This window comes from Prionailurus viverrinus, chromosome D1, assembly GCF_022837055.1.
Source record: "Prionailurus viverrinus isolate Anna chromosome D1, UM_Priviv_1.0, whole genome shotgun sequence".
Taxonomy (NCBI): Eukaryota; Metazoa; Chordata; class Mammalia; order Carnivora; family Felidae; genus Prionailurus; species Prionailurus viverrinus.
Genome location: NC_062570.1, coordinates 98,798,233 through 99,854,981, shown reverse-complemented (window position 1 = coordinate 99,854,981; position 1,056,749 = coordinate 98,798,233). Strand labels below are relative to the sequence as shown.

Below are 1,056,749 nucleotides of genomic sequence, written 5' to 3'. Positions count from 1 at the left end.
TATTCTAATTACCTATCATTCCACCACCTCAAATACATGTTTTCTTCCAATTTCCTATGGGTACCACTAGAAAAACCTTTTTTGTAACAACTTTACTGAGATATAATTCATATACAATTCACCCATTTAAAGTGTAGAGTTCCCTGGTTTTTAATATATTCAGAGAGTTGTGCAATTCTCACCACAACCAATTTTAGAACATATTCCTTAATACCCAAAAAATCCCATATTCCCCTCCCCCCAGCCCTAGGTAACTACTAGTTTACTCTTATAGATTTGCCTGTTCTGGACATCTCAAATAAATGGACTCCTACAATATGTGTCCTTTGTGTCTGGCTTCTCTCAGCATACTGTTTTCACGATTCATCCATGCTGTAGCAGGTTCAGTGCTGTATTTATTGCTGGGTAATATTCCATTGTATGGATATACCACATTTTGTTTCCTCATTTATCAGTTGAAAGATTTGACTGTTTCCACTTTTTGTCCATTTTGAATAATGCTGCTGTGAACTTTCATATGCAAGTTTTTGTGTGGACATAAAAAGACATTTTCATTTCTCTTGGATATCTACCTAAGAGTGGAATTGTTGGTCATATGATAACACTATGGGGTGTGTGTATACCATTAAAAAAAAAAATCGTTGGGCTCCTGCGTAGCTCAGTTGGTTAAGAGTCCAACTGCTCCTCAGGTCATGATCTCATGGTTGTGGATTCCACTCCCGTGTCGGGCTCTGTGCTGACAGCTTTGAGCCTGGAGCCTGTTTCAGATTCTGTCTCCTTCTCTCTCTGCCCCTTCCCCGTTCGCACTCTGTCTCTCTCTCAAAAAAATGAATAAACCTTAAAAATAATTAGGAACACCTTTAAAAAAATCATTGCAATCATGTTGATAAAATTTTGTATCACAATTTTTTTAATGAAATGTGCCGTAAGCGTTTGCTGTGTTATTACACTATCTTTACCATTTAAAATGAACCTAATTACTATACCATGTGATCATTCTATTACTGGACATTCAGGATATTTCCAAATGTTTTTTTACAATTCCAGCATGAAATTTTTTTCTATATTTCTATATTTTCCATATTTAGAATTACTATATTAGCAGGGTGCCTGGGTGGCCACTCAACACTGGTTTAGTGTCTGACTTTTGATTTCAGCTTAGATTGTAATCCTGCATATCATGGGTTTGAGCCCCGCATCAGGTTCTGCACACAGTGCAGAGTCTGCTTGAGATTGTCTCCCTATCTCTCTCCCCCTCCCCTGCTTGCTCTCTTGCTCTCGCTCTCTCTCTCTCTCAAATTAACTTAAAAAAAATTATTAGGATAGGCTCCTAAAGTGGAATTACTATTTCAAAGGATCATTTACAATGTTTGCTTTATATGAAGTACATAGCCTAAAAAGCTCCATCCTTACCCCCAAGCTCACTCTTCAGAAATATAGATTCTTAGATACATATATTTTCCAACATTTTGTGATGAACCGTCTCATGATAAATTAAAAACTGAAAAAGGAATAAATTGAGCAGGAAAAACTCATATAACCACCATCTAAATTCAACAATTAACACTTTGTTTTATCACATATTCACCCAACAATCTGTTCTATTTTTTTTTAAGATTTTAAATTGTTTTTTTAAGTTTTTATTTATTTTGAGAGAGAGTGACAGAGAGAGAGACAGAGAGAGAGAGAGAGAGAGGATCCCAAGCAAGCCCAGAGCTTGCCCAGCAAGCCAGCAGCCCAGAGCAGTGCCAGCCTGCTCAGGATTCTCTCTCCCTCTCTCTCTCTGCCCCTCCTGCATTTGCACGCACTCTAACTCTCACACGCGCGCTCTCTCTCTCTCAAAATAAATAAACTTAAATAAATAAATGTGGAAGGAATGATAGAAACTCAGCATTTTGAAATCCCTCGTCAGATAATTGATCCAGTCAATGGTCGTCAGTGGACAAAAAGCATTAGATGAAATGCTGATCGGAAACTTTACCTGGAGGGATCAGGCTCTTGCCACGGGAACTGATCACTGATTGATCCCTGCGTTGCTGAAAGCAGGACAACCTGACATCAGATGCCTCCAGAAGTCCACAGCCTCAACCTCAACTCATTCGAACCTGAATTTAAGCAGGCCTGAAGAGCTGACCTTCTTTTTCTTTTTCTAATATATTTTAAAAGTTTATTCATTTATTTTGAGAGAAAGAGTGAGCATGTGCGTGGGAAGAACAGACAGAGAGGGAGAGAGAGAAAATCCCAAGCAGGCTCCGTGCTGTCAGCACAGAGCCCCATGTGGGGCTCCAACTGAAATCAAGAATCAGATGCTTTAGCTGACTGAGTCACCCAGGCACCCCTCTTTTTTTTTTTAATGACAGCTCTTTATTTTTATTTTAATTTCACTAACTACTTAAGGGATTGAATATCTTTTATTTTTATACACAAGTCTATGTAAGAAGTTTTTCTGATTCATTTTTTGTGTACATTTACATACTATTTTATATTTTGTAGCTTAATCATACATACACACACTTTGGTCTTATATTGTTCGTGCAGTGAAACCAAAATCTTTTAAAAAAATTTTTTAATTCCAGTTTAGTTAACATGTAGTGTTATAAGGAGCTTTCATTTACAGCAAAGGTAAGTGATAGAAGGATGAGTTTATGTCATCACATGGAACAACAGACAAATCCAGAGTATAGATATTCTACAGGGACAGTCGATTCTGTTTCTGCAAGGCAAAAGCATGGGGGTTGCGGGGGGGGGGGGAGAATGGGAGGTCCACTGCCTCAGATCAGGAATCCTAGAGACGTGTTAACCAAAAGTAAGTATGGACAGTCTGGATCCTAACTGAAATGAATCAGCTATTAAAAGACATGTTTTGGGGGGCTCCTAGCTGGCTCAGAACAGCATATGACTCTTGCTGGTGAGTTTGAGCCCCACATTGGGTGTATAGATTACTTAATTTTTTTAAATCTTTTTCTTTTTACAAAAAAATGTTTTGTTTATTTTTGAGAGAAAGAGAGCAAGCAGAGGAGGGGCAGAGAGAGGAGAACAGAGGATCCAAAGCACGCTCTGCATCCCCCACCAATGTGGGCCTCGAACTCACAGACCACGAGATCATAACCTGAGCCAAAGTTGGACGCTCAACCCACTGAACCCAGGAGCCCCAGGTGTATAGATTACTTAAATAAAAATAAAACTTAAAAAGTCTTGTTTTTGAAATAATTGGAGACCTTTGATTATGGATGGAGATAATACCAAAGAATTATTGCTGATTTTATTAATGTGGTCATGGCATTGTTGCTGTGTAAGAAAATGCCTATAAATTTATTTATTACATGCTTAGTAAGGTATGTAGACATACATGACATATGTGGGATTTGCATCAAGGTATTGTGCCAAGAAGAAAAGCAGATTAGACAAATATGGCAAAATATAAATCATTGTTTAATCCAAGTGATGTTCTATGGGGACTCATTATGCCCTTCTGCTTACTTTTTAAAAATATTTCATAATAAAAACTAGAGATGTATGTATGTAAAAACAATACATATATTGTTACATGGAAATGTATGCTTAATAAAATTGGTAATATAGCAACTAGTCTTTTATGACTTTTTCATTAAAGGTTCAATCACACAAGGGGCACCTAGGGGGCTCAGCTGGTTAAGCATCCAACTTTGGCTCGGGTCATGATTTCTCGGTGTGTGAGTTTAAGCCCTGTGTCCAGCTCTGTGCTGACAGCTCGGAACCTGGAGCCCGCTTCGGATTCTGTGTCTTCCTCTCTCTCTGCCCCTCCCCCGCTCACCCTCCGTCTGTCTCTTTCTCAAAAATCAATAAAACATTAAAGAAAATTTTTTTTTTAATTTTTTTTTCAACGTTTTTTATTTTTTATTTTTGGGACAGAGAGAGACAGAGCATGAACGGGGGAGGGGCAGAGAGAGAGGGAGACACAGAATCGGAAACAGGGTCCAGGCTCTGAGCCATCAGCCCATAGCCTGACGTGGGGCTCGAACTCACGGACTGCGAGATCGTGACCTGGCTGAAGTCGGCCGCTTAACCGACTGCGCCACCCAGGCGCCCCAAGAAAATTTTTGTTAAATAAACAAGGAGTTTAGTGTGTTTTTTGTATGTTTTTTTGTTTTTGGGTTTCAGCTTTTATGCAAACATTTTATTGTCATTCCCTCTACCCTGGTTTTGCTTTATAGTTTCTGATCATAATAGTAACATATGTTCATTATAAAAAATGGAAGCACTTCAAAATTATATATGAAAAGTGAGAGTTTCCTGTAATCTTACCTCTGGAGATAATTACTATTTCAGTTAGATGCATATTCCCCTCGTGATTCTTGTTTTTCTTTTTAGAGACTAACCGTCCACCAAAATTCTTTATATCCAACTCTCGGAATATCTGACCTGTCATGTGCTCAGTGTGCCTTGAGGTAAAAAGTAATACAGGACTCAGTTACCTCCAATGGAGTGTGAGAGGAAGTGATGTGTGCCAGCTTCAGGACCAACAGGGCCTGGTCCATAACTCCTCCACGAGTCTCCTCCACACTCTTTTTCTCCTCTTCTGGGCTGGAGTAGTAATGAGGAAGACTGGAATCATCTCAGCAGGAACGAGTTATACCTAGCAGAGTCTCCATTAATCTGGGTCCCTAAATAATTACTTCGAGAAGAAGCTACTTCTCTCCATCCTCCCACTGCGAACATCTTCTCTAATCTGTTGAGGGAGAGAGAAATAAGCTTCTATTTTGTTTCGGCTATTTACTTGAGGTCTAATTGTTGCAGCAGTTCGACTTATCCTGGCTAATATGCGTGCATTAGTCAGTTGTAATGTGAAGACCAAATCTCTTATTTGAGAGAGAGAGAGAGAGAGAGAGAGAGAGAGTGCAAGTGTGAGCAGGGGAGGGGGCAGAGCGGAGAGATAGAATCTTAAGCAGGCTCCATGCTCAGCACAGAGCCCCATGAGGGGCTTGATTCCACAACCCTGGGATCATGACCTGAGCCGAAATTGAGAGTTGGATGCTCAACCAACTGAGCTACCCAGGCTCCCTTCAAATCTTTTTAAAAATTATATCAAAATATACGTGCTATAAAATATGCAATTCTAACCATTTAAAAAATTGTTTTAATGTTTATTCATTTTTGAGAGAGACAGAGCACGAGCCGGGGAGGGGCAGAGAGAGAGGGAGACACAGAATCCGAAGCAGGCTCCAGGCTCTGAGCTGTCAGCACAGAGCCCGACAGGGGGCCTGAACCCATGAACCGTGAGCTAAAGTTGGATGCCTAACCAACTGAGCCACCCCGGCGCCCCAAAACCATTTTTAGCTAGGCTGTTCATTGACATCAAGTACATTGACAGTGTTGTGCAACCATCACTGAAGTCCATCTCCAAAACTTTTTTCATCTTCCCAGACTGAAACTCTGTACCTATAAAGCAACTCCCCATGGGGCGCCTGGCTGGCTCAGTCCTTAGAGCATCTGACTCTTGATCTTGGGGTCTTGAGTTCAAGACCCACATTGGACACAGAGATTACTTAAAAAGTAATTTAATTAATTAAAAAAATAAAGAACTCCCCATACCACCCTCCCTCCAGCCTCTGGCAACCACCATTCTACTTTTTTTCCTCCTCTCTATCTTTTTTCAAGTTTATTTGTTTATTTTGAGAGAGCGAGAGAGTGTGCATGCTCATAGGAGAAAGCAGGAGCAAGGGGGGTGGGCAGAGATCAACATAGAGTGTTCTATTGGTTTCAAGGGTACAATATAATGATTAAACAATTCTATACAATGCAATACTCAGTGCTGGTCATAAGTAGTACTATTTTTTGTTAAGGTTTAACTTTTTGGTGGGGTGGGGCTCCTGGGTGGCTCAGTCGGTTGGGCCCCTGACTTTGGCTCAGGTCATGATCTTTAGGTTTGTGGGTTTGAGCCCTGGGTGAGGTCTTTGTTGACAGTTCAGAGCCCGGAGCCTGCTTTGGATTCTGTATCTCCCTCCCTTTCTGCCCCACCTCTGGCCATGCTCTGTCTCTCTCTCTCTGTCTCTCTGTCTCTCTGTCTCTCTCTCTCTCTCTCTGAAATAAATAAACATAAAAATAATTTTTTAAAGATTTTTTTTATGTTTATTTTTGAGAGAGAAACCGAGCACAAGCTAGGGAGGGGCAGAGAGAGAGGGAGACACAGAATCCGAAACAGGCTCCAGGCTCTGAGCTGTCAGCACAGAGCCCAACATGGCGCTTGAACTCGCAGAATGGGAGATCACAACCCGAGCTGAAGTCGGATGCTTAACTGAATGAGCTACCCAGGCACCCAAGATTTATTTTTAAGTAATCTCTATACCCCATTTGGGGCTCGAACTCATAACTCTGAAATGAAGAGATGTGTGTTCTTCTGACTGAGCCAGCCAGACACCCCTTGATGCCCAACTCTTACCTAATTTGGGAACACAGATGATCTACTGAGTCATATAACAAACCTCAGAAAGGGCAAGTGAGCACATAGCAACAGACACCAGGGGATTCAAATGCCATCAGGAGTTTTTGTCTCTCACTACTTCTTCCCAGGCCCACATCTCCCCATATTTATCTCCTACTGAAAACCTCCCTTCCCTTAGTTGTTAACAACATGGAATAATTGAATATACATGTATATTTCTTTAAAACATAATTCGGGGGCACCTGGGTAGCTCAGTTGGTTAAGCATCTGACTTTGGCTCTCACAGTTCCTAAGTTCTAGCCCAGAATCGGGCTCTCTTCTTCTGCCCCTTCCCCCCATCAAAAATAAATAAACATAAAAAAAAAAAACCAAGATAAATGGGAATTTTGTAACTTGCTTCTTAGCACTTAATTGTGTCTTTTTTTTTTTTTTTTAAGATTTATTTATTTATTTTTGAGAGAGAGAGAAAGAAAGAGCCCCTGATGCAGGGCTCAAACTCATGAGCCTCAAGGCCATGACCTGAGTGGAGATCAAGAGTCAGATGCTTAACGGTCTGAGCCACCCAGGTGTCCCTTAATTGTGTGTTTTAAAAAAAAATTTTTTTAATGTTTATTTATTTTTGAGAGAGACAGAGACAGAATGCGAGTGGGTTAGGGGCAGAGAGAGAGGGAGACACAGAATCCGGAGCAGGCCACAGGCTCTGAGCTGTCAGCACAGAGCCCAACGTGGGGCTCGAACTCACGAGCTGTGAGATCATGACCTGAGCCGAAGTCAGATGCTCAACCGACTGAGCCACCCAGGCACCCCTTAATTGTGTATTTTTAACATCTTTCCATGTCAGTCTCTCCCTCTCTCTCCCTCTCTCTCTCTCTCTCTCTCTCTCTCTCTTTCTCTATGCATATATATATATGTATGTATATGTATATGTATATGCATATGTATGTGTATATATATATAGTTTTTAAGATTTTATTTTTAAGTAATCCCTACACCCAACCTAGGGCTCAAATTCACAACCCAGAGATCTCTAGAGTCACATGCTCCACTGGACTGAGCCAGCGAGGTGCCCCTATATATTTTTTTTTCTGATAGCTTTTGATATACCAATATTTAATTGAACCATCATTTTTTTCATTTCTCACTGTTATAATCTGAATAGTTACAGAATATTTACTTTAATTTTTTTAAATTTATGTTTTTATTTTATTTTTGAGAGAGAGAGAGAGAGAGAGAGAGAGAGAGACAGCAGGGGAGGGGCAGAGAGAGGGGAGAGGAGACACAGAATCCAAAGCAGCCTCCATGCTCTGAGCTGTCAGCACAGAGCCCGATGCGGGGCTCGAACCCGCAAACTACGAGATCATGACCTAAGCCAAAGTCAGATGCTCAACTGACTGAGCCACCCAGGCACCCCCAGAATATTTAAAAACAGCATTTTAGTGGTGCTTGGGTGGCACAGTCAGTTGAGTGTCTGACTTCGGCTCAGGTCATGATCTCTCATCTTGTGAGTTAGAGCCCCACATTGGGCTCTGCGCTGACAGGCTGGAGCCGGCTCTAGATTCTATGTCTCCCACGCTCTCTACCCCTTCCCTGCTCAGACTCTATCTCTCTTTCTCAAAAATAAATAAACATTAAAAAAATTAAATAAGTAAATAAATAAATTAGCATTTTAGGGGTGCCTGGCTGGCTCAGTTGGAAGAGCATGTGTGTTTGAGCCTCATGTTGGGTGTAGAGATTCCTTAAATGAATAAATAAAAACTTAAAAAAAAACTTTTAAAAACTAGCATTATATATATTATATACATATAAATATTAGATAGATTGATAGATAGAAATGATTTAAATTAAAAGCTCCAACATGCATTGTTTCAGGTAGATGGTATTGCTATCTATATCTTCATTCCATTTATTTAGTCACTTCAAGTAACTTCGAGTTCATCAATTTACAATGAGGTATAGAGCCCACCCAGGATGAGACAGAACGTGTCCCAAGTTAGAAGAGGACTGTATGGCTCCTCAGTGATGTCTCCCGTAAATTTTATTCTTTTCTTTTATTTTTTTTTAATTTGAGAGAGAGAGAGAGAGAAAGCTCAAGGGGGGAAGAAGGGTAGAGGGACAGAGAGAGAATCTTACTCAAGCAGTCTCTATGCTTAGCATGGAGCTTGACGGGAAGCTTGATCCCATGACCCTGGGATCATGACCTGAGTCAAAATCAAGAGGGGGCCAGTCAACCAACAGAGCCACTCAGGCTCCCCAGTGATGTCTTCCTGTAGAGCACCAGTGCTCCACTGTACAATTAAGGTTTTCTTCCCAATACTTGAATGTGACCTTCTGGATCCCCTGGCTGTTGCTGACTTTGTTGCCATTTTGTTGTCTAGGATGTTGAACCAAGCTTCTTGGCCTCTCTCCTGTAGGCCATAAATGTGAGATTCAGGATAGCTGACCAATCAGAATTCGGGATACTTGCTTAAAGAAAGAACATTCAGGGGCGCCTGGATGGCTGAATTGGTTAAGCATCCAACTTCAACTCAGGTCATGATCTCACAGTTCATGGGTTCGAGCCGCATGTCAGGCTCTGTGCTGACAGTTCAGAGCCTAGAGCCCGCTTCAGATTCTGTGTCTCCCCCTCTCTCTGCCCCTTGCCCATGCATGGTTTGTCTCTCTCTCTCTCTCTCTCTCTCTCTCTCTCTCTCTCTCAAAAGTAAATAAACATTAAAAAAAAAAAAAAAAAGAGGAACCTTCATTCCAGCATAAGCTGTCCTGAATCCTACTGCAGAAACTGTTTTCTTTCTGGGGATGGTGAATCCTAGATCATGGCCAACAAGCAGATGTTCTAAGTGGCTTCCTCTGAGACTTTATCCCTAAGAGGGAGCCATCTGGTCACTTGCTTTTTCTCACCTTTCTAATAGCTGCTCCATCTCCTCAAGGGCTGTTGTAAAATCATCTACTTGACTGTTACAGAAAGCCCACTCGTCGAGGAACCAGGCCCTCTCTTATTCTTTCACCTTCAACTCTATTTTTAAGGCCTGGAACTCCCCCGTCTGTTTTTTGGCTGTTTCCTTACAAAGCTTTAGCTCATCTTGCAAAGTGTCTACCAGCAACATGGAGCCCATGTGATCCCTGTGATGCCAGGGTCTCACTGCCTAAAACTGGGTTGAGGCCCTTGCCCAACTGTTGCCCTGAAACGTCTCCAGTGGCTCCACTATTGGGTCAGGCCCTTCAGTCCTTTCTGAGTTTCAGTGGACATCCAGTGCGAGTGCTTGTTGATGGCCCCTAAGAGCTGGTTTTTGTTCTTCTTTTCAATATATATTTTGTTTAACATTTTAATGTTTATTTATTTATTTTTGAGAGAGAGAGCAGGGAAGGGGCAGAGAGAGAGGGAGACAGAGGATCCGAAGTGGATTCTGCACTGACAGCAGAGAGCCCGATGTGGGACTGGAACTCATGAACCGTGAGACCATGACCCCAGGCAAAGTCGGACGCTTAACCGACTGAGCGACCCAGGTGCTGCGAGACCTCGAAGCATTATCCTCTCATTCCGCTTACTCTATGGTTGGTAGCTCTTTTGGATGTTCCTTCTGACGGCGGTGTCTGCAGCTTCCACCTGAGACACAGAATCCGAAACAGGCTCCAGGCTGTGAGCTGTCAGCACAGAGCCTGACACGGGGCTTGAACTCATGAACCATGAGATCATGACCTGAGCTGAAGTTGGACACTTAACCAACTGAGTCACCCAGGGGCCCCTATTGTATTTCTATATTACAGGATATGTGCGGGGCCCCTGGGTGGCTCAGTTGGTTAGGCGTCTGACTTCGACTCAGGTCATGATCTCTCTGTCCATGAGTTCGAGCTCCACTTCGGGCTCTGTGCTGACAGCTTAGAGCCTGGAGCCTGTTTCAGATTCTGTGTCTCCCTCTCTCTCTGACCCTTCCCCATTCATACTCTGTCTCTCTCTGTTTCAAAAATAAATAAACGTTAAAAAATATAAAAAAAAAAATAAAGGACATGTACATCTTTTTTTTTTTTTTTAAGATTTTCAAAAAGAATTTTTAAGTTTATTTATTTTGAGAGAGAAAAAGTGAGAGAGGAGGGGAGGGCACAAAAGAGAGGGAGAGAGAGAATCCCAGGCAGGCTCCGCAATGTTGGTGCAGAGCCTCATGTGGGGCTCAAACTCAGGAACCATGAGATCATGACCTGAGCTGAAATGGAGTCGCCACTTAACTGACTGAACCACCCAGGTGCCCCGATGTGTGCATCTTTTTAAGAGGGTCATAGGATATGTTTTCTAGTTTTGTTGAGTATAACTGACATATGCTACACTACACATACTTAAAGTATACACTTGAGGGGTGACTGGCTGGTTCAGTTGGTGGAGCACGTGACCTTGATCTTGGCATTGTGAGTTCGAGAGCCATGCTGGGTATAGACATTACTTAAAAAATCAAATCTTTTTTTTTTTTAAACGTTTATTTATTTTTGAGACAGGAAGAGACAGAGCATGAACAGGGGAGGGTCAGAGAGAGGGAGACACAGAATATGAAGCAGGCTCCAGGCTCTGAGCTGTCAGCACAGAGCCCGACGTGGGGCTAGAACTCACGGACTGCAAGATCATGACCTGAGCCGAAGTCGGCCGCCTAACTGACTGAGCTACCCAGGCGCCCCCAAATCTTTTTTTTTTTAATGAAGTTTACACTTTAATACATTTTGATATATATATGTACTTGTGAAACCATTCCCACAGTGAAGATAATAGAACGCATCCATGCCCCCCCCAAAGTGTTCTCATGCCCCTTTGTAACCCCTTCTCCCCACACCTCTTAACTCCCTCACCCTGTTCCTTGGCAACCACCGATCTGCTATAGATTAATTATCATTTTCAAGAATTTTATAGAAATGGGGTGCCTGGGTGTCTCAGTCAGTTAGGAGGTAGGCTCTTGATTTTGGCTCAGGTCATGTTCTCACAGTTTGTAAGATAGAGCCCCCCACCCCATGGGACTCTGCGCTGACAGAGGAGAGGGTGCTTGGGATTCTCTCTCTTCCTCTCTGCCCCCTCCCAATTGCAGTCTTTGCCTCTCTCAAAATAAATAAATAAACATTAAACAAAAGAATTTTATATAGATGTGAATGTTTTTCATTTTAATGATTATCATTAAATTATCCTCCGATATGGATGTGTGTGTGTATACACCAAAACTGCCTATTTCTCACAACTGCATCAATCCTTTATTTCTATTTATTGATTGATTTATTTAAAATTTATTTTGAGAGAGAGAGAGAGCATGCGCACATGAGCAGGGGAGGAACTGGGGGGAAAACGGAGAGACAGAATCCCAAGCAGGCTGCCAGCGCAGAGCCCGACTTGGGGCTTGAACTCACAAACCCGTGAGATCAAGACCTGAGCTGAAACCAAGAGTTGGATGCTTAACTGACTGAGCTACACCTAGGCAACCTCCATCAACCTTTTAAATTTAATTATTTAATTTATTTCCCATTCTGAGAGGAAAAAACCCCATATTGTTTTAATTAATTAATTATTAATTAATTAATTAATTAATATTTAGAGAGAGAGTGGAGCCCAATGCACGACTCTATCTCATGACCATAAGATCATGACCTGAGCCAAAATCAAGAGTCAGACGCTTGACCGACTAAGCCATCCAGGTGCCCCCAAAATAAATAATCATTAATTTTTTTTTTTTTTTTTTGAGATACAGTGGGGAGGGGCAAAGAGAGAAGGGGGCAGAGGATCCCAAGCCGGCTCTGTGCTGACACTAAGGAGCCTGATGTGGGCTTGAACTAACAAACCGGGCGATATTATGACCTGAGCCCAAATCGGACGCTTAACAGACTGAGCCACCCAGGCGCCCCAATTTTTTAAAGTGTATTTATTTATTTTGAGAGAGAGAGTTCAAGCAAGGGAGGGGCAGAGAGAAAGAGAGAGAGAGGATCCCAAGCATGCTGTTAGCACAGAGCCCAATACCTGGCTAGAACTCACAAACCATGAGATTATACCAGAGCTGAAATTCAGAGTCAGCAGCTGAACCAACTGAGCCACCCAGGTTCCTTTCTCCCTCCCTTCCTTCCTTCCTTCCTTCCTTCCTTCCTTCCTTTATGACAGACAGTGTGTGCGTGTGAGTGCAGGGGAGGAGCAAAGAGAGAGGGAGAGAGAGAGAATATTTTTTCTTTTTTTTTTGCTGTCCACTGTATTTTACTTCATTTTCTTTTTCTTTCTTTCTTTCTTTCTTTCTCTTTCTCTTTCTTTTTTTCTTTCTTTCTTTCTCTCTTTTTAAAATTTTGTTAACATACAGTGCAGTATTGGTTTCAGGAGTAGAATTCAGTGATTCATCAGTTACATACAACACCCAGTGCTCATCACAAGTGCCTTCCTTAGTACCCATTGCCCATTTAGCCCATCTTCCCCCCCACCTCCCTCTGTCAACCCAGAGTGTGTAGGAGAAACAGAATCTTAAGCAGGTTCCGTGCCCATCTTGGAGTCCCTGGGGCTTGCTCTCATGACCATGAGATTGTGATCTGAATCGAAATTGAGTCAGATGCTCCACCAGTTGAGCCACCCAGATGCCTGTATTTTTCATTCATTCATTCATTCATTCATTCATTCATTCATTCATTTTTAAACAAATGTTAATCAATTTGGAAGTCAAAACATGAAATAGGGGCTCCTGATTGACTCAGTCAGTGGAGCCTGCGAGTCTTGAACTCAGGGTTGTGAGTTTGGGCCCCTTAATGGATATAGAGATTGCTTAAAAATAAAATCTTTAAAATAGAAGTATCCTACAACCCAGCAGTTGCACTACTAGGTATTTATTCAAAGGATACAAAAATGCTGACGCAAAGGGGCACACGCACCCCAATATCTCTAGCAGTGCTATTAACAGTAGTCAAATTATGGAAAGAGCCCGAATGTCCATCGACAGATGAATGGATAAAGAAGATGGTGGTCTACGTATACAATGGAGTATTACTCGATGATCCAAAAGAATGAAGCCTTGCCATTTGCAACAACATGGATTGAACTAGAGGGTATTATGCTAAGCGAAACAAGTCAGTCATAGACAAATTTATGATTTCACTCACATGTGGAATTTAAGAAACACAAGAGATGAACATAGGGGAAGGGAAGGAAAAATAAGAGAAAAAACAGAGAGGGAGGCAAACTATAAGAGACTCTGAAATACAGAGAACAGACTGAGAGTTGCTGGAGGGGTGTTGGGTGAGGGGATGAGTCAATGGGTGATGGGCATTAAGGAGAGTATTTGTTGGGATGAGCACTGGGTGTTATATGGAAGCAATGAATCACTGGGTTCTACTCCTGAAACCAATACTACACTGTATGTTAACTAACTGGAATTTAAATTAAAAAAATAAAGAAAAGAGCATATGGGACAGATATGCACTTTTGTGTTTATTGCAGCATTATTCACACTAGCCAAGATATGGAAACAAGTTAAGTGCCCATCAATAGATGAATGGATAAGGATGTGGCATAAGGAGCACCCCTCTATTTGCTAGATGGAATGATGCTGGATTTGTGAATCATTTAATAAAACTAATTAGATCTTTAAAAAAATAAAATCTTTAAATAAAATAGGAAGGTTTTCATACATGTTTGCATCTCAAGCTTTTTGTGTTTGGACTGTCCTATATTTTGTCTGTGCTGTGAAGCCCTTTTAAGTTATAAGAGCCTATGTATGGTTGTTTTTAAGTTTATTCATTTAAGTAATCTCTACCCCCAACGTTGGACTTTAACTCACAACCCTGAGATCAGGAGTCTCATGCTCTTCCAACTGAGCCATCCAGGCACCCCCTATTTGTGTTTTTCATGTAACTGTCATGCCCCCCCCCCCCCCCCCCCCCACCACTTTGGGCTGATAGGATGTGGCCTTCCTTGGTAACTAGATGCAAAGGTTACACCAGTCCCTGCAGTGAGTAGTACTTCCTCTCTGTCAATGGGAGTAAGTCAAGATAAAATAGGGAAAAGTTTCTGGTTGCCCTTCACAAAATACCTATTGAAAAACAAAACCAAACAAGATCCTAGAGAGATAAGAATAAGAAAATGGGTGTGATCCCTACTTTGATTTAACTCATGGGCAGGTTCCAGGTAGCTTCTGAAGCTTAAACAATTCATTCTCTTTTTTCATATCCAGCACCTAGATATGCTTATTCATGAATTAAGCAGTATTTATTGATGGGGGAGGGGAATTTGGGTGTAGATGGTCAAAAGGTACAAACTTTTAGTTAGAAGATAAATAAGTACTACTGATGTAATGTACAACAGGATGACCATAGTTAACACTGCGGTATGGTATATGGGAAAGTTGTTAAAAGAGTAGATTGTAAGAATTCTCATCACAAGGAAGAAAACTTTTTTTTTTTAATCTATAGGAGATGATGGGTATTAACTAAACTTATTATGGTAATAATTTCAACATATATGTAAGTCAAATTAAGAAAATCAATATTTATTAAGCACCATTATTCTAGGCCCTGAGGATATAAAACAGACAGTATCCCCATCTCTGTAGAATTCACCTTCTGGTTGGGGAAGACTACAAATAAAATAAGTAAAATATGAAGTATAAAATATACTATGTTAGTGATTAGTGCTTTGGATAAAGACAAAGCAGAAAAGGGGGATTGGAAGGATGGGTGTATGTGTGTGTATTTTATTTTTACTGCTTTCAGTGTGTGTGTGTGTGTGTGTGTGTGTGTGTGTAATTTTTTTTTTTTTTTAAGTGGGCCTCACGCCTAGTGTGGAGCCCAACACTGGGCTTGAACTCACAACCCTGAAATCAAGACCTGAGCTGACAGTTTAGCGACCAGCTTTGGCTCAGATCATGATCTCACAGTTTTGTGGGTTCCAACTGACAGTGCAGAGCCTGCTTGGGAGTCTCTTTCTCTCCCTCTCTCTGCCCTCCCTGACGCCTGCTTTCTCTCTCAAAATAAGTAAAATTAAAAAACTTAAAAAAAAAAAAGCTGAGATCAGGAGTTGAATGCTTAACGGACTGAGCCACCCAGGTGCCTCTGTATGTGTGTAATTTTTAAACCATTTAATTTAATTTTTAAAGTTTATTTATTTTGGGAGAGAGAGAGAGAGAGAGAGAGAGCGAGCGCCCATGAGCGGGGACAGAGAGAAGGAATCTTCAGCAGGCTCCAGGCTCAGCACTACCGGGCTCCATCTCATGACTGTGAGATCATGACCTGGGCCGAAATCAACCAGGGGACGCTTAGCTGACCTAGCCACCCAGGTGCCCCATGGGCAATCAGTCTCTTAATAAGGACCCTTATGAGCTTCCTGACACTGCAGGGATTTTTGCAAAGTCGTGCGGTCACACAACGGTTCATCCTGCTAGAAAGCACTCCTCGAACTCTGAAAGCTCGCAACACACTTACATTCCACACCTCAGCAAAGAAAGAAGGAGGCCTGGATCCTGTTGCTTGTCTGCTGGAGCAGAAGGACGGTGTGTTATGTGTCCAACGCTGGCCAAACACCATTCCATTCACTCATTCATTCATCACCTATTTTATTATGCGCATATTCAGTGCCAAGCTGAGGTCCTCGCCCACCAGGTCATCCAGAACTCCGGTGGGCATGGTGCGCAGAGCCGAGAACTTCAGATTCTCAGGCCAGGTCTTCCCACCCTTCCCTTCGGTAGGGCTCTGAGACAAAGAGAAGCGTCCCGGCAGATCGCCGGGCTGAGGGTTCCGCCCGCAGCCCGGGGGGCTTCGGCGCGCCTGCTTCTCCACTCCCCAGCCCGAGGGGGCGCTGCAGCGCCACTAGCTCTGCTAGCCCTTGCGCCGCGCTCCGCTCGGATCTGCTCTGCGGGCGGCACCGCGGTGGTACGTTCCCTCTCACTGCCCTCCCCCTCCTCCTCTGCCCTCCCCGCCGGTGGTAGGTGCCGGAAGTGCCGCCATTTTGGGGTGTTCTGCTCTGGCGGCAGCGGCAGCGGCGGCGGGACGCGGAGGCTCCCCTGGGACTCGGCCTCAGCAGCGAGGCGGCGGCGGCTGCGGAGGCGCAGGCAGCAGCTGAGGCAGCGGCGGGCTCAGGTGCAGCCGCTGGTGAGTGCGGCCGCCGCGGGTTAACGGGCCGCGAGTGGGAGGGAGGGAGGGAAAAGAGGCAGGAGGGAGGCGCCGCGGGGCGGGTCCGGTCCTGGCGGCCGCGGGTCACAGGGCCCTTCGGGCGCGGCCGCTCTGGTTCCCCGCGCCTCAGGGCAGGTCGGCGATTTCTTCCCGCGTGTCGGGGTCCTCCGCTCCCCGGGTCCGGCCGCGCTTGTCCGGCGCGTGTCCCCGCGCCAAGGGAGACCCGCCCTCCTCGTGGCCTTGTCTCGTCTCCCCCCGCGCCCTTTGCCTTCACCCTTCGGGCCCCGAGGGCTTCGTCCCCCGCCCAGGGATAGCTCCGTCCTCTTTTTTCCGGCCGCCGTGCCAGACCCAGGCTGTCTGCCCGGGACACCCCTTCCCTGCTCCTGTCGCCCCACGTGTTTTTGGTGCCCACCCCTGGAGAGGGCCAGGACCCCTGCCTTTGGGGAGGCAGCCTGTTCTCCTTAAGAGCTTCGAGAGCCCCCCGTTCCCCGCCCCAGATCCGCTAGGGCCTTGGCTCGCCCTCCCCCCACATCAGGTGCTCACCCAGTCGTGGCCTAGTAGCTGGGCTGGAATCTCGCACCCGGGAGCGCGGAGAGCACATTGAAGAGCTTTTTTCTCCGGGGAGCTGGCTTTGGATTTAGAGCCGGTGGTATCTTGGTCGCGATCTTCGGGGCAGGATGTTGTTTTAATTTTTAAGACTATATAGCACAGGCTCTAAGGAGCTTCTTGTTGTTCAGGTTCATCCTTATAGGTGAGGGGAAGGTGGTGAGATTTTGGTTGGAGCCTGTTTCAGCAAAATGGAATCTTTTTCTCTCCAGCAGAGTTTTAATGCTGTACTTTTATTACTCTCGAGTAAAAGGGCTGTGTAACAGTTCTAAATAGCGGCAGTGTTTTATAATGTCTGCAGTGTAAGAGGTTACATGCTCAGCGAATCCTTTACAGGAACTTCATCTTTTAAAGGTCTTTGAGCTTTGATTCTCTGTAGATTGGAGAGACTTTAAATATATTCTTTCACCTTTTCCACAAGTGTTGGGTCGGCTCTTTTCCTCAAGTGTGGCGTCTCTGAGAGTGCCCTGCAAGTTCAGTTTCTCCTTAACGTGCTTGGTGAGGAAGGAGGAGTCTCCACTTGGAAGCACCCAGGGTTCTTTCTCCTTTCATATTAATGAGTCTACTCGGAAAATCATGAAGTTACCATAGCATGCATAAAGTATTGCCAGAGCCCCCCACTCCCCATTCCAGTTTTTATATTCTCCTAGCTTTACTTACAGTATGTGGTGTCTGGTCGTGAAATAGCCAAGATTGAAGCATTGCTGTTAGTAAAGCAAAGCTGGAGCTTTCAGCTGTTGCTTTAACCAGGAAGTTTGTGGTTCCCCCAGTGGCTTATTTCCTCTTGACTGTCCACCACCTGTTTCCATGAAGAATGGCTCCTGGCCCAGAGCATAGGTCTCAACTTGTCTCCAATCATTCATTCTTGTCCATGGGGTGTTCTGGTTCAAAGATGGTATCTCGACTTAAAATCTATTAGCATGTGGGGTTGTTAGAGATAAAATATCTTTTCCAACTCTTTCGCTTTTCAGATGAGGAAACTGAGGCCACCAAAGGTTAAGTGACTTACTTGGCCAAAGTTACATAGTGAGTATTCTTAAAATAGTCTGAACATAGGTTAAAAGCAACAACAACAATATCATGAGCAATAATGCAAATTGCCCTTTAAGATGTGCCAGAATGGGAAGGCCCCTGAGCTGGAAGTTAGAAGGCCTGGGAAACCTTACTTTTGTTAGTTGCTAGCTTGTACAATCTTTAACAAGTCCCTTAACTGTCCTGAGCCTCAGTTTATTCTCATCTGCAAGAGGGAGAAAATAGTGTCTGTCTCCTAGGGTGCTAACTCAGCTTCGCTGCAGTAATGTGTGAAAGCGCCTGTGGTGTAAGAGACGGTGAGATTTTGAGCTAGAATGTTTATTTTTCTAAAGATTTCCACTTAATTTTTTTATTACAGAAGCTACAGATTCATTATAAAAAATACAGAAAAGCAAGAAATGAAGAAACTCACCCTTAGTCCCATCACTCAGAGGTGATTGTTAGTCCTTGGTCTTTATCTTATCTTTTTAATGTACTACAGAACTGTTTATTATTTTACCAGAATAAGTTTATCCTGCTCACAGTTTGGTGATGTGTTTTTAAGATTTAATAATATATGATAGTTATGGTTAATAAACACCTTTTAAATGGTGCTGTGTGAATTTAATAGCTCCAGCACATGTGAGGCCAGTGGATACCCAGCACAGGCACAGAAGAGTTGCTTTTTTAAACATATGCTGGGCTGGAAGAAGAGAAGAAAAGGAAGGGCAGAGACCTAACATCTATTGTATGGCTACTGTGTAAAATAAATAGTTGTTTTTTTTTTTTAAGTTTATTTATTTTGAGAGAGAGGTGTGCATGCATGAGCTGGGGAGGAGGAGAGAGAGAGAGAGACAGAGAGACAGAGAGACAGAGAGAGAGAGAGAGAGAGAGAGAGAGAGAGAGAGAGAGAGAGAATCTTAAGCAGGCTCTGTGCTGTCAGTGCTGAGCCCTGACACAGGGCGCCACCTCTGTCTCACCAATCGTGAGATCATGATCTGAGCTGAAATCAAGTTGGATGTTTAACCAAACTGAGCCACCCAGGCACCCACCCCCATTTATTTTTTTTTAAGTTTATTTATTTATTTGTTTTGAGAGAGAGTGAGACAAGGGCAGAGAGAGAATCCCAAGCACGTTCCGTCAGCACTGTCAGTGCAAAGGCCTGCACGAAGCTTGAACCCACAAACCATGAGATCATGGCCTGAGCTGGAGTTGGACACTTAACTGACTGAGCTATCCAGGTGCTCCCCAATTTTTTTTTTTTTTAAATAAAGATTTGTTCTCTGCTGCTAAATGTCAAGGCGAATCCTGAATTCTGTCCTCCTTTGTGTGACTATCACTGCAACTTCTTGAACTTCATTTTCCTGTGAGGCTGGACCTAATAAGGAAGATGGGGGAGGTTAGAAGGTGATGGTGGCGTGTGCCTTGTAAAGGGAGAGAAGACCTGTCACTTGGAGGCCCCATGGAACAAGTTGGAGGAAGTCAGAGCGTAGTCTGACTCTGCTGAAGGCTCAGGGTACTTCCAACAAATTGCTGTTTTTAAACCATGGAATGATAGGATTTGAGTGAGCTATTTCCTAAGCTTTTTCTTCTTTTTTCTTAATTTTTTTTTTTTAATGTTTATTCATTTTTGAGAGACAGAGCATGAGCGGGAAGGGTCAGAGAGAGAGAGAGAGACACACACACACACACACACACACACACAGAATCTGAAGCAGGCTCCAGGCTCTGAGCTGTCAGCACAGAGCCCGATGCGGGGCTTGAACTCATGAACTGCAAGATCATGACCTGAGCCGAAGTCAGACGCTCAACCAACTGAGCCACCCAGGCGCCCCATCAGCTTTTTCTTTTTAAACAGCTTTATTGAGATACAATTCACATACCATACAATTCAGTGGTTTCGGTCTATTACGTTATTTTTAAAAATTGTGGTGAGATACATATAACAAAAATTTGCCATTTTAATGTATTAGCATTTTTTTAATGTTAAAAAAAAACCCACATAAAATTTACCATTTTAACTATATTTGAATGTGTAGTTCTGTGGCATGAAGTGCATTCCTATTGATGGGAAATATATCTCCAGAACTTTTTCATCTTGGATATCTGAAACTTTATACTCATTAAAATCAACTCTCCTTTTCTTCCTCCCCTCAGCCTCTGGTAACCACCAATCTATTTTCTGCTTTTGGATACGTCATATAAGTGAAGTGTATTTTCTGCTTTTGGATACCTCATATAAGTGAAGTGACTGGCTTATTTCACTTACCATAATATCTTTAAGGTTCATCCATGTTGTAGCATGTGACAGGATTTCCTTCCTTTTAAATGCTAAGTAATACTGGGGCACCTGACTGGCTGGCTCATTTGGTGGAACATGTGACTCTTGATCTTGGTCATGGGTTTGAGCCCCATATTGGGTATAGAGATTACTTTGAAAAAAAGGCTGCTTAATACTCTATTTTATGTATATACCCCATTTTGTTTATTCATCTGTTGATGGACATGAGTTGTTTCCCACCTTTTGGCCATTGTAACTAGTGTTGCTATGAACATGGGTGTGCACATATCTCTTTGAGACCCTTCTTTAAATTCTTGTAATTACCAAGATAATAGCCAGAATTGGGACTGCTGGATCATATTGTGGTTCTATTTTCAATTTTTTGAGGAACTTCCATACTGTTTGCCATAGTGATTGTACTATTTTACAGTCCTACCAACAGTGCACAAGTGTTCTAGTATCTCCACATCCTTGCTAACATTTGTTGTTGTTTGTGTGTGTGTGTGTGTGTGTGTGTGTGTGTGTGTGTGTGTGTGTGTTTAAATAGTAGCCATCCTAATGGAGTGTAAGCTGATTTTTTTTTTTTAAATTGAAGTGTAGTTGATGTACAATATTATTTTAGTTTCCCATGTACAATATGGTGATTGGACATTTATATACATTATTTCATTGTGGTTTTGATTTGCATTTCTCTGATTAATGATGTTAATTGAACACCTTTTCATATGCTTGTTGGCCATTTGTATATCATCTTTGCAGAAATGTCTATCCAAGTCCTTTGCTCATGTTTTAAATCAGTTAACATGATTTTTTTTTGTTGAGCTGTTGTTGTTTGTATATTGTGAATATTGATCCTTTATCAGATAGATGATTTGCAAACACTTTTGCCCATGTCTTTTCACTGTTTTGTCTTTTGTCTGTTTTTGCTTTTGTTGCTTATGCTTTTGGTGTCTTATCCAAGAACACTGCCAAGTCTAATGCCATGAAGTTTTCCCCCTATTTTTTCTTCTAGGAGTTTTATAGGTTGTTACAGTTTTAGGTTGTTACAGTTTTAGGTTTTAGATTTAGGTCATTTTAACTTTTTTTTTATGAGTACAGTTTAGTGGCATTGAGTACATTCACAATGTTACTCAGTCATCACCACTATTTCTAAAATGTTTTCTTTATCCCAAATAAAAATTCCGTAACCATTAAGCAATAATTCCCCATTCCCTTTTCCTCCTAGCCACTTGGTAACCTCTAGTCTGCCTTCTGTCTCTATGAATTTGCCTATTTTAGGTACTTTGCATAACTGGAATCATAGAATATTTGCCCTTTAGTGTCTGGTTTATTTCAGTTACCATGATATTTTCAAGGTTCATCCATGTTGCAGCATGTATCAGGTTGTCATTCTTTTTTGTGGCTGAAGTCTTTCTTTTTTGAGGTCAGGGATGTTTTTTTCATCTTGATATTTCACCGTCTTTTGAAGCTCCATAAAGGCTATTGAATTGATTAGAATTCACTCTTCATGTGGGTTGCAGTCACAGGGGATGTCCACTGACAAGCACAAATTTCTTGAAAATTCAAACATATGATTGTGCGTAAAAGTGCATAATGGTAACCCAAACCATAGTAAATAGCATCATTTATAATTTCTTGTCTAATTATAATTTCTGATCTTTGAATGTACAGTGTTTTTGGAATATTCTGTTTTGTACAGAAAAAGTGTCACATGACGGGAACAAGAATAAAGAATAGGCAGATTTTTGCCTTTGCTTTATAAGTATGTAGTGATTTTGTTAGAGGTGTGGATTGATCTCCAGGTATTCTGTATTGTATAGAGAAGTTTTTTTTTTATAAGTATGGTATTTAATGGCCTAGTTAGAAAAAATAACACTTTTGGGGAAAGAGCATTTTGAAGTTAATCATAGACTTTCTGGTTTGTTTCGGTACGAACAAAGCTATTCAAGATATTCTCATGTATGAAAGGCTTTCTTTTCTCTTTTTTTTTTTAATTAAAAACAATTTTTTAAAATTTATTTTTGAGAGTGAGGGAGAGGGAGGGACAGAGAGAGGGAGAAACAGAATCTGAAGCAGGCTCCAGGCTCTGAACTGTCAGCACAGAGCCCTATACGGCGCTTGAACTCACAAACCATGAAATCATGACCTGAGCTGAAGTCGGATGGTTAACCGACTGAGCCACCAGATATCCCTAAAATAATTTAAGTTTATTTTGAAAGGAGGAGGAGGGGCAGAGAGAGAAGGAGAGAAAAAGAGAGAGGGAGAGAGAATGAATCTGAAGCATGTTTCATACTGTCAGCATGGAGTCCACCCAGCAAGGGGCTTGAACCCACAAACTGAGATCATGACCTCAGCTGAAACCAAGATTTGGATGCTCCACTGACTGAGACGTAGCCACCCAGGTGCCCCAAGGCTTTCTTCTTAAGATGAACTTGTACTTCTGTCTGTCTCTCTCTCCAAAAATAAATAAACGTTAAAAAATTTTTTTTAAAAAGGCGCCTGGTGGCTCAGTCGGTTAAGTGTCCGACTTTGGCTCAGGTCATGATCTCACGTTTCCTGGGTTCGAGCCCCGTGTGGGGCTCTGTGTGACAGCCCAGAGCATGGAACCTGCTTCAGATTCTGTGTCTCCCTCTCTTTCTGCCCCTTCCCCTGCTCACGCTCTTTCTCTCTCTCCAAACATAAGTAAACATTTAAAAAAAAAAAAAAGATGAACTTCTACTTGCTTTTTGTGGAGGTTTATAACTAATTTTGATCTGCTTGCCTACTTTTCTTCTCTTTGCTTTTTGGACCTAGCCTCCCACTGCATTTTTCTCCTCTCTGGTAATAACGGGGATTTAATATTAGTCCTTGAAGTATGGGATGAACTGGAAGTTTTTTTCAGTAAACTGTTCTCCTAAAGAGATATTATATGGTCCTTATAGTACTCAACACGTGGGACTTTAGTGTCAGGGAAGACATTCATACTTTTTCTTCAAGCAACATGAAACCATTCTTTTGTTAAAACTATCTCTTGATTCTTGGTTATTTTTAGTAAAAAAAAAAAAAAACTTTATATGAATGAAAGTTTAATAAATGGAGGTTTAAATGTTTCAGAAATATGCTTTGAACCAGAAATTAAATTCAATGTAGTGTTTCTGAATGGGACTTCTAACAGCCCAAGGTTGCTTGGTGTTAATATAGTCCTGCATTTACCTGCACATTCCTTCATAGAGGTGCTATGGCATGCTGAAATGGTCAAAGAGCAAGTAAAATAGAAACAAGAAATTTGTTAAAACCTGGAGAATTACTCTTCCCATAATTGAGAGTTGATTCTTTGATTTTCTGGTTTTTCAAATGAAAACTTGTGGCTTGAAAGAATGATGTGATTTGAATGGGATTTATAAGCATAGCCTGGGAGGGATAGGTGTGGCTGCTCCAGTCAATGAGTTTAAAAATTGGTACCATCACTGTGTCACCTTTAACATTTCTGGTCCTGTTTTCATTTATTTATTTAAAAAAATTTTTTTTAATATTTATTTTTGAGAGAGAGACAGAGTGCAAGTGGGGCAGGGGTAGAGAGGGAGGGAGACACAGAATTCAAAGCAGGCTCCAGGCTCTGAGCTATCATCACAGAGCTCAATGTGGGGCTCAAATTCATGGACCGCCAACATCATGACCTGAGCCGAAGTCAGACACTTGACCGACTGAACCACCCAGGTGCCCCCAAATTTATTTTTCATTAAAACATGTTTATTTTGAGAGGGAGTACATGTGTGTGTGTGGTGGGGGAGGGGCAGAGAGAGAGGGGAGAGAATCCCAAGCAAGCTCTGCACTGTCAGTGCAGAGTCTGACGTTGGGCTCTATCCCACAAACTGAGATCATGACCTCAGCCAAAATCAAGGGTCAGATGCGTAACCGACTAAGCCACCCAGTTGCCCCTGTTTTCCTGTCTTTAAAATGGAGACTGATACCACCTTGGAATGGTAATGTAAGAATTGAGGTTATTAATGCTAGGCATTGAGCAGTGCCTGGTAAAGTGTTGATAATGTTACTTCCTTTTTTCATCTGTAAAAATGGGCGTATACTTATCTTATGAGTTGGTAACCCAGTTTAGCCAAATCATCACAGTTAAAATGCCTGGCAGTGCCATACATAAACAAGCATTAAGTAAGTTCGTGTTCATTTTGTTTCTCCTTTTGCGTTTACTTGTTTCACATTTTCCTTTGTCTGTAGTGACTTAAGGGATAAGATTGTTTCCTTAAGTCCCAATTTGTGCATCTGAAATGTTTTGCTACACAAGGCATCCTTACCCTTAGAACTTTTTAGCTCATTGCTCCCTGTGGAATACTTGGGTAATGTGGTTTCCTAGATTCATCTTCACTGTCTGTATTTCATATGAGAGTCTGTTGAGAGGAGTCTTCTATGTTCATAGAAAACTGAAAAATACAAATGAGTTTATTACTGGATTTGTAATAGGATCACCTGGGTCTCTTTCTAATTAGGTAACTGGTTTTAGGTATGGAGGGAGAGAGAACAGGCTCTGATGCTTAGAGTTGTAATGTAGATGAAAGAGTTAATCATAATCAGGTTAGCTGTTTGCTTTGTGAACTGTGTTGTAGCAAGAATCCTTATCTGAGCTTTGTAATTTGCTAAAGACAGTTTTCTGTGAGGAGTTCTTTGTAATTGTAACTTTGTCCTTGTCGTGAAATTGGCTGTTAAAATGTCCTTAAATAGAGGTTTCCTTGTAGAATTAATCAGCAGAACTGTTCTATAGTTGTTTTTTTGTTTATTTTTTTAATGTTTATTTTTGAGAGAGAGAGTGCGAGCGAGGGGCAGAGAGAGAGGGGGACAAGAGAGTCTGAAGCAGGCTTCAGGCTCTGAGCTGTCAGCACAAAGCCTGATGCAGGGCTCAAACTCACAAATCACGAGATATGACCTGATCTGAAGTCGGATGCTTAACCCACTGAGCCACCCAGGCACCCCTCTATAGTTATTTTTTAATCTCTATGTTATGGAGGTAATGAGCATATATCTGTTTATTTAAATTTCTTCGAATTCCAGAACTGTAACATTTTTCAGGAATGTTTTATATCCGTCTTAAAATTCATATTGACTTAACATATTTTTTTCTGCTAAGGAACTCTTTAATTCTTCTAAAAATTTTATCTCATGGGCCAGAGGGATAAACATCAAAATTTAGGCATTGAGACATGGGTGTGTTTTTTTCCTTCATACTTACTGTCGTTTAAAACAAAAAATTTTAAAGTAAGATCTGTGCCTGATGTGGGGGCTTGAACTCCCAACCACAAGATCAAGAGTCACATGCTCCACCAACTGAGCCATCCAGGTGCCCGCGATTTTTTTTTAACATTTATTTTATTTTTATTTTTTTGGTTTTGAGAGACAGAGACAGAATGAGCAGGGGAAGAGTAGAGAGAGAGAGAGAGAGAGACAGAATCTGAAGCAGGCTCCAGGGTCTGACCTGTCAGCACGGAGCCTCATGCGGGGCTTGAACTCACAAACCAGAAGATCATGACCTCAGCCCAAGTCAGACACTTAACCGACTGAGCCACCCAAGCACCCCTGCCCCTGATTGTTTTTAAGATTTTTATACAGAGAACATGAGTTTTATAAATATGAAAAGTACTTAAAATTGGACTTTTTTTTTTCCCCCTGAAGGGATGAGAAAGCCTAGTTAGGGGAGACTGTGTGAGAGTACTATGTATTGGCATTTCAAGCATCTAAGATGTTAGAAAGCATTTTAGCTCTTAGAGCTTTGTGAAATTCTAACGTGACCCTCTATCAGCTGACCTTCTCCCCATTTCGCAGGAAGTAGACTCATTTTCAGAACCGCTTTTGGATTGTAACATTTTGATTTCTCTTTTTCTCCACTTAGAAAGTAATGGCAAGCAAGTATAAAGAAAAATGGTGAGTTCCAGTTTAGAGGCTGCAGTGAGGTCTGATGGATCGATGTCACTTAATTTTAATATGCCACTTTTGGGGTATGTTCATAGGTGCAGAGTGTGGCTTTAGAAGGAACTGTTAACTAACTTTCTGACCTCCACGGACTGCCAAGTGTTTAAACAGCTATGTTCAGCTTTGACAAAATGGAGTTGAATATCACTTTTTTTCTCTATGTTGAAACTCCACTGAAACTTTATTTTTGAGTTGGGAAATGTCTTTAGTTTGGGGATTATACAAAATGCAATTTTTTGGTTTCAAAGCTGTTTAATTTTATAGTGTCATACTTTTAATTTTGGAAGGTCAGTAGTTTCCATTTACATAACCTTGCTACTCTTCAGCAAAAGAATCATTAAATTAGAAACTGTCACCACTTTCTCATTGTTCTTTTACCTTTTTGTTTCCTGTGAGATTGAAGCAATCTCTTGCAGAGACTGGGAATGTGATATTTTGGTGATAATGTGGGGTAACTAAGAGTCTACAATGAGTAGACCCTTTTTTAACCCAAGATTATGTGGACATCTGTTAAGTTTTTGCTAGTTTCTGTTTTGCACAGATCATTTACTGCAGGCTTTTCCCAGTTTCTTTGTGCTTGTAGCTTTTGTGTGTGGAAAACATGCCTCTTTTCTGCTCTAATTCCCTCCCCCCCACCCCCCCACTACCATCACATGGCTTGGCTAATGTTTCTATCCTGCATGACTTTGTGTGATACTGCCCACTTTACCATACTAGATTGGGTGGGATAGTGCTAGTGAGAAACACCTGTGCTGTCCTTTTGGCTGCCTGCCTGATTCTGAATGCTGTTGTCTGAGCAAGAGTCTTAGGGGTCTGGGGAATGAAAGGAAGTCAGAGTGGTGGTGATGAGCAACTTGACATTGTGTAACTGACATTATCAGCTAGCTGGTTATTACCGCCTATTGAAGCAGTACTGTTTTGTGATCATATAGCCATTTTAAACCTTACAGCAGATTTTCAACAACGATGTTTCACTGGAAGCTGTCTATGTGGTAAAGGACTATTCCTTAGGTTTCTCTTTCTTAGAAGGCTAGGACGAGAGGAATGTGCATTGCATTTTTTTGTCTGTCAGCCCTTTCCTGCTCATGGTTCAATTTCTATTTGTCATTTAGTACATAGCTAACCTTTCTTATGAAGCCTTTACTGTTCATCCATTCCAATACTGTATTATAGGATATTATTTAGTGTTTTATTAGACGCATTTTCTCATTTCAGCAAGATTTTAAGCTTTTTTGAGCATGGAGACTGCCTTATGGCTGAGTGTATTATATAACTTAAAAAAAAAATTTTTTTTTTTCCTTTAAGCAAGCTCTAGGCCCCAAGGTGGAGCTTGAACTCACAACCCTAAGATCAAGAGTCGCATGCTGTATGGACTAAGCCAGCCAGGTGCCCCATGTATTCTATAACTTTTGAGGAGTCAGGCACACGGTCCCTATACTAATTATACTCTGTGACCTATCCCTTCTTGTAATAGCTTATTGGACCAGAGGTGGACACCTAACCCAAGCTGGGCAAATCAGTTTCTCCTAAGAATTTGAGATTGTAACTGAGATTTAAGTCTTTAGGGAACACACGTATCACCTGAATTCAGAGAACTTGAAACATATAAAATCACATTCACAGTCAAGTTTAGGCTCATGATACATCAGGAAGCTGTGAAGGCCAGTCTGTAGGGAGGGATAATTAAGTAGATTCATCCTGAAAGAAGTATAGGTGAGAAATGCATCTCTGAGGAGAGAGGCGGCCATCCACATGCAGAATAGAAACCTATGCATAAAGCTTTTCCAGGTGTGGCTCTGTTATACTTTCTGCCTTTGAGTTCTTTTAAATACTTCAGTATCCTTTCAGTTAATTCCGTTTTGTACTTAGGCTAGTTTGAAGGTTTCTCTTAATTACTGAAACCTTTGAGAAGAGTACAAGCTTTAATATTTCTTAAATATTTTTGAATTTTAGAAGTCAGGCCTAGGATCATGGATTTTTGGAAGATTGCGCCTTTCCCCACGCAGCAGGTAGCTCCTCCTTTAGGCTCCTTTGAGGTCTTGGCTCCTCTGTAGTATAGACATTCCTCTATGTTGTCACTTTTGGTGTGTAGAGAGTACTTCTCTCTGGTGCTTTGCCAAATTAAGATTGAGATTTTGTTTTTACATGTTTTTAATGATTATTTGTTTAGTTTATGTAACGTTTATTTGCTTAGATTATCCTTTGCAGCATATATGACTGATCATAACAAAATAATACTGTTATTTCAGATAGGAAACTTAATGGTGGGCCATCATTTTAGAAGAATTTTTTGTGAGGTGTATGGATTAAGTTCATTCTTTTCTAGTTAAGTAACACATTTGTTTTAGTTCTTGATTGTTTCCTCTTGAAGAAAAGTTGATGGACTTGAGTGGAATACAATAATGTGAGTTGAATGGCAGTTGAGACTTTAAACAAAGGGTAATGGTGAGTGGCTGTGTGCCCAGTTGATGGAGTCTGTCTGGTCTGGGCTCAGTTAGTAACTTCATGAATGATCTGTAATAGGAGCATCACAGTGGTGTTTTTCTCTTTGAGAAATGTTAATGAGGGAGAGAGGGGAGCTCTGAGAAAGATAGTTTAATGCTTCCAGTTTTTTTCTTCCTGTGATCATTTGATATTTAAGTTGAAAACCTTTTTTCTGGAAAAATGTAAAATTTCCCTGTAATAATAATGAGCAGGAATTAAAAAGAGACTAGACCCAGCTTTGAAATAGGGATTTTCATACAACCAGGAGGGAATGGATTTTCAGAGTAGGAAAAACTGGAAGACGTTATTTCCTATTGGAGGCTAGCCTGATTGTTGTGAATATGTACATAACCAGTGTTACACTTTCATGGAGTGCACATATGATATTGAGCTGAATGCTCTGCATATCGGAAGTCTTACTGTCCATAGTGCTCAGTAGTATTGGGTCCTTGCACAAAATAGAGACTTGATATTTTTAGAGTACTCCATGTCTGGTCAAATGGCACTTTAATTTTACGTTTTGAGATAGTTCAGGGCTGAGGAATAGGAAGAAAATCTTTTAAAACTGAAATTCTGAGAATTTCTTGTTTTTTCAAATCATTGTCTTTTGAAGATAATCAGTACTCAAAGGAGTTTTATGGGAAAAAAAAATTGTAAGCAGCCTTCCATTGAACGACATTAACTTGGGGATGCCTGAGTGGCTCTGTCAGTTGGGTGTCTGACTTGATTTTGGCTCAGGTCGTGATTCCACAGTTTCTGGGATCAAGCCCTGAGTCAGGCTCTATGCTGGTGGGGCGGAGCCTGCTTGGGATTCTCTTTCCCTCCCTTTCTCTACCCCTCCCGCATGCGTGCTCTCTTGCTCTTAAATAAACTTAAAAACAAAAAAGACATTAAGTTGGCTAAAATTTGTACTACAAAAGACTTTGTGTACCTCTGTGATCTTGAAACCTCATATTGTATATTGCCTGGACAAAATCAGAAGGCTCCTAGACAACCCTGATTCTGGCTCTGTTTTCTGTAGCTCCAGAGAATTAGAAAAAGAGAATCTGATACTGTTGGCAGCCTGTGCTCTCTTGCTTTTCTGGGCCAAGACATGCATTTAAAAATAAAATCAAGGAGATTGTAAACCAGTAGTAAAAATGAATAAAACACCCAGGAGTTTGCTTCCTCTCATGTCCTGTGGTCTGAGTCTTTTTTAAAGTCTTTAGGCTGGCATTAAACTCATGTGACAAAACTGTACTCTGGGCTTGTTCTTCTGTATTTCCCCTTTGAGATTTATGGGAAATAATGGAAAGACACCATGTTTATTATATATTTATTGTTTTTATCATGTTCTATTTCTGTTTTAATAGCCTCTTGATACATTTACAAGTGCAATAATAATAAAAAAAAAGCCTGCAAACTTCTTTACTGAAATCAAGTGCTATTTTTATTTATTAATGTTCATTTGTCTGGTATAACTTTGCTCTTGCCTCAGTAAGATCCAGACAAAGACTTCACTCTGTTCCAGGAAGCGTGCAATTTAGAAAAATGTTTTCTTTTGAATTCTGGCTGTTCCAGCTTCTCCTGTGAACAAACCAGATCCACAGATCAGGTTTGTAAACGACCTGTTTTCTTAAGGTATCTTCTAACAGAACAGGTCTCGGGAAACTGAGTGGCAACACATTTAGATGGGAGTAGCAGCTCATCTCTCCGAACTACATCCCCTTTGTCCACACACAGCAATTTTGGAGGCAGACTTGGAATTTAAATGTACACTTCTCTGTTCTGGTCCAGTTTGACTTTATAGTCCATTTTATTATATTTTGTGTGTCTGACACATTAAAATTTTTTTTAATGTTTATTTTATTTTTTGAGAGAGAGCGAGCGCGAGCAGGGGAGGGGCAGAGAGAGAGATGGGGAGACAGAATCCCAAGCAGGCTCTGTACTGTTAGTGCAGAGCCTGAGGTGGGACTCGAACTGCTGAACTGTGAGATCATGACCTTAGCTGAAACCAAGAGTGTGGTGCTTAACTGAGCCACCCAGATGCCCCTGTATTTGTTTTTATGAATAGGGGAAAGATGAATACTAGAATATATTTCCTTCTTTTGCAAGACAGAGTCTTTGAAACAGTACCTAATATTTCTTCAGCATTGTATACTATATGGTAATATTTCTTGAAGATAGCTTGCTAAAGAAAAATGGAATCAGGCTTTCTGAATTGCCAGATCCAGAACATCAAAAAATGCTTTGACCAAAAAAGAAAAAAAAAGAAAAAAGCCCGCTGGATCCACCCCCAGGAATCCTAGTGGGTCCCCATGGTAACAGCCTCCTTGCTTACAACTTGTCACTGTGTAGCTGTCACTAGAGTTCAGAGAAAAGCCAGTATATCAAGAACTGTGTGGCATTAACTACTCCTTGATAAAATGCTGTTGCATATTTGAAACAAGCCAGAAATAGAAAGTTAAAGGTTTTACTTTCTGTGTTACATTAATTAGATGTTTTAAAAAGCTGCCTAATTATGGTAAGGTGCAGCAGTGGGAAGGTGGTGGGTGGTCGAGGCAGGCGTAGGAAGAAGCCATAGGCTCAGAAGGTTAGATTCTTCAGAGATTTTTCTTCTCTAATCCTTTCATTTTGCAAATGAGAGAAGTGAAGTGCTTTACTTTGGTTCACATAGAAGCAGAAACAGGATTCCAGCCCAGGCTTTCTAATTTTTCAGCATACTGTTCTGTCTCCACATACCTTGCATTTACCATGCCTCTGTTTTTCATAAATGAAGTCGCAAGTTTCTGAAGTTAGGGAAGGACCTTAGAGGTTATGCAGAGAAACTTTCTACCTAGCAAAGGAGTCCCTTCTGCACCATCTTGGGCAGGTGGCCTCTGCCTCTTCCCTCAGGTGGGGGTTATCTATCTAGTTAGCAGGAACTCCACTGCCTGAGTTCAAAGAGAAGATCGTTGTATGTGGATTTCCCATTTTAAAGCGGTATGCTTTGTTTTTCTCCTCTAATAAAATAGCAGTTGACCATCAGACTCACATGTTTTTCATTAGCCTCTTTATCTCCATTTAAGTCATGCTTGTCAGTCATGACAACAGAGAGAATTCTTTAAAAGAATTATGTCTTACCTAAACCCTAGAACTTTGAAAAGGTAATGCCATATTTGGAACAATCTGGTCCTTTAATGGTGGGAGGGAAAAGATGATAAATGTCATATTCAGTTTAAATACTTTATAATGTGCTTATTAATAAGATGAAATTGATTATAAGCTGGAGTATCAAAGAGGCCTCAAAGTTTTAAAAACAAAATCAAAACCACATAGGCAAGATGTTTAATATTTTTTGTGGTGCATTTATGAATACTTTTGTATAGAGTAGGTTCATTTATGTAAAATAATCTGACCCAATATCGAAAGTCCACCCAGGTGCCCCTATTTAGGCAATTATTAATTATATATACCAAAAAAGGACTTACTTGGTTTGTTTTTTGGATGCCCTGTTGCTTAGTATGCCAGTCATCAAATGCCTCTGTCAGAAAGTGCTTCAGCTTTTATCTTTCTTCTTTCACAATTGCTTAAAAGGTAGTAGTAGGTAAACAGTTAAGATTATTAGCTTGAGGGGTGCCTGGCTGGCTCATTTGGTAGAGCATGTGACTCTTGATCTCGGGGTCACGAGTTCAAGCACCATGTTGGGTGTAGAGCTTACTTAAAAAATAAAAAAAAAAAAAGATTATTAGGCAGCTCTTCCTGCCCATGGGTCCTGTCCCTGTCCCCTTTTGCACATCCCTCCCAAAAAAGATTATTAGCTTGAGATTTTTTTATACCTTTTAAGAAAAGCACATATGCATATTTTCTAAGATATACAGAAATGTTTTCAGTTTTTCATAACACAGATATTTTTTCCTCGAAGAATTTACCATACCTAAAAATGGAGAATTTGGCTCCAAGATTAATTTTCCTTTTTGTCTTACCAGAAAATTAAAGTGAAAATGCTGTTGGCAGTCTTTTGCTGTCTTGACTTCAACACAGTAGAGAATGCTATAATGAAAATGTGGCTGAGTTTTTAATATTCTGGAGTTTCATGACCACCAGCACTTCTTGTTGTGCAGCCAAGGTAATTAAGGTAATCAAATATTTTAGTCATTAGCAGGTGTGGCCTGACTCTGAAAGAAATCTCTAATCCTAGCTTTATCCCCAGTGCCCTTTTCCTTTTCACTGTAAAACATTTATTACTTAGTTGTTCTGGCTCTCAGTTTGACCAGTGATTTTTTGTGTAAAAGTTCATTGTGCAAAGTTTTTGACTAGAAAATATGCCAAGTTATAGTGTAATGAAAGAAACTGTTAGACCTCACATTGATGGGGGAAGGGAGGAGAGACAGATACAGGAGTGGGATGGAAGAAGAGAGAAACGGTGCATCCTTACATTTGGTAGACAAGGCAACTTGAGGTGTTAGGAACCTCAGTGAGGAGAGTAACTTATTTGAGGCATCGAGCTATTACGTGGTAGGACATGGTTGGACTGCGAGTCTACACTCCAAATGCTGTGCCATTTTCCTGCATTTTTCTTGCTTCTCGAGGCCTAGTCTCATGACAGTAATGAAATAACTTATTTTTGTAGCCATTCCTTTTCATGTAGTAATGTAATTTTTAATCATTGAACCAGTAATGTAAATTCAGTATCTTGTTCTAGAAGTTCTTAGCTTTGAGAGAGTTAGAAAAATAACTGCCCTGATATATTTTTTGGTGTACCTTTCCTAAACTGCTTACCGGTTTTCTGATCGAAAAGTGGGAGTGATTTTAGACTTAACAAGTGGCATGGAAATGTGGTTTTAAAGTAGCATTCATGACTTTCAAGTCATTCATGACATCTTCAAGTCTTTCAAAACAAATGCATGGGTCATAATGAAGTTTCTGTTGGCAGATAGATGGAGGTAACCCTCACAGGTCATTTAATAGATGAGAAAACTGGATGTTACGGCTTTATTTGGTTCTAGGGAACCAAAATGAGACATGATGTGACACAAAAGACTGTCGTTTCCCCCCTACCCTCTTCTTAAAGTCTGGTCCCTCTCCCCCAGTTCCCATGCCCCACAGCCATCATTTTGGCTCTGATAATTACTTCTTAATTCTAAACAGCCATATTCCATGAGCTCCTAGAAAAGAGAGAGAAAGAAAACCCCAGTCTCTCCAGGGGACCTTTCAGTCAGTGCCACATTTACCAAGCGGTCTGTCTGGTCTGTGACCATGTCCTCTTTTGTCTGGGCCCACATGAAAGAGTGTCCCAAATGCTATCTTGATATATGTCCTCACTAGCAGTCTTGTTTTTTAAGCCTCCCTTTACAGGTTGATTCACAGTAGGGGAGAGTCATGTTCAGAAACTTTTTATGATAGCCTGAATTTTCTTGTCTTTTATCTCTTTGCTTCTATTTATGTTCTTTGTACCTCTTCCTTGAGCTTGTGCCTTCTGCATAGTTGACTCTATTATATCATCTTTGGGGCTGCAGAATAAAAGTTGGAAGATTTTAAAGTTAAAGTTCCCAGAATAATGTTGTCGCCCACATTGCACATATGTCACATCTTGAGTTTACTAGTTAACTCTCTAAATATGTGCTTTATATACAGTATGTGCAGTGTGATCACTTAGGTTGCCATGAGAACCTAAAAATTTTAGGCTTAAATTGTTCAGTAACAAACACATACTTTTATTGTCTTAGAGAGAGGCTAGTTTTTTCTTTTGTCTGATATACTTTTTACAAATTAAGATATTAGGCAGTGGCCATTCTCATATATTGCCTCTTGCTTCTTTGACTATTCTTCACTTCAGTCTTCCATGTTGTAGTTTTTTCTCTCTACCTACCTCCTATTTCTTTGCTATAGGAATAGAATTAGAAGTAGGAAATTGGGGAGTGCTGGGTGGCTCAGTCGACTAAGCCTCTGTCTTTGGCTTAGGTTATGATTTCAGAGTTTGTGGGTTTGAGCCCTGCGTGAGGCTCTCTGCTGTCAGTGTGGAGCCTGCTTCTGATCCTCTGTCTCCCTTTTGCTCTCTGCCCCTCCTCTGCATGTGCTCACTTTCTCTCTGTCTCTCAAAAATAATAAACATTAAAAAAAATAAGAAATGGGAAACTGGAAGCTTTACTTTTTAAAAAAGTGCACCTGGTAAGAGAGGAACTATATGGGATATCCCTAACACACCTAAAGAGTTCTGTTTTCATGTAAGCCTCCTGAGATGAGCTATAGTGCTAAAATTTGCTTGGAAACTTTTTTTTTTTTCTTCTTTTAGGCATTGTAATGTTAGCCTATCATCTAAAAACAATTCAGGTTCAGTTTTAATTGGAATACATTTTATCTTAGACTTTTTTTTTTTTAACTTATTTATTTTGAGAGAGCATGAGCAATGGAGAGGGGTAGAGAGAGAATCTCAAGCAGACTCCGCACTGTCAGTGCAGAGCCCCATGCAGGGCTTGAACTCAGGAACCGTGAGTTCATGATCAGAGCCAAAATCAAGAGTTCGATGCTTAACTGACTGAGCCACCCAGGCACCTCTAGACCTTTTTTTTTTTTTTTTTTTTTTTTAAGTTTATTTATTTTGAGAGAGAGCACGGGGGTCAGATGGGGAGGGCAGAGAGGGAGAGAGAATCCCAAGAAGTATCTCCCCTGTCGGTGCAGATCCCAGCATGGGTCTCAATTCCATGAACTGTGAAATCATGACCTGAGCCGAATATCAAGGGTCACTTAGCCAACTGAGCCACCCAGGCACCCTGGAATACGTTATTTTGAGTAATTTCTTGGCCATGGTAACTTGTTTATTCTTGACTGGGTTTAGTCATGAGGACTCCCTTTTTGGACCAGGAAGTACAAGAGGAGATAAAAGGATGTTAGAATGGGGAACAAACTGTATATTGTTTAGTCTTAATGTAAATCTGTTTTGGATCATGGACCCTCCCCTTTGTAAATCTGGTAAAAGTTATGGACCTATTTTCCTATAAATAGAAATAAATAAGTATGGTTGAACAGTGTGGAGATTAGTAGAAAATCCACTTATAACTTTTGATGCCTCCCCAAACTTTACTAATAGCCTACTGTTGACCAGGAAGCTTTACTGATAAAACAGTCAACACATTTTGTATGTTACATGTATCATATACTGAATTCTTAATAGACTAAAGAAAATGTTAAGAACATCATAAGGAAGAGAAAGTACATTTAAAGTACTGTACTGTATCAAAAAAAGTTGCAAGTAAGTGGACCCGTGCATGTCACACCCATGTTCAAGGGTCAGCTGTGTATGAATGTATTTTGCATATATGTGTAAAATTTACACATAAGGGAGTTTATGAAATTCTGTAGGTCTGTGGACCGTAGATAGGGACTCCTGTTCTGGTCCAGTCCCGTTTTTGAGGAAATGGGAAATGAGAAAGAAATGACCAGCCCAAGGCCATAGTGTCGCTGTTTATAGCCATTTTGATTTTGAGGTGGTACTTTTAATCACTGCTTGGTATATATAGTTGTGGTCCTTTGAATTGGGTTATTTTTACTTAGTTGCCTTCACAAGAGGAACCTTGGTAAAGTCTGTAATAGATCATTAAAGCTGTGATCTTACCCAAAAAGTAGCATATTAATCCATAACCAGTTACTCTTTGGGAAATCAAAGTTGCTATAACAAGCTGCTCAGAAAAACTAAATATATAAGCCACTACATGCAATTAACAGGTTTTTAATAAAATGTTGAACATTTGCATATCTGTTTTGTTGGACATGAAGGTGCCTCTACTGCTGGAATCCTGTGTTTTCTTTGTTAGTATATTAGATGGTGTGGACAAGGCTCTGCCTTGCACTAGGAGATCTAGGTAGTGGGATTGAGAGATCAAGTTTGCAAGATCAAGTTTGCTGTCCTTTAGCATTCTTTGCTCATCATTACTGTATTACGTACAATGGGCAAAGAGAATTCAAAATTCCAAAACGTTAATTTCCTAATAAAATATATTGGAGCAAGTAATTATGGTGGCTATGTTATTATGTCTTAAGAATTTGAAAAGTTTCTTTAGTTTCAAGGACAGTGTGTTGCTGGAGGGTGGGCGAAGCTACTTAGCGTATTTGTTTATTTATGCCCCATAAGCTTAGGCTAATGCACACATACATACCAGACAATTCAGTGATGGGAAGGAACTGGACAGGCTCTGTTCTCTGGAATTCTCCTTCATGGTTGGATGACTGGTAGTGTTTTGTAATAAAAAATCTCAGAATGTGTCAGCATCAACATTTCTAGTCTCCACCATACTGTTTTCCTGTGACAGGTGTTTTGTGTTTTCCCCCCCCTTTTATTTATTAAAAAAATTTTTTAAAATGTTTATTTTTGAGGGAGAGAAAGAGACAGAGCGCAAGTGGGGGGAGGAGCAGAGAGAGAGGGAGACACAGAATCTGAAGCAGTCTCCAGGCTCTGAGCTGTCAACAAAGAGCCTGACACGGGGCTTGAACCCACGAACCATGAGATGATGACCTGAGCTGAAGTCAGATGCTTAACTGACTGAGCCACCCAGGCACCTCTTTTTTCCCATCCTTTTAATGGTGGTGTAAAATTTCCTCGAAAGGCTAGGCAGAGATTTCTGAGATATGTTCCTGAAAGTGTGATGTGAGAGATATTAGAGTGGATGCTGAGTTATGGTCTGAATTTATTTTTCTTTTTTTTTTAGAATATATTTTCTCTGAAGTTGGCAAAAAACTATGCATTTTTTTTCACTTTTTTTTAAAGTTTACTTATTTTGGGAGAGAGAGAGAGAACCCACATGCGCATGTGTGCGCAGGAGAGAGGGAGAATCCCAAGCAAGCTCTGTGCTGTCAGCACAGAACCCGACCCAGGGCTCGATCCCACAAACCATGAGATCATGACTTGAGCTGAAATTGAGAGCCGGAGCCTTAACCAACGGAGCCAGCCAGGCGCCCCTTCACTTTATATTTTTCAATTACAGACTTAAAGAATTTCAGAAATGGAGGGACCTTAGAAATCATCTAGTTCAAATATTGTAGACTTACATTTAAAGATAATGCCCTTTGAGTGCTAGTAGGGGGGACCTGTGGGAGAAGATCTAGGTGTGTCTGTCTTCAGTCTTTCTCTTAATTTGTATCGTGTTTATAGTTGCTACTCCACGGTTTAGCACTAGTCAGATGCTATCAACCTTTGTTATCTCATGTATTAATCTTACCTAAGAACTAGAGTTTAAGTATTGGAGTCATTGATAGTACAGTTTATGTTTGTGCTGCATCCCCTGTAATACTGAATCTAGACAGTGCATGGTAAATACTTGGTTGATTGATTAGGAGTTAACGTATGGGATCATTTCAACCAGTCAACCATGCGTTTTTTTATCCTGCGAGAGTTCACTCTGGCCAGAAATTGAGCTTTTCATACACTTCACATTGAATGAATCTGAATGAATTGTTCCAAGCAGAGTAATTTTTGGAATATAAAATATGGCTTCTGATTACATAAGCCAGCATCCTGGGGAATTATATTTTTAAAATCACCATCAGAATTTATTTTAACTTGTAACACCCCCTGCCCCCCAAGAAAAGGAGAGACCCCAAAACATAACCTGAGAGCTGGAATGAGATCTTGATTCTGGAAATAGCACAGGAGCAGTGAAGGTTGGGATCATTCACACAAATGGAAATAACCTTTTTTACTGTGTTAAATTCCATAATTTAAATGATAAATTAAGCCTCACAGCTACTGCTGATCTGGTAAGACTCTGACCTAGTAAAGTTTTCACACTGTCTTTTCTATTTCCCATGGCTGGGGGATTCTTGGTGTAAGTGACTGAGATTATTGGGAAGTTCCTTGACTGAAATAGAATCTCTCAAACCTTTCTTCAAGCACCAGCCTCTGTGTTTCTGGTTTTTGTCTGGAGCATGTGAACAGAATGCATGTGTGTGAGATAATTGGGTTTTCACTGATGGCCCCCTTTCAGCAACCATGTATGGGTAAAGCTGTGCAGGTCCCTGCTCCTCCCTCTCTGAGCACGGAGCAGAATCTATTCTGCTGAAGCTGCTGTTCCACTTTCAGCTTTCTATATTTGTACAGCAGCAGCAGGAGCAGCCCACTAGCTAGGCGGCGTGGCTGCCCTGTGCGCCCATATTGGCTCAGGCCTGAGCAGGGCTCGCAGTTTGTGTTCTTACGTGCGTCCATCTGTCTGTCTGTGTACATTACTGTGGAGGACTGAGGTTTTCAAGTGAAAGAGGTGATCCGTTTGTCTTTTCTGTTTTGTCATTTATAAATGGTAGAGAATATTTCAGAGTCTTGGGGATGGGGCAAGGAGACAAGATTTGTATTACTGAAGAAAATTTGTTTTCCGAGAGGAAGGCCAAACTGGTAAATACAGTGTCAGAAATGGTCTTTGGGTTCTTTTAGAAACTTACCTTTTTAAAGTAATAGTGTTTTTCCCCCTTTGTTTTTTACCAGTTTCAAAGATCAGTTCTTAGAGGTGGAAATGAATTCCTTGTCTGGCATGCAAATTTCCTGATACAAAATTTGAGTAGAAAAGACTGAGACACGACCACCTCCTTAAGAAATGATTTTGTACACATCTTTTTGAAAGAGGGTGTAGTAAGAGCTCAGTCTCTTGGCCCTTTGCTGGGAAAGGAGCTGTGGGAAATGCCCTGTTGTTTTGGGCTTTACAGCGTCCTATGCTATGTTGCACTGATTCAGAGTGCTTTGTAAAGTTTGGCTTTACAGAGGGCTTGTAATGTTTTTTGGTGTCATGTCTATTTAAGGAAGAGTAGAGGATGTGACATGTAGACAGATTTCAGGCTATTTCCAAAGAGTATTGGGTTTGTTACGCTATTTTTAAAGGATTGTTTTCTTGGTTTGTTTGAGATATTCTAATTAGGCAGAAGTGAATTCCTCACTCTTGATCAGTTTAAGTCTAAATTCAAGTTTTGTTTCTTTGTTTTACATTTTGCTTTTACTCCCTTCCCCCCTCCCCCCATGAGTCATAAGCATGCAGAGTTGGGAATAGAACTTGTCAGCTGAGTAAGGATGAGACTGTTCTCTGCATATACTTGTTACTGTGGACAATGAAGAGAGAAAAGGACTTTAAATGCTGGAGAAACACAGTTCACTGAGGCAACTTCTTCCTGTGGCTCTGTGGTATGGTTGCAGAATATGTGTGACCATTTGCTGATGTATTCTGGCTTTGAATCACTGAGGAATCTGTTCAGTGATTTGTCCATTGTTGGCTTTGGGTATATGTGTTTGTTTAGAGTTTGGGACCTGGAGCTGTCTTTTGTGGGTCCTGCATACTTAATGAGTTTCTGAAATTCTGTTGAGTGGCTTTAAATTGGATTCACCCTCCCCTTCTTGGCAACTCTTAGTGCCCATCTCATTTTACCATCCTACTAATGTTTTCTCATTTATAGTATGAATCGCTATACACCCTCTGTAGGGGCTGTCATTGGAGATTAAAATCAGTGGCAGCTCTTTGATTTTACAGCCCAACCTCAGTAAAGGACACGGGCTAGCACATCACGATTCCAGCTTTCCCTTTGTTTTTGATATTTAAAAAATACATATGTGTATATGTGTGTGTGTATATATATATATATATATATATATAATTTCCCTGATCTCATTTTATTTATTTTTTTCATTGTATGCATTTTGAAAGTTTCCACAAAATGTTTTTTGGTATGATGGGGGTAATAAATGAGTGTTTACAAATAAATAAATAAATGCTCTTAGAACAAGTGGTTCAGTATTTCCTAATGGAGGTTACACTTACACTGGATGCTCACAGGCCCAGTTGGAAGTTGCAGATCAGTCAGCCAGTCATTGCCTTCTTATCTATCCCCCCACCCCTTTTAATAAGACCTATTTCTGTAGAATCTTAGGCACTCCCAATTTGAAGAGACAAAATCATCTTGTCAAAGAGTAAAACTTTTGGGGACTTCTCCTTTCTCACCATAGGCACCAACCCTAGTGCCTGGAATAATAATGATAGCAGACGTTTATTGAGCACTCTGTGGGTGCCAGGGATTGTTCTGAATGCTTTATGTATATAAATTCTCTAATTCTAACAAGCACCCTGTAAGATAGATACTGTTACTATAGCCATTTCCCAGGTGAGGAAACAGGTGTAAAGAAGTTAAACAATTTGTCCCAAGTTAACTGGCTAGCAAGCAGCAAAACTGGGATTAGAAAGTGGTGGGTGACTACAGTGTCTGAGTGTAGGATACGTTACAAGGTTTACAGTAAATACTTGTCTATTAATTTTGTTAACATATAGAATATTATGTGGGATTATTGGATTATGAATCAGTCTAACTCAGTTTAATTTTCGAATTTCCTTATGGACATGATTATGGCTTTGATTTTGCAGCTCACTGTCAATAATTCACTTATCGATGATAAAGAGCTGTAAGGCAAATAGCAAGTTCATGGAGTATCCCCAGAATTACTAGTTTATCTCTGCTAGTGCCTGTTTACTGAAGATATCAGAAGCAGAATTAACTTTAGTTTCTTTAACTCTTGTTCCCTGTACTAAACATCATCAGGAGATGCCTCCTCATGGTGAGGATGGGAAAGTGGGAGGTGGGGGGCTGGCAAGTTTTGCCTCATCCATTAACTGATTTGTGAGTGTAATAGGAAAATAGGGAGGTTTGTTCAAAAGGAATGATGATGTGAGAATTATTGGTAGGCTGGGTAATTTTAGTGGAAGGTAGCAAAAATGTTACTCTATCCTAGACAGTGTGATTAAATAGCACATAAATTTGATTTAGACAGGGAAATTAGGAATCAGCTGTCCTGAGATAGATGTTTTAGTCTCTCTCAAATTGATGGCAGATTTTTTTCCCTTGCCATATATGCTTTCCCTTGGATGTATGCTGTTCTATGCTTTTTGTTTCTTGTTCTTTTTTTGTGTGTAAGTCATGTCTTCTGAACAAGATTATAAGGATAGGGATTAAGGATAGGGATTAAGCTTTTTTTTGTTACCTCTCTAGTTCTGGGTATATAGTGGATGTTTTCTTTTTAAAAAAAAATTTTTTTTCAACGTTTATTTTTTTTTTTTTTGGGACAGAGAGAGACAGAACATGAACGGGGGAGGGGCAGAGAGAGAGGGAGACACAGAATCGGAAACAGGCTCCAGGCTCTGAGCCATCAGCCCAGAGCCTGACGCGGGGCTCGAACTCTCGGACCACGAGATCGTGGCCTGGCTGAAGTCGGACGCTTAACCGACTGCGCCACCCAGGTGCCCCTATAGTGGATGTTTTCTACATGTGTTTTTGATTGATGGAGCTCCCATTTTATTTTATTTATTTATTTATTTTAACGTTTTATTTATTTTTGAGACAGGGAGAGACAGAGCATGAACAGGGGAGGGTCAGAGAGAGGGAGACACAGAATCTGAAACAGGCTCCAGGCTCTGAGCTGTCAGCACAGAGCCCGACGCGGGGCTCGAACTCACAGACCGGACCGCGAGATCATGACCTGAGCCGAAGTCGGCTGCTTAACCGACTGAGCCACCCAGGCGCCCCTAGAGCTCCCATTTTAAAGAGAGCTTGTTTTTGTAAACAAGTTTACAAAGTTTAATTTTATAAAACAGTGGTGTGGTGGGTTTTTTTGTTTAAGTAGTGATTTGAAGGACGTGAAGGAGATCATATGAATGGGTATTTAAATGTGAGAAACACTTTAGAACACAGTTCAAGAGTGATGAAAGCATGATAATTGAAGTCACTTTTTACAAAAGTGACAATATTAAGGACGTATTTAGAATTTACCCTAGGACTGTGTATTCTTTGGGATGAATCTAGCTATGCCAAACATACTCCCTGATTGGCTGAAGCAAAGGTGTAAGTTTTGTACTTTTTGGCATATAACCTATCTCAGGAAGCATCTCCGCAGAAAAGTTGTTTCTGGTTTTGTAGGATTATGATATTAAGAACAGAAAGATTGAATAAAGTTTCCTGCTATTCAACAAAACAAGATAAACTTCCTGAGACAAGACCATATGGCAGCATCCTGCTTCAGTGCCCATGTGTTTGGGGTGAGGTTGGGGCAGATGGTACAGGCAGGGTTCTTGGCTGCTTGGTCAAGGGTTTTGGAGATGGTAGAAGTTAGATGCTAGGCGCTGTTGTATGTCCTGTGTATTGGGCATGTCTGCCTAAGAAGTGGAGCGAGCTCAGTGAAATGATACTGATGTGTTGGGTAGTGTGGGGGTAAGATAAGGGGAGAGGCTGACTTTGGAATGATACCTGCAGTTCGATCATAACTTCCCTCAGAGATTAGGGAGAGAGACAAGATACGGTGTGAGAAACAAGATTCCAGATCCCTGGCCTCTTCTGTTCTCTAGAGCCTTCAAGTAAGATACTGCAGGACTGTAGGATTTTTCTATTTAAGCTTGAAGCTGTTTTGATTCCTTTTTGAGATACTAGGCCAAAAGCTGTATTTATAGAACTTGTTTTGACATATTATCTCACCCTGTCCCTTGCCTTCCTTACTGGAAGCCAGCTAATGTTGCACTCTGCCTGGCAGGAAAGGTTGATTGAAGAAAATGTACACATAGATATACAGCTGAGTGATTGAAAATAGCTCCAAACTTTGTAAATAGGCCAGCCATAAGATTTGCAGTCCAAGCTACATGAACATCAGTTGAGTTGCTGGGATAATTTCAGATGGTGTAATGGTAATTACTCAACTCGCATGTGGTAGCTGTGCTGCTTCACCTGGACAATGGCTGTTTCCACACAAAAGTTTCAGGCAAAGCAGGAACAAATGCAAAACAAACTGCTCGTTTTGGAATAGATTATGAGTTGGGATTTTTCTTCACTTTGTCTCTCATAGTTTCAAGAATTTTCTTAAAAAATTTTTTTCTGGGGGTGCCTGGGTGGTTAAGTGCCCAACTTTAGCTCAGGTCATGATCTCACAGTTCGTGAGTTCGAGCCCCACATCAGGCTGTGTGCTGACAGCTCAGAGCCTGGAGCCTGCTTCACATTTGGTGTCTCTTTATCTCTCTCTGCCCTCCACTCCCCCCCCCCCCGCCCCAAAACAAACATTTAAAAAAATTTAAAAAAACTTTTCTTTCTGTATAGGCGCCTGGGTGGCTCTTGTTTGAGAATCCGACTCTTGATTTCATCTCAGGTCGAGATCTCATGGTTTGGTTCATGGGATCGAGCCCTGTGTTGGGCTCTAGGCTGACAGCATAGGGCCTGCTTAAGATTCTCTGTTTCCCTCTGTCTTTGCCCCTCCTGTGTGTGTGTGTGTGTGTGTGTGTGTGTGTGTGTGTGTGTGCGCGCGTGTGTGTGCGCGCGCGCGTGCATTGCGAGCACTCTCTCAATAAATAAACATTAAGAAAGTTTTTCCTTTAGATAGGTAACATACCCATTTTTGGACAATTCAGCCAGTATTCACCTCTGCAGCCTTGTTAACAGTTTCTTCTTTATCCTTTCAGAGACATGTTGTTCATATATAAACCTTGTGTAATTCCTTTCTTCTATATCTTCTTGATAAGTTCTTAGTGTAGTATATTGGAACTGCCTTATTAGTTTCTTTAAAATTTTTTTTTTCAATGTTTATTTATTTTTGGGACAGAGAGAGACAGAGCATGAACGGGCGAGGGGCAGAGAGAGAGGGAGACACAGAAACGGAAACAGGTTCCAGGCTCTGAGCCATCAGCCCAGAGCCCGACGCGGGGCTCGAACTCACGGACCGCGAGATGGTGACCTGGCCGAAGTCGGACGCTTAACCGACTGCGCCACCCAGGCGCCCCTAGTTTCTTTAATAGTTGTAGTGTTCTGTCACATTACTGTACTATAATTTATTTAACTAGCACCCAACTGATGGGCCTGTATGCTTCCAGTTTTTGGTGTTATAAACAGTATTCGCATTAATGCCCCTTTGCGTACTTGGTGTACACCAGGTAAAAGTATATTTGAAGGCTATATTTCTAGAACTGGAATTGCTGGATTCAAAGGGCATATGCAGTTTTCAATATTGGGAAGATACTCTTGAGAACCTATCTTATGTTTTACTGAAGATATTATCCACTGAAGAATGTTACTGGTGGACAGAAAGATCTTAATGTTAGGGCGCCTAGGTGGCTCAGTTGGTTAAGTGTCCAGCTCTTGATTTTGGTTCAGGTCATGATCTCACGGTTTGAGTTCGAGCCTCGCGTAGGGCTTTGCGCTCACAGTGCTGAACCTGCTTGGGATTCTCTGTTTTCCCCCTCTCTCTGCCCCATGCACACGCTGTCTTTCTCAAAAATAAATAAATAAACTTTAAAAAAAGATCTTAAACTACCACCCCAAAGAGTTACTTGAATGAACATAATGTGACCTGAAATGGAAAATTTAAGAAACCTCAAGATAAGCTTAATTATCAAACCCAGCAGCCATTATTGTTGAAGAGGCAGATTGCCCAGAGTAGGCAATTTCTACTATTTTCTGATTTCTACCAATTAGAAAAACATTTATGGTCCTGTGGCTCATTCAGTCCTCTCATAACACAACTCGAGGGGCTCCTGGGTGGCTCAGTTGGTTGGATGTCTGACTTTTGGTTTCTGCTCAGGTCATGATCTCACGGTGAGTTGGTGCAGACACTGCTTGTGATTCTTTGTCTCTCCCTCTCTCTGCCCCTCCCCTGCGGACGTGTGTGCGCTCTGTCTCTCAAAAATAAATAAATAAATCTTTATAAAAAAACCCACTCAGATGGATCATGAAACCATTTAGTCATCAGAATTAGTTGCAAGTAGTTGTTATAGCTAAGGTTTAATAATCACCTCAGACAATTAAAAGAAAGTAATATTTTGAATCCCCCACCCTTCCAAAAAACACATTTTAATAACTGTCTTTATTTTACAAGTGGAGTGCTATGACTCTAGAAAGTACAAGCCTTACTGGCTGGTGGTGGAACGTGGGTCACTTAATCCGTTCTTTTCACTTTAGTTACCTTGTCTGAAAAATGGGAGTGAAAATGCTGAAGAATCTCCTTTGAACACCCAGAAAAATAATTGTATAGTCATTTCCAGAAGGTTATGTATTATAGAAATGAGTCTTAAGAGACATAAGATTATAAGGTAATTTTAAAAGTAACTCTGACAGTGTTTTAGAAAAAAATTAGTCACATTCTGCCTACATGGTACTAACATATGGTGCAGCCCTGATGAGCTGCACAAGTGGGCTGAAATCAAAATGCATTTGGAGAGAGGAGCAGTAGTGACTCACTAGATGAGACAGATTTGGCCTTATGGCAGGGCAGGGAAACTAAGGCGGAACTGGTGGTCTTAGAACATGCCAAATTTGAGCAAGTGATACAAGAATATTATGGGAAAGTGGAATGACTGAACCCTTGGATTTGGATTAGCTGCTGGATGATAGCTAGGCCCCGTCTTTGTCCGTAGAGCCCCTACTTCTCCACACAATGGGGAATTTTTGCTTCCTCTGACTTCGGTGTACATGGTTCCGTGTGTCTGAAGATAGAGGCCAGTAGGCAAATATTTTACATTGATATGCCTGGAACGTTGGGTTCAAACTAGAAAGATACATAGAAGAGTTAGCAATTCTGCCCAAAGAAAGCTGCATGTTAGCTTGGCTACCATATGTAAATTGCTACTGCTACATCCAGCAATTTGTTGCCCAGGACTGACAGTGCTGCCAGGGAAACAGGAGGAGGAAAAGACAGAATGAGATTCCTACACCCCATTCCAGCCCCCAGTGGAGAGCTGTATGGGGAAGAGAAGGGGAATTCTTTTTTTTTTTTTTTTTTTTTTTTTTAACATTTATTTATTATTGAGAGACAGAGAGAGATAGAGCATGAGCATGGGAGGGACAGAGAGAGTTGGAGACATGGAATCCGGAGCAGGCTCCAGGCTCCGAGCTATCAACACACAGGAGAAGGGGAATTCTTAATGGGAATTTGAGAATTACTTTGAGTCTGTAGGCATTTTGAGACCACGTAGGAACAGAGATTTTTAAAAATGTATTTTGTATTCCCTATGTGTCTCATTTGACCACCTCCAAAATGGGATGCCTCTTGTTTTGATATGTATATAGTCATATGGAAAGATTACTAAACAGGAGATGAGAGGGCAGATGAGGAAAGGAAGAACAAAGAACCACACTCACCCACCCCCGTTAACCTTAATGTGCTACTTATTTTTTGTAGCAGTTTCAGAAGATTTAATAATTATGTTGGCCTTATGAAACAGGTTTTACGTTTATTGGTTGTGAAATAAAGGTAAGGATGGTATTGGCAAAAGTCTGTCTTCAGGCCAGTTCTGACTCTTGATTCTTAAATATGGGTTGTTCACAAGAAAATGTTTGTAATTGTTAAGTGAAAAAAGTACATTAAACAATAGTATATACAGTCTGATCTGTAATTTGATAATAATTGTATGTATTGGAGTATGTATGCATAGAAAAAACCCTGGTAGGGAATGAACCAGAATGTGGTTTTATGTAAACGTGAATAAATAGGCAAAAATTTTAATTGAGGAAATAGAAAAATGAAGGGGGAATACTTAATAAATATTCTATAAAAAGGGAGGAACTGCTCACAATACTGTTTTTACCCAAATAGCACAATTTAATGGGGAAAAAAGACAGTTTTCTTTTTCTTCTTCTTATTTTCTTTTTAGATGTTTATTTTTGAGAGAGAGCAAACACATGAGGGAGGGGCAGAGAGAGAGGGAGACAGAGAATCCAAAGCAGGCTCCATGCTGTCAGTGCAGAGCCTGATGTGGGGCTCGAACTCAAGAACTGTGAGATGATGGCCTGAGCCGAAACAAAGAGTCAGACGCTTAACCGACTGAGCCACCCAGGCACCCCAAAAAAGACAGTTTTCTTACTAAAAAGTTGAAATATTTATGTGTAGATATCTCAGTTGAAGAAAATGTTAGTGGGGAAGGGTGGCTGGGTGGCTCAGTCGTTTGAGCATCTGACTTGATTACGGTTCAGGTCGTGATCCCAGCATCGTAAGATCAAGCCCTGCGTCCAACTCACTGTCCAACCATAGATCCTGCTTGGGATTCTCACTCATTCTCTGTCTCAAGTAAATAAACTTAAAAAAAAAATGTTAGTGAAAAATTTATAAATTAGAGCAGATAAACCAGGGAATTCATTTCAACAGTTGAAAGTCTGATATGTGTCATCTTTATTCCAGGTATCCTGAGGATATAAATAGAAAAGGAAGTACTCATGACTTGTTCTCAAATTAGTAGCATTTGAAATCTGTTTCATTGGGGCACTTGGCTGGCTCAGTCGGTCAGCAGTTCGTGAGTTCAAGCCCCGCATCAGGCTTGTGCTGACAGCTCAGAGCCTGGAGCCTGCTTCAGATTCTGTCTCCCCCTCTCCTGTCCCTCCCCCGCTTGCACTCTGTCTCTCTCTAAAATAAAATAAAATAACGTAAAAAAAAAAAAAAGGAAATATTTTATTAGCAAAAATTTAGAAATGAGGTTTACACATAATTTTTCTCAGGTGTATCCCACATGTAGTAGGGACTAAACTAGAATTTGGATTACTTTGTAAAATCAGTTTGGAGAAAATAGAATTATGCTTTTTTTTTTTTTTCGTTTATTTATTTTTGGGACAGAGAGAGACAGAGCATGAACGGGGGCGGGGGGGGGGGAGGGGCAGAGAGAGAGGGAGACACAGAATTGGAAACAGGCTCCAGGCTCTGAGCCATCAGCCCAGAGCCTGACGCGGGGCTTGAACTCACGGACCGCGAGATCGTGACCTGGCTGAAGTCGGACGCTTAACCGACTGCGCCACCCAGGCGCCCCAAAGATTTTATTTTTTAAGCAACCTCTGTACCCATTGTGAGCCTTGAAGTCACAACCCTGAGATCAAGTCACATGACCACTGACTGAGCCAGCCAGGTGCCCCAGAATTCTGTTTTTAGATGATTTAGTGATAATCTGGATTAATCTAGTGCTGTCATATAGTTTTACAGATCGGGAAACTGAGGACCAGAAAAAAGTGACTCATTCAGGATCACGCAGATGACATCAGATCTGGGCTTTGACAAACTTTTTTGTCACCTTGCAGCAAGGAAAGTCAGAAGGGACTATTCTAACAATCATGAGCCCTTTAGACACCTGAGGAGAGCTGTGGATTCTCTCTTCAGGGAGCCTCCTGTGTCTGTTTTTATGCAGTGTAACAAAAAAAATCATAGGGTAGTGTTCATAGACCTGCCTTTCCCCATAGCCCATACGTGGATTTTGAAGAGATGTGAGGGCCCCAGATTAAGAATCTTGATGGAAAAGGAAAGTTAAAAAAAAAATTGTTTCCATGTTGCACAATAATATTAACATACTCATCTGTACAACTGAAAACCGGTTGAGAGGGTAACTTTTATGTATGTGTTTTTGACCACAGTTTTTTAAAGCTGGAAAAAATTGTTACCGCTAAAGAGCGCATACTGGCCAGTGGAGAAGGAGATGAGATTGAGATCTGTTCATAAATTTCTCTACCAGGATCAGGAAAAAGGAATACACATAGATGATTCAGTCACTAAAGAGTCAGAAGCCCCAAACTTAAGCCTAAATCATGGAAATGGTAGCCACAGAGCAAGTGTTTACAAGGGGGAAAATGATTTTTCTAGATCCCACAGAGAAAGTGTTAAGTTTTATCCCTACTAATCTAGACAAGTCAGAACTAAGCCTGATGTAGTGCAGGGCCTGGACTGTTCAACATAGAGACGTTTATTACAATAGAAGGTGATACTCTGGGGATGAGGGACTAGCAGGGAATTTATTGTGCGCTTCAGCGTACCTATTTAATCCACCTAACCACCTACAGGTTACATATGAGAGATACAATTAATGGTTTCTCTGCGTTCAGTCTTGGGCCACCTATTTGTTGCTGCGTGCTTTCACACATTTTATTTCATTTAACGTTAGATTCTATCTACTGTTAGTTGTGGTGTATGTGTCCAGGATCCTGGATTACAGTCTGGTGGCAACTGTTCCCTGCGACAGGTTCCTAAGGAATTCAGGTAGATTGGAGTACCAGGCAAACTCTACTGGGTTCTAGCACCGGTTACTGGTGGAGTTTTGCATCATGATGAGCTGGGCTAGCCAGGAAAGTTTCTCAGTTGATCTTTTTATCTGGTTACTTGACTTTGTAGGATACAAGGGTGAGACAGATATGCAGTTTACCGGTGCACTAAACCCAAACTTTTTATTGAACCAGCCATATAATAGGAAAAAGAAAGAAGCAAGAGTATTGCAAAGCAGTCTAAAAGGTAACAGACATTTTTTAAAAGAGCTCAGTTTTCCTTAGTAATTCCTATGGTCTCTTTCCTCTTCAGTTAGAAATGTGTACAGTAGCTTGGTTGTATTCTGGGCATCCATTTGGTTCCTATGGGGGTATGTAGTTAAGTCCTCTTATTTTACAGGTGAGGAAGCTGACACATCAAGATGTTGATGAACTTGCCCACATCTGCTGATTAACAGCAGGAAGTTTTCACTTAATTGTATTTCTCTTGTGACAGTTGAGACTTTGGATATTTACCTGCTTAGAAGATTTGCCATTAAAAAATGGTCAGACTCAACTTTATAGTCCTCCTCATTTGAGGTCTTTTCTGTGGCCTGTGTGCATGATCTTCATTGTGGACAGTTTTTTTTTTTTGTTTTTTTTTGTTTTTTAATTTTTTTTTCAACGTTTTTTATTTATTTTTGGGACAGAGAGAGACAGAGCATGAACGGGGAGGGGCAGAGAGAGAGGGAGACACAGAATCGGAAACAGGCTCCAGGCTCTGAGCCATCAGCCCAGAGCCCGATGCGGGGCTCGAACTCACGGACCGCGAGATCGTGACCTGGCTGAAGTCGGCCGCTTAACCGACTGCGCCACCCAGGCGCCCCTGTGGACAGTTTTAACTTGAGTCAGTCTTTCACCCAGGGGTCCAGCTGCCTGACTTTATATTTCAGCTTCTTCATTGCCTGGATTCTCGTGATCTTGAGAGTTATTTTATTTCTTTGTGTGTCTTCTCATCTGTAAATGGAGATAGACTGGGTATGAGGATTAAATATAAAGCACCCAAAACACTGTATGGCATACAGTAAGGGCTCAAAAAAATGTTACCTCTTAAAATTATTGCTACTTTAGGGGTGCTTGGGTGGCTCAGTCAGTTAAGCATCCGACTTTGGCTCAGGTCATGATCTCAGGATTTGTGACTTCAAGCTCCGCATCAGGCTCTCTACTGTCAGCGTGGAGCCTGCTTCAGATCCCGTCTCCCTCTCTCTCTCTGACCCTTCCCCTCTCACTCACTCTCTTGTAAAAATAAATAAAAACATTTAAAATGAAAAAAAAAATCATTGCCAGTTTATAAAATGTCTGGACATTTCTCACTACTTCTAGGTAATGAGGTTCACAGTTACTTCTCCTGCCCCCGCCTCCAGTTTTTTTTTTTGTTTTTTTTTTTTAATTAAAGTAAGCTCTGTGCCAAGTCACGACCCTGAGATCAAGAGTTGCATGCTCTACTGACTGAGCCAGCCAGGTGCCCCAAGGTTTGCAAATCTTAAATACTATATTTTGTCAACCCAAGGATGCACATATTTATTTACCATTGATGGCATTGGAAGCTCCTTGATTTCTGGTAATCTTTTAGATTCTAAAGCTAGAAAAATCTGTTCAAAAAACTATTCATCTCAAAACTGGATAATAAAATTGGTGAATTATCTATTATATTGAATTATCCAGGCCTTTTTTCATATTTTCCAGGAGATTTGGGGTTACCGTGAGGACAGGAAAGGCAAAAGGTGGGGCCTACCTTACCCACCTCTGTCTACAACCTGAATAGCTTCACTTTTATGTTTAGGGAAGAAACACTTACGCCTTTAAAAACATTTGGAAGTCTCTAATCTGAATAGTTGTTCAGTTCTTCATTAGTTCCCAGCCTTTTATGAAAAAAGTTTTCAAGGTATCAAGGGCATTTACTAACAATTGTTGAGTTGGTGAGTCATACTAATGAGGCCAAGGTCATGAGTTCAGTTCGTATGTAGGTCAATGAGCATTACTGTGCCTGCTGCCAGCCCCTGTATCTAGAGTTTGTTATTCTGTGCATACTAGTAAGAGTTGCTGATGGTGAGTGAGGCAGTGGCCATCCTTCTGGGAAGGACACTGTTTTGTCGCTTACTAAACATACAGGCTCTATAGGCCAACAGAAAATTCTGAGAAAGAAAGAGAAAAGGGTTCATGATCTTGCCTGTCCTAAGGAAGGCATGTAGGAGATCTGAGGGCTTTTATATCAGTCCAGAGAGGTAATGGTGTTCATTCATTCTTGGATCTTTTTATTTGCTTGCTTGCTTGTTTGTTTGTTTAATTAATCTCTACACCCAGCGTGGGGCTCAAACTCACAACCCCGAGATCAAGAGTCCCATGCTGTCCTGCCTGAGCCAGCTAGGTGCCCCAATGACTGCATCTTTAAAACATGGCAAGATCATATGAATTCCAAGATATATTCCAAAACCAAATATAATTGTATCCTTCCTTGGGGAAATTGTGCAGTAGGTAGTTTGCCTTTTAGAGTTCCCTGTACCACTGACTTGCTAAGTGCAGTTTTAAAATTTCATAGGAAGTCATGTTTTGAACAGGTTAACATGTCACAAGTAGGTGAATACTGCTTGTTTTCCTCAGAGCTAGCTTGCTCTTCATCCTTCTTTCCTCTGTTGCCTTGTGCACCACCACCCACCATCCTGCCATTGGTGTTCCTTTCCCCCCTTAACTCTTTTTCACCTCTCTTTGGAACTGCTTTATACCTCCCCTTATGGTGATTGAGAAAGGTGGAGATTATCTTAAAGACTTCTGTGGAGCTCCAAGGAGGTACAGGACAAATGCAGTCCAGGCTTCCTCACAGAGCTTAGGCATTTTGTTTGGTTCCCCACAGAAATGAAAGATATGGAAAACAAACCTAACGCTTTTAGGTTCCATTCAGCTTTCCTCTCTTCCCAAAGCATTTGTTTTCTGACAGACAAGGCAACAATATGTAGGAAAAGCAAAACTGGGAAGGCAAAGCTTTTAAAGAATATACCTTCTTGTGTATTAAGCTTCCCACCGTCTTTCTTCAAGTGACAAGGATCTGTGTGGAGGAAGAGAGTGCTGATCCTTTTTTGGGTGTTTGAGTTTTCCTTTATGAAGTCTTTGATGACTTAGGAGTAGGGCGATTAATATCTACTAATGTGTTTGTTTCTTTAAAGAATTTTTTTTTCTTTTTTCTTTTTTCTCTTGGCTAGGCAATTAGGGTGTTCCTTAACCCTTTTAGGGCTGCTTTGTTTTCTGGGACCTAGACGTGTGTCTCTCACTCTTTTATACATTGGCCCTTCGTAATGATCTCAGGCCTCTCTTTTGCTCTCTGCCTCTGGAGATTCCCCAGCTAGGATGCAGCCTGAGTCTGGTCTAACAGCTTCACACAACAGCAGTGTTTCTCAACTGTTCGTGCACGTTTCATATGACATTTTGGGAAACGTGACTCTCTGGTCTTTTCTTTGCCCTTTACCTCTTCTAGAATAAAATGAACAAGTAGGACTTCAGCCTGTTCTCTACCGTCCAAGGTAGTAACTGCTATTCCAGAGCCTTCTCAAGACACACTGTCCCAGTAAAAGTTTGTACCTCCTAGATACTGGTCACATTGGGGTTAGAATCCCTTGTGCAGATTATTTTAGCATCTAAATCCTTAGAGTAGTCCCCACCTTAAATGATGATAATGATACAGGATTAAGTGAGGTATTGTGAACTTAGTAAATGTAAGTTCCTTTCCTCTTAATAATTTTTGATGATGTAGGCAGGTCCAAGTAAAATGCTTTTAGAAGTTTTTTTGTTAATCTGGATTTTGCCTTAAAATGATTGGAGGCATCACTACTTCATTAGCATAATTGGAAACCAATTAGATCCATATGAAAAGTCAAATTAAGTACTTAAGCACCTATTTGGACCAGGAACCTCTTTGTCTTTAGGAAGGGTAGGTAGGGTGCAGTGTCTCATAGCTCTGGTTTTCACTTTGTCTTTCAGAATTCTTACTTTCCGAAGTAGACTTCATCCTTGATGACTTTTGGCAGTTCTCTGTCTTTACCCAGGGCCAGACAGAAGTATAGCCGGCAGGGGTGGACATGAAAGTTTGTAGGAATTTGGGCAGCTTTCTTTATAGAATCAATCTTTACTTGCAAGATTGTTCGATAATGTTTAAAAATAAATCAAATCGGTTTTGTGGTTCGTCTGTTTGCTTTTAGCTTCAATTAACTTCCCCGTCTTCTGATTTTTTTTGGTTTCAGTGGTTCACCACCGCCCTAGGGCCACTGAGATGCATTTATACAGACAGGAACTTAGTTGCCTTTGAAGAGTTTTATGCCTGGTACCTGCCTATTCAGGAAGGTTGCTTTGGGGAAATAGCGTGGTCTCTCCACATTAATAACATGACCCTTAATTGCTAAAAGAATTATATAGCCTTTAGCTCTCTCGTAGTTTCTCATCCAAAAGCAGATGCTAAAAATGAGATTTTTTGTGACCTAAATGTACTGAAATTCAGCCTCATAAGTTCTGGTCCTTGTTTTGCTATTTGTTGTGATATTTAGGGACAAACCTGTATTAAGTCTTTTAGTACTTTTACTTTCCCATCTTTTAAATTGATGGTGTTTTAAAATTAACTTTGAGATGTTAAATGCAATTTATATTTTAAGGTATTGTGTACTTTAACAATGGGAGAGGGAGAAGGAGTTCTTTTATCTTTTTTTTAATTTTTAAAATTATTTTTGAGAAAGAGAGAGAGAGAGAGAGAGAGACAGTATGTGAGCAGGGGAAAAGCAGAGAGAGAGGGAGACACAGAATCTGAAGCAGGCTCCGAGCCGTCAGCACAGAGACTGACACGGGGCTCGAACTCACGAATCGCGAGATCGTGACTTGAGCTGAAGTCGGATGCCCAACTGACTGAGCCACCCAGGTGCCCCCCCCCTTTTTTCTTTGTTTTTTTAAATCCTCAGCCATGGTGACAAAGGGGGGCATTTCTTTGGAAAGAAACTACATTTCTGGTATTATGAGAAGTGTAGGCATGGTCCACTTATTTTTCTTTCCTTGGTTTTTTAGAGTGAAGACATAGTCCAGAGAGGTGTAAAGCCACAGGTATGGGCTAACTGCTGGATGAGTGTGCTCTATGGTCATCTCTTTAACCTTCTTGCATGAGGCCTGTTGTGCAGATTTGAAAACGTTGCATTCAGAAAGGTGATGGCTTTTTTCCTATATTATGGGGTGTAATTTCCTATTCCTAGGAGGCTAGAAATATTTTCTTTCTCTTTCTCAACTTTCTCCTTAGCTATTTCCCAAAGCAGGCTTATCTCCCACTTGAACTAGCTGTTGCCTAGTCGCGCGTGCGTGCGTGCGTGTGTGTGTTTGTACACACAGCAGCTACCCGGCTAACTTTCTTTCCCCATTCCAGTTCAAACTGGAAGACCCTGAGTAAACCAGAATAAGGATGAGGACAGAACTTAGTGGATTCCACACAAATACTACCCACCTGGAATCAGAATTTGTTCAACATACTGATTTTTTAATCACCACTGGAGCTGAAATAAAGTTTAAAGTTATGTAGTATATTGTTACAAACTAAGAATTACACTAAATTCCAGAACCAATTTGGGATCTGAAAATACGACCTGATTTGAAGGGTGGTCACAATTTGACAGGACAGTTTTATTAGGTCAGGGTTAGTTTCAGAAACTCCAAGGGGAGGCTTTGAGTTTATACTTTTGCCAACAAAACTAAGCACAGAAGAGGATCTTCCTGCTAGTCATTATCTTTGACACTGATTGGGGGAGGAGGCAGTAGAGGAAATGGTAAAGTTTTTAGATTTCAAAAAAGGGGTTCGTTTTCCCCTGTTAGCCTTGTCGTATCCTCTCAGTATACCATAAATGATCATTTTAATATCAAACCAATTTGCATACAACAATGACTAAACTTGGTGCTTTTTGCCTTACAGTGATTATAGATTTGAAATAGAAAAAAATGTTTTACAACATTTAAACTCCCCCATCCCGAGGTCAGAAATTTTTTCATTGTCTAGACTTTTATTGGAAACTCAGAGGTTTTGGGCTTTTGTGCAAAAAGGTGATTTTATTAAAGCACAGGGACAGGACCCATGGGCATGAAGAGTTGCCTATCAAAAAACATTTTAAAAAATTAACTGCCACATTTTTACAGAAAGCTCCCACAAAGTGAGATGTCAAGTAGATGATTACATAAATTGGTCAGTATAATTTAAAAAAAAAATTTTTTTTTAATGTTTATCTGTTTTTGAGAGATAGAGAGCCAGAGCGAGAGCAGGGGAGGGGCAGAGAGAGAGGGAGACACAAAATCTGAAGCAGGCTCCAGGCTCTGAGCTGTCAGCACAGAGCTGGACAAGGGGCTCGAACCCATGAACTGTGAGATCATGACCTGAGCCAAAGTGAAGTCGGCCACTTAACTGACTGAGCCACCCAGGCTCCCCTTTTATGTTAATTTAAAAAAGTATTTTTAAATGTTTATTTTTGGGAGAGAGAGTGCACACAGGGGAGGGGCAGAGCAGTATATTTTTGCCTATGCAAAGTACTGGATTGGGAGCTCTGGGAGGCTCCCAATTGATCATATTAGAAGTACTCAATTTTTGAAGTGAAATTCAAGCCCATAAAGGTTTTAAGCTAAAAATTCTAAGTGTGGTTGGTTATTTTCAAGTGGTATCAGTTGCTTACTTCTTTTCTACAACCTTTCTATCCTCTAACTACCAGAAGCTTTGGGGGGAAATACCCAGTCCACTTAACTGTCTGAGGTTATGACTTTTTCGTAGATTATTACACTTTTCTCATATACACTGATGGTGATTTTTAATGACATAGGTTCTGTTTTATAATTTGGCAGTAAGCTCTAATTTCCTCTGTGCTCATATAACCAGACTTCACATTTTTGTCCTTCAAAACACATTTAGATTATTGAGCTAGAAGTATAAAATCCCTTCACTTGTCATTGAACTCCTCCCTGGTTATGTCAGTCAAGATAGACAGCCTGACGTTCGCATGTGCCACCTGGGCCTTTTTGCTCAACTATGCTTTTCTTTGCTCTTTCACTCTTTTGACGAAACGACTGCTGTGATTTCTGGCACTTCTAGTCCAGTTTTTAAACTGTTTATTCCACTCTGATGTTCTAAATGCAGGCTGTGCTGTTCTTTAAAGGGTTTCCCTTATCTACTGATCAGTTTTAATGATTTTGGTTCTTAATGTTATGGCAGGCTGATTGCCCCTACCCTAACATCATTGGGCTTTGAATTGTTGCCCTTAGAAAAGAAGTAGAGAATATTCAAAGCAAAGAAAACTAAGACCACAAGGGAAAGAAGAGGAAACCTTGAGTGTATAAACTCATAATGAGAGGACACACGGTAAAAAGGGACTGAGGGAAAGTTACCTCTTGTAGCAGACCATTGGTTATAACCGTTCCTGCCATCTCTTTATTTCTAATGCATCCTTTGTGGGAAAAGCTTGGAATGTGTTTCTGAATCAGAAATTTAAAAACAACTTACAGGCAGTTTTCTGTGAATAACTGCTAATTCTTTTTAATTTCCCCTTAACACCTGCATTTTTGTATTTGAATAATTGTTTTTATCATCATTTAACTTTGTAATCCTTTTCTAAAATTGTGACTTATGATTAATTTCTGTACTTTCTTTTCCCACAAGCATGTTGAATTTTATTATACTGAGATGACTCTTGTGACCTGCCTAAAGAGAAGTGCCCTCCTTCATGTAATAATATTTCCATCTTTTAAGTTCTTAAAGCAGTCTTGCCTTATACATCATAAAATGGATTTTAAAACGTTACTCTAAACCGGTGATTTTCAAGCTTTGGCTTGACAAAAATTACTTAAGGAGGGCACATCTTTACAGTATGCTGAGCAGTGCCTGGCTGCTCAGTAAACTCTTCCCCATTAAATGCTCTCTTGTTATGCATGTGATTCTGATTAAAATAGAAATTGAATTAGATAATATTTTTAGTGAATAATAAAAGCATAACAGTAACCAGTGAGATTATCTTAAAATTTGTTGATTTCCTTTTTAAAAGAATCCTTGAACTAAAAAGAACCCAATTTTGGTTGTTGACTGACCTCACAAAGTTACTTGTTGGTCCTGATAGCTTTCTGTAGGAAGAAGCATGTGATCAGCTCCAGTGTGCATAGGAGAAACTAGGACAAACCTAACCAGTAACTTAACCAGTCCCAGCTAGGGTTACTGTCTCCTGCCTGTCCGGCAGTCAGCGCCTGGCAACCCGTGTGCCATGTGCCAGTTGCAGTCTCCTCTCACTGCAGTCTGGGTTGGCTTCCTCCTTTAGCAGGATGGAAGACAGCTCCTGCCGCTTGTGTCTCTACAGGAGCCAGGGTCTCTGACAAAATACAAAAGCAGTTAGCTGCTATTCTAGTTCTAACTTTTGGATGGTTATGTTTGCATGTTCGAACAGAAGACACAGTTCCTTGGTTGGATGCAGATAGGGGTCAGGCACTGTTAGCCAGTCTAGAACATTTAGGCCCATACAGTGACATGTTGCCTTTCATGATTTTTGTTTTTAAGTAACGCTATACGTTTAGGAGTTCATTTGTTTACCTCTTTACAGGCTGAACATAACTTCCTTTTTTCAAAATTCCCTGTGTTGTGAACTGAGCTTGAGTGAAGTGAAATCTTTGAGGTAAGGCAATGCTAATGATAAAAATGGGAAAGAAGGCCTGTGCAGCTTGGGAGCCTTCAGAGACATAGTTTTAGAGTCACTGCCTAAATATTGAAATGCCACCACTTGTTGTCTGGAGGATGGGAAGCTAAATTGAGAACGGGAGCGCCACATCTGCCTCGACTGCTAAGTATATCCATTTCCACTGCTCACCCATAATAGAATTTTTATGTGTGCATTTATTAATCTTGGTTTTAACATCAGTTTAAAGGAGGACGGAGAATGAAGAGACTAAGATTGCATTCCTCCGTCCTTCCCTTACATTTGAGTGTGTGTTCCTGGTGGGTCCCTGTTCTTTTTCATCATCACTCTGATGGTTTTTGGTTTTTTGTTTCTCTGGAAAGGTCAAACAACAGAAAAGACATGATTTCCTAGTACTCTATCAGAAGGCAGAATATTACTATCCCATTTTCATTTTTACTTTTTAAATTTTCTGGCAAAATAAGATTCAGGGTAAAGAAATTTTCCCTGTGCCACCTAATGAGTATCACTGAAGCAGGAATTTTTAAAAAGTCCTTCATTCTGATGAGGAACCATTAGGTAACCACTCTGCTCTCCGCACCATTAAGAAATCAAGGTTGGTCCAGTGCAAGTGGTAGTATGTGAACAGTTTAAGTTTTTGGTGACCAGTTCTTTAGCCAGCTTGCCTCTGGCCTGCTTCCGATGGTCTGAACCACTACTTATGTGACTATTCTGAGGTTAGTGTGGACCCAGCACTGTGCTCATTGCTGCCTTTGGCACATGGAAAACTAAGTTTAAACCAAGGCCAACAGCCTAGTTTTTCCTTCCAAAAACATTTTCAGACCACATGAGGTGAGCTTTTTTTTCTTTCTTCCTTCCTTTCCTTTCTTTTCTTTTCTTTTCTTTTCTTTCTTTTCTTTTTTCTTTTTTCTTTTCTTTTTTTGCTTCAGGTAGTTTCAGGCCTTGGGGCCCCTCAAAACCTGATTTGCAGAAAGGAGTTTGAAGATGTGAAACAAGTTAGTGTTACTTCTGCTCTGTTAGCCACTGCTATCTTCATGGATCTGACACTCTATTTATCTGACAGTGCACTTAGTACTGCTTCGCCAGGGAAAATCACACAAACCCAGCCTGGCGCATCAGCACTTTCATTGTGTGCCGGGCTGAGCCTCCCTTCACATGCTCACATCCCCCTTTTAATCCAGTACTCCCTTTCCCCTCCCCAGTCCTGCCTGTTTCTGTGGCACTTATTGCTGGTTTCCCTGAGCTCCTGTTTCCACTTTGTGTTTTTTGTGGGGCCCAGGAAGCTAAAGCTGTGTGTATTTGTGGATCAGACAAGTGCAGCAAGTTAATATCATTGGCTTCTGAAGGGGAGAGTGAGGTGATGGCTGCGTTTAAGTTGGATTTCCTTCCAGAAATGATGGTGGATCATTGCTCTTTGAATTCCAGTCCTGTGTAAGTATTTTTGTTGTCTAATTTTTATCATAAGCAGAGGAACTGGGCTGTTTTCTTTGTTATTTGGTAAAACTGGTCCCTTTCCCTAAAAGAGGGAAGAAAAAAATTGGGTGAGGAAGCCAAAGTCCACAGTATTATTATTTTCTATTGTACTCTGATTCTGTCTCCTTACTACTGATTTCCTTGGGGCTGTAGCTAAGTTCTGTACAAAAGGGTACATTTGATATATGAGCAGCAACATCAACTCAAGTGTGCTGGCTCCAGTCCCTTCAAGCAAGCTGTAGTGTTTCCCCATGTGATAGATTCCAACGCATTTTTTTTTTTTAAACCTTAGTTTTACTGCTTTGTGTTGGGTATGCAATTTCAAACGATCTTTTGGGATTTATTTATTTACATCAAATTCTTAGACTCATGTCACAGTGGAGACAGGTTACTAGAGTGTATTTAGTAATGTATGCAGAATGCTGTATTGGCATCTAAACTGTATCCCTGGGCCCTGATTTTTTCCTAGTCAAACTGAAAATGCAGCACAACACATGATTTCAGGGATGTCAGATGTGTGCTCTTCCCCTCCCCTCCTCAGCAAAACTGTATCAATTTTGATTGGCAGTTTGCCCAAATTTTCAACATGGGAACAAGAAATCTAATCAGTTTAAAATACTGTTTAGTAAGTGACATTATCATTGTACACAGCTAAAATGCTAACCTGGTCCTGAGTTGTAGCTTCAGGGAACCTGAATTCTGAACTTCGTGAAGAACACATTTCTAACTCTTGTTTTCAGTTAATTAAACTAGGTTTCAAAGTATCTTGAAACCTCAAGCAGATGAGCCTTAGGTTATTCAAAGCCAAGAATATTAAATGGTAGAATATTCCCTAGATAACAGGCAGTAGTCTAAGTCCTTCAGTATAGCCCTCCGTTGGAAATCCATCTACCTTGGGATTATCTGTAACGGGTGTGGATGATAGCAGATTTTTGAACAGTTCTCTGTGGAATAGTTTGGGGGACCTCAAAGTTAGCTGGCTCACTCATTTGATACAGATGTTATGCCTTCTCTGTAGTGTCCAAAATAATGGTAATTTAGGTTTGTCTTTTTATGCAAGCTCTTTACTGCTAAAATTTTGTTATAGCTGTAGATAACAGGTGAAATCAATGCCATCATAAAGACTTAATATATATTATCAAAATACTCCCACATACCAGATATATGTCCCTAGAACTAGGACTTTGTGGCTCAAATTATCTTTCATTGTAACAGTTTCTCTCTGTTTTGCCACCGCCTTTGTTCAGTCCTTAGATACAGTATTTTTCCTCAGCCTGCTCTCTCATATTTCAAGAGGTTAAACTAATTCAGTATCCCATGAAGTCTGGATCACGGAACACTGCATGAAAGTCACCTGGAACGTGAAAATGCTGATTCCTGGACCCATGCCCAGATATTCTGATGTTAGAAAAAGGCCCCAGAATCTGTATTTTAGCAATGCCCCATGTGGTTTTCATGCACACTGAAGTTTGAGAGCTAATGGACTGAATACAGGTCATTCTGTCAGAGGTGATCAGGGAGCACGCGGTTGGAGCATGTTTTCCCAAGTATGTTTGCCTTTGTTTTAGTCTTCCATCTTCTCAAAAGCTTTGGGAGGTTAATTGGGCACAGGCTGTTGCCTCTGTTTACAGATGAGAAACAGTTGAGAGGCTGTAACTGACTTGCCTGAGGACAATTGGTGTAGGCTTTGGACCTCAAATCAAGTTTAATGATAATCTTTTTATTTTTGCCCCCTAGACCAGGCTGCCTCAGGTGTCATTGAGCAGGTACCCATCGCCTTCTTTCATTATTGCAAGTGTTTGGGCCCATTCTCATGGGCACCATATACCAAAACACAGATTTGGGAAGAAGAAAGTTCGTGAGAATGGTGTGTTTGCCACATTTTTGTTGGGTTCTCAGCCCTTCTTTTAATTCGTACTCTTTAGCAGGAGACTTGACATCAGTAGTTTTCTCTCTCAAGTGATTTTGCCCAGTAATGTGATCTAGCAATGTATCTATTTCAAAATTTCCTGCAAAAGAGAAGAATGGCTGGAGGAGCTGTGGAAGGGCTGGGGACCTGAACTGTAGTTCCTATTCTTACTTTTAACAGTGTCCTTGATTCTGCTGTGACTACTCTTCAGCTTCCCTGGTTTCTCTTACTTTGCTTGTACCCTAGGAAATGGGTGTTCTCTAGGAGTTGTAGCTCAGTCGCTTTTAGCTTTCCCTTGGCTTAAGGGGGTACCGATTGCTTTTCTGATTCTCACATCTCTGTATTTTTCCCCCAAATGTCCCCTGAACTTCCCCGTGCAAAAACACTTTCCCAAAATGACTGTACTAGAACCTAAGAGGGATCAGTAACTTCTTTTCCTCATCTTTTTCATTGGGTTATCTCCAATTTCTAGTGGGTTCTGCCCCCAAATTTTTCAGCATTGCCTGAGACTGGGCCCTAATCTTAGGAGCTAGTTTGTGCAAAAATCTCTTTATTTCCCCACTTTTATTTCATCCTCTGTATTGTCAGTTGTCTTTAAAAGACCAGTCTGATCACTTCCTTGTTTAAAAATCTTGTAATAGCGGGGCCTGGGTGGCTCAGTTCGTTAAGCATCCGACTTCAGCTCGGGTCATGATCTTAACAGTTTGTGAGTTCGGGCTCCATGTTGTGCTCCGTGCTGACAGCTCAGAGCCTGGAGCCTGCTTCAGATTCTGTGTCTCCCTCTCTCTCTGCCCCTCCCCTGCTCTCACTCTGTCTCTCTCCTTCAAAAATAAATAAACCTTAAAAAAAGAATCTTGGAATAAAGTCCAAGCCTGTTAGTATCACAAGAAAAGCTCTTCAGGGCATCTTTCCAATGTATCTGTTTATTCTCAGTGATTTTCTAATGTTTTCTCTCTTTTTTTCTAATCTTTTAAAATGTGTACTCTCCCCTAAGTTTCTCAAGTCCTTTTTTTACCTAATGTTATCTTACCTTCTTCTCTTTTTTCTGAGTTCTTACCATTTTCACATCACTCCATTCTATACAGCACTGTTTCCAGCCCCTTTGTCCATTCAGCTTAAGTCCCTGCCCTCCTCCTCCAAATACAATAAAACCATCATACCCATTTTTTCCCCCCACAGAACTTTTAAGCATCTGTGAAAATATTTGTAGGTCCTTATAGTTGTGTTCTTCCACTTGTTTGGTGCCATCACCTTCAGGACAGGTACTGCTCAGTCCCCTTCTATAGCCCCTCGAGTGTGTAGTATCTGGCACATAGTAGGAGGTTAGGAAATACAGTTGAATGAATGATAAGCCCTGTGAGGTTTGTTTGTTTTTAATAATTAAAGATAATTACTGAAATAAGGTCTCTAGGTGTTATCTCCATTTCTCAGGGAAGAAGGCTGAAAACCTTCACAGGCATTGTTAGCCTGTTTAGTTGTTGAAAGGTGACTTAACCTTTATTAAGAGCTTTTTCTAGTACCTAACATCCCAACTAACAGGAAGATCTCCCTTTATCCAAAAGGAAATTCCTTCCTTCCAGAATACGTACAATTTTGTCTCACTAGAGAACAGTTGGTAAGTAACTCAGGCCAGTGTTTCTGGGTCCTTTTTATTCTGATGTTCTTCTGTGCCAGTTTTCCACAGCACAGTATCTGAGCCAGAGGGACCTGGTAGGGGTGGGTGGTGGCTGAAGATTGGGAAGCAACAAATATTTATGGCTCTTGGGGATTGGTAAGTATCCAAAATTTTTCTGTTTGTATAATGAACAAATGGAGGTCAACAGGTAATGAGAAGGGTTGAGTGGAAAAAAATGAGTAATGAAAGGTTTTGGGAATTAATTTTTAAATTATTGAGGTATAGTTGACATACAGTATTATATTAGTTTCAGGTATGCAGCACAGTGATTTGACATTTGTGTACGTTGTGAAGTGGTCATGACAGTAAGTCTGTTGTCACCTGCAAAGTTAATAGTTTTATTTATTATATTCCCATGCTGTACATTACATCCCCATGACTTAATTAACTGGAGATTTGTATTTATTAATCTCCTTTACTCATTTTGTTCCCACCCAAGGAATTGATTTTTGAGCAGATGTAAAGGTAGTATTTGCCAGCCTGTTTGGCTGCAAAGAACAGATACCCACTGGAGCTAGCATATGTGAAAGGGTTTGTTTGTAAGGGCACACATGGGCTGGACTGTAATGTAATTAGGAACTTTCTGGAAGACTTAGAAAATCCTTTCTTTCTGACCCAGGACACACGTTCTCTTGTCCTCACTGCACGTGCTGCTGCTTGATTGCAGCATGGCTTTGCCTTGCCATTCTCCCTTCCATCCCGTTTTCTTGCTCCATCTCTCTTTGTCTCTCAGATTAAGATATAAGTCACATAACATAAAATTTATCCTTTTAAATGCATAATTCAGTGATTTTTACTGTGTCCACACAGTTGCACAACTGCCTCCGCTGTCTAATTCCAGAACACTTTGATCACCCCAAGAAGAAATCTGGTACCCATTAGCAGTCATCCTCCTGCACCCCCAGTTCCCATTCCTAGGCAACTGCTAACCTGCTTTCTATCTTTATAGATTGGTCTATCCTGGAAATTTCATATAAATGGAATCACACAATGTGTAGCTTTTTGTGATTGGCTTCTTTCACTTGGCATCATGTTTTCAGGCTTCATCGATGTTGATGTTGTAGCATGACCTCTCTTATCTCTTGCCACTGCCCTTTTACCTTGTCACCTTAGGCTGTCTCTGCTTGCAGCTTCCCGAATTCTGACTTCGTCACTGCCTGTTTCTGTTAACCAGTTCCAGGTTCTGTAGAGCAGTGTTCTGTGCCATAGAGCTTTCTGTGATGATAAAAATGTTCTCTGCCTCTCCTTATCCTATGCAGTAACCACATGTGGCCAGTGGCTATTGTCTTGCTCGGTAAAGCCAAGCCGTAAGGAGCTTGATTGGCCAGGCCTTTCTGTTTTAAGCATAGGTCTTAGATTTCTGGCTACCCGGTAGATCAGTTTGTTGGGTTAAGGTTCACCCCACTGGTATAGTTAGGTGGAGCCAGGGGGTGGGGAAAAAGTGGGACAAGACATTAACTCTGCCCCCCTGAGCTGGGCCTGGGGCCAGGAAGTTTTGAGAGGGAGATAAGAGAAAGAAGAGAGGGTTTAAGAATTCTGAACAAATGTGTGCTTTGAAAATGAAGCTCTTAGTTTTGTCTCTCCTGTTTCTCTTCCAAAATGGTTCTCTTTTTTACTTTCCTATAGCATGTTCCATCAAGAATCCAGGTAGACAAGGCAGCCTCTGGTCCTGATTTTTCACATTTTCTCATTTTTAATGATTTGCTAGTTGCTGCTAGAAGCAGAAATGTAAAACAAGGTGGTTGGTGCCATGCCTCTCCCCTAAAACACTTGCTGCCTCCTTATCTCTCTTCTTCCTTCCTTGCTTCCCTCATTCCCTGCTTTTCCTCTCTCCCACCCTGCTCCCAGGTCACTAATTTCACAGAGGATAAGAATATCCATAGACTTGCTTCTTAAGAATGACAGGGATAGTATAGGTACTTCTCCAGGGGGCTGCTGAATTCATTGGTTCTTGAGTAGGCATAATAAATATCAGTAATTCATGATCACTGACTCTGAGGAGCTCTCCATCAATGGGGAGGTAAGGCACACATTTGAGAGTGTTTTTAGTGATATGTAGAGTAAATGCCACACCTTGATGACGTGGGGTCCTTGGCATATCACACTGAGAGTCTTGTTCCCAGGTGACTTTTTTGTGCAGTGGTTACTTCTAAGGACAACATGCATGCTGGAGATACGTGAGGAAGTTGAGGATGGAAGAACATTGTTGTTCATTTCCTCTGACACAATAAAAGTTTATAATGATGTTTTCCTTATTCACCAATATATACCACATTTCACATAGTGTCTGGCCTGTATAACTGTATAAGTGCCCAGGATTTATTAGAGGAAAGAATAAGTCAGTGCAACATTCCGGTTACATGATGTCCACAGCATCTTCAACATGGCCTGGTAATTTGCTGTGCTCTAGAAGTGCTTCTCAGACTGGTGAAGAACCATGTCCTAAGCCTGTCACGACCTGACTTCTAAAATACAATAAAAACAGTCAAGTAGGAAGACAAGATAATAAAGTGTAAGCTTGCATTTTGTATCATAAAGTTACCTAGTTCAGCTTCTATAAAAGTTTCTAAAGGGTGGGGCACCTGGGTGGCTCAGTGGGTTAAGTGGCCGACTCTTGACTTCAGCTCAGGTCATGATCTCACAGTCCATGAGTTCGAGCCCTGCATCGGGCTCTGCACTGACAGTGAGGGACCTGCTTGGGATTCTTTCTTTCCTCTCTGCCCCTTCCCTGCTTGCTGTCTCTCTACAAATGGGGGTCTGGGGGAGGGAGTTTCTAAAGGGTTAAATTTGCAGATTTTCCCTGGTCCTTGGCACTTTGAATAGCACTGGTCCAGAAGATTCTTCTGGCTAATGAATTGGTATATACAGAGGGAAAGGGTGGTTCATGGAGTAGGTGGATGTGAAGAAATGGAGAAGGATTTGGAGAGTAAAGAGAGAAAGGGAGAGTATTCATCTAGAATGCTGAGTCTCCACTGAACTTTTAAATAAACCGTAATTCATATATGTTGATTATTGATGATTCTTTTGCACTAAACAGTGATGTAGAAAATTTAGAAATGGCACACAAATACAGAAGGAACGGACAGAGTGTTTGCCTCCAATATAATTACAAATCAGTAAACCCCTGCCTCTTTTCAAAAGTAGTGTCAACATTCTTATCAAAACATATTCTGAGCACCATTTGGGGGTTCTGTGTTAACCCTTTAACCCTCCCTAGGATGGAAATATTAAAGACCAGCAACATTTTAATAAAATGATATTAAAACTGGTAATTAAACTTGTTAGATGCAGGTTGTTGGGAGCGACAGCCATTGTTTGTTAGTCATAGGGTTTTGTTTTTTTTTTTGTTTTTGTTTTTTTTTTAATCATAGCGTGGTTTGTTAGAACATTGGGATTACCTTCTAAAAGCAACTACGTTTCATCTATATAAATATATATATAAATGTTTATCTTTGAGAGAGAGTGTGAGCTAGGGGGAGAGGAAGATAAAGAATCTAAAGCTGGCTCCAGGCTCTGAGCTGTCGGCACAGAGCCAGACATGGGGCTCGAACCCATGAACTGCAAGATCATGACCTGAGCCAAAGTCAGATGCTTAACCGACTGAGCCCCATTATATTTTTACAACAACCTGAATTTAGTAATTCAAAACTAAAGGAAAACCAATAAAATAATGCATTTCAAAACACTTGGGGTAGATTGATCTGGTGACAAATAATCACAGGAGATAACAGCTGCTCTTTGTGAGCCCTCTTTGTGCACAGTGTTCATTTTTATCAGGATTAGTTGCTTAAATTAAAGGGGGAATTGTTGAGAACAAGAAATTCCTCCCATCCCACACATCTGAGGACTTACTTTGAACCAGGTGCTATGCCAGGTGTGACTGTAAGAATGAATAGCAAACAAAACAGTTTCTGCCTTCAAGGAACTCTCAGTCTAATTGGGAGAGCTAGATATAGGCAGATTATGCTAAAAGGTGGTAAATACTATAATGAAGGGGGAAATTTAGTACTGTTTGAGTCCTGACGAAACAGACTAAATTTACCTGAAAGAACAAGGGGAAACCTTTCCAGACATAGTAGCAAGAGTTGGTCTATATGCCATTTGCCTTACAGCTTTTGATATTTAGTACTAGATTCAGCCAAGGCAATATGTAAATAGTTCCTGTGGGTGTTCAGTTAAAAGTAGGAATTAAAATACAGAGGTTAAACCACCTTCATAGATCGAGCATTCTCAAGTATCTTCAAATATTGTTCAGAAGATAGCACTGGTAGAAAAACTGTTGTTTTTCCTTTAAAGGAAACTAGTGTTTTATTTAGGGTTGATATTAGGACGTGGCAAATTTGTTGTTTTTTTTAAACATTTATTTATTATTGAGAGACAGAGAGAGACAGAGCATGAGTAAGGGAGGGGCCAAGAGACAGGGGGACACAGAATCGGAAGCAGGCTCCAGGCTCTGAGCTGTCAGCACAGAGCCAGTCGCGGGGCTCGAACTCATAAACTGAGAGATCATGACCTGAGCTGAAGTCGGACGCTTAACCGATGGAACCACCCAGGCGCCCCGAGGACGTGGCAAATTTGAATATGATGAAGTGATTTCTGTATTAAGCATGCACTAACAGAAAAGTTAGCCATGCTGGCTGTTTGGAACTTAAGGTGTTAATGGTTGTGATAAATGCTAAGATACAGTCTTGAGCTACAGTGGTAGGAGGAGGACTTTGATTCATTCTGAGTGGAAACATTTGTGGTCCAGGAATCCCTCTAGGTTCTTGGCAGTGGGAGGGTTAAAATGAAGGTATTAAAGCAGGAGTGTTACAAGTTTGATGTGATAGGATTGCGAGAGTTTGTGGATGTTGTAATGGTTTACTTGGTAAGGGAATTAACTGGTACAGTCTTAGAGAACTAGTAGTAAGTTGGATAACTCAGAAACAAAAAACCCTAGGATGGTGTTGTCATTGTCTATATAACAATCATTTGTGAAAGTTTAAAAGGCGAAGCTTTGTTTTGGTCTTGGAAGCATGACTTAAGAGCACTGGGTCGAGGACTGAGACAGCAACATTCAAAGGCTGACATTCTTTCTGTTCTGTTCTTAGCTTAGGCCTTGGAAATCAAGTGCTTTGTTCTAACATCTGCTGAAAAAAGATTTGTCACCTGTCATTGTATACGTGGGGAGTCCTGCATCTTACCCACTAATCAACAGTCCATTGTGATTTTTATGCACATTTTTAAGAGTTTTGTTAACTGTGTTTCAAAACCACTAAAACTTGCTTTAGGAAGTTTGCCTCTTAGGTTCTTACAAGAATTCTCAGGCTAGACAAGGATTGAGTGACATTTGATTACTTAGTTCAAACCCAGAATGCCCTAATCAGAATGGTGACTTCAGTTTGGGATCTAATGGAAAGCATGGCCATGGCTAAGGGGAAGACCAGAGAACTCTGGTAAATTGAATGACTATAGTGAAAAGAAGTAGAATTCTTTCTCCCGACTTTTTTAGGAAGTAGTTGAGATCTCTAAAGAAAAGAAACATCTCCCTGGAAAGCACCATGAATGCATAATAGAAGCTATATTTTGTTTTATGCAGCTCAAAGAAAATGAACGGCACCCTGGACCACCCAGACCAACCGGATCTTGATGCTATCAAGATGTTTGTGGGCCAGGTTCCAAGAACCTGGTCTGAGAAGGACTTGAGGGAACTCTTTGAACAGTATGGTGCTGTCTATGAAATCAATGTCCTAAGGGATAGGAGCCAAAACCCTCCTCAGAGCAAAGGTAAGGGCTTTGGGTTGGTGTTTTGTTTGTTGTTGTTGTTTATTCTAATTTTATTTATTTTGAGAGAGAGAGCATGTGCAGGGGAAGGGCAGAGAGAGAAAGAATCCCAAGCAGGCTGCATGCTGTCGGTTCAGAGTCTGACGCAGGGCTTGATCCCACAAACTGTGAGATCATGACCTGAGCCGAAATCAAGAGTCAGATGCTTAACTGATCGAGCCACCCAGGCACCCCAGGACTTGGGATTTTATATCTAATTTCTGTCATGTGCTTGCTGTCTCTCATTGCCGGAATGTTCCTGTGGTCGCATCCAAAGGGGCTTTCCTTTTAGAATAGTTACATCTTCCAGCCCAAACACATTTAATGGCTTAAAAATAAAAAGTTAAGTTGATATCATGAGGATAACTTGTAAATTGGATCGTAGATGGTCCTTTGTGAGAGCTCTAAATTTAAGAGACAAACTCATGTGAGAGTCTATCTCTGTCTCACTCTCTCTCTTTTAATGTTTATTTTTGAGAGAGAGAGAGAGAGAGAGCAGGGGAGGGGCAGAGAGGGAGACAGGACCTGAAGTAGGCTTTGCATTGTCAGTGCAGAGCCCAATGTGGGGTTCGAATTCAATGAACTGCTAGATCGTGACCTGAGCCGAAGTCAGGTGCTTAGCCAGCTGAGCCACCCAGGCGCCCCTCTCTTTTTTTAAATGTGAATGTCTCTTGATCTTAGGGATGCAATGGCAAAAATAAAGTTGAAGTAAACTAACTACATAAGGTTTTCTTTGGTGTTTTGGCTAGAATAAGCTGAAAGGAAGGCACTATCTACACTGTACCTATGAATTTCTGTTAGTGTTTGCAGAGTCTTCATAGGAAGGCTTAGCAACCAGGAAGGACCTGTTTTTAGGTAACCTGTTTGTTGTAGCCTACAAATGAATGGAAGAAAGACTGCATTGCTTCCAGAAATACCTAGCAGAGTAGAAGCTTTATGGGAGCAATGGTAGAAGAGGCACTAGCTTTGCCCTATACATGCACATACAATATTCTTTTCCAAATGACCGATGTTAGAATAATTTTCTGTGGAAGCTGTTCTACAGTGCAGATGTGAGCAAGCAGGATTGTTAGGTTTGAAGCCAGCTTAAGAGCAGAGGATCAAGAAGCAGATAAATTATTTTCTCTCTGTGTATAGTTAACCAAAAATATAAAGTATTATAGTTCCTTTATATTAACGACTGGCAGTAGAACATGCAGTACTTTAAAATCTTAATTGCAGGGTGATTTTGAAAGGAATCTATGTGGTGGTATCTCATGGAACGATGAGCCCATATTTATAAGACACACCTCTCCCCTCCTATCCCTAATAAAGATACAAATCACAAAATCTACAAATCTCCTTAGTGTCATGTGCTGTTAGAATCTTAATTATATTTGATGAGGACCAAGGGTCCAAAAAAGGTATTAAGAGTTTCTTGCTCTTTAGTCATTTTATAATTTAATAAATGGTTATTATGTTTGATGTGTATGGTAGAAATTGACTATAAGGATTGATTTATTCTGAGAAAGAATGAGTTCCTGGTAGACTACAAGCTGTGAGTGCAAGGCCCCTTTTTTATTTGTTCTGAGTGTCTTGCCCAGCACACTCCCCGGTGCTCCAGGTAGGGTACGTCAAATGGCATGGTACTGTGACCTTTGCAAGGGAAGTTATCTTTCCCAGAGAAGTTTATAGGAGCAGCTTAAGAATTTTAGTAGAACTAGAAGACTATAACAATATAGAAAATGAATAGAAAGTAGTGTAGGGTGTTTTTCTGCTTCTTTCCCTCCCCCCCCCCCCCTTTCTCTCTTTGCGGGGAGGGATGCTAATTTTAATATACCCAGTCTTCTCTTTGAAGTTCCAGTATGTCTGTGGAGGAGGGAGTACTCTAGGAATTACCTGCTTTCAAAGGACTGGTTTGATTTTGTGAAATCTTGTTTATTGCAGGGTGCTGTTTTGTTACATTTTACACCCGTAAAGCTGCATTAGAGGCGCAGAATGCTCTTCACAACATGAAGGTCCTACCAGGGGTAAGAAAGCTCCTACTAGGAAGTGGAACTGTGGTGGTTTTAACACATGGAACATACTTATAGGTGTCAGGCCCACACTGAAAGCCATCTTGGGGAAAAAGTAACTGCCACAGAAATTGATGTAAAGGAGGACATAAAGGGAATATTTCAAAGAACATAGGCTGAAGGTCATGTAGTTCTCTCTTAACCAGAAGAATTTTAACCTCTTGATTCATACTCTATTTTGATACTTTGGGAAAAAATTATCTTGAGGCAGACGTGAGTATAGAGAGAACTCTTAAGGCTCTGGTTTTGGTATTTCCTTTAGAGTCCTCACTTATCTTTCTGAATGCCTTCAGTGTGTACAGTGATAGTATCTGTGTGTTTTCCTTTTTAGATGCATCATCCTATACAGATGAAACCTGCCGACAGTGAGAAGAACAATGGTAAGCAAGTGTGTAAAAGCCTTCTCCTTAGAAGGTTTCTGCCAGTTTAGTGTTCATTCTGATGGTATCTGGTTGTGTTTGCTTTAAGTAATCTTTTTATTATTATTATTATTTTTATTATTTTTATTATTATTATTGAAGTCTAAGTGACATAAAACATTCGTTTCAGGTGTGCAACATAATGATTCAGTATTTGTATATATTAAAATGATCACCCATAGTAAGTCTAGTTAGTATCTGTCACCAGACATAGTAACAAAAAAAGTTTTGATGTGAGAATACAAGCTGGTGCAGCCACTCTGGAAAACAGTATGGAGCTTCCTCAAAAAACTAAAACTAGAACTACCCTACGACCCAGCAATTGCACTACTAGGTATTTATCCAAGGGATACAGGTATGCTGTTTCAAAGGGGCACATGCACCCCCATGTTTATAGCAGCATTATCAATAATAGTCTAAGTATGGAAAGAGCCCAAATGTCCATCAATGGATGCGGTGTATATATATATGTATGTATATATATATATGTGTGTATATATATATAACCAAGGCACCACAGGACTTGGGATTTTATATCTAATTTCTGTCATGTGCTTGTTGTACATAGACACACACACACACACACACAAACATACAGTGGAGTATTCCTTGGCAATCAAAAAGAATGAAATATTGGCCATTTGCAACTACGTGGATGGAACTGGAGGGTATTATGCTAAGTGAAATTAGAGAAAGACAAATATATGACTTCACTCATATGAGGACTTTAAGAGACAAGACAGATGAACATAAGGGAAGGGAAGCAAAAATAATATAAAAACGGGGAGGGGGACAAAACATAAGATACTCTTAAATATGGAGAACAAACAGAGGGTTGCTGGAGGGGTTGTGGGAGGGGGGATGGGCTAAATGGGTAAGGGGCACTAAGGAATCTACTGAAATCATTGTTGCACTATATGCTAACTAATTTGGATGTAAATTAAAAAAAAGAAAATTAAAAAAGTTTTGATGAGAATTTTTAAGGTCTGCTTTCTAAGCAGCTTTCAAATGTGCATTACATTACTATTAACTGTAGTCACCAGGCTAAATTATTTTATAATGGGAAGTTTGTACCTTTTGATCCTTTAAAACATTTTTTCAAGTCTTGTTATTTATTTTTGAGAGAGAGAGAAAAACTGAGCGTGAGGGGGAGGGTCAGAGAGAGAGAAGGAGACACAGAATCTGAAGCAGGCTCCAGGCTGCCTGCTGTCAGCACAGAGCCCAACACTGGGCTTGAACCCATGAACCAGGAGATTGTGACCCGAGCCGAAGTTGGACACTTGACTGACTGAGCCACCCAGGTGCCCCACCTGTGGATCCTTTTAACCTTTTTTGCCCACTCCCTTACGCCCAACCTCCAACCACCAATTTGGTTTCTGTATCTATGAACTTAGGGAGTTTTTTGTTTGTTTTTAAGGTTTTATGTAAGTGAGATCATACAGTATCTTTCTCTGTTTGACTTATTTCACTTAACATAAAGTCTTCAAGGTCCATCCATGCCGCCACAAATGGCAAGATTCCATTCTTTTTTATGGCTGAATAATATCCAGGGTGTGTGTCTGTGTGTGTGTGTGTGTGTGTGTGTGTGTGTGTGTGTGTGTATCCCACATTTTCTTTATCTGCTCATCTGTTGATAGACACTTAGGTTGTTTCCATGTCTTGACTATTGTAAATAATGCTGCAGTGAACATGGGTGTGCAGCTGTTTTTCTTTTTAGGCTTTATTTATTTATTTAAAAAAAAATTTTTTTTAACGTGTATTTTCAGAGCATGAGTGGGGAGGGGCAGAGAGGAGGGAGTCAGATTCTGAAGCAGGTTCCAGGCTCTGAGCTGTCAGCACAGAGCTCGACGCGGGGCTTGAACTCATGAACCTCGAGATCAGGACCTGAGCTGAAGTCGGACGCTTAACCAAGTCACCCAGGTGGCCCATTAGGCTTTATTTTTAAATAATCTCTACACCCATTGTAGGGCTCAAACTCACAATGCCAAGATCAAGAGTCACATGCTCCACCGACTTAGCCAGCCAGGTGCCCGGAGTATGCAGCTTTCTGAGTTTGTGTTTTTGTTTTCTTCAGATAAATACCCAGAAGTGGAATTACTGGCTTATATGGTAGCTCTGTTTTTAAATTTTTGAGGAACCATGTTGGTTTTTACATTGGCTGCAGTCAGTTTACATTCCCACCAGCAATGCACCAAGGGCTCTCTTTTTCACATCCTCACCAACTCGTTATTTCTTGTCTTTTTGATTATAGCCATTCTAACAAGTGGGAGGGGATACTTCATTGTTGCTTTGATTGGCATTTTCTTGATGATTGGTGATGTTGAGCATCTTTTCATGTACCTGATGGCCATTTGCTGCATGTCTTGTTTGGAAAAATACCTGTTCAGATCCTCTGCCCATTTTTTTTAACTGGGTGCTGTGTTTTGTTTTTCCTGAGTTGTAGGTGTTATTTATATATTGGATATTAACCCTTTATCAGATACATGATTTGCAAATATTTCTCACATTCAGTAGGTTGCCTTTGCATTTTGTTGATGATTTTCTTTGCTCTGTAGAAGCTTTTTAGTTTGATGTAGTCCCACTTGTTTATTTCTGTTTTTGTTGCCTTTGTTTTGGGAGTCAGATCCAAAAAATCATCTTTAAGTTTGGTTTTATGGAGCTTACTGCCTATGTTTTCTTCTCGGAGTTTTATGGTTTCAGGTCATACGTTTAAGTCTAATCCACTTTGAGTTAATTTTTGTGTATGGTGTAAGATTGTAGTCCATTGCACTAAGTAATCTGTCATCTAAATTGTCTGGGTTTTTTTTTCTTTAAAATAAATATGGTAAATAAATGAGATGGAGAGAGTTGATACGTAAATAGTACAAGAACATTTTAGAGTAAACTGGAATGTCTCTGATGAATATAATTTCCTACGACAAGAGTGGGGGAAGGGGAGATGGACAAGTAGGAAGGAGAACTTAGTCCTCAAGAGAATAATCAGAAAAGGAAAGTGGACATTTACACTCACCAAAAGGTGTGTTCTGTTTCTCTTGTCATATCAATTAAATGTGAAAAACTTGTCCTTCTTTGGTGTAGTAGAACTGCTAGTAAGAGCAAACATCACTAAGTGCTAGGCAAGATGCTGAGTGCTTTGCATTTAATACCTACAGCTACCTTTAAGAGAAACACGGTTAGCCCTGTTAATCAGAAGTGACAGGCACAGAATGGTTAAGTAACTTTCACAGGATCGCAAATTACTGTATTTTATCTAAATGTTTCCAATTTAAAGGTTCAGTTGATTATAAGATGAGTTGCTAAATGATGAAAAAATGTGTATCTTAGAATCCAAGTAATATGATATAAAGGCATAGAGCCAGGATCCAAACATAGATGGTCTGACTCCAGGGTCTGTGCCATACTACCTCTTGTAGTAATGATGTTCAAGCCTTTTGTGTTTTACTCTCTTAGCAGTGGAAGACAGGAAGCTGTTTATTGGTATGATTTCCAAGAAGTGCACTGAAAATGACATCCGAGTCATGTTCTCTTCATTTGGACAGATTGAAGAATGCCGGATATTACGGGGACCTGATGGCCTGAGCCGAGGTGGGTACATTTTTAGCCTTTAAAGATACTGGTCTTAAATTTAGAGTCTCTTTTAGTTAGACCAGTGGAAACCAGGGATCACTAGCTAACATGACCCTGTGATGATGGAGTGGCTGGGCTTGATATTGTAAATGTAGGTTCCGTCTACCAACTGATTCCTTTAGAATTGTCCCATCCCCCTAAGGAGTCTGCATTCTGCACTTCAGTGTCATGTATTAAAATTTTCTCTTTTTGTGCTTGGACAGGTCCTTAATGGAAACACTTTCTTATCCAGAGGAACTAGAGGATTAGGATTTCTCTCCTTTATCCCTTTATCAAGCACTTTCTTTCTTGTTGTACTTCCCTACTTTTTCACTGAAGCACTAGTCACTGTTACAATGTATCTGTCTCCTTTACTAGATCTCTAACCCCTGAAGGCAGGAACCATGACTGTTATTGCTAGCATAGTACTTGGCACATAGTAGGTGCTCAGTAAATGTCAATCGGATATTTGATAAGCAAATGAATGAATGAGTTATTGACACTTCTCTTACCAGGTTGTGCATTTGTGACTTTTACAACAAGAGCCATGGCACAGACGGCTATCAAGGCAATGCACCAAGCACAGACCATGGAGGTAGGGAACAGATGAATGAAAGGGAAAAGTTCCTTAGCCTGAGAGTGCTAGGACAGTTGGCCATTAAAGTTCTGCAGCATCTGACTGCCCTAAAGGTTAAGCAGGCTAAGCATCTTAAAGTGAAAAAAATGATTGCTTTTTAAAAAATTAACATATTAGAAGTTGCCCTTTTAAATTTGCTTTTTGCCATTTGTGTCTGTCAGGAAGAGAGTCATGTGGCAGTGAATGAAATTAGAATGCATCCTGTGTGTCACTACAAAGGAGGATTTTTCCTTCGTGTAGAAGGAGGACTTTCACCCTTTGGCTTTGGTGTTTTCATAGGGCTGCTCATCTCCCATGGTGGTAAAATTTGCTGATACGCAGAAGGACAAAGAACAGAAGAGAATGGCCCAGCAGCTCCAGCAGCAGATGCAGCAAATCAGCGCAGCATCTGTGTGGGGAAACCTTGCTGGTCTAAATACTCTTGGACCCCAGTATTTAGCAGTGAGTCTTTGTGGTTTGCTTTCTGCAGACTGTGCAAGCTCCCAGCTGTTTTCTTCTTGTGCCATCCCTAGCTAATAGACACAATGGCATTTACGACTTTAACATATCAAAATTTTACGTAAAACTTTAGGCAATGCAATATTCTTTTAAGTTATGTTAGTGTATCTCTCTGTCTCTCTCTCTCTCTCTCTCGGTCTTATAAACACAACTTTGGTTATAATTTGAGACTTCCATTACTATTAAAGTGAAATCCTGATTTCCTGATACAAAGATTTAGAAATATCTCCAGTGTCCCTGTCACTTCATTTTTTTAAAAAGAAAATCCTAAGAGAATCTTAACTACCAAATATCTCCATATTTCTTTCTCCCAGATGTAGAGAACATAATTAAATGCTTATTGAGTCTTTCCTGAAGAGTATGGTAAATGTTTCTTTCCACTGAGAGAGCAAGATACTGGCACAGACATTATTAAATGAGTATTACAGGTGTATATTTGAGTTCCCTACATTATAGATGGATAGCCTTTAACTCTTTCCATCTTGTTCTTGAGTTTGACTTACGTAGTCCAAAGGCTCTAATTTGGTGTTTAGATTTACTAGATCTACAAATATGTTACAGGGGATTATCACTGCTTTAAAATCTTAAAAGAATAGCAGTACGAAATACTTAAAACTATCTCATCTGTGAAGCTGTCAATGAAGGAAAATCAGTGGTGAAACCAATAGATTCGTATGGATAGTCCCAAAAATATACACATAAGAATAATTACATACTTTTACTCTAAAAGTATGTAATTTAAACATTTAAATTTTAAAACATCCTTTAAAACATTGTCCTATACAGAAACAAGAAAGGCAATGATTTCTGTCTCCCAGTATTGAGTTTTGGCTAATTTGCTGCCTCCTGGTCTTCATATTTCTAAAATGTTAGAAGAAATCCCAGTTTTCCAGCTAGTATTTCTCTGAAGTCAAAAAGTATAGATGGTTGGTATATCTCATCAGATTAAGTTGTTTCTTAGTACTAGAACATTGCTTGTAAGTTCAGGAAATTCAGAGAGATTTTATTTTAGTCTTCTGCCAAAATGATAATGCGTTAAAAATGATCTCCATTATGTGCATTCGCCTTTCTTAGAGAGTTTTGGAGCTCTTTTTTAGGGTAGAGTCTCCTTTTTATTGCCATCACCACATCCAGCAGCACATGATGGTATTTGTTGAGAGCTGCGGTCTTTTTGTTTCCGTTAGACATGATCCCTGCCCTCAGAACTGTTCTCATTTAGGGAGGAAACGAAGGTGCCAAGTATAGAATGCACAGCCCATCAGTTGGGGTTGAGCACATTGCCCAGGGTATTTAAGAAGACAAAAATGAGGACATGTGGTATATAAATGATAGTACATTAATATTAATTATGAGGTTCTTTCTGGAATAGGTGGACTTGAACCTCTAGTCTGTTTAGACTAGAGCAGTGGTTCTTAATCTTTGTGGGGTTTGGACTCCATTGAGAAGCTGATAAAAATTGTGTGTATATACATTTTCTCATTCTATATCTGGAGGTTTGAGAACCTAAAACCTATATGGACTTAAAGGGATTCATGATGACTGAGGAACCAGATCGGGTGTTCATGGAAATGGGCAACAGGTTGAATAAAGGATTCAGAAACGAGGATACCAGTTGTACATGAGGAAAAGTGATTGGCTTTGAATGGAGCAAAGGTTTTCAGCCGGTTTGTTAGTCAAAGGTTGCTGTTTGCAAAGATAGTAAGATCATGGAGATCCATAAGCTCATGAACAACCTCTTGTTGTATTTGTTAGGGGGCAGCAATTGAAAGAATATACGCTGAACTGATCATGATCAGTCCGTTCGTCAGTCATTTGGTCATCCGTAACAGTGAAGACCAGTTTGTGGGGGAGGAGATAAACGGGGCCGTATGGATATATAGCATCAAAAGATTGGTCTTTTCATGTTCCGTTGTCGCCACTAAAGAATGACTCCAAGAAATACCCTGAAATGGTTTAGATTTGATATTTAAAATAATAGTAGTGTGAAGTAGAAATTGAGTGCCTAGGTGGGAACAATCTGCAAAATAAGATGTGTGCGGAGTGAACTAAGAACTTGGGAGTGAGGAACTAGGCGTGGCAGTCCTCCATCTGCAGACTCTCATTGCAGTGGATTGCATAGCTGAGCTTGGTTCTCTGCTCGACTTCTGTCCTCTGCTGTGCTGCCTTTCTGTTGCCCAGGGACTTGAGCTTGGTCAGTACTCAGTGACTGTAAATGTCTTCTGGGCCAGGGCTTTAGCTGTGTCGTATTGTCCTGTGCTGTCATAAGCCTCATGTTTCTGTTGTGTTGGCTTGGGTTCTTGTCTTCAACTCTTCTCTCTGGGGGCCTCTGCACTCTCGCTTTGCTGTGCTGTAGAGTTATCCCAGATGCAGAACCAGCCCTCACTCTCACTCTTGTTCTGTTTTTTGGTGTAATGTCTAGCTTTATTTGCAGCTCCTTCAGCAGACTGCCTCCTCTGGGAACCTCAACACCCTGAGCAGCCTCCACCCAATGGGAGGTAAGTGTTACGCTGCTGTGGAGGAGCAGCAGCCACCAGGCCACCAGACCCAGCTAACAACAGTCTGAGAGTTTTGCACCGTTTGTACAGAAAACAAATGTTTTCCCACTCATTACATAAACCCAACGCAAGATGCACATCCCAGAACTCAACCGCCTTGTCTCTAGAAGGTGGCTCTGTTAGTTGCTGATGCAAGATTGCTTTGGGGTTGTCTGATACTCCCACCCCTTTAAGTCTCTATTGAGGAGGAAGATGGAAAAAGAGGTGTTAGCATGTGTGGGCTATCTGAGGCCGTTTTGATAAGGAGAAGATTGCAGGAACTCTTTATTTCCACAATAACGTGACTTTTCCAGTGAATCTGTAAAGTCTAAGAAGAAATCCATGCAAATGACTTACCCAGAAACTGCTGAAATCTAGGCAGTTAATTTACCTCTGTGTCTTATACGTGTTAATTTCTTAGGTGAATTACCTTTTGTTGCTGTTAACATGCATAGAAAACTTAATTGACAAATATCCGAGTTGATGACAAAATGGGGCTCCACAGACAAAAGTAGGGCCATCAGACAAGTTAGTGGAGGTAGGGAGTGGAGCAGTCCCAGGGCCTCTGCCCCTAACCCTTCTGCAGTGGGTGAAGGCCCAGCAAGTGTATTTGAGAAAGGGGTAGTCTTAGGTGAACTGCATTTTAGTGTGTGAGAAATTTTGATAGTGGTTCACTTTGTCTTAGGGACCTGGAGTTTGGTACGTTTTTCGAAAGTTGCTAAGTTTTTGGAAATCTCTGTTGTAGTTTCGTTTTTTATTCTTCCTAACTCTCCCCGCAAACCACTTCCCATCTGCTTTTCCATGGTCCAATAAATGGTTTGCAACACACTGTCGGTGCAGTTCAGATTTCTTGTTCCTTTTAACTGTTGCTTGGATTCTACTTGGAGGTGTTTCCCCCCCCCACCCCCCCGCATTGTTTTTCTCTCTCTTCTTTCTGATGAGTAATCTGCTATTAAAGTGGTGGTTTTTCCTTAGTCTTTCTCCTATTGCTGTTCTCACATGTATTCCCCTCCTGTCATTCCTCCTTTGGCCACCTGAATCCTGCTGCATTTTCTGCCTGTCCACCTCCGCTGGAAAGAGCAAATCCCCCATAAAGTGAGAGCGAGGGGCTCAGATGCAGTCCTGCTCTGTGCCATAGGTTTTGTCATTTGTTGTTCTCTTGGACACCTGGTGTGATGGTAGACCACAGACCTAACCCTCTCCTGGTTTCCTAATTGCCAGTGCCTGTTGTGAATGTTCACTTGGGGTGTCATGCTGTTGGATTAGATATCTCTTCTCTGAGGAAATGATGTCAAGTTTCTTAATGAATTGAGTGATATCTGAATCTTTTTTGGAGCCTTGTAGTATTACTTGTAAGGTTTATCTAGAAGAGGTCCTTTTGGGACCAGCCTTCACCAGTGTGTGCGGTCATTGCTGGAGTGGTTACGAGGAACCTTTATCTGCTGGCTGATCTCTTGCTTTGGATGTTGCAGGGTTAAATGCAATGCAGTTACAGAATTTGGCTGCCCTAGCTGCTGCAGCTAGTGCAGCTCAGAACACACCAAGTGGTACCAATGCTCTCACTACATCCAGCAGCCCCCTCAGCGTACTCACCAGTTCAGGTAAGCGTGTCACCAGAACCCAATGTGCCTTGTGCAGAATCCCAAGAGAGGGGTCTGTCATTCTGGAGAGTGGTTAACATCCCTTTCCAAAGGGGTCAAGATTATGAACAGTTAATTTTCAAATGTCATCTTGTGACTTAAGAGAAATCTCACAGTTTTGAGTTTGTTGTAACTGTCATTTGACTCTGTGTCCCACAGTGACAGTTACCAGAATCAGTAACTGAAAACCTCTTTATGAAGAGAATACTTGAGTAGTATTACTCTTGTGCTTTGGTTCCTGTTGACATGAGGAGCACGTGTTGGCTCAAGTTTAACACTTGGGTTTCTGGTCACAGGGTCCTCACCGAGCTCCAGCAGCAGCAGCTCTGTCAACCCCATCGCCTCCCTTGGAGCCCTGCAGACATTAGCTGGAGCAACCGCAGGCCTCAACGTCAGCTCTTTGGCAGGTAAGAGACAGCCCCTGGATGCCATCAGGCCATTCTTTGTTCAGGTAGCACATCTTAGGGTCCCCAGTGGAATGAACAAGGTGGCCCGGTGAAGTTAGGAATAATGGTGGGATTTCAAGTCAGACCTGAGTTAAATCCCACCTCTGCTCCTTAACTAGCTATAACCTTATACCCCCTTTCTAAGGTCATTTTCTCATCTGTGAAGTGGGAGTAGAATACTTTGAGGGCTGTGAAGTAAATGAAAACATAGGTAAAGTGCTGAGCTCATGGCTTAGTACAGTATCAGGCACATAGAATTTGCTGCTGTTTTGATGATAGGGTTTACCCACATCTTGTCGTAAACCACACACACCCCTTTTAGTCTCCAAATATGGGATGCTTATTTTGCCACATTCCAGCTTTGTGAGAAAGTAGCAGAAAGCCAGAGAGAAAATGGAGCAGGTCATGTGTAAGTGTTGTCATGTCTCACACAGGTAGGAAGAATGTAATGGGGAGAGCCACACCTGCGTGTGGCATTTTTTAATGTTCCCATTGGCAGTAAGGCCTGGTGAGTGTCCTGAGACCTGACCAGTCAGGGAGAAGCTGAGAGAGAGATAAAAGGGAAAACCTTGGAGTCGTGTTTGGCGTCAGTCAAGTCTTCCCAATATGTTAATCCTGCTCTTCCCCACAACCAAGGGATGGCTGCTTTAAATGGTGGCCTGGGCAGCAGTGGCCTTTCCAACGGCACCGGGAGCACCATGGAGGCCCTGACGCAGGCCTATTCGGGAATCCAGCAATATGCTGCCGCGGCACTCCCTACTCTGTACAACCAGAACCTGTTGACACAGCAGAGTATCGGTGCTGCTGGAAGCCAGAAGGAAGGTGAGTGCGGAAGGACGACGAGGGGGTCGCTCTCCCCACAGGTGGAGCTGAAGGCAGGGCAGAGGCCAGGAGGATCGTTGAGGTGGTCAGATCAGTGCTTTTCTTTGGCAGTGTCAAGGGTAGACTGAGAAGTTCTGTGCTGAGAAGTGTGCTCTGCTTTGGGACTGTTCTCTGGATGTGGCTTACATGAGAACCTGTATTTGCCCTCCTGTAATCTGGCTGCAGGTTTTAGATGAAGAAGCATACTGACCTTACCGTGTGACAGTATTTTGACAATCTGTCTTTGTTAAGAAGTCATCTTTGTGGATTATAAATTTCTCAGAGGATATCTTCTGTCAAGGTGTCCCTTTTAAGCTCTCTTACTTGGCATTTTCCTCATTTTCTGATCTGTGCTTTTCCTAATTAACGAGGCACTGAAGGTGACGGGACAGAAAATTATGGCCCGTGGGTTGATGGATTGGGAAGTGTGTGCTGTGGCATAAATGGGATTAAATTCAGGAGAGACTTTTCTAGGCAGAAAGAGGCGTGAAGGTGGTTTGTATCAATAGAAAGTCCTGCTGACACCTCTGTGCTCATACTTGACTGGATTTCTGCAGCCCAAAGCTGGCAAGGTTTAAGCACTGATGTGGGGAAAAGACACATAGCCTCTCTCGCCATGGCAGCAAGGACTCCTGGTACGGTGCATCCTCACCTGCTCTGAATCAAGATGCTTCTGTACCTAGGATATGGTAGTGGAGGAACTGGAAGAACTATGGAGATGGACAGAATAAAGCAGGAAAAACATGAGGTGTTCCATATGGTGCTCTGAAGACTGATGAATGGGAAAGAGGGATGGGGAGCACCAGAGGCACAGCATTTTGTGTAGAATGGTCAGAGAAGGTCTCTCACTTGCTGTTTAATCAGAGACCTGAGGAAGTAAGCTAGCAATGCATACATCTAGAGGAGGAAGGGTAATGCGGGCAGAGGAACACCTCTGTTTCATCAGTGCAAAGGCCCTGATGCAGTAGTGTTCTGTAATGTGTTTGGTGACAGCAGGGAGGCTGGGTGGCTGGAGAATGGCTGGACTGCAGTTATAATAAGTTGCCTTTGGTTAGAAAGTCATTGAGTGTAAATGGTTGGAAGAAGAAAGCACATTCTGGTTTTGAGCTCAGAGTTAATCATAGATACCTTTTTCTTTTTAAATGTTACTTTTTTTTAAATTATTTTTTATGTTTTTGAGAGAGAAAGAGACAGAACATGAGCAGAGGGGTGGCACAGAGAGAGAAATTAGAAATACAGAATCTGAAGCAGGCTTCAGACTCTGAGCTGTCAGCACAGAGCCTGACGCAGGCTCAAACCCACAAGCTGTGAGATCATGACCTGAGCCGAAGTTGGACACCTAAGAGGGAGAGAGAGTGTGCACACGTGGGAAAAGGGCGGACAAAGAGGGGGACAGAGAATCCGAAGAGGGCTCTGTGCTGACAGCTGAGAGCCTGATGCGGCGCTCCAACTCATGAACCGTGAGATCATGACCGGAATGGAAGTCAGATGCCTAACTGACTGAGCTACCCAGGTGCTCCAGTCATAGGCACTTTTTAAAATGTAATTTCTTTTTATTGAGGTATACTATACATGTGGTAAAATTCACCCTTTGGGAAGCATACAGCTCTGTGAGCTTTGATGAATGCATACAGTCATGTAACCACCTTTACAGATGGAGAATGTTTCCATTGCTCCCCCCACCCCCGCAATTCCCTCATGTCCCTTAGTCATTCCCGGCCCCCACCTCCTGCCTCACAACTGCCAATCTCTCTTTGCTGTCCCGATACTTTCTAGCACAGTTTGGAAACCTGTTATGTTTATAATCTCTCTCTACTTCTTTTTCTGTGTTTCTGTACAAGTCTTTAGTCTCCAGTTTTATTGCACCACACGCAAGTCTGCCTAGTTTATTGTCTCAGCACTTGCTCCTCCCACAAGGTCAAATCCTAACACGCCTTAGTGGGAAGGAGTCTGTTTCAGTGATTGCCCTTTAGTTCCTGTTTCGTATTTGGAGAATCTGTAGTTCTCCAAATGAATTTGTGTGTTGGGACACAGACTGTTTTAATGCAGGTAGAAATGAGAAGCAGTGGGGGGTAAGTTTGACACTGATACTGAAGGCCTTTTTTTTTTCTCTTCTAAATGTGTATTTTTGAGAAAGAGGGAATGCGAGTAAGAGTGGGAGAGGGGCAGAGAAAGGGAGAGAGAGATTTCTAGGCAGGCTCTGTGCTGATAGCGGATCCCATGACCCTGGGATCATGACCTGAGCAAAAACCAAGAGTCGGACCCTCAGCCAACTGAGCCACCCAGGGGCCCCAACACTGATGCCTTTTCGATCACTGGGTATTTTGAAGGTCCAGAGGGAGCCAACCTGTTCATCTACCACCTGCCCCAGGAGTTTGGAGATCAGGACCTGCTGCAGATGTTTATGCCCTTTGGGAATGTCGTGTCTGCCAAGGTTTTCATAGACAAGCAGACAAACCTGAGCAAGTGTTTTGGTATGTTGGCTTCTCTTTTGGTGTCGGGAGGGTTAAGTGCCTTTACCACTGAGAACAGAAAGGGTCTGAAAGCAGGAAGAGCAGGGTTTGGATTGGGTTACCATTTAACTCAACCTTGGGCAGATCAATTTTTTTATTGCTGTTTATGGATGATGGATTTCTACCCATACTGTTGCTCCGGAAGTAAAAATAATGTATGGAAATAGTTGGTCAGAAAACTTAAAAGTGCCATGTAGAAGTCAAGTGGTACTGTCGGGAATCTAATTTGTTTCATGTGATACAATTTCCAGAATTCTTGTCCCTGCTGAGAAATTTGGGATTTGAGACTATGCTCATAAGATATCTCTTGGCTCATCATGTCCCTCACCCAGGTTTCTGCTTGGATACACAGGTTTTGTAAGTTACGACAATCCTGTTTCGGCTCAAGCTGCCATCCAGTCCATGAACGGCTTTCAGATTGGAATGAAGCGGCTTAAAGTGCAGCTCAAACGTTCGAAGAATGACAGCAAGCCCTACTGAGCGTGCTCCCCTCTGAGACTGGAGTGAGAGGGTCTTCTGGTAAGTGGGGGAGGAGCACCCTTAATGATTCGAAGCCCTAAGGCTGTGTGTTGACAGCCCTGGACCCTGATCCCTGCCACTCTCGCAGGCACAGCTTGCCCCGAAGACTCGGCTTCTGCCTTCTGTGGGAGTTTCGCTTCGTACAGAGGACGAGTTTGTGCTTTGGTTTCCAGTGTTTTACTTTGGAGTTTAGGTGCCATATCCTGAGTTTTTTTCTTTATTTAAAGTTTGCTGTGTTTGTAACCAGTGTGTGTTGAGAAGGACCAACATCAAACCGCCCTGGGGGGAGGAGGGGGAATGGAGAAGCATTAAAAAAGATCAGACCTTTCCCCACACTACCCCAAGAGAGGACTGAGTGAAACCAAAAATTGACCCCAGAATCTCCCTGAGTGCGAGAGTGGGTGAAATGAGAACTAGTGCCCAAGAGCCTTTGGGGGGGGGGGGGGAGGGCAGAGGCGAGGCTGGCTTTGGAGGTGAGGACAGTGACCCACATCCATTGGCCCCAGGAACCAGAGGCTGAAGTGCCTCCATAGCTATCTTCTGGGGAGTTATTGAGTTCTTGCCACCTGTTTTTCAGATTCTTGTGCAGAATTTCTGCTGCTCTTTCCCAAGAAGGGGAAGACAGTTCTGTGGAAATAAAGCATTTGTTAAATTAGCTTGACATAGGCAACATGCAGGGAGACATCACCCATTACCGGCTTTTCCAGCCACCCATTGGTGTTGGATTGGCTCCGGCTGGCTGATGGCTGTTAAGGAGAAGCAGCCAGTCAAAAAGATCGTTTTTAGGTTATTTCAACACCATATTGTTAGACCACGGCCCATTTCTAATAGGTCCCTTTAAACAAGGTCTCTAGGCAAGACACTGTCTGGTTTCCTTCCTTGTAGTTGACCACAGCAGAGTGTCACTTCCATCCCAAGCCACAGTTTTCTCATGAGGGTAGACCTAAGAAGAGCTTACAGTATCTAGCTTGAAGGGGGCACCTCTCCTGAGCAGAGTGATCAAAAGCCATTGAATTGGGGCGGGGGGGAGCCTTCTTCTTGGTGTACCTGAACCAGAAGGCACCTTTAAGCCAGAGTGCTGCATTTGTCAGCGGCCAGCACTTATCCGTAAAAGGATGAGAAATCTTTGCTTGCCTCTGTGGTTGAGGGATCCCAGATGTGGTATTCCTGCCCTCCCTCCGCCGCCCCCCCAAGACAGGCCCCTCTTCTAACCACTCCAGCCCCTTCTGCTCTTGGGGACAGAGGAGACAACAGGACGTTTACAGCCTCCATATGGATTTAGTGTTCATTTACCTCAGTATTACCATGTTCATTTTTGTCCTCATGCTTACAGTTAGCTCCCTGCTGCCTCCCACAGGCATCACTGCGGCTCTTGCCTGTGACCCACACAGCCTTTGGGCCCTTCCTCTGCTCCAAGAAATGCTGTGGGGCTGGAGAGCCAGAAAGGACGCGCTGTTGGGAATGTGCACCTGGGCAGAGGTAGCCCTGTTGGGATATGACTCTTAGCCAAGGCCAGGGACAGGGTCCCTGGGATCTTAAGCCTCACAAACATCGGTCCTGACCCCTAACAGCAGAGATGAGATTAAAGGGGTTGCCTTGGTATTAAGTCAGATGGGGACTCTCTCCTTGTCATGCTGTCCCTTTGGGTCACAGACAGGGATTGACCGTCTTGCTGTTGTACAGATAGTTTGGTGGTGTTGGATTATCCCATTGAAGCAGGGACAGCTGTTCCCTTCTCATAGTGATAACTTGGGTCTGTTGTCCTCTAAGAAACGTGAAACATACTTCTTAAGCTGAACCACGTAAACTTGAATTCCGTGCACTGGGAGAAATGTGTCCTGTGTTTCAAGGATAAAACTGTTCCAAAGGCTTCCAGGGTCATGATGGGATTTTTTAAATAAATGCAAAAAATAAAAATAAAAAAGAAAAAAGAAAAAAAGAAAAAAATGCTAGGTTGGGGAGGCGCTGTTCTGAATCCCAACCGGCTGGAACCAAGAATGTCGTTTCTATTTTTATAGAAGTTTTATACAGCTCCGGGGTGGAGAATATTTATTACCTAAATTATATCTCTGGAAAAGGCCAGGATTTTGTAGAATCCAGAATGTGATTGTTGTACACACAGGGTGCTGTGTATGATTGAAACTACTGACTCTCTGTGGCCCGTTTGCAGCCCAGCTAATAATCTGCCAGAGGGGAAGGAGTTAATGCTGTGAATTGGCGGAGGAGAGAGCTGTGCTCCCCAGGGTGCTGCCGGTGCTGTGATAGCTGACCTTCTGTTCTGTCTTCCTCCTTGGCCATTATGGGGTTTTCCAAAGCCCAGAACTCCACTCCCTCCCTACTTTCTCTCCCATCCCCCTCCTCCCCCATTTCACAATTATTTGTCCATGGATTTGTCCTGGGCTCCCGGACCTTCTGAAATGCCTTTTTGAATAATATGAAAGGCAAAGGTGCAGTCAGCCCACCTTTGATAGCAGACCCAGAGGTTTCATACCTGCTTGTGAGTTCTCTTTTCTAAAAGGAGCATGTGCCACAGCAGGGCCCTGGGCTGCCACAGCGGCCAGCTGGTGAGACCAGGCACTTCTCTCTGTTCTCCTCTCTCCTGCCCAGCGAGTGAGCACAGTAGCACTGCCCTTGAGCACAGTTCTCTCCCCAGGCCAAAGATGGTTTGTGAAGAAGCTGCTCCCCTATAAGTCTCACGGTGTGGAAGGGTTCAGTTCGGAGAGTGGAGACTAGCAGTCGAGTCTTAAGCAATCCTTTTCTGTTGTGTGGGGGTTTCACTTACATAAATGTGTTTTCTGCTATAGTTTTGTTTCTTACTTGGGTTTTATCATGAAATTGATTTGCCTTGAATGCAGCCAGACACTGTCTCCTGGGTCCCACATGAGTGGCCAGGGCCTGTGTGGAAACTAAAAGCTTGGATTTCTGGAAACAAAAGGCCATCCCTGTAGAATTGAGGAGAAATCCTGGCCCTCTCCCCTAGAGAGTTCCCCCACCCCAGCCATGGTCTTCTATTTTCTCCTGGGTTTGAGGAGTGGGGAGGCTGCACCTCTGCTCCACCAGAGAGACCTTACCTTCTTCCTGGGACGAGTTGGGGCGCCTCGGGAAATCCAAGCCTTAGGTTCCCTTCTGTCTCTGGCAGTTGGATGTTTTCTTGGTGTCCTCCATGTCCTTTTTGACTTTTCCCTGTGTCCATTGTTAGCATGTGCAAAAGTTCCCTGTCATTACCCAGCCCCCGCCCCGCCCGCCTCCTCATTTCAGGGCTGTACACAGTGAGTGTTCCTTTTCTCTCTCTCTCTCTGTTTGGATGTATTGCTCTGTGTAACTCAGTGGGTCTCCCTCTTTCTGGTTTGTTTTTTTTTCTAGATTCCTGCCGTTTGTTCATCGTTGTGCCTAAAGCATGTCGATGTGGCGTCAAGTACATCGTCCAAATCCCTGTCTCTTCAGCTTCTCTGATGCTTGAACTCTCACCTTTGACCTTGTGTTGACCTTTGATGCTGACGTGTATTTTTATTATGTTTGTTTCTTTCTTTGTTATTTCTTTTTTTCTTTTCCTTTTTTTTTCTTTTGTGCTGCCAAATTGGTTTTGCTAGAACGACTGCTGAAGGGGAAATATTTAAACTTGCATTTGAATATAAAAAAATCTATTTTTCTAGAACTTCATAAGATAACCACTTGATTTTGTGATTCCAATTCTTTGTAACTGTCTTCAGAGCAGCCCTACTAGCACATACCGCGTGGTGTTTGTATTTCTGTGAACACACAGCCAGTCCGTTTCTAGGCTTTGTTTCTCTGTGTGCTTAGTTTTAAAGACAACTTTGAAGTAAACAATGAAATAAAAGATGTCACTAAAACCTTTGAGGCTCCTGAGCACATTTTGCTGATATAGTTTGTGGGGCTTGAGGAGACCGCATGTGTTCTTTTTGTTTTTCTGAGTTCTCAACTGCAGAAAACACCTGAACCCCTTTCCTTTTTGACCGCAGGCTGCAATTTGGGCCCCAGCCAGCCCTTTTTCTTTTTCTTTTGTGGTTCTTCCCTGTAGTGACCCTGCAGGGAGCCTTCAAATCCCTCTGGCCCCTTCCCCTCAGCCCCGCTGTGCCCGCCTCCATGCTTGTTCCTACAGTCTCCACAGCAAAATGTGATGCTTTGATTTTTTTTTTGTTTTTGTATTGTTTTTGTGTTTTTTTGTTTTGAATTTTTTCCTTTCCTACTAAGATTATGCCCAGAAAAAACAAGTTTTGCATGTTTCCTGCTGTTTCTTCACACCTTCGTATATATCACCTTCACCTCTCTGTTTTCTATAGTTTGTGCAAAAACTGACCGATTTAAAAGGGTTTCAAAGAAGCTGTTTTAAATTGTTGTGGGGTTGATTATTTTTTTCAAGATTGTATTGTTTTATTTTGAAGTGGCAACTTTCTCCTCTATTGCCCTTAGAGCGTTTGCCTGTGCACTTAGACTGTCACCTCATGTGGCCTCCAGGCCTCAGCATTGGGGGGGGGTGGGGGGGGGACGGCGGAAGCTGGCTGCTCTGCTCAGAGATGGGTGGGGAGGGGGCCTGGACAGGCACGAGGAGCAGAGATAGAACCCAGAAGGTGGCCGCGGGTGGGCAAGAGGTTCAGCGCATTAGGGGTAGTGAGTGTCCCTCAGCCCCGAAGAAGGAGGGTGCTCTTAACCACTCGGAGGAGGCCATCCATGCACTAAGCGGCAATATACCTGCCAGCGCTTTTCCTAGGTGACAAGCACAATACTACAGTCTTCACACTGTTTACAGCCCTGGGCACCAACTACCCCACACTGGCTCTTCACCACAGCTCTGCTCTTGCTTAGCTTAGTGGGGTGGGGGTGAGGGCAGGGATTTGTTGTTTTTGTTTTTGTTTTTGTTTTAATTGGGTGAAGAGCCAAATAGCTACTGTCCCTGGGTGCCAGGCAAGCCAGTTCCTTGGTTCCCTGAGGGGAACTTTGCTCTCCTCTCTTGTGGCACCATCCAGCCTCAGGGTCTTAGGGACTTGAGTAAGAATGTGAATGGCAGAGGGAGAGGCCAGAGGAGACTAGAGGTCACGGGATGGATCTGTGGAGGTAAGAGGTTGCAGAGGGAGGAGTTTGTGATAGATTCCACCCAGACCTAAGCTGCTGGCGGGTGGGAGAGCTGGGAAGTAGGATTGTCCAGGGAATGGTGAAGAGGGGTAGCTGAGGGACGGGGGGTGGGGGGGGGAGGGGGGTGGGGAAGGTAGAAGCACTGTTAGCGTCATCCATGCAGGGGTTGATGAAGGAAGGGGTCCTGGCAGAGTTTCTTCTGTGGGACCCGGCGGGTTGCCTAGTATTATGCTTGAGGCCACTCTTACTAGGAGGAAAGGGCGGCCAAATGGAGGCCCAGTGTATGGTAGGCTGCTTAATTTCCTGGAAGGGGTGATTGGATGGAAAGAGGCCAGGAACCCCAGCCTGAGCGAGACTGCCGTGCACCCCACAGTCTGACTGCACAGAGCCGCCTCTGTTGGCAGAAGGCGCCGAGGCTCCCCTTCCTGTGTATTCAGAATCCGTGTTTGCCAATACATTTTGCTTTCAATTCCAAGAGGAGCTCTGGGAAAACCTGTGGATAAAACCAAATGCCAAACGTTGGACGTTGTTTCCTTTTCCTTTTCTCTCTCTGATTGTTTTAATTGTTCTGTGGTGGTTTTAATGGATTTGAGACCCTGGAGCGGCAGCTGCCTTTCTGATTTCCAGCTGCTTTTTGTGAATAATTTAAAAAGAAAAAAAAAAAAGAAACTTTACATTTTGGAGACAAACCTGTGTGAGTTTTTTATTGGTACAAACGTTGTATTTAACACTAGGGGTTTTGTACAGTTTTTTGCCTTTTCTACTAGAAAACAATGTAAAGTGATTTCACAATGTGAAGAGAAAAAAAATTGCCACTATGACCAAACGCACAGTCTGTTCTGCAGCAACAACGGGATTCAATCAACTCAAAGTCGTGATTCAGCCGTAGAAATGCTTTTCCTTTACCTTGTTTGAGCTTTCCTTTCTTTCCTGTTTTGATTTGCAAAAGAAAATGTCTTTTCTGTGTGAACTTGTGTTGTACTATGTAGAAAATTATGGATTTTACTTTAATGGTTTAAAAAAAAAAAAGGGCAAGAAGAGCCTTTGTCGCTTTTCTGACCTGATCACAGAGTTTGTGTAGTGGATTAAAAAAGAAAAAAAAAATTGTTACAAGTTTGGAGCAAGGGAGTATGTGTTTAAAAGGAATCTCCTTCCTTTTTTTGTGTGTTTTTCCTTTTGTCCCAACGGGGAACCTAAATCTGTTTTAATTGCACAGACACACGGACAAAAAGTCATTTTGTATCTGCCAAGTGTGGTACCTTCCTTTGTTTATTTGCTATTAAACTGTTTGAGAAGAATTGATGTTGTCTTCAGAGTTATTATTGATTGTTGGGGTGGTCAGTGGGGTCCTTGGGGCTGGTGGGGATGGTGACGTTCCTGAAGAATGGGTGGGTACCCCGATAAGGTTTTGTTTTGATGTGCCTGTTTCATGGAACTGAACTCACCAAAGGCTCCTGAAAGAACGTAACTTCTCCCCAGAAAACTACCTTCTCCATTATTCCGTATTCTTCCACAACATTCCTGCTGATACAGGAGCATCTTCATGGATGTGAGGGCGATCTGGCTGCGACATCTGTCACCCCGTTGATCGCCAGGGTTGATGCGGCTGATCTGGCTGGCTAGGCGGGTCGCCTTCCTCCCTCACTGTTCCATGTGCGTCCCTCCCGAAGCTGCGCACTCTATTGAAGAGGACGGCCTTCCCCAATAGAGGAGGACCGTTCTTCGGTCAAGGGTATGCGGGTAGCTGTGCTCCCCTGCTAGAGTCTCCAAACAAGCTCTCAGGAACATCTTCAAACTTTTGTGTAAATGTTAATTTTTGTGCTGCTTCCATTTCTAGTAGCGGCTGCCACGCTGCAGAATTGGCTAGACCAATGAGTGCAGATCCCCTCTCTGGGCTGTGGAGTTTTCCTGCGCGCCAGGGAGGCAGCCAACCAGCACCGAGTCCCAGAACAGGAGACCCGTACTGTCTGGGCCTTTAATGCTCCACCACAAAGTGATTCAGCTCCTGTCCCCTTCATTCTGACCTCGAAACAAGGTCACAGAAGGGCATCTCTAGGATTCCTTGAGTTTTCTACTAATTCTAGATCACTCTCTGAGACTCTACAGCTGGGCCTCCTGAGACATCCAAGGGCTGCAGGCTCAGCATTGGACTGGGAGGCTAGAGGCCTGCAGCCAGCACAGGGGCTGTGGGTGGGCCAGGCCCCAACCTCATCAGAGTCTCTGTTTGTGAGGTGTATCTGGAGGAGCATTTCTCAGTGGGAGTTAACACTGAGTACTAGCCCATGAAATGTTTGATGGAGAGTTCTGAACGCAAATAAATTTGGGAATAGTGCTTTCTCCTCGTTTGTGTTCATTAAAAATAAGTTTAAAAGCGAAAACTTTGTATTACTCTGCCGTAATTATCCTAGCTAACTTCATTGACTGTTTACCACAATCCAGGTGCCATGGGAAACTCTTGATACATGTTATATGTTCCAATCTTTATAATGTCCCTGGGAGGGAGCTACTGTTCCCATTCTCGTTTTTGTAGGTGAGTCAACTGGGGTTAAAAGACATTGGTTCGGGCCTCCTGAGTGTCTTGACTTCAGCTCAGGTCACAATCTCACAGTTTGCGAGTTCAAGCCCCACATCAGGCTCTCTGCTGTCAGTGTAGAGCCTGCTTAGGATCCTTTGTCTCCCTCTCTCTCTCTCTGCCCCTTCCCCACTTGTGTGCACATGTCTGCTCTTTCTCTCAAAAATAAACTTTAAAAAAGCTTCAGTAAAAAGATACTGTGTTGGGGCGCCTGGGTGGCGCAGTCGGTTAAGCGTCCAACTTCAGCCAGGTCACGATCTCGCGGTCCGGGAGTTCGAGCCCCGTGTCGCGTCGGGCTCTGGGCTGATGGCTCAGAGCCTGGAGCCTGTTTCCGATTCTGTGTCTCCCTCTCTCTCTGCCCCTCCCCCGTTCATGCTCTGTCTCTCTCTGTCCCAAAAAAAATAAACGTTGAAAAAAAAAAATTAAAAAAAAAAAAAACTGTGTTGTCTCCCAGAAGGTGGTGTGCACGGAGAATCAAGCCAGGTCTGCCCACCTCCCGAGCCCTTTCTCTTAACCACTGCTGAGGAGAAATAACTCCAGAAGAGCAAATAAATGTGCCTTAGTTAAGCTGTGCCTTCTCCTCGCACATGCTTGCACGCTGCCCCCTAGGCTCCAGTGGAGGGCACCTGGGGGGACTACAACTCTTGTGGTTCCCTCAGGTGGTGAACCGTTGCAACCTGGCCCCCACCCACCCCCACCCTTAGAGCAGCTATCTTGGTGTAGAAGGGATTTGCTAATAACTCACTGCTCCCAGATAGATGGTCCGCACGCTTGACAAGGCACCACTTCCTTGGAGGACTGGGGCACTTTCTGCGCCAGTCCTGCCACAACTGTTCTCTACCTAATGTTTTGTTTCATTGTGATGAAATACACATATATAACACCAGATATTCTTAAACCACTCATAAGTAGATAATCCATGGCATTCAGTACATTTACAGTCCTGTACAACCATCACCACCTGGTGTTCTAAATCCATTTGAAATGCACCTTTTTCAACTGCACCTCGTTCTGACCATTAGTATTTATGAAATCACAAGTTTAATATTTTAATTCTGTTTTTAATGTACATTATGTGTTTATTTTTTTTTTTTAATTTTTTTTAACGTTTATTTATTTTTGAGACAGAGCATGAACGGGGGAGGGTCAGAGAGAGGGGGACACAGAATCTGAAACAGGCTCCAGGCTCTGAGCCATCAGCACAGAGCCCGACGCGGGGCTCGAACTCACGGACCGCGAGATCATGACCTGAGCCGAAGTCGGCTGCTTAACCGACTGAGCCACCCAGGCGCCCCCTACATTATGTGTTTAAATACACATTAAACTACATAACCAGTATGCCCGCCCGTAAGGTGTCTTCTCACAGAGGGCGTTTCACACACTGGAAAATGGGGCCAAGATAGAGAGGGGCTTCCTTTGAGGACTCCCTTCCCAACTGGTTTCCTCTGTAATGAGAGGGTGATTGAACCTGAAGTTCTCTCCCATCTAGTTCAAATTTTTCTGTCACTCAAGATCAGGTGGCAGATCTTGTCTTTTCAAATCTTTGCCTTAGGATTCTTGTTCTCCTGAGATAGAACCTGATATAAAAATAGAACGTGAAGTACAACTTAACATCTTTCAATTTAATATTGTCCTTAGACTGCTGTTTCTCTTGAAAATGTACAAAACAGAATATGCCAAAGGTAGTTTTGTTTACCTTTTTTTTTTAATGTTTATTCCTTTTTGAAAGAGTGCGTGTGAGCACACACGTGAGTGGGGGAGGGGCAGAGGGAGACAAACCGGGACAGAGGATCTGAAGCCGGCTCTGCGCTGAAGGCAGAAAGCCCACTGTGGGGCTGGAACCCACTGACCTGAGCCCAAGTTGGACGCATAACAGCCACCCAGGTGCCCCTCAACTTTTTTTTAATGTTTATTTTAGAGCGAGAGTGTGAGCGGGGGAGGGGCAGAGAGAGAGGGAGACAGAGGATCCAAAGTGAGCTGTGCCCTGACAGCAGAGAGCTTGATGCGGGGCCCAAACTCACAAACGCTGAGATCACGATCTGAGCTAAAGTTGAACGCTTAACCGACTGAGCTACCCAGGTGCCCCCAAAAGTACTATTTTTAACCTTTAAAAGAATATTCAGGCTTGAGATGCCTGGGTGGCTCAGTCAGTTTGTCCAATTCTTGGTTACGGCTCAGGTCATGATGCGCGGTTCATGGGATCGAACTCTGTGTTGGGCTCCACGCTGACAGTACAGAGCCTGCTTGAGATTCTCTGTCCCTCTCTCTCTGCACCTCCGCCCCCCCTCCCCTTTCTCGATAAACTTTAAATAAATAGATAACATTGAGGCTTGTGCACCTCTATAATCATATAGCTGTATCTTAATTAAAACTTTGTATTCCTTTTTAAAACCCACACGCAGACACCTTTTATTTTTTAATAGGATCCTCGGACCTAGGTGTTGCCACACTCCTGGTTCCCAGCTCCCCACAGAGGCAGCCTCTGCACCAGCTTTCTCAGCCAGCACACTGCCCTAAGGCTCCCAGGTCCTTCACCTAGTGCGCTCACCTGAGCGTCTCAGTCCCTGATGAAGAAAGGCATTAGGAAGGAAATGAGACCAGGTTTGTGACTTTACCTCTGGGAATGTCATACTAATGTCTGATGGCATTGCCCTTCCAGGAGGGATCAGAGAGGGTTTTTTCTTGCACCTTCTGCCTCTCTCAAGCATTTTCCTTCTCTCTCAGGAGTCCTTTCCAACCCCCACCATCTGGTGTTTAATTTCTTCTGCATACATTGACTTTCTCTTCCCCGGTAAAGGCTTCAGCTCTAGGGATGGCTCTTGCTTTTTAAATCAAAGTCAGAGTCTTGGGAGGGGAAATGGAACACAGTTCAACTGAGAAGAGCCATCCTGATGCTCCTGCAGTTGAGGCTCCAGGACTTGAGCCGTGCCTGCATCCCCACCAACACCCCCTCCACCCCCAAGTCGGGGGGTGGGGGTCCCACTGACCTGAGGCCTCCTGAGGTTTTGGTATTTTTAAACAGCTTGACGGAGATAGAAATCTCATAGTCTACAATCCACCCACTTAGAGCGGACAGGTCTTTGGATTTTAGTGTTGTGCAACCATCACCACAGCCTAATTTTAGAACATGTTCATCCACTCCAAAAAGAAACCCCATACCCATTAGCAGTCACTCCCCTTCTCACCTCCTCCTTGTCCCCAGTCCCTGACAACCACTAATCTTTCTGTGCTATAGATTTGCCTATTCTAGATGTGTCCTATAAACACAGTCATAGAATATGTGCCTTTTGTGTCTGGCTTTCGCTTGGGCTACCTCCCGAGGCCTGTTCTTTCCTCCCCCTGCTTGAAAGCAACTCAGCATTAGGAGCCACCTGCTCCTGCCATTCCTGGTCCTTCTGAGCTCTCCACACAGTCCAGCCACGTGTCTGTAGCCCCTGTCGCTTCCATCTCTCCTGGCTCCTCTTGTTACCTGCTGTACCATCTGCCTCCCCCTGAATCTGGCTGTCTTCTGGGCCTGTCTACACTGTCCAGTTCGGTTACTCACTAGCCACGGTAGCTGTTTAAAATAAATTTCATTCCTCACTTTCACCCTGAAGCTACATGAGACCAGTGGCCCCTGCATTGGACAGTGGAGGGACCTAGAATATCTCCATCACGGCAGTTAGTTACAGTGGTCAGGACTGTTGTAGATGTTACTTTGCATTTCTTTAGAGAGAGAGAGAGAGAGAGAGAGAGAGAGAGAGAGAGAGAGAGAGTGTGAGCTTGAGCCAGGAATGGGTAGGGAACGGAGGGGAGAAGAATGCCAAGCAGGCTCTGCATTATCAGCACACTGGGCTCAAACTCACAAACTGAGATCGTGACCTGAGTCGAAATCAGGAGTCGGACGCTTCACCAACTGAGCCACCCGGTGCCCCAGCATTACTTTACCTTTAAGAAGACAAAACAACTCCCAAGGTGCGTGAGTGGCTCAGTCGGTTAAGCATCCAACTTTTGCTCAGGTCGTGATCTCACAGTTAACGGATTCGAGCCCCGCGTCAGGCTCTGCACTGACAGCTCAGAGCCTGGAGCCCTCTTCGGAGTCTGTGTCTCCCTCTCTCTCTGCCTCTCCACCACGCACACACACTCTCTCTCTCTCTTTCAAAAATAAATAAGCGTTAAAAAAAATCTTAAAAAGATGACAAAATAACTCCCATTTATGGATTGTATCTGTTCTCCTCCACCCAGCACCTGGCAGCATAGGAAGGTGGAGACTGAGGCACAGAGAAGCTACAATTGTCACATAGCTCTAAGTAGGAAAGTTAGGTTTTTAACCCAGGTCAACCTGACTTTGAACTCCCTGTAGAGCATATTCCTTTGGGAGGGTCTATGGTGGACCCTTGTTTAAATTCCACCTCAAGGGGCACCTGGGTGGCTCAGTGGCTCCTTGGAGCCCCAAAGATGAACAGATACCAAAAGATGATAGTTGATTTTGGTCAAGAGCTTCCTGATGCGCTCTGCCTGCCCCCAATTACATTAGAGTTTGATTTCGAAATTCCCACCCACTCCAGAAGAAGGGATCCTTTCCTTTCATACCTTGTTTATACATCGCTCCCAGCCAGTACCTGAGTTCAACGTAGGGCCTCAGTGGCCTTGAAACAAATGACAGCCAAGTCCCTTAGAGCCATTTTACAGGGACCCTGCTAATACAACTCCCAAGGCAGCCCCCAGAGGCCCTGTCCCACAAGGAAGTTGGTGCCAGCACCTGCTTGGCCCTGTGCTGCTGGAGAGCCCCCGTGGCAGTCTGGGAACTCCGAGAGAGGGGAACCTACCTGCGGTCCTCCAGCCTTGAGACTGTCCCTGACCCAGTCATCCTTGAATGTGCCCACAGCCTGACACAATGACCTTTTCAGTTTTTTTTTAATTTTTAAAAAAGGTTTGTTTATTTTGGGGAGAGCACGAGCGGGGGTGGGCAGAGAAAGGTGACAGAGGATCCAAAGCAGGCTCTGCGTTGACAGCAGTGAGCCCACTGGGGGGGCTCCAACTCACAAACCGCAAGATCATGACTTGAGCCAAAGTTGGACACTCAACTGACTGAGCCACCCAGGTGCCCCCACAATGACCTTTTTAAAAAATCATTTCAGGGGCGCCTGGGTGGCTCAGTCGGTTAAATGACCGACTTCGGCTCAGGTCAAATCTCAAGGTTCGTGAGTTCGAGCCCCTCATAGGGCTCTGTGCTGACCGCTCGGAGCCTGGAGCCTGCTTTGGATTCTGTGTCTCCCTCTCGCTCTGCCCCTCCTCGCCTCATGCTTTGTCTCTCTCTGTCTCTCGGAAATAAATGTTAAAAAAATTTTTTAAATCATTTTAGGGTTCTAGGTGTTTTTTTAATTAAATAGTTATATAGAAGAAGCTTTAGAGTATGGTGGGAAAAGATTTGTTCAGGAATCTCTTAATCTGGTCGGACCACTAGTCCTGGGACCTTGGGCAAGTAAGTGACTTGATTCTCTCAGCCTCACATTCCTCATGTGCCAAATGGAAGTGAAGACACCCACCCAGCAGAGCTGGGAAGATGAGAGATTGGCACAGGGCCGCCCCTGGCAAACACTTGTTCAACTTGCTAAAAACCCTAAGTATATAAAAGTTAGAAGTGAGCGTTTCCCCATCCCACAGCCCATTGATAACTGTTAAACAGATGGGGTAAGTGTGCTTCCAGAATTTTTCTCTCTATATACAAAAAATATGTACATATATAATTTTTGTTAATAAAAATGAGATCGTGTCATAATGTACAGAATGTTCTGCAGCGTGCATTTTTCATTTACTATGTCACGGGCACCCTTCCATCTCAGTATGTACTCCACCATCTACAGCTTTCAGTTTTAGAGGCTACAGAGCATTTCATGGTTTCTTCACCACTTTCCTACTGGACATAGATTATTTCTAGTTTTTCCACTATTACAAACAGTAAAAGCCAATTCCAGGAAGGTTCAGTAGGCCCGTTATAGGGGTGTTAGTTAGTTCAATGACTCATTTTCATAGAAACTTTACCAGAGAGATGATACCCCAATTTACAACCAGGAAAATAAATGTGTCGAGAGGAACAAACTACCCAAGGATCCCACAAATCCCGGCAGAGGGGGCCTGAGACTGTCCCCTCTGGTCACATTTGTCATGCTTCTGCAGCAGGGGCCAGGCAGGCAATGCAAGTGAGTGAACGGAGGCCGACCTAAGATGACAGATGACACCCGGCCTCAGTGTCAAGGCAAAAACAGTGGGAGCGAGGTGGGGGCTGTGGGTGAAAGAGACATTCTTGGTCTGCCTACCTGACTGGTTGGCCTGCAGAATACCAGGACCGAGGGTGTTTGAGCTCCTGTCTCCAGGAGAAGCAGAAAATGCCGAGTTTTATATAAAATCTCCGAGGTAACAAATGTAGCCAACCAACTCAGAGGTCTCCAGCCTTTGCATGCCACATTGAGACCCCTGCTTCAGCCCCAAACTTAATATTCTACTTTTTTTTTAATGTTTATTTATTTTTGAGAGACAGAGAGTGTGAGAGTGGGAGGGACAGAGAGAGAGAGAGAGAAGGAGACACAATCTGAAGCAGTCTCCAGGCTCTGAGCTGTCAGTACAGAGCCCGACTGGGGCTTGAACTCAAGAGCTGTGAGATCCTGACCTGAGCCGAAGTCAGAAGCTTAACTGACTGAGCCACCCAGGCACCCCTGATGCTACTTTTGATTATAAAGCAGGGGTCTAGCATGTGAGGCACGTAGCTTGTACCTGACACAGAAGGCACTTGGTAGAAGCCTCCGTGCCCCCGTGACACACCACCCTGGGAGGTTAAGTGGCCCCGAAAGGACCATTTCAATCTGTCCTTTTGACTTCCAGGGGCCATTTGTCTGCCTTCACTGCCATGCATTGGTGAGCAAGGCTTGACTCTTGACCCTCTCCTGAGCCGCCTTTGTATACATTTCTTCTGGCCACCCTGACCAGAGCCTCGGTTCTGTTGTGATTTCTGAAAACGGGTGTCTGATTCCCCTTTACTTTTCTCCCTCTCCCTCCTCCTTCCTGAGACAGTATCATGGTTAAGAGAGGGACCGCTGGTGTCACACTGCTCAGATCCGGTCCCTGCTCTGTCTCTAGCCGTGTGGTCTTGGGCAGGTCAAATTACCTCTCGGTGCCTCAGTTTCCTCATCTGTAAACTGAAGGAAATGTTTAGCTCAGGAAATTTTAGTTGTCGTTCTTCCGTTGGTCTCACTTTGCCAGGGGCTGTGCAGGTGCTAGGGGTACAAAGACAAACCACAGCCTTTGCCCTAAAGGAGCATGACCTTGACATAACTGTGCAGTAGTCCGTAAAGGGCTGACTGGGGGACAGAGGGAAACTTTCTCCTGCCCAGTTTTCAAGTTCTGAGATCATGTGAGTTCCCAGGGACCCAAAAGGTACCCAGACTCCTTTGGGGCAGATGTAGGCTGCCCATGTCCTTTCCTTCCTGCCAAAGACCAAGATGAATTCAGGTCTAGACTTTTGAGTGGGAGTGAATCTGCTAGGTCTTTCACTTTCCCTGTGGGCCCAGTTTCCTTCCCCTCTGGAGGTTAACTTTCACCAAGGACCCACCTTCCCAGATGAGAGGAAGATCCCAGTCAACACTCCTGTGCGAGTGGCTCCTTGGCTGGCCACCGAAACTCCCTCTCTCCCCCTTTCCCAGGTTCCGTGGTGGGGATTCAAGAGCACTTCCCCCTGGGGAGTGCCCCTGACCTTGCCTGGCCCCATGGGTCTTTTCCCTACATCCTCTCCACCCTCTGCTGCGCTGTGACCCTGGGGCATGGACTCCTGAACTGGCTGTGAGCCCTCCTGCTCCAGATTGCCCCTCTCTGGACCCACGTGCCTCACAGTAAAGAGGAAGCCAGCTCTGCCCACACCTCGGTTTCCCCAGGATGAGGCAGGACATGGCAGATTGGCTGTGAAGCCTGCAGCGGTTGCTTTGAATTTCAAAATTAGACTTTTGTTCCTCCCCCTTTTCCCATTCATTCATTCAGCATGTTCATTGAGTGGCCATGCCTGGCCTGGCCCTGGAGATAGTCAGCGGTGGATGAGACAGAGACATGCCCACACATGTGAGTAGGGAAACGGGTGTTAAGCAAATAACCTTATTGATGAATATAAAATTATAGAGGTAAGTCTTGTATCAGAATGGAATGTGATTCTCCACAAGAGCATAATAAGCTGACTCACCCTAACTAGAATGTAACTAGGCAGAATATTGGGGTAAGGAGGAAGAAAGGAATCAAGAGGTATAAAGGCCCTGGGGCAAACAGGTTGGCAATTCCTCAGAAGTTGAACACCACAAAAAATGAAAACATGGGAGTATGTTGGTGGCTCAGTCAGTTGAGCGTCCAACCTTTTTTTTTTTTTATGTTTATTTATTTTTGAGAGATAGAGACAGAGAGCGAGTTGGGGAGAGGCAGAGAGAGAGGGAGACACAGAATCTGAAACAGGCTCTGAGCTGTCAGCACAGAGCCCGACATGGGGCTCAAACTCGGGAATGGTGAGACCACGACCTAGGCTGAAGTCAGACACTTTACTGACTGAGCCACCCAGGTGCCCAACTGTCTGACTTTTGATTTCAGGTCAGGTCATGGTCTCATGGTTCATGAGTTCGAGCCCTGCCTGCATTGGGCTCTGTGCTGACAGTGTGGATCCTGCTTGGGATTTTCTCTCTCCCTCTCCCTGCCCCTCCCCTGCTTGTTCGTTCTCTCTCTCTCTCTCTCTCTCTCTCTCAAAACTAAATAGACTTTAAAAATAAAAAATAATAAAAATAATTTTTTAAAAAGACAGTAGATAGTGGTTGTGGGGTGTATTAATTTGCTCGGGCTGCCATAACAAAGTACCATAGACTGAGTGGCTTAAACAGTAGGAATTTATTTTCTAAAGTTCTAGAAGCCAGAAGTCAGAGATCAAGTGTTGAAAGGGTGGGTTCCTCCTGAGGCCTCTCTCCTTGACTTGTAAGATGGCTGTCTTTTTTCTATGTCCTCACTTGGTCTTACAATGTGTGTCTGTGTCCTGATCTCTCTCTTATGACACTAGTCATATTAGGTTAGGGCCCTCCCTAATGACTTCATTTTACCTCTTTAAAGATGGTGTCTATGGGGCGCCTGGGTGGCTCAGTTGGTAAGCGTCCGACTTCAGCTCAGGTCATGATCTCACGGTTTGTGAGTTCGAGCGCCGCATTGAGCTCTGTGCTGACAGCTCAGAGCACGTAGCCTGCTTCAGATTCTGTGTCTCCCTCTCTCTCTGCTCCTCCCCCACTCACACTCTGTCTCTCACTCAAAACTTAATAAACATTAAAAAAAATGGAAAAAAAAAGATGGTGTCTCTAAGTGCATCCCATCTAGGGGTAAGTCTTCAACATATGGATCAGGGAGGGCACCAATTCAGCCATAATGGGGGGGATAGAGTGACTTCTCATCAGTATGGGGCTTCTTCTTGACGTGGTAAAAATATTCTGGAATTAATGGTGATCAATGCACAAATTTGTGAATATACTAAAAACTCTGTTCATCCTGAAAGAAGGATCTTTGCTCTGGGGCAAGAAAGAGCCTGGTGTGCAGAGAAGAATGAGAAAAATCAGGGGAGACGAGCTGGTGGGATTGGCAGGGCCCTGTCACCTAGAGTGTCTCAATACTAGGACCCCCAATATTTCAAGCGTCTGCTCTCTATTTAAGACGTGCTGCTCTCCAAATAGATGTCTATATAAGACAGCTCTACATAAGGTGCTTGGGTGGCTCAGTTGGTTGAGCGTCTGACTCTTGGTTTCAGCTTGGGTCGTGATCTCAGGGTCCTTAGGTCAAGCCCTGTGTCAGGCCCCACACTGGGCACAGAGCCTGCTTGGGATTCTCTTTCTCCCTCTACTGCTTGTACTCTCTCTCTCTCTCTCTCTCTCTCTCTGAGAACCTACTGCTTTAAGTAAACTTATATTCAAAAATTTTTAGGGGCGCCTGGGTGGCTCAGTCGGTTAAGCGTCCAACTTCAGCTCAGGTCATGATCTCGTGGTTCATGGGTTTGAGCCCCGCATTGGGCTCTGTGCTGACAGCTCAGAGCCTGGAGCCTGTTTCGGATTCTGTGTCTCCCTCTCTCTCTGCCCCTCCCCAACTCGCGTTCTTCTGTCTCTGTCTCTCAAAAATAAATTTAAAAAATTTAAGAAAAAACATTAAACTTATATTCAAAATTTTTTTAATCTAAAAAAAAAGAAGGGCAGGTGGCTTGGGTGGCTCAGTTGGTTGAGTGTCTGACTCTTGGTTTCCTCTCAGGTCATGATCCCAGGGTCGTGGGATCGAACCCCACGTCAGGCTCTGTGCTGAGCATGAAGTCTGCTTAAGATTCTCTCTCTCTCTCTCTCTCTCTCTCTCTCTCTCTCTTTCTCCCTCTGCCCCTCTCCCCCCTTGCATGCTCTCTCTCTCTCGAAATAAAAAATAAAATAAATTTTAGAAAAGATGTTGCCCTTCTCCACAGTGTCTGGCACTAAAGCACATTATTAGGAACCTTTCCAAACTGGGAAGGGGATTGGAATTGGGACACTTTTTAAATGTTCAAGGGTCAACTCCTGTCCCTGGTGGGTAGTGTGCTATGGAGTAGGTGGACACAGCAGGGGTGACCTCTTGCTTTTCTACATCTTCTTCAACGCTGAGTTCTAATAATCCACCGAGGTAGGTAACGGTACTCTTGCCCAAAGTCACACGGCCCACACAGCTAATAAATGGCAGAATCAGCCTGGCTCCAGAGTCCACGCTGTTCCCCACTACCCTATGCTGCCTCCTAACAACCCTGTGAGTTAGGGTTTATTAGCCTATTATTATCCTCATCTGACACGAGGAAGCTGAGGCGCAGGGGTGAAGCACAAGGCTCGGGTCATACTGTGAGTAAGCACTCGGTGTTGGGGACAGTGTGGGCATGTGCGTGTGTAAGAGGCCTCGGTGCAGTGCCCGGAGAATCACAGAAACAAGTCCTGGGGGAGGGTGGGTCTAGGGGGAAGGTTGCGATGGGGAGGGGCAGGGCTCGGGGCTGCCCACCCGCCTCACTTCATCCCTGCTTCCTCAGCCCACCTCTGGAGGCAGCTCCTTGGCCAGGCTCCGGGGAGGGCCTGTCCTGCCAGGGGAGTTGGGGCCAGTTTCAGAGGTGCCGAAGAGACACCCACGGGGCTGCCCAGGGAGCAGGGTGCCTGCATCCCTGGGCAGCCAGCTCCCAGCTTGGGGTGGGTGCAGCAGAGGCCCGCGTGACATTGTGGCTGACATTCCTCAGCGGCCACGTGGCCCCAACTGGCAGGGACAGCTGCGATCAGGGGCCGCACCAGCTTTGTTCCCAGGGTGGCGCCCGCTCTCCATCCAGGCCCTGCTCGCCTCCTGCCTGGTGCTGCTTTCCTGCCCGTGGCTCCGTGGGCAGCCGGCACCGTGGTCCCCGCCATGAGTGCCTAGAAGCCCGCAGCCACCAGGATCTCTCTGTGTGCCGGGCAGGGCTCTGGAAGGATGGGGCAGGACCAGACGAAGCAGCAGATCGAGAAGGGGCTCCAGTTGTACCAGTCCAACCAGACAGAGAAGGCGCTGCACGTGTGGATGAAGGTGCTGGAGAAGAGCGCGGACCTCGTGGGGCGCTTCCGCGTGCTGGGCTGCCTGGTCACGGCGCACTCGGAGATGGGCCGCTACAAAGAGATGCTGAAGGTGGGCCTGGCTGGCTCCCCCCCCCCCCCCGCCCCAGCTCCCGACCCTCCCACCTCCTCAGACTCTCCTGCGTCCCGTGGGCTAGCAGCACGACCCCGTGGGGGGCTCTGAGTCCCATCTAGGGCCCTGTGGCCTTGAATTTGGGTGTCTGAAATGGAGACCGAACTTCTTAGCTTCAGAGTTCGGGGATCTCCAGGCCAGGTCTGAGAAGGCTCCAGCCTTCCCATTTGGGATTCCGAGTCGGAACCCCAGGGTACGTGGAGATCCAGGTTTGGGGCCGGGGGTGGGAGGCCCATGTAGCCTCGGGCCGAAAGGTGAAAGCTATGGATCTGAGTTTGGCTTCAGGGCTGACACTTCTCGCCTATGGCTGGGGAGCAGAGAACTCGTCTGAGGCTGGGCTGGGTCCGAGCCGGGGGCGCTGGGTCCTAGGCCTCGGCTGTGAGGCAGGGAAGAGGTTTGGGTCGGAGGCTCAGAGTCCAAGTGGAAGCCACCTGCCCCCACCCTCCTGGCAGTTCGCTGTGGTGCAGATCGACACCGCTCGGGAGCTGGAGGATGCTGACTTCCTTCTGGAGAGCTACCTGAACCTGGCACGCAGCAACGAGAAGCTGTGTGAGTTTCACAAGACCGTCTCCTACTGCAAGACCTGCCTCGGCCTGCCTGGCACCAGGGCAGGCGCCCAGCTCGGAGGCCAGGTCAGCCTGAGCATGGGCAATGCCTTTCTGGGCCTCAGCCTCTTCCAGAAGGCCCTGGAGAGCTTCGAGAAGGCCCTGCGCTATGCCCACAACAACGATGATGCCATGCTCGAGTGCCGTGTCTGCTGCAGCCTGGGCAGCTTCTATGCCCAGGTCAAGGTGGGCCTGGGCCCAGGGGGAGGGAGGGCGGTGGAGGGCTCTGGTCCCCTGACACCCTCGCACAAGCCCCGCTCTCCATTCAGGACCTCGCTGAGTCCTCCCACGTAGGAGAGTCTGAGAGGGACGGTAAAGACTCACCAGGAAGGGCAGAGACAGAATTCAAACCTTGGTCTGTCTGCCTTCCTGGGAAATGGGAGGCTCCTGTGTGAGGACAGGCCAGGAAGCCGCACTGCCGTGTGTTTTGCTGTGTGATCTTGGACACAGCACCTTTCCTCTCTGAACCTTGGTAGGTGCAGCTATAAAATGAGGGAGAATAGGGCCCACCCTCCAGCATGGTTATAAGAATTCATTCATCAAATATGTATTGCCGGGCTCTGTTGGCTTGGGATGCAAGCAGGGAAAACAACAACAAAGCCTCTGGCCTTGTAAAAGTTGCATTTTAGAAAACGACAAATAAACACCATCAGTAAGTCAATCATACAGCATGCTAGAAAGTGCTTAGGAGAGGGGCGCCTGGATGGCTCAGTCAGTTAAGCATCCGAACCTTGATTTCGGCTCAGGTCTTGATCTCTCAGTTTGTGGGCTGGAGCCCCACGTAGACTCCGTGCCGACAGTGCAGAGGCTGCTAGGGATTCTCTCTCTCTCTGTTTCTCTCTCTCAAAATGAATATGTAAACATTAAGAAGAAGAAGAAGAAGAAGAAGAAGAAGGGGAAGAAAGTGCTCAAGAGAAAGGAAAGAAGGAAAAGGGGGTGGGAAGTGCCAAGGATGGAGTGTTGCAGCTTCAAATAGGGTGATTGGAAGGCTTCATAGAGGTGGCATCAGCCTGGTGATTGGAAGCAGACGAGAGGGTGAGCCATGCAGAAATCTGGCAAAAGCATGAAAAAGGAGACAACAGCTAAAGCAAAACCCTGCTCTGGGCGGGGCAGGAAAGGGAAGTAGCTGGCATGTTCCAGGGCTGATGGAGGCCAGCATGACCGCAGCAGGTGTGTGAGAAGGAGGTAGGAGGTGGTGAGGTCCAAGAGGTAAGGAGGGGGGAGGGGAGAAGGCAGACTGCGAATGAACTGATGGGGGCAGTGAGCACAGGCTTCTTTCTGGTCCAGTGTCGGTTCTCCTGGGACCCCAAGGCATCCAGGCTGCTCTTGGCCCACGGGAGCGGGGGGGAGGGGGGCGTTGATGCCTGGCATACAGTAGATGCTTAATAAATCTGGGGGTAACTGGGTGTGTAAATGCTGATGAACTGGAGGTGGGGTGTGAGGAGATGAGAGTCAGCCAGGACAACACCAAGGATTTTGTTTTCGGCAACTAGGTGTATGAAGAATCCATTCAGGGCCACCTGGGTGGCGCAGTGGGTTAAGCATCAGACTCTTGATCTCAGATCAGGTCATGATCTTGTGGGTTAGTGGTTAGAGCCCCACATGGGGCTCTGCACTGATGGCCAGGGGCCTGCTTGGGATTCTGTCTCTCCTTCTCTCTGCCCCTCCCTGGCTTGTGCTCATGCTCTCTCTCTCTCAAAATAAATAAACTTAAAAAATTTTTTTTGAAGAATCTATTCAGTGAGATTTGATAGGATGGGAGAGGGACGAGGTGTCTTAAAACCTTTTTTATTACAAAGAAAATTAACCATATAGGAAAATAGAATACTATAATGAATCTGCATATACCCACTTAGATTTAACAATTATTAATATTTTGCCATAGTTGACTTACATATTTTAACTGAAGTGTTATGATATGAAATTAGAGATATCGTGGTATTTTACCCCAAAGTAGTTCAGTATGTATCCCTGAAAGAAAAAAAAAGACATTTTCTTATATAAGGACACTTTCTTACATAATCACAATTATAAATTTCTCTGCTTATGCTGAAAACACGCCTTTACCCTCAGCTTCTATAAATTGGAACACAAGTAAGAGGCACATGTGCAGCGGGAATTACGTCCCTTAAGTCTTTTCCAACAGAAAATTTCTCCCCTTTATTGTCTATGATTTAAAATGTTTAACAAAGTTTTATTTATTTTTGAGACGGGGGGGGAGGGGCAGAGAGAGAGAGAGAGAGAGAGCGAGACAGAATCTGAAGCAGGTTCCAAGCTGTCAGCACAGAGCACGATGCAGGGCTCGAACCCACGATTCGGGAGATCATGACCTGAGCTGAAGTCAGATGTTTAACCGACTGAGCCACCCAGGTGCCCCTTTATAATTTTTATCGAAGAAGGCATTCATTGCCCTGTAACACGTTTCATCTCACTGTCCCATTGCTTCCGCAAGGAGTCCTTTGACTTGGTTTTTTTCTCTCCTTTGCCCCCTGGGAACTGGAACTTAATGACTTGGGAAGAGTCAGGTCACAGCTTTTTGGTAAGAAGACTGTGTAAGCCCTGCTGCTCACCTCGTGTTGTATCAAATCCGATAGAGGGGGCGACAGCCTGATCCCTCTGTTCGAGGGGTCGCATTTCTCTTTTCGTGACCAGCAGGTGAGCTTGGGGTGTTGACACTGTGGCTCCCTGTGAATATTCAGTTCTGCAGTAACATTTTCCGTAACGGTTTTAGCATCCAGTGATGTTTGTTGCCTGAATCACTTCTCTTATTTCAACTGTAGTGAAATGGCGATTTCCAAGCTCTTACCATTCCTTCTATAATTGCTGCCCGGATTTCTCGGGAAGGACGAACTCTCCCCCTTCACGTGGGGCTAATTGGCTCCTCCGAAACACAGCTCCTACAGGGAAGGTGGAATAAGTACCTTCCTCTTTCCTTTCATTACCACTTTCGTAATAAGGAATCGTTGTCATAGCTGCCTTCAAGGATCAGATCACTTATTTGTTTTGCTTTCTTCTTTTGGAGTATCGTTATAAAATCCTGGATTTTAAAACAATATTCGATAGTCTTCAGTTAATTTCAATATTGTTCTTTGCAATGGTCAAATTATCTTTTTTTTTTAATTTTTTTTTTTTTTTTTTTTTTGAGACAGAGAGAGACAGAGTGTGAGCAGGGGAGGAGCTGAGGGGAGGGGGACGCAGAATCCCAAGCAGGCTCCAGGCTCTGAGCTGTCAGCACAGAGCCCGACGCGGGGCTCAAACTCACGGACTGTGAGATCATGACCTGAGCTGAAGTCGGACGCTTCACCGACTGAGCCACCCAGGCGCCCCTACAAGGGTCAAATTATCTTAACTTTAGTTACCAGAATTCCTTCACTATGGCTCCTGTGTCCTTTTGGCAAGACTTCATTTATTTATTTATTTATTTATTTATTTATTTATTTATTTATTTTTAAATTTTTTATTTATTTTTGAGAGAGAGGGAGAGACAGAGTGTGAGCAGGGGAGGGGCAGAGAGAGGGGGAGACACAGAATCCGAAGCAGGCTCCAGGCTCTGAGCTGTCCGCACAGAGCCCAACGCGGGGCTCGAACTCACAGACCGCGAGATCATGACCTGAGCCGAAGTCGGATGCTCAGCCGACTGAGCCACCCAGGTGCCCCAAGACTTCATTTAAACACTGAAAGTGTTCTTGTTTTCTGGAAGAATAAGCTGTCTCAGGCTCATTTTGTATATTTGCTGCCCCAGACCTGGAATTAGCCATTTCTCTGGGCTGTTTTTAGTGGGAAATTGTATTAAAGACCAAACGTGGGTTCTCAAGGTGCTCATTGCAACTGGGTTGTCATGGCTTCTAAATCTTTTTAGTTGCCAAGACAACTGAAGTTTATGCTAATATTTGCAATTCAAATCTAATGTTTCAGGATTTTCCGTAATTTATTTTCTTTTCTCTTAGGCTGAAAGTGTTGACTTTTAGCAACATAATTACGTATTTTAGCACACAAAATACACAAAGTACTTTCAAAAGACAATACCAATATTACTTAAAATAAAAAGACAACTGAAAGATGTTTAAGATTTCTTTGCTGTTTGGGGCGCCTGGGTGGCTGAGTCGGTTAAGCATCCGACTTCAGTTCAGGTCATGTTCTCGCAGTCCATGAGTTTGAGCCCCGCGTCGGGCTCTGCTGACAGCTGGGAGCCTGAGGCCTGTTTCAGATTCTGCGTCTTCTCTCTCTCTGACCCTCCCCCGTTCATGCTCCGTCTCTCTATGTCTCAAAAATAAATAAAAACATTAAAAAAATTAAAAAATAAATAAAAGATTCCTTTGCTATTCTTTTGTCTTTATCATACATTCTACTACGGATGAACTGTCCAACTACATATATACCAAGGTCATCTGAAATAATTTTTTCTGTGTGGTTATGTTAATATAATACATTATAATGTAATAATATATTATAGAATTATATATAATATTATATTGCAGTATCATTATAATAATAGTATAATTAAACATTATAATTAATTAGAATATTAGTATGATGATACGCAATTAGGGTCAGTTATTTAAATTTTCTTTTTCCTTTTCTTTCTTTTTTTTTTTTTAAGAGAGAGAATGTGAGTGAGGGAGAGGGGTAGAGGGAGAGAGAGAGGAAATCTTAAGCAGGCTCCACGTTAAGCACAGAACCCGATGTGGGGCTCAAACCCACGATCCTAGGATCATGACCTGAGTCGAAATCAGGAGTCCAACGCCCAACTGACTGAACCACCCAGTTGCCCCCTTTAGGATTTAAAAAAAAAATTAAAAAAAATTGAAGCTATAAAACATTTACATGGCTTCAAATTAAAAAGTATCTAACAAGGGGCACTTGGCTGGCTCAGTTGGTGGAGCATGTGACTCTTGACCTTGGGGTCCTGAGTTCCAGACCCATGTTGCGTAAAGATTACTTAACTAAATAAAACTAAAAAGTATGTAACAAAATTTGTGAGGAACTGGTTTTTATTGGGGTTATCGAGAATTCTCTTTCAGTCATATTAACTGGGAGATGCTTGTTAGATATTAAGCGAGAGATCACGCAGATTTTCTATGAGAAAGAACAGAGCAATGGGGCTGTAGCTGAAGGGGGACATGAGGTCAAAAGAAGGTTGTTTGATTTTGATTTATTTTCTCTAATGAGGTAAGAAACACCAGAATGCGTTTGTACACCGATGGGCATGATCGAGTTGAAAGAGACGGGGGATTTGTTCCAGAGCTCCATGGAGGGACTGACATCTGTGGGAGCTGGGAACCCTCCTCCACGGTGGCAGGAGGGAGGCAGAGAGTGGTCGATCTCGTGGATTAGGTGGAGAAGGTGGAGAGGGGAGAGTCCTTTTTGACTTTCTTCTGTTTTCCCTGAGGACATTGGCATCACCTCCTGATTTGGAGGTTGGAGGAGCAAGAAAGGACAAGGGAGTGATTTCTTTGCCTCAGTGGTCTGTTCTTCAGAGCAGACTGCGCTGGCAATCGGTCACTGAGCCTTTGGTGAGCACCTGCTCTGGGTACCAGGGGGCAGATGCTAGGGGTGGGGTGTCTGGTACTCTCCGTGCCACATGTCTCTGAAGCTAAGGGGCCCCACTGGGACCCAGTGAGGAGAATGAATACCTTCTCATTCATTCCTTCACTCAACAATAGTCATGATGTGTCTACTAAGTGCCAAGAACTGTGCTAGGCTCTTGGGATCCATCAGCAAATCAGATGAAAGTTCACGGAGCCCACACATTTGCACTGGCTGTTCCCCCTGCTGGGATCACTCTATCCCTGGATTCTCAAAGGAATGACTGACCGCTGGTGGGGCCTGTGGGTACCCCTGATTCCTGGAGAAGCCAGACCCTGGAGCCCTTGACTTAGAGGCAGCTCCTGCCATTCAGTGTGTCCCATCTTGTCCCACCTCCTCTCTGTGTCCCCCCCCCCCGCAGGACTACGAGAAAGCCCTGTTCTTCCCCTGCAAGGCCGCAGAGCTCGTTAACGACTACGGCAAAGGCTGGAGCCTCAAGTACCGGGCCATGAGCCAGTACCACATGGCCGTGGCGTATCGCCTGCTGGGCCACCTGGGCAGCGCCATGGAGTGTTGTGAGGTGGGGCAGGAGGGAAGGGCGGCAGGTGGAGGGTGGTGGTGTGGGCCAGGGTGTCCTCCTTCCACATCAGCCCACTGAGGGCCCCAAGATCTGCCCTTGGCCTGACTTCTGTAAGAGCCCCTGAAGGATGTGTTTATTCCACCATCCCCAAACCTCACTCCCTTCCAGGCCCTTCCCTCTGCCCACCCCATACACACCCTCTGTGGGACACTTTAAGTAGGAAGAGAGCCAGTCTCTGGAGGTCCACTGACCTGGGTTCAAATCCTAGCATTGCCACTTGCTAGCCGGGTGGCCTTGATCAAATCACTTCTGCTCTCTAAGCCTCAGTGTTCACTGCCCTGGGTGTCGCGAGGCCTCCGTGGTTCAGCGCGCGGGGCCTCAGCACGGCGCTAGGTGTACTGGGCTCTGAGGATGTTGACGATCCCTGGCCACCCTTGTCAGCGGGGCCCACTGAGCGATGACACCCCAGTGGTGGGCAGATGAGCAGGCCTGAGTGACCAGCCTCCCTCACAGGAGTCTATGAAGATTGCACTGCAGCATGGGGACCGGCCACTACAGGCACTCTGCCTGCTCTGCTTTGCTGACATCCACCGGAGCCGCGGGGACCTGGAGGTGAGGTCACTGGAGAGCGGAGGGAGGGGTTGTAGGCCTGGCCCAGTCCGACTCCAGCCTCCACCTGGCTGTGCAGACAGCCTTCCCCAGGTACGACTCCGCCATGAGCATCATGACTGAGATTGGAAACCGCCTGGGGCAGGTGCAGGTGCTGCTGGGTGTGGCCAAATGCTGGATAGCCAGGAAGGCACTGGACAAGGTGAGGTCGATCTCCTTCCTACCGTTCCCGGCTTTCCCCACTGCCCCTATTGGGAGCTGATGGGTCACCCAGAAATCTGTGGGGCTGGTTCTGGGCAGGACTCTTTCGGACACTTTGTCTGACGTCAGCCTCACCCGAATCCCATGAGGTGGGTACATTCCAAGTCATTTTCCCAACTCAGAGAAGGCCCATGAGGTGCCCAGACCCACAGCTAGTAAAGGGCCAGAACTGGGTTTGAATTCAGGATGCCTTAACTGCTTTCGTGATTTCACGACACCCAAAGAGACAGAAATGTTCTTCCTATTCTGTATCTGAGTAAACTGAGGCAGCAGGTGACTTGCCCATAGAGCTCTGTGACTGTGCTCCAGCCTCCTTCTGCTATCTGCACACACAGGGCAGCTGCCCAGCTCCCTCCCCAGGCCCACCCCTCCCTAGCCCTCCCTTTCCTGTGAGCCAGGGCCTCTGTCAGACAGCTCTGCCTGCGGCCCTGGCCCGTGTCTTCCAGGCTCTGGATGCCATCGAGAAAGCCCAGGACCTGGCCGAGGAAGTGGGGAACAAGGTCAGACCTGATTCTGTCTTCTGGGTCTGGAGTCAAGAGCCCAAGGTGGGATCTTGGGTGTGTGGGGAGGGCTGTCCTGAGAGCCCACACACGCCCTGAGCCCTTCTGGATCTCCAGGAGTTGCCCCCACCCGTTCCCAGACCCTGGCTGTTTCTCTTCCACACAGAGAGCACTTTAGAGGGCAAGGCAAGAATTCCATAGCTCAGAGGAGATCAGAAGTCCTCAGAGCTTGATGGGCATTAAAACCCCTAACAGTGGGCCCCCCACCCACTGAGAACTGGGCACACACAGGTTCTTCTGGGTATTGATCCCAGTCATCACTATCTCCCTGCAAGTTGGGTACTGCAAGCCCCATTTTACAGCTGAAGAAAGTGAGGCTCAGAGAGGTGCTCCAGGTCCCACACTTGGGACCTGGTCAGTTTTGTTTTTTTTTTAATGTTTTCTGTATTTTGAGAGGGCACGAGCAGGGGAGGGGCAGAGAGAGAAGGGGACAGATGATCCGAAGTGGGCTCTGTGTTATCAGCACAGTGTGAGGCTTGAACTCACGAATTGTGAGATCATGACCTGAGCAGAAGTCGGACGCTCAACCGACTGAGCCCCCAGGTGCCCCGGGACCTGGTCTGTCTTAACTCCAAAGCCCATGTTCCTTCCATAGTGCATGTGGCCTCTAAAATTTAATAACTGTATCCAAACCTTTAAATGTTGAAAATAGACTCAGTGTTCCTGCAAGTCTTCTAGAAGATGTGAAATCCTCTGGGATCCGGTGTACATCCCAACTAAAATGCCAAATATCTTTGGTTTTGGCTAGATTATACCCAGTTTTACCCACATATCTCAGGTTGGCCAGAAATGCTGATGAGGTGGTGTATATATTTAATTAACAAAAACAGGACAGCAAATCAATTATTACAGAGTCCTTGCGGCAGATTTTGTCAATAAAATGCTTCAAAAACATTGGATTCCCAGCTAGTTCTAGGGGTGAGGACCACCTACTTCATCCACCTGCTCATTCTGCATGAGGGGAAACAAAGGCCCAGGGAGGGCAAGACGTTTTTTCCTAGGCCCATCAGGAAGGCCAGAACGCAGCCAGGACCGGACCCTGTGGGCCCTGACTGCCTGGTGGTCCCTCGGGGACAGCTTCTGGGGCTGGACAAGGAGGGAGGCTCTCCAGTAGTGACTTGGTCTTGTCCCCTACACCCACCCTCCCGTCCCTGCCGGCCCCAGCTGAGCCAACTCAAGCTGCACTGCCTGAGCGAGAGCATCTATCGCAGCAAGGGGCTGCAGAGGGAGCTGCGTGCGCATGTAGTGCGCTTCCATGAGTGCGTGGAGGAGACGGAGCTCTACTGCGGCCTGTGCGGCGAGTCCATAGGCGAGAGGAACAGCCGGCTGCAGGCCCTGCCCTGCTCCCACATCTTCCATCTCAGGTGAGGGCTCCTGGCCGGTGGGCAGGGGGCACCCAGGGTCCCTTTGGGGTACGCTAGGGCCCCAGCTGGCCTAACCACGATAGTGACACTGAACATAGTGCTTTCTGCATTCCAAGCCTGTTCTAAGTGCTTCCCCTGTATTAACTCAGTGAATCCTCCCAGCAGCCCTTTGAGGTGGCCATTATCCTCCCCAAAAAGAATTCAGAGAGGCCTCTCAAAGGCCATGAGATTCAGACACCCAGGGCTACACAGGTACCGGCCTCCATGCCGATCTCCTGATTCCTGGCCTTCTGGAAGGCTCAGGACAGAGTGCCAGGGGCAAGCAGGATCCAGGGGGCCCTACCCTCTGCTTAGACACCTTCCCAGCTCCTACAGAGGGGAGGGGAGGAGAGAGAGCCCAGGCTCAGGACGGAAGCATGGGTTCAGTGAGTGGACAGAGCCCTTCGCGTCCCCAGGTGCCTGCAGAACAATGGGACACGCAGCTGCCCCAACTGCCGCCGCTCATCCATGAAGCCTGGCTTTGTGTGAATCCCACCAGCAGTCTCGGGCTTCTGCCTCACTTCCCCATGCTCCTTCTCCACCACCGTGCGGGGGTCCCCTGACTGGCCATGCCTTGGACCCTCTTTACTCCTGGGGCAGCTGCCGGGGCCTCCTCCAACCTCAGTCAGGGCCCAGGGCCTGCCCACTGTTGCTCGTCCAGGTTCAGCTGCCCTCCCTGACTCTTTGTACTTTGCTCTTTATAGAAAAATAAACTGTTTGTACTTGACCCCAGCGATTCTGACTCTTTGTGGGTGTGCTGTGGCCAGCACAGACAGGACAGCTTCTTCTTCTCCAACTGGTCTTCTTGACTCCTGTCAGGCAACTCTGACAAGTGTGAATTTGGGGTCAGCAGCCCCTGTGCTGACACTGACTCACCGAACAACCTTGAGCAAGTCATGTAGCCTCTATGATCGTCCACACATTTATCTAAAGTGGAGAATGATAGGGGTGCCTGGCTGGCTCAGTCGATGGAGCCAGCAACTCTTGATCTCCGGGTTGTGAGTTCAGGCCCCACGTAGAGCTTACTTAACAAAATAAAGTTGAGAATGATAAGCCAATCTGTCCTCGGGGCAGAGCTGTTGAGAGGATGGAAGAAATGCTGTTATTTGCAGAGGTGGCTTGCCAGCCTGAGCAAGCAGCTGCAAATGCTGTTATTTAAAGAAATTTCTGCCTTCAACTGCTTCCAAGAAAACCATTACACAGATTCTCACTGTATAGGGGTTACTTGTGATGGTTTGACTTAAAATACACGCTTACATGAAGTACACTTTAGCGGTGCCCTGGGTCTCACCTCATGGTTATAAGCAGAGATCCTCCACAGCAAGGGACCCAGCTACAACAAATGGGTCTCATAAGATCCAGAGGTCTGCCCTACTCCTTGAAATGACAAGAGACGATTACAGACGTTGAGTCATAATGTTTTTAATTGTGGAGACTGTTGTCAATTGAGCTCTTTCCACGTGGGCAGTTCTGTGGCACCTGCTCAGAAAAGCAGCAGCGATTTCTCTTTAAAACTGATTAATGATTCTCTCAGGTGACCCTGGGCATGCCCTTTTCTTGGCTCGTTGCACACGGCTAGCCTATGTTGTCTATGGTTTGGGAGGCAGAGCCATCGCGCGAATCCCCTAATTCCTAGCTGCGCCAGATTCTGAGGTCAAGTCACCCCTTCGAACGTGCCCTTTCAATTACCGGCCAGATTAACACTACATTTCCCAGACACCCTGCAGGCTCCTTTCATTGCTCCCTCCCCTTCCGGTTTTATATCCAGGCCCCGCCCATTGCGCGCGCCGACCAATAGCGCACCCACCTCTCGCTCCTGGTTTAAACAGGACGAGGGCGGTAACGTTTCTGGAGCAGTAGGGGGAGTGAGGGGCGCGTCCTGCGGCCCGGGTTTTGTCTTTTGAATCGGAGTAGCAGATTCGCTGTGGCCGTGGAGGACGGACCTAATTCAGTTAAGAGTCAGGACTTGGGGAGAGAGGCCCGCCACTAGTCAGAAGCAGGCCTTCAGAAAGAAAGTATTAATCTCTCGCCGCAGTTCCTGTCCAGTCCGATCTTCGGTCTTCTCCTTTCAGAACATGAATCTGCTGCCGGAACTGGAGAGTCCAGTGACTCGGCAGGAGAAGATGGCTACCGTGTGGGATGAAGCTGAGGTGCGCGCTGGGAGGGTTGGGGCTCCCGGAGCTGGGGCCGGCGGGAAGACGCCCTTGGCGGGAGGGTAGGAAGTGGCTGGGGGAGTCAATATCTAGCCTGGTCCTGGGGTCAGGGCCGCTTGGGATGTGGGCCAGCGTCTCGACTCCTTCATTCTGGTTTTCTAGGCTGGGAAGCTGAAGCTGTGAGTGGGCTCGGAGGACGCGGAATCCTTGCCCTGAGTTTAAAAAACAAATTTTTTTTTTTTTTTTAACAGCAAGATGGAATCGGGGAGGAGGTGCTCAAGATGTCCACAGAAGAGATTATCCAGCGCACACGGCTGCTGGACAGTGAGATCAAGGTGGGCTCACAGCCCCAGGGGCAGCGAGGCCCCCCCCCCCGCAGGGCAGACCCTAGAGATCCCAGCAGCTTCTTTCACTTTGTTCTCGGCCGCCTTGCCAGGAAGACTTCGGGCCCGCGGATCAAGAAAGAAGAACTAAGCCTTAGAAGGGACTCGAAGAGGTTCAGGGTGGTGGGAGGGCAGGTCTGACAGGAGGAATCATCAGAATGCTCTTTCCAACGAGGTCTTTATTCCTCTTGAGAATCTTTCTCTTAGGAAGTCCCCATTTTACAGACGAGGAAACAGGTTTCTATTGTGGTGAAGTACCCAGCCCTTAATTAGCAGCAGAAGCTAAAACCTGTATTTGCTTGATTCAGAGCCCTGCTCTTTTTCCTCTGCTACAACTGCCTCAGGAAGTTTCCACACTGGCCTGTTTTGACCTCTGCTGGATGTGGACACAGTCAGGTTCACCTTTCAGAGAGCCTTAGAGCTGACTGGATGGGTGCGGGAGGTCCCCTTGGGCAGCCTGGGCTTCACCAGTTACAGGGTTCCAGGGATAAGCTGAGCCACAGCTGAACATTTGCTTCCACTTGCCCTCATCCCAGATCATGAAGAGTGAAGTATTGCGAGTTACCCATGAACTCCAGGCCATGAAGGACAAGATCAAAGAGAACAGTGAGAAAATCAAAGTGAACAAGACCCTGCCGTACCTTGTCTCCAACGTCATCGAGGTGTGTGTGTATGTGGAGGGGAAGAGAAAGGGTTAGCGGGGCTTGGAGGCAGGCAGCCTGCGATGGTGCCGTTGGAGAAAAAGTGGGTGAAAGTTTTGAGGCCTAACTTGCATGTTAGAGCTGTACCTCGTGAGGCCCCCTCCCTAGTGTGCACTTCCGGGGCTCTACACACACACACACACACACACACACACACACACGTGTGTGTGTGTGTGTGTATGATACGTATATATGATATATATATCATATATATAATATATGATATATATATCATATATATATAACCTGAAAAGGCCTCAGAAGCCTCACATGTATCCTCTTTACTAGGGGGTAGAGAGCTGTGTGCAGAGAAACAGAACCTAAACAGATCTTACCAGTCCCCTGGCTTATCAGCCACACCTTTGCTGGGCTTGTGGCTAGTCTCAGGAGTGGGGTGGATTGTCTTGGCCCCAGAAGCACTGGGCTTTGGGGAGTTCAAAGGCTGAGCAGGGCCTCTTGACCTGAGTTTTTTCCCTTCCTAGCTTCTAGATGTTGATCCCAATGACCAAGAGGAGGATGGTGCCAATATTGACCTGGATTCCCAGAGGAAGGGTAAATGTGCAGTGATAAAAACCTCCACCCGACAGGTGAGGCCAGCTCAATGCTAGGAGAACTGAGGAGGGTGAGGAGTGGATGTGGGACAGGACTAGGGAGTGCTCTTGAGGGCAGTAACAGACTGCACCTGGAATTTTTCATACAGACATACTTCCTGCCTGTGATTGGGTTGGTGGATGCTGAAAAGCTAAAGCCCGGAGACTTGGTGGTGAGTGGTGTCCCTGAGCCCAGGCAGGACTTTTCCAGTGAGGTTTCTCCCACTGGCTAGCTGAGCCTCTGCCCCAGGCCCAGTTCAGTGTTGGCCCTAAATCTCAGCAGAACAGCCCAGAGAGTCCGAGCTTATCTGCTTGCTCTTCAGTTCTTGTCTTTCCTAGTCCTGTTTTTTCTTTTCACTCTACAGACACCTATCACCCAGCCAGTTAGTTAGGCCTTGAGCTGGGACAAATGTGAAGGCTTTGTGCTCTGTCCCTAGGGTGTGAACAAAGACTCCTATCTGATCCTGGAGACCCTGCCTACGGAGTATGACTCACGGGTGAAGGCCATGGAGGTGGATGAGAGGCCCACAGAACAATACAGTGACATTGGGGGCCTGGACAAACAGATTCAGGAGGTGAGGGAGGCACCGGCTGCCACTAGTAGCCTCGCCAGCCTTTTGTTTTTCTGATTCATTGATCAGAGCACTTAGTGCCAGTGTGCCTCCTATCTTCCATCCTACGGTGGTAAGAGGGTGCCCTATGACAGTTTAGGAGGCTGAGGTCCAGAGAGATTAAATGACTTGTCGAGGGCCACGGGAAGGTTAGGGCCAGAGCCAGGACTGGAACTCAGGCTCCTGGTTCTTGTCCCAGTGCCTTTCTACCATATCCTGCTATTTCTGGAGCGACCATAGCCAGCCCTGGTGGGAGTGAGCATTCTGCATCTATTTTTTTTTTTTTTTCAACGTTTATTTATTTTTGGGACAGAGAGAGACAGAGCATGAACGGGGGAGGGGCAGAGAGAGAGGGAGACACAGAATCGGAAACAGGCTCCAGGCTCTGAGCCATCAGCCCAGAGCCCGACGCGGGGCTCGAACCCACGGACCGCGAGATCGTGACCTGGCTGAAGTCGGACACTTAACTGACTGCGCCACCCAGGCGCCCCTGCATCTATTTTTTTAAGTTAATTTATATATATATAAAAACTTGAACTCACAAACCATGAGATCATGACCTGATCTCAAGAGTTGGCCACTGAGCTGAGCCACCCAGGCACCCTGATTCTGCATCCTTTTGATGCAGGGAAGAAGAGAGCAATGTCTCTGAATAGGAGGAGTAGGAGGGTTGCAGGTTGGGGTTGAAGTCATTAAGTGTTAGGCTCGGAGCCCTCAGGGCTTCACTCTCCTCACCCAGGACTTCTTCCTGGCAGCTGGTGGAGGCCATTGTCCTGCCAATGAACCACAAGGAGAAGTTTGAGAACTTGGGGATCCAGCCTCCAAAAGGGGTGTTGATGTATGGACCTCCAGGTACGGGGAAGACCCTGCTGGCCCGGGCCTGTGCTGCACAGACCAAGGTGAGTGCTTTGGGAGGGATGAGGAAGAAAGGGGCAGAAGCTAAAGCGTTACCAAAGGGACTCAAGAGGGACCTCTCTTGGTGCCTTTGGCCTGATATGGATCACCGTGCCGCCTCATCAGGCTACCTTCCTGAAGCTGGCTGGCCCACAGCTGGTGCAGATGTTCATTGGGGATGGTGCCAAGCTGGTCCGCGATGCCTTTGCCCTGGCTAAGGAGAAAGCTCCATCCATTATCTTCATTGATGAGCTGGATGCCATCGGCACTAAGCGGTAGGGGGATGCTGAGTGCCTCCAAGGAGATTGTTCTAAATCCTGTTTCCCTTGCTGTCCCATTCTTCCCCTGGAGCAGTGGCAGCTCTCCTCTCGTGGTTTTGCTTCCTGAATTCTCTTCTAACTGGCTTCCCTGCTGCTTTTCTCCTGACCATCTATTCTCCTCACGGCTGCCAGCATGGTCCTTTCGTACCTGCTTGCTTCACTCCCATGCACCCCATCCCTCACACAAACATCTTACTTAAAATCCTCCATGGGCCCTGCATTGCTCCTTGGGATAAATGCTGGACTTAACCAGTCCCCTGTGTGGCTGTCCCTGCTCCTCTCCACCTCATCCTGGACCTGCCTCCACCCCCACCTCTTCACAGCATCCTTCGGGTTTATAGGCCTGCTCCAGCTCTGTGCTGAGAGAGATTTTGCACTTACTGTTCCCTCTGTGGAATGTACTTTTCCCCTGGTGTGTTTTCAGCTGAGGGATACTTCCTCAACGATGCCTGCCTGGGTTTTCCCTTATGCTCCAAGTCTGGATCCCATATTTCTGAGCTATAAGCCCAGTTTGCAGTGGCACATTCATTGGTGGATAGCCCAGGCAGTGGCTAGTTTTGCTCACTGTTTTATTCTCAGCCTGGCTGATCCTAGGAGCCTCTCCAGTGTCTGACACCTTCCTTGTACCAGTCCTGGGCTGGGGGCCCCCAGTTGAGTGAGACCTTTCTCTGTCCTGGATGGTTGGGTTAGGCTTCCAGTGGGTGGAGGAAGGGAAGGCTCTCCTCGAGTTGTGGCCTCACCAGTGTCTCGGGTCTCTTGTGTGCCCCAGCTTTGACAGTGAGAAGGCTGGAGACCGGGAGGTACAGAGGACAATGTTGGAGCTTCTGAACCAACTGGACGGGTTCCAGCCCAACACTCAAGTAAAGGTGGGTATTGTCATCATGGATGGAAGAAAACAGGGTTTAGAGGGCAGGGGACCTTCGCAGTCACATAGCTAGTGCAGCTAGAGTTAGAATTGAGATTTAACACACTTGATGTGTGATCTGGACCCTGGGCTATCTCTCTGCCTGTCATGGCCTTGAGTGTTGTCTGTCTGGGAGCCCCATCTTCCTCAGTTCAAGTTGATGCTTCTCCTCTTGCTTAGGTAATTGCAGCCACCAACAGGGTGGACATCTTGGACCCCGCACTTCTCCGCTCAGGCCGTCTGGACCGAAAGATTGAATTTCCGATGCCCAACGAGGAGGCCCGGGCCAGAATCATGCAGATCCACTCCCGCAAGATGAACGTCAGGTGAGCAAGGGCATGAGCAAGGCGCTGAGACCTGAGGGGAGCAACAGAGCGGTCTCTGTGGCCTTCGTACAGTGTGCCCAGGTCTCTACCTGCCCCTTCTCCCCTCCCTGTTCACACACAACTATTCCACGTGCTGGCTTCCATTTCTCCCCGGAAGCCTGAGATAGAATCTTGCTGGGGTCCAGGCCCTGATTCTGGGTGCTCTGCTCCTTACAGTCACTCTGCCTCCTCCTCCCCCATGATCTGAAGGTGCACAGGCTTGAGGCCCTCCCGTTTCCTTGACTCCCCCGCCCCAGCAGACGAGCACAGCTCAGAATAGCTTGAGCACAGCACAGAGTAGCTCAAGGGAATTCAGCCAGGGGCCAGATGGACTTGGATTTAGATCTGTGTGACCTCTAGTAGGTGCTACAATCTGTCTAAGCCTGAGTTTTCCTCTCTCGTACTTGGGGGTAATGGCACTGCCATTCACTTCCTGCCATTCACTTCCTGGCACCTGAGACTGAAAAAGGCTGTGCTGATGCAGGGCTGACGCTACTGGAAAGAGAGGGAGATGACCATCCTTTGTCTCTACAACCTCTTGCTCCCCTGCCGCAGTCTGAATCAGTCCCTGGAATCTCAGGGACTGAGAAATCTCAGATTTCTAGAAAGCTAGACCCCCAGAAATAACCTGGTCTCTGCTTTGACCTACCCTCTTTCCTCCTGTATCTTGTACTGAGAGGAGAACAAGGCATATTGGGGAAGGGACTTGTCGACGTCACCAGGCGAGTGGGCCTTGCTGCCTGATGGGGAGTGTGGGAGGACATCTCCCACCCCTCGCCATAAGTAACTCAGTCCTGTGGAATCTCTCCTCCACCCCCACACCCAGTCCTGACGTGAACTATGAGGAGCTGGCCCGCTGTACGGATGACTTCAATGGGGCCCAGTGCAAGGCCGTGTGTGTGGAGGCGGTGAGTGCTGGGGTGCGGGAGTGGGTTACTTTGAGCCTTCTTGCCCCCTTCCCTGAACAGGATGGGGCATTTGACTGGTGGAGACCGCTGGGGGGAAGAGGCTCAGAGGGCTGAGGCCTCTCAGAGCCGGGCCAGGGGTGTGGGAAGGCACCCTTAGAGCCTATGTGTCCTGGGTGCAGGGCATGATCGCGCTGCGCAGGGGCGCCACAGAGCTCACCCACGAGGACTACATGGAGGGCATCCTGGAGGTGCAGGCCAAGAAGAAAGCCAACCTGCAGTACTACGCCTAGGGGGCTGCCTGCCGCACCTGCTCCCTGGTCTCACGCTCGTTACAGTTCATAATAAAGGAAGGCTTCAGGTCCCGGGCACCTGTCTGTTTTCCCTTCCCGGGCTCTGGGTGGAACGGTGGAGCGTGTGCTCGAGGCTCCTTCCCCACGTGCTGCTGCCTGGAAACCCGAGACCGCCGTGGGCCTCACACCAGTTGTGAGGCAAGGCCCTCCGGGAAGGATAGCCTCGTGCTACACCTGCTGCGTGGGGTCTTCTGGCCCCCCCACCCCCCACTGTGTCCCTCCAGATCCTGTTCCCATTCCCTGCCCCACCTGTCAGCTCTAGAGGTTGGTGCCTTGCAGCTCCAGGACAAAGGTCCTGAACAGAAGCCAGCCTTTCCCCTTTTTCATTTTTTACATTTTGGTGCTCTCATCCCTACTCCCAGGTAAAGCCAGGCTCTAGGTGTTTCTCCTTGAAAGTCCTCCCCTGCTTCCTGGCCCCTGAGCCTCCTGTTCCTCCACATGTTCCCATTAGCTCTTTTGGCCCATTTTTCTCTTGCTGAAAAATGAACCTTGAGCAAGAGCAGTGAGAGTCCTTCTAGACCTAACCTCTGGTTCTGGTGTATTCTCCCCCAGTCCTCAGTTCTGCCGTCAGCCCCACTCCCCATCAGGCTCCTGTCCTGTTTCCTTTAGGATCTCGTTCGTCCTCTCCTGTTCACTCACCTTCCAGCTCCCCCACATCGTAGCTGGCCTGGTGTGGTTCGCTGAGGGCTTGTTTTGGGTCCCGTGCCGAGGTCTTGTGCATGGTTTGATGCAGTTATCTTAGCATCCACCAATGGGATAGTCCCCTTTCATAGATGTGTTTACGCACCTGGGCCAGGGTTGCTCTTAGGTGGTAGCATAGCTGGGATTGGAACCCAGGACAGCAAAGCCCTTCTTTCCGCTCTGCTCTTAGCAGTTTTGCTGGGCCCCAGAATGCCTTTCCGAATAAGAGCCCCTCGGAACTCTTGTCAGCTCTTGCCCTCTAGCAAAAGCCCCTACATGCACCTTTTTCCTGTACTCTCCCCTGGTGGGGGTTGGGGGAGGCCTACCACAGTGGGCTACTGACTGAGCTGGCCTATCTGAAGGGCTTGGCTTCCTGCTAGCTTCCTCACCCTGGCATCCCAAGGCTTCCACACTGCCTTCTAGAGTGCTGATGCTCCCAGTGGCAATCCCCTTGACTTCTACCTCCGGCCTGAGGTGCTCCCAGTACAGCCTCTGAGAGCTTCTGGTTTCTGTCCCGTCCTGGATTTGGCCACTTGGCTTCTGCACTCTCTGTCCCTTCTAGCCAGTCACGGCATTCACCCTGTGGCACTGTAGTGAACCCACAGGCACCCCCTCCCACCCCACCTGCGTCTTCATCTATAAATGAGGCCCAGCTGCCCCTCTGGGCAGGCTGAGTGCAGTGATTGAATGTGCACCTGCCACCCGCAGGTAGGAGCCCCAGTGCTGCCGAGGAGAGGACGGGGGCTGGTCAAACAGCTCTGGATTCGCTTCCAGGCCTGGGCTCCCCAGGCCCTGGATGTGTCACAGCCAGGTGGGGCAGCTCCCTTTTTGCTGACAGAGCTACTGGGTCAGAGCCAGGCACTCCCGGCTGAGGTTGCCACGAATTTGGGCTTCCCAGCCCCCGTACTGGACTCCACGATGGTCCAGGCACCACTGCTCTCAGCCAACGGGCTACTGGAGGTTGTCCTGCTTGGTGTGGAGAGGAGAGGGGACTCCATTTCCCCTCTTCTTTCTTGGGCTAGCACTGAGGGGAAGGAGCACCCCCCCGGTGCCTGATGCTGTCCTTACATTCAGACATTCAGAGGAAGTGAGGATGTGTGGTTTCGAGTAAGGATCCCCTAGTTTTTCTTTTCTAATTCCATGGAAGCAAAGCTGGAGGTGACTGTGCGGATGGACCTCCCTTTAGTTAATTTGCTCAAGGAACAGGCCAGGGAAAAGCCCCTAGCTCTGTAAAACGAGGACAGCCACCCTTGGGGATGACGTTGGCTACAATGGCATAGTGCCAGGCTTATAGTGTTGGGATGAAAAGCCGACGAGCCAGGGATGGCATGAGAGGCTATACCCTGTTCTAAGAAGCACTGCAGAGTAATAGTTCAGAGATGAACATGAAGCAGAAGAGCTGAAGGTGAGGGGAGAAGGGATAAGATGCTGAGCTGGGACCCACACAGCCACCAACCTGGCTGGAGCAAGGGACTCCTGGGAAAGCCCTGCTTGACCATGGACTCTGGTGTGCAGAGGAGAGACAACCAGTTTGTATATAATTATTTATTTGCATCTTATCTATAGAATATTTACAGATAGAAACGGAACCACAGCAAAACTGCTGTAAAACCATTCAGACCCTCTTGACGGCTGCTTCTCAGAACGTCCACGGTTGAGCAGCAGGGCTGAGCCCGGCTGTGGAGTGGGCCAGCTGAGTACCTGGGTGTCAGCCAAGGGAAATAGCTGGGGATTATGGCTTCAGCATTCTCCCAGAGCACATTCCTGAGTGCTGACAACGCGGAGCCCTCACCACCCCCAACTCCCCCCTCAGCCTACGTGGGACAGGAAAAAGGGGCCTGGAGCTGGGGGGCAGCTGTGGCACACTCTTCCTGCCCCCAGGATCTCTGCCTGGATCCTGTGCTGGCGTGAGCATCCCTGAGCTGGCCTCAGAGGCCTCTCTGGCCCAGGGCTGCTCCCTGCCCCGCAGGCTGCTGTTTGGCAGCTGGAGGTGGCAAAAGCCGCCGGCGCTGCCAGGGAGCGTTCACCGGGGGGAACGGGAGCCGGCCTAGGGCTGGCAGCCACGAGGAAAAGGTCTTGGAAAGCATCTGCCAGGCTCCATCCTGGGCTGGGTAGGGCTGTCAGTGCTGAGTGGGGTGAGGGGCTACACAAGCACCTGCCTCTCCTTTCTTTGGCCTTAGAGCTGGCAAAGGAAGGGCCGGGACAATGGACACGGCAGAGAGAAGGTGCCCCAGCCTCAGCCCCTCGGCTGCCCAGGGCTTGGTGCCCGAGCAGAGGTCAGGGACCCCAAGGCCCCAGAAGGAGACAGCTTTGGGCCCCCTGAGCTCCCTGGGGAGCAGCCTCTCACTCCCCCTGCAGTCTTGTGGGGAGAGGCCTCCACCTGGGACCAGTGCTGCTCGTCCTCACTGCTCACTGTGAGAAGTGCAGGGTGACAGGGTGGTCAGGAGAGAAGACCACGGCGTGGCTGGGGGCCGCCGCGGGCATCGGGCCCTGGGCCCAGCGCATGATCACAGTGTCGGTCTCACACATAACTGGTCACACGTGTACATGTACACACACGCACGCATGCACACACACACACACACACACACACACCATCCTCTCATCTGGTCAGAGGTGTGCTCTCTCAAGCACTCGCCCTCTGCCTCACACACGGTCACAGAGTGAATCCGAGTCTCTTATTGCAGTGTGGGGGGCATCAGGGACCGTCAATCCACGAAAAGCGAGAACAGCACCATCACCACGATGCCTGTGCAGAGCAGCAGCACTTGCTGCAGGGAGCGCCTGTGGGGAGAGGGGGGTGGGCTCAGGGGGGGGGGGGGGCGGCCACTGGCTGATGGAGGGGCGGAGCCCAGAAGCCCTTCCCCCTCGAGCTCCCATGAACCCTGTGAGTGGCGGTGGAGAGGGTCACTCACCACGGGTCATCTTCCTCCAAGAGGTCCGGCAGCACGTTCACCAGGGCGATATAGAGAAAGCCACCAGAGGTGAAGGGCAGGATCCAGGCCACGGTCTCCTCTGCAGTGGGAGAAGTCCCGACTGGCTAGGAGCCCAGGGGAGCCACGTGCACCGCACCCACTCCCACAGGGTAGACCGGGCAGATCCTGGCCTGCACACTGGGGCGGGGCAGCTGTGCCCTCTGGCTGGGGCCCCTCCACTGACCGCCACCTGCCACCCCCACCCACCATGCCCGTACCTACTCCCTTGGGGGACTGCGTACAGATGGCGAAGCAGGCGCCCAGCAGGCCCCCCAGTGCCGTCGAGAGCTGCAGCTTGGCTGCGCTCCATCGGTCAAAGCCGGCCCGGAGCAGGATGGCAAAGTCGCCCACCTGAGGGGAGGTCCAGATGATCACTCTGGGCCCCAGGGGTCAGGTACGGACATGCACACCGAGCCCCCTGCACCGGCCTTGCTGCTGGGCCCCCCGCCAAGCCCACATCCCCTAGGCTGGGACCCCAGTCCCCAGGAGGCTGGAGCACAGCTGAGATGGAAGCTGCAGCCTGGTGGGCCGAGAGCTCCAGGCCTCCGGAGCCCAGCCCCCAAGGCTGCTACTGCTGGGCTTCCTACCCCCACCCCCTCGCTGAAGCCCCACGTCCCCACTGCCGCCATGGAGACCCTCTGGCACACACCTCATGGGGGATCTCGTGCAGAAGGATGGCCATGGTGGTCAGGAGCCCAATCTGCAGGGAAGGAGTCTGTGGGGTTCTGGGCCGAGGGCCAGGCACCCACTTGTCCACTCATTCTACAAATATTTACTCTGCTGAGTGCTCTGGCCGGACACCATTTGGCTGCTAGAAATACAGCAGTGAATACAACACACAAGGAACCTGCCTTCACGAAGCAGGAGGCAAGGACTGAACGAACACACAAAGAACTGCACGATTACAGTGATAAGTACTGCAGGAGAAGAGATGGACTGGGTGTCACAGACACAAGTGACAGGGGCCTAATTTAGATGAGGGGTCAGCAAAGGCCTCTTTGAGGAAGTGCATTTAAGTCGAAGCCTGAAGGATAAGGAGCCAGTGTTTCAAAGAGTGGGAGGAAGAACATTCCAGGCAGACGGGGTAGTGTGAGGTGGAGGCCATGAGCGGGGAAAGAGCTCAGCCAGTTCAAGAGTAGGCGGACCACTAATGTCAGAGCTCAGAGGACAGAGTGCAGAAGTGGGTGAGAAGCATCTAGAAGCAGACAGGGCCCAAGCCTAGCAGCCTGGCAGAGGTATGTGATCCCAAAAAGGAGTGTTTGGCTTGGGACAGAAGGCAGCCTCATGCAGGAGCCCTTGGGGCTTAGATGGGGGTGTGGATGGTGGAGGGAGTGGGAAGGACAGAAACTGGAAGCTTATTTTGGAGGTAGAACCACCTGGTCTACATAGGCACCATCATTCCCCCCAGAAATGCCTGGATCCCCACTGTCGCAGCCGCCACTCACCTTCTTGCTCACAAGGAAGCTGGCAGCTACAGCCAGCCCATGAGTGAAGTTGTCTATGGTGTTGGCCAGCAGGTTGAGATAGCCACTGACCTGCATGAGGGGAGAGGAAGCCAGGCTGACCTGGGTGGGCAGGGCTCAGCTGGGCCTGCCACTTGTGGGGAGGAACAGCTGCAGGGAGAGGGGACCCCGAGCGGGCCACTCACTTTGATGGTCCGGACCACGGCGCTCACGCCGGGCTCTGCAGCCGGCTGGGCCAGATAGCGGCCTCCATTGAGCGCGGCAGCAGCGGCAGGGTCTTTGCTGGGGGCCTAGGGCCAGGAGAAGGAGGGAGAGGTGACATTAGATGCTCCCCCACTTGGCCAGGGTAGACGCAGGAAAGGAGCAAGAGATGGAGAAACAGAGGCAGGGAGACCCTTGCCCCTTTTGTCTAGCTAGACTTCTCTGCTGCTCAATAAGCCGCGTGTACCCAGACCCAACTGATCCTGTGCCTCCCACACGGCTGCCGCCATCAATCTATGAGAACAAGCCAGAGCAGGGCCAGTGTCATCACTCCCCAGATCTTCCCAGTTGGCCCAGCCTCCCAGAGCCCCCAGGGAATGGCCAAGAGACCCACTTTTCAGGGTTCAATTCAGAACCTGGGCCTGCAGGCCCTCAACCACCACAGAGTAGAGGCCAGCTTGTCCGGACCCTGGGATGTGGAGCTCACCTGGCTGGTCCCCTCCTTCTCCTTGCTGTCCAGGAACATCTTCTCCAATGCCAGAAAAGTCAGGAAGCCAGCAATGACCCACAGTCCCAGTTGCTGTTGCTGCTGCAGGCTCTGCCCCTCACCACCTGCAGGGGGCAGCACTGACAGGCCAGGCCAAGCCAGGGCCACAGAAGGGGGGCCATTTGGAATGGGATCTAGTCAGGGGCAGTGACAGGGGAAGGGGGACAGGAATGGCTGGTGGGAAAGCTGGGCCCCAGGGACTCCCACAGGGGCCAGGGTATCGGGGCCAGGGCACGTTCGCTGCCAGACGCCCAGAACCCCTCTCCCAGTCATTCTGGCAGAGCAGGTAGGGCCTAGGCCAACCTTAGGCATGGGCACCAGCTCCCTCTGCCCTCCTGCCCAACTGCAGCCTCACTCACCAGGGCTGGCACTGCATGTGTAGGCCCACGCCTCAGGCAGCAGGTGGAGAAACACATTGCCCAAAAGTCCCCCCAAGGCAAAGCTGAGCAGCTGTTTCAGACGTCTGGCCCCAGCTACAAAAGAGATTCGGGGCCTGGGGCTGATCTACCAGAACCGCTGGCCCGACCTCTGCCCCACCCAGCTTACTGGGCGCTATGTTTTTCCAACCAGACTGCAAGCCTCCAGAAGGCTGGACTTGGCCTCCTGCCCTTCCTGGAGCACCGACCCCACCCCCCCAACCCCCACCCCCAGGCCCAGCACTGGCTGGGTGCTCAACAGGAAATACATCACGACCTGCTGGATGACTGTGGAGCACTAACTAGTGCTTCACAGTTAGGAGACTGGGCTTGGGAGTCCGAAAGGTCCCAGCTCCCAACCCACAAGCTGGTGACCTTGGGCAGGTAACTTCTGGGATTTGTTTTCCCATCTGTAAACTGGGGATAATTATATCTGATAGGGATCTTGGGGCAATTAAATTGCAATACATATAGCAAGTGCTCTCCAAGTGGGAATTTTTCTTTTCACAGCCACGGTCACTCTTGGAAAAGTGGCAGAGATTTGGGGACTTTTGCAGACTTGCAGCATCCAGAGTTGGAAGTGCCCTAAGAAGACTATGTCCAAACTCTTGGTTTGTAGAGAAACAGGCCCAGAGGGCAGAGGCAGCTTGGTGATCGGGTGGAATCCCAGGAAAAGCTGCCGCTTCCAGGCTGTGTGACCTCAGCCTGATCAAAGGACCCCTCTGTGCCTGTGCTTCCCCATTTGTGAAATGGGGCTAATAATCCAAGTCCTCCCTATGCTGACTCACCGGGACACGGTAAGAGGGGCTGAGGGGATGCACGGGCACAGGCATGACAGCAGGGCCCCACATCGGCCCCATTCACAGCTGCGGCACCAGCCGTCAGCCTGGGGCAGGGCATAGATGTGCTCATAACCATCTGCTGAATGAACAGCTCCTGAGCCTCGCAAGCGGCAGAAACCCCTGGAGCAGGCATTTCAAACAGATTCCAGGAGTCTGGTCCAGACCTAGCATGTTGCACTCCTGGGTGAGGCAGCAGGCACCTAGTTTTAGCAGCTACCCATCTAGTCTCTTTGGTTTTCATCACAACATGTCATTTGTGGACAGTACATGTATCTGGCACAAAAGGGCAGCTTCTGCCCATGCCGGTGCCCTGCCTCCCAGATCCCCTCCCCAGAGGCAGGCTGGCTACCTGGGTAAGGCTGACCCAGGGGCCCTTGGTAGGAGGGTCTTTTGCACTATGAGCAGAGACTGAAGGGCAAGGCACCGCATCCCTGTAGCCGGCACGGGGCCTGTGAACACGCTGCCCTTTCCCCTGCACCAGGCAGCCTTCTAAGTGCTTTTACCAATATTAGCTCATTTCATCTTCACAGCAGTACCTATGAAGTACATACTAGGATTATGCCCATTCTTAAAAACTTTTCTTCAAGTTTATTTATTTTGAGAGAGAGACAGAATGAGCAGAGGAGGGGCAGAGACAGAGGGAGGGAGAGAATCCCAAGCAGGCTCCACACTGTCAGCACAGAGCCCGATGCAGGCTTGAACCCATGATCCATGAGATCATGACCTGAGCTGGAACCAAGAATCGGATGCTTCACCGACTGAGCCACCCAGGTGCCCCGTATTATGCCCCTTTTTAAGCTTGGGAGACTGAGCCTCAAGCAACTTGCCCGATGCCACCCAGCTGGAAAGTGGCAGAGCCAGGGGTTGAACCCAAGCAGCCTGGCACTCATATTTCCAACCAGTGTCTATACTGTTTCTTGGTGAACGTCTGCTGACTTTGATTCTTTCAGAACAAAGGATGAACGAAGGAAAGAGCATGGCACACCCTGGTCTCACAGGACCAAAGTGAGAAGTTACATGTGTCCCCGCCCTCCACCTCAGACACGCTGAAACCTGGGACGTGAGGCCCCACTCTACCAGGGAGAGCAGCGATGTTTTCCACGCTGCTGGCTGCCCTGGGCACCAGAGGAGGGTCACCTACCTTCTGAGCGCAGCGTAGTCCCCATCTCCAGGGGAATCACGAGCAGTGGGAAGACCCCACTGAGCCCCACCATGAGTGAGCCCAGGAGGGAGCAGATCCAGGTGTCCAGCCTCTCCCCACTCAGCAGGGCCCCCCAGGATTCGCTTTCTTTGTTGTCTAGACGACAGGCCGCGGCAGGCCCCCGGCTCCTCAGGGCCTGCTGGGAACCCGCAGCCCCTCCCAGGAGCTCTAGGACAAGAGCAGTGAAGAAGAGGAGCCTCTGGCCCGCCATGCCACAGCCAGGGCAGGGACATCCAGGCATGCCACGTGCTGAAAAACACAAAGGCCTCTTACGTGAGCTGCCACCCTTGGCCGCACACCTGCTTAGCAAACGTGGCATCTTAACCCTCCTCCCTACAAGTGGCCATGGCATCCACTCTCCTGCTTGCCTTGCCCAGGGCTTCTGATCCCAGTGATGGGTTCACAGAGTAAAGGGGCTCTACTCTTCTACACCCCACTCCCAAGGACCACACATTGTTTCCTTCTGAGCCAGCTCCAGACTGTGTGTCAGCACGTCTGCCTGGGGCTAAACTTTCCCTAATGACGGGGTGAGGCGCTGGCTGGGCTCCCTTTAGCCACCGGCAGGCCCAGCCCAGTCGGGTGTCTCTAGCTGCCAGGGGAGGCCCCGCCGCCAGGACATGCCCCAGTGAGGACGCCCCAGGGGACTGAGGCTGGCACTGTCTAGCTTGATGGGCGACACTGGGAGGCGCAGGTGGGGAAAGCGAGCAGCTGAGCTAGGGCAGAACCGTCAAGAGCTTCTCCCTAGGCAACGAGCCCACTGTCCCCAGGGCACAGAGACAGACAGGACGTAGGGCTGAAGAGAAAGATCCTTCAGTTAGGAACTGCCTCACAGCTGTGCAGGGCACACGCTTCGGAGACCTGCCCTAAACTTTGTGCTCTGCAGCTATGGCTTTTTGAGTGTAGGCAAAGTCCCTGCAGCACCTGAGCCTCAGTTTCCTCCTCTGTAGGATAACAGAACTGCCTCCCGCACAGGCTGCGAAGGCCACGAGCTTGCTGATGCAGGTGAACTGTGCCCGGTAGGGAGGGGGCAGGGAGAGCCCTCCTTATATTGCAGGAGACCTGGGGCACCGGGCAGCAGGAAGGTTCCCAGCCTCTGGATCACAGGATGTGGATGTGAGTCAACTAAGAGAGAAGTTCAATCTGGAAACTCAGGCATGAGGTTTAAATGCGGTCTGCCCTGCCTCATCTGGCCGTGACCTTGAGCTGGCGATGTCCCTGCCTCAGTTTCCTCATCCCCTGATGGCGGTGGGAGGCTGAAAAAGATGCCCGCGTCCAGGACCTCCACAGGCCCTCACGAGAGACTGAGGAAACCCGCTGGGCTCCTCGGGGTCCAAAGGCAGGACTGGGCCGGGCCGGACTTGAGGCCAAGGCAGGGCACGCAGAGGTGAGGGGACCACAGTCTGGGCAGAGGGGAAGCGGAGGACGGAGAGCCAGAGAGCAGAGGGAAAGGAGAAAGCAAGAGAAAGTCAGGAGTGAGAGAGCCAGAGAGGCTGGGAGACGGACACAGAGGAGGAAAGCGAGGGAGCGATGGGCAGCGAGGGAGCGATGGGCAGCGACGTGCAGGGCGACAGGGGAGAAGAGAAGCCCTAGGAAGTTGAATTCCCGGGCTCTGCGCCAGAGGCCCGGGTCTGCCCGGGAGCGGCAGGGCCGGGGTCGGGGTAGGGGGGGGATCGGCCGAGGCGTCCCGCCCGGGGCGCGGGCCCCGAGGGTCGGGCGGTCACTCACCGTGCGGCAGCGGCGGCGGCGGCGCTCCGGGCGGCCCCAGCCATCCAGCTGCGGCGCCGCGCCCCGCCCCGGGTCTGCCCCGCCCGGTCCGCCGCCCGGCCCCCAGCCCGGAGCCGCCCCCGGAGCGCGGCCACGTCACACGGGACCTGTCCGGAACCCGACGCGCGGCGCGCCGCAGGGTCGAGGGGAGCGGCGGTCGAGGCGCGCTTCCGCCTCGCGGCTGTGGGGGACCCGGGAGGCCCAGGCGCACTTCCGCCCGGGAGGTTCGGGGACGGAGGGGAGGGCCCGGCGGAAGTGGGAGCCCCAGGAGCGAGGCGCTCAGCCCCCGCTGGGCGGGGCGGAGAGGGCGGCCCCGCAGGGACCGCGAGCCGCTGGGTGGCTGGGCTTGCGGCTCCGGCCGCCGCTTCCTCTCTCGGGCTGCAGTGTCGCCCACGGCCGCACGAGGGCGCGCTCCGCTGCCAGCCCTCGCAGCCCGGAGCTCCGAGCCCGGCCGGGGTCGGGGTGGGTGCCTGGCTTGGGCGCTCCTGCTGTGAGTCAAACCGGCCTGGCTCCTCCATGAACAAGGGAAAGGGGAAGTGCCCGCCGCAGGGAGGGGCCTAGCCTCGGGAACCTCAGAAGAGGGAATTTTATTCTTACTCATCGAATTATTTTTATGCTTTGGTTTTTCACTGGGAACCTCAGGCCTTTGTCTCCAGGGCTTGTAACCCTTTGGGGTCCAATGCGTGGTGGCTTGACACTGTTGCTTGGAACCCCAAACCTGGGGTAGCTCCCTTTTGTGCTTGCCTCACCTGGAGGAAGGTAGGCCTAACCTCAGACTAGGGCAGCAAACAATAAATAGCATTATTATATCTACAATTTACTGGACACTGTTGCGTGCCATTCACTCCATCTGCATTATCTCACTGAATGCTCATTCTGCCCCCACTGAGGTGGGTACTGTTAGCCCCGGGGTCACGCAGTGGCACAGATGGCAGAGCCAGGTTTCCCCCTGGGTGTCCCTGAGCCCAGAGCATGTGACAGCACCTCTCACTTCCAGGGAGGTGGGAGTCTGGCTTGGAGGTTCCACATTGCATCTTTTGCTGGGAATCAGCCAAGACTGTATAATATTCAGGATGGGGCACGTGGATACCCACTTGGGCAGAGATTGCGACAGGGTAGGGGTCTCCAAACCTCTGACCCTCATTCATCACCCATGCTGGTTCCCTTCAACTGTCCTGTGTTGCTCTCACCTACTGGGGGCTCTGAGGGCACATGACTCACATACTGCACCTGATGCCTGTTGACCACACTCCAATGTGTGCTTTTCTTGGACCTCCAGCTCCTTCCAGGTGGGATCAGCTTTCCTCTGAAAGCCCCGTGTCTGTCTCACCACACCAAGCCCACAGGCGAGTTCTGAAGTGGAAGCCCTGGGTTGGTTTTTTTGCAAAGGGAGGAAGACGCTCAGGGATGCTGCTCTGGGATGTCAAAGATGCACCCGCCCCCCCCCCCGTATGCAAATCACTTAATCATATGCAAAGCACTTCACAATATACAAATGATTTCACAATAAGACAGTCAAGTTAGCATTCCTGCCTCTGGGGGCTGAGGGCTGCTGGCCCCCAGCAAGAGGGTAAGGCAAGACCCAGCCAGAAACGTCCCCTGGCTGCCTTCTCACTGTCCTTTCTTTTCACCTAGCCTGGAATTTCCACCATCAAACTCCCTAATGGAGTAAGGAAGCACACTGGGGGGCTCTAGAAGAGGACCATGAGCAGAGGGGACCAGGTGAAAAGACGGTGTGTGGACTGATGTGTGCTGTTAAAAGCAATGAATTAGATCTGCCAGGGGCTTCCAGGTGAGAAAAGAAAGATGCAGAAATATTTATTTAATATGATCTGCTCTTTTAAAATAATGACAAAAGGAACCCTGTCTAAATATATGTGATTATAGGCATCAGTATATAGAAGACTATGTATAATTGTGAATAATAAAAAATATAGAAGATCAAACATTGAGTGATAACATGGATTCCATGGATGGGTGGGGAGGAAAAATATAAAAGGAAAATTTAAAAGCACGTCAAAACATGAATATGATCACATTTATGCAATTATGTACAAATGTATATACATGTGTACATAAAATCTCAACTTATTTATTGATTTATTTGATGACCTCATAGCTTTATGGTTAAGACAGCCAGATTCTTGTACCAGACTTCCTGGAGCAAATTACTTGACATCCTATGCCTCAGTTTCCTCATCTGTAAAGTGTCAGATTGTTGTCAGGAGTAAATGAGGGAATACACACAGAGCATTTAGAACTATGCCTGGCATACGACAAGTTCTCTTTAAGGCTTAGGTATTATAATTATTTACATGTGTGGATATATGGGTATAAAGAAAATGTTATAGCAATGAACAGATAACTTAAAGACACAAGGTGGGGACCATCTCCTTGCTGAGCACAGATGACGGATGAGTATTTTGCAACACATTTATCAATCGGTTTGGAGGCCACAGCGACCTCCTGAGTCGTGGCCCTGGGCAGAAAAATTTTAGCAGGGTGGATGGGCCTAGACAGTGCTCGGATTTGTGTGGCTGGGAGGCCTCTGACTGGGGGGCTGCAGATCCGTTTTTCTGACCTCACTGGGTCTGACTTTAACACGTCGTTCCTGGCTTTGGTATCTTTAGTGGGGGCCCTTTTCAACAACAAGGTCTCAGTCCTCTATTTCCAGAAGGGAGGACTGCCTCTGGGCCTGGGCCTGCTGACAAGGTGGGGGCTGCAAGACCATCAAGGTCTGGCATTGTCAATGTTCTGACAACCTCCCCTCCTCTGGCTGCACAGGGCTAGACACTCTAGGGTGGGGGTTGATGCACTTTTTTTTTTTTTTTTTTTTTTTTTTTTTTTTTGCTTCCAGAGGCCTTCTCCTTTTCAAGGCTTTCTTTGGGTCCACAGGCTGGCAGCAACCTCTTGTAGAGAGGCTTCTGAGGCTCAGGGTGGTGAGCTCCTTGCCCGTGAGTACAGCTGTGAAATGAGGCCTGTTACTCTTACAGCGGCTTCAGGCTCAGCCTCTCCCAACTGAATCTGCCCCTCAGGAACCCCTGACCTTAACCCTCTCTCAAGTCACCCTTCTTAGAGCAGCCTCAGCCCCCTAGTGAGTTTCTGGGGTGCTTTACCCCCCAGATCCTGAGCCCTGGCCAGACGAGGCACTAGCAGCTTCATAGCACAACCCTTCCTGGGCAGCCAAGCCTCACTTCTTTCTGTCTGGTCTCTCTGCCTTTATAACCCCCCTTTGTAATCGCCATCCCACCCCCCGGCAGGCCTGGCATATTTCTCCCCTTCTGCCATTTCTGTTGATTGAAATTCAGCCCTTTTACAAGCCTTCCCTGAAGCCTTCTGGATCTGTCCAGGCTGAAGGCCCTCAGTGTTGTGTGTTTTAGGGGTTTTTTTTAGCCCTGTCCCCTGCATGCACAGGCCTTTCCCCCCATTCCACATGGGCTTCTGGAAAGAAAGACAACCTCTTGCCTATACCCTGAATAAAAGTCAGTCCAAATGGCTTTAATGTCTCCCTTTCCCCTTCAGGAGCACAAATGCAGATACTTCTGCATTATGCACAGCCATCTGGGCCTTTGCAGGCCCTCCTTTACTTAATTTATGTGTTTATTGATATATTTGCTTACTTGTCACTCCCGCCCCCGTCCCATCTCCCTGTCTCCTTCTTGGGGGAACCTGAATTTTGTGATGATCAGGTTTTCAGGATCTTTCCTTTTCAAGTTTTTTTTTTTAATGTTTATTTATTTATTTTGAAAGAAATTGTGCACGTGCAAGCAAGCAGGGAAGGGGCAGAGAGTAAATCCCAAGCAGGCTCCACACTCAATGCAGAGCCCCACAGAGGGCTCCACCTCAGACCATGAGCTCCTGACCTGAGCTGAAATCAAGAGGCAGACGCTTAACTGACTGAGCCACCCAGGTGCCTCTCTCTCTCTTTTTTTTTTAAGCTTTTATTTTTAAGTGATCTCTACACCCAATGTGGGGCTCAAACTCACAACCCGAGATCACGAGTCACATGCTCCACCGACTGAGCCAGCCAGGCGGCCCTTGGCTCTTTTTAAAGCTAAGGAAAATAAAAGTTGTTCTAAAGTTTTCTTTTACATCGTTCAGTGATTCTTACAATTGTTTTCATATAGGCCCTGCATAATTATTAATAAGTTTACTTTAAGATATGTTGCATTTTTTTCAGGTATTTTGAATAGGATATTTCCCATTACATTCTGAACGATTCGATGATAGGTGACAGGAAGGCAAATTATTTTTATGTATTCCTTTGATACCTGGTAAACCAACTATATATTTTTTATAGGTTCTTATAATTTCTCAGTATTACTCTTGAGTCTTTTGTCATCTCCTAATAACAAAAGTATTAGAAGGAAGGAACCAACATTGCTATTTGTAGAGATATGGTTTGCCTTGGTTTTGAACTTCACAGGAAGGGTATTTGTTTTCTGGGACTGGCTTTTGCACTCAACAGTATGGTGCTAAGATGCATTTATGCCATTATGTGAAACTGGTTCATTTGTTTGCTTAACTGCTGAACTGCCTTATCGCTGTGTGGATGTATCCACTGTAATTTATTTACCCGCTCTCCTTAGTGTTCACTTGGGTTACTCCCAGAGTTTTGCTATTAAGAACAGTGTATCTTTGAACGTTCCCGCCCAGGTCTCTTGGAGCACAAGCCAAGGTCTCTTGATTTTATGCCTGGGGGGTGGGGATCTGCTGCGTCTCCGCATTATAAGATAAGGCCAGATTGTCTTCTCCAGTGGTTACACAGAGTTGCTGGCTAGCGATGCACGGGAGATTGTGCGGCTCCACCTCTTCTCCAACACTGGGTGCTGTCAGGCTTAATTTTTGCCCTTCCAGTGCTGTAAAATAGCATCCCACCGTGGTCGTCGCTGTTGTTCCTTCACTACCAATGAACTTGAGCATCTCTTAAGATGTTCACTTGAACACATGTGCTTCCTCTTCTTTAAAATGCCTTTTCACGTCGTTTATCAAATTTTCTGCCGGATATTTTGTGTTTTTCCCCCCTATGGATTTGCAAGAGTTCTTTATGTATTTTTGATGCTTCACCTTTGCCAGTTGCACGTGGCGGGCGTCTGCTCCCGTTTGCGGCTTGCTTTTCACTTTCTCTAAGGTGTCTCCACTTCTCTCTTCCCTCCCACATCTGTGCCAGGGACGCCCATGGGCGTTGCTAGTGTGTGCGTGTGCACTTGTGCGTGTGTGTTGGGGGGGGGGGGGCTCGTGTCCCTCCGAACCCGGTGCAGACGGACCCCGCCTCTCCTCCTGCTTTCCGGCCTTTAGGGGACCCCGCTCCTCTTCCCTCGCAGCCTCTCTCCCAGCTTTGCCCCGGGGACCCCTGCTCGGCCTGGCGCCGCGGGCTGGAGGCAGGAGGCGCCCCCGCCCCCCGGGGTTATTGATCACTTCCGGCGCCTCATCTGGGGGCCGGGCCCCTCTCCGCTCGGCCGGGCAGCGCCCTGCTAGCTCGGCGCTCCCTGGGGGCGGGCGCCGGGGGAGGGGCCCTCGGGCCGGCCCTCCGGAGGCGGGGGCGGGGGCCCGGGCTGCGGCGGGGGCTGGGGTGGGGGGCGGAAGCTGCCCGAGCAGATAAGCGCCGAGGTCGGTCCTGCGGTGAGACAGTGCGGGACGCCGCTGCCTCCCCACTGCCTCCGCTGCGCCGTCCCCGCACCCTCTGTCCCCTACTCCCTCCAACCCTGGCTCGGCATCCTGGGCGGAACCCCCCCGGGGCCCGTGGGGGAGAGGCTCTGGCCTGCACCTTCTGTTCCCGGCCTCAGTTATCTCAGCTGGAAAACGGGGGTAGGAGGCTCCATTTACTCCGCGAGGCTGTTGGAGATGCAACAAATGCAGGCTGGTGAAAACCCTCTGCAGATCTGAGCCTTTTGTAAAGGATGGGGACCCTGGTCCCTTCTCCTTGCCCCTGCTGTACCCGCCTGTCTCCCGGCTTCAATCTCGTTGCATAGATGGGAAAGTGGGGGTCTCACTTGCCTCAGAGCCAGGGAGCCAGAGGAGGATGGAACACTTTCCGCTGTCCTCAGCGTGGGGACAGAGCTAGGTTGTGTAGAGCCTGATGCTTTTACAATTTGAGGTCCTCGTTAAGAAAAAGACTACAGAATCACAAATATAAATTTGCAGAGGCCTCTGCCAGGGCCTTGGAAGGTGCTTAAACCAGAGAGAAGCTCAAGTCCGGTTTCTCTGTTTCCTTGCCTTGCCGGGAGGGCCCCTACAGGAACTTATAACACCCCTCTGCAAGAGACAGACACCTACCTGATTGCAGGGTAGGATGGCCGCAAACAATATGGCTGGGGAACGGCCTGGAGGAGTCCCTGCTGCAGCTGGCCCCAACCCCTTGCGTGCCCAGGAAGCCATCCGCAAGCCCAACCCAAGAAGCAAGGGCAGTCAGGCATTTGGGGACTGCACCACAGCTGGGCAGGGCCATCCAGTCATGGTTCAACTCGCCACTCAGGGCCCCTGACCCTGCGGGTTGGTGGTGGCAGAGAACAGTTCCTAGGAGAAAGGAAGAGGAACCTCTCTGAGGCAGTATAAATGCACCTGACTTGCAGTTACACAGGATTGGGGTTCAAGCCCCTGCGGGGCTGTGTGATCTTAGGAAGACTCCTCCGCCTCAGATTTCTCATCTGTGAAATGGGAGTAATAATAGTACCGACCTGTCAGAACTGTTATGCGGCTTAAATGAGACCATGCATGAAGAGGGGCTGAGCTCTTGGCTTTTAGAAAGAAACTTCCCTTCTGTGAACTCTCCAGGCCAGGAGAGGCATTTTTCTCTCCATTTTAGGGTTAAGTCACTTAGCCAGGGGATGGTCTCTGTTGCTCTACAACAAGGTCTGGCACCAATGTCTTGGTTCTAACTAGCAGGGAACACGGCTCCCTTGAGGCTTTCTCCCTAGGGAGTTAAGTGCCACTGCTGGGTGTGAATTCCCAGGGCAGGGAGCCAAGGAGAGCCCTTGATTCAGCAGACTGCTCACCTGTTTTTATAACCTCTTTGCTCTCGTGGGCACTTGAGGCCGGAATGTGTCCAACTCTGACATCTTACAACCTGGTCCAGGAGAAGCAAGAGACTGTGGTGATGGGGACAGGGCAGGGGAGCCGGGAATGGGCCAGGACCATGGGCCTGGGCAGCGGTGACACCCCAAAAGACCTGCTGCTTTGCCTCATGGTTTGCATAGGATTTCTACTGGGTTGGAGGACAGAACCAAGTTCTCACCTCAGAGCTGTTGCTTTTTGGCCAGCTGACCTTCCTCCCCTCTGAGCCTCAGTTGCCTCATATTTGAAATGGGGATAAGAATACCTGTGAGGATTCTGACCTGTTATGTATGTAAAGCGCCTAGTGCATGCCATCAGTTGTTACAAAAGTGGATGGGGCACCTGGGTGGCTCAGTGGGTTAAGCAACGGACTTTGGCTCCGGTCATGATCTCACAGTTCGTGAGTTCGAGCCCCGCCACGGGCTCCCCACTGGCAGTGCAGGGCCTGCTCAGGATTCTCACGTTCGCTACCCCTCCCCTGCTCGTACTTTCTCTTTCTCTCAAAATAAATAACTAAATTTAAAAAACAAAAAACAGTTGTGGCTGTCTGAGGATGAAAGCGAGGTGCCGTGCGAGGGCAGGAGGTGTGAGCAGAAATGGGGAGTCCTGTCAGAGCAGGAGTTTGGGCCTTCAGAGTCTCATCTCACAGAGGGAGCCCCTTGGGGTAGGGCTGGGAGCCTCAGCGCTAACACTCTCCCAGATCAGGACAGGTCAGAGCGAGGCCAAGGGCCCTGGGGGGCGGGGGTGCAGAGAAGAGCAGGGAATAGAAGTTCTCACCCCACCTCAGGCAGGTGAAAGGGAAAGGAGGGAGGAAACAGGTGCTTCTGGGAGGAGATGAGAGTGTCAGAGGCCACTGTGTGATGCAGGCCCCACGATCACCCTGTGATCTCCTTTGTCTTTCTTTGCAAATTTTCTTTTTTTTTTTAAATATTTTTTTTTCAACGTTTATTTATTTTTGGGACAGAGAGAGACAGAGCACGAACGGGGGAGGGGCAGAGAGAGAGGGAGACACAGAATCGGAAGCAGGCTCCAGGCTCTGAGCCATCAGCCCAGAGCCCGACGCGGGGCTCGAACTCACGGACCGCGAGATCGTGACCTGGCTGAAGTCGGGCGCTTAACCGACTGCGCCACCCAGGCGCCCCTCTTTGCAAATTTTCTAGGTAGGCATTTTCCAAGTGGAGAAACTGAGGGTGGGAGTTACGGTCACACCCTGCATGCTCTTGGATCTGTCTGGCTCGGCAGCCTGGACTCCCAACAGTCACTGCCAATTTCTTATCTTATCTGCCTGACGAGGTCGTGAATGAAGCAGCGTGATCTTAGAGGCTCAGAAGGATCCTGGGCCCTGCCAGGCTCTTCTGTTAGCCTTGAGCTCCAGGCTGGTAGCTGTCCAGGAGACATCGTGCGCAGACTCAGGGCTGGGGCTGAGGAGAACTTGCTCGCAGTGAGAGAGAGACCCCTGGAGTCAGGGAGTGAGCACACTGTCTCAGGAGGGCTTCAAGTTGGAGGCAGCCTGAGTCTCCACAATGCACCCCAATGGCACTGGAGGAGGGTCTGCTCGGTATCTGGGTGCATGGCTCATAGAGGCCCCAAAACTAGCAAAATGTTTCTGAAATTCCTTATTCTATCTTAAAAATTCATACAGATTTGCATCTTCCTTCTTTTAAAAATTTGTTTATTTATTTTGAGAGAGAGAGAGCAAGCAGAGGAGGGGTGCAGAGAGGGAGAGAGAGAGAAAGAGAGAGAATCCGAAGCAGGCTCTGCACAGTCAGCCCAAAACCCCAAGCGGGACTCAACGTCACAAACCATGAGATCAGGACCTGAGCCCAAAGCAAGAGGCAGATGCTTAACTGACTCGGCCACCCAGGCGACCCTCATTCTCCTTTTTTAATATGTGAGCTTTCCCCCTGCCTGAAAAAAATGTTTCCCCTCCCAGTATCTCTGTTGAGTGGACACTTCAGGAAGACATGATGGGGGGAGGGGACAAACAGTGGCCCCCAGGCCCCTGGGCCCCTTGGTCTGGTTTGAGAGAGTGCAGGAGTTGAGTTGAAGTCAAGGCCCTGCCTGCTCTCACAACACAGCGCTCTCCCCACCTCTGTTCCCTACTCCTGCCTCTTGCCTTGGCCCTCCAGTCCCCTCTCACAGACATTTGTCCTGCTGAGACCGACTGTCCGCCAGGAATTCCCAGAATGCCTCCCCTCCCTCCCTTCACCTCTTTCATTTCTTCATCCTGTCCAGAGGGGCACTACCCATCTTCAGCCCTCTCTGCTGGGCAGCCTGACCATACACTCTCCAAGCCAGCACCCCCCTACCTCCCCCCCGCCCCATGGAGTTCTGCGTCCATGAGGAGGAAACTGAAGCCCCACCTAGAGGTGCCTGGATCCAGGGTGCACAGCAAGAAAGGTTGTTGGGCGCCCAGAAGATCTCTGGGCAGGTGGGGCCCCGAGGCCTGAGAGCAAGCACCAGATCTGGGTCCTGGCCAGGGAGGCAGAAGGGAGGAGGGAAGACCGTGGGGGTGCCGGGGGCTGCTGCCTGGCAGGTCCCTGTGCCCAGGGTAGGGAAGTTTCTTATTTCTCCTGCTCTGACTTCCCCCTTTGATTTATTATAGCCATGAAATGCTCTGCTCTCTTCTCTTTTCCTTGCCGTCCCCGGGGCTGGAGGAGCACAGGCCTCCCCAGGCACCGGGCCTCAGCTTTGCTGCACTCCCATCTCCTTCCAAGGGTTGAGGCCGGGTGGCCAGAAATGGGAGGTGAGTCGGGGCAGGCAGGGCGGGATGAGGAGGGGCGCTAGTCTCCTGAGGGCTAGCCTGGGCAGGACCCCAGGGGCCAGCAAAGTCTCGGTTGGGAAGGGCTGGGGCTGGGCAGAGGGCGTGGCAGGCGTGGACTGGACAGCAGATGGCTCCCTGGGGTCGTGGGGGCGGTGGGATCTAGGCCAACTGGGTCAGCGAGGCTTGGGCATCAGGCCCTGACAGGGTCTGAGGGACAGGCACAGAGTCCTCCAGTGCCACCCACCGAGTCAGAGAAATGGCTTCCCTGTGACCCCTGACCCCATACTCTGATTTAATGATGGCCAAAGCAGGCCTAGCCTAGGCCAGTCTGGGATTAGGCTCTAGAATCCAGAGTCAGGCATGAGGCCTGAACCCTAGGGGACCCTGGGCTCCTCAAGGCCATGGCTGGACATTCACCCCGTGGCCTGGCCCAGGCCAGTCAGGGCTGGAGTCTGTCTGTCCAGTTCTTCGGCAGTCCTGGCGGCCGGAGCGTTTCTGCCCGCCACTGTGTGGTGCCTGTGGTAATGGGGCTGTTGGCGTTTTGCAATGGGCCGGGGGTGGGGAGGCTGCGCACACATGCTTCCTGTGGTGACTGGGCGCTTCCTGTTTTCTCAGGCCCGGACTTGCTACTGCCGATGTGGAAACAGGGGCAGCTGCAGCCCGGGCGGCTCTGGGCTGGGCACCCCGACCCTGCCCAGAGGGGCCTGAGTAGGCCTGCCAGGCCAGGCCTCACACCTGGGCAGTGGATGGCCTGAGATACCCCCACACCAGCAACCCGTCCTTCCCATACCCAACAGCTTTTGCCAAGTGTGAGGGGCCAGGTGGGGCCATCGCTCAAGGCCAAGCTGGGGCCCAGGAGGTCAGAGGTCCAGGGATGGGAGCTCCAGTCCAGGAGTCAGAGCGCGTAGTTTTGGTCTCAGCTCTGTTCTTTGCTCACTGAGTGCCTTTGGCCATCCCTGACCCCCTGCAGGCGTCGGCTTCCTCTTTTGTGTAGTGATTGTGGCCCCCATGATCTAAAATCTCTCGCCCATTTCTGCTCCAATTCTGACATCCCCCTTGAATTTCATATTTCAAGAGCCTCTGCTTTGGGGACAGGTAGGCACGGAGGCTGGGACCCTCAGAGCAGGGCTTGGCATAGGCCTTGGAGAGACTAGGGGGAAGGAAAGGGCATGCCAGGCCGGGGGCCAGACTGGAACAAGGCTTGGAGGTGGGAAGGCCAGGACCAAGTCTGGGAGACGAGGTGTTGATGGGACAGAGGGTCGTAGGTGACAAGATTGATCCAGAAGGATTCGAAAGTGGGAGAAAGATTTTAGGAGCCGCTTTATTCCCGCAGACCTGAGGAAGGGGTCTGACACCTCTCCAGAAGTGGTCTTTTGGAGGGTGGGGGCAGGGCCAGTGCTTCCTGTCTGAGAAGGAGATGGGTACCCATGTGGTGGGACACGGGAGCCTCAGGAGGGAGCCACATCTTTCCCCCTCTGTCAGGTGCCTGGAGGGCCACCATCAGGGCCAGGCCTCAGGAGTTGGCATTGCCCTCTTCCCGAACGCATCTTGTTTTGTTTTTAAGCACTGCTATTGCAAGAATGGGAGGGGAGATGACTTTGCTTCTTGTTGACTTTGCTGACAGTGCCTGACCTCTGCAGGAAGAGTTTCCAGGAAGGCCAAGGCATGAGCCCCCTGGGAACCGACCAGTCCACTGAGTTCAGACACCCTCTTGGTCTAGGAGGTTCTGAGGTGCCCACCTCACAAGTACAAGCCCTAAATCTCAAGGCCTGTGGAACACAGACAGCACAAGCACTGGTTCCAGCCAAAGAGGCCTTGGGGATCCCAAGACCCCGAGGCCCAGACTGAGGGACCATCGGGCTGGCCTGGCCCCCACTATCCTGTCCCGGCACCAAGTGCTGAGTTGGCGGTTCAGCAGCTGCCTCTGCCCACGGAGGCCCAGTTATAAATAAGCTCAGTGTGGCCAAGTCATCAAGTTCTGCCCCAGCTGCATTACCTCAGTGACCACAGGTTGGGGCTGCCCAGTGCTGGGCCCACCGAAACCTGCCCACCCAGAGAAAGGCCGGGCCAACTTCCATGCCTCCTGGGGTCCTCAAATGCAGGCTTTGAATAGCTGCAGCTACTCAGGCCCGGGCCTCCCTGGACACAGGCCACAGAAGGGGCGGGGCCCATCCCGCCTGCACAGAGCCGGCAGCTATTTACAAACCGAAACCGGGAGAAGTGAAGTGGCTGCGGCCAAGTGGCTCCAGGCCCCCCAGCCCCCACTCCCACTCCATCCCCAGCAGCCCATCCCCCTCTCCCCATGGCTTCCTCTTTCCTTCTCCACACAGCTCCCCAGCCTCCCACTGCCCGGCCAGCTCTGTCTGGACAACCTGCAGGCACCTCACGGTGACGCCCAACCCCACTGTCACAGGCCGACGGGTCCCTTCTCCTCTGCACCCCCAGGACCCCATCAGTCTGGACTCCTTGGAACAGCCCCTCCCACCCGGGCCCGGCCGCCCACCCTGGGCAGGCCCAAGGCACATTCCCACACTTCTCAGTTCCCCTTCGTGCTTGGAAAAGCTCCAACACCAATGGCTGCCACCATGCTGCCCATCCCTCCTGAGGGTGGTTTCTCTGGGCGTCCTGCATCTTCACAGGAGCCAAGGAATCTGGGGTGCTACGGTGGAACTTGGGGCACCCGGGGACTTTGGAGGGCATGTTTCTGGACAGGAGGACCCAGCCACTGCTCTCCTTGGGTTGGTGTGGGGGACAGGCCCTCGTGCGGTGCAGAGGGACACTGGGCCTGAGGCCGCGGCACACCCGGCTTAGGAAGTGGCAGGCTGGATGGCCTTGCAGCAGGAGACCGCTCCGAGGAGAGACAACAGGCCACATAAGTGACACTCATTACTAATAACAGACCAACTCCCTCACATTGGTGCAGAGGTTTCCAGTTGACATCAGTCAGATCTTTCCACCCCCAGAACGAGCCTATCCCATGACCACCATCATAAAGTGGAAACCGAGGCTCAGAGGGGAAACCACGTGTACAAGGCCCCATAGCTAGAGAGCGTCTGGATCGGGATTCAAGGCTTCTTAACACCCTATTCCCTCTTCTCCCTGACTGCCTTGGGTTCCATCTTGTACCCCAGTCTCCCTACTGGCAGGACCGAAGTCTCCTAACACTGTGACAAGAGCGAAAGCAGGGCTGGTCTGATGCTTGAGACAGAAGCAGGCTTTGGACGGCATAGTTGTCAGATGGCCACCCCTGGCCAGGTGTCAGTGCCCAGTGCCCCCGCCTCCCGCCAAGTCCCAGCTGAGCAGAAGCCCTGGCCTGAGTCCCGCTCCGCCATAGCCAGCTGGCTGGTTGAGTTTCTCCTAACCTCTCTGAGCCTCAGAGCCCCCTCCTGTGAAATTGGCATTTCACGAACACCAAGCACCTACTTGGTGCCAGCTCTATGCTGGGTGCAAGCTGCCTCTGAAGCTACAACATGACCCTGGCCACAGTCCTGGGTAGAAGGCAGATGAGTTACAAAATTCTGAGAGCTCCCAGATGGAAATTGAGGCCTTGGGACACGGAAGGGGAGTGATGGTGCTCCCAGGGTGCGGAGGGGTATCACTTGGGATGGGCCCAAAGGACAGGAAAGAGTTCTCCAGAAAAAGCATGGGGGACAGACTCTCATGCTGAGTCACACCCCTGTGCTTTGTAGTTCCCACGGCCTGAGTGCCCTTCCTTCCTCTGGGCCTGGTGAACTCCTACCCATCCGTCAGGGCCCATGGGCACACTGGAGAATGACCAGGCCTGGCCTGGCCTGGTGGCTCCTTACCTCCTTTCTCCCACCCAGAGCCTAAGCAGAGCCTGAGGCCAGGAGTCTTTGGTCACAACACCCTCGCCAGCCCCACCCGGGCAGGCGTCTGCTCCCGGGTTCCAGCCCCCGCCGTCCCCTGCTCCGAAAAGCACCATTTCCCTTTTCTGGGTGACCACACGCCATGCACAGGGAATTTCCATCGCAGCCTGCGGAGCCTCTGATTCACTCAGGCCCCTCATGCAGTTAACTCCTTCCAGGCCCCGCGCCTTTAGCTCCGCACGCTGGGTGGTACCCCACCCCCACCCAGGGCCCCTGGGTGGCCTCAAACTGGCCTTGGGCCACAGCTCGGAAGTCGAAGTTTCTCCCTAGCCCTACGCCTCAGGATCCTCCCGTCATATGCACAGAGACCTCTTCCCAAGGACTCACGGCATACACACTGGGCAGCCTTGGGCCCAGAGCACAGGCTTTGGGGTAAAACAAGCCTGGGTCCAGTGCTGAGTCTGGCTCTTTCAGTCCTGTGGCCTGGAAAAGTGTTCGCTCTGAGCCCCATTTCTCATCTGTGAAAGGGAGATCATCCCTGTCCCATAGCCTCGCTGTAAGGATCCAATGTGCTGGGCCCGTGAGGACGGTTGTATAATTACTACCTTTCCTTTTTCTTTTCAAAGGGCCCCTCTCATCCAATCTCAGGGTCCCTGCTCCAGTCCTGGGCCCCTTTTCTGTCTGGCTTTCCCCTCCTGAGAGCTGACTGCTCTCACACAGGGAGGGTGAGAGAGAAGTGCCAGGGGGGCAGAGGAGGGAGAGGTGCTATTGTCACGGGGCTCTCCTCCAGCAGCTTCCTGCCTCCCCGCATTTCTCTTTTCCCAAGGAAGCTGTGAAGAGGACCTCTGCTGGGATCTTGAGCCCGCAGGGACAGGGTGAGCCTTCCTCCCTCTGGAAGAACGCCGGGTGTGCACCCCCCCCCCCCCCCCCGCACACGAACATCATACATGCTGTCTTGTGGAATTCTCACAACCTCGTGAGGTGCAGCCTGTTATTGCCCCATTTTAAAGGTGGGGACACGTAGGCCCTAAGAAGGGACCTGCCCTCAGCTACACAGCGACCAAAGGGCAGGGACAGGATTCAAATCAAGGTCTCCAGAGCCACACTCCTAAACCTTCACAGGTCCCAGTTAGCGTGTGTGGAGGCCAGTGAGGGAAACGGGCACTAAATGACCCCCTCCTGCATGTTAGGTAAAGACCGACAAATTATCCTGTCAGTCCTTTGAACGATTCTGGGAGGCGAGTCTCGCTGACCCCTCTGTGGAATCGAGTTGTCTGAGCTTCCCTAAGGGGAAGGAACTTGCCCAGAGGCCACACGGCCAATCGTGGGGAAGGATCCAGGGGTACCTAGGGAGAGAGGGATGGTGGAGGGGCTGCATGGAGAAGGGGCCTACACCTGGAGGAGAAGCCATCCTATCTTCAGAGAGCAAACGGGGTTGGGGGGGGGGGTGGTGCTGGGAGGTGCTGCCGTGGTGAGCAGAAGGAAGTCACTGTGGGTGGCGGTGGGTTTGAGGTGCCGGAGGCTGAGTGATGTGGCCGGGAGGTGAGCTCCCGGGCTGCAGGCCTGGTCAGCAAGAGTCAGGGGTGAGGAGGGATGGCCGAGATTTGGGCCTTAGAGGAGGTTGGGCTACTCGGTGCTTCTTGGTTGCTGGGGAGCTGGAGGCAGGGGTTGGTGCAGAGCAAGAGGAGAGATTCAGGGGGGCCGGGGAGAGATGGAGGTAAGGGGGGAAGGATGTGTCTGGAGGGCAGCCTAGAGGAGGAGAGCCCACAAAAGACAGAGGCCTTAGGGTGTGGAAGGGGTGGGCCTGTGAGCAAGGCCTGGGAGATTGAGAAAGAGGTTCTGGGAATGTTGAGTAGTGTCTTCTGGTTGGAGGTGGGGGTGGGGCTGGTCCACATGGATGGGAGAGGGTGCAAAGGTGGGCTGGACCCTGGGTGTTGGGGGCTCCAGCATAGGCGACAGAGCTGGACTGCACCCTGTGGACAAGCAAGAACCAAGGAGGATTTTTAGGCAGAGAAATATCCGTGGGAGAGACTTGAGGAAGGGACAGCAGCCCCAGGACCACTGCAGTCACCTCCCACCCACTCACCAGCTGTGTGTCCTTGGGTACCCCCCCCCCCCACCAGAGCCTCGAGCCTCTTTTCCCATGCCTGCCTCATAGGATTGTGTGAGGGTGGAACCAGTTAATGCCTGCTCTTTCCCCTTGCCTTTGTCTTTTAAAGTTTATTTTTTTTTAAAGTTTATTTATTTTTGAGAGGGAGAAAGCGTGCAAGCAGGGGAGGGGCGGAGAGAGGGAGACGCAGAATCTGAAACAGGCTCCAGGCTCTGAGCTGTCAGCACAGAGCTGCATGTGGGCCTCGAACTCACAAACCGTGAGATCACCACCTGAGCTGAAGTCAGAGGCTTAACCGACTGAGCTACCCAGGCGTCCCTCACAAGCACTTTCTGAGCGCCTGAGAGAAGGCACCCTCCGCGGGCACCTCCTTTTCACTCAGTCACAATGAAATTTCACACAAGGTCTGCCACTAAGCCCTACCTGCCCCAGCCCCTCACACTCTCCCCTCCGGGCACACCAGCCCCCTGCTGGTCCTGGCTCATACTTTGCAGGGCTGGGGTCCCTGCCCAGGGCTCTTCTCCCAGAGGTCTGCTCAGCTCACTCCCTCACTGGCTCCCAGAGTTCGTTCAGATCTCCCCTTCTTGGTGGGCACGGCCTGCCCTGCCTTAGCCAGCTGGCCGCTCTTTTCCTATAGTGCTGTTACCTGCTAACCTGCAGTGAGATGCCCTCAAAGACGTGCTCAGCCCTGTCTTTCTTGCTCCAGAACAAACCCCACAAGGGCAGGAGTCTTTGCCTCTTTGGGTCTCCTGGCCCACAGAGGCCCTGAGTAAATATTTGTTGGACGTTCTCAGGCCCTAAAGAGCCAGCCCAGTGCTGGGGAGCTCTGAGGGGCCCAGGCGACACAGACTGGGGCCCGAGGAGCCTCCCCCAGTGTCTCAACCATGAGAGGAAGTTGCAAGACGGCCATTTCTGTACACGGGCTCAGCTTTTTTTGGTCAACTTTCCCAGTGCTTGGTCTGAGGCCTCAGTTTTCCCCTATACTCTGTCAGTCCCCATAGAGACCAGTTGCTGGGACTGTGGGGACGGGGCGCCATTCCCTTATTTTAGAGCTCTTTTGGGATGAGGTTAAGGGATCTGCAAGTTCAAGGTCTTGTCAGCTTCGAGGACGCAGCACCCACGTTTCCTGTTGCCTGCTCACCCTGAGATTGCAATAGTCCCCAGTCTACCCCCTCAGCAGCCCAGTCCAATGAGGGCAAAGGGCCGCCTGGCCCTCCACCACCCAGGCCCGCCTGGCCTCCCTGCACTCCACAGGGCTGCCCATTTGTCCTATGGAGTGGGTAAATAGCACTGTCATATGCTGCTGGTAGGAGGGAAAGTTGTTACAACTTTCATCGAGGGCAATATGACAGTATCTCTATCTCAAAATTTAAAGTGCAGTACGACTAGTGGCACCTGGGTGGCTCAGTTGGTTAAGCGTCCAACTGGTTCAGGTCATGATCTCACTGTTCACGGGTTCGAAACCCGCACTGGACTCCGTGCTGACAGCTCAGAGCCTGGAGCCTGCTTCCGATTCTGTGCCTCCCTCTCTCTCTGCCCCTCCCCCCCCCCCCCCCCGCTCATGTTGTCTCTGTCTCTCAAAAATAAACATTAAAAAAATTTTTTTAAACGTGTATTTATTACTGAGAGATAGAGAGACACAGAGCGTGAGCAGGGAAGGGGTAGAGAGAGGGGGAGACACAGAATCGGAAGCAGGCTCCAGGCTCTGAGCTGTCAGCCCAGAACCTGACACAAGGCTCGAGCTCACAAACTGTGAGATCATGACCTGAGCCAAAGTTGGTTGCCCAACCAACTGAGCCACCCAGGTGCCCCTAAAAAAATTTTGTTTAAATGCAATACAACTAAAACTAATAAAGTATTATGCATCAATTAGGACTCGATAAAAAAAAAAAAACAACACATCTCCTTTGACGTCAAAAGAAGGGAGTCAAAAATTCCTGTGCACCTATGTTATAGAATCTAAGTTATCTGTTTTTGTTTTTTTTTTACAGTGAGTTAGGATATGACAGATATGTCATTTTCAATATTACTTATAATTGAAGGGCTTTTAATTTCTATTTTAGATTTTCTGATACTATTTATTAGTGTCTATAAGGAGGTCATTCAGCTTCCATTCAGTTGTGGTGATTTTCTTTTTCTTTTTCTATTTTAAAGAGAGACAGGGAGAGAGTGCACAAGTAGGGGGAGGGGCAGAGGGGAGAGAGAGAGAGAGAGAGAGAGAGAGAGAGAGAGAATCTTAAGCAGGCTCCATACCCAGCATAGAGCCTGATGCAGGGCTCAATCCCTAGACCCTGGGATCATGACCTGAGCCGAAATCATGACCCGGATACTCAACCGACTGAGCCACCACCCCGGCGTCCCGGTTGTAGTGATTTTCTTTCTAGTACCAATCTCTTAACCATCAAGATTAACCTTGAAAAATTAAATATAGAAAAAGGAGAATTTATAGCATTTAACTTCCCTTCAAACATTTACTTCCACAGTAGTGGGCCTTTCTCCCACATTGTTTTCATCGAGGGCAGAAAGTGACGTTCTGTTATTTGTGTTGAACGGTGCTTTTTTAGAGACAAACAAAAAGCATAAGAGCAGACATCCTGAGTCAGTGTTACCAGTCCATCCAGCCCAGGAAACGTGTAACTCAGATCTTCCCTATATTCCCTCTAGCTTCCCTAAAAAAAAAAAAAAAAAAAAAAAAAAAACAACACACACACTAGGATATGTGCAAACTAGAAAATTTTATAGATTGTATTATGATTTATAATAGCAGAAGACTGGAAACAACCCAAATGTCCACATCAATGAAAGACTGTTTAAATAAGATTTTTAACCATGGAATATTATACTGCAATGAAAACAGACCAAGGCTACATGCAACCTGAAGGTAGGAAAGAGAAGCAGGACCCGAAAGAATATTTATACCATTATTCTTTTTATATGAGGTTAAAGTCTGCTAAGATAACAGCTAAACTGTGGAGATGTTTAGGTAAGTGGCAAAACTATAAGGAAAAGTGAGGAAATAATTACTAAAAAAGTTAGACTAGTGTTATTTCTAGACACAGGGAGAGATCTGTAAGGGGACCTTTGGAGGATGCTTCTAGAGTGCTGGATAGGTTATATTTCTTGACTTGGATGGAGGCTACATAGTGTTAGTTTTATTTTTGCTCCTTAAACTGTACAGAAATGTTTTGTGTACTCTTTTATATGAATGAGATCTCTCGTGATTAAAAATATCACAGTCCAGGGGCACCTGGTTGGCTCAGTTGGTTAAGTGTCTGGCTCTTGATTTTGGCTCAGGTCATGATCGTCGTGGTTCGTGTGTTCTAGCCCCATGTCATGTTCTGCACTGACAGTGTGGAGCCTGCTTAGGATTCTCTCTCTCCCTCTCGTTTCCCTTCCCCCGTTAGCATTCTCTCTCTCTCTCTCTCTCTCTCTCTCTCTCTTTATGTCTCAAAATAAATAAACATTAAAAAAATCACAGTCCAGGGGTGCCTGGCTGGCTCAGTTGGTAGAACATGACTCTTGACCTCGAGATCATGAGTTCAAGCCCCACGTCAGGTATAGAGCTTAATTAAAAAAAAAAAAATTAGAGTCCATTCAAACAGTGAAATACTATAGTCATTAAAAGGAATAAAACAGCTCTCTATGTCTGGGCATGGAATGGATTTAGGGGAAAAATAGAACCAGAGGTAAGTACAATGTGTTTAGTGTGCTACCTTTTGTGTGAAGTTTTCAAAATAGTATACCTGCCTTTTTGTGTCTACTCGGACTATCTCTAGAAAAATTCACAAGAATCAGGTAACGGGGAGGGTTGCCTCTGGAAGGAGAACTGGGCAGCTGTGTCCCTTTTTTGTGCCTTTGAGTTTTGTACCATGTGCATATGTTACCTATTTAAAAAATAAAATAATTTTTAAAATGTGGTTTTTTCCCTCTCATTCCCTGGAGCCTCCAAGATTTTCGGTTTCAGATCCATTCCTTACTGATGAGAATGAGAGCCACAGCCCAGGTACGATGCATCCTGTAGACCTCCAGCAAGTCGGGGACCCTCTCTGGGCCCATTGCTCCCCTGCAGGAGGAGGAGGCTGTCCCCTCTCCTCTCCCTCTCCCCTCTGCCCTCCTCTTCCACCCCCTTGCCTATTCTCTTTCTTATCTCACCTCTCTCTGCTTCCTTCTGTTACTCTTTCTCCCCTTTTTTTCCCTCTTCCTTTTCAATCCTCCCTTTCCCCCCTCTCTGCCCTCTTGCCACCTCCGTGCTTGGCTTCTCAGCCTTTTCCCCTTCCTTCCTTCCCCACAGGGACCCAAAAGGCAGATCTGATGCCCCAGCTCTCCACTCACACACTTGACCCTGGGCAAGTCACTGACCTCTTGGGCCTCAGTTTAACAGATCGTTGTCTTGGCTACGTGAGATCACAAGGCTGGAAGACCCAGCACAGTGCTGGGCACTCAGACAAGTGTTGTCCTCCCCACCCTTTTAGGAGATCCTAGGTGGTTGATTATCAGACCCTTCTGGGTCCGAATTGCTTAGAATCTGGGTGCTACTATTCCGAGGGCTTTGAATAACAGTGGATCCCTGGGGATATAAGGTCTAGGGAGGAGGCCTCTGGTACATTTTGGGAGGAGGGGAAGTGGGAGGAAGGGTAAAGAGGGCTTGCTGGTATTCAAATGGACACAGATATTGTGACTTACTGCACAGAGAGTGAGAGTCATTTTGCCCATTTTTAGAGATTTGGGCCCTGGATCTTTTTGGGGCTTCTGTATCCAGGCCCCTTGGGCTTGGCCAGACTTGAGATAATGGAATCTCTTTCCTCTCCTGGAGCCCCTCAAGACTCAGGCCTCAGGAACACATAGCTGACACAGCATGTTGCCTGCACCGATGGAAATGAGCAGCACACTCCCTGCTTACAAACAGCAAAGGCTCCACTCTATCCCTGGATGCAACCCAGTCTCCTTGGCCTGACACTCAAGGCTCTTTGCTTTCTTGTCTTGTTTCTAGTCACAGGATGAAGGCTCACTGTCCCTTTGTTCTTTTCCATCTTCTTACCTTTGCCCAGGCTGGTTCCTCAGCTAGACACTCCTTTTCCCTTGCATGCTTCCCTACCTGTCGTCTAGACCAAAATAATCGCTCCCCAATGCACGTAGCACCTCTCTCTTGTTCCCCCACCCCCTGAAAGAACCATACTACCGGTTTAACATGTGTGTTCTCTGTGTGTTCTCTTTGCAAGCCTGTGAACTCTTGGGGGCCCAGGACGTGCTCTCTTCATATTTGTGCCCCCTTACCAGGCCCAGCACATAGAAGGCCTTCAATAAAAAGTTAGTGATGAAATGAAAGAATTAGTAGACAAATAAAGATATAAACAAAGCAAACCAAGACATGACTGAATGAATGAAGAATGAACACGTCAAGCAGGACCTGGTTCTCATGAGGTAGACCCACCCCACACACATGCAGTCAGCTGGGACATGGCCTTCTTGATGGGGAAATGGGGAGAAGGAATGGAACTCCTGTCAAGTCAGCCGCCTGTCCCCTACTCTTGGGGAGGGGCCTCGGTCATGTTCCTAGGGAGTCCTAAGGACTTGTGACCTGGACCTCTTGGAGAGTCCCAAGTACAGATGCAAAAAAATCAGTGAAGATGGAAGTGAAATAGATTTAATGGTGAACTTAGACCTTGTGAATCCCTGGTCTTTGCTGCCAGTGAAGAAACACTTGGGGGCTTGGGATTCCACTGATGGGAAGAGGCAGGCTAGTCTTAGTGGGAAGAGGATATAAAGCAGAGGGTAAGACTACATGTGGGAGGAAATAGAATGCTCAAGAAGTTCTTCTGCAGTGAAGTGGACTCACCAGAGGCCAATGGATCAAAAAATGTCTCTATTCATCCCTGCCTTCCAGACTAGGTCAGGAGCTCTCTGAAAACAGGGATCTTGTCCAGTACTTACCTACTTTCCCATAACGCAGCATAGAGCCTGGAGCTTAGTTAATACCGGCAGGATGCATAGATGGATGGATGGGTAGATCGGTGAATGGATGGGTAGATGGGTGGATGGGTGGATGGGTGGATGCATGAACCGGTGGATGAACAGATTGAGAGCTGGATATACAGTGGATAAACAGATGAAAATATAGGGGTGCTTAGGAGGCTTCGGTTCAGGTCATGATCTTGTGGTTTGTGAGTTTGAGCCCTGCCTCGGGCTCTGTGGTGACAGCTTGGAGCCTGGAGCCTGCTTTGGATTCTGTGTCTCCCTCTCTCTCTGCCCCCCCCCAAAATAAATGAATATTAAAAAAAATTTTTAAAGATGAAAATATAAAGTGATGCGTCAATCACAGATGGATGGGCTAGTAGAGGAGCATCTAGATGGCTAGATGGACAAATAGATAAACAGATGAGTGGATGGATGAATAGACTAACAAGTAAATGGAAGAATAAATGAACGGTTACATAAACTGATAAATAAATAAACATATGGTTGGCTTGATGGGGGGATAGATGGATGGACATCTAGACAAAAAATAGAATGGTAGGAAAATGAATGATGGACAAACAAGAAAGGTGTGTAAACTGGGAAGACTAGATTGACATTCAGGCATTGGCAAGGAGTGGGGAAACTGAGAAATCTGGGCTGAGAATAGAGCCCCTAGGGATTTGGAAGAAGCAGTGGTACTCAGGAAACTGGGAGGGGAAGGCGTAAGGACCCAGGACCATCCTCTGATGGAAGGGAAGCTGGTGTGAAGGAACTCAGAGGGAAGGGACAAATAGCACTATGCTGAGGACCTTGCCCTAGAGCCCAGCCCCAGGCTGGATAGAACATAAGTGTTGGGGACCCTGGACCCAGAAGAGCCAGGCCTGGCACTCTGCTAGATCAGAGCTCTCAGCCAGCCAGGCTGACCCCAGAAAGTGAAGGCCCCTAGTAGCCACCACCACCAGCTCTGACCCCAAGCCAGTGACTGATGGCCACATGGGGGTCTCAAGAGCACTGGGCATTTGTAGGGTTAGGGGTTAGGGGGCGTCAGCAGGGCGTGGGGGCAGCAATGGCCTCCCTGTGGTAGAGCTGGCCTTCCTCCCTCCCACTCTTTCTCCCCACCCCAGCCTCCAAGACCGCCCCTCACAGTTCCAGCTTCCTCTGGGCAGGGGGCCTGGCCCCCATAGCCTCCCAGGCCAGCCCCTGGAGCACCACCTGCCCCAGCCGGCCAGAGACTTCCTGTCGCGCAAGAGATTTATGCAAACGGGCTGGGGCGGTGATGTCACCCCAAGGGGACTATCTCCCAGTGGCAGGCCCTTCGATAAAATCAGGAACTTGCGCTGGCCCTGCAATGTCAAGGGAGGGGGCTCACCCAGGGCTCCTGTAGCTCATGGGGCAGGCCTGAGCCCTGCGCCCGCCCTGAGTTCGTCCCAGCCCCTGACGGGGCGCCCCATCCTGAGGGGCTCCGCACTGGCCCCCACCGAAGCAGGGGACCTGACCGGCTAGGAGATCGGCTGGATGTTACAGGCGTGCAAAATGGAAGGGTTTCCCCTCGTCCCCCCTGTGAGTACTGGGACTCCTCTACTGGCTCGACCCTCAGCCCTCAGACACCAGTCCGCCTGCCCTCCAACCCACCAGCCAGCTGCCCTCCCGGTTAGCTATCAGTGGGAAATTGGTGTTTCCTCCCTGGAGCTCCTGGTCTGAGATCCAGCGAGGGGGCCATTGGTTTCTTCAGAGCATGCCCTGGCGGGCTGAGGGCTGGGCTCATGGTGGGGCTGTGATCGGTGGGGCCTGAACGGTTATTTATAGACTTGGGTGCTTTAGGGGCTTGGGTGGCAGGCCGTAGCTCCTGGGCAGGGTGTCGGGGTGGGGATGGTGAGGGCAGTGGCAGAGAGGTGGCGGAGGAGGAGATGGGGAGACTGGTGTGGGGGGAAGCCAGTCCCCAGGACAGTAAAGGCTTAAAGGACAGGAGGCAACAGGCCAGATGTCTCAGTCCATGGCCCCAGGTGCTCTTGGAGACTAAGGCCGCCTTATGTCTGGGTTCCCGGTGCCCAGTCTGGAGCCTGGCACAGGGGACATGGTTGTTGACCCAAAGATCTGGGCCTTGGACCGGCTCTCCCCAGGGGCTGGGGCTGGGGCAGGGGCAGGGGCAGGGGCTGGGCGGCAGCAATGAGTAGAGCAGAGACTAGGACGGCAGTTTGGTTGGGGCCTTGGCCAGGGCGGGGGAGAGGAGGGCAGGCGCTGGAGCTGGGCCGATCCTGGGGCTGAGCGCAAGGGTGCCGGGACAGGACCTGGTCAGTGGATACCGGAGTTCCGGGCGGGGGCTGAGGCTGGGGCAGAGACTAGAGGTGAAGCAGCAGGAGTCCCAAGGGACCCCTGGGGGGGGGGGGGAAGGGCAGGTCCCCACCACTCCTGCTCTCTGTGACAGTTAAAGCCTCAGGCAGATGCAGACCTGGGCCCCTCAGAGAAGACCCCTCTCTCTCTCACGCCCCATCCCCACTCAGCGAGGGTGGGGAGCCCTGGGAGAGCCGGGAAGGGCTTGGCAGGGCCTGCCCACCTGACTCAGCTTTCCCGGCTTGGAGGCTGCTCCCTCCCCCCACCCCACCCCAGTCAGGCCTCGGGGCCCAGGGAGGCACCCCAGGCCTGACATCCTGCTGTTGGGCTGGGCTGCCTGGAAACCCAGTGCTGGGCTCCTGGCCTGACACAGACCACCCCAGCCAGCCGGCCCTGGAGCTGGGCCCATCCCACCCTCCCCCTCCCATCACCAAGAAGGAGAGGAGGGGGCAGGCAGGGGGTGACGGAGGTGGTCCCAGGAAGAGCCAAGGCCGCCTCAAGAAAGCCACAGGCCCAGGAGCTGGACCACAGCGTCTCTGACCCTTGACCTCTCAATCCCTGAACTCCAGACACAGCTAGGCGGGAGGCACAGCTTCTTGGTTTGCTATGCCAGACCTCTCAGAGAAGGGAGCACTCCTGGGAAGGTGGGCTCCCAAGGCAGCCCTGGCCCCCAACCCGAGCTCTGAGGGCCTGAGTAACTGTTGTGCAATCCCTGCGCGCACACTGCGGGGGTGGGGAGAGGCCTGAGGACAGTTGTGAAGACTCTGCGTGTGTGTGTCCCTGTGTTGCACCAGGATGCAGAGGAGTGAGGGCTGGAGGGGCAGGAGGGGGAGGAGGCCAGGGAGGCGTGGGAGGGGGAGGCCGAGGACGGATAGGGGTAGAGAGGAGGATGGCTGGGAGTGAGGGGTATAGGGGGAGGAGGGGGAGAGGAAAGAGTGGAGTGGAGGAGGGGGAGAGGGGGAGAGGGAGGAGTGGGGAGTGGAGGGGGAGGAGGAAGAGGGGGAAGGGTAGAGAGGAGGAAAGGGAGGAGTGAGGGTGGAGGGGGAGGAGGGGGAGGAGTAGAGAGGAGGACAGGGAGGAGTGAGGGGCTAGAGCGGGAGGAAGGGGAGAGGAGGACAGGGAGGGGTGGGGGGAGCAATGAGGGGTGAGGGGAGGGAGGGGAGGGGAGGGAAGGGAATATCCCAGTGGGTGTGTCAGAAGGAGGACGGAGGAGGGAGAGGGAGAGGACCAAGGCTCTGGCTGGCCCATGGCCCCAGAGCCTGCCTGGAGAGCACTACACAATCCATGAGTGTGAACGGCCACTGGTCATCATGAGGGTGCCTGGGCCCGGGCGTGGGCTGTGGAGACTGGCCGGAGGACAAGCATGTGTGCTATGGGGGTGGGTGTGTAAGTGGAGCGTGCGCGGCCATGATGGTGTGGGCATGAGCCTGTGTTTAAGGTGCTTGAAGGCAAGCGTGAGGATACGTGCGGTAATTCAAGTGGCTGTGTGTGCCTACAGGGTGAGTGCACAACAGTGCGTGTGAGTGTGACCACAAGTGTGTGTGAATGTGAGTGACCTGTAGAATTAGGGTGAGGGTGAGCGTGGGTAGACTGTGGGTGTGAGTTCACACGCGGGAGTGTGCGTGTCACGGGAGCGTCTGTACATTTGGAGGTGTGGATGTGAGAGTTCCTGTGTGAGATGGGGACCTGGGGTGCAGGTGTCCATGTGGAGTGTGGCTGTGCAGGGGAGGGGGTGCGGGGAGGCCATGCTCTCCTCCCAGCCTTGGTCCTCCTTTGACCTCTGACCTTGGGGGGGTCCCTGTCAGCCCCTTTCTGCAGGAGCCGAGGGTCTTACTCTCCTGTCCCCACTGCGGCCTCTCCCAGGTCAGGCAGAGAGAGGGCTGTAGGTCTGATGCGGTCCCTTCAGCGCGAGAGGGTGGTGTGGCCCCAACATACCGGGGGCTGCCAACCTGACTGCGGTTTTCCCGCCAACATCCGAGTCCTGACTGCCTCTTCTCTCAGCAGCCATCGGAAGACCTGGTTCCCTATGACACGGACCTGTACCAACGCCAGACGCACGAATACTACCCCTATCTCAGCAGTGATGGAGAAAGCCACAGCGGTGAGTACAGGGCCCTCCCCCGCCCCCGCGTCCCCAGCCGGGCCTGGGCCATGAGGGAGAAGGGAAGGCTTCTTTGGGATCCTGAGAATTGGATTAAACTAGCTTTCAAAGGACGTGAGCTTACTACTCTAAACCCCCACGCCCCACACCCCAGCCTGCATTTATTGAGAATCTGTGGTGTGCCAGGGCACGAGGGTAGCTTCGCCCACGTTTATCGTCTGGTCCAGTCCTTGTGGCCTTTCACAAATGAGGAAACGGAGGCTCGGGGAGCTAAGTGACCTGTACAGGGTCACGCAGCCGGTGGGTGGAACCCAGTCTGCTCCAGGTCCAGGGCTTTCTCCTCTCCCCCTCCCCCCAGGCCCCTTCATCCTCTCTGTTGTCCTCACCCCCTTGCCCTGAACTCCACGTGGGGCGGCTCTGCTCCCTGCTGTGTCCTTAACTTCCATTGACGTTCGGGGCTGGAGAATGTCTTTGTTGCGGGAGCCTGCCCTGTAGGTTGTAGGCTGTCTAGCAGCATCCCTGGCTTCTACCCACTAGAAGCCAGAAGCACCACCGGTCACGACAACCAAAAATGTCTCCACACGTTGCCAAATGTCCCCTGGGGGGCAGAATCACCCCTGTTTGAGAACTGCTCACTAAGGGAAAGGCTCTGAGGTCCCCCTCATTCAGCAGGGGCTGGAGCCCCAGTTTGCTGGGGTGGGAGTGACAACGGAGTGTGGGCCAAGGGTCCTTTTGTCCCAGTCTCGCTGCCCATCCCCCGGCCCAGTCTTGACCCTGGAGCAAATTCAGGGTAGATGGGGACAGGCATTAGGTGGCTGGCACCTGGACAGGGCACTGTGAGAGGACACCCAAAGGGGATCTCGGTGTCTCTATGGGACCCCTGAGCCCAAGTGAGAAGGCCTAGTTAGCAGGTCTTCATTGGGGAATTCTCTAGGATTCTGAAACCGGGGCAGGCCAGGCACTGGCGTGTCTGCAGCCCCAGAGGGAGAGGCAGGTCGGGTGCCACAGCACAGAGGAAGGTTTCACACTGCCAGGCCACACCTGGGGGCCATGTCCTGGAAGTAGGTGGTAGATATGCCTCCAGCCCTCATGGGGGAACACACAGACTTCTTTCAGAATCTCAGGGCTAGGAAGGTTGTAAAGCATCCTTTTTTGTCATCCTTTAAAGTTCATTTATGATTCTGCAAGCAAAATGATCTCTTTGTGGAAAAGTCAATTTAGAGAGAAAGTCTCCCTCACCCACCCCCTCCTCCCATCTCCCCCAGCCAGGATCAAGGGTGGGTCTCTGTGACCTAGAGACCAGCACTGGTGGCCTCTGCCCCTAGCAGTTCAGGACCCGAGAAGGTCCCTCTGGCCTTGAGGACTGGCTCCCCCTGGTGGCTCCAGGCAGCAGGACGGCCAGGTCTCAGCAAACTCAGCGCGGCCTGGGACTGCTTCCAACATTAGGGACCTTTTCCCCTCTGGCCTAACCTCCACTCAGTTTCACTGGGTTTGGGGTCATTTCCTTTGGGTCCGCTGCAGCCTCAGTGTCCCCTCTTGTAATATGAGGGTGTGTGCACGCATCTAGAAACCAGCTAGACCAGGGGCTGGGGCTGAAGTGAGCACTTTAGAGAAAAAGTGCTTGTGCTTTCCTGGCTCGGTGCCCAGGCAGATCCCTTATATCAGGGCTGGGGCTCTAGGAATGACGCTTGATTAGATGCCAGAGCACCCTGTTTTGGTCATGCCCCGATTCCTTCGGAGACTCCTCTGGTGTCCACGGGTGTCCTGGCCCCTACTCCCCACCCTACACCCTACTCCCCCCCACCCCCACCCCCTGCCCCATCATCGCCCATCTGGGCATCTCTGCTGATCTGTGCACCTGTTCTGTCCTTTCCTAATGAAGACCCAAGAGTAGAGACACCCCACATTCTTCACTAGTTCCTGCATGTCCTCTGGGTCTACATTTTTAAAAAAAAAATTTTTTTTTCAACGTTTATTTATTTTTGGGACAGAGAGAGACAGAGCATGAACGGGGGAGGGGCAGAGAGAGAGGGAGACACAGAATCGGAAACAGGCTCCAGGCTCTGAGCCATCAGCCCAGAGCCCGACGCGGGGCTCGAACTCCCGGACCGCGAGATCGTGACCTGGCTGAAGTCGGACGCTTAACCGACTGCGCCACCCAGGCGCCCCTGGGTCTACATTTTTAGGTGGTTGAACTTACTAAAAAAGCACTGGGGTTGGCCTGGGTCTGATCCCGGTTCCATCACTCACCAGTGTGTGTGTGACCTTAGAGCAAGTGACTTAACCTCTGGGAGCCCCTGTTCCCTCATATATGGAAGTGAGAGCATGGAAACCCTGACCCCGTAGAGGTGTAATGATTCACTGAGTTAATGCACAAAAGGTGCGAGGGGCTGAGCACAAGGCGCAGTGAGCTTTCGGGTCAGAGTATGTTAGCTTTACTCCTTCCCCCAGTTGGGGAAGAGGAAGCAGCTGGGAGAGTGGGAGACACACAGAAGGCTCTGTGACAGCTCCACTGCGTCATTTTCAACTGACCTAGGTGACAGTCAACCAACCAGCCACCCACCCCTTCCACCACTCACCCTTGTGGCCACCCACTCATCCTCCCAACACTTACCATCTTTCCTCAGGCCCACTCATGCCCCATTTTTCCATCTACCAAATAGCTTCTGATTGCATGCCATGGGCCAGACACCATTCTAGCCACTGGAGTTTCTGTGATAAGCAAGCCACGCAAAGGCACCGTTCTCACAGAACTTACATTCCAGTGAGGGAAAAGGCGGCAGTCAACTAAGCAGACAGGCCATAAGCAGTCTTCTAAAAAGCAAAGTAACATAAGGCAGAGTGCCTGTGTTAGGGGCTACTTTCGTTCGGGTGGTTAGGGAAGGCCTCTGAGGAGGGCAGTTGAGGTGAAATCTGAGTAAAGAGAAGGAACACGCACGCAAAGGTAGAGAGAACTGAAATGCAATGTAGCATGGACCTTGAGAGAGGGCCTGGGTGGCCGGGGCATGCAGGGCGTAGTGGAGACCAAGGGAAGCCGGAGGGACCTGCGGAGGACAGATCACACAGTGCCTGAAGGCCATGGCAGGAGTTTGGGTGTTATCCTACAAACAATGGGAATGGGAAGCCATTGGAGGGTTTTGAGCAGGGGAATGACATGATCTGAATTGTGTGTGTGTGTGTGTGTGTGTGTGGTGAAAATCTAAATAAATTTTAAACCCTTAATTTTTGATTATTAAAATAATCAACAACAGCTTTATCAAGGAAAATATTTCCCTCTTCCCAACTTCCCTCCCCACTGATGGCACCTTAGTCAATCCTTGTAGACATTTTATTCCACATTTATGTTCCTGTACATCTGTCAGTGCAGACATACACATATGCACATTCTGCTCACCCAACAATGGAATCGTAGCCTCATACTATTCTGTAAGCTGCTGCTTTTTACTAAAGCTTATCATCGGCACTTCTTCATGACATATGTGGCCCGGCGGGGATGGATGAAAGCTAGTTGTCCAGTCTTTCTATCACAGCACTAAGTAAATGTACGCACGAAGATTTGAAATAGAGACTTAGTACGTTATTCGTTTATCCACTCATAAGCATTTAATGGGTTCCTTCTATACGCTGGGTGGAGATGAGTCTGGCTTGAATTTTTCATCTTGTCCTATGAAAGATGAGACTTTGGCTCTGTAGTCATTCAGAGCATACACACACTCACCCACACTTCACACATACCCAAATGATTATACAGTAACTTTGTTCCATTTTATTGATGTAATTGATGCACAATGCTGTGCGGGCTTAAGGCGTACTGCATAATGAGCTGATGTATGTAGATATTGTGAAATATCCCTCACCTCATATAGATACAAAAAAGTTTTTCTCCTTGTAAAGAGAACTTTTAGGATCTATTCTCATAGCAACTTTCAAATACAGTAAAACCTTGGACTGCAAGTAACTTGTTCTGCCAGTGTTCCACAAAGCGAGAAAATATTTCTAATACATTTTAACTCGATATACAAGCGATGTCTTGCAACACGAGTCATACGTGACACTGAATGTCACATGATCTTGAAATTCACTTTGATATACAAGTGCTTTGGATTACAAGCATGTTTCTGGAACAAATTATGCTCGCTAACCAAGGTTTTACTGTCTACCATACAGCATTGCTAGCTGTGGTCACCATTGCGACCCAGTACTCATAACCAGAAGGTTTTTTTTTTTTTGTAAGTTTTATTTATTTAAGTAATCTCTACACCCAGTGTGGGAATCAAACTCAGAACCCCGAGATCAAGTCTCACATGCTCTTCCAATAGAGCTAGCCAGGTGCCTCTTATACATAGAAGTTTGTACCTTTTGACCACATTCCCCCAATTCCCATGACCCTGACCCTGGCCCTCTAGCAACCGCAAATCTGATCTCCTTGTCCATAAGTTTGGGGTTTTGTTTTTTGGTTTAGATTCCACATATAAGTGAGATCATACTCACACACTCACATATAAGTGAGATCATGAGTATTTGTCTTTCTTTGTACAGTAACTCTTGTTAAATCAGTACCTGAATTTTCCAGGAGTATGACCATGTGAAGATTACTCACAGCTGAGCCATATGGTGTTCTTTGACTACCTGTACTTGCTCATCCTTGAAAAAGAGAATGAGGGGCAAGCTAGCAAGGAGATAGTGCCCTCATTCTGGAGCCAGGCTACTGGGATTCACACCCCATCTCCCCATTACTATCTGGGGTGATCGTGGGCAAGACATTTCACCTCTCTAGGTCTCAACTTCTTCATAATGATACCTACTTCATAGGATTGCTGTAGGGATTGAATGAGTCACTGTATGTAAAATCCTTACAACAGTGCCTGGCACATAGGGAGTGCTATGTAACATGGATAGGAGTTGTTATTCTTTCCTCCCCCCCCAATGTTTATTTGTTTATTTATTTTAAGAGAGAAAGAGAGAGAGGCAGAGAGATAGAAGGGAGAGAATCCCAAGCAGTGTCAGCACAGAGCCCGACGCGGGGCTTGAACTCACGAAGTGTGAGATCATGACCTAAGCCGAAATCAGGAGTCAGATGCTTAACTGACCGAGCCCTCCAGGTGCCCCAAGAATTATTCTTCTGACAACAGTCTCCTAAGAGACGGTGTGTGGGAGGTATGGTTTTGTTGTTTGCTTTTTTTCTCATATCTTTATGATTAACAGGGTATAGAAATCTAGGCTGAAAATCCTGTTTCCCTTAGAATTTGAAAGCATTTCTCTATCTTCTGGTCACTAGAGTTTTTCTTTTGAAGTTGGATGCCTTTTTATGTCCTCTGTTTTGAATGTAAACTAATTTGTTTTTGTTTGTTCTTCTGCTTGTTTACTTTAGTTCTGTCTCCCTGCAAGTTTTCAGTGCCTTCTCCTAACACTTACTAGTTCCACTGAAGAAGCTTTTTTTTTTATTAAAAAATTTTTTTTTCAACGTTTATTTATTTTTGGGACAGAGAGAGACAGAGCATGAACGGGGGAGGGGCAGAGAGAGAGGGAGACACAGAATCGGAAACAGGCTCCAGGCTCTGAGCCATCAGCCCAGAGCCTGACGCGGGGCTCGAACTCCCGGACCGCGAGATCGTGACCTGGCTGAAGTCGGGCGCTTAACCGACTGCGCCACCCAGGCGCCCCTGAATAAGCTTTTTAAAAAGTCACTCTGGCTGCTGTGGGAGAATAGATGGAGAGAAGATCACAATCAGAACAGCGAGAAAGCACTGGGAGGAAACTTCTGGCATAATCTAGGCAAGAGATGACAGTGGCTTGGCCAAAGGTAGTGGCAATAGAGAGAGAAAGAAGTGGACAGATTCAGGATAGATTTTGAAGGCAGGGCTCATCAGGTTTACTATTTATTATTATTTTTAATTGCGGTAAAATATACATGATGTAAAATGGTAGTTCTATTTTTCATTCTTGAGGACCTCCATACTGTTTTCCACAGTGGCTGTACCAGGCTAAATTCCCACCGACAGTGTAGAAGGGTTCCGATTTCTCCACATCCTCATCAACACTGGTTAGTTTCTGGGTTGTTTTTGTTTTTGTTTTTTTGATAACAGCCATCACAATGGACGTGATAGGATTTGCTCTTTGCAATGAGGTTGGTGAAGGAACCAGAGTTCCAACGTATGACTCCTTCCCTCCATCTTTCCATCTTTCCATGTACTCTTCCATCCTTTCATACCACGCACCGTCCACCCATCCACCGATGTGTTCTCACACCCATCTAATCTCCCACTCGTTCAGCTTTCCAATCGTCCTTCCCTTTACCTGCCAAACCCTCCATCCATCTCTCGTGGACCTATCCATCTAATAAATATATACAAAGCATCTTTTGTACACCAGGCACATTGCTAGGTGCTATGGAATCAATAAAACACAAGTCCTACCAGATTTATTATTTTAACAGGGGGAATAACGAAAACTTTAATAATTAAGATACAAAGTAGAGAGTGACAAGTATGACGAAGCCTGGAGCTCTCCACTCTCGGGGCTTCCGGTTCCCTTAATCTGAACAATGTGCGGGAAGGCTGGGCTTCAGGACCCTTTGTCCAGTGGTCTGTGATTTCCTAAGAAGGTTTTTGTTTGTTTGTTTTGTTTTATTTTGTTTTTATCAGCTCTTGTCTTAATTCCTTATCTTCCTTCTCTGTCTTGGTCTTACTTCTGCTTCCCTGGGGAGAACCCTGGGCTTAAGGCTGGGATTCCTGCTCTGAGGAGATAAAGTCAACTGAATGACACTTAAGGCTTTAATTTTGAGTATGTGTGTTGTTTTGAATATGACTTTATTTTTGTCCTGGTGACATACAGGTATTAGGAGCACCAAATATACTGAGGAAGAATAGAGATGGGTGGGTAAGACTTTGGTCCCAGGTAATGAGAGGTCAAGATGAACGGGGTCACTGCTGGCAGGTTAGATGATGGATGGATGAATGAAGGGAATGATTGATGATGAGTGGATAGCAACTGATGGGTGCATGATGGATGGGTGGATGACGGACACTGATGGGTGGATGGGTGAATATGGATGAATGAATGCATGATGGATGGGTGGAAGACGGATGGTGAATGATGGGTGAGGGGTGGATGATGGTAGACAGGTGCATAAGAGCAGTCGATAAAGTCGGTGCCACCATCGGTCTTAATTAAAGCTTTAATTAACAGTCTTGTTCCTCAGAAGTTGTATGGTATACTGGTAGTTCAGTCCCTGGAGGCAGACACAGGTGGGTTTGGAACATGACTTTACCAATGGCTGTCTGTGGACAAGGGACTTACTCTCTCTGAGTCATTGTTTCCTCGTGTGCAAAAGAAAGATCATACTATAGTGGCCACCTTGTCAGAGGTGGGGTGAGGATTCATGAGAAAATGTGGATTAAGTACTTAGCATAGTGCCCAGTACCTAAAAATACATGTTAAAAGCTAACTCTAATGGATCATTTGATCGAATATTTATGGAGGCCTACTATGTGCTGGGTGGCCTAATAGGCTATAAAAAGGAGGTCCCGAACTAACTCCAGATATGCAAATGGAATTATATTCTTTTGAGGTGCAGTGTTGTGCTAAGGAGGCATGGTGCAGGATGACCCGGGGAACCCATTGAAGGGACAAATAGGGATAAAGCAATGTGTTCGTGAAGTCATCTATAAATGAGGTCCAAAGAGCCCAAGAGTGCTGACTTTCGCACTATGAAGGCTTCCTTGTATTGTGTCCCTTCAGAGGTCCCCATACACAGAACGTTTCTGTCTACCAGACAGCGTTTATTACATAATTGCCTGAACACCCAAATCAAGGGTAAAGGCGAGGTTTCCGTTGGGCCTTTTGAAACTAATTGTAGCTCGAGTCCCATTTGCAGCTTTCAGAGGACCCTGGGGCAGGGTTCCAGAGTGTCAGGGAGTGCAAGAACCTCCTTAGGGCCCGTTAGATTCCAGTTCCCAGCGCTTCTGATTCACTGCATCTCCAAGGAGGGGCCCAAACCCCCCAGAGCGACTCTGGTGAAGGTGTACTGAGACCTCCATGGGAAATGCCGGCCTCAGGCTGGGATTCCAAGAATGAGCTCATGGGTCTCATGCGAAGCTAGAGCAGAGGTGGGGAGCAGGAGGGAAAGAGCAGTCGGGGGCCCCTCACTCCACACCTGGAAGGTTGCAGGCATGCGGGGTCCCCTGAACCCTGGAACTATAGTGAGTTTGAGGGTGGAGGTCGGTGGGCAGGATAAAGCATTGTGCCAAGATCTGGACAGTTCAGCCCAGGGTGGGGGAGGTGAAAATGGGAGGGGCCAGAGTGGGACCGGAGGGCTGATCTGTCTCTAGAGAGGAGCCTGGATTGGCTCACCAAATCCCAGAGTCCCCAAAACAGCCCATCTCTAAAGCACAGAGCCAACTGTCCTGGGCAAGGGGAGAGCTTCTGGGTCCTGTTTACTCACTGCAAGATGAAAATACAAATTAAGTGTTGTTTTGTTTTCCCTTCAGGTTTAGATAATTTTGTGGAGGAGAGTCAGGGAGAGTTCTCAGGAGGCTAGAATTCATTCATTTATTCATTCATTCACTCACTCAGGAAATGTTCGTTGAGTGCCTGCTGTGTCCAGGCACTGGGAATAAGGCGAGGACGAAACAAGTCACTGTCCTCATGGTACAATGCTGAGGGCCCAGCTCTGGCCTCTGGGAGACACTGACAGCCAGGCTCACCAAAACTATTTCTCTGGACCACTGAGATGGCAGGGAACAGGAGGAAGAAGAGGAAATAAATAAATATGTATGAAAGTATCTGCCACTTGCTCAAGTGCTAATCCGGGTTCTTTAGAATAACACATTAATTGTATTAGTAACAGGTAATGTTTATTGGATCTAATTTTGTGCCGAGTTCTATTCTAAGCACCTTGAAGGCGTTTGTTCATTTAACCCTCACAACAAGAATATGAGATGGGTGTAATCATTAGCCCCATCTTACAGATGAGGAAACTGAGGCTTGCAGAAGTGGAATGACCCACCCAATAGCACACGACAGAAAATGGCAGAGGCAGGATTTGAACCCAGCTCTGTCTGGCTCCCAAATCGTGTACTTTTTCTCTTCTGTGCCATGTAGCCTTGTAGAGGTGGGAGTGTGGGCTGCCTGGATTGTGGGTTCACTACCCAGTCGGGTCCCTACTTTTAGATTGGGGAATTGGAGGATCAGGGAGATAAAATAGCTTGTCTGGGGTCACACAGGAATGCCACCACAGAGCAAGATTAGAAAGCAAGTCTTCTGATAACCAGTCGAAAGCCAAAAAAACACATATTTTGGGGATGTGTGAGTAAATATGTGCTTGTATGCGAGAAAAAAAGGACGAAGAGACACACACACACACACACACACACACACACGGGGCTGGTGGTGGTCCCCATGTAGGGCTGTGCACTTGTCCCCGAGATGCTACTCCGGCCCACCATCTTGTATACTCCCTCTTGGGTCACATTAGAAAATCCCTTTTGTCGCTTTATCACCACATCTTCTTTTGGACCCCAGACTGTACCCAGAAACTCCACAGACATGTGGCAGGTTTTTGGTTTTTTTTCCTGGAAAAGATGCCCAGAGAAACCATGTCCTAGTCCCAAGCCAGGGCTCCCGATGGCATGTTGCTGTTCCCCAGACTCAAATCCACCCCACCACAGACTCTGAAAGCACCTATGGGGGAGTTTCCAGGAGAGCCCTTTGTCCTGGTAACCTCACTGGAAGACAGACGCAGCTGTCCAAGGGCATGGCTTCGAAGGGGCAGCACCGTGGGCCTGGGCAAGTTCTGGTGTGTGAGGAATGTCAGCCTTGTGACTTTGTCATCACACCTGGGCCATGTGACAAGACCGTGTGCGGGTGACTACGGGCTCAGGAACCACCGGTTTTCGCAGGAGCTGGGAGGGAGGGAGGGAATCAGCATCCCCTGAGGGCCTGCTCTGGGGCTGGGAGTTTTTACAAATGTGAACTCATTTGCATCCTCCCAGTAACTTTTAACCCCATTTTACAAGTGAGTCAACTGAGGCCGAAGGAAGAGGTCCGTGCATGTGCCTGAGGTCACACAGAAAGTGAATGGCAGAGCCAGGACCCGTGTCCTTGTGACCGCCTGGACACGGGACAAAAGGGTTGCCGGGAATGCCGGCTTTGGCTCAGGCCTGCCATCGACGGGGCCTCTGACCGCGGGCATGTCATGCGGCCTTGCCACACCTCGGTGTCCTCATCTGTAAAATGGGCATGGTAAATCATAGCGAGGTGGGGGCGGGGCGAACGAATGTCAACCGGAGCCCGGCCCGGCCGGTGCCAATAGCCCCCTGTGGCCTGACATCGCTGTTTTCTCCACCGTGGTCACCTTTTCCCGCCCCGCGCCCTGGGCTCACGGCACGCCGTCTGGCCGTCCCTGCAGACCATTACTGGGACTTTCACCCGCACCACGTGCACAGCGAGTTCGAGAGCTTCACCGAGAACCACTTCACGGAGCTGCAGAGCGTGCAGCCCCCCCAGCTGCAGCAGCTCTACCGCCACATGGAGCTGGAGCAGATGCACGTGCTCGACACCCCCATGGCGCCGACCCACGCGGGCATCGGCCACCAGGTGCGTGCGGCCGCGGCTCCCGTGGGACCCGGCCTGTGGTGAGGCCGGCGCTTCACAGGAAGCTGACACAGGCTCTTACTCAACTCGGCTTCCTGCCCCACAGCGCCAACGGCGGCCGGAGCCCCAACGGCTGCCTCCTGACCCTCTGACTGACCTCGTGACCCCACACCCTTATCTCCTCTGGCTCCGCGATGGACAGAGCCCCGATAATTCCCACCCTCCAGTGAGCTGCCTGACCTCAACGGCCCTCCTGATCCCCACTGTGATCCCCATCCACCGGCCCCTCGTGGATCCTAGTCGCTGGACACTGACCTCCACTGGCCTCCACTGACCCCCTTCATTGACCCTCCTCAGCCCCACGGACGCCCCCATCCCGATCAGTGACCTCCGTTAACCTCTACCACCCCTAGCTGACCTCTGCTGGCCCTTCTCTCACTGTTCACCCACTTATTAAATCCCGGTCGCTCCCACACCCGACCATCCCATTGGCCCCTCTTCACTGCCACCTCTGATCCCAAGAATGCCAGGCCATATGGCACCTTTGCGCATATAAAGAAAGGGTGCCCTTTCCCCTGGCCACGAGGCTCTGAACTGGGAGCCCAGGGAGGGCCTGATTCCAGCAGCCCCTGGTCCCCCACAACCCACTCCCCGTGTGTGGTTGACCCTGCCTGACCCCTGTAACCCGACTGACCTCCAACTTCCCCAGCCTTCTCGCAAACCTTTCTGCCCCTTGCTGGCCTGCCCCCCTCTTTACTCCCACTTCTCTTGCTCAGATGGCCCCTCCTCAGCAGCTCTGAGCTGTGAACCGGCCCTCACTGACCTCAACCCACTTTCCCTGCCTTTCCAGGTCTCCTACCTACCCCGGATGTGCCTCCCATACCCCTCCTTGTCCCCGGCACAGCCTAGCTCGGATGAGGAGGAGGGCGAGAGGCAGAGCCCCCCGCTGGAGGTGTCTGACGGGGAGGCTGATGGCCTGGAGCCAGGGCCTGGCCTCCTGCATGGGGAAACAGGTAGGGCGGCCCCGCCGTCCGGCCCAGCCCTGACCCTGGCCGTAGATGTGCCCCGTGCACCCCAGCCAAGGGCACAGCAGTCCCACCACAGAGCTGAGTGTGGTGTCCGTGTCTGTGAGCGTGTCAACGTTTGCTAAAGTGCGCACTGCATCTGAGACCATCTGTACCTCTCCGCGTGTCGATGAGAGTGCATCTCTGTGACCGAGTCCGGGAGGGCGTATGTGTGTCTGAACCTCTCCGGGCTGCGTGTGAACGGGTGTGAGCGGGTGTGAGTGCCAGGCGTGGGGTGAGGGAGCCCACTCCTCGGTAGACCACCCCCCACCGCCAGTCCCTCCCCAGTGACCAGCCACCCCCAGGGGGACCCACACCAGGGGGAGGTGAGGGCGGGTGCCCGTGTTAGGGCACTGACCACCTCCCGCCCACAGGCAGCAAAAAGAAGATCCGCCTGTACCAGTTCCTGCTCGACCTGCTCCGCAGCGGGGACATGAAGGACAGCATCTGGTGGGTGGACAAGGACAAGGGCACCTTCCAGTTCTCGTCCAAGCACAAGGAGGCGCTGGCACACCGCTGGGGCATCCAGAAGGGAAACCGCAAGAAAATGACCTACCAGAAGATGGCCCGCGCCCTGCGCAACTATGGCAAGACGGGTGAGGTCAAGAAGGTCAAGAAAAAGCTCACCTACCAGTTCAGCGGGGAGGTGCTGGGCCGCGGGAGCCTGGCCGAGCGGCGCCACCCGCCCCACTGAGCCCAGGCCCACAGAACCCGCTGGGCCCGCCAGGCCTCCCCGCTGGCCATAGCATTAACCCCTCGCCCGGCCCGGACACAGGGAGGCAAGCTCCCAGGGGCCAGGGGCAGGACTGTGGCGGGCCGGGCCTTGACTCACCCGTCCACTCCCTCCTCCAAGCCCGCTACCCACGGCCTCTCCTCACCTCCCACCAGGACTCCAGCCCCAGCTCCAGGGGGCCACCTGGGCGTCTGACCGCAGCCAAGGGTCAGCCTTGCTTAGTACAACCTGGGGTGCTTCCTTGGGAGTTCAAAGTCATCAGATTTGTATAAATTGAACCCTCCTTCTTAAGCGTCTCTCCCTTCCCACACCTCTCCCTCGTTAGCTTCCTCAAGGAACAGTTATTAAAGTTATTCTCAGTGAGTCCTCTCGTAGCACAGAGTCTCCTTTATGATTTTTTGGTGCATCTTGTCTGGGTGACCCCGTCTGATCTCTCTTTTTCTCATACGTCCTTTGGGCATTTACTGCCAGTGCTGGGTAGGGACATCAGGACAAATGACACATAGCGCCTGGCAAGGGGTCAGAGCTGGTGAAACGACAGGTCCTTGGTTGTTATCAGGGGAATAAATCATTAAAAAGTCCTCCGCACCCGATGAGTGGCTTTTTTAAAATTTTTTTGTTTAATGTTTTTATTTATTTTTGAGACCGAGAGAGACAGAGCATGAGCAGCTCAGGGGCAGAGAGAGAGGGAGACACAGAATCCGAAGCAGGCTCCAGGCTCTGAGCTGTCGGTACAGATCCCGACGTGGGGCTCGAACTCGCAAACTGTGAGATCATGACATGAGCCGAAGTTGGACGCTTAACCGACAGAGCCACCCAGGCGCCCCGATAAGTGGGCTTTTAAAAATGCCCCAGTGAGGCTGAAACTCTTCAGGTTATGGGCCCAATGGGGACGATTAGTGATAATGGCTGCCACACTGGATTTTCTGGCCACTTATTACATGTCAACCTTGACAAGCAGAGTCGGATATCATCCCATTTTATAGATTGGGAAACTGAGTCTTGGAGAGGTCAAATGATTCGTTCAAGGTCACACAGCTAGGAGAGGGGCGGGCCAGATCCCACTGCACATGGGTGCTAGGTCAGCGTGGAGCAGAAAGGCTCAACGTGTCTGGAATGGGGTGCCGTGGAGCACGGCCAGGAGCAGGAATTAAGCCCCAAGGCATCCTCACAGCATCCATGCTGGCAGGACCCTAGTGCATAGCTGCTGTCTTGTGCTCTCTGGCTTCTAGTCCACAACAAGGGAGAAACAGAAAAAGATGAGCCTAGAAGCATCTTGTTTGCAACCACAGCAAGATGGGGGGAGCAGACCACCTGGGACTGAGTAAACGGCCCAAAGCAGCCAGCAGGCCTCAGAGAACCCGGACTCTGGGGCCATTAGCATCGGCGCAAACACCCCCAAATGCATCCTTGCCCCGAGAGCGAAACTGTGACCTCCCTTCTCGGGCTTCCAAGCCCCAAGAGAGGGTCAATAGTGTTCCGTCCTCTTTAAGAAGGCCAAGGGGAATGCAATACAGTTTAAAAGTAGTTAGAAAGCACTCCACAGAGGCAGAAAAGAATGGATTCCGTGTCTACAGGAATGGTAAGTTTGGACCACGTGGCAATGCTTGTGTACAGAATTCCTCCCATGGGGGTCAGGAAGGACAAATGGCCTTTCCTGATATTGGACCTTGCTTGGAGAAAGTCACGTGTAATTTGCTTCTTTCTGTGTAGCAACCGATACTCCTGAGGTGATGGGGTGGGGGGTGGGTGGGTAGGAAGGGGGGGCAGTCACAGACGGCCAAAGTTCATAGAGGAACAGTGGGGGTGGGGATGGGAATTCAGAATATTCTGGCAGTATTTTCCGTGTGAATCCTTGTGACTTTGGCAAGAGCCATCTCTGTTTCTGCCTTCCGCTTTGAGGTTTACCCCAATACCCTTACCTGCAGACCCCGCCCAGCCCTTCCCCTTGGGTGGCACCAGCCCCCAGTACTGCTCTCTCCCCACACGGCCCTGGACTAAGCCCCCCCAGGACTCTGCAGCACGAGGCCAGCCTGGGGCCCTGTGCGCCGCAGTAGGAGAGATATTTTCATTCAGCACTTCCTGTGTGCCTGGCCCTGCTCTCGCCTTTCCATTTATAAACCCACTTCGTTCATGGAACAGTCCTACACAGTGGATGCTGCTTTCATCACCCCACTTTATAGATGAGGGAACTAAGGCACTGAGGTTAAGGAAAGGGCAGTGCCTGGTCTCAGGGCAGCCCGGCCCCAGGATCTGGATCTGTGCCAATTCACCATACAGTCTCCCTGTCAGATGAACATATAGATAGGGCTTGGGGTGCCCCTGAGGCTTACCAAGGGTTAGAGGGGCAGAAGCCATCATATTGGACCCGAGGGGGAAGGGACAGGAGATAGCCGGGATCAGTGTGGCCCTGCCATCGCCCTGGAGAGCCTCGCTCTCTGGAATTTGTCTATATTTAGCAGGTGGTTGGGCAAGAGGCAGATAAGAAATCCTGGGGAGGGGGAGGGCCCCTTATATAGTGTGGGGGGACGGGTCCTGCTCAGATCCTCCTTGGGTGGCCTGTGACTGCTCAGATCCTGGTGTGGTCTCTCTCAAGATGCCTGAGCCGGGGAAGAAGCCAGGTAGCCGCAGGTCTAGGGTTGGGGCTGAGTGGGGTGGCCAGGAGGGCTGGGGCATCTACAATTGGGGGGTTCCTGAGTGAGTTCCTGAGTTCCTGAGAGTGGGGGCTGTCTTCTGGGTCTTTTTCTGATTCTTGGTTTCTCCTTCCCATCCTTCTGATGAGAGTGAGGGTGAACCAGGGCCAGGGGGCACAGAGTGGGCCATCACCCCAGTCTTGGGACAGAAGAAGATCCCTTCCCTATCCCCATCCCTTCTGCAGCAAGATTAGGCCTGGGCTTGCCTTTTGGGGAAAGGCTGCCACAGGCAGGGGCCCAAGTTGAGTCTAGACTTGAGCCAGTCTCGCTGAATGCTCTTGGGCAAGCCCTTGCCCTCTCTGGGTCTCAGTTTCCCTATCTGTGTAAGGAGGAGTTGAGTTGGCTCTCTCCAGTTGTGATAGTCTCCGCTTTATGAGCCTGCATTCCCGTGGCCCTCACACCTGGCGTGAAAATGCCAGTTCTTCTGCTCTGCGAGAGAATGGTCGAGAAGCCCTGATCCTGGGCCAAGGGCAGAGAAAGTCACAGGCCAGGGACTTGGTCCTGGCTTGTGCCCTTACCAAGGTCATTCAGGGCAGGGACCCAGCCCCCCAGCCCCCAGCGCCTCCCAGGCCAGCTTTATCTCAGTTGCTGATTCTCAGCCTGAGGCCCTTGGAGAACAAATTTAGCCACAATTCAAGTGGACAGAGTACCTGTCCCTTGCCAAGGGCCCCAGATGGTGGGGGAGAGAGGGAGTTGGGCTTCCCCAGGAAGGAAGGGTCAGGTATCCAAGGACATACCTAACAAAATTCTTGTGTGGAGGTTAGGACCGCGGCCCTGGCTCTTCTGCCTACTGGCTGTGTGATGTTGGATAAGTCACTTGAACTCTCTGAGCCTCAGTGTCCGCATATGAGAAATGGGCATAATAATTGCATCTGTCTCATAGAGCCACTGAAGCATTAAATGAGGCGATGCATTAAAGTGCTTTAGGAAGAAGGGACGCAGGGTTGGGGTGCCTGGGCCAGCCAGTGGCTCCTGCAGCCTCCATTGGCCTATCTCAGTCTCAGCCTTCAGCAAGAAGCCAAGGTCAGTGGAAGTGGCAGCCGGCAGCTCTGCTGTGTTCGAGGCCGAGACAGAGCGGTCAGGAGTAAAGGTGCGCTGGCAGCGGGGGGGCAGTGACATCAGCGCCAGTGACAAGTATGGCCTAGCAGCCGAGGGCACGAGGCACACTCTGACAGTGCGGGACGTGGGCCCCGCCGACCAGGGACCCTACGCAGTCATCGCTGGCTCCTCCAAGGTCAAGTTTGACCTCAAGGTCATAGAAGCAGGTAAGACCCTGGTCCGCCTTCCCTAGGTTTGAGCTTCTGGGGCAGCCTGGCCATCTCTCCCTCACCCAGGGTATAGGAGGAGCCTTTCCACTTTCTTGCCTTTGCTTTGGCTGAGCCGTCTGCCAGGAATTCCCTTCCTCCCTTTTCTGCAGCAAGACCTCACTGAGTGTCCCCATGTGTCTCCCTGGCCTGTTCCAGTCATTGTGGAAGTAGGGAAAGTTCTGAGATGGATAAGGCACCACGCAACCCTCCCTCCAGACGCCTTCTCACAGATGGGGACTCGGTGGGCTGCGTGCGCTGGCAGGGAAGCCCCTGGTTGCTGCGGGTGTGGAGGGAGCCCCAGGGGAAAGGAGGGGGAACGGAGCCCACAGCTGCCCGGGCCGACCCACCAGGGCGTGGGTGCACAGTCTGCGAGGGTGAGGAGGCCAGATGCACACACTGCAGTATGTGACCAGCCTGCAAAGACTGAGGGGGACCAGGGACAAGAGGAGGGCTCTCTGCTTAGAAGCTGCTCCACGACCCCCCACCCTTTCCCTTCCAGAGAAGGCAGAGCCTGTGCCGGGCCCTGCTCCTGCCCCTACTGAGGCTCCTGGAGGCTCCGGAGAAGCACTGGCCTCGACCACTGAGGAGGAAGGAGGCTCCCCAAGTCCCAAAGGTGAGCCGGTGCAGGGAGGGCGGTGCAGGGACGGTGAAGGCCAGCGGATGGGGTGTCCCAAGGCAGGTCACAAAGGCCTCTGCTCACAGGGTCAAGCTCAACAGCCCCCGATGGCTCTGGTGCCTCTGATGACCCCATCGGCCTCTTCGTGATGCGGCCACAGGATGGCGAGGTGACCGCAGGTGAGTGTGGGCTGCGGCACCCCAGGGTGGGGTGGGGCAGGGCACAGCAGGGCACCCGCCCAGGCCCAGCCTGTCGCCCTTTCCCTGCAGGTGGCAGCATCACCTTCTCAGCCCGCGTGGCCGGCGCCAGCCTCCTGAAACCGCCCACAGTCAAGTGGTTCAAGGGCAAGTGGGTGGACCTGAGCAGCAAGGTGGGCCAACACCTGCAGCTGCACAACAGTTACGACCGGACCAGCAAGGTGGGGCCTGCGGGCACGGCACGGTTCAGGGGCCCCCTGGAAAGAGGGCTTGGGAGCCCCTGGGAGGCACCGGGGGCACAGGGGAGCCTGGGGGTCACCCTGAGACTGAAGGCACACAGGAGGTGCAAAAACGAGACCTAGGGAAGTTGGGAAGGAGGTTGGATAGCCAGGGGCACCCGGGGACAATGGGGAGGCCCAGGAGACCTGTGGGACATGCTGGGCTTGGAGGGCACGACAGTCTTAAGGGGGCATAATAAAACTTGTGGAGGCAGGGGGCCCAGGAAGGCTGAGGGACCTCATGAAGCATGGGGGCAGGTGGCATCAGCCAGTGAAGATGTGAATCCTCTGGATGGATGAGTATTGGAGCTCAAGGGGCTCTTCATTACACAAAGAAACTGAAGCTTGAGAGGTTGTTGCTGCTGGTCTGATGTCACTCTGAGCCAGGCCTAGAACCTGTGCTTTGACTCCCAGCTTCTGCTCCTCCCACTCTTCCACAGTCTTGGCCCAGGCAAAGGCTCCTCTGGCAGGGCAGGGCCAACACGTTCAGTTGTGTGGGTTGTGCACTGCACAAAAGTGCCTTGTCTTAAGTGAAGGTCATTTGCCTCGTAGCCATCACAGATTTATATTTTATTACCACCTTGTGCCAGCAGATGGCAGTCACGTGTCTTGAAAAGGGGCTCTTTTTCCTATTTACACAAAACCCTTACCCACAGGTTAACTAAACCCTGAGGGGTGAAAATGTTGGTGGCCATTAGCCACTCCCAGTCTCCTTTAGGAGTGAAGAGCCTTCTCTTCCGGTCCCTGGTCTCCCCTGATACCTTCCTTCTACAGGTCTACCTGTTTGAGCTGCACATTACAGATGCCCAGACTACTTTTGCAGGTGGCTACCGCTGTGAGGTTTCCACCAAGGACAAATTTGACAGCTGCAACTTCAGTCTCACTGTCCATGGTGAGGGGAGCCCTGGCGTCCTGGGCTCAGGTCCCCATGGGTCTCATCCCCCACGTCTGCCTCCATTTCCCAACACTAAGGAGGATGTCTAGTCCCAACCGGACAACCACTGCCCACATGCCCAGTGCTGCTCATGCAGGGGCATGAGAGAAACCCATGGAAGTTCCCAGGGTTGGGGTGGGGTCTGACAGCCAAGTCCAGATCTCATGGATGGTGAGATGGTCCAGGCTCCTGGCACAGGTGAACAGGTGAAGGGTGAGCTGGGAGCTGCGTGGGAGATCAGCCACCGCTAAGGGGCTGGGGACCATCAACTACCCAAACTCCCTGGTACCTCAGTTCTGGAAAGGCTCAGAATGTGGGGTCCTGGGGCAGATGCCCGCTCTCAAGGGTCATGGATGGGAAGGTCTGTAATACTCGGAGACTCCGGGGTGAGTGAGGCTTCTGGGGTGTGCCCTCTGAAGCCCCTTCCCTGTCTCATCTCCCTGTCTGAACGCAGAGGCCGTTGGCCCTGGAGACCTGGACCTCCGATCAGCTTTCCGCCGCACGTGAGTGGTCATCTCTTCTCAGGGACGGCAGGGAGGCCAGTGCTGGGATCTGAAGCCCCTCGGGGTCAGGGCTGGGAATGATGTGGGGGGGGGGCTATGGGGGGACAGGGCTGAAGTTGATAGTGATGGGGGACAGCAAGCTCCCCCGGGCAGCTGAAGGAACTGGTTCTAACCCCACAGGAGCCTGGCTGGAAGTGGTCGGCGGATCAGGTACCCCAATCCCAGCCCCTGCTTGTCAGACTTCGGGGGTCTGAAATGGAGCCCCCCATCCAGACAGTGTCCCTTCCTCTCCCAGTACCTCTCCCCACCCCCACCTCCCCAAGTCTCTTCCAGTTGGGGAGGTCCTTACTGGGGCCCCTCTCCGTAGTGACAGCCACGAGGACGCTGGAACTCTGGATTTCAGCTCGCTGCTGAAGAAGAGGTGAGCCCCTGGGTAGCAGCTCCTGGGCAGATGGTGAGGCCCCATTTCAAATACCAGCAATGCGGTTTTCCGGCTGTGTGGCCCTGAGCTGGTTACTGTACCTCTCTAAACCAATTTCCCTGTCTGTCAAATGGGATAATCCTAGGGGTGCCTGGGTGGCTCAGTCAGTAAAATGGCGACTTCGGCTCAGGTCACGATCTCACTGTTCGTGGGTTCGAGCCCTGCATCGGGCTCTGTGCTGATGGCTCAGATCCTGGAGCCTACTTCGGATTCTGTGTCTCCTCTCTCTGTCCCTCTTCCCCTTGTGCTCTGTCTCACTCTGTATCTCAAAAATAAATAAGCATTAAAAAAAAATTGGATAATCCTGGTGTTGGGAAGAGTCAGAGGGCTCTGCAGACATGATATCTTGTGAACTAACATCCTCCCAGGGTCCCCCACGACCCCTGACGCTTGAGTCCATGAGAGCTTGCCTCAGTAGACTCCAGGGACTCACAAGAAGCTGGGAGGGGGCGCCAAGCTGCAGGGATTTCTCCCCCAGCCCCTCCAGCTGACTCTGTGTCCTCTCCCTCTCTCTCCTGGACCCTGCGTTGTGGCTGATGCTGCCGCGGCCTAGAGAGTAAGCATCGGGGGCTGGTGTTTGGGGGCAACAGGGTGTTGGTGGGACTCTGTACCCTGGTGACAGACAGGGCTGGGAATCAGACAGACCTGAGTGTGGATCCCCACTGCCTGGGGCGTCTCTGAGTTTTGGTTCTCCAGATACTCACCTGCCAGAGCTCAGGAGGAACAAACAAGGCCCTGTGTGGGGAAGGCCCTGCTGTGTAAATGGAGGGACACTGGTGTGGGGAGAAGGGAGGGGTGAAGGTCCACGGGCTGTGGCCCCAGGGCCTTTGTGGGCAGGTGGCCCATGCCTCTAATGGTCCACTGCCTTTTTGTCCTGCCCGGAGCAGCAGTTTCCGGAACCTAAGGTGAGTGCGTGATGAAGCCTGTGCCCCCATCACCCCCACTTCCACCAGGACTCCCCCATACTGAACTCGAGGTCCAAAGCCAGCCCAAGCGGCACCACCAGAGGGGTCCTGGGCCCCAGGAAGCCCCACCCCAGGGGAGGGCGGGGGGCAACAGTCCTGCCTGCCTCCCCCCCCCCCCCAGCCAGAGGGGATTCCCTTGAGGCCTCTCTGCTGGACGCAGGGACCCGAGGCTGGAGGCGCCAGCCGAGGAGGACGTGTGGGAGATCCTGCGGCAGGCATCCCCCTCCGAATATGAGCGCATCGCCTTCCAGCACGGCATCACCGACCTGCGCGGCATGCTCAAGAGGCTCAAGGGCATGAAGCGAGACGAGAAGAAGAGCACAGGTTAGCCCTCTGCTGCCATGCAAGAGGAGAGGGCACACGCACACACTCACATGCGCGCACACACACACGAAAAGGTAAGAGTCAGCTTAGACCAGAGACACCACAAGAAGAGGACAGAGCACAGCTGGGCCCTCCTCACTGAGTAGAAGCCTGGGGGGTGCTGTAAAGCAGAGTCAAGAAGGAGAGAAGGTCCCTTTGGCTGCTGTCTCCCTCTCCGGCCCAGCTTCTGTCTCTCTGGGAGCCGCTAACCCTATCCCTGAGCTAGGCAGGTGGAGGGGACCCCAAGGAAGGCAGAAGGACAAAGAGAGAGGAGACAGACACGTAGAACAGAGATAATAAAGAGACAGGCACAGTGGAGATAGAGAAAATGGGGGACACAGGCAGAGTGCGGTGGGAGGACTCGGCCCAGTGGCACGGCCACCAGCCACGGCGATGCGTGTGAGCCTTCTGGGGCAGCAGGGGCGGCAGGGCAGTGGGGGTGCTGACGGAGGTGCTCAGCCTTTCAGAAGAAGCTGGAGCCCGCCTACCAGGTGAGCAAGGGCCACAAGATCCGGCTGACCGTGGAGCTGGCCGACCCCGACGCCGAGGTCAAGTGGCTGAAGAATGGACAGGAGATCCAGATGAGCGGCAGGTGCGGTGGGGCTGTGAGGGGCGGGGGGGCAGGTGCAGTCCTGGGAGCAGCGGGGGCAGGGAGGCTCCCAGCCTGCTCTCCGTGCCTCTCACGGCCGGCCGCTGCCGTGTCTCTGTGCGGCTTCTGCCCTGCGTGTCTCTCCCCATTTTCCTCTCCCTGGGTCTAATTGCCCATCTTTCTGTTTCTGCCTGTCTCTGTTCCTCGCCCTTTTGCTCCGGGTCTCGCTTCCTCCCGCCTGGATGCTCCCATGGCCCCTTCTGCTCCACAGCAAGTAAGGCCCAGCTCCGGGAAGGAAGGCTCGGGGGTGGAGGCACGGTCCAACGGGAGGAGGGGGTCGGACGGGGCACCTGGGACACACGAGGTGAGTGACGGCTGTCCATCCATGCCCCACCCCCGGCCTCCGGCACAGGTACATCTTCGAGTCCGTGGGTGCCAAGCGCACGCTGACCATCAGCCAGTGCTCGCTGGCCGATGACGCGGCCTACCAGTGCGTGGTGGGCGGGGAGAAGTGCAGCACCGAGCTGTTCGTCAAAGGTGGGCCTAGACCGGGGCCCCTGGGAGGCTGGGACCCTGCAGGGAGAGTGCACAGGGCTCGGCCATCTACGTTCTCCTTGCTCGCCAGAGCCCCCCGTGCTGATCACTCGGCCCCTGGAAGACCAGCTGGTGATGGTGGGGCAGCGGGTGGAGTTTGAGTGCGAAGTGTCTGAGGAGGGGGCCCAGGTCAAGTGGTGAGTGCCAGAGGCACGGGGGCGTGGGCAGGGCTGGGGGGCCTGCGGGCATCCCCAAAGGAGGCCTCGGCACTTACTGCCCGCCCACCGGCCAGGCTGAAGGATGGGGTGGAGCTGACCAGGGAGGAGACCTTCAAATACCGGTTCAAGAAGGACGGGCAGAGACACCACCTCATCATCAACGAGGCGACGCTGGAGGACGCGGGGCACTACGCGCTGCGCACCAGCGGGGGCCAGGCGCTGGCCGAGCTCATCGTTCAGGGTGAGGCCCCGGGGGGGAGCACAGGAGGCTGCAAGGCCCTGGGCGCCCTCGGCCCCAGCACCACCCCCGGCCGTGTTTGGGAATCAGGCAAACCCAGGATGGAGGCCTGTGTGACCTTGGGCAGGTCACTCTGACACACCGAGCCTCGCCATTCTCATCTGTAAAATGGAGGTGCCGAGGTGGCCACCTCAGAGACTACTGGGAGGGCCAGATGGGCCTGGTTAGTGTTGCCCCGCACCACACACACACTTGAGCTTCCTCGTGCACCCCGTCCCATCATCGTAGGCACACATGAATCACACTCACGCGTGCACACGTGGGTTTTCACATGCCCGTGTGATCTCCACACAGATTCACGCCCACACCCACACACACCGTCCCCGGCTCACTGGCTCTGCCCTGCCCTCCGCCCCCCAGAGAAAAAGCTGGAGGTGTACCAGAGCATCGCAGACCTGACCGTGGGTGCAAAGGACCAGGCGGTGTTCAAGTGTGAAGTGTCCGATGAGAACGTGCGGGGCGTGTGGCTGAAGAACGGGAAGGAGCTGGTGCCCGACAGCCGCGTAAAGGTGTCCCACATTGGGCGGTGAGTGTGCAGAGCTGGGCCCCAATGCAAAGGGGGGCAGGCAGATGGGGAGAGCAGAGACTGAGACAGAGAGAGAGACAGAGGGAGAAACAGACAGATACTAGAGACACATAGGGAGACAGGGAAAAACAGGGAGAGACAGAGAAAGAGAGAGAGACAGCGAGACAGAGAAGGACAGGAAGAGACACACAAATAGACACAGGACACAGACTGAGATAGAGACAGAGAGAGAGGGAGAGAAGGAGCATACAGAAGAGAATCCTGCAGAGGCAGAGGAGAGAAAGAGAGAAGTAGTGAGAGAGACAGACAGGCTGGGAGTTCCCCCGGGCCCCTCCCCGAAGGTCATGGCCAGGGCAGGGCAGGAGGCAGCCAGGCCAGCTCTGGCCAAGGGCCCTCACTCTCTCCCACTCTCTTACTCATGCCTCGAGCATCTGCACCGGCCCGTGCTGGGTCCAAGGTCACAGAGATTAGTGACAGCAGCCCCCGATCAGTCTCTAAAGGCCCAGCCAAGGGGCACTTGTACATTGCCTACCTCTGAAAACACGCGAGGGAGCTAGAAAGTCAAAAATAGCGAAAGCATTTAAAATACCAGCACCCCACTGAGCTAAGGCGGGGCAGGGGCCCTCTGGAGCCCTGACTACCACGAGACTGGGGTGTGTGGTCCAGTGGGCTCCCCTGAGCCACCACATCCCTGCAGAGTCCACAAACTGACCATTGACGACGTCACGCCTGCCGACGAGGCGGACTACAGCTTTGTGCCTGAGGGCTTCGCCTGCAACCTGTCAGCGAAACTCCATTTCATGGGTGAGCGGGCGCCTGGGCCAGGTGGGGGCCCCGTCGCCGGGCTCTGCCTGTGCCCAGCCCCGTGCCGCATGCTCTCCCTTCTCTTGCAGAGGTCAAGATTGACTTCGTGCCCAGGCAAGGTGAGTCGCGGGACCTCCTCCCCATGCCCACTCCACCCATGTCCCTCTCCACTCACAGAGGGAAGAGCAAGGAAGCTGGGGTGGGGACCCCAAGACCCAAGCCCCAGCTCTGTCAGTCAGAACCATGGGCCAATTATAATCTCTATGCACCTCAGTTTCCTATTCTCTGAAGTGGGAATCCTGACGTGCCTCCTCCACGGGGTGTAGGAAAGATGAGACAAGAAGATGTGAGATTTCATTATTAATTTTCTGCTTTTAGAAGTACCCCTCCTTCTTTTAGATTAAACATCAAGCATCTATCCTAACTTCAGGAGGGTAGTCCGGGCTGAAGCATGCTCTAGGTCAGGGCTTTCCAAACTAAGTTCATTCATTGAATAGGGATACTCCATTTAAAAAGGGTTCCATGGTTGGAGGGGCACCTGGGTGGTTCAGTCGGTTAAGCGTCCGACTTCGGCTCAGGTCATGATCTTGTGGTTTGTGAGTTCAAGCCCCGTGTCAGGCTCCGTGCTGACAGCTCAGAGCCTGGGCCTGCTTTGGATTCTCTGTCTCCTACCTTCTCTGTTCCTTCCCCGCTTGCACACGCACACTTTCTCCCTCTCTCTCTCTCTCTCAAAAAAAAAAATAATAAATAAAATAAAATAAAATAAAATAAATAAGCATTAAAAAAGGTATATGTAAGTGATGAACCACTGGATTCTACTCCTGAAGCCAAGGCCACACTGTATGTTAACTAACCTGAGAATCTAGGGGGGAAACAAAAAGGGTTCCATGGTGAAGTCAGTTTGAGAATCACTGAACACTTGGGCCACCTCCTGCTGACTCAGAAGCATGTCAAAGGCTCTGGAAAATCCTGTGGTGAAGAAATGTGCTTAACTTGGTTTAATCCAGGGCCTCCTCATCGATTTGGCCGTGGAAACTTCTTTTTCTTTTTTCTGGCAAGACACTGGTGTTCCTCCTAAGCGCAGTCTGAGAAATGCTACAGTAGGCGACCCGATGTTACAAACCTCCCTGGAACTTCCTGGGGGGATGGAAAGGTCTTAGATCTTGACCTGGTGGTGGTTGCACAGGTGTATACAATTGTGACACCTCATCGAGCCGTATGCTCAAATCTTGGCGTCTTCTTGAATGGAAATTACATGTCAGTCGAATTGATTAAAAAACAACCACCAGGGGCATGGCCTCCTTCCAGTTTCCACCTCTTTCATGGGGCTTGGGCCCCTGCCCCTTTTTCTGACCTATGCCATCTCCCCCCCAGAACCACCCAAGATCCACCTGGACTGCCCGGGCCGCAAGCCGGATACCATTGTGGTTGTGGCTGGGAACAAGCTACGCCTGGATGTCCCTATCTCTGGGGACCCTGCTCCCACTGTGATTTGGCAGAAGACCCTCACACAGGTACTGGGGATCCCTCCTCCACTTCCCCATCTGTAAAATGGGTGCGTGGGACCAATGGGTGTTGGCATCGGCTCCCCACCCCACCCCACAAGTGCACACCCTACAACTGGCTACCCACTGGGAGTGCAGAGGCTCAGCTGGCTGGGAGGCGGGCAAGGTGGGCAGCAGAATGTGGGTGGGCAAAGGGGGGCCAGAGGGGCCGCTGGGCAGGGATGATACCCTCCAGGCTGAGTCAGCCCCTCTTCCCCCTGCTTCCCTCCGGCTCTGTTCCCAGAAGAACAAGGTCCCAGCAGGGCCATCCCTGGATGCCCCAGGGGAGGATGCAGGTGACAGTGATGAGTGGGTGTTTGACAAGAAGGTGAGTGAGGCTGATGGTGGGATCCAGCTCGTTTGCCTCCCGTGATTTTCTGCCTACACGGTTTCCACCCTTTGGTGAGGTCTCCGTGAAGCCACCACGTCTGGCCAGCTGTGTTCCTGCCCCAGGCATGGTCTACGTGGGATCCTCATGCCTCGGCCAGGCACGAGTTCCCTGAACATTGCTGGGAAGCCCTCATGACTGGCCTGTTCCCAAGGCTCCCGTCTCCCTGGGCCGGCCTTGACTTTGTACTTCTTCCCGACTGGAGAGGGGGTTTCCCTGGCACTTTTCTGTCAGAGCAGCTGCCTGGGCACCACTCGGGTCAGCTCTTCCTCCTCCAGGCACAGTTGACCCCTCCACCCACCTGAGGTCTTTCGGGATCCTCAGCTCTGTAAGGTCATGTGCTTTCCATTTGGCAGATGAGAAAACTGAGGCACAGAGAAAATCGATGATTGCCTAAAGCTCCGTGATAAAGCCAGACCTGGAGCCCAAGCCCCTGGCCCCAGTGCTTTGCCCACGGCGAGCGCTAAACAAAGCTGTCTGGACTCGGTGCTCACAAGAGTGCAGTTTCCACTCAAGCTACATCTGCTCCAGGGACCCCGTGCGGAGTTCTGTTCCTATCTCTGGCCATTGCACGGGCTGTCAAAGCCTGTGGTGTCTGACTTGGCCCTTCTCCCCCACTTCCCCTCCCCCCCCCCCCCCCCCAGCTGCTGTGTGAGACCGAGGGCCGGGTGCGGGTGGAGACCACCAAGGACCGCAGCATCTTCACTGTCGAGGGGGCAGAGAAGGAAGACGAGGGTGTCTACGTTGTCACAGTGAAGAACCCCGTGGGCGAGGACCAGGTCAACCTCACAGTCAAGGTCATCGGTGAGGCTGGCTGGCCTGGGGCCAGCAGGGAGGCCCGTCCATTTACTTGTTTAGCCACGTGACAAACATCACGGGCATGCTCTCAGCTCCGTGGAGAGGATTGGGATGAGGACATGGGGTGAATGTGGGCAGTGGGGAGCCATGAAAAGCATTGGTCACAGGCTGGTGACACAATCAGAACTGCATTCTGGAAGCATCTGTGGGGTGGTGGGGGCAGGCAGCCTTGGCCCTGGGCCCTGGGCGGGGCTGATGTGGGTCCATCCCTCCAGATGTGCCAGATCCCCCCGCGGCCCCCAAGATCAGCAATGTGGGTGAGGACTCCTGCACCGTGCAGTGGGAGCCGCCTGCCTACGACGGGGGGCAGCCAGTCCTGGGTGAGTGCAGGGCACGGGGATAGAGCTCAGGGCCGGGGTTGTGGGGCAGGCTGGGCCCCAGACCAGAGCTCCTGTCTCCCCTTCATCAGGCTACATCCTGGAGCGCAAGAAGAAGAAGAGCTTCCGGTGGATGCGGCTGAACTTCGACCTGCTGCCGGAGCTGAGCCACGAGGCTCGGCGCATGATCGAGGGCGTGGTGTATGAGATGCGAGTCTACGCGGTCAATGCCATCGGCATGTCCAGGCCCAGCCCTGCCTCCCAGCCCTTCATGCCTATTGGTGAGCCTGCCTGGCCTGGCACTGCCCCACGCCCTCCCTGGTCAGAAGCAGCTGCTCTGTGGGCAGCCACCCCACTAGGCATTTACATCCGGGTCCCTTTTAAAAGGCTCCCTCGGGGATAATCCTTTTCATTTCACAGAGGAAGGAAGTGAGGCTCTGAGAAGTTAGAAGACTTGCTCAAGGTCACCTAGCTGGTAGGGGTGGAGCTGAGCCTCTCACCACTCTGTTGGTGCCTCTCAGGCCTCACTCTCCACATCTGTAAAATGGGGATAATGACAGTATCTACTTCATGGAACTTAAGGTGAAATGAGATAACGCAGGCAGAACATCTGGCATACAGCAGGTGCTCCATAAATGTTAACTGTCCCCTCTTCCCCACTCCCTTCAAGCAGGGTTTGTCATATATGGGATAGGGTGAGGGCACTGGGCGCCTTGGGGTCTAAGAGGCGTGGGTCTGTCTCCACCACCCCCAGGAGGGCCATCTAGGGTCACTGCCCTGAAGTGGCCATTTCCTCATCTGAGTCATGGGGGTCGAGAGGGTGGAAGGGATGCTGACAGGTGTGTCAGGCTCTCAAGGACAGCTGTCCCTACCAGGATGTGGGAGTGGGGGGGGGGGGTGGCTGTCTGTGGCATGGGCAGAAGCCACCCCCTGCCCAAGGACCCAGCACGGCTTGGGGAGATGGAGGCAAGGGGTGGGGGTGGGGGGGACTGTGGGGAGAAGGGTCCAGGCCTCTCTCTTTAGAGACTGGCTTCCAGTCAGTCAACTATTAGCTGTCAGTCAACTCGCCCGATCATACAGTGCCAGGAAATCTCGTTTTCAGCTAGTTTTTCTTTAACTTACATTTATAGCATTTCCTGTGTTGTCTGACAGAAGGCGCTCCTTCTAAGCATGTTTGTGCTCTTTTGGGTATCTATTCCTATTTAGCGCTCTTTTTTTTTTTTTTTTTTTTTTTTTTTTTTGAGAAGGAGAGAAGAGTCAGGGAAAGAGAATCGTAAGCAGGCTCCATGCCCAGCGTGGGGCCTGAAGTGGGGTTCAGTCTCACGTGAGACCATGACCTGAGCGGAAATGAAGTCTACCGCCTAACGACTGAGCCACCCAGGCAGCCCTAGGCTCTCTTTTGTAATTGCTGTGTTTGTTTGTAAGCCTATCTAGAGACAGGTCTTTTAGTGGGAGCTGAAATAATTCTGACAGCCCTCGAATAAGCCAGGCTAAGGGCAAGTGTCCCTGCGTGACCGGTGGCCAGTTGAGGGTCTGGGTCAGAGCCCTTCCGTTTCCCCCAGTGGTGTAGGCTCACTCAGACCCCTCTCTGACTCCGCCTCTGCCTAGGCCCCCCCAGTGAGCCCACCCACCTGGCCGTGGAGGATGTCTCAGACACCACCGTCTCCCTCAAGTGGCGGCCCCCGGAGCGGGTGGGAGCCGGAGGCTTGGATGGCTACAGCGTGGAGTATTGCCGGGAGGGCTGTGAGTGCCCCTGCCCAGCCCCGGGCCCTCACCCAGCACCCTCCTCTGAATTGCCCCCCTCGGACCGGCACCTGTCACCCTGGTCGACCCCTCTTTACGGCAGAAGCCCCAGACAGCCACCGGAGGGCGGGCAGTGGGGCGGGCCCTTGATGTTGATGCTGCCCACGGGCTTCCCCGGCCAGGCTCGGAGTGGGTAGCTGCCCTGGAGGGGCTGACAGAACGCACCTCGTTGCTGGTGAAGGACCTGCCCACGGGGGCCCGGCTGCTCTTCCGTGTGCGGGCGCACAATATGGCGGGGCCCGGGGCCCCCATCGCCACCAAGGAGCCCGTGACAGTGCAGGAGATACTGCGTGAGTGGCCCTTGCGCAGTCACAGGACAGACCTGCCGCTGACATCCTGGCCGTTGGGGTCGGTGGAAATGGGGACATCCCGGGAGACCCTACTGGAGAGAGGGACAGGAGAGTCTGAGCCTTTATTCACGCCCCAGGCCCAGGGCAAACATTCGGAGAGGGTTCCCTGGGCTTTTCTGCATCAACCCCTAGTTCTGGGACAGGGAAAATGCAGGCCTTTGAGCTTTGTTCTCTGAGCCTCTCAGTTCAACAGGTAGGTATTGTCCCCGTGTTCATAATTTAGCGTCATTGGGTCATCTGGGATCCACTCCCCATTCCTCTATTCCCAGCAAAGGATCAATCATGTAAAGATTGGTTCTCAAAGCGGAAAGAGGCAGCAGACTGGGGCAGAAACAGTCTGCAGGACAGGGATAGAGTCCAAAAGTCTACATTTGCATCCTGGCCTGTGACTTCCTAGCTGCATGACCTCAAACAAGTTGCTCACCCTCTCCCATCCCTCCCTCTTACAGCGGTGTGGTGAGGTGGAGATAGAAGCAGGGGTTCCGTAGACCATCTGGGGCTGGGATAGGGGGAGCTGAGGGCAGGGTATTTTCCTCAGCCATAGCCTTCTGGGCCCTGCCTCGGGAGGGGAGGAGCTGTAGCGCTCCCCAGGGCTGAGCCCTCCCTTGCTGAGCTGCCCACTTGGCACCCGCAGAGCGGCCACGGCTCCAGGTACCCCGGCACCTGCGCCAGACCATCCAGAGGAAGGTCGGGGAGCCCGTGAACCTCCTCATTCCTTTCCAGGTAGGGCTGGTCCCCCTCTCTGTGCCCTGGTGTGTCGTCCTTGCCTAGCGGGTAGAGGAGTTTCAGGGGCTGACCAGACCCTGAGATGCCACCCAGTCGTGCCAGGCTTGGGGTGAGCTGTCCCTCCCTGCAGGGCAAGCCCCGGCCTCAGGTGACCTGGACCAAAGAGGGGCAGCCACTGGCAGGCGAGGAGGTGAGCATCCGCAACAGCCCCACGGACACCATCCTGTTCATCCGGGCTGCTCGCCGCGCCCACTCTGGCACCTACGAGGTGATGCTGCGGATCGAGAACATGGAGGACAAGGCCACGCTGGTCCTGCGGGTCGTTGGTGCGTGGCACTGGGGCCCCCTCTCTGAGATGCCCAGAGACCCTGCAGAAGGTGGCAGGCCAGGTCCAGGCTGGCGGGGGTGAGGGGGCCTCCCAGGGCCCTCTGTTCATACTCCAGCAGTCTCAGGAGGTCTGTTCCGGCTGGTCTCTCTCCTGCAGACAAGCCAAGCCCTCCCCAGGATATTCGGGTCACTGAGGCATGGGGTTTCAATGTGGTTCTGGAGTGGAAGCCACCCCAAGATGATGGTAACACAGAGATCTTGGGTTACACAGTACAGAAAGCTGACAAGAAGACCATGGTGAGCCTGGGGTTCTGGGCCCCCCATATGTACCCTCCCCAGGGCCGGGCACACCCGGGCACCAGCTTCCTCCCCTGACCTTAGAATGGGTCTGCTTTTCATCCTTGCTCTCTGATCTGGTTCCCTCCACAGTTGGGGTACAGACACCAGGGGTACCCAAAAGAGGCCCCTGGCAGGGAGTAGGGCCTGACCCCCAGAGACCCTCCCTTTCTTCCACACCCCCAGGAGTGGTTCACTGTCTTGGAACATTACCGTCGCACTCACTGTGTCGTCTCGGAGCTCATCGTTGGCAACGGCTACTACTTCCGGGTCTTCAGCCATAACACGGTGGGACCCAGTGACAACGCGGCCACCACCAAGGAGCCTGTCTTTATCCCCAGACCAGGTGCTGTACCTTTAGTTCCACCCCCAGGAGGAGCTGGGGCAGGGAGGCGGTAGGAGCAGGGAGGGGGCCTAGCGTGGTGTGGCACTCTTGGTGCAAAGTCTTATCACCCACAGGCATCACATATGAGCCACCCAACTACAAGGCCCTGGACTTCTCCGAGGCCCCGAGCTTCACTCGCCCTCTGGTGAACCGCTCAGTCATTGCTGGCTACAATGCTACCCTCTGCTGTGCTGTCCGGGGTAGCCCCAAGGTAGACAGTTTGGGATCCTGGTCCAGGCAGACTCAGGAGGCAGGGTTTGGAGGCTCCAACCTCCGTCGGTCCTCTCCCCAGCGTTTCCCTGCTTTCTACTGCCCAGGGGCGCAGGGCCGGGCTCCTCTCCCTGAGCAGGGCCTCGGCACTCTCCATTGGCTCCCTGTTCATTCCCTGCTTAGGCATAGTTTGGATTCCAGCGGGAGCCCCTAGAATACAAACAGGTTCCTGCCAGGTCTCCTGTCAACCTGAGATGGTCTCCCTCCCTCCCGTTACCTGATTTATAGCCCAAGGTTTCCTGGTTCAAGAATGGCCTGGACCTGAGAGAAGATGCCCGCTTCCGCATGTTCAGCAAGCAGGGAGTGTTGACCTTGGAGATCAGAAAGACCTGCCCCTTTGATGGGGGCGTCTATGTCTGCAGGGCCTCCAACTTACAAGGCGAGGCACAGTGTGAGTGCCGCCTAGAAGTACGAGGTGAGGAGCCCACAGGGCCAGGGCCCAGGGTGGTGGAGGCAGGGAACCAGCTGGGACTGTGCTGGCCTGGGCCATGCGGTGGCTCTGAGAGCAATGACCCTGTCTTGTCCAACACGTGTACTGGTTTCTGGGCTTTGCTCTCAGAGCTGAGAAACACACATGTGACATGGCCTCCTCCTCCCCTACAGTGCCTCAGTGATCCGGCTGGCTCCCGGAGAGGGCCAGGTATGTATTCCAAGTCACCCCGACACCACCACCCAGGTCAGAGGCTGGGCCCTGGCCCTTGGTTCAGGGGCAGCCATCAGGAAGTGGGGGTGCAGGTGCCTCTATGCAAGATTTCGGTGCAGCTCATTCACAAGGGAACCTGTGTTACAGGTGCCACAGGATGCCAGCCCATGTACTGGGAGCCTGGAAGGAAGCTGGACAAGCCGCCTTCTGCTGCTGGATATGTGTGTGCAAGTGTGTATCTTAGGGTTGGGCTAGTGGAAGCATCAGTAGGGCAGTGCAATTAAGGTGAGCGGGCCTGGGGGGCTCGGAGCACGGACTGAACTGAGCTCCCACTGGAAGCTCTCAGGTCTTTGGGACAAATGGGTGGTAGGCTCAGCAAATGGTGACTGGGGACAGGCCTTTCTGGCCTGCCATGTCTTCTCAATGTATAAGGGCAATAAAAGATCAGTGCGGTCACAGGAACTGACTCTTCTTGTCCAACGCATTTTTCACAAAAAGCACAGGGAAATATACTTGACCTTCAGAGCAAAATTCCAGGTATTCTGTCTCATGAATGAGTTGAATGAAGCTGAGAGTGGAATCCTACATTCATAAAACACTAGAAGAAACCTCGGGCTTCCCCCACTTGTGTATGTCCTTCTGATGAGGAAACTGAGGCGCTGTGATGGAAGGAAACCCGGGGCTCTCCCGCCTGGTCCCCTGTGCTCTGTACTGCCTTTGTCCTGGGGACCTGTGGTTGCAGCAGCCTGGATGTGGGGCAGTGCTGAACTTCCATGTGGTTCTGTGCCCATAGGGTCTGGGAAGGAGCCGCGCCAGGCTGCTTCGGGGTCCCAGTATGCAACAAGTCCACGGCCCTTCCACACCTGCTTCCCAGTGGGAGAGGGTGGTCCTGTCCAGTGCAAGATATTGGGAACCAGGGGCCTCCTCTGCTCTTCCTTTCCCCGTAGGGAGCCTAAATCCAATTATCAGTCTACTTTTGGGAGGAAGAAGCCAGCCAGCCGGTCTCAGAGTGCCCTGATAGTGTGGATGGTCTTTCTTGTCCAGGTAGCTCCAAAGGATTTTCTGTGGCATAGAAAAAAAAAATTCCAGGAAGCCTGGTCCTAGGGTTGCTTCTCTTAAGAGTCCCACCCAACCTAAGGCACTCCTGGCCAAGAGCCCTGAGCCCGGGCTCCAGGCTCTGTGAGACGCCCTGGCCAAGTCATACCACCTCTCTGGACCGCACCTGTGAGGGGCCGGGGGGCCCTGGTTTTTCCTTCACTGCTAAATGAATCTCTCTGCTCAAATGTCTAAGCCCAGTTTGGCTGCTTCCTCCAGTGGCCAGTCCTTAGCAGGGCAGCCCTTGGGGGCTGGGCGGGGGGCATAGGGCAGGAAGCCCCTCCCATAGCCTCTTCCTGGAAGCGGGGTGGGAGGCTGGGGCTTCAGCATGCCAGGACTCCAATGCGCACGATCTCATCTCCCTCCTTCTAGGCCTGAGATGCCTCTGTAGAGTCCAGGGACAGCCTTCCTCAGGCCTGGGCGGAGAGGAGGTGTCATTAAATACAAGTTGGTCAAGAGCCCAAGGAGAGTTAAGGACATTTATTTCACATTCACACATCTGTACATTTTTTATAAATAATGTAGAGCTGAAATATGTACAATCACCTCTTGCCCACTCCCAGGCCATCCCTCCCTTCCAGCACCCAGCTGCCTGCAGACACGGACGTGTATACTGAGCTCGGCTCTCCCCTACCTGGTTCCCGGGCATGGTAGCCAGTGGTCTCTGGGACTCTCCCAGCCCAACCACTCTGGTCTTTCATGCCGAGGCAAAGCAGACCTTAGGGAAATTGCTGCTCAGCGAGAAGGAGCCCCTCGGTGCGGCTCCACCGCAGTGGGAAGCCGTGGCAGGCGGCAGCTACGGGCTTGGGAAACGCGTAAGGAAGGAGGGAGGCTGCCACTCACTCTGCTGCCCCGTGACTCTCCCGGCCTTTCCCTGCCCACCCCTTCTCTGGAGGACAGGTCTCAAGCTCCCCTCACTCTGCACCGAGTGGGCCTGCGCCCAGGACCCAGTCACGCCGGATCAGAGGAGACGGACAGCCAGAGTCCTGCACTGGAGGGTCATAACACCAAGGACGAGGAACCACGACACAAATGTCTCAGGGACACGCAAGGGTGGGCTCGTACTGTACTCAGAGTTCTTACAAGCCATCGGCCCAAAAGACAGACATCACTCTTGAGCCCTGAGGGGACAGGAGGCTGGTCTCCTGGGAGTGGAGAGGGAGCAGGTGGAGGAAACCGGCTGAGTCCTGTGACAGACACTAAGACACGCTGAAACACACAACTCTGGACCAACTAAGCCACGGCTAGGGGCTCGCAGAGGACACACGCGCGCGGCACGGTGTGCTTGCGGACGGAAGACGCAAGCACATCCCCCGGACTGGGGGGCTCTCGACCCCTCCCATCAGCTCGAGACGGGCCGGGGTGGGGTCCTGAGATCTTCCTCACTGCTACGGACTGCGGCCACATACGAGAAGAGACACAACACAGAGTAGCAGATCTCATGGGCCTAGAGGGAAGAGAAAACCAGACGGATCAAGTTCCTGAGATTCCGGCATCACCGCGCGTGGAGGTCTGCCAAGCAGGAAACTCTGCCCTCACACCGGGCTCGGGGCTCACAGCTGGCCGGCGGGAGAGGGGATCTGCGCGCGTGTCTCTCTCTCCCAGGGCCGAAGACTGGTTTCGGCTCCGGCTGGACCTGTGGCATCTCGACCAAACTCAGCTCTCAAACCATTCCTAGTGCCCCGTACCCCATGCTCTCAGAGGGCCCACCCACTCCTGTCTGAAGGTCCCCAGGGAGCCCTGCGCACACTGGCCTGCCGGGGTTGGGCGGCACACTCACCATTGGTGTCTTGTACTTGTGGCTCACCACTTCTTTAATTTCAGGAACTAAAACCGGACGGGCAAGAGACAAAACAGAAAGTTCAAAACTAAGAGCGGTAGTGCCAGGCTCTCCCAGGCGGCAGCGCCCGGCACCAGGGTCCCCTTCCCCACCGTGGCACGTCCCAGTGGCTGTGGCGGCTCAGGCCATGCCAGCTTCTGTCCAGCTGCTGCTGGATGAGAGGCCGCTGCCCCAGACTCCTCAGCCAGACCTCTGAGGCCTGCTGTGGCTCCCTGTGCCATGGCTGTGACTCTACCCACTTCCTGGAGAGCCTCAGCAGGGGAGCGGGCTGGCCTCTCACCAGCCTGTTCACTGCCACTGTCCAGGGCCCTGCAGAGCTGCGGTGGGGCGTTCCCACGTTTTGGCTGAGAGTTGTCTCTAGCCTGTGCCTCTCGCCGTGCTGAGATGCCCGAGAACTCATTCCTGTGACCAGCCCGAGACTGTTCATGTTAAGCATGGTTCCCTGCACTCCCAGCCTCTACACAGAGGGTCCTTAGGCTGGATGAAGAAGCGGCATGATACTCAACCCACCAGACCTGTAAGTTTCCTTCCCTGAGTGGCAGGAGAGGCCCAGGCCTGCCTGTGTGAGGGAGAGCGTCAGAGGGCTCTGGAGCAGACACACCGAGCGGAAGACAGGCGAGTACAGCACCCGGGGAGGGAGGTGACAGGGAGCATCAGGCAAAATACACACATGTCCACAGCCCAGAATGCAAGACTAAGAGTCACTCCTGCCCCAGCCATGCAGGGGTTCTGCTTGGCCAGAGGAAGGAGAAAGGCCCCCCCCCCCCCCCGGGGCACAGCCATCCTGATGGCCCCTGGAGGTGGGAGCAGGGGGGCATGGCATCACCCTGGGGGCCAGAAAAGGTAGCAGGAGAGTTGGCCACACCTTCTTCCGACCCTGGGAGGTAGAACTCAGGGGGACCCAGGGTTAACCAGGGAATAAACTCATCATAGGTAGAGCAAGAAGCCCAGGTCCTTCTTCTGAGTTGAAAGATTCCCCCAAATATCTCTCTGGCAGAAGAGAGGAGGGAGCACACAGGGGAGAAAACTCAGAACGAGTGAGCCAGCACGCGGGTGGGGGGAGGCTGAGAGGAAGAGGGTGGGGAGAAAAGGGATGAGACAACTGGCAATGGGAGCGGCTGGCCTGGTTGAAGGGAGCCCATCCCACCCACGGCAGGGCCCAGGCAGGGGCCTGGGGGGAGGCAGCACGAGCCGAGGTCACTTTACCTGCTGGAGAACGAAGGTTTTCATAGCAGCGATGGGGGGCACAAAAGAATGAAGCACAAACACAGCAGGAACTCAAAGCCCCAGGGTGAGAACCCACTACACCACTTCTCAGCGCCTGGCTGCAGGGAGGCTGGCTCCCAGCCTCCAGCTACAACTGCCCTGCCTGCCTCTGAGGCCCACGAGGCTCCCTGCCTTCCAGAGTGAGTCTGCCGGTACCACCATGCGCCCTCCTCCAGCGCAGAGGCTCAGGGGACACCAGAGCGGCACCAGGTGGCTACATGGAGCACTGGGCTGCCAGGAGAATCGCAGCAGGCGACATGAACACAGTAGAGCTTGGAAACTGCCCGTCTGCTCTGCCCCAGAACTTTCTGATCACCAGCTGGCCAAGCAAGGGAAGGTGGCACCAGCTCGCTGAGCCTTTGTAGGGGCATCTCTGAACTCTAACCCTGTCTAAGGCCACTTGCTCTTCCGGGACCCACTCCCTAGCGGCTCTGGTCTCTCTTTTCTTTCTTCCTCCTTCCCTTTGCTCATCTCGGGTTCCCTTTTCTTCCCTATCGCTCCTAATCCTCCTGACCTCTCTGCAGAGGTGGTTCTTCTCTCTGCCTCTAGTCCCTCCTCTGGAGCTCCGAGGTTTGAGTTACTGCCATGTGAGTCCAGACCTAAGAGCAAAATAGTGTAATTACCAAATTCCTCCAGGACAAAGACGCCTCGAACTGTATTGCACTTTTTAATGTGATTCAGCTCTATGAAAACCTGCAAGAGAGGGAGGGAGGGCGGGGTAAGGCCCAAAGGCTCTCCCCCTGCCCCGCAAAGCCCACTCTCCCAGCTCTAGCCCCACCCACACACGGAAGACCTAGTTCCCAAAGGGAGGACCAAAGAATCCACACACACACAACTCAAAAGCGCTAAGAAGCGAAGACAGCAGAAAGGGCATGTACCTTCCGCTCCTGGCCGGAGGAGAAAGCATGGGAGAGAAATGAAGGCGTTAGTTTTAACGGTCAAACCCAACCCGAAGGCCCCTCTGCTGTCCTGGGCTGCCCGCCCATACCCTCTGCCCAGGGCAGCGCTTGGAGGACACGGTGCCCCAGGGGTCTCCCCGCTCAGCCCATCAGCTCTCTACCCTTCCATGCATCCTCCTCCGGCGCAGAGGGCTGGCACGGGCGCAAAGCTCCCCTCAGATTGTCCTTGGGGTGGGAGGTGTTGGTATCTTCCTTGAAACAAAATCCAGGCTCTCCCCAGAAGTACACGGTGATATAGTAACAGCTACCTCTTAGGAGCAGCTACTAGGAGTTCCACAAATACTATTTGTAATCCTTACACCTATGTGGCCCACCATGCAGTAGTGCCCTCGTTTTCGAGCTGAGGACAGAGGATCAGAAAGTTTATCTGCCCGTGAGTACTGAAGCTGGGCTCTGACTCCAAGCACATCCTGACTCCAAAGGCCCACTTGTTACCCCACTCTGTCGGACTCTCCCAGAGGGTCCAATGCTTCAACTCCGAAGGACTGTTAGGTGGTGGAAGACGGACCCCAGGGCCATTATCTCGTTATCAGTCAGGGTCTGACTCCCCCTATAGGCAGGATCTCTCTTCTAGGGCGAAGCCTTAAACTACAGACCAGGTCGTGCATGCGGTGCTAATGGTTAGACATTAGGTTGGTCCAGAGGGGCTCTGCTGACGCTGGTACCCAGAAGAGGGCATCTGGCTGTTGTTTAACAAGATCTCTTCTTCAGAAGGTAAGGCATCGGGGGAAGCCTCTAAATGCAGTCAGAAGCCTGCTTCCCCAAGAAGTGCTGGCACCTTCACGTTCCAGAAAAGTACTTCAGTGAACCTCTCTTTGGGCTGACCCTAAGGTCTCAAGTATACTATTTAATACATTAATGTTACTGATAGTAAATATACTGCTGACAGTACACTGCCTGAGCAGCTGTTTCCCATCACACCAAAGCTGCCCGGTTAGATTCCTAAAAGAAGGAGAACTAAAATGGCAGTGGAGGAAGAAAGCCACAGGGTCCAGATGTTCACCTCCCCTGAGTATCTGCTGCCTGGCCAGGGGCTGTGGTGCTTCACACATTCGGACCTGGCTCAGAACCTCAAGGAGAGGAACCAGTACGTCAGGGAAGGGGTAGGGAAGGCACTTGTGTGAAGAGGCAGAACTGGGAACGGACCTGGGATGATGCGCTGGCCTCAGAAAGGAATTAGCTTAAGGAATGTCCACTGAGAGAAAAAGTATCACTGCGTTAAAAGACCAAGAGAAAAAAAAAGTCAGCTCCTATAGTGAATCACAATGAGAGAAAGATGTATTCTGATGTGCTCCCCAGTCAAGGAAAGGGAGCGGGGCCTGCGGAGCAGGGGGCAGAGTGGGGACACTCAGAAGCACGAAAAGAATAGGAAGAAGAATCAGCAGGAGAAATCGGCAAATAAACACACATCCTCCAGATAGGACAGACACAAGCCACTCACACACACACACACACACACACACACACACACACACACACGCTTCACACACACCAGCAACACGCGAGGAGATCAGCTGGTCTAGACTCTCAAAAGCAAAACCACCAAGCAAAAGCACACCCTGGGAATAAGGGAAGGCAGACACTGTGCGAAGAAGGGCCAAGTGAGACGCTCCCACTCACACTGTACTGAGTCTAATGGACGGAGGCAGCCTAGCCACCAAGGCTCCCCCTCTTTCCCAGCCCCCCACGTGGGCGCCCCCCTGCACCTTCAAGGTGGTCACCAACGTCACTGTGCCCTCACTCTGATTTCTCTCTCTGGTCCAGCTGCTTCAATCCTCCCACTGGCCCCAAAGGCCCTCAGGCTCACTGGGAAAGCACCGGGACCCGGACACTGAGCCTCACAGCAGATGGAAAAACAGGGCTAGGAAGCCTGTGCTGCCACTGGCACCTACCTGGTTGTGCATGAACTTGAGATTGATCCCTTCTAGGGTGACCTGCAGCAAGCCACCCTCACCCGTCTTCATGTCCTGCACGGGGAACTCGCCACCTAGTTCAGGGCCTGTGGTGGGGGAGGAGGTTATCAGCTAACTGGGGAGATGGGGAGCCCCACGCCTGACTTCCTTGTCAGGCCTCTGACACGCAGGAGCATGGGTAAAAATAAACGGAAGGCACTTGCTCGGGGAATCATTCTCTTCTCACCGGGTTTGATGCTTTGCTGTCGGGCAGCAGCTCGCTCCATGCTATCCTTCACACAGTAGTACAGCTCCCGACACTGCAGCACACGGGGGAGAGAGCTGTCCTGTCGTCCGAGCCTTCCGGAGTCCCCCTGCTCTGCTCTCTAACAGCTGCCAAGGGCCTGGGCCGATGCCAGGGCGCCAGAGACAGCTTTATGTGTCCCACACAACAGCCAGAGGCAAACGTGGGGCTCTGACACGGACTGTGGAATTTTAACTTCCCTGAAAGAAACTCCAACCTTCGCCCACAGTGCCCACCCCCAGCTCAAACAGAGCTCATGGGTACCTTCTTAGTATAGAATTTGTTGAGCTGAGTCTCAGAGCCATTTCTACGCCACAAGCACAACACCTTGGTCTTGGGACAGTAGGTCATGTTGATGAGCTTCTCGTACCACCAGCGCTCATACACCGTCCCGATGTTACTACGCAACACCACACAGTCATCACACACCTGCAGGAGTGCACAGAGTGGGTCAGTGGCGCTTGTCTCTTAAAGTCTCCTTCAGCCCAGGCCACACTACAGGGAAAGGGTGGGACGGCTGGTCCTGGGAGCATCCCCACGGTCAGGTTTTCTGCCTTCTGTTCACAGTCTTCCTTTGGTGGAGGCACAAACACTGAACTGCTGGGCATACTGTCCACTAGAAGGTTTACTGGAAGAAAAGGAATCACTGGCAGGAGGAGCCTGTGAGCAAGGAGGGAGGCTCAATCAGAGTTTCAATTTTCACTTCAACCAGTGTCTGTTACCTCTTAGATGTTCTAGGCTTAAGAGGGTATCTCATGCCGCCATGTTCCAACCTTAGGAATCATCTCTGTTGACGAGTGCAAAGGCAGAGGATTATGGCAGACTTAACCAAGGAGAAAAAAATGGAACCAATGATTTTCTAATACTGCCTTGATCCTAGTTCTGCATAAATCTTTTATCTTAATTAATTCATTAATTTATTTATTGATGTTTACTTATTTTTGAGAGAGAGACAGAGACAGAACACAAATGGGGGAGGGCCAGAGAGAGAGGGAGACACAGAAGCTGAAGCAGGCTCCAGGCTGTCAGCACAGAGCCTGACATGGCGTTCGAACCCACAAACTGTGAGATTGTGATCTGAGCCAAAGTCAGACACTTAACCGACTGAGCCACCCAGGCGCCCCTCTGCATAAATCTTTTAAGTAATTAACCATACAAGTGACACGTGGGCAATGCTTACTGCAAAAAATATTATACAATTCAGGGAGATATAAATGAAAGTGAATATGAAGTCCTCCTTCACATTCTTTTCTTGTTCAACATTCTCCAAGACCTGACTGCATTAGGTTTCTGGCTGTCCCATTACTTAGCTGTGTCACCTTGAACAAGTTAGCCTGCATCTACGTTTCTACGTTTCCTCATGTGAAGATTAAATAAGTTAATGTGCAGACTTTTTAGAACAAAGCCAGGCACACAGGAAGTACTCTAGAGTTAGATGCTGTAACGATAATAATAATTACAATATAGGAAATGTAACAATGATTATTATGACCCCATCAACGGTTCTCAAGTCTTTCTCCACATGAGACCATCTTCCTGAGTTCCTGAATCCCTCTCTTCTGGATGGCTTGAGGCAGCACCTCAATCTCATCATGTCCAAATCTGAAGTCCACATCTCTTCCTGGGTAGATCCTCTTTCTGCGTCCCCTAGTTGAGTAAATGGTGTCACCACCCAGCTGCCCAAGCCAGACATGAAGGAGTGATGCAAGACTCCTTTTGCCTCTCACTACATCACTGAGTCCTATCCATTCTGAGTCACCCTGGAACTCTCCCCCTCCCCCGCTTCAGCCATTCATTCCTACTTCTTCTAAGTCTAAACTCAAAGGTCACTTCTAAGGGGTAACCCATGACTCCTAGACCCTCTGCTATGTTTTCCCAGACTGCCTACTCCCCTGAGCATCTTCTTTCATAACGCTCATCACACTTTATGACACTGTTTCATTAGCTGACTTCCCTGATGGCTTGTCAACCCTGGAAGGGCAAGAGGAACGATGTCTCCCTTATTCACTGCTGTAACCCCATACCCAGTGCACCTGGCATAGAGTATGTGTTCCATAAACATTAAGTGAACAAAAAAGGAATACACAGGACTACCAGGTTCAACCTACTATGTTAAGAGTTACTGAGGCTCTAAAAGCCTTATGAAGAAAAAGATGACAGGGGCACCTGGGTGGCTCAGTCAGTTGAGTGTCCAACTCTTGATTTCAGCTCAGGTCATGATCTCATAGTTCGTGAGTTCAAGTCCTGCAACAGTCTCTGCTGATAGCATGGAGCCTGCTTGGGATTCTCTCTCCCCACCTCTATCTCTGCCTCTCCCCCGCATGCTCTTTCTCTTTCTCTGTCTCAAAATAAACTTTAAAAAAAATATATATTTAAAAAAGAAAAAAAGAAAAAGGTCATAAAATAGTTGAGTTAGAAATTAAAAATTTGAGTTCTGGTCCCAGTCTGACTCCAGGTGAAAAATGAAGACAATTACCCCGACTTCCCATAATCCTTTAAGAACACAATGTCAAGGAGAGGGGCAGGACAGGTATTTATAAGAACATAGGATTTCTAGGCTTGAAAGATGATGATCATAAAGTATCATACTTGCCTATGCTGCTGGTGGAGGTGTAAACTGGTATAGTGTTTGGAATGGCAATTTAGCAGAATCTATAAAAATTTTATTTATTAAAAAATTTGTTTTTAATGATTATTTATTTTTGAGAGAAAGAGAGATAGAGAGACAGAGTGCGAGTGGGGGAGGGGCAGAGAGAGAGGGAGACACAGAATCCAAAGTAGGCTCCAGGTTCTGAGCTGTCAGCACAGAGACTGACACGGGGCTCGAACTCACGAACCATGAGATCATGACCTGAGCCAAAGTTGGACACTTAACCGACTGAGCCACCCAGGCGCCCCTATAAAAAATTTAAATGTATATAAGCTTGATCCAGAAATTTTCACACTAAGAATCTAGTCTGTAGAAATTCTCATGTGAGTGTACAAAGACATACAGTCAAGCATATTCAATGAACCATTATTTTTTTTTAAGTGGGAATTGAATAACTCATGGTATACATCCATATAACGCTTGATAGCTAAACATCCATTAAAAAAACGGAGACAAGGGCATATGGCCAGCTCAGTCAGTGAAGCATATAACTCTTAATCTCAGGGTTGTGAGTTCGAGCCCCACATTGGGTATAAAGCTTACTTAATGAAAAGAAAAGAAAAGAAAAGAAAAGAAAAGAAAAGAAAAGAAAAGAAGAGGGAAGGGGAGGGGAGGGAAAGGGAGGGGAGAGGAGGGAAGGAAAAAGAAAAAAGAAGGGCTCTTGGGTGGCTCAGTCAGTTAAGCATCCAACTCTTGATTTTGACCCAGGTCCTGATCTTATGGTTTGTGGGTTCAAGCCCCACATCAGACTCCACGTGTTGTCAGCTTGGAGTCTGCTTGGGATTCTCTCTCTCTCTCTCTCTCTCTCTCTCTCTTTCTGCTCCTTCCCCGCCTGTATGTGCATGCTCTTTCTCAAATAAACTTAAAAAAAAAGACAGAGAAGAAAAAAGAAAAAAAAGGAAAAACAGATAGATCTATATAATATGTAGACATGGAAAGATGTCAGTCATAAATTAAGTGAAAAAAATCAAATTATGTAACAATATATATAGTTTGATACCACTTTTGTAAACACTAAAACAAAATTTTATATAAGTAAATTGTATTTATAGAAATATGCATTTTTAAAAATCATTCCAAACTCTTTGACAGTGGTTACTTCTGAGACCTAGTACTGAAGGAAGTGAAGGGAAACTTTCACTTTTTATTTACTTCTACACGGTTTGAAACTTTCACAACATATACTGTTCTACTTCTGTAATTAAAAAAAAAAAGGGTAATAGAGAGGATTTTTTAAAAGTCTTTGCAAATTGCTCTCCAAGTGATCATGCGGCCAGCAGGCTATGCAGAGAAGAGAAAGGCTAAATTAGTAAGCTAACCGTAGTGGGTGACAGAGTGAGTGAGGTACAGTCTTATTTGACACTTTAAAGGAGAGGGATCTGGGAGGTGACAGATCCATTCCATACTCCAGGGACTTCGTACGAGGCTCCCCTGTATGGTGGGGAGTGTTAGTCCTATACTTCAAGGGATCTTCTCTATTTATTTTTTCAAAGGAAGAGGAAAGGGCAGGAATCACCCGCTACCTGCATGTGGTGCAGACGTCCTATGTTAGCCCTCAACTCGAGCAGACACCTAGCCAAATTCTAAAGTTTCACGGTGGCATGAAAATGACTCCCTTCTCAGCTACACCAACACGAATGTTCCTGCTTCAGGGCAGAACTCCTGCCTCATGTCTGATAAACTATTTGCTCCAAAAGCTGTGGATGTGAACACCCAACTCAACTAAACCAAAAGGAAGAAATACTTGTAAAAATTAATTGATTTCACGACTTTATATGGGAGTTGTACTTGGTCCCTACGATTATGTAGAAGAGATTCATTTTAAAATAAAAAATACAGAAATAAAGATAACACAGCCAACTGCCTTTACAATCCTGGAGTAAGGAAGGTTTTTCTTTTTTCTTTCTTTCTTAATGTTTATTTTTCAGAGAGCGCAAGCAGGGGAGGGGCGGAGAGAGAGGGAGACACAGGATCTGAAACAGGTTCTGAGCCATCAGCACAGAGCCCGATGCGGGGCTCGAACTCACAAACCGTGAGATCATGACCTCAGCTGAAGTCCAATGTTTGACCGACTGAGCCACCCAGGTGTCCCTAGGAAGGTTTTTCTACCTCTGACTCAAAATCCAGAAACTATTAAAAATTAATAGTAAACTTAAAAATTACAGTTGATTAATTCAACCACATAAAACTAAAAAAATTCTGCATGGCAAAAAAAAAAACATAAGCAAACTCAGAAGACTCATGAGGAATTTCACAGTGGATGGAGCAGTCTGCCCACATCTAAATCCACTAATCACCAGGAGGGAGATGACCATATGGCACAATAGGCAATATACAGCACCACCTACGAAGTATTCTTGCCAAAATACTGAATCTGAAACTCATCAAACCTCAAGATTGAACTACTGGTTTATAAAAAATACAAGTGGTGGAAAAACATGTTGACACCAAAGAGATGCAGTCAGATGCAATCAGCAAAAAAATCTAGAATGTGAGAATGTGAGATACTCCATATGGCACATTGCTTCAACAAAATAAATGGCAAAGTGGGAAGGGAACTATTATATGTTAGGAGATACTTCAGAGTCAGATCAACCAAGATCATTAATGCATTTTTTCCTTTGGTTCAGTGATGCCACTCTGAGAGTTCTTGGATAACTTGCACATGTGTGGAAGGAAGAAGGCATGGCATCACGCATAGTAGCACCATTAGCAATAGTACAAATGTGGAAGAAAAGCAAGGGCACATATATATTGACTGCTTAAATCAACTATGGTACAGTCACATCATGGAATACTACTCAGCTGTAAAAAGAATGAGAACCAGAGGGAATAGAGTCAATAACATTGTAATAACGTTACAATAATGGTGACAGATGGTGACTGCACTCATCACGGTGAGCCATGCATGATGTACAGAACTGTCAAGTCACTGTGCTGTATGCCTGAAACTAATATAACCTTGTATGTCAAATCTTCTTCAAGTAAAAGAAAAAACCCATGAGAACCCTCTGTTTGTACCGACAGAGAGATCTTCAGGATATGTTCAATGAGAAAAGCAAGGTACAGATCAGTGGATATGATGCACTACCTTTCTGTCAGAAAGAAGAAAGATCAGAACTGATGCACACATCTTATTGTGTGTGTGTGAAGTACCACTGGAAGAAACAAAAGAAACCAATACAAGTGGTTACCTATAGGAGGGAGGGGCAAAGTGGATGGGAAATTGAGACGGAGGGCTAAGAAAGAGAACAAGGCTTCCCCATGCCTACCATTTTAGTTGTCTTGACTTAGGAACAATGTGACTACATCATCTATTCAATATATATTTAAAAGAAATGATGGGGAATCATATATTATATCATTTGCATAAGAGCCTGACTATTAAATGGATAAATGGGTCACGAAGATGAGTAAGTGGGAGAAATATTCTGGCATCAGTTCTAGAAGTTCCTTGTGACTTCTAAATGTTCCTTTGAGACATCTGAACTGGCATGAACTAGCATTTACCTCCATGAAGAAGATATCTCCATTTGTGTCTGTCCCCGCATGTACCACAAATGTCTGCTTCTTCATGTGTCGGCTGCCACTGGACCGGATAGAGAGGTCACGTCCATTCTGAGAAAAGAGAGATCTGTTAGACACATCCATATGTCTCTCTCACAGAACAATCTGGGCCGAGAATTCCGCCCCCACTCCACCCTCCCCCTCCGCCCCTCCCACCCCTCCCACCCCAGCTTCAGCAATTAAATTCCTATCAGCTTACTTAGCACAGTGCCATCTGCTGGCTATAGGCCACTAGGGACATGTTCTCAAACTTTTTGGTCTTGGGACTCCTATACCTCTTAAAAATTGACAATCCCCAAGAGCTTAGGTTTATGTGAGTTAAATTTGTAGATATTTACCATACTAGAAATTAAAACTGAAAATGTTATTCATTTTAAAGTAGTTGATCATTCATTAATAACACATCCATTACATGGTAATATAAATAACTTTTTAAAATAACAACCATATGCTCCCCCCATCCAAAAATGAGAAGACTGGCACTGTTTTACATTTTTGCACATCTCTTTAATGTTTGGTTTTAAAAAATGGCTGGATTCTCATATCTGCTTTTTCATTCAATCCGTTGTGACACATTGCTTTGGTTGAAGTATATAAAGAAAATTTGGTCTCGCAAATATGTATTTGGAAAAGGGAGGAGTATTTTAAGAGAGAGACAGCGAGAACACAAGCGGAGGAGAGGAACAGAGGGAGAGAGAGAGAATCTTAGGCTCTATGCGGAGCGTGGAGCCCAACATGGGGCTTGATCCCACAACCCCGGGATCACAAAATCAACTGATAAATGGAAAAAGAAGATGTGGTATATATACAGTGGAATATTATTTGGTGATGAAAAAGAATGACATCTTGCCATTTGCAACAATGTGGCTGGAACTGGAGGGTATTATGCTAAGCAAAATAAGTCAGTTAGAGAATGACAGATACCATGTGATTTCACTCATATGTGGAATTTGAGAAACTCAACAGATGAACATAGGGAAAGGGAAGGAAAAACGAAATAAAAACAGGGAGGGATGTAAACCATAAGGGACTCTTAAATACAGAGAACAAACTGAGGCTTGCTTGAAGGGCGTGAGGGTGGGTAAATGGGTGACGGGCATTAAAGAGGGCACTTTTCAGGATGAGCACTGGGTGTCATATGCAAGAGATGAATCACTGGGTTCTACTCCTGAAGCCAAGACTACACTGTATGTTAACTAGCTTGAAAATAAATTAATAAAAAAAGAAAAAAAGAGTTGGATGCTCAACCAACTGAGCCACCCAGGCGCCCCTGAACATTTTCTACTTTGTTATATTAAATCCATTTGTCTGCCTTACATTTTGAGTGTATCTTTACTCATACTTGAAGTTGTAACACAGATTCCACACAGTGGTCTTTTGGAAAATACTGGTTTAAGTTATGCAGCTCTTCCAAATATTGACACATTTCATTACAGAATATAAAAAAGATCACATTCATTAATATCAATCCCATTGCGGCATCTGGATGGCTCAGTTGTTTGAGCGTCCAACCTTGATCTTGGCTTAAGATTCTCTCTCCCTTCTGCCCCTCTCCCCCTCTTGCAATCTCTCTCTAAAAAAAAAAAAAATCTGGGGCGTCTGGGTAGCTCAGTTGGTTAAGTTTCCGACTTTGGCTCAGGTCATTATCTCGTGGTTCATGGGTTCAAGCCCCACATCAGGCTCTGTGCTGACAGCTCAGAGCTTGGAGCCTGCTTCAGATTCTGTGTCTCCCTCTTTCTCTGCCCCTCCCCTGCTCACGTGCTCTCTCTTTCTCTCTCTCTCTCAAAAATAAATACATATTAAAAAAAAAAAAGAGTGTTTAAAAAAATTTTATTTAAAAAATGTCAATCTCATTAGAAAAGTCTTTAAATATCAGGAAAACTCAAGCCTAAAAGTCTGCCAAATAAATACTCAACTCTGAATAACCAGTTAGTCATTCTTTCAAGTAAAAATGATGTCCCATGACCAAAGTTGTCACCTTGCAACTCAAACTGTCACAAATTGCTTTTCCTTGAAACAATCATCGTTTTGGTTTGCAACACAAACACTTTCTCTATATTTCTCATTTTGTCACATAAAATATTCAAAAGGTGTATAATCAATGATCAGATTTAATAAAATTAATGAATTTTAACTCTTTCATCAAGAACACTCTTAAGTGAAACTATTATTCATTTTTCTTTCTTTTTTTAAACTGAGAGGGCCCTCCATGGCTACCATCACACTGCCTCACGGTGTGAAGGTATCCAGGAGTTGTAACTATCACTGCTTTTGTACCATCAGTACAAATGTCAACCTCGTAAAAAAGGCAAAGAACATTTTAGTATTATTATAAAAGTAGTTTTTCAGCTTGTGGATCCTCAGGAGTCCACAGACCACATGTTGAAATGGCTGCACTAGGATGGTTTTAGGACAGAGAATCCTATCACAGATGAACAGAAAGACTAAAGCCTCATCTAGACTCAAAACCCTATTTTCAAAACTCAGTTTTCTGAAAATATACAAGCCAAGAAATGACCTGTAGGGAAGCCTGTGCACTGGGCGACAAGGCCCAAGCCTGGGAGGCGACAAGTGCAGTGGGAAGGGAGCCTAAGGAACAGCCTGGCTATGCTTACCAGGTTAGCCAGCTGATCAAGCACTTCATTGATTTGCTGGCTGTACACAAGCCCAATATGCGACTTTCCCATCAGGCGCCTCACCTTCTTCCGGATGTCATTCTTATTTACCTAGAAAGTCAAAACAGGATCTTAACAAGGGATCTGCTCTTGCAAATGAGGTAGAGGGAACATACAAGCAAGTTTCCGACCATTTGAGACAATTTGGAGACCACATCACTGAATAGGAGAGAAAATACTCAACTGTCTATTCTGCCAACAGGCTGGGAAGGAAAACCTTGGTTCTGTGTCTAGATGACTTCGGCAGAAAAGTAGCTTTTAGAGCAGGTCTGGTTCAAGTGGACAGGGGTTCAAGAAGACACCTCCTCCCTATCCCCAACCAATACATAATGTTCACCCCTAAAGGGGCCCTAAAACCCCCTGGGGCTCCTCAGAGTATAGTTCAGAAATGATGCCTTAGAGTAGTGACATTCTGGCTTGGTTGTAGCAGAGACACCTTCCCAGGGTTCGGGATCATCACTCTTTCTCAAGCAGAGTTAACTGGTACCCCTGGAGTTCAATAGAATGGAGTGAACTTACAGCAGAAAATGAAACAAACTGAGTCAGCCTGTAGGGTGTTCTCGTTCTCTGCATCTGATCAACCCATCCCTTCATCTTCAGGAGGGGAGAACAGGAGGAGGAGAAACCCAGGGGCTCACTCTCAAAACAACTCTCTTCTACCCACCAACCCCAAACTCATGTTTCCCTTTCAAAACAAGACCCCTCTATTTGGTAACATTCTTCTTCCACAGGTATAACAACTAAGTACAACCAAGTCAAACTAGAACATACCATTAATTTTTTAATGAGTAGCTCTTTTTACATCTATGGAAAATTCTATATGATAAAGGGCTAGTGCTAAAAAATGAATTCTGACTATCCTTTCTACGGTTTTAGAAACTAACACTTAAAAATTTTTTTTAATTCATTGTATTCTGTAGGGCGCTCTACTGGGATCCTAGAACTACTGGCAAAGGAAGCCCATTTAAATTTCTAAATAAATAAATGGTATAGAATCACCAATCATCTTTACCACATTCCTTAGCACAACAGCCTGGCAGCTTCAGACAAATGGATCATGTGTGAGCTAGATCTCAAACACTCAATCAGGAAGAGCTCTAGTAAGATGCTCAGAGAACTTCCCAAATGTCCCAGAACTTAGGTCATAGGAAAAAGCCTTTCCCTTCAAGCATCAGCAGTAGCTGGGCACAAGCAAAATCCACATTACCTTCATCAGCAGCATGTAGGAGATGAGGTTGTGCAAAAGCGTGGCCAGCAAACGATCTTCATCATCCTCCAGACGCTTCCGGTCATGTTCTCCCAGGGACAGGTACCTAAGCAGGAGACAGGGACAAGTCAGCCCTCAGATGGGAGACCACAGAACTCGGAAAAGGCTGAATTTGCATTTCCCAAGCATTTGCTAAGTCTCATACCTGTCGATCATTTCCTGGGGACCCTGATCCATACCCATTCCTTCTCTCTCCAACATCACAGCATCTAAGAATGCATCTTCCCAGAACTGCATTTGGTCCCACAAAGTAGAACGCTCTTTGCCTGTGTAGAATAGAATTTTTCTAGAGGCTTATTTAACATATAAAGAATATAGCTGCCAAACCAAAATAAAGAGTAAACTCCAGGTAGAAGGGACAAATTCTAGGACAAAGGAAACATGAGCCTCTCCACCCCAGAACTAACATCCTGCCACCAGCCCCAGCTCCTCCAAGTGAGGCCCAGCCCCTCCCGAAGAGGAAGGATGCACACAGCACACAAAGAAAGGTGGTTACTTATAGAAAAGGTCTCCATAGCCGCATCCTCTAACTGGTCCCACATCGATCCTTTGTCCCTTCCTGCCAATTTGTGAGCGGGAAGGACCATGGTAGCAAGAAAGGAAAGACAGACAGACAGAAAGACAGAGGCTGTTGATTAATACCAAAATCCAGTCTCTTATAGTGCTCACCTACTGCTATTTGCAGACCTGGTAAGTCACCTGCTTCAGATATAAAAACGCCCTCTAACATCAGCACTGAGATCGGCTTAAAGCTAAGCAGCTAGTTCTTTGGTGCTACCCTCTTCCCCAGCTGAGTCCAGCTTTCTTCCAGGGCAAGAGGCCTCCCCAGTCTGTTTCTCACCTAAGAGTCCCTCGTAGAGATAGACTCGCTGGCTTACATCTTCAGAAGAGCGAACTGGGCTGCCCACCAGCTTCTCCTTTACACTTGGCTTCAAGCTGTGGGCTTTCCCCTACAAAGAAGAGGTACCAGTCAGCTGCCTGAGGTACCGATGGATAGGGTTTGCCACCAGCTCACTAAGAGGCTCACACACCTGTTATCTTCCATTAGCAACGTATACTCTAGGAGTCCTGCTTTTGCTACTCTGCTTGCCCCAAGGATTTGACCAGAAGTCAATGTGATAATGCTGCTGTTACTGCCTCTTAAAACATGCAATCACATTTTCATTTTGCTTATCTTTACCCTTTAGTCTCTATAAAAGACCATTTACTCTTTAAAAAAAAAAAAAAAAAGCAAATTCTCTGTAGCAGCATGATGCAGTAGAAAGAACACTGGTTTTGAAGTCGGACTGACCAAGGTTCAGATCCCTGTCTCTCGCTAGCTGTGTGACCTTAAGCATAAAACTTAGCTTCTCTGAGTCTCATTTTCCTCACCTATAAAAGGAAGGTATGTATCATCTACCTCACAGGACTATTACAGGAATTAAATTAGAAAAAAATATAGGAAGCACTTAATCAGGCCTGGCACATGGTGTTGATAAATGTTAATTTTCTCTTTCCTACTGTCTCTTAGAAATATCTGCCCCGGGGCGCCTGGGTGGCGCAGTCGGTTAAGCGTCTGACTTCAGCTCAGGTCACGATCTCGCGGTCCGTGAGTTCGAGCCCCGCGTCAGGCTCTGGGCTGATGGCTCAGAGCCTGGAGCCTGTTTCCGATTCTGTGTCTCCCTCTCTCTCTGCCCCTCCCCCGTTCATGCCCTGTCTCTCTCTGTCCCAAAAATAAATAAACGTTGAAAAAAAAAAATTAAAAAAAAAAAAAAAAAGAAATATCTGCCCCTTAGAAATATCACTAACTTTATGTGCCACTTCCACAATAGTCGGCTTTCTAATCATTCAAAAAAGATTTTTAACTGGGTCAGGGGCAGGTTTCATGCCCATTTCACAACTCCTGCAACAGCATAAGCAGAGAAGCAACCAATCAAAGGTTATTAGGCAATACCTAATTAGTGCATCTAAATGCCAGTCTCCAGATTCATAGCCCAATTCTTTGTTCAATGGACCATACTGACTTAATCCAATTTATTTCTTACTGTTTAGCCTTTTTTTTGAGCCAAGAAATTTAATTGCTCTCAGCAACTCAGCTGTACAAAAACAGCCCTTGCCCACCAGCACAGAACAAGTAAGAATTTGTCCCAGGAAGGTGCCAGGAAAGGCAGCACACAGCTGAAAGGCTTTTTGCAAGACTGCTATCCCATATTATCTATCTTAACTTCCAGAATGGAGACACACGGGAAGGATTTAAAATACTCTCATTAAAATGGTCTATTTAGACTCAAGGAAAGTTAAGGTCCATTAACTTGAATGGCTCTGCTGACTTTCCATCCCATTTGCCACCTTCACTCAGGGATGTCACCTGCTCTATCAGAAACACACACAACAGAAAGCCCTGAGGGTGGGAATGATCACCAGTGTTAAATATTTGATTGCATTTAAATTCCATCTTCCATGCTCCCCACAAAGATAAGAACCTATAAGCTCCTGTAGAGACTATCCATTCTTGCCTCTAATAAAGTGACAAGCATATCAGAGTGCTTAGTGCTGTTTAAAGAGGCATGTATACACCAAAAAGTAGGGTGTCTAAAGGCAAGAACTAAACAGAATTAATTTAATTCCAACTGATTGCTGGCTTTTTATATGATGTAGGGCAAGTTCTTTTTCCCTAAGGCTTTGTTCCCATCAGAAGAGATTAGTCACAGAAACAGTGAATTGCAAACTTGTTTGAGAGTGAGAATCGTGCCTTATCTCTCTTTCTTTAGTACAGAATATAGCACTTAGTAGATCACTTAATAGATACTTATTAATGAATGAAAACATCAAATAACTGTTAAAAATATACTAAAATAGGGGCGACTGGGTGGCTCAGTTGGTTAGTGTCGGATTCTTGGTTTCGGCGCAGGTCGTGATTTCACGGTTTGTGAGTTCAAGCCCTGCGCTGGGCTCTGTGTTGACAGTGAAGAGCCTGCTTGGGATTCTCTGTCTTCCTCTCTGCCCCTCCCCTGCTCGTGTGCACATTCTCTTTCTCTCTCTCAAAAATAAATAAACATTAAAAAAAAAAACCATACTAAAATAAAAATAAAATGCTATTTTAAATTTTTTTTTTTCAACGTTTTATTTTTATTTTTGGGACAGAGAGAGACAGAGCATGAACGGGGGAGGGGCAGAGAGAGAGGGAGACACAGAATCGGAAACAGGCTCCAGGCTCTGAGCCATCAGCCCAGAGCCCGACGCGGGGCTCGAACTCACGGACCGCGAGATCGTGACCTGGCTGAAGTCGGACGCTTAACTGACTGCGCCACCCAGGCGCCCCTAAAATGCTATTTTAAAGCACTGTATAAATAGAGCAGTGACCAGCATAAAACCAAACTATTCCACAGCAACAGGCTGACTGGTACACACTATAACTGCCCTGACATTGCCACAAAGTACCCATCACCTTGTCTATTGTAAATGTGGGGATTACTGCTACTTAGGATTTGAGGCCCTTATCTGAGTGGGAGGGGAGCCCAACTCCTCAGTGATTCTTGAGAGGATCCTAAAAGCCCCAGATCATGGAGTCAAATAACTCTGAAAAAAGATTTGAGAAACATTTTCTTTGAAGCCAGATATATCAGGATTATTCATTCGTGACTGATTCCTGACATTCTCCTTTCCTTCTAATTGCCCCCTAACTTTTCATTCTTTTCTAATCCACTGCCCTCCCGTGAAAGAGCTGATCTCCTTTTGTTAGTAAACAAAACTCACAAAGATGGTGCTGGTAGCGGAGTTGGTCTCAATTTCACTATCAGACAAAGTGCCCCGAGAGCTGGCCAAGTGGGCGCTGCCCTCACCACCTGCTCCATCACCTGCGTTGCTGCTCAGGTCACTGTCTGCTCCAAGGGTCTCTCCAGAACTATTACTCACCTGGAAAGGAAAAAGGGGTAGTAAGGGATATTCCCCAGGGAAAGGTTCCCAGAAATGCCCAGCTGTTAGAGCTCTCCACTGCCATAGAGAAAGCACTGAACTTCAAAGGTGGGTCAGATAGCCTCTGGAAGTACCTTCTCTACAGGATGAGGTGCCCTGGGTGCAATCTCAGGGTCTGATCCCACGCATACAAACCTAGGACAGGTGAACATCTCCACCATGAGAACCAAGCTGACAGGAGACTAAGAGCCTCCATGGGAGAAAGCAGCCCCCTTTTCCAGAGGGAAGCTCACACCCCACCCACCAAGATGCCAATGTGGTGTTCCCCTACCACGGTGCTAACTTCAGAGTCCTGACTTGAGCTTCGGATCATAACAGCTGGACTCACACCAATGACAGAGTCTGGATCAGTCCTCTGAAACGACACGGGGACTCAGACACATTAGAAGGGGTGTCCCGTATACTCCTGGTTTCTTTAAGAAATACTGTATCTTCTTCCTTCTCCCCATCCCCAGCCTACCTAAACAGGTCATGAGAAATTTATTTTTTTCCTGAATATAAAATATACATAATAGAAAATAATAAAAACTACGTAATAAAAAATAGTAAAAAAGAAATACATACTATAGAAAATACAAGAAAGAATAAGGAAACAAAAGCCATAAACCTACCACTGATATTAATCACTGTTAAGGTTTCAGTACATTTCCTTTTAGTCTTTTCTACATACATTTTAAAAATAAAATGGGACTCATACTACATGTAGCTGTGTAAAGCATTTTCCCATGTTACTACATTTTTAAAAACAGTCTTCAATGATGTTAATACCATAGTACATGATGTATTATACTTATTTCATCAGTCCACTATCACTGGGCAAGCATGTTGCTTTGAGGTTGTCTTTTTTTTTTTTTTTTTTTTTAACTTAAAGAAGTATTCTGAGAGAGCAAATTTAATTCTCGCAATTCTTAACAAGGTCGTCACAAACCTGGGAACCAGATGTCAGGCTCACGCCACTGTCCGCGCTGATCTGGGACTTTTTCTCTTCTGTCTCACCAAGGTCAAAGACGGGTTTGATTACTTCAGGCCCTGGGTAGGGGAAGACCTCTGTCACCCAGTGCACACACACAAGGGGCAGGCTGGTGAAGGGAAAGGGACAGCAGCACAGCCTGGTCCCAGACCTGTTCAGCGTGTCCCAGTCACCTTTCCAGGGACTGCCCCCACCTCGGGCCCCATTGGAAGAAGTCCCCAGATGCCTTAAGAACCAAGTAGGACAAATTAAACCTGGTCTCAAGGGGTTCTGCAGCCATCTTCACAACCTGAGAAAATTCTGAGCAAATCATTCTAAAACAGAAAGCTCCACAAACAAATGTCTAAACCACATTCCACTACACTCAGAGTCAGAGCTTCACTGGTGTGTACAACCGGTTATGGGTCCCCAGGTCACTCGGTGCTTCCCCAGCAAATGTATCTAAAAGGGGCTAGAAAAGGATAGGCCCAATGAGATACAGAAACACCAGCTGTTTCTGTGGACACAGCCTACCCCAACCCTACTTCTACATTTGAGATTAAAAAAAACAAACACACTGTCATTTTTCCCCACCCACCCACAGTAGTATGGCAGAAGGACAGAATGACAGAAAGCAAGAAAGCGTGCCTAGGCAAGCCACCAGAGAGAGCTGGGAAGCTACAGACTCAACACGGAGGGACAGCAACCATCTCTGCCAACTGTGCCCACAGGCCTTCTAATGGGTGAGGGAGATCTCAGCCAATGAGGGGCACTGAAATAGGCGACCATTCTCCCCACCAACTCTGAAGCAATAGAGAACCAAGGTCTAAGGGACTTTACTCGATAGACGCCCTGATTACAGCCTGATTGCTAGGAGGAGCGGGGAAAGAAGCAGCCTACAAGTCACGTACCTGTGAATCACATACCACCTACCTGCTTTCATTCCAAATACCCCCCAAGAGCAAATTTGGGGTGGGGCTGACAAAGAGAGCCTGCCCCAACTGGGCCTGGGGAGTTGGCAGGTATGGGAGATTTGGGAACAGGAAGGGGCATTTGTTCCTTACTCTGTTTTTCCAAAGCTTTTTGCTTTTTCACTTCCTGGTGCTTGTTCCACAATTCTACCCCAGATGCAATGTAAGCAGGAGAGAAAGACAGACAGAGTCAGAGGCTGGTCAGACAGACAGAATGGAAACCCACCCAACCCAAGCTGATTCAGTCTCAGGCACAGGATTACATATTAAGAGATAAAAAGAGATCTTCATTTTGGGAGGTTAAAAAATCAAGAGATCTAATGCCTTTCCCCCACTCATGAACTAAAGACTCTAAATTCCTAACCCAAACCTTAACGTGGTAGTAAAAACCTTGCAGAACGTGAGAGATGGAACTGCCTTGGACCAAGCTCCTTCCTTTTGGCATGAGAAAAGTGATCCTAACGAGGCTGGAGCACTTGCTCAAGATCATGTAACTTAGGATCACCTGGGACCATGCTTTCTCTGCCAAATGAGCTGGGAAACAATTTTTAAAGATTCTAGACAGATGATCACCGCAAGCAGCCAAAGGGGTTCAGAAGTGTGAGCACAAACCTGGCTGATTCACGGGACTGGATAGAGGCCACTCATGCAGGTGGTTAGTATCCTTCCTTGTTGCTACCAAAAAATCCAATTCACCCTCAGTATTAGCATCTGCCCTGCCAAGTGACCCGTTCTCAGCTAGTCGTCTGGAAAAATGCTTTCAGTAAAGGTGACAGAGAACACTAAATGGTCAAGAATAGGATCTTCATTAGGGTAAAGAAGAGAGAATACTGATCATAGCATTCTTTTCCTGGAAGAACTTGAGTGCCTACTTAGTCCAATCTCTTCATTTCCCAGATGAGGAGACAGAGACCCTGAAAAGAGGAAGTGCTTTGCCCAAAGTTTCATTCCTAGCTGGGGGGCAGATACAGGACTAAAACTCCGGACCTCCAGACTTGCAGGCTGGTGCTTTTCCTAGAGCATCGCATCATGTGGGAGAAAGACTGGGTTGGCTGCCTCTAGGACACTATTCTGCTGGCTAGAGAAGTGCAGTTCCCCAACAAAGGAAACTGGTTCCTCCTCCCCACTTTTGGGAGCATAAGACAACTGCTAATGGTGTGGCAAAGAAGCATCAGCTAGAAGCAAACTGCCCAGGGAAACAGAACCAGAAAAAGAAAGACACAGCCTAGATGGCTCTAGGTCAAGTGAGTCAAATGGAGGTGACACCCAGAGAGCTCACTAAGGCATTGCCTCAGTGGGAACAGAGAGACACCAAACGTAAACAAGCTCTTGGTCGAGTCCAGTGAGAAAAGGTTTGAAGAAAAGTCGTTTCAGAAATCTATACCTTGAGGTCCAGCGCCCAGGGAAATGGGGTTGCTGGACACACCCCAGGAAAGCACATTTGAGGGTAGTGTAATGGTTGCATGGGAGAAAACTGGCCGGACAATTATAATTTTATAGGCCAAAGACGCATCTATAAACTTTCTTATAGCTTCCTGGACCTCACATCTGAAGAAATCCAGATGTAAATAAAAAGTGGGACAAGGAATATAGCTCAGACTCCCTGCACTAAGCCTCACTGGCCCCTCAAAGCAAAACTTCCATTCTTCCTCTAAGATGTAGGTGGGGGTGCCTGTAAAGGAAGCATAAGCGATAAAGAAGTACAAAGAAATTCCATTAGAAATGGATGCAGATCTATCTCCCTCTCTAGAAAGCAAAGCATGGGGAAAAGAAAGGCAGGATTCTGAATGAATTGAAAGGAGGGAGAGGTATTTTAGAAGCCCGAACCCTCCACCACACCAAACACGGTGATACATACCAATAGACGCTACAAAATTCTCTTCCTTTAAACTTCTGGTGTCTAGCTCTTTAGGACCCTTTCCTGCAGCACTTGGTGCCCGAGGTCCTAGCTGGGGAACTCTCAGCTGTGCCATAGCCTTTGGGTCCCCCCGCCCGGCCAGGCCAGGATCCTTGCCAACTGGTGTATTTACGCTCTCTGTTGGACTTCTCTTCCGCTTGTCTGGTTCTAGGAAAAGAGGGAATACAGGAAGAGGTCAAGAGAGACAACGAGTGGGAATCAAGCTGTGGGAACGAGGTGGGAGAAGCAAGGAGGATGCAGAATGGAAAAAGTGCAAGGAAAGAAAAACAGACATCTTATTTTTCATGACAGAAAAACACCCGGTACGTATAAACACGCATTAAAAAAGGAAACCCCGAAGCCTGAGGGGAAACAGCCTGGCACTGGGAAACCTGTGAAGGAACAAGCCTTCTTTGGAGATGAGTGGAAGAGTTGTGGACAGCGCCGCCCAGCTGGTGCGATCCCTACCTTTACTGTAGTAGTGGGTCTGGGCAATCTCCAGAAGCCCAAAGGTGCTGGCCATGCCTCCCAGGCCCGCGTGGGCATAGGACTGCTCCAGGCTGAGCACCGTGCACTTGAGCAGGTCTAGCATCCCCTTGTACACCTTTCGACTGACCTCCTGCAACAATAACCCAGGGGCTGGAGTGGGCAAAGTTGCCTTCGGGGTCCAGGTCCCTCCGGCAGTTGATTCCAGCTCCTCACCCCAGACACTGACCACATCAGGGATGACGTCTTGCCGGGCGTCGTCCTCCGACTGCACTGTGCGGTTCAGCTTGCTCAGGACAAAGACGCGCAGCTGCTCACTCTCCAGCAGCCGGCGCACCTTTTTCATGTTGAGCCAGCCAACGCCCTGGCCGTCCAGCACACTGTGCACCACCTCCTTCAGGAACTGCTGGTTCTCACTACGGGGTCCACACACAGCTTCTGTGGTCATCGGCTTCTTTGCAGAGCACCCCGCCTCTTTCACCAGACTAGATGTTTGCCTCCAGGGGCAAAACGCAAAGCCAAGTCTCCAGGGGTGCAAGTCCCCTGCACCCCCCACCGCTCCGGATCGCCTGGTGTGCCCACATACCCACCACTGCTGTTTCATTCTTCTCACCAGGGTGAGCTACTACTGTTGCATGGGAAGTAAGAATGCGCAGGGCTCCCAAGAATTGATTTCATCCACCCAACTGACAGGTTCTCTCCCACTCCTGAGCCTCCCTACAGTGTGGTACAGGAATCGCTACCTCTATCAGAGATCTTTTGTAATAGCTCAGCCATGGATTACCTAGAATTGCTGGATCGACCCTGAGGTGATGGAGGCTCTCTTTTCACTGTTGGGCTGTGTTTAATAACAGATGACTTCTGGTCCACTAAGGCCCTCCTGTTTCCTATAGCCAGGAAGGTAGGAATGAGAGACATCACTACTGTAGTCCAGCAGCCTTGTCAGCACAGCCCTGGGAAGCCACGTTCCACACCCGTTCCCCAGAAGGGCCGGGTGAGGGTGACCCCAGGGCATCACACATAGGTAGAAACCAGCCATGGCAATGTGGAGGAAGTGGGGATGGAGACTCAGGCCACTCCACATGCACCAGCAGCATGCCCCACGGGCAAGCACAGGCGTCACGGGGGACAGGGCAAGGCAGGTCACCCATGTGGTACCGCTTGCTCCATGAGGAGGATGGCCCTCAGGCAGGCACAGAAGATGCTAGGAAAAAAAGATCATGCACAGCTCACGGGCAAGACCCACCTTCACCACTCCCGGGGCCGGCTTCAGTAACAATCTCCATTAGAGTATTTAGCCCAAATACTGGGACACAAAATACACAATTAGTAGGTGCACCATGATACCGCAACCCCTATATCCCTCGATGGAGCTGTAAGTCAGATAGTCTGAGGATTCTCCCAAAGCTTAGTGCACATAACCTTAGTTCTCAGGCACCTCAGAGCTGGAAGCCAAGAGATCAGGAATCAACCAAGGCTCTAGGAAAGACCATTCTTAAGACTATGGCCTCTCAGAGCCAGGGGCAGGGTACATGACACAAGGGACCTTCGGGTACTAAACAGGCACATGCATGAAAGAAGGACCACTGGTTTTCATGAAACATCTAGCACAGGGTCCACAGGGCTTGCTGGTATGCAGAGAGAGGAGACCCATCTTGCAGATGCTGTCATGGGACGTGGGGTTGGGGTGTGAGGCTGGGAGGTGGATGGGAGTGGGAAGTGCACAAATGAAGCATCAGCATGCAATGAAAGCGCTTCAATTGCTCCCCTCCCCAACTGTATCAAATGAAAGCCGGTGACGCTAACACTTTTCTACCCCTAACCTACAGAGTCAGGTGCAGATTTACGACACAGTGCTAGTTAATCCCCTACGCCACTAGCTACTCTGTCCCTCTGCCCATCTATCCTATGTTCCCAGCCCCACCAAAGAACACTCCTTAGATTCCTGGGATTTTTAATCACTGGGAAGAGAAGTCAGGTGAAAAATATATGGAGCTGCTTCTCACTATGCTTTCTAGTGTAATTAAATAGTTCAGCACAATATCTAGAGAAAACAAACAAAAGTCAGAGTAAATGCAGAAGAGCTCTTCAAACTCTCAGCGATCACAAATGAAAATCAAATAAGGTCTTAAATGCCCGGAGAAGCCAACCGATACTACCTGGCCCACCCACAGGCCCTACGTTGACAGGAAGCCAAAGAGGCTTCCTGACGCTGTAACACTGCCAGGCTCTCTATGAGCATCCCTCAGTGGGCCAGCTAATCGGGATGAAGCTTGTCCTACATTCATGCAGCAGGCACCTGGCAGATCACTGGCAGCAGCTGACGATCCCTGTGTTAATTATGTACACCTGACAAAGCTCCCCCTAAGAAGCAGCGGTGATCTCAGTTGCTGTTATCCTAAATGATACGACAGGGCCGTCTCTTCAGCTACAAAGACACTTTCCATCTGAAAACGAGTAGAGCCCATAATGTGCAATGAAAGCCATGAGAAGCGGTATGAGGGGCAACAGCCAGATCAAACGATTCGTCATACGCAGGGCTCCTGACAAGCACCCATAGGCCTGAAATATCTTCTGGAGAATCCTGGTATGGCAGAAGGAGGGCTGTAGTTACCTTTCAGACTGGGGAAGGGTGTGGTCTTCTCTCGGGCACCTTTGGTGGGCAGCGTGAGGTTTGAAAGGCTGAAGCTTGTACTGTGGTTCCGATATAGGCTGCCTATCAAGGGGAGGGTGTGAGAGCGAGGAGTTAGGAGCATAAGTATATCATCATCTCCATCTTTCTCCTTTTCAAACATAATCCCAGTACCTCTGATCTACCTTAGAGAGGACCAAGTCTAATTCAGGGCAAACATGGGGGCCACTGTCAGGATAGTTCAAAACCCAGTAAGAACTTTCTCTGACTACCTCCCATGGGGACGGACAAGTGTCCCATCAACTGCTAACTCAGCATGAAAGCCGGACAGTTAATGCACTTTTGGGCAAAAGTTGGTGCTGTCCCTGTCTGGCTTCTGAGAAAAACTCACAATCATAATTATACCCAATGTTGGCTTTCTCTGGCCCCTGGGCTGTCCTCAACCTTTAACTGATACCACCCCTCATTTCTGGAAATATTCTCTAGGCACAAAAGTCACCTCATATAGATTTCAAAGCATGCTCATGAAAAAGTCCTTCACCAGGCAAAAAAGGTATTAGATATGTACCTAAATCAAATATGACAAGAATATTTCCACAAGATACATGTACAAGTGTATGATTTTTAATATGATGACTATCTTTCAGTTGACCAGCTGTCTTACCCGAAACAGACTGAAATCTCTGGGTATAAAGATAGTGACTACTCTGTCTCTGTCCTTTATTGACTTCCCTTGGAAATACCTTATTCACTATCACCCCAACAACCTGAACTGGGGCTTGATAATGCCCACCCAGTTCTACCTCTGAAGTTCTAAGCAGCATCCACCATAGTCAGGCCCCACTGCATAGAAAACGGGACAGAGGCATGAGAGCAGAGGCACTTACTGGCAAAAGACATGATGCCCCCGAAGCCCTCGGTGCTGTTGTTGGAGACGGTGGAGGTGGGAGAGCTCGCTCGAGAGTCTGATTCTGCGTCTGAGTCGCTTGCCAGTTTCAAGCTGTTGGGCCGCAGCAGCTTTTGAGCCCTTGAATGCACAGTGGCACCTATGAGCCCCAGGCAGGGGTACCTACTCTTGGAAGTGTGGGCCCTATGCTACACTGCAGTCACTGCTCCCTTCCCACAATTTCTATATGCCTAGATCAAGGCACCACCATGGGATGGCGGGTCACAAGAACATTCAGACTTCTCTTTCTGATTAACCCTCACCCGGGGTCCTCTGTGGTGAGGTCCTTCAGTCACCCACCTAGAAGGAATCCCCAGGCTCTCACCGATTGCCATTGACATGTTGGCTGAATCGGGGAGTGTAACTTTCCCCCTGCTCATCATCATCTTCCTCAGGGGGAAAGCCATATTGGGGCTCGAAGTATGGATTGTCATAGGTTCGCCGGTGCACTGACCCCTCTCCAATTTCTGTCTGACGCCTGTCCGCGGTCGATTTGCCAATGCTGGGAGGCGTGGTAGGGAGGGGCTTGGAAACGCCTACTGCTGCCTTATCGTCCACCTCCGTTGAGTCAGCAGGTTCCTAAAGGCCATATTAAATAAAAACTGGTCACCTGGTGCCCAGTGATACCTACCTACCTCAGTTTGGCAAGGCCAAGCCAGCTCTATTAGATTCCCATCTCCTATCCTAAGGGAGTGTGTGAGAAAAGATCTCTATGACACTCCTGCTCTCTGTCCCCACAAACCATGCAAAGGGAACCTTAGCTAAGCCCTGAACAAAGCCCGACGAGTTCTGGAGTCAAAACTACGTCTCTTAGGCTCTAAGCTATGGGATGTATAGAGAGGAAGACAGGAAGACTATGAAGAGGCAAATTAACAGCTTCAGCCTCACCTTCCTAATGGAGGTATGACCCACATAAGTAACAGTTCTCACTTATCCGCCCTTCCAAGTCCTCACGTACAGAATTAGCTCCATGGACGACAGTGCTGGGGCTACTGCTGGCGGTGGTGCTGGAGCTGGAGCGCAGCGGGGGGTTTTCCTGAGGGTTCTCGCTGTCTGGGCCAGGTTCCTCTGATTCCTTCTGGTTCTGCAGCTCAGCAATCTCCACCTCACTGGCATCCCCCAGGGCTGCATGCGTCAATGGATCCACATCTGCCAAAACCCAAGGTGGCAGGTACAGACCACACCATCCCAGAGCCTCCAACCCCTCCCAGAGCTGCCCCATCTCCTCAAGTACACTTACTAGGGGTATCACCATTGATGTCACATTTCATCATTTCACTGACAAAGTCACCAAGGGAGGAGTAAGAAGAGCTTGAGTCATCATAATCCATGCTATCACTGCCACTGCAGAGTGAAGAGCACAAAAATAAAAATAAAAATAAAACAGAATGAAGGGGCAGGAAAAGTACCAGCAATCAGCATTAGGAAAAATAAAAAGGGGAGCATTCTCATACACACACACACACACACACACACACACACACACACACACTGGACTATTATTCAGCCATAAAAAAGAATGAAATCTTGCCATTTGCAACAACATGGATGGAGCTAGAGTGTATTTTGCTAAGCAGAGTCAGAGAAAGACAAATACCATATGATTTCACTTATATGTGGAATTTAAGAAACAAAGTAATCAAACAAAAGAAAAAAGAGAGAGACAAACCAAGAAAGAGACTCTTAACAATATAGAGCACACTTGGCTACTGGAGGGGAGGTGGATGGGGGGACGAATGAAATAAGTGATGGGATTAAAGACTACACTTATCATGATGAGCACTGGCTAATGTGAGAATTGCTGGATCACCGTATTGTACACCTGAAACTAACATAACACTGTATGCTAACTATATTGGAATTAAAATTAAAAACTTAAAAAAAAAAGAGGAAAACTCTTAAGGTCAGGGAACAAGATAAAATAAGGAAGCTTACACAAAACAATCAACCAAAATATCATCAAGGCTTCAAACACTAATGTTTAAGTCCTATGAAGTTCTGCCATAGTGCTCAATAAGGACTAGCGAGAGCCTCTCGACCTCAAAAAGCGGTTTTGCTGCTGCTCACCTGTCATCAGTAGGGTCCGAGTCAGAGTCACGCTCTGGTGGCACACTCAGTGCCTCCGCCAGCTGGGAATTGCTATCATAGACTCGATAATGGATAGGCTGCAGCTGATGAGCATACCACTTTGGCTTGTCACCAATCAGGGCTGGATCAAACATATCTACCCACAGAGAAAAAAAGAATACAGTTAGCAACAAGGAGGAAAAAAACCAAGCAAAACATAGAAGAAAGGTAGGGAAACGTCTAAAGCAAAATAGGAATGGAAGGGGCAGATCAAAGATGAGAAAAGGGAAAAGCAAAGGGAAGAGCCATCAGGAGGACAAAGAGGCAGGGGCAGGTGGACTCACTGTTGTGAATTCGCTGGAAGGCATAGTTGGTGGGGTTAAGGACCCATTCGCCAAAGTACTCCACAGCCTGAGTCCTGGCCAGCTTCTCAGCAAAAGGAGTCTGTCGGGGACGTGAGGCTAGAAAGGAGCCAGCTTGAAAAGCTACCACAGGCCGAGGGAAGAGGCGCAGGGTACGTGTGTGCATCTGAAAACCCTGCAGCACGTTGGGGGAGTTGAAGAAGCGGACCATGGCCACTCTGGGGAAGAAGGGGATGGTGAGATAATTCAAGTCCCACACACTGCGCTAGAAGGATTCCTATGATCCAAGGTGTCAGACCACCTCCCCAAGTCATCATTTCACAGGCTTCCAACATCAAAGGGGAAGGGATCTTAAAGAATCATCAATCTCTTTCTTCACTCAAGGCCTAAAACGCCTGAGAGTACGATGAATTAATTCTTCTTTGCTTTTACTAAGGTGACAAATATACCTAATGAGAGACCAGAACCCAATCTAAGCACCTGTGATGGTTTAGTCGACTTGGTCGTACCTGGTTGCGACATCCACAGAATCTACATCATTGCCATAAATGAGTGGGTTGAATTCAGTGGAAGGTGTGGACTGCAAGTCGTTAGAGGGCCTTCCCAAGAGAAGGGGGATCTCTTGGCCTTCATGGAATTTCTCCAGATTGAGGATGGGCTGGGTGTTGAGACTCATGCTGGCAAGGGCCTGTGGAACAACAAGAAATCCCCTAATAGAAGGCAGATTCCTGGGCAGCTGGCCAATCTCATCTCCTAGGAAAGACCCTTAATCTTTGAAATCAGAATCCAAATAGCGTACTTTAACCTTTAGAAGATGATCTGAATTATGTAGCCTTGCAGTTTAAGCCAGGTTGGTTCAAGGCAACCTGATCAAATCTGAAGTCCAGGGCAATAATTTTCAAATTTATTTTAGCCATGGAATGTTCTTTTTCAACAACATGTTGAAATCTGTATGAAAATATAAACAACTGAGACACGTAAAAGTAAAGCTTCTCTGAAGGACATAAGGAACCCAGAACCTCATGTGCTCAGTGTTACCAGCCTAAATCAGCCCCTATGAGGCTCCATGGGGCAGTTTGAAAACCACTGATCTAGACCAGTAGGGCTTCCTTAAATATTCATGAGCATTGGAGTCATCGGGAATGTTGTTAAAAATGCAGATTTTTCTGGTTCAATATATCTGGGGTGATTCTGCACTTTTAACAACCGCAGGCAAAAGTAACACTGCTGGTCCATGGACCACACTTCAAGTAGCGGGGGGAAGGACACAGGATTAAGGAGCCCAAGATCTTAACTCCTACCAACATTTAAAGTACCATTCTATATATCAACCTCTCCATCTCATTAGTCATACTAAAGTAACCATCAAGAATGAAAACACTGCAAAGGAAGACAGAGAACTTTCTCAACTTGCAATCCTCACAGACTCTGCAGTAACAAGACACCATATTACATCAGCGGGGATGATGAGAGGGATGCTACAAAATGACCCATTTACACCAAGCAGAGGTACTGCTTAGCAACTAAGACAACACAGAGATTCCTGAAGACCCTGAAGATGACAAGGATTCCTAAAAATAAATACGGAGCTATCTACTGGTGGTTCTACATAACACATACAACAGGGCAAAGAGATGGGGCCTTGTCATATTTTACCTTCAGGTACTGTGTTCAGCATGCAGGAGAGGAAGAAAAGCAATGAAAAAATGTATTTAAGAGATTATTCAAAGAGAGGAATTTTTGAAGAAAGCATTCTTCAGGGACCTAGAGGTCAATTCAGGAGGAAAATATAAAAGGAGCCAGGCTATCCAAACAACTAGTTCTTTCCTTACAGGACTGAGAGAGCACTCTAAGCCACAAAGAATGGTACACGTGACAAGAAACAGAAAATGAAGGTTGTTTATATATATATATATATAGTATTCTAAGTATTAGAGGGTGGGAGGCATACAATGAATTAGAAGATATCTAATAGCCTTTTTGAGAGTCATCCTGCCACCCAGAAATGTGATACACCTCTTCTTAAGCCCACCCAAGGCTAAGAAAACCTATTCCACCTGAGGTCCGAAGGGAAACGGGCTCTCACAACAGCTACAGCCTCTGCAGCCATCCGGGAATAGCTACCGCTCCTCTTCCTCTTCATTCTTCACTCACCTGCTTCAGATGCTTTTTCAGCTCCAATGATTCCGGTTCTGGCAGGATTGGTAGCACTTCTGCATTGGTGGGGGCAATCACCTACACCAGAAAAAAGACAAAAGGCACGACCTTAGAATTAATCACTCAGGAGTTACTCTTACGTAAGGGTAAGTGGAAGTTGTATACACAGTATTTTCACATATATGTGAACATGTATATTATGCATACAAATATATTACATATACACATGTATTAGGGGCACACATATACATGGCTGTGATATATATACACACCTGAAAAGAAATATACCTCAATGTTACTGGAGACTACGTCCAGACAATAGGACTATGGTTTTTCTTTTTTTTTTTTTTCAAAGTTTATTTTGAGAGAGCGAGTGTGCACGTGTGGGAGGGGAAGAGTCAGAGAGAGAGAGTGGGGAGGGGGACAGAGAGAGAGAGAGAGAGAATATTCCAAGCAGACTCCACAATGTTAGCATGAAGCCCAAAGCAGGGCTCAAACCCATGAACTGTGAGATCATCACTTGAGCCAAAATCAAGAGTTGGACCCTTACCCGACAGCCACTCAGATGCCCCTGGTTTTTATTTATTTCTTTACACTTATTTGTATTTTCTAAACTTTTACTATAAACAGATAGAAGGGCTTCCTGCTGAAATTTGAGTATATTCACACTACAGAATATTACTGTACATTTTAAGCCTGAAAGGCACTGTCTTACTAGAAACCATACCCAGGAAAACCATGAGATGACCTACACCATAGGCAGTGGTCCCACAACCACAACTGCCTACTGCTTCTAGATGCGGGGGAGCACTTCATTCTGGCAAAACTAAATCTTGTACTCGTTTGGGTCTTAACCAAGGGCCTATTAGCCAATAAAGTAAAAGCTAAGCATTAAAAAAATATGGTATCAACGAGTCACACAAGACAAATCACCCACCAACTGAGGACCTTCTTGGGAGTAATCTAGAAAAACAGAACACAATCCTATTCTGGACTCTATAATATCTCAGCCAAGAACCTCACCCTATTGCTGTCCAGATCCACCAGCCATACATCATCAGGCATTTTGAAGTCCAGTTTGTAGAGGAAGAAGCTGGCAGGGACCCCAATGATGTACGGAGTTGGAGCCAACAGTAGCTGTAGAAAAAAAATAAGAGGGTAAGAAACAAAAACTAAACATATTTCGATCACTTATCACATGAGGATTTTTCTTGATGAGGAAATGCAGGTCCATAATCTCTTTTCCAAAACTCTTGAGGCTAGGTGTGTTTTAGTATTCATAATTTTTCAGATTTTAGAAAGGCGACAGTGTATATTCTGTATATTATGTAACACCTGCGGGAGCATGGCCAGTAACCTATAATGATTAACATTTACTTTGATAAATAAAAACCACAAATAACACAAGTTTTGCCATCAAATCAGTTCAAAGTTAGGTCATGTTTTGCAGACAAAGAAGTTAGAGTAAAGGATTGAAGACCGGTACTGATTAACTTCTTGGCATCGGGCGTTCTCCCTCAGAGCTGGCCAGAGTTGTAAGACAGAGGTGACAAAGCCAGAAAACACCTGAAACTCACCTGTTCTGCAGATGCCATGCAGGTGGGCAACAGTGGGATTACAGGAAACATATACTCCAATGGGTAGATCATCGCCACAAACGCCATCACAGACATGGAAAGGGCATTGTAGTCTCGGGACTGTAGCACCACCTGCCAGAAGCCATACCATAAGGATCATTCAACGGCCTAAATAAGGTTTATGGGGAAAGTTTCCAATGCTACAATTTAATTTCCATTTCACCATGTGTAGGGCTCCATGAGCATGGCTTCCACAATTATCCCTGCCTCATGCCTTACTTTTCTGGCTCTTGTTCGCCCAATGCCAGGACCACTCATTGGACTAGAACTACTGATACTTCCAGAGAATTAGTTCAGTCTAGGTAAGGATAATTCACCTGAGTGGCAAACCCTCTGAACACATCCCACTTAATTCAACCCACATCTACTGAGTACTGCCGTATACCTGGCACCATGTTACCTCCTAGAGACAAAAAGATGAAAAAGATGTAGTCCCTGTCCTTAAAGATCTAAAAAGCTGGCTCTCTCACCTTGTGCTCTAACAGGATGCAGGTTAGCACCTGAAGACAGGCATCCACACCCAGAAGTTCCAAGGGAAGGTGCAGTGGGAAATCCACTAGGGTGAATCGAGAAGGGTCTGGAAGAGCAAAGGTCAGAGCTTGTTGGAGCTCCTGGGGTAGGACTTCAATGTCTACTCGCTTCTGCCCAGAAACAGGCACTGGGGAGCGCAGCAATCGATAGATCCAGGCCTCAATCTCTCGAAGGTCATGCAGAAGGGCACTTGACTTCTCCTCCACTAGCAATGATCCAGTAAAGATGCGCCACATAGTGTCCCTGAGGAACAGACAGCAGGAAACAGATGCATAAGCACCAGGAGCTGATACCCCAAAGCAACCCAATGCAACCATAGAGAGTAAAATGCTGACAACTGGAAAAGCCCACCCTTTGGGCTCAGCTAGGACCAGAGAGAATATACAAGGGTGAAACAAGTATAAAAATGTATACACAGCAGGACTTACTGTCCTGTCTGCCATGAAATGTTGAACTCCAAACATTATTATGGCAGGAAGTTTAACTTTGCAGCTGTCTTTTGCTTAGAAAGGACTAACACAAAAATGCTTAAATAGGTATGAAAGACCTCAGGCTTTTTTTTTTTTAAACAAAAGTTTATTCTTAAATATACAACAGGATATAAGACAACACTTCATTCTAGCTATCTGAAGGACCTCAGGCTTTAGAGGCAATTTCCTGCCCCTCACACACAATTATACCTCATCTCTAACTGCTTCCCTCTCTTCTGACCATCAGTGGCAAAGTGTACCTTTGTATGCCTCGAGGGATGCCTAGTTTCTTGCCCAGCAGCCGCTCACTGCAGCAGTCCACCAGACGTTTGAGGGTGTACAGACATTCTCGGAAGGTGGAGAAGAAGGGGTAGTGGCTGAGCACACACAAGGATGTCAGAGTACTGTTGCGGGAACGACTTCCTGCTTTGGCCCGGGGTTTGCCCCGAGGAGACTGATTCACCTCAGGGGCAGAGTCAGCATTGGGAGGCTGCAGGGACAAGCCACTCTCCGAGCTCTCAGTACCAACTTCTTCTGAGGCACAAGTGGCACGGGGTCCTTCCTTCCCACGGGACCCTCCCCCACCTTCCCCCTTCTCCTTAGGCATTCGCTTCTGGAAGGAGCGGTAGAAGTTAACACAGATGCCGTAACGCGTGACTCCAGTGTCCTTGTCAGTGAGGGTGAAGACGAAAGAAGTGTCATCCCGCAGGCTCATGCGTCGCTGCCTCACACTCAGACAGCCCTCTGGTTGGCAGAAAAACACAACGTCTGGGGGCAGGGGAAACTCAGCGTGGTCCTCCAGCGGGTATCGCCGTAGCAATTCGGGAGTCTGGGCCACACTATCACTGCTCGGGTGCCTGAAGAATATAAAGACAAATTCAGCAGCCTGGAGGGATAGGATGTTGTTTCAAATTTTAACCACAGTCCAGAAATAAAGTTCAAAATGCTATTTTGGATAAAGTAACCTAACTGCACGACCTTGGAAAACTTGGGTGCTGCTTGCCACATTTAGCTGGGGGGCTAAATGAGGTCTGCAGTGTCATGAAGATACCCATCCTGAAATGCAAGGAAAATTGCAGCAATAGAATTATCACTAATGCATTAAGATGATTAGCACTTTTAAAAGATGTATTAGCTAATGAATTACCAAAAGAGCATATGTAGGTTGAGAAAGAGCACAGGGTACTTTTTTTTTTTTTTTTACAAAATAAGGAAACTGAAGTATACAGGGTATATTTGCCCAAGAACACAAAGATGCTAGATAAGAGCAATTCTGTTCTGTCTCTGTTCCTTTGGGCCAATGCTCTCAATCCACCTGACTGCTATTTTCACTAATGGCATCAATGTTCCTATGAGGGTAAAATAATAGAGAAAGAATGAGATATGCAAAGCAATGTGGGCATGGGGAAAGGGAATAATTACAGATGTTGTGGTTATCCCAAAAGACAAGACAAAAACCAGTCTCTTCTTGGTTACCTGGCCCCTACGATCACTAGATAGTCAAGTAACCGAGGACAGAACTTCTTCTTTTGCACCATGATTCCAATTCATCAGTTCATCTCACAGAAACTTCAAGGCACCGCACAAGGAGTCAATGTTCCCAGGAGGATTTCTGGTATTATCTGAAAATTCAAGTCCAATAGGAAAAAAAGTACTGATAAGATCCACTGCTGGGTGTAAGGGACTCATCTCTCTCAGCTTCATTCCAGCCAGGGTCATAGGTCAGAAGACCTTCCATTTCAGTAGTAAAGATGGGGAAACATGACACTTTTCCTAGCCTAGAGCTTGGTCTAAGCTTTTGAACTCACAGGGCCAAACGTCAAGAAGTAGGAGAGGGATGCCTGGGTGGCTCGGTCAGTTAAGCATCCAACTCTGGATTTCTGCTTAGGTCATGTGGAGCCTGCTTGAAATTCTCTCTCTCTCTCTCTCTCTCTCTCTCTCTCTTCCCCTATCTCTCTCTCTGCCCCTCCCCTGCTCATGCTTACACGCACGTGCGCTCTCTTTCAAAATAAATAAATTTTTAAAAAGTAGGATAAATAATGGCTCTCTTCCCCATCCCCACAAACCAGCCCATTTCCAGCCTCACTCCTGGTGCTCTGTTTCTGAAAAATAGAGCCAGTTAGTCTAAACAGGACTGTCATTATGATAATAAAAACTAAGTCACTTCTAGGACAGCTCCAGGCTGAACCAGTATCAAACCAGACTCTAATCAGTACTAATCTATACTCCTAGCTCTATATGAAAACCTAATTATTTCCTGAACCAACATGCTGCATTCAGCTTCATGGGAAACTACCATATAAATTGTATACTTAATGCACTGAGACAACAACAACAGTGGGCTACTGTACCCTGTGCAATCTCACATGAGGAATATCCATGCTCCAACTGCTCCATCTAAACCATTTTTCTTCCCTCTTCAAGCAAGAAAGGGGCTCACTGGCTACCGCTACTAGCTCTGCCCTTGGTGCTGAATCATAGTCTTTTTTTTTTTTTTCCTCTACTCTAGTCCCAAGATTGGAATCAGTGATACAAAACACACAGATGAGACTTTGTCCTTCTATCTCTAAAGAAATTAAGAATTAGATGCAGAAATAATAGGATTTCTGCAAGGACAGGAAGAGGTGATCAGTAATTTCTAAACCATAGACCAAAAGTTAGGAAAAGCTTACGTGGTCTTAATTATAATCTATATCCTGTTGGGTGTCCATACACTTCTCTAAATAAAATGGTTCACTCCACTACAAGCTATCCTCGGTGCATACAGAAATGTACCTCTGTGCTCCACACATGGCCACACTAGGACCTTCTTTACTGTACACACAGGCATTCCCATTACACTACACACACACCACTCTCTTCTCTGCTGCTGTGTGCACTTCCATACATAGACATGCACACTCCCTGTATGCTTAAGATTCTATTTGATTTAGATAATGAGAAGCTCTATCTTTTTTCTTCCCTACTTAATAATAAATAGACCGCTCTGCAATACCTCTCAAATCCTCAAAATTCTGCTCCCTCCCTTCTGTTGCTCCCAATAGAGGACCTGCAGGTAATAGGATTCGGGTTTGTCTCCATGGCGACTCTGGCTCCCAGAACTATTTATAGCACAGCCACAGCCCCTCCCGGGCTTGGTGACCGCACAGTGCTAGCAGCTGCTACTCCAGAGTCAGCCAGGGCCCTTAACAATTCATTCTCTTTGAACCTAGAGACACTTCTTCCACTGACAGCACCTGCTAATTATTAGGTTATCTTCTTCCCTACCTATCTTTAGTTTGCACTTTGTCCTACTTCTGGATTTTGAGAGATTTCTTCTTTCTACGCAACCAAAACCAAGTTTCTAAAACATGCCATATGCTCATTTCTAGGTATCACTAACACCCAAAAAGTCCTTTGGTTCTCTCCAGTGCCATGGAGTCATGAGCAAACCGCAGTAGGTGGGGCACTACTATAAAGTTGATTTCAACTCCTCCCAAGCAGAGTAAGAAGGGGAGGGAAATAGAGAAATGAAAAGGGGCATACGTAAAAGCATAATTTGTTCTATAATTATGTGCAAAATACTTAGGATGAGAGCCAATGTATCTCAAAACAGAATTTACAGAGCCAGAGCTCAAGGCTAAGCCTTGAAATCTATTTTACACTGAAAATCAAGAGCCCTTTCCTGCCAAAATCTCAAATATCACACCTGAAGTATCTTCTACTGACATATTAGGGCATCAGGCCTCTAGCCTTGGTGAGATCCCAGCCCTTCCACTTGAGAAGCATGTGATAAAACTCAAATCATTATCATGCTCTACAACGTTCATGTCCCTCCAGAGCCACGAGGACCCCAAGATCTTGTGACTATTCTAGTACTAGTGATAGGATAGATGCTTAGCCACACTTCATGTCTCATCAATAGCCACTGCCTCCCGTTATTCAGATTGCAGAGATAACCAAGGCTTTTCTCTCCATTCTCCCTCCTCTCTGTAAAGCCTCTAACATCACCTATAACGCACATCCTGTCTTCATACCAACCCAGGCTCAGCCTCTGCCTCTTGCTTCAACCATGTTTACTAAGGGGGAGTCCCTGGTTTCCAGCTCCTATATTCCAAAGGCATCAAGCCCTAAACGCGTACCTATCTGCTGAAGTCCTCCATCACCATCCACTCCAGATGCAGATTTGGAATCCACAGATCTTTACGTTCTCTATGTCTTTTCAGCCTACAAATGGTAACGTTAACCAACCCTTTGGATTCGTCCCTCGTTTGGGGCAGAATGTCATAGTAAAACCACAGGAACCGGAGAGCGATATGACATCTTTGCTGACGTGAGCACAACAGGAGGCTCTCTCCCCTCCTACCCAGGCAGTGACCTTGCAAGCGCATCAGCACAGACCGGTCAGCGTGGGGGAGAACGAGAGCAATAAGGCAGGCAATAGGCAGGGTTGGGAAAGGGGGGGGGGGGGGCGGGGGAGGCCGGGCAGGAAGAGGAATTTAGAGATGCACGAGGATAGGAAGGGAAGCAGTTGCGGCAAAGATTAAATGGTGTCTCGACCCTCCAACAAGCAGTTTTGAAACACTTCCCCCCCCCCCGCAATGTTTTTTCCCCAAAGAACCAAACATGGTCTCCAAATCGTGATCAAATGTAAGATGCACACACACATACACACGCGCGCACGCGCCAGGTGCTTATCCCGGCTCGGCCCCCGGGCTGGACAGCTCTGCCCGCCCCCTCACCTGCTGGACAGTTCTCACCCGCCCCTGCCCGGCCGGCAGGAATCGAGCCCAGCCGCCGCGAGCGGCGCTGGGTCTGGCAGCCCGCACCCGGTCCGCGGCCCCGAGCGCTCTCACTTCTAGCCCCGCCCCCTTCCCTACGGACTCCCCTTCCTCTCCAGACCCCACGCCCCCCCACCCTCTACACACACGCCTCTTAGGGCCTCCTCAGAGGCCGCTTCCCCCAGAACCCCTGTTTCCTGTCAGAGCCCGTTCACCCCCGCGAGGAGTCCCGTCCCAAATATCCTTCCAGGGCCCCCGAGTGGCCCGGACCTTCCTACCTCCCGAGCCTCGGGGAACCGGCCAGGCCCAGTCAGACCGCCCCTGGCAGCTGAGCGTCGGTCGCTTGCCGGCGCGGCTTCCAGCGCGCGCCAGTTCCGTGTCTGCCCGGGGGGAGGGGGGGGGCGCGTACCACTCCGAGCCCGAGAGGGAGGGAGAGGTTGAGGGGGTCGGGGGCTGTACCATGCACCACTGGGGGGGACAGAGCTGCACCAAGCCGAACGCTGAAGGGTGGAGCCAACCTCGGGAGAAAGGCGGCTACGCACACACCTATCCGAGTGGGAGTGGGAAGGCGGTGGGGAGCGCTGGGCCAGCCCAGCGCCAAGCGTGCCATGGGGAGGACTCAAAGGAATACCTTTTGTTCAGGTTGCACAAAGAGATTTTAATTTGACAAGGTAATAGCGCCCATTTCGACGAAATGTAGATTAATCTGGGAGCGACTTCTCGAGATGAAACTGCTCTTGAGACTTTCTGAGCGTCCCCCACACCTCACGCTTCCTCCCCCTGCAAGCGGCTTGGAAGTGCCCAGCAGCCGGGGCTGCAAAGCCGCTGCCCTGGAGGTGGAGCCTACCAACTCAGGGACGGCGGGGGGGACCGAGGCCGGAAGGCGCGGCCCGCTGTCTCACCTACAAGGGAGCGCGCAGATCGAAGGGGACGTGAACGGTGCCGCGGTGTCCGGTGGGAAATGGAGTCCAGCCCTTCCCACAAGACAAACCCGCAGCAGGGCAGCCTACACCCTGGTGTCAGGGCACTTCTCCTCCTGTCCCACAAGGCCTGGGGCCCTAGAGGATGGGCTGTTGTACCCTCTTTTTTAGGTGCCAACGGAACACCCGAGGCATTATGAGCGCGCCCACGAAGACAGGTGCATGACCGGGGTGTTAGTTCTGAAACTTCAACCTCCTACCCCGCCCCCCCACCTTAGAAAGACAACACAATCCCACCTGGGTCACTAAAAGGGAAGGGGGCATCCAAGCCTCAGCATTTCATTTATCCTCATGGGGTTGGTAAAAGGAAGTCCCCTCTCACTGCCCAGGCTGTCACTTGTGACTTGTCTCTGTTATGCGTCTGGAGGCGGATCCTAAAGGAGGGTTTCCTTCTCTATGGTGGCCGTGCCCCCACCCCCAATCCAGAGATTTTTTTTCTCTCGTTCTATCTTCTTTTTGGTCCTTCTGTACAGACAGCGCCAGACCTATCAGTGAGGCAGCCCCCAGGCATTTATGGCCAAGCCGCAGTGACAGTGGAGAATTTCTCTTGGGGCCCTGTGGGGAAAACAGGAAGTGGTGGAGGCAGGAGGGGCAGGGCTCTGGAGAACCTTGTGCAAAGTGGCCCCCAGGTTCATCCATTTGGTTGGGTCAGTACGATCTTCAAATGGAGCACACTTCTAGCAGGACCCTCACTGCCCAGCAGCCACAAAACTCCCAACCCTTTGACTCTCCTTTAATGCCACACGAGGATCTCCTTTGCCCAGCTCCCAGGAATGTTTGCCCTTCTCAGTCAGCTCCACCTGTAGGATCGCCTCAGCCATCCAGCCCAGAAAACAGAAGATATGGGGGAAGAACAGTCATTCGTGCACATCCCAGATCTCAGAGAGCAGCGGGGGAAGCTTTTTGTCCTGCAGGCGCAGTGCAAACACTTGCTCTGAATGAACACTGCTCAAGGTCCGGAGGCTCACCAGTTTCATTAGCATCCTTGGGAACATCAGTCGGTCCTAGGGGAAGAGAGGGACAAATACAGGTTCTGTCTCTCCCCAGGGAAGGGGCAAGGGTAGGGGAGTTGTGAGAGAGGTACCAAATTGTCTATGCAAGATGTAGTCAGGGAAGGAGTCTTGAAGAGAAAACAGGTGTGTCAGGGAATAAGCCTGTGGGGAGGAGGAAAAAGGGCACCATCGGGAGACTCACATGGGGGTGGTGGATGGAGACGTAGGCATGCAGAGCCTCCACGTATGTGTGTTGTAGCCTCTCTACCTGGAGCTGGTCCTGCACATTGGGCCGGTCTACAGGTCACCAAGAGAGTCAAGGAGCAAGTCTGGCCACGGTCTTAGTTCCATATCCCAAATCACAACCCCCAAAATAGGGACATTCCGCACCCAACATCTCCCAAAGTAGCACGACATGGGCTTCCACCCCCACAATTCCTGCCCCATGGGGCCTGCAGCCCCCTCTTGGTGCAAGTCTCTTGCTCCCTTTCCCTCCTGCCCCTCCTCACACCTGCAGAGAAGATGCTGATGGCGATGAGCAGAGCAAACTCAGCATCATTGAGCTGCAACTCATTCATGGCTCTGGAGAACTCGAAGATGGGGTTGATGAATTCCACCTGTAGCCCTGGGGAGGAAGAAGGGAGGTGGGGGCATGCAGCACGAGCCGTGGGAGCTTCCTTCTCTCCTCCAACTCCTCAACTTAGGGGAACTATTGGGAATGCACGAAGAAGTCTCCAGGGCTCTGCTGTGTAATGTTAGGCAAGTTTCTTAACTTCTCTAAGCCTCATCTGTGATGGGAAGCTCATCTGAACTTGTAAGGCTGTTGAGACGGCTAAATGATAAAGCATGCAAAGCACATAGTGCTGTGCCTGGCACATAGGAGGTGCTGAATTGAATGACAAGGATAAATTCTTCTATTATTGGCATTTTTAAAAAAATGTTTATTTATTTTTGAAAGACAGAACGTGAGCAGGGGAAGGGCAGAGAGAGAGGGAGACACAGAATCCGAAGCAGGCTCCAGGCTCCTAGCTGTCAGCACAGAGCCCAACTCAGGGCTTGAACCCACAAAGTGCAAGATCATGAACTGAGCCGAAGTTGGACACTTAACCGATTAAGCCACCCAGGTGCCCCTATTATTAGCATTCTGGAGGACCCCACATTACTAGAAATAGAGGCAACTCTTATTTTTGTTTACAAAGAAAACTTTTTCACTGGCAATAGGCCTTACTTGTTTGAATACCAGAGATAACATGTTTCACATCCCAGCAAGAACACAGCAATAAGGTTGAGGGTATGGACTATGACAACAGACTGCCTGGGTTGGAGTCCTGGCTCTACCATTTATTGGGTTGTGTGACCTTGGGTAAGTTATTTAAGTTCTCTGGGCCTTGGTTTTTTCCATCTGCAGAATGGAGATAGTAATAGTACTCATCTCATGATGGATCCTTATTATAACGTGGCACATACTATATAAGTGCTTGTTAAATAAGTAATAGATTAAAAAAACAGAGTCAGATTTCTTGCTGAGGAGAGTGAAGTTCAACAAACCATGACCTAAAGTCGTGACATCTAAAGAACGCTTCTCCCATCACACAGTCTCCCCCACTCCACCCTATCCCCTAAGCTCTCTCAGATTTCTTTTAGCAACCATCTGCTAACTTTTCCATTCAAGGCTTCTTGGTTAGTCACTTCCTGTACTTTCACCCTGATGTTTATCAAGTGTGTGCTGGGACATTTAATGGACAAGCCCCATTTTATAAAGCCTTTCTTGTTGAGGTGTTGAGCCTCCAATTGTGCCGAACAGCCCCTTTGTACAGAGAGGAGGCGGAGGTTCTGGAGATGGTCTGTGCACCCTTGCAGGGTCTGCTCATGTTATCAGGCCACATCATTAGTGGCTGCAGCATATAGTAGTGGATGCAGAGAGGGATGGAGACCTGACAAAAGAGGGCCCCTGCTCCTCCTCCCCAAGACCTTGCTGACAAAAGAAATGAAAGGCAAATGTGATGGCATCACAACTGCTTATATAAATGAATCTATAAATAGGTGCAGATTCAGATGGCACAAGCCCGCCAGTGCTGCAGGAACACCCGGACATGAGAATGGCGAAGGGTTCAGAAAGGAGGAGGTTAGGAAGGAGGAGGAGGCCATGCTTGGGAACGACCTGGATGATAAGCATTTAGGGAAAAAGGCAGAGAAAAGGAGCAGGGCTGGGTTTTTAAAGCTGGAAAAAAGTCCTCAAGTTGCCCCCATTAGGCGCCTGTACACTCCAGCAGCACACAGGGCACTAGAGAAGCCAGGAGATGTGACAGGCCACTGCCATGCTCTATAGTTAAGGGAGGCCATCCTAGAAAGCTCAGAGTGGCCTGTATTGGACAAGAGGCATATGAGCTGGTCTGAGTCACCAGAAACCAGACAATGAGCTCTGTCCTGGAAAGCAGGACCTACCAAACCCCAAGAATGGAGTCATAGCACTGGCCCTATTTTACAGACCCACTCACTCAGGTGTTAAACTACTCGGTCTCCCGTTGAGCCGAAGTTCCAGTCCCTCCAAAACACCCTCAGCCGTCCATTCTTGCCCACCCCCACTCCCATGACACAAACATTACCAGCAACTGAATATGAGGAAGCCAACACTGCTTAGCCTACAAGTAAGGATCAAAGAGCAGCGCTGTGAACGAATTCTTGGAGAAAACATTCCAGGTGTAATGCAGCACGGGGAAAGGAGTGCTCACTCTTAACCTAAAATGGCCCTGAAGTTGCCACGTTTCAGCTTCTGTTCCACAACTCATCAAAAAAAGCATTTGAGGGGCGCCTGGGTGGCGCAGTCGGTTAAGCGTCCGACTTCAGCCAGGTCACGATCTCGCGGTCCGGGAGTTCGAGCCCCGCGTCGGGCTCTGGGCTGATGGCTCAGAGCCTGGAGCCTGTTTCCCATTCTGTGTCTCCCTCTCTCTCTGCCCCTCCCCCGTTCATGCTCTGTCTCTCTCTGTCCCAAAAATAAATAAACGTTGAAAAAAAAAATTAAAAAAAAAAAAAAGCATTTGAAAGATAGGGTGAAGTCAGTCCACACGTTCCTTAAAGGGCACCACTGAGTTCCTTATTAAGTACTAAGACTCGGTGCAAAATCTTTTCTTTAGGCAAAACATCATCCAGAAGCACAATATTACATGGAGTTTCTTGTTTGGCTCAAGGAAGGATGAAGGACATTCCTGTGCCTCTCTGACCCTCCTCCAGGGTGACAATTCCCCAGAACCCCACCTCAGATTCCTTAGAACACTGTTTGAGAACCACTGGCCAAATGCAACAGAGGACATGGTCTATTTGGAGCAGCTGAGAGAGGCCGATCACCATTCCAACTTTCTATCTTGGGAAAACAAGAAGAGCCTTCCCTGAACAGCCACCCAAAGCCTGGGCCTGTGTCTCTGTAGTCACTATGAGCCCAATGACCAAAAGCGTCTCTCCATCCACCCCAATCTTTTTTTGATCTCAGTTCTCACCTGCCTTGGCAAAGTCTTCCCGGTTGTAACTGAAGTCCTTGAGGAAGGTGATACTCTCACTCCCAGGGTTGTACCTCCGAGACGTCTCCAGGAGCATCACCTGCACACAACAGCAGACCTCAAACAGGGACTCTGCAGGCTGGTCTCGGCATGAGGCACTTTCAACTCCCCATGCGGCTGTCGTGAAGCCCCTGCCAGAGACAATCCCGCCCCGGTCCTCCTGTCATCCCTCAGCCTTGCCAGCCACCTCAATCGCAGAGGTCTTCAGTAGGGCGATCTGGTCCTCCCGGCTGAGCTGCAGGAAGCCAGGCAGCTGTTTGGCGAAATCAACGATCTCCTGCACAGAGACGATGGCCAGCTCCGTGAAGTGGGCAAATCGCTGCTGACGGGCCTCCCGGCTCTGGGGATCTGGTGCCATGGGCCAAGGCTATCCAGAAGGGCAAGGACGGAAGACACAAACTATACTGAGTCGGATATCAAGAAGCCAACCATGCCCTGGGCACAGCCATCTGTCCCCAGCTCCCTCAGTTACCGTGACTCGGAGCCGGTCAGAAAAAGAGCGTCTGTTACACTGTTGCTGGGCAGCCACCAGTTTCTCAATCATGCCCCGCTGTTCTGGGCTGAGCTGGGGCAGGACTTGGGGAGGTGAGGACACCCTTGGGGGCATGGATGTGGCCTGAGCCTGTTCTTCCTCTTGCCGCTTCAGTTTCTTTAGGCGGATCTGCTCTTCGGACAAGACACCTAAGGACGGGGCCGGACGTGAGGAGGGAGGAAAAGGGGAGACAGGAAGCAAGGATGGGGGACAGGGGTAGTTTGAGGCCCCAAAAAAGCAGAGAGCATTGAGTAAACATAAGGAAGAGATTTTAATCTATACGTAGGGACCATGTAGGAAGGCCCTGTAGGCTCAGCTGCCTGTCTACCCTCACACCCTGGCACCCCTTTCCCAGAAGCCTCCTCCCCCACCCCTGCCCCCAGACACTCACACTCTTCCCGCATGCCAGCCTGGCGGCATTTTCGAAGGCGACACTCCTGGCACTTGCGACGCATGTAGGTGTCCATGGGGCAGTGGCCCCCACTGTGGCAGACATAGCGCGCTCCTTTGATGACGCTGCGGCGGAAGAATCCCTTGCAGCCCTCACAGCTCAGCACGTTGTAGTGGAAGCCAGAGGCCTTGTCCCCACACACACTGCACAGCTCATTCCCCAGCATTTTGGGGGCTGGCCCCTTTTTCCGTTTTTGCGGACGGAGCTCTGGGTACAGGGAAGAGCCTTAATGTTCTCCTCCAAGAAAAAAGCTTGGTGCCCAGTTGGCCACTGCCCTGAGCACTCAGTGACCTTCATTCCCTTCCCTGTACACTGTCTAGTCTGTTATGAGAAAGTAGCTCTCATATACCAAGTGCTATTATGTCCTAGGTATTGTCTGAGCCTTTATATGCATTGATCCATCCTTACAACAGCCGTAACAGATAGATACTATTATTAAACTGGTAAGAACAGATGTTACACTTGCTCTTAGCCAAAAGGCCAAGAAGCGATAATACCATTATTACTTCCATTTTACAAATAAGGAAACTGACACTCGGACAGGCCTAAGGTAGAGACAAAATTCACACTTAGATCACTCAAGTCTAGTTGAATCCAAAGCCTTTGGACTTAACCGTGATCTTATGAGGTAAACAGCCCTAAGGTACCTCTCCCAGATCCAGGGAGCCCCTGCCTCCTCCAAATCCAACAGCTCCTCACCTGTAGACTCTGGAGGGGTATCCACCCCAGGGAGCAGGACTATGGGCTCTGTTGCCTCCAGCCCTGCCCCCAGGGAGTCCCCAGCCGACTGGGGCGTGCTGGCTTCCTCCCTGAGGACGCAGTTGCTGACTCCCAGCGCCTGGCCACTTGCATCTTGTGCATCTGGCTCCCACAGCTCCACTGCAGAGTCTAGCCCCAAAAGAGAGGCACAAGGGGGGTCTCTCAGGTCCCTCCCATCCACTTCCTCTGTGTCCTTCTGGGAAACTGCAAACTTGTTTCTACCCCTAGAGGGCAGCAAAATGTTGGCTCAGGCTTCAGGCCCCCGGGGTTCATGTGGGCTCTAGGGCTAGTCACTTACAGTCCCCTGTACCTCAATACCTTAAATGAGGATGTTAACCTCTGTCCCCTTGAGGGGCTGATGTGCATCCATTTCAGAGATCGGACAGAACTCTTCAAAGCCAGTGCTGCTAAGCCCTGGACATGCCAGCTGTCCCCGGCAGCAAGCCCAGATTGGGAGGGAACAGCACCAGAACCAGTGTAGAGGTAGTCTGGGCAGAAGGAGGCAAGCAATACCAAGAACGACTCTAGACTGCTCTCTGGGGTATGGCAGAAGGCAAGTAACGAAGGAGGCTGATTCCTGAGGGAGGAGAAGGGCTGAGATGTGGGCTCAGGGGAGAGGGCTGGGATGAAGAAGCTTACCAGGAGAAGCATCAGGCACAGGGGCCTCCAGCCACAAGGACATCTCTTCCTGGAGCCCTGGACATTACCAAGGGACTCTCCTGCAGGAATGATCCATGTTACAGTCTTCAGAACCGGGCTCCTTTCTGGCCTCAGCAACTTTCTCCTCCTGATCTTATCAGTACTAATATATCCACTAACATTTACTTGCTGAATACGTACATATCAGCCTGTTCTAAGGCTTTATATGCCTTTCTCTCAATATTCCTATGGATGTCATTACTATTCTTTCTTTTAAGTTTATTTATTTATTTTGAGAGAGAGACAGACAGACAGACAGCACAAGCGGGTGAGGGGCAGAGAGAAGGAGAAACAGTATCCCAAGCAGGCTTCGTGTCATCAGCACAGAGCTCCTTGCGAGGCTTGAACTCACGAACCGTGAGATCATGACCTGAGCCGAAATCAAGAGTAGGACGTTTAACCGACTGAGCCACCCAGGCACCCCAATATCATGACTATTCTTAAGCTCATTTTACAGATCAGGAAACTGAGGTTCAAAGAGATTAAGTAAATTGCCTATGGCTACACAGTTAGGCAATGGTAGAGCCAAGATTCCAATTCTGGTCTGACTCCAAAGTCTTAGCTGTTGGCCACCATGCCACCTCTTCTCCCCAAGGACCCCTCCAGGCCATCACAGAGTGTTTGGGCACATCTGCCCAGCTTCTGTCAGAGCCCCTTCCTCTTACTCTAAAGTAAGGACAGCACTGGGAACAAAGTTGGCCAGGACCAGCTCACTCACTGCTCACTCACACAGTAAAACTCACTGCTTCTTAGACACCCTCACTACTGTCACTTTCCAGGGTCCCGGCACAAACCTCCTGCCCGTGGGAGTCGCTCCAGTTCACAGCCAGGACCCCCCTCCCCCAGAACCCTTCAGAAGTTATTCTGGGACCTAAATAGAATCCTATTGCTGCCTGGGCTGCCATCACCATTATCATCCTTCAGTTCTCCCCAGAGACCACTTTCTAAGATCTACAGGATAACCTCCCTTCCACCCCAGACTCACACACAGAGCCCCAGGCCAGTGCTGAGGAACAGACCCACCGAATCCCCAGGCCACCGGACTTCCTGGCTGGGACAGTCTCTGGAGCCCCCTTGCTGGGAGAGGAGGATGGTGCAATCCCCTGTCCAGAGGCCTCGCTGGCTGGCGGAGGAGCCGGAGCTGAGCAAGTGAAGGACCGGAGCCCCAGGAAAGTAATGTGGGGAGAGGCTGAGGGGAGGGACTGCCGAGGGGTCGGGCCACTTCTCCTTCCTGCTAGGCAGACTGGAGACGACTGACCAGAACCCTGGCCGCCGTCCCCCACACCCACGGGGCAGCTTCCCTACCATGCTGACTCCTCCCCAGCCCGCCGCCCCTCAGCCCAGCCTCACCCCTGCTTCCCTTCCCCCAACCATGACAGTCGCATTTCCCTGTAGACCAGCCCAGTTCCACGTCTCTCCCCTTCCTCTCCTCACCCCGGTGCCTCTTAGCTGCTCTTACAGAAAGACGGCCTCCCAGGCACCCCCACCCCAATCCCGGCAGCCTCCAGAGTCAGTGTTCCCTCCCCTCCATAGACACCTCGTAGAGCAAAGGTCCCTGCACTGCCCGGAATTGCAACACCGAGCCCCAGCCTGCTTTCCCAGCCTCCCTCCTCCTCTCCTGCCTCTGGGAAAGGGCCAAAAAGCTCTCCCCACAAGCTCCGGGCCTCAGCCAAGCTGGTATCACTCCAGAGGTGGAAAGGCAGGTGCTTTTCCTTCCAGGGAGGCTTTCTGAACGTGGGTGCCCTGCAGGGGGCCACCGAAATGTGAAGAGGCCAGGAGAGAGAGGAGGAGCAATGGCAGGCCTGGCAAGGAGGTAGGGGTGGAGATGGCAGGTGACTCAGGTGCCAGCCCAGGATGGACCTGGGAAGGTACACAGGTTCTCATATCTGGGAACCGTTCCATCTGAAGTGATGGTAGGTTCTAACCAGGATGTACTGAGACTATAGCTGTAGTTGTCCTGCCCTGTTGCCCGGAAAATGAGATACACCCCTGAAGGGAGATACCATGTTTAATTGATTTTATCTCCCCTGTGGCCCATGGAACAGGGCCTAGCATAGAGTAGGCAACAGAGGAGGTACTATGTTCCTGTTTCTTAAATAAGAAAAATAATATGATCCTCTTCTGTACTTGTTAACTCTTGTCAATTTCATCTCAACGTGTTGTTTGGCACCTGAGCTCTGGGCTCAGGTTTTGGGTTCAAATCCTGGCTTTGCCTCTGCCTCTTATTAGCTGTCTGATTGCAATTAAATAAGTTACATAATGTTTCTGAACCAATTTCCCTACCTTTAAAATAGGGATGATAATAATGGTTTTAGCTACATAAGGTTGTCATGAGACATAAACAACGTATCACAGCACAATGTGTGGCACATAGTAAGTGTTCAAGAAATGGTAGCAGCTATCATTAACTTCCCAATCCTTTCATCTATAGGTCTTCCCATCACCTGGAATCTCACACTGTTAACCTTCCAGTGCTTGTTTCACTATATCTTTTGGGCCTTAGAGCAACCTCAAGAGGGAGGGAGGGAGGGAGGGAGGGAGGGAGGGAGGGAGGGTAAATAACAGGAGCACCATTTTACAGAGAACATTCAGAAGAACTAGCCTCAGAACACTGAGCTCATGGGAGAGCCTTTTCCAAGACCACACACAGTTAGTGGCCAAGCTGGGATCAGAATCCAGATGTCCTCACTTCAGTGAGCACTCCTGTGCTCTTTCTCTTGAATTGGAGTCCAGGATGCTCCTGTCTGGTTGTCTCTCAGGTCAGCTGGACCAGTGAAGCACTAAGATGGTTGGAAGAAGCTGGGGCTGGTGGGTTGCTGTGGGAGAGACAGAGAGCCCCGGCGATGCTTCAGTCCAGATGTGGGAGACTGAGGTTACTGCTGGTTGTTCACCCCCTGCCCCACTCCCAGTTTCCTGCTCACAGGCTCTTCCTGTTTTGCTGTGAACTCCAGTTCCCATGGGCCCCACATTAAAGGATAGAAGGACAGAGGGCCAGGGCAGGCAGCCAGGGGGATGGAAACAGATGAACAGGACACCAGGGAAGAGAGGAACGGGGACAGAGCGGACAGAGGGTGTGGCAGAACAGGATGGGAGAAGGCCGGGGAAAGCAGAAACAGAAAGAGAGCTTGGTGAAAGATGGGAGGAAGCACAGGGTGGGGTGGGGGAACAGGCGGGGGTTGGAGAGCAGAGGCTTGAGAAGACAGCAGGCTGGGTGGTGTTGCAAAATCTGCCCCCGTATTCACTTTCACATTTCAGAAAAGCCCCTCTGACACCCCCCATCTCAAAGTTCTGCCTCCAGCTTTAGCTCTTGTTCCCTCCTATCACAAGGTCATCCCTTCATGAGGCCACCACCCTTGTCCGAACATCTCTGAGTCATGAGCACAAGGCTCTCCATTCCTCTTGCATGTCTTCCTTTCCAGATTTTCACAAGGCCCCAGCTGTCCTGGAAAAGCAGACACCAGGGACTCCAACCCCTGGGAAACTGGAACCATTCTGTCTCAGCACCCACATCATCCACCCAGTTCCCTCCTCCACCTTTCCCCACCCCCAGAAGCTTCAGCGTAGAAGGACAGTCAGAGATGTCACTGAAACACCTGGATACAAGGAACTTGGGATGTAACGTTGATCTGGGGCTTGATGACCTACCTTCTGGGAGGTGGGAAAGGCCTCCCTCATCTACTCCTGATCCTCAGCTCCCTCTCCTGACACCCCCGTCTCTCTGCAGTCCAGGACCTGAGACCACACACAAGCCCCATCTGGAGCCTTTTTGACCCAGGCTAGTGCCAGCTGCTGAATAAGCAGATCAGGGCACCATCTCCTCCAAGTCAGGGAGTCTGTTCCTTTATCTCAAGTAGAAGAGAAGGAAGCATTACCAGTGCTTTACTGCCAGAGCTACCCCTTCAGGTTACAGGGCTTCAGGAGCCTCCCCCCTGTGAAGAAAGAAAGGGAGAGGAAAATGGGAAAACGAAAACCTGTTGGCACTATCGCCAGAGTTTCTGCAGTCCCACCACTGGGACATCTCCCCCAAACCAGAGCAAGTAGTCAGGTGATCAGCAGCTGGGGTTACATGTCTCACTTTACCAGACCCACCCCCACAGTAGAGTCCCACTAGCCCACAGGTGTTAGGTGCAAAGCCTCCCAGTGCTGTTTCTTTCCCAGTCTCCTATGTTTCTTTGGCTCCTAGAGGATCCTAGAACCTTTGGGGATCTTCCAGGTCACATTTGTGACCCTAGACCCTCCAGAGGATTTTTCCTTGCAGCAATGGGAAACTTGAAGCAAAAACAGAGGAGCATTCCCCAGTCTACAGTCATATGTACTATTCGATAATTCCCTTGAAAGTACTCAAATTCCCATGAAGCAGGCCACAAGGTACAGTTTGGAGAGACAGACTAAGGAAACATATTCTTGCTCTCTCCTTCACCATTCTGGAAAGGTGCAGAGTGTGGGGGGTCATCTTGCAGGGCACTCAAACAACTTCTGCCCAACCTCCCAATCACAAGATAGGGAAGAACCCAGGAATTTCTGCTTCTCAGGCTTATGAGTTCAGAGATAATATAGAAGGCAGAAAGGAGAAAAGTAACATTTACTACTATGTATTTACTATTTATCTTTACGTGTATTATTTTATTTAGCATCATATATAACCCTAAGAGATAGTTACTAGCAAGTGGGTAAATATCAAATTTGAATACAGGTTTAGCTGACTCAAAATCAAACAAAAAAACACCTCACTCCATTACACAAAACCACCTCCCCAGATCAATAAAATGATTAACTCACCTGGATTTAGGTTTACTTCTGACAACACAGTGGAACAGTGGTTTCCAAACCTGGTCTCATTTTCATGGATTCTGATTTATTTGATCAGAGATAGGCCCATATATCCACCTATCTATAAATCTATCTACACACCTAATTTTTTGCATCTGTATTTAAGAACAAAGGCATGGAGACTACAGAATCATCTGGTAGAAAATATGCAGGAGCTAGGGGTCAAGAAACCAGGGCTCACAGGGTGCCTGGGTGGCTCAATCGGTTAAGCGTCTCTGATTTCGGCTCAGGTCATGATCTTGCAGTTTGTGAGTTCAAGCTCTGCATCGGGCTCTGGGCTGATGGTGCAGAAATTCTGCACCCTGCCTGAAATTCTCTTCCTCTCTCTCTCTCTGCCCCACTTAGCCTCTCACTCTCTCTCAAAACAAAAAATAAATAAAATAAAATAAAAACAAAAAAACAGAAAACAAAACAGGGCTCAGCTCTTGGTTCTACCATGTACTTGTGCTATAATCTTCACCCTTCCTGGATTTGTTTTTTACTACAAAAAATGGAAATAATATCAGCTCCATCAATCCCTCCTACATAGGATACTTGCAAGCACAAAGGATACAGGCATACTTGAGCAAGTGGGAAGAAAAGCAAAAGTTGAATTTGCTCTACTCACCAAAATTTAGTGAGCCCAAGATTTACATTCCCCTCCCCGCCCCACCCAAGATTTACATTCTGAAATCACAAAGGCCTGGGTACAAGGCAAGGCTATGTCCTTGCAAGAGTAAGGGGCATTTAGCCATGCCCCATTCAACCCAACCAATGTGAGAAAGTTTCATTAGAAATCTCTTTATTGAAGGCATTTGGGGGCCACCAAATATGGCTTAGCAATGCAGTTTAAGTAGCCTGTGAGAAATAGCCCATTATAAAGACTATCTGGGAATCAGAAAACTTGAGTTTTAATCCCTTCTCCTAAACTCTGTGACCTTGGACAAATCACTTCCTCCCTCTTTGTTTTCTTATCCTTTTTTTTTTTTTAAGAATTTTTTTAATGTTTATTTTTGAGAGAGAGAGAGAGAGACAGAGTGTGAGTGGGAGAGGGGCAGAGAGAGGGGGAGACAAAGAATCCAAAGCAGGTTCCTAGTTGTCAGCACAGAGCCCGATGCAGGGCTTGAACTCATGAACCGGGAGATCATGATCTGAGCTGAAGTCAGACGCTTAACTGACTGAGCCACCCAGTTGCCCCTGTTTTCTTATCCTTCTAAAGTAAGGGGACTAGGTTGGATCAGGGATTCAGAGATGCTGAATCAAGAAAACTATTGATGGTCTTCATGAACCTCTTAAGATTATATACAAAATTCCATTTGTGTGTGTGGACATTTTTTCTGGAAAACAGGGCACTAAATTTTCATCTGATTCGTAAAGGTGCTTATGACTAAATAAGAAGGTTAAAAACCATTTGACTACCCATCTTTCAGCTCTCAATTTCTATTCACTCCTCCATAACAATTTTGAAAGGTATATTAAAAATAATTGGATCTGGAGTCATAGGGTAAAATAATGATCCTGCTTTCTCCCATACAGTTTTTTTTTTTTTTCTTAACGTTTATTTATTTATGAAAGACAGAGAGAGAGAGCAAAAGTAGGGGAGGGGCAGAGAAAAAGAGAGGCACAGAATCTGAAGCAGGCTCCAGGCTCAAATCCATAAACTGTGAGATCATGACCTGAGCCGAAGTTGGACGTTTAACCCACTGAGCCACGCAGGCACTCTAAGTTTTGTTTTGTTTTAATGTTTCTTTACTTTTGAGAGAGGGAGAAAGCCTGTGAGCAGGGGAAGGACAGAGAGAGAGGGAGGCAGAGAATCCCAAGCAGGCTCTGCACTGTCAGCACAGAGCCAGACATGGGGCTCAAACTCACCAAGCATGACATCACAGCCTGAGTGGAAATCAGAGTCAGACCCTTAACCAACTGAGCCGCCCGGCACCCTATTCTCCCATACAGTTGTAATCAGGTTTTATTTCTCCAACCATTTGAGGTGATTTGCTTCCAGTGGGCAGACCTGAATCAAAGCATCCCAAGGGCCTGTGACCCTGGAGTCATTCCAAGCTCAGTCACAAAGCACTAAGGCCAAATTGGCTGCACCTGGATCCCAATGGCCAATGCCAAGAGGGTCTCCGATTCTGTGGAAACTACACCTACTCCACTTTATGATACACTCCTTCCCCTTATCCTTATGTATCTCCCCATTGGTCTGAAATTCCTCGCCTGTGGACTCACTGCTTTGATTCTGCAAAGTCTGAACACACTGTCCAACATTCCTTTCGGAGGAGGCATGACATCTTAGAAGACCTCTAAAATTCGGAAGTGGACGGGTGGGAGGGCAGGGAAAGGACTGGAAGGGAAAGTGAGGGGTCTTTTGGAGCTTTGCTCAAAGGCAGGAGCAAGTAGGCTACACTGGGACCAACCTCAAGGACACAGAGAGTCCAAAGAACTGTTGACACTCTGTGCCCTGCACCAAACAGGGCCTCTCCCGGGAACAGGGCCAAGGCTCAAATTCCACCAGAAGGCCGGGGCGTGGAGAAGGGCGCCCTACACTTCCCAGCTCTTGCCCCAATTCTGCAGCGGCTGTGGCTCTGAGCTCAGGACCGGCGGCACCCCGGCCCGAGGGGGCGCTCGCTCTCCCATACACCGGCACACAGTAGGCGCCACCTTGTTACAGGGTCTCCGTGACAGAGGCCAACCCGAGCTGAGGACTCTCTTTACCAAGACAAGATCTTCAGCTCCTTCTGCCACGCGAGGTCGCGCTACATTCCCACGCTCCTCCGCCGCGGCCGCATCGCATTCCCTCCCAGATTCCTCCTTCTCCCACCATCTCTGCCCCTCCTTTACCAAGATGGCGGCGAAGGCACTTCCGGCGTGTGCCCTTACGGGTGCGTCCGGGCGGCTGCTGTAGGTGCCACGCAGCGGGTTCCAGCCGATTTGCTGCATAGTCTACAGCGGTGATGGCGGGCAGGCCGTTTGCATGGAGCGGGGCAGCTCTTCTCCAGCTCCTTCTTGGCGTGAACCTGATAGTGATGCCACCCACCCAGGCCCGGAGTCTGCGCTTCGTCACCTTGGTAATGAGAGACGGGGTGGCCAAAGGGCTTGCCAGAGCTGGAAGGGCACGGCCGGTTTTTCGAGGGAGGGGCGGGGCTTGTGCTGGGGTCGGGATCTGGAGGAGCGGGAGCAGGTTTAGGACAAGACGACTGGCCTGGAGGGTCGGGGGCCAGTTCGGAATTGATGTCGAGCCCGTTATTTTCGGGGACAGGCAGGGTGTAATTAATTATATATCAGGGCATAGGTCGGTGAGTCTGTCTTGGGACAGGGATGTTGTAGAACGGTAAAGGGACTCACCCTTAAGCCTTTGGTGATTTTTCCCCCATCCCTCCCCCCATCTCCGGCATTGCTTTCATTTCTCCTTTCCTTTCCCATCTGTACCTTTGGCTTCTCTTATGGTCTCCAGTGGCGTTGGTTGGCCAAATTAGAATCTCTGGAACCTGTTCAAAGTTACTGACTTCTGAGTTGGGGTCTTTTGCAGGGGGTAGAGTTAAGGCTTCCTAGAAGGAGTAAGGCATCTCTCCCCAACAAGGGGAGAGATGGGCTCTTTGTCCCTATCGAGGAACTCTCTGACCTGTAGGCAAACCATTTTCTTTCCTCAGCTGTACCGACATGGAGACCGTTCGCCAGTGAAGACATATCCCAAGGATCCCTATCAGGAAGAGGAGTGGCCCCAGGGGTTTGGTCAGCTAACTAAGGTGGGTCACAAGCCAGCCTCCATTCAGGGCGTGCTGTAGAATGAGTGACCTCGAGAGCAGGCTACAGAACTTGGGGCTCCACCAAACTCTCATTTGCCATGTGGGTGCTGACTTTGACCTTAAACTTACTTTCCTCTGTGTCCAGGACAGATGCCATATACAATCAGCCACTTAGTAAATGACTTCTGTGATCAGATTAACCCACTCCTACTTCCAGACAGGGTAAATTTGGAAAGCAATAGTGCCTAAGCCCTGTGGGCTTGCAAGCTGTCCCTTCCCTCTTAACTCTTGAGTTTGCCCACAGGAGGGGATGCTACAGCATTGGGAGCTGGGCCAGGCTCTGCGGCAACGCTACCATGGCTTTCTCAACACCTCTTACCACCGGCAAGAGGTAAGGCTGGGAGCTCCAAGAGGCAAGGGGAGTGGAATCTACTATCCTCACCCCCTGCCCTCGGGAAGCCTGGGGCATTCTGGCCTCCTGCCATGAGTTTTTGGTAACAACTACAGGACACGACATCCAAGAGCTGTGTAGAACAGAGTCCTAGAGGCCGAGTTGCCCCTCCTTGACTTGGAAGGGGCAAAACTGATCAAGCATCCAATCTCAGACTTTAGGGCCTGGCAAAGTCTTTTCTGATTCTGTGGAATAGCGTAGACTTTCCATCCAAAACACTTACTGAGTACCTACTAAGGGCAAAGTGCTGTGCCAGCACTGTGCGTGTAATGGTGCACCACACAGATATGATCTCTGTTTTTGTGGAGCTTAGAATGAGGTGGGGGTGACAGACGGTAAACCACACAGGGCCAAGACGTAAAGGTAGGAGGGAACACATGTAGAGAAGGCATGTCAGGAAAGATTGGCAAGTGTTCCTGATTCTTGAAGCCCTCTTCCTAGAGCCCGGGGATGGCGATGAATGTTCCTCTGGTTACCATTATCAACCACAGGCTGTGGGGTCCTCAATGTTATTGTTCCCTTGAGGGCCAGCTCTGTCCTGGTCTTGCCCCTCCCCACTGCTTCCTCCTCCCTTTGCACAAGCAATTAACTGTTCTCTATTTCCTCTCCCTGATCTCTAAGCTACTTTATTAAGGGGTATATGTGTGTGGTGGGAGACAGTTTCTGCCTTCAAGAACTCTGGTCTAGATAGGGAGATAGGCATTGTTATAAAAGCAGACAGATGGACCTGACAGCCTCACTGACTGACAGCCTTATACTTTGGACTGGGAAGGCATTTGAACTAGAGCCATTACAACAGGAGTTCTTCACAGAGTGGTGACAGCTAGCCACTACCTGAGCATTTGGCCCTTTGCTGGGAAGAGGGACGAGGAAGGTCAGAGATGGGGAGCAGGGGCCACCACCTGCTGGGTAACCATCAAGAACAGGTTCAGGTTCTCCCCCTGAGGCCCCAATGAGGGGCCAAAGCTGCCCCATCCCACCCCCACAGGTAAGACTTGTGTTGTTGTCTCTGCAGGTTTATGTGCGAAGCACAGACTTTGACCGTACGCTCATGAGTGCTGAGGCCAACCTGGCCGGACTCTTCCCTCCCAACGGGATACAGCGCTTCAACCCAAATATCTCTTGGCAACCTATCCCCGTTCACACTGTGCCCATCACTGAGGATAGGGTAAGACTGGCCAGCGCTTCCCTGGAGGCGGTGAGAGGGACAACTCTGGCCATGGGCCGGCTGGTCCCTGACTCCTTCTCAGCCTGTTTTCCCCACTTTGTTCTGCAGCTGCTGAAGTTCCCGTTGGGCCCGTGTCCCCGTTACGAGCAGTTACAGAACGAGACCCGACAGACGCCAGAGTATCAGAATGAGATCATTCAGAATGCAGTGAGTGATGCTGAGGTGGAGGTCATCACGCTGTCCTTTCCCCAGGGCAGGACTCATCCCCTGATCCTTTTTTCGTAGCAATTTCTGGATATGGTGGCCAACGAGACAGGCCTTACAGACCTGACGCTGGAGACCGTCTGGAATGTCTATGACACACTCTTCTGCGAGGTGAGCCCACTTAGGGTCCCAGTGTGACCTTTCTTCTCTCACACCTCGGCAGGCCCAGGTGACCAGGACAAGTGGGACATCATGCCTGGATACCATTCCCACTGGGGAGGTCCAGGCAAGCCGCTTCTTGCGAAACAAGGGAACTTCCCTCATGGGTGAAAAAGAACCTCAGAGTGGGAAATGGTTTATTATCTGTCAGCAGTTCTTGCCCCTCTCCACCCAGAACTCTCGTGCTATCCGAGATTCTGCTGAGTCACGCTTTTCGTGCCTGAGCTTCCTTTCCTGTGTCCTGTCCACCATGTCTCCTGGTTCCAGTCCCTCAGCCTCACCTCTCCTCTCCTCTCCCTCCCTCACACACACACAGGCACCTTCCCGCTGGGGAAGAGAGCTGTCCCCGGAGAGGCTCTGGCCTAGGCCTGGGGAGCTAACCTGCCTGCTGCGATACACAGCAAACACACGGGCTGGTCCTGCCGCCCTGGGCCTCTCCCCAGACCATGCAGCATCTGAGCCGGCTAAAGGACTTCAGCTTCCGCTTCCTCTTCGGGATCTACGAGGAGGCAGAGAAGGCCCGGCTTCAGGGGGGTGAGTGACCAGAGCAGCATGTCACTTCCCTCCTCAGGACCCTACAGCATTAACAACCTGCTCTGGAAGGCTGCTCACACACTTCCCTCTCCCCCCATAGTCTTCTCTGCCCATTCAGAACCAGACCTCCCATTAGTCACCGAAGCCTTCCCCCGCCCTCCAAATGCTCATAGCTCCTCTGTCACTGTATGATCGACCACAGTCAGGTTTGCGTGCTTCTTTCCTGCCATTCATCTTCTTAAGTCACTCGTGTCAGGAGACCTTCTGTCCCCTTAAATGAATACCTCCCTCCAGAAACCCACCAGGGAACGCTTTGCAAGAAGGCTGAGAATAATACACATGTGCCAGTTTCCTGGTCTGAGCACCCAAGGGAGGGCCAGCTGTCAAACCTTCCTGACATCTCTGTAGTTTTCAGAGCCTGCATGTGCAGAGCTCCTGTATTTGCCACCGTCTTATGGGTTTTGAAGCAGTCTTAAGTTTATATCTGTTCCAAACTGGAGTAATTCTTCAGACATGGGCAGGACCTCGTAGCTCACTTATAAAGAGGCAGATCTCTGTATCTGTTGAAATGTACATATCTCGTTTTATCTTGCTTCTCTCTGTAAGTTTCAAAGTTCTTAGAGAACAGAGGTGCTAAAGAGTTTCCTGCATGGTTCCCATGCACCTAAAAGTTCCCTGTGCAGGTGATCAGACCCAGGACCAGCAGAGGGTGAAGGGGCTCAGATAGGTCTGATCAAAAGACAGGGGTAGCTGGAGCCACTGACACCAGGATCTCTTCTTCCTTAGGAGTCCTGTTGGCTCAGATACGGAAGAACCTGACCCTCATGGCAGCCTCTTCCCAACTCCCTAAGCTGCTGGTTTACTCTGCGGTAAGCTCCCATACTCCCCAGCATGCGAACGTCGGCCAAAGAGCTGGCTGTCTCCTCTGTTCAGTGCCTGGGGCGGGAGGGGGGCAGGGGTTAGGTGAGGAGGGCTGACAGCGAGCTCCTCTCTGTTACAGCACGACACCACCCTGGTTGCTCTGCAAATGGCACTGGGTGTCTACAATGGGGAACAAGCCCCCTACGCCTCCTGCCACATATTTGAACTGTACCAGGAAGATAATGGGTGAGTGGACAGTCTGCCCTCCGGAGGGGCAATTGTGTGGAGGCTGTGGGCAGCCCAAGCACTCAGTTATAGGCCCGCTGAGCAGCTTCCATCGCCTCTCCTGTCAACCCTCAGGAATTTCTCAGTGGAGATGTACTTTCGGAATGAGAGTAACAAGGCTCCCTGGCCGCTGATCCTGCCTGGCTGCCCTCACCGCTGCCCCCTGCAGGACTTCCTTCACCTCACAGAGCCCGTCGTGCCCAAGGATTGGCAGCAAGAATGCCAGCTGGCAAGCGGGCCTGCAGACACGGGTGAGTGGCTGCCTGCCTCCACTAGTAATCTCCCAAAACAACCTTCGTTTCCTGCCCACCGGTCTCCCGAGAGTTGCTGCCCTTCCAGCCATCCCACTGAGTTTCCCTAGACCACCCTGACACCATTGCTCACCTTCTCTCCATTCCTCACTCTCAGGCGATGCCCTCACTTCTTAGATCACTGAGAAAATAACGGTAGCCAGGAGAGCCTGGGCTCATCCTGCAACCAGCAGATCTTCCAGCTTACTTGCTGCTGTAAGCTGCTACCTGAGGCCAATCTCTGCACTTGTGCTCCGGGTCCATCTCTTCTCACCTCCACAGAGACTTCTGGAGCCTTAGTGTTTTCTCTCTACTGGGTCAGTCCCTCCTTGAGAGCCTTACAAAGACCTCTCAGGGCACCATCTTCCTCCAGCCACCACTGTTTCCCTGTTCCCTATGAAAGTGGAATCCTTCCTACTTTGCTTTTTCAGTGCCTGTTCTGTCAGACTCCCGATAGATAGGCTTGTGTCACCTTCCACACCAGTGAAGCCACTTTTGTAAAGGACCAATTACCTCCTCTTACCAAAGCCAGTGACCAATTCTTAGCTTCTCTCATCTCTCAGGGGCATGATGTCATCGGTCAGTCCTTCCTTAGACACTTTCTTGGCTTCTCTGCTTTTTCTTCTGACTTACAGGTAGCTTCCTTACTGGCTTTTTCTCCTGACTAAACAGTGGATGGCCCAGGGCTCACCCTGGCCCTTCCCCATGTGTGCACACTCCCAAAACAATCCCATCCAGCCTCATGGCTTTACGTACCACCTCCATGCAGAGTTCCATCCTCTTATGACTCAGATTCATGACCTTTTCTCTGAGCTACCGACTCACATATCTGACTGCTGATTGGAGGTCTCTCCATGGAGGTCAGCTAGAACATCTCAAAGCTGCTGTGTCTGAAACCGAACACTCTTGCCCCTAAATCCACTCTTCCTCCAGTCTTGCCCATCTTAGCAAATGCCACATCAGTCACCTAGTTGTGGAGCGTAACCCTAAGAGTCATCTTGAATACCCTCTTTCTCAGACCCCACATCCAGTCCACTAGCAGATCCCATTGGCTCAACCTTTAAAATACATCCTCTTGCCTCCCTGGTCTGATCTGCACTCATCTCTTGCCTACACTACTGAAAAGTTTCCCACTGTTCTTTCTGACTCTCTTCTTGTACCTACCAGTCTCACAGTACCACAGAGTTAATTTTTTTTTTTTTTTTTTATGTTTCATGTATTTATTTCAAGAGAGAGAGAGAGAGAGAGAGAGAGAGAGAGAATCCCAAGCAGGCGCCTTGCTGTCAGTGCAGAGCCTGACTCGGGGCTCAATCCCACTAACTGTGAGATCACGATATGAGCCAAAACCAAGAGTCAGACTCTTAACAGACTGAGCCACCAAGGCATCCCGAGTTAATTTTTTTAAAACATAAATCAGTTGACATCACTACCCTTCTCAGAATCTTCCGGTGGCTTCCCATGACATTTGGAACAAAATCCAAGTTCTTTCTCATGGCCTTCCAGGCCCTTCTTGGTCTGATCCTCAGTGCTGATCTCCTACTTGCCCCTCACTCTGCTATAGTGATATTGGCTTTCTAGCTGATCCTAGAATTTGCCAAACTTATTTCCCCATCAGGGCCTTTTGTATTTGCTTCTTGTCTACGCATCCCCTCTGTCCCTGCCCCCAGACCCTCTTCTCTCATATCTGAGCATCTCAGGGACTCCAGGTCTCTGGTCAGATTGTCATTTCCTCAGTGATCCGTTCCCTGACTGACCTACCTTTCCATCCTTTTCCCCTTAGTTTGGTTTGTCTTTCTTTCTACCATTTATCACTGACCTAGATATATCCCCATTGTAAGAAGAGCACGTGGTATACGGTAGACAATCAAATATTTGTTGGAGGAACACTGACGTGACCTTTCTGTCCCCCTCCCCAACCTGTGCTCAGAGGTGATCGTGGCCTTGGCTGTATGCGGCTCCATCCTCTTCCTTCTCATAGTGCTGCTCCTCACTGTCCTCTTCCGGATGCAGGCCCAGCCTCCGGGCTACCGCCATGTCGCAGATGGGGAGGATCATGCCTGACAACCACTCAGCCCCCTTCCCTCTGCCTCCTAGGGGAGGTGGGCTGGGCCCTTGCTCCTGACTATTGCTGCTCCCCAGCCCATGGACAGGAGACCCTGGGTTGGCCTCCCTCTGATTACCCTAACCTAGATGAATAAGTGGGGCTCGGCTTGGCCCATGGCACCTGTCGCTCAGCATTCGTGTGCCTCCTGTTTACCAAGTACTATGTTGGACTTTGGCTTTCTCCAAACAAGACTTGCCTCCGCCATGCTTCCGAAGGACTAGAAGTGTAGACAAGTATCCAAGTTTCACTCAGGACCTGGGATTAAAAAACTGAAGGAGTTGGTGCTTGATCGCCTTGCCCCCGCCAATCAAGCCTTGCTCTCTCTTCCAGCTTGGAGTCTTTGGCAAATGGTTCAGGGGACACAGTCTTGCCTCTCAGTGCTTATTTTAGTGGGAAAAACTGCACAACATTGGGCGTACAAACATTGGCCACTAAGGAGCTGGATCACTCAAAGGCCAGCCAGCCAAGTTTTCCTTTGTCCCCCTGAAGCCACCATTAGAGTCAGACATAATGCTTCAGGCACCTTTGTCACCCTGCAGCTGGAGCAGGTCAGAAGGGTGTTTGTACTGGGGTGGGGCGGGGGGGGGGGGGGGGAGGGGAGTGAGTTGTACAGTTGTGACACTACTATCCCAGTCGGCTAGGCTGGGGTCTCTAGGGACCAGAGGTAAATGTAGGTTGTAAGCTGGACTGCTTGTGGCTGTGGCCCAGAATAGGGCTAAGGCAGCGTCCAGAGAATGAAAGTTTTAGACTCAGTGCTGTTTCTGTGCCTTTTCTTCATTTTGGGGGGCCCAAGGAGCCCTTTGACCAGATCAGTGCTGTAAAATCCACTCAGAAGCTCAGTTGGGTATGGTTTTATTGGCCATGTCAATAGTGAGCACAAACTGAAAACCACTACCTGATCACTCTGCCACTGCACGTCAAAGAAAAGTACCTTGGCCCCAGGCTAGATAATAGCAAGGACCCTTGGGGCACCTGGGGCACCAACTCTGGAGAAGTTTCTGGATCTAAGTCCAGAGCAGTAACATGCCAGTGTCCCAGTCCCACAGTGTCCCATGCCACAGTGTCCCTGCTCCAACCCTAAGACTTGGATACCTTTGGCCCTTTAACACATAGCCGCCTCTTCTCACAGGATTTGTTCTCAGGTGGCTCCAAGCCCTTGCTTGGCCCACACCGTCATTAATGTGTCTCATTTCCGCATCCCAGCTTCCTGGCTCCAAATGAGAATGTGATAACCTAGGAGGAGTGAGACCAGTCTGACTTGCACCTTCCATTATCAGTCTCTGAGAACTTGGGGTTGGCCCAGGGAACCTAGGACTTGGTAAGGAAATACCAGGAAATTGGACAGCAGCCAGGCATTGCCATGACCAGGACAAAGCAAGAGGCATGGAGGGCCCAGGCCAAAGAGTCCACGGTCTCCTGGTAGTCTTCTTTACTGACTCCTACCCTGGGGTGACTGGTAGGGCTAAGCTGAGGAGAGCCTGCACTCAACCTTGGGGAGTAGGATAGGGCTTGGCCAGTCTGAGATATAACCACTTCACTCACCCATCAGAGAGGCCAGCGTGTCCCCCATGGGATTGAACTCATTGAGCTGCAGAGACAAGGGCATAAGCATGAGGAGAGGTTGAGGTACTGGGAGAAGGGCACATGAGGATAAATTTCTGGTCGTTTTTGGTCAATAAAGTAGGTTGAATCCCTGCTTCCTCCCATCATTATTTGAGGGCCCAAACCTCACCGAAATGATACCAGAAGATTCTGGGTCATAGAGCTGATACATCATCTTCCCTGAGCTTCCATCAAACACATCAATGGTCCTTAATTCATGGGGGGTACAACTTTTGAAATTAGGATCTGGGTATCGGCCCACAACAATGAGGTTGTACCGAGGATGCCAGGTTGCCTAGGAGACGAAGAGTTGTCATGAGAGTAAATGCAGAGCACTATCAAGAGGGACATCAAAAGTACTTTTTGTCACTAACAGTTGTTAATACAGTTGCCAGCAATTTAATAATGGAGATCAGACCCACATGAAACTATTGTATGCGCATCTACCGTCCCAAATTTTTAATCCCAAATTGGCCTCTCTGGACCTTGGGACACCTTCAGGCCTTCTTTCTCTTTTGCACTTCCTGAGATCATACCAACTGATCAATGTTTTAACATCAGCTTTACCCAGACATTAACCAAAGAGGTAAGCCTACAACAAAGCAAAAAGTCTCTGGTAACCAAAAACCAAATAGGATGGAAGTTCTGAAGTAATCCCTCCATCAATGTGAACGATAAAGAGTTGAGCAGGAGATGGCTCATGGCCAAGAAAGGGAAAGAAACCTATGTTCCCCAGATTACCCCACTCAAAACAAATCTGGCAGTTAGCTGGAATGACAGGTGGGATTTTCCTAAGAAATCTCAAGGGAGTTTTGAAGGCGGAAAGACATGGTTAGCGGGAAGGACGAGGTGGTACATGCCACGGCTTGGACATGTCACAAGCCCACCTGGGAAGCTAGAAATTGGCCTGGCTGGTTACAAAGTGGGAGACGACACATGGATCAATGGGAACCAGCCAGTGATGAATGCTTGTTCTTAAGAGCTTGGGTTGGATTTGAGGTACGTGGGAGCCTCCCTAATACTAAATCATCACTGTTTATGTAGTACTTACCAGGCACTGGGCATGTGCTTTGGGTGTACTGATTCTTCCAACAACCCTATCGGTCAGATACTATTATTCCCTTTTTAGAGATGAGGAAACCAAGACCCAAAATTCAAGCAGCTTGCCCAAGGATTCTAACCGGAGGTTGTCAGCCTGCCTGAGGCTGGCGCCCCCACCACTATGCTGTCTTGATGAAAGAACTACAGGCATGAAACCTGGAGGTCTGAAGAAAGGCTGTGGTTCTATAAAAGAACACAAAGCAGGAGAGCAGAGTAATGGGCAGAGCTGAGGCTGCCTGGGGGCATGGGCAGGAAGGAATCAGAAGACTTCAAGACCATAAAAACCTTGGGGGCTGAGACTGGAGAAGTCATTAGCAAGGCTGAGGTCAGCAGGAACTGAAGTTTGAGGGCAGAACAGCAGGGAGATAGGCTGGGCTGAAAAAAAAACAAAAACAGGAAAAGAGCTTACAGGAGACAGAACCCAGCAAAGTGGGGTTGTAGAAGGGGGACAGAAGGGACAAAGAGAGAGCCAGGGGAGAAGAGACTGCTTTGTGTGGGTGCAAGATGAGATCTGGGATTAGGGATTCCAGATCTGGCCTTTCTCTACCCAGTCTGGGATAGACCCAGTCTATCCCCATGTCATAGCTCCCTGTCTTCATCACTTACCTTGATGGGCGTCAGGTGCTGGAAGTGGCGGTGAGGGTGTGGGATCAGGCTCGGGGGGCAGTCCCACTGGGAGGCCGAGTAAACCCGGAGCTCACTCTTCTGGTCAGTGGTCAGGAGCTGGGCTCCGTCAGGACTGAAACAAGCTGGCGAGTGAAAAGCCCCAGAACTGAAGCAACCACAGGCCCTTGTCCTGGCTGGTACAGGCCTTCTGCAGGGGCGCCCTCTTTCCCACTCCCCTCTAGACCCCGGGTGGAAGGGAGGAGGTGAATCTGGACTGTGAACAAAAACATTCTAGAAACTTAGCAGCTGTTGGGGACCACTAGTTTCCGAAAGTTTCCAAGATATCAACTTGGTTGATGCTATCAGGGTAAAGGGTTTGGCCTAGCAGCTTCTAAATGTTGAGGGGAGACCCCAGAAACACTTGGATAGGCACGGTCTGCAGGAAGGATGAGGTCTGATATATCACACCTGCGTTGACAGGATGGCTATGCAGCAGCGAGTGGAGGCAGCTGGATTTCCCTTTAACCTGGCGCAGGTCCCAGATTTTCACTGTTTGGTCCACAGAGGCTGTGGCCAGGAGCCAATCACAGCATGGGTTCAGAGCCACATGGGTCACTTTCTTTTTGTGCATTCTCAGATTCCAAAGCTGCAGAGAAGGGCTTGGTTCAGGTGGGGTGCAGGGAGGCTGGGGGTAAGGGAAAGAAAGGGAAGACCAGGGCTCCAGAGAACGCACCTCCCTGCCGTCCATGTTCAGCAGGATCACATGTCCCACATTGTCGCCTGTGACCACCATTCGGCTTCTGGCAGACACATCCAGGCTGCAAAACCAGATGCTGGAGGGAGAGACTGTGCTATAAGATTCTTGGGGACAAAGGCAAGAGCCATTAACTGGTCCAGCTCTAACGTCTAACGGATAGATGTCCAATCAGTATTTGTTGAATAAGTGAATAATTGTCTCACCACGGACTTCCAGTGAGGAACACTCTTACTTGTCTACCTTCCAGAGAGAGGGCATGAGGGTGATGAGGCTCAGAAATTTGTCCAGTTACTGTCGGGGCCAGGATCCTCAGCTGGTAGGAGTCCTTAAGAAGCTGTCCCTTAGAGCCATTAGGCAAGTCCCCAGGCCAGCCTGCCCCCTATAGCCCTGGGTTTTGAGGAAGACATGTTTATTGGTGTCTCTCTTCACTCTCTACCCTCTGGGCCAAAGGAGATGACAAATCAAAAAGGGACTGCCCAGCTCCGGTTGTCAGAGCTGGCGAGAAAAGAACTTCTGCCCTCTTCTGAGCATTTAGGGAAAAAAGCACAATTTTAGGAGCTCTGTCTTGCTCTTTTGCCTCTCGGACTACTTGAGGACAAAGGGTTGGGATTGCTTCAGGGATCCTAGTGCCCAGCCAGGAGATCTCAGATTCCTATTTTTCCTCTCAAACACTCAAATCCTTGCTACGGTGTCTTTTGTATCCCCTACAAATATCTTTCGGAGGGAGGGTTTCTTGTGGAGCTGAGTCTATCCCATCACTTGCCCTGATTGCTTGGTATTACTTACCTCCGTGGGGCAGCCAAGGATAATGTCCAGTGCTAGTTAGAGCCTCGACACCCTTGATTCCTTAGAGAACAGTTAGAGTCGTGTCTCTGGCTAGAAATCAAACTGACGCGTCTTTTGTAATTTCTCCAGCCACTTGCCCTTGGGGAGTCCAAAGTGCTTTATGGGCACAATTCTATCCCTTTAAGCTTCTATCAAAGAAGTGGTTGGGTCATTACAACTCAGGGATGTAGAGAATGAAATCTCAAATTCTTAGTTCCTGCTCCAACCTTTAAAAGTGGCTTTCTAGGCCAATGCCATGTTAACTAGTGAGAATCAAGGTCTAGTCTAATATATGAATGCCTCAGAGAAGAGCTGAAGCCCTTCCCTCTCTGAGAAGAGCTGAGGTTCTAGAATACCTCACCGAAGCAGTAACCCACCTGGAACAGAGAAAGGCAGCTACAGAAAGTCTCAGAAAGAGAGGGAAGGGTGGAAAGGGGCTGCCACCTTGCTGGTCTTTCCCGTGCCAGGTTTGGGTAATACAAACGAGATCCAGAGGCTCTCGTCAGAACTACACCGAGAGCCTAGAAGCCCTTTCCCTCCTAGTGAAGCCACTCACTTGCAGGTGTCTGAGCTGGTAAACACTCGGAGCGTGTTGCCTTTAAAGTCTTGCAGCCTAGTTGTTCCCTCCATTGAGGAGGTGAAAAACTGGTTGGTATCAAGAGGGTTAAACTTCAGCCCAGTGACGCTCCCTCCAGCTCCAATCTAACATAAGGAAGAGAAAAACCAGTGAGTGAAGATGGCCCAGGAGAAGGATGAGGCCTGGGTGCACGGAGTCTGCCGACCAGACAGCCGGGCAGGCAGCACGTGCGGCCAGGCCAGCCGAGAGGCCTGGACGCAGGCATGCGCTCCATGGGACTCTTCATTACTTAAGGTTTTAGTTTTAATTGAATTTAAAAAAAAAATTAACACACGGTACATTTGGTTGTTTTTACCACACACTTCTATGGATGTGAAAACACAAGAGTATAGATTTGAATAACCACCACTCAAATCAGGATGCAGAACAGTTCCATCCCCTCAAAAAAGCCCCCTGTGCTCTCCCCTCGTGGTCACACCCCTTCTCCTCCTGTCACCCCTCGGCCACTGTGCATCTGTTCTCTATCACCGTGCTATGGTTTTGCCTTTAATAGATTGTCGTATAAATGAATCATACAGTATTCATCTCACTCAGCATAATGCCCCTGAGATGCACCCAAGTTACTATGTGTACCCAGAGCTCATTCCATTTTATTGCCAAGCATTCCATTATGTGGATGTACCATGGTTTGTTTATTGCCCAGTGCTCTTTAGAAGAGCTTCAGCTGGGAACAGTGCCTGGATTAGGTGGGCAGGAGTCAGATCTGAACTCCTTCCTATTTTTTCCAGATATTCCAGACAATGATGATGAAAATAATCATAACATCAAAAAACATAACCTTATTAAGTGCTTCTTATGTATCAGGCACAGTTTTAAGAACTTTACACCCTCAAGAGCCCCTTCTCTACTTCTTAAGCTGCCGCTATCCCAGCCTCACAGACCCGTACAAGGCCTCTTACACAACATCCACTTGGCTCACTCAGTATGCTAACTGGCACGTCCTATCCCCTCTATAAAGGTGACGATGGTCCGCCAAACACTTACTGCTGTGATAATCTTCTGCTCCCAACAGTTGAGTCCTGTGCTCACTAAGGCTTCACCGCGTTTGCTTTTTTTTTTTTTTAATATTTATTATTTTGAGAGAGAGAGAGAGCGTGCATGTAGGGGAGGGACAGAGAGGGAGGAAGAAAGAGAATCCCAAGCAGGCTCCGCGCTGTCAGTGCAGAGCCCGACGCGGGGCTCGATCTCTCAAGCCGTGAGATCATGACCTGAGCCGAAATCAAGAGTCAGATGCTCAACCGACTGAGCCACCCAGGCACCTCCAAAATAAATGTCTTTAAAGAAAAGTTTCTGAAGTCAATGGAGAGCTATCAAGGCATCCAGGACATGAAGACCAACATCCCAGAGAAAGAAGCAGAAAGATGGACCTGACGTTTGGATGCTGCTTTACCCCTTGAGGTCTATGCAGATTAGAAGGCTGTGGCTTAGAAGCAGAGAAACCAAACTGCAGACAAGCTGATATGAAAGTGGTAGGTGGCTTCAAGGCTGAGAAGCTGGGCTGCGGTTTTGCCAGTCTCACACGGCAAGAGAGGCAGAACTGGAGTTCAGACTTGCCAAGAAGGAGAGGTCTTAGAAAAAAAACCCAGCTTTTAGTTAAGATCCTAGACACTCTCGAAATAAGAGCAAACTAGAAATAGCCTGACCTTCACAAAACCTGAAGTCCAGATTCAAATAATTTTAAACTCATTGGATTAAGATGATCTGATGGAGAAAAAAAAATTGTCTCTAGAGGAAAACATCACTACCCAAAACTCAAAATTATCTCTACAAGTTTTCATATGCAAGATTTGGCATTACATCTAAAACCATCCGGCATATCAGAAGATAAGGCCAAATAAACAAAAACGAAGAGGAAAAAACAACATTTGAAAGATACAGGAGATACAGATATTGGAGCTGTTATATATAGGCTTTAAAATAATTGTGATTAGGCACCTGGCTGGCTCAGTCGGTGGAACATCTGACTCCTGATCTTGGGGTCATGAGTTCAAGCCTGATGCTGGGCATGGACCCTACTTAAATACATACATACATACCTACACACACAAAATAATTGTGATTAAAATACATTTTTTAAAATAGACCTAATTTTAAAATGGACAAAGGATTTGAACAGACATTTTTCCAAAGACATGCAAATGGCCAGGAGCACATGAAAAGATGCTCAACATCATTAGTCATCATGAGATACTATTTCACACCCTCTGGGATGGCTATAATAAAAAAGATAGACAATTAGGGATGTCTGGGTGACTCAGTTGGTTAAGCATCTGACTCTTGATTTCAGCTCAGGTCACGATTCAGTTTGTGAGATCAAGCTCCACATCAGGCTCTGTGCTAATAATGCAAAGCCTGCTTGGGATTCTCTCTCCCCCTCTCTCTCTGCCCCTCCCATGCTCATGCTCTCTCTCAAAATAAATAAACATTAAAAAAAAAAAGACAATTACAGGTGGTGAAAAGACAACCCATAAAATGGGAGAAAATATTCACATACTGTATCTGATAAGAAGTTAATATAAAAAAATATAAGGAACTCTATAGCAAAAACCAAAAATCTCCCCCAAATAACCTAAACAATGGGCAAAGGACCTAAATAGACATTTCTCCAAAGAAGACACACAAATGGCCAACAGGTATGTGCAAAGGTGCTCAACATCACTAATCCTGACATCAGGGAAATGCAAATCAAAACTACAATGAGCTATATCACCTTAAACTTGCTAGAATAGCTATTATCAGGGGCACCTGGGTGGCGCAGTCGGTTAAGCGTCCGACTTCAGCCAGGTCACCATCTCGCGGCCCGTGAGTTCGAGCCCCGCGTCGGGCTCTGGGCTGATGGTTCGGAGCCTGGAGCCTGTTTCCCATTCTGTGTCTCCCTCTCTCTCTGCCCCTCCCCCATTCATGCTCTGTCTCTCTGTCCCAAAAATAAATAAACGTTGAAAAAAAAAAAAAAAAAAAAAAAAAAAAAAAAGAAACAACAGAAGATAACAGGTACCAGCAAAGGGGTAGAGAACAAGGTACTCTTGTACACTGTTGATGGGAATGTAAGTTGGTAGAGGCACTGCAGAAAACAGCATGGGGGTTCCTCAGAAAATTTAGAAATACCATGTGATCCAGTAATCCCACTTCTGGGTATATATCCAAAGGAAATGAAATAAGCTTCTCAAAGTGTTATCGTCCCTCCTGTGTTCACTGCAGCATTATTCACAGTAGCCAAGATAGGAAAACAACCTCAGTGTCTGTAGACAGATGAAGAGATACAGAAAATGTTGTATGTATATAAATGGAATATTATTGAGCCTTTAAAAAGAAGGAAATCCTGCCATTTGTGACAACCAGGATGAACCAGGAGGATGCTATGCTAAGTGAAATAAGTCAGACACAGAAAGACAAATACTGCATGATCTTACTTATATGTGAACTCTAAAGAGATGGAACTCATAAAAGCTGAGTAGAATGGTGGTTGCCTAGGGGCTTGGGGCTGGAGGAGATAGGGTACAAAGTGTCAATTATGCAGGATGAGTAAGTTCTGGAGTTCTAACGGACAGCACGGTGACTACAGTTATTAACAGTATGTTATATGTTTGAAATTTACTAAGAGAGTTGATCTTAAATGTTCTCAGCTCGTTGCACGCACACAAGGTAATATGTGAGGTGATGAATTAGCTTGACCATGGTAATCATTTGCAAGTACATATATGTTAAAACTTCACACTGTACACCTTAAATATGCACAATTTTTATTCGTCAATTATACCTCAATAAAGCTGGAAAAAAACCCACAAATGTTGTTAAGGATGTGGAGAAGTTGAAGCCCTCCTACACTGCTGGTGGGAATGTGAAATGGAGAAGTCGCTCTGGAAAACTGTTTGGCAGTTCCTCAAAAACTTAAACATAAAGTTACTGTGTGTCTCATCAATGTACACTCTTGGGCATATAGGCATATACCCAAGAGAAATGAATAAGTATGTTCACATGAAAACTTGAACACAAATATTCATAGAAGCATTACCCATAATAAAAGGCGGCTAAAAATCAATGATTCAAACATCCATCTCAAGAAGGTATGAAAGTAACAGGAAAATAAAGTAGGAGATTGAATAGAAATGAATAAAACAGAAAACAAATATACTGTGGGAAAATTCACAAACAAAAGTTGGTTCAACGAAAATACTACTAAAATTGATAAATCCCTGGTGAGACTGACCAGACAGAAGTCACAAATAACCAATGTAATAGATCAAAAAAGGGACATCAGTAGAAATCTTAGACATTTTAAACAATAATAAGAGGATATAATAAACAATCTTATGCCAATAAATTTGAAAACTTAGATGAAATGGGGAAATCCCTAGAATTTGCTACACTGATGGAAAATGAAAGAGAAAATCAGAATAGTCTGATTAAAGGCATTGTATTCACAACTAAAAATGTTCTTGCAAAGTAAATTCCAGATCCTGGTAGCTTCACTGTTGAATACACTAAACATTTAAGGAAGAAATAATATCAGTCTTTTGTTGTTGTTGTTTTCCAACCATCTCAAACTCTTCGAAAAGTTGCAAGACTAGCACAAAGAACTGCTTTTCTGGAAGCATTTGATAATAAATTACCAGCTTGATGTCCAATCACCCTCAAATACTCTACTGTGTATTTCCTACGCAGAACATTCTCCTATGTAACCACAATAAGCCCATCAAAACTTAGGGGTATCTAGAGCAGTTCTAACTCGTAGAAACAGAAAGCATTAATTGCGGTTGCCAAGGGCTGAGGGAAGGGGAAAATGAGGAACTTATCCGATGGGTATACAGTTTCGGTTTTACACAATGAAAAAGTTCTAGAGTTCTGTTATATAATAATGTGAATATAGTTAACCCTACTGTACACTTTAAAATGTCTTGGTGATTGGGGTGTCTGGGTGGCTGAGCTGGTTAAGTGTCCCACTCTTGATTTTGACTCAGGTCATGATCTCACAGTTCGTGAGTTTGAGACTGGTGTCAGGCTCTGAGCTGACAGCATGGAGCCTGCTTGGGATTCTCTTGCTCCTTCTCTCTCTGCCCCTCCCTCCCTCACTCATGCACACACATGCACACACACACACACACACACACACACACACACACACACTTTTTCTCTCTCAAAAAACAAATAAACTTAGGGGCGCCTGGGTGGCGCAGTCGGTTGAGCGTCCGACTTTAGCCAGGTCACGATCTTGCGGTCCGTGAGTTCGAGCCCCGCGTCAGGCTCTGGGCTGATGGCTCAGAGCCTGGAGCCTATTTCCGATTCTGTGTCTCCCTCTCTCTCTGCCCCTCCCCCATTCATGCTCTGTCTCTCTCTGTCCCAAAAAAAATAAATAAACGTTGAAAAAAAACCCAAATAAACTTAGAAAAATGTATGTATATAGGGGCACCTGGGTGGCTCAGTCAGTTAAGGGTCTGGCTCTTGACTTCAGCTCAGGTCATGATTTCATGGTTCGTGGATTCAAGAAGCCCCATGTCGGGCTCCACACTGATAGTGCAGAGCCTGCTTGGGATTCTGTTTTCCTCTCTCTCTGCTCCTCCCCCGCTCATACAGTCTCTCTCTCTCTCTCTCAAAATAGATAAACTTAAAACAAATATATATATATATATATTTTTTTTTTTAAATGTTCAGTGATAAATGTTATGTGCTTTTACCATGATTTTTAAGAAGCAGTATTACTTGCTGGAGATGATAAAATTGGAAAAGTTTTAAGAAATGAGAAAAAAAGAAAATTTAAGTGAAAAATTGGAATATAATTAATAAACCAAAACAAACACACAAAATCAATTGGTGTAGCTTATCACATTAGGAGAATAAAGGGGAAAAATCATATGCTGATCTCAAGACATACAAAAAAGTATTTGATGAGATACAATTTCATTCACAAGAGCTTCTGGCAAACCAGAAATAAAAGGGGAATTTACATAATCTGATAAGGGATATTAAAAAACAGACAATTTTAAAACACAAACAAGCTCCCATGTATATACCCAAAAGAAGTAAAAACAGGTATTCAAACAAAAACTTGTACACGTACATTCACAGCAGTTGCATTCATAATAGCAAAAGGTGGAAACAACCCAAACGTCCATCAACAGATGACTGGATAAATGAAATGTGGCAAATCCGTATGATGGACCATTATTCAGCTATAAAAAAGTAATGAAGTACTGATCCATGCTACAACATAGATGAACCTTGAAAACATTATGCTAAATGAAAGAAGCCAAACCCAAAAGGAAAAATATTGCATGATTCCATTTATATGAAGTACCCGAATAGTCAAATTTTTAAATATTTTTTTAATGTTTATTTATTTTTGAGAGACAGGGATAGACAGTGAGTGGGGGAGAGGCAGAGAGAGAGAGGGAGACACAGAATCAGAAACAGGCTCCAGGCTCTGAGCTGTCAGCACAGAGCCCGACGTGGGGCTTGAACTCACGGACCACAAGATCATGACCTGAGCCGAAGTTGGACGCTCAACCGACTGAGCCACGCAGGTGCCGCAAATACTCAAATTTTTAGAGACAGAAGGCAGATTAGTGCATATAGGGGAGGGTAATAAAGAGTCTTTGTTTAATGGTACAGAGTTTTATTTTGGGAAGATGTACAAGTTCTAAAGATGGTTGTGGTGATAGTTGCACAACAATGTGAAAGTACTTAATGCCACTGAATTGTACACTTAAAATGGTTAAAATGGGGAGACGCCTGGCTGGCTCAGTCAGTTAAGCATCCGACTCTTGGTTTCAGCTTGGGTCATGATCTTGCAGTTCGTGGGTTTGAGCCCCACATCAGGCTCTGCACTGACTGTGCAGAACCTGCTTAGGATTCTCTCTCTGTCTCTCTCTGCCCCTCCCACATCTCTCTCTCTCTCTCTGAAAACAAATTAACTTTAAAAATTTTTTTTAAATGAAATAAACTTTTAAAAACTGGTTAATTTTATGTTATGTGTATTTTACAGTAGAAAGTAGAAGAAATCATGCTCAATGATAAAATATAAAAGCCTTCTATGATCAAGAATAAGACAAGCATGTCTGCTAGAATCAATATTCAGCAATGTACTAGAATAAGACAATGGAACAAGGCAAAAAAGAAGTATAAGAATAGTAAAGAAAGAAACCCAACTCTTGTGATTTGTAGGTGACAAGACTGTGTAGGACAAAAATGTTAAATCCTCAGATAAACTATTACAATGAATGGGAATTTCTGTTCCCAACCATGATGGAGTGTCAGAAAACAGGTATATCTTCCTGTCTTAAACAACTAAGAAAATGGACAAGAAAAGTGAAATAGGTTCTCAGAGATTAGACAGCAGGCAGCACAAGACAGGAGGCAAGCAAAAGAGATAGTCCTACAAGTGTCCCAGCTTAGCACTTGGAGAAAGTATCCAGGCAGCAAGACGGAGAGGGAGGACACACACAGCCTAGCAGTCTCACTGACTTGAGAAGACAGAATTTTAAGAAAGCCAACATAGCAAGAATTTGTGGGCAAAATTCTGGGGAGGAGACACACAGAGGGGACATTCTGGAGATTTTCACAAGGATCCCCTCAAGTCTTTTGGGTAAGTATTAATGTGTAAATGGGTATGAGGAAATTACCCAAGGCTGGGAGGGGAGTGGGGAGAAACACCATGAATAAATAGGGGAGAATCCTCAGAATAGTCTGTATTCTCACCATCCAGAATGAAAAGACTTAATATACAGAACATTGAGTCTTCAGAAGAGTATTGCCTCAGGATGAGGCCAACTTATACCTAGACTATAGGCTTCCTTAAATCCATGCTAACTGGGGTAGATTAAATAATGGTCCCCAAGATGTCCATGCCCTAATCCATGGACCCCATGAATAATACTCTAGATGACAAAAGGGATTGTGCATATGTGGTTAAGTTAAGGATATTGAGATGGGGAGATTATTTTGGATTGTCTGGGTGGGACTGATATAATCGAAATCAAATAGTCTTTATAAGAGCAACACAGGGGGAGTCAGTCAGAAAAGAAAGCAATGTGATCACAGAAGCAGAAATTGCAGTGATGCACTTTTAAGATGGAAGAAGCCACAGCCCAGGAGTTCAGATGGCCACAAGAAGCTGAAAAAAGCAAGGAAACAAATTCTCCCCTCAGAAACTTGAGAAAGAACCAGCCTTGCCAACGTGTTGACATTTGTTCAGAAAAATGATTTCAGATTTCTGACCTCCAGAACTGTAAGAGAATAAAATTGTTTTGTTGTAAGATACCAAGACTGTGATAATCTGTTATAGAATCAATAGGAAACTAATATAGTAACTATATTAACAAAGCTTAAAAGCAAGCCTTGAAGGTATCAAACTGGTTGTAAGTACCTGTGTCCCAGAACAAAGCCCAACAATATTTAAAAGAATACAACAAAATCCAACATCCAACAATGTAAAATTCACAATGTCTGGCATCCAATGAGAAATTACCAGGCATGCAAAGAAGCAGGAAAATAGAACTTATAACCAGAAGAAAGCTCAGTGAATACGAACACCCTTACAAGTGACACAGATGATAGAATTAAGCAAAAACATTGAAACAAGTGTCATAAACATATTCTATATGGTCAAGAAAAGCAGAGGAAGTAATGAACATGAAAAAAGAAATGGAAGATATTTTAAAAGGCCTAAATTAAGCTTCTAGAGATGATATACAGTATCTGAAAAGAAAAATACATTGGATGGGATTAATGGCAGATTAGATGTAGACGATCAATGAAGTTGAGACATGCGGTAGAAGCTATGCAAAATAAAATGAGGGGGAGGGGAATAAAAAATAAAGTGTTAATCAATGACCTGCAGGACAATACCTAGTAGCCTAACATGTATGTAATTGGAGTCCCAGAGGGGGGAAAAAAAAAGAGGGGAGAAACTATTTGAAGAAATGATGACCTAAAATTTTCCAAATTTGATGACAAACCCATAGATCCAAGAAGTTCAGTGAACCCCAAACAGGAGAAACATATAGAAAAACACACCAAACAAACCACAGTCATTTTTATTTTTATTTAAAAAATTTTTTTTTCCAATATTCATTTATTTTTGAGAAAGAGAGACAGAGTGTGAGTGGGGGAGGGGCAGAGACAGAGGGAGACACAGAATCAGTAGCAGGCTCCCGGTTCTGAGCTGTCATCACAGAGCCCAACATGGGGCTTGAACTCACGAACCATGAGATCATAACCTAAGCCAAAGTTGGACGCTTAAGCAACTGAGCCACCCGGCACCCCTATTTTTATTTTTAATGTTCATTTATTTATTTTGAGAAAGAGAGTGTGCATGTGAACAGGGGAGGGGCAGAGAGAGAGAATCCTAAGCAGGCTCCCCGCTCAGCACAGAGCTCGACAGAGGGCTGGATCTCACCAACCAACAACCGTAAGATCATGACCTGAGCTAACATCAAGACTCGGGTGCTTAACCACCTGAGCCATCTAGGCACCCTCACAATTATTTTTTTTTTTAAATAAGTCTCTCTGCTTCTTCCTGCTTGCACGCGCGCTCTCTCTCTCTCTCTCAAAATAGTAAGTATACTTATTTACTTGGGTAAGATACAGAATCTGAAGCAGGCTCCAGACTCTGAACTGTCAGCACAGAGCTGGACATGGGGCTCAAACTCAAAAAGTGTGAGATCGTGACCTGAGCAGAAGTCGGACACTTAACCAACTGAGCCACCCAGGCGCCCCAAAGATCATTTTATAATAAGAGTAAAACTAAGTTATCTTCATTTTGAAAATGTAATGTGTTTCCTTGCCAAGGGCCTGAAGATGTAAAGGTCAGAGCCAAGGTCAGAGGACAAAAGAAGTGACAAAATGAGGCACTGCTTCTCCTCCAGTCACTGGTGCCAAATCAACTTTCTGTCAGTATCTGGGAGTAAAGACAGGCAGTTCTCCAGACCACCATACCCTTCTTCTGTTCCAATCTAGTGTCTTGCTAATCCAAAATTCAAATGTCCAGGCCAATCTCCACCATGGTGTGAGGAAACATCACTTAAGTGCACATTATAATAAAGGGTGATGTAAACCAAAAGCAGTCTCAGCCTGGCACAAGTTCAAAGCAGATGTCATTCTCCTTTTGGTCAGGTGGCTCTTCCCTGAGGACACCCTTAGGTACTTCTTAAATTTCTCTATTCCCATGTCCTAGATTCCCAGGGGAAAAAACCAAAACAAAACAAATCTTTTCCTGCCTGAGTTCTGGGTTTTGACTTCAATTTAAAACTGCCCCTTCAGGTGGTCACCTGTCTCACCAGTTGGGCAGGAAGCCAAACTCTGGGCACAGCATTTCTCTGGCTGCCTTTCTTCTGGCTTCAAGCACCTGTTTTCTTGAACATCCATCTCATCCCAAGGCTGTCTAACCTGGCTTTTTCTGATGGGCTGCTTTGGAGCCTCCACTTAAGAAAACTCATCCTGGGTTCATCACTGGCCTTGTCTGTCTCTTCTATTCCACTTCTGGGTATATGCCCAAAAGAACTGAAAGCAGGGACCTGAAGAGAGATTTGTACACCCATGTCCATAGCAGCATTATTCACAGCAGCCAAAAGGTAGAAGCAACCCAAGTGTCCATCAACAGATCAATGGATAAGCAAAATGTGGTATATATATTAAGTGGGATATTACTCAGCCTTAAAAAGGAAATTCTGACACCTACTACAACATGGATGAGCCCAGAGGACATTATATGAAGTGAGATAAGCCAACAGATAAATATTATATAGTTCCACTTATATGAGATACTCATGAGAGTGTCAAAATCATAAAGACAGAAAGTAGAATGGTGGTTGCCAAGGACAGGAAGAGGGAAGAATGGGGAGTTAGTGTTAGTGGGTACAGAATTTCACTTTTGCAAACACTTGCAGTTTTACTTTCTGGAGACTGGCTATACAAGAATTCCAATATACTTAACACCACTGGACTATACACTTAAAAATGGTCAAGATGGTACATTTTGTTTTGTGTATTTCATCACAATTTTTAAAAATCAGAACATTTCATGTAAAAAAAAATATCAAGATTTCAGGGTTCATTTGAAAAAATCAAACCTGATACCACGAGACCTAGATTCTTGCCTGTCAACCATCTCCTGTTTACCACTGATCCCATCATCTATCACTCTTTTTTCTCTTTGGCTTTTTAAGGCCTGTGAGTCTGTGGCTGCTGCTCTAAGCCCAGAGTGTCACTTTTTACAATAGAGTCCTCCATTTGTTAGCCTCCATCTGGGCAAACGAAAGGTTTTCTCTTTTCAAAAATGAACTATCTGGACCTCATCAAAATAAAAAGCTTCCGCACAGTGAAGGAAACAATCGGCAAAACTAAAAGGCAACTGATGGAATGGAAGAAGATATTTGCAAATGACATATCAGATAAAAGGTTAGTATCCAAAATCCATGAAGAACTTACCAAACTCAACACCCAAAAAACAAATAATCCCATGAAGAAATGGGCAAAAGACACAAACAGACACTTCTCCAAAGACATCCTGATGGCTAACAGACACATGAAAAGACGCTCAACGTCACTTATCATCAGGGAAATACAAATTAAAACCACAGTGAGATACCACCTCACACCAGTCAGAGTGGCTAAAATTAAGACCTCAGGCAACAACAGATGTTGGCGAGGATGCGGAGAAAGAGGATCTCTTTTGCACTGCTGGTGGGAATGCAAACTGGTGCAGCCACTCTGGAAAACAGTATGGAGGTTCCCCAAAAGATTAAAAATAGAACTACTCTGTGATCCAACAATTACACTATTAGGTATTTATCCAAGCGATATAGGTTGCTGTTTCGAAGGGGCACATGCACCCCAATATTTACAGCAGTGCTATCGACAATAGCTGAAGTATGGAAAGAGCCCAAATGTCCATCAACAGATGAATGGATAAAGAAGATGTGGTATATATATATATATATATATATATATATATATATACACAATGGAGTATTATTACACAGCAATCAAAAAGAATGAAATCTTGGGGCGCCTGGGTGGCGCAGTCGGTTAAGCGTCCGACTTCAGCCAGGTCGTGATCTCGCGGTCCGTGAGTTCGAGCCCCGCGTCGGGCTCTGGGCTGATGGCTCGGAGCCTGGAGCCTGTTTCCGATTCTGTGTCTCCCTCTCTCTCTGCCCCTCCCCTGTTCATGCTCTGTCTCTCTCTGTCCCAAAAATAAATAAACGTTGAAAAAAATTTAAAAAAAAAAAAAAAAAAAAAAAAGAATGAAATCTTGCCATTTGCAACTACATGAATGGAACTAGAGGGTATTCTGCTGAGCGAAATTAGTCAGTCAGGGAAAGACAAATATCATATGACTTCACTCATATGAGGAATTTAAGATACAAAACAATGAACCTAAGGGAAGGGAAGGAAAAATAATATAAAAAAGGGAGGGGGACAAAACATAAGAGACTCTTAAATATAGAGAACAAACCAAGGGTTGCTGGAGGGTTGTGGGTTGGGGGATGGGCTAAATGGGTAAAGGGCATTAAGGAAGACACTTGTTGGGATGAGCACTGTGTGTTATATGTAGGGGATGAATCACTGGAACCTACTCCTGAAATCATTGTTGCACTACATGCTAACTAACTTGGATGTAAATTAAAAATAAATAAATGAATAAATAATTATAAAAATAAATAAACTAGCAATATTATAGCTGAAAAAATAAGTAAATAACAATAAAGCTCTTCTTTTTGGTAGAGGGGCCAACACCTTCACCCCTCAGCAATTGATGATAAACATCAACACGATTAAGGCCATCCCTAAAAAGCGCTATGCCAAACTTTGCCCCGAACACACTCTGCTTGTCCTTTTTCTCTCCATTTACCTAAATATTATTCCTCCTCACTCCCCACTCATCCATGAGCCTTCTCTGTTGACTCTAATTCACAAGGGGTTCTTCCTTCTCTCACATTCTGTAGCATTTAGCATCTATATTGCAAGTTATCTTGTATGTACATATCCCATCTACCCAGTTATACTTCAAGGCCCTCGCTCATTCAACAAATATAATAAAGCAGCTACTACTCTAGGCCAAACATTGTTCGAGGCACTGGGGATATGGTAGTAAACCAGAAAGACAAGGTCCCTCTTATCGTGGAGCTTACTTTCCAAAGACATTTGTATGGGCAAAGACACTCAAATAAGTGAAACATTTCAGATATTGATAAACATTGTCGGTGGGGGAAATGAAGCAGGGTAATGAACCAGAGTGAATGAGTCAAGTAGAGACTACTTTAGACAGAGTGGTCAGCGAAAGCTGTTTGAAGAAGTACACCAAGTCAAGACCTGAATGGTCATGGCTGAAGGGAGCCAGCCATGAGAAAACCAAGAGAAGGAGCACTCCAGTCAAAGAGAAAAGCAAGAGCAATGACGCAGTTTTAGGAATAGAAATAGCTTGTGTGGCTAAAGCATAGGAAGTGAGGAAAGACAGCAGAAGATGAGGGCAAGAGAAAAGAAGGGGCTCGGATTCTGTTCTATGTGATAACTTACAACAGGGTGGCCAACATTTTATACCTTCTAATATTTTAAGGGCTGGCACTCAATGAAGATTTGAGTATCGTCACCATTTCCTTGTTTGAAAATACCTAGTTACTTTGATCCCAGTCATCTCCTTGTTACCGGATAATTCTCCATCCCTTCAACAAACACTTCTTCAGCACTATTGTCTGGCACAGGGAACTGCTCACCCCTTTAATGAAGGTGGGTTTGTCCTTTATGCCAAAGTTCCAGAGCATGATATCTCCCCCTTTGGAACCCACAGCCAGGGTGCTGGGGTGAGTTGGGTGCCATGCCAAGGATGTGGCCCTCCTGTCAAAAGGGGCAGCCTTTTGGAATATCCGGTAAGAAGCCAGAGAGTGCACAAAGGACTGCTGGAGACCCTGGCACAGAGAAAAAAGAATTAAGTTGAGTTAAAATCCAAGTCCTGGGTAAATTGTCAATCTCTGCCTCCTCCATAGATGAGCCCTAGGGCCAAGTCCTCCCCCCACCAAAGGAAAGTGAACTGCCTGGCTCTGTGTGTGAAAATATTTGCAATGTGCACGAACTAATCTTGGAAAGCAAGGGGGCAGAGTGCATTCCAGATGGGACCTTTACAGCATAAGACTTTTCTACTTGGCTGAATGCCCAGTAGGTCAGTCACCAAGGTAGAGGTGATCTGACCACTCTGACAACCCGCTGAACCAACGGAGCATCTAATTTTAGAACATCCCAATAGTAAAAAGGTACGAGGGAAACTCGAGCACTTCAGCCAGGAAATGCCTCACCTGCTGTAGTGATGGCCAGGCAGCTTTGCCCAGCTTATGGTGGTGAAGGGCCCTGACGATGCTGGTGTATGATGGCGGGACCTGAAGGCTAGCCAACCCCGCCCAAAGGCAGCCTGAGTCAAATCTTCTGCTAGAACCTGCCAAGCAGAACAGACACATATTTTCCTCTCTGCTCTCACGCACGGAAGGGTTTCCTGCTGAAATCTCAGAAAGAAAGCTTTGTTGTTCCATTCTACATAGCCAATCTCTCTCATTACCTCTTAAGGCCTTTCCATGGTCTGCTCAGTCTCAGCCAGCACAAAATATAGTGAGTAGGGATTCAGCCCCTTGCCCCAAACACTCCCCCAATAGTAATTCTGAAGCGAAGCTAAATATGAAATAATATGAAAACAAACCCTTGCAGGGTTTCTGAGAACGGAACCAAAGAAACACCCAAGAATAAAGTATACACAGAACTCTTCCCAGTAGGTTGGAAAACTCATGGTAGGGTTGGGTGACAATTTAAAAATCACATATCATGTAAAATAAAAAGATTTTAGGATAGCATGGTAGAAGTGACTGGGAAAAGAAGTATCTTTAAATCCTATATTAAAATAGTGTAGAGGTGACCAGTTGTTCGCCCCAAGTCCAATCTGTTCTTTGGGAAACCAGCAGGATCCAGAGGGTCTGGCCTGGCTACTTTTGGAGAGATAGATCCACTTAGAATAGGAATAAAGATGTACTTGAGGATCTGGTTTCTATGAATCCAGCCTCTTGACAACCGATTAATCCCTTTTTCTTAGGGACAAAAAACACTTCATCAGCAACACCCTGCTCCAGTGTTTTGTGCCCACCCAATCCTCATAGCCCCAGGTTCAAGCCCCAATAAACCTCAGAGAATGAGTTTTCTAAGGAAGGAAATTGAAGATTCTCACAGCGGAAACCAAGGACACACAGCTAGCAACCATGACTACCGAAATTCACCACACGCACCACCAGGCAAGGTAGGATTATTTTAAGCAGTCCTCAGTGTGTAAAAATCCTGGTACACAGGAATTTGAAAAGTCCGTTGTGTCTTATGTAATGGAGCTCATCTGCCTCTTCCCATCACCTGAGAGGGGTTAAGCCCAAGCTCTGTGGTGTCAAAGGACCTGCGGAAAAATGCACAGCCCAAGGCATCCTTAAAACTTGGGATAGCCTCAGGAAACCAACAGCACCCCACCCCCCCACTCCAGCCTCCTGCGTGAGAACCCCCAAAGGCGGAATTATTAAAGCAGCAGGCGCAGGCAGTACCGGGGCCCTTCACACAGAGCTTCTTGGCCTCGGGCTCCAGCTCCCGGGGGCTTCTGCTCCTCCTGGTCTTGGGGCGCACGACCACCTCGGGGGTCTTCTGGGTTTCTGGGCGTTTCCTGGGAGCCATCGCGTCCTCCGTGCGAAAGGGTACTGTGCCCTATGCCGAGATCAAGGAGGGAAGATTGAGAAGCCTCTGGGGAGAAACTAGGCGGGGACCAGGGAACTAAGCCAACTTCCCGCCAAACAGCCTCACCGCGTTCAATCTGGCTTCCTGCTCCGGCCCGCCCCCTCTCAGAGAGGCACGCGAGGGGAGGGGCTCATGGGCTCCCTAGAGAAAGACCCAACGCCTGGCCTCTAAATTGGGCGCGTTGGTGCCCATCAGCCGATCTGCCAGAAATAAAGATGGCCGCCATGGCTAGATCACCCAACTTGAAGCCTCTTCAGACTCCGCGTTGCCAGGCCTCAGCCAGGCCACAGGAGACCAGGTGCCAATCAAGGCTTCGGCTCCGCCTTCTCTGCCTTTTAATTGGTGATCACGCCCTTTCGGGCTTTAGGATTGGCTGGTCCTGGACATAGGCGGCTTTGTAGAAAGCTCGCCACCGCCCTGTGGTGGAAATCGAGCTCTTCCCTCCCGCCTGCTTTGCCATAGGTGTCCGCGCTTCTGTTTCCTCACCTCCCCCGAATGTCAGCTTTTCTGGGCAGAGTGGTTGACACTTGCAGCTTTCAACTAAATTTTCCCTAAACCTGCTGAGTGTCCGCCTAGGGAGTAAGGGATGGGCTGGAGGGCGTGTAGGCTAATCAGGCTTAGAGGTCTTGTGCCCTGACTTAAGCCAAAGTCCTGGGCATTGGCCCTCGTGGGTGACCCTACGCACGGCCCCAGAGGAGACAGTTCGCATGCATCCTACTTCCTGCGACGATGAGCCAAGCAGGAGCTTCTGTTAGTGGGGGACTGCTGGGCTTTTCATGCTATCCGCCAGGCTCTTTGGAAGGGTGAGAAGAGACAACAATGCATTAACGGCAGATCCTGTACTAAAGGTCAGTTAGGGACAGAAGACATTTCCAAAAGTAACACTTGGGAAGAAATGAATGCTCCAAAAGAAAAATTCAAACATGGTTTCTTAATGGAAAATGGGAAGATAAAAGGTCAGAGTGTTAAAAAGGGGAAAGGCAAGCTGGTGGCTTTTCCATTGCTGGCTTGTGGCTGTGTTTTCAGAGCTGTGTCACAGATGCAGAGCCGCCCCCTTTATTCACACCAGCCACTAGTTTCACCTCAGCAGGGTGCTCAGTTCTAAGGGGATAGTGAAATGTAGGAAATGACCCTGCCGCTATAAAGATTTGCAACGTACTGAGCAGAGAAGAAAAATACACGTGAAACAAGTCAAACCATTCCAGAGTGAAGGCAGTTGAATACTAAATTGTGGCATGCCAACCAAGACTTTTAGATGCATTCAGAAAAGATAATCCAATGGAGAAAGAAGTATTTAGGAAAGCTTCACAGGGAAGATGGAATTTTGTGGAGTTCAATTTGAATTTAAATAGGGTTTGGCTGGAGGAGGGAGGAGAGCATCTGAGGCAGGGGGTCAGCTTGGTAAAAGGAATGGGCATGAGGTTTGAGAAAGAGAGCTGGCCTGGTATCAGTTAGACCTTGGTGTTCTGTCGAAATAAACAATTGCACAAAACACCAGATAAGTCCACTCTGTGACCATGATAGATCAAGGCTAAAACATGACCACACATGTCTGACCACAGGAAAAAGTAAGAACATTGCCCAAACCACAAAAATAACCAAACATCTCCCTATTAGTTCGGCTAATATGAAAGCAGCTTCTTGGCCAATCACAGCTTTAGCTTTCCTTCATTCCTTCCACCTTGCAGATAAGATTTATTGATACTCAGTCACAGAATTACCCCCATCTCCTTTAATCCAGAGCAGAGCCCCACTCCCCTGAACCTTATCCAAATCATCCAACACAAACCAAATCCTATAAGTCCTTCCTAATACCTTCTTACAGCAATGTTCCACCATATGCATTCTCTGTTGCAATGAGCAATAAAGCACAAGTTCACCTACAGGGGTGTTCTTTTTTTTTTTTTTTTTTTTTTTTTTTTTTTTTAAGTATTTTTAAGTAGACTTCACTCCCAGTACAGGGCCCAATGCGGGACTTGAACTCACGACCCTGAGGTCAAGACCTGAGCAGAAGTCAAGAGTCAGGTGCTTAACTGAATGAGTCACCCAGGTATCCCAACAGGGGTGTTCTTGATGGTGTTTGGATTGGAGGCATTGACATTTATAAGTACGGCAGGAGGCAGCTTGAAGAGGAGAAAGTTGGTCATACTGAGGATCTGTTCAAAGAGAGACCAGATGGAGGGGGAAGTTGAATGGCAGGCAGAATTCAAATTTCATTCATTCTACTGACATTTATCAAAAGTTCTGTTCCTGGCACTATTCCAGTGAAAGAGAATGCTGAAATAAAAAGTGCTCTTTGCCCCCACGGAGTGTGCTTTTTGTTTTTATTATTTTTTTAATGTTTATTTTTGAGAGAGAGAGAGAGAGAGAGAGAGAGAGAGAAAGACAAAGTGAGAGCAGGGGAGGGGTAGAGAGAGAGGGAGACACAGAAGCCGAAGCAGGCTCCAGGCTCTGAGCTGTCAGCACAGAGCCCGAGACAGGGCTCAAACCCACAAACTGTGAGATCATGACCTGAGCTGAAGTCAGACACTTAACCAACTGAGCCACCCAGGTGCCCTGGAGTGTGCTTTTTAAAAATTTTTTTTCAACGTTTTTTATTTATTTTTGGGACAGAGAGAGACAGAGCATGAATGGGGGAGGGACAGAGAGAGAGGGAGACACAGAATCGGAAACAGGCACCAGGCTCCGAGCCATCAGCCCAGAGCCCGACGCGGGGCTCGAACTCACGGGCTGCGAGATCGTGACCTGGCTGAAGTCGGACGCTTAACTGACTGGGCCACCCAGGCGCCCCTGGAGTGTGCTTTTTAATCATGGGGGACACAGGTAATCCTACAACTACAATAGGATGTGATAAGCTTAGTGAGAGAGGAAGCATTGGGTTCTGGTGGGGCTGAGGGTAGGCACAGAAAAAGGACACTAACTCAGCTTGGAGTAAAGCTTAAAAGAACAGTGTCAAAGAAGTCTTCCCAGAGAAGGGGTCACTTAAGCTGAATCTTGAGAGATGGGAGGGTGGGGAAGGAACATTCCAGGCAGAGAGAGTAGGAAATGGGAAGACAGATGTGGAGGTAATAATTAGCTGTGATGGATTCACGAGCAGAGGAAATGTCCTGCTTAATGCCAGGTTTTCCCAGAATCTGTTTTTAGGTTTGGGGAGCTTTTCCACGGTGAATTAAAAAAACTACGTGTGAGTATGGAAACCTGCCTTGAACATGCCAGTAAAGTATTTTGTTTCAGATTGTGCTTTGGGGTATTTTTACCCTGGGTTTTGCTGTGTTTCACCACAAAATGACTTCCTGGGGACTTAATGTCATCCGTTCCCATCTGATGAACCATCAGGTGCAGAGCGGACAAAAATATTTAATAAGTATTTGGGGGGGGGGGGCGCCTGGGTGGCTCAGTTGGTTGAGTGTCGGACTTCGGCTCAGGTCATGATCTCGCGGTCAGTGTGTTGGAGCCCCGCGTTGGTCTCTGTGTTGACAGCTCAGAGCCTGGAGCCTGCTTCGGCTTCTGTATCTCCCTCTCTCTCTGCCCCTCCCCTGCTCATGCTCTGTCTGTCTGTCTGTCTCTCTCTCTCTCAAAAATAAATAAGGATTAAAAAAAATTTAATACGTATTTTGTGATGCTGCTAACCTGATAATGAGGTGAATGGTACAGCATTGCTCTGGTTTCATGCCACAGAGAGGCTGTGCTATGAAACTGTTTATAGGTGTTTTGGTCTTATCTGTGACACTATCTTTGACATAAGGCATCACAAGGCAATTCATTCAAAAGCTGCTGGTGATAGCAAATTAACGTCTCGTGTTCACACTGGAAGCTGGGCAGACCACGAGCATGACCCTAAATAATGCCAGTTTCTTTGATCTGCAAAACAGTATGTGGCTTATGTGTTTTCTGGAACAGATAATATAGCACAGTGGGAAGAGCACTGTTCTTACATCATGTATCTTGGGTTCTTCATTTCACTTCTCTATGCCTAAGTTTCATCATCATGAAATCAGGACAAGGTACTCGTGGTCTTTCAGATCCCTTCCAGTTTTAAAAGCCGGGATCTTGTGACTTGCTATTACAGCAGCAGAAACCAGCGACTGCTTTCAACTCTGGCCTCCTTGTGGAAAATTCCCATCAAGTAGGAATCATTTCTCTGGTGCAGGCCGGTACATGACTCTGATTCTGATCAGGCTGTCTATGGATCCAAAAACTCTGCTGAGTCTGCAAAGCTATCCGTAATCCACAAGGATGGTATGTGCTGGCTTCCCACACACAGTTACTGCATCCAGTGGTTTGCAAATGACAGCCTCGAGGATTCTGCAGGGCTTGCAGGGGACCGAGGTTTAAATTCCTGCAAAAGGATTGGAGACAGACGGAATACAGCATCCAGGGTCCCTGTTGTTTGGCATCTCCAATACATATTTAAATGCCCACATATGAATAAATTCTGTAGTAGTGCTAAATGAGAGCATGATTCCTACCCTCTGGGAATAGCATCCATTTTCAAAACTATAGGGGTGCCTGGGTGGCTCAGTCGGTTAAGCATCCAACTGTTGATTTGTGCTCAGGTCATGATCTCATGGTTAGTGGGTTTGAGGCCCACATCAGGCTTTGCACTGACAGCGTGGAGCCTGCTTGGGAATCTCTCTCTCTTCCTCTCTCTCTAGCCCTCCCCCACTCTCTCTCTCTCTCTCTCTCTCTCTCAAAGTCAATAAATATTTGGGGTAGCTTTGGAAGTGTCAGACAGCTGTGTAAATACAAAAAAAGAAGAAAGAAAGAAAGAAAGAAAGAAAGAAAGAAAGAAAGAAAGGAAGAAAGAGAAAGAAAAAGAAAAAAAACCCACCTTCTGTCTCTGCTGTGGGACATGAGGCACAATCCACACTCTAAATCAATACCCTGTCATGAAATACCATAGATACGGGATGCCAGGAAACTTCTCTAGGCAGCCAGATTTGCAGGGCAACTGCCAGAGTACTGAAATAGTATATGGGAGAGTGCTTTGCAAACTGTAAAGTGTTCTACAAATAGAGCTTGTTATATAATCTCCTGGCGATATGTTATTTACTGATAAGGTCTGATAAAGGTAATGCTCTTTGCCATTAAGCGTTCCACCAGTCAGGTAGCCACCAGTGGAAGAGGGAGGACCAGAGAATCAGAAACCAGGGGTTTGAATTCTGGCAGTGCCTTCTGCTCACTCTCTTCCAAGGACTGCAAAAATCCCAAGTGGCAGGAATAAAAATGATTCTCTCTGTGTTACAGCCAAGCCAGTTGCCTATGGGTGGATGAGTCACATGCTAGTGGGTCTGGGAGAGCTACATTCACATCCCCTTATATTCCCTTCTCCCACCCCAGCCTCCACGGCCCTGCTTTGGCTCTTGTCCCTACTATGACATTGTAACTCCAGGAACATGTGACAAAAAACTGGCCCAAGGAACCACAGCTGAGTTTCTGTCGGGGAAGGCAGTGGGTGGCATGGGGAGCTGTGGTTCTTATTGGTGAAGCCAATAGCCTGGAGGGGGTATCGTGGTACAGATACACTCACAGCCTCCCCAACACTTGAGACTTCCAGTGGGCATCCTCGCAGACACGTTTACTGTCCTTTGTGCTTGATTCTCCCTGTGTCATCAGGCCCTGGAGTCTGAAAGTTTTGTAATTATAGGCCGCCTAGAAGACCAAGCCACATGTGTGGTGGCAGCATTGAGGCTGCTGCTGTACTCTGCAAAGAGGCACATTAGTGGAACTGGATGAACAATTCCGAAAGATGGCTTGCTTTTTAAGTTCATGTCACATTTTACAGATTTCCAAGGCTAATAGCTGGCCTGGTGTGGCGGGCCGAGTAGTGGTCCCTGAAAAGAGAAATCCACATCCTAAGTCCCAGAACCTGAGAATGTTACCTAGAGAAAGGACCTCAGAGATGTATTTAAGTGTCTTGAGGTGAGGAGATCATCCTGGATTATTATCCCAGTAGGTCTTAAATCCAGGTCCAAATGTCATTATAAGAGTGAGGCAGAGGTAATACAACATTGTGTGTCAACTCTACTTCAATTAACAACAGCAACAGCAGGGGCTGTGTGGCTCAGCTGGTTGAGCATCTGAGTCATGATCCCAAGGTTGTGGGATTGAACCCCCTGCTGGGCTCTGTGCTGAGCGCCTGGAGCCTGCTTAAGATTCTCTCTCCCTCCCTCCCTCCCTCCCTCCCTCTCTCTCTCTCTCTCTCTCCCTCCCCCTGCCTCTCTCCTTGGCTCACATGCGTTCTTTGTGTTCTTTCCCTCTCTCTCTCAAACAATTAAAAACAAACAACAACAAAAACCCCACAGCAACAACAAACCATAGCATAACGTGTTGAGTTGTGGAATCACTGTGTTGCACACCTGAGACTAATGTAACATTGTGTGTCAACTATAATTCAATAAAAATAAAACGAGTCAAAGAATAAAAACAGTGAGGGGGCACCTGCGTGGCTCGGTTGGTTAGGCGTCGGACTCTTGGTTTCGCTCAGGTCGTGATCTCACAGTTGGTGAGTTCGAGCCCCACATCAGGCTCTACACTCTCAGTGCAGAGCCTGCTTCGGATCCTCCGTCTCCCCCTCTCTCTCTGACCCTCCCTCGTTTGTACTCTGTCTCTCTCAAAAATAAATAATAAAGCAGTTATAAATAAATAAATAGGCAAATAAAAACAGTGAGGCAAAGGGGGAATGAGACAGACAAAGAGACAAACACACAGAGAAGGCAATGTGAAGACAGAGGCAGAGATCGGAGTGATACACGGTATGCCAAAGACCACCAGATTGCTGGCAGCCACCAGAAGCTAGGAGAAGGGCAAGATTCTCCACTCCCTCCCCCGCGTTCCCCACCCCCCACCTCCCACTCCCTGAGCCTCGGGAGGGAGCATGACCCCGCTGATACTTTAATTTTGGATTTCTGGCCTCCAGAACTAGAAGAGAAGAAATTTCTGTTGTTTTAAGCCACCTAGTGTGTGCTACTTTGTTAGCTGCAGGAAACTAACATACCCAGTCTCTGCCGTGGGTGTTCAGTCCGCATCACCAAGTGGGAGAGCGACTCACTGGTGGTGGGGTTAGACAGCTCTCACTCTCCCATATCCTTGCTGGGTCTTCGAGAAATCTTAGCACCTCTCTGAGTCTTCTCCTTTGTAAACTGGGAAGAATTAGGCCTCCTGGAGAGGGTTGTTGCGAGGCTCAGAGGCCAAAGCGCGGGACACAACGCGTGCCAAGCCACAGACACTCCATGCGCATGCGCCCCCCCCACCCGTGTCCTGCTTCACTGTGGCCCGCCTCACCTCAGGCACAGAGCCCCCCTGTCTGAGGTTGGCTTGCATGGGTTCTATCCCTTCCCCTGGCTCATAGGTGACGTCCGGAATAATCTGGCTCTGCCTTCCTGACGCAGCCACTTGGACATCTCAGCGTCTCAACCTACTGTATCCAAAAGTGAAATCTTGATTTTCTGCTCTTCCCCTGCCTCGGTCACATTTCCCCTCCCTGGCATTTCTGCCTCAGGACTCAAGGTAAACACCTGCAAGTCATTTGCATTTGTTTTATGTTTAAACTTTTCACTTTGACAGAATTTCAAACTTAACAAAGAGTGGCGAAGAAAAGTTTACAGAGTTTCCATACGCTCTTCCCTAATATCCTGAGTGTAACATGAGACGTAACTGCAATACAATGATCAAGATGAGAAAATTACCGGGCGCCTGCCTGGCTCAGTTGGTGGACCCTGTGATCTCAGGGGTCGTGAGTTCAAGCCCCACGCTGGGCACAGAGCCTACTTTAAAAAGAGAGAGAGAGAGAAAGAGAGAGAGAGAGAGAGAGAGAGAGAGAGAGAGAGAGAAAGTGAGTACTAAAAACACTATTATCTAATCTATAAATTTTATTCCAATTTTCCCAAGTGCCCCGCTAATGTCCTACTCCGGACCAGAATCCAATCCAAGATCACAGGTTGGGATTCATTTTGAAATGTACTTCTCCCTCACCATCTACATTTAACCCATCATCAAGTTCCATTGATTTTTTCCGCCCGAATACTTCTTCAATCCATACACTGAGCAAGCCCCTACAACAAGTCCCTATCCCCAGTACCTGGATGACTGAAGCGACCTCCTAATTGGTCTCCCTCTTTTAGTCTCCCTCTAATACAGAGGCCACATAGTTTCTGTGTAAAGGGCTTGATAGTAAATATTTTAGGTTTTTCTGGCCATGCAATCCCCATTGCAATTTACTCCACTCCGCCATTGCAACGTGGAAGCAGCCATAGACAATATGTAAACGAGTGGGTGTGGCTGTGTTCCAATTAAACTTTATGGACACTGAAATTTGAATTCCTTATAACCTCCACATATCACAAAATATACCTCTGTTGATTGTTTTCAACCATTTAGACATGTAAAAACCATTCTTCGCTCGTGTTCCATCCAGGCTACGGGTTGCTGGTGCCCTGTTCTGTATCTATTCCTCCCACAACATCCAGAAAGACAGTCCGTCACTCTTCTGCTTAAATCCTGCATTCAGAATAAGACAAAGCCTGCAGTGTTTGGGTGCTGCCTGCCTCTCTTACCTCACCCCGGACTTCTCACTCTCTCATTCACCATGCCCTACCCACCTTACCTTCTTTCCCAGAAGGTCAAGTTCCCATTTCAGGGCCTTTGCACACATTAATCTTTTAGCATAGAGTGCTCTCTCCTCGGTGGTTCCCTCATTACCAGGCTCACTTCCATTTGTCTTTGGGGTCTTTGGAGCCTTTTTTGGGGTAGAGAAGCTGAAACTTCCTGAAAGAGGTCTTCTCTGACCCTCCTCTAACTGAATTTATGTTTCCCCTGTTATTCTCTCATAGCACTGTATCCTAAATGTTTTTTTTTTCCTTTAATTTTTTTAAAATGGTTATTTATTCGAGAGGGAGAGAGAAGGGAGAGAGAGGATCCCAAGCAGGCTCTGTCATGTCAGCACAGAGCCTGATGTGGGGCTCGAACCCACTAACTGTGAGATCATGACCCGAGCTGAAATCAAGAGTGGGATGCTTAACCGACTAAGCCACCCAGGCGCCCAAAATGGGTTTTTTTTCCCTTGAGAACACTTATCACGATTTGTAACTATGTATATGGGCCGCGTTTATTTGGTTTTAGTGGACAACCACATGAAGTCAAAGAGCGTGTCTGCTTTACTTGCATTGTGGACCAAGCACCCAGCCTGGTGTCTGGCAGACTGGGTGTGAAAGCTAGCTAAATCAATGCATCCTGCACTAGAATTTCTCTCTGAAATAAGGAGGCCCCCAGTGGTCTTCGGAGTAGGGTCCGAATGAACCAGGGCAGCCTTCCTGAGCAGAACCATCCGCCTACTGAGCTGAAACCTGGACTGGGTATAGTGGCAGCTCCTTGGTACCTTCCAAAGAATCTGCCCCGGGCGAATTCCTGACCCTGGAGAAGCTTTGTCTACAGGCTCCGCTGAAGCCTGCTATGCATTCTTACTCTAATACCATCCATCTGCTGTCCTTCCTGCCCAGAACAGCTTCCCCCACTGAGGTTAACCCCTCTGGATAACTCCAACCAGTTTTTCTACCTGGGGTTGCCGGAGATCTTAAAAACATAGCTGTTGAACCAGAATACTTTACTCAGCTGCCCATCAGGAATGCTGGGGCAATGTCCAGAGGCCACGGAGAGAAACACAGCAGCCTTCTGAAAAGACAAAGCCTGCCAGCAGCCCTCTCTGTCTGCTCTCCTCTGCCTTCGTGAGGCTGCCTGCCAGAGTTCTTTGGATAAATTTCACCGAGCCCCTCACACGCACACTTCCCACTGCCTATAGGATCAAGTCGGAACCCCTTCAAACCACCTTGCAAAACCTTCACTATTCAATCTCATTTCCCAGCTTCATCTTCCATCTGCCTACACCCCGTCCTGAACTCACTATTCTAGATATTCTTGACCAGAACTGTCCAGTACAGTTGCCACTAGCCACACGTGGCTGTTAAATTTTTAGTTAATTAAATTAACTTAAAAATTCAGTTCCTAACTACAAGTGTGAAATAGCGACAAAGAGCGAGTGGTTACGTGTTAGTGCAGCTGTCAAGTGATGGGATGTTTCCATCAGCCTGTCCCCAGAGGGAGTCTGTGGGCCAGGGCCTCTTGGCACTGTTTGGCCGATGCACCTTGGTGACCTGCCAGCCAGCACCCTCTTCATGGACATTAGTTTCCAGTTTTCCCTCACTGCAAACGATACTACATGCAAACATCCTTGTACCTTTTTTTGCACTTCTACACATGTTTGTCTAGGGTAGATTCCAAAAAATTGTTGGATCACCAAGTCATATGCTAACACCTCTGGGGCTTGGCACACCCTGGTGTTCCCGCCTAGAATGCCTCTGCATGTGACTAATTCCTGCTCATCAAGATCAATCAAGTGTCATCACCGGGCCAAGGGTGGTCTCTTGCTCTGTTTTCCCAAAGTACTGCCTACCCACACTGTATCACTATCATGCACTTAAGGCTCTGCCTTGTTTATCTCGTATTCTCAATATCTAACATATGGCTTAGCATAGAACAAAAATGCAAATGATTTCTTGACTGGATGACTGAATGAATAAATAAACAACGAATAAATAAACAGTGGTTAGCACATTCCAGAAACTCAAGGTGAGTGAGCCCGCGAGTGCTGTGAGCTTGGGCTTTGGACCAATCTGCACCCCCCCAGACCCCCCCACCCCTGGTGCCCTGAACCAAGCTGCCTTTCTAGGTTTCTGTCTATCCAGCCCTCTGACCTAGAGCATCTCATCTTTTTTTTTTTTTAAGTTTATTTATTTTTATTTTGAGAGAGACAGAGACCATGCGAATGGGGGAGGGACTGAGAAGGAAGGCAGACAGACTCCCAAGCAGGCTCCCCCTGTCAGCACAGAGCCTGATGTGGGCTCGACTCCCAAACCGTGAGATCATGACCTGAGCCAAAACCAGGAGTTGGACACTTAACCGACTGAGCCACCCAGGTGCCCCTCAGGCATCTCATCTTGAACTCCGTTCAAGTTGGGTGTTGCGCTCATAGGGCCATGTGAGTGTGCCGGGGCTTTCTGGCTACAGGGCATAGAAATCTGAGCCCAGCAGGCAGCACTAGCAGGGGCCTGGCTTTCCTGAGGCAGCTCTGTCTCCTTTCACCTTTGAAGCAGCTCAGTGTGCTCTGGGTTTTGGTTTATTTTTTCTCCCTGCAGTACCTTAGGGGCATTTAAAATCAGCCGCAACGTTTCTGCTTTCAGCTTCCAGATTTGAATCTAAGGGAACCCAGATGCTTTCCACTCCATATCTCCTTCTCCTTGAGATCTGACGAACAGCCTTGTTTACGGAGTCTGTCTCTGGCCTGGCTTCCCCAGGTGCCAGTCTGGCTTGCAGCCTTTATTTTTAATGGGGTTTTAAGAGGCGGTTCCTGTAATTAATTTCATTCTTGTGTTTTCACACTTTCTGTCTAGGTGCCTAAAGGCCTCGAGGCACTAGGTGGGATATTAACTGATTTAAAATAGTACGGAACACTATAGCTGTCATTATATATTACCCCAGCTCCTCTCATTTACAGCTTTTATGATCATTAATTAGCTAGGGCACATGGCCCATTTGGGAGGTCAGCCGGGTCACACGTCGTGTTTCATAGAGGTAGAAACAGAAATATGGAGAAAAGTGGCTTTTTCATGCCCCAACAGAGACTAGGTGTTGAAACTGGTTTCAGAAGCCACATCCTGCTGAGTACACACCCTGTGAGCGACAAGGCCAGGATCCACTACTCAGGTAGGATTTGCCAAACACGGTATGTCCTGGATGCCCATTTTCACCCTCCTGCCAGGACTGGGGAGTAACTCAATCCTCAGCGGCTAATACTACCACCTGAAATTACCCTCATTCATTCTCTTCAGGGCCCTTTTCCATTTCATGAGCGGATTTATCTGCGTAAAGAACGCGTCAGTGACTCCTCTCGGATTCAGAAACAACATACTTCTGCTATTTTTAAAGCTGCAGTTTAAAAATCCGCGCACACACACTCACGCTCCTCAGGGAGTGGTGGAGGGGCGGGGAGTGGGGACCAAGAGTACGTGCTGGAGAGAGAACAGCCTGGCCTTTGGCTTTCCAGAGCACCGCACCGTCCCCCTGGGGGCGCACTCCTTGGAGTCCGAGGCGGCTTCCCATTCCCCGAGGGATTTTGCACCCTCTGGACCCTCTGAGCGCCCGGTGCCTCGGACCCTGCTAGCCCGCCCGTGCCCCCTCTCTTCTGCTAGGGGGAGGGCTCGGTTGCCGGGTCTCCCGGCCCAAAAGGGATCCGCGGGGGGGGGGGGGGGGTAGGGTGGGACCGGGAGGTCAAGCAGGTGGCGATTAGGTCAGCCTAGGAACATTCTTGGACCGCTCCAGTGGATATAAATAACAGACGGGCTGGCTGCGAAAAAATCCCGGGGTGGGGGCTAAGGGGGTGAGGAAGAAGGGACTTCCTAAGAGTCGGGTGGTATCGTGGCGATCTGGAAAAATCTACCAAGGCTGGTGACTGACAAAGGGAGTGGAAGGACGAAGGGATTTAAGAATGAATCTTGGTACAAAATCTGGGAATAAGAACACGGAGCGGGAGGAGCTCATGCCTTTTTGCCCCACCCCCATCGCGTGTCCTACCCAGTCCACAGAATGCGCCTCCAGATTGGCAGGCAGGGCTGCACATGGAAAGGGCACGGGTTTGGAGTTCAGGGTCTTGCCCGACTACAGATCTCTTGCAAGCTGAGGAAGGTCTCTGAGCCTCAGTTTCTGCATCTGTACAATGGGAATCCTAATGCTTAAAAGAGGATGGTTGTGAGCCTCGCTGGAACGAACTTCTAAGAAAGCTATGCTCAGCAAATAAAATGGAAGGCAGTGTAGACCCGAGGCCTCCCTCCAAGGGGTGCCACGGCAGGCCCTATCCCTTCCCCCTTCCACGAGTCTCCCAGGCTCTGCAAAGGCCGGTAAGGGCAAAGCCGAAATCTGACTCCCTATAGAGCGACGCGGCGCCACCCTGGGGAGCGGGCCCTGGCGCTTCTCCTGTTAGAGTCGATACCCACGGCCCGCGCTCGAGGAGCAGCCGGTCGCCGCGATGCCTGCAGCCCCTGCGCCCCAGCCTGTGGCGGGTGGGGTTGGGGCCGCGGCGGCGAGGAGAGGGCGGGGCCGGGGGCCGGGCTTCCCGGGGGAGGGCCGGGCGCGCTCCGGGAGGCGGCGGCCCCGGCCCGAGAGCGGCAGGACTCTGGCCGGAGCGTGGTCGGACCCCCACCCTCCGAGACGCCCAGGGAGGACGCGGTGAGTGCTGCCCCGGCGGGAACCACGGGGAGGCGGCGGCGGGAGAGCCCGCCCTCTCCTCCCGCTCCTAAAGTTTGCAATGGGACCGACTCCCGCTCTGGGAACCCGCGGCTACCCAACTCCGTGCGGGGACAGGAATAGGTGCCGCCGAGTGGAGCGGGCGTCTCATCTGCTGCGCCGCGCACCCCGCAATTTCCCAGGCTGGCAGTGGAGACGGGGACGTCGGGGGTGGAGGGGCACACCATCTCCTAGGGCTTTTCAAAGGCCGCCAAACGCCCTTTGGGGGCCCCGCTGCCCGGGGACCCTTCGCTCTCTGCAAAGAGCCCTAATTCCTGGGCCGCTATCCCGGGTCACCTTCCGGAGTCCACGGCCGGGCTGTCCCGGCAGGGTGCGCCCCCTCCCCTCAGCGGTGATCGACTGGCCCCACCCCCGCCGAGACCAAGTTCAACAAGTTTGGCCAACAAATCCTAAAGCCTCCATGGTTAGGCCTTGGCCCGGCCGCTCCGCGTGGGCTCCACCGGCTCCGAGTTGTGTAGCTCCGGGCCGGCAAGAGGGCCGGTCGAAGGGCGCCGTCCAAAAGGGTTGAGGCCAGAGACGGGCAGCCCCTGGGCTCCGAGGTCTGGTGTGGAGGCTCCGGGTTTGGAGTGCGTCATCAGGGAGCAGGCACCTCGGGCTGCAGGTCGGGTTTCCAAAAGTGCCCCTTTGTTATGCCCCTCCCTGGCCCTGCCTCCTCCCCTCTCCCTGCGCCACCCCTTCCCCCACCCTCTGGGGCGGCTCTGGCTGCTGGTCCCAACCGCTCTAGCCTAGGCACCACTCTCTGGACCAATGGGCCGCCCACTCCTGAGCCTTCACATCTTAGGGCTTAGGGAGGATGGGGAGGGGCTGCTGGGAGAAGAAACCCTTGGGCGCAGCCTGTGACTCAGGAGGATGGGCAGGGCAGGGTGGCAGTGCTCCCTCCCAGTGGCATGCCCCCAGCTTCTGGGAAGGGTAGGGGCTGGTCTGCGCCCAGGTGGGGGGGTACCTACCTGCCTTAGGTAGGGCGAGTGGGTTCTTCCCTGAGGCTCAGGACTCCCTTACCTTGGCCCAGGCAGTTATGAGGAGGCCCTGCCAAGCCGCAGCAGACTTCTGCAGGCCCAGTAGGTACTGGCTACCCTGGCTGGGAAGCGTTCATTATTAGCTTTCTGAGCTCTTGCGGGTGGCAGAGTGTGTTCTGGGGACCAATCTGGGTCTCTGCTGAAGTCAGGAGGCACAAGGTGCTGGCTCTCCTCAACAGGGGCCATGGTTTGCACTGCCCACCCCCACGGCTGGATCTAGCCAGGGCTGCGGGGCCTGGCTGTGCCTGGGACTCTGGGCTTGTGTTTGCTCTGGGAGGCGGGAGGGAGCAGTGCCAGCAAGCACACACAGCTTGCTCTGTTCTGGGGCTAGAGAGAGGGAACGGGTGGGGGGCAGCTCTCCCGGGAGCCAAGCCTGGAGGCTGGAGCAGGCAGGGGGCCCGGGCCCCTGGATACCTCACTGGGACAGCTCTGAAGGCTCTGTGATTTACAGCTGTGGCTCTGTTTCTCTCCATCTGGTTGGCAAGTCCTTTCTGGGTAAATGGGGCAGATTCAAGAGGAAGCAAGGTGAAGTGCCGAGGACCCTTGCGGACCAGCTGCTCCGTCCCTCTCCTGCTCTGTACCCAGACACCTCCATCCACTGCAGGCCTCAGCTCTCTCTCCGAGCTATTAGGGCTGGATCCCACTTCAGGCAAGCTTTCTCACAGCTGCTCTAGCCATCAGGTTCCCTGGTCTTTAGGTAGATGTCGTTTGGTTCTTCATTCAACTGCTAACTCCAATGCCTGAACAAACACAAATTGGACCACCTCTGTCAACGACTGGGGACAGATTCTGCCCTGTCAGTCACAACCCAATGGAACATATCATATATAACTGGACTGAGGGCTCACAAGGGGCTGTGTAAATGGGGATGGGGCAGTGGGGTGGGGGAGACTGTGAAGATGCCTCAATTTGAGTTTTGAAGGATGGATAGTTGTTTGTCCGTTTGGAGGGGAGCAGTGTGATAGAGTCCTGATTTGGGGGCAGAGGGCACATACTGTGTCCTGGGCCTCGTGGTGTCCCTTGGGCCTGCTCAGAGGAGGAAGCAGTTTCCTTCTAGGGGCTTGAGTCAGTGCTAGGGACAGCTGAGACCCTGCCAAGGGTCAGGAGGGGAGTGGCCGCGTGCCATTGTGTCCTCTAACCTCTGGGGTGGTGGCTTTGGGGTTGGAATCCGCCTTGCCCTCCTCTACAATTCTGGAGCACACTCTTACAAGTGCCTGGTCACCTGTCTGACTCCTCCCATTCTGCCCCAGACTCTGGGCTTTTTGAGGGCGGGGCTGAATTACTCATTACTCATGGAGGCTTGTGGGACCTCAGTGGATGCTGTGGAACAGGATGAATGTCCCTTGTGACTGTCAGGCCCTCATATTTCTTGCTCATTGCCTGGTTTGAGTCTTTTTTTTTTTTAAATTAATTAATTTATTTATTTTGAGAGAGAGCTAGAGAGCTCGTGGGAAGGGCAGAGAGAGGGAGAGAGATAGAATCCCTAGCAGGTTCCGCACCATCAGCACAGAGCCCAACGTGGGGCTCAAACCTTGAGATCGTGACCTGAACGGAAATCAAGAGTTGGACGCTTAACGGATTGAGCCACCCAGGTGCCCCTCCTGGTTTGAGTCTTTTTTTAAAATTTAATTTTATTTTAATGTTTATTTATTTTTGAGAGAGAGACAAAGAGCGAACAGGGGAGGGACAGAGAGAGAGGGAGACACAGAATCCAAAGTAGGCTCCAGGCTCTTAGCTGTCAGCATAGAGCCCGACGCAAGGCTCGAACCCATGAACCACGAGATCATGACCTGAGCTGAAGTCGGATGCTCAACCGACTGAGCCACCCAGGCACCCCTTCCTGGTTTGAGTCTTAAACCAGCCCTGGCACAGAAGACCAGGAGGCAAAATTTCCATCTTAGGAGGGAGCCAAGGCTTCCTTAGGAGGACAGTAAAATGCACTTGTTCAAGCTTCTTGGCCAAGATAGGATTCGGGCCTCTTGGCCCCCAGTCTGCTCTTGCTGGCAAAGGGAGCTACTGGAGTGTGGCCGGGAACCCTCTGACTTGGCCTCGTCTGGTAAAGGGTCTCCTTGTTGTTCAAGCAAAGGCGATGGCGCCTGGCTTGGGCAGGTATCCTCTTTTCTCATCTGTAGTTGGGTGGGGGGCGGGGGCAGCAGGGCCCTCTGCCCACCACCCACCCCGCCTGCCGCCTAATCCCCTGCTGGATCGTGTGACCCGCCTGGCATTCTCCTGGCTGGAATCTGGCGCTTCTGACAGCAGTTGCTATATCGGGGGAGCTGGGCACCGCCCTGGACGCTCTAAGTCCCTGCCCTCACCCCCTGCTTTGCTTTTTTGCTTTTGTCAGCTTCAAGGCAGAATCACGGTTGAAGCTTTAAGAGTTGGACGCCCAGGTCCCTGAAGTGATCTGTAGGCCCCCCCGGTAGGTGGAATGAGGCTGGGTGGGGGAGGGGGTGGGCAGACTCATGGCATGAGGAAGAGATTTGAAGTGGCCACCCTTTCTCCTATCCCAGCCCCTCCCGGGGCCTTCCAGACGTCTACCTGCTAAGTCCTAGCTCTGACAGTTCCTTAGATGGTGGGGATGGTAGTGGGGACAAAGCCCAGGGATAGGAGAGGATCTTCTTCTCTCCCCAAAAGTGTATATCAGGCTTCCCTGCTTACCCCTCTGCTCTCCACAGCCCCAGTCCGCCACCATTCCGTGCTGCAGGGACACCATGGCCCCAGAGGAAGACGCTGGAGGGGAGGCCCTAGAGGGCAGTTTCTGGGAGGTGAGCAGCTGGGTCCTAGGTTTGGGGGTACCCACTCCACTCTGGGCCCAGCCACCTCTCCAGGGAGGAGGCTAGCTGTCAGCCCCAGCCCTGGGTGGGGCTTCTCCCTGGAGACACTGCCTTTCTCCCGTCTGCCCCAGGCTGGCAACTACAGGAGGACCGTGCAGCGGGTGGAGGACGGGCATCGGCTATGTGGGGATCTGATCAGCTGTTTCCAGGAGCGCGCCCGCATCGAGAAGGCCTATGCCCAGCAGCTGGCTGATTGGGCCCGCAAGTGGAGGGGCACCGTGGAAAAGGGTGAGGCCGCGCTTGGGCCTAGCCAGGAGCAGAGGGCCACTGAGGGTAGGGAGATCAGACAAGGCAGATTCGTTTTTGCACCTCTTATGGAAAGCTTGAGGCTTCCATGTCTGCCTTCCCTTTGAAGAGCGAAGAGCCTCCTGGTTATTCTTACAGTTGTGCTGTTAAGAGTTTGCAAAGTATGGTCATCACTTATTTTGATATTTGTAACAGCCCCGTGATGGAGACAGTCCTGTTCTATACATTTTCTAGAGGAGAATCCAGAAGTTCAGAGACGCTTAGTGACTTGCCTGAGGTCACACAGCTAGGAAGAGCTAAAGCTTGAACCTAGGTCTTCTGACTCAAGAGCTTGGATCTTTCCATCCTAACCAGCTGCATTCCTTGAGGGCAGAGGCTAGTTCTTCCCTTTGGGACAATAAAGTATAGTGGTTCATACAGGGTTTGATTCTCAGTTCGACTTGTAGCTGTAATGCTTTGGGCAGTTAACTTCACTTTTCTGGGCTGCTGTTTGTTGTCTGTTAAATGTTGACCACGACATTCTCTGCATGGTGGTGGATAAAGATTCAGTGAGATCTCGTATATCGAGGCACAGAGTAGATACCGATAAAGCAGCAGCTGACATCTTTGTTGTTCATCTCTGCATTCCCTCTGTGCCTGGTGCCCGGCGCAGCACCCAGTGAGAGGGGGTGGGCTGGTTTCTGGTGACGTCCCTGGCCTGGCCCAAGCCCCTTCCTCCCTGCAGGCCCCCAGTACGGCACGCTGGAGAAGGCCTGGCACGCCTTCTTCACGGCAGCTGAGAGGCTGAGTGCGCTGCACCTGGAGGTGCGGGAGAAGCTTCAGGGGCAGGACAGCGAGCGGGTGCGCTCCTGGCAGCGGGGGGCCTTCCACCGGCCAGTGCTGGGTGGCTTCCGCGAGAGCCGGGCCGCCGAGGATGGCTTCCGCAAGGCCCAGAAGCCCTGGCTAAAGAGGCTGAAGGAGGTGAGCCTGGGAGGGGTGGGTCCCTTCCTGAATCCGCCCTGGGCCACCGGGGCCGGGGCTTGGCGCGCAGGGTCCAGACTTGTCCCCGTGCGTGCCAGGTTGAGGCGTCCAAGAAGAGCTACCATGCGGCCCGGAAGGAGGAGAAGACAGCCCAGACTCGGGAGAGCCACGCAAAGGCAGACAGCGCCGTCTCCCAGGAGCAGCTGCGCAAGCTGCAGGAGCGGGTGGAACGCTGCACCAAGGAGGCTGAGAAGGTACCGGGCGGCCGACATGCCTTTCCCAGCCCTCTTCCTCACCTGCCACCTCTTCTCCAGGTCATCATTTAAAAGAGGACCCAGAGAGGGGCGCCTGGGTGGCGCAGTCGGTTAAGCGTCCGACTTCAGCCAGGTCACGATCTCGCGGTCCGTGAGTTCGAGCCCCGCGTCGGGCTCTGGGCTGATGGCTCAGAGCCTGGAGCCTGTTTCTGATTCTGTGTCTCCCTCTCTCTCTGCCCCTCCCCCGTTCATGCTCTGTCTCTCTCTGTCCCAAAAATAAATAAACGTTGAAAAAAAAAATTTAAAAAAAAAAATAAAAGAGGACCCAGAGAAAAGATGATGCTTTACCCAGGGAAAGAAGCGGTGCAGTTTTGGGTGTTGGGAGGAGCTTAGCAGTTGAGGAGACCTTCCAGCTCCTTCCACCGCATCCTGCCTGGGACAGGCTCTCATGTGGCCTGCTCTTCCAGAGCACCCGTTCCTCCAGCTCTGCGTATCTGCTGCTCCGTTTCTACCTCCTCCATGAAGCCTTTCCCCGTTCCGCCCACCGCTCCCTATAGGTTGACCCTCACCTCACTCTCCATCCTCGCTCACCAGACTCTCAAAGCTGCTCTGCCCAAGTGTGACCTCCCTTGTTAGGCTGCTGGGGTCTTGGAGGGCAGGAGCTGGGTCTGTAGAATGATTGCTGCCGGTGCCTAGCCCGGGGTCTCTCGCCCATGGCGGCGCTCAGTAAACACGAGCGGAGTCCTGAGTGGAAGAAGGTCTTGTCCTCACCGGGCCCCTCCTGTCCCACCCAGATGAAAACCCAGTATGAGCAGACGCTGGCGGAGCTGCATCGCTACACCCCGCGCTACATGGAAGACATGGAGCAGGCCTTCGAGACCTGCCAGGCCGCGGAGCGCCAGCGGCTTCTGTTCTTCAAGGATATGCTGCTTACCTTACACCAGCACCTCGACCTCTCCAGCAGTGAGAGGTATGGCCTGCGAGGTGGGCCTGGAGGTCTGGGCAACGCTGGGTCTCCTCCATCTCCCCCAGGCTCTGGCCAGGTGCAATGAGTTTGGGGGGCGGTGCTGGGGCTCGGGGTTCCCCGGTGTGAGGCTGTGCTTCGGGTCACAGGTTCCAGGAACTCCACCGAGACCTGCATCAGGGCATCGAGGCAGCCAGTGACGAAGAGGATCTGCGCTGGTGGCGCAGCACCCACGGGCCAGGCATGGCCATGAACTGGCCACAGTTTGAGGTATGGGAGGTGTGGGGGGCTCAGCCTGGACCTGAGGAGGGAGGCTAGGGCTTGGGATGAAGTAGGTGAAGGTCTGAATGGCTCCGGCTGCCTCCACAGCCCCACGGCCCAGTCTGAGCCTAAGCACTGTCCCCATAGGAGTGGTCCTTGGATACACAGAGGACGATTAGCAGGAAGGAGAAGGGTGGCCGGAGCCCTGATGAGGTTACTCTGACCAGCATTGTGCCCACGAGAGATGGCGCTGCACCCCCACCCCAGTCCCTGGGGTCCGCAGGGTAAGAGCCAGAAACCTGGCTGTGGGAAGGAAAGATCTCTGCCCCCTGCCCTGCCTTCTTTCCCTCTGTCTCCTTCCCTTCATTCCTCTCACACCCAAAGTGGGGTTGAAAATTGGTGCCAGGAACCTCAGGACCTACTCAGTAGTTACAAGGATGCCGGTGTTCATGGTGGTTTAGATTTGCCAGGCGTTTCCCATGGTCCCTCTTGTCTACTGCTCACATCAGCCCTGTGTGGCAGGAAATGCACCAAGCTCACAGGCATGTGTGGCAGAGCTCAGACTGGGATTTTTCAGTTTCTCCCCACCTGCCTCTCCCAGGATTCTTCCAGAGGGTGAGCCCTTGGCCCTGAGTCCTAGGCTCTCTTGCTCAAGGTGGTTCTCGGGCCCTGAGCCTGTCCACTTCTGTCTCCTGTCTCTAGCGGTGGGCAGGATGAGGAGTGGTCAGATGAGGAGAACACTCGGAAGGCTGCCACAGGGGTGCGGGTGCGGGCACTCTATGACTACGCTGGCCAGGAAGCTGATGAGCTGAGCTTCCGAGCAGGTACCCAGGGACCCCTTTCCTGTTCCTTTCCAGGCTTCAGCTTCCCCCTTCCTTCCTTTATAACTTGAGCAGGGGTGTGGGAAAGGAAAGCCTAATGTTTACCTCCCAAGGACCAGTTCTCTGATTCTCTCTCTCTTTTTTAATGTTTATTATTGATTAATTTTGGGGGGAAGGGGAGGGGCAGAGAGAGAGAGAGAGCAGGAGAGAGAATCCCAAGTAGGCTCCATGCTGCTAGTGCAGAGCCCGACATGAGGCTCAAACTCCCGAACCATGAGATCATGACCTGAGCTGAAACCAAGAGTTGGACAGTTAACCAACTGAGCCACCGAGGCGCCCCAGTTCTCTGATTCTTAAGGCTACTCTGGGTCCAGCCCCCAGGAGTCAGAGTGTCTGCTCTGAGCCCTCACCTGCCTCTCAAAGTCACCAGCTTGGGCCTGCTTGATGCATTCAGGGTCTGAGGTGGAGTGGCTTGCTGACTTTGACCTCCCTTTGCCTGAGACAGGTCTCCTCTTCTAGCTGGGTTCTCCTACTGTCCCCTCTCCCTCAGTCCTTGACCCAGTTGCAGAAGCGAGCTGGGCCAGGGCAATTGGCCGTGACTAATCCTCCTTCCCCCAGGGGAGGAGCTGCTGAAGATGAGCGAGGAGGATGAGCAGGGCTGGTGCCAGGGCCAGTTGCAGAGTGGCCGCATCGGTCTGTACCCTGCCAATTACGTGGAGTGTGTGGGGGCCTGATCTGCCTTGACAGACCTTCTGCAGCGTTTCTCCACCCTGCCTCAGAGCCCAGCTTCTCTTGGACAGCCGACCCGAGGACCCTGGACCATGGTGCCCCCTGCTGCCCTTCTGTCCCTTGAGGAGGAAGGAAGTCCTGGGTCCCAGGGAGGGGGGCGGCCTGCATCTAGGAAGGGACTGGTAGGGAAGGGCCAACTGAATCTAGCCTGAGGGGAAGATAGGGAGGTCAGGAGGTGACAGAAGGGCTCAGGGGTGCCTGGGCCTCTCCAGGAATGCATGGGTCTCCCCAGGAGCCGTGGACCCAGTTCCTGGTCTCAGTGTTTTGGGATTCCTGGGGTGGTCTTGGGGTGGTGAGTGTAGTTCTGGGCTAGGAGCACTCTCCTGTGACTTGTTTTAGTGTGTATTAAAGTTGGAGAAAAAAAAAAAAAAAGCGCACTGTCAGGTGTGTGTGCATCTTTTCTGATACTCCACCCTTGCCAGACTGCAGAGGGCATCTGGAGACACTGAGTGGGGAGGTGTGTGGGTCTAAGAGTATGTCATGGAAAAAGGTTTGCCAGTTTGGTATCTGCTCTGGAACTTCGGGACCCTAATCTGGGGTGGGAGGTACTCGAGATTGGGTTTGGTGTGAGCCCGCCAAGGCTGGAGGCTGACTACTGAGTTCTGGGCTGGACGGGGGCCCAGACAGTTTGTCTTCCCGTTCAGGCCGGTGGGACCATAAGTGCTTGGTAGGGCTGTTAATCATCACTCATCCATCGGGAACTGGCCCCATCTGAGACCCCTGGCCACCGGCCCCCGGCCTCGCAGCCCTCCCCTTCTGGAAGGTCGCACCACCTTCCGGGGGTGGCGGGGCGTCCCGGTGGCGCTCCGGCAAGGTTTGGGCCCGCCCGCGAGCCGTCGCTCCGCCCCGGCTGCGGATTGGCCCCTGGCGTGGCGCGGCGTGGGTCCGGCGACCATTGTAGAGCCCGGGGCTGCTGCGGTCTCCGCTCCGGTTCCGCCGGCCGCTCATTGGCCCAGAGCGGGACAAATCGCTCCGCCCCCGGCGGGTGGGGGCACTGCAGGAGCCGACCCGGTGCCCCGCCTTCCCGGCCGCGGATTGGCCCGCGACAGGACCCGTCGGTCGCGCTGGGGTCTGGGAAGGAGAGAAAATGGCGGCGGAACCGAGCAAGACCGAAATCCAGACTCTTTTTAAACGGCTTCGCGGGATTCCGACCAACAAGGTGCGCGAGCGGGAGGCGCGCGGGGTCTGGCGCCGGCGGAGATGGGACTCTCCCGTCTCCCCTGGGGCCTGAGGGAGGGAGAGGGGCGGGCGTGGGCTGTTTCCCTGGCGTGTCAGCGCCCGGCCTCGACTCGGGGCCCCTGACCATTGGCTCATCGCCTCCTCCACCCAGGCCTGCTTCGACTGTGGCGCCAAGAATCCGAGTTGGGCCAGCATCACATATGGTGTTTTCTTGTGCATTGACTGCTCCGGGGTGCACCGCTCCCTGGGCGTTCATCTCAGCTTCATCAGGTGGGGTCATCTTGCGGCTGCTGTGCTTCTACCCGGCCGGCCGGGGCTGTGTGCTCAGTAAGGGAGAGTAGCTGCCTCGACTGCCCGGCCAGGGAGGGGTCCGGTGGATCAGCACCGGAGGGAGCCGCCTGTGTGGGCCCCTTGTCACATAGGCAGTTTGTCTCCGTGTCTGGGTTAAAATATCCTTCTTTTCTGTTGGTTAAACTTGACACTCAGAGTATTCATTTTGGGGGAGAAGTTAGCTGCACTGACCTTGTTGCTGAATGTTGGTCGAGTATGTCTGAAGTGAGACTATGACTGTCCTTAAGGGGAAAGCCAAATTCAAGCTTGAGTGCCTGAGAATTCGACCCCGTTTTGGATCTGGAAAATAATTAGCACCTTTTTGACTAGACAATTGAAGAGCAAACTTTTTCATAGACAAGTTAGAGTGGAGGAAGTAGGGTGGTGGCTGATTAATGTTTCCTGGGCGCCTACTGAAGCCCCAGGCCAAATGACAGGTGTGGGTCTGCCAGGGAAGCGTCTCCTGATACCTGCTGGTGGGTGACACGCAGCCCTTGCACACAGGTCCACAGAGTTGGATTCCAACTGGAACTGGTTCCAGCTGAGGTGTATGCAGGTCGGCGGGAATGCCAACGCGGTAAAGCTCCTTCTTACCATCTTCCCCGCTCCCATTCTTCTGCTTGGGTAGTAACTTTACAGTGTCTTCCTAGGAGGGCCCTGTCACTATCTCTTTTCAGAGGATTTTCTGGTCTATACCAACACTGCACACTATTCTCTAAACTTGGAAATTGGTTATTGTTCATCTCAAATAGGCTTTGGATTCAACAAAACTGGACAGATGTTCTTGGGGGAAAGGCTAGGGGAGTTGGGGCCTCCACAGTCATCCAGATCTTGTGAGCCTAGATCACAAGTATGATGGGTATGGCATGCTATCCTCAGGCAGGGTTGAGTAAGGGCTGAGGTTCAGTCAGTCATCTCTGAGGATGGGAGGTTGTTTTTCTGCAGGAATTTCTGAGGAACTTTACCTCTGTGAAAAACTGCCTGTGTCAGTAGGGTGTATTGTGTGTAAATAATAATTGGACTGTTACAAGGAGGTGCCTCTTTTGCTTTGGGGGAATCACCTGTAGCATACTCTCCTCTCTTCTTTGCTCCCCAGACAGCTTTCTTCCGCCAACATGGATGTACAGCCAGTGATGCCAACACCAAATATAATAGCCGAGCTGCTCAGATGTATCGGGAAAAGATCCGGCAGCTGGGGAGTGCAGCCCTGGCTAGGCATGGCACTGATGTAAGTGCCTGTTCCCTGGGGCTAGGGTCGTGGGGTGAGTGGGAATATTCAGAGCCCTGGGTTTCAAGGGTGTCTTCTTCCTTCTAGCTTTGGATAGACAATATGAGTAGTGCTCCCAGTCACTCCCCAGAGAAGAAGGACTCTGATTTCTTCACGGAACACACTCAAGTGAGTGCCCACAAGGAATGTTTCTCATGATGTTGGCAGGTGGTTTACTTAACCAAGGCCAAGGCCTTCTGTGATCATGGGCATGGAGTCCATTCACCTTGGTGTAATACTTCAGACAGAGAGTGTCTGGGGCCCACTGCTTGGTAGGTCCAGATGTTTCTTCCTCTCATGAGTAGGCGTACAGTATGGCCCTCCTAAGGAATGGACCCCTGTAAACTGGGATAGTAGGGAGGAGGACCAGCTTCTTGAGGGCTCAAAAGATGTCAGGGGTTCCAGACAACTTTTCCTGGATTCTTTCCCCATAAGAAAGCCACTGCAGTTGGGGACAGGGAAAGGACTCTCTCATCAGCAACCCACCCCTGGGAGGAGGTTTCTCATCTACTGGCACTGGGTGCTGAAGTCAGACTCTCTTAGTTTGAATTCCTGCTCCTCCTGTCTTTAGCATTTCTAGGATGGTGGCTAAGTCACTTTACCTGTCAAAACCTGCGTCTCTAAAAGAGATGTATCTACCTCATAGGGTTTGTTGTGATCATTGAATGTATTTATATGTGAAAAGCCGTTAGACTTGTGCTTGGCATGTGATAAGTGCCTAATAGTTGTTAGTCGTGAAATTAGGGAACAGGCTCTGGCTGTAAGTAAATAGTGGAAGGGTGGAGGTGACTGTTAATTTCCTGTTTCTTTCTTCCATAGTCAACAGCAGTAGTCATTAAATTCTAGTCTCCATTTCTCATGGGCTTGGAGGAGAGCCTTATACCCACAAGGTACCTTTAGATTCTTCATACACCTTGCCAATAGAAATAGCTCATCAAAGCTTCTGTGATATGGCCTCTTTTTCAGCCCCCTGCCTGGAAAGAACCAGCCCCTGACCTAGCAGAGACCCAGGAGCCAGCCCCTTCTACAGAGATCAGTAGCCTGGCACGTGAGTTCAGTCTGGATTTCAACCAAGTGCCCTAGTCTTGGCAAAGGACTTGGAGCTAAGAATGGGACACCTGGCCAAGGGGATAAAAGTATGTGTATGTGTGGGGGTTCCTATATTTCTCAGTGGGCTAGGATTCATTTCAATCCCTTGGAGGATTGAATCATCATTCAATCCCTTGGAGGATCCCTTTCATCTTTTGGTGGCCTCAGCAAGCTGAGGAAAGCCAGTCTTCCCCATTTTTGTCCCATCACTTCCCGTTAAGGGAAGCAAGCTTGTGCCTTAGACCTAATTCCCACCATTGCATCCACAGAGCCGGAGCACGGCCCCAACATGGACCTGCTTGGCACCTCACCCAAAGCCTCTCTAGGTCAGTATGCTACCTGGCAGGTGTGGGGTGACTGAGAGAGGGTGAGCCTCTAGGGCTCTTTTTGGATCTGGTGCTGCCTGGTCATGTGGACTGAGGCCCCAGGAAACAGCATTTGACCTCTCTGGAGTGGGGACTGGGATTGTATTGGTGGCTGTGGCATCAACTGCAAGGACTTTAGCACCAGGGCCTTTGAATTGATGAACCTGGAAGCTGGTGTACAAGGCCTGGGGTCTGCCTCTGGATGTGGAGCTGGGTCTGGCCAAAGTGTGGGGAGCCAGGATTGGACACCTAACCCTGGGGTCTGAGGCAGGATTGGCCTGTCTGGTCCATTTCATGGGATAGGGGTGTAGCTCTCACAGCTGGAGGCAAAGCTCCTTTCTTAGCTTGTCCTTGGCCTTTCAGCTCTTTTTTACTTTCCTTAGTGTTCTTTAGTCTCGGTTCAGGTTTGGACAGTATTTGCTGATCTCTGTTGTTCTGTTGACCCTTGGGGGTTGGGGCGGGAAGCTAATGGAATGACTGTGAAACCCCATGAGAAGGCTGGCGTGGCTTGGTCTAAAGTGAGACTCTAGAGCCCTCTGGGAAGAACTTTGGCCTCTGGGCTTGGGAGCTGTATGGAGGCTCTGGGGTGGGCCCCTTGTTAGCTGCAAGTCTTTTTCTCTAGAGTCCATGTGTCTGTCACCTAAAGGGGCCCTTCCTGCCAGAGGTAACCAACAGCTGTTTTGGGGATCTCAGCCCCTTGCATGTCAGCTCCCTGCTGTAGGAGCTGAGGCTGGCATTTAACATCTGCCTCCCTGCCTCGTAGTCTTTGTGTTGGTTCAGGGACTGTGACTATCTCTGGTACTTTGGGTCTAGGTTCTTGTGTCAGTCTGCTGGGAGTCTGTAACCTCCCCTAACTTTGTCTGTCTTTGGCTTGGACTATCCTAATGCCGTTGGTTGGAACCGGTGGGTGGCAGCTCTGCCTTCCTCTGCCTGAAGCTGTTGCCTAGAAGCTCTTGCCAAGAAGCTGCATGGTATGGGTTGAGCTGCTGTCTCTGACCTCCCTTTGTGTTCACTCATGCCCCATCTTCTTTCTCACACAGAACCGAGAACCTCCCTCATTGGCAAGAAGAAGCCAGCAGCCGCTAAGAAAGGGGTAGGTGGAGAGAGGCAGTATGGTGATGGTTAGGAGCTGGCATCAAATAGCTGGATTCACCCCTTGACCCTGCCGCTTACTGGCTGTATGACTTTAGCAAAGGTACTTTTCTGAACTTTATCAATGAAAGGGCTGTCAAGATGCCTGTCTTCAAGGGGCTCCTGGGAAGAGTCTTTGAGACTGTGCACATTGAGTGCCTGGCACATACTGGGCCTGGTCAGCCCTGAAGCTTCTGCTGTTGTGTGAGCCACCTCATGCCCAGCTCCAGCAGAACCACTGTTGTCCCTCTTGACCATGCTGGCTGGGCTCCTAGTTTTTACCTGAACTTAGGAAGGAATGCTTTCTTTGTGGGTGTGGCTAGAGGACCCATGCTTGGGAGGAAACCAAAGACATTTTGGTCGGCGAGACCCTCATCCCATGATTCTCCTCCCAGCTGGGTGCCAAGAAAGGCCTAGGGGCCCAGAAGGTGAGCAGCCAGAGCTTCAGTGAGATCGAGCGGCAGGCCCAGGTGGCAGAGAAGCTCCGTGAGCAGCAGGCAGCTGATGCCAAGAAGCAGGCTGAGGAGTCCATGTGAGTGTTTGCCAGAGGGACCTCAGCTCCCGTGGGGTTGGGTGGGCAGGTAGGACAGGTCAGGATGGGTGTCTGCCCCTGACATGTTTGTTCCCTCCAAGGGTTGCCTCTATGCGCCTGGCCTACCAGGAACTCCAGATTGACCGTAAGAAGGAGGAGAAGAAGCTACAGAATCTGGAAGGGAAGAAGCGAGAACAGGCAGAGAGGTTGGGCATGGGCTTGGTGTCCCGCAGGTGAGGCTCAGCTCTGGGGTGTGGCAGGGAAGTGCCGCTGTTCTCCCCAGAGCCGCTGCAAATCCTTCCCAGCAGTTTGGGTTTTTAGGCTCAGTCTTCCTCCGAGGCTAAACAGATAGATGGTTTTGCTTATTGTCTTAAAGTGGCCTAGTACAATGTTTGTCACAGAGTAGGTATATGCTTAGTGTTTGTTAAATGAAGGAAACACAGGATCAGATGCTTGTTTGATATACCCAAGAGGGTAGGGTGTGTTGTGTAATGGGGGTGCTAATGGCACTTTTGGTGGGACATTTCTTTATTTTTCAAGACCTCCCTAAGAATTACAAGGCTTTTAGCATTCTTAAGCCCTGTCCACTAAAGGCCATTGCTGCCAGACACGCTAACGCCTGGAAATACCCCCAGACAATGCCCTTTGGCATTGACAATATCCTTCCTATTTCAGGACCACTGGGTTTGTGTTGCTGTGGTTTCTTAAAAACAAAACAAAGACTGCAAACCAGTTCTATTATGCATTTTGTTTGCTTTACACTAAGAGCTCACGTTTAGAGATTTCGGTAACACTAGACTTTTGATCTCGCTTAAAAATCGGAACATCAGACAGCACTGGGGCCAGCAATCCTGGCTACAGCGGGCTTGTGCTAAGTGCTGGCTCTTTCTTTCGAGGGGGTGTGAGCTCTGCCATTGGCTTTATTTACTTAAATACAACAGTCCTGTGCAGGAGGTATTACTATGTCTTTTCACAGGTGAGAGAATTGACTTACAGCAAGTAAGCAACTTGCCCGAAGCCCACGAATCTAGTAATTGGCACCACTAGATTTTGAACATAGAACTACTGATGGCAAATTCAGCATTCAGGGCCTTTATACTCCACTTCTCTGAAAGAAGATAAGGCTGGCTATTTCTGCTTAATCTTTCAGAACACGTACTAGTTAGATTTAAATTATTCCATTTCAGTCTGTGTGCTGCTTGTGTAACCCACAGCTAATCAGAGAAACATAAAATTTTACTCCCAGGAAGGACTTTAGATCTCCTCCCCTTCCCTGTTTTGGTCACAGGAATTACTGGGTTAAAGGGTATGAACAATTTTTTCAGCTGTTGTTTTCTTTTTTCTTTTTTCTTTTTTTGCAGTGCAATAGAATCTTTATTTAAACTCTGCCAACTCTGTTTAATGCCCTATTGTAAAATATTCACTGTTTGGGGTTCTGTCAGCTAAAAGCTATAGTGTTTTTTTTGTTTGTTTGTTTTTTGAGATTTTTTTTAATGAGTTTACTTAAGTGAAATTAATCCTTAAAATGCCTCTGTGGAGCATGACACAGGATGAAAGTGAGGCATGAAGAGTTAGTACCTCTTGCCCAACTCACTGCCTCTTCTCACTGGGATACCATACAGCAGTCCCAGGGCTTCGTGCATATAGCCAGGCTGTGTACTTTGAAATACTTTCATCTTTCAAAAAAAAAGGCGGGGTGGTGTAGGGTTAGGACAATTAAGGACTCATTCTTTGATGCCATCGGACTCCTTTCCCTGGTTCTGGGGCATTTTTCATCTTTTCCATGTGTATGTGTTCATCTGGGTGAAGGATGCGGCTTATGATACAGCAAGTCTGCTGAGTTGTTTCCAAGGGCAAAAGAGCGCTATCATTTGGTGCACATCCTCATTAAAATTATAACAGGCAAACGGTGCTTTGTGAGGGAAGCCCTGCTTTGAGAAAACAAAGCTGATGTGTGCACCGTTGAGCGTGTGCTCCAGCTCAGCGGGGTTCCTAGCACTCCCTGCTGGGTCTGGCCCTGTGCCTGTGCACAGGCAGGGGGAGACGGCTCTGGGTGATGCCCAGTGAAAGAGAACCCAGGTTTCTGCCAGCAGCTGGGCATCTTCTCTTGTGTAGTGACACTGTTGCTCATACCTGCCCTTGGGCCTGGCTCTGCTTGTCTCCACAGCTCTGTCTCCCACTCGGTGCTGTCTGAGATGCAGGTGATTGAGCAGGAAACCCCAGTGAGTGCAAAATCCTCCCGCTCGCAGCTGGACTTGTTTGATGATGTCGGTACTTTCGCCTCTGGACCCCCAAAGTAAGGCTGTTGTTGGGGTGCAGACTTGGCCACCATGTTCCTCATCAGGCTTCTCTGAGCTACTCTACTGTCTCACTAGGTACAAGGACAACCCCTTTTCCTTGGGGGAAAGTTTCAGTTCCCGCTGGGATACAGATACCGCCTGGGGTATGGACAGGATGGAGGAGAAGGAGCCAGAAGTGACCGTCTCAAGCATCCGGCCTATTTCAGAAAGGTGGAGTGGGCAGGGGCAACACTGTCCCGTAGGATTTTTCTGTGGTGATGGAAATTCTGTACCTGCACTGTCCAGTGTGATGACCACTGACTGTGTGCCTACTGAGCTCCTCAGATGTGGCCATTGTAACTGAAGAACTGAAATTTGTAACTTAATTTTAATAAATTTAAGTAGCCACATGTGGCTAGTGGCTACCAAGATTAGGTAGTACAGGAATTAGGCTTTGGTTTGAATTTTGCTTTATCATCACAGAAAGCCTAGCAGCTTCTTTTGTTCAAGATCTGTTTCTCTGGCAAGAGGGGCCTGATTTTGTGCTTCAGTCCTGAACACTCAGGGGTATGTGTCTCTGGCCACCATGTTCCTTGTTTTTTTAAAAGCCTATCTTATGTCAGTCTGGGCAATGTTTAACTAACAAATTACCCGCACAACATTTGTAAAATGGGGGACATAAGTAATGACTTCACAGGGCCGTTGGAAGGATTAAAAGTAATGAAACTTACAAAGCACCTAGGCCAGTGTCTCTGCTCGTCAGTGGTAGATAGGAGTGACCATACACTTTTAGGTCCACACTGGGATGCTTTTGAGAGTGGAAATGCCAGAAGAGTAGGTATAAACTCAGGCCAGCTGAGACATACGGTCACTGTAGTGTTAGGCCACTTGTAACTAGGAGTAGACTGGCAGTAGTGATCCTCGGACATCCGAGACTTTGACGAAGCTCTAGTGGTTTGGGGCAGAACCCTAATGTATTTCCATGCCACCTAGTAGAGTGAACGTAAGCTGTCTGTGCCTTGGCTTCGGTGTGGAGAAGAGAAGGGCCTTGTCCAGGGGAGAGGGCCCAGAGCCATAGCCAGGTGGGCCATTGTAAGCATCCACAGAAGGCCACTGGTGCTTTTTTTGGCCTCTGTTAGTAATGGGATTAGTAATACTAGGCTCTGACAGTAATGGGAAGGATCAGAGCTATCCCACATCCACCCCTCAGAGTCACAAACAGAAGGGAAGTGGAAAGCCGGAGCTCAGGCCTCGAGTCCAGTGAAGCACGTCAGAAATTTGCAGGAGCCAAAGCCATCTCATCGGACATGTTCTTTGGGCGGGAGGTGGATGCCGAGGTAAGTAGGGTTGTCCACCCTGAGCCTGGAGGCAGCAGGTGGAGTAAGAGCTTCCTCCTTGCCACTGCTTTGGGCTTTAGCACCAGGGTGTCTTGGCCGATAAGGAGTGCTTGACTCATCGGCCAAAAGATCTCCAGGTCTTTCCCTTTCTTCACCACAGCATGAAGCCAGGTCTCGTCTCCAGCAGCTCTCGGGTAGTAGTGCCATCAGCTCTTCTGACCTCTTCGGGGACATGGATGGAGCTCATGGAGCAGGTAGGGCCCTGGCGGTAAGGTGCATGCCAGGCAAGGCCCGTGGGCAGAGCTGGAGGGCCCTGTGGGCTGGGAAGGGCTTCCTGCAGGGCTTCCAGACTACCCTTTCCCTTGCTTTTACAGGTAGCGTATCTCTGGGCAACGTGCTCCCCACAGCTGACATTGCCCAGTTTAAGCAGGGTGTCAAGTCTGTGGCCGGGAAGATGGCTGTGCTGGCCAATGGCGTGATGAATTCTTTGCAGGTGAGGCTAGGGCTGCTTGACCTGGGGCGGGAGGGTAAAGCGCTATAGAGTAGTGCTTGGGGGTTGGCCGCCTCCACCACATCCAGACACTGCTGCTGGGTAGCTCCTGAGCCTGAAAGAGAGCCTTTTCTTTTCCTGGAGAGGCAGCTTCCTTCCTTTGAGCTTGGTACCAGGGCTCGGCCTCCCTAAGATGCTGCCATGTCTGCACGGATTTCCGCAGCCTTGTCACCTTACTTCTCTCTCTCCTCCCTCCCCAGCTTCAAGATTAGGCAGGGCTTCCCCCTTGGGATCTTGTCACAACCCCTTTCCTGAGTCACAATAAAATACAAAACAGTCTCTGCCATGTGAGATTGGTGCCTGATTCCCCGGAGTACCCTAGTCTTGCAGGGGCGTGTTGCAGGAAAGCTGCAGGTGAGAGACTGACTTTGTTTTTTCTTTCCCTCTCCCCAGGATCGCTATGGTTCCTACTGATCCAGGTGCCACGGCTCAGGCATATGGTGGCGACAGCAGCAAACCCCCCATGATTCCAAGGCCAGGGGCGCTTGCCTTGTGGAAGCTGGGGAGGAATTGTTACTTTATATGTGTTGTGTGTGAGTGGGGTGGCCTTTGAGGATCTCGGGTGAGGGGGATGGGTGGTTCCAGCCTTCACCTCAGCCTGTAGACTGAGCCCTTTTATTCTCCTCCCCTCATACCCCCTCCCCTGTGTGCTAGATTACTGTCCTTTGGTCCTGCCCCCAAGCTGCTGCTCGTCCTGCCACACTGGGAGCGAGGGGAGGAGTTTCCTCAGGAGGGTTTATTCTGGGCCCAGCCCTTCCCCAAGTAGGGAAAGTGAGAAGTGTAAGGCTTTTTGGCCAGCTCTAGGATCCTTCCAGGTTGTCTGGGGTTTGGTCCCCATCCTCTGGAACCAGTGGGCAGGTCTAGAAAGAGTTCTGCTATAGACCAGCCCCAGGGTAGGGAGGCTGCTCCAGTGGCCTCTTCTGGGTCCCAGGAGAGGGCAGGGGAGGGGAAGGACCTTCGTCTGGGCCTTCTTAAGGGCTAGAAACTTTACCCGCTACTGAAAGGTTTCATTTGGGATCAGACTTGAGGCCCGAGTGATCTTCTCCTGTCTCACCACCCCTTTTTACAGTGATCACTTGAGGGATACTTCTCCTGGGTGTCTCGGAGTCCTTCCATACCATCTATTGTGGAGCACAGGACCCTCTGTCCCTTCTTCCCCTGCTTGGTGTGGCCATGGTGGGTCTCATCTGCCCTGTGCCCTGCTCTGGATGCTGTGAGCGTAATGCTGGCCAAGGAAGCAGAGGACATGAGGGACAGAAACAGGCTCTTGGGGCTCAACTTTCTTCTGTGTCATCCTGGTCTTAGGGGGGCCTGGACAGCACCCCACCACTGAGAGCTTGAGGCACCTACAGAGCTGCACGCCTTGCCCCCTGGCCACTAGGCCATGTACTGTGTCATCCTTGGTGCCATCTTCCCCTGCTGTGCTGACAGTCTGGGCCCACCCTGCCCCCTGTGGGTTTGGGGTTGGGCTCCCAAGCAACACAGACCATTCTTCCCTACCCCCCCCCCCCCCCCCCCCCCAAAGGGACTTGACTTTCTTTCTGGACTGTTTGTATTGAAACAGAGTGGTGTCAAATAAAGCCTTGACAGGGCCCAGGGCCACTGTTGATCTGAATCAAGTAGTGTCCTCTCTGGATCCTTGCCTCCCTGCCCAGCGCAGGCCCCTGGCCTCACTCTCTGGGCTCCCACCGATATGGGTAGGGCGTCGGTGCTGAAGCTGAGGGCACTCTCTCCAGGGCCTCCAGCTTGTCTCTTCTCTGAAAGCCAAAGGCCCCTGGCTCCTTGGCCCTGTGCTGCCGCGAGGTCCGGTGCAGCCTCGACCTCACCACCCTGTTGCACGCGGAGGAAAGAGCTGGTGTTAGTTGGCCCTTTAACTCATCTACTGAGCCATACTGCTGTGGGCAGGTGAGCAGCCTAGCAGCTCTGGACCTCATCCCAGCAGTCAGCTTGACTGGGGTGTGCTTCTCAGTGGAGTTTAAAGACAAATGAAATGTACAGCCTTAATGGAACCATTTTAAATCCAGGAAGAAAGGGTGTGGGTGTGTATTACCCCCGGGCTTGGCAACTCTTTTCCCTTGTAGGGACTCCTGGAATACATATGGCACCTTAGGGGTCCTCAGGGTACAGGTATAAACCACTGGTCTGGGAGATGGATGATTAGAAAGGATGGGCAGAGGGGGCCATGGGGACTTTTAGTTACTGATTTCCAAAGTGTGGGTCTGGGCCTCCGGCTCTGGAGTCCTCTGGAGGGTTCATAATCCAGATTTCTGTGCCCCACCGCAAGCTGGAACTTGGTTAACTTGCATCGTAAACAAGCTCCCCATGTGATTCGGATGCACACCAGGATTTCTGAGCTGTCAATCAGCCAGAGGCTGGAGAGGAGGATGGGCCTGGAGAGTTCACGTGACTTGGAGCTTCAGTAGGACTGGAACTTCCAGCTCTGGCCTGGCACTCCAGGGCTCTGGGAGCCAGTTCCTGAAACTATTTAGGGGGGCTTCTCTGGGCAGGGATGAGCCCAGGATAATGTGTGTGCCCAGTGAGATGACCCCTGGCTTAGGAGGCAGGCTGCTCTGCTTGGGTCCCCGAGTGGCTTTTACTTTCTAGACAACTGCCCATTTCGGGAACTTGAAGACCACCTGTCCTTAACCTTCCTCCAGTCTTGGCTGGAAGCTTGTCTTCCTCAGGCCTGCCCATGGCTGCATCCCCACTGTCCCAGTCTCGAGCAGCTGCTTAACAAATGTTTAATGAAACTCTGGCTAGAAGACTCTGCAGTGCTAACCCTTTGGGGTCAGCGTCTTTTGAGTTCTGAACCTGGCCTCGAACCCTCTGGGCTTGTTTTCTGAAGGCCCATTCCAGCTGTGAGCATCTTTCCTTTGAGAGGCTGCTGTCCTGTGCCCGAGTTGAATCCCTCTTGGCTCATCTGAGGCTCGTCTCCAGGCTTGAGTGGTCCTCTGGCCCCTGCCTCCCAGTCCTGCTAGGATAGCTGGGACTCAGCACCCAAAACCCAAACTCGCCCCTTCCCTTCACCCGCTCAGTGTAGTGGCTTTAGACTCACCACTTACTGGATACAAGGGACTTTATTCATTTAACATACTTAACTATTAGACACAGAGGAGACTTGAAGCAGTTTTTGAAAGTGGAATTGTCTTCTTGCCTACCCTTCATCCTATCATGGTAGTGGCTCTTCCTCCAGCAGAAGGCTACCATGTTTATGTCCACCCCATACTTGCATCACTGGTGTTGCCCTTGACCATGCAAGGCCCTGCATGGTTATTCATGGTCTCTCCCCTTCCTGGAGTTGCTGTGAGGAGACCACCTTTATGCAGGGACTGTCAGCAAAAGACTAAAGCCAAGTCACCTCCTGGTGGCTTCAGCTCAGTCTGCTGTCAGCTTGGGGCCTGCCTAAAGCACAGAGGCTGACAGAGCCAAGGAGAGTAGGCTGTTACTTTTCAGGGTCACTGCTTGGCTTGGCTGATACCAGAACCCCTCTGGCTGGTCTTTGGGCTTGGGCTGTTGTTATTCAAGCTTTTCACCAGCAGAGGGCAGCATGGCACAGGAGTGGGAGAGGAGGATGGCTGGGAGTCCCAAGGGCTAGGTAGGTGGGAGCTGGATACAGGCGTTGTGGACAGGACCCTTCAGACTCAAGTCTCGGACTCGTCCGTCTCTTCAGTGGAGCCATCGCTCTCTGCATCCATCTTGCGGGCATGATGGAGGGGTCTCCAGGGGGAGCCAACCCGGGGAGGGGTTCGGGAAGGCAGGCAGCTGGCCTCCGGATTGGCAGTGGCCGAGTTGACCAGGCCTGGGATCTGGACAAGCCTGAAGGAGGGAAGAAGCCCAGAAGGCAGCCAGGTGCTTCCTCTCTAGAGACCAGGACCTCCATGCTCACTCTTGAATCTGGATGAAACCATGGGCTGTATTCCCAAAGGACTCAAAGAGAGGCTACCTCAGGCCTCTGCTGGCGCCCAAACCCTTCCCTGAATGATGGGGATGTTGCGGACAAGCACTGTCACCCACAATAGGACACTGCCAGGTCCGACTGAGGTATAGCCTTCCCACAAGGGGGCAGCCTCTTCCCACCTGACACTTACAGTCGTTCCAGCTCCTCATCCATGGCTGGGTCGTGCATTAGGTCTCCTTTGTCAGGCAAAGCTCCTAGGACAAAATTGGGGGGCACAAAACTTACTCTGAGTGTCTTTCAGGCAGGCTCCAGTCAGACAGCTCCATTCCCAGCAGGTGCCTCCATGCCCCTCACCTTCATGTCTACCTACTCTGCTGACCCGGGGAGGGCTGATCTAAAAGATTTAAGAAAGAGCAGCTCTTTCTAAAAAAAATTTAAAGTAGGTTCCACACCCAGCATGGAGCCCAACTCAGGGCTTGAGCTCACGACTCTTGAGATCAAGACCTGAGCTGAGATCAAGAGTTGGACACAACTGACTGAGCCCCTTGGTGCACCCTAAGGTGTCCCTTAAAAAAAATTCTTTTTAGGGGCGCCTGGGTGGCTCAGTCGGTTGGGCGGCCGACTTCAGCTCAGTTCACAATCTCGCGGTCCGTGAGTTCGAGCCCCGCGTCGGGCTCTGTGCTGACAGCTCAGAGCCTGGAGTCTGTTTCAGATTCTGTGTCTCCCTCTCTCTGACCCTCCCCCGTTCATGCTCTGTCTCAAAAATAGATAAACGTTAAAAAAAAAAAAAGAGTCTAAAAAATTTTTCAAAAAAAAATTCTTTTTATTTTTAAGTATAGTTGACACCTAATGTTACATTAGTTTCAGGTGTACAACATAGTGGCTCACCGTCTCTACACGTTATGCTGTGCTCACCACGAGTGTAGCTACCATCTGTCACCATACAGCACTATTCTAGTATCATTGGCTGTGTTCCCTGTGCTGTATCTTTTAATCCCGTGACTTGTCCAAGGGGGAAGAGCTCTTAAGAAAAGTTTAAAACGAGAACTGCTGTGGGGGCAGGAAGTTGGGGCTACTTATAAATTCAGTGAACCTGTGCCTACCCTCTCCAACTCGGGACAAGAATCACAGCTATGAGACATCCCCAAACCTCAAGGTCACTGCACCAACAGGGCAATCTCCTTCCAAGATTAGGTGGTGGGCTGTGAGCTGTGTAGGGGGCTCAGTTCCTTCCTTGAGTCCCCAGATACTGGGCTGAAAAGGAGCCAGAGACACAGAGTATGGGCCAGCTAATCCCCCCAAACCAGAAATTATCTAGTTTTGTGCCCCCAAATCAGAGTGACCTCACTTTAGAGACAGAATGGTTAATATTGGTGCCTTAGCTCCTCAAGATGGTCTTGGGGGTGAGAAAAGAAGGCTGGGTCAGAATCAGACCAAAGTCTTGCATGGCGGGGAGCTGCCAGGTGGGGGTGGGGGGTGGGGGGTGGGGGGTGGGATCTGCCTCATCTCTGCTCAGCCGCAATCTCTCTGAGCTGGTTCCCTCAGCTACAAACCAAAGGAAGTAATGCTTTGATACTGGGGATGGTGAGAGGAGACAGTCTTGGATATTCCTTGGAGCCGTTAACAGTGGAGGGAAGGGGGAGCTGAAGTCTGCAGATGGAAAGATTCTCGCCAGCAAACTGTTCAGGGGAAAAGCCCACTGGTGGTCAGGACATAGATTTGGCAGTTAACAATGCTGGTGTCCAGAAAGCCACAATCTTAAACTTACCATCTGGCTCCAGTCCAATTCCCTACTTTTCCAGAGCTTTTCAGATGATGCCTCCTGGCCCCTTTTGCTCTTCCTTAGTGGTTCAAAGTGTGTCCCTCAGAGCCCTCTCATTTTGTGTGCATGAATGTGTGTGTGTGTGGGGGGGGGGGGGCGGGTGGCTTGAGGACTAAGGAACAGGACAACCCTTCTCCACAACTGGCTCCACCCTGGGGATCTCCAGATCTCTAGTTCCTACACTGGAGATGCAGGTGAGGGCAATGCTTCTCTCCATCTCCCACTCAACCCAGCCTGGCATTAGTGTTGGTAAAAGTGGTTGACTGAGTGCCCTTTTTTTTAAATTTTTTTTTCAACGTTTATTTATTTTTGGGACAGAGAGAGACAGAGCATGAACGGGGGAGGGGCAGAGAGAGAGAGAGAGAGAGACACAGAATCGGAAACAGGCTCCAGGCTCTGAGCCATCAGCCCAGAGCCTGACGCGGGGCTCGAACTCACGGACTGCAAGATCATGACCTGGCTGAAGTCGGACGCTTAACCGACTGCGCCACCCAGGCGCCCCAACTGAGTGCCCTTTTTAAAGGCCCTAGAAAAAGCGAGCACATGGGGTTAGTCCAGGCTGTGATCTTACCTAGTTAGCTTTTCCTTTCTCTTCCTATGGGCTGATTGGTGGAAAGGGAGGCAGGGCAGTCAGTTACCTAGGTGTATGAAAGAAACCCTAAGCCAACCCCACCCGCTGTCCCCTTACTCTTGACTTCTGACTCCTATTTGCCTTTCTACTCTGGTCCAGCCGGTGGTCTTGGCGACAGCGTCACTTAGTTGAGGGGTCCGTAGGCTCATGCACACCCCAAGCATCAACTCAGAATAACGAGGCTGCTAGGTAGCATCACGCCTCAGTAAGCCCTCCATCAGTCCTGCTGTGTGCATCCCGTGTGCATCCCCAGCAGGCTTCATACCACATAAGATCTAAAGCAACTAGTTTGTACTAGGCCTACAATGGCTGGCATTTAAAGAATGTTAAATTCCCTTCCCTTGACCCCATTCCCTCAAGTGGCCGGAGGAAGGGGAAGGTTATGTGTTTTTTGAGACTCAGGAACCTGGGGCCTCAAACACACCTGGATACCTCTTGAAGAGCGAGACAAATAACAATCCCTCCAGCTCTGGTGGATGGTGGCCGGGTGGCTCTTCCCTTGGGAGAGCAGCAGGTGTGAGAGGGAGAAGAGTGGGGTGGGTAGAGAAGGCCAGCCAGTGAGAATAGACGACAGACAGGAAAAACTAGGCCAGTACAGTCCTCTCTCTCCCCCCTTTTTTGCTCCCTTTCAGATTAATCAGGTTTTTTGTTTTTTTTTTTCTTTTTCTTTTTTCTTTCCAGCTGGGAAAAAAGGCCTCCCCAGACACACCTTTGCCCTGCTTACAAATGGGATTCAGGTCTCTTTGATATATAATCTCCAAAGCCACCCAGTAAATAGCCCTGTGTCTGCCCAACCTGCAGGCCACTCCCCAAAGCAGAGCTGGGGATTCTCTGGGGAGGGGCCAGCCACACCTCTGCCACAGAGAGGCTGCTTCATGTTGGGGCAGGGCTTTGGGAGGGGAAGGCTGTCCCTTACCATGGGAGTGTGAGAGGCCTAAGAGGGCACAGTCTTTCTTGTGCACGTTCTGGCTCCCTAGGTCTCAGAGTCTGGCCCTGAGAAGTCACGGTGCAGGTGGTGATATCCCCCCTCCTTCACGGGACCATGTCTGCCAATAGCAGCTGGCTCCTACATGGCTTAGTGTTGGGGGAGCAGGAGAGGCTAGCCATAGCTAGCTCTGGCTTACCCAGGGCTTGGTTGATTCCATGATGCTTTGAAAGAGCCACAAGGAATCCATAGAAGGTCAGTCTCTGAACATTGCTTAGTACCTCTTTGACAAGTGCTGGGGGTGGACAGCTAGAAGGGAGAATACAGATACGAGATTCAAAGACTAGCAAGTCTGACATCTTTTCATCCATACTTTAAGGCTTAGGAGGATGCCCAAAGCTGGGACTGAGGGACCCTGTGTTCTCTGGGGGTCCTAAAACCCTGGAGGAACATGGCAGATCTCTAGAAGCAAGGCCTTGACTGTGGACAGAAAGGGCTGGCATGTTGCCTAACTGGTGCTTTCACTAGGGGAGTGGGAGGGAGGGAACAGGGAAGAGGCAATGGATGGCAACCACATCTTGGAGGAGACCATAAACTGGCTGCTCTGTCTCTAAGGAGACTTCGTGCTACACGGGACAGCTTTAACCCTCCCTCTCTGCAGAGTGAATTCTTTGTACAGTGAATGTTTTCCCCTTCTCTCTTTGAAGCTAAGGCCAATCTATCTCCTGGCAAGGAGAAGGGGCCCAAGCTGGTCATCTACAGCTTGGAAGTGGAAGTGATCTTCCCTAAGTGAGCCACCTGGGATGTTGTTTGGTCAACAGCCTGGTCTGGGGCGGATGGCACTGTCCTCATTTATATATGACCATCAAGGGCTCTAGAAGCCCCGGATCCATCAGAACATCTGCTAGAGATCTGTTCCAGAGCCAGCAGCCCACAGTCCCTGGGGCTGAGGTGGGGGGTCTACGTACCCATTTCTTACCTGTACTTGTGCCGGTCACACAAGTTCTCCAGGCACTGGTAGAACAGTGATGCCTCCACTCCCTCCAACATACTAGCCTCGCCCAAGGTAGGTCGCTGGCGGTGTTGCCCACTGGATGATGTTGGCACAATCACTGTGTTGGGGTTCTTGCCTGCCAGCAGGTCCTGATAGATGGCAGCCACGCTCTCCAGGAATTCTGAGTACCATGATTGGGGAGGGAGGGGGTGGGCAGGTCAGGCAAGGAGGACACACTTCGTCCCTTCACTGGATCCTTTCTTTCCTGTTAACTCAGCTCCTCCCCAGCCTTGGCGCTCAGTGCTTGGTGGCTGGGAGCAGGAGCCCTCAACCTCGTGTGACCACCGCACTCATGAGCAATGATATGAACGTGTGTTTCAGCTCAGTGTCCCTCCTCCGGGGACTTGTTCCTAGACCAAGTAGAGGCCCTATTACATACTTTCAGAGCACCCTGTGCTTCTTTGTAGCACTGTTCCAACCATGAATTTTCTGAAAAATTGTTTGCTCTGCCTTCCAGCTGGAGCGGAAGATCCGTGTATAAAGGTAGGGATTGTGCCTTGTCAGCCTTCCTGCCCCAGCACCTAACACAGTGCTGGGCACATATTAAATTCTATACATACTTTTTTTTTTTTAATGTTTCTTTATTTTTGAGAGAGAGCGAGAGAGCGAGAGAGAGAGCGAGCATGAGCGCATGAGCAGGGAGAGGAGCAGAGAGAGAGGGAGATATAGAATCTGAAGCAGGCTCCAGGCCCGAGCTGTCAGCACAGAGCCCGATGTGGGGCTTGAACTCACAAGCGTGAGATCATGACCTGAGCCGCAGTCGGAAGCTCAACTGACTGAGCCACCCAGGCGCCCTACACGTACTCTTTAAAGAGCTAACGTGTGCACGCTTCCACTGGTGAGCCCCATCTCCCTTGCGAGGCCGCTTGCTTCTCTGACTCCGGAAAGCATGGCGGAATACCAGGGTGGAAAAGAACGCCACAAGCTGCTCATTTGTTACACATTTGGAAGTGTTTGCAAATGTTAGGAGTCGAGCCAGTGTTAGTAACCAGTGACTTGTGGCCCATTTCACCGCTGACTGGCACACACTGCTGCTGGCCGGCCCTGGGGCATTGCGAGAAGGCCCGGAAGGATCTCCCAGACACAGCTCCTCCTTCTCCAGGGCCCAGGAGCTTCAGGGAAATGGGAAATAGATGCCTGCAGCTGTTAAGAGCAGGTGGCAAGACCCCAGGCTCCAGCCCCTGCTGGTTCAGGCCCTTGGGCTGCCATCAAGAAAACAGAATGTGGCGCCTGAGAGAGGCCAGGGCTGGCTGTGGCCACCGGTTGGCAGGGAGGCCATGTCCAGGCTCCAAGGACAGCCTTCTGTTTACTGGAAGAGCCCGTTTGAAACAAGTTTGTTTACGGACACAGTCAGCAATTTCTGAACCCGACACCCCATTAGATGTCGTTGTGTGCTCTGTGGGAGCTGGTGTCCGTTTGTATTTATTCATCTATTTCTATTACACCTGATTCCAGAAAGGATTTAAGGGCACAGCTGGTGTGTATGGGGAGCAGAACGGGCATGTGAGTGAGACAGGACTGGTGTCTGCTTATTAAAAGTTGTGTGGGTGGGAGGATGCGTGCCCACACACGGGAGTCAGGGCCAAGGGAGATCACTGCCCCCTGGCGGCAGTGATACAGCACAGCGCCTAAGAGGACCGGCTCTGGAATGGGCCTTCCGTTCGGGTCTGGGCTCCACCACTCACTAGCTCTGAGACTTTGGCTCCTCACCTCTAAGCTTATCTCTGACAGGACCCATCTCTTAGGGCTGTCATAAGGATTAAAGTCAGTGCTCTGCCTGGCACATGGTAAGTTCTCCATAAATGGTGAATCTGTTGCGTACTGTTACAGTAGCGTGCATTGTTCTATTCATTGCCATTATCACCCAGATGGACTTGCCGCACTGCTGACTGCAAACACAGCGGTCTTCCGTGACTTGAGGAGGCGGAGAGAGTAGGCTCCGCAGACTGAATCTTGTGACCGCCTGCGGGAACTAGACATCCTGCCCGGGCCCCGTGGCGAAGCATGCTTCCACCGATGGGAGTGGGGGAGGGAAATGTGTGTGCCAGGCACCAGATGGAAAGGGTACCAGGGCAGGACAGGCAGATGTGGCCCTGGCAGGAGCCACATGGGGCCCTGGAAAGCTCTCACCTGAGTAGTAAAACTGGATCTGGAAGGCAAAAAGGAAATCTGAAAAAGACATCAAGCAGTCCATGGCGTCATCCATGAGCACAATCCTGAGGGGGGAAAGAGAGAGAAGATGTGAGAGAATGTGTCTGGGGGTGGGGATGGGGAGCACGTCAGTGAGCTCCTTCTGGGGCTACAGTCTTTCTTGGGGCAGCAAGACACTCGGGAAAGGTCCCCAAAGCCAGCTCCTCCCAGTCACCTCACTTCTCCATCACTTGGGCTCTGCCACCAAGCTGAACTGAGCACACGACCAAGGACAGGCTCCCGGGTCAGTCTCCGTGGCACCAGCTAGCGGATGGAGCATGGGGAGGAAGGAGGCGGGGGGCAGCAAGGAGAGGTGCAACTGTAATACAGCCAAGATTTCTTTTCATATACTTAAGCAGTAAATCCTTTCATCCAGCAGTGAGGACCATTTAGTTCAGAATAAATACAATTGGGCAGAAAAGGCAAAAAGAACAGCCAGGAAGCTTAAAGGGGTCTTGGCAAGTGGCACTGAGATTTAATAAGCTTCCAAGGGCCTAAGCGACTACAGGCACCTCCGTCCTGGGACACAGAAGGCAGACAAGGGAAGAGGGTAGAGAGCTACCGGGGCCTCTGCACTTGAGAGGGTCAAAGAACACATCCCGTCTTGTGACGCCGTGGCGGCCATGCCTCTCCTTGCTCTCTGCTCCCACAAGCGGACCATCCCTTGGGTTCTCATCTCCAGGCCCTCCCACCTCATAGGAAGAAAACCATCTGACTGATCAGACCATGGCCATGTTCATACCGTGCTCAGGGTCTCATCCAGGAGGGCGCAGGAAGGGAAGGAAATTAGCACTTGCTGGGCTCTATCCATGTGCCAGGCAGGGTGCCAAAGCTATCTGCTGAAGGGGAGAGGGGCCCCCAACCTGTTTCTGACTGGCCTGACTGGCCTTATCTTTCCTTTTTTACAAAACTGTTTTATTCTGCTCTCTTGTGTATTTTTGTTAATCTTTACCTCCTTGTGTCAGAGGATCCCCAAACTGGCACCTGGATCAGCTCCAGAGACAGCCAGCCAGCACTGCTCACCTCTTGGGGGGGGGGGGGCTTTAGAGGGAATATAACGTAAGGTGCCCCTGCAACTATGCAAGGCAGCTGGCCCTGGTTTCAGATCTCCGTGGAGAGAGAAAATGCTCCTATATCTAGTCTGTCTGTCTGTCTGTATTAATTATTAAGGTAGGCTCCACGCCCAGCATGGGGCTTGAACTCACAACCTTGAGACCAAGACCTGAGCTGAGATCGAGAGTCAGATGCTTAACTTACTGAGCCATCCAGGTGCCCCTCTTAGTCTTTAGTTCTAATAACGACAACAATAGAAGCAGCACGTACTGAGTACCTACTTCATAGCAGGCAACTGTGCAAGGTATTTAACTATATTAAATTTTCTCACAACATTCCTATGAGGTAGGCCTTGCAATTATGTACATTTTACAGGTGAAGGGACTAAGCAGAGAGGTCACCTTGCTGAGACCACATAGCTGATAAGTTTGCTCGACTCCACAGGCCATGGGACTTTCCATTAGGTCACACTGCCTCTTTTAAAATACAGATACAGAATATAAACACTAACATTTTATTCCTTAATTTCTGTGGTTAACTTATCTTCTTTCTCTTCTCCTATATTTTAAGGGCTTACTGTTCCTCATGCGTCTCTTGGGGAAGAAAAAGGCTGCCCCAACTACCAGAGTTGAGCATTCAAATTCTAGCTGGAAAAAATTCAAGGCCAGAGGGTGGGAAGGAGCAATGCTGCTGATGGTCACAGGAGGGCGCCCTGGTCCCTCGATCAGCAGCTCTTCGGACCAAATGCTGAGCCACAGACCAGGTAGTTGCCCCCATTTCTTCTAACCCATGAGAACCCAGGCAGGCAAAAAGGAAGCGAGAGGGCACAGAGCCCAGATTCTGATATCCGGATTGGGAGGGAGAGGCGCTAAAGGGCAGAGAGAAGTGGGGTAGGGCAGACCGGGGTTAGCAAAGACACCCAAACTTCAGAGGAAGAGCAAGCTCTCCCAGAGCACTCAGGCGGGTAGAGCCACCCCAAAGTTTTTCCGTCCAGGCTCAGCAGAGAAGAAAAAGGTCCCCGAGGAAGGACGCCAGTGACCTTTCCTTCCTGCCCTACTCCCAGGACGGCTAAGAACCCGAATGGCCTGAAGTTAATTACTAGGGAAGAGCACTGGGCTGAGAACGTCCCCAAGCAGGAAACCACAAAGGGGAGTCAAAGCCTTTGAAGATGTTACTTGGCTTCTCTTCCTTATCATCAACCTGGACCCAGTGCTCCTGTTTATAGCAATTACCTCCACGCACTATATCTTTCTTTATCTATTTCTTCATTTATACTGAGATATAATTCAAGTACCATAAAATCCCTTTAAAAGTGTACGGTGTGTTTTAGTATATTCACAAAGTTGTGCAACCACCACCACTGTCTAATTCCAGAAGTTGTAATTCTTGCTAATCAGCATGCTCCCGAGACAGGCCCTGCCACACCAGGGCTTTGAAGCCAATTGCCATAAGCATCGTCGTCTCTCAGCCACAGAGAGGACAAGAAGCTGCAAACAGGCCCGCCCTTCCAGCTTCGGAACTGGCCTGCAGCCTTCTGTCCGTGGCCATTCTGAACTATGAACATTAGCAGCCTCTTCTAAGACAGGCAGCTGGGGAGGAGGGAGAGCACAGCCGTCAGAGGGCAGGAGACCCACCATGTGAGCGTGTCAGCCTCAGCCCTGTGTGCGCGCTGGTCTCGACCGTGGCTCTCCGGTGGGCTGAAACGGACACCGGTCACAAGGGACCAGCAGGGTGGCTGGGGGAGGCAGACAGTGGCAGGGGCTCTCTTTTTGAGGGACATGTGGCCGGATCCCAGCAGCATGCGTGCAGAGGACAGAGGGGTTTTCTTGACTGCAGGCAGTGCGACTGACTGCCAAAAAAGCCAACTGGATCTCAGCTTTCATGAACGGCAAAACCACCCCCTACTCTGCTCAGCCAGAGACCTGGGAGTCCTCCGGACTTCCTGGAAACTGCCTCCCTTGCCCGACCCACAGCAATCACTCTCCAGGTCCAGCAATCCCACCCTAACATGTCTCCTGAATCTGCTGACTGCTGGCCACCTCCACAGCCACCGCCCGTGCCCGCCTCCGTGTCTTTCTCGTGGGCCACTGGATGACCTTCTGCCTGGCTTTCTGCAACTACCCTTGCCTCCTTCTACTTAAGTATCCACACTGTGGTCACAAAAATGGGTTTTTTTGATGTGAATTTGACCACTCTACAATTCTGTTTAAAGCCCTTCATGGGCTTCCCATTGACCTTAGAACAAGATCTGCCACTCTTATCCTGGCTTATGAGTCCACGTGATCTGCTCCGTCTCCCCTCACCCCCCACCCCTCTAGATGCACCGGAGGCCACAGGCAGCCTCCCTCGCTGTATTCCACACTGACCCTAACATTCTCCCCAGTGCTCCCCCCTTCCTCATGCCCTTCAGACCAGCCAGTCCTTCTACCTGTAATGCTCTGGGCCTTTCGTGCCACCCTCCCCACCTATCCGATGCCCACTCATTCTTCACATCACGCCTCTTTGGGAAGCCTTCCCCACTCCAGGCTAGGTAGAGGTTGGCCTCCCTGCTACCAGCTTCCACGGTTCTCTGTGACCTCCTCACACTATTCGTGTTTGTCTTTGCCCGCAGACTATGAGATCTCCAGGTGATAACTCTGTTTCTCAGCTTGTTGCTTGATTCCAGGGCCTGGCGTGTGCAGGGCCCATAGTAGGCACTCAGTAAATATGTGGCTAAACGGAGAAGAGGGGCCTCAGTACTCTTTTCTTTTCTCCTCTCCAGGAGACACCTGGATACTACATTCAGTTCTGGACAGTCCATTTAAGGGGAATAAACTAGAGTCATGGAAGAGGGGGTCAGAGTGCTAGTGAGTCTATAAACCATGATATCAGACAAATGATTGCATTTTGATCCTTCAGCTTAGAAGAGAACTAGGGAAGAAGCACAGGCTGAGACCTGACTCTTGAAGGCCTGCCCCTGAGGAAGATGTCACAGGGATCGAAAGCTTGGTTCTGGAAGACCTCCAAACTGCCCAGCTCTGGGATTATGGCTGCTTTGTGAAGGAGCGAGCTGCCTGTTGCTAGAGATATTCAAGCAGAAGCCTGAAGGTTTGTACTACTCAAAAGCATGAGAGCGCTTCCTCCAGCTCTGACAGACTGTGTCGTCCCAAGGTTGGCCAGAACTAACAGCTTTTCCGTTAGTGCTGGTTCTGAAGTTTGCTGTTTGGAGGACTGTGGCTGCAGAAAAGTCTGAAAGACTTAGAAAAATGCTCTTAGAAGCACCCTATGTTGCAGTGTCCATCTCCAAACTACTGCTCTGACCCATGAAAATTCTGGGCATCTGGCACTGGAATCTCGGAAGAACTGTGACAAGGCAGGCAGGAGGCTACAGGTCTGTCTTTGCTTTTGGTGGCAGGGACGACCCCAGGCTGTGGGCCCTCGGTCCTGTGGGCAGCTCCTTCATCCTGAACTCAAACTTGTCAACACTCCCAGAGGGCTCACAAAGGAATCTCTTGGAAACGAGGTCATCCACATGTGCTGTTCTCCAGTGGATGGCAGTTGGCTCAACACCCCTTCCTGCCAGAGGCCTCCTGCTAACGTGCCAGCTGCTTCTGACACCTGGAGGAGCCGGGCGGCCACTGCTTTGAGGTGGAGCCAACAAGGCGCTGTTGCCAACAAGAGTCTGTACAAATCTATTGGATCATGGAAGGATCCTTGCAGGCCGTGCCTTAGGACTAGAGAGAGGGACTGTGGGAGAGAAGTAAAGGCAGTCCAGTTCAGGTTGGCTCTGAGCAGAACCATGTGAAGGGTGGAGTCCAGGGCAGGCAACTGGAATGAAGAAAGAACACTTGGCAGGGTCAGAGCTAATCCCGGGGGGCTGGCCCTTCTCTCCCTCCCTTGCTGACTTCCAACAGCTGGGATGGGCTGGCTGGCTGGGCGTTAAGTGGGTGCCAGGGAAGCAATAGCTTCCAGTCTGAATCTACCAACTTGCCAACTTTCTATTCACCCCCGGGTCAGTGTCCCTAGACAAATGACATGAGCCGCACCTGTTTACCTACAGTTCTGGGTTAGCAGCCCTGGGATCAAATCCCAGCTCCACCACTCACTGGCCACATTATCTTTTCTCTCTGAGCTTCATTATCCTCATCTGAGAAGAGGAGATAATCATAATTCCTATTTTATGGGATTCTTGTGAAAAGTCCCTATGATGTCCTGCGCTTAGTGTATGATGAACACTCACAAGTGTTAGTTGCTATCAATAAGTGTATTCTAGTTGGCTTAAGGTGCTGGAAGAACTCAAAATAGCAAGCAGAAATATAGCTCAGAGAAAGTAAGTGCTACCATCACTCAACCACGCAGAGGCTCTCGGGCGGAAGCCAGCTATCCAGTTTCGAGTCCACTTTGGGGGGAAGCCAGCCCTCGGCCAGGGCCAGAAAGAAGAGCCACCTTCCATGGCTGCACCACTTTTAGGAGGTCACATGACCAGGGTCTCTCAGGGGTGAGGTGAGTCCCAAAGCCTGTTGGGCTCACAGTGCACCTTGGGGGACTGTCCTTTTGTATCCGGCCATGAGTGAGGTTGCAGCCACACTCTGGCCACCTTCTGCAGGTCAGGGGAAGAAGCTGCTGCCGAGGTTTCCTGGGACACTTCCTTAGGGTTGTGACACTTCCTCTTCTGGACTGTGTGGGATGCACCCCCATGTCGCACAAGCTGCCACAAGTCCAGGCCCGCAGAGGAGCTTGGGAGGTCTGGGTCATTGTTCTCCCCTGGCTCCAGCCTGGGGTACCCCAAACCCCAGCTGCCCTGTAGTGCCTAAGCTTGATCCAGGGAGTGCAGACAATAAGACAACAATGGTTAATATTCATTAGGGGTTTACTGTGTCAGCAATATACAGCCATCATTTCATTTCCTGCTCATACTAATCCTATGAGGTAAGTCCAATGAATATCTTGCTGAGAACACAGAGGTTCAGAAACTTGGCCAAGGTTGCAGGTACAAGTGCAAGAGTTGTCATTCAAACACAGGTCTCTCTGACTCTAATCACAGCTGCACCTGGAAAGAAAATGTAGGCTCTGTGCTCTCGAGTGGCAATAACATCTTCCTGCTGGTGGCGCTGTCCCTTCTCTCACTCCCGGAGTTTGTTAGCAAGTACACAGCGACTGCCCCCAGGAGGGCTGGAAGCTGAGGCCTCATCCGCTACACCCTGCAGAGAGCTGGAAGGACCAGCAACAGCCATCCAAACCCCATTATCCCAGCCCCTCCCAAGAAGCCTTATAGTTAGGGGAGAACTGTTCCTCGCTCTCAGGATAAAGACCAAATCCAACGCATGGCCCTGTGAGGCCCTCATTTCCCCGTCTGGTCCCCGAACTCCTTAAACTCCAGAACCACTGGCTTCTCAAAGCTCCTCTAGGTCAGGACTGGTGAGAGCCTGGCTTCTTTTCCAGGCTGCCGATTTCCCCTAGACACTTTTTTCACCTGCCACTCATCGCTCCCTACCTCAGTGCTACCCGTGCCTTTTGTTTTAAATGAAATATTTAAAGCTTCAGAAAGTTACCCAGAACATAACAAAAACCTGTGTACCCCTGGCCAACCTCATACACCTTAACATTTTGCTCTCCTTGCTTCAATTTTTAAAGCTCTGTAAAATGTTACACATGACGTTCAAGCCACCTGCGCGCCCTCCCTCATCCCATCCCTCTACGCTTCTTCCTCTGAAATCACCACTGAAACTTGGCGGTTTAGCATCGCTCTACATGTTTCTCAATACTACATGAACTCACACAGATGCCTATATTCTTAAAACATGATCTAGCTTTGTGTTGCTTGCTTTCAAACTCTACGCACCATTCTGGAACTTGACGTTTTGAGGCAGATCAGTGTTGGTGCATAGATTTCTACCTGTATCCATTTCAGCTGGTGTACAGAATTCTGTGGATGGTATGATGCTGCTGCACTTTATCCTTTCCTCTGCAGAGGGACTTGCAGAGTGTTCCAGTGGGAGCTACTACAAATAATGCTGCATATTTCCTTATAACAAGGGACACCTGTGAATTTCTTTAGATTTGCCTACATTGCCCCAAAGTGATAGTACCACTTTATGCTGCCACCAGCACTTTATGAGAGTTCCACATCCTCACCAACGCTCGTGTTATCAGACTTTAAAATTTTTGTCATTTGATGTGAAGTGGCATCTCAATTTCATTGGCCTTTCCCTGATTACTAGTGAGTTTGGGCATGAAAATACGCCCATATGCTTATTAGCTGTTAGAGTTTTCTGTGGATTGCCTGCTCATATCCTTGGGCTATTTTTCTACTGAGGTTCTTCATCTTTTCCTTATTGATTTGTAGGAGTTCTTTATAAAACTTTTTTTAGAAGAAAAAATTCTGCAGACCAATCTGTTGTTAGACATACACATAAATCTCCTTTCCTCGTCTCTCACTTGTCTTTCAGCTTTGTTTATGCTATCTTTGGTTGAACTGAAAATTTTAATTCTTTTTTTAAATTTATTAAAAAAATTTTTAATGTTTGTTTATTTTTGAGAGACAGCCCGTGCACAAGTGGGGGAGGGGCAGAGCGAGAGGGAGAGAGAGAATCCAAACCAGGCTCTGTGCTGTCATTGTAGAACCTGATGCTGGGCTCAAACCCACAGAACTGAGAGATCATGATCTGAGCTGAAGTTGGATGCTCAACTGACTGAGCCACCCAGGTACCCCTAAAGTTTATTTATTTATTTTGAGAGAGAGAGAGGGAGGGAGGGGCAGAGACAAAGAGAGAGAGAATCCCAAGCAGGCTCCATGCTGTCAGTGCAGAGCCTGATGCAGAACTCGAATGCACAGACTGGGAGATCATGACCTGAGCTGAAATCAAGAGTCAGATACTTAACCAACTGAGCCACCCAGGCATCCCCTGAGAACTTTAATTCTTAATTCCCTGGTAGTCCTCAGGTTTAGGGATGGCTGGGGTTCAATTTGCCATCAGGGAATTCTTGCTTTCTATCTGATAATTCTCTTTGCCCTAGAAAGTCAGCTCTACTGCGGGGCGAGGACTGTATTTTTTCACTGCTCTGTTCTCAGCACCTGGAAGGTACTTGCAATGAATGCTGACTGAATGAAGAAATGAATGCAATTTTTTTTTGCGGTCAAGTTGATCAATCTCGTCCACTGGGCTTGGGCTCTTCATACCTTAAGAATTCTTTTACTACCTGTTGGCCATAAATATATTTTCCTCTATTCTCTTTTAAGAGTATTTTAGTTTTGCATTTCATATTTAGGCTTGTCATCTATGTGAAATTGACTTCTGAATATGAAATTGACTTCTGAATATGATATGGAGTAGGAATCTAACTTGATTTTTCCCTATGTGAATAACCAACTGCTGCATCAATTCTTCTTGAATTGATCCCCTTTCCCTACTGCTCTGCAGTATTGCTTCTTTATAGGGGCGCCTGGGTGGCTCAGTCGGTTAAGCGTCCGACTTCAGCTCAGGCCATGATATCACGGTCCGTGAGTTCAAGCCCTGTGTTGGGCTCCGTGCTTACAGCTCAGAGCCTGGAGCCTGTTTCAGATTCTATGTCTCCCTCTCTTTCTGACCCTCCCCATTCATGCTCTGTCTCTCTCTGTCTCAAAAATAAATAAACATTAAAAAAATTTTTAAAAAGTATTACTTCTTTATAGATCAACTTTTTAAAGCCTTAAAAAAATTTTTTTTCATGTTTTTATTTATTTTTGAGTGATACTGTTAGATGGCAAGTCAGAGCTGGGGAAGATATCCAGGCAGAAAGCTATTGTAGGGGAGAGGCATAAAGAAAGACACCAAGAAAGCATAAAGCTGTATTGTCATGCACGGTATGAAGTCTGGCATATAGAAGATGCTTAGGAAACAGCTGAAAAATGAATACAGGAATCAATCCCTATTTACCAGTTATACTTTTCTAAAATAGGTAATATTTTTTGAGGGCTGTGTGACAGGCATTTTACAGGCATTATCTCATTAAATCCTCAAATCAATTTTATGAGGCAGGTGTTATAATTATTTCCATTTTACAGATGAAGAAACTGAGGCTTAGAGAGACTGCTCACTGTCATAAGCCAGTAAGTGAAAGAATTTGGGATTTGAATCCAGGGCTGTCTGGCTCCAGCACCTGAGTCCTGCCTTTGTGACACAGGGACCAGCTGAAAAGTGAACCTCTTAAATTGGGATGAATTACTAGGTCTGAACTAGATTCCTTAGGAGTTTGTGTGTTTTCCAGGCATTGTCTCTGTCTAGCACATATTATTACTCACTAGAAATCTGGCCTTCAGGGAGGGAGACGTGAGGTAAATTGTGTTTTAAAATGACAAGAGAGATCCCATTCACAATTGCACCAAGAAGCATAAAATACCTAGGAATAAATCTAACCAAAGATGTAAAGGATCTGTATGCTGAAAACTATAGAAAGCTTATGAAGGAAATTGAAGAAGATTTAAAGAAATGGAAAGACATTCCCTGCTCATGGATTGGAAAAATAAATATTGTCAAAATGTCAATACTACCCAAAGCTATCTACACATTCAATGCAATCCCAATCAAAATTGCACCAGCATTCTTCTCGAAACTAGAACAAGCAATCCTAAAATTCATATGGAACCACAAAAGGCCCCGAATAGCCAAAGGAATTTTGAAGAAGACCAAAGCAGGAGGCATCACAATCTCAGACTTTAGCCTCTACTACAAAGCTGTCATCATCAAGACAGCATGGTATTGGCACCAAAACAGACACATAGACCAATGGAATAGAATAGAAACCCCAGAACTAGACCCACAAACGTATGGCCAACTCATCTTTGACAAAGCAGGAAAGAACATCCAATGGAAAAAAGACAGCCTCTTTAACAAATGGTGCTGGGAGAACTGGACAGCAACATGCAGAAGGTTGAAACTAGACCACTTTCTCACACCATTCACAAAAATAAACTCAAAATGGATAAAGGACCTAAATGTGAGACAGGAAACCATCAAAACCTTAGAGGAGAAAGCAGGAAAAGACCTCTCTGACCTCAGCCGTAGCAATCTCTTACTCGACACATCCCCAAAGGCAAGGGAATTAAAAGCAAAAGTGAATTACTGGGACCTTATGAAGATAAAAAGCTTCTGCACAGCAAAGGAAACAACCAACAAAACTAAAAGGCAACCAACGGAATGGGAAAAGATATTCGCAAATGACATATCGGACAAAGGGCTAGTCTCCAAAATCTATAAAGAGCTCACCAAACTCCACACCCAAAAAACAAATAACCCAGTGAAGAAATGGGCAGAAAACATGAATAGACACTTCTCTAAAGAAGACATCCGGATGGCCAACAGGCACATGAAAAGATGTTCAGCGTCGCTCCTTATCAGGGAAATACAAATCAAAACCACACTCAGGTATCACCTCACGCCAGTCAGAGTGGCCAAAATGAACAAATCAGGAGACTATAGATGCTGGCGAGGATGTGGAGAAACGGGAACCCTCTTGCACTGTTGGTGGGAATGCAAATTGGTGCAGCCGCTCTGGAAAGCAGTGTGGAGGTTCCTCAGAAAATTAAAAATAGACCTACCCTATGACCCAGCAATAGCACTGCTAGGAATTTATCCAAGGGATACAGAAGCACTGATGCATAGGGCCACTTGTACCCCAATGTTCATAGCAGCACTCTCAACAATAGCCAAATTATGGAAGGAGCCTAAATGTCCATCAACGGATGAATGGATAAAGAAATTGTGGTTTATATACACAATGGAATATTACGTGGCAATGAGAAAAAATGAAATATGGCCTTTTGTAGCAACGTGGATGGAACTGGAGAGTGTGATGCTAAGTGAAATAAGCCATACAGAGAAAGACAGATACCATATGGTTTCACTCTTATGTGGATCCTGAGAAACTTAACAGGAACCCATGGGGGAGGGGAAGGAAAAAAAAAAAAGAGGTTAGAATGGGAGAGAGCCAAAGCATAAGAGACTGTTAAAAACTGAGAACAAACTGAGGGTTGATGGGGGGTGGGAGGGAGGAGAGGGTGGGTGATGGGTATTGAGGAGGGCACCTTTTGGGATGAGCACTGGGTGTTGTATGGAAACCAATTTGTCAATAAATTTCAGAAAAAAAAAATTAAAAAAAGAAAAATTAAAAAAAGAAAAAAAAAATGACAAGAGAGAGATTGAAATGTAAATCCTTTTGATGGGATCGATTCTAAAATGCCAGAATCAGACTGGCTTTCAATGCACTAAATCCATACTCCTCAAAGTGGATGACCATCAGCATCACCTGGCAAGTGTTTGGAAATATGAGTTTTGGAGCCCCACCTCAGATCCCCTGAACTCTGGGGATGGAGTCTGCCATCTGTGGTTTAATAAGCCCTGCAGGTGACCCTGTGTCAACTTGCACCCTGAACGGGTTACAGGTGTGAGGGTCCTCTTGGCCCAGCAGGGAGGAGGCCAGAGCCCGCAGGCTGATCACGGGCAAAGTCATCTTTACTGACTTTTTGTTATGTGTATATTATTTTCTGAGTGTTCTGAAGTGAAAAAAGGCCAGAAATAACTGCCTTAGGGGGCTGAGAAACTTCTTGTTTATTTTATTTTTTAAAAAATTTTTAATGTTCATTTATTTTTGAGAGAGTGACAGAGACAGAGCATGAACGGGGGGCAGAGGGCAGAGAGAGAGGGAGACACAGAATCAGAAGCAGGCTCCAGGCTCCGAGCCTCGGCACAGAGCCCGATTCAGGGCTCGAACTCACGAACCGTGAAATCATGACCTGAGCTGAAGTCGGATGCTTAACTGACTGAGCTACCCAGGCGCCCTTCTTCTTGTTTATTTTTAAAAATCTGGTAATAATAATAATGCCAACATTATTTTAACGGCAAGAAACTATTACTTATTGAATGTCTACAATGTGCTAATATGCATATATTCATAAAATATATATTTTTTGAAACCAATTTGACAATAAATTTCATATATTTAAAAAAAAATAAAATAAAAAATAAAATAAAATATATATTTTTTCTAGTTGTTGAAAGTTACACTGTCCTTGGAGTGAGTTAGTATTATTCCCCATTTTACAGATATGGACACAAGGCTTAGAGAAGTTATGAGAAATCCCCAAGGTCATCCAGTTAATGGGGCCCCAGTGGCAAGTACATCCAGGTCTTTCCAATGCTATGATGCTTGTGCTCTTATAGGTCAGGGTTAAGACTACTACTTCTAACATTGAAACTTTACTCTGTGCCAGACATTGTTTTAAGCACATTATGTACTTCTTCAATTATTACAACTATTATTATTTCCATTTGATAAATGAGGAGAATGAGGCTCAAAAAAAAAAAAAAAAAAACAACTTTCCCAAGGGCACAAGCTGGTGGACTGTGAAACCAGGATTTGAACTCAAGAAGTCTGGCTCGAATTGCCAGACACGGCAAGGTGCTTCTCACCTTCAGGAAAGCCTCCCGGTCCAAGGAGGAGGGAGACAGAGATGCTGTGGTGATCATTTAAGGATAAAACCTGTGATGACCCCCCCACTGCTACAGGAATGTGCGAGGTGGAGGGCGTCTGGGGCTAGGCCTGTCTTGCAGCCCATTTGCCATCTTTCCTGTGCCTCTGGCTCACACCTGCTGCCCCAGGGCCTGGCCGCGGTGCTTGCCGTCCATGAGTCAGGCACACGTGGAGACGCCATGCCCCCGAACAGGCTCTGCTGTGCAGCTGCGTGTGGATTACATTCTTCCATGCACACATCATCGCAGCCTGGAGCCTCTTTCTGTGGCCTGTCCCCAGACCTCAGGGCCCTGAGAAAAATAAGCCCAGCCATGACATGGGAGAGTGCGATGCCTCTTCTAGCAACAGTAACTGCCTTGGAGGCCTAACCACCTCCATTTGCGATTTTGATCAGAAGCCTGGCCTTGTGTGAGGAAGTTGGGATCTCGATCTTTGGGACAAAGTAAGAATAGCTTAAGCTAGCTTAAGCGCTAGAGAGCGCTTTCTGGGATATAGACAAGTTTTGTACCCACACGCCAGCTGGAGTGGAGTGAGCAAAGAATGGCATTGGGGAGGCGGGGTTGACACAAGGCCTAATACACAGGGAGCAAACTAACTTCCCCTGGTTCTGAATTTACCTCTAACTTCTTTTTATTTTATTTTTTATTTTTATATATTTTTAAATGTTTATTTTTGAGAGAGAGAGAGAAAGAGAAAGAGAGAGAGAGAGAGTGTGTGAGCAGGGGTGGTGGGCAGAGAGAGGGAGACACAGAATCGGAAGCAGGAAGCAGGCTCCGGCCTCTGAGCTGTCAGCACAGAGCCCGATACTGGGCTCAAACTCATGAAGCGTGAGATCATGACCTGAGCCAAAGTCAGACGCTTAAACAACTGAGCCACCCAGGTGACCCTCACCTCTAATTTCATAGCCAGCATCCTGAGGATTGTCCTAGGCCCTTCTGTTGTTTCTACCTGCATTCCCATAATCCCCTCACACTGCTACCAGCATGGACTATCAAACAGCAGGCTTCCTGGAGGGGATAAGCTTTGCTTCCAGCCACAGCTAGGGGGATACCACTGCTGAAGTCAGTGGTATCAATATTTGTATTGTAAGTCAGTGGTATCAATATTTGTATTGTATCAATAATTGTAAGAATCCGAGCATTTTAGATGACTGTGTTACTTCTATTCTTTTTTTATTTAAAAAAATTTTAAATTTACATCCAAGTTAGTTAGCATATAGTGCAATAATGATTTCAGGAGTAGATCCCAGTGATTCATCCTCTATGTTTAACACCCAGTGCTCATCCCAATAAGTGTCTTCCTTAATGCCCCTTACCCATTTAGCCCCCCACCACAACCCCTCCAGCAACCTTCAGTTTGTTCTCTGTATTTAAGAGTCTCTTATGTTTTGTCCCCCTCCCTGTTTTTTATATTATTTTTGCTTCCCTTCCCTTATGTTCATCTGTTTTGTATCTTAAACTCCACATATGAATGAAGTGATATTTATCTTTCTCTAATTTTGCTTAGCACAATACCCTCTAGTTCCATCCACGTAGTTGCAAATGGCAAGATTTCATTCTTTTTGATTGCCGAGTAATACTCCATTGTCTATATATACCACATCTTCTTTACTTCACTCATCTGATATGTCATTTGCAAATATCTTTTCCCATTCCACTGTTGCCTTTTAGTTTTTCTGATTGTTTCTTTCGCTGTACAGAAGCTTTTTATCTTGATGAGGTCAGAATAGTTCATTCTTGGTGTTACTTCTTTTTTTTTTTTTAATTTTTTTTTTTTTTTTTGAGACAGAGACAGAGGGTGAGCAGGGGATGGGCAGAGAGAGCGGGAGACACAGAATCTGAAGCAGGCTCCAGGCTCTGAGCTGTCAGCACAGAGCCTGATGCGGAGCTCAAACTCACGGACTGTTAGATCATGACCTGAGCTGAAGTTGGACGCTTAACCACTGAGCCACCCAGGCGCCCCACTTGGTGTTACTTCTAATCTTGAGTGCTTACACATATCAAATTGTTTGGAAGGGTCTGGAAGTTGGGTGGGGCAAGTGCAAAGCTGAGGCTGCTAGGGGTTGAAAATCCTACAGAAGGTTACCCTTATTAACTTGCCACCAACCTTTCAGGAAAGGGGAACAGTAACTGTTCTGGAGTGACAGAAACCAAGGTGAGATGTCACAGAGTGGTGGCAGACAGTGACTGAGGCCCAAAGGGGTCCTCTTCTACACCTAATGTTAAGCTCCCTGAGGGGAAGAACAGCATCTATTCATCACTGTATCCCCAGTGTACATAATCACTCCTGGCATTCAAGAAATACCTGATGGAATGAAGTACTGCTACAACATGGGTGAACCGTGAAAACACTATGCCAAGTGTAAGAAGCTAGTCACAAAGGACCACATACTATATGATTCCACTCATTTTAAATGTCTAGAATAGGCAAATTTATAGAGACACAAAGTAGATTAGTGGTTGCCCAGGGCTGAGGAGGAGGGAAGGATTGGGGAGTAGTGGTTAAGGACTGCAGGATTTCTTTTGGGGGCAATTAAAATGTTCTAAACTTGATTGTGCTGATGGATACGAATATACTCTGTGACTATAATAAAAGCCCATTGAATTTTGTTTTAAGTAGGCTTCATGTCCAGCACAGAGCCCAATGCAGAGCCCAACGTGGGGCTTGTACTCATGACCCTGAGATTAAGACCTGAGCTGAGATCAAGAGTTGGACCAGAAACCCCAAGCTGTTAAAAATTTTTAATGAATATATAAATGAATGAATGAACAAATGAATATAGGATACAGTGGCTGATGTTTGTTCTTCGAGTTACTGAGAATCATGGACTATTTGAACTACGTAAAATGCCTGACAAGCGATGTCATTCATATGTTCATTTAATCGGGAGACACTTAATGGAGTGTCTAGCACGTATCTAGGTACTGGTTTGGGCAACAGGGATCCAGCAGCAAATAAGACTGGTATAGATCCTGCCTGCCCTCATGGAGCTTACACTTACTTGGAGCTTACTTACACTTACGGTTCCTTTTCTCTGGGAAGATTTTAGTTAGAGATCACAGCTGATTTTTATTATTCAGCTATGTAGAAATCATAGTACAGTTTTTAAAGAGTTTTTTTCCCCCAAATTTGGGGCTGACTCTTCCTTAAAATAATCTGACCTCAAGGGGCACTATCATTGGAAATCTGAAGGTAACTCCAGCTGGCTGCTCTTAAATTACAAGAGATAATCTCCCACATTTTATTGTCAACTATGGAAAAAAAATCTAAATCTAAATCTCCTTTGGATAGCAGATCAGTTAAAATGATAAAACCCGAATTGCTGCTTTTACCAGGGGCCAAGTGCCACTGGAAAAGGTAAGTATCCACTGGACAACGCAGGGAAGAAGATTTTGGTTGCGTGACCACTAAACAAGTTTTGCACATGACCAGCCAAATCAGCGTGTGAGCTGTGAACTGCAGAACAGCCCGCCCCGGTGTGAGGCTGGAGTCTGTCGCTGGCAGCGGAGGGGATGGTTGGCTCACCTCAGAAGGACTCAGATGGTTCTTGGTACAGCGTAGCCAGTGCAGCTGTGGTGTCAGTGGGTCAAACCACCACACAGAAATGATTTCACAAGATGAGCAGGCAGGAGGGTGAGGAGGTTAAGGGCAAAGTCTGTGGATTCAGGCAGCCCTGGGTTTAGGTCATGCCTCTGCTACTTACAAGCTATCAGTAAATTCAGGCCACATACTTGACCTCTTTGAGCCTTAATTTCCTCTTTTTTTTTTTTAATTGAGGCATATCAGTTTCCTCTTGAGTAAAATAGGAAGGTAACAGTTTTTATAAGGATTAAGTGAGGTAATTAAGGTAAATGAATTTAAATGAAATAATGAAGGTAAATGCATACACTATGCTTGAGGTAAGATGGACATTAAAAAATATTATTAAGACTTTACTTTTGGGGCACCTGGGTGGCTCAGTCGGTTAAGCGGCCGACTTCGGCTCAGGTCATGATCTCACAGTCCGTGAGTTTGAGCCCCGCGTTGGGCTCTGTGCTGACAGCTCAGAGCCTGGAGCCTGCTTCAGATTCTGTGTCTCCCTCTCTCTCTGATCCTCCCTTGTTCATGATCTGTCTCTCTCTGTCTCAAAAATAAATAAACATTAACAAAAAAAAAGACTTTACTTTTGGGGTGCCTGGGTGGCTCAGTCAGTTGGGTGTCCAACTTTGGCTCAGGTCATGATCTCACGGTTCATGAGTTTGAGCCCCATGTCAGGCTCTGTGCTGACAGCTCAGAGCCTGGAACCTGCTTCGGGTTCTGTGTCTCCCTCTCTCTCTGCCCTCCGCGCCCCGCCCTCTGTCTCTCTAAAAAATAAACATTAAAAAGTTAAAAAAGAAAAACAAGACTTTACTTTTTAGAGCAGTTTTAGGTTCACAGCAAAATGGAGGGGGAGGTGCAGAGATTTACCACATACCCCCCATCCCCCAACTCTTGCATAGCTTCCTCCATATCAACACCTGCACTGCACTGGAGTGGAACCTTTGTTACAATTGATGAAGCTACACTGACACAACATGATCACCCAGAGTTCATACTTTACATTACCCTTCATGTGTGCTTTTGGGACAGATGTACAATGACATGTATCTATCATGTATAGTACAATGCAGAGTATTTTCCTAAAAATCCTCTTTTCTGACAATTTCAGACAACACAATTTTTGAAATTCTTCCATTTGTCACCTTAGGTCAAATTTCGTGTCAAGTAAAAGGTAACTGAGGCACAGTCCAACTACCTCATTTGGTTAAAATGGGAATGACCATGAAATCAAACGCAGAAATAAGGGGGTTCAAACTATTTCTGCCAAGTCTTCCTGGTTCTGGACTAATCTTGAAAATCTTCTTTCAGCATAAATAATATCACTTATCCTTCTCTTAATTGGGCTTTATCACCTCCATACCTTTCCAGTCTCCAACCTCAATCTATGCCTTCATTCACTGGTCACTGCCAACTCTTGCCCTTTCGTTTCTCAGAATATCCTCTAGAGACTTGTGTGTGTGTGTGTGTGTGTGTGTGTGTGTGTGTGTGTGTGTGTGTCTTCATCTCACCACCCCCCAGCTCTGTCTGCAGACCCTAAGGCCCCCCACAGAAACCACAAAGGATCATTTGGCTTCCCTTGGGAAAGGCAGAAAGTGAGCATTATGTTTTGGGGCAAATCTCAAACAGACCCCTCTCCAAATTCCAGTGTCTCCCTAATGGTTTTGTATTTTTCCTAATGGTTTGCTTGTTTGTGTGTATACATTTCAGGTTTCTCTAAGAAGTCCTGGTCCGCAGAGCGCTGAGTTAGCTTCTAGAGCCCAGGGCACATACCTGGCTGCTTTCTGAGTGAGCTCCAGGGGGAAATCCGGGCACAGCAGTTGCAGCAAACAGTGATATTCTCTCATGGTCAGCAAATCTGAAGTTGAAATGGAGAGGAACACATTAGGTCTCTGCGTGTGAAGTCATTGCTCTTTGTTTGGCCATTTCATGGGTTTCAGACCTAGCCTCGGTAGAGCTGCTCTTGTAAAGGTGAGTTAGTGCTAGCTACTAACCTCTGGTAGTGAGATTCTAAGATCAATGTTTCTACAAAGTTTTTCCCGGGTGGAAGGTACCCAGCTACAACATTTTGGCTAACGGAGCTTCCCTGGTTTGAAAAATGGTCGGGTGAGAAGGGAACAAGAGGGATACCTTGATCCACATTCTTAGTCCGGTTTTCCTTGTGTATGAAAATCTACAAGAACGAGTCATTTCAAAGCTGGTTAAAGCTGCTGAAATTCTCTGGCATGGTAGCATTCACCACAACATGCCCAAAGACCATCCATAGATATCTGGAAGCACTACTAAGGCAAACTCAGTCTTTCAATATATGGAGAAGAATACATCACAGCAACCCACAGACCTTATTACTCTGTCATCCAGTATTGCACAGCCTGGCTTCTTTTGGATGCCTGCACAAAAATCTGGCCATTCTATTATAGGAAACCAAGACAAAGGTTCAAGATATACAATCAAGGCAACCAGATGATTCCTGATATACAGAAGCAGTGCCCTGGGAGAGATGAGCCAGGATGAGGCTCTGCAGCCCAGCAGCAAACCCAGAGATGCAAATCTCAGGGAGGTCTCTCGGCTCCCAAGGGGGAGGAAATACACTGATGTGTAAAGGTTGTTTTGTTATTACATGTACCAAAGCCAAAAGATTTTAGAACAGCCAGGCAATCCGCAAGTACTCTGTATACCAAAGCATTTCAAATATGGAAGAACAAGCTAATGGTAAAGCAACAGCAGGCAACCTGGAAGCCATCCTAACTGGGAGAATGAGTGAGACAAGGGAATCCAGAGGGCATGGCCACATTTGGGGAATGAAGATGATGATCATAGGCACTTGGTTTCTTTGGACCCAAGTTAGCCCAAGCCACAGGCATCCAGATCTCCTGCCCTGCTAGTTTGGTTGATGCTTTTCCAAGATAAAAACCCCAAATCTCCAGGGACAGGCCTGGGTTCCTACTACTTTTTCATCAAAGCTCAATTCAAGGTGGGGGCAGAGAGTTAAACTAACCACACTGCCAAAGTCAGGGTCACCAAAGCAACAGGCTCAGTGCCAGTGTAGGTCAAAGGATCAAGATGGCTTTTGTGGCCTTCGTCTTGGCCACAGTGGGGTGTGCACTTTCCTCTCCTCATTCGCCTGACCTTAGGCACAGCCTGGTAGGAGGTTTTGCTCATCAAAGGATGGTGTAATAGCCACTCACGGTCTTACAGCTTTAAGGTAAGGGGCAGGAAAGGTGAAGAAAGGGGAGAAAAGCTATTGAATATAACGGATTCCCACATTATTCTCACTCCAGAACTCCCTGTGTAAAGAGGAGTGACTTCTGGAAGGAAGTAAATACACGCATACCTTGGAGATACTGTGGGTTTGGTTCAGAACACCGCAATAAAGCAAACATCCCAACAAAGTGAATCAAATGAATTTTTTGGTTTTCCAGTGCATGTAAAAGTAATGGTTACACTAAGCTGCAATCTATTAAGTGTGCAATAGCATTATATCTAAAAAAAAAGTACATGCCTTAGTTTAAAAATACTTTATTGCTAAAAAATGCTAACCATCATCTGAGCTTTCGGCAAGTTGTAATCACTGATCACAGATGACCACAATAATGAAAAGGTTTGAAATATTGTGAGAATTACCAAAACATGACACAGAGACACAAAGTGAGCAAATGCTATTGGAAAAGTGGCGCCGATGGACTTGCACAATGCAGGATTGCCACAAACCTTCAATTTGTAAAAAAATGCAATGTCAGCGAAGCACAAACACGTCTATAAAAGAAAATGCTATCTTTGAATCATCATTGCTTTCCTCGGCTAATTGGTGGATGTATCTGATCATTCTTAGGGGGTCAAAGTGTTTCACAGAAATTCACTTTTGTCCCCCAAAGTTACCCACAAGATATCCTTGGGAAGATAAATCAGTGAAGGAATACGGGAAGCCTAGAGGACTGTGTAACTCCCACACTGAGTCAAGAAAGACAAGGTTGGGTATCAATCTCAGCCTCCTGGTTTCCAGACCCTCAGCTCTCTTTAGGTTCTTGATGACATTCTAACTCATGTACTTCAAATAGTTGCTTCCAAAGATAGAAGGATGATTTACAAAAATCATTTTGTATTTCTCTAATGCAACAACAGCTCTTGGAAATACTAAATACATCAGAATAACAGAATACAGCTTGTTCACCACTTCTGGAACTTGACTTTCCCAAATGGAAAATGAGGAAGATAAAGAGATGAATGAAAATCTAGGCAAATAGAGAACTTTTGCCACCTTCATTGTGGAAGACAGCAGTTCTACTTCTACTAATGTAGTGGCTGGATATTTTGAGAGAGAGGCATTTGCTGCTCGGAGATACTCGTCAGTTGCGTAGTGGGTATTTGGGAGAATGGCAAGTGGTCACGCTTGTTCCAAAATCAGAACACTGATGAGCAAATAGGAGCTGGCCGCTTCCTGTCTCTCGGGCTAGGGTTCAACCCTTAGCTCTGCAATTTACCAGTTACGCAACCGCGGGCAAATTGCTCAATCTCTCTAAATCTCAGTTTCTCATCTATAAAATGGGAATGATGACACTTACCTTTCAGGGTTGAAGTCAAGATTAAAAGAGAGGATGTCTATAAAGTACTTAGCAGAATGTCTACAACATAGTAACACCAAACAGTGGGGGATATTTTAGTTTTGTTTTTAAATGCTGGGGGCAAAGACAGGTGAGAAGAGGAAGGTGTTTCCTGCTGAGTTTAAGTGCTTAAACACCTAGGAGTGGTCTGCCTTGAAATTCTCTGTCAGGTTGCCTGAGCCAAACATGTTTTTAAATACTCTTTGCAGTATTCCTTCATTTCGTATTACTATGGGCCTCCTCAGTTTCAGGCACAGTGTTACAGCGATGAAGAAGCCAGCAGTCTTCTTAGCTCCCGAGACTTACACTCAGGCACTAGCTAACCCTAAATGCCTACTTCGGGCCCTCTAAGAGCTCTCCAAGATCTCAAAGGCTTTTCAGGCAACGCTTTGTGCCTCAGGAACAACAGTAACGAGACTAAATAGTCACTGAGCCTTGAATTAGCTCACTTCACCTTCGCAACAACCTTATGAAGTAGACTCCATTATTCCCAGTCCCACTTCACAGCCAAGGACAAGGAGGCTTAGAGAGGTGAAGTATAGTTGACCCTTGAACAATGTGGGGTTAGGGGCACCAACCCCCTGCACAGTCAAAAATCCATGTATAACTTTTGACTCCTCAACAACTTAACTTCTAATAGCCCACTGTTGACTAGAAGCTGTACTGATAACACAGTCAATTAACTTATATTTTGTGTGTTATATGTATTTATATATTCTTATAATAAAGTAAGCTAGAGAAAAGAAAATGATATTAAGAAAAACATAAAGAAGAGAAAATACATGTATAGTATTGTACTGGAAAAAACAAAACATGTACAAAGGGCTCTGTGCAGTTCAAACCCATGTTGCTTAAGGGTTGACTGTCATTTGGTAAGTGATAAAAGAAGGGTCCAGAGCCTGGGGGGACAGGAAGGGAACATGGCTTCCCACAACAAAACCTGAGGCTGGGAGGGAAAGATGGGGGTCTGAAGGCTGGGTGGGCTTAATGATAATATTAACACCCAACATTTATTGAGCACTTACTATGGGCCAGGCACTGTTCTTGCAAGGGCTTGTCCTATGTCGTCTCATTTGATCTTCACTATGGTTACCCCCATTTCACAGACACAAAAACTCAGATCACGCACGCGTAAGAGGTAGACCTGGCATTCAGACACAGGCAGTCTGGCTCTAGCGTTTACCCAACTAACACTTTCAGCACCTTGATCTTATCAACCATAATGTGTGAAGGCTTAAGAGCTTGTTTTTCCCTCCAAACAAACTGCGGGAACTAAATAGCTCCAGGTGAACTGGATCAAGGAGACAATTCAAGTGATTTGGGATTTTTTTCATGTAAGAAATTTAGTCTGAAAGGTCTAATTACTGTCAACAGGAAAGACTTGCAGCTCCAGCAGCACAGCCTGTGCTGGGCCACAGGCCACGGGAGGGCGGGGGATGGGTGCACCTGTGCTCCTGGCCTCGCCACCATTTCTCATCCCCGCCCACCTGCCAGCCGCTCTTTGCCCTGGCAGGTGCAGGGAAGGTAAGTGGTGTGTACGGACAGACAGACACCTTCTCTAAAGGAACCCCACACCCCCAACTAGGAAAGCATCAGCCAGCAGGTCCTGAAAGATTAAAGGCGAAGGCACAAGAAGGGTTTGGTATAAGATCAACATTAAAACATTCTCTACAAATTGGTGCTTCTCTTTTTGTGGGTGGTCAGAGCTGTTAAACGTTCTTATTCTCAGCATTGTAATAGTCCCATTGACCGTGTGCCCGGCTCTGGACCAGAGGCTTTTACATCCTTGGTTCTCTTCTCTCCAGAGGCAACACAGCGTAGCACCGTGGCTCATAGCATAGACTTCAGAGTTATCCTGCCTGGGTCAAAATCTCAGCTTTGCCACTGATTTCAAATTACTTGACCATTAAGCTCTCTGTGCCTCAGTTTCCCCTTCTATAACATGAGGATAATGACAGTAGCACCATCATACAGTTGTTGTGAGTTAATGTAAAGGGCTTAGAACAATGGCTCATCAAAAGTGCTCTGTTACTATTTGCTATTATTATTTTAGAAATTAAAAAAACCTAGGGTTTCTTTAAAGGTTGATTACCTTCTCAAGGAAACAGAACAACTTAGAGGAGGGAGAACAGTGATTCGCAGGTAAGCCCATCTAGCTCCAAAGGTCCTTCTAGTTCTCACCAGCAGGTGAGATCCGGCTGGTTTATGGAGGACTTGACTTCTGATGGTAGGATTGTTCACACCAGGTGACTGACAGGCTTTCTATTGAAGTTAAACATACAGATACTCTGCAGGTGGGCCACATTAAACTGGGCAGGGCAGTTGTATTAGTGGAGAGCCCAGACGTAGTAATCAGACGACCTTGCTTCAAAGCCTGGCTCCACTACTTAACCTCTAGTGTGATCTGGACAAGTTGCACAACTTCTCTGAACCTTGGTTTCCTCTTCTTAGAAACGTGAATGACCATGGTACCTACCTAGTGCGATTGTTGTAAAAACCAAATGAGGCAATTTAAATATAAGGCACTTTTCTGAGAAATTTTTGAAGTGCCCGATAAGTGGTAGGATTATTTTATAGTTATTAACTGATTAAAACTTGAAGTCCTGAAATTAAGGAATCTTTAGACTTAAAGCCCTTAGCACAATGCCTGGCACACAGCAGTAAATATTTATGGAAGGAATGAGTGAATAAAAACATGCATTACATAGAGACCCAGAGGAAAATTCAGATGGACAGATTTCTGGTCACTGGGTGAACTACCGAGATGGGGACTCCCCAGGCACAGGAGGCATATATACAAATTTAAGGGGCCACGAGGAGATGTTGGAGCTGTAAAGTGCTGAAAATGGAAAACGTCCTGTTCAGTAGGTACCACAACTCTCAGTGAACACAATACGTCCTGGCAGGGGGACTACACTCCACGTGCTTGTTGACTCCTAGCACCTTCTCATCAGTGTTAAATCCAGTCAGCTTGGATATTTGTTTTCATAGGATTATATCACCAATTTTACCATGAAAACCAGAGGAAACCTAAGGCTTACTTCATAATAATTCACTTGACCACTGTTACAACTCTTGCAGGAATACTGTATTTTTCAAGATAACCAGCCCCTGGTTTAGAATAGTCTTTTGCTGGTTATCTCTACTCTAATCCCAGAGGGTGACAGGTGAGGTTATTTTGAATAAGAAAATTAGTCTAATCAGAAATTGCTGATGCCCAATAATCAAGGACTAACTTGTTCTCACATCCTTCTTTCTTGGAAAAGAAGGATGAAGGTCTCCTCTTGTCTTTTCTACATCTGGCCTGCCTTCTTGCTGTGGAAATTCCTGTTTCGGAAGCTCTGTGGGGGCAGCTTAGTCATCTCTACATCCTCCTCCAAGACCACCCTGTGTGCCCACACATTTGCTCAGGAAGAACTGCGGTGGTGTGGTTGTAGACTCAGATGCCTTTTCTCTTCCTGGGAAATGGTGGGAACCTTTTCCAGGGTCAGAGTGGTGTCATTCAAGGAGACCAGTGGAGGGCGCCTGGGTGACTCAGTCGGTTAAGTGTCCTGACTTTGGCTCAGGTCATGATCTCACAGTGTGTGGGTTCCAGACCCATGTCGGGCTCTGTGCTGACAGCTCAGAGCTTGGAGTGTGCTTTGGATTCTGTGTCTCCCTCTCTCTCTCTGCCCATCTCCTGCTTGTGCTCTCTCTTTCTCTCTCTCAAAAATAAACATTAAAAAAGAAAATAAAGGAGACCAGTGGAGGAGTGCCAGACAGAAGCAACTAGCGCCATATCTTTGTCCCTCACTCGGAGAAAGCCCAAATCAAGCATTTTTAGCACCAAAAGGGTGGGGGATGAAATGGGCTTTAGTCTGGATTTGTTTCTGTGACTGCCTACAAATGTTGATGGCTGGGTGAGCTAGTGCTAGGACCAGAGCTAGAGATAATGAAATGTTACCAAGCATTGGGGAATCCCAGTGGACTGGACAACCTCTAGTTGGTTGGCTGCATAATCTCCATAGGAGGCCACAGAGGCCAGAGAACACCACAGCCCATGAGTGGACTCTCCAATTTTCAGTTGCAATTGTTTTTATGTTCTGTTCTGCAGGGCTTGTGGATGCTCATTCTAAATGACACTCACCCTCAGCCAGCCTGCTCTGCCAAGAGATGCTCGGAAGGACATGGATAGTTTGGGGCATGACCACACCGCCCCTTCCTAACCCCCAGCGCACTGAGGCTTTGGTACCAGTCTGCAGCTGAGTAAATACTACTCTGCAAGGAGGGGGATGGGAGGGAAGGAGAGCAGGGAGGAGAGAAGAGGAAGGAGGCAAGACATCTGACAGCTTCACTCCCCACGTAGCATGTAGTCCCACAAGTCACAGGAAGATTGCTGACATCCTAGAGCTATGTTCCTGTCAAGCAAACCCCAGAAGGAGAGCAGGCTGTGTTCCTAAATTTTATCCCTTTTGAGAGCACTGTTGTTTTATATTATAAATGGAGGGAAATCATAATTAGTTCACTGAAAAGGAAATGATTTCACAAAAGGAATGAGAAGCACTGGCTTCCACTGACACCTGTGGGGTAAAGTAGTTGGGCCATTATTAACACCATCCTTTGCGAGCTCATTATTCCCCAGAGCATGTTCAGTGTATTTAAACCAGGGCTGAAAGCCAGACTCCCTCTCTTTCTTTCCTTCATTATGACTGAGCCCAACATCAAATGATTATTTCTGTTTGACCAGTATATGCATTCTAGGCAAAGTATTAAATCACACACGGTAACAATTGCATGGCAATTTTTAGAATGAACAAAAGAAACCCCCCAGGAATTGTTTATATTAACCAAAGATTTAAAGAAATATGAGCATTTCTAATCAGCATCTGAAAATCTGCAGGGATCGTGCATGGCACATCATGGCAATCTGGCCCGGTATTTAGGCTACCCACGGCCATCCCTAGCTCCCACAGTGGCACCGAACCAGAGGCCAGGTCTGACATGACAAGAATCCCACATACCATGTTAGAGCATCTTTTCTGTCTGTCATGATGGGGCTGTTGGGAGTTCAAGGACTAAGGCAAAGCTTGGTTCTGGGGGAGGACACTGTCTTAGACAGCTTTGATGACACGAACCACAGCAGGTTGCAATGCCCAGGACGGGCAACCCTATGGCGTTGTGGAAGGAGGCACCAGCGCCAGAAGACAAGAAACCCTCTGTCCAGTAGCAACAGGGCCAGCTATTCTGGCACGAGCACAGTCTCCTGACAATTATTGAGGAAGCTCAATAAATTGAGCTTTGGGAGGCAGCTTTGGACACCAAAATGTGGAGAAGGATCTTGGCACCATAAGTTCTTAGAGGGCCCAGCAGGGTATCAAGTTATTTCAAGCTTAGCGTCTGCACCCATTCACATTTAAAAAACAATGTGTATTTATTTATTTTGAGGGAGAGAGAGAGTGAGTGGGGGAAGGGACAGAAAGAGAGGAGGGAGAGAATCCCAAGCAGGCTCCATGCTGCCAGTGCAGAGCCTGACAAGGGGCTAGATCTCTTGAACTGTGAGATCATGACCTGAGCGAAATCAAGAGTCAGATGCTTTTCAAGAGTCGGACGCTTAACTGACCTGACTGAGCCATCCACACGCCCCCACCCATTCACATTTTAATTCAGAGACCAATGTCCAGCTCTACCAGGTGTTGCTACTTTTTTAAAATGTTTATTTATTTTTGAAAGAGAGAGAAAGAGAGAGAGCGCGCGCGTGCGCGCGAGCAAGTGGGGGAGGGGCAGAGAGAGGGAGACACAGAATCTGAAGCGGGCTCCAGGCTCTGAGCTGTCAGCACAGATTCTGATGTGGAGCTCCAACTCACAGACCGTGAGATCATGACCTGAGCTGAAGTCGGCTACTTAACTGACTGAGCCACCCGGGCACCCTCAGGTATTGGTACTTCATGCTTTTGTTTGGAAATAGGGTGATAGGAAGTGCTCTTTGACACAGAGACTTTAGAGCCAAGGTGTAATTCTTATCCAGGAAGAAGCAAGTGCTGTCTCAAACTCCTGTGACCCAAACCTGCTCTTAACTGGGCAGAAATGGTTAAACAGGCATAAGAGCTAAGGTGGAGACAGAACTTCAGGCCCCCCTCATGGTAACTGGAGGTGAGAGGAAACATCCTGCCCTCTCAGTGGTGGTCTATCTGGAAAACGTCACTCAATCTTTGACAAAGAGGCGTATTTTACACTTCCTCACATGGGTTTTTATAACCAGAATGAGGGTTTTCATGTTGTTCTGGAGGAAGGAAAGGTCTGTTCTCCCAGAGGCAGGTTATAATATAGACAAGAGAACTCAGCCTGAGTTCTGCAAAGAACTAACCACATTATTCTGGGCACAACTCTTCTGGGCCTCCATTTTGTCACCTCGAAATGAGAAAGATGTGGTACGTGAAGGTTGAAAAAAAATTTTAAACAGATATACTTTTTTTTCAATGGAAATCTTATAAGGAACCTCAATGTATAACAGATAAAAGCAAAGCCTTTCTTACTCGACTTTCTCCTCAGTAGCCCTCACCTAGTCTAGAGGTGTGAGGAATGAAGTGGCTGGGAGAGAAGGCTCGAGGCATTGCTTTAAAATTCTAGGGCTCTACTGAGGATGGCTTGAAAAGCCCTGGCTCTAACCCCTAAGTGGGTCTTACCCCTGCTTACCCAGTGCAGCCTCCTGGATCGGCCAACCAGGGTCCAAGTCCTGGTTCTTTGGCTAACTAGCTGTGTTGACACTGAGCAAGCCACTTAGAAATGAGAGTGAATATTAATACTAATACTAATGATACTAACAGTATGAACAATAATGTTCCTAATCAGGAGAGTCTTTGAGAGGATTAAAACAGATGATTAAAACAATTTTTTTTAATGTTTATTTTTGAGAAAGAGAGAGACAGAGTGTGAGCAGGGGAGGAGCAGAGAGAGGGAGACACAGAATCTGAAGCAGGCTCCAGGCTCTGAGCTGTCAGCACAGAGCCCGACGTGGGGCTCAAACCCACAGACTGCAAGATCATGACCTGAGCTGAAGTCGGACGCTTAACCGGCTGCACCACCCAGGCACCCGTGGAATAGATGACTTAAAAAAGAGAGCGATTGGTAGCTACTGAACAGAACATAACGTATACAGACGTTGAGTCACTACGCCGTACTCCTGAAACTCTGAAACTAAGGTCACATTGTGTGTCAACCGTATGCAAATAAATAAACAAAAATTAAAAAAATAAAAGAGATAGTAAATTTAAAGTGCTAGTATACGGCCCAGGGTAAGTATTCAATAAACAGTACCTGCTCTTGTTACCGCGGCTTTTGAGGCACACAGGTGGGATGGCACCTGCATAACAAAAGGCACAATTCATCCAAGTTCAAGCTCAAGCCAGTGGGTGGCTAAAACAATCTTATTCCTTATCTCATGATTATTTTATCTTGCCTTTGTTCTTATTGATGAGAGAAGAACAGACTTCCTGCCCCAAGGCAGGTGCACACCACTTTCCTTGAGAGCCAGTACCCTGCCAATCCTCTATCATCTCACTAGTGAAAGTACTGATGAGTCATATTTATAGACAGACTGTATAATCATGCAAACCATTTTCATACGCATGATCACTTTTGATCCCCATAAGAACCTTGACAGGCGGGGAGAGGAAAACAGTATTATTCCCGTTTTTATGAACCAGGAAAATGAACCTCAGTAAGGGACAAAAAGTACCAAGTAAATGGTAGAGCCACAATCTAATCAAGCCTTCTCTTTCCAGGTCAGGGCCTCTCTCCACTCACTACACAGGCCAGTTCCTTATGATGTCCTTTCTCTCTTGCTATATGGTTCCTGGGACTTTAGCCCGCTTTTATTTCTTCCAGGGATGAAAAACACCTGGCATAGTGGATTCCATAATGAGAGGGCAGTAAATGTTAGCAGCAACTGCTGTTATTGTTATTATTACCGTTAATATTTAAAACTGCTACCAGCTAGCTCATCTCTTCCTATCCTCCTTCGCCTAGACTGGCTCCAGGGTCAGATGTGGTCTACCTGGCTCCCCGCTTCCTTGCTGCCCCTAAAACAAACTGACAGACCCTTTCTAATTTAGGAGACTGCTGTTAATCTCTATAAGAAAACAGAGAAGGAACAACAAAAATAATAAACATTTTAAGCCATTATAGGCCCGTATCTGCAATTTGAATAGGACTAAACATAGATTAGCAAAGTATATTTAATGTACACACAAAAATTACTTCCAACTACTTTTTTCCTTTCCAATTTATTATTTTTTTTTGTAAATTTTTTTTTTCAACGTTTATTCATTTTTGGGACAGAGAGAGACAGAGCATGAACAGGGGAGGGGCAGAGAGAGAGGGAGACACAGAATCAGAAACAGGCTCCAGGCTCTGAGCCATCAGCCCAGAGCCTGACGCGGGGCTCGAACTCCCAGACCGCGAGATCGTGACCTGGCTGAAGTCGGACGCTTAACCGACTGCGCCACCCAGGCGCCCCTCCTTTCCAATTTAAAATCAGGCTGACAGTTGGGATGGGATTTTATTATTATTATTTGTTATTTACTAAAAAAATTTTTTTTAGGTAATCTCTATGACCAACTCGGGGCGTGAACTCACAACCCTGAGATCCAGAGTCACATGCTCTGCTGACTGAGCCAGCCAGGTGCCCCTGGGATGGAATTTCAAAAAAGCGATCAGCAAAACTGATGGCTTGTCTGAGAAAGCAAGCCACAGAAAACAAAAACCAACAGAAGTATTTCTCTGGGCTTTCCACTGTCCAAAGTAGCCATAGAATAAATAGGAAGTGGAACAGATTATGCATTTGATTTGCTTAAAATGCATTTTCCTTTTCTTCTAAATAAACATAAAAAGAAGCAGTGGCTAACGGAGTTACTCACTAAGAGTGATCTGAACCGAGACAGACTAAAAATAAGAAAACAATCTAAGTCCCCGTTCTCGATGATTGTGTGAGTAGAGGAAGACCGTTGCCAGCACGTAGGCGTATTTATAAAGACCACAGCCTGTTCTCTTGTCAGAATCTACTAACTTCCACCAATGATGACGGATTTATGGCTACCCATCAACTAAAAAAATAGACTTAAGAAACAAAAACAGCAAGAACCAGAAAGAAGGGTGGATATAGATAAACACATACATCTTTTCAGATGAATCCACCTTTGTCTTTCCTGCTGCTTTCTGTCTTTTGTGGGCATATATAATGTACCCTATCTATAATTATATGTATATGTGTGGGTAAGAGAAAGAGGCGGCTAGAGACAGAAGAGTGGTTGACTTTTTTGGGGACTGGAAATGGGATGGGAAAGGAAATTGACATTAGCAGTTACTGTTCCTTAAAGCCATCGACTTTGTTTTTCAAAGTATGGTTTTCCTGTTAAAAGATTCTTTGCCTGTAATGTGAGTGAATCACTCATCTTATTTTAATAAAAATGTGAACCAAATGATAGTGGCTCTGCGTCCTGGGAAATGACACAATGGTTAGGCTTTCTGGACCCTGATCCTTATCTTTCAGTGGGCCTGGCAGGCGTACAAAAAGAAAGGAAAAAAGATGAAAAATATCCCAGTGGCATCAAAGGATGAACCCACCCAATTTCTTTCATGCACCAGTATTCTAAAAAACAAAGTCTGATCTTACTCACTGGGGTTTGGACAAGGTACCTGGTTTCCTCATTGATGGGTGGCCTTCAATCAGACACCAGCTCTTTCTGTCTCAGTTTCCTCTTCTGTCATGCCTCATGTCTAAATGATCAGGGTGGATTAGATGAAGTTAAATCTACTTTAAAGTACGTAAGATTGCACACCCTTTTGAGCTTTTGCATTTTGTCACCTCCATGTATATAACCCACTTGAAAAATTAAGAAAACAAAAGTATAAGCACCAGGAAGACATCAAAGAGTCTTAAAAAAAAAAAAAAAAAAGCATGAGCATTCAGAATTATAAAAAAGAAAAGTGCAAACTTCTTGTCTCAGTAATCCTCAGCGTTGTATTTGGGTCCAAGATTCTAGGATTCTTTCACTGTAACTCTCTCTGATTGAGGCAGGAGCACAAAGAACAGGTAGGACATGATTTGGATGCAGGTAGCATGGAACTTGCTAGAAGGGTGGGAATGTTACACAATCCACATTGCTTCATTCTAGTGTGGCACACGTAGTAGCTAAGAACATGAGATTTGGAACTGAGACGGTCTTGGGTTCAAGATGCCTCTGTTACTTCCTAGTTATGGGGCATGGGCGAAACTCTTTAAGCTTCAGTTTTCCCATCTATAAAATTGGATTATACGTCTTCTTTCTTGGACTCTACACGGTGGGGGCCCCTGCTATTGCTCTAACTGCATCTCCTTCTACACATTCCTTGCTCAGACCACTCCAGCCACAATGGCTTTGTAGTTCTGGAATACGTCAAGCATGTTCTTGTCTCAGGCTTTTGTATCTGCTCTCCCCTCTCCCCCCAGATCTCTACATAGCTCTTTCCTCCTTCAGGTCTCTTTTCAAATGTCATTATACAGTAAGGCCACCTCTGGCCATGGTATTTAAAACCGCAATGCTCCCCCTACTTCCTGCTTAGTTTTTCTCCAAAGAACTTATTGTTGTATGATCTACTATATATTCTTCAACCATATTACTTGTTTCCCTCCTAGAATGTAAGTTCCAAGGAATCAGAGATTTTGCCTCCTTCATTCAGTGTTGGTTCTCAATAACTGTTAAAGGAGCAGGACTGCTGGGATAATTAAGTGAGCTACTACTTATGAAGCTCTTCACATTCACCGCCTAAGACAGAAATGGCGGGCAGACAGGTTTTGTTTGGCTTGAACTTATTTTTTTTTAATTTGGGGCTGAAACATTAGAAAAGTCAAGACATTTCCTGCAATACAATCTAGATTCCAGATATGTCTTTTCTAAAAAAATCAGAGGCCCTGGAGTCTCGGACCATCACTCCTGGCAATCAATCAGCTGGGGCTGAGGCGGAGGCTATCCTTGTAAGTCAGCCATGGCCCCCATGGCTGTTCACTGAATGACACCTGTGCTCCTTACATTACCTGTCTGGTTTTTGCAGGCACTTGAGTTTTCAACCACAGATGCAGAATTTCTCTCAAGAAGAATTTACAATAAAGATTTAATTCATATGACTAAATGAGTTTCAAACGAAAATACACAAACTTAGGTAACCTCATTACGCTAAGAAGAAAGAGCAAAATAGAAATCGCTGTGTACAGTATGATTCCATCTTTGATTTCAAAGAAAACAAAAGGAAATAAATTTGCATAGGAAAAAGAATGGAATATACCAAAGTGTTAATAGTGGTGGTCAACTCTGCATTTGGGGATTATGCTTTGTGTTTTCTTACAATGGGAAGAATAAATAGTCACCTAGATTTACAGCATGAAAATTATATCTCAATAGAATAGTGGAAGGAAGGAAGGAAGGAAGGAAGGAAGGAAGGAAGGAAGGAAGGATGGATGGAAGGAAGAAAAAGTAGGAAGGAAGGAAAGAAGGAAGGAAGCCACCTACAGAAATGGTCAACTTGGCACCTTCCTTCAAAAATCAATTTCTAGGGGCCACCTGGCTGGCTCAGTCAGAACAGCATGCAACTCTTGATCTCAGGGTTGTGAGTTCAAGCCCCGCATTGGGTGTAGAGATTACAAATAAATAAATAAATTTATTTTATTTTATTTTAATTTATTAAAAAAATTTTTTTTAACGTTTATTTATTACTGAGAGACAGAGAGACACAGAGCGTGAGCAGGGGAGGGGCAGAGAGAGGGGGAGACACAGAATCTGAAGCAGGCTCCAGGCTCCGAGTTGTCAGCACAGAGCCCGACATGGGGCTTGAACTCACAAACCGTGAGATCATGACCCGAGCCGAAGTCAGTCGCCCAACCAACTGAGCCACCCAGGTGCCCCAATAAATTTATTTAAAAAAAAAGAAATCGATTTCCATGTCCCCATTCTCAGTGGCTCTATGTTCCCCCTCAAAATCACCTTGTTTTGTCTACAATGAAAAGAGGGTGCAAAGCTGATCATCATATTTTATAATACTTTATATGCTTATGGATTTTATAATGCCCTTGGTCCTTCTTTGTATGTGCTCACAGTCCAGGCTTATGGGGGGGGGGGGCACAGTCAGGTTTTACATCCCTTCAAATGAGGATGGGGTGGGAGGAAAAACACTTATCAAAGTCAAGGCTAAAACTGATTTGTTACAATACTAACAAGATTTCATTTTTCTGACTTTAAAAATAATGTTTATTTTTGAGAGAGAGAGAGAGAGTATGTGTGTGTGTGCGTGTGTGTATGTGTGCATGTGCATGAGCAGGGGAGGGGCAGAGAGAGGAACAGAGGATCCAAAGCGGGCTCTGCACTGACAGCAGAGAGCCTGATGTGGGGCTCGAACTCGCGAACCATGAGAACATGACCTGAGCCAAAGTCAGACACTTAAGTGACCTAGTCACCCAGGCGCCCCGTTTTTCTGATTTTTAGTGATATTTATAAATGGTTTTCCTTCCTTTCCATAGCCCAAGGTGATTCTCTGTTTCCTCCTGGGGACAGTGCGGCTGAGCAGAAGGAAGTCTCAGGAGACTCAGAATCCTGCGTTGGCTCTGCTGGACTACCGCATCAGAGCAAGCTACTTACTCTTTAGGCCTCAGTTTCTTCTTCTGTAAGATGGAGATAACCATCAGTTGTCTACTTGAGAGCAAAACGGCCGGATCTATGATCCTATGATTCCCTAAGCTCTTTGAAGTTGTGGGGCCACAGAATGGACGAACTTCCAACGCTGAGAACAATGAAAATGGTTTCTCCAGGTGTCTGTAGCCTGCATGATAATACCTAACGTATTTAAAACTTAACTAATAGGCAATCTCAAATATCTAAATGCCAGTAAGTCTCTAAGTAGGCAAAACAGATGTCACAAGGTTCACACATTAAAGCTTATGTGGTTAACTTACAGGCCTCTGAGGTAAGCTCTGATTAGACTCAGTTTTAATGCACTGGGCTGTCTATTTTCTAAGCTCAATGCTGACCAGACACAGTAAACCGAGAGAGGAAAAGGAACTATAAAAGGCAGGTGCAAGATCAGCAGTGAGAAATCAGGCATTAACAGCACTGATAGGAACACAGAAGCAGGAAAAAATATTTAAAATGAAATCTGGATGTATTTAGGGTACGCTTCAACAAACTCTTGAAGGCAATGATGTTTTCCAGCATAATAAAATAATTTATGTTTGTAAAGATGATACTTAGATGCTAAGGTAAATTATATTTAAGAATGCAGGGAAGGGTAGGAGTGCCTGCGTTGGCTCAGTCGGCTGAGCATCTGACTCTTGATTTCGGCTCAGGTCATGATCCCAGGGTCATGGGATTGAGCCCTGTTTGGCTCTGTGCTGAGCATAGAGCCTGCTTGGTTCCATCCTGCTTGGGATTCTGTCTCTCTCCTTCTGCCCCTCTCCCCAGCTGGTGGGCATGCTCTCTCTCCTTCGGTCTCTCTTTAAAATAAAAAAATTTAAAAAAAAGTAATGCAGGGAAGGGTGTTATATATATATATTTAAATATATTTTGAAAAGATTTTGATATAAATTATATTAAAAACTACAACAAAAAATTGGTACCCAAACTCTAATTGTAAAACAGTAGGCTGTAAAACTGGAAAACTTCCCTGAGTTTTTCTATATTTACTGTCTCTAAGCCATTTATTTATCATTTCTTATACACTATAAACTGCCTCCTGGTGTTGGTTATGTGTTTTTAAGCTACCTTCCTGAGTGCTGTATGCCCTTTATCTCATTTAAGTCTGCCTAACAGTCCTATTGGGTAAATACTGTTGTTCTCATTTACTTGCAGACACTGGGAGGTTAGGTCACTTACCCAGTTATATGACTAGTGGTGGTAGCATGTTCAGGCTTTGAACCATGGGTTTGCCTGAATCCAAAGCATGTGCTTTAAAGCACTCTGTGATTTATCGATGGTCTAATTATGATAAATGTGTCTGTATCATCATCACCAACACACTGAGTCTTGAGAGTAAGGACTTCATCTTACTTGCTTTTCTATGTCTCAGGGACTGGTACCTAGGGGCACTCCGAAAATGTTCAACAGATTTTTATCTTTATGCTTCCCTATGTAGATTCCAAACGTTAAAGGAAATGGAGTATATCCCAATGTTTCCCCAATTATGATTCATGGATCATCTGTATCCCAGGCCTACAGAATCAGAATCAGAATTCTCACGGTCAAGGTCTGCAAATGTGCACTTAAACAAATAGCCCCAGTGACTCTTAAAGTTGGAGAACTATTGACCTAACTTGAAAGTAAATTCTTTGGAGTTAGTCATTCCCAGCTCTGCTACTTCCTAGTTGAATGATCTGGGGGCAAGTTAGTTATTTCAATTCTTTGAGCTCCAATTCCATCATCTTTAAAATGACTCAGTCGGGTGAGTGTCTGACTCTTGATTTTGGCTCAGGTCATCATCCCAGAGTTGTGGGATCGAGCCCTGTGTTGGGCTCTGCACTGAGCGTGAAGCCTGCTTGAGATTCTCTCTCTCTCCCTCTGCCCCCCTTCCCCACTGGCTCTTTCTCTATAAAATAAAAAAATAGAAATAAATTTTAAAAAATTTACACCTATCTCACAGGGTTTTTGAAGGGACGAAGTTCATTCATTCACCAGGAATTATAGAGCATCTACTGTGTGCCAGCTATTGTTTTTCAGGTGCTTAGGATACATTAGGGAACAAACAGATAAGCTCCTTGCCCTCATGAAGCCTACCTCATGAAGACAGATATTAAGTGATAAGTACAACAGACAAGTAAACTACATGGTAAGTTAGTGATACCTATAATGGAAAAAACAGAATAGAGCTGTTCAAATAGGGAGTGTGAAATGGCAGTGGTGGTACAATTTTATCCCAGTTTTCTTTTTCTTTTTTTTTTTTTTTTAACAATCTTTACATTCAACGTGGGGCCTGAACTCACGACCTCAAGATCAAAAGTCATATGCTCTATTGACTTAGGCAGCCAGGGTGCCCCTTCAATTTTATAGAGAGTAGACTAGGTAGGTTTCATAGAGAAGGTAACACCTAGACAAAGATTTGGAGGAGGTTAGGAAGTAATCTAGGTGGACATCGAAGGGAAGAACATTCCAAGCAGAGGAAACAGCCACTGGGTGCATGTCTACTGGGTAAAAGGAACAGCACAGAAGCCAGTGTAGCTGGAGCCAACAGCATGAGAGAGAAAGGAATAAGACATGAGGTTAGAGAAATACCTGGGGCCAGTTCATGTATTGGCCTTTCAGGCCTGCAAGTAAGGATTAAACAAAACAGTCATGTTAAATGTTTGGAACAGTATACAGCACATAGTAAACATTTAATGGATGGTATCCACATCTGTATTTACATTAATATCTTCTGGTCCCACTTTCTTACACCATACACAAAAATAAACTCAAAATGAATAAAACATAAGACAGGAAGCCATCAACATTCTAGAGGAGAAAACAGGCAAAAACCTCTTTGACTTCGGATGTAGCAACTTCTTACTCAACATGTCTCCGGAAACAAGGGAAACAAAAGCAAAAATGAACTATTGGGACCTCATCAAAATAAAAAGCTTCTGCACAGCGAAGGAAACAATCAGCAAAACTAAAAGGCAACCAACGGAATGGGAGAAGATATTTGCAAACGACATATCAGATGAAGGGTTAGTATCCAAAATCTATAAAGAACTTATCAAACTCAACACCCAAGAAACAAAGAATCCAGTGAAGAAATGGGCAAAAGACATGAATAGACACTCTTCCAAAGAAGACATCCAGATGGCTGACAGACACATGAAAAGATGCTCAACAGCACTCATCATCAGGGAAATACAAATCAAAACCACCATGAGATACAACCTCCACCAGTCAGAATGGCACACATTAACAACTCAGGCAACAACAGATGTTGGTGAGGATGCGGAGAAAGAGGATCTCTTTTGCACTGCTGGTGGCAATACAAACTGGTGCAGCCTCTCTGGAAAACAGTATGGAGGTTCCTCAAAAAATGAAAAATAGAACTACCCTACAACCCAGCAACTGCACTACTAGGTATTTATCCAAGGGATACAGGTGTGCTGTTTCGAAGAGGCACATGCACCCCAATGTTTATAGCAGCACTGTTGACAGTAGTCAAAGTATGGAAAGAGCCCAAATGTCCATTGATGGATGAACGGATAAAGAAGATGTGGTATATACAGACAATGGAGTATTACTCGGCAATCAAAAAAGAATGAAATCTTGCCATTTGCAACTACGTGGACAGAACTAGAGGGTATTATGCTAAGTGAAATTAGTCAGAGAAAGACAAATATCATATGACTTCACTCATATGAGGACTTTAAGCTACAGAACAGATGAACATAAGGGAAGGGAAGCAAAAATAATATAAAAAGAGGGAGGGGGACAAAACATAAGAGACTCTTAAATATGGAGAACAAACAGAGGGTTGCTGGAGGGGTTGTGGGGGGGGGGATGGGCTAAATGGGTAAGGGGCATTAAGAAATCTACTCCTGAAATCACTGTTGCACTATATACTAAGTAACTTGGATGTAAATTAAAACATGAATAAATTAATTAAAAATATGTATCTTCTGGTCCCTAAACAGAGCTAGTCTGGAAGGTCAGGCTACAGGGACTATAGCACCTTTTATGTACTTTGGTGGGGTTATAGGGTCCTTCAACATTTCCCAAAGCAGCAAGTAGAGATGGTTAATTCTTTGCAGGTGCTCAGAAAACTAAACTAACAGAGACACACAAAGTCAACACAGCATCAATAAAAGACGGAAAGGATGGGGTGTGGATGGGGTGGGCTTGGCTAAAGGCTGAAACCAACAGAAGAGTCATTAGCAAGGTACGAGAAAAAGTAATGGAGCGTAGAAGCATCACCTACAGCAGTTGAAACCCATGCTAATATCAATGAGACCACAAAGTCATGAGAATAATGACTACAAACTGGTGGGGAGTGAGCCAGGGAGCCCAGCAACATGAATGCACTTGCATGGGGGAGAAGACAAATTAAGAGATTCAGGCAAAACTATTCCCTTTCCTGGTGGAGGTTCTTTAATCTTTAATCTCCCTCTCTTGACACTAGGCACTGATCTTGCCCCAACAAGACAAAGGATAACTTCTGAGGAGCGAAGGGCCTCTCAGGAGGCAAGTGCCCTGTGTCTGCCAGGCTAAAAGGACAAGTTTTCTTGGTCACATTGTCTCACAATTGGGCAGGTCAGAGCTAAGACACACTTACCCACCCTCCATGGCTCTCCTAACAAAAAGAACTGCAGGGCCTCGGAGCTGTGGAGAGGAATGTGGTCTCTTTGGGAACTGGAGGCAGGCAAGAATGTAATGAAGGCTGGATGAAGATACCCAGAGTGGGCTTTAAATTGCTTTAAATTGTTGTGCCAGTTTCTTCTGGCACCTGCCCTACGGAAAGCAACGTCAGGCACCGTCCAGTGGAAATCTGGAAGTGGGCATCCTTTGTGGCTTCAAGTATGCCAGCCTGGCAAGGAAGAGTGTGGTACTTGGTTTCCGTGACCCTGACTTAACCTACTCAATAGGGAACAGTTTCATCTGAGTCAGAAAAAATGAAGAGCGACTCAATTTATGTGATCTTTTACTCAATACATTCAATTTATAATTAAAACCATTACGAAAGCCAATTTGAGAAACCTTGTATTTTTATTCCTTTACCTCAAACTATTCAAGTGCCTACCCTACCATCTCCTGAGAGCAACCACTTACTTACCTTGGGAGTTCTTTTTAAAAAAAAATTTTTTTTTAACGTTTATTTATTATTGAAAGAGAGACAGCGTGAGCAGGGGAGGGGCAGAGGGAGAGGGGGAGACACAGAATCTGAAACAGTCTCCTGGCTCTGAGCTGTCAGCACAGAGCCCGACGTGGGGTTCGAACTCACAAACCGCGAGATCTTGACCCGAGACGAAGTCAGACGCTTAACCGAATGAGCCACCCAGGCGCCCCAACTTTGGGAGTTCTTAACGGCTACATTCTTACCTGTTTATTTTGTTAATAAATATTAAGTGCCAACTGTGTTCCAGAGGCCATGCTAGGGTCTGGGGGAATAGCAGCAGATGAGATAGACAAAAATCCCTATTTTCAGGGAACTTACATTCTAGTACGTGTGTGGGTGGAGAGGTAGACAGTAAACAAGGGAACAAATAAATAAAATGCTTGTAGAAAGTGATAAAGGCAGGGGTGCCGGGTGAAAATGCTTGTAGAAAGTGATAAAGGCAGTCGGTAAGCACCTGACTTCAGCCCAAGTCATAATCTCACAGTTTGTGAGTTCGAGCCCTACATCGGGCTCTGCGCTGGCAGCTCAGAGCCTGGAGCCTCCTTCAGATTCTGTGTCTCCCTCTGTCTCTGCCTCTCCCTGATTCACACTCTGTCTTTCTCTCTCTCTTTCAAAAATAAAGATTAAAAAATTAAAAAAAAAAAAAAAGAAAGCGATAGAGGCAATGACATGTGTAACACAGCGTGGTGTGATACGGAATGACTGAGGGTGGGACGTTAGGTGGGGTGGTCACAGATAACCTCTTTTAGAAGCTGGCACTTGAGCTGAGACCTAACCCAGAGGAGAAGGAGTCAGGCATGCAATCCAGCAAAGGCAGACCAGGAGGTGGGACCCGGCAGCAAGAATGTTCTGCTTGCCACTTCCCTATTCTGCACATGAATGCAGTTTCTCTGTCACTGGCATGTTACAATCTGCTGAAGAAATTGCTCTCTGAGGCCTGGGAAAGGAGTAATAAATATTGAACGGAACAGGATTCCAAGGTGCACCGACTGCTAGAGAAACATACCGGCACTGGGGGAAGGTGCGAGAATACGCAGGTACTTTGATCCCAGGGTCAAGATAAGGTGAGGGCTGCAGAAACCGCTCCCCCACCCCCGTAATGCCGCGTCTCACTACCATGGCTAACTGGCAGAGCAGTCCGGGTGAACGAGTGCAGGACGGCCAAATCGCAGCGCTGTTTCACACAACGTCATTCCAAGTCACCAAGTGACAGGATTTAGCACTCTGTGTCTGGCAGCGACCAGCAGCGAAGCAGAGAGAATTCCACTGGATTATCCAAAGCATCTGACCCGCAAATGAGGAGTGAGGAGGACATTTCTTAAAAACAACTCCTGAGTGGTACAGTGAGCCAATTCGACATTGAACAGAGACACACAAATATCCAGCCGCCTCTGAGGCAAAAGGTCAATTTCTCGTGCTTGTCCCTGTTCTTCAGGATCCAAGTTCTTGATCTATGCTCAGGTCCTCATTTTCCTAGCCAAAAGGGGAGACGTGAAGTAGACATGGGCCAGATGGGCAGCGCAAGGCCCAGACTCCGTGTCTGACTCCAGAGGGGCATTACAGCTGAAGTGGAGAGCAGGGTCAGTGGGAGAGGAAGAAGGTGCCGTCAGAAACGCAGGCCCTGTCTCCTAGAGATAAAGTTTCGATGGGTTGGTTTTTCAGTTGAAGAAGCTGGTATTTGCAGCTGGATCTCGATCTCTGGCAAGCCCACCACAGATCCCCGGTTAGTGACGAGGGGACAGAATGAAGGAAAGAAGCAAATTTCCATTTAACAAGAAGTGGATAGTCCTGAACCGCCCTGCCTTATGGATTTCTGAACTTTTTCTTTCTAATTCTCTTGCCCAAGTCCTGAGATCCCCCACGCCTCATCCTTCTCTCCTCCAAGCCCTTCTCACACAGCTGTTAGGTAAGATTTACTAGATGGAATGTGTTTGCAAAATCTGTTTTGTTCATTGGAACATGTTTATCTAGAAAGAAAGAAAAAAACCTGTCCCTTCTCACTATTTACTTTTTGGTGACTGCCTTCTGGGATTTGGAACTGGATAAACAGATGGACTTCGTGGATGGATTCAGGCGGAACGCCAGCGTGTGTACATAGATCTTGGTCTCAGTGTATATATGGCAAATAGGCCTCACCACACAGCTGTGCTGGTTTTGGAGGGAAGTGAGGGGACAGCATTTTCTGGATGAGAGGACTCCCATTGCTCCAAGGTGTACCTCCGTGGGGAAACTTGGGGCTACGGGATGCCAGATGGTTTCTAGAGTTCTAACCCCAGATATACGACCCCAATTTCATTTTCTGGCCTCTGGCTGTGGTAATTAAGAGGTTTGCCAGATTCAAAGCTATTGCTTATGATTTGTCCTGGATTTGTATGATACACATCTATCTATCTATCTATCTATCTATCTATCTATCTATCTATACAGGCGCCCGTAATGTGCTGAGTGTCGCACTGTCTATGGTGATTAGTGAGCTTCGAGCACCTTTGCAATATGCTGGCTGCCTCTGTGTTAAAGGCACGCCCACAAGGGGTGTGGTTGTGTTGTGTGTGTGTGCGTCTGCCCACAGAAGTTGTGGAAGGCCTGAAGTACAATATATTCCAGGCCACAGATAAAGTGTAACTGCCAGAGGGAGCAGGGGACAGAGGTCACTCACATGATGGCATGCTGCTGTGGAAAGCGGGTTGGGAGGGGAGGTAGAGAAGCAGGTTCCCTCCTAATGTTTTGACCTACTCCAACATAAATCTCTCCTGCAGAGAGTGGTAGTGGGGGAAGTCAGTTTCTCCTAATTCCATAAATTTCAATTCTAAGATTTGAAGAAATTTTGTTATGTTGTAGGGGAATCTTCTGAGGGCCAGAAAAAAAAAAATCTTCCTTTGCTTCACAGAATAGGGTTCAGGTGGATGTTTTCTTCTTTCCTGGCAAAATTCCTTTAAACAGCCATGAAAAAAGAAAAAAAAAAAAAAAAAAGAGGACAGTACTGCCCAGAGAACTGGTACCAAACAGAGCCAACAGAAACAAAACCAAAACCAAAACCAAACAAAATCCCCCAAACCCCAAACCAACCAACCAACAACAACAACAACAACAACAACAACAAAAAACCTCCCTGAGATACAGGGGACCACGTTCATTAGGTTCAGGCAGCTCAAAGACTAGAACATTCAATAATTAGGCTCTAACAGACGAAGGTGCTGTAGGTAATGGGACCTCAAAAAGACAGAACAAAAGATCCTGTTTCTAACAAAGGCTCCGCAGACCTTTATACTACAGTGAGCACTGGGCATGAGGGATGCTGCCCAGGAAATGAAAGGACTCAATCGTTCCTCTTCAGTGAGCGGAGCCCAGAAGGAGTGTTCCAGGGCGCTCTCACAAACACTCTTTAATAATACCATCCAGAGCCTTTGATTCAAGGAACATGCTGAAGAATAAACAGCCTATTAATCTGAGTTTTCTGGTGTGCCTGGGTATACAAAGCAGCAATGAACTAACCCCTTGGCTCTCGCAAACATCCCAACTGCACACCAGCCACGGCTCCACTGCACCGCTCAGCTCTTCCTCTCCACCACTGCATGCAATTTGTCCCTGGAAAGGCTTCAGGGTTTGGGGGCCCTGATGATTTCAACGAAGGATGCCCAGGCCGAGCCCAGGGGGCAAAGAACTGGAAACAGCGCACCCTTGTTTGGCCACAGCAGCATACCCATGTGACTTCAGGCTCAAATGAGAACTGTGTGGTAGTGTGACTGGGTGAGGAGACAAAGTCATCAGTCTGCCTCTTTCTGAGCCAAGTTGACAGCCACAGGCCTGGGAAAGGAAGGCCCAGTTTCAATTGCTTCCCAGTCTTGGTTACCTTGGTGGCAGGAAGGGCTCCTGCATGGGTGGGCTTTGGGTGCCATTCTGTGGAAACATTCCTGGGCGTTTTGCCTAAGTGAAAATTACCAAGTAAGGTCCCTAAGTTTTCAAGGAGGAAAGGAGAAGAAAGATGAGTGACTGTTCCACTTTCAGATGCTTTCACTATGAGTTAGTTCTTTAAATAAACAATCAGGTGTAACTTCTGTGGTAACGACCATTGGGTGAAGCATCGGGTTCTCCTTCTGGCCCCCAATGAAATCACAGATAAGGAGCTGACAGTATGAACTTTAAGTAGTAAGTTTCAAGTGTTGAAACTGTGTGATCGAGGCTAGGATTGTAGGTTCAAATCAGCCATGGGAGCCAGGCAGTTTCTTTGTGTTGCAGTCACTGACCGCGCACGAGGTGTGTGCTTAATCATAAAAGGAACTGGCTTGAGGAGGTGGATAATCAGTATCACTGCTACCAAACACACACAAAATCTCAGGGCACATATCCCACTGACGGTGGATAATCAGTATCACTGCTACCAAACACACACAAAGTCTCAGGGCACATATCCCACTGACCCCAAATTTATAGACCAAAAAAACCCACAACAACAACCACAAACCTCATCTAGTGGAAGTTTCCTTTCTGAAAATAATTTCAAAAATTTAATAGTAAAGTCCTCCGATTCTACTTTCAGAGAACTACTTTGTGTTTGGTCTCTTGAACTGCAGAAGAAAGGGCACGCATCTTACAAAAGCAAAGGAACAGCACAAAGGCTCACATACTTGGCATGAGTGAGTCTGGGATGCCATAGAATGTGGCGATTAAGAGCATGGGCCTTGCAGTCAGTCAGACGGAGGCCTGTTACTTGCTACCTGTGTGATCCTAGACATGTTACATAAAATCAAGGAGCTTCAACTTCCTCACCTGGGAAGTGGATTCACCCTCACAAGATTAGTGAGAGGATTATACAACAGTATCAGAAATGTTTAGTGCAACTGGGAAAAGTAAGTGTCTAACAGATGACAGCTGTACTTACTACCCTTTGAATCTTCCAAAAACAGGCACGGGACTCAAGTGTGGCTCTGTGGGGGGACCTGATGGGCGGTTGGCACATGAGCTACACAAAATGGGAGCTTTTTCATCTCTTTATCAGGCAGGGCTTAGAAGATCCCAGATCTTTCCTCAGTGCACTGGCAACAAGAGTTTGAGTTCCACGGGACTACTGAGGAAAGGCAAATCCTAGTACTCTGGGGACCTGAGTTTTGACTTGGGAGCTGCAATGCAGATTGACCTGGAGTTTTCCCACTCCCACCCGAGTCTGGCTTAGCAGATATAGCCTTCTTCCTCTAGGCTCCCACCTGTTGAGACAAACAGATGTGATGTGAACACAAGAGAGGCCTTGCAAACACAGATCTGGTATCAGACGGTCCTTCTCTGTAGCATTCCTGGGGTTGGAAAATGACAAACATTCCAACAGGCTGAATCTAACCCTTCTTGCCCTGTAACTGGGGGCCTTAGGAAACCCGTTCTTGTGATTAGAGCCATCAGTACCTCCCTCCAAGGCTGTGAGTTGGACTTCATTAATATTGATGAGCTGCAGCTCGTTAACCTCATTTGATGTTTATTTACAACCATTCTTCTCATATGCTAATGGATGACACTGGGCTCTTCAGATAGAAAGGAGAGAACTGGACCCTCTCTGCCAGCATCTCCTTGGCAAACTCCTGTCCCTTGAAACAGAAGTTTGCACAGAGGGAATGATGCCAAATGGAGGGAATGCAGCAGAGGGGACAAAATGATGTGAAAAGAATGTCTGCAATGTGATGGGGGAGAGAGAAGCCCAGCTGCTGGGGCCACGGTGTGACTGAGGTTTGGTTACACCCACCCAGGGGGTAACAAAGAGAAGCTGAAGGGCGGGGCTCTGCGGAACTATGAAAGGAGCAATATGTTCCATTTTAGAATTGGGGTGGGGGGGTGGAGACGAGTGGGCCCCATGGGTGTCAGGGGACTTGAAGGCCTCTCTCCAACGCATTTAATTTTCTTCTATGATCTTAAGAAATCAACAGACAGGGGGTTGGGGTAGATTTCTGTAAGGCGGTTAAATGCCACAGCAACTAATGCTTAGCAATGCTTGGCTTGGACAAAGAGTAAAGCTCATTGTCCAGAGCGTCACTGGGAAATGGGTAAGCAGGGAGGAATACTCACTGTTTCTCCTTCCCCTAAGTCATGGTTATGTCTATCAAAGAATAGGATGATTAAGCAAAGAAGAGTCAGAGGCTGCAGGAAAATATTTTTCTTAAACTATGGCCATTCTATCATTTCAGGGCTGCTGAGCTTAATGGAAAATTTCACAGTACACAGCAAGTCAATTTTGGGTTGTCCCACCCAGTCAAAAGGTATGAAAGGACTATATGACATGTGAGGGGCTGGAGGGAAAAATATTTTGGATATATAAATGCTTATTAATATCAGCAGCAACATCAAACTTAAAATTTCTTAAATATGTAAATGCCAATTCCCATTGTATTTCTTATCTTCACCGCTTGCTTTGCACTTTACATTACTATTTAGATAATTCTTCCCTTCCTGCCTGTGGGGTCCACACCCTCTCCTTTCTCCCAGTCTGGCTTTTTCAGTGAAGTACTTTGAAGATCATTCCTACCCTTGATGTGCCTTTCTAAAGAAGCAGGAGAAAAAAGGAATCTCTTACCCTGAAGATTTAACCACATTTCTTTAAGTACAAAGTATTGGTTCTAACAGGTAGATTTTATGTTTGAGTTGTTTGTCTGAGATCATTACCCCTTAGGGTATAAATTTCAGCTCTTTCAAGTTCTCTATGAACTCAGTTGCTGTTGGACTGAAGGAATCAATAGCAATCTGTATTCAACCTGACAATCTGCAGCTCACCTATGTTTAGGAACAAACATGTCTGGAAGGGTAATTAATGGCAGCAGTGTTTCTCAACCTTTTTTTCCCCTCCATTCCCCCCCCCCTCTCCCCTGCCCCACCAGCCCTCATAGATATTTTTTTCCAACTGTCCACCCCTCATGAGATTTCCTCTCAAAGAACCCCTTGGGGGCAATATTGCTCCCATTGAGAATGCATGTTCTAGAGACTTTTAAAAGTACATCATCTAATAAAAAAATAAGTAAATAAAAATAAAATAAAATAAATAAAATAAAAGTACATCATCTAGGGGCACCTGGGTGGCTCAGTTGGTTAAGTGTCCAACTTTGGCTCAGGTCATGATCTCACCACTCAAGAGTTTGAGCCCTGCGTCCAGCTCTGTGCTGACAGTTCCGAGCCTAGAGCCTGCTTCAGATTCTGTCTCCCTCTCTCTCTGCCCCTCCCCCACTCACACTCTGTCTCTCTCAAAAATAAATAAACATTAAAAATAAATAAAAGTACATCATCTGATTTCATGTGTTCTCGGATTGAACCTAACATTCTCCCAAAGTGAACCATCAAACACAATTACACCTCTGTTCTGATTTTAAAAAAAGAAAAAGAGAAAAAAGGACATTTTTGTGTCTATCTAAGTGATAGTTCTTCCAAAGAAGAGATCAAAATCCTTTTTTTCACACTGGACCTGATCTATCCACAGAATAAAGGGCTTCCTTTTTGGCAGTGGATTGGCTTTTTACAATAGTTCTATTTGAGTGTGGGAAGAGGTAATAGATTGCCAGGTCCCTTAGGGACCCCCAAAAAGTTCACTCTCCTAAAAGTCAACAATACATTCCCTTGTAAGAGTAGAATTAAGTTCATTATCTCATTAAATTTCTCCTAAACTCCAGAGGAAGATAGTGATTGGTATTGCCATTCCCCTTTTACAAGCAGAGAGCTGAGGACATGAGCGGTTCAGTAGCTTAATTTAGGTCACAGGGACTGAAGTTTCTTCATATAGATATCTTAGCTGTCACACAAGGTCACTCTGAGGATTTCTAGACCCTGTGTCTTCTGGTTCCTGCTTTAATCTAGGATCTTCGTACCCTGCTGGAGAAATGTTTATAAAGGTTGTTCTGCCTCTGCCTGCCACTGTCTCCATCTGACAGCGGAAAAGCAAAAGAAGGCCAGAGAAGAACTGACTAAGCAGGAGAAATGAAGCGACCTCAGGCTATTGTCCTAAAGGTTATTGTTTTCACAAGTAAATGGCTTAGGCAGCATAGGACACCATATTGGGGAGTACACAAGGTTTTTCTTTTCTAAGATGAATACCACCATCTTTGCAGGGCTCAAATGAGATGTATTAAACCATGATGCACTCCTCAGAAGATACAAAGACCCAAATCCAGACCTCCCACAAATAGGTCTTCAAGTAACATGAGAAATTCATATTTTATTTAGCAATCATGGAAAGTGACCACATCTTAGAACTATCTATACTTGAAACTCACACTAAGCGAGTGGGAATTAGCATCTGGCAAACCAAATAAAAAATTTACCTACAGGGCTCTTCTCTATAAACTGGCTTCGGGCTCATTTAATTTTCCCAATTAAGCCAGTGTTAGAATTCCCACAGAACAAAATAAACTTATTTGTTCTAAACAGTAAGAGACTTCAAGAGATAACTTGTCTATCTCATGCCTTCAAGTAGATCTGTATGTAATCTATTCCTCATAACCAGACTCCATTCTTCTAAAAATGAAACAAAGAACTCCAAAGAAGACTATTCTGCAATATTGCTTAGGAACCCAGTATGACATTAAATAACATCATCTCTAATAAATTTTCCTCATGTGTGACCTCAGTCCTTCACACTGCAATAGAAGTTAGTTTCCTTTTTTTGTTTGAAGACACGGAGAGGAGCTCATTAAGGGTTAAAGGCTTTAACTTTAATTCAGAATGTTCAGAGCCAAAAAATACACCCTAGATCAACACAAACACATTAAAGCAAAGATCAAAGTATATATGTTTAGCTCAACTAGCTTCTGATACAGAAATGTTATGCTAGTCCTTCTTTTGCTGTAAACCGGGAACAAAATTGAGAACAAATTTATTTGAGAGAGGGCAAAAACAAACAAACAAACAAACAAACAAACAAACAAACAAAAAACAAAGAAGACTTCACAGTTTGTCTCAAAGAAAATGCAACTATAACTATTCTGGACTAAAACAGAAACTAGGTATGGAAATCTAAAAATTGACTTTGTGTTACAGAAGAGGCAGTTAAATGAAAAACCATTTCCTGGGGCACCTGGGTGGCTCAATTGGTTAAGCATCAGACTCTTGATTTTGGCTCCTGTCATGATCTCAAGGTCATGGGTTTACGCTGTCAGCATGGAGCCTGCTTGGGATTCTCTCCCTCTCCTCTCTCTCTGCCCCTCCCCTGCTCTTGTGTTCTCTCTCAAAATAAATAAACTTAGGGGCGCCTGAGTGGCTCAGTCAGTTAAGTGTCCGACTTCGGCTCAGGTCATGATCTCACGGTTCATGAGTTCAAGCCCCACACTGGGCCATCGGGCTCTGTGCTGACAGTTGGGAGACTGGAGCCTGCTTCAGATTCTGTGTCTCCCTCTCTTTCTGCCCCTCCCCTGCTCATGCTATGTCTCTCTCAAAAATAAATAAACATTAAAAATAAAAAAAGATAACATTCCTTAAAAAAAAAAGAAAGAAAAACCATTTCCTACTGGATGCCATAAAACAGGAACAAATAGGGGGTGGGGCAAATCATTTAAAGTCTTGGACATCATGGCAAGGGAATTAAACTGAAAATACTCCAACTTGGACTAGGTGAGGCAAGAAAGCGAGCCCCACCGAAACCACTGAGCCTACAGTTTACAGCAGCTGTCAATGAATTGGAATGGGCAGTGAGGAGACATGAGCATCACCATGGTCCAATCTTGATTTGTTAATGTCAGCATTTGTCTATCTTGTTCTACCAACAGAACTAGTTAAAGAAAAAATCCTAGATTCAGGAAAAGGCTAATCTTTTTCATTGGCAGGTGACCAAAGAAAACACATTCTCCAACGAGCAGTATAAAGCAATGAAAACAAGACTGTACTTATCAAACATTTTTATCTGAAGTGCTCAAAACATTTGCCAATATTATACCCAGTTCCCACTTCCCCTTCACCACTTTCCCCACAGCTGTGGGAGGAAAAACAAGCTTTTTGTAGGAAGGATGTCTCCTCTGCACATTGATGTAAGTCTGAATACAACTTTAGGAAAAGAACCTCCCAAAGAGGGTGTGGGTGGGGATTCTCCAGGGTGCCAGGTCCTCTAAGCACCCTGGTAAAAGCTTTGCCCCAGCACTTCAAAGGCAGTGTGGTAAAGTTCGTCTTGGCAGCTCTAGATGCTGCCAAGGAGAGCAATTCTTCATTTGGGCCAGGGACCAAAAGGGAGGATTCAGAAGGAAGAATAAGAAGGTATTTTCCCATCCAGATAGAAGTAAGGAAACAGACCCACTGACTCACTAATCCTTTTTTCCAGAGGTGGTCTTATTATCCTGGTTTTATGCTTAATGAACAGGAGTGTGGAAAGCTGGTGAGGACAATGTGCTGAAAGTTACAAAGTAGGTTTGTGACAAGGAGTGGTAGAGAATCCAGCAGTCAACTGAGAATAGTGATAGATGTAGGTTATCAGAAGAGCCCCTGGAGGTTTGAGAACTAAAAGCTAGAATACTTTTTTTTTTCTTATAACGGAGAACAGGAATGAGTAGGAAGACCTATCAGACTAATACACACAGTACAGTAGTCCAACCTCAGGGGAACAGATAGAAAAAAACAATTTTGCAATGCAAGGTTTAAGTAAGCAACAGATAGTACTATTTGTTTCATAATTTTGCACAAAACACATCATTAGGTGCTATCATACTATATAACTGATGGGTCAGACATGCTATCAGTCAGTGATGGTGGTGAATATGTTACAGATAGTTGGCCTTAAAAGTTTGAGAAATACAGTTAAAATAAACAAAAAATCATCTCTTTTGTCTGTATTCCAAGTGGTGGGTCTTTCCTGGGCATAGATATCTGAAGGCCTACTCTAGACAAGATAAAGGGACTTTTTCCCCAGAGTGTTATGCTGGGCACTGAAGAAGTTCCTTCTTCACTGGGACATCTAGAAGAAGCCAAAAGGACCTCAGTCAAGTATTAAATCTTGTGGATAAGATGATTTAAAATTTCAAATTTATGATGGCTTTAAGGAGATAAAAGACACCAGAATCTCTTAATTTTTCTTTAACTTGGGAACGATTTTATTTATTTATTTATTTATTTATTTATTTATTTATTTATTTTTCCAATATATGAAATTTATTGTCAAATTGGTTTCCATACAATACCCAGTGCTCATTTGGGAATGATTTTAATAGTAGTCTCCTTATTTCTTTTCTGCTGGGTCTTGATATTGCAGAAAAAGCTTAGAATGATATAATTGAGATGGGATTTTCAAAAAGATGCTTATTAATTTTATGAGAAAATCAGATTGAATATTGACTAATCAGTAACCATTTTGAATGAATAGACTTTATAACAAACACATAGGTCATGTGAAAAGTAATTAGGATAAAAGGAATCTCTATGATTCCATGAAACCAAAGTTTATAAATTGCTTGAGATAAATCTAGTAAATCCGAGTATGACCTTGGCTTGTCATGTCAAGGCACCCAATTAATGTTTGCTTCCCTTCACCCAGACTCATGCCTCTAGGCAAGAAGGCAATTAAACTTCCATTAAAAATCAATTATCAGTCCAATTTTATGAGGTACTTAGAATAGGCAAATTCATTGAAACAGAAAGTAGAATAGAAGTTACCAGGGGCTAGGGGTAGGGTAGGGAGAAATGGGGAGTTGTTTAATAGGTACAGTTTCAGTATGGGATGATGAAAAAGTTCTGCAAACAGACAGTGGTGATGGTTGCACCATACTATAAATGTACTTAATGTCACTAAATTATACATTTATCAGTGATTAAAAAGATCAATTTATTATGTATATTTGACCACAATTTTTAAAAAAGATCTTTTTTTTTAAGTTTATTTTTTGAGAGAGAGCACAAGTGCATTCACATGCTTGTGGGTGGGAGAGGGGCAGAAAAAGGGAGAGAAAGAATCCCAAGTAGGCTCCATGCTGTGAGCACAGAGCCCCATGTGGGACTCCATCTCATGAACTGTTGAGATCACGACCTGAGCCGAAATCCAGAGTCGGATGCTTAACCAGCTGAGCTACCCAGGTGCCCCTAGATCTGTATTGTTTTAAAAAATATCCAGATAAAGGGCTTGTCAATCATTCCTTTATAATAATGTAATCTATGCAGTTTCTCAAATTTATCTGTTCATCAGAATCACTTGAGGTGCTTATTAATTTATATATATGTGTGTGTGTGTGTGTGTGTGTGTGTATGTGTGCATACACACACACACACACACACACACACACACACACACACACACACATATTTATTTATTTGAGAGCAAGGGAGAGAGCGAGGGAGAGAATCTTAAGCAGGCTCCAGGCTCAGCATGGAGCCTGATGTGGGGCTCGATCTCATGACTGTGGGATCATGACCTGAACTGAAATCAAGAGTCAGAGGTTTAGCTGACTGAGTCACCCAGGCACCCTGAGGTGCTTATTAAAGTTACAGGTTCTCTGGCCATACCCCAGACTGGCTATTTGGGAATTATTGGGTCTTAGGGTAGGCTCATGAAAACATGGTTGGATACTGTCTGTACTGGGGGAATGTGGTGCCAATTCAAGAAGCTTACTAACTCTTAGACTTCTTCCCCTGTCCTGTGTTATCTTTTGATTTTGCTTTTTTCAATTTTTTTATTGTGGTAAAATACACATAACAAAAAATTTACCATCTCAACCACTTAAAAACAATTTTTTTAATGTTTATTTTTGAGAGAGAGAGAGAAAGAATCCGAGTGGGGGAGGTACAAAGAGAGTGGGAGACACAGAATCCAAAGCAGGCTCCAGGCTTTGAGCTGTCAGCCCAATGCAGGGCTCGAACTCATGAACCGTGAGATCATGACCTGAGCCGAAGTTGGATGCTTAACTGACTGAGCCACCCAGGCACCCCAGCCATCTTAACCATTTTTAAGTATATAGTTCAGTAGTATTAAGTATATTCATATTGTCATGCAACCATCACCACCACCCATCTCCACATGGATTTATCTTGCAAAACTGAAACTCTACACCCATTAAACACTAACTCCCATTCCCACCCTGGCCCTGGCAACCACCATTCTACTTTCTGTCTTTATGATTATGGATACTCTGAGTAACTCATATAAGTGGAATCATATAATATCTGCCTTTTCGCTACTGGCTTCTTTCACTCAGCAGTGATATCCACAGGGTTCGTCCATGTTGTAGCATATGTCCGAATTTCCTTCATTTTTAAGGCTGAATAAAACTCCATTGTATCTGTGTACCACGGTTTCCTTATCCACTGATCCACTGATAGACACTTGGGTTGCTTGCACATTTTAGCTATTGTGAATACTGCTGCCACGAACATGGGTGTGCAGCTATCTCTTTGAGACCCTGCTTTTAGTTCTTTTGAGTATATACCTAGATATGGAATCACTGACTTATTACATGGTAATTCTACTTTTAATTTTCTGAGGAACCACCATATGCCTTCCCATAGTATCCATGCCCACTTTACAATCCCACCAGCAGTGCACAGGATTCCTGTTTATCCACATCTTTGCCAATGCTTGTTACTTTCTGTTGTTGTTGTTTTTAATACGAGCCATCCTAGTATGTGTGTGAGGTGGTATCTCATTGTAGTTTGGGTTTGCACTTCCCTAATGATTAGTGATGCTGAGCATCTTTCATTGCATCCTTTCATTTCATTCATGGCTGACTATGATTTATATATTTTCTTAGGAGAAATGTCTGTTCAAGTTCTTTGATCATTTTTTAAAACATAATTTATTGTCAAATTGGTTTATGTACAATACCCAGTGCTCATCCCAACAAGTGCCCTCCTCAATGCCCGTCACCCATTTTCCCCTCTCCCCCACCTCTCCCATCCACCCTCAGTTTGTTCTCTGTATTTAAGAGTCTCTTATGGTTTGCCTCCCTCTCTCTCTGTAACACCTTCCCCTCCCCCATGGTCTTCTATTAAGTTTCTCAAGATCCACATATGAGTGAAAACATATGATATCTGTCCTTCTCTGACTGACTTATTTCACTCAGCATAATATCTTCCAGTTCCATCCACGTTGCTGCAAATGGCATGGTTTCATTCTTTCTCATTGCCAAATAGTATTCCATTGTATATATAAACCACATCTTCTTTATCCATTCATCAGTTAATGGACATTTAGGGTCTTTCCATAATTTGGCTATTGTTGAAAGTGCTGCTATAAACATTGGGGTACACGTGCCCCTATGCATCAGCATTCCTGTATTCCCTGGGTAAATTCCTAGCAGTGCTATTGGTGGGTCATAGGGTTGTTCTATTTTTAACTCTTTGAGGAACCTCCATACTGTTTTCCAGAGTGGCTGTACTAGTTTGCATCCCCGCCAGTAGTACAAGAGGATTCCTGTTTCTCCACATCCTTGCCAGCATCTATAGTTTCCTGATTTGTACATTTTGGTCACTCTGACTGGTGTGAGGTGGTATCTCAGTGTGGCTTTGATTTGTGTTTCCCTGATGATGAGTGACGCTGAGCATCGGTCCATGTGTCTGTTACTTTGCCCATTTTTTAATCAGGTTGTTTGCTTTTTTGTGTGGTTGATGTCCTTGTATTTTAATAGTTGTCAGATTTAATCTACCTAGAGAAGGATCTGGTTTGAGCCTCCAATATAGAAGGCATTTTTGAGACATCACATGTTATTGTTCAATTAAAGTTAAATAGTGCAATCCCTATCAAAATAACACTAGCATTCTTCACAGAGCTATAACAAACACTTCCAAAATTTGTATGGAACCACAAAAGACCCCAAATTGCCAAAGCAATCCTGAGAAAGAAAATCAAAGCTGGAGGCATCACAATCCCAGACTTCAAGCTGTATTTTAAAGCTGTAATCATCAAGACAGTATGGTACTGGCACAAGAACAGACACACAGATCAATGGAACAGAATAGAGAACCCAGAAATAGACCCGTTAGTATGGCCAACTAATCTTTGACAAAGCCGGAAAGAATATCCAATGGAAGAAAGAGAGTCTCTTCAGCAAATGGTATCAGGAAAACCGGACAGCGACATGCAGAAGAATGAACCTGGACCACTTTCTTGCACCATACACAAAAATAAACTCAAAATGGATGAAAGACCTAAATGTAAGACAGGAAGTCAACAAAATCCTAGAGGGGAAAATAGGCAATAACCTCTCTGACCTCAGCCACAGAAACTTCTTACCTGACATGTCTCCAGAGGCAAGGGAAACAAAAGCAAAAATGAACTACTGGAACATCATCAAGACAAAAAGCTTCTGCACAGCGAAGGAAACAATCAGCAAAACTAAAAGGAAACCGATGGAATAGAAGATATTTGCAAATGACATATCAGATAAAGGGTTAGTATCCAAAACCTATAAAGAACATATCAAACTCAATACCCAAGAAACAAAGAATCCAGTGAAGAAACGGGCAAAAGACATGAATAGACACTCTTCCAAAAAAGACATCCAGATGGCTGACAGACACATGAAAAGATGCTCAACATCACTCATCATCAGGGAAATACAAATCAAAACCACAGTGAGATACCACCTCACACCTGTCAGAATGGCACACATTAACAACTCAGGCAACAACAGGTGTTGGTGAGGATGCAGAGGAGAGAAACCCTTTTGCACTGCTGGTGGGAATGCAAACTGGTGCAGCCACTCTGGAAAACAGTATGGAGGTTCCTAACAAAATTAAAAATAGAACTACCCTACAACCCACCAATTGCACTACTAGGTGTTTATCCAGAGAATACAGGTGTGCTGTTTCAAGGGGGCACATGCACCCCAATGTTTATAGCAGCACTATCAACAATAGCCAAAGTATGGAAAAAGCCCAAATGTCCATCTATGGATGAATGGATACAGAAGATGTGATATATATATTCAATGGAATATTACTTGGCGACAAAAAAGAATGAAACCTTGCCATTTGCAACAATGTGGATGGAACTCGAGTGTTTACACTGCACAATAAGTCAGTCAGAGAAAGACAAATATCATATGATTTCACTCATATGTGGAATTTAAGACACAAAACAGATGAAAATAAGGGAAGGGAAGCAAAAATAATATAAAAACAGAGAGGAAGACAAACCATAAGAGCCTCCTAAATACAGAAAACAAACTGAGGGTTGCTGGTGGGGTGTTGCAACCCTGGAGGGTTGCTGGTGGGGTGAGGGGACAGGGTGAAGGGGTGAGAGGCATTAAGGAAGACACTAGTTGGGATGAACACTGTGTGTTATATGTAAGTGAAGAATCACTAAACTCTATTCCTGAGGGAGAAAAAAAAAGTTAAATAGTTAGTAAGAGTCCTCCCTGTGTCAGGCATTGGGCTATGCACCAGGATTACAAAATTCAATAAGGCATGGTCTCTGTGCCCAAAGAACTTCAAGTCTAATGGAGAAGAGAAACAACTGATTTCAAAACATGTTGATAATGTACTGGCAGATAGCTTAGAACATAAAGGACAAGGGTTAGCCCACTTGGTAGGGGCAGGTAGAGGACTGCTGAGGGAAGGTGTTCTAGAGAAGGTGCTACCAGTAATGAATACTGAAGTCGGGTTTTTTCTGGGTGAAAAGATGGGGTGGTAGTGCTACTGGCAGGGCCTAAACAAAGGTATCCTGATGGGAAACAACATGTGAGATGAGGGGAACTACTGTAATTGAGTTCAGTAAAACTGAAGAGATTTCAAGGCAAGGGGTTGCTGGAAATGAGGCTGAAGAGGGAGGCAGAGATCAGGTCGCAGAAAGCCTTATGTGCTTCATTTTGTAGATGATGGGGAAGTCATTTGCCTAAGGCAGTGGGAAAGTCAAGAGATAAGACTGCTCAGTAACTACGTGTAGTGAGTAAAGTAATAAGCCCAGTATAGAACACTGGGCAATTACAACATTTAGGATGAGGAACAAGAGACAATGGGAAGGATTGGTCAGAGAAGAAGGAAGAAGTGGTAGAAAGGGTGTAACTTTGAAGCCACACAGAATCAGTTTTAGAATTTCTTCTCCACTACCTATTGTATGTCCTTGAACAAATTAGTCATGAGCCTCCTGTCTATTATATAGGGACAATACAGTAGTAACCCCCTTATCTGCATAGGATACATTCCAGGACTCCCGGTGGATGCCAGAAACCAGGGATAGTATTGAACCCTATATATGTTTTTTCCTATACATACATATCTATGGTAAAGTTTAATTTATAAATTAGGCATAGTATGGGATCAACAATAATTAACTAATAATAAAATAAAATAATTCTGACAATAAACTGTAATAAAAATTATGTGAATGTGGTCTCTCTCAAAATATCTTCTTGTACCTTCACCCTTCTTTTTGATTTTTTAATGTGTATCTATTTTGAGAGAGAGAGAGAGAGAGAGAGAGAGAGAGAGAACATGCACATGTGTGCATGAAAGTGGGGGAGGGGCAGAGACAGAGGGAGAGAGAGAATCCCAAGTAGGGTCCTGGGATGAAGACCTGAGTCAGGCTCCACGCTCAGCTTGGGATTCTCTCTCTCCCTCCCTCTGTCCCTCTCCCCCCACTCATACTCTAAAGTATGTCTGTAAAGTTAAATAAATAAATAAATAAATAAATAAATAAATAAATAAATAAAATTCTCATGAAAAAGATAATTAAAAAAAACAAAAATAAATAAGTAAAAAGTACCTTTCACAATGCCTACCTCACTGTAGGCACTTAACAAATGTGATTTCCTTTTTTTGTTAGTCTGGCCCTTTTATGTTTCCCTGCTGGTAAGTGACAGGAAGTAGGGTATCCTTAGTTGTCAAGTAGTTTTTAGCCTTATTTTATTTTATTTTTTTTTGAGAGAGACATGGAGCTTGATCTCACAATTGTGAGATCATGACCTGAGCCAAAATCAAGGGTCAGATGCTTAACCGACTGAGCTACCAGGGCACCCCTGTAGATTTTAGCTTCACCAAGGGTCAAATTGGGAGACAGCCCGGTCTCTGCCAATCTACAGTTACTCTCAACTGAAGCCACAAAGATGCAAAAAAATTCAGGTTTGTAATGGTACTCTCGATGCCCATAGAACTACTGCGCTTCTTCTGTGTTATTTCTGCTTTTCCAGGACACTAGTCCTTGGGAGCAGCTCCACAATGAAATAAGTGAGCAAATAAGAACATATTTGAAATGGGCTAGGAATTCATAGTTGTTAGAGGTGACACCAGCTTCATTTTTGGCTCACGGAATATAAGGGCGTTTTGTATATGGTAGGCGATGAAAAGGTGCTGGAATGCCCCCAAAATACTAAAATTAGAAAAGAAAAATTCTTCATGACTCAAAGATTAGTGTGGTAGAGGTTTTTTTTTTTGAAACTAAAACATGTATTACATCATCCTGGCAGGCCTGTTTTTAATGATCTGTAAGCTTCAATACAGCAAGTATCATTTAAGGCTTTGAAGGGAGAGGAAAAAGGGTGTTTCAAGTCCTTCAAACAATTTACTGCTCCAGTATTTCTAATAATCATGTGAGTATTTTTCCTTTTGACTGGAGAGCAAAGGAAGACGGAAACCTGTGGAAACTGGAGTTGGACAAGAAAACAAAGTTCACAGATGAAATCCTGTCTTATGTTGGCCGCTCAAACGAGACTCACCCCTTCTGGGCTTTAAAAAAACTCATCCAGCACAGTCTCTTTTGTTCCCCTCAGTGGTTAAGTGTCACAGAAGCCTACTCAGGCTGATCTAAACAATCATGGGAAAGTTCCTTCAGGAAAAAGAGGTAGGGATTACTGTACTTTGTCATGGTCATTCATGCCAATGGTAGGCCATTTCCCCTCAGAGATGTATTTCTCTAATTAGAGCGATGGGCTGAAAACAAGCAATTTTTAAGTCAATCAATACAATTAAAATGTCTCCAAATAACACAGTAGTTTTATTTCTGTGGTAATTACCTCCCTTCCCTTGAAAACAAAACTGTCTTTCCACTATTAGTGCATGGTTAAAACAGATGACCTTCGGGAACCTATAAACTAGTGCCTGGCATACAGCAGGCACTCAATAAACACTTGTTGAAGGGTACCTGGCTGGCTCAGTTGGAGGAGCATGCGACTCTTGATCTCGGAGTCATTGAGTTCAAGCCCCACATTAGCTGTAGAGATTACTTAAATAAATAAGTAAAACTTAAAAAAATACTTCTTGAATGAAAGAAGGAATGCATAGGGCAAAACAAACACCTTCTCTTGAAGGCCTCTGTTCTTTTTGTATTAATCCAAGGCTAATTTAGCTTCTTTAGAGTCACATCATCCTGTGCTCAAGACTCAGTTCAAGTCTCTTGCTATTTTATTGTTAAGGTACATATTATCATGACACTTTTTCTCGACCAATTTTTTCAATTGGGCATTTTTTAACTCAGTTTTTACTTACATTTAATATTTTATATTTTCCCATTTTAGTTGTAGAATGAGCTTGTTGCTCCAGCCTGGAACACATCTAACTGGAACACAGAGGTACGAGTTACATATGAACAACAGACTAGCTTCTCGGTCCTCTTGGCATCCTCTAAATCACCTTTCATGATACTCTTTATTACTTAGTCATTCGCTCATTTACTTATTCAACAAATATTTACTAAGTCTTAATATGTGTCAGGCACCATTCTCAATGCTGAGGATACAGCAATGAACAAAAGGGACCGAAATCCCTGCCCCTGTGGAATTTACAAGCGAGTGCAGGGAAGGTCAGGCAAAACAAGAAAAACATGTCATGAAAAACAAAACAGTAGAGGATTTATTCCAGATTACAAGAAACCAAAGAGACGTTACCAAGTACAATGTGTAAACCTTGATTCTATCCGGGGTCAGAAAACAAACAGCTAAATATATTTGAGAACAATCAGGGAAATTGTAACTTGCATTAGATGTTAGATGATGTTATGGAATTATTGTTCATTTTGTTAAATGTGATAATGACATAGGGATTATGCAGGAGAATAGGAGAATGCCCTTATTGTTAGAAGTATGTAGGGGTAAGGTGTCAGGATTCCTGTAACTTAGTTTCAAATGATCTATCTATCTATCTATCTATCTATCTATCTATCTATCTATGATCTATCTACCTACCTACCTACCTGCCATGCACAAATGTAACAAAATGTCAGCATTTGGTGAATCCAGGTAAAGGGCATAGAGGTGTCTTTATAACTTTCTTGTAGGTTTGAAAATTTTCAAATAAGGAGTGGTGGGAGTGGGGGAAACTTATTCCATTTCTAGTCAGAAATGTGACTCATGATTAATTAGTTTGACTCTTGTTGCTCAACATTTTTCTATGAGTGGGTTGATCCCTCATCCTGAAGTATTTCCTTTCATCATATACCTAGCAACACTTTCCCTTTTCTGTTGTGGCCAGAGGAAAGGCTAGGATATGGGATAGCCACGGGATATTCTCTCAAAATATCTCTTTGCCATGACTTTGTTAAATTAACATTAAGTGGAGCACGGGGTGCCAGAAGGTGAGTCTTGGTTCAACAGTAGCCCACAAGAGAAACTGAAATAGATACATGTATTTCTGACAGGCCCTGGAAGAAGCACAAAGCACACTCCGAGGGATCACAGGGGGAGGTCAAGGCAAGGTGCAGACAGAGAGCGATAGGACCTGGGGCAACATGCCTTTATTAGGGTCTGTGGGAGGAGTGCTTTGGGATCCCCAGGCTAAGGCCAGATTGGTCAATTCAAACCAAACAAGTGAGGCTTTAGTGAGTTCCATGGGGGTCTTGTTTAAGGGGCGCACCAGGGGAAGGCCCTGGGAGGTAGGGGAGACTGCTGATCACAAGGGTTGTTAGGGAAGTCACATCAGGAACTCAACCGCTTGTGGCTCTTCCAGCTGTTATCCAGAGCATTGGATTGCACAAGGGGACTAGTGTCAGTTTAAGGTCCCTGCAGGCCAAACAAATTGGATGCTGAGGCAGCAATACCATGGAGCAGCTTAGCTAAATTCTGTACACTCTTCCTTCAACTTGATCTGAAATAGTGCTTTCACATATCTGTTATTCACACACTTTATAGCTGAATTCAAGCTAGTAATAAAATAATCACAAAGTACAGGAAAAACACAAGGACGAAGTAGGAAGCAAATTAGCCATGAAGCCAGTAATACAGGGTGTATATTAGATTCCTATGGTTGCTGTAATAAAGTAGCACAAACTTAGTGGCTTGAAACAACTGAAATTTATTCTCTTAACAGTTCTGGAGGCCATTAGTCCACCATGTGTCTTACAGGGCTAACATCAGTGTGTCTGCAGGGCTGGTTCCTTCTTCTCTAGGGGAGACTGTTTCCTTGGCTTTTCAGTCTTCTAGAGGCTGTCCTTATTCCTTGGCTTGTGGCCCTTTCCTCCCACCGGTTTTGGCTTTCACACTACTTTTTTCCTCTCCTGTCATCAAACCTTGTCTGCCACTTACAAGTGATTATATTATCCAGGATAATCTCCCCCAACTCAAGATCCTTAACTTAATCCTATCTGCAAAGTTCTTCTTGCCAAATAAAATGACATTCACAGGCTCCAGGCATTAGGACCTGGGTATCTTTGGGTGCCATTATTGAGTTTACCACAGCATGAGAAAGGGTCATGTAAATAAGTAAGAAATAAAAGAGAGGATCCTCACTAATTCTTTGAAAATAAGTTAGAAGGTATCATATCATTCTTCCTCAGAAAGGGTATCTCTCATCACCATAAACACTTAGACTGGGAGAGCAAACCAGGATGGAGGTACTCAGACCTCATATTGCTTCCGGGACCTACCACTTATTTAATGTTGGGCAAATTACTTATCTGCTGTGCTTCAACTCCCTCGTCTTTAAACCAGAGATGGTAATATTTTCTCAAACGGTGGTTGAGAAGATTCAATACTATAATGCATGAAAAGATTGAACACAGTTCCTGACCCATTTAAATAATGCCTGTTATGATTATTTTATTATTCATGGAATAGGACGTGCAACCCTCCTGATGCTGATCAGTACACAGTATTTCCAGAGGCCGCTAGTGACCCCTTCTATGTGCATTCTATGTAGCATTCTACATAAGATAATAAGTAAAAAGCTTACTCAAATGTCAATTTTTTCCCCCAATTTTAAGCACAGTGGATAGGAGTATCTCTAAACTGCATCGCAAACTTCCTTGTCTTACTAAAAAATAATAGTAAATATAGTAAAAATTCATAACTCAACATTATGAATATGGCTTATTGTCCTGGAACATAATAGAAAGATATCCTCAAGGAGAAAAAAGATTCATAAAATTATTTATTTGACAGCTACATGGTAACTGACCTTCAAAGACCATTTTTATTTATTTTTTATTTTTTATTTTTTTAGTATGAAATTTATTGTCAAATCGGTTTCCATACAACACCCAGTGCTTGCACTGTGCAAACACCCAACACTGTGCTTCTGTGGATCAAATACCGTTTTTAATTTGGATTTTCTCTTCACCGCTTGGGTCTCTAGTGACTCTCTTTTCTTTTTTTTTTGTTTTTTTTTGTTTTTTTTTTATATGAAATTTATTGACAAATTGGTTTCCATACAACACCCAGTGCTCATCTCAAAAGGTGCCCTCCTCAATACCCATCACCCACCCTCTCCTCCCTCCCACCCCCCATCAACCCCCAGTTTGTTCTCAGTTTTCAACAGTCTCTTATGCTTTGGCTCTCTCGCACTCTAACCTCTTTTTTTTTTTTTTTTCCTTCCCCTCCCCCATGGGTTCCTGTTTAAGTTTCTCAGGATCCACATAAGAGTGAAACCATATGGTATCTGTCTTTCTCTGTATGGCTTATTTCACTTAGCATCACACTCTCCAGTTCCATCCACGTTGCTACAAAAGGCCATATTTCATTTTTTCTCATTGCCACGTAATATTCCATTGTGTATATAAACCACAATTTCTTTATCCATTCATCCGTTGATGGACATTTAGGCTCCTTCCATAATTTGGCTATTGTTGAGAGTGCTGCTATGAACATTGGGGTACAAGTGGCCCTATGCATCAGTACTCCTGTATCCCTTGGATAAATTCCTAGCAGTGCTATTGCTGGGTCATAGGGTAGGTCTATTTTTAATTTTCTGAGGAACCTCCACACTGCTTTCCAGAGCGGCTGCACCAATTTGCATTCCCACCAACAGTGCAAGAGGGTTCCCGTTTCTCCACATCCTCTTCTCTTTTCTGATAACACTTATCACGACTGTCAGTGTGTGGCTGTGATAATGTGATTTATAAAATATATATATTTGGTCATTGGGATGACCACAATATATATCTCGTATGTATTTGGTCTTCATGCACAGTTCCTGGTTCACAGCTCCCAAAACACTTGGAATTTCCTAAGTGTTCAGAGTGACCAAGGTGTCTTTTGTTATGTGAATGAGTGACTTTTGAAAGCACCTAAGGATGTGGCTGCCAGAACCAACCTTGGGATTAGAGGGTTGGAACTTTCAGTCCCATCCCCCTACTGCCAGGGAGGAGAGATGGGCTGGAGATTGAGCTCCACCTCCAGAAGCCAATGATTTGATCAACCACACCTATGTAATAAAGCCTTCATAAAAACACAAAAGGATGGGGTTCTGAGAGCTTCTGGGTTGGGGAATATGGGGAGCTTCGGGGAGAGTGGTTCAACTGGAGAGGGCAGGCAAGCCCAGCGCCCTTCCCCCATGCCTTGCCTTATGCATCCTTTTATCTGCTTGAGTTAAATCCTTTCAGAATAAACTGGTAATCCAGTAAGTAGAATGTTTCTCTGAGTTCTGTGAGCTGCCCTAGCAAGTTACTCTCAAACCTGAGGAGGAAGTACTGGGAACCTCTGATATATATAGTTAATTGGTCAAAAGTACAGGTTAACAGCCTGGGCTTGTGACTGGCATCTGAAGTAAGGAGGTGAGGGGCAGTCTTGTAGGCCAGAACCCTTACTCTGTGGAATCTGATGCTATTTCCAGGTTGATAGTGTCAGAATTTAGGTGAATTAAGATGAATTCTTGGACACCTTGCTGGTGTTGTGTGGGAAGCCCCCACCCTCCATGTCTGAAATGGGTTCTAGGAACTTAATTGAGTGGCTAAGGCTAGCAACACTTTAGACTACTCTCACTACTTTTTATCTGCAGCTGATGACCTAATCAGTATTTGAAGATTATGCATTTATAAGAGGTTCCCTGGGAAACGCTTAAGAGACTTCGTGCCCTGCCTGCTAAGACACATGTAAACCCTGTAAACACTAGCTCTTCAGGGTCCATTTTTACTTACTTTCAAATTAGTGACTATATTTTGAACACCTTAGTAGTTTGACCGCTACGTTGTTAAGATATTAAAGAGTTCAACCACGTCAGTCACTAGCCTGAGGATCTGTCTAATGTTTAATGCAAATCAAAAGACTAGAAAATTAATCGGCTTAAGGTGTGAAAATATCTTCACTTTAATGATCGTATCTTATCAAAATGACCCAGTAATTGCTCTGTCTACCTGAAGTTACAGAGTTCTCATGTTTTTGTTTACAGTGAACATCAGACAATCCTTAAGGCTACTGACGGACATTCTGTACCCATATAGATACAAATGTATACGTAAACAGAGGAAATCTAGATTACCCAGTGATTTAGCCATATTAATTCTGGCTTCTACATTTTTACTGTCAACATTAACGCTCCTGCTTAATTGAGCCCTTTGTTGATAAAATACTTTTTGTGTTTGTTGGTTTATTTCTCCCCCAAATTGCTTCTTGCCCTCAGGGAAGGTGTGTGAACTAACAAGTCTTATCTTTGCTGTAGACTGGGGCCTCTCTGTCAGTCTTAGCTGTGGCCCATTTTTTGTTTTTTTTAATGTTTATTTATTTTTGACACACACACACACACACACACACACACACACACACACACAGTGTGAGTGGGGGAGGGGCAGAGAGCAAGAGGGAGACACAGAATCTGAAGTAGGCTCCAGGCTCTGAGCTGTCAGCACTGAGCCCAATGTGGGGCTCAAACTCACGAACTGTGAGATCATGAGCCTAGCGGAAGTTGGACGCTTAACCAACTGAGCTACCCAGGAGCCCCAGCTGTGGCCCATTTTTAAGTGGAAAGGAGACCAGAACCCTCAGACAGACAAGTTGGTATAGTACACAATTAAAATTCAATGAATTCTCAGATGAGCCATACCTATATTTAAGTATAAGTATAAAATTCTTAATAAAACCAACAAAATCAATTTTGGGGTGAACTGTCATTCAAATTATTCATGTCACTGGTATTTGCAGGATGACAAGACATTTTAGGTACACCTATTAAGTGTTACTAAAATGTATTTTTATCAGTTCTTCATGCAACATAGTCCATTCATGTTAGCTTACAAAACAGATGTAATGAATATAGTGACACATGGTGCTTCTTTCTCTGTATTTGCCAGGAATCTGAAGAATCATGAGATTTTCTTGTCCTGCCCACAATGGCTTTAAAGAGCACATGTATTAGGTGTATACCAATAACAGTATAATAATAGGTGCCATATATGGGGTACCTACTAAGAGTTAAGCACTATATAGAGTGCTTTTTATATTGTGGTGGTTTTCAGATACATCTACAAAATCTTTTGAAGGTGGATCCCAATTCTTTTCCCCTTGAGTATGGGCTAAACTTACTGATTCATTTCTAATGAATAGAATAGAATGAAAGTGACAGTGTGTGACTTCAGAGACTAGTTCATAAAAGGCACTGTGGCATCCTTCTTGCTCTCTCTGAGATCACTTTTTCTGGGGAAGTCACTGCCATAATCATGAGGAACATGAGAACTGTTGAGGCCTCCTGCCAACAGTGATATAAGTGAGCAAGCCTTCAGATGGCTGCAGCCCCAACCTAAATCTTGATTTCAGTCTTACGAGGGAGAACCATCCAAGCAAGTTGATTCTGCATTCCTGATGCTTAGAAACTGTGTGAAATAATAAATGTTTATTGTTTTAAGCCTCTAAGGTTTGGGGTAAATATATCACATAGCAATAGATAACTAATACACACACACACACACACACACACACACACACACACACATTTTATTCTCACAACTACCAGGAGACGAGTGGTATTATGAGGAAACAAAGGCTCAGGTGGTTACTTAACTTACTCAAGGCCACACAGCTAGTGGTTGCAGACCCATGATACTACGTCCATATTTGCTCCACTATATTATACTATTTCTTTTCAGATCCTGTTTCTTTTAGGCAGCTTCTTAGCTATCCCTCCCAACTCTGATTAGCTTGCCATCAATGCTCTCATTCAAATAATGGATTAAGAAAGAAAAAGAAAGGCTAAGGACAGAGCCCAGAATTCTACTTCTGGAGATATCCCTTTAGCATGATCTGAACCCATTAATTAGCACATTTTTGGTATGATTTTCAACCACTTATTTATTACCCATCCTCTATTCCTTCTGCGTATTCATAAGGATATCATGGAGAGGGTGCCAAGGTCCTGCTGAGATTCAACTAAACTAAACAAATATAATGAATATAGCCATGCTAAGTATAGTTTTCTCCGGATTTACCAGTCTTGTAATCCCTTCACAAAGGGAAGAAGTTTGCACTGGCTGTGTCATTCCCTCCTCCTTCAATGTTACTGCCATTAACATCATGTACCATCGCTCCTGTCACTTCACAGTTATCACTGATTTTGAGAAATAAATTACCATTTTAGACATATTATTTGATTTAAACCTCAGGACTACCCTATGAAATAGGTGGTTCTCTTATTATTTCTATTTCACCAATTGGGAAATGTGGCTTATAGAGATTCAGTAACTTGCCCAATGTCATTTTACTAAGAGGTGACAGAGCTGGGGTTGAAACCAGGTCTTCTTACCCACCAAGCATGGGCTCTCTTGCTTTCCTTTTCCCTCTTCTCTTCTCCCCTCCGTCCCCAAATCCTCCCCCCTAACTTCTTCTTCAATAAACTCTGATAGACTTACAGTTAACACAACTTCCTTTTCTGAATAGGTATAGATATTGATTCTTTTTAATAAATAGTTGAAGAATATCACCCAAGATAGATGTCAAGGTCACCAGCCTTCAGTCTGCTGAAATGACCTTCTGAATATTGGGTCCCTGCCTCTACATTTGGAACTTCTCTCCCCTTCCCTCCCCATGATGGGCACAATTTCCTCTTTCTTTCTTTCTTTCTTTCTTTCTTTCTTTCTTTCTTTCAAGTTTACTTATTTTGAGAGAGAGAGAAAGCATGAGGGAGGGAGGGGCAGAGAGAAAGGGAGAGAGAATCCCAAGCAGGCTCCATCCTGTCAGCACAGAGCCCGACACAGGGCTTGCTCCCATTAACCATGAGATCATGACCTGAGCCGAAATTAAGAGTCAGATGCTCAAATGACTGAGCCACCCAGGTACCCTCACAATTTCCACTTTCTAAACACCGCCGGCAGTGGTTCAGTCAGCTTATCTACTAGGCCTCGGTACCTTGGAATATAAATTAGATCCAGAAACTTAAGTTCATTTAAAGCAGTTAGGTGATCTCTTATAATCTCAGTTATGTTTGATTTTATTCCCTGGAACTACTGTTCATTTTATCTTTTCCAGTCCAAAGAGCACCCTCTTTAACTGAGAAGAATAAATGAAAGTAGGAGGTGAATTTTCTTTTCTTTTCTTTCATTTATTAATACAATACCATCCATCTAGGGTTCATTGTTCTTTTTGCTGCAATGTAATTTTTTTAATAAGGAAGACTTTTATATATGCACCCCTATGTTTATTGCAGCATTATTTATAATAGCCAAGATGTGCCAACTCAAGTGTCTATCAATAAATGCATGGATAAAGAAGATGTGGTATATGTGTGTGTGTGTGCATATATGTGTACCATATATATATATATATATATATATATATATATATGAGATGGAATATTATATAACCATAAAAAAGGATGGGGTCTTGCCTTTTGTGACAACATAGATGGACCTAGAGGGCATTATGCTAAGTGAAGTAAGTCAGACTGAGAAAGACAAATACCATGTAATTTCACTCATATGTATAATCTAAAAAAAAATCAAGGGGCGCCTGGGTGGCGCAGTCGGTTAAGCGTCCGACTTCAGCCAGGTCACGATCTCACGGTCCGTGAGTTCGAGCCCCGCGTCAGGCTCTGGGCTGATGGCTCAGAGCCTGGAGCCTGCTTCAGATTCTTTGTCTCCCTCTCTCTCTGCCCCTCCCCCGTTCATGCTCTGTCTCTCTCTGTCCCAAAAATAAATAAGCGTTGAAAAAAAGAATTAAAAAAAAAAAAATCAATACACAAACAAAAGGCATAATCAGATCTATAAATACAGAAAATAAATTGATGGCTGCCAGAGGGGAGGAAGGTATGGATATGGGAAAAATGGGTGAAGGGGAGTAGGAAATATAGGCTTCCAGTTATGGAATGAATACATCATAGGAATAAAAGGTACATCATAAAATATAATCACTTTTATTATAATACTTGTATGGTGACAGATGGTAACTACTTGTGGTGTGCACAGCAAAACATACAGAGATGTTGAATTACTCTGTTGTACACCTGAAACTAATGTAACATTGTTCATCCATTATGCTCAAATAAAAAATTAAAATAAAAAAATTAAAAGGAAAACTTTTTATATTGTCTTCAGTATTTTGCCACAATTCTCAGTTTTCCTAGTCTCTTACTTTCCCTTTAATTTAATGCAATTCACTAAGTATTCATTTATATATACCGTGAACCAGGCACTTGGCTAGATGCTAGGAACATAGAGTAAGCAAGATAGATAAATGCTTTCCTGGAACTTACAGTCTAAGCACAAGCTGGGGAGGGACAGAGAAAGGGGGACAGAGGATCCAAAGTGGGGTCTTTGCTGACAGCAGACAGCCTGATGCAGAACTCGAACTCACGAACCGCGAGATCATGACGTGAGCCAAAGTCAGATGCTTAACCGACTTAGCCACCCAGGTGCCCCAAGAAAAGTAGAATTTAAGCAAATAATTATATGTATGAGAAATGTTAGGAAAAGAGCTTACAAGAAGCAGATTGAACCTAACTTAAAAGTTCAAGTCTTCTTAGAAAAAGAGACACTTAAAAAAAATTACCAATCTTATATAAACCCTTTCAGAAAAGATAGGAGGAAATACTTCCAAACGCATTTTATGAGTTTAATCACAATGTTTTTATGATTAATGATTTAATGTCAGAATAATCCTGACACTCAGAAAAGACAGGATATTACAAGAAAAGAAAACCGTAGCCTAAAATACCTCATTAGATAGATGCGAAAGTCATTAATAAAATGTTAAAGAAATCCAATGATATGTGAAAATGATAATAAATCACGACTAAGGTGGATTTATCCACATGAACATCAGAAAGGGGAAAAACCATATGTCACTCAATACATTCAGAAAAATAAAAAATTGAATACCCATTCACAATAAAAATTCTCACCAAACTAAGAATAAAAGTAAATTTCCTCAACCGACTAAAGGGCATCCATGAAAAACCTCATATTTAATTCTAAAGACTGAAAACTTTCTGGCCAAATCAATGTTATCTGTTCTTACCACTTCTATTTAATATTGTAATGAGGTCCTACTCTGTGCAATAAAGAAAGAAAAAAGAAAGACCTTTACCAAGATTGTAAAGGAAGAAGTAAAACTGCCTCTATTTGCATGTGACATGATTTTGCTGCAGAAAATTCTAAGAAATCTACAAAGAAACTATGAGAACTAATAAGTGAATTTACCAAAGTCACAGGATATAATATACAAAAGGTAATTATATATAGGTAATTTTTTTTTTTTTTAAGTAGGCTTCATGTTTAGCACAGAGCCCAGTGCGGGGCTTGAACTCATGACCCTGAGCTCAAGACCTTAGCTGAGATCAAGAGTCAGATGCTTAACTGACTGAGCCACCCAGGTGCCCCTATATTTCTATATTCTTAAAATGGAAAACCGGTAAAGAAAATAACTTTAAAAAATAATACTGTTGGGGCACCTGGGTGGCTCAGTCGATTAAGCGTCCGACTCTTGATTTCAGCTCAGGTCATGATCTCACAGTTTGTGAGTTCAAGCTCCGCATCAGGCTCTGTACTGACAGTGCGAAATCTGCTTGGGATTCTCTCTCTCCCTCTCTCTCTGCCCCTCCCGTCACTGGTGCTCTCTTGCTTTCTCAAAATAAATAAATAAACTTAAAAAAATACTATTTATAATGGGAGAACAAAACAAAATATTTAGGAATAACTTTAATAAAATGTGTAAGATCTGTATATTAAATGCTGTAATGCATTGCTGAAAGAAATGTAAGAAGATCTAAGGAAAAATGTACTATGTCCATGGATTGGAAGATTCAATACTGTGAAGTTGACAATTCACCCTGAATTGATCTACAGAGTCTTCAAATCTCAATCAAATTCTTGTCAGGCTTTATTTACTTTTCTTTCTTTTTTTTTTTTTTTTTTTGTAGAAATTGACAAGTTTATTCTAAAAGTTATATAGAAATGCAACGGACCTCTAATGACCAAAATAATCTAGAAAAAGGCAAAGTTGAGGTGTGTACACTACCTTATTATAAAGCTAAACTAATCAAGACTAAAGTGTAACAAATATATCAATAGAACAGAATAGAAAATCTAGAAACACACCCACACATATATAGTCAATTGTTTTTGTTTTTTGGTGTTTTTTTTTTTTTTTTAACAAAGGAACCAAAACAATTGAGTGGGAAAAGTGAAGTCTTTTCAACAAATAGTGTTGGAATAAACAACTAGCTATCCAGATGGTACAAAAAAGGATCTTGACCTCAACCTCAAACCACCCACAAAAATTGATTCAAGATGGATTATAGACCAAACATAAAAGCTAGATTTCTGATGCTTTTAGACGAAAATGAAGGGTAATACTGTCACAAACTTAGGGTAGCAAAGGTTTTTTTAACACTGGACCCAGAAGTCATTAATCATAAAAGAAAAAATTGATCAAATGTGGACTTTAAAAACTTCTGCTCAATGAGAGCACCATTAAGGAAATAAACAAGCCAAAGAATGGTAGCAATATTTGCAATAAGCATATCTGACTTACAACCAGACTGGTTACAAGGAACTCCTACTACACAATAATTAAAACAACCCACCCAAAACTGAGCAAAAGATTTCAAGAGGCACTTCACAAAGAAAATGGCTAATAAGCAATAAAAAACTGTTCAGTGTCAGTAATCATCAGGGAAATGCAAATTAAAACCACAATGAGACACCACTTCATATTCACTAGAAAGGCTAAAATGAAAAGTCTGTATTTGCTTTGGCAACACATATATTAAAATTAGGACAATACAGAGATTTGCATGGCCCCTGTGCAAGTATGACATGCAAATTTGTGAAGTGTTCCATATTTAAAAAAAAATAACCTTATTGTGATAATCATTTCACAATATATACATATATCAAATCATCACATTGTATATTTTAAACTTATACAATGTTATCTGTCAATTATATCTCAGCAAATTATATCTCAATAAATAAGCTAGGGGGGAAAAGAAGACTGACAACACCAAATGTTAGTAAGGATATGAAACAACTGGGATTTTTCAGACATTGCTGGTAGACATGTAAAACAGTACAATCACTTTGGAAAAAGTCTGCCAGCAAATATCCCTTAGATATTTACCCAAGAGAAATAAAAACATATGTCCATGAAGTTAAGCATCCTTTCATGAAAAAACTCGGAACAAACTGGGTATAGAAGCAATGTACTTCAACAAAATAAAGGCCATTTATGGCCCATAGCTAACATAATAGTGAAAGACTAAAGGCTCTCCCTCTAAGACCATGAACAAGATCACTCCTTTCCAACATAGTATTGGAAGTCCTAGCCAGAGAAATTAGGGAATAAAAAAGAAATGGAAGCCATCCAAATTGGAAAGGAAGAAGTAAGGGGCGCCTGGTGGCTCAGTCAGCTAGGTGTCCGACTTCAGCTCAGGTCATGATCTCGTGGTTTCTGGGTTCGAGCCCCATGTCAGGCTCTGGAGCTGCTTCAGATTCTGTGTCTCCCTCTCTCTCTGCCCCTCCCACACTGTGTTCTGTCTCACTCTGGAAGAGAAATAAACATTAAAAAAAAATTTTTTTTTAAAAGAAGTAAAATTGGGGCACCTGGGTGGCGCAGTCGGTTAAGCGTCCGACTTCAGCCAGGTCACGATCTCGCGGTCCGTGAGTTCGAGCCCCGCGTCAGGCTCTGGGCTGATGGCTCAGAGCCTGGAGCCTGTTTCCGATTCTGTGTCTCCCTCTCTCTCTGCCCCTCCCCCGTTCATGCTCTGTCTCTCTCTGTCCCAAAAATAAATTAAAAAAAAAAAAAAAAAAAGAAGTAAAATTGTCTCTGTAGATGATATAACTTTATGTAGAAAATCTTTAAAAAAATCCATCCAGGGACAGCTGGGCGGTGTAGTCAGTTGAGAATCCGACTCGATTTTGGCTCAGGTCATGATCCCAGGGTCATGGGATTGAGCCCTTCGTCAGGCTCTGCACTGAGTGTGGAGCCTGACTGGGACTCTGTCTCTCTCTCTCCCTCTGCCCTTCTCTCTAGCTCGTGTGTGCTCCCTCTCTTTCTTAAAAAAAAAAAAAAAAAAAAAAAAAAAAAAAAATCCATCCCAAAACTGATAGAACTAAAAAACCAATCCAGTTAAGTTGCAGGACACAAAATCAACATACAAAAACCAGTTGCATTTTTGTACACTAACAACAAGTTATCTGAAAAAGAAATAAAGAAGACAATCCCATTTACAATAGTATCAAAAACAATAAAATACTTAGGAATAAATGTAATCAAAGAGGTGAAAAATCTGTACACTGAGAACTCAGACTTTGATGAAAAACACTGAAGAAGACACAAACAAATGGAAAGATATCCGTGTTCATGAATTGGAAGAATTAACGTTAAAACGCTCCTACTCCTCAAAGCTATCTATAGATTCAATGTAATCCCTATCAAAATTCCAATGGCATATGTCATAGCGGTGGAAAAAAATCCTAAAATTCATAAGAAACCACAAAGGACCCTGAAGAGCTACATCAATCCTAAGAAAGAAGCAGAGCAGGAGGCATCATTCTTTCTGATTTCAAAGTATATTACAAAGCTAATATAAACAAAACAGTATGGTACTGGCACAAAAACAGATACACAGACCAATGGAACAGAATCAAGAGCATAAAAATAAATCCACACATATACAGTGAACTAACTTTGACAAGAATCAAGAGCATAAAAATAAATCCACACATATACAGTGAACAAACTTTGACAAGGGAGCCAAGAATGCTCAATGGGGAAAGGATAGTCTCTTCAATAAATGGTGCCAATGCCAGGAAAACAAGCTATTCATATGCAAAAGAATGAAACTGGGCCCGTATCTTACACCACTCACAAAAATTAACTTGAAATGGATTAAAGACTTAAATAGAAGATCTGAAAACTGTAAAACTCCTAGAAGAAAACATAGGGGGAAAGCTCCTTGACGTTGGTCTTGGCAATGATTTTTTGGATGTGATACCACAGTGCAAGCAACAAAGGCAAAAAGTAACTGCATCAAATACAAAAGCCTCTACACAGCAAAATAAACAGTCAGCAAAATGAAAAGGTAACTACAGAATGAGAGAAAAGATTTGCAAACCATATATCTGATAAGTCATCAATATCCAAAATACATAAGGAACTCATACAACTCAATAGCAAAACCCCCAAATAATCCAATTAAAAAATGGGCAGAGAACCTGAATAGACATTTTCCGAAAGAAGACATATTAATGACCAACATATACATAAGATGCTTGTGTTAAGGGGAATGTAAATTGGTACAGCCATTCTGGGAAACAGTATGAAGTTTCTCAAAATGTTAAAAATAGAACTATCATATGATCCAGCAACCTCATATCTGGGTATAATATCCATAGGAAATGAAATAACTATCCCAAAGACATATCTGCACTCTCATGTTCATTCAGCATTCTTCACTATAGTCAATACATGGAACAACCTAAGTGTTGACGTACAAATGGATTAAAAAAATGTGGTATATATATATATATATATAGTGGAATACAATTCAGCCATAAAAGAGAAGGAAATCCTGCCTTCTGCAGTAACGTGGATGGATCTTGAAGGCATTATGCTAAGTGAAATAAGTCAGTCAGAGGAAAACAAATGCTATATGATCTCAAATTATATATGGAACCTTAGGGGTGCCTGTGTGGCTCAGTCAGTTGAGCATCTGACTCTCGATTTTGGTTCGGGTGGTGATTCTCAGGTTGTGGGACTGGGCCCTGCATCAGGCTCAATATTGAGCATGGAGCCTACTTGGGATTCTCTCTCTCTGTCTCTCTCTGTCTCTCTCTCTGTCTCTCTCTCCCATTCTCTGCCCCTCTCCCCCACTCACACTCACTCTCTCTAAAATAAAAAAAATTATATATGGAATCTAAAAAAGACAAACTAATTGAAATAGTAGAATGGTGGTTGCCAGGAACTGTGGGGTGGGAGAAATGGGGAGATATTGATCAAAGGGTATAAACTTCTAGTTATAAGATCAACAAATTCTGGGGATGTAACATATAGTATAATGACTATACTTATGAATACTGTATTATATACTTGAAAGTTGCTAAGAAAGCAAATCTCAAATGTTTTCACCACCCAAAACAACAACAACAACAAACCCACAAAAAACCCAGGTGCTTATGTGAGGTGATGTAGGTGTTAACTAACCTTATTGCGGTGATCATTTTGCAGTGTGTATATATATATATATGTATCAAATCATCGCTTTGTATACCTCAAACTTACAATGTTATGTGTCAATTATATCACCATAAAGCTGGGAAAAGATATGTGCACAAAAAGACTTGTAGACAAATGTTCATAGAAGCTTTATTGATAGTAGCCAAACACTAGATAATTTACCTGTCCATTAACAGGTGAACAAAAACTAAACTGTGTTATATTCATATCATGGAATACTACTCAGCAATAAAAAGAAACAAATGTGTTGATACATACCACAATGTAGATGAATATTTCTCCAAAGAAGTTGTACAAATGACCAATATGCACGTGAAAAAATGCTCTACGTCATTAGTTATGAGAGAAACATAAATCAAAAGCACAATGAGATACTACTTCATACCCATTAGGATGCTTATGATAAAAAAGACAGATGATATCAAGTGTTGGCAAGAATGTGGAGAAGCCATAATTCATACCTTGCTGGTGGGAACGTAAAATGATGCAGCTACTTTGGAAAACAGTCAAGAAGTTCCTCAAAAAGTTACACCAAGAATCACCATATGACCAAGCATTCCACTCCTAGGCATGTACCCAAGAGAAATGAAAGCACATGTTCACACAAAAACTTGAATGCAGATATTCATAGCAGCATTATTCATAATAGCCAAAAAGAAGAAACAACTCAGATATCTGTCCATAGATGAGTAGATAAACAAATGTGGTACATCCATACAATGGAATATTATTTGGTCGTAAAAAGGAATGAGGCATGCATATACACTATAGAATGGATGAACCTTGAAAATATTATTTTAAGTGAAAGAAACCAGACACAGAGGCCCACATATTGTATGATTCCATTTATATTAAATTCTCAGAATAGGCAAATCCAGAGACAGAAAGTAAATTAGTGGTTGCCTGGGGCTAGGAGTGGGTAGGTGGGGGAAAAGTAGTAAGTAATTAGTAATTAGAGTTACTGCTAATTAGGTATGGGGTTTTGTGGGGGAATGGGGGGAATTGGTGATGAAAATACTCTAAAACTGATTGTGGTGATGGTTGTACAACTGTATATGAATATACTAAAAGCCACTGAATTGTATACCTTATTGGATTTTTTTTTTAGATTTTTTTTTAAAAAGTTTATTTTTGACAGAAAACACATATGAGAGGGGAGGGGCAGAGAGAGAGAGGGAGAGAGAAGATCTGAAGCAGGCTCTGCATCAACAGCAGCCTGATACAGGGCTCGAACTCACAAACCATGAGACCATGACCTGAGCCAAAGTCAGATGCTTAACCAACTGAACCACCAGGTGCCCCAGTATTTTTATAATTGATTTTTAGGAACTCTGTATGTAAGGAAATTGGCGCTTCATCTGTAATATAAGTTGCAAATATCTCTCCATGTTTGTTGTTAATTTTTTGTCTTTATTTATAGGGTTTTTTCGGTCAAGCCAATTTTTCATTCTTTTTTATCTAATGAAATACATCAATAGTTTCTTTTATGGCTTCCAGCGTTTTTTTTTTTTTTTTTTTTTGCCATTCATATTTAGAAAGCCTTTTCTCTCTGTGAGATTATAAAAACATTTTCCTGTGGTTTCTTTGAGTATATTTATGGTTTCAATTTTTACATTGAAATTTTTGATCCATCTGGAATTTATTTTTATATAAGGTATAAGGAAGAAATCCAACTTAATTTTTTTTAAAGATTGCTACTAGTTGAGTTCATTGATTTCACATGCCCTCCCTACCCCAACATAGGTTAATTCCACTTTCACATTTGGGTCAATTTCTGGGCTTCTCGATTCTGGTCCGGTGATTTTTACTTATCTATTCCTGTGCCAACAATGAATGTTTGTATAGCATAGTGATGAAGAGCATGTATACTGGAGCCAACTTCCTGAGTTTAAATTCAACCTCTGCCACTTACTGGCTCTGTGAGTCTGAGCAAGTTCATTGCAATGGGCTGTTGTGAGGATTAAAGGAATTATTTTATCTAAAGGACTTAGATAAAGGAGCACTGACAGTTTTATGATTTTTAAGTCTTCCTTTCCAAGAACATAGTATGCCTTTCCATATGGCCAAGTGTTTTTTTGGTTCTTCAGTAGTGGTTTTTTAAAAATATTTTTTAAATTTTTATTTATTTTTGAGAGAGACAGAGAGCATGAGTGAGGGAGGGGCAGAGAGAGAGGGAGACACAGAATCTGAAGCAGGCTCCAGGCTGTCAGCACAGAGCCCAGCGTGGGGCCCGAAATCATGAACTGTGAGATTGTGACCTGAGCTGAAGTCAGATGCTTAACCAACTGAGCCACCCAGGCACCCCTCTTCAGTAGTGTTCTAAAGCCTTCTTCATATGATCTTGCATATTCCTGTTAGGTTTATTCATAGGTATTTTATCTTCCCTTGCTATTATAAAAAGGGACTTTTCTTCTTATTTGAATATATAAAGGCTATTATTTTTAAATAAATTATTCGTTTTAGTGTATTTTCTCTTATTGCCTTGCTGAAGTTTTATAATATTTATAATAGATTTCAGTTTATCTTGGGCTTTCCAAGCAATTATATCACTTCCAAATAATGTAATTTTCCTTCCCCTTAAAAATTCTATGTCTCTTATTTCTTTCTTATTTCTTTTTCCTGCCTAATAGTATTGACTGGAATCTTCAGAAAAGTATAAATAAGAATAGCAAATAGTAAAGAGTTGAAACTGTTAAAAAATTTTTTTTAAGTTTATTTCTTTATTTTGAGAGAGAGAGGGTGCTAGCAGGGTAGGGACAGAGAGAAAGGGGACAGAGAGAATCCCAAGCAGGCTCCACACCATCAGCGCAGAGCCCAATGCAGAGTTCGAACTCACCAAACGCGAGATTATGACCTGAGCTGAAATCAACGGTTGGACGCTCAACAGACTGAGCCACCCAGAGTGAAACTGTTTTTATAATTATATCTAGAACTCCTATCTCATGTTGCCTCCTTCTGAGATAAAGATAACATGAAGGCAAATCAAAGATTTAAAATTTTAAAGAAGAAAAAATAAATAAAATGAAATTTAAAAAGAACTTTAGATATATATGAAGATATATATGGGATATGTGAGAATTATACATGAGAAAATGCTTCTACATTTAAAAAAAAGGTTATACAAATGTATATTTAGCATAATATGTATTGGGTAAAAACACCCATGTATATAGAAAAAATTAGACCAAGGAGAGAGGCCTCAGGAGAAACCAAACCTCCTGACCCCTTGATTTTTTTTTTTTTTTAAATTTTTTTTTTTTCAACGTTTATTTATTTTTGGGACAGAGAGAGACAGAGCTTGAACGGGGGAGGGGCAGAGAGAGAGGGAGACACAGAATCGGAAACAGGCTCCAGGCTCCGAGCCATCAGCCCAGAGCCTGATGCGGGGCTCGAACTCCCGGACCGTGAGATCGTGACCTGGCTGAAGTCGGACGCTCAACCGACTGCGCCACCCAGGCGCCCCTGACCCCTTGATTTAGACTTTTAGCCTGGAGACTGTGAGAAAATAAATTTCTGTTGTGTAAGCCAAAAACCCCACCAAAAACAAAAACAAAAACCCCCGAACAAGCAAAAAAACCCAAACCAAACCAAAACAAAAACCCTACTAGGAATAACAGCAAGTATATAAATAAATGGTGAGTGCTGTTAGTAGTGGGTTTGGAGGTGATTATTCTTCTGCTTCATTACACCTTTCTGTTCTACTACATTTCTACAATAAGCAAGTATTCCTTTAATGATCAGAAAAACACAAAGGAATCAAGTATACTGTTTTCTGGCTGAATGTGACTTTGAGCTTATGTCTTGACATTTGAAATCCCTATCACCATACTCTCCTAACTCAGTCCAGTTTTGTGATGTACATCAAAAATGCTTAATCTATACCTTCCATCTGGCTAGGTAAACTACAGTCTAATCCCACGATGATGTCACTTCTCTTCTGCTCTTCTTTTATCTGAATCCAGATGTTCTCCAACATGCCCCCACCCTCAGATGTGTGTCTAGATATACAAGCAGCTATAGATCTTTTTGATACCAAACTGTTTTGCTTCTCTTAAGTCTCTTAAGTATATTTCTTTTTCATTGCCCATGATTCTTCCCACAAGACCTCTGAATGACCCACAGATGGAAGTATCCCACAAGGCAAGTCTGTTCTTTGCTACTCCTGAGCATTAACTCTCCTTGAGCAAACATTTTTCTCAAGTTTTTGAACCCTGGGATCTCCTAAGACACTCCAAGGAAACCCTTCTCCCGCCAAGATGATGACTAATACAACTTTTGGAGATACAGCGTTCTTGGAGGAAGTCCAGAAACCATATTGATTGGCTTTATTACAAATTCATATCTAACCTCAACTGGATGCTCATGGCTACTGGGTAATCCTTTTAGTCATCTCCTTCTGACTTTGTATTACATTCTTACAACAGCTGCCCCAGACATTTTCCATTCTCAAATTTCCAAACTAACCCTTTGCCCCAACTCCCAACCTTAAGCAGATACACTATTTTATTGTGAAGATCAAGTCACCTGATTATTAAGTCCTTCAATTTCCTTCCCCTATGCCTTAATATTTCTTTTTGTCTTCAGTTATCCTCACCTCTTTCTTTCCTCTCTCAGAGAAAGAATCTTTCCTGTTTCTTACTAAGATTAATCTCTCCATCTGTGCTCTTGAGTCCATATTCTTTCTGTTTCTCTGGGACCTCGCTCTATCAATTATCCCCTTACACTTGCATCTTTAACCTTGCCTTTTCCATTAACTCTTTGCTATCTACTCACATATGTTTAAGTGATCCCTTAATCTAAAAAAATTTCAAAGACTATTCACTAAAGCTACTTTTTTTGTGGGGTGGGGGTGCAGAAACGTGTTTTACTAAAGCCCAGGACAGGACCCATGGGCAGAAAGAGCTGCCTTCTCCTTTTGTTTTTCAAAACCAAATTTCTCAGAAGGGTGTGCTATATTCATTATCTCTTTCTTACCACCCATTCATGCACTCAGTAATCCTTTCAATACTGCTTCCATCGCTCAACTAAACTGTTCTCTTGAAAGTTATGGGTGATCACTCAATCACTGTGGATTCGAAGGGTCTTTTCTTAGTTTTCCACCTGTGACAACTGATACTGTTGCTCATCTTTTCCTTGGAACTCTCCTCCTTGGCTTCTGTGATGTCATACTATGCCATTTCTTTTCATACATGCTGACTGTTTCTTCCCTGATTCTTCTTCCTTCTTCACCCTCTAAATATAAGGATCCCTCAAAGTTCTTCCCTTATCTCCCCTCTCACTACACTTTCATTCCTCAGCGATCTCACTCATTCACATGATTTAACTACTGACCATATTTCCTCTTCCAATCTCTGTATCAGTCTTGAAAGCTGCTGGACAAGCTCATTTGAAAGGTTCACTGGCTTTTCAAACTCAGTTGACTCTAAATCAAGCTACAGCCGCAACTCTTAACTAATTCCACTTCACAAACTCACCGAGCCTTCTGTTTTCCACTTTTCATTTTTTAACAATATGTTTATGCTGCTCTTTATCAATATTTAAGTTTTAGACATCATCTTTGGACTCTTAGTTGAAGATGACAAATTATCTTTTTTACCACCTACGCACACTTCCCATATTCCAATCTTTCTAATATATAGTGCTAATTTTATTATTTTTTTATTTTTATTAAAAATTTTTTAAACATTTTATTTATTTTTGAGACAGAGAGAGACAGAGCATGAACAGGGGAGGGTCAGCGAGAGGGAGACACAGAATCCGAAACAGGCTCCAGGCTCTGAGCTGTCAGCACAGAGCCCGATGCGGGGCTCGAACTCACAGACCGCGAGATCATGACCTGAGCTGAAGTCGGCCGTTCAACCAACTGAGCCACCCAGACGCCCCTATACAGTGCTAATTTTAGCTTAAAATGTTCAGTACTTATATTTTTATGCTCTATAAACATTATTCACAGCAAGCCACAGAGTATATTATTAGCACATTTTTTCTTATACAACTTTTTTTCTTGGAATACTTACCACTTTCTTGGTTTGCTTGGAGTTTCTAAGAATTAATCACTACTTTTTTTTTTCTAATTAAAGATTTTATTTTCAGGTAATGTCTACACCCAACGTGGGGCTCAAACTCACAACCCCAAGAGCAAGCGTCGCATGCTCCACCATCTGTCTGAGCCAGCCAGGCACCCCTAATTGTTACTTCTTTAACTGAAGTATTAATCTCTACTTCTCCAAATTAATCTCTACTTCTCCAAATGATAAAACTAAAAAGTTTGATCAGTTCTTTTTTTTATATTCTTATACACATTCCTCTAGGAGTTTTCTGCTCTCCAATCTGAATTGTTTGTTTTCTAGCTCTCCTGCACAAATGGTTGTCTGCAACTATCATTCATTATCATCCTACGAATTCTCTTTACCTCTGCCCTGTGTTGTTGGATCCCTTGTTCCTAGATCCCATAATTCTATCTTTTTAGATTTAATCCCATTTTTTGATGAAATACATCCTCCAGCAGTTTCATGAGAAAAGGTTTATGGGAGTTAAAATTTATAAGCTCTTGCCTATCTAAAAATCTGTATTCTATCTCAGAGTTGGTTTGGTACAGAATTCTAGGTCAGAAATAATTTTGCCTTAGAATTCGGAAAGCATTGCTCTATTGTTTTTTAGCTTCCAGTGCTGCTATTAAGAAACCTGATGGCATTCTAATTCCTCTGTTTTCTTTTTCTGGAAGCCCAGTTTTTTTACTGTTACACTCCTGGGGTGACAGCAGAGAACCCAATGTGGAGCTCAAACTAACAAACTGTGAGATCATGACCTGAGCCAAAGTTGGACACTTAACCAACTGAGCCACCCAGGCGCCCCCAAACTATGAACTGCTTGAAAAGAGAACTATCTCTATCCTTTTAGTTCCAGCACCTACAATAACAACCTGGCACTGAGGACACACTCAGCAAATACTGTTGAGTAAATGAAGAGATGAATGAACGAGTTCTCTGCGTACTTTTCATCACCCAGCATGGCTCTTTGAACACTGAAAGCATTTAATAAATACACGAATTCAAAAAGGAAAGCTTTATGACTGACATTTTGTATTTAAAATGTCAAATATATGGTTCTCAGAAAAACTTGTTTGCATGATAAGTATAGTTTACATAGCTACAGTATTTAGCGAGTTTACTACAAACGTAATGCAATCACGTTAACCAAGTAACTACTGAAAGCGAATCCTGACTCCGTTGTTTGGAAGAGTCTCATTCTTAATGTCCTTTTCAAAAATAAACTTTTGTTTTTGTTTTGGCCCCATCCTTCATGTCCCACTCTTTGATTTTTTTAATAGAAGAAGAAAGGGGTAGGAATATGTTAATTACAAATTATAAGGCTGTACAAAAAGCCACTGGCTGAATTGAGAGCAAGCTTCTGACAGAGATGACAGGATTACAGGGGACACATACTGAAGTCTTTCATCCTCAATATACTAACATAATGAAATGTTCCCAGCGGTCCTAGTTTTTATGTCACTTTAGGTCAATATTCAGAATTCAGTTTTCAGTTTTCAATATTCAGAATTCATTTACTCTTCTAGGATCTGCTTTTTAAAATGCTCAAGTATACTAAAATGTAGTTTGTAATAGATCCAAATAAAGATAGCTTATGGAATAAGTTTGGCAAGAGAGTAAATTTCTCTACCACAAATCATATTTGCTTATTACTCCCGATAAGCTGGTTTCCTCACTGTCTTTCCAGATACCTTTATCACCTCAGTGCTCACGCTGCCTAAAATGCCCTTTTCCTTCCTCTTAGTCCTATTCAGCCATCTTTCAAGGTTCAACCTGAGCCAACTGTCTTTAATGAAAGCTTCCATGTGACTTCCTCTTCCTGGTGACCTGTAGCACTTCTTTGAAACACGTATCCTGACACCTGATTACACTATACCACTCTTTTTAAAATTCAAATGTTCTTTATTTATTTTGAGAGAGAGACAGAGATAGAGAGCAAGCAAGGAAGGGGCAGAGAGAGAGAGGGAGAGAGAAAATCCCAAGCAGGCTCCCTGCTGTCAGCACAGATCTCACAAATCATGAGATCATGACCCGAGCCAAAATCGAGAGTCTGAGGCTCAACCGACTGAGCCACCCAGGTACCCCTACACTATACCACTCTTTAGTCGTCTTCCCAACGAGACTGTATGCATCTCGGTGGCAAGGCCACAGTCTTTTTTTCTACATCTAATAACTCCTAGTACCACTTTGGGCATAACAAATGCTCCAACAAAATTTTCCTTTTTTTTTCAAAATAAAAATAGCTTTATTTTCATTGTGATTGTGAAAATGTTACATGATCATTATAAAAAAAATTCGAACACTATAGAAGAGTGTGAAGAAAAAAGTAAAATGCCAGCACTGAGAGAAAACCACTAATATTTTGGTAAACCTCCTTCCAAACATCTTGGTATACACACAAACATGCACAGACATAAAATATATATAATTTTATATAAATGGTATTATGCCATTCTGCTATCCTGCAACTTTAAATAATAAATGTAGATTTTTCAGTGTCTCCCTAGAATTTTATTATTTCCTTGTCCAGCATTGCCTCCTGATTTAATTTTATTTTAAAAGTAGAAATATGCTTGTAAGGAATTATTGGCCAGTTAGCAAGACAAATAAGGTTGTGAAAACTGAAATTATATATTTTTCAGACTACTAATTTTTTGTCACCAGACCCACTGTGATTATAATGTGGTTAAATTCATCTACTTGTAAATATTTTTTTAATGTTTATTTATTTTGAGAAAGAGACAGAGCATATGGGGGAGGAGGAAGGGCAGAGAGAGGGAGAGAGAGAGACTCTCAAGCAGGCTCCATGCTATCAGCACAGAGCCCAGCACCGGGCTCGATCTCAGGAACTACGAAATCATAACCTGAGCTGAGATCAAGAGTCAGATACTTAACCAGCTGAGTCACCCAGGAGCCCCTATTTGTAAATATTTTAAAAAATATTGGTCACCTGGTAAATGTCTTTGTGGACTACTCATTAATCTTTGTATGTTTTGTTACACGTCTTTCCCAAGGTTTCAATCAGCTAATACACTCTTACATTCCTTCTTCAAGTGACAGAGGTGGTGATAAATACTTTCCGGTATCAGTTTCGTCCCACTTGTATGGCCTCTTCGCACTAAAATACTTTTAAATGATAGTGCTGATGGCAGAGCCTACTTTATAATTTGTTCATGTAAAATGCATTAGTATTGGTTTTCTTGAGAAATAATACTTTAAAGCTCCTAAAGGTCCTTTTTGGTTCCTATGTGTCTAGAAAAACAGCATGCAACCCACGAAGTTCCTTTTCATCCATCTCCATGCCAGATGCGAATTTCCAGAACTGTTTTTAAAATCAGGGCAAGGAGAAAAGAACAGGGCAGGGAATCCTTGGCTGCAAGAGCCGGCTTCAAAGAATTCAGTGTGCCGGGAACAGCGGCCAACTGGGTGCGACTGACTGCACCCTTGCACCAAAGCCAGAGAACAAAGATGAAGAAGGGTGAGGAAATTAAGGAGATTCTTGAAGTGACTTCCCAGGAGGAATCTTAGACCAGCCACACCCAGTCCCTTCATCTTGGTAAATAACTCAGCAAAACTGCAAATAGGCTTAGCAGAGTCCCTGCCGAAACCTCTCCCACAGAGTGGGGATTTCTTCCTTATTGCTGTTGCATGCAACTTCCCAGACCCGCGCTTGCCTGCAGGGGAAGTGTGTGCTCTCCCCAAGTCATGGCATGTTTATCAGATGAACAAACAAACAGCAGATAGCTCTTGGAGGGTTTTCCCTATTTCTGGCAGCAGCAGGACAGCAGCTGTTGTATGGTTAAACTGGGGATTCGGTCTTTTTAATACAGCTTTAAAGGTTTGCAGTAGAAACCCTACTTTCTGTCCCTATCTGATGGTTAAATGGAGATTTGAACCGCTCCTTCCAAGACATGCTGAACTTATTGGAAATGGACTATAAATAAGCATGCCCATCCAATCATCCAGCAGGCATTCATGAATTTATTCACCCAACATTTAGAGCACCAAAAACAAGCAAAGGCATTGAATGAGGTTTCAGAGATAAGATATGCTGCCTCTGCCATTAAGGGAGTAACAATGATTCTTATCACAATGACACAAGCAACTGGCATTGATGGAGCAGTTATTATGTGCCAAGATTACTAAATGCTTTAATCTGTTATCTCACTTAGTTTTCACAACTTTGAAGTAGTCGACTCTCCATTTTACAGATGAGAAAGTTAAGGCCTGGAAAAAGTAACTTGACCATGGTTGCATAGTTATATCTAATAAAAAGCCCACCTGAACCTGGGACCATTTAATTCTAACAAGGCTTTCTCTGTAGTGCTTCATGTGAAGTTGATGCTACAAATTTACAATCTAGATAGGGATGTAAGAAGGACATAAAAATCCATGTCTTCTTAATCCCATATGATAGCTTAGGAAAGAGATTCTATGTTTGCCAATAACCACGTAAAAGATATGATAGAATAAGTGCCATAAGAGAGATCACCTTTGAACGGAGGTAAGGGAGGCCCAGGAAGAGAGGACGTGGTAATCACAAGGACTTTGAGATGCATTTCTTGAGCTGGGTCTACCTGAGAATGGGCAGGAATGTGAGAGACTTGCAAGAAAGCTCTTCTGCATTGATAGAACAGTAAAACAAAGGTGTGCAAGGGGAAAAGGATAGGAGTGTGGAGGGGAAAGTGTCTTTGTGTAATGGTTAGGGTCTAGGCTATGAGTAGGAAAGTAGTGGCTGGAAAGGCTGAGGTTAGATCATGAGTGGCCTACAATGTAAGCAGATGGAATTCATATTTCCTTAGTAGGCAACACAGAACCATGGACATTCTAAGCAGGGCTGAACAAGCCCAGGGCTGTGCTTTAGAGAATTATACTTATAAAAGGTCTTAGCAGTAAAGTAGTTCTCAAGCTTCAATGTGTATCAGGATCACCTGCAGAGCTTTTAAAATGTGTGGGCCCCACAAAAAGTTCCAAAGCCACAGGAACTCTCGTAAACTGCACTTAAATGTGGAGAATGGTACAATCACTTTGGAAACCTGGGAATATGTGGTAAAGCTGAACATATGCATTCCCAGCAATTTCACTCCTAAGTACATACCTAACAGAAATCTATATGCCAAGCACCATGTAAAAGTATGCTTATAGCAATGCTGTTTGTACCAGCTCCAAACTGAAAACAGCCCAAATGCCACCTACTGTAGAATGGATAAACTGTGGTTTATATATAAAATGGAATTCTGTACAACAATGAAAAAGAACAAACTGCAGCTAAACCCAGCAACAGATGAGAAATAAAATGTTGAGCAAAAGAAGCCAGACACAGAAGAGTGCATGCTCTGTGATTCTAGCTACGTAAAGTTCAAAATCAGGCACGTAAATGTTATGGTGATAAAAGTTAGACTAGTGATACCTTAGGGGAGATTAATGACTGGAAGGGGGCTTGGAAGAGGTGTCTGTAGTGCTGGTAATGTTCTCTATCTTTATCCAGATGAATATTACATGTTTACTTTGTACAAATCCACTGAGTTGTACATTTATTATTTTGCACTTTTCTCTGCACATGCTATATTGCAAAACATTTTTTTTTTACCTAAAACGTTAAGAAAAGAACAAAAAGCATAGGCCCCAACCCAACAGATTCTGATTAAATTGTTCTGGGATGGAGCCTAGGCATCACAAGTTTTTTAAAAGCTCCCTAAGTTAACTTGATACGCAACCAGGGTTGAAAACCACTGATGGAGAACAAGGACTGGAGCAAAGAAAAAAAAGTTCAAAAGTTATTCAATGTTTCCCACACTTGAGTGATAATAAGAATCACCTGAAATGCTTGCAAAAGAAAGAAGGAAGGGAGAGAGGAAGGGAGAAAGAAAGAAAGAAAGAAAGAAAGAGAAAGAAAGAAGGAGAAAGAAAGGAAGGAAGGAAGGAAGGAAGGAAGAGAAAGAAAGAAGGAGAAAGAAAGAAAGAAAGAAAGAAAGAGAAAGAAAGAAGGAGAAAGAAAGAAAGGAAGGAAGGAAGGAAGGAAGAAAAAGAAAGAAAGAAAGAAAGAGAAAGAAAGAAAGAAAGAAAAAGGAAGGAAGGAAGGAAGGAAGAAAAAGAAAGAAAGAAAGAAAGAAAAAGAAAGAAAAAGAAAGGAAGGAAGGAAGAAAGAGAAAGAAAGAAAGAAAGAAAGAAAGAAAGAAAGAAAGAAAGAAAGAAAGAAAGAAAGGAAGGAAGGAAGAAAGGAAGAAAGAAAGAAATTCCCAGGTCCCTCCCTTGCTGACTGATTTGGTAGGTTGGAGATGGGATCAGGGAATCTGTCTTTTTGACAACCTCTCCAATGTTGGGTTAATTAGGACAACCTCTCCGATTAATTAGGGTTCTAAATTAGGGTCAGGTGGTGGCAGTGGGAATGAAGAGCAGGTTATGCCAAGCAACATAAAACTGGAAAAGATTAAATTTTCAACACTACTTATACTTGCTTTTATATACTGTCAGCTTAAAATCCACCAAAACAACCAAATTTGAGTATGGTTTATTAAGCTGACGTTTTTTTTTTTTAATTTTTTTTTCAACGTTTATTTATTTTTGGGACAGAGAGAGACAGAGCATGAACGGGGGAGGGGCAGAGAGAGAGGGAGACATAGAATCGGAAACAGGCTCCAGGCTCTGAGCCATCAGCCCAGAGCCTGACGCAGGGCTCGAACTCACCGACCCCGAGATCGTGACCTGGCTGAAGTCGGACGCTTAACCGACTGCGCCACCCAGGCGCCCCATAAGCTGACATATTTAACCTAAGATGGTTTTATTTTGATTCATAGTGTATAAGTTGAAATTAGTCATTTATTTTTGTTTCTAACAGAACCACGAAATCAAGAGATTTCAGAAGCCTAAGGGATACCATTCTGTCTTCTGGTACACTTACTTTAGAGAATGGGTTTAATACCATCACATAGTACAGTCTCACTTCAGCCTAACTTTAAAAAAAATCCTTGGTTATATTTTCAGAGAACTTCCAAATTCTGTTTATTATGTCCTTCAAAGCATGAGATACATAGTAAAGCAAGTCCTATACTTCCCCCAGTAATAAGAATCATGATTTTTAAACTTTAAATACAAAATGTAGTAACTATCTTTTCTCTTGAACATGTGTAAAATGGAACTTGAAATTAAAGAATTTGTAGCTACCTATCAGGTCATGATCTTGTGGTTTGTGAGTTCAAGCCCCGCATCAGGCTCTGTGCTGACAGCTCAGAGCCTGGAGCCTGCTTCAGATTCTGTGTTTCCCCCTCTCTCTGCCCCTCCCCTACTCACTCTCTCTCAAAAATATAAACATAAAAAAAAAAAAGAACTTGTAGCTGCCTTTCCTCCATCTATAAAGTGATGAAAGATGATCACAGACAAATGCAATACATTCTTATGCCTTACCTCCTTTGATTGCATTTTAGGCTTTCAGCAAATTATACACTGATCTCAGAAACTGAATGTCATATTTGTGTTCATTTAGCATCAGGGCAAGAGCACTTGACTGAGAAAATGCCTGAACTTAGCAACTGGCTGGGAGACATTGGGCCCCAAGTTTTTGGAGGAGCCCAATTTTTTATTAATATGATGGGAGAAGGGTTGATGTACATCAATAGTTTTCTAACCAGAGCCTAAAAATTTTCAGAGGCATTTAGAAGGTTCTATAAATGTTTAATTTTCATATTTTTCTTATTAAAGACATACCTTTATTTAAAATCTATGAGAAAAATAAAATGCATACTAAATCTGTTACATAGTAAAATTTATTTATTTATTTATTTATTAAATATTTATTTTTGAGAGAGAGAGTATGTACACATGTGAGTGGGGGAAAGGCAGAGAGAGAGGGAGAGAAAGAAAGGGAAAGACAGAAGATCCGAAGTGGGCTCCATGCTGACAGCAGAGAGCCTGACGTGGGGCTTGAACCCATGAACTGTGAGATCATGACCTGAGCCAAAATTGGACACTTAACTGACTGAGCCACCCAGGTGCCCCTAGAGTAAATTTTATTATATATACACTACCAACCTGTGCTTTCAGTTAACTCACTGTGGAGCTTCTTCTGCTCCACAAATGTGTATGTGTGTGTGTGTGTGTGTATACATACATACATATAATATATATTATATTATAATTATATATTATATTATATTATACTATACATATAGTATACTATATATACTATATATATATATACTATACTATACACTAGTATACTATATACGGTATACTATATTATACTACAATAATATATTATATATATTACATATTATATATATTATATAAATAATATATATAATATATAAATAATATATATGTTATATATATATTTGAACCTGTAAATATGCCACTGATTAGAAAGCTTTTTATCTGCCTTGGTCTTTTTCTTTTCTTTTTAATCCAGGTCTATATTGGTATAAAGGCTGAAATTACATAAAACCTTTAAATTCTGCTGAGTGAGAATACAGATGTTATCAAGTCCTCCTCTTACTTCCTTCTATGTGATGTGGTTATGGAACAAAAGCAGACTTTTTACTTTATAAAATATTTGATAATTATAAAACAGAAGGCTTCGAGTGTTAAGATAGTAACAAAGAGGTAAAAAAAAAAAAAACAAACAAAAACCAGTCATGTTTGTACTGTGACTGGAAGAGCAATGGCAGAGAAAATTTATGGAGTAGTGGATCATGCAAAGGCCAGGCCTTCAAAGGTCCTCAGATGCTGTGTAGATAAACACTAGCAGACAAAATTAGGTGAGCATTTTTTTTTAAAACATGATAGGATAAATGTTATACAAACTGATGGGCTGTAAATTTTATTAGGAGAAGGCTTTTGGATTGCAGACCCTTCAGACTTATCAGTAGTGATACCAGAATTTATTCTTTTATACTAAAGTTTTCTGACATAAGGCAGTTGTCAGAACGATAGTCAAATAAAATTAATTGCTATCATTTCCATTGCCTACCTTAAATAAATTCATTAAATATAGGTTTATCAACCTGGAAAGCTTGCTGATATCTTACATAAATCAAATAGCTCAGTTAAGGCTTACAACACTGCCATACTTATGGCTTCTGATAAAATGTTAGTGATAAAATCAAAACAGCTTTTGGACTCAGCATGCAAAATAAAACTAATTTTTCTCTGCTGAAACTGAGTAAAAATGATGGCCTTGGTATTTGTCTGCTTGGGCTGCCATAACAAAATACCATAGACTGGGTTGCTTAAACAACAGGAATTTATTTTCACCCAGTTCTGGAGACTGCGAGTCTAGCAGGGTCAGTGTCTGGGGGTGTCTCTCTTTGGTTGAAAAAGGCCACCTTCTCACTGCGTCCTCACACAGCAAAGAGAGGAGGGCACAGGCTCCCTGGTGTCTCTTCTTGTAAGGACACTAATCCCTTTGGATCAGGGCCCTACCCTTATAACTTCATATAACCTTAATTACATCTTTATAGGCCCTCCCTCCAAATATAGTCACCTTGGGGGTAGGGCTTCAACACACTAAGTTTGGGGTACACAATTCAATCCCTAGCAGCCTCAGAGGTATCTGATTCTTTTAAGAAATAACACCAGTTATTTAATATATAATGATATAAGACACATTTATTCTTCTCCAAAGAATAAAAATTTTAAACTAGCTGAGAAAACTTTTCATTGATTTCTCCAGTGATTACTCAACAATTAGGAATGTGAGCAATTGGCAGGTCCATTGGTTGTTCAGCTTTGACACAACAATTTACTATCACTCCTTTTTGGAACATTTAGACATATAACTAAATGAAAAAAATTTTTTTTGACTGGATGTCAAGATGTTATAAAACAAATCTCTAAGTATCTGCAGCTAATAATCTGTGTGAATCACAATTTTCTTGACAAGCTTTTATCTTAAAACCAAATACTGGAAAGCTTTCCATCCAACATCAGGAACAAGACAAGGATGCCTGCTTTTGCCACTTCTACTCAACACAGCACAGGAAGTTCTAACCAGAGCAATTAAGTGAGAAAAAGAAATAAAAGGCATCCAAGTTGGAAAGGAAATGGCAAAACTATCTCTATTTGAAGAGGACATCATCTTCTGTATAGAAAACCTTAAGAACTTTCTCTCTCTCTCTCTCACACACACACATTATTACAACAGTAAATGAATCTGCAAAGGATGGGTGATACAAAACAGCGTACAAAAGCCAATTACATTTCCATAAAGTAGCAGTGAAATGTGAGAAGGAAATGAAGAAAAACAGTTTCATTCACAATTGCATGAGAAGACTAAAATACTTAGGAATAAATCTAATCAGGGAGGTAGAAGACTTGCATATTGGAAACTATAAAACACTGCTGAATGAGTTCAGAGAAGACTTAAATGGAAAGACATCCTTTATTCATGGATAGGAAATGTTAAGAAGAAAATCACAGGCCCCAAATGGTGTCACTTATGTTAAAGTCCCATATCAGTAAACCAAGACTTAATACCTAACCTAACTGCAGTTTCAACCCCCCCCAGAAATGTAACTTTTTTTTTTTTTTTTTTTTTTTTTTTTTTTCAACGTTTATTTATTTTTGGGACAGAGAGAGACAGAGCATGAACGGGGGAGGGGCAGAGAGAGGGAGACACAGAATCGGAAACAGGCTCCAGGCTCTGAGCCATCAGCCCAGAGCCCGACGCGGGGCTCGAACTCACGGACCGCGAGATCGTGACCTGGCTGAAGTCGGACGCTTAACCGACTGCGCCACCCAGGCGCCCCAAGAAATGTAACTTTTAACCAGTAAACCATGGGAATTACTGGGTCAGTACAAGGAAATTTACCGATAGGCCCCTTCTGGTCCCCTTAGGAGAGTGAGCCTTGCCTAAAACAATGGATTTTTTGCTAATAATTTCCTTTTTTCTGCTCCCTCTTTACCTTTAAAGACATTTTTTATTTTTTTGTTTTCAGCAATTCAACAAAGCTCCCCTATATTTGTTAGAAGGGATAATGCCTGATTCATGAATCTATTAATAGAGCCAGTTAGATCTTTAAAATTCACTTAGTTGAGTTTTTGTTAAATAACAGAAGAATTAATATTGTTAAGATGTCAATACTATCCAAAGAAATCTACAGATTCAACACAATCCCTATCAAAATTCTAACAGACTTTTCACAGAAACGGAATAGCTGATCCTCAAGTTCATATGGAATTGTAAGGGGCCCTGAATATCCAGGACAACCTAGATAAAGAAGAATGAAGTCAGAAGACTCAAACTTTCTAACTTTGAAACCTAAAACAAAGCTACAGTACTTACAACAGTATGGTGCTGGCATAAAGACAGACATATAGACCACTGGAAGAGAAGAGAGAGCCCAGAAACAAACCTTCACATCTATGGTCAATTGGTTTTCAACATGGGTACCATTCATTGGGGAAAGGACTACTCAGCAAGTCTTTCCAGCAAGTGGTGCTTGGGAAACTGGATATCCACACGCAGAAGTTGATCTTATATAAAAATTAACTCAGGGCACCTGGGTGGCTCAGTAGGTTAAGTGTCCAACTCTTGATTTCAGCTCAGGTCATAATCTCAGGGTCATAAGGTGGAGCCCTGCTTCCAGCTCAGTGCTGGGTATGGAGCCTGCTTGGGCTTCTCTCTCTCTCCCTCTTCCTCTACCTCTCCCCCAGACCCCAGCTCTCTCTCTCCCTCTCTTTCTCTAAAAAAACGAAAATAAAAATTAACTCAAAATGGATCAAAGACCAAACTGAAGAGCTAAAACTATAAAACTGTCAGAAGGAAACAATCCAATGTCTTCATAACATTGGATTTGACAATGATTTCATAGATATAACACCAAAAGAGCAAGGAATAAAGGGAAAAACAGATAAACTGGACTTCATCAAAATAAAGACCTTTTATGCACCAAAGGATACCATTAAGAAGGCAAGAATACAAAGGCACCTGGGTGGCTCAGTTGGTTAAGTGTCTGACTCTTGGTTTGGGCTCAGGTCATGATCTCATAGTTTGTGAGATCGAGCCCTGCGTCGGGATCTGCACTGACAGTGTGGAGCCTGCTTCAGACTCTCTCTCTCTTTCAAAATAAATAAACTTAAAAAAACAAAAGGCAAGAAGACAACCTGCAGAATGAGGGAAAATATTTTCACGTTATACATCTGATAAGGGATTCATATCCAGAATATATGAAGAACTCCTACAACTCAACAACAAAAAAACAAACAATGTTATTAAAAAATGGGCAAAGGACTTACACACTTCTCAAAAGAAAACATACAGATGCCTACCGACACATGAAAAGATGCTCAACATCACCCATCATCAGGGAAATGCAAATAAAAACCGCAATGAGATATCACTTCACACCTGTCAGAATGGCTAAAATCAAAAACTCAAGAAACAACAAGTGTTGATGATGATATGGAGTAAAAGGAACCGTTGTGCACCATTGGTGGGATTGCAAAGTGGTGCAGCCATTGTGGAAGACAGTATGGGGTTCCTCAAAAAATTAAAAATAGAACTGCCCTATGATCCAGTAACTGCAATGCTGGGTATTTATCCAAAGAATACAAAAACACTAATTTGGAGGGATATATGTGCTCCTATGTTTATTGCAGCATTATTTACAATAGCCAAACTATGGAAGCAACCAAGTGTCCATCGATAGATAAATGGGTAAAAAAGATGTGGAATATTATTCAGCCATAAAGACGAACAAAACCTGCCATTTGCGATAACATGGATGGAGTTTGAGAGTATTATGCTAAGTAAAATAAGTCAATCAGAGAAAGATACTACCATGTGATCTCACTCATATGCAGAATTTAAGAAACAAAACAAATGAGGGGCACTTAGATGGCTCATTTGGTTAATCATCCAACTCTTCATTTTGGCTCAGGTCATGATCTCACAGTTTGTGGGATCCAGCCTGTGTCAGGCTCTGTGCTGACAGTGAGGAGCCTGCTTGGGATTCTCTCTCTCCGATCTCTCTCTGCCCCTCCCCCTGTTCGCACACTTTCTCTCTCAAAAATAAATAAATGAACATTAAACAATCTCCATTAAAAAAAAAAAGAAACAAAACAAATGAGCAAAGGAGAAAAAGAGAGAGGCAAACCAAGAAACAGACTCTTAACTATAGAGAACGAACAGATGGCTATCACAGGGAAGGTGGGTGGGAGGATGGGCAAAATAGGTGAAAGGGATTAAAAGTACACTTATCTTTTTTTTTTAAGTTTATTTATTTTGAGAGAGAGGGAGAGAGAGAGCACAAGTGGGGGAAAGACAGAGAGAGAGAACAAGCAGGCTCCACACTGCCAGTACAGAGCCTGACTTGGGGGTCAATCTCACCAACCACGAGATGAAAACCTGAGCCAAGACAAGAGTTGGACACTCAACCAAGTGAGTCACTCAGGCACCCCAAGAGTACACTTATCTTGCTGAGCACTAAGTAATATAAGGAACTGTTGAATCATTATACTGTACACCTGAAACTAAAATAACACTGTTTGTTAACTACATTGGAATTAAAATATTTTTTTTAAAAATGCAACCCATAAAAAAACCCCCAAATAACCAACACGCGCGAGAAAAAATGTTCAACACCATTACTCACTGGGGACATGCAAATCAAAACAATGAGATACTACTTTGTATCCATTTGGATGCCTTTTATCAGAACAACAGGAAATAGCAAGGGTTGGTGAGAATCTGGAGAAATAGTACCCCTTGTGAATTGCCTGTAAGAATGTAAAATGGTGAAGCCACTGTCGGAAACAGTCTGGCAATTCCTTAGAAGATATTAAACACAGAATTATCATATGATCCAGCAATTCTACTCCTAAGTATATGGCCAAGAACCAAAGACAGGGTATTCACACAGCTACTTGTATACCCAGGTTCACAGCAGTGTTATTCACAATAGCCAAAAGGTAGAAGCAACACAAGTGTCCAGTGACAGATGAATGGATACACAAAGTATGATATATACACACAATGGGTAGAATGGGAAGAAATTCTTTTTTTTTTTTTTAATGCCTACTTATTTATTTTTGAGAGAGAAAGAGGCAGAGAGAGAGAATCCCAAGCAGGCTCTGCACAGTCAGCACTGGGCCCAACGTGGGGCTCGAACCCATGAACTGGGAGATCATGACCTGAGCTGAAATCAAGAGTCGGATGCTCAACTGAGGGAGCCACCCAGGTGCCCCAGAAAGGGAAGAAATTCTGACCCATGCTACACGGATGAGCTGTGAAAACATCATGCTTCGTTTAAGAAACTGACACAAAGGAACAAATGTTGCATAATTCTACCTATATGAGGCACCTAGAATAGTCAAAGACATGGAGACAGGAAATAAAATCTGGGGCTAGAAATGGGCAGTCATTTCTTAATGGGCAAAATATTTTAGTTTGGGAAGATGAAAGAAGAGGGAGATGGATGGTGGTGATGGTTGCACAGCAATGTGAATGTAGTTAATGCCACTGAACTGTACACTTAAAAGTGGTAAGGGGCGCCTGGGTGGCTCAGTCGGTTAAGCATCCGACTTCGGCTCAGGTCATGATCTTGCGGTCCATGAGTTCGAGCCCCGCGTCGGGCTCTGTGCTGGCAGCTCAGAGGCTGGAGCCTGCTTCCAATTCTGTGTTTCCCTCTCTCTCTGCCCCTCCCATGCTCATGCTGTCTCTATTTCTCAAGAATAAATAAACATTAAAAAAAAATTAAAAGAAACAAAATGGTTACAATGTTGGAGCACCTGGGTGGTTCAGTCAGTTGAGCATCCGACTTCAGCTCAAGTCATGGTCTCATGGTTCGTGAGTTTGAGCCCCATATCAGGTTTGCTGCTTGTATGCACAGAGCCCGCGTTGGGTCCTCTGTCTCCCTCTCTCTGTCCCCTCCCCCACTCATGCTCTGTCTCTCTCAAACATAAACATTTTAAAAAATGGTCAAACTGTTCAATTTTATGCTTATATTTTATCACCAAAGAAGATTTCCCTATTTAAAAAGTGGTCAGAATGATAAATTTTATGTTATATATATTTGACCACAATCAAGGGATAAATATATTTTAAAACCCTTAGGCCTAGTTGCAAGACAAGACGACTGCTAAGGTCCTTTCCTGTTTGAACATCTTTTGAGACATCATGGTGACAAGGAGAAAAGAGAAACTGAATCTAGTGGAGGAATCAGCTCCTGACTCCTCATTCTGAATTAACCGTGTAACTCTACCTTTCAAGAGGTTACAAATGGACCAAGGCATTGTAGCAATGGTAGCAAACTCAAATGCCTACAGGGGCCAGGCAGGAAACATAAGCAGATGAAGCAAGGCAGCTGGGGATGGCGGTAAATCTGAGGCCACCACATGCCCTGTCTAAAGGCAGCAGCTGCACCTCCGCCCCGGGGAAACCGCCTCCCTGTTGGAATGTGGGCGTGGTATCGGGATGATTTTCCATTTTTTTTTTTTTTTTAATTTTTAATGCTTATTCGTTTTTTGAGAGAGAGAGAAAGAGCAGGGAGGGGCAGAGAGAGAGGGAGACACAGAATCCCAAGCAGGCTCCAGGCTCTGAGCTGTCGGCACAGAGCCAGACATGGGGCTCAAACCCACCAACCATGAGATCATGACCTGAGCTGAAGCCAGACACTCAACCAAGTGAGCCACCCAGGCACCCCATGATTTTCCATTCTTTAAGTGAAGTTGAATTGAGATTTTTATGTTAAAGGTTGGCATCTACTTAAAAAAAATATTTTAACAGTGCAAGCCAAAGAAAATATCACTGCAGGCCAAAGCTTGTGTAGTCAGATGACCACTAGTTTGTGATTTCTTTCACAGCATAAATGTGACACCCAGAATACAAAAGAAATGGAGGTAGTACTATTAGTTAGATCCTCACCAATGTTTAAAGTTTGCATACAGATCATGATCTAAATCTTTTAATCGTTGTTTGGAAGCACCAGAGGATACTGAATATTTTTTTTTTTTAATTTTTTTTTTTCAACGTTTATTTATTTTTGGGACAGAGAGAGACAGAGCATGAACGGGGCAGGGGCAGAGAGAGAGGGAGACACAGAATCGGAAACAGGCTCCAGGCTCTGAGCCATCAGCCCAGGGCCCGACGCGGGGCTCGAACTCACGGACCGCGAGATCGTGACCTGGCTGAAGTCGGACGCTTAACCGACTGCGCCACCCAGGCGCCCCTGAATATTATTTTAATTAGGGGTCAAATGATATTGTATAGCTTTGAATGGGTCAGTTTTTAGAGGGGCACTTTGAACATGAAGTTTAGTGCCTTGCATATAGTAGGTGATCAATAAGTAACAGCTATTATTCTTTTAAATCAAGGCTCCGATACAAATTGGAAAAGAGTATAAAGTTCTTTCAAAAGCAACCCTACCCTCTAATATAAGAGATGATAATATAATCCATTCAATAATCACAGATTACATAGGGATTGGGAAGTGATGGGCCTTCATATTAAATAACATAAAAGAAATAATTTATGTATGTTAGGTGCTAAGAATACAGTTACTGGCAAAGCAAACAAGCTCCTTACCCTCATAAAGCTTACAATTTGATAAGGGAGGTGGACATTAAGTAAAGGGCCATTCAAAAAATATTTAGTCAGCAACTGTAATAAACAGTATGACTAAAAGTTACAGGATGATTTGCAAAAGAATAATGAAGGGATCCAATTCAGACCAGGAAGGGAGTAAGAGAAAAGGTCCTTTAAGGAGCTGACCTTTAAACTAAGGCTTAAAAGGATAAAGAGAGTTTAGCAACCTAAGGGTATTATGCATGGAGGGCACGGAGGGTGGGGTACGAAAGGAGGTGGTGACAAAAGCATTCCGGGAATGCTTGTGTGACATGTGTGGTAGCCCCCAAATAATTGAAATAGAAAAAAACAAAATAAAGGAACATTAAAAAGAGGGAAAGATGAAAGTTACTAGAGGTAGAGAGCTGAAAGATTTGAGGTGACATCAAATGTCAATGTTCTCCCTGGAGAAAAGGTTTTGAAGAAGGAAGTAAAAATGGAAAAAGAAAAGAAAATCAGAATAGAGAAGAAATAAGTAAAATGGGGGATAGGAACCAGGAACTTGGGGTTGAAGAAGTTGTTTATTGGCCACATCAGGTTTCTGGGGCAAACATGGAGACGTGGAGCTCTTGGGGGAGCAGGTGCAGAGGACGGGCCAAAGGAAACCACAGGACTGAAGAGATTACATGGAAGGATTTTTGTTTGTTTGTTTAAAAAATGACTAAAGTAACAAATACTCTTTAATATTTCAAACAAGACAGCCACCCACTCATGAAGTAAACACTGTTAATCTTCACAGAATGGTTTTTAGTAGTGAGGATGAGGATTAGTGACCAGCAAAATCAGGTGGAAGTTTGAGGCAGTTACATAGAGAAGTCAGACCAAAAGCTTTATTTCAGCCTAAGTTGTCTGCATTTTCCCTTGAGATCACTTTGGCCACCATAACCAAGGTATTTTAGGAAAAACAGTTTTTATCGTATGATTTATATAGACCGACTGTAAGTCTCTGATTCCCAGAATGTGATCTTCTTTCATGAATGCAGGGATTTTTTTTTTTTTCAGATCTCTGATTATCAGACCACAAACTCCATGAGAACAGGAATTTCTGTTCCACTCACTGCTTTATCAGTAGCAACTAATACATAAATGTTTGTTGAATGAGTGAATATACCTAGGCCATGAAGACAAATCACAGCGAATTCAGGATAAAACATAAAAAGCGAAAGAATTAAAACAAAAACAAAAACAAAAAAAGGAAAGGAAGAAAGGAAGGGAGGGAGGGATGAAATCGGCAATAATTTAGATTCTGGCATTCGTTCTTTTTTTTTAAAGATGTTTGTTTATTCTTTCTTTTAGAAAGAGAGAGCATGCATGAGTCGGGGAGAGGGGTAGAGGGAGGGAGACGGGGGGGGGGGGGGGGGGGGGAGAATATCAAGCAGACTCCGCGCTCAGCGAGCACAGAACCCAATGCGGAGCTAGATTCCACGACCCTAGGATCATGACCTGAGCTGAAATCAAGAGTTGGAAGCTCAATTGACTGAGCCACCCAGGTGCCCCGATATTTTATTTTTAAGCCATTGCTACACCCAACATAGGGCTCAAACTCACAACCCCAAGATCAACAGTTGCTTCTTCTGACTAAGCCAGCCAGGTGCCCCTGGCAATCATTCTTGGCTCTTCTCTCTCACACCCCACACCCAATCAGCAGGTCCTGTCAAACCAACCTTAAATAGCTCTTCATCTCCCTTCCACTTCCTGTTCTGCTATACTGGCTCCTAAATGGTCTTACTATCCCCGCCTTTCACTCTATTTTCCATGCTTTTGCCAGTCTCATATGTGAAAATACCACACAAATTGATAAGGCCGTACTGACTGGCTGTGATGATGTTTCTTTCTTAGGTACTAGGCACCAGCCACAATGAATTTCTTATGCTTCCCAAAGGAAATATTTTGTTTCATGTCATCATACTTTCAGAAACCTTGTTTTTTTCTTGCTAGAATATACTCCTTATTTGCTTAACAGCTTTCTACTACTCCAAGATCCATCCCAACTATCTTTATTCCTTTATAGCCTTTCCTAACTTCTGCAGAAGAACTAGTTCTGCCCTTGTACTATCACTGAATCTTTTACATGGCTTTAATAATCACTTATACTCTGGGGAAACGATTTCCAGACTATTTTACTGGAATATGAGCTCCTTGAGGGCAAGTATTGTCATTGACTCAGTTGTATTTCAAGCATCTCACACACTGTTTGATGGAGAACACATTAAAAAAAAGTCAGGTTTCTGGCTTCTTCAGCATTGGTTTTTTTCACTTACTAGGTCTGTGACCTAGAACAAGTTCTTTAACTTTCTAAATCTCAGTTTCATTTTCTGTGTAAAAGTGAAAATAAAAGTATCTACCTAACACATAGGATTATTGTGAAGAAAAATTAGATATTGTATATATGAAGCAACTTAATAAATGTTAATTGCTATCGTTATCATTATTTTCATTTTTGATGTTGTATTTTTTGTCTAGAAAGTCCATTTGGATCTTTTTAGTATCTTCCATTTATCTCCTAATCATATGCATGTTTTCCTTTACATACTTGAGCATATTTATATGATTTAAAATAACTATTTGTAAGGTCTTTGATTCTGGGTCTGTGTTTCTACTGATAGATTTTTCTCCTGGTTATGGGTCATATGTTCCTATTTCTTCAAATGTCTGGTAATTTTTAATTGGATGCCAGACATTGTGAATTTTATGTTATTGAGTGCTAGATTTTACTGTATTCCTCTAAAGAGCATTGAATTTTGGTCTGGTATACAGTTAACTTCCTTGCAGAGAGATCAGTTTAACCCCTTCTGTTTTGGGGCTGCTGAGGACTCTATCAAATGTCAATGCCCTGTGTACCTTGAGGTTTCTCCACTTTGGCCGGTAGCAGTGTGAACTATTCTTACCCCTGAGCATACTCCAGGAATTGTTTAGCTTACTGGTTTCTGGTGGTTCTTTTTCCAACCCACACATGTGCAGAGTTTGTAGCCAGAGACTCAAATACCCACTTGTAGCTCTTTGGAGCTTACTGAGCAACTCCTTCCTCTTTGGTTCTCTGCCCTGCAAATTCTGGCCACTTTGGCTTCTCCAAACCCCAATCTCTGCCTCCTCAACTGAGTAAGACTGCTGGGCTCTTTAGATCTCCTCTCCTATACTGCTGCTTGGCAACTGCTTCTCAGAGACCACAGCCCCATATTAACTGTTCAATGTCTCAAAGAGTTGTTTCAGATACATTGTCTAATTTTCTAGTTGTTTATGGCAGGGTGACAATTCCCTTAGTAAGTACTTCCTCAAGGGCAGAAGAGGAAGTGCTCCTCATTCTTTTTTTTTTATTTTATTTTACTTTTACCTTTATTTATTTTTGAGAAACAGAGTGAGACAAAGTGTGAGTGGAGAAGGGGCAGAGAGAGAAGGAGGGACAGAATCAGAAGCAGGCTCCAGGCTCTGAGCAGTAGAGGTCAGCACAGAGCCTGATGCGGGGCTCGAACCCACAAACTGTGAGATCATGACCTGAGCCAAAGTTGGACGCTCAACTGACTGAGCCACCCAGGTGCCCCCTCATTCTTTTATTAAATGAAATACGCGCGCGCGCACACACACACACACTCATTTGTAAAAGCACAAAGCTCAAAATTAAATTCTAACAAACTGTAAAAATAAACCTTGGACAAAAGCTCTTTTGAGCTAATATCCCTAAGCAGAAGTGAAGATTTCCTTCAGGGAATTTTAATCTTTGCCAGACTTGAAAATTGAGATTAATTTTTCACATTGAAAGAAATACCAAAGTGAGAAGTTGAATTTTAAAGTCTTATTACATATGAATAGATCTTTTTGCTTCCAAGACTCTAAATTTGCCTTGATAGCAGGAGGTTCACTATAATCTTCATGAGGTTATTTGAATTTCAGACGCAGGAAAATTAGCATCATTCAGGACTCAGTCATGCAGAAATGACATTACATCCTTATACTTGCTAAAAACTGGGACAAACTGTTTCTTGCCAGAAGGGATCAGGTCCTTAGTTTTCCACAGGTGGCTTCATTTTTAGATATGTTATGCTGCAACTCTGCTCTTCTTTTGCTGTTTCCCAGAAGAGCTAATTTCTTCTTGGTAATGCTAAAATATGTACATGATGTTCTAAGGAAGTTATCTGCAGAAGAGCAATAGAGTAGCAGCTCTATCAAGCAGGAGCCGAGTACGTGGCATTCTAATTGAGAAAATGGGGCTTAATAAGTACTTTCTGTTGGAACTTTGCCTCTGAGTGTTTTTGCTCATTCTGGATTAAAATTGGGGACTCACACATTCCAGGACTGAAAGATGTTCTAAAGTTTCCTGGAAGAAACTGAGAATATGTTAAAAATGGTTTAACCAAAGATTTTAGGATCACCTAGATGCAAATGTTGCATTTGGTCTTTAAGAACTCAGAGGCTGTCTGATTAAGAAGAAGCATAACAATCGATATCCAGCATAAAATCTAGATCTTGTTTATGGCACAGGAAAAACAGGGAGAACTTGGAGCTGCTTCCTCTTAGCAGCTGGATGAATCACTGGCAGCTGCTATAAGAAAGGTAAAGAAACCCACATCTGCTCAGAGTCCAAATGCTATATGGATCCCTTGTGATAGTAAATACATTCTTGAAGAGGCCCCACTTCCAAATCAGGAAAAGAATTGAGGATGCCTTAAGACTGTTTTCCATACTTCTCTCCACGTGCCTATTTCACAGAAACCAGCTCTCGCTGTATGTACCATTCTGCAATATAGTGAGTATTGAGTAAATATTTGCTGACCAGCTAAGGGACTGGGAAAGGATTGGGGAAAACGGGTTCTGAGGAAATACTACAGACTTCACCTGTATACTCACAGCTCCCAAGTTTTGTTTATGTAGAGACCAATGGGTTAGTTTCTCTGAGGTCGTGCACTTAAAATCGAGTCCACTTTGATTTTTGTCCACTAGCGCATATCTTCTGTAAAGGAGATGATGCTATTTTCTCAGTACACTAAGTACTTTCTGTACAATAACGTAATTAAGATGGATAATCTTTTAAGTTACATGTCATAGAAGTCATGATTGGAGTAATAAAAATAGCAGAAATAGCATATTAGCATATTTGTAAATCTGGGTTCTATTTCCAACTTACTTACTTACTCTGCAATCCTTCTGCAAGTTACACAATTTACTTATAAAATGGGCACAATAATACCTACCTTACTTACTTCTTAGGATAGTAGAAATGATCTAATAAGATAACAGGTAGACAGAGTTTTAGGAAAAAAAAGGCTTGGATCTTTGGTTAGGTCTATTCCTAGGTATTTTATGCTTGTTGGTGCAACTGTGCATGGGATCAGTTTCTTTTTTTTTTTTTTTAAATATATGAAATGTATTGTCAAATTGGTTTCCATACAACACCCAGTGCTCATCCCAACAGGTGCCCTCCTCAATACCCATCACCCACCCTCCCCTCCCTCCCACCCCCCATCAGCCCTCAGTTTGTTCTCAGTTTTTAAGAGTCTCTTATGCTTTGGCTCTCTCCCACTCTAACCTCTTTTTTGTTTCTTTATTTGTCTTTCTGTTGCTTCATTATTAGTGTATAAGAATGCAACTGATTTCTGTACATTAATTTTGTATCCTGCGACTTTGCTGAATTCATGTATCAGTTCTAACAGACTTCTGGTGGAGTCTATCGGGTTTTCCATGTATAATATTATGCCATCTGCAAAAAGTGAAAGCTTGACATCATCTTTGCCAATTTTGATGCCTTTGATTTCCTTTTGTTGTCTGACTGCTGATGCTAGAACTTCCAACACTATGTTAAACAACAGTGGTGAGAGTGGACATCCCTGTCGTGTTCCTGATCTCAGGGGGAAAGCTCTCAGTTTTTCCCCATTGAGGATGACATTAGCTGTGGGCTTTTCACAAATGGCTTTTATGATGCACTAAGAATCATAAAATACCTAGGAATAAACCTAGCCAAAGATGTAAAAGATCTGTATGCTGAAAACTATAGAAAGCTTACGAAGGAAATTGAAGAAGATGCAAAGAAATGGAAAAACATTCCATGCTCATGGATTGGAAGAATAAATATTGCTAAAATGTCAATACTACCCAAAGCTATCTACACATTCAATGCAATCCCAATCAAAATGGTACCAGCATTCTTCTGGAAGCTAGAACAAGCAATCCTAAAATTTGTATGGAATCACAAAAGACCCTGAATAGCCAAGTAATATTGAAGAAGAAGACCAAAGTGGGAGGCATCATAATCCCAGACTTTAGATTCTACTACAAAGCTGTAATCAAGACAACATGGTATTGGCACAAAAACAGACACATAGACCAATGGAATAGAATAGAGACTCCAGAATTGGACTCACAAAAGTATGGCCAACTAATCTTTGACAAAGCAGGAAAGAATATCCAATGGAAAAAAGACAGTCTCTTTAACAAATGGTGCTGGGAGAACTGGACAGCAACATGCAGAAGGTTGAAACTAGACCGCTTTCTCACACCATACACAAAAATAAACTCAAAATGGATAAAGGACCTGAATGTGAGACAGGAAACCATCAAAACCCTGGAGGAGAAAGCAGGAAAAAACCTCTCTGACCTCAGCCGCAGCAATTTCTTACTTGACACATCTCCAAAGGAAAGGAAATTAAAAGCAAAAATGAACTATTGGGACCTCATGAAGATAAAAAGCTTTTGCACTGCAAAGGAAACAATCAACAAAACTAAAAGGTAACCGATGGAACGGGAAAAGATATTTGCAAATGACATATTGGACAAAAGGCTAGTATCCAAAATCTATAAAGAACTCACCAAACTCCACACCTGAAAAACAAATAATCCAGTGAAGAAATGGGCAGAAGACATGAATAGACACTTCTCTAAAGAAGACATCCAGATGGCCATCAGGCACATGAAAAGATACTCAACGTCACTCTTCATCAGGGAAATACAAATCAAAACCACCCTGAGATATCACCTCATGCCAGTCAGAATGGCTAAAATGAACAAATCAGGAGACTATAGATGCTGGAGAGGATGTGGAGAAATGGGAACCCTCTTGCACTGTTGGTGGGAATGCAAACTGGTGCAGCCGCTCTGGAAAACAGGGTGGAGATTCCTCAAAAAATTAAAAATAGATCTACCCTATGACCCAGCAATAGCACTGCTGGGAATTTACCCAAGGGATGCAGGAGTGCTGATGCATAGGGGCACTTGTACCCCAGTGTTTATAGCAGCACTTTCAACAATAGCCAAATTATTGAAAGAGCCTAAATGTCCATCAACTGATGACTGGATAAAAAAATTGTGGTTTATATATACAATGGAATACTACTTGGCAATGAGAAAGAATGAAATATTGCCTTTTGTAGCAATGTGGATGGAACTGGAGAGTGTTATGCTAAGTGAAATAAGTCATACAGAGAAAGACAGATACCATATGTTTTCACTCTTATGTGGATCCTGAGAAACTTACCAGAAGACCATGGGAGAGGGGAAGGGAAAAAAAAAAGAAAAAAAGAGAGAGGGAGGGAGCCAAACCATAAGAGACTCTAAAAAACTGAGAATAAACCGAGGGTTGATGAGGGGTGGGAGAGAGGGGAAAGTGGGTGATGGGCATTGAAGAGGGCACCTGTTGGGATAAGCACTGGGTGTTGTATAGAAGCCGATTTGACAATAAATTTCATGTTAAAAAAAAAAGAAATAAAAGGCTCAGTAGCTATATATAAAGTAGCAGTAGCATCATGAGAGCAGGGTGGAGGATGTTGTCAACTCAATGAGATCAGGGCGTGTACCTGTTCACTTACTATACCCCAGCACCAAGCATGTGGTAAGTCTACCAGAAATATCTGTTAAGTAAATGAGGAAATAGTTTAGGCCTTTCTCTACTCTCAGGTAGGATCATAACAGAAACTGCTTTATTTAATAGTTATTTCAGGGGCGCCTGGGTGGCGCAGTCGGTTAAGCGTCCGACTTCAGCCAGGTCACGATCTCGTGGTCCGTGAGTTCGAGCCCCGCGTCAGGCTCTGGGCTGATGGCTTAGAGCCTGGAGCCTGTTTCCGATTCTGTGTCTCCCTCTCTCTCTCTGCCCCTCCCCCGTTCATGCTCTGTCTCTCTCTGTCCCCCCAAAAAATAAATAAACGTTGAAAAAAAAAATTTTTTTTAAATAGTTATTTCAATCAGTGTTTTCTTTTTTTTAATTTTCCTTGGAATATAATCAAACCAAAAGTATGCAAATATAAAAATTACTTGTATTTTCTAGTGCATTTAGCTCTTGTCTCAAAGATTATAAGGTGAAATGAAAATCTGGTATTAGTAAACTTTATTCTACTTCCCCAAATCTGTATTTCTAGAAACTAATTTGTATTACCTGCTGCTTCATGGAGTGTTTTCACCGTGTCCCTAGAAATTTCAACTTTTCAAAACCTTAACATGCCATTTCATTCACATTAGTCAAAGGGAGGAAGCAACCCAAGTGTCTGTTGATAGATGAATGGATAAACAAAATGTGGATACACACAATGGAGTGTTCTTCAGGCTTAAAAAGGAAGGCAATTCTGACACATGTCACAACATGTATGAACTCTGAGGACATTGTGTTAAATGAAGTCAGTCATTCACAAAAAGGGAAGTATTACATGATTCCACTAACACGAGGTACCTAGTGTAGTCCAATTCAGAGACAGAAAGTAGAACAGGGCTTGCCAGAGGCTGGGGGCAGGGGAGGAAATGGAGAGTGCTTAATGGGGAAGGTGAAGAAGTTCTGGAGATGGATGGGAGCAATGATTTCGGCACAGTGTGAGTGTACAGTTACCTGGAAATTTATCAGGGCTCTTCTCACTCACCTTATGTGCCAAAACCAATCGCCAAATCCTTTGGATTTGATCTCTGAAAGTGCCCCTTCCGTGGATGCTGCCTTAGTTTTGGCTCTTGTCATTGCTCACGACTGCAAGTCTCCTAACCACGCTCGCTGCCTCCAAACTCACCCTCTAAGCCATTTCGATAGGAAATGGCCTTTCAAATGATCTTTCTAGAATTCAGATATCATCACACCACTCTTCTGAATAAAATCCTTTAACCTACAGCATAAAATTCAACTTCTATTTTTACGGCAAAAATGGTCTTTCAGGACCTGACTATTCCATTCCTTCACAGGCTCATCTCCCCTAATGCCCTTCACAAACTCTAGCCATTCTGATCTTCTCAGGTTCTTTTATGCCTCTACATCACAGCACATGCTCTACTAGAATGTCTTCTCTCCTTTATCCATGTGGATAACTCTTACTCTCCCTTCCCAAATTAGACCAAACAACCAGTTCTCAGGAGAACCTCCTCTAATCTACTTGCTCCCCTTTCTCTAACCATAGGGTTCCCTCACCCCCACTCAGCAGTTTCCGTCTTTGTATTCGCACCATTTCTTCCATCTACTGCATGGTATTTTATTATTTACCAAGAGCAAAGGCTCTGGAGCCAGATTGTCTAGGTAGGGATCCCACCCCAGCATTTGGGGTACAACCCTGTCAAGTTACTTAACCCCTCTGAGTCCTGGTTTCACTAGTTATAACGGGGATGATCATATCTACCATGGAGAGCTGTTGTGAAGAATAAATGAATGACCACACATAAAGTGCTAAGAACTCCACTTGGTTCCTAGTAGGTAGCCTTGTGATGACGATGGTACTAGTAATGGTAGTAGTGTCTGTGACACAGACAGATAGCTCCTCAAAAGTAAGGTGTTCCTAGAGCCTCAAATAGCAGTCACTCAAATAGTATTTATGGGAACAAAAGAGAGGCAGAAGTTTAGAAGAAAGGAAGGCAAGAAAAGAATTTGGGAAGACTTACCGCCATTTTTGCCCACAGTTCGGAAGCATCTCCAGAAGGCCCGTAAGAAAGATGCCCTGTTGTGAGGGGTTGCTTGGATGAAGCTGAATTCCCGAAAGAGAATGTGAGTTCCCTGACACACACTGTTAAAACTGCAAAGAGAAAAATCAAGGAATCATTAGATGAATAGTTTTTGGAAGGCTGGAATCAGAGTGGAAACTCAAGACCAGACAGAACCACTGCCCAAAAGGAGGAAAATCTTTTCTCTCCAACAAACTCTGAACTACAGATTAGATGAAGTCTTTCAATGAGGAAATCTCTTCATATAACCACATCCTTCTGAAAACTCTTGGAGTCCAATTCCTCTGTGTGCTTCCCACCTCCGACATATATGTACTGAGGGACTTTTCATCAGTCACTGGAACACTTCAGCTAGAGGGAAATGTTTCATTCTTTAACTGGATGACATTGGCACTTGTATTTTTGGGGAGAATACTTCTCCTGCCACATCTGGAAGTATATTTCCTTAAAGATATTGTTTCTGTACTGTCTCTGATCTACATCAGCTGCCATGAGAACAAAATGGCTCATAGGGACATAACTGGATTGTCTGTTCCAGTTTGGGGGTGATGTATACCTCTCTGACAATAACCTCACAGGCAAGTCCATGTGCCAAAGGAAATGAAAGGTTGCAAACAGAACACTAAAGGCAAATAAGAACAAGGGTAAAAAGTGGCCCCTGAATGACAGTATGAAGCAAAGCCCCAGAGCCCAAGTGAGTCATTGTTTAAGCTGGGCCGGGGAAGGGGAAAAAAACATACTCCATTGCTTTTGGGTTCTTCTGCCAGAGAAAGAAAGGCTGTAGAGCCTGGCGTAATCTAAAAATGGAAATTCCACCAAAGAGTAGGCAATTATCCAGTAATCATCACAACCAAAGGCAGCCTTCAGGTTCCAGAAAGCTCCTAAATTCCCTGACAAGTATATCAGGAGTGGAAAATGTGTTAATCTTTGTAGAGAAACAGCCATTAAACTAAAGATGGCAAAGCAATGGAGAGACAGTGGAAATTCCAAATGCCACTTTTCACTTGCTGACCATTTAAAGGGGGGGGGGGGGCGGGGAGGGCGCAGGAGGGAAGGATCTGAATCTCTGAACCAGACAGGAAAAAATTTCAGGAGCCATCTGTTCCATTTTCCTTTTTCCTGACCAAGTTCTGAGGGGAACATCTAACCTGTCTTTAATATAGAGTGTGTTATCACTTAAGATAAAATTAGCTTCTTCCTGTTAATATTAATAACACTATGAAAAATCAAATTACCTACTCTTCTCCCCGTGGAAAACTAGCATAGAAATCTACTTCTGAGACACTATGAGGAAGTATGAGGAAAACATCTGGTGAAGGATTAGGTTAGAGGAGCAATTTTTAAGAAGCAATGAAAGTGTTAACCTAACCATGCAGTTTGCAATGCTATTGTCTTGAGCAAAGGAAAATGAAAAATAAAGCAAATGAGCTGTTACAGGTAAATGGGGTAGGTCACATTTCTAGCAAATGACGTCTAAAATGATAACAATCTAGTCTAAATTTATGAAGCTATCGAGAAAAGAATTAGTCCCAAAGTATGCTTCATACCCCCCATGGGAAAAAAGCTGGTGTCTAGGTCATAGTCTACGCTGTAAAGAAACTAATACTAGTGAAATTATATCCTTAGTGTAGCTTTTTTAAAATATCTTTTTTTAAAACTAGGGAATAATTTATGCATTGAAGACTCTGGCTGAGACTCATTGTACAGATAAGAATTTACATAAGAAGTTATAAAATAGGAATTTTAAAAAACAAACTGATAGGCCAAGGACATATAATACTGAATACAGTAAAAAGATTTATAATTGTATTTACATTACTGCCTTTAGATAATCCCTACCAATAAAATTCAGCTGGTCAGTATGGAGATCACAATCACTTTACTTAAAGAGTCAATAGACAATCTTAATATAATCAGTGGAAATTATTTTACATAAGATGGCTGTAACAAAAAAGCAGAAAATACAATATATTGCCCGAGGCTTTACTGTTTCTCTTCAACCTGAAATATCTTTTCCCTATCTCCATCTGTTAAAATTTCTACCCAGTTTTTCAGGACCATCTCAAATGCCACATTTTGCAAGAAGTTTTTTCCCCCGATTCTACACTCATGCCCAATTCCCACCACGACTTACTTCTAACTACTGCTACTCACAATCTGCTGCCTTTTTAAAAAGTTATTGGACTGGGGCGCCTGGGTGCCTCAGTTGGTTGAGTGTCCAACTTCGGCCCAGGTCATGGTCTCATAGTTCGTGCGTTCAAGCCCCATGTCAGACTCTGTGCTGACAGCTCAGAGCCTGGAGCCTGCTTCGAATTGTGTCTCCCTCTCTCTCTGCTTGCTTTATGTCTCTCTCAAAAATAAATAAACATTAAAAAAAATTTTTTTAAGTTATTGGACTTATTTCCCCTACTAGACTATAAGTTCTATGTAATAAGCAATTAGGTTGTACTCATTTTAGCCTCCATTACATTATCTAACACATAGTACATACTATTCTATAAATCCCTTTGGCAGTTGACCTAGAAAGATCAGAAAAAAATATACAATACTAGATAGAAATTATCAGATTTATATTTATAGTTAGCCACACTGGAAATACTTAAAAGTTGGCATTTTATAAACTTTTTAAAAGTCCAGGACTTTGGGGGCGCCTGGGTGGCTCAGTCGGTTAAGCGTCCGACTTCGGCTCAGGTCACGATCACGCAGTTCGTGAGTTCAAGCCCTGCGTCAGGCTCTGTGCTGATGGCTCAGAGCCTGGAGCCTGTTTCAGATTCTGTGTCTCCCTCTCTCTGACCCTCCCCCGTTCACGCTGTGTCTCTCTCTGTCTCAAAAATAAATAAATGTTAAAAAAAAAAATTTGTTTTAAATAAATAAAAAAAAAAAGTCCAGGACTTTGGTCTGCTATTTGTATTGTAATATTGCAATACTCAACTGTGTTTTGATCAGTATTTGCCTGGCATATCTTTTACTGTGCTTTTTAATTTCCATTCTCCTGGGTCATTTTGTGTCAGATATTTCTCTTGTGAGTAGTATATAGCTGGATTTTGTTTTTTACCCAACCTTACAGTCTCTGTATTTTAAAAAGCGAGGTTTTTAAAATCTATCTGATTAATTTCTGCCATCTTATTTTATCTTTTCCATAAATTATTCTTCTTTGACTTGTTTTTCTTTTCCTGCTTTCTATTTTGTTAGTAAAGCTGTTTCTTTTTTACTTTTCTCTCTCCCCCCGCCATTAGATCGGACGCTATGACAGAATCTGTAACTTCTTAGAATTCCTCTTAAACATTAAACATACATATTTAGCTACACATTTTTTTTTATTGAAGTATAGCTGACATACAATGTTACATTAGTTTCAGGTGTACAGGACAGTGATTTCGACAGTTCTGTACATCATGCAGTGCTCACCGTGGTAAGTGTAGTCACCATCTGTCACCATATAAAGTTATTACAGTTGACTATATTCCCTATGCTGTACTTCTCATCCCCATGACTTATTTATTTTATAACTGGAAGATTGTAACTCTTAAACCCCTTCACCTATTTTACCCATCTCCCTCCCCCTCCTCTCTGGCAACCATCAATTTGTTCTCTGTATTTATGAGACTTTGGCCGTTTGTATATGTCACGAGCACGCTATGAAGGTACACACACGAGTTATATGTTTCCACAATGTCGGCTTTATTCAGTCACAAAGCAAGGTTAACATGATTATGAAGCAGGTTCAGGATTCCAAACTCAAATGACATTTCACCATGTGATTAACTTGGCTTCTTACACAACACACAGAACAAAAGACAAGACAAGTCACACAACAAACATAACATAGCGGGTAGGAAGTTAACGAACCAAACGTGAAGTCAGTCTGTGGGTGTGTAGTTGAGATAAGGCTACGGTCCGGTCCAGTCTGGTCTGGGTCAGCTCTCAGCACTTACTGCTTATTCTGTTCAAGCCTCAGACGATCCCTGTTCTGTTCAGAGATCAATCGGACAGAGCTTTCGCAGATGTTGCCTTTTTGAAGTGGTCAGACATAGAGGGGTCAGTGTCTCCTCAATGTCTGAGGAGTGACATTTTGCTGCAAAAATCTTCCCCTTTTAAAGGGATTTAATCAGTCTTGGGCCCCTGCAGACCTCCTCTGCTTCTGCTTGTTATCAGTTCTGGGGTGTGGTCAGCTGGTGCTGGTCTGGCTGATACCTGGTAGCTACAGTACCCTTAAATGTTTGCATCATTGCTTGACACAGGCCCCTGCTTGACATGAGTGACTCCATCTTACTCTCTACAGTGTATGTGTATTCGTTCGTTTTGTTTTTTAGATTCCACATATAAATGAAATCATATGGTTTTGTTCTTCTCTGAGTTATTTCACTTAGCGTAATACCCTGTAGGCTCATCCATGTTGTCAGAAATAATAAGATTTCATTCTTTTCTATGGCTGAGTAATATTCCACTGTACGTGTATACCACATGTTCTTTATCCATTCATCCATCAGTGGACACTTAGGTTGCTTCCATATCTTGGCTATTGTAAATAATGCTGTGATAAACATGGATGCATATATCTTTTCAAATTAGTAGCTACACATTTCTTAAAATGCCAAATCACTCATTATCTTTGTTACTCTCCAAAGCAAGACAAGAACCAAAGCACACTCTAAATAACCCATGAGCACTCTTTTCATCTTCTGATATTATTTTCCAGAATTTGACTTCTATCTTTTTAAATTTAAAACTTTTTTTTACTGTGATAAAATGTTTATAATATTTATTATTTTAACCATAACACATTTGTCATTTTAACTGTTATAACTGTACAATTCAGTAGCTTTAATACATTCATGATGCTGTATAACCATTACCACTATCTATACACACAACTTTATCATTATCCCCAACAACAACCCTATATACATTAAACAGTAACTCCCCCCTCGACCTTCCTCCCATACTCTCATAACCTCTATTCCTCTCTGTCTCTATGAATTTGTCTATTCTAGGTACCTCTTATAAGTGGAATTGTACAATTTTTTCTCTGTGTGTTTGGCTTATTTCACTAAGTTTTTAAGGTCCACCCATGTTGTGATTTATATGAAATTTCATTCCTTTTTAAGGATGAATAATATTCCATGTATGTATACCACGTTTGCTTATCCATTGATCTGCTAATGAGCACATGGGTTGCACTACTATAATGAATAGTGCTTCAATGAACATTGGTATACAAATATCTCTTCTTCACATATCCTGCTTTCAGTTCTTCTAGGTATATACCCAGAAGTGGAATTGCTAGGCCATACGGTAGCTATATGTTTAACCTTTTGAGAAACCACCAAACTGTATTTCCTGGTTGCTGCACCATTTTACATTCTCATAGCAATGCACAAAGGTTCCAATTTCTCCAAATCCTCACCAACACTTTTCCTGTGTGTGTGTGTGTGTGTGTGTGTGTGTGTGTGTTTAAATAGTCATCCTAGTAGGTATGAGGTGGTATCTCATTGTGGTTTTGATTTGTATTTCCATGTTGAGCATCTTTTCATGTACTTATTGGCCATGTGTATACCTTCTCCGGAGAAATGTCTAAGTCCTTTGCCCATTAAAATTTTTTTCTAAATTTTTTTAATGTTTATTTATTTTTCAACGTTTATTTATTTTTAGGACAGAGAGAGACAGAGCATGAATGGGGGAGGGGCAGAGAGAGAGGGAGACACAGAATCGGAAACAGGCTCCAGGCTCTGAGCCATCAGCCCAGAGCCCGACGCGGGGCTCGAACTCCCGGACCGCGAGATCGTGACCTGGCTGAAGTCGGACGCTTAACCGACTGCGCCACCCAGGCGCCCCTAATGTTTATTTATTTTTGAGAGAGAGGGAGAGAGAGAGAAAACGAGCAAATGGTGGAGGGGCCAAATGGAGAGAGGGAGACACAGAATCTGAAGTGGGCTCCAGTCTCTGAGCTGTCAGAACAGAGCCTGATGGAGGGATCAAACTCATGAACCACGAGATCATTACCTGAGCTGAAGTCAGACACTTAACTGACTGAGCCACCCAGGTGCCCCTAAAAAAATTTTTTTAATGTTTATTTTTGAGAGAGACAGAGACAGAGCGTGAGTGGGGGAGGGGCAAAGAGAGAGGGAGACACAGAATCTGAAGCAGGCTCCAGGCTCTGAGTTGTCAGCACAGAGCCCAACACGGGGCTCAAACCCACGAACTGGGAGATCATGACCTGAGCCGTAAGTTGGACGCTCAACTGACTGAGCCACCCAACCGCCCTGTTTGCCCATTTTTTAAGAACTTTTTTTGTTGTTGAGTTGTAGGAGTTCTTTATATATTCTGGATATGAATCCCTTATAAGATATATGATTTGAAAATGTTTTCTCTCATTCTTCAGGTTTTTTTCTTGCCTTCTTGATAGTACGCTTTGATGCACAAAAAGTTCTTAATTTTGATGAAGTCCATTTTATCTATTTTTTTAATTTTTTTCCCCATGCTTTTGGTTTGCTGTCAATTATAATGCCATGAAGACATTCAGTTATTTTCTTCTCATGGTTTTATAGTTTTAGCTCTTAAGTTTAAGTTCTTGATCATTTTCAGTTAATGTTTATATAAGGTATAAGGTATGGGTCAACTTCTTTTGCATGTGGATATCTAGTTTCCCCAGCACCACTTTCTGGAAGGACTTGTCGAACAGTCCTTTCCCCAATGAATGGTACCCATGTTGAAAATCAATTGACCATACATGTGAGGGTTTGTTTCTGGGCTCTCAATTCTATCACAGTAGTCTATATGTCTGTCTTTATGCCGATGCTATACTGTTTTAAGTACTGTAGTTTTTGTATTAAGTTTCAAAGTTAGAAAGTTGGAGTCTTCCAACTTTCTTCTTTTTTAAGATTATCCTGGCTTTCTGAAACCTCTTGCAATTCCATATTAATTTGAGGATCAGCTATTCCATTTCTCTGAAAAAGTCTGTTAGAATTTTGGTAGAGTTTGTATCAAATCTGTAGATTTAGTTGGATAGTATTGACATCTAAACAATGCTAAATCTTCCTATCAATGAACAATGTCTTTCCAATTTTATAGGTATTTTTAGATTTCATTCAGCAGTGTTTTGTAGTTTGCAGGGTGCAAATCCTTTGCTTTCTTGGTTGGATTTATCCCTAAGTATTTAATTCTTTTAGATGCTATTATAAATAGAATTGCTCTCTTAATTTCCTTTTGATGACTGATTGCTAGTTTATAAAAACACAATGGATTTTTGTATGTTGATTTGATATCCTGCATCTTTGCTGATGTTCATTAGGTCTGGAAGCTCTTTTGTGGATTCTTTGGGATTTTCTACATGTAGGATAATGTCATCTGCAAATAGATAGTTTTACCTTTTCCTTTCCAATTTGGATGTGCTTTATTTCTTTTGACTTCCATCTTTTTAAATGTAAAAAATAATTATTTTTAAAGATCAATAGTTAATTACACTTACCAACATATCATGTTACCTCGCTCACTATTGTTTCTCATTCTGTTCCTTCCCTCTTGGTTCAATTGTTTTCCTGCTAAAGTACACCATCCTTTAAGACAGGTCCACAATCACTTATCACTTTGGACCTCTCTGTTTTGGAATCGACAAATTTTTGGACTTTATAAAGGCAATATGCTGCACAAACCAGATGTGATATAGCACCACCAATGGGGCTGGGGTAGCTGCCCATAGTCAAGCATATTAAAATTTCCACAGTGAAACATATCCTTACACTAAGGAATATAAATAAAGACCAAAGATAGCCTCATAAACTAGTCCAGATCAAGTTTGCCCCCAAATGAGTTTGTTGAAAAATCAGCAAAAACAACTTCAGGTTTTCTAAGCTTTTTTAACTTCAAATTGTGAATTTCTGAATATTCACAGGCCTGCTGTTTCCACAAAAGGCTGTGGGTGGTAAATGCTCTCAGTTTTCATCTTCTTGAAAATATCTTTATTTTACCCTCTGGAGTAATAGTTTAACCAGGTGGAGAATTCTGGGTTGTCATTTATCTTCTCTTAGCACTTCAAAGATCCTACTCCATTGTCATCTGGCATCTATCATTGTTGTCGAGAGACCATCTGTCAAACTCCTGCCATTCCTCATGGAGTTAATCATTCTTACCATTCATATATGCTATTTTCTTTATCATTAATGTTCTGTGGATTACACCACGTGTCTATCATGTAGGTGTATTTTTAGTTATCTTGCTCAATACTTTAATCTGACTTACATCTTTTGTCAATCCTGGAAAATAGTCTCAGCAAATATCTTTTAAAATATTGCTTTACTGGGGCGCCTGGGTGGCGCAGTCGGTTGAGCGTCCGACTTCAGCCAGGTCACGATCTCACGGTCTGTGAGTTCGAGCCCCACGTCGGGCTCTGGGCTGATGGCTCAGAGCCTGGAGCCTCTTTCTGATTCTGTGTCTCCCTCTCTCTCTGCCCCTCCCCCGTTCATGCTCTGTCTCTCTCTGTCCCAAAAATAAATAAACGTTAAAAAAAAAAAAAAAAAAAATTTAAAATATTGCTTTACTGTCATCCTCTCTATCCTTTTCTTCCCCTAGTAGATATACATTTAGCCTGTCTTTTTTGCGTCCTTTCATAATTTTCATCTTTTATCTCTGTGTTAACCTTAGTATTATCTTCCAAATTATGTACTCTTTATTCTATTATGTCTAGTCTAAAATTTATTCTCTCTGTTGAATTTCTTAATACGTCAGTAGCTTTTTTATTTCTAGAACGTTTAATTGGCATTTAAAAAAATTTTTTTAATGTTTATTTATTTCTGACAGAGAGAGGGACAAAGCATGAGCAGGGGAGGGGCAGAGAGAGAGGGAGACACAGAATCCCAAGCAGGCTCCAGGCTCTGAGCTGTCAGCACAGAGCCCGATGCAGGGCTTGAACCCACAGACCACAAGATAATGACCTAAGCCGAAGTCGGACGCTCAACTGACTGAGCCACCCAGGTGCCCCTAACTGGTGTTTTAAAGAATTTACATGGTTTTTTTCTCTCTCAAGTTTTTATTTAAATTCCAGTCAGTTAACATAGAGTGTAATATTAGATTCAGGTGTACAATTTAGTGATTCATCAGTTCCATTCAACACCCAGTGCTCATCAAAAGTGCCCTCCTTAATCCCCATCACCCATCTAACCCGCCCCCCCCCCCCACCTCATTCTGGTAACCATCGGTTTGTTCTCTAAAGTTAAGAGTCTGTTTCTTGGTTTGCCTTTCTCTTTTTTCTCCCTATGTTCATTTGTTTTGTTTCTTAAATTCCACATAGACTGAAATCATATGGTATTTATCGTTCTCTGACTAACTTATTTCACTTAGCAAAATACTCTCTAGCTCCATCAACATCGTTGCAAATGGCAAGATTTCATTTTTTATGGTAGAGTAATATTCCATTATATATACATACCGTATCTTCTTTATCCATTCATCAGTCAATGGACATTTGGGCTCTTTCCATAATTTGGCTATTCTTGATAATGTTACTATAAACATTGGAGTGCATGTATCCCTTCAAAGTAGTATTTTTGTATCCTTTGGGTAAATACCTAGCAGTGCAATTGCTGGATCATATGGTAATTCTATTTTTAACTTTTTTAGGAACATTCATTCTGTTTTCCAGAGTGGCTGCACCATTTTTCATTCTCACCAACAGTGTAAGAGGGCTCCCCTTTCTTCACATACTCACCAACACCTGTTGTTTCCTGTGTTGTTAGTTTTAGCCATTCTGACAGGTGTGAGGTGATAGCTCATTGTAGTTTTGATTTGTATTTCCCTGATGATGAGTGATGATAAACATCTTTTCATGTGTCGGCCATCTGTATGGCTTCCTTGGAAAAATGCCTATTCATGTCTTCTGCCCATTTTTGAAATGGATTATTTGTTTTTTGGGCAATAAAACAGATCAATGAAACCAAGAGCTGGTTCTTTGAAAACATTAATAAAATTGATAAACTCCTAGCCAGACTTATCAAAAACAAAAGAGAAAGGGCCCAAATAAATAAAATCACAAATGAGAGAGAAGAAGTCACCTCTCAGAAATACAAATAATTATAAGAGAACATTATGAAAAACTATATGCCAACAAATTGGACAAAGTGGTCCTAGAAACATAAACTACCAAAACTGAAACAAGAAGAAATAGAAAACAATAACCAGCAAAGAAACTGAATCAATGATCAAAAATCTCCCAACAAGCAAAAGTCCAGAGCCAGATGGCTTCACAGGTGAATTCCGTCAAACACTGAAAGAAGGATGAGGGGCAGCTGGGTGGCTCAGTCAGTTATGTGTTCAACTCTTGATTTCAGCTCAGGTCATGCATGATCTCATGCGTTCATGAGACTGAGCCCTGCATTGTGCTGTCAGCACAAAGCCTACTTGCGATTCTTTCTCTCCTCTCTCTATGTCCCTCCCCCTGCTCACATTCTCTCTCTCTCAAAATAAATAAATAATTAAAAAAATAAGGAAGAGTGAATACCTATTCTTCTCAACCCATTCTAAAAAATAGAAATGAAAGGAAACTTCCAAATTCATTCAATGAGGCCAGCATCACCCTAATACCAACACCAGAGAAAGACTCCACTAAAAAAGAGAACTATAGGCTAATATCCCTAATGAACATGGATGCAAAAATTCTCAACAAAATACTAGCAAATCAAATCCAACAGTAAAAGAATCATTCACCATGATCAAGTGGGATTTATTCCTGGGTTACAAGGATAGTTCAATATTTGCAAATCAATCAACGTGATACACCACATTAATAAAAGAAAGGATAAGAATGATATGATCCTTTCAGTAGATGCAGAAGCATTTGACAAAGTACAACATCCGTTCATGATCAAACCCTCAACAGAGTAGGGTTAGAGGGAACATACCTCAACATAATAAAGGCTATATACAAAAAGCCCACAGCTAATATCATCCTCAGTGGGAAAAAACTGAGAGCTTTTCCTCTATGGTCAGGAATAAGACAGGGATGTCCGCTCTCCCCATTGTTATGTAACATAGTACTGGAAGTCCTAGCCACAGCAATCAGACACACAAAGAAATAAAAGGCATCCAAATCAGCAAGGAGGAAGTCAAACTTTCACTATTTGCAGATGACATGATGCTATATGTAGAAAACCCAAAATACTCCACTACAAAATTGCTAGAGCTGATACACAAATTCAGTAAAGTCACCGAATACAACATACATCAGTCTGTTGCATTTCTATACAAAAATAATGAAGCAGCAGAAAGAGAAATCAAGGAATCAATCCCATTTACAGAGGCACCAAAGCTCATAAGGTACCTAGGAATAAACCTAACCAAAGAGGTAAAAGATCTGTACTCTGAAAACTAGAAAACACTGATGAAAGAAATTGAAGAAGACATAAAGAAATGGAAAGACATTCCATGCTCGTGGATAGGAAGAACAAATATTGTTAAAATGTCTATATTACCCAAAACAGTCTACACATTTAATGGAATCCCTATCAAAAAACCAACAGCATTTTTTCACAGAGCTAAAACAAACAATTCTAAAATCTGTATGGAACCACAAAGGACCCCGAACAGACAAAGCAATCTTGAAAAACAAAAGCAAAGCATCACAATTCCAGACTTCAAGTTATATTACAAAGCTGTAGTGATTAAGGCAGTATGGTACTGGTACAAGAATAAACAGACCAATGGAACAGAACAGAAAACCCAGAAATGAACCCACAACTATATGGTCAATTAATTTTCAACAAAGCAGGAAAGAATATCCAATGGAAAAAAGACAGTCTCTTCAACAAATAGTGTTGGGAAAACTGGATAGCAACATGCAAAAGAATGAAATTGGACCACTTTCTTACACCCTACACAAAAATAAATTCAAAATGCATTGAAGACCTAAATGTTAGACAAGAAACCATTAAAATCCTAGAGGAGAACATAAGCAGTAACCTCTTTGACATCAGCCATAGCAACTTCTTACTACATATGTCTCCTGAGGCAAGGGAAACAAAAGCAAAAATAAACAATTGGGACTTCATCAAAGTAAAAAGCTTCTGCACAGCAAAGGAAACAATCAACAAAACTAAAGGCAACCTATGGAATGGGAGAAGACATTTGCAAATGACACATCTGATAAAGGGTTAGTATCCAAAATATAGAAAGGACTTATAAAATGTAACACTCAAAATACAAATAATCCAGTGTTCTCTCTCTCTCTCTCTCTCTCTCTCTCTCTCTCTCTCTAATAACAACCATTCCTTCTTTTACTTCCCTGAGGATCCTTAACTTTATTTCAAACTCAATTTAAAATAATTATTAGTCTTATTTTCTCTGGAGTACATTTATATTTCAATTGTTGGGTTTATTGGCTCTTTCTTAGCATTAGTTGTTCCCATATATTTTGGAATTTCAGCATGTAGACTCACCTAAGTGGGAGGCTATCACTCTCTCCAGCTGTCCTGAGGACAGATCCTAGTCTAGGACCAGATCTTATATTGGATGAGGTAAGGCTCCATTCCCAATGATATTGGGGATATCACAGAGACTGTCACTGGACCCCTGAGTAGCTCAGACCACTCAGGCCTGGTTGCAAGGCTGTCTGCTTCCTTTCATTGTCCCAGGTTTTATATAAGCCACTTCCCAGGTAGCAATCATACTTTTAAAAAAATCTCCCGCCCTGTGTGTGACACATTGGTCTCTACTATTCCACAAGAAATGAGTTCTCAGTTTCCTATGCTTGCTTCTGAACCCAGATCACAGGAGGTCTGTGGTTTGAGCCCCATTAGCATTGTGGTTTGTTTAGTTCCTGGTCCATAGATGAATTTATATTGACTTTACACATGGCTATGTCCTTTAAATTTTCTCTTCAGAAAATTTTATGTATCATTACCATGTGTTTGTAATGGATAAGACGGCCATATCATAAACACTGTAAGCCATTACAACCAGAAATCCAAAACAATTTTTCTACCTGCATAAAAATGCATTCTTGCTATTTTTCAGTGTATTTAACTAAACCAAAAAGTTTTTTTTTTAATTTTTTAATGTTTATTTTGGAGAGAGAGAAACAGAGAGCGAACAGGGGAGGGCCGGGGGGGGGGGGGGAGGAGACACAGAATCCGAAGCAGGCTCCAGGCTCTGAGCTGTCAGCACAGAGCCCGACACGGGGCTCGAACTCATGAACCGCGAGATCATGACCTGAGCCGAAGATGGATGCTTAACCAACTGAGCCACCCAGGCGCCCCCCAAAAAGTTTTTGTAATAGACATCAATCTTCTAAAATTGAACAAGAATGTTCTTAAAGATATTTTAAAGGCTACACAGAAGTATACTCTATATCTACCCCAAATATATTTCTCCAAAACCAGTATTCAAATTTCATTGAGTAAACTCTTTCATTCTTTAAGTTGTTGGGTTTTTTTCTCTTAAGATTTCAATTTTTTTTTATTTTGACATAATTTCAAATTTACAGAAAAGATTCAAGAACAGCACAAAGAATTCCTGAATACCCTTCATCTAAATTACTCAAATATGAATATTTTATTACATGTGCTCTCAAACTCTTTCTCAATCTCTCTCACATACACACATATAAATATTACTATTTTTCAGAACTGTTTAAGAGTAAGTTATAGGCATGATGCTCCCTTATCCCTAAAATACAGCATGTATATCCTAAAAAAATAAGGAATTCTCTTATATGACCATAGTATAGTGATCAAAATCAGAAAATTATAATTGATACAATATTGTTATCTAATGCACAAGCCTTATTAAGATTTCACCAGTTGTCCCAATAATGCCCCCTTTATAGGAAAAGAGAATTCAAGATGGATACATTGCATTCTGTTGTCATGACTCTTTAGCCTCTTTTAATCTAAAACATTTTGTTCTTGAGTCTTTGTATTCATGACATTGACACTTTTAAAGAGTACGGATTACTCTGCGGAATGTACTTTAGTCTGGGTTTGTCTGATGCTTCTTTGTGATTAGATTTAGGTTAAGCCCTTCGGACAAAATTACCACAGAAGTGATGATGCTGAGTTCTTCTCAGTGCATTATATCAGAAGACACTTTCTGTTCATTTCTAGCTACTGGTGATGTTTATTTTGACCATTTGTTTGAAGTGGTAAAGTTACCTTTGTAATTACTAAGTATCTTGTGGGTAGATATTTTGAAGCTGTGGAAGTATACTGTTACTCTTTAAACTTTCATTTACTAGTTTCAGCATCTACTGATAATTCTTGCCAGAGCAACAATAATTATAATGGTTTTGCCAAATGGTAATTTTTCACCCCTAATTATGTCACTCCATCTACATTTTTATAGGTTGACTTCCTACAGTAAAGAAGAGCTTATACTTTTCATCAATTCTTTATTTATGCATTTATTTATTTACATTGGTCTGGACTTCACTGGATTCTTTTTATTTTATTTTTTTAATTTACCTCCAAGTTAGTTAGCATATAGTGCAACAATACTTTCAGGAGTAGATTCCTTAATGCCCCTTACCCATTTAGCCCATCCCCCTTCCCACAACCCCTACAGTAACTCTCTGTGTGTTCTCCATATTTAAGAGTCTCTTATGTTTTGTCCTCCTCCCTGTTTTTATATTATTTTTGCTTCCCTTCCCTTAGGGTCATCTGTTTTGTATCTTAATGCACTTTACTGGATTCTTCACTCAATAGGTTATAATCCTTTATTATCATTATTTATTTTGATGCTCAAATTATCCCAGATTTGGCTATGGAAGCCCCTTCAAGCTGATTTTTTAAAAGTAAGCTCTACGCCCAATGTGAGGCTTCAGTTCACAACTCCAAGATCAGGAGTCACATCCTCTATTGAATGAGCCAGCCAGGCACCCCAAGCTGACTGCTATGTCCTTTCGACATGGCCACACAATTTTTTTTTTTATCACTTCCTTACTTTTTAATAGAAAAAGATGTTCCAGGTTCATCTTGTTCTTTCTCTACCCAATCCTGGAGCCAGCCATTTCTTCAAGAAGACAGAGTTGCTTTTATTAGAGGACAGTGTTTAGAAACCAAGATCTAGGTAGATGCTGGATGTGCTCCAAATGTATCATTGCTTCTAGGCTCTCTCAGAAGTCAGGGTTAAAAAACAAATGAAGATTTATATATACACACTCTACATGTGTGCATACACACACACACACACACACACACACACACACACACAAACAGGCAGACACTCATACTCATTTCTATATATCTAGCTATCTATATTTATTAAAACCCATGAGTATACCAGTTCCATTCCAATTCAATGCTACAGGGTACATTCTATCCTTTCCCTTTTTCATGTCTGAAACTTCCTAATTCTCTAGTTGGTGCTATTGGGGAGTCAGTGTTTAATGAGTACAGAGTTTCAGTTTGGGAAGATGAAAAAGTTCTGGAGATAAACAGTGGTGATAGTTACAGAACAGTGTGAGTGTACTTGATGCCACAGAAATGTACACTCAAAAATGGTTAACATGGTAAATTTTACATTATATATATTTTACCATGACAATAAAGAAAGAAATTGGGATACTGGTGTCAAATATCCACTATGTAACTTTATAGAATTGTCTGATGGGATAGTTTGGAAACTATAATCAAAACATTTTTTTTAGAGTGGTTCTGAAGATCACTATGGCTTTGCTCCTGCAAGAGTGGACCAAAGATATCAACATTGGTATCACTTAGAAGCCTGTTAGAATCTCAGGCCCCATCTGAGACCTATGAAATCCAATTCTGCATTTTAACAAGATTCCAGGTGGTTCGTGTGCACGTTAAAGTTCAAGAAGCACTCATTTGGGACAGATCCTGCCACTTCCTAGTTTTGCGACTTTGGGCCAGGTACTTAACCACTCTGTGCCTCAATTACTCTTTATCTATAAAACGGTGATAACAGGAATGAAGTTGCCACAGATTATTAAATGTGATAAATAATGCATGTTATAAAATGCCTGCCTGGCATATCCAGGGACTATATGCTATTATTATTACTTTGCTCAGTAGAAAATCTGTGAAAGTTGGTTTCAGGGACTTTTCTAAAAATAGCAAACTTAGGAAGTCAATGTTTTCAGGAGGATGTGAAGGGTGCTTGGCTTTAAGACATAATTGGGGGAAGGGATATATGGGAGATAACAGTTTGGGCCAAATATGAAGACCCAATATAGTGGAGTGGAAGGGCCACATTAATTCACAATAGGGCAATTTTTTTCCTGTTATAGTATGGTAGGACCAGACAAACATTATTTGCAAAATATAGATGGAATAGAAGCAGCTTTTAATGAGACAATGTCATCTTTTTCAGATATTTCGAAGCCTAAGTGGTATGTTTTTCACATGTCTGAAATCCCTGTGCGAGATATAATCTTTCCGCTGAAATATCACTTCTGTTTGACTTACACGATAAAGGACCAGAGTTGGTTAAGAGTGTGAGATGGAGGAGTGTGCAATACTGACAAGGTGGGGAGACAAAAAGACAGCCATACAGGCCCCCATGAACTGTTAGCATTTGGGCCACAGCACCCAGAAGATGTTGTTGAGTTCCTAACCTAATTTCTCTGGCAGGAGATCTTTCCTTGTCCCAGAAAAGACTTTTGAAGACAGAGAGGATTAAAAAAAATAATATTGTTAAGAAGTGAGGCTGCTGGGCTTGCACTTTACTAGCCGGAATCCCTTTATCTTTCTTGAGAGCCCCCCAGATCTCTTTTATTCTAGGTCAGTAATTTAACACTCTCAACTCTCAATTCAAAGCCTGTAATGACCTTGCTGTGCTGAATTATTAGCCCAGGATATAGAAAGAGAGAAAGAGAGAGAGAGCGAGCGAGCAAGAGAGAGAGAGAAAGAGAGAGAGGAAAAAAAAAACCCTTAAAAACAACAGAGGCCTTTTGATCAGAGCACCAAACTGCAGTTCGCTGTAACTCAAGCTGCCCATTCTTATATGGCAAGAATTAAGGACTCCCCCTGCCAGGCAGGACCCTATTAAAAGACAATAGCTGTTTGAAAAGGGTAAGCAAGTTGATATGGATATAATAGGCCACATATGGGGGCCCCTTTCTACTCTGAAATAAAGCTCCTTCTTAAGAGTTGTGAGCTGGGAAATCCAGCATTCAGTAAGGCGGGAGGAGGAGGTGTAATAGAAGAGAGTGAGTGGGTAGCCATGCAGAAATGCTTGAAGGTGCTTCAGGAGAAAGGGAGGAGGGCTTTGGGGAGCCTGCAGAGATGAGCATCAATCACTGAGGATAGAGGCTTTCAGAATGGCCAGGTGCTCGTTGGTCCCCAAGAGGTTTTTAGGAGCAGTGATGACAAAGATTTGGCTGCAACCAATATAGTGGTTAGTTTCTCTAATGGGTTAACAACAACAACAACAACAACAAAACAAGCAGGAACCTAGTAAGCTCTTGCCAGAATGGATGCAGCTGGCAAAAAGTAATCCTGTCTGCTTTGTTTTATACAATTTAACATGTCAACATCCTAAACTGATTAATACCATCTAGTGCCACTATACATTCTTGTTATCTTTAGGACGTGATTAAAAAAAAAAAAAAAAAAAAGCCTTGTAAAACAGGTACACTGGGCCCCAAAGAAACTGCCTCTTGCCTATAAACTATACCTTTTCTCAGATAAAGTATAGAGAGGTAACCACAGGACACAGTACTTCTTACTCCATTAGCTAATTCATGTTTGCTCATCTATCACCTAAACACTCGGCCCATTAGCAGATGTTGCTTTTGGAGGATCCTAAATCCACAACGCAATTTCCCAACCACTGTTTTAGGTACCTCTAAGATCTTGTTAGTATGTTACAAAACAAGGAATGATTTAAAGTGATTCAAGGTATTTAAACACACTAATCTAGCTATCTATGACTAAATTCTGAATTCTCAAATTCCTAAGCAAAAATATCAGAGATATTTTTCTTTCTTTTACCACCCTTTGCTAACTGCCAAATGAACAGCTCTCCAGTTCCCACCCACTGCAATTAATGGGCTAGTTTGGTGGAATTTACAACTAAAGAAAAAACACAAGGGATCTCTCTCTAACACTCGCGTGTTCCACTGAGTGGTCAACGGGGCACTAAACTGATCTTTAGCAAATTAAAGGGTTTTGCTGATTAAAGAGAAGGTCTGGATTCCCAAGAAAAAAATCTTGCATCACTACTCGGCTTCAGACTCCAAAAGAAACATATTATTTTTACAAAAGTCATTAGAGATAATTGTTTCCATAAAATACTGCAATTCTAAACTACTCTCCAGTATGTAGACTCCTTCATTTAAGATGGGGTCATCATGTAGGAAAGGAAGGGTGAGCAATGCAGAGCACCAACATCATGCTCATTCCCCAATTCATTCCTTAGCACATGGCAAACATATTTTCAGAAGTTCAAATCGGGACACACAGTCGAAAAAGTTTTTACTTGCAGAGTGCCTGGGTGCCTCAGTTGGTTGAGTGTTCGACTCTTGATTTCAGCTCAGGTCATGATCTCACAGTCTTAAGATTGAGCCCCAGGAGCACCTGGGTGGCTCAGTCGGTTGGGTGTCCGACTTTAGCTCAGGTCATGATTTCACGGTTCATCGGTTTGGGCCCCACGTCGGGCTCTGTGCTGACAGCTCAGAGCCTGGAGCTTGCTTCAGATTCTGTGTCTCCCTCTCTCTCTACCCCTCCCCTGCTCATGCTCTGTCTCTCCCTCTTTCTCAAGAATAAACATTGAAAAATTAAAAAAAAAAAAAAAAAAAAAAAAAGATTGAGCCCCGAATCATCTCTGTACTGGGCATGGAGACTGCTTCAGATTTTCTCTCTCTCCCTCTTCTTCTGCCCCTTCCCTGCTCATGCATGCACACACACTCTCTCTCTCTCTCTCTCTCTCAAAAAGGAATATTAAATAATAAATAAATAAATAAATAAAAAGTTTTTATTTGGTGTGTGAGCCACTTAAGGGTGTGAGAACACTAGTCAGAGTGGCTAAAATGAACAAATCAGGAGACTATAGATGCTGGAGAGGATGTGGAGAAATGGGAACCCTCTTGCACTGTTGGTGGGAATGCAAACTGGTGCAGCCGCTCTGGAAAACAGTGTGGAGATTCCTCAAAAAATTAAAAATAGATCTACCCTATGACCCAGCAATAGCACTGCTGGGAATTTACCCAAGGGATGCAGGAGTGCTGATGCATAGGGGCACTTGTACCCCAGTGTTTATAGCAGCACTTTCAACAACAGCCAAATTATGGAAAGAGCCTAAATGTCCATCAACTGATGAATGGATAAAGAAATTGTGGTTTATATACACAATGGAGTACTACGTGGCAATGAGAAAGAATGAAATATGGCCTTTTGTAGCAACACGGATGGAACTGGAGAGTGTGATGCTAAGTGAAATAAGTCACACAGAGAAAGACAGATACCATATGTTTTCACTCTTACGTGGATCCTGAGAAACTTAACAGAAGACCATGGGGGAGGGGAAGGGGGAAAAAAAAAGGTTAGAGAGGGAGGGAGCCAAACCATAAGAGGCTTTTAAAAACTGAGAATAAACTGAGGGTTGATGGCGGGTGGGAGGGAGGCGAAAATGGGTGATGGGCATTGAGGAGGGATAAGCACTGAGTATTGTATGGAAACCAGTTTGACAATAAATTTCATATTTAAAAAAAAGGGTGTGAGAAATAGCTTAAAGATTTTATATATGTCAGTATAATGATTGGATATGTTAAAATGCCATATTAATTGATAAATATTCAATGTCTTATTTGATAAATCTTAAAGGATAACCAGCCTATGTAATCTGAAAAATAAAAGTTAAACAGAACAACATGTGTAGTATGATACCATTTATATAAAATTACATATGTATGTGTGTATATGTAAGTTGACAGGATGTTTGAAAGAACAGAGAAAATGGAGGGAGGAAAAACTATTGAAGAAAACTTCTCAGAATAGAAAGGCATGACGTTCCCAGATTAAAAGGATCCTTATAAGCCTAGCACAATGAATGAATGTGGGTGCACATGAAGGCACGTCTCTGTAAAAACTCAGACTCCGTATTTTATCGGGGGCATGGCAAGATCACTTTGTAGATCACATGGGACAAGAGATACTGGTGCAGCTATCTTTGGAAAATATAATCAGCCACAGTTGCCGTCTGGTCACAACAATTTATATTCTTCCCAGATGCAGAATACCCCCTACACACTGAGACCCCAAAAGTCTAATTCCATTTTAGCATCAACCCAAATTCTAGGACCTTGACATATATATCAAGTCCAAGTATAGAGGAAGTTCCTCAAGTACAATTTCTTGGGTACAGCTCCTTGTATAATTCCTCATTCTGAACACCTATAAACTAAAGAGACAGGCATGCTCTCACATGCCCAGTATGTAAATGGTAATAAAGGGATAGGATAACCACAATAAACTTCCATCCAAAAAGGGGGAGAATGGGAGGCAATATAGTAATCGTTGATTCGTTGCAATTCTGAAATCCATCCACCCACATGTCTTATTTCCTTGATTTAAGCCTAGTACTTCTCCCTGGTAAACACTTTCCATGGCTTTTGATTGTGTACTCTGGGCTTTCGGTTTCATCTTCTGAAACATACTTTTATTTCCACAAATCATAGTCTCTGTTTGTAGCTGAATAGCTTTCTCAGCTTGCTTCCTGCCTGTAGAAGTCTGAGGGTCCAAAGGCCACTTTTTATTTTGTATTATTTATATCTTCTTTAGTCCAAGCTAGTGAGGTTTCCATAAATACAATTCTCTTAAAAACGATGGTGATGGTTTTTCTATTAACTTTATTGGGGTTTACTCCATTAGACAAAAGCTTTGTCCACGAATCTCGTTGAGACTGGCTCTTCCCTATTTGGGCTCCCTATCAGGCTGCTGTGGGACAACACCCTTTAGATCCTTAGGCCTACTGGCCATCTGAAAGAGTCTATGAGGCTCCAGCTAGAACCCTTGCTAAGGTTTTAACAAAGGGTTCATCTTTACCCTTAGACCACATTTCTGTGCTACCACTCTGGATTTGATCTGTGTTTTAAGGCAGTTTCTTAGTTTTGAATAGTTTTTGCTGGTTTGAAAGACTGTCCTGAGCTCTATTTCCTCTAAATTCTACTTGAAAACAAAATGGTTTATTCTTTAGTTCATCTCTCTCACATTTTACTGTAGGTAGCTAGAAAAAGATAGGCAGTCCACTGGGCACCTGGCTGGCTCAGTCGAAGAGCATGCAATTCTTGATCTTGGGGGAGAGGGGGGCAGAGAGAGAGAGGGAGAGAGTGAATCCCAAGCAGGCTCTGCTCTGTCAGCACAGAGCCCAACACAGGGCTAGAACCCACAAGCCCTGAGATCATGACCTGAGGTGAAATCAAAAGTCAGCCGCCTAACCAATTCAGTGACCCAGACGCCCCTGATCTGTATAGGTTTTAGTCCATAGACTCCCTTGCTGTAGCTTCTCATTTGGGTTAAAGCCAGAGGGAGGTATTGGCAAGAGACTGAAGGGTGGGAGGAGACAGAATGAGCTTGGGGTATTGTATTCTCTTCCTGCCAGTCAGCTGTGGGTTGGGGTTGGCTCTGTTCCTCTACTGAAGGTCACAGCTTATGTTAGATGGTTCCTACTCTTTCTAGATTCAAGAAACCACTCCCTCCACTTGTCTCTTCAGGCTTGGGGTAATAACAGATCTTAACTGTTGCTAGCTCTGGGGTCATCCACTTTCCCTTAATCCTTTCCACACCTTTGTAAATATTCTCTTTTTAAAACTTTCCCCAGATATCCTTCTTTTCTTTCTTTTTTTTTTTTTTTTAATTTTTTAATCTTCACTTTTGAGAGAGAGAGAGAGAGAGAGAGAGAGAGAGAGAGAGAGAGTGCGAGGAGGGGTAGGGGCAGAGAGAGAGGGAGACATAGAATCCAAAGCAGGCTCCAGGCTCTGAACTGTCAGCACAGAGCCCAGTGTGGGGCTTGATAACGAACTGTGAGATCATGATGGATGCTTAACCTACTGAGCCACCCAGCACCCCCCCACCCCACTGCCAGCTACCCTTCTTAAATGTATTATCTGTTAACCGCCAGGACTCTGACTGAAGCAAGTACACTGATATTTGTATGTATTCATTCTCTCAGTTTTATCTTCTTAAAGATGTCTACTTGAGGCCCATCAGACTTCCACTGTCAGTCTCCTCAAGGTCCTTCTGGTTTCTGCCTATTGTCTGGTCTCAAAGCCAATGACATATGTTTGAGGTTTTTGTAACTGTAGCACCTCACTCCCAATAACAAATTTTGTTCCAATCATCTATTGCTGCACAACAAGCCATAGTAAACTTAGTGGCACAAAAAAAAAAAATAAGTTTTATTATACTCATGGATTCGGTAGGTCAGAAAATATACAGAGTACAGTAGAGATAGCTTGTCTCTACTATATGTCTGGACCTGAATTGGGAAGACTTGAATCAGCCATTTATTTTTTAGGGATAAAATTATGTAGAAGCTTCTTCCTCACATGTCAGACACCTAGACTCGAAGACCAAACTTATAGCTGGGCTTCTTAAAGTTTGGCAACTGGTCAGTAGAATCTTTGGTAACTCCCGAGAGGGAATGTCTGAAAAGTGAGTTCCCAGAGACCAAGGCACAATCTACATGGCCTTTTGTGACTTAACCTTAGAAGTGACATAGTGTTAGTTCTCAGCCTTTACAAGGTGCTATCTTTTGTCTTTCTTCTTATTTCAACATAATTGAGCCTCCCGTAAACCGGCCCTATCCTAATTATATATTTCCTTGTTTGTTGCTTTTCAACATGGACTAGTCCTCCACAAGTCAATTTAGACTCCTTTACGACCTCCTTCTGTGTGTATTTTCTACTTCTGCTAATATAATTACATTCTGCTAGAACAAAAGTCCGAAAATACTTCCTTTTACAATAAAGGTAGGCTAGGTAATTTAGACCAACATTTCCGGCTGAGGAAAACTAGATGAATTATTAAAAGCATCTGTTTGAAGTATGAGAGAGCCACCAAGGCAAATGAAGAATGACAAGGCCAAGTTATGAGAGGAGAATAAAACCCAGAGAAGTTAGCCTAGCATTTGGTGCCACTTCTCCCCATAAACAGGAATTCTAAACAGAAGAGTCCATGGATTGAATTAAAGGAATGCACAAACTTGGACAGAAAAAGATTGCATCTTTATTTTTATAAACCATTAACTGGAATTTAGTATTTCCCTTTATATATATATATATATATATATATATATATATATATATATATATACACACATACATATATGTGTACATATGTATATATGTGTATATATATGTGTGTGTGTGTGTAGTAGAATTAGCAGCATGTGTGATTTTGTCAGTAATACAGACCTCAAACATTTTAAAAATATTTTTATTTATTTTTGAGAGAGAGAGAGAAAGCCTGAGTGGGGAGGGACAGAGACAGAGGGAGGCAGAGGATCCAAAGCAGGCTCTGCACTGATAGCAGAGAACCCAGTGTGGGACTCAAACTCATGAACTGTGAGATCATGACTTGAGCTGAAGTTGGATGCTAAACTGACTAAGCCACCCAGGTGCCCCAGAAACCTCAAATATTTTCATATTACGTTAAAGTTAGCCCAGAACCTCATAGTCTCATTTATACTCACCACCCCTTCAAAAATAAGATATCATGACACCCACTAGTAGTTTCACAGGCTTCTGCTGGTCCTGAAAGAGGAAGATGATAGACTGAACAGGTAATAGTTTTTAATTAATGTTAAGCTCCTGAATTTTCAAATGACTCTTGAGGCTTGGCAGTCAAAAACCTGGAGCTCAGAACCCACCCAGACTGGGTAGAGGGACTGTGGTATATCCCTAAGGATCTGGTTGGCACCCTGAAAGGCTATATCTAAAAACAGATCAGCCCATGGGGCGCCTGGGTGGCTCAGTCGATTAAGTGGCCGACTTTGGCTCAGGTCATGATCTAGCGGTCTGTGAGTTCGAGCCCCGCGTCCGGCTCTGTGCTGACTGCTCAGAGCCTGGAGCCTGTTTCATATTCTGTGTCTCCCTCTCTCTCTGACCCTCCCCCGTTCATGCTCTGTCTCTCTCTGTCTCAAAAATAAATAAACGTTAAAAAACAAAATTTAAAAATAGATCAGCCCTCCCTGATACTTAAGCCTAGCTTCAAAGTATTCCAACCCCTTGACTGGATTGAGGTAATCCAGGATTGCTAGTGTTCAAACCATCTGTCAGAAGCAAATATAAATCCTCTCTGAAGAAAGATAATAGCATTCTAGGCTTTAAGTTATCTCTAGAATTTTTCATATACAAAGTACAACACTCAACTGAAGGAAAACAGTATACTACAATTTAAGACAATGGAGTAAAAACTCAAGAGATAGAATAGGTAATAGACACAGACCCATAAGGAATCCAGATTTTGAATTATGGACTTTTAAATAAGCTTGCTTTACCATGTTCAAGAAAATGAAGGCTAAAAATTTGTAAAGAACCATAAAAAAACTGAATGGTAATTCTTGAACTAAAAAATACAATAATTGGGCACCTGGCTGGCTCAGTCAGAAGAACATGCAACTCTTGATCTCAGGGTTGTGAGTTCAAACCCCACACTGACTGTAGAGATTACTTGCATAAATAAAAGTTTAAAAATAAATAAATAAATAAATAGGAAAGGTTATAAACTGTATGATTTCAAGTATACAATATCTGGAAAAGGCAAAACTATGAGGACAGTAAAAAGATCAGTGGTTGCTGGGAATTGGGTGGGAAGACAGGATAAACAGGAAGAACACAGAGAATTTTTAGAGCAGTGAAAATACTCTGTATGATACCATAATGATGGCCATATGTCATTACACATCTGTCCAAACCCATAGAATGTACAATACCAAGAGTGAGAACACTAAGGTACACTGTGAACTTTAGGTGATTGTGCTTTGTCAATGTAGGTTCATCAATTGTAACAAATATGCCATTCTGGTAGGAGATGTTGGTAATGATAATAAAAATAAAAATAAATGTTGCCTTTGCATTTTGGGGGCAGGGATACATAGGAAATCTCTACCTTCCTCTCAATTTTGCTGTGATCCTAAAACTCCTCTTAAAAAAAAAAAGCCTCTAATAAACAAACTAAAATAGTAGTTTTAAACTATATAAGGTTTTCATAATAAACTACAGAAAGTAAAGTAAATTAAAATCTTTGAGGTGCTTGAGGTGGCTCAGTCAGTTAAGCGTCTGGCTTCAGCTCAGGTCATGATCTCATGGTTCATGAATTCTAGCCCCCATCTGGCTCTGTGCTGACAGCTCAGAGTCTAGAGCCTGCTTCAGATTCCGTGTCTCCCTCTTCCTACCCCTCCCCTTCTCTTTCTCTCTCTCTCTCTCAATTAAATAAACATTAAAAAAAATTTTAATAAATAATAAAATCTTCACTACTGGGAATAAAAAAGAAAAACGAAGATGTACTACGGGAAGCAAGACTAAGAGAAGTATGAGAAACACTAATAAACAAATCCTAAGGTTTTTCAAACTCACTTTCAACATTCACAGTTTCCCCCAGCTTGCAACTTTCCCCCTCTTTTGTATTTAAAACAGACTGATTAAAAGTATTACAGTAAGATATTAAAAAAAAAACCACAAAAATAAAACATGAATTGGAATTAATAACTCAGTACATGGGTTTAACAGCAAATTACACATAAATGAAAAGGGAATTAATGAACTGGGAAATAGGTCAGAAAAAAATATCGATAAGGAACCATATAAGACAAAATGATGAAAAATGCAGAGAAGTACATAAGGGGTCTAATGTTTATATAATTGGATTGTATAATTGGAATCCCAGAAGGAGTAAAGATAGTGGAACAGAAGCAAATCTGAAAAGCTAAAAATTGAGAACTTTCAAAAACTGATAAAAGACATCAAATTACAGGTTTGAGGAGCACTAAGAACCCTAGGTGGTTTAAATATAAAGAAAAGCAAACCTAGGCACCTTGTAGTAAAACTATCAAAAACCAAGACCAAGGAGAAATATCCAAGGAGTAGCCAAAGGACAGATTATTTTTCAAAGGTGTAAGAATGACTGATACTTCTCAACAGAAACAGCAGAAATTAGAAGATAATGGAATAGTGTCTTCAAAGTACTAATATAACTGCCAACCTAGAACTTATACCAGAAAAAATTACCCTTCAAAAATCAAGGTGCAAATTCTAATAATGTCCATAGATAGTTAATAGTTTTCAATGAACTGATTTTCAAAATTATACTATAGTTAGAGAAGATGTTAACATTACTGGAAGTTGGGTGAAAGGGATATGGTAACTCTATGTTATTTTTACAACTTTTTTATATGTCTAAAATTATTACAAGAGGAAAAAAGGTAAAATACAGTTTCAGAATGAAAGCTAATGTCAGAAGGGAAGCTCCATGAAAGCTGGGATTTTTTAAAATCTGTTTTTCATTGCTGTATCCCCCAGTGTCTAGAATACTGACTAACACAAAGGCATTCGATAAATATTTGTTGAATGCACAAACAACAACAGTGGCAGTAGCTACCATTCATTCAATACTTAGTACATCATAGATAGAATACCAAGCACTTTATATTCATTATCCTTCCAATAATTACGCAACGTGGAACTTTCTATTTTATATATGAGTCTCTCTCTTTTATAGATGAGACTAAGCAACCTGCATAAGCTCACATACTAGTAAGTGGCAGGCCCTCACACATAGATCTGACTGCAAAGTCTGTGTTGTTAACCACTATGCTATAGTACTTTCATGTCACATAAAAATATTTCTTTCTTGTTTGCTTATCCAAATTCTATTCACCTTTCCAGGTTGTATTAGTCAGTGTTCTCCAGAAAAACAGAACCAGCAGTAGATACATACATACAGTTGATGCTTGGTCAACACAAATATGAACTGTGCGGGTCAACTTATACACAGATTTTTTATAGTACAGTACTCTGAAATTTCTCTTCTTTGTGATTTTCTTAATAACATTTTCTTTCCTCTAGCTTTATTGTAAAAATATAGTAAATATAACATATAAAACACATGTTAATCAACTGTGTTATCAACTGTTTAGGCTTCTGGTCAACAGTAGGCTATTAGTAAAGTTGTTCAAGGAGTCAGAAGTTATAAATGGATTTTTGACTGTGTTGGGGATTGACATCCCTAACCCTGTGCTGGTCAAGGGTAAACTGTATATACAAGAAGAGAGTTAGCTTATGTTATCATGGAATTGGCTCACGTGAGTATGGAAGCCAAGAAGGCCCATGATCTGCCATCAGCAATCTGGGGAACTAGGTGAGTCAGAAGCGTAATTCAATCCAAGTCTGTAAGCCTAAGAGCCAGGGGAGTCAGTGGTGTTAAGTCCCAGTCTGAGTCCAAAGGCCCAAGAATCAGAGGGACAATGATGTAAGTTCTAGTCTAAATTCAAAGGCACTGATGTCCGAAGGTGGGAGATAATGGATGTCCCAGCTAAAGCCAAACAAAAACAAAAAACAAAAAACCAAACAAAAAATTCACTCTTCTTCTACCTTTTTGTTCTAATCAGGTCCTCAAGGAACATCCACACTGATGCGAGTGGATCTTCTTTAAAGTCTACCAATGCAAACGCTAATCTCTTCTGAAAACACCCTCACAGGACTATTCAGAAATAATGTTTTACCAGCTGCCTGGGCATACCCTAGCCTAATCAAGATGACATATAAAATTAACCATCACACAAGTCAAGACACACTCTTCTATGATGCCTCATTTAACTTCTCTAGTACCCATTATTTCTCCTTATTCTCAGACCTCAGAGCACAACTTAGTGCCATTGTATAAGGTCTTGAAATGGCTCTCTCATTGTTTGCTAATCAGTAAGCATTATCTCCTTAAGCAGATTACATCCCCTTCTAGGCAAGGGACCATATCTTACAGTCACATTTGAAACTATAACGATACTTGATGTTTTGGTAAAGAGATAAGAAAAACATGTAGTTGGAAAAACCATGCAAGGAACAATGTTATGGGATGCTTTAGAGACGGGCTCTGTATGGTTCAAGATTCTAAGCATCAAATTTGACTCAGAAAAACACTACCTTAAAAAGGTGGTTTTTACATCAAATTTTCTATAATACCTCTTTTTCCTTATGGCAAGTACTATAGTAGGTGTTTGGGGCATTTTGGATACAGCAGTACAATTCTCCTGGTTAAACCCCCTTGAGAGGGCATATATATTGCATAGAAGGTGCAGTTTGAGAGTGTGCAGATGAGCAATTATCCCCACACATGTAAACTGTAGCTTGTATCGCTTGTATGGTGTAAATATACTCTCCCTGCCTGGAACTGCCTGTGTAACATTGTCTCTTTGGGCTCTGTGGTTTCTCAATACATTCCAACTGTTGGGAGGCTGGAGTTTGGCTCAGCAAGCACAGATAAACAGCTTCCTGCAGCAGGCTGCCAGCATGAGGAGCCATGACCTCAGCAGAGAACGTCTGCTTTTCATTACCCTGAGCACATCCCTGTACCGCTAGAGCTTAGAGTAGGAACAATGCAAGTTGGATAGACTTGACTAGCTCAGGTCTCCTATTACACCTTGAAGTTTTTCATCTTGGCAGCCAGAGAGAAGAGGGTATAGCCAGGAAGTGAGAAAATGGCTTAGTGGTGAGAAAAGGGAAGACAGAAAAGCTTTCCTAGACCTTTCTCTGAATGAACCAAATGATGAGTAAAGTGGCTAACACTAAATGGCTAATGGTGATGCAGAAAATCATCAAATGTCTTTAATCTCCAAAAAAGCACACAAAAGGCAGAGTAAGCAAGAGGTATTACAGAAGACAAGAGAGACTAAAAAGTCCTCAAAATCTTCAATTCTAAGACCATTTGAAAATAAGAATGAATTCTAGATAACCAGCCATTTTATACATGTCATTTTACTTCATTTGTACAACAACCCTGTGAGATAGGTATTATTATCCCTAGCATGATCTCGACCTGGAAAATATAACACAAGGACATCAACAAAGACATTTGCTGTTGATGTTATTTAATGACAAAGGGATGAACTCCAGGCTGCTTCTGTGGCCACCCCAGAAACAGCATTACTGACTGTCACAGCCCCAGAACTCAGCCAGAACTCAGGTCAACGTGTCCCTAATGTAAATGTACATGCTCGTGACATTTTCTGGTAAGATGGTTTCCACTGTGCTGGTCAGACTGCATCTGATAGTTGAAAGAAGGAATCACAGTTATGGCCTTGGGCAGGAAATTGGTTGGACATGACCCCTGTTGAGGGATCCTGAGAAACAATTTGTTTTGTGGGGAAGTCACTGACTGTAAAGATGCACCTGCCATGGGGCTGGAAGCTGAGAGACAGACAAACATCTTAGCAAATCATAGTAACAGAGAGAAGCTTCATTTGACTTTCATTTCACTTTTCTCAGGGAAGAAGAATCTTTGTGTGGCTGCCAAAATCCTCACTGTCCCTCCGCCTTCCCTTCCATCCCCACCACCCCCATCCCAGTTCATTAAAGACCTTCTGGCTAAAGGTGCCAGAATGTGTCATTCTTTCCTGCTCTTGTGCCAGGCCTGTGCTGCCAGCACCACAGATCTTCTAGATTCTAAGCAAATTATGGAAGAAATTAGAAACACTGTTGAATTTAAATGGTTCTGCTGTTGATGAACTAAAGTTTCTTGACTTCTGATGAGCTATTTCACATTTCTAATAGCGCTACTGATCTGTTCATTCACATTTGTGTGTGTCTACCTGATTTCCAGAGAGGGACTCGGGGAATTATCAGAGCGGTGGAATGAGAAGAAAGATCAGCACGTGGATTGGACCAAGTAAAGATTCTTTGTATTGCTTATAGATTAAAAGAAGTCAAGTAATTTCTCTAAGGGGAAATATTTTTGGGTAGAAAATTATACCTAAATTTTATACTAGCTAGCTATAAAAGCAGCTCCCATGAAAACAGAAATAATATGACTTGTTCTTGAGAATACTTCAGCCAAGGATGGAGTTCCTTCATTTCCTCTTACTGAATGGTTTCACAACAGCTAAGTTTCTCTTAACTTGCAGAGGGGAAGAGGTGGGGAAGTAAGGTCTCTCCTGACAGGGAGAATCTGGGCCCAATTATTACTTCCACAACCTTTGACTCTGACTTCTAAATGAGTCAGGGGACCAGTGGGCTGTGAAATGGCTTCCTCAGTTACCAGGTCAAGTGCTGCTGGATGGTTTTCCTGTAATCAAAACATGAAGGGACTGAAGAGAGTGACGGATTCTAAGCAAGTAAGCAGCTGCTTATATCCTTGATGAACCTGGATTTTTAAGTTTCAAAATCGATTTTGGTGACTCTCTACTCACCACTATGTCTCTCTGGAGTACTTTTGCTATAGGATATCCCTGGTAACATAGAAAAGAACCAGAATCCTCTATAGGTTTTACAAATGACATCTTAACAGAAGTGCCTGAGCCAATAACAGTGAGGACAGGATTGCTCCAGCTCAAGGCAAAATCTATTCTTGGCAATTATCTCAGTCTGTGAGAATCCAGATGCTGACAATGAGAAATGGGTCATTTTCTGTTATAGTGTGTCAACTCCAGCTAAGAACTGAACTATGGAAAAAAGATGGGGGGGGGTGGTTTGCAGGGAGAAGCAATACCCTTTTGAAGAAGCCTATAATAGGATTAGTCACCATTACTTCACCACAGCACATTTGGCTCAATTTAACAACAATAAGAAGGGAAAACATGGAGCAGAAATGGCCCAGAGAAGTCTCAAGTCCATCCCTCATTCAAAGCTATGAACCTGGAAATCCATGAAGTCCTGATTTGTTCTGATGTGTTTCTTGTTGCTCCAAAACTGCTCCTTTGTTACCATGGGCACAAGGAGAACCCAAAACATTACTTAAATCCTGGATGATGGATAATCTTAAAAAATCTGCCAACTTTAGAACTGCAAGCTTATACTCTGACTGTTCTAGATTATCTAGGAGAGAAGTGGGTCATCTTTCATAGGGTTTAGAGCACCTGTTTAAAAAAGGAAGAAACAATACATATTTTATAATCATGGGTTGTTTTCATTAGAGTTACATTTTAAGTGATTTAGGAATATGCACTCTTGGAACTTCCTTTTTGTCTCCAGGAGTGAATTAGTGTTCACATTTCACGGATTTATTCTAATCAAAACAATAAAGAAGGGAGGATTTGATGCCAGTGCTTTTTACTGCAAGAGTATATAAAAAGAGGTATGCAAATTGCCAAGTGAATTCTGATGATTAATATATATCAAGATATAATTATTAATGCTCTTTTTCTAAACACTAAGATTTCAATCTTCATATTTCTATTAGACATTAGACAACACAGGTAATTTTTATGTCTAATTATTTTATTACTTTCCCTTATGATAAATGATTGATGCATAGGGAAGCCAATTACTTGTAACGTGGCTTTTCCCGGATCACTGCCTATTACGGTTATTCCATTCTGGGTAGCAGGAAATACAATCAATCAAATGATTTTTTTGGAAAGCTTAGATAACAAAGGTAGACAAAAAGAAGGTGAGTCACCTGAACAGACATAACTTATTGGCTCTTCAATGCGATGAGCCAATCATCCCTGGGAGAAGCCCTCAAATGCCATTTCCAAGAAGTCTTCCTGGCTATCCTGTATATCACATCACCCTAGTGACTTCCGTGTTATTTGCCTTGATATGGCCATCAGCTGTGTAACCTTGGGAACGTTACTTTTGTGCACCTGCATTGCCTGATGTGTAAAAAAATGAAGAGAATATTAAAACCCCAGCTCATAGTATTGGGAGAATTAAATGAAATAATACATTTGAAATGCTTCGAACAGCGCCTAGCACACAGCAAGTATTTATTACCTATCAGCTTTTGCTATTGTCCTCATCAGTTTACTTATTTATTGACTATCTCCCTCACTAACCCCTTAGGTCCATGACAAGAATCACCTTATTTATCTTGCTCACTACTATAGCTCCACTGCCTACTACACATAGGTGCATAGTAAGTACTCAAAAATAATTATGGAATGAATTCATGGGTGAATGCTGTCTTATATTCTTACATAGCCTTAAAATAAACCTCTATCAATGAAGGTAATCTGTGTACTTGCAACCAAAACAGTCATCATGAAAGCATCCCCAAGAAGCTAAAACCATCATTGAAAAAGAAACAAAAACAAGACACTTGATCATAAGAAAGAGCCCTCCTGGGTCCACCAACCAAGACCACAGAGCATCATTCTTTTCTATATTAGTATGTGGAGGTCAAGCTCCCTGATGCCACAGTGTTGTAACTATCAATTTAGCCTGTGAAGAATAGTTCCCAATCCTGATAGGAATTCTCAGATTTCAGCCTGGTTTTCTCTCATCATTATTTTCCAATGTCTTGAAAAACCACATTTCTCATTTTATCTTTACCACAAGAACCTGGTCACACTCTGCTGTGGTTTCTAAGTTACAGCTACTCTGGCCTCATTTTCTTGGATGTACTTCTTCAGAGGTCCTGACCCCGTGCTGACACTTGGTCTATTCTTAGAGTGGCACCTCTTGCTATTAATTCCTTTTACCTTCCACTGGTTGAAAGACAACATTCAGAGGTAGAGGTTGCACACGACATAAAAGAAAATCCTCTGGGATTTAGTATCCTTCTTTCAAGAGTGTCCAGAGGAATATGATCTAAAGAGCTCACAGTCTTACAGACATACACACACAGTACAGCTTAGCTCCTTGTGTTTTGCAGCTTACGCAGATTTGCTGGAACAATCATGGATTTGTTGGAAAACACCAACAACTGAGGAATGACAGACAGCGCAGGTGAGAAGACAAGCAGACCCACAGAAGAAAATCAACAGAAAAGCATTCCAAAAACAATTTGAAAGAGTACTTTTATCATTGTTTATAGGTAAATCATCCATCATTAAGTGCACGAAAATCCCAAGGTATGAACTTGAAACTGAGAGATGGAAGTGTACTGTTAATATATTTTCTAAAAAATCCTGCTTCCTATTGTTTAGAGACAGTTCCAATTGTATCCCCTAAGAAGGCCAATACTAAACATTTAAATGGCAATGAGCTAAGGTCACCAGACAAGGTTATGTGATAACCTTTGTGAAGTATAGTTCATAAAGGAAATTTCAAAGAATTTAGAAACTATAGCTAGAAGAGACCTCCAAAAACGATCTGGGTAGGTCTCTAGCAATGTTAGGCAGTATAGTGACTTAGAGGCAGTAGAGAATAGTAGCCTTTGAAATACTCCAGACAAGACTTGATTCCCAACGCTGTCACTTAACGAGTTTGTGATCCCAACTCTGTCACTTACTAGCTTGTGAATGTAAAGAAGCTATTTTAACCTTTATGAGCCTTGGTTTCCTTATCTATAAAACAGAGGTGATAATAATAGTACCTACTTCAAAGAATTATAGTGGCTGAGACACAGTACGAGTTTCATTAAAAACTGCTCATTATAGTGTATAATTGCTACATTGTTATTATTATTAGAACAACAGATTTTATTATACCTATATCATAGCTGTGGCAACTGAAGCCCAGAAAACTGCAGAAATTGCCCAAGATTATAGAGTGAGGACTGTTAAGAATAAGGAACTCTTCTTCCTAGGGCACTGCTCTTTTCCCTACATTATACTGCTACGAATTGGTACAAAACTGAGGCCTAAGGAAGAAGGATTTTCACTGGATAAATAAAATTCATAATCAAAGAAAATCAGGAGCTTTTACCACCCAGGTCTCCTTGTCTACCAAATACCACCTTCAATTTCATCGTATGTCTGCACCTTTCAAGTTTTTTGTTTGTTTGTTTTTTGGTTTTAAGATTTTTTGGCTCGTTTTTGTTTTTAGTTTATTTATTTATTTTGAGAGACAGAGCACGAGTGGGGAAAGGGCAGAGAGAGTGGAGGAGAGAGAGATTCCCAAGCAGTTTCCATATTGTCAGCACAGAGCCCAATGTGGGGCTTGATCCCACAAACTGTGAGATCATGACCTGAGCTGAAATCAAGAATCAGACACTTAAGCAACTGAGCCACCCAGGTGCCCCAAGAGTTTGGAGCTTTGACGCTAGTTCATTTCCCAAAATAACTTGCCTTGGGCCAATATGATTTCTGAAAAGTGTCAGGTGTGTGCCACTCACACACATCTTGTAAGTTTTAGTTTCCTGAGGACAAGAAACAGCTTACTTAGCAACTAGATTTCTATCAGTGCTATGGAAAATCTTAATATATTTTTCAACAGTGTACTGGTGGATAAAAGCCAGAGTTAATAGCATTCGATAGCATTTTGAAACAGTTATAAGCTTTACTATTTGCTCTACAGAGTTCAGTATCAGTTATAGAGACCAGCTGGGTTCACTTTTGGAGTGCTACATGTACGGTATACAGCTTCTTATATGGCAGAATAGAGAGCTTTATCAAAAAGAATCAACAAAAAAGGGAGAAAAAGCAAGAGAAAGTCCTTATTACTTATTATGATCAAGAATAAGAGTAAATAGTATGCAATAACTTAAAATATAGATACAGCTGTGTATTCAACAAATATTCACCTACCATCTATTATGTGCTAAACATCATGCCAGGCACTAGGAACACAAAGATGAGGAGGACATGATGCCTGCCCTCAGGGAACCAACGTGGCAGGAAAAAGACTTATACAGGAGATGGTGGGGGTGAGGAGGAAGGTAGAGTAAAATGGGCAAAACAAAACAAAACAAAACAAAACAGGAAGAAGCATTGCCCCCAGAAGAGTCATATTTCACTTGGCAAGAAGTCTCAGGAGTGCTGGTACAGATTAAATGGCCTAGAAACTTGACCCGTAGGCTTGTCAGTTCTGTAAGAGCAAGCAAAGCTATTCAATCTCAGTCTTTATTCCCTGCCCACCTCATTTGCTTCAGCCCACACCATGGGAACAAGGAAAATTCCTTTCTTGATCCTCCTTTAGAGGACTGGGAGAAGGGACCAGCTCTGTGCCTACAGAGCCTCTTTTTCCTGGGGACTTGAAATTCCAATCCATAAGACATCTAGATTTTATTTGAAAGGCCTATAGCTTGGCAAAAGAGCTAGGGAGAGTCAAGAATTCCCCTAACAGCAAACCAGGCTGTTAGGCTGTTAGGCTGTTAGAAAAGCTGTCTGATCTTCAAAGAGGCTGTGGAGCACAGAAAGGAAAAAAATCTGTTTTCAAGGAGGATGGACTTGAGCTCATGATTCCTCTGAAATAGAAGCCTGTTAGAGGCTACTCTTCCTTAGAAGATTCCCAGCAAACCATAAAAAAGGGAAGGAGATTCCAAATGATTACACAAATATGTGATGGCATTTTGGAAATCAAAATAACATTTTCTATTTCTTTAGCACATCCTTTCATGAAGACCAAGGTATTTAAAATGGATTCTCTTTCAGCCTAAAAACAGTTCTGTGATATTAAAAAAGCAGTAATCATTTTGACTTTTACACACTCCAAGCATGCTTTACAAAGAAACACAACCTTTCAAAGACATAAACTATGAAAGCTCTTCTGCCTCTATAAATACTCTTAAATCATTAGCTGATTGACACAGCATCCTGTAGGAAGAAAACTGCAGAGGGAAACCATCCCAAGCGTTTCCATGAGAAAGGCCAGCTGCAAAAAAACACAGGCTAAAGGAACACTGACTACAGGCAATCAAGACGGAGTATTCTGAATACTGGAGAAAGTTAAAAATTATAAGAGGGACCTAAAGAAACAGATCTAACTGATCAATTAGTTCTTGAGCTACGATAGTCATGACCACTCATGAGACTTAACCACTGGACAAAACTAGCTGCACCAAAGGCATATTCCAAAACATGTTTGGGCAGCCCTCAGCCGACCTGCCAAAACCAAGCATTCAGTGCCACTGCATAATCAACAATTTCCTGCTCTATTCTTCCTGTACCTTGCCCGCTTCCAAGGGCCTTCTCTGGGCTCACCCTATTGACAAAGCACTCAGGTACTTACTATTCAGTGAAGAACCTGGCAATGCCGTACTGGCTAATATCTTCCTTGTTCTCTAGCAGTTGGCACACTGCATCTTCCATGTACGTGAGGACATGTCGCTGGGCTGAAAGAAAAATGAAGATAAAAAAAGAAAGTGAGAGACATAGAAAATGAGTCATCCTAGTCCTACTAGGAGGCCATAAAAGTCCATCAAGATGTTGGCTCTGCCCTAGAAAGTGGACTGGAATAGACAAACCAAATTTGTTGGCCCTAACTAAGCTAAGGTCTCACAGGGTAGGATGGGAGACAATGTAGAACATGACCTATTGCCATCTGATTGGCTATTAGTATTTAAAAAAAATTTTTTAAGTTTATTTATCTATTTTGAGAGAGAGAGAGAAAGAGAGACGGGGAGAGGCAGAAAGAGAATCCCAAGCAGGCTTTCTTTGCACTGCCAGCACAGTCTGACGTGGGGCTCAAACCCACCAACCACGAGACCATGACCTGAGCTGAAATCAAGAGTTGGACGCCTAACTGACTGAGCCACCCAAGCACCTCTTGGCTATTAGTAGTAATATCAACCCTTCATTCTTCATTTCAGTGATGAGGGTGACATTAATGACAGTGAGGAGCTTGAGCACCATTTAACACCATTCTTTTCTTTCTGCCTCTTTCCACCCTCTTCCACTTCTGCATGTCTCAGAAACTTAACCCAGGGAGCAGTGATGCCATGCCCAAAACATGGATGATCTGCTTGCAAAGAAAACTCAATTCTTTAATAATAAAAAAGTTCCCTGAAAAAGTTTAAGGAAATTTAATGAAAACTTCAGTAATGCTTTAAAAGTTATTTTGTTGTTGTTGTTGTTTACTTTTATTTTTATTTTTGAGAGAGAGAGAGAGAGCGAGCATGAGTGGGGGAGAGGGGCACATTCAATGCAGAACCTGATGAGGGCTCAATCCCACGACGCTGAGATCACAGCCTGAGCAGAAATCAAGAGTTGGATGCTCAGCCAACTAAGCCACCCACATGCCACATGGTATAAGTTATTAACCTTAGGACCATGAAATCTGTGTGGCTCAATTTATCAGAAATCACGTTTTCTGCATTTGTTGTGACTAGAAAATGTGTGAATTAATCATGGGCTTATGTATTAGAACTAGACAGACCTGGGTTGGAATCATGGCTCTGTCTTTTATAGCCTAATTTTGGATAGTTATTTAATCTACATCTCTTTTCTTCTTGATAAAGAAGGTGTGGGAAAAAACATAATTTAACCCTTTCTCAAAATATGGTGAATCAACTTCGTGATCTGAAATCACCTCAGATCCCCTGTTAAAATGCAGATTTGTAATCTGACACCATACCAGACTAAGTGACCTTAAATTTCTACTTGGAGCCCAGTAATTTTTTTTTTAAGTTTGGTTTTTTTTAATTGCAGTATAGCTGACATACAATGTTATGTTTGTTTCAGATGTACAACATAGTGATTTGACATTTCTACATATACTCAATGCTCACCACAGTGAGGGTAGTCACCATACAACGTTACTGCAATATTATTGACTACATTCTCTATGCTGTACTTTTCAAGGAACCCAGTAATTTTTAACAAGTACCTTGGTGTTTCTTATGTACCCTGAAGTTTAAGAATCACTAGTTAAGGGGCACCTGGGTGGCTCGGTCAGTCAAGTGTCTGATTCTTGATTTTGGCTCAGATCATGATCTCACGGTTCACGAGATTAAGCCCCATGTTGAGTTCTGCACAGATAGCATGGATACTGCTTGGGGTTCTCTCCCTCTCTCTCTGCCCCTTTTCTGCTTGTGTGTGTGAAAGTGCTCTCTCTCTCTCTCTCTCTCTCTCTCTCTCTCAAAAAATAAATAAATAAACTCAAAAGAACAAAACAAAACAAAAAACCCACATTCCTGAAGTCCTGGCAGTCCAGTGAAACTTATAAAGCAAGTAAGTTTAACTACCCAAGCTGTATTCAGGAGAGTCTTCATTTGACCATGGTGACCTAAGGTTTCAACCACGTTTGCATGGGCCTAGTGTCCAGATGAATGACATGTTTACATTCTGTGACTTATTTTGTCAATATGAGCACTTCCCAAAGCTAACAACCATCAAGCACTGCAAACATTCCCTAGCCCCCCACCTCCAAAAAAGAGGTGAAAACAAAATCAGTGCTTAGGCAACAGGTCATCCAACCGGAAAACGATTTCTCCAAGAAATGGCCAAAACTGAGAGTGGAGAGATAATACATGCTGATATCTGGCATTGTTTTCTACCTTAATATATACATTAAATTGGGAAGAAAAAGGCCAAACTCACATTAAAATCAGTGACCCTGTCACCTTTGTATTCTCCTTCCCTTTTTCTACCCACTTACCGTAGTCTTACAAAAAGATCCCTTCCTTGGACTAGATAGGCTTTTTTTTTTTTTTTTACTTAGATCTACCTAAGGCTAATCAGGATTGGGGTATTTTGGTTTTGGTTTTGATTCCACAGTAAAAATCAAAGAGCTCTTACTTAGTTGAAAATCTTGCTGCTTCCCCTCCTTAGCTTCAGGAACTGAATGTCAATATGAAAGCCTTTTGAGTGAGAAATATTTTTGGAGCAGTTAGAATCAAAGTACTTTTGTCCTGTTTGGGGCGGGGGATTTTCTGGAAAACTACTTTGCATCAAAAAAAGGTGGGGGGGGGGGAGGAAGAAAGGAGGGAGGGGAAGAAGGAAGGAAGAATGAAAGAAGAAAGAAAGAAGAAAAAGGCCTATATCTGTTTAACATTCATCTACAAATCTGATGTTTACAGATTTTAATAATAGTACATATAATAACAATAACAATAAAGATACCAACTTGAAGCACCTGTGCAATGCACTGAACAATATCCCAAACACTGTACTCTTGTCTTAACATGCATTCTTTTATTCAGTCTTCACCACAATCCTGATACATACATATTTTGAGTACCTCCATTTTACAAATGGGAGAACTGAGATTTATAGAATTAAAGTAGCTTGCTCAAGATCACTCAGCTAGTAAGAAGAAAAGCCAAGACTCACAACAAGAACCAAGGCTCCTAACGCTACGCCACACTGCCTCATCATTAACATTTTGTGTAATCCGTTTTCGAGTAAATACGATCTTTATTTTACATACAGCACAAAGGCAGGTGCATCGGTTGATAGCAAAATCATCCGAAAAATGTGGTTTACGTGTGTGTGTGCGTGTGTGTGCATGTCAATCAGCATTTGTGTGAAGTCAGAATTTGTCATCGAATTTCAAAATTTCTTATAAAGAACTGCAAAATATTCACCCCACCTATTCCTAGTTTACAATGTGGAAACAGAAAGCCCTGGTGCTCTTTTTATTTGTGGGTGAAGGGAAGCAGCTTAAGAAGAGCCAGGAAAGGCAGGGAAAAGTTCCTCCGTGCAGAGAATTTCTCACAAGCCAAGAGCGAAGAGCTCTCTCTAACCGCTACTCCCCGGTGGTTTCCGTCACCTGCAGCTCTTATCAGTCCAAAGTTCCCTCTGTGGTTAAGTGCACCACCCAACCCTGGAAGATCCTTGCAGTTTATCAAACTTCAATGAGACAGAAGTTCAAAGCTCTTGCCTGGCAATAAAACATGCAGGGTGTCGTTTTATATTATTTTTTAAATGCAAAGGAATAGGCTTTAATTTATGTGATGATTAAAGAATAAAAACTGCACACCTGCATCCCCAGAGGGCAAAGATATCTGGGCACCTTAGCTGCCCTCCTTGGAAAAAGAAAAACATTTCAGATTGGCTTTTCCTCTTCTGCTTTGCCGTGATTCCTACAACACGCCCGGGATTAAGTTTTCCAGCATGTACTAATGAGGCTCTATTGTTCTGAAATCCACACAAAGGCCAAGGTCCTGTCTTGCTCAGATACCATCACTCTCTGAGATAAGCACTTATAACTTCAACGTGCTGCACTGAAAAATCAAAGTGAAATATATGTAACACTGTATGATTGTTATATGAACCTTGCAAAGGAAGGCAATTGTGGATCAGAAACTTCTTGGTTCTGTTTACTTGCCCCCTGCTGATGGCTTAATCTCTTTATACCACAGTCATTCCTGCTATAAAATGTGTATGATTCTAAGAATGATATACCTAGGGCTGCCTGGGTGGCTCAGTCGGTTAAGCATCCGACTTCGGCTCAGGTCATGATCTCGCAGTTCGTGAATTCAAGCCCTGGTTCAGGCTCTGTGCTGACAGTTCAGAGGCTGGAGCCTGCTTTGGATTCTGTGTCTCCCTCTCTCTCTCTGCAACTCCCCTGCTCATGCTCTGTCTCTCTCTCAAATAAATAAACGTTAAAAAATAAAAAATAAAAAAAAACAGAATGATATATCTGATAATGAACTACTTCTTTAGAAAATATTTGGTATATACAAAAAGTAACACATTAATGATTATGTCAATACTGCTACATACTGATTCTACAGATTAAAATGACACAGCAATGTTTTGCAATGGTTAAGAACATGGACTCTGAAGTCAGGCTGACTGGGATTTGATTTTTAGCGCTGGCACTTATTAATTCTGATTTTAAGTAAGTTACCTAATCTCTCTGCCCTTTTCTATAAAATTGGGGAATAGTACCTCACCTAAGCTTAAAGTGAGAATTAAATGAAATATGTAATAATCTTGGCATAGTGCTTCGCACATAGTAAGTACACAATAAATATTAGCGATTATTTTTATTATTGTTGTTATCACTATAGTTGTTACTATGTACCACTCCCAGCCATTGCAAAACTCACAAGACAGTAGGTTTTCAACACTAATAAACCACCAAGCGGCCAACTTACAAAAGCCACCCCCACTCACTTAAAGTTCTGTTTGCCCAACCAAGGATGCTTACAGATTATCTTCAAGGATTCCTGGGTTATATAAACCCTACACATATAATAATATACATAATCATATGCCCATTTCAGCTATAACCTTTAAACTTGTAGGAAGCATTCACTTATTAACTGCTAATTACTCAAGAGGCTCTAATTTACATGGGGAAAGTCCAGAACTATTTCTTTTTAACTCTCTTCCCAAGCATAAATACCATCAAAGTATTAGCTTGTTTGTTTTGCAATCAAATAAAGGGTCTCATTTAGAAATTATTGCTTGAGGGGCCTAGAATTTCCACCTACATTAATTAGGCCACTCATTTTATTATTATTATTTAATACAGAATCCCTATACTAGAATAAACAAGTCTCACTGGGAAAATATTCACATGAACTACTACATATGATATTAATAGATACACATAAAAGCAACAGCAGTATATGTGAAAAGCACAGTATATACATATATTCAACTTTAAATCTGGCTTTTTCCTCCCTTGCCAGAGTCCTCCTGAGAAACATTTTAGTTTTTGAAGCCTCTTGAGATTCAGATGCTGGCTGGCACACATGTTGAATTAAATTAAGACTGTTTGTTCTCTGAGATGAGAAAAGTAACCCTGTTAACCACACAACTTGTCATGTAAACTGTTTAGAAGCTTCAAGTTCAAGATCATTTATAAATCACTAGCATGATTTGATTTGATCTTGTGAAGTGCAAATAGATGGCTTACTCGTTTAAAATGTTAATAGGCCTCTAAAATTAATTATTTACCATCCTCCGTCTTTACTCAGATGTCCTGATGCAGGGATACAGTAAGTTCTGGTGACATATTTTATCACCCATACAAGACCATCTTTGATCTTAGACCACACTAGACCAATTTCCTCTGACCAAAGGAGGTGGGAAATGAGGAAAGCCAGTACATGTAATCCTTATACAACTCAATGAGGTAAGTAATAGACTTTTTTGAAGCTCAGAGAGATTAAGGAACCTGCTAAAGTCTTAACTAATGGCTGATCTAGGTGTGCATGCCAAAGCCTATACTCCTCCACTATAACCCACGACCTCTCAAAAACAAAAAGCAAAACAAAATAAGAAAAATCCAAAACCCTACAAAGTGTCCCATTTTACACTGTATTATCGAGAAATTCTGGCTATCCATTATAAATACTAGAAAAGAAGCTTAAATTGGTAAACCAGAGACTTAAAAGCATTTGTATGGTCTTTAAATTATTTTTTTAATGTTTATTTCTAATTACACATGTGATTATTTTTAAAGATTCCAACAGTACAGAAAAAGCTAAAAACCAATCCCTGTTCCCATTGACAACAGTTGTTATCAGGTTGGTATGCACACGTTAAAAAATACATAATTTGTGAGCTTGGTTTAGTTTTGTTTTTAAATAAATGACACATATTTTTCTGAACCTTGCTTTTTTTTCACTCAACCATGTCTGGAGATCATTTATAAAATAATACGGAACCAACTTACCCTTGCAGTATTTCTCAATGGCAAATATTTCTCTATTAATAAATATTTAAGTTGTTTTCATATTTTCACTATAGCAAATCTTGCTGTGTTGAACATTCTTGTACATGGTTCCCTGTGCATATGTGGAAGTTTTTCTATGAAATTGGCATGTGACAGAATGCACATATCTTTGTGGGGTTTTTTCCAGTTTTATTAAGAAATAATTGACAAACATCATCCTATAAGTTTAAAGCATAGAGAGCAACAGTTTGATTTACAAATATTATGAAATGATTATCACAATAGGTTTTGCTAACAGTCATGATATAGGTACAATAAAAAGAAAAGAAAAAACATTTTTCTCCTTGTGATGAGAACTCTTAGGATTCACTCTCTTAACTACTTTCCCATGTATCATACAGCAGTGGTAACCATAGTCATTATGCTATACATTACATCCCCAGTCCTCATTTATCTTATAACTAGAAATCTGCACCCTGCCTCTCCTCCACCTCCCTCTGATTCCCTCTCCCACACTGCTTCTGGCAACCACATGTCTGATCTCTTCTTCAATGAGTTTGAGTTTTCATTTGTTGTTTTCTTTAGAGTCCATATATAAGTGAAATCATACGGTATCTGTCTTTCTCTGACTTATTTCACTTAACATAACACCTTCAAGATCCGCCCATGTTGTTACAAATGGTTGGATTTCCTCATTTTTTTGTAGCTGGATAATATTCCACTATATGTATACACCACAACTTCTTTATCCACTCATCCACTGATGGACATTTAGGCTGTTTCCATGTCTTAACTGGTGTAAATAATGTTGCAATGAACATTGGGGTGCAGTTATCTTTTTGACTTAGTGTTTTCATTTCCTTTGGATGTATTCCCAGAAATGGAATTGCTGGATCATAGGCTAGTTCTATTTTAATTTTTTGAGGATCCTCTATACTGTTTTCCATAGTGGCTGCACCAGTTTATCATCCCACCAGCATTGCACAAGGGTTCCCCTTACTCCTCATCTTCATGTTTACTTACATATATACAATTGCTTTACAAAGAGTTATTCCAATTTATATTCTTCCCAGCCATGAGAATATCTGTTTTCACTATCCTTGGTCCAAGACTTTGTAATTTTGCCAATTTAACAGTTATAAAATAGCTTTTCACTCTTGTTTTTACTTTAGTCTTCTTAAGTACAAATTAAGTTAAGCATATTTACATGTTTATTTGTATTTCTTCTTCTGTGAATAATCTGCCAGTATCCTTTGCCCATTTTCCTCTCTGGTTCTTCTTTCTTCTCCTTTATTTGTAGTTGTTTTTTCTAATTCTATATATGTTGGAAATATATATATATCTATCTTACGGCTTTTCTTTTAATTTGTTTGTGGTATCTTACATTGTACAGACATTTTAAATGTTGATATAGTCAAAAGTATTTTACCGTGGTTTTTGTGCTTTGTGTATTGTTCAGATAGACCCTCTCTACTCCAACTATTTTTTTTCTAGTATGATCTTTAGTTTAAGTAACTGTGTCCCTTACCAAATCATGAATTCACAATTAACATAGTGAGCATAATATAAAAAGAAATTTAAAATTTACCATAGACAAAAATAAAGTAAAAGTGTTAACCCCAAATCAGGCCTCTTCAAACATTAACTAGCTCCAAATATAAAACAGCTGTGTGTCAAGTTTAACTTTGGGAGCCCAGAAAAAATTGTAAGTGAATCACACACTGCATACAAATATCCTGATAAACATCCTTGATATAAATGCAGGAGGCTTCCCTTCTCTAATAGCTCTTAATCATTACAGGGTTTGCTTACTGGTAGTTAAACCTATAAATATAATAATAACAACAGCTAACATTTATTAAACTCTCTGTGCAAGACAGTCTTCTAAGCATTTTATGGCTCTTAATTCATTTAATTCTCACAACAAACTTATGAGATGGGTACTTTTCTTTTATCTCCATCTTATAGATGAAAAACGGAAGACTCAGATATGTAACTTACCCAAAGGTTAACGGTCTAGTGAGTAGCAGAGACAGGTTTGAATCCAGGCCTGTGGTCAAGACTGCACTATACCACAGTGCCTTACCACTATACCTTAAAAAGCTATCTATCTGTGCAGCATGACATGTGTCAAATGGAATTTTCTAAGGACAGAGCTACAAATTAAGAAAAGATCTTTCACATTAAAAGTTCATTATAAAACACACAAAACTAATAAAATGCATTTGGGCATCCAAGCCACCACAGTGCTGCTATACAGCTGGTCAAACTCAAATACTAAAAGACATGCTGGGGGCAAACAAAACATCACACATATGTTAACATCACCTGTGACAACCAGAAAACAAGAGGTCACTAAAGATCTTTATGTAAAGTGGAGGACAGAAAACTGAGGTCTATTTCCCTCAACCAATAGAGGTATTGTACAAGTTAACAGCTGTGCAAAGCTGAGTGCTTTGACATTCAAAGAGTCTCTAGTCAGCCATTAATCCTTCCTTCTTCCCTTCTTCCTAAAACTGGTGATTTTTGATATTTGAGGGATGTCAATGAAGGCTAAGTACCTACATCCTATTGCTTCAGTATTTCTAGCCTAAATCTCATAATACAGAATTAGTAGTTTGGAGTCTTGTAATTTCATGTGCCAGAAGCTACAGGAAAAAAAAAAAATTTAAGGAGGCATTTACAGAGATCCAAACTTAAAGTACTCAGCTGACCATAACAAAGTGTACTGAGAACATCAGAGAAATCTGAAGTGGCACTTAAGTTTCCCACAGTTACAATCTATGGGACACATGAAGAACCCACGTAATAATTGTCATGACAACAGCTTTGCAAAAACAGTTACTTGTAGAGCAGTATTGTTACCAAATCAACTCCATAAACATTCATAAAACCACAAGTTAAATAAAACCCTATAAAATGACAAACACGGAGTAAATCAAGTGCCACTCATAATGAATGTCATGTCAGGCAGGGAAGCATTAAAGTTACAAGGTGAGGGGCGCCTGGGTAGCTTAGTCAGTTAAGCGTCCAACTTCAGCTCAGGTCATGATCTCACGGTTCACGGGTTTGAGCCCCGCATCGGGCTCTGTGCTCTCGGTCCAGAGCCTGGAGCCTGCTTCTGGTTCTGTGTCGCCCTCTCTCTCCGCCCCTCCCCCCCCTCATGTTCTGTCTCTGTCTCTCAAAAAATGAATAAACGTTAAAAAAAATTTTTTAAGTTACAAGGTAAAAATTAATTGTTCTGTATAGTCATCAAAGGTTATAGCCTTTGGGGAAACCCATGCATTTACAGATTATTAGCAATTTTATTTGGGATGCAATTAACTATGAGTATACAGATTAGTGGTTTTGATGCAACAAGGTACTAATGCAATAACTTATCAATTTCTTGGCATTTTGCATTCAAACTATTTCACAGGAACTAGCTGGCACTCACAACAGCTCATATAACAATCAAAGGACCTCATTTAGTCTAATGGCAGAAAGGTACAGAAATAAGTTCTAATTTAAGGCAGCTGAAAACTCATGCGCTTAGAATTCCTGATCCTCTCTCTTCTGCTTGATACTGCCTCCCTATGGAGGTAGGGATTCTCTTTCAAATGAGAGTCTCAAGTGTCAAATCCCCACTCAGAACTCTGTCTACACCCTGCTTATGAGATATGGCTGTAATAATGCCCAATAATCCCTTTGAGTTACTATTTTTGTGATGAAAGTAAAGATACTATTGTAGATATTTATAGAGATTCTAGAGGCTGAGGCCAAAGTATACAAAAGTCATAGGGTGAATGGAACAGCATAGGCTAGGCCAGCCCTAATTTAGTTTACACAGAAAACTCATGCCAACGCTTACCATATCATCTAAATTAATAGCCTAAACACCAAAGTACCCTATGGAAATATACTTAGGGACCTATTTTACCAGACCAACATAGTTTTGGACTCATCATCACTCTCAGCTACATTGCCATGTCCAAGCCTCCCTTTCCTGCCAAGCTCAAGTCAACTGCCACCTTTTTCGTGAAGCTTTCCCTGATTCTCCCCGATCCAGAAGTAATCTTTCTTTTCCTGATCTCCCTAAACACCTATTTTAAATATTTCCAATGGCACTTTCTACCTTGATACAGAGTTATTTGTGTTCTACATGTGTTACCTTCTTTGTTAGACTCCCTACTCCTTAAAGACTGATAGTTACCATGACTCATTTATCTTTTATCCCCTTTAACACCCAGGACCATTCAGTGTCTTCCACATACCAGTCATTCAAATATTTACTGAATGAATACATAAACTGTATCACTATTTATACACTGTGGTGTTATTCTTTATTCAACTCAACCATTTCAGGATTGTGCCTCCCAGGTGGGAAACACTAAGTACCAAAACACATTCTGTTACAATATTAGGGTTCTTACAGGAAGCCACTTTTGTCCAGTTCTCAACCCCTCCTTCTGTTGCCTTTTTACTGTTCCTTCCCTCTATTCCAACGAGAAAGCACTTGTTCCTTCCATTGTTACTAAGAGCCTCATTATGTTCAAGGTAAAGTGAAAAAATGCATTCGATGCAATTACCAGTTCCTCACAAATTTGGGGGCTGCTTGTCATTTCAACATCCAAGACTTGAATAAAAGCAAGTCCAAATTCTTTTCACTCCTAAGAACGATTTTCTTTTTTTCTTTTTAGACAAAATGGAAGCACCCAGCACAGGAAGCAGTCCTCAGTAAGCCACCGTTCATAAACAGCTTTGCGGCAAGCATAACAAAGGTTCTGTTGTGCTCTTGCGTGGCAGGGCCAGTGAGCAGCAGGGGCAGATGAACTCTTTAAGAAACAAAGGTTCTGTCTTCATGCAAATGTTTGCATTAATAAAAAATGAAGAAAAAGATATAGAAAATGCAGGCTAGCTGGACATAATAGGTCTCTAAACGGGAGGTTTTTCACATTTTTCAGGCGGAGTCAGCAGGTCTTTTAAAAACTTTGTCATTCTGAACATTTCACAGACATCACAAGAAAGACATGCAAATAACAGAAGCAAATCAAAGGACATCCCGCTGCTCTGCTGGCGCCTCCCTCATCCATGCCTGGTTTGTCATTTTCTGTTAACCCTAGTGCTGGCTGCTGTTTTGTTGAGGAATGGAGTCCCTAGCCCATGTGGCAGTACATGTTCAGCCAGCTGGCCCCTGCACTGATGACATTACAATGCAAGCCATGTACTACCACTCAGGGACACGTGCTGCCAGGCAACAAGTTCCAATGTGGGTTTTTTTACACAGCCGGCTTGCAAATCTGCATGGGAAAGAACCTCTAAACTAACCACTTAATAAGACATGATCTTCTTGAGTGTGAGGATCACTGAGTGGTTCTCTGAAGATGGACCAGTCTTTCAGAATAAAATGTACAATAAGGACCTTAAAATAAATATACAAAATCTAAAACCTGTGAGGGGAGAGGTACTGTACTACGTGCTCCAGCTGTGTTATCTCATTTTACCTTCACAACCACCACTTCAGGTAGATATTTACTATCCCCGTTTTACAGCTAAGGAAATCGAGGTTTACAGAGGTTATGAACTTGCCCAAGGTCACCCAGCTAATAATGGCAAGCCAAGACTCAAAACTGCCTGATGGCAAATTCTGCTCTACTCTATTCATTTTCCTCACCCCTTACTTCTATGTCTTGTGATTGAAACCCAGCTGACCACATCACGATGACCATATTTACCCACTGCAGGGTCACTGAAGTGTCCCTCTTTCTCCGTCTTAATCATTAGGAGTCTTTATCATTCATTTCTAGATTTTCTTCTTTTTTTTTTTTTTGATGTTTACTTTTTGAGAGACAGAGAGAGAGAGAGAGAGAGAAAGCAGGGGAGGGGCAGAGAGATAGGGAAACACAAAATCTGAAGCAGACTCCAGGCTCTGATCTGTCAGCACAGAGCCCGACATGGGACTTGAACCCATAACCCATGAGATCATGACCTGAGCCTAAGTTGGAAGCTTAACCAACTGAGCCACAGGCACCCCATTATTTTAAGAGTGAGTGGCTTTTTTTTTTGGGGGGGGGGTTAGGTCATGATAAGAATCTACTTAAAGCTGCAAATACTTTCTCACAGAAAAAAATGCATATAATTTAATATGTTCTACATAATTTAGAGCATTTGAGAACCTCCTAAGGCTCACCTATAGCTCCCCTGAGAGTTCGTGACCTACATGTTAAAAAAAAAAGAAGAACCCAGAACCCACATCTCTCTTCCCAGGAGAACATGGTGGGGTTTCTTTCACAATGATGGCCTATCAAATCCCCTGACCTGAAAACTCCTTGTCCTCCTCCATGTCCGTTGAACACACTATTCCTCTTCACTAGGACTTGAAATCACTTACATCCTCCCACAGATTGTCCCACTGGCTTCTCTTGGTTGTACTAAACTTGGAACCAGTAGCCAATCACTTCATTACTATTCTCACCACTGCTCCTGAATGGCACAAGCTTAAGGAGTGGAAGGATTTTAAGATCATATCGTTCAACTCCCATTATTTTATAGATAAAGAAATTGAAGGGACGCCTGGCTGGCTCAGTTGGAGGCGCCTGTGACTCTTGATCTCAAGGTCATGAGTTTGAGCCCCACATGAGGTAGAGACATTACTTAAATGGAACTTAAAAAAAAAAAAAAGGAAATTGAAATTCTTCCTCATTCTTTTCACTCTTGATTCAGCAATGGAAAGTACTTGGGCTTGCTCAAATGCAGTTCTGAAGTTCTTCATATTTCTATCTATAACCACATTGCCAAAGTTTTTGTTTATACAAAGCAAGCAAATAAGTCATGGCAAAACTAAATTATTTTCAAATACTTTTTTTCATACTATGGACCCAACCTTCTAACAATTTTTTTAAGTGTTTATTTATTTATTTTGAGAGAGAGAGAGAGAGAGAGCGTGTGTGGGGCAGAGGCAGAGAAAGGGAAAGAGAGACCAAGAGCATGAGCAAGCAGGGAGAGGGGAAGAGGAAGAAAGAGAATCCCAAGTAGGCTCCGTGCTGTCAGCACAGAGTCTGACATGTGGCTCGATCCCATGAACCTTGAGATCATGACGTGAGCTGAAACCAAGAGCCAGACGCTCAACCTACAGAGTCACCCAGGTGTCCCTGAACCCAACCTTCCAAATGGAATAGTCAAATTATATTATCCTGGCTTCTTTTATCCTACTGATAGTCTGTTGAGATCTCTTGTACCAATTATAATCCAGGAAAAATTATAAATAAATTTTGTCTTGTTCTGTAAGTGACAAATGATAATAAGTATTACAAAGAAAGTGTTACCTTTATTTAATATAATGGTTGGCTAGAACATAATCTAAGTACTGATAATCAGACCACTGGATTATACTAAGACCTTAGTTTGGAGACAGCCAAAGGAGGCAAATTATTACATGCCTTTCTGATAAAGGCAGAAAAAGAGTGCATTTTAGAAAAAGTAAAGAAAGAGATCATATCAGAGAAAAAAAATGGCTTAGCAGTACTGGAAACTTAGGAGAAACAAAACATAATCCTATCATATAGATTTAAAAGAGCTAGTTGAGGGGTGCCTGGGTGGCTCAGTGAGTTAAGTGTCCAACTTCAGCTCAGTTCATGATCTCACAGTTCACGGGTTCGAACACTGCGCTGGGCTCTGTGCTGACAGCTCAGAGCCTGGAGCCTGTTTCGGATTCGGTGTCTCCCTCTCTCCCTGTCCCTCCTCTGCTTGTGCTCTATCTCTCTCTCAAAAATAAGTAAACATTAGGGGCACCTGGGTGGCTCAGTCGGTTGGAAGTTCAACTTCAGCTCAGGTTATGAACTTGCTTTCGTGGGTTTAAGCCCCGCGTTGGGCTCTGTGCTGACAGCTCAGAGCCTGGGGCCTGCTTCGGAGTCTGTGTCTCCCTCTCTCTCTGCCCCTCCCCCATTCACACTCTGTCTCTTTCTTTCAAAAATAAATACAGTATGTGTGTGTGTGTTTTTTTTTTAAATAAAAGAGCTAGTTGAATAAAAGCAGTTGTCTACAGAGCATAAGAGAGGAAGAAAGGGGTAAATTGGGACAGAGTGGGAAGAATTCCTCTCAATGCATGTCTCATTATATATTTTTTGAACCTCTGAATGTATGACCTAGTTAAAGCATATGTATACATGTACAATATATATAGTGTATATTAAGTATGTATATATAAGCATATATTAATACTGTAAATGTGCACAGTTAAAAAGATTTGCAGGTTGAGACAATGTGGATTCTTTTCTTTTTTCTTTCTTTTTATTTTATTATTATTAAGTGAACTCTTACCCCCAATGTGGGGCTTGAACTCACAACCCCAAGGTCAAGAGTCTCACGCTCCACTGACTGAGCAGCCAGGCATGCCAGTGGATTCTTCTAGCAACAGCTTTATTGAGATATAATTCTCTCACCATAAAATCCACCCTTTTTAACATGTACAATTCAACAGTTTTTAGTTGTGCAGCCATCCCCACTACCTAATTTCTTCATTTCTTCAACCCTCCAAAATAAGTACCCATTTGCAGTCAGTTCCTATGCCCTCTTCTCCTAGACCCTGGAAACTATTCATCTATTTTTTTGTCTCTACTGATTTGCCTACTTTGGTCATTTCCTATAAATGGAATCATACAATACGTGGCCTTTTGTGACCGCCTTCTTTCACTTAGCATCTCATTTTTGAGGTTCATCTATATCGTAGTTTGTGTCAATACTTCATTCTTTTTCTTGCTGAACACATTTCATTCTGAGTTTACCACCTTTTGTTTATCCATCCATCAATTGTATTCACCTTCTGGCTATTATGAACAATGCTGCTATGAATATTTGTGTACAGATTTTTGCACGGACCCTTTTAATTCTCATGGGGATTCACCTAGGAGTGGAAGTGCTGATCATATGGTAACTGTATGTTTTATCGCCAAACTGTGTTCAAAAGTGGCTATGTCATTCTATAATCCTACCAGATACGAATGAGCGTGTAATTTCTCCACATTCTTGCCAATACTTGTTATTGCCCAACTTTGTATTTTACCCGTCTTAGTTTGAAGTAGTATCTCATGGCTTTGATTTGCATTTCTTTGGTGAATAATAATATTGAGCACTTTTTCATGTGTTTATTAGCCATATGTATGTCTTCTCCTGAGAAAGGCTTATTCAAAGTCTTTCCTTTTGTTAAATTTTATTTAAGGTTTTATTTTAATTTCAGTATACTTAACACATAGTGTTACATTAGTTTCAGGTGTACAATATAGTGATCCTATGTAATTCTATATATTGCTCAGTGCTCAGTATGATAAGGGTGCTCTTTAATCCCCATCACCTATCATCCATTCCCCACCCCTCTCTCCTCTGGTAAGCATCAGTTTGTTGTCTGTTTCTTGGTCTGTCTGTCTGTCTTTCTTTTTTACCTTTGCTTGTTTGTTTCGTGTCCTAAACTCCACATATGCATGAGATCATATGGTATTTGTTTTTCTCTGGTTTCACTTAGTATTATACTCTCTAGCTCCATCCATGTTGTTGCATCTGGCAAGATTTCATTCTTTTTTATGGCTGAATAATATTCCAGAGACCATGCAGATTCTTATAGGCAATATAGTAGTATTTTTTAAGCTTATTTATTTATTTTAAGAGACTGTGTGTGTGTGATGGGGGAACAGGGGTGGGGGAGGAGGAGGAAGAGGAGGAGGAGGAGAAGGAGGAGGAGGAGGAGGGGGAGGAGAGGGAGAGAGAGAGAGAGAGAGAGAGAGAGAGAGAGAGAGAGAATCCCAAGAGGGTTCCATGCTCAACACAGAGCCTGACATGGGGCTTGATCTCACAACCATGAGATCATGACCTAAGCCAAAATCAAGAGTCGGGCATTCAACTGACTGAGCTACCCAGGTGTCCCTACAGTAGTATTAATAAAGCATTTATACAGTGGGACTTTGATTTCGTCAGAGATGAGAAAAAAACTAAAGTAAAAGGAACTAAAGACATGTATAGATAAAAAGGTTCAAAATTAAACCAATATACCCCTTGTATTTTCTTGGGTTTTTTTCCTTTCTCATTTTTCTTTCCTTTTTTGTTTACTTAATATTATATTTTTCAAAATTTAATGTAGTACTTTGTTTTGACATTATAAGTATTCCCTTATACAAACATTACTGAACATAAAAATATGTCCCTAGAATTTTTAGTTTTTCCTGTGCAAATCACTTTGCTATTTTCCCTATTGGAGATATATTCTCTTTGATTCCTTCCCTAGTTCCTCCAATTTCCAGTGATCTCTTTTTTTTCTGAATTCCTATTACTTATTACATAGCACTTGATAGCATACTGACTGTGTTACACTTATTTCATCTGTAAATGTCTTCAACTATATTGCAATGCAATTGAAAACATTGCTTTATTTGTTTAATAATTATTTATTTAATACCTAAGTGTTGTCTTTGTCCTTGAGGAGCTTACCATCTGTTGAGCAACAGACACACAAGTTAATGGTTATAATATAGTATGATAATTGTTATAAAGGAGGTATATATAAAAAGTGTAAAGAGAAAGAGTTGCTTTGTTGCCTTAGATAAAGAGTTTCAGAGGAGGAATATTTAAGCTGAGAAAGGAGATGAAAGAATTTGCCACGTGAACAAGTGGAGGGAGGATATTCAATAGAGACATATCAGCATGTGCAGAAAGATGAAGATATTTTTTAAAAATTTTAAGTTAATTTATTTTGAGAGAGACAGAGACAGCACAAGTGGGGGAGGGACAAAGAGAGAGGCAGAGAGAGAGAATCCCAAGCAGGCTCAGTATTGCCAGTGCAGAGCCTTATGTGGCGCTCGAACCCATGAAGTGTGAGATCGTGACCTGAGCTTGAAACCAAGAGATGCTCAAACAACTGAGCCACCCAGGTGCCCCTTAATTTTTTTTTTAATGTTTGTTTATTTTTGAGAGAGACAGAGCATGAGCAAGGGAGGGGCAGAGAGAGAGGGAGACAGAATCCGAAGCAGGGTCCAGGCTCCAAGCTGTCAGCACAGAGCCTGACGCAGGGCTCGAACTCACAAACTGTGAGATCATGACCTGAGCTGAAGTCAGACACAACCGACTGAGCCATCCAGGAGCCCCAAGATATTTTTCATATTTGCATGGCAGATCTGAAAAACTAAACACAGTTCAGTACTGCTAAGATATAAGCCTAGACACCATCATCATTACAAAAGGCCTTATAAAGAGCACAGATTTGGGGAAACCACTGAAGGATTTTGAACAAGAAAGTGACAATCAGAATTCTATTTCTGAAAGATTACTCTGGCAGCACTGTGGAAGAACTGGAGGCAGAAAGGTACAGATACAAGTACAGAGGCACAGATATAACTCAAGCAATTGTTGAAATGGTCCAGGCCAGAAATAACAAAGACCTGACTTAGGGAAGTTGCAGTAAGAATGACAGATCAAAACAAAAGAGGGATAACCAACAGAAGTTGGTAATTGATTGACTATGAGAAGTAAAAGATGAGAGGGAATTTAGGATGATTTCTGGGCTCCCTTCTGGAGCATTTGGGAATACGATGGCTCCATTTACTAAGATCAAACACAGGAGGAAGAGTCTATATTATATCCCGTATAGATCTTTTGCAGTATCAAGCATAGTGCTGAGTACACATATAGTCACTTTATTCTGTTGACCAACTGGCTATACTGAAAAAAAACCAGAGAGCTTTCTGCTTACTGATCTCAACTGACCACTCTCCTGAAGTTGGTATTAATCACCAAGCATCAGCATCAGAAAAGAACTTCTGGGCAGAGGATCACTGGAGTGGACTAATTTATCCAGGAAATAAAATAGGCAGTGTATATGTGAATGTGAGAGGTGTGTGTGTGTGTGTGTGTGTGTGTGTGTGTGTGCATGTGTACACACATGTGCATGTGCATGCACGTGTGTGTGTGCATGCATGTGCTGGGGAGGAAAGGGGAGGACAATTTATAACAGAAGACATCCATAAATTTATATAAGGCTGTGACAAAGACTGTTAGTTGCCTACCTCTTCCTCTTTAGAAACATACTCCAATTTTTACCTGGGCTCATGGCCACTGGTATAAAAATCATAGTTTCTCAGCTTCTTTTGTAGCCAGACTTTAGTCATGTGATTAAGCTACAAAATAAAAGCACAATATTGTGTGGGTCTTCTAGATAATACTTAAATGGAACTGATTCAGCTGAAAGATGTCCCTTATTTACTACTCATGGATCGTGAGGTAAAAGATGGAATCTCTGGTTAGGATGTTGGAGCAAAAAGATGGAAACCTGAGTCCCTGATTATACCTTGGAGCATACCATACCAGTCATGGACTCTTTCCCACAAAAGAGAAATAATCTAACTTGTTCAAACCATATTATTTTAGGTTTTTCTGCTGTATCCAGACAAACCTGCTGTTAACATAAAGCATCTATATATTTTCCCAAAAGTATAAATGGAGGGATCAAATTAATGTATCAATCAGAATGCTCATTGGCCTATTCATGGATCTAGGTTAGTGCATGTGAAAAAGGCACACAGCGTTTCAGATACTTTCCTAGCGTTTGGAGAGATGTGCTTACCATTGCTGCAAACAGGTAAGGTCTTAATGACTTTCAAAACTTGAACAGTAATATTTCTAACACCCCTAAAAGTTTACTAAATACTTTCACATACATTATCTCTTTGAACCTTGCAACCAGCCTAGGGGTCAGATAAGACAGGGATTATTATCTCCATTTTACACATGAGCAAATTGCCCAAGGTCACACAGCTTGTAAGTGGTAGAACAAAATTTTGAACTTGAATTTCATGAGTGTAAATATTTTCCACCGAATCATAGAATTAGGATAATTCTTACAGAAATTTAGAAAGTTTAAAATGACCCCAATTAATACCAAATAAGTGATATAAACATGATTATAAAACAGACCACAAATCAATGTGTTGGTATTTCATAGAACTTACATAAAGACTTTACTTAAAGTTAATTTTTCCACCTACTAACTGAGGAAACATTCTGTTCAGTTTTAGAACTGATGACACACCATGTCCTTCTGAGATGCTGTATTTTGCAGCAGAGTGAACAAATGAGGGGCTGCACATGGATTTAGAGGTAGCAAAGGGGAAGTAAGTAGAACTTCTCTCTAATGACAACTTCTCTTCGGACAATCTAAGTCAGATTCTACTCAGTTCCACCTATTGGTGGTATTAAGATGCTTCTACAATTGCTTCCAGAAATTGTTCTTCAGAAAATGTATACGGCTTAAATAACTGGACTCATGAAGGAAAAGCAAACTGACCTTCAGTCCAGCTCTTAAAAAAGTGAACTGATCTCATTCCTGCATTGCCATGCTACAGAATGGCATCCAGGCTCAACAGCACAAGTAAGGGGGTCTCATTATAATCCCTGTCCTACACATGCTTCCTTGGGGTATTATGGAAGGTATTTAACCCTTCAACTTAATGCCTTCATTAGATTATGGGGGAGAAGGATACTTTACTCCCCAGAACTATCTGGAAGGCTGAATAAGCAAAAGTAAACATATTGCTTGTAAAATGTTTAATATAAATGGACATGGAGAATGAAAGTTACTACATTCTTGGGGCGCCTGTGTGGCTCAGTCAGTTAAGCATCCGACTTGGGCTCAGGTCATGATCTCACGGTTGATGAGTTCAAGCCCCACATTGGGCTATGTGCTGACAGTGTGGAGCCTGCTTGGGATTCTCTCTCTCTCTCTCTCTCTCTCTCTCTCTCTCTGTCTCTCTCTCTCTCTCTGTCTCTCTCTCTCTCTCCCCCTGTCCCTCCCCCAACTGTACTCACGCTCAAACAAAATAAATAAATAAACATGGAAAAAAAAGAAAGTTACTACATTCTCTTCTTTTTCTCTAAATTTTTATTTTGTCTTTCCAAAACAAAGTGACCAGTAGAACGCCTCATTAATGGAAATAGCCCAAGGAGAATGTTAAACTGAGAAGAATCTGAATGGTACTAGAGGGAGAAGGAAAAGAAGTAAAAGAAACTTTACTTTCAATTTCATTTTCTTGAGATTATAAAAGCATGGAGCTGATAGCAATCTTATTAGGTCATCTAATACTTTTTTTTAAAATCAGAAGATCAATATGTTATCGCATTTTAAAACATTTAAAACATAAATCAGAATTCCTTTATCTTAAATTAGCAAGGATTTACGTATCTTTGTGGTCCATTCTTATCAGTGTATATACAGGTTTGTATTGGAGTTCCACTTTTCCCAAAAAATTCATTTCATATGCTTTTTCACACACATATAAAGTCTTCTTGGGAATTATTTAGTGATATTCTACTGTTCTTAATCTACTTCAGTTTGCTTCTGGATTATTTCCACTTTTTCCTTAAAGATAATATAGCTATAAACATTTTTATACAAACAATTTCTTTTTCTTTTTGAGTTACTTCCTTGGGATATATTCCCTGAAGTAGGGCTTTAGGATCAAAAGATATGCTCATTTTAATAGCTCTTGTTATGGATTGCCAAATTGCTCTCCTGAAAGATGTTACCCCCTTTAAGAAATAGAGAATGATTTATTTGCAGACATCTCAATATAAAGCTTTAACTGACTCAAAAGGGTCTTCATTTTCAAAGCTTAAATTATTGGTGAACCTGAATACATAGTTAGGTTATCTTTCCTTTTATACAGACTTTTAAAATTTAATTGTAAAAGCAACACACAAATATAATAGAATACAGACGGGTATGAAGTAAACAGTAAGGCTTCCTAACTTGTAAATACTCTCTTAATTCAATCTCCTAGAGTATTCACTGTTAAAAGATTGTTATACATCCTTCCAGAACTTTTTCTATATGTGATCATACATATATTTGCAAATGTTCATGATTTTTTTACAGAAATGTAATCATACTGTACTCTGTAACTTATTTTTTCACTTAAAACTTCACATACATCTTTCTGTGTTAATGAGTGTAACTCATTTTTTTAATGCTGCTTAGGAATATCTATTATGTTTATTATACCTATTAATTTATTAACCATTCTCTTGATAGCCATGCAGACTGACTCTAATTTTTCACTTTTACAAAGTATAGTGCACATGAACAAACTCTTAAGTAATTTCCTTATGCCCTGAAGGGAGTTTGTTACTGTAACATAAATTTGTACCATTTATTTCCTTTACATGTCATATATTAACTTTTAGTTCTCATATTCATTGTGATTTTCTCTATCTTGTCACTTTCCTTTTATCTTTGTTATTTGTCCTACAGAAATTTAAAAAACATATTCTATCTACATATCCATCTGTTCTCAAACATTGGTTTATGTCATAAAAGTATGTCAGGGGTATGTATAATTGATTATTTTTTCCTGGATATAAAAGTATTTTAACATTTTAATTCAACTAGGGGTGCCCGGGTGGCTGAGTCAGTTAAGAACTGGAATTCTTGATTTTGGCTCAGGTCATGATCTCACAGTTCCTGAGCCACAGGAATGAGCCTGTTTGGGATTCTCTCTCTCCCTCTATCTATCTGACTGTCTCTCTCTATCTCTCTTAAAATAAATAAACTTAAAAAAAAAAAAAACATTTTGGAGCACCTGGGTGCCTCAGTCGGTTAAACATCCAACTTCAGCTCAAGATCAAGATCTTGATCTCACGGTTTGTGGGTCCAAACCCTGCATCAGGCTCTGTGCTGACAGTACAGAGCCTGCATGGGATTCTCTCTCCCTTTCTCTCTGCCCCTCTCCCACTCATGCTTTCTCTCTCTCTCAACATAAATAAACTTTAAAAATAAAAATAAAGATACAAATAAAAAATAAAACATTTTAATTCAGCCAGAATTCATTGTACCATAAGGTAGAAGGTGCGAATCTAAATTTATTCCTTCTATAGTCCTTCCAATGATCTCAACTAAGAACTTTTTCACATTATTTGCTACACTTAGTTTGTCACAAATTACATGGATATGTATTTTGGCATCTATTTCTGGGACCTCAATTCTGTTTCACTTTTTTTTTAAATGGTTATTTATTTATTCTGAAAGAGAGTGAGAGTGGGAGAGGGGCAGAGAGAGAGAGAGAGAGAGAGAGAGAGAGAGAGAGAGAGAGAGAGAATTCCAAGCAGGCTCCACACTGCCAGTGGGGATGCGGGATTGAAACAAACTGCAAGATCATGACCTGAGCTGAAATCAAGAGTCGGATGCTTAACCAACTAAGCCAACCAGGTGCCCCTATTTTTTTTTTTTAAGTTAAAAACTAAAATAATTTAAAAAATTTTTTTAACATTTATTTATTTTTGAGAGACAGAGACAGAGCGTGAGTGGGAAAGGGGCAGAGAGAGAGGGAGACACAGAGCCTGAAGCAGGCTCCAGACTCTGAGCTGTCAGCACAGAGCCCAACGTGGGGCTCGAACTCACAGACTGTGAGATCATGACCTGAGCTGAAGTCATATGCCCAACTGACTGAGCCACCCAGGCGCCCCTAAAATAATTTTTTAAAACTTTCTATTTCAGTATGACAATATTCACAAAAGGGTGAATTTGCACTTGTAATGAGCACCCTAGATGATCTCCTGGAGCATCCTTCCAGCTATACCCCCTAGCCCAGGATAAATACATAGATTAGTTTTTCCTGTTTTTGAGATATATATAAAATCATACAGTGTGCATTTTGCACCTGGCTTCTCCCATTCAATATTATGTTTGTGAGGTTCATCCACAGAGTTGTGAGTAGTTGTTCACTAATTCTTGTTGCAGCATAATAGCCCATTGTTGACGATACCACAATTTATTTATCAATTTCCTTATTGACAGCATTTTTTAAGTTTCCAGTTTAAGCCTATTATGAATGACGTCACTATAAGCATTCCAGTACGAGTATTTAGTAAATATATGCCTGCATTTCAGTTGGTTTTGTGCCTGGGAGTAAATGGTTGAGTCATAGGGTAAGAGTATGTTCAGCTTTAGCACAGACTGCCAAACAGCTTTCCAGAATATACCCCTTTACACTCTCACAAGCAGTGCATAAGAAAAAACTTTGACCATTTATAATTTGTGGTCCTATATTCATCTTTAAAAAAGAATTCAGGTCTTCATATCCAATACTACAAAAAGTAACCATGGTTTGGGGTGCCTGGCTGGCTCAGTCAGTAAAGCATGCAACTCTTGATCTCAGGGTTGTGAGTTCAAGCCCCAAGATGGGCATACAGCTTACTTAAAAAATAAACAAATAGTCGTGCCTGGTTGGCTCAGTTGGTTAAGCGTCTGGCTCTTGATTTAGGCTCAGGTCATGATCTCATCGTTCGTGAGTTTGAGCCCTATGTCCAGCTCTGCACTGACAGTGCAGATCCTGCTTGGGATTCTCTCTCTCCTTCTTTCTCTGTCCCTCCCCCACTCACACTCTCCTGCTCTCTCTCAAAATAAATAAACTTTAAAAAAATAAATAAATAACAGTGATTCTAGGATCACTGTTTTGTTCTTGTTTTTTGAGAAACATAAACCTAATTTTTCTTACAGTTTTAAATAAATATTTTAACAGAGGTTAGAAATATTCTATTTTTAGTTGTTTGAGGGTTTATCAAGGTTAGAAACTTCAAAAAATTAGATAATCAATTTTAGCAGATAAATCTTAATATCTATTAATATGCTCCTAAGGGTATATCCAGTTATTATATTTAATAAATATTTAAAAAATATTTTTGAGAGATAGAGCATAAATGGGGGGGAGGAAGGGAGGGAGAGGAAGACAAAGAGAGAGGGGGGAGAGAGAGAGAGAGAGAGAGAGAGAGAGAGAGAGAGAGAGAGACAATCCTAAGCAGGCTCCATGCTCAATGCAGATCCTGACACGGGGCTCGATCCTATGACCCTGGGGATCATGACCTGAGCCAAAATCAAGAGTCAGACGTTCAACTGACTGAGCCACCCTGGAACCCCTATATTTAATAAATATTTTAGAAGGAAGACTAGTATTGCATTTCTGCCGCACTATTTGCTAGAAATTTATTAAGGATTTTTCACACTTTTGTTTATATCTTAAAATAGTTTATAGTTTCCTCTTTTAGGATTATTTTTGCCAGGTCTGAGGATGATTCAACGTACCATTACCCTTTTAACTGAACTGAAAAAGAATAATATTAGCCAATATTTATGGAGTTCTACGTGCCAGGAACAGTTCTAAGAGTTTTATTCATTTAATCTTCACAATAGTCTTATTACTATTCATTTCACAAATTAGGAAACTGAGCATAGACAGGACAAGTAATTTGCCCAAGCTCACATAGCTATTAAGGAATATCAAATCATTAAAACAATTTTGAACAAGAACAACAAAATTGGAGGTCTTATTCTACCTGATTGCAAGGCTTGTGACAAAGACAGTAATTAAGACAGTATGGTATTAGCATAAAGATAAATATATCTAGTTACGAAATAGAAGAGAGAATCTACAAATATATACATATAAATATGACCAACTCATTTTCAACAAAGAAGAGGAGGTAATTCAACAGAGAAAGGATAATCTTTTCAATAAATGTACTGGAACAATTAGATATTTATAGGCAAAAAAAAAAAAGAACCTTGACCATTACCTCATACCATTAAAAAAAAAATCAACTCTAAAAGGTCACAGACCTAAATACAAGAGGTAAAACTAACTTCTAGAAGAAAACACAGGAGACAATGTTAGTGACCTCTGGTTAGGCAAAAAATATCCTAAATAGGGCATAAAAAGCATAAAGCTATTAAAGAAAAAAATTATAAATTTGACTATCAAAATTAAAAATGCTCACTCTTCAAAAGACACAAATGCAAGGCAGAGACTGGGAGAAAATAACTGGAAATCATGTATACAACAAAAAACTTACTACAGAATATACAATGAAATCTTACATCTCAATATCAACAAGACAAACTACTAATAAAAAAATGGGCAAAAGATTTGGATACATCATCATACACAGATGACAAATAAATGAAAAGATGCTCGACATCATTGGTCATTACGGAAATTCTATTTATTTATTTATTTTTATTTTTTATTTGAAGGACTTTTCTGAAGTTTTTATTTTAATTCTAGTAAATTAACAAACAGTATTATATTAGTTTCAGGTGTATGATATAGTAATTCAGCACTTCCATACATCATCCTGTGCTCATCACAAGGGCACTCCTTAATCCCCTTCACCCACTTCACCCAACCCCCAACCCCCACACCCCTGCCAACAATAAGTTCTCTCTAATTAAGAGTCTGTTTCTTGATTTGTCTCTCTTTCACTCTGATTTTTTTCCTTGTGTTTGTATTGTTTCTTAAATTCCACATATGAGTGAAATCATACGGTATTTGTTTTTCTCTGATTGACTTATTTTGGTTAGCATTATACTCTCTAGCCCCATTTGTGTCATTGCAAATGGCAAGATTTCATTCTCTTTTATGGCTAAATAGTATTCCATTGTGTGTATATACCACATTCCTTCCTTCCTTCCTTCCTTCCTTCCTTCCTTCCTTCCTTCCTCTTTCTTTCTTTCCTTTCTTTTCTTTCTTTTCTTTCTTTCTTAAAATAGGTTCCAAACCCAGCATGAGGTTTGAACTCACAACTCTGAGGTCAAAAGTCAAATGCTCTACTGACTGAGCCAGCCAGATGACCCAAATACCATGTCTTCTTTATCCATTCATCAATCGATGGACACTTGGGCTGCTTCCATATCTTGGCTATTGTAAATAATGCTGCTATAAATATGGGGGAGATTCTATGTAAAAACATAATGAAGTATCACTATATACCATCTAGAATGGCAAAGATGTAGAGCAGCTATAATTCTCATCCATTGATGATGGGAGGTAAAAATGGTTCAGTACTTTGAACAACACTTTGTCAGTTTCTTATAAATTTAAGGATACATTTGCTGCATGACCCAGCCATTCCACTCCTTTGGTATTTGCCCAAGAAAAATGAAAACATAAATCCATACCAAGATTTGTACACAAATGTTCATAACAGGCTTATGCATAATAGCCAAACCTGGAAACAATCCAAATGTCTCTCAACTGGCCAATGGATAAATAAATTGTGGAGCATTCATATAATATAATAATAATATCCAGCAATAGAAACAAATTATTGCAGAAACAGACATATGCAGCAATATGGATAAATCTCAAAAGCATTATAAGTGAAAGAAGCCAGACACTAAAGACTTCTTAATGTATGATTTCACTTATAACACAAAACTATAGTAACAGAAAGCACATCAATAGTTGCCAGGGAGCTAGGGGACAGGTCTGGCTATGTAGGAATGTATACAGTCAGAGTTCTCCAGAGAAACAGAACAAAAAAGACATCTGTGTGTATATGTATGGATAGATTATGGGCAGGGAGGGGAAGAGATTTTGAGAGAAAGAGATTTTGAAGGAAAGAGATTTATTATGAGAAGACCCAGGAAAGCCAGTGGCATAGTTTCAGTCCAAGTCTGAAAGCCCGACAACCAGGAACACTGATAGTGCTCATCCAAGGGCAGCAGAAGACTGGTGTTCCGGCTCAGGAGGCAGGCTGAGAATTTTCTAAATCTTTAAGTTCTGCTTCCTTTTTGCTTAACAATTCTGTCTTCAATTCATTTCTCTCCTCTCCCATTTTACTATAAGCATTCAGGAAGAATCAGGTCACTCTTTCAAAACTTTGCTTAGAACTCTCTCCCGCTAAATATCCAATTTCATCACTCGCAAATTCTACCTTCTACAAAACACCAGAACACGAACACGATTCAGCCAAATTCTTGGCCACTTTTAACAAGGATTAATTACGTTTTCTCCAGTTTCCAATAACATTTCTCATGTTCATCTGAGACTTCATCAGAATTACCTTTTACCATTCATATTTCTGTCCATATTTCCTATTTACTATCCAACATTATGTTCATGACTATGCATTCTCTAAGAAGATAGATGCTCTCTCTCCAGGGCCCTTTTCTTCCTGGACCCTCACCAGAATTGCCTTTAACAGTCCCTTCACAGCAATATTGGCCTTCCCTAGCATGCATCTCAAAATTCTTCCAGCCTATACACACTACCCAGTTCCAAAGCCACTTCTACCTTGTTAGGTATTTGTTATAGGAGCACCCAACTCCTTGGTACCAACTCTGTCTTCATCAGTTTGAGCTACTATAAAAAACATCATAGACTGGGTGGCTTAAACAACAAACATTTATTTTTCACAACTCTGGAGGCTGGGAAGTGGAATTCAAGATACTGGCGGATCTGCTATCTGCTGAGGACCCTCCTCCTGGTTTGTAGATGGCCACCTCCATGCTATATCCTCACATGGTGAAAAAAGAGATCAACTCTCTTATGTCTCTTCTTATAATCTCATGATGAGGGCTCCATCCCCATGACCTAATTACCTCACAAAGGCCCCACCTCTAAATATCATCACATTGGCGAGCAGAGTTTCAACATATGAATTTGGGGGCAACACAAACATTTAATCTATAGCAGAATATAAGGAAACCTTTTCAGGTGATGAAACTATTCTATATCACGACTGAGGTAATGATTACGTGGCTATCTACATTTATCAAAGCTTATTAAATTTTATCCTTAAAACCATCATTTTTATTGTATATAAATTACACATCAATATAGGTAACAGGAAAAAAAGATCACAGTTTTTTTTTCTGGGTTAATAAACTTTGTAACTTATGAATTATTTATTTCTGAAAGTTCAGACAAAATCACTAGCAAATTTGTTTGCCTATTTCTACTTTTATTATTTAGTTCTATTTTCTATTTTCTTTGGTTCGTTCCTTTGTTCCTTTTCTAAATTCTTTAGGTATAGGCTTAATTATATTTTTCTTACTAATTTAGGTATTTATAGCAATAATATTTCTAAGTACTGCTTTTGTAAATGCCTATAGATTTTAATTGTTCCAGGGTTAAAAAATAGTTTGCTGCTTTTCCAATTTATTATCTGACCCAGTTATAAAGGAAAGTAATTTTTATTTTTATATTCATTTTTTTTAAGTTTATTTCTTTATTTTGAGAGAGAAAGAGAGCAAGCAGGGGAGAGAAAGAGGGAAAGAATCCCAAGCAGGCTCCATGCTGTCAGCACAGAGTCCTACTTGGGGCTCAATCCCACAAACCTGTAAGAGGATGACCTGAGCCGAAATCAAGAGTAGGACGTTTGACCAACTGAGCCACCCAGGTGCCCTAGTAAAATAGTATTTTAAATATCTTTATGGTTATGGGTGCCTAGCTGGCTTAGTCAGTGGAATGTATGACTCTTGACCTTGGGGTTGTGAGTTTGAGCCCCATGTTGGGTGTAGAGATTACTTTAAAATAAAATCTATTAAAAAATAAATAAAATATCCTTATGGTTAGGTACTTTTAATTATACTTTCACTATCTGTAATTTTATTGCACTGTAGTTTAAGAATATAGTATATATAATTTCTGCCTTTTATTTACCAAAAACCTCTTTGTATCTTGCCTATCTTGCAAAAGATCGATATTTTTAATTTCCAAATTTTCCCATTTTGTCCTTTTCTTAAATGTTTTCATTGTACCTCATTGTGTGTAATGTCCAAATTTATCAAAAAGAGATGCTAATCTTTTTCATAGCTTAGTTAATTTAGTTAAGACAAATAAAATAATATACCTCAATATATCTTACATAATAAAGTACTATACAAGTATCAGTTATTTATGTTTTGGTAATAGTCTAATCTATTTAAATGTAACATAATACCTGTTTAGTTTAGGCCCATGCTTCATTCACCTACTCACTCATTCAAACATTATATTGAACATCTAGTAAATGCTAGGCACTGAGAAAATGAAAACAATTTAAAATCATGTTCTTTGTATTTAAAGAGACAAGCAAAGTGATAATTACAATAAAGCACAGTGAAAACTATAGTAAAAGATGTATGTATACAATGAAAACCTAATCAAAACATAAAGGACCAAAAAAAGGCTATTTAAAAGACGACACGACTGAGCTGAACCCTGAACAAGTAGAGACTCACCCCAATACTCATCTGGAATCTCAAGGGACTCTGAACACCAAAACAATCTTTAAAAAGAACACAGCTGGGGGCGCCTGGGTGGCGCAGTCGGTTAAGCGTCCGACTTCAGCTCAGGTCACGATCTCGCGGTCCGTGAGTTCGAGCCCCGCGGCGGGCTCTGGGCTGATGGCTCAGAGCCTGGAGCCTGTTTCCGATTCTGTGTCTCCCTCTCTCTCTGCCCCTCCCCCATTCATGCTCTGTCTCTCTCTGTCCCAAAAATAAATAAACGTTGAAAAAAAAAATTAAAAAAAAAAAAAAAAAAGAACACAGCTGGAAGATTCATACTTCCTGATTTCAAAACTTACTACAAAGTTATAGTAATCAAAACTGTCTGGTACTACCATTAAGACCAAAAAAAAAAAAAAAAAAAAAAAAAACCAAAAAGACAATAGACTAGAATACAGAGCCAAAAATAAGCCCTCATGAATATGGTCAAATAATTTTTGACAAGGTTTCCAAGACTAAGAATAGGGGAAAGGACAGTCTTTTCAACAATTGGTGCTGGGAAAAGTGGAAATCCACATGTAAAGAAATGAATTTGGACCCCTGCCTCAAATCATATACAAAAATTAACTCAAGGGGTGCATGGGTGGCTAAGTTGGTTAAATGTCCAACTCTTGGTCTTGGCTCAGGTCATGATCTCACAGCTCCTGAGTTCAAGCCCCACCCCCACCCTTTTGGGTCTGCACTGACAGCTCAGAGCCTTCTTGGGATTCTGTCCCTCCCTCTCTCTGGTCCTCCCTGCTCTTACACTCTCTCAAAAAAAAAAAAAATTATTTCTCCCTCTGTCCCTCTCCCCCACTTGCACACTCTATTTAAAAAAAAAAAAAAAAGACAAAACGACAACCCAATTAAAAATAGGCAAAAAATTCAAGTAGACATTTCCCCAAAGAAAACATACCAGTGGCCAACAAACACATGAACAGATGCTAAACATCATTAGTCATCAGGGAAATGCAAACCAAAACCCGAGTGAAATACCTTCACATTTGCCAGAATGACTATAATCAAAAAAGACAAATAATAACAAGTGTTGGAAATGATATAGAGAAATTGGAACCTTCATACATTACTGGTTGGTAAAATGGAGGAGCCACTTTGAAAAACAGTCTGGCAGTTCTTCAAAGAGTTAAACATAGAGGGACGCCTGGGTGGCTCAGTTGGTTAAGCATCTGACTCTTGGTTTTGGCTCAGGTCATGGTCTCATGGTTCAAGAGTTTGAGCCTCACACTGGGCTCTTCGCTAACAACATAAAGCCTGCTTGGGATTCTCTCTCCCTCTCTCTCTGCCCCTTCACCACTCGTGCTTTCTCTCTCTATCTCAAAATGAATAAACTTAAAAAAAAAGATTATAGTAAAAGAAAAAGTTATATATAGAGGTTACAACAGTTCACTCCCAGGTATATATAAAAAAAGGTGTTTAAACAAATACTTCTACATAGCTATTCATAGTGATATTATTCACAATATCCAAAAATCAGAAACAATCCAAATGCCCATCAACTGATGAATGATAAACAAAATGGCGTATATCCATACAACCAAATACTATTCAGCCATGAAAAGGAATCAAGTACTGATACACACTACAACACGGATGAACCACGAAAACATGCTAAGTGAAAGAAGCTAGACACAAAAGACCACATACTGTATGATTCTGTTTACATGGTGTCCAGAAAAGACAAATCCATAGACATAAAATGAAGATTAGGGTTCTCCAGGGGTTGGAGGTATGGGGAAGTGGGCAGTGACTGCTACTTGGTATGGGGTCTCTTTTTGGGATAATGAAAATTTTCTACAATTAGATTATGGTGGTGGTTGCACAATCTTGTGAACAGACTAAGAAACACCAAATTGCATACTTTAAAAGGGTGAATTTTATGGTATGTCAATTATCTCTCAATAAAAGAAAACACAGACTCATAAAAACAAAGAATTGAAGACAGGAGCAGATAAGAAATACTAAGAAAATTGTATAAGATGAAAATCAGGCAAATGATAACTATAGTAGTAGACTAAAAGAAGCTAAAAATTAAATGGCTACATTAAGGAAAAGTGACAAGAAGCAAGTCTACCCTCTTATATATACCAAAAGGTATTAAATAATCGAAAGGTTTAGGAACTACAGGTACAAGTACCTGTGAAGGCATGCATGTCAATACAGGGGTGAGAGTTAGGGACTGAATGTTTGTATCCCTCAAATTCATTTCTTGAAATGTGGCTGTAGGTGGAATAAGAAATTATAGTAAAAAGAGGTCAGAAAGGTGGGACTCTGATCCAATAGGAGCTGTGTCCTTTGAAGAAAAGATACTAGAAAGCTCCCCTCTACACATATGTATCTGACAAAGCTATGTGAGTACATAGCAAGAAGTACATAACAAAAAGAGTCATCACTAGAAACCAAATCCTGCTGGACCTTGATCTTGTACTTTGTAGCCTCCAGAACTGTGAGAAAATAAATTTCTGGTGGTCAAATCACGTAGCCTGTGATCTTCTGTCTTGGCAGCCCAAGCTAACTGATATAATGGGGTCAAAATTGTACATAAGAAGCAGTTATATTTCTAGAACCTATCCCCAACCTTGTGTAGGGACGTTACTACCTTTCCTCCACCCCCATATAATATTAAAGGGTTATTCTCCATTAGAAGGCTGAATCATTAGCACTTTGCACATAGGAACACCAACAATAGTTGAAGGTAGAGGTGCCCTACTAAAAACAAGATGATTGCATTAAAGTTTACATATTGATCTGTCAAACCCTCCCCCACTTAGCACCTGAACTGAAATCCAAAAAGCTCAAAAATCCCGAGGAAAGCTTCTTACATGAAAAACACATTAAAAAATAACAAACTAAAAAAAAAAAAAAACAACTCAGGAGAAAAGAAAAAAATGCAGGAGACATAGATACAAACAAAACAAAAGAAAAAAATACCAAAATTAATAGAAAGGCAAGATAAGATCTTGTATTCCTAAATTCAGAAAACAAAAAAATAAGTAAAGAAATTTAAAATATAACAGTAGATACTTTAAAAATTCGGCAGGATTGGAAAGGTCAAAAATATTCACAGTAAGAACAACAACCAAAAAATATGGAAGAGAGAAAGATAAGAAAATTAGAGCATGAAGCCATAAGGTCCAATGCCTGAATAACAACAGTTCCAGAGACAGACATGAGAAAATATCAAACACATAATTCAGTAAAACTTCTCGGAACTGAAAGATATCAATTTCTATGTTGAAAGGATCTCAAGACAATAAATGAAAAAAGATCTACACCAATAGACATCTTTATGAAATATCACAAATCAAAATGGCATTAAATTTCTCAACAGCAATACAAAAAGCTAAAAAGGGAGACATGCCTTAAAAACTCTAAGGGAAAATTATCTCCAACATAGAATTTTATACCTACACAAACTATCCATCAAATGTAAGGGTAGTATAAAGACATTTTCATGGACACAAGATCCTCCAAATCTTATTTTGCATGCACCTTTTCTCAGAAAGCTACTGGAGGATGCCACATAACAAAAGGAAGGAGTATATAAGGAAAAAGGTAAACACAGGCTTCAAGAAATATGGAATATAACTTGAGAGAGATAAGTAATATACATGATAAGGATAGAAGATTTAGAGAGCAACCAGACAAGACTGAAGTAGGAGGACCACTTAGGTGAAGGAGTGCTCCAGGAGAGTTCTCATAAAGAAAATAAATTGAAACTTGGAGAACACCTGATGTGTCTGCATAAACTGAGAGAAGACTGACCTCCAGTCTTCTGGAGTTTAGGGATAAATTAGAGACAAATTTATACAAAACCAACCAAATAAAAGACAAGGCAATTATTTACAGGAAAAAGGGGGAAAAAAACTATGTAAAAAGGGTAAATGTAATCATAGTGTACTACATAACTAATATATACATACCATTTCCATAGTCATAATAAACACTGAATACTGACTTAACCAAAAATCATAATTTTATTAGAAGGATAGGAGAAATGGAAGTTTTAGGGGATATAAAAGCACTGAATCCATCACAGGAAGTAATTAGATCACATCTAAATCTTTTTTTTTTTTTAATGTTTATTTATTTTGACATAGAGAGAGAGAGAGACAGAGCATGAGTGGGGGAGGAGCAGAGAGAGAGGGAGACACAGAATCTGAAGCAGGCTCCAGGCTCCGAGCTGCCAGCACAGAGCCCGACACGGGGTTCGAACTCACAGACCGCGAGATCATGACCTGAGCCAAAGTCGGACGCTCCACCAACTGAGCCACTCAGGCGCCCCTCATCTAGAGCTCTTCTTAAAAGAAGCAACTTAAACATGCTACTTAAAAATATGCAGCAGGGCACCTGGGTGGCTTAGTCGGTTGAGCGTCCGACTTGGCTCAGGTCATGATCTCACAGCTCATGAGTTTGAGCCCCGTGTTGGGCTCTGTGCTGACAGCTCGGAGCCTGGATCCTGTTTCAGATTCTGTGTCTCCCTCTCTCTCTGCCCCTCTCCCACTCGCGCTCTGTCTCAAAAATAAATAAACATTTAAAAAAAATTTTTTTTAATATGCAGCAAAAAAGCAAAAGAAACAGTGAAAAAAATTTAAAATAGTCTCTTATGAGGAGTGGGACTTAGGGGGGAGAAGTTTGTGAGGTATGGTACTGCTGTGTTTTGTTAAAATTCTTTAGATCTGGGATCCCTGGGTGGCTCAGTCAGTTAAGCGTCCAACTTTGGCTCAGGTCATGATCTCACAGGCCATGGGTTCAAGCCCTGCATCGGGCTCTGTGCTGACAGCTCAGAGCCTGGAGCGTGCTTCAGATTCTGTGTCTCCCTCTCTCTCTCTGCCCCATTCCCCACTCGCATTCTGTCTTCCTCTCTCTCAAAAATAAACATTAAAAAAAAAAAAAACTCGTTCAATCTACTTTGCCAGTAAAATTCTGTAGCTAATAAAAATAAACATTAAATTTTTATTAAAAAAAATTTTTTTAACATTTATTCATCTTTGAAAGGCAGAGAGACAGAGCATGAATGGGGGAGGGGCACAGAGAGAGGGAGACGCAGAAACAGAAGCAGGCTCCAGGCTCCGACCTGTCAGCACAGAGCCCGACCGGGGGCTCGAACTCAGGGACCGCGAGATCATGACCTGTGCCGAAATCAGCCGCTTAATGGACTGGGCCACCCAGGTGCCCCAAACATTAAAATTTTTTAAATGTGCTCTTTGGATCTTCCCTCTCCTTGCCCATTATTTGTAACATATTGTTTTCCTAACAGTTTTTTTTAGTTTTTCATTTGTTTCATCTAGTTACGATTGTAATATTTTTATATTGTTTCTTTCACCAATTTACACAGCCAACTTTATTTGTTAATGTTTCTGTTACTGTTTTCCCAATTGTTTTATTTATGTGTCTTCACTTCAAATGTCTGAGTGCTGCCAGATTTCTTATATTTGTGCCTTTCTTCTTTCCCACAGCAACAAATACAAACTTCCTTTGCTCTCCTAAGCCTTTTACTTCTGTTTCTCTAACTTTGAGAACAAAACCCTGAAAATCCTACTTCAAAGACAAAGAAGAAGTGGTCAGGTAAAGAATATCAACTTTCAGCTCTATTTCTAAGCTTAATTCTGTCCTTCACTTTCCTTATTTTCCATCTCTGTTGGTCAAATACAATTATTCCTTGTAGAGTCAGAGTTTTTTCCTTTTTCTTTTTATTGAGCTATAAGTGACATGTAACTTATTAGTTTCAAGGGTACAGCATAATGATTTGGTATTTGTATATATTATGAAATGATCACAATAAGTCTAGTTAATAATATATCACCACACACAATTACAATTTTTTTTTTCTGATGACAACTTTTAAGCTCTCTCAGCAACTTTTAAATATACAATACAGTATTATTAACTATAGTCACCATGCTGTCCATTACATCCCCAGGACTTACTGTATAACTGGAAGTTTGTACCTTTTTCAACAACTGCCAATCTGTTCTCTGTACCTATGAGTCTAATTTATTTTTAGATTCCACATATTAGTGAGATCATATGGTATTTGTCTTTGTCTGCTTTATTTAACTTAGCATAATGCCCTCAAGGTCCATCCATGTTGCAAATGACAGGATTTCCTTCTCTTTTTATTGCTGAATAATCCTTGGAGAGTCCTTTTAAGACCATCTTAGGATCCGACTTCTCAATTGGGAATTGATGTTACTTGAGAAAAATGTTACCTATAAATTGCTTTCAGGTATAATAAAATGTTTGTCCATACTAATTATAATAATGACATTGTATTATGTTTTATAAATATATAAAAAAACATTTATCCATATTTGAAGATCAATAAAATTTGTTGGACTCAAATATTTTTTATATTTATATTTCATTTATTTATTTATTTATTTGAGAGAGAGAGAGAGTGTGTGTGTATGTGTTGTACAAGAAGAGAGGGGGAGAAGGAGAGAGAGAATCCCAAGCAGGCTCTGCTGTCAGCACACAGTCCGACACGGGGTTGAACTGTGAGACCATGACCCGAGCCGAAACCAGGAGCCAGACACTTAACCAACTGAGCCACCCAGGTGCCCCTAGGACTCAAATATTTTCAAAGATCTTAAAACAGTTTAGAGATTAGGCAGAATGCCCATAATGCCTAATGGATAAATGTGGCCCTGGTTCCCACCTTCAAAATAACCTTTACCTCTAACGTAAGGGAAGGGAAACAAAAATAATATAAAAACAGGGAGGGGAGCAAAACAGAAGAGACTCATAAATATGGAGAACAAACTGAGGGTTACTGGAGGGGTTGTGGGAGGGGGGATGGGCTAAATGGGTAAGGGGCACTAAGGAATCTACTCCCGAAATCATTGTTGCACTAAATGCTAACTAACTTGGATGTAAATTTAAAAAAATAAAATTAAAAAAAAATAACCTTCACCTCTGCCCTTGATCCCAAAGTTCCTTCTCACCTCTTCTGAAAACATATTCAGTGAATCATCCTTTCCTTCTCCTAGATCTTCCCTCTGTCCTTCTAAAATGGCTCCTTTTCCTTCAGCCTATACACATATTCCAGTCTCTCATCTAAAAAGCTAAAAACAACAAAATCTCTCTACTCTTGCTACCACCCCCTCTCCTTTTCCTTCCCCAAACAACCAAACTTCTGGGGAAAAAATTTTGAACCTACCTATTGTCTCAACTCATTCGCTCTTCCCCTTTACTCCTCCATCCAGGAAAATCTGGCATCCTGCCACACTGCTCCAATGAAACTTCTCGCCTCATGCCACTAACCTCCTTGGCAGCTCTTATCTTGTTTGACCTCTATGAGGCAACTGATATTACTGAACACTCCCTCCATCTTGAAACTCACTCCACCTCCAGTTTCTGTGGCATCACCTTTTCCTCGTTCTCCTAAATCTTCTACTAATCATTCTGAGTCTAGGAAGATTAAGATCTTTATACATAGTAAAACAGGCTCTCTGAAGACAAGATTTACACTCCTACAATGGGTCTCTAACTCCCAATTAAAAAAAAAAATGTGGCAGCAAAGTAACCACCAACACCCAGCAACCAACACAATTATAAAGAACTAAAACCCTAACATTACATACGCTCACGGAAGTGTAGAAAGGGACTATTCTGATTAGTTGGAAATGTCTACAAAGGACAGAGAACTGATACAAGAGAAATGACAAGAGACACAGTTAAGAAAGAAAAAGAATGGAGAACAAGGATAAGGGATGAACTATCTCTGTACTTTGAAAGGCAGAGGTAGGGGACAAACGTTAAACACCCACCAGTCCATCCATGCTTCAGCTATGAATCAGGGCAATTAGCTACCAACAATATACCTCACTTTCAGTGGAGGAGACATCTCCACTGTAAACACTAGGTATGCCAGATTACAGTTTGCTTCCCCCAAAATCTGTGCTCCCATTCTTGCACATGATTGTCTGGCTGAATTTCAATTCCCAGGCTCCTTTGCAACTAGAAAGTCATTTCTCACCTATGAAATGTGAGCACCAGGTGTGTTTGTAACTTCTGCCTGACTTGCTTAAAAGGTGTTTACCCTGGAGTCCTTCCTTCTCCTTCTGCTTTCTATTGGCTGGAAGTGGCTACAACGGAGGAGTCCAAGGAAACCTTGTGTCTCAAATCTTACAAAAGTACTACAACGGGGGCGCCTGGGTGGCGCAGTCGGTTAAGCGTCCGACTTCAGCCAGGTCACGATCTCGCGGTCCGTGAGTTCGAGCCCCACGTCAGGCTCTGGGCTGATGGCTCAGAGCCTGGAGCCTGTTTCCAATTCTGTGTCTCCCTCTCTCTCTGCCCCTCCCCCGTTCATGCTCTGTCTCTCTCTGTCCCCAAAATAAATAAACGTTGAAAAAAAAAAAATTTAAAAAAAAAAAAAAGTACTACAACGGAAGAAGAGATGTCAGTGATAACTTTGTCATTAAAAAAGATAAATTATTTTCTGGTGTCCCTTTTCTAAACATAAAAATCAAAGCTGTGTGTGTGTGTGTGTGTGTGTGTGTGTGTGTGTGTTTTACTTGGCTGAGTTAAAGAACTTTCCACTTGAGGAGCCTGATGTCAGGTCCTTCAAAAATAATTATTTTCCCTTAACTACTAGGAAATATGATAAGAAAAAGTTCACAATGTGAGACAAGTCAACTACTTCTTTTCCTTGTGAGTTTCTCCTTTAGAAATATGAAATCAAAAACAAACATTTACTGGAAGAGCAAAGGTCAAAACAGTCCCTATGTCCAGACATGGCAACAAAGATTAGCAAGACTTCACAGGCTATTCATAGGCATAACCTTGATGAGAAAAAAGGCAGGACCATTCTCCCTAAAGACCTAACCTATTTTCTTCTACTTATATATTTATAGTTCTGTACATGCCAACCCTTGAAGACGAGGCAAAAGATTGACTGCGTATGTAAGGCTTTGTAAGTTAACCATGAGTCTAAATATCAGGCTTGGTGGTTGACAGACTATCAAAAAAGACAATTTTGGGTCTTATTAAATAGCTTAAGATATTTGATATAGATTAATTCACCCTCTCAGCTCCCTGTGAGGTGGGTTTTATCAACTCCATTTTGGGGGTAAATTTGATCAAGGAGAATAATAGCCTTTTCCATACACAAAATGCCTTCCTTATAAAGAGCTCCACATATTTATTTTCTCAGTATTCTAACATTCCTGCAAGGTAGGTGGTAATATTACCTTCTCCTTTCTTATAGGTAAAATGCTATGGCTCAAGGAGCTTGATGACTTACACGGTAGCCTATATTTTACCCACTAACTAGAACATACTGCTTGGGATTGACACCAGACCACGGACTCAAGTTTGAACTGCACATAATTCAAAAGTGTCAAGCTTCTAGTTTTCTCTATAGCCATCTTTTAACACATCACATTCCAAAAAGGATTGGGGTCATGCTTGTTGTTTAAGCTCATGTGTGCACTGTTTATAAAGCTTATTATCGTTTCTCTAAATTGAACTATTTAAGTTTTGTCTAAATGCCCAAAAGCTAAATTATTTCTTGTTTACTGTCTGTGCACTAGCATTGTAAATGATGTCATCAGGAATGTACAGAACTCTTAGACAAAGCTGCAGGGCCGATAAAAGCAACTCACTTTGGGAAAAATGCATTTCTTCTTCTTTCTTTTTTTTTTCTTTTCTTCTTCTTCTTCTTTTTTTTTTTTTTTTGAAGTAGGCATCACACAAAAAGATGACTCATTAAGCCCAAAAGGGTTGACTCCACCATGTGAGGGCTTCTTATGCAGCCCTCTACAAAGAGACCTGAGTGGCAGCATGAGGCCTCCTCTTCTGTGCATTTCCCTCCAGGCAGAATGTGCATTTGTGTGGCTACATACACAATTATAATCTCCCCTGAAAGGCAATTCCTTCCATATGACAGGCTGAACAGTGGCCTGAGTGCTAGCCTCATGTTGCCTGTGCAGTTAACATGCTGACATTCCAGACACATTTAATCTCTCCTTTCTGAGAAACTAAGATGGAACAGAAGAAGTGAAGCTGGAAAAAAGTCCGCACAGAGAGAAAGGAGGCCAGCCCGAGCGCCCAAATTCACTTTCTCATGGGCTGAGCTTCTTTGTGTGCTGTCTACTTCCGTGTCAACTTGCAGGACTTTGGGGCATGAGAACCATGGAGCCGAGTGGTTCTGGCAGCCTCTCCATTTGACAAGCAAAGCCAAAGACATGTGGCCTTTGGTACATTTCACATTCAAAAGTGTGATTGTTTCAAACATGCCTATTTTTAAATATGTAATTTTCCTATTTAGCACACGTTGAATATAAGTTGGCCACAGGAGGAGTACTGCCACACAATTAAGGAAAAAAAAAAAAAGGCAATGGCCCTGATGCAGCCCTATCCCTGCCAGGTACCTCTGTTTACTGGGGGCAAGGGGGGGCTATCCCAGGTGAGAGAAGCCTGAGTTTAACAAACACCTGATATGAAGGCCTGGGCACAAACAGATTTCTGTCTGAGATTACAGAAACTGAAGCTTGTGTTTTATCACAATTACCTGTAATCTCAGGGCCAGATAATAGTATTAACAAGACCTTGAGCTACACAATAGGACAGCTGGAAAAAGGCTCTTACTCTCCAAAGAACAGTGCTTTTAAAAAGCTAATTCAATGAAGAAAAAGAAAGGGCTCTGAAAGTGCCTTCTCAAACAATATTTACTTTTACTGGGTTCCTACTAATCAAACAAAACTTAGTCAAAAGCTTTTATGAAAAATACATTTGATGATTTCAGCAGTAATTGCTTTGTTCAAAGAAAGGTGCTTAAGAGAAAACATAGCTAATGGGATCAGTAATTTGGTAAGTTCAGATGTGTTTGGGAAAATCCCTCCTCTCTTTGATAAATCATTAAAATGCTGCTCAGATAAATGTGTTTTGACTTGAAATTCCAATCATAGAATGAGCTATTTCCTACAGCCCCTAGGGAAGCAGTACAGGGGCAATCCCAACACAGAGAACCCAGAGATTAGTTTGTGAGGGTAATTCCAGTCTTAATCAAAGCATTTTATTCTGCCCAACTACAGGATGGGATCTCATGGAGATGCCCCAAGAGTGTATAAAATGTCCTTCCTTCTTAAAATACCATTTTTAAAAAATGGGTTAAATCTTACTATTATGTAACCAAACAGTAGAAACTATGGCATAAACCATGAAACTATCCTTAGGGATAATTAGAGTATAAAACCAGAAGGATCCGGGGTATAAAACCAGAAGGATCCGGGGCACATTTTAACCAGTCATCCTTTTTTGCTCATCCTTGGAAGGAGGGGGAAAAAGCCTAGTGTCTCTCCATAGTAGAAATTTAATAACTATTTGTTGAACTGGATTTTTCTCTCTCTTTTTAAGAAAAAAATTATCCTGCTACTTAAAGCAGACCATCCATTTAACAATTGAGCACTTAATTTGAGCCAAGCACTGTGCTAGATTTTCGAGATACTGAGAGAATAAGCTTGCCTTTATCACTTACATTCTAGTAGAACCAGACAATAGCCAAGTATACAAATAGATAAGATAACGGTAATAAGTGTAAGAAGGATATAAACAGGATGATGGGCTTAATCATTTTTCTCTTCTCATCTTTTATTACTTTTTAAAATTTTTCTTTATTTATTTATCTTGAGAGAGAGAGAGAGAGCATGAGAGAGAGAGAGAGCGTGCATGAGTGGGGACAGGCGGAAAGAGAGGGAGAGAGAGAATCCCAAGCAGGCTCTGAGCTGCCAATGCAGAACCTGACTCAGGGCTCTAGCCCATGAACCATGAGATCATGACCTCAGCTGAAACCAAGAGTTGGTTGCTCAACCAACTGAGCCACCTAGGTACCCCTACTATTATTACTTTTTAAAACTTCACCAACTGTGCCTCCTAAAATTACTCCTTTAGCAAACATGATATTTGTGTAAACAAAAGTGATGTCTAACTTTTGGACAGCAGTTGGAGGAAAGATTTTAATATTACTTAAATATATAAATGATAAGGTCAAAAGTTTACAGAATTGTTTGAAGACCCCGGAAAAACAATGAAATCATCTGCAATTTAGTTACCTTGGAGAAACGGGAGTGGGGGGGAGGGTCAGGAACAACATGCCTTAGAACTCATTTGCTCTTTTTTTTCCCCAATAAAAACATATTTATCACATTTATCAAATGGCTTACAGAATCCTTGGAAAGGCAGAAGAAACAGAGTCTAGGCTGAACATCCAGGAACAACTCCCAGAGGCACATCCCAGACCTGGGCCACTTAGGGAGCTGCTGCCCTGCCATGACTGAGAAGCTGCCAACCGAACCGGGAAAGCAGCAAGACAGCAGCACACATGCAGCCCACCCCCTCTACAACAGCACTCATGCCACTGTCACCTTATGTTATTGTCATCTGTGAGTATGTCCCATCTCCTATGTATGGCATTAAGTTTCCCAGGAGGGACGCTTTATATTCATGTTTTGCTATATATAGAGACAGGGTATTCAGGAAAGAAGGAAAGAAGGAACAATTAGGAAGAAAGGAAAATGAGAAGAGGGGAAGAAGAAGTGATTTTGTGAACATGTTCGTTACTATTTTAAAGTGATCAGTTCTGGGGCATCTGGGTGACTCAGTCGGTTAAGCGTCAGACTCTTGACTATGGCTCAGGTCTGATATCAGGGTTGGTAGATCAAGTTCCGTGTCTCCGTGCTGAGTGTGGACCCTGCTTAAGATTCTCTCTTTCCCTCTGCCTTTCTCCCCTGCTTGCGTGTGCACTCTCTCTCTCTCTAAAAAAAAAAAAAAAAAAAAAAAAAGATTAAAAAAACTTTTTAAAAACCTTCCAGTTTTAAAGCAACTAGTTTTATCTAGTTTCTAAAAATTCAGGAAGTCAGTGTAACATCTATAATATTTTATTTCATTTCCTTTCTGCAACAATCCAAGCACTTTAAAGCCTTAAGCGCATTTCTGCTAGTTTATTACAAATAGCAATGTTTCCTAGCATATGGTTGGGTTTGGAAGATTCATTAGTGATATTCAAATAAAAATAAGTTTTCTTATCAGGATTCATCCAAAAGCAAAAAAATTAATTAATTAAAAGTGTCTGGCAGTAAGACAAGTATATCATGTGCTACGATACCAGCAAATACAAAAAACAGTAATAAGATTAGTAACACGTAAGAGTCTTCTACATAGAAAGAATTGTATGTCAGAACCTCTGCCAAGGCTTGAAGAAATTGTATTAACCTTGAGGCTGGAAGGGACTATATTAGTGACTGTTGGATGTTGTCTTAGTCCAGGTACTCTGAGAAGCAACACCAAGACAGGATCAGACATGCAAGAGATAATACTGGGGGGAAAACCCACAAGGCAAATGGGGAGGGAGCCACAGGAGGCTGGGATTGCTGACCGATGACAATGACCCTTTAGAGTGAGAGAGAGAGATGGAGAGGGAGAGAAAGAGAATTTAGACTACAGTGCAATGGGAGTCTTCCAGGCAAAGTCACCATCAAAAGAATCAGTCACATATCTCATAGCAGTGGGTCTGTCCAACCCAGCCACTGGCTGGAAGCAGCTTGTGGGAAGTGTGATCTCAGTGTGAACAAGGTGTTGGATTCAGAGCTGGAGTTGAAAGTTAATTACCCTCCCTTCCCCACAGCAGGATATCTGAGAGTCACACTTTAATGGCTGCCACAGATGCATTATATGCTTTTATAAAAAGTACAGTTATAATAATTGTTAATATTTATTGAGTACCTTCGCAGGTGCTCTAAAAGAAAAGATATCTTACTCATCTTTGTATACTCTCTTCACAATGTAGACACAATGCAGCAGCCAAGCAGTGCTCTAAAAGTTCACATGTATGGATGCGGTAAGTACTATTATTACCTACAGCTTGCAGATAAGGAAACTAAGGCGCAGAGAGGTTAAGTAACTTCTTGAAAATCACACAGCTACCCAAAGTACACAAATTACCCTCAATAAAACTCTCCCGAATAGATTACTTTTAGAGGTGACATTCTTCATTGCTAGCCTCTGCGAGATGAGTCTTGTGGCAAGAGAGAACTGGAATTTTACTATTCCCAAACCCATCCTGATTCCTAGGATGCCCCCTCCTGGCAGAAATGTTAAATTAAGCACTTGAAATCACCTGAACTTACTCCAGGATCCATGCATAGGTCTATATGCAATAGTTGGAGCCACAATTTTGGAGTCACTCAAGATATTTATAGCACAGAGTTTAACAATATGGACTCGGATTACTGGGTTAGAATTCTGCCTCCTTGACTTACTAACTAGTTTTTCAATATTTTTATGCTGCCGTTTCCTCATCTGTCAAATGGAGATAGCAATTAAAATTATCTTCATGTGCATTAATATATGTAAAGCACTTAAAATGTTACTGGTGCATAATAAATGCTTAATTCCTTTTTTTTTTTTAGTGCTTAATTAAGTCTTAATAGTTGCTGCTAGCTGCTCACATTTACGGTACCCTAAAATAAGATTATTCACATTTGATTTAACATATGTTTGCATTAAGTGTCTACATTGTGAAAGGCAAGTATACAATGATGAGTAAAATACAATTCCTGTTCTCAGGAAACTTATTTGCAACTAATGAACTTTTTTTTTTTAATGTTTATTTATTTTTGACAGAGAGAGCGAGCAAGCATGAGCGGGGGAGGGGCAGAGAGAGAGGGAGACACAGAATCTGAAGCAGGCTCCAGGCTCCGAGCTGTCAGCACAGAGCCCCAAGCTGTCAGCACAGAGCCCGACACGGGGCTCGAACTCACAGACTGTGAGATCGTGACCTGAGCCGAAGTCGGACGCTCAACCGACTGAGCCACCCAGGTGCCCCACTAATGAACTATTTAAGAGCTCCATTCTTACCAGAGAAGCAAGGATCACTGCCTTTTGCAGGCAAGTAAATGTTTTGGTTTGTTTATTTGTATCTTGTTGGTGGAGAAGGGAAAAAAAAGACTAAGGAATCGACAAAGGTGGGTTTGAGCCCGGGCTTTGCTATGCATCATCACCTATATGACTTTGTACAAATGAATGAGCCTTTCTACACTTCAGTTTCCTCATTTGTAAAATGAGATGATATTAATAACTACCAAATAGGGGCACCCGGGTGGCTCAGTTGGTTAAACGTCCGACTATGGGTCAGATCATGATGTCTTGGTTTGTGAGTTCGAGCTCCACATCAGGCTCTCTGCTGTCAACACAGAGCCTGCTTCAGAGCCTCTGTCCCTCTCTCTCTCTGCCCGCCCCCCTGCTGCACTCTCTCTCAAAAATAAACATTTTTTTTAAATGTAAAAAAAAAAAAAACCACAACAACTACCAAATGGGATGAACAATACCCACTTTGTGTCGTGGTTGTGAAGAATAAGTGAGATAAGGCACGGTGCTAAGTACGTACAAAGTGCTTAAAAACCGTAACTTAAAAAAACTATCCAACTTACTGTGATTCCTCTAAAAGTAGAGCCTCCAAAGGAAAGAGATCATCTCTGATTTCCTAGAATTATCTATTATGCCAACCTAATACCAAACTTAGTGAGAGTAAGCAGTTTCCATGGAAACTGAAGAGGCAACTAGGAGCATGAGTGAAAGCAGGCACCTCACCAAATTAGGTGAAGTAAAAAAGAAACTTCACACCCTCATGCTTATACTCAGGTCAGCACGTAGGTGGTGTGTTTTGCAAACCTGGGACCAGAACAGGCTGCCCTTCGGCTCTAGAGAGTTCTCCACACCCAACCAGATACACAGACACACCTCAGCCTCTGGCAGAAGCTTCCAATAAGTAGATTTAATAAGGCTGGAAATCTTTCAAGGGTTCTATCCTTATTTCATCTCCTTACCAGACTCTCTTCTATTCAGCCCTCGGCATTAACACAACTTCTGTCATTACATTCTGATGACTGCAGGCATGAACATCATTGAGTTGCTTCTGTAATGATGATCTTAAGATCCTAAGCCATTCCAGGCCATGATTACAGGTTCCTAATCCACAAAGTCAGCAGGGAATGGATCAGTTTACCCAACTGATGAAAGATTGTTTTCTTCACTAATAGTCAAAAAGGCAAATACAAGGCCTGGTTAGCAGACAGAAAGGGAAATCTGCAGATATTCACTGAATAGACATCACTGTAATTTCTATCGTAACACTAAAAAGAGATCTCCCGACACATGTACCAAGGGGTGCTCAGCTTTGGCTTTTCTGTTTCACTAAATGCCTAGAGTTTTCCTGTCCTTGCAATTTTCTTTTCTCTATATGTATTTTCTCTAGGCCTATACATGTAAGTGACTTTATAACTTATAAGAAAAAAAAAAAAAAAGAAAGAAACCAAAAAGATAAAACTCTCTACAGGTATTTAAATTTTTTAAACCAGGAAATATTTTATTAATCTATGAAGAATGTTTTCAGGGCGCCTCGGTAGTTCAGTCAGTGACGTGTCTGACTCTTGATTTCAGCTTAGGTCATCACCAACCATAAGATCTCATGAGATGGAGCCCTACTTCAGGCTCCGTTCGCTGGGAGCACACAGCCTACTTGGGATTTTCTCTCTCCTTCTCTCTCTCTTCCCCTCCTCCGCTCACACGCTTGCATGATCGTGCTCCTTCTCTCCGTCTCAAAATAAACATTCAAAAAAGAGAGAGTGGTTTTCAATGGTCATTAAACTGAGGGTGAATACTTCAAAACAGCCTATACGTAAAACAGAGCAAACTATGATGGATAGAGGTTGTTCTCAACTAAAAACAAATGCATTTCAGCACAGTTGTAGGGTTTGATGAATCATGAGGAGGCCAGTGAGGAGTATGACTCTGTTTAGGGCAGTATGAATGTCCAGATGCTGAATGGGACAGGGAGTTAAGACACTTGAATATGCAACAGAGCCTGAAGAAGCACTTGCTCAGGGTTCAAACATTAGGTGGACAGGTGGAGAGTGAAACTTTTTTTAATCAACTTGGGACTTTGATTCTGTTTGTAGATTCATTATCAGCACTGCCACTTGCCACCGAATTAGTCTTCCTGAAAAAGTCACTATGGAGGGATCAGCAACTTCTATTCACTAAAGCACTATATTTAAAATACGCTAAGCCTTTGAGGTATATCATTTAAACAGCAAACATCTAAAGGACTGATCAATGGACCAGGCTTTTCAAATATTTTATAGATTCATTGAATACTGGATAAATAAGATAAAATACATAAAATCCTTTGCAAAAGTCTAGGCATTGCTAGACACTGATATTATTATTCATTGGATACAAAATTATCTGTGATAAAACTATGCCCTTTTGACTAATTAATGGATGTGGTCAAGTAACCTTTTTCTCTCTCTCTCCATATATACATACGTATACATATTTATATACACATTATCTATACACTTCTCTCTATATATACCATATACCTTTCAAGAACCAAGGTTAAACTTGACAGAAAGATGCTCAATTGCATAAAATAAATGCACACTAAATCCACCCTGGGACTATTTGCCACTTAACAGGTTGAAAACGTTCAAAAATTTTATACATTTTGTTGGAAAGACCATGGGAAAACAGGCATTCTTATATTGCTGACAGCCTCTATGAAGGGCAATTTGCTACTATCTATCAATATGTAAAATGCATATCCCCCCCCCCCCCGAAATAAATAAAAAATAAGATAAAATGTATATGCCTCTGATCCACCAATTCTACTTTGTGGAATTTATCTTTGCGGATATACTAGTAAAGGAACAAAATTGCAGGTTATTCAGTGGAGTATTTTTAGTGATAGCAAAAGGCTAAAAATAACTTGTCTACCAACAGAGAATTGGTTAAATTATTTAAATTACTAGGGGCGCCTGGGTGGCGCAGTCGGTTAAGCGTCCGACTTCAGCCAGGTCACGATCTCGCGGTCCGTGAGTTCGAGCCCCGCGTCAGGCTCTGGGCTGATGGCTCGGAGCCTGGAGCCTGTTTCCGATTCTGTGTCTCCCTCTCTCTCTGCCCCTCCCCCGTTCATGCTCTGTCTCTCTCTGTCCCAAAAATAAATAAAAACGTGGAAAAAAAAAATTAAAAAAATAAATAAATAAATTACTATGTAGCTAAAAAAATTTAATTTTAAAAAAATGTTAACGTTTATTCATTTTTGAGAGACAGAGCATGAGTGGGGGAGGGACAGACAGAATCCAAAGCAGACCCTAGGCTCTGAGCTGTCAGCACAGAGCCTGACATGGGGCTCGAACTCACAGACCGAGATCATGACCTGAGTGAAGTCGGACGCTTAACTGACTGAGCCACTCAGGCACCCTCAAAAAAAATTTTTTTTAAGAAGGAAGCTTTTGGGGCACCTGGGTGGCTCAGTCAGTTAAGTGCCGGACTTCAGCTCAGGTCATGATCTCACAGTTCATGAGTTCAAGCCCCACATCAGGCTCTGTGCTGACAGCTTAGAACTTGGAGCCTGCTTTGGATTCTGTGTCTCCCTCTCTCTCTGCCCCTCCCCTTCTTGTGCTCTGTCTCTCTGTCTCTCAAAAATAAACACTAAAAAAAATTTTTAAAAAGAAGGAAGCGAAGACCAACATCTTACTCTAAGATCTATTAAATGAAAAAAAAGCAGGCACTATATTCTCCCTTAGGTACATAATAAACTAATCTAGAAGGATACGTAGGAAGCCCGTAATAGTGGTTACTGCTATGTGCTAAGGGTGGAGGAAAATTGGCATTAGGGGAAGGGAGGTGGGAGGAGACTTCACCATAAACTTCTTTATATTTTTAACCCAATTTCCGTATTACCAATTTAGAATTTTAAACCAGAACGTTTTTAATTTAAAAATTTTTATAATACATCTATATGACTATTATTCAGTGATAAAAAAGAAACGAGCTATCGAGCCAGGAAAAGACATAGAGGGCCTGAAATGCATACTGCCAAGTGAAAGAAGCCAATCTGAAAAGGTTGCATACTATAGGACTCCAACTATATGACATTCTGTAAAGCTTCAGAGATAGTAAAATAACATCAGTGGAGGCCATGGGTTGGGGGGGGGGGGGGCAGGAGAAAGGATGAATAGGTAGAGCACAGAGGATGCTGAGGGCAGTGAAACTACTCTGCACCATACCATAACAGCAGATACGTGACATACATTAGTCAAAACCCACAAAACTATACAACACAAAGAATGAACCCTAATGTAGAGCATGGACTTTGGTTAGGTTCATCAATTATAACAAATGTACTCCACTAATGTCAGATATTAATAATAGGGGAAACCGAGTCAGGGGGAGAGAGTATATGGGAACCGCTCTGTGTATCTACTTAATTTTATGTAAACTTAGAACTGCTCTAAAAAATAAAGCCTATAGGGCGCCTGGGTGGTGCAGTCGGTTAAGCGCCCGACTTCAGCCAGGTCACGATCTCGCGGTCCGGGAGTTCGAGCCCCGAGTCAGGCTCTGGGCTGATGGCTCAGAGCCTGGAGCCTGTTTCCGATTCTGTGTCTCCCTCTCTCTCTGCCCCTCCCCCATTCATGCTCTGTCTCTCTGTCCCAAAAATAAATAAACGTTGAAAAGAAAAAATAAAGCCTATCATTTTTAAGCATAAGCATATATATACACATACATATACGCACACATATATACATCCTCTTTTCATCCAGCAAAGGCCTCACACATCGAAGGTGCTCCATAAAGTACTACAGCTACTGCCTTAGCGGTCAAGAGCTCAAGCTCTGGAGTGGGCAAATGAGGCTCTAATTCTAGCTCTACCATTTTCTAACTGTGTGGCCTTACTTATCCAAGCTACCTCTTCAGCCTCAGTTTCTCCGTCTGCAAAATGGAAGAAAAACACCGTATTTCCTCCTAGGGCTGTTGTGAAGATTAAGTAAAAATGCATGTGAAGTACTTGATTAGCACAGTGCCTAACGTAAAAGAAATGCTCAAAAATGCCAGTGGCGGCTGTAACGGTAAAATGATTGTTCACAGAATGACTGATTTGGCACTTCAGGTTCCAAGGTTACTGCACCACCGGCATTATCTATAATATCCCCAAAGGGCCCCCAAATTCTCAACTCCAACCTATCCGCCTTTGAACACCATCCACACTGCCTGAGCCCCGGACACTTCAGACATGCTTTGACCCCCAGATGCTGTTTTCCCCGCAAGTCCAGGCCCTGGAACGCGCCCCCTCCCGGCCCCTCCCTACTCCACCCGGCCCGGGCCCCACTCAGGCCCCGCCCCGCCTCCTCCCCCGACCCTGGCCTAATTGTCTGCACTTCTTTCCTTCTGCGAAGCTGAAGGAAGCTCCTACCCAGATACTCGTAGTCCGGTAGGGCTAGGCGCTCTGGACTCAGCATCCTTTGACCACGGTAGCTTCCAAAGCTCTAGCTCTCCGGCTTCCGGAACCCAGGTCGCCGGCTCTCTCCGTTGCCATGGCAACCACGCGGCGGGAGGAGGCGGGAGGTGGAAAGGGTGTCTCGCCAACAGTCTCCGTATCGCAACCCCAAGCTGGCCACACCGGTTCCGGGAGCAGTCGCTTCACGGCGGTCGAGTTTTCTTAGGACTCCCATTCTTGAGGAGCTGGTTTTAGAGGAATTTGAGGTGGAGATTCCCTTGAATCTGTCACATTTCCCGGTATCGAAAAATTATTGCCAGCCCTCCGCGTCCGCGATTTCTGAATTTCATAACTGCTATTTCTGCTTTATACAGCTGTTATCCTAACTTGCAGTAATAGCTCCCACCCCTAAATTCCCATAAACACTTAATGCCCCATGACCTATGTTTATCTCTTTATTATTTGCTGCCTTAAATTGCTACCAAGTGCTTTCACAGGCGTATATTTTGGCTGCTCCTTGAGGTCAGGAATGTGTCTTTTCAGCCTATGTCCAGGCTGGACACGCAGAAGGTGCTTATTAAATCCTCTAGTTCATTAATATTTCCTCTCAAAATCCTATTTATCTTTACTCCCAATTTCTACTCCTATCCCTTACTATTTGATACCCTTCCCAAGTGTCTTTCTTTTTTCCTACCAAGACATTTCACTTCTTGAGGGGATGGGATGCACAAACAAGGACACTACCAGATTTTTCCCCCCTTTATATGCCTAATTGATGACTTCTCTTTTTTTTTTTTTTTTTTTTAAATTTTTTTTTTTTTCAACGTTTATTTATTTTTGGGACAGAGAGAGACAGAGCATGAACGGGGGAGGGGCAGAGAGAGAGGGAGACACAGAATCGGAAACAGGCTCCAGGCTCTGAGCCATCAGCCCAGAGCCTGACGCGGGGCTCGAACCCACGGACCGCGAGATCGTGACCTGGCTGAAGTCGGACGCTTAACCGACTGCGCCACCCAGGCGCCCCGATGACTTCTCTTTTAAGGAAGGAAAGCATTCATTGGTGTTGAACGTCCCAGATATCCAGATATTTCTTTTTGCTCCTCTCCACTCCAGCAACACGTTAGTGGTCTGTGGTTCCTGTCACAGTTGAAACCTGGTAGGAAAAGCCACTGTATCCTCACTTTTTAAGTTAGTTCCCACAATGTGAGATTTTTGTGAAAAAAAAAAAAAAAAGAATGAGAAAGAAGTGAATGAAAGAAGGAAGAAACAGATATGGAAGGCAGGTAGGAAAGAAGAAAGAAAAATCATGCTATGGGAGGAATATCCATGAAGCCAGTGGACCACCTACACTGGGAGGAAAGGGAAAGAGGACCTTCTTCTCTTTGTGTCCGCGGTCTATTCTTAGCCTTTTCCAGCAGGAGCTTCAAACCTCCTAATTCTCCCTTTCCCTTAAAATTGTATATGTGTCTTATTTCTAGGCTCCTGTGAGTCACTCTGAGTTTGGATGTGGTAAGGATCAGAGCCAAACTAGGACCTGCATTTATGATCTCGAGGTAATGAATTTACTAATTTGGTATTTAATTTCAGGTCCTGCAAATTTGATAAAAATATTTGCTTTCTTCCTCGATGCTTGCCTCTTGCCCCTCCCCCCCCCCCAGTGCAGCTTGAGGGTATAGAAGTTTCATAACTTTCACACCTGTGACTTATTACTATGCTATTAATAAAGTAATAGGATAGTAATTATTAAGGTTTACAATTTTATTTCCAAGCAACCCGAAGCTATTTGCAGATCATTCATTTGTCCTCATAAAAACTTCCTAAGGTACTTCTCCCTTTTTTTTAGTAGAGAAACTGAGGAACATGGCAGGAAAATGACTTATCTAGCATCATCCAGCCAATCGGTGAGAGAGCTAGAACTGGATCACAGCTATCCCAACCTCCAGGCTAGTGGTCTGACCACTAAACCACACAGCTCTTTTTTTAGGGTTTGTTGGCTTGGTTTTTTATTTATTTATTTTTCCTTTTGCTCTGCCCTGCCAGTAACTGGAAGCCCCCAGATAAAAGAAGAGAATTTCAAGTCCAGGCTGAACATTTGACATCCTCTTATTTGTGGAGCGTTATCCTGGGACTTGGAGGGTGCTGCTGTTGGGATCTGTGTGGTGGAGCTGGGAACCAGCCCCAAGAATATAGCTTTGTTTGGGCATTAACCCATTTGCGGTTATAATAATGATAAGTTTCAGCACCAGTGGCGCCCGACTGTTAATGACTCAAAGAAAGCTAAATAAGAACAAGATGTCATCTCTGGAGCAATTAGTAGCTTTTTCCTACAGCTCCATCTCTTCCATAAAAATCCTAAGGACCCTTATATTTAAAGTCAGTCTTCTACTCTTAATGTCTTGAACAGTCTATTGAGGAAGAAAAGGGTAGGAGGTTGCTAGACTAAGGCTTCAAGAAAATTTGAGGTTGCACAGAAATAACAGGTAGCCTTACTGGTGTTGGAATTACTGACTGTTTTATTTTTCTTCTTTATACTTTTATATATTCTCAAAATTTTCTATAATAGGTATGTATTATAACTTGAAAACAAACAATAAATGACTTGAAAATCTTCAAAATATTTTTAAAGCAGAAGTTATGACCTTCCAGATAGTATTTGTTTTTCCCAAGAAGGAACAGCTACTTTTAGACTTCTCTTCTACCATAGAGTACATGATAACAGATTTTGGCCACACTTCAGTAGCAGAGGACATTTTTTAGTGAAATAAACACAACATGGGTCTTAAGAAGAGTGGAAATACACAAGACTTGTTAAAAGCAGATGTAATTCTGTGACCTTGTTGAATGTTAAGGAAAGGAAAAAAATGTCAACTTTCAATTTGGATGGGTTTTCATTATTCTTAAATTATCATAACATACTTCTGAAAAGGTTACCTAAACAAATAATCATCCCGGTAAACAACCAACTCAGAAGACAACTCCACAATCCTGAGTGTAAGCAAGCGACATGAAATTGATCAAAGCATAGGGAAGGTACCAGATGTTAAAGTCATTCCTACAGCATAAGGAACAGAAACATCAAGGTCAAAGCAATCAGAAAAACACCTACAAGAGATGATATGTGGAGACATTAGTTTATCAGATTATAATTCCTAATTATAAGGAGAAAATTAATAGACATCTCTGGCTCTGCAGAGGACCTATGACGAGACTGACACGGAAGAAATTTCTCCCTTAAATTGAGAACTACAGGAAAGCAAACATGAATGTACTAAATAGTTTTAAACTTCAAGGAAACAATAAGGAAAGAAAAAATGCAGGCTGAATTATTGCTACAAAATAGGTTCAAGAAACTAGGACAAGCTTTTATCGATTCATCAAGCAGAAAAGATGCTAAAGGCAAAGTAGCTACTAAGAAATGCAGGTCATGAAATTCATGCTGAGCTCTTCTTAAAAGACTTATCTTCCGTAAAAGCAAAGCAGAAACTAAGTGTGATGCCACTGTGTGGGATTAACATGTTCAAATTAAAAAATGCTATTTACAGACAAGTCATTTTGAACTGCTACAGGTCAACAACCCAGAGATTTGGGAGAATTTGCAAAGAAAAGAAAAAGAAACATTCACAAACTCTTAGTTAAAAATAACTAATGCATTACAAGCAAGCGGTTATGAGGACATGGCTTAAATTGAACCGGAGCTCAAAGGTGATTACAGACTTGAACCTTCTTGTTATATTATATTTTCAAATGCTGTAAAAAGAGTTGGGAATTATACTTTCATACAGTTTGAAAGGGAAAGAGATTTTCTGATCTTTCTTGGTAGCTCACAAAACTTAGCTGTGCCTTCCTCTGTCCTCGAGTATGCACTTGATAAGCATTTATGTCATTAAAAAAATTCTTTGAACTGTCCTACTAGATTGTGAGTTCCTTGAAGGCAAGAGACAATGTTCACTCATTTTTAAGTTTCTAGGACATGCATAGTGCCTGATAGAATAAATACCTGTTAAGTAGACTCCCCCCCCCCCCGATTAAAAGCCTAGAAAATTAAATCTATCCAATCCATAGGATTTATGGTTTCCTCATAGGAATCAATTCATGAAATAAATCCATTAAACAAAAAGGCCAGCAAAATGCAAGGCGTTGTTGAGAAGGGCATTAAAAATCAAATAGAGGGGCACCTGGCTGGCTCAGTTAGAAGAGTGCAGTGATCTCAGGGTTGTGAGTTTGAACCCCAGGTTGGGTGTAGAGATTACTTAAATAAATAAACTTTTAAAAAATCAAACAGGGGCACCTGGGTAGCTCATTAATCAACCAACTCTTGATTTTGGCTAAGGTCATGATCTCAGTTTGTGAGTTTGAGCCAGTCTTCGGGCTCCGTGCTAACAGTGCCTGTTTGGGATTCTCTCTTCCTCCCCTCTCTTTCTCTGCCCTTCCCCCGATAGCTCTCTTTCTCTCAAAATAAATAAGTAAACTTAAAAAAAAAATCAAACTGGGGCGCCTGGGTGGCTCAGTTAAACATCCAACTCCGGCTCCAGTCATGAGTTCGAGCCCCACATCAGGCTCTGGGCTGATAGCCCAGAGCCTGGAGCCTGCTTTGGATTCTGTGTCTCCCTCTCTCTCTGCCCATCCCCTTCTCATGCTCTGTCTCTCAAAAAATAAACATTAAAAATTTTTTAAAAAGCAAACAGAGCATTGGCATATCCTTCATATACCTAAATATTGTGTGTGAGAGATCACTGCATGTTAAGAAATGCCCAGAAAACAAAACAAAACAAAAAAACAGCCAACAAAAGGCATATTGAACAATGCCGCATGTGGACAAGCTAAGAGAATTCATTCAGGATGAGAGGGAATATACTAGGAATAACTAAATAAACTTAGGATATGAATTGTAAGTTCCCAAACTTTAGAATCTTAGGACAAAAAGCTACAGTCTCTGCATTTATTTTTCCTCCAATTCATCCCTAGATTGTTACAAGAGTTTATTGTTCTAAAACTCAAATCTGACCAAGTTACTTCGATACTTTAAAAGCGTTGCTGGGTGCCCGGGTGGTTCACTCAGTTAAATGTCCAAACTCAGCTCAGGTCATGATCTCACAGTTCAGACTCTCACAGTTCAGTTTTCATGAGTTTGAGCCCCTGTATCAGGCTCTGCTGTGAGTGCAGATCCCACTTTGGATCCTCTGCCCCCTCTCTCTCTGCCCCTCCCCCACTTGCACAGGCGCACGCGCTCTCTCTCTCAAAAATAAACAAAACTATAAATAAATAAATAAATAAATAAATAAGTTGCTGACTCACCATGACTAGGATGGAGCAAATTCCTAAACATGCAGACAATATATATCCCTTCACAGTCTGGTCCCAACCTATTTTTCCAGCCACCTTGCCATTTACTCTTCGCTACATATGTAATACTCCAGCCATACTTTCCTACTCACTCTTCCCAAGCATACTGGCTCTTTCCCACTCCCTTGCTTTGGTATAAGTTTTTCTTTCTACCTAGAATGTACCTCTCCCACATTTCCTGCCTAGTAAACTTTTGTACATCCTAGAAGACAAAGGCCAATGCCATCACCTCAGGAAACCTTATCTAACCTCCTAAATAAAATAGGGTAAAGGCAGGGAGGGAGAACAAGGCAACTTTAGGCTGATAAGATGAGGTTTCTCTGAGGCTGGTATGCTGTGCTGAGATCTGCCATGGGAGGGCCTGGGGAAACAGTAGAGGAGGTAGCTCATGCAAAAACTCGAAGAAATGATAGCGTGTTGCAGAGCTGAAGGAAAGCCAGTGTGACTAAAGCAAAATGAATAAGGGGAGAAGTGGTCAAAGTAGGAGGCAGAAGTCAGATCATGAAGGACCTTGTAAGCCACATGAGAAGTATGGATATTATTCCAAGTGCAATAGGAAACCATCAGAAGGTTTTAAGCCCAGTAATGACATTACCTGATTTATGTTTTTTAAGAAGTCACTCTGGTTTCTGTAATGTAGAGAATGAATTATAAAGGGCAAGTGAAAACAGAGAGGCCATTTGCATAGATGCTTGATATATGTTTGTTAATTAAATGAGTTTTTATTCATTGATCCATCTGTGTATCCACCATTCTAAATTTATCTTTGCTGCTGAAATAAACAAGACGGGCAGAAGTATTTGCTGCAAAGGGTCTACTTATATATGCCAAATACGTGAATATCAAGCTTTCAGGAGATAAAGAAAAAAAATGTGCTTAGAATGTCTCACTTTTCAGGGTGGGCCCCATGTTAGGCCAGGGAACTGAATCAGCCATTGTCCCCCAGCCCCTGATGTGAGTACCACCACTGAGCTAGATCATGAAAAGTACTGGCGCCAGAAATGGTGGCGTGAAGGTTTGTGATTAAAGAAAGCACAGAAATGCCAATCAGACCCTTTCCTTATACTTTCATTTTTTCTCCCTTTCTCCAGTAGTAGCCCCCTGGACTTAGATAAAAGCACCCATTGCTAAAAGTTAATGATACTTTCTCATAAATACTCGGGACTCTTTCCTAGCTCAGGGCCTTTGCAAATGCTGCTCCTTCTGCCTACAACAAAGCTCTCCCCATCCACTCCCAGCCTGAAGACTCTTACTCGGCTTAAGTGTCAGGGCCTCTAACAGGCGTTCCTTGCATCCCCAATTCTAAATCAAGTCTCTCCTATCATAGAACTCAGTACTGGTCCTTGAATGTCCTTATCACTTACAGCTTTAAAGTCATTTGTGGGATCATTCTTTCAATGCCTCTGCATTGTGTCCCCTCCCAATGCCAGCCATCAGTCTGTAAGTTCTAGGGACCCCATGTATCTATTTACCACTGCCTCTACATTGCCTGGAACATAATATGCCCTTAATAAAAACTTACTAAGTGAGCAAATACCGGAAATAAGCCTGCCCAGGCAGAAGAAGCAGGTGTAGGACCCCTTAAGCTCCTTTAGTTGTGCTTTTGTTTTGTTTTTCCTTCTACAGTTTTAAGAACTCTTTCCCTCCATTCACACTGCCTTGACAAAAAGGTGCTTCTGGAGAAGAGATGGAGAAGTTCGTTGCAGACTCGTGTTCTTAATCTTTCAAAGCAGGGTCTTTCAACATCAGCAATATTAAAATTTGGGGCTGGATAATTCTTTGTCATATAATTCTTTGTGGGGAGGGATGTCGTGATCATTGGAGGATGTTTAGCAGTATCCTTGGAGCCTACCCAGTATTTGCCAGTGGCACTCACGCCCCAAAGTGTCTCCTGGGATCGCCCCGTGCCTGGAAAATCACTCCTGATTGAGAACAACTGTTTTCAAGGGTAAAACTTCAGGCCTGTTACTCTTTCAGATGAATTATGTCTAGAAATGCAGGTTGTTGAGTGATGCCTAGGTTATTAGAGAATTCTACCAACCCAGTTGGATCAAAATAGTGCCCATTTCTATCTGGTTTCTGTAGCACTCCCTGTGTTTCCTTTGTAAAGGCCATTAGTGATGGTCTAATTCAGGGCAATATTCTGATTTTGGAAATTCAGTTCCCTGGTGTGTCCTGGAAGGATGAAGGAAGAAGGTGGTGTTTCTGAGGAAACTAATGCCTCTGAGACCCCTCTGGAATTGGCAGTCCCCTACAACTTTGCTAGGGGCATGTCCCAAAGGACAATAAAAAGGAGACAAACAGCCCATTCTGGCATCCTTTTCAGGATCTCTCACTCCAAACAAGAAAGTCTGAGAGGCCTGGTAAAAATAAATATAGCTTAGCACTCCTGGCATAGGAGCAGTTTCTGACAGCCAAGACTTAACTCACTCTAGGGGGTGACCCAGGCAGGGACTATGCACGAAGTTCATTCGTTTCTACCCATTGATATTCCCAGTGACTCACAGCAGCCAGGGATGGCTCTGTGCACCAGAACCACACTGAACCATGGAGGAGGGGGACTTGGGATGCACACACAAAATTCAGTCTCTTGAGCCTGAGTCAGACAGGGACAGCCAGCCTCCCCCTTCCTCCTCAATCCCAGAAAAACAACATAAATCATGCCTTCTGGAAAGAAACCTATCCTTCGCATACAGATGTTTATAAATTCTTAATCCCCTGACATTGAAAGTATGGTGACTGCCTGTCCTGGATTTTTTGGGACAAATGTATTCATTATACCACATGTCCTTAGTTTTCCTGTGGAAAAAAAATATGGTCTCCAGAATCATAAGATCTTTCTCAACAGGTCGAAAAGCATATAAACAGCATATATTGAAACCCTGAGACAAACCAAGGTCGCATCACAAACATTGTGAGGGTGGGGGAATGTGTGTTGAAAATCAGGCTCTACTTTTCACTTTTTTTCTCCTTGGATTTTAGGCTGAGGTGCCATAGGTCATAAAGGTGGACTGTCTTTCCCAGCAGGACGATCACAGAAACCTGACCTGACTCGACTGCCGCCTTCAGTCAGCACGAAGAACTACACACAGAGAAAATGCCTCAATATTAGTTACCATGGTGATGCTAGTTCAACCACATTTCATCTGTGTAAAAATTTCAGGCAGAACAGTATACAGAAGTACTGGCTAAAGGACTTAACACTTTACTTTTTGTTGTTGTTGCTGTTGCTGTTGCAAAGTTAACGTTAGCTTTGGTAAAGGATGATAATTTGAAGTGAAATCCTTTGAAAAATTGAAAACAAGCAAGGATGAAATGTCAAACTTATCCATTGGAGCAACCTCCTAATAGCCACTTTTGCACTATACCAAATTACTTTCCCCTCAGCTAACATTGGGCATCTGGGGCTTCCTGATTCTATTTACTAGTAAGAGGAAAGTGGTTTAATGAGATCGCAGAAGATCCAAAGCCAGGAAATGTTGACATATCAGCTTGGAGGGAAAATTGATATACAGGACCCCAAGGAAGTTAGGGGCTTGGACAAAAGTAACAAGACGAGATTCAACCAAGAAACAAAACTAACCCATGTTATTAATCTGCTCTGGGGAGAGGATAGAGCCTGAAGCTAAGACAAGAGAGTTTATAACTTTCTATAATAACCCAAAAGTTAAATACAGCTGGAAAGCCCTACAGACAGAAGCCTGGAGGAGGCTGAGGTCTTTGTGAAAGTGCAACTACAAGTAAAGACTTACTTCCTTACCCCCTTCCTTCCTTGCCAGGATCAGAACGTCAAAGAAGGTGAAGAGGCTAACACCGCTGATTTACAAAGACAGCGAGGAGGAACTATGTCTAGGCCAATTCTGGACGTCTGAGCTGGGGCGACAGGACCCAGACAACCACCTCAGGAAATGAGTAAATGAAAAGGGGGAGTCGTGGAATTATTTAGCCCTAGCACAACGCTGCCTAGACCGGGGTGGGGGTGGAGCAAGAAGAAAATCTCAGAAAAGGAATTTTGACAGTGAGAATGCTAGTTAAGATACAGCACTCCAGGCCCCCTGATGTCCCTTGTTTGATGTTAATAAAGACCTGGAGGATTATGCATTAGCAAGCCTTGCGTATTCTGAGACATCAATAAAGTCTGGGCTTGGGGCTGGTAGGGGGGCAGGGGTCACGTCCAGGAGACTTGGGTCAGCCCGGGTGCTCCTCTCTGGCACAGAGTAGAGTGAGAGGGATCGAGAGTTGCCGCTGGGATAGTTTTTTTTTTAAATTAGGGACATTTGAGCAGTAGTAATGGGGACACGGAGGGGGGCTCTCTCGAGGACTAGGAATGTGGGGGCGGCCTGAAGAGGAGCGAGGCCAGCGCAGGAGGCGCTAGCGGGTGGGGGCCCGGGGAATCTAGGGGGGGGGCGGTGGAGCGGGGGGGGGGGGGGGACGGGGGCCGAGGGCGGGAAGGGGCCGGCCCGGCGCTGGGGGCGGGACCAGGCGCGGTGGCTGTGGCGGGGGCTGCGGCGCGGGGGGCGGGGCGGCCAGGCCCGGGACACCCCCTCCCGGTCCCCTGGCGGGGCGGCTTCGGCTCCGGCAGCACTGGAGGCAGCAGCGGCCGGAGGGCGACTTGCGGGGCGCGCCCGCCGCCGCGGACCGGGACGCTTTCCCTTCGGGACCCTGCGCCGACTCCCTCCTCCGCGCGGTCCCGCGGGAGCCGGCGGGACCCCCGGCCGGCAGGGAGCGCCGGCGGCGGCCGCGGCACCATGAGGCGGCCGTGGGGCGCGCTGCTGCTTGGCGCCCTGCTCTGCGCACACGGTAAGCGGCGCCGCGGAGCCCGCGCCGCCCGGCCCGCCGGGAAAGTTTGTCCGTGGGTCCGGCCGCTGCAGGACTCACCTCCCGAGAGCGGGGCGGCGCGCGGGCTGGGGCCTCAGACCCCGCGCCCTCACTCCACGCAGTAACCCTGAGCGTGCTTCCCGGGGAGGGAAGCAGGAGCTCCCCCAGCCCTTCCAGCGGGAGAGGGTCGGCCGTGGAGGAACTCCCCGGCTCGGATCTGGGCCGGGCTCAGGGAAGATCCGAGGCGCTCGCCGTCTTCCCTCGCCGCTGTTTGAAGAGCTGGGGGCTGCTTCCCTTTCAGGTTAAGACACGGTCTCTGGGTCCTTGGTGCGAATGAATGTGTGCGAAGAAAGGGAGGCGGGGAAGGATGGTTGCTAAACCATAAATTGTAAAAATCCCTCCTTGCAGGGGCCGGGGGTCTCGGGCGGATTGCGGAGCGGGGCTCCAGTGGAATGCTTAGGCTCTGGGGAGTCCTCTCTGTTCGGAGAACAGTTCCTCGGACTTCAGACCTTGCTCCCACCGAGGGTCTTCGGGTACTGCTTGCTCGCAGCATCTCCCCTTAGTGGTGTTTTGGGTTCCCTCTCCTGGCTGCGACCAATCAGCTTCCTGCCCTGGATCCTTCCCTGTGGGGGAGAGGGGGAGGAAACCGGGCTGGAAAAGGGGCAGAGGAGGGACACGGGGAAGAAACTGCTGGAAGGCTCCCGCAGGTCCGTCCTGGCCGGGGTAGTGGGGCGGGGGGGGCGGGTATCACCGAACATCACAAGGCAGCCCCCGGGTCCGCGCGGCGACCCTCGGGGGAGCTGGGCGGATAGCAGCAGAAGTGTTGCTTCATCTGCTCCTTATTAATAACTTGTTTGGTGCCCGTGCGCAACTGTTGTGTGTGATTAGGGCTCCACTGGAATCTGTTTCTCCGCAGCCTCCGAAGCACCATGGGTGTACCCCTTGATTTAGCAGCTGCCTCTAGTTTGTGCCCAAAGATCAAAGAACTTTGATCTTTGAACCCCAACCCTATTCAACCGGGGGGGGGGGGGGCGGAATCCGAATCTTCTCAGTCTCGCAGCCCGGATGAGGGGGTGGGCTCGGATTGGAGGGGTCTCTAGACCCTGGCCTTGCTTGCACCGATTCTTTTCTTTAACGTACGGGAGCTCGTGTGGAAACAGTGCAGATTTCGGAACTTCCCTGGCATGGCGTGGAGATGCCTGGGCACTCGTTTTAAAGATTGGTTTACCTCCCAAATCCAAAACAGAGTTCTCGTGTCTGTTATTTAAACTACCCGTAGGTTTTAAACGACTTTTTCCATGCCCTCTCTAACGCCCACTGAGCTCTTTCTCTCCGCTCTCGGCTCTTCCTCTCCGCGTAGTAGCCTGGCGGAGCCACGTTCCTGCTCGCGCTGTGCTCTCCCCCTCCCGGGCTCTCTCCTAGAAGGTTATTTGTAGCCTCTTTGGCGTGTCGGGACAGCGGCCCTACTGGGGTAGGAATGTAGCTGCTCTTCCCACCACATGGGCCCCTTAAAGGGACAGCTATGCTTTTTGGGGGGTTTCCCCCTTCGGGCTGCGAGAGAAGGGGATGGAACTTTCCTCTCGGCCCCCTGGAGGAAGTTTTGAAAAAGATCAAGGGAAATGGCAAGGCACTGGGAAAAAAGGGGGAAAAAAAAAAAAAAAAAAAAGTCTAAAACGGATACCAACAAAACCAGAGAGGAGATTGTCGCCTTCTGCCCTAGGGAAAGGGGAGCTGGAAGGTTCTGGGCTGAGACTGGCCAAGAGGATTTTATTGCTCCAGAGCTGTCAAAACTGCATATGCTACATCTGCACTGACAATGGGGGTAGAAAATTGAGTGTATTTAATGCTTAACAGAAAAAGGCCGAGAGGGTACTTCATAACTCTTCTGGGTTCTTTTTAAGGACAAAAATTTAACAGAAACTTCTGAGCGCGGGAGACTTTCTGTGCACATGCACAAGGACACTCAGTGTTATGAAGATCTAAACTTCCCCTAGGCTAACACTTAACCATCCTTGGAGGTGAAGGGGGGAGGTAGGAGAGAGAGGATAGGTTCGTGGTTCATCAGTGAGACTCAGCAGTTGCTCAACCAGAAATATCACCAAGAGAGTCCCTAACGCAATGTTTAGGGGCCTGTGTTTTATAGTAGGTCAATGACCACAACTAGGAGTGGATTCAAGACACTAAGGTTTAAGGCGCTTATTTGGATGCTGCGAGTCCTGTGGGCTTTTCCTAGAGCTTATGTCTTTGGCCTGAGCTAAACAGGTTGGGGTTGACACTCCAACTTTATAGATTTTAGAAGGAAATTTGATTGCTGGTGATAGCCCTGGGTATCTTTCTCTTGACGGTTGAGGTGAGGCCTCAGCCAGTCTACCACCATTGGAAGACTGGAAACCATGTTTGCTATGGAGGTCTCTTCCACGTAAGCAAAAAACTGAAAATTCTGCCCAGGGGCTTAGGTAGATAGAAGACTCTTTCTGAGATTGAGTGCAAAGGAGGAGAGCTGAGACTGGTCTCCTTGCCATCTGTCTGTTGTCCTGGTGCTTGGTTGACCTTGTCCCTCGTCTCATTGGACTTGTGAAAGATGCTTGGCTTGTCACTGATTTTGGATTTCCTCTTCTGTCCCCTGTTGAATATCGGATGACATCTTTGGGACTGGCACATGGTATTAAGAATGACAGGTGCAAGGGAACCAGTCTGGCTGTGTCTGATACAGAACACGTTGGGCATGTCCATCGTCTGGGCCAGCAAAGAACACAGAAGGTCACAGAGGACAGGGTATTTGATAGGTCTTTGCTGACTCTACTGATTGCTAATCTTGATCCCTAAGAAGAAGAAAAGTGGGAAGGATTGGCTATGTTGTTTCTTCTTGGAAGAGACAAGCAATACGAGGGGCTTCTTGAATAGGGAATTTCGGGAACTATGTGAAGAAAAAGACTTGTCTTTTTGAATGATTGGGCACAACTTATAATTGTGACACAGTTCCATGCCCTTGGTGACTAGGTCTGTTAGCCTATTCCAGCCACAATCTCTAACTTCCTTGATGAATCCTAGCCACAAGTTTTGCCACAGTTGCCTAGGTGTGGGGCATCTGGGCCCCAGACTGTGTCTGGATTACCATCTCATCTTCAGCATCGGAAGCTCTTCTCCCCTTCTCAGTGTGGTGGGATTCAGTGTCCCAGGAGAGACTTCCTGCCGACTAGTTGGCTGGCAGAGCCCAGGTTTAGCCCTATAAATAGCTCTGATGAATGTCTGTAGCTGCCACTCTCCATCCAGCCTAGAGCTGACAGGGTCAGGTTCTTTCTCTGAAATACACTCAGGAGCATCTCCTAAACTGGGTTCTGCACTCATTCATTTGTTCATTCATTCAGCAAACACACATTTCCCAAGCACTATTCTTAATCACCACATATATAGTTCAGTGACGAAGAAGTACAGGCACCAGGCACACCTAGGTTTAAATCTGGGCTTCGACACTTCTTGGTGACCCTGTGCAAAACACTTAATCTCCCTGAACTTCAGGGTTCTTACCTGTAAATGGGGCGGGGGGGGGGGGGGACAGAACTGGAGTAGTAATAAATTTTCATGTGAGACTATTATAAAAATTAAATGAGATAATAGTATATTCAAACCACTCAGCACAGACTGCTCTGTTCTACAGGCTTGGATAAAACGTTAGCTGTTTGTTAGCAAGTCTGCATAAGTAGATTAGAGATGGTTCTTCCATCTAGACTATGGGAGACAGGTAAATCATTACACTAACTGCAGTGCCGTGTGCTGAAATGGAATGAAGTTTAGCTCTTCATTTCAGCTGGTTTTTTGCTTTTCTCTTTTAAAGATCTTGCTCCTTCTTCCCACTACCCCCCCCCCTTTGAAAACCTAATGAAACCTAAGCATAGTTCCCTCCTGTCCACACATCCAGAAAAGAGATCTGTTAAGCTATATCATGAGTCCAAGGAGCCCACTCCACCTTAGTTCTCCTGGGAGAGGTCCTAGGAGATGGGGTTTTCCTCTGGGAGCTTCCTTGTTAAAAGCTCTGTGGTCAGGGATGTGGCCAGGCACCTCACTCTAAGGTTGCCATGACCTGGGGCGAGAGGTGCTGGCTGAGGTCTCTTGTAGCTGGAACAGTTTAGAATTCCAAGCTCTCCCTCCCACTGGCCTGGGAAAGGAGTCAGGCCCCAGAGCTCATAAGGTAGTAATTGCCCCAATTTGGGGGCTGGGCTGTTGCAGAGCCGCCTTCCTTCATGACTACCGTCTTCAATCAGGAATCCTGTCAGTGTGCAGGGATAATTGATGTGGGTCTCAAGCCCATGAGTCGCCCCCAGCCCCCAGTTCCTCCACCCCAAAGTTTGACCCCTGTTGTCTCTTTGTTTCTTCCTTTTAAGTTGGTACCAGTGATGTCATGTTTTTGGGGGCTGCGGAAAGTTGACCGTAACCAAGAGCAGCCGTTACGAAGAGCTGATTCACTGGCCTTCCTGGCAGTCGTTTGACTCCATTTTCTGCTCTGTATTTTTGATTTAGCAAGAAAGAAACATCTTCGGTGCCCTTGGGCACCTCTTACGCCCTTTCGAGCAGGCTTCGTTCTTTCACTGCACTTAGGCATTCCCATCGCTGAGTGGATGGACTGTAGGCGTCCCTCACACTCCTTCCCTTGCGCATTTGGGTCGGAGTGAGGCAGGGAAAGGCCCCGCCTGAGACCCAGCTGGGGAAAGCCTCACTGGGATTTGCTGCAAGCCCTGACTTGGCCTACAGGAGTTCCCCCCCTCACCTCTGTGCGGAGCCAAGGATCTGAGCTCCGAGCAAAGCCGGAAACAAAAGACTGGGAGCAAACCTCCCATCTGGCTGGGAGGCAGCGACACAAAGGTGCTGCTGCATAATTTATCACCAGAGGTTTTTCTGGGGCCGGGAAGCTCCCGGGCTCTAGACAGAGCCTTTTTGGAGGAGAGGGACCCTCCCTCCCCCTGTCTTGGTGTCGTGTTGTGTCCTGTCGGGCAGGTAAGGAGTAGGATACTGGGAGAGACACCTGATTAGCACGTGAAATAAAGCTTGGAAATTGTACCTCTCCAGGCTCAGCAGCTCCATTTCCTGCCAGGACTGCAGGGCGGGGGTGGAGAAAGCGTTCCAAATGTTCCCTTAGTTGGCCCCAGCCTTGGGAGCCCAACTGCCACCACCTTTTGGGTATGGATGAGGACAAGAGATAGTTTCTGTGTTGGGTCGACTAGAGCCTTCTGGAAACCAGATACAGATGCCAGGTTATAATATCCCTAAGCCTAGCAAATAAGAAAGGGGAGGTCCCTTTTCCTCTTTCCACTCCCCCTACCCTCCCACACACCAGGCCTTTTAAACAAGACATTTCAACCATAGGCTCAGAGAGGCAGTCAAAGTGAATGGTTCCAAAATGTATCTCCCCCAAATAAGAATTTGTGTTCTTCAGGGAATAATTGCTGGTAACCACAGTTTTACATGTAAAATCCAGTTTTACATCACAAACTGGGACATGTGGTCTAAATACTACAAAGGTACTTTGGGGGGTAGTTTAACATCTTAAAAGCTTTTGCTATATCCCTGGCACTGTGGTGTTGACCTCGTCTTATCACATTTACCCCTCACAGTGTCCTTATGAGGTAGGTCCTGATAGGTTGCTGTCTTACAGAAAGGAAACTAAGGCTCAGAGCAGTTTATATCAAACAGCTAGTGGGTAACTGACCCAGGATTTGAACCCAGAGCCTAAGCTGTTAAGCTTCTCACCCATACTGCCCCTTAGTATGGAATATTTTCTGTCCAAGCTATTTAAAAAGATCTGGGTTGAGACTATCTATATTTCATCTCAGATTGACTTTTCTGTTTTCAGTCTTCATCTCCTCATGTAATCTTAATGCACAAAGAATTACTTTTCTGTGCTTTGATAGAGGGAGGCTTTAAAAAGCTCCCAGGAGGGGAGATGAGGTTTGTTGCCCCTGTGAAGCCATGTGTTCTTGTGTGGGCCTTGTGTTTTGAGAGGTAGAGGAAAGCAATATGTTGAGTAGCCTCCTCACAGAGCACAGCCACATTTTGGATTTGTGAGATCTGTTGACTGAGCTGCTGGGCAGGGTAAGTAGACTTTTGAGGACCTGGATGGAAACAGCCTGGTATCATAGCTACTTAACAGGGTTGAGAGAAAGGAGACATCTAGATGAAGATGACGGGATTACCAATGAAAACAACAACAGTAATAGCTGCTTACTGTGTACTTCATGTGTATTATTTCATTTAAATCTCCCAGGAACCAGCTACTATTGGTACTATTACTACCCCCATGTTACAGTAGAGGAAGCCAATCCATTTCTGAATTGCTCTGTGATTCAGGTTCTGCGTGCTCTTTTCTATACTTGCCTCCTAGGAATCGGTTGATGATAAACGGGGCAAGGGTAGAGGATACTGTATGCCTCAAGCTCCTCCAGAGAAGCGCAATAATAATGCAGGACTCTTGCCACAGTACTCTTGTCCACCTCTTCCCGTGGCCATTCACACCTCTAGCTTAACCTTTGGGGCTGGCCCTGTAGCTTGGCCCACAGTAGGGCTTTAAGACATCTCAAGCCCTGAAACAGCAGGGCTTAATCATGGGGTGGCTGGATGAGACAGTTCTGGGTGGGTCAAATTCTATCAGAGTAATAGCAAGAGCTATGGTTTACTGAGAGCTGAGTACGTGCCAGGCATTATGCTAAGTGCTTTTTATGAATTAACTAATTCTTATAACGTCCATGTGAGATGGGGGCTATTCTTATCCTGATTTTCCTGGTGAGAAAGGTATAAAGAGATTTGAATAATATGCCCCGCGTCAGACAGCCAGGAACTAGCTTAGTTTTTGTTCCCATGCTCTTAACGCTATGTTCTCTGCCTCATAACTTTGGAGGCTGACCATTAAGAGCTTCTTTTCCATCGTTAGGAGTGGCAAGAGAGGGCTGAACTTGATGGGACCAGTAATCATGTGTCAGACGCTACCCCTTACTGAGGCGCCCACTAGGAGAAGACTTCACTTGGTAGATTTTCAAACTAGATGAGGTTGGCTGGCCTCTAGGGATTTAGGGGCAGAACTAAGTAGAATCCTAACATGTCCGTATCACTGCTTGACAATACAACCAGTGAAAGGAACTCTTGTTGGAGAAGGGAGTGAACTTGACCTGGATAGGACTAGGATGCCACCTTAAAAAGAAGATTCCTATTTTCTTCAGTAAAGATTAGGTAGAAAATAACTTTTATTTTTGGTATTCTGGGCCTCTCTTTTCCTTTGACTCCAATCTCTCACAAGAATCTAGCTGAACATGTCATTCATTCATTCTACAAATTTGTATTGATCAACTACTACATACCAAGCATTGAACTATGCTTGGTGAATACAAACACAAAACTCCATATTATACAGTTCCAACTGCCAGGAGACTGAAGAGCACCTGGTCCGTTAAGCAAACAATGATGCCACAGTGAGCTAAACGCTACCAAAAGAGGAGGCACAAAGGGCCTCTGGAGCACAGACCAGGGGCTTTCAATTCATCTGGGGCCGCATGGGTCCAGGTGGGGCAGCATCAGGAAAGGGTTCACTCCCTGGCCTCCTCCTACCAACCATTTACCTTCTTTGGTGTTGGTTCTGATGTTTTCTGCATAAGCCCTGCCCTTTGAAACAGGGGCTGTTTTATAGGCACCCAGAGTTCTCCCGGTTCCAGGTATCTCGTGGATGAGGTGAGATTTCCAAGTGGCCCCTTGGCTGTGACTCCTTTTAGTGATGCCATTTTTGTCTTGCTACATGGGCATCCCTTTCAGTTAGAGACACTGACCACTGCCCAAGGAGCTGAAATCAGTGGATTGGTCCCTTGATTGGCCTGGATGTGTAGTTCAGGGTCATTTCAAATAACTTACCTTTACTAAATAAGGTTTATATCCTCACCATTGCCACCAGTGGACAGGAGGAGAGAGGAGAGCTTTGGTGTGTTACAAGAAGAACCCTTCTCTGCTATGAATGATGGTTCTTCCCTTTCTGTTGTAATCTCTCCCCCACTGGTAACTGTCCTATCCCAGCACTCACAGGACACTCCTTCGGCCTTCTCATGTCTGGTTCAACTTGAAAAAGCTGCTCTGTAGCTGTGTATAGTCACTGTACACTTTGGGCCTCTAAGTGACAGGTGTGGTCCCCCTTCAGTTGAGTGTTCTATGGGATGGTGGAGAGCTGTGCCTCTCTAACCTTAGTATGCATCGGTGTCATCTGGGAAGCTTGTTGAAAGTCTGGATTCTGAGGTCCCATTAAAAGAATACTGGTCTAAGGGTAAGAATGGGGCCGCCATCCTGGCTGTCCTACTTACCCCATGACCTTGGCCAACGCAGATGACCTCACCTCTGAAGTGGGGCCTGCAGTAACTACTTAGGGTTATTGTAATGATTAAGGGTGAATGCAAGTGAATATGCAAAAGCAGCTTGCAAACTCTACAGAATAACTGCAAAATATAAGTCTTTGTGGTCAGAAGCTCTCTTCCTTTCTGGACCAGCACCACACTGAGGCACTGGTTCAAAGGGCTAGGGCTCCAGACTGTCCCTGTTTCACCACTTCACCTTAGGGCGAGAGACATTGGTCTTTAGCCGGAGCAGTAACCAGAAGGAAACGTCACTGCTTTGAGATCCATAAACTCACTGTATATTTGCTAATCGAGATTGTGTGAAGGAGAGGGATCCAGATGCCCCAGTGTTATAAATTCCCCTTTTTGACCTCAGGGTTTTGGAAATTCTCATAATAGCGATACCACTTATTGGGAGGCAGGGTAATGAAGTGATTAAGAGCAGAGGCCCTGGGATCAATCTGCCTGGGTGTGAATGCTGGCATCAACCTATAGTACCGGTGTGACCTAATGGCAGACTTCTCTGTGTCACCTCCCAGGGTCGTTGAGAGCATTCAATGATGTAGCATATGAAAATCAGTTGGAAAAGTATTTGAAGAGCACCTCGTAAATACATACTCAGTAAATGATGCTTGTACTATTACGAAGCTTTTGTCATGTACAAGTCCTGTGCTAACAAGCAGTTTACATGGATTCCCATTTTATGGATGAGGAAACTAAGGCTCAGAGACCTTAAGCAACTTACTCAAAGTTGTAGAGTTGGCGGTAGAAAACAGGATTTGAACTCTAGTCTCTCTGACTCCAGAATCTGTGCTCTTTACTACAATGATACACTGTACCTGGTATACCAAATGGATGCTTCCCTTCTTTCCTTCATGAGAAAACAATGAGTAGTTGGTAAGGTGACTGAGGCAAGGGAGGTGAGGTGTCATAATGGGATTTTGGTTAACCTCCCAGGAAGACCCTTTGAGCACATTCACATGTATCCCAAAAGCTGGATGACTCGCCTATCAAGGGGAGGGAACACTTGGGGAAAGATCTTTTCACTGTTGAATAAAGGCTGAAGGCTGAGGGAGTGTGGCTGCAAACAGCTTTCAAGGCCAGAAGCATAGCTGAGTACTCTAACTTAACACTTTCCAAAGTGAAGCCTGCCTATGCCATCGCGCCCCCTCCCCCCCCCCATTTGTTTCCTTTCTTCATTCATCATTCTTTTTTTAGAAAAAGGTTAAAAGCTGTCCTTTCTGCTCACAGCCAGGCAGGACTTGACTGAAAAGGCAGAATTCCACCTCCGGGGATCCTGAGGGGCAGTGGTTCTCTAGAAGAGCTGGCTTTCTGGAGTGTGATGTGTCTGTTTACCGGACGAAAGCCCAAGCCAAGGGTTTGCCTGACCTTCACGTGCTGACGTTCAGATGTTGCTCTGACATGCAGGAAGTCCTGGCTCTTCAGCTGCCTGCAACTAACTTGATGCCCACCCGATGGAATGCTTTGTTCCTGAAGTCTGCTGGGAGAAAGCAGGACTTCTTTTATCATTCCGCCAAAAGTGGGGGTGGGGCCTTAAAAAAAAATCGACCTGGGACTGAAGGCTACTCTACCTTCAGTATTCTTTTTGACCTGCACACAACACCAGGATAGTGCTATTCTTTTTTTAAAAAAAAAATTTTTTTTAATGTTTATTTATTCTTGAGAGACAGAGTGTGAGCAGGGGGAGGGCAGAGAGAGAGAGAGGGAGACACAGAATCTGAAGCAGGCTCCAGGCTCTGAGCTGTTGGCACAGAACCCGACACAGGGCTCAAACCCACAAGCTGGACCTGACGGAAGTTGGCTGCTTAACCGACAGCCACCCAGGTGGCCCTGGAAACTGCTATTCTTGATCTCCTAATCCCAGTGCTCAGGTTTTTAAAATCAAGGCCTTTTGGAAAAAACTAGTCCCTGCATCTCCCACACCCTACACCCCCAGCCTGCATTTATTGAGCATCTTTGGTGTGCCAGGGCACGAGGGTAGCTTCGTCCACGTTTATCGTCTGGTCCAGTCCTTGTGGCCTTTCACAAATGAGGAAACGGAGGCTCGGGGAGCTAAGTGACCTGTACAGGGTCACGCAGCCGGTGGGTGGAACCCAGTCTGTCTGCTCCAGGTCCAGGGCTTTCTCCTCTCCCCCTCCCCCCAGGCCCCTTCATCCTCTCTGTTGTCCTCACCCCCTTGCCCTGAACTCCACGTGGGGCGGCTCTGCTCCCTGCTGTGTCCTTAACTTCCATTGACGTTCGGGGCTGGAGAATGTCTTTGTTGTGGGAGCCTGCCCTGTACGTTGTAGGCTGTCTAGCAGCATCCCTGGCTTCTACCCACTAGAAGCCAGAAGCACCACCAGTCATGACAACCAAAAATGTCTCCACACATTGCCAAATACCACCACCCCCGCCCCCAGAGGGAAGACTGTCCCTGGCTGAAAACCACTGAGTCAGTCTTATCCTTCCTCTTCACCACCCCTCCCTGCACAGGGGATCTACATGTTGGGAGGCCCACTGAATGGGGTCCTTTGGAATACCTAGTCTTTACGGTTTCATCCAGCCAGAGTTCCTGAGAGTGGTGCCTATAGCTGTGATGAGCCGGTCACACTCCAAAAGTTGCTCAGGGTCTGAGTGAAAAAAGCCCCTTCCTTTATCGGTGCTTTCAGAATAGGCCCAAGGGGCTGGGGCTGGGACTAGGGTAGCCGGGTCGTCAGTGCTTCCCTGGAGAAGGATCCTCTGTTCTGCACTTGCAGGGAGACCTGGACAGACAGGAACCCTGGGCTTGGAGTAAAGCCTTCCTGTGAAGAGATGCTGCACCCCTCAGACAGATTCCTTCGTTTTCCACAGGAAATCTGGCATCTTTTCTAGGGCAACCAATTCCCTTAGCTTGTGGTGGGGGGCAGAGGGGTCTCATTTGAGAATCTGGTGAAATCTGTGGTCCGTTACTCCAGAAATGTACATTTTGCCTATAGTTTCAACAGCTCACTGGTCCCAAATGCCAGCCATCTACCCACCCAACCATCCATCCATCCATCCATCCATCCATCCATCCATCCATCTGCAGGTTAGGAACCCATGCCTTATACTCACACTTACCCTTGGAGATTGAAGTGGAGAGGGAGGGCTCCAGGGCTCTCTCCTTGCTTTGGGGAGTGGGGGGTGGTGGATGACAGTACACCCTTTCATTCTGGGCCCTAAATCCTTCCCTGTTCCCGCACAGCCTGAGGGCAGGGCCCAGCTAAGGGGAGGAAGGGGAGAAGAAAGCAAGGGGGAGAGATGAGCAATGAGCAGTGGCCCCCTTCTTTCCCAGCTGCAGCAGCCCAGCGGGTTAGATGAATGTGGGGAGGGGGGAAGAGTGACCCTGGCAGAACCCTTTGTTCCAGCTGAGGCTGGAGCAGGGGCACTGAGCCATTCACACGCCATCCCAGGGCATCCTGCTGGGCACGCTGGGGAGGGGGCACAGCAGCCGGTCATGGGACTTGGCCAGGCAGATAGCTCGATGCTCAATAGGGAAGGCCAGCTGCGTGCTGCTGAGGATGGGGGAGGGGCTGCTTCTGCCATCCTTCCTCTAGGCTGTAGCCTGTCCCACAGATGGGAAGGCTCTGACTGCTCCCCTCCCCCTGGAGCCCCACTTCTTCTGGTCACCCTCCTTAAAGGTGAGTTCTGACCTGGAGACTTACAACAGCCTGTGTTGCTTCCTGTTCCCCTGTGTGGGTTCCCTACTCCAAAAGGGGCTCTGGCATTTTAATTCCACTATTTCTTGCCCTGCCTGGCTGACAGCCAAGGGCCTGGTCCTGGCCAGATGCAAAAGCGTCCATATCTGAACCTAGCTTTGGAGGCAAGGGTCTCAAGGTCTCACAGCATCACCCTTTCTTTCCCCTGCTCCTTTTCCCCAAAGGCACCAACTCCCTGAGTGGCATCATTCATCTCTTGTCTCTTGGGGGTACTGGGCAAAAAGCCCTGTCATAGAGAGGGTACTGGACTTGTTATGAACCTAGGGTCACAGGTTGTCTTCTTGACCATTAGTGTCTTGGAGGAGGGGGAAGGCATGATTGCATGGTCTGCATCTCCCTGTGGTATCCCGTGGCTCTCTTGGTAACAGTGCCCCGAGATGGGGCTCCTCTACTCTCTAGAATGGGCTGTGGCTAGGCAGGAGCTGAGCCCTCATTGGTTCCTCTCCCCTCTGCACAGGGCTAGCCAGCAGCCCCGAGTGTGCTTGTGGTCGGAGCCACTTCACATGTGCGGTGAGTGCCCTCGGCGAGTGTACCTGCATCCCCGCCCAGTGGCAGTGTGATGGAGACAACGACTGTGGGGACCACAGCGATGAGGACGGATGTAGTAAGCACTTCCCATCCCAGCCAGGGAGTGGTGGGAAGTAGTAGAAGAGGGGAGGGACCTCGGGATGAGGGTCTGATGAATGTTCTGTACACCTGCTGTATCAGATGCAGAGCGTTGGACTCTTGTGAGGGTGACGGATATTGACAGATGGGTGGTTTCTTCACAATATATAGGGCTCCAGTCCTCTTGTATTTCCATGCATATATGTCCAATAAAACAAACTTTGTGACAAGTATGGAATAAAACACCCTTGAAACTATAGGCAGTCTCTTTAAATGGATCTCTGTATTTACGTGAATATATGTTTGTGTATTTTTGTGCATTTTTAATGTGCATACTATACGTGGATGCAGATTATTTCTGTGTTTCTTATGTTAGTATTCTGTATAATCATATCTTTTTTTAATAATATAAGTTTTAGGAAATATTATATTCTCTTTAAACCTTCCTTTCCCCTAGTGTAGTAAGTAATATAGGCGCAACAGGCTAGGGCCTCCTGCCTCAGATCTATAGAAATATCATTGCTGAGCCAGCTGTCTGGGTTTAGGGATGCAAGCTGTAGCACCTGTGTCTGAAGGTGGCTAATTAGTCTAATAAGATTGAAGCTACAACCTGGACCTTAACCCTAACCAGTTCAGCTAATTGTGATGATACATGGCTCACCTTTCATGTAGCACTGTCATGTGCATTATCTCAAAAGACCTCTGTGAGCCAAGTATAATTACCCCCATCGTACAGTCAGACAACCTGTGGCTCAGAGAGGGTAACTGACTTGCTCGGCGTGGTAAGTGATGAGTTCTAGAACTGGAAATTGAGCCCAGCTGTGTTAATCATCATTTAACAAGAGGAAAAAAAAATACACTTCTTTTTTCTTGCTCATGTTTCTCTTAGTGGTTTTGAGTTCCTTGGCCTGCCCTGCCCTGTGAATGCCTCGCCGCTGTTCCCTGCTAATGCTCTGGCTTCTTAGCTGTGGTTTCTGCCTAGCTCCTCCATCAGGCATGGGAGTCTGTGAGGAAGGACTGTGGCTCACACGGGGAGATGTGGGATAAGGGGTGTTGGCAAAGGCTTTCCGGCCCAGTGGAGCCTGCCTCAGACAGATTCCCTGTTCCCTTCTCTTCCTGGGACTCAGTGCTGCCCACCTGTTCCCCTCTTGATTTTCACTGTGACAATGGCAAGTGCATCCGCCGCTCCTGGGTGTGTGATGGGGACAACGACTGTGAAGACGACTCAGATGAGCAGGACTGTCGTGAGTGCTGGTGATGGGCACCAGGCGGGCCCCGTCAGGCTCTGTTGGGAAGGGATTTTCAATCAGAAAATGATGCCCCAGGCCCACATCACTTCCTGGGTCTTTGCTCTTTGCCCCTCCTTTCACCTTCCGTCTTGGTTAGATGAGCCTGAGAAACTGCCACCTGCTTCAGATCCCTCTGGGTGGTGTAGAAGTGACTGCTCTGGTCCGTGGGGCTTTCTGTTGGGCCCCTGGCCCCCGCTGTCTGCAGCAGCCTGACTGCTCTGTACCCCACAGCCCCCCGGGAGTGTGAGGAGGACGAGTTCCCCTGCCAGAACGGCTACTGCATCCGGAGCCTGTGGCACTGTGATGGTGACAATGACTGTGGGGATAACAGTGATGAGCAGTGTGGTGAGTGGAGCTCCAGGGAGGTGGGCAGGATGGCTGCTGGTGGTCTGGCCATGGCGGGGGCGGGAGGAGGGGGGTTTGAAGGGCAGCAGTGGCTTTAACACTGCCACACCTTGAACTGCCCAGACGTCTGGAGCAGCTGGAAGAAGGTGGGAGGGGCACAACAGTCCAGACCCTCCCCCCACACACTGCGAACCACCACGAGGGGAACAGGAACCCAAGGCCCCATGTCTCCAGGGCTGCGGCTTTCCCCAGACGGTCTGCACCAAATCTGTGGTGTCTTCCAGGGATGGGGTCAGACCCACAGGGGCAATGTGGGTGGGAGTCGGGGAGGATCTTAGGAGGGCGGCCTGTCCTGTCGGGCTCCCGCAGGATCGCTGTCCCATTGCGTCCCCCAGACATGCGCAAGTGCTCTGACAAGGAATTCCGCTGCAGTGACGGAAGCTGCATCGCTGAGCACTGGTACTGCGATGGTGACACCGACTGCAAAGATGGCTCTGACGAGGAGAGCTGTCGTGAGTGGCCCCAGAACTCAGGCCGGGGCAGGAGGCAGCATCCCGTGGGCAGAGGGGTGCACGTGCAGTGGGCCAGGAGGGCAGGCTCTTACGAAACTGTTCCTCCGAGGCTGAGCTAGGGTGGGAGCAGATTCCTCAGGTGCAGAGGGAGGGTCCCCATGGCTCCAGCAGCATACGGAAGTCTCACAGGGCTGTCCCATGTGAAACCGGCTTCCCTTGCCTGAACGTCTTCCGCCTTCTTGGAGGAGTCCGGGCCTCTCAGCTCTCTCTGGGCCTGAGCATGCGCCCCTCCCTGTCCCCCACGCCTGCCTTCCAGCCTCAGCAGTGCCAGCGCCTCCCTGCAACCTGGAGGAGTTCCAGTGTGCTTACGGCCGCTGCATCCTCGATATCTACCACTGTGATGGTGATGATGACTGTGGGGACTGGTCTGACGAGGCCGACTGCTGTGAGTGCTCCGGCCAGCGGGGCGGAGCTGGGAGGGAGGGGGAGGCCAGGCCCCAAGGAACTCCTGGGGTGGTAAGGCATAGGTATCAGCTGGGGCCGGAGCTCAAGGGAGGAGTTTCTGGATTCCCTGGTCCCTGTCGGGCAGAGAGGGAGGAGCTGGGTGCTGGGGCCCGGCTTTCTGCTCTGCTATGGACACTGTGTTCATGGACAGGCTAGAGACAGAAGTCTGTCCTGTTTCCCCAGCCTCCCACCAGCCCTGCCGCTCTGGGGAGTTCATGTGTGACAGTGGCCTGTGCATCAACGCGGGCTGGCGCTGTGATGGCGACGCCGACTGTGACGACCAGTCTGATGAACGCAACTGCAGTGAGTGGGGCCAGTGTCCAAGGTCTGGTCTGGAAGTAGGGAAAGGGCTTGTGGAGCCAAAATGGCCACCATTGATAAAGACAGATTGGACAGGATTGTCCTGTACAGTGGTGTGGGTTGGGCACGGCACAGAGGCGCTATGTCCAAAGCGATGCCAGTCACGTGGGAAACTTACCTATTCTATAATTATATAGATTTATATATTCATCGTGGCAGTTTTCTAGCAGACAGTGGTGAGGCATCTTGAGGAAAGGTTGCCTTTTTCTGACTTGCACAGAGATGCCATTCAGAACAACCATGACAAGAAGACTGGTGTGGATGCTGCCACAAAATGCATTTTGGGGTGGCCGGGTGGAGCTTCGGGCCAAAATGGGGTCAGCCTTTCATGAGGCCTTTGCTCTGCCCAGCCACCTCCATGTGTACCGCGGAACAGTTCCGCTGTCGGTCAGGTCGCTGCGTCCGCCTGTCCTGGCGCTGTGATGGGGAGGATGACTGTGCAGACAACAGTGATGAAGAGGACTGTGAGAACACAGGTGGAGCGCCCCAGGGGTACCCCCAGGCCCTTAAACCCGTGATGGGATTGGAGAACAGGGGTGGAAAGAGGATGTCGCTGCTGCCATCAGGCTACAGTGATGCTTTAGTCTGATCTTGCCTGTGGCCTGATTTTGCCCGCCCTTCTCGTTACTGGTGTCAAATCCCGGTGTACCTTCTGCAGCCTGGACCACAGTAGCAGCAGCCTCTCACGTTCTAGCTCATACATGGCCTGTTGCTCTGGCCCTAGTGAGCAGGGACCATTCTCCGTAGCTGACATCCCCCACCACCCTAGCCACACTGGGTGCTGGACACACAGACACACTCTCTCAATCTGTCCCACGTCCTCAACATCCCACCGTGGCATCCTGGGGGGAGAGAACGAATGTAGACATTCAGCCAGCCCTGTCTGAGCTGTTTCCTGCCTTGGACCCCGACCCTCCCACCTTGAGTCTCCTCTGTCTCCAGCTCACCCTGGAAAATGACAGGCTCCCATCCTTTTGTTGACCCAAGCCCTGCCCTGCTGTGACCTACCTCTCACTCCCTCCCTGCCGGCTCTCCCTCCCTCTCCAGGAAGCCCCCAGTGTGCCTCAGACCAGTTCCTGTGCTGGAACGGGCGCTGCATCGGGCAGAGAAAGCTGTGCAATGGGGTCAACGACTGTGGTGACAACAGTGACGAAGGCCCACAGCAGAACTGCCGTGAGTGTCCTCGGTGGGCGGGCCTGGCCCCTGGTGTGTGGCTGAACCCCACCCATGTGGTTCAAAGAGAATCCTCCCTAGGGATTCTTGCAGCCTCGGGAGCTGTTCTTCGTGGTCCAGGTGGAATGCCAAGTTGGCTGTCTGGGGGAGGATTCTGGGCTCAACTCCCATCTCTGGCTTGGCTGGCACAGGGCCCCGGACGGGTGAGGAGAACTGCAACGTTAACAACGGTGGCTGCGCCCAGAAGTGCCAGATGGTGCGGGGGGCAGTGCAGTGTACCTGCCACACAGGCTACCGGCTTACCGAGGATGGGCACATGTGCCAGGGTGAGCTGGGGCCTGGTTTGGATCAGGGGCAGGATCCTGGGCAGGGGCAGCAATGGGCAGCTATGTTTCCTCTGGGTCAAACATCTGACGGACGTAACCTCGCTTCATCATCACCCTAGGAGGTGGGGACTGTCCCTTCTGTTTCCCAGCTGGGGAAACTGAAGCTCAGAGAGGTTAAGTAACTCACTGATGGCCACAGGGCCGGTGATAGCAGAGTTGGGATTCTAGCCCGGGTCTCCATGCCCTTAAAGCCCTTAACCACTTGTTATATAGCCTTCCCACTAGGCCTGGAAAGTAGATGGGTATGTGGGCCGGGAAGCAACTAGTCAGCCTGGGGGGTTGTTGGGGGTGGGGGGAGGATGGCAGAACGGAGATCTCCTGACCCTGCTCGGTCCTCCCAGATGTGAATGAATGTGCGGAGGAGGGGTATTGCAGCCAGGGCTGCACCAACAGCGAAGGGGCCTTCCAGTGCTGGTGTGAAGCAGGCTACGAGCTCCGGCCCGACCGGCGCAGCTGCAAGGCTCTGGGTAAGGGGTGTTGGCGTTCGGCTAGGTGGGCAGAGGGCTGAGCATAGAGACATCCCGGTGTTCCAGTACTTGGGCATTTGCTGAGAGGTAGAGAGATTTTTCATCTGAGTAAAACGGAGCTGTGAATTGCATTCTGAGCCCCAAGAAAAACTGCTGGGGAGGGGCGGGGAGGGGAGTATGCTCTGGAGGCTCCTACTCTTCTAGTACAGATGCCAACAGTTCTGGACATGGGCAAGGGGCCCCACTCATCAGCTGAGGAGCTGGGGATGCATGAAGAGGGGTGTCAGGAGCAGCTCTGGAGCCCAGTGGTGGCCCCATTTCTATGCCACGTCCCAGGGCCGGAGCCTGTGCTGCTGTTCGCCAATCGCATCGACATCCGGCAGGTGCTGCCGCACCGCTCCGAGTACACATTGCTGCTCAACAACCTGGAGAATGCCATTGCCCTTGATTTCCACCACCGACGCGAGCTTGTCTTCTGGTCAGACGTCACCCTGGACCGGATCCTCCGTGCCAACCTCAACGGCAGCAACGTGGAGGAGGTTGTGTCTACAGGGCTCGAGAGCCCAGGTAGGGAATGAGGCCCTGTGGGGAAGGGCAGGGCCACACCATGTGCAAAGTAACCGGGGAAGGAACAGGATGATGGCTTGTAAACTTTGGGCAGCAGAACATCTCTTTCTTCCAGTGAACTCTTGGATGGAATTCTAGTATAGAAAACATTTTTTAGGAGGCGCCTGGGTGGCTCGGTTGGTTAAGTGTCTGACTCTTGTTGTCGGCTCAGGTCATGATCTCGCAGTTTGTGGGTTCGAGGCCTGCGTTGGGCTATGTGCTGACAGCTCGGAGCCTCGTTGGGATTCTCTTTCTCCCATTCTCTCTCTCTCTTTCTCAAAAGAAATAAATAAACTTAAAAAAGAAAAAAAAAGAAAACATTGAAAACATTTGTTAGTATACATTAATTTTATGGGTTCAGGTTTATAACATTTGCTCATTATTGAGACGTTTTGATGAATGTAATAATTTGAAATCAGAGATTTATGAACAACAGTTACAATTTGCTCTCAGTCTTAGCATTTGTTTTAATTCAGAATTTTGTTTTGATTGCTTACTATTAAGAATATTCTGGGGCGCCTGGGTGGCACAGTCGGTTAAGCGTCCGACTTCAGCCAGGTCACGATCTCGCGGTCCGTGAGTTCGAGCCCCGCGTCGGGCTCTGGGCTGATGGCTCGGAGCCTGGAGCCTGTTTCCGATTCTGTGTCTCCCTCTCTCTTTGCCCCTCCCCCGTTCATGCTCTGTCTCTCTCTGTCCCAAAAATAAATAAACGTTGAAAAAAAAAAAAAGAACATTCTGCTTGACTCACATAGATACATCCAAATGTTTACAGATTAAAAAAAGAAAGAAAGAAAGAAACAAGAACTCACTCAGTAATCTCAGGCCATTCTACAAGCCAGTGAAGTGGATTAGAATTCGGTACCGTGCGCACTTGACTCAAATGCTTATGGCACGTCTCGAGTGCCTCTGCAAAACCTTAAGCCACAGTTTGCAAATTCTGGAGCCAGTGTGGTGGGTGTGGGTCAGGGAGCCAGGATTCAGGATGTGGAATATGGTTGGCTGAGGGGAGGAAATGCCTGACCTTGGACAGCTACTTGACTTCTCTGTACCTTGATTTCTTCATCTCCATGGGGATTTCAGTATCTAGCTCATAGAGTTGTTGTGATGATTATGTAAGTTAGTATATGTCACGTGGCTAGAACACCACCTAACCAAAACCCGGTGCAAGATTTTGCACTTGTTATTGTGGCACAGAGGAGCCCTGGCTGAATCCCTGACCCTTCCTACTGCCTCTTTCCATCAGGGGGCCTGGCTGTGGATTGGGTCCATGACAAACTCTACTGGACCGACTCAGGAACATCAAGGATTGAGGTGGCGAACCTGGACGGAGCCCATCGGAAGGTGCTGCTGTGGCAAAACCTTGAGAAGCCCCGGGCTATTGCCTTGCACCCCATGGAGGGGTGAGTGAGTTGTGTCTCAAGCTCCCATATCCCTCTTGCACCCCCTAGAGACAGTTCCCAGGCCACCTGGGCCAAACTGCTGGGGAGCCTCTTCACAGTGTGGTGTTAACAGCCTGGGCTCTGTACCCAGACACACCTGGATTTGAGTCCTGGTTCTGTAGTAATTGGCTGTGTGGTCTTGGGTCAGTCTATATCTGCCTCCATTTACTCACTTATAATTGGTAAGTAAAAAACATACCTGGTGGGGGCGGGGGGGGTGGCGGCGTGCTGGGGTTTGCCTGGGTGGCTCAGTCGGTTAAGCATCCGACATCAGCCCAGGTCATGATTTCACAGTTCATGAGTTTGAGTCCCGCATTGGGCTCTGTGCTGACAGCTGGGAGCCTGGAGCCTGCTTCAGATTCTGTGTCTCCCTCTCTCTCTGCCCCTTCCCGACTCATGCTTTGTCTCTCTCTCTCTCTCTCTCTCTCTCTCTCTCTCTCTCTCTCAAAAATAAATATTAAAAAAAAAAAGAAAGAAATGAATAAACATTTGGGGCACCTTGGTGGTTCAGTCAGCTAAGCGTCTGACTTCAGCTCAGGTCATGATCTCAGCACTAGTGAGTTTGAGCCCCGCATTGGGCTCCCTGCTGTCAGCGTGGAGCCTGCTTTGGTTCCTGTCTCCCTCTCTCTCTGCCCCTCTCAAGCTTGTGCTTTCTCTCTCTCAAAAATCAATAAAAACATCAAAAAAATTAAAAAAAAAGAAATGAATAAACAGTGAAAAAATTAAAAAAAAAAAAAAAACAAAACCATGCCTGGACACCTGGCTGGCTCAGTCGGTTGAGCATGTGACCTTGATCTTGGGGTTGTAGGTTCGAGCCCCATGTTGGGTGTAGAGATTACTTTAAAAAGTAAATAAGTAAAATCTTTAAAAAAAAACCCACGTGTACCTTATAGCTGTACGAAGATTAAATGACTCATTTTTAAAGATTGAGGTATAATTGACGTATAACTTTATGTTAGTTTCAGATGTACAACATAATGATTTGTGTATATTGCAGAATAATCACCACAGTAAATCTAGTTAACATCTGTCAACATATAATGGTTACAACAATTTTTTCTTGTGATGAGAACATTTAAGATCTACTCTCAGCAACTTTCAATAATAATACAATATTGTATTATTAACCATAGTCACCATCCTGTACATTACATCCCCATGACTTACTTATTATATAACTAGAAGTTTATACCTTTTGACCTCCTTCACCCATTTCACCCCCCAAATGAGATGCATTTTAATTTTTTTTAAATGTTTATTTATGAGAGACAGAGACAGAGACAGAGCACGAGCAGGGGAGGGGCAGAGAGACAGGGAGACACAGAATCCGAAGCAGGCTCCAGGCTCTGAGCTGTCAGCACAGAGCCTAACACGGGGCTTGAACTCACCAACTATGAGATCATGACCTGAGCCGAAGTTGGACGCCTAACAGATTTAGCCACCCAGGCGCCCCAAATAAGATGCATTTTAAATGGCATAATATACTTAGATAGTGGTAGGTTTTAGGATTTTTATTATTAGTTCATAGGATTGAGCTGAGTTATAAAAATTAATGGTAATTTTTATTATTAGAAAAAAAAGTCTCCTTAAATGGACGTTCTTCTGGTTTATAAAAATTCAATGTAGTCAATTGAGGGCCGTGTCCTCTAAGTCAGCTGTTTTAAAAACCCTGTGTGAGTGTGAGTGTATGTATGTGAGGGTGTGTGTGTGTGTAAAATACAAAAGGCAGGGATAGAGATTGTGAAAAAGAAAAAAGTATCTGTCCTAACTAATAATATAATATATTGTTAATTCCACCAGGGTTGGGATTTTTGACTCTTTTGTTCATTGCTATACTCCTACTCCCTAAGATAGAGCCCTGCAGGTACTACAAAAAAAAAAAAAAAAAAAAAAAAAAAGGTTAACTGAATAAATGCCCTGCTAGAGACATTTAAATTCAAACATTGAAAAAACACCCTGTGGACTAAACAGAACGTGTCACCTACCAGTTGGGGTCTCCTGGGTTAAATGGATAAAAGACCTCAGTCTGATTGCTATCCTTGTTACTACATGCCTTCTGCCGCCTGTCTCTCAATGTCCTTTCCCTCTTCCTAGGACCATTTACTGGACAGACTGGGGCAACACCCCCCGCATCGAGGCCTCCAGCATGGATGGCTCTGGACGCCGCATCATTGCCGACACTCATCTCTTCTGGCCCAATGGCCTCACCATTGACTATGCCGGGCATCGTATGTACTGGGTGGATGCTAAGCACCATGTCATTGAGAGGGCCAATCTGGACGGGAGTCATCGCAAGGCTGTCATTAGCCAGGGTGAGGCCCTTTCTGCACTCTCCTCCATCTCTCATCCTCCTTCCCCAGTCCCAGCCCCTAGAAGCCTTGGCAGAGGGTGAGATTTGTGCAGTTGCCAGGCCTGGGCCCAGAGCCCATGGCAGGATATGTCTGGACTGAAGTCCTTCTGGACTTTCCCCAGGCCTCCCCCACCCCTTTGCCATCACCGTGTTTGAAGACAGCCTGTACTGGACAGACTGGCACACCAAGAGCATCAACAGTGCTAACAAGTTTACTGGGAAGAACCAGGAGATTATTCGCAACAAACTCCATTTCCCCATGGACATCCACACCTTGCACCCCCAGCGTCAGCCTGCAGGTAAAAAACTACCCACCTGGTAAACCTCTGGTGCCTCTGAGAACCTTCCCTGCACCTGTCACACAGTTGCCATGGTTTCTGGCAGGGAAATTTGAGGTTGGCATTGATATGGGCTAATTTCTCCCTCTGCTGGACATTTAGGGTACAACATCGATACTCCTGAAAATCTGCTTCACTGTCATTTAATTCATGCAAACATTTATAGGATATCTCCTATGTCAGGTATTCACTGTGCTTGCAGCTGGGGCAGCTATAAAAAATAAGACATAGTTTCTCCCTCCAGAGAGCTCACACCCTAGCTAAACCCCTACCCACTAGCCTTGGGATGGACTCTGCAACCTTTGGTCTTTCCTGACCCTTTTGCTCTGGGCTCTTTGAACAGGGAAAAACCGCTGTGGGGACAACAATGGAGGCTGCACTCATCTGTGTCTGCCCAGTGGCCAGAACTATACTTGTGCCTGTCCCACTGGCTTCCGCAAGATCAGCAGCCACGCCTGTGCCCAGAGTAAGTGGGTCTGGGACACCTGCCTCGATGGATGTGCCTTGTGACGGTGGGCGGAAGGAACAAGAGATAGGAGTCCAAGGGATTTCCTGTCATGGGGAAGAGCCAGGCTCCTTAGTAGCCCCTGGAGAGGAAGAACTTAAGAGGCTGATAGCTCTTATATCAAAGCCAAGGCCTGGAGGCTCAGTGGTACTACCCAGTCAAGTATGAATGCCTGCAACCAGGCTCGTGTATCATTCCACCAGGTAGGATGCTTTATCTATAGGTCGCAAGAAGGTTCCAGGCCCTTCTAGAAAGCAGGGGTTTCTATTTTTTTTTAACCTTTAGCCTCACCCTGTTAAAGACTTACTTCCAGCCCCTAAACCACAGAGCCGAGATTAGGACCTCTGGTGATAACTCTGCATATGTAGATGCTGGATAAATATGTGTTTAATGAGTGAAAGATAATGGGACACCCTAGTCACTCCCTGAACTATTTTGGCTTCCACTGAACTGCTGCAGGGTCATTGCTTTGAAACGGTAGCCCTGTCTAGCTCAGAGTCACAGGTGACTTTTCCTAAGAATAGTCCAGAGAGGAGTGATCCGGGCATGACATGACTACCAAGGGGCTGAGGGTAGTTCCTCGTATGTCAGCAGCTGCTCTTATTTACTGCTGTGCACCCACTGACCCTCTTATTCCTGATTAAAATCAAATTTCTCTTGGGGTCTGGGTCATTTCCAGAAAGTGAGATCAGGGAAACTATGCAGAGTAACAAGGACTATTTGTTCAACACTCGTTGACTGAGAACCTACTTTCCTTCAATTCTTCTAAGTGCCCAGCTTTTTCCATATTGTCTCTGAGAGGCGCATGAGGTTTCCCCAGGAGCTCCCCCTTAAGGGTTTCCCAGAGCTTAAAAGAAAACACTTGGTGAAGTTAGACAGGAAGTGCCTTTCCAGGCAGAAATGCATAGTGGGAAATACTCAGACCAGAATGGAGCAAGGGACAGAACAGAGCCAGCCAGGAAGAAGCTGTGTAGGGGAGTGTCCAGAGCTCCTTCTCTGGAGTTAACCTGAGTTCAAGTCCCAGCCCTGGTGCTTTCTAGCGAGAGGAAGCTAGGCAAGTTACTTGACGTCTGGTACCCTCAAGGTGGCTCATCTAGAAAATGAGATTAAGAATGACATAAATCACAAAGAGTTGCTATGAGAATAGAGGAGGCAAGGCAGGAAGTCATTGTTGGCTAAAGTTGGTGAAGGGAAGAGCAAGAGAGAGGATCTAGGAGATGGAGTGGAGCAGCAGCGGCCCGAAGCAGAAACAGAAGTCCATGAGGTCGGCTGGGGGCTGATGGTGATCTAGCCAGTGCACCGGAAGAAGCTGAGCAAAGAGGAGAGAAAAGGAGATGGAAGCTGACAGATGCTTAAACAGGATGCGCTTCTGGGCTCTGGCGAGAGTCTGCTTCCTAGGCCATTGATCCTAAAGTCTGAGTCTGTCAGCATGGGCTGCCAAGGGCTCAAAGGGGACCTGAGGTGTGAAGAGTAGGGGACAAAGGGCACCAGATCCCAGGAAGTGTGATTGAACCAGATGTCACACAGGTGAGCGTCTGTGTCTGTCACTGTTACTGGATTTAGAGCATTAAAAGAAGACCCCTTTCGGCCTTTGATCAGGTCTTGACAAGTTCCTGCTTTTTGCCCGAAGGATGGACATCCGTCGGATCAGCTTCGACACAGAGGACCTGTCCGACGATGTCATCCCACTGGCTGACGTGCGCAGTGCTGTGGCCCTTGACTGGGACTCCCGGGATGACCACGTGTACTGGACAGATGTCAGCACTGACACCATCAGCAGGGCCAAGTGGGATGGAACAGGACAGGAGGTAGGGCCCATCGAGGGCACAGGCCCTTGGGGAGGGCAGAGATTGAGGGGTGGAATCCACCCTGTCCTGGGTAAAGGCTTCCCATACCTTTGCCAACCTTGAGAATTGGTACAGTTGGGTCCCAGAGCTGAGGTACAAGTCCTCAGCTTTGCTTGAAAAAAGTTTGGTGATACAGCTTTGCTTCCTGTCCAGGTGGTGGTAGATACCAGTTTGGAGAGCCCAGCAGGCCTGGCCATTGATTGGGTCACCAACAAGCTATACTGGACAGATGCAGGTATGTACAGGGCAGCCATGGCCTGGCTGTGTGGGATTCCTCTTATTAAAATTCTAGTCTCAGGTACAAGGGGCCCAGTGCCCCTCCTAGACCACTTGTCTTGGCCTGAAGTTCTTGGTAGGTCAGAAGTGGTGGGGCTGCTGCAGAGCTGAAACTAGATGCTCATAGCTGAGGATTTGGCATTTGCCAGTCAAATGGCAGCTCCTGCCGCTGTGTAGCTGGTGCTCAAGAATGTTTTGAGGCATTTCAGATAAGGAAACTATGCCCTGTGGTTTTCGTTCTATTACTGTCTTAATAAAACAGGTATTTTCGATGAGCCAGGTGAGTGAGTGTGGGAGGTAAGAGGGATGCCTTATACCAGAGCACCTCCAAGTGTGGTTCTTGGACCCGGAGCAGCATCTTCTCCAAATTCAGTTCACTAAACATCCGTTGCTCATCTATCATAAAATATTTCTTGAGTGTTTACTGCGTGCCAGGCTCTGTGCTGGGAGTGGAAGGTAGTCGGGTGAACGACGAAGCATAGAGTTAATATCTTTGCCCCCGATTTCTTGGTAGGTACAGACCGGATTGAAGTGGCCAACACAGATGGCAGCATGAGGACAGTTCTCATCTGGGAGAACCTTGATCGTCCCCGGGATATCGTGGTGGAACCCATGGGCGGGTGAGCACCTGTTCCTTTGGGACGAGCTCCACCTGTCCCACAGCCAGGAGCACTAGAGAGGAGTCTGGAGGTTAGCAAGAGCAGCCAGATATTATGGGCACACCAAGGCAGCAAGGGCAGCTACAGAAACCACAGAAGGCAGTGACAACTCTTTCTCCCCGGTGGACAAGGAAACCTTTTACATTTTTTCCTCTCGGAACGCCTGGGTGGCTCAGTCAGTTAAGTGTCCGATTTGGGCTTGGGTCATGATCTTGCAGTTTGTGGGTTCGAGCCTCGCGTTGGGCTCTGTGCTGACAGCTCAGAGCCTGGAGCCTGCTTCAGGTTCTACGTCTCCCTCTCTCTCTGCCCCTCCCCTGCTCACGCTGTCTGTCTGTCTGTCTGTCTGTCTGTCTTTCTCTCTCTCTCTCAAATAAATAAACATTAAAAAATTAAAATTTCTCTCTCTCTTTTTTTTTGGTCTGCTTACAAAAGTAACTCATTGTAAATAAATAAAACAAATAAGTAAATAAATCTGTAGGAAGTGAAGATTGCCTATAATCTCACTTTCCAGCAGTAACCATTGCTAACAGTTAACAGTTAAGGGTATTTTTCCAGATTTTCTTTTATGTGCATATATACATTTTGTGGTGGTGGTGGTGATTTTGGATCTACAGCAATGGCATACCGTTTTGTAACTTGTCTTTTTTCACTTAGTTATAAATCTTGACTATCTTTCCATTTGATAATATAGAGTTATCTTGTTCTGTCTTTTTTCAAAGTTTGTTTGTTTGTTTGTTTGTTTATTTATTTATTTATTTATTTATTTATTTAAAGAGAGCATGCATGTGCATGAGCAGGGGAGGGGGCAGAGAGAGAGAGGGAGAGAGAGAATCCCAAGCAGGCTCCATGCTGTTACCCCAATGTGGGGCTCCATCCCATGAACTGTGAGGCCGTGACCTGAGCTGAAATCAAAAGAGTTGGATGCTTCACTGACTGAACCTCCCAGATGCCCTTTGTTCTTAATGGTTATATAGAATTCTGCTAAATTTACATATCATAACTATTTAACCCATCCAATCAAGGAAAGGTTGTTTATACCCCATTCTTACTTGCCTTCTTTCTTTATTCCCACATAGACCTTATTTGCTAAACACTCCTTGAGCCTTTAGGCTCTGCCTTTATTAAAACCCCAGGGACCCTTTCAATAGTGATAGAAGATAAGAGACTTTCAGAGACAACTCTGAGCCCAGGATGTGGCTGGGAGCTGAGGCAGGAGGCTGGGGCAGCTATCGCAAGCAGAAACACTGAAACCCTGAAACCCTAGGCACCCTGAATCCCCACTGGGTGTTGTTAACTAGAAGGCTAGTAAGACCTTCCTTGCCTGTGCCCAGGTACATGTATTGGACTGACTGGGGTGCAAGCCCCAAGATTGAACGAGCTGGCATGGATGCCTCGGGCCGCCAGGTCATCATCTCTTCCAATCTGACCTGGCCTAATGGATTAGCCATTGACTACGGGTCCCAGCGGCTTTACTGGGCAGATGCCGGCATGAAGACCATTGAATTTGCTGGTCTGGATGGCAGCAAGAGGAAGGTAAGGGTGGCGGTAAGGCATCCCCTCACAACCCCGACAACCTCTAGGACAGCTTTCCCTGGCTGGCAGCTGGGAGGACCCAGGGGCAATGGGACCAGCGTTAAGGCATGTGCTGTTCCTTTGAAGCTGTGACTGCCTTCCAGAGCAGAGGCGGGATGGATGGGGGATTATTGCATGATGACGAAGGGAAACTAGGAATTTGTGTAGATGGTGGGCTGGGGGTATAAGTGTACAGATGGTATAACCATCACAGCTAACACGATTTAATCAACAATTGCATCCTAGACCCGTGATCGGTCTCTTTCTTTTTGTTATTGTTTATTGGTATAATTTCAAACTTACAGAAAAGTTGTAAGGATAGTCAAATTGTTGATCCATTCTCTTTCTGTCTATACACACACACATGCATATTATTATTTTTCTGAACCATCAGAGATTAAATTGGAGACGTCCTGCCCTTGACCCCAAAATACTTCAATTTCCTAAGAACAAGAACATTGTCTTTAGTAACCATGGTGCAGTGATCAAAATCAGGAAATTTAACATTGATACCATATTACTGTCTAATTCACGGTCCATATTCAATTTCACTACCAATTGCCCCAGTAATGTCCTTTAATAGCTTTTTTCCCCCCTTTTTTCTTTGTTAGGCCAGGATGCAATCCCAGATCACAACTGTGTTTAGTAATCATGTATCTTTAACCTGTAATCTGGAACACTTCCTCATAATTATTTAACCCATCCAGTCAAGGAAATAAGTCCCTTCTAGGCCTGTCTTGATCTTTGTATTTTTAAAGAGTAAATGCCAGTTATTTTGTAAAATGTCCCTCAATTTGTCTGATGTCTCCTTGTAATTAGATTCAGATTATGTATTTGGGGCAGGAATACTACATTAAATAAAGTCGTGTCCTGAGTTCTCAGTGTGTCTCATCAGCAGGCACAGATGTCTGCTTGTCCCATTATTGTGGTACTAACTTTGCGTGGTTCCGGTGGTGTCCACTGTGAAGTTGCTGTTTTTCCTTTTGTAATTAATAAGTAACTCGTGCAGAGATATTTTGACATTATGTAAATCATACGTGGTCTTTTACAATCATCACACAACCCTTAGAGCCAGGCACTGTCATGGTCATATCCTAGAGTGGCAAACCAAAGGTCAGAGAGATTTTATAACCAGCTCTTGCTCAAGGTCACATAGCAGATGATAGTAGAAGAACCTGACTCCACAACCTGAGCTCTTGACCACTGTTCTGTGCTATTGGCCTGGATGGGGGATGACACAAGTGCGGGGGCCCTGGCAGGTGCTGATTGGAAGCCAGCTCCCCCACCCCTTTGGGCTGACCCTGTATGGAGAGCGCATCTATTGGACTGACTGGCAGACCAAGAGTATACAGAGTGCCGACCGGCTGACAGGACTGGACCGGGAGACCCTGCAGGAGAACTTGGAGAACCTTATGGACATCCATGTCTTCCACCGCCGGCGGCCCCCAGGTGAGCGGCCCTTGCCCGCACCGGCTTTTCCTTGGTCCTCCTTTGCCATAGACGTCACCATTGATTCCCCCTCCTTCTCCCTACCCAGTGTCCACGCCATGTGCTATGGAAAATGGTGGCTGTAGCCATCTGTGTCTTCGGTCCCCAAATCCAAGTGGCTTCAGCTGTACCTGCCCCACGGGCATCAACCTGATGCCCGATGGCAAGACCTGCTCACCGGGTGAGTTTGAGCATCACAGACCTGGATAGAGCTTCTCTAGGAGGGGCAGTGGCTCTATTCCTTCCCTGTAGAGGGACTCCAGTTTGGCTGAGAAACCGTGGGTCCTGGTTCTCTGAGAGGCATGGGGGAGACCAAGAAGTTTTACAAAAAAAGGAGAAGTCCAGGGATGCCTGGGTGGCTCAGTTGGTTAAATGTCCAACTTTGGCTCAGGTCATGATCTCATAGCTCGTGAATTTGAGCCCTGCGTCAGGCTCTGTGCTGACAGCTCAGAGACTGGAGCCTGCTTCTGATTCTGTATCTCCCTTTCTCTCTGCTCCTCCCCCATTCATGCTCTGTCTCTCTCCGTCTCTCAAAAATAAATAAACGTAAAGAAAAAGAAAAAAGGAGAAGCCCAGGAAGCGGCCCAGGGGACCAGGTAGACAGGATCATAGGCAGAGTCTAATTGGTTCTTATGGTGTCTCTATGCATATTAGAAAAAGATGCTCTGTTCTCAGACACTTTCACTGTTGGAAAATTGTCATAATATACTGGTTTGGTTAGAACAAGTCACTTTAGTTCTATGTGCCCATAGCTGGTATAATACATATTAAAACATATGATCTCTCCAATGTCATGGTACCTCCATTGGAGGTGGTGCTTTTGTGAGCGTACAAGGTATGTGACAACCCTTCTGGAGGGTCCCAGAAGCAGGGCCTGGTGTAGCCGCCTGGATGTTAGCAGTTGACGTTTCTCCCTAGAGGATGCTACATGGCAGGCTGCATTTGAAACCTAACTTTCTTGGGAATTTGAATGAGAAAGGATCTGTGAATCGGGCCTCCCAGGTTATAGGGAGAGCGCTCTTTAACTTAACATGAAGTTTTTCCAACCTCATGGTAAAAGTTCCTTCAAAGGGAGTCAGTTCCACATATTAACAAAGAGTTGTCATTTATGATATGTGTCAGGCCTAGTGCTGAGTGCTTTCTGTGCATGATCTCTTTTAATCCTGCAGATACCCTGCTATTATCCCCATTCTACAGATGAGGAAGCGGAGGCTTAAACAATTTAAATCACTTGCCCAGGATAACACAACTAGAAACTGACAGGGACAGGCATGAACTCAAGTTTGCCTTGCTTCAGATCCTCTTGCTGGCTACACTAGGGTGACTGTCCTCCTTCTCTTTCTTCCCACCTGGGCAGGCATGAACAGTTTCCTCATCTTCGCCAGGAGAGTAGACATACGCATGGTCTCCTTGGACATCCCTTATTTTGCCGATGTGGTGGTACCTATCAACATTACCATGAAGAACACCATTGCCGTTGGAGTGGATCCCCAGGAAGGTCTGTGTGGCCCTGCCCTCTGTCCCTTACCTACTGCAACTGCAATTCTTCCTCCCCCACCACCTGTTTCCTGCTAAGAGCCTGAGGCTCCCTGTTCCCTCTGGCACAGCCCTGCCCCCATCTCCACAACACTTTCTCTTTGGTAATGAAGGCATGGTTTGGGGCCTTCCTTTCCACCTCTGCCAAGAACTTTTACTGCCATGATATTTCCATATTTCCCTTGGTTTCCTCTGCTCAGCAGTATGGGGCTCTCTGACATGCCCTGGTGTCTCAGAGCATGAGTCCGCTGGGGGTGTCCATTGGAGAGGTGAAGGTCCGGGCTGAGCCAAGCCTTTCCTTTCCAGGAAAGGTGTACTGGTCAGACAGTACACTGCACAGCATCAGCCGTGCTGATCTGGAAGGCTCACAGCATGAGGACATCATCACCACAGGTGAGCCTTGCTCCCAGCCCGGGGACCATGTGTCTGGCTACAGAGCTGGGGAAATAGCCCATCTGTTTTAAGGCAGGAGCCAGTGTGTGCTCTTGACTTCCTGCAGGGCTGCAAACCACAGATGGGCTCGCAGTGGATGCCATTGGCCGGAAAGTGTACTGGACAGACACGGGAACCAACCGGATTGAAGTGGGCAACTTGGATGGGTCCATGAGGAAAGTGCTGGTGTGGCAGAACCTTGACAGCCCCCGGGCCATTGTGCTGTACCACGAGATGGGGTGAGAGCCTGGGGTGAGAGCCGGCTCTGCAGTTCTGGGCAGGGGTTGGGAGCTGGCTCAGCTGGGGCCCTGGCAGGTGTGAAAGTGGGCTATGAAGTGCAAGTGTGCCCCACCTCCCTGGGGCTGTTCCACTCCTTGTGACTCAGGGTGGTAGGATGATATAGAGGTAAAAAGCACCAGCCTTGGAGTCAGGAACCCAGGATGCATCTTTAACCTCTGATCCTCAGTTTCCTCGCCTGTAAATGGAGGGGATAATGAAAATGTGTATACCCCATGGCTCTTATGAGACTTAAGTGAGGCAGTACATGGAAAGTTCTTTTTTTTTTTTTCACTTGTGGTAAAAAACAATATAACATTTATCATCTTAACCATTTAAAAAATTTTTTTAATCTTTTTTTTGAGAGAGAGAGACAAAGTGAGAGCAGGGGAGGAACAGAGAGAGAGGGAGACACAGAATCTGAACAGGCTCCAGGCTCTGAGCTGTCATCACAGAGCCCCGACGTGGGGCTCGAACCCATGAACCGTGAGATCATGACCTGAGCTGAAGTCGGACGCTCAACTGATTGAGCCACCCAGGCACCCCTTAACCATTTTTTAACTGTATAGCTCAGTATAGTAGATTCACCTTATGGTGAAACAGATCTTCAGAACTTTTTCATCTTGCAAATCTGAAACTCTAACCCCATAAACAACAACTCCACCTTTTGTATAAAATACTTTTTGCAGTGTTTGGCATATTGTCAGTACTTACAGTGTTTAGGGGCTCTGGACGTAACAGCTAGTATTTTTCCTTGCCCAGGTTCATGTACTGGACAGACTGGGGGGAGAATGCCAAGCTAGAACGGTCTGGAATGGATGGCTCAGACCGGACTGTGCTCATCAGCAACAACCTAGGATGGCCCAATGGGCTGACCGTGGATAAGGCCAGTTCCCAACTGCTCTGGGCTGATGCCCACACTGAGGTGAGGATACTGCTCCTGTTGCTTCCCGGAAGCCTGGGAAGACAGGAGAGGACTGTTCAGGATCTCCACTCAGGGCTCCCAGTCCACTCACGGCCACCCCCCACCCTCTCCTTCCTCTACAGCGAATTGAGGCCGCTGACCTGAACGGCGCCAGTCGGCACACGCTGGTATCTCCCGTGCAGCACCCATATGGCCTCACCCTGCTTGGCTCCTATATCTACTGGACTGACTGGCAGACCCGTAGCATCCACCGTGCTGACAAGGGTACTGGCAGCAATGTCATCCTGGTGAGGTCCAACCTGCCAGGCCTCATGGACATCCAGGCCGTAGACCGGGCACAGCCACTGGGTGAGAGAACCCCCTAGGGCTGTGAGCCAGAGCTGGCTTTCCGGGGCGGGGGGGGGGGGGGGGGGGGCGGTATCTCAGTGACAGAGATACATTCAGAGCACAGAGATCCTTTTAGAATCTCAGAGACAAAGAGCTACCTAAGCCCCCTTCCTGGATCAGGCTTTGTTCCTTCCGGGTGTGGCTGGTGCTATAATGATGCTGTCACACCTTCAAAGGACTTCTTCTACCTCATCCCTGTTGGGTGCCAAATTCTGTCACTTAGAACAGCAGAGAATCAGGCAACTAGGGCCCTTGTAAGATTCCCACAGTATTCCAGGCTGGTTGTCAAAGCTCACGTTCTCGCCTCACCAGGTTTTAACAAATGCGGCTCTAGAAATGGCGGCTGCTCCCACCTCTGCTTGCCTCGGCCCTCGGGGTTCTCCTGTGCCTGCCCCACTGGCATCCAGCTGAAGGGAGATGGGAAGACGTGTGATCCCTCTCCCGAGACCTACCTACTCTTCTCCAGCCGCGGCTCCATCCGGCGTATCTCGCTGGACACCAGCGACCACACAGATGTGCACGTCCCCGTCCCTGAGCTCAACAATGTCATCTCCCTGGACTATGACAGTGTGGATGGAAAGGTCTATTACACAGATGTATTCCTGGATGTTATCAGGTAGGAATATCCCTGAAACCTCCAGAGGACACAGATCTGTGTTTGATCCCTGACGGGGTGAGGTTATGATCTCTGTTGACCTCTAAATAGACTGAGTGATTTGGCAGCTTGGATAGTGAGTTCTGATCCTGACTTGTTTGCTTATCACTCATAACAGAGTTTAAATTTGACGTTTTTGTTTGTTTGCTTATTTGTTTCCAGATTAGCAGAGAAGCCCAGTATGTAAAATGGACATGTCAGGCTGGGGACCTGGAGCTTTTACCTCACCATTGGGCCCTGTGGGGGCTCCAAGGATCCCCTAAAACTCATTGATGAGTAGGCCATGTAACTAAACCATGTATCTGTATTATAATACAGGAGCCCTGGCCAAATGCCAAGGCTTGTGATGGTTTCCAAGGTTGTGTTTTTGTGGTTTTAAAAATATTTTTTGTTTTATTTTACTTTTTATTATTCCTTCCATTTTTTTTTTACCCCACCATAGCTGAGGAATGTGATTCCTCCCACTAGTGTGAGGGGTTTACCATGACAGAGATTCTCACATGAAAGAATAGGGGCATTCCCTGCAGTTATCTCTGAGGGGTGTATTAGGGTCTCATGCTGGGGACAGGTGGGGATACATAGTTTAGAGAAGCCCCCTAAATGTTTGTGACATACCCCCACCCTGGTGTAGGGCTAATGGAAAAATGTACAGGTAGGTTTTGACAAATTTGCCTTTCTTATAATTACCACCTAGCAATCTTTATCCCTAAGGTATATAGGGAATTACTAACCCATCTTCTGTAAGACATGGGCCCAAACATCCACTGTTAATACCAGGAAATACTCTGTCCTCCCAAGAATTTTTTATTCATTAATTCTGCTAATATTTTGAGTACCTACTGTTCTAGATGCTGAGGAATGTACTTACAGAGATGTGGTCTCTGCCCTTCTGGAGCCTCTAGTAGGGATTCAATTATGGGAACATGGATTAAAGGGACCTCAGTCTATTTCTGGTCAATCCGGTCAGCCACCCAACCCTGAGCTGTTCCCTCAGGCGAGCAGATCTGAATGGCAGCAACATGGAGACAGTGATCGGGCGTGGCCTGAAGACCACCGACGGGCTGGCAGTAGACTGGGTGGCCAGGAATCTGTACTGGACAGATACGGGCCGAAATACTATTGAGGCATCAAGGCTAGATGGTTCCTGCCGCAAAGTGCTGATCAACAATAGCCTGGATGAGCCTCGGGCCATTGCCGTTTTCCCCAGGAAGGGGTAAGTTTATGGCCAGCAGAAAAGAGACCCAGGGAAGAAGGGCCTGATGAAGGGTCCCTTGGAAGATGCCTCTGTATTCATGGTATCAGCGTGTCCCCTGTATTCTGTCAACCTCTGGTACCATCTTCCCATGCCTTGGTGATGATGGCAGTGTTGTACCTTAGGTACCTCTTCTGGACAGACTGGGGCCACATTGCCAAGATTGAGCGGGCAAACTTGGACGGCTCTGAGCGGAAGGTCCTCATCAACACAGACCTGGGTTGGCCCAATGGCCTTACCCTGGACTATGATACCCGCAGGTGGGAATCCTGTCCCAGTTGCTTTCTGGAAATTGGGTGGGCACAGGAGAAGATGGTTGAGATTCAGATAGTGAAAACAAAAGAAAAATAGAAAGCTCCTTGGTAGGTGAGGAGGGAAAAAGCAGTGAGAAGGATGAGGGAACATATTTTTAGAGCAAAGGTTGCTGAATATAGCCCTCAATCCTCAGATGGATTTTGTTTGTGTGGTTTATATGTTTTTGATTTGAGTGTCTTCAGCAGAGCACGTCCTCTGGCTGGACCACACGTCCCATGACCCCTTATTTGTCAGAGGCTGATTTTTTGCGCTTGTTGCTTTTCTGATCCCTTTGCTCATTGGAATTTGCAACTCCTTGCCTAGATAAAAAATGCTAAAGGGCAGGAAAAGAGGGTGAAAGGGGATTTGAGGCAGTTTCTCTTTCTGCCCCCAGAAGAAGGGAAAGGAATCTAAGTCACCTGGAGAGTTGGGATAACCTCAATGAGCTCCTTATAGACCAAGATCTCTTCCTTAAAGAGTATTCATAAGAATTTCCGCTTAGATTCTTGGGAAGGAGCCAAAGGGAGATCAGGTTGCTGAAGATGAGCCTGCAGGGTGGCTCTTCAGAGGTCACTAGGCTTTCTACCCCGCCCCACACAGCTCTGGCCCCCCATTTGAGTCCCCAGCTTCCCCTCTTCAGCATTGGGACTCGCAATGACCTCTCATCAAGGGTGCTTTATGACTGCTCACAGCACCTACTAGTTAGCTCAGGAGGGAACAGATAGCTTCTTGCGGGGAAGGACTGGGTTTCTTGGCAAGCATTTTGAGCAGCCCTCTTCTCACTTTTCCTTCTCAGGATCTATTGGGTGGACGCCCATCTGGACCGGATTGAGAGCTCTGACCTCAATGGGAAGCTACGGCAGGTGTTAGTCAGCCACGTGTCCCACCCCTTTGCTCTCACTCAGGTACTGGCTCAGGAGAGAGGTAACTAAACCTCCTTGACGGAGGGTGTTTCCTCGGGGTTCCAAGTTGGGAGCCTCAACCCTAGTTGCTACTTAATGATCCTGCTACGGAAGCTCATTTTAGGGGTATTTCCTGTACACTGAAGCCTTGCCACCATGTGCCTGCTACTCCTGCAACACCACTCCATGTTCTAGCATTTGAAGGAGTGGCTCTCAAATGTAGGTTCCTGGGCCTTGGCATAAAAAGAATCTACTTCATGAGGGTTGGGCCCAGGAATGTGCGTTTTAATAGGGTCCGTAGTTGATCCTAGTGCTGTGTTCCCAATATCTGAGTCCAGGCAGCTGGCTTAGTGGCAGTAGGTTGCAGTGGCTAAGAGCCAGAGTTTTGAGGCAGCCAGCCAGTTGGTACATGCTTACTGAGTACCTCTAATCTGCCAGCTCCATGGGTTCAAGCTCTGCCTGCATCATTGAATGACTGCGACTTTGGATAAGATACTGAACCTCTCTAATACCTGTAAAATAAGTGAGTTTAATAGTGTCCTCCTGAAATATACACAAAGCATCAGCACAGTATCTGGCACTCAGTGTGTGTTATTTTTAATCTTTTTAATTATCACTGGCTATCATTTTTGAGTTCTTATCCTGTAAACTAATTCAGGGAAGGGAAAGAGGAGATCTATCAAGCCTGGAGCCACAACAGGGATTCTCAATTATTTAAAAATCCTTGTTCTTTTTTGACAAACTTCCACTTATCTGTCTTATTATTATATTATATTATTAGTATATTATATTATAATATATTATATATATTATATATAATATATTATATTATATTATTAGTATATTATATCCTACCAGCCAATAAAAGTTTGGCTCTACTTAACAATAAGTTCCCCATCCCCCTACTCCAAATGTAAAACTATAGGATGATAATGAATGTGGTTTTTCAATCTACAAGTTTCCCCTGGGGTTTCTGATGTATACCTGGAAGCAGGAGGGGAACCACCTTCATTGCCCTCCCCACCCCTGGTTGAGAATCTCAGGATCACTAAATTAGAAGGCAGCTTCCCCTAGGGACACCTGGGCGGCTCAGTCAGTTAAGCGACCGACTCTTGGTATCGGCTCAGGTCATGATCTCATGGTTTGTGGGTTCGAGCTCTGCATCACTGTTAGCTCAGAGCCTGCTTGGGATTCCCTCTCTCTGCCCCTCCCCTGCTCATGCTCTCTCTCTCAAAAAAAAAAAATAATAAATTTTTTTAATGTTTATTTATTTTTGAGAGAGAAAGAGGGAGACACAGAATCCGAAGCAGGCTCCAGGCTCTGAGCTGTCAGCACAGAGCTCGACGTGGGGCTCGAACACACCAACTGTGAGATCATGACCTGAGCTGACGTCAGACACTTAACCAACTGAGCCACCCAGGGGCCCCTAAATAAATAAACATTTTTAGAAGGTAGCTTCCCCTAGAAGTAACCAGAGGATTTGGGCCAGGGCTCTTTGTGAAGGGCCCAGAAGAGCAGCGACCTTAGAAGGACCCCCTGGCCCTAAGTTACTCCTATTTGCCAGGTACAAGAACTCATTTATTCATTGAGCCACTCAGTCATTGACTGGGGATGAAGTGTCAGTACTGGAAATTGAGAAAGAAATGAAAGATATTTCTGTCCTTGAAGAACTTAATCTTACATGTCAGACATGTAAACAAATGACCGTGGAGTGCCAAAACTCACTTGTAGAAGGCACAGAAAAGCATGGAGGAATGAATCCCATACGGACTGGGGGAGATTTCCTGGACAGTGCGATATGGGGGACACACGGAAGTTGGCATGCTGGATAAGAGACACAGGGCATTTCAGCAGAGGGCGTACACATACTAAAGCACAGAAGCTGTACCTGAGGTCAGACTGTTGAATAATATTTACTCTTTATGGGGTTTCCCTGTTGAGTAGCAGGACAGGTGGATCTACTGGACAGACTGGCAGACCAAGTCAATCCAGCGTGTCGACAAGTACTCAGGCCGGAGCAAGGAGACGGTGTTGGCGAATGTGGAAGGGCTCATGGATATCATTGTGGTTTCTCCTCAGCGGCAGACAGGTGGGCCCCTGGGTCCTGAGCCTGCTTGCTTCCTTACCATCAGTGGGGTGGTTGATCATCCCAGCGACTGTATTAACAGTCCCTGAGTTAACAGACTGAGACATTAGAGCCACAGGAGAGCCTTTTGGTTCCCATTTTAAGCTCTTAGACCTTTTCAGCCCCATGTGGTTATGCCCCTTCTGCCTTACTGTCCCTTGGAGTGAGGTAGCCATGGAGCTCCTCCTTAAAGAGAGGTGTCAAATTGGGAGACCCGATTCTAGCCCAGACCAGACACGTACCTGCTTTGCCTCCAGGGACCAATGCCTGTGGTGTGAATAATGGAGGCTGCACCCACCTCTGCTTTGCCAGAGCCTCTGACTTCGTGTGTGCCTGTCCTGACGAGCCCGATGGCCGGCCCTGCTCCCTTGGTGAGTTGGACTGAATGACGCCCTGGAACAGCAGGGTCCTTGGAGTGGCAGAGGATCATTAGCCTCGGTTTTGTCCTTCTGGGTGGGATCCCCCTCGGGGAGTCGTACAGCTGCGTGAGAGAACAATGAGTTTGAGCTTTGGAATAGCACAGACCTGAGTTTGTCCAGCTTCTGGCATTTACAAGAATGGAATTCAGGTCTCCTGAATCTCTGATCCCTGCGGTGGCCTGTGAGTTGCTGTCTTTTCCTGACCTTTGTGCACCAGCTAGCCCATCCAGAGCTATTGAATATTGGAGTCCAAATCCTTTTTATTTACAGTATGAAGAGCCTCTAATGAGGATGCGTAGGATTAAGGCAGCTATAAGATGGCTCTGTCAGGTAACCCAGGATGCTACTCTTGGATCATATGTAGAGATTTGGGACTCTAGTGGCTCACTTCAATCCTCCTATTCTCTTCAGTACCTGGTCTAGTGCCCCCAGCTCCCAGGGCTACCAGCATAAGTGAAAGGAGCCCTGTGCTACCCAACACACTTCCTACCACCTTGCGTTCCTCAACCACCCGGACCCACACATCTCTGGAGGAGGTGGAAGGAAGGTAAGTGAATTCAATATGGGATTGAGGGCTCTTTTCTCCAAATCACCATCTTCCACCGGCAGAAGACCACAGTCTTAGCTTGATAATTCTTGCACATGGGAAGTAGGTCACATCATGAGCCACCCGTCCCTGCTCTTTGGAACTGGAGATGATATATAAACTTGTAGATTGTTGTAAGTGGATCTCTTTTTAGCTCTGAGGGTGAGAAGTTTTAAGAGCAGCTTTAGAGAGAAATCACTCAGAGGAGTTCCTACATGGCATTCATCCTTCCTTTTGGTGACATTTGTTCTCGTAACACATTTAGTATATGGTCTTGTCCTACAGTTTGCTTAGAAGCTGCCAAGTCATAGTGGTCTCTGGGCTGTGGCGTTATGACTAGGAACATCCCCAGGGATGTAATGACCTTAGCTTATAATGACCTCAAACACACATGCACGTACATGCACGTGTACACACACACACATGTATACACACACCTTATTATTAAATAAGCAAGCATAAACATGAACAGTTCTCAAATCAAGTATAAAATGTTTTATTTAATTAAGTTGATGGTGCTATCCATTTAAGATGCATCCTGATTTGAGGCGCCTGGGTGGCTCAGTCAGTTAAGCTTCCAACCTTGGCTCAGGTCATGATCTCGTGGTTCTTGAGTTTGAGCCCTGCTTCCGGCTCTGTGCTGACAGCTCAGAGCCTGGAGCCTGCTTCAGATTTTGTGTCTCCCTCTCTCTCTGCCCCTCCCCAACTTATACTCTGTCTCTCTCTCTCAAAAATAAATAAAACCTTAAAAAAAAAAAAAGATGCATCCTGATTTGAGAGTTTCAACTGAAAAAATGACCAACCTCAACTATGAGATGCCACTGATTGTAAGACACATTCCTGTTCCAGAGATGTTGGAATAGAGAACAATACAGATCTTAAAATTGATTAAATATGATATTAGATTCAATTTAGAAAAATTCTTATGTTTTTTATTTATGCCTTGCAAAAACATAATCTGAAAATGCAGCCAGGAATAAAGAAGAAATAAGTACCCATGTATAGTTACTCTTAATATTTTCTATTTTATATATGTATACATTTCAAAATGATTACGACAGTAAGTTTAGTTAACATCCATCACCACACATAGCTACAAAGTCTTTTTCTTGTGATGAGAACTTTTAAAGATTTACTCTCTTAGCAATTTTCGAGTGTATAATACAGTATTATTGACTATACTCACGATACTGTATATTACTTCCCCAGGACTTATAACTAGAAGTTTGTACATTTTGACCACTCTTACTGATTTTATCCACTCCTCCTACCTTCCACCTCTGGCAAGCAGCAACCTATGAGTTTGGGATTGATGTTGTTGTTGTTGTTGTTTTTAGATTCCATATATAAGTGATAATTGCACAATATTTGTCTTTTTCTCTCTGATTTATTTCACTTAGCATAATGTCCTCAAGGTCCATCCATGTAGTCACAAATGGCAGAATTTCCTTTTTATGGCTGATTAATGGTGTCTATCTTTCCAGACATTTTTCTATTTACAACATTTTTTTCCATTGTAATATACCAGTCTCTTTATTTTTATTATCAACTTTAGCTAAAAAGATAATTAACACTTGATGTCAATTCTGAAAGCAGAAACATAATAATAATCCCAGAGGAGAACTCTAGATTCATGTCTTTAAAATTATAAAATTTGGGGCTTCTGGGTGGCTCAGTTGGTTAGGCATCCAACTCTTGATTTCAGCTCAGGTCATGATCTCACGGTTGAGTCTGAGCCCCACATCAGGCTCAGCGCTGACAATGCAGAGTCAGCTTGGGATTCTCTCTCTCCTTCCCTCTCCCTCCACCCCTTCCCTGCTGGAGCATGTGCGCATACGCGTGTATGCTCTCTCTCAAAGTGAATGAATAAACTTAAAAAAAGAAAAAAGAAAGTTAAATAACAAATAAAATAATAAAATAAAATAATAAAATTTGTGCAGTGCCTGGCTAGCTCAGGTGGTAGAGTATGTGACTCTTGAGCTCAGGGTCATGAGTTTGAGCCCCATGTTGGGCGTAGAGTCTACTTAAAAAATAAGCTAAATAGGGGCACGTGGGTGGCTCAATGGATTAAGCAGCCAACTTCGGCTCAGGTCATGATCTTGCACAGTCCGTGAGTTTGAGCCCCGTGTCAGGTTCTGTGCTGACAGCTCAGAGCCTGGAGCCTGCTTCAGATTCTGTGTCTCCCTGTCTGCCCCTCCCCCGCTCACACTCTGTCTCTCTGTCTCTCTCTCTCTCAAATAAACATTTACAAAAAAGTAAATAAAGTCTGAGAACTGGAATTGGGGGTATAAAAATAAATAAAATAAAATTATAACATTTGCACATGAGCAAATCTGTCCTATTTGCCCCATATTCTCTTTTTAGAAGTTTGTATAGAAAAGCAAATACCCAGACATAAACATGTATTTTTCTCATTAACTTTTAAGTACTATCAATCATGATTAATCTGATTTTCTATAGGATAGTTTAGAAAACTTTCGAACCCTAGTCAGATACTTTTTTAGGGTCACAGTCTATTTGAAGACTCCATGCATCTTGGTTTCAAATGTTCTTGCAAGTAGCTTTTCTCTAGCCTTTTAAGAGATGCCTTATTTATTTACTTATTTATTTTCTGAGAGAGAGAGCACGTGCACACACAGGGGGAGGGGCAGAAGAAGAGGGACAACGGGAATCTTAACAAAGCTCCACACCTAGGCCCAGTGCAGAGCCCGTTGCAGGGCTGTATCTGACAACCATGAGATCTTGACCTGAGCCAAAATCAAGAGTCAGACAGGGGGACCTGAGTGGCTCAGTTGGTTGAGGGTCCAACTCTGGCTCATGTCATGATCCTGCTGTTTGTGAGTTCGAGCCCCACATCAGGTTCACTGCTGTCAGCACAGAGCCTGCTTCAGAGCCTCTGTCTGTCTCTTTCTGCCCCTCCCCTGCTTGTGCTCTCAAAAATAAATAAACATTAAAAAAAAAAAGTCAGATACTTAACCAACTGAGTCACCCAGGCACCCCAGGAGATGCCTTTAATTGATTGTTCATAATGTGCCACAAAGAAATTACCTCCTTAGCATTTCAAGTTGGTTCCCTGATCCCTCCCTCTGGATGTCTTGCATATTCTCTTTTGAAAGAATGAAGAGAAGAAAAACAGGGTTTTTTTCAAGGTCTATTTAGACCTTGTGATAATCTGTATCCAGTCAGAGGTTTGCTTGGCTGGTAGTTTCTTCTAGCTCATCCTGGTAGCTTAACGAACCCTACTATTGATATCCTTAGTGTTGTTTCAGCAGACTTCTGGCTTACTTCCAGACCTGCTTCTCCTTTTTTAGAGGAATCTTCTTTACAGAGTACATATTTTGGGGTGCCTGGGTGGCTCAGTCAGTTAAGTGTCCAGCTTCGGCTCAGGTCATGATCTCACAGTTTGTGAGTTCGAGACCCACGTCAGGCTCTGTGCTGACAGCTCAGAGCCTGGGGCCTGCTTGGAATTCTGTGTCTCCCTCTCTCTCTCTCTGCCCCTCCCCCACTCACACTCTGTCTCTCTTTAATTCAGGAATAAATAAACATTTTTAAAAATTGTTTTTAGGGGCGCCTGGGTGGCGCAGTTGGTTAAGAGTCCGACTTCAGCCAGGTCATGATCTCGCAGTCCGCGAGTTCGAGCCCCGCGTCAGGCTCTGGGCTGATGGCTCGGAGCCTGGAGCCTGTTTCCGATTCTGTGTCTCCCTCTCTCTCTACCCCTCCCCCGTTCATGCTCTGTCTCTCTCTGTCCCAAAATAAATAAACGTTGAAAAAAATTTAAAAAAAAAAAAAAAATAAATAAATAAATAAATAAAATAAAAATTGTTTTTAAATTAAAATAAAAATAATAAGCGTACATATTTTAAAACTCATTTAAACATGATATCGCATCCCGAAGACAGTGACTCACACTGATTTCTCTGTATTTCCTGGTCTGTGCTTCTGATGTCTCCCATCAGGTACAATCAAATATCAGTAAGCCCCACTCAAAAGCCTTTCCCCCTGTCCTTCCCAGGACTTTCCCTCTTTCCTAGTGGAAGGCAAGGTCTTTATCAAATACAAGTAACCTTCACATTCAGTTTTCTCTGCCCCACAGATGCTCTGAAAAGGATGCTCGGCTGGGCCTCTGTGCACATTCCAATGAGGCCATACCTGCTGCTCCAGGTGAGCCCTGAGTGCCCAACTGTTTTAGAAAAGAAGGTATAAGGAATCCGAATTTCCACTGATACCTTCCAAAACCTTCATAGGGACTCTTTGGGGTTGTCAAACCCATTTCTCAGACTGAATCCATAGAAAAAACAATCATTAGTTAGCCACCACTTACAGAGTGCTTTCCATATGCCAACCATTTGTTAAGCTGTATATATGTGTGCCCGTGCACACGTGTGCATGTGTGTATATGTATATACACAGTCACGTGTCATTGCCAGCAGGCTAGGAGCGGTTTATTATCGCTCATCTAACTATCTCATCTAACTGATGAGAAAACATAGGCTTCAAGTTAAGCATCTCGCCTTAAGTCACATGGGTAGTAAATATTGGAATTGGGATTAGAGATAGGACCATAGATCTCTTCTCAGCCCCCTACCCTTACCCCTGCGGCCTCTTCCCTGGCTATCCTCAGGTGGTGTGGGATCCAACCCCTACCAAAGGAACCCTCGTCTTCCCACCCCTCACGCCAGCTGGAAGATTGTCCGTCGCCCCCACCTAGTGTCTCTCTGTTCTTCTAGGGGAAGGACTTCATGTCAGCTACGTCATCGGTGGACTCCTCAGCATTCTGCTGATTTTGGTGGCAATTGCAGCTTTGATGCTGTACAGGTAACCTCAGCCTCGCTGCAGGGGACACACATGGTCACTGGTCCTCATTATCTGTGCTCTCCTGAAGCTCCACATCTTGCTGATCTAACCTCTGACCAGCCTCATGTCAAAGATAGGTCCCTGGTCAGAGCGAGGTAGAACCTGAACTCTGATTCTTCTTCACCGTTCACAGCCCAAGCAGGTTTCTGATACTAGGACCACAGCAGCCCTCAGGATTCTCTTTATAGACGAGGATACAGAGGGCTTTACCCAAGGTCACACGGGAAGAGACAGAGCTGGGACTGATGCTGCCATCTTTGCTTTTCCTCTACTCTGCCTCACCTCAAACCACCGAAGGTGGAAATGATCTTCTCTTCACATAACCACAGCCTTTACTCCAATATTGTTTGATGTGTCATTGCTCAGTAGGGATCATCCTGGGAAGGTGGAGTGTGTCATTTTCAGTTTAGAATCCTTTTTATGACCCTCTGTATATTTTCTCCAAATGCTTTAAACACAGCTTGCAGCAAAAATACCAGGATTTTGCTATGCTGCTGTGGCTCCTGCTTCCAACAACAACAACAATAACAGCAACAATAACAGCAACAATAACAACAACACTAATAATAATAGTAACCGTTACTATTTAGTGAATATGTATCAATGCTACATAATACAGGTATTATTACTCCTCACTTTACAGATAAGGATCTGAGGCTCACAAAGCTTAGATTATGTCTACCAAGATCCCAGCTAGTAAGTAACAGATGTGGGATTGAAACATAGATCTGTCTTGACACAGTGGATTAGCTATCTATTGCAGATTATTCCCAAATTTAGCAATTTAAAATGACAACCATTTATTATCTCACAGCTTTTGTGGGTTAGAAATCTGGGTGCAGCTTACTTGCATGCCTCTGCCTCAGGGTCTCTCCCAGGCTACAGTCCAGTATCAGCCAGGGTTGTGGTCTTATCTCAGGGCTTGACCAGGGAGGGATTCCCTGCCAAGCACATGTGTGTAGCTGTTGGCAGGATTTAGTTCCTCACAGGCTGTTGGACCGAGGGTCTCAGCTCCTTGCCAGCTGTTGACTGTAGGTCACTCTCATCCGTTCCCTGCCTTGTGGGGCCTTTCCAAAGGACAACTGGCCACTTGGCAGCTTGCTTCCCCAGAACTAGCATAAGAGAGAGTAAGGGCAACCTAAGACAGAAGCCACAAGTTTCTCTGGAACCTAATCTAGCATCCGTCACTTTTGTATTTTCTGTTCTTCAGAAGTGCATCACCAGGGGCGCCTGGCTGGCCTAGTCGGTGGAGGGTGCAAGTCTTGACCTTGAGATTGTGGGTCCGATCCCCACCTTGGGTGTAGAGATTACTTAAAAAATAAAAAAAGAAATAAAAAAGAAGTGAGTGAATCATCAGGTGCGGCCCACACTCAAGGAGCAGGGATTCAGAAGGTGGGAGAAGCAGGAGGCGAGGATCTCTAGAGCTGTCTTAGAGGCTGCCTACCACATTCAGGTTACAACTTCCCCAGATATCACCCCGATAAAGATCTGAACTAATTTCTCATCACCTTTCCTCCTAAAGACACAAAAAATCCAAGTTAACTGACCCAGGAATGGGAAACCTGACCTACAGCAACCCTTCCTACCGAACTTCCACTCAAGAAGTGAAAATTGAAGCAATCCCGAAACCAGCCATGTACAATCAACTGTGCTATAAGAAAGAGGTAAAAATTAAAGTTTATATTCAAGGTGGTTGTATGTTTGCTTGTGTTTGTTTCTGGAGGGGGGAAGGATACGCTCCAGTTGCCTGAATGGATCAGTGAGGGATGCCGGGTAGTCCCATCTACCATTTTGGAAGTCATGGTGAACAGAAGAAATGAATGTGGTTTGGGTTTCTGGACAGATGTAGACTCTCTGAGGGACCGGCTTGAGGGACCTCCGTGAGAGCAAGGTTAGAAAGCAGATTCCAGAAGGTCTGAGTCTGAAAGCATGGGAGTGTGCGCCTCCCTGCCAGGAGATATTTTACTAGGCTCATAGGTGTTTCCTCATTTAGTCATCATTCCCCTGCAGTGAGGCCCCTGTGAAGCACCCCAGACGCCTAGACAATACCCCTCAAAACCCAACAGCTCCTGGACTCTCCCTTTTCTAACCTCTGATCCAAGTTGTTGGCACCTGTGGCTGGCAATGGCTGGGGTTTTTTTGTTGTTGTTTGTTTTTGTTTATGTTTTTGCTGTTCTTCCTCTTACCACAGAATCTTAAGAGATTTCTCTAGAATTTTGAAGGTTTACATGCTTTTGCTCTCTTAACTCCTTTGTTGCTTCAGTGAAAAATTATTTGCTGAGTGTTTAGGCTTGAAAAATAGTCCCATTTCCACAAGGAATCAGTAGCCTGGGATTTCAGATTTTCCTAGTCTAATACAACCGCTGCTTTTTCTAAAATCCTGTAACCCTTCATCAGAAGTTATATCCTTTATGAAACCCTAATCGTTCTAGTCTCTTGGCCTGGCTAGCACAGTCAAAACTTGCCCTCATATCTACAGGGCCACCATGCATAATGAGTGCACTTTACATAATAATCCCATGCTTTCTGGCTCCATGAGTTTCCATATTAAAAGAGCTTCCACTGTAAGCCAAAACAGAACCTGCAGGAAGTTTTCAGTTTTAGGGATGGTAGATCCCATTCTCACTTAGTATCTTCGAGAGACTCTGGAGTCTTAGGTTCCTAGAGTGTCTGATGCCCCAGAAAAGAACCATAATAAGGTTCCCAGGTTAGAACTTACAAGTGTGTGACCTCTTTTCTTCTGTTGTGTGCTTTTCCCCAGCAGCTCTTTCACCCCTCTGACAGTCTTTCACCCTTTCTCTTCTGATTTCCTCTTGATTTCAGGTACCTGTTGCAGTGTGTTTGTAGAGGGCGTGGTGTTCTCCTCCCCCCCCCCCAAACTCCCAGTGCCGTGTCCCCCACCTCTCCCTAGCTTACCCAGCGTGTCTCTGAGGTGAAGACACTGCACGGCTCTCTCTAATCTTATGCTAATTTCAGCTTGGAGGGTGTGCTGGGGGAATGAGTGTGTGTATACGCACGTGCACATGTGTGCTTGTGTGCTTGTGTGCTATCTGTGTCTGTCTCTGCTCTATTGAGGGAGCTGTCACTCCCAGAGGGCAATCAGCAAAGTATCCTCTTTAATGCAGGGGCTCAGTAAATATCTGTGGAGTTGAATTGCTACTAAAATAGAGGAACGTTTGCAGAGCTCTCGGTGGGAATACTGTCCCAGGACAGAACCTCAGCCATGGTTCATTGTGTCCTGGTAGAGGTGGCATTTTGGTTGGTATCCCCCAGAAACCAGGAGTAAGACTCCTCTTTGAGAAATCCACAAAGGGAGAAGCCTGAGTAGAACTTAAGGCTGTCCTTGGAACAATCCCAGGTTGCTTGAGAATGGCCCCAAGGCTTGTGGGAGCAGAGCCAGAGTAACCTCCCAGAAAAGGTTATGGGGTCCCAAAGGATTGGCACTCAAAATCTAAATAAGGAGATTTTCTAGATTCCTCCTGTCTTACCTCCCAAAAGTTTTCTCCTTAACAAAATTAGGAAGAAGAGAATTAAGAACAAAAGAGCACAGGAGGAGTTTAAAATCCCAAATAAATGCACATTGAATTGCCTTTGTCAATTACTTTTGGCCATGCATATCAGCATGGTGTCCCATTAATAAATCACAATAACAATGTAACAATACCTGACATGATTTAACGTATCTTATGTGTCAAGCACCTACTAACTGCATTATGTGTACCACCTCATTGAACCTTCACCGCAACTGGTTATGAGGTATGGATACTGTTATTCTCCCCACACTGCAGATGTGGAGACTGAGTTTAGAGATGCTGAGTAATTTGCCCAAGGTGACATAGCCAGTGAGTGGATGATGCAGGACTGGAAGCCATGGTTCTCCCTCCTCCCTGTCTTGAGAAGGGTAATAATCATCCTAGCTGCTACTCTCCTTTTAGGCCGACTCATCTGTTTGCTCTCTGACCAAGTCTCCCCATGTGTTTGTGGGATCTTTGTACCCCTCACACCTCCTCTCACCCCATCTACTTCCTTTTCCGGTTCACCGTGAGATCCTTTTAGAGAGCCAGCCGACTGACCATGTCTCCCCACCCTCCACCCTAGGGCGGGCCTGACCATAACTACACCAAGGAGAAGATCAAGATTGTAGAGGGAATCTGCCTTCTGTCTGGGGACGATGCTGAGTGGGACGACCTCAAGCAACTCCGCAGCTCACGGGGGGGCCTTCTGCGGGATCATGTGTGCATGAAGACAGACACAGTGTCCATCCAGGCCAGCTCTGGCTCCCTGGATGACACGGAGACAGAGCAGCTGCTGCAGGAAGAGCAGTCTGAGTGCAGCAGTGTCCATACCGCAGCCACTCCTGAAAGACGGGGCTCTCTGCCAGACACGGGCTGGAAACATGAACGCAAGCTCTCCTCAGAGAGCCAGGTCTAAACACCGTCGTTCCCTTCCCTCCCTGCCTGTTCCCTCTCCTTCATGGACTTCCGGTCCTTGTGCTCACTTATACAACAGGCCCCCTTCCTATGTGCTCGTCCTTCTCCTCCACCTCCCACCCCATAACCGCTCCCGGGTCCTCTGCGGGAGCTGTTTCCACCTGAGTCCGTAACTACCTGTGCACAAGCAATGATGGTGCATCCCGAAAATTTAGACCTGGATTTTACCGCCAACTTCACCTCTTGCACCCCATCCTGAGCCCCCAAAACTAGGCTCAGTAATGATTCCTCCTCAGTACAGAGCTTTTCCCCTGGTACCCTGCCTCACAAGAACTGATGATCCAAGACTTCCCTGTCTCCCGTCAGAACCAGCCTGGCCGCTTCTCTAAGAGAACTTGCCCATCAGGGGCTGGGGCAGGGGTCAAGGGTAAAGAGAGAGATGAAGGATAGAGGCTGAGAGAGGAAGGAGGAGTGAGCCCAGCTGGTATGGGCATCTGGGAAGCCTCCAGCCTCCAGTGCATTGGTAACATGAGAAAGCTTTTAGGGTGGTTGGGCCACGTGTCCTGTCCATTGCTGGCAATGGATATTATTCTTGCCCTAAGAGCTGCTGTTGGTTTTTTTTTTTTTTTTTTTTTTTCAGCTGCCGATATTGGTGAGATCTGGGTGTGGCTCAATCTGTTCTTCCTCCTGCTAGTTTGTCTGGAAGCTTTTCTACCTTCCGATGACAGGGCCTTTACCGCATGGCAGCAGCTAATATGAATTCCCCCGCTGGTGCCACTGCTGGCCAGTACCCTTCCTATGTCTTTGACTCTAAGTCACCAGGTTGTGAGCAGGGGCTTGAGGAATGTGGGGCCCCGAGGGCTAAGTCTTTGCAACATCTTACCAGGGCTGTCTAGACCCAAAGCCGCATATCACCTGGACCTTCATGTTCTGCCACCCTCTCCCCGCTCATTCTGTGGGATTCTGAGCATAGAGACCGTGAAACAACTTTTCAAAGAAATGGCCAAAAGTCTTCATAAATGGTCAGGAAGAGAGATTGGGTTATAGACTTGGGGCACCCAGGGCCTAACAGGAAGTATCCATGAGGTTGAACCTCCCGTGTTGTCTCTCAAGTGCTCAGGGATCAAAGTTAGTGGACAGAGAACCTGTGGCTGTGGGGTGGTGAAGTTCCCATTCCAACTCTTTTCCCGGCTAAGTGACTGACTTTCCATGCTGTGATGCCATCACTTGGTTCGTGCCCATTCACACAAAGAGCGTGTGTCTCGTGCTAGTATCAGGGGAGTTGAGACCTTTTTCTCAGCCCTAAACCTTCTACATAGCCCCCTCCTTCCCCCCACCCCCCGCCCCAAGTTGCTTTTTCTGACTTAGCCTGGTGGTGGTGAGGAGGGCTAAATCAAGACACAAAAGTAGGGGGCAGGATGTAGAAAGGTAGAACCACTGATGAAGCGCTCTCAGCCTGGAGCAGATCCAGACCTCCTCCACCCAGGAACAAGAAGCAATAGGAGAGGACAATGGGCTGAGAAGAGAGGCGAGGGCTTGTAGGGGAAGTTTCCTGATTTGAAACCTCTCCTGTGGTTCTTGGTATTGAGAAATCAGCTGCCAAACATGTGAGTAAAAAAAAAAAAAAAAAAAAAAAAAAAAAAAAAAAAAGAGCAAAGCTTTTCTGGTCACTTCTAAGGCTGCTAGAGACAGGTGCCAAGCCCTTAGCCCTGTTGTTAGTAACCAAGCCAGGTCTGGGCCCACACAAGGACAGCCTGGCCAGGCCAGCAAGTCTTTTCCAGTACACAAAGTGGGAAAGGCGAGGTGCCACTTATGGGATGAAAGGGAGACATTTCACATTTGACAGGGCAGGAAAAGAGCACTTTGGGTCCTCAGACTCTTGGTTGAGGACGAGGAGAAAGTAGAAAAGTGGCATTTTCTTGATTGGGAAGGGGGAAGGATCTTATTGCACTTGGGCTGTTCAGAATGTAGAAAAGACATATTTGAAGAAATCTCTATTTGAGCACTGATTCACTATGTAAAAAGCAAAACCTCTCTTGTCCTAAACTAATGGAAGTGATTCTCCCGCGCTCATGTGTAATGGTTTTAACGTTACTCACTGGAGAGATTGGACTTTCTGGAGTTATTTAACCACTATGTTCAGTATTTTAGGACTTTATGATAATTTAATATAAATTTAGCTTTTCTTAATCACTGTGCCTGGCTTGGAGTCATGACTAATCATTGCACCCGCTCTGTCTGGCAGACCCATGCTTTCAAAAACCTTCTTGCAACATCACCTTTAAGTCCTTGGGGGACGTGAGGATGGTGAAGAACAATAAAAGGTGTGGGGTTCCTGGTTGAAGGGTCAACTCATCTTGAGAAGACAGGTCAAGACCAGAATTCATTGGCTTGTGAAATCCTCACTTCCTCTAGAACAGAGATGGAAGGTTTTAATCTCGAGTGTCGACTCTGATTGGTTGGCAGTGGCTGCCTGAGGTCCTGGGGAGACTCCAAGGGGAAAGTGTCATGATTATTAGTGACCTCTCCAGGCGCTGGAAGGAAGTATATGACATATATACTATATATCTTCTATTTCTGTTCTAGGTCTATGAGGACTTCATTGTCACAGAACTTGACTTTGCCTTGTGATGATAGTCCCTGGCAAGACTGTCAGATATAGTAAGAAAAGTACTGGGGACAAGGAAGGTTCATTAAGGCCCAGATATGCTACTAGCTCTTTTCGATCTTAGTAAAGTTTCGTAGTTTCGAAGAATGGATCAAATCAACACTAAGATTCCTTTTATTTATTTTTATTTTCTTCCTTTTATTTTAAAAAAGCTTCCTTGTTATAATTTATCCACTACATCTCAAGGCTAGGATATGGGGTTGGGCTCCCTTCTCAGGTTCCTAATGATGATTAGGAATCATGGAAGTCCCGTGCGAGATGTAGAATTTTATGTCAGAACCCAGTAGTTGATTTTCTAAACCACAGAACTTTTATAGAATAATGCTTCCGTTAATTCGTTTATCACTTACTGTGGGCCAAGCCTGACCACAGAGCTTAGAATCTAGCAACAGCCTCCACCCCCACCCTACATAACCCCCCCCCCCAAAAAAAAGAAAGAGAAAGCAAGAAAGACTGAAGCCTCTTGTATTTAAATGACAAGAGATCTGACACTAATTTTTTTTTATTTTTTATTTTTTAGATCTGACACTAATTTACAGTGTGTAACTCTTTCAACTTTGGTAAGGGATATGTGCACCAGAACAGAAACAAGTGGAATAGTTCAAGGACAACTGTCCCCTCGCTCAACCATTCTTTTTTTCTTTTTTTTTTTTAAATAACTCATACTGAGAGAAAAGCATTTTAAGTGATGAAATCCAGCCTAAAGTATAAGCGTATATACCTGTAGAAAGTACCCCCTCCCAAAGGCTTGGGGTTATGGGCCAGGCCATGAACAGTGACCACTTGAGCTGAGAACTCAGGAAGAACTTTTCAGGTGACAAGAAAAATTAATGCGTTGAGCACACACCATTTGCTTGAAAGCCTGGGAGATGTTTCTGGGAGAACAAAATTTGGCGACTACATTTTGACACCTTGTGACCACACGAGCCAGTGTAATCAGGTATTCAACACTGCCTGAGCCTTAGAGATCCCACTAATCTGTGACTGTCCTGTCACTTCAGCAGGAAATGGGAATGGGAGAAGAGGCTGGGCCTGGTGGCTCAGGTCTTGACAACAATCTGGCAGTGGGCAGATGAGACTTTAGCAACACTGTCAAGGACTAGCATCCTGTTTTCGGGTTATGCACATGCCTTGGCTTTTACTGTCCTGATGAGTAAAATGAAAAGGTTGAGCCAGATGATTGCTAAGGTTATTTCTGGCCTGAAACTTGTTTTTATGTTCCTTCCGAGAAACCTTAAGGATGAAACAAGAGTTGTCCTTATCTGGTTCTCTAGATATAAAACCTGAAGCTGATGAGTAGGGAGAGAGTTAGTCAAATTCTAACCAATTGGACATATTTTTATAAGCTAATTATGTTCAAAACATTGTCACTGCCCTTCTTTCTATATTGCATGAACAGATGATGGATCCTAAGATGAAAAGGTCTCTGTGGCCCATAGAGAGGTCTCCAAGGCATGATCTGAAGCTTTCACCAAACCTAAGCCTACAGCAAAGTCAGTGCTACATAGGAACTTAGAAAAGGCATCTGCAAGAGCTGAGGGTGTACAGGGTTCTAAGTGTAATGCACTGACATTCAAGAACATATAGTAAACTTCAGTTATTTCTACCTATGGACATAATGATTACAGATGGAGTTGAGTCCTTTTTATAGCTAAAAAAAAGTCTGTATGAGTGTGTCTTTTCTTCATATGTGAAAATGACTCAACTGGTCCACTTAATGGGATGTGTGTTTGGGGATGTTTCAGGCAGCCTTTGTTTTGTAACATTCCCTCACTCACCCATTTATTTTCTCTCTAGATCATTCTCCCATTAAGCAGCTGGCAGAGGCTAAGCAGAGCTCAGCTTGCGGAACAGAGTCAAGGCTCCAACTCACAATTTTGGACTCCTTTGACATGATGTTAAAACAGATCCAGACAGCCTAATTAAGGGTCTGAGTTTAAACCCAAGGCTGAAGTTAGCCCCAAGCTACGCAATCTGCCTTTTTCATTTTACAAGACACATAGAGCCAAGAACTCTCACTTATCTTGCCCTTCTCCATAGTTTTCCCTGCAGCCCTAAAAGCCTGTTGACAGCCTGCTAATGAGGTCCCTATCTCTCCCTCTGCCTCCTTCCTCTTTGGTGGAGCTGATGCTTCTGTGGTCAGAGTTCTTGGACGGCCTGAATTTGGGGGGCTATGGGAAAATGGGCTATGAGAAAAGAGAAAAGGGTTATTCATTCCTTCATTCACTCAATACCTATTAAATGCAACCAGTGAAACCCGGGATAGCCTCAGAGGCCAGTCAAGGCACAAAAACCCAGAGCCACTTGAGACCTGTGTTAATGTCACCACTGCTGTCTCCAGGGAATAATGCACTAGGTACCTGGACTGAAAGTTGAAAGGAAGTTAATCATTGAGGCCGTTCCTCTTAGGCTGGAAATCTGGGTCCACGTCCCATGGTAGAGCTGTTTCTCTCCCAGAAAGCGGCTTGTGATTACGATGGAATGAACACTGTCCCAACCCTTGGCAGGCTTTTCAGAAATGCCCAGCACATTTATTCAGCAGCCACGATGTTTGGCATCTGTTTACTGCTTCCAGTTGCAATAATACAGTGTTTGCCTTGATCTCTAATGCCTCCAAGGGGTTCACTGCCCTGTTAATATTTTCCTTGTGCAGAACTACTGAGAGGCCCTTGGAATAAAGTAAGCACACGTCACTCTAATAAATACATAGATAAATGCTGTTTGGTGATAATCCTGGACTGCAAAAGATGACTGGCCAAACATTTATTGAACACCTACTATGGAGCAAGATATTAGGTTTCTACAAGGCCTTACAGGATCTGCCACTCCCCTGCCCTCTGTTGCCTATCAGACCTCATCTCCTGCTACCCTCCTGCCAACTACTCTGCTTCAGCTATGCAGGCCTCCCTGTTTCTCTAACCTGAGAGGCGTGTTCCCAACCTAGGGTCTTTGCATAGCTGTTTCCTCTGGCCTGCACTTTCTTCCTCTAGATAAATTCATGGCTAACTCCTTTGCCTTCCTCAAGTCTTTGCTTAAATGTAACCTTCTGAATGAAACCTACTCTGATCACTCTTTATAAAATTGCAGTCTCTCTAACTCTACTTCCCAATCTCTTTCACCGTGTTTTACTCTTTTTTCTTTTCACATTGCATACATTGTTTAATAACATACTATATAATTTATTTATGTGTTGATTGTCTATGCTTTTTCACTATAATGTGAGTACCATAAGAGGGACACGTGTGTGTGTGTGTGTGTGTGTGTGTGTGTGTATTTTGTGCACTGATTATCCCAAGTGCCTAGAATAGTCCCTGCACATATTAGGTGCTCAATAAATATTTGTTGAATGAACGAACAAATAAATGCATGGAATCAGACATCTAATGCCCACTAGGGCTGCACCTAAACCATATAAGAAACAGGGATTTGCCATCTTGTTCTAAAGCTCTCCAGGATCCAGACTCCATACATCCTTTATTGAGCAAATTCCAGTTTACCATCTTGCTCTCCTTCTAAATGTAATCTTCAACTTATTTCCGATAATATTTAAATAAAGTAAACATACCAATGACTGAAAAAGACTATTTGTATATGTTCCTAACCCATTTCTCAAAGGTTTCTGTGACCCTTGTTTGCTCTGCTAGTTTCTTTTCTCTTTTCCCTACCAATGGATCTGTTCTCACGTCCCTCCTTTTCACTCTCCACTCTCCCACTCTGTGGTCTCATCATGTTTTCTACTCTATGGAGGTGATTCCTAATCTTTTCTCACAGTCCTTATCCTGTATTTCCTAGATCTACTCAGAGATTCTGTTTGGATGTCTCATTGGTACCTAAAAGTAAACAGGTCTAAAACTAAATTCCTTGCCTTCCTTTTGAGACTGGCTTCTCCTGACTTTCTACTTCCATTCGGACAATGACCCCTCCCAATCCCTAGGTTCAAATCTTGGCATGTTCTTTGACTCATCTCCCTAAATGGGCCCCATCCTCACCTTTGCACTAAGTTGGTTGCAAAATCCTTCACTCTTTCTGGAATCTGTTCTCATCATTTCCACTGCTATCACCTCATATCAGACTCCTAACTGGGCTTCCAACTCTAACCGATTTTAGACAAACAAGCTAATTAGTTTTCCTAAAGAGAAGTTCTGATTTTGTCACTGTCTGATTCAGAAACCTTCAATAGCTCCCCATCACCTACCCGAAGTACAAATTCCTTACCTTTAGTATTCAAGACCCTCTGAGAATTGTTCCTTTCTCTGTCAACCTTGTATCCCATTACTTCCCAACATGAACCCTGTTCGAAAACCAAACTCAGACGTTCAATTCCCTACCTATAATGCACTTTCTTGTTTCTGTGCCCTTGGGCCTTCTCTTCCCACTACTAGACATTCTCCCTATTTCTATTTTTTTAACTAACATGTCAATGGCAAAAAACAAAAAAACAAAACAGTTGTTTCCCTCCCTTCCCAGTTCCCCTGTTAGTTTCTTGAAATTCCAGGAATGTTCTCATCATTTTCAGGCATGCGTACAAATACATATGCATTTTATAACCACATATAATAAAATGATTCCACATATGCTTTTCTTCAACTTGCCTTTTTTCAATTAAATTTGTGCATTTTTCTATTCCAGTACATATAGCTTAACTACATTCTTTTTAACAGTTGGGTAGTGTTCTGTTGAGTAGATATTCTGTAACTTATGTAATAAGTTCCCTATGAATGGACATGTAATTTCTAGGGTTTGGATGGTTTTTGGTTTTGGTTTTTCCCTATCTTAAAGAATTGCTGCAGTGAATATCTTTGGGCATTTTTCTTTGAATACTTGCATAGATCTGAAGAACAAATTCCTAACAGTGGCATTACTGGGCCAGAGATTATACACACTTTACATTTTAACAACTGCTAAATCATCCTTCTAAAAGTTTGCACCAGTTACACTCTTACCAACAGTGAGTTTGAGTGTCTGTTTCTCAAAGTCTTAGCCAAAGGCTGTCAAACTTTTTCATCTTTGCCAATTTGATAGATTAAAAAAGAATCATTTTATTACTTTTACCCATCCCCTCTCCATTTTTTAGCCTGTTGGTAATTACGTATCTTTGAATCCCAGATTAAAAGTCCATCCCTTTTAGGGCACCTCGGTGGCTCAGTTGATTAAGCGTCAGCCTCTTGGTTTCAGCTCAGGTCATGATCTCACGGTTCATGGGCTGGAGCTCTGCACAATCTGTGTTGTGCATCAGCACAGACCTACTTGGAATTCTCTCTCCCTCTCCCTTTGCCCCTCCCCTGCTCACACCTTCTCTTTTAAAATAAAATAAATATTGGGGCGCCTGGGTGGCTCAGTCGGTTAAGTGTCCGACTTCGGCTCAGGTCACGATCTCACGGTCCGGGAGTTCGAGCCTCGCGTCGGGCTCTGGGCTGATGGCTCAGAGCCTGGAGCCTGTTTCCGATTCTGTGTCTCCCTCTCTCTCTGCCCCTCCCCTGTTCATGCTCTGTCTCTCTCTGTCCCAAAAATAAATAAACGTTGAAAAAAAAATTTTTTTTAAATAAATAATAAAATAAAATAAATATTAAAAAAAAAAAAGCCCATCCCTTTCACAGATCCTCCCTTAGCAAATTTCCCCCTTCTGTTAAGCATCTACAGCTTTTTCTGTTGTTCTCATACTGCCTTGAATTTTAGTGACTGACTAGCCTATATGTTTTATTTCTCTGACCAAAGCAGTTTGTAAATTTCTTGGGAGTAAGGCCCTTATCTTATTCATAGAAACATAGAATTTAGAGATAAGCAAGACTTATTTTTAAGATTTTATTTTTAAGTAAGCTCTACACGCAACTTGAGGCTGGGACAAACAACTCTGAGATCAAGAGTTGTACTCTGCCCCGAGTGGTGTAGCCACCCCCCCCCGCCTTTTTTTTTTTTTTTTTTTTTTTAGGATTTTATTTTTAGAGCTAAACAAGACTTTTAGAAATCATATTAACCAAGACTGTCGTTTCTATAAATAATAGAAATATAAAGCTTTTGCAGAATGCTTACTGTTCAAAGGCCTTTCCTAGACATTCAAGTAGCTATATTAAATCCTCACATTAAGCTTGTAAGGGAAACATTGTTATCTCGTTTTGAGGAAACTAAGCTACAAATAATTTACTGGGAAAAGTGGTTTACTTAGAACAGGTCCAAGACCAGAATCCTGTATCCTGGCTCCATTCGCTGCTCCTTCCACTATATCCCAGAGCCTCTCTTTTCCCCCACGCACTTAGCTGCACAATCAATATTTGCTGAATGAGAGGACTTTTTAAAAAATTGCAGGTGTTGACAGTCGCTTGAATAGCCAAAATTAAATAAAGCAAACATGCTGATGGCCGGGGATGCACAGTTCTCCACACATCTATCGCCTTTCTTTCGAGTGTGGGTGTGTGGGGTGGGGGTGGGCGGGGTCGCCGGTAGCTTTTGCTCTGGCGACCTTCTTTCTCCCCGCCCGACCAGGCAACGCCGGTTCCGAAAGCAACACGGCCGCGCGCGGCCCCTTTAAAGCTGCGGGCGGCGCGTGCACACAGTCCTTTCAAATGGACCAATAAACGCGCGATGGGCGGTCCGCCGAGGACCAATAAACAACGAGGACACTGCGGGGTGTGCGGCGGCCCAAGCGGTTTCAAACGGCTTAGAGCAGGCCCCTCGGTTCTGACCCGGCGGAGGTGAGTGGCCGGTGGGCCCGACCCACCCGCGTAGGCCCTCGGGTCCGGGCGTCGCGCGCGCCGAGGGATCTTGAACCCCGAGCGGGGGACCTCCGCGGACGCGCCCCTCCCTCGCCGCACGAACCCGGCGGTCTGAGACGGCGAAGCGGGGCGGAGGCCGGGGGACCTGCGGCTGGCAAGGCGGGGGGCGTGGGCGCTCGCGTGGGGCCGAGGCCGGGATCCGGGTGACCCGAGCGCGCCGTGGCGGAGTGCGGGCGGCAGCGTCCGGGAAATGGGGGCGGCTCAGGGCCGCGCCTGGCGGCCGAGGGTGTTCCGGGACTGGGGCGGGGGCCCTGCGAGCCGGCCCTGCTACAGTGCCCCTCGCGTAATTGTCAAATGAATGAATGAGTGAAAAAGAGTCTAGGAGGGTTGTCGTGGTTGTGACGGGCTCCGTCGTCTGGAGCGTGACAAGGACTGCGGTACCGGGGCCTGCCCGCGCACCTGTGTCCCTGCTGGCTTGCTGCGGTTTTAACAATTCCGATCATACCGCTCCGCCCTCACGCCTGGCTTTCTCTCTCAAAAGGTGTCAGTAGAGTTCAGGTATCTTTCTAGCTCTGAAGGTTTGGCGGACCTATACAATAGCCAACCAGTGTAGGTTAGCTTAAGCAGGCCCTGCTACTTTACGGTGGGGGCTCGGTAAACTAGATTCTTACTTTTTAGCCCTTACCACTCTGAAGCTGCTGAGAGAGCTACCCTGCAGTGGTGGTAACTGTCAGGCAGGATTTAAATGCATCCTGTTTTGTTTCTCGGATAGAAAACGATGAAAGCGATGTTGCCAGAGTGGCTACTGTGTGTTAGAAAATATATTCGTGTTGATGGATCCTAACAATGAGTTTTTCATTCAGCATCAATAGAGGGTAAAGTGGTTTTTGCAGAACTTGCCCCAAATTTATGCTTGGCTCTAATTCTCACGGGGAACTAAGGCATCAAATCTTGGCCCAGAAATGCTGCCTGTCTTATTTTATGCATAATTATAGTAATTGAAAACTCATTTTTAGAGAGGTGAACTCCTTCTTTCTCCCATTTTCATCACCCTGAAAAGTCCTTCTTTGACCTAAAGAGCCAATATATTAAGCTAACAATCCTTTGCAACTTTTAAGAAGTCCAAAAGATTTGGACTTTTCTTTGGTGATTGAACAAACCATAATGTTTTTATAAAATTTAATGATACAGAGAAAGGTGAAATCATTTTGTTTTGCCAGCATAAATGAAACTTGGTCAACTCGTGAGAAAATTTTTTTACACAAGTTTTTAAAGTCTGTTCTATGGAGTAATGGCAGGCAAAGTATTCCATAACAATATACCTTATACTTTATTATTACTTTTAACATTTTGATCAAGTTTGAATTCTGAACAGTAGTATAGCCTTCGATTGACAGCTTAATGTTAGCAGCAGAGCTTTTTAATTGCAATAAATTTGGGTCCGTTAATATTATGAAGCTGTTCTAGACTTTGGGGAGGCAATTAGAAATAATAAACCATCTTTAACAAGGCCTTAGGATATTGTTAATCTTGATGTGGAATGAAAACTTTCCTTTATTTTGAAGTAAAGCCGGGCTCTCGTATGCTCCTTTGACTTAATGGAGCCTCATTGATTGATTCAACATATATTGAGATAGATGCCTACTGTGTGTTAAACACTGTTCTGGATTCTGGGAATACACTAGTGAACCAGAAAAAGACAAAGCTCCTGACCTAAGGGAGTTTGACAGTTTTATCTCTCAAACAATTTGCTGTAGCAAATTGTGTTTTCTGTAATCCCTCTGGCCCAACTCTGAACATTGAGCAAAATAAATACTCAAATACTTTTATTAGCAGTAGCTAACATTTATTGAATAGTCACTGGGTGCCCCATTTTGTCTTTTTTAATCCTCACAGCTTTTTATAGATGAGGAAACTGAGTCTTAGAAAAGCTATGCAACTTGTTCAAGATCATACAGCTGATAGAATCTGAGTTTGAACCCAAGTCATTCCGTCTCCAGAGCCTTTGCTTTTAACCAACCTATGGTTGCGCTTTATGAAGTAATGAGATCTGTTAGGGAGAATTCAGGAGCAATTTCTGGGTAGAATACCCACCTCCTTTTTTTTAACTACTTCTAGCAGAGCCATGATTAAATATGAGCGATAAGCATGGTAGTTTTCAGAGGGAAGATGGGGAAGTCCAAAAGACAGTATTTACTGGACAGCTGTGACTTTGGGGGAGACTCTGGGAGAGGGTAAAATTGAGATCTTGAGCTAATTATCATTGATAGTTTCCCGGTGGTTAGTGTTGGAATGGTTTGAGATGCCTAAATGAGGTTTGTATTTTTACCTCTGGAGTTCAGAATATGTTCGCTCATTCCTATCAGGGCAGTTGCCCTGTTTACTTGAGATGTCTCAGACACATTAAGCTTATTCTTTTTGGCTTTTGCATTTGCTGTCCTCTTTGTATACTGGCTGCACTGAGGTCTCAACTCAAATGTCATCTCCTTAAAGAGGCATTTTCCAAGCTCCAATTAGAGTAGCTGTCTTGGTCATTTTTGCCTCACTTTCTTTTTTTATTCACCTCATAGCATTTATTGCTGGCTGATGGGTCATTTATTGTTTGTTTGTGTGTTGTCTGACTTCCTCACAGAAATGAAAGCAGAGCACAGATTTTTTTTCTTCTTCTATTTTTGAGGTTACCACAAAGCCTCGAACAATAGTTGGAACAAAAAAGGTAGTCAAAAAATACTTGTTGAACAAAATTGGCCAAAACTGTCATAGTCTTCTCTATGTGATAAAGTGATAAAGACAGTATATAACTAAAGCTGGCTGTGTTACTGTGTCTTTGGATGTGAGCAGTATTTCAGCAGACTAATTTGGAAAGTCTTCAACTAAGAAAACTGGAAAAATGATAGTTTTATGTTTGTGTCAACTGGGGGGAAAGGAAGGTTTGACTTCTCCACTCCTGCCTTTGTTGTTGTTATTACTATTATTATTTAAGATTTTATTTATTTATTTTTTAAGTAGGCTCCACATCCAACCTGGGGATTAAACTCATGGTCCTGAGATCAAGAGTCACATGCTCTACTGACTGACGGTCCCCCCCCCATTGTTATTTATTTATTTTTAATTTAAATTTTTTTCTGTGAAAGTTTTTAGGGGTATTGGTCAAGTATATTTTAGGATGTCCCTCTACTGGAATTTATCTGATGTTTTTGTTATGATTAGATTGGGGTTATAGGTGTGATCACAGAGAGGAAGTGCCATTTTCATCATATTAAAGGTTCATACTATCATGTTATTTATAACTGGTGGTATTGACCTTGATCGCCTGGCTGAGGTAATATTTGTCAGGTTACTCCACTATAAACTTACTTTTCTCCCCATCCGGTACTGTCCTCTTTGGAAGAAAGTAACTGTGCTGCCTGCATTTAAGGAATGAAGAGTTATGCTCCCTGTTCTTTGGGGTAGAGTACCTACATAATTTATTTGGAAGTCTTCTGCATGGGAAATTTGCCTCTGTTTCCTCATTTATTAATTTAGGCAAGTATTTACTTCTGTCATTGTGGAATGAAGGATCTCTATCTTATACTTTGAGTTATATTCCAATACTACTTTACTGCTCACATTATTCCAGCTTTGTCCATTGGGAGCTTATTCAGTTGGCTCCTGTACTGTGCCCCTTTAACATACCAACATCAGTGTGTGTATATATATTTTTATGTAATTATTTTTTAACACTCACTCACTTTCTGGCACTACAAGATGCTCTAGGCTCATCTTGCATATTTCTTGTCACAGTGCTAAAATCAGCTATTTCTCCATGGAGTTCTAGTTCTTTTATTGAAGGATGGTCTGAGAAACCAAGATGTGGACACTAAGTATTATCATTGCTGCCAGGGTTTTGTTTCTTTTAGGCCCTCTCAGCTAACAGAGCAAAGAGTTAGTTTTATGCTAACTCTTGTATATAAACATGTCAGTAAAATATTTCTGTGTGTAATCATCTGTAACTATATTAAGTTAAACATGAGTTCTTACTGATATCTCCAGTTCGAATCCATTATCACATAGACCATTCTAGCCTTCTCTGTTTGCTGTTCTGTGAATTTCCACATCAACAGTAGAAACCTTGCTTCCACCATCCATTTACTTAATTGGTCAATTCCAATAAACATGTATAGCAGTATCAGAATTGTTCACCCACACTCTCACGGGAAACAACTTTATAAACTACAGTACATATGTATAGTTCCTTTTGCATTCAGTCTTAAAGATTCCATTAATTTCTGAGGTTGCCTAGGTCAGCACCTTCTCCCTATCCCCTTCAGTGAGGTTGTTTTAACACGTTTGTAATACAGTCAGATTCTCTTGTCACAGACTGCATTCTTCTCTGATTCCCCGATGTCTTAAATGACTTTTTGTTTTTAAGTTTTACTTATTTTGAGAGAGACGGGGTGTGGGGAGAGAATCCCAAGCAGGATCTGCGCTGTCAGTGCAGAGCCTGATGTGGGGCTCAGATTTCACCAGCCAAACCGTGAGATCATGACCTGGCCCGAGTCAAGAGTTGGATGTTTAACTGACTAAGCCACCCAGGCGCCTCTAAATGACTTTTTAAAATTAGCATACATTAAAGTTCACTCTTAATGTTGTAAAGTTCTTTAGGTTTTGACAAATGCATAATGTTACTTATCCATCATTGTAAGAATAGTTTCACTGCCCTAAAAAAATCCCCTGTACTTTACCTGTTTGTTTTTCCTCATTCTCCCATCCCTGGGCAACTGCTGATCTTTTTACTGTCTCCATAGTTTTGCTTTCTTCCAGAATGTTATATAATTGGGATCATACAATATGTACCCTTTTCAGACTGGCTTCTTTCACTTAGCAGTATCAATTTAAGGTTCTTCCATGTCTTTCTGTGGCTTGATAGCTCACAACCATTGTGTGGTTGTGTCACAGTTTGTTTATCCATTCACCTGTTGAAGGATATCTTGGTCATTTCTAGTTTTTGACAATTATGGACAAAGCTGCTGTAAACAGTTGTGTGCAGATTTTGTGTAGATACTCATTTTCAATTCAACTGAGTAAATACCTAGAGGTGCGATTGTAGGATCATAGGGTAATCAGTGTTTACCTTGTTAAGAACTACCAAACTGTCTTCCAAAGTGGCTGTATCACTTTTGCTTTTCACCAGCAATGAATGAGAATTTTTGTTCTACATCTTTGTCAGCATTTAGTTTTATCAGATATGGGTTTGTTTGTTTGTTTGTTTGTTTTTTGCCATTCTAATAGGTGTGTAGTGCTCTCACTTTTAGAAAATTTTGTTTTTTCATGACATTGACTTTTTTAATAATTTTTTTTTAATGTTTATTTATTTTTGAGACAGAGTGCAATCAGGAGAGGGGCAGAGAGAGAGAGGGATACAGATACAGAATCTGAAGCCGGCTCCAAGGCTCTGAGCTGTCAGCACAGAGCCTGAGGTGGGGCTCCAACCCATCAGCTGTGAGATTATGACCTGAGCCAAAGTCAGACACTTAATCGACTGAGCCACCCAGATGCCCCATGATACTGACTTTTTTGAAGAGAAAATTATAGAGTCTTTTAGAGGAATTAACTTAAATAAATTTTTTGTTTTGTAATAATTTTAGATACTCAGAAAAGTTACAAAGATGATACATAGAATTCCTATATACCTCTCACTCAGTTCCCTATTGTTAATGTCTCACATGGCACATTTGTTAAAACTAAGAAACCAACAACTGATACATTACTTTTTGCTAAACTCCAGATTTTGTTTGAATTTCTACAGTTTTTCCATTTGTATCTCCTTTCTGCTTCTGGTCCAGTCCAGGGTAGCCCATTACATGTGGTTTTTGTCTTTCAGTCTTTTCTTGTCTTCATGACTTTGACAGTTTTGGGGAATACTGGCCAGTTATTTTGTGTAATGTCCCTCCTTTTGAGCTTGTCTGATATTGTTCTTATTATTAGACAAGAGTTGTATGTTTTTGGAAAGGATGCCACAGAATACCATCATTTCGTATCGGGATATGTGACATCCATATGATAATCACTAATGATGACTGATCATTTGGTTAAGGTAGTGTTTGCCATGTTAATATGTGAGGTTACTGTTTTTCCCTTTCTTTTTTTTAAAATATATTTTCCCTTATTTTTTAAAGTTTATTTTTTTCCCTAAGTTTATTTACTTATTTTGAGAGAGAGAACCAGTGGAGGAGGGGCAGAGAGAGAGAGAGACCAAGGATCCAAAGCAGGCTCCATGCTGACAGCAGACAGCCTGATGTGGGGCTCGAATTCATGAACTGTGAGATCATGACCTGAGCCAAAGTCAGACACTCAAACACGACTGAGCTACCCAGATGCCCCAACTATTTTTCCTTTTCTATACTGAACTCTTTGGAAGTAGATCACTAAGTCTAGCCCACCCTCAAAGTGGGTGGAGGACTTAAGTTACACTTCCTGGAGGGAAGAATATCTACATTTATTATTTGGAATATTGAAAGGAAGATTTGTCTCTTCTCCCCCATTTATTTCTTTATTCAACCATTTGTCAGTATCAGTGTATCTGTTTTGTACTTTAGTTATAATCTAATTCTGTATTTTTTAGTTTTTTGCTCAGTTTTCCAGATTTGGCCATTGGGAAGTCTTTCAGGTTGGCTCCTGTGTCCCTTTGATATGCCTCCATCCTTTTTTCTCATTTTGAGCATTTCCTTACTTTCTAGTACTACAAAATGCCCCAGATTCATCTTATATTTTCCCTGTTCCAGACCCAGAATCAGCCATTTCTCCAAGGAGCCTTGGTTCCTGTCATTGGACAGTGATTTATAGAAACCAACATCTGGGTGCTCCATGTGCTCATTGCTGGGGTGTCATTATTCCTAGACCCTCTCAATGGACAGAGCTAGGTAATATATGTATGTTTGCTAACTTATGTATATGTACACACATATAATTGTTTCTGTATCTATCTGTATTTATATTAAGCTAAGCATGAATACCTACAGTTCTCACCAACTTTTAGAGGAAACTTATGTCCCAAACAGATGTCCTCTTTATAATTGGCTTTTTACTGAGATCTAACTTTTCCCCCCTGATTAACACTTTTTAAGTGCTACGGAAATCATTATTTTTCATGACCTGGTAATAGCAGTTGTTTGACCTGGGATATGATCTTTGTTTGGAAATGCATTCAAAGCATAAATTCTGACTTAGTTAGAATGGTCATATGTTTTTGGCATCGATATGGTGTCAGATAAACCATGGTGACCTCCTGTCTCTTGACCTTGTCTCTTCAAGCATGATTTTCGTTATTTTATTAAGAAATAAGAGCCCTACTTCTTTGATCTTTTAGTTATATTTCTTACGGATTTGTTATTAAATAAAAGTGATTTTTAGATCCTTTCTATAAAGATGAGAAAAAAAATGGGGCACCTGGGTGCATCAGACTTTGGCTCGAGTCATGATCCTGTGGTTCATGGGTCGAGCCCTGCGTCACGCTCTGTGCTGACAGTTCAGAGCCTGGAGCCTGCTTCAGATCTGTGTCTCCCTCTCTCTCTGCCCCTCCCCTGCTCATGCTTTGTCTCTCTCTCTCTCTCTCAAAAATAAATAAACATTTAAAAAAATTTATAAAAATATGAGAAAAAATGAATAGTTTCAAGTATTGAAATTTATTTGTTTAATGTGGATGACTTCTTTTTTTCGTTTTTCAGTCATAAGACTTAAAGTAGCATTTTATTTATCCAAAAGTCAACTACCAGGAAATAAACCACAAAAGTCTTTTCAGCAGCCTAAGTAGGTATCTCAAATTTTATTGACTTCCTCAGGTAGATCCTGCTCCCTCTTACGCAGTTTCAGCCTACTTGGTTCTTTAAATCAAGAGCTAAAATTAAAAAGGCAGCACTGCTACAAGCTAACTAGAAGTGTTAGCTTGATTAAAAGAGTTGAGGAAGGAAAGCTACAAAATGTAAAAATTCAAAAAAGGCATTGGAACCATTTAGATTTGGTGTAAGAGTCCTTCATATCTCTGTGGCAGTAGTGGATTCTCCTGAAAAGTTTAAATGATTGTTAGTATACTTTAAAAAGACTGGGAAGCTTAGGTGTTTTCTCTGATTTATATGAAAAAAGTTACACAAAGTAGTTGTTTCAGGGATAGACCTTTCCTATCTGGCCACCTTGGCTGTCTAGAACACTCACTCCCTAATCAGTTTTGTTGTTTTACGTTTTATTTTTTGTATTTATTCCACAGTGTTTTTTTAAAATGCATTCTTTTTTTTTTTTTTTTTTTAAGTTTATTTTTGTAGAGAGAGAGAGAGCGAGCATGAGGAGGGGAGGGGCAGAGAGAGAGGCAGATGCAGGATCTGAAGCAGGCTCCATCCAGGCTCTGAGCTGTCAGCACAGAGCCCGATGCGGGGCTCGAACTCATGGACAATGAGATCATGACCGAGCCGAAGTCGGATGCTCAACCGACTGAGCCACCCAGGCACCCCTCCACAGTGTTTTTTAAAAATCATTTTGTGCCCTTATCTACTTGTAGTATGAAGTCTCTCATTTATAGATTTTAAGAATTTTTTTTCGGGGTGGCTGGGTGGCTCAGTCAGTTAAGCATCTGACTTGGGCTCAGGTCATGATTTCATGGTTCATGGATTTGAACCCCGCGGTGGGCTCTGTGCTGACAGCTCAGGGCCTGGAGCCTGCTTTGGATTCTTTGTCTTCCCCTCTTCCCTCCTGCCCTCCTCCCCCCAACTCACACTCTGTTTCTCTCTCTCTCTCTCTCTCTCTCTCAAAAATAAAGAAACATTTTTTAAAAAGTTAAAAAAATTTTTTTCAGTACTGTAATAGCACCCTTCTTTTTTTTTTAATTTTTTTATTTTTGAGAGAGAGAGAGAGAGTGAGCAGGGGAGGGGCAGAGAGAGGAAGAGAAGGAATCCCAAACAGTCTCTGATAGCCAAGAGCCTGACACGGGGCTCCAACGGTGAGATCTTGACTTGAGCCGAAATCAAGAGTCTGATGCTTAACTGACTGAGCTACACAGGCGGCCCCCACACTTTTTTTTTTTTTTTAAGGTCTCATGAAAACCTCTTAGTCTAGAACTAGCATGAGTGCTTCATTTAGTAGAAAAAACTAAATCTCCTATCAGAAATCTCTGTGCAGTAAATAAAATCATTTTTTACATTTTAGAGGACTGCCCGCTTATTTTGAGCAATGTTTAATATGGGAAATCTGTCCGAGCAAAATATGGACAGTCCCTTTGAGTATTATAAAATGGCATTTACTTTTTAATGTAAATCTGTTTTCTATAGGATAAAAAGGAATAGATTACTTGCATACTGAAAGAAGCAGTTTGTTTTAAAACAGAGACTTAATGTTTCTTGGTCCTAAGAGTTCTTTGCTAACTTAGGTCTTTCTTGGACCAGAAGACTGAAATATGGGGTTAAGTCTGAACAGAAACTAAAATCTCTGAATGACTGGGATACACTTATAACAACACAATAATGGTAGCTACCATTTCTTTCTTTCTTCCTTTCTTTTTCTTTCTTTCTTTCTTTCTTTCTTTCTTTCTTTCTTTCTTTCTTAATGTTTATTTATTTTTGAGAGACAGAGACAGAGCACTAGCTGGGGAGGGCAGAGAGAAAGGGAGAGACAGAATCCAAAGCAGGCTCCAGGCTCTGAGCTGTCAGCACAGAGCCCAATGTGGGGCTCGAACCCATGGACCGTGAGATAATGACCTGAGCTGAAGTCGGACACTCAACTGGCTGAGCCACCCAAGTGCCCCTAATGTTTGTTTATTTTTGAGAGAGAAAGAGAGAGAGGGACAGAGTGTGCACAGGAGAGGGGCAGAGAGGGAGACGCAGAATCTGAAGCAGGCTCCAGGCTCTGAGCTGTCAGCATAAAGCCCTACATGGGACTTGAACCCACGAACCATGAGATCATGACCTGAGCCGAAGTCGAACGCTCAACTGACTGAGCCACCCAGGCGCCCCTGGTAGCTACCATTTCTTGAGTGTTTAGTATTTGCCAGGCATTTTGTTAATAGTCTTCCTTGCATAAGTCACTGGGTTTGTATAATATGGCCCTTTTTAGCCCATTTGGTCATTTGAGTTACATTTCTGTTCTTTTGTTCATCTCTTTTGGGCTTTCACACACATGCCTGTAACAGTCTCTATTATCCCTGTGTATTATGGCTTTGCCTGGCTAACTCCTATTAATTTCCTTTAGTTCTCAGCCTTAATGACAGGCATACCTCAGAGATACTGCAGGTTCAGTTCCAGACCACTGCAATAAAGTGAATATCACAATAAAGTAAGTCATGAAGTTTTTGGTTTCCCAGCATATATAAAAGTTATGTTTATACTGCACTATAGTCTGTTAAGTGTGCAATGTTAATATCTAAAAAAAAACAATGTGCATACCTTAATTAAAATATGTTGCTAAACAATGCTAACCAGCACCTGAGCTTTCGGCAGTCTGTAATCTTTTCACTGGTAGAGGGTCTTAGCTCAATGTTGATAGCTGATGACTGATCAGGGTGCTGGCTGCTGAAGGCTGGAGTGGCTTTGGCAGTTTCTTAAAATAAGACGACAATGAAGTTTTCTGCATTGATTGACTTTTCCTTCATAAACAATTTCTCTGTAGCATGTGATGCTTATTGATAACATTTACCCACAGTAGAACTTCTTTCAAAATTGGGAGTCGTCCTCTCAAACCCTGCTGCTGCTTTATCAATTAAGTTTATGTGATATTTCAAATTCTTTGTTGTCATTTCAACACTTTCACAACATCTTCAACAGGGGTAGATTCTATCTCAAGAAACCACTTTCTTTGCTCACTCATAAGCAATTCCTCATCCATTAAAGTTTTATCATGAGATTGCAGCAATTCAGTTACATCTTCAGGCTCCACTTCTGATTCTGTTTCTCTTGTTCTTTCCACCACATCTGCAGTTACTTCCTCCACTAAAGTCTGGAACCCCTCAGAGTCCTCCATGAGAGTTGGAATCAACTTCTTCCAAACTCTTGTTAATGTTGGTATTTTGACCTCTTCCCATGAATGATGAATGTTCTTTTTTTTTTTTTTCTTCTAAGTTTGTTTATTTTGAGAGAGAAAGGGAGAGAGAGAATCCCAAGCAGGCTCTGTACTGTCAGCGCAGAACCCAATACAGGGCTTGATCTCACAAACTGTGAGATCGTGACTTGAGCCGAGATCAAGAGTCAGATGGTTAACCAACCGAGCCACCCAAACACCCCAAATCACGAATGTTCTTAATGGCATCTACAATGGTGAATCCTTACCAGAAGGTTTTCATTTTCAATTTACTTTGCCTGGGTCCATCAGAGAAATCTTATGGCAGCTACAGCCTTATGAAATGTATTTGATAAATAATAAGATTTCAAAGTCAAAGATACTGCTTGATCCATGGACTGCAGAATGGATACTGTGTTAGCAGGCATGAAAACATTAATCTTGTATCTCTCCATCAGAGCTGTTGAGTGACTAGGTGCATTGCCAATGAGCAGTAGTATTTTGAAAGGAATCTTTTTTTCTGAGTAGTAGGTCTCAACAGTGGGCTTAAAATGTTTGGTAAACCATGTTGTAAACAGATGTTGTCATCTAGGCTTTGTTTTTCAATTTGTAAAGCACAGGCAGAATAGATTTAGTATAGTTCTTGAGGGGCCTAGCATTTTCAGAATGGTAAATGAACATTGGCTTTAACTTAAAGTCACCAGCTACATTGACCCCTAACAGGAGTCAGCCTGTCATTTGAAGTTTTGGAGCCAGGCATTGACTTCTCCTCTCTAGCCATGAAAGTCCTAGATGACGTCTTCTTTCAATAGAAGGCTGTTTCATCCACACTGAAAATCTGTTGTTTAGTGTAGCTACCTTCATTAGTAGCTAGAACTTGTGGATAACTCTCTGCAGTTTCTCTGTCAGCACTTGCTGCTTTACTTTGTTCTTTGTTGTTACGGAGATGACTCTCCTTAAACCTCATGAACCAACCTCTGCTAGCTTTAGACTTCTACAGCTTTACCTCTCTCAGCCTTCATCGAATTGAAGAGTCAGGACTTGCTCTTGATTAGGCTTTGGCTTAAGAGAATGTTGTAGCTGGTGTGATCTTCCATCCAGACAACTAAAACTTTCTCCATATCAGCAGTAAGGCTGTTCTGCTTTCTCATCGTATGTGTATTCACTAGAGTAGCACTTCTAATGTTTTTTCAAGAATTTTCTCTTTGCATTCACAATTTGGCTAACTGGTGTAAGAGGTCTGGCTTTTGGCTTATCTTGGCTTTGGATGTGCCTTCCACACTAAGCTTAATCATTTCTAGCTTTTGATTTAAAGTGAGAAACATGCAGGGCGCCTGACTGGTTCAGTCGGTAGAACATGTGACACTTGATCTCAGGGTTCAAGTCACACGTTGGGTGTAGAGTTTAAAAAAAAATGGATGGATGGATGGATAAATGTATTAAAGTGAGAAACATGCAAGTCTTCCTTTCACTTAAATACTTAGAAGTCATTGTAGGGTTATTAATTGGCCTAATTCCAGTATTGTTGTGTCTCAGAGAATAGGGAGGCCTGAGGAGAGAGTGAGAATAGGGAGGTTCTAAGAGAGGCCAGTTGGTGGAGCAGTCAGAACACAACAACATTGGGGTGCTTGGGTGGCTCAGTAGGTTAAGCATCCAACTCTTTTTTTTTTTTTTAATGTTTGTTTATTTTTGAGAGAGAGAGAGCGCAACTGGGAGAGGGGTAGAGAGAGAGGGAGACACAGAATCTGAATCAGGCTTCAGGCTCCCAGCTGTCAGCACAGACCCCAGCGTGGGGCTCGAACCCACAGACTGTGAGATCATGACCTGAGTCGAAGTCAGAATGACCTGAGTCAAAGTCAGACGCTCAACCAACTGAGCCACCTAGGCATCCCAAGCACCCAACTCTTGATTTTGGCTCAGGTCATGATTTCACAGTTGTGAGACCGAGCTCTGCATTGGGCTCTGCGCTGGAAATGGAGCCTGCTCTAGATACTCTCTCTGCCTTTCCCCTGCTCGCTCATTTTCCCTCTCTCTCTCTCTCTCTCTCTCTCTCTCTCAAAAAATAAGAAAGAAAGAAAGAAAGAAAGAAAGAAAGAAAGAAAGAAAGAAAGAATGAACAACATTTATCAATTAAGATTGCTGTCTTGTATGGGTGTGGTTCGTGGTGCCCCAAAACAATTACAATAGTAACATCAAAAATCACTGATCCAGGGGCGCCTGGGTGGCTCAGTCGGCTAAGCGTCCGACTTCAGCTCAGGTCACGATCTCGCAGTTCGTGGGTTCGAGCCCCGCGTCGGGCTCTGTGCTGACAGCTCAGAGCCTGGAGCCTGTTTCAAATTCTGTGTCTCCCTCTCTCTCTGACCCTCCCCCATTCATGCTCTATCTCTCTCTGTCTCAAAAATAAACGTTAAAAAAATAAATAAACAAAAATCACTGATCAAAAAAAAACAAAACAAAAAACCAGATTACTGATCACAGATCACTGTAACAAATATAATAATAAAAATGGAAAAGTTTGAAGCATTGTGAGAATGACCAAAATGTGACATAGATATGGGGTGATGTAAATGCTGTTGGAAAAATGGTGCTGATAGACTTGCTTGATGCGGAGTTGCCACAAACCTTCAATTTGTAAAAACCACAGTATCTGGAAAGTGCAGTAAGGTGAGGTATGCCTGTATCACTTTTTCAGGGAGACCCTCCCTGACCCCTCAGTGTAGATTAGGTGCCTCTGTTACACCCTCATAGTAGCTGGCCCCTGGGCTACTGTATTATACTACCTGTATTCAGCACATTAGCTGAGTGCCTAACAGTAACCTCACCTGATCTGCCAAGCACGTGTACTTGTGGAGCAGGGGAATAATGTGGATATTAAGGGAGGATTCTTAACATGTATAAGGCCAAATTTCATTTAATTTTTACATTTAGTTGGATTACCTTAGGCAAATTTGCTTAATCTCTTTGCCTCAGTTTCTTTGTCGGTAAAATGGGGATAATAGTATCAGGTTCAGAGTTCTAACAATTTAAATGAGTCAGTAATTTAAATGCTTAGAATAGTGCTTGGCCCATGGTGAATGCTCCAGAAGGGTGTATTAAATAAGGAACCACATGAAAGTGGTACTGTTAGGACAGATGATGAAACTGAGACTCAGCTAATGTGTGACAAAGCAAGTTTTAGAATTCAGATCTAACTTCAGAGCCCAACATGACAGGTTTAGAGACTGGAGCTCTGTACAATTAGATTTATTGCAAATAACTGTTCTTCTGCCCTGGCTTTGCCAAAGTGAAAGAGTCTAAAATTAAAATTACCCTCTTTTAATGGATTTTATAATAAAAAAAAAATGGGTAACCAAGAAAACAGTGGCAAAACTCATAAAATTTCAAAATTTATCGCTGAGTGATTTCTCACTTCGAAAAAGTTTACTTCAGAATTCCATTAAATATATTGTTTTCCTGACATTTGAAATACACATTCAACATACAAAATTCTATTTATAAATAACTCAAGGAACACATTTATTATATATTTAAGACTTCTATGGTTTGATGAAATGATGCCATTTTAGGAGTTATGTTAGAGTGCCAAGCACTCTGCTAGATGTAGGGTAATAAACAAAATCTGGTTGCTTCTTTCAAAGGAGAATACGATGCCCAAAAAATGTTAAGGGGGAGAAGTGAGGCTTAGCTTATGGGATGAGTAGAGCTAGAACCAGCTTCAAGGTTCCATGCAGAATTTTAAAGTTTTAGAGCTTTTAAAAACATTGAAGCTTGTTTTTGTTTTAAAAAGAAGTGGCTAGGTATGAAAGTGAAAAGTAAAAGTTCTTCAGCCAGCCCCATAGATGTGCTGCTTAGAAGTAGCCATTGTTTTAACAATTTTCTGTGGATCCTTCCAAAAAATGTGTATGTGATTTCAAACATGTACAATGTTGCATTTGTTTTGTATGGCTGCTGTAACAGATTATCACAAATGTGGTGGCTTAAAACAACAAAAATTTTTTCTCTCACTGTTCTGGAGCCCAGAAGTCCAACACAATTTAGGATGAGTCTTCTGGGGGCTAAAACAAAGGCAGGGCCATGTTCCTCCAGAGGCTCTCTGGGATAATCCCTTCCTTGCTCTTGGGTTGGCTGTTAGTATTCCCTAATTCATGTCATATCACTTCAGCCTTTTCTAATCTTGCTCTTCTCTGCCTTTATGTGGCCTTCTCCTACGTGTGTGTCAAATTTCCCTACTTCCCTGTTACAAGGATGTATGTGATTGCATTTAGGGCCCATTCAGATAGTTCAGGATAACCTCCTATCTCATGACCCTTAATTTCATCACAGCTGCAAAGACAATGTTACCAAATGAAGTGACATTTACAAAATCTAGGGATTAAAATCTAGTATTTTGGGGGGTCGTTATCAGCCTACTACCAATGTGCACAGCCCTCTATATGGTTTTACTAAATGCAAAAATGACTTCATATACAGCCTTCCAATTTTCTTTTAAAAATTTAATGTATTTCTTCCACATGAATATTTATTTAGTCTTCATCTTTTTTTAATAGTTGCAGAGCATTTTATTGAATGCATGAGTGTCTCACTTTTTAAAAGTTATAAAAACATGCAACACACAAAAACTACCATTTTTAATCAAGTACATTTTATTTTAATTTTAGTAGGCTCTATGCCCAGCACAGAGCCCTGAATACAGAGTCCAACAAAGGGCTCGAACTTACGATCCTGAGATCATGAGCTGAGATCAAGAGTCGTCTGATGCTTAACCAACTGAGCCACCCAGGCACCCCATAATTAAGTACACTTTTAAAAAAATTTTTTATTTATTTTGAGAGAGTGACAGAGAGCAGGGGGGAGGAGGAGGAGGAGGGGGAGGAGGAGGAGGAGGAGGAGGAGGAGGAGGAGGAGGAGGAGAAGAAGAAGAGAGAATCCCAAGCAGACCACCAGTGCAGAGCCCTTCTCAGGGCTAGAACCCATGAACCACGAGATCATGACCTGAGCCGAAGTTGGAGGCTTAACCGACTGAGCCACCCAGCTGCCCCTAAGTACATTTTAAATTAAGTACATCCACATTGTTGTGAAACATATCTCCAGAATTTTTTTCCCATCTTGTAAATCTGAATCTATACATTCTCTTTCTCTCTTCCCCCAGCCCCTGATAACCGTCCTTCTACTTTAGTTTCTATGAATTTTACTAGTTTAGGTACCTCATGTAAGTGGAATTATACAGTATTTGTCTTTTTTGTGACTGGTTTATTTCCCTTAGTGTAATGTTCTCCGTTCATTCACACTGTAGTGTGTAACAGGGTTTCCTTCCTTTTTAAGTCTTGTATTCCACTGTATGTATATATTTTACATTTTGTTTATCCATTCCTTCCCCAGTGGACATCTGTGTTGCTTCTACTTCTTGGCTATTGTGAATAATGCTGCTTTGAACATGGGTGTACAAATCATGTTGAGACCCAACTTTTAATTCTTTTGGATATATATATATATATACACATATATATACACACATATATATACACATTCAGAAATGGGATTGCTGAATCATATAGTAATACGGTATCCAATTTTTAATGTTTTGAGCAACCTCTACCATTTTCCATAGCAATTGAACCATTTTACAGTCCTACCAATGGTGTGCAAAGGTTCCTATTTCTCTACATTCTTGCCAATTATTATTATTTAATATAATAATCATCCTAATGGGTGTAAGTTTATCTCATGGTGGTTTTGATTTGTATTTTTCTGATGATTAGTGATGTTGAGCATCTTTTCATATGCTGTTGGCCATTTGTATATCATACTTGGAGAACTGACTATTCAGTTCTTTTGCCCATTTTTTTTTAGGTGGGGTATTTGGGTTTTTGTTGTTGTAGGAGGTCTTTCTGTCCTCTGGATATTAACCCCTTATCAGATATATGATTCGGAGATATTTTCTTCCATTCTGTAAGTTGCTTTTTTACTCTGTTGTGTCCTTTGATACACAAAAGTTTTTAAGTTTGATGTCCCAACTGTCTTTTTTGCTTTTGTTGCTTGTGCTTTTGGTATCACATCTAAGAAATCATTGCCCATTTCAGTGTAATGAAGCTTTTCCTCTATGTTTTTCTTCTAGAAATTTTATAGTTACAGATCTTACACTTAGGGCTTTAATCATTTCAAATTAATTTTTGTATATAGTATGAGATAAGAGTCCCAACTTTGTTCTTTTGCATGTGGATATCCATTTTTTTCACAGTGCTATTTCATAAGGAGTCTGCTTTGTCCCCATTGAGTGGCCTTTGCACCCTTCTCAAAGATCACTTGACCCTATACATGAGGGTTTATTTCTGGGTTTTCTGTTCTATTGGTCTATTGGTCTGTTTGTCTGTATACTAGTACCACACTGTTTTGATTACTGTAGCTTTGTAATGTTTTGAAATCAGGAAGTATGAGTCCTCCAGTGTTTTTCTTTTTCAAAATTATTTTGGCTATTCGGGGTCCTTTGAGATTCCATATGAATTTTAAGATGAATTTTTCTATTTCTGCAAAAAAATGCTGTTGGGGTTGATAGGAATTGTGTTGAGTCTATTAGGAGTATGGACATCTTAGTAACTAAGTTTTTCAATCCATGGATGTGAGATGTCTTTCCATTTATTTGTATTTTCTTTAATTTCAGTTTCACCTCCTGGGTTAGGTTTATTCCTAACCAAAAGCATTGTATTCTTTTTGATGCTATTTTAAGTGGGGTTGTGTTCTTTTTTTTTTTTCTTTTTTTTTTTAAAAAAAAATTTTTTTTTTCAACGTTTATTTTTTTGGGACAGAGAGAGACAGAGTATGAACGGGGGAGGGGCAGAGAGAGAGGGAGACACAGAATCGGAAACAGGCTCCAGGCTCTGAGCCATCAGCCCAGAGCCTGACGCGGGGCTCGAACTCACGGACCGCGAGATCGTGACCTGGCTGAAGTCGGACGCTTAACCGACTGCGCCACCCAGGCGCCCCAAGTGGGGTTGTGTTCTTAATGTCCTTTGCAGATTGTTCATTGTTAGTGTATACAAACACAATGTGTTTTTGTGTGTTGATTTTGTATCCTGCAAGTTTGCTGAATACATTTATTCTCAGATTTTCTTTTGTGGAGTCTCTAGGGCTTTCTACATATAAAAGTATGTCATCTGCAAACAGATAATTTTACTTCTTCCTTTCCAATTTAGATGCCTTTTATTTCTTTTTCTTGCCTAACTCTTTTGGCTAAGACTTCCAGTACTATATTGAATAGGAATGGCTACAATAGGTATCCTGATCTTATAGGAAAAGCTTTCAGTCTTTCACCACCGAGTATGATGTTAGCTATGGGCTTTTCATAAATGCCCTTTATTATGTTGAGGTAGTCTCCTTATATTCCTTGTTTGAGTGTTTTCATCATTGAGGGTGTTAAATCTTGTCAAATGCTTTTTATTGCATCAATTGAGATGATCATGTGGGTTTTGTCCTTCATTCTTGTAATGAGTTATGGTGTATTATGTTGATTGATTTTGGTATGTTGAACCATTCTTGCATTCCAGGAATAAATTCCACTTGGGCATGGTGTATAATGTTTTTAATGTGCTGTTGGACTCAGTTTGCTAGTATTTTGAGGATTTTTGCATCAGTATTTTATCAACAATATTGGTCTGTAGTTTTCTTGCAGTGTCTTTGTCTGGCTTTCATATCAGGGTAATTCTGGCCTCATAGAATGAGTTTGAAAATGTTCTCTCCTCTTCAAATTTTTGGAAGAGTTTCAGGATTGGTGTTAATTCTTCTTTAAATGTTTTATAGAATTCTCCAGTGAAGCCATCTCTCCTGGGCTTTTAATGTATCACTTTTAAATCCCCTTTGAGTGATGGTTGATAGTAGAATGTTTAACTGGGTGTGGTGCCCTGAGTAGAAGCCATAGGAGGGAAGGCCTGCTCTGAAAGTGATACTGACTTCTTGGTGCCACAAATTGTGCTAGATGTGACTAGATGACTCAGAAACTGTCCTTCCCAGTACTCTGTATATGGAGAAGGAAATATAGTTCATATTCCTGACTTCTTGAATCAGTGTTTTTATCTTTTGCCACATTACTTTCTTTGCCAGGCATAAGAGACTGATGATTAAAATTGTGCTTTTTGAGTGGCTTGTGTGAATCCCTTCTTTTTGGCCTGGGGACAAAATCTATTCTACCAGGGTGAGATTGCCTGGAAAGGGAAAATGATGGTAGAATCCACATGTATGCAAACTGTGGTTTTGGATTATCAGTACAACCGTTACCATCCCTTTGTAGTAATTTAACCAAGGGCCAAAGAGAATGAGGCTATGAGATTTTACCACTGAAGTAGAAGCACTTTCCAAACATTTAACATTAGCTGCAGATATCTTAGTACTGAAGAACTTGGAATTGCAAGCATGTTGCTTATCATATACAAATAGTGGTTGTGGAGCATGGTCTCAAAAGTTTAGAGGTGGGAGAGCTGTTAATACAAACTCCTTGTCTTATGCATGACAACACTGAAGCCTCCAAAGATTCAATGACCTTCCTAAAGTTTCACAGCTTTATGGTAGAAACTTATGGTAGAACAGGGATTTGGGAATATAAATTTTCTTCTTTCCAGCCCAGTGCTCCTCTCATATTGGGAAAAAAAAAAAAAAGTGCCTTCTTACACTTCTACCTGAACACTGTGGAATGTAACTTTTTAAATTATAAAATCCTACTAACAAGAGGCAGAGCTTTTTTTTTCTTTCATTTTTAAACTCCTGAGTATTCAATATATTTTAAATATAATATATTATTTATGTTATAAATTTGAAAAAGAAACGCCCATCATCCTACCACCCAGTTTAAGAAATAGATCATTACCAATATCCTGTGCAGTCCTCCTGGATTGCATCCTGGGTTTAATTCCCTGCTTTTTTCACTAAGTTTTCAGCATTATCCTCCTTATACTTTTCTTTTAAATTAAAAAAAAAAAAATGTATACATTCCTAAGCAGTATATTGTTTGGGTTTGTGTAATCATACTGTATGCTCTCTAGTACTAGCTATGGTTTGTGAAATTCATGCAGGTTTGTGCTAATAGTTGTCTTCATTTGTTTTCACTACTGTATAATATCTTTGCTGAATATACCACAGCTTGTTTATCCATTCTCTTGTCAATGAGTTTTTTAATTGAGATATAATTCACATACCATAAAATTTATCCTTTTAATGTGTACATACAATTCAGTGGCTTTTTAACATATTCACATGGTTATGCAACCATCACCAGTATCTAATTCCAGCACATTTTCATCACTCCAAAAAGAGACTTCATACCCATTAGCAGCCATTCCCCATTCCCTCTTTCTCATTCTACCCACCCCAGCCCCTGGCAACCGCCATTCTACTTTCTGTCCCTGTGGATTTGCCTGATGTGTGCATTTTATACCAAAGGAATCATACAACATACGGCTATTTGTGCCTTGCTTCTTTCACTTAGCATAATGTATTCAAGGTTAACTTATGTTAATAGCATATAATACTGTTTCATTCCTTTTTATGGCTGCATGATATTCCATTGTATGGATAGGATATTCCACATTTTGTTTATCCTTTCATAAATTGGTGTATTTGGGGGTTGTTTCCACTTTGGGGCTATTATGAATAATGTTGATATTAACATTTATGAACCAGTTTTTGTGTGGACGTAGTGCTCTCAGTTCTCTTGGGAATGGGTTGTTAATACAAATATTTTCCAAAACGGATGTATCAGTTTCTCCATGCTCACCAACAATTACAAAAAAATTCCATACCTCCTTTTTAAGGCATTTTTTTTGAAATAGTGGACAAGTATTTATGGTAAGTTTTAAAATATTTTCTTGAAGCTTCTTTTTGTTTCCTACTCAAGAGAATTGTATTTTGATAAACATGTTTAATATGACTTGTTATGTAATAAAATTGTTGAGGAATTTTACTTAGGTATGGATAAGCCCATCTGAATGTTGGAAAACCAGTTAAACTGACAGATATATAATATATGCTTTGGTTTGTTCTGCTTACTAGGAGTACTATTTGTTTAGCCTTGTAGCTTGTCGATCCAGATAAAATGACCAAATTTGACTGCTTTTGGATGGGATTTGAAAGACTAATTTTCATTGATCTACCCCTTTGAAAGTATTAATAAAGTAGCATCTAAGATTCGTACCAAATGATCAATGACTGGTTTGTAAATGGAAGAGGACATTACAAACCATTAAAACTAAATTGCAGAAAAAACTGGCTTTAATTCATAGGTATAAAAATATGGAGCCATACTAGAAATTAGTACTAAGTAATAATACAGTTACACTTGAACTCTCAGACATTGCTGGTGGAGGAAGATTGCAGAGTGGTTCATATAGCCGCTTTGGAAAACATTTTGGCACTTATAAAATTAAACATACATTTACCATACCACTCAACTTTCCCACTTCTAGGTTTTTGCCCAACAGAACTGAAAACTTAACGTCTGTATAAAAATCTGTAGTAGTCTTTTTCACAATTGCTAAAAGCTAGACAGAAACCACATGACCTGAGCCGAAGTCAGTTGCTTAACCGACTGAGCCACCCAGGCGCCCCCCCTCTCTCGCACTCGACCTTCCTAATGCATGAATTGTTATCATTTTCCTATGTTCTATATATAATTTTTACCAAATCATTTCCTAAACAGTTTCACATTCCCATGTTATGGAGAAGACTACTAACTGGTAGTTGAATTGTAAAGGTTTTCCACATCCAGTTTACTCTCTTCATGGTATAGTAAAGAAAAAAGCAGTAACCAAAATAAGATGGCCTATATTTAGACTATATTTGGTAAAATATCTAAGAATTATTCAGGAATATTTATATAAAATGTGTATTTGAGAGATATAAATCTGTATAATAATAATAATCTTGAGCTCTCATGTCTGAGATCGAGCTGTACAGTCAGTGGATTTCTTTTCTCTCTAAATTTTTAATTCACTAACACGCATAGCACTGGGTGTTAGCCATTTGTGTGTGTGCATGCACACCTGTATTCACTGTGCTATGCTTATTGATGGTTGTCTGGACTCCTGTATCAAAGAAAGTGTTGGTCATAATTTTTGTGATAAATATTTATTGAATATTCATTTTGTATCACACTGGGAGAAAAGGGTGATTATGATACATTCTAGCCCTTGCCCTTGAGGTGCTCACAATCTAATGGGGAGGCTGATCTGCAAACCATTACCCTCAGAATAGTGTGATATGCTTCCTGGGGATAGAATGAACAGTCTTAATTACCTAATTCAAAAGTATCATTCACAGTTAAATGCACTTTAAAGTGAGATTTTCTTGGCAGTTGAAAATCAGACTATTCTAATCTGAATCCATTTCTCTTACTGGCAGCCTGATCCTAGAATTCTCTAAGACCTTCAGAGACCTTCAGAATAGAAGTAACCTGTCCGTTCCCTAGTAAGCAGAGCAGTCTTGCCTGTCCTTTGGAATCTATATTTTCACTTGAACCCATGTTTGAAATGGAGGATGTTATTAGGGCACTTAAAAAATGGTCTTTTGCCTCACTAAATTGATTCCCATACTTGTCTGGTGGTGGTTTAAGGCTTTAATAAGGTGTGTTTATTCAGCTAATATAGGCTTAATATATTCCTGACAGTATGAGACACAAAATGCAGTCGAACCTTGTAAACTGAGATTGAGGAAAAATTCCTCCTATGAAAAGAAAGTTAAAACCCACTGATAACCTAATGGAGGGCTCAGAGACCATTACTTAACTCCAGAGATATTAATCCAGTTTCTACTACAGTTTTCTCAAGAACTCTTCATATTAAATTGCATGGCTGCACATCACAATTGTATTTGTGTGCAAGATTTCTTCATCTACGTGGACATGTGATGAATTCTTGGTCAGTTTTTGAATTCTTGTGCCAGTTCTTGGCACATTTTGCTCACAAGGAGGAGAATGTTTTCCATTTCTCCTCCTATTGCCTTCCTACCCATCTTCTATCATTGTCTGGGATTTCCCCTGTGGTAGAGAAAGGGTGAGGTGGTGAATCAGTGCAGGCTGCCCAAATTCCTTTCTGGTTCTTTCAGTTGCCATTTGAAGAAAACTAACTGCTCAAATTAATGGAATAAGCATCTTACATAATGGGGGCTATATATTTACCCAGATACTTTGGCTATTGCCTGCAGCAATTTTTTTTTTTTTCCATCCCTGGAGGAGGGATTAGGATTGTGATAATAAGAACTGGTCACCTCCTTTGTTTCGGGAATGTTGCCTGTGTTGCCAACAAAAAAAGAGGCCCACCCAACCGGGGAGGAGTCTTTCTAGTTGGTCCTTCTTTTGCCTCATGCCTTGAAAACCCTGTGGGCTAGAAGCAGCACCCTGAGTCCTGCAGACCTCTGGACTAAGATGCGGCTCCTTTAAGCCTTCAGTGGGTGTTGGGAGGGGCACCGAGGTGGGGCGGGCACTCTGACAGAGAGCTCTGGGCCCCGCCCCTGGAGGAGGCGTTTCTCAGCAGCCCTCCGCACCAATGCCGCCACGGCCCGCCGGGTATTCCTGCTGATTCTGCTCGGACCATAGGGCCCCCAGACCTCTCCCTGCCCAGGGAGCGTAAGTGTCAAACTGCGGGCGGGGGTCAAGCATCCCGTGCCCGTGCCGGAAGTCCTGGTGGACAGTGCAGGGGACTTTCCTGGCCTATCAGAGGCTTAGGTGGCGAAAGAGCGTAAACAATGCCGGCTGCAGTGAGCTAAAGCCTGGGGCATCTGCTCTACTTCTGGGTGGTGACAGCGGCCCTAGGGTGCTTGTTTGGATATGCAGTGGTTGAGCTGTGTCCACGACCCGGCTTTGCCCCAGCCTGGTTCCTCTTGCGGTGAGGAGAGGTTTGCTTTTACTCGAGTGTAACCCCATTGAGCTGGATGGGTGGAGCTGGATCTAGTGTCCTGGGCCTTGGGTCCTTCGCCTGGGATTTGGAGACCTGGGTAGTTTAGGGATGAGTAAGCATTAGATTTTCAGGTACCTTGGTAGAGTTGAGCAGTAACTCTCCAAGTCGACCTAATTCACAGCCAGGTTTTAGCTTTCCAACTCCCCAGAGGCCTGTGTTGCTGTGGGTCCCTCTTTTGGAGACATTAACAGTGATCATCTGCTCCGGAGAGTTCAGTTAATCTTCTGTCCTGCTGATATGAATAGCAGGATGTGTAAGAGATCGCTCAGAGACAGCTCTTTATCCTTCCCCTTCAGAAGGAATTTATGAGAGGCTACCATCCCAGGACTAGGACAGCAAGCACACCCAAGTTTCCTGAGATAACTGCTAGTGAAGCAGTTCAGATTTCTGGAGAATACTCCAGCAAGAGGGTAACACTTGTCCTTGTTAATGGGAATTACCTGAGGGCAGTGAGGTTTTTAAATTTAGGGGGAAGGGTTTGTCTTTTTGTTACTGGTACTTAGAGATGAGCTTTTGTCTGGGTTGGCCAAGTAATAAAAATCTTAACTTTTCTATGACAGTTACATAATTGTTATGCTTCTTTAATCCATTTGTCCTTTCTATATAAGGTTTGAGTAAAGCTCTCTGGGCTTGCCTGTGTATTCTGTTTTATCCCTATTTCCCTGTTTTATAGTTCTTTTCTTTGTTTGTTTGTTTGTTTTCTGTTTTTTTGTTTGAGTCTATTATCATACTTCATTGGTCATTCAAAGGAGTTGCTTTTGGAGTGGACATTTTCTTCAAATTTCCCTCACACTTATTCTATGCTTCTGCAGTAGCATTTCCTTAACCAGAAGTGAGACTCCAGGAATGGTAATCAGATCCAGATCTCGTGTATTGTGATAGCGAAGAGCTTTTGTAGGTCAAGAGCTTGGGAAATAGCCATAAAATGGTTTCACTGCCATGCCTTCTTCCCAAGTAGAAAGCTGAAACACCCTGTTTAGTAGCTTTATGATCATTCTTATAGACTGTCAAGTTAGAGGAACTTAAAAGGATACTCCAGTTGGACCCATGAATGGTACGGCCAAGTTGGTGGACTGAGAGAAAGGAGATCTAGGTTGTAGGCCCAGCTCTAACATTACTCATGACTTGATCTCTTGGTGCCTTACTTTTAGCTGATTGATGAATGAGAAAATGCAGATTGCTTGAGTCTATATGTTATAATAATATATACTTAATAGGTAATTTGTTATTTAATTGAATACTAAACTGAAAAATCGGTTCAAAATTTATTCTAAGTTCTACCTTTAATATGACCTTGGAAACATTTCTTAATCTCTAGTCTAAAAATAAACAATTACATCTAAACCTTTTCAGCAGCAGTGTGGATTATGTGGTATTTGAGCTCTTTGGAAGATGTTTTAGATACAGTAATATGTAAGATTATAATATTTCCGTGGAATAGACTTATTTTAGCTGGCCTCCTTGCCTTTGCTTCTGTTTCATGCTAGTTGTAAAGGCTCCTGAGAGCTCTGAATAATTGAAAGTTATGAACGTTTGTAGTATGACTAGATTGAATGAGCCATAGCAAGCATCATATATAGTTCAAATTAATTTTATTAATGCTTCTCTTTGTTGGCAGTTTTATTTACTCTTAAAGCATCAAACCTTGTTATGCAATGACAACTCGGTTTCCTATGTCTGTGTTTATAAAATCCAGAATCCTCTGTTTAATCCTGGTGCCACATTTTCAGTCACTTGAAGATCATATTTCTCAAGTCTAAAACTAAACTCATCATATTCCTCACCTCTTCTCCATTCCCCAAAAATAAACAATACAGAACTCCTGACATTTTTATGTCATTGACACTACTGTTCTCCCAGTCACCTAGACTGGATCCTCCTACTAGACTCTAACTGCTCCCACATCCTTATTTGCTAAGGCTTACGGATTCTCCTTCTTTAATGTAACTCCCTTCAGTCTCCCCTGCCCATCCTTTCCAGTCCTAAGACCCCTAATTCTGGCTCCTATTTATCTTTGTCCTGGAGTACTGTGATGATTTTCTAGCAAGTCTATTTTCTCTCCCTTCCAATCCATTCTACATAGATTTATCTTTCTGAAGTAGATAGGATTATGTCATTGCCCTGCTGCAGTCATCAGCATCTGCTGCTTAGCTTAATATTCAAGATTCTACATGACCTGACCCTCGTCTACCTCTCTGGTCTTAGACTATGGTAAATGGAGCCATTCATTGTTCTTTGAACATGTTCTGTACTTTTCTGTCTCTAAGACTTTCCCTTTCTTATTTTCTCAGCCTAGAATATCTCCTCTTCTACTTCTGTTTGTTTGTCTGTTTTTTTGGAAATCCCACCTTTCATTAATCACTGAGTTCAGATACCATCCTTTCTGTGAGATTTTCGCTGACCATACCTCACTTACTGGTGGTTAATCCTGTCTTAGGGAGGCCTGGGTGGCTCAGGCAGTTGAGCATCCAACTTCGGCTCAGGTTATGATCTCACAGTCAATTCGAGCCCTGCATCAGGCTCTGTGCTGACAGCTCAGAGCCTGGAGCCTGCTTCGGATTCTGTCTCCCTCTCTCTCTGCCCCTCCCTGGCTCATGTTCTGTTCTCTCCCTCAAAAATGAATAAACGTTTAAAAAAAAATTTTTTTTTAATCCTGTCTTAGAACTCCCATAATCCTTATTTATCCCTTGCTTAAAGCAGTTTCCACACATAATATATTTTGTATTATGATTATTTGTTTAAACTTCTTACTTGTACTCCTGTGAACTTAGGCACCCATAGGAAAATTCAGTGAATGTGAATGCTTTAGGTAAAATTGGAATAGACTAATTCCTTATTACTAGAAAGGACTCTTAACCTCTGCAGCCAACATATGCACATGTAAAATGATCAGTAGCTTTAACATATCATTTTTTTAAAGTTTATGTATTTATTTGGAGAGAGGGAGCAAGCGAGAGAGAGTGAGAGTGTGAGTAGGAGAGGGGCAGACAGAATCCCAAGCAGATTCCACACTATCAGCGTGGAGCCCGATGTGGGGCTTGAACTCACGATTCATGAGATCATGACCTGAGCTGAAACCAAGAGTCAGACACTTAACCGACTGAGCCACCCAGGCGCCCCAACAAATCATTCTTATCTCCTAAGTACTTCTGTTAGTAAACTTTGTTAGTTTCTTTTTTTTTTTAAACAGTTTTAATGAAATATAATTTGCATATTACCCATTTTGAAGTGTACAATTCGGTGGCTTTTAGTATATTTCTAGATTTGTGCAGTCATCACCACAGTTTTAGAACATTTTCATTGCCCCAAAAAGAAATCCCACACTCTTGGGGCGCCTGGGTGGCTCAGTCGGTTGAGCGACCGACTTCGGCTCAGGTCATGATCTCAGAGTTTGTGAGTTCGAGCCCCGCGTCGGGCTCTGTGCTGACAGCTCAGAGCCTGAAGCCTGCTTCTGATTCTGTGTCTCCCTCTCTCTCTGTCCTTCCCCTGCTCATGCTCTGTCTCTAAGAAAGAAAGAAAGAAAGAAAGAAAGAGAGAGAGAGAGAGAGAGAGAGAGAAAGAAAGAAAGAAAGAAAAGAAATCCCACACTCTTTAGCCATTACCCTTTTGATAGCCCCAAACACCTCACTCGTAGGCGACCACTGATCTACTTTTTACTTCTATAGACTTGCCTATTCTGGACATTTCATGTAAATGGAATCATACAATATGTGGTTCTTTGAAACTGACTTTTTTTAGTATAATGTTTTCAAGGTGATAAAATACATATACCATAAAATTTACCATCTTAACCATTTTTAAGTATGCAGTTCACTGGTATCAGATTCCATATGAGATTATGTTGTTCAACCATCACCACCATCCATTTCCATAATTTTTTTCATTTGGAAAACTGAAACTTTACACCCATTGAACATACCCCAATCCATCTGTTCACTGGCAAAAACCCTTCTGCTTTCTGTCTCTCTGATTTTGACTGTCTCATTTAAGTGGAATGATCTTTGTGGCTGGTTTATTTCACTTTAGCATAATGGCCTCAGGGGTCATCCAGATTATAGCATATTCCAGAATTATTTCTTTTTTAAGGCTAAATAATATTCCATTGTATGTGTAAACCACATTTTGCTTGTCCACTCACCCAGTGATGAACACTTGAGTTGCTTCCACATTTTAGCTATTGTGCATAATGCTGCTATGAAATGAACATAGGTGTACAAAATATGTCTTTGAGACCCTGATTTCAATTCTTTTGGGCATATATACCCAGAAGTAGAATTGCTGGAACATATGGTAATTCTGTTTTTAATTTTTTGAAAAAGTGCCATAGTGTTTTCCACAGCAGCTATACCATTTTACATTCTTTTTTTTTTTTTTAATGTTTATTTATTTTTGAGAGAGAGAGACAGAATGTGAGCTGGGGAGGGTCAGGGAGAGTGGGAGACACAGAATCTGAAGCAGTTTCCAGGCTCTGAGCTGTTAGCACAGAGCCTGATATGGGGCTCGAACTCTTCGAACTGTGAGATCATGACCTGAGCCGAAGTCGGACACCCAACCAACTGAGCCACCCAGGTGCCCCCCCCCCATTTTATATTCTTAACAACAGTGTACAGAGGTTTCAGTTGCTCCACATCCTTGCCAACAATTGTCTTTTTGTTTTGTTTTGTTTTGATAGTAGCCATCCTAATAGATGTGAGGTGGAATCATAAAATTTTGATTTACATTTCCCTAATGATTAGTAATGTTAAGCATCTTCTCATGTGCCTATTAGCCATTTGTAGATCTTCTTTGGAGAAGTGTCTAGTCAAGTCCTTTGCCCATTAAAAACTTTTTTTTAAGTTTATTAATTTCTTTTGATAGCATGTACGTGCGTGTGTGCAAGCAAGCAGGGGAGGGGCAGAGAGAGGGAGAGAATCCCAAGCAGGTGTGGGGCTCCACATGGGGCTCCATCTCAGGAACTGTGAGATCATGACCGGAACCAAAATCGAGTCAGACTCCTGACTGACTGAGCCACCCAAGTGTCCCCTTTGCCCATTTTTTAATTGGGTTGTTTGTTGTTGAGTTTTAGGAGTTCTTTATAGTACTTCATTTCTTTTTCTTATTGAATAATACTTCATTGTGTGGATTTTCCATATTCATCAATGGATGGACATTTGGATGGCTCCCATTCTTTGGCTATTGTGAATGTTAGTTTGGTTTCGGTTTGCTGTGTATATTGAAAACAGTACTACATTCCTCTAAAGAAATCATTCAGGCCTTTAACTTATGTGACTTTTCATGAAATCATTACGTTTAATTTTACATGTGTTCTATTTTATACTGACTCTGAGGTTCCTCTTCATTACTTCCTGTATATGTTCTGGATGTTCCCAAGGTTTTTATTTTCCTTTGTGACAATGACTAGTTAAAATTTGCAGAGTTCAGCTTTCAAGCAGTGGTCACTTTAAAGACCACTTCCCCAAATGTTCTAGAATTATAGAAATTTAGAATGAATATGAACTATAGCCGTTGTAGTCTAGCATCCTTTTGTTTTTTATTAATCTCAAGGAAAGTTTTTTTTGTTTTGTTTTGTTTTGTTTTGTTTTGTTTTGTTTTGTTTTGTTTTTTTGATCAGTTAGTAGAGCCATCTCTCAATGGAATAAGAGCTTTCAGGGGTAAGGGTTGGACTGCATGAATAATCCCAAATTACAATTAAAACTGTAGTCATTCCTTTCTTATCCAAAGGCAGGTTAACAGTGTTTTAAGGCCCAATTGGGTAGGTAGGCTTGATTATTAGAGGCAGCTGCTGATTAGGGATGATTTCCCCCTTACCAGCTAACTGTATTTTAAATTTCTCTAAGTTACCTATGTCCTTTTGAAAGAGTCAAATAAACTTGTTTTTCACATTATACTCATTTACTCTTATATTTTCTTTCTTTCTTTCTTTCTTTCTTTCTTTCTTTTCTTTTCTTTTCTTTCTTTTTTGTCTTTATATCTTAACTGAATTAGGTAAGGGGTGCTTGGTGGCTCAGTTGGTTAAGGGTCAGACTTCAGCTTGGGTCATGACCTTGCAGTTCATGGGTTCGAGTCCCCCATCAGGCTCTGTGCTGACAGCTCAGAGCCTAGAGCCTGCTTTGGATTCTGTGTCTCCCTTCTTTCTGCCCCTCCCCGCTCACCCTCTTTCTTTCTCTCAAAAATAAATAAAAACATTAAAAAAAAAAAAAAAGAACTGGGTTAGGTAATCACCAAAATAAATCATATTATTTATAAAGGTTGAATAGTTTTCACTATAGATCGTCTAGAAACCACATGTAGATAAATTTTAAGAAATTCACCAAACTAGCATTCAAGAAATCTCTTCTAGGCCAGTCTCTCCTACCTAAGTGACCTGGGTAAGACATTGAACCTTTATTTCCATATATGTAAAAAGAGGATAATTATATTCACTTTATCCCATGTTGTTCTTTGAGCATTGTGAGGATAGAGATTATTAAGACAAAAAGTTCTTGCTCAAGAGAATCTTACAGGTTAGGAAGAAAGAGCTCATAACTTAGAATAATAGAAAAAAGAAAGAAAATCCAATAAGGTAATAAAACAGTGTGCTTGCATTTACATTGTGAAATGCATAGAAGCAATTAAATATCTTCCTCACTAGATCCTCACATAAGAAAATTATTGTAAAAATACTTGTAAAATATAAAGTATTATTGAAATATAGATTGGTAGTAACTGTTTTAGGTAGAGACTTTGGGACTGTTGTAAACAGTGCCCTAAAGTCTTTGAAAGTAAAGAGCTTTCATGTGACCATAAGATTTAGAAGGTTGTGTAGACCAAGAGATTTTAACCTGGGGTTGAAAGTCAGGGACTCTATGAACTTGGAAGGAAAAATAATTGCATCTTTATTCTTACTAACCATCTAACTGAAATTTTAGCATTTTCTTCAGTGAAGAATGTAGGCCATAAGCCACAATAATGTTAGAATGACCTGTATATTTGTTACCAATAGAAGTAATTTTCATAATCACATTATGTGATATAGTATATCAAAATATTTTTGTCCAATATAACTTCAAAATTATAGTAATTATAGTAATACACCTGCTGCTACATTTTATTTAATGTATGGAGAAGTTCATTTAAAATGTCATTCACATTTTAAAGTAAATATTTTGATACAATGTAATTAACAATTATGTTTCAAAATTATTTTACATAATCTTACATATTTTATTTTATGCATTAAAAAATATTCTGAAGAAGGTGTCTGTGACTTTACCAGAGGCCTATGGCACAAAAAAGAACCCCTTTTGTACGCTATTTTTTTTAATGTTTTTATTTTACTTTTGAGAGAGAGACAGAGCATGAGCAGGGGAGGGGCAGAGAGAGAGGGAGACACAGAATCCAAACCAGGGGCTCTGGGCCCTGAGCTGTCAGCACAGAGTCCGATGCAGGGCTCAAACTCACGAGCCGTGAGATAAAGTCAGATGCTCATCCGACTGAGCCACCCAGGGCTTCCTCCCCCCGCTTTTGTACATTCTTAAGACAAAGTGGCATGTATATGTATTAATTCCATTTTACCTTTAAGAAGGAAAGATGGATAGTCTTGCCATCCTCAGGTGCAGGCCACCATCATCTTTGATTTAGATCACTGTATTCTAACTGGTTTCTCTCCATTGTTACTGCCTTCCAAAGCATTCTTTACATTGCTTTTTACATGTACAACATATGGTCTTCAAAAAATGTAAGTTTGGGGGCACCTGGATGGCTCAGTTGGTGAAGCATCCGACTTTTGATTTCAGCTCAGATCATGATCTCATGCTTCATGAGATCGAGCCCTGCATGAGATCAGGCTCTGCACTGATGTCACGGAGCCTGCTTGGGATTCTCTGTCTTCCTCTCTCTCTGCCCCTGCCCCCTTCAAAATAAATAAAACATTTTTTTAAATGTTCAAAAAAATGCAAGTTTGATAGCATATGTAATATTTCCTATTTAGAATTCTTCAAAGTTTCGTTTTACATTTAGGATAAAGTCCAAATTCCTTAACATTGCTCACAAGATCTTCCAGGGTCTGATCTTGACTTACTTTCTAGCCTGACTTTATATCCTTTTACTTTCTGTGTTGCATTTTATACTTTAGCCTTGCTGAACTTTGTTCAGATCCTCAAACCACCATAATAAAAGAAGTTAGGTGCTATGGCAGTTTCTAAACCACTATCTCCATTTCTGTACTTGTCTCTGAATGATACGTTTGTGATCCAGTACAGTCCTTTGTACCACATTTTGAGTAGTTTTGAACTATAGTACACACACACGGATGAATTTTACAAATGAAATATTGAATGAAAAAAGTAAGTCATGGAAGACAACACACAGATAATATTTTTCTAAAGCTAACAAACAAGCAGTTAATTTTGTTGTTTAGGGATGTGTGACTGTGACTATGGCGTAGAACTAAACGAACTCCAGGAAAATGCTTCTGTGGGAGAAGGATGGAGTAGGAAAGAAATGCCCAGGTGAAGTAATAATAATGGTAGTGTTCTGTTGTTGTTTTTTTTTTTAAGTTTATTTATTTATTTTGAGAGAGAGCACAAGCAGGGGAGGAGCAGAGAGAGAGGGAGAGAGAGTATCACAAGCAGGCTCTGCGCAGTCAACGCAGAGCCCAACATAGGCTCAAACCCACGAACCACGAGATCACAACTTGAGCTGAAATCAAGAGTCAGACACTTAACCAACTTAGCCACCAGGCACCCCAATAATGGTAGTGTTCTAATTTTTAGATTGGGTGTTAGGTCAATGGGTCAATTTTATTGTAATGCTTCCTAACTCACAAACTGTATAGATTTTCTTATAGATGTAAAAAATTAAATTCTAAAGTTAATTTTAAAATGAAAATAATTAGGGAAGAAAACTAGCGGATAAAGCCTTTTTTTTTTCTTAATATATCAATCCTGCAAGAAGACCAACACGAAGAGCAGGAGTCCCCAGTGCCACATACATAACACTATATCCATTATTTCAATGGCTGGGGAAGTTTGGGTATGAAGCACGCCTTTCTTTTTAATAGAAAGCAAAACCATAAACACCAACTTTTAAAAACTCAGGCAATAAAGTAGTAGAAGCCATTTCAGAATATATAACACAATGGCATCTAAATTTTACATGAGGCAGTTGGGTTAGATATTCTTTTTCTTAATGGTTTCTAAAAAGCAACCAACAAGAAAAAAAGAAAAAGTATTGCAGTAAACTTACAGAATACTGAAAGATACTGACAGTTCACATTCTCTTGGTTAGAAAATGTGTTGAAAGCTTTCATTGAGTGTTTCTCTTTTTAAAAAGTCAGATAGGAGAGATTGCTTTTGCAGCTCAAACTTATGCCAAGAAAATAACTTTAGAAGTTTTTAACCCAGGCTGCCCATTAAAATCACCTGAGAACTTACAAATTTTTTTTATTGAGATGAAATTCACATTACATAAAATTAACTCTCTTAAAGTGAACAATTCAGTTGCATTTTGAATACTCACAGTGTTGTGTCAGCACCATCTCTTTCTAGTTTCAAAACATTTCCATCACACCACAGTCAAACTCCTTACCCATTAAGCAGTTTCTTCCTATTCCTGCTCTTTCTCCAACCCCTGGTACCCCATAGTCTGCATTCTGTCTCTAAGGATTAATCTACTATAGACATTTCATATAAGTGGAATTCTACAATATGGGATCTTTGTGTTTGGTTTCTTTCACTTAGCATCATGTTTGTGAAGTTCAGCCTGTATCAGTACTTCATTCCCTTTTATGGGTGAATAATCATTGTACTTACACACCAGAATTTGTTTATTCATCCATTGATGGACATTTGGGCTGTTTATTGGCCCAGGTCACTAGTACTGCTATGAATATGCACGTACATGTACTTGTTGGAATACCTGTTTTCAATTCTTTGGGTATATACCCAGGAGTAGAATTGCAGAGCCATATGATAGTTCTATGTTTAACTTTTTACAGAACTACCAAATGTTTTGTTTTACTTGGTGCTTGTACTATTTTCTGTTCCCTTGGGGAACTCTAAAAATACACAGATCTAATAATTTTTATTGTATTTTACAAACATATTTGTGTATAATTACTTAAAAATGTTAAAATAATTTATTTATTTTTAAATTTACATCCAAGTTACTTAGCATATAGTGCAACAATGATTTGAGGAGTAGATTCCTTAATGCCCCTTACCCATTTAGCCCATCCCCCTCCCACAACCCCCCCAGCAACCCTCCGTTCTCTATATAAAGAGTCTCTTATGTTTTGTACCCCTCCCTGTTTTTATACTATTTTTGTTTCCCTTCCCTTATGTTCATCTGTTTTGTATCTTAAATTCCTCATTATGAGTGAAGTCGTATGATCTTTGTCTTTCTCTAATTTCACTTAGCATAATACCCTCTAGTTCCATCCACGTAGTTACAAATGGCAAGATTTCATTCTTTTTGATTGCCGAGTAATGCTCCACCATATATATATATATATATATATATATATATATATATATATATATACACACACACACACACACATATATATATATACACACCACATCATCTTTATCCATTCATCCCTCGATGGACATTTGGGCTGTTTCCATACTTTGGCTGTTGTCGATAGCGCTGCTATAAACATTGGGGTGCATGTGCCCCTTTGAAACAGCATGCCTGTATCCCTTGGATAAATACTTAGTAGTGCAGTTGCTGGGTCATAGGGTAGTTCTATTTTTAATTTTTTGAGGAACCTCCGTACTGTTTTCCACAGTAGCTACACCAGTTTGCATTCCCACCAGCAGTGCAAAAGAGATCCTCTTTCTCCTCATCCGGTGGTATCATTGTGGTTTTGATTTGTATTTCCCTGATGATGAGTGATGTTGAGCATTCTTTCATGTGTTGGTTGGCTATCTGGATGTCTTCTTTGGAGAAGTGTCTATTCATGTCTTTTGCCCATTTCTTCACTGGATTCTTTGTTTTTTGGGTGTTGAGTTTGATAAGTTCTTTATAGATTTTGGATACTAACCCTTTATCTGATATGTCGCTTGCAAACATCTTCTCCCATTCTATCGGTTGCCTTTTAGTTTTGCTGATTGTTTCCTTCGCTGTGCAGAAGCTTTTTATTTTGATGAGGTCCCAGTAGTTCCTTTTCGCTTTTGTTTCCCTTGCCTCTGGAGACGTGTTGAGTAAGAAGTTGGTGCGGCCGAGGTCAAAGAGGTTTTTGCCTGCTTTCTCCTCTAGGATTTTGATGCTTCCTGTCTTACGTTTAGGTCTTTCATCCATTTTGAGTTTATTTTTTTGTATGGTATAAGAAAGTGGTCCAGGTTCATTCTTCTGCATGTCACTGTCCAGTTTTCCCAGCACCATTTGCTGAAGACACTATCTTTATTCCATTGGATAGTCTTTCCTGCTTTGTCAAAGATTAGTTGGCTATACGTTTGGGGGTCATTTCTGGGTTCTCTTTTCTGTTCCATTGATCTGAGTGTCTGTTTTTGTGCCAGTACCATACTGTCTTGATTACAGGTTTGTAATACAGCTTAAAGTCCAGGATTGTGATGCCTTTGGTTTTCTTTTTCAAGATTGCTTTGGCTGTTCGGGGTCTTTAGTGGTTCCATCCAAATTTTAGGATTGTTTGTTCTAGCTCTGTGAAGAATGCTGATGTTATTTTGATAGGGATTGCTTGAAAGTTTTAAAAAGGTTGTCATTAAAGAGTTTGAGAAGCATGGCATAGTTCATTCTTTTTCATTGCCATATAATATTGCACTCAGTGAATATTCCACTATTATTCATTCTCTTTTTGATGAACCTGTGAAGTGTTTTCAACTTTTGGCTTTTATGAACAACGTTGCTATGAATATCTTGTATAGATCTTCTAGTGCAGGGGGCATCAATTTCTAGGGTATATATACCTAGGAATGAAGTAGAATACGTGCATCTTCAACTTAGGTAATGCCATACTACTTTACAAACTGCTGTACTACTTTATCTCCCACCATTGCTGCAGAATTGCTATTAAGGTTTGATTCATACTCCAAAGCACACTGCTATTGTTTCTCAGGGTTCTGGGGGTTTTGGAGAGAAGTCTTAATAAAAGTTCCATGTACTCTAATAAACTTAAGTATTTGAGTATACAGCTTTCACTGGGATATTCCCTACTTTTTTATGGGAGGGAACAAGTTGTAAAGAGGCGTAGATTTTGAATTTTTAATGTGATCCAGTTCTGTTGTTTTAGGCAAATTATTTAAATTTTATGAGCCTAATGTGTAACAGAGAGAATGTCTTTCTTTCATATAGTTGTTGTTAGTACAAAGTGAGTCAACATGTTTAAAAAATACTTCACACAGTACCCAATTCATAGCAGACACCGTCAAGGTATACATTAAACAAATATTTATTGAAGGTATATTTTATGTCAGACTGGGACTGGGGATGGAGAGATAAACAATATCCTTATACATTATATAAAATGCTGAAAAATTGGAAACAAATGTCCACCATCAAGATTGGTAATTTTGGTACATTTATAAAATGGCATGCTATACAACCTTTAAACATCACGTTCTCGGGGCACCTGGGTGGTTCAGTTGGTTGAGCGTCCGACTTTGGCTCAGGTCATGATCTCAAGGCTTGTGGGTTGGAACCCTGTCACCCTGCTGACAGCTCAGAGCCTGGAGCCTGCTTTGGATTCTGTGTGTGTGTGTCTCTCTCTGTGCCTCTCCCCTTCTCCTGCTCTGTCTTTCTTAAAGATAAACATTAAAAAAATTTTTTTTTAAACATCATGTTCTCAAACATGGGAAAATGTTCGTGGCTATATGAGAAAAAGATTCCAAGAGGATTATATTTGTCTTTTCATATAATTTATACATTGCATGTTTGTTGAAAAAACTCTGAAAGAATTCAAGTGGATGTACATTTCAGTGCTCATCATGGTTAATAATTGGTGGTAGAATTGTGGAGTTTTTTAAATGTTTATTTAGAGAGCACATGCATGCACAAGCAAGGGAGAGGCAGAGAAAGAGAAGGAGAGAATCCCAAGCAGGCTCCGCACTGTCAGCACAGAGCCCAGCTCAGGGCTTGATTCCATGAAGCGTGAGATCATGACCTGAGCCAAAATCAAGAGTCAGATGCTTAACTGAGCCACCCTGGTAAACCTAAAATTGTGTTTCATTTTTTAATTTTTTTTATTAAAAAATTTTTTTTAGTTTGTTTATTTTGAGAGAGACAGAGGTAGCATGAGTGGGGGAGGGGCAGAGAGAGAAAGAGAGAGAGAATCCTAAGCAGGCTTTGCGCTGCTAGCACAAAACGCGACTCGGCTTGAACTCATGAAACCGCGAGATCATGACCTGAGCTGAAACCAAGGATCAGACCCTTAACCAACTGAGCCATTCAGGTGCCCCTAAAATTGTGTTTTAATACTTTTCTTCCTTATGTAGTTTCTCTACTTTCCAGATTTTCTACAGTTAACATATATTACTTTTATAATCAGAAAAAAAGTTGTTATCAGGGCACTTGGGTGGCTCAGTTGGTTTAGTGTCTGACTCGATTTCAGCTCAAGTCATGATCTCATGGTTCGTGGGATTGAGCCTCTGGTTGGGCACTGCTCTGACAGCGTGAAGCCTGCTTGGGATTCTCTCTCGCCCTCTCTCTGCCCCTCCCCCACATGCACATACACACATTCTCTCTAGAATAAAAAAAAAAAAAAGAAAAAAAGGTGTTATCTAAATGAATAGCATAAAGCTTTTACAGGAATGTTGCATATAAACCTAACTAAAAAGGGATATAAAGTTTATAAAAATATAGTTCATTCAGGGATTTAATTTTTTTTTAATGTTTATTTTTGAGAGAGAGAGAGACAGAGTGCAAGCAGGGCAGGGGCAGAGAGAGACGGAGACACAGAATTGGAAGCAGCCTGCAGTCTCTGAGCTGTCAGTACAGAGCCTGACACAGAGCTCAAACTCAGGAGCCATGAGTTCATGACCTGAGCCAAAGGCAGACACTTAACTGACTGAGCCACCCAGGCAACCCTAATTTTTACTATTTTATGTAATCATATTGTCTAGAGTTATGTAGAGAGCTGGGTAACATTGAGATTTTTTCGTAATGACTATTGTCTGAAAGAATTTTAGGTTAATAGTTATAAGTATGACTTTCTTTGAAACTCTTTTCTCGCATTTTAAAGGCCAAGTAGCTCTTCAGTTTTATTCTGGCTTTGTTATATATCTAGGAATTTCCCATTTGGGAAAATATATAATCATTTGTTTTTAAAACACCTATCCATCCTTTCTAGATTCATTTAGATTTTTTTTTTCAGTTTTGATTTAGTTTGTTTGCTTGTTTTAAGTAAGCTTGTCCCTCCTAGCGCCTGGGTGGCTCAGTCAGTTGACCATCTGACTTCAGATTGGGTCATGATCTCATGGTTCATGAGTTCGAGTGTAGCATTGGGCTCTGCACTGACAATGCAGAGCCTGCTTGGGATTCTCTTTTTCTGCCCCTCCCCCATTGTCTCTCTCTCAAATGAATAAACTAAAAAAAAAAAGCAAGCTCTACACCCAATGTGAGGCTTAAACTCATGACCCTGAGATCAGGAGTTGTGTGCTCTACCCACTGAACTAGCCAAGTGCCCATATGTAGTTTTTTTTTTTTTTAATTTTTAAAAATCTTTTATTTATTTTTGAGGGAGAGAGTCTGTGAGCAGGAGAGGAACAGAGAGAGAGGGAGACAAAGAATCTGAAGCAGGCTTGAGACTCTGAGCTGTCAGCACAGAGCCCGACACGGGGCTCCAACCCAAGAACCATGAGATCATGACCTGAGCCAAAGTCAGACACTTAACCAACTGAGCCACCCAGGCGCCCCTTTGTGTAGATTTTTTTTCTAGTAACTTTTTTCTTTCACTTTTTAAAGATTCTGTTAATGGAATTAAATGGGCATTTGACCAAAAAATGAGCTTTTTTACTCTTATTGGTGCTTGCATGATAAAATAATAGTCTCAGAAAAATCATTTTGTCTTACAAGACTGCTTGATGGTTAGATTAACTAGGTACTGATTTTTGTCTGACTAGGAATTACTCTTAATTCTGAGGAGAAACTGGAAGCACAATGGGAGATGACAGTGAGTGGATGAAACTGCCGGTTGATCAGAAATGTGAACACAAGGTAAGACTTTTCTAGAGCTCAGATTTTAGTGTCATTGGCTTGTTTTGTGAGCACTCCCACGTTACAGTATAGAATAGAGCTGCCTAATGATTACACAGTACAACCGAGAAACAACATGCTTTGGAGATTAGGCAGTTTCAGCAGGGTGATTTTTCATTTTTGAATTGTTACATCTTTAATTACAAATTACATATTACACGGAAGTAAAAACTAACACTTGGATACAAAGTGAGATAGACTTATAGCGGCCTGTTAGGAATTCTGGATGGCCTTGGAAGAATATTGCAAATATTAAACACTTATAAGAAAGAGTTTATTAGCTAATTCTCTTTGAAAACTCTGAATTTCTTAAACTCCTTTTTTGTTTCTAATCATGGGGTCCTTTGTTCAAATTACTTGGTATAGGGTAGTCATTCCCCGCCCCCCAACTTCTCCAATTAACAGTAGATAATCTCATTAAATTGTATTTTGTTTCAAAATACTTTTCTTTTAGCTCTGGAAAGCAAGGTTAAGTGGATATGAAGAAGCCCTGAAGATCTTCCAGAAAATAAAGGATGAAAAGAGCCCAGAATGGTCCAAATTTTTAGGACTGATCAAAAAATTTGTGACTGATTCCAATGCAGTGGTTCAGCTGAAAGGGTTAGAAGCTGCACTTGTGTATGTTGAAAATGCCCATGTAGCAGGAAAGTAAGTAGTTTTTCCAACTCTTCTGGTAAAAACCCTTGTCTGGTACTATGTGGGTTAAGTTATGTATATTTGTGGGTCATTGTCCTTCGTTATTAGCACTTTTGGAAGATAATCATTTTCTTACTTCATAGCTCCTTGATACTTGTTTTTCATTCGGGTTTTATCCGCTCTCAGAAATCTAAATAATACATGAGATCTCTAAAGAGGAGCAAATTAGAAGTCTTGAGTTTTTTATCTTAAGGTTTGATGAACAAGTGAATTTCCTTTTGAGCCTTTTGTAATGGGAATTACTTTAAACTAGAGAGAAAATCTCAAGTAACTTGTAGAAGAAACTGGAAGGTGTTAGGAAAGGAATTACCAGAATTTCACTGAAAACATTTGGGCATTACAAAAATTTCTTTATACAAAGCTTCCCGGCTAGGTGATCTTAGAAACACACCTTTCTTTCTGTGGTCATTAGGCATTTTTCTCTTTTCAGAGAGGTGGTGCTAAACTTCCATGGCTCCTGGCCCATTTGACTTGAGTTGTAGATGATAGAAGTTTCTGATCACCCACTCTCTCATACCTCATAGACCTGGTTTTCTAATGGTATCTCGATGTCATTGAAAGGAGCCCTCCGTACAAGAAAAAGGAGGGGGGAACCCTCTACTTAAGTGCACAAGAAATATATACTTGACTTCAAAGATGATATACCATCGATCTGACAGTTTTGTTACCAGCATCACTGTGTTTCCCTTGCCATTAGTGGGACCATTCCTTTTTTTTTACTTTATTTTTGATTTTCAGTGGTCTAGGTTTTATTTAATTTAGAAGAGACACACAGCAGTTAAGTTACTATAAAGTCTTGCCTAGGAGTTAGGAGCAGCCTTTTGTTTAAAGGTACATATCCATTCCCTCCGTGAAGAAATTCTCTTGTTCTAAGAAATGTTTAAAATGACCTTTTAAAAATTTTTCAAAAAAGCAACAACTCTGTAATCCTATTTTTGTGAAATATATCTGTGTATATATATTATCTATCTGTCTGTCTGTCTGTCTATCTATTTTCTATGCATATAGAGGGATAGATCTGGAAGGATGGATACCAAATAGCTGAAAGTAGTTTTCTCTGGGTAATGGGATTTCAAGGGATTTTTGCTTTCTTGTGCGACTTTTCCTATATTTATAAACAGAAACTATGGTTCTGTGTCATTGCCTGGTGTGATACATCTTAAACTTTTATGATTTGCATTAAGTTTATCTTTCATGTTCTTAAACATAAATTTAAAAATTAGAAACTCATTTACTTTGTTTCTAAACATCTTAAAAAGTATTTGTCATTGCCCCCCGCCCCCATGATCTTTTCCAGCTCTTTCTACTGAAGTGTGTTTTTGTGTGTGTGATGGTGGTGGTGTTTTGTATTCTGTGTTACAGAACCACAGGAGAAGTTGTGTCAGGTGTCGTAAGTAAAGTGTTCAACCAGCCCAAAGCCAAAGCCAAGGAGCTAGGCATTGAGATTTGTCTGATGTACATAGAGATTGAGAAAGGAGAGGCTGTGCAAGAAGAGCTCCTAAAAGGCCTGGACAACAAGAACCCCAAGATTGTAGTGGCCTGCATAGAGACACTGAGGAAAGCCTTAAGGTAAGATGTTTTGCTTTGGTTCTGTTAACTAGAATATCTCAATTGCGTTTGAGTTCCTGGCTTAAACGGAAATGAAAACTGCTGGACTTGACTTGGCATGGCACACCAGCCAGGAAAATTGACCTGGGAAAGCTAAAGTCATTCCTCAAGTGTGGTGCTTTCTGTTCAGTAGTTTTAGCCTTCAAGTGGTGTTGCATAGTCATTTTATCTAAATCCCCTTCTAATGAAGATGAACAGGGAATGTTTCTGACCTGTTCTCCAATTATGAATTGGCCTTTTTGAGGAAAAACTCCTTAGAATGTTTAAGCAGCTCTTCTTTTGTTATCCCCAAGCATATATTTATGTACTTTGGAATATTGGCTAAAGACAGTTTATTAGCCAAAGCAAACTTTGTTCAGATGCCTTTTTAGTAAAGTAGAAGGAAATGCTATATGCCTTTAAACAGAAGCACAGCAATAACAAATAGAAAATAACTTTTACCCTTATGTAATAAGTTATTTTCAACACTAGAATGAAGTTTTTCATGAATGAGATCTCTTTCAGGAGCAAGTGGCTGTAATTTGGTATGGAAATCTGAACACTAGTTTGTTCTGATTTGGCAGTCCTTCCAATCTGACATCCTGTCTCCAATGCTGTCCACATGAGAAGCTTTAGAAAGTTCAGTTATAGTGAAATCCTGAATGTGTGACCTATGGGAGTAAAGATCATCCCAAGTTAGCTCACTTGTGATTTTGTGTATGACCTACTTCTTGGAGAAAATGCTTCTTTTGGTGTTTATCTTACATGGAAATATCAAAATTCTTAAATTTTGTTAAATGATCCTCAATTTAAAAGTCTTAAATTTTATGTTGTCTTTCACTTGGTTCATAATGTTCTTTTGTAAAGTTAGACTTTCACTTAGATTTTTGTGTGATAAATTTTTCCTCATTTCAAGCCTAGTATAGTATATAGTAGGTATGTTTTTATGACTAATAAATAGTGTGCTCATTTTTATCATTTTAGAAATTTAGTGAATTGACTTGGTTATCAAAACTGCGCTTATCTCAGTAAATATGTTGTGGTCCTTAGTAATGGATCTCTTAATAGAGATATATATTGTGCTATAATCTACCTTTAAACAAAAGATTCTAATCGAAAATGCTGTAAATTCTGGTTATTTTACTTTTAAACTGACTGGCAGAATAAGTGTAGAAAAAGAGCAAGTTAGGTATATCTTCTTATGTTTTCCTTACAGATGTAGTTTAGTTCCATCCCTGTGTAGTTCTTTATTTGTCTTAATGCATCTCAGAATCTATAGTAAAATTAGATAGCTCTCTGGGACCTTAAAAAGGCCAAACTGTTCAATCCTGGGTTTTGTTTTGTTGTTGTTGTTGTTGTTGTTTTTAATGTTTATTCATTCCTGAGAGTGAGAGAGACAGCGCGAGCAAAGGAGGGAGAGCAGAGAGAGAGAGGGAGACACAGAATCTGAAACAGGCTTCAGGCTCTGCGCTGTCAGCACAGAGCCCCATGCAAGGCTTGAACCCACAAACTGCGAGATCATGACCCAAGCCAAAGTCAGACGCTCAACCCACTGAGGCGCCCCACCCTAGCTGGTTTTCTGTAGTAATATATTTAGTATCAAGGTTAGGTTTTGTTTGTTAAGGTATCTGTTTTCCATGTAGACCTCTTCCATAGGCTTTTCTTACATATTTCAGTAGGCCAGGAGAGTGAAAGAAAAAAAAAAATTCAGATGAAACCATAGTAATGTAAAGGAAGACTCAGAGATCCCAAATGTTAGGTTCTTCAGGCATGGTGATGATTATTTCATAACCCTGAGTTCTTATTTTTCCTTTAGTCTTAAAGGTTAGCTGAAGTTAAAATGTTCTTTTCTATTAAAATAAAGGGGATTTTAAAGGAAATCTTGGAGATCTAGTTTATTTTCATGTTATATCTATATTTAAACTATTTACATAACCATGCTGTGGTTGATATACCAGGTTATTTACATAATCTCTTTAAATATAATTTCTGAAGTAGAGTATTTGCCATCTTCTCCAACCTGTTGGAATATGTCAGTAGCTATACTGAAAATTTTTGTTGCATTTGTGTATAGAAGATAAAATAAATAATAGATAAATAAGTTGATCCTTGAACAACACAGGGGCTAGGGGTGCTAACCCCATGCAGTCAAAAATCCGTGTATAACTTTTGACTCCCCCAAAACTTAACTACTAATAGCTTACCGTTGACTGGAAGCCTTACCAGTAACATAAACAGTCAATTAACATATATTTTGTATGTTATCTGTATTATATACTGTATTTTTAAAATAAAGTAAGCTAGAGAAAAGAAGATGTTTTTAAGAAACTCATAAGGAAGAAAAAATACATTTACAATATTGTACTATAAAAATTCCATGTGTGAGTGGAGCCGCACAATTCAAACCTGTGTTCAAGGTTCAACTGTATATGAGTTCTACTATAGAATGTCAGTGTTCTTTCATAACTAAATCCCTCTTGCTCCAGAATTTGCTATGCAGAAATGTTAGCAATGACTCAGAAAGCTAAATTTGGCCAGTTAGGAACTTGAAAATATAAAATGTGACAGATATATAAGGTTAAATGTGCTACCTTTTTAAAAGAAGTCAGAATGCAACTTTTCTGCGTGAAAAACTAAGCAAAGAGAGATTTAGGTTGCCTGGAGTTACAGGGTGATAGCTTCGAAGTCAGGAGTGAAATACGCTGCCAGGATTAGTAAGCTGTCAATTTTGAGTGAACTACCTTAATCATAAGAACTATTAAAAATTTATCGAAAGTAGGGGCGCCTGGGTGGCGCAGTCGGTTAAGCGTCCGACTTCAGCCAGGTCACGATCTCGCGGTCCGTGAGTTCGAGCCCCGCGTCGGGCTCTGGGCTGATGGCTCAGAGCCTGGAGCCTGTTTCCGATTCTGTGTCTCCCTCTCTCTCTGCCCCTCCCCCGTCCATGCTCTGTCTCTCTCTGTCCCAAAAATAAATAAACGTTGAAAAAAAAAATTTATTGAAAGTAGATTTCACTCATCTAAATATGTATAAAGTGATTTGTTTATGTTTTTAAGCTTTTATATGTATACACATATATATTTAAGACATTACACATTTGGTCCTTTATAGATTTGAATTATCCCCAGTATGGTTACCTAGAAGGTTAGTTTAAAATTTTTATATTATTCTGGACCCTAGACATTACATAATACTCTTGGAAGAGTGACATCTAAACATAGATATGGCAAGGGAAACAAAAGCAAAAATGAACTCTTGGGCCCTCATCAAGATAAAATATTTCCGCACAGCGAAGGAAACAATCAACAAAACTGAAAGGCAACTGAGGGAATGGGACAAGATATTTGCAAATGACATAGCAGATAAAGGGTTAGTATCCAAAATCCATAAAGAACTTATTGAATTCAATACCCAGAAAACAAATAATCCAGTGAAGAAATGGGCAAAAGACATGAATAGACACTCTTCCAGAGAAGACATCCAGATGGCTAACAGACACATGAAAAGATGCTCAACATCACTCATCATCAGGGAAATACAAATCAAAACCATAATGAGATATCACCTCTTACCTGTCAGAATGGCTAAAATTAACAACTCAGCCAACAACAGATGTTGGCGAGGATGCAGAGAAAGAGGATCTCTTTTGCACTGCTGGTGGGAATGCAGACTGGTGCAGCTACTGTGGAAAACAGTATGGAGGTTCCTCAGAAAATTAAAAATAGAACTACCCTACGAGCCAGCAATTGCACTACTAGGTATTTATCCAAAGGATACAAAAATGCTGATTTGAAAGGGCACATGCACCCCAATGTTTACAGCAACACTATCAACAATAGCCAAAGTATGGGAAGAACCCAAATGTCCATCAACTGACAAATGGATACAGAAGATGTGGTGTATGTGTGTGTGTACATATATGTGTGTGTGTGTGTGTGTGTGTGTGTATACATATATATATATATGTATATATATATATATATGTATACACACACACACACACACACACACAACGAAATATTACTTGGCAATGAAAAAGAATGAAATCTTGCTGTTTGCAACAACGTGGGTAGAACTAGAATGTATTATGCTAAGTGAAATTAGAGAAAGATAAATATATGATTTCACTCATATGTGGAATTTAAGAAATAAAACAGATGAACATAGGGGAAGGGAAGGAAAAATAAGATAAAAATAGGAGGCAGACCACAAAAGACTCTTAAATACAGAGGACAAACGGTTGCTGGCGGGGTGTTGAGTGGGGGGATGGGTGATGGGAGTTAAAGAGGGCACTTGTTGGGATGAGCACTGGGTGTTAAATGTAAGTGATGAATCACTAAATTCTACCCCTAAAACATTATACTGTATTTTAACTAACTTGGATTCAAATTAAAAAACAAAAAACAAATGGGGGAGGCTGGGTGGCTCAGTCAGTTAAGCATCTGTCTTCGGCTCAGGTCACGATCTTACAGTTTGTGGGTTCAAGCCCCTCATTGGACTCTGTGCTGACAGCTCAGAGCCTGGAGTCTGCTGCAGATTCTGTGTCTCTTCTCTGCCCTACCCTGCTCTCACTCTGTCTCTTTCTCTCTCAAAAACAAATAAATATTTTTAAAAATTAAAAAAAATATATGGTTATGAGGTTCCTTTTTCTTCTCTTTTTTTTTTCTGGGCCATTTTAAAATATCTCAACCTGTGTAACTCTGTTAATATATAATAAGTACAGGGGCGCCTGGGTGACTCAGTCAGTTAAGGGTCCGACTTCAGCTCAGGTCATGATCTCGCGGTCCGTGAGTTCGAGCCCCACGTCGGGCTCTGTGCTGACAGCTCAGAGCCTGGAGCCTGTTTCGGATTCTGTGTCTCCCTCTCTCTCTCTGACCCTACCCCGTTCATGCTCTGTCTCTCTCTGTCTCAAAACTAAATAAATGTTAAAAAAAAATTAAAAAAATAAAAAATATATATATAATAAGTACAAAACTGTGTTTGAGGAGTGTATGGGTGGTTCAGTCAGTTAAGTGTCCGACTCTTGATTTTTGCTCAGATCATGATCCCACGATTTTGAGTTTGATCCTCACATTGGGCTCTGTGCTAGCAGTGCAGAGCCTGCTTAGGATTCTCTCTCCCTCTCTCTGTCTCTCTCCTGCCTGCTTGAGATTCTCTCTCTGCCCCTCCCTCGCTTGCACTCTCTCTCAAAGTGAATAAACATCAAAAAAAAAAGTATAAATAGCTCTTTATAATGGCAAAAAAAAATTAGAAAAAAATGAGACGTCTATACAAAAGAAATAGTACCCAAGTAGATTGCAGGCTGACAAGTTTTTTTTTTTTTACAATTTTTACATCTAGTGAATTTGGTTCCAAAATCATCTTGCTTAAGCCAATTATCAAAGTGTTGCCAAAACTCTTTGAGTCTCGAGAAAAGGCTGTTCGAGATGAAGCAAAACTAATTGCTGTGGAGATTTACAGATGGATTCGGGACGCTCTGAGACCCCCATTACAAAATATAAACTCTGTCCAGGTGAGACACAAAAAAATTTTTTTGGTTGTCTTTGCATAAGGTTAATATGAAGATACTTCCTTCCTGTTGCTGATATTCTGTCCTTACAAATAATTATTTTTTCATTTTTAATTTTGAAATACTTTTTTTTTTCTCTCAGATAACTGTTTCTGATGTTATTTTGTCTTCTCAAGTTAAATACCATGCATTCAGTGATTCTAGTATGTCAGTGTTGAGTCTATAGCAGTTTAAAAGATCCCTTTATCATGCTGTTGGGTAGCAGGACTTAATATCTATTTGGACAAAATGTATTTTATCTGTTTTTTGGACAAAATGCATTTTATCTCTTTTTTATTACAGTTAGTTTTAGAGACATTATCTAATACAAGTATATCTGAATTCATGAACTAATGAGTGTTCTAAAAAGTAGATTTTTTTCTAAGTGCTTAGTCCTACATCTTAGGTAGTAAATATGTCAGTTTGACTTATGTCAAACACGTATTTGGTATATACCAAATATATACACTTTAAATGTATATCGTTTCTTGTTTGCCTTGTTAGAACTACACAAATAAGAAATTGGGTTCTGATGTTAGTAAATGTTCTGTAGTGGTGAGGATGTAGGCATATTTTAAAAATATTTTATGATATTTGTAGTTGAAAGAACTAGAAGAAGAATGGGTCAAATTGCCAACAGGTGCTCCTAAACCAAGTCGATTTCTGCGTTCCCAGCAAGAACTAGAAGCGAAATTGGAACAGCAACAGTCTGCTGGTGGTGATGCTGAGGGAGGTAAGCCAGTTTTTAAAACACCGGTTTCTCTGAAAATAAGAACAGGCCCTACCCCAAGAACATAGGCACGTTTTGTAGGACTGCCATTTAATACAATAGAAGTTGTTTATAGCATTAATAACGGATTCCGTCTATATAGTGATTTCATCAGGTTGTGAAAGGAGTGATAACTTTGATAAGTAGAAACATTCCATCTGTTTTTAAGGTTTGTTTTGTTTTTCTTCTGGAAGGTGGTGATGATGGTGATGAGGTGCCACAGATAGATGCTTATGAGCTATTGGAGGCAGTAGAAATTCTTTCCAAACTTCCCAAAGACTTTTATGATAAAATTGTAAGTAACGGTAACCTTCTTTCATTTATTTCATGTTAAACAGTTACTTGATTATAATTAGAGTGTTCTATGGAGCCCTTGCCCGGTATACCCCCTTCCACCCCATATCTTCCCTAGGAGAATGAATCAGTTGCTTCTTTGTTCCCATACTACTTTGTATATATACCTACTGTTGCACTTTCTTTTACTTGTCTTGCCAAAAACCAGAACATTATTTTTGACTTCTCATTTTTCCTCATTGTCTTTCTGGTTTTACCTTTAAATATCTCTCAAATTCATCTCCTTTTCTCCATCCCACTGCCAGTAATTTACCCCAGAGTTCCTTGACCTTGGTACTGTTGACATTTTTTGCCAGATAATTCTTGGTTTTGGGGGGCCGTCTTGTGTATTGTGGGGTGTTTGGCAGCATCTCTGGCGGCTACCCACCTAATATCAATAATACCATTACTCAAGTCAATCACAATGTCTCCAGACTTTACTAAGTGTACCCCAAGAGACACAGTTACTCCCACCCGAGGGTCTTATCCCAACCACCACCACCATCTCTTGCCCCACATGCTGCAGTAGTCCTCTTATAAGACTACCCGTCTCTGCTCTTGCCTCCTTCCATCATATTTTCCAATGTAATCAAAGCTGTCATTTTTGAAAAGAAAAATCTTCCCATATCATTGCCTCACTAATGTCTGAAATCATCCTATGGCCATTGAGGCAAACTATGACACGTTTGAGGCCCCTGCTTATCTTCCAGCCACTTCTCTAATTACCGTCTAATTATTGTGCTCCCATCATACTGAACTCCTCCCGGTATCAGATATGCCACACTTTCCCCACCAAACTCTGGACCTTAATATATGCTGTTCTTTCTGCCTATAGCATTCTCCCCGATTCACCCCATAATGCTTCTTGATCCTCTAGGTCTTACCTTAAGAATCACTTTTTAGGGGAGATCCTACCTGTTAGCCTCAAGTAGATTAAATCCTCTTGCTGTAACACCAAAGCAGCTTGTACTTCTCTTTTCATAGTGGTCCTGACCCAGGATTTATTTATTTATTGAAGACCTTCCTAGCTCTGCCATCAGCTCCTTCAGTCCCCCATTAACTTCTGATTAACAAATATTTGGTAAATTGAATTCCACTGTAATCTCCTCCAGGGTGACAAGTTTGTCATCTTCTTTATATCCCCAGTTCTTTCAAATAGTGGGTATTCAAAATTATTGAATGATTAATTGATCTCTAGTGAAGTATTTTCTGCTTTATGGTTATCAAACAAAAGGATTAGCATTGTAGCACCAATGTATAAAACTGATCTCCAATATTAGAACAATTTTGGCTGTTGGTTGTATGATGGTCTTTTTCTAGTCTTTTTAATGTTGTTAGTATGGACATTCCTTTCACCTGTGAGATATGCTAGAAATGCTTTCTAGCAGTGTTTTCTGTTTAATACTTGTTTACTAACATTTGCCTAGAAAATGAGAAGGAAAAGTCTGTGGTATCCCATTCTTTTACTTGTAGAACTTTTAGGGTTATGAAATGTTATGAAAATACTTATTATGTATGAACAAAATTTTATACGTATATATGAGCAAAATTCATTCTAATTTGCCGCACAATTTTGCAATTTTATTTTTTAACCAGCTTTAGAAAAAAATTTCTGAAAACAAAAAATGATTATGTATCTTTGAATTAGGAGCATGCAAGAAATAGACTTTTATTTTCTTATTTTGCCTTATTTTCTGTTCTATAAGTGACTCATACTATGTCTTGCAGGAGGCAAAAAAATGGCAAGAGAGAAAAGAAGCCCTGGAGGCTGTAGAAGTACTAGTGAAAAACCCCAAACTGGAAGCAGGCGATTATGCAGATTTAGTAAAAGCATTAAAGAAGGTAAACATGAAGAGTGTCAACATTGGTACATTGGTATCTCAACAACAGACCAGGCCTTTGAATTTCTCATCATCTGTCATTGTTTTTATCACAACTACATTGCCATTTAAGGAACACTATTGATGGTTTTCTAATTATAGGCATACCCTTTTTTTTTTTTAATTATGATTTTTTTTTTTTTGAGAGAGAGCATGAGCGGGGGAGGGGCGGAAAGAGAAAGGGAGACACAGAATCCAAAGCAGGCTCCAGGCTCTGAGCTGTCCCCACAGAGCCCGATGCGGGGCTCAAACCCACAAACCATGAGATCATGACCTGAGCCAAAGTCAGACACTTAACTGACTAAGCCACCCCAGGTGCCCCAGGCATGCCCTTTTAAAGGATTGTTTAAAGTGATTGTCCTATGTTAGTGTGGAGGGATTCATTTTTATTCTTTGTTTATTATCACTTACTCTAAGTATGCTGTCTGATAGCATATACAGACCTCAAGAAAAAGAGGGTCTTGCTAATATAGAACCAAATATTCCAGTTTTATAATTCCATAGGATGAACTATTTATTTTATTTTTTTTAATGTTTATTTATTTTTGAGACACAGAGAGACAGAGCATGATCAGGGGAGGGGCAGAGAGAGAGGGAGACACAGAGTCTGAAGCAGGCTCTAGGCTCTGAGCTGTCAGCATAGAGCCAGACTTGGGGCTTGAACTCACAGACTGTGAAATCATGACCTGAGCCGAAGTCGGATGCTTAACCAACTGAGCCACCCAGGTGCCCCTATTATTTTTTTAATTTATTTTTTAACGTTTATTTACTTTTGAGAGAGAGAGAGAGAGACAGAGAGAGAGAGAGAGACAGAGTGCAAGTGGGGGAGGGGCAAAGAGAGAGGGAGATACATAATTTGAAGCAGGCTCCAGGCTTTGAGCTGTGAGCACAGATCCCAACACAGGGCTCAAACTTATGAACCATGAGATCATGACCTGAGCCAAAGTCCGATGCTTAAGTGACTGAGCCACCCAGGCGCCCCTGTAGGGTGAACTATTTAAATTGGCTCTATTTAATGGGACGAATACTAAATATGAGGCATATTTTTCCATTAGATAGCTAATGATGCCACCTTGTATATCTGCGTGCAAAGTAAAGGATGTAGGGAAATGTCATTATAAAGCAGGCAAGTGCTAAATAAGAAAGAAATGTTTTTAGAAAACACTTTGGTGTTTTGGTTTGGTGTTGCTTAGGTTTAACCAAGTTGAATGCTGTTGGTGGATAAATTTATATGTAGTGGCTTTCCATAAAATCTGAAAATATAGATCAAACACTGTGGACATAGGTGTAGAGCTTAAGAACAAACTCTGTGAAGACATGTTCTTAAATATAGAAAACTTTGTTTCATTTGCTTCTTCAGCCTGAAATTACAAAGGACTAGAATGGTGAGAGAGGAGGTTAATTTTTAATTATATGCACATGTAAGTATAGTTATTCTCATTATTCGTGGTACTTATGTTCTGTAAAGTCACCAAAACGCTGAATAGCAAATACCAAACCATTGCTCCTGAGGGAACACAGGGCACAGGGCTAGGGTCCTGTGACTTTTTGGTCTCAACATTTCATCAACCAGTCAATACATAACTTATTTTATTCTGTTTGAAGATGTCTCATTTAATATATATTATTGATGCATTAACGGTGAACTCAGGGCCAGCAGCACTATAACTCATGCCTTGCATAAAGCTTATTTAACACACATAATTTCTGCGTGAGGCATATCACGGCCTTTTTGTGCTTAGGAGCACTAGACAGCACTTCACTGCCCTTGGGGGCCATTTTAAACAGTGAAAGCAGCAACGAAAATCACAAAAATGAAAAAAAAAAAGAAAAAGAAATGTGGCACTAAACAGACCATGAAAAAGATACTGTTTACAGTATGAGAGCTGAAAGAAGTCAGAGTGTTGCTTTGTTCATTCTCAGCTGGGAATGTGCACACCAGGCAACTCAGATTTTCCACAGCTCTTTGCTTGTCTGAATGACCGGGAGAGTGCTGCGAGAATTGATTTTGGGGGTTATAAATAAACGTTAACGAGTAGGTGAATTCGCAAATATGAAACCCGTGAATAATGAGAATGGACTATGTTTTCTCATTCTCAGCCTCCCACACTTTCTTCCAAGTGAGATTTGGAGGCAGAGATATGATTTGTCACAATCTTTTAGTCTTCCATCTTCCAATCCTGAAGAACCCAGACCCAAGCAAGATTAGTGAGAAGGGAGTTGCCCAGGGGGAAAAGATTTCACCAACCTGGGCTTGGGAGGAAAGAGGAGGGGTAAAAAGGCACTAAGAGAAGGAAATGAAATTCTAATGGCCTTGAGAACTTCAGATTCTCTGTGAATTCCAGCGTATAATTTTTATCAGGAATCTTAGTACTTGGCCCTGAATTCTCAATGCCTCAGATAAAAGCTCTTATTTTTTCTTATCTAATGGTACAAATATTAGTTGATACTTTCCACATGGATTTCCTTGGGATATTAGCTTTTCAAATAGTGTTCTGTGATTTCCATTGGCATTATGAATATAAATATAATCTTTTGCTGATTTGCAGATAGGATCATGGATTTTATATTTAGGTAGACATAGAGACAATAGATTTCTGTGAGAAACTTCTCCCTCTTCACATGGTAAAGTGGGGGGGGGGGCGATCAAAGGCTACAAACAAGTGAAAAGAAATTTAATTTTGTGGTTAAAATATTTAAAACAATGAAAAGTTAACTTCAATTGTATAAATTAACCTGGAACAAGGCATTAAAATTTTTTTTGTGTGATTTTACTTACATGTAAACACAAACTTCATATTCATATTATATTGACTTAAGAGAGACCTATCAAAAACGTGGAAATGGTGAAATAAGAGAATGAGATTGAGTAGGCTACAGACCGATCACTCTTCCCTCCATAGTCTTTTCTCTCTATTGTCTATATTGAGTAATCCCAGTAATTTCCCTATTTTTTGCCTTTAATACAAGTAGTAAAGAAAGAACTACTCATTTGAAATTCCTTATGGTATTCCTGAAATTATTTCTTAAACTGTCTTCTTTCAAGCTGTCATCTGACTTAGCATATTTTATGGACTTTCCTGTTCTCACAAGTTGATAGGTTCCTTCATTTATAAAGATACCTTCTCCCCTGCCCCTTACTCCCACCTCCCCCCAATATCTTCTTTGACTTGTCAATTACCTATGGGTGTTGGTTGATATCTTTAGATTAAGATTTGGGTTTTCAAGGTGTTTTTATTATATACTCTACAGACTTATGTGTTATTAGACTTTTTTCACTTGGTTTTTCTATATTTCCCCCCTTATTGCTTACATTCATCATAGTTTTCTTTTTTTTTTTAATTTTTTTAAATGTTTATTTTTGAGAGAGAGAGAGAGAGAGAGAGAGAGAGAGAGAGAGACAGTGAGAGTGGGGGAGGGGCAGAGAGAGGGAGACAGAATCTGAAGCAGGCTCCAGGCTCTGAGCTGTCAGCACAGAGCCCGACGTGGGGCTCGAACCCACAAACCGTGAGTTCATGACCTGAGCCTAAGTCGGATGCTTAACTGACTGAGCCCCCCAGGTAGCCCCATCATAGTTTTCTAAACACAATAATCATGGTGGATTTCATTGACTTGTCTCTTTGTCAGCAGAATGTTTTTGTTCTGGTTACTGTTAACCAGTAGCTTACATTGCTAGTTAAAGATAAATACTAGACGGTAACTAGAGTTGACTCTTGATGAACAATACAGGTTTGAACTGCATGGGTCTACCTACTTACACATGGGTTTTTTTCAATGAATATAGAATAGTAGTGTAAATGTATTTTCCTTGTGATTTTTTTAAATAACTTCTCTAGCTTACTTTAAGAATATAGAATATAATACATACACAAAATATGTGCTGATCAATGGTTTATGTTATCAGAAAGGCTTCTGGTCAGTAGTAGGCTATCAGTAATTAAGTTTGGGGGGAGTCAAAAGTTATATGTGGATTTTGACTGCATGGGGGGTCAGTGCCCCTAACCCTCATGTTGTTCAAGGATCATCTGTACTTAAAATCTTATTGTAGGCCTAGCTTAAAGGGAGAAGTGACAGCACTTTTAATTATAGAATATTTCCCATTATTTAGGTTAAATTAACATTGTGAGCTAAAGCTTCCTTCCTATAGTCTACAACAGAGTCACAGAGTGTTTTCAAATCTTGAATGGAGTCCTTCCCTGCATATTCTATTTGTCTTAAAAATAAACACTTCTCCACCTTCCTCACTCCCATTTCCCAGTTTAGAACAACTTTAGTCAAACTGGGATGTTTGACATGTTTGACATGTGTTGATAGGCAAATAGGCCTGATCCATTATTCACCTATAAGTTCATTCAATCCTTTACCATCTTGAATTATAGTAGGTTTACAACATCCTCTTCAAAACTTTCCTAGGACCATCAGTGTCTAGGATTCAGCTTCCACTGGTTACTGCTCTAATGGTGGATAAGGAGAACTATTCTCCTAAGAATGGGATTGATCGATGGCCATCTGCTTCTGAACTATGTTAAAATACTGGTTCCAAATCCCATCCCAGATTCATTGAACTAAGATTTCTTGGAATGGGGTCTGGCATGTTTTTGATGACCATTTCTAGAATATACATGTAGATGTTAAATCTGAAGCCTAGCACCTAAATAATACCTGAGAGTTCTTTTGGTTAAAAAAAAAAAAAAAAAAAAAAAAAAAAAGGTAATCCAAACATTTACAGATGTCAATAGTGAATTTATTTTTATTTTAATGTTTATTTATTTTTGAGAGAGAGACAGAGTGCGAGCAGGGACAGGGCAGAGAGAGAGGGAGACACAGAATCTGAAGCAGGCTCCAGGCTCTGAGCCGTCAGCACAGGGCCCGACGTGGGGCTTGAACTCACTAACTGTGAGATCGTGGGCCTGAGCTGAAGTCAGACACTTAACCAGCTGAGCCACCCAGGTGCCCCACAAATGCCAATAGTGAATTTAATACAGAACTGAAGGGAGGGGTGCCTGGGTGGCTCCGTCGGTTAAGCATCCGACTTCAGCTCAGGTCACGATCTCACGGTCTGTGAGTTCAAGCCCTGTGTCGGTCTCTGTGCTGACAGCTCAGAGCCTGGACCCCGCTTCAGATTCTGTGTCTCTCCCCACCTCTCTGTCCCTCCCCTGCTCATGCTCTGTCTCTCTCTGTCTCGAAAATAAAGAAAAGCATTAAAAAAAATTTTTTTTTTAATTAAAAAAAAAAAAACTGAAGGGAATTTTTTTCTCCATGGATTTACAGTAGTGAGGGATTTAACAAAATGTTTATTAGGACCCTGATCTCATTTTCTCATAAGGAAAATGAATTTGCCATAGCATGAGTTTACAGCATGAATATGCTTTAGCAAAGAAAGCAAAAGCTTTGTAGTAGAACTGGATTTAAATTACATCATATCACATTTGCTAGTTCTTACCTCAAGCAAATTAATCTATATTTAATTTTTGAAATCTATAAAATTTGCTAATATTATCTACAGGGTTTTGGGTGAAAAATTAAATACGGATTATAAAGCACCTATAGGGGCGCCTGGGTGGCTCAGTCGGTTGAGTGCCGACTTCGGCTCAGGTCACAATCTCGCGGTCCGTGAGTTCGAGCCCCGCATCGGGCCCCTGTGCTGACAGCTCAGAGCCTGGAGCCTGTTTCAGATTCTGTGTCTCCCTCTCTCTGACCCTCCCCCGTTCATACTCTGTCTCTCTCTGCTCAAAAATAAATAAAAACGGGGCGCCTGGGTGACGCAGTCGGTTAAGCGGCCGACTTCAGCCAGGTCACGATCTCGCGGTCCGTGAGTTCGAGCCCCGCGTCGGGCTCTGGGCTGATGGCTCGGAGCCTGGAGCCTGTTTCCGATTCTGTGTCTCCCTCTCTCTCTGCCCCTCCCCCGTTCATGCTCTGTCTCTCTCTGTCCCAAAAATAAATAAACGTTGAAAAACATTTAAAAAAAAAAAAAATAAAAATAAATAAATAAATAAATAAAAACGTTAAAAAAAATTAAAAAAATATAAAGCACCTATAAAATTATAACATCTAATTTGTTTTTAATAAATGTTAATCTTAACTCTTTATCCTTACTCCTCAGCATTTAGGGAGTGCAGCTAAATGCCATCTAGAACTTCCTGGCATGCTATCCATTAGGGGTTGTTTAATTCAGGGAATCTGGAAGGAAGCATTCTACTTATGGAATATCAGATCTTAGAAACTAAATAAAATCCAAAGCGGAATGGAAGCATTACTTCTACTTGGGAAAAAAGTGAAGAGTGAAAAAACAAGGATCTGAGACATGTCAGAATAAAACAGCTTTTGGGGGCACCTGGGTGGCTGAGTTGGTTAAACGTCTGACTTTGGCTCAGGTCATGATCTCATGGTTCGTGAGGTCGAGCCCTACATTGGGCTCTCTGCTGTCAGCACAGAGCCCACTTAGGATCCTGTCTGTCTCTCTCTCTCTGCCCGCCCCCCCTCAAAAATAGGTAAACATTTAAAAAATAAAATAAAGTAGCTTTTTAACATCCAACTGACTTGAGCAGTATACCGCAGTAAAATCTTAGCAGGAAGGCACCCGGGCATAGTCACTGTCTTGCTTAATTGACACAGGTGCAGCTACTACCTCTGAGCTTTGATAATGCTGGGTTTTGTGGGCATAGCGTAGGGGGATGGTAGTATAAATAATGCTGGAGGAGACTCTGTTAAGAGACTGTAAATGCACACTTGATGATCATCCGGTAATATGGCAGCTGCAAGGGGGCTCCTGGGTGGCTCATTCAGTTAAGTATCCGACTTTTTATTTCAGCACAGGTTATGCATGACCTCTCGTTTTGTGACAGCATTATCCTTCTTGGGATTCTCTCTTTCCCTCGCTCTCTGCCCATTCCCTGCTGATGTGAACTAACTTTCTCTTGCCCTCTCTCTCTCTTTTTCTCTCTCTCTCGCGCGTGCGCGCTCTCAGAATAAATAAATAAACTTTAAAATGGCAGCTGCAAAGCCAGAAGCTCCCTCAGAGGAATGGTTGCAATGGCATTTGCAATTTAGAGCCCCCACGGACTTCTGGAAGGTACCGAGAGCAGTTTCTACCAGTGCTTCTTTAGTATAAATGTTGGAGCTGCCGCCTTGTGGTGTCTTTCCTCTGAGATACACTGTCTTTTGGCTTCTCCTGCCCCAGAGCAAAGTCAGCAAGCCTCCAGCTTCTCTACTAGTGTCAGAGTCCCCTCCTACACAGTTGTGCAATGCTGACAGCCCAGACTACCACTAATGGAGAGTTAACTATTTGAAGTTGTGGTTTAATGTGTGTTATTGGTAGTACTTTTAAGGTAAGAGACTAAACAGAATGAAGGGAAGCCCCCAAATTTGGTATTGTCAAGGAAGACTTTTTCCTCTTTTGCAGGAAACAAAATTGGCTGTCCATTAGCGTAACAGGGTACAGAGTTCTTTTAAGAATAAATTTTCAGTCCCCTTCTCCTGGGTTGTGACTATTTTGTTTTCTTTTTTTTCCTTCCTTTGTAGGTTGTTGGAAAGGACACCAATGTCATGTTGGTGGCTTTGGCAGCAAAATGTCTTACTGGCCTAGCTGTTGGACTAAGGAAGAAATTTGGACAATATGCAGGACATGTGAGTAACACTCCTTTTTAGATACAAATCAACAACATTAACAAGAATGGCAGGCTAGTTTGCTTTAGGATTTAAAATAGGTCTTTATATATTGGGCAAAGTGAATTTTTCATTAAGTTTTATTAAAATTGAGCATAATTCCTCAAAACATTTCAATAAAGATGTCAGTTATAACTAAATTCATTAGCTTTATATAGAAAATTGGGCATATGACCTAAATATTTAGTTGAGTTGATTTGCTTATTATTTACTTATTAATATCCTGCTTTGTTCTTATAAGATTATGTGTAGTATAACAGGATTAAATGAAACTGGTGATAACTAACACAGAGTAAAAATGAAAGTAGGAAAGGCAGTATAAAGCCAGAAGTGAGATGAATATATAAAATGTATTTTATAGCATTTTCCTATTTGAAAAATAATAATCTACTTACATACTTGAGACATTTTCTATAGATTAGAGTCTTGGTAGTGTATCAGTTTAATTTATTCTAAGAAACCTGACTGAAAACATTTGTTGAATATACTGTCTTTGTGTAAATTTAGAAGCACTCAAGTCTGATAACAGTTTTAATAAACTGAGATGTTTTCTTTAACTGTGGCATTTGTCAGTTGGCCCCTAAATCTGGTCTGAATTACTTAGAGTGGTTCAGCATCCTGAAAATTGATCATACTGAACTTTAGGGTTGAACTTGCTAGCCACTTGATCGTTTGATTCCCTAGATTGACTTTTTAGAGACTCCTTATAGTTTGTATTTATGTTGTGAAGTTAATGTCTAACCTCAGTTATGGCATTTGGAGCTTGGTTACTCATAGCATTGAACATAATTTCAGAGAACTTAACTGGAAGAAAAAAAAAGGATTCTACTAAATAAAAATAAATTATGACTAGCTTGTTACCAGGGAAATAAAAATATGGGTCCATAAAACCCTTAACATGTAACCCATGTAAAATCATGTAACATGTAAAACATGCAAATCATGAATTGGAATAAAATGATAAGCAACATTTTCTAGCAATCAGTAGTATTTATTATGCAATACTTGTGTGCTTATGTGATAGTGTGTTAATTAGCTTTTGGTCAGTTTTGTGCTACTTACTAGAATATTTAAAAATGAACATACTTTTGTCTTAATAATAACTTTTAACCTAGAAAACTATTTTTAAGATACATTTTAATTTACTAAATCCTAGTTGAATGATTACCTGGCCTGGTTTGAATTCTGATTCTGGCTTTGTGACATTTTGTTATGCAGCTTAAAGTTATAAAGCTTATAGTTCGGAGTATTTCCCCCCCTCAAAAGTAGATCATATATAGTGTTTGATATCAAACATGTTAATAGTTCATGTTTACTTTCTTTAGCTATTTATAAGCTTTTTTTTTTTTTTGGTAAAAAATATATATATATATAAAAGCATGCTTGAGCTTTATAACCATTAAAACATTTTGATTTTCAATAGTTTATAACTAACTCCTAGTATTAAAAAGTCTTTTATATTTCTCCATGGAAACTGAATTCCTTCTGGTCTCTATCACTTCTGTGAAATCTTAAAAAATATTTTTTGAATGCCTTTGGGCTTTGCTATATCTTTTTGACCTCAAAAGACAACTTTAATTTGCCTGGCACTCAATAGATATTAAGTATTCAATAAATATTTAATAAATTAGTGATAGTTTATAAGATAATTATAAAAATTCCAACTTTATTGATCTAAACTTAGTACATCCTTCTGATCAAAATTGCTGTAATTTCAGTTACCATTTCTTTGTCTTTAGTGTAGTGAAGGGGTGGGAGACATCTCAGTCTGGTGAAGTATATCAGAATCTTAGAGGAGAAGAGAAATTATACACTCTGTCTATTCCCGTATCCTAAATCCACCTAGTTGAGAATCTTTTTGTCTAATAAGAGATGGTGCTCTGATAAAAATGACTATATGGTTGCATTAAGGTGTAGATGCAGAAAATGGGTTGAGAAGCACTGCTACAGTGGCACAGAATGGGAACCCTTAATTGTTCCAGCATAAGGTTCTTGTGCCCTTAAGAAAAAAAAATGACTTTTTATTCAACTTAGACGTTCACTTTGTTTTGGTAGCACCAAACATTGCTTTAGTAATGGCTGTATTGAGATATAACTTAAATACTGTAAAATTCACCCTCTTAAAGTGTATAGTTGAAAGGTTTTTAATATATTCACAAGGTTGTGTAACTATCACGACTATTTAATTCCAGAACATTTTCATCTTCCCCCAAAAACCTTTATGCCCACTAGCAGTCATTTCTTACTGGCAGCTACTAATCCACTTCTGTCTCTATGGATTTGACATTTCATGGCATCATTTAAATGGGTCATACATAAGCCTTTATGACTAGCTTCTTTGACTTGGCATATTTTCAAGGTTCATTCATGTGTCATGTCAGTACCTCATTCATTTTTGTTGCCAGCAAAATAATATTCCAGCTGTTCACTTCCATAGGTTGTGCCAACCATTTTGGAAAAATTCAAAGAGAAGAAGCCTCAGGTGGTGCAAGCCCTGCAGGAGGCAATTGATGCAATCTTCCTTACTGTAAGTGGACAGCATGAGTTTGCACTTTTGTCTAAAGTAAATTTTGTCAGTGTAATATTTTGATTGTTCTTATAGTTGAGAAAAGCTCATTGACCATGTTTTCTTTTTAAAGACCACACTACAGAACATCAGTGAGGATGTTTTAGCAGTAATGGATAATAAAAATCCAACCATCAAGCAGCAGACATCTCTTTTCATTGCCAGAAGCTTCCGCCACTGCACTGCTTCTACCCTCCCAAAGAGCTTGCTAAAGCCCTTTTGTGCTGCTCTACTTAAGGTATAGACTCTCTTTGGAACTGGGGGAATTTTTTATGCCTATGGAAGATTTTTTCCCATATTAATTATGTACAGTGACTACTTGACTTTCAGACTATAGAATATGCTCTTTTGAGGAGCAGACCCTCTGTGGCTTTGGAAACTGAATCCAAATTCTTGTACTCTTTGTGTTCCTGTTCTCAAAGAAGAGCACAAGTTAGCTTTATGATTCCACTAACTGCTAAACATGTTGTTTCTTATTTGGCCCATATACTGGTGTTCAGCTGGATCTGGCCAAGCACAGGCATACAGTTTGGAGTCTTTGAACATCATTTGCATGTGCGGCATTTTAAATAGAGGGTAGGAGGAAAAGGAAGCACTTACTTGCTGAATGGATTACCAAAGGTTTCCTTGACCCAAAAAGAATTTTTGAAAGAGTAACTGTTGGTTGGCAAGAGGAAAACTACACTTAGCTTCAGTGAACTGTAAAAAGCAAATTCTTTATCCAACAGTCATCAATCTGAATTAAAATCAGTAATACCTAAAATATCTTACATAAAGACCATTTTGCTTACTTCCGGACCACAGCACATCAATGATTCTGCTCCTGAAGTCAGAGATGCTGCATTTGAAGCACTGGGCACTGCTTTGAAAGTGGTGGGTGAGAAAGCAGTAAATCCATTCTTAGCTGATGTGGACAAACTCAAGCTTGATAAGGTAGGTTAGTGACAGATTATAATGCAATTGGACAACAATCTTATCTCTGTGCATTATGATTTTGTTTTGATTTCATTCGTTCTGTTTCATGAAGATAAAAATGATGATATCAGCTTGTGAAATTTATTTAATTTGCCACTGGTGGTTCAGATCTGGAGTGTTGAAAAGATAGCTTTTGAGGATGTAAATTTCATCTTAAGCTGTAGTGGTGATATTTGTAGAGATGGCTTTCAAATTATAAAAACAGAAAGAAAAGAAAGCTGAGTGATCTGTCCCTAGAGGAAGTGAAAAGGATATTTTAAGATAAATTTGTTTCTAATACCTAAAAAGTTACTTTTCTAAATATGAATGTTTTCTATCAAAAATGTGGTTGTTGAATGTTTATTATAATTCTAATTTGTGTGGAAATAAAATGTAAGAAAGTAGATTGTTTATTTTTGCTTAAGCAAACTGAATTCTCATACAGTTGTGGTTTAGATAACTTATTAAGTAATAATGTAGTGATTATATTTCAAAGTTGGGCTTAATGATGTTCATTTCAATTTCTTTCTCTAGATCAAAGAATGTTCAGAAAAAGTAGAGCTCGTACATGGTAAGAAAGCTGGACTTGGAGCAGACAAGAAGGAATTCAAGCCTGCTCCTGGAAGGACTGCTGCCTCGGGGGCTGCAGGAGATAAGGACACAAAGGACATTTCAGCACCCAAACCAGGACCCTCAAAAAAGGCACCTGCTACTAAGGTTAATAGATGACTTGGAAAATATGGTTCAAAAGTTAGAATTTAGTAACACAGGATTGGAGTCTCGGATTCATGGTTATCCTTCCAATATGATTTCATTTGAGAAATGAATGCATTACCACATTTAAAATATAGCAGAACATCCATCAACAAAGAGTATTCCAACAATACGTTTGGTTATGTAAACTTTAATAAAGCTAAAAATGGTAATGAAGGTACAGGAGTGCATTTTGAGTGATCTTAAAGTATTATTAAATAAAGAAATAAAATCGCAAAGCACTTAACGTTAATAACATCACTTTGGTCATTTTGCTGATAATGCTGTTGAGTTACATCACCAAGTCTACATACCAGTCAAGGTCTTGTTACTTTTATACAGTGTGGAAGGGAAATGCCTAGAGGCAAATGTGGCATTCTTTTAGAGAACATTTGTCCTGTGGACTCTCTTAAGCATCAAATTATCTACCATGGATGTAGAAAGTTTATTCTCTTCTCTCACCCGGAACACCAGCATGAAGTCAGGGAGAGAACTGGTATTTAATAAAGCATCATTTGGGAAGCATTTTACCTAAATAATCTCATGTAATCATCAAACAACCCTTGAAATAACTATTTTGAGATCCCTATTTTTCCAGAAAGGGAAATGGAGGCTCAGCAAGGTTAAGTATTCTACACATGCTCTAACAACTCTGATATCTATGTTGTTCATTTGTTTGTTTACTCTGACACCCCCAACCCACCCATCCCCCCCACCATACTGTAAACTTTAAAGGGTAAAGATCTTGTCACTGCTCACTCCCCCATGCATAGCGGAGTTTCTGGCAGACAGCAGGAACTGGGCACACATTTGGTGAATGGCCAGAGTTGCAGAACTGGTATTTGGACCCAGGTGCTTTTAACTATAGTCTTTGTACTTTAGTTCATCTTCTGCTGTCTCTTCAGCTTTCTAATGGGGGGTTAGCAGCTAGTCTCTTCTGTCGCACCAGCTGTTGCCTCTCTGGATAATGACCTGGGCACAGTACCTTAAGGCCTTTTCTTATCTGGTCGACTTTCTCTTATGAAGAATTCTTTAAAATAAGTAAGTGGGGAGCAACCTGCTTCATTTTTGTCTTTAATAGATAAGTAGGACAGCATTACCAATATACCTACTAAGCCAATAAACATATATGTCTGTGAAAGAAAAAAAAAAAAGATAAGTAGGAGATTTGTTAATTGAGGTACCTCTCTATACAGAGAGTGCTATTTATTATAGAAAATGATCCAGAAGAGGTGTTCTGGTTAGTCAAAAAGTATAGAATTTTCTATTTTGTCGGCCAGAAAACAATTCAATTTCTAACGGGTTGTTATTATGAACCAACAGAATCATACTTCTGACATGAACCAGCAAGTATTAGAGGTTTTCATTTCATTAAAAAACCAGCATCTTAGTTTTGCTAACTACACCTTAAAAGCTCAGATTATGTTCAAGATGACATTAGTTTCAGAAGAAGTCTGGATGTTGAAGACAGTCTGGCCTTCTCTCATTTTATTTTTTCTTTCTGGTTTGGGGCATTGTTTAACAAATACCAAAATAGATAGAAGGAATGATGTGAACAGTGATATGTGTTACCATGTTAATGTTACTGTCGGTTGTGTGCCTTGTGATAAACTGCTATTTTCTTCTGACCTTTCAAAACTGGAGTAAAATAATTGAGATGTTTAAGCGCAGTATTAGCAGATAGAAACCAGTGGGTATAATCCAAAGTGTGACCAACTGAAGTTTATTCCAGGATTATAAGGATGGTTCAATATTAATGTTAAAAAACTTACATTTAGAAATCAAAAGAAATCTAATTTCAGACATTGAAAAAGGAATATAGCAAATTCAACATATCTTCATGATAAAAATTCTTAATACATAGAAATAGATGGATTCTTTGACATGACTAAATATCTAGAAATAGATCTATAGATAGCAGTAGACCTCGCAAACCAAAAGTCAGCATCATGCTTCATAGTGATGAAATACTAGAAGCATTACTGTTAAAGTGAGGAGTAAAGCAAAAAATGCCTGCTGGTACCATTATTGTTTAATAACTTTATACAATTAAAGGAATAAAGTAAGACCAATGCTAATATAAGGAAGGAAAAGGCACAGTTATAATTTTTGTAGATCATATGATCATATACTTGGGAAATACAAGTAGGTCAAACAATAATAAAAAGATCCAGTAAGGTGGCCATCTTCAACATGGTTAAGCCACTTACTGCCATTGCCATAACAACCACTTTATTCCTTCAAAATTACATGGTTCTACAGTGAGTTAATGTATTTTTCTGTTATTGGGGTGCCTTGTGGTGAAGTATGGGGTAAATGTTAGAAGTTAGAAACTGTCCTTTACTAATGCAGGAAAGATTTAGAGGCATTTAAAGGCATCAAATGTTAATTCTCAAATAAAATGTCTTATAATTCCAGTCCATTTTCATTTCATTTACCTCATTAGCTCATTCTGAATTGAAGGTTCTTAATAGTGGGGGTCTGCAGATTTCCCCATGAATGGTCTTCAGGAGCTCTGTCTGCCCTTGGAAGTGTTAAGTTCTGTGGGCACCAAAAACACAGGGGTTTTTGGTTGGTTGAGTGGTCCCTCATTTTAATCAAATTTTTAGGGAGTCTCTGGCCCAAAAATGCTTAAGAACCACTGTTCTAAATCCTTAAGTGGTTTAACTTTCTTTTAAATTGCTTTTAGGCTGGTGGGCCACCTAAGAAGGGGAAGCCAGCTGCGTCAGGAGGTGCAGGGGGCACTGGAACCAAGAATAAGAAAGGACTGGAAACCAAAGAAATCGTGGAGCCTGAGCTTTCGGTCAGTATTCTACAGGATGCCTCAAACTCAGAAAACCACGGAAAGTCAGTTCCTGGGAGAAGACTTGAGTTCTTTGCTGAGTTCTACAACATAGAGTTAATTGGTATTTTTCACTTAGTGAAACTGTGCCTTGGACGACCTTCCTTCCCCTTTATGGTAGTAGAGTAGAAACCTCGGGTACTATAGGATACCTATGGGAGTGTTCATGTAGTTCGGCCTGCAGCATTTTTACATTCTTGTCATCTGTTTCCTTAAGCAATTCTTAATTTTAATGTTTTTGCATCTTACAGATAGAAGTATGTGAAGAAAAAGCTTCAGCTGTCCTTCCTGCTACCTGTATACAGCTTCTAGATAGCAGTAACTGGAAGGAAAGGCTGGCTTGTATGGAGGAGTTCCAGAAGGTAGGTGCATGGGGATGAGTTGAGTGTGAAAGAACATTACATTACAGAGAAGTGATGACATCAACAAAGTACTTGTCCTACTTGCTGTATTTTATAAACAGTAACCATGTTTCAGAGTGTTAACTCTGATGAGCGGGGGGTGAGGGGATGGGGAGGGACTGGTTTTTTAGCTGCATAGTGTATATCTTTTAACATCTGCTTTCTGTGGCTTCTATAAGCTCATAACTTAGTACTTACTCAAGAAAGTTAGGTTTATTCTGAATTACAGGGTTTAGATGAATTTTAATATTATGGTATTTAATCATTAAACTTACTAGGCAAACATATAACTCCACTTAAACCACCCCTCTTCCCTTTCTCTGCTTTCCTCTTTGTTGTCTTGATTCTTGGAAGAACAGATACTATTCCTTGGTGTGAGAAGCTCCTTTCAGAAATCTGTATTGGAAGGGAGCGTGGAAGTTCCTTTCGGCATATACTCTATGATTCTAATGAGGAGGGTGTGGAGGAACCACAAGAGCACTGGGACTTGAGGCAGGAGACCTCGCTTCCAGGCCTGCATGTGCCATGCATCAGGTTTAGACCTGAGTTTGCACATCTTTGAAATTTAATACTTAACCACTTCTTATCTGTTCTACTTTGCTCTATGTTTTTAGGAAAATCAGATAAGTCAAAATATGTATAAGCAGTTTCTGCCTCAAACTAGGCAAATGAAAACTGTTACTGTTACATTCCTTGGACCAAATTCTTTGTGAAACCTGAAATGTGGAGGGAAAAGAGTATCACTGGTATTACTATAACAACTGTACATCAGATATCCAACTTAAAAAGCACTATAACAAGCTATCTAAGCTCTCTCTATAACCCTCCTTGCTTCCATTCTTCTCTCTCCTTCAAGTCACCTACTTCAGTATGTGCTGTTTCCCTCACTAATCATTAAACCCTTAATTCTGATTCTCTTCTTTTACTTCAAGGCTGTTGAACTAATGGATCGAACTGAAATGCCATGCCAGGCATTAGTGAGGATGCTGGCCAAGAAACCTGGATGGAAGGAAACCAATTTTCAGGTAATTTTTAATTGGAGATTTTAGTATCTTTTATTCAAGTAATTTCTATCATATCATCTATGGAGTAAGAAAGAGAGATAATTTTGGTAATGATTTTTAGCTTTTTTTTTTTTAAATCACTCAGCCAGTATGTCATCTAACTTTAAATGTGAACAATGGAGTATGTGCATTTTGATTAAACATAGAACTATACCTTTGTGTAATTGGGAGTTTATATATATGGAAGTATTACCTATATTGTTTGTGTGATTTATGTATATATATATTTTTTCTCCTCATTAGTTAGGCCTGGAATCCCCCTAATCTTCACATATGCAAGGGAGGGATAAACAGTGAGACAGGTTTCTTATTTGTTTGGATAAAAGATAAATGGTCTTGGGGCGCCTGGGTGGCTCAGTCGGTTGAGTGTCTGACTTTGGCTCAGGTCACGATCTCGCAGTCCTTGAGTTCAAGCCCCGCGTCAGGCTCTGGGCTGATGGCTCAGAGCCTGGAGCCTGCTTCTGATTCTGTGTCTCCCTCTCTCTCTGCCCCTCCCCCGTTCATGCTCTGTCTCTCTCTGTCTCAAAAATAAATAAATAAATGTAAAAAAAAAAAAGATAAATGGTCTTTAAATTACCAGTGAAAAATTGCCACATAATTTAATGCATTAACTGGTAGTAGGGATGAAATTTTGCAGTGCTGTTATTTAGTCTAAAGCGTCCGTGCAAAGGGAGGTTTAGGAAAGTGATACAGGAAGGAAAAGGAGAAAAGTTTCCTTGTCCTCTTCAGATATTCATAGACCTTGTGGGAAACAAAAGTTTGAAATATATCAGGTTTATTTTTGGCATCCCACTAGTCTCTTTTTTGCTTCTATTCTGCCACCTCTTGTTCCCTCGATAGGATCCTTCGCTCCTTCACACACTGTGTTCCCTTAGCACTGTTACAGCACCTCAGCCATACCGTCCAGTACCACAAAGCCTTCTTCTGCCAAGAGGTTCTCATGCTGGCCTCTTCCCCCACACACCATGTTGAAAACCCCTCTTTATGCAGCTTCTAAGATCGGCGAAAGAAGCATCCTTGATTTGAGCTTATACCTTCCTATGTGTTAGATCCGTAACAAAGGATAATTTTATGTATATATTTTTCTTTATGACAATTTTATTGAGGGAGTATAAAGCTCACCCTTTTAAAGTGTACAGTGCAGCAGTTCTTAGGGTATTTGCATAGTTCTGCAACTCCTACCACTCTGTAACTTTAGAATATTTTCATCACTCCAGCAAGAAACCCCATACCCATCGGCAGTCCCTTTCTCTTCTCCCCCAATCCCCCTCACCACCCACAGTCCCTGGCAACTATTACTCTACTTTCTGTCTCTATACATTACTTCTCATGGACATTTCGTAGAATGAAGTGTCTTTTACTTAACTTAGTCTTTTCAAGGTTTGCCCATATGGTAGCATGTATCAACTCTACATTCTTTTTTTATGGCTGAGTAATATTCCATTGTATGGATATAGAACATTTTATTTACCTGTTTGTGTTGCTACACATTTTGACCATCTCTGTGAACATTGCATGTACAAGTGTTTGTGTGAACATGTTTTTCATTCTCTTGGATATATACCTAGAAGTAGAATTGCTGGGTCATATGGTAACTGTGTTTAACTTTTTAAAGAACTGCCAAACTTTTCCAATGTGACTTCACCATTTTGCATTCGTACCAGCAATGCAAGAGAATTCTAATTTCTATACATCCTCACCAACTCCTGTTATTTAAATATTCAAACAGGATAGAGGGAGATACTTATGGGCAAAGGCGTCTCAAGCGCCATACATCTAGCATCTTCACATTAACATCTTTAAATTGTTTTCACAGCTTCTTCATTCTTCCACTTAAAAGTATACACGTTGTTTAAGTCTTTCAAGTTCTGTTGTGTGTGGTGTGTGCATGAGGGTTGTAGTTTTTTTGCAGATAACACTAGTGGGAATGCTGAGTTATACGGTCAGTATGATCATTTATTATGTATTTCAAGATGTGTGTTCAGTACTATTGTAAATAACCGTGAGAGGAGAATAGAGAAATTAATTTTTTAAATTCATAAACTTTTAATGTGCTAACATTGTCATTATTTTGAAACATTGAGTATTTGGTTTTTTCTCTCTTAGCTGTCAATTAGCTACTTTAATTTTTTTTAATGTATATTTTATTTATTTATTTTGAGAGAGAAAGAGCATGAGTGAGGAAGGGGCAGAGAGAGGGAGAGACAGAATCCCCTGTCAGTGCAGTTGACTGGGGGCTCGAACTCACAAACTGTGAGTTCATGACCTGAGCTGAAATCAGGAGTCGGATGCCCAGCCAACTGAGCCACCCAGGTGCCCCAGCTACTTTAATTGATAACAAGGATAGAAATCATTTTGTTTCTTTGTTTAAAATTGTTGTTTTTAGCGGCACTCAGCTGGCTCAGTCAAGAGCATGAGACTCTTGATCATGAGTTTGAGCCGCATTTTGGACACAGAGATTACTTGAAAAATAAATTAAATAGGGGCACCTGGGTGGCTCAGTTGATTAAGCATCTGACTTCAGCTCAGGTCATGATCTCACAGTTCAGGAGTTCAAGCCCTGCATCAGGCTCTGTGCTAACAGCTTGAAACCTGGAGCCTGCTTCAGATTCTGTGTCTCCCTCTCTCTCTTTCTCTGCCCCTCACCAACTTGCTCTCTGTCTCTCAAAAAATAAATTAAAAAAATAATAAAAAATATTTTAAAAATAAATAAATAAATAAATAAATAAATAAATAAATGTATTTGTCATTTTTAGTTTGGTCATGTTCTTAGTTGTTCCTGTATTACATCTTCAGGCTGCTATAAAAATAAGTAAATCGATGTCTTTGGCTTACTCATAACTTTATGATGCTTATCCTTTGTTCAGGTGATGCAGATGAAGCTTCACATAGTTGCTTTGATTGCCCAGAAAGGGAATTTTTCCAAAACTTCAGCTCAGATTGTCTTGGATGGCCTTGTGGACAAGATTGGAGATGTAAAGTGTGGGAACAATGCAAAAGAAGCTATGACAGCAATAGCCGAAGCTTGCATGTTACCGTGGACAGCTGAACAGGTTAGTAACAGAGCTCTTTCCCTAACTTTTCCCAGATTTTTCCCAAATGTTAATTTAAGGTTACTAGTTAAATGGTAGTCCTTTTCTTCTCAAGTCAAACCATTTTTATATTCTGCATTTTTATCCTTACCTTTAATAATATACTGTTGTCTGATAATTAGAATTTATTTTGGCCAAGATATTCTGTTTAAAAATGAGAGGGGCACCTGGGTGGCTCAATCGGTTGAGCCTGAGACTTCGGCTCAGGTCATGATCTCACTGTTCTGAGTTCCAGCACCACGTCGGGCTCTGTGCTGACAGCTTAGAGCCTGGAACCTGTTTCAGATTCTGTGCCTCCCTCTCTGTCTCTGCCCCTACCCCATTTGTGCATGCGCACTCTCTTGCTCTCACTCTTTCTCAAGTAAATAAACATTAAGAATTAAAATAGGGGCGCCTGGGTGGCTCAGTCAGTTAAACGGCTGACTTTGGCTCAGGCCATGATCTCGCGGTCCGTGAGTTCGAGCCCCGCATCAGGCTCTGTGCTGACAGCTCAGAGCCTGGGGCCTGCTTCGGATTCTGTGTCTCCCTCTCTCTGACCCTCCCCTGTTCATGCTCTGTCTCTCCCTGTCTCAAAAATAAATTAATGTTAAAAAAAAAAAAAAAATTAAAAAAAAAAAAGAATTAAAATAAAAAAAGAAGAGAATAATTTTCTCCTAAGACATTATAATCCAGAGTGATCACTAAGGAAAAGTTGTAAAGTCAAGAATGCTTTTACTACTCCTGTCACAAGGGAGCCTGGGTGGCTCAGTCAGTTAAGCATCCAACTCTTTATTTTGGCTCAGATCATGATCTCACGGTTGTGAGATAGAGCCCCACATCATGGATCCTGCTTAAGACTCTCTCTCTCCCTCCTTCCCCTCCCTCCGTCCCTCTGCCCCTCCCCTGCTCACTCACACTCTCCCTCCCTCATGCTCTCAAAAAAAAAAAAAAAAAAAAAAAGATACGATGTCACTTACGTCATTTTCTTGTGTGAGTTAAATATTTCATTCATAAGGCATTCTTGTAGTTCTATCGGCATTGGAAAAGCCACTCCTAATCCACTTCTGCCTTACTGCCATACCACATTTCTGTGAGAAATATGAGAAAAAGCACATATTTGTTTTTGTTTTTTCCCTCTTTCACTCCAGGTTATGTCAATGGCGTTCTCACAGAAGAATCCCAAGAATCAATCAGAAACTCTGAATTGGCTATCAAATGCAATAAAAGAATTTGGTTTTTCTGGGTAAGTCAGAAAGAAATCAGGTACAAAATAATTAAATATTTTGCTAATCTCTAACTGGTGATTTTGTTTGTTCACCTATCTCTGCTATTTCTGAGAAGCCAGAGCTTTTCATATCCACTAACTTTAGAGTTCTCTAAGTTGTTTTTCCTTAAGTGTTAACAATTGTCCCACAGAAAAGCCAGTTCTGAGAAGACCTAGTCAAATGCATTTGGAAATTCTTACATGTAATCACATTTGTTTAGAGAACTATCATGCACCTTGGTGAATTAAGGGCTCTCAAGGTCAGGCAGCAGAGAAGCTTATCTAACTTATTTGCATTTGAACATACTTGTTTAACAAAATTTTATAGAGCTTTCTTTATGCCAGGCGCTTTCTTCTTCTTCTTTTTTTAAATGTTTTATTTATTTATTTTGAGAGAGAGCGCGAGCAGGGAGAGGGGGGCAGGGGGTCAGGGAGGGGAGAGAGAGAATCCTAAGCAGGTTCTGTGCTGTCAGTGAGGAGCCAGATGCAGGGCCCCATCCCCCAAACTGAGATCGTGACCTGGGCCAAAATCAAGAGTTGGACATTTAACTGACTGAGCCACCCAGGTGCCCTTATGCCAGTCACTTTCTAAATAATAATTCCTTTAATTTCATTCTCATAAAAACTACCTACGTGAGGTATTGTTATTCCCATTTTATAAGTGTGGAAATTGGGGCACAGGAAGCTGAAGTAATCTGTCCAAGTCACAGTTCAGAAGTGGCAAAGCCAAGATTTGAACCCAGGCATTCTGTCCAAGAGACAATACCATAACTGCTATACTATGCAGCCTTTCTACTATGTGCCATGCTGCTTATTACAACACACCTCTTAATGTCTTGTAAAATAGTTTTCTATGTTCTACCAAATGAAGAGTTACTACTCTCGAAGTTATTCAGGTGTCATTCAAGCAAAGACTTGTGTGTCTATATTTATAGTTGAGGGTATTGTTAAAATCCCTTCAAAATTGTATAATTTTTGGTGTAAAACTAATCTCCTGGCATGGCATAAAAGCCAGGTGAATGTTTTTCTCTTTTTAATTTGTCCATGATCTTTCATTTATTCAACAACTACATATTGAGCACTTCATGGTGTTTCAGTCATTTGTTCTAGTTCCTAGGAATGCATTATAGACAAGATTAAATTCTTGCTTTCATAAGACTCATATTTCAGTAAGAGCAGATGACAATATGCAGTGAAAAGAATATCCGGAGGTACAGGGACAATGGAATAAAAATAAAGGATAAGAAGTTAGGTAATATTGGGGCGCCTGGGTGGCGCAGTCGGTTAAGCGTCCGACTTCAGCCAGGTCACGATCTCGCGGTCCGGGAGTTCGAGCCCCGCGTCGGGCTCTGGGCTGATGGCTCGGAGCCTGGAGCCTGTTTCCGATTCTGTGTCTCCCTCTCTCTCTGCCCCTCCCCCGTTCATGCTCTGTCTCTCTCTGTCCCAAAAATAAATTAACGTTGAAAAAAAAAAAATTTTTTTTTAAAATAAAAATAATAATTAAAAAAAATAATAATAAAAAGAAGTTAGGTAGTATTACCTAGGAGTGTTGGGATGGTCCTTCCTGAGAAAATGACATTTGAGCAGAGACCATTAGGACCTGAGGTGGCTAGCTGTGACAGTCTGGGAAAAGATCATTCTAGGCCAAGGGAACAGCAGTTGCAAAAGCCCTGTAGTAGGAGCATGTGTGATGTATTTAAAAATAGCAAGGAGTGATTGTTTTCCAGTATGTAGCTGAAGGGGAATGAGTTGGGTGGTAGGGAGGAGGAGGAGACAAGATGCAAGAAAGAACAGGGCCAGGTCACTTAGAGCCTCAAAGCTTTAAGTTCGAAACCACTAGATGGTTTTGAGCAAAAGAGTAGTAGGATCATTTGGACTCCAGTCAGAGAGAACAGATAGTGAGACTCAAGGAGACTAATTAGTAAGCTATCGGAATAGTCCTTTCAAGAAAATAATAGTGGCTTAGGCATAGTTTGTAGAGATGGAAGCCTTAGGAGTCAGAATATATTTGAGAGAACTGAACAGGAAAATGGGTATAGGAGAGAGAGGAGTCAGGGATGGCCTGAGCAAATGGAGGAATGATGTACTTTGCTGAAGTAGGGAAGACCGTGGGAAAAATAGGATTTGGGTTTAGGGTGTGGACGGGAGTTTTGACCTTGAGAGATGTGTGACACCTACTAGACATTCTAAGCAAAATGTTACAAAGGCTACATGGATATATGAATGGAGTTCAGGAGAGAGGTCATCACTGGGATTTAGGAGCATTGAGCATGCGGACAGTATTTAATGCTCACTTTAAATGAGTCTAGAAACAGAATAAGTGAGACTTGGGGACATAGCCAAAGGGAGCCAGTCCTAGAATCTTGGCTTTATAAAACTCTTGAGTAGTGGTACCTGGGTGGCTCAGTTGGTTAAGCATCCAACTCTTGATCTTGGCTCAGGTCATGGTCTCATGGTTTGTGAGTTCGAGGCCTGCATCAGGATCTGTGCTGACAGTGAGGAGCCTGCTTGGGATTCTCTTTCTCCTTCTCTTTCTGCCCCTCCCCTGCTTGTGCGCATGCGCATATGCTCGCTCTCGCTCTCTCTCTCTCTCTCTCTCTCTCTCTCTTTCAAAATAAATAATAATAAATAAACAAATAAAAATAAAATTCTGTTGTGTATTTTGAGGGTTTCATTTGTTAATTCTAAATGTTATTTCTTCTAGGCTGAATGTGAAAGCTTTCATTAGCAATGTGAAGACAGCTCTTGCTGCAACAAACCCAGTGAGTACATACCAGCATATGTAGGAACATTGCAGCCATCCCTGTGGTTCTGTTCTCATTTAGAAAGTTCTTTTTGTTCTGTCTGCCAGGCTGTGAGGACTTCCGCCATCACCCTACTTGGTGTGATGTATCTGTATGTTGGCCCCTCTTTGCGAATGTTCTTTGAAGATGAGAAGCCTGCCCTCCTATCCCAGATAGATGCAGAATTTGAGAAGGTAAAGTTTGCAGAAATGATACAATCCATTGGTAGACGTGAGAATGCTCGTATTAGTTAAGTGTAAGCTTTTAACCCTTTGGAATGAAGAATATATATGTATTTATTTTTATATGCATAAAATACCCTGGGAAGAGTTCATAAGAAATTGATGGCTTTGTCTGTGAGGCAGCCAACTGGATGGCTGTGGTACAGGAGGGGAGATTTTCCTCTTTAGGTCTTTTGTACCTTTGGGTATCAAACATTTTGAATATGCTGCCTATTCAGAAAGCATACTAATTAACATTTAAAATAATTTTAAATAAAAGAAATTTGACCTTCCTTGAATAAACTTTTTAATTGAAATTGCTGAGTTTGGGCAGACTTGCTCTGTATTTCTTAGGCTTACAAGTCAAAAGACAGCTTTATGATTGAAAAGTCAGATTCTAATAGGTTTGTATAAAAATGCCTTTGGCTATATAGTCTCAAATTTGGAATCTAGGAATTAAAATACATACTGTGTAAATATTAAGTGGTATGAAAGAGTAGGAAAGTTTGACATAGTCCCATTCTCTAACTTGTTTGCTCTCATACCCTTCATCAAGTTCATTGGACTCACTGATTTGTTTGTGTGTAGATGCAGGGACAGAGCCCACCTGCTCCAACCAGAGGGATTTCCAAACACAGCATAAGTGGTACAGATGAAGGAGAAGATGGAGACGAACCAGATGAGGGGGGCAATGATGTTGTGGATCTTTTGCCGAGGACAGAAATCAGGTAGGTTTGTTGCAAATGGTTTATTGGATTTTTGTAGCAGTTTTTTGTTTGTTTGTTTTGTTTTGTTTTTTGTTTTGTTTTAGTGAATTCCTAATGGTACTTTCTCTTTCTCAGTCAAGAGTACTTCTGTGACATAATTATTTCTTTAGGAGTCTGGAATTAAAGATTCCATCCTTGCTTTTTCAGTGATAAAATCACCTCAGAGTTGGTGTCTAAGATTGGTGACAAGAATTGGAAGATCAGGAAAGAAGGTCTAGATGAAGTGGCAGGTATTATCAATGAAGCCAAATTTATCCAACCGAATATAGGTGAACTGCCAACTGCCTTGAAGGGTCGACTCAATGATTCAAATAAAATCTTGGTACGTAGAACATATATACCTGTTCTTTTTCTCTCCCTCCCCTCTTCTCTGAAGGAAGTCCCTTTTAAATACTAACCTTCATCTGCAAAAAAAAAAAAGGGTGGTCACTTTATTTTCTTTGAACTAGAAATAGCTTCCTTTAATCTCTTAAGTGTGCCTCCAGATAGGTTGGTAGACAGCAGGTTTATTTTATTTATTTATTTGTTTGTTTGTTTGTTTGTTTATTTATTTATTTATTTTATATATATGAAATTTATTGACCAATTGGTTTCCATACAACACCCAGTGCTCATCCCAAAAGGTGCCCTCCTCAATACCCATCACCCACCCTCCCCTCCCTCCCACCCCCTATCAACCCTCAGTTTGTTCTCAGTTTTTAACAGTCTCTTATGCTTTGGCTCTCTCCCACTCTAACCTCTCTTTTTTTTTTTTTTTTCCTTCCCCTCCCCCATGGGTTCCTGTTAAGTTACTCAGGATCCACATAAGAGTGAAACCATATGGTATCTGTCTTTCTCTGTAAGGCTTATTTCACTTAGCATCACACTCTCCAGTTCCATCCATGTTGCTACAAAAGGCCATATTTCATTTTTTCTCATTGCCACGTAGTACTCCATTGTGTATATAAACCACAATTTCTTTATCCATTCATCAGTTGATGGACATTTAGGCTCTTTCCATAATTTGGCTATTGTTGAGAGTGCTGCTATGAACATTGGGGTACAAGTGGCCCTATGCATCAGTACTCCTGTATCCCTTGGATAAATTCCTAGCAGTGCTATTGCTGGGTCATAGGGTAGGTCTATTTTTAATTTTCTGAGGAACCTCCACACTGCTTTCCAGAGCGGCTGCACCAATTTGCATTCCCACCAACAGTGCAAGAGGGTTCCCGTTTCTCCACATCCTCTCCAGCATCTATAGTCTCCTGATTTGTTCATTTTGGCCACTCTGACTGGCGTGAGGTGATACCTGAGTGTGGTTTTGATTTGTATTTCCCTGATAAGGAGCGACGCTGAACATCTTTTCATGTGCCTGTTGGCCATCTGGATGTCTTCTTTAGAGAAGTGTCTATTCATGTTTTCTGCCCATTTCTTCACTGGGTTATTTGTTTTTCGGGTGTGGAGTTTGGTGAGCTCTTTATAGATTTTGGATACTAGCCCTTTGTCCGATGTGTCATTTGCGAATATCTTTTCCCATTCCGTTGGTTGCCTTTTAGTTTTGTTGGTTGTTTCCTTTGCTGTGCAGAAGCTTTTTATCTTCATAAGGTCCCAGTAATTCACTTTTGCTTTTAATTCCCTTGCCTTTGGGGATGTGTCAAGTAAGAGATTGCTACGGCTGAGGTCAGAGAGGTCTTTTCCTGCTTTCTCCTCTAAGGTTTTGATGGTTTCCTGTCTCACATTTAGGTCCTTTATCCATTTTGAGTTTATATTTGTGAATGGTGTGAGAAAGTGGTCTAGTTTCAACCTTCTGCATGTTGCTGTCCAGTTCTCCCAGCACCATTTGTTAAAGAGGCTGTCTTTTTTCCATTGGATGTTCCTTCCTGCTTTGTCAAAGATGAGTTGGCCATACGTTTGTGGGTCTAGTTCTGGGGTTTCTATTCTATTCCATTGGTCTATGTGTCTGTTTTTGTGCCAGACAGCAGGTTTATTAATCAAATTTTCATGAATCTCAGATTTGCTTTTTATAGGACTCTAATATTAAATATCTTTATATAAAACTGCTTGTAATACATATAAAACATGCTTAATTTCTAATTTTTAAATTTGGGTTTTTATGTGAGAATTTTCTTAAGCTAGGCTTTACCTTTAAAATTATAAAATTATAATTATAAAATTATCCTCTCGTAAAATTCTTTCTTTCTTTTTTTTTTTGTTTATTTTTGAGAGAGAGAATCCAAATCAGGCTCTGCGCTGTCAGCACAAAGCCTGACGTGGGGCTTGAACCCAGGAACTGTGAGATCATGACCTAAGCCAAAGTCAGACACTCAACTGACTGAGCCACTCAGATGCCCGTGGTCTAAAATTCTCATACTCAAGCTTTATGAACTGATGATGAAAGGCCACCACCTAAAAATTAACCATAAGCTAATTCAATAGCATCATAACAAACTGACTTCCCTGTCTCTTAAATAGGCCCAAAACTTCCTACTGCAATGACTACTTAGCAGCAAACTTAAAAAACTTTGAACATAGCCTGCTCATGGTTTCAAGTGTTGGCTCTTTCCCACTTAGGTGCAACAAACATTGAATATCCTCCAGCAGCTGGCCGTAGCAATGGGCCCAAATATCAAGCAACATGTGAAGAACTTAGGCATCCCTATCATCACAGTCCTTGGAGACAGCAAGGTAAGCCTGACTCCTGACCTCACTCCTTTTTGGAATAGGCCAGACATGTTCGTGGGCTAAGAATAATTCTTAGATGTACATGTAAGAGTACACATACACAGTCTATAAACTTTGCAGGGAAGAGAACATTAGAAGGAAAATAGTAAACATCTTTACCTCCAGGAAATATGAAGGTGAACAGATAGGTCACTAGCTTTGTGACCCTTAGATAAGTTATTTATCTTCTTTGAGGTTCAGTGTTGTTATCTATGAGATTTTATTCCTATAGAACTAAATAATCTGTACCTAAGATACCTATTAGTGTCTCCTGTAGTGTGCACTCAAAAAATGTTGGCTATTAGGATTATGACATCATTGTTACAAGTGCTGTTAAAAAGAGTGAATAAGTTTATGAATTTGGGGGTCCTTTATTTTCCACCTTGTTCTGGACCACTGGAGCAGAATCTTCCAGTACTTGCAGTTTCACAGTCCTAGAATCAGTCTCCTTGAAAGTAGCAAGCCTCTTATATTTAGCCCTAGATTGAATATTTGAATGTGTCTTTATTTTTGTGCAATTCATTTAATGTGAGGAATTGGGATATTTTAATATTTTTCATGTCAGTAAGTCCTCATGCTACAAATGCAAATTAATAGGAAAACCTAAGTGTTTGGGCAAATTGTTAGTAATTTGATTCTAACTCTTGAGTTTTCTACCATGTGGAATTACATTCTTTAGCAGATAACCATGGATATAACAGCCCCAGAGATTCAGGGAACAGAACCTCTGAGTTAATTCCTCTTACATGATGTGTTATACCCAGGTGACTGTTTTTGTCTGATTTAACCGACAGCATCTTTACAATGGAGTTTCATGTTTCTACTTTAGATTTTCAGTACAACCATAGAACTAGATTTTGTGTCAGAGAAGTTGATTCCAAGTATGTTCATGTGGACCTTAGAGAAACCTCCATTGTTCGTATCCCCAAAGTAACAACCTTTTTCACTCCCTATCTCCAAACCATAACTGATACTATCTTTACTAATTTTCTCCTCCCTTCAGAACAATGTTCGGGCGGCTGCCCTAGCGACTGTGAATGCTTGGGCAGAACAGACAGGCATGAAGGAATGGCTGGAGGGAGAAGATCTTTCTGAAGAACTCAAAAAGGAAAATCCTTTCTTGAGGCAAGAGGTAAGTACTACATATACAATGTGTTTACTCGTGTCTTTTACCTTCTTAGGTGTGGACCTGCCTAATAAATATGCATGTAGAGGTAGAATTGAGTTTCATTATGAAACAGTTAATAAAATGAAACCAAATTCCTGGAGCTTTTATACTCACGTACCTCTTTTTTCCCCCCTTTCATATACTTAAAAAAAAAAAAAAAAAATTTTTTTTTTTTTTTTAATTTATTTATTTTTGAGAGAGAGAGGAGACACAGATTCCAAAGCAAGCTCCAGGCTCCAAGCTGTCAGCACAGAGCCTGATGCGGGGCTTGAACTCACGTATTGCAAGATCATGACCTGAGCCAGAAGTCAGATGCTTAACTGACAGAGCTACCCAGGCGCACCTCATATACTTTTTTAACAATAAAAATTATTTTTTGAGAGAGAGAACACAAGTGAGTAAGGGGTTGAGAGAGAGAAGAGGGGTTTACCAGAACTTGTGTTTTACCCAAAGTGGGGCTCAAACTCACCTCATGTGGGACTCAAACTCACAAACTGTAACATCATGACCTGAGCCAAAGTCAGATGCTTAACGACTGAGCCACCCAGGCACCCTAAAAATAGAATTTTTTAAAGGACTAGCCTTTTTGTGAAATTTTCTATTTTCTTGAACTCTGAAGTTCAAGGTTCAAGAGGTTTTAATCAGAACATAAAAATAGAATTCAACATTCAAAAATCCATCAGTACCAACAGGCCAAAGAAGAAAAATCATATAATTGTATCAGTTGACACAAAAAAAGGATTTGAGAAAATCCAGCATCTATTCATGACAAAAACTCTGAGCAAGTTAGTAATAGAAGAGAACTACCTCTTCTTGCTAAAGCGCATCTACAAAAAACTTACATAGGTAATGTCATACTTAGTGGTGAAAGACTGAATGCTTTCCTCCTACGAGTAGAAATGATATGTTTTCACTACTGTTAATCAGCGTAGTCTGGCAAGTTCTGGGCACTGCAGCAATGCAAGAAAAAGAAATGGAAGACAGGGGCGCCTGGGTGGCTCAGTCGGTTGAGCATACACTCTTGATTTTGGCTCGGGTCATGGGATCGAGCCCTGCTTTGGGCTTCACGCTGAACACTGAGTATGGAGCCTGTTTGAGATCCTCTCTCTTTCCCCCTCTTCCTCTCTATCTCTGCCCCTCTCTCCTCCCTCTCTCCCCAAAAAAGGAAAAAAGAATTAAAAAAAAAGATGAAAGACAGGTTGGAAAAAAAATAAGTGAAACTATCCTTAATTGCAGATAACTGTCTACATAGAAAATCCTAAGGAATCTACAAGTAAACTCCTAGAGCTAATAAATGAGTTCAGTAAGACTGCAGGATACAAAATTAACACACAAAAATCAATCACATTTCTTTATAATACAGTGTATATACAGAAACTGAAATGAAAGGACCATTTACAATCACTCCAAAGAAAATGAAATCCTTACATGTGCACTTAGCAAAACAACTACAGAGTGAGTGTGTATACTGAAAATTACAGAATACTGTTGAAAGAATTCATCTATTTGGGAAGACCCAAATAGATGGAAAGACATGCCATGTTCATAGATGGGAAGACTCAATGTAGCAGGGATGTCAGTTCTCCTCAAATTGATCTATAGGTTTAATGTAATTCCCACCAAACTTGCAGCAAGTTTTTTTATAGAGACAGGTTTATCCTAAAATTTATATTCTAGCTAAAACAATCTTGACAAAGAAGAAAAACATGGAAATAATCACTCTACCATATATTAAGACTCACATATTGTTAACATAATCAAGAAACTGGTATGGGTGGTTGGGGGAGGAGAGGACAGACACAGGTCAATAGAACTGAAGAGGAAACCAAGAAATAGACCCACACAAATCTGATCAACTAATTTTTGACTAAGTTGCCAAAGTAATTTAGTGCAGGGAAGGCTGGCCTTTTCAACAAGTGATTCTAGAGCCTTTGACATCTATAGATAGAACAATAAACCTCAACCTAAACCTTTCATTTAACACAAAAATTAACTCAAAATGGATCATGGACTTAAATGTAGAACATAAAACTGTAGAACTTTTAAAGATAACATCAGTGAAAACCTTCAGAATACAGAAATTCTTCAGGCAAAGAATTCTTAGGCTTGACACCAAAACCACAATCCCATCAAAGGGAGAACTTGGTAAGTTGGACCTCAGTAAAAATTAAGAACTTTTACTGTGCAAAAGACCATGTGAAGATGATGAAAGTCAGCTACAGAGCAGGAGACAATATTTATAAACTTTACATCCAATAAAGGACCATTACTTAGAATATGTATGTAAAGAATTCTCAAAACAGTAAAAAAAAAAAAAAAAAATCTAATTAGAAAATGAGCAAGGGGGGCCTGGTGGCTCAGTCGGTTGAGCATCCGACTTGATCTCAGCTCAGGTCATGAATTCGAGCCCCACGTTGGGCTTCACGATGAGCATGAAGCCTACTTAAAAAAAAGAAGAAGAAAACAGAAAATGGGCAAAAGATGGGGCATCTGGCTTGTTCAGTCAGAGAGCATGCAACTTTTGATCTCAGGGTCATGAGTTCAAGCCCCATATTGGATGTAGAGCCTACTTTAAAAAAAAAAAAAAGGAAAGGAAATGGGCAAAAGACATGAACAGATGTTTTACAGAAGAGGATATGCAGCTGGCAAATAAGCCCATGAAAGTTGTTCAGTGGTATTAGCAATAAGGGAAATGCAAATTAAAACTACAGTGACACATCCCTATACAACTATCAGAATTACTAAAATAAAGAAAGTAATAATACCAGATGCTGGCAAGGATGTAGAGAAATTTGAACATTCTGTTAGAGGAAATGTAAAATGGTACAGCCACTCTGGGAAAAGAGTTTAGCTTTTTATAAAACTAAATATGTAGTTACTATATGACCCAGTGATTTTGATCTTATACATTTATTCTGTAAAAATGAAAATTTATGGGGGTACCTGAGTGGCGCAGTTGGTTAAGCTCCCAACTCTTTGATCTCAGCTCAAGTTATGATCTCTCGGTTGGAGTGTTCGAGCCCCACATTGAGCTCTCTGTGGATAGTGTGGAGGCTGTTTGAGATTCTTTCTCCCTCGCTCTCTTTGCCTCTCCCCCACTTGTGCTCTCTCTCAAATTAAATAAAAAATATATCCTTAAAAAAAATAAAATCTTGACTGTGGTGGCAGATGTACACTTTTATCACACGTTAGTACAGAACTAAATGTACACACAGTCACAAATGAGAATAGTAAAGGTGGGGATGTCTGAACAAGATCAGTGGATTGTATCAGTGTCAGTATCCTGCTAGTTATACTATAATATAATTTTGTATACAGCTACTGTGAGTGGAAACTGAGCAAAATGTGCATGGGATCTCTGTATTACTTCTTATAACTCCATGTGACTATAATCATTTCAATAAAAACTTCAGTTAAAAAATAAATACAGGGGCGCCTGGGTGGCTCAGTTGATTAAGCGTCCAATTCTTGGTTTTGGCTCAGGTCGTTCTCTCATAGCTTGTAGGTTTGAGGCCCATGTCGGGCTCTTGCATTGCCAGTGCAGAGCCTGCTTGGGATTCTGTCTCCCTTTTTCTCTGCCCCTCTCCCGCTTATGTGCACTCTCTCTCTCTCAAAATAAATTTTAAAAAAATTAATAAAGACTTAAAAAATACATACAGATATGAATTATTTTAAAGGAATAGAGAGAAACTGTCGATGTAAGGCTGAACTAGAAGTTGTAATAGAATTTGTCCTCTTCTGATCAAATCAGTGTTCTGCATCTTCTCTACTGAATAATTCTTAGAAATTTTAAAGAAGTGAAGTGAAAGTTTTTCATCTTTAAAATGCATTAAGAAGTGGCGCCTGGGTGGCGCAGTCGGTTAAGCGGCCGACTTCAGCCAGGTCACGATCTCGCGGTCCGTGAGTTCGAGCCCCGCCTTGGGCTCTGGGCTGATGGCTCAGAGCCTGGAGCCTGTTTCCGATTCTGTGTCTCCTTCTCTCTCTGCCCCTCCCCCGTTTATGCTCTGTCTCTCTCTGTCCCAAAAAAATAAATAAACGTTGAAAAAAAAAAATTTTTTTTAAATAAATAAAATGCATTAAGAACTATTAAAGCTTTATAATTTAATGCCCAAGTACGGTCCAGGGAACCATGTTTTTATCTGTAGGAAGATTATCTTCTTTGTGTCTATTATTTAAGTATAGTAAATTTCTTGAACAATAAAAATTACTGATTTTATTTTGGGAAGTTGTAGTGTAAGAACTCATTCAGTGTTTCGTACTGATGGAATCATTAAGCCTAAGATCGTAAGTGATACTTTCCCACTTGAAGTATGTCACTGGTCTTCCTTTCCTTTGGCAGCTTCTGGGCTGGTTGGCTGAGAAACTGCCGAGTCTTCGTTCCACCCCCACAGACCTCATCCTTTGTGTTCCTCATCTCTACTCCTGCCTGGAGGACCGTAATGGAGATGTGCGGAAGAAGGCCCAAGATGCCTTGCCATTCTTCATGATGCACTTGGGATATGAGAAAATGGCCAAGGCCACTGGGAAACTAAAGGTACTGCTTTCTGTTGTTGCTGCTGTTAAAAGCCATTAGAAAAATATTGAACATGAATTGATATCGGCAGGAGATCATATTACCTCCTAAGAGTTTCACTTGAAATCCCAATGCAGCAAAAATATAATATTTAACAGTGTGTAGAACTCAAAGAACCTTACTCTGCAGAAAATTGTGACCTTCTAGAATGGTAGCTAATTTAGTGTGACTTCATAATGTGTGTTATTTCTCTTGCACTGTGTGCCGCCTCCCTTATTTCATTGGTATTTCAAAAGTAGGAGCTCAAGGATGTGTTTGACAGCAGCTCTGTTAGTAAGCATAGTATGAGTGTATCATGTATGTGACCTCTCACCTCTCCTGTTACATTGTCTCCCTAGCCAACTTCTAAAGATCAGGTACTGGCCATGCTAGAGAAAGCCAAAGCTAACATGCCAGCCAAGCCTGCTGCATCTGCTAAAGCAGCTTCCAAACCGATGGGAGGGTCAGCTCCAGCCAAATTCCAGCCTGCTTCAGGTAATGGTATTTTGAGAGGGTTAAGCCCAGGGGAACTCGAAAAAGAAATCAAGCTTTCATTTTTTACCATTTTCCCTAACAGCTTAGATCCTAGGCCTGCCCTCCTGCCCGCCCCCTTTACCCTCCTACCACAAACACTTGAGAAGTTTTATGCTATGAACTATGCTGAAGGTATGAAGATGATTAATTTGGTTTCCAAGTCCAAAAAAGGAGTTTGGAATAATGTATTGAAATACTCCAGAAAGCAAGTGCTCCTTCTTATTTTTAAGGTTTCTATACTGTTTTCTGCTATTGGATATTATAGTTAGAGGGGGAACTGGGACCATCTAGTTTAATTCCCTTTATTAACAGATGTAGAAACCCAGAAGATCAAGTGTCGGGTACAGGGACGACCAGTCAGTGCCTGAATTCACCAGCATAGAATTCCTCTTTCTCACTCCCAAATGGGTCCTCTTTCCACTGCACTGCCCATTTGTTGATCCATTCTAACATTTACTAATCATTTAGAGAAAATTCTTGGTTTCTTCACCCTGATGTTAAAATTCCATTGTGTATAAATAAAACTCTACTCTTTAACCCCTTCTCTACTATTTTATTATTAAATAAAATAATATTATTCTGTTTAGGGGGGTAGAAACTGTTGATGCTACAGAGTTAGAAATCTTACATGTGTAAAACTGTTGGTATCAAAGTATGTATTCAATTACACCATTTGTTGGAATCTTGCTATATGATAAATACCGAGTATCAAAGATGACAGGCCCTGTCCTTAAGGATGTATCAATCTAGGGAAAAGGTTTCTTAACTGCTATTTAGAAAATAGTTTTAAAACTTCAGCTTAGGGGTGCCTGGGTGGCTCAGTCGGTTAAGCATCCGACTTCGGCTCAGGTTATGATCTCACAGTTCGTGGGTTCAAGCCCCCCGTCGGGCTCTGTGATGACAGCTTAGAGCCTGGAGCCTGCTTCAAATTCTGTGTTTCCCCCTCTCTCTGTTCCTCCCCCACTCATGCTCTGTCTCTCTCTCTCTCTCTCCTTCACAAATAAATAAAAACATTAATTAAAAAAAATTTAAAAAAAACCTTCAGCTTAAATGTTGGCAAAGCAGATGTAGATTTATTGAGTTAATCTCATACGGTTATGCTTAAAAAGAAGTCAGGCTGAAAAAAGATTAGAAAAAAATCTAACTGAAAATGCTTGCTAAATTGACACATTTAAAACTGTAGGCCTTCTCATCATTATATATTTAACCTGCTCAGAACAAAGTGACATTAAAGTTTATATTTATAGTAGATCCCTTTTTTTCTCAAAGCACCTGTTGAAGATTCTGTTTCCAGCACTGTAGAACCCAAGCCTGATCCAAAAAAGGCCAAAGCGCTAGGAGTTTCCTCTAAAGCAAAGGTATGTTAACTCTGCATACTTAGATGTAGAATTTATTTTAAGTGTGTTTTATGCACAATGTCATTCTATTAGGAAAGATCATATTATGCATGAAAAACATTACCACTCTTGATGTTACCAAATTATAAAGTTAATTATTTATGCCTGTTTCTGTGGCTTGTTTTAAATAAGGCCCCAAAACAGAGACATCCTGCTCTCAAGAGGTGCTGTCATGGGTTTTGTCATGCAGACCTTTGGGGAAGATTTGCAGTAGTGAAGAAAGAAGTCCTATGTAGCTCTGGCAGAATCACTTAGGCTGAGTCTGATTTAAGAAAAGGAAGGTAGTGATCAGCTTCCTTCAAACTTGGCACAGTTAAGTCATCGTGCTAGAAGGTATCCTAATGAGTCTACAAGGAAATACCGTCTGTCCCTGCACCAGTGGGACTTATTTTGATGAATCACCAGTCCCTTTAGCATCCATGCAGAGTTGGACATTTAAAGAAATATATGTTCAGGGGCACATGGGTGGCTCATTCGGTTAGGCGTCTGACTTGGCTCAGGTCATGATCTCACAATTCATCAGTTTGAGCCCCACGTCGGGCTCTGTGCTGACAGTATGGAGCCTGAAGCCTGCTTTGAGATCTGTCTCTCTCTCTCTCTGCCCCTTCTCTACTAGCACTCTGTCTCCTCTTTCTCAAACATAAATAAACATAAAAAAAAAAAAATTAAAAAGATAGGGGCACCTGGTGGCTCAGTCGGTTGGGTGGCCAACTTCGGCTGAGGTCATGATTTCGTGGTCTGTGATTTCAAGCCCCGCATCGGTCTCTGTGCTGACAGCTCAGAGCATGGAGCCTGCTTCAGATTCTGTATCTCCCTCTCTCTCTCTCTGTCCCTCTCCCACTCATGCTCAGTCTCTCTCGCTCTCAAAAATAAACGAACATAAAATTAAAAATAAAATAAAGAAATATGTTCGAATGCTTAACTTTAAATATTTCGGGGACGGGGCAAAGGGCAGAAATCTCCTGGGAATCTTTTTATTTCATTAAGTTTTTGAATCACAGCAAATTGTCATCAGTTTCTATACCGAGATTCAGAACCTATCACTGTATTCAGGGTATTGATTAAAACTTATATAAGAAAATTGCAGAACTGTACGGTTGGTAGTAAATATAATAGCAAATATACATAGAGAAAACCATCTAATCAATTACATGTAACTAATGAAAAAAATGCCAGACTAAGAACCGTTTTATTACCTAGTGCATTTATTATTATATGCCAGATACAATGGGCACTCTGGCTATTCATCTGAATATTACAGTTATTTTTCCATATGCATGGTCCTTTAACTCAATGAGTTAAATAGGTAATTATCTTCTAAGCTGTCCAATGAAGCTGTTCTTTTCCTGTCCTCCCCCAATGTCCTCATCCCAAATTTAACAAGTGCTTATTTTAGTATTTTGGTCACATGTGCTTTGAAGTATTTTTGACTCTGTTCTTAATGCTATACTGCCTCCCCCCCCCCCCCCCGCCACCGCAAGTCTTTTGCAGTTTACAGTTTCACATAAATGATCTCATACTTGTTTTGACTGAATGACTTCAGTGTTTGAACTAGAAAGAAATTCTGGCCTACTAGAAATACTGGACTCTTCCTACATTTTTGTTAATAATGGTTCCTGTTTTAAAATTAAATATACATAGTGAGGTTCACTATTTTCTTTTCCATCTGATACAAAAATTCAAACTCTTGGATTATTTTTCAAAACCACTTTAATAACTTAAAATGTTTCTAGCAAGTTTCCCTAGAATCAAGTTCAGAGACTCTCAGGTATAGCTATATGATAGAGATATATTTACTTTTATTTTTTTAAGTTTATTTATATATTTTGAGGGAGAGGGAGAGAGCATTGGGCGGAGCGGGGAGGAGCAGAGAGAGAGAATCCCAGGCAGCTTCTGTACTGTCAGTGCAGAGCTCAGTGCAGGGTTAGAACTCACAAACCATGAGATCATGACCTGAGCCGAAGTCCAGGACACTTAACCAACTGAGCCACCCAGGTGCCCCTAGAGATATATTTTATATGCAGAGAAACAGAAAAGCTTTCTCAACTAAATGATGTGAAGTGTGTGAATGTCATTCAAAATGTCATTAATATGGAAGTCATTAATATGGAAAACCATAAATGGTGTTGAAGATTTCAAGAAAGAACTGTCCAATAAACAAAGGCTGTGACCCAAACCAATGACAGGTAATAGAGTTTTTCCAGCTATGTTGCATGCCAGTCTAAGGACTAACCAACAGTTACCTGAGAATGCTATTAGAAACATTTCTGAAAAACCTGTACAAAAACATAACGTGCACAATTCTGTGACTTATCTGTTTCTATCATGAAGAATACAATGTGGAGAGTGTATGGTTTTTATAGTGCGCTCTTACTGGGCAGCAACATCACATTCCTAACCAGTATTCCCTGAACCTTGGCTGTAGAGTGCACAAGGAAAGAAAGTGCCCAGCAAAACCAGCTTAAAGGAAGATGAAGACAAATCTGGTCCTATCTTCATTGTTGTTCCAAATGGAAAGGAGCAAAGAATGAAAGATGAAAAAGGATTAAAGGTAAGAAAGGGATAAGAATACTCAGTAGGTTTTTGCTTTTTTGTTTTGCTTTGTAATCAAGAATAGCTTTGCTGTCTGGAATTCATTTCATTGTGAACTATCTAACAATGAACTAAATCTTTTGCTTATAAATTATGGCTTATTTCTCTAAGACGGCTCTATGGGAGCATTAGTTCCTACAAAAGGAACTATGGAATGGAGCTACTGCCTATTCTTCCTCCAAATGGAAAGAAATAAAAGTTGTTTTAATTTTTATAATTGAAGAATGGGAAGTATTCATTGATTTTTGTCAACTACACATAGGTAATAGGCCACTCGTTTAATCCTTCTTGTGCCTGATATCATAAAAGCCAGATTTGGTGACTGTATCTGCTTAGTTCGGTCATTTCTCTTTTGATTTATTTTAGTATTATCAGGAAGTTAAATTTTTTTTGTTACAATATATACATGTTGTTGTTTTTTGTTAATTCAAGCAATATGAAATGTGCAGAGAGTCGTGTGAGAAGCATGTCACCCCTTCTAGTCCTCCTCCATAGGAAGGACATTATTACCAGTGCTCTTGTGTGTTACTCCAGAAGTGTCAGTGTTTCATGCAATACAATCATATATGTATAAACATATGGCCTGCCTTTTATGCACAGGGGAACATGCCATATTCTTTGTTCTGTGTTTTATTCTTTTCTTTGAATGATGTTTGAAGTATCTTAAAGGCTATTCATATCTGCGTGTTTATATGCATTCATTCTTTTTATTGGTACATCATATGTATGTACCTTTCTTTATCCCCAACCTACAATGTAAACATTTAGGTTGCTTCTAGTCTTTCAGTGTTATAAACTACACTGTCATAAGCATCTTTGAATGTAGGCATTTGTGCACATGTGTGAATATATCTTTATTAAACTCCTCCTAGAATGGTGTGTATTTTTAAAATTTTGATAGCTATTTCAAATTTTCCCCTTATTGAAATTGTACCAACAGTGTCTACCATGTTATACAATAATAGAGCATTGGTCTTTGTGGTGAGAACTGCTGAATGTTATTCTATTCCTAGATTTTAAGAGTTAAGCTTCCCAATGTATGACAGCTCAAGAATACATTTCGCACTCATATTTAATTACAAATTAATCTTGTTGAATTTTAAAATATCTTATTTAATTGATTTCTGCAGCTGCTTTTAAATAGAGTTCTTCTCTGCCTCATTTCAGTTGAACATCTTACAGTCCCTTTTCACTGTTTTTTTTTTCAGGTGCTGAAGTGGAATTTTACTACTCCACGGGATGAATACATTGAGCAACTAAAGACTCAGATGTCTAGCTGCGTGGCTAAGTGGCTACAAGATGAGATGTTTCACTCAGACTTTCAGCATCATAACAAAGCCCTTGCTGTCATGGTTGATGTAGGTTTGCAAGAGATAACTATGATTACCTCAGACCCGTGAAAATACTGAGCCTTGTGAATACCCAGAAATTCACGTGACTTGAGAGGGAACTAGAATACAACATGTTCTCTGTTTTTAGAGCTGTTTTATTGTTTGATAGAATAAATGTCTATAATTTTAGGTCCTAAATAGCTCAAAAAGCTATTATTTTCTTCTTGGACTCTAGTAAAATTTATAAAGGACTTACCTAATAGAACTTACATTTTTATACAGTCTTATTTGTCTTTTGTTTTAAGCACTTGGAGAGTGAAAAAGAGGGTGTAATTGGTTGCCTGGATCTCATCTTAAAGTGGCTTACCCTGCGGTTTTTTGACACCAATACAAGCGTCCTAATGAAAGCCCTAGAATATTTAAAATTGCTCTTCACACTGCTAAGTGAGGAGGAATATCATCTGACTGAGAACGAAGCATCTTCCTTCATCCCTTATCTCATCCTCAAGGTAATGCGTTGTTCTCACTCTGGAAGACTGCCCAAGGTCCCGGCTGACCTCAGTTCCTATCCTTTATGCCCTCGCCCTTTTTCATTTATTCTGTGAAGATACCTTCTACCACTTACTCCTGTGCCCCTATTCTTCCAAAAGGTAGTGACTCATGGGAGGACCTTTGCTACTCAGGAAATGCCTCAGTCATTATTTTCCTTGTCGACTAGGTTGGAGAACCAAAGGATGTCATTCGTAAAGATGTCCGTGCCATCCTGAACCGGATGTGCCTTGTCTACCCAGCCAGCAAGATGTTCCCCTTCATCATGGAAGGAACCAAATCCAAAAACTCTAAGCAAAGAGCAGGTGAAGCAACAATTTAAATAGAAGCGTGAGTCTATGCAGCAGTGACCTCTAAAAGAAAGAGTTTGTAGATGAACAAGGATAATTCTTCAGTGTCTGAGTGATTGATTCCAATCTTCTGATTTGGACTGTGAGAATGATGAGTTGCACACTGGTGGTGCCACAGTGTCCGGTGACACGGGCACCACTCAGTTACCACCCTGGTGACAAAATCAAGTGCACAGGGGCCATCTGACTCACAGGCATCCCTTTCTTCCAGGAGCACTTGCTGTAACATCATTATTGTGTGTTTTATCAGAAGGCAATAAACAAGGAAAAATTCTAGGTAGAACCAGTATAGGATTTTAGTCTTTTATGTATGCCAAGGAAATTTTATCTAGCAAAGATAAGTCTCTATGCCAAATGTGTGTTGGGTCTCATCAGTCTAATCTTTCTCCCCCATCAGAGTGCCTGGAAGAACTGGGGTGTCTGGTCGAGTCCTATGGCATGAATGTTTGCCAACCAACCCCAGGGAAAGCCTTAAAGGAGATAGCAATTCACATCGGAGACCGTGACAATGCTGTGCGCAATGCTGCCCTCAATACCATCGTCACCGTGTACAATGTACACGGGGATCAGGTGTTCAAACTGATTGGAACTGTGAGTGACTTTTTGTGGACATTTTTAACATGTTGTGAATTGCAGAATCACTTGGGTGTTCAGCTTTCATGCCATCTCAACTCTAGCTAAGTTGTTACCACTTTTTATTAAACTAAACCCATCAATGTGTCTTAGAGTCCAGATAAACCCTTGAGGGTGTCTCTGACTGTTACAGGACATTTATATGTGCCTTACAGGAAATCAGATTTTCTTTTCTGAGCCTTCTACTCACACAGTTTGCTTTAGAAAATGAAAGCTTTTTTTTTTTTTTTTTTTTTTTTTTTTTTTAAGTTAAGAGAGGGAGAGCAGGAGCAGCGGAGGAACAGAGAGAGGGAGAGGAGAGAATCCCAAGCGGGCTCCACGCTGTCAGCACAGAACCCGATGTGGGGCTCAATCTCACGGAACATGAGATCATGACTTGAACCAAAATCAAGAGTCAGACACTTAACTGACTGAGCCACCCAGGTGCCCCAAGAGCTATTTTTGAATCGGGAAATCCGGAACTAGTTTGGGATTTATATTCTGTCTAGAAATCTGCTCTGTAATTTTCAGTGCATTTACTTTGTAGTGAACAAGTACTTGTGTATAATGTAGAATCTGGTACCTGTCACATCAAAAGAGTCCCACAGCCATAAGCCACATTCTGCAGACACATCAGGTGCTATCTCAGATTCCTTACTTCCTTTGAGCCATTTGCTTGTGTTTGCACCTCAGTCCTTCATTCCAGTTACTTCCTAGTATTTACACTGTGTTTATGTATTTTTAGCTGTCCTAATCTAATTAAATCCTCACTACAGGTCGGCAAAGGAGATAAAGCAGATGGGAATTTTATAGATGGTCACAGGTGAAGCTTCTTACCTGTAGTTCACATAGTGGTGACACAGCAAACATGAGGAAGCATCATTTAATCTTTGATTTTTTCGTTTAGAGTTATTACTGGCCTTTCTTTTTGTATCCTTTCCTTCTTTCATGTATTCTCTTATGATAGCAGGTTTTAACAATAGTTGATTTAAAATGTAGTTAGTATTTTGAAAATGAATTTACCCTAACATAGCAGGTTCTGTTTGCTTCAATATGTGAATGGATATTGACTCTTTTGAGTCTTCCAGGTTTTTAATTCTCCTCATATTCTAGTAGAGTATGTGGTAATAAATTGGCTTCTTCTTACAGCTTTCTGAAAAGGATATGAGCATGCTCGAGGAGAGGATTAAGCGGTCAGCAAAGAGGCCTTCTGCTGCACCAATAAAACAGGTGGAAGAGAGACCTCAGCGCACACAGAGCATAAACTCCAATGCCAACATGCTGCGCAAGGGACCAGCTGAGGACATGTCCTCCAAACTCAAGTATGTAGATGGAGATAATTGTCTAAGAACGTCTCAGTGGACTTTGCCTTGTGTGCTAAGAGCTTATCCTGTAACATAATCTTGAGTTCTTGTAGCCATTATCATGCATGACAGAGTGTCTGGGTAAATGTCTTGTAGCCAAATGTTTAATCCTTCAGTCTTCATTGTCTTTGTCTCAAAACCACTTCTAAATAGTCTTGTGCCTTCTTTCACTGCTTTTCCGTGGACAGAATTATGTATCGCACTTATAGGATGTAAGTACTGCCTGCTAATTTCTCATTAGCAGGGCTCTTATATCTTTCTAACTTCTGACTTGGATTCATCCCCTCTGGAGGGCAATTGATTTAGAGTTTATAACTCTTAACAGGTTAGGGGTGTCCATAAGTATCCCATGTGTCAAGCCTTCCCCAGAAGTCCACTGGCTAGCAGAAGTGGCCACTCAATGTCATTTGGCTAAATTATTGGTTCACCTTCTTCCTTGTGTTATACTTGGTCATATTCAGGTTTCTGTTCTTCAGATAAGGCTGAGTAAATTGCATGCAACCCAAAATTGGCTTAGGGACTCAAAATACTACCTTCTAAGAAAGACAGCTCTATTTTGGGCTGTATCGTTCGTCTAATTTTAACCAATTTGAATTTGAAAACTTTAAATACCTATTGCTTAGATGTAATGCTGGCCCTGACCTATCAAGAGTGAATATCCCTAAAAAGAGATGACTGTACCTCAAAGTTTAAAGTGTACTGAACACTGCATGGATGAGTGCTTATGATTAGAAGAACTTAACACTGGATAATTTATCAGAAAAGAACCAGCCAGTCTAGATCTTTCTTAAATTTGTGACCAAGTAGAGACCTTTGAGTCAGTATAAGTATATTTTATGAATTATTTTCTGCCCCCTCTGGAATAGCAACACAAGGTTTGTCGGCTTTAGTGAACTGGAGAGAATACTTATAATTTGGAAGCTACTACAAATACAAGTTAAAACCATCTGCTCTGAGAATATTCATGAACATGAATTGCGGCCCATTGAAGGCATTTGCCTTAGACTCAAGGACTCAAATAATTCAGGGGGGCTGAAACCAGAAGTTGAACATCTGTCTTGAAGCTTTGGGGCAACTGGCAGTGCTACTCTTGTCCTTTGTTTCAGAAGTTTCTTTTAGTTCAGGAACCTCCTTTTGCTTCCCTTAGCCAAGCCCGAAGCATGAGTGGGCATCCTGAGGCAGCCCAGATGGTTCGCCGAGAATTCCAGCTGGATCTAGATGAGATTGAGAATGACAATGGTACAGTTCGATGTGAAATGCCAGAGCTTGTTCAGCACAAACTGGATGACATTTTTGAACCCGTCCTTATTCCTGAACCCAAGTAAGTTAATCTCTTTCATTTCAGTGGTGAGCAGTGCATGATCAAAAGAGTGCATATGTGAAAAGAGCTCTCTGTACAATTAGAATGTTTTAGAACTGATCACTGTATGGCTGGGAGCAATTCTTTACTAAGACCTGGAGGTAGCAGAGAATTGCATAATCCCAACTCACTGAGATGTCTTCTAACAAAGATTGAATTTTTTCCCTTTGCTCTGCTCTCTAGAATCCGGGCTGTTTCTCCACACTTTGATGACATGCACAGTAATACAGCATCCACAATCAATTTCATTATCTCCCAAGTAGCCAGTGGTGACATCAACACGAGCATCCAAGCTCTGACACAGGTAATGGGGGTATTACACACGACAGTAATTCCATCATCAGCAGAGGCTGTACGAGTGGTGGCTGCATTCTGGTCGCAGATTTGACGGAGGCAGGCAGCGTTCAGCACTGCTCTGATGAAAACGTGCACAGGGACCCCTCATTGTCATCACTGACCTCCCAGGATATGGCTGTCATAGAGCCTTGCTTTTTATTTTACACTTGCATTCATTCGCCAGAGGCTGGAAATAACAGCAGTAAGTAGGAACCAAATCTCATGGAATTTACTTAGGTTTTAGTGGACAGAGAGAAATAAGTAAACAAGAAAATATCAGATAATAGCAACTACTGTGTAAATATAACTCCAATGGGGTGATCAGAGAGAGGAGCTGAATAGTTACTTAGATTGGTGGTCAGGGATGCAGGCAGAGGGAAGAGAGATTACGAAGGCTGTAGGAGAGGAATGAGTTTGGAATATTCAAGGAATTAATACAAGGCCCCTGTGCTTGGAGCAGAGTGGGCAAGAGGGAGAATGGTACAGAATGAGATTTGAGAGGTGGACAGAAATTGTATCATGTAGACCTTTAAAAGCCCCAGGGTAAGTTTGGATTTTATTTTAAATGTGATGGGAAACCATTAGAGAATTTTAAGCAAAGAAGCTATATATTTTCTAAGAAATCAGTCTCTTCTTCTGCTTCCCTTCCCTAACGATCTAGTCCTAAAGCCAATAAGTTGGTAAAGCAAGGTAGGCATCTACCTTTTGGCAAGGTGGTGGGGGTGGGGAGCCACAGTGGCCCAGAGCGAGGGTCTCAGAGCCCAAGCATTGTGAGGATGGTGTCATACGGGAGAGGTGATGTAGAGTCAGGAGTCAGAGCCTACGTGGGATGAAGAGGATGTCCACGCAAGCAGTCAGTCTGGCATGATAGTAGGATCTGAGGCAGGGTAAGGATATCCACGTGTGTTGGAGGGGGCAGGCCAGTACACAGGTGGCTCAGAACTGGGAGTCAGAGCTGAAGTAGGCATCTGCATAGGGAAGAACTGGTGGCAGAGATGGGAGATTGGTTATATGCAAAAAGGTTGGTCAAAGAAATACAAGGAAAATAGAACCCAAATTTCTTACTGTCAGAAAAGCACTACAAATATGAAAGGAAAGCGAAAGAGAATAAACTGGTGTTGGAATTAGATGTGTCAGTGTGAACTCATGGTTTTCATTATAGAGATGTAGAGATTAATATCAGTGTCAGTGTATATGTATGTATATATGTGGTATAAATGTGTGTTATATGTGTATATAATATATATATACATGTCCTAGTTCTTCTCATTGAGAGGACCTGAGAACAGCAATACCCCAACAGCAGTAAGCACTCCCAAATCTTATCTTCTGAATACCATTTTCCACTAAAAGGGAATGAGAGCTCCTTGGAGAAGGGGCAGATTCTAGGGCTGAATTAGAAAAAGTACAGGGTAATCCTGGAACATCGTATTGTACTAGACAGGAAGGATAGGCTCAAGGAGTGATAGGGACATGTCAGAAGGACCCACGGGCCAACGGGAACAGATGCCTTATGTTTGAAGGGGACAGTTTGAGCATCAAAGTAAATAGTGGTAGTAATGAGGTATAACCTAATACACTGAATAAAATTCAGGAAATTTATTAAATTCAAAAAAACTTAACAAAATAGGGAACCACAGTCCATGCCCATAGAAATAAAAAATTTGAAGAGAAATGGGTTATTTGCAGTTTCATAGTACCTCTCCACAAAATACAAAGGACAAATACATAAGAAGTAGCCAAAAAATAAAAAATACTTTGAGAATTTGGCAGTACAGAAGCGTAGCACACACCACCCTGGAAGATAAAATCATGTGCCACCTCATAGGATCCAGTGAGAATTCAGCATCACTTTGTTCACATTCCTGATGTCATCTAATCATGAGGAAATCTCAAATAAATGCAAACCAAGGGATATTTTACAAATGTCAAGGTCAAGAAAGTCAAGGAAAGACTGAGGATTGGTCTACACTGAAGAGAGACTGAGAGACATGACTAAATACAGTGAATGATTCTGAACTGGCCTTTAGCTATGAAGAACGTGATCGGGGCAGTTCGAGAAAATGGAGCCTGAAGATTAGATGGTAGTAACATCCGTCCTAACTTCTGATTTTGAGTGTTGTCTCATTAGACATCTCCATGAAGACAGATGGTTGGAAATGGTGGAATTGGAAATCTTAGCACAAGGTTTTTGCTATTGTTCTACAAAGAGTGTCCTGTTAACAGTTTTGGTATTGGAGGGGATTTTGGAAAACAATGACTTGAATGCATGCATTCCTCTTGCCTTTCTCCATCCCTTTCAATCCAAACCCATCTGCCTTTTCTGAGCAGAGTAGCTGCTAGGTCAGGTAGGTGGTGTCTGAAGTATGTATAAATGTCAAGCTCTGTGTTGTATAAGTACAAGACTTTTCCACATACAGGCCTTCAGGAAAACCTGAGGTTCAATAGTGCAGAGCCCAGGGAAAAAGATTGAAACACCAAAATTCCTGGAAAGACTCTTTTTGTGGAGATCAGCATATCTCCTAAAGAAAGGGCAATGGTGGTCTGTATGAGTGTTATTAATAGGAGGACCTGGTGTTCTCCCTGGCCCCCCAAGGAATTATAAGTTGCCGAACAAAAAGGCTGAATTCACTGTCTGAGGCTGGGAAGGCTCTAGCTTTTGTACCTTCAGAGACAGAAGAGCAGAAGTACCCGCTCTTGGTGCTGTGCCATATGACTGATAGATTGCCAGCTGGCATACCACAGACTTAGAAGGGCAGAAACTGCTATGTCTCCCCTGCTCAGATTGCCATAATCGAGGATTTCCAAAAAGACCCAAGAGTGAATCCTGACTAGATAAAGAATGATAACAAACCACACTGTAAGGGACTCAGTAGTTGGGAAAAGGAATAAAACAAAATAACCAGAATGGGAATTTCCTGGTACAGGGAAACTTGAAACTGCTGGAGGGGACTAGATGACCACAGGGTTGGGGGGGAGGGGGTATGTGGAAAGAGTACTTAACGAGGATTATTTATTACATATATTCTCCCCAGCAAAAAAAAAAAAAAAAGTTTTAGAATTTTAAAATTGAGTAGATGGACTGAAAGGAGAGGATGATCACTGCTGAAACCAAATTAAATGACAACAGTGACAAGACCATTCAGTGGGGAAAGGATAGTCTTTTCAACAAATGATGCTGGGAGAATTGGATATCCACATGCAAAAGAATGAAGTTGGACTCATACTATATACAAAAATTAACTCCAAATGGACCAAAGACGTACATGTAATAGCTAAAGCTCTAAAACTCTTAGAAGAAAACATGGCAGGAGCAGGGTGGGCGGGGGGGGAGGGTTCTCCTTGTGATGGTGGCAGCTCAAAAGCAAAGTACGAACTGCAGCAGCCAGTCATGTCAGGACAGGCGTTTAGAAACTTTCTTCCCCTCTTTGACCAAGTTTTAGTTGAAAGGAGTATAGCCAAAACTGTAACCAAAGGGGGCATTTTGCTTCCAGAAAAATCTCAAGGAAAAGTGTATGGATGGGGCTCTAGAGAAAAGAGAGAGATTCAACTAGTTAGCGTGAAAGTTGGAGATAAAATTCTCCCAGAATATGGAAGCACCAAAGTAGTTCTGGATGACAAGGATTATTTCTGGTGACATTCTCAGGAAGTATGTAGGCTAAAATAAATCATTATTGAAATGGCGTCATGTGAAGCTGCCCATTCTAGTAAAGTTGTGAAATCTTCCATCATGTAAATAATTTCCATGTCTCTCTTTTATAATAACCTAATGGTATCCCAAACAAAACAAATAAAACATAGGGGGAAATCTTCATGATATTAAACTTGGCAGTGATTTTTTTGGATATGACACCAAAAGCAATGGCAACAGAAGAAAAAATAATAAAATTGAACTTTATCAAATAAAAGTTTTATGCATCAAACAAAGGTCACTATCAAGAGAGTAAAAAGACACCCCACAGAATGAGAGAAAATATTTGCAAACTATATATCTGAAAAGAGATTAATATCCAGAACACATAAAGAATTCCCACAATTCAACCACACAAACAGAAAGAAAATTCAAAAATGGGCAAAGGACTTAAATCAACATTTCTCCAAAGAAGATACACAAATGGCCAGTAAGCATGTGAAAAGATGTTTGCCATCTTTTAGTCATTAAGGAAATGCAGATCAAAACCACGATGAGATACCACTTCATACCCCAGTAGGATTTTCTTTTTTTCTAAAAATGGGAAATAGGGCACCTGGGTGGCTCAGTTGGTTAAGCAACTGACTTCGACTCAAGTCATGATCTTGCAGTTCACTAGTTTGGGCCCCTCATCCGACTCTGTGCTGACAGCTCAGAGTCTGGAGCCTGCTTTGGATCTCTCTCTCTCTCTGTCTCTATCTCTGCCCTTCCCCTGCTCTCGCTCGCTCCCTCTCGAATAAAAACATTAAAAAAAAATTTTTTTTTAAATGGTCAATAGTATTGGCAAGGATGTGGAGAAACTGGAACCTGTGTGCATTACTGGTAAGGACATAAAATGGTACAACCATTTATGGAAAACACAGTCTGGTGGTTCTTCAAAAAGTTAAACAAGAATTACAATAAGATCCAATATTTCCACTACCTGAAAGCAGGGACCCACACAGATAGTTGTGCACCAGTGTTTATTATAGCAGCATTCTTCACAGCAGACAAAAGGTGGAAAACAACTTAAGAGTCCATCAGCATGTGAATGGATCAACAAAATGTGGTATATACATACCATGGAATATTTTTCAGCCATAAAGATGAATGAAATTCTGATGTATACTATAACATGGATGAACCTTGGAAACCTTATGCTAAATACAATAAATCAGACACAAAGGGACAAATACTGTGTGATTACACATATATGAGGTACCTAGGATAGGCAAACACACAGAGAAAGTAGAATAGAGGTTACCAGGGCTAGGGAAGGGCGGCCGAATTTGGAGTTATTATTTAATGGGTATGGAGTCCGATTAGAATGATAACAAACTTCTAGAAATAAATAGTGGTGATGGTTATATAACATTGTGAAGGTACTTAATGCCACTGGATTATATACTTAAGTGGTTAAAATGGGCACCTTGGTGGCTCAGTTAAGCATCCGGTTTGTGATTTTGGCTCAGATCATGATCTCATAGTTCATGTATTTGAGCCTTGAGTCAGGCTATAGTGCACAGCCTACTTGGGATTCTCTCTCTCTCTGCTCCTCCCCTGCTCATACTCTCTCTCTTTAAATAAGTAAACTTAACATTTTTTTAAGAGATAGTTAAAAAGGTAAATTTTATATATTTTTATTATAAGAAAATTAACAGGGGTGCCTGGGTGGCTCAGTTGGTTACATGTCTGACTTTGGCTCAGGTCACAGTCTTGCGGTTCCTGAGTCCAAGCCCTATGTCAGGTTCTGTGCTGACAGCTCAACCTCGGATTCTGTGTCTCCCGCTTGCTCTCTGCCCCTCCCCCTCTTGTGTGTTCTCTCTCTCTCTCTCTCTCTCTCTCTCTCTGTCTCAGAGAAATAAAAACATTTAAAAATATAAATAAAGATTTATGAGAATATTAAAAAAAAGAAAACCGTCAGTAACAAAAACATTTACATAGGAATAAATCAAGCATTTTATATGTAAAACCTTTATAGAGGAAATTGAATGACATTAGAGAATTTCCAAATAAATGGAAATATAATATGTTCACAAGGTTTGGGGTTATCAAGATGCCAATTTGCCTCAAATTTACCTATACATGAAAGCCATTCTAATCAAAATCTCAACAGTTCTACAGTTATGAAATTGACGCTGAAATTTATTTTTTTTTTTGAAGTTTTATTTATTTTTGAGAGAGAGCGTGAGTGGGGGAGAGTCAGCGAGATAGGGAGACACAGAATCCGAAGCAGGCTCCAGGCCCTGAGCTGTCGGCACAGAAACCCACGCAGGGTTCAAACCTACAAACCACGAGCGAGATCATGACCAAGCCCGAGTCAGTTGCTTAACTGACTGAGCCACCCAAGCACCCCAGCAGTCAGTTTTTTAAGACAGTTTTTTAATTAAAAAAAATTTTAAATCTACATATCTTTTTTAAATTTTTTTGAGAGAGCACATGCACATAACCAGGGGAGAGGGGCAGAGAGAGAGAGAGAATTGTAAACAGGCTCCACACTAAGTGTGGAATTCATTGCAGGGTTCATCCCACAACTCTGGGATCATGATCTGAGCTGAAATCAAGACTTGGATGCTCAACTGACTGAGCCACCCAGGCACCCCAAGAAAGTTTTTTAAAATTATAACACAGTGCAGAGGTCCTTTATCACTATACATCAACAGTAACTACAGAGCCACTGTAATCAAGATTGTGCAGTATTGGGGGCACCTGGGTTGCTCAGTTGGTTAAACCTCCGATTTCAGCTCAGGCCATGATCTCACGGTTCGTGGGTTCAGGACCCACATCAGGCTTTCTGCTTTCAGTGGTGAGCCTGCTTCAGATCCTCTGTCCCTCTCTCCATCTGCCCATCCCCTGGTTGTGCTCATTTCTCTCTCTCTCTCTCTCTCTCTCTCTCTCTCCCTCTCCCTCTCCCTCTCCCTCCCTCCCTCCCTCCCTCTCTCCCCCTACTTCTCTCCTCCCCCACCCCAAAAAAAAGGAACAGAAAAGACATTAAAAATCCCTTGGTAAAAGCTGGATTAATCAGTAAATGGTGCTAGGACTGGTTATCTTCCACGGGAACAGCAGTATAATTAGATTGCTATTTCCTACGCCAAAGTATATTTCAGATGGATTAAAGACCTAGATGTGAGAAGGAAAACTTAATAGGAGAACATTTTTTACTTCACATTATGTAAGGATTTCTTTTTAAACTAGACACAAAAAAACATAAAGGAAAAAATAGAAATCTTTTACTACTTTAAAATTTCTGAAAACATCTGTTTATCACAAGATACTCTGTTTATAACAAAATGAAAAGCCAAGCAGGGCACCTGGCTGGCTCAGTCAGTAAAGCACACGACTCTTGATCTCAGCGTTGTGAGTTCAAGCCCCATGTTGGGTGTAGAGCCTACTTTAAAAAAAATAAATAAAAAGACAAGTTATAGGTTGAGAGAATTGGGACAGATGTAGTAGATGAAAGATAAGGACATGGGAATGAAATAATTCTTAACCAGTTAGAGGTCAGAATGTTTTTTTTTTTTTTTTAAAAAGGAAAAACCAGATAGAATAGTAGTAACCCCTGGTGAAAGGCAGGATACCAGCTTACCAGCTTGGAGGGGCAGGAAGAGGGCTTTGGGTGCAACCAGTGTCCTATAGCTTGTTCTAATGGCAGGTATACAGATGCATATGTATAGAATTTCATTAAGATGTACTGTTAGGATTTGTATATTGTATTAACGTTGTTAAACCGTAATAAAATAGTATTAGTAAACAGTAAACCGGACTTAATATATGTGTACATAGAATTTTACAGTCTCTGAAAATATCTATATTTTTTTATATCTTAACAACTGTTGTAGTAAAAGATATACTCACCAAATTCTTTATTGGTAACCCAACAGACTTTTTAATAAATAATATCACAAAAAATAATGGCCACTTGGAAAAAGTATGAAACACCCTCCTGACTAACCCTTTGATTAAAAAACCAAAAAACTCTTAATAGTGAATAGTAGGAAAGCATTTCCCTCTAAACCTGTAGTGAAACTACTGAACTCAGAAAAATATATTGCTGGCACAAAAACAGACACTCAGATCAATGGAACAGAATAGAGAACCCAGAAATGGACCCACAAACGTATGTCCAACTAATCTTTGACAAAGCAGGAAAGAATATCCAATGGAATAAAGATGGTCTCTTCAAGTGGTACTGGGAAGACTGGACAGTGACATGCAAAAAAATGAACCTGGACCACTTTCTTACATCATACACAAAAAGAAACTCAAAATGGATGAAAGACCTAAATGTAAGACAGGAAGCCATCAAAGTCCTCGAGGAGAAAGCAGGCAAAAACCTCTTTGACTTGGCCTCAGCAACTTCTTACTCAACACGTCTCCAGAGGCAAGGGAAACAAAAGCAAAAATGAACTATTGGGATCTCCTCAAAATAAAAATCGTCTGCACACCACAGGAAACATCAGCAAAACTAAAATGCAACCGACAAGAATGGGAGAAGATATTTGCAAACAACCTATCAGATAAAGGGTTAGTATCCAAAATCTATAAAGAACTTATCTAACTCAACACCCAAAAAACAAATAATCCAGTGAAGAAATGGGCAAAAAACATGAATAGACATTTCTCCAAAGAAGACATCCAGATAGCCAACCAACACATGAACGAATGCTCAACATCACTCATCATCAGGAAAATACAAATCAGAACCACAATGAGATACCACCTCACACCTGTCAGAATGGCTAACATTAACAACTCAGGCAAGGGCAGATGTTGGCAAGGATGCGGAGAAAGAGGATCTCTGTCGCACCACTGGTGGGAATGCAAACTGGTGCAGCCACTCTGGAAAACAGTATGGAGGTTCCTCAGAAAATTAAAAATAGAACTACCCTACAACCCAACAATTGCACTACTAGGTATTTATCCAAGGGATACAGGTATGCTGTTTCAAAGGGGCACATGCACCCCAAAGTTCATAGCAGCACTATCAACAATAGCCAAGGTATGGAAAAAGCCCACATGTCCATCTATGGAGAATGGATAAAGATGTAGTATATATATATACAATGGAGTATTACTCAGCAATCAAAAAGAATGAAATCTTGCCATTTGCAACCACGTGGATGGAACTGGAGGGTGTTATGCTAAGTGAAATTAGAGAAAGACAGATATGACTTTCACTCATATGAGGAATTTAAGATACAGAACAGATGAACACAAGGGAAGGGAAGCAAATATGAAAACAGCAAGGGGGACAAAACATAAGAGACTCTTAAATATGGAGAACAAACAAAGGGTTATTGGAGAGGTTGTGGGAGGGTGGATGGGCTAAACAGGTAAGGGGCATTAAAGAATCTACTCCTAAAATCATTGTTGCATTATATGCTAACTAACTTGGATGTAAATTTAAAAAAATTTTTTAAGTATAGTATAGCTATAGTAATTAAGACAATGTGATATTGACATAAAAATAATGAACTAGACTCAATGGAACAGAATTAAAAAACCCACAAATAAACACATGCATATAGGCACAATAGATTTATAACTAATGTGTCACTGAAGTGTTCAACAGTAAGGAAAGGAAAGTCTTTTCAATAAATTATACGGGGACAATTGGATATCCACACACGCACAAAATAAAAAGAAAGAAAATGAAAAATATATTGCCTGAAATGCATTTGCTATTAGAAAAAAGCTAAAATGAAGTAACTTAGTACTTATCAGAAGTTAGAAAAATAAAAAATAAAAAATATCTGAAAGGAGATAATAAAGCTATAGTTCATGAGATGGATGTTTATTTTTTCAGTTTGTTTGTTTATTCATAATGTCTATACCCAACATGGGACTCGAACTCACAACCCCAAGACCCAACAATCACACGCTCATCTGACTGAGCCAGCCAAGCACCCCTAAGATGGATTTTTAAAATAACAACTCTTAATTTGTTTCTTGTAAAACAAAACAAATTCCTTAATAGACCGACTAGAGAACAAAAATATGTATCAGGAATGAGGAAGGAACCAACCATAGATGTGGAAGAGATAAAAAAAAAAAACAAAAAAGTAACCCTGTGAAAATTTTAAACAATTCATCACCCCCCCTAAATTTTTGAAATAACCAGGGGACTTGGGGAAAACATTAAAAAACAAGGAAGGAAACCTAAGAAGAATAAGAAAAGACCCATTTGAACATATAAAATTTTAAGATTTTAATCTGCAGAAATCTACCATATACTATCAGTAAACAAGTAGTATATTGCGTACATATTGTGGAATATATTTGCAATCCAGATGACCAATAAAGGATTAATAGCTACACTAAACAGAGCTTTTATTAACTCTTGAGAAAAGGAGAACCCAATAGAAAAATGACTGAAGGATGTGAATAGGCAAATCACACAAGATATCCAAACGGCCAGTAAATATGTGAAAAGAGGTCCAGGCCCTCCTTTGCCACAAAATGCAAATTAAAGTAACAATAAGGGACCCCTGGGTGGCTCAGTTTGTTAAGTGTCTGATTGTTGATCTCAGCTCAGATCTTAATCTCAGGGTCATCAGTTCAAGCCCTCCTTTGGGCTCCACACTGGGCGTGGAGCCTAAGGTAACAATAAGGTAGCATGTTTTGCCATCAGAGTGGCAAAAAATAAAAAGCGTAATAACATACAGCCCGTAGAGCTTGTGGAAAAACAGTACTTGTGCATTAAATGTAGAAATGCAAATGCAATGTTAGTGCCTTTTTTTTAAATTTGAGAGAGAGCGTGAGTTTGCGTGTGAACAGGGGAGAGGCGCAGGAGAGAGAGAATGAGAATCCCAAGCAAGCTCCACTCTCAGCACAGAGCCCAACTCAGCTTGATCCCATGACCCTGGGATCATGACCTGAGCTGAAACCAAGAGTCGGATGGACGTTGCATGCCACCCGGGAGCCCCAATGTGCCTTTTTAAAGAAAACCACACAGTAATATGTATTATGCCATCATTTGAAAGGTATCATTCTTTTAGAAATAAAAACACAAGTATATTAGGATACATGTACAAAGATGTTTATTGAAACCTTATTTATAGTAAACAAAATAACCAAACCGGAAACACATTGAAAGTTAGTAAGGGAACAATTGAGTAAACTTTGGCACATGCATATGTGGACTGTTAATGCAGTCTTTAAAAATAGAGCTATTCCTGTGGCCTTTGGGGAATTTCATAATTTTCTGTTGTGCTAGAAAAGCTAGATGCAGAGAAGTATATGAACAATAATCCTCTTTAAAATAAACAACCTAAACCTTGACCCCATTTGTGCATGCACATGTGGTTGTATATGACTCTGTGAATGTGAAAGGATGTGGACCAGGTTGTTAATGTTAATTACCTTAGAAAAAGGGTAAGCTTCCCCCTGGGGGGAGAAAAAGTATTTTTTATGGTGTCTTTGTTGACACAACGTTGTTAAACAGCTCCAGTTATATAAAATTCTATGTGCCAATGAGGTATGACACGCATAAAGATGCAAATGAAAGTAGGACTCCTGGCTTCCACAACACCAGCAGGCACCATTCCCACTGCAGTCTGTCAAAATGGTGCTCCCTGGAGTTGCACAATAGGACAACCCTGCCGGAAAGTAGGGTCATTAGGGGTGCCTGGGCGTGTCAGTCGGTTGAGTGTCTGACTCTTGATTTCAGCTCATGATTCCAGGGTCTTGGGACGGAGCCCTGAGTTGGGCTCTGTGCCAAGTGTGGAGCCTGTTTGAGATTCTCTCCCAGTGTATGCCCCCCTCTCTCTCTCTCTCTCTCTCTCTCTTCCCCCCCCTCCCTCTCCCCCATTCTCATGCTCTCTTAAAAAGATGGGGGAGGGGGCGGTCATTGAAGATTGACATGTTTGTCTCTGGGTGGTATTTATGTAATCATAAAAATAAGGTATTTTTACAGTAGTGAATGGGAAATACATGTTTTACCCACAGTAGTGCATTTTACTGTTAGTGACAACCAATGTACCAAACCAAAAAGAACACCAGAATCAGGATGTGGGAAAACTTGAGTTTTGAGTTTGGACTAAGTAGTCTGATCTTTCTGAGCCTTGCTTTTCTCATGTAGTAAATGGAGATCTTACTAACTTACCTTACTGATTCTCCAGAGCTGTTGAATGATCAAATGAGATGATGGGTATTCACTTTAATAGATGAGACATTTAAACATAGGGATTATATTCCCTAATCTTCTAGATAGTGAACCTTTTACAATAGGATCTGTGACTAATTTACCTAACAGTATCTTGCTCAGTTAGTATCTGCTGAGTGTTTGAATCCCTGAGGACTAGTTATTTATGTGTAAAGTGACTGGATTTTTTTTCTAGGTCAGATATTATTATAAGTACTTTGCTAATAAATATTATAGACATAACATTTTCCTGCTACTTCTAAGTATGAAGCTTGGAGACTGTATCTTGGGGGTTGTTTTGTTGTTTTTGTTTTTAATTTTAGTTAACATATCTTGGGGTTTTTGTTACCAGATCGATGAGGTCCTGAGACAGGAAGACAAAGCTGAAGCTATGTCTGGCCATATTGATCAGTTTCTGATAGCCACGTTCATGCAGCTAAGACTCATCTACAACACACATATGGCAGATGAGAAATTGGAGAAAGATGAGATCATCAAGCTTTATAGCTGTATCATTGGCAACATGATTTCGGTAAGGCCACCTCTACAGAACATGAGCTTCTTTTCAGTCTCATCCTACCTGGGTTCTAGAACCTGAATCTGTGTAGATGTTCCATTGAATCCTACATCACTTACAGAGTTTTACTTGCAGACTACGGACTACTTTCATTAGATGTTGGGTGCCTTACTGTTAGGACACAAAATAGAATGCTTACATACTACCTAGATTTCTGCTTCCTGCCAGTGTCTTCATTAGGCATGGTAGGACCCCTGGTTGCATTGTCACAGATAACTACTCACACAGAAAGTACTTTTACAACAGGAAGGAAGAAGCACTCCAATTAGTTTTGGCTATTTCTGGAGATTTGAGGAAGTCTGATGGTTTTTTTCCCCCTAATACTCTGCATTTTTTTTTTTAATACAGTGTAACTGTTTACTAGAATGTGCCACCCACATTTATCTTCTTTGTTTTATATATTGGCTTTCATACCTAACACAAGTATGGTTGGATAGCTGTTTCAGATAGAAAGCCTTGCCCGGGAGGCCTCCACTGGAGTACTGAAAGACCTGATGCATGGCCTCATCACCTTAATGCTGGACTCTAGGATTGAAGATCTAGAGGAAGGACAACAGGTGATCCGCTCTGTGAACCTCTTGGTGGTGAAGGTTCTGGAGAAGTCAGACCAGACCAACATCCTGAGGTATATCCATGCTCTCACCATTTGAGCCTGAAACAGCCTCTCTTTTGTCTACCCATGGAAACCAAAGTCACTAAGACCAATTATAACTTTAGGTTTGCCTAATAAGTTTGTTTATTACTCTTCTCTTCCTCATGAACCTAAAGTGTTCTGACCCGAGACAGCAGCTAAAACTAGTAACAACTTAGTAAGCCAGCCAGCATCAAGACTTTTCTAGAATAGGGACGCCTGGGTGGCTCAGTCAGTTAAGCATCTGACTCATGGTTTCTGCTCAGGTCATGATCTCATGGTTTCATGAGTTTGAGCCCCACAATGGGCTCCAAGCTGACGGTGCAGAGCCTGCTTGGGATTCTCTGTCTCCCTGTCTCTGTTCCTCCCCCACTTGCACTGTCTCTCAAAATAAATAAACTTTAAAAAAAATTATAAAGAATTTTCTAGAATAGAACTATCATGTTTGTTGATTACCTCTCCTTCCACGTACATTTCAGGTACATTTCTTTCTCAGCTACCAGTGACAATGAAAAATAGTGACAAGCTTTACCATTTACCAAGTAGTAACTGAGAAAGCTTAAATGATTGATGTTTATTTTCTTTATAGCTGAATGTCAAGTAATCAGAGACAGTCCTGATCCATAGGCTCTCAATTTGTTAGATGGATACAGAATATTTACACTTGGCCTTTCAACTATTGGTTTTAATTGGAATGCACGTTTGAAACTTACTAATGTTACCATGTTGGGATTTTTTTTTTCTAGTGCCCTACTTGTTTTGCTCCAAGACAGCCTGCTAGCAACAGCCAGTTCTCCCAAATTCTCAGAGCTTGTTATGAAGGTAAAGTTGAAATAATTTGATCTCTTTTCTTTCCAAAATGCAATACTTGTTAAAGTGTGCAGAGAGCGGAGTTGAAAGTAAGACATAGACTCAAATCAACCAAGGAACACCTGAAAAAAATATACTTGGTCTCGAGTTTATACCCCAGGCTCAGGCCTGAACAGTTCTTGGCCTCAAACAATGAAAAGGGAAAGACGAATTATCCTAGAAGCAAAAGGCAATTAGTTTCATGAGACAAATGTTATACCTTTTTGGGAAATAGTAAGTATAGCCCTGTCCTGTAATATTTTAGCCTCTTGAACGGAAAACCCGAAGTGAACGTATCTGCAACATTATAACATTGTTATTACACTGTAATTGAGTCTGTGTCCTGGGGTCAGGTTTGGTTAAGCTGTATGAACTGCTGTACTGTTGGGTTCCACACCTGATTCTCCATACCTTCTCACCAAGGCCCCCGTTTCCAGGGAGTGTGAAGGAGGTGTGGGGATGATTACATGGATGGCTGGTCACACTCTTGCCGTGATGTGCTTGAAATGAGTGAAATTGTTCATGTTTTAGCAGCTGAACTCAAAAGGCATGGTGGTGTTCCACACTTATATCCCTGACCATCTTTTGGAAGTGACCACAGAGCTTGGGACAGGTGAATGGTACCAGGAGTGATCCTCATTCTTCAGCCACTCCTCCTAACTTTGTTTCTTTTTCCAATAGTGTCTCTGGAGAATGGTTCGACTCTTGCCTGATACCATCAACAGCATTAATCTGGACAGAATTCTTCTGGACATACATATTTTCATGAAGGTCTTCCCCAAAGAGAAACTGAAGCAATGCAAAAGTGAATTTCCCATAAGGACCCTAAAGACGCTGCTGCACACTTTATGCAAATTAAAAGGGCCCAAGGTATGTGAGAACAGCAGCTGGTCCCTGAGGGAGCTTGAGAGAACATCACGCCATTGCTGCCATTTCAATGCGCGTCTGTCTCCCACAGATCCTAGACCACCTAACAATGATTGACAACAAGAACGAATCTGAGCTGGAGGCCCACCTCTGCCGAATGATGAAGCACAGCATGGACCAGACCGGGAGCAAGTCTGATAAGGAAACAGAAAAGGGAGCATCTCGAATAGTAAGTGTCCTGACTCGAAAGACTAAGGGTGGTGATCCTGTCACAGATGTAAACGCTGGAGCCCATCTTTCTGAGGGTCTAAGGTTAAGGCTCAGGGATGGGACCACTCTCCTGCTGAGGTGTCATAACCATTTTCCACCTTTAAGTTTTCAAATATGAACTAGTTCTAACCATGTGCCTCTTGGTCCCTAAGAAAGGTTTCTGTACTTGTGCTTAAGGCTTTGGTTGCCAGATAAATCCACTGTGAGCTCTACTTAATTAGGGAGGAATGGGCCAAGGTCCTTCCTACTCAAGTTTAGTTGAAAAGCTGCAGCTGGAGGCATTCAGTAACTCAGAATGTTAGTGTTTTCCACTGTAGACATTGGTGCTTCTGTTAGCCACAGGAACATACCAGTAAGGTCTGGATTTTGAGATATCTTTAGTTCTTATCCAACCATGGGGGGTTCCTAATTAATAACTCAGGTCTAGCCGGTCCTTTGTGCCTTTCAATTTCAGGATGAAAAATCATCAAAGGCCAAAGTGAATGATTTCTTGGCTGAGATTTTTAAGAAGATTGGCTCTAAAGAGAACACCAAAGAGGTAAAAGGGAAAGGGTCTAGCCAAATGGGCTTCTGCTTTATAGAGAAGGGCCACTGACTAATTTCTCCCTCCTCTTCCTTTTTCTTATTAACCAGGGCCTAGCAGAGTTATATGAATATAAGAAGAAATATTCAGATGCTGACATTGAACCATTTCTGAAAAATTCCTCCCAGTTCTTCCAGAGCTATGTTGAAAGAGGCCTTCGGGTGATTGAGATGGAGAGAGAAGGCAAAGGCCGTATTCCCTCATCAACAGGTATGGTTTCCTCTAGTAGCTTCAGGGATGAGTTCAAAATATCTCCCAGCTCAGGAACTGGAGGCTTTGACACATTTAAATTAATGCCTGTGCCCCTCAATATTTAATGGTCACCAGCGATGTTCACATGGCTACAGACAGTGGTCACCTCTGTCACCTGACTTGACCCATCATCAGTGTTTGACAAGGACAGTGTTCCCTGCCCTTGAAACCATTTCTTCTCTGGGCTTCTAGTTGTCCATGCTCTCTTTGGTCTCCTCCTACGCAGCCTTCCTGGCCTCTTCCTTCTTGGTCTCCGATTCTTCCTCTCCTTGAACTCTTCATGTTGGCGCTCCCCAGGCTTCAGTCGGTAACCATCTCTTCTTACTCTCATTCCCGTAACTAATCCATGTAGTCTCATCACTTGAGATACCATTTACGTGCCAGAGAGGCCCAGTGTTGTTTTGGGTCCAGCTCAGACCTTCTTCCTAATCCCAACAGATACATCCTGCATGATGCCTCCACTTGGGTCTCTAGTAGGCATTGTAAACTCAACATGTCACTGCTAAGCTCCAGATATTCCTCCAAGCCAGGAGGAGACCTGCTGTTTCCTTTCTTGTCCATCTCAGGTCATGGCAACTTTGTCCTTCTAGTTTGCTTAGACCCAGAGCCTTTGAGTCTTGTCTTCCTCTCTGTTGGGAAATCCTTTTGGCTCTGCCTGCAAACCATGTACAGAATCCACACACTCTTCTCATGACCTTCACGGCCACTGCCCTGGTGTGAGAGTCGTCATCGCTCACCTGGTTTATGGCACTGTTCTTCATGCTGACCCCTTGCCTCCACTGTCGCCTTCCCATTTCCATGCGTAGCACCAAAACAGTATTTCTCAAATGTCTCCCAAAGGCTCTCCCTTTCTCAGCAAAAGGCCTTCTAGAGATCTACGAGGTCCTACACGTAAGGCCACCACTAGAGCCGCGTCTTCTACCCACTCCGACTCCCATTCCGAATACTCCAGCCCCCACCAGCCTCCTTGCTGTTCCGGAACACACCAGGCATTTATGTACCTGCTTAGACCTTTGCACCAACCGTTTCTTACATGTAGATTGCTCTTCCACAAGATGGTCTTGTGACTGGCTCTCTTTGTTCCATCAGATCCTTGTCCAGACACCACTGTCTCAGTGAGACCTTCCTTAAAATTTGTCATCTACTCCCCACCCCTTGATCAAGCAAACCACGGTATGTCCATATGTAGACATTCTGCTCATTACACTTCAAGAAAAAACATCTTAAGGTCTTGGAGAGGCATAATTTAAGGTGTTGAGAAGAAGAGAAAAATAATTTCAGAGAATATAACTGAAGCTTCAGCCTAGCAAGATACATGGTGAGAGAGAACATGACTGGAATCTGAAAACCACAAAGGATGGCTTCTCAGCCTTTTGGCTAAGATCAAGTGTGAAAACCACAAAGGAACACGTTTTTTCAGGCAAACAAATTTGGGAATGTTAGAGGAGGAGTTTCATGGAACTCACAGAGAACTAGATGCAGGACAAATGTGAGAGCTCTACTCTGCATGGTGACAGAGATCTCTCTTTTGGTGTAATAAGGCCCTTGACAGCTCTTTTCTATAACTGACACCTTCAAGGTCTTCCTTTGTCTCTAGATCCTGTGAGCAGTAATTTGCAGATACTTGGCTTTTCCAATGTGGGGAAGTAATGTTTCAGCTTAACATTCAGAGAAGCTTTCATTCCTATCACTCGGCAAGTACTGTTGTGTGTGCCGGCAGCAAACAGAGAGAAGCCTCTGCTAGAATTTCACATCCACCAGAGTAGGGCGCCCGGGTGGCTCAGTCATTAAGCATCTGACTTGGCTCAGGTCTTGATCTCACAGTTGGTGAGCTCGAGCCCTGCTTTGGGTATAAACACGAGCCTCGAATGAGCCCCACTTCTCTGTCTCAAATACGTAAACTAACAAATAAATAATAGATAATAAATTAATAAATAATCCACAAGGGTAGAGACAGACGCCGAACAATTAACCTAGTAGATACTGTGTTATGTGGGGTGTTGGAAGTGGTAAGCGGACCTACCATAGTTTGCTTGGTCGAGGTAGAGCCCCCTTTTCTCACTCCCAGAGTCCTCTCTGGTGACATCCAACATTCGATACTTTGGGCCTGAACAGCACATTTGCAACACACGTGCGTGTCCCCACTGATGCCTGAGCGGTTTTGTGTGGAAAGCATTCACACGTCCCTCGCCGCTGACTCTCACGTCCTTCTTTGTTCACTCTCCGTCAGAGCATTCTCCTCACGTTTACATTAGGGATTCCTATTTTCCTAGAGGAATCTTGTGTGCGACTCTTCGGTTTACCGTAAGGAAGTTTGTCGTCCCAGGACCTTATCTTTTTGGTTTAGATAATGCATCTTGTAACGCATTATCTTTGGGTGTTTTAAATGCCTGCATTTTGTTATTGTTCCTTCTCGGGAATTTAAGAACTGTGACGGATATTTTTGGTTTCTCCCCATCTCCTGCCAGAATATTGCTCTCCATGCTGGGGTGACAGATGCTCCCGTTCCTGTCCCTTCTTTGGGTGTTTGTAGGACACCTCCGTTTCCGCCTCTTTCCCTTGAATACACTGTAGCCTTCAGCTCCTGCTCTCTCCCCCAGTTTGAATAAGCACTTCCTCCTGTGTGTCACCTCGTCCAGACCTCGTCTAATCGTTGCCAACATTTAAAGTCCTTAGGTTCCTCGGCTGGACACTTCCCGTAGCCCCAGCAGTGGCGTGGGCCTTTTGGATGGCCCAGGTCGGTGTAGGGTCACAAGATCCAACCCCTCATATCCCAGATGTAGATGGCCGGCCCAACTGACAGTCTGCTCTTCTCTGTTGACTCCTGAAGCTCTCGCTCAGCTTATCTTGTGTATTTCAGAGCACCCTTTATCACCAACTCCAGATGGACTCTTCTGGATTTTTCAGTCTTTATAATGGCGATATCTAGGTCCCAAATCGTTCCCTGTGGTGGCAGATCAACCAGGCCAGTCTAGAAGTGGGACGTGGGTACATTTGAGTGTCCTTTCCACACTTCCTCTCTAGGCATCTCCCCTCAGACGGAGGTCACGTGTATGTCTGCTCCCACAAGCACAGTGTCCTCCATTGGTAACACAAACGGAGAGGAGGTGGGACCGTCGGTCTACCTGGAAAGACTCAAAATCCTCCGACAGCGGTGTGGTCTGGACAATACAAAGGTACCGCTCCTTTCCTTCCGTGTGGCTCGGGGACGGAGTGGCCGCTGCCGTTCCAGAGCTGCGCACCGACCCGCTTGACCAGTGTCTCCCCTTGTCTCCACAGCAAGATGACCGACCTCCGCTGACCTCTCTGCTCTCCAAACCAGCAGTTCCCACGGTTGCCTCTTCCACAGACATGCTGCACAGCAAACTCTCTCAGCTCCGGGAGTCCCGGGAGCAGCACCAGCACTTGGACCTGGATTCTCACCAGACTCACTCTTCAGGAACCACGACCACGTCCTCGTCCTCCACGGCTAACATTGACGACTTGAAAAAGAGACTGGAGAGAATAAAGAGCAGTCGCAAGTGAAGCCGCCCCAGCCCCCGGCACCCCGCAGCTTCAGTTCACTAAACTCGGAGTCCTCCTAGTCGAAGGGCCTCGGCAGGCCTAGCACACAGACTGGCCGGCTGCACACACCGCGGGTCCGGGAGGAGCCGCCGCGGCGCGAGTCGTTGTACATACTCTGCTTCTCCGCCAGCGCCCTGCCTCTAGAAGACTGTCCGTGTAGTAGTTTAGTGTACAGACTTGTAAACAGCTGCCCTCCTCTCAGCTCCGACTAGTCTCCATAGCCTTTGTCTTTTATTTTTAACTGCTCATTTGTAAAGTCGTCCTGATCTTTCCTAGCTTTTAACTATTAGAAACTTTAATAGTTTTTCCTTTGAGTTTGTGAGCTCTTCTCCCTGTAGCCCTGAAGGGTCACTGTATTCTGTATGAATGCATGGCATGATACAACTAATTTAAGAGTCTTTTATAAATAAAGTTTGCATTAACTAGAACTGTCTCCCAAGATGCTCCGTATCTGGGCAGCTCTGTCATCGGTTCTTGGGCCCGGCCGGCCAGCACCCACAGAACGGTTAGGGAGGCCCCCTCACGGAGCAGCGCCGGGGCTGGGTGCACAGGCTTGGGCTTCTGCTCCCTTGGGAGGAGCAGCAGAGCACCTTTCCTGCTTTCCACCTGCAGCCCCCGGGAGAGCAGAGGAGTCCCTTCCCCATTTTGAGGTCCTGGTCATGACTTCCCTCCCACCAGCACTGTGGTTCCAAGGAGCTCTCGGGCTTCCTGCCACTTTGCACGCGAGATGGGCCCCATTCTGGCCGGGCCGCGGTGCCTCTCACACGGGGACTGGATTGGGGAGCATCTGACTCAAGGAGGTGGGGGGACGTTCAGGAGCTTCCTGCCTGGTTTCTGGCGTCTGAGTCTAAACCCACAGCTGCTTCATGCTCAGTCTGAGGACCAGAAAGGGAACAGAGGAGTCTCCTCCGGGATAAATTCCCCAGGGCCCCCCTCCACAGTCAGAAAAACCCTTTAGCACTAAGAGGCTCTGGATTCACACGGGCAACTTCTTGGGCAGCCAATGGGGTCAAGGAACTTTTTTCTAGACTACCTTTCACTCAGCTGGCGTTCAAGAAATGAAAGGCTGGCGGAAAGTTGCTTCTAGTGTGGTTCTCAGGTGGCCCCCGTGCTGCCTGGAATCACACTCGCCTCTGCCCCCCGCAGTGGGAACGTGGGAGTAGGCGCTCCCTGGAAGGAAGACCGAGGAGTTAGTTTGCTGCTGTGCTAGGACAATGTATCTGGAAAGAGTGGCTGTGCTTGGGTCAGCGATTTGTATGCTGACAGCTGTGTTGAAGGGAAGCGATCTTGAGAATGTGTACCCTTGTTTCAAGAGCAGAGGTGGGATACTCGAATTCTTAATCCATTTCCCCAATCTGGTTAAAAGCTCTGGGCTGGGGGCACTGGGTGGCTCAGTCCGTTAAGCATCCGACTTCGGCTCAGGTCACGATCTCATGGCTCGTGAGTTCAAGCCCAGCGTCAGGCTCGGTGCTGACAGCTCAGAGCCTGGAGCCGGCCTGGGATTCTGTCTCCCTCTCTCTCTGCCCCTCCCCCACTCACGCTCTGTCTTGGTCTCTCAAAAATAAACGTTAAAAAATAAATTTTAAAAAAGCTCTGGGCCGCCAAGGTCCTGCAAACTCACTGAATTCCCAGTTTTCCCCCTGCTTTCTGGTCAACCAGAACCAAACAAGGGCAAAGGAACTCAGTCCCAATTCTCTGTTCCTGAAAGTATTGAAAAACGGGAAGGGAAAATAAAGAGGAGGGAAGGGGACAAAAGTACTTACCTTCAGTCCCTTCCCACGCTAAACCATGAGGTTTATAGATCTTAGTCGAAGATTCTAGGTCACAAATGGTGATCATGGTGGCATCCGTGTTCTTCCCCCAACGAGCTCAGGGATGAGACTTCACAGCACAGTCCCCAGAGAAGTATCAAGTGATCGGCATCTCACGCCAGCTGACACTCAGTGTTGTGCCTGTTGCAGGCTGTGGTGCCTCACTCCCCAGCCACAGATGCACCGAACAGGAGTGGCAGCGGGCCATGGTGCAGCCGGAAACTCGGCGGAGCCGCGCAGAAGGGCAGTGGTGCGTCCGCCGTGCTCCATCCCAGACCAACGACCTCTGCCGGGAGCAACCTTCGAGAACATGCTGTGACTCTTAGGACTCGGACATTCGTCCAAACCCTTTCTGAATCTACTTATACACCCTCTAGGTCCCATTTCGTAGAGAAACAAATTGCTCGGGTCTGATAACGATGACGTGAGTAGAAATCCCAGGAAGCAACAACCCCACCAACGTGCTATTTGCAGGGGCCAGAGGAGGGGAGTGGCAGAGCAACTCTGATCACACCAGGCAGGAGTGAGCATACAGGCGGCCGTGATTTATGCACAGCTTACCAGGTACTGGGCACTTGGCTAAGTACACCATACACGTTACCTAAATTACTCCTCAAAACCTTACTGAGGCAAGTAATGTCATTGCGTACATCTTCTATGTAAGGAAACAGGCTCACGGAAGTCAAGTGCCTTGTCCGTGGTTCTCCCTTTCCTACCCCAGAACACTGAACCCAGACAGTCTGACGCTGGGGCCCACACTCCGAACCACCATATCCCACAAGACTCTCAGATGAAGGCACTTCAAATAACTGAGCCTGTTGGGGGCATTAATCTGATGTCATTTTAATGACGTGCAGAAGCACATAGGGACTTCCGAGGAAAGTGGGAGGTAAAGAGAAAGGTGTACCTACTCACCCCTCATCGCTCCGGTCTTCCTCCCGCCTCTTCTCTGGTCCTGGGACAAGCGCTTTACAGCCCTGACAGCAGAGTGACTGAAAGCACAGGTTTCAGTATCTTCTGTGCTCCAAGTCCAACTCTGACCTTTCTTAACTACATGACCTTGGACAAGACGCTTCTCCTAGTTGATTTCCTCACCTACCTCTTACGAGCATGAAATGAGCTAACCCACGAAGGCCGCAAGTCCGGAACATTTTCAGTGCTCCTACTCTCAGGCCACCACCTCCCCGTCACCTGCCCCCCCCCTCCCCTTCTAGGACTGGGGGACCCGCTAAGTCCTGTCATCCAGTCGGACTGGCTCTTCCAGAGCTGCCCACGAATGGCACTGGGAGCGCTGAGGCTTGTTGACAGGCACTTTTATTGAGAACTATACTTTTAGGAACAAAGCACAAAAATAATTCCTCCGACTTGGTTTCTGTGATTTTGCAGCGAGGAGCCTAGAAGGCGAACGGCCCCCTAACTTCCAGACTGATCAATGACCTTCCGTATCCACTTCTTCAGGCGGAACACGTGTGTGTAGAAGCCGTATTTTCCATCCCTGTCACAGCCTTCGCCCCATGAGACGATGCCCATTTGGTACCAGCGGTTGTTAAAGGGGCTCTGAGGAAGAGACATGGGGATTCCAACAGAGTCAAGTCCAAGGCAGTGGCAGGCAACTCCTCCTGAAAACTGGGTCCGTCCTTACCCCCCTGCACCCTCAGAAGATCCACCCACCAGCTCCTGGCCTTCAGTGATGCTTACCTTCATGACAAAGGGTCCCCCGCTGTCGCCTTCACAAGCATCCCCTCGCTTCCCTTCATTGGGCTTGTAACCTTGAGAAAGAAGAGTAGAGTTCAGGCGCAGAGCTCGTGCTCCCTCCGCTCCTCTGGAAGAGACAGCTGGCGAGTGTCCACTTGACCCTCTGTGGTCATCCTTGACTCCTCACTTCCTCACCCCTCACATCCAGTCCTTATCACGGCTCTGTCTTCACGCATCCCAGTCAGCTAGTTCTCACCGCCTCCATCCCTGGTCACAGCACAGGCATCTCTCCCCTGAACTAGTTTCCCTATCTCACGCACGCGTGCGCACGCACACCATCGTCATCACCTGAATACGGAAAACACCCAAGCTTCAAATCAATTTAGTATATTTAATGGGCATCTAATGTTAACACTTATGTGGAGAGGAGAATGTAAATATCTACTAGATAAAAGAAGTGGGTAGAACTGAATTGGAACCTTGTAAATGACACCAAATCTACAAAATGAATGGATGACAACTAAAGAGATCCATACCAAGATACTAGGGAAACAAAAAATAAGAACAAAAAGCACCTTGGCTAATAAAAATTCTCCCCCCAAACAACCACGAAACAAAGGAAAACTAACTGAATGAAATTTCCTCAAGCAAAAGTGTAGGATGTAACAAAATACCTTGAATCAGACATCCAAAAATTTTAAATAAATGGACAAATCAGTAGGAAGAAACACAAAGAAAGGGACTGAAGTGGAACTCAGACCAAAGAAGAAATCGGAGTCCCTTAAAAGAAAAATAGGACCTTGGAACAAAACTAATATTTATTATATAATCCAAGAAAACTTACAGAAATAAAATAAGATTAAAGGTATACATTGAAAGGATCCACACGGGGTAGCTGGCAAAAATGACCTGAAACACTCAGCTCTGGGACATATCCCAACAAAACTTCAAAGATGAAGGAAAAAACCCTCAAAGCCTCCAAGCACAAAAGACCAAATACCTCACAAGTTCTAAAGAATGACACCAGCATCAGATTTTCAAAACCAACATACAAAGGAAGTAAGCAACAACAAAGCTATACTTCTTTTAAAAATTCAGGGAAGGAAAACGTAAGCCACGGATTTTATACACAGCCAATCAGAGCTTCCGGTGTCGAGACTACAGAAAAACAGTTAACAAACACAAACTCAAGAAATTCTACCACCATAACCGTTGTTGAAGAACCTGCTTCATCCAAGAGATGAATGCTTTAGCAAAAGGGCTGATTAACTGTCCTGACAAGTAGAAAAATGAAGCTAAAAATATCAAAGATCCTGAAAGAGGAGAGTAAACTCACTGATTGTTGTCAACAGGTGGGAGTTAAGAATTAATAGGTCATATAAGAAAAGAAGGAACAAAAGGCATTTCAAAAAGGTAGAAGCCCAAAGATAATCACTAGAACAAAAATGCAAACCTTCGTAAATATATAAATTTTAAAACACAAAGAAAAGATCACATGGGAAAAAATACAGCAAATGAAACATAATACACGTGATAATCACAAAATACAAATACAAATTCAATCATATCGATAAATGTGAATGGGCTTAACTCACTTAAAAAAGAAAAAGATTTCTTTTAATTCTTCCTCTCTTTTTTTTTTTTAAGTTTATTCATTTTGAGAGAAAGAGCGTGAGCAGGGGAGGGAGAGAGAGAGAGAGAGAGAGAGAGAGAGAGAGAGAGAATCCCAAGCAGGCTCCAGGCTCTGCACAGAGCCTGATATGGGGCTCGATCTCACAATGGTGAGATCATGACCTGAGCCAAAATCAAGTCAGACAGATAGGGGCTCCTGGGTGGCTCAGTCGGTTGAGCATCCGACTTCAGCTCAGGTCATGATCTCGCAGTCCATGAGTTCAAGCCCCGCATCGGGCTCTGTGCTGACAGCTCAGAGCCTGGAGCCTGCTTCAGATTCTGTGTCTCCCTCTCTCTCTGACCCTCCCCCATTCATGCTCTCTGTCTCAAAAATAAACATTAAAAAAAAAAAATCAAGTCAGACATTTAACAGACTGAGCCAACCAGGTGCCCCTCCCTCAAAATGATATTTAATTTGACTCACAAAGCAGGACCTAACTATGCTAGATATAAGAGACAAAACAAAGTGATTCATAGAGGCTAAAGTTGGAGGGATGGACAAAGGTATATCAAGTGAATGGAAACAAAAAATGAGGAAGAAACAGTGATCCTGAAGTTGAAAATAATTTAAGGAAGTAGTACACTTTTAATGCTAAAAGCCACAATTCATAATGAATAAATAACAATTACCACTATCTGTGCTAAACAGCACAACAACCACATTTATAAAGAGACTGTAAGCAATGCAACGAGACAGAAATACATTAATAGAATTTAACACAAACTCAGTAAAAGATCAAGTGAACTGAAAATAAGTAAGGATATAAATGACCTAAATAAGAGGGCACCTGGCTGGCTTAGTCAGTAGAATCTGTGTCCCTTGGTCTTGGGGTTGTGAGTTCGAGCCCCACACTGGGTGTAGAGATTACTTAAAAATAAAAAGTAGGGGCACCTGGGTGGCTCAGTCTGTTAAGCATCCGACTTCGGCTCATGTCATGATCTCAGTTCGTGAGTTCAAGCCCCCCGTCGGGCTCTGTGCTGACAGCTCAGAGCCTGGAGCTTGCTTCGGATTCTATGTCTGCCCCTCTCTCTACCCCTCCCCTGCTCATGCTCTGTGTCTCTCTGTCTCTTGATAATAAATAAACGTTTAAAAAAAATTGTTAAAACACAATATATAAAATAAGGTGCTAAGGAGTAAAAAAAAAAAACATAATAGATTGCAGTGCTCTAGAAAGATACAACATAGACTTGAGCAAATGGGCAGACATCTCTTGTCCTTGAAAAGAATGACATCAAAAAGATGTCACTTCTCCCTAAATAATTTATAAATTTAACACAATCCCAACAAAAATATCCATAGGCTTTTTTTTTTTTTAATGGAGCTAGACAAATTGATACCAAAGTTCATACAGAAAAACAAACCTGCAAGAATTGCCAGGAAAACACTGGAAAAGAAAAACAGGAGACAACAAACCCTACCTATTAAAACATACACTAAAGTCTCTATAATTAAAACAAGACAGTACTTTAATAGAATAGACAACAGACCAGGAGAACCAAATAGAATGTCTTTGAATAGAAACAGATTTGAACACAAATAGAGCCTAGTATGTGACAAGTGTGACATCTCAAATCACTGGGGCAGAGGCGCCTGGCTGGCTCAGTTGGTAGAGCACATGACTCCTGGTCCTGGGGTTGTGCGTTTAAGCCCCACGCTGGGTGTAGAGCTTACTTAAAAAAAAAAAAAAAAAGAAAAAATCAAATCACTGGGCAAAGATAGAATTTTTAATAAATGGTGTGGGGACAGCTGGTTAGCCATTTGGACAAAGAGAAGTTAGATCCATACCTTGCATCATACCCAAGAATAGACTCCAAATGACTCAGGGGTCCAAGTGTAGAAAAATGAAACTAAGAACTAGAAGAAAACGTGAGTGAATTTCTCTATGACCTGGATGTAAGGAAAGTTTTTCTAACTCCATCAAAATCCAGACGCAGGAAAATATTAATACCTTTGGCTACCTAAAGAAAATTTTTAATTAGAAATGGTAAAAGGCTGGGACGCCTGGATGGCTCAGTCAGTTAAGCGCCCGACTTTGGCTCAGGTCATGATCTCACGGTCTGTGAGTTCGAGCCCCGCGTCGGGCTCTGTGCTGACAGCTTGGAGCCTGGGGCCTGTGTCTCCCTCTCTCTGACCCTCCCCCACTCATGCTCTGTCTTTCTCTGTCTCAAAAATAAATAAACAATAAAAAAAAAATTTTAGGGGCGCCTGGGTGGCGCAGTCAGTTAAGCGTCCGACTTCAGCCAGGTCACGATCTCGCGGTCTGGGAGTTCGAGCCCCGCGTCAGGCTCTGGGCTGATGGCTCAGAGCCTGGAGCCTGTTTCCGATTCTGTGTCTCTCTGCCTCTCCCCCATTCATGCTCTGTCTCTCTCTGTCCCAAAAATAAATAAACGTTGAAAAAAAGAATTTAAAAAAAAAATTTTTTTAAAGAAATGGTAAAAGGTTATAAACGTTAAAAACCGAACTGGGAGAAAATATTTGCAACATATATCACAAACAAAGGCCTATACTGCCAATACATGAAGAACTCTCAACAATTGACGGGAAAGGGACAAAAAATGGGCCAAAAAACCATGAATAATTCATAAAAAATACTATAAAAATGGTCCTCAAGGATCTGAAAAGATGTTCAATTGCAAAATATTGACAACAATCTAAATGCCCCCACACAGGAAACAGTTGAATAAGCTATGGTACGTCTACATAATGGACTACACGGTGTGGCTTTTTTTTTTTTTTTTTTCCAAGAATAAGGAAAACAAGGGGCACCTGGGTAGCTCAGTCAGTTAAGCATCTGACTCTTGATTTCAACTCAGGTCATGATCTCATTGTTTGTGAGTTTAAGCCCTGCATCAGGCTCTGTGCTGATGGTGTGGAGCCTGTTTGGGATTTCTCTCCCTCTCGCTCTCTGCCCCTCCCCACCTCAAGAATAAACAAACATTAAAAAAAAAAAAAAAGGAATAAGGAAAAAAGGTCTATAACCAATATGGAGTGAATTTCCAGGATACATAAACTGAAAAAAGCAGGGTGCCTGGGTACCAGGGTGCCTCAGTCCGCTAAGCGTCCAACTCCTAATTTCAGTTCAGGTTATAATCTCACGGTTTGTGGGTTTGAACCCCACATCAGTCTCTGCACCGACAGTGCAGAGCCTGCTTGGAATTCTCTCTTTCTCACTCTCTCCCTCCCCCTCTCCTGCTCTCTCTCTCTCTCTCAAAACGGTTAAGTATCCAACTCTTGATTTCGGCTCAGGTCATGATTTCACGGTTCATGGTTTCAAGCCCCACATCGCCTGGAGCTTGCTTTTGATTCTGTGTCTCCCTCTCTCTCTGCCCCTCCCATGCTCATGCTCTGCCTGTCTCTCAAAAATAAACAACAAAATTTTTTTAAAAATTTTTAAAGTTTTTGTAAAAAGTGAAAAAAGCAAAATACAAAAGAATGTCTACAGCATGCTACGGTGTGTGTAAAAAGAGGGAAATCAAAGGGGCCCCTGGGTGGCTCAGTCGGTTGAGCATCCGACTCCGGCTCAGGTCATGATCTCGTAGTTCATGAGTTCCAGCCCCGCGTCGGGCTCTGTGCTGACAGCTCGGAGCCTGAAGCCTGGTTCAGATTCTGTGTCTCCCTCTCTCTCTGCCCCTGTCCCCACTCACGCTTTCGCTCTCAAAAATAAATAAACATTTTTTAAAAATTTTAAAAAGGGGTGTTTGGGTGGCTCAGTCAGTTGAGCCTCTGACTTCAGCTCAGGTCATGATCTCAGTTTGTGGGTTCGATCCATACCTTGCATCATACCCAAGAATGCTCCACATCGGGCTCTGTGCTAACAGCTCAGAGCCTGGATCCTGCTTGGGTTTCCATGTCTCCCTCTCTCTCTATCCCTTCCCTGCTCGTGCTCTCTCTCTCTCAAAAATGAATATACAATAAAAAAAATTGTTGTTAATTAAAACAAAGCAGGGGAATAAAATACATATGTGTCTGCTCATTTGTGCTAAAAGAAACACAGGAAGAAAAAAAAAACACACAAACTACTGCTATGGGGTGACTAACAGCCTGGATGGCAATGGAGTGGAAAGGATAAGGGGGTAAAAGGATAGAAGGGAAAGGGGAGTGTCACTGTCTGAGTTTCAGAAGCATGTTAATACTCCAAAAATAAAAATGACAAAGATGGGATTCAACAAAGTTGAATACAATTAGAAACAACTAAGCCTAACTGTATTTTAAATAAAAACACAGAGAAGGTCAGAAAAAACTAACCCATGTTACTTGAGAGAGAGAGAGCATGAGCAGAGGAAGAGAGTCAAAGGGCGGGGGGGCGGGGGAGAGAGAATCCCAAGCAGGCTCCATGCTGTCCACATAGAGCCCAATGCAGGGCTCAATCCCCAGAACTATGAGATCTTGACCTGAGCCAAAAATCAAGAGTCTGACATTCAACCAACTGAACCACCCAGATACCTCCCAAGTTACTTTTGAACACAGCATTTCAACTATGTATCCGTAGGCTGAAGCCAGAAACACTGTGAAGAAATGCTGATCCTTAGTAGGATTGTTTTTCACTGTGAGATGGATGGGTGATTCTGAAACAACGCATTCTAGTATTGATCAAATAAGTTAATATCATATGAATAATAGGAGTCAAATTTCTCCCTACAACAGAGAGTTACGAATATGGAAAGGGAGAAACTAAAATTAATCCTGCTGGATTGCAGTAGGTGGGTTCAGATAGAGAAACTGATAGATGATAGAAAGAAAAATCAATCTAGATGTTGGTGTATGCATAATACACACGTTTTCTAGATCTGTCTGCTGAGAGGACATAGAAGCAATGACATCCCAGTAGCAATGTGCACACCTAGCACCCAGATCTTGGTTTCTAAGCACTGTTCTCCACTAGAAAGAAGGTGGGTTGAATCTGGAATATCTCGCTCTGCCAATGTAAAAAAGTACTCAGGAATGACAGGGACATCAAAAGTCACAGAAGCCAGGCTGAAGGGACTCCCACTGGCCAAACTTGGCAAATTTGAAAATCAAAATAAATAATGATAGTAGCTAATTATAGCCCTTAGAATAAAGACCCAGGAGTCCACACTGACAGAATGAAAGAAAGGAGAGGGCTCCCTTACAATGAAATAACTAATAAATGTAGAAGGAATGACAGAATTAGAAAATCACCATTAGGCAGCCCTCCAGAGTTGGAAGAATGGTTTGATGAGAAACAGAATACATAGTGTCAAAGTTTCTCCCCACAAGATAGTTATTAGCAGAACCTCAGAGTGAGAAACTGGCCAGATGCAGACACTACCTTAACCAAGAAGTCAGAGTTAATCTCACCAGGTATGGGACAAATTGATATCACACGCCTGCTAACGGAGCAGACTTAGAAGGAGACAGCATGGCTTGGCCTGAATCTGATCACAAGGAAACCAAAACCTTAGATAAACTGAACTGAGAGCCAAGCTAGAGATTCACTGGGCTGCACTTGCCAAATATGTCCAAGCCATGGAAGACAAAGAAGAAAGACTGACAACTAAAGACGGTGTGTGACCCTGGATTGGATCCAGGTGAAAAAAACCTTTTCCCCCTTTGCCTTAGAAGACATTAGTAAGTAGGACAACTGGAAAACACTTGAATAAGGTGCACAGATTAAATAATGGTATTATATCATTATTAATTTCCTGATTTTAACAATTGTACTTCTTACGTTAGAGAACATCTTTGTTTTTTGGATCTATTCAACTATGTGGGTAAAAAGGCATATGTATAATTTACTCTCAAACAGTGTGTGTATATGTGCATATGTCTATAAATACACACACAAAGTGGGGGACAGAATCTTGATGACAGTATACAGGAATTCTTTGAATTATTTTTGTGACTTTTCTATGAGTCTGAAATCACACTGAAAAAAAATTTTTTTTTTAAAGTAAGCTCTGTGCCCGGTGTAGGGCTTGAACTCATGACCCTGAGATCAAGAGTCCCATTCTCCACCAACTAAGCCAGCCAAGCACCCCTAAACTAAAAATGTTTAATTAAGTTAGACCATCTATTCACCTGTCCCCAGCCCTCCAAAACTTCCTATCTCAATAAAAGCCAAAGTCCTTCAAGGCCCTAAAAGAAGTGCCCGTCTACGCCTGCCTCCCTCCCTCCCCTCATCTACTGCTGCCCTGCCTATGTTTCCTGCACTCCAGCCACACTGGCCTCCCTGTTGTTCCTCAGACACACTAAGCACACTCCCACCCCAGGGCCTTTGAACCTACTCTCCCCTCACCCTGAAGTGCACTTCCCCTAGACTGGCTCTTCTTCACTTCTTCTAGTCTCTTTTCAGAGAGACCTTCTCCAGCCTTGACCAACCACTCTCTTTAGCCTACCCTGTCCCCATCTCTCTCTCCCTTACTCTGCTTGATTTTTCTTCCTAGCAGAGGTTGCTATTCTACATCTGTTCACGGACACTCTCTCCTAGGAAGGGAGCTCTCTGAGGACACAGGCATTGTGCTTGGGTCCTTGTCGTATACTGTAGAATATTGATCACAATAGGCATTCAATAAATATTTGCTGAATGACTGAACACATGGCTTTTCCTCCACCCATGGCCTCATGCTGTGTGGACTTACGTCTATCAACAACTTAACCAGTGACTAGCACACCTAGTAGTTTATAATATACATATCACACACACACACACACACACACACACACACACACAATCTAATCTAACCCTCACACTACCTTACAGGATAGAGACTTTCATCTCCATTTTACAGAGGAAGAAACTGAGCCTCCGAGAGGTTACACAACTTTGCCCGAAGCCATTTGGCTTGTAAGTGACCAGATCCAGGATTGGAATAGGCCTGCGCCCTTCACATGTCTCAGTCCCCCCCCACCCCGAGGCCCAGAAGCGCCCGGGGGACTTGCCAGCACAGAACATGTTGTCCGTGATGCGGATCCTGGTGGACGCCCTGCAGACCGGCTGCTCCACAAGTGGCAAGTTCACCACCTGCAGGACGCTGGGCTGCACCTCACCAACACTGGCCGTCCACGTCTCCTTCAGGTTGCCCCAGCCTGTCACCCGCCCTTTGTATCCAGTCTGGATCAGTCTTTGGGGAAAGGAGAAGGACCTTGTGAGAACTGGCCCCTCCAGGAGCCCCCTGGCCTCAACACTCCCTTGGAGACCCGAATCTAAAACACCGGCGCAGAAAGAACTTCTGGGTTTACTCTGAGCCCCCGAGGCCTGGAAGGGGAAGGAACTTCTGCAAGGCTGCAGTGTCCCCCAGGCCCAGAACCCAGCCCGGGGACCCCCCACCCCCTGAACCCCACCTGGCCACTGTGGCCTTGTCAGGCAGGCACACGGGGTGGATGTAGCTGCTGAAGGCGATGGGCTTCTTGAGCTTCAGCAGGGCAATGTCGCGGTCCAGGTTTTCTCTCCAGTTGTATCTGGGGTGGATGTAGATCTTTTCCAGCATGGAGATCTTTTCAATGCTTCGTTCGTACCTGCGCAAACCCCAACAGGGAGATGGAGAAGCTGTAAGCCACCTGGTGGGGGGCAGCCAGTCCCTGAGAAGAGAAACCGCCTGCCCTTGGGGTCCAGGAAAGGGGCCACCCTCAGGCCACCAGTGAAGGGAGGGCACTGGCTCCTGCCCTGGCAGCATCTTCCGGCCTGAAGCTGCTCAGGGCTTTGGAGTCAAAGAGTCCAGGCAGGTGGGGGAGGAATGCAGGCTGCAGGCCCTGGTCCAAACAGTCTCTGTTCACAGCTCACACTTGGGCCCCGTCCTGGTATCTGCCTGGAGGGGAGCTGGAGACTGGCCAGGATTTCATTCTCTGCAAAGCCTTAGTTTTCTGTCCCCAGCTCCAAACCTCAGCTGAGACATGGCCAAATGGACCTCACAGCAGAGACTGCTGGGTTTTCTACTGTGGGACATGTACAGATATATTCCACATGCCCCAGAGCCGCCAGAACCCCTCACCATCACTCTGAAGGACTCTGAGCCCTGGCAGACATCCATGGGCCCCCATCCTGTACCTGGTGCGGGAGTGCTTGCCAATGCGCACCAGAAGGTCATTCTCGGTGAAGTTCTTGTCCCAAGGCGGGTACAGGAGGCAGTGGGCAGCGGTGAGGACCCAGCGGTCACTAATGAGGCTAGCCCCACACAGGAGTTCCTGGGGACTCTTCCGGAAAAGCATCACCTGCCTGGGAGGGGGAGTGGGCAGCATTAGGAGCTCGGTGGGCTGCCTCTCCACCTGCCCTAAAGTAGAGAAGTCCCAGGTTTAAGAACTAACTGGACAGGGGTGCCTCGGTAGCTCAGTCGGTTAAGTGTCCAACTTTGGCTCAGGTCATTATCTCTCTGCACCTGATCTCACAGTTGGTGAGTTCAAGCTCAGAGCCTGGAGCCTGCTTCAGATTTTGTATCTCCCTCTCTCTCTGCCCCTCCCACACTCATGCTCTGTCTCTGTCTCAAAAATAAACATTAAACACACACACACACACACACACACACACACACACACACACACACACACACAACAACAACTGGACAGAGCTGCCTGCTAGGCCTAGAACCCAGCTTGATCTGGTTGCCCTTGAGAACTGGAGCCTCCACATGACCCCAAGGGGCTGCCTCCTGCTATCGGCACCCTCCCCAGCTTCTGCAGGTCCAGAATTTGCACAGCCTGGCATAGCTCTGGGGTGAGAGAAACTGACTGAAGTAGGCAGACCCCTTAAGCTCTCTGGGCCTCAGCTTCACCCTCTGCGTGTAAGAAGCAATACCCCCAATCTCAGAGGAGTGTCAGCTGTCCTGAGCTGGGAAGCCCAGGCCTGTGAGGGAAGAGTGCCCCGGCGGGTGTTCCCCCCCCCCCCCAGGCTGTCCCCACGACGCACCAGGGTGCAATGCCAATCTCCGCGTCCCAACCCTTCACGATGCGCCCGTCGATGTAGGAATCCAGAAGCTCCTCTTCTGTTTTGTCCTTCAACGACTTCTTCTCGAACAGAGGCCGCAGCCCACAGTCTGCACAGCAAGCCCGGTGTGAGGAACCGAGCTGTGCCCCGAGCCCCACGCTTCTCCCCCCGCCGCCGCCACCACCTCACCTGCCTCCCCGGCGCCGAAGGTCTTCTCGTTAAAGAAGGTCTGGAACTCCTCGGCCGTGGTGCGTCCCTCGATGGGCGCGTCCGGGTCCTCGGCCAGCCCGTCGCTCACATCCTCCAACGGCTCCTCTGCGGAGAGCAGGCGCGGCTGGGGCCGGGCCAGCCTGCGCGCAGCCCCTCTTCAGCCTCCCCAACCCCCCCCCCCCCCCCACTCCCCGGGCGGCCTCGGAGGCCCTTGGGCAAGAGGCTGAGGAGCCCAGCACACCGCGGCCTCGGGAACTCTGCGTCGGGCCCTAGGAGGTTCAGCTGTGCGTGGGGCCAGACCGGCCCTGCCGCCGGGAGGAGGCGCTGCCGCGGACCGCGCCCCCTAGCGGTGGGGCAGCCCAGAGTCAGAAGAGGCGCTGCTCGGCTCCGCCCCCAGGCTCCGCCCCCAGCCTCAGGCTCCCCGGCCCCGCCTCACCGCAGTAGTCCAGGTTGCAGTACTCGAAGTCACCAGGCCCCGCGGACACATAACACCACACGCCCTCCTCGTCCCCGTCCGGGTTGCGGCAGAAGTTCTCCTCCAGCGGCACCAAAGGGTTGAAGTCCTGGTTCTTGCTCAGGGCCTTGGCCTGACTGCTGTCCCAGGCCAGGCAGGGGGACCCATGTGTGGTCACCGCCAGGCGACCGTGGTAGTACCGGCCACGCTCAGGGATGCAGGAGTCCGATGGAGGTGGCAGATTCACCGTGGAGTTTCTGGAGCGTGGGGTCGGCTGTACAGTGACGCCCCCCTGGCCTGGTGGGTGGGGAGGCAGGGGAGCGGGGTGGGTGGAACTACACGTGGAGCCAGACGCATAGGGTTTGACTCCCTGCCTTCCAACCTTCTTCCTATGTGATCTCAGGTCACTTGACCTCTCTGAGCTTTACTTTGCTTGCCCATAAAAGGGGTGACTAATGCCATTCTTGCAGGGGTGTTGAGAAATTTAAACAAAATACATACTGTAAGGGTGGGGTGCAACATGGGCCAGAAATAGCAACTAGGTTTCACCTCCTGGGCTATCTGCCACCTGTTGGTAGTGGCTGCCTGGAGTATTTAAAGAAGGATTCTATTTTTATAGGGGCACAGCAGGAAAAGTAGCTGGGCTGAGTGAGGATGCCTGCAACATGGGGGCGGGGGGCACGCTTGTGTAATGGTAGCTGCTTTTGTTACCATGACTAGTAATTTGCTGTAAGTCCCAGGATCGAGTATTGGGTCCAACAGGAATGCATGAAAGACAAAGAACACCAATCCATATTTGGTGGACGAATTCTTTACCCCTGCCTGGCTCCACATCCTTTGCCCTGTGATTTTATAGGCAAAGGTGTACTTGTCCACCTGGTGACTTTGGCCTTGATCATGTGGCTCACCCTGGCCAATGGAATGTGACAGACTGATACCCCAGCTATGAGTCTAGGCCTGAGACACACTGTGTGTTTCTACTCAGTTTTGTACCTCTACCGTCATCTTAGGAGATGGTGACTTTCAGCCTCAGCCCCAGGATGAGTAATGTGAAGCAGACCAGGATCCAACCCACCCAAGGAGCCAAGCTCAGCTGGACCCAATGTTTGAAGCCGAACCAGCAGCCAAGCCCAGCCTGCATAAGTGGCTACCACAGACACAGGCAAGCACAGCTGAGATCAGCACAGCACCCAAGCTGACCCTCAGACACATAAGAAATAAATGCTTATTGGTGTAAGCCCCTGAGCTTTTGTGGTTGGCTGTGATTTTGTGGGTTTTTGCAGCATTATTATGGCTAGAGCTAACTGACACATCATGCAAAAGAATAACAACAGAATCATTCTGGGCTGGACGTATGAGGCTGGACGTAAAGCACTCTGTAGTGCTCAGAAAAGGGCCCATGGACTGAAATGGTTAAGGAGGGCATCCTGAAGGGAAGAGAGCCTCAAGCAGGAAGGAAAGCATATTTGGAATGAGCCACAGCCTGGGTCATAAGGAAGCAAAGACAGGGGAGGCAGGTGAGGTCAGCTCTCTCTGGTCTGCTGACTTCACTGACCCACAGGCCCATATATGTTATAAATATCTAACCCATGCCTAAAGGTAGCCAGGCTCTCATTTCCTGTCCCAGGCTGCTAGGCACCTGAGCCTTGGCATGGGCTGCCTACTCATCCCCAGCTCACCACAGATGGGGATGCTGCACTCTTCCCTCCGCACGGTGGGGTCTGTAGTATAGCACCAGGGCCCAGTGGTGCTGCCATCTGGGTTGCGGCAGAAATTCTCCTTCAGGTCGGCCCCAGGGTGGGTGGTATTGTTGATTCTGGAATAGGGAATTGCTCAGCAGAGGCCATGCCCCCCCCCACCCCCGCCCAATGTCTCCTAGCCCCATATGCTCAGCCCCGCTGGCGACAGGCCTACCCATCACTCACTCAGGCTTATGTGGGTAACGACTCCTCCATAGCTGGCACTCGATGCCTGACCGGGTGAAGTTCACATTCCCTCGGTAATTCATACCCAGACCTTCAGCACAGTTACCTGCAGAGACCCCAGCCCACATCTCTTACCCTGAGGATCTGTCCCCTCTCCCACTTAGCAAAGCTCTGTCTGTCTACCTCCTCCAAACTACTTCTCCACAACCGTTAACCTGCATTTCCTCAGCCACCTCCTCTGTACCCAGCAGTTCACCAATCTATTTAAGAATACTCACCTAAAATTCACTGAGTACCCACCATGTGACACCCATGTGACAGACACTGTGCCAGGTACTAAGGACATCGTGAATAGTAAGACATAGTCAGGGTAAGTGCCTGCCCTCGTGGAGCTTATAATCAGTGGCTCCTCAGGGCCAGTAGGATGACAAAGTGAACAAGGTCCTTCTAATCTTGCCCTGGTCTATCTGTCCTGTTATCTTAGCTCCTCATGCATCAGGGCCTTTGCACATGCTGTTTCCTTTACCTTGGAATGCTCTTTGGTTGGTTCATCAGTGCTTCCCACAAATTTAGGTGAAACTCTGCCTCTTCTGGGGGGCTGTCCCTGATTCTGCCAGCAAACTAAATGTTCCTTCTCCTGGCATTGTCTTGGCACCAGCAATCACACTGATATTTTGTATTTTTGTTTCCCTATGAGACTGTGAGATCCTTGGCTCTCTTAAAATCCCCAGCATTCAACATAGTGCCTGGTACATAGCAGAGGCTTAGTAAAATGTCTGTTGAATAAGTTCTTTAACAAATAAAAGGCCAATGGTTAAAGAGTTATTGTTAAGAGCTAGGGTCTGTTGTTATATAAAAGATGTATTCAGAATGCTGTGGAGGAGGGAGGAGGCTCCTTGCAGGCTTAGCAAGGTGATGGCTTTGAACTAGTCCTTGAAGGATAGGCATGTTTTCAGTAAGTGGTGACAGTTGCTCCAGGGGAAGATGACAATGAAAGCAAAGGCCAGGAAGTAGAAACATCTTGGCATGCACAGAGAAGTGCTTGCTGTCGGAGTAGCTGGGGGTCTGGGTCTACGGTTGGTACAATGGGAGATAAGGCTGGAAGGGAAGGTTAAGGCCAGACCTGCAAAGTTTGCCAGGCTAACAAGCCTGTGCTTTATTCTGGGGGCAATGGGCACCCCTCAACGTCCTGAAGAATGAATGTGACATCATCAGAGCTCTGCCCTGGGAACCTGGGGAAGACGGACTGGCATGGACGGAGGCTCAGATGAGAATAGGCCTTAAATATGAATTCATTATCTATTCATTCATTTGTTCCTCCAACATTAATTATCTAATTCATTGCTGGGTACAGAGCCAGGTGTAAAAATACATCCTTGACCACAGGAACAGAAAGGCGAGGTCAGGTGCTAGAGGCCACCACTGCTGGGCCACAAACCTTAACCCACCCGACCTCGCTCTTCTCCCAGGCTGCTTGCTCACATCCTGCCCCCCACCCGCGCATTAGCTCCTCACCTTCCAGACATTCCATGAGCTTGTCTCGAGGTTTCCTCACTGACTCACAAGCTGGAAAAGACCCAGAAACTTTTGGGATTGGGGTGGGGACAGGATGGGCTCAAGTAGAGTGTGGGTGAGATGAAATGCAAAATCAGAGAGAGGGACAGGCAGATGGTAAGAAGGAAGGAAGGAAGGAAGGAAGGGAGGGAGGGAGGGAGGGAGGGAGGGAGGGAGGAAACAGGCATGGGTGGAGGGACGGATAGGTGCATGACCAGAAGATTCTCCAGAGTAGAACATCCGCTCACTGGGGTCCCCAGGACTTCCTTCCAAGAGCAAGCCCTTCCCAGTGCTCACCTGTGTACTTGGCCCAGAATACATCCTGAAAAATAAGGGCTGGCATGAGGTTGTGGCACATTCTGTTTTGTTTCATTTTGTTTTTCAATAGACTTTATATTTTCTCCTTAAACCTTCTTCTTTCCCTCACCCTGGTCACACAGGGGGCAGGCTCTGGAGAGGTTTGTGGTAGTTTTCCTATTTTTGTTTTCAGAAACACAAGCCCACTAAGGAGAGGAGTATTTGAGGAGAGGGGAGTCCCTCCCCCAACCAACCAAAACCATGGGTGGGCTAGACTGGAGAAGGGGGGTACGTGGGGCCCAGGCAGAGCCCTGGGGAAGGGAAAGGCTGCACCAAGCACCCAGAACCCCGAGGCCTCACCAGAGTCCCACACTCCACAGGCCACTGCTCCACCGCAGAAGAGCTGGAGCTGAGAGGCCATGTGGGCCAGGGCCAGGGCCCCCAGAGACCTCAGTGCACACGTGCAGACAGACATATGAAGACAGAGCAGCCCCCGATGATCTGGAGCCTCACCAGGCCACCAGATCTTGACACAGCCCGGGTGTCGAGCCCTCCAAGAAAGGCTGAGGTCGCTCATCTCCACAACCCAGTGAAATGGGGCCCAAGAGGACCTGAAGTTACCAACAGCTTAAGAGCTGAGACGTCCCTTGCTGCCTCATTTGTGGTCCCAGAGCTGGGCCTGCCTGGATGGCCCCTGCCCGCCCCCCCCCACCCTGCCGCGTAGCCGGCCTTCACCGTGGCAAAGGAAGACTCCAGGGCCTCAAAGGCCTCCTCGTAGCTGCACAGCTCCTCCACACACTCTCGCTCCAGGTTGCCCTTGCGCACTTCCTCCAGGAAGCCACTGTTGGCACGTCGGACCCGCTGGAGCAGCGATAGTGCTTGCTGAGGGGCCAGGAACACTGCAGGAGGAGGGGCGTGGGACAGCGGCCTCAGCGAGCCAGGCCGTCTTGGCCTCTGTGGTGGCAGTAAGCGAGCCTGGCCTGCCCCGCTGGCTTCCGAAAGGGATGCCTGGGATAGCAGCAGGACCCAAAAGGCTGCTATCAGTAGCCTACCAGCTCCTCTCCATTCACTGGACACCCCACTCCCCATCCTGAAGGAGGGGAACAGTCACTGGACAGCCAGACCTGAGCACTCGACTCCTTCCCTAAGCCGTATGCTGTAGGCTGAGACCCACCTGGGGTTGGCCCTGTGTTCTCGGTCAAGGCAGGAGACCCTGGCCCATGGGCCCATATCCCAGGCTATCAGCCTGTTCCACCTCCAAGCCCCTCTTACCATGCTGGCTGTGCACAAGGCTACACAGGGCAGCTAGGGCCAGGCAGCCAGGTAACCACAGGCCTCGGATGTGCGCCATAGTGTGTCAGCTCCTGGAACTCTGAGGGCTTGTCCTGACCCCTCTGGGTTAATGTTGAACTAACATGAAGAAATCAGCCAAGAGGGAGAGGTCACCAAGTCAGGGCCATGGGACTAGTGGAGATAGTCCACCCCCCACCATCCAGGAAGACAGGCCCTCCTGGGACCAGGGATAGACGGTCGGAGAGGAAGTCACAAAGGAAAGGTCATTGTGCCCACCATCGCCCAGCCCCTCCCTCCTGGAGACATGGGCCAACTGGGGCTAGTGGGCACACCAGATCTTCCTGAGGCTCCTTCCAATCCTCACACATGGTGATGGTTGCTTTAATCTCCATGAGTCTCAATGTCTGCATCTGTACAAGGAGAACAGGACTAACGGCAATTATGAATGTAATGCCCATGAAATGTAATAAGTGCTTAATAATCAGCAGGCATTATGTATAAACCCGTGGGAGGTTTATGTAATCACAACACACAGATAAATGAAACCAGATACAAGGGTGTGGCCAGATGAGAGCTGCCCTCCTTGCCCCAGCCTTTCAACCACTTTCCTGCCTGGGAGCTGAGGAGGTGTGGCCACCAGTAGTGGCTGCTTGGGAGGAGGAGCCAGGTCCAGGGCCTTTGGGCGTCTGGTTTGTTTCCTCTCACCTCCTAGGACCGGCTGCTGGCCCCAGAACAGGGACCAGCCCAAATCCTTGGGACTCCTCGGCAGGGCCCCTCCCTCTCCTCCTGCCTATCTGTCCTGGGCCAGGCCTAGAGTGACTGCTGGCCCTACCCTGCCCCTCACCCAGCCCCACTCCCATCCCTCCCCCATTTTCTGTTTGCATTCCGCAAGGTAAATATTAGTCCTGCATCTATGAGGACAGAAGGACAAAGAGCAGGAACACAGGGAGCGCAGGTTCCTGTCTTGCCATCCTTCAGGCCTGGCTGTTTGGGTCTAGACTGCCATCATGTAGAGTCTGGGAAGATCACAGGGCAGGGCCCAGTGCCAAGCAGAGCAGAAAGACAGTTGGCACAGAGCTGGGGGTCAGGACTCCCACAAATCAATTTTATTCGTATATACACACACACACACACACACACACACACACACACATAAACACACACACACACACACACACACACACACACTGAGAGATCATGACCTGAGCTGAAATCAAGAGTCAGAAGCTTAACCGACTCAGCCACCCACGCACCTGTTGATTGTTTTTTAAATAGAAGTTTAACTTATATGCAGCAATGTTAGAAAAAATCTAAGTGTTTAGCTCACATTTTTATGCATGTGCCCGTGTAACCACCAGATCAACATTTTTAACCCCAGTCTCTTGCATGCTGTCCCTAAGTGTCACTGTTGTAACCACCATCACCCTAGAACAGTTTTGCCTATTTTTTTGAAATTAACAGAAATGGAAACCTACAGCATATACCTCTATGTATCTAGCTTCTCAGATTCATCCATGTTGCGTGTATCAGTGAAGCTGCCATAGCATCTCACTGCATGAATAGAGCACGTTTTATTTATCCATTCACCTGTTGATGGGCATTTGGATTAGTTTCCTGTTTTGGCTATAATGAATAGTGTGGCTGTAAACATCCATGCACAAGAGTAGATTTGCTGGGTCATAAGGCAGGCATACGTTTTGCCCAAGTCGCTATGACAAACAGTTGTCCTGAGTGGGGGTACTAGTTTGTACTCCCACCAGCAATGCCTGAGAGCTGCAGTCATTCAGATCCTCACTAACCCTCTATATTATCCATCCATTTCGTATTATCCATCCTGATGGAGGTGTAGGTGTCTCGTTGTGGCTTTAATTTGGATTCCCTGTTGACTAAGGATGTTGAGCCTACTTTTTTTTTTTTGAGTGGAATACTGAAAAAATCTTCACTCATTTCTTAAAAAATTACATATTGGGGCGCCTGGGTGGCTCAGTCGGTTAAGCGGCCGACTTCGGCTCAGGTCATGATTTCGCGGTCCGTGAGTTCGAGCCCCGCGTCGGGCTCTGTGCTGACAGCTCAGAGCCTGGAGCCTGTTTCGGATTCTGTGTCTCCCTCTTTCCGACCCTCCCCTGTTCATGCTCTGTCTCTCTCTGTCTCAAAAATAAATAAACGTTAAAAAAAATTTTTTTTAATTACATATTAAGGGAAGGGCTCTTGAGAAGTGAAGAGAAGACAGGTGTGGCTTCATCCTTCCTGGTTCAAGATAGGCGATCCTCTTTTCTTCCGAGGATCAGCTGAGGCCAGTGCTGAGTCAACCAGGAGAGAGAGAAAAGGCAAGAGGAGATGGTGTTTGGACAGGAGGACAAACCACACCACACATAGCAGCTCTTCCACTGAGGGTTCAGAGCTAGGGGCCTGCTGACCGCCCCCTTGCTCCCTCGCTGGCAGAATCTGGACAGACAAGTACTATAGCGATAGAAGGGAATGCTGGTTCGGAAGGCCCGGTCTGGGTTTCACCAGCTGTAGAATCTGAGTAAGAACATATTTGCCTCACAAGCCTGTTGCTGAAAAACTCATACTGGCTTCTTTGAAGACTTGCTCAACCTATGGATTGCTCATGTGCAGACATGGCCATTAACAGACAAGCCTTGGGTCACATCTTCCTCAGGCTCTTTGCAGACAATATTCCAAGGCAGAAAACCTTGGTTCTCTAAGCACTGGGAAGTAACTGAAGCTTTCTGCTTAGATTTGGTTCCTGCTTTCCCAGACTTATGCCTGGGTTTATGTGTCATGATGACGAATTCACACACCATGGTACCAGTGGCAAATCCAATTAGCAGGGAGAACTTTGCTGATGAGAACTTCATTTTGTTTTTTGGGTTTTTTTTTTTTTTGTTTTTTGATGGGTGTTTCAGTAGCAAAATTTATTCCAAATACATACATGCTTCCTCTCCTTTTATCTAACAGTTGGTGGGGAGGGACAGTTCAGTAAAGAGTGGCAGGTGCTTTTCCAATAATAAGGTCTTGTTTGGGTTTCGTAAGAACTGGGTAAGAAATCATAGATCTATTCCGCTATATTTTAGAAAAGTTTCTCGCCTCTCCTAGACTACTTAAATATTATAGCTAAGTATACACAAAATTTGCCATTTTAACCATTTAAGTAAGTTCAGTGGCATTAAGTACATTCACATTGTTGTGTATCACCACCATCTGTCTCTGGAACTTTTTCAGCATCCCCATCTGAAACTCTGTACCCATTAAACAATAATTCCCCGCTCCCCACTAGCCCTTGGTAATCACCATTCTACTCCTAGACTACTTTTTGACTCAGTTTCTCTTTCACTTAATAAGAGAGGGTCCATTGGTAACTATGGGATTGCTTCTATATATGCAGGCTTTCTTGCATATACGTGATTGAGTTTATTATTATAAGAAAGGGGAGAAAAAAATGGGGTTGAGATAGGAAGGAGACAGCTGGAGAGGGATTTTCATAGAGGGCCTACAATCCACAGGCCTCAGCAGCCCTGCCATGGGTCTGCCCGATTCTTCAGGCATCAAGAAGTTGCTACTGCGAGCCATTTCCATGTTGTGGATCCGCCAGCAGGTTTCATAGCTCTGTTGTCGGCGACAAGGCTTTTCATAGTACCGCCGTCGCTTAATGTCCTCAATGAGCCCATCCATGGTGAGAATTCCATTTAGGGTCCTGCATGCACCTTCCATGTTTCCTTCCTGTACCATCACAGTCCTGGCAATGAACTTCAGATGTTTTGCCATAACCTTGGGATTTAAATATTCACTCTGCAGGATCCCACGCCCTCCGGAACCAGCTGCCAGGACATGAACTTCATTTTGAAGTTTGAGTCCTGACATCTTGTCATGGCAAATGCTGGACCCAACCAAAATGGCCCCCAGCTTGTCATCTGCATGATTAAGATTGATGGGTTGGAATGACAGGAATGGGCTCTTTGGCGAGGAGAGAGACAGCATGAATACTATGAAGGCCATGGGAGCTTTGGGTCCAGGAATGACAAGACCAGCAAGAAGACTCTAGGCCATTCTGATAAATTTGGTTTTGTGTTTGATCTGATCTACACCATTCCTTTTGTCCCTGCAAAACCACCCCCGGCTCTCAGAGCTTGTGATCTTTGGATTTGCTGCAATTCTTTGGATTCCATATACCCCTTGTCTCCCTCTGATCTAGCTGGAGTCAGAGTTAAGTTTATCACTGTGAAGTAGATACTAAGCTACCCCTTCAAAGCACATCATAATGTTTGTGAAGCATTACAGTGCTTGCCACAAAGGAAGCGCCCAATAAATGCCACTGTTATACATGATGGTACAGGAAATACATGACACTGCCTGGGAAGGGCTCTTCCTAAAATAGTGAAACTGAATTAAACGAACCTCTAGCTTTAATTACTAGTTTATAGGAAATATAGGTGATAAAAAGGAGTACCTTGTGGTATCCAGTACCACAAGGAATGACGAACGTTCACCAGGACAAATGGCTCCAGTTTCTCTGACAAATTCATGACACGGAAATAAATAGGGTGGGTTGGAGAGACTGTTCAGGATAATAGAAGCCAAGGAGAGACCTAACACCCAAATGCACAAAAGGAATAGAGGGACGACGATTGGTTTAGACTTTTGAACCAAAGAACTGTAAAATGACTTTTCCTTGGACAAACAATAATAATATAGATTATTCAATGATATGAAAGAGTTACTAATTTGTAAGTGTTATATGGACACGTGGTTATATCCTTTTAATCCCCATGACTTACAGTTATACAGAAGAACTTACGACAGATTAAACAAGCATGGCAAAATGTTAGCAATCATTAAATCTAGGTGGTGAGGGGATTGGGTACATCATTCTTGTAAACTTTTAAACTTTTTGTGTTTCAAAATTTTCCCAATGACAAGTCAACTTAATTCTTTAGTAAGTGGAGGCTGGTATTATTAAGTAGGTTCCAGTAGAGCAGCCTCTGTTTTCTTGGGTGAGAGAAGACCACACTTACCCCTTCCATTTTACAGAGATGATCGAGGGAGAGAATCCCCTCTGGGAAAGTAGCTCTGGAAGGATCCGAGAGTTCTGCCAGACCAGGGTGGCACCACCACGGGTGAGCACCGAAAGACCCAGCACATCCTTAGGCTTCAGGGTTCACTACCAGCTCCCCGGGTACCATGCAACTGAAGGTCCTTCTTGCTTCTCACCCCAAGCACATGCCTGCACATGTAAAGGGGATCGTGTTTCCCTCTAAGCACAAGGCGATGATGAGGGGTTGCATTTCTCACAAGCTGCCATCAAACAGAATCATGGGCAAGGCCGATGCTATGTTGTAAAGTGAAGCTCTGTAATCACTGAAAACAGTAAAATTATGTTTCAAGACAGAGTTTCAGAGCTGGAAAGAAGGTCAGATATCATTACACCCAGATGTTTTGAAGCCTAGGGCTCTGGGCATATACTACAGGGTGACCTTGGCCTTTTGTGTATTTTTTTTTAAACCCTCAAAAATTGTAAATTTACCTTAAGACAAAAATATATACATTTTTTTCCTTTTTGGCTGAAATTATGTCTTTTGAGGTGGCTAATTACCTTGGCTTTTTTTTTCCCCCCTTAATCTGATCAGTGTTTAAAAATGAGTCAATTTCTATTTAATTAAAAGCCTTTAAAATTTGGGTCCATAGAAGAAGCTAGCAAAAGGGCTCAATGTTGGAGCCGAGATTGAGAAGCACTGATCTGGTCCAATTTCTCCAGGTCACTCCAAGGAAAGGGAGTCTCCTAGGTGGCAAGCTAATTGATCAAGGTTGTAGGGTTGGTGATGAGCCAGAACCCCTGCCTCTCAAGACCACTGTTCTTCACCTCGCATGACCTTCATCCCTTGACATTCTGCTAGAGTACAGCCTCACTTGTTCTATGAAGCACGCCCACTGAACATGCACCTAAAGTACAGAACTACTGTGAGTGATGCTGACCTGCCCCAAAGAAGCAACACCTAAGGGAAACATGCAAGCACTTTAATCTCGTCTTCCAACCTAGGAAGGCTGATTACAGTACTACTACTAACCAGCTATAATTTATTAACTGCTCACCATGTGCCGGGTACATAGTACTGATGAGGTAGGTACCATAAGTATCCCTGTTTTACGGATGAGGAAACAGGCACAGAAAAGTCAAGTACTTTGTCTGAGTTTATGCAGTTAGTCAAGAGCAGAGCCACAAGCCACACGTGAATCTGTCTAGAGATGGAACTCTTTATAGTCCGTGATGCTTTGCATGGTTTGCAGGTCCCTAAACAGGACTCAAATTTTATTCTACCGTAAGATTTTCTCATACTATTCAAGTTGCAAGTGGGGATAAAAGATCCTTTATCTCCTGCACCTTTGATTTTGGTTCAGCATCTATAGCTATAGACCCCACTCAGTTAAGCTTGCATCCAGGTGTAAGGTGCCCAAGCAACATTTTTGCAGCACCTTTGCCCACCTGGCTAGAAGCAGCATTCGAATTCAGCACTATGTACACCAAACTGTTAAGTGACTTTATCTAGGGGTGCCTGGGTGGCTCAGTTGGTTGGGCATCTGACTCTTGATTTCGGCTTGGGTCATGATCTCACAGTTCACGGGTTCGAGCCTCACATCAGGCTCTGCACTGACAGTGCGGAGCCTGCTTGGGATTCTCTCTCTCAAGAATAAATAAATTCTCTCTCTCAGAATAAATAAATATTTTTTAAAAAGATTATTTTTTAAAAAGTGACTTTATCTGGAAATGGAGGAAAGAAGTAGGGAATAAAGAGATGTCACCATTAGGATTACCAAGAATTATTATGACATCAGGGGAAAAGATTTCCCTAACGAGCATTATTCCAGTGATCAATCTTTTCAAGTAGTCACTGCATTTTAACTGGAAGAGCACTAAATTAGGGATTAGACCAGGGCCCTGTTCTTGTTCTGCTACAAACTGGTCTCAGGCCTTGACAAATGACTTGTCTCGAGGCCTCTGTTTCCTCATGTGTAACATGGGACCTCAGACAGAGCTCTCTGATGCCCACTCTCCTCCTAACCACAAGTGTTGGCAGAGCAGAGGTTCCCACATCACGTACCTTTGGATGTATTGCCTTTGATCTGATGCTGCTCTGCATCACTAGAGACAGGCTTCATGGAGAGAAAAGTTCTCCATCTGTGTGGGGGATGTAGGTAGGGGGTGTGAGCATCCCAGGTTTTGGCCTAAGCATCCCAGGGGTGTGGGGTGACAGGCCTCTCCAGCAACCCAAACCATGCCCAATTTGCCCACATAGTCCACTACGAAGCGATGAGTATGTCCTTCCCTGCACAGGTTGGTATCAAGTGATGAGAAGGTCCCCAGAATACCTAAAAACACTGGGCAGACACTGACTGTTAAGCAGTCACCTGAATTGACGTGACCCTGCCTGAAGCAGGAGCTGGAAAATAGGACTACCAAGCCTCACTCAGGCTCCAAGAAAGAGTTGGCTGACTCAAAACTAAAATATTAGCTGCTACTTTTCAAGCCCTTGGACCGTGTGATCTTTCCCTCCACAGATTGCCTCGATTTCCTGCTATCCTCACCCCCCATGGATAATTTCACAATGCGGCTTTATCAAGAAGTTATTCAGATTGGGCAGGTGCTGGGTAAATGCCAGTGGCAAAGCAGGAGACACGGGGCTGCCTGTGATGTTGTTGTCAAGTGCTGGGAAGCCAGAGAACACTCAACGTTTCAATCCTGGCTCTCTGCTGTTCACGGATTGTGTGATGTCGGCCAGCTACTTACCCTCTCCAACCCCTAGTTCTCCTCAGCTGTGACACAGGTCACAACACCTATTCTGCAGGACAGAAGAACGGAACAAGAATATAAGTTCTTCCTGCCTCTCTTGCCACCTAAACAATCCACTGTGGTTTCCCACTGCCCTCACTCAGCTCCTCAGCGACCTCGCAAACCTCAACCCCCTCAACAGCAGTGGACATTCTTACTCACTTTTTTCGTGAAATGCTTTTCTCTCCACTTCTGCTGACACATAATCTGCAGGGTTTTCTATCTGGTTGGATGCAGATTTCATGTCCCCTGCAGAGCCTTTCCCCTGCAAGTGAACCTGGAGGGCAGCGCCTCTCCCCTCTGCTCCTGCTACTCCCACAGCTTCCATGCCCACCTTGTCACTAGCCTGCCGTGATTCCCTCTATGGCAGACTTTCCTCCCCCGACTCAGCCGACTTCTGGCAGCTGGTTTGTGAGCTCTACTGCAGGCGCTTTAGACTTGGTGCCTCCTCAACCAAAATCCTGTCTCGTTCCCATCCCAGTGCCACTCAACATACTAACTCAGAAACGGGGCGTCAGCTCTCCCTTTTCCCCTCAGTTCATGAATTCTGTCCCTTCTCCCTCTCTGGCAATGTATCTGCCCAAAGTCCTCACCACGGCCTACAGTCCCCAGGCTGCCCTCACCCCTTTCCATCCTCTGCCTTGGCCACTCTGCTCCTTGCTCTTGCTTGAACCCACTGGGCCTTGCCAGTACTGTTCCCTCTGCCTGGAACCCAGCTCCTTCTGCAGACATCAAGCTCGCTCACGCCTCTCCGCAGTTCAGGTTTCTGCTCCTGTTTGTGTTATTAGAAGCCTTCCCTGACCACCCTCTGTAAAATCACATTCCCCATCTTAACCTCTCCTCCCGCGTGACTTTTTTTCACTGCATTTACTATCATGTGGGATGTATTTGTTGTCTGCTGTGCTCCTCAGGACGTAACCCTGAGAGCAGGCTCTTTCTACACTACACCCCTAACCAGCATACATAAAGTGCACATGTATGTGTCAGATAAATAATTCCATTTCTCTGCATTTCTACTGCTACCACCCCATTCCCCGCCACCTCAGCTGCCTCCTGATTTCCCTACAACCACACCTTGCCAGCCGATCCGTTCCTCCAGCGGTCTCTTTAAACATAAATCTAGTCACGTCATTCCCCTCCTCAAAACCCTTCCAAGAGCTTCTCAATGTTTTGAGAATAAAGTCCCAACTCCTAAAGCAAGGCCTGCGTGACCTGGCCCTGCCCCCTTCCCTCTCTGCTGCAGCCACACTGGTCTGTTGTTGACGTCACCAGACTCTCACTCCAGGGCTTTTTCACACACACAGCCCCCCGCACCCCCACTCTCTCTCGCACCCTCCCATCCGCCAGATCACAGCAGTGCCAGGGTTAACAGCCTTACTCCAGCACTGGGCCAGGAGGGTCCGAGTCTCAGCTCTGCAGCCTAGCAGCCGTGCCACCTTGAGTAGGACACTTAAAGCTGCTTCCTCACTTGTAAGACCAGAATGCTACCACTACCGACTGCACAGGTTGCCACGAGGATCATATAAACTCAAAGAACGTGGCCCACAATCAGGGTGGAGTGTTTATTTAATCATTATTATTCCTTGCGGACACTGTCCCCGATGCCCATCTGTAAAAGGCATCGCCTCAGTCTTGCTCACAGCTGTATCCCGGCACCCAGGGTGCTGGTTTATGGTCTATGCACATCAGGATGTGAGTCTGTGAGCAGACTCTTTCTTGGGTGGCCCAAGCCCACAGAAGGGTTCAGATCTGGCCCTAGCTGCCTCCAGTGAGTCTGGTGTCTATCAGCACAGAAAGAAAACCAACTTCACAGCCCCTAGATGGTGAAAAAGTTTGCCAAAACCACCTACAGCCTGAGTTAGAGGGAACTATGAGCTGAGCTCAGCCTCTGGCATTTTAACCCTCCAATCATTCCGTCTAGTTCTAGATGAAAGTGCCTGTCCCTCAGGGAGCTCGGGGGAGCGATGATGCCAGCACTAAGCACCCGGGCAGGGCAGTCCTGCTGCCAGCTCCCTGACTACCTCACTGCGTGGGGTCACTTCCGTTGTGTTTAAAGAACAAGCACCCTGAGCAGTTCCTGGTGAAGGAGGTAGAACATGCTCTACCGGAAGGCAGTAAAAAGCTCTTAAATCTAGAACAGGTTTACCTTACGGTCTTGGGAAACAATGTGGTGGTCCATAAACAGGAAGGGAAATCCCCGATCTGCTTCTCAGAATAGACTAGACTCCGTCAGGCAACCCAAAGAGAAAGACGCAGGCGCCTGGCAGCTAGAAAACACTAGCTTTATATAAAACTCTGCTGAAGGAGGTGAGGGGGTCGGGTGCCCGTCTCCACCTCCACCACTTCTGCCCAGGCACTAAAGCCCATGTCCTTATGAATGAGCACCAGGCTGGAGGCGGGGCCTGGCTCCTCAGGCACCACAAAGCACTTCTCCTGGCTCCCAGAAATGGTGACCTCGAAGACGTCCCGGGCTGGGGAGACGTCCTGTTCGCTGCATGTATCTAGCAGTTCTGGCTCAGTCTGCACCAGTACCACGGTGGGCTCGGAAGCAGCAGGTGGCACACTGGGTGGGCTGGAGGGTGCCCCAGGCTGGTGACTGAGCTGGTGCCGCTTGAGGCTCTGAGGGAGGGTGTAGCCCATGCCACAGGTGGGACAGCGATAGGGCTTGTCGGCCAGGTGGGACTTGAGGTGGCGCCTCAGCTTGGTGGCCAGTGTGTAAGCACGGCCACACTGGGGGCACGGGAAGGGCCTCTCCCCTGAGTGCAGACGCTCATGAGCACGCAGTGTATGTGGGTCTCGGAGGGCCTTCCCACACACAGGGCACAAGTAGGCCTCCCCGGTGTGAGAGATAAGATGGCGCCGCAGCTCAGGCAGCTGCGGAAAGGCATCGGCACAGTGCGGGCAGCGGTAAGGACGCTCCCCTGTGTGCAGCCGCAAGTGACCACGCAGGGTGCCCCGCTGGCGGAACGCCCTGCCACAGTGTGGGCACAGGAAGGGCTTTTCTCCTGTGTGGAGTCGCATGTGGTTGCGCAGAGAGCCCTGGTTGGCCAGGGGGCGCCCACACACAGGGCACGGGCACGGGGCAGGGGCCGCCGGCACCTGGTGGGTCTTGCGATGCAGTCGCAGGGAGGGCCGGCGGGCAAAGGCCTTGCCACACTGGTCACAGGCAAAGGGCCTGGCACCTGAATGTACCACCTGGTGCTCTTTGAGGTCTCGCCGGGTGCCGTAGGCCTTGTCGCATTGTGGGCAAGGAAAGGGTCGCACTCCGCGGTGGCCCAGCATATGGGCTTTGAAGCTCTCCTCTGAGCTATAGCTCTTGCCACACTCAGTGCAAAGGAAGGGTTTGTGGCCTGTGTGCACGAACGCATGCTTCTTCAGGTGGCACAGCTGCAGGAAGGCTTTGCCACACTCCCCACACCGGTACCGTCGTCTCTGTTTTGGGGGGCTTCCTCCTGGGCCAGGAGGGCTCCGCAAGCATGCAGGGAGGCCGGCCTGTTGCTGCTCCCCAGCCTGCTGGGCCCTGAACTCCGAGGTCTTTGCTCTGGGTGGGCACTGCTCACTGGGGCCACATAACTTCTTGACCAGGTAAGCATGCAGGTGGGTGGCCCTGGCAGAAGACGAGGAACTGGCCTCACTACTCTCTGGGCCCTGCTGGGTAGTGGAGCTGCTCTGAGGTTCAGGTGACATCTGTGTCTGGGGTGGATCCTCCTCATCCATGCTGCCACCCCGAGGGAGCAGGCCAAGTGGTTGGCTCTCCTCGGGAAGTTGATCCTGGGTTTGAGGCTTAGGTCCGGGGCTTACCATATTCTCTGCCTGGATGCTGGGGGGTGACTGGTGACCGGGATCTGCAAGGCAAGAGTGGGGGCACTGCGGTTAGTAGAAACTGTAGCAGGGGGTGGCAGTGGTGTCACTAGGAAATTCTAAGAATATGTGTCTCCTCCTACTCAGCCCCTGAACCTGAACTTCAGCAGGAGCAATGACACCACTCTCTTCCCTGGAACACGAACCATTTTTGCTCTGTTCATCTTCATGTTCAGTCTTAGGTGCCTCCTGGGGAAGCACTCTTGGGAACCCCAGTGCCCCAAACCTCTGGATAGTCCTAGAACAAGGCTCTCCTAGGGGCTCCTATTTTCCCTCTGGAGACGCACACTTAGGACGAATTAGGCCACCACCTCCTCGCCTTAGTTCATCTGAAAATAAAGGAACCTCTACACCCACCCCAGATAGAAGAAACATGAGAAATAGGAAACCTTATATAGACCTTGCTGTCTTCATCGACATGACCTTACTATTCCAGAAAACGTACTCAGGAAGATAAAAGTTGCAAATATCAATACTATTCATTCTAAGGAAAAGACCCAATCACACTGCAATAAAAGCATCAAATGATAGGTCACACCCCAAGACTCTCTGAGCCTTTTACTGAAAATTCTAGCCTTGTATCTACAAGTCCTAAGCCATTATGTCACGATCCTTATTCAATCTGATCAAGCCCTGTCCCATCTACACTGAAAGATCTACCAGACTTCAAAATTTCAATAAATATCCAGGCTTTGCCCTTCCATCTCAGAGAAACTATTAAAAACTCTGTGATGCTCTCCTTTACCTCCCTGAGCCACAGCTTTGCCTTGTCATATCAAGGTTGATTTGGCGATAATTTCGGAAGCCAGCGTTGTATCTGACACATACCTGTCCAACGTTCTGCTGCATCCTCCCCAGGGGAGTCCACTTCCTGCTGTGAAGCGGAGTCCACTTCGGTCACCACAGCCATGGCTGCCTCTTCTTCTAGCCTGGGCTGGGTGGGGCTCAGGCCATCAGAGGGAGGCTGGGGCCACAGCAGCAACTCAAAGCCTGGCAGCACAACCTGGTACACCTGCAGATGGAGCTTCTCGTTGATCCGCACCAGGGCTACGTTTCCCTCACCTTCCAGCCTGCCCTGCTGCACCAGACTGCAAAGCAGAGGAAGAGCTAGCTCAGGAGACCCTCTTCAAGTGACCCTCCCTAAAGCCCCAGCTCCTGGGCAGTCTGAGTCCTAAAAGACCCCATGCCTTTGGAACACTCACTGCAAAAAAAAAAAAAAAAAAAAAGAAAAATCGCTGGGTGGGGAATTACAGTGGGCTTCTGGTTCCATCTCATGCCATAACAGAAAGCCTCAAAGGACCATCTTCACTACGTACTCTCCTGTAACTTACCTGATCCAGCCTGAACTCTGCTCACAAGCACACACGTCTCCCCATGGGCCTAGTGACACGTCCTGAAATAAACCAATAAGAGTCCTTCTCCCATGTGTTTGGGGAACCAGAATCGGGGGCGGGGGGGGTGGGGTGGGGTGGGGATGTAACCTCTCCTGAGACAGATCTAATATGAAGCCCCTGGAAGGTTAATGGTCTCTGATTCTTCCTCTACAGGACTGTGTTGTCTGATTTTTCATTCAGTAAAGACCAAAAGACTCTCCCCTCACCTCCCTCCCAATATGTGGAATATCACAAGTTGAATACATTACTGCCTTCCAGTGAGTGTGCCAAACAATAAAAAGTTGTAAGAGGTACATCAACTTTTCTTTACTTTTTAAGACTTACTATGCAATGAAACCCTTTACCCACACTATTTCATCTATTGCTCCAAATAACCCTGGAAAGTTGGGGGGAAAAAAAGGAAACAGCTATTTTTTAATTTTACAAATGAGTTAAATGAGGCATGCCATTTTATCCAGCTTTTGGCACTTTTTGCACCTTGATTCCTTAACTACTGCAAGTGAGGGGAAGAGGCAGTCCTGGAAAGAAGGGGCATAACCATCTCCTATCTCTTGAAATGCCCTGCTTCTTCTAACAAACTGAAGCGCTGTTTACAAATGGCTGAACCTCTTGCAGGATCTGTCACGGAGACACGTCCTATCTTTCAATACCTCCTCCAGCCGTAGTTTCACTCCTTCCTCCTTCTGCTTGGAGACAGACTCCTCTTCCAGAGGCCCCCAGAGCAGTCCCGGCTGCAGGGGCTCCCCGACACACCAGACCCCCAAACACGGTTCCTCGGCGAGTGAAGGGCCAAGGGCCAAGCCCCGGGGAAGGCTCTTTAGAGCGAGGAAGGCCCGGGTCGGCCCGGGCGGGAAATCTTTGAGGCCTCGAGCAAAGCCTTGTCCAGAAGGGATCCATCCTAATTCCGGGCCCAGGCGCGGATCGGGGGCTGCAGGGAAATGGGAAGGCAGTAAGGGAGCCAGTCCAAAGGGTCATGAGGGTGGGGACAGATACGGGGGGAAACCGCAGGTCCAGCTAGGCCTCGGCAGTCTGAGGGATGTTAGAGCTCTAACGGAGCCCCTAGGAGGTTTGAGGGTATTCGAGGACTCTTAACCCCCCAGAGACATCTGAGGGCACCGGAGGATTCCAGGCTAGGGAGGAAAAGGGTAGAGAGTTGACCAGGGAACAGCAGGTCCATCTAAGGACGGGGCCGAGGGTCAGAGACGCCGCAGGTCACTAACCGCACTGCAGTCTCTCGCCCCCGGAGAGCAGCTCCTCTGCCTCCTCCATCCCTCCAGAAAAGCCTCCTTCCGCCGGAAGTGAGCGTCTTCTTCTCCGCTCCTCCCGGAAACAACCATGGGCTTCCAAATTTCCTGTAGGGAGAGAATCCGAAGAGTCTGACTCATTGGTGCACAGAACCGGGAGTTGGGGAATACCGGCGAGGCAAAACTCCGTCTGACAACAATAAGAACCACAGGATTCCAGCGGACCACTAGGGATTCGAGCTCCAGGGAAAGCGGAACTAATTGTTCCAATCACCTCCTTTTGGGAGGGACGGGTCGGACACTTATGCTGTCCCTCTCCCAGGCGGGCATTTAAGCCAGCACGTGCAGGAAAGTGGGAGGGGATCCTGGAAAGCCATGTTTGGACCTGGCAGCGAGCCGGAAGTGGGTTGGAGGTGTGGCGGAAGTGGTTGGGGAGTGAGGAGCCCCGGAGGGGGCGGTTCCCGTTCTACCGCGGAGCCGGATGTTTGCCGAGCTTTGACAGGCGTGGCACAGGGAGCAGTGCCCGACCACGGTGAGCTGCGGAGCGCGGGGGTCTTCCTGGGTGGTGGGGGGGAAAAGGGAGGGACTAGACAGGTCACTTTAAGGCATAGGGTCAGGAGGGGGATGATTCGAGCGGATCCTAGGAAGGGAGCAGGAGTGGTATGGGGCCTGGCTTTCCCACAGCGGGTTTCAGCCCCCTCCTGGGTCTGCACCGAGGTGACTTGTCTCCTTTGATGGTTCCCTCCTGCACTTCCCAGGGCAGAGTCTAGGTCAGATCCCTGTCATCGAGCAAGCCCACGGTAAGGGGAAGTCTCTTTGGTCCGAACTGGCGAAGCGCTAAGAGCAAGAAATTTGGGGGAAGTATTCCAGCCTGCCACTAATTAGGCCACGCTTTCATCTCTATTTCTTAATCTCTGAAATGGGATAATTACACCTATTACGGGTTTTGTAAACCACGAAGCTCTGTACAAATGCATTTGTAGTCGAAAGTCTCGCTGTTGTATCATGGGATTTGCATTTTCGCAATTTTGGAGCCCCAACTAGGAGGGCGGTCCCAATGCTAGAGAATACGATTTCAAGTTATCTCAGTTCTTCGTGAAGATTAGGGGAGAGGCTTTACTTTGTTTTTTTCATGGCACCTCTCTGAACCTTCAGAATCACACGAATGACAGTCATTTAAAGAAGTGTTGAGGGACTGAACTGCATCAAGAGACCACTTTATACAGATATAGATTAAAATCTTGACTCAGCTGTATGACCTGCCTAAACAGTTTGCTTATCTTTTCTGGCCCTGACTTTCCTCGAGCAGTAAAATGGGCCTGGTAATGCAAACCTCATGGTGCTGTTGTGAAGTTAAAAGGTAATTTGTCTATTTATAGCACTATATAGGCTCTCAACAAATATTGGTTCCCTTCTCCATTTAGGAGACGAATTCACTCATTCAGTCATTCAACAAATGACAGCATCTGTGTGCTGAATAGGTCAGGGATTCTTAGATTCTCAGAGGGCCTTAAAATTGCATAGAAGATTTCATGCATGTGCTGATTTTTCTTAGGGAAAAAGTCCACAGATTTCATCAGAATTTCAGAGAAGTCCAGAGGTGAAAACCTCTGCCTGAAATGATTCTCAAAGATCTTTGTAAAAGTAGATATTACCTGTGGAGAAGAGAAATACTAATCTCAGAGTAAGGAGTATTTTGCACAGAGTGGAACAGGGCTTGTAGGTGACTGGAGTCTTAGGCAGCCAGGATACTTCATGGCCACCCCTTTATATTAGAATTTCCCTGAGCCAGCTTCCCTCACCCTCCCACTGAGTGGGAGCTAAACTTCAGGGTTCACAGGGGAAAGCAGCTGTGGGTTGGAGGCCAGTCTGGCTGGGAGGTGGAAACAACTGTGATTAGTTATGCTGGAAAAGGAGGCTATGGGGTGGGGGAGGGGTCAGTTTTGGAAGAACAGACAAAACAGAGGAGCAGTTACTGGAAAAGAGGTGGAGTTCAAGTTCAACTCCCTTTTAGAAGGTGTCCCTCTCCTTCCCTCACACATACTTCAGCTCGCAGCTGTTCCTTCTAACCCTGTTGTTCACTTCAGTGTGAGTATTTTAGAATACTGGAGAATTATGTTTCTGGAAGGAGTCTGTGCTTTTATAGATAAGGAGATGTAAGTCTAGTTAGGAAAAGACTTGCCCAGCATCTTTGCAACTCATTGGCTCCAGCAGGACGATAATAATCCAGTTCTCCATATCCCTCATCCCATGCCTTTTTTTTTTTTTTTTTTTTTTTTTTTGAGTTAAGACCCACTGTTGTGCAGAAAGACTTCTCTGGGATAGCTGTGGGCAGGGCTAATGGAGCGCTTGGTGCCTGGTCAGTGACAGAAGAGAAGGCATGAAGAGAAGACTCAGGCCTAACAGGGGTTACTGTGTGCTGAGTTCTGTCCCTGTTACCCAGTGGAGTCCCCTTTCGGGGAATCCTCACAGCCATCTGGTTGAATGGGAGGAGTTTGTCGATGAATCAGGAGTGGATTCCTCAAGACTTAGAGTTGCCTGCATTGGAGGCTTGAAGGGCAATGGGAGAGCAGGGGTGTGGGGCACAGCAGCACTCACTGAGAGAAGTGCATTCCCAGATAAGAGAGGGTCATCTTTCTCTGTGCTCATGGAAGGGATTTCTATTTTGGTGGTAATCAGCAGTAGTGAATACGTGTAGCAGAGAAGAGGCCAGAGGAAAGGAGGAGAAAGACTTTCTGGATTTTGGTTTTTGTTTTATGGCTGTTTGGCTATTTGGCTGCTTGGCTTTGACTCAGGAGCTTGGAACAGCTTTTGCCACTGAATCAGCGTGGTTGCCCTGGTAACAGGGTGGTTGTTGCTAGGCACAGGGAGCCGGGTTTACCAGCCAGAGTCCTCGGCTGTGACGTGACGTGTGCAGGAGGTTGTCATGTTGCCTTAGAGCCCAGAGGTGTTTGGGGTCTGGATCCTAGCTAGCAGTTCCCCCCTCTTCTCCCTCCCTGTGCCTGGTCTTGTCTGGACTCTATCTGCCCTGCTGATTCTCTGACTATATATGTCATTTTTGGGCTCTAGGAATGTAGTGTGCTTAAGAGCAGCCTCTTCTCTGGGGTTGGACTGAGTGGATTCAATCCCCTCCCTGACCCACAGGGTGAGTTTGGGATGGAAGGGGATTGGCCTCCGTTTAGGGCCGAGGGCAGAAGGTACTGCTCTCGGGCTTCATGGGGCCACATCCTTGCTGCCAGACCTAGACCTGGGCAAGCCCAGCTTCCGAGCTGGCTCTTCTCCCTCTCAGTCTGCTGTGACTGCTGGTCTGTTTTTCGACTCCTGTAGCTTAACACTCTGAATGCCATGGGATTCCCACTTTCCCATCTGTGCTCTCCAATGCTTGGCACTGTCTGTTGACCTTTCCCACCTTGAAACTAGCATTCAGAGCTCCCTGCAGTTTAGAGTGGGCCTGGGAGCCCCCAAGAGCCTGAAGATTGCCCACTCTGACTGGCAGGCAGATTCCATCCCGTTTCTTGTTTCTGTCCTGGGGCAAACCCAGCTGGGCACCTTGACCATTGACTTTTTTCTGGGACTCTGTGGTCTCTGGCCACCTCCTGTTCCCAGGACAAAAGTGAGGGATGGAATAGACAAGGCCACAAATAACTTTTCATGTGGAATATCCCTATACTCCGTAGATGCTTGCAACATCTCTACCCTCTAACTGCTGGCACCTAGGAAGCTTCTGTGCTCTATGACCCCTGAGGACGGGGTGTAGACTTCTGCTCTCTGCAGCTGGGACTGCATTGCTGAACCAGATAGGCAGTGGGCAGCATGGGCCCTGGCACGGCTCATCCCTTATCCAACTGGACGACCTGAGGGCACGCCCTGAGCTGCACCATCCTCTGCCCCAGCTGCCTTTTCTGGCATCATGCCTGTGGAGAACCCAGGGCTACATGGAGCTCTTGGCAAGGATGCGAAGTGTTGAGGAACAGGAACAGGGGACACTGCGGGAGGAAAGAGTGAGATCAGGAGGGCTCGCTGTAGAAGTCACAGGGGAAAAGAGGGTGCCCCTGACTTGCTAACCCCACCCCTGGTTTCTCTTCAGGTTCTGTGGAGCGAAGCTGTGAGGGACAGGCTTGGTCATGGACCCGCTTTCAGAGTTGCAGGATGACCTGACCTTGGATGACACCAGCCAGGCTCTGAACCAGCTGAAGCTAGCCTCCATTGATGAGAAGAACTGGCCCTCAGACGAGATGCCCGACTTCCCCAAGTCAGGTGGGTGCTGCCGGATCTCAGGCAGCCATACATGCCTTAGAAGGGGAGACTCCCTTCCTGTCGGAGGAAGACCCCAGGAGAGCAGGAGGAGGGCAGGGAGACCAGCCCCAGGGTGGGACTGGTAGCACAGGTCCTATGGTGGAGATGGGGAGGATCAAAGAACACAGGTCTTGGGGAGAACACTTCCAGTCCCCCAGATTACCCCTGCCTTTGCCGTGTTCCTCAGATGACTCCAAAAGCAGCTCCCCGGAACCCGTGACACACCTGAAGTGGGATGACCCTTACTACGACATTGCCCGGCACCAGATTGTGGAGGTGGCAGGTGAGCACAGCCAGCAGTGCACCATTTTCCTCCTGGTCTCACCCCCGGCCTCTCAGGGGGTAGGGACTGGGGGACAGGCGGGTGCCCACTCGGTGGTCTGACCCCTGACCCCGGGGCTCCTGAGCACACCTACCATTCTTTAAACTCACACACTTGATTGTGATGGCCATTTGGCCTGTTCACCTGCAAGCACATCCTGACCTGTGACCCGGTTGTCTCTATTGGCCAATGGCGTGTGGGAGGCGGTGTGGCTTAGGAGACTTTGAAGTCAGAAAGCCCCGGTTTGATTTCCAGCTCTGCTCTGTGAACTCATGTCTTCCTCAAAGGGTCGCTGAGAGGATTACAGTACTGACTGTCTATCAGGGTCTAGCCTGGAGCCGAAACATAGTTGGCCCTGAATGAGCGGCAGTTGATCTCCCTTCCCTTTGTCCTGATGTCAGCCTTTCCATCCCATCAGTTACTGGGGACCAGGGAGGTGCCAGTTCCTGTTGGGGAAGCCCTACCTCCAACGAAGTCTGGAATGGCAGAATGTCCTTCCAGAAGTTAGGAAGCCCATGACCCCCTGGAGCATCAGGTCCCAGGAAGATGTGCTACCTTTGTGAGAGTGGGTATGAGCCCCGCCTTGGGTCTCAGCCTTAGTGAGCTCCCACTTTCCTGTTCTTAACGCCGGACCCAGAGTAGGGGAGGTCGCAAGGATGCTGGTGACCTAATTTCTGCCTGTAAGGTTGTACTACGAGAAGAGGAAATTAGAGTGATAGGATTCTTTGTCTTTCCCCTAACGGTCGTCCTCACTGGTAAGGACAGGCAACTGTAAGCTAGCATGGCAGCATGGCTCTGCTCTGAGGCATTGGGGTGGGCAAAGGAGGCCAGGCAGCACATGGCTCTGGAGCCCAGTGGTGCTGGCCTAAGGGGGCCCTAGAGGCATCTGGCCGTAGGGAAGCCATAGGGAGGTCCATATCTGAATGCTGGGCTCAGAGAGGGATGGGGCAGTTAAAAGAGTTGCCCCTAATGTCAGAGGCGTTTCCATGGCATTTGTGTTCCTGGTGCCTGCCTGGTACCCAAGCCTGGGTTGGAAGCCTTGGCTATGACTTCTTTCATCCATGCAGAAGCAAGGCTGAGAGTTCTTACCTGGCCGGGTCCTTACCTGGGCACAAGAGAGTCACCCAAAGGTTCAGAACTTTCTCTCTTCACTTCCAGAAATTGACCTGATTGGGGCATCAGGAGTATCTAATGTGATGTGACATAGTCTCTATCCTCCTGGCCAATGTGGCCAAGACACAAAACAGAGCAGGGGGGGACCCACCCCCATTCCCACCCTCACCCCGGCACCTGGTGACCCCCTTTCCCACTACAAAGCAGAGCTGCAACATGTTTCTGTTTCCCCAGGGTGTGATGAGCCTGAGGGGGCCCAGCCAGGTAGGTGTGTTCCTGGCTCTCTGTGCTTGGCCTCTGGGCTGTGGATCAAGAAGGGCTCTTGGTGGAAGCCAGGGGGGGCCAGCTTAATTGCAGCCCCACTTCAGGGAGCTGGGAGCTGGCGGTACCTGGGAGCCGGAAATAGCAAAAGGTTTACAGGAGGTTTGATAGGGTGGTGCCATGTGGGGACACATCCGGAGCCCAAAGGGAAAGGGGCTTCTGGGGAGGGAGGGCCCACGTCCCTGGGGGCAGGAGGCTGGCTGTGAGCAATGGCCTGGCCTTAGGGCTGGCTCAAGGCCCCTCTGGTGGGGGTGCCCCCAGGGGTGTGCCTCTCCGACTGCTGAGAAGAATTTGGATTGGTACCACCAGAGCAGGAGTCATTTGATGAGACCACGATGATGTCCTGGGAGGCCAGTTTCCTGGCATTGGAAACTGGAGAAAGAGCCCATGTTGGAACGGAGGATGGATTATGTCCCCATCTCCTCTGCAGCCTGTGTTCTCCGAGCTGGTAGTAGCTGTCATTCTCCACAGTCAAATTTGACTCCGTCCAAGTGGTTCTTTCCAGTGGTGTGCTGATAAACGTTTATCAGTTGGCTCTCTGGGAAGGCGGGGTGGGGGTGGAGGGGAAGGCTATTATTTATTTGTAGCATTTGCAATTTTGACCACAGCAGATTTCAAGCACCAACATGATGTCAACTGGCTACAGTATCCTCATCATTTAACAGTTTAACAAACCTGTGAGCCGGCCCCAGCACAGTGCCCCAGCCCCCACCTCCCATCTCCTTGGCCTGCTCTGCAGGTTGCGGGCGGGTGGTAGCTGGTCTGGCGGTTCCCAGAATGCCTGCTAGAGGACTGCACTGTTGCTGATTGATAGCCTGGGCACGTTCATGATCGGGATCTGGGGAATGCAGAGTCTCCCTTCTCGGGCCGCTGCTCTTTTCCTGGTGCTTTCCACAGTCTCTGTGTCTTCTCATTGAGTCCTCACCCCCAGTGCCCTGGAGACACCAGACTCCTTCTCCCCCTGCAGTCTCCAGGGCAGAAGTCTGTTCTCTTCTGAGAGCAGGAGTAAAGTTCTTGTAGCGGCAGTTGCCCTCTCTGCTGGCAAATGCCAGGCCACCCAAGGGCTTGAGCAATGGGACTTAACCCCAGGGAAGGGAGGACAGGGGCTAGACCCTGGGGTCACCCACATCTCATTCTTGCTTGTCTGAGAGTCTTGCCTTGCAGCCCCTCACCGATCCCCCTTTTGCCCCATCCCCATTCTGACTTCATTCAACATGCATTTGTAGAACACCTACTCTGGAACAAGCCCTGTAGTCAGCACTGAGGATTCAGTGAGGAAAAACACACATCACCTCCTTCAAGGAGCACACAGTCCAGTGAAGTCGTTCTTAGAACTGGCCAGAGCCCTCTTTAAGAATATGAGTGATGTGGACCTCTTCTCCTAGGGAACATGTGCATGTGTTTGTAATATTTTTCATATCACATCTTGGCCTTGGTAGATGCCCATTGGTGGAGCCGTTGTTGAGAACCCAAAGTTTCCCATTTACAAGGCGTTGACAAGGCCAGCCATGATGGAGCCACAGGCCCCTGGCCCCTCACCTCAATTGTTTGCTTAACCAGTTACTATCTCTTTAAATTCCAGAGCCCTGTGAGCTCAGAAGTCCTGTCCCTCTCCTGCCAAAGTCCCTATATTTGCCAACCAATGAGGGCATCCGTCCGTGGGGGGGGTGGGGGATGGTGGTGGCAGGATGAAAAGAATCTTTTGGAACCTCCATGCTCCTCCTTGCATTTTCCTCTACATTCCAGGCCTTTCCTCTGCTTAGAGGGGAATAGGCAGATGTCCCTCCCCTCACATGCTCATGGCAGAAGGTTCCAGATTGTAGATGAGGCTGGATCAGCCAGGCTGATCCTTTGTCCCTGCCCTACCACTTTGCTCTTGCTTCTTCTGTCAGTCTATGGGAAGGGATTGGAACAGGCCTGAGAGCCAGCCCCCACTGGACTGGAGGGAACCCAGTACCTCGGGATCTAGGCTAGGGTATGACAGCAGGTGGTCTTGCAAAATAGACCTGTTGCTGGATGAGATGAGGCTGCACCTTCTCCTCAGACAGGCTTGCAGAGGGCTCTCTGCTTGTAAGTTTGGAGAAACTCTGTCCAGGAAACCGTCTAAAGCAATCTCGTAACCTAGATATCATCATGAACAAATTCCAAAATAGAACCATGCATACCACGTAATGCTGACCTATGACTTTATGCAGGCTTCCAACGTTTCTTGAATATCTGCCACATGCTGGGCTCTGGACCAGCACTGGAGTTTCAAAGATGGATGAGCCATGGCTCCTGCTCACAAGCCAGTAGAGGAGACAAGCACATAAACAATTATACAGAAGAGTCAAAGTATCACGGCAGAGGAACAGCTAACCTGTCTCGGGGAAGGAGGAGAGGACAAAGTCTTCTGGAATGAGTCTTAAGGATTCCAAGGAGTTAGCCTGGAGGAGGGTAGCAGAATTGTCTCAAGGAAATTCTGTCTGGCAAAAGAAACAGCAGTGTCCCAAAGCTGCCTGATGTGGACTGAGTTGCAAGCATGTCTGTGTTGAAAGTGTGTGAGCCTGGAGAATCCTGTGAGTCATTCCAAAGAAGGGGCTGATCTAGAAGTTGACCCCTTCCAAAGAAGGGGCTGATATGGTAGTCAGACAGCTGGGAGTGAGGTGCTAAATTAGGCCAAAGCACCAAGCCATGCAGCCAGCAGGGTCTGGAGCCATGCTGCCCACATTCCAGAAGCCTCCTTCAGCCCCTCTGAGTCTTGCCCCAGCCCTGGAGAAAAGGGTCAGAGCCTTGGCAACCACTTCGGAAAAGCACTGACTCCTGGGTTAGGTCACTGACCGAGAAGAAGCATCAAGATCATGGCTTACTAAATATGGAGAAGGGCAGTCAGCAAGGCATGGGGCCGGGGGGCAGGGGGGGGAGGGTTCCTTAATCCTCAGAGGTAGGTGGAGGACAGATGCAATGTGTTTCATGGGTTGTGTAAGTAGTCTTCTCATTTGCCCCTGAAGCAATGGGGATTAGGCAGTTGTGGTTTGGTGTCTCTGCAGGGTTGTGAAGGAAAAGATGTAGGGAAGGTCCCTGGGACATGGGGCAGTGAGGACCAGGCCTTGTCCTCATTGAGCTTTGTTTGGGGTGAGTGCTGTGCTGACCCTGCAAGAGCACTCACCTTGGAGGGCAGTAGGAGATGTGTCAAAAGCTGCCCTGCTGCTGCTGCTTCTGCTGCTGCTGCTTCTTTTAGTGTTTATTTGTCTTAGAGAGAGACAGACAGACAGAGCATGAGCAGGAAAGGGGCAGAGAGAGAGACACAGAATCTGAAGGAGGCTCCAGGCTCTGAACTGTCAGCACGCAGCCCGGCATGGGGCTCGGACTCACGAACTGCGAGATCATGACCTGAGCTGAAGTCGGATGCTCAACTGACTAAGCCACCCAGGCACCCCAAAAGCTGCCCAGCTTCTTGACAAAGCCAGATTAGACCATCAAATAGTGACCGGTTTGGGGCAAACACCCCAGTGATTACTGCCAAATGAGCATTCTTGCAAAGCATTTCAAACTCCTCTGAACTCCATGTTCTTTAGAATATCCTTAATGAGAGGGACACGTGGGTGGCTCAGTTGGTTAAGCGTCTGACTTCAGCTCAAGTCATGATCTCGTGGTTTGTAAGTTTGAGCCCCACATCAGGCTCACTGTTGTCAGCCTGTCAGCACAGAGCCCACTTCAAATCCTCTGTTCCTCTCTCTCTGCCCCTCCCCCGTTCATGCTCTGTCTCTCTCTGTCTCAAAAATAAATAAACGTTAAAAAAATAATATCCTTAATGAGAAGGGGTATGATTTTTAGGAATGTCTAGGAGTCAGAGCCAAGTGTGGTTAATAATTCTAGTAATAAAATCAGAAAATGTGATAGTGGTCAAAGATGAGACTGGACCATTAAGTAATCACACCCATTTCCTCAGTGGCCTTGGACTTGCTCAGAAGGTAGTTTCAAGAAGTCTTCCAAATACGCTGCTCAGAGAGGGCACTTCTGGAATAAGCATCAGCTTTTAAGATAACTTGCTAGATAGCAGTTGCTTTGATGGGCATGACTTTCAGTTTTTTTTTAAGTTAAGGTGACATTTAAATAACAAAATTAACCATTTTAAAGTATGTAATTGGTTTTCTTTTTTAATGCTTATTTATTTACTTATTTTGAGAGAGTGTGAGCAGGGGAGGGGCAGAGAGAGAATCCCAAGCAGGCTGTGTGCTATCAGTGCAGAGCCTGACACGGGACTTGATCCCACGAACCTCAAGATCATGACGTGAGCCAGTATCAAGAGTCAGTTGCTTAACCAACTGAGCCACTCAGGCGCCCCTACAGTTGGTGGTGCTGAGTACATTCACAATGTTGTACAACCACCACCTCTGTCTAGTCCCACAATTTCATCCATACCCATTCTAAATCCTATAACCATAAAGAGCCAATCCCTAATCTCCCCTCTTCCCAGCAACTGGCAACCACCAGTTTGCTTTGTTTATGTGGATTTACTTATTCTAACATCTTTTTTTCTCACTTTATTTTATTTTTTTTTAATTTACATCCAAATTAGCATATAGTGCAACAATGATTTCAGGAATAGATTCCTTAATGCCCCTTACCCATTTAGCCCATCCCCCCTCCCACAACCCCTCCAGTAACCCTCTGTTCTCTGTATTTAAGAGTCTCTTATGTTTTGTCTCCTCCCTGTTTTTATATTATTTTTGCTTCCTTTCCCTTATGTTCATCTGTTCTGTGTCTTAAAGTCCTCATATGAGTGAAGTCATTTGATATTTATCTTTCTCTGACTAATTTTGCTTAGCATAATACCCTCTAGTTCCATCCACATAGTTAGTTGCAAATGGCAAGATTTCATTCTTTTTGATTGCCGAGTAATACTCCATTGTATGTATATACTACATCTTCTTTATCCATTCATCCATCCATCGATGGATTATGGAGAGTATGACATGGACATTTGGGCTCTTTCCATACTTTGGCTATTGTTGATAGTGCTGATATAAACATTGGGATGCATAACATCTTTTTTTTAACCTTTTATTTATTTTTGAAAGAGAGACACAGAGTGTGAATGGGGGAGGGGCAGAGAGGGAGACACAGAATCTAAAGCAGGCTCCAGGCTCTGAGCTGTTGGCACAGAGCCTGACACGGGGCTCAAACCCACAAGCTGTGAGAATCATGAACCTGAGCCAAAGTTGGACACTTAATTGACTGAGCCACCTAGGCGCCCCGGATTTTCCTATTCTAGGTAACTCATATAAGTGGAGTCGTACAATATGGAGGCATTTGCATCTGACTTCTTTCACTTAGCATCATGTTCTCAAGGTTCATTCATAATGTAGCATGGATCAGTACTTCGTTCCTTTTTATGGCCAAACGACATATCCGCTGCATGGATATACCACATTTTCTTCATGCGTTCATGCGTTGATGGGCATTTGGGTGTTTCCACCAGGTGTGACTTTTTAAAAAGCTGTTATTTTTTTAGACCCCAGCTCAGTAGCCCTGCGAGCAACCCGTCCCTCTTTCTTCAGTGACACACCCTTGAGTGCAGACAGCTGCCCAGAGGTATGTCTGCGTTAGCCCCTCTGGCCCCTGCACTATGTGGTACAGGTCTCCAGGCCCGGCACCTTTCAGTTCCTCAGCCCGCTTCTCTCGACTGATCTGCCACCCACTGTGCTCCATCTTTCTCCACACCTAGGAGACGACAAGTATGGGCGGAAGATCATCGTGTTTAGTGCCTGCCGAATGCCCCCGAGCCACCAGCTGGACCACAGCAAGCTCCTGGGGTGAGTACCCCTGGGCAAGGTGGAGGGACCTACACCCAGTATCGGCTGATGCCATTCTCCTTACCGTCACTTCCCTCAGTGCCTCTCCTCTTCTCCCGTGGGAGCTATTTTACATTTTGGGGAGAGCACTGCACTAGGAGTCAGACCTGGTTTCTAGTCTGGGAAACTGCAGCCTTAGAAGGGTGTCCTCATCTCTTCAAGCCTCTTTTCATAATCAAGCCCTCCTTCCTTGTGGGAGACACTGCACGCGGATGTGCTTGGGAAAGTTAAATACTATCCACACAGGAGGACTGATTATTATGATGTGGTGCTTCTGATGTGGTTGCAGTTGTTCATCATTTAGATGAATAATCAGTGAATTTTGTGTCAGATTTGGTGCCAGTGGCTTCTGTACCTATCTGGATTCTGTTAGCCAAATATATGTAATAGCTCTGATTGGTCTAGAAACCTGATAAGTGTTCACTGCTGAGCCACCACTGGGCCCCGGGCATGTGGACCCATGGGGACCCGGGCATGTGGTCCTGGGCGCAGGACCTCCGTGGATGCCGGGCCAGAACGGTCTTCTGAGGTGCCTCAGTGTGTGTCCATTTACCATCTTGCACTTCTCTCCTGATCTCTACTAAAGGACTCCCTGAAACTGATACCAGTTCTTTGGGATCCTGAATGGTTCTGTGCATGTAGGGGGTGGTGAGGGGTTGGGGCAGGCCAAGGGTGCGGCTGCAGAATGGGAAAGGGCCTGAGTGCAGCATCTGCAGTCCTGGTGAGCCAGACCTGAGTCTCTCCGGCCTTGTGTGAGTTTCCTCTCTGGCTTCCTGAACCCTTCTCCTGCCGCCCCTCAGCCAGGCAGGCCGAGCCTTGTTCAGGCCCATCACGTGGCTTAGCCAGGAGCAGGCCAGGGAGCTCAGCCTGAGGGTAGCTGAGTCACACCCCTACCCTCTGGTTTAACACAGCCCGTCTGATTTGGCAGGTGACAGACTCCTGGCCAGATAATAGTCTGAGTGGGAGGAAATCAGAGGAAGGAGATGGGAAAGCACCCAGTTTTCAGGAGAAAGCTTGCTGAGTGAGGCTCCACCACTCAGGAGGCTTCCTCTGATTCCTGGAAGCCCCCTGCATCCATCCTGTCTGTCCTCCACCCCTTCCCAAAGGGGTCTCCCTGCCCCCATGCAGCCTGCACGGCAGCACTTTCAGTGGGGATCAATCACATTATCTCAGCCTTGTCCTTTCCCAGCTGTCCAGCCAGATCTGGGAGGTTGAAATAGAAAATGTCTGAAGCTTGGATTCAGCTGTACTCCTTACTAGCTGTGTGCTTGGGGGCAGCTCTTTTCTGAACCCTATAAAAATAAGAATTGTGCCCACCTCATAGGGTTGTTGTGGGCATTAGGTAAAGGTAATATACATGAAATGTCATTGTATATCATTGTAAAGTATTACAGATTTCAAGAATTTAGAAAAACGTAAGTAGCTATAAAGAAAAAATACAATGATAAATAAAATCTCCCATAAACCTACCACCCAGAGAGAAAACTAGTGTTAATATTTTAGTGTATTCACTTCTTATTTTTTTCTATAATATATACAGGTGTTTGTATAGTCCCCTCTGTATCTTATATAACATCTTCTGAGCATTAAACATTCTTCAAAGATATCTTTTAAAAACATGTTATTGGCAAATGTGTGCAGAGAAAAGTGAACAAATTATGTATACTACTTGATAAATTTTCAAAAATGGAATACACCAGGGGTACCTGGGTGGCTCAGTCAGTTAAGCATCTAACTTTGGCTCAGGTCATGATCTCGCGGTTTGTGAGTTCGAGCTCCGCCATCAGGTTCTGTGCTGACAGCTCAGAGCCTGGAGCCTGCTTCAGATTCTGTGTCTCCCTCTCTCTCTGCCCCTCCCCTGCTCTCTCTCTCTTAAAAAATAAATAAACATTAAAAAATAAAGAATTTCCAAAAATGGAATACACCAGGGGCGCCTGGGTGGCTTAGTTGGTTAAGTGTCCAACTTCGGCTCAGGTCATGATCTCGCGGTTCGTGAGTTCAAGTGCCATGTCGGGCTCTGTGCTGACAGCTCAGAGCCTGGAGCCTGCTTCAGATTCTGTGTCTCCCTCTCTCTCTGCTCCCCCCCCCCCCCACTCATGCCCTATCTCTCTCAAAAATAAATAAAACATTAAAAAAAAGGTTTTTTTTAATGGAATACACCATGTCATCCACACCCACAGACCTCCCTTTGCTCTTCTAGTCACTACCCCAATGGGTGACTGCTCTTCTGACACCTAACTTCACAGATAGGTTCTGTCTGCAGAAACATCTTGTAAGGTTTTCTATTTATAGATATCCTGTATTTTATTTAACCAGTTCCCTGTTTTTGGACAGTTAGCTTGCTGCTCAAATTTTTTTCCATTGTAAAACAGGCCACATGCAATGAACAGCCTTCTACAAAAATGCTTCTGTTCATTTCTGATTGTTTCTTTAGCATAAATTCCTGGGTATATTTTTATAGGATCAAAGAGTATGAACATCTTTCAGCTTCTGATACACATCACTTTACTGCCCTCCAAAAAGGCCATAACATTCATCAAAGAATGACTGTATTTTCACAATTTTTGCTATTTTATAGTTACAGAATGGCATCTTTATATGTGACAGCTCTTTGCAGACTGCAAAGTGCTCAATGTGTATAAGGGGTAATTACCATGTAGCAATAAGGATTGGAATCACAGTAATAATCCGGCATTAGACACTTCACATGCCTGCCTGTGTGGGCCAGATCAGCACCCTGGGCCATGATATAGGGCACCGTGTCTGGGTTAGGTCAGGCTGTATCTGAGCACTTACTCAAATCCTTGAATACCTCCCCTGGTACCATCCCTCCCCCCCCCCCCCCCCCCCCCCGGAAGTCCTTAGCCTTCCTGTAGGCCCAGCCTCTCAGCCTGGAGTGGTATTCTGCTGGGGTCTGAGCATGGTTGGCCAACCAGAAAGAACTTTCCCTGGACTCCTTTCCCATTCTAGAGTTCTTATCTGTCCCCTTTGTACTTATCCACTTTAGGTGCTCAACACCTCTGCATGTATGTGCTTGTGTGAGGTGATAGGTACTATGTTGTGAGCATGGGGAACTTGAGATGTGGCTCTTTGGTCCAAGAAAAGCCCAGTGACTAGAGCAGGGGAGGGGACCCTCTAGTCACCCCAATCCCCTCTCATGGGCACAGTGCTTTATAGACTATGATGGGAGGTTGAGTATATAAGCTGCCCTTTGGTCAACAGGACCAAACATTGGAGTTAGCTCATCTCCAGGCTCCACCACAAGCTGTGTGACTTTAGATAAGTGCTTGACCTCTCTGAGCTTCACTGCCCTCACTTGTAAGGAGGAGATAATCTCAGCCCCAATTATTATGAGGAAGGCAGGAGATATTGTATACAAAGTGCTTGGCAGACACTAAAAGCTAAATATATATATTTTTTATTTTTTTAATGTTTATTTTTGAGAGACAGAGACAGAGACAGACAGAATCTGAAGCAGGCTCCAGGCTCTGAGTTGTCAGCACAGAGCCTGACGCAGGGTTCAAACTCTTGAGTGGTGAGATCATGACCTGAGGCGAAGTTGGACGCTTAACTGACCGAGCCACCCAGGCACCCCTAAAAGCTAAATACTGATGAATGGTGACTGTCGTCATTATTATTGACTCAGGGCAGTCCTGCAGAGAATGTTACTGCCATTTTTACTGCGCGTATGTGAGAGGGCTCAGTTACAGTCCCGATCTCCTGATTTCTGGCCTGGGCTGTTACTACCCTTCTTCTTCCTCCGTGCAGCCCAACCACTAGCCTGAATCTCCTCCACAACAACACGGTGACTGATTATGCAGCCAGAATAGGCAGTGCAGGAGAGGGGCTCGTGGGGAGGTGTATGATACAAGCAGAAGACTCCTGGGGTGCTGAGTCCTGTCTCAGGGGGCCCCGCCTGTGTCGAGGATGGGCCTGAATGGGCTTTTCTCTTGTAGGTACCTGAAGCACACCCTGGACCAGTATGTGGAGAGCGACTACACACTGCTGTACCTGCACCATGGCCTGACCAGCGACAACAAGCCCTCCCTTAGCTGGCTCCGGGATGCCTACCGAGAGTTTGACCGCAAGTGGGTTGGGGCCTGGGGACAGGTCTGGAGCTAACAGCTCTGCCGGGTTCTGGGCTGCCCTCTGCTTGCTCAGGAGCTTATATCCAGTTCATCTCCAGGCTCCACCGCAAGCTGTGTGACTTCGGATAAGTGCTTGACCTCTCTGCGTCTCCCTGCCCTCACTTGTAAAGAGGGGATAATCCCAGCCCCAATTGTTATGAGGAAAGCAGGAGATAATGTGCTTGGCAGACGCTAAAAGCTAAATACTTTCTTTTTAATTTTTTTAATGTTTGTTTATTTTTGAGAGAGACAGAGTACAAATAGGGGAGGGGCAGAGAGAGACCGAATCTGAAGCAGGCTCCAGGCTCTGAGCTGTCAGCATTGGGTAAAAGCAAAGAATCTGAAGTTGGAACGTCCTGGGTTTAACCCCCAGTTTCTCTACTTATTCACCCTGCCCTTCCCTGTTACTTAACCTCTCTGAGTCTCCATTTCCTAATCTGTAAAATGGGACAACAGTGGCACTTACCTCTCAGGTTTTCCATGAGTACTCAAATCAGAAAATGTGCACGAAGAACCTAGCTGTGGGCCTCTTCCACCATGCCCACTGCTGACTTCCTGTTCTGTCTCTGCAGGTACAAGAAGAACATTAAGGCTCTGTACATCGTGCATCCCACCATGTTCATCAAGACCCTACTCATCCTCTTTAAGCCCATCATTAGGTGAGCAGCTGATGGGGGAGAACAGTGACCTCCCCACACTTCCCTCTCAGCTCTGAAGCACATACCTGAGGAGGCCAAGAATCCTGGAGACAGACCATTTTTGGGCTCGGCCTTTGACCTTGGAGGGGCTGCCGAGGGGATGGTGGGGGCCTGCCAAAATGGGCCCTCCCCCACTGACCCATGCCCGTTATTTTGCCGGCAGTTTCAAGTTTGGGCAGAAGATCTTCTATGTGAATTACCTGAGTGAGCTGAGCGAGCATGTGAAGCTGGAGCAACTGGGGATCCCTCGCCAAGTGCTCAAGTAAGGCCTGGGCCGTGTGTGCCTGCCGGGCACGGGTGTGCCTGTGTGTCATGTTTGTGGGGTAGGACATGCCAGCCAAGGGCAGAGGAAGCCTTGAGAACCCCAGGAAGCAGAGGAAGTGAAGGTAATGAGTAAGAGACAGCATATGGGGTCAGAGAGTGTGAGGTCAGATCTCATTCCTGTCACTTAAAAAACTCTGTGACTGATTCTCTTCAGTCTCCACTCTGTCATGTGTAGAGCAGGGCTCCTATGAGGACTGAATGAAGTGACCCACGTACAATAGCACAGGAAGTACCCAACACACAGGGTTGCCAACATGACGACAAAGCCAAGTTGAGGGCCTGACCCTCCCCTCTGCTCTCCCAGGTATGATGACTTCCTCAAATCCACACAGAAGAGCCCCGCGACAGCCCCCAAGCCCATGCCACCACGGCCCCCTTTGCCCAACCAGCAGTTTGGGGTCTCGTTGCAGCAGTGAGTATGCAAAAGGTGGGCAGGCCTGGCACGTGGGGACCGGAAAGGGCTTACAGACCCAGCTCACTGCTCTTGTCCCCACAGCCTCCAGGAGAAGAACCCAGAGCAGGAGCCCATTCCGCTTGTGCTCCGGGAGACTGTTGCCTACCTGCAGGCTCACGGTGAGTGCCAAGGCCACTGGCCGCAGGACCTCCAGGACCTGCTTCTTCCCCTGCAGCCGAAACCGTAGGTCCCTCCTCAGCCCAGTCTCCCAGCTCCCCTTGGGGAGCATCAGCACCCACACCGACCCTCAATGGAACCCCAAGACAGAACAGGTCGAAGAGTCTGCACACTGCCCCAGAGCTGAGACTCACCAGGCCCCACTGTTTCCCAGCTCTCACTACTGAGGGGATTTTCCGGAGATCAGCCAACACTCAAGTTGTGCGGGAAGTACAGCAGAAGTACAACATGGGTGAGTGCTCTGGGGTGTGCCTGGGCCCGCAGTGGGAGGGGAGGAGGGGGGGAGATGGAGGGGAGATGGGGCATGGGTGTCACTGTTAGGGCACTTCTTTGCCTTCTGCTGCTTGGGAAGCAAGGGCCCTCCGTTCTGTTCCTGTCAGAGGTTTCTGTGGTATGATTACATGGGTCCCACTCCTGCCTGGCTGTCCCAGGCCTGCTGCCTCATCGGTCAGGCTTCCGGGTCCTGGGTTTAGATTCAGAGATGAAGAAGAACTGTCATGTGTCATGTGTGCTGGGGGGGGCCCCATTCAACCCGGTCCCCTCATCACAGAGGAGGAGGGGAAGGCCTGTGTGAAAGGGCTCTGTAGGAGGAGGGTGTTGTGCAGTGGCTGAGGGTGATCGGGCAATGGGGTCTGCTCGGCCTCTGGATCGGCCGTCTGGATGGGGCGCCGGCCTCCGTGCTTGGCCCAGCTCCTTCTCCATCCCCACCCCCCAGGGCTGCCTGTGGACTTTGACCAGTACAATGATTTGCACCTGCCGGCGGTCATCCTCAAGACCTTCCTCCGGGAGCTTCCTGAGCCCTTGCTCACCTTTGACCTTTACCCCCACGTTGTGGGCTTCCTCAGTGAGTGCCCCTGTCTTCCCTCCCTAGTTCTGTGCTTATTCTGCTGGGTTGGGGTCAGGGCTGCACTCAGAGCAGGTAGATTTGGCCTGCCCTCCAAGGAAAGTCTGGTTGGGGTCTCCCTTCTGGCCTCATGTCGGCCCAGCCCCGGGCCACTGTGACCTAGGCCCCAATTCCTTGTAGACATTGATGAGAGCCAGAGAGTGGGGGCAACGCTGCAGGTGCTCCGGACGCTGCCTGAGGAGAACTACCAGGTGCTTCGTTTCCTCACTGCCTTCCTGGTGCAGGTGAGACCCGGCCTCAGCTTCTGCTGTTCACCTGGAGGAGGGGGGGGGGGGGGGGGGGGAGAGCTGCCACCCTTGCAGCTCTTGGGAATGGGAGGCAGGCTCTCTGGCTTCCTGCTGCAGCCCCCTGATTCCCTCCACAGATTTCTTCCCACTGTGACCAGAACAAGATGACCAACACTAACCTGGCTGTTGTCTTCGGCCCTAACCTGCTGTGGGCCAAGGATGCTGCCATCACCCTCAAGGCCATTAATCCCATCAACACGTTCACTAAGTTCCTTCTGGATCACCAAGGGGAATTGTTCCCCAGCCCTGACTCGGGAGGGCTCTGAGCCCTGCCCCACCACCCTTCCCAGCTTCAGCCTTATGAGTCTGGGGCTCCTGCCCAGGAAAGGGGCCATGAGGCCCTGGGAGCCAGCCAGTTGGGCAGCTCTTCCTCCCCTTCTGTCCAGCCCACCTGGCCAGCCCTGGAGACCTCGCTGTAACCACAAGACATTTTTCTTCGCCTTATACTTCTCACTGCCTCCTTGGACCCCTGGCTCCTTGCCAGGCTCTGCAGATCTGGCGGTCTTTGGCTCTTCTAGTATGAAAAAGACTGGCCCCAGAAACTGCTTACCCACTTTCTCCTGCCTCTCTTTTCCTGGCAATTGCAGATGCCTCAATCACTGCCGGCTGGGCTGGTAGCTGGGGCTGATCCTTCCTTTCCTGGCTGCTGGGGAATAAGAGGCCATGCTGGCTTGGGCCTGCCTGCTGAGGCATCTCCCTGGGTGAAGGCCTTGTGTGCCAGCACCTGCTCCTGTCCTCTCCTCTAATGGTTCAGCCTTGTGTTTTTACACAGCTAAGGATGGGCAAGGCTGGGGTCTGCTTCCTATTTCTGCCTCCTTCTCGTCCTCACATCCTGGGTCAGGCTTTCTGAAGTGATACTGCCCCCAGGGTGTTCTAGCCCCCTGTTCTGGCAGCTTGGATGACAGGGCTGAGTCCCAGCATCCATTTGAAATATACACCCCATTCCCGCCCCAAAGCCTCTTGGCGGTCTGGTTGGGCCAGGGACAAGCAGTCTCATCCCCGCTGCCCCATGCCTTGCCTCTTCTCTCTACCTACTTGGACAGATCCTCAGTATAGGGCTCTTGTGGACAGGTCTGTTGTGGGGTCACACTGGTCCCTGCTCTGGCCAGAAGTGACTCAGTGCCTCAGTATCTGTGGGTAGGGACTCCCGGAGGGGCTGAGCAGAGACTTTGCCAATTAGATCAGTCCCTGCCAGGGGAGTTTTAGCAACCTCCCCCAGGGACTACAAGCCCCAGGGCCCTGTCATCTTTCAGAAAATATGGACCCCAATGATTGGTACTTCTCATTCCAACTGTGTCCCTTAGAATGATACTCCTTCCTGGTGAACCCTGGGGACCCCACTTCCTGCAGCCTTGTCCCCTGGCAGCAGGATACTAGATGCACAGTGGCCCTGCCCCCACAGCCTTGGCCAGAGCCTGTACTGGGGTAGGGGCCTTATTGACCAGCCCAGCCCCATCTGTGAGGGGGGTGCAGCCTGAGCCCCACCCTCGCTGGGCTCGCTTCTCATGATGCTAGCATGTCAGGACTCCCAGGGCCTGGAGTGGTTGCTGGTTCCCTGACAGTCCCTGCATCTCTAGCCCAAGCCAGGGCTTCCGCTTTCTGCCCTCCTGTGTATATCAGGTGTTGCTCACAGCCCCATTTACTGGGGAGCCTCGTGGATCTCTTTGGTCTTTCTCCTGTCCCGTCCCACTGGTCTGTACCTGCGGGGAAAGGGGGGGAGGCGGGAGTACTGTGAATCAAGTGTTCACATTCACTTAATGACTTCCTTGGCACCAATCATGTATTTCACCTTTGCACTTTTTGTATTTCAATAAAAAAGGAGATGGAAAACTACCCACCTGAATGTTAGGAAGTAGGCCTGGAGTCTCAGAAAGGGATGGGAAGTGTGGTGTGGTTGTGGAAGATGAGCAGGTGGGGCCTCAGGAAGTCACCTCCCCAGTCCATCTGAACCCTTCCTTCCTTGTCTTGTTCCTTGGGGAGTGGGTGTGAAGCCAGCTTTCTGACATCTTCCAGGCTTGGACGTGTGAATGGTCACTCTCCATGTTGTAAGTGTGCACCATTCCAACTGGCCACCAAGTGCTGTATCCTATGACCAAGGCCTCTTCTGTCCCCAGAATGAAAGGGACCGTGGTGAAAGCAGTGTGGGCTTTAGAATCAGACCTGGTCTTGAGTCCTAGTCCCATCACCCCTCCCACCAGCTCCAAATGGTAACAGCCATATAATCAGCCCACATGAGACTGTCTCCTTATTTCTCTAAGGATCAGAAATGATGCACACAGGATGTAACAGTGAGTGCTCCGTGGTGATCAGAATGACCGTCATTTCACAAAGGAATGAGATGGTCCCAATTTTGTGGAGCAGCTGGGATTGGAAACCTCATGTGACCATTTGCTTCTCTTGGCCCTCCTGTTGGCCTGAAAGACTTGGCTCTTTCCACCTGCCACCCAATCCTATAGAGGCTAGGAAATATCCAGTTTTCCCTTCCTCTCCTGAGCAGGTTTTGCTGTGCTTTTAAAGATAAGATGGTAAAATTTAAGTTATGTGTATTTTACCACAAGTTAAAGATAATGGTTTGTCACTTGGAGGGCAGATCAGAATTTCACTTGGCATGATGGTCAAGGTCAAGTTCCACCTGTCTGCTGCCTGCCTGTTGATTGCAATCAGGTTACGGTGGCCTCAGCTGAGCCTGTTCTTTTTTCTCCTCGTTGCCTGCTCTGGCTGGGGGAGCCAGGGCAGAACTGCAGGATCAAGCTGTGGTGTTAAGATGCTGGTTAAAAACACAGGCACCGAGCTGCAGGAAGCTAGTCCCATTGCACAACTGGCCCTCACCCAGTTAGTCCAACGGAAGGCACTGGCAGCCTCTCTCACTGGCTCTGTTCAGCTCTATGCTGGGTGACTGTTTGGAACAGAGGGATAGTATCCTAGGGAAACTATGAGAGGGGAGCCAGAGACCAAGAGAGTTGTTCACTTGGGCTGGGCTCCTGACAGGGCCTCTGAGTGACGCAAAAGCCAGTTTACTGCTGCCTTGGCAACAGCAGGTCTCTGGGGGCAGGGTGTAGGGAGATGCTTTAAAGGGGTAGGACACCATCATGAGACATGGGACAACTGAACGCTTTTAGTTTGCTTTGGGGGGGGGATCCCAACTGAAGGTAAAGACACTAGGGACAGCCTTTTCACCATTTCTGATGTGGGTTCAGTGACTGTCCCAACTGGCTGCACAGTCAGGTATCATGGCGAGTATCATGTGCAGTTAACTAACAAGCTAGGGCTCCGAGGGCCCATAACAATGGCAGTGGGCAGCCTCATTCTTTTCAGCCATAGGTTTGCACTAAATTTAGAATTTTCGGGGCGCCTGGGTGGCGCAGTCGGTTAAGCGTCCGACTTCAGCCAGGTCACGATCTCGCGGTCCGGGAGTTCGAGCCCCGCGTCGGGCTCTGGGCTGATGATGGCTCAGAGCCTGGAGCCTGTTTCCGATTCTGTGTCTCCCTCTCTCTCTGCCCCTCCCCCGTTCATGCTCTGTCTCTCTCTGTCCCAAAAATAAATAAATGTCGAAAAAAAAAAAAAAAAAAAAAAAAAAAATTAAATTTAGAATTTTCTAACCATTTACTGCCCTGGCTTCAGCCTGAAGGGTGTAGGGAGGCAACCCACACAACAGTTGCCTAGGTCTGTCAGGCAGTTAGTCCCTTGCTTCTAGAACCATTTCTGCCTCTGCGATACTGGCTCTACCTCTCGCTCCCATCCCCCAGTGCAGTCACAAGTTAGGAGGCAGGAGCCAGCTTTACCAAGGCTGAGATGTGTGCTACAGAAGCACACAGGGGGCCAGGCAGGAATAATGTCCGCGGGGTTCTTCTACTTGTCATGGCTCCTTAGAGACCACAACAGGGCCTTGCTCAAGCTGTCAGATCGGAGCAGCTAAACAAACTTGACGGGCCCTTGACTTCCCTATATTTCATTCAACCCCTTCCCCTGTCTGGTTTGCTCAGCCACAACTCCTCCTAGATCAGCAAACAGATACCGGGCAGCTTGGAAAGCCCCACATTCCCTGTCTGCTTCCACTGGGAACATGGCGGAGACCTGCCAGCTGTTTCTCACTCTGAGCCTCCAGGCTGAGTGCTGGGCTGGGCTGGGCTGTGTAGGGGGCAAGAAAGAGCTGATGATGATGCCATGGCCACACTTCATATGCATGTCAACTTCATGCACGTTACCTCACTGACTATTCACAGATAAGCCCTCAAAATGGGAACAGTACAGCCAAGGAAAATGAGACTCCAAGCAGTTTCCTGATTGGCCCCAAGGTTGCACAGCTGCTTGGTGGCCAAGCCCCAAGACAAAACAGCCTGCCTGACTCCAAAGCCACTCTGCACTTCATATCTACTGCTCTTCCCCCACTTCCATGGAGGGGGCCCGTCAGGGACCAGGATCCTCACAGAAGTGGGATGGGGTGGGTTATCTTTTTACAAAACTTGTAGGACAGGAGGCTGTAAAGTACAGAAAAAATTTATTGGAAATTTCTTGAATACATTTTAAAGTATAGCTCAATATTTCCAAACAAGGTGGGATGGAGGCGGGGGAGGGACTCTGTCACCTGGAGATGAGTGACGGGTCCCAGCCCTGTCCCAGGGGGTGCTGCAGGAGTCAGTCTAGGGCTCATCCCTGTCACTGTATGGGGCTGAGGGGCAAGGGCCAGCCTTGACAGTTGCTCTGCTCCTCCCAGGCTCAGCTCAGGTCTCAGCCTCCCTGGCCTTTCACTGATGGGGGTCCTAAAGGAAAGGCTGCTGCCTGCAAAGGCCAACAATTAGGAGCCAAAGAGGAAAATAGCTAACAGGCCATTCAGTGCTCAGCCTCAGGAGGAGGACAGTGGCTGAGATATTGTGGCAGGATGGGGCTGAGGGCATGGGCAATCAATAGCTTACCAGGGCTTCACCCTTCTCAGCAGTGGGGCCTTGGGAGTAAGTCTGGATTGGTTTAGCAGGCCATGGGTGCACACTGGCCCAGATAGGAGGGCCATTTGTACACCACTGCTGGGAACATTTCTTTGTGGCAGCAGAATGCATGCAACAGGGGCAGAAGGGCTCCAACTGCCTGAGACGGCATCAGAGCCCACTCCAGCCCTCAGAGCTCAGTCTTGTAGGTGGGACCAGTGTCACATGCATTTACTAACAAGCAGTTAAGGACCACCTGCTCCATTGCAGAACAGCTGCTGCCAATGAATAGCCCAGGTGGGCCAGGAGTAAAGGGGTGGGCCTTGTTTTCCTTGGCCAGGACTGCCAGTTAGGCTGGGAGAGGGACAGATGGTAGGTGGGTGAGGCTAGGCACTTGACTTACTCAAGTAACGATACCTAAAAGGTTAAGTCAATCATATGCCTAGCTTTGGTTTCTCAACAAGGAACCAATCCAGCCAGGAAACCTCAGGGTGGTGTGCAGACCCTGGGATTAAAGAAAGGTGGTGGCCAGGCCCAGGAGGAAGGAGGAAAAGGCCCATAACCCAGCCCTGAGAAACAGGAACAAGTGCCCCCAGAAGGAGGGGCCCCTCCAGCCTTCCCCGTGGCCACAGCGGGGCACATACAATGCACTGTATGTGCATGGTACAAGTCTGGCGAGTTGTACACACAGAGTTGTACACATTTAGCACCCAAGATTTCCTGGGCTGCCAGAATGGAGTCAGTTACTCTGCAGAAGCTGGGAGAGATTCAAGACTCTCACCAGGCATATGTAGGAGTCAAAGGTAAAGCCTGTCGTCAGTTCAAGTGCAGCAATTCTGGGAGGTTCTGTCGCCCCCAGCCAGTCCTATTCTTGGATCCCACCTTGTGTAAATAGGAAGTAAGACCCTCACAGCAGCAACCCAGAACCTGAGGAACCCCCACAGGAGGAGGCCCTACTCCAGGAAGAGGCCCTCCACCTTCCCCAAGTGAAAACATCCTAACCTCAAACATATTTTCTCTATAAAATATCTGATTTCTCTGAAAGTAATAAATATTTACCATGTTTTTTAACCAAGGAGCAGCAACAGTGGGGAAAAGGAGAGAAAAAACTTTTGCTGTGACTCCCAATGACAGAATCCTGGAGACACAAGATTCTTGTTTCCATGGAGCTGAGGAGCTGCACAGGCAGCCACCAGGGCTGCTCGACCCTCTGCTGAGGGATGGGCTAGCACAACCCTCAAGGGTGGGAATGGCTGACTTTGGAGTTCTCGCCACCTTGGGCAGGAGGCCTGTCATATTGCCAAAAGTATAGGCACAGGGGCAGAGAGAGGGAGAGAAGAAGACACCAAACCAAAAAGGATGGAAAAAAAAAAAAAAAAAAAAAGAAAAGAAAAAAAGAGCCTGAAGGAGGCCTTCCTTCTTCCTCCCGGTACTGTCTCCTTCTTCTTTCTGCCTCCACACCAGGCTCTGGGCCACCAGTTGGAATGTCAAGTGGTTGACAGTAACGGCAGGTGGACAAAGGGGCCAGCTGCAGGGTGGACCCAGGGCAAGGGGTGGGCAGGAAGAACGGGATGACAGCCTTTGTGAAGCAGTTGCTGATGGGCGGTGTAAGCAGACGACCCCGAGGGCCCTTTTGTTAAAAAGCATCTTCCAATCTTCAAGACCAGGGGGTGAGTCCTCAAATGCTATCACTGGGCTTGACTGCCGCCATGGAGTCTCCAGGAGGTGCAAGAACAGAGACTTCTGGGTCCCCATGGGGGAAACCAGCCTTTCCTCCACCTGGAGCAAGATGAGGGATGGGAGCAGCTGATGAGAGGGAGGCTCTGGCTCCTGGGACCACAAAAAGGGGATGCTGCTGGTACTTGAGGACACCAACTTTTACTGCAGAGTTTCTACAAAGGCATCAAATTCTCGGACATTCTTCTCGTGCACAGCCAGCTTCTCTGGTAGTGAGTCCTGTACCGGGAGGGGAGAGAAGAGCTGCTTACTCAGGTAGGGTCTTGAAGAGGCAGCTAGCCCAGGCACCTGAGCTGAAGACAGGGGTGCAGCACAGAGCTCAGCTCAGCAGTGCTGGCCGGTAGAGCAGGAGATGCAGGACAGTGGGGCAGGCACTGGACAGAGGGCTTGTGTCCAGCAGGGTTTGTGGGGGGTCAGGGGCTTTAGCAGAACAGTCTAGAGAATGCAAGCAGGCCACACACTAAATGAGCTAGAAAAGGACCATGCCAACAACAGGATGACACAGAGAAATAGACGTGAAGTATCTTTGGCACAGATTAGACTAATACCAGAATAAAACAGTAGGCTTAGCATGCTACAGATTGAAGCTTACAAGAGGTTTCTTCGTGGCCTGAGCTGGGCACCAGAATCCTCTGGGGGCACATGAACAAGGTAGTCCCAATCAGGCTCCCAAGAGATTCTGACTCAGCAGGTCTGTGGTGAGGCCTATGAATCTGTATCTTTACATCAGTTGAGGAAGGGGTGAGTTAGAGAGTTGAGAGAAAACAGTAACAGGAGAAGAAAACAGAACCTGAGGAGTTAAGTTTAACTGCCCTCCAGTATCAAGTATTAATAAAAATTTGACCCTAATCAGGTGCTCTGTCTCCACTGATGAATTTGCATCTGAAGATCGGAATCATCACAGACAGGAGATTTCCTGGCAGGCATGCGGTGCGGTTAAAAGCTTAACATTAGGAGCGCCTGGGTGGCTCAGTTGGTTAAGCGTCTAACTTTGGCTCAGGTCACGCTCTCACGGTTCGTGAGTTTGAGACCCTCGTTGGGCTTGCTGCTGTCAACACAACACATTCCCACCTCAGGCAGAGGGACCCTGACATCTTGTGGCATTACAGTAAGCGGCTAGTTAGGTTTTAACAGGAAACTGGAGACCAGCAAAGGGAGAGTGAGAGACAGCTGGAGGGAGAGTCAGAGGCCTATCCTGGCTGGCAGCATTCCAAAAACAGTCACAAGAAGCCAGGTCAAACCAGACAGGCCAAATACAAAGAAGGCCAGAGTCCCTGGCCAAGGGAGAAAAGGTATGAAACCCTGCTCCCAAAGACATCCTCTTTCCAAGTAATAAATATTCCATCCCTGGTTAACAGCTGTAAGATTAGAGACTCAGAGGTGCCTGGGTGGCTCAGGTGGTTAAACATCTGACTCTTGATCTCAGCTCAGGTCTTAATCTCCAGGGAATGAGTTCAAGCTCTGTGTTGGGCTCTGCACTGGGCCTGAAGCCTACTTTAAAAAAAAAAAAAGAAAAAAAAAAAAGCTAGAGACCCAAACCCTGGAGTGCACAGCTCTCCTTTGAACTCGCTCATTCTCACATCTGGAGAGTGTCCTCCAATAAATTCTTCACTTACACTGCTCAACCACTGTGTCTGGTCCATCTTTGAATTCTTTTCTTGCAGCAAGACTAAGAGCCTCCAGCGACATCCCAGTGACTCAGTGGAGTCAGGCTCGGTGGAGGCGTCAGGGGCCAGGGGTCTCCCTAGTCCACTGGCAACAGTGGCATAGGGCACCGAGGCATGCCTCTGCCCTTCGAACACAGGAAATACACAAAGCAGAGATGTGGTAATTACAGCCAGTATCAGGACATCTGGCTAAACACAAGAACCACTAGCTGAGTCAGGAAGGAGCTCTCCGAGGAAAGGGTAAGAACACCAATACTCAGGACCTTGCGTTTCTTCTGCCTGACAAGCTGAGCAGCCAAATGCAAGAGCTACTGGAGCCGCGTGGCTTAGTGGCAGCAGCAAGCAGAAGACATCAGGCACCGAACGGCAGGCATGTGTAAGTAATGCTGCGCATGCACAGAAGAGGAGGAAGTCAGTGCAAGCAAGTTCAACATAATGACTGCCAGACACAATGCAAATCTCGAGTGTGATCAACAGAACATAATGATCTAAAGTGTCTCTTTCCTGTTACATAGAGGATGGGAGGTGTGGGAGTGGGGGGAGTAACACGAAGAAACTTCTAGGCTTTTGGAGCAGGAATGGCCATCAAAAGAGGAGAGGAGGTCAGAGGATGAGGTACGGCAGGGGAAGGAGTTTTCATACCAAGTCCTCAGCCATGGACTGTGCCCCGATATCTATGGAGAGGCTGCTCAGCTGAGGGGGATTTTGAAATTCACGATAGAAGGTCCCCAAATCCATCGGAAGAATGTCATCTTTAGAAAAAGCCGGTTTCTTCGAAAACAAGACAGACTCAGTTTAGCTTGTCTTAGATCACAAAGGAAACTCAGGGGAGAGAAGCTATGAATGACCCTCTTCCCTTCCAGTAATCATCAAAGAAACGGTTCCTCCAGGCTCATCTTTGGAAGAGGAATTGTTATACCCTTCTCTTCTGGGCAGCTGAAACTTACCTCTGGTGATAACACCCCTCTCCCCTGGGAAGGTTTATGTCCCCTTCCCTTAAATTCCTTTCCTTAGCAAAAGGCCATCTAATCAGGCAGGAATAGGACCTACAGGGATACGCCTGGCAAATCCCCATTTAGAGTTGAATTTCAACCAATAACATGGCACAAAACGCCTTCTTGTTCATGGACCTTCAAATGTGTCCCCAAGCAGGATATGAGGGCAGGTTCCCCATATGAACTGCACAGCCAAGTGCCCCCCTGTCCCATCCCCACTGTCTATACCAGGCCATCTGATCCCTGTGAAGGATGTCCTGTCCAAGGGCCCCGGATACTTCTAGGTTTATCTACCTTATGGCAGCAAAGGTCAAGAAAGGTGATGGTAACTTACGAAGTCGATCATAACAAAGTCATCGTGGGTATTGCCACTGCTACCCCCACTGGAGCCATCAGAGTGCAGGCTGCCCTGGAGAGGAGATTCAGTCTCTGGGGAATCTGGAGGATTCACCTGTTTCAGAATAAGGTGGAGGTAGGGGCTGGTTCCATGCACAGGTGCAAGTTGTTAATAATCAAGGGTTTTGTAAGAGACCCAACAATGGCTGAAAATGTGTTAAGACCAAGAGCATGGCTGGCTGATGGTCTGTGGAGGAACAGTAACTCACCCAGGAAGATGATAAGCACAACACCATCTTACCATCAAAGGGGGACTCACCATGGGATCGACATCCTCCAACTCCAAATTCTTGGGAGCAAACATGGCAAAGGGTATGTCCAAACTGGTCAGGGTCACCTGAAGAGACAGAAACGTTACTGCCCATCCCTGCCCCAGCCTACAGGCTTCCTCAGAGGTGGCCAGAAGCCTGCACGTTCAGTAGATTAGCACACCCACGCTGACCATGCTGATCTCAGGTTCCTGTTGGAGAACCCCAAATCTCCTCCGCCTCCCACCATACACCCACAGCACAAACAGGGGTAGGATTCCCCAAGACCCTGGGAAGCAACTTTGAAAGCCTGACCCACAGTGACTCAGTAACAACCAACGGTTGTGCACTGGCAGAGCTGGGGTGGAACTTCCTATTTTGAGTAAGGCTGAGGCACTGACACTTCAGTGCAATGTGTCTGTACCAAATGTGCCTAGTCTCCTTCTCCTTTGGGAGGCTTAAAAGATCACAGAACAACAGCTCTGAACTTCTCCTGGAGGGGTGTCACAGGTTATTAACCCTCTTCACAAAAAATTCACACACACACATACACACACACACACACACACACACACAATTTTAGGGGTCACACAGACCCCAGGTTAAGAGCCCTGCCCCTAAGAGCTAAGACATTCTCACAGGTGGCAGTGTCAGAAAAATCACCTGGTTGATGGGCTTGTTGACAAAAGCCCCCACTTTTCGGACAAAGATGGTTTCCAAGACATCATGGGGGGAAGCCCGGCCCTCACTGCTGTTTGATACAGTTTCAGTATCCTCGCTGGAGAAGAAAGATAGTGTTGTTACTCTGGCACAGCAGAGCCTACTTGGCTCCCCATAAACCCACCGTCCAGCATAGGACCGGCCACTGGCCCACCAACATGGGAAATGGCAAGGAGCTCAAGGTGGGGAGGAGAACTGTGCAGTCGAAGCGGACTCTTGGACACCAGCCAGCAAGGAAGACCAGCACTGAGGAAAGGCCTGAGCTTTGATGACCAACATTAAGAACCCCTCACCTTACAGAGATAGGTTCCTCTATCTCTAGCTATCCCAGACATGCCCCAGGAGTCAAGGCTCAGAAAACTAGAGTGTAAAATGACTACCAGGATCTTCCTTTGATTATCTGACAGGGGGAGGGATAAAAGGATGGAAGTTTGGGAAACCAGGAATGAAAGTATTTTTCCTGATGGTGGCACAAAAATATCTTCTCAAATAATTTCCCTCCCACTGCTCCACTGTGGGAATGAACAAAATTTTATTTCTATTATCCCAAAGTTCATTTAGGATGCAGTGGGGCAATCCACATCATCATCTCTGGGGCCTTGCGGTCAAGGGAGGGCAGGGCAGGACAGCCTCATCTTCCCACGGGAGAGCTCGGAGTGTAGGAACAAGGAGCTCAGCTTGCGCCCAGCCATTTTGTGAGCTAAGTGCTCTTTGGCAAATTACTTAACCCTCTGAGATCCTCTCATCTTTGAAAGAGCAGTAACAGTGGTGATTTGTGCAGGGTGGGATTATGAAAACTTCCATGTTCTACCTAACCAATGTCTCCTTAATTTGAAATCTACAGAATTAATCAGTTCTGTGATCAGAAAAGACAAACATTTTAAGAAAATTTTAATGAGGAAAGCAGTTATTTCTAAAGAATCTCCAGGAGATACTAACATAGCAGACAGAAAAAAAAAAAAAAATCAATCCTAACTACCACCATAGATACAGTATGGTCCCAAACGTCAGGATTATAGCAAACACCCTGCTCTGGTCCTCAGGAAACACTGAAGGTGGACCCCAAGGGAATAAATCTTGGGGTAAAATAAAAAACATATCTGAAAGGTCCCTTCAGTGGATGAAGGTGCTAAGAACTAGGCCCCTGTTGTTGGCTGTAACAGCAAACCCAGGGCAGCGTCCTTACATACCAGCTGCAATACGTTGAGAACTTTAAGAGTTCCACATTTGGGACATAAATGTCAAGCCCGAGGCAAAGGTGAAAGCTACTCTTTACTGACAACGGATAAGCGCGTGTGTTGGGGGGATGGGCCCCTGCTGACCCGAGCAATCAACACGTGAACCCACCTGCTGGAAGGTGTGGCAGCACAGCGGGCCCCATCAGAAGGGGTGTAGGTTGCCAATCTCTCCTGGTCGGCCTGAGCACCGTGTGCAGGCTGGTTGGGAGCGAGGGGTACCCCACCTTCCTTCCCAGGAACCATGAGCTTTGGGGGGAAATGGAAAAATACAGCGAATGATGGCAGTGTCAGGCAGAAGGGGATCCAGTCCTGGCATCATGGTAGCTGCTTTTGAGCTTTTCCACCACCAATGCTGCCACCAAGTGGGCGGGAAACCTTGGATCTGTGTCCTCTCTGGGACTCCGCTAAGGGGAGACATGCATGGTAAGGAGTACAGAGGAAAGGAAAGAGAGGGAGAAAACACTAGAAGCCCTTCTTTCCTTTCGGAACTCTCGGAGGCCCTTCGTCTCGGAGTCACCTCTGGTCCTCTAAAGTTACAGACGAGCTTTGCTTCAGAGCACTTAGAATAACACTGGGGTCTCAAGAGGCCCCTCAACTGCCTCAGGGCAGGGGAGGTAGCACAGGAACCCCCAGGGTCTTCCCCATCTTGAAAAATACCTGGTGAGGGTGTGTGGCGTTTAAGCCAGCAGCAAACACTACTGGGTAAGCCAGGTCAGCTGATCCAACGCCCAGGGCAGCAGGCTGATAGGAAAGGCGAGAGCTTGAGAGCTAAGCAAGAGAAAAAACAAAGAGGGCAGAGGAAAGGAGGAGGAAAAACGAGGCAATCCTAGAGTATGACTAATGATGAAGATCGTGGAGAAGTAAGGAATAGATCCCAGCCCACATCCTCACAGTGCAGGGGGCCTGACATAAGGGTTAAAGATAGACCAGGCCATCACTTTTTAGCTAAGAAAACAGACTTGTTTGGAGTGGGATTGAGATTCCCGGGCCTGCAGCCTTCCAAAGGCCTCAAATGAGTTCCCTGCTCCCTTTTCCCAGGGACTCAGCTGTTTAGTAGGTTTCCGGCCCAGCAGATTGTGGAATATGAGCCCAGGCAGAACCTGCAGCCAGTCATTGGTTTCTCCCAGGTCATTCTATTTTCTCCTTTGTCCTTGAGGTGCCTTTGAAACAGAAGGCATCTTCTCTAATCACACCCTCTATCACCCCTCGGAATGGGAGGGTTCCTATTTATATGGAAAAAGAAAGAATGACACTCTTGGATTGTTTATTTGGAAATAAGATATAAATAACTCCATGTATTTTTTACATCAATGGCAGAGGATGGGCAAATGAGAAATCCTATTTTGGGCTGCTGTGCTATGGCTGCGTCCTGTTAAGAATCAATTACCAAGCCTCAAATAACCCCCAGAACACTTGGGGACTTTTACATAACTATACCCTGTACTTTATTTATAATTTTTAAATAAAAAGATGCTGAGGCACCTGGGTGGCTCAGTCGGTTAAGCATCCGACGTTGGCTCAGGTCATGATCTCAAGATTTGTGAGTTCAGGCCCCGTGTCAGGCTCTGTGCTGACAGCTCAGAGCCTGGAGCCTGCTTCAGATTCTGTGTCTCCCTCTCTCTCTCTGTCCCTCCCCCGCTCGCACTCACTCTCTCTGTCAAAAATAAATACACATTAAAAATTTTTTCAAATAAAAAGATGCCATCTGATTATATCCCCTTCTCCCAGTATGGACTCACTTGATGGGAAAAGGCCAGTCCTGCCATGGGGACCCTCAGAGTGTCCGTCACCACAGGAGTAGGGGTCTGAAAATGTGCCTTTGTGACAGTAAACACACACTGTGCACAGATACACACAGAGACAGGAGAAACAAAAAGAAAAAAGAAAAGGGACTTGAGAAAGAAGTGAAAAAAACTCCGGAAGGGGCGGCAGCAACAGGGGCTGAAATGCACACTGGAAGTCAGGAATGAAGTGGGGAGAAAGCTGCATGGATGCCTTCCTAAAAGGGCAGCCTAGAAGGGTCTGAAGAAGAGACATTTCTCCCAAGGGGCTCCACTGCATGCTTGTCTCCTTGATGAGCAGGTGGAAAACAAAGTTGAGTCAAGCTGGTTTGACTTGGCAAAACAGGGAAACCTGCACCAAGCATTAGTGTGTCCTTAGTCAAAAGCAGGTGGAAGGGTGTTAGAGAGTGGTCTCTAGCAGGAAGGGCCCAAGAGCAGGTGCAAGGCGTGCTGAGAATGAATGAAGATGTTGAGGTTACAATGCTAGACTGAAGGCCTTTTGCTGGGGACCCAGGATCTGCAGGGGCAGGTTGAAACAACTGACATTTGTTGGCTGGAACTTGAAGATGCTCAGGAACCCACCTGCATACTTTACTATACCATCCCAGGCAGGATAAAGGGGTGTGTACAGGTGTAGGCGTGTGTGTGTGTGTGTGTGTGTGTGTGTGTGTGTGTGTGTGTGTGTTTTACAGCCCCAGATGGTGAAGGACAACTTGATGCAGTAAAAGCTGGAGCACTTTCAAAACTCTTAGATTTCAAAGCTAATTATGATTATTTCGGGTCTTGCTGTTCCATGTCTTACCAATTAGCTAGTTAGTGCTTAGAACTGGAGGTTGGACCTGAAATCACAGTAGCAGGTTCAGGGTCACAACTATTTCTTGACTCGACTCTGTGCCCACATGACACAATGGTCCTTATTTTGTGGGGAAAACAAACACCACATTAACATGCATTTACTGGACTCTAGCAAAAAGCTAGAAGTTGTTGAACAATGACGCAATTCCCTAGACTAAATCAAGGAAGAAACCATTTCAACACTTACAGGAATGAGGCCTGCTGGCAAAGGATTTTCTCTCTCTGTTCTACCATTAAGGTTCAAAATGAATACTGCTGCACCAAACCGTACCAGCCTTGACTAGAGGTACTCAGAGGGTAGTGACAGGGCTCACCCATGGGATGCTCAGTGTTGATAAGAACTTGGCATGATCTACTTTCAAACTGTGACAAGACACAGCAGGCAACTGATACCATGAGAAAGATAGGCTCCTCTTACGTAGGTCAACCAACCGTGCAAACACGAGATCAGGAACTACTTAACTTCCCCTTACTTTTGGGGTCGGGTCAAATTTCCACTGTATCCAAGAAAGACAAACTGATTTGTTAAGACCCAACCTCACCATCTTATCTCCCAAGTCACAATTTCATTTACTGTTTATGAATTTATCACTTGTACAATAAAACTTCAATGAACACCAAACTTGACATATTCACATTTTGATTATCTAAAAAATCATCTATTTCCATTAATGTGCTCTAGTGGGCCTTCCCCTCTTTTGTGGTCTGTATTGCTCTATGTCAGTAAGTGTTCCAGAAGCTACCCTCTCCCAGAGCAAAGGTGACACTCATGCCTACATACATTTATGGGGGAGGGGGAAGGGAGTAACAGTTCTCACCCCCCCAAACTTAACTGTCTAGGCAGCTTTACAAGAACCTCCTTAGCTCTAAATTGGAACAGCAGAAATAGTAGTGACCCATGGATTTCATAATTTCCTTTACAAAAGGCATTAATCTAGCTTTTGTGTCTAACTTCTGCTTTTGAAACAGATCAGAACCATAATTTTAATCCAGTATCTCCTAAAAACTTAGAATGAAATAAATTTAAATATTTTCTTTCTTTTTTTTTTTTTTTTTTGAGAGAGAGAGAGAGAGAGGGCGAGCAGAAGAGGGGCAGAGGGAGAGACAGAATCTTAAGCAGGTTCCACACCTAGCGCTTCTAAATATTTTAATTAAAAAACACAGGGGGTCCCTGAGTGACTTCAGTTCAGGTCACTATCTCACGGTTTCTGAGTTCAAGCTTCACATCAGGCTATGTGCTGTCAGCACGGAGCCTACTTTGAATCCTCTGTCTCCCTCTCTCTGCCCCTCCCTGGCTCACATGCTCGCTCTCTCTCTCTCTCAAAAATAAATACACATTAAAAAAAGAACGGTTTCCAAAAAAACCCACAGAAAATAAAAATTTATGTATGGGTAGTGAATTAATTTGTTGGGCTTCCCAAATAAAATGGTGAAAGGCAGAGGTGCCTGGGTGGCTTAGTCAGTTGAGTGTCCAACTCTTGATTTCAGCTCAGGTCATGATCTCATGGTTGTGGGATCAAGCCATGCATGAGCACTCCATGCTCAGCATGGAGTCTGCTTGACATTTTCTTTCTCTCCCTCTGCGCCTCTCCCCCACTTGTGTGCTCTCTAAGAAAACAAACAAACAAAAAAACCCCTAAAAATATCAATCAATAAAGTGTAAAATAAAAAAATGGTGAAAGGGGATAATCTGGGACTAATTCAGAGGAACACAGAACTGAATTAGGTCTAGAAGTAAGTGTCTAACGTGAGAGTCAGAGAGGAGAGGAGCGACAGAGACGAAGAGCAGGCAGACCAGCTAGTTGCAAAGCCATGAGGTGGGAGACGGATGAGTCGGGGTGGAAGGGAAGAAACACACCCTGAAGTTCAGTCATCGGGCAACAAACAACTTCTTGGCTGAAGCAGACTTGTACCACATACATTATACAATCAGGCCACACAGGCATGTCCACTTGGGAAGCTGTGAACACTGGAGTCTGTGTTTCACTGAAACTGGGTTTGACTCAAGTGGAAAAGTTAATGGTTAAAAATGTTCACATAGGGGGCACCTGGGTGGCTCAGTCTGTTAAGTGTCCGACTCTTGATCTCGGCTCAGGTCATGATTTCACAGTTTGTGAGATCAGGCCCCACACTGGGCTCTGCACTGACATGGAAGAAGACCCTGCTTGGGATTCTCTTTCTTCCTCTCTCTCTGCCCCTCCACCGTGCTCATGCTCTTTCTCTCAAAAAAATAAACATTTAACAACAACACCACAAATGTACAGATAAAGAATGCAGATAGCCAGAAATTTGTGTCAACCATTGCAAAAACTGACCTGCTGGCTTCTTACTGGCATTTTATGCTAAATAATTATTGGCTTTTTCTGTGCTCTTTCCATTATTAGGAACCATATTTACCACTTCAAAAGTGAACTGGCTACCAAATTAACAAGTGTAGGGTAGAATATCTCTCTGGTATTGGCGTGCATTTGGAATCCTGTGACTAATTTTCTAAGGAATTTTAAGATGTCTCTAGGAAAGTAAAGGTTACATGTAATCTTGCGGGTTAAGAATGGTTATAGATCAGAAACACTGAAATATTACCTGCTGGATAAGAAGGCTCTCCCTCACCTCTCAAAGTAATCCTCTAGAAACAATCACCACCACCACCAAAAGAGACTGTATGTAAATTCTGACACCATTTCATAAGGCCCATATATATACCAACTACAACTACCCCAGAACCTGTTTCCCCCTACCTGGGAAGGAGGGGAGGTGGAGAAAGAGGTGGTACACACTTCTTGAGAATCTTCCACAGAAGGATATGTTCCTCCAGTGTCCTCACCAGCAGTTCTATGACAGGGGGGAAATAAATCATGAATTTTATTGTGATGGCAGTTGATTGCGGAAAGGATACAAAGGGAGGTTAGATATGGATGCAATAGTGACAAGAACTGTTTCAGGAGGAGCTCACTCTGGCAAGAGAGACCATAATGTTGAGTCCTTGATAATTTCAAATATTTAGAGGTTGACCAAGCTTTTTATTTTTAACCCAAACACCTTACCTGACATATCATTTGAGAATATTTTCTTAAGCCTGACCAGTGTGGGGCCAAAGAATTGTTAGCAACAGAGATGCAGTGAAACAAAAGTCTAGACTCAAAAGACAAACTTATCCAACTTCAAGAGTCCTTCACATAAAGGCAGTATCCTTCCTGATACACAACTGTTCCAACCTCTATAGAATTCTGTTTTCTGGGATGTAGGCCTGAAGAATTTGATTCTAATGTATAACTGAACGGTGCCAATGATGACCAGGAAACCATTTAATTTGTGAAGGATATTCTGTTAATTACTGCCACTTTTGTAGTCTCTAAGGAAAATCAAATTGAAAGTCAAATCACTGCCATCAAAATCCAAAATGTCCAAGAATTTTTCTGAGATAGTCTGTATATTCCAAGTCTTGATGTGCCTTACAGGTAGCAGCAAGAAGGGAAGCTAACCGCTCCATTTCTCTCCATGTGGGATTTCCATCACTGCCTCTGCCCACTAATGAATGCTGATGAAGGTGCGCTATGTACCTGCAAGATGAATACTTCTCCCTAGCTGCAGTTTGGGAAAGTACCTTTCACATTCCTCACCTGTAATTGCAGGGGTGCATAGGTGAGGAGCTGGGATACGGACGGTCCACAAAGTGATCAATGATAATCCCCATGATAGGTGGGGTCCTCTCAAATTGCCTGTAATGCAATAAGGAGATCACAATATTTGTTAGAATGCCTTGCCAGCCCCCCTGAAGTTTTCAGAGGACCCCTCACCTTATAACTATAGGTAGGAACCATCAGAGCCTTACCTATTGTATCCCTAAATATAAACCGCAACTCTACATTAGTGGCTCTGACACGCTCAGATTCTCCAATCTGGAACCTGGGCTCTCTCTCGATTTTATTCTTCAGAAGGGGACTGATTTCAGCAATGGCAAAGCTGAACTGTAGGCTTAGCCATGGAGTTTGGGGGAAAAACAAACTTTAATATCTTCAACATCTTTGGAAGACTCCTTTGGGTTCCAAGGCTCTTTCCTCACCTGGTAGACATAAATGCCAAGTTAATTCTGTAAGCACAAGAAAGAGTGATGGTGCCCACAGGGGTGCCTACTGTCCCAACACGCACTGTCTGGAAACCTAGGAGAAGAAAGAAATAATTAGCTTTTCGCCAGAGAATACTGACACTGTCCGCAGTTTGTCTTTCCCTGAATCATTCAGCCTATCATACAATCTCTGGCATTATCTACTTAGTATCATGAGTGCAGCTGCCTCAATTTCTCATATATATTTTTTTCTTTTGATTTATGTTGACCTAATATTGGAAGGGAAAACAGCATTCTATTTACAGATAAACCTACCTTCAAAGAGACAAAACAACTGTTTGTCCTAAAGTTTGAGCAAATCCTAACCAACCTGGCCCAAATATGTCATGTGCCCAGTGAGACAGTAAAGGGCCCTCAGGGTTTGTCACACAAACACCTTAGTTTACGTAGGTGCAGAAGTAACTGCACTTCTATTCATGTTCCCATCCAGAACTAAGTACAGAAAAGAGGTGGGGACTTGCAGGCAATACTTCCAACAAAGCTTTCTGGTTTTCTTGGTTTCATTTCCAGTTTTTCAAAATTGCTTATGCTCATCAGAAACATTTAACATGCTTATAGAAAATTAGGAAAAGAGACAATAGCATAAAGAGTAAGAAAGAATACTGAGTTACTAGAACTTGGGGGAAAATCATTCATTCATTCCCTGGCAACTCTTTGGACTACTTACATGTTTTTTCCTTACTCATATCACACATACTAAAATCACAAGCTACGTATTATTACAGGCAGCATCCAAACCCATCTCTGAAGTCAGGAGGGCTCTGAACACTACAAGTGTTTTTTACCCTTGATACATACCTTCTCCTAAACCATTCAGCTGAACTTCCCCAAAATATATCCTTAGGAAAGAAAGAAAAGGAAATGATTCTTTATTCTAAGGGCCTCTATAGCCCGAACACCTAGAAACAAAACAAACAGAACAAACCCTCCTTTTCTTATTTTCACGAACACCTCTCTTAGTGGAGCAATAATATTACTGTTTCAATAAAGCTGCAGGCATAGGAATGTAAACGGAAAGAACTGGTTAAGAAATGAGGAAAATAGGGGCGCCTGGGTGTCTCAGTCAGTTAAGCATTTGACTTCAGTTCAGGTCATGATCTCACAGCTCCGCTCGTGGGTTCAAGCCCTGTGTTGGGCTCTGTGCTGACAGCTCAGAGCTTGGATCCTTCTTCAGATTCTCTGTCTCCGTCTCTCTCTGCCCCCTCTCCTGCTTGTGCTCTGTCTCTCTCTCAAAAATAAATAAATATTAAAAATAAAGAAATGAGGAAAATAATAAATTGAGTCTGCAATTTCAGTTTCTTCTTCCTGTTCCTGCAATGTACTTTTTAAAAAATTTTAAAGTGTTGGGGCGCCTGGGTGGCTCAGTCGGTTGAGTGTCTGACTTCCACTAGGGTCATGATCTCACCATTCGTGAGTTCGAGCCCCGCATCAGGCTCTGAGCTAAGCGCTCAGAGCCTGGAGCCTGCTTCGTATTCTGTGTCTCCCTCTCTCTCTGCTCCTCCCCTGCTCACACGCTGTCTCTCTCTCAAAAATAAATAAAGATTAAAAAAAAATTTTTTTTTTAATTTTAAAGTGTTTATTTTATTTTTGAGAGAGTGACAGAGCATGAGCAGAGATCTCACTCACAGATGTGAGATCATGACCTGAGCTGAAGTCGGATGCTTAACCAACTGAGCCACCCAGGCTCCCTTCCTGCCATGTATTTTTAAAGTATAAATACTGGGAAATAAATACTATAGAAATAAGGTTGGCAAATAGATCTGGAACTACTATTAGAAAGTACTAGACTTTTTTTTTTTTAGGTATGTTCAACATACAAAATTATATTAGTATCAGATGTAAATATAATGATTAAATATTTAGTTACATTACAAATTATCACAGTAAGTCTAGTTAATATCCATCACCATACAGACAGAAGCTTTTTTCCTTGTGATGAGAACACTGAAGATCTCCTTTCTTAGCAACTTTCAAATATGCAATAGAAGGTACCAGATTTTGAAGAGTGGTCTTCAATTAATGGGAGTTCTCCATGCTTGTCACAAGTCATTCCAAAGTGAACACACTAGAGCACCATGGGGTGCCTGGGTGGCTCAGTCGGTTAAGTGTCCGACCCTTGATTTCAGCTCAGGCCGTGATCTCATGGTTGGTAGTCCAGGCCTCGCACTGGGCTCTGTATTGTCAGTGCTTCAGATCTTCTGTCTTCCTTTCACTCTGCCCTTCCCCAGCTCACACAATCTCTCTCTCTCTCAAAAATAAATAAACTTTAAAAAATTAGGAAATCTTTTCCACTGTAGAATAATTACATAAGACTATTCTGAAAATATAAAGATAGAAGCACAGCAGAACCTTTCTTTGAATTGCCCTGGGAAGGCCTATCTATATTAGCTAAAAGTCTGAGCTATAAAACATTACAAACTATACTACATAACATTGTATTTTTCAAGTAATGTTAACAATTAAACACAGACATGGCAGTTTGTTCAATTAAACGCTAAGCTCTAACAATGTATAAAGCCCTATGGTTAGGTGTTAGGCATGAGATAAGGAGAATGTAGGGATGAGATTCAGGATAAATCTGAAGCCTAGGACTCACAAATTATAATCTGGAATGGGAGAAAAGAAATGTGTATAAATATCTGAAATACATGCACCAAAGTGACAGATACCATAAAACAGGGGTCAGCAAACTTTCATTAAAAGGATCATATATTTTAGGCTTGTGGGCCATATAGTCTGAAGCAGACTACTCAGCTTTGCTGTTGTCCTGCAAAAGTAGCCACTGATAATACACAAATGAAAGGGGTGGCTGGGTTCTAAAATAACTTTTATTTTGCAGTACCTGGCTGGCTCAGGTGAATCTTGGGGTCATGAGTTCGAGCCCCATATTGAGTCTTTTGTAGAGATTATTAAAAAAAAAAAAAAAAAAAAAAAAACTTAAAAAAATAATAAAATAACTTTATCTATAAAAACAAACAGATGGTCTGCTGCCCACAGTTTGCTGATTCCTGCCATAAAGTAATACAGGAATGATGTCAATGAAATGCTGCAAACATATTTTGCTAGTAACCTTCTAATAAAAAAATATTCAGTACCCATTTGGGGTCACCTGGGTGGTTCAGTCAGTTAAGCATCTGATTCTTGATTTTGGCTCAGGTCACGAGCTCACTGTTGGGGGGTCACGCCCTATGTCAGCTCCCCCGCTGGGCATGGAGGCTGCTTGGAATTCTTTCTCTCCCTCTCCCTTAGCCCCTCCCTGCCTGTGTTCTGGCTCTCTCAAAAACAAAACAAAACAAAACAAAACAAAACAAACCCTAAAAAAAACCACACACACACACACACACACACACACACACACCCCAAAAAACCCTCAATACCCATCTGAATATTGGGTACAGTGTTCTAAGTAACCTAATTATCTAACCTTTTTCTTGACTATATATTTTTTAATGTTTATTTATTGGGGGGGGGGGCAGAGAGGCACCAACTGAGCCACCCAGATGCCCCTATTATTTTTTTCTTTCGTCTTTTTTTAATTCTTTTTTATTATGTTTCTTTATTATTTTTTTTATTAAAAAAAAATTTTTTTTTTCAACGTTTATTTTTTTGGGACAGAGAGAGACAGAGCATGAACGGGGGAGGGGCAGAGAGAGAGGGAGACACAGAATCGGAAGCAGGCTCCAGGCTCCGAGCCATCAGCCCAGAGCCCGACGCGGGGCTCGAACTCACAGACCGCGAGATCGTGACCTGGCTGAAGTCGGACGCTTAACCGACTGCGCCACCCAGGCGCCCCTATGTTTCTTTATTTTTGAGAGGCAGAGAGAGACAGAGCATGAGTAGGGGAGGAGCAGAGAGAGAGAGAGAGAGACACAGAATCTGAAGCAGGCTCCAGGCTCTGAGCTGTCAGCCCAGAGCCCAATGAGGGGCTCAAACCCACGAACTGTGAGATTGTGACCTGAGCTGAAGTCGGGACATTCAACCGACTGGGCCACCCAGGCGCCCCCCTATTATTTTTTAATGTTTATTTATTTTTGAGAGAGAGAGAGCACGCATATACACACACATGCGTGTACACACACACACACACACACACACGCACGGGGAAGAGAGAATCACAAGCAGGTTCCACTCCACACTCAGCACAGCACAGAGCCTGACGTGGGGTGGGGCTCAATCTCACAACCTCAAGATCACAACCTGAGCTGATATCACCAGTCAGATGCTTAACTGACTGAGCCACCCAGATGCCCCTTGGCTATATTCTTTATACCATTCAGATGCTGAGCAAAAATTTTTTTTAAACAGATAGTAGACAATAATTTATTTTAATTCAGTCTTGATGAACAACAAATTCAGAATGAATTCTTATAATGATGTAATTCTACACTGACATGATCAAATCTGTAGGGCCAGGGAAAAAATGATAATATAGCTTAAAATAAAGAGAAGGCTATTATTCTTTAATGATATAAGACTATACTGTCACCCTGTGTTTTTTTTTTAATTCTTTTTATGTAGCCTGACGTGGAGCTCAAACTCATGGACAGTGAGATCATGACCTGAGCTGAAATTGGACACTTAACTGACTGAGCCACCCAGGTGCCCCTACCCTGTTAAAAACAGTATAAAAAGGGAGAAAAAAATAGACAATTCTACATCTGAGACCACCCATTTCTCTATGGTTTAAACTATAGTTATCAGTATCCAAACGCACTCATAAATGATAAACTGTAAGCAATAAATACTGTATTACTGCAGAGACACAGACTAAAGGAAGACTTTAAACACTGGTAATGAAAAGGACTAGGAGTCCTAGTTAACTAAGCTGATAACTAGTAGTGTAGTATGGCTACTTACAAAAGAACCAAAGTGAAGAGGGCTTATCATAAGAGTTAGAAAGTGATCTGTTATATTTGACTAAAAGTCCAGTAATTTTCAAATGGAATACTCAACCTGAAACTTGGGAAGACTACAGAGAAGACAACAAAAATATTTTAAAGATGTTAAAATATTAACATCTTTAAGATGCTAGACTGCTAGATGTAAGATTGCTAGATTACTGCTAAGAAAATTACAGAATGACTTGATAACTATTCTCAAGTAGTAAATTGTTTCAACGTAACTAGTTAAGTCTCTAATCCTTAGTCCTTCCATCCTGCTATACTAATTTCTCCTCACAATCAGCTCTATACATATAAGCCAAAGGCTTACAAATGGCTCATTACTAATATGCCAAAAGAATCTTGAGTGATTTGGGAACTCCTGGCTTTCCATGCTCTGCTCTCATACTTTCCTACTTATCCGTTTTACCACCACTCAGGTCCATCTGACAACCTGAGCACAGCTCAGATCCCATTCCCCACTTCTATGCCTTGCTATCTTTTGCACTCCTTACCTGGAATGATCATTCTCTCTCAGTTCTACCAGCTGAAATTCTCTCTGCTTCAAGGTCTAGCTTGAATGCCACTTTCTCCAGGAAGCCTGTCTGGTTTCTCTCACCTGGAACAAACTTTCCCTCCTTGTGTTCTCCTAGTACTTTTTTCCTGATACTGCTATGTAGTTTTCCAATCCTGCTTTTTATTAAAAAGCTGTTTCCCCATTAGATTAGAAACACCTATAGGGCAGGGCATCTGTATAGTTCTTCCTTGGGCCTAGCACAATGCTTGCATTAAAAAGGCACTCAATAAATATGTGTTGGGGTGAACTACCAAGGGAAATACTCTCAGAACTACTGATGAGTTCTTTATATCCACAGACAACTAATTAAAAACAAATTGAAAAAAAACAAATTGAATTGGCAGGCTGTTAGACAAAATTTAATTCCGAAATGTAGAAGGCTGTGGAATCTTCCCAGGATAGCCTGTTTTAAAGTCTTAAGCTCCCTTTTCAGCTTTGAGATGTGCATCAGTAGAACCGCAAAATCTACTCCACAGGACTCATGACTGTGCACAGACAAAAGGGCCAAGAACCTGGTAGCTTCAGAAAACGGAGCTTCACAAAAGAGGAGGGATAGATAATCATAGTAAAGCTATAGCATCAACTATCCAAGAAACCACCTATTCAAAATTAATCACAGAATACCCATTTGCTGGTCAGACAATGTGCAAAGTGACAAAGCTAATGAGTGAACCGAGAAGGTGAGCAGCTACGTTGTTTACCTGTACAATATGACATATTCATGCCCCTGTTTTCTGGAGAGTCTGTAAGCCGGTGTGACCCTAGTTATGGCAAGGAGGGACTTCAGCAGCAGTGACAGTCTGTTGTACACCGTGTAGGAAACTTTAATCTCTTTATCACACCTGAGAAACACACAGACACTATCAGCATTCACCTATTCAACTAACTTAAAACCAAGAAATGCACAGACACAGAGGTGTTAGTTATGTTCTGTCTAGTGACTGAGATTAACCTGCTAGTATTTTCATAAATTCTGACAGAATATAACCTGCTTTGCAGTCCAAATACACCTTTCACAGAAGATTACAGTCAACAAAGACAATTGCAAATTAAGCATGGGAACTGTGTAAGATGAAATTTATCATTAAAATATGTTCTGAACTAAAAGTGCAATTAGAGTTCTATCAGTTTATCAACAGATTATTGATGTAAGCAAAAGTTTTTACTTTCTCATACTCTAGAACTAGGCAGATAGACCTCAAAAGGCACCTACTGTATTTCTTTCTCGATTTGAAGCAGTTATCTAAGAAATAAAGCTACAGACTTAAAAAAAGTAATTCAACACTGCAATTATACTATTGAAGGTGCAAACAATTTCAATATGCTATCTTATGAGCTATCTACCTCTATACATCTAATAGGAATCTGGAGAAAAGTGTGTTTGGTATTAAAATTTTGGACTATAACCTGTCAACTGTTTTCTATTTAAGAAAGAAAAATAATGCCCACACCCCACATACTTATTAAGATTTTTCTTTTGATGTGTTGCTATTTCCTCAATTTTCCTATATACTGTTCTAGAAAACTAAAGCTTCAGGCAGGAAGCAAGCTAATCTTCCTTGAAAGAAGAAAATGGAAAAGGAAAATAACAGGCATTTCCAATCCATGACCAACACAGGGTGTAAAAAAGGAGTAGGGAAGGGATATCTGCCACACAGAAAAAAAGACAAAACAGAGCAGTCATGTTACAAGAGTTTGCAAGGGATTTAATCAGAGAACTAGCTGTACTCTGGGAAAACAACAAATCTTTTTGAGCCTTTGCTCTGCTCCTTTCCCTGTGGTGTCTGAGTCTGGCCGGACTGACCTCCCTCTGAAGGTCATCTCTGTGCCTGGGCTGGAGGCCAAGCATGAGGCAAACTGTAGCAAAGAGCTATTGGCTTTGTTAAGTGGGAAGAACACCCTCCACAACTGATAACAAAGCCCTGCTTTTCACATGATGTCATCTGTTTTATTCTCGGCTACTGCAACCACGGACCCTAAAACAGAGTACTTACTTTTCATTCATTTCAAGACACCAAATTTCTAGCTCCATGGAATCTCCCTGTGGATGGGACAATTGAAAGATATTTCAGTTTTATTTGGTTTTTTAAAATTATTTACTCTTATTACAAAGCACTATACAGTTACTATAAAAATGTGGAAAATATAAATAAAGCAAAAAAAAAAATCAATTTATAATCTAATCAGCTACTTTAATAAATGATGTGAGGGGCTCCTGGTTAGCTCAGTTGGAAGAGCATGTAGCTCTTGATCTTGGGTGTAGAAATTACTTAAACAAATAAACTTAAAAAAATAACGTGAGATTATACTATATACGCTATTTTTATCATTTTTATTAATAAATGTAACATGAAATTTCCCTATAATTAAAAATTCTATACCAATTTTAATGGCTGCATAGTATTCCACCATATGACCATCATTTTATCAAATCAGTCCCCCTGTACGTGGACATATAAGTTATTTCTAATTTTTCACTATTACAGACAAAACTGTGATAAATATCCTTGAGACTAAAACTTTGTCCTCACCCTGAATTAGTTTCTTAAGGCAAATTTTCAGAATTAGCGCTGTGAAAGAGTATTCTTTTTTTTTTTTTTAAATTTTTTTTTCAACGTTTTATTTTTTTGGGGACAGAGAGAGACAGAGCATGAACGGGGGAGGGGCAGAGAGAGAGGGAGACACAGAATCGGAAACAGGCTCCAGGCTCTGAGCCATCAGCCCAGAGCCTGACGCGGGGCTCGAACTCACGGACCGCGAGATCGTGACCCGGCCGAAGTCGGACGCTTAACCGACTGCGCCACCCAGGCGCCCCCTTTTTTTTTTTTTTTTAATGTTCACTTATTTTGAGAGAGGGAGGGTGAGCAGGGGAGGAGCAGAGAGAAAGAGAGAGAGAATCCCAAGTAGGCTTCTTGTTACCAGTGTACAGCCTGATGCAGGGTTTGATCCCTGAACTGTGAAATTATGATACGAGCCAAAATCAAGAGTTGGGACACTCAACCAACTAAGCCACCCAGGTGCCTCAAGAGTATTTATGCTTCTAAGACTTTTGTTATGTATATCCAAATTGCTCTTCAGAAAGGCCAATACTTCAAATGATGGAGACAGCCTTTCCCTCCAATTCTACAGAGGATATTTTTAGGTGACACCCACAGTTAAGGAATACCTTAACAAGCTGCTTGCTTAAAAATCTTTTTAGCTGTGTAATGTCTTCAGCCAAACTGTTCAGTCTTTCTCTGGTACTCTGAACAGACTTAGCCTAGTGGGTGGGAAAGAAAAACAGACTAAAGCCAGAATCCCTCAACCCTGTAACACTCTTGTGTGCCACTCAGTGAGAAGAATAGTCACACACTTTTGAAGACAAGTAACCTTATTACCAATCAACTGGAAGAGAGCTATTCTTTTAGGTTTGGGAGTAAGCTTAGGTTAGTTTGTGGAATAGCGAACTTGTTCTAGATCAAACTGAAATATGTACCCTTAATATATCCTTTTCATCATACTGTCATTTTTAAATGGCATGATAAATTTTGAATTCCCCTGCTCCCCAAAATCAAGGGATGGCTAACTAGTCGGAAGTATCCAAAACAAGTTGATGCAGTTTGTCTAGGATGATCAGAACAGTTTATACTCAGATTGTACCTGGGAAAGGAAAATAATTCTTCTAGAGATTCCTTTAGGACTCGCTATGGATCACTAAGGAAAATAATTCATAGTACAAACTGGCAATTCAATGAAGAATAGGAAGTTTTGTTTTTGTGGGGTGCTAAAGTTTCCATGGAATAAGTACTAACATCATTCATTAAACAAAATTCATGGTGAGGCTACTATGGGCCATCCCAGGCACTGTGCTAGGCATACATAAGAGATGATTTAGTCACATCCTGCTTCATTTCAAAAAGAATTTAAGGGGTACCTGGGTGGCTCAGTCAGTTAAGTGTCCGACTTCAACTCAGATCATGATCTCACGGTTCGTGGATTCAGGCCCCACATCAGGCTCTGTGCTGACAGCTTGGAGCCTAGAGCCTGCTTCAGGTTCTGTGTCTCCCTCGCTCTCTGCCCCTCCCCCATTCACATTCTGTCTGTCTCTCTTAAAAATAAATAAACATTAAAAAAAAACAATTTGAAGAACTACAAAGATAAATAAGATGTGGTATAACCACTGACCTCAAGAATAAAAGTGTTTGTAAAGTATGAACAGGAACATGTAATGATCACCTACTTTATGTTAGGCACTTTATAAGTAAGTATTAGGTGAGAAAATAGGGGTACCTGGGTAGCTCAGTCGGTTAGGCATCTGCTCTTGATTTCGCCTCAAGTCATGATCTAACAGTGGGGTCGAGCCCTCATTGGACTCTGCACTGATAGCATGGAGCCTGCTTGGGATTCTCTCTCTCCCTTTCTCTCTGCCCCTACCCCATGCACATGCATATACGCGCTCTCTCTCAAAATATAAATAAATAAATAAATAAATAAATAAATAAATAAATAAATAAATAAATAAAATAACATAGCCTTGTAAGACTATGAAGTGTCATGTTAGTTTGGTGGTGTTGGTGGGGATGGAGTTAAGTAATTTGGCCAAAGTCACTCAGCTAGGATCTGAACTTGTGTCTGTGTAGCTCTAAACTCCAATTGCCTTTTATTATACCATGCAGCTTCACAATCTTATAGTGGAAATAGATGAATAAACATACTAGTAACAATATCTGCCTTGATCCTGGTGTGAAATAAGGTAAAATCACAACACACCAGGAAAAAAAAACTAGAAAAATCACAATACATCAAGTTATACTTTAGGATCAATGTAAATAAAACACATAGGAAGTCTAAAAAAAGTAGTTACCTCTCCCCCAAGAATCGGGGGGATTTTCAAGAGCATGTGAGTCTTAAAGGATAAGTAAAAACATTTCATCTATAGAGGATATATATATGAAGGACAAAGAGCCTACTCCAAGTGTTTGGGAGAATAAGTAAAAAAAGCATGACCTCCTCAGAGAATACTAAGTTCAGAGAGAGAAGGGGCAGGAATGAGGCTGAGTTGAAACTGGAATGTGAAGACCTCTGGTGCCAAGTGAAAACACCACCCTGGTCATAACCTTACCTCAGAAGTCTTGAGTGAGATCTCCACACACATCGATCTCCCAACGGCAGGCAGCTGTCCTGCCAGGGCCTTTTTTGCTTCATGTGTAACCTCTGGGATATCTTTGATTGCTAAATTGAACTAGAAAACAAAAGAGGCTGTGTGAAACACTCACAAAAAACATTATGGAAACATAAAGCAGTAAGATGGTTCTGTTGGGTAATGCATGCATTGCTTTGAGTGATTGAAGCCATTCATTCATTTCTCTCTTGCCCAGAAGAGACATCCTACATCAAAGCCCTAAAACTCAGGTTGAGAGAGCTAATGACTTATTACAAAGATTAGTTAACAAGATATTTTTGTTCTCTAAAGTCTAAGCTTTTCACCTACTGCAGCAGAAAGCCGAGAACCAAACAAACCTAGGACTAACATTTGACCTAGTGAATGGATCAAATGGAATTACTGTTTTAATGTTATGATTTAGTAATACTATAGATAGTATTCATTCCTACTGCATTAGGATTCCTTGTAACAGACACCATAGTATATCCCTTAACAAAAAACGGGAATTTTACCCAGTCTGAACCCGTCGGGGATGAAGATGAACGAGTACAAATCTTCTCACCAAGTCGAGCCTGGACAATCACTTGGACAGTCTGAAAAAAAGCAAACAAACAACCAAATCAAAGATGAAGAGTCTTAAATTGATTTGGTTCACAATCAGGGTTCACATCCTCTGAATGCAGGGTTAAAAAGATGCCAATGATCATAACTATAATGTAGGAAAGGGTAGGATTTTAAAATTCAAGGACAGATAGAAAAAACACTATACAAAACTAATACTGCAAATATTCTTGAGGGCATAATGTCAACCAACTAGAGGAATTTTAGTTCAAGGCTTGGGATCTGTAATATTCTCACATGGCAGAAGGAAATTTGCACATGGTGTCTCTGACTTTCATAAAGAAACAAGTCCAACCATAGGTTTAAATATTCACTGCCGTACACTTATGTAATCATAGTAGATTTAAACCAAGGATTCCACAATTATTCATATCATTTGGCCCATATGGCAAAAGTCTCCCAACTAATTTTACAACCAGAATTTACAGCATGGATTGTTTTTTTACATGGTAATCGTGAGAAGAAGCGATAAAGGTGGAAATGATTTTTAGATTTAGGAAAATATAACTTCTAAAGCATTCAAAATTCAGTTTTAATTCCTCATTTATCCAGAAGGAAATAATAAATGGAAGTTAGACATTTCAGAGTTAGTTGACGGTTTGGGAAAGATGCCCAAAATGATGTCCATTCCAGTCCACAGTCTTTGTTCCCAACCCAAGGGAACATACTGTGCCAATAACCTGGCATAATAGTTTGACATTTCTGCAAACAGCCTTACAAAAAAAAATTTTTTTTGAACAAGTAGCTGTGGAAAATTGGAAGTTACTTTTTAGTTACACCCCCAGTACCGCCCCCAAACTTCACAGTTTGGTTTACAACAGACAGAAGTATCCCTTAAAATGGGCAAGCTGCAAGCTGTTATTCTATATTTCCAAAAAGGGAGAAGCACGGAAGTTATTTCTAACAGTTCTGAGCTCAAGAGAATAGACATATTACCTTGAGGGCAAAAAATTTAATAAACTTGTCCAGGTCCTTTCTGTCCTGGGAATTGAGATCAGTTTCCATTGCCTATAGGAATCTAAAACAGAAAAAAAAAGTGTTGAAAAATGTGACTAATATCTTTTAAATTCAAAGCATACAGAGATGGTATTGTCTAGCTGTGCAAACAATCATGTGGGAGGGGGAAAAAATCTCCCCCTAAGATACCAAAGTAAAAAATATTAAGATACTATCTTGTGAGGAAAATAAATTCCACACAAAGAAATAAATCTAGAGACCTACACAATGAATAAGACAAGCCATTTTACCTGCATCTGAAACTTTAAGCTTGAAATATAACTTATTGATTAAAAAAAGTTCTACTACCCAGCATACTGAAGATGTTTATTTAATTTATTAAATATATTTTTAATTTTAGAGAGAGAGAAGAGGGGAGAGGGGCAGGGAGGGGAAGAGAGAAAAAGAGAGAGAGGGAGGGAGGGAAAAAGGAAGGGAGAGAGAGAATTTTAAGCAGGTTCCATGCTCAGTGTGGAATCTAACACGGAGCTCAATCCCATGACCCTGGGATCATGAGCTGGGCTGAAATCAAGAGTCAGATGTTCAACTGACTGAGCCACCCAGATGCCCCATGAAGACTGTTTTTTTGCCTTTTTTTTGTTTAATATTAAAAAAATGTTTGGGGCTCCTGGGTGGCTCAGTCAGTTGGCGTCTGACTTCAGCTCAGGTCATGCGCTATGGTTTGTCGGTTCGAGCCCCACGTCAGGCTCTGTGCTGACAGCTCAGAGCCTGGAGCTGCTTCAGATTCTATGTCTCCTCCTCTCTCTGCCCCTCCATGCGTGTGCTCTGTCTCTCTTGGTCTCTCAATAATAAACATTAAAAAAAAAAATTTTTTTTTTTTAATGTTTATTTTGGGGGGGGGGTGCTGAGAGAGAGAGAGGGAGAGAGAGAACCCCAAGCAGGTTCCATACTGTCAGCACAGAGCCTGACGAGGGGCTTGATCTTATGAACTGAGAGATCATGACCTGAGCTGAAATCAAGAGTTGTACACTTAACCCACTGAGTCACCCAGACGCCCAGAGGACTAAATTTTAACGAGATAAAAACTTTGTTAAAACAAAATGAGATCATTTATATTCCTTCAAAGGGCCACTAAATCAGTTGAACTTTTGGGGGTTTATGGACCCCTTTTGATAATCTGAAAACAAGCCTTTCTCCATAAAAATGCACATATATAGAAATGTTTGGATATAATTTCATGGGGTTCTTGGATTTCATGGGGCACAGCATAGCCCCCTCAGGCTGAAATTGTTTGAGATGGGGCTGGCATGAGGAAAAAAGCACTTAGGGAGAGAAGAACTTGAATGAAGAATATCAGCGACAGAGAACAAAATGGATTTGGAACGATTAAGTATTCCAGTTTTCCAAAGAATTGTGTATGGATAGGGAAGCAGTATGGCTGGCTGGGGCCAGATCATGAGAATCCCGAATGCAATGCTAGAGCCTGATGTGCACCTAGTACACCAGAAATGGTAGCCTCCTCAAGACTTATGAGGGAAGGAATTAACATAGTGAGGGTGCTAGCATCCTCTGAGTGGTGCTTTAGAAAGATAGCTTTGCTGGCATATTGTAGAAAAGGTTTGAGTATGAAAAGCAGGGAAACCGTTAATTCCCTGGTAATAATGAACGCTTGTGGTCATGGCTAAAACTCTACTACAGACATGGTTTCAAATAGTATGGATGGAGACACTTTAAAGGAAGAGCCGGCAGGATTTAAGGACTGACTATAAAAAATTTAACTGGTTTCAGTTAACAATAAGCAAGGAAGCCAGAAGGAGAGCTAGTTTCAAGGAAAAATATAAACAAAAGAAGAGAGGTGAAACAGGAAAAATTTTAAATTGAGGTATAACACCGTACACAAAATTAAATTCAAAATGGATGAAAGACTTACATGTGAGACAGGAAACTATCAAAATCCTAGAGGAGAATACAGGAAGTGACCTCTTGGACTCTGGCCAGAGCAATTTCTCACTAGACACATCAGTAAAGGCAAGGGAAACAAAAGCAAACATGAACTACTGGGACTTCATCAAGATAAAAAGCTTCTACACAGCAAAGGAAACACTCAACAAAACTAAAAGGGAACCTTTGGAATGAGAGAAGATATTTGCAAATGATATATCTGACAAAGGGTTAGTATTCAAAATCTATAAACAACTTATCAAATTCAACACCCCAAAAACAAATAATCCAGTGAAGAAATGGGCAGAAGACATGAATAGACATTTTTCCAAAGAAGACATGCAGATGGTTAACAGACACATGAGAAAATGCCCAACCTTGGGGCGCCTGGGTAGCTCAGTCAGTTAAGCGGCCGACTTCGGCTCAGGTCATGATCTCTCGGTCCGTGAGTTCGAGCCCCACGTCGGGCTCTGTGCTGACCGCTCAGAGCCTGGAGTCTGTTTTGGATTCTGTGTCTCCCTCTCTCTGACCCTCCCCCGTTCATGCTCTGTCTCTTCCTGTCTCAAAAATAAATAAACGTTAAAAAAAAAAAAAAAAAAAAAAAAAAAGAAAATGCCCAACCTCACTTATCAGGGAAATACAAATCAAAACCATGACAAGATACCACCTCACACCTGTCAGACTGACTAAAATTAACAACAGGAAATAAGAGATGTTGGTGAGAATGCAGAGAAGGGGAAAACCTCTTACGCTGTTGGTGGGAATGCAAACTGGTGTAGACACTCTGGAAAACAGTGCACTACTGGGTATTTACCCAAAGGACACAAAAATACTGATTCAAAGGGATACATGAATCCCCATATTTATAGTTGCATTATCAACAATAGCCAAACTATGGATGTCCATCGACTGATGAATGGATAAAGAAGATGTGGTATATACATACAGTGGAATATTACTCAGACATAAAAAAGACAGAATCTTGACATTTGCAACGACATGGATGGAGCTACAGTGTTTTATGTTAAGTGAAATAAATCAGAGAAAGACAAACATCATATGATTTCACTAATATGTGGAATTTAAGAAATGAAACAGATGAACATAGGGACGAAAAAAGAAAGAGGCAAGCCATAAAACAGACTCTTAACTATGGAGAACAAACTTAGGGTTGATGGTGGGAGCTGGGTGGGGAGATGGGTTAAATGGGTGACGGGGATTAAGGAGGGCATTTGTAGTGATGAGCACTGGAAGTTACATGTAAGTGATGAATCACTAAATTCTACTCCTGAAGCTATATTACATTCTATGTGAACTGGAATTTAAATAAAAACTTGAAATTACAAAAAAATATAAAAATAAAGATGAGGTATAACTTACATGTAGTGAAATGCACAAATCTTGGGTATACAGCTCAAAAAATATTTTGTTTTCATTTCTATTTCAACACATAATACATAATTTTGTATATATACATGCATATAACCACAAGTCAGATCAAGTTATAGAACATTTCCAATACTCCAGAGGGCTCCTTTGTGTCCTCTCAGTCAATAAACTCACCAAAAAGGAACCATTATGCTTACCTCTATCATCATAGATCAGTCTTATCTATTTTGACAAATTGTTCCATTTATATAAATGGAATCAAACAATATTAACTCTTTTGTGGGTAGCTTCCTTTATTCAAATCATGCCTGTGAGATTCGTTTGTAATGTTGTATGTAGCACTTTATTCTTTTTTCACTGCTATGTTGCATTCCACTTCATGAATATACCATAAACTATAAATTCCAGGCTGATAAACATTTGGGTTGCTTCCTGTTTTTAGCAAGATTTTTACACAAGTCTTTTGGTGGAGGTAAACACTCACTGCCATCAGATAGAAACCCAGGAGTGTTAATGTTGGGCCACAGAGTATACATATTTAGTGTCTGGTTTTTTTTTTTTTTTAATTTTTTTTTAACGTTTATTTATTTTTGAGACAGAGAGAGATAGAGCATGAATGGGGGAGGGTCAGAGAGAGAGGGAGACACAGAATCTGAAACAGGCTCCAGGCCCTGAGCAGCCAGCACAGAGCCCGACGCGGGGCTTGAACTCACAGACCGCGAGATCATGACCTGAGCTGAAGTCGGACACTTAACCGACTGAGCCACCCAGGCACCCCTATTTAGTGTTTTTTTAAATGTTTACCTTTGAGAGAGAGAGAGAGAGAGAGAGAGAGAGAGAGAGAGAGAGAGAACGCAAGCAGGGAGGGGCAGAGAGAGTGGGGGACAGAGGCCTGCATAAAGCAGGCCCTGCATGCAACAGGCCTGAGGCGGGGCTCAAACCCATGAACTGGAGATGATTACCTGAGTTGAAGTCATTCAACCGACTGAGCCACCCAGGCACCCCCATAAACTTAAACAGACACCGACAGTTTTCTAGAATCTGTACCAACGTACACTCTCACCAGCAGTGTATGAGAGTTCCAGCTGCTCCACATCTATACTACTATAATACTTGGTACTACTAATTCTTTAATTTTAGCCATCCTGGTAAGGGTGTGGTAGTATCTCATTTAATCTGTATTAAATGATTAATGATTAGTGATTAAATGACCACTGAATTTTCCCTACTAGCACCTTTTCATGTTTACTAGCCATTTGGAAATCCTCTTTAATGAAGTACTAGTTCAAGCCTTTTGCCTATTTAAAAAATTAGGTTATCTTTTTCTTACTGAATTGTAGAAGTTTCTAAAATATATATAGTAGATATAAATACTTTGTTGAATATATACTGTAAATATCTCCTCCCAGTTTGTGGTTTGCCTTTCTTATGACATCTTTTTCATGAGAATCTGAATATACTAACAGACAAAGGCCAGACTACATATATAAAAATAGAGCTCTGACTGACAACCTGCAGAAACCAGCCCAGGAAGGAAGCCAAACTGATATCTCCGCCACCTAGTGCAAGAAGCCAACCTACTACCTACAGTAACCAGTCAAGGAAGGCAGACTATTTCTAGCAAGTAGTCCAGGAAGCCGAACAATAACCCCTGTAAAAAGCCCCAGTCAATACCTGGTTAATAACTGACAGCTTCCCCAATTTCTGTCCCTGCTTCCAACTTAGGAAAGCCAAATATGCATCCCTAACCGACCACATCCCTAACCAAGCCCCAACTTGTGGTTAGGCTGCCTACAGTGTTCCTATGCCAATAACCCCAAATCAGGACATACCTGAAGCTTTGTCTTTTTTCCACTTTTTTCCACTGGTCTACCTGCCTGTGAGTCTCTGCCAGTGCAAGTGATGGTGGCTCACTCCCCTGCCATGACAAGCTCTGATTAAATGGCCTTCACCTGTTCTTAATCTGTGGTGTTTCTTTATTTCTACATTAAAAGCAGCCTTACTGAGGTATAACTGGCAAGAAACAATATCTGGAAGTGTAAGACATGGTAAGTTTTGACATATATTTGTAACTGTAAAACCACTACCACAAAATAGTGAACATCTCTATCCCTAAGTTTCCTCATATTCCTTTGTAATGCCTCCTTCCGGCCCCTCCTCAATGCCCCATCCCTAGGCAATCGCTGCCATGCTTTCTATCACTATAGATCCCTATCTGTATTTTCTAGAGTTTTATACAAATTAGATCACACAGCATGTACTCTTTGGCTTCTTTCACTTAGCATAATTATTTGGAGGTTTACCCATGTTGTGTTCCACGTTCATAGCTTATCCCTTTTTATTGCTGAGTGGTATCCTCTTATGGAGTCTTTGAAAGTGATTAAAAGAGGTGCTTAAACTTTTTAAGTCCAATTTCTCAACTCTTTTCAGCACTCCTTTGTGCTCTGTTGAAAAATTTTGCTGATCTCAAACTCATGAAAATCTTCTACATTTTCTTCTAAAAATGTTATTGTTTACATTTCATGTTTAGATTCATGATCCATCATAAATTAATTTTTCTTGTAGTATAAGTTTGGGGTTGAGGATCATTATTTTTAGTCTTAGCCAATCAGCTCAGACTATATAATAGATTGAATTAGTAACACCAGAAGATCTATCTGAAAAGGCCCAATTTGTAACTTATGAAAAGACTAAGACTGAGGTTAAAGTAGGAAGGGAGAAGTAGAAGTAGACATTCTCCAAAAAGAAGGAATAGTTTAAAAACTATAGCAGTACATAAAATTACCATGGAAGATAACAGAAAAAAAAAAACAAAACAAAGGCCACCAGAAAATATTGGCACAAAAGAACCATAAAGAGAAATGCAAGAACTAATCGGAGAAATGGGAGGCAAAAAGACTTCTGAGCTGTTATTACTGAAATCGAGAGGAAATAAGTTTCAAAATTGAAGCAATGGCCAAATAATATAAAGCTCTTGTGGAAGAGGCAAAACTTTACCTCTACCCATCGTAGGTTTTCAGCTGGGCCTCTTTGACAAAAAGACAGATTAATAAGAGGAAAAGAACAATTTATCAACACCTGCAGTGCACATCTCACAAGAGAAACCTCAACAGAAAGATAATTCAATATGGTGGCTTAGAACTGTTGCTTATATGGGATCTTCAACAAAGAATGGTAAATTTCTAGAGAAATGATGGGACAAAGGAAAGCAGTTCTTCCAAGGGCGGCAAACTGTAGGAAGGTATAAATATATGGGAGGAAACTAATGGAGTAAGGGGTGTTGGCAGATTCCACTAGTACCTTCTCTGGGCTGATAAGAGTCTGCCTCCAGGAAAAGGAGAATTTATATCTCACCTTTAGGCAGAAAAGCAGAAGGTAAAGAAAGGTTCTCCTCCATTTGCTGCTTAATTGCCTTAATTTTGATCTGTCAAAATAATTTTTATATCGAAGAGACATATTTTGGAGTGACACATTCTGATTTCCTTTATTCTTGAGGTGAGAAAAAGGGCACTGGACTTGGCGGCATGTTGCTAATAACCTTTGAGAGGATTGGTTCTTAGAGTGGTGGTGATTCAACTGGCTTCTGAGAAGTTGTACAGAAAAAGACCTCAAGGTGTTGTTGAAAGGATTTTCCCTGTAGCACAGGGCTATCTGAGCAAATTGATGTGGGGTGGGGGGAAGAAACCAATGAAGGAGAAATAAAATACCTGAGAAGAAACAATCCCCGGACTCAGAAGCCACAGGAGAGTCCACTGGGAACAAGGACAGGTTAAAGCCTAAAGTGATGCAAATTATAAGGGACTTACCTTTTGGAGACTACCATTTGTAAGTCTGACAGCATTTAAAACATACCACCCACCTTCAGACCTTCCTAATTGCGGTTAAAAATAACACAAACAAATGTTATGGTAAAAATTAAAAAAACAAAACCCAAAAACTTTTAAAGGGCTAAACTGCTTACAGCCCTGAAGCAACGCAGCAACAGATCTGAGATAAGAATAGTCCTGGAGGACTGCACTGCCCTTATTTTATACTGAAGTGGGGAACTGTGTTCCCACCACCAGAACTTCAACCAATGCAAACATAATAGCACAATGACTCTTGTGACTTTTTGTACCACTGTAACACTAAAAGGATTATGTAGCTAGAGTTAGTTACTGAGCCAAAAGGGTGAGATCTCGACTGGGGAAAAAGTTGTCTATCTCACAGGCATCAGAGTTTGTTGTTCCCTCAGGCCTTGTCTATCACACAGTTAGTTCACAGGCTACAACAGGAATGTAACACAAAGTCTCCCTTACGTCTTACTTTTTGCAAAATTCCTTGAGTGTTCCAAGGAATACAAAGGGGAAATTTGGAACAAACATTAAAAAGAGACCTACAATTGAATTCTGTCCTTTTTTTCTGCCCTTTACTAATACTAGCCAGTTACTAAATCCTTCAAGCTCTTGTTTCTGCAAACTCCTTTATATTTGCTACTCTTTCATTTCCAAAGATACCACCTTAATCCAGGTCTCATTTCTAATCTGGAAGAGACTCACTTGGTTAGTTACTCTCCATTTGAAGAGGATCAGGATATGCCATCCCAAAATAAGCCACTTTGGCAAAAAGTTTATTTTTAGCTGAAGACATTTGAGATTCAACAGATGTAGAAAGAAACCTTCTCGGGCTTCCCTTATCTGACTAAAAGCAGAAACTTCTGAGAAATGAGGACAGCCATAAATTCCCATTTCAGGTTGGCATCTATTCCCAAGAGAGAGATCAGGAGTAGACCTACCATAAATCCTCTCGCTGGGGGAAGTTTCATGGTCATGAAGAAAAGGGAAAGACCATTTGCACCTACCTAAACAAATATCATCACAAACTTTCTTATCACCCATTTCTTCTCCTAAAAACTCATTTGTTTTTTCGAAAAAACCTTTTTTGCTCTTCCCATAAAAGCCTCTTCTCCTAGGCACCTTTCTCTTATTCAGTTAGGTATATAAGTCCCAAATTCATCTGGGTTATTCATCGCTGAGCACCCCTATGGTTGCTAATTAGTCTTGTGTCAGTTTAAGTTGCAGGCCCCCAAGTACTAAATGTAAGAGTGTATAGGAAAAGTTTTCCTCCCCAACACGTTCTAGGTTACACTGTAAACCTCAGGCAAACTGCTAAAAGACTAGTCTAAGCATGATGTCATTATATTGCTCCTATGCTCCAGAAATTTTGACAAACTCCTCAGTCTGACCTTCAAGATTCCCCAAGCAAAGTCAGCAGGAAAAACAGGTGAAGTGATTTTGAAACGGTGATCAGAGGCTTACTGGCACATTTAGGAAAGACCTCGGTCGCTAAAACTACCAAATAAATGGTGATCCAGAACCAATGTCTAGTCCTTGTATGTACATGCTCAGAAAACTAATTTTGTTAGTTCAGTCGAAGTTTTGAGAACAACTTCAGTTACAAGAGACTGCTTATATACCACAAATCCAATTATTTGAAAAATAAAATTGCTAAGTAGATGGAAAGAGAAGCATCAAGATATCAACATAATGCCTTTCCTAAAAGGAGACAATTTTGCGAAATTAAAATCATGTTGGATGGCTAACTGGTATCGTCCCAGTATGAGGTCCATGTATCTTTCTCTCCCTCAGGGACAAGCAAGTTGGAATTCGACCACCAAGAACCAAGAGAACCTTCTCACTTGACAATGTATGTATTCGACTTTCTTTTAAGACACTGCCAACCATGGCTCAAGTTAGTCATTGTCACCAACAGTTATAACTGCCAAAATACATTAAGGGTGGAGGCCCTCTGATAGGGTGGGTTTTAAGGCAGTACATCAGCTGCTAGAGGACTGAGGCAAAGTAGGGCTTTTATGTTATCACTTAGTTCAAGTCAAGGCCATTTTACCAATTAGCATTCTCATCTCTCAATTACATTGCAAACTCTGCTGCAGACTTTTAAATTTCTTATCCCTTTCCTGATAATATGCTGAATATGTAAGTTAATTAGAGCTCCTTACCTCTTTATTAAATTTTTCGCCCTAGGGACATAACCTAATTACTGTATATAATTTCGGATATTTACAAAAAATTCTATGTGGTTCCCACCAACATAAATTTGATTAAATTTATCAAGTGTCACCTTTTACAAAATGGCTTAACTAGGTCAAAAATATATTTACACATCATAATCCTCCAACAGTTACTGCTTCCCATCAAGCTTAATCAACACCTATTTTCCCCAGACTTACCACTTACAGCTTTGCCTTCCTGAGAAATAACCTCAGTTAAGGCCTTTGTTCAAGATTTAAAACATTTAAGAAATAACAAAAAATTATTTACCGGGCCTTGAATAGCAATTTCAATTTAGCAACATTCTCTGCACATCATTTTCATTAATAGAAATTCATAACAACAAATAAGTCTTTGAGGTTCCCAAAGTGTTTAGAACAGGTAGAGACTTATACCATAATAAATTGTTTTTAAACAAGTACCAAAAATATAATAAATCAGAATGTGTGGTGTATATATGCCATGGAATATTATTCAGCCTTAAAAAGGAAGGAAATTCTGGGGTGCCTGGGAGGCTCAGTTGGTTGAGTGTCCAACTTCGGTTCAGGTCATGATCTCACAGTCCATGGGTTCGAGCCCTGCATCGGGCTCTGTGATGACAGCTTAGAGCCTGGAGCCTGCTTCAGATTCTGTGTCTCCCTCTCTCTCTGCCCCTCCCCCTCTTGTATTCTCTCTCTCTCTCTCTCTCTCTCTCTCTCTCTCTCAAAAATAAATAAACATTAAAAAAAAAAAAAGGAAGGAAATTCTGACACATGCTACAACATGGATGAACTTTGAGGACATTAAGTGAAATAAGCCAGTCACAAAAGGACAAATGCTGTAGGATAGCACTTTTATGAGGCACTTAGAGTGGTCAAAATCATGGTCAGAAAGTGTAAGAGTGGTTGTCAGGAGCTGGAGAGGAGGAAAGAACAGGAAGTTAGTGTTTAACAAGTATAGAGTTTCAGTTTTACAAGATGAAGAGATATGGGGCTGGACGGTGGGGATGGCTACATAACAATGTGCAAGTATTTATTTAATACCACTGAACTGTACACTTAAAAATGGTTAAGCTGGTAAATTTTATATTATTCGTATTTCAACACAACAGCAACAAAAGAAAACATGCCATTAAATTAATTCTCCCATTGTTATGTAATGGATGTAGGTAATCATCAACCTCCAAATACTAGACAGAAGATTCTTTATCACTGCTCCAGTGCAAAATATATAATCAACTAAGGGAAAAGCACACTTAATCCGATAGGCAGGTTCTCTAGATCTTTTACTTTCAAACAAATGCTAATTTTAATTTAAAAAAAAAACTGTTCTACTTAAATAGGCAGATAAACATTTATCTCAACTATTTTCCCAATATCTAGTTAGAAACACAGAACTATAAAGGTTGTAAATAAATATTTCCTTTTATAGGAAATAACAAATGAAAGCTATCAACAAAACACTGGGGGAAAAAGTAAGCAGACTGGTTAAGTATAAAGGTTTCCATGCTTACGTTTACTTCTGCTCACTCCTAAAACAAAACAACAAAGAATGGGGGAGGGGGTGCTTAAAAAGCATACACACAGATCAGAAGATGTGGCATGGAGATATCAGGCATGGAGATGACAGCATCACAGTTCTGGAAGATGGAAAGCAGAAGAAACACATGAGTGAGGAGTGCAGAGCTGATATTCCAAGCCAGCCACAGGGCAAATCCAAAACAAAGCAAGTTCATCTGAACCAAAGAACCCAAGAAAGGTTAAGGAATGAGAGGTACCAGAACTCTCTCAACGTAGAATGGCAGATGGGGCTGAAAACAGGAGGATTATCTTAAAAGCCCACAGAAGAAGCAGTCAGACCCTACTCTGAGCCCTACACTCCTTTCATAACCCCACTCAGGGCAGAACTGCCCTTCCTCTCTAATTTTAGAGGACCAGACATTAATTTTTTTGAAACCATGAATCAGAAAACATGCTGGACTTCAGGGTGATTGGGTGGCTCAGTTACCTAGGCGTTTTGACTCTTGCTTTCGACTTGAGTCATGATCTCATGGTTTGTGAGTTCGAGCCCTCAACAGGGCTCTGTGCTGACAGTGCAGAGCCTGGTTCTCTCTGCCCCTCAGCCTCTCTCTCAAAAATAAACAAACATTAAAAAAAAAAAAAAAAAAAAAAAAAGCATGCTCAGGGTGCCTGAGTAGCTCAGTCAGTTAAGCATCTGACTTCGGCTCAGGTCGTTATCTCGTGGTCCATGAGTTCAAGCCCCACATCTGGCTCTGTGCTGACAGCTCAGAACCTGGAGCCTTCTTCAGATTCTGTGTCTCCCTCTCTCTCTCTGCCTCTCCCCTGTTCACACTCTGTCTCTGTCTCCCTCTCAAAACTAAATAAACATTAAAAAATTAAAAAAAAAAAAAAGCACGCTGGACTTCAAGGATCAGATCCACATGAGGCACTCCCACTCCCATCTCCGAAGCCCCCTTCTTCACTTAGCTTGAAAAACACTGGCAGCCATGTTGGAGGCTTTCATCAAATGACTGGTGATCCCTTGGCTGTCCCATTCACACTTGGACATGAAGCACCAAAAAGACAGCAGAAACTCAGGTATATGAGTGAGGTTGGTTAACTGGTGGGGCTCACAGAGGGTCATCAGGAACAAGCTGCACCCCCCCCCCCCAATATTTTCGATTGAAAGAAACCTCAAGTGTCAGTATATAGAGGTTTGGCCCTCTGAGGACACTGAATTTTCCCCAGAGAAGCTTCTAAGAACCCTTGTCCTGCTGGGGACAAGTTTTCAATTCTTTATATGGTAAGCATATGTTTAATTTTGGGTAGGGGAATGGGTGAAACAGATAAAAGAGATTAAGAGATACAAACTTCCAGTTATAAAATAAATCACAGGGATGAAAAGTACAGCATAGGAAATACAGTCAGTAATACTGTAATAAATCTATATGGTAACCTTGTATGTATATCTCATTTCACGAATGACATACAATGCTAAGTATCTTCTCATATAATTCTTTGCCATTTGTGTATCTTTGATGAGAGGTCTCTTAAGGTCTTTGGTCCATTTTTTTAATGGGGTTGTTTTCTTATTGTTGAGATTTAAAAATTCTTTGTGTATTTTGAATAAGTCTTTCATCAGATGTGTCTTTTGCAAATATTTTCTTCTAGTCTGTGTCTTGTCTTCTAATTCTCTTGATAACTTTAGTTCTTTTTTTTGAAAAGCAATTTATATATGGAACTAATCTAATATTGAACAGTTAACACTTCCTTGATTTAAGGATGACTATTATTAACCAAATTCAGTTGTTTTGAGTAATGACTCCTGACATACTAACAATATTGCTTTCATATTTATATAATGCTTATTTCTATTCATATAAATTACAAAATAGTAACCTCAAAAACTATTTTTTAAATGTTTATTCATTTCTGAGAGAGAGAGCATGAGCAGGGGAGGGGCAGAGAGAAAGGGGGACAAAGGATCTGAGGCGGGCTCAGTACTGACAGCAACAAGCCTGATTGCGGGGCTCAAACTCACAAACTGCGAGATCATGACCTGAGCCAAAGTCAGATGCTTAACTGACTGAGCCACCCAGGCACCCTAACCTTAAAAACTACTAAAGAGTAACGGTGGGGGGGTGGGGGGGTGGCCCGGGGTGGTTCAGTCAAATATCCGACTCCTGGTTTCGGTTCAAGTCACGATCTCGAGGTTCATGAGTTTGAGCCCCACATGGGGCTCCACACTGACAGTGCAGAGCCTGCTTGGGATTCTCTCTCCATCTCCCTCTCTGCCTCTCCCCTGATCATGAACACGTGCATGTGCTCTCTCTCAAATAAACTAAAAAAGAGAGAGAGATAATAGTATATTTTGACTATAATTAAAAAAAAATTACTGGGGCACCTAGGTGGCTCAGTTGGTTTGAGCAACTGACTTGATTTCGGCTCAGGTCGATTTCAGGGTCCTGGAATGGAGCTCCACATTGAGCTTTGTGCTGAGCATGGAGCATGCTTAAGATTCTCTCTCTCAGGGGGCACATGGGTGGCTCAGTTGGTGAACCATCCAACTCCAGCTCAGTCATTATCTCATGGTTCATGAGTTCAAGCCCCACCCATGTCAGGCTCTGTGCTGACAGCTCAGAGCCTGGAGCCTGCTTTGCATTCTGTGTCTCTCTCCTTCTGTGCCCCAACACCACCGATGCTATCTCTCTCACAAATAAATAAATAAATAAATATTAAAAAAAAAAAAAAAAAGATTCTCTCTCTCAGGGCGCCTGAGTAACTCAGTCAGTTAAGCCTCCAACTCTTGATTTCGGCTCAGGTCATGATCTCAGGGTTCATGAGTTCTAGCCCTCCATCGGGCTCTGTGTTAACAGTGTGGAGCCTGCCTGGAATTCTCTCTCTCCTCCTCCCCTGCTCTCCCTCTCTCAAAATAAATAAACTTAAAAACATAATAAAATGTTAAAAAATTAAACTCATGTTTACATGCAAGAATATGTAGGTCTGGGGAGCACTGAAATTAAAACTCACAATTTTATATTTACTTTTCCAGCTAACAGTGAAAGATCAAAGACAATCTTTTCTTGCCAGTCATTTTTTCTACAGCAAGTATTTTCACATTTTTCTCAACAAAGGTTTCAAAGGCAGATGTATAAGAAATGGGTAAAGATTAAGTACTTCTTCACAGTAGATTGTCAGGTAATAAGTGTATAATAAATAACAAAATTACAAAAATCACCATTTGCACCTATTATAGAATAAGTGACCCAAAATATCACCAGTGTATGATAAAAATCACTGGGTGAAAGTTTGCTGGCAAATGGAATATTTACACAATCTTCCCACAGATTACTTGTTAGTTACAGAGAAGTCTGGCAGTCAGAATCTTAACAAAGTGATCAAAGAAACATACCAACAATTGAAAAGTTGACATTATATTTTTCTTGATGTGATGTAGTAGGAAGGATATATTACCTAGGTGGCTTTCCTGCTAAAACTATGTAACCTGAATGTAAGCATGAAGAAGCAATCAGATGAGCTTAGGCATTTTATAAAATAATGGGCTTGTAGCTTCAAAAATGTCAATCTTATGAAAGACAAAAATTAAAAAAAGGCTCAAGAACTGTTTCAGACTAAAGGCTATTAAAGAGGTTTGACAACTAAATGCAATGTTTGATTATGGACTTTTTAATTTTTTTATTTTTAATTTTTTAAATGTTTATTATTTTTGAGAGACAGAGAGAAGCAGCATGAGCCAGGGAGGGGCAGAGAGAGAGACACACACACACAGAATCCGAAGCAGGTCCCAGGCTCTGAGCTGTCAGCACAGAGCCTGATGTGGGGCTTGAACTCATGAACTCATGAGATCATGACCTGAGCAAAGTCAGCACTTAACCAACTGAGCCACCCAGGCACCCCAATTATGGACTTTTAAAAAAGTTTCTATTAGAGGCACCTGGTTGGCTTACTTGGTAGAGCATGTGACTCTTGATCTCAGGATTTTAAGTTCAAATGTAGAGCTTGAGTGTAGAGATTCCTTAAAAATAAAATCTAATAAATAAATAAATAAATAAATAAATAAACGAAAAATATTGAAACAATTGGTAACATGTGAATACTGACCATATACTAGGTAACAGTACTGCATCAATGTTAAATTTCCTGGCTTTGATACAATTACACTTTGGTCAATCCTCTTGTTCTTCAGAAATACAAGTAACTTTTCTCAGGGCCCAGCCAAAAAAAAAAAAAAAAAAAAAAGGAAGGTGTCATATACTATTATATCATACAGTTTATGACACATAGATATATACCGTATGATAAGTAAAGCAATGTGGCAAAGAGTGAACAATGTGTGAATGTATGTGAAAAGTATATGAGAATTCACTGCAAAATTCTTATAATTTTTCTATTAATCAGATAGTTTTCAAAAAAAATTTTTAATTAACAAATAAAATCCATTCTCATCAAATGGTCTATAACAGGGCAGAGAATTTAACTAGCTTTTTCCCAGTGTAAAATTTTCTAAAATTAGGTCTATCTCCTTGTGGGCCTATTTCAAATACAATTTTTCAAACATCTGAAAGACTGCTGTAGCTGTACTTCCAAGATTCTGTCACAGAATATCCTTGCCTTGGAGTAAAGTAGGCAAAGAGTTTAATGCACTGTGTCATGATAGATGTCAGTTTAAAATCTCTCAGGGAACATCCAATAAGGCGGCTTGAAATGATGTTGTTAGTCCTCCCTCCTGCTACGCATAAAAATGCAGATAAAATATGACAATATAAAGGTTTTGACATACAACTGAATAAGAAAGATTGAGAAATCCCAGGTTCCAGAAAAGGGTAAGTCAACACAATAGATGTAAGGGGAAAAACTGATGTCAGGGAGCTGAGGCCTATGAGCAGCAAGGTCAGGTTCTTCTAATGAGTGTATCAGAACATGCGTGCGCATGGAAGATAGGACCTCAACGTTACAGGCAGGTAGAAACCCAGTACCCTGCACAAAACTGCACAGCCAAGTGCTTATTGATCATAGAGGCCAGAAGAACCCTAAAAAAGCAATAAAGAGGTTTGTCATCTATCATAGCAAGGCTCAGAGGTAGGAAAGTCACTCTCAAAACTTCAAAAGCATAAGCCAGTAAATTACATGGACATAAGATCCAGCATTACACATGCATAGTAAGGAAACAAAAAGCCAAGAAATTAATCTAAAAACTGGTTTAGAACCATTGTAACCCCTAGGAACAGGCAGAAGCAAGCCTGGGAGAAGCTTTCACAACCTTGGATTATCAAGAGCCTGCTGCCAGGCCACACTCACAACGCTCCCTCCCAACTTTTAGCTAGGTGAATTCATAATTTAAAATTTTAAAGACTGGGGCACCTAGCTGGCTCAGTCGGAAGAGTATGTGACTCTTAATCTTGGGGCTGTGAGTTCAAGCCCCATGTTGGGAGTAGAGATTACAAACAAAACAAAACAAAACAAAACACCTTTTTAAAAATTATTAAAAAAATAAAAATTTACAGTCTGCACATGGAAATAAAACACCAAGAATGCAAAAGAACAAGACAATATAAGAAACTACATATCTGAAAGAGGAGAGTGTGCAAGTTGAAAGAAAATACACTTACTTGTGAATTTGGTAAACACATAAAAGAGAAAGCTTATGGGAGCTACAGAACGCTAAGGCCCGAATCATCAGGAGTCTGTGTGGGTATGAAAGAACCACAGTTGTAAAGATCTGGGTATAAGGTGCAAGGAAAGGTAGTTTTGGAAAACTACAGAGTGTACAGTATTGGGAATGGAGAGTAGCTTTGAAGGACGGGGACACAGACCTGGAGCTTTTGAACTGGAGAAGCAGGGGTGATTTAGGATGTTGAGAAAGGCAATTGGGTGGGTTAAAAAAATTATTTCATAAGGTTTTTCTTAAAAATTGAGATGTACTGCATGTACCATAAAATTCACCATTTTGAAGTGTACAAATCAGTGCTTTTTAGTATATTCACAAGGACGCACAACCATCACATTTTCATGACACTAAAACGAAATCCCGTAGCCGTTATCACTCACTCCCTACTTCTCCCTCCTCTTCCCAGTCGCTGACAGGGAGCGCTAATGTGCTTTGTAGTTACGGACGTGCTTATCCTGGACATTTCATATCAAGGAAATTATACAATATGTGGCCTTTTTGTGACTTGTTTCTTTCACCTTAGCATAATGTTTTCAAGGTTCAATCTATGTTGTAGAAGGTCTCAGTATTTCGTTCCTTTTAATGACTGAATAATATTCCATGGCTACACCACATTTGGTTTACTGATTCATCAGTTGATGAACATTTGAGCTGTCTCTACTTTTTAGCTATTATAAATAATACTGCTAAGAACATTCATGTACAAGTTTTTGTGTTAACATATGTTCTCAATTCTCTATATATACCTACAAAGGGAATTACTGGGTCATATGGTAATTCAACATTTAACTTTTTGAGAAACTGCCAAACTGTCTTCCAAAGCAGCCATACCATTTCACATTAGGTAACAGGTTGAATTTTTTTTTAATTTAACTTTATTTTTGAGAGAGACAGCAAGGGAGGGACAGATGGGGGTGGGGGGGAGAGGATCAGAAGCGGGCTCCGTGCTGACAGCAAAGAGCCCAACACAGAGCTCGAACTGTGAGATCATGATCTGGGCCGAAGTCAGACACTTAACCAACTGAGCCACTCAGGTACCCTTAATAGGTTTAACTTTAGGATCAGCACACCAAACGAGCACAAAAGGGACAGAGACAACACGTATTACGTATAGGTCTTCTTTTCCTTTTTCTCCAAGTATTTCCTTGTTCTTCACAGTCCATCTCTGTTCCTCCTTTCCATTTTTACCCATAATATATATCCCAGATAAATTTATTATTGCTGTATTAATTTCTTTTTTCTTGGACCTAGAGCTTTATTTTTTTCAAATTTTTACTTAAATTCCAGTTACTTGACAGACAGTGCAATATTAATTTCAGGAGTAGATTCAGTGATTTCTCACTTACATACATACCCAGTGTTCATCCTAACAAATGCCCTCCTTAGTCCTCATCATCCTTCTAGCCCATCTCCCACCCACCTCTCTCCATTAACCCCTTAGTTTGTTCTCTATCTTTAAGAGTCTCTCATGGTGGGGCACTTGGGTGGCTCAGTTGGTTAAGCATCCAACTCTTGATTTCGGCTCAGGTCATGATCTCACAGTTCATGGGATCGAGCCCCACATCGGGCTCTGCGCTGACAGCATGGAGCCTGCTTGGGATTCTCTCCCTCCCTCTCTCTGTCTTCCCCTCCCACACTCACATGCTCCCTTGCTCTTTCTCTCAAAATAAATAAAAAAAACATTTAAAAAATCTTAAAGAAAAAAGTCTCTCATGGTTTACTTCCCTCACTTTCCCCCCTCCTTTTCGTTCATCTCTTTTGTTTGTTAAATTCCACATGAGTGAAATCATATGGTATTTGTCCTTCTCTGACTTATTTCACTTAGCATAATACACTGTAGCTCCATCCACACTGTTGCAAATGGCAAGATTTCATTCTTTCTGATGACTGAGTAATATTCCAGTGTGTGTGTGTGTGTGTGTGTGTGTGTGTGTGTGTGTGCATGTGTGTATCAAATCTTTATCCATTCATCAGTCAATGGACATTTGAGTTCTCTCCATAGCTTGGCTATGTTTTTTTTTTTTTTTTTAATTTACAAAAACAGTGGATATTTTTTTCTCTCAGAAAACAATTAAATGTAAAATTGTGTGACTTAAAGCTAATTTTTTAAGTTTCTATTGTGAAAACATTTAAACATCGCTATCTCCAATAATGTGGGATAAGGTCTGCCCTTAGCCTTTGCCAGAACCGCATTTAATTTCTCCCTGGAAGAAAATAATGTCACCCTAGCCCACAAATTGTCTCTACAATTTTTCATATATAATATCTGGCACATATTAAAATAAACTGGGCATTCATGGAGATAAACCCACATGACCAAAATCTAACAGATACAACATTAGAAATACACTAGAAATACATTAGAAATACATTAACAAAGTTATCAAGACAAAGACTTAAATATTACCATGCTTAATATGTTCAATTAAATAAAGCACAAAGTTGAGGATTTTGACAAAGAAATACTGCAAAAAAGAGCCAAGTAGAAATTCTAGAACTAAAAAACAAAAGAAAAAGCCCCCACTAAATTAAGGACTCAGTGGTTACTAGGAATTTATCCACAGGATACAGGAGTGCTGATTTGCAGGGGCACCTGTACCCTTATGTTTATAGCAGTGCTATGACAATAGCCAAATTATAGAAAGAGCCCAAATGTCCATCAAGGATGAATGAAGATGTGGTGTGTACGTACACACACACACACACACACACACACACACACACACACTGGAATACTACTCACTGATGAAAAAGAATGAAATCTTGCCATTTGCAACAACGTGGATGGAACTGGAGAGTATTATGCTAAGTGAAATAAGTCAGTCAGAGAAAGACATACCATATGTTTTCACTCCTATGTGGAATTTGAGAAATTTAACAGAAGACCATGGGGGAAGGGAAGGAAGAAATAAGTTACAGAGAAAGAGGCAAACCATTAAGAGATGCTTTTTTTTCTTATTTTTTTCAATGTTTATTTATTTTTGAGACAGAGACACAATGTGAGCAGTAAAGGGGCAGAGAGAGAGAGAGAGAGATCTTAAGAGACTCTTAAATACAGAGAACAAACAGACTCTTAAGAGACGTTAAGAGACTCTTAAATACAGAGAACTGAGGGTTAATGGGAGTGGGGAGATGGGGCGAGGCGGGGAGCAGGGAAAATGGGTGATGGGCATTGAGGAGGGCACTTTTTGGGATGAGTACTGGGTGTTGCATGTAAGCGATGAATCACGGGAATCTACTCCTGAAGCCCAGAGTAAACTATGCACTGTATGTTAGCTAACTTGACAATAAATTCTTTTTTTTAAAAAAAGGACTCAGTGGTTGAGTCTTTGGGCACCTGGCTGGCTCAATTGGTAGAGCATACAACCTCTGATCTCGAGGTTGTAAGTTTGAGCCCCATGTTGGATGTAGAAATTCCTTAAAAATAAAATCTGGTGGGGTGACTCAGTCGGTTAAGCATCTGACTTCGGCTCAGGTCATGATCTCATGGTTGGTGAGTTTGAGCCCCGCGTCCGGCTCTGTGCTGACAGCTCAGAGCCTGGAGCCTGCTTCAGATTCTGTGTCTCCCTCTCTGCACCCCCCCCCCCACTCATACTCTGTGTCTCTGTCTCTTTCTCAAAAATAAACAAAACATTAAAATAAATTAATTAATTAAATAATTAAATAAAATCTTTGAGGGGCACTTGGGTGGCTCAGTCGGATGAGCCTCCTGACTTGATTTTGGCTCAGGTCATGATCCTAGTGTTGTGGGATCAAGCCCTACATAGGCCTCCACATTGAGCGTGGAGTTTGCTTAAGATTCTCTCTCTCTCTCCCTCTCTCACTGCCCCTCTCCCCTGCTTACACTCTCTCTCTAAAATTAAAAAAAATTTTTTTAATACAAAATAAAATAAAATATTGAAAAAAAAAAAAAAAGCAAAAGAACTCAATGGTTGGGTCTAACAGATGAGACCAGAAGAAGACAAAAATAGTGAACATGAATATAAGCCAAAAGAAAATATCAGGAATGAACTACAGAGAGGCAAAAGGATGGAAAATAAAGAAAAGTATATGACAGGCCCAGAATGACGATATACTTTTGGGATATTTTTGAAAGTGAAAGGGCACTATTTGAGGTGTTTTTTAATCATACCATGACAATAGGTACATAATGCGACATGAGGTTATCTGAGACATTGAGAACACAGGGAAAGGTCTAACATATGTGTAATTGGAGGCCCAGAGGGAGAGGGGAAAGAATAAGGGGAAGAAGCAAAATTCTGCATCTCTGAGAATTTTCATGTAAAGGGGTAAGGAAAAATAAAGTGGGTAGGTATGGTCTGGCCAGATTATTGGGGAATGATGAAAGTGAGCAAAAAGAGACTCTAAAATATTAGTAGGAAGTCAGTGCAGATTTTTCTTTGGAAAAGATTTAGGGACATTAATCTAAATACAGAGTCGTGGGGGATAAAGTAAAGGGACAAAAAGCAATGAGACCAGCTAGGAAGCTACTTCAGCAATCCAGACAGGGGTTGGTGATAACATCGAATTTAAGGTGATACAGGCAATAAAAGAAAGAAAAGGGCAAATAATTTCAAAGAAATAACTGAATAATTTGGCAAGAGATTATATAAATATGACTCCAGATGATATCTTTCGTCCTTAAAATCGGGAAAAGTTAACTAAAAAAATAATCTGTTTTCCAGTTGTTGTTCTTGTTTTTGAGAGGGGGGCACAAGTGAGCAAGGGGCAGAGAGAGAGAGGGAGACAGAAAGAATCCCATTAGGGGCAGAAAAGAAGAGAGAGAAGCTGGACTTACCAAAACCTCGAACTCATGAACCGGGAGATCATGACCTGATGCTTAACTGACTGAGCCACCCAGTCACCCCGTTTCCCAGTTTTTAACATGGAGTTTTTTAATATTTTGGATTCAGACTTAAAAGCTCAAGATGGCAAATCAAGAACAATAAAGAATAGATAAGTACAAGTACAAACAGAACAAAACAGTAATCTTCCCACTTTCCAGGCATTAGAGTTATTATTAAATTGTAGAGATCCTCTTTTCCATTTAGAAAGTTCTTTGCAGACAAATGATGAACAGAACAGAACGGTTTAAACAACTGAAACAGTCTTCCTACCTAAAAGAGTTACAAAGAAAGTTTGGAAATAAAAAACAGAAATATACTCTGCTTAAACAAAAAGAAAAAAAAAAGAGGAAGACGAAAGAAAGAAAAGTAAAAGAAAGGAGAAGTAATAATATTTATAACAGGATTCTGGGCCAAAAGTGATGAAGTAAGATTAAAAGGGATATTGAGTAATGACAAAATACTCTCTGAAAATATAACAGCCATAAACCTTTAAAAAAATTTTTTTAACGCTTATTTATTTTTGAGACAGAGAGAGACAGAGCATGAACGGGAGAGGGTCAGAAAGAGAGGGAAACACAGAATCTGAAACAGGCTCCAGGCTCTGAGCGGGTCAGCACAGAGCCCGACGTGGGGCTCGAACTCACGGACCGCGAGATCTTGACCTGAGCCGAAGTCGGCCACCCAACCCACTGAGCCACCCAGGCGCTCCCAGCCATAAACCTTTATACATAAGCAATATAGTAATAAAATACATAAAGCAAAAGTTCTTAGAGATAGTAGGAGAGCTTGATAAAACCAAAACTGTACCTGAATATTCAACATAACTTTTTGACAGCTCAAGTAGATATAAACAAAAATGTAGAAGAACCGCATAATAAAACCAAGTCTATATGTACGTACTGGTATACAGGGCAAGTCACTCAATCCTCCTGTACCTTATATTTCTTTCTTATAAAATGTCAATAAGTGATACCTACCTCACAGGGTTGAGGATTAAATGAGATAGTTCCTGTAAAGAGTACTTGCTACATATGAGACCCTCAATAAAGCTCTTGTTATCTAACTTAACCATTCACATTCTCTTAGGTTCAAGGAACATGATAAATTAATCATGCTTTTGACTGATAAAATAAATTTTCCAAGATGTTTTTGCCCATAATCCAATAAAATTAGAAATATACATGGGGCGCCTGGGTGGCTCAGTTGGTTAAACATTTGAGTTCAGCTCAAGTTATGATCTCTCAGTTCGTGGGTTCAAGCCCCGCATTGGGCTCTGTGCTGACAGCTCAGAGCCTGGAGCCTGCTTCAGATTCTATGTTTCCCTCTCTCTCTACCCCTCCCCTGCTTGTGCTCTCTCTCTCAAAAATAAATAAACATTAAAAAAAAAGAAATATACAATAAGAAGTTAATCATGTATAAATTAAATCATGTATAAATAAACACTTAAATAAAAACCAAAGTTACAATTACCTAGAAATTAACAAAATGGAAAATATCTGATGACAAAAAAGAGATACAGCAAAAGGAGAATTCAGAAGAAAATGTAGAGCATTAAGTAACTGTATAATTAAAAAGATTAAATTTAAGTATTCAATTTAAGAAACCAAAAGTAAAATAAACCAAAAGAAAAGGAAGGTGGGAATAATGATAAAAGCCATGCTCGATTAATTATTTATACCACAGAATAAATAAGGCCAAATATCTGGTTTCTTGCAAATTCCAACAGAAATCGATTCAGGAGTAAAAACACCCTTAAACTTATATTTAAAATAGCACAACTAAATCTCAATAAGTATTTCTCCATATAATCTCTCTCCTAATGACCTAATAGTTGTGGGCAATACAGAAGAAATTGGAGGGGGCAGGGAACAAACAAACCTCAATATTAGAGAGAACATAAAATGATTTTTAACTCTGTATTTTTCACATTTGTATGAATCGAAAGTCAAAAGTGAAAACAGCCATTTTCCAAAGTAACAATATTAAGTTAACACTTCTATAAATTCTTTATTTACCTTTGTTTTACTAAGAAGCTACTACTGACTGATAGTCAACTGTGAGTTGTTAACGGAACTATTTTTCTAAGTATTGGTCCCCTTCTCTTGTAACCAAGGACATATAGGTGACACCACTAGGGCCAAACAAATTTCCTGTAACACCTACACTGGCATTTAGAAGATTTTTAAAAAAAATTTTTTTTTCAATGTTTTATTTATTTTTGGGACAGAGAGAGACAGAGCATGAACGGGGGAGGGGCAGAGAGAGAGGGAGACACAGAATCGGAAACAGGCTCCAGGCTCCGAGCCATCAGCCCAGAGCCCGACGCGGGGCTCGAACTCACGGACCGCGAGATCGTGACCTGGCTGAAGTCGGACGCTTAACCGACTGCGCCACCCAGGCGCCCCTAGAAGATTTTTTTAAATAAACTGGCCCACAGTTTACTCTACAGTTAAAAACAACTGATTATTTAAAATTAATTTTAAACCTGTTTAACGATTTAAAATCTATTTTAAAGATTTAAAACCAATTTTACATTTCTGTAAGGGTTTAAAATCCTTTTAAATTTAAAACCCAAACTCAAAGAAAAGTTTGTTGATGCTCCTTGCGCAGAGAGGACTAGATAGCCTCCTTTGCATTCTTCCTGGCTGCACTGCCCTTATCCTATCAGGGACAACCTGCAGTTTTTACTGGTGTCCACAATTTGACTAAGAGGAAGCAAAGATGAGCAACTCATACACCCTTTCCTCTATTGAACCCATGCTTGAAAAAATGGTGCCTTACTCAGTTCAACACCCCAAATTGGTGTTGAATTACTTCCAAGTAATCCACACATAAAACCCAGATAACCTTTGTTCAAGAATTTTTAGAAGAAAAAAAAAAGAATTTTTAGTAATGTATACATATTTGAAGACTCTCAAGTCGGCATACAAGCCAAAAAAGTCTTAAGGAATATGAGCTCATTCATTAGCTGAACAGGCTGCATTTCTTAGTGAGTCTCTACACATTTACTGCATTAAAAAATAAAAACAGGGGCGCCCGGGTGGCGCAGTCGGTTAAGCGTCCGACTTCAGCCAGGTCACAATCTCGCGGTCCGGGAGTTCGAGCCCCGCGTCAGGCTCTGGGCTGATGGCTCGGAGCCTGGAGCCTGTTTCGATTCTGTGTCTCCCTCTCTCTCTGCCCCTCCCCCGTTCATGCTCTGTCTCTCTGTGTCCCAAAAATAAATAAACGTTGAAAAAAAAAAAATTTTAAAATAAATAAATAAATAAATAAAAACAAAAAACTACGTTAAATAATAAAAGGTCATAACAATGAGGAATTTTTTAGGTGCACTCTTCATCCTCTAATCTAAGCAGCTCTCCAACCAGTGTTATGAATGCAATTATTCATCTCTTCTATAACACAGTTTTAAAAAGAAAAGAAATATTTGGGGCGCCTGGGTGGCTCAGTTGGTTAAGTGTCCGACTTCGGCTCAGGTCATGATCTCATGGTTCGTGGGTTTGAGCCCCGCGTCCGGCTCTGTGCTGATGGCTCAGAACCTGGAGTCTGCTTCAGATTCTGTGTCTCCCTCTCTCTCTGCCACTCCCCTGCTTGTGCTCTGTATCTCTCTCTCTCAAAAAACATTTAAAAAGTTTTAAAAGAAAAAGAAAAGAAATATTTAAAAGTGAAGTTTCAGGGGTTTTCAGGTATTGCCAAGGTTAAATAACTTCTCTCCAGACAAATATCCCAAAACAAATAGCTTTCACTCCCACTTGAGCAAAATATAAATGCAGAGTATTGGGGATGTACTTTATCAAGTGGGTGCAATAAATTCTACAGTGGGTACTTTTTTTGAGTAGTCAAAATTATCTTTATCTACTCATACAGTAGGACTTGGGACTCTGAAAGCTCAAAAGTTAATGTCTTCTTTTTGCATTTAGACTCTTGGCACCCTACTCTGAGTCATGGAGGTCATAAGCTAATAAGCTAATGCAGAGTGGACGGGAGCAGGAGAGACCATGGAAAAAACAGAACAAAACATTTCTTGCCTCCACCTCCATACAGTATAATTCCATTATGCATATAATGCATAGCTCCACTGTATCCAGCTGATTCTTAGTCCTTAAGTAAAACACTATAATAGACTGTTGACTAGCTGAAGATCTGCAGTTTTTGCTTCAATTTTAATAACCACTCTTGAGAAAAAAAATACAAATACGCAAAAAGAATTGTTAAATTTAAGTACAATAGTTTAAAACCCAGTGGTTTGCCAATTTTTAGGTAATGTGAATCTCAAAAGTTGCCATACCCTTAACTTTATATCCAAAGGGATACAATTTGAAAAGAGTGCATGAATTAACTACATTCATCTTATTATACAGACCAGTATATGTGACACTTGTTTCAACACTTACTCATCATCCACTATGCATTAAAAAAATATTTAATATTTATTTATTTTTGAGAGAGCGAGACAGGCAGAGCATGAACAGGGGTGGGTAGAGAGAAACGGAGACACAGAATCTGAAGCAGGCTCCAGGCTCTGAGCTGTCAGCACAGAGCCCAATGCGGGGCTTGAACCCACAAACTGTGAGACCATGACCTGAGCCGAAGTCAGATGCTCAACTGACTGAGCCCCCCAGGTGCCCCTAAAAATATTAACTCAGGGGGCCCCTGGGGGGCTCAGTCAGTTGAGCATTAGACTCAATTTCGGCTCAGGTCATCACCCCAGGGTCCTGGGATGAAGTCCTGACTCTGGCTCCATGCTCAGCATGGAGTCTACTTAAGATTCTCTCTCTTTCTCTCTCTCTCTCCCTCTTCCCCGCTTGTGCTCTCTCTAAAAAAAAAAAAAAAAAAAAAAAAAAAAAAAAAAAAAAGAAAATTAAAAAATATTAATTCAGGATTCCATTACACAACCATTCATAAGGCATCTGCTCAGCTGAAAAATGGAGTTGAAAACAAAAAAAAAAATTGTAATTTAGTTGAAGCTGCAATATCCACACATAAAAAGGACTAACATTCATGAAACACACAAAAATCCAGATTAATTTAGTGTAAAGGAAGGGTCCGTTCTTTCCTATAATTGCACATTTCCCACTGAAACTGTTCAATAAATTCTATCTTAGGAGATTAGTTTTAAACTAGGTATAATGATCCAGCTTTCTCTCTCTAAGGGGAAGATACTAAAAGTGAAATACTACGCTCAATTGACAAGGCAAACTGGAAACTAACTGACTTGGAAAGTGAAAACGTAGACAAGTTAGTGATGAACCCAAAAAAGGTGCTTAGCCACTTACCCAGAGATTTATTAAATGAGAATGGTTCGCAGGTTTCCACAGGTCGTTCCAACGACAGTAAGAAGATAGTCGTGAACTTTAGGTCCCTTTTTTCACTAGTCAACAGTCACCCTCACCTACACGCGGAGTACATATTTGGCACTCAGCAAATCCTTTTTTTTTTTTTTTTTTTTTTTTTCTTTTTTCTTTCAACAAATCTTGATTGAATGGAAACCTGCCTCCTTCGAACTGGTACCAACCCCGGAGTTACGGTTCCACAATTACCTCAAAAAGCCTTACAACACAACCCAAACAGCAGAGAAAGTAGAGACGAAACCTTTGGGGATTTCTGTTAAAACTAGGAGCCATCAAGAGCCAACAGGGCCTACACCAACTCTACTTCCCAAATAAAGCTCTGGTGACTGTACTGCGGCTACCCAGCTGCTTCTTCACAAGGAGGTACCGGAAAGGCCGCAGATCCATAGCCTCCCACCCGGGGGCGCTGAGTGATCTGGGGGTATTCCCACTAAAGTTAGTACCTGCAAAGCTGCGACACAGAGAATGGCTCGAGGCTCTCATTACGGAGGCCCGGGCCTGGGGCCGGCCAGTTGCGCCTCCTGGCTGAGGGCTCGGCGCTCCGGAGCTGCAGTGACAGCAGGGGTCGCAGATAGATACCACACGCCTCAGGAGGCTCGTGGCTCGTGGACCCCGGGTGTTTCACTCCCAGAATTGCGCGAGTTGTCGCACTCACATTGACCGGCGTTCTTCAAGAGTGCCCTCACAGCTCAAGCGATCACTCCTGCCTTAAGCCCAGCAGCCGGTCCCCTCCCGGCGCCGCCATCGTTAGTGTTTGTTTTCATCCGCTCGGATGAAGGCGGGGGGAGCAAGAGGGCTATGGGTGAAATACAGCTGCCTAACCTCATCCGCACTTTCGCTACGGTATGGACGCCCTATTTCACCTCTTTCCTTCGAATTCCAAAAAAAGTTGATTATATTTTCATATAAATCTTTCTCACCAATTTTTCCACGTGTCTCTGAAGGAAGTAAGGCGTAAAGAGGGGGGTCCTTGAAAGGGCGAGAACTTTTGGGCCGGGGGTGGAATGTGCGCCGCCTTTCCGCACGTAGTGGTGGCAACGGCAGTTGAGATGTGGCGTAGGGAGGACGCTGACGCAAGGGGGGGCGGTGCCTATGGTGAGCGCCGTGGAGGCTAGTGCCAGGCCGCCGGTTCCGGAGGAGGGCAGGACGGGGCTGGGTGGGTGGGTGGGGAATGCTGGTAACCTGGCAGCCGCGGAGAGGTGGGTGATGGGCCTTGGCTGACTTTGAGTGGCCAGCGTAATCAGACTTCTAAGTTTCTGAGGTGCCTTTTAAAAGCGGCAGTGTCGCCTCCCAGCTCTAGCTATTCCAGGATCTTCTTTTTGAGCCTACCTTCCAATCTGTGTGGTCTTCCCTACTTTCTGGTCCTCAGCCTCAAGATTTGGATTTAGTGGGGAGAAGGGAAAGCCTGTTGTTAAAGCATATGACCTGCGTCCACCAGGCTGGGCTGTGGGTAGTTTTTTGCCCCTCCTCTCTTGTTAGACTGGTTTGAGCACCCCTCACGTCCATCTTGTACTTAACAGGTGGAACCAGAGGGCTTGGATAATGAAACCCGCTGGAACCAATTCCTGCCCCGAATAGTTATGACATATCAGCTAGTTCGTGACTTGTGTAGTTAGGAGCAGACCTCTTTTACCTTAAGGATAACTTATGCTGTCGCCTCCATTAATTTTTTTTTTAAGATCTTATTTTTAAGTAATTTCTACACTCTACCTGGAGCTGGAACTTAAAACCAGAAGATCAAGCATTGCAGGCTGTACAGACTGAGCCAGCCAGGTGCCCCACAACGTTAAGCTTTTGCTTTAACCAGTTTAAATGCCAGGCATTAAGTGAGCCACCAAAATCAACTTCCATGATCTATCTATATTTTTCTTTTTTTCTTTCTTTTTTTTTCTTTCTTACAAACCCTTGTATTGAGGGCTGACTTTCAATAGATAGCAGTGAGGGAGCTGCTCTGCTACATGGGAAACAACTCCTATTATCTTTCAAACCAAAGTGAGCCTGTTGGGCAGCCATGAGCTAGTGGAGAAAAACCCAGTTACAGGTGTAGCACCTTTTGCTTGGACAGAATGGAAATCTGAGAAAAGGAGCTGTTGTAGCCTTTGAATCACTTTGATGCCTTTGGTCGGTTTCTAATGCTTTTTTCTTCTAACCTTTACAGAGAGAAGATTACAAATGCCAGAACCATTTAACTGATGGATGCTGAACCATTTAGCTGCTGAATGCTGACACTTCTTTAAATACCTTCTTGCACCAACATCTTCACTGGGAGGAATTCAGGAAAAGTAGCAGAGGGAAGGAGAGATCACATTTGCATGTACCATGGCTATACCAATAACAGTGCTTGACTGTGATCTCTTGTTGTATGGCCGAGGTCACCGGACATTGGACCGCTTTAAGCTGGATGATGTGACCGATGAATATTTGATGTCCATGTATGGGTTTCCTCGACAGTTCATTTATTACTTGGTGGAACTCTTAGGGGCGAGTCTTTCTAGACCTACTCAGAGATCCAGGGCTATTAGCCCAGAGACACAAATCCTTGCAGCACTGGGCTTCTATACTTCAGGTTCCTTCCAGACTCGGATGGGAGACGCTATTGGAATCAGTCAGGCATCTATGAGTCGATGTGTTGCCAATGTCACTGAAGCACTTGTGGAAAGAGCCACACAGTTCATTCGCTTTCCAGCTGATGAAGCCTCCATGCAGGCTGTGAAGGATGAATTCTATGGGTTGGCAGGGATGCCAGGGGTGATAGGGGTGGTTGACTGTATCCATGTGGCAATCAAGGCACCAAATGCTGAAGATCTCTCCTATGTGAACCGCAAAGGTCTGCATTCTTTAAACTGCCTGATGGTGTGTGACATCAGAGGGGCATTAATGACTGTGGAGACCAACTGGCCAGGTAGCCTACAGGACTATGCTGTGCTACAGCAATCCTCCCTCAGTAGTCAGTTTGAAGCCGGAATGCACAAAGATAGCTGGCTGCTTGGTAAGTCTGCAGGTGTGAATGCTTCATTTTGTAGCTATGGAAAAATTATGTAGCAGAGCAGAATGAAATTTGAGAGTCTATAGACCTGAGTCTCGGTCCTGTCCTTTTTTTAATGAGACGTCAGGGGCACCTGGGTGGCTCAATCAGTTTAGTATCTGACTCTTGATTTTGGCTTGAGTCATGATCCCAGGATCGTGGTGTCAAACCCAGTGTTGGACTCCATGCTGAGCATGGAGTCTGCTTGGGATTCTCTCTTATTCTCTCTCTTTCTTCCTCTGCTCCTCTCCCGGGCTTGGACTCTCTCTTGAAAAAAAAAAAAAAAAAAAAAAGACCTCAGGTGAGAACTCTCTGAGCCTTAATTTTTTTTTTTTAATCAACACTTAAAAAGACATTCATGAAACGTCATTTTAAAACATAGCATTTGACCCAGATCTTCACTTCTAAGGATTTATCTTGAGGCATTTCTTCATAAATAAGAACAGTAGTTGGGATGTCTGGGTATGTCAGTCAGTTAAGGAGTTGACTTTAGGTCAAGTCATGATCTCAAAGTTCATGAGTTCAAGCCCGGCATCCAGCTCTCTGCTGTCAGTGCAGAGTCTGCTTTAGATTCTCTGTTCTCCTCTCCCTCTGCCCCTCCCCTGTTCATTCTGTCTCTTTCTCTCTCTTGCTCTCAAAAATAAAATAAGCACAAATAAAGTGTATTCAATAAATAAATATGAGTAGCGGTGATGTGAAGTAAAATAACATTGCAGCAGTGTTTTATAGTTGGAAAAAAAAGCAACAACAACCCTACAAAAACATTCCCCTTAAATACAGCCAAAATATTTAATCAGTACAGATCTGGTTAAATACAGTACACCCATACAGCTGAGCCTGGATTCTTATCATGTGTAAAATGTTAAAAATAATGCCAACAGTAGTAATACCTCTTGTTAAGATCAAGTGATATATACGAGAGTTCACTATAAAGTATTGTACAAATATATTTGTGTGATATAAGACACTGTGGTGTCTCTATGAAAATGATAGCAGTGCACTTACACAGTTCTTATGGGAACTGACTTCACAGATCTGCCCAAATGCTATTGGGAAGCCTGACTTAACGATGTAAGTAGGACACGAACCCACTCAAAACTGAGCAGTGCACACTGAGGTGACTGCACAGCTGGAAGGAATATGGTTGGGTAATAGCGATAATACCCTTGAGTTTGGCAGCTTAGTTCTCTTTGTTTGTTTTAAAGCACTACTCTTATATGAGCAATAGGACAAAGGTTATCTTCTATACAACATACTACGTAAGAGACAAAAAGAAACCTGAATGATTGGAAGACCTCTCTTTCAAAACCACTGATCATATCTGCACTGCATGTACTTATAACAGTGTTCAACATGAAATAGGCACTCAGGAATTATTTCTCTTTGATATCCTTTTATTTCTCCCATGTTCCAAGTGGGAAGAGACTGCTGTCACGCTGATTGGTTTAGAGGTGCTGGGGTACCACATGCAACGTCTTGGAACTCTGATTTTCTTGAGTTCTTGCTTCTACACACCATCTTCAGTTACCACCTTCTCTTTACCCTACCAGACCTTTATCTTAATCCCACCTTGTGCCTTTTTTGAGCTTTCAAAGTTTTTTTTCAAACAAGTCACACCAAGACATGAAAGAAAGTCTGTTTTGCAAGTATCTCATCTAGTTACTTCTGCAGCTGTGAGACTTCTTGGTTCCGAGCTCATTTCTTATGAAATCACTTTGGTACCTCTACTATAAAGCCAGCTAAAACATACTGAGCACTTAGAATTTGTCAGGCAATGTTGTAAGCACTTTGCATTAGATTATCTCACTTAATCCTTATAAAAACTCTTGAGTTAAATACTAATATTACCAACATTTTTGTGGATGAGGAAATTAAGGCAGAGTATGTAAGCCACTTGTGGTTAACTTTTAAAACTAGGTCACATGAAGAATTAACTCTATTCAGCAAATACTCCCTTTGCTAAGGACCTCAAGGTCATGTAGGAATTACTTACTCCCTTTTCCTTCACACCTTGGGACCCCAGATTCAGTTGGAAATATGGCTTTAGTTTTTTGAGGTGTTTACAGGACATAGTTTGAAATAAGGAAAAACTGCCTTTTTTTTTTTTTTTTTTTTTTTTTAAGTAGGCTCTACGCCCACAGGGTTTGATCTCATGACCTGGAGATCAACAGTCGCATGCTGTCATGAATGAACCATCCAGGCATCCCAACTCTGACAAGCTTTTATATACTTTTTTGATTCCCTTCTTTACAGGAAGAGTGAAAGTGGGAGAGATGGATATGGCAACAACATTGAAAAAATGTTTATTAAGCCGGTTTTGGTACCGGCTACATGCTAGGTAGGCACTAGGGATGAGAAAAATATACCCATGTGGAAATTGATTCCCTTAATACTAGCAATTCTAGCACATACCCCTTGCAAAGCCTCCATGAACTCTAACAAGAAAACTAGTTTGAAGAGCCCTGAACTAGTACAGTATTTCACAAAATTTCCAAATCAAGAGTTATCCGGAGAATTTATTAAAAATACACATCATGGGGCGCCTGGGTGGCGCAGTCGGTTAAGCGTCCGACTTCAGCCAGGTCACGATCTCGCGGTCCGTGAGTTCGAGCCCCGCGTCAGGCTCTGGGCTGACGGCTCAGAGCCTGGAGCCTGTCTCCGATTCTGTGTCTCCCTCTCTCTCTGCCCCTCCCCCGTTCATGCTCTGTCTCTCTCTGTCCCAAAAATAAATAAACGTTGAAAAAAAAAAAAAAAAAAAAATACACATCATGGGGCCACATCAAACTTTGGGAGTGAGAATCTTCAAAGAAAGCCTCTAGATCTCCTTTTTAATAGATCCCTCAAATGATTCATACAAATAGATAAATCTAGAAAACACTGGTATCTAAAAGTTGTGGGGATAATATGGGGTAATAATTTAGGGGAAGATTGGCAGGATTAGAAGAATGGCAAGATGTTAAAAAAGAGAAGATGGCTGATTGTAGGGGCACCTGGGTGTTTCAGTCAGTTAAGCATCTAACTCATGGTTTTGGCTCAGGTCATGATCTCATGGTTCATGAAATCAAGCCCCATGTCGGGTTCTGCACTGATAGCATGGAGCCTGCTTGGGATCCTCTCTCTTCTCTCTTTTCGCCCCTCCCCTGCTCATGCTCTCTCTCTCTCAAAATAAATGTGTGTATATATATATATATATATATATATATATATACACATATATATATATATTTATATGTATATAAAGGCTGATTGTATCTTAACGCCATCAGATTTGTGGAATAGTTCTGTTTGCCAAATGTAGAATTAACCAGATTCCTTTTGTTGTTGTTTGTTTTATGTTTTGTTTTTAGTATGAAATCATTTTTATAAAAATTTAAAACCAAGAGCAATATTATATTGCTTAGATACAATATAAACAAATGGGGGAAAATGACAAAATTCAGAATAGTGTTTTCATCAAAGGGGTGTATGGGAGATCCTGTGTGTGTGTGTGTGTGTGTGTGTGTGTGTGTGTGTGTGTGTGTGTTTAGCATATTTTCATCATGGGTGTCATCCCTTCATGTCCTTCTCATGTCTCCCTTCAGAACTGCATTACCTAATTCCTCTTCTCTAAATGTACTGCAAACGATTCAGCCTGAGTTCTTATTTCTTCAGCTCTTGGCCTAGTATTGTTAAGCAGCTTTGGGTAAGATCTGCCAGAATGTCTTGTGGATGACTGATCATGTAAGCAATTGTAATCTGTTTAACAATTCTGATCCTAATCCCCTCCTGAGTGTCTGGTTTTCAGTGGTGCTTGGATTATAACCAGTTAATAACGATGGAGCATTTTATGAAAGGTCTGCATTAAGTAGCTTGTTTTTTATGTCTCCACATCTAATGCTCATACTATTTCTTAGAAAAACGTATAACAAATACCATTTAGTATCTCTGTGCTTTGGCATTCATCTTAATGTTTATCTTACTCTCTTTTACAGCATTACACCATTGTTTTCCTGACTCTGAGTCTGACATTAGTGTTTAGTGACTAGCTCCTTCTCTTTCCTTTGCCTGGCATATCAGAGGACGGCTGACATATATTTTGATCTTCTCATTTATAAAATGAGTTCAGTAATATCTTACCTGGCAGAGTTGGGATTGGATAATAAGGAATAATACTTTTGAAGTGCCCAGCACGGTGCCTGCTACATAGTAGGTATTCAATGAGTCACTGATACTATTTTCATTATTATTTTCAACATCAGTTTCTTAAATTCAGTATTTAGTAGGTGGAGCTCAACTAAGATAGTTTGTACTTGAGGAAGTCAACTAAATGTAAAATTTGAAAATGTTATGAGGCTTCTTAAATATTTAAAGCTAATCCGGTACACCTACAAATAATACAATGTTGTATGTCAATTATGTGTAAGTAAAAACATTAAAAAAAAAATTTGGTGGGATGGGGCACCTGTCCGGCTCAGTTGGTAGAGCGTGCAACTCTTGATCTTGGGGTTGTGGGTTCGAGCCTCATATTAGATGTAGAGATTACTTAAAAATAAAATCTCTAGGGGTGCCTGGGTGCCTCAGTTGGTTGAGTGTCCGACTTCGACTCAGGTCATGATCTCATGGTTGGTGGGTTTGAGCCCCGTGTCAGGCTCTGTGCTGACAGCTCAGAGCCTGGAGCCTGCTTCAGATTCTGTCTCCCTCTCTCTCTCCCCTCCCCTGCTCTCGCTCTGTCTCTCTCTCTCTCTCAAAAGTAAATAAACATTAAAAAATAAAATAAAATCTTTTAAAAAATAATAAAAGAAATAAATTTTTAAAAGTTTATTTATTTTGAGAGAGAGCTCAAGCAGGAGAGGGGCAGAGAGAGAGGGAGAGAAAGAGAATCCCAATCCACACTGAGAGTGCAGATACAATATAAACAAATGCAGAGAAGTACCAACTTGCACAATAGCTGTGTTCCTGACCCACTATCAGTTTTGGTATGTAGTTACGGACTTTTTAGAGAGTCAGGGCACTGTTCCAAAACATACACAACTCCTTTCTCTCATGAACCATGAGCTGAAATCAAGAGTCGGATGCTTAACTGACTGAGCCACCCAGGTGCCCCTAAAAAAATTTTTTTAAATAAAGTTAATCTAGTTCTTTAAAAGGTAAGCTTCTGAGAGAAAGGAATTGTGTATGTTTTGGGACAGTGCCCCGACTCTCTGAACCGTCCATAACTACATACCAAAACTGATAGTGGGTCAGGAACACAGCTATTGTGCAAGTTGGTACTCTCAAGTTGTCTCAGATTTCTAAGGGGTTGTGCCTCTGTGTGAGATATTTCATCCCCCAGGCCGGCTGTAGTGAGTCAGGACAATTAAGCATTATAGAAACATTGTACTGTTGTAACAGGACATTGCATCCCAGCCTTGTATTGTATTTTGTTCTTAGCATTGCCTGAGATCATTTGATAAGCAAGTCACCTTAGGAAAATGCCTTGCATATATTATTTTAACTGACTTATGATCTGATTTCCTTATCGATGTTACTATTTGTATCATTGTATTTATGTGAAATTCTACCAGTTTCTGTTACAAAGCACGGTTCTAGCGAATGTAATATCTAGGAACACCTGAGGTCTGATCTCTGCCACAGGTGCTGGGACTTTGATCTTATTGTTCTTAGCACTGGGAAGATGAATGATTATTGTCCATGAGATATGCGCTCTGAAATCCGTAGGTAGTGCTTTCAGACCTGACACTGTAATGGTAAGGTTAGAAATTTTCCTCACAAGTGTTTGGAGCTTTCCTGGAAGAACTCTCTCTTTCTCTCTTGTACTTTTTCTCTTTGGAGATTTTGAAGGTTTGCTTGCTATATGATAGTTTTTACTAACCTTTTTCAAAATTATTTTTTAATGTTTGTTTTCAAGAGAGACAGAGACAGAGAATGAGCAGGGGAGGGGCAGAGAGAGAGGGAGACACAGAATCTGAAGCAGGCTCCAGGTTCTGAGCTGTCAGCACAGAGCCTGACGCGGGGCTCAAACTCACGAACCGCGAGATCATGACCTGAGCTGAAGTCAGACCTTCAACCAACTGAGCCACCCAGGTGCCCCCTAACCTTTTATTAAAGAACAAGATCTCTGAGTTTAGAAAGTCAGGGATTTTATTTCCTTCAGTGCCTTCACCTTCTTCCCACATTTTTTTCAGACTTGGCTGTTTGGTTGGTTGTTTGTTTTTAAAGCTGTCAGCCTTTTTCTGTGTTGGTTTAAACCAAGGATATTTCCAGCCAAGACCCATGTCTTACTGCTCGTGATCCTAGCATGCCTTCTTTTTACCACAACATTTCCCTCTTGGTTTTTCTGGGGCATGGTGGCTCCAGAGTCTGTTGCATCCATTCTCTATATATGTTCCTAGATTTTCCTTTCTGTTTGTATTCCAATTAGAATGACTTATTATTGGGGCGCCTGGGTGGCGCAGTCGGTTAAGCGTCCGACTTCAGCTCAGGTCATGATCTCGCGGTCCGTGAGTTCGAGCCCCGTGTCGGGCTCTGGGCTGACGGCTCGGAGCCTGGAGCCTGTTTCCGATTCTGTGTCTCCCTCTCTCTCTGCCCCTCCCCCGTTCATGCTCTGTCCCAAAAATAAATAAACTTTGAAAAAAAAAATTAAAAAAAAAAAAGAATGACTTATTATTTCTTTGGACCTTCCCCACAGGTGACAATTCCTTCTTTCTCCGTACTTGGCTCATGACCCCCCTTCACATTCCTGAAACTCCAGCGGAATATCGCTATAATATGGCCCATTCTGCTACTCACAGTGTGATTGAGAAGACCTTCCGAACCCTCTGTTCCCGATTCCGCTGCCTGGATGGATCCAAAGGGGCACTGCAGTACTCACCAGAAAAGTCCAGCCACATTATCTTGGCTTGTTGTGTCCTCCACAACATCTCCCTGGAGCATGGGATGGATGTTTGGTCCTCTCCAATGACAGGACCCATGGAACAGCCCCCTGAGGAAGAGTATGAGCACATGGAGTCCCTGGACCTAGAGGCTGACCGAATACGTCAAGAGCTGATGCTCACTCATTTTAGCTAATGTGAAATCTGGGGGCAAGGGAAACTTTTCCAGGAGGAGTTGGGACAAACTTTCGCCCTCACCGCCCCATACAGAGTCCCATCATCTAGCATGAATGAGTATGTGGACACTTGTCACAAATCGACATTTAATCTGTGTGTTTTAGAAGGGTTGTGGCTATGCCAGGATATCTTGATAACATTTGCAAATATATTAGCTAAACCAAAAACAAGACAATAAATAGTTCCCTGCTATCCAGTGAACTCCAGGTTGAGCCCCACTCATTTGAAAAGTCACTAGTAGTAGACATTTATGATTGTGCCCACAAAATCAAAGCAAAGGGGAAAACGGCGCTCAGCCAGATATTTTTTGTCTGTTTCTTAAATTATGTGGAGATTTCAAATGAAAACTATATGTGTTTGTCCTAAATTAGTAGGTGGGATTATTAGGTGGAACTTTCTACTTTGCTGCCTATATAGACATCATCTGAGACAAGCGTAAAGAGTAAATGTGAGTTCGGGAATGGTTTTCGGACATAAGTGAGTGGCTGCTAATCTGAGTTTGCAGCCTTGTGTTTTTAAGAGGATGCTGGGGACAGTCTGAGACCTCCGTCTTTCTGTAGTAGTTGGACTGTGACTTGCAGTTGGTTTCTAGGGAGAACATCTGGATTCCAATCTCCTCTTTCCAACCCAGAGGAGGAGTTAGAGGATAGATGGGTTTAAGACCCCAATCAGCTCAAAGAAGACAAGTAAAATATAGATAAAATAGCAGGTTTACACTTTACAGATCTAAAGACCCTGGTAGATTGATGGACAGAGGAGATTCACCCAGGTTTTGACAGCTCACATCTAAATAGATCACATTTCTTATGTTCATGATGTTAGAATATCCGTTTGGCCATTCTGGTCTGAAATTCATTGTACAGAAAGAAGACTTTGAGAATAAAAAGATACATGAAAGTAGTAAGAAAGTGAAGTAAAAAGAACATAGTTTCTTGGTGTGAAATGAATTTTGGCATTAGACCTATTTGGATATCTTGCAAAATCATGGACAGAATTTCCCAGGAAATGAATAATCCCCACCAAGTCTTATTCTAAAATTACACTGATATAAAAACAACCTAATTGGAATAAAGAAAGTGTGAATTAGGTTCACACATTGGTGCCTCTGCTGGGACAAAAAAGAGACTTTCCTGAGGATTGTCTTGTTCCTGGTTTCTCATCAACTCACCATGTGATACCTCAGAATTGTCCTCTTGGATCATTTCCTACCTGCCTTTGGCAGTGTTAATCTGGTGATTTTCAAAGTAAAGAAATGAACAGCTGATGACAGAAGAAATTTGGAAATAAACTGAGGGTGACTCATCCCTAAGATTAAAAACAATTATGGATTATTATCTGCTGTTTATTTCTACTCCAAATGCTATTTCCCATCATCATTCTACCCTATAAAGAGTGGGTCCATGTGGCAGGAGGTTGAGCTTGATGTGTACAATGATGTCATTGAGATGACAATGGACCGCAAAGAGGTGCCTGAGAATGTTAGTTCTACTCTTTCTGTAGAGGTGTCCTGTTACATATTCTTCCTTTGTAAAAGCTAACCTGTGACCAGGCTTGCTTTGTCCCCTTCATGAGGCAATATTTTAATTCTTGCGGTCTTTCCAAGCGTCCTGAGATGGGTATTTTTCCCTACAGAGTTTTGGTTCTATTGTGCATATTGCATGAGGAAAGGGTTACTTGACATCCACATATCATAAGTGCCAAAGTGGAATGTGAACTTAGAAAGTGTCTGGCATTTTAGCCCGAAAAACTACATTACAGGAAACTTGGGGCTTTTCACAACTTAACTCACTAGATGGTAACATGAAGCCTGAGTGGGAGGGACAGTCTTGGAGAGATTTCAAAGGTAATTTTAAGTCTATTACTTGCACACCAAAGATAATTTCTAAGTGCTGAAGTGACTGAATATTGGCTAGCAGTGCTTTTCCCTGGGGGGCATTTTATTTCCTAATAATTCCACAGAGTAACTGTTCAAATCTATTTCTTTAATCTCCTTTCAACCTGAATTTTTACAGGCCAGGATTTTTTCAGTCCTTGGTTACAATTTCCCTAAAATGATCTAGGGGTGGGATCAGGGTCTGTACTTCGATTGCCAGGGGTTTGCCCTTAGGGACTTTTCATAAGTGCCTGAGAAGTCTTCTCTTGAGGTCCTTACTGTGGATTTTTAGTATCTTCCTGGTACAGTTTTGGGAAAGAGTCAAGGATTATGCCTGTCTTATGTAAGCTTCATCTTCCTGTAGATGATGCCATCTGGTCAGTCCAGAAGTTTTCCAGATTTGCCCTTAGATGTTTCAAGACAGCAAAGTCCCAGGATATATTAAGATAAAACCACAATATTGGGTCATCACTGGTTTGCCAATTTCAAATTCTACACAAGAGAGACCACAAACATATTCTTAGTTTAAAATGAACTGAACAGAGATGGGTCTCCTTTCCTGACCCTTGGACTGTAAAGGATATCTAGCAAGTTAATCTAAGTTGAGACTAATGGGGTCATATAGTGAAGACATATAAGAGGCGGGAGGGGTAAAATAGAAGCTAGACAGATAACAGACACTGTGATTGTATCCCAACCTGAAATGATAAAACAGCTCTCGGACTGAGCTTAGCAGTTGCTGTCCCTGACAATGGAAGGCAAGTTAGGAAAAAAAAAAGAAATCAAGGATACTTAATCATTGTGTGTACGCATAACATGTCTTCAGGGCCCATATTGCTCTGTAGATCCCACCCAGATTTTATGAAATTGTGAGAATAAGATAACAGAGTTAAGTGAGAGTTGGTTGATCATGAGAATGTCAATGCAAGAAGGAAGGGAAAATACTAGCTGAATGCTGGGAACACTCCAGTTCCCTAACACATAAAATTCACAGGAGTTTTTGTTGTTTTTATGACTACACTTTAAACCCCCTTTGTGATAATCAAATGAGAGTGATGAGATCTCATACTAGAAAGGAGCAAGGAAAATAAACCTCGAAATCAGAAGCTAGTACATTTCAAAAGAAAAAAGATCCAGGGCTCCTGGGTGCCTCAGTCGGGTAAGCATCTAAATATTGATTTTGGCTCAGGTCATGATCTCACTGTTTGTAGCATCAAGCCCCACGTCAGACTCCACGCTAACAGCATGGAGTCTGGAGCCTGCTTGGGGTTCTTGCTCTCCCTCTCTCTCTGCCCCTCCCCAACTCACACAGTTGCACACTCTCTCTCTCTAAATAATAAACATGAAAACATTAAAAAAAAAAACCAGTCCAATTGAAAGCAATCTCTGTGTCCAACAAAACAGTAAGGATCTATCATTCTGTTGAGACTTTAACCCTTACATATATATCATAAACATGTTTATGAAAGGGCTGATTTGTCATTCTAGAGTCTTAACATGTTCATATGATTCAATCTATTGATAAATTGTGCCACTGAAAGCTTATCCTGTATAAATAATTCCGAAGAAGGAAACATCTATAATTCTACTGTGAATGATTTACCCGCTGTTCTGGGATCTCTCTCTTTCACTGGGCTGCTCCTATATCATTACCCTGCTTCTACCTTTACCATCCAGCCCAAAGTGTGTACGTTACTCCAGAGTGCCATAAGACCAGGCTACAAAGGAACAGAACAGAATTGCAACTACAACTGGCTTGTCATTTGGCTGCTCGAGTCCCAATTCCTCTTCCTGGAATTCCTAATAAGATGACTCATGGTACTGCTACAGGGTTCTTTCATCCTAGGTTCAGGCCTGATTTCTATTATGCAGAGTGTAGTAGATGTTTTTTAGAGCCCAGAGCCAATTCAAGGAAGTTTCCTTCCCTTCTCTCCTTTTGCCTCCTTTCACCCTTCATCCCAGGCAAATCCTCCATGTCTACAAGTGCCAATCCTCTTTTCCTGGCTTAGTCTTTACAAGTTCCTTACATGTGATTGACATGGATTTACAATCCTTACAAGTGGTTGACAGTGGCTATGTCCATTCTTAGGGTAACCAACTGTCCTGGTTTGCCCAGAGCCATTGCAGTGTTAGCATTGAAAGTTCCCTGTACTGGGAAACCCCTTAATCCTCAGCTCATTGGGACAGATGGTCACCCTACTTCAGGAGAAGCGTTATCTTACCTTCAAGGGGGTGGCTCCCCCAGGAGAGCCATAATACAATACATAGCCATAATACAATACAAGCCATAATACAAGCCAATACAAGCCATAATACAAAAAGCAATAATCAACATAATAATGAATTATTAAGTCTTAACACTGATATGTAAGTATCAGTGATATATCCCAGTATGATCTTTACTCTGCCCACTTGGTTTAAGTCTCCCTCAATGTGAGGACATTCCTATAGGTTTGAGAATTTCAACTCCTGATCTCTTGTGATCTACTCTTCTGTCCAACTTGACTTTTCCATAAGAGCCAGCAGTAGTTTACCGTCACGCTGAATCCTAAATCCACCCTTGAAAAGAAACAGTTCTCTAGAGAAATTTATCTATAGAGATGCAACTCTGCCTGCAGAATAAATCATCTTTTTCATGGTTTCACAGAGAAGTTTAGCCTCAACTTATAAAATAGCTCCATTTTCAGGTGATGGTTTTAGATTTATATTTGCATACCCTTCAGGTGTTTTTCCCAAAATAAAAGCCTCCCATTTTTGAAGACTGAAAATTTATTGTAGCCTTGAAATTAGTTTCTTTAGTTTTTCTCACTGAAATCAAGGTTTCAAAATAATGTTATTTGGGTCAAATTTGAATGAGGGCTATAGCTTTAGATGCTTATGCCCCACAAGCCTTTCTAAGAAGGAAGCTTCTCTAAAACATGTATTCTGGGAATAGAATCTCAGTCCTGGATGACAGCAAAGGAAAGTCTATTTGTTGCTCCTCATCTGGCTTCAGGAATGTGGCAGAGACTGCTTATTTAGTTGACACTTAGTATCCTTTTGCTCTTGACTTTGAGAACTGCCCAGGATAAAGACTAATTCCCAATTAGGTGTGGCTATGTAACTAAATTCTGGCCAGTGGAATATAAGTGGAAATGTCCTGTGCTATTTTCAAGATATGTCCTTATGGCAGGAGACATGCCTTTCCTCTTTCAGCTTCCTGCTACTTGGAATGTAGACATGATGGCTAGAATTTGAACAGCTGCCTTGGACCTGGGATAAAAGCCACTTATTGAAGATGTCAAAGGAACAAGATGGAAGCCTGGTTCCTGATACCAAATAGGCACACCTTACCCTAGGCTGTGTATCTCTGGGTTTCTTTTACATGATGGAGAAATACACTTCTACTTTGCTTCCTCACTCTTTTTGTTTAAGTGCAATAGGTCCTAATTGTAAATAAAAAGGTTACAATTATCTCTTTCCAAGAGCAGCAATACCTATTACACAGAAAATGTTTGGAGGCAACATACACATCCAACAATGGGGAGCAAGGTCAGTATATCCTCTCAATGGAATATTGTGCAATTGTTAAAAATAACAACTATTAAAGACTTAATAGGGAAATGATACAATGGGAAACAATAACACTTGTATCTCTGCTTAAACTTTAAAACATTATGCAGGCTATTTCTTAGGACTGCATGGGAACATGAACAAATTAAAACTTGGTGTTTTTTTTTAAGTTTATTTATTTTGAGAGAGAGAGAGAGAGAGAGAGAGAGAGAGAGAGAGAGAGAGTGGGAGGGATAGAAAGAGAGGGAGAGAGACAATCCCACACAAACTCCACACTATCAGCACAGAGCCTGATGAGGGGCTTGAACCCACAAGCCACAAGATCACGACCTGAACCCAAATCAAGAGTCAGATGCTCAACCAACTGAGCCACCCAGGCACCCCAAAACTTTGTGTTTTGGAAGTGGATTATTCAATTCTTTCTTTTTTAAGACTTTCATAAATGTTGCTATGTTTCCTCATTTTTAAGTCCCCTAAAACAGTAGTAGACAACAAAAGCCCAGTGTTTCATCCTCATATTATGGATGCTGATTCTATCCTGCATTATATATATGAGTTGTCCCTTGAACATTGTCATGGACTTAAAGGAGATTTTTTTAAATTGTAATAAATTATAAATAAAGGTAATGTTGTAAGGATGTGACCTTTCACTTTGATTAGATTATAAGCTCTTTAAGGGCTTGGACTATCATTTCTTTTTTACACCTTTACTCTCCCCTTAGGGGGGACTTACGGTAGCTGTATAATTGCTCACACTTGGTAATCCATATTTGGAGTGATCTATGTGATTTATTGAATTGTACCTAGGATGTACATATTAATTCACACTTGTGCTGAGAATATTAATTTGTCTACTACAAGACTTCAGAAAGGGACTATTGCTGTGATGATGAAAATTTCAACTTTTGCCGGTTCTGAACCCAAGGAAAATTTTGATCATCACATAAGAAGCACACCCGTGGCTCCAGGCCTTTGAAAGAAAATTTTATTTATTTATTTATTTTTTAATGTTTATTTATTTTTGGGACAGAGAGAGACAGAGCATGAACGGGGGAGGGGCAGAGAGAGAAGGAGACACAGAATCGGAAGCAGGCTCCAGGCTCTGAGCCATCAGCCCAGAGCCTGACGCGGGGCTCGAACTCACGGACCGCGAGATCGTGACCCGGGCTGAAGTCGGACGCTCAACCGACTGAGCCACCCAGGCACCCCTGAAAGAAAATTTTAAAAAGCATACGTGTATTTTTTTTTTTCCTGCCTTAAGTTCAGCCTACAAACCCCTGAATTTTTCCAACTTCTCTTTGCTATGTTTTATGGGACCTAAAGTGGAACTTTAACAGCGTTGACTCACTTTGTTTCTCAGTCTGGATTCTCTCTCATTGTCTCTCTGTGCCTCTGTCATGTATATGTATGTTTATTTTCATGTACCTCACTGTCCGTGAGGGAACTAAGAGTCACACTTGCTCAGTTGGGATAATGTTGGGAGTCCATAACTTAGTTGCTGAACTGGTAAGTGTTATTGTGCTATGCCTTGATCTCCAACACTCAAGAAAATCTCCGGTGCTCCAAACAACTTCGCTGGCAAGCAACACAGAAAATGGCAGAAGCACCGGCTACTTTACTCCGCCGCTTATGATCTGGGTTTGTTTATTCATGCCTTGGCCAGGAGTCGGACCTGGGGTTGGAGCGGAGCAGTTTTTCGGCGCTCGACTGCATCTCCTTGAACGATTGGCTGGGCGCTCATCCTATGATGTCTGGGCCGTTCGTGTATTCGGTGATCTTTTGCGCCGTCTTCTTGCTTGATGTCTCCTGAGCGGCGGCGGCGCCGGGTCGAAGGCTGACTTCTCCGCGAGGCCCCGCGCTCAGGCTGCTTTCTTCCGCTGGTCGGTAGAGCGGACCCCTTGCTTCCTTCCTGCCTCTTCTTCTTGTCGGTGGCTGGGTCCCGTCGCTGGGCTGCAGACGGAGCCTCCGCCCGCCTTGCAGGTAGGCCCGGGAGGAGCCTGGGAGGCCCGGCCCGGCATCCTTCCGCTGGCGGGTTGAGAAGACCTTGGCGCCGGCGGGTGGGCGGGCGGCTTGGCCGCGGAGACACGGCCGGAGGAGGAGCTACCCGGCTGCGTTCGGGGGCGCGGTCGGAGAGGCGGCAGGGCACGGAGGGAGAGGCCGGAAGGAGGGAGAGATGCTGGGGCTGCTTTACGCGGTTAGGTAGGGAGGGGATGTTGGGTCTAGGGCGGGTGTTGGGGGGAAATCGCCTTCCAGGAACGGATAGAGCTTTGCGCGCTTGCCCCTCCTCGGTCTCCCCTCCCGCCTCCCCACCCCCAAGGCCCCGGGTGTCATGACTCAATTGCGCTGGGGACCTCCTCGGAGCCGACCTTTGAAGGGACCCTCGAGTAGGTGGAAACAAGTGGAACACGGCCCCCTGGCTGCTCTGAGCGAAGTGTCATGTTCTTGCGTTTTGGGGATAGGGAAACTGAGGCAGCGTTCTGGGACTTGACTTTTCCCCCACGTCCCAAATAGGTCTTTAAACGTACCATGAGTCGTTTTCTGGTCATTTGCAGGTTCGGGTTTTTTTCCCCCCTCCCTCTCTATTTACCAGTCACTTTATGTACACAGCGATTTGTCGTTTGTGATCTCTCTACCTGGGAATACAGATTCTGTCACTGGTGACTTCAGAAGTAAAGGGACCATGCTGGTTTTGTTTGTCAAAGTCTGTATCATTTTAGTGAGAAAAGCAATGGCAATTCTGTTTCTTGGATAGAAAATTTTGTTTGCTGACCAGTTTGCTTTCTGGTTGATACTTATTTCTACCCCCCCCCCCCCCCAGCTTGTTCTCGATGGAAATCTTCCAACTATGTTGTTAAGTGGTTAATGTCCAAGGTTGGAGGATTGGTGAAGATTTTCAAATCAGATATTTGCCCTAAAGAGTTTGCTTTCTAGGAAGAATCCAAAGGAAACCCAAGGAGTCGTTTTCAGAACAATTTTATCATATTCGATTAGTGGTTTAGTTGTGCGTATACTAAACAGCCATTGTGTAGGATTCATTCAAATATTGAGATACTTAAATTTAAAGTTAAAATTCTGGCATCTCCATTACGTTTTCCTTTTCTCTCTCAACTTAGAAACTTTGGGGACTAAGCGTTCTTACTCATTTTATTTTCATTGGATTCAGTGTCACGATCCTAATTTGTGTAGCTTCTTTGTTGAAAAAAAATATTCAGGCTAGAGGTGGTTTTAGGTTGAATAAGTATTTCCATAGTATGTAAAATCAGTAGGACAGTGGTTTTAAAGAGAGAACAGATTAAATTTCTAGTCCTTGGGTGGAAACTATACAAGTATGTGTTTTGTTTTGTTTTGTTTTTAACAATTTTAGAATTCTAATATGAGTTGTGGAAAGGTTATTGTTCCTCTAATGTTTTTGATTTTGAGGTCAGCAATATCTAAGCGTGGGGTCCTTGGTCATCAGTGATTTCCTAGTTACCAGGACCTCAGAACTTCCAGAAAGGGATTAAAGAAGAGCCTGGTGAACTAAAGAACTAAAGAACTAAAGAAGAGACTGGTGAACCTTGATTGGGAAGTTAGGCTAAGAATGTGTGCTCTCTGAAAAAGTTTTTATGGTAGAAGAGAACGTATATCAGAGGAGAGCATTTAGTGAAGGAAGGAAGGAAGGAAGCGACGTTGTCTCCTGGGAATTGATTCTGCATAGAATTTGTAGTTAATGTAGTATCTCAGTGACTCCTAACGAATGCTAAATAAAGATGGAGTTTGCTAGGAGTGTCACAAAAAATGTTAGCAACATTTTGTTACGTTTCTATAGGAAATAATTAGCAGAGGTTTAAGTTGAATTGGGGAAGACAAGAAATTTGGTTGTGGTGCTGGTGGTGAGGTTATAGGGATAGAGCTTATTGGCTTCTACCCTGCTTTGTGATAGAAATTCACTCTACAATTTACCTTTCTTGGTTAAATCTTGCTCTGTTCTGTCAGTGTCAGATCAGGCTCTCTTCTGGCATTTCCTTTCAGAAATTTATGGGTTCAGAATGTGACTTAATTGTTCTATCTTCTCTTTTCGTGAGAAAGTTCTTGAGGATTATTAAAGATGTGAACTTCTTTGAATATCTTCTATAGCTTGTCCTGGAAGGAGTTATATTCTACCTTGGAAAAGATTAATTATATGTATCACTTGAAAACTACTGGTTATTTTTATTAACTGTAATAATTTGGTTTTATATTGTATAATTTTCAAATTATCTTCAATACATGTTAGGAAGCTTATGAAACTTTTACTCTTTTTCTTTTTCTTCTCTTTTTCTTTTTTTTGTAAGTAAGCTCCACATCCATTGTGGGGCTTGAACTCACAGTCCTGAGATCAAGAATCGCGTGCTCTTCCGGCTATGCAGGCCAGACTTTTGTTCTTTTGATCATGCTTCTTTCTGCTTCTTATTAATACTGAGTCCATACATTTATGATCTTCAAGGATCTTCATGAATGTTGACAACGTATCTCACTATTCCCATTTATCCTGCTCTGAAAGCAGTTTGAGAAAAAGTTTTGTTGTTAGCACACTGAAGTCTCTTTTTTTAAAGATACATCTCAGCCTTGGTAGAGTTATTTTGGAATGGGATGCAGATCTTTTTGCCCAGTGGTTTGGTTTACCAAAAAACCCCCCAAACCAACAAACAGAACAAAATAAACAACCCCCCCCCCCGCCGGCCCCCAAAACTCCTTAAGTTCCTTTAATCATAGTCATTCTTGTTTCCTTCTCCAATTGTTCCTCATAAACCCAGAGAGAACTTTCTGTTTCTTGTCATAATTTCTGTTTGTACAGAAGTACTATAGTACAACTTGTCCTGTGGCTTGGGGGTGATTTATATTTTATATTTTCAAGCCCCTTCTCCCCCCACCCCAAAGTTAATTAGATCTATCTTTCCCCCTTTTTGCAAAGCTAAAATTAGTTACTGATAGATAAAAATTTTGTGATCAGTTATTGTCAGAATGTATTTATGTGCCCAGTAGTATGTGGCAGTCTGCCAAAATGATGTAGTGTGAAGAAAACAGATTAAGGAATCAGGAGACCTGGATTTAAGTCCTAGGCTTATACACTTCATAGCTGAGAAATCCTTTACAAATTATTTAAGGAGACTGTAGGGAAGGTTGCTCCCCTTTACTGGGCATTTACTATGTCATGTTCTTCACAGGCATTATCTCATTTAATACAACAGTCCTTTAAGGTAGATATTATTTTCCCAGTGGATACTGAACTCAGAGTACGTAATTTGACCAAGATCACACAGCAAGTATGTAGCAGAGTTGGGATTTAAAAACAAGGCTTTGAATACTTTCATGAACCTGTGTTTAGAGAATGGGAAAGATAATACTTTTATCATAATATTTCTATTGAGAAAAAAGTGCTCAAAACTTTTAAACTGCTTTAAAAAGATAAAGTGCTCTTTAGATATTAACTGCTATGCTATCTTACAGCAATGGTGAGCAGTCATCTAAGTTCTTGGACAACTTGTTTCTTTCAAGGCAACATTATGCCTGACAGTCATGGAGGATAGAGGTGACAAACATTAAACCAGCATTGGAGGAGCTTAACTAATATGTGTGTGGAAAGGAGTGAATGCCTGGAAGTGCCAGTGAAAGAGAAGTTTTAAGTGCTGTATGTGTAGATGGGGTGAGGCTGAGAATATTTACCCCCTGTCTTCCAGTTAGTCCTGCCTGTGTGTCTATAGATTAATGTAGTATCTTTTCCATTTTGTTCTCTGTCTTTTCTTAGGGTTGATAATCTCCACTTCTCCACCTAAACTTTTTCCTTTCTTTATTGAGTATTGTTCTTGTGCTGTGTTGTTTCCTAAGGTACAATGTATCCCTATCAGACCTTTTGGAACTATTTCTTTTCTTTTTTTATTTTATTTTATTTTTTTAATTTATTTTGAGAGTGATAGAGAGCAAACAGGGGAGGGACAGAAAGAGAGGGAAACAGAATCCTAAGCAGGCTTCAGGGCTTCGGCACAGAGCCCGATGCAGAGCTTAAACTCACGAACCATGGTATCATGACCTGAGCTGAGATCAAGAGTTGGATGCTTAACCAGCTGAGCCACCTGGGTGCCCCTCTTCTTCTTCTTCTTCTTTTTTTTTTTTTTTTAAGTTTGTTTATTTACCTTGAGAGAGAGGGAGAGAGCATGGGGGAGAGGCAGAGAGAGAGGGAGAGAGAGAAAACCCCAAGCAGGCTCCACACCATCAGTGCAGAGCACAAAGGAGGTTTGATCTTACAAACCATGAGATCATGACCAGAGCCCAAATCAAGAATTGGATGCTCAACCAACTGAGCCACCCAGGTACTCCAAGTTTGTTTATTTATTTTGAGAGACAGAGAGCAGCCGTGTGAGTGGGGGAGGGGCAGAGAGAGAGAGAGAGAGAGAGAGAGAGAGAGAGAAGAAGAGAGGAGAGGAGAGAGAATCCCAAGCAGGCTCCATGCTGTCCGCACAGAGCCCCATGTGGGGCTTGATCTCACGAACCATGAGACCATGACCTGAGCTGAAATCAAGATTCTGATGCTTAACCAATGGAGCCGTCCAGTCTCCCCTATTTTTTTTTTTTTTAAGTATATTTATTTTGAGAGAGACAGTGTGTGCGCGCAAGAACTGTTGAGTGCATGCATGCATGTGTGAGAGCAGGGGAGGGGCAGAGAGGGAGAGAGAGAATTCCAGTTTCTGCACTGTCAGCACAGAGCCCCACATGGGGCTCTATCTCATGAACTGTGAGATCATGCCCTAAACCGAAATCAAGAGTTGATGCTTAACTGCCTGAGCCACCCAGGTGCCCTGGAACTATTTCTTGATTGTGACTCTGTGTTTCAACCCTTTCCTTTTCAGACTTTTGTTCATCTAGCAAATATTTATTGAATGCTCATTAGATGGTGGGATACAAAAGTAGACATGAATATTCTTACTCTTATGGAGTTTATTCCAGTGGGGAGCAGAGTTGACCAGGAATCTGATGGATATTGAAATTTAGGCTGTGCTCTGAAAGAAACAAGGGCTGACAGCAAGATGAAGAAGTGAGGAGGGCGCTGGGTGTTCATGGGGAGAGTGGAGTCTTCAGTCATGGCATCTTTAATCCTGTTAAAAAGTTGCAATCACAACATATCATGATTCAGTAAATTAAGGTTCTCTTTCTGCCATCACAGTGGAAGTCTTCATTTCAAATTGCTACATGTGGGGTGCCTGAGTGGCTCAGTCTATTAAGTGTTTGATTTCAGCTCAGGTCACGATCTCACACTTTGTGAGTTCGAGTCCTTCACCGGGCTGCACTGACAGTGCAGAGCCTGCTTGAGATTCTCTCTCTCTCCCTCTCTTTTTGCCCTTCCTCCACATGCATGCTCTCATGCCTCTCTCTCTCTCTCTCTCTCTCTCTCTCTCTCAAAATAAATTAAAAAAAAAAAGATAAAATTGCTGTATGTAATATTTGTTACTTAGTGTATGGTGACACTGGATTTGGCATAATAAAGGGTCACTATGACTTAGAAATGTCCAGCATGCTTGGCTGATGAGTTTAATTTTTACTTCTAATGTGACCTGAATTTAATTAGTTTTCATTTGTTAATTTTTTCTAAAATAATTATTCTTTGGAATTTGAGTTCAGTGAATTTAAACACTGGATACATGACTTCAGATTTATTTGTAGCAGAGACTAAGCTGAAGTACTTAGCCTTATATAAGGGGAAAGATTTAGAAGGATTGTAGTGAAATTGAGAGAGGCAAAATGTAGGATGCTGCTGCTGAGTATGTGTATATGATAATATGTACTTATAATCTTGTTTAGTACCTTTCTTTCAAGATATTAAAAGTGTTTTGTAGCATTTTTTTACTGCTGCTTATTGGAATCATATGTCTGTCGAATTAATTGAGGCAAATTTCACATTTCATTATTTCATCATTTGTTTATTTCTGCTTCCCAGGATAGAACGTGTAGTTTCCCATGAGTTAACATTGTTTTGTTTTAGGTGTATATGCTTATGATATAATGAAACATTTGAAATTTTGCTGGGTTGCAGAGGATTAATATGCCTGTTTGACTTGGGGAGAGATTTGGAGTATTTCAGCCTAGCTGACCAGTGAAAACAGGATAGAAAAATATGTCTTCCCAGACTCTTGAATAACAGCCTAGTGGCACTGATTCTTGGAGCCAGGCAGTCTGAGTCCAAATCTCAGGACCACTGTTTACTAACTCTGCAACTTACGTAAATACTTAACATCTCTGTGCCTTTCTTCATGTGTAGAATACCATACAATTGTGAGAAATGAATGAGAGAATATATGTAAAGCATTTAGAACAGCAGATAGTGCTATATATGCCACCTGTTATTGTTTTCAATATTATTATTATAACACCTTAAAGATTGTATGTTCCCCAAAAGGACAACAAACAGTAGTGATGCTTAGATTGAAGTTCAGTGTCTTCTGAGAAAACTTAAACAGGAAACAGGAAGTTCAAGCAGTGTAATTGTTTCTCCTTTCCCTCAGTGTGCTTCAAGTTAAAGTGAGAGGGTATGTCTTTACTGGGAGAGAGAAACCTAGAAAGCAACAGTGTCTGAAAGAATTCCAAGTAGAAGAGACATGACAGAATTTTGAGGATTCTGTAATATATATGGTAAAACAGGCCAGAGCTATTTTAGGAACAGAAAAACATTTCTTTGCCAAACAGGTAGAAAATTTTAGCATCTGAATTTTACCATGTATTTGAACTGTGATTAGTACTTGAACGATTTGGAAGAAGTTGTCTAAAGGCATGGAAGAGAGTGATATTTAGGGAAAAGTCAAAGTTACCAAATCAACTTGGGTAAACTTCTGGAAGAGTGAACTTGTATTTCATATAGTGGTACAGGAATGCAGTAGAGTTAGTTTTTTATTCCTCTTGTCCCTTTATGCCATCATAAATTGTGGGTGCTTCAGTCTTTGCCTTAAACTATCAGTTTTTGTTTTCCTCTCTGAAGTCTGTGTAAAATTCCTGTGCTGTCATTTAAAAAACCTATTTAATGAAGATAGTGGAGTCTTGTTTTTTTTTAATTAATTAACCCATCCATTCATTCAGTAAATGTTGTCTACCACTGTGGTAGGTGTTATGAATACCATAATAAGAGCTGATCAGAACCGTGCTTATTGAAGTGCTTTGTGCCAGGTACTGTACCAAGTGCTTTGTGTCATTAATTCTTCTAATTCTTACAGTTTTGTGGTGTAGGTACTTTTATTTTCCTCATTTCGTAGATGTGGAAATTGTGGCACAGAGAGAGGTTAAGCAGTTTGCCCAAGGTCTTAGAGCCTAGTTAGTGGCAGCACCAGGATTTGAATCCAAGCAGTCTGGCTCCATAGTCTCCTGTTCTTAATCCCTAAATTATACTGATTCTAAACTACTTTAAACAATTCTAAACTCTCTAAACTACTACCACTGTACTAAGACTAGAGTGACAAAAATAGACTCTGTCCATGCTCTTCTAGAGATTGTTGTCCATAGGGGAGAGAGATGGTAAACAAAAAATACACTAATAAATGTGTAATTGCAAAGTGTATCAAGTCCTATGATGGAGAAGTAAAAAAGAGATTATAGTAGGGGACCCTGAATTATATTGGAGCCTTGGGAAAAGTTTCCTGAAGATGTGATATTTAAGCAGAGATTAGAAGGCTGAAAGGGAAAGGCAAAGGAAATAGCATGTATGAAAGCCTTGGGGTAGGAAGGAACGTGGCACAGTTTGAGAAGCTGGCAGAAGATTGGTGTGGCTGGAGTACAGTGAGCAGTGGGGGAGGAAGGAGAGGGGCACAGGATGAGGATAGAGACGTAGGCAGGGTTGTGTTAAGGATTTTGGACTTTTTTCCTAAATATAACTGGAAGTGTTGGAAGGTTTTAAGTATGAGTGTTGTGACCCTAATATATGATTTTAAAAGGTTGCTCCAGCTACATTGTGGAAACTTTTGGAAATTTGTGGGAAAAATTTTGGAATTTGGAAAATTTGAAAGAGAAGTGGGGGAAGTATGATAGTTAAAGGTGTCTTTTTGTGGTCCACGCAAAAGATGACCATATCATGGCTTGGACTAGGCTGTAGGCAATGGAGATGGGAGGAAGTAGAAAAAATGAATAGATACATTTTTTTTTTTCCAATAGATATTTTAGAATTAGGACGGGCAAGACTTAATGATGGATTGAATATGTGGGAAGAGGGAAAAGTCAAGTATGATTCTCAGATTTCTGGCATGAGCATCTGGATAGATGAAGTTGCCATTTCTGAGATGGAAACATTTGAGGAGGAGCAGATTTTGACTAGAGTTGGGGAGCAGGAGGAAGACCTCAACTTAAGCCCTGCTGAGTGTGAGCTTTCTGTTAAAAACATGTGGAGACATCCAGCAAGGAGCCTTTGAGTGCTGCTGGCAGGGGTGCTGGCAGTAAATCTGATGCTCTTGGTAGAGAGGTGGTATTTACAGTCAAGGAAAATGGTAAGATTACCTAGAGAGAATGTGTGTATAGACTAGCAGGAGAGTGTTTCCAGTCAAGATCCAAAAATTTGAGGAAACCTCAGAAATCCACTGAAGTGGATTTAAAAAGTGGGACGGGAGGAAGTGGAGATGGTCTGTATATTTTGGTAATTAGCATGTCTGTCTTCCCAGAAGAAGTAATACTTTAAGAAGAAGTAATATAATAAGGTCCATGAAGATAGGAATGATACCTTTTTATTTTCTTCTTGGTGGCCTAGCCTTGGTGTCTTGCCAGGAGGTTGGATTAAAGGAGAAAGAGGTTTAAAAAAAGCCGGGGGGTGGGGGTGGGGTGGGGTGGGGAGAAGAGGTCAAGGAATGAGGGTAACTGCAGAATGGAAAGAGTAGTGATTCTCATGATTTGTATATGTGGCCTTGGAATTTAAGGGTTTATGTACTTTTTAGTTTTGCTGTCATTAGCTTCTCTTTTCAATTCCCTACTTAATGTGTCTTTGTATTTTGGCTTTTAAAATTTATTCCTTTTATTTTTTCGTATTGCTTTCCTGTGGTCATTGTTGCTATAGTCAATTTGCTCATGTGCTTGGTTATTTACTTTATCTTAAAAAAAATTTTTTTTTAAATGTGTTTATTTTTTTTTTTTTTTTAAGATTTTTTTTTTTTCAACATTTATTTATTTTTGGGACAGAGAGAGACAGAGCATGAACGGGGGAGGGGCAGAGAGAGAGGGAGACACAGAATCGGAAACAGGCTCCAGGCTCCGAGCCATCAGCCCAGAGCCTGACGCGGGGCTCGAACTCCCGGACCGCGAGATCGTGACCTGGCTGAAGTCGGACACTTAACCGACTGCGCCACCCAGGCGCCCCTAAATGTGTTTATTTTTGAGACAGAGACAGAGCATGAACAGGGGAGGGGCAGAGAGAGAGAGGGAGACACAGAATCTGAAGCAGGCTCCAGGCTCTGAGCTGTCAGCACAGAGCCAGACATGGGGCTTGAACTCCCAGACTGTGAGATCATGACCTGAGCTGAAGTCGGCCGCTTAACCGACTGAGCCACCCAGGCGCCCCTACTTTATCTCTTTATTCAGTCACTTATTTATTGGTTCTTACTGCCATATAGAGTACGTATAAATATGACTCTAGACTTTATTTTGGTTTCTGTTTTGTTTCCCATTTACATATTCTTTGCTTAGAGTCTAATAGGCCATAATGAGATAATATTAAACGTTTTGGCTACCAGTCTACCTAGAATTTTATATGATGACTTCTCTGGGAAGGGCTAAGCATTTTATGGATATTGTCCCCACTAGTTCTTCTAGCCTCCCCCCCCCCTTTTTTTTTTATTCAGGTAAAATTCATACAATGCAAAATTAACCATTAATTAATTAAAATTTTTTTCTTAATATTTTTTTTTTTTTATTTTTGAGAGAGAGAGACAGAGCACAAGCAGGGAAGGGGAAGAAGGAGAGAAGGAGACACAGAATCTGAAGCAGGCTCCAGGTTCTGAGCTGTCAGCACAGAGCCCAATGTGGGACTTGAACTCACAAACCACTAACTAGGTCATGACCTGAGCAGAAGTCAGATGCCTAACCACTGAGCCACCCAGGCACCCCTTGTTTATTTATTTATTTTTTAAAGTTTTTATTTATTTATTTTGAGAGAGAGCATGAGCAGGGGAGGGGCAGAGAGAGAGGATCCCAAGCAGGCTCCGCACTATCAGTGTAGAGCCTGATGTGGGGCTGGAACTCACGAACCGTGAGATCAAGACCTGAACCAAAATTAAAAGTCCGACGCTTAGAGGTGCCTAGCTGGCTCAGTTGGTGAAGCGTCCAGCTCTTGGTTTCAGCTCAGGTCCTGATCTTGTGGTTGGTGAGTTCGAGCCCCTCATCGGGTTCTGTGCTGATGGTGCGGAGCCTGCTTGGGATTCTCTGTTTCCCTTTATCTCTGCCCCTCACTTACTCTCTGTCTCTGTCTCTCTCAAAATAAACTTAAAAAGAAAAAAAATGGACACTTAACCGACTGAGCCACCCAGGTGCTATTTATTTACTTTTTTTTTTTTTTTTTTTTTTAAGTAGGCTCCATGCCCAATGTGGGGCTTGAATTTATGACCCTGAGATGAAGAGTCGCAAGCTATACTGACTGGGCCAGCCAGGCGTCCCTTAAAAGATTTTATTTTTAGGAGTTCCTGGGTGGCTCAGTCTGTTAAGCTTGGGACTTTGGCTCAGGTCATGATCTCACTGGTCCAGAGTTAAAGCCCCATGTCGGGCTCTGTGCTGACAGCTCAGAGCGTGGAACCTGTTTCAGATTCTGTGTCTTCCCCTCTCTCTGCCCCTCCCCCACTCATGCTCTGTTTCTTTCTCTCAAAAATAAACATTAAAAAAGTTTTTAAAAAATTTTATTTTTAAGTAATTCTGCAAACCCAATGTGGGGTTTGAATGTACAACTCTGAGATCAAGAGTCACATGGTCTGCTGACTGAGCCAGCCAGGTGCCCCAGAATTAACCATTTCAAAGTGAACAGTTCAGTGGTGTTTAATACATTCATAATGTTTTGCAACCACCACCCTCTATTTAGTTACAAAACATTTCGATTACTCCAAGTAAAACAGTTTCTCTTCATTTCCCTCCTTCCACCAGCCCCTGGAAATCAGCAGTCTGCATTCTGTATCTATAGGTTGATATATTCTGAATTTCTTATAAAAGAGGAATCATAACAATATGTAACCTATTGTATATATTGTATTGTATATGTATTGTATATATCATAATTTGTTCCTTTACCCATTGAAGAACATTTGGACTGCTCCCACCTTTTGGAAATCATGAATAACGCTGCTGTAAACATGCATGTACGTGTCCTTGTTTTCAGTTGTTTTGGGTATCTACCTAGGTGTGTAATTAATTGTAAGGCTATCTGGTAATGTATTATTCTCATGATTCTTCCTAACCCATAGAGATCAAGCCAACATCTGCAGCTTTCACAGAGTGAGTGATTTGAGAGTTGTTGGCTGGGCTTAGATTGGGATTGAGAATCTCTTGCCTTTATATTTAGTTTTTTGAGGAACTAAGTTCTCCTAACATACTGGTTTTATCATTTGCATTTTACTGATGGGGTAATTGAGGTACAGCATCTGCTTGGTTTTAACTTCCTATCATCTTCAGAGCAAGTCAGTGATGGAACTGGGAATTTAAGACTCTTAATCATGTTCTTTGTCTAAGATGACCCATTTAAAGCCATGTTGCATTTACATGAAGCTGTTTAAAATGGGCTTCCTATATTTTATAATCTCTTGAAGGGATATTGTTCAGGTGGTATTAAGCAGATGTTCTTTTCCCATAGAAGACAAGAGGGAATGTGTTTTAATTGCAGCAGAAGGGATATAGATTACAAATTAGAAAGAACTTCCTGACAACAAGATACTGGGATATTACTGAGGAAGGTTGTGAAATATGTTCTTCAAAGACTCAGTAACTGTCTTTGTAGGATGACTCAAGCATGGGCTTGTTAAGAAATGAAGGAGATGAGAAAGATGACTTCTGAGGTCCCTGGTAACCAAACCCCAGGTAGTTAATCAAAACAGTATCTCTGGCATTGTAATGAGTATATTTTTATTTTCTTTATGAAGAAATAATCAGTGGAGACTAGGTAAATTGCCGAAGGTCTCCTAGTAAAATGGAAGATTAGCATTCTGAATCTTCTTGGCTCCCATGTTCAACGCTCAGGGATGTGTTCTTTATCGTAAAGGAGTCTTTTCATGGCTATGTGATGTATTATTGTTGTGATTCTTCCTAAACCATAGGGATCAAAGCCAACATCTGCAGCTTCCATAGTGTGTGTGATTTGAGAGTTGTTGGCTGGGTTTAGATGAGGACTGAGAATCTTTTCCTGTAAAAATTGTTTTGGTCTCCTGTTACACATGTAGAAATAGGAACACATTATCAATAACAGACTAAGGTAATAGATTCTTAATGACTGTTTAGAAGGGCCAGATTAAAATTGCTTAAGGAAGGTGCACATGACAGATGTATTTTTGTTTTGTAGTGCTTGGAAAAATAGAAGCCCAGAAGATGGGCAAATGAATGAACATTGGTTCATGCTGTAAAACATAAATATAAAAATACCCATTAAATGTAGTATTAAATTGCCAGTTTATTTACTATTATTTTTTTAATGTTTATTTACTTTTTGAGAGACAGAGCTTGAGTGGGGGAAGGGCAGAGAGAGAGAGAGGGAGACACAGAATCCAAAGCAGTCTCCAGGCTTTGAGCTGTCAGCACAGAACCTGAGGCGTGGCTCGAACTCACGAGTTTTGAGATTATGACCTGAGCTGAAGTCGGATGCTTAACTGCCTGAGCCACCTAGGCGCCCCAAAATTGCCAGTTTAAATGCTCAGCTCAGGAAATGCCAAAGTTAAATTACTGAGAACATTAACACATTCACCTGACACTTTAGGGTGTACATTAAAGAATCTCATAATAAGTGTTTATTAGTAAAAAACACCTTTTGAGGTTCATGGGTCATTGACTGGGAAGCTAAGCTGGGAGGGGGTATTATCATTGGTAGGTTGCTTTAATGGAGGATTTATTATGTCTCTTTCAGTTGAGCTGTGGGAGCATTTACTTGTTCACTTCTCTGCTACTACAGATATCATCAAATATACTTATTGAGCTTTCTTGAATTGGCAACAACTGTTACCTCTGCAGGATAAAAGAGAGGGGAGCCAACTTTTGAATACTTAACATGTACTGGGAATTTTATATTTGTTCCTCCACGTAATATTCATAACAAACCAATGAAGCTCTATAAAATGGATGGTAGTATCTCTATTTTAAAGGACAGGAGGGGCGCCTGGGTGGCTCAGTCGGTTGAGCGTCCAACTTCGGCTCAGGTCATGATCTCACGGTCCATGGGTTCGAGTCCTGCGTCGGGCTCTGTGCTGACAGCTCGGAGCCTGGAGCCTGCTTCGGATTCTGTGTCTCCCTCTCTCTCTGCTCCTCCCCTGCTCATGCTCTGTCTCTCTCTCTCTCTTTCTCTCAAAAATAAATATTCAAAAAAATTTAAAAGAAATAAAGGACAGGAAAAGTGAAACATTTTCTTGCCAAAGGTTATACAGATGGTGAATGGCAAACCTGAGATAGAGAAGTTAGAGTCTTTAAGTTAATGTTATTCTTCTTTTCTTTTTTATACTATCACTTCTCTTCCTTCCTCCCTCCCTCCCTCCCTCCCTCCCTCCCTCCCTCCCTCCCTTCCTTCCATTCCATGCCCATTGTGGTCTTATGACCCTGAGACTAAGGGTTGCATGCTCTACTAACTGAGCCAGCCAGGTGCCCAGAGTTAAGTGTGTTCTTTGGAGGTGCCTATGGGGTGGCGTGAGAGTCAGGAAGAGTTTGATTCTCCCACTCTGCTTAAACCAGAGCAGCTCATTTTGATCTCTTTTATATGTTAGTGTTTTCACATAAGATTTCATCTGGAAAAAGGGTTCTGCTTCTTAAAGAAAAGAAAGCAACCTGGAAGGCCACTGAGGAATCACGAAAGAAAATTAGTTAAAAAAACGTGAAGATTGAAAAGTGGCTAAATTACATAACTGCCAGTCGGGAAATTATGTCAAAATTTTAAGTGACTTGATGTCCCAGCCACATATGCAGTGCAATTATTCTGTCCTAGGGAGTGTGGGGTAGTGGGAAAAGAGCAGACACTCTGGAGTTGGAATTAGCCCCTGGGGTGACTGTGGAGTTTGGGAATATTTCTATAAACCTAGTGTGTGCAAACACCTCTTTCAAGAGTGGCTGTAAGGATCAGAAAGAACCTTCACCTTCAAGTTGCCTGGCTCATAGTGGATACCCCTAACATACTAGCTGTTGCTGAGATGATGATGATGTTGTTGATGGCTTTTTTAATTTTTTAAGAATCTATTGACATCCCCCCCCCCCAAATACCTGAAAAACTTCTTCCATACCAAGGATAGGCAGTCCTTTACCTCTGTATGTACCTCATTATGGTGTTCAGCATGTTTGTTTTTGATAGTTTTTGAACTGTGCATGATTACTTATTCATGGATGCATCTATTGTTGATGAAAAGAGAAAACCTGAACTTCATTAAGTTCATATTCATTGAACTTAAAAGAAAGAAGCAGTAGTGAAAAGGAACCCCATACAATGACTTGAGAAACCTGGGCTTTTGTCTTAGAGCTACCCTTAGTGAATCTTGTAATGATGGACAGGTGAATTTAACTTTGTAAGATCTTATGTTCAAAATGATGTCTTCGTCACTTTAAATTCCGTACATCCATTGTTTGACCAGAAAGGTTAAAGATACTTCATTTTCATTGCCAAAATTTAAAAAAATTGCATCATTACTTTTAGAGAAGGAGCTTTATGCTGACCTCAGTTGGCAGGCCTTCGTTTGTACTTACTGAATGTGACCAAGGCAGTATTTTATATGGAAGGATGTTGTATAGCAGAGCAGAATTGAAATGAAGAGCAATTAATTGTAAGGAAGCTAATGTGAGAGATTATCATTTGCTTTTGGGTGGATAGCTGGATTCTTCAAACGCATAGCACTTTGTACTTCCTTGTGGGTAGTACTTGCCACATTTCAGTATAGCAGCTATATAGTTACGGTATACAACAGTTGCAGACTCCCCACCAGACTGAGAGCTCTTTGAGGTTTTGTTTACCTTTCTGTCCCTGTTACAATAGTGCTACATAGTATACTGTCCCCAAAATATACTAAATGGGGGAAAAAATTGGATCAAAGTCAGCAGACAGGGGCGCCTGGGTGGCTCAGTCGGTTGAGCAGCCGACTTCGGGTCAGGTCACGATCTCGCGGTCCGTGAGTTCGAGCCCCGCGTCGGGCTCTGGGCTGACAGCTCGGAGCCTGGAGCCTGTTTCGGATTCTGTGTCTCCCTCTCTCTGACCCTCCCCCGTTCATGCTCTGTCTCTCTCTGTCTCAAAAATAAATAAACGTTAAAAAAAAAATTAAAAAAAAAAAAGTCAGCAGACATGTGGAAAATGGCTTCTGCCTAAATACACTAAAAACACTAAATACAGTGTTAAATTTATTGACTCTCTTCTGTTGGCATGTGGTAATATAGAAAAACTGGATAAAATAGGAAAAGCACAAGTTTTATAGCTTTGAACACCAACTTTACCGTGTACTCACTGTTTGACTATGGGTGAGCAATTTCACACTGAGCCAGGTTTTTGTCTGTAAAATGGGACTGGGGTAGGAGGGAGCTTTAGAGATAGAATATGTAAAACATTAGCACTCAATAGAAGTGGTAGTAGCTATTACAAAAACGGATGTTTTAAAAATTATCAACTGTGCATTTTGCACTTCTGCTTGAAGGAGTAATATATTTTCAGAGAAGTTTGTTTGCTTTGCCTTGAGTATGTGGGAGAATTATCCCCTCTAGCAGTTTTCTGCTGAAAAGAAATCTTTTAGCATTTCTTGCTCTGTGGGCCCCCAGGATAGTTCCATGGAGGAGGCATTTGGGATCCTAGAATAGCTGCTGAAGACCTTGCATTTGTGTGGATCTCTTTACAATACTGCTTCTGTATTGTACTGTACTCTCTTTTTCACTCACTAAATGATGCTGTCTCAGCTACTGTATATTAACATGATAAACATTGCCAGATTTGTACCAGTCAGAAAATATTCCATACCTGCCATCCTGCTTGGCACTTAAAAGATTTTTTAAGCTCTTTATGGTACAGTGATAATAGGTGAAGTAGGTAGGTTGCAGGGTAATATGTAGTATACATAATCTCATTTTGATGCACAGAACATCTAATAAGATACCTACATGTTTATCTAAGCAGTGAGTTTGCATAGTTATCTCAGGAGGGTGGAAATGGGAGGGTTTGGGAGGGAGATTGATCAGACTAATTTTCACTTGTTACTGAGGAGCATATGTTACCTTTTTTTTTTTAAGTTAAACTTTTTATTTTGAGATGATTGTAGATTTACATGCAGTTTGAAGAAATAACGTGTGAGAGAGAGATCAGGTGTACCCTTTACCCAGTTTCTCCCGATTTTAACATCTTACAAAACCAGGATATTTCCATTGAAACAAGATACAGAACATTTCCATCACTACAAGGATCTCCCTTGATGCCCTTTTATAGCCACACCCGTCCCCAAATCATAAATCATCAGGCAAGTGCAATGGGTAAAGTTGCAGTAAAGCTTTGTGCAGAGAATCAAGGGAAAATACCCATAGGAGAAGGGGGTCCATCTCCTACTTCCTTTGCCCTATCTGTAATCCCCACCCCCCTCCCGCCCCGACTAATTTGGTCTTTGTTATTTCAAGAATTCTATGTACATAGGTCAACTACAATTTAAAAAGGATGTAATTGTATGCCCCACTGACTGAGCCAACCAGGTGCCCCCATATGTAGCTATTTAGTTAGTTATAAAAAGTTTTTTTTTTCAGTTTATTTATTTTTGAGAGAGAGAACATGAGCATGAGTAGGGTAGGGACAGAGAGAGAGAATCCCAAGCAGGTTCCATGGTGCCAGCACAGAGTCCGAAGTGGGGCTCAAACCCACAGATCATGACATCATGACCTGAGCATATGTAACCTTTTAGATTGGCCTTTCCACTCAGCCTAATTCCCCGGAGATTCAACTTGGTTGCCTGAATCAGTCAATATAGTTCCTTTCTTTTTAACTGCTGAGTAGTAGTTCATGTTTTGAATGTTACACAGTTTGTTTAATCATTTGTCCATTGAAGAACATCTGAATTTGTCTCCAGTTCCTGGCTATTAGGAATAGAGCTGCTGTGAACATTTGTGTACAAGTTTTTGTGTAAGTTTTGCATTTCTCTGGGATAAATGCCTGAGAGTGTGGTCGCTGGGTTTTATGGTATGTCTTCTTTTTTTTTTTTTTTTTTTTAATTTTTTTTTTTTTTCAACGTTTATTTATTTTTGGGACAGAGAGAGACAGAGCATGAACGGGGGAGGGGCAGAGAGAGAGGGAGACACAGAATCGGAAACAGGCTCCAGGCTCTGAGCCATCAGCCCAGAGCCTGACGCGGGGCTCGAACTCCCGGACCGTGAGATCGTGACCTGGCTGAAGTCGGACGCTTAACCGACTGCACCACCCAGGCGCCCCTGGTATGTCTTCTTTAAATTAAAAAAAAAGGGAGAAATTGGGGTGCCTGGGTGGCTTTGTTAAGCGTCCGAATTCGGCTTGGGTCACAATATTGAGGTTCCTGAGTTCCAGCCCCTTTTTGGGCTCTGTGCTGACAGCTCAGAGCCTGGAGCCTGCTTCAGATTCTATGTCTCCCTCTCTCTCTGCCCTTCTCCCACTTGTGCTCTCTCTCAAAAAATAAATAAACATTTAAAAAAATTAAATAAAATTACAAATATTAACTAATACAACCCTCCAGGAGGCAAGTAATGGTTAGCTGTGGTGAGAGTAGTCCCTTTTATGGATAGGTAGGTTGAGGCATGGATGTCAGGGTATATAGCATGAGTCACTGTGTTCTGACTCAGATTCATTTGAATTTATTCATTCTCTCTTCTGAATCAACTTTATAATTATGACCTGCTAGATGTGAGGACACAAAAAGGAATTTTTCTGGATCTGAGGTTTAATGCCGATTCTATAAAAGCAGTGTGTATAGTGGTCAGAGCATGCACTTTGGCAACTTACTTGGATTTTGAATCTCTCCTCCACATGGGCCAATCGTTTAACTCCTCAAGCCTCAGTTTTGTGATTTGCAAAATGAAATGGGGATAATGATAGTACCTATCTTCGTAGTGTCATTGTGAGAAATAAATGAGATGATATGGAAGAGTGCTTAGCACTGCCAGGTGTGTGGCAAATGTTCAATGAATGTTAGATAAAAGTATTGCTTTAAATATACGTTATGTTCTGCCACTTTCGTTTATCAATTGGCCATAATTGGATAAATATTCGGATTTTTCTGCTGTGTACTTACAAGGCTTTAAGATCACTGTTTACTTTTGAAGTAAAGGATGATTTAAATGCTACTTAAATTTAGCCTTATGTGGAATTAACAATAGGAAGTAATGTTGGATTGTATTTATTACAGTATTAACTTACATGAAAATATTAAAAAATTTCTCCTGACTTACTCATTTTCTCAGTCTCACTCAGAAAAATGGGAAATGATGCTCAGCTACGGATTTCCTCCCTTTGATCTGCCCCCCCAAAAACATTCCTTTCCATATTTTTTTTTTTTTAATTTTTTTTTTTCAACGTTTATTTATTTTTGGGACAGAGAGAGACAGAGCATGAACGGGGGAGGGGCAGAGAGAGAGGGAGACACAGAATCGGAAACAGGCTCCAGGCTCTGAGCCATCAGCCCAGAGCCTGACGCGGGGCTTGAACTCACGGACCGCAAGATCGTGACCTGGCTGAAGTCGGACGCTTAACCGACTGCGCCACCCAGGCGCCCCTCATATTTTTTTAATGTTTATTTTTGAGAGAGAAAGAGAGAGCGCGCAAGCAGGGGAGGGGCAGGAAGAGAGGGGGACAGAAGATCTGAAGTGGGCTCTGTGCTGACAGCAATGAGCCTGATATAGGGCTCAAACTCACCTGAAGTTGCAGCTCAACATACTGAGCCACCCAGGCGCCCCATCCTTATTTTCTTCCTAGCGTACTGAGTAATTGAAAATATCCTCAATTTTTTTTTTTTTTTTAACATTTATTTACTTCTGAGAGAGAGTGCGAGCCAGGGAGGGGCATAGAGAGAGAGAGAGAGAGAGAGAGAGAGAGAGAGAGAGACAGAAACCGAAACAGGCTCCAGGCTCAGAGCTGAGAGAGAGAGAGAGAGAGAGAGAGAGAGAGAGAGAGAGAGAGAGAAAGAGAGAGAAACCGAAACAGGCTCCAGGCTCAGAGCTGTCGGCATGGGTCCCAATGCGGGGCTCGAACTCACGAACCGTGAGATCATGACCTGAACCGAAGTCGGATGCTTAACCGACTGAGCCACCCAGGCGCCACTAAAGTATCCTCTATTTGCTTATTTATTTTTGCAAAAACGAATTTTAATTTTTAATCTTTAGTTTGATTTAACGTTGCTTTTAGTACAATGCTGACACCAGCTGTGCAGAAAAGGGTCTGGAGACGTCCATAGTATCACACACCTGCGGGTCTTCTTCGGTTCTGGAGGCTCCAGGGCAGCCAATATTGCTTCGTCAAATACATTCTTCACGCCTTTCTGTGTGAGTGCAGAACACTCCACATACTTGACCGCCTTCAGGTCGCGAGCCAGCTTTTCAGCAGTCTCTGGAGTGACAGGCTTCTGTTTGTTCTCGGCAAGTTTCTCAATCTTGAGTCATCGCGGAGATTAATTTGGGTCCCAACAAGGAAGCAAGGAGTCTTTGGACAGTGGTGAGTTATCTGAGGCACCCAGTTCTCCTTCACATTTTCAAATGAGGATGGAGAGACCACTGGAAAACAGACTGGAAATACATCTGTTTGTGGATAACTCAGCGGTCGTAACCTGTCATGATCCTCTTGCCCTGTGGTATCAAAAAGTCCAAGGGTATATGGGTCTCCACCAATCATAACTGTGACTGCATAGCTGTCAAAAACAGTTGGTACCTACTCCAGTGGAAATTTGTTTGTGTAGGATATCAGGAGGCATGTTTTACCAACGGCACCATCGCCCACAACAACACCCTTAATTGTCTGCATTGCTGAGACAGTTTTGTATCCACTTTAAATATTTCAGATTCATTGATGACCTCAGCTTCTCCGCTGGGGTGTTGGCAGCACTCCTCAATTTTTTTTTTTAACGTTCATTTATTTTTGAGGCAGAGAGAGCATGATCGGGGGAGGGTCAGAAAGAGAGGGAGACACAGAGTCCGAAACAGGCTCCAGGCTCTGAGCTGTCAGCACAGAGCCCGACGCGGGGCCCGAACCCACAAACTACGAGATCATGACCTGAGCCAAAGTCGGACACCCAACCGACTGAGCCACCCAGGTGCCCCAATTTTTAATTACATAATGACATAAGCGTCTTGAGGGCAAGGATGTTCAGTAAAGTATTCTCAGTGCCTAGAATAGTGCTGAGTACATAGTAAATGTTCAATAAACATTTCTTGGCTATCATTGCTTTTGCATCCTTCTCCTCCCCTTCCTTTTTAAAAAATCTTTAAAGTTTATTTATTGTGAGTGAGCGGAGGAGGGGGGAAAGAGAGAGAGAGAGTGAGAGAGAGAGATTGAATCCCAAGCAGGCTATGCACTGCAGTGAATTTATGAAACCGTGAGATCATGACCTGAGCCGAAACTGAGAGTCAGTCGCTTAACCGACTTAGCCAGCAAGGTGTCCCCTTCTCCTCCCCTTCTTTAAGTGTTTTTTTTATTCGGAAAGTTGGGGAAATGGAATCCAGGTTCTTAAATCCAGTGATTTATTTTGATTGGCTGAGAAATGTGATTGGCAAGATGGAGGAGCATCTGGACCTTTTAGCATAAGAGCTGTACATTTACTAATTTGACTTCTTTTCCTGAAGCCTTGAGGGAGATTTTTTCTTTCCCTATTCTGGTCAGCCAAGAACCTGACCTGGGCTGACTCTAACATTGGAGAACACTGAACACTGAACACAGTATCTGCCGAGCCAAGGACTGGGAGTCAAGTTCTGATACTATCTGAAGAAAAAGCCTGAATTCAAATCCTGCTTTGGCTACTGATGCCTCTTGCAAAGCTAGATGCATTTCGTAACCTCTTCCAGGTTTTATTTTTCTTAAATAATCTCATCTCAATAATCTCAGTAATCTCATCTGTCCTGGGGTTCCTGAGGATTCTTGGTTAATGTTCTCCAAGCTTTTAACAATACTGTTGCTATGGCTCCAGGGGTTTCCAGGAATCCTGGGGGCAATGTGTTACTGTGGGAGGAGAGTTACACTTCTTTTTCCCAAAGACTGTGCAGAAAACAGAAAGATGTGATCCTTCATGATTTGAAATCAGCTTTACTTCAGCCTCCTAATATTGTGGGTGGATGAAAGGGATGTTGTTGCCAAAGTCATTAGGTCTGTTTGCCTGAGGCAGTTGGGGTCAGTTCCCAGTTCTGGGGTTAAGCTGTTTTTGCCTCTGAAATTTCTTTCATCAAAAGCTACTCTTTTTTCTTTGCTTACTAATAGAAAATCTCTCGCCATTTTTGTGCATTTAAGGCTAACGTTCCTGGCTTCTTGATTCTGTTGATGGCTTGGGACTCAAAAATTGAGCTTCACTTTCTTGTTGGTTCAGTGGTTTCCTCCTTGCTCTTCCTTGAGTTTCCAGGGATTCTTGTATTCTTAGTCCGGTTTCCCCAGAATAGTTTGCAGATAACACTTCATTCCTTTTTTCGTTATCCTTCTGAGGTAAGTGACAATAAGGAAAACTGTCAGTCTCAGATTTGGAACTTACGGCTTTCTGTTTCCAGTTTTGATCACACTTTGTTTTTGAGTACAAACTCTGCTGTGTTTCAGACATTAGGTCATGTTATTTTTACTTTAGGAAGCCCTAGTAAGCAAACTCCACAGCAGAAAAGCTAGTGCTTTTTCCTCCTCTTTATTATAAAAACAGCAATTAGAATTTATTTAGTTTTGCATCTTCAAAACATTTTGTAAAGCTGTTAGCCTATTTGTGATATACCATGTAGAAGTGTGCCTTATTCTGAGTTGATAAATATAAAAAAACATTGGGGGTGATGGTGGATATGAGAACAAAAGAGGTTGTATTGCTTGCTTATCTCTTGGTAAATTTGGGCTGACAATCTTTGTACCAGGTACTCAATTCATTATCATGTCTTAGCCTAGCTTTCTAGGTGGAGACAATTGTATTGAAGAGTTTTGTAATTCAGAACATAGATGTTGTGCATATCTGCAGTAGGGGTGTAGGTTCTATTAGCGTTTTATCTCTGGGCTTTTGGTTCTTATGAAGAATGTGTCTAATTTTGATTGCATTGGTTTTGATTCTCTCAAATTATTTGCTTCTGATTTGTCAGGTGATTAATTAAAGGTATTCTCTGATTCTGCTTCATGGCTCCTGCAGTTTCCTTTGCACTGTCTCATAACTGAAGGTGCCAGACTTCTTTGTACGAACTCCTGTTTATTGTGCACTGTCCTTATTGTTAGTTCTTAACTTGGTTTGTACTTCCAAAAGTAGTAACTCTGCCTTCAATTTTTTGTAACCCATTTCTTCTAATGTACTCCAAGGACATGATTCCTTTAAGTTACAAAAAGGGTGTTATTACTTTCAGTTTGTACCTGGAGAAAAATGAAATTCAGCGCCAGTGTGATTTGTAAAAGATTATATAACAGCTCAGTGGTAAGAGTCCATCATTGAAACTTCTTATGTCTTTGTCATATCTTTACCCATTAAATCACATCACCTTTATATCTGGCACTTTCAAGCCCCCAGAATATAATATCCCATATTCCCTTCCCTGCTCTCAGAATGTCCACTGCCTCTGTACTTTGTTCTGAATATGCTGTCTTTCAAATATGAAGCTGCCAGCCCTGGAACTGACACAGCCCTTCAGCCATATTCTGTGGTCAAAACAAGTCACAAGTTCAGCCCCATATTCGGGGCGGGGGGTGGGGGGAGGAGGGCGGTGAGAAATATGTTATCCCTTGATGGGTGGGGCAGCATGGGAGTAGAGTAGGAAGGATTTGATGGCAGCTGTCTTTGGAGAGAGTCTAGCACAGGCTGGTAAACTAAGTTGGTTATAGAGAATCTTGATTTGGAACTAACTCTGGCAGTGCAAGGAGGTCACTAGCACTTTGCCCGCCACATGGATGAGAAAGGGTGGGCATGAGACCATACATGTAAGAGTCCCCTTCTTTTCTCAGATGTGTTTATGTTATAGTTCATGTTTGACAAAAGAGTATACACAGGTTTGACTGAGTATGCAGAATCATATCTTCTGTTGATTAATGTTTTCGAGATTTATGTTCTGGCCTAGCAGCCAGACAGAAGTAAATTTGCTGTGGCATCTATCTCTATTTCCTGTTGATAAGTAATTTTTTTTTACTTTGATGGAGTTGGTAGTTGTGTAGGGTAAATACAGAGTGGCTGAATTTCACGATATAGTCTCATATGGTATTTTATCAAATTCAGAGTCATTTCTCGTCAAAGACTTTAGAGTCCTTTTTTCTCTCAAAAACCATATATTGATGTAAAGGAAGGGGTGAGAAATTTTTCATTTTCCTTGCTGTCATTCTTTAATTTCTTCTCCTTTGAGGAAATGAACATTACAAATATTAAGCAAACAGATTTCCAATTGATTTTGTAAGGCAGTAAAACAATTATTGAGGGGCTAATACATGTGAGGCTAGTAAATGACTAGAAGAGAGACTGACTAGGAAGTTCTATCTCAGGCACTATGGAGTTTTCTGTAGTAATTAAGTATTTACACTCTGGAGCCAGACTGCTTGGGTTTGAATCCTGAATCCACCACTGACAGTGTGACTTGTTCCCTTGGGACCTCATGAACCTGATGGGGTGGCTGTGAGGATCATAAATTAGTTTATGTAAAGTGCGAAGAACAGTTCCTGGGACATGAAAAGCACTCTGAGAGTGTTGGGTATTGTTGTTTTAACCATTACCCTGTAGCTTTATTTTTTTAAAGATGTCAGTACTCAGATCTTTTATATGAAATGGTTTGGAGACTGCTACAGTGGACAGTTTCATTTTGCCTAAGAGAATTTGTATTAAATTTCATTTATCTGATTTAAAAAATTTTTCTTACTGCAATTTTAACATTTGCTTTTATTTATTTTGAGAGAGATAGAGAGCAAGCAGGGGAGGGGCAGAGAGAGAGGGAGACAGAACCCCAAGCAGGCTCTGCACTGTCAGCACAGAGCCTTATGCAGGGCTCGAGCTCACAAACTCTGAGATCATCACCTGAGCCAAAATCAAGACTCGGACGCTGAACTGACTGAGCCACCCAGGTGCCCCTCTTACTGCTATTTTAATTTTAATTCTTCATTATGGAATGAAATTATCATTCTAGTACAAGCATTGGCATTCTAGAATAGTGAGCACTTTTCATTTGGTAAATCTTTTAATCTTCATGGTAACCCTATTATTATATCTACTCTCAGTGGTCACATTTTATAGACGAGGAAACTGAAGTATAGGCTGGTTCAGTAACTGTTTCAAGAAACCTTCTTTTGCCAAGAAAATGACAGAGCTGGGATTCAGTTGGCCAGTCTGATTGCAGGGCCCATATACCGCTATACCAGGCCAGCTCTTATTTAGAAATTATGGATTAAAAAATTACTTAAAATTTCTCTATCTGGATTTAACCACATTTATCACTTTGGCATATTCTAGGGTATCTTTTATTTTTTAGTATTTATGTATTTTATGTATTTATTTATTTTTAAGTATGCTCCATGTCCATCGTGGAGCCCAACGTGGGGCTTGAACTCATGACCCTGAGATCAAGACCTGAGCCAAGATCAAGAGTCGGATGCTTAAACTGACTGAGCTATCCAGGTACCCCTAAGATATCTTTATTCTATTTTATTCTATTCTATTTTATTTTATTTCATGTATTTTATTTATTTTGTTTTAATGTTTATTAATTTTGAGAGAGCAGGCATGCAATATATGTTTGCAAGCTGGGGAGAGGCAGAGAGAGAGGGAGAGAGAGAATCCCAGGTTGGCTCCACACTCAGCGTGGAGCCCTGCTCAGGGCTTGATCACGACCTGAGTCGAAATTAAGAGTTGGATGCTTAACTGACTGAGCTACCCCAGGTGCCCTGCCCCTAGGATATCTTTTAGAAGTCCATACATAGTACTACACAATTCAGGTAATAAATGAAGTTTTTCTGCTTCCAGGTGTGCTTGCCTTCAGAATGTGTTACCTGTGTCTACCTGTTCTAGATTGGTGATGCTCTCCCTGAACTTTCTTGCCCACCTCTAAGCTCAGTCTAGTCTAGGAGTCAGGCAGGGCTGTGTGGAAGTATTCTAGTCTGGTTGCTGGCTGTGGCACTCACATTTTGGATTTTGGATTTGGATCCTATATAGTGTCATTTGAAGTATCCTAAAATGTCTTGTAAAAAGTCCTATTAATGAAAACAAAGCTGCCAATTGTAGAAAACTGTGTATATTTCCACCTACGTGGAGTTTCTAAAGAGTACTCGGCCACTTTTAGGCCTCTAATTAAAGGCCTGACATTCTGTTGCTAATTTTCCAGTTGTTGGGAGAGCTTTACTTATGCAAGTAGTCCTAGATTTAGTATTTAAAGAACTTTTTTTTTTCTTGAGAGAATTAACCTTGGGATGGATCCTCTGTGTTATGGAATGTGTGTTGGTATTACACAGTTGATTGGACTCCTAGACTGCCTACTTAGTGCAGTGGAGAGAGATGCAGATACTCAAGAAATGAGGTGATTGGACTCATTTTAACAGCCCCTTCGAGGTCTGTTAGTTTTCTGATTCACACTCCTGGAATGCTGTTGGAAGGTAGGATTTTGGGTCTGAATTTTTAGCCAGGTTGCAGATACAGTTCTGAGTTAGTTCTGTTCTTATTTTTATTTTTATTAGAGAGAGTGAGTGTGTGTTTGTGTGAGAGAGAGAGAGAGAGAGAGAGAGAGAGAGAGGGAGAAGGAGAGAACAAGTGGGAGAGAGGGGCAGAGGGAAAGAGAGAGAGAGAATCTCAAGCAGGCTGCACACTCAGCACAGAGCCCAACACAGGGCTGGATCCCGCAATTCTGGAATCATGACCCAAGCCGAAATCGAGAGACACTCAATTGACTTAGCCACCCAGGTATCCCTGGTTGTTTTTTAATTGACTTGACTTTTGTAGAGGTAGCTCATATCTCATTTAATTATTTTTGCCACACAAATATCCTTTATTTTCCTGAGTACTTTTTACTTTGTTGTTTGGTAATAGCCTTTGAAGTATTTCTTAGAAAAACCTGCTACTCTTGGGAATGGTGGCATCTTGGGTCTCTGGGGTTTTAGTTGGCTGTATTGTTTGGCGAAGGAGACCACGGTGAACCCTGAGGAGTATTCAGTACTAGTGACAGCAATAACAGCAACAGTTTTGACACTCCACCACTCTTTGTGTGTTGGAGCCTCACCACAACCTGATGAAGCAAATATTGCCATTCCTGTTTTACAAAGAAGGAAACTGAGTCTCAGGGAGGTTAAGTAACTTGCCTGAAGTCCTCTAGGGAGAAGGTGGAGTAAAGTTTCTGGCATTAGTCAAATTGCTAGGGGAACCTTTAAATCTAACTTTTAGTTCCCACTGGGTTGTGGCATACTCTATAGGTGATTTTTGTTAGTAGTTGTTAAATGCAATTATGTCCTAGAATTAAGAAGAGAAAGTCTTTAAAGGTGGGTTATCTTCCCATCTTTTTTGAGTGATCAGTCATGTCATGGGGGGTGGGGTTTGTACACATTTCTGTGTGTCCTTCTGGTTCTCCTTGCATAAGGCTTTGGGGGACGGAGAATTGATTCTGGGGACTGTGTAATGGCATCACAAAGACTATTCTTGGCACCCTTTGTCTCAGCCTGCTTTAAGGGACAGATTGGGAAACTTGTTTCTTCCTCCTTTTTAAAAAGAGGAATGAAAAACACACTTGACTGGCACTTCCTCCTCAGCAACAGGGCCTGTCTGGCTTCAGTCTGATTTAGCTCCTTTTGTTCCTTATAGAGAACAAAGTAAAGTGTCTTCTCAGGTAGCTGTAAGGAGTGGAAGTCTCTTATCCTTTTCAAGAAACAGAGCAAATATTTTTCTTCAGACAAAAGAGGGACCGTGCAATTGTTTCAGGCCCTTTGACTTCTGGCATCAGTCCAGCTTTCTCTTGTTTGAACTTTTAGTGTGTCTGGGTCCTTGGGAATTGATAGATAAGCTCTTTGGTAAGATCAGACTTGAGCTTTTAGTTTTCTTGATAACTGGTATTTGTAGTAGCTCTTTCCTCTTCCGATTCCTGTAGGAACTTCAGGTCATATCACAGTTTTCTGAATCATACGATGTTTGTGACCTATATTTTCTTCCTCTTGAGTCACACAGGTTCAGAAGGTCAGATTTTTTTGGTATGAATTGGACTGCTGCTATTTTTACCACATTATAAGATTGTAAATGGTTTACTTATCTAATTTTTAAAGTGTATTTATTCTGAGAGAGAGAACGTTTGCGTGTGCGTTGGGGGAGGGACAGAGAGAGAAAGAAGGAGAGAGAGAATCCCAAGGAGGCTTCATGCTGTCAGTGCAGGGCCCAATGCAGGGCTCGATCTCACTAACCCGCAAGATCATGACCTGAGCTGAAGTCAAGAGTCAGATGCTTAACTGACTGAGCCACACAGATGCCTCAAGATTATAAATGGTTTAAATGTATTTCTGTGAAAGTAGTTTTATGTCACACTCTTAAGACAAGGGCCCCTCAAAACTCATTAAAAAAATTTTTTTTTAATGTTTATTTTTGAGAGGGAGAGAGAGAGACAGAGAGAGAGCCAGCAGGGGAGAGGCAGAGAGAGAGGGAGACACAGAATCCGAAGAAGGCCCTCGGCTCTGAGCTGTCATTGTAGAGCCTGATGCAGGGCTCAAACTCATGAATGGTGAGATCAGGACCTGAGCAGAAGTTGGATGCTTAACCGACTGAACCACCCAGGTGCCCCAAAATTCCTTCCTTCTGAACTTCTCTGTATTAGGTAAAAGAATTATAGGCTCAAAAAAAAAAAAAAAAAAAAAAAAGACTCAGTAAAGGATTAAGATGAACTAATGGGAACTGTATTTCTGGCACCTTCCTGGTTAATAATTATTCAGCTGTGTGGCGGTTTAACTTCCAGACTTTTGGTACTAAACCGTGAGTTGTTAGGGTCACCAAGTAGATTATTTCCTTCCAGTTACTTCATCCTTAGTTTATTCAGGAGGTTGCCCTGCAGAATGTTGACATGTTCAGTGTGTACATATTTATATCGTACACTAATGAGGGATGAGAGCTGTCCCGTGAGGATATAGGCTAGAGTTTGTTCCTTCATCACTCCTTAGGGAACTCTGCTGTATCCGTCTAGGAACTTGGAGTTGTGTCTTTCTGTAGAGTCTTTCTGGCTTTTTACATTTTAATATGCCAGGGAGAAAACTCCTTTCAGCACAGGCTATAAATATTTTCCCTTCTGTCTGTGTTTGGATACGTCTAGTTGTATACTTTTCATATTGCAGCCATTTGTGAAATGTAAAAAGCCCATTGTTGTTTCACTTTTACAATAAGCATTTATTACTTTTTAAATTTAAAAACTGAAGAGAACATTACCTCTTCTAATTACTAAGTCACTTATAGTCCCACCACCTAAAGACAAGCATGGTTAGTTGTTTTTTTTTAATGTTTATTTATTTTTGAGAGAGAGAGAGAGAGAGAGAGAGAGAGAGAGAGAGAGAGAGGAGGGGAGGGCAGAGAGAGGGAGACACAGAATCCGAAGCAGGCTCCAGGCCGTCAGCACAGAGCCTGATGCGGGATCGAACCCACCAACTGTGAGATCGCGACCTGAGCGGAAGTTGGATGCTTAACCAACTGAGCCACCTAGGCGCCCTAGTATTTTTTTTTTTTTAATGTTTATTTATTTTTGAGAAGGAGAGATAGTGCATGAACAGGGGAGGGGCAGAGAGAGAGGGGGACAGAGGATCCAAAGTGGGCTCTGTGCTGACAGCAGCAAGCCCGATGTGGGGCTTAAACCCATGAACTGAGCTGTGAGACCTGAGCTGAAGTCAGATGCTCAACTGACTGAGCTACCCAGGTGCCCTGGTTAGTATTTTTTTTAATATATTTCTTTTGTATCACTGTTCTCCGAGATCTATTTTTTTTTTTTAACAAAATAGGGATCATACTATATGTGTAATTTTCTATTCTGCTTTTTTCACTTTATTTTTTCACGTCATTAAATATTTTAAAAATAAATTTTGGAGGCCCCTGGGTGGCACAGTTGGTTGAGTGTCTGATTCTTGATTTTGGCTTAGGCCATGATCTCATGGTTTGTGAGGTCGAGCTGACAGTGTGGATCCTGCTTGGGATTCTCTCTTCCCTTTTCCCTCTGCCCCTCCCCTGCTCACGAGCTCTCTTTTCTCTCTCTCTCTCTCAAAATAAATAAACATTAAGAAAAAGAATTTTAAAAATAGATTTTTGAGGCACCTGGGTGGCTCAGTCAGTTGGTTAAGTGTCCGACTCTTGATTTCAGTTTAGGTCATGATTTCGCAGTTTGTGAGTTCAAGCTCCTCATTGGGCTCTGACAGCTCAGAGCCTACTTGGGATTCTCTCTCTGCCCCTCCCCTGCTCTGTCTCTCTCTCTTTCTCTCTGTCTCTCAAAAATAAATAAATAAACTTAAAAAATTTTTGAATAGGTAATGCATTTCAAAAATAAAAGTGACACAAAATGAAAACATTTGAGAAGTCTTATTTCCATATTTATCTCCATTCATTCTTTCCCTTTAGTCCCTAACGAGTGGCCATTAATTTCTTCTCTTATTCAAAAAGTTGCATTGCTATGCATATTGTTTTGTACTTTGCTTTTTCACCCCTATTAGCAATATTTTATTTTGGAGATTTCTTGTTATCAGTACCCAGAGAATCTTCCTTATTGTAGATTAGTCATCCAGTCCCCTTTTTACATCGACACTTTAGTTGTCCCCAGCTTTTTTGCTGTTACAAACAATAAGACAGAAGTAGTAATTAAAGGGGAAAAAAAAAAGAATTTGCTGTGCTTCAGTTATTAAGGAAAAGTTCTTTCCAAAGCAATGCCAGCTAGTAAATGTAGAAATAATGATGGAATTTGAGAATCTACATTTTTTTCAGCTCCTAAAGGAAATAATTCAAGAAGGAATCATCAGTGACTGCTAAATCATTAAGCAAAAAGTTGAGAAGGAACAGGATATTCAGTTGAGGCCAAATATTAACCACAGATGGCTAATTATAAAGGGAAGGGATGTACCTTTATAAAGAGAGCTCTGGCAGTTACAAACTCAACCAAGTGGTCATATTTTGCCAAATGATCACATAACTTTCCAAGTCCCACCAACTCAGACAGTCTGAGGATATGTGCCACCTGATAGGCTTCATTGTAGCAGGGGGTGGGGCTTGGGAGGGTGATACATAGATACTATCACCTGTGAAGCAGGTGCCAAAAATACTTCACCTAAATCTAATCAGTGTTTTAGACCTAACCTTCTATTTATAGTAAATGTGAGGGATAGAGAGGTAAGCTAAATGGCACTGTGAAGAAACAATCAGACAAAACTTGGATGTAAGACAGTCTCCAGGTACCTGTCCTGGGATTTTAAAAAGCTTGTGAATAAGTAAAAGTAAAACCAACCAAAGCAAAATTTGGAGGCCATTCTAGAATAAAAGAAACTAAGGAGATACAACATCCAAACTAATTGCTTGAGTTTTGATTGGATTTCTTTTTTTTTTTTTAAGGCAACTATTAAAGACATTTTTAAACAGTTGGGGACATTTGAATGAGGACTGAGTATTAGGTGATAATCAGTGTACCTAATGGTATTGTGGTTATGAAGTCAAACGTCCTTATTCCCTGCAGATGCACAGTAACGTAGTTAGGGTTAAAGCGTATTGATGTCTGATGAAATGGTGCAGAAAAAAATAAAACAACACATATATAGTGTGTCCATAGAGACAGATAAAGCAAATGTGACCAAATGTTAACAGTTCTTGAGTTTTAACTGGTGAATACTGTGTTTATTGTACTGTTTTTTCAACTTTTCTGCACATTTGAAATGTTCCATAACATTTGAAGAAACAGTGCTACAGTGAATAACATTTTACATGTATTCTTCTGAAATGCCATTTTATTGGACTGCATATTCCATTGTATAGAGGAGCCACAATTCTTTAATTGTTGCGCATGTGTATATATATTTTGCTGCTAGTTGACCTTTTTTTTTTTTTTTTTTTTTTTTTTTTTTTTTTTTTTTTGTGGTGATAGTTTTATGCCCTTATGGCTTGTGGTGGATGAGAAAAAGGAACTGAAATTTTTTTCTTCTGTTTCCTCCTCTCTGTACTACTCTGGAACTTTTGTGGAAAAGAGAAAAGGAGAGTGAGAAAGATACCCCCAAAGTAGTCCTGATGCACATGCTTTTAGGGAGGAGATAAGAGTTGAGGCTGCTGCATAAGAACCAGCCCTCAAGTAATAAATAGCCTTTTAGAATTGGTTACCTGTTCTTTGGTTTGGAGGCTGCCCAAGTGATAAAGGGGGGGGGGGGTGGAGAAGCTGGTGACTAAGGAGGCAGTGTGGCCCAGAAGGGGAGGGCAGGTGCGGTGTTTTGTTTTTTGTTTTTGACAGGGTTTTAGACCTTATTTATTTTTATGTGTAACAAAAGTTCTTATCTGATAAAATAATAACAGAGTAACTGCTTTAGAGAATGGCTTATTCTTTAGATATAAGGCTGATCTATTGATGATATGAAAGGCATTTAAGGATGAAACATTTTTGGAAAAAAAGTTCTGGGAGAAGGGTCTTTTCCTGAGAAAGTATCATTAAATTAAAACACAAAACTTTCCTCTTTGAGCTAGAATCATGTTTTCAGTGGGAAGCTTCTCTGATTGCAGAATAGATATTCTTTAATTTAATGTCCATCCTTTAGGTTTCCATGAAGACAACTTACAAGGACCTGAATGGCCTCAATTTAGCTGCATCAGCTTGCGGAGCTATTGCTTGCTCCTTCACTTCCTGTGCCTGGTGTGACAGTGGCTACTGAACGCCATGAAGGTTGTTCCAGAGAAGAATGCTGTCCGGATACTCTGGGGGCGAGAACGGGGCACTCGGGCCTTTGGAGCTCAGCGGCTTCTGCAGGAGCTGGTGGAAGATAAAACTCGGTGGATGAAATGGGAAGGCAAGGTGGGAACAATGGATATTTTTGACATAAGATTTTTAGGGGTAGAATGGGGTAAGATTTTTAGGACAGTAGAGTGGGGTTTTAGAATGGGCTAATTATGTAGAGTTGGGATACCATTTATTTTGTGTGAGAGAATTGATATATCTAACCTACAGAGTTATAAAAATAAATTTGGAAGAATTCATGGGCTAGAAATATCTTTTGTCTTTAGAACTAGACATTTTTCTTAAAGGTAATTTGGATTTCTCTTTCAATTTGTGACTTTGATCACTGTTTCCAGTGTTTCAGCTTATACTGAATACTGATCTACTGTGGTTCATGTGCTTTTGAGATAGAGTGGGTCATAGTTTATAAATAATGTGTTTTAATTTTTTTTTTTTTGGTTTGTTTTTCAGAGAGTAGAACTGCCTGATAGTCCACGCTCTACATTCTTACTGGCCTTCAGCCCAGACAGGTACCTAGTACTTACCTATAACTTAACCTAAGACTTACGATAGCATTGCTTTATGTATATTTGGTCTAGCTTGGTCTTCCAAGTTACATCCCTAAGGGTTCTTTGAAACATTGCTTGAATAGAGCTTTGCCAGTGTATCAGAAGGGGAAAGAAGGTAGATGAGCTGTGCTATCCATAGAAATAATAGGAATAAGCAAAGGAAACAACAGACATTGAGGATCAAAACTTGGGAAGTTTCTCAATTACAATCCTTTGCCTGTGTGATATAGGCCACTGATGGAGTGATCATTTTCCTACCTGGAAAAAAATATTCTCTGAAGGGGATGTGTGGAGAAGCCAGAGCTTTCAAAGATCAGAATATTTCGGTTGTTTGTAATGCCTAAGGTGTAGTTTTTTCACGCTAGGGTGGAGAATGTTCCAAAGCCAATTGTCCAGAACTGAGAAGGTTGGTTACCCTCCTGTGTGCTTCACATTCACGTCCTACTCTTCAATTCTCTAGGACTCTGTTGGCCTCCACCCACGTGAACCATAATATCTATATTACGGAGGTGAAGACTGGCAAGTGCGTTCATTCTCTGATTGGACACCGCCGCACTCCGTGGTGTGTCACTTTTCATCCCACCATCTCAGGCCTTATTGCTTCTGGCTGCCTGGATGGGGAGGTTAGGATTTGGGATTTGCATGTAAGTATTTCCATTTCTTTGATACTCTAAATGCAGAGAGTTGTTTACCATTGAGTTCTTAACTGGAGGAGAAACTAGCTAGGTTCTTAGGACTACATGTGAGTAAGTGGTAATCATTGCCCACTTAAGTAATAGGAATAATATTCCCCCATTCTAAGGTAAATACCCTGTTTAACTGTTTTTCCATCTGCCCATTGTGACATAGTATAGGAGGTTCTAAAACGTGTTTGGGATAGATGCCTTTTGTTTTAGAGCGAGGATTGTATTGTATTCTGATCATGATCACCAAAGCAATATGGTTCTTGACTTGCTAGTGGTTTTTTGTTTACCGTGTCACGCACCAGGCTTGCGTTTTCACAGGCCTCAGAAACAGGAATTGTGTGGATACTCATTGCTTTGGATTATAGGTGACTTGGAACTGAGCTGACAGTAATAATTTTCTGATAAATTGGTGACACTGCCAGATCACTGATTTTCTACATTTTACAGAGGACATATTTAAAGTAGGCTGTACAAGTGGTCATTTTACCTTAAATGGTCCTTTTTTTTTTTTTTTTTTTTTTTTTCTTTTGAAATTGACATCCTAATCTCCTGCCAGTTTGTAACCGGAGACTATTTGGGATTGGTTCATTTATAGGGTGGCAGTGAAAGCTGGTTCACAGATAGCAACAATGCCATTGCTTCCCTGGCTTTCCACCCTACGGCTCAGCTCCTGCTGATTGCCACTGCCAATGAGATCCACTTTTGGGACTGGAGTCGACGGGAGCCCTTTGCTGTGGTGAAGACAGCTAGCGAGATGGAACGGGTCCGGTGAGTGCTCTGCCCACTAGTGATGTTTGGCATAGGACTCACATGGCAGAGAGCATTTACACTTGCTGTCACCTCAGGAAGCAGTTTGTTACGCCTGTTCAGAGCAGGGGGTTTTCTGTAAGGCTCCTCCTACTTTTTAAGTTGCTGGCCAATCAACAGTTCATTTTAGCTGTTCCTTATTGCCCTCCTCTTCTGGGCTCTGTAGACCAGGGTTGTTAGAAGGTCTTTTAGGTTCAAAGCTATCTGGACTTGGGGTAGAGCCCTTATTTGTGTGTGTGTGTGGGAGGAACACCTGAAAGTTGTTCAGGTAGAGGTTAGCTTGGTAGGTAGTTGCTAGCCCCAGTTGTCTGTGTTTATCAAACTGGAAAATGGAGATGTAAGTATGTATCAAATCTGCTGTGGATATTTAGCCCCCAAGATCAAAACACACATTGCCTGAATTAAATACAGACGATGCATTGGTTTCTTTGGTCCTCTTGGTATTGTAGCTGGATATAAGAAAATTTTCTGGTCTCAGCCACTTGATGCTGAGACAGTTCACTGTCACACAACCCCTGCTCCTTGCCAGTGGAGCTGCTGCATGAGGGAAGAAGTAACCCTGTGGCAGAGTTTGGGAGTGTCCTGTGCTTTACTGTGATGATAGGCTCTTAGATATGAGCCAGTATGTGCTTGATGTAGTTGCTTCTTGGGATGAGAGCCTAGGTGCTTTTTGAAATTATTTTTGTGATACATATTCCCCTATTCTGGCAAATGTGAGGAGGTAACAAGAAGTATTGAACTTTATTATTTTAATCTGTTTGAAAGTTTTGAAAGCTTCCAGCATGAAGTGGATACCTGGGTAATCCCACAGTTATTAGTAATGATTGCTATAAATTTGAACACAGGCTTCCTCTTCTCAATTAACATCTATGTGTGTCTTTTTCTTCTTCTGTGTTTTCAGTCTGGTGAGATTTGACCCTCTTGGACACTACTTACTCACGGCAATTGTTAACCCCTCTAATCAGCAGGTAAGTTAGCAGTTCCAACTGCATCTCAACTGTGGGTTGTTTTCTAAACTAGTGCTCCAGTTCTGATTATTTGGACTTGTCATTTGTAATGGCCAGGTGCTTCTTTTCTAGTTGAAATTCAAAGCTAGTTTCAGACTGTGTGCTCAGAGTTAGAGCCATAATCTTGACAGGGGAGTCAGTTCTGAAACCCCCAGGTGATTGCCTCATTAGAGTCACCAGGCTGTGTTGGATAGCTTGTCATTCATGTGCCTTGGGCTGGTTGACATTTTCTTCCCCTCATTGCTTCCGTCATAGAGATGCATTTTGTAATAGAATTGGCTTGCCAGCTGTACTCATTCAGAAATGTTGCTAATCGGAAATGAATAATGTGACACCATATGATGATTCTGAATCTGAAGCCAGTTAGTCCTCAGTGCTTCCGAGGTAGAGTTGTTGTCTATCCATGAAGGTTGTTTTTTGCGGCTGGTTATCAACAGTTAATCTTTCTTAATTTACCTGGAGGTTCTACCTAACCGCCTTGCTCTACCCCTGCCCCGCCTTGCTCCACATCGCAGGGTGATGACGAACCAGAGATCCCCATAGACGGAACAGAGTTATCCCACTACCGTCAGCGTGCCCTGCTGCAATCACAGCCAGTTCGCCGGACGCCTCTCCTCCACAATTTCCTGCACATGCTGTCCTCCCGCTCCTCTGGCATCCAGGTGGGAGAGCAAAGCACAGTGCAAGAGTCTGCTACCCCCTCACCCCCACCGCCTCCCCCTCAGCCCTCCACGGAGCGCCCCAGGACTTCCGCTTACATCAGGCTCCGACAGCGGGTCAGTTACCCCACAGCTGAGTGCTGCCAGCACCTTGGGATCCTGTGCCTTTGCAGCCGCTGCTCTGGCACTCGAGTTCCTTCCCTCTTGCCACACCAGGACAGTGTTCCCCCTGCTTCTGCCAGGGCTACTACCCCTTCCTTTTCTTTTGTACAGACCGAGCCCTTCCATCCCCCGGAGCAGGCCTCGTCAACGCAGCAGGACCAGGGCCTCCTGAACCGGCCGTCTGCCTTCAGTACAGTCCAGAGCAGCACTGCCGGCAACACGCTCCGCAACCTCAGTCTGGGTCCCACCCGTCGCTCTTTGGGAGGCCCTTTGTCCAGCCACCCCTCTAGGTATCACCGAGAAATAGCTCCCGGGCTGACAGGGTCCGAGTGGACCCGGACAGTGCTCAGTCTGAACTCCCGCTCTGAGGCAGAATCCATGCCTCCGCCCAGGACCAGTGCCTCTTCGGTGAGTTTGCTGTCTGTGCTGAGACAGCAAGAAGGTGGCTCTCAGGCGTCTGTGTACACTTCAGCCACAGAAGGGAGGGGTTTTCCAGCTTCAGGGTTGGCAGCTGAGTCAGATGGAGGAAATGGCTCCAGCCAAAACAACTCAGGCAGCATTCGCCATGAGCTTCAATGTGACCTGAGACGCTTCTTTCTGGAGTATGACCGGCTTCAGGAGCTGGACCACAGCCTGAGCGGGGAAGCCCCCCAGACCCAACAGGCCCAGGAAATGCTCAATAACAACATTGAGTCCGAGAGGCCAGGCCCCTCCCACCAGCCCACCCCACACAGCAGCGAGAACAACTCCAACCTGTCTCGTGGCCACCTGAACCGTTGCCGCGCCTGCCACAATCTCCTGACCTTCAACAACGACACCCTGCGCTGGGAAAGAACCACACCCAACTACTCCTCTAGCGAGGCCAGCTCCTCCTGGCAGGTCCCCAGCACCTTCGAGGGCATGCCGTCAAGTGGCAGCCAGTTGCCACCCCTTGAGCGGACTGAGGGCCAAACGCCCAGCTCCAGCAGGCTGGAGTTGAGCAGCTCTGCTAGTCCGCAGGAGGAGAGGACTGTGGGGGTGGCCTTCAACCAGGAGACGGGCCACTGGGAAAGAATTTACACCCAGTCCAGCAGATCTGGAACTGTAACACAGGAGGCCTTACATCAGGATATGCCTGAGGAGAGCTCCGAGGAAGATTCACTCAGGAGGTAAGCAGGTGCTTTGTTGTCTTCTCCTGTATCCCTTACTTTTCTCCTTCTGTCTCTTCCTTCAGTCCTGTAGATGTTGTGGCTGGATCTGGAGTGTCTGGGACCCATACATCTGGTTCTGGTCTCCCTAAGGTCCATTGCATCTTCCTGGAAAACTTGCTCTGGTGGCAGAGATAGGATGGGGCCTAGCAGTCTAAGTCACTTGGCTCTGCTAAGTTCATGAGACCTTTAGCCTAAAGGAGAGTGCAGATCAGGTTAGGGATGTAAATGGAGGTGGAGCCATTGACTTCCTCTGCCCTGTTCTTTGACCTTCTTGGAGGATTGTATGTGCAGCGCTGGTTATTGTGGAAAAAGAAAATGGTCCACAGTGCTTAGAAATAGGTAGTAAAAGAGAACCTGCTTGGTACAGATTAGTGTATTGGCTTTTTTTCAGTTGTGTCTCTTTGGACAACTGTGTTCACCTTCTGGAGCATTGCAACTTGACAAAGGAAAAAGAAAATAATACGTGTATATATGTGTTGAGGAAAGTCTGCTTTAGAGATACATATTTTTTGGATAGCAAGTTAGTTGCTTAATTAAGATTCTTTGAGGAGATCTTCCAGATGGACATTCACCTCAAGGTGGGGAAGAAGAATAATTCACGGAAGGAAGGCCTCTCCATACTCAGATCGGCATCCCAGGCAACTCTTCCATGGAAGAAACAGGGTGGGTGTAGTTACCCGCCCACCACATGTTCCATGTATGGCTATGTGAGCATCTATCTTGATTTATTAGGGACTTCTTTCTGTAATTCTGTAAAGGTCACATCTAGCGTAATCACCAACTCCCAGAATATGCCTGTTGGATCCAAACAGCATATTGCTTTGCATTACATCCTCTGTTGAAGCAACTGAAATTTCTGACATAAGCTTCTAACAAGGGTGGGAATATGGGTTGTGCACATAATGTACTTGTTATTTTGGGAGAATGCTTTAGAGAGTTACCCAGTTAATAAGTATTTGTTGAATGGTTACAATTTTTCCAGCACTGTGCCAGGCACTGTAGGGAATACAAAAGAAGTATAATACCTGGTCTTTACCCACTGGGGGTATTAATTATAGAGGCAAGACTTATTTACATACAATTATATAAAAAATGTAGATGACCCAAACGCTTCATTGTGTGGTACTCAGATTAAATGCAGTCTCATTTCAGAGAAAGGGAAGTACCATCAAAGAAGGCTGTACAAAACCAAGCCTTGAAAGATGACTAGGATTTGGAAAGGGAAAGACCTTTTTACTTTAGGGGACCAGCAGATTATAAGGCAGGAAAGAGCATGTTGAATGCCAGATAGTAGGTGGTTACTAGGGGGTAGTTGCTAAGGGGAAGATAGGGACACTTGGTTGGATATGAAAGATAGACTAATAGAGGTTGTTACTATGCTTAAATAATTGACACCAGTTCTGAGTTAACATCTCCTAAAATTCCCAGCTTTGGAATATTTTGCCTTGCTCAGAAGAGCCTGAGACTGTTACTCCTCTTTGTCAAGAGAGGTGGGAAGGGAGCAAGCACAGTGCCTGACGTAGAGCAGGCATACAAAAAGTTTGTGAAAGGTAGCTGTAAAAGGACTGTCTTCAGTTACTGCTCTAAAAGTAACTGAAGTTACTACAAGTGCCTGTCTCCACAGTACCAGTGGGCCTCTGGTCATCCTTTGTCCATTCAGTTGTAGCAGTGCCTTTTCATGTGTTATTGTTCGGAGAAATACCTGAGTGGTTTAAAATAAACTCTACTGTTTGATAATAATTAGAGACACCAATTACTGAGGGTCACTGTATATTAGGTACTGTGTCTGGTGCTGTGTCTTTGTATTAACTCTAATTTCCACCATAACTCTGTGCAAGGCAGGTGTTAAATTTCTCATCTTACAGCTGAGATAAGTAAGGCTCAGAGAAGTCAAGTTTCTTGTTAAAGATCCGTGAGTAGTTTGCTGAGTGGGGATTTGCATTCTGGTGTGTGTGACTAAAGCTTTTTCTAAACTGTCTTCCGTGGTATGTTCCTTACTGTGATACCTCATTTTTAGGTGAACCATTTTTCTTTTCCTTTAACTTTTTATTATGATAATCTTCAAACATATAAAAATGAAAAGTATAATAAATTTCATATACATATCACCTGACTTTAAAAATTATCAACACTTGGCCAGCTTTCATTCATTTATATGCCCTCTTTGTATAAGTGCATCTGAAAATAATATGTTTCTCTAGAGAAATGCCATCCAGTAAAACTCTCTACAGTGATGGAAGCGTTTTGTATCTGTGCTGTCCAGTGTGGTAGGCACTAGTTACATATGGCTAGTGTGAGCTGAGGAACTATGTTTAAATTTTTAAATTTTAGTCAAATGTAAATAGTCACATGTGACTAAAATGTTAATAACTTCTTGATAAAGTAGACCATTTAAAACCCAGAATCTATGTGTTTTAAATTAAAAAGTTCAAACATTTAAAATTGTATGTTGTAGGGGCGCCTGGGTGGCTCAGTCAGTTAAGCGTCCGACTTCAGCTCAGGTCATGATATCGCGGTCCGTGAGTTCGAGCCCTGGGCTGATGGCTCAGAGCCTGGAGCCTGCTTCCGATTCTGTGTCTCCCTCTCTCTCTGCCCCTTCCCCGTTCATGCTCTGTCTCTCTCTGTCTCAAAAATAAATAAACGTTTAAAAAAATAAAATAAAATAAAATTGTATGTTGTAGTAAATGAAATCCCTTGTCATCTTGCTGTGAACAATTGTGCACGTATATTTTTTCTTTTAAAATATGCAAATAATGCATGGTTTTATTGTAAAATACAGTAGTTATGTTATTTATGGAGTCGCTTAAGATGAGCCAGGATGAAATGCACTGTGAAGGCTGACAGCCTGCTCAAAAGTGAGGTACATTTGTAGAATGTTCCAAGTACACACCCTTTACAGAAGGGGCATCACTTCCTCGTGATTTGAGTGGCTGCCTTGTAGTGTAAATTACTAATGCATACAGGTGCTAATTAGCCCCTTCTGCCACCTTCAAAAGGAACCGGATGTTCTCCAGCTGATGAGCCAGCCCTTGCTTTTATTTCCCCAGCAGGTGTCACTGTTGGGCTGTTGCTGCTGCTCGGCTAGGCTGGCTGGCAAGAAAGGTGTCCTTGTTGTGTGCCTAGACTACTTGAAGGGAGAGGGTTTATTCATTTGACTTTGTAGTGGGAGATAGACTAAAGAGGCATATTTTGATCCTCGGTGCTGCTGATTTAATTCATAGTGTTTGCAAATAGCGAGAATATTAAGCACAAGAGTATATTTCAGTATAGCTGTATGTTGCTGAGCTGTATTAACCAGTTCATGGTTTGTCTCTTTTTGCCCGCGGGCAGTAGAAGGCAAGCTGTCTGTGTAGTCCTGACTCCAGCATACAACTTGTAACTTGAGTGGCAGGCCCTTTCCTCACCACCAGAAACTTTTTGGGTCTCATAGCCCAGAATCTAGCAGATCAGGGTTTTGTGGCTCCCTGCAGCTTACAGCAGGAGTCCCTATGAGTTTGAAAGGCTGGTATTAGGAAAAAGAGAAAAGTATTTACATGGCATCTTAAAACTGGAGAAACCCTAGAGTTTATTTAGTCCAGATTTTTTTTGTTGTTTTGTTTTTAATGAGAAAACTTAGATGCAGAGAGGGGAAATGACTTTTTAAGAGGTGCTTATTGCAAAGGTAGAGTCAAACCCCTAGGTCCTAAAGAGGGCACTCTTTCCTCCTCTTGAAATTAGTGCTTTCACATCAGTTTTCTCCATCAGAACCTCTGTTGCTCATGTAGATCATTGCCTGGGGGTGGGGGTGGGGGGCTCTTCGGTCAACTCTGTAAGAAATTGGAGGTCTGATAGATCATTTGTAATTATTGCCTCCAGGTAGAAATGTAATCAACACAGTATTTCTCGGGATACATGAGAAACAGTGTTTTAGTTATCTGTCATAGAACTGCATTGATTAGTTTGTGGGTTTTTTTTTTTAATGTTTGTTTATTTTGAGAGAGAACAGGAGCTTACGTACGCGGGAGAAGGGGCGAGAGAGAGAGAGAGAGAGAGAGAGAGAGAGAGAGAAAGAAAGAGAGAAAGAGAGAAAGAGAGAAAGAGAATGAGAGAGAGAATGAGAATGAGAGAGAATGAGAGAGCATGAATGAATCCCAAGCAGGCTCTGCCCTGCCATCACAGAACCCATCCAGGGGCTCAACCTCACAAATCTTGAGATCATGACCTGAGCCGAAATCAAGAGTTGGATGCTTAACTGACTGAGCCATCCAGGTACCCTTCATTAGTTTTTTTGAAGTCATCCCAGTTAAGGAAGCACTGTAAAAATCCCAACGAATGATGGGGGCTCCTGGGTGGCTCAGTTGGTTAAGTGCCCAATTCTTGGTTTCAGCTCAGGTCTTAGGGTCATGAGTTCAAGCCCGGTATTGGGCTCTGTGCTGAGTGTGAAGCCTGCTTTAAAAAAATAATCATCCCAACGAATGGGAGATCAAAATCTGACCTAATCCTCCTCAACTGAATTATTTCTGCATTCTTTATCCTGATAGGTGACAAGGCCTTTCGTCTGAAGTATTTAATAAGATTGAGTGTATTCTGAGAGCTGATGTCTTTTGATCTGTACTTTTCCCTTATCAAAGAAGATTGGGGAAATTTGGCCCAGAACATTGAAGGTTAGAGTTAGAAGCCCTCATTTGATTTCTCGGGTATTTTTAGATTTTTGTGAAGGAATTGCTTTGGAATTTGGTGAGGCTTTATGGGCCACCTAACTTGTGTGATGCCTCAGCTTTAGTCACATGGGGATTTTCCAGGGAGCTCTCAGCAGAAACATCATTGATGGAAGAAAATAAATGGATATATCTGCAAGGCTAGTCCTGAATCCACAAGAGGGTGACCTAGAAATTAGGAAAATACCAGTCTTTAAAGCTTCATCATAATATAGAGAGAGAGGTCCATCTTTAGTAGCTTTTCTGAGCCATTGACCTTACTGGGACTAGAGAGTTTATATATACATATGTACATATATATGTGTATATATATATGTGTATGTATATATGTACATATGTATATATAAAATTATGTTCAGTTTCTTTGGATGGGAGTACACTCAATTTATTATTCAAAACCTCATACCTCTGTCACTTTTTCCTTTTACTAAAACTTCCCTGAATGCCCCCAAATAATCACTTTATCTTTGTTGCTTGTATGAGATATAGATACTTCCTTGTAATATTGTACCCGTGACAGAAAATGTTTCCCTTTCTGTCATTGAGCTCCCTGAAGTCAGTGATTATGTCTATATTCCTACAGTCCCTAGAATACTACCTGGCACATAGTAGGTTCTCAGTAAATGGTAGTTGAATTCACCAAATGGAATTGAAATTATATCCCCTATGATTCAGTATGAAGTATACGTTTTTTGGCTTTCTTAGTAAAAAAAAAAAAAAAACCATTATTATATTACATCTTGGCTCAATAGTTTCTTGTTGAATAAACGTAAAGTGGCATTACCTAGAGTTGTACATGGAAGACACCTACAAAAACTTGAGCTCAGGTGACCTAGAACTTGTTCCTCTCATGTTTCATTGTTATGGCATCTTTTTCTTTCTTTCTTTCTTTCTTTCTTTCTTTCTTTCTTTCTTTCTTTCTTTCTTTCTTTCTGCTTATTTTTGATGTAGGGGGGAGAGAGAGAAACAGAGAGTGGAAGGGTGGCAGAGAGAAAGGGAGACAGGATCCAAAACAGGCTCTGTGCTGACAGAAAGCCCAAAGTGGGGTTCAGACTTGCGAACCGTGAGATCATGACCTGAGCCAAAGTCGGACGCTTAACTGACTGAGCCACCCAGGCGCTCCTTGTCATGCTGTTTCTAACTTGTGTATTGCTTGTCCTGAAGCCTTTGATAAGTCGTATTGTACCTGATCAGCTGTCCTTCATATTGGCTCCCACTGACTCAGGGCCTGCATATTCCTTGAGTGCACCAGCATCATATAGTTTCTCGTTTTTTTGTTTGTTTGTTTTGTTTTTATGTTTTTATTTTAATCGCCTGGTGCTCATTACAAGTGTACTCCTTAATCCCCATTACCTATTTGACCCATCTCCAGCCTCCCCCACCTCCACCCATAGTTAAGAGTCTGTTTCTTGATTTGTCTGTATTTTCCCCCTTTGCTCATTTGTTTTGTTTCTTCAATTTCATATAGGAGTGAAATCATATGGTATTTGTCTTTGACTTATTTCACTTAGCATTATATATTCTCGCTTCATCCATGTTGTTGAAATCGGCAAGATTTTATTCTTTTTCACGGCTGAATAATATTCTAATGTATACATACCACATATTCTTTATCCATTCATCCAACATAGGGGTGCATCTGTCCTTTCAAATTAGTATTTTTCTATTCTTTGGGTAAATAATCAGTACCATGATTGCTGAATTGTAGGGTAGTTCTATTTTTAATTTTTTGAGGACCCTCCATACTGTTTTCCAGAGTGACTGTAGCAGTGTTGCAGGAACAAGTGTTCCTTTTTTTCCACATTCTCACCAGCACCTGTTGTTTTTTGTGTTACTGATTTTAGCCATTTCTGACAGGTATGAGGTGATATCTCATTGTAGTGTTGATTTGCATTTCCCTGATGATGAGCATCTTTTCATGTGCCTGTTAGCCATCTGTATGTCTTCTTTTTTTTAAGTTTTTATTTATTTATTTTGATAGAGAGAGAGAGATGCAAGCAAGCGGGGGAAGGGCAGAGAGCGGGAAAGAGAATCCCAACCATGCGCCAAGCTGTCATCAAGGAGCCCCACGCAGGGCTTTGACCCAGAGACTGTGAGATCATGACCTGAGCTGAAACCAGAAGTCAGATGCTCAACTGACTGAGCCATCCAGGCACCCTCATCTGTGTCTTCTTTGGAGAAATATCTGTTTGTGTCTTGTGTCCATTTTTAAATTGGATTATTTGTGAGTGTTGAGTTTTATAAATTTTTTTTAATAGATTTTGGATGCTAACCCTTTATCTGACGTGTTGTTTGCAAGTATCTTCTCTTATTTCGTAGGTTGCCTTTTAGTTTTGTAGATTGCTTCCTTCCCTGTGCAGAAGCTTTTTATTTTGATGTAATCTGATAGTTTATTTTTGCTTTTATTTCCTTTGCCTCAGGGGGCCTATCTAGAAAAAAGTTGTTCTGGCCCATGTCAGAGAAATTACTGCCTGTGCTCTCTTCTAGAATTTTCATGGTTTCAGGTCTCACATTTAGGTCTTAAATCCATTTTGAATTTATTTATGTGTATTGTGTTAAGAAAGTGATGCAGTTTCATTCTTTTGCATGTAGCTTTCCAGTTTTCCCAATACCATTTGTTGAAGAAACTATCTTTTTCCCATTGGATATTCTTTCCTGCTTTGTCGAAGGTTAATTGACCATATAATTGTGGGTTTATTTCTGGATTTTCTGTTCTGTTGATCTGTGTGTCTGATTCTGTGCCAGTACCATACTGTTTTGATTACCACATCTTTATAATATAACTTCCAGTCTTGGAATTGTGATGCCTCCAGCTTTGCTTTTTCAAGATTGTTTTAGTTGTGTGGGTCTTTTGTGGTTTCATACAAATTTTAAGATTGTTTGTTCTGGTTCTGTGAAAAATGCTGTTGGTATTTTGATAGGGATTCCATTGTATGTGTAGACTGCTTTGGGCAGTATAGACATTTTAACAGTATTTGTTTTTCTAATCCATGAGCATGGAATGTCTTTCCATTTCTTTGTGTCATCTTCACTTTCTTTCATCACCGTTTTATAGTTTTCAGAGTATAGGTCTTTCACCTCTTTGGTTAGGTTTATTCCTAGGCATTTTATTATTTTTGGTGCAATTGTAAATGGGATTGTTTTCTTAATTTCCCTTTCTGAAGCTTCATTATTGGTATATAGAAATGTAACAGATTTCTGTACACTGATTTGTATCTTGTGACTTTACTGAATTCGTTTATCAGTTCTAGCAGTTTTTTGGTGGAGTCTTTTGGGTTTTCTATACATAGTATCATGTTGCCTGCAAATAGTGACAGTTTGCTTTTTCTTTACCTATTTGGATGCCTTTCATTTTTTGTTATCTGATTGCTGTGGCTAGGACTTCCAATACCATGCTGAATAAAAGTGGTGAGAGTGGACATCCCTGTCTCGTTCGTAACCTTAGGGGAAAGGCTCTCAGTTTTTCCCCATTGAGGATGATTCTAGCTATGGGTTTTTCATATATGGCCTTTATTATGTTGAGGTATGTTCCTTCTAAACCTACTTTGTTGAAGGTTTTTATCATGAATGGATGTTGTACTTTGTCAAATACTTTTTTCTGCTTCAGTTGAAATGATCATATGATTCTCCTTCCTGTTTTTGATATGACATATCACATTGATTGATTTGTAAATACTGAGCCGCCATTGCAACCCAGGAGCAAATCCCACTTGATTGTGAATAATTTTTTAAATGTATTGTTGGATTCAGTTTGCTAGTGTTTTGTTCAAGATTTTTGCTTCTGTGTTCACCAGAGATATTGGTTATACAGCTTCCATTTGCTACCGTTTTGTTAGTCTTTGGCTTGGCCTCTCGTCGATGCCAGTACCTCTGCCCGTCAGTGTTGTCGTTGTTTCTCCTTAAAGACCACGCAGTCCTGAGGTACCTGGTTGTGGCTCACTTGGAAGAGCATGTGACTCTTGAGCTTGGGGTTGTGAGTTCAAGCTTCACGTTGGGTGTAGAGATTACTAAAACAAAAACAAAAAAACTCTCCGCAGTCCCAGTGATAGAATACTTGGTCTTGATAAGCTCCACATAAGATGTGAGTAAGCCAAATGAAATGTGAAGGTTCTGTTTCCCATTTGTGCTTTATGTTTCTTTTGTTTCTGTGGAAGGCTTCCACTGAATCTGCTTACAGTAGGATGCTTCAAATTTGAGAAAGTGGGTGCACGCTCTCTCTCTTTTTTGGGGTGTCTGAGCATTAAAATTACCAGAATTTTTTAGTTTTGAGATGATTTTAGGTTCTTTTTTTTGTGGGGGACAGAATCCATATTAAGAGAGAATTTTGATTTACCTCTAATTATGCCCCTAAAAAATTGGTGGAATGATTGTCTTTGGTATTCAAGTTACAATAAATCTTTTCTAACTTTTGAATTCTTATTCACAAGTTTGGCATTTGAGGACAAGTAGGTAAGAATCCTCAAGCAAGAGAAATTAATTTGTGATATGATCAAATCATGACTTGTTCTGGGAAAAGAGAGAACCAGGTAGTGAGAAATCAAAAAGGAGACAAAACTGATGGTGGAATAAGAAGCTTAGTTTTTAAATTAAAAAGATATTTAAAAAAATTTTTTTAAATGTTTTTTATTTTTGAGACAGAGAGAGAGACAGAGCTCGAGAGGGGAAGGGCCAGAGAGAGAGGAGACGCAAAATCTGAAGCAGGCTCCAGGCTCTGAGCTGTCAGCACAGAGCCTGATGCGGGGCTCGAACTCAAGAACCGCGAGATCATGACCTGAGCCGAAGTCGGACACTTAACTGACTGAGCCACCCAGGCACCCCTAAAAAAAATTTTTTTTAAGTGTTTATTTTTGAGAGAGAGAGACCGTGCACAAGCAGTGAAGGGACAGAGAGAGAGAGGGAGGGAGGGAGACACAATCTGAAGCAGGCTCCAGGCTCTGGGCTGCCAGCACAGAGCCCAGCATGGGGCTTGAACTCATGAGCGGTGAGGTCATGACCTGAGCTGAAGTCAGACGCTTAACCGACTGAGGCACCCAGGTACCCCAAGAAAGCTTAGTTTTAAGAGAGGTGAAGGGGAAGGTAAGCCCAGGCCTTATAGAAGGGAACTGAGGAGTATGGCAAGGGCTGTCACATGCATGAGCAAGGCTCTTAAACCTGGGGCATTGGGCTAGTGAAATAATTACATTGATTGATGGATTCATTCATTCAGTTAACAAATGTTTACTAAGCACCTGCTGTGTACCAGACACTATTTAAGCACCAGCAGTAAATCTCTCATTGTGATGGGAGAAAGACAATAAATTAGATAAAATAACTAGCTAGTATGCCAGATGGTGATAAGTTTGATGGAGAAGAATATTTTATTTTTATTTATTTTTTAGTTCTTTTTTTTAATGTTTATTTTTGAGAGAGAGTATACACGTGTGTGCATGCACATAAGTGGGGGAAGGGCAGAGAGAATTCCAAGCAGGCTCCATGCTGTCAGCAGAGAGCCCAATGTGGGGCTCGAACCCACGAACCAGGAGATCATGACCTGAGCTCAAGTTGGGCGGTCAACCAACTGAGCCACCCAGGCACCCCTGGAGAAGAATATTTTAAAATGTAGGAGGTGCTGGGTTGGCAGTTTGCAGTGTTAAATGGGGGAATCAAAGGAAGTCTGAGAAGGTGACATTGGAGCGGAGACCTCAAGGAAGTAAGGGAGTAAACTATAAACATTAGGGCCAAGGGCATTCTAGCTAGAAGAGAGAGAGGCAGATGCAAAGTCCCTGAGAAGCTTGGCTGGAGCACAGCAAAGGATGGTGTGATAGAAGATGAAGTTGGAGAGGTAATGGGGACCGGATTATGCAGGGCCTTCTAAGCCATTTAAGGGATTTCACCTCTTACTCTGAGTGATTTGGAAAGCCATCGGAAGTGGAGTAGCATGATCTCATATTTTTAAAGGATCATTGTGGTTGCTGATTGGGAATAGACTGAAGAGGCTCTGCTAAATAGGGTAAATCAAAGTTAGGTAATATCACACCCTTTTAGAGTAATTTGTGTCTTGAGACTGGTGAAAACCAGAAGGCGGAAGTCAATAATTTATGTCAGAATTAGAAAGGCCTTAAATGTTTGGAGGAAGAGTGGCTAAACAAATAAAGAAGTAAAGCCTCTTTAGCGGGCATCTTATCTGCAACAAAGCCTTGCTATCCACCACCCTGCCCCCTCTAACTGTAATGGCATGTTATTGAAACTGTGAGAAAGGGAGAGCTTCAAAAGGCTATAGTGAGCAAGAGATAATCAGTGGACATTTTGAGGTCTGTTTTTTCTGCTTATAAAACAAATTCATTTGTGAAAATTAAAACATTACAGAAATGTCTGATAAAGAATGTCCTCTGCGGTGCTAATCAGTTAACAATTTATGTGTTAACTCCAGAGTTGTTTTCTGTGAAAATCAAAACCCATTTTTTCTTTCCCTTTTAATTCTTTTAAATGTTTTTGTTCATTTTTGAGAGACAGAGAGATACAGAGGGCTAATGAGGGAGGGACAGAGAGAGAGAGAGAGGGAGACACAGAATCTGAAGCAGGCTCCAGGCTCTGAGCTGTCAGCACAGAGCCCGACGCGGGGCTTGAACCCACAAACCACGAGATCATGACCTGAGCCGAAATCAGACGCATAACTGACTGAGCCACCCAGGTGCCCCCATTTTTTCTTTATTTGTAAAAATGGGGTTATACTAAATCTGCTGTTCTGCCACTTAACATATTTCATTTAATACGTCGTGGACATTTCCCCATGTTGGTGTATATAGATCTCTTGCATTCTTTTTGGCTGTGGCATAGTAATCCAGCACTACAGTTAATTTAACCAGTGCCCTATTGTAGAATCTGGATTGTTTCTGGTTTTTGCTTTCACAGACAGTGCTGCATCATCTTTGTGTACTTGTGCGGGTGTTTCTAGAGGAGGATGAATTTTTAGAAGTACAATTGCTGGGGCCAAAAAGTATGAACATTGTTAACGGTAAAAGAAAATTAATTGTATGGTATTCATTGTTACTAACTTAAGATATTTCTGTTTCCTATTTTATTTTAGTGAATATAATTTCATATATTGGGACCCCCAATCCTGATTTGCTGTTTTGTTTTTGTTTCTGCTCCCAAAAGGTTGTTAAGTTTCTCAGTAGTAAATTCTCCTACCACTGGGTATTCAGGAACCTGTTCCTCAAGGTTGGAAAGGACTTTTGTTTTATTAATTCTAAATATCTGCAACCTGGACGTGTTCATATACTTTTCTTCTCCAGCAGTCTTGTATGAGGGAGACAGAACCTTGGTTCCATCTTTGACATTCACTTACTGGCTTTTGGCCATCTAGTCTTTTGGGTCTTGTTAAGTAATTGGGAGAAACCAGGCATGTCTTGCCCTATCATAAGGCAATAACATCCAGATATTTGACTTATTTGTCTTCAGGGGTAATTAGAAAGCCCATTTCTTTCTTTGGCAACATGAAGATGAGGATAGGGTGGAAGAGGTATCAGTGTTAATTTTTTTAACCTTCACTGCTCACCTGCCCAACTACGTCACTCTATATTTGAGCCTCTTTGAATTCTGAGCATGATCCCTGGTTATATCTTCTATATCAAGGGTTGGCAGACTTTTTCTGTGAAGGGCAAGATAGTAAATATTTTAGGCTTTGTAGCCCATACGGTCTGTGTTGCAAACATTGAACCCTGCCATTGTAGCTTGAAAGCAGCCAGAGACAACATGTAAGTGAATGAGTGTGGCTCTGTTCCAATAAAATTTTATTTTTGGACACAAATGCAATTTTCATATAATTTTCACGTGTCACGAAATAGTCTTCTTTTGATGTTTTTCAGCTACTTAAAAATATAAATACCGTTTTTAGCTCATGGGCTGTATAAAAACAGGCAGGCAGCCAGATTTGGCTGACAGGCTGTGGTTTACCAGTCCCTGCTTTAAGTAAACGTGATTTGGAAGAGAGTCAGGTGCCATAGTAATAGAAGGCATTCTGATAATGAAGGCCCTAAAGAGGTAGGTAGGGGGCTTCTGCACTGGTGTTCTCTCCCTTCTCTTCTCACTTCTCACTTCTCTCTGCTTTGTACTAGATGTCCTAAGTATTGGCTCTTGGTAAGATTCTTTGCCGGTTAAGAGCTGGCATAAGTGCATAAAGAGTTTCTAGTTTCCTCTCCTATCTGCCCTGAAGCAAGGTTTTCCAACCCCGCTCTTTATCTGTCTTGGGGATTGTTTGCACGTGAGAAGGTTTGCCCTGGTGTCGGGGGCAGGGTGTGGGCCTCTAGGCCCTCCAGGCAGTATGCTTGACTGGCAGCCCTTCTCCCACTGCTCCCGTCAAATTAGCACCTGTTAAGACTGATCTAAATTATTCCCCATCGGCCCTCTCTCTGGGGCTGAATGGTGTAGAGCTGGCTGTGTGCTTTGTGTACATACTGAGAACTTGAAAAGATGTAATCGGTTCTGTCAGCTCAGAGTATTGGAGTGTTACAGGGACTACAGTGGGATCTACATGTGTGCTGCAGATACACTAGTAACAATTTCCCATGTACTCACTCTTCCCCCTGCAAATCCCCTTCTCTACTGTATCTGTTCATAGTAGTGCTCCAATGGGCGCATTGGAGGTTTTGCCAAGACAGTAACACCAGGTGTTTGGGGGTCTGTTTGCTTAATGCATTTTGCTTTACTCAGACCCAGCTCTTAAGAGCCATGTAGGTAGCTTCTCCTCCTCCCCCTCCTCTTGGATTTCTTCTATGTTTACGGGGAAGGGAGGATCCAGTACGTGTTACTTCTTTTGAGAGCATTCCTGACAACGTGTTCATGTGAGCAGATTTGGCTTTAGTTGGCTGGCCTGTAATATTGACCCAGAGATTACAAAATAACTTTCAGGTATGTTTGTTTGACCTTTATAGTGTTTAAAAAAAATTTCAGTTTTTTCCACATAAGTCCACATTTCTGGATTCTATTGAAAAAAACCAAAACAAAACAGAAGATCTGGTTTGTATTCCTACATAATAACTATCAGTGGGGGTTGTGTAGTTATTGCCTGTTTAGTCAAGGCATGGAACTTCATTTGTGCCTTAATCTACACTGGGCTGTTTCTTTTCTTTTTTTAATATAATTTATTGTCAAATTGGTTTTCATACAATACCCAGTGCTCATCCTAACAAGTGCCCTCCTCAATGCCCATCACCCTTTTTAATGTTTATTTATTTTAAGAGAGAGAGAGAGGGGCGCCTGGGTGGCGCAGTCGGTTAAGCGTCCGACTTCAGCCAGGTCACGATCTCACGGTCCGTGAGTTCGAGCCCCGCGTCAGGCTCTGGGCTGATGGCTCAGAGCCTGGAGCCTGTTTCCGATTCTGTGTCTCCCTCTCTCTCTGCCCCTCCCCCGTTCATGCTCTGTCTCTCTCTGTCCCAAAAGTAAATAAACGTTGAAAAAAAAAAAAAAAAAAAAAAAATTTTAAAAAAGAGAGAGAGAGAGAGAGAGCGTGCTTGCGGACAGTGTGAGTTGGGGGGGGGGCGCAGAGAGAGAGGGAGACACAGGATCTGAAGCAGGCTTCAGGCTGTAGGCTCTGAGCTGTCAGAGGGGGGCTCGAACTCATGGACCACAAGATCATGACCTGAGCTGCAGTCGGACGCTTAACCAACTGAGCTACCCAGGCGCCCCTGCACTGGGCTGTTTCTTAACTTAATTTCAATTTTGTGTTGATTACCACTGCATTAGCTCAAGCAGATTGTGTTGATGATTTTGTGTAGGCAAGTGTGTTTTTGTTGTTTTTTAAAGTAGGCTCCGTGCCGAAATTGGGGCTGATGATTCTACCAACTGAACCAGCCAGGTGCCCCCGTAGCCAGTTGTTTTCTGAGTGCCCTACCACTCAGCTCCACCAGGGAGAGGCACTGGGCATTGCACTATCCTCTCCTCTATCCACCCAGTTGCCTAACTCACCCACAGGGGTCCCCTGCTGGCTTTGGGTTGACATGCTGACAGCCCCCTCACCTGAGAAGCTGCCTGACTTTTTAATAGCAACAATTAATAAACTCCTCCTCTGTTTCCACGAGGGAAAGTGGGGGTGCCAAGCTTATTTGCTGATCGGGTCACACTTTAATGAGCAGCTTTCTGTTATGTCAGGTTATGCAGTATGAAATCAACCTTCCTTTGATGACGGACTATGTGAAATCTTGGAGAATGGCTGCACTCTCCCTGTGAGCAGAGGACTTCGGGTAGAGGAGTGGGTTCAAGCAAAAAGGCTGCTTGGATGCCACCTGGCAGGAAATTAAAATCAAGTTAGAACAGGAGTAGAAAATTGTGATCATAAAGGAATCAAAGGCTGAAAGCATGACCTTGTCATAAAAAGAGAATTGCAGTTTGTTAACATTGTGCCCTTTTCCTTTGCTGCATCACACGGTACAAGTGGGAATTTTTTACCTCTTTTACTCTTTCCCTCCCCTACACATTCCTATACATTTCTGTTTGTTTCTTCCCACTGTCTCCTTGAATCACTTCGCTTCAGCAAGGTGGCTTTTATCCTTTATTCTGGTGGCAAATGGGACCTCCCCCCCTTTTTTGGTCTTTCTTATTGTGATAAAAAAAAAAATACATCAGTTTACCCTCTTAATTTTTTTTCAAGAAAATATTAAATCGTTTATTGATTACACAGGATAATGGATGATACACAAGCTTTAATCCCATCTTTATTTTTCTTTTATTCATAAATTTTAAATTTATGAATACCATAATTCAGTTTACATATATTGCATAGGATGTGCCAACAATCATATTAATAACCAAATAAACTCCAGGACTTTGCTTGGGTGACCCTTTTAATGGTGAATTCCAGGTCACAACACATTAACTGTCAGTTCAACCACACCAGTGTTTGTGGAGACAATGGCTTCTGTGCCCAGCAGGTTGCAAATAAATTTCAAATGGAACCTGGCATCACCCTACCCTCTTTTTTAAATGTACAGTATGTTTAAGTGTTTACGTATAGTTGGACAGCAGATCCCTAGAACTTTTCTTCTTGCATGAGTGGAATACTGTACTCCTGGAACAATTCTTCATTCTCCCTATCCCCCCCCATCTCTGGCAACTACCATTTTGTTTTCTTTTTCTATGAGTTTGATTACTTTAGATACCTCATTTAGGAGGAGTCATGTAATATTTGTCTTTTTGTAATTGGCTTATTTCACTTAGTATAATGTCCTTAAGGATCATCCATGTTATAGCATATGACAGGAGTTCCTTCCTTTTTTTTTATTTTTTTATTTTTAATAATTATTTATTTTTGAGAGAGAGGGAGAGAACATGAGTGGAGGAGGGACAGAGAGAGGGGGGGGTCAGAGGAGCCGAAGCAGGCTGTGCGCTGACAGCAGAGAGCCCCATGCAGGGCTCGAACTCACAAACAATGAGATCATGACCTGAGTCGAAGACGGACACTCAATTGACAACCACCCAGGCATCCTGGATTTCCTTCTTTTTAAAGGGTGAATAAAATATTATGTGTCTATGTATGTATGTATACACATTTTTTTAATCCATTTATCTGTTGATGGAAATTTAGGTTGCTTCCACGTCTTATCTATTGTGAATAATTCTGCAGTAAACATGGGAGGGCAAATATCTCTTTCAGATCTTGTTTTCAGTTCTTTTGGATATACACTCAGAAGTAAGATTGCTTGGGGCACCTGGCTGACTCAGTTGGTTAAGGGTCTGACTTGATATCCGCTCAGATATGATCTTATAGTTTGTGAGTTTGAGCCTTGCATTCAGTTCTGCACTGACAGTGTGGAGCCTGCTTGGGATTCTCTCTCCCTTGCCCCTCTCCTGCCATCTCTTGCACTGTTTTTCTCTCAGAATAAATAAATTAAATAAACTTACAAAAAAAAAAAAAAAGAAGAAGAAGAAGAAGTAGGGGTGCCTGGGTGGCTCAGTTAGTTAAGCATCCTCCTTCAGCTCAGGTCATGATCTCACAGTTCGTGGGTTCGAGCTCCATGTCAGGCTCTGTGCTGACAGCTCAGAGTCTGGAGCCTGCTTCAGATTCTGTGTCTTCCTCTCTGTCTCTACCCGTCTCCTGCTCACGCTGTCTCTTTCTCTCTCAAAAATCAATAAACATCAAAAAAAATTTATATTAAAAAAAGGAAGTAAGATTGCTGGATCATATGGTAGTTTTATTTTTTGAGGAACCTCTGTACTGTTTTTCACAGAGGCTGCATCATTTACAATCCCACCAACAATGCGCCAATGTTCCAATTTCTCTACACCCTTACCAATACTGATTTCCTGTTTTGTTTTTTTTTTTGTTGTTTTTTGTTTTTTGTGTTTGTTTGTTTTGGCAGTGGCCATTCTAATAGGCATGAGGTGGGTATCTCATTGTGGTTTGATTTACATTTCCTGATGATAAGTGTTGTTGATTATCTTTCATATGCTTGTTGGCCATTTGTATGTATGTCTTCTTTGGGTAAATGTTCAAGTCCTTAGCTCGTTTTTTAATTGGGTTGTTTGACTTTTATTGTTAAATTGTAGGAGTTTTTTTTTTTTTTTAAGTTTGTTTATTGATTGAAAGAGAGAGAGAGAGAGAGAGAGAGAGAACGAATGAGAGCAAGCGAGGGGCAGAGAGAGAGAGAGAAAATCCCAAGCAGGCTCCTCACTGTCTGCACAGAGCCCTGTGTGGGGCTCAAACTTACAAACCGCGCAATCATGACCTGAGCCAAAATCAAGAATTGGATGCTTAACCGACTAAGCTACCCAGACATCCCTAGGAGTTCCTTATATATTCTGGATACTAACTCCTTATCTGATAAACGGTTTGCAAATATTTTCTTCTATTCTGTCGATTGCCTTTTTACTCTTTTGATTGTTTCCTTTGCTGTGCATGGGTTTTTTTAAGTTTGACACAGGCCCATTTGTTTTTGTTTTTTTGACTGTGCTTTTGGTGTAATATCTAAGAAATCATAGCACTTTCTAGTGTCATAAAGCTTTCCCCCTATGTTTTCTTTCCTTTTTTCTTTTTGTTTGTGTTTCCCTTCTGTGTTTTCTTCTAGAAGTTTTTATAGTTTCAGGTCTTACATTTAGGTTTTTCATTTTTAGTTAATTTTTATATGTGGTATGAGATAAGGGCCTATATTCCTTTTTTTGCATGTAGATAGCCAGTTTTTCCAGTACCATTTGTTGGAGAAACTATCCATTCTCCATTGTCTATGTAGTCTTGACACCTTTGTCAAAGATCATTTGATCACATGTGCAAGCGTTTATATCTGGACTCTCTATTTTGTTCTGTGTGCCTGCCTTTATACCAGTACCATACTGTTTTGATAATTGTACTTTGTAATATGTTTTGAAACCAGGAAGTGTCAGGTGTTCAGCTTTGTTTTGCTTTCTCAAGATTGTTTTGGCTATTGCACTGTATGTTAACTAACTGGAATTTGAATAAAAACTCTTAAAAAAAAAAGAAAAGATTGTTTTGACTGTTGGTCCTTTGAGATTCCATATTAATTTTGGGATTTTTTTTTCTCTTTCTGTAAAAAACATCATTGGAATTTTGATAGAGATTGCATTGAGTCTATAAATTGCTTTCGGTTAATATGGACGTTTTAACAATATTGTCTTTCAGTCCATGAACCTGGGACGTCCTGCCATTTATTTGTGTTTTTTTAATTTTTTTCAGCAGTGTTTTGGTTTCAGTGTGCAAGTATTTCACCTCTTTGGTTAGATTTCTTCCTAAGTATTTCATTCTTTTTGATGCCATTGTAAATAGCATTTTCTTAATTTCCTTTTCAGCAGATGTAATCCTTTTAAAATTAAAACAAGAAGGAACTCTCTCTCTTTTTTTTTTTCTTTAAATTTCTCCAGTCTAGTGTCCCAGAAGTCCAGCAGTCTTCTCTGCATGCTTTTCTTTTCTTTTTTTTTTTTAATGTTTGTTTATTTTTGAGACAGAGAGAGACAAAGTATGAATGGGGGAGGGTCAGAGAGAGAGGGAGACACAGAATCTGAAGCAGGCTCCAGGCTCTGAGCTGTCAGCACAGAGCCTGATGCGGGGCTCGAACTCATGGACCGTGAGATCATGACCTGAGCCAAAGTCGGACGCTTAACGGACTGAGCCACCCAGGCGCCCCTCTCTGCATGCTTTTCTGATTCCTTCTCACACTTGTCTCATAAAGAATTGAGGCAGAAGCTGGGCTGGTCGTTTTCTGTTTGCTCCTTGAAGGCAAAGGAGCATTGTTGTAATATTCATCCCAACAGAGTTGCTGACTATTAGTCCCTCATAGAGCCACTAAATTTGGCAGTTGTGTTTGATGGCACTATTTTGGATATGATGAGGTTTGAGAGAGAAGGGTGCATATATCAGAATGTGTTTATTGTGAGCTCTTTGGCTGGTGGTTCTCAAAGTGTGGTCCCCAGACCAGGAACATCAGCATTTCCTGGGAACTTGCTGGAAATATAAGTTCCTGGGTTCACTCCATAGTTACTTAATCAGAAACTTGGGGTGGGGGGGGATGTAATGTGCTTGTTTAACAAGCTCTCCAGGTGGTTTTGATACACTCTAAGTTAGAGAACACTGTTTTAGACCATCTGGGAACTCTTTGACACCTCCAAATCTCTATTCCTCCAAATCTCTGTAGTGTACTAAGATCCCTTGTATTATTCATCACCTTTTATTTTGCTTTCTTTCTGTGTAATGATATGTTGCTTTAACTCTCACAGTCTCCTCAGGTTCCCTGTCTTCTGGTAACATGTTCTAACAGAAAGATGTGGAGTTGAGAAATCCTGGATTCGATTTCTAGCTCTGTTGTGTGACCTTGGGCAGCTAAGGAGTCTTTCTGAAAGTCAGTTTCCTCAGCTGGAAAATTATGTGAGGGTAAATGAGTTAAGTATCAGTTGCTTTTACAAGGTTAGATGCTCAAGAAATGCCTGCTCTTTTTCCCCTTTATTCTATTACTTTGCTCAAAATACAAAACAAAACAAAAATATCCCTTTGCCGTGGCATAATGCTTGCAAGTTGGCATTATTTTTTGGACTTCAGGCTTTATGGGGTATCTTTGAGATCTCACCTTATAAAATTGGAGTAAGCCAAGTTCATAAAAAAAAAAAGTGAGGTGCCTATAAAGGGTGGATAAGGAATGGCTATTGCGATAGAGCTGATGCTAGTTACTTCCATTAGTCACTTGCAGCGAACACAGTGAAGTTCTTTATTAGAAAGCTTAATAATACAGAAAGTAATTGAGCCCATAGCAGAGAATAGGGTATTATCTTCATTTTTCCTGCACTCTTAAAAAAAATTTTTTTTTAATGTTTAATTTTTGAGAGAGAGAGACACATAGAATCCAAAGCAGGCTACAGGTGAGGCTCAAACTCACAAACTGGGAGATCATGACCCAAGCCAAAGCTGGATGCTCAACCTTCTGAGCCACCCAGGCACCCCTTCCTGCACTTTTTTATAGTGATTTGTGCAAAAAAAAAAAACAACTGGTCCTGCCTCTTGATAAGAGAGGGAGCATAAATAACCTTAATTTCCTCAATTCTAAGGCTACCTTCTACATTAAGAGGGAGCCATCCAGGGCAGAAGTTTGTTTCAGAAAGATGGGGAGCCAGACTGGGATAGGGAGGAAAGAGTAACAAGGTTTTCTAAATTGACATTGATATTTCTGACCAATATCAAGAACTTATGCTTTGGACACTGTGAGCAAGTTTGCATTGAGTTTTATCGTTTAAGATCTGTTTCCAAATGTCTTATTTGGTGTCCTGTTATAGTAGCCAGGGCTCCTTTGAGTACAGATGTGATTACTTCTGGCTAGTAATGAACTTCATCGACTTAGTGCTAATGCTGGTGTCGTGACTAGCTTGTATGTTCTTCAAGATCAGGAGCTGTTTCATTCATCTGTTGATGTATAACACACCACACAACAAAACTTAGTGACTTAAAATAACAATTTTATTATCTTTCATTGTTCTTTGAATAGACTGGGCTCAGAGAGAAAGTTCTGCTGGTCTTGCTTCGGTTTCTCTAGAGTCACCTAGAGGTTCATTTGGGACAGCTAGGCCTCTTCCTCTCCATGCGACTTCTCCAGCCAAATAGCCAGACTTTTTACCTAGCAGCTTAAGGCTTCCTCCCCAAGTGACAGTTCCAAGAGGGAGGAAATGGAAGCTGTCAGTTCTTTCAAAGGCTAGGACCAAAACTGGCACAGCTTGCCACATTCTCTTGGTTAAAGCAAGTAACAGACTGGTCTAGGTTCAGTGTGGGAGGAAACCAAACAAGGGCAAGAATACTAAGAAGTATGGTTCTCTGGGGTCCATTTTTGGAGACTACTATAGGGACCATATCTAACCTATATACTAATATATACCCAATGGTAGACAATAAGTACTCGTGATTTGAATCAGTGGTTGGATAGACTAACAGACTTGTAGATAAATGACTGCTTTTATTAGTTTGGGTGAGGTGCATGTGATCCTTAGGGTTCATATCTTAGGGTTCATATACCAGTGTTTATGCCTCTACAGTACTCATCCTTCTCAACACATGTCTTTTTTTTTTTTTTTTTTTTTTCCTGAGGAATCACCTTTTTGAGCATAGTGACTTGAGTGGCCAGAGTGCCCTGCAGACACTTTAGGAGTTGTAGTCCAGGGAAGAAAAGAATAGTCGGTACTTTTTGGATTGTGTGATGGCTACTATATTTTACATACGTTCTTAATTATAACAACTTTGTGAAATAGGGATTCCCCTTTAAATTTGGGCACTGAAGATAATGGACTTTCCCAAAGGTCGCATAGCTAGTAAGTGAAACAAGATGATGAATTTAAACTGCATTCTGATTCTATAGCTAAAACACAGACTTATGATGTATATTAGTTACTAAGAGTTTCTCTTGGTTAGTCTCCAACCATTAAGATGTATTTGAGAGTTTTTCAACAAAAGTTAATAGTATTAACATGTGGGGCTGGGTAATTCTTTTTTTTTTTTTTTTTTTTTTTTTTGAGAGAGAGAGATGGAGAGAGAGAGAGGGAGGGAGGGAGAAAGAGAATCCCAGGTAGGCTTCATCTCACAAATCATCACAACCTGAGCCGAAATCAAAAGTCGGATGCTTAACCGACTGAGCCACCCACGCGCCCCAAGTCTGAATAATTCTTTATTGTGGGAGGCTGTGCTATGTGTTGTAGGATGTTTAGCAGTATCCCTGACCTTTATCCACTAGATGCCAGTGCATCTCTCCACCTGTTTGCAACAACTGTCTCCAGACATTGCCATTTCCCTGGGGGAAGTCCCCTCCATTAAAACTCACTGATAAGTTATTTCATGATTTGCTGTCCTTCAGTTTTGCTGTTTTTTTTTTTTTTTTTAATGTTACTTCTCACAAGGAACTGGCAGTGTCTTCAAACCATTTTATAATAGTTACAATAGTATTTGCCTGGTTCTGATGATCTTGAGTCTTGCCTTTCTCTCAGTGCCTTTCTCCACTTTTGCTTTATCTTTTTGCTTTTGTCTGTGAGTCCCCTAAATCAAATGCAGCTGGATAAAGTGGTGTTTGTAAGGACTCTTTTTTTTTTTACACAGGTATTGATTTAGCAGGCATTCAGATCTCTGAGATTACAAGCATTAGTGCTAGTGAAAAGAAGGCAATTTACATCTTCTAATTATAGTAGAGGGGGAAAGGCGTAGTATTTAGTAAGCTGAGAACTAAATGGCTTCCAGGCTCCACAGAGTTAATCTTCAGGGTAGTGTTGATTGACGTGCCAGAGGACATTAATGTGCAATTCTTTCGGGGAACGGGGGAGGAGAGTGGAAATTGCCGTTTCTCTACTAATTGTACTTTAGGTGTCATTTATGACAATTTCATGTTGTCTAGACAGAGGGAAATGGTGGAGAAATTATTCCAGTGGAGTCAAATGCTGAGTCCAAAAGGAATCAAGAAGGTTGCTGAAGTCAGGATCAGGGTGGAAGGGCAAGCAGTATACCCTAGAGCTGAATCAGTGAAAATCAAATGTTACTAAGAGAAGCAGTTCAGAATGAACCCACGATATAAGAAAAGTGGTTGTACTCTGAGCTTTGTGCTAGCTCAAGGGCTAACAGTGGATTGTTTGGGGGCTCAGCTAGAGTCTCTGCCCCTCGTCTATTTCTGTAGATTCCAGAAACCTCATTACTTGAACAGACATGAGCCAGGAAGGCTGCCTCTTTGCCTTTGGTTAGTAAATGCTCCAGCCACTGTGTATTCTTTTTTCCTTGTTCTCTTGTAAGGCTTCATTTACTAAGTCTCTTTGCTCTCCTGATGTTACCCCTAAGGTTTTACTTCATTTTTTAATATATAGTGTTTGCAGTATACCAGGGTCAGTGGCCTGTCATTTAAGAACAGATGGCTTTCGTCGAAGGTTTTTTAAATTTCAGGTTGGGAATATGAGTATGAAAAATCATCTAAGAAGAAGTGTATGGATTTGCTGTTATTGAAGCAGTAAATGATTCTACCCAATATATTCTTTGTAAAATTAGTTGGTCTAGAGTAGCCTTTTTGAGGATTATCTATTATTTTTAATAAAATTAGCTGAGAAATTAGGATTATTGGATTTTGTAAATCTCTTCTTGATTTTGGGGAAAATAAGTCGATTAGGATGCACTGCCTCTTAATTAAAATCTAAACCTGTATATCACAGCTGTTGCTTCTCGGGTATCCGTGCATGTGAGTATCAGAACTAGCTGTGGGACTTGTCGTCATTGATATGTTCTTATTCATCCTTTGGTGAAAAGCCTCTGATCTAAATTTCTAATTAAAAAAAAAAAAAAAAGTCTGTGGTCTTCTGTGAGCAGACCTTCCAAGTCTGCCAGAGAAAATGAATTTGGAGACAGTATAAACACATCCATGTAGATCACCTTGGGCCTTTGAATTCAGATGCTGACAAAAGTGAGTTTTTATTATAAATTGAAATACTATAAGTATCGTCTAATGTGTTGAGGATATACAAGAGCAAAGCATAGTGGCAACCAATCATTTTATAATTGTATTAAAAAGAACCACCCACCAAACGGTTAGCAGAGGGTCAGGTTTTCCCAGAGCATTCTGGCTGACTTTCAGGTAAGACTTTGTATAACTAAATACACGGTTGTATACTGAATATGAATTCTGTTTCCAGCTTCTTTCCCTTTGGTATGTTGTGCTCTGATGTTTTACTCTCTGCTGCACAGAGGCATTGAGGAATACGTTAATGTTTTGTAAAGAGGTTATGGTGAAAGGCATTGTTTTGAGCCCCGTGAATGGTTTATGCTTGATGATAGTAAAATAAGGCCAATTCATCGGACAGGCACTGTGAGCTCTTAATATAGTACATTTGTTTTCTTCTCTGATGGTATTAGCCTTGGAGCAGTGCCACCTTGCCTTGGTCTACCCCATAACAGGGGCAGGAGTGGCCTGCCAGGCTCCACTGGCAACAGCATGGTACTGTAAGAGCACCCCTAGAAATAGGGGGCCCTGCAGTGATCAGATGAGTGCCTATTGTTGGATAACTTAAACGATAATTGCCAGTGTGTGAAATGGGGAGGCTTGGATGCCTCCGCTTTAAAGCAGAGATGTCAATTTGGAAATCATAATAGAGGTGTCATTTCAGAACACACAATTATTTTTTACGAAGAATAAGGGCTGTCATCTCCCAGCCCAGGCATGCGCCAAGGAGAGATCGGAGGCTTGCAGAGCAAGATTCAAAAATGAATAAGGCAATAGTGCATCCAAGTTTCTTTGGCCTCCTGCCCCTCCATCCCCCTGAAATCATTGCCCTCTTTCCCCTATGAGGTCTCTTTTAGCAATATACCATGAAGGAGCATCTGTGGTAGTTTCTCAGGCAAGTAGCCAGCCTCTGACTTTCTGATTTAATAAGCCTCTCAGGGACCTGGCTGCACTGCATTTATCAGTACAACTATGTCAGCACTTTAACCTGAGCAGCTTAAGTGACCAGAGGGATGAGGAGTGATGTAAGCAGTTTCTGAAAACCTTGTTCCTTCAGGAGTTTTAGTGTGAGTTTTTGGACATCTAGCATCCTTGTCAGAAAGTCATGGGGTCAGTGAGGGGCAGTCAGATCTTATTTATTCTTCCAAATCTTACGACTGCTGATTTATTCACAGATACTCTTATTGGTCTCCCATTACATGTTAATTAGGATAGGAGTTTTAATGGGGACAAAAAGATAACTTGGACCCAGTACTTGCTTTCATGTGGGTTGTAGTCCAGTAGCAGAGACAAAACATACTTATCAGTAAGTGTAGTACAAGGTGACTTGGTAGAGGCCTTTGAAGGGAGGTTTCAGAATTCAGTGGGGGTCTTGGGGAAGAGGAGCCTTAAAGGATTTTGAGCCTTAAAGGATTAAAAGGATTTTTTAAGTTAGAAATGAGGAAAGAGAACTTTCCAGAAAGAAGCAATGGCCAACCTAAATGCATAGATGAGATAGTGAGAGTGTGTTTAGTTTAGCTAGAGCAGTGGTTCTTAAAGTATGGCCTGGGGTCTCTGAAGTCAAAACTATTTTTGTAATAATGTTGAGCTGTTCTCTGTTTCACAGGTGTTCAGTGGAGTTTTCACTGTGTGACGTGTAACAAGGTTATTATGATTATCATGGATGATGGAATGTGTGCTTGTGTTAAAAATTCCTCAATTTCAATTTCAAATATAAATATGATAGATAAAACCCATATAAACGAAAGCTCCTTGGGGTCCTCAGGAATTTTTAAGAATGTTAAAGGAGTTCTGAAACCAAAAAGTTTGAAAACCACCAGGCTAGAGTGTATCATATATCCAGAAGGAATGAGAAGTTTGGCTACAGAGCTTTGGATACCAAGCTGAGGAATTTGGATTTTATTTTCTAGGCAGAAGGGAGCTATTAGTTTTGGGTTTGGCTTCCCAGAACTGAAATAGCAAATACCACCCAGACATCAAAGCCAGGCCGGGAAATTACTCTTTGGGCATGGGGCATCAGTGGCCTCTTAGGTTCTCAGAGCAGGCTTTACGTCTCATATAGGTCACAGAATTCTGGCAAGTTGATATTTTCCAGTGATTAGAGAAGGTTTGCACATGTCTATTTGCTTTAGGATGTTGATTTTTTTTCTGTGATCTGACAACTAGTTAAAAGAATATCTTCAGGACATAATTGTTTAGTAAGGAAAAGTTGTCACCAGCTTACTCATTCTGTCTAGACTAGTACCCAAACGGTTTGCTTCTTCTTAACTCTGATATCCATTGGATTTGAAACGAAAGTTCTTTTTTTTTAGATGACCCATCTCACCTGCCCTGACAACTTTGGTCTTTCCCAGAGAGATCTCTTCCACTTTTTTTTTTTTTTTTTTTTTTTTTGCTTTCTTAGTCATCAAAGGATCTAGGGGATCTAGGGAACCCCCTTGCATATATTCAGAGTATTAATCAGGGAAGGAAGAAATAGCTATGGTCATTTAAAATGCAAGAGGGGTGGTGCGCCTGGGTGGCTCAGTCAGTTGAGCCTCCCGACTCTTGACTTCAGCTCAGGTCATGATCCCAGGGTGGTGGGATAGAGCCATGTTGGGCTTCACCCTGAGTGTGGAACATGTTTAAGATTCTCTCTCTCCCCACCTCTGCCTCTCTCCTCCACTAGTGCGCATGCTCGCTCTCTAAAAATGAAACAAAGTAAAATAAAATGTTAGGAATTTTACAGCCTGAATTGTGTTTCTATTGACTAATGATTTTAGCGGGGCTTAATATTAATTTTGATAACTTATTCTAGTGTGTAATACTTTGATTTCAGGTTTTTCTGTTCCATTTCCTAGTGACTCCACTTTATCTTTCAGAGGATTTTATGTAAGCAAATATTTTAGAGCAGGGATGGGCAGATTTTTTTTTCTGTAAAGGACCAGGTAGTTAAGTATTTTAAGGCTGTTACTATCCTGATAGTACTTAACTCTGCCTTCCTGGCTTCAAAGCAGCCATAGACAATATATAAATGAATGGATGTGGCTATGTTTGAATAAAACTTTATAAAAACAGGCAGCTGACTTGGGGCCTGTAGTTTACCAAACCTGCCTAGGGGCATTAGGGCAACTTGATACTTGAAGAAATCCTTTTTAAGAAGTGAGCAATTCTTTTGAAAATGAAGCATTTTCTTTTTAGTTTTCAGTGGTTTACTTTTCAATTTTGTATGTTGAATGTTTTTAATTTTGAAATAGTTTCAGAAAAGAAGAAGAGTTGCAAATAACAGTGCAAAGAAATCCCATGTACTCTTTACCCATATTCCCTAAATATTGGCATTTTACCACATTTGCTTTATCATTCTCTCTCTTCTGGTCTATGTATGAGTATGGTTATGTTTTGCATATTTATGGCTCTTATATTTATGTATTTGTGCATATTCTTTTAAATGTGGAATTTTCTTAAAAGTAGGATACAGTTTGATAGAGCAGTGGTCTCCAGACTTTAAAAAATACTTCTGTTAGTAAAGGCTTTTTAGCAATCCATGTGTGTTATACATTATGGTCATACATTATAAAACAAAAGTTCTGATATTTTCTTTCTGTTCTCCAGTGGATTGAAATAGCACAACCTTTGTGTGTCTCACTTGGACGCCACTGATACAGAGAACGAACCAGGCAAACTTGTAAAGAAAGAGGGTTTTTGTTTTTTTTCCCTGACAGGGGTTCAGTGACTCTTTCTTGGGGCACCTGGGTGGCTCAGTCAGTTAAGCACCTGGGTGCTTCTTGGGGCACCTGGGTGGCTCAGTCAGTTAAGCATCAGAATTCAGCTCAGGTCATGATCTCACGGTTTGTGAGTTTGAGCTCCGCATCGGGCTCTGTGCTGACAGCTCAGAGCCTGGGCCTGCTTCGGATTCTGTGTCTCCCTTTCTCTCTCTCTGCCCTTCCCTGGCTCTCACCGTCTCTCTCTCAAAATATAAACAAACATCAATAAATAAATACATACATACATACATACATACATACATACATACATTTCTAAATTGTGATCACAGGTCAGAATGAAAAGGTAGCTTCAAGCTTGAATAAGCTTGTGTGAGCCTCTCCTAAGTCCTACCTGATTTCCCATCGTTGAATTGCACGATAGATGGTTAATTCAAGTCACATTTGTGGTGGCCAGTGAAGAAGGCACACAGCTGCCATCTCATCGCATTTTGTATCATTTCCCCATGGATGGCTCTTTGTAGGAAGCTAACTGTAGGAGAGAAAGGTCTCTCTTAGAGGTTCCTAGGAGTGGTGGTCATGTTTACTCATCTAGTAGCTCTTGTTCTTTTCTCTGTTCAATACCAATTGGAGAAGTCTTTTATTCCTTCAGATAGTACTCGTAATTGACGAGAACTTAATGTTTAATCAGTGATAAGTGTGTGGGGGTGCTATTCATAGTAATTGGCTCTGCTGATTTTGTGTATTAGCAGTTAAAATGCCATGTATATATATGGCTTGCCAGTCCATTGTATTGCCTGGGGAGCAAATGGTGCTAGCAGATTCTGTAGTGAGTAGGCACAAGGGATGCATGTTCCAGAAGAACCTCATCAGGGACTCCCCAGAGATACAGCTTAACATTTTGGTTTTACCCTGATTTAAAGAAAGAAGTCTTCTTAATTAAGATAGGAAAGTAAGGTGGGAAGTAGACTTTGCAGGATTATAAAACGGAATCATTAAAATTGAAATTATCTAATCCAAACTCTCCCAGTTCAAGAATCTCCTTTATAGCATTCTTAAAAAGTCATCTTCTCTCTGAATACTGGCACAGCCTTAGCATAGAAGTAGGGGGTAATGTTGGCTTCCCAACTTAGTAGCATCATTTTCCAGGCAGAAGTACTTAAGAAGGATATGTGTTGGTCACTCTGCAGGATGCTCTTTGCCAAAGGGCTTCTGCTTACTAAGCAGCCATTTGGAGGATAACAAGCCAGGGCTGTTATGGCCAGGACTGACTCCAGAGCCCTTTGGGATGGAACAAACTTCTCGGTGTTCCAGGGAAGTCAGCTGCTCCCAGGTCTTGCTTCTATTCTCCAACCTTCCAATTCCTAGAACTAATTCATTAGTAGTGAACAAGTATTTATCTAAGATGGCATAAAAGTCCTGAATAGATACTCCTCTCGAAATTTCACTTTTCTTCTTTCTCCAGTCTGTGTGCCTCTCACTGCCCCTTCCTCTAACATTCTGTGGTGCAAAACTCCGAGACATACCATTATTTTAGTCATTATTTTATGTGACCCTAATGAAAAGAAAAAAAATCCTGCCAATTAAATGGCGTCATGCATTTATAAGATACATCCCAATTTCAGACATATTATAAATGGGAGGGTGGCTCTTAGAATTGATGAAACATGGCATTTCTGCTGCTGTAAACAGTGATACCATTGAAGATTCAGGTTTTCAACCGGAGAGATGTATTTTATTGCTTTCTTCTCTGCCTCATTGGTTACATTGTAATGTTCTGTCCCGTCAGTAGTAGGACTGTGTAAAGGGTCTTATGTGTGGGGGTTATAGGCCTTGTCTAGATAGAAAGCATCATGTAACAGTTGGTTGTCCTGGGCAGGAAAGGTAGCAAGCCAGCTTGACAGGGCCTCTGCTATATCTCTTTCCCAGGCTGTTAGGGGAAATGCTTTGGTGAGCCAGTTGCTGGGATAAAGTGACTGCACATGACTATACCTAAAGCCAGCTGGTTTTAATAACAGTGAATTGAATTAACTCAATTGGAAAAGATTGGTAGCTGCTGTCCTTATCCTGCAGATCTGCTTTAAAGAAGAGTCTGGCAGGGAGCCGGAGACCTGTTCCCGGGAGAGCCAGGCAAGATGCTGCTGGAGAGGAACAATATGCATTTCTTTCTGAGACCATTTCCTTTGAAATGTGTTCTCTGGCAGGAGCTTGATTGGCTGCCAAGGCACATTTGAATTGGGAAGCAGTGTGGCAGACATGGCAAACTAGGGGGTCCCTGGGCCACATTTATCAGATGTGTTTAAAGTGGCCCTTGTACAAAGAGGGAAAAAAATGTTTTAGCTAAACTTTAACTGTCAGGAGATTACATGGAGAAGTCCAGATTTCTGGCTTCCCTTAAAAAACAGGAAGAGCCAGTGATACAAAGCCCATCTTCTAGCTTGGACTCACAGTGGATACATACACACTTTTTACCTGCCTGGAGCCTACAGGGTCCTACAGTATAGCATCCTGGTTTGAAGCATTTTGGAGTTCACAGAACTTCATGGAGTCCTGGTGCTGTCATTTAATAGCCCTGTGCCGCAGTGCCATATACTTAACTTTTAGGCCCAGTGTTCTCATGTTTGTATAGTAATGCCTCCCTTTCCAGGTTATGGTGAGATTTAAGTAAAGAAATATATGTGAAGTGCTTAGTATTCACCTGGCACCAAAAAAGTACTCAATAAAATGTGGGTGTATCATATATGCTCAGTTGAACTTATGATTGGGCTAGATTATATAATTAAAGATTTTTGTCAGTTGTTAAGAGAGCCTGAGGAGTACTCCTTCTCACAAAAAGGGTGTAGGCAGAGCAGAATGAGTAGAAGATAAGGGAATGTGGATTAGGGTAACATGGAGGAAGTGAACACCAAGATGAATGTTGGCACTACATGATAATCTCTGGGTATGCCTAATTTTCCCCTCCTGTGTTGATCCCAACCTCCTATTTGTCTGCTGGAGATACTACAAATAGAAATAAGATCATGTCTCTGAAGCACTTGTTCATTTCTCACTGAAGAGCAGTATTCAGCATATACAGTGGCCATACCCAATGTGGGAGCTCTGTAGCTCATTTATTTATTTATTTAGTTTGTAGGAAGGTGTGATCCCAGATAACAGGTGTCAGTTAGCTGCAAAGGGGGATGTTATTTATCTCTCCCCCTATTTTTCCTTATGAATGACCTCTGAGTTGGTAATTGACAGGGATTATTGCCATTTTTTTAATCTCTGCTAGGAGGCTGCTGGAGTCTTCCCTCATTTCATTATCCCGTTATGATGGAGCAGGATCCAGAGAGCACCCAATTTACCCAGACCCAGCGAGGTAAGGCCAAAGTGAGAAATGGCACTAGGTGGGGGGGAGGGGCTGCCCTTGGGGTTGCCAAGCTGTTGGAAGCCCCATTCTGTGCCTCTCTGGTCCTGGTGCTCTTTTACTCTTCAGTTACAGTTTTGAGACAGGTGGTTCAGGTGATTGGGAAGTGTTGCAGGTAAGTGAACAGAACCTCTGATGACAGGGAGTTGTGACTGAGCTCTTGTCCTTTGGGGCTCATTCCTATAAGTGGGGCACTTAGAGGAGGGACCTGAGGAGGCCACTGGCAGAGTCACAGGATACTTCTTCTTTGCTAATCAGGGAGGCTGTTGCCATTCAAAGGGACAGCCAAAAGGGAAACAAGTTTTTATTAGTAGGGAAATTACTTACAAATTAAAACTAACCAGCTAACAAAAAATCCTACTTGCTCTCATTTGAGAGAGAATTTAGATTATCAAAAGGCAGAAATCAAGCTCATTCAGATGTTCAATTTTTGGATGCTACCTAAAGGAAGAGATGACTGACAAAAGGGTAACCAAAAAGAACAAGTTGCCATTTTATTAAAGCAGTTACCTTACACTGATTAGAAGATATTTGAAGAGTTCTTGAAGGGATTTAAAAAACAAAAGAAAACATTTAAATGAGTTCATGGCCCACCCTTACCTGATACTGGAAATTGAGGACCAAGGATGGGGTGTCAAGTTGATGTATAACATTTATATAGCGAGCAGTCCTTTGGTGTTGTTACAACCAGACTTAACTGATTCTGTTAATGACCTCAAAAAGGGATAACCTTCACATCGTTTAGGCAACACTAGAGCTCATTGTGAGGCTTTGCCAAAAGAAAGTAATTTATAATGGTGGGGTTGGCAAGTTAACAAATAGAGGTTAGATAAAAGCTAAATGAGCTTTGCTTTATTTTTATTTGTTTTTTAATGTATTCTTTAAGGTTATTCTTGAGAGAGAACGAATGGAGGAGGGGTAGAGAGAGAGGGAGACACAGAATCTGAAGCAGGCTCTAGGCTCTGAGCTGTGAGCACAGAGCCCCACGTGGGGCTCAACCCCACGAACTGTGAGATCATGACCTGAGCCAAAAGTCGGGCGCTTAACCAACTGAGCCACCTAGGCACTCCAGTGAGCTTTGTTTTAGATTAAGAATTTCAAGTCTGGAAAGGCCTGTAGATAAGGTTCATTCTAGGGATATTGAGTGATTTTGTTGTTGGCCACAGTGGTGTCATGATACTGAGTGTTCTTTCTGAGAGACTAATGAAAAGATTCCCCGTTCACTCTTGCTTCCTTTTCCATACCCCAGAAATGGCAAATCCAAGGATCAGGGAATGTGGAGAGGCAGCTGAGATGGCGGCCAAACATGGAAGTGTATGTCTCTAATCATACTTAAAAGTAATAAGTCCTAAATAAAAGAAAGAAATTTTTGGCATCAATCAAATGACTCTCAAACACTAAGACAGAGAACTTCTTGCTGTAAAATAGTTTCTTTTAGGACAGCTATAGGAATCTCATCCCCAGAATTTTTAACCTGACAAAGTTTAATGGTAATTCTTAAAGACCATTATTTGTCTTCCTTTCATGTAATAAATCTTTTATTTACTCCCACTCAGATCTCTTTATCACAGAAAGTGTCATACTTTGTGGTGTTGCTATTTTTACATTTTCCCTCTGAACACAAAATAGGTTTTCTTGGAGGAGAAAATATTCTTCCTTGAAGAAAACTTGCAGTTTATTAAACATTAAAAATTTTTGCTTGGAACACTTCAGAGTTTGGTGATTATACAGCTCTTCAGTAAGAGGATGATTGCTACCTCATTGCTGGTTGTTTAATTAGTTTTTCCTCTTAGACTTCACCCTACACAGTATATATAGGTCAAAGTGTTTGTGAGATGATTCAGCATTCAGATCCTTAGCTTCCCTCTGGCTACCTACAAAGACGAGGCCAGGATGTACTTGTATTTAATAATTGTGCCAGGAATCCCTTTTTCTTTGCCATTGATGCATAGTTTTGTAGCTTAGAAGGAATTCCTATGCCATAGTGAAATTAAACAATTAGGTTACCTAGTGCTAAAATTGTGCCCTTACATAAAAGGGCAATCTTATTGTCTGCATCAACATTCTTTCTACTTCTGTCGCCAATAATATAATTTTCCCATTAGTTACTAGGGTGGGTTAACAACTGAGAAATGTGTATACTTACAGACACTTTTCAGAATCCATTCCAGAAGAAGAATCTTCATTCTGCTCTTGAAATGTTTTTTACACTCTTTTCTAGTCTGGTTGACTTGACAATTTAACCATCAATGGCTGACTTCTGGAAAATTTCTGTATATTTAGTAGGTAAAGGAACAACTCAAGAGTGCTGACTTTTGTCTCTTGAAAATTTAAGATTCTTGATTCATCCTTGCAAAATGCATGGCAACAGGGGCCCACATGGATAATGGAAGCTCCACACATTGAGACTTTTAAGAAATGATTCTTGTACTCTGATGATCTTGGCCAAGACATCTGTGTATCCCATGCTGACCTGCTGTATGATTTGGATTCAGTGATGCCAAATGCAGTATATTGTTCTGTAGCAAAGACTTTTGAGTTCCAAAGATTGTCATTTGGCCTTCTTGGGAATTCCATTTGATGATTGGCCAGAAGGATACCACCTCTGATGACTGGCATTTCAGAGACAGCCTTAGTTCCTATAGCAGGTGACTGCAGAATCTCCTTTGTTCTGAGTCAGTAGACACACTGAGGTTTTCCCAGATACTTTGTTTAGGGGTAAGGAAATGTAGGGCAGCAAGATTTTGTAAATACTTTCCCTACCATTTGGATGTAACTGTTATTATTTCCATTCTCAGTCAGTTTTTCCAGATTTCCATTAAATATATATGTGTTATGTGTGTGTACACACATACATACTTTTTTTCCTTTTATGTTCAAACATTATAGAAGTTAAGATTCCCAGGAATCCTCATTAGAATTGCTGTGTTTCCTTTAGTTTTTTGTTCTAATTACAGAAACATGTTTTTGTATACACATTAGTATATGCATACCATTCTTCAGTTTTTCTCCCACTTAAATTTTTGTTTTAGAGGGTTTTTCTTGTGTGTGTATAGGGATGATTTATTCTTTTTAATAGTTACATAGTGTTTCTTTGTATGGATATAGTTTATTTCTTTAACTTGTTGGTGGGCATTTGAGACATTTCCTAGTTTTTCACTAATGCTAACAACATGTATGTATCCTTGTGTTTTTCTATATGATAAGATTCCTAGTGGAATTGTTGAGTCAAAGTGTATTGTTCTGCTCTCACTTTCTTAGTATATAGCAGTCTTGTGAAAGATGGAGGAACAACTTGAGAAAGGGAATGTGGTAAATTGTAGGAGACACTAGGCGTTTTCAGGGGTATGAAGACACTAAGACACAGACTAGAGGTCTAGACTAATTCACTGAGAATAGCCACAGTAAGGAAGAAGAAAAAGGAATAACTGTTGCCTCCTGTATTGCTTAGTGCCCATGTCACCTTGGATGCTCTATTGTAAGAAATAGAAAAATCTTTTCTTCCCTGTGAGATTTTGTTTTCCTGAGTATATTTTACTCTCTTTTTCAATCCTGAATATTTTCTCTGTGTTACGAATGTCTGTGAGTAACCCATTAGAGCTGAGAGGTTCAGAGAGCTCGCTTTAGGGAGCTAGGGCAAATATGGAGCTATGTGGATTTGTTGGAGAAGAAAGACCTGGTGAAGATGGTACCTTCTCTAGTCATGTCCGTTTTGCCATCTCCTGGCCTCTATTCTCTTGTATAAAATGAAGGGAGAGCTGGCCTTTAGATGGTGGCTGTGGTCCCTTTTCGTTTCTTATATTTTGAGTCTGGATGGTTGAAGAAGGCTGTAAATCTGTATGAATGGCACCCTGAGAAGCTAAAATGGGTCCCTAAAGAAACTAAAAAAGGAAGGTCCAGTGTTATCCCCTTGGGAGGGGACAGCTATTGAGCAGATGATGACTGATTACACAGCCTCTTTGCCTCCTCTCGGAACAGAAACACGGGTGGTAGTCTAATAAGCATATTGTGCAGTACAGACCTCCTGGTGAGTTAAATGCCCTTTATTTTTCACGTCTCCGGAGTTCGCCTCAGCAGGGAGAGCTGGATTTACTGTCTTTCACAGTATTCCCCACATTAGTGCTAGTTTGTGTTTGTCCATCTCTGTCTCTCTCAGATTATCTCCTGCCGCATACTACGCCCAGAGGATGATCCAGTATCTCTCACGGAGAGACAGTATTCGCCAGCGCTCCATGCGCTATCAGCAGAACCGGCTCCGTTCCTCCACCTCCTCCTCTTCCTCAGACAACCAGGGCCCATCAGTAGAGGGAACCGACTTGGAGTTTGAGGACTTTGAGTAAGTACCTACTCAGCTTGCTTTCTTCCCTGTCCTCCAAAGCTGTGTGTGCTTCTAAGTTGACCACTGTCCAAGCAGCAGTGGTTGACCTTTCTTGCTTCAAACCCCAAAGTTCTTACGTATGAGTAGCAGGATGGGGTGAGGGGAAGAGGGGTTAAAATGTGCAGGGTACTGCCACCTCTGGCAGTTGTTTGCTGTTTCATGGAGCCTGTGGGAGAGATGGCCCGTTGGCCCCAGGCCAGGCTGGAGAAGATGGCTGCTGCTACATAGGCAGCACCGTTATTTCCCTTTTGCATGAACAGTGGCTAAGGAAGTGCTTCTCATGGCCTGTTTTCACAGTGTCAGAGAGAAAGGATGGTTGGTATTTTTTCTTAAGCAGAGTAGGTGTAGAGATTAGAAATAACAGAAATATGTGGGGGTGCCTGGGTGGCTCAGTCAGTTAAGCGTCCGGCTTTGCTCAGGTCATGATCTCGCGGTCCGTGAGTTTGAGCCCAGCCTTGGGCTCTGTGCTGACAGCTCAGAGCCTGGAGCCTGCTTAGGATTCTGTGTCTCCCTCTCTCTGTGTCTCCAAATAATAAGTAAACATTAAAAATTGAAAAAAAAAAAATCTGGATTTCCCTAAAGACGGGTCCCTTCGTACCCTTGAATCACACTGATTCTTTGAGGTCCTACTCCATTGCTTAAACTATCTCCCTCCCACAACCTCCGCCATTAGGATCCTTTGAAAGTTGTCTGTCAAACTAATGTGGTAGTTTGAGAGGTGATTCCTTGCTCTTCTGGTGTTTTTGAGTGGTCGATTGGATGATGGGGGTGAGGTAAAGGAGCAGGGTCAGCCCTGTGCACAGGATTAAATACCCCAGTGTCACTGCTGTGTTTGAACTCTCTGACCTCCTGCTCCTCACCTTTCTAACCATTCACTGTGTTTCTTTCCATTCTGAAAGAATTTCCATTCCTGGTTTATATCAAATAGGACGCTTAGCTCTTGTTTTGATTCCTATATTTTGATACTCTCAAACATGCAAAACAAGAGAGAGAGAGAGAGAGAGAGAGAGAGAGGTGGTTAAGCATTAATTTTTTTCTCCTTTTTTTGCTGACAGCATTGGAATAGGACAGCCTGTCAGTCATTTTCCTTTTTTTCCTTCTCTATCTTGACATCACCTGGTCAGGTCTGGGATGTTAAGAGTTCTTGCCTCCTTCTCAACCTTCCTCTTCCGTGAGCTGAATGGATAGTTCCCCAGGAGCCACCTTGCAATAGAGCTTTAAGATGTGTTGGAGAAATCTTTTTGCTAAAGATGACTAAGGAGGTGGAAACAACCTTTATACCAATTTGCCTTTCTGATATGGTCCTTAAACATGCTAGCAATTGTGTACTTGGAAGCAAAAGGCCGACTGAATAGGCGGTTCTTTTGTCTGGGGAAGAAACGAACATGAAAGAAATGCAGGGATGCCCTGAAGCCCCGGTGGTGGCTCTTGGAGCAGGGGCCCTGATTCTCTCTCATCAGCTGCCCTCTGGCTCCCAGCACGTGTCATTCTCCCTTCAGTCCACTCTAGGGGAAGGTGGGTGCATATACCAGCAGTGAGGGGAGAGTCTCCACTCCCTTACCCAGACAGATACCAGTAGTGAAATATGTTCCCCTGCAGATATGATCATTTTTCCAGCTCTGGGGTCTATTCAGAGAAGCAGTTTCAGGTATGTGCCGTCGCTGCTGGGACTGAGTACTGCTGAAAAGCCTCAGTAATCCTGGGGAGCTCTGGGAGTCAGTGCAGATTGCATAGCCTCCCTCCATGCACGTTTGGAAGGCTGTGTAATCTCTTTGCAGTGGTGAAACGTGGGGCTTATGCCTTTGAGCTGTATCTTGCCTCGTGACTTGTCCTTCACAATGGAGTTCTGGGTTAGTTTAAAATGTTCTGTTCTCATCTTACCTTCTCTTTCTTCTGCTACCACCTCCTCCCTCTCCCCTTCCTTCCCCCTCGATTTTCCTGTGTCAGACTCCCTCCTCCCTGTGCTCCCCACAGCCCACCTGTGCTCTCACCTTCCCCCTGGCTTCAGCGCGACCTGAATTTACATTGCCTTCTTCACCTTTCATGCACTGACTTACCATTATTTCTCCCTAGGGGTCTTCTGTTGCTCCCTGGTTGGTAACAATGGGCTGATTTCTCTAATGCTCCTCTGAAAGTCCCTTGCCAGGGGGTTTGCCTTTCTTTTTGAGCTGATGCAGACTGTAATCTTGTTTTTAATAGCAGCTGTGGATTAGTCACCTCAATATTAGTAGTCCAGGTCTCCTAGTGAAGGATGTTGCTGGCTGGTTGATGCTGAGTTCCCGTCTGTTCATTCTTTCTCTTTCCCTGCTCTCCTCCCCCTGTTGTAAACTGAGTGCTGCCTGCAGCTGCTTCTCTTCTCTTAACTTCCAGGTGCTCTAGGAGGGAATGAGAGAGAACTGAGGGAATGTGTCAGCCCATTGTTAACCATTTTTTAAAAGTTTATTTATTTTGAAAGACAGAGAGGGTTCATGGGTGCATGAGAACAGGGGAGGGACAGAGAGAGGGAGGGAGAGAATTCCAAGCAGGCTCTGCGCTGTCAGCACTGAGCCCAACACAGGGCTCTATCTCACGAACCACGAGATCATGACCTGAGCTGAAATCAAGGGTTGGAAACTTAACCGACTAAGCCGCCCAGGTGCTCCTGTATCCACCCATTTTAATTTCTCTGCCGCAGTCCTTTTCCTTAGCTTTGATAATAGAAGGAAAGTCAGAAGCTCATATGATCATAATGTATAGTTCTTTCAGGTACAGAGAAGCAGGTAAGTTAGACAGGACCTGGAATCTTCCTAACACTTAGGGGGCTGTTAGGAGAAACTGCTCTACTGGTTTTCTTGCCTGCACAACACGCCATGCTCCTGCCTTTGCCATCCCACTTCAATATCTTCAGTTCTTGCCCCATTTGCTAAGCCGGGAATCATTTTGGTGTTATCTACCTTGTCCCTTCCAGGTGTATAGAGTCCCCAGATCCCATCTTTTTTTATTCTTTTCCATCGTCTATCACCTATGATAATATTTTTCATATGTATTCTATAACATAAAATATTTTTAATATATAAAAATATATTTATATATATAAATCTTGTTTAATTCTTTAAAAAAAATTTTTTTTAATGTTTTTATTTTTGAGAGAGAAAGACACAGAGTGGGAGCAGGGGAGGGGCACAGGGGGTGGGGAGGGAGACACAGAATCTGAAGCAGGCTTCAGGCTATGAGTTGTCAGCACAGAACCCAACGCGGGGCTCAAACTCACGAGCCATGCGATCATGACCTGAGCCGAAGTCTGCCGCTTAACCAATTGAGCCACTCAGGCGCCCCTCATTTAATTCTTATAATAACCTAATGAGGTATTTACTCCACTGTAGTATTTTTTAAAATAAGGATACAGAGACAACCAAAATCAGACATGTCTGAGATTTGAGAACAGGAGTAAACATATTTAGTGTCTGGCTTTTATTGTCCTGCAGATTTAAAAACCTTTAAAAATGATGTAGTACCACATTTGAGCTCTTGCTCCCTGAGCTTGCTGTGGAAGAAGACTATCTAGATTTATCTCTAGGGAAGATAACGTTGAAGGTTGGTCGGCAGCAGGTTAAATTTTCTGTTCTTTTGTGGTCTGGATTAATGACCATCTATCCAGGCAGGCATCATCTCCTGCCATTCATCTCTGTCTGTGGCCAGAATTGAGACTGCAGGGTCCCTGTGTTTATCAAAATGCACAAACAGGGCATCCAGAAACCCGCTGTCAGAAGGTCTGTCCTGAAGCGTTCAGCATCTGTCTTTGCATAAAGATATTCACAAGCAGGGTAAAGGTGTGGCTGTCGCTGACATTGCTGTCTGCCTGCTTTTGAGCCCAGACCACCTGCTAGAATGTAGAAGGCAAATAAGCATAAGGAAAACTGCCATTTTAATTTTCACCATCCCTTTGGAAAGCGAGGGAAGCTTTTTTGAAGCCCTGTGATTAAGTGCTGTATCCCAGAAGTCGCTAAGGCCTGCACAAGAGGTGGTATATGTCTATTGTTCCTGTTATCCTCACCCCCTTCCTCATGTTACCTGTTACTCTAAATGTACGTATAATCCCAGAATCATCCGTAGTTCATTTCTTGCCCTTCTTGCCTCTTTTTGTAACTGCTTTGCCTTCCAAGGCAAAGAATACCCAGAGCTGATGACAATTGGAGAAGCTTCAGACTGGATCAGTCGCAAATATCTCCACCACACATCCCAGCCACAGGGGAATTATATTCACTTCAAGTTGTTGCTAGCTCAGAAGAGAGCAAGTTCTTCATTCACCGTTGTGACATTAGGCTTACTTTGGAAAAACGTCGCAGTGAGAATTCTAGGCTTTCAGCCTTAAGATGAAATCACTTTAGATCTATTAACATCTGTTTTCTTCATTTTTCTAATTTATCTGGTCGTGTTTGAGTTCCTTTTACCCAGAAATCCATATTATGACCAAACAGGCAAAATGTTTCATTGTATGACAGTAACTTCTGGGTGCCAGAGATGGGTTCTGGTTCCTTAGTTTGGAAGGAAGTGTTCTAGCAGTACCCCATACACACGTGCAGAGAGCCTCATACAGAAAGGACTTCTCCTTTAATGGTCCCCTTGCTAGACACCTTCTAGCAAGGAAGTTGTTAAAAGGTCTTTTTGGTGTATGATGTAGCTGAGAGTTCTGAGGGCTGTCACTCAGCTCTACCATCTGATTGGGTTGACATAAGAGGAGTTGCTTGCTTTTAGTTCAGAATTTAATATTCTTCACCTGCCCTTTTGCTGTAACTGAAATTTAGTTGAGTCATGGCAAAGAAAACACGTTAGAAACCAAATAATACTATTCTTATCATCTGTCTATAGGGGAAATCCTGGCAGCTTTGTGAGACTCATATACTTGCTTCAAGTTCTCGTGGCCAGAAATTCCAGTGGAGTGAAGCTACATGCCATTGGTAGTACTTGTTCTTGCTCTCTCTTCTGTGCCCAGAATTTCCGGGACTCCTGTGGGAGTCTGCCTACTAATAACAGATACATAACTGTAGCCAAGAAAAGGAAGGGTAAATCTTTGGAGAGTGTTCCCGTCTACTTCATTTTGAAGAAGAGTTGTTTTTGTTCTTTTCTTTAACTTGCAAACCATAGACTCTTTGATATTAGAAGTAGAAGAGAAATTCAAAGGAAACACACTTTAAAGCTATTCTCTTTATGGACTGCAACCTGTTAGAACAGTCAGGAATCAGGCAATGAGCTGTATTTGGTGAGTGGTGGTGTGATACAGAAGTCGTTCGTAAAGTGGGTTGAGATAAGGAACTGTTCTCTTCCTTTTTACCAGAGAGATTTCAATAATTTCACTTACTTGATTTTTGTAGTGGTTGATTGCTTCTTTTACAAGGTGGGTTTATTCATTTTTTTATAAGTTTTTATTTATTTATTTTTGAGAGAGAAAGTGTGAATGGGGAAGGGGCAGAGAGAGACAGAGAGAGAGAGAGAGAGAGAGAGGGAGAGAGAATCCCAAGCAGGGCTCCACACTGTCAGCACAGAGCCCGATGCAAGGCTCAAACGCACAAACTGTGAGATCATGACCTGACCCGAAGTTGGACCTTTAACCGACTGAGCCACCCAGGCGCCCCTACAAGGTGGGTTTATAAAAGAGAAAGTTATACATATTACAACAGGCCCTTTACTTCTAGACATACTTGGGAGAAAGACAAATGCACAGTCATAGAAACGTGAAATAGCATGGAATATTTCAGAAATTCCCTTGTTGATAAGTTTGACTAGATTTTAAAGTCCAAGATATGTGGCAGGAGATGAGCCCTGAGACTTAAGGTGGCACCAGATCTTTGGATAGTCTTCTGTACCTTGCAAAGAAGGTAAACTTTATTTTGTAGGTGAAGGGAGTCATTGAAGAGTTTTAGGCTATGAAATAACGGGAGCAGATTTTTACATAATAACTTCCGAGACAGACTGTAATAAGGTAGCACTAAAATACAGAGCAGCGTTCTATGAAGGGAAGAGAGTATTTGGGGAGATGTGAGGAGGCTCCATGGGTTTCAACTGGGTGGGAAGACTGCATAGGACTTAGATGAAGTGATGTGGAGGATGAAGTTAGGGTACAGGAGATAGGTACAGTAGAATCTAAGAGATTCAAAGGGAGCAGCGTAAGCAAAAGCCCAGAGATAGATGATTTACAGGGGACCCTGTATAAATAAAGATATTCAGGGGACCCTGAATAAATCTGTGGCTAGAGCTACAGAATGCTTGTAATGTGATAGAGAAGATCAGAAAGGCCTGAACTGAGGGCCTGGAATGTCTGGCTGAAAGTTTGGGCTTTATTATTATTTTCTTTAATGTTTATTTATTTTAGGAAGGGAGAGAGAGCGAGTACAGGGGAGAGGCGGAGAGAGAGGGAGACAGTGGATCTGAAGCGGGCTCTGTGCTGACAGCAGAGGGCCTGATGCAGGACTCAAACTCACAAACCATGAGATCATGACCTGAGCCGAAGTCAGACCCTTAACCAACTGAGCCATCTGGGCGCCCCTGGATCGTATTTTTATCTGGGGGAAGTTATTATTGAAGATGTATTTGAGGCAGCTAACTCGGACAGCATTGGTTGGGGTGACCTAAAGTGGCAAGTGTATGGATGCAGGAAAACCACTTAGGAAGCAGTGGGCGAAATAGAGGAGAGAACATACGAGGACTGAATGTTAAGTATTGGGTGTAAGAGGCTTGGTGTTTTCTAAGAGTGGGGCCTGTTTGTGAATGTTCCTGGGAAATGAGCTGCGAAAGCTCAGCTGTCTCACTTCCTACTTCTCCAAATGAAATGTAGCCTGAGTCCTTTTTGACTCCTACTTGAACCACTTTTGAACTAAATTGGTAAAACAGCAAGTGACTCCTAGAGCAGCTGCGGTGGGACCTGGGATCACTCATCAGTGTCTGCTGCCCCCTTAGCCTGACAACTCCTGTGTAGAGAGTGGCCCGGGTTCTAGTTTAGGCTGAGTCACATTTGTTACTTGACAGATTTGATCTTGGGCAAGTCCCTTTCACACCCTATGCCTCAGTGTCTGATTTATAAAATCAGAGTGGATAATTTCTGAAGTTTACCCTAAAGTGCTCAGATCTTTGTTGGAGCTAACTACCTTAGATGAACCTGCTTTGTGTTCAGCAGAGGCAGAATAATGAAAAGTCTCAGAGAAGTGGGGAGACTTCCTGGGGATCAGGAATAGGATATCTGGTACCTGGAGAGCCCCAACACATTTCTAAAATATATGCCTATCTAAATTCTAGCTCTTTCCTTGAGGATTTTGAGCCTATTGCTTAGAAGTATAGGCTATTGCTCAGCAACTTTAGAATTAGCATTCTTTCTGGGCAAGTAAAATACATATGAATATTCATTTTGAGGAATGCTAGAAGAGAAGGAAAAGGGAATATGTGTGGATTGTACTTGGGTATAGAAGAGGAAAACACAGAAGGAAAGAGTTAAACAGCCAGGGGCGGGAGGGGGAAGGAGGGCATAACCACTTAGAGATATAGATTGGTTTGGTTTTGTTTTGTTTTTTAATTTTTTTTAACGTTTATTTATTTTTGAGACAGAGCATGAATGGGGGAGGGTCAGAGAGAGGGAGACACAGAATCCAAAGTAGGCTCCAGGCTCTGAGCTGTCAGCACAGAGCCCGACGCGGGGCTCGAACTCACGGACCGCGAGATCGTGACCTGAGCCGAAGTCGGCCGCTTAACCGACTGAGCCACCCAGGCGCCCCTATAGATTTGTTTTTTAATGTAAAATGCACAATAGGAATATGGAATATGTGCAGATGAAATGAAAGGTAGAATAAGGGAAGAGAGAAATTTGTAAATGGTAATTATCTATTACTGTTCCTTAGGGAAAAGTTAAAGCTCTGCAGTTCCAAGGGGGCCGTGCTCTTAGTTGTCCCCTGTGAATGATACCCCCAGAGCCTGAGCCTTCCTCCCAGAAATCTAAACCCTTACACGTGTGCACAGTCCTTGGCATAGAGATGGGGCCTCGGTTTCTTACCAAGAGCACCTGGGTAAGGAAAGGACTTGTGCCATCCAGGGACAGGAATACCAACTAGGCCTTCTGTTGTCTGGAAATTGAATAAAAACAGAAGAGCATAGGGAGACACTTATTTTTTTAATAGTCTAATTTTCAGCAAAGTCAACTGTGTATTGTCGAGAGGACAATGGCCTTTTGAGCTTTTTGCTGCAAGAGCCTCATTTATAAAGGCCCGAGTCAGAGCCATTTGTCATGAGGAGGAATGACAAGCTGACTGTCTGGTCAGGACTCAGCCGGCAGTCTGTAGGTGTATTTTTCATTCCTTTAAATTATAGCCTCTCTCTGAGGCAATTAATCCCAGGCATTTAGCAAGAGTCGCTGCTGTGTTTCTCTCCCTTGTTCCAGAGATGCATTTTCTTATACTTGGCATTTGTCTTGGATGCCTTATTGTTTGAAGGGTGTTTTTTTTTTCCCTTATAAAATCTTTTACAAGAAAGTCTTATTCCCTCCACCCCTTGTCCTTCCCAAATACCCCTCTGAGAGTTAATCAGAGATGTACAGAGTTCAGCAGCTGGGAAAGCCATTAATAACTCTGCCAGCTTCTGTCCTGCTGGCTTAAAGGCACCTTCTGGCTGATGAAATTGATGAGGATTTCTCTTGGTGTTTCCCTGAAAAGCATTCTGGTGACAAATAGTCCTCCTGGTGAGGGAGGAGCAGAATCAGCATATTTGCATACTCTTCCTCATGGCTTTTTTTTGTTTGTTTTTTTAAGTCTCAGTATGGAAGGGCACGGGCTGTGTTATGTTAGGCCCCAGTATGTAGCACCGTCCACCATTCCTAAGGTAAACCGTCTCCCTGGGCCTGCCTTTACCTACTGCTCATTTGGCAGACCTCCTCCAGTCCACTCACGTCAGTCTCTGCCTCACTGGTTTTGCCTCCTTCAGCTCGTGCAGCTTTGCCTCATGTTGGTCCTGTATCAGCACTGATGTGAGTGGCAGAGTCTGTGTGGTTTTCTCAGTACAGCATTATTTTAAGTACTTTTAACTCCTTTGCCCTTTTCCTGGAACTCTTACCACTCTCCCCCTTCCCTGCTGGCTTCCCATCCCCACTGGGGATAGGCTGTGCGCTGAAATTTGTTTCCTCAGTCTAACTCCTTATTTCTGAATCCTCCCTTCTTTCCAGACTACAGAATGCGGAGTCATCAGTTGTTCTCTTCACCTCTATTTTACTGGAGCTGTGCATTTAGTTAGGGATTTCTGTGGCCAGTACTAATGTCCAGGGCCTTTTTCCCTCTTCTTGCCTCCCTTGAACATTCTGGTCTTTGCCACCTTACCCATTCCTGTTTTCAGGGTTTTTCTTAGAACGGTATTTAAGCTGTTTTTCTCCTAGTGAAGGCTGTTTTCTCCTAGATGTCCTTTGCTGTTTTCTCCCATAGGTAGCACCTCATCTGTGTGTTCATCACGTTTCAGTTTTCTAGTCGTTGTGAGTCCCATGATGTTACTCCTCTCCTTTGCTAGAATTCTCAGTGCTTTTAATTTGAAGTCTTCTCTACATTTTATTGAGATGCCATTTAGCTCCTGCTTCTCTATCATTAGTCAAGATGTTAAGCTGAGGACCAGCAGATGCATCTCTGCTCAACATATTGATTCTTTTATGGTGCCAAATGTGACCATCAGTCTGAGACTTTGTTTGTATCTGAGCCAGCTGATCTCATTCGTATTTTCCTGTATATCCTCCAGTGATCTCTAAATACTATAAAGCCATTATCTCTGGCCATGTTTTGTGTCTCACCCCCCCCCCCCCCCCCCCCCCGCTTTTTCAAATGGAAGGAGAAACTGAATCAGAAAGTTGGTTGTTTGTAGGTGTTGGAAAAGAGGCTTGTGAATTATGTCGAAAGAGCCCGGAAATTTCCCCAGCCCTGGTGTGTTTGTTCATTTTTCTAAACTGTCTTCTGGTGTCCTTTCACCAAGCTCTGTGCCGTCGTTGAGCACTGGCAACTGCTGAGCAGTAGAACGATCTAGCACACTGGCTTCTCCTTCCCTACTCTTCACCAGATAGAGTATTGTTCGTCGTCCGGAGGGAGAGGCATCTTGGGACCTTACAGAATCCAGTTGTCAGCTCCACAGTGTGATTCTGGGAAGGCCAGCTCTCTCTCCTAGCTACAGAACAAGTACTCACAGTTATCCCATGATGTTTCTTTCTACAGCTTAGTTTTTAACCTTTTTGAGGCTTGGGACCCTTCTTTTCCTTAGGGCCCTTTTTAACTTCAAAATGTTTGCTAACTTTTCTCATGATAATTAGCTGGACTTTTAGTGCCCTTTGAGAAGTAAAATACGCTGTTATGAAAAGCTATCATGAATTCATTTGTATTTTTAAGTGAATTGGTACTTTGATCAAAACTTGAAGCTGGATTTATTTGAAAATCAATAATATGCTAAATTTGAGAACTAACTTATTTGTTTGATATTCATTTATTCCTTGTGTACATGTGGCTGCCAAAATCTTATAACAATTTGTGGGCTTCCCAGAGCCGTGATCTACTGTTCAGGAACTCCTGATTTCATTGTTGTTTTTATTTTTTTTTTAATTTTTTTTTTTTTCAGCGTTTATTTATTTTTGGGACAGAGAGAGACAGAGCATGAACGGGGGAGGGTCAGAGAGAGAGGGAGACACAGAATCGGAAATAGGCTCCAGGCTCTGAGCCATCAGCCCAGAGCCTGACGCGGGGCTCGAACTCACGGACCGCGAGATCGTGACCTGGCTGAAGTCGGACGCTTAACCGACTGCGCCACCCAGGCGCCCCATCATTGTTGTTTTTAATAACCTTTTTACTTTCCATATGGTCTTTTCTCTCTCTCCCTCCCCTTGCCTCTCCCTTCATCTATAGAGTTTCAAGTCAAAGGGATATGACATGTTAAGGAAAACAACAGTATGCCTTCTCTTTGGGGAAAATAAAGACCGAGTACTGACTTTTAATGGATCAGCTTCCAATATCCCTGATATTGATTTCTCTGTTAATGTTCAGCATCCAAACCCACCAAAATATAAAAACCTTCCTAGGCTTTCATTTCTGGCTTGTAAAGCTCCCAGTGGCCCATTTGAAAGCCAGAGTATTGTCTTAACTTTGGTTCCAAGGCCAGTTTGAAGGTGATCTCATTAAGTTGAAGATAATCCAAAGGGAGAACTCAGAAAAAATACCAGATCAAGCTTTCAGAGGTTCATTTATTTTGTGGAGTTGGTTAAGCAGCTAATTAACTGCTCTGTCCAGCCAGTGCCCTTTGGCTTATTGTTCCTTTGATTCATTGGAAACTAAGCCACGTGAAGTCCCCCTGTCTTCCCTTTTCTTGTAGGAGGCAGCAAAGTGTAGGGGAAAGAGCAAGGGCTTCAGAATCAGATAGATACTCCTTGAATTCTGCCTCAGCCACTTACTCGTTGTGTGACCTTGGGCATTTGCCTCTCTGCTCCTTCATTTCCGTATCTATAAAACAAAGCTACTAATAATACCTCATGGGGTAGTTAGAAGGATTAAATAGAATAACGTATTAATAACCTTTATATTAGAACTTAATAGATATTTAATAAATGGTGGTTATTACTATTGTTTTAACAGACCATAAAGAAAAACACCTAGACTTTTTTTCTTTTTACTCAAATGCTTGGGATTACATTGTCTAATACTCTCCATCATTGCCAGTTTTGCAGTCCCTCATAGAAGGGACTGCTTAGTCTTTTTGTTGTGTTGTTTTTCTTTCACTTTTCATGAGTGATTTTTCCACACCAAAGGCCTAAACAGATTCATTTAGAGATAACCATTTGCTGAATGAAATCAATGGGAGGATTCCCTTCAGGATCCCCCAAAGCCAAAATTTCTCTTTCAATCTAAAAAAAGTTTATACATTTCCATTCCAGGTCCCTTTAGAGGACTTTTGGTTTCAGTTTCAGATCAGAGATCACATTAACTCGTGAAAAATCTTCTTCCTTCTTACTGAGCTGTTAGAAAATGTTTATAAATCTTCTGGTTGGGGTACTCCAGAAATGTATATATTAAAAAGAATTTTGTAATGTTTATTTATTTGAAAGAGAGAGAGAGATTAGTGAGCGCACGTGCAAATGGGGGAGGGGCAGAGAGAGAGAGGGAGACACAGAATCCAAAGCAGTCTCCAGGCTCTGAGCTGTTGGCACAGAGCTTGATGTGGGGCTTGAGCCCACAAGCCACGAGATCATGACCTGAGCTGCAGTCAGATGCTCAGATGACTGAGCCACCTAGGCTCCCTCAGAATTGTAGTGTATTAATGTGCCATCCAAATTAGTAAGCAACCAGATGACTCATTTCTCTGGGATCTTCACCTAAGTGTAGGAACTTAGTTTAGGGGATGTTTGTCTTTTGGGCTATTATCTGGTTCTGCTTTAATGACTCTCTTATATCTAGTCTTTTTGTTTTCTCCAGGGACAATGGTGACAGATCCAGGCACCGAGCTCCACGCAATGCCCGGATGTCTGCACCTTCACTTGGACGTTTTGTCCCAAGGTAAGAACTTGGTAGTTAGCCTTTATGAGGGAGCCTTTATGAGAGCCTCGTTTCATTTTTAAACCTACTTTCTGAGCTTTGGATTCCATATCTGAAATTATTTCCTAGTGAGCCTATAATCCAGCCCTGCCACCTAATGACTTGACAGGAGATGATTGGCCGCAATGAAAAGAGATGGACAAGTGGCACTGGGAGCGTCCTATTCAAGATTAGAAGCCCCGCAAAACTGCAGAAGAAAGATCAGGAAGGAGATACAAATCTGCAGAAGGATAAATCCCAGCAATTTTTACTCCATGTTGGGCTTCTGTGGATTCCTAGGTTTAGTGGATCCCTTAGCTTTGATTTTTGGGGGTAGGTGGATAGTGTATCTCCTTTGTGTTGTAGTAGTCTTTTATAGGCTTTTCACACGTGGTTCCTTCTTATAGGCGTTTCTTGCTGCCTGAGTACTTGCCTTACGCGGGGATTTTTCACGAACGTGGACAGCCTGGCTTGGCTACTCACTCTTCTGTTAACAGAGTCCTGGCAGGTAAGGAGGTATTTCTTTGAATTTTGAAAAGCTGAAAGGGCGAGGAGCCAGATAAAGCTGTCCCTTCCTTTACTTATGTGGATGTGATGGCCTCTTGGCATCTGGCTGAAAACTGTTTTGAGGTCTTATACTCAGTTCCTTACTTCAATGCAGGAAACTAGGATGGAACAAAGCTGTTTATCTTGCCCATTCCCACTTTCCTCATTTTTTTTTTCAAAAAAATTCTTTAAACTACTTATTTCTTAATCCAGGAATTAGATTCTGGCTATGCTTTTAATTGAATGATAAAGGTGTCTTGTTCATGTTTTGGTTGGTGAGATACTCATGAACCAGATCCTGTGATTTAATTAGGAGCTTAATGCACACCTCTTCAACCCTTCACTCATCTGCCAGTAGATGGAGTTTCCAGGCACTGTGGAATCTTCCAGGGAAGGATGAGAAGAGACCCATAGAGCTGGCTCAGAAATCTCAGAAACAGAAAATGGGCTGGACAAGCCCAGCTGAGGCAGTTTTATGGTGACTGAATAGCTTAGTGACCCATGTTTATGGGCTAAGATATATGATGTGACTAGGCTGTCATACATGGTATATGCTCCTGCTTCTGGGCAGTGTCTAGAGAAGGAAACAAAGCAGAATTCTGGTTTTTCCTGACAAAGGTTATTTCCCCATCATGCACTTTCCTCCCTTTCCCCCTCACCTCCACTGCCAACCTCTGTATTTATGTATGTAAAGGCATAAAAGGTATAAACATGAATCCACATTTATGTGTGTCTTTAATAAGCATCTATTAAAAATTTCATAAAGACATTATGTTTTGGAAAACCTGGTCCATTGTGGTGGTTAAAGGTAGGAAGGGATCTCCGTGAGGCAGTGGCACTGTCAGCCCAAGAGAATGTGATTTCTAACCAAGCTACTGTGACATCCGGAAGGCCATGGGATCTGGCCTCCCCTAGGCAGGACTATCCTTGACCCCAGTGTCAAGGCCTAGAAATCCCAGAAACCTCAGTGGTTTCTCTGCTAGACACCAGGACTTTGTAGGCCCACCTTGCCGGGGGAGCAGACTATAGCATGGTCTCCTGACAACCTCGTCCTAGGACCTCTGGCCCTATTTGGTAAAAGACCCCATGCCTCTATGCCTCTCCATGCTTGGTGTTTCTGTGTGGCTTGGCTAATGGCACATAGAAGCCCCTCCCTGGCAGATAATCACTTGCTGCCAGGCAGTACTACAGAGCTCTTCTCCACCCTTTGTTCCAGACATCTGCCTCCACCACCCCACACAGCACCTCCTGCTCCTCTACTGCTGGAAAATCTATTTCCTTGGCATTTAGCTTTTTGTGGGAACAGCTGTATGTTTTTTTCTTCTTTTGATTTAAGAACTGTACCTACATTTCCTGTTACCCTACTTTATGCCTAGAGGTCTGATCCCCATACGGCCCACTTTCACTTATGAATACTTTTGACTATTGGGGTTGTGTTCTAGCAGGCAGTTGTTTAGAGATATGAAATCTACTGAGAAAAGTTCTCTAACAAAGGATGCCAAGTATCTCAAGGGGAAGGAAATCTAGATTCTTAAGAATCTCACTTGAGTTAGGTTAGCAGATGATTTCCATTCACAATTAACTAGTTTCTTCTGTTTTCTCAAGATACATGTTACAGAGAACCTATTGGTCTTTTCTTAAAAGCCTCATCATTTGTAGATACAGGTTTCCTCTGCTATTCAGAAGTAGAGTATTCCTGGGGAACCCGGGTGACTCAGTCGGTTACACGTCCGACTCTTGATTTCGGCTCAGGTCATGCATGATCTCTGGGTCCGTGATATCGAGTCCCACATTGGGCTCAGTGTGGAATGCGGAACCTGCTTGGGATTCTCTCTCTCTCTCTCTCTCTCTCTCTCTCCCTCTCTCCCTCTCTCCCTCTCTCCCTCTCTCCCTCACTCCCTCACTTCCTCCCTCTCTCTCTCTCTCTCTGCCCCTCCCTTGTTTGTGCTCACTCATGCACTCTCTCTGTCAAAATAAATAAACTTAAAAAAAAAAAAAAAAACCCGGAGTGTTCCTATAAAGCCTTTTGCAAGCCAAAATGACGCAAAGCAAAGGAGCAATTACCATTAATTTATATGGCAAAATTTTTTAGTGTACCCAGACCCCAAAAATAACCTCTCTCAGGCTTTTCTCATACTTTAAGACACATCTTGCTAATGGATGCAGAAAATAGAGATAAAGCACAAATGTGCTCACAGACACGGTTCAAAGCTATGGCAGCTTGATGCCCAGGGTGCATGCTGCCTCTGCAATAGCTCTCTATAAAACAAATGCTGAACGCTATTTTCACTTTTTGCCTTTTTTCATTAAAGTGAAAATCAGAATCCTCTTTGGATTTTCTTCAGTTAGTGAAAACAAATACGATTGTAGGCCTTTTGTAAAAGTGAAGTGGTGTAACACAGACTTTCAGGAAATGGGGGTACCTGTAATTTGGATGTCCCTCTAGATTCTGTTGGCAGCTGTATTACTTTTATTCTTCTCTTGAGAACATTTTAATAATAATGATAATAACAACAACCCCCCAAAGTCTCTCATTTATTGAGCACTTGCTGTATAGTAGGGAGTATTTTAAGTGCTTTACCAGTAAATCAGTAATCCTGAGATAGGTGCTATTACCTAATTAACAGTGGACAAAACTAAAGCCCAGAAAGCTAACTTGCCCAGAGTAATACAGCTAGAAGTTGGGGAGCCAGAACAAAGCCAGGCAGCCGGACTCCAGAGTCTCCTAGTCTGCTTCCCTACAGTTATTTTAAAGGACAGAGCGTCAAAATAGCGTTCTTCTTCAAGGACCTTAATCTAGAAGAAGTTATTCAGGGTTTTTCTTACTTGCTTTAATTCCTCTGTTTTAAGTGATTTCTAGACGTAGCCTTTTATGAACCAGCAGTGCTTGCTGAAGAAAATCATTATGTACTAGCCTTTTCTCTAAGCCTTCTTGCCCTCCTGGACACAGATGTTTTGCTTTTTATTACACTTACTGCGATCATGTAATAGAGCTCCTAAAGTAATGACATTTTTGGGCTTTTAGCAGTAAGCGCTCCTAGTTTTCCTGGAGAGGCACCTTTCACTTGTGTGATTGGATTGCAGTTGTGATGGTCTCAACACAATTATATTCAACAGGTATTTGTTCTGTAGCTATGTACCAGGCACTGTTCTAGGCTACCAGAGTGAATAATAGGCATGGCTCCTGTGCTCCTGTAGCTCAAAGGCTAGATGGTTGACCATCCCTGAATCTTGCTGTTTGGTTCTTAGCTCCAAACATAAAGCCAGACCCTTTGAAAGGTGAATGCCTTTTTGCAGGGGTGAAGCATATACACACCTTTAGTTTTAGGAGGTGTGACCAGTACTGTTGTGACAAATGAGTCTCCAGTGGATGGTAGCCAAAGCCATTCAGAGTCATCAACAAAAATGGATTTGCAGAAAATTAAGATCCATTCTGCCTACTTCCTCCCACATGAGCCTGAGAGTGATAATAGAAAACAGAAGCTACTACAGAGAAGTGTTTTGATTGTTAATTTTCATCTCTTCCTCTTTATCTTGGTGCCTCCCCCCAATTCTGTAGGTTGCCAGTGACCTCCAGTCACCCATTTATCCACGTCTTGCCTCTTCTTTAGCAGCACAAGTTCTGAACCCGTACTTAAAGAGATATAAGTGAATTTAAAGCTACTGCAGCTCTACCAGGTATATTTTTTGGGAAAAACACAGAAGTCTGGGGAGCTCCCCCTGCTGACTTTTTAGTAATAACAGCCACTGATAACAAAGAAGGACATGAAGTTAATGACCCCTTACTATGGGCCACGTGCTGTCCTAAGTGCTTTCCCACGCATGACCTCCTATAAAACATTGTGGCAACCCTGTGAAGTAGGTGGTGCAGTTCCATTCTGCAGGGAAGAAAACTGACATTCAGAGAAGTTAGGTCACTTGCCCAATATAACACGGTGAGAGGCAGACCCAGAACTTTAAACCAGGTCTGTTTGCCTGACTCATAATCTTCTGTGCCATGTTTTGTCTGAGTTCAAGTAGGGAGTAACTGCCAAAAGGTTCATAAGCTTACAGTATTTTTCTGCATGTTTGAGGTCTCATAAAAGTGAAATGAGGAGTTCTGGCTTTTGACATCTTCCTGGTAATTACTGGAAGAAAAGAAACTTCTGAGGGATAGGGACCTGGATAATGTAGGGTATTAGTTATATGTCCTGCCTAATCTTTTTGACTTTCATCCTAATGATCATCTGTTCCCAGCACATGTGGGCCTGATGTACTTAATTTAGTGTTTTGATTAAAATCAGTGGGAAGTGTCAGGATTTTCTTGCTCCTTGCCACAGGTCACTGGGACCTGGTCAAGTGCCCTGGGCTAGAGATGGCTTTGTGCCCAGTCATCCAAATTTTTCTCTTATGATTTCTTCTTTGACCCACTAGACGCTTAGGAGTGTGTGCTTTGGGGTGCCTGGGTGGCTCAGTCGGTTAAGCGTCTGACTTCAGCTCAGGTCATGATCTTGCGGTTTGTGGGTTTGAGCCCCACATTGGGCTCTGTGCTGACAGCTTAGAGCCTGGAGCTTGCTTCGGTTTCTGTCTCCCTTTCTCTCTGCCCCTTCCTAGCTCATATTCTCTTTCTCTCTCTCTCAAAAGTAAATAAACATTAAAAAAAAAAAAAAAAAGGAGTGTGCTTCAATTTTCACATATTTGTGAATTTACCAAATTTCCTTCTGTTGATTTCTTACTTAATGTCACTGGGGTATATGATTTCAATTATCTTAAATTTATTGAAACTTGTTTTATGGCTTAGCACATGGTCTGTCCTGGAGAATGTTACCTGTGTGCTTGACAAGGATGTGTGTTCTGTTTTCATTGCATGGAATGTGCTGTCGATGCCAAGGAGATCTACTTGGTTGATGGTGGTGTTCAAGCTTTGTATATCATTGCTGATTTTCAGTCTAGTTGGCCTATCCTTGGTTAAGGAAATTTCCAGTTATTATTGAATTGTGTATTTCTCCCTTCAGTTTTGTCACATTTTACTTCATATATTTTGAGACCCTGTTGTTAGGTACGTATATTTTTATAGTTGTTATGACTTCCTGATTAATTCTTTTATCATATAAAATATTCCTCTGTCTTTAGTAATACTGTCTTGAAATCTAACTTTTCTTATGTTGGTATAGCTCTCCAGCTATTTTATGGCTGTTGATTGTGTGATATATATATTTTCCATCCTTTTAACTTTCAATATATATTTCTGAATCTAAAAATCTAAAGTATGTCTCTTATAGAAAACATACACAGTTGACCTTTGGACAATACAGGGGTTAGGGACATGACCCCGTGTAGTCGAAAATCTATGTATAACTTTTGACACCCCAAAACTTAACTACTAATAGCCTACTGTTGACTGGAAGCCTTACCAATAACATAAACAGTTGATTAATACGTTATTTTCTGTATTGTATACATTATATACTGTATTCTAATCATAAAGTGAGTCAGAGAAAAGAAAATGTTAAGAAAATCATAAGGAAGAAAAAAATACATTTATTTTTTATTATTTTTTAATGTTTTTTGTTTGTTTTTCAATGTTTATGTTTTTGAGACAGAGACAGAGACAGAGCAGGGGAGGGGCAGAGAGAGAGGGAGACACAGAATCTGAAGCAGGCTCCAGACTCTAAACTGTCAGCACAGAGCCTGATGTGGGGCTCGAACTCGCGAACCACGAGATCATGACCTGAGCTGAAGTTGGCTGTTTAACCGATTGAGCCATCCAGGTGCCCCAGAAAAAAAAAACATTTATAGTACTGTATTGTATTTATCAAAAAAAATCCACATCTAAGTGGACCCATGCAGTTCAAACTTGTGTTATTGATTTTTGTTTTTTATCCAGCCTGACAATCTCTACCTTTGATTGGATTATTTATTTCATTCACATTTAATGTAGTTGGTATAGTTGGATTTTTGTGTACCATTTAGCTATTTTCTGTATTTCTCTTGTCTTTTTTGTTCCTGTTTCTCCTTTGCTTACTTTTTTAATATTAAGTGGATATCTTCTAATGTACCATGTTAATCTCTTTACTGATTTTTAAACTGTCTTTTGTCAGAATCTATTTCAGACTTAATACAGACTTAATTCTGGTAAGATACAGAAACTTTGCTACACTATAGTTGTATTCCCTTCTCTTTCCTTTGTGCTACTGTTGTTATGTATATTGCATCTATATATATTACAAACCCAGCAATGCAGTGTTAGAATAATTGCTTTATATAATCTCATGTCCCAGGCATCCTTCTGTTTATTGCCTGTTGTGGGTAAGACAGAGCTACCTCTTTTGTAAGACTTTTCTTTTCCTTGTTAACTTTATTTTTGTTTGTCTTTTGCCTCTCTCCTCTCTATTAAAAACACTTGTCCTCTCTCTTAGATGTTCCCTATTTCCCTGGTACCTCAAGGAATTACTTGTAGGAGGCCTGTCTGCTCTAGTTTGGCCATTTGGTGAGCATCTGGGGCCTTGGGCTTGCTGACTTTTAGGAATTAGCTTGATTTCTCAACCCAATATCATAGTGCTTTAATGCAACACATTGTCTAATTACTATATACTAGATCTTTGCTTAAATTGACAAATCTGGGAAAGATGAACAGTAGCGAGTGCATTTGAGGGTCATCACGGCATACTTAAATGAATATGAAGAGAAATAAATAATAGTTCTGGTGTTAGACCCTTTATCTCCATGTCCTATACCTCTCTGGTACCTAGTAGCCAGGCAAATAAAGTGAGTGACATATTGCAACTCAGCATCAATTAAGATGGCTGTTTATAAACCCCAGATAAATGGACAATTAGTGGTGGTGGTCGTAGCTAGTGCTCCTTTAATAATTAACCCGATTACCTTTCCTTCTGCTCCAGTGATGAAAGTGAAGGCCATAGGGGCTGGCTTGGTTGCCTGGGAAACAGAGAAGTAAATGCAGCAGCCCTTCCAGAGAACCCAGCCTTCCCAGATGCCTTACAGGACCCAGGACTTTGACTTACTTGGTGTCCACCGGTCCTTGGAGTGTCTGGGTCCATTCTACCCCAACGCTTCACTGCGTCTCCTTAACACCACTAGTGAAAAGTGTGCTTACTGAGACCCTGGGTCTTAGTTTCTAAGCTGAATTGCCTGTGCTGCTTCAGGTTTTTCTAGAGGAAAATATTGAGCTTTGTCAATGAACTTTTCTGTCCCTTTTATATTACGTGACTAAGTTTTTCTGTGCCTCTGTCTTTCCCCCAGGAAATTTCCTCTGGATCTTTCCCCACTGATGCTTCACACTAAACTATGCCCTTCCTGTGCTGTCCTTTTGAAGTGTGTGTAGCACTTTCCAAATGCTTAGCGTTTTTCAAGGCACTTTGGGTCTTATGAAAGAATTCAATAGTTCTGCCTTTAGGGAGTTTACAGTCTAGCCAGGGAGTGGCCTGATTTTCTATTTGTTTTGGCCCTGCTACTAAAAAAAAAAAAACAAATTTAATAAATCCCCTAGGACTTTAACTGCCAATCCTGATTAGTTAAGGAGGATACGGCTCAAACCTGGCTCGGACCAAGGATTTATGTCTTTTGCTACAGTTTGAAGAACTTCTCAACACGTCCCCATTTTTTTTAAATAGGTCTATGAGGATCAATAAGTGAAGTTTGGGAAGGACAGCTGCCGGTTACAGTATATACTGCTTGGGAGGCAGTATAGCAAAATGTTTAAGGGTTTGGATTGCAGAGCCAGACTGTCTAGGTTCAGATATTCATTCTGCTACTTCCCAACAGTATTAATTCAGTTAATTTATTTTACCTTTTGGGGCCCCAGTTTCTTGATCTGTAAAATGGGCATAAGAATAGTACTTAGCTTATAGGATTGTTTTAAGGATTAAGTGAGTTAAATGAGTGAAAATAAGGAGACACTTAGAATAGCATTTTTTTGGCACACAATAAATATTCATTCAGTAGATGTTAGCTATTATCGTTACTATTATTTTTATTGTAAATTTTGGAGACCAGTATGAATTGGAGCAGTGTCAGTCTCCTCACTGATTATAACCTTGCTGATCTGCCACTGTTCTGTCTTCTCCCAAATGGTGCTCTTCCTGGGTCCCAAGCAGAGCTTTGCCTCCTTTTGCTGTGGTCAGTGAGTTGAAAATACTGTGGGCCTTTTGCTCTGTGGCACCAACAGATGGTAACCTGAGAGTCCTTGTGTTGATAATTTGACAGCCTAGTGTGTCACCTGTTGCCATTAGTCATGTCACCCAAGTGGGGAAGAATAGAGGAGTTTGCATATGACAAACTGTTTTCTGTCCCTGACTTGTATTAATAAAATAAGCATCTACTCAGCAGACCAAGTGTTTGCCTCTGTGTAACCATGGCAACATGAGATACTCAAAGTGTACTTCCTGGACCCCGTAGCATCATTAGCTGGGAACGTGTTATAAATGCATATCCTTGGGCCCTACTCCAGACCCACTGAATCAGAAATTCTGATTGTAGGACCCAGGAGTTTGTGTTTTAAAGAGTCTTTTTGGTGATCTTGGTGTATTTTAAAACTTGACAACTCACTGAGCTAGGAACAGATGTAGAGACAGAGGCATGGGAAGAGATGAGGTGGTAATACCAGGAACCCAACATACATTCGTGCTGGTGAGCCCCTGTTGTATAACTCTTCTTCATGTGGAGCTGTTAATAATGGGGAAGAATGAATGAATACACCATTACCTAAAGGGTGCTCAGCTGGTATATCAGCTATTTTGATTCAGTAAGCATTTATTAAGCTTCTGTTGTTTATACAGCACAGTATTAGGTATCCAGGTATCCAGGTGAACATGACATGATCTCTGCCCTCCAAAAACATCTACTAAGTTGGCATTATGCTATAAATGCCAAACTAGACGTATAAACAGAAGGCTGGCTGTGAGAGTTAAGCACCTTACAGTATTTCTGCAGCAGAAAGTAGAAGGACTTGACCTATAACCTCTCCCCCAACCTCTAAACTAATTCCCCACCTGTTCCTCTTTCTCCTCCCCGAAAGAGAAGTATTAGCATCCGTAAATCTGGATTGAGACCCCACTGTTTACTTGTGCTTTTAAGTTCTCTGTAGTCTGAGGCTTCCCCAGACCTAGAGTGATCTCAGAGTTTATTAAGACCCGTGGTTGTGTGTACTCCTTAGAAATACGACTCATTTTGAAGGTGCCACCTGAAGACGGCCTCTAATCTGAAGTATTCACTGTAATGCCAGAACCTTTACTTCCCTCTTCTTAGGTTCTGATTGGTTTTGCTTTGACATATTTTGCAACCCCTCAAAACAAATGATATAATATAGAAATCTACAGATGGGATGTGAGGAAAGAAAAAGCTAAATGTGAGGTCAGTGCCCATATTTCCTAGTGGACACAGCAGCCAGAGAGTCTCCACTTTATTCAAGATTAGAGATCTTCCACAACACCCGGAAAGACTTGGAACAACCCTTATGCTGTCGCATCTACTCCATCAGTTTAACCCACATGATCAATGTAAATGCCGAAAGCTAATAAACCATGCTAACCTTCCACCTCCTCCTTTTAAAAACTCTGAGCTCACATTAGCTTTTCTTTCTCTTTCTCTTTTTATGAGCTCAAGCAGCCTCATTTATTCCAAACTGGCTGGAAATGCCATGGGAGCTGGCAGACAGCACCTCTCACCCTCTTTACCAAAGTAGAGCCAACCTGTGGGTGTTAATTTCCTTTCTTTAACAACTGCTGATCCACAAGGCCAACTCTTCCCCGGGGTCCCTGTGCCACTCAGCTGGAAGCCAAGAACAAGCATGGATATCTTGGTATAAGACATAATGTGGAAAGAGGCACCTGCAGATGGGTGACCAGGGACCTTTTGGAGTGTTGAGACCCCCTGGAGGTGTTTCTTTTGGCTAGGAGTTAATTTTCACCCCAGAGCCAGATAGTTATCCTGTAACCACAGCTTTTCATTATTACAGGGCTACTGAAATGAGTCCCTTGGTTTGTCCTAAGCCGATCTCACTGCAGCTATATGCGCCATGCAAAAGGGACCCAGCTTCACTCCTGTTGGCTTGAGCTATGGGACTGTATTCTTGGGGTATGCCTGCCTGGCAATAAACTCATGATCTTTATTTTTGTGGCTTATGGCTGGTGAAGCACAAGCCAAAAGCATTTTCTCCTAAGCAGAGAATTTAACTGGTCTAGGCTACCAAGGAACAGACAGAAAGGTGGACAGAATGTAGAAGGTCAAAGTTCCCAGTGGGAACAGGGTACTGTTGAGAAAGGTGAGGTGTACGTTACGCATGTGAGGAAAGTATATCCTTTGTTTTCATAAATAAATCTGGCTAGAAAGGTAAATTTTCTCTAGAATCTGCCATGTTACCAATGGCTGCTTTTGGTAATGCCTGCTAGTTTTTCAACAGCAAGATTCCACAGCAGTCTTTTATTTTGAGAGAGAGAGAGAAGAGAAGGGGGGAGGGGCAGAGAGGGAGAGAGAAAATCTGAGGAAGGCTCCATGCTCAGTGGGGAGCCTTACATGGGGTGTGGTTGCATGACCATGAAAGCATGACCTAAGCTGATGAAATCAAGGGTCAGGGAGGTTCAACCAGTTGAGCCACCTAGGTGCCTTTGTGATTCAACTGAGCCACCCAGGCACCCCTAACAACAATCTTTTTATTACAGTTTCCCTTGGACTAGTAACATAAAGGAGTGACATGGAAATACAGTCACTCCCGCCAATTAGAGTGAAGTTTTACCTGGGCATATAGCTCAGAGACTGTGCTAGTTCATTAACAGCACTTAAAATTATCCAACATTACCCTGCATGCTGAACTGGCAAAAGGGGTTGTGGAAAGAAAGAACATGGTAAGTCAAGCTTAGATTTGACCATGAGCTGGTGTTAGATCACATTTGCAAATGTAATGGCCGTGGAATATGGTGCTTCAAATGTGCTTTAAGACATACAAACAAATCCAAGGGCACTTCCTATATGTCAAGTACTATTCTAAGCACTTCTTACATGTTCACTTAATCTTCACAACATTCTAGTATGTCCTGCTACTACTCATTTTTGCAGATGAGGAAACTGAGGCATAGAGAGATTAATTTGCCCAAGACCACAGCTAGTACTTGACAAAGTGGGAAGTGGGACTCAGGCAGTCTTGCTTTAGATTGGGACTTTTCAAATAGAATCATCATGGGGTATGGGAGACTCCTTGTTGGTAGAAAAACAGACTGAAATTTAAACTCTGGCTTTACTTTAAGAGAACAAAAATAATTTGTTCGGCTCCCAAGACTACTACTGGGGAGGGGGCTACGAATTCTGTTATATTCTTTTTGCAGCTCCTTTCCCCTACAAAGGGGGCCCTGTAGAATTACATTCCCAAACAATGAATCCTGAAGAGGTAATTACACTGTTGCCATCCCATTGGGAAGAAGGCTGGGGCGGTGATTACATTCCAAAACAAAGCTGTTCGGGTATAATTGCACTGTGCTGCTCTTATCAGTCTGGGGAAGGCAGGCCTCTGGTCTCCATCCTCATTTGTTTTTGAGATGAAATCCGAATAGCATTCAATTAATAGTCAAGACCCAGGCGCAGGGAAGTCAGCCAAAAGAGCAAAGAGGACATTAACTTGCTATTGGCATTTTCCTTCTACTTAAGTTTTGCAGACCTTTAAGTATCAGCAAATTTGAGGGAGAGCCCATTTGAGAAAATGTATTTGCTGCTAATGAAGGGTTAGAGACCCCTGCTTAGAGGCTGTGCCCCGAAGCCCTCATTGGCCTTTATGTAGAGGAGAGATGGTTGGGTAGCAGTGAAATTTCCCTCTTCCATCAACAGCTTTTGCTCTATCAAAAGATGGCCCTGGGATGCCTGGGTAGCGCAGTCAGTGAGGCATCCATCTCTTAATTTCACCTTAGGTCATGATCTAACTCCTCGTGAGATCGAGCCCCTCATTGGGCTCTGCACTTGCTTGGGATTCTCTCTCCTCTCTCTGCCCCTCCCCCTTCTGTCTCACACATTCTCTCTCAAGTAAATAAACTTAAAAAAAAGATGCCCCCCCTTCCTTCAAATCTTCTCTAAGGCTTCTAGCGTATATGTTTTTTTTTAATGTATGTGGCTTCTGGTCATGGATCAGAAAGCTTCTCTATGGTTCTATTGAGATAATAAGGCTGACTCTTGTTACATTTCAGCAATAATCTCTAGATCTGGACTGGAAGAAGAAGCAACACTAATTTAATTGTCTTGTGTTATGATTCAGAGAGCAGAAAACTGCTGGTGGCCTCTTAGGCATGCTTGTTGGACTAGAGCAGAGAAGGGGAAAAGGTGGATGTTATCAGGTTGTGCGTTGCACAGACCCCTCTGAAGTGGTGTAGCCTTGGGGCACCTGCCTGGCTCAGTTGGTAGAGCATGCAACTCTTGATTTTGGGCTTGATCTCAAGTGTGAGTTTGAGCCCGACATTGGGTGTAGAGATTACTACAATTAAAATCTTAAAAAAAAAAAGAGAGAGAGTGGGGTAGCCTTGGCCATTGCATCAGTTAGCTCTTCCTGCCTCACAAACCACCCCAGACTTTACTTGCTTAAAACAGCATTTCTTCTTCTCGCAACTCTGTGGGTTCGATGTGTAGTTTATTTGGTCTGGGCCAACTTGGCTGCTGTCTGTGGTCAGTTGATGGCTTGGCTGGGTATGCATAGTCTTGGTGTATAGGCAGAATAATGGCTTGCCAAAAATCTCCACATCGTCATTCCTGGAGCCTGTGAATATGTTACTTTCTGTGGCAAAAGGAACTATGCAAATCTGATTGAAGTTACAGATTTTGAGGTGGGGAGAGGAATTATCTGTATGGACCCATTCTAATCACAGGAGCCCTTAAAAGTGGAAGAGAAAAGCAGGATAGTCAAAGACATTGCAGTGATAGAAGGTGAGAGTGGCCCCAGCTAACAATGACAAGGAAACAGGGACCTCAATCCTACCATTGCAAGGAGCTGAATTCTGCCAGCAACCCAAATGAATAAGGAAGAAAATCCTCCCCTAGAGCCTCCAGAAAGGAACACAGCCCTGCCAGCACCGTGATTTTTAGCCCCATAGGACCCATTGTGGATTTCTGACCTGCAGAACTGAAAGCTAGTAAATCTATGTAAAGCCACTAAGTTTGTGGTAATTTCTAATGGTAGCCATAGAAAACTAACATACAGATGACTTCATGGACGTATCTGGCAGTTGGCAGGCTGGTTAGCCTCAGTTGAGATGATTTATCTCTTTTCTGTTCACCAGTAAGCTAATTCCTGCTTCTTTATTGTAGCATCTCAGGATTCCAAAGACAGACAACAGAAGTCAGGCCTCAGTGCACAGGCCCTTTTCTGGTCTCTGGTTATATCACTTTTATTGTTCTTCCAAAGCAAGCCATGTGGCTTAAGCCTGGAGTCAGAGAGGACGATCTTCAATGGTGCAAATACAGGGAGGCTTAACTCATTAAGGGCAATTACTGTAACCTTGTACCACAACTAAGTAGATTTTTGAGATCTGTGGTAGCCTGGTAGCTGACTCTAAACTAGTTGCTTCTTTAAGTGTCCTTACATATACTTGAAAGTTTCAGCATACCAAAAGATACAGATGTACAGATTTGGAACTTCAGAGAAACATCTTGGCTTAGATCAGTATTTGGATTGTTCTGAGAGACATGAATTTAGAAATGACATCCAGATAGGAAACTGGATCCTGGTTTTCTAGACATAATGTTTCAGAGAAACTACCTTATCTTTTCTCTTTTCTTGGGTGTTTTCTGGGATATATTTTTCTGTGCTAGAGGATGAAAAGATGTTCAGAAGAGCTCTGTGGGTGGTTGGGCCCCTTGGGGCCACGTGTATTTCTGTGTAGGAGTAAGACTGGCAGAATTAACAGTACGAGCACTTACTAAATTGGCTGTCAGTGAACCTGTACCTGTGGCATCATTTATAATCCACAGCTCCTCTAACAGGAGCAACTTGGAAGAAAAGTTCCTGAAAACTAAGGCATCTTTGTGTGCCCAGTCGCTGTGGCACACTGTGCCTTCTTACACCAGCAGTTGGGAGAGACTAGAATTGAGTTCCTCTCAAACACAGGACTTAGCTTTCTTTTGACCTGATTGATGAGGCTGAGAAACACACACACACACACACACACACACACACTGATTTTATGGGCTCCAAATGTGAATGTGTGGATTGGACCTCAGGCACATAGAGACAAATTTCATGTTCACCAGTGATTCTTTTAGGACTTCCTTGATGTTCTTTCAGAACCATCTCAATGGCTGGTAGGATGTACACTCTGCTGCTTGTGAGCCCTGGATTTTGTGGTGGGCAGTTTTATTCAAAATAGGGCAGCCTATGAACAAGAGAGGTGTGTACTTATCATTGGAAATTTCAGTTGGCTTTTATGAGATCATCATCATCCAGCTTATTAAACATCTCTTCACGGGGCACCTGGGTGGCTCAGTCGATTGAACGTCTAACTCTAGTTTTGGCTCAGGTCATGATCCCAGGGTCATGGGATCGAGCCCTGTGTTGGGCTCCATGTGCGTGGAGCCTGCTTGAGATTCTCCCCCCCCCCCCCCGCCCCACCTTTCTCCCCCACTCCTGCTCTGTGTCTCTAAAAAAACAAAAAAATCTCGTTGCCCTGCCTCAAAGCTTAGCCAAATTTATGAAATGACCATGAAGCAGAAAGGGAGTTGCTGCCACTATTTGAAATGTGTGTGTGTGACCATGTTTGCTACTGGAAAGTGAAGTGACGTGCTCAGCTGAGTCTGGGAAGGGAGGAATGCAGATTCCATTCCTAAGAGGAGGTGGAGCCGTGGGGTGCCTTGGAAAGGAAGAACAGCACTAAGAATGGAAATGTACGGACTGTGCAAAGAGCTTATCTCCTCTTGCCTGGTAAGAGGCCCCGAGTATGTGGTGATGAGATCCCACCACTGTCCTTCCTTTTTCTGCCTTTGCTCTTTGGGTCCCCTTCTCCTCCTACCTTTACCTTTGTCTGTGATGGGTCACAGAATATGAACTTGATTTTCTTTAAGGCAAAATGAGTACAGCTAACATCAGAGGTATTTGAGAGCTTATAAAAGCCACAGAGTGTTTCTTGGTCTAACTGTTTTCATTGATTCTGCTGAAGTGAGGTGACTGGGGAAAAGTGGTAAAATGCTCCATTGCTTATTAGGTAAACTAATTAAAACTGAAAATATCAGTGCAAAGCTGAAATAAGTTTTTTCAAACACCCAGTTTCTCCACCCTCATGTTCTAGGTGAAGAGCCTACAGAGATAGCTTAGGAACACCTGCTCTGAAGAAGTTTCCAGCTATTCTAACCAATGTCTTACCTCAGAAGAATTTTAAGGTCTTATTAGGGATATCCGAAGCAGGCAGCACCAAGGGTCACCTTGGGAATCTTTAGATACCTTTCTACCACTACTATCCAGCCCAAGCCACCCCTAAAATATGTCATCTAAGTGAAAACAGTGAGCTTGCTTTGATGGCAGTTTCCAGACCTCACCTGTCCCCACCTGACCCATTAAACTACTGTCCTTAGGACTCCTTTATAGAATTTCTCAGGCTGCCACTTGGTGGAAGTAAGAGAGAAGTTAGAGATTATAGTGGTGACAGAAAGGCTGCCTGGCTGTTCATTCCCCTTAACTTCATGTCCCTCTCTACTATTAGTTCCAGGTACTCTGTGTTTTAAGCTTGGTTAGCACAGACTTATTAGTCTTTGTTTTCAGGCACCAGGTAGAGTTGTCTACCTTTTCCTTCATGTTATTAGTGTCTCTCCCAAGTGGGAAAGGGGCTTTTTTCAGAAAAGCTAATGCAGTTCTGAAGAGAGAGATTGTGCTCTTTTCTGACATCCGAAGAAAAGCCATTAGAGTTTAGCAATCCTGGAAAAAATAATCTTGGTATTTTGGGATATCCTTTATTTTAAGATGCCTGCTTTCAGAGCGCCTGGCTGGCTCAGTCAGTAGAGCATGTGACTCTTGATCTTGGGGTCGTGAGTTCAAGCCCCACATTGGGCATAGAGCTTACTTTAAAAAGAAAAAAGGTTGGGGGTGCCTGGGTGGCTGAGTTGGTTAAGCAGCTGGCTCTTGGTTTCAACTCAGGTCGTGATCTCACGGTTTGTGGGTTTGAGCCCTGCATTGGGTTCCATGCTGATGGTGCAGAGCCTGCTTGCAGTTCTCTCTCCCTCTCTCTGCCTCTAAACAAACAAACAAACAAACAAACAAACAAACAAAAAGATGCCTGCTTTCTTTGCCCTCCTTATTCTGAATGTCACAGCCTCCCATTGCACCTCCTTCCAGATCTGAGACCTTAGAGTAAAAGTGGGAAGTGTATGGCAAGAAATTATGGGATTCTTTTCTTTTCTTTTCTTTTCTTTTCTTTTCTTTTCTTTTCTTTTCTTTTTGTTTCTTTTATCATTTCATTTCAAGTGTATTTATTTTGAGAGAGAGAGAGAGAGTGTGTGCACATGTGCATGTGAGCAGGCACACAAGCAGGGGAAAGGGCAGGGAGAAAGAGAGAGGGAGAATCCCAAGCAGGCTCCATGACCTGAACGAAAGTCAGATGCTTAATTGAGCCACCCAGGCGCCCATTATGGGATTCTTATATCAAGAGATAAGCAGTGTTGGTCACGATTTGACTGTTTTACATTTTACAATTTATGTGACTCATAACTTGTGTAGGGAGTATAACTGAAACAAACTATCAAACTGGGAATGGCCTAAGGAGCCCTGTCTCTGAAGGAAAATGTGCGGGAGTGCTTGGGTGGCTCAGTTGGTTTAGCTTCCAACTCTTGATTTCGGCTCAGGTCATGATCGTGGCTCAGGTCATGATCTCACAGTTCTGTGGGTTTGAGCCTAGCATCAGGTTCTGCGCTGACAGCTTGGAGCCTGCTTGGGTTTCTCTCTCTCCCTCTCTCTCTACCCCTCCCCTGCTCATGCACACACACTCTCAATATAAATAAATAACCTCTAAAATAATAAAGGCAAATGTGAGACTTTTTAATCTTGAAGATTTTAATTGTGACAAATTGAATTATCCTCAGAGCTCCTCTTATGTCTTCCCTTGTCTTTCCTTCATTGGGCAGTTTGTGATGGGAGGGGCTTTTTTTGTAAGATTAATAAACTCAATCAGAGAATACTATAAAACAAGTATAGGTGAAATTAAGATTCAGCCTACCTCCCAGAGAAATGGATGCCTCTCTGTTCCTTCTTCAACCTAGGACCTAGGTGTTAAAACTGTTGATTATTTCACTTATGATTTTCTTTGGCTTGGTATTCTTAAATGTTGAACATTAGGAAATATCAAGGAGTCACCCATACTGCTTTGTTTTGAGAAACCAAAAGTTTGAATTCTCTTAATCATGATTAATCCTTTGAATCCCAGATTATACCTAGCATTGGGCCCTGGAGGCTGCCTGCCACTTAGGTTGACTAGGGTTTAAAGTTAATTGGGTTACTATTCCACTCTCAGGAGGATCTAATATACTTTATTTATTTATTTATTTATTTATTTTACTGCTGTTGATAAGAGGTTTTGTTTTTTTTTTCCATTTAAAGATGTATTCAGGGTGGCTCAGTCGGTTAGGCAGCTCTGACTTCAGCTCAGGTCATTATCTCATGGTTTGTGAGTTCAATCCCCATGTCAGGCTCCACACTGACAGCTCAGAGCCTGGAGCCTGCTTCATTCAGATTCTGTGTCTCCCTTTCTCTGCCCTCCCCCACTTGCACTCTCTTTCTCTCTCTCTCTCAAAAATAAATAAACATTAAAAAAAAAAAAGTAAAGGGGTACCTGGGTGGCTCAGTTGGTTGAGCGTCCAACTTTGGCTCGGGTCATGATCTCACAGTTTGTGAGTTCGAGCCCTGTGTTGGGCTCTGTGCTGACAGCTCAGAGCCTGGAACCTGCTTCAGGTTCTGTGTCTCCCTCTGTCTGCCTCTCCCTGGCTCACACTCTGTCTGTCTGTCTGTCTCTTTCTAAAATAAATAAACCTTAAAAAAAAAAAAAGTAAAGATGTATTCAGTCCATCCCCACTCATTTTCTCCACTCTTCTCCAGGTTCTCAGGTTGAGCCTATGAGAGCATAGTGTGATCACTCCTCCTGTTACAGATCTATGGACCATCTCAAGCTGAGTTTTTAAATTTCCATTTCTCAACTATATACTTACTGTATGGCTGCTCTTTTGACTTTTTTTTAAATAATGTTTTTAACTGTTTGTTTATTTATTTTGAGATACAGAGAGAGAAGCCCAAGCAGGCTTTGCACTGTCGGATCAAGAGTCAGATGCTTAACTGACTGAGCCACCCAGGCTCTTCTGAATTTCTTGACTTTTCCTTCCCCCTCCTTCATCTTTCTGACTCTAAAGACCATGTCCAGGATCTCCTTAGATAAAGGTAGATGGGGATAAGGTATCCTCAGTGAACCAGTATTGTGTTTCTCTCCTTGAGCCTTAGTCTTGTCTGCTAGCCATAGGGAAGAATCTAAAATGCGTACTAATGCTTTGTAGGTTCCTCCTCCCTCTGTCCAACAGACAGTATAGCTCCAGTAGGTCAAAGGGTAGAATTTGAGATAGAAATTAGACTTTCTTTTTGTATTGAGAAGTATATGAATGGATCTCTTCTGTTCATATTTATCATATACCACAGAACAATTATTTGTTCGTTTATTCTCTTATTCGTTGGAAACTATTTTACCTCAGTTCTAATATTTACTATCTTCATTATGAAATTAATCACCAGGAAAAAATACCAAAACTGACTGATTTTACTACTCCATCTGTTGCTGTTCAAATGGATCATATAGTCTTGTTTTCAAGTTTGTAGGTACTAAATTCAGTGGAATATTGTTTAAACTTCTGTGTGCTAAGTCCTATGCTAAGTGCTGGGAAATATTTAAGAATCCTTCCAGGTTCTGGGAATGCAAGCTGGTGCAGCCACTCTGGAACACAGTATGGAGGTTCCTCAAAAAAACTAAAAATAGAACTACTCTACGACCCAGCAATTGCACTACTAGGCATTTATCCATGGGATACAGGGGTGCTGTTTCAAAGAGACACATGCACCCTCATGTTTATAGCAGCACTATCAACAATAGCCAAAGTATGGAAAGAGCCCAAATGTCCATTGATGGATGAATGGATAAAGAAGATGTGGGGTGTGTGTGTGTGTGTGTGTGTGTGTATACATATATGTATACATATGTATATGTATATACACACACACACATATACATACAATGGAGTATTACTTGGCAATCAAAAAGAATGAAATCTTGCCATTTACAACTATGTGGATGGAACTGGAGGGTATTGTGCTAAGTGAAATTAGTCAGAGAAAGACAAAAATCATATGACTTCACTCATATGAGGACTTTAAGAGACAAAACAGATGAACATAAGGGAAGGGAAATAAAAATAATATAAAAACAGGGAGGGGGACAAAACAGAAGAGACTCATAAATCTGGAGAACAAACTGAGGGTTGCTGGAGGGGTTGTGAGAAGGGATGGGCTAAATGGGTAAGGGGCACTAAGGAATCTACTCTTGAAATCATTGTTGTACTATGTGCTAACTAATTTGGATGTAAGTTTAAAAAAATTAAATTAAAAATGTATACTTCATAACTACTATCAAAACTTCCAAGAAAATTAACCTGGTCCACTTAATGATGCATGTAATTTTGCACTTGCTGTTCCCTCTGCCTGGAACACTCTTCCCTTTAGTTCTCTACACTACTGATTCTCAGGCTTCACACTCACCTCTTCAGAGAAGCCTTTCCTAACCATCCCCCTTCAATCCCTCTATAAATGTTATTATCTTGTTTTCTTCAAAGTCATTACCACAATTTGTAGTTATCCAGTAACTATTTACTCTTTATCATTTGTGTGCTTCTTTCCAGAAGAATGGACTAGAACCTTGTCTGTCTTACTTATTGTCACATCCCCAACTCTACTGAGCATCATTCAATAAATATTTTTCAATGAAAAAAAAAAAAGCCTTCCAGGTTCAATTATTTTTTTTACCTTTCCGTACTTTGAATCACTGTTGTTAACTCTGTATCCAGAAGCACTAGATTTTATATGATTCCTACCCCTGATCGTTACATCACTGTATTTCCCCCACAAGTAACAGGAAAATAATTAACTTTGTTCTGTTACAAAGCTTTACCCAAAAGATGTCAATAGAACATTTATTCTATAAGAGAAATGTGTTACAGAAATGCAAGCTATCAGTTCTCTAATTTTCCTTGTGTCTCTTAACCACACCTGAAGTTCCTACCACTCAAACCAGACTTCAGTAGTCTCCTTTTCCTCAACAAGCTCTTTTGGAGAGGTATGGTGACCTTCCACCTTTGGCTTCCATAGATGAAATCAGTTGTCTCTTCGTGGCTCACAGGGGCTGTCATTCTGATGTGATACAGGTTGATACAGTCCTTCATGAGTGCCTTTGGCACTGCTTGTCAATTGATTGTTTCCCTGTGATGTTGCATTGAAGTTTTAATTAACCACTAAATTTGAGTTGACTTCTTAGTTGACAGCTTTGCTTTCCTGAAGGCAGGCTGTCGCATAGCCTAGCATACTGGCATGCTGCTGAGTTTAGATCAGCGTGTACAATGCACTTTTGCTTTAAAAAAAAATTGTTGATTTAGGGGATGAGGAAATCACACATGTATTCTAGAGTAGGATACAAGTTGGTAGGAGGGGGTAAGAGGCTGGTGCCAAAGGAAGAGCTTGTGTTTTCCAGAGCATGGGAGAAGTTAGCCTGGTGAGTAGGTGAACAAACGGTCAGGGCTTGGGAGAATAGTCTCTTCACTGACACAGAACCAGAGTCCACTAGATGGGCACCATGAGGCATTGTCTTATTGTAATAGTGAGTGCATTTTTATTATTGCTGACTTCAGTGTTGTTTTGTCTTTTAATCCCGTCAAATATACTGCCTCAAAATATAGTACCCAAATGTATGTTGCGGACACAGAAAGACTTGGGAACTACTGATGTTGTGTGTTAGAAGCTGAACTAGAAAGTTGACAGCCTGGCTGTTGTCATTCTGGCTCCTTTAATAATTCACTATAAAATTTTAGTGAGTCATTTAGTCTCTTTGTCCACTTGACAGGAGAGGATGTGGTGCTCGCTGTCATGTTCCTTCCAGGGATTGAGTAGGAAGAAATGGCAAAGCACTCTGACTTTCTTTGGAAAAGATGTTATCTGAAGTCAAAATGGATAAAAGTAGATACATGCCTTAGCACCCAGGTTATTTGCAGTACGTGAACTACTTGAGACACATTGGGATTGCCAACTTTAGATGTTCCAGTGACAGGAACACCTCAATGCTAAGAGGTGGGCTCAGGTGGCTGAAAAGGATCCATCCCAGCTTAATAAAAGGAGTCACTAAAGGGCATCTGTGCTAGGCACCCTTGGGACATAAAATAAATACATCTTGAACAATATAGAGGTAGGTAGTCACAGCCACAGTTAGGAGGGAGGTGGGACCTGTCCAGGGTTTGTGCATCATCTTCTCATAGGCTGAATGTAGTCCACGAAATGTCCTATCCCTGGTTCATTATTATTTTGTTCTCTTTTCCAAGAATCTATTGTCAGCCGAAGATCTGAGGCCACTCACGACTGCTTTATAAAAGTTACTGTGGTCGTGAAATGAAACCTCAAATACTGAAATAGAAAGTTATTCCTTAACCCCTTTGGGAGATTAAAAATACCAATATAATCTTAAGGAAGTATCTGCTAAAGTAAATTTTTATAACTGAATTTATTACTAGCTTGGGGAGAGGTCAGCTTAATAATAAGGGCAGCTGAATTTAAATTTCCTCCCACCTCTTACTAACCGGGTGACCTTGGGAGAGTTGTTTAACTTATCTGAGCTTCAGTTTCCCCATTGTAAAAGAGGGATTTCAATAAGGCCTTTCAGCAACTACCCTAAATTGCCAATCCGTCACACCTTGCATTTTCCATTTCTCTTCCCTGTTTTCTAGTTCTCTGTGGTACCTGACATAATTCAGCATGCCATGTGGTCAACTCATTTCTGTTCTGTTTCTCCTCCTCCCAGAATGTAATTTCCATGAAGGCAGGAATTTTTGTCTGTTTTGTTGATGGTCTGACATGAAGTAGGCGCTCAATAAATATTTGTCTAGTGAATAACCACACTTCCTTTAAGGTAATTATGAAAATTTAATGAGAATCTTTTATTGAGTGAGAATTTACTATGACATTTGGCACATGATAAGCATCTAGAAAATGGTAGCAATTAATGAAGTTTTCCTCAGAAGATACTATAGGTTGTACTTGTATAACTGATCATTGTAAAGGTATTTTGCTATATATTTTGGAAGAACAAGCATAAATCACAGTGATCAGTTACATCAGAATACAAAGTATGGATGTTAGATGGCTATAACTTTAAAAAATGAAATCTGTGTTGCTGTGTCTCACTCCTAGATTTATTTTACTATCAAGATAACTTACCTTCACATTGTGCTTAGGGTGTACAGTGCATTTCCAATATTTTCCCTGTATTCTCATATTTGCATACATATCTTCTCTCTCCTGCTAGATTATTAGTTCCCTCAAGTCAGGAACCTTGTCTTTTTCATATTTTGAGTCTCATTGCATCTGCCACAGCCTGTTTCGCTGTATATAACTCAAGGGTTACATTCCTAAAACATTCATAGTAATAAAAAAAAAAATGCTGTCATGAAAATGGTGGTTTCATTGTGGGAAGGAAGGGTTGGGAGCTAGAGAGTTTAACATACAATAAAAACTTTTACCTGGGGTACTTAAAATTGCAATATGTTACAGCTGTGTGTATAGACGTACAAAGCCTAAACCAATTGAATTGAACATTCGATTACATCTTCCTTTTCCTTCAGAGTGATGTATGGGCCTTCGCGTTTTTTCTGCTAGCACACACTGCTTATTGCACATTCTTCTCACCATTGTTCTTACAGTTCACATACCCACAGAAGGCAGCACTGTTTTTCAGGCAACATTCCTTCATTCAACACGTGTCTGAGGACTTCCTCTGTATTTCTCACTATTCTGTGCCCTGAGAGTGTAACATTCATGTTTTTCTAAGTCAACTGAATGTTCAAGGTTTGGGTTCCCTAATTAATTGATGCAGTGTAGGTTGTAAAACTTTGCAGTTTGGTTAAGTTCCTATATATTGGTATCACTCAGTGCATACTATTAAGTTAATTAAAAGCTCACAAAACCTTTTCTTTATTCCTTACTAAAGTGATTTTAGAGCTGATTCAAATTCTTGGGACAGATATTTGAAGAATATATAGTTAGGCTGAGTATTCTAAGCAGTTTTTTTTTTAAGATTTCCTCTTTACTCTGGTTCTGTTGACGTGGTCTCCACTCATCTATAAGAATGTGGATGATCTCTTACGTTTTTTATTCCTTCACAGTGATTTAGCTCCTCAGTTAGCGACTTTCCTAGTCCCCATCATTCTCTTTAATTTCTCTTTTTTTTAAAAAAAATTTTTTTTTCTTTAAGTTTATTTATTTTGACAGAGATAGAGTGCGAGCATGAGCTGGGGAGGGGCAGAGAGAGAGAGAGGGAGACATAGAATCAGAAGCAGGCTCCAGGCTCCGAGCTGTCGGCACAGAGCCTGACGCGGGGCTCAAACTCACAAACTGTGAGATCATGACCTGGGCTGAAGTTGGACGCTTAACCGACTGAGCCACCCAGGCGCCCCAATTTCTCTCTTTTTTTATTAACTTAGATACAATTCACATGTAAAATTAACCCTTTCAAAATGTACACTTCAGTGGTTTTTAGTATATTCACAGAGTTGTGCGACCATCACCACTGTTTAATTCCAGAATATTTTTATCACACCACAAAGAAACCCCATACCCGTTAGCAGTGGCTTCTTATTCCTCTCTTCTTACCCAGTTCCTGGCAGCTACTTCTGTCTCTTTTGTTTTTGCCTCTGCCGGACATTTCACATAGATGGAATCACACAGTATGTGGCCTTTTGTATGTGGCTTCTTTCACTTAACATAATGTTTTCAGTGTTAATCTATGTTGTAGCATATGTTAGTACTTCATTTCTTTTTGTGGCTGAATAATATTCCATTGTATGGATATACCACATTTTATTTACCCATCTATCAGTTGATGGACATTTGAGCAGTTTCCACTCTTTGACTTGTTATAAATAATGTTGCTGTGAATGTTGATGTACAAGTTTTTGTGTGGACATGTTTTCAGTTCTCTTGGGTATATACCTAGGAGTGGAATTGCTGGTTCGTATGGTAATTTTGTGTTTAACTTTTTAAAAAACTATCCTCTTGGCGTGCCTGGGTGACTCAGTTGGTTACGCGTCCGACTTCAGCCCAGGTCATGATCGCACAGTTTGTGAGTTTGAGCCCCACATCGGGCTCTGTGCTGACAGCTCAGAGCCTGGAGCCTGCTTCAGATTCTGTGTGTCCCTCTCTCTCCATGCCCCTCCCCCACTCACACCCTGTCTTTCTCTGTCTGTCAGAAGTGAATAAATGTTTAAAAAAACCAAAAAACTATCCTCTCTTAAACAGTGTCCACTTGCCTTTGAAAGCTTTCCTTTCCCAGCTTCCCTTTCCTCCCGACCACCAGCTCCACTCAGCTTTCCTATTTGCTTTTGTCTGTAGTTTTCTGAATTGTCACTTTAATGAAAATAACAGACATTTTAATGAATTCTTTTCACTTTGGATGGCCCGCAGTCATCTTCTATTTGATGTGTCAAAAACCAAACTTTCTTTTTTATAGTGTTCTCCCCCTCCTTGTTTCGCTAAGGCCGCCTACATTTTTCTTGACCCCAGGTGCTAGGCCTGTGAGTTTTTATGGATACTTACTTCTCTCCAGCTCTACCATATTCTGTTTCCTGCCGTGTTCAGATGGCTCATCTCTGACAGAATCTCTCATTGTTCTTTCCTTTCTTGTGTCACTGTTCTAACCCCGATTCTGGCTACTGTCATACCATTGCAGTTTCCATTAACTGGTGGCGCTCTGTTTATTGTCGTCCCACCTCTGACATACTTGCCAGAGTACTCTTCACAAAATGTGACCAGAGACTTTTGGTAAACATGAAGGAGTGAACACCTGTGTTTATCTCCATCCTCTCTCTCCCAAAACCCCTCTAAAATGACAGCAAAGGAATTAGACAGAAATACGTGCACGCACACGATTATAAGAGAATGAGAGAATGAGAAAAGGAAGGAAATGAGCAGAGAGTGACAACAGGAGCATTTCTCCTGCAGAAGAAACACAAGTGTATGTGAGAGGAAATACAAGTTTACTAGACTGCTCTGTATGCTGTGGATATTTATCTAGTTGTAATACTGTAAATAATTCACATTATTTAACCTAAAAATGTGTTATAGCTATTCTGGAAGGATGGGGGAGGAAAGAGGGTGGGAGAAATCATCTCCTATCATCGGGAGCCAGAAGATAATAGCCGAAATTGAAAATTTAGTGACAGTAGAAATATGACAGTTAATTATCAGAAGAAAAACAGCTAAAAGATTTGAAAAGTAATTGCTTCTAGAGAGCAGAAATCAGGGGAGAAGATGGGGCAAAAGGCTGCTATTTGACTTATTAGTCTTGTAATACTCTTTAACTGTTAAAATTATGTGTATGTCGTGCTTTGATAAAAATTAAAATTTAAAATCTATCCACTTTGTAATTCCCTTCCTCAAAAATTTCAAAGGATTTCTGTTTCCTGCTGCACAGATGACAAATTCCTTGTCTTTTTTTCAGCCTTTTATATTCTTCGTATGAGCCTTTGCTTCCACTGAACTGATCATAGCCCTTGAATTCTGAACTGCTTGAGCAGTAGCCTCTTTCTACCCTGAACCCTTCTCCTTCCTCTCCTAATTTCCAAATCCTATTGCTTCTTCCTTTAAGCTAATTTCCACACTAAGTTTGCCAGGTCTCCCCTCCCCAAGCTCAGTAACCCCTCCTAAATGGCTGTGGCTTTAGTTGTCAGTACCACTCATTAGACACTTACATTGTCTTTTCTTGTTTGTGAGGTTTTTGATGTAAGTCTTATCTCCCCAACTGGATTATAGGCTCCAACCAAGCAAGAAAGGACATCTTATTACCATTTTATATACATTGTCCACAGTGCTAGGTTTGATAGATATCTGTTTAATATTCAGTACTCAGCCATCAAAAAGCTTTCTGTTTTGAGATCACTATTCTTTATTCTGGGCACATCTCAAGACTCTGTACTTCGGTCTAAAAAATCCATCTTTGTCAGCCTTAGTGAGGTTGAAGGCCAAGACTTTATCTCTTTGCTGGTGATATTGTCGTTGATGGGTGCAGGGTGCTAGTCATTTTATAGAACGTAACATAGACAGTCTCTAATCTCCCAAACCCTGTGGATGCTTAAGCATTTCAAAAGTTTTCTATTATTTGAGAGAAATGCTAATTTAACATTACCATCACCACATCAGGGATTTATGAACCTTCTCCCTTTATACTCCCTTGCCTTGTGATCCCCTACACTGCAAAGAGCCAAGAAAAACAGAAAATAAACACAAAGACCTCTGCAATTTCCACTGTTTTTCTTGCTACTCTAAGAATAACCACCTGGCTTTACATGTGCCCTAGAAAGGCTTCATCGGTGATGTGTCCTCTACCACTAACTAGAGCCCCAGTGTGATCTGAAGCATCTAAGTCACTAGTTCTTAATCTTTTAGAGGACAGTGAACTCTGTGAGAATGTATGTTAAGAACTTGGACCCTCCTCTCAGAATACAAGGTATATACGTAGCTGTATTAAAGTGTACCCAGGATTTTGGTTTTATTCAGGAATGGTAAGGCCAGCAGATGAGGAGACAATACCATTTAAAAAAGGTGGTTTGTTACTTAAAATTCCCAGAGTAAAGGGACACACCATACTCTGTAGGGCCACATGGGGAAATATTACGGTCAGTCAAGAGGCAGAGGAGGTGAGGGGAAGGCCTGAGCCAGAGCACCTCTTGGGGTTTTCAGAAGGGATTAGTAAGGCAGAATAGGTGTGCAGAGTAAGTTTAGCATTGGGTAGCCTGAATAATTTTGTTAGGCTCTGGGCTGTGAGGTGATTCCTGGTTGTCCGTACCTGGCGCTGGGGTGATTTAGGACAGAGGAAATACTGGTTTGCTGTGTGACAGTTGGATAAAGAACGTGGTTATTGGTATGGGCTCCCTTAGTTGATTTGCATGCTTGCAGGCAAGTTGTTTGTTATCTCTAGGAATGATTTGGCCCAGGGAGGGCCTCAGTATGCAAGGCAACCAAGATGTCAGAGCGCAGTTAAATGTAGAAAACAGAATACACCGTTAATAGTACATTGCACGCACACGATTTTATTTGCTACGTTAGTTAGTGCCTTTTTGACCTCCTGAAGCCCATCTGCAGACCCCAGGTTTAAACCCCACCTTGGGCTCTGGGGGCTCCTTGCCTTCGAATGCAGTATTTGGGTTTACGTTTCCTTGTCACAAGAAGGTTTGTAGTTAATTATCTATTAAACCAACAGAATGTAGCAACTGCTCAATTTTTTATGGTAAAGCTTTTCTTTCTGCTTTCTTTTGGCTTTTATACCAGGAGTTTATTTGTGGATATTTTGTGCCAAGAGGGATAAGCCTGCACTCCTAATTGCTGCATCAAGTCTGTGCTCACAGGGCGTCCTGATGACATTTTAAATACATGGAAATTTTTGAATGCATGAAAACGTCTAGTGCTGATTCTCTGCTGCATTTTTGCTCTGGCACCTGCTCCTCTCTTCTTGGAATTTATCTCATTGCCTAATTCTGTACATTGTCTCCAAACCTTTCATTAAGCATTGTTGGAAATTTTGCTTTTTAACCTCAGCATCCCCGCTTATCTTTTGAACAAAAACAGAACCATCTCTGACTACTAGGCATTTCCTCGAGTGAAAAGCTCCCCATCTTGCCTTTTCTGACTTTTCAGAGCATGAAATGGCTATGCTAATCCTGTTGGCCTTAAGGCAAGAGCCTTGCAGAGTCAGACAAAGGGGGACCGCCTGCTCCCAGCTTGGATCTTTCAGAGGCCAGAGGCAGAAACTTTTTAACATTATACCAACTTGAAGTCAAAAATCTGCCTACCCTTGCTTTGTTTTGGCTGCAATTATGAAAGAAGTAAATTCTTGGAGTGTTTCCTCTGGATGTAACCATCAGTTTCTTAGTGCCCTGAGGACTATATTGTATACGTTTCCGGAGGCTGGGTGCTTTTCTCAAGTTTTAGCAATCAAACAAAAGGGGTTTTAGGAATTCTGGAAGTGTCCTTCTGCTGGTTGAGTGGATATTTCTCAAAGCCAAAGGTGCTTTGGCTCCAAGTCATCAAATTGAGTTTTAACTTTGTGCTTTGTGCAAAGTGCTTTGTAGGACACAAGGACTGAGTGGTACTTAAATCTCTCAGAGGGATTTAAGATAGCCCTTACTCGTTAACGGGCTAACAATTAGTGGTGAGAGTCACACATGTTCAAGTAACCATTTGTGTCTGTATTTAATACGGAGTTACTATATACCTTCTGTGGCAGAGCATTCCAGAGTTGATGAGGGTGGGGGTGGGGCAGGTAAAATGGGAGATGGCCATTGAGGAGGGCACTTGCTGAGATGAGCACGGGTGTTGTATGTAAGTGATGAATCGTGGGAATCTACTCCAGAAGCCAAGACTATACTGTATATACTGTACGTTAGGTAACTTGACAATAAATTATTTTTTTAAAAAGTGTACACTTACCATTATGAGCGCTGAATAATGTATAGAACTGAATCATTGTATTGTACACTAGAAACTAATACAACGCTGAATGTTAATTTTTCTTTAAAAAAAATAATTAAAAATAAATTTAAAAAAAAGACCTTCATCTAAAAGTGAGAAAATTGAGGGCTTCTGGGTGACCCAGTCAGTTAAGTGCTGATTTTAGCTCAGGTCATGATCTCGCGGTTTGTGGGTTCAAATCTACAGCTTGGAGCTGTGCTGACAGCTCAGAGCCTGGAGCCTGCTTCGCATTCGGTGTCTCCCTCTCTCTGACCCTCCCCAGCTCACACTCTGTCCCTCTCTCTCAAAAATAAACATTTTTAAAAAAAAATTTTTTTTTTTTCAACGTTTATTTATTTTTGGGACAGAGAGAGACAGAGCATGAACGGGGGAGGGGCAGAGAGAGAGGGAGACACAGAATCGGAAACAGGCTCCAGGCTCTGAGCCATCAGCCCAGAGCCTGACGCGGGGCTCGAACTCGCGGACCACGAGATCGTGACCTGGCTGAAGTCGGACGCTTAACCGACTGCGCCACCCAGGCGCCCCTCAAAAATAAACATTTTAAAAAAATTAAAAAAAAAATAAAAGTGAGGAAATTGTATATGTCCTTCCTTCCAAAAGAATCCATTTACAATGTACTATGGGGATTCGGGTTCAGGGAAAGTTTTGAGTGGGAACAAAAGATTTCGAGTTGGACCTCTGGTGGACCGAATTTTATACCTATCCTCAAATGGAATGAATAATGGCAGAGAGTCCTGGGAGATGAGCAGAAGGAATATGTCAGAATAAAAGAGAGAAAATGCTATGGGGCTTCCATAGAGTTGATAATATCAGGTTAGTGAACTCAGAAAAGACTTCCGGAAAAAGGGATTAAGAGAGTCCTTGAGCAGGGCTATGGGATCAGGGAATTTTAGTAAACATTTATTAGTGGAGAGAGGAAGGAATCTACATAGTAGGAACAATGTGAGCAAAAGTATAAAAGTGGGGATATATTCAGAACCTATTTCTGGGGCTCCTGGGTGGCTCAGTTAGTTAAGTGTCTGACTGTGGCTTAGGTCATGATCTTGCGGTCGGTGAGTTTGAGCCCCGCCTTCACCTCTGTGCTGACAGCTCAGAGCTTGGACCCTGCTTTGGGTTCTGTGTCTCCCCCTCTCTCTGCCTGCCTCTCTCTCTCTCTCTCTCTCTCTCTCTCTCTCTCTCTCTCTCTCAAAAATAAAATAAAAATAAACATTAAAAAAACATTTTTCCAAAATGATATGAATAACAAGCAATGGGAGATAGGCACAGAAAGGTTACAGACAGATCATTGAGGGCTTTGAGTTACAGACCAAGGAATCTTGCTCATTTTAGGCCATGAGGAGCCATTAAAACTTTTTGAGTAGATGAGCAACACAGTCAGAATTCTGTGTTTAAAAATAATCAATCTGGCATTGAAAGATGGATTGCAGCAAGAAGAGTAGAGGGGGAAGATAGATGATTTTGTAAGGGACAAGGGCCCATGGCTTAAAGGTAACTGCAAAATTATTTCATGATGTTAACTCCTACCCCAAGGGGCTTATAGAGAAGTTGGCAGCTTCTTACGCATCCTTTATGATGACCAGCAGCACAGTCTTGAAAAGGTGTGTGCTCCACCATGCTCACTGGCTTGCAGGCATTCCTGAAGTGTTAGGGCTGGCCCAGTATTTTCTGAGAAATGCGTATAAGCAGTTTTGGCAGAAAAGACAAGACTAAAATTTCCTGTCTTAATCTCCTTCTGCTTTCCCTTGTGAAGTACCTCATTTTAAAAGAATTTTGCCACAGGCCTCTTTCTGAAATGTATCTAACCTGGCATTAAAAGTAGGCCTTTCTTGGCTTCGAGGTAAGATGTTAGAAGGCATCAGGATGGCATCTAAGAGAAAAGCTTGGGGCTGGGCATCTGTTTGTATGTTTCATTGATGCAGACAGACAGTTTCTATTATGCACCCAGGAAGCCCATGGCCTTAGAGTCTCTGCTCTTACAAAGCTTGTGTGACTATCTGCCATTCATAGCTGCCTGCTGGATTGTTTCACCAGTGCAGTAGCTCGGGCTTTACGTGGTGTAAACATGATTCATCAAGACTCAGGACATGTTTCTGTGGGCAAAATCTCTTATGTGAGGAATTCCAAGTAAACGAAATGTGGCCATCTCTGCTGCCCACCTTTGGAATTTTATAGAACTTCATGTCCCAAATGATTTCATTTTAGCCAATTACTGCCTCTCCCATACCTTGTTGGGCAAGGATTAAGATTGTGGGAAAGCATGTAAAGGTCTTTCTTTTGTGTCCCCAGTTGCTTGCTTGTTTGTTTACTTCCTCCTTTCCTACCCTCTTTCTCCCTCCCTTCAGTAGTAAGACATTTTAACAATGCAAAAAAACATAATGCATATACACAGGCACATATGTATGTAACCAACCTTTGTCCTCCCACAACTGAAATTCAAGAGTTACCAGTTAGCCCTGTTTGCCTCAATTTTTTTTTTTTAATTTTTTTTTTTTTCAACGTTTATTTATTTTTGGGACAGAGAGAGACAGAGCATGAACGGGGGAGGGGCAGAGAGAGAGGGAGACACAGAATCGGAAGCAGGCTCCAGGCTCTGAGCCATCAGCCCAGAGCCCGACGCGGGGCTCGAACTCACGGACCGCGAGATCGTGACCTGGCTGAAGTCGGACGCTTAACCGACTGCGCCACCCAGGCGCCCCTTGCCTCAATTTTTAAAAATAAAATCATTGAGGATAAAGTTGAAGTTACCTTTTTTTGATTTCCTTAAGTCTATTTCCTGCTCTACATAGAGGCAGATCTTATCTTGAATTTGGTTTATGTAATTGCAGTCCATCGTTTAGAACTTAATAATAGGAAATAATTGTTTTGTGTTTTAAGAGTTGTATTTCTACAAATGGCATCGTATCACATGTATCTATATTTTACAACTTTTAAAATTCAGTATTCTGGTTTTATTGTCCGCATTGACACGTTTTGATTGATTTGTCCATTTTAATTGTTACATAGTATACTAATATTCACTTACACACATTTTATTATCTATTTCCTTACTGATGAACATTAAATTTTCTAGATTTTTACTGTCACAGCACGTCTCAAATTTTTTGACGTATCTCCTTGTGTATATGTATGGCATTTTTCTCAAAGATATTTACCCAGAGATGGAATTGTACTGGCTCCTTGTTAGTCCATAGCACAGATTATTTGGCTAACCAAGGCATAACTTCTTAGATGTTGAAGAGTGTCTCAGGGCACCATTCTGACTGGCACTCAGTGAAAATGGAAAACTTGAAGTTTGTGCATTTTATTGCATACCCAGGACCAAGAGTTTTTCTCAAGTCCTCAACTCATTAGCTTCATGGAGCAAATAAATGCATATATTAAATATAAGGGATATTAAATAGTAAAATGTATAACCTTTTAATAGATCATTATAAAGGTGACTCATCACTCTTCCTGCCCATTTATTTATTTATTATTTTTAAATTTAAATCCAAGTTAGTTAACATATAGTATAATAATGATTTCAGGAATAGAATTTAGTGATTCATCACTTCCATATAAACACCCAGTGTTCATCCCACCAAGTGCTTATTCAACAAGCTCATCCCCTCAATGCCCATCATCCATTTAGCCCATCCCCCCCCCCCCCCCCAGCAACCCACCAGCAACCCTCAGTTTGTTCTCTGTTTTTAAGAGTCTCTTACCGTGTGTGTGTGTCTCTCTCTCTCTCTTTCTCTGTTTTTATATTATTTTTGTTTCCCTTCCCCTCTGTTCATCTGTTTTGTTTCTTAAATTCCACACAAGTGAAATCATACAATATTTGTTTTTCTCTTATTTCACTTAGCATAATACACTCTAGTTCCATCCATGTTGTTGCAAATGGCAGGATTTCATTCTTGTTGATTGCTGAGTAATGTTCCAGTGTGTGGGTGGGGGGTGGGGGGTTGGGTGTGTGGTGTGCACACCCCACACATTCTTTATCCATTCATCAATCAGCAGACATCTGGACTCTTTCCATACTTTGGCTATTGTTGATAGTGCTGCTATAAACATTGGGGTGCTTGTGCCCCTTCAAATCAGCATTTTTATATCCTTTGGACGAATACCTAGTGCAATTGCTGGGTCATAGGATATTTCTATTTTTAATTTTTTAAGGAACCTCCATATTGTCTTCCAGAGTGGCTGCACCAGTTTGCATTCCCACCAGCAGTGCAAAAGTGTTCCCCTTTCTCCATCTTTCTGCCCTTTTAAAATTCATAAAGTAATACAGACTCATTGTAAATAATTCAGATACTATGAAAATATGCACTGTAAAAAGTTTAAATGTCTCCTCACCATCTTATTCCTGGTTGGTTTGGAACGTATCTTTCCAAATTTTTTTATATGCATAATCAAATACACACGTCTATTTACTCACCTGTATAGTTTTTTCCATTTTGATTTTTAAGAGAGATGAGATTATACAGAATAATAGACCAAGGACATTTTTTTTTTTCAACGTTTTTATTTATTTTTTGGACAGAAGGAGACAGAGCATGAACGGGGGAGGGGCAGAGAGAGAGGGAGACACAGAATCGGAAACAGGCTCCAGGCTCTGAGCCATCAGCCCAGAGCCCGACGCGGGTCTCGAACTCCCCGACCGCGAGATCGTGACCTGGCTGAAGTCGGACGCTTAACCGACTGCGCCACCCAGGCGCCCCTAGACCAAGGACATTTTTCTGTGTCAGTATGTGCAGATTCTTTTTAATGGCTGTACGGTGTTTCACAGTGTGATTGACCACAGTCTAATTGTTCTCTTTTTGATGGATGTTTAGGTTTATTTACAATTAAAAACAAGCTTTTTTTTTTTGCAACCTCTTTTTGTAGTTGCTTAGTCCCATTCCTGGATGTATATAATGGACTGCAAATTCCCTTCACATATGAGTTGGTTCTTTATAATTCAGCCTGTCCCCATAGTAGATAAAAGCAGTAAAGACTGTCTAGGACATGTTTTCTCACTTGCAGAAAGAACAGTTTATATGTCTGGCAATGACATTCCTTGCAGTTCCCATCAGTGTTCCTCCCCCTTGTATATTTCATGCTTTCTATATGAATGGCAGTACTTTTAAGTCCCAAGTCCCATGATTGTGCAATATTAAAAATGTGAGTAAAAAGCTGACCCACCCTTCTGCCATCTTAAAAAAGAAGGAAATCTACAGTACCTACTGAAAATTGATGGCTAAGTGTACACAGAGATATAAACACTTGAACTCAGAGCAAACTTTATGTACTTATAATCACAACACAATGTTTTGCATTATGAAAATGGCTAATATGTGGGCAGAGATTTCCCTCTAATTCAGAAAAGGTTTCAGGAAGAGATAAGATTTTATTGAGGTTTACAGACTAGAAAGGCTAATCTGGATTGCTATTTAGCTTCTAGGTACATCCTTTTAGCTGTGTCTCAATGCGGGGCTCGTTAATAATGCTTTTCCACTTTGTGTCTGGTATTAATGTCTGAACAGTGGATTTTAATTAGAAACGGTTTCAAATTCACGATCTTTATGGGACAAATGTTGATCTCCTAGGATCCCACGGCATATGCATGGCTCTGGGGACTTAAGCTTCTGAGCAGTTTGTGGTTTGCAGCAGACCCAGTCACCACTCCCTCTCCCACTTATTTTTGCTCCAGACTTTCCACTAGTTGGTGCCTGCACTTTAAAACAAAGGTCTGGAATCTTTTTCCATTTCAGGATATAGAAGGAAATAGCCTGGCTGGGCCAGTAGAGCAGAGTGTCTTTTCAAATGTCTTTCTTTTTTTAACATTTATTTAAGTAATCTTTACACCCAGTGTGGGGCTCGAACTCATGACCCCGAGATCAAGAGTTGCATGCTCCTCCAACTGAGCCAGCCAGGCGTCCCTGGAATGTCTTAAAGGATCTAGTTACTAAGATTTTTGCCAGGCCCGCTTTTAGCAGAATCAGGATGTAGGTTGGATTTTTTTTTGTTTTTAAACAAAACTCCAGCCATCTTCATATAAGCAGCTGCCACAAGCATTAGGAATTGCTGACCTTTTCATCTTACTTAAAAAACCCTAGTCTTGTTATAAAAACCAAGTCAGCTGGATGCTTTATTTCAATGTCACAAGTCCCAAAATACACAGTATTTCCCTTGGACCTACTTGTGGGAAACCTGTAAGATAATCAACCTTTTCAGGGTTTCTGTCATTCCAAAGTGAATGTGAAGCTGATACTCAAGACTGAGTGTTCTGCTCCGTAGTTCACTTTCTGATCTGACTTTTCCTTTGACCTCCAAGCTCCAGGAGCTTCTTTGTTCGCCTTAGCCTTTCTGTCCCTGGCTCAACAGGAATGTGGCAGTGGTTGCTTACAGTGACAACACACTGCCCTTAGCTCTCCAAAGTCTTTTTTAAACTGAGGGAGCCAGGCTTTGGGTTATAGAGCTTCACCAGGGGTTTGCGCCTTCCCCTCTGGGAGCAGCCCTGGCCTCCTTCTTAAACCTTGGCCCCAACTGACTCAGCTGGGTAATGCTGTACCCTGAAATGTACAGGTGTGATTTGACAGGAGCTCTTCACCCTTTACAAACTGGGCTCCCTAATGAGAATGTAGGCTCATAGAGCAATCATTCACGTGTAGGTGGCCTGTAAGGAAAGTTTTAACAAAAGAGTTGGTTAAGAAGCTGATTTATTTTCTTGCTTTAACTCTTGTCATGTGCTGAGTGGGGGCGGAAGAGGAGGGGAGGGTGGGGAACAGCCCTGCTGAAAGCATTTATCTTCATTTCTGCCATCTCCCAGTGTTTATTACCCTGTGATCGACAGATGAGGAAAGCTGCCAGTCAAACCCACGTTCAGCACATTTCCATTTCCCTTCATTGCAGATTTTAGGCTTTGGAAATCTGCATCCTCTTTGCAGCAATAGAGGTCGTTTCCCTCCTGCTGACAAGCCCAGGACCCTCGGGTCCAGTTCTACTCACTTGTGCTTCCACCAAACAGTAAAAGCTGCAGGAGTCTCAGCAATTTAAGACAAGTGGTTGGTGAGAGCCATTCAGTGTTTGAGTCAGTCATACGCTCTGTTCATCTTTCTCTCTCACCTCTTTCTCCCTCAGTCCTTCTACCCTCCCCCCTCTGTGCCTGTCCTCTTGGTGCTGAGGCACTCCCTTGAGCAGCTCCGTCGTGCAACAATGAAAGGATGACAGCCTCCCCGATTTCTTTCCTGGCTTCTCTCAGGGACCTGCCAAAGCCAGTGTCCTCCCAGCAACAGAGGTTGTGGGATCCTGGAGTCAATGGCAGGTTTGGGGGATGTGGAAGCAGAGGTAGAGCAATTCTGAATGCTGTTATGCACCTGCTTGTCTTCCGTCAGAGGTAGAGACTTTGAGGAAATCCTGCCTGGTGGGAGTGAATGTTAGGTTTAACTTCTGTTTTTGTTTGGGGGGTGTTGGGGTTTTTTCTGCATCTCTCTTGAACGCTGTGGGTTTTGGAATGTTGTTCCCGATAATCTTTCAGTAGCATGTGTTCTTGTGAGCTTATTTGTTTTTGTCTTAAATAATGTTTGTGGGTGGAAGAAAGGTAACGATATTCATTTCTTTGAAAATGGATGTTCTGCTTTCATAATTACTTGTCCCAATTACATCATTAGTGTAAGTGTTAGATAATTGCTTCATTAGGATATATATTTGAAGAAGGGCAGGTCTACGGGATGGTGATGAAAATGGGCCTCAGCCTCTTCATCTACCCACACAGGAGCATCTTAGCTTGACTTCAGAGAGCTGGGAGATACCATTTACCCTGCTAACAGTCGAGATTAATCCTGGGTTTTAATATAATGGGAGGAAGGAGTGAGGACCTGGTGAAGAGCAGTTTACTCTTATTGTTTTAGGGTGCAATACACTGCTGAATTCCAGGTGACCCTGGTACATTCACACCGGTACATTCACAGCAACATGATTGAATCATTGATGATCTCTGAATTAGAAAGCAAAGTATCCTTATGGATACTTCACCACTTTGGGCTTTTCTGAAAGTCACTAGGTCTAGTGGCATGAGCCCTATGCTGTTTGACCCCTCTGAATGGCTTTTTAAAGGGAAATGGCCATACCCACTCTAGAGGTTACCTTCTCCCATCAGAACTAACTGCTTCCTGTAGATTTGAGTATGACCCTGATTTCACACTTTGCGAATAACTTTGGGTGCATGCCTCTAGTTACGCAACTCTTCTTTCAAGAGCATGTTAAAAACTAATGCCATTACTTCCACTCACATGAGGTCTCCAAAGTAGTCAAACTCATAGAAACAAAGTAGAATTTGGGTTACTGGGGGTTGGGGCAAGGTAAAAGGGGAGTTATTTGATGGGTATAGACTTTCACATTTGCAAGATGAAAAGGTTCTGGAGATCCGTTTCACAACTGTGTGAATATTATTTAACACTGCTGAACTGGGTTAAACTACTAAACACTACTGAACCACTTAAAAATGGTGAAGACGGTAAATTCATGTCATGTGTTTTTCATCACAGTTTTTAAAAACATTAATCCCAGATTCTTTGTATTACTGACGCTGGATAGGAAGGCTCTATCCACTGCTCTGGCCCTAATGAGTATAAGATTAGTATCTCTTCCTCTGTCAGCATGTTGTAAACTTACTCTGCTATAGTCACATAGTTCTGGTTTGAGTGTTGTTTTGAAACAGTTTTTGATGAAGCTGTGATATGTGAAATAGTTCATAGCTGTTTCTTCTCCCTTCCCTACACATGTTCTGTACTCCAGCCAGGCCTTGCTGATTTCTGTGTTGAGCTCTCAAACTATCATTTACTGTTTTGTTGGCCTCATCCAGTGCCTTTGACCTTAACAATAAGGCATTGCCCTCTCTTTCTTGGATCTGCCCCTGAAGTTCATGATTTGTGTGTGGACTGCTACTACCCTTGTTCTTAGCAGGAGCTTTTAGAGTCTTTAAGAGTTTATTGGAGGGGCGCCTGGGTGGCTCAGTCGGTTAAGCGGCCGACTTCGGCTCAGGTCATGATCTTGCAGTCTGTGAGTTCGAGCCCCGCGTCGGGCTCTGGGCTGACAGCTCAGAGCCTGGAGCCTGTTTCGGATTCTGTGTCTCCCTCTCTCTGACCCTCCCCTATTCATGCTCTGTCTCTCACTGTCTCAAAAATAAATAAAATGTTTAAAAAAAAAATTTTTTTTTAAATAAAAAAAAAAGAGTTTATTGGACAATAAAATTTTGTTGATTTAGGGGCCCAGTTCCTACCAAGAACACATATAGTCATTGATATCTCTATCTATAAAATATTTACCCTTTATGTTTAATGTTTAGTTTATGTTAAATACATTTCAAATTCATATTGTATAATGATTTATCTTCATCAGTTTAAGTGACCAGTTAGAGCAGTTATTAAACAGCCTTATCTGATAGGCCACATACCTTACTCAGAGCATTTTCTATGTCAGAATTATAGACATCTACGTAATACCTGTTTGGTTTTATTTTGGGGTTTTTACAGAAAATAGTGTTCTCTAATACTTCTATCTTTTATTTTAGCCTCAGGAAAATTGAAGACTTGGTTTCAGCTATAGGTAATATACTCAGAATTGAAAACCTAAAAACCTCCTTAAAAACCTACTTTTTCCCTCCAGAGGAAATCATTGTGTTTCCCTCAGACAATTTTATGATTGCTGGGTTTCATGCAGTGTGTTTTCTATAAATAAAAACTATTCTATTCTCATGCAAACCTGTAGTTTGCATATAAACATATGGTGGAACATTCTTCAGCCATAAAAAAAGGAATAAATGACTGATATATGCTACAGCATGGATGAACTTTATAAACATGGTGCTAAATGAAAGAAGCCAGACACAGTCACCTACCTGTGTGATTCTATTTAGATGAAGTGTCCAGCCTATGAAGTCAAAACTGTAGAGACAGAAAAGAGATTAGTGGTTGCCTAGGGCTAGGCCTAGGGCTAGTGGGGCAGAGTGGAGGGGAGTGACTGCTAATGGGTAAGGTGCTAGAGGTGGGGGTGGAGGGGATGATGAAAATGTCCTGAAATTAGATAGTAGTGATGGTCCTTATAAAATTGGTTTTGATAATGGTTGCCCAATGGTATGAATATACTAAACACCCCTTGTGTTGTATACTTTAAGTAGGTGAATTGTATGGTATGTGGATTATATCTCAATAAAGCTGTTGTTTTTAAACAAACTATATATCGTTTGGTCGTTTTCTTCAGTGTCAAAACTGTAAATGAGCATGGTAAATGGGAACTAGGAGAGACTTCTACCCTTGGAGGAAGTCTTGTTATCTGCCATCGGGGACTCTTTCCAGGCCCCCAGGCTATAGAATAATTGTCTGTGGTCTTAGATGAGATTTTTTAAATGGTGATAAGGTGACAAAGTGAGTATGACAGAGTGCTTAGGTATATTTCCTTCTTAAAGCACATTTAAAGACTGCATTTGAATGAAGCTTTCTGGACAGAAGAGTAAGTGTTCTTCCTAGGATGCCATTCCATATATACTTAAAGAGGAAGAATGCTGTTTATGTCCAAATAATCCTGTGTTGTATTTCTCTAAGAAGAATTATTTTTCATAGACAGAAACCAGTTTATTCATTTACAAAGAGCTTAGACAGTCTGCAAGAAAAAACTTAAAACAACCAAACATAAAAATGCACGTTAAGATGTGGGTAGGTGCAATACACGCTAAAAAAAAAAATACAGTGAGCCAATCAATAAAAAGATACTCACCAATACTTGACATTATTAAAGAAATACAAAGGGATACCAAAAGGAATTGACCAAATTTATATTGAGTAGTATTTTCTATCGTTTAAAATTTTTTTTAATGTTTACTATTTATTTTTGAGAAAGAGAGAGCATAAGTGGGGGAGCGTTAGAGAGAGAGGGAGACACAGAATCCAAAGCAGGCTTCAGGCTCCTAGCTGTCAGCACATGGCCCAATGTGGGGCTTGAACCTATGAACTGCGAGATCATGACCTGAGCCGAAGTCGGATGTTTAACCGACTGAGCCACCCAGGCTCTCCAATATTGAGTAGTATTTTTTTTAATAATGGTCTTACTGAGATATAACTCACATATCGTATAGGTCACCTATTTAAAGTATAAAGCTCAGTCCTTTCTAATATATTCGCAGAGTTGTGCTTCCATTGCCACTATCTGTATATTTCAGAACATTTTTTATCACCTTCCCATACCCATTAGCAGTTACTTCTCCCTTCCCCCTTTCCTTCCCCTGTCTCTTCCCTCCCTAGGCAGCCCCTAATCTACTTTTTGTCTCTATAGCTTTGCCTATTCTAGACATTTCGTGTAAATGGAATCATACAATATGTGGTCTTTTGTGACTGGTTTTCTAAAAAGAACTTTGAAAAGTTGATAAATTGTTCAGTTGGACCTGCTGTGGAGTTTCTGGTCTCTGTTCTACTGACCAGTTAGCAAGCTGGTTTTGGCTTTATACCACCACCAAGCAGAAAGATAGTAATTGTGTATCCAGGCTGATGAGTCTTTGGCCCCCAGCCCCATTTTTGTTCTATCTTTCCAGCAGCATCACAGTCAGAGATGGCCATTCTGAATTAGGCAGCCTCAAATGGAACAATTTTATAGGACTGAAATATAATTTAATTGTTTCCTTCTTTGTAACTTGCCCTTTTTTACCCTCTCGAATTAGCTTTTCTGATACATTTGCTAATGATTCCCATTGTTCCGTATTTTCACTGTACTGTTGAATCATACTCTTCACTTTCCTACTCTGAGAACAGATCTTGGAGAGAGGCTAAAAGCTGTTTTTGAAAAAAGGTTTCTAATTCTCCTTTCCAAGCCACAGAACAGAGGAGTCTGAGAGAAGCAGAGGCAGGGAGAGACATCATGCAGGCTATCAGGTTTGGTAGAGCTCACCTACCACATAACTGTCGTGACTATTAACATTTTATCCCTAGGGGCGCCTGGGTGGCTCAGTCCGTTAAGCATCCAACTTCAGCTCAGGTCATGATCTCACAGTTTGTGAGTTCGAGCCCCATGTTGGCTCTGTGCTGACACCTCGGAGCCTGAAGCCTCCTTTGGATTCTGTCTCCCTCTCTCTCTGCCCCTCCCTTGTTCATGCTCTCTGTCTCTCTCTCTCTCTGTCTCTCTCTGTCTCAAAAATAAACAAACATTAAAAGAATAAAAAATAGCAAAAGATTTTATCCCTAGACATATTCCCGATGCTTCCAGCCTACAAGTTGAAGACCTGACTCAGAAAATCAGACTTGACAGCTTGGTTTTGCTGTTCTCTGATGGTTGGCCAGGATCACTGGATTTAAGTTCTTTTCCTCCTTATTTTGTTTCTTGTCATAATCATCCTTATTTACTCTTGCTCTGAGGCTCCAGGGAAAGAAGTCTGTGGTCATATGCTAGAAAGTGAACTGCCGTGACTGCCAGTATCCTCATAGACAATTGCTGTTTCCACTGTCTCCTAGAGTATGAGGGAGAATCTTGGGCTCAATTTTTTTTTTCCAATTAATAGTCTTTTTTTTTTTTTTTTTTTTTTTGAGCAGTCTTAGGTTTAAAAGGAAAATCAAATGGAAAGTACACAGAGTCCCCATAGCCTCCCATAGACCCCCCTCACCATCATCATCCTTCACCAGAGCAGTACGCTTGTTACATGTAACCATGAACCAACGCTGACACATCATTATCATCCAAAGCCCATAGTTTACATTAAGTTTCACTTTTTTTTTCAACGTTTTTTTTTTATTTATTTTTGGGACAGAGAGAGACAGAGCATGAACGGGGGAGGGGCAGAGAGAGAGGGAGACACAGAATCGGAAACAGGCTCCAGGCTCTGAGCCGTCAGCCCAGAGCCCGACGCGGGGCTCGAACTCACGGACCGCGAGATCGTGACCTGGCTGAAGTCGGACGCTTAACCGACTGCGCCACCCAGGCGCCCCAAGTTTCACTTTTAATGTTAAGTTCTATGAGTTTGGGCAAATGTATGATGACATGTATCTACCATCATAGTATTATACAAAAATAGTTTCACTGGCTCCAAAATCTCCTTGGTGCTACAACTATACCTCCCTCTCTCCCCTAAACTGCTGGCAATCCCTGATCTTTTTGCTGTGTCCATAGTTTTGGCTTTTCCAGAATAAAACATAGTTAGAATCACAACATATGTAGCTTTTTGCTTCTTTTAATTAAATTTGCTCTATGTCTTTTCACGGATTGATAGTTTATTTCTTTTTAGAGTTGAGTAATATTCCATTGTATGGTTGTACCATAGTTTATTCATTTTCCTGTTAAAGGACATTGTGGTTGCTTCCAAGTTGTGGCAGTTATGAATAAAGCTGCTATAAACATCTGTGTGTAGGTTTTTGTGTGACATTTGCTTTCAACTGATTTGAGTAAATACCAAGGAGCATGATTGCTGGATCATATGGCTAAGAGTATGTTCAGTTTTGCAAAGAAACTGCCAAACTGTCTTCCAAAGTAGCTGTACCATTTTGCATCCCCACCAGCAGGGAATGAGAGTTCCTGTTGTTTTGTAGCCTTTTCACCATTTGGTGTTATCAGTATTTTACATTTTAGCCATTGTGGTAAGTGTGTAGTAGTTTCTCATTGTTATTTTATTTTGCAGTTCCCTAAGGAGAAATAATGTTTGAGCATCTTTTCATACGCTTATTTCTTTGTATCTTCTTTGGTGAGGTGTCTGTTCAGATTTTTTTTGCCAGTTTTCAAATCAGGTTTTGTTGTTGTTGAGTTTTGAAGGATCTTTGTGGGTGCCTAGGTGGCTCAGTCGGTTAAGCATCTGACTCTTGGTTTTGGCTCATCATCTCGCAGTTTGTGGGATAAAGCCCTGAGTTGGGCTGTGTGCTGACAGGGCAGAGCCTGCTTGGGACTCTCTCTTTCTCTCTCTCTCTCTTTCTCTCTCTCCCTAGCTCCTTCTCTCTCTCCCTCTCTCCCTCTTTTCCTCTCCCTCTCTCCCTCTCTCTCTCTTCCTCTCTCCCTCTCTCCCTCTCTGCCCCTTCCCTGCTCACCCTCCTCCTCTCTTAAAAGAAATAGATAAGCTTTTATTTTTTTTTAAGAATGTGATACTTTTATTTTTTTAATTGTTTTTAAGTTTATTTATTTTGAGAGAGAGCAAGCTAACAAGGGAGAGGCAGAGAGAGAGGATCCCAAGCAGGTTCTTCACTGGGCACACACAGCCCACTGCGGGGCCTGAGCTCAAGAACCATGAGATCATGACCTGAACCGAAATCACTCAACTGAGTGAGCCACCCAGGCGCCCCAATAGATAATCTTTTTTTTTTTCTTTTTCTTTCTTTTTCTTTCTTTTTTTTTTTTTTCTTCCTCCTGGCCTCTCAAAATATGGAACGCTTCACGAATTTGCGTGTCATCCTTGCGCAGGGGCCATGCTAATCTCTGTATCGTTCCAATTTTAGTATATGTGCTGCCGGAGTGAGCACGATAATCTTTTAAAGAAAATATTAAAAAATAAAAGTTCTTTGTAAATTTTGGATACTAGTCCTTTATTGGATAAATGTTTTGCAAAGATTTTCTACCAGTCTGTGGCTTGTCTTTTCATTCTTTCTTAATACTGTCTTTCACAGAGCAGAACTTTTTAATTTTAATGAAATCAACTTTGTCATTTTTGTTTTTCATGGATTGCACTTTTGGTGGAAAAGTCTTTGCCAAACCCAAGGTCACCTACATTTTCTCTTACATTATCTCCTAGGGATGTTACAGTTTTCTGTTTTACATCTAGGTCTTTGATCCCATTTGAGTTAATTTTTGTGAAAAGTACAAAATTTATACCTAGATTCATATTTTTGCATGTGGATGTCCAGTTATTTCAGCATCATTTATTGAAAAGACTATATTGAATTGCTGTTGTGCTTTTGTCAAAGATCAGTTGACTTAGGGTTTATTTCTGGACTCTTTATTCTGCTCCATTGATCTATTTGTCTGTTCTTTCACCAGTAGCCACACCATGTTCATCACTGTAGCTTTTTAGTAAGTCTTCAAGTCAGATAGCATCAGTCCTCCAATTTTGTTCTTGGCTATTCTCGATCTTCTGCCATTCCAGATAACCTTTAGAATTTTTCAGTATTCATAAAGGAGTGTTCTGGGATTTTGATTGGGATTGCATTGAATCTATAGATCCATTTGGGAAGAATTGACACCTTAACAGAATTAAGTCTTCCTATCCATGAACACGAAATATCTCTCCAATATTTATTTTAGATCTTTTGTGATTGCTTTCATTGCAGTTTTGTAGGTTTCATCCTATAGATCTTGTACATATTTTGTTAGATTTATATCTAAAATTTTTTTCATCTGATGTAAATGGTATTGTATTTTTTATTTCTTTTTTTTTTCAATATTTTTAATGTTTATTATTTATTTTTGAGAGAGAGAGAGAGACAGACACAGCATGAGCAGGGGAGGGGCAGAGAGAGGGAGACACAAAATCCAAAGCAGGCTCCAGGCTCTGAGCTATCAGCACAGAGCCCAATGCAGGGCTCCAACCCAAGAACTGTGAGATCATGACCTGAGCTGAAGTTGGACGCTTGACCAACTGAGCCACCCAGGCACCCCTGTATTTAATTTGTAATTCCAATTCCAGTTACTCATTTGTTCACTGCTGGTATATAAGAAAGCAATTGACTTTTTTTTTTTTTTTTAACATTTATTTATTTTTGAGGGGGGTGCGGGGGAGAGGCAGAGTGTGAGCAGGGAAGGGGCAGAGAGAGAGGAAGACAGAATTTGAAACAGGCTTCAGGCTCTGAGCTATTAGCACAGAGCCTGATGCAGGACTCGAATCCACAGGCTGTGAGATCATGACCTGAGCTCAAGTTGGATGCTTAAGTGATTGAGCTACCCAGGTGCCCCAGCAATTGACTTTTTCTGTATTAACCTTGTATCCTGCAACCTTGATATAATTGTTTAATAGTTCCAGGAGTTACTTTTATTATTCTTTGGCATTTGTAATAGACAATCATGTCATCTGTAAACAAAGACAGTTTTGTTTCCTCCTCTCTGATGGTATATACCTCTTATTTGCTTTCTTATCTTATTGTATTAGCTAGGATTTCCAGTACAGTGATGAAGAGGAGTAGTGAGAGGAGACATCCTTGCTTGTTCCTGATCTTTGGGGGAAATCACATAGTTTCTGATCATTAAGTATGATGTTAGCTATAGGGTTTTTGTAGACATTTTCTATCCAACTGAGATAGTTCTCTCTTCCTAAGTTTCTGATAGTTTTTATTGTAAGTGTTGGGTTTTGTCATAAGGTTTTTCTGTCTGTATGTATTGGTATGATTATTTGATTTTTCTTCTTTGTCCTGCTGATATAACGGATTGTATTTATTGATTTTCAAATGTTGAGCAAGGCTTGCATAGCTGGGATAAATCCCACTTGGTCATAGTATATAATTTTTAAAATATATTGTTGGATTTGACTTGCTGATATTTTGTTGAGGATTTTTGCCTCTGAGATACCAGTCTATAGTTTTCCTTTCTTCACTGTCTTTGTCTGGTCTCAGTGCTGAGGGTAATACTGGCCTTATAAAGTAAATTTGGAAGTAGATCCACTTAAGTTTTCTGTAAGAAATTGTAGATTTGATGTAATTTCTTCCTTAAATGTTTGATAGAATTTAGCAAGTGAACCCACTTGGGTCTGGTGCTTTCTGTTTGAGAAGGTTATTAATGATTAATTCAACTTAGTAAGTATATGCCTATTCAGATTATCTATTTCTTCTTGTGTAAATTTTGGTAGACTCTGTTTTTCAGGCAATTAGTCCATTTCTAATAGATTACCAAATTAGTGGGCATTGAGTTGTTCATAGTAGTCTTTTATTATCCTTTTAGTATCCATGCATCAATAGTGATGGCCCCTCTTTTATTTTTGATACTAATAATTTGTGTCTTCTCTCTTCTTTAGTAAGCTTGGCTCAAGGTTTATCAATTATATTGATCCTTCTAAAGAACCAGCTTTTGGTTTTATTTTTTTCTATTGATTTCTTATTTTTAGTTTCATTGATTGCTTCTCTAATTTTTTTTTTCTTACATTGGATTTCATTTGCTCTTCTTTTCTTATTTCCTAAGGTGGAAGCTTAAATTATTGATTTTAGATCTTCTTTTGTCTTCCCAAAGAAGATTCTTTTTTAAAAACTATTTATTTATTTTTGAGAGTGAGAGTGCACAAACAGGGGAGAAGGGGAAAGGGCACAGAGGGGGAGAGAGAGAGTGGGGGGCGGGGGGGAGAGAGAGAGAGAATGAGAGTGATTCCCAAGCAGGTTCTGTGCCATCAGCGCAGAACCCAACATGGGCTCAAACCCACTAACCACAAGATCATGAGCTGAGCTGAAACCAAGAGTTGGACACTCAACCAACTGAGCCACCCAGGTGCCCCTATTTTTCTTCTCTTTTAATGTATACATTTCAGTGCAGTACATTTCCCTCTAAGCACTGCTTTTGTTGCATCTAACAAATTTTAATAAGTTGTATTTTCATCTTCATTTAGTTCAAAATATTTTAAAATTTCTCTTGAGATGTCTTCTTTGAGCCATGTGTTATTTAAAGTGTGTTGCTTAATCTCCAAATATTTGGGGATTTTCCAGTTATCTTTTTGCTACTAATTTCTAGTTTAATTCCCTGTGGTCTGACAGCATACTTTGTATGATTTCTGTTCTTTTAAATGTGTTACAGTGGGTTTTGTGGCCCAGAATGTGACTGTCTTGGCCTAGGCTGTTTTTCAAGGAGAAAGTTACTACAGAGTCTAGGGGCTTGGCATTTGACCTTAATTCTAAAGTTAAATGCTTCTGTCTCTTGGCCCTGGCACATAGTTTGGACTAGTCTCTTACAAAAGGACCTGTATCTTTGACTTGTTGATTATAGAGCTATACCTGTAGAGAAAAAGCATATAGAGAGTGGAATAAATGTTTAAAATTATTTTATTTTATTTTTTTAATTTTTTAAAAAAATGTTTATTTATTTTTGAGAGAGAGACAGAGCATGAGCAGGGCAGGGGCAGAGAGGGAAGGAGACACAGAAGCTGAAGCAGGCTCTGTGCTCTGAGCTGTCAGCACAGAGCCCGATACGGGGCTCAAACTCACTAACCACGAGATCATGATCTGAGCTGAAGTCAGGCGCTTAACCGACTGAGCCACCCAGGCACCCCTAAAATAATTTTAATGGTAGCCATTTGTTAGACACTTACTACTTGCCATTGCTTTACATTTACTGGTTCAGTAAGTTCTCTCAATGACCCTATAAATTGTCAGCATTATCATTATACCTGTTTTACAGGTAAGACAACTGAGGTTCAGAGAGACACATAGTCATACTGCAGTAGATGCTAGCAGGCAGTATCAAAATCCGGTCCATCTGATTCTGAAACCTGTATTCTCGGACGCCATACAAAAAACAAACAAACTACAAGCCATAATATCCCAGTTCAAGCTAGTCTTTCATCCATGACAGAAGTGGGAAACTAAGTTTGCTAAGGGAATATGTGTATAATGCTATGCCTTTGATTAGTTTCTTTCCAAAATCAGTATCACTAACAGTTCTGGTGACTTTAGCAGTGGACATTCTAATAGTGGTGCTTCCTGAGAGCACCTATTTTGGAGTTAAAAATGTAGGCTATATTTATTTAGCTTGGCAGTTTCTGACCAGGGATGATTTTGGTCCCAGGGAACATTTGGCAATGTCTGGAGACAATTTTGGCTCTCACAACTGGGTGAGGGGGTAGTGGGCAGAAGCCAGCAATAGTGCCAAACACCTTACAAAGCCCAAGACCCACCACACCCCCTAAACAAAGAATTATCTGGCCCAAAATATCAGTAGTGGAGGCTGAGAAACCCTCAGTCTAGCTTGTCTATCCTGTTATTACTGAGAAAACCTCGAGGCCTCAGAAATCTCTCCGCAGTCTCTCAGGATTTAGCTTCTGAGGCTAAGTGCCTCCTATGTAAATACTTCGGAGCTCAGCCCATTAACTCATTCTGGCACATTTCCTATACCTTAAGCTTAGTGGCCAGAGGCCTACTAAATGGTTGGGGCTTTTTAATAGGGTGATACTTTTTCTTCCTGATGTTTCCGAGAGACAGGCTCAGCTGGCTTGCAGCTCTTGCAAAAGAGAACCTGGTGACAATACGCTAATCTGTTGCTGGCATCTTTTCCTCCTAATCTATGTTTACATGGCACTGAAAATCGACTCCCTGGTGCCAGGCTCCATTTCTCCTAAGCGCTCTGGCACCATTGGCTGAGAACACCTCCCCAGTCTCTTCCACACAGTGCTACCATACATGTTTATTATATTGCACAGCTGTTCTCCAGAAGACATTTCTGGAGGCGTCGACTGTACAGTAGCTTCTGGAGCCAGGGGTTGGAGTCTTAATCATTATGTTCCCAGTTGCAGATCCACAGCACTCTTAAAGCCTCTGGTTTTTCCTTCCTTCCTCCCTCCCTCCCTCCCTTCCTTCCTTTCACGTTTATTTATTTTTTTTAATGCTTTTTTTTTTAATTTTTTTTAACGTTTATTTATTTTTGAGACAGAGAGAGAGCATGAACGGGGAGGGTCAGAGAGAGAGGGAGACACAGAATCTGAAACAGGCTCCAGGCTCTGAGCCGTCAGCACAGAGCCCGACGCGGGGCTCAAACTCAACGGACCGCGAGATCATGACCTGAGCCGAAGTCGGACGCCCAACCTACTGAGCCACCCAGGCGTCCCCTTTAATGCTTTTTTAAATGTTTATGTATTTTTGAGAGAGAGAGAGTGTGTGTGTGTGTGCACAAGTGGGGGAGGGGCAGAGAAGAGAGGGAGACACAGAATCTGAAGCAGGCTCCAGGCTCTGAGCCGTCAGCATAGAGGCCGACGTGGGGCTTGAACTCACAAACCACGAGATCATGACCTGAGCTGAAGTCAGACATTTAACCAACTGAGCCACCCAGACTCCCTGCATCTGATATTTTCCTTAACTGTTTTCCTAATTGTAGCTCCCATCCTCTCCCCCAGATTTTAAGCTCCTAGAATACAGAGTCTGTTTCTTTTTTTTAAAAAAAAAAATTTTTTTTTTCAACGTTTATTTATTTTTGGGACAGAGAGAGACAGAGCACGAACGGGGGAGGGGCAGAGAGAGAGGGAGACACAGAATCAGAAACAGGCTCCAGGCTCTGAGCCATCAGCCCAGAGCCTGACGCGGGGCTCGAACTCACGGACCTCGAGATCGTGACCTGGCTGAAGTCGGCCGCTTAACCGACTGCGCCACCCAGGCGCCCCACGGAGTCTGTTTCTTCAGTTTATTTTCTATCCTTCAGTTTATTTTCTACTCTCTTGCTATTAGCAACTAACATTCCATTCACCATCTATTGAGAAATCAATTTACCTTCTATTATTTTGTGTTTTATGCTTTTGTATTAAAAGTTGGAGGACAGAGGCCCCTGGGTAGCTCAGTCGGTTGAGCGTCCGACTCTTGATTTCGCCTCAGGCCATGATACAGTTGTGAGATCAAGCCCCAGTCAGGTTCTGCACTGGCAGCACAGAGCCTGCTTGGGATTCTCTGTCTTCCCCGATGCTCCTCTCCCTGCTCTCTCTCACTTTCTCACACACACAAAACAAATAATCATTAAAAAAAAAAGAGAGAGAGAGAAAGACTCTCTTAGCTAGGCTTGCTTGCTCCATTAAAAAAAAATTTGGAGGACATGATAACTACAATGGTGTGAGAGAGACTAGTGGTTGGAGGGCAATGTCAGCCATCTAGATAAGCAAACCAGGGAACAATTCATAAGCTTAGTGATGTTGAGCCTGGATTAGAGTGAAACTGAGTAATTCTTTCCAGGGAAGTGGTAGACCTTAGAACTTAAAAGTTATTTTCATTATCAAGGGGGCCTAGCAAAATCAAGAAAGTTCCTATTAAGAAAATCCAGTAGGGGCACCTGAGTGGCTTAATTGGTTAAGTGTCCGAATTTGGCCCAGGTTATGATCTCACAGTTCATGAGTTTGAGCCTCCCATTGGGTTCTCTGCTGTCATTGCAGAGCCTGCTTTGGATCCTCTGTCCCCCATCTCTCTCTGCCCCTCTCCCCTGCTTGCATGCACTTTCTCTCTCAAAAAAAAAAAAAAAATATATATATATATATATATATATATTTTTTTTTTTTTTTTTAAAGTCCAGGGGCGCCTGGGTGGCGCAGTCGGTTAAGCGTCCGACTTCAGCCAGGTCGCGATCTCGCCGTCCGTGAGTTCGAGCCCCGCGTCAGGCTCTGGGCTGATGGCTCGGAGCCTGGAGCCTGTTTCCGATTCTGTGTCTCCCTCTCTCTCTGCCCCTCCCCCGTTCATGCTCTGTCTCTCTCTGTCCCAAAAATAAATAAACGTTGAAAAAAAAAAAAAAAAATTTAAAAAAGTCCAATACGTAGATCACCCCCTTCAAAACCCAGAGAAGTTCAGCAAAGTTCCTGAGTCAGGTGTAATTATTATAGGATATTCTATAAAGGTTAAAATTATGAGGAACATAGATTTACCTTATTTGAGTGATATGCCACAGGGCCCTCAGTAGGGGTTTGAGGTCAGTAAGCTCACTGTCAGCACTGCCAATGCTATCTTTCTCAGGCCTTCCGGGAGATCATGACCATTTGGATCTATGTCTTTGTAAGATTTTAGAGAATTTTGTTGTGGGGGTATTGGTTTATCTAGAACAGTATTTCGGAGCCCTTGCAGACATTTTTTTCCAATCATCCCCCCTCCCGTGAAATTTTAATATTACAGGTATGCTGTATATCTGTCACACACTGCAGTATTTTGGAGGCAAGCTAGTGATTGCACTAAGATTTCCCCATGAACCAATTTTCACCCCCACGGGGGCAATATTGCCCATGTTGCGAATACATAATCTAGCAATATTATCATCTTGGAAATGAACTGTTATTTTTACCTTTCTTTACAAATTGAAACTGGGACAAGGACACTATCAGTAAACTAGTGTTGAAAAGAGTCTTCTTATGTAGTGGCTTGCTGCAACTGGAGAAGAGTGAGAACGGTACTTTTCTGGCTTGTATGGAGGACATTTTCTCTGAACAGCCTCTTGACCATTTGCAGAAAGACGGGAAAAGACCAGGAACGGCAGACAGACCAATCAATGCAGCTCACCAAAAGGAAGACAAAAGTACAGGTGACAAAACCGTTTTGCCAGGGATATGCTGAGGAGGAAGGTGGTGAAACTGAAGAATCTAGGTATAAAATAGTCTGTTGTTCCAAGGCTAGTAAGCTCTAACCAGTTCATTTTCTTAAAGTAGGAGGTGATTTGCAGCAGAGAATACCATTTAGGTTGTCTAGCATGCAACAGTGTTCTATTCTCCCAAGAGGGTTTGGCTTGTCTGATCAAAAGGGTGGTTGTGTATGAAATGCACCTCAGAAGGAGGAGGAGGAAATGACATGTTCATGTAAATGAAATACAACTGCAAATTAAAGTGTCACCCTGTTAAAAAAAAATCCATTTTTCATTTAATTGGTTTCCAAAGGAAAAAAATGTCATACAGAAGTGTATATCTCAGGGAAAGTTAAACCGTGAGATGTTTCAAGTGAATTCGGATTCAAGGAAGTTCTCATGGGGTGGGGAGAGGAGGGGTTTATAAAATATTGCCCTAATAAAAATATTCTGATACTGAAAAGCTAGGCTTATAAATTTCTGCTGTCGTTACATGCCAGGGGTCCAGAAGAAATTAGCAAATATGACCTCATTTGTTCTTTACCGTCTCTATGTATCTAATCAGCTGTATACTGGCTGCCTCTTCCCTGGAGGAAGCTTCCTTTTGTGATGTTTTGTTAGGGAAAAGGTCATGTGCAAAGGAGGAGACACTTTTCCCAAATAGCTCTGCTTACTACAAAGACATCCAGGAATGAAATGCTTTTCTGTAGGTCCTTTCTGTGTTAATGTTGTCCTCCTGTTTTTCACTGCCCCCGCCCCTCAATTTTATGAAAATTTATCTTTCTCTTTACACTGAGAGCCTACCAGACAGGACATATATGTTACCTGCCACATTGTTGGCACCAAGGAAATGTTAAATAATCATGGGAGGAGCTGATTAATGGGATTATGTTTCCAGTAGAATTGTTCCTGAGAGGCATGTCTGGTTTCTCTTTGAGATGTGGATTTAGCAGATGGTTCTTCCTCTTCCCCCTCTCCTGCTAATCGCAGTACATGTTGTTTTATGTTTACAGAGGAAACGTGGATAAAGACTATAATGTGCTTTCTTTGTCTTCTCCCCCAACCAGGGGCAGTGATTGGTGATGGACAGTCTGCTGTGGCCAGTAACATTGCCAACACCACCTACCGGCTCCAGTGGTGGGACTTCACTAAGTTTGACCTCCCCGAAATCAGTAATGGTAAGCCAGAGTAGAGCTGGTAGTTGTGGAAGGGGTGTCTCTTATTGGTGGGTCAGAACTCAGAAGCCCATGGAGCACTGGAGTTCTCATGATATTGTTGAGCAGCTGATTGCCAGTTTCTACAGTTTCTCAGTTTCTACAGTTCTCAGTCGGTAGTCAGCAGACATGTTTTGAGCGCCCACCCTAAGCAGCGAACCATGGTGGCTGTGGTGCCAGGGGCAGTGCCAAGATGGACACAGAGATGAAGGGGTCTCTACTCTGGGGAGTTCACCAACTAGTAGCTCATTGTCCTAATAAGCCTCAATGTTTAGGTGGAACTGAGAAGAAAAGAAAGAGCAAGGAGTTTAGGAACTGAGAGCTAGCCCTTGTGACCCTTGAGGAGAGACTGTGGTGACGTTAAACTCATTTGCTAACCCAGAACTGGATGGAACACAGTGAATGGATGGAACTGGATGGAACACAGTTGGTCTGTGACTTACAAACACATCTGTCTGATAGTCCATTTTCCCAGCTTCCTGGGAAGTCCGCAATCCCATGTCTCAGTGGTTTATCACAGCATTTTAAAGAACTTCACTTTTTATCGAATGAAGGACTTCTGAGAAGTAGCAGTTCGGCCTCTGCTTGAATACTGCAGATGACAGGTCACACTGTCTGACAAGATGGCCTAATCCATCACTGATAAGTTCCTGTTATTGTTCCCTTCCTGTTATTTCCTCCCATTGGTCCTGGTTCTACCTCTGAATCTCCATAGAATAAGTCTAACGTACCTCTTGTGATGGTCCTCCAACTATTTGAAGATAAATTGCCATTTTCCTTTCCTAAATCTTTCTTCTCAGGCCAGATTTCCTTCCTTGAGATTCCTTTTACTGATCCTGGTTTCCAAATCCTTGACAATTTTTCTCATCTTCCCTTTTGATTTTGGGGGGCCAGAACACAGTTAAAAACTCCAGATGGGAGCTGTCCAGTATGTAGCACAATGGTGGTTTGGATAGTGTTGATTCAGCATGAGATTTCAGCAGCTTTTTCTGAAGCCACTCTTCAGTTTGCAGTCACTTCAAATTCCTGGATAGTTAATTAAGAAACCAAGACTACTGTTCTATACTTACTTGTACACTTGAATCTTTAAAAACCAAAACAGGTCTGGGGCACCCGGGTGGCTCAGTTGGTTGAGCGTCCGACTTCAGCTCAGGTCACGATCTCACAGTTCATGGGTTCGAGCCCCGTGTCGGGCTCTGTGCTGACAGCTCAGAGCCTGGAGCCTGTTTCAGATTCTGTGTCTCCCTCTCTCTCTGCCCCTCCCCCGTTCACACTCTGTCTCTGTCTTAAGAATAAATAAACATTAAAAAAAATTTTTTTAAAAAAACAGGTTTGTATTTGTTTCTATTAAATGTGATCTTAATAGTGTCAGTTGCAGTTCCTGGCTCCTCCCTCTCAGTGCCTTTTTGAACTTTGATTCAGTACTTTTCTCTCAGTCTTACATCATCTACTAATTTGATAAATATGCTTTCTCTGTCTTCCTTTGGATTACTAGCAAAAATGGTGAATCAGTCAGGACTTTATACCAGTCCTTGTGTTATGTTGCTGTGGACTTTCTCTTGCTGTGTCAGTTTTGGTTCATGAATTAGCACCCAGGCATGATGATCACAACTGAAGCCCACATTTAAAAAAAAATCTTGTCTACAAGGTATTGTAAGAGGTTGTCAGATGCTTAAAATAATCAAGATGTTCTCTGTGGCATTTCCCAATCTGCCAGTCTTGGTATCCTTGTCAGACCATGAAAATAAGGTTAGTTTTTCATGTCCTAATCTTAGTGAAACCACAGTAGCAATCATTTATTTTTAAGTACTTATAAGCCACATGTTCAATAATCTTTTTGTTTAAGTCTGCTGGGAATCAGCTGCAATCTACTCTTTCCTTTATTGAATACCAGGTTTGCTTGTTCAGCTCCAGATTTCTGACCCAGATCTTATTTGCCATAATTTATTTCAAGTTATTTTGTTTATATTGTTTACTTTGTGGAAATGTATTCAACGTTCAAAATTTTTTAAACTATAAAATAATATTACAGGGGCGCCTGGGTGGCGCAGTCGGTTAAGCGTCCGACATCAGCCAGGTCACGATCTCACGGTCCGTGAGTTCGAGCCCCGCGTCAGGCTCTGGGCTGATGGCTCGGAGCCTGGAGCCTGCTTCCGATTCTGTGTCTGCCTCTCTCTCTGCCCCTCTCCCGTTCATGCTCTGTCTCTCTCTGTCCCAAAAATAAATAAAAAATGTTAATAAAAAAATTTTTTTTAAATAATATTACAGTGGAAAGTTTACCGGCCCTGCTCCCAGGTACCCACCACTCCTCCCCATAGGCAGCCACAATTAGCAGTTCCTTGTATATCTTTTCAAGGATACCTTATGTGTGTATAAACAGGCAAATGCAAATGTATGTTTTCTCACCTTCTGTTTGACCCAAATGGTAACATGTTATACATACTCTTCTTTCTGCACTTTGCTTTCTGTACTTTATAATGTATGTTGGTCATCTTACATATCAGTATATGAAGAGTTAACTCTTTTTTAATAAGTGCCAGTATTCCATTGTCCAAATGGAGTCTCTTGGTTCCATTTTTTAACCATTTTTCAAACAGTCTTCCTCTGAGGAACTTTTAAATTGTTTTCAGTCTTTCACCATACAAACCGTGCTGTAGTTTGTTGTTTTGCATACATGCAAGAATATCCATAGGATAAATTCCTAGGAATAGAATTGTAGTTAGGAAGAGTACATACATCTGTGATTTGGGTAGATGTTGCTAAGTCACCCTCTGTAGGTTATGCCGATTTCTACTCTCCCCTGCAGCCTATGTGAATGCCTGTTCCCTAAACTCTTGCTGGCAGAATGTGTTAACCGTATTTTTGGATATTTGCATTTCCGATAGGTAAAAAATAGTATGTAGGTATTTTAAGTTTGTATTTCTTATATTACACCAGGTTGTGCGCCTCTTTATACACTTAGCTATGTGTATTGCCTTTTCTTGACCTGTCCATGTGCTTTACCTGTTTTTCTATTGTGTTGCTGATCTTTTCCTTATCGGGTCTACAGGAGCTCTTTCTAAATCAGAAAATTAACTTCTAATAGGAGCTCCCTGGTTGTCATTTGTCTTGACTTTGCTGAAGGTTATTTTTGTCATAGAACTTATTTTAAGTCGTCAAAATTATCCAACTTTCCATTTATGGTTCCCAGATTTTGTGTCATCATTAGGAAGATCAGTTAGTACTTTTGTATTTTAGTTCCTTTACCTTCAAGTCTTTGATTCACTAGAAGTTTAACCTAGTTCCAAATAAGCAGAATATGATCCAGCTTTTACTCCATATGGCTACTCATTTGTCCCGAGTTTATAGACTAATGCATTTGTCCCCATTGATTTGGAATGTCACTTTCATCCTATTTTTACTTTCCTGTGTTTATTTAGATGTATTTCTAGACTATCCATTCTATCCTAGTGATCTGTGTGATTATTCATGTGAGAGTACCACATGGGTTTGTTTTGAGGCTTTGTGTTTTAGAATCTAGACCCATCCCCTCTTGTTGTTGTGGTGGTGGTGGTTGTGGTTGTTGTTGTTGTGGTTGTTGTTATTTACGTAGGCTTTATGCCCAGTGCAGAGCCAGACACAAGGCTTAAATTCACAACCCTGAGATCAAGACCTGACCTGAGATCAAGAGTTGGATGCTTAACCAACTGAGCCACCCAGGCGCCCCTCTTATTTCTTTAATCCAAATTATCCTATCTGCTCAAGCAGTTTTGTTTTCCTGTTTGGACTTTAAAACTGTTTTACTCCTTCCCTTCACACCCCCTCCGCCCTGAAAAAAAACCCTGTAGTATAATTATTGCAATCACATTAAACTTATAAATTAACTTAAGGAGATTCAACATCTTTATGGTATCTTTTTAGTAAGAATGTGGTATGATTTTCCATTTCTCCAAGTTTCTCTTGTGTTGTTAGGAATGTTTCCTTCATATAGATCCTACAGAATTCTTAAGTTTACTATTATAAGCTTATTTTTTAAATCCTACTGTCTTACTGAATTGTTTACTAATTATAGTTGTTACTCAGGTAAATCTCATGGATTTTCTAGGTGTGTTATCTGTAAGAAGTGATAATTTTACCTTCTCCATTCCAAGTTTTACATTCGTGATTTCTTTCTCTTGTCTATTTGCATTGGCTCCTATCAGTACAGTGTTAAATAATAGGCAGCTTCATATTGTTCCTGATTTTATTAGGAAAACTTCTAGCTTTTTCCCTATAAACATATTGCTGGCTTTTAGGTTGAACCAGAACTAGTTTACCATTTTAAGGAAGTCATCTATTCCTATTTTATTGAAAGTTTTTATCGAGAATGGATTTTGAATTTAGTCATGGCCTTTCAGCATCTATGAAGATGATCATACTTTTTTTTCCTCTCCTTTGATCTAATAATAAAATCTTCATATTAATGGATTCTGTAATATTGAACCTGTCTTTGCATTTCTTGGAAAAAAAAAAAAAAACACCTGGTTGGTGGAGTATTCTTTAATGTAAAATTCTTTCCATGTAGCTTACTAATAGACTTTTTTCATTGATTTTTGCAAGTGGGATGGCCCTGTCCTTTTTTATAATATCTATGGATTTGGTGTCAGTATCATGCTTGTATTATAAATATAATTTGGTAGGTTTTCTTTGGAGCAGTTTAAATACTATTTGAATTGCTTATGCTTTTGTATTTTAAAGGTCTGGGCCTAATGTCTGTCTGTCTTTCTTTTCTTTCTTTCTTTCTTTCTTTCTTTCTTTCTTTCTTTCTTTTCTTTCTTTCTTTCTTTCTTTCTTTCTTTCTTTCTTTCTTTCTCCCTCCTTCCCTCCCTCCCTCCTTTCCTTTCCTTTCCTTCTTTCCTTCCTTCCTTCCTCCCTTCCTTCCTTCCTTCCTTCCTTCCTTCCTTCCTTCCTTGCATAGAGGGAGGTAGTTCTTTGATAACTTTCTCTGTCAACTGTCCTATAAGGGGGTAAGCACATGAACTCTTATGACACGTTGTCCAGGTTCAAATTCCTGGTCAAGCCACCTTTTAGCAGTATGACCTTGGTTATTTAATCTCTCTCCACCTTCATTTCCTTGTCTATAAAGTGAGAATTATAATAGTGCAAACCTCATAGGGTTGTTCTGAGAATTATATTAGTTAGTAATGTCAGGCACTCTGAACATTACCTGACATATAATAAATGGTCAGAAAGTGCTAGCTATTTTTATCATGTCTTTTTCTAGGAAATTGCACCATGATTCTTTGAGAGTATGGCCATAATTCTATAAAGTCCCACCTGCCCCCATCTTTAGTACACTGGGATATGTATTCTCCATCTATGGAGAGTAATGTTCATGTAAGTAAGATATTGCTCTCACCCCATTGCCTTATCTGTAATGGGCTTCCCATCCTTCTCAAGCATGTTGTTTCTACCCAGTTGCAGGTCATTTGCCTTGATAGGAAAACAAAACCTTCAGAAAACGGGCATAGGATATGTTGCTGTCGTAGCTTTGATGGCCTTTTTGGTTGTCCCAATGTGTTTTGTATAAGCCTTAACTTGTTCCAACTACAACTTCCTATAATTCTCCTTCTGTGTTTCTTCTTGCATTTTTTGATTACAACTCTTGTAAAACCTGAGTTGAGCAGAGAGTTTCATGTGGAACTGGATTGGCTCATTTAGTTTGGCTCATGCATGGGGTTAGAATTCTGCTTTTTAAGAGTGTCCTATTTTTGTCAGAGTTCTGACCTTGGAAAACAACTGCGTTCTGGTTGCTTAGGGCGTATATGTCTAATTATAGTCAGTGTTCCTTCCCATGGTATTACCCTCTAGAATGATAGTCACTTTTACCTGAGTTGCCTGTGGTTTGCTGGTTGGTCTGAATGAACTCTAGTTACAGTTTGCATCTTCACTCTTGATAGATTCAGCTGTGAGAAGAGTAAGTAGGGAATTTCTTTTGCTGTAGGATTCATTTCTGAACACCACGTACCTCTCTGTCGAGGGTAGCCTTTGGCTGTGGCACAGCCTGTGCCTGCCAGCCACTGGGCTTGAGTTTTACTCATGTGTTCAGTAGCCACTATATTGCTGGTCATCTGACTTACCCGAATTGCATTTAATTTTTTTCTGGAGTTAAAGATTCTTGCCACATGTTTCTCTCAGTTGGGATGCAAGATTAATGAATTCCTCTTTGTAAAGTTTAGAAGCTGGTGAAAAGGCCTCAGACGTGTAGATAATTTTGAAAACACTTTCATGAAAAAGTAGCTCATTAGATTCACTCTTTTCTTATTTGTTTTTAAAATTTATTCATTATTGAGAGACGGAGACACAGAGCGTGAGCAGGGGAGAGGTAGAGAGAGGGGGAGAGACAGAATCTGAAGCAGGCTCCAGGCTCTGATCTGTCAGCACAGAGCCCGATGCGGGGCTCGAACTCACAAACTGTGAGATCATGACCTGAGCCGAAGTCGGTTGGTCAACCAACTGAGCCACCCAGGCGCCGCTCACTCTTGTGTTTTAAGAGTGAGCTCTTATTGGGTAAAGAGCGTTGGTCACTAGGTTTTCCTGCCAGAACTGGCCTTCAGAAATCCAGTGGGTGAGTGGTGTAAGGCAGACCATACCACAGGAGATGTAGCGATTGGTGCCTTCAGGGAGGGCGTAGTTCTGTGAGGAGGTCTTATTCTGCAACCAGATGGGCTCAGAGCCAAAAGGAAATTTCCCTGCTGATTTAAACCCCTTTGAGTTTTCCAAATCAGTATCTAATGCATTTGCAAAAGCACTGCAACTGCTAATCGCTCCCATGGCCTCATCTGGCCAGCCAGCAACAGGCTACAAATCGATCTTTGTACAAGGTGTTTGTTTATAATTTATGGAGCTGATAGGAAGGCAGAGCCATCTGCTCCTCCAGGCATCAGTATTTCTAACCCCTCCCATTCCCTGCTAGGGCATTTTCACTTGGAAATCATTTATAATTAGGAGGAGATTACATTGCGGAGTCTGGAACATGGCTTCCTGCTGTCTTCTGCATCATTTTTTCTCCCCCTGGAGCTGCCCCCTGAAGCTCTTAAGCAGCTTTGATTTGAAAAATCCTTTCTTTCCTAACCTTTATTTCCATTCTGAGCTGCCCCATCACCCTTCCCCACGTGTGTTTTTGCCTTTAAGTGCAGGGCAGGTTGCTGGAGCTACAGCTCAGGGATCAAGGACTGTTTGGTAAGGCAGCAGTTTTCAAGTGTGGTCCCAGACCAGCATCATCAGAGGCATCTGGGAACTTGTTAGAAATGCAAATTCTCAGGCCTCACCCGAACATTCTGTGTTTTAATAAGCCCTCCAGGTGATTCTGATGCATGCTAATACTGGAGAAGCACTGTGATAAGGCGAGGCAGAGAGCAGAACAAAGATTTCTACTGGTGTGTGGGTTGCCAGTGCCTTAGGCTTTATTTCACTTCACCTTTTTCTCTACCTGCTTACATTATTGTTCAGTCCAGAAAGGGTGAGTTGTCCTTGTCATGAGTGCATTACTTTCCTATGGCCCCAGAAAACAAGAAACCTCTCCCTGTGTAAATTAACTCATCAAAATTTCAGCCTCATGAGGAGAAGCTACACAAGTGAATTGAAGCAGTGACCACTCACCATTGTAACTGAACATTTCCATTTCCATGTGGGAAATTAATAGACAACGGGCAGCAAATGTAAGCCACTAATTGGAACTTTGAAATAAAAATGAAATTGTAAACACACCACCCAGTGCTCGCAGAAGTGAAGCTACCAAATCACTGTGTGCCTGCCACATCCCCTTCATTAGGACAGGAGTGAAGCCCCGGGTCACTAGCTGCACAGTTGCTGCGATTAAACATACGCCTGGAGAAGCTCTGCCTGAGTTTTCGGCATTCTCTTTTCATTTGTCATTTGCATGTCTGTCTGTGAGCTCCCTGCAGTGACTGGGAGCACTTGTGAAACTGGGTGGAGTTGGTGGGGAAGGAACAAAATTTGGGAGGTGGCCATTGATTTGGATTCATCATAATGTAGTAAACACAAACACAGTGGCTTGGACTGGAGGCTGACAAAATGCTTTTCTGTCTATACGCCCAGTTTTTCAGCGTTTTAGAGCCAGGCTTTCCAGAAGAAGGAAAACCTTACTTGTACTGTCCTTGCCACCCTGGCTCCCCTTAGGAATTAATCTGACAGTAAGCAGTTAAGTGCTTTTTATTTTACGTTGGTGGTGAGTTCTGAGGGTCACTGTAGATTTCTATATGTTCAACTGAGTTGTATGTGAGCACACGTGAGTGAGATCTATGTATCAGGGAGATAAGAAAGCCTACTTTCATAAAATAGCCATCATGTGTTTTTAAGATATTAAATGTGGATAAAATGGTAATTGTGCAAAACTGTTTTAAAGTTTGTTATAGTCTCAATTGTCAGTTTCTTTTTATCTTTCTGAGGGTTGTGCCAGCCTCAAGTTTAGAAGATCAAGATGGACTCACTCCCAAAGCTTCCCCCATTCCTTTCTTTTTTTCTCTTTTTTATATATCGCCAATTGGAATCATGTGTCAGCCTAGGGAAGGAGGAAAAGATCGTCATTTTTTGGCACCAGGCTGGGGACCCTGAGTAAGGAGCAGACGGTCTCAGTGCTAACTAGATAAATCTAGCCACACAGGCTAGAGCAGATGGTGGGTTGGAAGTTGAGCAGTACAGAGCCCTAATGGTGATAGCAGTGAATATTTGGATGTCATTATTTTATTAGTTAGCAAACAGAACCATCCTTGTGGTCCCTCCTCGGTTTTATGTGTAATGGTGCTGTAGGTGTCAGCCCCCAAGAGTTGGCACAATAGCCTAATCAATGTGTTCTGATGTCTTTTTTGATCTACTTTGTCGTCTCTGTAACTTCATTAACAACACACAGGGAAAGGAGGATGAATATAGAGTATTAGAAATTACTGTGGGTCCCTGAGCCCCTAAACCTTAGGCCCCTGAAAAGCAATTCTTTGTTTTGTTTTCCTTAATTTCATGGGGGAACTTGCCCTTGACCTTCCTTCCAGGGCAGGCCTTTTGACTTCCTAGAATAGATCACCTGGAATCTGGTGAGTGCAGCTGAGCTTGATTTTTTTTTTTTTTTTTAACCATAATGCTTTTGACAGTGGACATTCAAGTAGTCTCCTTCAAATAAGAGAAGGACTGAAAAGTTTGTTTTCATGTGCACTTGAAGTAGATCTAAGTGAGACAAAGCCCAGAGGAACTTGGTCCCTTTGGATGTGTTGTGCCGTTCTGCTTGTGCCCTTGGTGTGGGCATTCTGCTCCCAAGCTCACATCAAGGGTAAGCTGCTTCCTCTTGGCAGGGAATTACACAGTGGGCTTCGGAGATTCAAATGAAAACCCAAACAAAGCGTGCAGGCACAGGACCAGTGCTGGCCAACATCTCAGTCCTGTCACATGGAGCAGATCCTCCCCACATTCTTCCACCACCCCCACCCCCACCCTACTCCCTCCTGCTGAGCCTGATGCCTGGCTGACCCTGTGCATAATTCTTTGTAGCTGCCAAGTACAGACTGAGGCTGCCCCTGGCTATTTGCTTATGGCATTGGTAAGGCCTACGGCATAGTGAGAAATGAGGAGTTCTAGCCATCCAGCCACAGCTGGGCTTTGTTTCTCTTTGTCCTCTCTTGTGGAGTTAGGAACAGGTGTTAACAAGGACCTGTCCAGAAGTCTGAAGTCTCTAAATGTTCCATTTCCCTTAAATGAGAAAGTAAGGCACAAACTCATGAAATGACTTCCTTCTCCAATGTCGCATAGCAGGTGTGCAGTAGGATCCTCACCCCAAGGAAGCTTTACCTGTATCACCTTTCTCTTGGAATCAGTGGTTTTGCATTTTCATTCATCTTAGTTTTGATCTCTTGGACAATAACAGCTGCTGAGTGGCTCTCCAGGAACAATTTTTAATAACTTTTTCCATATCTAATCTCTCAAATGATGTTTCCAAAGTGTGAGCTAAGACTCAGCAGGTGGTTGTGATTGTGTTGACTATCTGTCGTTTCCTATTAAAATGGTAAAAGAGACATATCTTTCCAGTCTCTTGTGTTGCTTCTTCCATGAAATTTTAGTTTGATTGACAAGGCAGCCTTTAGCGTTTCTAGAGAGGGTTCAGGCCCTTAGGAAAGCCCCCAAATTTCTTGGCCCAGAATTTTTTACACCATCAACTCCAAACTTTCTTACCCTCTTTTCTTTCTTTGTCTGATGCAGCCTCCGTGAATGTGCTGGTGCAGAACTGCAAGATCTACAATGATGCCAGCTGTGACATTTCTGCAGATGGCCAGCTCCTGGCAGCTTTCATCCCTAGCAGCCAGAGGGGCTTTCCTGATGAAGGCATCCTGGCAGTGTACTCCTTGGCCCCCCATAACCTGGGTGAAATGCTCTACACCAAGCGATTTGGTAAGGGAAAGAAAGCCCAACCTAGTGACAGAGGGATGCCGGTGCCTTTGCATGGGCATTCCTAGGTGAGGTATAGCTTAGGTTGGAGTACTGATCATATCCTGCCCCTGCCTCCTTAGGGCACAGGCCAGAGGAAGATTGCTTGGCAGGAGTCTTGGCTGGTAGCATTACAGAAAAATCTCAGAATAAGAGTCCTTCCTGCCATGACAGCATCACCAACATGTTTCTGCTGTGATGCCCATAGATAAAGGAGGAGCTTTGGTCATGGCTTGGAGAAGCTTATACACCGTGAGGCAGTTTGGCCTTGTGTATTAAAAGCCCCTAAAATTAATGTTCCCTTCAATCCAGGAATCCCACTTCTAAGAAAATAATTAGGAAACTATACAGAGATTTATGTACGAGGATGTTCACAGTAGTGTTACTTATAGAGAAAATGTCAAATGGTGAAGAATTGCTTAAATAAATAAAGGTGCATTGATAGAGTAAAATACCATCTGGCCTTTAAAATGCTCTTATAGAAGAATATTTAATGGTGGAAAAATGGTCCTAATGTATGAAGTGAAAATAGATTTCAAAATAGTATTTTCAGTATGGTACCAATTTTTTTAAATGTGATTCTATGATGACAGTGGTGAGCATTTGTTAAGTACTTTCTGTATGTCAAACACTGTATTCAACACTTGAGACACCTTCTCATTGTACTCCTCACTGCACTCCTATGAGAGAGCCCCTGGGTAACCAAAGACGCAAACTGAAAATAAAGAGAAAAGACTGAGAGGGAACATTATTGCCTTGTGATGGCAAGAACTCTGGGAAACATCTCTCTGTTCTGTTGGCTCTCAGGTCCCAATGCCATTTCGGTGAGCCTGTCCCCAATGGGCCGATACGTAATGGTGGGCTTGGCCTCGAGGAGGATCCTGCTGCATCCCTCCACAGAGCACATGGTGGCCCAGGTCTTCAGACTGCAACAGGCCCATGGTGGCGAGACCTCCATGAGGGTGAGTGCCACGGCTTATGCCTCCACTGTCGGGCAGCTCTCCAGGCTTGGCAGGGTAGTGAAGGGCAATGGTGTGATCTCCCAGCCTAGACTAGAGGTAGCATGTTCGTAAAGAGTAAGGAAAGACTGCAGTCCGGCCCATCCATGACCAGCTTTTGGAAGCTCTGGACTATTAAAAAGCAGGAACTTTCTCACACCCTCGTTCCTGAGCTGAGCTCCCCAGAGGCCTGAAAGTGTCTTTGGATGAAGACCAAACTGAGTACCTCCTTACCTCAACACGAGACCTTTAGTCTGGTGATACATAAAGGACCCAGTGAAATATTTATGCTTATTTAAAAAAAATTTTTTTTGAAGCAGCAAACTATAAAAATTGATAAACGGTATACTATGAAATGTTCTTTTCCGTGGGTTGTAATCATGTTGGAGGATGAGGCCTTTCGGTAGCGCTGTGCTCTTAATCATCTCGTCCATTTCACTACCAGAGAAAGGTCCTGTTGGGGCCCTGTCTTGTCTGAGGTGGACCTCTCTTATACTGCCGTAAAAGCCTTCTGGGCATCATGGGGTTAGTGGCCTTCTGAACTCAAGCATACTAGTTTCTGACTGAGTTCCCATGGGGGCTGATTTGCTTTTGCTGAGGGGAATTGAGCATTTGAATGGTTCTCTAATTAGATGGTATTTAAGCTCTGTCTCAAGCTAAGAACCTATGAATTCCCTTAGCACTTTGTGCTGTGCCATTTATAGTTTTATGCACTTGTTTATGTGTTGTTTTGTGTTTTCTTTAGCTGAGTGGTGTGTATGTTTAATCTGCCCAATTAGGTTCCGTGTAAGCTCCTTAGGGGCATATCCCCCAGGGCCCTTCATTTAGTGCTGTGCATGTAGATGTTTGATGCCTGGAATGGAAGCATTTGTTTTTTTAAAGGAAAAAAAAAGAGAGAGAGAGAGATAGGATCCACTGTGTAGAAAGTGACGGAAAGTGGGTGGCCTAGCATGGTTGTCGCCAGCCTCTTCTCCCTCCCATCTCCTACAGGGACCCTCTATCCAACTCTGCTGAGCCACTTCCAAGCACCCGGAATTTCAGAAGGTGCTTTCTTGTCAGTGTGCCTTTACTTGGACTGTCCTCTCTCTCAAACCCAACGTCCGTAGCTCTTCCCCCTTTTCCAGGACCTTTCCAAATCACTCCCTCTTTGTACCACCATTGTACCTGGCTACTGGCACGCATATTCACACTCACCACATCAGACTGCACTTACTTCTTCCCATGTCATTCTCCTCTTTGGAACTGTGAGCTCTTCGTGAGCGAAGACCATATCCATTTCGCCTTTATGAAGTTCAAGTACAAATAAGGAACTTGACATCTAGGAGAAGCTGAATGAATGAAAGAGGATCTCAAGGCAAGCGTTCTCCTTAGCATTTCTAGGTGGTATCGAGCAGAACCAGTGATAGGTGACAGCATATTCCACCAAGCGTCTGAAAGGGGTGAAACATGAAACAGGCAGTCTGTGCCCTTGAAATCATACTGCCAGGGAAGTCCCAATTCTTGAATTCCAGATGACTTTGGAAATATCTGATATTAGGTGATTGGGAGAACACATTCTGGGAAGTTCACAGGCCTGTTTTCTTACCTAGACATTTGAGGATGGACATTAAGGTTTAGTTTAAATATTCTTATTTTGGTTCTCTTCAGATTCGGATGGTAAAAGTACCTGGTGTCTGCCTTGCACCACCTAGAATCCTGGTCCCAACAGCTGTTCTTCTAAATCCTTCCTGCCTAATTGTGGAATAATTGTTTATAATCATTAAGAGACAGGATCTGATTTCGGCAACACTAATGGACATCTCCAGCCTCTTCCGGAAGCCAGGGCTCCTGCCCAGCTCCTGGGCATAGCCTGCCAGTCCACCATCCTAGCAAGGTTCCTCTTTTCCATAAGTAGCTTAGAAACATCTGGCTAAGGGCAAACAGCTACAGGGCGGAAGCCAAGATGTTGTTACGTATGGGGCTGGCAGCTCAGGGAATGCAGTTGGAGGAGTCTGCTGAGGAGATATGGTGATCCGTTGCTGTCCTGCTAAGGGGCTCAGGGCAGCTAGCCAGCTGCTGCATGCCTCGTGACAAGAGCTATTTCTCAGGCCTCCTGGTGAGGCTTTTTTGATTCTCAGTAGGCACCATCTGCCACTTAGGGAGCTGAAGTGACTAGAAAGCTCCCATTTGGGAAGTGTTCCTCTCACCTAAGAGACAGGATCCAGGCTGCTGAACAAGGTTTTGCTCACCCTGTGTCCACCACATCTGCCTTTAAACCCCTGCACTACAGAAAAGTTTCTGGTTTTCCAGGTCTTGGTTGCCCCTTAACATCCAAAGGCACCAAAGCACTCAGAAAATATCCCTGAATTCAGTCATTGGTGGAAGGGAAGACACCAGCTTTTTTGGATAGCTATGCTGTACCACCGTTTAAGTCAAGGAGGGCCTTTTTGTCTGAGATCAGGGAGCGAGGGTTTAATGGGACAGTAGAGCATCTTCCTCTTTGCACAGGTAAGTATGGGTGGGTGTCTCCATCTGTAATGTAAAGCTTTGTCTTTGAAGGAATGCTTTTGTGGGTGATGGGCCTGTCCTCAAGCTTCTCTACCCAGAATTCATTCCCCTTCTTTTTGGTGGTCCTTGGAAATCACCATGATGTAATATTCAGAGGGGTAAGCTTGTTGGGTCAACTGACAGTCCCAGGAGAACATCCTCCAGAGCATTGACTTACCTTATTTTAATTCCCACTAAGTGACATCTCTCCCCAAGAGATGATCTCTTACCCAGCCCCATATGAACACTCTTCTGAAAATGAATCGCTGATTGCTGCTTTGCCTTGATGCATTTATTCTAAGCAGTTTTCAGACCTCTGGATCAGTGCTTCTCAAACTGTGTTCCTCCAACAACCTGTGTTAGAACACCTGGGGTCCTTGTCAAAAACAGACATGACCACAGCAGCGGCGGGGTGCGGGTGGGGGGGCTACATATCTGCATAAGAATGGGGCGGGAGGGGTATCTGCATTTGTACACCAAACTTTCCAAGTAATTCTGATAACACACTTGAGTTTGAGAGCCGCTGTTCTTATGGACTCCTTTCTTCATTTTAGGTTTCTGCCCGCAGCCCCTTCAAGCAAGGGGGAGAGACACAGTCTCTGGTTTACATGTGGTTTTATGCGTGGGGCTTGGATCCTTGGCTAATCCTGTCACAGGCGCTGTGGCCTTTGTGCTCCACTTCCTGCCAGACCTCACTTAGCTTGTTGGCTCTCTGTGCTTCCCCTCCTGTCTTCTCTCAGTTGTTGTTGCCTTCAAGAGCTCTCCCATGAATATCTGCGTTCTGGATTCTGTTCTGCCCCTGTGTTGAGCCATTTTAATTTTTACCTTTGTTTCTAGGATCACGGTCTTTTTGATATTTCCCTTCTCTGCTTCTGAGACTAGGCTCAGTCTTCCCGACTTTAGTGTGGTTGGCAAATCTGGAAAAGTAAGACTGAGCACATATTTGATCATCCCCTCCCTTCTGCCCATTCCAGGTTCCTCCAAGCTGAGTATGCTATTCTGTGACTCAGGGTCTTATTTGTGTCTGGCTACCTTATACTTGAGCCGGGGAACGCTCTTTGCTAGTTTCTGTTTGGTTTTTGAAGTTAGGCATTTGGAGATTGCTGAGCTCAAGTTTTGCTAAATTCTCAAAACACTGAACTGCCTGTGTGCCCTCTCTGCTTTCATTTTCTAATTGGAATAAGGCATAATATTGTCACAGAAAACTGCAATTAATTTTCTAAAATAGTGGCAACTTGCACATTGTAATAACTTTGGTTGTAACCAAGTGAAAGCATAATAACAAAAATATAAAATTACTAATGACACCAGAAATAGTCCTACACCAGACTGTTCTTCCATTTTTATATCAGTAATAAGTGCTGTTTTACCTAGGGCAAAAGTCAGCAGCTGTAGGGGCTGGGGAGTGGTGCCGGGGCATTTTGAACTGGAAAGCAAGAATAAGGATTAGTGCTTTCAACACCGGAATTAAGGTGCTGTGTATTCTTTTTCGCAGATGCATGGACCATCCCCCCAACAGGTGGGGGATGGGGGCATAGAAGTGGTTCAGTAAGAACCGAAGAGGATCCTTGTTGCATAATCCCTACAGGTCCTAGAGGCACTGGTTGCTTGAATCTTCCCAGTGCTGGTTTGCTTTTCTCTCTGGTCATTTTATTGGCAGAAGTGATAGATGAGGACACTGTCATTTGACTTGGATGGGAGAAGCTCTAGGAGAGAAAGCAATTTAGCTCTCCTTTCTCTGTGGAACAGCATTGTGCTTTTCAAGGCAAAGCCTCAAATACTTAACAAGGTCCATTTTATTGGAAGCTTTTTCTTTGTGGTTATGTGGTAAAACTGCATTTAAGTGTTGAGCAACTATTACCTAGGCAGATTGTTAGTTTGGAGGGGGTGTTGGAAAGAGAGGCAGCTCCTCTCTCCCCCTTCTCTCCCCTTTACTCCCCTCTCTTCTTTCTCCCTGTCTCTCCCTCTTCATTCCTCTCCTTCCCTACTTCTTCACCTTGCGAGTTCTGTTCTTCAGTGGTGGACTGTCCCTATGTATATCTTCTTCCTCTGGGGCTCTGGCTGTAGAGATCTGCATCCCCCTCATTCTCTAGGCAGCGGGGAAAGAACACAGATTTGTTACCATTTTTTACAGACCTACGATCTACTCTTAACTAACTGGACTGTAGTTCTCAATGTGTACTCTGCTGAGACCACATCAACATCATCAGAGAACTTCGTAGAAACTCAGATTCTCAGCCTCATGTGAGGCCTGCTGAATCAGGCTAGGGGTGGGGTCCAGCCATCCTTGTTTTACCAAGCCTCCAGATGACTCTGCCCACAGTCAAGATTGAGAACGAATCATTGGCTGCATGGAGATTCTAGTTAGACCTCACCTATCAGTGTAACTTTGTCCTTTTCCTTTTTGCTCTCACCGTCCCTAGAACCTCATCTGGTTACTTCCATGGCTCCTAATAACAGTATCTTTCAGATACTTCTAGCAAGTTGAGAAATTGATGTGTATCTCCAGCCTAAAGCATTCTGCATCATGCTAACATCCTAGTGGTAGTACTTTAAGAACTAATGCTGTGAGGCCTTTTTCCATTTCTGATTAAAATTCTTACCTGCCCACATTTGACTTTCCTTGAGCTCTTAACCACAAGGCCTTGCCTGCTTGCCTGCACTCTATAGAATACAGAGATGCTTTGGCTTAAAAAGTGAGAAGCAGTATCTTTATCTTTCTCTCCAGGCCCTTCCCCATCTAAAGGAGTACTTCTTCAGTTCCTTTTTCCAGTATTCCACTCACTGTTATCCTTGGATGGGAGACATCACTATGATGCCCATTAATGGATGTCATCTTGGTTATAAAGAAACATCAGTTGTCTTTCTTTTATAGCCATTTTCTGTCACTTTTATAGCCATCTTCACAGAGCCTAGTGACTGATTATTATTATAAATTCATTAAAATCAACCACAGCAAAGGCTTGATATCCAGAGTGTTCAAATTAGTCATAACTAAATTGTTGCTTAGATCTTAGGGCAGCATGGGTGTCCAGCGCTGTCAGCCCTGGCCAGTGTTTATGTAACTAACGTGTACAGGCTCTTTGGGCCAGTCCTAGCTCCATGCTTCAGTATATAATCTTCACTATAACCTCTTTGCCCGGAATTTAGCCTGTGACATAATCTACTCATCTCTACTTCCCTAGATTCTGAAAGTTTGATTTTCTTTTTTTTTTTTTTTAAGTTTTTTTTTTTTTTTAATGTTTATTTCTGAGACAGAGAGAGACAGAGCATGAGCAGGGGAGGGGCTGAGAGATGGAGAGACACAGAATCTGAAGCAGGCTCCAGGCTCTGAGCTGTCAGCACAGAGCCCGACGCGGGGCTCGAACTCACAGATCGCGAGATCGTGACCTGAGCCGAAGTCAGACGCTCAACCGACTGAGCCACCCAGGCGCCCCTGAAAGTTTGATTTTCTTTTTTTAAAAATTTTTTTTTTCAACGTTTATTTATTTTTTTGGGGACAGAGAGAGACAGAGCATGAACGGGGGAGGGGCAGAGAGAGAGGGAGACACAGAATCGGAAACAGGCTCCAGGCTCTGAGCCATCAGCCCAGAGCCTGACGCGGGGCTCGAACTCACAGACCACGAGATCGTGACCTGGCTGAAGTCGGACGCTTAACCGACTGCGCCACCCAGGCGCCCCGAAAGTTTGATTTTCAAAAGTCACCTAGAACTCTAGTCAATCTAGAGTATTCCCCAGAAATCTAAGGGAATGAGCCTTTCTTAATCTTGTCTGGCCTTGGGAGTGGCAAAAACCAAAAATAAAGATATTTTATTTTTGTACCCTGGAAGGAAGGGTAGTATTTCTTCAAGGGGGGATTGGGAAAAAAGAGAGACAGCTTTGTTGTCAGAAATGATTTACTCTTTCCTAAGATTTTGTCCTCATTAATTTTCTTAAAGCCGCCTGTCAGTTGATTAAAAGCTGCTTCCGCTGCAATTATCTTAAAGTTGACTTCTGAGATGTGACACAAAGCATCTATCCTCAAACAGTGCCTTTCTTCAGCACATTGCAGGAAAGGGGGAGGGAGTATGGGAGAATTCAGGGGTGTCTCTGATGCACTTTGTCAGAGAAGGGAGGGGGCAAGATAAAACATTAAAAATAACAGTAGAGCTGCAATTAGTTTCGGTGAATTTTTCCATGACAGATTTCTCTAAAGTAACTCTGATGATTTCTTTTCTCATGGTCTCTCAGAGTGCAGCCTATTCTGTGTGTTATTCTTTTCACTCAACAAAGTTTAATTGAGCCCCTACCATGGGCCAGGTGCTTTGTGAGGTCTGGGAAGGCAGTGCATAAAATGGACCTGGTCCCTGCTCTCTTGCTACACAACTGGCGGCTGCGGCTGCTGCTGCTGCTGCTGCTGCTGCTGCTGCTGCTGCTGCTGCTGCTGCTTCTTCTTCTTCCTCTCCTCCTCCTCCCCCTCCTCCTCCTCCCTCCCTTCCCCTCCTCCTCCTCCCCCCCCCTTCTTCTTCTTCTTAATGTTTATTTATTTTGAGAGTGAGAGCACAAGAGGTGGAGGGGCAGAGAGAGAGAGAGAGAGAGAAAGAGAATCCCAAGCAGGCTCCATGCTGTCAGTGCAGAGCCTGACACGGGGCTCAAACTCACGAACCGTGAGATCGTGACCTTAGCCAAAATCAAGAGTCAAATGCTTAACCCACTGAGCCACCCAGGCACTCCCACAACGGGCTTCTTGACTGGTCTTTGCACTGCTGTATTCCTAATCTTCCCTGCACTTGGCACACAGGAGACACTGAGGAACGTTCCAGGAATGTGTGTCCCTTTGATACCTTGTGTGCTGTATGTTTCCTACATATGTGTGAAGATATACCCCTTCTTACGGCCATCATCAGTGCGTCTAGCACATTTCTCCATAACAGTAATTGAAACTATCAAGGAGATAATCCTTACGAAAATAGGGAGCGTCCTGCTCATTTCACAATTTTGCCCAATATTGGGTTCTTGGAGTGCTAGTCCCAGCACTGAGACATGGTGATAGATTCCCAGTAGATAGCTTCAAAAGCGAAAAGCAGAACAGTTAGGTTTTTTTTTCAAGAATTGGTAAGAGAACCAATTCTTGCATTTGTAAAAGCTAAAAGTATTTTAATATATTTCAAATATAAAATACAAAGTATTTTAATGTTTAACTGTCCTCAGAGCGCTTCCAAAAATATCAACTAAAACGTATTAAATGTATTGGAATATATTGAAAGACTCTCTTATCCAAGGTGAATCTCTAGAATAACTTCTCATTTGGCCATTTCCTTTGAGATTCATGAAGCCAAGGAAGTTTAAGAACTTGTGCTGTGCACAGACATGTGGGAATAGGAGAAAATAATTATTTTAATTTGTTCTAGGAGCGTTCAATGCCTTGGTATTTCATTTAACACCAAAGTAGATCCCTCAGCTGAAGTAACCTCTGCTTTGTCCTAATGGCTTGAGATGCCTTTGGAAAGGCATCAGGCCAATTGAAAACTAAACTTCTTGTCCTCTGACTGCTCTTTGGGAGCTCTTTGAGAGGAATGAGTGAATAAAACAGAGTTTTCAGATCCCAGCAAATCACAAGAAGTTGGCTAGAAGTGACTTCAAGGGAGCAGATTATCAATGGCAGCAGAGGGCAACACATTCCAAGAGTTAAGTAAAGGGGACCCCAGGCGGGCTCAGTTGGTAGAATGCACGACTTGATCTCAGGGTGTGAGTTCAAGCCCCACATTGAGCCTAGAACTTACTTTAATTTTTTTTTTAATGTGTTTCATTAAAAAAAATTTTTTTTTTTAACATTTATTATTGAAAGAGAGTCAGAGCATGAGCAGGGGAGGGGCAGAGGGAGAGGGAGACACAGAATCTGAAGCACGCTTCAGGCTCTGAGCTGTCAGCACAGAGCCTGACGGCGGGGCTCAAACTCACAAACCACAAGATCATGACCTGAGCCGAAGTCGGATGCTTAACTGACTGAGCCACCCAGACGCCCCTAATGTTTTTCATTTTTTCAACTTTTTTTTTTTTTTTTTTTTAATTTTATTTTTGGGACAGAGAGAGACAGAGCATGAACGGGGGAGGGGCAGAGAGAGAGGGAGACACAGAATCGGAAACAGGCTCCAGGCTCCGAGCCATCAGCCCAGAGCCTGACGCAGGGCTCGAACTCACAGACCGCGAGATCGTGACCTGGCTGAAGTCGGACGCTTAACCGACTGCGCCACCCAGGCGCCCCATGTTTTTCATTTTTGAGAGACAGACAGAGAGAGAGAGAGCAAGGGAGGGGCAGAGGGAGACACAGAATCCAAAGCAGGCTCCAGGCTCAGAGCTGTCAGCACAGAGCCTGATGTGGGGCTCGAATATGAACGGCAAGATCATGACCTGAGCCAAAGTCAGACATTTAACCGACTGAACAACCCAGTCGCCCCTAGAACTTACTTTAAAAAAAAAAGTTAAGAAAAGGAGCTGTCGCTCTTCTTTTCTGTTGGGAGAGCTTTGGTTTAGGACAAGGGTGATCTAGGCAGATTTGTTCTTGCTTCAGCTGAATAAAGGGGAGAATTAGGTGAGCTCATATTCTGATTCTTATTTTTAAATGGTCACTTTAAAAACAACCTCCTACAAGTTCTATACTCCAAAGTAGAATATAAAGAAGGCTTAGAGACAGTAAAAAAAAAATTAAAATTTCTGGAAAATGATCAGATTTTCCTAGGGATGAAGATACTTAAGTAATTCATGAATCTAAGTAAATCAACAACTTGAAAGGAAGAAAAGATAAAAGGTGAGCAGTCTCCCTCCCCCTGCCTGCTCTGGGACTTGTGCATTTCTCAGCCTTGGACAAGATGGGTAGTCATCCATTTCCAGTGGAAAGGTCAGCTGTCTCTTAGCATCTGCTTTCCATTGATTTTTCCCTCTTCCCAGAGAGTTAATTTTCCTCTAGTAACCCTCTCTAAAGGCTTAAGGCCTCCCTTGATCTCCATCATTACCGAGAAGGCATTTCTCCTCCTCACAGTTCCTTTCCTCCTCTTGGCTTGGGTCTTCTCTTGTGGCCAGTCCGTTTCCAGTTCCAGTCTGTTTCTTCCTACCACCAGCTTCCATCGTCTTAGTTAAAACAGGGGAGATCTGCTGAGTGCACTCGACCTCTTGCCGCTGTGGAGCCGTTCCAATTTTACAGATGATGAGATTCCCCAACACAAACAAGATAACCACAAAGTTTTTTCTTTCAGCTTCTTATCTGAGCTGATCTGAACAGTGCAGTTTGCTACTCAGACTAATGGTCTGAGCTTTATTGATATGCAGCCGAAAAGAAAACATCTTCTTGAGGGCAGCAATACATTTTTCGTCTAAATTTTAAAAGGGTGGAGAGGAAGGTTTCCCACTGAGCAACTCTGGTTGCCTCTCATTCTTTTCCTGTCTTTGAACAAGAAACAAGATCCCTTTAGTTTTGATCTGGGAACTGTATTCTTTTGCTCCTACTTCTGTTAAGTAGAGTTTGGGGGATGGAAAGGCAGGTGGTACACGAGATGGTCTTGGACCCCAGAAGTGAAAGAATCATCCTCTTGTCCCACTCTCTTAGGACCATAAAGACCTTGGCGACCTGACTCGTTCTCTGGTAATGTGCCAATATGGCACTGGCTCTCCTTCTAGTACATTGATTCCAGTTCTCTTCATAGAGTTTAGACAGAAAAGAAAACAGTCTGCTTGGGGAGGGGGTTGCTGTCAGCTTTTGTAATATACCAGGGAACATCTGTAGCCAAAGCTGGTGAAACCAGGTCTCTGCCAACATGAATCAGCAGCTGGGTTTTGTGTCCCGCCCCACAAAGGGTCTCCAGGTCCTGATAATCCTCCTCTAACGTAATGGAATTTGGTGGTACAACTTCATGGGGTGTCTCTCTTGTCAGAGGGAGAGAGGGATTTTTGGTAGGCCACCCAGCTTTGTCCTTGACGAGTGGTAAGGAAACCTTTATTGGTGATATATTTGGGGTGTCTTTAAGTGAAGGCCAGAGCTGTCCCTTAACACTATCTCAGATCTTCTTTCTCGTCAGTGCTGATGAACCTTGAGTGTACAGAACCAGAGCTAGACCCCACTGGAATCTGGGAGGAGATGGCTCCCCCAGTCACTGGGCCAGATAGACTGATAGTTGAAAGCAGCAATGTTGGGAGAGTGGCCAGAGCTACCGAACCGTCTGTCAGCATTGGGGAACTTGTTGGGCAGATACTCTTTTTGTCATTAGGGCTGACTAATTGTGAGGAGAATAGCCCCCTCTGTGAGGTGCTTTGAGAGCTCCAGCCAGAGAATGGAGCGGAAAGTCCATCTCTGGGATGGTTCGGAAAATGGGCCAGGTTCTCATTCCTCTAGGCTCCTTTAATTTCAGGCATGTGTGAAATCAGGAGTATTGGACCGGGTGGCCTCTCAGGACTGTAAATCAGAGTCCTGCCCATCTGGCACCCTCTGTGCTCTTACTGCACCCCCTCCCCCATATGTTTTGCTCTCATCTCCCTCCTTCCTACCCCCACATTAGAGTGTGATAAGCAAGCTGGTGCTTATCAGGAGTCCTGGAGGCTGCTGATCCTCACGTGGGATCTTCTGGCTTCCTGCCACAAAGCAGGATTTAGTCTAATACCCAAACACTAGAGGAGATGGGCACTTGGGAGCTGCCCTTTCAACGGTGTTTAAGGACTTGACGGGGTGAGGGGCCCGGGGGAACTGCCATAGAGAACAAATTGATGTCCCATGACTACTACAGCCATAGAGGTTGTGACTGTCTGTGCAGCAAGGTCTAGGGGTCTCAATCTTTAATTACTTCTCCCCAGTGCATTTGACCTTGTCTCACCTGAGCTGGGTCATCCATCATACTGGTCTTTTGAGGGTTTTGTCTCCAAAGTAGGTTCCTGTGCTTAGAAGCAAATTGATAGTATTTGCTTGTTAATTTTTCTGCAGCAACAGACTATAAAAGGTAAACTTGTGATATGTGAGAGGCTTCTCTGCTTCTTTCCTGGTCTGGAACATTTCTGGAAGAATTCTCTTCCTCTTTGAGACCCATCAAAAAACTCAGCACAACCTTAAAGCATCTACTTTACTAACCTTATTACTCCCCCTTCTTACAAGGCTACTCTCTCTGCCCAGCTCCCTGAAGTTAGGAATGAATCATTGTGACTTCAGCTGAGACTCCCTTGTGAAGCTTTGTAGAACTGTCACAGGTCAAGACTGAAGCTCCCCTAATCCAGCCCACTAAAATTAACACACATCCCTCCTTAACCCTGGTGTACCCCACTCATGCCATCTAACCTTGGGGTGAAGGGAAGTTGAACAGTCAATGATCCCAGACATAGTTGTTTGTCCTTTGAGTGTGTGTCCCAACTCATTTAACCATGTGGCCTGCAGGTGGGACAGAAACTACTGATTTATCTTCTGGGAAGGAAAACCTCTGTGAGAAAGGGTAAAGGCACCACACCCCATCCCCTGACTTGAAGGAAAGGGTTGAATAGGTGCAAAGGGAAAATACAGGTATTGCCACCTCCACAGAGAGTCAGCCATTGAGGCTGGTAGAGAACGGAGCAATGAGTTCGTTCAGAGCACCTGCTAGATATATGTGTGCAAGGAAGAGACTATCCAGAGGTCAAGCAACCATGTTCTACATGACTAGTTTAGAAATTCATAAACTCCATTGGGCTCTTTTTTTAGTAGTCTCCTCAGTTAGACCAAAGATTTTTGCTAATTCTTACATTTGGAGTTGAGTCAGAAAGAGAGGGCACGGGAGGTTCTTAAAGCAGCAGCTGTGGTGCCGTCAGTCTTCTGCCTCAAAACAGAGCCAATTCCGTATCTGTAAGAGACCCATTCAACCTCAGGACCATTGCAGGGCCGTCCGGGCGGTGTGCCATTAGCCGCCCAGGCACATTTCTCAGCGCCACAGAACCTGGAAAATTATTCATAACAGGATTCTCTGTGTATGTGTCGGTATGTTGAGAACTCGTGCTGCTGTCCTCTCCATTCTGGAGCCCGTCCTGGTGAAAGCATTTCAGACAGATAGACACCCAAGGCACATGAACAAGTATTCCCACATCCAGGGCTGCTTATCACTTCATGCTTATACGTGCAGTGGACCCTTAGCTCAATTTTTACTTACTTCCTCTTTTTTTTTTTTTTTTTTTAATTTTAAATCTCTCATCAGGATAATTTTTAAAGTAATAATTATTGTACCACCCTAAATTCCTTGAATATTACTTTCTAAACCACATCTCATTTGGTCTTCTTTGTTTTTTTGTTTTTTTCCATCAAGGGACAGGGAAAAGTAGATCATCCCTACTTTCATTCCTACTTTATAGATTAATACCTGAAGAGGCTAAAAGGGAAAACATTGACTACAACTCCAGTTGCTAGATTCTTGGCTTCATGTCCTCTTTGTAGACCCGAACCATCTTTTTTGAAGCCCCAGATGCAGATTCCTGATAATAATAGCAGCAGTTACCATTTATGAGCTTGCACTGTGCTGGACATTTTATACACATCATGCCTTTTCATCTCTCCACAATTATTTGGATATTGGTATTGTATCTTTTTTTTTTTAATGTTTATTTTTTTTAAGAGAGAGACAGAGCACAAGCAGGGAAGGGGCAGAGAGAGAGGGAGACACAAAATCTGAAACAGTCTCCAGGCTCTGAGCTGTCAGCATAGAGCCGGACGTGGGGCTCGAACTCAAAATGTGTGAGATCGTGACCTGAGCCAAAGTCAAACGCTTAACCAACTGAGCCACCCAGGTGCCCCTGGTGTTGTATTTTTTTAAACTGAGATCTGGAGAAGTTACTGTTCTAGAGAAGTGTCAGGACTCCAACCCAGGGCTTTCTCGCTCGAAGGAAAGTCACCATCCTTCATTCTCCCAATGTCCTGCTCTCTGACTAAAGTTGCTGTGGAATGTCGTGCAGCTCAGAGGCCAGAGAAATTGGAGGCTCTCTTTCACCTACTCCAAACCCTTAGCCACAGCTGAGCTGCCTCCTGAGAAAATAGTAGCTTTGGAAATAAGCCTACTATTGAAGGGAGATTCTCCCTTGGAGAAATGGATACGATCTATTTAATGGTGATTTATATAAGCTAGAAAGAAGTCATGTACCTGTGTGTTCAAGATTCCCCTCTTCCCTGCTTCCTACATCTTAGCGCACCTTTTAGGTTTCCTTAACAATAGCAGTTTTAACATTGCTTTTAATTAGATGAATTAAGAATGTTCTCTGGTGTTATCACCCCCTCCCGCCCCCCTATCACCTTCAGTTCTCCATTGCTGTAAGAGCTGTGATTTCCATGGTAACGGGACTCCCAGTTGAGCTTGGCTCTCACTGGTTTGTCTGGTCAGGGGAACGTTAGGAGCAGACCTTCCTGGGGAGTGGAGCTCTGACAGCCTTTCCAGGGGGCTACCGTAAAGCCACGAAGTGAGAAGAGCTAAAAGGTTGTTATGTTAAGGAGAGCATGAGCAAGCTTCCTGCAGAAAAGCCTAAGTGACCCCTAGCCTTGCTGGACAGAGTTGTAGCCTTCTCCTAAAGTCGAGGGCCCCAGGCTCCCCCTGCCACCTCAAGTTCTGCAGTATGTGTAAGAGGCCTTCTGTTCCCAGCCTAACTGGCTCCTTTCCTCCCTGTGGTTAACTTGCTTCCGGCCATAGAAGGGACTTGGTTATTCTTGGTAACAAATTGTTTCTCCTCGAATTCTCTTTTCTTCCCTCTTTTCTCCCCCACCCAGAGAGTTTTCAACGTCCTTTACCCCATGCCTGCCGACCAGCGGAGACATGTCAGCATCAACTCTGCCCGTTGGCTGCCCGAGCCAGGGCTTGGCCTGGCCTATGGTACCAACAAAGGAGACCTGGTGATCTGCCGACCAGAGTGAGTGGCCCAGGGCGGGCGGCAGCACGGGTGGGAGGGGGTCATCCAGGCTGAGGACGTGAGTGATCAGCACCATCTGTGGGTCTGGCCGTGAGGTGGGGTCTTGTAGAAGGGAAATCGAAATTCTGCTAGGGCCTGCCTCATTCTCTGCGTCACTGCATGGAGGGTCCTTTTAGCTTGAGGTTGCTAGCGTTAGCTCTCCGTCCCAGAAATCTTCAAAAGACTGGTTTAGTTATTATGTCTTCTTAAACCTGAGGCAGTATGTTTTTTCTTTGTTTTCTCTTGTTCTCTGGTTCCCTAGTGATAGTAAAATTTCCCTGCAGGCAAAAGCATAGACATCAAAGATTCTTTTCTAAACGCTTTTTGAAAAATTCAACAGGTGGTCTTAGGTTTGTATAAATGCCATAGTCATAACTTAAGAAATAAAATTGGAAATAAGAGTATTGTTAAAGCCCTAATTTGTCAGGCCACTGATCTCTAGCAGCCTGGCTCTGTGTCCTGCCTGTTTTCCTTTCTGCTTGTGCTTCATAACAGTGAAGGCAGATTGGAAAGCTCCATTTAAAATCAAAATGATTATCCGGTCTTGAAGTAAGGGGTAGGAGGGGACAGGGAACCATAGCACCTCTGTGTTGGGTCCTGATGACACCCCTTCCCCTTGTGGTGTTTTGGAGGACAGAAGTCTATTCTTTCACTTGAGACCCTGGGAGTCAGCCAGGTCTGTCATCAGTTTCCAGACCCAGCCAGGTGGGGCGCGTGAAGCTCTGTGCTTCAGTGCAGATCAGGCTGATTGCTGCGTGGGCCGCTGCAGGGTTCCAGCAGACTAAATGCCACTTCTGCCTCCAGACCGTCCTAATGCTGTCCTTCACTTGGTGCAGCGCCTTCTCCCAGGGTGTTCTGCAGATCACAGAGCATGGCATGACTGGTCTGGTAGGGTCTCTGGCTGTTGGAAGTGTCCACTTTGCCTTTTAATAGGGCCTTTGGTGATTTTTCCTAGGGTGTGTATTTGGGTCAGTTCTTGCGGCCTCGTAGATGACTGGTGACTGAGCCCTTGTCAGCTGAGCTAGGTCAGTAGCTCAGGAGAAAGGAAACCCGGTTCTAAGGGGAGCTCTTTCATTCTATCTTGAATTTTTGGAGCCCCTCCCAAAGAGAGGCTGCTGTCTGAGACTGTGGTCCTGCCAGCTGCACTGTCCTCAGGCTCTGTGTCCAGAGAGCCCCTTTCACTAGCTCCTTGTGCCTTTCCAGAACCGTGCCTGCCTCTTTGAACGACCGTGCCACTGTTAGCCCCGTCGCTGGGTCTGTCTGTCTCTGCCCTCCCTCTGGCATGACCGTAGCCGTGGAATCAGTCTGCTCTCAACTCCTTCTTTTTCCCCAAAGCACATGAGACTGCTTATCTTATCTCTGCCTCTTAGACATTTATAAGAGGACTCTAATAGACATCTTCTCCAAAGCTGGCACAGAATTCTGGACCATAATTTTATTCTTAACAACACTGTAGTTATAGGCCCTTCTTAGTCCCCATTTCCCCAAGACATCCTTCCTCAACATTATTGTCTTGTCTGTAGCTCCAGCCACTGACCGTTGTGCCAGGCAAACTCCCATCCCCGTCCCTTGCAGAAGTGGCCTGCTCCTCCCGAGGCACAGTCTCTACTTCCAGGTTGTCGTGGTCCCACAAAGGCTTTTGTGTCTGAAACCCCGGCCTCCGCACTTGGTGTGAGTCACAGACACCTCAGCCAAACATGAAGCTGGCTTTGGCCTCTCTTCTCTCTTTTCTCCCCATATGTCGTCTTCAAGATCCAGCTTCACTAGGCTGGAGCCATCGTGGGCTGCCTGGGGAACTCTTAGCTGCAGGAACTCAGGCCTCTTCCAGGAGCAAGGGAGCCACCAGTATTTGACAGCACAAACAGCGTCCCATCGCAGACCAAGTTGTGTTGGCCTGAGAGAGAGAGAGCTGGCTTGGCCTACCTGTCTCGGGGTTGCTGTTTCTCCTGATTTCTTGGGTCCTTTTGGCAAATGCCCCAAATCTTAGGGTGCGTATTTAAGGGGACTATGCAAATTAAGACAGACATGACTCTGTCCCAGGTTGTTCAGAGTTTCTCTGCTTCTCAGTCCCCTTCATATCTGTGGGATTTGGCCTCAGGCAGGGAAGCCCAAGCAGTATTCTGGTAAAGAAGGGAAGACTCAAGCCAGGTCTCCCAGCAGATCAGAGACAGAATTAGGCTTCCTGACTGTCCAGTCCAGGGCTCTTTCCTACAGCTGGTTTTTGTGGGTTTTTTTTTTAACCTTTTTTCAATCACAAACACCTTTGAAATTCTGATGGAAACAATGTACATTTTTCTGCAGAAAAACATACCACAAGAACACACGATTTCATAACTCTCTTAAGACCTCAGGTAAAGAATGCAGCGGTCAGATGATGGGGACGCGGTGGGAAATGAGAGAGGAGTAAGAATGTTCACATCTTTTGAATAGTTGGTGGTTGGTCTCTGGCCTAAAATGAGGAGAACAAATGAATAGGGAAGTAGGAGCTCAGGGTTGTGTCTCCAGTAGGCAGATGCCTGAGGCTCACCGCCCATCCCCTTGTGATACGGTTCTGGCACACCCTTTCCCGAGGGCACAGCAGCCAGCCAGCCAGCTGGGCCAGGATTACAGCCCTCCCTCTAAAACAGGTGGCCGTCTTTGTCCACAGACACAGGCAGCTGCACCTCCGTTTTGTGCTTTCAGTCCTGCTCTTGATTTCTCCTCCATTGTCTTAGCCTCCACACTCTGTCCAAGCACAAAGACAGAGGTCACAAGCCCCTGGGGCATCTCTCGTGGCACTGAAAACCCACTGAGGTAGAACAAGGCCTAAGGAAATCCCCATTGCTCCAGGGTAAGAAATTCTTAGGACAGGTGAGGAGATGAACAGCTGGCCCTGTAGCCCCTGCACAAAGCCAGTAGGGTGGCGGATAGCCCCGTCACCCCACCCTTCCCAGCAGTGAGGCGCTCCTTTCTCCTTTGCTTTGCTCCCCCACCCGCCACTCCTCCCAAGCTGCTGCTGCGCCTCTGGCTGACTGCCAGCCCAGCCAACACCCCCAGTGATAACCATAGTGGGCGTGAAGTACCAGATTGATGTGAGGGGGTGCTTGCTCACTTCCGGCTTCATAGATCAGCCCTACAAATGGGGGGGAGGTGTTGCTGGGAAGACCACTGCTTCTCAGAGTCAGCTCTGAAGACAGAATTGAGGGACTCATGCCAGAAGAAACTAGGCCGGGACCGTGGGGCATCTGGCCCCCTGGCTGAGTGTGGGGCCCTGTCAGCTCTGTCCCTTAAGAGGGAGCTACCACTGTAAACAGTGATTGCAATCAAGCATCACTGACCAAGGAGGGAAAAGGCAGATCCCCGAGTCAAAAGAGGAGCCACTGAGACTTCATGTTTCAGGCTGCCCCACAAAAGCCAGGTGCCAGCTCTTTCCCACTTGGCAGAGATAGTGGGGATAGATGCCTGTCCTTCTTTCCAAAGAGACAGCCATGTGGGCCAAGCCTCTGCAGCCATGTAAGTGACAGAAGAAAGAAGGATGTTCTCAAAGGGAATATTCCCTAGATGTTCAGAAGTTCAGGGGTGCCTGGCTAGCTCAGTCAGTGGAGCATGTGGCTCTTGATCTCAGGGTTGTGAGTTTGGGTGCCACTTTGGGTAAAGAGAATACTTAAAAATAAAATCTTTAAGGGCATCTGGGTGGCTCAGTTGGTGAAGCGTCTGAATTTTGATCCTGGCTCAGGTCTTGATCTCACAGTCGTGAGTTCGAGCACAGCTTACAGCTGCTACTGAAGGAATCCAGGCGTGAAGCGGAAGTCCATTTGAAAAGGCTGACGCTGGGGCGCCTGTGTGGCTCAGTCGGTTAAGCATCTGACTCTTGGTTTTGGCTCAGGTCATGATCTCACGGTTCATAAGTTCGAGCCGCACATCAGGCTCTGTGCTGACAGCTCAGAGCTGGAGCCTGCTTTGGATTCTGTGTCTCCCTTTCTCTCTGTCCCTCCCTCGCTTGTGCACACTCTCTCTCTCTCTCTCTCTCAAAGATAAATAAACATTTAAAAAAAAAAAAAAAAAGGAAGGAAAGATTGACCCTGATTGGCCTTCCATGCTTCTTCATACTTTTGTGTATTGGTCTGGCTTCCAGGAAGAACCTAAGGCAAACAGTGACTGTTTGATCCTAAGACCCAAGGAGAAAGGAGATGAGTCGGGACCATTCTTCAGCTTGTAGATGGAAATCAGTGATACTGGGTATTGAAGGCTAACAGTTCCAGTAGCTAGAGAGTGTATCTTCAACTCTGATCCTTGGTACAGTACCTGGAATTCTATCCAAACTTTCAAAAACGTGAGCTTGCTGTAGTCGAGCTGCTCTGACCACAGAAAGCAGAACAAATCAGGGTGAACAGTAGACCTGTTGGTGGGGGGCAGAAAGGAAGGGGGGGCCTGGACGGCACATCTGCCAGTCTCCATTGCCTCCTTCTGTTGGCTGTTGACCCAGCACCGAATGTCCCAAATTCACAGTTCTGAGCTCACAAGGCATGCTGCCAGATGGAAAGTGTTTAGGGGACCCTTTGACCATCAGCATCATGCTAACAGTTCCAGCTCATAGAATGGGCCTTCAGGTGGCTGGTCTTCTGAGACAGGAAGGAAGGTTCTTGGTCACGCAGTGCATAGCTCGGCGTAGGTTTAGTGTGAACAGTTTGTTGTCATTAACCAGCCCTGGCTAGCAAAAATTACAGAGGAAGGATTTGGCAGGGACCCAGATGGTATTGCCACCTGTCAATAAATCTTGACAAGTTTGTAAATCAAAGGCTCCCTGGCAGCTGGCTTCACATGGTGCCTCATGCAGCCAGGATTTGGCTCATCAGAAGCTATAGTGATGACTTTGTTTTTGGAGGTCTCTGCTGTTGACCTCTAACCATTTGCCTCTTCCCTAATGGAAGGTCCTCTCCTGTCACCTGTGCCCTGCGGCGCCCTGCTGTTCTCAGACAATGCCCACAAAAATAGCTGAATGTTCCAAAGGGGAAGGAGCTGCTCCTTCTTAAAGGGATGGTTTGAAGATCACACCAAATCCGCAGCCCAGCAGGCCCTCAGGAGTAGCCAAGAGGGGTTAGTACAGAGCAGGGAATGAAGGGTACTTGTGTCTGGCTGTGGCCCTTTCCCTCCAAAGATGCTGGTGTGCCCTCAGGTGAAGCCCAGTCCCCAGAATCTTCATGACCCTTGAAAGACAGATAAGGGGCTCAGGCCTAGGTTGGTTTCCTTTCACCTGCAGTAGCACAGCCTCCTGACACACAGTCCCTCCTCATCCGAGCCCTGTCAGGTGCCCGTTCTGGCTAATCCTGTTTAGGAACGAAGCACCTTACTTGACTCCCCCACAGCTGTCTTTTCCTGGCTTATCCTCTTGACCCACTGGCTTTGATTTCTCTGCTTTTTTTTTTTTTTTAATGTTTATTTATTTTTGAGAAAGAGAATGCAAGCGGGCAAGGGGCAGAGAAAGAGGGAGACACAGAATCTGAAGCAGGCTCCAGGCTCTGAGCTGTCAGCACAGAGCCTGACGCAGGGCTCGAACCCATGAACCGTAAGATCATGACCTGAGCCGAAGTCAGACACTTAACTAATTGAGCCACCCAGGTGCCCCTGATTTCTCTGCTCTTTATTGAAGAAGTTCTGCTGTTAAAGGAAAATGACCTAGGACTCTCAGTTGAAAAGCTAGCTTTCACTGGAGCTTGTCTTAGCTTGGGCATCCAAAGCAGACCACCACAGACTGGAGGGCTTAATCAACAGAAATGTATTTCCTCACAGCTCTGAAGGCTGAAGTCTCAGATCAGGGGCCAACATGGTTGGGTTCTTGTAAGGGCTGTCTTCTCACTGTGTCCTCACACAGTGGTGAGGAGAGAGAGCGCGTGCATGAGATCTCTTTCTTACCCTTGTTCTTCTTTTTTCTTGTTTGTTTTTTGTTTTTTTGTTTTAAACTTTATTTTTAAGTAATCTCTACACACAGTGTGGGTCTTGAACTTTACAACCCCGAGATCAAGAGTCACATGCTCCACTGACTGAGCCAGCCAGGCACACCATTTTCTTACTTTCTTATAAAGCCACAGCTCTGTTGGATTAGAGTCTTACCTGCATGACCTCATTTCACCTTAACTACCTCCTAAAGACCCTATGTCCAGCTATAGTCACACTGGGGGATAGTGTTCCAATATATGGATTTGGGGGGGTACAGTTCAGTCCACGGCTGTGCTCTTCAAGCACAGTGCTCATGCCCTGTCTCATTTAAGAGCAGAACTGGCTGTTTTGAGTATCTCTTAATAGTCTCCACAGGGACACCAGAGTTCTGGTTTTTTTGTTTTTTTGTTTTTTAATTTTCAAGTGAGGTCTGTGCCCAGGGTGGGGCTTGAACTCATGATCCCAAGGTCCAGGAGTCTCATGTTCTTCGCACTGAGCCAGCTGGACGCCCCAGGGACACCAAAGTTCTGATGGGCCCAAACACCTCTTCCTCATTTCCTATCCACACCTTCAGCACAGCACCCCACCCTCAACCACAGTGACTGCTAGGTAACGCCTCTTCCTGGAAAGAATCTTTAAAAGCAAAGCAGTCTGTTTAACGGGGCTGCTGCCTGTGATGGTAAGTCATCATGGAAACGTCAGAAGCCACTGCTTCCCTCCTGGCAGCGGTGCCCTATGACACTGGCAGAACCGCTTGATGGTCCATTACAGGGAAAGGAGGAAGCAGGGCAAGGTTGGCAATCTGGAGAACTGGACAGATAGAAACTCCTCTCCGCTGTCAGCAGTGTGGCCAGTGGCCACTTGAGGGTCTCTCTTCTACGCCAGTAGGAAGTATGGGGACACTCACAGGGCCGTCTTCTCTAGGAGCACCTTTCCCCACTGCTAGCCCAGCCTGCCCTGGCAAAGGAGGCTCTGGGTCTAGAATAGAAAGCCTTGTGGACTATTCTGGCTCAGTGGGGGCTTTTCCCTGCTTAGACTTCTGAGCTCCAGGCAAATTAAGAATGGCAAGATGCCCTGGTTTTCCTTCCTCCCTGCCCCACGGCAGCAGGGAAGACCCAGTGGCAGGAGCCTGTGCTTTCTCTATTTCAGATCACTAAGCCCACACTTGAGGCAGGGCTGTCTGTGGCACCCCGTCCCTCCAGGGCCTCCCCAGTCTCTCATTTGCTATCTTAGCTCCTTTCTTTATGCCTGAAGAACACTCAGCCCACTGCCTGCATACAGTGTGGCTATTTTTTAGCTATCTCTTAGGCCTGAGGAGGAGCTGGTGAGGCACTGTTCAGAGGAAGGAAGAGGCTAAAAACCCACCACTACAGGCATTTGGGCTGTTGGAGATTTGTCCGCACTGCTCCAGCACTGCACTTCCTGGTGGAAATCTCCAGTCCTTGTCTCAGCTCAGCCCCAAGAGAGACAAAGGAGAGATGAAGGAGGGCTACCAGGCCACAGGCCACAGAGCCTAGGAGGTGTAAGGAGTTCTGGCCATTCTCTTTCTAATGCTCTCCACCTTTTCTCCTCCACCCTTCCCAACTGCTTTTCAGGGCCTTGAACTCTGGTGTTGAGTACTACTGGGACCAGCTAAACGAGACTGTCTTCACTGTCCACTCCAGCAGCAGGAGCAGTGAAAGGCCAGGGTGAGTTTGGGAAGGAGGAGGGCACAGCTGTTGGAGGCCTGTCCCTTCCTCCTGTTTCCAGTGGGCTCTCAAGCAGTGCCCTCAGACTGCTCCGGGGCTCTCTGGGTGCCTCTCCTCAGCCACAGCAGCTCCTCTTTGATCTGCTTCATGCATTGAGCTTTTGCACACAGTTGGATTCGAGAAAAGTATTCTATGGCAAAGGACGAGAACATGCTCTGCTCTTAGAGTCTTGACTGAGAATAAGTTAGGACATCCTGTGGGCTTCTCCCATCCTGGCCATGGTATCTGGGCACACTGGGGTGACGGGAGAAGACAGAGCACTAGGGAGGGATGCTGTCCACAAGAAGAGTGCTGGGAGCCCAGGGAGAATCTGTGGACAATACCGCAGGTGACCAGGGCCTCAGGGACCAAGCTGCCCGGAGCTAGCACCCAGGGACAGACACATCCCAGGAGCCAGTTAGAGTAGGAACCTCATACTGATCCTCTTATCAATGTATTAAGGAAGACTGAAACATGAGAAAAAAGTGATGGGTCAGTAATACAGGTAAGGGCGTCACTGCTTCCTAGAAGAATTACAGGACATGGCTAGAAGAATAGTCCCCAGAAGCAGCTAGAAATGAGTAGCTGGTGACTGTCATGGAAGTCCTGGGCCCCCTCTGCTGCCAGCTGTATCTGTCCCAAGGGTCAGTGCCTGGGAAATGTGCAAGGAAAGGGGTGCTAGCTTTGGGCCTGGGCGTTATTCCTATGAATAGTATTCCTATGAAGTAGTCAGCTGGGCTGCCTACTTTCAAGGGTCTGTTGTCAGAAGGCCCTGAAGGAGGAGCCCAGAAGGGCCTCATAAGAATCCTGATGCTTTTCCTCCAAAGTGGAGATCCAGTGGAAATTCCAGGAATTTAAACTGGAATCTTGTCAGCATATAGTTAGAAGGAAGGAAGGAAAAGCTATGAGAGAAAAGGTCCCTTCTACTGCTCACCCTTTGTCCCACAGATCTCAGCTGGTGGCTTCCTGAACGTGGATAAGAGGTGTTCTTTTTTTTTTTTTTTTTTAATGTTTATTTATTTTTGAGAGAGAGACAGAGTCTCTGAGAGAGAGGGAGACACAGAATCCGAAGCAGGCTCCAGGCTCCAAGCTGTGAGCACGGAGCCTGATGCGGGGCTCGAACTCTTGAACCACGAGATCATGACCTGAGCCGAAGTCAGATGCTTAACCGACTGAGCCACCCAGGTGCCCCTAAGAGTCTTAAGATGAGCCTTCTCTACCTCCCTAGAAAAATCCTCATTGTTTAAGGGAGTGACTGCACTAACTGGCTTTGCAAAATTGGATGGTTCTGCAGCTTCCTCTCGTTGTCCCAGAGCTTGCCCTGATCTGGAGGAGAAAGGACACAGCTGAGTTAACTGCTTTTGGGAGGTAGCTGCAGCAGCACAGGGCTTCTTTCTCGTCTTAGCCTGTGGGCCCTGGTCCAGGGGACTGTTCCCTGAGGAGTGGCATGGAACAAGTGGAACTCTATGAGGCCTACTGTCCCAAACCCTGCCTGACTTCAGTCTGCCCTTCCCTCCCTAGAACCAGCAGAGCCACGTGGAGGACTGACAGAGACATGGGTCTGATGAATGCAATTGGGCTGCAACCCCGGAACCCCACCACCTCAGTGACATCTCAGGGCACCCAGACTCTGGCCCTTCAGCTGCAGAATGCAGAAACACAGACGGAGAGGGAGATACAGGAGCCAGGGACAGCAGCTTTGGGTCCCGGTGAAGGTAAGAGTCACGTAACACCAGAGGGGAAATATGACTGGGAATGGGCAGTTGGGACCTTCATCACCCCTCCTGGTCTGTCCGCAGAGACCGTGGTGCTGAGAAAGGGCCCTCCCCTCTCAGAATGACTACCCTCTGACTGCTTCGGGAATGTTCCCTGGTGGCGTTAGGAGCCTCCTCAGGCAGGAACAGCATCTCCCTGATCTGGGTCACTGTTTCCACCCAGTGGAAGCTGAGTTGCTCTTACAGCTTTGCTCCACTCCCACCAAGTACCCTGACCTCCTCCTCCTCTAAAACTTGGAGGACCCAGGTTGTTCTTCCAGAGAGAGCACACAGGAAGTAGTGTAGATGGGAAAGACTGCAAGAGAGACTCACTGGTGCGAGCTCTTATTCCACGGACAAGCACACCAGACCTTGGGCTTCCAGGGCCAGCCCACAGGATAGCTTGTCAAGCTGCTATTACACCCATGGCTCCTTGCCCTTCTGGCTACAGCCGGCATACCAGCAGCCCCGTCCTTCACCTACCTCAGGTGTAGCTCAGCCAGCATCAGCCCTGGCTCTGTGCTGGCCTCACACTTCTGAGAACCAATTAGCACTTCCCAGCGGTAGAGCTCGAGCCACTTTGGAGTCTGTCGACAGCTGTGTTAAGCAGGCTGTTCTCACTCAGTCACTCTCCTTACCCCCACCCCAGCCCCCTTGCCGGTTGGAGCTCCAAACAAGGCAGCAGCCTCCAGCCAGACACATATGCTTTAGGTCTGTGTTGAGCCATTTGCTCAAAAAAACGTCCACAGAAGGAAAGGCCATGGTGTGCATGAGGCGTGTAACAAATTCACCTGTGTCTCCCCCAGGGAATAGCTTTTCACACTCTAGTCACCCCACAGGGCACTGTGCCTCTCACCGTCATCAACTGAAATTTTTTATTTGTTTTTTAATTTTTATTTAATTTCTAGTTAGTGAACTGAAATTTTTAAAAGTTGAATCCTTTTTTGGTCTGTGGCCCAGGCCACCTCCCCAGCTGAGGCCCGTGACTCTTTGTGGGGTTCTCGCCAGTTTCAGAGGCCCGAACCTCATTCCCTTCCTGTCTCCCCCGCCATAAAGGAGAGCAGGTGGTGGAGGGTGAACCATTCAGAGGCCAGAAGCACTCTTCAGCAAGAGTAGCCATCTGGTGCTGAAGTGTGGGCAGAGTAGGCTTGGATAGCTCTCTGCATCTGTCTGAGGCCCGGTGACCTTTGCCTAGAGCTCGGGAGCACAACCCTTCTTAGCATCCCAGTCCTTTTCAGAAGACCCTCACCTAGACAGAAGTAAGGGAGAGGTGTGGGTTGCAGGGAAGGGTGTCACTGGCCAGCCTCATGTCTCCTGGGGCCAGGGGCCTTGTTCTGAGGTGCTTAATTACCCCACTGGACCACCTACCACTCCTACCACTCTGGTAGCAAGGCAAGGGACCGGGAAGCAAGAGTCTCCTTGGGTGCAGGTGTCCTCCCTGGCCCCCCCATCCCCTTCCAGCAGGCAGGCATGGCAGCTCTGCACATCCCCACCCCCACCCCTGCCTCCTCTATCACCTTACTGGCAAACTGGCAGCCACACCTGCCGGAACATGTAGAAGAAACCCTTAGTTAAGTTAGCTAACCCTTCTTGTTGGCGTAGCTAGGAGGTGGGGCCAGGAGGGATACATCCCTACTCACTAGAGGCCCAGCTAGATTAGTGGGGCAGGCAGCTCTACCTGAGTAATTCACACTCTGGGGCTGCCCCTCCCTTAGCCCCTTCCCCGTCAGCACCAAAAGGTTCCCAGGCTATTTTCTTGCTCTATAAAAATTTGATTAAAACCCATTCCGCTCATTCTAGGATGTCCAGGAAGAGCCTGCCCCAGGGGGAATTTGCAGGTGTCAGCTTTTTAGCTTGTCCACCTTTAAACCTTCCCTACCCTGTCACTCAGAAAGGGAGGGGTGCGTTCCCAGGGCTCACTGCTTGCTCCCCTCACTGAAACAGTGCCCGCCTGGCATACAGTAGGTGCTCAGGAAGTGTGTGGAATGAATGGACTTAACGGAGCAAGGGCCCACCCCTGAGCGTGGCTGTGCTGTACTCTTCTGTCTCTGATCTCGGAGAAGACTTGCCCGGGGCTCCTTCTTGTCTGGTGAAGATGAGAGTTATTAGCCCCACTGCAGTAGCCTGGGCCCGGGGCCAGAGAAAAGCGAATGTGGAAAGTGAGGGACTAGAAAGCCAGCGGGTCCCCTGAGGGCAGGAAGCACAGCTCCTCTTCCCACTCAGCCTGGCTCCCCTCTTCTGGTCAGTGACAGCCCCAGAATGAAATGCAGTTACAGGGCATTTATGGGAACTTGCTGATCCCATCCTGGCATCCACATCCAGAAAGTACCTTAGAACTTGCCAAGGAAAAAATGTCCTGTCAACACTAACTCAATTTCCCATTTTTCAAAGACAAAAAGAAATGCTTTTGCTAGGGAAAGAGACAGTAGAATTAACCTCTGTGGCCACCACTGCTCCTCGAGCTAATAGCTTGGATCCCCAGCCACGGCTGCCTTTTCCCTTAGGCCCCAGTGTGTTTTTTTCTTGAAGAATGTGCCAGCTGCCTCCAGTGCCAGCTCTTAGCCTTGGCTTAGGGTTCCCGAGAGAAAAGCACAGCTCACAGCTGTGTGCACAAGCATGAGGAAGTCGTCCATGGGCACAGTTTAACTTCTTCCATCCAGTCTCTTTTGAGCACTGACTTTATGGATGATACTGTGTTAGGCACCATGAATCCAAAGGTGTTGCAGAGAGAATCCGATTCAGAGATGAAGCCATCATCTCTCCCTTCAAAAAGCAAGTCCAGGGGCAACTGGGTGGCTCAGTCTGCTGCGCATCCAACTTTGACTCAGGTCACAGTCTCATGGTTCTTGGGTTTGAGCCCCACATTGGACTCTGTGCTGACAGCTCGGAGCCTGCCTGGGATTCTCTCTCAGTCTCTCTCGCTCTTAAAATTAAAAAAAAAAAAAAAAAAAAATCCAGAAAGGAAACAAACACGTAAGTACTTCTCCCATAGCAGAGGAGCGACATGTGACTAGGTTTCAGAAACTGCCTTAAGTCTGAAGCACTTGTAAGCCGTGCATTAGACACTGGACCCAAAGATAAATAAAACTTATTCTGAGACCTTCAGGGACTTGGAGACCAGAAGGGAGATACCACAGCCACAGATAACTCACACAGAGAAGAGTGGGACACTGCGAGGGCTCAGGGAGAGAGCCGGTGGGGTGGTATTTACATTGACGTTGAAATCCACAGTGTGTCCCTGGTGTACATGAGCAGGGGATTGGAAGGCACACAGAAGTGCCTAGTTGGGTTTGGTGTGGTCATTGGTGCAGGAAGAGGGGATAGTCTGGGAAGTGGTTCGGACCTGACCAGAGGGCCCTTAAATGTAATGCTAAGGCATCCTGACAACTTTGAGGGCTTTTGTTGCTGCTGGGTTTTAAACAGATTATGGACTTAACCAGAACTCAGTGAATCCGAGATTAATTAGAATGGTAATAGCAGATGGGGCGCCTGGGTAGCGCAGTCGGTTAAGCGTCTGACTTCAGCCAGGTCACGATCTCACGGTCCGTGGGTTCGAGCCCCACGTCGGGCTCTGGGCTGATGGCTCAGAGCCTGGAGCCTGTTTCCGATTCTGTGTCTCCCTCTCTCTCTGCCCCTCCCCCGTTCATGCTCTGTCTCTCTCTGTCCCAAAAATAAATTAAAAACGTTGAAAAAAAATTAAAAAAAAAAAAAAAAGAATGGTAATAGCAGCGTGGAGGTTGGGTGGAAAGGGGAGAGATCAGCAAGATCAGGGAATACAGCCACAGTCATGGTGAGAGGTGGCCAAGACCAGAGCCATGGGTGCAGTGGGAAAGGGCAGGAGGGGCTGGGCTCCCTGAGGGCCTGGCTGTGGCACCTCCCTTAGGGCACCAAGGCAGCCCTGTCCTGCCCCTGGAAGTGAGCTACATGAGAAGAGCTGATAGTTCACCAGGCACAGAGCCCAGCACAATGAGTTCCAGTGCCAGCGGGCCTTGGGCCAGCCCACTGCACATCCCAGACCCAGCTGGGGAGGCCCTCGGTGCACAGAGTTCTTGGAAAGCAGTGGGGGTGGCAGTGAGCACAAGGAGGTCCCCAGGGGGCCTTGCCAGGCAGCTCTTTTGGCTCACAGGGTGGTAGCTCTGCTGGCACTGAGGCCCTAGGTTGACCTTTCCTCTTACCCTCTGCCCCCCTGTGGGAAGGCTTCTCCCCCTGAGAGAAGTGCTGAGAACCTTTCAGATCCTTTTCTTCTGCCCTGGGAGTTGGCACTGAGCTTTCTGAGGGGGAAGCTTGGAAGGGCAGCCACCTTGAGGGCCGGCGGGTGGCGGGGGCGGGGGGCGGTGGATAAGTAGAGTGGACTGGGAAAAAAAGCAAGCCGCACATAAGTGAAAACCCAGGCAGAGTCCCCACTGCTTAATGTTGATGAGAATCATCTAAGACCCATAACATGAGACTGCCAAGCACTAACAAGGAGGGAAAGATCTAATGGGGCTTTAGACACCATGAAGCTGTGAAACTGGCTGGAAATGCAGCTCTAACAAGGAAAGCGGAGAAAAGGGACTGGACAGGGAGGGAACAAAAAAAGTCTTACAAAAATAGCTGTTGACAATAAGTACTCAAAAAAGAAAAACCCTCACCATCAGCGCCCCCAAATCTGCAAAATCCCAAAATGGCCAGCAAGTAGCCAAAGGAAATAAATTGATAGTTCAGTAGTGCCAGCCCTAGCAGCCCAGGAGCCTTGATCGTAGTTGCCCACAGCCTCAGATCAGCCCACCGAGGGCTGAGCACAGGCGGAGGGAAGGTCCTCGGGACAGAGCCCTACTCACAGACCCCAGGTTAATCACTACAGCCACCACTGACTGAGTGCCCACTGTGTGCCATTATCTCATTTCCTCTACCCTGTGTAAGCTAGTTGTTTTCATCCCTTTTATAAAGTCTGGAAACTGAAGGAGGTGGATGTTAAGCGACTTGTTCAAGGTCACACAGCTAGTGAGTGCGGGACAGATTTGAGCCTAAGTCTCCTCTGCTCCCACACAAAGGAATGCTCAGGCCTTTGGGGAAGGAACAGAACCTTCTTTCTCTCCCTGGAGATGCGGGCTGAAGCCTCAGGTCTGGGCAGTTGGCTGTCTCCAGGGGAAGATGAGGGTATCAGGCATCCAGCCCAGCCCAAGGAGAATAGTAAGTGGGAAACAGCTTGGGAAAGCTGGTGGGGAAAGGAGGAAGAGAGGAGACAGAATACCTTCTAGGGAAAAGTTAAAAATCCAGTCTTCCTTGTGGGCTTTTAGAAAGTAAACAAAACACAGAAAAGACAGCAGTTTTGAAATGAAGTAGAGCAGACTGTTTGCTTTTGGGCCATACCCTGTAGTCGCCCTCTCTTTCTACAGACCAGGCAGCATGCCCTGTCCGGGGCTGGGTCTCCCAGGTTGCCCAAGACAGGCAGAGGGCAGACAAAGCAAGCCATCTGCATCCACCTCAGTCCCCTTCACTCGTGTGGTAATTAGTCTGCCACTTGTGTCGGAAGGGTCTTCTGGTCCAGCTCTGCTTCTTAACTGGCTGAGTGGCCTTGGCCACCTCATGCCATCCTAAGCCTCAGTTTCCCCACTGGCAAAACAGAAATGGAAATGATGATCATTTGGGGAGTCTTGTCTAGCTTTCAAGTCTCTGATTCTCAGAAGGAGGGAATTAGACTCTTCTCATTTTTGCTTTTGGCAAAGAATCCCCCAGCTCCTACTCACAGTGGCCTGCCTGCCTCAGAGGCCCCGGCCAGCCACGAATTCCCTCTGTCTTGTGTTCCATGCCTTCCAGGTGAGGGCTCGGAGTCTGGTGCGAGCGGGGAAGATGCCCTCAGCAGGATCCAGCGGCTGATGGCAGAAGGGGGCATGACAGCTGTGGTGCAGCGAGAGCAGAGCACCACCATGGCCTCCATGGGCGGCTTCGGCAACAGCATCATCGTCAGCCACCGCATCCACCGTGGCTCCCAGACGGGCGCTGAGCCCGCGGCCGCCCGCGCCTCCTCGCCCCGGCCCTCCGCCTCTCGGGGACTGCTCCCGGAGCCTGGGCAGCTGGCAGAGCGGGGCCTGAGCCCCCGGACAGCCTGCTGGGACCAGCCTGGTGTCCCTGGGCGGGAGCTGCCCCAGCCCACCCTGCCCTCTTCCTCCCCTGTCCCCGCCCCCCTCCCCCTCCCCCTTCCCAGCACCGAAGGACCAGCCCTGCACTGCGACCTGACCAATAACAACCACCTTGCTGATGGCGGTGGTGGCAGCAGGGGGGAAGCTGCAGGCCCCAGCAGGGAGCCACGGAACAGGTAGAGACACACGTGTGTACTGGTGCTTCCCCTCGAACCGCTGAGCAGAAACCGGACCTCACAGCTGACTCGGAACTGTACACGCGGAAGAGCTGCGGGCTGCATCAGGGAACAGGAGCAAGAGGGTGGGGGGTCGAGAGGAAGTCAGAGTCAGTGGGCATGAGGCAGTCGAATGGGCAAGGCTTGCCTCAGGGGACTAGAACCTTCCAGGATCTGGAGCCCAGGGGAGCCATGCTGCTGTGCTACGTGTGAATGGAGGAGGAAGTGGCTATCCCTGCCATGAACCCCCCCCCCCTTTCTCTTAGAAACATGGCTTAAGAGACTCGCCCCTGGGCAGAGAGCCTTAGAAGGGTGAACCGTCTTCCAGATCTGGGCCAAACCATCCTGGACAGTGGCCAGTGGGGCACCTTTGCCCTGACTACCTGTTGCATGGGCAGAGCCACTAGGAGCCCAAGAGCAGGAGGAGCAGCCTGGCCCCCAGGAACCACCTCCATCTCTGAGCCTTCCAGAGCTTCAGCCTCTCTGTATCATCTTATCCCCTAGAGACCACAGTCAGGGTCAGGCCAGGCTCCCAGATTCCTGAGGACAGGGACTTCCTGCACTTACTGATGGGGGACAACCATGGAGTGAAGGGAGGGGGGGCAGCCTGCTTGCCTGATAGAGGATGGAGTCAAGGGATGGTGGGCAGGTCCTCACTCAGGAGTGGGGGGTGTAGGCTGGCCGGCCCCCAGGGCTTGTCCACCAGGCTCCTCTCCCCCGGCCCCCAGGCCCTCAGAGCAGCACCTGTGGGTGGCAGTATTAGCTGAGCCTAGGCCAAAGCCAGCCCAAGGCTGGGGGAGGGGATGAGACTCCAGGTCAGAATGTGAGGTCTCGGTCTGTGATTTAAGGTGTTGCATGTGGAATCTTGAACTGTACGTGTAGTTTCTAGTGGAGAAATCAAGGCTCTGATTATTTTGTTTTTAGTATGAAAATGTGATTTCTTTTCTGTTTGTAACTCATCATAGAAACATTGTGGTGGGAGGAGAGGGGATAGTCTGACTGCTAATGAGGGAAACACCAAAGATCTACATCATTAAAGTGATGACATGGCCCTCACCAGGCTCTTCTCTGTTTGTTTCCATGGAGGATGGAGGAGGGGGTGGTGATTGGTAGGGGGCAGGGTCACTGAACCAAGCTGGGCCCAGGTTCTCTCAGGCACTGTTTCTGGGGCTGCTGTCCTACGTGGGGAGCCCCATCTGTCCCCTCAGAAGAAGCTGGCTTCATACTACGTCTCTGTACCGCCACCCCCTGCTTGCCCCAGGTCTGCTAACGATTAGGGCAGCCTTAACAGTGACAGGTGGGTATGTAGGAATGACAGAAGGTCACTGTTGATTGCTTCCTACCCAGGACTGTGGGTCTGGAATGAAGATGTAACTGGCCAAAAAGCCGGGTCCCCTCTAGTCTCCAGAAACCACCCATAATGGGTGTCTGGGCTGGCCAGGAAGGGAGCTTGGTCTTGTCTACAGGCATCCCTCAAAATGCCATTTGCTAGAAAGTAGGGGAAAGCTATTTGCCCCACTCTTACAGAAGCGCACAGGAAAAACGGAGCCACCCCAGGGATTTTTGCCAGCAACAGCTATTTCTTGACTGTCTCTTGTGTGCCTCTGTCCCAGATGCTATGGGGCATTACAGATTGTAATGTAGAATGTAGAATTACAGATTGTATCCCAACAGGGACAAAACCAAAAGATCAAATGGTTGAGCAAGTAATACAAAACAGTGTGAAAATGTGAAGAGTTATTACATAGTCACAAACACTGGAATTTTCTAGCAAATTGTAAGAGTGGACTCTGGACTAAAAGACACATCAGCTAGCTGTGTGACCTTGGGCAAGCCTTTTCTTTGCTTCGCTTTCCTCCCTTGTAGTAGGATACAGGGCTTGGATTATGTAACCTCTTAAAGTTACTTGCAGCTCTATAATTTCGAGTCATTTGAGGTCAGAGAGCACTGGAGCAGTTAGGACCAGGCTTCCTTGAAGAGGTGGGGATATGAGTTACTGAAGGATGGAAGAAGAGCACCCCACTGCAATCCCTGCGCTCTACCCACATATTCCACCCCCACCCCCACCCCCCAGGGAGAGGAAGAATTCCTTGTTTTGACAGTAGGGACTATGAATTTGTTTAGTGTAAACCATGCACCAAGGATTCTTATTTTGATTCTCATCACAAAAGCCCTCTGAGTACTGGTGTTACCCCCAGACCACACATCTAACTGATGGAGCCAGGATTTAAACCCAGAGGGGAACCCTACTTTGTTATTTTGGAAAACAGGGTATGAAGAAGCCTTGTGGATGAGATGATCCAAATTTGGTCCTGTCTGCCTTGCGTCTGCCTTGCGTCTGCCCTGTCTGGCCAAGGATGAACCCAGCAGCTAACCTCTCGGAGGCTCCTACAGCCTTTCCGTCTCCACATCAACCCCTTTCCTTGGAAAGCCCTTGCCTGGTGGATAGAATCCTCTACTAGTAGTAAAGCCTCCGGGCCCCTTCTCGTAACAAGTTGGGTCAGCAGGGCAGAGCTTGGCAATCCCATCTAGAGACAAGGAATTAGGTTCAGAGAAGTTCTATGGACCCAAGTTGTCTGTGGAGCCAATTGGGCCCAAGGGCCCAGGACAAAATTAGGTCCCTTGGCTCTCCACAGTCCTACTGTCGGTTCTGAATTGGAGGGGTCAACCCCACCCAATGGTAAGGATTTCAGGGAAATGGAAGCAGCTTTGCCTGATACAGTTTCTTTGGAACTCAAGGCAATGGTTGGAGACATCTCTGGTTTCTGTGGCTTTCCGTCCTTGGCCTGGCTTGTTTCCCTTGTTTAACTTTTTAAGTATCTGGCCTCCCCAACCCCTCCATTCCACACACACACAACACTACCACCTTCCTAGGAGCACTACCCTGTCCTGGACCCTAGGAGAGATATGACAAAGTGGAACAAAGGCAGGACTGTCATCTGATTGTCCTAGGAACCAACTGAGCCTGTTTCCTCACCTGTGAAGTGGGGGCAAGAACAATAGCTTCTTTGGACATTGGTTATGAGGCTCATGGGAGACCAGATCACTCATGTAAAGGACGATGGCTTCTCACTCTTACCTAGACAGCCAACTCCAGCTGCCCTGGGGAGCACTGGTCTGGACCTTCACCTCATTCAGCATGGAGAACATACCAAAAGCCCCGCAGCGCTGGGTCTTGCCCCAGTTCCTACCCCTTCTCTGGCAGCTCCTGCCGCCTCTCCTCCCACTGCCTTACCTGCCTCTGCAGTCCCCCTCACAGCACCCCCACCCTGTCCTGGAGCAAGGCGGGGCGGGGGAGGGGGGGGCGGGACCTATGTTGTTTTTCCAGGACAAGGAATCAGCGGTCTGAAGGTTAACCGGGTGTTTGTGCTCAAAGAGTTTGGGGGTGACAGGCCTCAGGGCCTAGGCGTGGGGAGACGAATCCAACCCTGGCTGGCCCCTGGAAGGGCCATCTCCGATGGAGGCGGAAACGCGGGTGTCGCGTCGGTCGGGCGGAGCTCTCCGAGGTGCTGAAGCCACCGACTCAGTCCCGCGGGCGCCTCAGCCGCAGACTCCCAGGCCCTCCCGCTTCGCGCAGGCAAGGCCCCGAATCCTCAGGCTCTGGCCACTGAGGTTCGCGGAGACCTTAAGAGACCGGCAGCTCGCCCTCTGGGGTCTCGTTCCGGGCTCCGCCCCAGGTGACCTTGGGCAATCAGCTTTCCCTCACAGGCATCAGTGAAGTCGCCCACCAGGCCGCGGCTGAATGGGTTCGCGTCCCATCCTAGGGCTGGAGGGAGGATGCGCACCCCTTCTCCGGCCTGGAGTTCGGGAGCGGGGAGCCAGGCGGTGGGGGTGGGGGGCCAAGCGGGCATTGTGCGCGATGGGCGGGCTTCTTTCTCCCTGGCGGACTGTTGCCTGTCTTCCCTCCAGCTCCTTCCCAGGCCCCGACGGCCCCTCTTCTCTGGCTGCCCGGCGGCCAACATGCGGCCCTGAGACTGGAAACTGCCGGCCCTCGGCTCTCCGCCCCGACGGAACCGTGACGGCTGAGCCGACCCCACCCACCCGTAACCTCTCGTTGGGGTCAAACACTCGCGCCTCCGAGGTCCCACTGTGAGCGGAGACCCGTAGGGAGTGAGGTCCGGGCTGGGCGCAAGACCACCTCCGGGGCCCGGGTGTTTGGTCAGAGCGGAGGCGGAGAGCGCAGCCAGACGGGGCTGCCAGCTCCCTCCCCACCCCGCGAGGGGGCGCCGCGTCCCCATGACAACGCGGACACCCCACCCTCCCCCCATCTCTGCCTCCCGGGAGGGCAGCGCCCCCCGCTAAGCCGTACTGTTGACCGTGGGCGGTGCCCCACCGTGCCCGAGCTGGGAGCCGCCGGCCGGTTCCAGTGAGGGGCGCGCGTAGCTGGGGTCCCCGACGCCCCGGGTGGTGCCCCCAGAGCGTCGCAGTTGGGTGGCCGGTCCGGGGCGGGCGGCGCGGCCCCACCAGGATTGGCTGCTTCCCCGTGACATCACGCGGCTCGGGGAAAAGTGCGAGCGTGAGCGCGAGTCGAAGCCACAGCGCCGGGAGCTGCGGGCGGAGCAGGGGCCGCCCCTTGGCACCCCGTCCCCGCCCCCGGCCCGGCCGTGCGCCCCGCCCGCTGGCCCACGGGCCGCCCGCTGGTCCTGCCGTCTGTCAGGTGCGAGGGGACCGGGGCGGAGGTGTCTGGTAAGTGACTCCGCGGCGGAGCGGGGGCGGGGGGGACACGGTTGCGAGAGAAGGACGCGGGGCTCTCGGACCCTCTGAGGCTCCCCGGAGGCGAGTCCCACTGGGACGGGTCCCCAGGCTCCTTTGGGGGCGAGAGCGGTGCTGGGAGCTGCACAGGGCCGGTGGGTGAGGGGCCCCGCTGGAATAAAGACCCAGAGTCTCGGAAGCTTCTCCAGGTGCGCCTCTGGGAAGGAATGGACATTCAGGAGGTCGGGGGAGGGGGTGCCCGCCCACAGCCCTCAAGGCACCTGGAGCAGCCGTCGGGGGCGGGACCCCGCACTCCAGCCCTCCCACTGGCAGCTCTGGAGGGCGCCGGGCGCTGGAGCCCTAAGGAGCCTTTTTCCCGCCCGTCTCCCCGCCCCCCACCCCCGGAGCTGCCAGCCCACTCCGGTCCACGAAGTCCTCCATCCGCGACCTTGAACCCCGACGGAAACACCCCTACCCTCTCCCGGTGCCCCTCCCCCACTCCAGGACTACTCCCTGCGGTTGCCCAGGCTCCGAGCCCGGGAGAGCCAGAGCCAAGCCCCAGGCCCAGTGGCGGAAGTGTCAGCGCAATGTCGATTCCAAATTTCCTGAGCTCCTTCTCCCTCCTGTGAACTCTTGAGTCTCTTCTCCCGCCCCAAGGACGGATTCAGGGGCCACAGCCTTCCCAGAGCCCTACAGTGAATGCCTAAGAACCAAGGACCCACACCCCAACCCCCTCCCCACGTCGTCCAGAGCACGCGCTCCGTTCTCGTCCGGAAAAGGGGGGGGGGGGTGCTCCAGAACCCGGGAAAGCATGGTGCCCACGCCCAGAGGCTGCAAGAACTGCGTGCTAGGGCTTTGGGGGGAGGGCGGGGCACCAGAGAGCCAGGGCCCCATCGACCAGGACGGAGACCTGAAGGAGCCTCTGGAGGAGCCTCTGGAGGAGCCTCTAGATGAGCCCAGATAATACCCTCCAGGTCTTCCCAGGCCCAGGGCTTGAGAAATCAGGTGCCCACTCAAGATGCTGGGGCCAGACGGTGCCTCTCTGGCGGGGTGCAAGGTTAGAAGTGTGGGAGCGTTAGAATATGACACTCAACTGACCCAAGCCCTGGCTGGGCCTCCGCGTTTTGGGGTGCTGCTGGTACACTCTCGCGGGCGGACTGGGCACCCTTTGGGCATAATGCTCCGCGGGCAGGCTGAGCTGAGCCTGGTGTCCTGTAAGGCTAGTGGGGCGACTCAAGCAGCGGCCCCTCGACAGAAGTCAGTCACAGGCTGGGACGCCACCCACACCGCAGCGTTGGGACCGGGGACACCACTGGGTGCCAGCTAAGGCGATGCCCCAAGGTCAGGGTACCCGTTGCAGCCCAGATTGTCGTCTAACCTTGCTGTCCTGGCCACGACCCTTCCCCACCCACGAGCGGAGCAGGATCCAGACACTGGCTCTTGACTTGATCTTCTCTGCGCTGAGACAGCCAAAGTCTGAGCTGAGTCCCCTGGCAGGGGCTTTTGGACCGAGTCAGGTCACCTACTGTGGACCCTGCCTTTGCTCCTGTACACAAACTCACAGGGACAGGGCACACTCGAATCGTGTGCATCCCCCAGGCCACAGCACTCCGGGACCGCACACGCATGCACAAGCACGTGTCCACATGGCACGGGCCCGCTCACGCGCACACGGGCACACTGGTATCCAGGCGTGGCCGAGCGCGCACACACGCACATGCAGCTACTAGCTTCTACTCGCGCTCCCCAGTAATCACACACAAACAGAACTCGCACTCGCCTTCCCGCCCACATGTTCTTCGGCGGGGCCGAGTGTAAGTCGGGCGCCCTTAACTTTTCCACCACTGAACCCGCCTGGAGTCGAGGGCAGCTCCCAGGCGGGCCTTGGCGGGGGAGGGGGTGAAGGGGTGGGGAGAACCGCGTCCTTCCCCTGGGAGGCCCTGCCCTGGAGCCTCCTCTGTGCTCGCGGTCGCGTTGGATTTGGGGGCGGCGGGAAGAGCGGCCGCCCTCCCGGAGTCCGGAGCTGGTACCCAGGGCTCGACATTGCCATCTAGTGGTGTGCACAGCCCTGGGCAGCGTCTCCTTCCTCCCCACATCTCGGGCGGGCCTGGATCACAGAGAAAAGCCCCCAGAGAGAATTGCTGTCTGAATGCTTCCGGGAGACCCCCCAGAAAGATGGTGGTGTGGGGGGCGGGAGACACCATGCCTCACCTTTTCTGCCGCTGGCAGCTTCCCCAAGAGGACCCAGAGCGGAACTAAACCACCTGCCACCTCCTTGGAGACAAGATGTCCCCGAAGGAGACAAGAAAGAGGTCTCTCTTCTTCTGGGAAAGCTAAGTAGGGGGGCCGGCAAGGAGTGGGAGGGGATCCTTAGTTCTTTGGTTTTGAACAGTGGTGAGTAGAGGCAGGAAATCAACCTGAGGCGGGTTGAGGTTGAGAAGGTGGCTCCTGGGTTCTAATCCTGCCCCTGCCCCTACTTACACACTGGATGACTTTGGGCCAGCTAATTAACATTGTCCTCATCTGTAAAAAGATACTTACATCAGTGAGATGGGGATACTATTAGTACCTGCCTTATCAGGCTTCTGCAAGGATTAAACCAGATAATCTATATAAAAAACTCAGAGGGGTTCCTGACTCATAGTTAACAATAAACCAAGGCTATTATGTTTTTCATATTTGGCACCTCCAACCCTGTTCCCATCTCGCTGGCCTGCGTCCTGGCCTGGGGAGGTGAAAGCAAGGCTCTCCTTGGAGCTGGCGGACCGTTGCCCACCCTGCACCTGCCTGCATGTGCCTGGGGAGGGCAGCCTCTCCATGCTGGCGGCCCCAGCTCCGAGGGCGACACCCGGAATCTCTCCAAGCTGAAAGGAGCTGTCAGAGACCCCAGGGAGGGTGGTGTTCAGTCTTTGCCCTTGACTCGTTTGTGACCTTGGAGATGGCCACACCCCTCTTTGAGCCTTTCCTCTTGGGAACCAAGGGTTTGGACAGGTGAGCATGAAATGCCAGGCTAGGAGGCTGGGGCTGTGTCTGCAGTGGTGAATGAGGGGGGTCGAGGCCAGGCTTGGGCGGGGGGAGTCACCCTGACACCTGCCTTCAGCCTGTGGCACATTTTCATGCTGGAGATGGAAAGTCTAGTTGCTGATCCCCACAGCTGCTTGGGCGGGGTCCCAGGACCCAGTCCTGTCTATATAGTGAATGAGCAAGAGAAGGGCAGGAAGGTGAGGTGGCTTGTCTAAGGCCACACAGCTACACCCTGCTGGCCTTGGAGCCTGGGCTGCAGCGGGACTGCTCCTTGCTCCACACACCCCGCCTCTCTCTCTCTTTCTCTCTCTCACACGCGGATGCCGTGTATACGACAGTGCTCAGGGCTGGCGGGGCTGGGAGGGGGCCCGTGTGCGTGTGTGTAATGGTGTGCATGTTGGCGGGTGTGAAGGAGGCTGGGCTGAACGGCTGCCCTGGCACGGCGCGCCGGGCGTGGGCCCCTCTCACGTGTATGAGAGAGGAAGGCGGGGGAGAGATGAAGAGGAACCTGGGTGGGAGGGGGCGCAGGCCGTGTGCTGGGGGGGGGGGGGGGGCACTGGTGTGCTGGTGGGCCCGGCGGCGGGGTCGGCGGGGTGGGGGGGCCTCTGGCTGCGACAGACTCCCCTGCAGCACTGCCCCTCTTCCCCCTGAGACACTCTGGGTTCCCTTTGGGCTTCCTTTGGGTTCTCGGTCGGGGTGAGGGCTGGCCCTGGCCCCTTGGAAGCCATGTGCGCCTTTGCTTGGCTGGCAGGCCCTCTAGGCTTCTAGGGTTCTGATTCCTCACGGTCCTCAGCTCCCACCACTCCCGCTGGCTGTGGACAGTCCCTAACTCCCCTGCACTGAGCCCCCCCCCCCCCCCACTGCACTGGGGCTGGGAGGGAGGGCTGGTGGGGGGATGTCTCAATGGCATGTACCTCCCGAGCCTCGCTACATGGCACTCTCCTCCTCATCCTTGAAGCTTCCCTCTCCGTGCCCCCTCTGGTCATCCCAGAAGCCCTCCCCGAGGTGGGACTACTGCCTCTTCTGGCTCTCTGGGCCTCCTTCTGCCAGAATCCTTAGCTCTGGGACAGCAACACGTCAAGGACTTTGTGGAACCTTGGTCAGGTTAACATCTCCGTGCCTCAGTTTCCTCATCTGTAAGTAGTGAAAAATCAAGGATTCTACCTCACAGATTTGTCGTGAGGAAGAAATAAATTAATATTTATAAAAAGCACAGAAAGGGCTGGACACTTAGTTAAGTATTAGCTGCTAATATGTATCCTTGCCTTTGTCCTCAGTACCTTCTGTAAGGATTGAGAACAGGTCCCCTGGTGACGTTTGGTTATAGAACGAGGAGGTAAACGAACGAACACTTCCGGCCGGAGCCACATGCTGACCTCTGGGACCACTCAAGCCCTCCCCATTGCTTCTGTGGGCCCTGCACACACTGGCCTTCTGTCTGTGCCCCACACGTGCCTCAGGACCTTTGCTCTGGCCATTGCCCCTGAGTAAGCCGCCTCTGCAGCTCTTCACATGGCTGTCTCCTCGCCACTGTCCGGATATCACCTCCTTGGAGAGGCCTTCACTGACCACCCAGCAAGGCAGCATCCCTATCTGTCCTCTGACTCCCTCACTCTACTGTTGCCCTGCCTTGTGTTCGTTCTAGCACTTTTTTTTGTTGCTCACGTGTCTGTGTGTCTGCCCTGATCAGGCTGTAAGCTCCGTGAGAGTGGGGGCCGCGTGTGTCTCATTCACGTCCGTAACTCCTGCACCGAGAACAGTGCTTGCACAGAGTAGGCACTCAGTAAGAGATGAACGAAGGGATGGGTCAGAGTTCTCTAAGGTTCTGTGCGATGATGTCCCTCTGTCACCTTGAGTTACCTCTGCAATCCAATTCTACAGCTCATCCTTTTCTCTCTCTCGCCTTCCTTCTCCAGACACTGCCCGCCCACTACCGCTAACCAAAATGGCGAACTTCACACCAGTCAACGGCAGCTCGGGCAACCAGTCTGTACGCTTGGTCACATCGACCCATAACCGCTACGAGACGGTGGAGATGATATTCATCGCCACGGTGACAGGCTCGTTGAGCCTGGTGACTGTCGTGGGCAACATCCTGGTGATGCTGTCTATCAAGGTCAACAGGCAGCTGCAGACGGTCAACAACTACTTCCTCTTCAGCCTCGCGTGTGCCGATCTCATCATAGGCGCTTTCTCCATGAACCTCTACACCGTGTACATCATCAAGGGCTACTGGCCTCTGGGCGCCGTGGTCTGTGACTTATGGCTGGCCCTGGACTACGTGGTGAGCAACGCCTCCGTCATGAACCTTCTCATTATCAGCTTTGACCGGTACTTCTGCGTCACCAAGCCCCTCACCTACCCGGCCCGGCGCACCACCAAGATGGCGGGCCTCATGATCGCCGCTGCCTGGGTCCTGTCCTTCGTGCTCTGGGCACCTGCCATCTTGTTCTGGCAGTTTGTGGTGGGCAAGCGGACCGTGCCAGACAACCAGTGCTTCATCCAGTTCCTGTCCAACCCAGCAGTGACCTTCGGCACAGCCATCGCTGCCTTCTACCTGCCCGTGGTCATCATGACGGTGCTCTACATTCACATCTCCCTGGCCAGTCGCAGCCGGGTTCACAAGCACCGGCCCGAGGGCCCTAAGGAGAAGAAGGCCAAGACTCTGGCCTTCCTCAAGAGCCCCCTGATGAAGCAGAGCATCAAGAAACCCCCACCGGGGGAAGCCGCTCAAGAGGAGCTGCGCAACGGCAAGCTAGAGGAGGCGCCCCCACCGGTTCTGCCACCGCCGCCGCGCCCGATGGCCGACAAGGACACTTCCAATGAGTCCAGCTCCGGCAGTGCCACGCAGAACACCAAGGAACGACCACCCACAGAGCTGTCCACCACAGAGGCCACCGCGCCTGCCATGCCCGCCCCTCCCCTACAGCCGCGGGCCCTCAACCCGGCCTCCAAATGGTCCAAGATCCAGATTGTGACAAAGCAGACGGGCAACGAATGCGTGACGGCCATCGAGATCGTTCCCGCCACACCAGCTGGCATGCGTCCGGCGGCCAACGTGGCCCGCAAGTTCGCCAGCATTGCCCGCAACCAGGTGCGCAAGAAGCGGCAGATGGCGGCCCGGGAGCGCAAGGTGACACGGACCATCTTTGCCATCCTGCTGGCCTTCATTCTCACCTGGACGCCCTACAACGTCATGGTCCTGGTGAACACCTTCTGCCAGAGCTGCATTCCCGACACGGTGTGGTCCATCGGCTACTGGCTCTGCTACGTCAACAGCACCATCAACCCTGCCTGCTATGCCCTCTGCAATGCCACCTTTAAAAAGACCTTCAGGCACCTGCTGCTGTGCCAGTATCGGAACATCGGCACTGCCAGGTAGGCAGGCAAGGGTGCCCCAGAAGGTGCTGGTGGTCACGTGTGTGTGCTGAGCCATGTGGTCTCTCCCGTGGCTGTCAGGGAGAGATTTGGAAGCATCTCTCCGTGTTCACGTTCGCTGAAGAGAACTGAGGTCCCCAAGACCCCGTGAGGCTCAGGAAGAATCTCTGGCAGGATTCAGAGAGACCAGATCTCTGCTCAGGCTGAGGAGGGTCAGCCCCAGAAGCGTCTGAACCAAGACTGCCTGGCCCACCTCTGTTGCCCTGCCTCAGGGAGCTGGGAGGCACTGGCCTCCTGGGGCACCTGCCCCACTGTGACCAACCAGCATGGCTGAAATAATGACATCTGGAGGGAAGTAAAAGCCCAGGACCCCCCTTGGGAGGAGCAAAGGAGCCACTGCTTTGGAAAGGAGGCTTGGGAAGGGAGTGGAAGGCTAGGGTCCCCCATTGTGCCGTGGTTGGTGCTTTCTCCCTGCTGCACCCCGCATGTAGGCTCAGCCCCTCCTCCCGGGTCCCGTTCCAGGGGCAGAGCTCTCCCCTTGCTGCAGCTGTTCAGCCAGGCTCTGGGTGGGTGGGCTCTCAGGGCCCCTTGCCACATGCCCCTCACAGGCCTGCACGTTCAGGATGGGGTAGCTGGGAGGTCAGGGGTGCACACTCAGGAACTGAGGTCTGGCTTCCTGAGGTCCCATGCTGAGCAGAGAGGCCCAACGGATTCTGAAGAGTTCTCCCAGCAGGCTTCTGCAGTGAGGGAGGCCTGGGTCACAGGTGAGAATGGGGGCGGACTTGACTGTCACAGGCTTCAGTGACAGCGAGGGCCGGGCCGTACCAAAAGGCCTTTGGTTGAGTGTGGCTGACATGGGGAGTGTCAGTTCTAGGGAATCTTCCAGGTTCCCTCCCAGTCCTCGTGTGGCCCCTGGAAAGACCAGACTGAAAGGCTCAGGTGACTTGATGGGGGTCCCCTTTCAGGAGTCAGTAGGGGCCCTGGGAGAAATTTTCATAACCGTTCTGCTTTTCCCATGAGCTCTGGGGAGCATTCACCGCCAAGCCCCCCGGCCCCTAAAAGCCACAGTTCCCACAGCCTTCCCTTTCCTTCACCAGTTCCCGCCCCAACAAATTACCACAGCAAACTCCCTGGGAAGGGGCTTTTATATATTAAAAGAAAAGCTTTTATTGGGGGGAAAAAAACACAACGGTTTATTTGTTTCTTAGTAATGGCATCTTTGTGGGGAAGGACAAAAGGGGGTACCGGGAATCACATCCCTCTGGGGCAGGAGGCTCAAGTGGTCCACAGTCCCTTGTTCCTCCCCATTTGGGACACTTGGGGGTGGAGAAGTGAAAGGGAAGAAGCAGGGTATGATTGATAAAGCTAATGAGTAGACAAAAGGCACTGGTAGGTTCGATCTTGGCCCCGTGGGAGGCAGGGCACGGGCCCCGGGCTCCTTGGCATCCAGACCTGGCCGCTAGTCCTTTCCCTTCCCTTTCTTGGCTGTAAAACAAGTGAGAAATAATGCGTTAGAGGAGTCCCGGTGACCGGGAGAGACCCCCTGCACATACATCAGGGAGAAAATTCTGCCCCCTAGTGGCTCCGGATCAGCTGACCTGGTGGCCAGGGGGACAGTGCAGCCATATTGATGCTGGACCTGCCCCACACCAACTTATACTTTCACTGGGGTTCAGAAAACCTTCAGGCTCTGGGTCCCAGCCGCCCTCAGTCTCGGCCTCCTCACCTAAGAAGTGGGCTGATTCACCTCTGCCCTGATGGCCTCTCTAGGCTGCTGTGAATCAGGAAGGAGCTAAGGGATAGCACAAGTGTGGGCTGTGAAGTCCTTTCAATACTGGAAAGGACCCAAGCTGACCCAATGCTCCCTCTGGCTGGAGAGATGACAAAGTCAAGTCCTTCCAGGTCAGTCAACTTTCCTGAACCCTAAGCAAAATGCTCCAACACCACAGAGCGGGTTTGTGCTTTCACCTGGGCCAGAAGATTTAATAACCCCTGAGTACCTTCCGCGGGCCCCCCTCGGTATGTGCCCCCTAAGCTGTCTCTACAGACAGGGAAACCAAGTGCAGAGATGTCAAGAAGTCCTTCTCCAAAGTCCAAAACTTCAGGCTTAACCGTTCCCTTTCACAGGTGGTGCAGCCCCCCCCCCCCCCCGCTATGACCCCCCAACCTTCTCCCACTTCCCTGACCTTTGGCCTTGGCTTTGGTCTTGGGGGTGCAAGGCTTGGTCACGCGGATGGTCTCCTGGCACTGGGCATTGTACCGCGCCTTCTTCAGGGTGCCTTGGCGGGCCTTCGTGCCTGTGCCCCCATCACACGCTCCCCAGCTCTCAAACTTGTACTTGCAGTCGGCTGGCGGGAGAGTGCCCAGGATCAGCGGGGCGGCCCAGTGGCTGGAGGCCACAGACCTGCCCAGGTTTCAGTGAGGCTGTGCCCCCCTTTTCCTGCCCTCCGCCTGCGCCCCGCCTCACCTCCAAACTCCTTCTTCCAGTTGCAGGGCACCCTGCACCGGACGCGCTGGGTCTGGGCCCCACAGGTACCCTCGCGGAAACCCACGCCGCAGTCCTTGCTGCTGGGGGTGCAGGGCCCCCAGGTCCACTCCGCGCACTCGTTCCCCGGGCCGCCCTTCTTCACTTTGTCTAAGACACACGGGGAACGGAGCTCAGGACCTCGCGGCACGAGAGACTCACTCGGGGGCCGTTTCCTGGGGTGCTGGCCTCGGAACCCCGGCGGCCAGGCCAGAGGTCGCCAGCCTCACTGGCCCGTCTCCAGCCCTCCTTCAATCCCCCACACCCCGTATCACCTTTCTTTTTGGCCACCGCGGTGGTGAGCGCCAGCAGGGTGAGGAGGGCGAGGAGGAGGAAGCCTCGGTGCTGCATCCTGGGGGTGGGGGTGGGGGGAGAGGTCGGGTCAGAGTCCCCCCGCCTGCCCCCTTCCCCACGTGGGGCCGCACGCGCGCACCTCCCACCCCCGTCCCCACAGTCCAGGCCTTCGGGCTGGGGCGGCGGCAGGATTCTGGGGCCGGCCCCTCGCCGCTAGCCGGGGCGCACAGCCGGAGGCGTCTCCCTGGGGAGGGCCTGGAGCCCAGGACGCAGCTCAGACCCCCACCCTGCCTCCGGCCCCCAGGGCGGCTGGGGCCCAGCGGGCGAGGGGCCGAGGCCGCCGCCGCACGCCCGCCGGGACCCCGCGCGCTCACTCGCTCGCTGCCCGCGGTGCTGCGCTCCCTCCCGCTCCGGGCCCGTCCCGCTCCGGCCGCCGCGGCCCCTTTTGTCTCCAGAACCGGTCTGAGCCGGTCACATGGGCCCCCGCCCCCTCCCCGCCCCCCCCCCCCCCCACCGAGGAAGGACCCGCCCCGCCCCCTCCCCTCAAACCCGCGCCGCCCCCAGACCCCGGCGTCCCCGCCTCCGCTCCCGCCCCGCGCGTCCCGGGCGCTTCTACCCAGGCTTCCCGCCGCGGGTCCCCGCACCACCCCCCGCTCGCCCCGCCCGGGCCGTCCGCGCTCAGACGACGGGCTCTGCCGGTCCCCCGTCTTCTGAGCCCGGGGTCTCCCGGCCCCAAGCTTCTGCCCTGCCTCGGCACCCCTGGCCCCTGCCCGAGCCCCAGCTTCCCGCCCCCGCCCCCTCCCCGGGGCCGTCCTCTTTCCCCGCTGGACGTCTGCCTCTCCTCCCGGGGAGGGGAGACTGGGAGGATGCAGACTGGGAGGGAGCTGGTAACCCCGGGGTTGTGACGGGTTCCGGCGCTCGGCGAGGGGCCCGCGTTCCAGCCTATGTGCGGCTCAGTCCCCCGATGACTAACCCCGTCGAGGACCGGCCCTTTGCGCCCCCTTAGCTGCTGGGGAAGGAGCGCAAGACCCCACCTAGGATCGCTTCACCAAGTGAGCAGGGAGATGCTCCGCTCAGTGTTGGGGGAGCCTGGGGACACTGAGCCCCCGAGAAGGCGCTCGGACGCAGGGGACGCCGTGCCTTTCCAGGAGCGCAGGTTTTCGGGGGCGGGAGCTGGGGGAAGTTGTTGGAGGAGGAGCCCGCAGGCTGGATTTGGTAAGGCCAGGGAGCTGACGAGAGCCGTCTGAGAAGTTCCAGATGCAGCCACGGCGGCAGCTGCAAATGCCCACCCCTTCCGACCTTGGGGGATCACCTCACCCGATCCCCTAAACAGTAAATGCAACTGAGGCCTGGGGGAAGGAGCTTGCCCAGGGCCGTAGGGCAAAGGGGCCAAAGAATACAGGCCTCACCCCCGCCCCACCTCTCTTTCACTTTCATTGTTACCGTCCCTGCGGGAAGCGGGAAGCGAGAGGAAATCAGCTCCTCCCCCCCGGCCCCGCCGAGCTAGGCAGCCAGGCAGAGGTCAGGTCTCGGCCAGGTCCTGGCACGCCCCCCTCCCCAAAGGGGTCTGGGTCCAGGGTGTCCAGTCCCCCTCCACCAGACCCCACTGCTTCTGGAAGACCTTCCCAGCCAAAAAAAAAAAAAGAGCAGAAAGGAAAAAAATCCACTTTACTGAGTCACACCCAGCTGTAAACATGTCACCACGAGAGCCCCACTCCAACCCCCAGGCCACACAGTCGGGCGGCGATGAAATGACTGAGTACATAGGGAGGGTCACCAGGGGTAGGTGCCAAGCAGGGCAGCGGGCAGGCAAATGCAGCAGGCTCTGTTTCTGGAAGGAAGCCCTGGGAAGGGTGGAGTCGGGGCAGGAGAGAGGGCCCAAGCTGCCAGGAGGCTCAGGGTGGGGGCCCTAAAGGAGCAGGTGGCTTAGGAAGCCTCTTCCTGAAGGCTCCCCGATAGGGCCTCAAGCCCCTCTGCCCTCCCCCTCTACTCCTAAACCCCACGAGGGCACCTGCTGCGGTGAGGGCGAGGGCTGCCCTGAAGTGGTCCAGCCCCAGTCCCCCAAAGGCCCGCCCAGCCCAGTCCAGTTTCCTGTTCCTCCGTAGGCCCTGGGTCGGGCTGGGGCCTCAGGGGGACAGGGGAGATCCCCCAGCTCCTCAGAGTCCAACCCTCGTCTGGGGCGGGTGGCTCCTCAGGGGGCAGCACGGGGCTCCTTCCCTGGGGCATGGGTCCCCCCGTGGTAGTCCGACTGGAATGTGGCAGTGAGGTGGGCGATGAGGGGGCTCGTCCTCAGGCTGGCCCTGTCCCTCCTCGCTGCCCTGGTGTCAGCCTCACAGCTACACAGCCGTCTCTTGGTCCTCCCGCTGGATCATCTGGTAGTGCTGCCGGTTCTCTAGGTAGGCGGCGAGCTCGGTGTCCTGAGCCTTCTCGGCCCGCTGCCGGGGGGTGTCGCCCTGGATGAGGGGGTTGCCGCCATCAGTTCAGGGACCTGTTGACCGCCCCCCCCCCCCCCCCAGGCTTGGAAGAGGGCAGGGAACCTTCCCTCCGGGCTGCCAGTGGGGGAGGGAAAAGCCTCAAAGGCCAGGCAGTCATCCATCCCCCACCCTCCACTGGCCCAGGTTTCTCAGGATCCGGACTATGCTGGCTGAAGGACAGCTTCGGTCCTGAGCGGTGGCCCTCCCCTGTGGCTCCCCACTTACAAGGGCCCGAGTTTGGGAAAGGGTTGGTTTGTGCTGGTGTGGACTTCCTGCTAGTCTGCTCACCTGCTGGTCTGTCTTCATGAGAGAGGCCCCAGCCTCCACAATGTAGTGGCAGATGGTACGCTGGCCCAAGGCCGCTGCCTGGTGCAGACAGGTCTCCCCACTGCGGAAACAGGGGCTGGCTGTGGACCCCCATCCCGTTCTCAGGGCCCTCTCGTCTGTCTCCAGAGGGCTATAAGAGCACGAAGCTCAGAGCTGTGGGGCAAGGGCAGGACAGAGGTGGCCTGGAAGGGTTTATGGGCTCTGACCATGAACCGAGTGGGAAGGGCTAGATGCAACCAGGTTCCAGAGCAACCAAGGTCTCCCGATGCCCAGATACTCACTTCTCCTCCACAGCATCAAGGATCTCTGGGGGCGCTGGAGAAGAGGGGAGGGGGAGGTCAGAGAGGCCTGGCGCCCTCCCCTCCTCCCGCTGCAGCCCCCAGCCCCGGGGCCCCCAGTGGCACAGCTCACCGTGGTCCAGCAGGTAGCGGACCACTTCCTTGCTGCCCGTGCTGACCGCATGGTGCAGGAGCGTGCGGCTCTGCTCGTCCCGGTGCATGAGGTCGCCCCCAGCTCGGTGCAGCTCCTGGAGCTGAGGGCAGGAGGCAGAGAGCAGGGCTGGGGCTCCTCAGGGGCACCCCCCTGCCAGCCACAGAAACGCCCCATCTCATACAGGCCGCAGGCCTGACACTACTGTGCTCACACATCTTCCCTCTGGGGGTCTTTCTGGAGCGTAGGGGAGAGACACTGGGCTTCTCACACCCCAGGGGCCCATGAACTCCCCAGGACCACTGATGACCAAGCCCTGGAGCCTGCGGTTCCTCTAAGACTTGCTCCTTTCTGAGCACCGGGGACAGGCAGGCTGCGCCAGGAAGCCCCTATGAAGGGACACCGGGAGCGGGACAGGGACGGGGACAAGGTGGAATGGGACAATCACCATGGAGATTCTGCAGCGGGCCAGTGGCTGGCTCCCAAACAGGACAACCCTTGGCCCCACCCCGAGGCCCCGCCCCACATGGCACAGAGGGGAGAAGCCAGAGCCCCTCGCTAGTACCTTACAGAAGTTGTTCCTCTTGGCGGCCTCAATCAGCTCTTCACCTGCACAGAACACCTGCCTGTTACACTCTGGGGCCGGAGGCCCTGGCTCCCTGGCTCGTGTCGTGTCGGTGCACGAACGTGCTGTAGGGAGGGCGGGCCTGCCGGGGCACGTGTGCTGAGGGCTCGGCTGTGGTCCGTGTGACCGTGCGGACCTTGCTGGTTGTGGGAGGGTGTGTGTGGGCTCCACCCCACCTGGGGCCGGGGAGAAGGGAGAGCCCTCACCTTTGGGGGGTGCCACATCCCCTGGCAGTGACCTGCAAGCAGAGTGGGGTGAGATGTGAGCCAGCGACGGCACAGGCCCAGCTGGTCCCCCTCCCCGCCCCAAGGTGCTCCCTGCATTCCTTCAACAGTTTATTGTTGCCTACATGGCAGGTGCTGTTCTGGGTGCTGGTGATACAGCCGTGAGCAAGACCGAGAGCTCGCTCGCATGGAGCTTACATTCCAGTCAGGGAGACGAACAAGTCAACAAATACATAAGGCGTTCTGAGAGTGGGAAGCGCTGAGGAACAGAGACAGCGCGGTGTGATGGCACAGCAACTTCAGCTGGGGTTCCTGGGAAGACTCCTCTGAGGAGGAAACTCCCAAGCTGCGGTCTGAGTGGAGGGGGCAGCTCCACGAGGAACGGGGGAAGTGTCTGAGGCAGGAAGGACAAGTGCAGAGGAAGGCAAACTTGAGGCCCGGACAACCTGGGAAGGGCACGGTGCTGGGCAGCGGGGATGGAGGGTGGGTGGGTGGAGGGGTGAGGTTGGAGTGCTCGGATGTTGGGGGATGGGGAACAGGACTCATAGAGAAGTTGGGGGGGGAGGCGGGGAACCCAGCGCAGCAGGATGGTCAGTGACGCCACTTTCCTGGGGGCAAGGGACCGGTCAACTGGGTGTGGCCAGGTTCGGTTCTCTGCCAATGACTCAGCCTGTGGGGACCCGGCAGCTAGCTTGACACCGGACATGTGTCTGGTGTTGAAGGCGGGACTTCAGGAGCTTCTGGCTTGTGGGTGGGGTTTAGAGGCAGGGGGCTGGAGGAGCCGCAGGACTCACCGGAGTGTGGGTGAGCAGGGGGAGGTGGGAAGAGGGGAAGTGGGGGTTGGGAGGTCAGGCCGGGCCGATGCCCCCAGCAGCTCAGGGTCCAGAATATAAATCTCATCCTGTGCGATCTCAGTCACATAGTTGAGGTGTTCCTGTGGGTGGGGAGGTCAGGGACCAAGCGTCAGGATCTTCCAGGGCCGCCGATGGTGGGGGTGCAGGGGCAAGGCCAACGGACCTGGAGAAGCCTCTGCTAGGAGCATGAACGTGAGCAGGCGCAAGCTGGGTGAAGGGCCCTGCCAGTCTCTCTTCCCCTCGCCTTCCCAGCCCCTTCCCACTGCTGAGCCTTTACCCAGGTCGCCCAGCCTCTGGGCAGAAGTGCCTTAGCATCTGTGTCTCGCTGGGCGGCATCTGTGTTCCCAGGCCCTCACACCCACCCAGCAAGACTTTTCTGGGAATGCCAGCTCCCTTCACTGTTGGGCGGCGTGCGTGCCAGTCTGGAGGGCAGGGCCATGCCCTATCTGTGGCCCGAGCAGGTGTGCGGGCGCGACACAGTATGAGGACTGAGGGCGGGGGAGCCCATCTGTGGAAGTGTGGGCCAACAAGAGAGGGCCCTCGGGTGGCTCGGAGCCAGCAATGGATGGAGGGCCGCGAGTGCTCACCTGGGCCCGGTCGATCCTGTAGAAGCGGCTGGCAGTGGTGGCTGTGGGGAAGGCAGAGAGCCGGCTGAGGGGACAGGAGGCCCTTGTCCAGGCCCAGATTTTCTGCTGCCCCACCAGGAGCCCGAGGGAGGGGGCAGGACACAGCCCGGGACTGCCAGGAGCTGGTCCTTCAGGGCCACTCACCGTCCAGGAAGCACCACTTGGGGGACAGTTTCTGGCAGGTGGGGGACTTGGCTCCAGCACCTTCGTGCTCCTGCTGAGAGAAGCGGAGGCCGGGAGTTGGGAGAGAAAGGAAACTGCAGCAGCTGGGCACAAGCGGGACGGGCTCCTGACCCCCTCCCTCACCTGCTGGAGCCTCTCAATGTGCGCCCGGCAGAGCTCTAGGTCGCTGTCTCCCGGGACCACCACGGTGCCCAGTGGCACGGCTGGGGGACAGAGCAGGCCGTCAGCGGCTGGCTGTATCCTCCTGCCCGCCCCCACCCCCCCGCCCCGGCCTCGGCAGCTCCTTGCCCCCAACTGTCACTCACAGGCCTCCTTGAGCTGCTCCTTATCGTAATGCAGGGCCTCGTAGTCATGCATGCTGACTCTGCTCACCTGGATCCGCAGCTGCTCAGGCACGGGCTGCTGGCTGAGGCACGGGGCGGAAGGCGGGAAGAGGGCACATGGCAAGGATCCTCAGCCAGCCACCGAGGGGCAGACTGAGAGGCCCTGCCCAGCTTCCCTGGGGCAGAGGGACTGGAGGCCCCCTTTCCGGCTGGGGGAAACCAAGGCTCAAGAGAGGGGCAGAGTCTGGCCTTGGGTCCAGGGCAGGTGGCCGGGAGGGGGACGTACTCGCTATGCAGGGGGGCGGCACTCCGCCGCTTGGCCTTCTGCACCATGGTGGCCTGGTTGCGCAGGGCGATGCGAATACGAGAGGCCGCGAGTTTGCAGGGCTCGCCATCCACCTGCACCGGGATGGCCTTAGACGTGGTGAGCACCACCTCGCGGCACTGTGTCAGCCGCTCGCCGTGCCCGCCCACCTGCAGCGCTGCCTGTGGGCACGAAAGGCTCAGGTCAGGCGCCAGGGAAGGGGCAGTGGGGCCCCCAGCTCTGTTCCCCCCAGGGATGCTCTGGCCAGGGCACACAATGACAGCGACCCCCCAGACAGAGAGCAGAGAGGGAGGGAAGGGGAGACCCCAGCCAGGGAGATGAGCATGAATTCTCCTATCTCGGCCAGTGAAAGGAAGTTTGGTAAACGCCCCCCTTCCATCTTGGAACAGTATTCTTGGTCACTGCGGGGACAGAGCCAGGGGCAAAGCAGAGCCGGGGCTCCAGGCAGGTCCCTTGCTGGCCCACTCACCAGGGACGTCATGGTAAAGCCAATGACTTCGAGGTAGCCATCATCATGCCGCTGGGGCTCAAAGTCGTGGTGCTCCCCAGGGTGGCCCCAGGGCATGGTGCCTGCGCAGTACCTGGAGGGGAAGGCAACACAAGGCCCTTCAGAGGACAGTCCTGCAGGATGGAGACAGCTGGGCCCACACAGAGCCCACCCCTCCTCACCTGGGAATATTCAGGAAAACAATGCACTGGGGCTTCAGGTCCTGGATCTTGGGGGTCAGGTCGGTTCCATCACACTGGAGGCAGGAACAGGGGAGGGTGTAAGCTATACAGCCGTGCCAAGGCAGCCTCCCTCTCTGCTGGGCCCACCCACTCTGCCTGCCAGCTTGGTCCATTTACCACCACTCGGATGTGCTTGGCCAAGTCCTTAGAGCTGCCCATCAGGAAGTCGGAGAAGGCTGTCTGTGGGAGACAGAGGGCATCACCATCTGGTAACAGAGACTTTCCCTTACCACTGCCCAGAAGGGGTCCTGTGGCCTAGCAGACACAGGTGGGCAGGGGGCTTAGGTGGTAGAATAGTGGGCATGGTGGGGGCTATTGCTGGCAGACCCCAGACTCACCCCGGCGTAGAACATCTTATTTCGAAAGCGGCTGTTGAATTTCTCTGGGTTGGCCTCTGGGTGGCGATAAGAAACAGGGGACAGTCAGTCATTCTGAACCTGCTGGGGCTTCCCAAGCTGGGGCGAGGAGGAAGGGCTGGGAACAAGTGCCTTTCTTTTACTGCTGGGGGCAAGTTCTGACCCTCTCAGGGACCCTCCTGTGTCTCTTCCTCCCCAGCCTCCCAATGCCTCCTCAGCAAGAGGTTGCCAACCTCGAGACTCGTGAAACTCCAGGGTGACGTGGGCATCGAAGCCCAGGCTGAAGTAGTTGTTGAAGACATCCAGGGGCAGCTGGAAAAAGGTCACGGGCCCAGCATGAGGGCTGGGCCTAACAGACCCCTCCCTGCTCTGGCCTGGCCCAGGCCAGGGGCCACCAGGCTCGCTAAGCCCATGCATTTTTGGAAGCCCTTCCCCCAGTTAAGAGGATCTACCACAAAGTTCTTCCTCCAGCCAGTTCCCCGCCTGAGGCTCTGCCCTCTCAGCTTCCGGCTCCGGTGAGGCTCCTCCAAGTGCCCCATACACAGAACAGCCCCAGCTCTGCTAACACTCTCTTCCCTGGCTTTCTGTCCCCCATGATACTTCTTCCCCAAAGTGCCATATTCTCTAGGAGCTCTGTGAGAACAGGGACTTTGCTTTGTTGCCGCTTAAAATGGTGCCTGGCATGTGGCAGATATTCAGTAAATATTTGCCAAGTGGCTGAATAACAACTAGCTTGTGGAGTACCATTATTACCATTGCACGGAAGAAGCTGACAGTCTGGAGAAACGAAGAGATTTGCCCAAAGTCCCTGAACTGGCAAGTGAGAAAGAGGAGGCCAGCCCGGGTCTCCTGAGACTGCCCCCCGCCCCCACTGTAGCGGCTGCCCCTGGCCCTGGCCGCCCTACCCGGTCAGTGGCGCCCTCGTCACGCTCCTCGGGCCCCGCGTCGGGGTTGGGCTCAGCACGGAGGTCCCAGCGGTCTAGCTGCACTACATTCCCCTCCTCCACGTGGGAGAGGATCTTGGACACGGGCTCATCCGTGTAGCCCTGGTGGGACAAAGGGCTCAGGAACTGAGCCTCTCCTGGGGAGAGGCGTGCAGGGTCGCACGGCCCACCCCCAGCTCTCCTACCCTGCCGTGGGCTCTTACCCCTCCCCAGTTGAGGGTACGGGCCAAGTCATTGCCAGTGCCCAGGGGCAGAATGGCAACGGGCGGCGGTGGTTTTAAGCGCAGCTGGTCCAGGGTGGAGAGGATCCAGCCGACCTGGAGAGGGCAGAGCACAAGAGGCCAGGTCAGACCAGCGGGGCCCAGGCTCAGGCCCCAGAGAGGCGGGAGACTCGAGAAGTGAGCAGCGGGAGAACTCACCGTGCCGTCCCCTCCGCACGCCAGGATCCGCAGGTTGTGTACTTTGCGGTACATCTCCAGCCTGGGGTCGGAGGACCGGAAGTGTCAGGGTACGTGCACCCTACCCTGAGAGCCAGGCAAGCCCCCTGCCACTGTCCCCACGGAGCCTTGGCAAGTACTTACGCCTCCTTGGGCCCTCCCTGGCTCAGGTCAAAGACTTGTCGGGGATTGAGATACCACAGGAAGGACTGGATGATCTTAGCGCCCTGCGGGGGACCGGGGGAGTCAGTCAGGGCTGGTGGGCTGAAGTGGGGAAAAGCACATGAGAAGGCTGTGGCTGTGGGAAGCAGGCCCAGCGAGGGGCAAGGGGTGGAGACAGAATCAGATCTCCTCAGTATCTCTGGGAAAGAGGGATGGGGCAGGAGCCTGCCATGGAACCTGGGAGCAGTTGCTGGGGAGGGGAGGGGTGCAGAGGCGGAACCCGTTCCTCCCCCAAGGCTCCCGGTGGAGAGGGGAGGCTGTGCGTACCTGGTTGCCCCCACTCTTGGGGTTCACAAACACCAGCAGGGGCTTCATGAGGGGGGACGGGGTGGGCCTGATGATGAAGGGTCTCCAGCGGCCCTCCTTGGAGACAGAGAGACAATAAGGCTCTTTCCTGTCTTGAAGACCTTACCCCCATTTTCGGCAGTGTGCCCTCATGCTACCTCCAGGTCAGACCTTAAGTGGGCCTGGCCATACAGAGGCAACTCGGATCTGGCCTCACACCCTCCTCTGGGGCCCAGAGCCCAAACTGACCCACCAAAGGCTGCATCAGCCCAGGGGCCTCAGTATTCCAAGAAACAGGCCCCTCTTTCCTGTTCCCCTCCAGTGGCCCACCCAGCCCCAGGACTAACCTCTGGCCCTTTCTTGCTAGATTTCCTCTTAAAGGATGCTCTCTTTTTCTTCTTGCTTGCCTTGAGGGTATTCTGCGAGGGAAGCAGGGGCATTGGTGACAAGGTGGGAGGGCTGGGGTAGTCAGCAGAGCCCAAACGTGGGAGTGGTGTCAAGGGTGCAGGCAAGACTCACCTGGGGCCTTCGAGCACGAAGGATCCAGGTGGGTGGGATGACCACGGCAGCGTGGACCCCCAGGGAGCACGGCTCCTCGATCTGCTGCAGCATGAAGCAGGACACCTTGCTGTGGTACTAGAGAGGAGGGGGCACAGCTGAGCCGGGCTGAGCTGAGGCCTGGGGACCCCCACCCAGTGCAGCCCAGGGGACGGCCTACGGCGGGGCAGGGCGAGCACTCACTGCTTGCTTGCACCAGGAGCAACTGATGGCCACGATCTCCTTGCTGTGGAAGGTGAACTTCTGCTGGAAGCCCTAGGGGGAAGGGGGTGGTTGGGGCACCAGGGACCAGGTCCAGAGCAGCAGGCCTGACTCCTCTTCTGTTGCCAACCTCTCTCCACCCAGGGAAATTGAGCACATTTTTTAAAATTAAAAAAAAAACAATGGGCTGCCTGGGTGGCTCAGTCGGTTAAGCGTCCGACTTCGGCTCAGGTCATGATCTCGCGGTTCGTGGGTTCAAGCCCCGCATCGGGCTCTGTGCTGATAGCTAGCTCAGAGCCTGGAGCCTGTCTTCAGATTCTGTGTCTCCCTCTCTCTCTCTGTCCCTCCCGTGCTTGCTTTCTCTCTCTCTCTCAAAAATAAATAAAATATAAAAATAAATAAAATAAAATAAAAAACGGAACGACAAAAAAAAAACCCCTGTAAAATAAGCCCCTGGAGCAGGGAGGCTTAGGACTCTCTGAAGTTAACTGCAAGGCGTTGGGTGCACACATGTGATCTGCTCAAAGGATCCACAGCTAACTCCTGTAGGCTGAGATGCCCTCCTTCCTGACCCCAGACCCCAAGGCCCCTGGGCACTTACAGCGCTTCACGCTTCTTCACAGTACCTATCACATTCATACCCTTGTTCGCCCTACAAACCTTACTGAGGGCCTGCTGGGTGCCAGACACTGTGCTTGGCACTGAAAGTGGGCAAAGGAAAAGAGGGACAAGGCCCCTCGACCTTCCATGGCCTATGCTTACTGACAGACGCACAGGAAGCAGACAATGACTAAGTGACCACCACACTGTGGACTGTGCTCAGGAAGACTGCCTGCAGAGTCTGTCTTCAAGCCACACCCTCCTCCTCCAGGAGGGCAGGGACCCACTACCCACTACCCAGTGGGGCTCAGCACCCAACAGGCGTTCAACAAGTATCTGCCGAGTTACTAAATGAGTAAGTCTAATTCTCAGAGGGCTCATGTGTAATTTCCAAGCAGTCCAGATACCCTGCACTAGAAGATAACTTTCTTCCCTGCTCTCCTGCTCTGTCCAGAAGCCTAGGTGTTTTTGGAACTGAATGGGCACCTCAGCCAGGTTGAAACAGAGCCCTAGGACTCTGCACTCAGGAGAAACAGTCGGTGACGGGCAGGTCACACTGGATGCACAGCCTGAGGCTCGGGGGCCACAGGGCCCAGGTCCGGTGGTCATCAGGCTGGCCAACTTCCCTGGGCAGGGCCTCACCTTCCCACAGTGCCGACACTTGCCATCCTGGCGTCGCCTGTGTACCCAGTGGTGGCGCACAAATGTTGGCTGGTGGAGGAAGAGAGAGTATCACCGGAGTGAGGGGTGGGGCTGCAGGAAGCTCTCTGCAGCAGTGTGTGTGAGGTGAGAGGGGCTGGAGACTTCTCAACATGGCCTCAAGGTGGGGACTGAGGCTCGGGGTAGGGGAGAAGAGTGAGGAGGCACAAGAGGCAGGCAGTGTCCCATCCACTCTGCAAGCAGGGCCTGCCAGGCCTTCCCCATTGAGACGCTCTCAGAGCCTCAGCCCTGCACCTCCCTGGGCCCCAGAGCAGCCTCAAAGTTGCTGAGTCCCCTGGTGGCACTCTGGAGACACCGTGGAGAAGTCCACTCAGGAAACTTGGGGCCTCCTTACCTGTAACTACCCTGGGCACTTACCTCACGGATGTTCCTGGAGCCTGATTCACGGAAGGACGGCTTACAGCGGAAATTTATCTGTGAAACATTGCAATGACCGCCCAAATGTCAGAACCTCCTTTCACGGAGTCAGGCATATAGCCACCTCCTCCAGGGAAGTGTCACTCACAAGGTAGAGCTAGCCCCAAATCATCCTGGGAGCCCTCAGAATGTGAGACACCTCTTTTCAGAAGCCCTCCTGCATCCCTGCCTCCTCTCCACCATAGCCAGAAGGACTTTTTCCTTCCTCTGTTAGTATCCTGGGATGGGGGAGACTTGGGAGTTGTGTGTCCACTCCCCCACCATTAAAAGGCAGTATGGTTTACTCCTCCCACATTTTCCCCTTACCCTCGAATGCTCCCAACCTAGGCACGTGCAGGCACCCTGATCAGTGCTTGCAGACTTGTGCTGGCTGGTCCCTGGAGACCATTAGCTCACTTATGAAAACTGGTGTGATCCCATCTTAGCCTCTGTAACACCTGGGGCTACGTTTGTCTCTCTTTCCCCAACTGTCCCTGCTTCAGCCTTAGCAAAGTTGCAGGGAAACCTCACTCTATGAGTCAGGGGCTGGGGCAAGTGACCCACATTAGCCTTGCTGATGCCACTCCTAGTCCTACAAGCTTTCCCATGTGCTGATTGGGGTTTCTGCTGCCTGGGGGAGCCCCCCACCCTTGGCCTGGATCTGCCTGCTCAGTGTCCCCTCTACCTTGCTTTAGAAGCACGGGCCCAGAGCCAAGCTTCAGGGCTACACAGGAGTGGCCTAGCTTCGGCAAGACCATGGCCCCTTCTAAATGTTAATTTAGGTGCTAATAAAATGTGGTCTCGGCCATCGCTCATTATTCATCCATAGTGAGCCCCACTCTGTGCCAGGCTTGTTCTGGGCAGTGGGGATAGGGTAGCTAATAAAGGAGTGGAGGGAGACAGGACTCAAATGCAGGCATTTCAGCTCTAGGGTCTTTGGCTCTTCACCACCACGCAGGCCGGGGCACTCTTGGCAGGCAACGCTTGTAACATGAGTATCAGTGCAGAAATACACATGTGTGTTTGCTGAGGGACTTCAGCACCCAAAGGGGAGGGGCAGGAAAGGCTGAGCACTCACACTTACCTTCTCCAGTTGCTCAATGCAGGGGGTGTGCACCACGATCTTGCAGGCTGCACACTTTCTCCGGGACACTGATTTCTGCTGCAGAAAATGAAGAGGAGGCCCTGAAGCACCAGGTAACTCCGTCTGGAATGTTGCCCCAGGGCCAGAAGAGAAATCCTTCCATCTTCCCTCTCTGTTCACTGGGAACCCCCGATCCTGGCACCAGAATACAGCCCCCGTTCCTCCTGCCATCCTCAGGCAGACCACAGCGGGCGCTCAGGTGACAGTCCTGTTCCCACCTTCCCAAGAAGGCCAGCAGAGGTCTGTCTACAGGCTTCTAGACCCACTCTACCAGCAGGGGGCAGCATGCCGCAGAGAGCTCACTCACCAGCATCTTCGCTACACAGTACTGCTCCCCAACATAGCAGAAGTCCCCTGACACATTGGTCTCGAACCAGATGTGCTCCCCATAGGTTGCGGACTCCTAGACCGCGAGACAAGCGTGCTCAGCGCGAACCTGCTACCCAGCCCACCAGTCAGTCAGTCCCTGTCCTGCCCCACCAACCCTCCTCTCTCCCAAGACAAATCTGCCCCAGCCACCACAATCTACTTTGCTCCATCCTGTTTCCCCAATGTCCCTACTCTTTTAAGATAAAAAAAAAAATTTTTTTTTTAAGTAATCTTTACACCCAGCGTGGGGCTTGAACTTACAACTCCAAGATCAAGAGTCGCAAGTTCCTCCAACTGAACCAGCTAGGTGCCCCTCCCACTGTCCCTACTCTTGAGGGCTTGGCTCAAATGTGGATACCCTAGGAGGTCTGCCCTGACCCAAAGGCCCATGGGCTCCTCTCACAGCTGCCCCCAGCACCTCCTTCCATCTCTAACTGCTGCTGTGGCTCCAAGCCCATCCACCTGTCCCTCCCTCCTAGCACCCCGCCACTCACGCTCCAGTCCACAGTGCTCCGGATCTGCCGCTCTGGCTCGCTGCACAGGGCCCCGGGAGCGGGAGGAGGGGGTGCCAGGTGCTGGAGGCCCGACTTGGTGATGGCTTTCCTACAGGAAAGGAGATCGCTGAGGCCAGCTGAGCATCTGGTGACTCTGCTTCCTTCTCCCCTTACCTGGGATCTCTGCCCTCACCGTCACTTTAACCCTTGGCCAGGACAGGGACCGCAATGAGGAGGGTAGATGCCCCAGGACAACCTAAGACTCTGAGAGGTTCCCTGCAGGAGACTCAGCCCTCCTCACAGCCCTTGGGGAGTGCGCTGGCTTCCAGGCACTATCCAGAGCCATTCCCAAGCGGGGTGCCCTCAGGCCAGGCACAGTCCTCAAGGTCCTTCCTCCAGGCCAGTCCCCTTGGGGGCCACACACTCGCCCTGCCGGCCGCAGCTATACCTACGCAAGCAGGGCACTCCAGGTCTGGGGTCCCGCTGACTTGCGCCGTAGGGCTACCTGACGCCTGCGGGACAGCGGGCGCACACGAGCAGGCATCACAGGGCCAGCTGTGGTGCCTGAGGCTCTTCGACCCCCAGAGCCAGGGTGTTGGCCTGGGGGCCACTGCTGGCTGAGGCGCCGGTAGTAACCGTGCAGGCCCCAGAGGGCACGGTCGTACACCGCGTCGGCGGGGAGCAGGTGGGAGGAGGCACGGCGACGGCGCAGGTAGCGAGGCACAGGCAGCAGGGTGCCCCGGTGTGAGGATGGGCCTGGTCTCCTGGTGCCTGGCTGGGTGGCACTCAACGGTGCAGCTGTCACGTCTTCCTCCCGAGCTGCCTCCTCCTCCTCATTCGTGGCCATAAGCCCAGCCAACAGCAGGGGCGTGCCCAGAAGCTGCGCCCCAACAGCAGCAGGTTGTGGGGTGGGCACCTCATCCACGAGGAAGCGGGGGTTGCAGGCAGGGGGCACGGTGCTGGAGCGCCGGCGGCTGGTGCCCCGGGTCCCCACCCCACAGCCCAGGAGGCAGCCGTGGAGCTGCGCGCTGGAGCGGCGCCGCTGGAGCAGCGAGGGGGAGGCCTGCCCGGCAGGGGAGCGGCGTCGGACCTTGCCTGTGGGCAGCCCCACGCCGCTGGGCCGCCGCTGCCCCTCCCCAGGGCCTGGCGCCTTCCTCTGGAAGTGTCTCCTAAAGAAGGTCTCCATGGCAGGGGCAGGTGGATGGCTGTTGGGCAGAGATCGGGAGCATCAGGAGCTCGGTCAGGCCACGGCCCATCCTGTGCCTGGGAGCCCAGTCACAGCCTCAGCCCTCTGAGCAGAGAAGGGACACAGGGAGGAAGCGGGAGGATCCGTGGCCTCTGGCCCCCATAAACAGGGTGTTTGAAGGTAGCACAGAATCCTCAAGGGAGCCCATGTTTACCACTGTTGGAAGCACTGGCGCTCTCCCCAGTTATACCCTATGCTGTTCCCGCAGTAGTGGGTACAAGGGGCTTCCAGCTACCCACGTGGCTCCCCTGTCCAGGCACCATAATCCACAAAGCCCTGGCCTCTGCCTCCTTCGCCTGAGGCTGATGGAAAAGAAAAAATGGGAGCTGGAAGTCTGCAGTCCTGGGTTCCAGTTTGTAGTCAGCCTCTACGGACTGAGGAACAAAGATAAGCCTCGTCTTTTCCTCTCACTGGGCCTTTGTTTGGCTACCAACTCAGGGCAGGTTTTAGCTTTCGGTGTCCCCTCCTAGGACACAGCACAAACTAAGCTATGGTAATAAAATGAGGCGCTCTGAAAAGAAACCCATGGGGCATCTGGGTGGCTCAGTCGGTTGGGCATCCAACTCTTGATTTCAGCTCAGGTCGTGATCTCATAGTTCACGGGATCGAGCCCCACATCGCAGTACTGCCCGTGAGGAGCCTACGTGGGATTTTCTCTCTTTCCCTTTCTCTCCGCCCCTCCGCCATTCGCGCTCACCCTTGCGCTCTCTCTAAATAAACAAACATTAACAAAAAAAAGAAAAAAAAGGAAAGGAAAGGAAAGAAACCCAGTCCAGATAAGGCCCCCAGACTCTCAGCCCCAAGTCATGGGGTCAGGCTCAGAGTGGCACTTGAAATGGAGAGGATCTGATTTAGGGATCATAAGGGCCCTGGGGAACAAGGCCCTCAAAACTGGAAGGGGGCTGCACAGGGGGAAAGCCTCTTCAGTCCTCACCCAGGGGGACTTTGTATGGGGAGCAAAGAGAGGCCCGAGCCAAGAGAAAAGCCTTCTGGGTGGGTTCTGGGTGTGCATCTCTGTCTCTGGGGGGCTAAAAGAACTTCATTGGTACTAGACTGCTCCGTGTTACCCTTCGGGAAAGGCCTAGTATGGACCTCCCAGTGTGGGAAAGTACCAGGTGACAGGTGCTGTCTGAAAACCCTTCCAGCCCTGCTCTCAAGGGAGGCTGTGAACTGCACCTTGACCTAGGAGCCAATACTAGAAGCTCCAACTCTCGGCCCCCAGAGCTCCCTCCTGCAGGAGGCAGAACCCATGGGGCCCATCCTCACTCAAACCATCCTCCCTTGACCTGTTCTGAACATGTGCCCAGCTTCCCTCACCAGCTCACCTACTCCTGGCTGCCCCTTCTTCACCGGCTACTGGCATTTCTACATCCTCAGCTCTTCCTGACAATGGGGAGAGGGCAGGAAACCTGGTAAGCTGGGGCATGGGGGATGCCTCCAGAATGCCCAGGGATGCCTGTGCCCCGCCATCAGGTGACCTCCTGGGCCCTGGTAGCCACAGAGAGGTCTGAGTCACAGCCATGGGACATCTGCCTGCTGAGGGCCCAGCAGAAGTCACACATGGTGGGTGAGAGCCTTGGACAAATGATGGTAGATGATAGGTGGAGGACCGGGCTGCATGTCTACTGCCCATTCCTCCCACCACCCACACACCCACTCTTTAATTTGCTACCATTCTGTGAGTCCAGCAAGCAACGCCAGCCTGAAGCCCTGGATGGGGGAAGATATTAGGGGAGAGGCAGATGGGGCCAAGATGTCTGAGCTCCTGTGATCAGTGAGCAGCTGAGGCAGCGTGCCTGGTGAAGCAATGTTTGAGACTGCCTGGCTCTTGGTCTCTGCCTGCTCCAGCCCCCAGCCTCTGCAGGTGACAGGGAGAAGGGCAGGAGTTAAGCTCTGAGGGCAGGAGAACGGGAGTGGACAGAGAGCTCTTGGCTTCCTACTAAAATCAGCATCAACACAGCTAACATTTACTGAGTCCCCACCATGCGCTAGACACTCTGCTAAGCCCTTTACAAACACACGTATCATTTTATAAACCACAGCAACATGAAAGGACAGGTACAGCATCATGCCGTGTTCCTGATGGGAAACTGAGGCACAAGGCGGTAACCTGCCCAAAGTCTACAGCCAGTCAATGGGGGGCCAATGATGGAACCCAAGTCTACCTGAAGGCAAAGCCCGTATCCCAGAGCCGTAGTGGAGAGCAGCGTCTTTCCTTTTGGGCGAGGCTGGGACTAAAGTGAGATGGGGTAGGGAAGGGAGCCCTAATAAGAGCGACAAAGGCCCCAGGCTGGTCAGGAGCAGAACTAGGACTTGAACCCAGGTCTGCCTGACTCGGGTCTGCTCTGCACCCGGGAAGAGAAGCCTGAAGGCCCAGCTGCCCACTGCTGCCTGGGTACTGGCTTGCCAGCACTCCCCCAGGGTGTCAGCTTTCCCCGCCCGTCTGGTCAGGCTGCCCTGTGACAGCTGCCCAGCCTGGAGGAGATTAGTCACCCGGACACACCGCCTGATGCTAGTGTCACCCAGAAAACAAAAGGCCGCAGTCAGTAGGGGGAGGTGTTCCAGGCACTCTGCGAGTAGTGAGGAGGTCTGGGCCCTGCCTGCTGCCCCAGACCCACACTGACAAGAGGGGCCAGGAGGCAGAGGTTGCCTCACGACATGTTCCAGCCCACACACTTCCGGGCAGCCCCAAGTTCAACTGTCCGGGAGTCTCATCAGCTGCCTGGTGGTGCGGTCACTGCAAGCGAGGAGCAAGACAGGCGAGGCGAGCCAGGCCAGTGTTCTGTGACCACGTGCAAAGCCGCACGTGGCCCCACACGGGCCTCAGTTTCCTTGTCTGTCTGAGGAGGCTATGAGACTGGCTGAACTGACATTTTATGACAAGTTGTCCTGCAAAGCACCCATGCCTCTATGTTCCCAAAGCCCCCTCCCTGCAGGGCCCATGCTTCCTGCTCCTGTGGTCTCCATAGAAACCTCTGTCCTCTGGTCAGCAGTAGCTTGACTCCTGACTTCCTATCTCTGCTGAGGTTTCTCCTGGTCCAGTCAGAAGCTCGGCCTGGCCTCAGGCCTGTCCCCGCCTTTCCCCACAGCTCAGCTCTGAGCGGCAGCGTCTTCTCACCTCATGCTCTGTCATCTTCTACATACCACACAGTACGTGTAAAGGTCACTGGAAGAAGCCCACAGCAGAGCAAAATGGCTGCCCCTCAGCCTTCTGGTGGGGAACCTGAGCGGAGCTCGTCACACCCAAAGGGGTGGGATGGGAAAGGACTCAAGGGCTCCATGAACCTCCAGCTGGCTGTTGAGAGCCCAGGGAGGACAAAGGATGCTACAGGAGAGACACTCGTGGTGGTATCTGGCCTTGTGCCCTTGACGAATAGCAGCGAGTGTGGCTGTGAGCAGCTGCCAGGGGGTGAGCAGGCATGAGCGTCCCAGCTTCACTGGCTACTGGCTAGAAAGAACCAGACTCCTGGCCTCTCAGCCCAGACCATCTCACACCTTGTGCTAGTTAGTTTCCAGTGGAAAAGCCCAAGGGCTTGGGAATCCTGCGTCTGCCATTGCTTTCCCGGGTGGATCAACTAAACTTTCTGATCCTCAACTTTCTCATCTGTAAAATGGGGATGATACCAACTAGTTCAGAAGGCTGGCATAAGGCAGATTCTGAAGAGATGATGGTGTAAAGCACCTGACATACCTGGCAGAGTAGGGGCATGGCAGGGCCTACACCCACAGCAGACGCAACGCAGGGCATGCAGATCATGCCATCTCCCGGAGTTTGTCTCTGCCCATGGCGGGAGTGGGAACCCGGAAAGGGAAGCAGGAGAACCCAGGGTGGCCACCACCCACTGCATGAAGAACAGAGCCCGGCAGCCAGAGCCACCTGGGTAACTGCTCATGCTATAAGAAATGCCCTCTGCCCCTGGTACCAACCAGGCCTGGTTCCTAGAGGTGCGCACACAGGACACCCCATGGGATTCAGCCAGGGTTCCCACTCCCAGCTGTGAGCAGGGCTCCACGTGCCCCTTTCCTCAGTGAAGGCTCAGAATGGTGCTCGGGAGCCCCACTTCCAAGTAGCTGCAGGGCAAGGACCTGGAGGCCGCCTCCAGGGGACTAGTGGTCAGAAGCCACCTCTGGCTGCTCTGCTCTCACAGCCCGGATGGTCAGAGAGAAGGAGGTGGAGACAGCTGGGGGCTAGTAAGGGAGGGTCTCAGCTCTCCCAAGGTCCTTACTTGCTAAGAGGAGCCCGCTCAAAACAAAACAAAACAAAACAAAACAAACAAAACAAAACAAATGCGCAGCAGGGAGCAGGTGGGCCAGGGTTGCACGGTAAAGGAGGCCAGCAGGCCAGTAATGTTTACTTCACCAGGGTCTGGTGGCGGCAGGAGCCCAGCCTACCCTTTCCCTTCCCTTTCCTTTTCCATCAGCTTCAGAGTCTCATCCAGGAATGGTGGTGCCAGGGCCGACCCTGATCTGCTCCTCCCCAGACCCACCCAGACAGATACAGGAAGGAGGAAGCAGAAGGCAAGGGTTGGGGGCAGTCCCCTTTGACCTGATCTGGAAGGCAGGGTGGCAGGCGGGTGGTGGGTGAGCGGGTGGGGCCTGGGGTCCCTGTAGGCAGGCGAGTCCAGGCTCTGGCTCCAGCTCCAGGCTGCTGGCCTCTGGCTGAGCAAGTCCTAGTTTGGAGAGCAAGCCGCTGTGGCTGCTCCTCTGCCCCCTCCCCCTCGTCACCCTCCCCCTTGTAGCCTGAGACAGCCGTTATGAAAATAACCCGATTGGTAACCAACTGCACTTCCTCTCCCAGCGGCCGCTCCAGGCCCTGCAGCAAGCAGGCGGCCTGTGGGCGGGCAGGCACACATGCACCAGTCCTGCCCCCTGGCTTCTCTTCCCAAAGTCCCCAGAGCCAGGCTGAGCAATAGCCCAGTAGCCTCCTCTCCACCTGGCACTCGGTAGAGCACACACAGCGCCTGCCTTGACTCCTGGAGAATCTGGGAAGACAGAAGTGGGGGGGAGGGTAGGTTTCCTTTGGGCCACCTAATGTCCTCTCATACTCCCTGGACAGGTGTTCTGGGGTCTGGGGAAAGACAGCTAATCACTGGCTCCAGTCAAAATAACCACAAAAACAAATATATGTTGAGTCTTTGACAACTTACAAAGCACTTTCTCACAGGCACTTTCAGGCAGAGGGTTTATAATTCTCCTGCATAGGCAGCATTACTGTCCCAGCTAAACCAACAGGGCACCTGAGGTTCCTGGAGGCCTGTGACTACCCAAGCTCAGAAGTGGCTGAGCTGGGACTCTCAATCCTGCATCTCCCAGCCCTGCTGAGGGGGCCTGTCAGAACTGCCCTGGCGTGTGTCCAGGAGAGGTCAGCCCACGTCACACCCATTCTGTCCAGAATGCCACCCCCCTCCCAGCTTACACTCCTGGCTTCTCTAGGATCTAGAGTGGCAGCTCTCAAACTCCCTGGCCCCGGGACCCCTTTACACTCTTAAAAATTACTGAAGATCCCCAAAAGGTTTGGTTTATGGGGGTTAGAACTATTACTACTTACCAATATTAGAAATTAAAACTGAGAAATTTTAAAAATATTAACTCATCTAAAAACAATAAACCCATTGTAATGTTAACATAAATAACATACTTTTAATTTCTTTTAATATTTATTTTTGAGAGAGAGACAGAGTACAAGTGGGTGAGAGGCAGAGAGAGAGGGAGACACAGAATCCAAAGCAGGCTCCAAGCTCTAAGCTATCAGCACAGAGCCCGACGTGGGGCTCGAACTCACGAACTGGGAGATCATGACCTGAGGCAAAGATGGACACCTAACTGACTGAGCCACCAAGCCGCCCCCACATATTTTTATTAAAAAAAAAGGAAAAGCTAGAAGAGGGGCACTGTTTTAATTTGTGCTAATCTCTTTAATTTCTGGTTTAACAGAAGACAGCTGGATTCTCATATCTGCCTCTGCAGTCAATCTGTCATGGTATGTTGTTTTGGTTGAGTGTATGAAGAAAATTCTGCCTCACACTGACATGTAGTTAGAAAGGGAAGAGTATTTTAATAGCCTTTTCAGGCAATTATGGATGTTCTTTGCTACTATATCAAAATATGACAGGTGGTAGTTTCTTAAAGGTTAGTGGCTATTGGAATCTGAAACCATATCAATGAACTTTTCACTGGTCTAGCTTGCATTTTGAATTTTGTAACATGAAGCACTGGAAAATATATTTTACTGAGTTATGCAGACGTTCCAAATTTTGACACATTTCCTTACACAAAATCAAGAAATCACACTTGCTAACATCACTACTGGTCTCATCAGTAAAGTCCTAGGAAGCTGTTGGGCTCTAGACAGTGGATACAAGATTTCTAATTTTTGCTTTCCAAAGGCTCAAATTTTATCATTAGCAACAGATCCTGATAATGTTTTTGAAGTGAAAAGCTCACTACATTCCTTTTTGAGAAAATGTCTGTCAAATATCCAAGTCTGAAGAGTTTTTTGGTCAGGTGTCAAGTAAAGAGAAAGGGAGCATGAGCAGGGGAAGGGCAGACAGAGGGAGAGAGAGAATCCCAAGCAGGCTCTGTGCTGTCGGCCAGCATGGAGCCTGCGGCATGCGGGTCTCGAACTTAACAAACCGTGAGATCATGATCTGAGCCAAAAGCAAGACACTTAACGGCCTGAACCACCCGGATGCCCTTATAATGGTGTTCCTTAAAAACTGTAACTAGTACAGCTCGCAACTCAGCAGCAAAACAGCTTTTTTTTAAAAATTTTTTTTTAACGTTTTTATTTATTTTTGAGACAGAGAGAGACAGAGCATGAACGGGGGAGGGTCAGAGAGAGAGGGAGACACAGAATCGGAAGCAGGCTCCAGGCTCTGAGCCATCAGCCCAGAGCCCGACGTGGGGCTCGAACTCAACGGACCGCGAGATCGTGACCCGAGCTGAAGTCGGACGCTTAACCGACTGAGCCACCCAGGCGCCCCGCAAAACAGCTTTTCAAGACAACCATCGTAGTCCAGTTCGCAGCAAAAGTGCCTTAACGTACACTTCACATTTCTTCACATGGAATATTTAAAGATGTATACCGAAGGATCTGGGTGTTATAAAATAAATACTTCCTACTGCATTTTTTGTTGTTGTTGTGAGTGTGAAGAATACAATGGCTTCCAGTTCACGTCCGGGCCGTGCCTTGGTTTGTGCCAAAGTTCCAGCCACTTTACGCTGCCATTGCTTTTGCGCCATCAGTACAAACATCAACGGGGTGAAAAAGGCATGAACCAGAGCGGCTCTGAAAGTATTATTATGCAAACAGTTTTGACCTCACCAATCCTCTGGAAGGGTTTAGGGCGTCCCCAGGACCATACTGTGGGAACCACTGGTTCAGAATGCATTCCAAATCTTCAGGCCTAGCAAATGTGGCTTCTGCTGTATGGCACTAACTCAGCCTCCTACGCCCTGACACAAACCCTTGGGCTCTAACCAAGCCAACCTATACTCTGTGTCCCCCAGTCTGGCTGTGCCCGAGCTCACTGCTGTGAGCTTCTGCCTGGAATGCTGGCCCCTTCCCACCTTATATCAAAATCCCACCTGCTCACAGCTGCCCTAGCCAAGAATTCATTACTCCCACTGGTAACTTCACACTTCTTATTTGGCTTTGCTGCCACTGGACCTGGAAGCCCTAATTCTTTCAAATCCACATGTCTCGTTCCTCTCACCCACCAGGCCACAAGTTCGTGGGGGCCAGGGGCTAGGTCTAGTGCCTCTGGGCATGCCCAGCACAGTGCCTGGCCGGGAGTCCAGTGTTTACCCCTGATCAGCTTAGGAGGAAGGAAAAGGGAATTCCGTGGGGGAGGGGTGAGAGCCATAAGGGAAGAGAAGGGCTTCCTCCGCCTTGGGTACCGCACCCAAGGCCTGACCACAAGGCCCGGGCTGGCCCAGGCCACTTCTCTTTGTTGGGCGCAACGGGATGGCAACAGCCTTTTTTCAGCAGCTACCTTCCCCTCCTCCGGAGGACCTAAAGAGCGACAGCCGAGGCCCCTTTCTGGGCTAGGCACCACTGCCCACTCCATGCTCTCCATGGCTTTGCTTACGAAAGCTGGACAGCAGGACTGGCCAACATGAGGGAGGTGGGCAAGGAGGGGAGAGGAATGACTCAGGTGCTTGGGGGCTGGGCTCGGGCTCTAGCTCCTCGCTCCTCGCTAAAGCTCCTCAGTCTCTCTTTCACGTCCCAAGTCCTGTCTCAGGGTCGGGCTCCTGGCAAGCTCTGGAGAAACGTCTGTGGAATCAATGACTGACCCATTCCTGGAGGGCCACCCCCCTCAAGCCGTCCTCCCACAGGTACCACAGCTCATTCTAGAGTGTCCACTTGCTCCTGATTGGCCTTCCCCTCTCAGCTGGGCAAAATGCAAGCCCTGGGCCTGGCACTCAAATGGCTTCTCAGCCTCCTCCCCCACCTCTCCTGTACTTTTTACATTTTATTTGACAGATACATAACTCATTCTGTGCCAGGTACCGTTCTAAGCATTTTACAAATATAAACCCATTGAACTTCATAAAAATGAACAGTATTATTATCTCCTTTTTACAAGTGAGGAAACCGAGGCACAAAGAGATGAGATAGCTTGCCTGTGGTCAAACAGGCTGCTGCTAGTAAGTGGCAGAGCTGGGATTCCAACTCGGACTCTGCTCTAGGGCCATTCTTGAAATCCCTCTCTCTACGTCTAGTAGGTCTCTTTGTGGCTGTGCATTTGGCACCCAGCAGTCTATCTGGAATACCACTCCCCTCTTCTGCTTAGTGACCTTTCTCATCTTTTTCCTCTTGTCTTTTCAGAGTTGGCTCAGACATGGGCTCTGGTGGAAAGTTCCTCCCAGCCCCCTCTCCCGGGGGGTTAGCAGCTCCCACGCTCAGGCCCTCCCTCAGTTATTCTCGGCCATCAGCACTAGTCTGCAAATCTGTTTCCCCCTCACCCCCCCAAACTGTGAGCTCCTGGGACCATGAACTGCTCATAATTGCATCCCCAGGGTCTAGAAGTGCAGGACGTGGTTTGATGAGTGAATGGAGGAAAAAGTGAATGGTCCAGGCTCAGTCTCATGGATTAAACTGAGAGCAAAGGGTTTCAGGCACAGCGACCCAGAGGCTGGCCAGCTCCTGAGGCCTTCCTGCCAGCACTGGGTGGGGGAGTTGCTGGTTTGGGCTGAGCTTTTGTGTCTTAGAGGCACACACTGAAACTGATCCCAGATGGGATTGCTGATATGTCTCCCAGTCTCTCCGCTGGCCCCCAAGTCCTTCTTCCCTCGTGACTGGTCCATCTTGTTGCCTTCTCCTATATCTGTAGCAGGTCCCCATTCCCCATCTGCCAGAGCAGCATTATGCCTTATCCTTCATTCAAAATTTAACTCCATCTCTGAGCTTTCTGTCTGTGTTGCTCCCTCCTCCGCCCCCTAGAAGATCTCAGAATCACCTGTCAGCCCCAGCACCCCCTCGCCCCCTGCCCTGCTTCCATGCACCACACAGAGGGTTTTTTTCCTGCCTTTGAGGCAGATACTGTGTCTAAAATCTCTTTGAGAGGTTGCAGGAGACAGAACTTTTGTGAGGGTTTATAGACTCAAAGGTCCAGAGGGGTTCTGCATGTGACCAGCTAGAGGACCTCAAGTCAAGTCTCTTACCGTGTCTGAGCCTCAATTTCCTCATCTGATAAACGGGGATAAAATGCACCTTGTCTTCCTCATGGGAGCTTGAAAGCTTGTTCATTGTAACCAGTTTTTCAGTTGACCAAAACTTTAAAGAAAGGAAATAACTCCAGAGGCCTAAAAATTAAGACAACCACTTTGGAGCATAACTTGGCAACCACTATCTAAGTGGAAGATAACACCACTCTGTAACCACACGCTGGTAGACTGAACACACAAGGAGCTGTGTACTCGAATAGTCTCTGAAGGATTGCTTGCAATGGCAAAAATACTGCCAACAACCTAAATGTCCATCAGGAGGGTACCGGGCAAACAGCTTGCCATACAGTTACAAAAAGGAATAGTATATAGGAATCAAAATGGGTTCATCAGAGCTCATGTTTCAAAATGGTTAAATCTCCAAAACAACCTGGAGAGAAAAACCTAAATTCAGAATATGTACAGCATACCATTTAAATCAAGTGCAAAACTACACAAAACAGTACTATATGTTGCTGTGGATAAATGCCTATGCAGGAAAAATTTTTAAAAGACACGAGAATACAAACATCAAAAAAAAATCAGGATTGTGGTTTCCTCTGAGGAGGGAGACATGGGGCTCCCATCTCTATCTAAAGTAAACATGGCACAGTGATAAGATTTCACCAAACTAAGTGGTAGGTGCTATGCTATTTTGTGTACTTTTTAAAAAATTTATTTTGAGAGAGAGAGAGAGAGAGAGAGAGGGAGAGGGAGGGAGGGAGGGAGGGAGGGAGGGAGGGGGAGAGGGGGGAGAGAGAGGGGGGATGGAGGGAAGGAGGGAGAGAGAGAGAAAGAGAGAATGAATATCCCAAGTAGGCTGCTCACTGACAGCACTGAGCCCAATGCAGGGCTTGAACTCACGACCATGAGATCATGACCCGAGCTGAAACCAAGAGTCAGATGCTTAACTGACTGAGCCACCCAGGTGCCCCTTTTCTAATTATAAAATAATTTGTACTTTTTAAAAGATTTTAAAATAATTTCTTAATAGAATAAATTAAAAACAATTTTTAATGTTTATTTAATTTTGAGAGAGAGAAAGAGACAGAGTGTGAGCAGAGGAGGGGCATACAGAGAGGGAGACACAGAATCCAAAGCAGGCTCTGGGCTGAGCTGTCAGCACAGAGCCCAATGTGGGGCTCAAACCCATGAACTGTGAGATCATGACCTCAGCCAAAGTCAGACACTTAACCAACTGAGCCACCCAGGTGCCCCTAGAATAAATTTTTTCTCATGTTTATCTATTTTTGGGGGAGAGAAAGAGTGAGCAGGGGAGGGGCAGAGAGAGAGGAGACAGAGAACCCCAAGCAGGCTCCACACTGCCAGCACAGAGCCTGACACGGGGCTCGAACCCACGAACCATGAGATTGTAACCTGAGCCAAAATCAAGACTCGGATGCTTAACCGACTGAGCCCTCTGGGTGCCCCGAGTTTTAAAATAATTTCTAAAAAAAAGACAGCTCTCTCAGGTCACCCTGGGTCTTCCATGTATGGGTCTCAACAGTGGCATGGAACCCCAGCTGTGTCCTTTTCACTGTCTCATGGTAGGAACCCCATGTCTGTGGGGCCGGAAGGTCTCCCCCCAGAGGATGTCTTCCAGAGGAGGGTGAGCGGGTGGCAGGTTGTGTCAGTGGGGTGTCTGTGTGGGCTGGGGAGCAGGAACCAGCTTGCTCCCTTTCACAACCACCCCCGCCTTAGTAAAATGTCAGCAAGCTGGGGAAGGGGGGGCGGAGAGCCAGGCAAGCTGTTAACCCGCGAGATGCTGATGCCGGGGCGTGGGTGGTGCAGGCCCAGGCTCCCAGACAGCTATTTTGGCATGTGCTGTGATCGGGCTCAGCCCTGGCAGGGGAGAGGCCTCTACGTGGGAGCTCTGGACTGGCACTGTGCCAGGCGCAAGGGGGAGGAGGTCTCTGAAAGGGAGGGAGAGGGCTCTGGGGCCCTTCTCTCTTCAGACCTCTCACCGTGAGATGCTGAGTACAAATGAGACCCAGTGCACTGTGCTCTCTTCCCTAGCACCTCTCCCCAGGCCACAGGCCACAGGCCACCCAGTGACCTCAGGGCAATATCAAGGGTTCCTTTGAAAATGTCTCGAGTCTTCTGCAACCTGCATTTTGAAAGCAAGATAAAAGATCACAGACTTGCCCCTCCACTCCACACCCAGCCAGGAAGCACATGACAATCTGCTTTTACAACCCATTCTCCCTCATACTCCCATAGTCCCATTACCAAGGGTCCTCCCACCCAGCCTTGAAGCTAGGGTCCTGGTGGCAGTTCTCCCTTGGGGTCTAGGAGAAGAACATCTCATGGGTCTCACTCCACTCCCATACCAGACAAAAATTTCTTAATCTTACAGAGCGCTCAAACCCCTTTATAGGCTCTACCAGTTTGGAGACGGGAAAATCAAACAGAAGAAAAGAGTGCTAGTAGGTAGGGTGGCCTATGTTGTGAAAAGATCCAGCGGGAGCTGTGTGATACCGGGCCAGGCCTCTGACCTCTCTGAGCCTTTGTTTCTGATCTGTAAAATGGGAATAAAGCCAACCACAAGAGTGTTGCAAGGATTACACGAACCGGATAGATTTACAGGCTTCGGGCGTCTGTTAACTCTGCCGAAGATGAGTTGGTGCATCACTCACCTGGATGCAGGGGAGGGGAGGGGAGGGGAGGGGAGGGTGGGAGTGCTCCTGTCCTCAGCTTCCCCCTCTTCTCCCTCAGCCACAGAGCCCTGGACCTCACTCAAGCCTGCTCTCCATCACCTAACCAAGGCCCTGGTGTCTCAACTGAGGAAGGGGGCAAAAAACAAAGATCGATGACAGACTGCTCCTCAAGGGCATCTGGTCACTGCTCTGTCCACTCTTCCCACTCAGAACTGCCTTCCAAGGCTCATACCTGTGACTAGAATGCCAGGCGGGTCCCATGTTGAGAACTATGGAGGCAGTTCTGATACCTAAGGGTATCAGGGGCTCCACAAAGGAAACTGAGGAAGCAGTTCTGGGGAGCAAGAAATGAGTGCTTGGTAGCACCCAGAGGTGCACCCACTAATCTCGCCCAGGAACGAGGAGAGCTGGTGAGCTTAGAGGCAGGTGCTCCCTCTTCTCATCTACACTGCCTCCCATGCTGACGTACAGAACTGCTCAGGTGGCAGTGGCAGCCTCCAGAAGGAGAGGCAGAGGGGGAAGGGAGGAGGGCAGGTCGGAAGGCACCAGATGAGGATTCCTCAGAAAGCAAGGAAGACTGTGGGGTCCTGAGCTGTGGTACAAATTGACATGATACAGGGGTTAGGGGACCAGTGTTGGAGTCCCAGGTAACCCCTACCTATCTGTGAGACTCTGGCCCAGTCAAGGCCACATCACCAGGCCTCAATCTTTAGGGAGAGGGAGGGTTGGGCCAGGTGATGTGAAAGCTCCCGCCTAGCCTGCCCTCTGCCTCATTCTGATTGGCTCGGCCCGGGCAGCCAGAGTGGCAGGTAACTCACCAGTAGGAGGTATCCGTGGGTCCACCCAAAGCAGGTGTTTGGTACAAGTGGACTAGCTGGAAGGAGAATCTCCCCTCCCACCACCCTCTCCACAATGGTAGCTGTCGCCCCCCTGTGTCGCTACAGAAATACTGCAAGGACAAGTTGCCCATCAGCTTCTGGACCTTAAAATTCTCTCTTGCCTTCGTAGGGATATAGGGACCCAACCCCTGCTTCACCTAGAGCCCAGCACAGGCCAAGCCTCAGGGCCAATATGCCCACTCACTTCCTCCTCTGCTTGGGGGATGACTGGTGAATTCTGGAGAGGTCTCCAGGAAGCTGAGGAGAGTCTGATTCTTTTTCCCCTACCTCCAGCTGCCCAGGACTTAGGCTTTCTTTGACTAGGGTCACTCAGTCCTTTCTCTGTCCTTGCCTGGGAGGACACACACTCTCCTGTTCTCTTTTGCCAGCTGGGTGGCTCTGTATCCTGAGATTTGACCTTTTGGGAGTATGGCAGGAGACAAAATGACGAGTCGCCCAACCCTTCCCCCGACCTGTAAGCCAGAGAGACTCTGGTGGGTGTGTGGCAGCGGAGGAAGACTGTGAGAGTCCTATCCTGGTTCCCAACCTCAGATGGATCCACAATGGCACACAATGTTGCATGGTGGGTGGGCAGAATGGGGTGAACTGATACACAGCTCGGCCATTGGGGTCCCTTTTTCTTCTCAAACTGGTAGGAACCCAGGGACCCTAGCTTGCACCTGGTCCTCTGGACACCTGGGCCACTCCCAGCATCAGCCTAAGACAAACAACTCAAAGAGGTTCCTTTGCTCCCAGATATCCTGGTGCCACAGACAGGGGTTCTCGCCTCTGCATGAGGCATCCCTCAACATGTGCCTCCCCAACCACTGCAAAATCAACCCAAACTCCAGCTCAGGCACCCCAATGGGCACCCTCTACCAGTCTGGACTTCCGGACCATGCGGCATCACCTCTGAATGGGACCTATTGTTTCAAACTTGTTCCACAGGTGCGTTTCCTGCCCTCTGGGAACGAATGACATTGGCAGAGCCAATGATCAGGCTCCCAGGGGCTCTGTAGGCCCAGGCTCCTTTACGTCTAGGTGTGTGAAGTGCCAGGTAATTTCTGATGCCCCTGGGGTGCAAAACCAGTTAATCCACAAGCTGCGCGACCTGCCCTGGGTCAGGCTGCTGGGACCGAGCCAGAGGATAAGTGAGTCCTCTCTCCAGGTGGGCCATGAGGAGGAGACAGAGTCACCTTCCCTCTCACTTCTGACCGACCCCCCCCCCCCCCCCCCCGCCCTTAGGCCAATAGGATCTGAAGGGTAAGAACAGAGGGAAGAAAACCCATATGCCCTGGGATTTGGGCAGGGCCTATAACCTCCTCTTCCAGGAGGGGCTGATGGTTCCCAGCAAGGACCCACAAGGTGGGATGGAGCTTGGGAGGATCATGGCCTAGCTTTTTGTCTTACTGCGCTGAAAGAGAAGGGACTCTTACTGCTCCCCAGGTTTCAAGAGGGTGAAGCCAGTTGTAGGGGTCTGAGATGGACTTCAAGGACAAGCCTCTTTAAGGAAGATGCAAAAGAGGCTGTCATTCAGAGACCGTTGTACCTGACCAGATCAGGAATGATGAACACGCGGCCCATATACCACCACTACCCCTCCCAAGCCCACAGCAGAGCGCCGATTATAGAACTCAACCACTGAGCCAAGATCCGAATGCAGAATTCCCAACCCAGCTTTAGCAGTCACCAGCAATCTGTTATCCTCGGTCCTCCCTTCTAGCCACTGACAATTCACTTAGCAGGTCCCTCAGCCCCAAGCTCTAAGGTGTGGACTGGATGGAAGGGGAACAGATAGGGTGAATGCAGAGGGCAGAAACCCAGTGAGAAGCACGAGAGCCTGGTTAAGGATGAGCACGGAGCCTAGGGAAAAGACGGGGACGCTGGCTTCAGCTGGGGCACCGGGACCTTTACCTGAGATGGGCAACCAGCGAACGTGGCTGGACCAAATAAAAAACATTAAAGGGGCAGTGCCCAAGGCAAGTGCACTATTCCAAATGTTTGCCCCCCTCCCTCCAATCAAAGCAAGGGGTGGGGGTCAGCCTCAGTGGGCATCGGATTCTCGGGAGTTCCCAGGACCATCAGGGAGGTCTTTTCCTCCACTGCCCTCTCCCTGACTCTACTTGGTTTTCCAAATACATTAATTTCTGAATGCCCCAGTGCCCCCAGCACAGTGCTACTATGCAGAGACACTCCTTACATGCTTCCAGAGGTGCTGTTTGATTTCCTTCTTATTAAGCAGCCTATCAGATCACTTACCATCCCCAGAGTGATGTAATACTGTGATTCTCAAACTTGGTAGCACATTAGAAACACTTGGGAAGCTTTAAAAAACACCCAGGCCCAACCTCCAGACCTGATGAGTCAGGCGTGCTAAGGATAAGATCTAGGAATCTGAATTTCCTAAATCTCCCTAGGTCATTGTGATGTTTTGTTCAGGAACCTGGTATAGAGAAAGGGTTCTGGACTAGAGTTACAACTCTATCTCTGCCTCTTACTTGCTATGTGACTCTAGGCAAACTACTTATCTCCTTAAGCCCGTGTTTTTCCTCATCTATAAAAATGGAAAAATAACACCTGTTCTGCTTATGTTAGAGAATTATGTAAAGTATTTGTTGATTTTCTCGCTTCTTGTTCTTCCTCCTGAATGGGCCTGAAGTTCACCTCTACATGCACAAACCTGTGCCCTTCAGAACCGGCACAGCCACAGGTCACAAGAACTCAACGCTTGGTACCCTGTGGGCAGGGACAGGAAGCCTCTGGTGGAGCCCCTCCCTCCCCCTCCGGAGCCTGCGAAAACTGGAGACTACATCCTGCAGAGCTGGGTGTAAACTGCTCCATCTTGCAGGGCTGTGGGTGACAAAACAGAGGTACGGAAAGCCTTGCTCCCTGCCCTGTTTTATATGACATTGAAGCCTGTGTGGCTTCACAAGAGCCCACAGAGCTCCATCTGCCAGTGTGAGAATCCTGATCTCTGGGTGTGCTTGGTGACACAGATACAAAGAACAGGGCCCTGGCCAGGGTAAGGCTGGCAGAGGGCATAGGTCAGCATTACAGGGACGCCAACCCGCACAATAGGAGAAAACTGTCCACATTATTGGTGGGTAAAGTCTACCCCGGGAAGGATCAGGGCAAAGCTCAGAGAGGGGGTTGTGCTGAATGCCTTGAAGCCTGGGCAACCAAAGAAAAGTGAGAGGGAGGCCTTGGGCAGGCTCCAAGTGATCAGAGTTCAGCCTGAGTTGGCTCTGGGGTCCTTAGCTAATTGGCTGCAAGTTCCCCAGCCACTGGAGAAGGGCAGGAGTCAGTTAAGAAAAAGCCCAGGGAGCCAGGTGGGATACTCATGGGGCCCCACCTTCCCTCACCTTACACCAGGGCTGCATGGCTGGAAGCGGCTCCAAGCCAACACTGGTACACATGCCATGAGCTGCCTGCACTCAATCTTTCCACACCCCTTCCCAGCTCCTCACCAGAGTCCTGGTCAAAGCCCTGTCCCAGGCTTTGCTGATGACATTTGGTGTGCCGGTGGAGGGGGCAGGCTGGGGCTTGAACAGCCAGCACACGTTCCAGACTGCAGCCCACCCCATCCCTTTCCCAGCAAGGGCTGGAAGCGGGTAGGGGGAGAGATGCCTACTGCCTAGCAGAGGTAGAGACTGGAGTCTCTCCACCAACTCAGAGCAATATAGAACACAGGTGGCCAGGCACCCCCCAATCCCAGGGAGAGGCTTAAAGTGATGAGCAATTAGCTCAGTAACCAGTGCTCTGGGACAGCCATGTGTTGTGACAGTTATCAACAGAGGCCATGTTCTGCAGATGTCATGCAGTGATGGTAGGCAAACAGCCCCACCGAGGCCCGGGGGGCGGAGGGGTGGAGGGTGATGGCGTGACCCCCACCTCACTGTGGCCAGGAGGCTCAGAGGGGGCCCTGTTCTCTCAGTGCCAAGAAGGGGTGAGCGGCCGGCCATGAGGGCCCTACCTGCTGGTGCCAAGGGGCTTAGGTGCTTCTCTCTCCCTGCAGGCAAGTTGGAAGCTGACCCTGCCTCGGTACCACAGAGGAGGCACGCTAAGCTGCCGGTGCCTGGGAAAGACCTCCGTGCGGTGCCAGTGCCGGGACGCTGAGGGATGACCCCGACGCGGAGCCAACCCAAGGCAGCCCGTACCGCCGGTGCCCGGGGGAGACCTCCACTCGGTGTCAGTCCCGAGACGGCCGAGGGACGCCTCCCGGTGCCAGGAGCGGTATCCGCCCGCTACCGCGGTGCCCACCCCGCCGCCGCCGCCGCCGCGCTCACCTGTGCCCGAAGAGCCGCAGCCCTGGGAAGCGCCGCTTGTTGAGGCGCCGTGGCGCCTTGTCCGGCTCGGGACCGGCGTCGCGCTCGGAGCCGCTGGACGAGGCGGAGGCCGACTCCGAGTCGCTGCTCCGGGCCTCGGGGCTGCCGTCCCGCGGCTCCATCCGGCCCTAGCCCCGGCCGGCGGCGGGCCCGCGGGAGACGCCCATGCCGGGCGGGCGGCCGGGGCTCAGCACGCCGGCTCCGCGCCGCCTGCCGCCGCCATGGCGCGCCCTCGTTCCGCCCGCCCCGCGCCGCGCGCCCCCGCGTCCCACGCCCAGGTGCCCGGGAAGCGGCCGCCGCGGCTCCAGGAAGTGCCGCCAGCCGCGGCCGCAGGACCCCGCATAGCTGGCCGGGCCGCTGCCTGCCCGTCGCCGAGCACGCCCCCTCGGCTGCGCGGCGGCACCGGCTCGCGGCGCCCTCTGCCGGCCACCGGCCGCGCCGCAACATGCCTCGGAGGCCCGGTGGGGGCGGGGTCAGGAGGGGGCGGGGCCAGGAAGGGGCGGGGGCGCGGGGGCACGGGGGCCCCGCCTCCCCATCCCCGGGCTGGTCCGCCTGGATCCCACATTATCTCCTCCGGCCTGACACGCCCGCGCTGAGCGCAGCCAGACGCACACGATCTTTTCCTCCCCTAGCCCCTCCCCGAACAACCTACATAGTCACAAGTGAACACTCGCGAGGGCAGCTATCACCCCCCCCCCACAGCCACACCGGTATAGACGCCTCTTTTGCACCCCCACTCACAACCACTCATACCGTCTCCACACTTACCCCCTTGGTTCTCCCAAATCACACCCCCCAGGAACAGAAGTCACACAGTGCTCCCCATACACAGAACAAACACGCCTCTCACACACACTTAGGCTCACTCATTACTTAAGCTAACACTTCCCACCCCAGCCCCTCACACTCAGATATATATACCAAGGACCAAAGTCACTTCGTGACCCTGGCACACACCAGCAAAGAACATACACGTTTTTCATACAAGTTAATCTCTCCTCAGCTATTCACAGTTGTTTCCAACCCTTTCACACACTCCCAACACAGTGTTCTCCCGACACAATACCCAGTGGATCCTGTAGATCTCTGACACTACAGGAGTCACCTGCACACGTCTTACACACTCATACATACATACACACAAGGACCACACTCTCATTCACCAACATACACACCCACAGAGGACGTACACATCTTTCTCCTACTCACGAATACCCCCTAGGACAACAGTTACACGTTGCCACATCCCTCTTATACACACATCACTCACCCAAAAATATGCCTTGCAAACACACCCCCAAAGGCAACAGAGGTTGTCCCCCTATAGAGACGAGGAAAGCAGTTGGAACCAGAGCAGTCAACCGGGGTGGCACAACCAGCACACGTGCTTGGGAATCAATGGCTGGGGCAGCTTCTGACAGTCCCCACAGGGCTGACAAGGGGAGGCCGGGAACCCGGAGAACACGGTCCTCTTCCTCCCAAACTGTGTCACCCCGATGCCCACATCAGTTGCCCGCTGTTTCTGCTAGCACTCCTTTTGCAAAGCCACATCCTGTGTCACCTTCACTTTCACCCTCTTCTCTGGGGTTCTGGCAGCCCATTTTCCAGCCTTAACCAGCCACATACAACCAATGCTCGGGGCAAACCTGTGGTTTTGAGAAACAACCAGTGCCCAGAAGCTCAGAACCTTCTTCCAGTGTCCTTCAAGGTTCCTGTAGGCCCGGAGAAAGTGTGACCAGGGAGGTGGGGGTACCAGCCCTCCAGCCAGCACAGGTGCCAGGGTGGCCAGGAGGAGGGCAGTGAAATCCCCAAATGGGTCTGACACTGTCCTCCTGGGGTGTATGGTTCCCTCTGAGGATGTTTCCCAATGGTTCTGACCCCAAGCTCTGACAGTGTCAGACCGGAGGCAGCTGAAGACCCCACGGAGTTTGCACACAGCGTTACAACACCCAACGCCACATTCCTGTGGGGGCTGTGCTTCCCAGATCCTCCTGTTACTAGCTCGCTCAACTCTTAGCCTCCCACCACACTGCCTCCCAGCAATTCAAACATCAGAACTCCCCTCACCCTGTCAAGAACCCTTTGCCCTTTGCTGAGCCTCTGCAGAGCCGCTGGACAACGGGCGGGTAACCTCACTTTTGCCACCAACCCCCCCCCCCCCAGATAAAGGACTCAGAGAGGGCCAGACATTGCTATGCCCATTCCCGGGCCACCTCGAGTACCTACTGTGTTTGGGGGGCCTCTGCTGGGATCTGTGGCACGTCCCAGGAACGGTAGCGCCACATCTGCCTCAGTGCCCCCGGCCGTTCCCCTTCTTCTGTCCCCAGCGCCTCCGCGGGGCCCAGAGCTGTGGCCTCATCGCAGCCTCCCCCGGTTCTGTGGCCAGCCCCCAGTACGCTCATCCTGCCCGGCGACTCTCTTCCTCTTTCGGCACTTCCTGATGGGGGGGGGGGGGGGCCTGCGAGAGGCCAGCGGGCTGCCCCAGAAGAGGACCACAGGCCTTGTAGGCGCCTTCCGCTGACTGGGGCAGGAGAATGGCTGGGAAGAGAGGCTGCATGGGAGGGCAAGAGGCAGGCAGGTGAGGACAAGCCCAGCCCAGCTGCCAGGAGACAGCCGGAGTCAGAGGCTGCCACTCAGCCGCCTGGCTTGCCTGGGCTGGAACCCGAACCTCAACCTCAGTCTGGCCTTCCTCTCCATTCAGCCTCTCGGATCGTCACCATTTGGTCCTGCTAAGATCTCTTCATCACAACTATGAGGCTACATGGCGGGCAGTGCCTAGCCCCTACACACCTCTCTCTCCTTAACACCTCTGTCAGCATCAGACCGGGGGTGGGCACACGGGACAGCGGTGGAGTGAGAAAAATAACCAGAACAGAGTCAGAAGATGTGGGCTCATGGTCCGTTCCTGTCATTTACTGAATCAGATCAGAGAGGGCTACTTCTCTGAGTCACGTTAAATCCTTTCTGGAGTAAGGTGGGATAGAAACAGAAAAACTGATGAATATATATCTCGGAGCTTCTCTGGGCCTCAGTGTTCTCATCTGTAAGATGGAAGGGGGGCAATAGTAATAACTGGGCTCATGGAGCTTGGTGAGGATTAAATAAGAGGTAAAGGGTTTACAAATTAATTCACTCAGTGAATATTTATTGAGTATCTTCTACGCATCGAGCACTATATCAGACCATATAGCAGTGAGCCAGGAAACAGGCTTCTAACCTCACAGAGCTTAGATTCTAGTGGGGAAGACACGTAGGAAACAAATAATACATGACATAATGTTGCGTGTGCTATATAGAAAAAAGAAGCCAAAGTGAAGGGGAAAGAATTTGATGAGGAAAGAGTTTGGTCTCCTACTTAAGTAGGAAATCAGGGAAGGCCTCTCTGAGGAGGTGACATTTGAGAACAGACCTAAATGAATCAAGAGAGCAGATGACGTGACTATCTGGGAGAACAGCATTCTGGGTGGAAGGAACAGAAACAGCAAAGGCCCGGAGTAAGGAATGTACTTGATGTGTCCGAGGATAGCAACCAGGCCTGCTGGACTTTGAGGCCATCGGGAAGATTTAGTAAATGAATAGTAAGGAATACACTTACTTTTTATCGTTAAAGTTGGTTCTGGGATGGAAATCGTCTCTTCCTCAAGCATTATTTAATCACACTGCTCTATCACACTCTTTAATCACACTGCTCTTTAATCACACTGTTCTTGAGCTTTCTATGTGTTTGTTACCCCACAAAGGCTGTAAATTTCTCGAGGACAGAAAGGGTGTCAGTTCAGTTCAGTTCAATCACTATTTACGCTACAGAACTTGAAGACACAGGAATGCACACAACGCCATCCCAGCTCTGGGAAACCTCCATCTGGTGCTGCAGTGACCTCATGACTGGAACATATTTCTCAATAAATATTTATTTAATAAATCATGCCATATCATGAATAATTAATACTCAGCATTGATAAAATAATAGCTAATATTTCTTGGACATTTCTGTGCCAGAAACCTCTGAACCCTTGTACCAAACTTATCCTCCTGTTATTTTCCTCCTGTTACAGATGGGGAAACCAAGGCACAGAGCTACCAAGCTCATCTGTCCAAGGTCATCCAGCTGGTAAGTGGTAGAATTAAGAAGCTCACCCCAGAGTCTGTATCCTTAAATAAGACATCCCATTGCCTCTCTGGGGTTGAGACATAGCCGGATGATTACCCTGAGGCTTGGCACCCCCTTTTTCCAGCAGTTCTCCCTCGAACCCATCATCTCGGAATCCCTCAAGGCAGGTCCTGTATGCTGTGGCCCATCAGAGACACTGCCAGCCAGGTCAAGGCCTATTCTAGAAGAAGGCTGTTGCAGGGCCATGTCATGTCCTCCTCTCCCAGGGATTTTGCAAGTAGCTCAAGCAGTTAAACAGAGGAAATGGGGCTGGGCTTGTTTTTAGTCTGAGGCTTCTGGCAGACCTGGAACAGCAGAGAGCAGGAAATGTGACTCTTGAGGGGAAGCAGGACAGGCTGGAGGCTCTGAGAGGCACAGCAATCCTGACTGGGAGACCAGGATCCCCTTGGACTTGTGCTCCTCCAAGCTCAATACTTCCCAGGAGGGCTGGAGAGGACGAGGCTGGAAGGGACAGGTGCACAGTGCTGGGGAGGATGCCCTTGGCAGTTGCTAGGACAACATGTGCCAGCACTGGGGAGCTGGGGACCCCTCAGAATCCACCCAGATACACACAGGAAGAGGAATCTGGGTAAGAAAATTATTCTGGGCTTTGTTGAGGCCCCAGAGGGTGAGGTGTTCTACTTTCAGTGGCCTGGATGAGCAACTGGGAGCTGGGGAAAAGAAATGTACCAGGGCACGAAATGCTCAACCCACGATCTGGACAGCCTCTGCTCTCAAAACCAGCCAAGCCAGCCTCCTTGGCCTGACCTTCGAGGCTCCTTATGCTCTGGTTCCTTCCTTTTTTGCCTCTTTGTCCAGGCTTTCCCTGTGGAGACTTTCTCTCAGCTCACACCACGCTGGTGCCTGCCTCCCAGTAGGTGCTCAATAAACATTGCTTCTCTCTTTTTTTCACACTTCTTTTAACATGCCACCCTCACCCTTGCCAATCCATTCTGCCTATGGTGCTCTCCTTGCCCTGTCTGCCCGTAATGCTTGACCAATCAAAATCTCCATCCTTCAAAACCCAAGCCCAAGAAGCACAAGCGGGAAGGTGAAAAGAGCCCCAGACACAGAATCCACTGGTTCAAACTCCAGCCCTTGCTGTGTGACTCTGGGTGAGTCACTTAACATCTCTAGGTTGGACCAGATGATTTCTAAAATCTCGTCTGCTCTGATTCATTTCATTTGAATCTCCTTCCCAACCTCCAGGTTTTTACTTATCCATTCATATGACAAATATTTTATAAACACCTAAGTCTCGAATGCTGACCCAGGGCCAGCATTCCCACCCCACTGATTTATCTCTGACACTCACTTCTGTTCCCAAGAACATTCCTATGTCATGCGACCTTGTGTGCACGTCAGTCTTGTCTCCTTGCAAAATTCTTGGACCCTGTGCTGCTCCTAGGTCGGTGCTGGGTGCACAGTATGTGTGCTCAGTAACTTCCCGTGGAAGTGAGGAGAGGAAGCTGAGCAGAGGGAGGGAGACGGGCTTCCTGTTTGCACTAGTGGCTGTGGTGAGGCACAGGGAATTTTTTGAATCTAAATCCCTCCTCAGCAGCTAAGCCTATTGTCCAGGTACCTGCTGAGGGCCTCGGGAGCAGCCCAGAGCCCAAAATACCTACTGCTCCCTGGCCTCTGCCCAGGTGCTGGGCCTCTGCCCCCACAGAGGAGACTGATGTACCTGAGTGGGGCTGCAGGTTGCCGCTGGCTAGTGACAGATGGAACTTTGATTAGACCCCTTCTGGGCAGGCTCATTAAAGCGGTGTGCAGGAAGAAATCTGGAGGAGGGGCTGGGTTCCTCTCCCCCTGGGGCAAGAGAGCTGTGGGTATAGGACTGGCGCTCTGCAGTCAAGGGTGGTCCCTCAAACCACCATCTCTCTCGGAAATTGTCCTTTGGCACACCCCAGGTCCCCAGGCTGGAGGTGAGAGGAGCTTGGGTGGTTCTTCCATTATTCTGGGTCAGCTGGACCTGCCCTAAGGAGCTCCCTCCCACCCCTACTGTAGCCAAGCCCCCAGGGCAGGATCAGCAGACTTCCTGCCCTTCAAACCTCCTACCCCCGTGTGTTGGGTCATAAGCCCTGATTGCAGAAGCACCCTTCAGTCCTCATGCCTCCAGTCCTACCACCCCCTCCTGGAGATAGATGCACTTAGAGCCAAAAGAAAAAAGTCCCTAAAGATGAAAGCCCAGGCCCTTGGAAGGCTGACAGAGTAAAAAGGGCTTTGGGGTGAGCTGTCCAGTAGCCTTCAAGCCCCCACCTAGTCCGTGAATCCTGCTTTGTTTTCCTTCTGCAAATATCTCTAGGCCAAGAACACTGGTCAAGCACAGTAGAGCTCATCAGAAGCCAAATCTAGTCCTAATGCCTTCCCTACCCACTTCATATATCCTTGAGGAGAAGCCTTTCGTAGCCTTTGCTAACCCTTGTCCTTGGGACCTGGACCTTGAGGGGCCTCTCTGAATGCTCTGTTCTGAAATTGTACAAATTGAAGCAACAATGAGACTCTGACCCAGGCGTCCTGATGCCTGGCCCTTGGGCTACATTTTCAGCAGCACACCAGAGAAGCACCTGTTCAAATGGCTGTGCTCAAACTGGTCCTCCCAGCTTCCCTCCAAAGTGCCCAAATGGCTTGTGCTCCCCTGGTGTGGGGGTAGGGGGCATGAGCTGCTGGGGGTATGTCCCAAATGCTATGTGCCAAAACAGGACCGGATAAGCCCCTCTCTCTGGGATCCCAGTCCCTGCACTGTGCCTGGCCCCACCTCTAAGCACTGCCCTCCTTGGCCTTTGACTCACTAGTCAGCAAGAGTCTCAGGTCCCTGAGAGGAGGAAGGATCTCCAGGCTGGGCCTTGTCCCTGCCCTTCCCAAAGGAAGGAAAATGGATAGACTCCCCGCTTCCAGCTCCCTCTGTCAGCGGACCCCCTCCTCCAGCTCCAGCTCAGCTCTCTGCCCCCGGTTTTTGCATTTTTAATTCAGGACAGAATGTGATCTCTTGCAGCTCCTTGCTTTATTCTGTTGCTATTTAAATTACAAATCGGCCCCATCTCCCCTGTCACTCCAGGGTTATTTTTAGCTGCTGGTAAATAGCAGCAGGGAGAGTTGGATCAGGTGGCCCTCCCTCAAGGAGCTGTGTACCCGCAGCCCCATGCCCACAGGAGGGGCACCCTTCCCTGCCAGTTGGCGCCTCCAGTCGCTTCCTCCCCACCCCACCCTTCTCTGGGGACGGAGGGGGTCGGGGGAGGACTGTAGTCTGGGACAGGCATCGTGCTCAGTTCTTGCTTAGTCTCCGGGAAACTCCACCACTCCCAGGTCTCATTACCCAACCATCACTCAGGGTCAACCTCCTTCAGGGGCCTTCCTGGACACCCCCCTCCCCCAGAGGTCCAGCTATAGAGGCCCAAAGGTCTTCTAACTTGTACATCTCTTATCTTCTTTAATCTTCCCAGCCATTCTCCTGTGTGGGTATTATTGTTCGTGTTTTCCATGTGAGGAAACAGGGTCAGAGGTAAAAGTGACTTGCCCCGCTAGGAAGGGCCCGGCTGGCATTCGAACCCAAGTCTCTCTGACCCCAAAGACTGCATACATGTGCACCGCAGTGCCTCTATTGGTGCAATGCATGTGCCCTCTTGCCCAGTGTCCAGGTCAATTCTCAGTGCCTACCGTCCCATCCCATCTATCTATTGGATCAGGGATTGGCAAACCATGGCCAATGGGCCATATCCGGCCTGCTGCCTGTTTTTGGATGGCTGTGAGCTAAGAAGGGTTTTTACAATTTTAAACGGTTGGAAAAAAAGCAAAAGAATAATATTTGTGACAGTGGAAATGATATGAAATTTAAAGTTCAGGGTCTATAAATAAAGTTTCACTGGAATGCAGCCATGCTCACGCGTTTTCAAGTTGTCTGTGGCCACTTTGGTGCTACAATGGCAGAGCAGAGTGACAGAGACTGTATGGCTTGCAAAGCCTAAGATATTTACTGTTTGGCCTTGTACCAAATCATACTTTTGGCGAGGGAAAGGACCGTGTCCCACACCTCCATCTCATACAGTACCTGGCCCAGGGCCAGAACTATAGACAGAGGTACTGGTCCTCCTTCCTAGTCCTGTTGGGGCCACAAGAGCGCCCAGCACAGGGGAGCCCCTTGCCAGCCACACCCCCGTGATTCGGCTCACATGTTACCTCTCTTCTTCGGCTTCTTCACAGGTTTCTAAACCTGCTTCACCCCCAGAATCACCTGGGAGGGGTTTTTAAAGTTGAGATGCTCCTACTTATATAGCAGGATCTCCAGGGATAGGGCTTTAGAGATGATTTAAAAAGAGATCCCCAGGTGATCTGGTTTGGGAACCACTGGGCTTAGCTCCAGAGGTCCAAGCTGTGCATCTTCTGACCCTTTCAGACCAAACCCAAGTCCCTTGTACCCCTCTGGCTTTTCCCAGGCTGGAGGCTGCCCTCCAGTGGTCTCTTGAGTCCAACCCTGGATGCTTAGGACTTGCTCAAGTGTATGGATACTTTTCCTCAAGCCCAGATGTAGATAGAAGCTGTCCCCCCACTTCCCTTGCCCACCAAGAGTTACTACTGGCACAGACCTGCCATCTCTCCATCCACCGAAAGCAGCTGCCGGCGCTGCGTCCAGCCCACCAGGGGGCTGTGGGAACCCTTTTCCCAGAAGCCATCACATCCCTAAAAGCTTCTAGCGTCCTCCTGAAAGCCCCCCGTCCTCACTTACGTCAGAGACAGCCAGGCCTCAATCCCGCTTCCGTTTCCACCCCTCGCCCTCAGATTTTTTTTACCCCCGCATTTCTGTCTAAAAGCCTTTTCTCTCCGTGAAGGGCTTTCAACTGCTTTTCTTAGCAACTCCTCACAGCGGGGTGGGAGGTTTATCTGCGAGCCAGAGCCGCATGGAACTCTGGCAGGCGGAGGATGTGGAAAAGGCCACTGTGGGCCTGAGCTCTTGTCAGCCCCCAGCAACCTGTACAAGGAAGTCATCAGGCCATGCAGAACTGGAGGCCCGTTCCGCAGGCCACACGGGAGGGCTTAGCCAGAAACACAGCTCATTCCACTGGGGTTCCCCTCAGTTGGGGGCTTGAGGAAAAGTATCTCCCATCTGCTTGAGAAAGTCCTAAACACTCAGGGTTGGGCTCAGGAGACTATTGGAGGGAAGCCTCCAGCCTGGGAAAAGCCAGAAGGGTATAAGGGACATGTGCTTTTCCAGACCTTCTTCTGCCCTCTCCCCAGGGGGCTCTTCTTGCCTTGATGCCTTGTGCTGCTCTTGTGCTGCCTTGATGCCTTGTGCTAAGTTTGGGCTCCTGGACTAACTGCAGGGTGTAAGGAGGTGCCTTGCGTGATCTGTCCAGGGGTGACAGCTGGAACCCATGTGGGCTGTCTCCTGTAGCCCTCACATAGGTGGCCTGGAGGTTTCCTTTACAGCCAGAAAGGAACCGTAGTTTGTCACCCTGCATCCTTCATGACTAGAGGCCTCAAGTTCGGGCTGTGGAGGGGTCTCCATTCAGGAACCACCCTGGGGGAACCCAGCCTTTGCCAATTGCTTCTGTAGGGAGGTGAGGAGGGGGGCACACGCACACACCTTCCATCTCAGCCCTTTCATTATTCTCTACTTCCAATCCTCTAAGCCTCAACCCCATTCTGGCCTCCTTTCCAACTTCAGATGCTGTTTGTCCCTGCCCCAGAGCCAGGGAAAATCTTGGGGTCATCCCCTTATGTTACAGATGAAGAACTGAGGTTCAGAGACAGAGAGATTGTCTAGCTCAAGGACATACAGCAAGTTACCGGCAGAAGTGAGATGTAAGCCAGGCTTCTGGATCCCAGACTAATATTTCTTCCAGGGTTCTATATTCTATGTCCATTCCCCATCAATCCCTGGTACTCTCTCTTCCCCGAGGGGACGTTCAGGGGCTCTTCTATCTGCAACCAGAAGGCAGGGGACAGTTGATGCCCTCCTCTCAGCCTGGTGTTCTGGAAGAACTGGAAATGGAGCCCAGTGGACCCCTGATTCCTTACATATCCCAGAAAGTGAAGGTAGAGCCCATGTGAACCCAACTTACTTCCTATTTATTCTGAGCATCTCACTTCATGCTGGTGAAGTTTCCTCCCCTTCTCTCATGGACTAATGGCCTCATAACCTATTCAAGCCCTTCAAGCTCCCGGGGTTGGGCCAGTTTTATGAAACATCTTCCCAGAAGCCTCAGGGAGAAGCCGGGCAGCCTGAGACACATCTCAAGTCCCTGGGTTGTAAACAGACAGGAAACTTATCCTCTCTAACCAGGCTGATGGCTTCAAGGACTGCAGATGCCTCAGTGTCCTTGCTGGACCCTCCAAAGGAGGTCACTCTGGTCTAGAGGGTGTAGTGGGGCAGCGAGTCCAAGTTGAGGCTGTGGTCTGGGAGAGGAAGAGGAAGGGAAGGGCTGCCCTTGCCCTCCCTCCACCCACTCCTCAGACCCCTCCTCTGTGTAACTTACCCACTCTTGTTTGATGGGCAGCCCTCCCTCGCCCCATCCCATCCTAAGTCATAAACCTGGTCCCCGGGGCCCACTGCAGCTGATTCCTCCAGGAAACCCCCCAGGGCAGAGAGGGCAGGACCAGGGAGGCTGGGAATCTTTCACAGGCAGAAGGCACTTAAGAAGATTCGTGGAAAGTGCGAGTTTCAATCTGCCACTGGGGATGACAGTAAGGACTTGTTGGGGCAAAGGGCTCTGGGAGGGCATTCCTTCTTCATCTCTAGGCAGCAGGGTCTCAGCCCTGGTGGCAGGGAATGCCTTAGCCACTTCCACAAGCCAGTGCCTAGCACACAGTCAGCCCACAGGAAAGTTCAGGTAAGGCCTATTAACCGATAGGGGGCCCCTCTTTCCCCCAGAAGCAGGGCCAGGGGTCATCTCTCTCCTCAGCGCCCGGGACAGTGTCCGGTCCACATTTGGCATCAGTAATTCCATGTCGGATGAGTAGGACGGTTCACCTAGAGAGGGGCTCCCAGAAGCACCCCCTTCCCCCTGCACACGGAGGGCAGAGACCCCTTGGTGGTCGTTTCTGATCCCCAGGGCCTAGAGCAGCGCCAAGCAAGCAGCGGGTGCTCCGTACACGTTGACCAAAAAGGGGGGTGGTCCCGAGCGTCGCGCTCCCCTCTGCTCCCCTCTCCTTACCTGTAGGACACCTGCTTGCGTAGGTGCATCTGGCGGAACCGCTCCTCCACCGGGGGCGCAGCGGCCATGCCCCGGGGTCCCTCGGGCCACGGCTGCGAGACCTCCGCCTCCTCCCCTCGCCGGCAGCGCCGCCGCACCACCTCCTCCTCGGCTGCCCGGCCGCCGCCAGCCCCGTCCCCGCGGGGCCCTCCGCCGCCCGGCCCCTCGGCCATCCCGCGGCCGTCCTCTTCCCGCGGCTCCTGCGGCCTTTCGGGCTTCCCCGCTAAAGTTCAGTCTCCCTTCCTCCTGGGCCCGGGGACGCGATGCGGGCAGGGCTGGTGGTGGGGGTGGGGGGAGCACTGGGGCCCGCACGTCCCTCCCGACGCCGGGGCTCAGACGACGGGAGCAGCGATTTGCCGGGCGCCGGGCCTGGGGAAGGCCGGCGGGGATCCTCCCGCGCCCCGGGGGTCCCTTGGCGGGTGTCAGGGGACTGCGTCGTGCGCGCTGGGGCGCTCCTCGGACGGCCGGAGCCGGAGCCCGAGCCCGAGCCCGAGCCGAGCCGGAGCAGGGGCGGCGAGCGCGCTCCTGCCAGCCGCGCACCGGAGTGTCACCTCTGAGACACTCGCCTGCCCGCGGGGTCCGGGGGGTAGGGCGCCGCCCCGCCCAGCCTGCCCGGCTCGGGGCAGGGAAGGAGCGATCCGGGTGCAGCCGGCGGTGGGCACGAACCCTGCCCCCGGCCGAGGCTGGGGGTGTGGGGCGCCCGCCAGAGCCCACCCCTGCACCAGCTCCCCGGTACCCTGCTGCTCGGCGGCTGCCAATCACCGCCCTGCCCGTCAATCAGCTGCTGTGAGGCCCCCTCCACTCCCCCACCCCACCCCCACGCCGTGTCCCGCGCTTTCCGGCTCCGGCATTCGCTGAAGCGGCGGGCAGGTGGGGTTTGGCGGGGGGGGGGGGGGGGGGGGGGGGGGGGTCGGGGGCGGTGACATGAGCTGGCTTTAACCCTGTCGGCGCCACGGGAATTTAGAGACTCAATTAGATTTGGGGAAGGGCACAGGAAAGGGAACATGTTCTGGGATGCATTAAATTTGGGGACGGGCCTGATTGCAGGTAACACTGTCTATAGGCCTAGAGCTCTTCCGGACAGTGCAGGGAGAGAGACCCAGCTGGGGGTGGGGGTGGGATGGAGGGCTTCCTGACCCTGGAACCCGGTGGCCTCAAGGCCCAGCTGCCTCCTAGGACCTTATGCCCCCTGAGGTTCCTGGGCCAGGGTCTTCCAAAAGAATGAATCAGGAGAAGCTGATGGGGGGCGGGGGGGGGGGGGGAAACCAGTTCAGAAAGAAAGGGCTAGAAGTCTCCTTGGAGTCCATTTTGGACTCCCCCCTCTTCTTCTCCCTCTAAATCCTGTAGTTCCCCCTTGCACCCTCCCCTCTTGTCCTTGGGGTGTTCACCATCTGAACCTTGTATCTGGGTGATGGTGGGACCCTGGTTATCTTCTCAGATCTAGCGCGTCCTATTCACTGCCCCAGACTCATCTTTCTGAAGCTGGCCTTTGACCACAGCATTTACTCTCTGAGATATTTGAGGTCTCTCTTTGCCTATACTTTAGCCTGGCATTCAGGGTCTGCCTTGATCTTCCCACATCCTATGCTCTGATCCCATCTATTTCCTTCCACTCATCTATGCTCCTTATTCTTTCTGGGAATTGGCATAAAGCCTGTACAGCATTGTTCATCTGAAATCTCCTCCTGTTTTTTTAAATGTTTTATTTATTTTTTGAGAGAGAGCGTAAGTGGGGTAGGGGCAGAGAGAGAGGGGGACAGAGGATTTGTGGTGGACTCTGCACTGACAGGCTGACAGCAGTGAGCCTGATGCGGGGCTCGAATTCATGAACCATAAGATCATGACCTGAGCTGAAGTCAGACACTCAACCGACTGAGCCACCCAGGCGCCCCTGAAATCTCCTCCTGTACTTCACATTCTGGGGCTCTACTCAAATGCCCACTCTTCCAGGAAGCCCCCCTGGATGGTTCCAGTTCAAAGGCACCCTCCTTCCTCCCAGGCCCCATTGCTGTCTGCACCAGGTGTTGTCTAGTCTGTGCCTTACCTTTTGCCACTGACTGTGAGCCCAGGGAGGTGGGAAGGACCAGACTCCCAGAGGTGGAGAATGGGTTACAAAGAGGGTCAGCTGCTCGGGGCTCCACCAATCTCACCAGGCCTACAGTGGCTGTCCCCCTCTGTGCCTTTGCCCGGGTTGTTCCCATTTCCTGGAGCATGTCCTTGTCTCTAAAATCCTGTCCATTAGTCAAGGCCATTCTCAAGCATTGCATCCCCCATGAGCCCCTACCTGGCATCTGCAACAGATGCCATCTCCCTCCTTCGGCCCTGTAACTATTTCCTGGGCCTCTCTCAAGGCACTCCCCTTCACACCCTAACAATAACTAACATTTCGTTTGATTCTTACCACACTCCTGGGTGGTAGATATTATCACTTCCTCCATGTTACAGATGAGGACATGGAGATGTCATTCAAGTGATTTGTTTGCTCAAGAGGGGAATCGTGGGGCCAGGATTTAAATCCAGGTCTTTTAGCCCCAGAACTCATACCCTTTTCCACTCCTCCTTGCTGCCTGCCACACAGTAACAGCCCCGTGTTTGCCCG

General features: G+C 45.0%; 25 protein-coding genes, 2 long non-coding RNA genes, 3 other non-coding genes and 2 pseudogenes across 139 annotated transcripts; 17 read left to right on the top strand and 15 right to left on the bottom strand.

Moving 5' to 3' along the window:
- Window positions 1-16,342: 16,342 nt before the first annotated feature.
- CELF1 (CUGBP Elav-like family member 1) lies at window positions 16,343-91,497 on the top strand. Of its 15 annotated transcripts, XM_047824137.1 has the most exons (16): window positions 16,343-16,495; window positions 54,888-54,923; window positions 58,430-58,501; window positions 59,802-59,953; window positions 69,158-69,345; window positions 71,308-71,390; window positions 71,767-71,815; window positions 75,305-75,439; window positions 75,976-76,055; window positions 76,377-76,538; window positions 79,015-79,090; window positions 80,602-80,730; window positions 81,066-81,176; window positions 81,852-82,037; window positions 84,407-84,550; window positions 84,942-91,497. In XM_047824137.1, exons 4-16 carry the CDS (start codon window positions 59,883-59,885, stop codon window positions 85,067-85,069), a joined length of 1,542 nt encoding a protein of 513 aa, XP_047680093.1. In that variant the 5' UTR covers window positions 16,343-16,495; window positions 54,888-54,923; window positions 58,430-58,501; window positions 59,802-59,882; the 3' UTR covers window positions 85,070-91,497. The 15 variants fall into 15 exon arrangements, with proteins under 15 accessions (XP_047680093.1, XP_047680094.1, XP_047680095.1 ...); XM_047824138.1 differs by lacking the exon at window positions 54,888-54,923; XM_047824139.1 differs by lacking the exon at window positions 58,430-58,501.
- Window positions 91,498-104,264: 12,767 nt separating this feature from the next.
- On the top strand, window positions 104,265-114,674 carry RAPSN (receptor associated protein of the synapse). Of its 2 annotated transcripts, XM_047878984.1 has the most exons (8): window positions 104,265-104,456; window positions 104,969-105,307; window positions 111,069-111,227; window positions 111,741-111,839; window positions 111,916-112,038; window positions 112,544-112,597; window positions 113,822-114,021; window positions 114,477-114,674. In XM_047878984.1, the coding sequence occupies exons 1-8, from the start codon at window positions 104,265-104,267 to the stop codon at window positions 114,547-114,549; spliced, it is 1,239 nt and encodes a 412-aa protein (XP_047734940.1). In that variant the 3' UTR covers window positions 114,550-114,674. The 2 variants fall into 2 exon arrangements, with proteins under 2 accessions (XP_047734940.1, XP_047734941.1); XM_047878985.1 differs by lacking the exons at window positions 111,916-112,038; window positions 112,544-112,597.
- A 1,211-nt stretch (window positions 114,675-115,885) lies between these two features.
- Window positions 115,886-122,255, top strand: PSMC3 (proteasome 26S subunit, ATPase 3). Its single transcript, XM_047824049.1, has 12 exons — window positions 115,886-116,210; window positions 116,465-116,548; window positions 117,133-117,258; window positions 117,780-117,884; window positions 117,998-118,060; window positions 118,325-118,462; window positions 119,254-119,397; window positions 119,519-119,667; window positions 120,482-120,578; window positions 120,797-120,942; window positions 121,808-121,889; window positions 122,069-122,255. The coding sequence occupies exons 1-12, from the start codon at window positions 116,136-116,138 to the stop codon at window positions 122,177-122,179; spliced, it is 1,320 nt and encodes a 439-aa protein (XP_047680005.1). The 5' UTR covers window positions 115,886-116,135; the 3' UTR covers window positions 122,180-122,255.
- Window positions 122,256-124,448: 2,193 nt separating this feature from the next.
- Window positions 124,449-132,513, bottom strand: SLC39A13 (solute carrier family 39 member 13). 8 transcript variants are annotated; one of them, XM_047823924.1, is made up of 10 exons: window positions 132,291-132,510; window positions 130,506-130,814; window positions 128,466-128,579; window positions 128,047-128,240; window positions 127,544-127,648; window positions 127,341-127,430; window positions 126,545-126,595; window positions 126,118-126,246; window positions 125,836-125,935; window positions 124,449-125,704 (listed from the first exon to the last, which is right to left on the bottom strand). In XM_047823924.1, exons 2-9 carry the CDS (start codon window positions 130,804-130,806, stop codon window positions 125,873-125,875), a joined length of 1,047 nt encoding a protein of 348 aa, XP_047679880.1. In that variant the 5' UTR covers window positions 130,807-130,814; window positions 132,291-132,510; the 3' UTR covers window positions 124,449-125,704; window positions 125,836-125,872. The 8 variants fall into 8 exon arrangements, with proteins under 8 accessions (XP_047679880.1, XP_047679882.1, XP_047679875.1 ...); XM_047823926.1 differs by having other exon boundaries at window positions 128,047-128,171; window positions 132,291-132,503; XM_047823919.1 differs by having other exon boundaries at window positions 126,114-126,246; window positions 132,291-132,501.
- A 22,820-nt stretch (window positions 132,514-155,333) lies between these two features.
- On the top strand, window positions 155,334-171,223 carry SPI1 (Spi-1 proto-oncogene). 2 transcript variants are annotated; one of them, XM_047878836.1, is made up of 5 exons: window positions 155,334-155,598; window positions 158,371-158,470; window positions 168,879-169,066; window positions 169,914-170,076; window positions 170,502-171,223. In XM_047878836.1, exons 1-5 carry the CDS (start codon window positions 155,554-155,556, stop codon window positions 170,819-170,821), a joined length of 816 nt encoding a protein of 271 aa, XP_047734792.1. In that variant the 5' UTR covers window positions 155,334-155,553; the 3' UTR covers window positions 170,822-171,223. The 2 variants fall into 2 exon arrangements, with proteins under 2 accessions (XP_047734792.1, XP_047734793.1); XM_047878837.1 differs by having other exon boundaries at window positions 155,336-155,598; window positions 158,374-158,470.
- Window positions 171,224-173,424: 2,201 nt separating this feature from the next.
- Window positions 173,425-190,550, top strand: MYBPC3 (myosin binding protein C3). Its single transcript, XM_047823967.1, has 35 exons — window positions 173,425-173,481; window positions 174,552-174,818; window positions 175,360-175,473; window positions 175,563-175,655; window positions 175,746-175,894; window positions 176,726-176,843; window positions 177,340-177,388; window positions 177,569-177,598; window positions 177,756-177,809; window positions 178,423-178,425; window positions 178,757-178,774; window positions 178,995-179,158; window positions 179,657-179,789; window positions 180,058-180,060; window positions 180,199-180,323; window positions 180,412-180,517; window positions 180,613-180,779; window positions 181,197-181,362; window positions 182,060-182,166; window positions 182,256-182,285; window positions 183,541-183,680; window positions 183,955-184,038; window positions 184,743-184,902; window positions 185,172-185,276; window positions 185,366-185,554; window positions 186,882-187,016; window positions 187,199-187,366; window positions 188,061-188,149; window positions 188,283-188,478; window positions 188,637-188,776; window positions 189,002-189,161; window positions 189,275-189,411; window positions 189,699-189,885; window positions 190,074-190,110; window positions 190,261-190,550. Exons 1-34 carry the CDS (start codon window positions 173,457-173,459, stop codon window positions 190,082-190,084), a joined length of 3,822 nt encoding a protein of 1,273 aa, XP_047679923.1. The 5' UTR covers window positions 173,425-173,456; the 3' UTR covers window positions 190,085-190,110; window positions 190,261-190,550.
- Window positions 190,551-191,673: 1,123 nt separating this feature from the next.
- MADD (MAP kinase activating death domain) lies at window positions 191,674-232,124 on the bottom strand. Of its 37 annotated transcripts, XM_047877650.1 has the most exons (35): window positions 231,726-232,002; window positions 230,809-230,893; window positions 228,164-228,309; window positions 226,948-227,544; window positions 226,157-226,460; window positions 225,627-225,758; window positions 225,073-225,186; window positions 224,047-224,127; window positions 222,402-222,580; window positions 221,875-222,110; window positions 221,531-221,687; window positions 220,704-220,807; window positions 220,422-220,612; window positions 219,789-220,042; window positions 219,405-219,544; window positions 218,500-218,601; window positions 217,132-217,191; window positions 216,670-216,772; window positions 216,115-216,301; window positions 215,868-216,018; window positions 215,361-215,567; window positions 212,511-212,611; window positions 211,854-211,937; window positions 211,364-211,522; window positions 208,470-208,578; window positions 207,774-207,894; window positions 207,569-207,674; window positions 206,302-206,412; window positions 203,630-203,737; window positions 197,734-197,898; window positions 197,413-197,485; window positions 197,166-197,272; window positions 194,938-195,007; window positions 192,989-193,035; window positions 191,674-192,655 (listed from the first exon to the last, which is right to left on the bottom strand). In XM_047877650.1, exons 3-35 carry the CDS (start codon window positions 228,223-228,225, stop codon window positions 192,551-192,553), a joined length of 4,827 nt encoding a protein of 1,608 aa, XP_047733606.1. In that variant the 5' UTR covers window positions 228,226-228,309; window positions 230,809-230,893; window positions 231,726-232,002; the 3' UTR covers window positions 191,674-192,550. The 37 variants fall into 37 exon arrangements, 36 of the variants coding, with proteins under 36 accessions (XP_047733606.1, XP_047733608.1, XP_047733605.1 ...); XM_047877652.1 differs by lacking the exons at window positions 230,809-230,893; window positions 231,726-232,002 and adding an exon at window positions 232,079-232,124; XM_047877649.1 differs by lacking the exon at window positions 230,809-230,893.
- A 1,020-nt stretch (window positions 232,125-233,144) lies between these two features.
- On the bottom strand, window positions 233,145-247,130 carry NR1H3 (nuclear receptor subfamily 1 group H member 3). 8 transcript variants are annotated; one of them, XM_047877693.1, is made up of 12 exons: window positions 247,065-247,130; window positions 243,287-243,343; window positions 242,017-242,230; window positions 239,355-239,434; window positions 238,656-238,844; window positions 237,897-238,163; window positions 237,446-237,654; window positions 237,161-237,340; window positions 236,914-237,013; window positions 233,931-234,044; window positions 233,622-233,716; window positions 233,145-233,431 (listed from the first exon to the last, which is right to left on the bottom strand). In XM_047877693.1, the coding sequence occupies exons 4-12, from the start codon at window positions 239,395-239,397 to the stop codon at window positions 233,285-233,287; spliced, it is 1,344 nt and encodes a 447-aa protein (XP_047733649.1). In that variant the 5' UTR covers window positions 239,398-239,434; window positions 242,017-242,230; window positions 243,287-243,343; window positions 247,065-247,130; the 3' UTR covers window positions 233,145-233,284. The 8 variants fall into 8 exon arrangements, with proteins under 8 accessions (XP_047733649.1, XP_047733647.1, XP_047733648.1 ...); XM_047877691.1 differs by lacking the exon at window positions 247,065-247,130 and adding an exon at window positions 246,939-247,041; XM_047877692.1 differs by lacking the exon at window positions 247,065-247,130 and adding an exon at window positions 244,194-244,847.
- On the bottom strand, window positions 238,324-238,448 carry LOC125147327 (uncharacterized; annotated as a pseudogene).
- Window positions 247,131-247,151: 21 nt separating the features above from the next.
- Window positions 247,152-255,781, top strand: ACP2 (acid phosphatase 2, lysosomal). 2 transcript variants are annotated; one of them, XM_047877698.1, is made up of 11 exons: window positions 247,152-247,291; window positions 247,874-247,969; window positions 248,274-248,360; window positions 249,436-249,588; window positions 249,697-249,795; window positions 249,874-249,963; window positions 250,413-250,545; window positions 251,332-251,414; window positions 251,546-251,652; window positions 251,767-251,942; window positions 253,909-255,781. In XM_047877698.1, exons 1-11 carry the CDS (start codon window positions 247,178-247,180, stop codon window positions 254,040-254,042), a joined length of 1,272 nt encoding a protein of 423 aa, XP_047733654.1. In that variant the 5' UTR covers window positions 247,152-247,177; the 3' UTR covers window positions 254,043-255,781. The 2 variants fall into 2 exon arrangements, with proteins under 2 accessions (XP_047733654.1, XP_047733655.1); XM_047877699.1 differs by lacking the exon at window positions 248,274-248,360.
- DDB2 (damage specific DNA binding protein 2) lies at window positions 254,922-275,609 on the bottom strand. Of its 2 annotated transcripts, XM_047877697.1 has the most exons (12): window positions 275,421-275,609; window positions 275,168-275,324; window positions 273,896-274,032; window positions 273,320-273,511; window positions 259,533-259,678; window positions 258,128-258,227; window positions 257,863-258,040; window positions 257,395-257,537; window positions 257,074-257,163; window positions 255,818-255,982; window positions 255,628-255,673; window positions 254,922-255,318 (listed from the first exon to the last, which is right to left on the bottom strand). In XM_047877697.1, the coding sequence occupies exons 2-12, from the start codon at window positions 275,292-275,294 to the stop codon at window positions 255,272-255,274; spliced, it is 1,371 nt and encodes a 456-aa protein (XP_047733653.1). In that variant the 5' UTR covers window positions 275,295-275,324; window positions 275,421-275,609; the 3' UTR covers window positions 254,922-255,271. The 2 variants fall into 2 exon arrangements, with proteins under 2 accessions (XP_047733653.1, XP_047733652.1); XM_047877696.1 differs by lacking the exon at window positions 257,074-257,163 and having other exon boundaries at window positions 275,421-275,605.
- LOC125176373 (uncharacterized) lies at window positions 260,836-270,976 on the bottom strand. The gene is made up of 4 exons (XR_007156235.1): window positions 270,399-270,976; window positions 265,604-265,606; window positions 262,108-262,112; window positions 260,836-260,846 (listed from the first exon to the last, which is right to left on the bottom strand). It is a non-coding gene; the product is annotated as an uncharacterized LOC125176373 (long non-coding RNA).
- A 12,476-nt stretch (window positions 275,610-288,085) lies between the features above and the next one.
- On the top strand, window positions 288,086-297,202 carry PACSIN3 (protein kinase C and casein kinase substrate in neurons 3). 3 transcript variants are annotated; one of them, XM_047823974.1, is made up of 11 exons: window positions 288,086-288,301; window positions 292,068-292,142; window positions 292,399-292,488; window positions 292,629-292,785; window positions 293,528-293,763; window positions 293,862-294,017; window positions 294,812-294,987; window positions 295,131-295,251; window positions 295,390-295,526; window positions 295,945-296,066; window positions 296,682-297,202. In XM_047823974.1, the coding sequence occupies exons 3-11, from the start codon at window positions 292,435-292,437 to the stop codon at window positions 296,795-296,797; spliced, it is 1,275 nt and encodes a 424-aa protein (XP_047679930.1). In that variant the 5' UTR covers window positions 288,086-288,301; window positions 292,068-292,142; window positions 292,399-292,434; the 3' UTR covers window positions 296,798-297,202. The 3 variants fall into 3 exon arrangements, with proteins under 3 accessions (XP_047679930.1, XP_047679928.1, XP_047679929.1); XM_047823972.1 differs by lacking the exon at window positions 288,086-288,301 and adding an exon at window positions 288,503-288,629; XM_047823973.1 differs by lacking the exon at window positions 288,086-288,301 and adding an exon at window positions 288,675-289,308.
- A 642-nt stretch (window positions 297,203-297,844) lies between these two features.
- Window positions 297,845-308,526, top strand: ARFGAP2 (ADP ribosylation factor GTPase activating protein 2). 5 transcript variants are annotated; one of them, XM_047877061.1, is made up of 17 exons: window positions 297,860-298,011; window positions 298,183-298,301; window positions 298,866-298,938; window positions 299,458-299,589; window positions 299,677-299,757; window positions 300,595-300,676; window positions 300,987-301,043; window positions 301,729-301,746; window positions 302,123-302,175; window positions 302,609-302,745; window positions 302,847-302,978; window positions 304,913-305,041; window positions 305,121-305,255; window positions 306,235-306,361; window positions 306,522-306,615; window positions 306,736-306,854; window positions 307,305-308,526. In XM_047877061.1, exons 1-17 carry the CDS (start codon window positions 297,940-297,942, stop codon window positions 307,323-307,325), a joined length of 1,581 nt encoding a protein of 526 aa, XP_047733017.1. In that variant the 5' UTR covers window positions 297,860-297,939; the 3' UTR covers window positions 307,326-308,526. The 5 variants fall into 5 exon arrangements, 4 of the variants coding, with proteins under 4 accessions (XP_047733017.1, XP_047733016.1, XP_047733018.1 ...); XM_047877060.1 differs by having other exon boundaries at window positions 301,705-301,746; XM_047877062.1 differs by lacking the exon at window positions 301,729-301,746 and having other exon boundaries at window positions 297,864-298,011.
- On the bottom strand, window positions 308,458-509,203 carry CSTPP1 (centriolar satellite-associated tubulin polyglutamylase complex regulator 1). Of its 2 annotated transcripts, none has more exons than XM_047877065.1 (9): window positions 508,860-509,203; window positions 459,208-459,310; window positions 423,159-423,289; window positions 335,321-335,405; window positions 317,372-317,457; window positions 315,167-315,362; window positions 314,387-314,496; window positions 311,000-311,063; window positions 308,458-308,741 (listed from the first exon to the last, which is right to left on the bottom strand). In XM_047877065.1, exons 1-9 carry the CDS (start codon window positions 508,903-508,905, stop codon window positions 308,582-308,584), a joined length of 981 nt encoding a protein of 326 aa, XP_047733021.1. In that variant the 5' UTR covers window positions 508,906-509,203; the 3' UTR covers window positions 308,458-308,581. The 2 variants fall into 2 exon arrangements, with proteins under 2 accessions (XP_047733021.1, XP_047733020.1); XM_047877064.1 differs by lacking the exon at window positions 308,458-308,741 and adding an exon at window positions 309,973-310,727 and having other exon boundaries at window positions 508,860-509,195.
- Window positions 387,228-387,331, top strand: LOC125147236 (U6 spliceosomal RNA). The gene has a single exon (XR_007145076.1). It is a non-coding gene; the product is annotated as a U6 spliceosomal RNA (small nuclear RNA).
- LRP4 (LDL receptor related protein 4) lies at window positions 505,226-573,183 on the top strand. The gene is made up of 39 exons (XM_047877059.1): window positions 505,226-505,230; window positions 518,809-519,026; window positions 531,599-531,745; window positions 532,875-532,991; window positions 533,268-533,381; window positions 533,777-533,893; window positions 534,210-534,338; window positions 534,581-534,700; window positions 535,108-535,233; window positions 535,805-535,930; window positions 536,122-536,256; window positions 536,658-536,783; window positions 537,120-537,350; window positions 538,633-538,789; window positions 540,923-541,140; window positions 541,301-541,477; window positions 541,860-541,982; window positions 543,621-543,829; window positions 544,022-544,103; window positions 544,659-544,764; window positions 546,135-546,336; window positions 547,635-547,824; window positions 547,913-548,044; window positions 549,221-549,361; window positions 549,706-549,792; window positions 549,899-550,070; window positions 550,870-551,032; window positions 551,155-551,380; window positions 551,732-552,035; window positions 553,069-553,287; window positions 553,452-553,586; window positions 554,417-554,525; window positions 556,467-556,611; window positions 556,905-557,018; window positions 557,478-557,613; window positions 561,746-561,813; window positions 562,380-562,467; window positions 564,029-564,170; window positions 566,605-573,183. Exons 2-39 carry the CDS (start codon window positions 518,975-518,977, stop codon window positions 566,935-566,937), a joined length of 5,718 nt encoding a protein of 1,905 aa, XP_047733015.1. The 5' UTR covers window positions 505,226-505,230; window positions 518,809-518,974; the 3' UTR covers window positions 566,938-573,183.
- A 3,030-nt stretch (window positions 573,184-576,213) lies between these two features.
- CKAP5 (cytoskeleton associated protein 5) lies at window positions 576,214-689,297 on the top strand. Of its 5 annotated transcripts, XM_047878156.1 has the most exons (45): window positions 576,221-576,293; window positions 583,079-583,216; window positions 615,325-615,418; window positions 615,912-616,105; window positions 617,516-617,722; window positions 623,078-623,249; window positions 623,886-624,018; window positions 624,249-624,349; window positions 626,116-626,229; window positions 633,789-633,893; window positions 636,370-636,459; window positions 636,572-636,736; window positions 637,303-637,431; window positions 637,987-638,169; window positions 640,895-641,008; window positions 641,299-641,409; window positions 642,381-642,473; window positions 645,380-645,565; window positions 646,732-646,826; window positions 649,552-649,609; window positions 649,699-649,824; window positions 650,440-650,579; window positions 650,766-650,940; window positions 653,169-653,282; window positions 654,322-654,450; window positions 658,826-659,020; window positions 659,398-659,533; window positions 660,842-660,930; window positions 663,395-663,520; window positions 664,770-664,919; window positions 665,198-665,401; window positions 665,611-665,746; window positions 666,189-666,382; window positions 667,553-667,725; window positions 668,915-669,088; window positions 669,311-669,431; window positions 681,629-681,808; window positions 682,291-682,478; window positions 683,231-683,306; window positions 684,015-684,203; window positions 684,292-684,429; window positions 684,925-685,008; window positions 685,104-685,263; window positions 688,330-688,481; window positions 688,564-689,297. In XM_047878156.1, exons 3-45 carry the CDS (start codon window positions 615,362-615,364, stop codon window positions 688,828-688,830), a joined length of 6,123 nt encoding a protein of 2,040 aa, XP_047734112.1. In that variant the 5' UTR covers window positions 576,221-576,293; window positions 583,079-583,216; window positions 615,325-615,361; the 3' UTR covers window positions 688,831-689,297. The 5 variants fall into 5 exon arrangements, with proteins under 5 accessions (XP_047734114.1, XP_047734110.1, XP_047734112.1 ...); XM_047878158.1 differs by lacking the exon at window positions 583,079-583,216 and having other exon boundaries at window positions 576,214-576,293; window positions 688,585-689,297; XM_047878154.1 differs by lacking the exon at window positions 583,079-583,216 and having other exon boundaries at window positions 576,214-576,293.
- Window positions 665,873-665,984, top strand: LOC125147306 (small nucleolar RNA SNORD67). The gene has a single exon (XR_007145134.1). It is a non-coding gene; the product is annotated as a small nucleolar RNA SNORD67 (small nucleolar RNA).
- Window positions 672,844-673,568, top strand: LOC125176549 (10 kDa heat shock protein, mitochondrial-like). The gene has a single exon (XM_047878176.1). The coding sequence runs from the start codon at window positions 672,855-672,857 to the stop codon at window positions 673,098-673,100; it is 246 nt and encodes an 81-aa protein (XP_047734132.1). The 5' UTR covers window positions 672,844-672,854; the 3' UTR covers window positions 673,101-673,568.
- On the bottom strand, window positions 683,088-708,812 carry F2 (coagulation factor II, thrombin). Of its 2 annotated transcripts, XR_007156304.1 has the most exons (15): window positions 708,638-708,734; window positions 708,101-708,264; window positions 707,366-707,390; window positions 707,030-707,080; window positions 705,515-705,620; window positions 705,269-705,405; window positions 703,572-703,886; window positions 703,115-703,240; window positions 702,908-703,034; window positions 702,053-702,220; window positions 701,350-701,523; window positions 700,948-701,129; window positions 692,379-692,449; window positions 691,993-692,237; window positions 683,088-683,100 (listed from the first exon to the last, which is right to left on the bottom strand). XR_007156304.1 is itself a non-coding variant. In XM_047878160.1 (14 exons), the coding sequence occupies exons 1-14, from the start codon at window positions 708,714-708,716 to the stop codon at window positions 692,094-692,096; spliced, it is 1,869 nt and encodes a 622-aa protein (XP_047734116.1). In that variant the 5' UTR covers window positions 708,717-708,812; the 3' UTR covers window positions 691,977-692,093. The 2 variants fall into 2 exon arrangements, 1 of the variants encoding a protein (XP_047734116.1); XM_047878160.1 differs by lacking the exon at window positions 683,088-683,100 and having other exon boundaries at window positions 691,977-692,237; window positions 708,638-708,812.
- A 198-nt stretch (window positions 708,813-709,010) lies between these two features.
- Window positions 709,011-723,048, bottom strand: ZNF408 (zinc finger protein 408). 3 transcript variants are annotated; one of them, XR_007156303.1, is made up of 7 exons: window positions 722,959-723,048; window positions 722,389-722,666; window positions 721,676-721,737; window positions 721,173-721,432; window positions 718,630-720,328; window positions 710,849-710,958; window positions 709,011-709,068 (listed from the first exon to the last, which is right to left on the bottom strand). XR_007156303.1 is itself a non-coding variant. In XM_047878159.1 (5 exons), the coding sequence occupies exons 1-5, from the start codon at window positions 723,005-723,007 to the stop codon at window positions 718,767-718,769; spliced, it is 2,211 nt and encodes a 736-aa protein (XP_047734115.1). In that variant the 5' UTR covers window positions 723,008-723,048; the 3' UTR covers window positions 713,199-718,766. The 3 variants fall into 3 exon arrangements, 1 of the variants encoding a protein (XP_047734115.1); XR_007156302.1 differs by lacking the exons at window positions 709,011-709,068; window positions 710,849-710,958 and adding an exon at window positions 713,199-714,016; XM_047878159.1 differs by lacking the exons at window positions 709,011-709,068; window positions 710,849-710,958 and having other exon boundaries at window positions 713,199-720,328.
- LOC125176548 (28S ribosomal protein S21, mitochondrial-like) lies at window positions 710,978-713,074 on the bottom strand (annotated as a pseudogene).
- A 332-nt stretch (window positions 723,049-723,380) lies between the features above and the next one.
- ARHGAP1 (Rho GTPase activating protein 1) lies at window positions 723,381-743,675 on the top strand. Of its 2 annotated transcripts, XM_047878171.1 has the most exons (14): window positions 723,381-723,514; window positions 727,070-727,239; window positions 727,466-727,561; window positions 728,948-728,977; window positions 734,745-734,832; window positions 738,828-738,959; window positions 739,571-739,657; window positions 739,860-739,958; window positions 740,325-740,432; window positions 740,517-740,593; window positions 740,806-740,883; window positions 741,367-741,495; window positions 741,676-741,779; window positions 741,920-743,675. In XM_047878171.1, the coding sequence occupies exons 2-14, from the start codon at window positions 727,107-727,109 to the stop codon at window positions 742,106-742,108; spliced, it is 1,350 nt and encodes a 449-aa protein (XP_047734127.1). In that variant the 5' UTR covers window positions 723,381-723,514; window positions 727,070-727,106; the 3' UTR covers window positions 742,109-743,675. The 2 variants fall into 2 exon arrangements, with proteins under 2 accessions (XP_047734127.1, XP_047734128.1); XM_047878172.1 differs by lacking the exon at window positions 728,948-728,977.
- A 2,648-nt stretch (window positions 743,676-746,323) lies between these two features.
- Window positions 746,324-800,451, bottom strand: ATG13 (autophagy related 13). Of its 10 annotated transcripts, none has more exons than XM_047878163.1 (19): window positions 799,891-800,203; window positions 799,373-799,488; window positions 772,685-772,766; window positions 771,640-771,720; window positions 771,086-771,205; window positions 767,979-768,025; window positions 766,686-766,826; window positions 761,326-761,366; window positions 760,465-760,561; window positions 760,022-760,120; window positions 759,140-759,233; window positions 755,505-755,603; window positions 754,423-754,533; window positions 753,875-754,011; window positions 752,471-752,585; window positions 751,819-751,896; window positions 751,498-751,614; window positions 750,811-750,939; window positions 746,324-748,720 (listed from the first exon to the last, which is right to left on the bottom strand). In XM_047878163.1, the coding sequence occupies exons 3-19, from the start codon at window positions 772,751-772,753 to the stop codon at window positions 748,643-748,645; spliced, it is 1,653 nt and encodes a 550-aa protein (XP_047734119.1). In that variant the 5' UTR covers window positions 772,754-772,766; window positions 799,373-799,488; window positions 799,891-800,203; the 3' UTR covers window positions 746,324-748,642. The 10 variants fall into 10 exon arrangements, with proteins under 10 accessions (XP_047734119.1, XP_047734118.1, XP_047734121.1 ...); XM_047878162.1 differs by lacking the exon at window positions 799,373-799,488 and adding an exon at window positions 774,636-774,715; XM_047878165.1 differs by lacking the exons at window positions 799,373-799,488; window positions 799,891-800,203 and adding an exon at window positions 800,368-800,451.
- HARBI1 (harbinger transposase derived 1) lies at window positions 800,219-811,342 on the top strand. Of its 3 annotated transcripts, none has more exons than XM_047878175.1 (3): window positions 800,219-800,290; window positions 801,606-802,436; window positions 809,140-811,342. In XM_047878175.1, the coding sequence occupies exons 2-3, from the start codon at window positions 801,767-801,769 to the stop codon at window positions 809,517-809,519; spliced, it is 1,050 nt and encodes a 349-aa protein (XP_047734131.1). In that variant the 5' UTR covers window positions 800,219-800,290; window positions 801,606-801,766; the 3' UTR covers window positions 809,520-811,342. The 3 variants fall into 3 exon arrangements, with proteins under 3 accessions (XP_047734131.1, XP_047734129.1, XP_047734130.1); XM_047878173.1 differs by lacking the exon at window positions 800,219-800,290 and adding an exon at window positions 800,484-800,542; XM_047878174.1 differs by lacking the exon at window positions 800,219-800,290 and adding an exon at window positions 800,615-800,646.
- A 5,413-nt stretch (window positions 811,343-816,755) lies between these two features.
- Window positions 816,756-997,295, top strand: AMBRA1 (autophagy and beclin 1 regulator 1). 8 transcript variants are annotated; one of them, XM_047877454.1, is made up of 19 exons: window positions 816,758-816,965; window positions 849,016-849,269; window positions 849,663-849,721; window positions 850,221-850,404; window positions 851,042-851,214; window positions 852,155-852,221; window positions 852,776-852,922; window positions 853,193-854,229; window positions 884,864-884,950; window positions 889,155-889,334; window positions 901,820-901,900; window positions 902,326-902,426; window positions 954,476-954,586; window positions 964,847-965,035; window positions 965,879-966,033; window positions 980,327-980,466; window positions 988,017-988,109; window positions 989,670-989,863; window positions 995,702-997,295. In XM_047877454.1, the coding sequence occupies exons 2-19, from the start codon at window positions 849,135-849,137 to the stop codon at window positions 996,202-996,204; spliced, it is 3,636 nt and encodes a 1,211-aa protein (XP_047733410.1). In that variant the 5' UTR covers window positions 816,758-816,965; window positions 849,016-849,134; the 3' UTR covers window positions 996,205-997,295. The 8 variants fall into 8 exon arrangements, 7 of the variants coding, with proteins under 7 accessions (XP_047733406.1, XP_047733408.1, XP_047733409.1 ...); XM_047877450.1 differs by having other exon boundaries at window positions 816,757-816,965; window positions 852,776-854,229; XM_047877455.1 differs by lacking the exon at window positions 884,864-884,950.
- LOC125176274 (uncharacterized) lies at window positions 854,659-870,142 on the bottom strand. Its single transcript, XR_007156199.1, has 4 exons — window positions 869,700-870,142; window positions 865,858-865,865; window positions 855,133-855,137; window positions 854,659-854,668 (listed from the first exon to the last, which is right to left on the bottom strand). It is a non-coding gene; the product is annotated as an uncharacterized LOC125176274 (long non-coding RNA).
- LOC125147353 (U6 spliceosomal RNA) lies at window positions 945,567-945,670 on the bottom strand. Its single transcript, XR_007145164.1, has one exon. It is a non-coding gene; the product is annotated as a U6 spliceosomal RNA (small nuclear RNA).
- Window positions 997,296-1,005,877: 8,582 nt separating the features above from the next.
- On the top strand, window positions 1,005,878-1,008,483 carry CHRM4 (cholinergic receptor muscarinic 4). Its single transcript, XM_047877526.1, has one exon. The coding sequence runs from the start codon at window positions 1,005,901-1,005,903 to the stop codon at window positions 1,007,335-1,007,337; it is 1,437 nt and encodes a 478-aa protein (XP_047733482.1). The 5' UTR covers window positions 1,005,878-1,005,900; the 3' UTR covers window positions 1,007,338-1,008,483.
- Window positions 1,008,476-1,011,204, bottom strand: MDK (midkine). Of its 2 annotated transcripts, none has more exons than XM_047877528.1 (5): window positions 1,011,186-1,011,204; window positions 1,010,133-1,010,209; window positions 1,009,801-1,009,968; window positions 1,009,520-1,009,681; window positions 1,008,476-1,008,818 (listed from the first exon to the last, which is right to left on the bottom strand). In XM_047877528.1, the coding sequence occupies exons 2-5, from the start codon at window positions 1,010,206-1,010,208 to the stop codon at window positions 1,008,793-1,008,795; spliced, it is 432 nt and encodes a 143-aa protein (XP_047733484.1). In that variant the 5' UTR covers window position 1,010,209; window positions 1,011,186-1,011,204; the 3' UTR covers window positions 1,008,476-1,008,792. The 2 variants fall into 2 exon arrangements, with proteins under 2 accessions (XP_047733484.1, XP_047733483.1); XM_047877527.1 differs by lacking the exon at window positions 1,011,186-1,011,204 and adding an exon at window positions 1,010,526-1,010,646.
- Window positions 1,011,205-1,011,800: 596 nt separating this feature from the next.
- DGKZ (diacylglycerol kinase zeta) lies at window positions 1,011,801-1,045,227 on the bottom strand. 8 transcript variants are annotated; one of them, XM_047877519.1, is made up of 32 exons: window positions 1,042,772-1,043,044; window positions 1,024,449-1,025,201; window positions 1,023,997-1,024,105; window positions 1,023,441-1,023,536; window positions 1,023,074-1,023,151; window positions 1,021,951-1,022,007; window positions 1,021,516-1,021,584; window positions 1,020,256-1,020,327; window positions 1,020,034-1,020,150; window positions 1,019,862-1,019,933; window positions 1,019,497-1,019,592; window positions 1,019,152-1,019,234; window positions 1,018,990-1,019,050; window positions 1,018,774-1,018,887; window positions 1,018,532-1,018,672; window positions 1,017,860-1,017,938; window positions 1,017,609-1,017,664; window positions 1,017,388-1,017,450; window positions 1,017,211-1,017,284; window positions 1,017,011-1,017,122; window positions 1,016,503-1,016,702; window positions 1,016,199-1,016,299; window positions 1,016,017-1,016,096; window positions 1,015,855-1,015,927; window positions 1,015,672-1,015,712; window positions 1,015,025-1,015,164; window positions 1,014,213-1,014,244; window positions 1,013,947-1,013,990; window positions 1,013,364-1,013,484; window positions 1,013,234-1,013,267; window positions 1,012,914-1,013,013; window positions 1,011,801-1,012,604 (listed from the first exon to the last, which is right to left on the bottom strand). In XM_047877519.1, exons 1-32 carry the CDS (start codon window positions 1,042,930-1,042,932, stop codon window positions 1,012,488-1,012,490), a joined length of 3,546 nt encoding a protein of 1,181 aa, XP_047733475.1. In that variant the 5' UTR covers window positions 1,042,933-1,043,044; the 3' UTR covers window positions 1,011,801-1,012,487. The 8 variants fall into 8 exon arrangements, 6 of the variants coding, with proteins under 6 accessions (XP_047733475.1, XP_047733476.1, XP_047733477.1 ...); XM_047877520.1 differs by having other exon boundaries at window positions 1,015,855-1,015,924; XM_047877521.1 differs by having other exon boundaries at window positions 1,015,855-1,015,924; window positions 1,023,074-1,023,148.
- Between the last annotated feature and the right edge of the window lie 11,522 nt (window positions 1,045,228-1,056,749).

Bases quoted from the DNA above. Each gene is read 5' to 3' on its own strand.
- CELF1 (XM_047824136.1), top strand. From the start codon at position 54,955: ATGGTCATCTCTTTAACCTTCTTGCATGAGGCCTGTTGTGCAGATTTG. The intron at 55,023-58,429 runs GTGATGGCTTTT...ACCTCTTTACAG, and splicing joins AAAACGTTGCATTCAGAAAG to GCTGAACATAACTTCCTTTT. The intron at 79,091-80,601 runs GTAAGTGTTACG...TGGATGTTGCAG, and splicing joins CAGCCTCCACCCAATGGGAG to GGTTAAATGCAATGCAGTTA.
- RAPSN (XM_047878984.1), top strand. From the start codon at position 104,265: ATGGGGCAGGACCAGACGAAGCAGCAGATCGAGAAGGGGCTCCAGTTG. The intron at 104,457-104,968 runs GTGGGCCTGGCT...CCCTCCTGGCAG, and splicing joins GCTACAAAGAGATGCTGAAG to TTCGCTGTGGTGCAGATCGA. The intron at 112,598-113,821 runs GTCAGACCTGAT...TGCCGGCCCCAG, and splicing joins CCGAGGAAGTGGGGAACAAG to CTGAGCCAACTCAAGCTGCA.
- PSMC3 (XM_047824049.1), top strand. From the start codon at position 116,136: ATGAATCTGCTGCCGGAACTGGAGAGTCCAGTGACTCGGCAGGAGAAG. The intron at 116,549-117,132 runs GTGGGCTCACAG...CCCTCATCCCAG, and splicing joins TGCTGGACAGTGAGATCAAG to ATCATGAAGAGTGAAGTATT. The intron at 119,398-119,518 runs GTGAGTGCTTTG...CCGCCTCATCAG, and splicing joins CCTGTGCTGCACAGACCAAG to GCTACCTTCCTGAAGCTGGC.
- SLC39A13 (XM_047823919.1), bottom strand. From the start codon at position 130,806: ATGCCTGGATGTCCCTGCCCTGGCTGTGGCATGGCGGGCCAGAGGCTC. The intron at 128,241-128,465 runs GTGAGTGAGGCT...GCCCCTGACTAG, and splicing joins CACATGCAGTGCCAGCCCTG to ATCCCATTCCAAATGGCCCC. The intron at 127,431-127,543 runs GTGAGTGGCCCG...CCCCTCATGCAG, and splicing joins CCGTGGTCCGGACCATCAAA to GTCAGTGGCTATCTCAACCT.
- SPI1 (XM_047878836.1), top strand. From the start codon at position 155,554: ATGTTACAGGCGTGCAAAATGGAAGGGTTTCCCCTCGTCCCCCCT. The intron at 155,599-158,370 runs GTGAGTACTGGG...CTCTTCTCTCAG, and splicing joins GGTTTCCCCTCGTCCCCCCT to CAGCCATCGGAAGACCTGGT. The intron at 169,067-169,913 runs GTGCGTGCGGCC...CTGCCTTTCCAG, and splicing joins ACGCGGGCATCGGCCACCAG to GTCTCCTACCTACCCCGGAT.
- MYBPC3 (XM_047823967.1), top strand. From the start codon at position 173,457: ATGCCTGAGCCGGGGAAGAAGCCAG. The intron at 179,159-179,656 runs GTTAGCCCTCTG...GGAGGTGCTCAG, and splicing joins AGACGAGAAGAAGAGCACAG to CCTTTCAGAAGAAGCTGGAG. The intron at 189,412-189,698 runs GTAGACAGTTTG...CCTGATTTATAG, and splicing joins CTGTCCGGGGTAGCCCCAAG to CCCAAGGTTTCCTGGTTCAA.
- MADD (XM_047877652.1), bottom strand. From the start codon at position 228,225: ATGGTGCAAAAGAAGAAGTTCTGTCCTCGGTTACTTGACTATCTAGTG. The intron at 216,773-217,131 runs GTGGGTCTTGCC...TCCTGGCTATAG, and splicing joins CGGCCCCGGGAGTGGTGAAG to GAAACAGGAGGGCCTTAGTG. The intron at 192,656-192,988 runs GTGAGTGTGCCG...TCTTCCCTCTAG, and splicing joins ACAAGTACAAGACACCAATG to GCCCATGAGATCTGCTACTC.
- NR1H3 (XM_047877693.1), bottom strand. From the start codon at position 239,397: ATGTCCTTGTGGCTGGAGGCCCCTGTGCCTGATGCTTCTCCTG. The intron at 234,045-236,913 runs GTGAGAACTGAG...CTTCCTCCCCAG, and splicing joins GGAAGACTTTGCCAAGGCAG to GGCTACAGGTGGAATTCATC. The intron at 233,717-233,930 runs GTGTGAGGAGGG...GGTGACCTGTAG, and splicing joins CATCAGCATCTTCTCTGCAG to ACCGGCCCAATGTGCAGGAC.
- ACP2 (XM_047877698.1), top strand. From the start codon at position 247,178: ATGGCGGGCAGGCCGTTTGCATGGAGCGGGGCAGCTCTTCTCCAGCTC. The intron at 247,970-248,273 runs GTGGGTCACAAG...GTTTGCCCACAG, and splicing joins GGTTTGGTCAGCTAACTAAG to GAGGGGATGCTACAGCATTG. The intron at 249,589-249,696 runs GTAAGACTGGCC...TTTGTTCTGCAG, and splicing joins TGCCCATCACTGAGGATAGG to CTGCTGAAGTTCCCGTTGGG.
- DDB2 (XM_047877697.1), bottom strand. From the start codon at position 275,294: ATGGCTCCCAGGAAACGCCCAGAAACCCAGAAGACCCCCGAGGTGGTC. The intron at 258,041-258,127 runs GTGCGTTCTCTG...CCTTCTCTGCAG, and splicing joins TGAACATGGACGGCAGGGAG to CTTTGGAATCTGAGAATGCA. The intron at 255,319-255,627 runs GTGAGTGAAGTG...CACTCCTCCTAG, and splicing joins CACGCTGGCCTCTCTGATGG to GTTATCACATTCTCATTTGG.
- PACSIN3 (XM_047823974.1), top strand. From the start codon at position 292,435: ATGGCCCCAGAGGAAGACGCTGGAGGGGAGGCCCTAGAGGGCAGTTTC. The intron at 292,489-292,628 runs GTGAGCAGCTGG...CGTCTGCCCCAG, and splicing joins TAGAGGGCAGTTTCTGGGAG to GCTGGCAACTACAGGAGGAC. The intron at 295,252-295,389 runs GTATGGGAGGTG...CTGTCCCCATAG, and splicing joins TGAACTGGCCACAGTTTGAG to GAGTGGTCCTTGGATACACA.
- ARFGAP2 (XM_047877060.1), top strand. From the start codon at position 297,940: ATGGCGGCGGAACCGAGCAAGACCGAAATCCAGACTCTTTTTAAACGG. The intron at 302,979-304,912 runs GTGAGGCTCAGC...TTGTCTCCACAG, and splicing joins ATGGGCTTGGTGTCCCGCAG to CTCTGTCTCCCACTCGGTGC. The intron at 306,855-307,304 runs GTGAGGCTAGGG...CCCTCTCCCCAG, and splicing joins GCGTGATGAATTCTTTGCAG to GATCGCTATGGTTCCTACTG.
- CSTPP1 (XM_047877064.1), bottom strand. From the start codon at position 508,905: ATGCTGAGTCCAGAGCGCCTAGCCCTACCGGACTACGAGTATCTGG. The intron at 335,406-423,158 runs GTAAGTCTTCCC...TTTCAACTTCAG, and splicing joins AACTGTGGGCAAAAATGGCG to ATTTGCTGACCATGAGAGAA. The intron at 317,458-335,320 runs GTATGTGCCCTG...TTCCCCCCTCAG, and splicing joins CTCACTCAGAAAGCAGCCAG to GATTGTGCTCATGGATGACG.
- LRP4 (XM_047877059.1), top strand. From the start codon at position 518,975: ATGAGGCGGCCGTGGGGCGCGCTGCTGCTTGGCGCCCTGCTCTGCGCA. The intron at 541,983-543,620 runs GTAAGTGGGTCT...GCCTTTGATCAG, and splicing joins CAGCCACGCCTGTGCCCAGA to GTCTTGACAAGTTCCTGCTT. The intron at 553,587-554,416 runs GTGGGAATCCTG...TTTCCTTCTCAG, and splicing joins CTGGACTATGATACCCGCAG to GATCTATTGGGTGGACGCCC.
- CKAP5 (XM_047878154.1), top strand. From the start codon at position 615,362: ATGGGAGATGACAGTGAGTGGATGAAACTGCCGGTTGATCAGAAATGT. The intron at 669,432-681,628 runs GTAATGGGGGTA...TTTTGTTACCAG, and splicing joins GCATCCAAGCTCTGACACAG to ATCGATGAGGTCCTGAGACA. The intron at 681,809-682,290 runs GTAAGGCCACCT...ATGGTTGGATAG, and splicing joins TCATTGGCAACATGATTTCG to CTGTTTCAGATAGAAAGCCT.
- LOC125176549 (XM_047878176.1), top strand. From the start codon at position 672,855: ATGTCAGGACAGGCGTTTAGAAACTTTCTTCCCCTCTTTGACCAAGTT.
- F2 (XM_047878160.1), bottom strand. From the start codon at position 708,716: ATGGCGCACATCCGAGGCCTGTGGTTACCTGGCTGCCTGGCCCTAGCT. The intron at 708,265-708,637 runs GTAAGAGGGGCT...CTCCTCCTGCAG, and splicing joins CCTTGTGCACAGCCAGCATG to TGTTCCTGGCCCCTCAGCAA. The intron at 692,450-700,947 runs GCAAGTCCCCCG...TTCTTTCTCAAG, and splicing joins GGACAACATGTTCTGTGCTG to GTTACAAGCCCAATGAAGGG.
- ZNF408 (XM_047878159.1), bottom strand. From the start codon at position 723,007: ATGGAGGAGGCAGAGGAGCTGCTCTCCGGGGGCGAGAGACTGCAGTGC. The intron at 722,667-722,958 runs GTTAGTGACCTG...ATTTCCCTGCAG, and splicing joins GGGCGAGAGACTGCAGTGCG to CCCCCGATCCGCGCCTGGGC. The intron at 721,433-721,675 runs GTAAGTTACAGG...TCTGCTTTGCAG, and splicing joins CAGAGTTCAGGCTGGATCAG to TCTGGTGCAGCAGGGCAGGC.
- ARHGAP1 (XM_047878171.1), top strand. From the start codon at position 727,107: ATGGACCCGCTTTCAGAGTTGCAGGATGACCTGACCTTGGATGACACC. The intron at 739,959-740,324 runs GTAAGGCCTGGG...CTGCTCTCCCAG, and splicing joins ATCCCTCGCCAAGTGCTCAA to GTATGATGACTTCCTCAAAT. The intron at 741,496-741,675 runs GTGAGTGCCCCT...AATTCCTTGTAG, and splicing joins CCACGTTGTGGGCTTCCTCA to ACATTGATGAGAGCCAGAGA.
- ATG13 (XM_047878165.1), bottom strand. From the start codon at position 772,753: ATGGAAACTGATCTCAATTCCCAGGACAGAAAGGACCTGGACAAGTTT. The intron at 768,026-771,085 runs GTAAGGTTATGA...TCCCATCCACAG, and splicing joins TCTCACTCAAGACTTCTGAG to GGAGATTCCATGGAGCTAGA. The intron at 748,721-750,810 runs GTATGAAAACTC...CTCCCGGTACAG, and splicing joins AGTCCATGGCTGAGGACTTG to GACTCACTACCAGAGAAGCT.
- HARBI1 (XM_047878175.1), top strand. From the start codon at position 801,767: ATGGCTATACCAATAACAGTGCTTGACTGTGATCTCTTGTTGTATGGC. The intron at 802,437-809,139 runs GTAAGTCTGCAG...CCTTCCCCACAG, and splicing joins CAAAGATAGCTGGCTGCTTG to GTGACAATTCCTTCTTTCTC.
- AMBRA1 (XM_047877450.1), top strand. From the start codon at position 849,135: ATGAAGGTTGTTCCAGAGAAGAATGCTGTCCGGATACTCTGGGGGCGA. The intron at 849,722-850,220 runs GTACCTAGTACT...TCAATTCTCTAG, and splicing joins CTGGCCTTCAGCCCAGACAG to GACTCTGTTGGCCTCCACCC. The intron at 965,036-965,878 runs GTAAGGGAAAGA...GTTGGCTCTCAG, and splicing joins GCTCTACACCAAGCGATTTG to GTCCCAATGCCATTTCGGTG.
- CHRM4 (XM_047877526.1), top strand. From the start codon at position 1,005,901: ATGGCGAACTTCACACCAGTCAACGGCAGCTCGGGCAACCAGTCTGTA.
- MDK (XM_047877528.1), bottom strand. From the start codon at position 1,010,208: ATGCAGCACCGAGGCTTCCTCCTCCTCGCCCTCCTCACCCTGCTGGCG. The intron at 1,009,969-1,010,132 runs GTGATACGGGGT...CGTGTGTCTTAG, and splicing joins CGCGGTGGCCAAAAAGAAAG to ACAAAGTGAAGAAGGGCGGC. The intron at 1,009,682-1,009,800 runs GTGAGGCGGGGC...CTCTCCCGCCAG, and splicing joins CTGGAAGAAGGAGTTTGGAG to CCGACTGCAAGTACAAGTTT.
- DGKZ (XM_047877519.1), bottom strand. From the start codon at position 1,042,932: ATGGAGCCGCGGGACGGCAGCCCCGAGGCCCGGAGCAGCGACTCGGAG. The intron at 1,015,928-1,016,016 runs GTGAGGGAGGGG...CGCTTCTCTCAG, and splicing joins ACATTGAGAGGCTCCAGCAG to CAGGAGCACGAAGGTGCTGG. The intron at 1,013,014-1,013,233 runs GTGAGTATCTGG...CTGTTTCCGCAG, and splicing joins CTTGATGCTGTGGAGGAGAA to TGGGGAGACCTGTCTGCACC.